The following is a 1,153,433-nucleotide window of genomic DNA, read 5'->3' as shown; positions in this document are numbered from 1 at the left end:
AATTGCCAAATTCCCCCAAGATGCGCATTACTTACCCCATTGCCTCCAACGGGTCCGAAATGTACAAGAGCAGGTCATCTGCACAAAGCAAGACCCGGTGCTCCAACCCCCCCCCCCCCCCCCCCCCCCACACCCCCCTCCCCGAACCAGCCCTTTCCAGTTCCTAGAGGCTCTTAACGCCATGGCCAATGGCTCTATGGCCAGAGCAAACAGTAACAGGGAGATGGGGCACCCTTGCCTCGTCCCACGGTGTAGTTCAAAATACCCCAACCTCAGCCAGTTCGTACGCACACTTGCTACTTGTGCCTGATAGAGTAACCGCACCCAGTCAATAAAGCCCTCACCAAACCCAAACCTTCCCAGGACCTCCCACAGGTAATTCCACTCCACCCAATCAACAACCTTCTCCGCATCCATCGCTACCAACACCTCCGCCTCCTCTCCTTCTAAGGGCATCATAATAACATTTAGAAGCCGTTGAACATTGGTCTTGCATTGCCTACCCTTAACAAATCCCGTCTGGTCTTCCTCTATCACCCCCGGGTCACAGTCCTCTATCCTTGTGGCCAGTATCTTAGCCAGCAGTTTGGCATCCCCATTTAGGAGAGAAATCAGCCTGTATGACCCACATTGCTCTGGATCCTTCTCCCGTTTCAAGATCAATGAAATTGAGGCCTGCGGCATTGTTGGGGGGAGGACCCCCTTCTCTCTTGCTTCGTTAAATATCCTCACCAGCAGTGGGCTCAATATCTCTGAAAACTTCTTATAGAATTCCACCGGGTAGCCATCAGGCCCCGGGGCCTTGTCCGACTGCATGCCTTCCAGCCGCTTGATTATTTCCTCAATCTCGATTGGGACACCCAGCCCCTCCACCAGGTCCTCCTCCACCCTCGGGAACCTCAACTAATCCAGAAATTGCCTTATCCTCTCCACCCCAGCCGGGGGTTCCGACTCATATAATTTACTATAAAAGTCCTTAAACACCTTGTTCACCCCGCTGGGTCCAGGACAGTATTATCGTCACTGCTTTTTACCTATCTCCCTGGCCGCCTCCCTTTTCCTGAGCTGGTGCGCCAACATTCTGCTTGCCTTTTCCCCGTACTCATAGATCACCTCCCTTGCCTTCCTCAACTGTTCCACTGCTTTCCCTGTGGTCAACAGCTCAAACTCCAACTGGAGTATCTCCTCCACTAATCTATCCCTCTCAGCCCGTACCACCTTTTCTCTGTGGGCCCGTATCTAGATTAATTCCCCTCTGACTATTGCCTTCAAAGCTTCCCAAACCGTCGCTGCAGAGACCTCCCCCGTATCATTTGTTTCCAGGTAGTTCTAGATGGACTTGTTAACCGACCCACAGACTGCCTCGTCCGCTAGCAGCCCCACATCCAGTCTCCACAGCGGGTGTTGCCCTCTCTCCACACTAACCCGTAGATCCACCCAGTGCGGGGCATGATCCGACACTGCAATTGTCGAGTACTCAGTATCCACCACCTTCAGTATTAGCGCCCTGCTCAGAACTAAAAAGTCGATGCGAGAGTATGCCTTGTGGACATGTGAAAAAAAGGAAAACTCCTTCGTCCTCGGCCGTGCAAACCTCCATGGGTCTACTCCCCCCATCTGTTCCATAAACCCCTTCAATTCCTTTGCCGCAGCCGGCCTCGTCCATGTCCTGGATTTTGACCGGTCCAATTCCGGGTCAATGACTGTGTTGAAGTCCCCTCCCATGGTCAGGTTATGTGACTCCAAGTCTGGGATCTTACTTAACACCCACCTCATTACTTCCACGTCGTCCCAATTCAGAGCATATGTGTTCACAAGTAACACTCGCATCCCCTCCAACTTCCCACTCACCATTATTACCTACCCCCCCTTGTCTGACATGATTCTCCCTGCCTCAAATGCCACTCGTTTGCTGATCACGATCGTTACCCTCCCTGGTCTTTGAGTCCAGTCCTGAGTGGAACACTTGGCTAACCCACCCCTTCCTCAATCTCGTCTGGTCTGTAACCTTTAGGTGTGTCTCTTGTAGCATTGCCATGTCCTGGTTTATTATCTCTTAACTGACAACATTTGGCATACTTGGCTAGAACAACTTGTCAGCACAATAGAATTAATCTAAAAGTTGTTTACTAGTACTTTATACTTTACCCATCATTCTAAGATATGGCTAAAAACAGTATTAAAATATAGTCAAACAATCCCAGCATGCTTTAGCAAGTGTTTTTTTAAAATAATAGCAATTAATATTGATATATTCTCTAAGCGGTGCAAAGCAATTAATAATTCCTCACATTACTTTCCTCCTACATACTTCCAATCCACAAATAGTACAATCTATTAACACAGAATCTGAATGGAACACACCATTACAAGTCCATGGTTCCGAGATCATCTTCAAGTTGGACACTGGAGCTTCCGCGAATTTGATAAACACTCATGATTTATCGCAACTTACTCATAGTCCTAAGATACAGAAAACTGATTGACAATTGCATGACTACAGTGGCAACACGATTACTTCATTAACATAGAACATACATTGCAGAAAGAGGCCATTCGGCCCATTGAGTCTGCACCAACCCACTCAAGCCCTCACTTCCACTCTATCCCCATAACCCAATAACCCCTCCTAACCTTTTTGGTCATTAAGGGTCATGCTATCTCTTTGTGACAAATCACAACACTGTGATATCCTTACAGTTTGAAATTGCTGAAGCCACTAGATCTTCACTACAGTAGTAGGTGCACAAGCCTGTCAGGATCTAGACCTTGTGAAAAGAATCTATAGCACCAGCAAACCTCTTCCTCCTGTACAGGAAGATATTCAGAGGATTCTCACTCAATTTCCTCAGGTATTTGAAGAATGGGTATTCTTCCTTTTCAATACAAGATCCAACTAAAAGCAAATGCTAAACCAGTGGTACCCCCTCCAAAATGCATTCCTGCTCCACTATGTGACCGTCTCAAGCAAGAACTGGAACACATGCAGCACCTTGGGATAATTTCCAAGATAACAGAACCGACAGATTGGGTCAGCTCGATGGTGTGTGTTAAGAAACCAAATGGAGAATTAAGGATTTTTATTGATCCAAAAGATTTGAACATGAACATCAAACGTGAACATTATCCAATACCAATACGAGTGAGATGGCAAATGCAAAGATTTTCTCTAAACTGGACGCTTCCAGAGGTTTTTGGCAAATGCAACTAGATGACACAAGCAAGAAATTGTGTACATTCAACAGTTTGGTCATTACTGTTTTAACAGAATGCCATTTTTTCATAATTTCAGCAACTGAGATCCTTCATTGTGCCATGGAACAGATAACAGAAGGCATAGAGTCCGGGTGTATGGTGATGACATTATAACATGGTCATCTATGCGTGAAGAACATAATGCAGGACTACTGCAAGTCTTTCAGAGAATACACAACTTTGGGTATAAACTAAAGCGATCTAAATGCAACTTTGGTATCTCTACATTAAAATTTCTGGGTGATCAAATCTCAGAGCATGGTGTGCCGATAGGATTGCTACCATACAGGAGATGACAGTCCCAGAGGACAAGGAAACGGTGTTGATATTCCTAGGCATTGTAAATTTCTTTGGCAAATTCATAACAAACCTCGCTTCAAGAACTACAGCTTTTCATAACCTTATCAAAAAAACCACAACGTTTGTGTGGACTGAAGAGCACAGCACAGAATGGTTAGTCCTCAAGTCAGCATTGACTACTGCACCTGTCCTTTCTTTCCTTGACCCTGGACAAGAAACAAGGATTTCCACAGATGCAAGTCAGAATGGAATTGGGGCAGTCCTACTTCAAAGAAATTATGATTCTTTGTCGACACCTGTTGCCCATGCATCGCGATCTATGACTACTAAAGGTATGCTCAGATAGAAAAAGAGTGTTTCGGCTTACTTACTGGAATTCTAAAATTTCATGACTACGTCTATGGACTACCAATGTTCACGGTCAAAACAGATCACCGACCAATAGTACACATCACTCACAAAGATTTGAATGACTTGACTCCAAGACCACAACGTAGCCTCATGAAGTTAAGACGGTACGATTTTCAACTTGTCTACACGCCAGGTAAAGATCTTATAACAGCTGATGCATTATCTCGTTCTGCCAACACAGAAGAACAACAACCAGAGATTGTTCAACAAATTGAAGCTCAAGTGCAGCTTCTAGCTGAAACACTTCCAGTTTTCTCTTCCAGATGAAAATCTCAAACTCATCAGAGATGAGACAAACAAAGATGAAATGTTGCAACGTGTCATCGACCATATAAAAAATGGTTGGCCGAAAGGACACTGTTCGAAATTCAGAAACATTCAATCTGACCTCACTGTTGTAGATGGTTTTCTACTTCTTCTCATTTGTATTGTTATTCCTATGACACTAAGACCCATGATACATGGAGGTCATCTAGGCATAGAGAAATTCAAACCCAGAGTGAGACAGGCAGTATATTGGCTAGGAATAAATAATGACACAACCAATCTAATTCTAGAATGTGTGACCTGCCAGGATAATCAATCGACTCAGAGTAAAGAAACACTTACATCGCATGATCTTGAGAAGACTTCATGGCCGAAGGTTGGCATAGATCTTTTACGCTTTCATGGTCGTGATTATATTCTAATCATCGATTATTTCTCAAACTATGCCGAGGTGACTAAATTGTTTGATTCCACTTCAAGATCCATGATTAAGACAATGGAAGAGATTTTTGCTCATCATGGGATTCCTTGCAGAATGATGACAGGTAATGGACCTTGTTCTGATAACTATGAGTGGACAGAATTTGCTCGTGCATACAATTTTACTCATATAACTTAGAATTCTCTCTATCCGCAATCCAATGGCAAAGTTGAAAAAGGCGCTCACATTGTTAAACAACTTTTCAAACAAGCTCTTGGCCAGGATTCTCCGAAATCCCGGCCAAGTGTTGACACCAGTGTCAAAACCGGCCCGAGCGATGCCGACGTCAACGGGCCTCCAGGCCCAGGGATTCACCCCTTCCTAAGGGGCTAGAATGGCACCGGAGTGCTGTGTGCTGCTCCAGCACCGAAAGCCGGGCCGCCACGGCCGGCGCGGGTCCGCGCATGCGCGCCATGGCCATCTCTGCGCTGGCCCCCGGGCAATATGGCGCAGCCCTACAGGGGCCCGGCGCAGAGGAACATAGGCCCCCCACGAATGAGCCTGCCCACCGATCGATTGCCCCAGATCGCGGACCTGGCCATCGTGGAGGCCCCCCCCCCCGGCCCGGAGTCGGCTCCCCCGTCCCACCCACCAGGACGGCCCCTGCAGCCAGAACGGCGGGGTCCCACCAGATAGGACCACACACAAATGATGCCGGCAGGACTCGGCAGGACTCGGCGGAACTCGGCGGGCATTCGGTCAGTCGATCGTGGAGAATCGGCGGAGGGGCTGCTTTCAATCGCTCCCGACCAGAGCCGCGGCGACCATGCCAGTGCGATTGGCGCCAATTCTCCGGTTGCAGGAGAATCGGCGACCCGGCGCCGGAGCGGCGTGCTGGGATTCGCGTCCCCCTCCCCGGGGAATTCTCCGACCCGGTGCGGGATCAGAGAATCCCGGCCCTGACTCTGATTCAGACATGTTCTTACCTTTATTGAATTACAGAGCTACTCCACTTTCAACTGGTTTATCTCCTGCTCAACTTTAATGAACACAACGTTGCATACAACTCTTCGATGTATATGACATCCTGATCCAGATCTTCAGCCAGTCACCAAGAGAATGCAACATCAGAAGAATCTTCAGTAGAAATACTACAATCAACTTCCAAAATCACTGGAACCACTTCATCCAGGTGATCAAGTGAGCATTCAGCTTCCCACTGGAGGATGGTCTGATCTAGCTAAGGTCATATGTCAAGCAGCACCTCATTCATACATCATTCAGGCGACTGATGGTTCAATCATGAGACAAAATTGTCGAGCTCTTCTGAAAGTTCAATCTTCTAGTACGTTATTTCCAAGTCTTCAATTTAATGAGAATTTATTTTTTACAACAACAACATCCACCAAGATACCAGATGACTTCCAGAAGATGTTCAAGACATCGACCACGCCACTGACTGGATTGAGGAGATCATCCAGAATAAGAAAAAGAACAGACAGACTTAACTTGTGAAGAAATTCAAATGAACAGTTTAAATAATTTTTTTTACTCACTTGTTAACTTAGTGTACATATCAATTTTTTATGTACTGATGTTATTCATATTTTCCTTTTTGCCATGTACAAAAATGTCTACAAAAAAGGGATGTAATGATATGTACAGTCCAAGTATAGTAAAGGGTTAACAAGCGAGATTACACGTAATTCAACAATAGATGGAGTTACTAAGTTATTATATGTAAGGCTGCACCTCTAGGCATGCTGGGAGAAGCTGATGGAAATTTCATTGTCGAAGGATAGTGTGAGGTTGAGTTATAGTGTAGTTGATAAATTAGAGAGATTATTAATTATTGTATCACCGATTCAGTACTATTATTGTGTTATCTGTTACTCAGAAAAGTGTGTGAACCTAATCAACTTCAGTAGTGTAAAATAAGCAGGTTTTGATTTAAACTTTTTAGTTTTCGATTCTTTGTCAACACTACATATCTGGCTATCTCGGAGAACAAGAAGGAATATAACAACGACAAAATCGGGGCATGCAATCGGATGGAGAATAGTTTATGACGCCAACTCGCGATGCTCCATCACCTCAAAAACAGCATCAATGCGATGCACGCCGCGCATACTTTAAATACCGTTTGCATATCATTCATGGGCCCACCCGCGACCCTCCGCCTCCGATGGGCCGAGTTCCCAACAGCACAGTCCACGTGTGCTCTCAAACATTGTGCACCTCAGTGGTGGCTGCTGAGAGAGAGAGGACATACGGACAGTGGCCAATAGCGCCACACTTTGCCGACAGTCATGCCGATGGCTGGGAGGCTTCTGCTCGGGCTGGGGGGAGTAATGGAGTGTGGCCAGGTGGTGGGCTGTGGGTCGGGGTGGATGGGTACGCAACATCATTAATGCAGCCGACAAGGCAACCATGCAGCTGCACATGCCGCTGACAGCTCGCTTTAAACCCGGTGCCCTGGGTTGTTTTGGTGACCCCCACTGGGGCACCTCTCTGGGTGCCCTCTGGCCCCAGCTGATCCGTTAGCTGTGTGGGCACTCCAGCACAAGCTGTCCTATCTTTTTGGCTTCGATAAGTGTGTGTGTGGGGAGTGTATGTTTATGCGCGGCTGCAGCTTGTCAGCCCTGCATGTGTCGATTACGGACCCAGCGAATCCCGCACAGTTTTCCATGAGATTCGATGATGTTCCACGTGGCAGGGGTGCTAGCCCCTCAGCGGTAGCGGATTCGGTGCAGCTGTGGCACCGATTTTCCTGTCGTAAAGGTGCACACATTAGTCGCGGAAATGGAGAATCCAGCCCTATGTACGTCTCCCTTGATTATATATTCCAGCATTAATAAAGTCAAACACCCCAGAAAGTTTTCTTTAAACACATTTTTCAACACATCAACCTTCAAAGGTTCTTGAGGGGTCCTGACTTCTAACATTATGAATCCCGCGGGAAATAGGCTACTCCCGTGCCCTATGGCTTCTGACACACCTTGGTCTGGTAGGTTGAAAGAATTGAGAAAAAGGGACAGAAGAGACTAGATCTCTTTCCAATGAGAACAGTTGTCTTTTATTCTGAACTGGAAAAATAAATCCAAATTAGTTAACCACACCAGCCTGCTCTTTCCCTGATTGCCCAGCTCATGATGCAAACTTTCCATATCAGGGGCCGGATTCTCCGCACCCCGACGCCGAAATTGCAGCTGGCGACAGAGCGGGGAATCAATTACCCCGCAGGGAATCAGGACCGCCGCCAGTTCGCGGGCCCTGAAAAGCGGCATACTATCCGAGTACCCCACGCCGCATTGCACCTACTTGCAGCCGTTACTGGAGGCCCGCTCTGCCATCCTCCGCCCCCGACCAGCCGAAGCCCCGATGGCATGGACCACTCATGGTCAGTATACTAGCGTGGTGGCTGCGGACTAAGTCCATGGCCACCCTGGTCGGGGGCGGGCCGACTGGAGGGCAGGGAGGGCCTTATACGTGGCCGGGCAATGTTTGGGCAGGCGGTCAGGGTCGGACGCGTGGCTGATTGAGGAGGTCTAGTTTTAATGTCCAACTCCGTGGTCTGAGTCCGCCATGGAGCACGGTGCGGCCACTGGAGGCCGCCACCATTCACAAGCGCAGCCTCCGATCCAGAAGTGCGGGGGCCCATATCTGCAGCAAAAGCTGCTAGTTTTCCGCCGGGTCCCTGCTAGCCCCCTGCAGAGGCGGGAATATGTGGCCTTTTCACGCCAGTTTTTCTGGCGTGAAAGTCCACAGTTTTTAATGATGGTGTGGGGACATAGTTCCAAAAACAGAGAATCCAGCCTGGGATCTTCAAGCACTTTTACCAATCTTCCTCATGGGTCTTTTCTTGGTCCCAACATCCTTTCCACATACCTTCTGTCCCTTGGTGGCATCTTTCACTGACATAAGTCAGTTTCCACCTGTACACTGACAGCACACAGTTTTATCTCTTCACTACCACCTCTGTCTGACCTCTGGTCTTGCATGAAATGAAAAAATTAAATGAAAATCGCTTATTGTCACAAGTAGGCTTTAATGAAGTTACTGAGAAAAGCCGCTAGTCACCACATTCCAGCACCTGTTCGGGGAGGCTGGTACGGAATTGAACCGTGCTGCTGGCCTGCCTTGGTCTGCTTTAAAAGCCAGCAATTTAGCCCAGTGTGCTAAACCAACCCCATTGCAAGTGGCCAAATTAATTTCAGGTAAATTGCTTACATGAAAGAGGAAACTGTTAATTGTATATTAATTGTGTTTGATTCTATGCAAATAGTAGGAGTTAACTGGTGATTTACTTGAGTCTCTGTGAATAAACGCACACTGAAACTACAGTTGACTTGGGAATATATCACCGCTCCTTCACTCTCACTGGGCCAACATCCTGGAACTCCCTCCCTAAGAGCACAGCAGGTGCACTTACACCTCAAGGACTGCAGCTGTTCAAGAAGGCAACTCACCACCACCTTCTGAAAGGTTACTCGGGATGGGCAATAAATGTTGGCCTAACCAGTGATGCCCACATTCCGCAAATGAATAATAAAAAGATTAGGAGATGTATTCTTCTGATGTGTTAAGTCTGTAAATAACTATAAAAGTGTGTAAAGATTTGCTCCAGTTCACCTTTCACCAGTTGTCTTTCGAGAGAGAAACAGAAACTTCCCATGAGACTGGGCTTCACTTGAACACAAGCCTTACAAATGAAAGGACTGTAATACCACCTCAGCCCGTCAGTTATTGAGAAAGAAATCACTTGCATTTTTATAGTACCTTTAATGACCTCACTGTTTTAGCGACCAATTAACTACTCTGGAAGCATTGTCATGGACAGACATGTTGGCTACACTCTGGTGGCTGAGTTAGAAGGCTGTGGGTTCAACTCCCATTCTAAAAACCTGAGCACAAAAATCCAGTTGGACATAATGGAGCACTCCCTCAGTCTGTTACTGAGGGAGTGCTCCATTGTCAGAGATGTCATCTTTTGAAAGTGAAATTGAAAGAAGATAAAACAGCAAGGACGCACGTCTGCTCGCTCTGCTGAATGCAAAAGATCCTATAGTGTAATTTTGGAAAAGAGCCGGGGTGTTCTCCCTGGTTAATTTGTTCAAAGGAAGCTCCTGCAAACACGAATCACCAGATCATTAGTAAATTATTAATCATCAGTTGATTAGTAAATTTATGATCACTCTTTCCAGCAGAAGAATTTATAAACTGATCGATTAACAGCCATTCACTGGTGCAGTCATATTTATATCAGCTGACCTGGAGGCGAGCCATTTACAATGTGAGGCTTAGGTGAGCTCACACAAACCATACAATAGGGTGCAGCCACCAGACACGAGTACTCTGCTGAATCCAGGAGCCCCAGTCTCATCAGGAGTGTCTGGTGTGGGGTTTGAACCCATCGCCGTCTGACTCAGAGATGGGAATGTTGCCATGAAGCTGAAGGTTTGTTCTGTTAAAGTAGGTTAAAGTATTCAAGTGACTCCTTACTGAGGTGAGCTGCAACAAATTGTTAAGATCTCAAATGCATAGCCTGAAAGGATGGTAGAAGCAGATTCAGTAATAGTATTTAAAAAGAACAGTGGATACATACACAAAGGAAAAAAAACATTTACAGGGCCATGAGGAAAGAGCAAAAGAATGAGATTGATTGGACGGAGGTACGAAAGAGCCAACAGAGCTGCAATAGCAAAATAGCCTCCTCTGTACTGCCTCATTCTATAATTCTACCAATTGATTGGTGTCATTGATATCCATCTTGGCACTTTCAGCAGGGTGAGGAGAATTAAAGATTGCTCTGAAATACTGCTCATGCCACATATTCAGGCAGCAAATCCAGTCAGCAGCTTTATTCTATAATCTCACTTCAAGCTGTCACTAATGCTGTGTTATAATTCCTTGTGTGTTTAGGATCACGCCAGGCAATTTAAAAGAGAGAGTAACTCTAGGGGATCGGGCTACTTGCCAAGAGTATTTACTAAAACATAGCAAATACTCGACAGAATCTGTAAGAAATGAGAGACAGCTCCGAAGCGGATTGCACAGAATGCAGCCACAACGATTATCAAACCAGATGCACTCCTTCGGGTCTCTCTTGCCTTCTGTTGTCCCAGGGGCCCTTCTCCAGTCTAGAGTGGAATGGAATAGATGAAAACAACTTCCCTCCTTGTAAAAACTAAAACGTGTTTTTTTTTTCAAAGTTAAACACAAAAGTGGTCTGCAGGCTCATAATTAATTAATCATAGAGGCAGGATCAGCTTCTCCTTTAAATTTTTAATTAATGTTGCCCTGACATTATTGTTTTCAATTGAACTGCCAGCAAGAAATACCTGCACGCATCTCCAACAAATCAGTCTCCATTAACTCTTCTTCATTTATATGCATAACGGATTTGATTAAACAATTACTCACGCCTCAGCCTTCTTATTCAATTCCTTGTTTCTATTTCACTCAGAATAATGTAGAATCTGCAGAACAGAAACGGGCAATTCAGCCTAGCTGGTCAATGCTGAGCTTTATGCGACACATGCACCATCTTTCATCCCTCTTCATCTAACTTGATCAGAATATCCTTCTATTCCTTTGCCATGATGATGGAGGAAAATCTCTGAATCACATACGGAAATATTGAACTTTAAAGAAGACCTGAGGTTTTAGAAATGGACATACAAACCAAAGATGGCTTGTATACTGAATTGCTGGTGGGTGATACTAAGAGAAAGACAATGGACCCTGTCTCATGACAAGGATGCATCAAAGGCATGAAAGCCGTACAGAAACTAACTGTCATCTCCTTTGGAGATGATGGGAGCTGATTATCATCTCAGCAGGAATGCCCCAGACCGGTTTGTGGATTTTCGCCTTCCATGAACATACAAAGACTGGGAAAAGCCAGCTGAATAATTTGGGGTGCGACTTTTCCAAAAGGGAACAAAGTCCCCTAACGAGCACATTTAGCTGCATGTTTCCAGGTGCTCGCAGTGCCGAGAAAGACATGGCTATTCAATGCGAGTCATGTTGAATAAGGGGCCAGATCAGGGAATGCGCAACCGAGGCTGAATGTAGTACCATTTTGTACAAATTTTGTACATTTTGACAAAGAGTCATCGGACTCGAAACGTTAGCTCTTTTCTCTCCCTACAGATGCTGCCAGACTTGCTGAGGTTTTCCAGCATTTTCTCTTTCGGTCCATTTTGTACGGTGGGGAGCTCCGCTCACTAGAACTGCCCAGTGTCGTGAGAGACCTCTCTGAGGCCCCCAAAGCGATCCCTGACCTCCCTCAGCCTGAATGCACCATTGGAGGATCCCCTTCCCCCGCAATATCCACGCCGCGCAACTCCAGCCCGATTGCGCGCACAAAAAATGCCCAGGTGGCACCAGCAGTACCTGGGCATCATCCTGCCGAAAGGGCACGCAGCTGTGGGCCTCTGATCCCCTGGGAGACCCCCACAAGTGCCATTCCATCTGGTCCCCATTTGTGAGGGCCAATGCTGAATGGCCCTCGCCCAAGGTCTCCCAGGCAAAGGTGTTGAATCCCAAAGCCTCAGATATCTTCAGAATCTGCACATTAGAGTGAAACTAACTGCCAAAAAGTGATTCCGTCCATTGTGGGTCGTATTTACATCACAATGTCTCGACTGATCAGGTTGGATCTCGCAAGGTGTGTTGAGCCGGGTAGATCCCGGGGTGGAGTTCCTGGCTTTTATCAGCACGCTGCACCGTGGGAGCTGGTTTTCGGGTCCAGCATGGCCGTTGGACCATGCCCTTGGTCAGTATGGACTAGTGCTGGATGTGTCAGCATGTGGCACAGGAGGAAAGATAGCAGCAGATCACTACAAAGGTTTTTTGTAGGTAACTCTCTGATTGCTGAGGCAAGGCAAGCCAGCAAAGCCAATGCTGAAAAAACAGGGCAGTCTCTCAGCTAAACCGCAGTACACTGCAAGTTCACAATTAACTATACACCCACTGATATCAGCGCTACTGCAATCACGAATCACAGCGGCCACAACATTCCACCATCTTCTCCTCATTGACAAATCAAAGACTGATTTGTTCTTTTTAATCTTATTTTTGGAATAAATTCTCATTTCTAATCTTTGTGAGTGTATATATATGTGCTTTATTATTTTCCTCACATTTAGTAGTTAATAAACTCACTTTTTCTTTAATTCAAGAAAGCCTGGTTAAATTGGCTCCTTTTAAAACATAAATATTGAGACTAGGGAAAGGTATGCACAAGGGAAGGGATTCCATTTTAAATTCATCTTGTTGCTACCAACGGAGAGGGTTGAATGAAGAAAGGGAGCCAGGTCATCCCTCTCCACCCAGGATATAACAATTTGAGGATATCCGATATCAAGGGGAAGCAATGGCATAGAGGTACTGTCACGGCATTAGTATTCTAGAAACACAGGGTAATGCTCTGGGGACCCAGGTTTGAATCCCACCATGGAAAATAGAAAATTTTGAATTGAATGAAAATCTGGAATTAAAAGTCCAACGATTACCATGAAGCCATTGTTGGTTGTCATAAAATCCCATCTGGCTCACTAAAGTCCTTTAGGGAAGGAAATCTACCGTCCATATCTGGTCTGACCTCTAGATTCACAACAATGTGGTCGATGCTTAAATGCTCCCTCAATGAGGGATGGATATTAAATGCTCGTGATCTGAGCCTCTTCGCTCCATGGTTGGCAATGACCTTTGAATAACTCCACCAACACTTTAAGTGTTTTGGTGTCAGGAGCAGCTGGAGATGTCAGAAACCTGATTAGGTTGTAAGTGGAATCCCGCACGCCATTAGTACACTTACCCACTTCTTTTCCTCCATCTTGATTTCATTTGCCTTGAAAAGGTAATGGATACGCTCGACGTATAGTACCAATTTCCCTGTATGGGGGTCGAATGGTTCTAGTTTAACAAAATGCGGCATTGCCACTCATGGACTGTGGAACGAATTTGCTTCAATGGAAAAGTTTTCACATGAGGTCTGCTCTCCAAATTTTCACAGCAGCAGGAAGCCACTCTAGTTGATCCTTGTCGCCAATGCAATATGCTGACAGATGGGTGACCACCAGGTGGGTTAACAAATGAACAACTTCATCAAGAAAGAAATTATTCACATAGAGTGAGATAAAAGCTATCATGTCCCAAGACTCCAAACTCCTAACACATTTGGAAACCGAGTTCCGCCCACAGGGTTCGTGCACTCTGGCCCAATGGCTGATGGGTACATGACCCTCCAGGGACTTGCCCCCTTAAAGGGGCATGCTATCACACTGTCCAAAAGCCCTTGCTAGAAATTCACGTTGGACAGGGTTAGGCTCAGCTGTAATGCCCAAGTAGTTGAAAAGTCCATTTGGTACCAACATCACTGGAAACCAGATTATCAAGTCATTATCACATTTGTGAGAGTTTGTCGTGCACAAATTGGCGGCCACATTTCCTGCATTAGAATAGTGTTGATACGTCAAAAATATCTCCTTGGTTGTGAGGCATTAAGGTCATGAAAGGTGCTATATAAATGCAAGATGTGCTTTTGTTTTATTATTTAGGTGATAGGCATGTGGACTAGGAGGTTGACCGGTCTATGTTTCCCAGCAGAATCAGGATAGGCGAGGATCAAGGAAGAGGAAAACACTGAAAAGAGGAAGAAGAACTCAGTGGTGCTGTTGCTCAAATGTTTTCCATTGAATTTTATCATGTCCAATAAATACTCAAGCTTATGTGTTACTCTTCTTTCTGATTTTGTTTCTTCACTCTCTGAACATTCACAATATATGAGGAGACACACAAAATAAAAGCAGGAGGATGCCATTTGGCCCCTCGAGCCTGCTCCACCATTCAATAAGAGACTGTTTACTCCCATGAGCAATGCCCTCTAGTGTTCAGTCAACAAGATGCAACTCATCAAAATCATGAGGATAATTCGCTTTAATGGAATGTAACACTGCAGCATCTTCATAGCTTATGACATTTGGAAGCTTAGCATTAATCTGTTCCTGACAAAGGATGCAGAACTTTTGTAATAATTGAAAAGATATGGAAAGCATTTATTAACAAGTCCTATTGGTGTCAACGAGGAGATGGTTAACACTGACAGAAAACAGGACAATTCTGACTGGAATCCTCACTGTATTCAAATTCTAATGGGTCTTCTTGTTGTGTTTCCACATTGGTAACTGTAATAATTCCAGGAAGCGCAGAGTGAAAGGCCAAACTGGTTTATTTTAAACTGAAAATAAAACTGCTACGGTGGCACAAAAACAAAAGTCCCAGCCCAGGACCATCAGGAACGGCCGGTTCAGGTCTGGGAGCTACGTTTAATGGTCTCGCTAACGAGCCCCAACTGGGTGGGCCTCTGCCCGCTCACCACGGGAACCTGTTTGCTACCATCCCACTTGGAGATCAATCAGCAATTCCCTGTGCTCCTCACGAGTGTTATCACCGTAACAGAATTTGTCCTCATATTAACCTGGCTGTACATAAAAGCACCCAGCTCATCTCATAGGATAGCAGCCGAAAATAAACAAGGATTGTATACACCAAGGAGAAAACAGACAGCACATGACAGATAAACATTTCTGTCATGCCCCGCTGTCTGTCTGCCTCTCTGCGATGTCACGTTTTTGCCTCTCAGTAACAGATCTGCTACCAGTAGAGGAGACGTAAATAAGTGCCTATTTGTAAAGCTGGCAACCCACATCATGGAGAGAGTGAGTGGAGAAAGCTTTCTCAGATGTCCCAAAGAACGTCACAACTAATGAATTCATACAGAGCAGAAAGAGGCCATTCAGCCCATCGAGTTTGCACCGACCCTCTGAGATAGCATCATACCTACGTCCACTCTCCCAGCCTGTCCCCATAACCCCACCTAACCTGCACATCTTTGAACACTAAGGGGCAATTTAGCATGGTCAATTGACCTCACCTACACACCTTTGAGCTGTGGGAGGAAAGCGGAGCGCCCGGAGGAAACCCACGCAGACACGGGGAGAAAGTGCAAACTCCACACAGTCACCCAAGGTCGGGTGAAACGGGTCTCTGGCACTGTGAGACAGCAGTACTAATCAAGGTATTGTTTGAAAGTGGAATGTTCTGGACACCAGGTTCACCATAACAATACCAAAGATAAAAGAGTTCAATGGTGAGGACAGGTTGCGTGAATCTGGTTTCTATCCCTCTGACTTTAGGAGACTGAAAGACGATCTAATCCAAGGCCAAGATTTTCCAGCTGTTCCCACCAGCGGAATCTTCTGGTCCTGCTGATGGCCACCCTCCTGCCGTGGGTCCTCCAGTGATTTGAGAGGGGCAGGAACCGATGGTCCCGCTGCAGGTCAATGGCAGGCTGCCTCCGCAATGATGACAGAAAATCCCGCTCCACATGTTTAACAAAAAGGGAATTTGAGATGGCAGATAAGGAAAAAGCCTTCTCTCCAGAGGGGAATCCTGAACTGGGCTGGGGGAGGCAAAATCTTAGATTCAGAGCCAGGCTACCCAATGGTAAAATCAGGAAGCGCTTTCTACAACAAAGCAGAGTGGAAGCCTGGAATTCACTCTCCCTAAAAGCCTATTGATGCTGGGATCCATCTAAATTCCCAAAACAAAGGTTGTGGATTTTTTGGTAAAAGTATCAAAGAAAAACCTGCATTCCTACAGCACCTGGCTCAACCAAAGCTCTTTACAATTATTTTTCAAGTGTGGTCACTGTTGTAGGAAATGCAACCGCCAATTTTCACACTGTAAACATCCGCAAGCAGCAATGTGATAAGTATTAGATAAACCATGTTTGCGATGTTGCCAGAGGGATAAATATTGGCCAGGTCACCAGGGATAACTCATCTGCTCTTCTTCAAATCAGTGTTGTTGCATCTTTTACATCTACCTGAGAGGACAGACAGGGCCTCGGTTTAATATCTCATCTGAAAAACTCCATCAGTGCTGATCCTCTGATGTACAGCACTCCCAACTGTGCAGCATTCATCAGTACAGGCCCTCCTTCAGCGCAGTGCTCCCTCAGTTTGCCTTCTGACAGTGCAGCAACCAGATGCAGGACTCCCTCAGCACTGATTCTTTGACATGTAGCAGTCTAACCGTTCTGACCCTCCGACAATGCAGCAGTCAAATAACGTAACACTCGATCAGTACTGACCGTCCAATTGTGCAGCACTCCAACAGTGCAGCACTCCCGCAGTCGTGCCCTGTTCACAGTGCAGCACTCCTTCCTACAGAACTATCAGACTGTGCAGAATTCCATCAGCATAGACACTCCAACAGTAATCATTCCCTCAGCACTGCATCTCTGACAGTGTAGCATTCCCTCAGTGCTGGCATTCCAACAGTAGAACACTCCCTCTGTACTCACTTTTTGACAGTTCAGCACTCTCTCAGTACTGTCCCACCAACATTACAGCATTCCCTTTTTACTAACCCTCTGATAGTCTTCCTTCAGGACAGATCTTCTAACAGTGCAGCACTTGTTCAGAACTGCCCTTCTTGGGGACTACCAGGATAAGGTGATGTCTAAAACAGGGGTTGGGGAGGGGAAGATCTTGGAAATATATAAGGAATTGATGGAGTGGGAAGGGGTCCCAATCGGGGAGGTGAAGAGGAAGTGGGTGGACGAGCTGGGGGCGGGGGAGGAAGTAGGAAGCCGGGCTATGGGAGCAGGCCCTAAAAAAAGTCAATGCATCCTCTCCATGTGCCAGGCTTAGCCTGACCCAGTTCAAGGTGGGCCACATGGCTCATTTGATTGTGGTCCGGATGAGCAGGTTTTTTGAGGAGGTGGAAGACAGGTGTGGGAAGTATGGGGGAAGTCCGGCGAATCACGTACATATGTTTTGGGCATGTCTGAAGCTGAGGGGGTTTTGGGAGGGATTCGCAGATGTCATGTCAGAGGTCCTGGAAGGGAGGGTGACTCCGAATCCAGAGGTGGCAATATTTGGAGTGTTGGAAGGTCTGGGAGCCCAGGGGGAAAGGCTGCCCTTTTGGCCTTTGCCTCTCTGGTGGCCCGGAGATGGATTTTGCTGGGATGGTGGGACATGGAGCCTCCAAAGTCGGGGGTGTGAGTCATTGACGTGGCAGGGTTTCTCAGGCTAGAGAAGATCAAGTTTGCCTTAAGGGGTTCAATACAGGGGTTCGCTCGGAGGTGGCAGCTGTTCATCGACTTCTTCAAGGAAAGCTGACCGTCATCAGAAAGAAGGGGGGGGAATGATGGGGGGAGGGGAAGGGGAAGGGGAGGTATGGAAGTGGGCAATAAGGGCAGGGAATCTAATATATGGGTAGTTAGGAGTTTCGGCAGGGGGAAGTTGGGTATGTTACTGTGGGGTTTTTGCCCCACGGTGTCGGACCGTTCTGTTATTTAGAATGTTACTGTGTTAAAATGTTAAAATTATAAATGCCTCAATAAAATGTTTTCGAAAAAGGAAAGAACTGCCTTTCTTATATTATAGCACTCCCTCGATACCACTCCTCCAATAATGCAGCGCTCACTCAGTAATAACCCTCCAATAGTACAGCATTCCTTAATTGGTATTGTCCCTCCACCAGTGCAGCATTCACTCAGTACTGACCCATTGATAATACAACATCCCCTTTGTACTGCCCCTCCAAGAATTTAGCACTCATTCTATAATGCCCCTACAATCTTACAGCACTCTCTTAATTGGTGCTGTCTCTTGGCCAGTGTAGCACTTGCTCAGTTCTGGCCCTTCAAGAGTACAGCACAATAAACTGAGTTCAGCTGACATAGTGCAGTGAGCAACAGGGAGAAATAGAATGGTGGTAACTACTTATATGTTGAGTAATTATAATGGCACAACTCCCTAGCTCTGCAAGTGATTTGATCCTTACTTACAATCAAGTCAGGTTTGGGACTGAAACGCTTGCTTGTCTTGTTGCATTGTTGAGCGCTTTATACTCAGTGGTGTGTTCCTTATCTGGTTGCTGCCAATTTCTCCAGTCATAAAGCATTCAACCTCGACTGATGGGAATGTTCTCAAGCAGAGTCTGGGCCTGCACTCTTCAAAGACACAGCTTCCTACTGGTGAGATCAGCATCTATCCACTTGGTGGAACTTTGGATAGAGTTTGCTCAGTACACACATACACAGGGCGGAATTCTCCGCAAAGGCCGACGCCGTCGTGAAACCCGGAATGTTTCACGACAGTGTCGGAGGCCGCTCCTCACCCCCTATTCTCCCCCCCCCCCCCCCCCCCCCCCCCCCCGAGGGCTAGGAGCGGCGTTCCGTAAATCTCGACCGCCGGGCCTTGACGCTGGCGTCAAGGCGGCGCGCCATGAATGACGGGGCCGGCGGCGCCTAATGACGTCAGCCACGCATGCGCAGGTTGGCCGGTTCCAACCCGCGCATGCGTGGTTGCCGTCTTCTCCTCCGCTGCCCCGCAAGACGTGGCGGCTTGATCTTGTGGGGCGGCGGAGGAGAAAGAGTGCGTCTCTTGAAGACGCCGGCCCGACGATCGGTGGGCACCGATCGCGGGCCAGTCCCCTCCCGAGTACGGCCGTGGTGCTCGCTCCCCTCTCTGCCCCCCACAGGCCCCATACTCACCTTTTGCGCTGTGTTCACGCCGGCAATGACCAGGTGTGGTTGGCGCTGCGTGAACAGGTCGGGAACGGCAGGCCGCTCGGCCCATCCGGGCCGGAGAATCGCAGGTTGCCATGAAAAACAGCGACCCGCGATTCGCCAAGCGGCGTGTCGCAAAACGCGACACACCATTTTGGGGGTGGTGGGAGAATTGCGGGGGTGCTAGAGCGGCCCTCCCACGATTCTCCCACCCAGTGTGAGAGCAGAGAATCGCGCCCGCAGTGTCAGAAATGTTCGACAGGCAGCTCAGTGTGTAAACTGAGTCCCAGAGCTCAGTTAGCTTTACCCAAGGCCAAGGTGACAAGTCTTAAACCTAATTTAAATCCGAAAGCTGCCATGGCAGGATTTGAATTCACATTTTCTACATCATTAGTTCAGAAATATAAGCACCACAGTATCCTACTTCCTACCAGATAAAGGAATAATTTTAGAAACAAGGGGTCAAAGGTTCAAAAACACTGAGCCCACTTTTTGTTTTCTGACCTGTTAGCTGGGAACATGTCTGTGACAAAACAATTGTAAGTTAAGAAATACAGAACTTGCATTTATATAGCATCTTTCATCACCTTGTCATTCCCAAGATAATTTGCAGCTAATGAAATCAAATCCTTTATGAAGTGAAGCAACTGTCGTAGTTTCTGAAATACAGCATCAATTTGCACAGAGTAAGATCCCACAAACAATAATGTAAAAAAAATGACCAGGTACATCTTTTTCTTCAAGTGATGTTAATTGAGTGATAGGACACCAGGGGGAGCTCCCCTACTCTTCTCGAGATCCATGAACCGTTTTACACCTGAAGGTCAGACAGGACCTTGGTTTAATATCTCACCCAAAAAGCACTTCATAGTTGTTAGGTGTTAATTGGGAAGTCACAATTTGTTATGGTCCCCATAGAGATTGACGATTAAAAAAGAAGAAATACAAAATCCCAGTGAATGGCTGAAAAGATCACACAAGATTTCAAGCTTTAAGACTTTTACTGTAACAAATTACCTAAGAGCAACATTAACTAAACACTATTAAAATGGACAATTTAATGCTCAGTTACAGAAATATCCCCAATTGAGTGTTTACAATGACTGAATATCCTTCTCAAAGGTTAGGCTTTATACTTCCCCGCATAAGCAGACACTATATTGTCCCAGAAACAGTCCTAAGTGATTCTTAGCTCCTTTTTTCCCTTTTCCAGCCATATAAATTCTAATCCCCAAACTGACTTTCAGTGTGGGTTACCCTCAGATCTCTCCCTCTAGCTAATACTAAGCAAATGTTTATTGAAACTCTCACTACCTTGGTCTCTTCAATCTGAGCTTGAACTCCCACCCACATTTGCATAGTGAACAATAGAAATTTTCAGCCTATGTACCTTTGCTCTCTCTGAACCTTGCAGATGAATCATGCCTGTGAGGATCAATGATATTTTTCGGAAAACCTGTAATCTGACCCTTTAAGACCTTTTTATGGCTCTTCCCCTCTCAAAGCCCATCCCTCATTGCAACATGAATCATATGGGTCTTGTATCCAGATAAAAATGCTAATTAGCTATCCTCTACACCACCAACTTAATTCTACCTTGGAATTGAATAGACAGATTAAAATATAACCATTTACAAAAGCGGTCATTCCTTCGTTTTTAAATTTAGAGTACCCAATTCATTTTTTCCAATTAAGGGGCAATTTAGTGTGACCATTCCACCTACCCTGCACATCTTTGGGTTGTGGGGGCAAAACCCACACAAACATGAGGAGAATGTGCAGACTCCACATGGGCAGTGTCCCAGAGCTGGGATCAAACCTGGACCTCGGTGCCGTGAGGCAGCAATGCTAACCACTGTGCCACCGTGCTGCCCACAGCTGTCATTCGCAAAACCTTCCTGGGACTTGGAGACTATCCACCTGTCAGCACCCAAGCTCTGCTCATTGTTTGCAGGAGCGAATGCCTCACATCTTCCTCACAGTAATGCTCTCTGGGCCCCCATCTTCCCCTGCTAACTTTTATCAACCAAGTCACTTTGCTGTCAGCTGAAATGAGAACAAGTCCCTTCATTTCTCCATTTTACCCCAAATTAAAAATATACTCCTAATTAATAACCATCTTACAAAACCTCACATGTGTAACAACATGGACAAGGAAATATCGGACTGGGCTAGTCAGGCCTGCTGGACTGATATTGGAGTTGGGACATGTTGTCGAGGTATTGAAATGTAAGCTCACTTTTGTCTCTAATCAGATGCTATTGATGCCATGACAGATCTGTAAAATTACATAAGTCTTATAGTTCACCTTAACAGGTACAGAATGAAACCTTTTTCAAACATGTTGCAGAAATATTTCCCCTTGCCCTGAACCAGAAAGAAGGAGGAATCTCATCAAGCGGGTTATATTGGGAGACAATAACAAGATGAGAAAATTATATTTTGCAAGAGCCCAGTCATTCTTTGTTCCCATGTCAGGGCAGGTCCATTTGAAGGTCCAAATCAATAATTCAGCAAGGAACAGCATGTAGCAATCGTTCCTGGAAAGTTTGAAGTGCAGATCGTTTTTGAATCTCTTTGGAGAGCAAAGATCACCATTCATCTTTCAATAGTTGTGATAGGTCATTGGCACAATCTATCAGTACCCAAATGTGCGAAGGCATGACTGGAAAACATGTCCTGCTAGATGGAGTTTTGTTTTGGCCAAAGTCCAACTGGCCTCTGCTGGCATGGCTCGAAACCAGCTGGCTTCCTTATCCCACCGTGTACAGGAGTTTCATTGTATTCGACTAGTTTTCACAGTGATGACATTCTGGTATCCCGTTCTAACTACATCTGTCAGCAACTCAATTAGGTCCTTCAGAGGAAAGCTTTGCCTTCTATTTACTTCTTAAGAGCTCTTGTTAAAAATTTCACTGCATTGCTTCCTCTGTGACTTCTCAAAAGGCGTTTCAGTACTAGAAACCCTCTTTCACCATCTCCAAAATGTTCATTAAAAATATCTGACAGCTCTCACACATCTCCCCAGTTCCTCTTTACGATGTAGAAATTTACAGAAAGTTCCTGTGGGCATGAATTATGGAAATGATCCAGTTTTGAAAGAATGCAAATTATACTCTGACAACTAAATGGTGAGACTTTACTTCACTTCCTAGGCAGGATACTATTGTTGGAAAAAAGAAATGACAAAATAAGGCCATATAATTAATGCCATTCAGACATGGGGAGTGCATACCCTGCCAACATCATTGAATTTATTTTTCAACATCCTTTCTCGCCACCTTTTTTTATTTCTAACGGGAGCCTATTTTATTAGATGTAAATATCGATGATGAGAATTCTGGTTTGAAGTTATTGGCAAAAGAACCAGCATGTTCTTGTTAATTTACCCCGGGGAGTTGTATAAGCTGGATTGCACGAAATGAAAGGAATCCGATTCAGTACGGACTTTCAAATGTGAATTTGGATATGTACCTGAAAACAAAACTAAATGCAGAACTTTATGTGGAATTAATTGAATAGCTCTTTCAAAGGTTCATGTAATCTCCTCTACAACCCTTTGAGAAGCCTCCGTTGCTCTTATTCCGGACTCAAGTTCTGAGATTCCTTCCTTAACCTCTCTCCTCGCCTTTACAAGACTTCTCAAAATCAACTTTTTTTTGGTCCAGCCCGTGGTCACCAGTTCTAACATTTCCTTTTTGGCTTGATTTCAAATTTAGTCTGTTAATTCTATAAGAAAAACCTTGGACCAATCTATATACCAAAAGAAGCTATACAAATGCAATTAATTGTGAATCAAAAATCCCATTTTGAAAACATCATCATGCTGTGCATGCAAGTATTTACCCATACAATTCTTAACAATGATCTCTCATGATGTGGCAACCAAGATTTAAGTTTAAATTCCTGTAACTAAATATGTGCATGCTGTACCTCCTGTAACAATAAATTGATGACATGTTATTTTAGTTATCAACATATAGTTGAGCTGCCCATCAAAATCTCTTAAAGGAAGCCTCCTTACAGCACACACCCAACATTCCTCTCAATGACCAAGCCTCAGAAACTACTGTAAAAACCAACATACACTTTGTAGCACCGAATGAGAAACAACAAGGTATCACTAAGATAAATGTGACACAAGCAGCTGGACAGAATGTGTTAAGATGGATTTGAATGATTCATTGTGCGTGAATTATCCTCTGCAGTACGGGTGTATTATTTGGCACTGGATGTGTTTCTTTAATTGTGTAATGTTATTAAGCGCTGTGTACTATTACTGTGGTACAATAGAGAAATAGTGAATGTACATATTAAACTGACAAAAAATTCTTCCACAATTCACAAATTAGAGTATGACTATACTTCTTGCAAAGAAAAACATGCCTGAACTAGGATTTGGTGGAATCGGTGGTACGATATTTAACTTGTGGGATCTGGGATTCATTCCAACCCAAGGCTTGAGGATTCCTGTATGATTGGGCAGTTTCAACTCAGTTCCAAGTCAATACAAGTCCCTGGGAAGAAATATTTTGGCACGAAACAGACAATGAGATGCCGTGAAGATGGCTGAGGTGGAAAATGGTGCAGCAGATATTTGCTCCGATGCAAAGATAAAAGGAGGTTGTGGGTGCAGATTAGAGGAAACTACTCTGCATCTGAATCTGGGATTGCTGATCTGGGACTGCGTTCCCCTCTCATACAAAGGGCACACTAAAGTTATTTTATTAGTTGCTCACCCTCCCACCCCAAAAGGGGAGTGGGGGCACATTTCAAAATGGTTATTGAGTTGTCCCCATTGGGGCAACCTCATTCTCATTCTCCCAATAAGCATTTACATGCACTGTCCAGCAGGGGCCTCTACAATCGGAGTCCTGCTGACTTCCCATGACACAGCGTGCTGACAACTGAGACCAATGCTTCCCCCAACAATTATGACCTGGCTCAATACCAAGTGGAAATCACGCCGTCAATTTTGTAATATGGTGGTTATGTTACTGGGCTAGTAAACCAGAGACTGAGTGTGCACTCCACCATGGAATTTGTATTTTTCATTCCAGATTTTCTTCTTGAAATAATGTAAAAGTGCACAATGGAAAGGCTTGCTCCGTTCCATCATAAGAACAGGAGTACGTCAAGAGTCTTTGACAGGGGTAGTGCGGGGTGAGGGGGGGGGGGGGGGGGGTGTTGGAATACAGGGTCTCGCTATATACAAATAATCTGCTTCTGTATATTTCAGACCCGCTGGGGAGGGGGATTAGTGGGATTATGGGGATCCTAGAGCAATTTGGTTGGTTTTCGGGGTATGAATTAATATGGGCAAGAGCACTTTGTGATCCAGGCGAGGAGGCGGGAGAAGAGATTGGGAGAAATGCCATTCAGGTTGGTGGTGGGGAGCTTTCGGTATTTGGGTATCCAGGTGGTGCAGGGGTGGGAGCAGCTGCACAAACTGAATCTGAGTCGGTTGGCAGAACAGATGAGTGGGGACTTCCGGAGATGAGATGCGCTCCCGCTTTCATTGGCGGGCAGGTACAGACAGTGAAGATAACAGTGCTCCCGAGGTTCCTGTTTGTCTTTCAGAGCCTTCCAATTTTTATCCTCAAGGCGTTCTTTAAAAAAGTGAATGCGGCGATCTCGGGCTTTGTGTGGGCGGGTAAAATCCTCCAGGGCCAGGGTCTCAGGTTCGATTCCCGGTTGGGTCACTGTCTGTGTGGAGTCTGCAGGTTCTCCCCGTGTCTGCGTGGGTTTCCTCAGGGTGCTCCCAAAATACGTGCTGTTAGGTAATTTGGGCATTCTAAATTCTCCCTCTGTGTACCCGAACAGGCGCTGGAGTGTGGCGACTGGGGGTTTTTCACAGTTACTTCATTGTAAGCCTACTTGTGACAATAAAAATTATTAAAAAAAAATGTAAGGAGTGCAGCAATCACTCAGTTTTGCAATGGGCTAGTAAGGGATTCAGTTCTTGTAACAAATCTGTCCACCATAAGTTTAAGATGAAGCTGACAGATAGGCAAAAATGAAATGATTGTCCAGGGTGGGAGGAACAGCTAGAAATACTGCTGGGCAGTGGTCACATGATATGGAAGGTACATGTCTTTATTGATAATGTTTGGTCCAGACAATCTCCTGAAATTGTTTGGATCGCCTGAGGGAGGCGTCAGAGAATGTTTCATACTTAATTGGCGTTGTTTTTTTTTTGGGCCAGCCCAGGGAGCTCACAGGTGGGGTGGATGTAGGTGAAACTTTGACAGCAGGATTCCAAATTGTCTTCAGGGTAATCTGGAAAGGGGTGATGCTGGTAATGGAGACCAATGAGAAATGGACAGAAGTAAAACAGAGACGGAATGCAGAGGGAAGAAAAGAAAATCAATACCTGAAAAGGAGGAATCTGCAGTTACAAAGAAGGTGGGTAAAGGGCACTAAGTGAATAGCTCATTCAGAAAGCTGACACAGACGCGATGGGTTGAATGGCCTCCTTTTCTACTGTAACAATTATGTGATTCCTCAGACAAGAATGTATACATTGATACAGAGATATAATTGTAATCAAGTACACTAGAACCTAACGAATGTTCGTTGCACATCTTTTAAAATTCCATTCATGGGATGTAGGTGTCTCTGGCTGGGCCAGCTTTTATTGGCCATCCCTAATCGCCCTTGAACTGAGTGGCTTGCTCAGGCCATTTCAGAGGGCATTTAAGAGATAGCCACAATGTTGCGAGTCTGGAGTCACGTGTAGGCCAGACCAGGTAAGGACGGCAGATTCCTTCCCTAAAGGACTGTAGTATGAATGGTATTGACATCGAGTGTTTGTTCAATAATTCACAGAGCAGTTGGGCAGACTGATAGTGAGTGTCTGACACATCTGATATCAGCAAAGTCATCTGGGGGGGGGGGGGGGGGGGGGAAGGCAGCACAGGAGCAATTATTCACTGGCACCAGGATGGAGCTATAAAATATCAGGTTCAGTGAACAACCAAATGCTTATTTTATTTAAACAAAAATCCTCAATGAATTCAGCTTACAAGTAAGAACCTGTGGTTTCTCTATTATCAGTCAGTCTGAAACTACTTGTCTGGCTGTGCCTTGCCTATGCAGCTGCGCTCTACTGGGATGGAAGTCCCTATATCCATAATCAAATGTTTTACAGATACCGTGATCTCTGAGGAACCTCCAGTTTTATCACAAAGCAGCTCCACAGTATTCAATTTCAACTCACAGCACACACCGTTCTTTTCTGACCCCAGTTGGGAACAGCTAGAAGCTTCCCTGTTGGACCCAGGAGGAAGTGAAAGGACCTTTGAAACGTAAACTGCACCTTTTGAAGTGGCTAAGTAAATAAGAATTTACAGTGACTCCCTTGTCTTGTTAATCGACAATGTGGGTGGTGTGTGGCTTTCTATGGCTACATGTGCAATTGAGCTTTCCTCAATTTCACGTGCATCCTGAAGGAATTCACTGCAGTTTGGAATACATCTAAAGCGTTCTATAAATGAGCATTAGAAAACGATGATTGTGGATTGGAAGGCTTCTCAAATAACAGGTCAGTGAGAAAGTACTGACACTTGATAACAGGTGACACCTCTGCAAAGCAAAGAGGGTGCGAAAGGACATGTCAATCAGTTTGTCGGAGAACAGTTGCCTCTATTTACAAGGCTGACCTTGATTACTTGACCTTTTGCCTGGTCTGAAAGCCAGTTGAAAACTCCATTCCTGTCACAGATCCTTCCAGAACTGTAACACATCAGCATGGCGACTGACCTGTAATAGGACCTTAACATGATCGATAGGTCAATGAATAAATGCATGTGTGTTTGCAATGAGTATTCTATTTGAAGCATTCTTAATTCGAATGTTATCCTATCTAGAAATAGTTTTACTTCGCAAACCATGAAAATAAATATCTACCAGATAAAGCAACTGATATGATGGGGGGGGGGGGGGGGGGGGGGGTGTAATTGCAACCCCATGGTTGCTATGGATTACAACACTTTGTCCTTGTAATAAATAGAACAGCATTTTGTTCTAGAAGGTTTTACTCTGCCCATCTTTTCCGAACATTTTAATATTGTGACTGAGATGAAAGAAGAAACTTCAATGATTTCTGTTCCGACTCCGTTGGGAGCCAAGGATTGTGCTCCATACAATTCCCCTCTTACATGGCTGAGTATGAATTCCCCTGGTAATTAGGGGCGGGGTTTAACTACTCAGTATAGAAAGCCTGACCTGGGTGCAGGTCAGAGAAGATGACCCTTCAAGGGAGAGGAGTTATACTTTTGTTATTTTGTGTATACTGTAATAAACCTGTTGTTCATTTCTACTCTACCGTACGTTCCTGTTGTCTCTCCTATTGGGGTTCTACAATGGCCATTGGTGTTGAATCAGTGGATTGCAGGTGAGCCTGCTTTACTGGTGGCGGTAAATATTTCTTGTGGTCAGCTTATATCCTCCTTTTAACTGATAACAAAAGGAGACTCAGTGGATCAGAATCACATTTAGACAAAAATCGTTTTTGTTTTTTTTAGAAACCATTCCTGCACGAGGATCAGAAAACGTCTCTATTTTATACTCAATCTGCCTGCCCTGACATACTCTTTATTTCCAATATATTAGTGAATAGCCACATGTGGCCAATTGGAAATTAAGACGTGGTTCGTTTGTTAATTTTCGATTGGTAAATAAATAATTGATAATAGACATTCATCTCAATACTCATATTCTCAGGGGCGACAAGGTGGCTCAGTGGCTAGCACTGCTGCCTCACGGCACCAATGAACCGGGCTCGATCCCAGCCCCGGGTCACTGTCCATTTGCACATTCTCCCTGTGTCTGCTTGAGTCTCCCCCCCACAACCGAAAGGTAATAATAATAATCTTTATTATTGTCACAAGTAGGCTTACATTAACTCTGCAATGAAGTTACTGTGGAAAGCCCTTAGTTGACACACTCTGGCGCCTGTTCGGGTACAGAGAGGGAGAATTCAGAATATCCAATTCACCTAACAGCACGTCTTTTGGGATTTGTGGGGGGAACCCATCCTGATATGGGGAGAACGTGCAAACTCTGCACAGGCAGTGACCCAAGCCGGGAATCGAACCCGGGTTCCAGGCGTTGTGAAGCAACAGTGCTAACCACTGTGTTACTGTGCCGCCTTCGTGTAAAGGGTAGATGGATTGGCTACGGTAAATTGCCCCTTAATTGGAATTTTGTTTTTAAAATACTCATATGCTCAGAGTGTATGCATGTGAACTTTAACCTTTTTAACGTATTTTTGGTAAAAATGGAAATCGGTGTTTGTGAGTGTAGTTTCATTAATGGGAGTGCTTTACTTGCTCAGTTACTGAATCTTGTTTTCTCCATTCTCTGGATGCCATTGTTATTTATTCCCATCCCTTTATTTGGCTACCCCTGTGGTGTAGTGCTTTGGTACAGTTGACTGTCTTTCTAGGTAGACGATGGCAGAAGATGATGAGAAGGCAATAACAGTATTGTGGACCTGGAGTCATGTGTAGAGCAGAGCAGATAAGAGTGGCGGGTCTACTCCCACAAAACACATTAATGAACCAGTGCATTTTCACATGATCCAAGTGGCATTGATTCTCTGACCTCTAATTATTTCAGTCCATCTAAAAAGCACTGTCCAACCTGACTGAGTGCAATCTCATCATGAGGATTTCCAGGATTTTGACCCAGTGACGATTGAAGGAACAGTCATACAAGACCAAGTTGGGATGGCTGCTGGCTTCGTGGCTAACTTGGAGGTGCTTGCATTCCCATATACCGACTTACATTGTCCTTTAAGGTAGTGAAGGCCAAGCATTGGAAGATGCTATCGAAGAAACCATAACAGGTTGCTGCAGTGCATCTTGTAGACGATGTATGTTGGCTGCATTGTGATGGTGAAAGGAATAGACCCATTTGTCTAGCCAATGCGGGGTCCATTAAACGTCTTACCCTTCCCTGAAAACTTCTTATGCTGACATACCAATGCACAGATCCCGATAACCCCCAACATGTTAGATTCCTTTTGTGTGGGGGAATGGAAACCCTTTTAATTTTACATCCATAGAAATGTGGGGATAACATGCAGAAAACGGATGGAAACAAAACAGAGTTGCCAGACAGGTTTTGATTTATTATCATCCAATGTGCAAAGGAAGAAAAATTTGATTCATGCAATGTTTATAACTTGAACCATCCAGGATCGCAAACAAGCTCCACTTGCTAATCTTTCATTTAAGCCCTTGGTTATTTGCCTTCATTTTCTATTTTTCTTCCTGTATTTGTACTCATGTTTCCTGTAAATGACAGGAAATCCTGTGGATAACGAGAACCCAGAATTGTAGTGAGTGAGGAACGTTCTCAAGTGAACCATTTTGTTTTGGAGAATGGTGGAAAACCGCTTTAAATCATCTCCAGTCGAACTGGAATGTACTGTAGATTGATGAAATCCTCAACAAGTTAGGCAGTCTTTCTAATTCCCACTATCTGGTGTCAGAAATATGCAGAAGATTAAAGGTGTTAGAGGATATAAGGGGAGCCAATTCTGGAAAGCCTAGAGGGAAGACGGAATACTCAAAGGATTAGTTTACTCCAGTCAAGGAGTTTCTGAAAGATGTGTAATGACCCTGGGGTTGGATTTTGTGGGTCAAAACTAAACAACTAACCTTGTGATTGAAAACAGTCACTGGCCTGCATTTTATTTTGCAGAGCCAAGTTCAGAAATTCATACCAGGAGGCTTCTAGTGCTTGTTAACTGAAGGCACTTTTTTAAAAAATTGGAAATTAGGTCCAAAGATTGCACTAGAACTGCCTGAGGAACTTGAAGAAATTTGTAAAGCTCGTGATTCCTTCAGCAACATGCTTCCTTCCCACAACCCTACTCCAGTCCTGAGCATTTTAGAAACACATTTCCTTTCGGTCAGAAATGGCAATTTTCTTCATTAGTTTTTCCGTAAATCACAGAAAATTGGATAGAATATTTCCTGGATTTTCCCTGTGGTGTCACATGATTAGTCCTGCCCCTACCTTCAGCTTTTCCTCCGCCTTTGACTCACCATTGAGAGCCATGATGGTTTCCATTATGTAGGCCCCAAACCTACTCACACCTAAGCCTTCTTCACCTCCCTCTCCTCCTTTAAGATTCCCTGTAAAATCCTCATCTTTGACTGAGCTTCATACCATCTCTTCTACAGTTCAACATTCATAATGTTGCCTTGCACCTTACGACATTCTCCTTCATCGGAGGCTATATATAAATGAAAGTTGTTGCTCTTCTTTAAAGGGAGCTGGTAGTGTGTGAGTGGGGTAGAGGGCTGACAGCCATAATCTTCATTTGGCAAACAGGTTTATAATTTCCTCTTACAACTTTCTGTAGCTAAGGATTTGCTTTGTAAGGCCACATATTACAAACTAAAATTAACTGACTTCAAATTGATATCATTCAACTACTCTGTCTGCAGAACCATTTGACTTCCCTCAATCCACACTATTTTACGTCTTCCATGATTGGGATATCCATCACCCTAGCTAGAGAACAAATCTAGGTATTAATCACACACCTAGCTTGTTAATAAGTGGGCGGTAGCACAGTGGTCAGCACTGTTGCTTCACATCACCAAGGTCCCGGGTTCAATTCCCAGTTTGGGTCACTGTCTGTTCGGAGTCTGCACGTTCTCCCCGCGTCTGCGTGGGTTTCCTTCCCGCAGGTCCCGAAAGACGTGCTGTTCGGTAATTTGGATATTCTGAATTCTCCCTCTGTGTACCCGAACAGGTGCCGGAGTGTGGCGACGAGGGGCTTTTCACAGTAACTTCATTGCAGTTAATGTAAGCCTACTTGTGACAATAAACATTATTATTATAAATTATTCCACTCCGTACATTATGCAGTTACGTAACGTCCCTTCTCCTACTCTCAAGTGGTACATATAGAATTTGTAGAAATAAACTGATCACTAAATGGCCTTGATAAGCAGTCCCCAACCACCTCTTCAAAAAAATACAACATTGTGTTATCAGGGATTTCAGTCAGTATTTATCAATATGGGAACACCATCACGTCCAGGTATCCCTGGCTACCCTGACTTGGACATACATCATTGCTCCATCATTGTCAGTAGGTCACAAATCCTGTAACCTCTCACCTTGTGCCATCTCAGGAGAATCTTCCCCCACAAGAACTGCAGATGTTCGAGAGGAAGGACAGCACCACCTTTTGAGAGGCAAATGTGCGCAGCATAAACTGACCCTGCCAGCAACCTTTACATTCAGAGAACAAATTTCAAAGGGCACATTTTGAAGCTTTGCAACTAGGAAACCAGAAGCTCTATTGTACTGCCGGTGAAACAAATCTGTTTTGCCAAAGTGGACAGATTTGCTTTGTTTGTCAATAATGCAGGTCAGGCAAACAAATCAAAAGAAAATAAAACTATGTCAACTGAGAGAGTGTGTCAGGCAGTAATGAAGGTGGAAGGTTGCCAAACTCTTCACAGCCCAGAATATTTCAGGTCAAGCATTTAAATATAATAAGGAGACTCCTATATCAACAGCCATGTTAAGCACTTGTTAATGATATACGGTCATGTTGATTTTATTCCACACCATGTTAGTTATCAATGGAACGTATCTTTAACTTAGAGGTTTTATGTTACAACTCTGGCCCAACCAAAGGTTTGTTTGAACTTAGAAAGTGCATTTCTCATCACGATGCAGCAATAGGTGAGTGGTATTGTTGCCGGACTCGAAATCCAGAGACCCAGGGTAATGTTTTGGGGGGCTGGGTTCAAATCCCACCATGGCAGACGTTGAAATTTGAATTCAATAAAAGTCTAACGATAAATCCATTGTCGACTGTCATAAAAAGCCATCTGGTTCACTAATATCTTTAGAGAAGGGGAACTGCCATCCTTATCTGGTCTAGCTGCACTCTTAGTCCACAGTGATTGACTCAGTTCAAGGGCAATTAGGGATGGGCAACAAACGCTGACCCAGCCAGTGATACCCACCTCTAATGAATAGAAAATAATTTATTTTTCATTTATGTAGTACCTTATACAACCTCAATGTACCAACACATTGTACAAATGTGGTAGTCACCACTGTTGTATTATATTGTATATACAGCGCCGGCCCTAGGGTTGCTGGCGCCCCGGGCAAGCTGAACTTCGGCGCCCTTACAAGTATAATTTTTAAAAATTTTCACAAGGAGAAAAACTGAAAATGTAGAATAAAAATTCAGCAGTTACAATACAACTTGGCGGCGTTCACAGCTCAGCCACTCTGTAAAGTGACGCGAACCACTTCCCGGACCCACTGCTGGACACACGAGTCACCCCAGAGCCATTTGGCAAATAGTCCTCATTTAGCCTCACAACTTTTAATGGGTAGAAATTTTTTCATTTCTATATTCTCTCCAGGACCGATCTTCAATTCAATGTGTACACAACTAACCTGTCTCTCATTTAAAAAACAAAAACTGTCTGCCCCTCAAAACATACCATGATGGTCAGGACAGGACCCAAACGCTGTCCAATTGATAACAAATGAAATGTTTCTGAATCACCCGAGCGACGGTCCGTGAAACTTTCTTCCTCAGATGCATGTGCTGCACATTCAGTAACTTTAACCAGATGTCAGACTTTTCCCTTTTCGCGGCTGCAAAAGGACGTCTGAAGCGAACTCGTGATTGTTGGCCTCTGCACCGTCAAGCGGTCACAGGCGTGTGGTCAAGGGGGTGAAAAAAAGTTGGAGCAAAGTTTCGGAAGAGTTTTGAGACTTCAAAGGACAGACAGCTGAAGCGTCGCTGGCGCTCCGGTGAAGCTCTGGTTTCTCCGGCGAGTTAGGGAGCTGATTGGCAAACAGCAAGACCGGGGTAAGGTCAGTTGCCACTTGGTGGGAGTCGTTGCCCTGGACCTTGAAATGCCCGAAGTGCAGCAACGCCGCTCGTGTGAAATGGACATGGCCGTGGCATTTCAGGCTGGGCGCGCGGGACTGTGAGCCAGGGGCAGGTTAATCAATACCAACCCTGCAGTGATTCCAGGAAAAGTGTGGGAACGATTCATTTCACCCCCTCCCAGCGGTGAGAACAAGAGAAGTGAGATAGAGACAGAGAGAGGAAGAGAGGGGTGGCTCGGAATGCGGAAGGAGCTTACCTGAAGAAGAGTTTGGAGAAGGCATTGGTTTTTCAATGGGTGATCTCTGCATTGTTGTCCAGTGGAGGGTTTGGAGTACCTGAGGACAGACTCTGCCCGCACACCCCACCTTATTAACACTGCCTGATGATGTCACTACTGGGCACTGAGAAAGAGGAGAGAGAGAGAGAGAGAGGAGAGAGAGAGAGAGAGGCTGAAAGTTGACAGCATTGTTACCTTCTCCTCCCAATGACAAAACGGAATTCTCTGCCAAAACTCAGATTGCTACAAATTGGTGTCCATTTCTCTGTAATCATTAACGACAGTAAGAAAATGTGATTTATTGATGGTTAACACACCAAATACACTGGCAAACGCACCTGTGATTAATTCTTATTTTATTCTACTCATCTACTCATTGGGTGAGACAGTGTATAATTGAGGGAATTACCCATTCCCCCCCCCCACCCCCCTCCCCCCCCCCCCCCCCCACCCCCAAGCCTGTCTGCCCCGTCCACAGAGGGAATCTCCGCTGACAGAATCACTTCACCTTGTTCTCTTGTCTGGTCAATATGTTTGTTGTTGTTGCAGATTTCTTACAACAGAATTAGTATTTCCCCGAGCCAAGGCTGTTGATTCAGGCGACTGGAACTCTTAACCTTTTTTTTTGGGTGGGGGGTCACACGAAGTGGAGAGAGAACCTCGGAGCTAAGGTTTGGAGTCCGGATCATTCTTCGTCCAGTGAACGGGAAGCAGAACTGCAAAGCTAATCCCATCTGCAGATCTCTGTCTCCACAGAGGCTGTCAGACCTGCTGAGGTTGTTCTGTCTGTTCTGGGTGGGGTGGGGGGATGGGAGGGTGGATTGTCTCCGTCTCCGGCATCCTCAGTGATTTGCTTTGATCTAAGAGGTGGTGGAGTGCTGCAGGTATTTGATTCTAACAAGACGTTATTGACATTTATAGGCGGCTGAGCAGCCCTGTGGCCCCAGCAGCAGGCCCGATGGTTGTGTTTACCAATCCCCCACCCCTCCCCCTCCATACGTGAACCCAAATGTAGAACCGGGCTTGCTTCACTATCTCGGCAGATATCAAACCAAATATGCGTCTTCCCTTCCCGTTGAGGACTTGTTCAAAAGTCACTAAAGAAATCTCACTGTACCAGCAATTCACAGCAATGACTGAACATTTGTAAAGGGTGCCTAGCGCCCCCTAGCACATGGCGCCCCGGGCGACTGCCCGAGTTGCCGGTACCTTGAGCCGGCCCTGTGTATATACTGCACTGCATACGAGGGTATTACAGTAAGGCCCCTGTACTACAGGTCCGGGGGTAGATCCCTCTCTACTGGCTCGGCCCAGAAGGCGGAGTATAAATCTGTGTGCTTTCCGAACTGCAGCCATTTCGGCAGCAGCTGCAGGAGGCCACAGCCTGCCCTCAAGGAAACAACTCCAAGTCAGCCTTTGCACATTGGCTAGCCTGCTTCGAGGCATAAATAGGATCTGCGACTGACCCACCCTCAGAGGCACAGAAGCTCCAGATCCTCTACAGGCACCTGAGCTCGGACATCTTCCCCCTCATCCGGGACACGCCGACATACGCTGAGGCCATGGCGCAACTGAAGGAGAACTACACGCAGCAAACCAACAAGATCTACGCCAGGCACCTCCTCGCCACACGGTATCAACTTCCTGGTGAGTCTGTGGAGGATTTCTGGCGTGCCCTCCAAATCCTAGTGAGAGACTGCGATTGTCAGGCTGTCTCGGCCTCTGAACATTCGGACTTGCTACTTAGAGACGCATTGGTTACAGGCATAAAGTCGGCCTACATCCGCCAGCGACTCTTAGAAGGGGCTACCCTTGACCTCACGGCGACCAAGTAACTAGGGCTCTGGCTCACAGTCGCCTCGCGCAATATTCAAGCGTATGCCCCTGGCCGCGCGGCCCACCCCTCCTGGACATCTTGGACCCCGCCAGCGAACGCCCTACCGTGCACCCTATCTGCGACTGCCCCCAGCCAACCCCAGGCCTGCGCTGCGCGGCAACCACACAACCCTGGGGGACCCAAGTGCTACTTCTGCGGACAGTCAAAGCACCTCCGACAATGCTGCCCGGTATGGAGTGGGCTCTGAAAGGCCTGCGGTAAGAAAGGACATTTTGCTACTGTGTGCCAGGCCCGCTCGGTCGCCGCCGTTGCCCCGGCACCCCACATGTGCGACCCCCGGTCTTCCTCCCCACAGACCACGTGCGGCCCGTGGGCTCCGCCATCTTCCTCGCCATCTTGCTCGCCTCACACGTGCAGCCCGTGGGCGCTGCCATCTTGCCCTCCCCAGGACACGTGCAGCTCGTGGGCACCGCCATCTTCCCCGCCTCAGGATCCCTTCTCATCGGACACCTCATCGGGCCGCTCACTGCCTGCAACCGCCACCGACCAACCATGCCTGGCCGCCGTTACGATCGACCAGACACGACCACACAACCTCACGACCGCGTAGACGACGGTGAAGATCGACGGGCACAAGGTTTCCTGCCTTCTGGACTCTGGGAGCACTGAGGGCTTCATCCACCCCGATACAGTAAGGCGCTGCTCCGTTACAGTCCACCCCACCAACCAGAGAATCTCCCTGGCCTCCGGATCCCAGTCTGTGGCGATCCAGGGGTACTGCACTGCCACCCTCACCATCCAGGGTGCAGAGTTCAGTGGCTTCTGCCTCTACGTCCTCCCCAACCTCTGCGCTGCCCTGCTACTTGGCCTGGACTTCCAGTGCAACCTCCAGAGCCTAACCTTGAAATTCGGCGGCCCCTACCACCCCTTACTGTACGCGGTCTCACGACCCTTAAGGTCGACCCACCTTCCCTGTTTGCGAACCTCATCCCGGATGGCAAACCCGTCGCCACCAGGAGCAGACGGTACAGCGCCCAGGACAGGACCTTCATCAGGCCTAAGGTCCAGTGGCTGCTACGGGAAGCTATTATCGAGGCCAGCAACAGCCCCTGGAGAGCCCAAGTGGTAGTGATAAAAACTGGGGAGAAAAACAGGATGATTGTTGACTACAGTCAGATCATCAATTGGTACACGCAGCTCAATGCGTACCCCCTCCCTCATATATCTGATATGGTTATTCAGATTACACAGTGCCGGGTCTTTTCGACAGTGGACATGAAATCTGCCTACCACCAGCTCCCCATTTGCAAGGCGGACCCCCTGTACACCGCATTTGAAGCGGACGGCCGCCTTTACCATTTCTTTAGGGTTCCCTTCGGCGTCACTAACGGGGTCTCGGTCTTCCAACGGGAGATGGACCGAATGGTTGACCAGTATGGGCTGCTGGCCACTTTCCTGTACCTGGACAATGTCACCATCTGTGGCCACGACCAGCAGGACCACGACGCTACCCTTTCCAAATTTCTCCACATCGTTAAACTCCTTAACCTAACCTATAACAAGGAGAAATGTGTGTTCAGCACGGATTGATTAGCCATTCTCGGCTATGTGGTCCAGAACGGAGTTCTAGGGCCCGCCCCGATTGCATGCGCCCCCTCATGGAACTCCCCCCTCCCCCACTGCCCCAAGGCCCTCAAACGATGCCTGGGGTTCTTTTCGTAGTACACCGAGTGGGTCCCAAACTATGCGGACAGGGCCCGCCCACTCATTCAACCCACAGTTTTCCCACTGACGGTCGAGGCTCACCAGGCCTTCAACCATATCAAGACCGACATCGCCACGGCCGCGATGCACGCGGTCGACGAGACGCTCCCCTTTCAAGTCGAGAGCGATGCATCAGACATTGCTCTGGCCGCCACCCTCAACCAGACAGGCAGGCCATGGTATTCTTTTCCCGCATCCTCCATGCCTCTAAAATTCGGCGCACCCCCCCTGTTGAAAAGGAGGCCCAGGCCATTGTGGAAGCTGTGCAGCATTGGAGACATTACTTGGCCGGCAGGAGATTCACTCTCCTCACTGACCAATGGTCGGTTGCCTTCATGTTTAACAACCCACAATGGGGTAAGATCAAAAATTATAAAATCTTGAGGTGGAGGATCAAGCTCTCCACCTACAATTACGAGATCTTGTATCGCCGCGGTAAGCTCAACAAACCCGAGGTACATGTGCCAGCGCACAAGTGGACCGACTCCGCACCCTGCACGATGATCTCTGTCACCCAGGGGTCTCCCGCTTTTATCACTTCATAAAGGCTCACAATCTGCCCTACTCCATCAGGAAGTCAGGGCTATCACCAGAGGCTGCCAGGTCTGCACGGAGTGTAAACCGCACTTCTACCGGCCAGACCGTGCGTGCCTGGTGAAGGCCTTCCGCCCCTTTGAACGCCTCAGCGTGGCTTTCAAAGGGCCCCTCCCCTCCTCCGACCGAAACACGTATTTTCTCAATGTGGTCGACGAATACTCAAGATTCCCCTTCACCATCCCATGCCACGACATGACGTCTGCCACCGTCATCAAAGCCCTTAACTCTACCTTCGCTCTGTTCGGTTTCCCCGCCAACGTCCACAGTAATCGGGGATCATCATTCATGAGCGATGAGCTGCGCCAGTTCCTGCTCAACAGGGGCATTGCCTCGAGCAGGACGACCAGCTACAACCCCCGGGGAAACGGGCAGGTGGAGCGGGAGAATGGTACGGTCTGGAAGGCCGACCAGCTGGCCCTACGGTCCAGAAATCTCCCGGCCTCCCGCTGGCAGGAGGTCCTCTCTGACGCCCTTCACTCCATTCGGTCGCTCCTGTGTACTGCGACTAACGAAACCCCCCATGAATGCCTCTTTGCCTTCCCCAGGAAGCACACCTCCGGGGTTTCGCTCCCAACATGGCTGGCAGCTCCAGGAACCATTCTCCTCCATAAGCACATGCGGCTACACAAAGCGGACCCGTTGGTTGAGAGGGTACAGCTACTCCACGCAAACCCGCAGTGCGCCTACATAGCGTACCCCGACGGCCGCCAAGACACAGTCTCCCTTCGGGACCTGGCACCAGCTGGGTCCCCGCACAAACCTCCTCTGCCCCGGTACCACCTGCCCTTCCCCTGGTGCACCTCACCACAGCCCCTGCTCCAGGACGATCCGTCCTCCCCTTGCTCCCACCCGGGGATGAAGAGGATGTCGACACGCTCCCGGAGTCACCGGCGACCGAGCCTGACGCCTGTGGCGCTCTCAACAATGGATCAAGGCGCCCGATCGTCTAAATTTGTAACCTCCTTTGAAATTTTAATGACAACCGGTATGTAAATAGTTTCCACCACCCCCGCTCGACTCATTTTTAACAGGGGGTGAATGTGGTAATCACCACTGTTGTATTGTATTGTATATACTGCACTGCATATGAGGATATTACGATAAAGACCCTGTGCTGCAGGTACGGGGGTAGATCCCTGCCTGCTGGCTCCGCCCAGTAGGCAGAGTATAAATGTGTGGGCTCTCCAAACTGCAGCCATTCCGGCAGCAACTGTAGGAGGCCACACATCTCTGTGTAATAAAGCCTCGATTACTATCTACTCTCGTCTCATTGTAATTGATAGTGCATCAACAAACTATTTGATGTACCTTCAATTCACTGCGAGGCAGAGAGAGCGAGTGAACAGTAGGCTTTATTAGTCACGAATCTGCCTAGCCAGAGTCAGTAGTACAGATGAATGCCGCCCACAGACGGCCGATCTATATATGACCCCGGTGAGGGCGGAGCAGGAGGCGGAGCTATACAGAGGTGACAGTACCGTACCCGGACGCAGTTCATTTAACCACTTCCAGGTCATAGGTCACAGGTTACAATATCATGCATACTTTATGTTGAATACATTCACCACATTCACCCCCGTTAGAAAAATCAAGTCCAGCAGGGGTGATGTGGGGTCATTACATATTCAGTCTTTCTGGAGGCCGGATCGTTTCTTCGACCTCCCCAGCTCCGGCGGTGCAGCGGGTACAGTTGTCGCAGGTGGTGACTCCAGGGGCATTGTGTCTGGAGCTTGAACCTCAGTCTGTGGTGTTGGAGATGGCTAGGGTGCGGGGGTAGGCAGGGGGGGCGACGGGTGGTGGCACTGTTGGCGCGGGACAATACAGGAGACCCAGTGGAGCATACGGGGTGCTGTGGGTGGTGGCGGGCAGCGGGGAGGGGGGATGTAGGCAGGAGGGCGCGTTGGCGGGGGAACCAGCTGGCGCCAGGTCCTGTAGGGAGACCGTATCTTGCAGCTGAACCCTCTCAACCAGGGGGTCTAACTTATGGCTCCTCATGTGCCTCTGGAGAAGGACAGGTCCCGGAGTTTTCAGCCAAGGTGGAAGTGAGACCCCGGAGATGGACATCCTGGGGAAGATAAACAAACGATCATGAGGGCGTCTCGTTCGTGGCCGTGCAGAGGAGCGATCTGATGGAGTGGAGGGTGACGGGGAGGACTTCCTGCCAGAGGGGGACGGGAGGCTTCTAGACCTAGGGGCCAGAAGAACGGCCTTCCAGACCGTCACGTTCTCCCTCTCCACCTGCCCATTTCCCTGCGGGTTATAGCTCGTAGTCCTGCTCAAGACGATGCCTTTGTTGAGCAGGTACTGACGTAGCTCATTGTTCATGAACGATATGCCCCAGTCGCTGTGGACGTACAGCATGAAGATGCTGTGCAGTGCGTTTATTACGGTGGCCGAGGTCATGTCCGGGCAGGGCACAACGAAGGGGAAGCAGGAGTACTCATCGATGATGGTGAGAAAGTATATATTCCGGTTGGTGGAGGGGAGGGGTCCTTTGAAGTCAATGCTTATGCGCTCAAAGGGCCGGGAGGCTTTTACCAGGCGGGCCTTGTCTGGCCGGTAGAAGTGCGCCCCCCCCTGCCTACCCCCGCACCCTAGTTCGATTCTCCACCTCAAAATGTTATCATTTTTTATTTTGCCCTGTTGTGCGTTGTCAAACATGAAGGCTACTGATCGTTGGTTGGTGACGAGGGTGAACCTCCTACCGGCTAGGTAGTGCCTCCAGTGCCGCACGGCTTCCACTATGACTTGTGCTTCCTTCTCGACTGAGGGGTGTCAAATTTCGGAAGCGTGGAGGGTCCTAGAGAAGAATGCTACTGGCCTGCCCCTCTGGTTGAGTGTGGCAGCCAGTGCGACGTCTGCCCCGTCGCTCTCTACCTGAAAAGGGATGGACTCATCCACCGCGTGCATTGCGGCTTTGGTGATGTCGGCCTTGATGCGGCTGAAGGCCGCGCGGGCCTCATCCAGCAGGGGAAAAGTGGTTGTTTGAATAAGTGGGTGGGCTTTGTCCGCATAGTTGGGGACCCACTGGGCGTAGTAGGAGAACAGCCCCAGGCATTGTTTTAGGGCCTTGAGGCTGTAGGAAGGGGGAGTTCCGTGAGGCGGCGCATGCGGTCAGGGTCGGGCCTCAGGACTCCGTTCTCTTCGACATAGCCGAGGATGGCTAGTCTGGTAGTACAGAAGATGCATTTTTCTTTGTTGTATGTGAGATTGAGGGATTGGGCGGCCTGGAGGAACCTCTGGAGGTTGGCGTCATGGTCCTGCTGGTCATGGCCGCAGATGGTCACATTGTCCAAGTATGGGTATGTAGCCCGCAAACCGTACTGGTCCACCATTCGGCCCATCGTTCTCTGAAAGACCGAGACTCCGTTTGTGATGCCGAAGGGGACTCTGAGGAAGTGGAAGAGCCGGCCGGCTGCCTCGAAAGCAGTTTAGTGGCGTTCTTCTGGGCAGATTGGGAGCTGGTGGTAGGCCGACTTCAGATCGACCTTGAGAACACACGGCACTGCGCAATCTGGTTGACCATCTCCGCTATGCGGGGGAGGGGGTATGGATCGAGTTGCGTGAATCGGTTAATTGTCTGGCTGTAATCCACAACCATCTGATTCTTTTCTGCGGTCCAGACGACATCACTTGCGCTCTCCACGGGCTGTTGCTGGACTCGATGATCCCTTCACTCAACAGTTGCTGATCCTCCGACTTGATAAACATCACGTCTAGCGAACTGTACTGCCTGCTCCTGGTGGCGATGGGCTTACAATCAGGGGTGAGATTCGCAAAGAGTGACGGGGGGAGACCTTGAGGGTCGCGAGGCTGCATACCGTGAGAGGGGGGCAAGGGTCCGCCGAACTGTAAGGTCAGGCTTTGGTGGTTATATTGAAAGTCCAATCCGAGCAGGTGGGGGGGGGGGGGGGGGGGGGGGGGGGGGGGTGCGTAGAGCTTAAAACGAGCATACTCTGTGCCCTGCATCGCGAGATTGGCGATACAGTACCCCCAGATCTGAACTGAACGGGACCCGGAGGCAAGGGCGAGCAGCGCCTTACCGTGTCGGGGTGGACAAAGCTCTCCGTACCCCAGGAGTCGAAAAGAAAGGGGGTCTCGTTCTCGTTGACCCTGACGACCATCATGGAGATCTTCAGCTGTTTTGGCTGAGACTGGTCGAGGGTGACTGCGCCGAACTGCGGGTAGTCTGTGTGGTCGGTGGAGTCACAAGATGGCGGCCCCTATGAGTCGCACGTGCCGGGCTGGGGCGAAGATGGCGACCAAGATGGCCGCCCCCATCGGTCGCACTCGTTGGTCGGTGCCGGTGCCATTGGCCAAGATGGTGGTCCCCATGAGTCGCGCGTGTTGACCGGTGTAGGGGCCGTCGACCAAGATGGCGGCCTCAACGAGTCACACGATGCCGATTGAGCATCTGACGGGGGTGTTCTGGGCAGGCACGCAGCCGTATTGAGGGGTCTGTGTGGCTGCGAGTCCACGGGTTGGGCCTGGTGCGTTTTCGATTTCTGGGCCTTAGGCTGGCCCAGACAGACTCGAGCGAAATGCCACTTTTTCCCACAATCGCTACACGTTGCTGTGCGGGCTGGGCAGTGCTGCCGGGAGTGTTGACCCTGGCCGCAGAAGTAGCACTGTGGTTCCCCAGACTGGACTGGCAGACACACGGCACAGGCCTGTGACATTGTCGGGTCTGACGGAGGCCTCAATGAGGGTGTCCATGAGGGGTTCGCCAGGCCCGCGGGGAACGCACTGAGGTTCTGGTAGTCCACCTCTAGAAGGTAGCTAGCTTTACCGTGTCCCGCAGGTCGGTGGTCCCGTTTTCCAGCAGGCGCTGCCTGATATAGTTCGAGCAGACACCCGCCACGGAGGTGTCCCGGATCTGTGAGTTCATGTGTTCCTCTGCCGTCACATCTCGATAGCTGCAGTTCCTCGCAAGTAGGGTCAGGGTTTCGAGATACTCGTACAGCGATTCTCCGTCGCGTTGACGGCAAGTAGCGAGGAGGTGTCTGGCAAACACCTAATTTACGGGCTTCACGAAGTGTGCCTTGAGAGTTGCGACCGCCGCCTCGTACGTGGCCGCTTTCTCGATCATTACTGAGATTCGATGGCTCACCCGAGCATGGAGGAGTCGCAGCTTGAGGATCTCCATGGGAGGCGTTGTGGAGGAGTTGAGATAGGCCTCGAAGCATCGGAGACAATGTTCGAATATTTCCTTGGCTTCGGATGCGCGGGCGTCGAGTTCGAGCCTGTCTGGCTTTAGGGCGGCTTCCATAGTGCTGTCGATGACTAATAAATTGATGTACCTTCAATTCATTGAGAGACAGAGAGAGTGAGTGAACAGTAGCCTTTATTAGTCATGAAATTGCCTAGCCAGAGTTAGTAGTACAGATGAATGCGCCCACAGGCGGCCGGTCTATATATGGCCCCGGTCAGGGCGGATCTAGAGGCGGAGCCATACCAGGGTTACAGTACAGTACCTGGACGCAGTTCATATCACCACTTCCAGGTCACAGGTCACAGGTTACAGTATCATGCATGCATTATGGTGAATACATTCACCACACTATTGTAATATGCCTTTGAGGGATATCACCATTACATCACTCGGAGGAAACTGTGTCATGGATTCCAGTTTAGTTTCACTTCTGCTTTTAAGCAGAGCACAGCACAAGCAGCACAGCTGATGATGTGTTGAAACTCTGTATCCATGCACAAATGTTCTCATGTGCCTAGTCTTAATAAATGAACCCACAATGTGTTTACCCAATCCATTATGAGAGGCTGGTGCCTTTATAAGATTATAGAAGCACAACGCAACCTCTGAAGTACTTTTGAAGCACAGTTCCTGTGGTAATGTAGGAAACACAACGGCCACTATTTCTCTTTGAATAGTACCATGAAATCTTTGACATCAACCTGACTGGGCAGACAGAACCTTTGTTTAAGTCCTCATCTGACAGATAATGCACTCCTCCCTCAGTATGGAGCTGGAATATCAAGCCTAAGTTATGGCCTGGAATTTTACGATCTTCAGTCAAGTGGCAGCACCCACTGCTGAACTCAGAACAAACTACAGGCTTTGTCCAACGCAATCCACAGGAGGACAATCTGGGTTTGAAGGAGGGAAAATTCCCTCACATGGTGTCTCAGCGGAGCCCAACAGCACGCTGCAGCAAAGACGAAGACAACAGATCACGTGGTTCTAGGCAGTAGCAGACTGGGTCTAAAAATATTGGTTGCCAGGAGACAAAGGGGGCCCACCCACAACTACAATGCTATCATTTAATTTTCAGAACGAATAAATAAAATTTTCAAAAAATACATATGGAAAAAAGGGTACAATTAAATTTTTTGTGGAAAAAATGTGTATTTCTTAGTAATTACAGTGTACATGTACTGTACATATTACTGGCAGTAGATACCAAATGTAAATACAGAATGTTATAATTTAATTTTTTATTTATTTTTTTAAATTTTAAGTAATTGGTTGATATTTTTAGATAGTTTACTGCACAATTTACACATTAACAGATAGTTCAAAAGCACAATAGAGCATTGCATGCAGTCCACTATATTAAGAGCAATCGTTTGTGTTCGCTAGATGATTCTGCAAATCTGCCAATAATTGCTTCTGCATCCAATTCATCTAACAATTCCTTTTCAATGGATAGCAACATGTATGATTCCAAATTCTCCTCAGACAGCGAATTTCTTAACCTTGTCTTTATGATCTTTAGCTTTGAAAATGTCCTCTCACATTGGACTTGAGTAACTGATAGTGTGCAGATGACTTTATAAAGTTCATAACGGTTATCATATGCCTTGTCATGAAGTCTGTTGGATGCCAGAATTTTTAGTACACACGATGGGCAAGCGCTGCAAATTTTATAATTGTTGCAACTGGAATCCATATTCTCACCATCATTAAGCAAAAGCTTTAATACATCAAAGTTTGCATCAAAGCAAAAGAAAACAATTCCAATATTACTTGATCTTTGCTGATTTGTGGAAACAGCTTAATAATACCTTCCAATGCTTCATCTTCAAGGCCCTTCTCTGCAATAGTTTTAAACTTTGCTGGATCCAAGCAGGACAAATATTTATACAACTGTTTGTGTTGTACAAAGCGTGATTCTAGTGACTGGACAATGCAATCCATTATTAGGTTAAACACATTTACTCGAAAATCAGCTAGAGAATCTGAGGAATTTCTTTCATCATCAATAAGCTCATCTGCCATTCTTTTCTTCTTCCTCTGCCTCTTAACTGGCAATGCTGTTTCCAACGCATCAATTTCCAATGTTTGATTTTCATCCATATTCATCTGTGAAATCCTGTCATTACATTTATTTACAAATTCCAAAGCCTTGCTGTGAACGTTATCAAATGTTCTTGTCTGTTCCTTCAACTTTGTTGTAGCTGAATCTACCAAACTCCATGCAGTATACATATCTAAACCACTTGTCTGTAGATAACTTGATAACGGGGTTGTAGTTTCAAATATATACAAGTAAATAAATGCTGTCAATATGGTTTCAAACTTTAGAAGACTTTGAAGTAAAACATTTGCTTCATGTTTTGTTTTTGCATCAAACTTTTCTGAATCTTGTATCATTGATAAGCATGTCAATAGAATTACGAAAGTACTGGCAGCGGCATCATCAAAACGTCCAAATATAGTTGTTGCTGCATTAGATTTTTCTGACCGTCTAGTCTCACCAATTAGCTTTAATCATTTCATTTTTTCTTGTCCTAGATGTTTTCCATACAAGAGCCATTCTCTTGTATGATGCTTTCACAAAAGTTGCTATATTCTGGAGCAAATTTTGAAAAAAGAAACTGCAGGCACACAACATTTTGTTGTTTCAGTTATCACCAAATTCAAGACATGGGCATAGCACCATATATGAACATATTGATCAGCCACATCAGCAATTTTACTTTGTAAACCATTATACTGGCCATGGTAGCTTGCAGCACCATCTGTGCTATCAGATAAACATTTTTGGGGGTCAATTTTAAGATGCTGTACTGTTTCAATCAATCGATCAAAAAGTCCCTGTCCTGTACCATCATTACTTGGCACAACTGAAAGTAGTCACTCACAGATAATACCTTTAAGCACATATCGAATAATAATGCTAAACTGATCGATGGATGAATTATCTTATGTTGAATCAACCTGAATAGAATAATATTTTGTTTGAGAAACTTCATGACTAATTCTTTCTTGTATCATATTCTTCATAATTTTGATAAACATGTTTATAGTTGTTTTACTCAGGTATGTAACAGGTCCACCACGGCCTTTACTTTGAGCCTTTCATTGTTGCTCTAATCATTTGATTCTTTGTTTAGATTTGTTTTGCACTGCAGAAACATGAGCTGCCATAATGGGGTCATATTTTGCCATCAACTGCACTGTAGCTAAAAAATTGCCATGAATCAGAACCTCATTATCGAGAGTGTAGGCCGATTCATTTCTGTGACCTCGAAAAGGAAGTGCTTGCTTGCCTAACATCTTTATGATGTCTATAATCCTCATGACAATACTTCTCTGCTTCAATACTTCTTCTTTCCTTTTAATTACTGATGCTGCAAAAAAATTATCTAAGGTGCCATCATTAACCACACTGATATATTGCTGAGCATTTCTGACATGTGTTGTTGTTGATTCATGTAAAGTCAAGCTCTGGCTAATATGCCTGTAGTCACTAAAGCCACGTACAAAGGGTGGTGGATTACAAGTGTTGGGAAACTCAAATGCTAAGCAGTATGAACAATATAAGCATCTATTTTCTTTGTTATATGTTAGCCATTTTCTTGGGACTGAGTCATTCATTATTTTCCTCTCATACAAACGAGCATCAAATGGCAGATCATCAAGTGGCTGAAGTGGATGTTCAGCAAAAAACTGTTTTAGCTTTGCTCGTGATGGATATTGGAAGATTCCAGTAATTGATCTTTCATTTTCTTGCGTAGGTTCATTTACAGGATGTGCTTCAGAAACCAAGTCATTTATGCTTGAAGGAATATCTGATTCCCTGTCACTAGTTGAAGCTATGTGTTCAGATGTTGCAACTACAGGCAGTACAGATACCGGAACAAGGAAGCCAGAAGAAATATTGGGCCTGGGTTGATTAGTAATGGATGCACTTGTATTTGTCTCTACATTCAAAGTAGCTCTTCTCTGTTCTTGTAACTCGCATGTCATTGCATCATCGCCATGAGCATTGTTTCTTGCTTCTTGATTATTTGTTGCAGAACTGGATATTGATGTGGATTGTGCTTGTGGTATTATAAACTCTGTAATAGGCCTGCATCACTTGGCTGATTCCTTCCTTTCTGCTTCTTTTTGTTCTTTGCGTTTTAGTGACCAAGATTTATGCTTTTTCTTCTCCATGCTGGTAGGGGTAATATTCCTGAAATAAAAACTTAATAAAAAATAGCCCACATTGGGAAAAATTAATATTGATGATTGCAAGAATAACTTGAAGGAACGCCAGATAAACCCCTACTTGATAAAAAATATAAAATAACTTACTTACACTTCAATAGGCTATAGGTTCATTAGTTAATACTACTGTGGCCTATGCAGCTTCAGAAGAGGAGACAATCCACTGTCCAGTGTTCACACCAGCCAGCAACTGAGACAACTGTTGAAACTTAGAAGTTTGGTCCGACGATAGTAAGACATTAAGAATGGTCCCACGACCAAAGTTAACATGTCCAGTTTGATACCAGTGTAGTGTTACAAGTCGCAACCCTTTGATTTTACCGATCATGGCTTGTCACTTCAATATCTTTGACCTCATGATTCACGGTCAAAGGTACCGCTTCTCCTTTTCGGTGACCTCATGACCCTATGTACTACTTGATATCCTTTCAAGTTGCCAACCATCTCAAATCACGAACAGGGCGCGATTCTCCGCCCCACACGACAGGTCAGAGAATAGCGGGAGGGCCTTCCCAACATTTTTCCCGACCTCCCGCTATTCTCCCCCCCCCCCCCCCCCACGGCCGACCCCGACACGAATCGCTGCTCGCCGTTTTTTACGGCGAGCAGCAATTCTCCCCTATCCGATGGGCCGATTTCCCAGGCCTTTACGGCCGTTTCCACGAACTCCAACACACCTGCTCTCACCGTTCGTGAAAACGGCCGCAAAGTGCCGTTCTGGAGAACCATGGCACCGATTGGCACGGCCGCACCACGGCCGTGCCAAGGGTGGCATGGGCCCGCGATCGGGTCCGAACCCCACGCACTCTTTGTTCCTCCGCCGCCCCGCTGGATCAGTCCGCGGGGCAGCTGAGGGGCATGACAGCCCGCGCATGCGCGGGTTTCACGCATATGCGTGATGACGTTATCCGCGCATGCGTGGATTGGAGCCGTCCAATCCGCGCATGCGCGGCTGACGTCATCGTGCGCGTCAGCCGCCGTTACCCTTGGCGCGCGGGCTTAGCGAAGCTCGCTAAGCCTGCGATGCCGTGGTTCACGGGGCCCCGCTGCTACCCCCGACCGGGGAGCAGAATCGGTTCCCGGGAGGGGGCGCGGAGGCTGCCGTGAAACACGGCCAGTTTCACGACAACCTTCACGACTCTCCGCATTTGCGGAGAATCGCATCCTGTAACTTTATCTTTAAATTCACACACTCTTGCTGAAAACGTGGATTTCCAACTATGTCCAACCCGGGTGAACCAGTCCCCCGCCCCCTCCACTCCTTTTCACATCCATTTAACACTGCTTCGTTCCTTCATACACTGAGTGATTATTTGTTTGTTTCTTTATTGCATTTTTATTTGGTATTGCTCTTTTTAAAAACAATTATATTTTATTAAGTTAGAATACAAATCTCAGGAAACAAGTTGGAGATTTATTTATCTAATTAATTATAATTTTTAAGGGCCCTTCAGAGATTCACGGGCCCCTTCTTGGCTCTCCGGGCCCCGGACCGATGTACCGGCTGAACCAAGACTACTGCTTGATATCCTTTGAAGTTGCTGACCATCTCAAATCACGAATTGTAACTTTATCTTTAAATTCACACACTCTTGCTGAAAACATGGAATTTCCTTAATTATGCCCGACCCGGGCTCCCCAATTCCACATCTTTCCACTACCTCCCCTGCTTCGTTCCTTTTCATGCACTACTTATTTGTGTCCTGTTCTCTTTTTTTTCTTCTTCCTTTTTATTACTAAAACAGTTGGCTGTGTTTGTTTCTTTATTGCATTTTTATTTGATATAGGGGGCCCACTTCATCAGGGGCCCACTTGCCATCGGGCAGGCTGACACCCTGGCCAGTCCGCCACTGATTCTAGGACTACAAGCCATGCCACAAAATCTGTCAAAACCACGTTGCTCCTGCAACAACCATCATGTTGAAGAAGCATTGGAGCAAAGGGTTAACTCAGATTTATTTGGTGTAAATCATTTTTCAATATTAAACATTTCAATATTTTAAGGTGTGATAGATTTGACCAGAATGATTTTATTAAGTTATAAATTTATTCATGTTTTGAAGAGGTCAGAAATGTGACATACATTGAACCATTTCAAAAGTCCAATCAATCATGCTCAAGAAGTTGTACAGCTGAAATAATTTCACTTGTGTGACTTTTTAAATAAGATTTATCAGCCTTTCATGTAAACTACGTATTAAGAAGATCTATCTGACATTTTTATTATTTTTAATGTCAATGATGCTTGTACAATAATAATATGATTTGTTGAAAATGTCAGCGATTTCTTATTTAAGAAGTTATTTACACTGAGAGAATAACACAATATTCAAAAACAGAGGGGGGCGGAAAGCGGGTAACTATAGGCCGATTCGCCTAACATCTACTGTTGGAAAAACTTTGGAATCAATTATTAAGGAAGCAATAGCAGCACATTTGGAAAATCATAATCTAATCAAACAGAGTGTGCAATTATTTTTTTCCAATTAAGGGCAATTTAGCGTGGCCAATCTACCTACCCTGCACATCTTTTGGGTTGTGGGGGTGAGACCTTCGCAAACAAGGGGAGAATGTGCAAACTCCTCACGGACAATGGCCTGGGGCCGGGATCATAAGACCCAAAGACCACAAGACATAGGAGCCGAATTAGGCCATTCGGCCCATCGAGTCTGCTCCGCCATTCAATCATGGCTGATATTTTTCTCATCCCCATTCTCCTGCCTTCTCCCCATATCCCCTAATCCCTTTATTAATCAAGAATCTATCTATCTCTGTCTTAAAGACACTCGGTGATTTGGCCTCCACAGCCTTCTGCGGCAAAGAGTTCCACAGATTCACCACCCACTGGCTGAAGAAATTTCTCCTCATCTCTGTTTAAAGGCTTGTCTCTTTAGTCTGAGATGGTGTCCTCTGGTTCTAGTTTTCTCTACAAGTGGAAACATCCTCTCCACGTCCACTCTATCCAGGCCTCACAGTATCCTGTAAGTTTCAATAAAATGCCCCCTCATCCTTCTAAACTTCAACGAGTACACACCCAGAGTCCTCAACCGGTCCTCATACGACAAGCTCTTTATTCCTGGGATCATTCTTGTGAACCTCCTCTGGACCCTTTCCAAGCCCAGCACATCCTTCCTTAGATACGGGGCCCAGAATGCTCACAGTACTCCAAATAGGGTCTGACCAAAGCCTTATACAGCCTCAGAAGTACATCCCTGGTCTTGTATTCTAGCCCTCTTGACATGAATGCTAACGTTGCACCTGCCTTCTTAACTGCCAACTGAACCTGCACATTAACCTTAAGAGAATCTTGAACAAGGACTCCCGAGTCCCTTTGACTTCTGATTTCCTAAGCATTTCCCCATTTAGAAAATAGTCTATGTCTAAATTCCTTCTTCCAAAGTACATCGAACCCGAGTCCTCAGCGCCGGTCAGCCTGTCTGACTAATTTATTAGAGTTTTCGATAGAGTCAACTAGAGTGGACAGAGGGGAACCTGTAGATGTGTTGCCGTTGGACTTCAGACGGCATTTGACAAGGTACCTCACAAGGTGCCTCTGTAAACAAGGTGCCGCTGTGTACAAAAACGGGTGGCAAGGTGGTTAGCACTGCTGCCTCAAAGCTCCAGTATATGAAGATAAAGCAGAAAGAGGTGATTACCACTGAATTACGGCTAGTAAGAGGTCTGTCTGCAACTGTACAAGGCACTGGTGAGAACACATCTGGAGTACTGTGAGCAGTTTGGGTCCTCTTATTTAAGAAATGATATTTGGTCCAGAGACGGTTCACTAGGGATTGACGAATGAACAAAGGTGAAATGTGTTACGCCATTGGTATTTAGAAGAATGAGCAGTGATCTCATTGAAATACACAGGATTCTTAAGGGGCTTGGCAGGGTAAATGCTGAGAGGGTGTTTCCCCTCATGGGAGAGTCGAGGACCAGAGGGTATAGTCTCAGATTAAAGGGGTATCAATTTAAGACTGAGATGAGGAGAAATTTCTTCTGAGGGGTTGTGAGTCTTTGAGACTCCTTGCCACAGAGAGTGGAGAGTTGTGTCCTTGTGTATACTTAAAGCTCAGATAGATAGATTCTTGATCAGTGAGTGAATCAACGGTTAAGGGGACAGGGCAGGAAAGTGGACATGAGGAATGTCGTTGGATCAGCCATGATCCTATTGAATCATGGAGCAGACTCGAGGGGGCGAATGGCTATTCCTATTCATCATGATCTCATGGTCTGAATGAAAATGTCCAATGAATCTCATAAAAACATTAATCTGACCTTTAAAATGTTTTGAAGGTCATTTAAACAAATTCATTTTAGCAATTAAAACATTGCCTCTGTGTGACTAGTACATTATTAGTGGACAATTAATCCAAACATTTGCTTTTCTCATGAATGTTTTTAAATCTACAGCTCAGTGATCAAAGGGGTGAGGTCTCAAGGGAATACTGTAGGTGAGGGCCTCAGGAATAGTGTAGGTGAGGGCCTCAGCAATAGTGTAGATTAGGGCCTTGGGGATACTGTAGGTGAGGCGCTCTGGAATAATGTAGGTGAGGGCCCCAGGAATATTGTAGGTGAGGGCCTCAGGAATAGTGTAGGTGAGGGCCTCAGGAATAGTGTAGGTGAGGGCCTCAGGAATAGTGTAGGTGAGGGCCTCAGGAATAGTGTAGGTGAGGGCCTCAGGAATAGTGTAGGTGAGGGCCCCAGGAATATTGTAGGTGAGGGCCTCAGGAATAGTGTAGGTGAGGGCCTCAGGAATAGTGTAGGATGAGGGCCTCAGGAATAGTGTAGATGAGGGCCTCAGGAATAGTGTAGGATGAGGGCCTCAGGAATAGTGTAGGTGAGGGCCTCAGGAATAGTGTAGGTGAGGACACCAGGAATAGTGTAGGTGAGGGCCTCAGGAATAGTGCAGGTCAGGATCTCAGGAATAGTGCAGGTCAGGATCTCAGGAATAGTGCAGATGAGAGCCTCAGGAATATTGTAGGCGAGGGCATCAGGAATAGTGTAGATTAGGGCCTTGGGTATACTGTAGGTGAGGTGCTCTGGAATAATGTAGGTGAGGGCCTCAGGAATATTGTAGGTGAGGGCCTCAGGAATAGTGTAGGTGAGGGCCTCAGGAATAGTGAAGGTCAGGATCTCAGGAATAGTGTAGGTGAGGGCCCCAGGAATATTGTAGGTGAGGGCCTCAGGAATAGTGTAGGTGAGGGCCTCAGGAAGAGTGCAGGTCAGGATCTCAGGAATAGTGTAGGTGAGGACACCAGGAATAGTGTAGGTGAGGGCCTCAGGAATAGTGTAGGTGAGGGCCTCAGGAATAGTGTAGGTGAGGGCCTCAGGAATAGTGTAGGTGAGGGCCTCAGGAATAGTGTAGGTCAGGGCCTCAGCAATAGTGTAGATTAGGGCCTTGGGGATACTGTAGGTGAGGGCCTCAGGAATAGTGTAGGTGAGGGCCTCAGGAACAGTGTAGGTGAGGACACCAGGAATATTGTAGGTGAGGGCCTCAGGAACAGTGTAGGTGAGGACACCAGGAATATTGTAGGTGAGGGCATCAGGAATAGTGTAGGTGAGGGCCTCAGGAATAGTGTAGGTGAGGACACCAGGAATAGTGTGGGTGAGGGCCTCAGGAATATTGTAGGTGAGGGCCTCAGGAATAATGTAGGTGAGGACACCAGGAATATTGTAGGTGAGGGCATCAGGAATAGTGTAGGTGAGGGCCTCAGGAATAGTGTAGGTGAGGGCACCAGGAATAGTGTGGGTGAGGGCCTCTGGAATAGTGTAGGTGAGGGCCTCAGGAATAGTGCAGGTCAGGATCTCAGGAATAGTGTAGGTGAGGGCATCAGGAATAGTGTAGGTGAGGGCCTCAGGAATAGTGTAGGTGAGGACACCAGGAATAGTGTGGGTGAGGGCCTCTGGAATAGTGTAGGTGAGGGCCTCAGGAATAGTGCAGGTCAGGATCTCAGGAATAGTGTAGGTGAGGGCCTCAGGAATAGTGTAGGCGAGGGCCTCAGGAATAATGTAGGTGAGGGCCTCAGGAATAGTGCAGGTCAGGATCTCAGGAATAGTGTAGGTGAGGGCCTCAGGAATAGTGTAGGCGAGGGCCTCAGGAATAATGTAGGTGAGGGCCTCAGGAATAGTGTAGGTGAGGGCCTCAGGAATATTGTAGGTGAGGGCCTCTGGAAAAGTGTAGGTGAGGGCCACGGGAATATTGTAGGTGAGAATCTCAGGAATAGTGTAGGTGAGGACACCAGGAATAGTGTAGGTGAGGGCCTCTGGAATAGTGTAGGTGAGGGCCTCGGGAATATTGTAGGTGAGAATCTCAGGAATAGTGTAGGTGAGGGTCTCAGGAATAGTGTAGGTGAGGGCCTCAGGAATAGTGTAGGTGAGGACACCAGGAATAGTGTAGGTGAGGGCCTCAGGAATAGTGTAGGTGAGGACACCAGGAATAGTGTAGGTGAGGGCCTCAGGAATAGTGTAGGTGAGGACACCAGGAATAGTGTAGATGGGGGCCTCAGGAATAGTGTAGGTGAGGACACAAGGAATAGTGTAGGTGAGGGCCTCAGGAATAGTGTAGGATGAGGGCCTCAGGAATATTGTAGGTGAGGGCCTCAGGAATAGTGTAGGTGAGGGCCTCAGGAATAGTGTAGGTGAGGACACCAGGAATAGTGTAGGTGAGGGCCTCAGGAATAGTGTAGGTGAGGACACCAGGAATAGTGTAGGTGAGGGCCTCAGGAATAGTGTAGGTGAGGGCCTCAGGAATAGTGTAGGATGAGGGCCTCAGGAATAGTGTAGGTGAGGGCCTCAGGAATAGTGTAGGTGAGGACACCAGGAATAGTGTAGGTGAGGGCCTCAGGAATAGTGCAGGTCAGGATCTCAGGAATAGTGCAGGTCAGGATCTCAGGAATAATGCAGATGAGAGCCTCAGGAATATTGTAGGCGAGGGCCTCAGGAATAGTGTAGATTAGGGCCTTGGGTATACTGTAGGTGAGTTGCTCTGGAATAATGTAGGTGAGGGCCTCAGGAATATTGTAGGTGAGGGCCTCAGGAATAGTGTAGGTGAGGGCCTCAGGAATAGTGCAGGTCAGGATCTCAGGAATAGTGTAGGTGAGGGCCCCAGGAATATTGTAGGTGAGGGCCTCAGGAATAGTGTAGGTGAGGGCCTCAGGTAGAGTGCAGGTCAGGATCTCAGGAATAGTGTAGGTGAGGACACCAGGAATAGTGTAGGTGAGGGCCTCAGGAATAGTGTAGGTGAGGGCCTCAGGAATAGTGTAGGTGAGGGCCTCAGGAATAGTGTAGGTGAGGGCCTCAGGAATAGTGTAGGTGAGGGCCTCAGGAATAGTGTAGGTCAGGGCCTCAGCAATTGTGTAGATTAGGGCCTTGGGGATACTGTAGGTGAGGGCCTCAGGAATAGTGTAGGTGAGGGCCTCAGGAACAGTGTAGGTGAGGACACCAGGAATATTGTAGGTGAGGGCCTCAGGAACAGTGTAGGTGAGGACACCAGGAATATTGTAGGTGAGGGCATCAGGAATAGTGTAGGTGAGGGTCTCAGGAATAGTGTAGGTGAGGGCCTCAGGAATAGTGTAGGTGAGGACACCAGGAATAGTGTAGGTGAGGGCCTCAGGAATAGTGCAGGTGAGGACACCAGGAATAGTGTAGGTGAGGGCCTCAGGAATAGTGTAGGTGAGGACACCATGAATAGTGTAGATGGGGGCCTCAGGAATAGTGTAGGTGAGGACACCAGGAATAGTGTAGGTGAGGGCCTCAGGAATAGTGTAGGATGAGGGCCTCAGGAAAATTGTAGGCGAGGGCCTCAGGAATAGTGTAGGTGAGGGCCTCAGGAATAGTGTAGGTGAGGGCCTCAGGAATAGTGTAGGTGAGGGCCTCAGGAATAGTGTAGGTGAGGGCCTCAGGAATATTGTAGGTGAGGACACCAGGAATAGTGTAGGTGAGGGCCTCAGGAATAGTGTAGGTGAGGACACCAGGAATAGTGTAGGTGAGGGCCTCAGGAATAGTGTAGGTGAGGGTCTCAGGAATAGTGTAGGTGAGGGCCTCAGGAATATTGTAGGTGAGGACACCAGGAATAGTGTAGGTGAGGACACCAGGAATAGTGTAGGTGAGGGCCTCAGGAATATTGTAAGTGAGGGCTCCAGGAATAGTGTAGGTGAGGGCCTCAAGAATAGTGTAGGTGAGGGCATCAGGAATATTGTAAGTGAGGGCCTCAGGAATAGTGTAGGTGAGGGCCTCAGGAATATTATAGGTGAGGGCCTCAGGAATAGTGTAGGTGAGGGCCTCAGGAACAGTGTAGGTGAGGGCCCCAGGAATAGTGTAGGTGAGGACACCAGGAATAGTATAGGTGAGGACACCAGGAATAGTGTAGGTGAGGGCCTCAGGAATAGTGCAGGTGAGGGCCTCAGGAATAGTGTAGGTGAGAATCTCAGGAATAGTGTAGGTGAGGACACCAGGAATAGTGTAGGTGAGGGCCTCAGGAATAATGTAGGTGAGGACACCAGGAATAGTGTAGGTGAGGGCCTCAGGAATAGTGTAGGTGAGGGCCTCAGGAATAGTGTAGGTGAGGACACCAGGAATATTGTAGATGAGGGCCTCAGGAATAGTGTAGGTGAGGACACCAGGAATAGTGTAGGGGAGGGCCTCAGGAATAGTGTAGGTGAGGACAATAGGAATAGTGTAGGTGAGGGCCTCAGGAATAGTGTAGGTGAGGGCCTCAGGAATAGTGTAGGTGAGAACACCAGGAATAGTGTGGGTGAGGGCCTCAGGAATAGTGTAGGTGAGGGCCCCAGGAATATTGTAGGTGAGGGCCTCAGGAATAGTGTAGGTGAGGGCCTCAGGAATAGTGTAGGATGAGGGCCTCAGGAATAGTGTAGATGAGGGCCTCAGGAATAGTGTAGGATGAGGGCCTCAGGAATAGTGTAGGTGAGGGCCTCAGGAATAGTGTAGGTGAGGACACCAGGAATAGTGTAGGTGAGGGCCTCAGGAATAGTGCAGGTCAGGATCTCAGGAATAGTGCAGGTCAGGATCTCAGGAATAGTGCAGATGAGAGCCTCAGGAATATTGTAGGCGAGGGCCTCAGGAATAGTGTAGATTAGGGCCTTGGGTATACTGTAGGTGAGGTGCTCTGGAATAATGTAGGTGAGGGCCTCAGGAATATTGTAGGTGAGGGCCTCAGGAATAGTGTAGGTGAGGGCCTCAGGAATAGTGAAGGTCAGGATCTCAGGAATAGTGTAGGTGAGGGCCCCAGGAATATTGTAGGTGAGGGCCTCAGGAATAGTGTAGGTGAGGGCCTCAGGAAGAGTGCAGGTCAGGATCTCAGGAATAGTGTAGGTGAGGACACCAGGAATAGTGTAGGTGAGGGCCTCAGGAATAGTGTAGGTGAGGGCCTCAGGAATAGTGTAGGTGAGGGCCTCAGGAATAGTGTAGGTGAGGGCCTCAGGAATAGTGTAGGTCAGGGCCTCAGCAATAGTGTAGATTAGGGCCTTGGGGATACTGTAGGTGAGGGCCTCAGGAATAGTGTAGGTGAGGGCCTCAGGAACAGTGTAGGTGAGGACACCAGGAATATTGTAGGTGAGGGCCTCAGGAACAGTGTAGGTGAGGACACCAGGAATATTGTAGGTGAGGGCATCAGGAATAGTGTAGGTGAGGGCCTCAGGAATAGTGTAGGTGAGGACACCAGGAATAGTGTGGGTGAGGGCCTCAGGAATATTGTAGGTGAGGGCCTCAGGAATAATGTAGGTGAGGACACCAGGAATATTGTAGGTGAGGGCATCAGGAATAGTGTAGGTGAGGGCCTCAGGAATAGTGTAGGTGAGGGCACCAGGAATAGTGTGGGTGAGGGCCTCTGGAATAGTGTAGGTGAGGGCCTCAGGAATAGTGCAGGTCAGGATCTCAGGAATAGTGTAGGTGAGGGCATCAGGAATAGTGTAGGTGAGGGTCTCAGGAATAGTGTAGGTGAGGACACCAGGAATAGTGTGGGTGAGGGCCTCTGGAATAGTGTAGGTGAGGGCCTCAGGAATAGTGCAGGTCAGGATCTCAGGAATAGTGTAGGTGAGGGCCTCAGGAATAGTGTAGGCGAGGGCCTCAGGAATAATGTAGGTGAGGGCCTCAGGAATAGTGCAGGTCAGGATCTCAGGAATAGTGTAGGTGAGGGCCTCAGGAATAGTGTAGGCGAGGGCCTCAGGAATAATGTAGGTGAGGGCCTCAGGAATAGTGTAGGTGAGGGCCTCAGGAATATTGTAGGTGAGGGCCTCTGGAAAAGTGTAGGTGAGGGCCTCGGGAATATTGTAGGTGAGAATCTCAGGAATAGTGTAGGTGAGGACACCAGGAATAGTGTAGGTGAGGGCCTCTGGAATAGTGTAGGTGAGGGCCTCGGGAATATTGTAGGTGAGAATCTCAGGAATAGTGTAGGTGAGGGTCTCAGGAATAGTGTAGGTGAGGGCCTCAGGAATAGTGTAGATGAGGACACCAGGAATAGTGTAGGTGAGGGCCTCAGGAATAGTGTAGGTGAGGACACCAGGAATAGTGTAGGTGAGGGCCTCAGGAATAGTGTAGGTGAGGACACCAGGAATAGTGTAGATGGGGGCCTCAGGAATAGTGTAGGTGAGGACACAAGGAATAGTGTAGGTGAGGGCCTCAGGAATAGTGTAGGATGAGGGCCTCAGGAATATTGTAGTTGAGGGCCTCAGGAATAGTGTAGGTGAGGGCCTCAGGAATAGTGTAGGTGAGGACACCAGGAATAGTGTAGGTGAGGGCCTCAGGAATAGTGTAGGTGAGGACACCAGGAATAGTGTAGGTGAGGGCCTCAGGAATAGTGTAGGTGAGGGCCTCAGGAATAGTGTAGGATGAGGGCCTCAGGAATAGTGTAGGTGAGGGCCTCAGGAATAGTGTAGGTGAGGACACCAGGAATAGTGTAGGTGAGGGCCTCAGGAATAGTGCAGGTCAGGATCTCAGGAATAGTGCAGGTCAGGATCTCAGGAATAGTGCAGATGAGAGCCTCAGGAATATTGTAGGCGAGGGCCTCAGGAATAGTGTAGATTAGGGCCTTGGGTATACTGTAGGTGAGTTGCTCTGGAATAATGTAGGTGAGGGCCTCAGGAATATTGTAGGTGAGGGCCTCAGGAATAGTGTAGGTGAGGGCCTCAGGAATAGTGCAGGTCAGGATCTCAGGAATAGTGTAGGTGAGGGCCCCAGGAATATTGTAGGTGAGGGCCTCAGGAATAGTGTAGGTGAGGGCCTCAGGTAGAGTGCAGGTCAGGATCTCAGGAATAGTGTAGGTGAGGACACCAGGAATAGTGTAGGTGAGGGCCTCAGGAATAGTGTAGGTGAGGGCCTCAGGAATAGTGTAGGTGATGGCCTCAGGAATAGTGTAGGTGAGGGCCTCAGGAATAGTGTAGGTGAGGGCCTCAGGAATAGTGTAGGTCAGGGCCTCAGCAATAGTGTAGATTAGGGCCTTGGGGATACTGTAGGTGAGGGCCTCAGGAATAGTGTAGGTGAGGGCCTCAGGAACAGTGTAGGTGAGGACACCAGGAATATTGTAGGTGAGGGCCTCAGGAACAGTGTAGGTGAGGACACCAGGAATATTGTAGGTGAGGGCATCAGGAATAGTGTAGGTGAGGGTCTCAGGAATAGTGTAGGTGAGGGCCTCAGGAATAGTGTAGGTGAGGACACCAGGAATAGTGTAGGTGAGGGCCTCAGGAATAGTGCAGGTGAGGACACCAGGAATAGTGTAGGTGAGGGCCTCAGGAATAGTGTAGGTGAGGACACCATGAATAGTGTAGATGGGGGCCTCAGGAATAGTGTAGGTGAGGACACCAGGAATAGTGTAGGTGAGGACCTCAGGAATAGTGTAGGATGAGGGCCTCAGGAAAATTGTAGGCGAGGGCCTCAGGAATAGTGTAGGTGAGGGCCTCAGGAATAGTGTAGGTGAGGGCCTCAGGAATAGTGTAGGTGAGGGCCTCAGGAATAGTGTAGGTGAGGGCCTCAGGAATATTGTAGGTGAGGACACCAGGAATAGTGTAGGTGAGGGCCTCAGGAATAGTGTAGGTGAGGACACCAGGAATAGTGTAGGTGAGGGCCTCAGGAATAGTGTAGGTGAGGGTCTCAGGAATAGTGTAGGTGAGGGCCTCAGGAATATTGTAGGTGAGGACACCAGGAATAGTGTAGGTGAGGACACCAGGAATAGTGTAGGTGAGGGCCTCAGGAATATTGTAAGTGAGGGCTCCAGGAATAGTGTAGGTGAGGGCCTCAGGAATAGTGTAGGTGAGGGCATCAGGAATATTGTAAGTGAGGGCCTCAGGAATAGTGTAGGTGAGGGCCTCAGGAATATTATAGGTGAGGGCCTCAGGAATAGTGTAGGTGAGGGCCTCAGGAACAGTTTGGTGAGGGCCCCAGGAATAGTGTAGGTGAGGACACCAGGAATAGTATAGGTGAGGACACCAGGAATAGTGTAGGTGAGGGCCTCAGGAATAGTGCAGGTGAGGGCCTCAGGAATAGTGTAGGTGAGAATCTCAGGAATAGTGTAGGTGAGGACACCAGGAATAGTGTAGGTGAGGGCCTCAGGAATAATGTAGGTGAGGACACCAGGAATAGTGTAGGTGAGGGCCTCAGGAATAGTGTAGATGAGGGCCTCAGGAACAGTGTAGGTGAGGACACCAGGAATATTGTAGGTGAGGGCCTCAGGAACAGTGTAGGTGAGGACACCAGGAATATTGTAGGTGAGAGCCTCAGCAATAGTGTAGGTGAGGACACCAGGAATATTGTAGGTGAGGGCCTCAGGAATAGTGTAGGTGAGAGCCTCAGCAATAGTGTAGGTGAGGACACCAGGAATAGTGTAGGTGAGGGCCTCAGGAATAGTGTAGGTGAGGGCCTCAGGAATAGTGTAGGTGAGGGCCTCAGGAATAGTGTAGGTGAGGGCCTCAGGAATAGTGTAGGTGAGGTCCTCGGGAATAGTGTAGGTGAGGGCCTCAGGAATAGTGTAGGTGAGGGCCTCAGGAATAGTGTAGGTGAGGGCCTCAGGAATATTGTAGGTGAGGACACCAGGAATAGTGTAGGTGAGGACACCAGGAATAGTGTAGGTGAGGGCCTCAGGAATATTGTAGGTGAGGGCCTCAGGAATAGTGTAGGTGAGGGCCTCAGGAACAGTGTAGGTGAGGACACCAGGAATATTGTAGGTGAGGGCCTCAGGAATAGTGTAGGTGAGGACACCAGGAATATCGTAGGTGAGGGCCTCAGGAATAGTATAGGTGAGGGCATCAGGAATAGTGTAGGTGAGGGCCTCAGGAATAGTGTAGGTGAGGGCCTCATGAATAGTGTAGGTGAGGGCCTCAGAAATAGTGTAGGTGAGGGCCTCAGGAATAGTGTAGGTGAGGGCCTCAGGAATAGTGTAGGTGAGGGCCTCAGGAATAGTGTAGGTGAGGGCCTCAGGAATAGTGTAGGTGAGGGCCTCAGGAATAGTGTAGGTGAGGGCCTCAGGAATAGTGTAGGTGAGGGCCTCGGGAATATTGTAGGTGAGAATCTCAGGAATAGTGTAGGTGAGGACACCAGGAATAGTGTAGGTGAGGGCCTCAGGAATAATGTAGGTGAGGACACCAGGAATATTGTAGGTGAGGGCCTCAGGAATAGTGTAGGCGAGGGCATCAGGAATAGTGTAGGTGAGGGCCTCAGGAACAGTGTAGGTGAGGACACCAGGAATAGTGTAGGTGAGGGCCTCAGGAATAGTGTAGGTGAGGACACCAGGAATAGTGTAGGTGAGGGCCTCAGGAATAGTGTAGGTGAGGACACCAGGAATATTGTAGATTAGGGCCTCAGGAACAGTGTAGGTGAGGACACCAGGAATATTGTAGGTGAGGGCCTCAGGAACAGTGTAGGTGAGGACACCAGGAATATTGTAGGTGAGAGCCTCAGCAATAGTGTAGGTGAGGACACCAGGAATATTGTAGGTGAGGGCATCAGGAATAGTGTAGGTGAGGGCCTCAGGAATAGTGTAGGTGTGCGCCTCAGGAATAGTGTAGGTGAGGGCCTCGGGAATAGTGTAGGTGAGGGCCTCAGGAATAGTGTAGGTGTGCGCCTCAGGAATAGTGTAGGATGAGGGCCTCAGGAATAGTGTAGGTGAGGGCCTCAGGAATAGTGTAGGTGAGGGCCTCGGGAATAGTGTAGGTGTGCGCCTCAGGAATAGTGTAGGATGAGGGCCTCAGGAATAGTGTAGGTGAGGGCCTCAGGAATAGTGTAGGTGAGGGCCTCAGGAATAGTGTAGGTGAGGGCCTCAGGAATAGTGTATCTGAGGGCCTCAGGAATAGTGTAGGTGAGGACACCAGGAATAGTGTTGGTGAGGGCCTCAGGAATAGTGCAGTTGAGGACACCAGGAATAGTTGGGATTGGAGGTGGGTTGACCTGGAATTTTACACAATGACTGGCATATCTGCAAGTGACAGATAGCCAACTGCGATAGATACCGGTCTATTAATGCCCATTGAAAGTAATTGACTGGCTTTGCCAATGGGCCTACAGGATTCCAGAGGCAGTGGAAGCCAGCTTAGCTGTCTGAAGATGGCTTTCCAATGGCGAACAGGGGAACCAGCACCGGCAGGCTTCAAGGCCCTTCCTGTCTGTCCAGGTGAAGCAATATCTCCAGGCACCCAGTAGAAAGGTCCTTCCTCTTCACAGTGGCGGCCTGGTTGCAAAGGCCAATTTTAAAATTTGAAGTTTGACAAGGTTGGAGAGAGAATGGCACCATTTTGGAATACTGTCCCCTCACTTACCTGCCATTGGACCCTGCTGCTTCTTTCAAGCTAGAAGACCTCTGGCCCTCCAGCTCTCAGAGCACTCCAGCATCTTTATTTGGACGCAAGCCTATCTTCCGACCATGAATTGTCTGCTCTGGGGAAAATCTGAATGAGTGACTGTTCCTCACACAGTGCAGGACTTCTGGCCCCAATTTCAGCCAGATGGCAGAGTTCAGAAGTTGGCAGGAAAACCCTGACCTTGGCGGTTGACCACTCTGAAGGTGTCAGGCTTGAACCTTTGTTCGGAGTGTGTCAGCTGATGTCAAACAATATAGCCACAAAATGTTTCAGTGCCCCAGATTAAAGAGAGGAAAGAATACGACATGATGATTTCTTCCAATTGCTACCCAGTGATGGATGTTGGAAGATTCCACGTGTTGCAGTTGAGGAAGTATTGCTTCAACCTTCGACAAGTTATCCAGCACAGGCTCATGCACAGAGTCTGGCAACCTGGGGTGTGAAATGTTAGTCTGAGGCTATGTCTCAGCAAGAGGCAATGTCTACAGACAGCAAGGAGGAAGAGATGGAGAGAAAACTGGTGCAAAAAGGAGAGGAAGACTAGAAGTTTGAGCAGTCTCAGTCCAAGTGTAGGAACAACAACAGTGTGCATGTATATGCCCCTTTTTCACAGCAAAATGTCCCAAATTGATTCCCAAGAGGCATTGTAAAACAAAATATGGCATTAAGCCTCATACGGTGATATTTGATCAGATGACCAAAAGCTTGGTCAAAGAAACCGGTTTCAAAGAATGTTTCAAAGGATGAAAGTGAGGTAGTGTTATGGGCCAGGGTTTAGAGAATCCCAAAGTGTATCATGGAGTTCACCTGACGCACAACTTTTAATAGATTGTGGTATGTGGAGCACACAGCTTACTCTACAGGCATGGTACAGCAGAAAATGGACCAGTGGTTTTTAAAGCAAAACAATGTTTATTCTATGAACTCAAGATAACCTTTTTAAAACAGACAGTGAATATCTTAGCAACCATTAATTCAAACTCACCCCCCAAAGCATAAAACACTAAGTAATCTGTATACTGTTCTTTTAACATCCAAAAACGTAACAAACCTCTAAACAGGAGCACATTAGGATTTACATTCAATACTGAAATCATTTATAATTCTGAATTCACCAAATGATTAAGATAGTCTTTGGATAGCAGACTTCAGATGCAGCTCCCTGAAAACACAGACACACCCAAGCTTTTCTCAAACTGAAACTAAAAAGCAGAAGTGGAGCTCAGCTCCACCCACACTCTGACATCACTCCAGTGACATGAGCAGCTCCATTTCTTAAAGGTATATTTCTTAAAGACCCATTTCTTAAAGGGTACTCTCACATGACACCTCCCCCCCAAGAAAAAAAACCCATCAACTTCAAGATGGTTTGATTTTTCACCTTTTCACCATCCTTTAAGAAATACACACAGTAAATATACTTTTCGTTTAAAAAAACGACACACGCACATAATATAGTCCATTTTTATTTCTTCTTCCTCCAACTGAAATTCATCTCAATTGACAGTTGCTTTGAACAAGAAGGTCTCTGCACGATCCATCAATTTCTATACGCCTCGGCATTTCTCTTTCAAGTCAGATAATTTAGTTCAATCTGATCATAGAGTGCTTTGCAATTCTCCCACACGTGCGCATTGGTTATCACAGTTTTCAGGCAGTCAAATGCCTGTTGAAAGTCCGCTGTCCATTGAAATTTTCAACGTTTCTTAAGCAAGGCCATCAGTGGAGCAATCATTCCACAAAACGTTTGCACAAATGATCGATCAAATCCACTCATGCCAAGATATCGCATGATTTCCCTTTGTCTCGGATATCGAAAACCCCTCAAGGAAAGTGATCCGGGCTTTTCCAAATTCATTTTTAGCTTGGTCTATCACCAAACCAGCCTCCTGAAGTCGATCGAATAACTCCATCAGATGTTTTGACTGTTCTTTCCATGTCTGGCTGAAAATTACCAGATCGTCGATGTATACTGCACAATTGGGTAATCCTGAAACAACTTTGTTAGTTAACCGTTGAAATGTGGCTGGGGCGTTTTTCATGCCAAATGGCATAACTTTGAATTGGTATATACCAGCGGTGGGCAAACTTTTCCGTGCAAGGGCCACATTCAGAAATTCACAATTTTAAAGGGCCGCATAGTATATTAAATAAAATAATTACTTCACCCGGTTATGATTCTGGGCGCCTCATATAGAACATAGAACAGTACAGCACAGAACAGGCCCTTCGGCCCTTGACGTTGTGCCGAGCAATGATCACCCTACTCAAGTCAACGTATCCACCCTATACCAGTAAGTAACCCAACAGCCCCCCCCCCCCATTAACCTTAAAAAAAATAATGAAAATTCTTTTTAAAAAATGTAAAAAAATTTTTAAAAAAAAATTTTTTTTTTTTTAATGACTTGGTGGGCCGCATAAAGACCTTTGGTGGGCCACATGCGGCCCGTGGGCCATAGTTTACCCACCCCTGGTATATACCATCTGGAGTCACAAAAACTGAAATCTCCTTAACCCTTTCGGATAAAGGTACCTGGCAGTAACCTTTATGTAAATCCAATTTGGAAATAAAAGCTGACTGTCCCACTTTCTCAATGCAATCCTCCAAACGAGCGATAGGATAAGTCCGTTCAGAGGCAGCACGGTGGCCTAGTGGTTAGCACAACCGCCTCACGGCGCTGAGGTCCCAGGTTCGATCCCGGCTCTGGGTCACTGTCCGTGTGGAGTTTGCACATTCTCCCCGTGTCTGCGTGGGTTTCGCCCCCACAACACAAAAATGTGCAGAGTAGGTGGATTGGCCACACTAAATTGCCCCTTAATTGGAAAAAATAATTGGGTAATCTAAATTTTTTAAAAAATATATTAAAAAAAAGGATAAGTCCGTTCTTGTAACTGCATTAATATTTCTATAGTCCACACACAACCATTGGGTACCGTCTGGTTTAGGCACCATCACTATGGGTGAGCTCCATTGGCTGCAACCCACTTCAATTATGCCATTTTTAAGCATACTCTCAATCTCTTTGTTAACCTGTGCCAATTTTAAAGGGTTAAGTCTATATAGATGTTGTTTGATTGGTACAGCTTTTCCCACATCTACATCATTATAGCCATTTTACTACTTCCCAATTTATCTCCACAGACTTGCCCATGTGATATCAAAATTCTTTCAGGTCAGTTTGTTTTTCCTCTGGATGGTAACTCAACAATTTATCCCAATTTTTAAGAACATCTTTACTTTCCAATTTAATTTGAGGTATGTCGAAATCACAGTCATCTGGATTTGGTTAGTCACTTTGAGTTAGAATCATTAAAACCTCCTCCATTTTCTCTCCTTTCCTTTCAAAGTACCTTTTAAGCATATTCACATGTCTCACTCGGTGATTCTTCCTTCTAGCTGGTGTTTTTACCACATAATTCACTTAATTTCCTTTCAATCTGATAAGGTCCACAAAACCTAGCTTTTAAAGGCTCACCTACCACTGGTAACAACACTAAAACTTTACCTCCACTGGCAAAACTACAAACTTTGGGTTTCTTGTCCGTTACCCGTTTCATCACATTTTATGCAACTTTTAAATGTTGTCTAGCCAATTCACCTGCTCTATTTAATCGTTCCCTAAAATTTGACACGTACTTCAATAATGTAATTTCCTATTTCTCACCCACCAATTTTTCCTTAATCAATTTAAGTCGTCCTCTTACCTCATGACCAAAAATTAGTTCAAAAGGGCTAAATTTTGTTGAATCATTAGGTGCATCCCTAATTGAAAACAGTACGAATGGAATTCCTTTATCCCAATCCTCTGGATAATCTTGACAATAAGCCCTCAATATTGTCTTTAATGTCTGATGCCACCTTTCTAACGATCCCTGCGATTCTGGATGGTACCCAGTTGATTTAAATTGTTTTATTTCTAAGCTATCCATGACTTGGTTGAATAACCTCGAGGTAAGATTTGATCCTTGATCCAATTGTATTTCTGTGGGTAGTCCATATCTAGTAAAGAATTTAAGTAACTCCTCCACAATCTTTTTAGCTGTAATATTACATACTGGAATGGCCTCTGGAAACCTAGTAGACACATCCATTATAGTCAAAAGATATTGATTCCAACTTTTTGTTTTAGGAAGCGGTCCTACACAATCAATTAGGACCCTTGTAAAAGGTTCCTCAAATGCTGGTTTGGGTATTAAGGGCGCTAATTTTATCACTGATTGAGGTTTCCCTATCACTTGACATGTGTGACATGATTGACAAAATTTAATTACATCTTTATGTAGTCCAGGCCAATAAAAATGTTTCTGGATTTTAGCTTGAGTTTTCCTTATTCCCAAATGACCTCCCACTGGTACCTCATGTGCAACCCGCAACACCTCCTTTCTGTACCCTACTGGCAATACTACTTGACAAACTTCTGCCCACTTTTCATCCGCCTGCATATGTAAAGGTCTCCATTTTCTTTTCAAGCCATCACTTTTACGGTAATAATACTCTGGTATACATGTAGATTCCTCTTCCGTGTATGCTTTCTGATACATCCGTTTTATTTCGATATACTTTTGTTGTAACTCCGCCAATTTTCCTGAACTAAAAATATCCGCCTCATCCTCCACCTGTTCTTGTTCTTTTCCAACCATCTGATCAAACATTGTTTCTGATAATTGCACTTCAACTTCATCTTCACTCTTTGATTTCACCTCTTGTCTTAACCTGTGAATTTGCGACCTTGTTACTACACAATCCGGAAAAATCCCAGGATATTCGTCCTTCAACACTTCAGTTGTCTGATTTTCCACTGGCTTATCAACCACAGTAGGCATCACACCCACCTGCGATCCAGCTATACCATTACCCAAGATAAATTGTATTCCTGGACAAGATAGTTTCTCTATTACTCCTATTACCACTTCACCACTCTTCACTGGACTTTCCAACCTTACCTTATATAATGGAACGCTACTCCTCTCACCCTGAATTCTATATTACCACCTTTTCTGGCAACATTCTTCCCAAACTACATAACTCCTTATCTCTTACCATAAAGGTTGACTAGCTCCCGTATCTCTTAAAATTGTGACTTCTTTACCTGCTCCTCCTGATACACATGAGTAAACTTTACCCACACAAGTAAATTATTTAAAGACATCTGGCACCTTCTTATCAATCACCTCTTGATCAGGCTGTACAATCTTTTGCACTTCCTTCACTTCACTTGGGCTTTCCTTTACCATTTTAACAAACCCCACTGTCATATCCTGTTTTACCACATCAGCCTTCCCAGTGCTTTTCTTCAACCACCAACACTGTGACTTTACATGGCCTAGTTTATTACAGTGAAAACATTTGAAACTTTTCCTGTCTCTTCCACCCTCCTGGATTTCTTTTTTAATCTGAGGTACACTCTCCCTATTATCCCCCATCAGATGACCTTTACCTTTACCACTTGAGTATTTCTCATATCACCAGTTTCTATCCCTCACAGGCTGAAACTGATGTTGGAAACCAAGCTTTGATTTATGAACTAATTTATAATCATCTGCCATTTCTGCCTCTAATCTCGCAGTTTTAACCCTCTGTTCGTCCACATGAATTTTCACTACATCCGGAATTGAATTTTTAAACTCCTCCAAAATTATAATTTCTCTGAGAGCTTCATACATTTGATCTATTTTCAAAGCCCCTATCCAGCGATCAAAATTACTCTGTTTGATCCTTTCAAACTCCATGTATGTTTGACCAAATTCTTTCCTTAAATTTCTAAACCTTTGTCTGAGGTTTCAGGCACTAGTTCATATGCACCTAAGCTGAATTTTTTTACCTCCTCATACGACTCAGATACCTCCTCCCGGTAGTGACGTAAACACTTCACTAGCTCTACCTACCAGCTTTGTTTGAATCAGTAATACCCACATGTCCTGTGGCCATTTCATTTGTTCAGCTACATTCCCAAATGAAAAGAAAAAGGCTTCTACCTCCTTCTCATCAAACCTTGGCAATGCTTGGACATATTTAAATAGATTTCCACCAAGCCTTCGACTTTGACGCTCTTTCTCACTATCCTCATCTCTATCATCGAACTGTACGTTTCCCTTTACGCCTGCCAATTTTAACTGACTGTCATGTTTCATGGCCATTTTTTGAAGTTCAAACTCTCTCTCTTTATCTTTTTCCCCTGATCTGTATCTCCCTTTCTCTTTCTTTTTGTTCTGCTAGGGCTATTCTTTCTTTTCGCCTTTCTTCTCTCTCCTTTTCTTTTGCCTCTCTCTCTCTTTTGTATTCAAGCTGCTTTAATTCCTTCTCATGTTCCATTTGTTTAATTTGCAACTGAATTTTTGCCATTTCTAATGAGTCAAACTGTATCTCAGGCAACTTTAAATGCTTAGCCACCGCCATAATTACCTCATCTTTTCGCATTTTGTCAGGTAATGTTAACTGCAATGTTTTTGCCAAATCTAACAGCCTGCTTTTAGTCTCTGTCCGTAAGGTGCTGCGTGTGACCGTCTCCAGCCCCAAAAACCTTGGAGCCTCTGAAAGAACCATTGTCCACAACATCCTCCCTACTTAAACTAAAATACCACACCTGAAAAGCAACCACAATATACTCACCTCTCACTGTCTTTAAGCTCACAAAGCCAATCCAATAGATAGACATTTATCCCCCTTGAGCCCCCAATTGTTATGGACCAGGGTTTAGAGAATTCCAAAGTGTATCATGGAGTTTACCTGACCCACGACGTTTAATGGATTGTGGTATGGAAAGCACACAGCTTATTCTACAGCTATAGCAGAAAATGGACCAGTGGTTTTTAAAGCAAAACAATGTTTATTCTATGAACTCAAGTTAACCTTTTTAAAACAAACAGTGAATATCTTAGCAACCATTAATTCAAATACACCTCCCAAAGAATAAAACACTAAGTAATCTGTATGCTATTCTTTTAACATCCAAAAACCTAACAAACCTCTAAACAGGAGCACATTAGGGTTTACATTCAATACTGAAATCATTTATAATTCTGAATTCACCAAATGATTAAGATAGTCTTTGGATGGCAGACTTCAGATGCAGCTCCCTGAAAACACAGACACACCCAAGCTCTTCTCAAACTGAAACTAAAAAGCAGAAGTGGAGCTAAGCTCCCCCCACACTCTGACATCACTCCAGTGACATGAGCAGCTCCATTTCTTAAAGGTACATTTCTTAAACACCCATTTCTTAAAGAGTACTCTCACATGACAGTAGACAGGTAGGAAGGTTTAGGGAAGGAATTCCAGAGCTTGGGGCCTAGGCAACTGAAGGCCTGGCCACCAATGGTGGAACAGATAAAATCAAGGATATTCAAGGGAGCAGAATTTGAAGAGCGGAGATATCTTGGGCGGCTGTAGAGCTGGAGGAGATTAAAGGGACAGGGAGGGATTTGAAAACAAAGATGCAAATGTTAAAACTGAGGCAATATTTAACTGAGAGCCTGTGTAGGTCAGTGAATGCAGGATTCATGAGCCAATATGACTTGCCGCAAGTTAGGACATAGGCAACAGAGCTCTGGACAAACCCAAATTTGTGGGAGGCCAACCAGATGTGCAGTAAAATACTCAAGTCTGGAGTTAACAAGGACATTCAAGTGTTTCAACTTCAGGAGAGTTCAGTAAGGGGCAGAATCAGTAATGATACAGAGGTGGAAATAGGTTGTCTTAGTGACTGTGTGGATGTGGTCGAAAACTCATCTCCCAGTCAAATATGACTTTGAGGTTCTAACCACCAGGCTCGGCTTCAGACAATGGCCAGGAAGAAAAATGGCGTGGTTGCTAGGGAATGGAGTTTGTGGTGGGGATTGAAGACAATGGTTTTGATCTTCCCGATATTTAACTGGAGGACATTTATGCTCATCCAAACACTGGATTTTGAACAAGCAGTCTGACAATTTAGAGACAGTGGAGAGGCCGCGATAGTTAAATTTGGGCGCAGTCTGTGAGCGTGTGGAAACTGATGTATCTTTTGATGATGTCACCTGGGGACAGCATTGTAGATCAGAAATGGGAGAGAGCCAAGGATAGATCCTTGGGAGGCGCCACAGGTAACTGCGAGGAATGGGAAGAGAAGTCATTGATGGTGAACAGCCCAAAAGTGCTGGCCCTTAATTGACAAGTTTATAAAATTATCTGTTTCTTGAGAAGAAAAAATGCAAATTGGAAGGCTACAGATAAAATCAGACTGTTCAGCTGTGGTTGGGACACCAAACCACCATTTATTTTTGTAATGATAATGATGGCATCTAAAACCCCCAATTAAATAAAACACTGATGGCAAGCAGCATATAATTTGGTTCACAACCTTTGACCTGTGCAGGATGTGAGATTTATGTAGTATGCTGTGAAAGCGAGTTCCAGACACTCACCACCCTCTATGTAAAAAAACCTTCTCTCGCATATCTCCTCTAAACTTTGCCACTCACACCTTAAACCTATGTCCCCCAGCCATTGACTTTTCCACCATGAGAAAATGCTCCTGACTCTGTCCATGCCACTCACAATTTTGGAAAATTCTCTCAGGTGGCCCCTCAACCTCCGTCGTGCCAGTAAAAACAATCTGATTTATCCAACCTCTCGTGATAGCTAATATTTCTGGCTTAAACGGGAGCTTGATAATGGAAATGTTTTCTTCTCCTTTCTAAAGGGCACAGCCTCAATTGTGACAATCCCTCCTGTTGTTTTCTGCTAATTGTTCCGCTTTAGACAACACCTTCACTCAGTCCACAGCATGACCCCAACCTTCCGGTCACTTACCATTTCAACTCAGCATCTTGTTCACATGCTCACATGTCTGTCCTTGCCCAGCTGCAATGTTGAAGTGATGGCCAACGCAAACTGGAAGATAAGCACCTCATCTTCTGATTAGGCACTAGGCTCCACTCTGCCCCTCCACACATTTTGTTTTCTATTATTCAGTGCCCCTCGCTTGTCCCAATACAACCCATCCTTCCCCAAATGGCCACTGTCCCTTGTTGTTCAGTTTTGTGCCCACTGAGCACAAACCTTTGTTCACCTAGTGACACATTCAGTTATCCAACATTTGCCACTATTGACACTCTTCAGTTCCTAATGGCACCATTAACAGCACCTTTGTCTGATATCCATGACATCTTTGTCAATCTCTCCTTAGCTCTGACCTATAGGGCAGCACGCTAGCACAGTGGTTAGCACCGTTGCTTCACAGCTCCAGGGTCCCAGGTTCAATTCCCGGCTTGGGTCACCGTCTTTGCGGAGACTGCACGTTCCCCCTGTGTCTGCGTGAGTTTCCTCCGGGTGCTCCGGTTTTATCCCACAGTCCAACAATGTGCAGGTTAGGTGATACTAAATTGCCCATAGTGTTTCAAAAGGTGAGGTGGGGGTTACTGGGTTGTGGGGTTAGGGTGGAGATGCGGGCTTAGGTGGGTTGGTCTTTCCGGCGCGGACCCGATGGGCCAAATGGCCTCCTTCTACACTGTAAGTTCTATGTCTATGTCTATCCCTGGCCATCCATTCTGCCCCACCCCCCTCTCCCAGTATAAAATTCATAACTTCTATCCCTCTTCAGTTCTGTAGAAGTGCGGTACAGACTTGAAAGGTTAACTCTGTTTCTTTCGATACAGATTCTGCCAGACATGTTGAGTCTATCCAGCATTTTCTGTTTTTATTTCAAGTGTCCTCTGCTACCTCATTAAGTATCTTTGAGATACAGGGACCATTGGGGATGAAATGGTCGAGAGAATCGGGCAAAGGTCTGCTTTACACTACAACGCAGAGGAATTTATACACTCATGGATTCTTGCTGTCAACATGGATGGAAGTCACAATGAGGAGACTAGCAATCAGACCCTTTCTCAATTCTGTTACCCGAGGCTGCTGAACCCAATTGTAGCAAGGTCATCTGTCTTTGAACTGAGAGCAACCAACTACTCCTGGATCAAAGCTGAGGCATTCCCAGTTCATTCGTGTTCTAACAATTATCCTTGCAACTTCTTACTCCAGGAAAATAAGAAGAGATTGACCCTACTCCTAATTCTCCAGAAAATGGCTCTCCTAGCCAGCTTCGCAACTAACACCCTCTGTAAATCTTAGCTCATCTAAAACATTTCTACCCATATCCTAACATACACCAATAAATCTTTTTTGCCCATGTGCTCTTTCACTTGCATTGCCCCCAAGTTTAACAATGCTCACATTTTAAATTCTCACCCGCATTAACATATCCCTCGTAGGCCCCCTCACCGTCCCCAGTTCCTACATTTCTGTGACATCCCCCAGGATTTCTGCATTTCTCCAGGGGCACAGTCCCAGCATAAAGGGGTGAATCATTTAGGACTGCAATGAGGAGAAATTACTTTACTCAGAGGGTTGTGAATCTTTGGAATTCTCTACCCCAAAGGGTCAGGTGTGCTCCATCAATGCATATGCTTCAGGCTGAGGCAGACAGATATTTGGTCTCTCAGGGAATCAAAGGATAGGCCGAGTGGAAAATGGAGTTAATGCTGATAATCAGCTATGAATGGCGGAGCAGGCTCGAGGGGTTGCATAGTCTACTCGCACTCCTGTGTTTTATGTTCTTATGTTCAACTCGGTCTCTTGTGAATCTCCAATTGCCAACACTCCAGCATTAGTGACCGTGGCTTCAGCTGACTAAGCTTGGAATTGCCTCCAGAAACTTCTCCATCTCTCCAATTCACACATTTTCTTTCCAGCGCTCCTTACAACTTCCTTGATCAGGTTTTGGGGAACCTGTCCTAATGCCTCCATATGTGACTCAGTGCCAGATTTTGTCCAATAACACTCCTATAAAGAGGACCTTAGAATGATTTACCACATTGAAGGCGCTATATTAATGGAAGTTGTTATTGTACTTAATATTCATTGACTAACTTGCTATCAATTAGCTTTTCCCCTCTTTTTGAATAAGAAGCGCTTTGGGACACCCTAATGTCATTAAATACATTACAGAAATAAATTATTTCCTCCTAACCAACACATATTAAGCAATCTGGTTGCACGGCACCCTCCCATCCTTTTTTAAAAATAAATTTAGAGTACCCAATTAATTTTTCCAATTAAGGGGCAATTTAGCGTGGCCAATCCACCACCCTGCACATCGTTAGGTTGCAGGGGCAAAACCCACGCAAACATGTGGTGAATGTGCAAACTCCACACGTACCATGACCCAGAGCTGGAATCGAATCTGGGACCTCGGCGCTGTGAGGCAGCAGTGCTAACCACTATTCCACTCTCCCACTCTTGACCTTAACTTGCCACCTCTATGTAAACAGCTCTGTTGTTGTACATTTGAAGGTGGGAGATCTCAGTGCGGAAGGGGTGGAGAGTGTGGAACGCAGCATCTGCTTGTCTGCCACCTGCATTGTTCCTTTGTTCCCGCGTTGCGCGACCAGCTATATTTCTGTCACTGCTTTCCACAACATTCTGGTGTTCAATTCAATGTGCCACCTGCCGGATCAATTTAGAATTAATCTTTCAGTCAGTGGCATTGTGTAGCTCAAAAACATAAAGGGGGCAAAAAGTCCTCAGCCCTGTGAAGGCATTTTGGCAAATGTTCCGACTATTTTTAATGACCGTTAACGTGCAATTGTACCATTCTCAGAAATGCTAATGTGGGGATGGGGAAAATATCTCCCCCCCTGCCTTGTGCCAGATGTCACCTGAATGGCAGAGACTGATTTGTTTATGGGGCTATGAAGCAGAGGTGGGGCTGGGGTGAGGAACCTTTGGTGCTGAAAATATCACTTCAAACGCATATACAGTTCAACAATCAATGATGTTTGACAGCAGGAAATCAATGTTTAAAATTAGCAACATTTGGTTCATTTTGAACATTGTCAGGCACATGTTTGGAGTTGGAGTGGTAGATGAAAATTGGTCTTAGCTAGTAACAAAAAAGGGGTGATTTTGAATTGACCGCCAGTTTTACACCACACATAATTACCTTTGCCCTTGAAGAATGGTTGGGTGATATGTAAAGCTGGTTGGTGATTCATTTCACCCATTTTGCATTAACTACCTGCCAAAACCAATTGCACCCTAGCACTCTTGGCAATGCAAGAGAAAAAGAAAGCATTTTCCATGCTTGCACACTTGATGCTGGACTGTGGCATGCATGAGAACTTTGAGCAGGAGGAGCCTAAAGTCTGTTCTAAGCATACTGTCCAAAATCGTTTGTCAATTGGCAGAGCTGGTGGCAGGCCGACTATGCTTTGTTGCCACTTTTACTGCTGATTAAATCATTGCTAACGGCCGACTGTGACTCCACAGCAGCACCCCTGATTTGGCCCCTGATCCATTGTCGCCTTGGGCCTTCCATCCAATCTTGGAACTTACCTTCAAGCCATAGCTGGCAAAGGCAGGCAATACAATTCATTTTATTCAAATGGGCAACTTGCCTGTGGAGCTAAGCCAGGCTCCAGCAGCTCATTCAACTATTAATAATGAGGCCTGAGGCCTAATATTGGACCAGCCTCAGACCTCATGCTTTGGATGGAAACTGCTTGGTTGCAGGTACTCTGGGCCTGAAAGTGGAGCCAGATGAATTTCTACCCCAGTATGTATAATAAAGACTAAAGGTCGAGAGGAATTCTATCGAAGTCAATGACCCACTCAAACACATTTCATAAATCGTTTGAGGTCTGTTTTTACACTTTACGACTGTTATCTAAAATCCCTGACAGACTTCTAAGGTTGCAACACACACTCAGCCAGACTGAATAAATCACTTTATCCATGTAACATATTGGAGCATTAAATTTACATCCAGAAGCTGTAAATTATAAATGGTACCACACATTTAGCAGGCAGTAATAAGAGCCCTTACATAACACACTAAAAAATTAAGGAAAGATCCGATTAATCTGAAATGTAGCTTAGTATAAGTGAAGTTTTTTGGTGCAGGAATCCTGTCATTTCATTCTCCCTCCTAAATATAGGAATGATGCTCAATTTCAAATTCTTCAGCTTTTGTTTGACAGCAATGCTCAATACTGACTGCATTTTTGGACTTTAGTATTTTCAAATCAATTTAATTCAGTTTGCCATGTTTTCAATTTATTTTTATTAACCTCTCCTTCACTCATTCTGCTGCCCTTCTACCTCCCAAGATGAAATAAAGAACATGTTGCTCGGCAGGAGAATGGACAGCAGTCACTAGCTCCCAATCCTCGGCCAACACTGTGAGGGAATGCTGGACAAAACGATATGTCTGTAGTATGTTGAAGTTCAGTAGGTCTCATAAAGAGGTTTTGAGTCTTGTATGATTGAATACAAGACACAAGATACATATACAAGATACATATCTATCGGTAACACATAACTATGTACATTATATATAGGGTATAGCACAAGCTATGAGCTAACTCCATGCTTGCTTCTACACAGCTCTCTGTCCAGTCCATATCTGACCCTAGTCTCAAGTCATGTATCTCTTTACACCACACTGTGGGTGTACACTATCAAAGCTCCACATTAACCCTTGCTATGCCAAATACCCTTACATTACCATTTTCTTTCATATTTTCCCTCTCCAGAGAAGATAGCTGCTTCCTTAGCTTGTCAGTTACATTCGTAGTGCATGGGAAATGAATAAAATTTATTCTCAGCAAGACAAGCATTTATTTCTCATCCCTAATTACCCCGGGAAGGTGATAGTGAGCTGCCTTTTTGATCCACTGATAATGAAGGCAAGAACACGGTGCTGAAGAACCGGGTTCGATTCCGGCCTCAGGTCACTGTCCGTGTGGAGTTTGGACATTCTCCCCGTGTTTGCGTAGGTCTCACCCTCACAACCCAAAGATGTGCAGGCTAGGTGGATTGGCCACGCTAAGTTACCCATTACTTGGAAAAAAAATAATTGGGTACTCTAAATTTATTTTCAAAAAAGAAGGTAAGAACATAGGAAAGAGAGGTTGGATAGGCCATTTTGCACTTCGACTTTGATCTGGCAATAATAAAACATAGCTGATCATCTACCACAACACTATTTTCCCAAGCTATCCCCATAGCTCTTAGTGCCCCCAAATCTGTCAATTCCAAAGATTCACAACCTTTTGCGTGAAGAAATTTCTACTTATTTTTGTCCGAAATTATAAACATTTATTCTGAGACTGTGCCATGGGCCGGTATTCTCCAAAATCCCGGCTAAGTGTTGACGCCGAAGTAAGCACCGGAGTGCTTCACGCCAGCATCAACAGGCCTCTTGGCCCAGCGATTCAATGGCCCACAGGGGACCAGCACAGTGCCGGAGTGCTGCAGGCAACTCCGGCGCTGATACGTGGCCCTGCACTGCTGGCGCGGGTCCGCACATGCACGCGGTGGCCGTTTTGCACCGGTGCATGTGCGTGGTGGCCGTTTCGCACCAGTGCATGCTCTTGGTTGCCGCGCTGGCGCATGTACGTGGTGGCAGTTTCCGCACCAACGGTGCGCAACATGGCGTAGCAACACCGTGGCCCGGCATGGAAGAAGGTAGGCCACCCCGGATCGCGCGTGCCCACCGATCGGTAGCCCCCGATCGCGGGCCTGGCCGTCGTGGAGCCCACCCCCTGGAGTCTGATCCACCCCCACCTCCCCACCAGGACGGCCAACACGGCCGCGGGTCCGGACTCTCGCTGGGTGGAACCAGGTTGGAACCATGACGGCGGAACTCAGTGGGAACTTGGCCGGTCGATCTCGGAGAATCAGCGCGGGACTGCGCACGCGCGATTGGGGCCGATTCTCCGCTCGCTGGAGAATCGTGTCCCGGCGTCAGAGCGGCGTGGCGGGAATTTCCAGCTTCACCGGTGATTCTCCGACCCGGCACGGGCTTGGAGAATCCCGGCTATGGTGTTCTAGATTCCCAGCCAAGGGAAATATTTTCTCTGCATCTATCCTGTCAAGCCTCTTAAAAATGTTATGGGTGGGAGTTTCCGACATCGAAATCGCGTTTGGCGATTGGTCGGAGAATCCACGTTGGCGCTGAAATCGGGGGCGGAGCCACTTTTGCGATGCTCCACTTCCTCCAAATCGGCGTACTCTAGGAATATACCTGGGACGCTACGTGAAGCCAGTCCACCCCCTGGAGTTTCCGACGGCGTGGGTCACTCATGCTGTTTTTTTGGGGACCTCGGCGTGGCGGCTGCGGACTGAGTCCAGCGCGCCACAGCTGCAGGAGAATCGATCCGGGGGCTTTGGCAGGGGCAGGGGTCACTGGTGGGGGATGGTCCGGGGGTGGCGAGCCTGGCCACAAGGGGGCACTATTTGGCAGGCGGGGTCCATGCACGGCTCCCGCCATTTTGCCCGGCGTGGCCGCTGCAGGCTGCCGTCATGCGCATGCACGGCCGTATTGGCAGCGAGGGCCGGGTGCTCTACGCTGCATGGCTGCTAGCCCCCCACCAGACTGGGGACTGGTGGCCGTTTGGCGCTATTTCTTCGGTCGTAAAAGGCCACCGTTCCCACGCCGGCATCAGCACTTAGAATCGGATAATCCACTATGTTCCAATCAAACCCCTTTTCATTCTTCTAAACTCCAAGGAATATATGCCTACTTTGCTCCTAGGAACCGGTCTAATAAAACTTTGTTGCTCTCCCTCAAGGGCAAATATGCCCTCCTTTAGTGAATGATGTCAAAACCACATATGCAACCCCAGGCATGGCCTCACCAGTGCCTTGTATTGTGGTGAGACCTTTTTGTCATTATACCCCAATCTATTCATAACAAAAGCGAACATTTACATTCCTAATTGCTTGTTGTACCTGCATTTTAACTTTACATTTCACCAAAGCTGATTAGCTGCACACTTTGCCAGATTGTATGCCATCTGCCACCTTCTTATCCAACCTGTCCAGTTCCCCCTTCCAGACTCTTTGCATCATCCTCTTTTCTACCTAACTTTTGGTCATCAGCAAACTTGGATATATTACACTTGATTGCTCATCAACGTCATTATTATAGATTATAATTATTATTGTGAGAAAGGAAAGTCGCCATAGTCCTAGATGACTATAGGCTGCTTTCCCCTTTGAGGGAGAGCGCTGACTGGTGGTGATTTACCCTGAGGGTCACCACGCCTCAGACAAGGGGAAAGGTTGAGAAGGCTTCATTAATAACCTCAGCCGGTACAGGGATTGAACCCACGCTGCTTGCCACACTCTGGCTCGACAAACCAGCTGTCTAGACAAGTGTGCTAAACCGGCTCCATAGTAAATATCTACAGCCCAAGTAGTAACCCTTGCCGTACCTCAATCATTACAGCTCAGACGTTATCCAACCTGTGTTGGAAGCCTTGATTAACATACCATTGAATGTTTTTTGAAACTTTAAATGAGCTACATATCCTGGTTCTCCCATGTCTGATGATAGTAAATTATTCACTGATGAAGATCAGGGGAAGGTTTGTCTCTTTGGCCATTTTCATGATCTTTGAGGATTGAAGGGACAAATCTTTGATCTGCAGATTCATGAACAGTTGGGGTGCAGAATCCTCTGGTTTGGAGGGGCTCTGGTATCAGTAGGCTTCTTCCATTATGTATGCCTTTCTTTAGCAGCCTTCCATCTATTTATTTAAAACGTGTAGGCTGCTTTCCTGAATGTTGTGTGCCCGCTGTCTCTGTTGGCAGCCTCCTGCTCCCATACCCATTGGTCAAGGTCGGCCAGAGAGAGCTGTCTTTTCAGCTGGTCTTTGAAACGTTTGCAAAGTGCACCACTATCTCACTTACCAGAGCCACAGTTCATCATAAAAAAATGCTTATAGCATTCTGCAATCATCCAAAAATGACACGCCCTCCCCAGCGCAATTGAGATTACATCCGACTAATTACATCCTCAAAAAACTCTTGATAGATTTAAACAGTTTCCCTTTCATAAATCCATGTTGACTCTGCTTAATCATATTAGGCTGTAACTTCTGAGCTCCAGAGCTGGTATTGCAGGGGGATACCCAAAAGATGTTCCCAGGCAAGGTTCGCACAGCAATTGCCAACTTTACAGCAGCTAGCGCTGTGAAATGGGGGCGTGGCTTCCTTCTGTCTGACAGAGCTGCACTTCAACGCTAGTTGCTGGGGACTTGCCGTACTGATCAGACGTTATCCGGCCTGTGTTGGAAGGTTGGTGGAGACAGGACTTTAGGAACGAAATTGGGAGCGGAGTGGCAATCTAATGTTGATTATCACTGCAATGAAGTTCAGGCTGAATATGATTTTCTGAGTACCCGCTACTATGTCTTCAATAACAGATTCCAAAGTTTTGCCGACTACTAATGTTGGCTAACTGGCCTCAACTGGTTCCCTGTTTTCTCTCTTCCTCCCTTCCTAAATGGTGAGGTTATAGAACATAGTACATAAAACAGTACAACACAGAACAGGCCCTTCAGCCCTCGATGTTGTGCCGAGCCTTGTCTGAAACCAAAATAAAGCTATCCCACTCCCTGTCATTCTGGTGTGCTCCATGTGCTTATCCAATAACTGCTTGAAATTTCCTAAGAGGTTATGTGTTATATATGTGTGTTATTGTAGTTGTGTGCAATGTCTCGTTAAGAAGATGGTAATGTGACATGTGTGACATCATTGACGACTTTGCGGGCTTTTTCCCTTAGTCTAGTATCAACCCTTGTACAGTGAAGACCTATCTAATAAACCTCTCTTGATCTTGCATTAAACCCACGTGCACGAGCAATCTATTTCTATTGTACTGTTTGTCCAAAGGTACAACAGTTTACAAAAAGAAAGCTGGCAACAGGGAATGGATCAGAATAACAACTGTCTTTTTCTGAAGAAAGAGAAAAAGCCAAAGTTTGACCATTGATGCAGAAGAGTGAAGCTGCTTCAACAGATCAGGCTACCAAGCAGATTAACAGAAGGTCAGAAATCGCACCTGGCATCAGAACCAGTAAGATTTTTGGGGAAAATATTCAAAGGAACGGCTTGTAGCGATTTTAAACCAGAACTTCATGGAGATCATGCTGTGAGCTCACCACGTGCAGTTCAATAGGCACAAAGGTAGATCGGGACAGCCAATAAAGATTCTCACAGCTTGTGACGTGAGTTAAAGCTGTTACAAATTGGTAATTCAACTGTATTTAACTAGACCGTTAATTTAAGGGAAGTTGGAAGAGTATTCCGATACCATTAAAAATGACAGGAGGTTTTGGCATAATGGGCTCTTTTGATGAAGATCGAGAGAACTAGAAATCATACTCGGGAAGATTCCATTATTATATCCTAGCTAATAAAATTTCAGAAGATATTAAGATTCCTGCATTCCTAAGTACAACTGAAAGCAAAACATTAAATTTATGAAGAAGCTTGGTTCAGCCCGGGAACCCAGGGATAAGACGTATCAAGAATTGATAAAAATATTATGAGACTATTATGCACCAAGCCGTTTTGTTTACGGAGTGGTTTTGATTTCTTCGATGGAATCAATTAGAAAGGGAAGATATTGGGCAGTTCATCACAACCTTCAAGTGGCTTGCAATGCTTTGTGAATTTGACGATTAATTCGACAACACAATTGGAGATTGTTTGGTTTGAAAAATGAGACCATTCTGAGAAGATTATTAACGGAATGATATCTAGGTCTACATTAGGGGCGCGATCCTCTCAGCCCAGGCTGGGCCGGAGAATCGCCGGGCCAGGTGAGAATCGCGCGATGCCGCCCCGATGCCGGTCCGCCGATTCTCCGGAGAGCGATTCACCACCCGGGATGGGCCGAGCGGCCGTAAAATAAATTTGAGTCCCGCCGCCGCCGTCCACGTGTGGTCTTACCCAGCGGAACCTTGGCGTGCATCCATCAGGGGACGTCCTGGTGGAAGTCAATGTGGTGACTGCCGTCTCCCTAATTCCTGACACCATCTATGAACGAAAACTTAATCAGCTGCCTTTGAAACCAGCAAATGTGATCCTGAGGAAAGATACTGAGGAAAAAGTGCCTCTGAGAGGTTACATCATAGTCAAGTTTCAGCTAAGTGGACAAACCGCAGAGCTAACATTTCATGTGGTCTGGGACCATTTTCCAGTGTCCTTTCCTCACTCTCGACTGGAAAAAATAATATTTAGCTGGAGCACTGTAAACAGCTTAGTTGATTCAAATTCATACTTACAGTCCATAATGGAAAAATACAGCAGTGTTTTTGAAGACACACTGGGGTCCATGAGAGGTATAAAAGTATTCCTGAAGATTAAGGAAAATAGCCAGCCAAAATGTCTCAAGGCTAGAGCAGTACACTCTGCTAAACTGCCAAAGGTAATCTCTGAACTACTACTACTTGTGGAAACAGGAGCCCTAGAACCCATCACTACTAGTGACAGGGCAACACCTATTGTGCCTGTCATGAAACAGGGTGGTACAATTTGTATCTGCCGAGATTCTAAGACAAGAGTCAATCCAGTTCTATGTGTGGATCAATACCTGCTACAATTGTTTGAAGATTTGTTTGCAGGTCCAGCAGGAGGGCAGAAGTTCAGCAAGATTGACCTATGGCAGGCCTACATTCAAATGAATGTGGCAGCTGAATCTCAATATCTGCTCACCATCATCACTCACAGAGGCCTATTTCCCATCAGCACCAGCTTTATTTTAATAGTCAATGGACCACATCCTTCATGCTTTAAAGGGGTACAGTGTTATCTAGATAGTATATTGATCACCGACAAAAATGAGTAAGATCACTTACGACACTTAGAAGTTATACTAAAATGGTTTCAGATGCATGGACATTGTGAGAGGAAAGATCAATATGATTCTTTCAGCCAGCCACACAATATCCAGGACATGTAATTGACAGTAAGGGTCTACACAAAGCACCTAATAAGATGGAAACTATTGTGGAGGCTCCACGACCAAAGAATGTTACTTAATTTAGGTAATTCCTAGGGTTAATCAACTAATATGGAAAATTTGTCCAGAATCTGACAACCCTATGGAAAATGTTTCATACAGGCATGGCAGTGACTCCAGAAGGTGAAAACACATTCCAATTTGCAAAAGGAGTACTGAAAAAGTCAGAAGTGTTGGTACATTTCAATCTGAAGTTACCATTAGCAGCTTGCCTGTGATGCTTCACTATACAGTGTTGGAGCAGTGGTGTCACATATATTACCATCAGGGGAAGAAAGACAAATAAGTTTTGCATCTCATCTGTTAACGAGTGCAGAATCTAACTATGCCCAGTTGGAGAAGGAGACACTGAGCATTATATTTGGTCATCAATTCACATTGCTAACAAACCACAGGCCCTTAACAGCTATTTTTGGACCACACAAGGGTAGACCATCATTGGCTGCAAGTAGACTCCAGCGATGATCATTAATACTATCTGCATATTGCTACTAGATCAAATACCATCAGTCTGAAAATCATGCTAATGCATTATCATGTCTGCCAGCTGGCCAGATACTACCTAGTCATGATGATATTTTTTACTGTGCTCAGATTGAGAATGTTCCAGCGACTACAGCTCAAGTTCAAAGACATAACCAGAAATGATCCTGTGATGGGGAAGGAATTGGTAATGGTAATAAAGGGGAAGGTATCAGGAAAACATCCTGAATTACAAAGTGTACAATTCCAGGAGAGTCAAATTAACAGCACAGGGCGGATGACTGTTGTGAGGGATGAGAGTAATTATTCCTCCAAAATTGTGACAAAATGCAAGCAACGGCATGAAGGACATGAAGTGTGAATGAAGGAATAGCACCAAGCAACGTTTGGTGGCCAGGAATTGATTCCCAAATAGAAGAAAAAGCAGAATTATTCCACTCAAGTGCACAGGCAAGGAACACACCACCATTGTCCCCATTGCATCCATGGGAGTGGCCTAAGATGCCATGGCAATATTTACACATTGACTTTACTGATCAATAAGAGGGGCACATGTTCATGGTCATTGTAGATGCTCACTCAAAGTAGCCTGATGTGGTCATAATGAAGTCAACCACTGTGGAACAAACCATTGAGAAACTCGACGAGACTTTTGCGAGATTTGGAAAGCCAGAGCAGATCGTGAGTGACAATGGGCTACTTAAAGATGTGTAGAGCTCGAAGTATAAGTCAGCACCTTATCACCCATTTGCGCACAGTTTAGCCAAAAGGTTTTTATGCATTGATAGCTTCCAAGGACCAAGGTTCACCACATCGCCATTTGAGCAAGTTTTTAGCAAAATACCGAAGTACAACACATGTGACTACACAAGGTTCACCAGCTTTTCTATTAGTTAAAAAGAAGCTGAGGACTATCTTTGATTTACTCTTACCAGAGACGACATCTGACATAGTAGAATGAAACCAGCAGTCACAGAGAAAGTAACTCAAGGAAGCCCTCGTTTCCACAAGGAGAACAAGTGTTAGGCACTACATCACTAGTGAGAAGTGGGCCCCTGTGGAGGTATTGGCTCAGACTGGTCAACATTCTACACAGTCCAAACGACAGAAAAACCCTCTTGGAGAGGCCATGCAGATCAATTATTGTCAACATGGCGTTAGTGTGCCATTGCCAGAACCAAGAAGTAATGATCTCTATCCCACCTGACTGTGTAACTTCTGGATCATCTACAGAAGAGATTCCACGAGAGGTCCCAGACACCACTATCACTATTCCTGGGTATGTCCTTTCCCACCGGCAGGACAGACCCAGCATGGGTGGCAGCACAGTGGTATACAGTTGGAAGCGAGTTACCCTGGGAGTTCTCAACATTGGCTCTGGACCCCATGTTGAACACCACTTGGAGGAAGCATTGAGGGTGGCAAGGGTGCAGAGTACACTCGGAGGCACTGAGGATGGCAAGGGGGCAGAGTATACTCTGGGTGGGGACTTCAATGTCTATCATCAAGAGTGCCTCGGTAGTACACTACTAACCAAGCTGGCCGAGTCCTAAAGGGCATAGCTGTTAGACTGGGTCTGACAGGTGGTACGGAAAATAACATGAGGGAAAAACATACTTGACCTCATCCTCACCAACCTGCCTGACAGCATGACAGTATCGGTAGGAGTGACCGCCACACATTCCTTGTGGAGATGGAGTCCCATTGAGGTTACCGTCCATTGTGTTGTGCGGCACTACCATGGTGCTGCATGGGATAGATTCAGAACAGATCTACCAACTCAAGAATGGGCACCCATGAGGCATTGTGGGCCATCAGCAGCAGCAGAATTGTACTCAACCACAATCACCAACCTCATGACCCGGCATATGCCCCACTCTACCATTCCAAACAATCCAGAGGATCAATCCTGGTTCAATGACAAGTGTAGGAGAGCAACACTAGAGAAAAATGAGGTATCAACCTGGTGAAGCTACAACACAGGATTACTTGCATGTCAAGTAACATAAGCAACAAGTGACAGACAGAGCTAAGCGATCCCACAACCAAAGGATCAGATCTAAGCTCTGCAATGCTGCCACATCCAGTCATGAATGGTGGTGGACAATTAAACAACTCAGTGGAGGAGCAGGCTCCACAAATATCTCCATCCTCAGTGATGGAAAAACCCAGCACATTTGTGCAAAAAAACAAAACTGAAACATTCGCAATAATCTTCAGCCAGAAGTGCCGACTGGATGATCCACCTCCATCGCCACCAAAGGGCCCCAACATCACAGATGCCAGTCTTCAGCCAATTTGATTCACCCCACATGATATCAAGGAACGGCTGAAGGCACTGGATACTGCAAAGGCTATGGGTCCTGGTAATATTGCAGCAATCATACTGAAGACTTATGCTCCAGAATTTGTTGTGCCCCTAGCTAAGCTGATCCAGTACAGCTACAACACTGACAAGTACACTCTGGTTTCTCTTCAGATTTTATAATATTTTCACGTTAGAACACTGTCATCTACCCGGCAATGCGTAAAATTGCCAGGGATGTCCTGTACACAAAAGGCAGGTCAAATCCAACCTGACCAATAACTGCCTTATCAGTCCACTCAATCATCGGTAAAGTGATGGAAGGGGTCATCAACAGTGCTATCAAGCCACACTTACTTAGCAATATCCTGCTCACTGACACTCAGTTTGGGTTCCGCCGGGGTCACTCAGCTCCTGACCTCATTGCAGTCTTGATTCAAACATAGACAAAAGAGTTGAACTCCAGAGGTGAGGTGAGAGTGACTGCCCTTGACAACTTTTGATCGAGTATGGCATCAAGGAACCCTAGCAAGACTGGAGTCAATGGGAATCAGGGGGAAAACCCTCCACTGTTTGGAGTTATACCTGGCACAAACGAAGACGGGTGTGGTGTTGGAGGTCAGTCATCTCAGTCCTGGGACATCACTGCAGGAATTTCTCAGGGTAGTGTCCTAGACCGAACTATCTTCAGCTGCTTCAATGACCTTCTCGAATATAAGGTCAGATTTGGGGATTTTCACTGGTGACTGCACAATGTTCAGCACCATTCGCAAATCCTTACACACTGAAGCAGTCCATGTGCAAATGCAGCAAGACCTGGACAATATCCAGGCTTGGGGTGACAAGTGGCAAGTAACGTTCATGCCACACAAGTGTCAGATAATGGCCATCTCCCGTAAGAGAGAATCAAAACATCGCCCCTTGACATTTAATGGCATTACCATTTCTGTAACCCCCACCATCAACACCCTAGGGGTTATTATTGACCAGAAACTAAACTGGACTAACCCTATAAATACTGTGCTTACAATACAGGTCAGAGGCTCGGAATTCTACTGCGAGTAACTCACCTCCTGATTCACCAAAGCCTGTCCACCATCTACAAGGCACAGGTCAGAAGTGTAATGGATTACTCCCCAATTGCCTGGATGAATGCAGCTCCAACAACACTCAGCTTGCCACCATCCAGGACAAAGCAGCCTGCTTAATTGACACCCCTTCCATTTACTCCCTCCACCACCGATGCATCGTAGCAGCCGTGTGTACCATCTACAAGATGCACTGCAGGAACTCACCAAGACTCCTTAGGCAGCACCTTTCAGACCCACAACCACTACCATCTAAAAGGACAAGGGCAACAGATACACGGGAACCCCTACACCTGGACGTTCCCCTCCAATTCACTCACCATCCTGAGTTGAAATTATATTACTGTCGCTGGGTCAAAATCCTGGAACTCTCTCCCTAATAGCACAGCGGGTGTACCTACACCAGATGGACTGCAGTGGCTCAAGAAGGCAGCTCACCACCTTCTCAAGGGCAATTAGGGATGGGCAACAAATGCTGGCCTAGCCAGCGAAGCTCACATCCCATAAAAATATCTTTTAAAGTACTGGTTTAATGGAGTTCCCTCGGAAAAAGAGACTGTAATGCCTTCCAGGGTAGACATCTACTGAAGAACCTGAAAATACACCTAAGTTTGAGAAGAACAAAGTCCCGGAAGTGCGCAGGCAACCAGCGAGAAATTGATACCCAGCTGACCATCTATCTTGACTGTGTTATTACGATGGAATAATTTGATGCCCGCACTTGTATATAGATAAAAATGATTAAAATACTAGTTATTGTCATGATATGCACTCATGCACATAATGAGATCCAGACAGGCAGTGACAGACACCCAGTACAGCCAATCAACACACAGGACAGAACACAACCAATCACCAGGCAGAACACTAGAAGGTGGTCTTCCACTATAAGGCACACGAGGCATCAACACTCTGCCTCTTTCCACTGGTGACAACTGTAGTGACAGTCAGGGTGTATATATCAGTTAGCACCTTCTACACGTGGTTCAGAGTTAGTCTGGTCTAGTTAGTTATAGTAAGCACGCTTAGAGTAGTAGAGTGTCAAACTCACAGCGAACTGTGTGCACTGCTTAACAAGTTCAATAAAGCGTATTGAACCAACGCCAAAGTCTACTTTCAAGTACAACTCATCCAGTTACAGTCCGTGTTACACCTGGGTGATGAACACGACAGTTATTAGTTGTATTGGACCTGTGAAGTAAAGGGGGAGGGATATTATAGATGTGGTTATTGTAGTTGTGTGAAATGTCTCTTTCGGAAGGAAGTCACGTGACATGCATGACATCATCAACTTTGTTGCAGGGCTTTGCCCTTAGTCTAAAACCGACCGTTGTATAGTGAAAATCTATTCAATAAACCTCTGTTGATCTTGCATTCAATTCACATGCATCAGCAAGCCATTTATTTTGTACTGTTAGTCCAATGATACAACATATGTTTGTTACTTTCAAAATGGTTTTTGATGTAATGCTTTTTGGCAGGAAGAATAGAAACAGTGGATTATTTAAATGAAGAGAGGCTGCAGAATGTTGCGGTGCAGAGGGACTTGGCTGTCCTTGTACATGAATCACAATGTTATCATGCAGGCACATCAATTAATTAGGAAGATAAATGGAATGTGGGGTTTTATTGCGAGGAGGATGGAGTATAAAAGGCAGTCTTACTACAACTGTACAGGAGCCCACCTGGAGTAATGTGTACCATTTTGGTCACCTTTCTTAACGAGGGATATTCTTGCATTGAAAGCAGTTCAGAGAACATTCACTAAGTTGATATCTGTGATGACGAGTTTGTCCTATCAAGGGCCAGTACTCATTGGAGTTTAGAATAATGAGAGGTGCTCTTATTGAAACATAAGGGGTGGGATTCTCCATCCCGCCAGCCCCGTTTTCCTGCTTGGCGCTCCCTCGCCAGCAGCAGGATTCTCCATTCCAGCAGCACACCAGCACACCAATGAGGTTTCCCATTGTGGGCCCCCTCGTGCCAGCTGGAAACACGCAAGCATGGGTACGCTGCTGGCGGGGCGGAGAATCCAACTGACGGAGAATCCCGCAGAAGATTCTGAGGGGCCCCTGACAGGATAGATGCTGAGAGGATGTCTCCTGGTTGGGGGGGGGGGGGGGGGGGGGGGTGGGAAGAGGCAGGATCTAGAACAGGGGGGGGGCGCAGTATTTAAAAAAAGGATTGTTTAAGATGGAGATGAGAAGGAATTTCTTCTTTCAGAGCAGGCTTGAGGGGCCAAATAGCCTACTCCTGCTTCTAATTTTGTTTATATTTTATCTTGTGATGCTGCAACTCCACTTGGCTTTGATCCACAGTTTGTCTCTTCTGGAGAAGTGCCTTCTCCACCCTACCTTCAACACTGGCATTTATGTTCGGTCTTTGCATGCAGAAACACACCCAGGGTGCTTTGCTGGAATGCAAGGTGGTTAAAATTTGACAACAAACCACACAGGGAGATATCAAGAAGGGTAAACTTGGTCACAGGGGTTGATTTTAAGGAGTACCATACAAGAGAAAGGCGGGGAAGTGTGGGACAGTAGAGTCTAGACATCAGACGGCACGACTGCCAAGGGCGGGTGAAAGTAATGGGAGATGCACAGGAAGCCAGAACCATAGGATCTCAATGATCTCTGAGGCTTGGGGGGGCTGACTGTGGTTACAAAGATGTGGAGGGACAAGGGCATGGAGGGATTAAACACAAGGATGAGAATTTAAAAATTGAGACTAGGAGTCCAATGTATATCAGCGAGCACAGAGGTGATAGGTCAAAAAGACTTGTACATAGATTATTGATTCCACAAAATATTGTCTATTAACCAGTGTGAGAGTTTACAGTACTTAGTCAACAATTTCATTCATGATTTATTTTCAGGAATGAACAGACATATGTCTGTATTTATGCTCAATGATATCATCCGCTAACAATAGCTGCAGGCAAAGCTAATGTTCCCACTATAATTTTCTATTAACTTGATATGACATAAGGGAAACTGCTGAGTCCATTTGAGCAGATGCTGCACAAGAAGATAGACAGCAAACTACCTTTCATTTCCGTAATACATTTCTGCCAAGGGAATTAAGCGTGGAAGACACAAAGGACCTTTAATAAATTCTGATACTGTTTAGGAGACAATGGGATAGATTTTGGTCTTCACAGTCTGGACTGTAAAACATTGAAACCAGTGGAATGAATCACACTCGGTTTCTACAAATGACAAGCAATCAACTTCACTCGGTTACTGCCCACTTGTGAGGAGGATAAACGTACTTTACCATTCAGAAAAATCCCTTACATCTGAGGTGCTACATCTCTGCTCTAATATACTGTATAGTTCAGTTGCAAAAATCCAACATACATTGTGTCCTCTTGTATCACAAACCCAATGAAACGACTGCTCAAATGATAGCACTCTTGCCTCTGTATCAGTAAATTGTGGGTTCAAGTCCCAGTCCAGAGACTTGAGCACAAAAGTCTTGGCTGACGCTCGGGCGCGATTCTCCGCTGCCCACGACGGGTCAGAGAATAGCGGGAGGGCCTTCCCGACAATTTTCACGGCCTCCCGCTATTCTCCCCCCCTCCGGCCGCCCCCCGACACGAATCGCTGCTCGCCGTTTTTTACGGAGGCCAATGGATTCTCCGCAGGCTGAAGGGCCGAATACCGCGGCGTTTACAGCCGTTTTCACGGCCGCGATCACACCTGCTTTCAGCGTTCGTGAAAACGGCCGCAAAGTGCCCGTCCAGGACAACCATGGCACCGATTGGCACGTCCGCACCACGGCCGTGCCAAGGGTGGCATGGGCCTGTGATCGGTGGGCACCGATCACGGGCAGAGGGTCTGATACCTGCGCACTATTTGTTCTTCCGCCGCCCCGCAGGATCAGTCCGCGGGGCGGCTGAGGGGCATGACGGCCCGCGCATGCGCGGGTTTCACACGTCTGCGTGATGACGTCATCCGTGCATGCGCAGGTTGGAGCCGTCCAACCCGCGCATGCGCGGCTGACGTCATCGTGCGCGTCAGCCGTCGTGACGCTTGGCGCGCGGACGTAGCAACGGTCGCTAAGGCCGCGATGCCGTGCTTCACTGGGCCCCGCTGCTAGCCCCGCCCGGGGGGGATAATCGGGTACCGGGAGGGGGAGCGGAGGCTGCCGTGAAACACGGCCAGTTTCACGGCAGCCTTTACGACTTGCCGCATTTGCGGAGAATCGCGCCCGCTCGTGCGTTACTGAGTGCAACACTGTTAGAGGGGCTACCTTTTGGATGAGACAGGCCTTGTCTGCTCTCTCATGGTACTATTTGGAAGGAAAGCATCTAAGCTATCCCCTATGTCCTAATCATTATTTATCCCGCAACAAACACCACTTAAGATTACTAACAGGTATTCTAATGAAATATTACTGTTTGTGGGATCTTGCTTTGTATACATCACTTGCCACATTCCCTGCATTACAAAAGTGACTACGATTCAAAATGAAAATCGCTTATTGCCAAGTAGGCTTCAATTAAGTTACTGTGAAAAGCCCCTAGTCATCACATTCCAGCACCTGTTCGAGGAGGCTGGGACGGAAAGTCATTCGTCGGCTATCAAACATGTTTGGGACATCCTGTGGTGGTGAATGGTTCTTTACAAATCCAAGTCTTTGGGCGAGATTTTCCAATCCTTGCCTCCGGCGAGATCTTCCCACCCCACCGAAGGTGGCGTGGCCACGAGCAATGCAAATGGCCATTGACTTCGGCGGGAGCGGAAGGTCCCACCAGCATCCAATGAAGAGCCATCACCTCCACAGGAAAACCTGCCCCAGGGTGCGGGGAGGGTGAAAAGTCCCAGCCTTTCTCCATCTTTCTATTCACAGTGATGTCCTAGATGACAACCTCAATCATACAGGAGAAACTCACTGTTCTGAGAATCACGTACCGAATGTCATATACTCATATACTTCACATTCCACATCAGCAGGCAATGACTGCACTTCAACAGTAATTCATTAGTCATGAAGCACTTGTGAGAACTCGGGTAACCTAAGATGCTTTATTGTAATAACCCTCATGAGACTCACAGGGACACCCCAATCGTGGAATGCGAGCTTTCCCCAGTTGTGGGCAGAGGCCCATCAGGTGGGCTTGGTGGAAATCACCCTATAAAAGCCGGCCCGGACTGGGACCGGCTAAAACAGTATTCCCATTAGGGACATTGGAATTGAATGTGCGTTGCGGTCTTTACTCTTGTTGTCGAATTAAACCTCTTTTTGTTATTATTGTTTAATACAGTTAACGTTCAGTGCTTTTCACATAGTGATCCCATTTGCCTTGCCTTTTGCCCTTACAGCCAGTGACATCCTTTGAACTCTTTGCCTTGTATTTCTGCCATTTGATGCACTCAACCACCCAGCATCTGGTATAACCTTGGTTCCCAAAAAAACAGATCTAATCCTGACAGGCAGACAGTTCCTCGAGACAAAATGTCTGAAGCGAGTAGAAGGTTTCATGTTCAATTTTTGGTCCAAGCTAAGTTATGTGATGTCAAACAACGGTCTTAATGTCTGCGTTCTATATGGGGCCAAATCTGCTGCGGTTCTGGCTCCAAACTGCATGTCATATGCTGTAAAGAATAATAAGGTAAAGAAAAAAGACGGAACGAGAGAGGCCGAAGAAGCTTATTCCATAATTTTAACAAATTCAAAGGTCGGGAATGGAAGTACATTTCTGGAGCACAGAGAATGAAGGTAGAGGAAATATAGAAAAATTAAATGCACCAACTAAAATATTCTGGATCCTAATTGTAGCAATGAGTCTCAATTTGTTGTCATTGAACATAATGAGGCGGAGATAGCTAGATTCTTGTTAGGCAAGGCAATCAAAGGTAATCGGGAGTAGGTAGGAATGTAGAATTTGAAACATAAACAGATAAGCCCTGATCTTATCAAATGGCGGAGTGTGCTTGATGGGTTGAATGATCCGGCTTCCGCTGTTATTGCATATGTTGTATAAAATTCCTACAGTGCAGAAGGAGCCATTCGGTCCATCAGATCTGTGCCGACCCACTGAAAGAGCACCCTACCTAGGCCCATTCCCCCCACCCTTTCCCCATAACCCCACCTAACCTGCACATCTTTGGACACTAAGAGGCAATTTAGCATGGCCAATCCACCCAACCTGCACATTTTTGGACTATAGGAGGAAACTGGAGCACCCAGAGGAAACCCACGCAGACACAGGGAGAATGTGCAGACTCCACACAGACAGTCACCCAAGGCCAGAATTGAACCTAGGTCCGTGGTGCTGTGAGGCAACAGTGCTAACCACCATGCCACTGTGCCGTGTATGTATGTTCCTATGAAGGATTATCTCTGGTACATAAAGAGATTGTATTTGTGTCAGCTGTGGCTCGGTTGGAGTTCAATCCTCAATGCAGAGAAAGGCTCGGGCGGGATTCTCCTGAATCCCCCGATAGCCCGCGCTGGCGTAAAGAAATAGCGTGATCCACTCCAGCGTGGGGCCACCCGGAAGTTGCGGAATCCTCCGCACTTCCAGGGGCTAGACTGGCACCGGAGGGGTTGGTGCTGAGTCAACCGGCGGCAAAGGGCCAGCGTAGTCCCGTGCATGCGCAGACCAGCCGGCGTGTTCTGGCGCATGCGCAGGGGGTGTCTTCTCTGTGCCAGCCATGGCGGAGCCCTACAGAGGCCGGCGCGGAAGGAAGAAGTGCCCCCATGGCACAGGCCTGCCCGCAGATCGGTGGTACCCGATCGTGGGTCAGGTCACCGTGGGGGCCTCACCTGTGGCCGGATCCCCCAGCAGCCCCCGAGGACCACACTAGCCGGCTTACCAGCCAGATCCCGCCGTGGGGGCGCTCGACCCATCGGGGCCCGGAGAATTGCCGGGGGGGCCGCTGCCAACCCCGACCCCGTCCCCATCCGAAAACCGGCACTGGAGAATATGGCAGCCGGTGTCGGAGCAGCGGGGCGGGATTCACACTGCCCCCAGGGGATATTTCGACCCGGCGGGGGGGGGTCGGAGAATCCCGCTCCGAGGTTGGGATTCTCCATCCATTCACGGCAGCGTCCCTCCGTGGTGAATGGTTGATTTGGTTGAGTGCCAAATTCTCCGTCCTCGCTAGCAGTGGTCTCACAATGGAGAATCCCAACCATAATCCCTGTTGACATTCCAACACTGTGGGAGCAGTGCATTGTCGGAGGTGTCTTTCGGATGAAACATTCAAACTTCAATCCCATCTACACTTTCGACTTGACATAAAAGATCTCGTAACACTATTTCAAAAATATGCAGGGCCATTCTCTTGATCAATATTTATCTATCAACAAACATTATTAAATGATGACAGTCATCTAACTGAAATTGAACATTTTAAACTGTGCTCTATAAATTATTGTTGGATAAAGATATAAAGGATTGCAGAAAAAAGGTAGCTAGATGGGCATTAAAAGGTCAGGGGCAGCACAATGGTGCAGTGGTTAGCACTGCAGCCTCGTGGTGCTGAGGAACCAGGCTCGATCCCGGCCCTGAATCATTGTCCATGTGCAGTTTGCACATTCTCCCCGTGTCTGCGTGGGTCTCACACCCACAACCAAAGATGTGCAGGGTAGAAGAATTGGCCACGCTAAATTGACCCTTAATTGGAAAAAAATAGAATTGGGTACTCTAAATTTATGAAAATAAAATCGACCATGTCCTGATTAAATGACAGAAACTATTGTGAAGCTAACTCTTGTCCTTTCATTCCTAGATTCTGAATGGTGTTTGTGGGAGGTTGCTATACTCAATTTGGCTGCTGTGTTTCCTAATTTGCCACAATGACTACATTCCAAAAGTGTTTAACTGGATGCAAGGCCCTTTAGGATAACATCTGGGGGGGAAATTCTCCGAGCCCCCACAGGGTCGGAGAATCGCCGGGGGCGGCGTGAATCCTGCCCCTGCCGGCTGCCGAATTCTCCGGCGCTGGAGATTTGGTGGGGGCGGGAATCGTGCCGCGCCGGTCGGCGTGCTGCCCCCGGCGATTTTCCAGCCCGTAATGGGCTGAAATCCTGCCTGTTCTATGCAGGTTCCGCCAGCGTAAATTGGAGTTGGTCCTGTACCGGTGGGACCTGGCGGCGTGGGCGGGCGCCGGGGTCCTTGGGGGGGGGGGTGCGGGGCAATCTGGCCCCGGGGGGTGCCCCCACAGTTGCCTGGCCCACGATCAGGGCCCACTAATCCACGGGCGGGCCTGTGCCGTGGGGGCACTCTATTCCAATGCGCCGGCCGTGTCAGCCTCCTCGATGGCTGGCGCGAAGGTGAACCCCCACTGCGCAAGCGTGGGGATGACGTCAGCAGCCGCTGATGCTCCCGCGCTTGCGTGGACCTGCACCGGCCGGCGGAGTCCCTTCGGCCCCGGCTGGCTTGGCGCCAAAGGCCTTCCATGCCGGCCGGCGGGGTGTAAACCACTTCGCCGCCGGCCTAGCCCCTGAAGGTGGGGAGAATTCCTCACCTTTGGGGCGGCCCGACGCCGGATTGGTTCCCGTCACTCCACTGCGCCCGCCCCGCCGATTCCCGGAGAATCCTGCCCTTGTCTTCTATTGAATTACCCATGGTGATTAGTGGGGAGAGGATTACTAGCAATCCATCTAACTTTTATTCTGATCTCTTAACCTTTAAGTGTTAAGGTGTGTAACAACCTCACTGATGTGGTCAGGTGATCTGCTTTGACAAGCACAGAGAAAGCCACTCCACAATTCTGTAGAGTGCAGGAATGCCAAAGGAACAATCAGATCCAGAGAGCAAGTATGATGTGTCTGATGACCTTGGGTCTTCATCCTGAATCTCCAGATATACTTTAGTATAAATGGCTAATAGATCCAGGCGACCCAGGCCCTGGGATGGGAGCAGCACTTTGATCTGACAGGTGATGCTTTGCAGATGCAACGTTTCAAATAATTGAATAACTGAAACCTACTTTTGGGAATCCTGCCTTCTTAAAACAAAACACACATTCATTCATTCATTCCAGAACTGCGAGACACTTAACTCCTTCAATGTTTATTGACATAGTGAAGGCTCTTGCAGGAAATCTGAAAATCCAGTTTATCTAGGAACAATGTTAAGCCAAATCTTTTTTCAGAAATGACAACTTTTATCTATTCATGCTTGAGTAGACTAACAAGAGCATTCGATTTTTAGGTCCATTTAAAACTAAAGATTTGCCAGTCGAGCTGTATTGTGCTGAACTGTAAAATTTCACACAAAGCTTACTGTCAACAAGCTGTGGAAACTGGGGCAATTAGAGCTTTCAATACTGAAATGGTTGGGGTTCCGATGTATCAAAGCCTGGATCGAAGATCGGAAAATGGATTTAGGATGCATATCGACCATGGTCCAATTGAATGGCAGACCTGCTGCGAAATAGTGATCAGACTACGATTGAATTCTATATAAATTTTAAAAGGGACATGCTCTAACCACAGACAAGAATCTTAAACTTTAGCAAAGCTGATTACATAGGGGAGAGAGCTGGCTAAGGTTGACTGGGTAAAGGTATGGCAGTAAATTAACAGTGAGCAGCATTTAAAGAAACTATTCGAAGTGTTCTGCAAAAATACATTCCATTGAAAAATAAAAATTCAACGTGAAAGATTTATCTAATAATTACTCACAAGGTTAATGAACATTGGGTTAAAAGAAGAGTTTTTATTCTGTTGCAACAAATACTAGTGGGCCTCAGGCTTGGGAGTATTTTAGTAAATTGCAAAAAGGCCACAAAATAGTTGATTAAAAGGGAATAAATAGAATGAGTAAACTGGTCAGAAATATATAAGCAGGTTAAGAGCTTTTACATGTATATAGAAGAGGGGAGTAGCAAAAATAAAGTTTGGTCACTTTAGAAATGGAAACAGGCGTTATGATGGGGACTCACAAGGGAAGGCAGTGGTATTGTCTCTGAATTAGTAATCCAGAGACCTAGAGTCAAAGTCATGCTTTGGGGACCTGGGTTCGAATCGTGCCATGGCAGATGGTGAAATTTGAATTCAATAAAAATCTGAAATTAAAAGCCGAACAGATGACCATGAAACCAAAATTGATTGTCGTTAAAAGATACCTGGTTCATTAATGTCCTTGAAGGAAGTCTGTCATCCTTACCTGGTCTGGCCTACATGTGATCCAGATCCACAACAATGTGGTTGACTCTTAACTGTCCTCAAGGATAGGCAATAAATGCTGGCCCAGCAAGCGACGCACACATCCCGTAGATGATTTTAAAAAATGAACAAATATTCATGTCAATCTTCACAGTAGAAGATGGAAGAAGTTAAATACCAGAAATAAAGGGTTACCCAAGGGGCTATTAGGAGTGAGAAAATTAAAGTAATTAATATCAGCAAAGAAATATACTGGAGAAACTTCAGGGAACAAAATCCAACAAATTCCCTGGACCTGATAGTCAATAACTTAAGATTCTAAATGAGAGAGCTGTAAAAATAACATATGTGCCAGCTATGATTTTCCTAAATGATCCCAGCAGTTTAGAAATCAACAAATGCCATGTTATTAAAGAAATTAGGTGAATAGATAAGAGTGCTGGAATCTATTATTAAGGAAGTCCCAATGATGCACTTTGAAAATCGGAGTATGATCAGGCAAAGTCAACATCGTTTTACAAAAGGGAAAATGTGTTTGACAAACATATTAGAGTGCCTTGAGGATGGCAGGGTAGCTAAAGAAGAACCAGTAGATGTAGTATATCTGGATTTCCAAAAGGCAGTCAGTACGTGAATAAGTTTTAATACACAGTGTCACGACCCCCTCATGGGCCAAACCCCATATTGTATATGGTTCCCCTTCTACACTTTGGAGTATGAACTCCGCAGGTGATTAGTGGGGGAACCTCCCCTTTAATTGGGAGGAACCTTACACGATATAAATCCCGACCTGGGAGCACAGTGGGAAGGGTGACCCTGCAGGGTGAGGGTTAGAGTAATTGTAGTATTGTGAGTAGAGTAAATAAACTTAGTTGTTATCCTACCTACCTGGTGCCATATGAAGTCCTTACCTTCGGCTATCACATACAGGATGAAGGTTCATAGTGCTGGGAGTAATACGTTATCATAGATAGAGATTGGGTAATGGACAGGAAGCAGTGGACCAGGATAAATTGAGCATTTTGGCAGGCTGTAATCAGTAGGATGATGCAAGAATCAGATATTGGACCACAGCTATTTACAATCTAGTTTACTGACATAGACGAAGAGACCGAATAATATATCCAAGTTTTCTGATACAAAACTAGGTGGGAATGGAAGCAGTCAGGAGGACGCAAAGAAGCTCCAAAGGGATATAGATACATTAAGGGAGTTGGCAACAACATGGCAGATGAAGCATAATGTGGGATATGTGCAGTTATTCAATTTGGTTATAAGAAACGTAAGAATAAAAAATCAGATTTTTGAAAAGAAATGAAACTTGTGAATATTTATGCTCAGACGGACTTTGTACTCAGACAAAGAACACAAAGTTAGCATGCCGGTACAACAAGCAATTAAGAAGACAAATGGCACGATGGCCTTTATTGAAAAGGGATTGGAAAACAGGAATAAGGAAGTCTTGCTACGATAGCACTGGCCTTTGTGTGTGGTTTTGGTCTCTGTATTTCAGAAAGGTTATAACTGCCTTGGAAAGGGTACAGTAAAGGTTCACTAGATGAGTCCTGTGATGAGAGGTTGAATTTATTTGGCCTCTATTAAATTAAGCTTAGAAGAATGAGAGGTGATCACAATGAAACAGACAAGATTTTAAAGGGGCTTGACAGGATAGACATTGTTTCCCCAGGGGCCCAGTCTCAGGATTAAGTGACCAATCGTTTAGGACTGCCAGATGAAGAGAAAATTCTTCACTCAAAGGGTGGTGAATCTTTGGAATTTACTACCCCAGAGGGTAGGTAAGTGAAATTGCAGCCCAAGAACATAGAACATAGAACATACAGTGCGGAAGGAGGCCATTCGGCCCATTAAGTCTGCACCGACCCACGTAAGCCCTCACTTCCACCCTATCCCCGTAACCCTATAACCCCTCCTAACATTTTTGGTCACTAAGGGCAATTTATCATGGCCAATCCACCTAACCTTCACATCTTTGGACTGTGGAAGGAAACCGGAGCACCCAGAGGAAACCCATGCAGACACGGGGAGAACGTGCAGACTCCGCACAGACAGTGACCCAGCGGGGAATCGAACCTGGGACCCTGGCACTGTGAAGCCACAGTGCTATCCACTTGTGCTACCGTGCTGTCCTGAGAAACCATGATCATTTTGAATGGCAGAGCAGGGTTGAAGGACCTCTTGGGTTCTTCTGTTCTTTACAGGGCTGAGGAGATAAATGGCCTCCTTCAGTTCCAATATCCGCACTAAACAAAACATGAAAGCTGGTATTTATCTTCCCATGATACACCAGCCGCGGAATTTAGACCCCAATTTTTGGGGGAAGGATGCAGTAGAGTGTGGAAACAGGGCAAGATCAGGGTGACGGTACGCCTGCGAAACTCAATGGCACCGTCCTATCAGCAGGGGAAGGGATATGGTTCTATCTGAAATAGAGGGGGTTGAAGTCTGGTTATAATCGTGGGGAGAGGAGAAGCAAAGTTTCTTCCCCACAGGTGTCCCATTCACCTGCTCAAAGGAACAGTTTAATTAAGGAACACAGCAAGCAAGGCAATGGGATTAATGGGGATAGCTGACACATGTAACTTTAACTGGCAGGCCAACATTTATTGTCCATCTCATCTGCTCTTGAGAAGATGGTGGTGAACTGTCTTCTACCACACTTCAGATTTGTATCTGGTGGATGATGGACAGGCTTTGGGGAGTCAAGAGTTACTCGCCACAGAATTCCCAGCCTCTGATCTGCTCTTGTAGTCACAGTATTTATAAGGCTGGTCCAGTTCAGTTTCTGGTCAATGGCAACTCCCAGGATGTTGATCGTGGGGAATTCAGTGATGGTAATGCCATTGAATGTCATGGGGTGGCGGTTGGATTCTCTCTTGTTCATATACGGGATGTGGGCATCCCTGGCTAGGCCAGCATTTATTTCCCTTTCCTAATTGAGAACGTGGTGGTGAGCTGCCTTCTTGAACTGCTGCAGTCCATGTGGTGAAATCACACCAACGGTGCTGTTAGGGAGGGAGTTTCAGGTTGGATCAATGTTCTGGGATTTCTTATCAAATAAATTCTTACCTTCACCACAAGGGATTGCAGCAGTTCAAGAAAGTGGCTCATGATGTGGGCGTCACTATCAAGGCTGGCATTTATCTCCCATCCTAATAGTCCTAAGAATGTGGTAAATATAGTACTGGGGACTCAGGAAAGTGGCTTTTTGGAATGACTTGTTCTCCTCCTTCCACCACTTAACACCACAACACAATGCAGCAGCTAACCTGTTCTTACTAAAGTAACCAATAACTGGGATTCTGAGTCAGCGGGTGGGAGGAGGTTTGATGAAAATTGACAGGAGAAGGTTCTGTCCATCCTCACCCATGTCATATGCCTGTCTTAATCCTCAGTCTGCTGAATAAATAGAAACTCAATGCAGGTTGAACAATAGCCAAAGTTATGATTGACACTTTTTAATAAGCAGCCAGGCCTGTGGTCATTTCACCCTACCTAAAGCAATCTTACTCACTCATCATCTGTCATCACTGCAACATTACCACAACACCGATTGTTTGACCATCAGTAAAACATTACCAGTATGACCAAACAACAGGTCTAACGGAAAGCTGTCAATTCCCGATGTCCATTGATCAGAGTAATCTTACCGTTAACTATTAACTTTTGTTTTGTGTGTATGGAACTACGAGCTTTATCGCCCATCACCGGTCATTTAAAACCCCCACATCTGTGCTGCATTTTGCAAATTAAATGTGCACAAAGCAGATCAAATTCAAAAAGAGCTGGAACAAATTTGTACACTAATTAATGTCAAAATGACGGACAAATATTGGAAGTCAACGTGCAAAGTCTAAAAGGGATTCTCTACACAGGGGGCCAGGGAGAGGGTTAGGTTGAATCAATGGAACATTTGAGCATTCTCCCTCCAGATTGCCCCTGGCTCACTGTTTCACATTTAATCTGTGTCTTTTGCGGTATTTGAAAGAAAGCAGAGCTACGTCGGTCTCCAGTATTCACCCACCTGCCTGTTCTGATCCCATAGTCCTGGCCACTTAACCTGGCCCTCCTTTCAACCTCTGTTTTTTTCTCACAGATTATCAACATGAAAATACTTTTCTCCCATTTCTGCTTTCCCCCCCACCCCACCCCACCCACATCCACCGACTCTGCCTTTGTTATTGAGGATCTATAATTAACAGACTCTCCCAAGCAACAGTGACATCTCTCAAAGAAAGGAAAATATGAAATGTTAAGCAAGCACTTACCTGAGAGCTAATTACACGGTAGTATTATTTCTTCCCAGAATAATCCTCCTGCAATTATCTCGGTTTGATTGTAAAACCAGTACGTGGTAGAGAAGTATTTGATCCTGGCATATTCCTGTTCTGTATTTATGAGATTTTATTTAAATTAGTTTGGAAGCATCTGATGCTCTGTGACTGCTCCAGCAGATAAACACCTTTTCTGGATCTCATGCAGCAAATAGCAAATTTTTATCCATAAAAGGAGTTAACTGAAGCTCTAAAGAAAATGGTATTGCGCTGCAAAAAAACTACATTCCTGCTTGTCTATAATTCCTTTACGAAGCAACAGCCTCAACCAAAAAGATATATTTGTGTTGGATGTGCTTAGTTCATTTCTTACATTGTTTTTGTAAGATAGAAGCATGAGATATTTTGTTTGAGGATAACATTTGGGTATCCACAATATATATTTTTAAAAGGTTGTTGCTTCGTATTAATGTTCTTGGGCTGGTTGGAAGGCAGCCAGGTAAATCAGCTCACCCACATTTCACTGTAGATGTGGAAGACCATCCATTTCTCTCTCATACTGAAATCATTAAAATATTCCAATTCTGACTTTGTGCAACAGTGTTAAACAGGTGTCGGCAGCCAATCTTGCCTCTCTCTGTCTTTTTTTTCCTCCTGTTCTCTAGCTTCAATTTGCTGCCCCCCATTTTACAATGTAGCACAGGATCGCAATCCACCATCTTCCGTCAGAGCAACACATCCCTCAGAGGCATCAGTTCTCACAGGCATTTCTTTAAACCACCTTCTCAGAAGCAGGCATCACAGGCAAGGCTGGCAACTTGCTGCTTACCCTTAGTCTCTAATAGAAGTTGGCCTTGGGTCTTCGTGAACCTTAATGTAACTGAGTGGCTTGCTGGGTCACACCAGGGAACAGAGTCAACTGTGTAACGCGTAATATCTCTTGAAGGTCTGTCTTCTCAACCTTGCCCCGTGCCTGAGGTGTGGTGATCCTCAGGTTAAATCATCACAAGTCAGCTATCCCTCTGAAAGGGGAAAGCAACCTATGGTCACCTGGGAATATTGCAACTTTGCCGTTCATATCTCTGTAAAGTTAAAAGCTATGTTTGGTTTATACAGCTCCTAACTGTTAAGTGGGCCATAATGAGTGGCTCAGATATCACACTGATCAGTTTGAGCCCTCACTAGGTGGCAGCTCAATTGCCTTTGAATCAAAAGGAATTGGATCTGTGTTCCATTGCAGAGGACAAAACCTGTGCAGTATTGAGGGAGAGTACTGCATTGTCACAGGTGCTGTTTTTCAGATGAGATGTTATACCAAAGGCCCGTCTGCCTTCTCATCAGATCTTCTACATAAGCCGAAGACTATTTTGACAAGCAGATGAGTTCTTCCTGTTGTCCCAGTCAGTATTTATCCCACTGTAAACATCACCTTGAAAAAAAAGATATTCTGGTCACTGTCACCTTGCTGTTTATGGGAGCTTGCTGTACACAAATTAGCTGCCACATTTCCTACATCACAACAGTGACTACACTTCAGAAGTACTTTATTGCCTGTAAAATACATTCAGATGTGTTGAGGTTATGAAAGATGCTGTTTAAATGTATTTTTTTTCCCTTTCATAAAGTAACTGCTTGGGCGGGATTCTCTGATCTGAGTTCGCCCCCCTCCCCCCCCCCCCCCCCCCCCCCCCCAGTGAGAACGGAAAATTTGGCGCTCAGCCAAAACTTCATTGAATGCAGCGGGGAAACCCCGCCAACGTGAACAGACTGGGAATCCTGCCCCTTGTGTGTTAGAACTATTTCCAAAACAATTCCTTGCAGTAGCTTGCTCATCCTCCCTTGTGTGTGACTGTTGCTCAGATCCCAAAGTTGTCAAAACTCTGATCAAATATTTGTGAACTGGCGCAGAGAGTTCTGGTTATACCTTGATGAGAGATAGAAAGATGAGATAGACAGACAGTGTTACAGAGAGAGCGATACAAAGGTACCTGTGGGTGGAATTTTAACTCACTCAAAACCTATTCACTCGCATAGAGTTAATCTGTACAGAGACAGAGATTTTGACTGTGCAATAGTGTGAAGTGGTGAGCAAGCAATCTCTTTTACATCTTGTGAATGATAAACCTCAGTAATTCACACTGTATTGTACCACTGTATTGAGCCTGTACTCTGTACCGGATTGTGTGTAATCGCGCGGCCCTGCCCATAGGGGGAGATGAGGAGTTTGTACTGGGCTCCACCCTTGGCTCCGCCCATGGCTCCGCCCATGGCTCCTCCCCCAACTGGAAGTATAAAGATCAGTGCTGTGAGCCTGCTGCCAGTTCATCTCGAGTTCATCTCATCACAGGCAGGCTCTGTTGTAAGACGATTAAAACCACTGTTCACTTCTAACCACGTGTCGCGTGAATTGATGGTCTCATCAATTTAATCGTTTTAAGAAACAGTAAGAAACGACTATGGAATCAGCCCTCAAACCTGATCGACTGGTACTCGACCCACAGGATGCAGAGGCGAAAGAAATCTTTTCACACTGGCACAGATGTTTCAAGGCCTACCTGGCTGAAGCAACCACTACAGAAACTACGGAGGAGCAGAAACTCAGCCTACTGCATGCAAGGGTGAGCCATTGTATCTCTACTCAACGTAATTGTACCAACTCATATACGGAGGCCCTGGCCCTGCTCGACAGAATGTACGTGAGGCCCGTCAATGAGGTCTACGCGCGCCACGTTTTTACGACTCGTCGCCAGCGCCCCACAGAATCGCTAGAAGAATTCTTGCGCGATTTAAAAGCCTTATCCCGGGACTGTAATCATCAAGCTGTAACTGCTGCCGAACACAGGGAACTCGCTGTCCGAGATGTATTCGTTGCAGGCCTCAGGTCCAACTACGTGCACCAGCGGTTGCTTGAGAAGGGAGCCCAAAACTTAGAAGGCACTGTAGAACTCGCCACTACTATAGAGGTCTCGTTCCGCAGCCTCACCTCGTTCCCTGCGGACCCCGCGACTCCGTCATGGGCCCCCGACCAGCGACTGCCCCAGGCCTGCGCCGCGTGGCCACCGAGCCACTATACTGCACCAACGTGCCACTTTTGTGGACAGCCCCAGCACCCGCGGCATCACTGCCCGGCCCGCACTGCAACCTGCAGCAGCTGCGGTCGCAAAGGACACTATGCCCGGGTATGCCTGGTGAAGAAAACTCCTGCCCGAAACTCTCTCGCAGCCCAGAGCACTCGCTCCCCTGACTCGCAGGCCCACAAGCCCCGTAACGCTGCGGCCTGTACTCCGACTCCGACCCCAACTGCCACATGCGACCCATGGAGGCTGCCATCTTGGCAATCCCCCACCACGTGGCCGGCCACTTGCGACTCATGGGGGCCGCCATCTTGGACGCCATCTTCCTCGCCGCCCGCCACGTGAGATTCACGGGGGTGGCCATCTTGGGCTCCATCCTCTCCAAACTCAGAAAATCAAATCTAAGACTGCGACCTCAGTGGGCATTCATCACGGGGCCACTCCAGCACAGCTGATCAAGTCGCCGACTACCCACAACTCAGCGCGGTCACGTTGGACCAGTCACGTCCGAAACACCTCCGAAACTCGATGATGACCGTTAAAATCAACGGGTACAGTACACCGTGCCTCTTCGACTCTTCGACTCCGGGAGCACCGAGAGCTTCATACACCCAGATCTGGTAAGATGCTGTTCGCTCCCTGCAAACTATCTCCCTCACTTCGGGCTCCCACTCTGTTCACCTCCAAGGGCACACCGTCGCGACCCTAACGATCCAAGGTGCTAGCTACTCGAATTTTCAGCTATACGTCCTGCCCGAACTCTGCGCCCCACTCTTACTGGGATTCGATTTCCAGTGTAATCTCAAAAGTCTCACACTCAGCTTCGGCGGACCCCTACCCCCACTCACTATCTGCAGTCTAGCGAGCTAAGAATCTCCCCCCCCCCTCCACTTTTTGCCAATCTCACTCCGGACTGTAAACCCGTAAACACTCGCAGCAAGCGATACAGCCTGCAGGACAGGGTATTTATCCGAACCGAGGTCCGGAGGCTCCAACGTGAGGGGATCATAGAGGCCAGTAACAGCCCCTGGAGAGCTCAGGTGGTGGTCGTCAAGACCAGGGGAAAATTCCGAATGGTAGTGGACTATAGCCAGACCATTAATCAGTTCACGCTCCTCGATGCGTACCCCCCTCCCCAGGATTGCAGACATGGTGAATCAGATCGGCCAGTATTGTATTTTCTCCACGGTGGATCTGAAGTCTGCATACCACCAGCTCCCAATCCACCCGGAGGACCGCCACTACATGGCATTCGAGGCTGATGGCCGCCTCTTCCATTTCCTCCGGGTTCCCTTTGGCGTCACGAATGGGGTCTCGGTGTTCCAACGAGTAATGGACCGAATGGTGGACCAGTACGGGCTGCGGGCCACGTTTCCGTACTTGGATAACGTCACCATCTGCAGCTATGACCAGCAGGACAACGATGCAAACCTCCATCGATTTCTCCAGACGGCCCAGAAACTCCACCTCACTTACAACACGGAGAAATGCGTTTTCCGCACGACCAGACTAGCCATCCTTGGCTATGTCGTGGAAAACGGAGTCCTGGGCCCCGACGCGGACCGTATGAACTCCCTCTCCCTCATAGTCCCAGGGCCCTCAAAAGGTGCCTGGGATTCTTCTCGTATTATGCCCAGTGGGTCCCTCAATATACGGACAAAGCCCACCCACTATTTAAGGCCACACTCTTCCCTCTATCGGATGAGGCTCGTCAGGCCTCCACTCGGATCAAGTAGGACATCGCCAAAGTGGCCATGCGGGTGGTGGATGAATCCGTCCCTTTCCAGGTGGGGAGGGATGCCTCAGAGGTCGCTCTCGCAGCCACACTGAATCAGGCAGGGAGACCAGTCGCCTTTTTCTCCCGAACCCTCTCCACTTCGGAACTTCGACACTCCTCGGTAGAAAAGGAAGCACAAGCCATTGTGGAGGCTATACGACACTGGAGGCACTACCTCGCAGGTAGAAGGTTCACCCTCATCACCGACCAAAGATCGGTTGCCTTCATGTTTGACAACTCTCAAAGGGGCAAAATTAAAAATGATAAAATCCTGAGGTGGTGGATCGAACTCTCCACCTACAAATACGATATTATGTATCGACCGGGGAAGCTCAACGAGCCCCCAGATGCCCTGTCCTGCGGTACGTGCGCCAGCGCGTAAAACGACCGCCTGAAAGCCATCACAATGACTTCTGCCACCCGGGGGTCACCCGGCTCGCCCACTACATCAAAGCCCAAAATCTGCCTTTCTCCACTGAGGAGGTAAAAGCGGTCACCAGGGATTGCCCGGTCTGTGCGGACTGCAAACCGCACTTCTATAGACCAGACAGGGCCCACCTGGTGAAGGCTTCTCGGTCCTTTGAACGCCTCGCTATCGATTTCAAAGGGCCACTCCCCTCGACAAATCGGAATGTGTACTTCCTGAATGTCATCGACAAGTTCTCCCACTTCCCCTTTGCTATCCCGTGCCCCGATATGACCTCCTACACAGTCATTAGGGCCCTGCACAGTATCTTCACCCTGTTCGGTTTCCCCAGCTACGTACACAGCGACAGGGGTTCGTCCTTCATGAGCGACGTGCTGCGTCAGTACCTGCTCGACAAGGGCATCGCCTCGAGCAGGACTACCAGCTATAACCCCAGGGAGAACGGGCAGGTGGAGAGGGAGAATGCGATGGTCTGGAAGACCGTCCTACTGACCCTCCGGTCCAGGAAGCTCCCGACCTCCCATTGGCAGGAGGTCCTCCCCGACGCGCTCCATGCTATTAGGTCCCTCCTATGTATGGCCACCAACCAGACCCCTCACGAGCGGCTCTTTGTTTTCCCAGGGGCACTACCACGGGGGCTTCGTTCCCAGCATGGTTGAAGATACCAGGCCCGGTTCTCCTCCGGAAGCACGTCAGGGCACACAAAACTGACCCACTCGTAGAAAGAGTGCTCCTACTCCATTCAAACCCCCAATACGCCTTCATAGAGTACCCTGACGGCCGTCAGGACACTGTATCCCTCTGGGACCTTGCGCCTGCAGGATCTAATCCCACCACTACCACCGGCGAGGTACCCCTCATACTACACCCCACCCAACTCGCCGCGCCCCACGCCCCCGCACCTACCGGTTTGCTACCCATGTTCCGCACACCCGCGCCCACAAGCTTCCAGCGCTTCCCGTCACCAGTCAAACCAGTCGGGTACGAAGCTTGGACAGAATCACCCCCGGAGTCCGCCATCGTACCCCAACCGACTGTTATCATCCAGCCACCAGAAGAGGCTGCAACTCCGGTGCTCCGCCAATCACAAAGGACAACTCGGCCACCGGACAGACTCAATTTGTAGACCCATCACCCCCGCCGGACTTGATTTTTTCACAGGGGGTGAATGTGGTGAATTATAAACCTCAGTAATTCACACTGTGTTGTACCACATGTATTGAGCCTGTACTCTGTACCGGATTGTGTGTAATCGCGCGGCCCTGCCCATAGGGGGAGATGAGGAGTTTGTACTGGGCTCCACCCTTGGCTCCGCCCATGGCTCCGCCCATGGCTCCTTCCCCAGCCGTAAGTATAAAGATCAGTGCTGTGAGCCTGCTGCCAGTTCATCTCGAGTTCATCTCATCACAGGCAGGCTCTGTTGTAAGACGATTAAAACCACTGTTCACTTCTAACCACGTGTCGCGTGAATTGATGGTCTCATCACATCTCTTTGGATCTTTGTTTTCCTTTCCTTAGGATGAAGGATGAGAAAGCAGTGTACATTTGTATCCAGTTCTTAAAGATATTTTCTCCTTTATTCTGGGTAGTTTAGAGGGCGGTGTTCTGAAAATGAGGGAATCTGGGTAGATCATACGCAGGTGTATTGGAATGATACCAGGGCTACAAGAGTTAAATTATAAGGACAGTTTGCATAAAACTGGCTTATGTTCCTTGGGTTTAAAATTTAGCGTGGCCAATCCACCTACCCTGCATATCTTGTGGGGGTTGATGTGACCATCAATTCACAAGACACGTGGTTAGAAGTGAACAGTGGTTTTAATAGTCTTACAACTGAGTCTGCCTGCAACGAGATGAACTGGCAGCAGGCTCAGAACCGCAGATCTTTATACTTCCAGTTAGTGGGAGGAGCCATGGGTGGAACCATGGGCGGAGCCAAGGGTGGAGCCCAGTACAAACTCCTGATCTCCCCCTATGGGCAGAGCCGCGCAACTGCTCGTATACCGAGCTTACAGAGACACAACGCATACAATATAACACAGTGTGAATTACTAGGATTGTGATTCACCACAGGGGTGAAACCCACGCAGACACAGGGAGAATGTGCAAACTTCACACAGACAGTGACCCAGAGCCGGTGTCGAACACAGGTCCTCAGCGACATAGGCAGCAGTGCTAACCATTGTGCCGCCGTGCCGGCCCCAGAAGTCCTTTACCTTTCCATCAGCTCATGGTAATTTGTTGGCAAGGACAGCAAGGGCATTACCTGGCTTTTAACCTAATGCTGTGCCAATAGATTCTACAGACATCACCTCCGGCTCCATCATCCCTATCCATTTCAAACAACCTCCCCAAATTGGGTTGCATCCAATCCTTTCATCTTGTTAAAAACCTCAAACATAAGGCTGCCCACAGGAAATACCCCTGACTCATCCAGCCTTTGACTTTTCAACTGTTCCCCACACAGGTGCTAATGCGAGTACTGTTCGCTTTAAATTACAAGTCTCGGGCAATGTAAATCCTGTCTCTACAGGACCGCACCGACTACAGATGGCAGTTAAGTCACATTAAGTCCCTCGTTGCCTGGAAACACAGAGCAAATTAAAAGCTAACTCTGCCAAGCCTTTATTTATACTGTGAGCACAATGGAGAGCAAGGAGAGCCAGTCGGCTGACATCTCCTGCTGTTATGTTACAATTTGAGACCATCATGTTTAATTTGGAGTGCAATTGAAATGTTTCCGACAGATGATTTGTTCAGCAGTCCTGCCAAACCCATCAACCCATTTTACCCTGGTTCTAGGACTAAAAGTCCTGCACCTCTTTGCTGACATGAGTTGAAGACCCCCCTCCCCGTGGGCTGAAAGGGGAAGCGACAATATTGATACAAAATTGATTACGGAAAAGAGAGACTGGAGAAGCTGCAATTGAGGGAAGATTTAACTCAGCAGTTCGATAGCCTATGTAAGGAGAAATTGCTTCCAATGGTGGGAGGATTTGTAACCAGAGGACACAGATTAAAAATCATTGGCAAAAGAGTCAGTGCGAGAGCAGAATAATTATATTTTCCACACAGCGAGATGTTGTGAATTGGAGAGTGTTGCCAGAAACGGTGTGAGAAGCAGATTCAGTAGTAATTTTCAAAATGGAATTGCATAGAGGCCCACACAGTAGCAAGCGTAAGGCGGCTAGTGGACGGAGGTGTGGTGGGGGAGGGGCTTCGGACATTGGAGCCTGGAGAGTAGGTTTTGAAGGGCCCATGAGGTGTTAAGGGGGTGGGGGGGTAATTGATATTGGTGAGGTATTTTTGAGAGGAAGTGGATGGAGGGATTCTGGGAGGCGTTCGATGGCAACAATGGGACGGGGCAGGGCAAGCACAGAGGGTGGGGCACGGAGTTATGACGATGGTGGAAAGGAGGAGTTGGTGGGGGGGGGGGGGGGGGGGGGACGCCCGGTTAGGTTAGTTGCGTGGAATTTGAGGGGGCTGGGAGGGTCTGTGTAGAGGTCGAGGGTGTTTGCGCACCCAGAAAGTTTAAAGGCCGATGTGATTGTTAGAGGAGGCTCGTTTGGGGATGAAGGACCAGATGCGGCTTAGGAAGGGTTAGGTAAGCCAATTGTTGCATTCAGGGTTCGACAATTATGCACAGGGGTTGTGGTTTTGGTCAGTAAAAGAGTGAGGTTCCAGATGGAGAAGGTGGTGCCGAACCAGGGAGTAGATATGTGACAGTATCAGGGGCTTTGGAGGGGAGGCTGATGGCACTGGTGAGTGTGTATGGCCATATTTGGGATGATGTTGTGTTTTGTGAAAAGATTGGGAGGGTAATTGAGGAGTATGTGGGTTTCAATTGCACGGGGGAAGGGAGGCCCTGAAGGTGGTGGTGAGGAGGTAGGTGATATTGTTTAAGGTGGATAAAGAGGAGAAGGTGGAGCGGCAAACGCTGATCGATGAGATGCTGGAGGTGGACAGGAGATACGCGGGGGCACCTTTAGATAGAAGGAGGGAACTACAAGCTGGTTTTAATTGGCTTACGACGGGGAAGGCGGTGCACCAATTGAGGTGGGTGTGGGAGCGGTTTATGAGTATGGAGAGAAGGCGGAGCATGTTAGCCAGCCAGCTTGGGAGGGAAGCGGTGGCGAGGGAAATTGTCCAGGTGCGGGATAGGACGGGAAAATTGTTGGTGGCCTCGGAACAGATTTACAGTGTGTTTGAGGAATTCTATGAAAATTTGTATAGCTCAGAGCCATCGGGGAGGATCAGGGATGCGGGAGTTCCTGGACGTGCTGGAGTATCTGTGGTTGGGGGAAGAAGACAGAGACACATTGGAGAGGTCTGTAGGGGAGCAGGAGATAAAGGAGGAGGCAATTAGGAGGATGCAGTCGGGGAAGGTAGCTGGGCGGATGGGTTCCTGGTGGAGTATTATAAAAAATCGAAGGACAGGTTGGTGCCGCTGATGGTGGGCATGTTTGAGGAGGCGTAGGAAAGGGGATTGTGGTGAACATATTATAGTAACCATTCACCACTGTACTACATTGTACCACGCTGTTGCCCATGTTGGCTCCATCTATGGACCATCATGTTGGTGCCCTTTTGGGCTCTGCCCCTGGCTCCGCCCCTTTGAGGGGAGGTATAAAGAACAGTTGTCCTGTAGGCGGCTCTCATTGCAGAGCAGTCGCAGGCAGGAACTGTTCTAGTTGATTAAAGCCACTACAGTATTCACTTCAACTCTCTGTCTCGTGTGAATTGATGGTCGCATCAATTTAATCAACTATAACATCACTATGGAAGCAGCCCTCAAACATGACCGAGTGGAACTCGATCCGCAGGCCGCGGAAGCCAAAGGGATTTTTTTACACTGGCTCCGATGTTTCGAGGCCTACCTCGCCGCCTCCTCCTTGCCTGCCGTCACCGACTGAGCCTCCTCCATGCCTGGGTGAGCCATCAAATATCCGTACAACTCAAGGAAGCGACCACATACGCAGACGCCCTAGCGATGCTGAAGCGCCTATACGTGAGTCTGGTGAACGAAGTGTACGCGCGGCATCTTCTCACCACTCACCGCCAACACCCTGGGAATCGCTGGAGGAGTACCTACGCGACCTCAATGTCCTCGCGCGGAGCTGCAAGTACAAGGCCGTCACGGCCTCCCAACACATGGAACTGGCGGTCCGGGATGCTTACTACGTCAGACAGCGCCTGCTCGAGAAGGGCGCCCTCGACCTAGAAGAGACGGTAAAACTAGCCACCTCCCTAGAAGTAGCGTTTCAAAGGCTCAACGCTTTCCCATCCGATCACACAATCCCCTCGTGGATTCCCAACCAGAGAGTACTCCAGGCCTGTGCCGCGCGGCTGGCTGCCCAACCCTGGGGGCTGCCCTGCTATTTCTACGGCCAGCACCAGCACCCCAGGCAGCGCTGCCTGGCTCAGAGCGCAAACTGCAGTGACTGCGGCAAGAAAGGACACTTTGCCAAAGTTTGCCTGGCCAGGTCCAAGTCCTCCAAATCGCAGGCCCGACTCACAGGCCTGCAACCTCGCAGCGTGGCTGCGTGCCTGCCGGCTCCGCCCCCTCCGGACACGTCATCCGCCTCATGTTGACCGTGGAGGCAGCCATCTTCAACTCCACACAACAGGTGCGACTCACGGGGGCCGCCATCTTGTCCACCGTCTACCACGCGGCCCGCCATGTGCGACTCATGGGGGCTGCCATCTTGGACGCCATCTTCCTCGACGCCCGACATGTATGACCAAAGGGGGCAGCCATCTTGGGACCACCTACTACCTCTGACCACGCCGGCTACCCGCAACTCGGCATGGTCACCGTCGACCAGTCATGCCCAAAGCACCTCTGGAACTCCATGATGTCCGTCCGGGTCAATGGACACGAAACACCTTGCCTGTTTGACTCCAGGAGCATGGAGAGCTTCATTAACCCAGACACGGTCAGGCGCTGTTCGCTCCAAATCTCCCCCATACTTCAAACAGTCTCCCTCGCTCCCGGATTGCACTCAGTGCAGATCCGGGGGTACAATGTCGCGAACCTCGTGATACAGGGCGTCGAATATGCAAACTTTAAGCTCTATGTACTCCCCGATCTCTGCGCTCCTCTTCTGTTGGGACTGGACTTCCAGTGTGCAACCTCAGGAGCCTGACCCTGAAGTTCGGTGGGCCCCTACTCCCTCTCACTGTATGTAGCCTTGCGACCCTGAAGGTCAACCCTCCCCCCGCTCTTCGCAAATCTCACCGCCAACTGTAAACCCGTCGCCACCAGAAGCAGGCGGTACAGTATCCAGGACAGGACTTTCATCAGGTCCGAGGTCCAGCGACTCTTGCAGGAAGGGGTCATCGAGGCCAGTAATAGCCCCTGGAGAGCTCAGGTGGTGGTCGTCAGGACCGAGGAAAAGAACCGGATAGTTGTAGACTACAGCCAAACCATAAACCGGTACACGCACCTCGATGCGTACCCCCTCCCCCAGATAGCGGACATGGTTAATCAGATCGCACACTACCGGGTGTTCTTCATGGTGGATCTGAAGTCCACGTACCACCAGCTCCCAATCCGCCTGTAGGACCGTCACTATACGGTCTTTGAGCCAGACGGCCACCTCTTCCACTTCCTCCAGGTGCCCTTCGGCGTCACCAACGGGGTCTCGGTCTGCCAAAGAACAATGGACCGGATGGTAGATGAGTACTGGCTGCGGGCCACATTTCCGTACCTAGACAATGTCACCATCTGCGGCCACGACCAGCAGGATCACAACACCAACCTCCAGAAGTTTCTGCAAACTGCCCAAGCCCTCAACCTCACTTATAACAAGGAGAGTTGCGTTTTCCACACAACCAGACTGATGAGACCATCAATTCACGCGACACGTGGTTAGAAGCGAACAGTGGTTTTAATCGTCTTACAACAGAGCCTGCCTGTGACGATATGAACTCTAGATGAACTGGCAGGCAGGCTCACAACAGCAAGCTTTATACTTCCGGTTAGGGGGAGGAGCCAAGGGTGGAGCCCAGTACAAGCTCCTCATCTCCCCCTATGGATAGAGCCGCGCAACTACACATGATCTAGTACAAGGTACAGGCTCAACACATATTGTACAATACAGTGTGGATTATTAGTGTTTATAATTCACCACACAGACTAGCCATCCTTGGCATGTCATGGAAAACGGAGTTCTGGGGCCCGACCCCGACCGTATGCGCCCCCTCCTGCAACTCCCCCTCCCCCACTGCCCCAAGGCCCTGAAAAGATGCCTCGGGTTATTTTCTTATTACACCCAATGGGTCCCCAACTATGCGGACGAAGCCCGCCCACTGATCAAAGCCACCATCTTCCCACTGGCGGCTGAGGCCCGCCAGGCCTTCAGCCACATCAAGGCAGATATTGCCAAGGCCGCAATGCGTGCGGTGGACGAGTCCATCCCTTCCAGGTGGAGAGCGACGTGTCAATAGGTCGCCCTCGCCGCCATCCTCAATCAGGCGGGCAGGCCAGTAGCATTTTTCTCCCGTCTCCTCAACGCCTCCGAGATACGACACTCCTCAGTCAAAAAAGAAGCTCAAGCCATTGTGGAAGCTGCATGGCACTGGAGGCACTACCTCGCTGGTAGTAGGTTTACCCTCGTCACCGACCAACGGTCGGTAGCCTTCATGTTCGACAATACATAGCGGGGCAAGATCAAGAACGATAAGATCTTGAGGTGGAGGATCAAACTCTCCACCTATAATTATGATATAGTGTATCATCCTGGGAAGCTCAACGAGCCCCCAGATGCCCTGTCCCACGGCACTCGCGCCACGCCCAAGATGACCGACTCCGGGGCATCCACGGTGACCCGTGGTCACCCGGCTTCTCCACTACATCAAGGCCCGCAACCTGCCCTACTCCACCGAGGAGGTCAACGCCATGACCAGGGACTGCCAAATCTGCGTGGAGTGTCAGCCACACTTCAATCGGCCGGATAATGCCCACCTGGTGAAGTCAACCCGGACCTTTGGGCGCCTCAGTATCGACTTCAAAGGGTCCCTCCCCTCTCCCAACTGCAACACGTATTTCCTCAATGTCATTGATGAGTTCTCCCGCTTCCCCTTTGCAATCCCTTGCCCCGACATGACTGCGGCCACCCTCATTAAGGCCCTGCATCGTATCTTCACCTTATGAAGATTTCCTCACTTATGTCCACAGTGACCGGGGCTCCTCGTTTATGAGCGACGAACTGCGTCAGTACCTGCTCGGTAAGGGCATCCCCTCAAGCAGGACGACCAGTTACAACCCGCGGGGAAACGGACAGGTGGAGAGAGAGAACGCGACGGTATGGAATGCCATACTCCTGGCCCTACGGTCCAGGAATCTCCCAGTTTCACGCTGGGAGGAGGGCCTCCCTGACACACTCTACTCCATTAGGTCACTCCTCTGCACAGCCACAAACGAGACCCCTCATGACCGCCTGTTTGTTTTCCCTCGGAAATCCACCTCTGGGATCTCGCTTCCATCCTGGCTGAAGACACCGGGGCCCATCCTGTTCCGCAAGCACGTGAGGAGCCATAAGTCCAACCCCCTGATCGAGAGGGTCCAACTCCTTCATACCAACCCCCAGTACGCATAGTAGAACACCCCAACGGCCGACAGGATACGGTCTCCCTCCGGGACCTGGCACCCACAAGATCCCCTACCATCACCCCAACCTATCCCCCCAACCTGTCCCTACATGGTCTCCACACTCCCTCCTATACTCCCTTCCCCCTTCGCTGACCTACAGGAATGAAGTTTCTGAAGACACACTCCCGAAGTCCATGCCTGTGCCCGCATCGACGAGTTCACCACCCATGCCCGCACCGATGAGTTCAACACCCATGCCGGCTGCGAAACCAGAGCTCCGGTGATCACAGTGCTCGATACGGGCGCCGGACAGACTGAACCTGTGAGCCCTTCACCCCCCACCGGTCTTCAATTTTTTTAACAGGGGGTGAATGTAGTGAACGTATTATGGTAACCACTCACCACTGTACTACATTGTACCACGCTGTTGCCCATGTGGGCTCCACCTATGGACCGTTGTATTGTATTACACTGATTGTGTCAAGTTGGTGCCCTTGTGGGTCCTGCCCCCTTGAGGGGAGATTTTGAGAGCAGCTGCCCTGTAGGTGGCTCTCAGTACAGGGCAGTCGCAGGCAGGCACTGTTCTAGTTGATTAAAGCCACTGTTCACTTCAACTCTCTGTCTCGTGTGAATTGATGGTCACATCAGGGGTGCTGCTGCAAACTTTGGGGTAGGCCTCAATCTCCCTGTTGCTGAAGAAAGACAAGGACCCGATGGAGTGTGGGTCATACAGGCCTACATTGCTACTGAATGTGGATGTGAAGATATTGGCAAAGGTACTGGCGGCTAGGTTGGAGGGTGCCTCCCCAAGGTGATAGGGAAGGACCAGACGGGGTTCGTGAAAGGGAGGCAGCTATTATCAAATATTAGGAGGGTGCTAAATGTAGTCTTGAGACTGGCTGAGGGAAAGGAGACAGAGGTGGTGGTTGCACTGGATGTGAAAAAGACAGTTGATCGAGTAGAGTGGGGGGGTATTTGATTGCGGTTCTTGAGCGATTTGGGATCGGGCCAACATTTAACAAGTGGGTAAGGCTATTGTATAAGGAAACAAGGTCGAGTGTCCACACAAACAATATGAATTTGGGGTACTTTTCCCTGCATCGGGGGATAAGCCGGGGTGCCCTATGTCCCCTCTGTTATTTGCGTTCGCGATTGAGTCTTTGACCATCACGCTGAAGTTCAGGATGTTGAAGGGAATAGTACCATGGGGAGGGAGGGTATGTGGAACATATGGTGCCTTTGTACACGGATGATCTATTACTGTATGTATCAGAGCCGAGTGCATTGATGGGGGTTTATTGGACCTTCTACGAACATTTGGGTCCCTTTCTGGGTATAAGGAAACCTGGAAATAAGTGAAAACTTTGTGGTGTCCCGACTGGGGGTGGGAGGACTGCCATTCCGCAGAGCGGATACTCTCTCTAGGTATTTGGGGGTGCAGGTGGCGAGGGACTGGGCGGTACTCTGCAGGTACAATATCATTAGCTTGGCGGGGAGGGTGAAAGAGGATTTGGCAAGGTGCCAATCTTTTTGCCAAAGGCATTTTTCAAGGAGGTGGATAAGTTGATCACGTCGCTCATTTGGGGGAGGGAGGTACCAAGGGTGAGGAAAGTAATGCTGCAGAGAGGGTTGGGCCTCCCGAATTTATTATACTGTTATTGGGGGGCGAATGCCAGAAAGGTGAAGAGTTGGGGGTGGGGGATAGAGGGGGGGGGGAGTCCCAGTGGGTTAGGATCAGATCATGGAGAATCTGTGCTGTGGGTCAGGGCTGAGGGTATTGGCAACAACGCCGCTCCCGAAGGCCCCGGGTAAATATCCTGGGAGTCCGGTGGTGAAGAAGTCCAACGTTGAAGATTTGGAGGCAGTTCAGGCAGCACTTTGAGTTGTGGACGGGGTTAAGAGAGCTGCCAATTAGGGGGAACCATAGGTTTGAGCCAGGGAAGTGGGATGGGAGTTTTCGGAGACGGGAGGAGAGGGCAGGTAGGTATTAAAGGACTTGTTTCTGGAAGGCCGTTTTGCGAGGCTGGAGGAGTTGGGGGGAAAATATGGACTGGGGCAGGGGGAGGAAGTTAGATATCTGCAATTCCAGGACTTTGCCAGGTAGGAGGTTCAGAGCTCCCCAATAGCACCCGCCTCCACATTATTGGAAGAGGTATTGCCGGCAGGGGGAATGGAGAAGGGGATGGTGTCAGCGATCTATTAGAGGATTTTGGGGAGGATAAGATATCCTTGGAGGGGATTAAAGCCAATTGAGAGGAAGAGTTGGGGGAGGTTATCTTTTGTTGGGTTTCTTTTGTTGCGTATTTGATGAAAATGTGGAAAATGAGAATAAAAAGACTTTTTTAAAAATGAGAATTGCATAAATACTGGAATGGGAAGAAAATTGCAGCAGTATAGAGAAAGAGCCGGGGGAATGGGATTAATGGAACAGCTCTTTCAAAGAATTAGCATGGGCAGAATGGGCCAAATGGCCTCCTTCTGTGCCGTAATGTTCACTGGTTCCATGAGTTCACTGTCCTGGGGGTAATTTATTTACCCTCTTCACAGAATCATACAATTATTACAGTGCAAAAGGAAGCCATTTGGCCCATCGTGTCTCTTCTTGAAAAAAGCCCTCCTGCCTAAATTTTGCTCTTTTATTTTGACTTAACTCTCACATGTGTTCTCGCATCAGCCAATTTTATGCCGGAAAGGAGAACATTTCTGGATCTAAATTCTTCCACGCCTTTAAAATTCTTCAAGCCTTAGTCAGCTACCCACTTCCCTCACCCCCTAAGTGGATTGGCCATGATAAAAATTGCTGTTTAGTGTCCAGGGATATTCAGATCAGGGAATAGGGCAAGGGAGTGGGTTTAGGTTGAGTGCTCTTTCAGAGGATTGGTGTACACTCGATGGGCCAAATGGCCTCCCTCTGCACTGTAGAGATGCTATGATTCAATGATCTTCTCCAAGGAGAAACATATTGGGCGGAATCATCTGTTAATTTGTCCCAGTGTCGGCTTCAGCGAGAAAACTGGCATGTAGCCCACCAGCTTCACAGCGGGTTTTCTCTCTGGGTACTCTGTTCACAGAGAATCTGGGGATGTGGGGCAGGATTCCCCCGTACCCGGTGGGGCGGGGGGTCCCGGCAGGATGAAGTAGCGTGAACCACTCCAGTGTCGGGCCGCCCCAAAGTAGTGCGGAGGATTCCGCACCTTCAGGGGCTAGGCCCACCCCGGAGTGGTTGGCGCCCCGCAGGCTGGCGGGATAGGGGCGTGGCGCCACGCCAACTGGCGCGGAAAGGCTTCCGCCAGCCGGCACGAGTTGGCGTATGCACGGGAGCACTAGAGCATGCTGACGTCATCCCCGCGCATGCTCAGGAGGGTTTGTCTCTGCATCGGCCATCGCGGAGGACGACAACGGCCGATGCGGAGTAATAGAGTGCCCCCACGGCACAGGCCCTACCCGCGGATCGGTGGGCGCCGACCGCGGGCCAGGCCACCATGGGGGCTCGTCCCGGGGAACCCAGGACACCCCAGGAACCCCGGAGCCCGCCCGCGCCGCCAGGTCCCGCCTACTCTGATTTACGCCAGCGGGACCGGCTACAGGCAGGCGGGACTTCGGCCCATCGCGGGCTGGAGTATTTAGGCGGTCTCAGCGCCCATTGAGTCGCTCCGGACCCCGCCATTCTCCGAGGTGGGCGGCGCGACTCACGCCTGGCCGGTCTTTGGGGGGCAGGAGATTGGGAGGATGGCAGGGGCGGGATTCACACCGACCACCGGCGATTCTCCCGCCCGTGGTTACTGCTGTCACTGTAGTGGAGCAGGGCCTGACAGAACCAACAATGCTGGCTCCACAGATATCGGGCCGTCCATTTTAAAGGACGCCCCGATCGGCGTTTGAGATCCACTCCCCTCCCCACGGACATGGGGACTCCTCAGAGGTATCGGAGCATTTTCCCTTCCTCACAAAGGCATCAAGGTAACCCCCCTCCCCCGCCCTCCCACACTGGCTATGAAGCAACACCCCTGCCCCACATAAAGGGAAAAACCCTCAAATCGGCTCTCAATGGGCCCACCCAGGCAGTGCCAGCCTGGGGGCTTCCTCCAGGGGCTGTACTTACCTTTACGCCCCCAGCGGGTTCCCCTCGATTGCTTCACATTTTTTAATGACTGTTGTAAATCTCGCCGACATGATATTATATATTCAGTGAGGGGGAACATATTGCCGGAAAGCCTTTAATTAGAAATATTTTTTGAAAGGATATTTTACTCCAAGCGTACACAATAACAACAAAACCTGATTCCAACCAAACGGAGTTAACAGTTTGCACAATTTTTCTCTCTTAAGCCCGTCGCTCAAACCAAGAGAGTTGGATACAAAATCCTACCAACTGCCCTGGCTTGAGACAATTCACACCTCTTTAACCTGTGATTATCCCTCTCTCCAGTCACTCTGTCTGGACCTGTAAAGATTTAATTACCTGCAAAGACTCGAAGTCAAAGTATCGTCTTGCATCATTGACTTTGTCTATACATGTGTTTCTGGAACTCACCTCTTCATTCACCTGAGGAAGGAGCTGCGCTCCGAAAGCTAGTGATTCGAAACAAACCTGTTGAACTTCAACCTGGTATTGTAATACTTCTTCCTGTGCCCAGTCCAACGCTGGCATCGCCACATCATTAGTAGCGCATCAGGTTCAGGAGCTCCAACCCCCTCTCTGCCTCTACCCTTGTAGCAGGGCCCTCTTCACCCTCAGTACCTTTCTTGCCCACGCACATTCTGAGACCAGCGCCTCAACCTTCTGAAAAAGTCTCAGGGAGGAAAATTGGGAGGGACTGAAAGACAAACACGAATCTTTGCAGCATATACATCTTCACCACCTGCACCCTCCCTGCCAACCTCAAGTGCAACGTGTCCCACTGTTTAAAGACCCCTTAATCTCTTCCACTAACCAAGCATTATGGCCCATCCATGCGTTACCTTAAGCCCCAGATACCTAAACCACTCCCTTGCCACCTTAAATGGTAGCACCCTCAAGTTTGCTGCCTGCCCAGCCGCGTTCACTGGGAACACCTCACTCTTCCCTACATTCAACTTATAGTCCAAAAAAACCCCAAATCTCCCGAACAGGTCCATAATTCTGCCCATACTTTCCAACAGGTCTGACACAAACAACAACAGGTCGCCCGCGTACAGTGATACCCGGTGCACCATACCCCACCTCACAATCCCTCGCCTCACAGCCGACGCCCAAAAGGCCATTGCAAGGGCTCTATCGCGAAGCAGATATCAATGGCCAGAGCGGGCACCTTGTGCAACCCAAAATACCCTGAACTCATCTCGATCACTCGCACACTAATCATGGGAGACGCATACAACAAACGCCACAAACTTCGGTCCAAACCCAAACCTTCCCCAAACTTCGAGCAAGCACCTCGACTGTAGCCAGTCGAATGCCTCTCCTCGCCCATGAACACAATCACCTTTGGTTCCTGTCCCCCCGATGGAGTCATAATTACATTCAGCAACCTCCTAATGTTACTAGAGAGCTGCCTCCCTTTCACAAAACGCGTTTGGTCCTCAGAAACACCTCCAGGACGCATCCCTCCAACCTACACGCCATCACATTCACCAGGACTTGCACGTCCGTTTTTAGCAACAAAATGGGCCTGTAGGACCCACACTCCAAAGAATTCTTCCCCTTTTTCGGGGTCGAAGAAATTGACGCCTGCAATAATGTAGCCAGCAGCTCCCCCTTTTCCATTGCCTCACTAAACATACCCACCAGGTGGGGTCCAACTCCGTCTCATACTGCTTGTAAAACTCCCCTGGAAAACCCTCCGGCCCCCGGGCCTTCCCTGACGGCATCCTACTAATGCACCATCACCTCCTTCCCATGAACTCTCCCGACTCTCCTGCAATTATCGACCTTCCCCTCGAGTTGGGGCTTGACCTATCCTACCTCGGCTCCATTACACAATTAAAATTCCACCCCCCCCCTCCCCCATGATCATCTGATGATAGTTCAGGTCCGGAATCGCTCCTAGTAACCGCTTTACATAACCAACATGGTCGCAATTAGATGCATACATGTTTATCAACACCAACACCATCCCCTCTAACATCCCACCCACTATTAAATACCTCCCACCCAGGTCCCACATCTCCATGGCCCCTGTAAACTACTTTTTCTTGCTCAACAAAATGGCCACACCCCTTGACTTCAAATCAAACCCCGAGTTAAACGTTTGTCCCACCCATCCTTCCTCAGCCTCATCTGATCTTTCACCCAGAGATGTGTATCCTGCACGAAAATCATCTCCACTCTCAAGCTCTTCAGTTGTGCGAACACCCGGGAACTCTTGACCGGTCCATTCAGCCTGCGGACATTCCATGTCACAATTCTCACCAGAGGCTGACGCTTCCACCACCCCCCCGCCCCCCCACTAGTGTCCTCCATCACCACCCTTAGGCTCTGCCTAGCTCATTCCCTCTCTTAATTGGGCCCATCCTACATGGCCCCCACCCTGCCCATTACCACACTCATCCTCCATACCTGCCACATTGCATTCCCCCCCAGCTTATAGATAGAACATAGAACACTACAGCGCAGTATGGGCCCTTCGGCCCTCGATGTTGCGCCGACCTGTGAAACCATCTGAAGCCTATCTGACCTACACTATTCCATTTTCATCCATATGTCTATCCAGTGACCACTTAAATGTCCTTAAAGTTGGCGAGTCTACTACTGTTGCAGGCAGGGCGTTCCACACCCCTACTACTCTCTGAGTAAAGAAACTGCCTCTGACATCTGTCCTATATCTATCACCCCTCAATTTAAAGCTATGTCCCCTCGTGTTGGTCATCGCCATCTGAGGAAAAAGACTCACTGTCCACCCTATCTAACCCTCTGACTATCTTATATGTCTCTATTAAGTCACCTCTCAGCCTTCTCCTCTCTAACGAAAACAACCTCAATTCCCTGAGCCTTTCCTCGTAAGATCTTCCCTCCATACCAGGCAACATCCTAGGAAATCTCCTCTGAACCCTTTCCAAAGCTTCCACATCCTTCCTATAATGTGGTGACCAGAACTGCACGCAGTACTCCAGGTGCGGCCGCACCAGAGTTATGTACAGCTGCAGCATGACCTTGTGGTTCCGAAACTCAATCCCCCTGCTTATAAAGGCTAGCACACTATATGCCTTCTTAACAGCCCTATTAACCTGGGTGGCAACTTTCAGGGATTTATGTACCTGGATGCCGAGATCTCTCTGTTCATCTACACTACCAAGAATCTTGCCATTAGCCCAGTGCTCTGCATTCCTGTTACTCCTTCCAAAGTGGACCACCTCACACTTTTCCGCATTAAACTCCATCAGCCACCTCTCAGCCCAGCTCTGCAGCTTATCTATGTCCCTCTGTATCCTATAACATCCTTCAGCACTATCCACAACTCCACCGACCTTCGTGTCATCTGCAAATTTACTAACCCATCCTTCTACACCCTCTTCCAGGTCATTTATAAAAATGACAAACAGCAGTGGCCCCAAAACAGATCCTTGCGGTACACCACTAGTAACTGAACTCCAGGATGAACATTTGCCATCAACCACCACCCTCTGTCTTCTTTCAGCTAGCCAATTACTGATCCAAACCGCTAAATCACCTTCAATTCCATACTTCCTTATTTTCTGCAATAGCCTACCGTGGGGAACCTTATCAAGCCTTACTGAAATCCATATACACCACATCAACAGCTTTACCCTGATCCACCTGTTTGGTCACCTTCTCAAAAAACTCAATAAGGTTTGTGAGGCATGACCTACCCTTCACAAAACCGTGTTGACTATCGCTAATCAACTTGTTCTTTTCAAGATGATTATAAACCCTATCTCTTATAACCTTTTCCAACATTTTACCCACAACCGAAGTAAGGCTCACAGGTCTATAATTACCAGGGTTGTCTCTACTCCCCTTCTTGAACAAGGGGACAACATTTGCTATCCTCCAGTCTTCCGGCACTATTCCTGTCGACAAAGACGACATAAAGATCAAGGACAAAGGCTCTGCAATCTCCTCCCTGGCTTCCCAGAGAATCCTAGGATAAATCCCATCTGGCCCAGGGGACTTATCTATTTTGACATTTTCCAAAATTGCTAACACCTCCTCCTTTTCAACCTCAATTCCATCTAGCCTGGTCGACTGAACCTGAGTGTTCTCCTCGACAACATTGTCTTTCTCCAGTGTAAACACTGACGAAAAATATCCATTTAACGCTTCCCCTATCTCCTCTGATTCCACACACAACTTTCCACTACTATCCTTTATTGCCCCTAATCTTACTCTAGTCATTCTTTTGTTCCTGATATACCTATAGAAAGCCTTAGGGTTTTCCTTGATCCTATCCGCCAATTACTTTTCGTGTCTTCTCCTCGCTCTTCTTAACTCTCCCTTTAGGTCCTTCCTGGCTAACTTGTAACTCTCAAGTGCCCTAACTGAGCCTTCATGTCTCATCCTAACATAAGCCTTCTTCTTCCTCTTGACAAGTGCTTCAACTTCCTTAGTAAACCACGGTTCTCTTGCTCGACAACTTCCTCCCTGCCTGACAGGTACATACTTATCAAGGACACGCAGTATCTGTTCCTTGAAAAAGCTCCACATTTCGATTGTACCCATCCCCTGCAGTTTCCTTCCCCATCCTATACATCCTAAATCTTGCCAAATAGCATCATAATTGCCTTTCCCCCAGCTATAATTCTTGCCTTGCGGTATATACCTATCCCTTCCCATTGCTAAAGTAAACATAACCGAGTTGTGATCACTATCACCAAAGTGCTCACCTACATCTAAATCTAACACCTGGCCGGGTTCATTACCCAGTACCAAATCCAATGTGGCCTCGCCCCTTGTTGGCCTGTCTACATACTGTGTCCGAAAACCCTCCTGCACACACTGCACAAAAACTGACCCATCTATAGTACTCGAACTATAGTATTTCCAGTCAATATTTGGAAAGTTAAAGTCCCCCATAACAACTACCCTGTTACTCTCGCTCCTGTCGAGAATCATCTTTGCAATCCTTTCCTCTACATCTCTGGAACTATTCGGAGGTCTATAGACAACTCCCAACAGGGTGACCTCTCCTCTACTGTTCCTAACCTCGGCCCAAACTACCTAAGTAGACGAGTCCTCAAGCGTCCTTTCTACCGCCGTAATACTTTCCTTGATTAACAATGCCACACCCCCCCCTCTTTTACCATCTTGTCTGTTCTTACAGAAACATCTAAATCCTGGAACCTGCAACAACCATTCCTTTCCCTGCTCTACCCATGTCTCCGAAATCGCCACAACATCAAGATCCCAGGTACCAACCCATGCTGCAAGCTCACCCACCTTATTCCGGATGCTCCTGGCGTTGAAGTAGACACACTTCAAACCAGCGTCCTGCTTGCCGGTGCCCTCTTTCGAACTTTTAACCCTATCCCTGACCTCACTACTCTCAACATCCTGTACACTGAGACTACAATTTAGGTTCCCATCCCCCTGCTGAATTAGTTTAAACCTCCCCGAAGAGCACTAGCAAATCTCCCCCCCAGGATATTGGTACCCCTCTGGTTCAGGTGAAGACCATCCTGTTTGTAGAGGTCCCACCTACCCCAGAATGAGCTCCATTTATCCAGGAAACCAAAACCCTCCCTCCTGCACCATCCCTGTAGCCACGTGTTCAACTCCTCTCTCTCCTTATTTCTCACTTCGCTAGCACGTGGCACGGGTAACAACCCAGAGATAACAACTCTGTTTGTTCTAGCTCTCAGCTTCCACCCTAGCTCCCTGAATTTCTGTCTCAAATCCCCAACTCTCTTCCTACCTATGTCGTTGGTACCTATGTGGACCACGACTTGGGGCTGCTCCCCCTCCCCCTTAAGGATCCCAAAAACACGATCAGAGACATCACGAACCCTGGCACCTGGGAGGCAACACACCAACCGTGAGTCTCTTTCGTTCCCACAGAACCTCCTGTCTGTTCCTCTAATTATGGAGTCCCCAATGACAAGTGCTCTGTTCCTCTTCTCCCTTCCCTTCTGAGCAACAGGGACAGACTCTGTGCCAGAGACCTGTGCCCTATTGCTTACCCCTGGTATGTCGTCCCCCGCAACAGTATCCAAAATGGTATACTTGTTATAGAGGGGAACAACCACAGGGGATCCCTGCACTGCCTGCCGGTTCCCTCTCCCTCCCCTGACGGTAACCCATCTACCTTCTTCTTTTACCTGAGGTGTGACTACCTCCCTATAACTCCTCTCAATAACCTCCTCCGCCTCCCGAATGATCCGAAGTTCATCCAGCTCCAGGTCCCTAACGCGGCTCTCGAGGAGCTGGAGTTGGGTGCACTTCCCGCAGATGTAGTCAGCAGGGACACTCGAGGTGACCCTTTCCTCCCAAATTCTGCAGGAGGAACATTCAACTGCCCCAACCTCCATTCCCACTGAACTAACTTCCCAACTACTGAAAAATAAAAATAAAAAACTTGTTAGTTTAGCAATCCAACGGACAGAACTTTTTTTTGGTTAGAGGAGGAGGATGGGTGGGAGACACTACATAAGTAGTGTTTCGGGTAAAGCTGTCACTCGAGAACAGCCCCTTCACAAACCACCTTCAACTTACGCTGACCACACTGCACGTATGCAAATCTCCCCGCAACAGCCAATCAGAAGCTCTGCTCTGCTGCCCTCTTATGATCCCAGGTAAAGTCAGTTGTCTCCTCCATAGTCCCAAAGTTATATTCCCGGCCATCATAGGTTACCCAAAGTCTGGCTGGGTACAACACCCTGAATTGACTCTGTTGTCGATACAGCACTGCCTTGGCCTTGTTGAGCCCCACTCACATCCTGGGCAACTCTGCTCCAATGTCTTGATAAACCCGGTTTGATTTCCCTCCCTTTTACACACCCGTTTCACTCTGGCCCACCTCAGGATCTTTTCTTTGTCCAGGAACTTGTGCATTCGCACAATCATTGCCCGTGGCAGCTCCACCGCTCTCAGTTTCTGCCTCAAGGACCTATGGGCCCAGTCCACCTCTGGGGCCTTGTCCAACACCTTCACCTCCACCAACTTGGCCAACATCCTCGCGTCGTAATTCATAGCTCGTTCCCTCCACTCCCACAATCCGCAGGTTTTGTCATCTGGACCTATTTTCCTGGTCCTCCACCTTTGGCTGCAATGACTGGTAAAGATCCCCAGGATCACCACCTCCACCTCCAAAGACACAATACGGTCACTCTGGTCGGACACCACGTTCTCCACGTCCTGGATCCTCACCCCCTGTGTTCTGAGGCACTTTTCCACCGATTCCAGGGTCCCTGGAAGTGGTGACACTGCCCCTCAATAGTTTTCGACCAGTAGTTCTGCATTTCCTTCCTTTGCTGCCGAAACTCCTCTTTAATGAAGCCCATCAATTGCTCCGTCTGCAGCTGTCCTTTCCCCCTCCACCATGTTAATAATAATCTTTATTCTCACAAGTAGGCTTACATTAACACTGCAATAAAGTTACTGTGAAAAGCCCCAAGTCGCCACATTCCGGCGCCTGTTCAGGTACAGATGGAGAATTCAGAATATCCAAATCACCTCACAGCACGTCTTTCGGGACCTGTGGGAGGAAAGCGGAGCACCCGGAGGAAGCCCACGCAGACATGGGGAGAACTTGCAGACTCCGAACAGGCAGTGACCCAAACTGGGAATCGAACCCGGGTCCCTGGCGCTGTGAAGCAACAGTGCTAATCACTGTATTACCGTGCTGCCAATTATTTTCATAATTAGTACTGCGCCACGCACCTCCTCCAACTCTTTCGCCAGATCTTTCACTGTTTCAGCCAGGTCTGGTAGCCTGTAAACATGCCCATCCAGGGGAGCACTCCTTCCTCTACACTCTCCCCTCCACTTTTCCTTTCCACCGAACCTGCCCAAAACCTGGATGAAAAAGGCCAAAACCAACACTTTCGAGCAGGAGCCGCCTGTGTGCGGCCACTCACTCACTCTATGGCCACCATCGGAAGTCACCTTTTCATTACATATACGTTTATTAAAATTGGAAAATGAGATTGCGCCAGCAAGAATCTCGACTCTGGTGAGATGTTGGCCCATATAGCTGTTTATGTTGACACTAACGCATACTGAAAATTATCCCCATTGTACCCAACACTGAGTCCTGTCAAGAAGCGGTCTCAAAGTTTGTTTCTGGGATTTTCCAACTTCTACATCTGTCATGAGAGAATATCCTTTAAGAAATGGGTGTTTAAGAAATGTACCTTTAAGAAATAGAGCTTCTCATGTTACTGGAGTGATGTCAGAGTGTGGATGGAGCTGAGCTCGACTTCTGCTTTTTAGTTTCAGTTTGAGAAAAGCTTGGGTGTGTCTGTGTTTTTCAGTGAGCTGCTCTGCTGTTGATCTCTGCCATCCAAAGACTATCTATGGATCATTTGGCGAACTCAGAATTATAAACGATCTCAGTATTAAATGTAAACCTAATGTGCTCCTGTTTGAAGGTTTGTTAAGTCTTTTGGGTGTAAAAGGACAGCATACAGGTTACTTAGTGTTGTATTCTTTGGGGGTGTATTTGATTTACTGGTTGCTAAGATATTCACTGTTTGTTTAAAAAAGGTTAACTTGAGTTCATAGAATAAACATTGTTTTGTTTTAAAAACCACTGGTCCATTTTCTGCTATACCATACCTGTAGGGTGAGCCATGTGCTCCCCATACCACAATCTATTAAAAGTTGTGGGTCAGGTGATCTCCATGATACACTTTGGGGTTCTCTAAACCCTGGCCCATAACACATCATCTTGGTAATTGGAGGCCAAACTTGAATACGTCACTCAGATGTGGTCTCACCAAGGCCAACTATCTTCAACAACACCTGTTTAGTTTTATATGTCTCAGTTTTCTTCACATGTGAACAATGGAGTGAAAATTACCCTTGTGCCAAATTGATCGCTTTCCATCTCTACGGGCTGAAGCATGTGACCACTCAATCTGCATTTTGGCTAATTGTCTGAGTTTATACTTGTCAGTATTGAAAAAAATGTGGCGGGGTTTTCCATCCAGCGATGCTGGAACCGTGAAACACAATTGGGCGGGGAATAGCATGCCAGTCGAAAATCGCGCCTGGCGCCGCACGGAACGTCATGCTTCGGTGCCACGACAGCAACACAAATACATTCTACATCGCACGCTGGTGTGGATATGCAAATCATCCAGTAAATGCAGTTGGCATAACATTAATGGGCCCATGTGGGCATTATCCAGGCTTCCAACGATGATCTGCCTCCGCCAGGAGGAATTACCAACGGCGAGGTTCACTTCCGGTATTTAAAATTGGGAAACAGGCAACGTGGCTGCTGAGTGAGAGAGAGGAGGTAGGACATGTTCCCAATGGTGCACTGTGGGCTGCCACCCCTGCTGCTGAACGTGGGGGCGCCCACCAAGGCTGGGGAGAGTGGCGGGGGTGACCAGGGGTTGGTCCGTGGGGTCCAGAACTGAATTTCCAGGCATGAACCGCCATATCCGCGGCCTGAAGGGCAGCCATCTTGTAGCACACCCTACTGACCGCCAATCATGGCCTATAGTTGAGCCAAGCATCACCGCCCATTTGGGTGCCTCCACCCCCCACCCCCAAAAAAGGCTGCCCCCTGAGGAGTCCACAGACCCAGCCCCCCCCCCCCCCCACAACCAGGCACCACCCTCCTGGCGGGGCATCTCGCAGCCCACCAAAGGGGGACTCCCACACTAGATCCCATGGGAAGGTACAGGCAGAGGGGCTGCAGTGCGTACCATTGGTATGGGTAGCACCAGCCACCAGTGCCACTGCTGGCAGGGACGGGTGTAGGGTCGGAGGAGCCCTGGTGTCAGGTAGGCACAGACGGGGCCAGGGGTGCGGTACTGACGGCAAATTGTCCAGTGGATTGACCGGGGTGAGGATGGGAAGGGAGGCAGGACGGGGACCAAGCAGGGGCAGGGGCTGCAGTACAGGACAGGTCCACCGTGTAGTCCGTTGAACCTGGGTGTGCATGAAAGCACTCACCATGCTTACATGTCTGCCTTACCCTGGTTTTGCAGTATCAGCGGGTCCGGTCCATGCAATGGAGGATGATGATAACTCGCTATGCGATGAGTCCTGGTGCTCCGCATCATTGGAAGCAGTCTGACCCCTGCCCTCGGTAGCACTCTCCAAGTCCGCCCAGGTGATCCCTGCATGCGTGCTGGCCATTTCATCTCACGGTCCCCTTGAACCCCTGGAGTGGCGGATGTTTGGACGGGACCCAGGTGGCAGGGGTGGGAATGGGGTACGGGATAGGATGTGTGGCGGAGGAATGGAAGGGGCAAGGTGGGGCTGGGTAACAGGGCGGTATGCGGTGGTCACCTTGGGGGCCTTGGCCCATGCCCATCTCCAATGCCCACAACAGCGGGCTCCCCACCTCCCCCACCCAACACACCCTCTGCTCCCAGCGCAGCCCAGCCCATCCTTCACTTCCTTCAGACAGCTCACCGAGCACTTTGGAACGTCGGTGAACAGGTGTTTATTGTGCGTTTATTGTGAGCGGCTGGTTTAGCACAGGGCTAAAGAGCGGGCTGTTAAAGCAGACCAAGGCAAGCCAGCAGCACGGTTCAATTCCCGTACCAGCCTCCCTGAACAGGCGCAGGAATGTGGCGACTAGGGGATTTTCACAGTAATTTCATTTGAAGCCTACTTGTGACAATAAGCGATTTTCATGTCACTTTTTCTTTTTTTTTGAAATAATTTTTATTGAAAAATTTTGAATTTATACAACAATAATGCACCATAGTAAAATACCAAAAATAACAATAATATCAGCAATCATAAACATTCGCCCCACCTCCATGAACAACACAGCATTTTAACAACAACGCAAATTAACACAATATAAAGTTACAGAATAGACACTACAATAAGGAACACACCCCCCCCCCCCCCCCCCCCCCCCGGGTTGCTGCTGCTATTGACCCAGTTACCTATCTTTGAGCCAGGAAGCCCAGAAAAGGCTGCCACCGTTTATAGAACCCTTGTATTGATCCTCTCAGGGCAAATTTGACCCTTTCCAATTTTATAAATCCCGCCATGTCACTGATCCAGGTCTCCACACTTGGGGGCCTCGCATCCTTCCACTGTAGCAGAATCCTATGTCGGGCTACTAGGGACGCAAAGGCCAGGACACCGGCCTCTTTCGCCTCCTGCACTCCCGGCTCTACCGCAACTCCAAAAATCGCGAGTCCCCAAAATGGTTTGACCCTGGATCCAACCACCCTCGACACCGTCCCCGCCACACCCTTCCAGAATTCTTCCAGTGCCGGGCATGCCCAGAACATATGGGCGTGGTTCGCTGGACTCCCCGAACATCTGGTGCACCTGTCCTCACCCCCAAAGAACTTACTCATCCTGGTCCCGGACATGTGGGCCCGGTGCAGCACCTTAAATTGGATGAGACTAAGCCTCGCACATGAGGAGGAAGAGTTGACTCTCTCCAAGGCATCCGCCCAAGTCCCGTCCTCTATCTGCTCCCCGAGTTCCACCTCCCATTTAACCTTCAGCTCCTCCACTGACGACTCCTCCACCACCTGCATTACCTTATAAATGTCAGACACCTTCCCCTCTCCGACCCACACCCCCAAAAGCACTCTGTCTATCGACCCCCGCGAGGGCAGCAGAGGGAATCCCTCTACCTGTCGCCTAGCAAACGCCTTTACCTGCAAGTATCTGAACATGTTCCCTTGGGGAAGGCCAAATTTATCTTCCAGTTCCCCCAGGCCCGCAAACCTCCCGCCAATAAACAGGTCCCTCAATTTACTGATGCCCGCCCTTTGCCACCCCCTAAATCCCCCATCCTTGTTCCCCGGGATGAACCGATAATTGCCACCGAGCCCCCTGTTTCCCCCCCGATGCCGTCTCCACTGTCCCCAGATTCTTAGGGTCGCCGCCACCACCGGGCTCGTGGTAAACCTCTTAGGGGAGAGCGGCAACGGTGCCGTTACCATGGCACCCAGGCTCATACCTCTACATGACGCCACCTCCATTCTTTTCCACGCCACCCCTCCCCCCTCCATCACCCATTTACGCACCATTGACACATTGGCCGCCCAATAGTACCCCAGAAGGTTGGGCAGCGCCAGCCCGCCTCTATCCCTCCCTCGTTCCAGGAACACCCTCTTCACTCTCGGATTCCCATGTGCCCACACAAAGCTCAAAATACTGCTAGTCACTCTCCTAAAGAAGGCCCTGGGGATAAAGATGGGCAGGCACTGAAAGAGGAACAAGAACCTCGGAAGCACCGTCATTTCACTTTTTCATTTTTATTTTACAGGTATTGTGCCATAGTCCCTATTGCTAATCTATGTGCTTCACCCATGGCAACTTAACTGGTGCCTAGCTTCTTGGTGTTACGGGCTCTATCACATCATCTAGGTGGTACATCAGGCGTGGAGGCAGCCTGATGCAATTTCCGCCCTGTGACCTGGGTCCCCTTTGGTGGCCATCCTCTAGTGCGACTGGGCCTGGATGGGGCAGGCTGTCTTCTGGCTGCCGTGGTGCCACCCTGTTCGGCCCGCTACCCATTGGATGTACGAGCGACAGGAGGGAACGGGGTGGATTCAGAGGAGCTGTGGTGTTCCGGTACCTCTCCGGCATGGGCCGCATTACCCCTTCCTCCCTCGGGGTGCCCAATGGCCCCGGGCTACTTAATAGGATGAGGATGTGGCCAGAGCGATCTCTGGGGGTTCCGACATCACCTGGCGCTGCCAGCCCTGGAGGCCCACTCTCCTATCATCAATGTTTCCTGGATTGAGGACCTTGTGCCGCAGTCTGTGAGTTATAATTTTTTTAGAGTAGAGGTAAGTGCTCAAAATGTGGATAAGGTCTGTGGGACTGTCAACTGCAAAGCCATTTAAATCTCCTGTGCTATAAGTTTGGAAAAGAAACAGCCTGCCCATGTCTGTGAGCTGAAGAAATAGATGTTTGCAGGTTCAATAGCTGGTTTGTTGACATTATTCTAAGAGTTATCATTAATAAGCGACTATTATTATTATTATTGTTGTTATTATTATTAGAGTGATCTGTGTTCTTGCTAACTCCAGCAACATGGCATCAGATAGCACATTGGTCTTGGAACAACAAACCCAATTTTGCACCTTTTATACACCCAAAACATGTTCATCTTGTTGGTTACCCGTACAATGGGCCTTGTCTATCACCTCTATCAATAATACAGGTTGGAACTGATTTAATGCTTCACCATAAAACAATTCAGACGGCTCCATTTTCAACACTGGGCAAACATTTGAGCCTTGTTGAGTAAATGAGAGTTTACTGTCACTATGGTTGTAAAATTGTGTCATTGCAAGTTCAAATTGCAAATACACAAATTTATAATCTTGCTTTGAATAACTATTAAATAAATGAATTAAAAAAAAATTAAATAGCCTGTTTTGGCACATTCATAACTCAATGCACTTCCAGATAATTAGATTTATTTAAAAATAAGTCTTGAGATGTACGCATTGCTGATTTCATGCCCAGTAAAGACATGTCACATTATGAACTTCACGTCAATACTTTTAAAAATTGGACACAAACAAGCTGTTAAGATTTTTTTTTTAGTTAAAAAAAAATAAATTTAGAGTACCCAATTAATTTTTTCCAATTAAGGGGCAATTTAGAGTGGTCAATCCACCTACTCTGCACATTTTTGGGTTTTGGGGGCGAAACCCACGCAAACACGGGGAGAACGTGCAAACTCCACACGGACAGTGACCCAGAGCCGGGATCGAACCTGGGACCTCAGCGCCATGAGGCCACAGTGCTAACCCACTGCGCCACCGTGCTGCCCCAACAAGCTGTTAAGATGGCTGCCACACATCTTATGACTTTTAGCATTTGGACTACAAATAGTATTAAGTCTGGTGGTGAATAGGTAATTAAATATGGGCAGAGGTGAGGGTACCTCACAGCCATTTAATGTAATGCTGATTGTTGCCATGGAGTTTTGATCTTCTCTTTTGGCCAATATGAAACAATATGAGACAGGCAGACTGGATATTCCACATTGTTTAGGTATTGGCTCATTTGAAACAGTGAGATGTGTGAATTCCATATATGCCTGTGAGATACCCTTATCTCTGTCCGTATTTAATTACATAATCACCAGACTCGATACTATTTGTAGTCCAAATGCGGCCTCACTGCACACCACCCGCACCTGGACACTGTCAGAAGAAACACCATGTAAGGATGTTTTGATATGAGAATACACTTCACATGTATGTGCTAAAAGCCTGGCTTCTAAAGCGAGTCATTTAAATAGGAGATCAAAAGGGAACTATGGTATTTCAGTATAAACGCAAAAGAGAAAATGCTGTAAAATCTCAGCAGGCCTGGCAGCATCTGTAAGGAGAGAAAAAAGCTAACGTTTTGAGTCCAGGAGCGAAATTCTCCCCTACCCGGCGGGGCGGGGGAATTCTCCGCGCCTTTAGGGGCTAGGCCCGCGGCGGAGGGACTCCCGCTACGCCGACTGGCGCCAACGGCCTTTGGCGCTACGCCGGCCGGCGTCGGGGCTGGCCGAAAGGCCTTCGCCGGTCAGCGTGAGTCCGCACATGCGCCAGAGCGTCAGCAGCCGCTGACGTCACCACCGGCGCATGCGCGATGGAGGGGGTCTCTTCCGCCTCCGCCATGGTGGAGGCGATGTCGGTGGCGGAAGAAAAAGAGTGGCCCCACGGCACTGGCCTGCCCGCCGATCGGTGGGACCCGATCGCGGGCCAGGCCACCGTGGGGGCACCCCCCGGGGTCCGATTGCCCCGCCCCCCCCCCCCCCCCCCCCCCAGGACCCCGGGGGCCCACTCGCGGTGCCAACCCCGCTGTCACAAAGGTGGTTTAAACCATGTCGGCGGGAGAGACCTGACAGCCGCGGGGGGCACGCCGATCCGCACGGGGGGCACACCGATCGGCGGGGTGCGATTCCCACTTCCGTCAATTCCGGCCACGGCGGGGGCGGGATTTACGCCGGCGGCGGGATTTACGCCGGCTCCGGGCGATTCCCTGGCCCTGCGGTGGGTCGGAGAATTCCGCCCCAGATGACCCATTGTCAAAGCTTTGATGTGCATCGACTGTACAACCAGGCTCCCCATATACGTCCCCGGAGCTAACAGTAGCAGAGCCATCACCCTGGCCCACAAACTGGATCCCCAACACAACTCCTCCTCCATCCTAACCCACCCCATGCCCTCCCCCCCAACATCACCTCACCTTCTCCACGTTCACTGCCCAATTGTAGTGCAGCAGGGTTGGGAACGCCAACCTTTCTGCCTCTGCCTCTGCTTCGGAGCAGGGCCCTCTTTACCCTCGGCACCGTCCCTGCCCATAAAATCACCGTCTCCAATTTCCGAAAGAAGACCTTCGGGAGAAAGATCGGGAGGGCCTGGAAAACGAACAGGAACCTTGGTAGCACATTCATTTCTACAACCTGCACCCTCCCTGCTAGTATCAGGTGTAATGTGTCTCATCTCTTAAAATCCCCCCTAATTTCCTCCACCAATATTGTTAAATTCCGCCTGTGCATCGGAGCCCATTCCCCCATCACCTGAATGCCCAAGTACCTGAACTTTTCCCAAGCTACCTTAAATGGAACGATTCCCAAGTTCGTCCCCAGCCCTGCTGCAATCACCGGAAACACCTCGCTCTTTCCGACATTTAACTTATACCCAGAGAACCTCTCCAATATTCCCATGATCCTACCCATACTCTCCAGTAGATCCGACACAAACAACAACAGATCATCCACGTACAGTGACACCTGGTGCTCCCTGCTCTTCCTCACAATCCCCTGCCACTCCACTGACCCCCTGAGGGCCATCGCCAAGGGCTCAATCACCAGCGCGAACAGCAACGGCGACAGCGGACATCTCAGTATCGTACCTCTGTGCAGCCCAAAGCTCCATGAGCTTGTCCCATTTGTAACTACACTTGCCACTGGAGCTGCATACCACAAGCGCACTATGCCAAGAACTTCAGGCCAAAGCCAAACTTACCCAAGATCTCAAATAGACACGTTCACTCCACCCGATCAAAAGCCTTCACTGCATCTAGAGGGACAATGACCTCTGGCACCCACTCCACCAATGGAATCACAACTACATTTAACAGCTTCCTGATGTTACTGGAGAGCTGCCTGCCCTTTACAAAACCCGTTGATCCTCCGCAACCACTCCTGGCACACATACCTCCATACTTCCCGCCACCAACTTAGCCAGCACCTTCACACCTGTGTTCAGGAACAAAATGAGCCTTTATGACCCACACTCCCAACGGTTCCTTCCCCTTCTTCAGCATAAGTATGATGGATGCCTGCATCATTGTCTCTGGCAGCTCCCCCGTCCCCAATGCCTCACTAAACATCCCCAACAAATGCAGTGCCAACTTTGTAGCAAACATCTTACAGAACTCCACCGGAAAGCCATCCGGCCCAGGAGAGTTCCCTGACTTCATCTTTCCAATGCTATCAATCGCCTCCCTCAGCCCCAGTTGTCCTCAATGCCTGCCTCCTCTCTTCCTCCACCCTTGGAAGCTCCAATCCGTCCATGAACCATCCCATATCCCCGTCCTCTCATCCGGCTCCACCCTGTATAACTTCTCATAGTACCCCTGGAACGCCTCATTTATCTCCCCCGGCTATGACATTACCTCCCCCTTCTCCGTTTGCACCTTTAAAATTTCCCTGGCTGCAGCCTGCCTCCCCAGCTTGTGGGCTACCATGCGGCTCGCCTTCTCCCCATATTCATATTGCAATCTCCTCTCCCTCCTTAACTGCACCACTGCCCTCCCCATCGTCAACCTATCGACCTGCCCCGCAACCTCTTTGCCTCCGCCAACAACTCTTTACTTGGGGCCCACATGTATTTTCATTCCAGCTCAACTATCTCATCCAACAGCCTCCATGCTCCTCCCTCCTCCTCTGGTCCCTGTGTTCCTTGAACAAGATAATCTCCCCTCGGACCACCACCTTCAATGCCCCCAGAATGTGACCGTCGACACCTCCCTGTTCAGATTGATTTCCACATACTCCCCGATTGCTGACCTTACCTTTTCACAGAACCCTTTATCCGCCAACAAACCCAAATTGAGTCTCCATCCTGACCTGTGCACCTGCCCCTCGCTGAGCCTCACCTCCAGCCAATGCGGCGCTAGGTCGGATATCAGAATTCCCTCATACTCCACCCTACCACCCCCAACAACACCGCCCGGCTCACCACAAATAAATCAATTTCTGAATGCACCATGTACATGTGCCCCCAGGTTCTTAAACATGCATGGGTCAACCATTCCCATCCATTCCATAAACCTTCCCAATTACCTCCACCTTCGAACTCCTCAGGTACGCAAAAACCCAGCACCTCTTAACCGGCCCTTTTAACCCTCAGACGTTCCAAGTTACAATTCTTATCCAAGGCTAAGCCTCCACTCCCATCTACCATCGACCATCATCCCCCTCCGGCTCTGCCTTCTCTAATACAACCCTAAATCGGGCCCATCCGACGTGGCCCCCATCTTCGTCCATGACCTCAATCTCCAGCTCTGCCACGTTGCAATCTCCCCTCCACCCTCCCCTCTCCACCTCCCCTTTCCCCCCACCTGGTCACCTCTCCCGACCTCCTCCACTCCCTCACCTCCATTCACCAGCATTACCTGCCAGTTTGGCAGTCCCTGCTCGAAGGCCGTCCCTGCACATGCCTCCGACCCCCACCTGTAGTTAAAAAACAACCAAAATCACAAACCACCTCCTCCAAAAAACAAATACCTCAGACAGTGGGAAGGGAGTCGGGGACGGCTACCCCCATAGGCAGTACGACGTATAACCCTTTTTGCATGTAAGTGAAAACTTCCAATGTGTAAATATAGGGAACTCACCCAATAATAATAATCTTTATTAGTGTCACAAGTAGGCTTACATTAACACTGCAATGAAGTTACTGCAAAAATCTCCTAATCGCCATACTCCGGAGCCTGTTCGGGTACACAGAGGGAGAATTCAAAATGTCCAATTCACGCATCAGCATGTCTTTCGGGATTTGTAGGAGGAAACCGGAGCACCTGGAGGAAACCCACGCAGACACGGGAGAAGTGCAGACACCGCACATACAGCGACCCAGGCAGGGAATCGAACCCGGAACCCTGACGCTGTGATGCAACAGTGCTAACCTTGTCTGGTCTTTTGCCATGCGTCAGACGAGAGGCCGAAGACGATCAATTAAAATTTGTTTCATTAATGTTTCAGGACAAAGCCACACTGCACAAATTGCCTCAGAAAAAGAATAGAAAAGAGTCCGCACGTAAGCCGGACTTACACCAAAGCAATCCAGGAAATTTCAGGCCACAGGTTCAATCACAAACAACACAAAAGTGTTTTCCCTACGAGACTAATATTTGAACTATTGACCTCCAGCATATTGTGAAAGGGTGAAAATTGATTGGCGTATCTGATTGCCTAGGACTACAGTTTATTCCATCCATTATGTGCCGTGCACCTGTTGTGAATGTACCTTTGTTCCACAGCTGATACTCAAACAATTGCCATTTGTTTGCTTTTGTGTTTGAGCACAGGCTGGCGGAAATCTTGTGCGTGGAAGATCGGAGTCCATTTCTCTTTGCACAAGACTATCAAGTTAGTTTATCGGAACATTACTGACAGCTGAAAGAGTCAATGCAAGCCAGGAGCAAACGGTTACCTGCAGTTAACCTGCACAATTGTGATATTAATCCTTCACTCACTTCAATAATGAAAGTAACATGAGAGCAGAGCCTTCAAAGAAATATCACCAGCTGATACCCCGCATTGCTGCTCATGGTGACTCAGAGATTTTCTTAAAACAGTGAAATGTCACAGTATTGGCAGGGATACTAAATTTTCAGTTGGGTTCTGGGAGTATTGCGGCGGGGGGTGCGGGGAGGTGGAGAGACTGGAATAAAATGCTGGGGGTCAGCCAGTGTAGGTTTTCAGGGGTCTTTGAGGAGGGGTTGAGTGTCAGGGTCTGAGAAGACAGGGAAAAACACTGTAGCATTTAGCAACATTAGAGAAAAGGACTGTGGGGGGAGGGGGGGGGGTGGTCCTGGAAGGGATTCAGGACCCGAGAAAACTAGGGACAGTCCCAGTACTGGGAGTATGGTCCAGGGGCTTTTGACCACTTGGCGGACATTCCAGGTTCTCGGAGCAAAGGAAAAGTTCTGTAGATGAGAGCTGAGGTGAAAAGGGATGGTCTCCAAGAGTATTTGAAGGGCTAGAGTCTGTATTCTTTGGGACTTATGCAGTCTGGGAACACTGGAGCAAGAAAGGGTTTGAATGTTTCCAGGAAGAGTGAGAGATTTCCTAACAGAACATCTTCCTCTTGCCTGGGAATTCTAAGAATGGCCTCATGGATTTAACAGTGGAACCAGCATCTGCAACAGTTGATACTTCTGGGCCATGTTATATGAATGATTTTTTTAATGTTTAAGATAGAATACATGGACTTTCTGTTCAAGGGTTTGATGTAGCTGTCCTGATTTTAACCGAATGTGCCAGTTGGAAGCGTGGGTTTTATGCATCATTGACTTCAAAAGAGGGCTGAAAATTAGGCACCACCCCATTCTCAATGGCCAGGTTAGGTTAAAATCACAACAGGTCATGAAATAACCTCACTCAAATGCTTCCGATTCAGAGAATATTCCTCAGAGAGGTTCCCAGGTATAATGAACCATGCAAGAAAGCCACTGTTTCCTGAAGAAAAGAAAGTACACTCACAACAAGGCCTTCTAAAAAATGTTTAAGTATAACTTATGCCACTTTATGAGTGATCATGATAAGTACTGAGGAGGAATATTCTTTTTAAAAATGTAACTAAGTGATAAGATTTCAATGCTCCATCCTCCACCCAAACACTCAGTCACACACTGAAATGTATTGAGTGTGGCTAAATGTGGTGACTTTTTGAACTGCAAATTTGGATTAACACTCCAGGAATTACAGTGTGATTGTAAATTCGACTATCTGAAGACTCACCCTGAATGATCCCCCCCCCCCCCCCCCCCCCACCGCTTCCCCCCTGTCGGGCTGGACGGATGATCCATCTCAGCCCCCTTCCCAGGCCCTCACCATCACAGGTGCCAGTCTTCAGCCAATACGATTCACTCCACACAATATGAAGAAATGGCTGGAGGCATTGGATACTGCAAAGGCTATGGACCCTGACAACATTCTGGCAGTAGTACTGAAGGTTTGTGCTCCAAAGCATGCCGCATCCCCAGCCAAGCTGTTCTAGTACAGCTACAACGCTGGCATCTACTCGACAATGTGGAAAATTGCCCAGCTGTGTCCTGTCCACAAAAAGCAGGACAAATCCAATCTGGCCATTATCATCCAATTAGATCGTTTTTATTCGTTCATGAGACGTGGGCATCGCCAGTAGGGTCAGCATTCATTACCCATCCCTAATTGCCCTTGAGGGGGCAGTTAAGAGTCAACCACATTGCTGTGCATCTGGAGTCACATGTAGGCCAGCAGATTTCTTTCCCTAAAGAACAGATGAGTTTTTACAACAATCGACAATAGTTTCATTCCAGATTTTTATTGCATTCAAATGCCACCATCTGTAGTGGTGGGATTCGAACCCATGTCCCCAGAGCATGACCCTGGGTCTCTGGTTTACTAGACCAGTGACAATACCACTACATCACCACTACCCACTCCAATCGGTGTTCTTACTCACCAATAACACACTCACTTTAGAGACCCTTAAAAACCACTCAGCTCCAGGCCACATTACAGTCTTGGTCCAAACATGTAAAACTAATTTAATTACAGAGATGAAATGGGAACGACTGCCCTTGACATTGAGGTAGTGTGGCAATGAAGAACCCGAGCAAAAGTGAAGTAAACAAGAATCAGGGCGAAATGTAGCAAAAAGGAAGATGGTTTTGGTTGTTGGAGGTCAATCATCTCAGCTCCAGGACATCATTGCAAGAATTCCTCAGGACATTGTCATAGGCCCAACCACCTTCAGCTGCTTCATCAATGATTTTTCATCCGAGGTAAGACGTGGTAAGACGTAAGATTGCAAAATGTTCAGTCCCATTCCTAACAGCTTAGATAGCGAAACAGTCCACGCCTCATGAAGCAAGACCTGGACAACCTTCAGTCTTAACTGGACCACCTTCAGTCCTAACTGGATCAACCATATAAATACTATGGCTACAAGAGCAGGTCTGAGGCTGGGAAGTCTGAAGTGAGCAATTGACCCCCTGACCCCAAAGTCGTCCACAAGGCATACGTCAGGAGTATGACAGAATACTCTCCACATGCCTGGGTGAATGTAATTCAAACAATATTCACAATGCTCAATACAATCCAGTACAAAGCAACCTGCTTGAAAGGCACCCCATCCACCATTGACACACAGTGACGGCAGTGTCTGTAAGGTGCACTGCAGCACCTTCCTCTTTAAATAGCACCTTTCAAACCTGTGACATTATACAAATGTACAGCATGTGAAGAGTTAATGTTATGTTAAGCCTATCCATTAGAGGGAGCTAAGGAACAGTACTATAAATTGCACTGGCTCTTAAGCTAGGCGGAGGAGATTAGACGAGCTGACAAAGATAAGATTCATAGTGTATTGCAGAGTTAATTAAGATATAATAGTTATAATTAGTAGATACAGATAGTGTCAGTGAGTGTAGTTTAATTCTTACATGTTTGTTTGCTATTCAGAATAAGTGTCAAACTCAGATTTAGTAGTGTTAATAAAATCAGGTTAGTTCTTCAAAAGAACATTGTGTATCTTTGTGATCACTACGCCTTCCATCTTGGAAACAACTCACAAAGATCATCACAAAACCCACAAATTATACCACTTAGAAGAGCAAGGGCATCAGATACATGGGAATCCACCGCCTGCAAGTTCCCCTCCAAGTTGTATACCACCCTGACTTGGGAATATATCGCTGTTCCTTCATGATCACTGGGTCAGCAACTTGAAACTCCCTCCCTAACAGCACTGTGGGTGCACCCTCACTGCCTGGAGGTTGAACATGCAGTTCTGAAGCCAGTTCACCTGCACATTCTCAAGGGCAATTAGGGATTGGAATAAACCATAAAAGAATGAAATAGAAATAAGATCAACTCGGATATCTTTTTTTAAGTCTTTTCTGACAAATCACCTGTGATTCTAGGGATCTCCAAATAGCACCTCACCGTTCCACTACTTGCAGCATCTAAATGTTTCCCTTATATCTCTGCCACCATAGCCGATCCCGCCAAAGTCGATGAACGTTTGAACGGCATGCCACATTTTACTGTCCATCCCCACCGCCACAGGGTTGTAAAATTCAATTTAGTACTTCTGATACATCAGATGTATGACTTCCTACTTCAATCCTGCAGGTTTTGCAAATCGGATTAATCTGCTAGTTAGCGACTTTGCTGATTGCTCATCCAGCGTTAGTTTGACACAGTGAATGTTGAATTAAATAGGACTCGTAGGTCTCTTTGAACACAAACCAACAAGTGTGCGTTGCTCATGTTTTCCTTCCTCCAGGCAGTATTTTACCCTTGTCTGCATTTAAATGTCACATTGGTTTAGGTCCTCCTCTCAATTTTGAGCACCTGCCTGTGAGTCCATTACAACAACTGGCATTAAAACAGCACCTTTCACCCAATTGAGGTACTCCACAGAAACTGAATCAAACAGAACTCAACAACGAGCTGCATCAAGAGTTATTCACACCAGCAAAAACAACGTTTTGAGGAGAATCTTAAAGAAGGAGATGGAGGTGGAGAATCAGAGTGGTTAAGGGAGGGAATTCCAGAACTTGAGTCTACATAGTGACTGGATAGAAATTTCTCCCCATAGCTATCACTGTGAAGCTGGTTTGATCAATTCTTTCCAATTTTTACATTTAAAAAAGACACACACATCCAGAGAGTAACGGCTCAGTGGTGGCACTCTAACCTGAGTCAGTAGACCTTGGGTTTAAGCCCCAATTTGGAGTCTTGGGTTCATAACCATGGCCAATACTTTAGTGCAGGCCTGAGGGAGTGGTACAGTGTTGGAGGTGTCATCTTTCAAATGAGGCATTAACTTGGGGCCCTGACTCCATGCTCATGGTAGATGTAAAATATTCTATTATAGTATTCCTGGTGTCTTGGCCTACTTGTACCCCTCAGCAGCAATAATATATTAATCTCATTCGCTGGCTTCGACATCGCTGTGCACAAATTGGTTTCCTCACATTATAATAGTGAATTAACTTCAGAAATAATTAATTGGCTGTGGAACATTTTTGAGATATCCAGAGAATGTGAAATTCTCTATATGAATACAAATCTTTCTTTCTATATATATGCACATTTCTTGATGTGTAGAACCTGGATCCTATCACCCCGTGGAAACACTTTCAGCTACTGTAACACTGTGCATGCTGATTATAATACACCCCATTCATTTCACAGGAATCTACTGGTGGAGATCTGTAGATAATTCTATATTGTAACCTGGCAGCTGAAAATATGTGACATTCTATTCTTCAGGTTCTTTCTACTTTATTACCCATACATTGCAATGTGTGTACAATGACCTGTTATGTACTGGTCAAAACATTGATTTCATTGCAAAAAACATAAACAATGTTTCATAAAGAATAATAAGGGCTGCAGGCTGGAACAGTGGTTAGCACTGCCACCTCACAACGCCAGGGACCCGAGTTTGATTCAGGCCTTGGGTGACTGTCTGTGTGGAGTTTGCACGTTATCCCTATGTCTGCGTGGGTTGCCTCCGGGTGTTCCGGTTTCCTCCCACAGTCCAAAGATGTGTAGGTGTCTCTTTTGGAGGGTCAGTGCAGACCCGATGGGCTGAATGGCCTCCTTCATTGTAGTGATTCTATGGAGGTCAGTTCTATAGAGTCTAAGGTGGGAATTCGACTTTAAGGTTTCCCAGTGGTTGGGAGCCACTTAAAACAACCTCCATTTTGATAGCACCCATAATATAGTAAAGCATCGCAAGGCACTTCACAGGAGCATTATGAGACAAAATTTGACACCAAATTATTTAAGGAGATATGAAGACAGGTGACCAAAAGCGTGGTCAAAGAATTAGATTTTAAGAGGCAACAGAAAGATGTAGAAACAGGTAGCAAAGGAAAGTCAAGAGTTTGGAGTATTCTTATATTTGCCAACATGTGATTAACACTACTTCTTTATGTAAAGCAAGTCAGCATTTAATTGTTAAGTGTTGAACTCCACACATATACATATTTTGAAATGATACTAGTATTCGCTCTGAAAGTTCAACTATACTGTCATCTTGATGTAAGACAATAATCCTCTTTTCTCTGCCACTGATTCATCCCAGTTTGACTGTTAAGAGTTCAGAACTGTTTATACAGACTGTGGTTTCCCCTCCGGCTACTGAGTCTACAGACAGCCGTGTGTCAGGAGACAATACCAGAAGTGAGCAAGGCACCCTTCACAAACCTACTGTAATTACGTGGCTTATTGTAGGAGTTGTTACTATGTGGTGTCGTGTGAGAGAGTCAGATGTAAGACATCAGCTGACAATAAAACACAAGCGAGTTTTGCCAAGCAACGGACTTTGGCACCGCTGCTCAGGAGTGTTTTGAAATACACAGCAAGGTGCTGAGATCTGATTGTGGTCTCCAAAACAAAGCAGGAAGGTTATACTACCTAGCAATCTGACATGATCTGAAAGGTGTTCCAATAGCCCAAACATCATACCAGACAACTATGCACTGTCTCACAGTATATTAATGAGTTACTGTCTACAGGATTTGCTTCGTAAATTATTTTTGCTCATTCTCTACTCCGTCCCCATTCCTATTCCATTTTCTATTCCCTTTGCCCTGAAGTTGCTGATCCTTCCTGGGGTCCAATTCCACAGTTATGATCATGGGATGTGGGCATCTTTGGCAAGGTTAGCATTTATTGACCATCCCTAATTTCCCATGGGAAGATGATGCGTAAATTGTTGGCATCCATGTGGTATCGGGACACCCATAGTACCTACACCACACGGATGGAGGTCCAGGATTTTGACCCAGTGACAGTGAAGGAACATTGATATGTTTCAAAGTCAGGGTAGAATTAGTTATGATCTTTATTGGTGTCATTAGTAGGATTACATTGTTAATGAAGTTACTGTGAAAATCTCCTTGTCACCACACTCCGGCGCCTGTTCGGGTACACAGAGGGAGAATTCAGAATGTCCAATTCACCTAACAAGCACCTCTTTCGGGACTTGTGTGAGGAAATCAGTGCATCCGGAGGAAACCCATGCAGACACGGGTAGAATGTGCAGACTCTGTATAGACAATGATCCAATCCCAGAATCGAACCCGGGTCCCTGGCCCTGTGATGCAACAGTGCTAACCGAATTCCTACAGTGCAGAAGGCAGCCATTCAGCCCATCAAGTCTGCACTGAGCCTCTGAAAGAGCACCCTATCTATGTCCACTCCCCTGCCCCATCCACATAACCCCACCAAACTGGCACATCTCTGGAGACTAAGGAGAAATTTTAGCATGGCCAATCCATCTAACCTGCACATCTTTAGACTGTGGACATGACGCAATCGAGCCACTTGTGGACCAGATCAGTGAAGGATGGCATTGGAGAACCAGATAGATTTTTACAACAAAGCTGGTGTCATGGTCACTACTGAGATTTACTCTGTGCACTGCAAACTGGTAGATGGCCAACTGTATGAGACTATGATGAAAATCTCAGGAGTAATCCAGTCAACAAAAACAAATTGGCTCCATGTGCTCTGCGGCATTGCACTACCATAAATACTTTGTATAGTTAGCTCAGCACAATTGCTGGAAAGGGTGCTGAAAAATCCAGACCTGCCATTGGTAGAAGACATCACACGTTCACCCAGCAAACACCTCATCTCAAGGCAGCCAATCTGAACCAACCTGCCCGAGCTAGGCAGACTGTGGACGTGTGGAAGGACAAGCGACAAAACACCAACAACACAGCCTTGAATTGGCACTTGGCTGATGATCTCATGGTGAAAATTTCAGGCTTCAACCTCCCGTGCAGCAAATGGGTCAAACTGAAGAGGCTTCACACTGGAGTCAGATCCTGCCACAGCAACCTCTTCCTTTGGGGACACCATGATTCACTCCTGGGCAACTATGGAGAAGCGCATACCATGGTGCATTTAATTGACAAGTGCCCCAACCTGTCTTTCAGTGATAGTCTCACTGCCCTACACCGGGCCGATCAGGAGGCTGCCAACTGGCTGTAGAATTTCAGATTTGGCACCTAGCTGTTCATTCATGAATATGAGTAGTAGCAGTACTGAGATATGCTTTTTAATTTCAGATTTATTCATCGAATTTATATTACTCAAGCTGCCATAGTTTGATTTGAACCCATGTCCCCAAAGTATTAGCTTTGGGTTTGCTAGTCCAGTGCCATTGTCTTTTCAATGACAATTGACCAGATCTCCAGTGTCGTACCCAAGTGGACCATTTCCTACCGACATGTCTAGACAGCGAGTGTTGATTTATCACCTCTGATTGGGGATGTTCCAGCAGGTTTACTCACATGACCTCCTTGGTGTGGACTCCAGAAACAGAGGGCGCGATTCCCCAGACAAATATTGAAGGCGCGATTCAACAAAGTCGCATAGCAAGCGTGTTTAGCCAAGTGTTTCCCGGCACTCGCAGCACTTGGAAACACATGGCTATACAGTGCAACACATGTTGTATAAGGCGCGTCTGCTCAGGCCGCTCGTAGCCCATTTTGTACACTGGTGACCTCTGCTCGCCAGAACTCCCCAGTGTAGTGAGACATTAGGACATCCGTACACACCTCTTCCAATATCCATGCAGGGGCCTCCAGGCCAAATCGCGTGCACGCAGAAAATGCAGCTTGGCACCATGGTAGTGCCCATGCCAGCTGGCAGTGCCACCTGGTCACATTGGTTCATGCCCTAAGTGTCATTTTGGGCGAATATTGGGAGTGATTTTCGCCAGGTGTATCGATGCAATCCAGATTGCAATTCACCTTAGTCATTTTTTTGGAGCTTGGGGATATTCTCACTGAAATTTTCCACACTTTGAATTTTTGCTGGAGTGGGGAGCTAAAGACGGTAGCAAGACCTGCTCCTTAGTGATCAGGGCACCCTTTTTGATGAGTGTGCAAATCTCAAAGCTGAGTTGAAGGTCACCCACACCTCCCCCATCCACGAACATCGCAACCCCCTGCAGACATGGGCAATGCCTCCAGCCCTCGACCCAGAGGAAGCAAGTTCTTCCCCATCACTAAATGTCCGTGTCACCCCCCCACACTACCCAGGCATGAGGGTGACCTGGCCCCTCCCCTATCCATCTTCATCAGCATCTGGACATTGGCCCTGCCACCCCCCCAAGTGAGCATTCTTCCCAATGGGTTTGCTGAGGACCCCCTTTCAGCATCTCCCCTTTCAGGCACCCACCTCAATTGGCCTGCTTCAGGCCCCAGCTTTCATACCCCTTTCATCCTCCAACACTTCATACACCCCCTCTTTCACACCCCTTTCACCCTCATCTTTCACACCCCCTTCACCTCCCATCCTTCATTCCATCCTCTTCATACCCCTCCATCATGCTCAAAATCTTCATACACTCCACCAGGCCTGCCTTCATGCACCCCCCTTCACCGCCCCCTATTCATGACCATGACCCACCTCAGGCCCAACCCCTTGGCAGTGCCTCTTGGCATCCTGGCACTGCCCCTCTCATCCAGCCACTGTCAGGTTAGCGCTGCCAGGGTGTCAAGGTGCCACTTTGGTACTACTCGGGTGCCGTCCCAACTACCCGGGGGCTCTAATGGCCTCTGAACTCCCGTGGCATGATCATCACATCTGATTTCCATTCCAGGAAACTGGGCCGGGATTCTCCCCTACCCGGCGGGGCGGGGGGTCCCGGCATGTTGGAGTGGCGTGAACCACTCCGGTGTCGTGCCGCCCCAAAGGTGCGGAATTCTCCGCACCTTTAGGGGCTAGGCCCGCGGCGGAGTGGAAACCACTCCGCCGGCTGGTGTGAACGGCCTTTGGCGCCACGCCGGGGCCGAAAGGACTTCACCGGCCACGTAGTGAAGGCCATGGTGGGGGCGTAAGAAAAAGAGTGCCTCCACGGCACAGGCCCGCCCACTGATCGGTGGGCCCCGATCGCGGGCCAGGCCACCGTGGGGGTCACCCCCCGGGGCCAGATCACCCCGCCCCCCCTCCCCCCCCCCCCCCCCCCAGGACCCTGGAGCCCGCCCGCGCCGCCAATCCTGCCGGTACCAGAGGTGGTTTAAAACCACGCCAGCGGGAAAGGCCTGTCAGCTGCGGGACTTCGGGCCATCGCGGGCCGGAGAATCGCCGCGGGGGGCCCGCCGACCAGCGCGGCGCAATTCCCGTCGAATCTCGGGGGCGGAGAATTCGGGACACAGCGGGGGCAGGATTGACGCCGGCCCCGGGCGATTCTCCGACCCCCTGGGGGTCGGTGAATTCCGCCCCTGGTACTGATTCATTCCGTCCTCACGGTGCTGGTGGGGCTGGTGTATCCGGAATCCTTGAACAGGTTGCGCATATTTAAATGAGTTTTAAGACTCATTTAAATACTCGAGTGTGTGTCATGTCCCATTGCGTAGGGTGGCCCGGCGCGAACCCCATTTAGGGGCTCTCCCACTGTTCAATGGAATAGCGGGAGGTGCGCTGGGTGCAATGCGAGGAGAGAATCACTCCCAGAATAATTTATCCCTGCAGTTTCCAAATTTAAACTGAGAGGTGACCTGATCGCTAAAATTATGAAGGGATTTGTTAAGGTAGACGCAGAGAGGATGTTTCCACTTGAGGGGGAGTTGAAGACCAGTGCCATAAACATAAGACAATCACTATCAAATCCAAGAAAGAATTCAGGAGAAACTTATATCCCCAGGGAGTGGTTAAAGTGTGGAAGATGCTATCAAGTTGTTGAGGCGAGTAGGGGCAGCACGGTAGCATAGTGGTTAGCACAGTTGCTTCACAGCTCCAGGGTTCCAGGCTTGGGTCACTGTCTGTGCAGAGTCTGTACGTTCGCTCCTTGTCTGCGTGGGTTTCCTCCGGGTGCTCCGGTTTCCTCCCACAGTCCAAAGATGTGCGGGTCTGGTGGATTAGCCATGATAAATTGGCCTTCGAGTCCAAAAATGGTGAGGTGGGGTTACTGAGTTACAGGGATAGGGTGGAGGCATGGGCTTAAGTAGAGTGCTCTTTCCAAGGGCCGCTGCTGACTCAATGGGCCGAATGGCCTCCTTCTACACTGTAAATTTTATGATTCGATGATTCTATGGTATCGGTTCATTTAAGAGGAATCTATCTGAGTATATGAGGAGCAAAGGAATAAGGGATATAATGAAAGGGTTATAAAAAGCGGGAAGCACGCCTGGAGCTTAGACATTGGCACAGAGGATTGGGGCAGAAATGCAAAAGGCTTGTTTCTGTGCTATAATTTGGTTCAACTGGCATGCATAAAAGCTGTGGTTTCCTCTTCCTCTTCCAGGAATGCTGAGGGCAAATTAGCCTTCCAGCCAGAGATCAAGTAAAGCAACTACTGCATCTTAAATCAATTAAAAATGTAAGTTGATTTAGATTCTCTCTCGTTTGAAAGTTTCAGTACCTCGTTGGACCGTCTTTTACTTCACTAACATGGGTAGAGGCCCATCAGTTAAATTAAATAACACACATTTAACACCAATTAAATCATGCGTCAAGGCGTGTGATACCATCTTGGCTAAATTAGTCGTTGGACTTATTACCCTCACAAAGTTACTTTGTTTGAAAATTATCTCTTCGATACCCATGGGAAATTCTGATTGCGTTTTCCCAAGTATTTGATGAAAGAATTGTGGTTTTATTTAAGTTGTTCATGGGATGTGGGCTAGGCCAGTATTTGTTGGCTGTTCCTAATTGCCCTTGTGAAGGTGGTGGTGAACCGCCTTCTTCAACCGCAACAATCCATGTGGTGTTGATAAAGCCACAGTGCTGTTAGGGAGGGAATTGCAGGATTTTGACCCAGTGAAGATGAAGGATCTGTGATATATTTCCAAGTCAGGACGGTGTGTAGTTTGGAGAGAAACTTTAAGGTGATGGAGTTCCAAGGTATCTTCTGCCTGTGTCCTTTGAGACTGCAGAGGTTACAGGTTGAAGAAGCCTTGGTCAGTTGCTGAGGTTCCCTTAAAACTAAGGAAAAACATTTCCATGGCAACAGTAGCTGGTTATGATGTGAGAATATTCTGTCACCACCATTGCCAATGCAATGAGTTCTCCAGCTCTTCCCACCAATGGGATCCTCCAGGGATGCCTTCATCATGTGGCACTCCCACGGCACGGATGAGGAATGTAAATCGACATTGATTTCGGAAGGACCGGAAAATCCACCTCCTCCATGGGAAAACCCGCCATGGGTAGGGGGGGGGGGGGGGGGGGGGGGGGGGGGGGGGGGGGGGGGACTGGAGAATGCTGCCCAGAGAGTAGAACCATGGGATCCAGTTTGCTTTGGGGATTAGCTTAAAATAAATGATAGTGAATGAATGAAAATGAAAATCGCTTATTGTCACAAGTAGGCTTCAAATGAAGTTACTGTGAAAGCCCCTAGTCGCCACATTCAGGCGCCTGTTCAGACTGCTGCACCCACCCAATATTGATGCCAATGGAAAAATAAAATTGTGCAGACTGGATAAACCAGTCAATTTGCTATCACCAACGATCAATTTGAACACCAAAGTGTTACACAACATAGGGTTCTTAAAAAAGTGATGTCCTGCTGTCTTTGGTGAGACACAAAGCCCAGATGAGGCTCATATTATTATCGTTTATGTAACATTTCTAAGGACTCTGCAATTTTTGTTTCTTTGTGTTTTAGGCTATGCCTACATGTCACGGGCACCATTATGCATTGCAAGTGTTCAGAAACAAATGCCTTACAACTTCTTAAGTACAAACCTGTACTGACAAAAATTTATGTGCTGACAATGGCTGGCATAAAATCACCCATAAAACAACCAACTGGTGTTAGCTGTGGCTATGTGGTAGCACTCTTGCCTCTGAGGCAGAAGGGTGTGGGTTCAAGTCCCATTCCAAAGCCACAGCCAGTCACATAAGCCAGGCTGACAACCCAGTTCAATACTAAAGGAGTTCTGCTGTCTTTTGAGATGTTAAGCCAGGTGGATGTTGACGATCCCATGCACCACTTCAAAAGAGATGACAGAGGGTCTAATTTCTTTTCATCAAATGGTTGACCAGGAATCTCTCCTGCTCTTATCACCTGCCATTGGCATACATTGGAAGAATTTAGATCTGTTTTGGTCATGCTGTGAATGGACTTTTGTGGCCAATCTGGATCTTCTGAATCAGAGGCAGGGACATTACCCACTGCATCACAAGACCTCCTTAGCACTAAGATACTAGATAATCTGTTTTAGTGATTCTAGCTGAGGGCAGGACAACAGAAATGTTCCCCGCTCCTTTTTGAAGTGGGGCATGGGATCCTCTACCACATGCATGTAAAAGTGTATGTTGCCATAGAAGCCCAGACTCCTTGGGGAGCTGGTTGGCACAGTTGGCTAGATGGCCAGTGTAAACTAGATGGTGCCAACAGGAAGGGGGTTTGATCCCTGTTCCGCCTGGGGTGAATTTGGGACATTCTGGCTGGAGTGAACTTTAAAAAAATATATTTTTCTTCAAGGCGTCAGAAGAACAACCAAACAACTCAATAAACAACCAACACTCACTCCTCTCCCCCACCACCCCCCCCGCTCGCCTGACGCCACCCCCAACCCAAATCCCGCCTTCCCCATTTTAGCCCTCTTAACCTCCATCCCCTTGCTCCTCCCGTGACCCTCCCTCCGCCCCTTGCTGACCTCTCAAACTTCCTGAAATAAATCAGTAAATGGCTTCCACCTCCGGGTGAACCCACCTACCGACCACCTCAAGACAAACCAAACCTTCTGCTGCCTCAGGAATTCCACAAAATCATGCACACACGCCCCCACTTTTGGTGGCTCCAAGTCCTGCCACCCAAGCAAGATCCACCTCTGGGGTATCAAGGAAGCATGCGGCAACACATAGGCCTCTCCCACCCCCTGGACTCTTGGGTCTTCGCGATCTCTGGACTCGAGACCACCTCCACCCCCAGCACCTCGGACATTCTGTCCTTCAAACCCCTGCCAGAACCCCCTTAGTCTTGAACATGCCCAAAGCATGTGAACATGATTCATGGGGCCCCCCGCACCCCACCCACACCTATCTTCTACCCCTTCAAAGAACCTACTCATCCTCACCACCGTCATATGCGCCCTATGTACCACTTGGAACTGGATGAGGCTTAGCCTCACACACATCGAGAATGCGTCGACTTGGGTGAATTTGCCCCACCACAGGTGCTGTAGGTTGGACCTACTTTTGGGCAGAGAACTTGAGAAGGATATATCATTGCTGGCTGTGGGAGCTTGCTGTGTGCAAATTGGTCCTGTGTTTCCTACATTAGAGCAATCACTACAATTCAAAAAATACTCGATTGGTTGTGAAGTACTTTGGGACGTGCCTAATGGTGTGAAAGATGTTGTGCAAGTACAAATCCTTTCCATTCCTTCACCATAAGTACGTTGGTTTAACAATCGTACGTTGGATGAGTTATTTGAATTAAAGGCCTGTTGTGCAGCACCGTCCCAACCCACAGCTCAAACTGGTTTAAATTAATTTTTCATAGTATTTCAAAGCATTATATTAATGATTCAAAGATGCTTTGTATTTTGTGTGACCATGTGTGGCCAGCACTATTCATTGTGGTCCAAATTCCTCTCTAATTTTGGCCCATTATCCTTTCTCAGCTATCAGTACATAATCGTACTCAGCTATCAGTACGATTGACAGCAAGTCCTAGCATCTCAACAAGCAGTGAGTGAGGTGTGCACGTTAAATGTAGCTTGACTACTTGGAAGCAAGATTTTTTTTTTTAAAAATTTATTTTCCTCGATTGAGAATAAACAGACAAAAGTTATCTGGGCATCATAGGGCACAACATATACAATTTCTGTTTTTACTCCGCAAGGGATCCGAACAGCTGTTTTCAGTCAGGAAAGCTTTAAGGAATATCTGTGCCAGAGGTCACACCCAGAAAGCTGCAGCCAAATTAATTATACCACAGGCTTTTGTGTCTTGACGAGGAAATTCATTGGGGTTTTTGAAAAGTGAAGTGGCTCCTTCGGCCCTCCTAAAATGCGACTGAGATCTTCCATATTCTGGACAGTGGGAGTGAGTGTGAGAGTGAGGTTGAGAACCCCAAAGGGCGTTATATCATTTCCACAGGAACATGAAAATGTTTATGCCTGACGCGTTTGGAAGCAAATGAAAACATTTCTTAAATTCTCTTTTGCATTGACAACAGCAGTCCCAATGTATTATTTAAAAAATATAAATTTAGAGTACCCAATTATTTTTTGTTTCCCAATTAACAGGCAATTTAACTTGGCCAATCCACCTAACCTGCACATCTTTGGGTTGGGGGGGGGGGGGGGGGGGGGGGGGGTGAAACCCACGCAGATACAGGGAGAACGTACAAACTCCACATTGACAATGACCCAGGTTGGGATTCGAACCCGGCTCCTCAGCACCGCAGTCTCAGTGCTATCCACTGCGCCACATGCCTCTCTGTCCCAATGTATTATAACAGAATAATGTGGATGCCCTCACAAGTCAACAACCTTAGCGAGGAGTTCAAACTGTTCCTTTTGTCATGTGAGAGTGCCTTTAAGAAATGGATGTTTAAGCAATGTACCTTTAAGAAATGCATGATACATTTTGGGGTTCTGAAAACACCTCTCCCATAACACTTTGAAACCCAGACTGATTCTTTACTGCCCTCGCAAGTCACTGAGTTGTATCAAACTGTGGCCAGGAGTTCAAAACAGAAGCTCACCACCACCTTAGGGGCAATGATAGCTGGCCTTACCTGTGGTGTGCACACCTCAAGACTGAATTAAAACAAAAAATATTTCCTCTTTCATTCCACAATATACGGTAAGGTAATCCAAGTGTCAAAATTCTGAAATAATTTTTTGATTTGATTTGATTTATTATTGTCACATGTATTAGTATACAGTGAAACGTATTGTTTCTTGCATGCTGTACAAACAATGCATACTGTACATAGGGAAGGAAGGAGAGACTGCAGAATATAATGATACAGTTATAGCAAGGTGTAGAGAAAAGATCAACTTAATACGAGGTAGGTCCATTCAAAAGTCTGATGGCAGTAAGGAAGAAGCTGTTCTTGTTTCCTTCGGCAAATTCTTTGAATTATTAAACAAATTGTAGCACAATTTTTGGAATCTGTTTCTTGAGGCTAATGTAATGCACTCTAATCCCAGGAATGAACGACTGCCATGGCAATGAACATTTATTGGACAACGTCGACAGGTTAGGAATCACTAGATCGCAGAATGTGGACACCTGATATAATATAAGTGCTTGCATTCTAAGGACAGTTAAATCATTGGCAGCAAGACAAGCAATGTTTTCTTTCATAATTAATTCTCAGAATATAGACAAAGTCAGCGTGCATTGCCCATACCGTGTCACTCTGAGAAGGCAGTGAAGGGCCACCTTCTTGAACCACTGCTGCCTGTGAGCCATACGGCATAACTAAGTGGCTTGCGGGGCACTTTGGGGGAGAGGTCAAATTTAACCATGATGTTGGCTGCAGTCATCCCTAAACCATAGTAGGTCGGGTTTCTTTCTCGAATGGACATTGGTGAAATATATCTTTAAGGTTTATTTGTTAAGTGAGATACAAATTTAGCACTAAGGTGCTTAGATATTCCGATTAGGCAACACAGCCAGGAGTAGTGACTGGGAGAATCATACCTGCCTGACTCTGAACATGCTCTGCCTACATATATTCCCAGAGTTAGTACCATTTAAATAATCTGGGCAGATACCAGACGACAGAGAAAACCCGTGACCAGGTGCTTGTTCATATGCTGCTGCATATAGCACTTGGGTATCGTGGCAGCTATCAAAGATGGGAGACATTGTAATTTGCTAAATTTATATGATGAGTTTCTGATGAAAAATAAAGTCTGGGTCAAGAGGTCCCTCCCGTTCCCCTCTAAACCTGTGAGGTGGCCTTAAACATTGTCAGTGCCACAGTCTATCAATGGGAGTAGCCCATGGGAAAATGAGAGGAACTAGGTGTGCCAGTGTCAACACTGTAAGCAACATTCTATATAATTGCTGGCAAATGCAGGGTGGTTTATAGGCATTTCTAGACAGCTAAGGGAGGAAAATAAAGTGGCATTAACCTTACATAATGCAACATGCACAACCCTCAAAATTACCTTCCCATCTCACAATACTTTAGGGTTTACCACATATGCATATTTAGTAATAAGACGCATTTTTAACTCTCACCTTTCACTTTGAAATGCTCCTTTGCATCTTGAAGCAATTTTCAATCAGGATTTTCAATATCTGACTGGGCTGCAGGCAGCAACTACAGGAAATCACTGACCCATCATAATAAAGGGAATACCTTAGGTGGGAATCTCAGTTTCAGAGCCTGATTGCGGATTCTCCGTCAGCGGGATCCTCCGCTTCGCTGGCACACCCTGGGAAATGCGGGTTTCCCATTGGCATGGGGGTGGCCGCAATGGGAAACCCCATTGACTGGCAGTGGGAATGAGGATCCCGTTGCTGGCGGCCGGGGTTGTGGATGCTGCTGGCTCAGACGGTGGCAATATGTCCATGTCGGCCTCAGAATCAATGACCAGTGGAACCTCGTCCGGCATTTTGGTGTCCTCTATGTGCGAGACTAGTTTCTCTACGGTAGGTCCGTCCGGGACCAATGGTGGTGACTTGGGCGGAGGTGCCGGTTCGAGCTGGGGGCATGTTTGGTCCGAAACCTCCAGAATCAGATCCGGCATCTCTTGGATGCGTCCTAGGGTGTGGTCCACATGCCAGTTTGATTCGCGTCCTTGTGCCAGTACTCGATATGATACTGTTCCCGTCTGAGTCAACACGATGCCTGGTGCCACGTGACTCCTTCTCCAAAATTCCAGACGTAAACTGAGTCTCCCACCGTGAAGGTGCGCAAGGACGAACGTCGTCCAGCATCAGCCTCGGCTCGATTCTGGCCCCGGTGGATTTTCCCGCCAATGTCCGGGAGGACTAAACTTAAACGTATTCACAGGCGATGGTCCATCAGCAATTCGGCTGGAGAGACCCCCGAGGTGGAGTGTGGTATCGTCCTGTAACAAAAAAGGAACGATGCAAGCCGCGCCTCCCAAGATCCTGAGTCTGCGTGTTCATCCCATCCTCGTCGCCAGTGTAGAATCTGTTAAATCAGCACACGTATTACACTCAATATTACACTCTCCTCTTCCTGAAGGGCCTCCTCCCTGACCTGCTCCCAGTCCAGGGTTTTTATGCCAGAGAGCTGATCTCTCGGTTAAGAGGGAAACCCTGCCCCCTCATTACTGGCGGAACTCATGTTCAGAGCACGTCACCTGGAATCTAATTGCCCTTATTGTTTGCCCTACTTGGGGTGTCTAACACCAACAGACATGGGCCCGAGGACAATGGACTGCCTGATGGGGGAATGAGCAAGAACAACTGGTGGAGGCAAAGAGAAAGAGGACTACTTTCTGGATACCATACACTGTAGCCATCCATGTATCTTGCCAAGCAAATAAGGGTGTTGATGGTAATTTAGTATCCCCATGTGTGCACCCTCTGCAACTGTGGGGCCAGCCGAGGCAGACGCTTGAAGGGCTGGCTGTCTTTCCTTCATTTGCAGATAAACGCACGCAACAGCCTAAGGAACATGCTGTTCTGGGGTAACATTGCTCAGATAAAGTGAAACAGGGTTTCATCTGAAGGTATTGATGACATTTTAGCAGCAATGTGCATTTATATAGCACCTTTCATGACTCAGAGTATGGCCTAACGTGCTCCATGGCCAACCAAGTCCTTTTTGAAGTGTAATTACTGCAGGGAAATTAGGCAGCCATTTTACATGCAGCAAGCGCCCAGTCATCAATGAGATAAATGACTAGATCTTCTGTTTTGGGATAATGTTGGTTGAGGGATAAATATTGAGGAGCAGTTTCCTGCTGTTCCTTGACGTTCATCAGTGGTTAGCAGTGTTGCTTCACAGCACCAGGGTCCCAGGTTCGATTCCCGGCTTGGGTCACTGTCTGTGCAGAGTCTGCATGTTCTCCTCGTGTCTGTGTGGGTTTCTTTCCGGGTGCTCTGGTTTCCTCCCACAAGCCCCGAAAGATGGGCTGTTAGGTAATTTGGACATTCTGAATTCTTCCTCTGTGTACCCAAAAAGGCGTTGGAGTGTGGCGACTAGGGGCTTTTCACAGTAACTTAATTGCAGTGTTAATATAAACCTACTTGTGACAATAATATAGATTATTATATAGAATCATAAAATCCCTACAGTGCAGAAGGAGACCATTTGGCCCATCGAATCTACACCGATCGCTCGAAAGAGCACCCCACACAGACCCAATCCCCCCCCCCCCCCCCATCCCTGTAACCCCACTTAACCTTTGACACTGAGGGTCAATATAACACGTCCAATCCACCTAACCTACACATCTATGGACTGTGGGAGGAAACCCACGCAGACATGGGGAGAAAGTGCAAACTCCAGAAAGACAGTGACCTGAGGCTGGAATTGAACCTGGATCCCTGGCACTGTGAGGCAGCAGTGCTAACCACTGTACCACCATGAATAGCATCATGATCTAGATTATGTACTCAAACTTTCGGAGTGGCGTTCAAACTCCGTACTGCCCACTGGTACCGTTGGTTTATTCAATTGATCTCACCCGGGTCTGACTTAGATTTAGATTTAAATGTCACATGTACCGAGGGACAGTGAAAAGTATTCTTCTGCATAAAGTCCAGGCAGATCACTCCACACATGAAAACATAAAACATTTGATAGTACATGAGGATACATAATGAAAATATATAAGCAGAGACAGTGGGTGAAGTATACGATATATAGTGCTACAACTGTAGAGAAGATGCATAGAAAGATCAGTTCAGTCCATAAGATCAGTTGTCCATAAGAGGGACATTCAAAAGTCTGGTAACAGCAGGGAACAAGCTGCTTTTGAATCTATTGATGTGTGTCTTCAAACTTTTGTGTCATCTGCCTGGTGGAAGAGATTGGAAGAGAGAATAACCCAGGTGGGAGGGGTCTTTGATAATGCTGCCCGCTTTCCCCAGGCAGCGGGAGATGTAGACAGAGTCAATGGATGGGAAGCGGGTTTGTGTGATGGACTGGGCTGTGTTCACGACTCTCTGTAGTTTCTTATGGTCTTGGACTGAGCAGTTGCCATACCAGCTGTGATACAGTCAGATAGGGTATTTTCTGTGGTATATCTATAGAAATTGGTAAGAGTTAATGTGGACATGCCGAATTTCCTCAATTGCCTGAGGGAATATAGGCGCAGTTGTGTTTTCTTGGTCGTAGCGCCAACGTGCGTGGACCACGATTGTTGGTGATGTTTACACCTCGGAATTTGAAGCTGTCAACCATCTCCACATCTGCACCATTAACACAGACAGGGACATGGACAACACTTCGCTTCCTGAAGTCGATGACCAGCTCCTTTGTTTTGTTGACATTGAAGGAACCATCCCTATTGTTTAGAAGTTCTGCCAGATTGTTTGTCTCCAAAATTCTAACTCAGATTGGACTGTAAATATCAAAGTGTAAATATTTATTTTTTATAAATTTAGAATACCCAATTCATTTTTTCCAATGAAGGGGCAATTTAGCGTGGCCAATCCACCTAGCCTGCACATCTTTGGGTTGTGGGAGCGAAACCCACACAAACACGGGGAGAATGTGCAAACTCCACACGGACAGTGACCCAGAGCCGGGATCGAACCTGGGACCCCAGCGCCGTGTGGCTGCAGGGCTAACCCACTGCGCCACCGTGCTGCCCCCCAAAGTGTAAATCTGATATGATCACAGCAAAAAAAAAATTTAAGATGACAGTGAACAGAATCCACCGCTGGCGACAGGGGTCTTGGCCGCTGACTGGAATGCTGGCGAGATCTCCACATTACCTGATTATAGGAAAGTCTGACAGTATTACCTTCCAATCAGACACATGAGAGGCGAGCAGACAACCTTTCCAAGGAATCAGGACCCTGGAGGCAGATCTGCCAATCAGAGGCCAGTAGGTCTATTGGTGGCTGCTGCCGGAACAGCAACCAATGGAGGCCCAGGCTACAGGTACATAATGGCGGAAGGGTGTTCGCAGTGGAGGGGATTTAAGAGGAGTCAGTAGCAAGGGCAGGGGACTCACAATCGCCACTCCCCCCCCCCCCCCCCCCCCCCCCCCCCCGCCCCCTGCCATTGCTGGATCCCTTGATCAAGCATTGAGTGCCTTGGAGCAAGAGATCACCTCTGGAATCTGGCCAGACGTCCTTGGCATGCGCACCATTTGTTAACCCCCTACCAGCGGTTGGTTTAACACCAGCAGCAGTGGAATGATGCACTTTGGGAATTAACTCTACTTAAATGCCTCAATTGGTGGGGAGGGAAGGCCATCCGTGACTTAATTGGCTGGAGACGGGAATGTGGCAGGGTCTTCACTAACTCCTCCTTGTCCCCAGCCTTAGTAAATGCTGTCCCTGCCACCAAACCCTCAACAGAGGAGGAGGTAAGGCACACAGTGGGCTGGATTCTCCATTTTTGGGTCTACGTCCCCATGAAAACTGTGGTCTTTTACGCCAGTGAAACTGGCACCAAAAGGCCTCAGATTCACCATCTTGCCGGGGGCTAGCAGGCAGCTCCTGCTACCGATACAGCCCTGCGCACCTCCAGGTCAGAGGCCGAACATGTACACGACGGCGGCCTCCAGCGGCCGCACCATGCTCCATGGCGGGCTCAGCCCGCGGGTCTGGCCAGCTGAAATAGTGCCCCGCATCGGCCGCTCGCCCGACCCAGATCGCCCACGCACATAGCCCCCAGTCCCGAATGAGGCCACCCTGCCCTCCGATTGGACCTCCCCCGACTGTAGCATCCACAGACTGAGTCCGCAGATGCCAGACGAGTTTCCCGAATGGCAGGACCAGATTAGAATCACGCTGTCAGGAATTCGACCATTCGGGGACAGAGAATCGCGGAACTGACGCTGGTCCCGATTTCGTGCGGAAGAACGTGATTTCGCCGTCTGGGTGCAGGGAATCCATCCCCGGGAGTCTGAAGGAGCTTATTTTGTTAAAGACACATGTTAAAAATTGGGTTTACAGGTAAACTATTTCATACTATTTGCAATGCCAAGAAGAATGCTAAACATTTGCATGCAAAATTTTAATTGCAAAAGAGAAGCCTTGACCTTAACCTCCTCCCTCTTCATCCACCACATACTCACAGGACAGGAGTAGATTTGGTGAAATTAAAAAGTTAAATGCGGAGAACATGACCCAAATCCCCTGTACCTGATCTGGGGGATGATCGTGGCATCCAAGTGTCCCATCATGGACATTCATGCCTGATCAGAGGGCATAATAGTGACGTCCCAGTGTCCCACCATGGACATTCATACCTGATCAGGTGATGATCTTGACATCCAAGCGTCCGACCATGGACGTTCATACCTGATCAATGGATGATAGTGACGTCCCAGTGTCCCACCATGGACATTCAGACCTGATCAGGTGATGATCTTGACATCCAAGCGTCCGACCATGGACGTTCATACCTGATTAGGGGATGATAGTGATGTCTGAGTGTCCCACCATGGACATTCATACCTGATTAGGGGATGATAGTGACGTCCCAGTGTCCCACCATGGACATTCATACCTGATTAGGGGATGATAGTGATGTCTGAGTGTCCCACCATGGACACTCATATCGTATTTAAGTCATGCTCCAAGAGTGTCATCTCCTCAATTTCCCAAGATCTCTTTGCTGTCCTCCATCCCTCTAATCCTCGTCCTCCTCCTGAAGATGGCTCCCTCCCTCCTGATTATGGGCCTCTCCCCATTAAGACCAGTTGTTCTCAGCCTCTCTCAGCACTTTTCCAGAAATATTGGGGCCAATTTTTTGAATATATGAAAGTAATGTCACCATAGTCCCATAGGCTGCTTCCCTGTTTAAGGGCGAGAGCTGACTGACGGCGATTTAACCTGAGGGTCACCACGCCTCAGGTGAGGGGAAAGGTTGAGAATAACCTCAGCAGGTACAGAAATTGGCTTCGCTCTACTTCACAAACTAGCTGTCCAGCCAACTGAGCTAAATCAGCCCTCTTTGAATACATATCTAACAATTAAAAGCACTTAAACTGCTGAAAGATTGTGAAGTGGTTAATATTATGTTGTCGGCTGGAGCCTGAGCCACAAAGGAAGACGCCAGCAAACTTCTGACCTCATGGTTTTTATTTCTTGGTCACAGCGCCTAGGAAATCAATGGCAGAAAATTGCATCACCAGTCGGTAAGGAGATTCCCAAAATGAATTCAAAGGTGCCCATATTCCCTTGTACTCCTGTATTATGAATGTTAAGTGGCCTATTGGAGGCTGATGTTTATTTAACTTGCTTACGTTTATGTTTCAAACCAAGCCTTCAAGAGAGGTTTCGGACCAAAACCGCAGAGTGTGGTCTCATTGCAATGAAAGATGAAAAACAATTGTGTCATTATTATAGAATCATAGAATTTACAGTGCAGAAGGAGGCCATTCAGCCCATTGAGTCTGCACCGGCTCTTTGAAAGAGCACCCTACCAAGCCCACATCTCCACCCTATCCCCAAAACCCAGTAACACCACCCAACACTAAGGGCAATTTTGGACATTAAGGGCAATTTATCATGGCCAATCCACCTAACCCGCATATCTTTGGACTGTGGGAGGAAACCGGAGCACCCGGAGGAAACCCACGCACACACGGGGAGAACATACAGACTCCGCACAGACAGTGAACCAAGCCGGGTGATCGAACCTGGGACTCTGGAGCTGTGAAGCAATTGTGCTAACCACTATGCTACCGTGCTGCCTTTATACATTATACTGGCAGCGATTGAGATGCTGTTTCTCTGATGTACAACTTCATGTGGTGTCTGCACTCGGAGAGTCAAATGAAGGAATCAATAAAAATGTCTGCAAGATTATTATGTTTGAATATTTAAGAACGGGAGGCTGAAGAAAATGATTATTTTTTGTAATTATTATAAACATTTTGATTCATTCCCCCACCCTATCGCTGTAATCCCACCCAACAGTTTGGACAATAAGGGCAATTTAATGTGGCCAATTCACCTTACCTGCACATCCCTGGACTGTGGGAGGAAACCGGAGCATCCGAAGGACACCAAGCAGACACTGGAGAAAGCGAAAAGTCCACAGACAGTCACTCAAGGTTGTAATTGAACCTGGGTCCCTGAGGCTGTGAGGCAGCAGTGCTAACCAGTTGCTAACCTGTTGCAGTATGTCTGCCCAGATTATGAGTTTAGGCCTCCAGAGCAGTTCTTAAATTAACTGCATTCTGGCACTAAGTGACAACAACCAACCACGACGGGACAGACCACTGTTTCCATCCATGTGCGTTACTAAATTGTAGAAATGTTTGGACTTTGGGTCAAACTGTTTGAAATTAGAGATTGTAACAGTGCCATGGATCTGGAGTAGCCATGCGATGGAATCAAAGTGGCTGGGTGCTGGTTTAACACAGGGCTAAAGAGCTGGCGTTTAAAGCAGACCAAGGCAGGCCAGCAGCACGGATCAATTCCCGTACCAGCCTCCCCGAACAGGTGCTGGAATTTGGTGCTAGGGGCTTTTCACAGTAACTTCATTTGAAACCTACTTGTGACAATAAGCGATTTTCGTTTCATTCATTTCATATCTTTGTAAGCAGTCTCCTTCAGTTTGTCAATTCTATGCCTTCATGAATTAACTTCCACCTTTTTGACTGGTAGCATTTGTTGTTATAGCAACAAGAATTAATTAGCTGGCATTATATTTTTGTATACTGTCATTGTTTTTTCTGGAAGTGTGACATTCTTTTGAAAGGTGATTAATTTAATTGTTTGTGCTTCCTGCAAATGAATTTATAGCAGAATATTTGTCTCCATTCCCGCATTACCCCTGCTCCTCAGCTTCAGCCCAAGCACAACCAAATTCCAGGCTTATTTGCTTAACCAGGAACCCCTGACTCACTTCCAACAAGGTTAGCGAGGAATAGTGGGAGCAGTTTGGAGGAAATTCTTGAGACATATTTTTTTCAATGCACCTCTCCATGAGCTATAATGTATTGTAACTAAGTGAGTCTGAAGTAGTTAACGTAAACTAGAGGCCTAGGTGTTTCCATACCGGTGTGCAAGAAGATCAAGGGCGTGACTCTCTGGTCTGCTAGCCACATTTTCCGGCAGGTTCTCTGTTCCCACAGTCGGCCAAGGGGTTTCCCATTGTGGCCACCTCACGCCATTGGGAAACCTGCTGGCATGGGTGCGCTGCGGGCAGGCCGGAGAACCCTGCCGATGGAGAATTCTGTTGCAAGTACAGCACAGAATGACGTACTTTATTGACAGGGGACTAGATTCTCCGTTTTGGAAACAAAGTCCCCACGCCGTTGTGAAGACGGTGGTCTTTTACACAAGGGAAAACTTGCATCAAAGGTCACCCATTTCCAGTTTTGCTGGGGGCTAGCAGGGAGCCGGCATATAGCTCACAGCTCTAGCTGCCGATCCGGCCCTCCAGCACTTCCGGCTCAGAGGCCGCGCATTTGTACGGCAGCGGCCTGCAGCGGCTGCGCTGTGCTCCATTGCGGCTCAGCCCGCGGACCTGGACCGCCAAAGTAGCACCCCCCTCTGACCGCTCGGACAATCCGGACCGCCACCCGCAGTGCTCCAATCGCCGAATCTAGCCCCCCCGCCTGCCGATCGGCCCTCTCCCGACTGTGGCGGCGCCGGACTGAGTCCATGGGGATCCCGGATGGTGTGAGCACAAATAACCCACGCCATCGGGAATTCGGCTGGTCGGCAACGGAGCATTGCGGGGCGGGCCTCAGGCAATGGCCTGAGGCAGTGGATACTCAGCATGGCGTACTCGATGAGTACGCCACTTTGCAGGGAATGGAGAATTAATAAACTGCCGCTGCTCCCGATTTCGGTGCCAAAACGGATTCTCAGCCCTGTCGCCGAACACGTTTTCAACGTCTGGGAGCAGAGAATCCAGCCCAGAGTCTTAATATTATTCAAAAAGAAAGCTTGCATTACTATAACATTGTACAAAATCTCAAAATGATCCACATCACTTTTCAATCAATTCAATACTTTTGAAGTCTAGTCACTGTTGTAGTTTAGTGAAACGCAGCGGCCAACTAGCATGCAGCAAGGTCACACAAATTCCAGTGATACACATTGGGCTGGATTCTTCATCCCGGACACCCGCAATGCAGTCCACAATGGAATGGAGAATCGGAAGTCGGGGGAGAGCCGTACTGCTGGCCGAGGGTCTTCAGCGAGGGTCTAGGGGACTGGTGGGGGGTGGCCCGGGGATGGCAAGGGGGTTTCCTATCTGGCAGGTTGGGTTCGCGTGCGGCCGACGCCATGTTGTACGGCGTGACCTCTGCAGGTCGTCGCCGTACGCATGCGCGGCCACGGACCCGGCCACTCTCCATGCGTTTATATCGGGAAGGCCATGCGTTTTAGGTCACACGGCTGCTAGCCCCTCACCGGTTGGAGCAGCAGGGCAGCGCTGCGTCAACCTTTTCATCGTAAAACCAGACACTTCCTCTGGGCATAGCCTCAAAATCGGAGAATCCAGCCCATGATGTTAGGTAATTTGAACATTCTGAATTCTCCTCCGTGTACCCAAACAGGTGCCGGAGTGTGGCAACTAGGGGCTTTTCACAGTAACTTCATTGTAGTGTTAATGTAAGCCTACTTGTGACAATAATAAATATTTTTCATCTTATTATTAAAATATGGTTGGGAAGCACCTTGTGAACTTACTTTATTGTGCCAACTGCTTTTTAAAAAAAACAGGTGGCTGAATGTTGATGGTGAGGTAACTAACGCTGGCGAATGATGTATGCCCTAGAACACTTTTGGATGTTCTACTCTTGTGAAATGCACACTGTAAATGCCTGTGCTTAGTTTTCTGGCACAGGGATCCGGATCAAGGGTCTAATGAAAATTAGAGCCAGCCCATTTAGGAGTGATATCCGGAAGCACATTTTCCACACAAGTGTAGTGGAAAACTGGGTCTCAGCTCCCTGAAAAGCTGTGAATGCTGGATCAATTAAAATCTCAAGTCTCATGCCCTTATTTATTTTAGTTTAGCCATTTGGACCTCACCAAGTACCAAGCAAGATCAAATGGCCACCTCATGTACTCTGTACAATGCCCTGCTACTCTGTTGCACAGTACATTACTAACTTATTCACCTGACACGTATGTTCATAGTTTATATATAATACATACATGTTAAGGGTGCTGGATGGAAACTATAATTACAAGTATTCAATGGGACTCTGGTGGATAGCTGTGTGGTGCAGTAATGTGCTGTGCTGCAGAATATACGTTACCCAGTGCATGTTTATCTTATTTGATTTGTTAGTCCAGTAGGAATGAAATATATTCCCAATACCAAGTCACAAACCATGACTGTACATACATTGTCTCTGTAGAGTATGGGTTTGCTAGTACTTGATTTTATCATTCATCTCAAGACTTTGACAACTTTGAACAGATTTGTTATCTTTGAAATGAATCAATCGTAAACTGTCATTGCCTCAATCAAGCTCTCCGCACCTCGTTTCCCCAACACAACTGCAATGGTCCCTTTGAGTCGCTTCAGTCGAATTGCTGGTGAAACCTGATCCAGTGCCAAATTATAAACCCATTTTATAATGAGTCAGTGAAAGAAATCCCAGAGTGTTTCCAATGACACGTTATGGAGGTTAGCACGTGCATATACTCATTCTGAAACACAGAGGAGACTAAGATTCCCACAGAATTAAACACTTTGTTGGTTCAATCAAGCCCTCAAGACTTCAGGAATCTAGACAGTGCAATTTTCAAGGTCTAAATTACTGGCCCAAGAGAGCCAGACACACAGCCAGCTGCCATTCAAATCAAACAGTACTGAAAAATCCCCCGTGATTATGTACATTGGACTGTTAATCACAAGCAAACTTCAATAATTTAGAGAAAGAGCAGGGAAGCAGGGGAAGGGGAACTAGGGTTAATTGAGGGAGGGGATTTCTGAATTGAGGGAAGGAGGAGAAGATGTAACTGAGTTGAGGAAGGGTGGAGAGGAGGGATACCTGAGTTGGGGAGATGGGAAGGAGACATCTGAATTGAGAAGAAGGGGTATTTGTTTTGGGAAGAGGTGAAGGGATATCTGAACTCGAGAGAGGAGGATTGAAGTGTATTGGAGGTGGTTTCTGAGTTGGCTATCTGAGCTGGAAGGAGGGCTATCTGAGTTGGAGTGTTGGTATCTGAGTTGGAGAAAGGGGGCACCTGACTTGGTGGAAGGGGCACCTGAATTGGAGGAAGGAGTAACTGAAAGTTGGGGAGTTGGCATCTGCATTGAGGAGTGGGGCATCAGATTTGAGCAGAGGGGCATCTGAGTTGGAGGATGGTTTTCCTACTTGGGCAGAGGGGTATATGAGTTAGCAGAGTGATATCTCTGGTGGGGGATGGGTTTTTGAATTAGGCAGAGGGTAATCTGGGGTGAGGAAAGAATATCTGGGGTGGGAGATGGGGTTTCTGAGTGAGGGAGGGGTTTCTGAGTGGAGGATGAGAATTTGAATTGGGCAGAGGGGTATCTGAGTTGGAGGAGCGTTTTCCTCATTGGAGAGATGGGTGTTTGAATTGGGAGAGAGGACTCTGTGTTGGCGGATGGGTATTTGAGTTAGGCGGAGGAGCATGAAAACGTATTTGGGATGAGATGGGTTTATGAATGGGGATAGGGTTTGAGGGAAGGGGTATTTGAGTTAGGCAGAGGGGCTTCTGAGTTGGAGGAGGATTTGCCTATTAGGGAAAGAGGTGTCTGTGTTGGGGAGGCAGTTCTGAGATGAGGGGTTGGGTATCTGAGTTGGGGGAGGTGTATCTGTTGAGTTGCGGGAGGATTTTCCTAGTTGGGGAAAGAGGGTATCTGAGAGAGGGAAGGGGGGCTCCTGTCTGCGGGGAGGGGTATCTGATTGGGGAGGGTTATCTGAATTGGGGAAGTGTATCTAAGTTGATGGAGGGGTATATCTGAGTTCAGGAGGGGTATGTGAGTTGCGGAGGGGTATGTGAGTTGAGGAAGGTGAAGAGTCTTTGGAGGTGAAGAAAAACTGTTGCAATGTTGATTGGTCAACATGTGAACATTATTTTTGCACACTTAGGGTAGAAAATGCTTGTTTAAGTAAGAAGAAAGGTTATTCACTGTCAAGACAAATCTGAAGGGAGAGCTTCTACTAAATATTTGACTCTTTAACTTCTGGGTTTTAACTACTGACTGCGGCAGTGAAGCAGGGCCAAAGAAAAAACCTAATGGCTGCAACGTAAGCAGAATACCATCAGACATTATGAATCAAAATCAGTTAAAAATTAAGTAAACAATTATGTGGAGAAGTATCTTTTCAAAGAGCTCTACATTCGTATTGATAATTGCTTCAGGCGCATGTAATTGGTGCATTATTACGATTAAATGCATCGCAAAGTAATAAAGGGTCTTCAAGGCGAACAAAACCATTCACAATTTGGTGTTCATTATAATCCTTTCTCGGCATTTCACCATTGAAGCACACTGCAATCAGGGTGTGCAGGACGCTCAACTGGAATCGGGTTTACCAGGGCTATTGACAGGCTCGGTCTGCAGACGGGCAAAGTTTTTAAAAATGTAACGCATGCAAGAAATAAAATAAATACCATCACATTCTGAGGGGTTAAACACGACCATGCTCTCCAATCCAGAAGCTGGCCCTGCCAGTAAACACGGAGTGCTTGTTCAGACATGGTACCTTCACCATGAATCAACACATTCCCATTAGTGATCACTATACAGCTTGCAGACAGCATTCTATTCGAGATTATCCCTTCAGTTCAAGAGCTCTGCCCCTTCCCAGCCCCCTCCCCCTCTCCCCCCACCACCTTCCATTCACCCTTGTTCAGACAAAAGCTGAGCATCTGGGATTTGTCAAAGACTGCAAAAGTGCTGCCCACCGAAGCTGGAATCACAATCGGTATGTCTGCTTTGGAAAAGCCACAGGCACAGGCTGCCCTCCTACAGTTCACCTACAGTAGCGCAAATAAAAAAAAGAGGAAATGGGTAATACAAAAGTTTGTGGTGTGATGCGCACTCGTTTCTTGACTGACAAACAAAACGTTACCTCTTTTTGAGCTTTCATTTAACTTCACAACTTCTTCCCCATCAAACTTCACTTACCTGACTCCCCATTTCGTCAGAGGCTGCAGCTCCCTGAAGTCTAAGACGGCAAAGCTTCCAGTTCCAAAATAGATCTGTCTCTCCCTCTCACACACACCCTCTCTCTAATGCAGCCTTGCCTGGTCCTCACTGTTTAGAAGGTACTTCAGGAACTCTTTTGCTGAGGAAGTTGTGCTCTTGTCAAACTGTAGATCACTCCCACTCTCTGCAGGGTACGTATGTGTGTGTGTGTATGTGTGTATATGTCTCTTAGTTAAGTGAACAAGGCTGGCCTCAGTCTGACAGGTTTCCTTATATAGGTAAACATGACTCACATTCCGTGGAGGGTGGCTGCTTTGAATCTACCACTTAACTCTAGATATGCCAGCATGCCAAAGAAGAGATCAGCTATGAAACGTGCAACATTTCACATAAACCGTAACAAGTGTGGACACCGGGGGGGGTAATTCTTTTCCTATCGACTTGGGAAGCAGCTTGAAATGCAAGATCAGCATGCTTCTTACTAGACACTGATGAGGGGTGATCACTTTATCATGGCTTGTTTCAACTGGATCGGCCATGTAGAAAGCACTTACAAATTAGAACATTTCAAAATCTTTATAATAAAGGAAGGAAAAAAGGGGAACATGAACTTGAATTTAAATAGCACCTTTCATTATGCCAGGATTGCCAATGAATTTTTGCGTGTGACATAGTCACTAAAATGTCTGGTTTTTTCCATTCGAAGTTCTCACTAAAATGCTGGGAAAAGTTTGAGAGAAGAAATGTAACACATTATTATGCCTGGAAATTTCTTTACAATGTGATGCACTACATTCATCTATATCTGAGGGTCGATTAGCTCAGTTGGCCGAATGGCTGGTTGGTGATGCAGAGTGACGGCAAAAGCCTGGGTTCAATCCCCGAACTGGCTGAGGTTATTCGTGAAGGCCCCGCCTTCTCAACCTTGCCCCTCGCCTGAGGTGTGGTGACCCTCAGGTTAAATCACCACTTGTCAACTCTCAAAGGGAAGAGCAGCCTCTGGGACTGTGGGCGACAAATGTAAATATATTGGGTGGGATTCTCCGTCGGCCGACGCAGGAATCGGGAAATACGATTGGGAGAAGAATCGCACGTTAGCTGAAAATCTAGGCCAGCACCAGGCACCCGACAGAATGCCATGCTTCGGTGCCTCGACAGCGATGTCAATGCATTCCAATCTGCACATACTGTAAAGGCCATTAGCATATCATTAGCAAGTCTGCCATGGTATTCTCCAGGGCTCCTGCAAAGCTCCACCTCCACCAGGAGGAATTACCGACGGCGAGGTTCACTTGTGATTTTAAATATTGGGAAACATTGGCTGCTGAGGGAGAGAGTGAAAGTAGATCATGTTCCGAGAGGTGCAACAGTGAGCTGCTGGTCCAGCTGCTGGCATGGCTGGAGGAGGGTCTGCTTGGGCCGGCGGGAGCAGAGCGAGGTGACCAGGGAACAGGTCGTCGGGTTGGGATTTCCCCCAGGAGTGTGAGTGTCCAGGCATGGACCGCCATTGCTGCGGCCTGCAAATCAGCCACCCTGTTGCACACCTGACTGACCGCCCACTGTTGCCCATTGTTGCGTAGAGCGACACAGGCCATATGAGTGCCCCAGCCTAACTCCAACTCACCCCATCGACTCCCCCACGCCCACAACTGGGCGCCACCTGCTGGCGGGGCATGATCCAGCCCACCCAAGGGCAATGCCCACAATAGCCCCAAAAAGATGGTGTTCACGGGGGCCTCAGGGCATACTGGGAATGGTAGCGCCAACCATTGGTACTCCTGGATGGGTGGTGGGACTAGTGGCCCCCATGGTGCTGGGTATCGGCAGCGGCAGGGGTGTGGTGCAGATGGCAGAGTGCCAGGCGAAATGGCTCGGGATGGGTGTGGGGATGTGGGAGGAGGAGGGAGGGGTACATCCAGGGACAGGGGCTGCAGTGCAGTGTGGGGCCACCGTGTAGCCATTTGAACCTGCTCGGGCACGGGGTTACGCATCATGTCTACCTTTCATCCCCTGCAGACCTGATTTCAAAATCCACCCAGGAATGGTTGTGTTCTGCCTTGTTGCCGCAGCCCTAGCGGAGCTTGTCCCAGAGGAACAATAGCCAGTGGTTGGGGATGGAGAGCCAAGAAGGAAATAGGAAGGAGGCGCCACATTAGGCGTTGTGTATACCGGCAAGCCTGTCATTCGATGACCTGCTGGACCTAGCATGCTGCCGAAGACTCCGGCTGAGCTGGGGGACGGTACGCATATCTGCTGGATCATGGTGCACCTGGAATCATGAGAATACCTGCTCCTGTTGGCTGTCAAGGTGATGGCCGCCGTGAGTTTTTTCACCATGAGATCCTTCCAGGTGCCGAATGGAGACCTATCAGGCCTCGGTCCACAGGTGCACCCACACCATTATGGAGACCCTATGTGCCCCGTTGGCATAGTACATCAGCTTCAATGTGGACCAATGTCTGGGCAACAGGGTTCGCCACCATCACCCAGATGCCCCAGGTTCCCAGGGGACGTATATGTCCCCCTATGAGCAGCGGTCCATGACAGGACGCTGTTCACAATTTGAAAGGGGTATCACTCCATAAATGTGCAGCTGGTGCGTGACCAGAAGATGCACATCATGCACGTGTGCGTCCAATAATCAGGCATATTCAATGCTTCCCGACACCTTCAAGGCCCACCCTTGGGTTAGGGGTTGGCTCCTCCTCTACAGGGGTTATCCACTGCAGTCATGGTTCATGACACCTATCCGGAGACCACAGACAGATGTGCCAAGTTAACTGGTGTCTAACGTTTTGGCCTTAGGTGGATCCCAGACAGTACATCAGGGATGGAGGCGGCCTTCAGCGATTCCCACCATGTGACCTGAGTCCCCTTTGGTGGCCGACCTCTGGAACGACCGGGCCTGGACGGGACTGGCAGACTCTTGGCTGTCCCAGGTGGGGTGGTGCTACCCTGCTGCCCAATGGATGTGCCAGGGACAGGAGGGAGGAGTCTGAGGCACTGTGGTGTTCCAGCACCTCTTCTGTGGATGTCACTGGCATGGGCCCCAGCACCTCCTCCCTCGGAGTGCCCAATGACCCCTAGGCTAATCTTTGGGACAAGGGTGCCAGTGGAGTGAGCTCTGAAGGCTCCCCCGCCACCTGCGCTGCTAGTCCTGGACATCCGCTCTCATCTCGACCAGAGGCCAGGGACTCAATGATCATCGCCATGGAGCACAGGAATGGGCCACCTCTCTGTAGGGCTGTTCCATGTCCCTCTGTGTTTGGCTCAGGTCAGCCAGCGTCCAGTCAATGACATTGATGCCTACAGCCATGACCCGTTGTGACAGGGCCAAGCTCTGGAGCCCTGGTACATAGCTACCTGTGACAGGGCAGCCCAGTGCTGTGCCTTAGCCACTACCCGCACAGAGTGCCCCAGGCCTTGGACATCCTGACCCGTCCTTACCTTCGTCCCCAAGGCTTCCACCTCGGACGCCACCCGTGCGGTGTTGGCCTGGGTGACACGCATGGTCAGCACTGCCTCTTGCCCCTGCAGGTGGTTGGACTCCTCCAACTGTACCTGCAGGCGCTGGTTGGTTCCTGACAATCCCTCCTGTAGTTCCTGGTTCGGTGTCTGCATTTCCAGCATCGATGGGACCGCCCTTTCCAGGAGCCCGAGGCCCGTCTGGATGGCAACAGGCAGCCCCCTGACCATCCGGCCCCTTGGGAGTTCCTACCTCCACCTGATGTACCGCTGGATGTGTGTGGTGCACACAAAATAGTGCGCACAGATTCCTGGGATGGTGGGAATCCCGAAAATCCCGCCCTCTCCATGGCAGAGATTCTCCGCACCCGGGAAGTGGCGGGGGCAGGAATCTCGCCACTCCGACCGGCGAGGCCCCTGCGGCGATTCTCCGACCCGGATGGGCCCAAATCCCGCCGCTGGGAGGCCTCTCCCGCCGCCGAGGTTTGAACCACCTCTGTAACGACGGGATCAGCGGCGTGAGCGGGCCCCGGGGTCCTGGGGGGGGGGGGCGGGGGGCGATCGTACCCCGGGGGGGTGCCCCCACGGTGGCCTGGCCCGTGATCGGGGCCCCCCGCTCAGACTCCGGGCCAGTGCCCTGGGTGCACTCTTTCTCCTTCCGCGGCCGCCACGGCCTCCGCCATGGCGGAAGTGGAAGAGAAACACACATCGCGCATGCGCCGGTGGTGACGTCAGCGGCAGCTGGCCGCTGACGTCACTGCCGGCGCATGCGCCGACCGGGGAAAGCCTTTCGGCCAGGTCCGCTGCCGGGGGCGCCGGTTTTTTGCGCCAGTCTTCTGGTGCCAACCGCTCTGGCGCGGGGCTGGCCCCCAAAGGTGGGGAGAATTCCCCACCTTTGGGGAGGCCCGACCCCTGAGTGGTTGGCGCCACTCCCCTACGCCGGGACCCTCCGTCACGCCGGGTAGGGGAGAATCCAGCCCCCGGTGTGAGAGAATGGAGAATACTGCCCTTAGTCTCTGAAATGGAGAATCCAGCCCACTATATTTGAGATGAGCTAATTACAACACAAAACAAGATTGAAAATCACATACCCATTGATCGTTTTAATTCATTACTGGGAAACAAGCCCAGGCCCAGTAACTTAATTGGCTCAATGTTGCACATGTGGAAGAGCTCCAGAGGTGCCTTTATCTGCTCTCTGGTTTATTCCATTCATAGTTCTCAGGTGCTTGTTATTTATTTTTTTATAAATTCAGAGTACCCAATACATTTTTTTTTACAATAAAGGGGCAATTTAGTGTGGCCAATCCACCTAACCTGCACATCTTTGGATTGTGGGGGTGAAACCCACGCAGGCACGGGGAGAATGTGCAAACTCCACACAAACTCCACAGCGACCCAGGATTCAAATCCGGGGTCCTCAGCGCCGTAGGCACCACATGCCGCCATGGTGCTTGTCCCTTGAACTTGTGTGAAGGAGTTGAAGTGCCGTTCTCCACCATCAGGGAGGTTCCAAACTGATTAAGCCGACTGCTTTTGTAATTTTATTTTAATCCAGACACTTGTGGAAAATAGGATCAAATTTTAATATTAGTTTGTGTATGCAAGGACGTCAGGCAGAGGAGGTTTACCAGAGTTGTGCTGATGAGGAACTTCAATTTTTAAAAATCTGTTCATGCCTGAGGGCATTTAAGAGTCAACCACATTGATGTGTGTCTGGACTCACATACAGGCCAGACCAGGTAAGGATGACAGATTTCCTTCCTTCCCCAGGTAAGTTTTTGCAATAATCGGCAATGGTTTCATGATCATTGTTCAAAAATGTAATTCAAATGTCACTATCTGTCAAGGTGGGATTCAAACCCGAGTCCCCAGAGCATGACCCTGGGTCTCTGGAGTACTCCAGCAACAATACCACTATGCCATTGCCTCCCCTTATAGAGAGAACTAATAACCTGTGATTGTTCATTGAGCAGCGAAGGTTAACAGGGAATTTAATAGTGATGCTCAATATAATGAGAGATTTTCACAGGGGAGCTAGGAAGAAATTTATTGGCAGGACATCAGGTAACTAAAGGATACAGATAAAAGATAATTGTCAATAGAAGCATGAGTAGACCACAGAGCCTGTCAATCTTGTTCCATCATTCAATATGATTATGGCTAACTTGGGCTTCAACTCCACTTTCCGGCCTACTCACCATATCCCTTTATGCTCTGAGACCAAATATCTACCTCAGTCTTAATTATATTCAATGGTAGTGCATGCACAACACCGATAGTAGAGAATCCCAAAGACTCATAACCCTTGGAGTGACATAATTTCTCCTTATCTGAGTCCTAAATGATGGGCCCCTTGTCCTGAAATAAGTGCCCCCTTTGTTTTAGCCAAGCCAGGGAAACAACCTTCCAGTATTTACCTTGTCAATCCCCTTCATAATCTTGAGTGTTCACCTCCCATTACTCTAATCTCAAGAAACTAGAGATCTAAATTACTCTGCTTCTCATTGTGAGGAACCGTTGTTATCCCAGGGACCAAATCAGTGAAATTTCACTCTACCGCCTACAGCAAAAGGATTCAGCGTTCCCCGACCCCGATTTCAGAATTGGTGATTAGGCGGAGAATCCCATTTGATGGCGAAATCGGGAGCAGCACCTGTTTGGCACAGGTTTTGTATGCTCCATCCCCTCCGAAATGGCGTCATTGCATTGTGCGCTGCACGCCGTTGGGACTGCTTTACCGGAAGGCCCTCCCCCGATACTCTGCCTTTGATGGGCCAAATTCCCGACCGCAGGGTTGACGCGTGCTCTCAGCGGTCGGGAACCTGGCAAAACGGCTGCGGACTGGTCCAGCGGCACGACAGGCGGGCATGTGCTGTGCTTCTGGTCGGTGGGGCTTCCTCGAGGGCTGGGTGGACTGGTGGGGACTTGCTAGGGGGGTGGCCAGGGGGTGGGCAGGAGGACATTATATGGCAGGTCTGGCCCACGTGCGGCCGGCACCAGGTTGTATGACACAACGGCTGCAGGTCAACGCTGTGCGCATGAGCGGCCACGGACCCGGCCATTCTCCAGCCGTTTTTATCGTGAGAGCCGGGAGTTTTACACGGCACGGCTGCTACCAGTGAAGGGGGCACCACCAATTTTTTTGACATAAAACACCACAGATGCTCTGCACTTAGCCCCAAAAATGGTGAATCCAGCCCACTGTTCCTTAAGTATGGAGGCCAAAACTACATGCAGTGCTCCACATGCTGTCTCAACAGAGCCCCGTATAATTGTAGCAAGACATCTTTATCCTTGTACTCCAAAGCCTCTGCAATAAATGCCAAAATGTCCTTTGCTCTCCTAATTGCTTGCTGTACCTACATGATAATTTTCTTATGGTCCTTGTACGAGCACACCCAAGTCCATCTGAACATCAACATTGATCAGTTTCATGGTTTTAAAGAATATCTGTTTTTTTTACTCTAACGACTAAAGTGAATAACTTCTCATTTTCCCTCATTGTACATCATCTGCCATATTGTCGCCCATGATGTGGAGATGCCAGCATTGGACTGGGGTGAGCACAGTAAGAAGTCTTACAACACCAGGTTAAAGTCCAACAGGTTTGTTTCAAACACTAGCTTTCAGAGCACTGCTCCTTCCTCAGGTGAATCTGGCGAATCAGGTGAATCCTCATTCACCTGAGGAAGGAGCAGTGCTCTGAAAGCTAGTGTTTGAAACAAACATGTTGGACTTTAATCTGGTGTTGTAAGACTTCTTACTATATTGTTGGCCACTCACTTAACCTGTTTCTGCCTCTTAGCAGCCTCTTTGTGTCCACCTCACACCTTGCATCCCCACCTAGCTTGGTATTGTCATCAAACTTAGGTACATTACTCTCATTATCTTTGTCCATGTTGTTATGATCTTTGGCCAGACCCTGTTGGTGGGGGTGGTAGTGGTGGTGGTGATGGAGGGGGGAGGGCAGCTAGGGACCAATAACATCTTGTTTAAAGTAGATTATATTTGGGATTCAATACCTGTACTAAGTGAATAAATTAAGCCACAAGATTCTACAGGTTTGAACATAGAACAGTACAGCACAGAACAGCCCCTTCAGCCCTCGATGTTGTGCCGAGTTTGGAAGAAACAAAATTAAACTTTACTGTACAAGTTCAGAAAGGTAAAGGAATCTACAATATCTATGTTATGTTCTAACATTCAGGATATGTTCTAACATTCAACATTTAGGGGCAGCGCAGTAGCATGGTGGTTAGCATAAATGCTTCACAGCTCCAGGGTCCCAGGTTCGATTCCCGGCTGGGTCACTGTCTGTGCGGAGTCTGCACGTCCTCCCCCTGTGTGCGTGGGTTTCCTCCGGGTGCTCCGGTTTCCTCCCACAGTCCAAAGATGTGCGGGTTAGGTGGATTGGCCATGCTAAATTGCCCGTAGTGTCCTAAAAAGTAAGGTTAAGGGGGGGTTATTGGGTTACGGGTATAGGGTGCAGCGCCGGCCCTAGGGTTGCTGGCGCCCCGGGCAAGCTGAACTTCGGCGCCCTTGGGGGGGGGGGGGGCCGAGGAGGGGCGGACCCGAGGGGGGGGCGGACCCGAGGGCCAGGCGGGGGGGCGGACCCGAGGGCGGGGCGGGGGGGCGGACCCGAGGGGGGGCAGGGGGGACCGAGGGGGGGGACGGGGGGAGCGGACCGGGCGAGGGGGCGGACCCGAGGGGGGGGGGGCGGTTGGGGCAGACCGAGCGGGGGGGGACGGACCGAGCCGGGGGGCCGCCCTGGGGGAGGGCGGCCACCGCGCATGCGCTGGTTGGCACCGGCCCAACTGCGCATGCGCGGGACCCGAGTCTCTGACTGCCCGAGTTGCCGGTGCCTTGAGCCGGCCCTGATAGGGTGGATACGTGGGTTTGAGTAGGGTGATCATGGCTCAGCACAACATCGAGGGCCGAAGGGCCTGTTCTGTGCTGTACAGTTCTGTAAGTTAACAGGTGAACTGTAGTCAAACATACCACACTGAACAATAAATGACATGCGACCAATTGCGATTCCTTGGATTTTGCAAAAACCCATCCAGTCATTTGTCACACTGTGAGCCAAAACATCTCACTGAATGTTTTCAGTCATCCTTCTTAGAAGGGTTTTCAATCTCCACAATTGAAGAAACTGCTTTGGAATTCTCTCTGAAAGTCGGTCCCACTGGGATGGATTCCGCAATGACCCACCTGGCCGGGTTTCAATCTTGCCCTCCGAGATAACCTTCCACCAGGTTTCTAAGTGTGCTGAAGCTTCATCTTACAAGCAATATTCCAGCTCTTTGGCTGTACCAAGCAGAAGTCCTCTGCTCCTGCCCCCACGGCCTGCAGCGCAGAGTTACCAACCTTCGATTGTCTTCTCTAATCTTCGGGGCTTCTGTACTCATTTTACTTAAAGTCAGCTCCCTGGAGCTCTTCTTTTAATTTGGTCCCTATTTTTCATTACCCTTCTTTTAACTCAACTCAGAGAGACATATTTAGGACAGCTGTCTTTATCCCTTACCTGGGACTTTTGTTTGGGGTCTATACCTGTCCCTTCCTGGTTTAAGACCTCTCTCTCTGTCCCCCTCCTGTGTCCTGCATTCAACAATGCCATTCCAGACCAGGTTATCTGACCTGCCATTTTACGCTATTCTTCTTTCTTCGCATGCACACAGGGCTAGTCCTCAGCCTGAAGAGCATAAAATGCCAGGACTGCGCATGTGTGGCCAATTCCCAGAAGCAACATGCACGAAAGGCCCAGGCTTCATCTGGAATCAGAACATCCGACCTGTGAACTCAGCAAGGTAAGTATAGGTTTCATCACAAAGTCATTAATCTTGGTTGTAAATAGCTGAGGTCCCAGCACTGTTCCTTACAGCGCTCCATTAGTCACAGCCTGCCAACTTAAAATGTCCCATTTAACCCTGCTATCTGCTTCCTGACCATTAACCAATTCTCGATCCATGCTTAATATATCACCCCCAACTCCATGACCCTTCTCATGTGTATTAGTATTTTGAGAGGCACCATATTGAATGTCTTTTGGAAATCCAAGTAAACTAAATCTACCCATTCCTCTTTATCTGCCCTACTAGTTACATCCTCGACAAGCTCTCATAAATTTGTCAAACAGGATTTCCCTTGCATAGAATCATGTTGACTTGTTCTAATCCTATGATGCATTTTCCAAGTGCATTGTTAAGACTTCCTTAATAATACATTGCAGCATTTTCCCCAGGGTAAGATGCAGTTTGCAAGGTGAAATATATATTACAATGTACAATATACAAGGCACAGTATAAAGTATGCAAGGTGCATTGTGCACTTTGCAAAGCCCATGTCATTTACCTTTTAAAATTCTGATATTTCTATACCCTAACGATAATAGAGTTGTCAGCTAAATATAACCAATAATCTATCGATGAATCCACAGCAGACCAGATGTGAAGTGAGGAAAACCTACCCTATGATAACGTCTGACTTTGCTGTCTGAAACCATCTTGACTGAGTTGGTGATGGCGGGCTTCTGCCTACTTCTCAGTAGCACAGTGGGTAGCACTGTTGCTTCATAGCTCCAGGGTCCCAGGTTCAATTCCCGGTTTGGGCTACTGTCTGTGCGGAGTCTGCACGTTCTCCCTGTGTCTGCATTGGTTCCCTCCGGATGCTTCGGTTTCCTCCCACAAGTCCCGAAAGATGCGCTGCAAGGTAATTTAGACATTCTAAATTTTCCATCTGTGTGCTCGAATGTAGCGACTAGGGGCTTTTCACAGTAACTTCATTGCAATGTTAATGTAAGCCTACTTGTGACAATAAAGATTCTTATTATTATATTCTGTACTGTTGGCAGGTAGGAAGCTCAAGAACTCCTATGTTCAATTCAGGGAATGACAATGGGTTGCACTTGTGCTGAGACCAGACTGTTACATATAAATATGATGCATCATCTCTCACCAATTACAATGATTTGGAAAGGATTTAGACCCTTGGAGGGCGAATCTCCGAGCCTTTGCACCGACGCGTTTGGCGTGGTGACGGCCACGGGCCGCTGGAATCGTCGGGGCCGCTGATTCTCCGGCCCGGATTGGTCGAGCGGCCGCGCCGATACGACAGAGTCCCGCCGGCACCGTTCACCCATGGTCACTGCCGGCGGTACCTCTGGGCGAACGGTCAGGGTGCGGCCTGTGGGGGGGAGGGGGGCTCCTTCACCGGGGGGGGGAATGGGGGGGGGGGGGGGGTTGGCCTCCGATGCTGTCTGGCCCGCAATCGGGGCCCACCAATCGGCGGGCCGGCCTCTCCTCCCCCCCGGGCTTACTTTCTGGTGCGGCCGGCCCCTGAACACCGACTCCATGTTGAGTCGGGGCTGGCGCGCGGAAGAAGTCCCCCTGTGCATGCGCAGTTCGGCGTGGCCCAACTGCGCATGCAGAGGTTTGCGCGGCCCAACTGTGCATGCGCGGGTTGGCACGGGCCCATTTGGCACCGTGTAAGGAGGCTGGAGCAGCGTGAACGGCTCCAGCGCATGCACGGGTTTGCGCGGCCCAACTGCGCATGCGTGGGTTGGCTCGGCGCCCATTTGGCGCCGCGTAAGGAGGCTGGAGCAGCGTGAACCACTCCAGCGCCGTGCTGCCCTTGTGGGGGCCAGAATCTGTCGTGCCCGGGACCGGTTTGCGCCATCGAGAAACATGATGGCATTCACGAAGGTGCAAGCACTTGGGTCCAATATTGGAGAATCACTCCTTTGATTTGTGCATATCTCCCCACCCTGAATATTCATCCCAGGCTACTATCAGAGGCATTTTATCTTTTATCAAACTCACACACAGTGGAGAAGAAGGGGGGTATGGTTATATATTATTTGTTCCTGAGAATATATTTCATAATGAGCATTAGATTTGGAGACAGAACTGAGAACCCCTGTTATTCGGTGAATTTCAGATTGCAGCATTCTTCCAATAGTTAAGTGATTGGGTAGATAATTTCAGACATTCTGCTGAATCATGGTGCTGTGCCTTATGGAATGTGTGAGAAATAAAGTGGCACAGACACGTTGAAATAATATCAAATTCTTTGGAAGTATACACGTTATCCAAACCCTGCCTTACACAGTGTCTCACACGATGGATGCTTAAGACTAAACCCCACATAACATGCTTTGGACAAGCAGGCAGAATCTCTCTTTGGTCAAAGCATATACCTGCGTAGTATAGGGAACTGATGAAGCCAGGTTTCATTGTAAACATTTTGAAAGGCATGGTAATTAGAGGCATTTCCCTTCAGGTTTCTGGCGGAGATAGGCGGATACCACGTAAATGAGCAAAATAAATGACACAATCCAAAAAAGTGTTCTAATCTGAACGGGATGGGCCAACTAATATGTTTGATGTGTGATCACTGGAGCTGTAGAATATGAAGTGCGTATTGAAAGGCTATTGAAAGCAAAAGCAGAGAATTGTCTGGTCTAGCCTTCCACCAGCCACCAATTACTGTTTGGATCTTAAGAAACTTTATCCACAAGTTTCGGGAAATTTGCTCTGTGCATGCCTTCTTTGTAATGTCTCTCCTCTTACTTTTCCCAAATGACACTTCCCTAACTTTCAAACTTAATAAAACCCCTGTTGAGTGGGGAGAGGCAGGGGGGGGGAGGGGGGGGGGGGATGGGGATTTGGAATTAAGTCACTGACAGACCGGTCTCTGAAGTAGCCGAGGAATCTCCTGTTGGCTATGGGTAAATGAAATTGAACTCAGCACTAAGGAAAATGAGTAATCAAATTGAAATGTGTGGAAGTTTCAGAAATAAAAGTGTCAAACAGTGAGGCTAAGGGACAAAACAACAATTGCGCCACTTCCAGTACTTTGCAAAGATGGTGAATCATAAAAAAAGAATGAGGTTGCAATATTCACACAAGTATTTAAAAAATCAGCTAAGGTGGGTTGCTGTCCTTCAGGATTTCTTTCTCTAATGAAATATGTTGCATTTGTATAGAAGCAAAATACTGCAGATGCTGGAGATCTCAAACAATAAAGAGAAAATGCTGGAAAAACGCAGCAAGTCTGGCATCATCTGTGGAGAGAGAACCAAAGTTAACGTTTCCATCTGTATGACTCTTCTTCAGAACTGCTCTAAAGAGTTCAGAAGAAGTGTCATATTGAACCCGAAACATTGACCGAAACTTGCGGGACTTTCCGGTCCAGCCAACAGCTCATCCCCACCAAGGGTTTCACAAAGATGAGGGGTGCATTCAATGGGAAAATCCCTTGACAACGGAGGGGCCAGAAGATCCCGCAGCCAGCCAATGGCAGCTATCGCAAATTGTGCAGCGGGATTGCGTGGAAAATCCCACCAGTTAACTCTGCTTCTCTCTCCACAGATACTGCCAGATCTGCTGAGTTATTCCAACACTTTGTTTTTTTATTACATTTATATAGCATCTCTCATGACCTTTGGACCTCCGAAAGTGCTCTACAGCCTAACCAATTAAGTGCTTTTTGCAGTACAGTCACTGTTGAAATGTAGGCAACGTGGCAGCCAATTTATGCACAGCAAGCTCCCAAAACAGGAATGCTATAATGACAAGATAATCTGTTTTAGCGATGCTGGTCGGTTCAATATTGGCGAGGAGCATCCACTTGATAAACTTCTAACCGAGCTGTGCATCTTTTTTGTTAACCTGAGAGGAAAGGTGGAACTTATCTGCATCTTATTGGGAAGACTTCACCTCTGGCATTACTGCACTCCCTCAGTACTGATCTGCAATGTCTCCCTGGATTTTGTGCTCAAGTCTCTGAGCCAACATCGCTAAAATGCTAAGTTATATCATTGCTGTTTGTGAGATGCCGCTGTGCACACATTGACTGGCCTCTCTTCCTACATTGCAGCTGTGACCATTATTCAAACCTGCACTCTCCCACAATTTTATCAGCAGCTTGTAAATCACGGTGAATAATGGCCATTCTCCTGTTTCGCTAAATTAAAAGAAAATCCAGCTCCATCTGTACAACAGGATATTGAATGGTTGGATTTAGTATTTATATAAAACACCCAGTTCTATTTCCAACAGTTCATCCATCTTGACTGCTTCAAAAAATTACAAATATATTCACTCTGGGCATCTGGATCACTTATTTTTCATGATGTTCTAACTTTTGCAAACTGTTCTATCAACTCCAATCAATATCTCATTAGAGTTAAAATATCCTGGCAATGAGGTATCTGATCATCAGGTATCATGTTCATAAGGTGGGGGAATTTGTAGGCAATACTGCATTTTACTAATTGTTAAGCATTTTAACATTTACAGCTGAACTGTCAGAATTATTTGAGGCTCACAAAATGTATCATTTAGGATTAAGGACATGTTTTTTTATTTGGCTGCCAACAGGGGCTGGTTTAGCACAGTGGGCTAAACAGCTGGTTTGTAATGCAGAACAATGTCAGCAGTATTGGACTTCAGCGGTTCAAGCGGTCCAATGCAGGTTCAATTCCTGTACTGGCCTCCCCGAACAGGCGCTGGAATGTGGCGACTAAGGGCTTTTCACAGTAACTTAATTGAAGCCTACTTGTGACAATAAGCTATTATTATTATTAACATTTATTTTTGGCTGCTTATGCAACCTACAGTGTTCTGCGGTATATTGTCTTTCGTAAATAGGACAGGATGTTTTGTTAGCAGCTCCACATTTGTTGGCCTTCCCGCCTCAACTAAGGGGCAATCCATCTAGCCTGTACATCTTTGGAATGTGGGAGGAAACCGGAGGAAACCCATGCAGACACAGGGAGAACATGCAAACGCCACAGAGACAGTCACCCGAAGTTGGAATTGAACCCGGGTCCCTGTTGCTGTGAGGCAGCAGTGTTAACTACTGTGCCACCATGCTGCCCTCTTGTACGATATTGGGCTCCAAAGTCATGGTAGATAGCTTGGTCATTATGTTACTGGGCTAATTATCCAGCAAGTTGAGTTTAAACTCCACTGTGGAAGTTTGAAACTGATGCCCACATCCCGAGGCCACAGTTAAAATTGAGAACTAGGACCTATGAATTAATTCCTCTCAGATCAGGAATGTACTTGATTCAGAATTGCATTCATAGATTTACTACTCTATTGAACATCCAGTATTAACTCTTCAGCCCAACAATAAAACCACAGGCCCCTTTTGTAGTCTCTGAAGAAAGCTTTGTTCTCGCTACCAACATTCTTTAAATTCATTAAATGCTACCTATACAGCATTTGAAAACTAAACCATGACCTTTGCGCTCCTTCTAACACAGTAATTTGCAAAGTTGGATATGCAATTAAAGAAAGAGGGAAAAAAACAAAGAAAGCACTGAACAAAAACCAAGAATAACATTGGAATTTTATTTTATTTTTTTAATTCACTCATGGGATATGGGCATTGCTGGCAAGGTCAGCATTTATTGCCCACCCCTAATTGCCCTTGGGAAGGTATTGGTGAGCCGCCTTCCTGAACCGCTGAAGTCCAATGTACATCCTTTGAATTTAATTTTAGACTGGGCTGGGGGGAAAGCAAAGCACTCACTTTAACTTTTTGGGTGGGATTCTCTGGTCCCCCAATCGTGTGTTTCTCGGTGGTGCGCCATTCACTGGTGGTGGGATTCTCTCTTCCCGCTGATTGCCAATGGGATTTCTCATTGAAGCCATCCCACTCCGCCAGGAATCCCATGGGCAGGGGTGCACGGCCAGCCGGAAAAGAGAATCTAAACGGCCAGAGATTGCTGGCTTTTAACTGAAATATTTCAGTATAGTGGCTACTCAGTGAGATTCGAGGAAAGGTTTAATGTGACCCGAATGGAGAGCTGTAAAACGTTACATTCTGAGTGCATGATGTGGAGTTTTAACCCATGGCAGGATGACATTCTAGTGTAATTGATAAAGAGCTAATTATACTAGATATCGATAGACATTAAGCTAATATCAAGGAGGGTTCTGAGATCAGAATTGACATTTGAACCTAGGATCTCAGCGCCGTGAGGCAACAGGGCTAACCCATTGTGCCAGAATTGACATTTTTCATTTTATATCACAGAAATGTATCTGCATTTATACTGGAATACTTAGAATTCCACAAAAACCTTCAATTTAATCAGTTCTGAGTAAAAAGAATTGAAGTGTGGTTTGAGGGGTTTTATTTACAGAGATATATTTCTGAGACTGGAAGGGTCACCACGGTGGCGCAGTGGTTAGCATTGCTGCCTATGTTGCTGAGGACCCAGGTTCGATCCTGGACCCGGTCACTGTCTGTGTGGAGTTTGCATATTCTCCCCGTGTCTGCGCGGGTTTCACCCCCACAACCCAAAGATGTGCAGGGTAGGTGGATTGGCCATGCTAAATTGCCCCTTAATTGGAAAAAAACAATTGGGTACTCTAAAAATTAAAACAAAAATAGAATGGGTATCTCTCCATAACGAAAAAAGAAGCACTTTCTTCCTCAGGCTCAGACAAAGCCATAAAGTCTGAGTGCAAAGCTGGAGATATGTTTAATTAGTGCCTCAATTCCATTTGGAGATTTATCAAATCATCTGTAAAGACATAGAAGAGCACATTCACACCCATTTATTTGAATCTAACCACACTTTTTGCTGGTGGAAGGGTTTTCAACACTATCCAGGAAGACAAACATACGAACATACGACTGAGGAGCAGGAGTAGGCCACTCGAGCCTGCTACACCATTCAATAAGATCATGGCTGATCTGATTGTAACCTCAACTCCACATTCCTACCTGTACCCAATAATCTTTCACCCCCTTGCTTATCAAAAATCTATCTAGCTCTGCCTTAAAAAGTTTCAAAGGGGCAGCATGGTGGCACAATGGGTTAGCCCTGTTGCCTCACGGCGCTGAGGTCCCAGGTTCAATCCCGGCTCTGGGTCACTGTCCGCACAACCCGAAGATGTGCAAGCTAGGTGGATTAGCCACGCTAAATTGCCCCTTAATTGGAAAAAATGAATTGGGTACTCTAAATTTTAAAAAAATCAAAGAAATTACTTCCACCGCCTTTTGAGAAAGCAAGTTCCAGCTTGCTTTCCATCTGAGAGAAAATCTGAGAGGAAACATTTTGCCTCCTCACTGTCTTCAATGGGTGACCCCTTATTTTTAAACAGTGGCACCTAGTTCTAGATTCTCCCACAAGAGGGAACATCCTCTCCACACTCGCCCTGTCAATACCCCTCAGGATCTTGGATGTTTCAATCAATTCACCTCTTACTCTTCTAAACTACAGCAGATACAAGTTGAGGCTGTTCAACCTTTCCTCAGATGATAAGCTGCTCAATCCAGTTATAAGTTTTATAAATCTTCTTTGAACCACTTCCAATGCATTTATCTCCTTCCATAAATAAGGAGACCAATGCTGTACACAGATCTCTAGGTGTGGTCACACCAATGCCCTGTACAACGGTAGCTACTTCCTATTATTTGGTACCTTTCCCTTGCCAGCTTTGGTTGGTGTAGTGATATTTTCATCTTCATAATCCTTTTTAGAAGGCTGCAGTGTGGATCGATGATTTTTCTTACTCCACTGGAATTCTGCACCTCATCGTCAGTTTCTTTGTGGTATTTTTAAAGTACAGGACTGCAGACCACAAATGTACAAAATAAACAAGAGCTTTATTGGAAAGGTGTTTTCTCACAGGCTGTTAGAATAGACTGACTGCTAGCCCACCCAAACTGCTAATGATGTCATCATACATCTCATGATTGACGCTCAAAGTGACCTTGTTCCAACTAGGAACAAACATGAATACACAGCAGCGTTTCACTTGCACATTCTTCAATTTGGATTCTTCGCTGCTCCCATAGACTAAATATAGGCTCGGTGACCTATTTTTCAGAACACCTTCTCGCAGTCCACAAGAATGACCCTGACCTTTTTGTTGTTTGCATTTCAACTCACCACCTTGTTCTCATGCCCACATGTCTTTGGACTGCTGCAATGCTCCAGTGAGGCCCATCACAAACCTGAGGAGCAGCATCTCATCTTCCAAGTAGGCAAGTTACCGCCCTCAAGACTCAACATTGAGTTCAACAACTTTAGTTTGTGACCTTTCTCCTCCATTTTAACCCTCTTTTTTAACCAAAACATTTTTGTCCCAATGCAAAACTCCCGATCCCCCACTGGGCCATCTGTGATGTGTTAGAACCAACAATTCTACGGACACGTGCTTGTAGGATTAGAATAGCGGTTTTAATATACTCACAACAGAGCCAGCCAGTTAGCCATTGAACTTTCGGTGAACTGGCCGGCTGACCATGTGGCACTGAGCTTTTATACAGCAGCTTCCAGGGGAGGAGTCCTGGGCAGAGCCAAGGGAGAAGCCCCATACAACTCGAGCATTCCCAGAGCTACTCCCCCTGGAGGACAGGTAGTGCAACTGCACTTACAATACAGACACTTGTATATACAGATTATAATCCGGTGTGAATCACATTCACCACATCATGTGCTCTTTAGTTTTGCTTCCACTGAGCACTGACCTCTTTTCTCCTATTAACACATTCTGCTATCCTACACATATGCCATCATCAGCACCTTCCCCTGCCATTAATGCCTCAACTGTCTTGTATCTTACAGAATTTTGTTCCAATGTCTCCTAGCTCCCACCAATCACTGACCTTCTACTCTGTTCCAGCTTCTCCATCCCCTCTTTCACCCTATACAATCGATCATATTTCTCCCTTTCTGTACCTCTGAAAAGCCATACAGACTCAAAACATTAACAATAACTCCTCCCCCTACAGATGCTGCCAAACCTACTTTTTGTTTTCATTGGGCAGCACGGTAGCATGGTGGTTAGCACAATTGCTTCACAGCTCCAGGGTCCCAGGTTTGATTCCCGGCTTGGGTCACTGTCTGTGTGGAGTCTGCACGTTCTCCCCGTGTGTGCTTGCGTTTCCTCCGGGTGCTCCGGTTTACTCCCACAGTCCAAAGATGTGCAGGTTAGGCAGATTGGCCAGGCTAAATTGCCCTTAGTGTCCAAAATTGCCCTTCATGTTTGGTTGGGTTACTGGGTTATGGGGATAGGGTGGAGGTGTGAGCTTGGGTCGGGTGCTCTTTCAAAAAAGAGCCGGTGCAGACTCGATGGGCCGAATGGCCTCCTTCTGCACTGTAAATTCTAGGATTCTATGATAGGGTTCTTTCTCCTCAGTGACCGTCCACTCCCTTCAAATCTGCTGTCATCACCCTTCTGCTCAAAATCTCTACTGTTGATTTCACGTTTTTGGAAATTACCGTCCCAACTCCAACCTTCTTTCCTCTACAAAGTCCTCCAATATGTTGTCGCCTCTCAAATCTATGCTCACCTTTCCAAGAACTTCATGTTTGAACCCCTTCAGTCAGGTTTCTGATCCTGCCACAGCACCAAAACAGCTCTTATCAAAGTCACCCCATGTGACTGCGTCAAGGGTAAACTAACACTCCTCGTACTCCTTGACCTGTCTGTAGCCTTTGACATGATTAATCACACCATGCTCCTCCAACACTTGTCTACTGTCATCCAACGGGGAGAGACGGCTTTCACCTGATTTGACATCCATATAATTGTAGCTAGTGAGCCACCGACAACGGCTTCTGTTCGCAAGCCAACACAGTTACCCCTGGACTCTAATCCCTGGAATTTCCTTCTTAAATCTACCGACCTCCCTACCTCACTTTCTCTCTTTGATTAAGCTTTTGGTCATCTGATTTAATATCTCCTGATGTGGCTCGATGCCAAGTTTTATAGAGCCCCTGTGAAGCATCCTGGGTCATTTTATTACAATAAAAGTGCTTTATAAATAGTTGATGAAATGCTCCAACTTTCTCCTGATGGTAGAATTGCTGCTGAAAGTGACTGCGGAGGGTCAAAGATTGTTACATTTAAAATGGCATAATGTAATAAAGAATTCATAAATTCATACCCAGCACTATAACATACAGTGCAATTCTAAGAAGGCTCTTGGTCTATTCTGACCTATGCACCTGTAATAAGATTACAGTCATATTTTTTCTTTAAAATCCAATATAAGCTACAGCAGCATATTAGCAACAAATTAATTATATAATATTTATGCAGTAGGTCCCATTCATCATGACACCAGCTGCTTTATTGGAAAGAAATGTTTCTGACTGGTCACCTTGCATTTTTCAAAGGTTTATTTACCAGTGCCTGGGGATCCCTGGCTGGTGAAAAAAAGGCAGCAACTTCTTCATTCGGGGCAGCGCGGTAGCACAAATGGATAGCACTGTGGCTTCACTGTGCCAGGATCCCAGGTTTGATTCCCGGCTTGGGTCACTGCCTGTGTGGAGTCTGCACGTTCTCCCCGTGTCTGCGTGGGTTTCCACCGGTTGCTCCGATTTCTTCTCACAGTCCAAAGACGTGTAGGTTAGGTGGATTGGCCATGCTAAATTGTCCTTAGTGACCAAAAAGGTTAGGGGAGGGGTTATTGGGTTACGGGGATAAGGTGGAAGTGAGTGCTTAAGTGGGTCGGTGCAGACTCGATGGGCCGAATGGCCTCCTTCTGCACTGTACGTTCCATGTTTGATGTTCTATCTCACAACTGTGTCAAGCTCTTCTGCATGGAATTACATGTCACAAAAGGTGGGGGGTGTTCGTGATCGTGTTTGAGGAGTTGTTCGTCGTGGGGGTGTGTGGAAAAGGGGACAAAGTTGTGCAAACTGTACAGCTGATTGTTGGGAAACATGTTTTCTCGGGTATTTATTTGCTGTAACCTATTTTGATCCATGTTTGTAATAAAATACATTTTTTTAAAAAAGGAATTGCACGTCACAGTCATTTTCCATGTACCTCATCGTTAGGCTTTCGTGCACCAGAGGGAATGCAGTAGCATAGAGCTGAGGTCTAGCTGCTTTATTGAAGTGATCAATCATTCAGACATATTCAATTTCATTGTTATTGAACAACCCTAGCTTTGCTGCTCAATTATTCTTCCATTTTTTAAAAAAGGGATCTTTACTGATCTCGTGAAGTGACTGGAGTTCGTCTTTTTTCTCTCTTCTGAGTCAATCAGTTTCACAGTCCAATTACTGTCAAGTCTCGTGCAACAGGGAAAAAAGTCAATGTAAGAGAAAAGAAGGATAACTGGCACTTTTAACAATAATGTGAAAGGTAATGGGGATAGTGGGTATAAAGGGAATTGAAGTGTTCGATCAACCATAATCGTACTAAATAGCGGAACAGGCTCGATGATCTGAATGGTCTACTCTTATTCCGAGTTCTAAAGAACGGAGGATTGCATAAATAAAACTTAAAGTATCATTTAAATGGCACTTGTAAAAATATAAAAGTGTCTTAGATTATATTTTAGTACTCAGCAGATATTTTAAGGGGGTTCTTAGTTTATTTCAAACTTGTATTCGAGATAAAAGATGATAAAGATGAAGAGTGTGAGAAATCACAGAGCAAGAAACATGGTAAGAACATACAAATATACGATATATGAGTAGAAGTAGGCCATTTGGCCCCTCAAGCCTGTTTTGAGATTCAATAAGATCATGGCTTTTTTGATTTTCTTTTTAAATTTGGGTTTCTCTGGTCTGCACAGTTCCCCTCCCCTAGCTTGTCCACATTTAGTAGTTTTTTCCAGCAGTGTATGTCCTGGGATCTGGGGGTATTTCATCCTTTCCTGGTGGGGGAAGTTTTTGAACTGTATGTTCCTTAGGTCATTCCCTCTTGGGAGCTGGAACTTCTCCTTGAGTTTCCCGAGGGTCGCTACTCTAATGTCCATGTACATGTCCCCAACTGTCAGTGTCCCCTCGTCTTGTTTCCACCGTTTGAAGGAGGCCTCCATTGTTGCAGGAGTGAACCTGTGATTATTGCAGATGGGGTTAGTCTGAAGTGCTTTCCCCTCCATCCTCACCCACTCCGCTCCCAGTTCCTTGACCCCTCCCCGTATCCTTTCTGCGTTGGCCACCCTGTGGTAAAACTGGAGGTTCGGGAGGGCTAGTCCTCCACATTCCACCTTCTTTGTAGGACCTTCTTCCTAATCCTCAGGCTCTTCTCCCCACAGCACCCCCCCCCCCCCTCCAAACAAACACCATTGTTAGCTTTCCACTGTGTTGAAAATGGCCTTGGGGATGTAGATTGGGATGGATCTGAACAGGAAGAGGAACCTGGGAAGCACGTTCATATTTTTTTCAATGTATTTTATTCCAAACATATTCAAAAGTACAAAAGCATAACTAAATATTTTTTAAAAATGAATTTAGAGTGCCCAATTCATTTTTTCCAATGAAGGGGTAATTTAACGTGGCCAATCCACCTCCTACCCTGCACATCTTTGGGTTGTGGGGGCGAAACCCACACAAACACGGAGAGAATGTGCAAACTCCACACGGACAGTGACCCAGAGCCGGGATCGAACCTGGGACCTCTGCGCTGTGAGGCAGCAGTGTTAACCATTGCACCACTGTGCTTCCGAAGCATAACTAAATAAAATAACATTCTCCACATCTCACAGTTTGTGCAAGTTTTTCCCTCTTTCCACTCCATCCCCCCTCCCCTCCCTCCTCCTCCCCCTCCTCCACGCCCCCCCCCCCCCCAACGATGCACAATTCCTCAAACATGGTAATGAACAGTCCCCGCCGTGCCTCAAAGTCCTCCGCTGATCCCCTCAATTCTCACTTAATCTTCTCCAGTCGGAGAAAGTCGTACAGGTCCTCCAGCCTGGCCACCAACCCTGGCGGCGTTGTTGACTGCCACTCTAGCAGAATCCTTCATTGGGCAACTAGAGAGGCGAAGGCCACCACATTGGCCTTCCTCCCCTCCATCAGCTCCGGCATTTCCAACACCCCCAAAATCACCACCATTGGGGTCTGGCCCAGCTTCTACCCCACAATCTTTTACAACGTCCTGATCACTCTCGCCCAGTATCTCTCCAACTCCACACAGCCCCAGAACATATGTATGTGGTTTGCTGGTCCGCGTCCACAATTCCCCCCCCTTAACCTTACTTTTATTAGGACACTACGGGCAATTTAGCATGGCCAATCCACCTAACCCGCACATCTTTGGACTGTGGGAGGAAACCGGAGCACCCGGAGGAAACCCACGCACTCTCCCTGCCAGGGAGAGTGGGAGTGAGCTCCACCTCTGCGGGTCCTTTTTTACTTCCTCCATCAGACCCATCAGGTTTCACTTCTGGATCCGTATCCAGTTGTGGGCAAGTTGGATTCCCAGGTAGTAGAATTTGATCTGGGCCAGTTTGAACAGCAGTCCCCACAGCTCTGCTCCTTTCCCCTACGGGTTCATAGGGAAGCTTTGCTCTTACTCAGGTCAAGTTTGGAACCAGAGATGGATCAAAACTCTTTCAGGAGTATTATTATTCCTTCCATGCTGAGCAGGAGCTTTGAGCTTATAGAGGAGCAGTCATCTGCATAGAGTAAGACTCTCTGCTCTCTGTCCCCCTTTGGGTATCTCTCCATCCCTTCACCGCCCTAAGGGCATTCGGCAGTAGCTTGATTGCCAGGGCAAACAGCAGTGGGGATATGCCTCAGGGTCTCTGTGCTGCCGGAAGCATTCTGAGCTTCAATAAGACCCTGCTCCCACTGCCTTCTGAAGCAGAGTTCCAAAGTCTGGGAGAAAAAACATTCTCCTCACCCTGCCTTAAAATGGCAACCCCGTCTTTTAAAACAGTGTCCCCTAGCTCTGCGACAAGAGGAAACATCCTTTCCACCTTGGCAAGACCATTCAGGATCTTATATAGATCAATCAAGTCACCCCTTACTTTTCCAAACTCCAGTGGAAACAAACCCAGTCTGTCCAACCTTTCTTCATAAGGCATTCCAGGAATCAATCTAGTAATCCCGCTCTGAAACGCCTCCAACCCATTTACATTCTTCCTTAAATAAGGAGACCAAAACTGCACACAATGGGCAAAATTCTCTGACCCCCAGCAGGGTCGGAGAATCGCCGGGAATTGGCGGGGGCGGGAATCGTGCCACGTCGAGCGGCGAGGCCCCTGCGGCAATTCTCCGGCCCGCGATGGGCCGAAGTCCCACCGCTGGGAGGCTTCTCCCGCTGCCGAGGTTTGAACCACCTCTGGTGGCGGCGCGATCAGCGGCGCGACCATGCACCCGGGGTCCTGGGGGAGGGGGTGGGGGCGCGGGGCGATCGGACCCCGGGAGGTCCCCCCATGGTGGCCAGGCCCGCGATCGGGGCCCCTCGATCAGGGATCGGGCCAGTGCCCTGGGGGCACTCTTTCTCCTCTGCCGCCGCCACGGCCTCCGCCATGGCAGAAGTGGAAGAGAAACCTACAGCGCGCATGCGCCGGTGGTGACGTCAGCGGCAACTGGTCGCTGACGTCACCGCCAGCGCATGTGCGAACCGGCGAAAGCCTTTCTGCCAGCCCAGGCGCCGGGCGGCGGGCCTGAAAGGCCGCTGGCGCCGGTTTTTGTGGCAGTCGGCGTGGTGCCAACCGCTCCAGCGCGGGGCTAGCCCCCAAAGGTGCGGAGAATTCCACACCTTTAGGGAGGCCCGACCCTGGAGTGGTTGCCGCCACTCCCCTACGCCGGGACCCCCCGTCCCGCTGGGTAGGGGAAAATCCCGCCCAATATTTGAGTTGCAGTCTCACCAATGCTCTGGATAACTGAAGCATAACATCCTTGCTTTTCTGTTGAATTAGGCAGTGTTCCATTAGCCTTCGGGGTTACATGCTGTACCTGCATACTAACTTTTTGTGACTCATGCATGAGAACACTTCGATCCCGCTGCACCCTGGAATTCTGCAACCGTTCTCCATTTAAGTAATACTCTGCTTTTTTATTCTTCCTGCCAAAGTGAACAACTTCACATCATGTTCCTCAGCCAGATTTTTGCTCACTCCCTCAACCTATCTCTATCCGTCTGAAAACTCCTTTCTTCACAACATACTTTCCTGCCCATCTTTGTGTCATCTGCAAATGTATCAATCATATCTTCGCTCTCCTCATCTAAGTACCTTTCATTGACCTGTACAAGTTATTCATCCACTGTATTGTGTGCCCAATCATTTCATTAGGGAAAATCCTGCTACGTTATCACATTCTCACTAACTCCAACCTGGCATTTTCGCTTTACAGCTACCAACACGGAGACAATCACTCACAAGCAATTAGTTGGACAGTGAGAAGGGTGGGTGCCGGTTGAGTTGCTGAGTGTCAAAATCCCACAGAAGGGAGAGAAATAGCCACTGAAGCTGAGGAGCCTGATTTTATGACAACTGGTGAATTTAAGTTCACATATTTGATAAATGCAATTAATGAGTAAAAATCTGGAATTGAACGCTAAGCTCAGTAATGGTGACCATGAAACTATCACGATTGTCATAAAACCCATCTGTAAAAAAAAGACAGCAGGGTAGCATGGTGGTTAGCATAAATGCTTCACAGCTCCAGGGTCCCAGGTTCGATTCCCGGCTGGGTCACTGTCTGTGTGGAGTCTGCACGTCCTCCCCCTGTGTGCGTGGGTTTCCTCCGGGTGCTCCGGTTTCCTTCCACAGTCCAAAGATGTGCGGGTTAGGTGGATTGGCCATGCTAAATTGCCCGTAGTGTCCTAATAAAAGTAAGGTTAAGGGGGGGTTGTTGGGTTGTGGGTATGGGGTGGATACGTGGGTTTGAGTGGGGTGATCATGGCTCGGCACAATATTGAGGGCCGAAGGGCCTGTTCTGTGCTGTACTGTTCTATGTTCTATGGTTCACTAATGTCTTTTAGGAAATCTGCCATCCTTACCTGGTCTGGCCTACATATCACGACAGACACCCAGTATTGTGGTTCACTCTTAACTGCCCTCTGAAATGGTCCAGCAAGTCATCCAGTTGTGCCAAGCCACTACAGAAAAGTTGAAAAGGAATAAACTTGGCATTGGCTTAGATTGTGGATGTGACAATGACCCACTCAGCCCTGTCAACTGTCTTCACTAACATCTGGGGATTTGTGAGAGAATTGGGAGAGCTGTTCAACAGATGTGACAAGCAACTGCCTGACATAATGGGCGCAATTCTCCCAACGGGAGTCTAAGTGCCGACGCCGGAGTGAAAACCGGAGTGTTCCACTCGGCGTTGGAGCCCGCTCCCAGCCCCCTATTTTCCCGTCCCCGGGGGGCTAGGAGCGGCATCGCATCATATACGCCGGCGCCAACCCGCTGCCGTCCTCCCCGAGCAAGAAGATGGCGGATGGATCTTGCGGGGCGGCGGAGGAAAGGAGGTCCTCCCTTAGAGAGGCCGGCCCGCCGATCAGTGGGCAGCGATCGCGGGCCAGACTCATTCGGAGGCCCCCCCCCCCCCCCCCGGTGCAGGAACCCCCCTTACCCCCATACAGGCTGCCCCCCCCCCCCCAGTGCTCCCTCCGGCAGCGACCAGGTGTGGAACCTGTCGTGTTGGGGCAGCCGGAGAATCGCCGCTCGCCTTTTGCAAACGGCGAGCGGCGATTCTCCAAGCGGCCAGCCATGATTCTCGCCACGCTGGTTTGGGGGGGGGGGGGTGAGAATCGCGTGGAGGACTACCTGGAGGAAGCACTGAGGATGGCAAGGGCACAGAATGTACTCTGGGTGGGGAAGTTCAATGTCCATCACCAAACATGGCTCAATAGCACCACCACAGACTGAGTTGATTGAATTCCCACTTGGGGAATTTTCACATTCTCCCCGTGCCTGTGCCGGAAGGTGGCAACTAGGGGCTAGGATGGTAATAGGGGAACCATCACGTGATAGAGCTAAACAATCTCACAACTCATGGGTCAGATCTAAGATCTGCAGTATTGCCACATCCAATCATGAATGGTGGTGGGAGGGCGGCACGGTGGTGCAGTGGTTAGCACTGCAGCCTCACGGCGCCGAGAACCTGGGTTCAATCCCAGCCTGGATCACGGTCCGTGTGGAGTTTGCACATTCTCCACATGTCTGCGTGGGTCTCTTCCCCACAACCCAAAGATGAGTAGAGTAGGTGGATTGTCACTTGAAATGTGCGAGGATTGAATGGGCCAGTCAAGAGGACCCGTGTGTTCGCACACTTAAAAGTGATTGAAGGCGGATGTGGCCTTGCTACAAGAGACGTATCGGAAGGTGGGGGACCAGATTAAGCTGAGAAAGGGATGGGTTGGGCAAGTATTTCGTTCGAGATTGGACTTTAAAATGTATGGGGTGGCGGGTGGAGATAGAAAGACTAATGGAGGAAATCCTGCAGATGTGCAGAGGCCCCAAAGGAAGGGCTGTTAGAGGAACGGCAGAGGCTGCAGATGGAATTTAGGTTGTTATCCACAGATAAGGCGGTCGGGCAGTTGAGAAGATTGAGAGGGGTGATATATGAGTATGGGGAGAAAGCGAGCAGGATGTTAGCGCACCAATTGAGGAGGCAGGAGGCGGCGAGAGATTGGGAAGTGAAGGACACGGGTGGGAATACGGTCTTGGACCCGGCGAATGGGGTGTTTAAGGAGTTTTATCGCAAATTGTACGAGTTGGAACCCCCAGTCAGGGAAGAGGGAATGAGGTGGTTTCTGAGAGGGTTGGAGTTCCCGAAGGTTGATGAGGAGCTGGTGGAGGGCCTGAGGGCCCCAATTGGGCTTGTAGAAGTAGCAGAGAGGTTGGAGTCAATGCAATGGGGCAAGGCTCCGTGACCGGACAGATACCCAGTGGAATTTTATAGGAAGTTCTTATAACTATAAGAAGTTATAAAAAGTTGGGACTGCTGTTGGTAAGGGCCTTCAATGAAGCAAACGAGTTGGGAGTGCTCCACCAGATGTTGTTGCAGGCGTTGATTTCCCTCACTTTAAAGCGGCTTAAGGACCCAGAAAACTGTGGGTCAAACAGGCCGATTTTCCTGTTAAATGTGGATGCCATACTATTGGCGAAGATCCTGGCCACAAGGATCAAAGACTGCGTCCCAGGGGTAATAGGGGAGGACCAGACGGTGTTCGTTAAGGGGCGGCATCCGAGGCAGCACGGTGGCACAGTGGCTTAGCATTGCTGCCTCACGGCGCCCAGGTCCCAGGTTCGATCCCGGTTCTGGGTCACTGTCCATGTGGAGTTTGCACATTCTCCCCGTGTCTGCGTGGGTTTCGTCCCCACAACCCAAAGATGTACAGGCTAGATGGATTGGCCACGCTAAATTGCCCCTTAATTGGGAGAAAATAATTGGGTACTCTAAATTTATATAAAACAAGGGGCGGCATCCGGCGACCAACATTAGGAGGTTGCTTAATGTAATTATGATGCCTCCAGAAGTTGAGGTGGTGGTGGCCATGGACGCAGACAAAGCCTTTGATCGGGTGGAGTCGGTATACTTATGGGAGGTCCTGGGGCGGTTTGGGTTTGGGCAGGGATTTGTGGATTGGGTCCAGTTGCTGTACCAGGCACTGGTGGCGAGTGTGCGGATGAATCGGATGAGATCAGATTACTTCAAGATGTACCGGTGGATGAAGCAGGGGTGCCCACTTTCCCCATTGTTGTTTGCCTTGGTGGGGAGGGGGCTACTGGCTCTTCCGAATTTCATTAATTACTACTGGGCGGCGAATATTGCGATGGTCAGGAAGTGGGTAGTGGGGGAGGAGTCGGCATGGGAGCGGGTGTAGGCGGCATCATGTAAGGGCACGGTTTGGGGGCACTGTTAACGGAACCTCTGCTGTTCTCACTGACCTCAGTACTCCACAAGCCCGGTAGTGGTGGCAGCCCTGAGGGTGTGGGGACAGTTGAGGCAGCACATGGGGTTAGTGGGGGCGTTGGTGTGGGCACCAATATGTGATAACCACTGGTTCACTCCAGGGGGACTGGATGGGGGGTTTCGGAGGTGGCAGCAGGTAGGGATCGAGAATTTGGGTCTCTTTATTGATGAGGGGCTGGAGGAGAAGTTTGAGTTGTTTGGTGGGAATGGGTTCCGGTATTTACAAGTCGGGATTTTGTGCGGAGGCAGGTTTCGACCTTCCCGCATCTGCCGCACTGGGGACTGCAGGATAAGGTGGTGTCGAGAACAGGAGTAGGAGAGGAGAAGGTCTCAGAGATCTTTAACAAGCTGATGGAGTGGGAGGGAGCCCCAATAGGGGAGGTGAAGAGAAAGTGGGAAGAAGAGCTGGGTGGGGAGTTGGAGGTCGGGTTATGGGAGGAGGCCCTGAGGAGAGTTACTGAATCCTCATTGTGCGCCAGGCACAGCCTAATACAGTTTAAGGTGGCCCACAGGGCACACATTACTGTGGCCCGGATGAGCAGGTTTTTTGAGGAGGTGGAGGATAGGTGTGGGGGCTGTGCGGGGTGTCCTGTGAACCATGTCCATATGTTTCGGGCATGTCCGAGGCTGATGGGTTTCTGGCAGAGATTTGCTGATGGCATGTCAGAAATCTTACAAATGAGGGTAGTGCCAAGTCCAGAGGTGGTGAACGTTGGTGTGTCAGAAGACCCGGGAGCCCAGGGGGTGAGAGAGGCCGTGGCCTGACCTTTGCCTCCCTGGTGGCCCTGAGACGGATCTTACTAAGATGGAGGGCCTTGGAACCCCTGAAGTCGGGGGTGTGGGTTAGCGACATGACGGGGTTTCTCATATTTGTGAAAATTATATTCGCCTTGAGGGGTTCGTTCAGGGATTTGCTCGGAGGTGGCAGCCGTTCATCGACTTCTTTGAGAAAAATTAAGCTGTCAGCAGGGGGGAGGAGGAGGCATGGGAGAGGGGAGTAAGAGCAGGAGAACCAACGGAGGGGTGGTTGGAGAAGGTGGCACTATTTGTGTAAGCCATGTTGGCTGGGGGTTGTGCGCGGTGGGGGGGGGGGGGGGGTTGGTTAAATAGTTGTGTTTTTGTTTTTGTTGAAATTGACATTGTAAATTGTTAAATTTATAAATGCCTCAATAAAATAGTTTCTTTAAAAAAAATGGCTGAAGGCACTGGATACTGCAAAGGCTATGGGCCCTAGCAACATTCTGGCAATTGTACTAAAGACTTGTATTCCAAAATTAGCTGTGCCCTTAGCCACATTGTTCCAGTGCAGCTACAACACTGACATCTACCCTACAATATAGATAATTTCCCAGGTATCTCCTGTACATAAGGAACAGGACAAAACCAATCCAGTAAATTACTCTCCCATCAGTCTACTCTCATCAGCAACATGATGGAAGGTGTCATCGACAGTGCTATCAAGTGGCACATAAACAGCAATAACCTGCTCACTGATTCTCAGGGTGAGTTTCACCAGGGCCATCCACTCCTCAGCTCATTACAGCTCTGGTCCAAACAAAGAGTTCAACACAAGAGGTCAGAGCAACTACTGTTAACATCAAAGCAACATTTGACAGAATGTCTCATCAAGGAGCAAAACTGGAGTCAATGTGAATCAAGGGGAGTTCCTCAGGGCAGTATCCTAGTCCAACCATCTTCAGCTGCTCCATTAATGATCTTCTCTTCATCAGAAGCTGAGAAGTGGGGATGTTCGCTAATACTTGCATAATGTTCAGCAACATTTGCGACTCCTCATATACTAAAGTTGACCTGGATAACATTCAGGCTTGGATTAATAAGTGGCAAATAACATTCACAAGGACCAGTCAATGACCATCTCCAAGAAGAGATAATCAAGTCTTCTCCTTGTGACATTCAATGGCATTACCATTGCAAAGACCCCCACTATCAACATCCTGGGAGTTAACATTGACCAGAAACTGAACTGGACCAGCCATATAAATACTATAGTCATACGATACAGATTACAGTCTGGGAATTTTGAGGCCAGTCCTTCACTTCCTGACACTCCAAAGGCTGTCCACCATCTACATGTCTCAAGTCAGGAATGTGACAGAATGTTCTCCACCTGCCTGGATAAGTGCAGATCCAATGACACTCAAGAAGCTCAATATCATCCAGGACAAAGCAGCCTACTTGATTGGCACCCTATCCGATAATATAAACATTCACTCCCTCCACCACCGACGTGCTGTGGCAGCAGCGTGTGCAATATACGCGACATACTGCACCAGGCTCCTTTCAAACCTGAGACCTCTATCACCAATGGACAAGAGCAGCTGATATATGAGAATTAAACTGCCCCTCCAAGCCACACACCACCTTAATTACAAATCAATAAACATTCCTTCACTGTCTCTGGGTCAAAATCCTGGAAATCCCTTCTGAACAGTACCGTGGGTGTATCTATGCGACATAGACTGCAGCAGTTGAAGAGGACGGCTCACCACCACCTTCTCAAGGGCAATTAGGGACGGGTAATAAATCCTGGTAGGCCTAGCCAGTCGAAGCCCACATCCCAGTGAAAAAAAGTGATGATTTGGGCAGATAGACGGTTTCCAAGTGTCTATTTGATGGGATAGTTGAGCTGTAAGGATCCACTGCCTGGATCTTCAAAATTTGGCAACCTGCAGAACATCCAGGGGACTATGACATCCTGAGAAATCTCTCAATCCTCAGGCTGCAGAGGTTCTCGTATGGACACTTCTGAGTGACAGTTACCAATGCATCAGTCGGTTCTTTGAACAGAACACTTACACGAGGCTTTCTTCCAAAACATCACTGAGACCATTAAAATGGTGATGGTGCCAAACAGCCTAATGTGTAGGTGCAGCTGACCCTGCAGAGAGTGACAGCGAACCCACTGCTTTCAGGTCTCCTCCAAAGACAATTTGGGGGGGACTTCAAATTGGACCCAACACCCCTTACCATTGTTACGCGCTAGGGTTCGAGAAGCCAGTTCTCTGGGTCCTCCTGAGCGGAGGACTGCCTGAATTCCTCAGGCGGCACCTCAGGGAAGTGAGGAACTATAGTGAATAAAGTAATCCTGTGATTGAGAGCTAATTGTAGAAAACGGGAATAGATTTTGTTGGCATGCCGGAGCAAATATTAAATTAAATTTTAAGAAAATCTGGAAATAAAAAGCTGGTCTCAGGAGTCAAAGGTGTTTTTTTATATTTTACAGCACCTATATATTTAAACTTGACTTCAAAGCTGCTAAAATATGTTACACACCTGTGTAGGCTAGTGAGTCACACCACGTACTTAGCGACCGAGATGGTTGGGCTAATGTATTTATGGGTTGGGATTTGCAGGCTGCTATTTGCTTAACCTCACAAGGTCATCAGGTGAATCTTTAAGCACTTAAAACACTGTAAAGAAAAAACGAAATATTAAGGCACTTTCAGGAGCTAGCAAGTTCCAACAGGATAACACCTACACAATAAAGAGTGCTCGCAGTAAAGGGCTTAAGATGAATGTACCGGATTAATGAAAATAAACAAGCCTAACTGTGTGACCGGCTCATCTGCACTTTCTCATTGTGCGGTGAGTTAACAGCTTTTTTGTGTCTTGATGAATAAACTCAAGATCGTCCATCAAATGTAAATCCCTTGATCAAATGACCATGTTCTTTATTGTTCCTCAATTCCCTATTTTCCTGACTTGAACTTGCACTGTGGATTCCACAATTGTTAGTGGAACTCTGGTATCACCCACACGGTTTTTTAAATACATTCTCAGGATGTGAATCACTGGCAAGGCTAGTATTTAACGTTCTCTCCTAGCTGCTCAGCTTTGGTACAATGGAGTGGAATGTTAAGCCACTTCACAGAATGGTTCAGAGTCAGGAACATTGGTGTGGGATTGGAGTGGCGCAGACTGGGACAGGGCAGGTTTCCTTCGCTAAAGAGCACTAGTCAATCAGTTGGATTTTAGCAACAACTCGAAAGTTTCACTGCCACTTTTTTCTTTTTTAAAAATAAATTTTGAGTACCCAATTATTTTTTTTTCCAATTTAGTGTGGCCAATTCATCTACCCTGCACATATAGAACATAGAACAGTACAGCACAGAACAGACCCTTCGGCCCTCGATGTTGTGCCAAGCATTGATCACCCTACTCAAACCCACGTATCCACCCTATACCCGTAACCCAACAACCCCTCCCCCCCCCTTAATCTTACTTTTTAGGACACTACGGGCAATTTAGCATGGCCAATCCACCTAACCCGCACATCTTTGGACTGTGGGAGGAAACCGGAGCACCCGTAGAAAACCCACGCACACACGGGGAGGACGTGCAGACTCCGCACAGACAGTGACCCAGCCGGGAATCGAACCTGGGACCCTGTAGCTGTGAAGCATTTATGCTAACCACCATGCTACCATGCTTTTTGGGTTGTGGGAGTGATACCCACGCAGACACGGAAAGAATGTGCAAACACCACCCGGACAGTGACCCGGGACCATGATCGAAACCGGGTCCTTGCTCCCCCCCCCCCCCCCCCCCCCCCTCCCCCAGGACCCCGGAGCCCGCCCGTGCCGCCTGCTCCCGCCGGTAAGGTAGGTGGTTTGATCCACGCCGGCGGGAGAAGCATGACAGCGGCGGGACTACGGCCCATCGCGGGCCGGAGAATTGGCAGGGGGGGGGCACGCCGACCGGCGTGGAGAGATTCCTGCCCCCGCCGAATCTCCAGTGCCAGAGAATTCGGGACACAGCGGGGGCGGGATTGACGCCGGCCCCCAGCGATCCTCCAACCCGGCAGGGGGTCAGAGAATCCCGCCCCAGGTCTTTTGCAGCTTTGATAGCCTTGATAGAAAACCACTTAAATCCCAAACTGCCATTCATTGTTTGCCGATTCCACTTCCACACGGCCACCCAAGCCCAAGATGAATTAGACATTGATTTTTTTTTGGCGCGTTTAAGGAAGCTGGCTGAGACTTGCGTGTTCGGGCCTACCTTGAGTGAATTCCTTTGCGGCCGTTTTGTTTGCAGAATCCGGGACACCATCACACAGAGAAAGTTGCTGACTGAATCCCAACAAAATACTATGCCCTGGAGCCTCGACATTGGCATTAATGTGTATTACACTGCACACTGGTGTGGGCATGCAAATTGTACAGTAAAGGCCTTTGGCATATCATTAACGGGCCATCGCTGCCTCCGCTAGGTGGAAGTACTTGCGGTGTGGTTCACTTCTGGGGCGGAGAATCGACCGAGGCCGGCATAAATCCCGCCACCCAGGAATCGGCGGGAGCGGGAATCACACCGCGCCGATCGGCGTGCCGCCCGTGGCGATTCTCCGGCACGCGATGGGCCGAAGTCCAACCGCTGACAGGCATTTCCCGACGACGTGGTTTCAACCACCTCTGGTGGCAGCGGGATTGGCGGCGCAAATGGGCCCCCGGGGTCCTGGGGGGGGTCGCGGGGCGATTGGACCCCGGGAGGTGCCCCCACGGTGGCCTGGCCCGCGATCGGGACCCACCAATCGGCGGGCAGACCTGTGCCCTGGGGGCACTCTTTTTCTTCCGCCGCCACCACGGCCTCCACCATGGCGGAGGCGGAAGAGACCCCCTACCACGCATGCGCCGGTGGTGACGTCAGCAGCCGCTGATGCACTGGCACATGCGCGGACCGGCAAAGGCCTTTCGGCCAGCCCCGACGCTAGTCGGCGTCTTTGGCGCCGGTTTTGGCGCCAGTCGGCGTGGCGAGAACCACTCCGGCGCGGGCCTAGCCCCTAAAGGTGTGGAGAATTCCACACCTTTGGGGAGGCTCAACGCCGGAGTGGTTGGCGCCACTCCGCTACGCCGGGACCCCCCGCCCCGCCGGGTAGGGGAGAATCCCGACCCTGGTATTCAAAATTGGGAAATAGGTACCTTGGCTGATGAGGGTAAGAGAGGAGATAAGACATGGGGCGGGATTCTCTGTCACGACACGCCACATTTCTGCCCCGACCGGACGGCGGGATTCTCCATTATGCCAGCTGGTCAATGGGGTTTCCCATTGTGGGGCAGCCCCACTCCGTCAGGAAACCATAGGTGCTGGCATAACGGAGAATCCCGCCGGCGGAGAATCCCGGCCATGGTCCCAAAGGCATAGCCATGGGCTGCCAGTCCTGTGTCTTTACATGCTTGGAGGCCCACTCTCGTCTCCACCAGGGCCTCCATGCTCATGGCATGGAGCACAGGGACTGGGTCACATCCCTCTGGGACTGTGCCACATCACTCAGCAACCATGCCATGTCACCTAGTGACTGTGCCAAGATCCCTCTGTGTCTGCTTCAGGTCAGCCAGCACCCGGCCAATGCTCCTGATGCCAGCACCCATGACCCGTTGTGACTGGGCCAAGCTCTGGAGCGCCGCGGCAAAGTCCATGTGGCCCTGGAACATGGCTTCCTGTGACATGGCCGCCCTGCCCTGGGCCTCAGCCACCACCTGCACAGAGTGGGGGAAGTGGAGTTGAAACTCAAGGGGCGGGATTCTCCGACCCCCCCACCGGGTTGGAGAATCGCCGTGCCGGTCGACGGGCTCCCCCCCCCGGCGATTCTCCAACTCGCGATGGCCGAAGTCCCGCTCGTTCCATGCAGGTCCCGCCGGCGTAAATTTGACCAGGTCCCTTACCGGCGGGACCTGGTGGCACGGGCAGGCTCCGGGGTCCTGGAGGGGAGTGAGAGGCGATCTGGCCCCACGGGGGTGCCCCCACGGTGGCCTGGCCCACAATCGGAGCCCACCAATCCGTGGGCGGGCCTGTGCCGTGGGACTCTATTCCTGCGCACCTGCCGTGTAAGCCTCCGCGATGGCCGGCGTGACGGTAAAACCCCCCTCGCGTGCGCGGGGATGACATCAGCAGCCGCTGACGCTCCCACGCATGCGCGGACCTGCGCCAGCCGGAGGAGTCCCTTCGGCCCCGGCACCAAAGGCCTTCCACGCCAGCCGGCGTGGTGCAAACCACTTTGTCTCTCCAGGACACCCGCCCCGCCGGGTACGAGAGAATCCCGCCCAAGATTAGCATGATCATATTGAATGGTGGAGCAGGCTTAAGGGGCCATGTGGTTTACGGCCTGTTCCTATTTTTTATGATGTGGAGATGCCGGCATTGGACTGGGGTGAGCACAGTAAGAAGTCTTACAACACCAGGTTAAAGTCCAACAGGTTTGATTCAAACACGAGCTTTCGGAGCACTGCTCCTTCATCTGAGAAAGGAGCAGTGCTCCGAAAGCTAGTGATTTGAAACAAACCTGTTGGACGTTAACCTATTTTCTATGTTATGCTCTTATTTAAATGAGCAGGCAGCATGAAGCTCACTGCAAATGGGTGCTGATTAATCACACATCCATTACCAATCTTCTACAATTTTTCTTGCCACCCCTTTGACCAACCGGTCACTTGTCTTAATACTTCCTTCCATAGCTCAGTATCATGTCTTGTTTGATCATTCTTCCTAAGAAGTACCTTGGGGGATTTCTCTTACATTAAAGGTGCTATGAAAATTCCAGTTGTTGCTGGTGAGAGAGAGAGGAGATCCCTGTCACTTCAGTGCAACTTTGATGCTAGAATTGTGTTTACTCCCTTCAACCATTTCAGTAAATTTATGGGCAAACAATCTCATGTGCACAAGGTAATGGAGCCCAGCTCTTTCTATTAAACCTGAAGCAAAATCAGATGAGTCTTTAGTAGTCTAAAGAGAGAAGCACCTTTTCTAAATTACTTGTCAAAATCTGCGAGTTCTGATCTTAAAGTATAATAAATATTGCTCTCTATTTAATTCCCTTCCCATAGAGTCTATAAGTAATCACATTGACTTTTGCAGAACAATGTTAAACATCTCTTTGTAATGTAGAGATCATATATTGCAGTTGAGCTGCATGCAAAATCCCATCATATTGTTACATATTGGAATAGGCTGCTGATTCGTTGCCTGTTCAGAGATGCCACACAGCAGCCTAAAATCCATCCTTCTCAAACATCATTCCAATTACTCGGGTGTTTTTTCCCCCAGTTTATCTAAATGAAGGAATGGAACATTCTTTCGTCAAAACTCAGCTTTCCAATCAATGCTATCTTAATACCATTAGCTGTTTGATACAATGGAGCATCTTGTTCGGCCACTCCAGGTGGCATTAGGAGGCAACCACGTTGGTGTGGGGCTGGAGTCACTAACAAACCAGACTGGGCTTCCTTCCCTAAAGGCTGCCATTGAATCAGTTGGCTTCACCCTCACTCTCCGTGTATCTGTGCTTCACCTTGTGGATCTATTTGAAAAACCTGGCATTTATATAGTGCCTCTCACAGTCTTGTATCAAAATGTTTTACTGCCAATGAAGCATGCTTGCAGTTGTACTGTAGAAAACGCAGTAGCCGTTCTGCACCCACCAAGAAACAGCAGTGAGATGAATGGCCAGATCATTTATTTTCTAGTGGCATTGAGGGAGGAACACTTACCTATTTCCAGTAGAGCTGTATATCTTTAATCTCAACCTCAACAAACAGGTGCCCTTTCTAATTGATTTATAGCACCCATCTACATCGTAAGAAAACTTTTCTGCTCTAACCATATCAGAGTAAGATGTCTTACAACACCAGATTAAAGTCCAACAGGTTTGTTTCGAATCACTAGCTTTCTTTCTTTTTAACCCTTAAATGAGGGCATTCACCTGAGGAAGGAGCTGTACTCCGAAAGCTAGTGATTCAAAACAAATCTGTTGGACTTTAACCTGGTGTCGTAAGACTTCTTACTGTGCCCACCCCAGTCTGACACTGGCATCTCCACATCATGGTGAATATATTAGACTAATTGAAGTAATTTTAAGCTAAATTACCATTGGGGAAACTGATGGGATTAGGCGGAACTCCTTTAATATTCTGTTCATTCTGACTCCTGTGACTTCAATGGTAGGTAAAATCGAGCAAGGATGAAAAACTGGTGTTTCACTTTTTAATAAATTTAGAGTACCCAATTCATTTTTTTCAATTATGGGGCAATTCATCGTGGCCAATTCACCGAGCCTGCACATCTTCAGTTTGTGAGGGTGAAACCCACGCAGACACGGGGAGAATGTGCAAACGCCACACGGACAGTGACTCAGTGCCGGGATTGAACCTGGGACCTCGGTGGCGTGAGGCTGCAGTGCTAACCACTGCGCCACCATGCTGCCTCACTAGTGTTTCACTTGATCCCGTCAGTTTCCCGATGGGTAGGTCAGCTTATAATTACCCCCAACTTGTCTGACTGTTTAAACATTCCATTCACAAACAGAAATAATCAAGAATGATTGCCACCTTGCTCCACATGTCCCAGTCTTCTGGAGCTAAGAATTCCAGATATTTAGAATAACTGTATAAACCATTCGCTTTGTTCAAATCACTCAGTAATCGTGCAGCAAGTTAAATCAAACAGCTGGGAGAGCGTTTCGACATGTTGCTTTCTTTTTTTAAAAAGAGACTAAATAGCTTCAGAGTAACCAGAAGGAAATAACTAAGGAAATCAGTGGTAATAGGTGCAGACATATCACATGGATTCTGCCCTCATCTGAGGGTTAAAAAGAAAGAACAAAAATAAGACTTGCATTTGCATAGCACCTTTCACAATCTCAAGCTGGCCCAAAGTGTTATTTTTGAAGCAGTCACTGTTTTAATTGACGGCAATCCAGCAGTCTTTTTGCAAACTGCAAGGTCCCACAAACAGCAATATGAATAAAAGACCTGAATTGATATTGCATCTTTCACAACTTTCCAGCTAATGAAGCACTTTCTACAATCTAGACACTGTAGTAATGTAGGAAGCACGGCAGCCAATTTCCACACAGCAAGATCCCACAACCAGGGAAACGGGAAAAGAGAGACAGGTGGAGAGAGGGAATCATTTGATCGATTTGCACATATTTTCTGCTGGCAAACCAACTGAAACCATGCCAATGATTCTAAATAACCCGGCTATTTCTTTTTTTCCGCCCGGTAAAATGAAACACAAATCTAAGCTTATTGCTAATGGCAAAACCCAGGCGCCCTCAGAACTAAATTGAAACTGCTGAAAGTATAAAAATGTGCATGTTGGAAAGTGTTGATGGACACTTTATTAAAACTCAATTCATCATCCATATGCTGTGGCCCTCTCTTCACTCGCAAAGTTACTTCCATAAGTGTTTTGAATAGAGGCTGGTATTTCACTCCATAAAAAAGAAATACCTCGAAGGTTGTCAGTTCTGTAATAGAAAGTCAAGGGCCGGATTCTCCGAAACGGCAGTAAGTGTTGACGCCGGCGTAAACACCGGAGCGTTTCACGCCAGCGTCAAGAGGACCCTTGGCCCAGCGATTCACTTACCTGATGGGGGCCAGCTGCCGATACGGGGCCCTGCACTTCCGGCCTGCGGCAGCGGCCCCGCGCAACATGGCGGACCCACATAGCGGACCGGCCCCCACAAAATAGCCCCCCCCCTGAGATCACGCTTATCCACCAATTGATGGCCCCCGATCGGAACCCTGGCCGTCCTGGAGGACTCCCCCAGTGACAGATACCCCCCCCCCCCCCCCAGGGCAGCCGTGGCAGCCGCCACTCCGAGTGCCCACCGGGTGAAACCATGTTAGGACCACGCCGGCGGGAACTCGGCCAGTTGCCGGCGGAGAATCGCCGCGAGGGCCTCTTTCAATGGCCCCTGACTGGCGCAGCGTCAACCACGTTCGAGCGACTGGCAACGATTCTCCAGTCCGCGGACGATTGCGGGAAGGTGTCGGACCCAATCAGGTGTCTGACGCCTCATTCTCCACCCCCGCGCCGAGCGCGATTTCAGCGCGGAGGCTTGGAGATCCCAGCCAAGGTTTTATCAATACACCAACGGCTGCCATTTTTTCATCATTACGGATCATAAGCTCTTGCTAGGTCTTTTCCGTGAGGGCAAGGCAATCCCACCCTTCGCCTCTGCATGGATCCAGTGCTGGGTCCTGTTGCTGGCAGCTTATTAGTATACATTTGAACATCGGCCCAGTACCCACTCTGTGCAAGCTGACATGCTGAGTCATCTACCTTGGCTGGCCAATACTGCGGCCCTCCACAAGGTGGAGGAAGTTGTCGCCACCTTGAATTTCATGGACTCACTACAGGTCACCGCATCGTGTGTCCGCGACTGGACTCAGGCGAACCCAATTCTCGCCAAGGTGCAGCATCTAGTGTGGCATGGTGGTGAGCATCGACATTTGCTGGGTGGATTGCCGGCCCTCTGCTCAAAGTTGTCTGAACTGAATGTGGAAGATGGTGTTCTGCTGTGGGTGATGCGGGTTATTATTCTGGCGATGGGTTGAGAACTCGTCTTGAAAGATCTTAATAACGGTCACCCAGGAGTGTCCAAAATAAAGATGTTGGTGTGGAGTTATGTCTGGTGGCTGGGTCTGGATAACGACATCGAGAAGATGGCTCAGCAGTGTTCCATCTGTCAAGAGCACCAAAAGCTCCCCTTGATCGCGTCTCTACGCCACTGGGAGTGGCCGTGCTTGAGTGCACACTGACTTTGATTGTCCTTTCCTGGGTTTGATGTTTCTTCTTTTGATGGATGCCCATTCCAAATGGTTGGAGGTTCACAAAATGATGGCAATCACCTCCCGTGCGACCATTGAGCAGTTGAGTATATCTTTCTTGACGCACTGAAGTCCTCGTCACAGGCAATTGTGTTTGTTTCACACTTGAAACATTCTCAGTGTACCTCAAGGCCAAGGGGATTCGACATGTGTGCACTGCCCATATCACCCGTCATTGAACGCATTAGCAGAGCAGACTTTGCGTTTGATGGATTCGACACTGGCTTGTTTCCTATTCTCCTATCGGACCACGCCATACACACGGTGACTGGAGTGGTCCCAGCTGAGATGGTCATGGGCCGGCGACTTTGTATCCGTATTAGCTTGTTGTTTCCCGATATCAGTGCTAAGGTGCGGGATAACCAGGCACTGCAAGGCCGTTACCCTATTCAACATCGACTGTCCTGGCATTTTGCACCTGGTGACACAGTAGTTGTCCGCAGCTTTGCAGATGCCACTCGCTGGCTCTCGGGAACTCTCTGTCACCAGACGGGGCCTGTCTCCGAACAGATTCAAATCCGTGGCCAGCTGATAAAAAGGCATCTGGATCATGTTCAGTCGCAGAGGCCGTTCCTTCGTAAGGCTCCTTACGTACGCCCTGTCCCGAATCGTCCAAGCCCGATGCCGGACCAGCCCATTGTGGCACCCCAAGGATGTCTCAATACCCACACGTGGGACGACATCTCTTTGGATTCTGACAAAAAAAGACAGGTTTCTGAAGTCTCTTATGCAGATTCCACTGTGCAGCTGCCTCTAGCCAACCGTCCGCCATGGATGTCCTGTCGGAAATGGCTTTTCCCTCCATGGTATGTCTGCCAGACCCGGTATGTCAAGTACATGATGCTCCAGCTGAACTGAAGAGGATCCAGCGTCCTCCTCCTCCTCATCCACGGCCGTCGAAGGTTCCTTCGGACTTTGGGGGAACGGATGTCATAATCTGCATGGGCTTTATGAAGTGGGAGATTGCCTTCCCCCTGTGGCGTGCGAGCACCCATGTTAAGGGGTGGGGAAACTCAGTCTGCACTGACCTGTTAAGACCCATTTGGGAGCTACTGGGAGCTGTGTACTATAGTCTTGTCGTGGGACTCGGAGTGGACTCTCCGTGGCTTCATAAAATTACATTTTGCAGCCGGGCCTGTGCAGATTTGAAATCAGGACGGGAATAGCACAGACTGGCAATGAGGTAAGTATTGGGGACATCGAGGGCTGAGGGAAAGAGGTCTATGGAAGGGGGCGAGGGAAAGGAGTCTGAGGGGTTGAGGGAAAGAGGTTTGGGGCAGGGGTGAGGGAAAGAACTCTGAGGGGGAAGGGGTGAGTGAAAGAGGTCTGAGGGGAGAGGTGAGTGAATGAGGTCTGGGGAGGAGGTGAAGGAAAGAGGTCCAAGGGGGAGGGGGGAGGGAAAGAGGTCCAGGAGAGGGGGAGAAATTAAAAGGTCAGAGGGAAGGCAAGTGGGGGGAAAGTTCAGGTGGGGAGGGATGAGGGAAAGAAGGCGGGAGAGAGAGAGGCCGGGAGACTTCAAGGCCTGGATACTGGAGGGGGAAGGGAGTAGGGGAGAACGTTTTGAGGGAGGGGAGAGAGTTTGGAAGTGGGAGAGGCTGGAGGGAGGGTAGAGAGCCTGGGTAGAGGGGTGGGTTTGGAGGCACGGGGAGAGCTTGCGGTGAATGTTTGGTGAGAGGGTGACTGTTTGGAGAGGAGAGTTTTGAGGGGGAAGGTTTGGAGGGAGGGAAGACTGGTGGGAGGGGGTGAGAGGCTGGAGGGAGGTGGATGAGATGCTGGAAGGAGGGGATGGGAGGCTAGAGGGAGTGGTAGAAGCTGGAAAGAGAGAATTTGGAGGAAGAGTTTGGAGATAGAGGGAAAGTTTGGAGGGAGGGGCAAAGTTTGGAGAGCGGGAGAAGAGTTTGGAGGGGAGGAACTTAGAGGGAGGGAGGAGAGTTTGGAGGGTGAGTCTGAAAGGCTGAAGGGGGGAGGGGAGGTGGGATGGATGGCAGAGACTGGAGGGAGGGGAAAAGGTTGGAGGAAGGAGGATAGGTTGGAGGGAGGGGAAAGCCTTGGAGTGGAGGAGCAGTTATAGGAAGGGAGGAAAGTTTGGAGTGGGAGGTGATTTTGGAGCGGGCTGTTTGGAGCAGAATTTAGAGGGAGGGCGATGGTTTGGAGATTGGAAGAGGAAAGTGGGGAAGGGTTTGGAGGTGGGGAGGAAAGGGGAATGTTTAGACCCTGAGATTGGAAGCAGGGGGTGTTGGGGGGAGAATTTAGACCCTGAAAGTTGGGGTGTGTGGGAGAAATGTATAAAGCCTGAGGCTAAATGAACAAAGAACTGATAGGAGTCAGGTGGTGCTCTCAGACATGGACTGTATAAGAAAACATTTTTTTGGACTAAATGAAGCACTGAATACATCCAGATATTATTTAAATAATTAATTTCCTTTTACATTTCAATGTAGGTTGCCAAGCATATTTCATAACTTTGAGCGTGCTGGATAACATTGAGCATGCAGGATAGCTTTGAGCACACTAGATAGCTTTGTGTGCACTAGATAGCTATGAGTGCACTGGATAATTTTGAGCATGCTGGCTAGCTTTGAGCACACTAGGTAACTCTGAGTGTGCTGGGCAGCTTTGAGTGTACTGGATAGCTATGAGTGCATTGGATAACTTTGAGCAGGCTGGGTATATTTGAGTGCACTGGATAGCTTTGCGTGCACTGCATAGCTTTGAGCATGACGGGTAGCTTTGAACACGCTGGGTGGCTTTGAGTGTTAGGGATAACTTTGAGCACACTGAGGGTAGCACGGTGGCGCAGTGGGTTAGCCCTGCTGCCTCACGGCGCCGAGGTCCCAGGTTCGATCCCGGCTCTGGGTCACTGTCCGTGTGGAGTTTGCACATTCTCCCCGTGTTTACGTGGGTTTCGCCCCCACAGCCCAAAGATATGCAGGCTAGGTGGATTGGCCAGGTTAAATTGCCCCTTAAATGGAAAAAATGAATTGGGTACTCTAAATTTATTTTAAAAAACTTTGAGCACACTGAATAGCTTTGAGCATGGTGGCTTTAGCACACTGGATAATTTTGAGCGTACTGCACAGCTTTGAGTGCGTTGGATAACCTTGAGTGTACTGGATAGCTTTGAGTCTGCTGGCTAACTTTAAGAGCATCGGATAGTTTTGAGCACATTGAATAGATCTGACCGTGCTGGGCAGATCTCGCTGGATAAGTTTGAGTGCACAGGGTAACTTTGAACGTGCTGGCTAAATTTAAATGCATTAGATAGCTTTGAGCACATTGAATAGTTTTGAGCAGGGTGAATAGCCTTGAGTGTGCTGAATAACTTTGAGCACACTGGATAATTTTGAGTGCACTGCACAGCTTTGAGTGTGTTGAATAGCCTTGAGTGCACTGGGTAATTTTGAGTGCGCTGGCTAACTTTAAGTGCACTAAGGGTGGCACTGTTGTGCAGTGGTTAGCACTGCTGCTTCATGGCGCTGAGGATCCAGGTTCAATCCCAGCCCCGGGTCACTGTCCATGTGGAGTTTGCACATTCTCCCCGTGTCTGCATTGATCTCGCCCCCACAACCCAAAAGATGTGCAGGGTAGTAAGTGGATTATCACGCTAAATTTAAAAGATATTTTAGAGTACCCATTTATTCATTTCCCATTAAGGGGCAATTTAGCTTGACCAATTCACCTAACCTGCCCATCTATGGGTTGTGGGGGTGAAACCATGCAATCATGGGGAGAATGTGCAAATTCCACACAGACAGTGACCCAGAGCTGGGATCGAACCCGGATCCTCAGCGCCGTGGGCAGCACTGTGCTAACCACTGCATCGCCTGCCGCCCCTGCTCATGCTAAATTGTCCTTAATTGGAATTTATTTTTTCAAAGATTTTTAGAAACTTTAAGTGCACTGGATAGCTTTGAGCATGCTGAATAGCTTTGAGCACACTGGGTAGCTTTGAGCACGCTGAATAGCTTTGAGTACACTGGATAGCTTTGAGAACGCTGAATAGCTTTGAGAACGCTGAATAGCTTTGAGCACACTGGATAGCTTTGAGCACGCTGAATAGCTTTGAGTACACTGGATAGCTTTGAGCACACTGGATAGCTTTGAGCATGCTGAATAGCTTTGAGCACACTGGGTAGCATTGAGCACACTGGGTAGCTTTGAGCACACTGGGTAGCTTTGAGCACGCTGAATAGCTGTGAGCACACTGGGTAGCTTTGAGCACACTGGGTAGCTTTGAGTACACTGGATAGCTTTGAGCATGCTGAATAGCTTTGAGCACACTGGATAGCTTTGAGCACACTGGGTAGCTTTGAGCACTCTGGGTAGCTTTGAGCACACTGGGTAGCTTTGAGCACGCTGAATAGCTTTGAGCACTCTGGGTAGCTTTGAGCACGCTGGATAGCTTTGAGCACTCTGGGTAGCTTTGAGCACACTGGGTAGCTTTGAGCACGCTGAATAGCTTTGAGCACTCTGGGTAGCTTTGAGCACGCTGGATAGCTTTGAGCACGCTGAATAGCTTTGAGTACACTGGATAGCTTTGAGCACGCTGAATAGCTGTGAGCACACTGGGTAGCTTTGAGCACACTGGGTAGCTTTGAGTACACTGGATAGCTTTGAGCATGCTGAATAGCTTTGAGCACACTGGATAGCTTTGAGCACACTGGGTAGCTTTGAGCACTCTGGGTAGCTTTGAGTACACTGGATAGCTTTGAGCATGCTGAATAGCTTTGAGCACACTGGATAGCTTTGAGCACACTGGGTAGCTTTGAGCACACTGGGTAGCTTTGAGCACTCTGGGTAGCTTTGAGCACACTGGGTAGCTTTGAGCACGCTGAATAGCTTTGAGCACTCTGGGTAGCTTTGAGCACGCTGGATAGCTTTGAGCACGCTGAATAGCTTTGAGTACACTGGATAGCTTTGAGCACGCTGAATAGCTTTGAGTACACTGGATAGCTTTGAGCACGCTGAATAGCTTTGAGCACTCTGGGTAGCTTTGAGCACACTGAATAGCTTTGAGCACACTGGGTAGCTTTGAGCACACTGGGTAGCTTTGAGCACACTGGGTAGCTTTGAGCACACTGGGTAGCTTTGAGCACACTGGATAGCTTTGAGCACGCTGGATAGCTTTGAGCACACTGGATAGCTTTGAGCACGCTGAATAGCTTTGAGTACACTGGATAGCTTTGAGCATGCTGAATAGCTTTGAGTACACTGGGTAGCTTTGAGCACGCTGGGTAGGTTTGAGCACGCTGAATAGCTTTGAGTACACTGGGTAGCTTTGAGCACACTGGGTAGCTTTGAGCACGCTGAATAGCTTTGAGCACACTGGATAGCTTTGAGCACACTGGGTAGCTTTGAGCACACTGGGTAGCTTTGAGCACGCTGAATAGCTTTGAGCACGCTGAATAGCTTTGAGCATGCTGAATAGCTTTGAGCACGCTGAATAGCTTTGAGCACACTGGGTAGCTTTGAGCACGCTGAATAGCTTTGAGTACACTGGGTAGCTTTGAGCACACTGGGTAGCTTTGAGCACGCTGAATAGCTTTGAGCACACTGGATAGCTTTGAGCATGCTGAATAGCTTTGAGCACACTGGGTAGCTTTGAGCACACTGGGTAGCTTTGAGCACGCTGAATAGCTTTGAGCACACTGGGTAGCTTTGAGCACACTGGGTAGGTTTGAGCACGCTGGGTAGCTTTGAGCACACTGGGTAGCTTTGAGCACGCTGAATAGCTTTGAGCACGCTGAATAGCTTTGAGTACACTGGGTAGCTTTGAGCACACTGGGTAGCTTTGAGCACGCTGAATAGCTTTGAGCACACTGGGTAGCTTTGAGCACTCTGGGTAGCTTTGAGCACGCTGAATAGCTTTGAGCACGCTGAATAGCTTTGAGCATGCTGAATAGCTTTGAGCGCACTGGGTAGCTTTGAGCACGCTGAATAGCTTTGAGCACACTGGGTAGCTTTGAGCACACTGGGTAGCTTTGAGCACTCTGGGTAGGTTTGAGCATGCTGAATAGCTTTGAGCACGCTGAATAGCTTTGAGCACACTGGGTAGCTTTGAGCACAATGGGTAGCTTTGAGCACACTGGGTAGCTTGAGCATGCTGAATAGCTTTGAGCACACTGAATAGCTTTGAGCACGCTGGGTAGGTTTGAGCACACTGAATAGCTTTGAGCACGCTGGGTAGGTTTGAGCACGCTGAATAGCTTTGAGTACACTGGATAGCTTTGAGCATGCTGAATAGCTTTGAGCACACTGGGTAGTTTTGAGCACGCTGAATAGCTTTGAGTACACTGGATAGCTTTGAGCACGCTGAATAGCTTTGAGCACGCTGAATAGCTTTGAATACACTGGATAGCTTTGAGCACGCTGAATAGCTTTGAGCACACTGGGTAGTTTTGAGCACACTGGGTAGGTTTGAGCACACTGGATAGCTTTGAGCACACTGGGTAGGTTTGAGTGCACTGGGTAACTTTGAGCACGCTGAATAGCTTTGAGCACACTGGATAGCTTTGAGCATGCTGAATAGCTTTGAGCACACTGGGTAGTTTTGAGCACGCTGAATAGCTTTGAGTACACTGGATAGCTTTGAGCACGCTGGATAGCTTTGAGAACGCTGAATAGCTTTGAGCACACTGGGTAGCTTTGAGCACGCTGAATAGCTTTGAGCACACTGGATAGCTTTGAGCACGCTGGATAGCTTTGAGCACGCTGAATAGCTTTGAGCACATTGGATAGCTTTGAGCACGCTGAATAGCTTTGAGCACACTGGATAGCTTTGAGCACGCTGAATAGCTTTGAGCACACTGGATAGCTTTGAGCACACTGGGTAGCTTTGAGCACACTGGATAGCTTTGAGCACACTGGATAGCTTTGAGCACACTGGATAGCTTTGAGCATGCTGAATAGCTTTGAGCACACTGGATAGCTTTGAGCACACTGGATAGCTTTGAGCACACTGGATAGCTTTGAGCACACTGGATAGCTTTGAGCACGCTGAATAGCTTTGAGTACACTGGATAGCTTTGAGCACGCTGAATAGCTTTGAGTACACTGGGTAGCTTTGAGCACACTGGGTAGCTTTGAGCACGCTGAATAGCTTTGAGCACACTGGGTAGCTTTGAGCACGCTGAATAGCTTTGAGTACCCTGGGTAGCTTTGAGCACACTGGGTAGCTTTGAGCACACTGGGTAGCTTTGAGCACGCTGAATAGCTTTGAGCACGCTTAATAGCTTTGAGCACACTGGGTAGCTTTGAGCACGCTGAATAGCTTTGAGCACGCTGAATAGCTTTGAGCACACTGGATAGCTTTGAGCACACTGGGTAGCTTTGAGCACGCTGAATAGCTTTGAGCACACTGAATAGCTTTGAGCACACTGGATAGCTTTGAGCACGCTGAATAGCTTTGAGTACACTGGGTAGCTTTGAGCACACTGGGTAGCTTTGAGCACGCTGAATAGCTTTGAGCACACTGGGTAGCTTTGAGCACGCTGAATAGCTTTGAGCACACTGGGTAGCTTTGAGCACTCTGGGTAGCTTTGAGCACACTGGGTAGCTTTGAGCATGCTGAATAGCTTTGAGCACACTGGGTAGCTTTGTGCACGCTGAATAGCTTTGAGCACGCTGAATAGCTTTGAGCACACTGGGTAGCTTTGAGCACGTTGAATAGCTTTGAGCACACTGGGTAGCTTTGAGCACGCTGAATAGCTTTGAGCACACTGGGTAGCTTTGAGCACGCTGAATAGCTTTGAGCACACTGGGTAGCTTTGAGCACACTGGGTAGCTTTGAGCACTCTGGGTAGGTTTGAGCATGCTGAATAGCTTTGAGCACGCTGAATAGCTTTGAGCACACTGGGTAGCTTTGAGCATGCTGAATAGCTTTGAGCACACTGAATAGCTTTGAGCACGCTGGGTAGGTTTGAGCATGCTGAATAGCTTTGAGCACGCTGAATAGCTTTGAGCACACTGGGTAGCTTTGAGCATGCTGAATAGCTTTGAGCACACTGAATAGCTTTGAGCATGCTGAATAGCTTTGAGTACACTGGATAGCTTTGAGCATGCTGAATAGCTTTGAGTGCACTGGGTAACTTTGAGCACGCTGAATAGCTTTGAGCACACTGGATAGCTTTGAGCATGCTGAATAGCTTTGAGCACGCTGGGTAGTTTTGAGCACGCTGAATAGCTTTGAGTACACTGGATAGCTTTGAGCACACTGGGTAGTTTTGAGCACGCTGAATAGCTTTGAGTACACTGGATAGCTTTGAGCACACTGGGTAGCTTTGAGCACGCTGGATAGCTTTGAGAACGCTGAATAGCTTTGAGCACACTGGGTAGCTTTGAGCACGCTGAATAGCTTTGAGCACACTGGATAGCTTTGAGCACGCTGAATAGCTTTGAGCACATTGGATAGCTTTGAGCACGCTGAATAGCTTTGAGCACACTGGATAGCTTTGAGCACGCTGAATAGCTTTGAGTACACTGGGTAGCTTTGAGCACGCTGAATAGCTTTGAGCACGCTGAATAGCTTTGAGCACACTGGGTAGCTTTGAGCACGCTGAATAGCTTTGAGTACACTGGGTAGCTTTGAGCACACTGGGTAGCTTTGAGCACGCTGAATAGCTTTGAGCACACTGGATAGCTTTGAGCATGCTGAATAGCTTTGAGCACACTGGATAGCTTTGAGCACACTGGATAGCTTTGAGCACGCTGAATAGCTTTGAGCATGCTGAATAGCTTTGAGCACGCTGAATAGCTTTGAGCACGCTGAATAGCTTTGAGCACACTGGGTAGGTTTGAGCACACTGGATAGCTTTGAGCACGCTGAATAGCTTTGAGCACATTGGGTAGGTTTGAGCACACTGGATAGCTTTGAGCATGCTGAATAGCTTTCAGCACACTGGATAGCTTTGAGCACGCTGAATAGCTTTGAGCACGCTGAATAGCTTTGAGCACACTGGATAGCTTTGAGCACGCTGAATAGCTTTGAGCACACTGGATAGCTTTGAGCACACTGGATAGCTTTGAGCACACTGGATAGCTTTGAGCACACTGAATAGCTTTGAGCACGCTGAATAGCTTTGAGTACACTGGGTAGCTTTGAGTACACTGCGTAGTTTTGAGCATGCTGAATAGCTTTGAGCATCCTGAATAGCTTTGAGCACACTGGGTAGCTTTGAGCACGCTGAATAGCTTTGAGTACACTGGATAGCTTTGAGCACACTGGGTAGCTTTGTGCACGCTGAATAGCTTTGAGCACACTGGGTAGCTTTAAGCACGCTGCATAGCTTTGAGCACACTGGATAGCTTTGAGCACGCTGAATAGCTTTGAGCATCCTGAATAGCTTTGAGCACACTGGGTAGCTTTGTGCACGCTGAATAGCTTTGAGCACACTGGGTAGCTTTAAGCACGCTGCATAGCTTTGAGCACACTGGATAGCTTTGAGCACGCTGAATAGCTTTGAGTACACTGGATAGCTTTGAGCACGCTGAATAGTTTTGAGCACATTGGGTAGCTTTGAGTGCACTGGGCAACTTTGAGTGCGCTGGGTATCTTTGAGCACACTTCAAAGCTTTGACTGTTGGATAGCCTTGAGTGCACTGGGTAACTTTGAGCGCCCTGGTTAACTTTGCGCTGGGTAACTTTGTGTCTGCTGGATAGCTTTGAGCACACTGGATAGCTTTGAGCACACTGGATAGCTTTGAGCACACTGGATAGCTTTGAGCACACTGGATAGCTTTGAGTACACTGGATAGCTTTGAGCACACTGAATAGCTTTGAGTGTGTTGGATAATTTTGAGCTCACTGGATAGCTTTGGGAATGCTGGATTGCTTTGAACCCACTCTGTAACTTTGAGCATACTGGAAAACTCTGACTATGTTGCAAAACTTTCAGTGCACTGAATAGCTTTGAGAACACTATAGCTTTGAGCACACTGGGTAGCTTTGAGCATGCTGAATAGCTTTGAGCACACTGGGTAGCTTTGAGCACGCTGAATAGCTTTGAGCACACTGGATAGCTTTGAGCACGCTGAATAGCTTTGAGCACACTGGGTAGTTTTGAGCATGCTGAATAGCTTTGAGCACACTGGGTAGTTTTGAGCACACTGGGTAGTTTTGAGCACACTGGGTAGTTTTGAGCACGCTGAATAGCTTTGAGTACACTGGATAGCTTTGAGCACGCTGAATAGCTTTGAGCACACTGGGTAGTTTTGAGCATGCTGAATAGCTTTGAATACACTGGATAGCTTTGAGCACGCTGAATAGCTTTGAGCACACTGGGTAGCTTTGAGCACACTGGGTAGTTTTGAGCACGTTGAATAGCTTTGAGCACACTGGGTAGTTTTGAGCACACTGAATAGCTTTGAGCACTCTGGATAGCTTTGAGCACGCTGAATAGCTTTGAGTACACTGGGTAGTTTTGAGCACACTGGATAGCTTTGAGCACGCTGAATAGCTTTGAGCACTCTGGGTAGCTTTGAGCATGCTGAATAGCTTTGAGCACACTGGGTAGCTTTGAGCACGCTGAATAGCTTTGAGTACACTGGGTAGCTTTGAGCACACTGGATAGCTTTGAGCATGCTGAATAGCTTTGAGCACACTGGGTAGCTTTGAGCACGCTGAATAGCTTTGAGCACACTGGGTAGTTTTGAGCACGCCGAATAGCTGTGAGCACACTGGGTAGCTTTGAGCACACTGGGTAGCTTTGAGCACACTGGGTAGCTTTGAGCACACTGAATAGCTTTGAGCACGCTGAATAGCTTTGAGCACACTGGATAGCTTTGAGCACATTGGGTAAGTTTGAGCACACTGGGTAGTTTTGAGCACGCTGAATAGCTTTGAGCACACTGGATAGCTTTGAGCACGCTGAATAGCTTTGAGCACACTGGGTAGCTTTGAGCATGCTGAATAGCTTTGAGCACGCTGAATAGCTTTGAGCACGCTGGATAGCTTTGAGCACATTGGGTAGGTTTGAGCACACTGGGTAGCTTTGAGCACACTGAATAGCTTTGAGCACACTGGGTAGCTTTGAGCACGCTGAATAGCTTTGAGCACACTGGATAGCTTTGAGCACGCTGAATAGCTTTGAGCACACTGGATAGCTTTGAGCACGTGGAATAGCTTTGAGCACACTGGGTAGTTTTCAGCACGCTGAATAGCTTTGAGCACACTGGGTAGTTTTGAGCACGCTGAATAGCTTTGAGCACTCTGGATAGCTTTGAGCATGCTGAATAGCTTTGAGCATGCTGAATAGCTTTGAGCACGCTGGATAGCTTTGAGAACGCTGAATAGCTTTGAGCACACTGGGTAGCTTTGAGCACGCTGAATAGCTTTGAGCACACTGGATAGCTTTGAGCACACTGGGTAGCTTTGAGCACGCTGAATAGCTTTGAGCACACTGGGTAGCTTTGAGCACGCTGAATAGCTTTGAGCACACTGGATAGCTTTGAGCACGCTGAATAGCTTTGAGCACACTGGGTAGTTTTGAGCATGCTGAATAGCTTTGAGCACACTGGGTAGTTTTGAGCACACTGGGTAGTTTTGAGCACACTGGGTAGTTTTGAGCACGCTGAATAGCTTTCAGTACACTGGATAGCTTTGAGCACGCTGAATAGCTTTGAGCACACTGGGTAGTTTTGAGCATGCTGAATAGCTTTGAATACACTGGATAGCTTTGAGCACGCTGAATAGCTTTGAGCACACTGGGTAGCTTTGAGCACACTGGGTAGTTTTGAGCACGTTGAATAGCTTTGAGCACACTGGGTAGTTTTGAGCACACTGAATAGCTTTGAGCACTCTGGATAGCTTTGAGCACGCTGAATAGCTTTGAGTACACTGGGTAGTTTTGAGCACACTGGATAGCTTTGAGCATGCTGAATAGCTTTGAGCACACTGGATAGCTTTGAGCATGCTGAATAGCTTTGAGCACACTGGGTAGCTTTGAGCACACTGGATAGCTTTGAGCATGCTGAATAGCTTTGAGCACACTGGGTAGCTTTGAGCACGCTGAATAGCTTTGAGCACGCTGGGTAGCTTTGAGCACACTGGGTAGCTTTGAGCATGCTGAATAGCTTTGAGCACGCTGGGTAGCTTTGAGCACACTGGGTAGCTTTGAGCACGCTGAATAGCTTTGAGCACACTGGGTAGCTTTGAGCACGCTGAATAGCTTTGAGCACGCTGGATAGCTTTGAGCACATTGGGTAGGTTTGAGCACACTGGGTAGTTTTGAGCACGCTGAATAGCTTTGAGCACACTGGATAGCTTTGAGCACGCTGAATAGCTTTGAGCACACTGGGTAGCTTTGAGCACACTGGGTAGCTTTGAGCATGCTGAATAGCTTTGAGCACACTGGGTAGCTTTGAGCATGCTGAATAGCTTTGAGCACGCTGGATAGCTTTGAGCACATTGGGTAGGTTTGAGCACACTGGGTAGTTTTGAGCACGCTGAATAGCTTTGAGCACACTGGATAGCTTTGAGCACGCTGAATAGCTTTGAGCACACTGGGTAGTTTTCAGCACGCTGAATAGCTTTGAGCACACTGGGTAGTTTTGAGCACGCTGAATAGCTTTGAGCACTCTGGATAGCTTTGAGCACGCTGAATAGCTTTGAGCACACTGGGTAGTTTTGAGCATGCTGAATAGCTTTGAGCACGCTGAATAGCTTTGAGCACACTGGGTAGCTTTGAGCACGCCGAATAGCTTTGAGCACACTGGATAGCTTTGAGCACACTGGATAGCTTTGAGCATGCTGAATAGCTTTGAGCATGCTGAATAGCTTTGAGTACACTGGATAGCTTTGAGCACACTGGATAGCTTTGAGCACACTGGGTAGTTTTGAGCATGCTGAATAGCTTTGAGCACGCCGAATAGCTTTGAGCACACTGGATAGCTTTGAGTAAACTGGATAGCTTTGAGCATGCTGAATAGCTTTGAGCACACTGGATAGCTTTGAGCACACTGGATAGCTTTGAGCACACTGGGTAGCTTTGAGCACGCTGAATAGCTTTGAGTACACTGGATAGCTTTGAGCATGCTGAATAGCTTTGAGCACACTGGGTAGCTTTGAGTGCACTGGGTAACTTTGAGCGCACTGGTTAACTTTGCGCTGGGTAACTTTGTGTCTGCTGGATAGCTTTGAGAATGTTGAATAGCTTTGAGTGTGTTGGATAATTTTGAGCTCACTGGATAGCTTTGGGAATGCTGGATTGCTTTGTACCCACTCTGTAACTTTGAGCACACTGGAAAACTCTGACTATGTTGCAAAATTTTCAGTGCACTGGATAGCTTTGAGCACACGGGATAGCTTTGAGCATGTTGGATAACCTTGAGTGTGCTGGATTGCTATGAGCGCACTGAATAATTTTGAGTGCACTGGAGTTTGAGCACACTGAATAGCTTTTAGAATACTGAAAAGCTTGGAGAGTACGGGGACGCTTTGTGTGGGTTGGATATCGTTTAGCACATAAGGTAGCTTTGAGTCCACTGGGTAGATTTGTGTGCACTGGATAGCTATGAGCGCACTGGATACATTTGTGTCCACTGTATAGCTTTGAGCATGCTGAATATCGTTGAATGTGCTGGATAGTTTTGAGCTCACTGGATAGCTTTGAGCATGCTGAATTGCTGTGAGAACACTGTATAGCTTTAAGCATGCTGGGTAGCTTTGACTATGCTTGTTAACTTTGAACATGCTGAATAACTGAGTGCACTGGGTAATGTTTCACGCATTGAATAGTTTTTTTTTAATAAACATTTTACTGAGGTATTTTTGGTATAGTGACAACAACAAAAGAAACAATATACATGAAACCATAAACATAGTGCAAAGCCATTCACCTCCCATACAGATCCCACACTTATTGACTCCTTACTCTAATCTAAACCACTCCACCCCCCCCTCCCCCCCGGGTGTGCTGATGATTAATTTCCCGCAAAGTCGTCGATGAACGGTTGCCACCTCCGGGCAAACCCTAACAGTGACCCTCTCAAGGCGAACTTGATTTTCTCCAAACAGAGAAAGCTAGCCATGTCCGAAAGCCAGGCCTCCAACTTCGGGGGCTTGGAGTCCCTCCAAGCTAATAGTATCCGTCTCCGGGCTAACAGGGAAGCAAACGCCAGCACGTCTGCCTCTTTCTCCTCCTGGATTCCCGGGTCTTCCGACACCCCGAAAATCGCCACCTCTGGACTCAGCGCCACCCTTGTTTTTAACACTGTGGGCATGACTTCCGCAAACCCCTGCCAAAATCCCCTAAGCTTTGGACATGTCCAAAACATGTAGACATGGTTCGCTGGTCCTCCCGCACATTCTGCGCACATGTCCTCCACTCCAAAGAATCTGCTCATCTGGGCCACTGTCATGTGAGCCCGGGGAACAATCTTAAATTGTATCAGGCTGAGCCTGGCACGTGTTGTGGATGTGTTGACTCTACTCAACGTGTCTGCCCAGAGACCATCCTCTATCTCACCTCCCAGCTCCTCCTCCCACCTGCGCTTGAGCATCTCGGTCTGCATCTTCTCCGACCCAATAAGCTCCTTATAAACGCCCGAGACGCTCCCTTCTCCTACCCACCCTCTGGAAACTACCCTGTCCTGAATTCCCCTGAGCGGTAGGAGAGGGAAGGTTTACACCTGTTTACAAAGGAAGTCCCGCACCTGCAGATACCTGAATTTGTTTCCCCTCGCCAACCCAAACTTCTCCTCCAGCACCCTCATACTCGGAAATCTCCCCTCTAGAAACATATCCCCCATCCTCTCCATCCCTCTCTCCGCCATAACTGGAAACCCCCGTCCATACTCCCCGGGGCAAACCAGTGATTATCGCAGATTGGGGCCCAGACCGATGCTCCCACTGCTCCCACATGCCGCCTCCACTGGTCCCAAACTCTCAGGGCCACCACCACCACTGGGCTGGTGTTGTACCGTGCTGGTAGGAACGGCAGAGGCGCAGTTACCAACGCCCCCAAACTGGTGCCCTTACATGAAGTCGCCTCCATATGCATTCATGCCAACCCCTCCCCCACCACCCACCTGATCATGGCTATATTCGCTGCCCAGTAATAGTTACTAAAATTTGGCAGCGCCAACCCGCCCTCTCCCCGACTCCACGCAAGCATTACCTTCCTTACTCGCGGGGACTTGCTGCTCAGATGAAGCCCATGATCACTCTGTTGACCCGCTTAAAAAAGGACCGCGGAATAAAGATGGGGAGACACTGAAATACAAATAGGAATCTCGGGAGGACCGTCATCTTCACCATTTGCACCCTCCCAGCCAGAGACAATGGAAGCGCGTCCCATCACACATTGAATAGTTAAGAGCGTATTGGAAAGCTTTGAGTGCACTGATTAGCTTGGAGCGTACTGGATAGCTATGAATGCTGTGGATACCTTTGTGTGTGCTGGATGGCTTTGAACGTGCAGCATAGCTAGGAATATAAGAACATAAGAACATAAGAACTAGGAGCAGGAGTAGGCCATCTGGCCCCTCGAGCCTGCTCCGCCATTCAATGAGATCATGGCTGATCTTTTGTGGACTCAGCTCCACTTTCCGGCCCGAACACCATAACCCTTAATCCCTTTATTCTTCAAAAAACTATCTATCTTTACCTTAAAAACATGTAATGAAGGAGCCTCAACTGCTTCACTGGGCAAGGAATTCCATAGATTCACAACCCTTTGGGTGAAGAAGTTCCTCCTAAACTCAGTTCTAAATCTACTTCCCCTTATTTTGAGGCTATGCCCCCTAGTTCTGCTGTCACCCGCCAGTGGAAACAACCTGCCCGCATCTATCCTATCTATTCCCTTCATAATTTTAAATGTTTCTATAAGATCCCCCCTCATCCTTCTAAATTCCAACGAGTACAGTCCCAGTCTACTCAACCTATCCTCATAATCCAACCCCTTCAGCTCTGGGATTAACCTAGTGAATCTCCTCTGCACACCCTCCAGCGCCAGTACGTCCTTTCTCAAGTAAGGTGACCAAAACTGAACACAATACTCCAGGTGTGGCCGCACTAACACCTTATACAATTGCAACATAACCTCCCTAGTCTTAAACTCCATCCCTCTAGCAATGAAGGACAAAATTCGATTTGCCTTCTTAATCACCTGTTGCACTTGTAAACCAACCTTCTGTGACTCATGCACTAGCACACCCAAGTCTCTCTGAACAGCGGCATGCTTTAATATTTTATCGTTTAAATAATAATCCCGTTTGCTGTTATTCCTACCAAAATGGATAACCTCACATTTGTCAACATTGTATTCCATCTGCCAGACCCGAGCCCATTCACTTAACCTATCCAAATCCCTCTGCAGACTTCCAGTATCCTCTGCACTTTTCGCTTTACCACTCATCTTAGTGTCATCTGCAAACTTGGACACATTGCCCTTGGTCCCCAACTCCAAATCATCAATGTAAATTGTGAACAATTGTGGGCCCAACACGGATCCCTGAGGGACACCACTAGCTACTGATTGCCAACCAGAGGAAACACCCATTTATCCCAACTCTTTGCTTTCTATTAATTAACCAATCCTCTATCCATGCTACTACTTTACCCTTAATGCCATGCATCTTTATCTTATGCAGCAACCTTTTGTGTGGCACCTTGTCAAAGGCTTTCTGGAAATCCAGATATACCACATCCATCGGCTCCCCGTTATCTACTGCACTGGTAATGTCCTCAAAAAATTCCACTAAATTAGTTAGGCACGACCTGCCTTTTACGAACCCATGCTGCGTCTGCCCAATGGGACAATTTCTATCCAGATGCCTCGCAATTTCTTCCTTGATGATAGATTCCAGCATCTTCCCTATTACTGAAGTTAAACTCACTGGCCTATAATTTCCTGCTTTCTGCCTACCTCCTTTTTTAAACAGTGGCGTCACGTTTGCTAATTTCCAATCCACCGGGACCACCCCAGAGTCTAGTGAATTTCGGTAAATTATCACTAGTGCATCTGCAATTTCCCTAGCCATCTCTTTTAGCACTCTGGGATGCATTCAATCAGGGCCAGGAGACTTGTCTACCTTTAGCCCCATTAGCTTGCCCATCACTCCCTCCTTAGTGATAACAATCCTCTCAAGGTCCTCACCTGTCATAGCCTCATTTCTATCAGTCACTGGCATGTTATTTGTGTCTTCCACTGTGAAGACCGACCCAAAAAACCTGTTCAGTTCCTCAGCCATTTCCTCATTTCCCATTATTAAAACTCCCTTCTCATCTTCTAAAGGACCAATATTTACCTTAGCCACTCTTTTTTGTCTTATATATTTGTAAAAACTTTTACTGTCTGTTTTTATATTCTGAGCAAGTTTACTCTCATACTCTATCTTACTCTTCTTTATAGCTTTTTTAGTAGCTTTCTGTTGCCCCCTAAAGATTTCCCAGTCCTCTAATCTCCCAGCAATCTTTGCCACTTTATATGCTTAATATAATATGGCATGGGATCAGTGCACTGGATAACTTTGAATGCATGATCAGGTTGATGTCAAATTCATTCCAAATGAGAACTTTTTTTAAAAATAAGTTTTATTGAAAAATTTTGCATTTGTACAACAACATCGAACCATAATAAAATACCAACAATAACAATAATGATAGCAATCATAAACATTCGCCCCTCCTCAATGTACAACACAACATATTAACAACAACTTAAATTAACACAATGTTAAGTTACATAACCGTAGAAAAAAAAATAGAAACTATAATAAGGAACACCCCCCCCCCCCCCCCCCCCCCCCCCCCCCCGGGTTGCTGCTGCTATTGACCAAGATACCTATCTTTGAGCCAGGAAGTCCAGAAAAGGCTGCCACCGTTTATAGAACCCTTGTATTGATCCTCTCAAGGGCAAATTTGACCCTCTCCAATTTTATTAATCCCGCCATGTCACTGATCTAGGTTTCCACACTTGGGGGCCTCGCATCCTTCCACTGTAGCAAGATCCTCCGCCGGGCTACTAGGGACGCAAAGGCCAGGACACCGGCCTCTTTCACCTCCTGCACTCCCGGCTCCACCGCAACTCCAAAAATCGCGAGTCCCCACCCTGGTTTGACCCTGGATCCAACCACCCTCGACACCGTTCCCGCCACCCTCTTCTAGAATTCTTCCAGTGCTGGGCATGCCCAGAACATATGGGCGTGGTTCGCTGGACTCCCCGAACATCTGGTGCACCTGTCCTCACCCCCAAAGAGCCTACTCATCCTAGTCCTGGACATGTGGGCCCGGTGCAGCACCTTAAATTGGATGAGACTAAGCCTCGCACATGAAGAGGAAGAGTTGACTCTCTCCAAGGCATCCGCCCAAGTCCCGTCCTCTATCTGCTCCCCACGTACCCCCTCCCATTTAGCCTTCAGCTCCTCCACTGATGACTCCTCCACCTCCTGCATTACGTTATAAATGTCAGACACCTTCCCCTCTCCGACCCACACCCCCGAAAGCACCCTGTCCATCGTCCCCCGCGAGGGCAGCAAAGGGAATCCCTCTACCTGTCGCCTAGCAAACGCCTTTACCTGCAAGATCTGAACATGTTCCCTTGGGGGAGCCCAAATTTATCTTCCAGTTTCCCCAGGCCCGCAAACCTCCCGCCAATAAACAGGTCCCTCAATTTACTGATGCCCACCCTTTGCCACCCCCTAAATCCCCCATCATTGTTCCCCGGGATGAACCGATGATTTCCACCCAATGGAGCCTCCATCGAGCCCCCTGTTTCCCCCCTATGCCGTCTCCATTGCCCCCAGATTCTTAGGGTCGCTGCCACCACCGGGCTCGTGGTATACCTCTTAGGAGAAAGCGGCAACAGCGCCGTTACCATGGCACCCAGGCTCAGACCTCTGCAAGACGCCTTCTCCATTCTTTTCCACGCCCCCCCCCCCCCCCATCACCCATTTAAGTACCATTGACACATTGGCCGCCCAATAGTACCCCAGAAGGTTGGGCGGCGCCAACCCGCCTCTATCCCTCCCTCGCTCCAGGAAAACCCTCTTCACTCTCGGAGTCCCATGTGCCCACACAAAGCTCAAAGTACTGCTAGTCACTCTCCAAAAGAAGGCCCTGGGGATGAAGATGGGCAGGCACAAAAAGAGGAACAAGAACCTCGGAAGCACCGTCATTTTGATGGACTGTACCCTCCCCGCCAACGACAATGGCAGCATGTCCCACCTCTTGAACTCCTCCTCCATCTGATCCACAAGCCTGGTGAAATTATGCTTGTGAAGAGTCCCCCAGTCCCTGGCCACCTGCACCCCCAGGTACCTAAAACTCTCCCCTGACCTCCTAAGCGGGAGCCTACCAATTCCTTCCTCCTGGTCTCCAGGGTGCACCACAAACACCTCACTCTTGCCTAAATTTAGTTTATAGCCTGAAAAGGTCCCAAACTCGGCTAGCAGCTCCATCACCCCCGGCATCCCTCCCACTGGGTCCGTCACATTCAGTAACAGATCATCGGCATACAACGACACCCTATGTTCCTCCCCACCTCGCACCAAACCTCTCCACCTCCCTGAATCCCTCAATGCCATCGCCAACGGCTCGATTGCCAATGCAAACAACAAGGGGGACAGGGGGCAACCCTGCCTGGTCCCTCGGTAAAGCCGGAAGTACTCCGACCTCCTCCCATTCGTGGCCACACACGCCATCGGGGCCTCACCCATCTAATAAACCCATCACCAAATCCAAACCTCCCCAACACCTCCCATAGGTACCCCCACTCCACTCTATCGAAGGCCTTCTCTGCATCCAGCGCCACCATTATCTCAGCCTCCCCCTCAATCGCCGGCATCATGATGACATTCAACAATCTCCGCACATTCGTGTTCAGCTGCCTTCCCTTCACAAACCCTGTCTGGTCCTCGTGTACAACCCCTGGCACACAGTCCTCTATCCTGGTGGCCAGGATTTTTGCCAGCACCTTGGCATCCACATTGAGGAGAGATATGGGCCTGTATGGACCACACTGCTGGGGGTTCTTGTCCCTCTTTAAGATTAACGAAATCAGCGCCCGCGACATCGTCGGGGGCAAAGTCCCCCCCTCCCATGCTTCATTAAGTGTCCACCCCAGCAAGGGGCCCACTAGGTCCACAAACATTTTATAAAATTCCACCGGGAACCCATCCGGCCCCGGCGCCTTCCCTGACTGCACCTGCCCGATCCCCTTAACTAGCTCCACCAGCTCAATCGGCGCCCCCAACCCCTCCACCTGCTCCTCCTGCACCTTCGGGAAAGAAAGCCTGTCAAGGAACCTCTCCATTCCCCTCCTCTCCACCGTTGGCTCCGACCGGTACAGTTCCCCGTAAAAGTCCTTGAAGACCTTATTCACCTCTACCCCCTTCTGCACCACATTCCCACTCTTGTCTCTCACTCCAGCAATTTCCTTAGCCGCATCCCGCTTGCGGAGCTGGTGCGCCTTTTCACCATGTTTGTACACGCCCCTTGTGCCTTCCTCCACTATGCCTCCGCCTTTCTAGTGGTCAGCAAATCGAATTTAGCCTGTAGGCTGCGCCTCTCCCCCAACAGTCCCTCCTCTGGTGCCTCTGCGTACCTCCTGTCTACTTCCAGCATCTTTCCCACCAGTCGATCCCTCTCACTCCTCTCGCTCCTCTCCCTGTGTGCCCGGATGGATATCAGCTCCCCACGAATCACTGCCTTCAGGGCTTCCCAGACCATCCCCACCTGGACCTTCCCCGTATCATTCACCTTGAGGTACCCCTCAATACTTGCCCGGACCCTCCTACACACCTCCTCCTCCGCCAACAACCCCACATCCAACCACCACAACGGGCGCTGTTCCCGCACCTCCCCCATCTCCAACTCTATCCAATGCGGAGCGTGGTCAGAGATTGCAATGGCCGAATATTCGGCCTCCTCCACTCTCGGAATCAGTCCCCTACTCACCACGAAGAAGTCTATCCAAGAATAGACCCTATGTACATGGGAGAAGAAAGAGTACTCCCGTGTCCTCGGCCTCACAAACCTCCATGGATCCACCCCTCCCATCTGGTCCATAAACCCTCTCAGTACCTTGGCCGCCGCTGGCCTCCTACCTGTCCTAGAGCTGGACCGATCCAGTGAAGGATCCAACACCGTATTGAAGTCCCCCCCCCCCCCATAATCAGACCTCCCGCCTCTAGATCCGGGACCCGTCCCAGCACACGCCTCATAAAGCCCGCATCGTCCCAATTTGGGGCATACACACTAGCCAGTACCACCTTCTCTCCTTGCAGCCTGCCCCTAACCATAACATACCTACCCCCCTTATCCACCACCACCTCAGATGCCTCAAACAACACATTTTTCCCCAATCAGAATCGGCACTCCCCGGTTCTTCACATCCAACCCAGAGTGGAAAACCTGCCCCACCCATCCCTTCCTCAGACGGATCTGGTCCGCCACCTTCAGGTGGGTCTCCTGAAGCATTGCCACATCTGCCTTTAGCCTCCTCAGATGAGCAAGTACCCTCGACCGCTTCACCGGCCCATTCAATCCTCTCGCATTCCAGGTGACCAACCGGATCAGAGGGCGTCCCGCCCCCCCTCCCCCGTCGACTAGCCATAGCCCGTCGACTGCCCGCCCCAGGCCAGCACACCCCGCCCTGACCCAGTCCCCACAGCGACAACACCTCACCTCTGTCCCCCCCGGACCCCACCAGCTCCTTCCTGACCCTGCCAGCAGCAACCCGGCATTCCCCGCCCCCCCCCCCCCCCCCCCCCCCCTCCCAGGCTAGGAACCCTCGCAGCCGCAAACCGTCCTCCATTGTACTTCCGTGGGTCAGCTAACTTCTGCTGACCCCGGAAACTCCCGCCAAAAACCCGACCCCTCCCATAGTGAGATCATCCCCCATCCTATCCCTCCTCCAGGCACCGCTCCAGCGCGGGGAAGAACCAGTTAAGGCCCCGCCCCACCCCGTCATCGTCTCCACCCCCAGCCCCGCAACGTGGGAAACCAGAGGAAAGCCCGCGCTTTCGCACTGCCCCACCACACCCTTCTGACGCAGCTCCCAAATACCAGCCCCACTCCATACCCCCAACCCAATATAGAATACATCAAACCCCCCCCAACCCTCCCCGCAAGATACAAAACTCAAACAATGCCCCACAACAAAAAACAGAACAACACCCCCAATAAATAACCAGTATCAAAATTACAAAAGTACAGAAAAAGAGAACACAGCAACAGCAGAAACCAGCAATAAAGTATTACAACCGACCCCGCAACCCCCAACCCCTAGTTCGAGTCCAGTTTCTCCGTCTGCACGAAGGCCCACGCCTCCTCCGGGGAATCAAAATAATAATTGCCGATCGGAATAAGTTACCCACAGGCGCAGCAGGCTGCAACATTCCGAACTTTATCTTCTTCTTGTAAGAGCACCTCTTTCATCCGATTAAACCCGGACTGCCGCTTAGCCACCTCCGCACTCCAATCCTGGTAGATCCGTACTACCCCATTCTCCCAGTTGCTGCTCTTCACCTTCTTGGCCCAGCGCAGCACACACTCCCGATCACTGAACCGGTGGAACCTCACCAGCACCGCACGCGGGTTTCATTCTCCTTCGGCCTCCTGGCCAGTACCCTGTGGGCTCCCTCCAGCTCAGGGGCAGATGGAAACATCCGGCCCCCACTAACGAGTTCAGCATCGTAGCCACGTAGGTTGTCAGATCCGACCCCTCCAGCCCCTCCGCAATGCCCAAGATCCGCAGATTTTTCCGCCTCATGCGGTGATCAAGTTCCTTGAAGCGGTCCTGCCACTTCTTGTGGAGTGCCTCGTGCCCCTCCACCTTACTCACGAGGATCCCGGCCTCCTCCTCTCGTTCAGTGGCCTGCGTCTGCAACGCCTTGATGGCAGCACCCTGGGTCGTCTGAATCTCCGAGAGCCTTTTGTTCGTTTCCTGCAGAGAGCTCAGTACCTCAGCCTTGAAATCTGCAAAACAGCGCAGGAGAGCAGCTTGCTGCTCCTGGGCCCACTGCTTCCACTCCTCTGGTGCTCCGCCGGCCGCCATCTTGGATTCCTTCCCCCGTTTTTTCTGGGGAGCTGCTGCCGTTTTTTCCCCCTTTCCACTCCGAGTTCGAGTCATGAAACGCGGAGAAAGTCGATCAGCACACCTTCTCCCACCGGGAGACGTCGAAAAAATTCCGTTTTGGGCTCTAAAAAGAGCCGAAACGTCCGTTTGAAACGGGAGCTCCCAAATGTGCGGCTTCCTACATCATCGCCACCACCGGAAGTCCAAAATGAGAACTTTTGATGGCAAATTATCATTGAGCACATTGAGCAGACTTGATAGCAAAAATTATGTTAACATGTTCTTGTACAGCTTGCCGAGGGAACACAGGGGCCCTGGTGACGGTTCTGCCATTCACTTAGATAATGATTGAGCTATAACTCAAATTAATTTACACTTCTTTGTTCCATACCTCTTGATGCACTTACCCAACAAATACCAATTGATCTCAGGCTTGAAGAAATCCTTTGACCCCCAGCATCAACACCCTTTTGGGGAAGAGTGTTCCAGATTTTCCCTACCCTTTGTGTGGACAAGTACATCCTAGTTTCACTCCTCAATGGCCTGCCTTTTATTTTGTATTATGCCCCTTGCTCTGGATTCTCCATCAGAAGAAATCTGTATCTACCTTACCGAATGACCATATACACTTTCAACACTTTTATTAGATCCCCCATTAATCTTCTGAGTTCAAGGGAACCCCAGCCAGATTTATGAAATCTGAATTCAAGTTAAGCCATGGATTAACCTGTCCAAAACTGGTCACATTACTGACGACGGAGCCTGACCAAAGCTCTTTCAATCTGCAGAATCATGGGCAGGTAGACCAGGTGAAGCTTAGCCAAACAGGTGTAGCTCAGGTTGTCAAAGGCCTCTCATTTGCATTTGTAAAGGGGACTAACGTCTGCTTTACACGGTCCCCTTGAGGTGCTGACAAAATCCACTAAACCACTTCGGATTGGACAGCTTTCAGACATCTTTGGAATGCTGGACATTGGCCACCATAATTGGCCCATATTGGATCTTTTTATTGCCCATAAAGTAGGCCCAATGAGGACAAATGTTTGCACCAGAAAAAAGAATAACTTGCAAATCAAGTGTTGTAGTTTCAGAGTGACAGAGCTACTTGATAGGTCCTTGGACATTAAAAAAGAAAATCTGTGGGGTACTGAGTATCGTCATAAAATAATTTCTAAGTCCTGGTTAGATTCAAAACTGAAAACAGACGCAAGAAGGAATAGATTTATAAAAACAAAAATGGAATTTGCAAAGGAAATAATGTGAAAGGCCGAAACCTTTGCAGAAAATATTTTGAAAATATTTGGCTTATTATGTTTTTATCGCTTAGAGCTCTAAATTCCTCTTTGAATGCTCTGTTACTGCCTTGACATGTTGTAATAATGGCTACATCAAAATAGCAATGTAGTACAAAGCTAAGTAATGCCCACACAAGTAAGTCCTGCCTGAGTCATTCACACTGAAAAGATGACTGCCATTTAATTTTGTCTGTCCCTAACCATTTCACCCTTTGTTTAACAATGTTTTAGCGTCTTACTGCCCCAACTGAAGTGTTGGCTAGTGTAGACTTGAGAGATGAACAGACACTTCCAACATTGATGAAGGTTCAACTCAATTTTATGAACTAACTTCTAACTAACTAACACACAATGACTGTGGGTCTAAATGATGCTAATTTAAACTAGAGACCTAAACCTTGTCTGAACCAGCTGATTCTCTCAGAACGTGGTGTGAGTCTGTGCTGGGCTGGATGAGTTCTTGTTACACTGGGAGGCAGCACCCAGAATGAGCGGGAACCGTGGTGCCTCTGCCTTTATAGTGTGTGTATTCTAACTGGTGATTGGCTGCGGTGTTTGTGCATGTTGATTGGTCCCTGTGTGTGTCCATCAGTGTGTGTCTGCACCATGATATACTGGTGTATATTATGACACCAACTACCACGTGAGACAAAGTAGGGTAGCTCCAGTGAGACAGCTCTGTCCAGCGCCGGCCCTAGGGTTGCTGGTGCCCCGGGCAAGCTGAACTTCGGCGCCCTTCGGGGGGGGGGGGGGGGGGGGGCCCTTCGGGGGGGGGGAGGCGGGGGGGGGGGGCCGAGGCGGGGGGGGGGGCCGAGGGGGGGGCGGGCCCGAGGCGGGGGGGGCGGGCCCGAGGCGCGGGGGTGGGGCCGAGGGGGGGCGGGGCCGAGGGGGGACAGAGGAGGGGGCGGCCGGGGGACAGAGGGGGGGGGGGCGCCCTGGGGGAGGGCGGCCACCGCGCATGTGCTGGTTGGCACCGGCCCAACTGCGCATGCGCGGGACCCGAGTCTCTGGCGCCCCCGAGCACATGGCGCCCCGGGCGACTGCCCGAGTTGCCGGTGCCTTGGGCCGGCCCTGGCTCTGTCCTCAGTCAGCTTTGTACCTCTTGCAGTGTTTGCTTGATACTGTCCTGATTGGCCAATATTGAAGCAGGCAACTGTGCAGCATTGATTTTCAGTGGGTAGGTTCCAAATACGAGTAAAACTCCTGGAATTCCAGCGAATATAAGTAATGTATTTAACCAGTAAAAATAAATCACAGATTCCCCCACAACCTGAAAGACCCAGGGTCCCGTTCCCAATTAGACCATATGATGTAGGAACAGAAGTAGGCCATTCGGCCCATTGAGTCTGCTCTGCCATTGAATGAGATCATGACTGATCTGACAGTGCTAACCACTGAGCCAACGTGCTGCCCTAACCTTTGAAATTTTTTTTTAGAGTACCCAATTAATTTTATCCAATTAAGGGGCAATTTAGCATGGCCAGTCCCCCTACCCTGCAAATCCTTTTAGGTTGTGGGGGTGAAACCCAGGCAGACACGGGGAGAATGTGGAACTCCACACGGATAGTGACCCAGAGCCAGGATCGAACTTGGGACCTTGGTGACGTGAGGCAGCAGTGCTAACCACTGCGCCAACGTGCTGCCCTTCCATGTCGCCCAAGCCTTAAACATACTTAACGCCTCTCGAGCCCTCTGTAGAAAAGAATGACATAGATTCACTCCCCCAAAAAAGAAATTCCTCCTCATCTCTGTCTTAAATGGATGACCCCTTACTCTGAGATTTTGCCACTCAGTCCTAGACTCTCCCACAAGGGGAAACAACCTGTCACCATCTACCCTGTCAAGCCCCCTGTCTCAATAAGGTCACCTCTCATTCTTCTAAACTCCAATGAGTACAGGCCCAACCTATTCAATCTCTGCTCATTGCAAAATCCCTCCATACCCAAGATCAATCGAGTGAACTTTGCTATCCTGAAAATTGGTCCTCCTGACAGGGCACTAACCCTCCCACACTCAGGCCTTCAATAGAATTGACAGATCAAGAGCTGATGGCATCCAATCTGCACATTTATAGTCGGACTCTGCTTCACACAAGAGCATAACATAAGAAACAGGAGAAGCTCGACCATTCAATGATCATTGAATTCAATCATGACTGAACTGGGAACTTCTGGTGGCAGCCATGGAGTGAGTGGTCACACATTCGGTGGCTCCCGCTCAAGGTGAATTATTTTGGTTCTTCTCCACCCGAGTGTTGCGTTGTTTGAGGGCAAAAGGTGGATGAGTGCTCTGCGAAGTTAATACTCCTCTGGTGATGTTGGGTTATGGATCAGCGAATGAGAAGTTCCACAAGAAAGAGAGAACAGTTGTAGCAGGAAAGTTTTCATGGTGGGCCACAGGTGAAGATGGTGGAGGGCAAGGGGACAGCGCTGCCTCTGCCTGCCCAGTGGTTGATGCAGCAGCTGGTGGAGATCTAGAATGGAAAATTCCAGCAGCAGAGGAAAGAGGCCTTAGAGGGTTTAGCCAAGGTGGTGGAGCTGCTTAGGGCAGCGGATGAGAGACTGGAGCAGAGACAGGAGGCCCAGGGCCTGGCAATCCAAAAGGTGGAGGGGTCAGTGGTGGAACACGAGGATTGGCTGCGCTTGCTGGAGGCAGAGATGGGGATGGCGATGAGCAGCCAGAAAAGGCTGAGAGGGAAATTGGAAGACATCGAGAACTGCACCAGGAGACAGAATTGGAGGATCGTGGGGATACCCGCAAGCATCACAGGAGCAGAGGACATCAGGTGTGTGGCGAACGTGCTGGAGAAGGTAATGGGGGATGGGGGCTCTGATCAGCCCCTCAAGGTGGATCGGTTGAGGAGGAGGCCGCAGGTGGGGGAACCGCCGAGTGCGGTGGTGGTGCGGAGTTGGCTAAGCGGAGGGCCGGGTACAATCGAATAAAGATTGCCCTCTACAAGAAGGGGGTGGTGTTCGGGGTTTTGTACCTTACCCGCTTGTGGGTGACGCATCAAAAACAGGAAATGTATTTTGACTCGCCGGAGGAGGCGATGGACTTTATGAGAGACCATGGACTAGGAGGAGTGAGGGGACAGTGAACTTTGGAGAGGGGTTTTGTGTAAATTATGAGGCACATTGGGTGGGTAAATTGGGGTAGGTTTCGATGGGGGAGCAGCGATGGCGAGTGTGCCTTTTGCTTCTCTTTGTTTCTTGGTGGTTGGGAGGGTTGAGCAGAGGGGTGAACTGGAAGGGTGAGGGGAGGGAAGAGCCTTGGATGGGGGCCGCCATGCCAGCTGGGTGGGCTAGTTAACAGGAATGAAGTGGCTTGTTGCCAGGAGGAAGGCGCGGGATTGGTTCTTTGATTGTAGGGTGAGGGAGGTGGCGGGGGGAGGGTTGCTGACATGGGTGTGGTTGCTGTGGTGCAGTTGGGAAGGGAAAGAGGGCGATAGAAATCTGTGAGCTGGCCTGAATAGGCACATGACACTGGTCAGGGCTGCCTTAAAAAGGGAAATGGCTGATCGGCAGGGGAGGGGGGGCGGGGAGCCGCCCAACCAGGCTGGTCACGTGGAACGTGCGACAGTTGAATGGCCGGATAAATGTTTGCGTGTTTTCGTGCATCTGAGGAGCCTGAAGGCAGATGTTGGGATGGATTCTCCGTTTTACTGCCTAGATCCCCACACCGTCGTGAAAACTGTGGACTTTTATGCCAGGAACCCTGGCGTCAAAAGGCCACAGATTCCCCGTTGTGTAGGGGGGGTAGCAGGCAGCTGTTGTAGAGCTCGCAGCTCTAGCTGCCGATACAGTCTCCACACTTCTGGGTCAGAGGCCTCCAGCAGCCGCACCGTGCTCCATAGCGGACTCAGCCCGCGGACCTGGATCGCTGAAATAGTGCCGCACCGGCCGCTCGCCCGACCCGGACAGCCCGCACACATTGCCCCCAGTCCTGAATGAGGCACCCCCCCCTGCCCTCCGATCGGCCCTCCCCCGTCTGTGGCAGCCCCGGACTGAGTCCACACAAGCTTCCCAAACACCAGGACCATGTTAGAACCACACCGCCGGGAATTCGGCCGGTTGGTGATGGAGAATAGTGGGGCAGGCCTTAGGCAATGGCCTGAGGCGGTAGACGCCCCGAATAGCTGAACGTTGATGTGGAATTTTTGCCGAAGGTGCTGGGTTCGCGGATAAAGGACTGTGTGGCGGGGATGATAAGGGAGGACCAGCCGGGATTTGTGAAGGGGTGGCAGATGTCGGCGAATATACATAGGCTATTTAATGTAATTATGATGCCCTCGGAGGGGCAGGAGGCGCATATATTGGAGGCAATGGACACAATGAAGGTCTTTGATGGGTGATGTGGGTGTATCTGTTGGAGTTTCTGGGGCAGTTCAGGTTTGGGGCGGGGGCTTGTGGATTGGTTTTGGCTGCTATACCGGGCGCCGGAGGCGAGGATTCAGAGGAACCGGATGAGTTCAGGGCACTTTGGGTTACATCGTGGGTCGAAACATGGTCCCTGCTCTCCCCATTGCATTTCGCCTTGGCGGTAGAGCCGTTGGCAATGATGCTGAGGGCATCAAGGAATTGGAAAGGGATTAGGTGGTGGTGGGGGTGGGGGGGGGGGGGGGGGTGCCAAGCATAGAGTCTCGCTATATGCGGATGATTTGTTATTATATTTCTTGGACCTGGTGGGTAGCTTTGGGAGGATTATGGGGATTTTGAGGGAATTTAGTCGGTTTTCGGGGTACAAATTGAAAATGGGGAAGAGCAAGATGTTCCCGATCAATGACAGAGGGCAAGAGAGTAGGATAGGGGAGTTGTTGTTCAGGGTAGTGGGCATGGGTTTTAGGTATCTAGGAGTCCAGGTGGTGTGGATCTGAGCCCAGCTACACAAATTGAACTTGGTGCGATTGGTAATGGGAATGAAGGCAGATTTCAAGAGGTGGGATGTGTTGCTATTGTCACTGGCTGGGTGCGTGCAGATGGTGGAAATGACGGTGTTGCTCGGGTTCTTGTTCGTGTTCCAGAACCTCCCAACCTTTGTTCCCAAGTCCTTTTTCAGGAAGGTTAATGGGCTAATTGTGGAGTTTGTTTGGGTGGGGAAGACCCCACGAGTGAGGCGGGTCTTCCTAGAGAGGGCCGGGGTGGGGGGGGGGGGGGGGGGGGGGGGGGGATGCTGGATTATCGGGAGGCGGACAATGCAATGGTGAAGAAATGGGTGGTGGAGGAGAGATCGGTTTGGGGATGAATGGAGGTGGCATCATGTAGGGGAACGGGTTTGAAGGCATTGTTGTTGGCACCTCTTCTGGCACCTCTCGCTGGTCAGGTACCCCGTGAGCCCAGTGATGGGTTCAGCATTACAGGTGTGGAGCCAGTGCAAGCAACATTTGGGTTGGAGGGCATATCGTTGTGGGTACCTATATGTAACAACCATAAGTTTGTGCCGGAGGGGCTGGATGCGAGTTTCCAGGGGTGGCGGCAGGTGGGGATAGAGTACTTTAGGAACTTGTTCATCGGGGGCATGTTTGCGGGCTGAAAGAGTTGGAGGAATTGTATGAATTGCCCAGGGGGAATGGCTTCAGGTATCTGCAGTTGAGAGAGTTCGTGAGTAGGGAGGTGCCGCCCTTCCCGGGGCTGCCGCCTCCAGGTTCCAGGACAAGTTGTTGCCGGAGGATGATATTGGGGAGGATCGTGTGTCACATATCTACAGTGAGTTGATGGAGAGGGAGGGTGCTCCGATGGAGGAGATTAACTGCAAAGGGGAGATGGAACTGAGAGAGGAGGTGTAAGTGGGAGTTGGGTAGATGCCTTACAGGGGGTGAATGCGTCCTCGCCATGTGAGAGGTTGAGCCTCATCCAGTTTAAGGTGATGCATTGGACCCACATGATGGTGGCGAGGATGAGCTGGTACTTTGCGGGAGTGGAAGACAGGTGTGAGCGGTGCGTGGCCTGTGAATCATGCTGACATGTTTTGGGCATGTACAAAACGGAGGGGGTTCTGGCAGGGGATCTCGAATATTATGTCCGAGGTTTTGGGTATGGGGCTGGCCTCCAAATCCGGAGGTGGTGATATTCGGTGTGTCAGAGAATGCAGGAGTCCAGGTGGGGAGAGAGGCCGATGTGCTGGCCTTTGCCTCCCTGATAGCGCAGAGACAGATTTTGTTGTGCTGGTGGGATTTGGAGCTGTCGAAGGTGGAGATGTGGGTGAGCGACCCGGCAGAATTCGGAATGCGGTTGGAGAAGGTCAAGTTCCCTTTGTGGGTTTCGGCAGAAGGATTCACCCGGAGTGGAAACCGTTCAGAGAATACTTCAAGGAGGTTTGAGGGGTCAGCGGGGGAGGGGAAAAGGGGGTAAAAGTTGGGAAGGCAGAATGTGGTGGGTTTCGGTATCAGGGCTGTTGGGAATGTTGTTTGTTCAAGTTGATGTTTTGGTCTTCTGATGTTTTTTGTGTATATATGTAAAAAGCCTTGAATATATATTTTTTTAATTCATGACTGAACTATTATAGCTTTAACTCCACTCTTCCAGCCTGTTCCCCAGAATCCATGACTCCCTTGTAGATCAAAATTCTGTATAAATCAGCCTTGAATATATTCAATAGCCTTTGCTCTCTGGGGGAAGAGAATTCCAAACATTCTCAATCTTCCGGGGGAAGAAATTCTTCCTCACCTCCATCTTAAGTGGGATCTTCCTTCGAGAAAGTATCCATCGTGAGAACAGGCTAAGACCGAGACATGCTGAAAAGACAGTGAGATCAAAAAGGGTTGGCATGATTTTAAGTGCCAAACACACACTGGGCTGGATTTAATGAACAATACGGCCAATTGAGAGAGGTGAGGTAGAATCTCCCCCCCCCCCCCCCCCCCCCCCCATCAGGAACAGGACGTCCCGCCTCAGAAAGCTGCAAGCCAATCTGAGGCTGGTAGCTCTCCAGCACCAGTCATGTTACAGGGAATGGTGGCCATTGGCAGTATTACAGTGGAGACTACATTTGGACATTGACATTGGACCGCTGAAGAGAAGTAATTGTGGTGGAGTGGGGGAGCGGGGAGGGGGCTGCAAGTGAAGGAGGGTCAGGGGAGTAGGCCAGGACCGAACAATGGAGGAGGGTGGAGCAACTGGGGGGGGGGGGGATACATGTTGAGGGGGTCCATGAGGGAACCCCTCCCTCCACCTGCCAATCATTAATCAAGAATGAATCACCCACAAAAGGTCCTCAATGTCCCTCTGGTAGGTGGGCTGCCACCTTCCCCACTCCCACTGGGATAATTGTGGTAGGGGGAGCGATGGTTGGGTAGGTGGTGTGCTGGCTGCCCACTAGATTACACAAGCTTCAAACCCCCTGGCAGGGGAGCATTAGATCCAGCCCACTGTTGCTGTCAGGCAGTTAAAATTGGAGCTTTTAATCCAGATTTATGAATGGCATGCAATTCAGCACACATGTTTCAATGTAGCTCATCATCATAAATGGTTTCAGGTTAAGGCTATTTGACACCAGTTGCTCCGAATGAAATGTCTGGAATTCAGGAATGTTGTCAGCAGCTTTATTTTTTAATGGTGTGGCACATTCATGTCCTCAAAGTCTCTCAGATCAACATTAACATTAGCTCTCAGCCTTCAGAAGGGAGAGAGCAAATCAACGTGAACACACGGTTCGAAAAACAGCTGACCATTGTTGGGTTTGTGACTCACAATTCATTCTAGAAACTGGCTGATATTTACTGTGCGATATCTTCTTTGTCTCTCCTCCCTCAAACCAATCGCACTTCCTGCTTCTCTGCTGTGCAAATCTTCTGCGGAAAATCCCAGTCCACTGCCGTTATCTAGCTCCTGATGTCTCATTTCCAAGGTCGATATACTGCTGCAGTCCTGGTTCTGCCCAGAGACACAGTATCAGTTCGCAATCATGTCCCAGTCCTTTAACATGGTTCTTTCCCACAGCACGTCTGATTGTTTACAATGGCGGGTGCAAGGGACACCTTCAAATGGCACTTAATGACGGTATATTGCTTGTCATGTGCCACCGTACTTGGCATCATTGTGGCACAGTGGTTAGCACTGTTGCCTCACAACAGCAGGGACCCGGGTTCAATTCCGGCCTTCGGTGACTGCCTGTGTGGAGTCTACATGTTCTCTCCGTGTCTGCGTGGGTTTCCTCCGAGTGCTCGGTTTCTTCCCACCGTCCTAAGATGTGCAGGTTAGGTGCATTGCCGGGGTTTTGTACATAGGGTGGGGGACTGGGGCTCGATAGAGTGTTCTGTCAGATGGTCAGTGCAGACTCAATGGGCCGAATGGTTTCTTTATGCATTGTCGGAATTTTATGGATGTGTATTTTTGTGGGAGCACGAGGAAAGCTATCACAAGAGAAGGTCTGGAGTACAGTGGATCTTGCTTGTTTATCGGGATTACTGTTGTCTGTAAGAGATTGTATCCTGAATTGCGATCACTAGGCAAACCTTTTCTGGAGTCAGCTTGACACCAAAAGGGTGACGACTTGGCTACACGAAGGACAGACATTAGATCCACTAAGGACAGGCGGCACGGTAGCACAGTCGTTAGTATTGCTGCTTCACAGCTCCAGGGTCCCAGATTTGAATCCCGACTTGTGTCACTGTCTGTGCGGAGTCTGCATGTTCTCCCCATGTCTGCGTGGGTTTCCACCCTGTGCTCCGCTTTCTTCCCACAGTCCAAAATGTGCAGGTTAGGTAGATTGGCCATGCTAAATTGCCCTTAGTGTCCAAAAAGGTTGGGTGGGGTTACTGGGTTACGGGGATAGGGTGGAGACGTGGGCTTAAGTAGGGTGCCCTTTCAAGGGGCTGGTGCAGACTCAATGGGCCGAATGGCCTCCTTCTGCACTGTAAATTCTACGATTATGAAAGTGGCTATCCTGGGTTTTTGGCCTAATGGTATAGACAAGAAGAGTTTGTCTCCTGAGTTGTTGTGTGAAGCACAAATCACTACAACACATGAGTGCATTACCCCACCCCCATCACACACACTATCACCATCGAACATTACTTCAACCAATTGGAGATGCCTGATCATGACACAAACTGAACTTCGAGTCTGTGATATAGTTGTTCACATTTATCCCTTGAGTTTCCACATCTGTTACATGATGGGCGTGTGCTTTCAGCATGATAGAAGGTTCTGTAAAGGATGCCTTATAGCAAAGGTGGCCCGGTTATCTAACTCCTGTGTTTACACATCACAAGCTGCTCAGTCCACGTCTGGGCGTGAGGGGCTTTAACTAAGATGCGCACCCTGTGAGACTAGCACACTTCCCAGGATCCTTGTGTCATGCTGATAGAAACCAGTCCTACTGTAGCCATCTGGGATGGCCACTTCCAGAACACAAAATGGACGCTCGCAAAGAATATAGGGAACTGTGGACAATGCTAGAAAACAAGCAGGCACAGAGACTGAATGTATATTAGGGAAACAGCTCCCAGACGGAATTGAAACTATGGGTCGATTAGCATATTGATGGCCCATCTCCGGGAACAAAGGAATGACACTCAGGTAACCGATACTATTGCAGATATCCCGGCGCCAGTTCCCCAACCGAAAAGCACAAACCAAGCCAGGCCAACGGCCACCTAGGACACGCCCAGCCATCAAGGCACCCGCCCCTTTATTAGTTTAGATCGATGACAATGATTGAGAAGCTGCCCAATTAATTGGGACCAAGTTTAAGGCTCGCCTAAAAGCGCGCGAAGCCCCTCCAAGTATAAGAAGGAACCCCCACGAGAGATTCGCTCTCTTGGATTCGGCTCTCAAGCGGAGAGACCCATCCACCAGCATCACCAGAAGCAAGTAAGTTCAAGGTCAACGCTCACCAGACGGACGACCTTCGTTGTTCTCCCGTTACCTCTTTGAACCCAACAGCCTCAGATCCAAACAACGGCCATTGCTCCTCTGACTAAGTGGGCACCCGAAGTTAAGTATAGGCGTTAGCGTTAGAGATAGTTTAGTTTGTAGTATTAGTAACATGAGTAGATCTTACTGTGTGTAAATAAATAGTATTGACTTTGAACTAACTAACTGGTGTATTGGCTCTTTGATCGGTATTCGGTTTGAACCTTGTGGTGATATTGAGAGATACCTGGCGACTCCAAAAGTATAGACATAATTAGGATTGAGGAAGGTGACCATATTGACTGCTATAATTATAACAAGTAAACAGAGCAACACTACCTCCGAGTAGCTCTTTCAAAGTTTTATCACAAGTTGGTTCTGACGTTCGCAGCATAGGTGGAAGAAGGCCTTTCATTGGGTTTTTAGGAGGTCTAACCCAGGAGGCAGAATTGTTTCAACACGTATCCTACAAATGTTGAATGTTTAACCTCTTTGGAAGTTTGGTCCTTCCTCAGGACAATGAAACATGGCCGCCCATGTCCTAACTCTCTCCAAATCCAGTTCACCCCTCACCATTGTGTGGGCTAACCTACATTGCACCTTGGTCTCCGAATGGCCTGATTTTAAAGTGTTCATTGTTGTGTTCAAATCCCACCATGATCTTTTCCCTCTCTGTCTCTGTATATTCTTCCCACAATCCTCTGAGATCTTTTTCGTACTCCAATTCTGGCTCTTGTGTATCCTCAACTTCCTTTGTCCTTTGATTGGCAGTTGTACCGCATGTGGAGAATTCCTGAGGTCTGAATATCCTTCCCTCAGGCTCTCTGCCTTGACACCCACCAGCCCTCTCCCACATTAAGATGAGGTGGGATTTAGCGGGCCCATTGTCCATGGGTGCACATCCCGTCATGACCATTAAATCTTGCAAGAGGCCAAAAATGGGATTTGCGCCGGCGAGATTTCCGATCACGATCTTCCCAGGCCCTCCCCAATAATTCGATCAGGTTCACGACCAGGAAGGATGTGAGCCTGATTTGAAGGCTGTGAGCCTGAGAGTCAAGGAGCCGTGCCCAATGGGATGGGTGGATGTAACCCCAAAGGAGAAGACAACACAACGCCCAGCTTGTGGAGTGGCTGTCTAGGAGGCTCAAGTATTGAGGCATGAGAACACTGAGTTCTCGGAATGATGCAGCCTGAGTAAGAAGGGTACTTATTGGCTCTGCCTCTCCCTAAAGCAGAAAGCAACTGTGCCCTCTATCATTCCTGAGTCTTATGCTCGTCAAACTAATTGGCCATCAGGCGTTAACCCGTAACAATGTCAGCTGCCCGTAGTCCCAAACATAGAACATAGAACATAGAACATTACAACGCAGTACAGGCCCTTCGGCCCTCAATGTTGCGCCGTCCTGTGAAACCCTTCAAAAGTCCCTTTACACTATTCCCTTATCGTTCATATGCCTATCCAATGACCATTTGTATGCGTTTAGTGATGGCGAGTCTACTACTGTTGCAGGCAGGGCATTCCACGCCCTTACTACTCTCTGAGTAAAGAATCTACCTCTGACATCTGTCCTATATCTATCTCCCCTCAATTTAAAGCTATGTCCCCTCATGCTGGACATCACTATCCGAGGAAAAAGGCTCTCGATGTCCACCCTATCTAATCCTCTGATCATCTTGTATGCCTCAATTAAGTCACCTCTTAACCTTCTTCTCTCTAACGAAAACAGCCTCAAGTCCTTCAGCCTTTCCTCATATGATCTTCCCTCCATACCAGGCAACATTTTTGTAAATCTCCTCTGTACCCTTTCCAATGCTTCCACATCCTTCCTATAATGTGGCGACCAGAACTGCACACAATACTCCAAATGCGGCTGCACCAGAGTTTTGTACAACTGCAACATGACCTCATGGCTCCGAAACTCAATTCCTCTACCAATAAAAGCTAACACACCGTACGCCTTCTTAACAACCCTCTCAACCTGGGTGGCAACTTTCAGGGATCTATGGACACCAAGATCTCTCTACTCGTCCACACTACCAAGAATCTTACCATTAGCCCAGTACTCTGCCTTCCTGTTATTCCTTCCAAAATGAATCACCTCACACTTTTCTGCATTAAACTCCATTTGCCACCTGTCAGCCCAGCTCTGCAGCTTATCTATGTCCGTCTGTAACTTGTAACATCATTCTGCACTGTCCACAACTCCACCGACTTTAGTGTCATCTGCAAATTTACTCACCCATCCTTCTACCCCCTCCTCCAGGTCATTTATAAAAATGACAAACAGCAGCGGCCCCAAAACAGATCCTTGTGGCACACCACTAGTAACTGGACACCAGTCAGAGCATTTCCAATCAACCACCACCCTTTGTCTTCTATCAGCTAGCCAATTTCTGATCCAAACTGCTAAACCACCCTGAATCCCATGCCTCTGTATTTTCTGCAATAGCCTACCGTGGGGAACCTTATCAAACGCTTTACTGAAATCCATATACACCACATCAACTGCTTTACCCTCATCCACCTGTTTGGTCACCTTCTCAAAGAACTCAATGAGGTTTGTGAGGCACAACCTACCCTTCACAAAACCATGTTGACTATCTCTAATCAAATTATTCCTTTCCAGATGATTATACATCCTATCTCTTATAAATCTTTCCAAGACTTTTCCCACAACAGAAGTAAGGCTCACTGGTCTATAGTTACCGGGGTTATCTCTACTCCCCTTCTTGTACAAGGGGAGAACATTTGCTATCCTCCAGTCCTCTGGCACTATTCCTGGAGACAAAGATGACTTAAAGATCAAAGCCAAAGGCTCAGCAATCTCCTCCCTAGCTCCCCAGATAATCCTAGGATAAATCCCATCCGGCCCAGGGGACTTATCTATTTTCACACTTTCCAGAATTGCTAACACCTCCTCCTTATGAACCTCAAGCCCTTCTAGTCTAGTAGCCTGTATCTCAGTATTCTCCTTGACAACTTTGTCTTTTTCCTGTGTGAATACAGACGAAAAATACTCATTTAGCACCTCTCCTATCTCCTCGGACTCCACGCACAACTTCCCACTACTGTCCTTGACTGGCCCTACTCTTACCTTAGTCATTCTTTCATTCCTGGCATACCTATAGAAAGCTTTAGGGTTATCCTTGATCCTACCTGCCAAAGACTTCTCATGTCCTCGCTTGGCTCTTCTTAGCTCTCTCTTTAGAGCCTTCCTTTTTAAAAAAAATAAATTTAGATTACCCAATTATTTTTTCCAATTAAGGGGCAATTTAGCATGGCCAATCCACCTACTCTACACATTTTTGGGTTGTGGGGGCGAAACCCACGCAGACACAGGGAGAATGTGCAAACTCCACACGGACAGTGACCCAGAGCCGGGATCGAACCTGGGACCTCAGCGCCGTGAGGCGGTTGTGCTAACCACTAGGCTACCGTGCTGCCCTTTTAGAGCCTTCCTAGCTAACTTGTAACTCTCAAGCGACCCAACTGAACCATCACATCTCATCTTCACATAAGCCTCCTTCTTCCTCTTGACAAGTATTTCAACTGCTTTAGTAACCCATGGTTCCCTCGCCCGACCACTTCCTCCCTGCCTAACAGGTACATACTTATCAAGGACACGCAGTAGCTGTTCCTTGAACATGCTCCACATTTCCATTGTGTCCATCCCCTGCAGTTTTCCTCTCCTGCCGATGCCACAGCAGCCCTCAACATTTACGCTGTGGGGTCCTTTCAGGGCTCCACAGGTGACCTGTTGACATATTGCAGGCATCTGCACATAAGTGCACCCAGGAGGCCACGGATGCACGGATGCACTTTATGCTGGAGCTTTGGACTTTAAACATTATGACCTTACCAGGCCTTGCAGGACAAGAGAACTAAGGGCTTTGGCATCATAGCTGGTCTGCCACAGATGCAGGGGCCGGTTTACTGCACCCATGACGCTCTACTTACCCTGTGGCATCAGGGTGTCCCCTTCATAAACAGGAAGGGATTTCACTCCATCAATGTGCAGCTAGTGACCACCAGATGCAATTCAGGCATGTTTGTACCCGTTTTCCAAGCGATGATAGTTACATCCTCGGGAAATCGCAAATCCCTGGCATTTGCCAGGGTCACCCCAGATTGCAGGGATGGCTCATAGGGTACAAGGGAAATCCCCTGAGGCCTTGACTGATGATGCCAGTGTGGAGGCCAGGTACAATGTTGCTCACAATGCCACCTGATCTGTAATCGAGCCGTGTATCAACTTCCAAAAAGTGTAATTCCGCTGTCACAGCAAGTCCAGTGTGTCCCTCCAGCACAGCCCCAAAGAGTCTCCTGCTTTGTTGTGGTCTGCTGTGCCCTGCACAACCTGGCTCTGCAACTGGGCGATGACCTTCCTTAGGATGACCTCGAGGAGCGACATGTGTCCTCGAATAAGCAGGACATTCAGGAGGGAAAGGCCACTGAGGATCCGGAGGATGGAGATCAGGCGGGGATAAGGGCTACCCCACCCCCTCCCCCTTCAAGACGTCAGGACCCCTGTGTGACCAGTGAATGAATGCTGTAGAGACCTTAATCATCAGGGTGCTGGGGCTGTGTGTCCTTGAGTGCCTGCTGCCCAGTCAGTGCAGGAGGGTGATGACAACTCGCTGTGAGGAATGGCCTGAGATGTTCCTCAGCTACTGCTGGTATCTGACTCCTGTCTGTCTGAAGCCATCAAGCTGAGTCGCCGGCTCACATCTGAGTGAGGTTCAGCCCTATATTCCTTTGACATTTAGCTCGAAAGGGGGATGAGGGGTGAGGGCCTGGGGTTCACTGAATGATGCGTGCACATGAAAAATTTGCATTGGGAGGGCCTAACCGTCTGGCAGGCATTGAGGGCCAGTGAGAAGAATTATGAGCGAATGGAGAGACCCGCTGTGCCACTGAGAGAGGGGTTAAAGAATGTGAGGCGTTAAGGTGGTGAAGAAAAATAATATTTAATTCAGTGTGACATTCAGATTTAACAAGTGAGAATTCCTGCCAATTACCTATGCTGAACTTCACCAATGCCCACGTCGTGCCCCTTTGACTTCCGTACTCTCCCTATGTGTGTTCCCAGACACCTATCAGAGGTGGAGGCGACCTACTGCCTCCAATGCCAAGTTACCTGAGATGCCCTCAGTGGCGTCCTCCGGAGGACCAAGTCCTGAAGGGCCCGGCCCTACTTTCGGGTGGTACTGGAGTTGCCGCTCACTCTGTTCGTCCCACTGTGCCAGAGTAGCGCCATTCTCAGGATTGGGGGATTCAGATTGGCTCATCACTCGCAGAGTTTCTTGGGTGGAGGCCCCCAGAATGTGCTACAATGGATCCACCCCCCTCCCAGTACTTGTGGGCTCCTGGGTTACCCCAGGGAATGGAGGGACAGCTTGATTGACCTCCAGAACCTCAATGTCATCTAGTGCTGCCAGTCTTGGAGATCCGCCATTTGCTGAACCATACAATTGAAGCCCTTAGATAAGGTCCTCAGGGACTGATCCAGTCATGGATCTGACCTCTTGCCCCAGGCTTTCCTCTGCGAACACCACCCTTGCAGTGTTGGCCTAGGTGTCACACATTGATGGCTTTTGCAGCCTCCATTCAGCTTGCAGTTTCAGGTGTGGCACTGTCACCCTCACCTGATATTCTCGGTTCTGCCTTTGCTTCTCCAACAGCTGAGGGATGAACATGTCGAGAGGTACAGAACCTAACTGGGGCACAACTGAGGCCTGGGAACCAGCAGATCTCTGACAGTCCAGTCCCTGGGATGCTCTTGCCTCCAACTGATGTGCATCAAAAGAAGTGTGGTGCTCACCAGATAGTGACACATCGCCCACCGAGGTGTGCACCTCTCCGATGGTTTATGGTGCAGGAGGTAACTGTGACACCTCATCCATGTCCTCCTCCAAGATCTCCTCCGATGTGGTGTTGAGGGTGAGCGGTGGGGCACTGCTGGTGAATGAGCCAACTCTTCCAGTGATGTTCTTGCATGGCAATGAAGAGAGTAGGAGCACGTCTCGGGCAATGGTTTGGACAACAATTTGTTCGCCAGTTTAGTCACCTGGATGAAGGTGTAGTGGCTCCTTACCTTTCTCTCACAGACCCTCCTCATTCTCAGTGCAGACCCAGTCCTGCTTCTCCCCTGCGAGCTCCATGATTCTCCCCTTGCAATGATTCAGGGTCCTCATCTCAGGATCTTCACTCTGCCACGGTGGTTGTGAGCGAGCTTCACCCGCAGGAATAAAACTGGGATGATTTGAGCTGACCGTCTGGCAGATCAGATGTCGATGAAATGTGTGGCATGTGTCAGCACTGTGCGGAAGCAGGGAGGAGGTCTGATGAGGAGTGCCAGGTGGTTTGAGGAATTTAGTCAGAGGTCGAGTGCACGGGCCCTGCGAGGTGGCAGCATGTGGGATGGAAGGAATATTCTGGGATTAGAAAATTGGTGCAGCCCGCTCCCCCCCCCCCCCCCACCCTCCCCTTTCCCTGGCGGGTGAATCAACTTTTTCATGTGGTGGGGGGGGGGGGGGGAATTCTTCTGGTGCCATCCTTTCCTGGGCTGCCACCCCTGGAGTGCAGGACAAGGTGCTGTCGGAGGATGGAATAGGAGAGGGGAAGGTGGTGAGTATCTATAATGAGTTGATGGAGTGGGGAGGAACCTAGTGGGGGAAATTAAGCACAAATGGGAGAAAGGGTTGTGGGCCGAGACGTAGGCGGAGGCCTTGTGGAGGGTGAAAACGTCCTCGTCATATGCGAGGTTAAGCCTCATCCAGCTGAAAGTGGTTCATAGGGCTCATATAATGGTGGCGAGGGTGAGCAGGTTCTTTGCGGGAGGGGGGGGGGGTAGAGGATAGGTGTGGGCGGTGCAAGGGTGCTCCGTGAATCTCGTCCACATGTTCGGGACGTGTCCAAGACTGAGGGTGTTCTGGCAGGGGTTCTCGGACTTGAAATCCGAGGTGCTCAGTATGGAGGTGGCTCAGAGTCTAGAGGTGGTGATATTTGGGGTAAAAATGGGGAAGGCAAGATGTGGTGGAGGGGTGGCGTCAGGGGGGCAGGCAGGGTGTGGTTATCCATTGAGTTGTTTTGTTGTTCTTCTGATTTTTGGTGTGTAGTGAAAATGCCCTGAATAAAATATTTTCCCAAAAAACTTTTTCCAAATGCCTGAAACCTGTAGTGCAGCTGACGATGCCAGTGCCAGCGGGCACCACACCAAGTTCACACCAAATTGACACTTGTCCTATTCTCCGAAGATTCCGCCTATCTTTGACCAAACTGTCCTTTTCGTTGGCTAGGTGTCAATTTGGCTGTGACGCACCTTAGATCACTTTAGTACTTTAAAAATATCCAGGCTAAGATTTGCATCCACCATCACCCAGGCACCAATATGAGGCCACAATTTTACCTTATATTTTCCAAAGTGTATCTTTGCGTTTCCCTTTTGATTTGTGGAAAGTCGTGTGATTTGTTAGTCTATTATTCAAAATGGTTACTAAAGTGCATTGAATCCTGGGTAAGTCCACAAAGTTATCTGAAAAAACGGCCAAAATAGACACAATGACATTATCCTTTACAATGCTATCCAGTCCTTCAATCCTCAGTCAAGAGGGATGGGTTCACTGACTCACTTACCCACTCTTACACAGATCATGGAGCTCGAGTTTACATTCTGGATAAAATCCTAGATTTGACTATGTACTCCCAAAGCTGCCAGCTGCTTTATGAGGACCAGATGGGGCACTTGAACAGAAACCGAACAAAATGTTTAATGACAACACAGCACTGGCAGGAGAAAACTGTCTTTGTGTTTTAAGATTAAAATATTAGTAACAATTTAGCTGATATGCTGTGGGATCAGCTGAGACCATCTGTTCCAGGTTCTATTGACACCAACTGAGGCTGAAGTCTAATTGCTCCCTCAAAACAGAGGTGGGGGAATATGTAATTAAATGTGAATGGGAGCATCTATGAATAATACAATTGAGAATGTGAAACACCGCTTTCTGCTCCAGGAAGGAGGAGGGAGAGGGGTTCTGTTTGTGTAAGGTAGTAAGGTTGGCCAAGCTTTGGGATAGATGATATTCTTCAATATTTCTTGATTACGTTGAGTGACCAAAAAATATACGCAAAAGGTTTTTCTTTTGGAGATATAGTGGGTGAAGTAGAGGTATAATGAGGGAGGTGGAGACGATGGAAGTATAATGAAGGAGGTAGATACAATGGAGATATAATGAGGGAGATAGAGACAATGTAGATATAACAAGTGAGATAGAGAGAATGTAGGAATAATGAGGGAGGTGGAGACAATGCAGGTATAGTAAGTGAGATAGACATGAGATGATTTATATATTACAGTGCAGGCATGCACCTCATACATTCACTTTGCTTCCCTCACTCTAACCTTACTGCAATGATACACGCTCACATACTTCTTTATAAGAAAACTGTACAGGTACCAGCAGCCCCCCAGCTGCCATGGAGCAGCCCCTCCCCCTCACCCCCTCCCCCTCACCCCCTCCCCCTCCTCCGGGAAGAGATTACCGACACTCGGTCCCAATTGGTCCCTCAAGACAGATGACCCGCTACTGTTGTGTTGCCCTTAACGGGACGATCACCACAAATCACCACATCCCTACCCCTTTAACTCTTTTATACAATCTTTGAGACCAGGAAGAGATCAGCCATAATCTGATTGAAGGGCTGAATTGTCTACTTCTGTTCCTAATTCCCATGTTCCTAGAACCTAGGCCTCAGCTTCCTTTGCAACACAAGTTCAGAGGGAAGACAATGAATCTGCCTATTCTGGCACAAAAGCCTCTTGCCACCTCTTGTGCAGCACTATGGTAAACTGTGTGATGCTCGATCAATGACTCCAGAAGCGAGATTGGATGACAACTGAAGGCTTTATTGTACTAGATGTTTCCCTCAGCAGTGCAGGTACAGAATGCAGCTGCTGGGGAGACACAGGCTCTTATACTCCGCCTTACTGGGTGGAACCAGCAGGCAGGCTTCACCAATGATATTGCTGTCTCAGGTACCTCCCACACCAGTGGTCTTACAGCATCAACCTGGGTACCGTAATACCCCTAATACCGACTACCACATTGTGAAATGTTAGATAGGGACCCTATACCTGCCTGAAAGGATCCCGACTCTAAAAGGTTCAGGGCTATGATTACATACACAGTCACTGTCAAACACTGTGTTTACCCTGTTTTGAGGCAACAGGTCTGTTTCTAACACATCCTTAATAATGTACATGTGACACACATATTGTCCTGACTTATGGTGGGGTCCAAGAAGGCCATGGATAGAAAAGGTTTCCTCTTTCGCCCTCTGTAGATCGAGAGGAAGCACAACTAAATAATCCACGACTAGGAGCAAGTGGTGAGACCAGAGCTCACGCAGTCACAATCAAGGCTGTCTCCATGTGCATCACCACTTCCTGAAGACTTCACCAACTGTATCTAACCGCCAAGCACTTCCCACAAACTTAAACTGAGTCAGTTGAAAGTAATCAGCAACCAACCCACAAATTGATGATAATCAGTTTAAATAGCACAGCTGCAGGGATGCTTCCTGTTGCTGAGCACATGTTCAGCTGTATGTGTTTAAGAGAAGGTGTTAACTAGAGCAGCAAGGTTCAAAATGGTAGCACTGGCATCAAATCAGCATGAGACATGCTTTTCAAAGACATTTCAAAGACACTTTTTAAACTGCAAAGCGCTTCACTGAGTTCAGTCTTCATGAAAGATGTTGTATAAATGTTGGTTCTCAGTCCTTATGATAGGGAAAATTGCAAACGGTTTGTGGAATGGTGTGCGATGGACCCTGCAGTTATGTGTTGATGCCATGCCGTATCAATTGGGAAGAATCATCAGTGCTAGTAAAATATCTGAATTGCCTTTAATTCTGCAAAATACAAGAAACAAATGCTGCTGAAAAATCACCATTGAAAATGGGATAGACAAATGGGGAAGGAACGTTTGCCTATAATTGATGCAAAATTGGTTCTATTTTGTATTCCTGTTACCTTTCTGACTATTGCAGCAGATTTGTTCATTTCACTGCTATCTTGTTAAAAATATTCACCCTTTGTACAAAGAGTTCATTCTTTAGGCCAGGAAACAACAGCTGGTACACGATTAGAAATGTCTTTGAAAAGATTTTTTCCTGGTTCAGTTTTCTAAGCAACCTGGTTGATGCCAGTGTAAGATTACAGTCCAGTGTGTTAATGTACAGTTGATACTGGCTTATAAGCTTCTGGTAAACCTGTTTAGTCTCTTTTACAAGGTAAACAGTCGGATTACTTTATTGCTTTTCAATTTGAGCCGCGCGCCCCCCCCCCCTCCCCCCCTCCTCTCCCCCCCTCCTCTCCCCCCCTCCTCTCCCCCCCTCCTCTCCCCCCCTCCTCTCCCCCCCTCCTCTCCCCCCTCCTCTCCCCCCACCGCCCGCCCATGATAGTTTCCCATACGGTGGTGATTTCATGTCATTTTGATACAGTACATTGCAAGCTGTGATAGCTCATGTTGTTCTCTTGTCTTCAGATTCTTCCCAGGCGAACAATGTGAGAATGATTAACAATCTGACAGAGGGCGGCACAATGGCAGAGTGGTTAGCACTGCTGCCTCATGGCGCCAAGGATCCAGGTAAGAACCTGGACCTGGGTCACTGTCCGTGTGGAGTTTGCACGTTCTCCCCATGTCTGCGTGGGACTCACCCCCACAACCCAAAGATGTGCAGAGTAGGTGGATTGGCCATGCTAAATTGCCCTTTAATTGAAAAATTAAAAAAAAACAATTGGCAGGCTGCAACGCGAACACTCCTTCCAAGTCCACAACTACCTTTAAAACAGCCAAGAAGATGATTAGTCCTGTACAACCTGAGTGTTTGAAGGACTCCCGCAACCAATGCAATGGGGTTGACCTGCATGATATCCGGATTGAGGTTCGAACTCTGCACCTTATGTCTCAGAGGTTGAAATGTTACCCTATTTTGAGAGAGGTCAAGAAACCAAATAAACTAAATCAAGTCAACTAAGGGACAAATTAAAGGGGAAGCCCCTTAAAGGGGTAAAAAGGCCTTAAACAAAAACAAATCACAAACAAAACTTAAATCATCAAACCAGTGATTAAGGGGGTCGATAATGCACCCCAATCCCTGTGGTGCCCACTGGGCATGGAAGGCCTCAACTGTGTCGGTGGACTATGCATGTTCCCTCTCCAGGGCCACCTGGCCACAAATGACACTACGATAGAGGGGCAAACAGGTCAGACCAAAACCTCTCGCCCACTGCCTGGACTTTATGATGGCAAGTTTGGCCTGAACCAGACGTAGATTCACGAGGAGGACTTCCTCCTTCCCCACCCCCCTCTGCACTGGCAGCCCGTAGGCCAGGCACATGGAGCTGAAGTTCAAATAAAACTAGAATGAAAGGTTTTTTAAATAACTGAAAGAACGTGCAGTCTAAAAGAACTTATATACACAGGGTCCATGGACTCCACAAGGCTGCAAAAAGAGCAGGAAACTTGGGAGTCCGTGAACTGATGCAATCTAAGAATGTATGGGACTGCTGCGTGCAATACCCCACCCCAGGACCCCATGTTCAGGGGAGGACTCCTCCAGAGAGGCACCTCTACTGGGGACCTCTGCCACCAGATGGCACAAGGCACTGCAGGACTTGTCTGGGCGATGGGCGAGGGCAAGGAATTGAAGGGCGTGCAGTAGCAGCCCATACAGGAAATAGGAAACTCACCCCGTGTAATGTGAAGAGACATGAAGGCATTTCCGCGAGGTGGTTCAGGCTGTGGGGCACCAGTTCCCAAGGGGGGGATTCAGGACTGAGCAGGGGTGCGCTTAAACCGTAGTCCACCGGAGACATTGGCATCCTCGGGTCCTTGTATGGTATGGCATGGGGGCCAAGCATGACAGTTTTGAGGCCACAGATGGCATTAGCAACAGGTTGGACACCCACCACCGTGTGGTGCAATGTGCTAATTCACTAGGTGTCATCCAGTCCACTCCTCTGACACCCAGCATGAACTCGATGCTGGTCACCCTGGCAGCCACAGCTCGTTACCTCCACCAGCCACCTCAAATGGTATTGGTGGAAGTTCAGGGGCACGATTCTCCGCTCCGACAGCAGAGTGTAGACGCCGGCGCCAAAACGGGAGTGTTTCACTTCGCAGTCGGCGCCCGTTCCAGGACCCCATTCTGCGCCGTACAAGGGGGCCAGCAGGGGCGCGGCGGGAAGCGCAGGGGCACGGCCTCGGAACAGCATCAGAGACACGGCGCCACGCAATCGACACAGCGGCGCGCCGCACATAAGGCGACGGGAGCGCACAGGCTGCCGATGGAGCAACATGGCGCCATGCCAAGCAGCGCACCGGTTCACCGACTACGACCTGGAGATGCTCCTGGACGCCCTCGAGGAGAGGGGAGGCCGTCAGTACCCTGGACCCGGCCAGAGGGTCCCACCGACCGTGGCCCGGTATCTATGGAGGGAGGTGGGCGCGGCCGTCAGTGCCATCGCGTTGATACCCAGGACTGGCGAGCAGTGCCGCAAAAAGCTCAACGACCTACTGAGGGCAGCCAGGGTGAGTACCCAGCAATGTGCCCATGGCACCAACCCCCCCTACCCTCCACATGTGTAACACCCACCTCCTCCCTAGGGGGACGGGACAACCACAGCCATGACCCGCATGGCTGCAGCCACCCATGCAAGCCGCGTTGGCCGTGTGCCCTGTGCACCCATGCCAACAGAGATCCAATTGCATGCATCGGACCGCCTAACAATGCTGTCATTCCCCCCCCCTCCCCCCCCGCAGGAAAAGAGCGCCCATCACCAGAGAGAGTGTGCCCAAACCGGAAGGGTGAACCTGACTTGCGGCCCCTCACCGTGCACGAGCAGAGGGCACTGGACATAGCTGGTGCACCTGAGGACCGGAAGATTACCCATGCCGAGATCGCGGGCGCGCCACCAAGTGAGATCCACCCTTTGCCTGGCCCCTCTGCCTTCAGCACTCTCCCCTCAGCACTCTCCCCTCAGCCCTCTTTCCTCAGCACTCTCCCCTCAGCCCTCTTCCCTTAGCACACTACCCCAAGCACTCTCCCCTCAGCCCTTCTCCCTCAGCACACTAGTCCCAGCCCTTTCCCCTCAGCACTCCCCCTCACCCCGTACCGCAACCCACACCCCCCTCCAGCTGCCTAACCATGATGGTGTATTGTGTGTCGCAGGGCCATGCGGTGACTGACCCGGAGCACCTGGCAGACACCGGCCCGGAACCACGTAGGACGGGTCAGGGTGAATCACATGATCCACATCACTGGTTAATTACATTTGATTATCACTCAATAGATTCTCATTAATTACTTCGCAATCATTAATCCTTCAGAGTGAACCACATCATGCATCCAATTACACTGAGCAAACTGACCAACATCTGTCAGGTTTACCATCCCCAACCAGCTCCATTCATTCCAAAACATACATTACACAAATAGCAAATGTATTAAAGGAATTGCAAGCCAGTAATCTGATCTCAGGGCTCAGATGATAGTTATGGATGACTTAAACCAAAAAAAAAATACTTTTGAAAGATGGTACTTATCGTGAAGCATCTATAGTTTGTGTTAATGTTTCTGATTACCGTTTTCTCAAGACTCACAATCCTGAATAAGGAAGGCCCCTAAACAGGAAGCTGTGTTCGGCTATGTTGAACATGGGTTTTGTGTCTGACAGTCTTCACAAAGCAAACTCCCAAGTCTGAACTTTACTCGCCCCCCGAATTGTTGGGAACAGAGCTGGGGGGGGGGGGGGGGGGGCTGGTAAAATAGGAGGCAGTCGGGTTGGGGTGTCTTCCGGATGCAGTGCCACCACTTGGAGGGATGGGTTGGAGGGGATCAGTTTCCCCAGTGGTGGGCAGAAGGCAGGTCAGGATTTGGATTGGCTGAATATCGCCATGGAGGCAGCCAGCCAATTTCCATAATTAAGGCCTCCCCCCGGCACATGGGGAGACCACAAGCTTCATGGAGGCCATGTGCCTGCAGCAACCCGAGGATCCATTGGAGCCAGAAGCCCTACGGCCCAAAGAGGGGGGCAGAAGCAGAAAGAACAGCCCTTACAGCTCCTGAGAGATCAACATTGGCCAGGCACCAAAGAGTACCTCCTGCTCTTCTTCAAAATGCTGCCTTTATATCCACCTCGATCGGTCGATGGGCTGAGTGACCGACCTCTGCTCCTTGGCCTTCTGGTCTTATATGAAAGGCAGCACCTGTGGGAATGCAGCACCTCCACAGTACCCCACTGGCTTGTGACCTGAATAATGTACTCAGATTTCTGGGGTGGGTCTTGCGCCTGAGACCACTCACACTGAGGAGAGACTACTCCCACTGAGCTACAGCTGACACCTAATAGCTGTGTGAAACAAGGACAAAGAGACAGATCCAATGCAGCATACAAGCTACTTATGTGGATCTCTTCGAAAGTTATGAACCAATTCTGCAAGTCTGAGAATAACTACCCCATTCTCCCAAAAATGAGGCCCCATTGGGGGCAGCATGGTAGCATGGTGGTTAGCATAAATGCTTCACAGTTCCAGGGTCCCAGGTTCGATTCCCAGCTGGGTCACTGTCTGTGCGGAGTCTGCACGTCCTCCCCGTGTGTGCGTAGGTTTCCTCCGGGTGCTCCGGTTTCCTCCCACAGTCCAAAGATGTGCGGGTTAGGTGGATTGGCCATGCTAAATTGCCCGTAGTGTCCTAAAAAGTAAGGTGGGGGGGGTTGTTGGGTTACGGGTATAGGGTGGATATGTGGGTTTGAGTAGGGTGATCATTGCTCGGCACAACATCGAGGGCCGAAGGGCCTGTTCTGTGCTGTACTGTTCTATGTTCTATAACGTGCCATTCTCCTCAGGGTCAACAGATGCAAATTATTATTACTAGCTCTCCCCCCATTACCATCACAGGTTCCATCCAGAAAAATTAGAGCCTGTGATCCTTGACATAACACGTGCTAAATAGATCTTAGTTTGCCATATTCTTCAGATAATCTGGGCAGCCTGCCTTCCAAGAGACAGCTGCCAAAACCAGAAAAGGTGCAGGAATTATTTCGCTCCTGAACTGGCAGAAGAATAGCAGCACATTGGCCCACTGACCTTATTTGTTACTGATGAGCTGTGGGAACCAATCACGACCAGAGAGACACGTTGTTGGGTGAGGGGTGGGGTGAAGGGGTGGGGGTGGGAAGGATGGTACCAAGATCAGCTGGGTCAGATACTGGCTGGAGATCCTCTGGAGGGGCGAGGAGTGAGGGGTAGAGTCAATCCAGGGAGGGGGCAGGACAGGGTGGTCAAACGCCAACTGCCAGCAAGTAGCCTGCGGTCATAATGTGGAGTCGGGAGAATTCCTGGTTCCCCGGCTCCACAATAAGGTCAATAAAAAAATTAGTCTTTCTTTCCCCTTGGTAGGTCCCTTCAAGGACCCACTGATTTGGCTGCCACGTGCCTGAAAATTCTGTCTCGACATAAACCAATTTCATGAAGTTGGGCTTGAAGCAGGAGTTTGGCATCTCCTCATTGTCATCAACTGGGCCTAATCGCAGTTTTAGCTGTTTGTCCCATAGGCCTACATGGAAGCCTGAACATGTATGGCGGGCATTGCCTTTCTGGCGTGGAATGAGCCCTCGCATGCCAACCATTTTATTGGGCCTTAGGTGTGTATTTTGCACCTGTAGAATGGGCACAGCATGATCCAATTTTCAGGCCAGTGCAGTGACAGGATGGGCATTGCCCGTCTGGCGTGGAATGAGTGCTCGCATGCCAACCATTTTATTGGGCCTTAGACGCGTATTTTGCACCTGTAGAATGGGCACAGCGCAGGGTGATCCAATTTTCAGGCCAGTGCAGTGACAGGAGTAATCAGTCCACGTTGCCCAGTAATCATTAGTTGCTTTTGATGGAACACATGCTTCTTTTCACTAATTGTAGCCTCCGAGAAATTCAATCGCACTTTGTGTAAACTCTAAAATTCTCTGGGGTATATTAGGGCTTTCAGTCATTCCCATTACATGTAAATTATGCATTAGCCAGTTTAGCACACTGACTCCAAATGTGATTGTGAAAGTAAAGCTGCCGACAAGGATTAGAACAGCCGTATAAAATAAACAAGCCATGGCATTAAGCGAACAAATCCCAAAAAGGCCGGCTAGGGAAAAAAGCCAGCTCCACTTCTAATCTTCTCCAATGGCTCTGGGTCACAGGAGCAACAGCCTGTAAAATCCAGCTCACATGAAACATGCATACCACACGTTTCCAGCATTCCTGAGACAGGGAGTGGAGGGACACCACATGAAAGGAAGAAAGAAAGAGGTCATTCAAACAGCTAGATGAGCTCCATGCGCTTTCACTAAATACCCTGCAAGCAGCCCACAATTAAGCTCAGACAATTTCACAGACTGATGCAGGATGTTTTTAAGTCAATGTGCATTGAATTCTAGCATCATATGTTGTGATGATAGGGAAAAAGTGTAGAACTAGCATGGTATTCCACTGTCAGTTTCCTGTACATCGTGAACCAATAATGCTGTGTTTAAAGAGTTTCTACAGATCGTAACCGGCAGCTCTGCTCCATGGGGTTGCTCATAGTGAGTTGGAGGTTGGGTTGTGTCATACCAATCACATTTTTATGCGATGCATAGGATAACATCAATCTGAAACATCCAGAAATATTTAAGTTCATAATAATCGACTCCATAATGCCAAGTGTTTCAGTGCTACAGGTACCATTTTGCCCCCAAACCGGAATCCTCGGTGTCCTCCCTGTGCCAATAATCCCTTTTTGCTGGAATTGGAATCACGGTGGCCTCACGGAGTGGGTTGCACAGGTGATGCTAACTGCTGCGCTATCGGTGTGGCTGCGCTGTCAACTTCCATTTCCTGGGAGGTGTAACAGATAGGCCCAAAATAATTTCCAGGGAGGCAAAGTCGAACACGTCGGCCTCTCTGACTACCTGTACTCCCAGATCCTCCAACTCTCCAAATATTGCCACCTCCTAACTCGGGGCTGCCTCTGGCCCCAAAATCTTTGTCATTACGTCCGAAAATCCTTTCCCAAACTGCCTGAACCTCAGGCTCGCCCAAAACATGTGCACATGATTCCCCCCCCCCCCTCCACCCCCGCACACTATCCACACCAATCCTCCACCACTGGAAAGAACTGACTCATTGTGGGCACTGTCTTGTGGGCCTGTGCACCACCTTTAATTAGATAAGGCCTAGTCTTGCACATGACAAGGACGCATTTCCCCCCCACAGCGCTTCACTCCATACTCGGCCCCCAATGCACCCCCCCCCCCTCCCCAACGTCTCCTCCCACTTACGCTGAACCTCCTTCATGGGAGCACTCTCCCTCTTCATCAAATCCCCATTCATCTTCCAGTGACGCGATGAGAGGTTGCATACCAGGTGGCTCTCCTCCTACAAATCCCAAATTAGCCGTTTCTGTCGAAAACAGTCCGCTAAAACAGCGAAAAAAATATCGTCTCACCCTAGCTAATAGTACAGCAAGAGAGGATATCAAATAACAGTAACTCCAGAGGCAGTAAGGATACGAGAAATGGGAGAAACCAAGAGAAACAAGTGGCCAAGATGGCAGACAAACAAGGTGACGAGGTACCGGCCACACCAGAGCGAGAAGGGCCGGCAAGCTGCACACGGAGTTCACATTCACCAGAGGCCAGATGGAAGATGTTCCTCTCCAGGGACTAAGAGAACACAGGGAAGAGACAAAGCTGTGGTCAGGGTGGCTGTCGCAGAGGCCATGCCAACCATGAAGGTGGCCCGAGACAAGGCAGAGAGGCGACTGGAGGCCAAGGGGAGCATCATCAAAGAATTTTAAAAAGCCTCAACAGACCAAAGTGACCGGATTGCTGCCCTGGAGACGGAAATAGCGAGATTGATCGCGACATCGGGGTGTCTGAAGGGGAAGGTGGAGCACCAGGAGAACTGGTCACGGCGCCAGAACTTAAGAATAGTGGGCTTGCTGGAAGGGATTGAAGGCAGTGACCCCACAGACTGTGTGGCCCAGATGTTGGGAAACCTGCTGGAAAGGGACAGCTTTCCCAACCCGCCAGAAATAGACAGAGCCCACCATTCACACCTACCTAACCCCAAGGCCAGTGAGCAGCTGAGGGTGATAATCGTCAAAATTTCCCCGTACCAAGATCAGGGAAGAATCTTGAATGGGCCAGGCAGACAAGGACCTGCAACTGGGAAAGACACCGGATCAGGGTTTACCAAGACATTGGGGTGGGCCTGACCAAGCGACGGGCAGAGTTCAACAGGGCGAAGGCGGCCCTGTACAAAAGCAAAGTCAAATTTGGGATGCTGTACCCAGATAAACTCTGGGTCACATTCCAGGGCAGGGAGGTTTGCTTCACAGCCCCTGCAGACGAGGACAAATCTGTCCTGGAGAATGAGCTGGAAAACTAGCAGTGACAGCAGTGAGGAGGATCACCTGAAAGGACTGTAATCAACCGAGAGACACTTTGCACAGGACTGCATTGCCTTGCTTTGAAGGAAGGAACTAAAGCGTAGGGTAGGGGTAAAGGGCGGAGTGGATCAGTGCAGACTCAATGGCCTCCTTCTGCACTGTGGGGATTTTATGATCCTATAAGGAAGGAGCAAGGGCAGCGGAGCACAAGAGAGAGTGAGGAGGATGACAGGAGGGGAAAACAGATGGCGGGTGAAATATAGACACATAGCCAACCCGAGGAGGGAGGCCACCACAGTAGCAGGAACGCTAGCACCAGGAGCATGAGGAGGGCATCTCCGCAGGGAAGAGAGTGCCTGGCGACAGTGGGGATCCACAACAGCAATGGGGGGCAGTCAGGGGAGCAAACGGGGGGAGGGCAGAAAGGGGGGACAGTAACAGAAGTGGGGGAGAGGGCAGGTGGGAGGGGAAGAACAATAGGGGTACATAGGGACAAGGGTAGTTGTGATGATCGGAATACCTTGCCCCTTTAAGAGGCTTGTGATGATCGGAATACATTGCCCCTTTAAGAGGCTTGGAACCCTGGGGGACTCCGCCTCTGGCTACGCCCCCTGGGAAACAGTACTTAAGATGAGACTCCATTTTGCGAGCACACTTCTCATGGAGGCTGCCATTGTTCACAGTTTATTAAAGCCTTTGATTACTGACCTAACTTTCGTGTCGTAATTGAGAGTGCCTCAATTTAATAAGCAGTTTACAATGGCAGCCTCCATGAGAAGTGTTGGACGAGTTCGTGGAAAGACTCACCGCGAGGAACTGCGACCACAAAGCAGTGACGGCTGAAGCACACAGGGACTTACACATCCGCGACGCCCTTGTATCTGGCATCAGGTCATCGTACATCCGGCAGCGGCTCCTAGAAGACGGGGCGAAGGATCTCCAAGGCACGGTAACGCTCGGCTTTTCTCTCGAAACGGCCCACCGTAACCTCCGTACGTACTCCGCGGACCTTACGAATCCCTCTCGATCCCCTCCAGACTCGGCCACGCTACAGGCCTGTGCCACGCGTCGATCCACTCACTCCGGGGGCTCCCCATGCTATTTCTGTGGGCAAGGCCAGCACCCACGTCAGCGTTGTCCGACCCGATCCGCGACATTCCAACGACTGCGGGAAGAAAGGGCACTTCGCGAAAGTCTGCCTGGCTGGGCCCAAAGGCCACAAACAAAAGTCCCACCGGGCCCAGAGATCAAGCTCCCGGCCTCACAGACCCCGCAACGCGGCTGCACTGCGGCCAGACACGCCCACTTCTGACGCGTCATCGACCTCGTGCGAGTCATGGGAGCGGCCATCTTGGCGGTGGCCATCTTCGAAACCCGACACGTGCGACCGGCGGCGGCGGCCATCTTGTGACTCCGGGCGGCCGTTTTGTGAGTCCGACTCTGACGGCACGCACCTAGGAGCGATCACGCTTGATCAATCACGGCCGAAACACCTGCGAAACTCGATGATGCGGGTGCGAATCAACGGCCAAGACACTCCCTGCCTGTTCGACTCCGGGAGCACGGAGAGCTTTATCCACCCAGACACGGTAAGGCGCTGCTCCCTGCGCACCCATCCCGCCTCCCAAACTATCGCCCTCGCCTCAGGGTCCCATTTGGTTCAAATCATGGGGTATTGTGTCGCTGACCTCACAATTCAAGGTGCGAAATACTCCCGTTTTAAACTGTACATTTTTCCTCAACTCTGCGCCCCCCTGCTGCTTGGCCTCGACTTTCAGTGCAGCCACCGGAGCCTGACACTGAAGTTCGGCGGACCCCTGCCCCCACTCACAGTCTGCAGCCTGGCGACACTCAAAGTTGCGCCACCCCGCCTCTTCGCGAACCTCACTCCCGACTGTAAGCCCATCGCCACCAAGAGTCGCCGGTACAGTACCCAAGGCTTGACTTTCATCAAGTCGGAGGTTCAGCGGCTACTAAAAGAGGGGGTCATAGAGGCCAGCAACAGCCCTTGGAGGGCCCAGGTATTAGTAGTCCGCTCCGGGGAAAAGCAACGCATGGTTGTGGATTATAGCCAGACAATAAACCGCTTCACACAACTCGATGCGTACCCACTTCCCCGAATAGCTGAAATGGTGACCCAAATTGCCCAGTATCGGGTATTCTCCACGGTTGACCTCAAATCGGCCTACCACCAACTCCCTATTCGCTCAGAGGACCGCCCCTACACGGCTTTTGAAGCAGCCGGTTGGCTGTTCAACTTCCTCAGGGTACCCTTTGGTGTTACAAACGGAGTCTCCGTTTTCCAGAGGGCGATGGATCAAATGGTGGACCAGTACGGCTTACGGGCGACCTTCCCGTACTTGGACAACGTCACCATCTGCGGCCATAACCAGCAGGACCACGACGCAAACCTGAGGAAGTTCCTCCAGACTGCCCGGGCCCTCAACCTCACCTACAACAAAGAGAAATGCGTGTTCCACACAACCCGGCTCGCCATCCTCGGCTACGTCGTGGATAACGGGGTCCTAGTCCCGGACCCCGACCGCATGCGTCCCCTTAAGGAACTCCCCCTCCCCCGTAGCCTCAAGGCACTCAAACGGTGCTTGGGGCTTTTCTCCTATTACGCCCAGTGGGTCCCCAGATATGGGGACAAAGCCCGGCCACTCATTAAGACCACGGTTTTTCCTCTGACGGATGAGGCCCAGTCGGCTTTCAACCGTATCAAGGCCGGCATCACCAAGGCCGCCATGCACGCGGTGGACGAAGCCATCCCCTTTCAAATAGAAAGCGATGCATCAGACGTCGCCCTGGCTGCTACCCTCAACCAAGCGGGCAGACCAGTAGCGTTCTTCTCCCGAACCCTCACCACCTCGGAAATTCGGCACTCTGCAGTCGAGAAGGAGGCACAAGCCATAGTGGAGGCCGTGCGACACTGGAGGCACTACCTAGCCGGTAGGAGGTTCACCCTCGTCACCGACCAATGGTCGGTCGCCTTTATGTTCGATAACGCACAACGGGGCAAAATAAAGAACGACAAGATTCTGAGGTGGAGAATAGAGCTCTCCACCTATACGTACGATATTAAATATCGCCCGGGGAAGCTCAACGAGTCCCCAGATGCCCTGTCTTGCGGCACGTGCGCCAACGCGCAATTGGACCGCCTGAGAGCCATCCACGATGACCTCTGCCACCCGGGGGTCACCCGGCTTGCCCACTTCATCAAGTCCCGCAACCTGCCCTACTCCACAGGGGAGGTCAAGACCATGACTAAGGCATGCCAGATCTGTGCAGAATGCAAACCGCAGTTCTATCGACCAGACAAGGCCCGCCTGATAAAAGCCTCTGGGCCCTTTGAGCGACTAAGCGTGGACTTCAAAGGGCCTCTCCTGTCCAACAACCGCAACATCTATTTCTTCACCGTCATCGATGAATTCTCCCGCTTCCCTTTTGCTGTCCCCTGCCCCAATACTACCTCGGCCTCCGTGATCAAGGCACTGCGCAGCACCTTCGCTCTGTTTGGTTTCCCCGCTTATATCCACAGCGACCGGGGTACATCGTTCATGAGCGATGAGCTGCGTCGGTACCTGCTCAGCAAGGGCATCGCCTCGAGCAGGACGACGAGCTATAACCCGCGGGGAAACGGGCAAGTGGAGAGGGAGAACGCGACAGTTTGGAAGGCTGTCCTCCTAGCCCTACGGTCAAGGAGTCTCCCTATCGCCCGCTGGCAGGAGGTCCTACCCGATGCCCTGCACTCCATTAGGTCGCTCCTCTGTACGGCCACGAACGAGACCCCTCACAATCGTTTGTTTGTCTTCTCCAGGAAGTCCACCTCTGGAGTCTCGCTTCCACCCTGGCTGACGACTCCGGGTCCAGTCCTACTCCGGAGGCATGTGAGGAGCCATAAAACGGATGCAATAGTCGAGAGGGTCCACCTGCTGCATGCAAACCCTCGTTATGCCTAAGTCGAGCACCCCGATGGCAGGCAGGATACTGTCTCCCTGCGAGACCTGGCACCCGCTGGCTCTCCCACCGACTCCACCGATCCTCCCACCGACCCCCCCCCCTTCTACCGACGCTCCCGGCCCTACACTGAACGCCGACTTCGACAGCGCCCCCTCCATAGCGCCCCCTGCCTCCCAGCCGACAACGACCCATATCACTCCTGATACCCCCCCCTCTCCAAGGCGGACAAAGCTTCAGTCAACCGTGCTCCCGGATAGACCACCATCGGAACCGACCGCATCCACGGCTCCACCACCGGAGCGGCGAAAGTCAGCACGGACTATCAGACCACCACAAAGACTGAACTTATAATTTAAAAACACTTCATCCCCGACGGACTATGTTTTTTTTTAAACAGGGGGTGAATGTGATGATCGGAATACCTTGCCCCTTTAAGAGGCTTGGAACCCTGGGGGACTCCGCCTCTGGCTACGCCCCCTGGGAAACAGTACTTAAGATGAGACTCCATTTTGCGAGCACATTTCTCATGGAGGCTGCCATTGTTCACTGCTTATTAAAGCCTTTGATTACTGACCTAACTTTCGTGTCGTAATTGAGAGTGCCTCAGTAGTAAAGGTATTAAGCTGGCTGCATCAGGCCACAAGTAGCGATTTGGAACACAAAGGCACCACAAGCACCCATTTTGGAGGGTCCCAGGGCAAAGAGAAACCCTGGGGTGCAGGGGCTCACCCACATGATGGTGGCCATGTTGGGTGGCCCCTGGGCAAAGGGAAACCCCAGAGTGCAGGGACCTAGCCTTCTGGTCAGAACGGCGACCGCAGCCATTTTGGATGGCCCCCTAATAAAGGAAAACCCCAGAGTGCAGGGGCGCATCTGCAAGGAAAGTATGGTTGATCCCACAGGAAGTGGGGTGGTCAAACCCCCCCATCAGAATAGTTACCCATCAGGGGACTTAATAGCCCAATACAAAGATCCAAAGTCTTTGCTCACCTAAAAGGTATGAAAGCTGACATTGTCTTCCTCCATGAGACACACTTGAGGGAGAGGGACCGACTGCCGGGAAGGAAGGGCTGGATGGGTCATACCTACCATTCCTGCTATGGGAGAAGAGCCAGGAGGTAGCCATACTGTTAAATAAGAGGATGATGTTCACTGCGACGAGGACGGTTAAGGACCCAGGGGAACGGTACATCATGGTCAGCGGTGTCCTAGTCAACATGTACGCGGCCAACATGTTGGCACGGAGGTTATGAAGAAGACCATGACGGAAATCCCCGACGCCGACACACAACGACTTATCATGGTGGGTGGGGGGGACTTTAACTGCATACAGAACCCACGGACAGACAGGTCGAACCCCAAAACAGAGAGGATCTCTAACATGGCAGAAGGACGCGGCATCTTGATGGAGCAGATGGGGCAGTGGGCCCATGGTGGTTCACCCACCCAGGGGAAAAGGAGTTCTCCTTCTCCCAGGTACATAACATAGACACCCGGATTGACTTCTTTGTAATGAGGAAATTGGTGCTTCCAGAGCTAGTAAGAATGGAATACTCATCTAGTGTTCAATTGCCTGTACTAGCATTACATATATTGATCATGTATATTGATATACAGAGATCACTACAGATCACTCCCAGTTCTAGTGGTGCTTCCAGCCTCCGCTTCCTATCCTCCTTCACAACTGGTATGTCCAGTCCATCGAAGAATTGCTTCATCCCCAAGTCCCCTGCTGGATGCGCAGAGCTGTACAGACCCTGGTAGAAAGCCTTGAATGTCTCGTTGACCATTTCTGGTTCCGCTACTAATTTGCCCCTGCTGTTTCTGACCTGAGCTATTTCCCTCGTGGCTGCCTGCTTTTTCAGCTGGTGAACCAGCAGGCAGCTGGCATTGCCTCTGTGTTCGTACTAGGTCCCCTTGTCTGGCGGAGTTGGTGCACTGCTTTAGGAGACCACATCGAAGTCCATTTATAGCTTTTTCCTTTTCACCAGGAGTTCTGCGCTCAGGGCCGTGTCCAGTATGGAGTCGACTAGCTGCTGCCTAGCCGCCCTCTCTTCTCTATCTCTTCGTGTTTTGTAACCAACAATTTCTCCCCTGATCACAGCCTTCAGCGCCTCCCAGAACATGGAAGGTGAGACCTCCTCATTCTGGGTATTAGTAATACACTTGTCTATGGCCTGTGGTATTTTCTCGCAGAAAGCTTTATCGGCCAGGAGGGCCATGCACAAACTCCATGGGGGCCTTTGGGCACCGCCCATCTCCAACCTCACATCCATGTAATGTGGAGCATGGTCGGAGATCACGATCGTGGAGTATTCCATTCTTACTAGCTCTGAAAGCTATAAATGGACTTCGATCTGGTCTCCACGAGGAAAGCAGTGCACCAACTCCGCCAGACAAGGGGACATAGTACAAACACAGAGGCAATGCCAGCTGCCTGCTGGTTCACCAGCTGAAAAAGCAGGCAGCCACGAGGGAAATAGCTCAGGTCAGAAACAGCAGGGGCAAATTAATAGCGGAACCAGAAATGGTCAACGAGACATTCAAGGCTTTCTACCAGGGTCTGTACAGCTCTGCGCATCCAGCAGGGGACTTGGGGATGAAGCAATTCTTCGATGGACTGGACATACCAGTTGTGAAGGAGGATAGGAAGCGGAGGCTGGAAGCACCACTAGAACTGGGAGTGATCTGTAGTGATCTCTGTATATCAATATACATGATACAGGGGAAGGTGCCAGGACCAGATGGATTCCCGGTGGACTTCTACAAAAGATTTGCTATAGCTGGCCCTGCACCTGCGGGAGATGTTCACAGACTCGCTAGCAAGGGGCACTTTGTCGCCTACACCAATCTTGCTGATACCAAAAAAGGACAAAGACCCAGCAGAATGTGGGTCCTACAGACCCATCTCACTGCTAAACATAGACGCGAAAATACTGGCCAAAATCCTAGCCAAGCGACTGGAGAACTGCGTGCCAGAGGTGGTAGCAGAAGACCAGACGGGCTTTGTCAAGGGTGGACAGCTAACATTGAACATCAGGTGCCTGCTGAACGTGATCATGACCCCATCCGGGGAGAGAACACCTGAGGTAATCGTCTCCCTGGAGGCAGAAAAATCCTTCGGCAGAGTCAAGTGGAAGTAACTCATTGAGGTACTGGAGCAGTTTGGACTTGGAACAGGGTTCACGCCTGAGTGAAACTCTGTACAGCGCTCCCGCAGCAAGGGTATAGACGAACACCATCAGCTCTAAGTACTTCTGGCTGCAGAGGCACAAAACAAGGATGCCTGCTGTCCCCACTGCCGTTCGCTCTCATGATCGAACCACCTGCAATCACACTAAGAGCAGCAAAGAACTGAAAAGGGATCCGGAGAGGAGACCGAGAGCACGGAGTCTCCTCTATGTCGCAGACTCAAAGCAGCATGGAAGGAATCATGGTGCTCCTAAAAGGGTTCGGAACTTTCTCGGGCTACAAACCCAACTTGAGCAAAAGTGAGATCTTTCCAGTGAATCCGCAAGGAGGAGGGAACACCATTTAAACAGGCCCGAAACAAATCCCAAATCGCCCATGACTGGACATGGATTCACAAGTGGAACCTGACCAACTGGTGGAGGAAATCAAAAAGGACCTGCAGAGGTGGGACACACTCCCACTCTCCCTGGCAGGGAGAGTGCAGATGATCAAGATGAACATACTGCCCAGGTTCCTCTTCCTATTCCGATCCGATCTGCATTCCCAAGGCTTTCTTCAGCTCAGTGGTCGGTCCCCATCTGTCCCTCTCCAAGAACACCTTCCTAACCCACAGAGCCTTTCCCGCCCACAGAAATTTCAAAACCATCCCATTAGCCTTCCTAAAAAAGAACTTGGGCACAAAAATTGGGAGGTTCTGGAACACAAACAAATACTTCGGCAACACCGTCGCCTTTACCGCCTGGACCCGACCTTTGCCAGTGGCAATGCCAACACATCCCACCTCTTAAAGTCCGACATCACCCCCTCCACCAACCGTGCCAAATTCAACTTATGCAACTGGGCCCAACTCCACGTCACCCATATTCCAAGGTGGCAAAAGCCCGCCCCACCAACTGAAGTGACATTCCCCTTACCTCCTCTCCTGTCCCCGTGTATTAATTGGGAATACTCCGCTTTTCCCCATATTGAGCTTGTACCCCAAAAAGCAGCCAAATCCCCCCCAAAATCCCCATGATCCCGAGTCCCGAAATATACAGCAGGCGCTCATCCGTGTACAAATAAACTCGGTGCAAGATCCCGACGCCTCCCTACCCCCTGCTAAATACCCCTCCTCCACTCCCTCAAACTCCTAAGCGCCAATTGCCAGGGCAGAGAACCAGAGAGGGTGAGGACCCTTGCCAGTTCCCTGGTGTAGCCCAAAATAACCCGATCTGACCTTGTGCATCCGATCACGTGCCTTAGGCACCTTATACAGCCACCAAACCCAATCCATGAACCCTGGCCAAATCCGAAGCGCCTCAACACCTTGAACAAATACGCCCATTTGATCCAATTGAACGCCTTCTCCACGTCCATTGCCACAACCACTTCCACATCTCAGCCCTCCAAGGGCATCATTATAACATTCAGCAACCTCTGTACATTCGCGGACAGCTGCTGCCCCTTCACAAACCCCATCTTGTCCTCACCTATCACCCCCGGCACACAATCCTCTATGTGCGCCGCCAGCACCTTCGCCAACAACTTTGCATCTACATTCAATAGTGAGATCGGATGGTATGATCCACACTGCTCCGGATCCTTGTCCTTCTTTAAAATGAGCAATATCAAAGCCTGAGACAGCGTGGGGGGAACTTCCTGCTGTCAGACAAGAACTGAAGCGCATAAGTTTGGAACATAGGCTGTCAGGGAAGGACACAATTGAAATGTGGAACTTGTTCAAGGAACAGATACTACGTGTCCCTGATATGTATGTCCCTGTCAGGCAGGGAAGAGATGGTCAAGTGAGGGAACCATGGTTGACAAGAGAGGTTGAATGTCTTGTTAAGAGGAAGAAGGAGACTTATGTAAGGCTGAGAAAATAGGGTTCAGACAGGGCGTTTGAGGGATACAAGACAGCCAGGAGGGAACTGAAGAAAGGGATTAGGAGAGCTAAGAGAGGGCATGAAAAATCTTTGGCGGGTAGAATCAAGGAAAACCCCAAGGCCTTTTACACATGTGTGAGAAATATGAGAATGACTAGAGCCAGGGTAGGTCCGATCAAGGACAGTAGCGGGAGATTGTGTATTGAGTCAGAACAGATAGGAGAGGTCTTGAACGAGTACTTTTCTTCAGCATTTACGAATGAGAGGGGCCATATTGTTGGAGAGGACAGTGTGAAACAGACTGGTAAGCTCGAGGAGATCCTTGTTAGGAAGGAAGATGTGTTGGGCATTTGAAAAACTTGAGGATAGACAAGTCCCCCGGGCCTGACGGGATATATCCAAGGATTCTATGGGAAGCAAGAGATGAAATTGCAGAGCCGTTGGCAATGATCTTTTCGTCCTCACTGTCAACAGGTGTGGTACCAGGGGATTGGAGAGTGGCAAATGTCGTGCCCCTGTTCAAAAAAGGGAATAGGGATAACTCTGGGAATTTGTGATTTTCATTAACGACTTGGATGAGGGAGTTGAAGGGTGGGTCAGTAAATTTGCAGACGATACGAAGATTGGTGGAGTTGTGGATAGTGAAGAGAGCTGTTGTCGGCTGCAAAGAAACATAGATAGGATGCAGGCTGAGAAGTGGCAGAACCCTGAAAAGTGTGAGGTTGTCCATTTTGGAAGGACAAATATGAATGCGGAATATAGGGTTAACTGAAGAAAGGGATTAGGAGAGCTAAGAGAGGGCATGAAAAATCTTTGGCGGGTAGAATCAAGGAAAACCCCAAGGTCTTTTGTACATATGTGAGAAATATGAGAATGACTAGAGCGAGGGTGGGTCCGATCAAGGACAGTAGCGGGAGATTGTGTATTAGGTCAGAAGAGATAGGAGAGGTCTTGAACGAGTACTTTTCCTCAGTATTTATGAACGAGAGGGGCCATATTGTTGGAGAGGATAGTGTGAAACAGACTGGTAAGCTCAAGGAAATGCTTGTTAGAAAGGAAGATGTGTTGGGCATTTTGAAAAACTTGAGGATAGACAAGCCCCCCGGGCCTGACGGGATATATCCAAGGATTCTATGGGAAGCAAGAGATGAAATTGCAGAGCCGTTGACAATGATCTTTTCGTCCTCACTGTCAACAGGGGTGGTACCAGGGGATTGGAGAGTGGCAAATGTCGTGCCCCTGTTCAAAAAAGGGACTAGGGATAACTCTGGGAATTTGTGATTTTCATTAATGACTTGGATGAGGGAGTTGAAGGGTGGGTCAGTAAATTTGCAGACGATACGAAGATTGGTGGAGTTGTGGATAGTGAAGAGAGCTGTTGTCGGCTGCAAAGAAACATAGATAGGATGCAGGCTGAGAAGTGGCAGAACCCTGAAAAGTGTGAGGTTGTCCATTTTGGAAGGACAAATATGAATGCGGAATATAGGGTTAACTGAAGAAAGAGATTAGGAGAGCTAAGAGAGGGCATGAAAAATCTTTGGCGGGTAGAATCAAGGAAAACCCCAAGGTCTTTTGTACATATGTGAGAAATATGAGAATGACTAGAGCAAGGGTGGGTCCGATCAAGGACAGTAGCGGGAGATTGTGTATTGAGTCAGAAGAGATAGGAGAGGTCTTGAACGAGTACTTTTCCTCAGTATTTACGAACGAGAGGGGCCATATTGTTGGAGAGGATAGTGTGAAACAGACTGGTAAGCTCAAGGAAATACTTGTTAGAAAGGAAGATGTGTTGGGCATTTTGAAAAACTTGAGGATAGACAAGTCCCCCGGGCCTGACGGGATATATCCAAGGATTCAATGGGAAGCAAAAGATGAAATTGCAGAGCTGTTGGCAATGATCTTTTCACCCTCACTGTCAACAGGGGTGGTACCAGGGGATTGGAGAGTGGCAAATGTTGTGCCCCTGTTCAAAAAATGGAATAGGGATAACCCTGGGAATTACAGGCCAGTTAGTCTTACTTCGGTGGTAGGCAAAGTAATGGAAAGGGTACTGAGGGATAGGATTTCTGAGCATCTGAAAAGACACTGCTTGATTAGGAATAGTCAGCACGGATTTGTGAGAGGTAGGTCTTGCCTCACAAGTCTTATTGAATTCTTTGAGGAGGTGACCAAGCACGTGGATGAAGGTAAAGCAGTGGATGTAGTGTATATGGATTTTAGTAATGCATTTGATAAGGTTCCCCATGGTAGGCTTATGCAGAAAGTAAGGAGGCATGGGATAGTGGGAAATTTGGCCAGTTGGATAACGAACTGGCTAACCGATAGAAGTCAGAGAGTGGTGGTGGATGGCAAATATTCAGCCTGGAGCCCAGTTACCAAGCGGCTATTGGATAGGTACATGGATTATGGTAGAATGATGGGGTGTAGATTAATTTGTTCTTAATCTAGGACAAAGGTTCGGCACTACATCGTGGGCCGAAGGGCCTGCTCTGTGCTGTATTTTTCTATGCTCCCCCTCACCATTAACTCATTGTACATCTCAACTATCAGGGGCCCCAGCTCCAACCTGAACTTCTTATGGAACTTGACCCCACCTGCATGACCCCATGCAGTCCATCACTTCTCTCAGACCGTCCTGGGTCCCAAGTCACTGCATCTTCACCTCTTCCACCCTTGGGAACTCCAACCCATCCAGAAACCGCCTTCTTCCTTCATCCCCCACCAGATACAATCTCTCGTAAAGAGCCTCGAAAACCCCATTCACCCCCCCCCCCCCGTCTCCGATACCACTGTGCCCCTATCTCACCCTCCCATTTTCCCTTGCTGCCGCCTGCTCCCTCAACTGGTACGCAAGCCTCCTGCTAGCTCTCTCCCCATACTCATACACCACCCCTCTAGCTCTGTGTAATTGCTCCACTGCCTTTCCCATGGACACCAGCCCAAACTCCATCTGGAGCCTCTGCCTCTCCTTTAGCAACGTCTCCTCAAGCGCCAACGTATATCTCCGATCGACCCTCAGAATGCCCTCCACCAACCTCAACCTCTCAGCCTGCTCCACCCTCTCCCTGTGTGCCTGAATCAATATAAATTCCCCCCTTACCACCACAGAGTCGGAAACACCCCCCCGTCTTATTCTGCTCCACATTATTCCGGATGGCCACGCTCATTCGCTCGCAGACCCCCTTATCCGTCAATAACCCCACATCCAACCTCCACTGTGGCTGCTGAGCCTCCCACTTAGCCACCCACAAGTCCACCCAATGTGGCGTGTGGTCAGAGACCACAAGCACTGAACCCTCTGATCCACCCACCACCACCAATAGCACCTTAACTAAAACAAAGAAATCAATCTGGGAGAATACCAGGTGCACGTGCGAGAAATACGAAACCTCCTTCACCCACGGCCTCCCAAACCGCCATGGGTTCAGCCCCGCAACATAAACCCCAACACATTCCTTTGCCTTGGCCGAAACATTCACTTAGGGCACAACAGGTCCAACCTCGGGTCCAGCACCGTATTAAAACCCACCCCTCCCCCACCCCATCATCAGCCGGTGCATGTCTGGGTCCAGAATATTTGCTAAAAACTGATGTGTTGGGCAGGCTGGGCCTATGTGGTCTGCGTTTGATGCAGTGTAGAGAGAGACAGGCTTCCAACACTTGATGAGATGCAACACAATTTTATTTAACATCTAAACTATTTTACATGTTCAACTGTGGGTTGACACTATGCTGACTTGACTGGAGACCTGAGGCTAGCCTGACTAGACTAACTGACTACCACATGGTGTTTGTACTAGTTGCTGCTCACGAGCTCTGACTGTCTCAGAGGCTGGATCCCAAGAGAGCGGGAAAACTGGTGCCCTCTGGCTTTATAGTGGTCGTGTCCTGTCTGGTGATTGGCTGCTGTGTTCTATGTGCTTACTGGTCATCGTGTGTGTCAATCACTGCCTGTCTGCTCTCCATTATATACATAGATATATATTATGACAAAAACCACCACAGAAAATCCACATTGTCCTATTTTGGGGCATGTACATTCACTTGCACCACAGGCTTCCCCTCCAGCTTTCCACTCACCGTCACAAACCTACACCCACCCCCCTCTGGGCCCTTTAGAATACTTCCAATCTCAAAAGCCGCCCTTCTATTGATAAACACCGCCACCCCCAACACCCCCCTTTCTTGTAGGGGTCACCTCGATCTTATTGAAACCGTCCGTCATTTGGCCAGGTCAGCACCCAAGTCTTGGTAAATCCTCAGCACGTTTCCTTTCCAGGTGCACTTTTTCATTTGCTTCACCCACTTCAGTATCTTCTCTTTGTCGAGGAGTCGATGCAGCCACACCACGATCGTGCTCGGCCACCGGAAGTCTTATATCAAATATCCTTAACGTTTCACTTAGTCAGTCTGGCCTAGATTTCAACCCAGTAGATATGGGTGATGTGGACTCGAGATGTACACTGGTGGCTTCCAGTAGTAAACAAATGGGTTTATTGATGAAAGACAAAAGCAGTTAAGTAACAGGCACAGAACATTATACAACAGGTCTGAACACTTCAGCTCCCTGGTCCATACTGCCTTGGATCCTGCTCCCAGGGTCCTGCACAAAGTCCCTTTTGGCCGGGGATTACGCGCTCCTGCACATATGGACCAGAGCCGGTTACATGGTCTGTGGAGCTTGCTCCCTTAAAGGGGCCGCGCTACCACATTTCTCCACCATTAGAGACAACAGAGAAAAGAGAGTCCCATCAAAAAGTAATTGGTCCGGAGAGCTCTGAGTCCCCCCAGACCTCCACAGCCCTGACACAGGCCCAGCACTCTTTTGGGAAACTGTCTTCCCGTTAACATTGACCACATAAGACACTGGCCCTGACTGGACCACAAACCATCCTAACCAAGGCGGACCTGAAACACAATTACGGACCAAAATTGGGTTTCTCATCTGGAACGACCTGTCATCTCTCTGCTCTGACCACTGACCCTTCTGGGAGGCCTGACATGCCTCCACCCTCCCTGCCAAATTTGGAAACACAAGATACAATCGGTTTCTCAACCAACGGCACATGAGCTGCTCACCTGGAGTGGTGCAATGAGGGATTGAGTTATACAACTGCAAAAGATTAGCCAACTGCTGGCGAAGGGGTGATCAGATTGACTTTTCATGGCATTCTTAAAAGCCCTCTCAGCCAGACCATTCGACGCTGGGTGGTAGGGGCTGTCCTCTTGTGTTGTATGCAATTTTATTGCATAAAATCTGGAAATCATCGCTGGTGAAGGGGACACCGTTGTCCGAAACAAATGTCTCAGGAAGTGCATGAATGGCAAACACGCAGCACGAGGCATCTATTGTGGCCGGCGGGTTGTGATCCCCATCTCTTGTACTGATAGCCACTTCATCTATAACACCTTGCCCAGAAACGGACCATAGTCAATGTGGACCCTGATCCACAGGCAACCTGGCCATTCCCAAGGGTGAAGGGAGGCAGAAAGCGGCAAAGATTGCTGCATTTGACAAAGGTGGCACTGTTATACTATTTCTTCAATGGCTTTAATGATATCTGGCCACCAGACGTAGATGTGCACAAAGATCTTCATCTTTATCTGCCCTGGGTGGGCATGATGTAGCTCTTGAAGGAGGGCCCCCCTCGTCTGAGGTGGGATGACCACCCGTGATCCCCTTATAATCACACCATCTTCACATGTCAACTTGCTCCGATGAGTAAATTAGGGTCTCAGCTGTTCAGACTTCTCATAACACCAGCCAGTGTGTATCATTTGTCTAACCTTTGAAAGAATAGGGGCCGGGATTCTCTGAAAATGGGGCTATGTCTCCATGCCCACCGGAAAATCGGAGCAAATAACTCCAGACTCTTTTCAAAAAGTCCGGAGTGATTCTCCGATTTCAAGAGGGATAGAGGGGCCCCGGGTGCGGCCCGCAGCTCCTGCTGCCGATACGGGGCCCTGCACTTCCGGCCGCGGCTTTGCGTATGAGCGCCGTGGCCGTTTTCGCACCAGTGCCCGTGCAACATGGTGGAGCCACACAGTGGGCTGGCGCGGAAGAAGATAGTCCCCCCTTGGATCGTGCGCGCCCGCCGATCGGTAGGCCCCAATCGCGGGCCCCGCCGTCGTGGAGATCTCCCCGCCCCTCCACCAGGACGGCCAGCGGGGCCGTGAGTCCAAGCTTCCGCCGGGTGGAACCAGGTTGGAACCATGCCAGCGGAACTCAGCGGGAACTCTGCTGTTCGACCGCGGAGAATCACCGCGGGGGCCTCTTTCAATGGGCCTCGACCGTGCACGCGTGGCTGCCGGCGATTCTCTGGTCCACGGAGAATCGTTTCCCGGCATCGGAGCCAATCGCGGGTCTGAGACCCCATTCTCTGGCCCCGCGCCAAGCGCGATTTTGGCGCGGAGACTGGGAGAATCCCGGCCCGGATCTTATTGGGTTCAACTGCGGATGTGCCCCACGGACTTGAGCAGAGTGTCTATGGAGTTTAAAGCGAGTATGATCTCCTGAGGTACAATTGGTGACAGAATACTCTTGGATAGGAGCAGGTGACTTAATGCATCCTCAGTAACAATTTGCGATCCAGGTCAGTGCTGGAAAGCATAGTTTTAGGCTGCCAACAGCAAGGCCCAATGCTGCACCCTTGCCATGGTAATGGGCAATATTGGCTTATCCTTTCTTAAAAGGCCCAGCAACAGCTTGTGGTCAGTTACTATGTTGAACCACCGATCAAACACATACTGGTGGAATTTTTTCACACCGTATATAACTGCTAAGCCCTCCTTCTCAATCAGGACGTAGTTTCATTCTGCTTCAGAAAGGGTCCTTGAGGCAAAGGTGATAGGGTGCTCCAAATCGTCTCCATTTTCTGGGATAAAACGACCCCTGCACCATAAGGGGACGCATCATATGTCCGTATGATTGGTTATCCCACGTCAAAATGCACCGTTTGAAGACTGGAAGCATTCCTTTTGGGGCTGTCTGTGTAATGGGGCCAATGTGGTAGTGAAATTTAAAATGAACCTTCTAAATAATTGACTCTCCCGAGGAAGGATTTACGCTCACTGACATTTTTGGGTGTAAGAATATCTCATATAGCCTTGACCTTTTCTTCCAGGGTACGCAACCCTGTCCCAACAATGCAAAATCCTAGGTATGTCACTTCTGAGGTCTAAAAGTAGATATTTAACATTTTAGGTGGACCCCTGCATTTCCATACCTCTTTAATACTTCCTTGAGGCTGGCCATGTGTTCATCAGGTGTAGTGCCAGTGACGAGCACGTCATCAAGGTAAACCATCACTTCCGGAATTCGCTAGAGGATAGTTTTCATCATGCCCTAGTTGCAGGTAGGCGTGGCTGAGATCCAATTTTGAATAGGTAAGGCCCCCCACCAGCTTAGCGTAGAAGTCCTCAATTCAGGGAATCGAATACAGATTGGCCTGGGCAGCCTGATTTATGGTCTGCTTATTGTCCCCACAAATCCTAATCGAATGATCAGGTTTCAGGACAGCACAACCCACACTGAAAACTGAACTGGCTTGATTATACCCAGCTCTTCCAATCTCTTTAGCTCTTTACCTTCTGATGCAGTGTATGTAGCACTGGTCTGGCTCTGAAGAACGTGGGCGCCAAATCCAGATTGACATTTATCTTGGCATTTACAGCTTTAACAGCCCAGTTCCTTGTGGAAGTCATCTACATACCTCCTTAAAACATCTTGGAGGATGCCATTGTACATTTTGAAGATTTTCAGCCTGTTGAGCCTAATCATCTGCCACCTGTCTCTTCCCAACAAACTGGGTCTATGTCTTTCCACGACAACCAAATGCAGATTGGCCTCCTGCCCTCTGTAGGCCACTGGGGTATTGGCTGTTCCAAGGATCTTCCCAGTGTATGTTGAACATTTTGCTGTCGTACTCTTCAAGCTTAAAAACTATGCTCCTTTGGATATTGGAAGATCCTCTGATCCATTGCAGTCACTGAAACCTCGGTGTCGACTTCCATTTTAGGGGGTTTACCATTTACCCTTTTAATCAGAGCCATCTTATTCAATTGGACTGCATTTGACCGAAGCATGGCATGCTTTTCGTCAGAGCTCTCCCCCATTATATTCGGTGGCACTGTGGACTGCTGCTACTGTTGGTTTTTATTTAATTGCCGCGCTTTGCCTCACGTGACAACATGCTTGAATGTGCCCCCTTCGGTGGCATTGGAAGCACACAATCTCACGGACATGACAGGTCTCCTGGGGTTGGTCACTGTCCGTGGGTCACTGTCCGTGTGGAGTTTGCACATTCTGCCCGTGTCTGCGTGGGTTTCGCCCCCACAACCCAAAAATGTGCAGAGTAGGTGGATTGGCCACGCTAAATTGCCCCTTAATTGGGAAAAATAATTGGGTAATCTAAATTTTTTAAAAAAAGGTTATGGACCCACAGAGCAGTTGATCGCGCAACATGTCACTTAGCACGGTCTCGAACTTACAGTGTTCAGCGAGCTGGTGAAGCTTGGCTGTGGAGGGTCAGACAAGCTCTTCATGGTCCCTCACTACAGAGTTAAACTTACGATGTTGGAGGATAATCGAGAGCTTTGGATTGAAGTGTTCTTTAACCAAATTGGCTATCTGGTTAAAGGTCTTCGAGTCGAGTACCTTCAGAGACGTGAGGTTTCAAATAAAATTATACATTTGGGCCTGCAAGCTGTTGAAGTATCACCTCACCTGTCATCCCATTTGCGGTAAAAAAGAAACAAAGTTGCTTGATATATCGATTCCAATTCTCAACTTTTTGCTCAAATGTGCCTAGTTTACCAATGATGGGCATTTCCACTCACAGTTTATATAACTCCGACGCTTGCTGGAGCTTCTCTACTTTCTCAACTGGTCCGTCCTTCCCCCCTCGATTCACAATGACTGCCAGCTGCGTTGCAAAACCTTTATCTCGTCACCAACATGGTGGTTTGACACATGCACTGGAGGTCTCCAGTAGTTAACAAAGAGGTTTATTGACGAAAGACAAAGGCAATTAAGTAACAGGCAGAGAACATTATACAACATGTCTTAACACTTTGGTTCCTTGGTCTGTACTGCCCGGGTCCTGCTCCCAGGGTCCCGCGCAATCTCCAAATGGGCCAGGGTTTGCACACTCCCACATGATTGGCCCCGAGTTGGTCAAATGGTCTGTGGAGTCTGCCCCCTTAAAGAGGCTGCGCTAGTGACTTAATATTTTCTTTTTTTTAAATTTAGAGTGTCCAATTTGTTTCTTTTTCCAATTAAGGGGAATTTAACGTGGCCAACCCACCTACCCTGCGCATCTTTGGGTTGTGTGGATGAGACCCACGCAGACACAAGGCGAATGTGCAAACTGCACACGGACATTGACACGGGGTCGGGATCGAACCCAGATCCTCAGCGCCATGAGGCAGCAGTTAATATTTTCAATCTTTGCTCAAAGGGAAATCTTACAAAATACTTTGTAGAATAATGCACTCAAACTTGTGGTATTATCATAACTATCGGCAGTGGGTTTGAGTAGGGTGATCATTGCTCGGCACAACATCGAGGGCCGAAGGGCCTGTTCTGTGCTGTACTGTTCTATGTTCTATATTGCTTGGGTTAATGTAGTGTTGAAAATAGCCACTAGAGGGAGCTACAGTTACAACTATATAAGGCAGTGGTTTACAACTATATAAGGCAGTGATGCTAGAACTTAGGGGAGGAGTGTTGCAGGAGATAGTTAGTGAAGGTCATAAGAACAGATAGTGTGAGTAAGGTTAGATTATACTTTATACTAGTAATGAGATTAGCAGTAGATGAGTGTAGTTCGGTGTTATTGATACTCTTAAGGACTACGTGTCAAAATCTAGTTTAGTAGTGTAAATAAAATCATAACTTTGTTTCAGTAAAAGCTGTTTTGTGGTCTTTGTGACCACTACGCCAACCATCCTGAAATAAGCAATACAAAGAACACCATAAAACTAAAGTTGGAAAGTTAAGCAGGACCAAAATAAAGAGTATCTGAATTTTTCTTCTAAAAATGCAGATATCCATTTTATGAGTAATCTAATACTTATATTCCTGACATCTCCTACAACCTCACCTGCCCCAGTCTTACAAACCAGCTGGATTGCTCATGTTTTTACTCAGTTCTTGGCTGGTTACTAGGTGGAATCCTTAGTAGCAATAAATTAGTGACTCCCCCAGGCATAGGGAAATAAAATTAATTGAATGTTTTCCTATGATGAATAACCAAATAATTAGAAGCGTTTTTGGGGAGAAATGCCGACAGCCAAAATCCACATGCACATGCTTATAGTCCTGTACAGTCCTGTGCATGCTATCCTTACAGACCCCTTGGGGGTCGGTTGGATCAGTTGGCTGGCTTGTGATGCGAAGCAGACTCAATTCTCGTGCCAGCTGAGGTTATTCATGAAGGCCCGCCTTCTCAACCTTGCCCCTTGCTTGAGGTTTGGTGACCTTCAGGTTAAATCACCACCAGTCAGCTTTCTCTCTCACAAGGCGAGAGCAGCCTCTGGTCCTCTGGGATTGTGGTAACTTTCATCCTTACAGAGCTGAATAGAACAAAGGATTTTTCCCCTTCCCTAGCTCAGGGCCACTGAGGATAGTTTTATAATCCTGTCTATCCATTATGTGAAAAACTGTTTCCCAATTTCATTCCTGAATGATCTAATTCGTATTTTAAGGTTATGCCCTTGTTCATGTTCTCTGAGTATAAAGAGAAATTCTGCTCAGGAATCGAACCAAGGTCTTAGATCATAGAATTTACAGTGCAGAAGGAGGCCATTCGGCCCATCGAGTCTGCACCGGCTCCTGGAAAGAGCACCCGACCCAAGGTTAACACCTCCACCCTATCCCCATAACCCAGTAACCCCACCCAACACTAAGTGCAATTTTGGACATTAAGGGCAATTTATCATGTCCAATCCACCTAACCCGCACATCTTTGGACTGTGGGTGGAAACCAGAGCACCCGGAGGAAAGCCACGCACACATGGGGAGGATGTGCAGACTCCGCACAGACAGTGACCCAAGCCGGAATCGAACCTGGGACCCTGGAGCTGTGAAGCGATTGTGCTATCCACAATGCTACCATGCTGCCCAAGAAAGGTTCCACCGAGATTTTGAACTCGGATCGCTGGATTCAGAGTCCAGAGTGCTCACCATTACACCACGGAACCCCAGCTAAGTAATCAACTTAAATATAGATTATTGATTGACTTTCAGATTGGATTGATCTGATGAAAGGTCATTGGTCCAACTTTTTGCTCATCTCCATGCTGACATGCTGACGGTGCAATCACAGACAAAGAGCAGGATGCAGATCACACACAAAAGTAAAGGATTGCCCAGCATGGGGGAATCATTGTATTAACTGCAAAAAGTAGAATTGTTTCCTACACAGGTGTTTGGTGAGAGAAAAGCAAAACAAACCTCTACAGGTGGCCACTGGAGAGCTATCAGCAGATGAGTCTGATGAAGAACTATGGCGGGATTCTCCATCGCCCGACGCCAAAATCGAGAACGGCGATCAGGCGGAGGATGGTTCCTGACGATGAAATCGGGGCAGGCACCGATTTGACACCGGTTGCCGACTCTCCGCCTCCTCCAAATTGGCATCATCGGGACACGCGCTGCGCACAGTCACAATGCCTTTTGCGCGTCATCACCCGGCCTACCCACAATGCTCCACCTCCAATGGACTCGGTTCCCGAAGGCGTGGGCCACGTGTGGTTCCAGGGGATAGAGTGCGCCGAAAAGACGCCACTGGTGCACCGTGTAACACAATGACCTTCATAGATCTGTGTAAAATAGCTCATCATGGAGATCCAAAAATTAAACCCTCAGAAGAAGGACCTAAACTATATAATGGCACGATGCCTATACCTGAAGAACAAATTAGTCTGACAGCTCACGGCAATGGCAAGAAGGAAGACCTAGATTCCCAGATCATAGACAGGATACAACAGCCCCTCATCACAGCTGCAGCAAGTCTAAAGCTAGGGCTGGTAACCCTGAAAGTGCCAACAGAGAAAGGACAACAAAAGACCCCAGAGGGAAGGGAACAGAAGACTCCAGATCGAGTGAGACAGGATACCTCAGAGCGAGGGAGACAGAATACCCCAGAGTGAGGGAGACAGGATACCTCACAGTGAGGGAGACAGGATACCTCACAGTGAGGGAGACAGGGGGTGCAATTCTCCCATCGGAAGACTAAGTCCCGACACCTGAGTGTTTCACTCCAGCATCGGAGGCCGCTCCCAGCCCCCTATTCTCCCGCCTCGGGGGGCTAGGAGCAGCGACGCGCCATTTACGTGCGCCGGGCCTTGGCGCCGCGTAAATGACGCGGCCGGCGCTGCATAAATGACATCACCAGCGCATGCGCGGTTGCCGTCCTCCCCGCGGCCGCCCTGCAAGAAGATGTCGGATGGATCTTGCGGGGCGGCGGAGGAAAGGAGATCCTCCTTCAGAGAGGCCGGCCCGGCGATCGGTGGGCACCGATCGCGGGCCAGACCCCTTTTGAGGCAAGAACACCCCCCTCCAGCGGCCAGCCGTGAATCTCGCCGCGCCGGTTTGGGGGTGTGGGAGAATTGCGTGCGGGTGCTGGGGCGGCGTGGCGAGACTCGCTCGGTGCCCCGGCAATTCTCCCACCCGGCGTGGGGGGGGGGAGGAGAATTCCGCCCAGGATACCTCACAGAGACGGAGACAGGATACCTCACAGCGAGGGAGACAGGATACCTCACAGCGAGGGAGACAGGATACCTCACAGCGAGGGAGACAGGATACCTCACAGTGAGGGAGACAGGATACCTCAGAGCGAGGGAGACAGAATACCACAGAGCGAGGGAGACAGGATACCTCAGAGCGAGGGAGACAGAATGCCTCACAGCGAGGGAGACAGAATACCGCAGAGCGAGGGAGACAGGATACCTCACAGTGAGGGAGACAGGATACCTCACAGTGAGGAAGACAGAATACCTCAGAGCGAGGGAGACAGAATACCGCAGAGTGAGGGAGACAGGATACCTCACAGTGAGGGAGACAGAATACCTCACAATAAGGGAGACAGGATACCTCACAATAAGGGAGACAGATACCTCACAGCGAGGGAGACAGACCCTACTCTCCACCACACCCACATTCCACCCCCCACCCACCACCACACCCACGCAGCATCCTCCGCTATATCATCCTCCCCCCTCAAACCGGCATCAAGCCAACAGTAGCCCCTACAGGGGGGTACCAGACAGGGGAGAGCCAGAATGTACTGCGGTAAGGGCAGCGCCAGCCAATCGTTCCCTGCCAGCATCCAGTACCCCCTGTTTACTGCGGTGAGGGGTCCCCCTCCAGTCTTCCCCCAGCTCTTGGCAATTATGCGCAACATTCTCCTGGCGGTGGGGGGGGGGGGGGGGGGGGGGGGGGGGAGGGGGTGATGGCAGGAAACTCACAGTGTCAGATGCTTCAACGCACGCATCCCAGGGCTGGACATCTGGTGGCTTCACTGGCCAGGACACCCGGCCATGGCAGCAAGTATGGATGCTGGCATATGGTGCAGGGTGAGGGTTCAGCCGCCCTCCAGGTGGGGAGGGATGGGGTTACCGGTGGGATGGAGGTCAGTGCCAGGGGCACAGTGCTGCCTACTCACCCTGGCCACCCTGAGGAGATTGTGCTGATTAATTCGACATTGCTGGCCGGTCCGGGCGGTGCAGCCCATGGCGCTGACCACCTCTGCGTGTAGGCCTGGCAAACGGTGGTGGCTGGCAACCTCCTTCCCGGGCTGGGTATAGGGTCACTGCCTCTTCCCTGCAGCATTCAGCAGCATCTCCAGTTCCGTGTCGGTAAATCTCGGTGCCACGTATCTTGCTGCCATCTTGTTGGCTGTGATGGTGTTTGTGGGGAGTGATGTGTGTGCATGCGGCTGCCTCTTGTCGGCCTCCTCAGTGTCAATCCCAAACCCTGTGAATGTGGCACCCGTTCCCATTGGAATTGATTTGTGTTCCGCGTGGCACCAGTGCTAGCCCCTTAACAGTTGTTGAATTGGTACAGGTGTGGCAGCAGTTTTGCTGTCGTAGAACTCCATTAATCCTGCCCCGGCGTCAACACTTAGTCTCAGGAATGGAGAATCCAGCTGACAATGTTTTGGCCTCAGCTTCTATCGTGAATTCCACAGGCTCACTATTCTCTGGGTAAAGAAACTCTTCCTTATCTCCGTCCGAAATGGGCTACACTAATTTTTAATAATTTTAATAATCTTTATTATCACAAATAGGCTTAAATTAGCACTGCAATTAAGTCACTGTGAAAAGCTCCTCCTCCTCACATTCCGGGCTCAGATTCTGTACACACCCACCATCGGGATCATCCTTCCTACATCGACCCGCTCTAATCCTGGTAAAATGTTATAGGTTTCTATTAGAGTCCCCTCATTCTTCTGAACTGCAGCAAATCCAATTCTAAACAATTCAATCTCCCCTCATGTGTCAGTCCTGCCATCCCATGAATCAGTCTGGTAAATCTTCTCTACACTCTCTCTATAGCTAGAATATGCTTCCTCAGATAAGGAGACCAAAACTGCACACAATATTCCGGGTATGGTCTCACTGAGGCAGCAAAACATCCCTGCTCCTGTGCTCAAATCCTCTCAGTATGAAGGCTAACATACCATTTGCCTTCTTTACTGTCTATAGCACCTACATGCTTAACTCAGTGACTGGTTTACAAGGACACCCAGGTCTCATTGCGCATTCCCCTCTCTTGATTTGCACCCATTCAGATAATAATCTGTCTTCCTGTTTTTGCTACCAAAGTGGATAACCTCACATTTATCCACATTATACTGCATCTGTCATGCATTTGCCCACTCACTCTAAATGTCTAAATGACACTGAAGCATCTCAGTATCCTCCTCACAGCTCACCCTCCCACCCAGCTTTGTGGCAACTGCAAATTTGGAGATATTAAATTTATTTCCTTCATATAAATCATTAATATATATTGTGAATAGCTGGGATCCCAGAACTGATCCCTCCAGTACCACACTAATCACTGCTTGCCATTGGGAATGAACTAATCAATGTACTGTTCAATGGTCTCATTTTCACCCTGAACCCAAGTGTTGAACACATATTGTTCATATTTAACATTCACATCGGGTTCAAGATGTGTGATCAAGCATTCAAAATCTCAGCTATCAGCTTTCTTTGCTTGTCAGTTAGACTTAAAGCAGAAACATTAGGTGCGATTTAATAGTCGTTTTGTGCTTAGGTGGGAGCACGACACAGCCAGTAAATCACAGAAGAGGCCAAAATCATGAATTGCACCGGGTGCCGAACATGTTTGCGATCTAACCGGTCTGCTCCCATTGGCGAAATCAAGATCCCATTGTAGCATGGCGAGAAACCAATAATCACCATTTTAGTCAAATCTCCATACAATTAACGGGAGTGACCCTCTATCCAACGGTCCCCAGTGATCTAATGGTCTTGGGCAATCGATTATTACGCATGATGTCATGAGCGTCATGATGTCAGAAGACACAGACCATGCTCACTTAAAGGGAAACAGCCCGAAAATTCAAAATAACAGTCTTAAAGGCACAAAACCCAAATATTTTATCTCAAAAGACACATTGCCTGAATTTCAACCAGCAGTTGAAAATAACTTCCACAGCACCCTGGAACAAGCAGTTTGCAGCATCCAAAGTGAAGAGCAGAATAACAAATCCGAAACAAAGAAGATGATTTTTTTTTTGAAGAATACTATTCAGACAAGGCTGAGTTATTCGGCTATGATGATCATAGCATCAGCAACACGGTTGAGAAGCTCAACACGACTCTACTCATGGTAGATGAATCCAATACCATGATGCAATGGCAGATCTTTGATACATTGGATGTTAGCAACCTGCCAAATAGCCAAGAAGAAAACAACGTCACACAGAGAGTACAGAACGACTCCGTTGAGAGAGCACTGATCATCTCCACCGAGAGAACACTGCACGACTCCACACAGAGAGTGATGAAAGACTCCACAGAGAGAACAATGCACACCTCCACAGATAGCTCGTTGACAGACTCCAGAATGGAAGCCATTAAAGACTCCAGAGCAACAACCAAGCATGAAGAAGAATATTAAAGTCTACCCCGCTCATTTGACCAACAAAAAGAAGACTATGAAGGTCTATCTACATTATTTGATGAACAGCAAGAAGACAATGAATGTCTAACCACTGTATGTAAGAATAGTGTCACAGTGATCATAATCAGCATACAAGATGTGCAAGATCACAGCGAGACTGACAGATCTCAGCTCATCTGTACAAAAGAACTTAGCAATCTAAGTAAAACTACACATGAGTCCTGTGAGACCTCATCTACTCTTGACAACCTACAAGAACCTGAAATCTTGAAGACGTTGACTCCAGAAGAGGAGCACCAAGAAATCAAAGAGGAATCAAATCAACCAGAAATGACTGATGTCACCAAGATCAGTGCAACATCAGATCATTCACACAAACTTCAAATTGAAAAGCTCAATGAAACATCAGATACCACAAAGGACACTGATACCAATAACTTTGAGAATGATTCAAAGTATCCACAAGGAACAGTCATTGAGCACAACAAAAACAACAATAACAAGCACAACAACAAAAACAACAACAGAAACAACAAATACAACAATAATGAAACAACAACATGTACACCATGGTACAACTCTGAACATGAAGGATAATGTAACAGCACAGTCCAAAACAATGGCAAGAGTACAAACATAACATGGCATGACAACGAATCTCACAAAGTCACATTTGCTGCAAAACAAACAAGCAAACCAGTTTTCACGGCAGGTGACATACAGAATCAATATTGCAAGCACAGAAAAAAGTCCATGTCAGACAACAAAAGAGATTCAACCATTCAAACACCTCATCGTGACTTGTTGGTTACTTAAACACAAGAACACTGACAACGTTCACAAAGACATTAAAATATCAACATCACCACTTCAACAGTTAAGAAGATCGAGCAGAAGAAAAAAGAAACGCAACCGACTGAGCTTATAAAGATTGGACACATAAATATTAATTGGCTTAGTATAATTATCAATATCGTCACAACTTGTACAGATATACGTATCATCATTTAGCTACCTATTTTGTACAATTTTCTTTGAAACAGTACAGAAATTATGCAAAAGAAAAAAGGGGGGATGTAGTGATCTGCATATCTGTATGTACACAAGGGGTTAATGTATAAATATAACAGCTAAGTAATCACTAGAGGACAGAACTAGAGACAGGTATAAATAGACAGACTCAAGCCAAGATCCGCCTCTTCGCAAGGGCAGGGACCAGTGACCACAGGTAGACAAAGACAGCTCAGCACAGGTGTAGCTAATCCTAAGTATGTCTTATTTAATCTTGTTCATGTAACATCTACTTTAAGCATTGGAGAGAGAACAAATTCACAGTTAATTTGTCAACGTTACTCAATAAAGTATTTGCTCTAATTGGAAGACTACGAGTGGTAATCAACATCAAGTTGAAGATCATCCTGGCAAGAAGCAAATGAGTAACATATATTGCAGCAAGCAATGTAATATTACTATTAAATGTAGTCATAATAGAGGATGCGCAGGACTAGGAGTTCGCACCCTCCCAGGGTCTGTGTACCCTGACTCCAAGGAGATGGGCCTGTGTCGACACTGTCAGTGGGTCACAGTCAAGGGCAAGAGAGCGATGATAACCCGTTGAGAGCTGAGCGCTGATGCTTCTCATTCAATGCCATATTCTGACCCCTGTCTGTCGGCTGAGTGCTCGCTCACACCCATCAGCTGCACATAGTGTGTCGAGGGTGTGGGGGGGAATGGGGACTATGGAGGAAGAGTGTGGGGGTATGGGGAGTATGGGGGGACAGCATGCGGGGTGGAGAGCATGTGGGGTGGGGATGAGGAGTATGGGGGATGGGGAGTATGGGGGATGGGGAGTATAGAGGGAGAGTATGGGGAGGGCTGGAGAATATGTGGGGGGGGGGGTCAGGGGGTCGTGGACCGGTGCAAATCCACCCAAGCTGCCCACTGGACGCCGTTGACCTTCTTGCAGCTCTGGTTGCCAGTCCTCTTGGTCACGCTCTGCAAGCTGATTGCCGCGGCCTTTTTATCCAAGGCTGCAGTGGCTGTCCTGTGGCTGACACTCCATGACCCTCGGGGGATCAGATCATCCTTTCTGGCCTCTACCACTTCCAGTACTCTGTCTTGGCAGTATGGCTACGAGGTGAGTGGGTTGGCTGTGCAGGAGGGTTTAAATGCTGCTCTCATTGATAGCAGGGGTCTGGCGAGGCAGTCCCAGTGAATCAGCTGGTGGGACCATGATTTGAAGTGACAAGCCTGTAGGGCCTCGTTAAGTGGACCAATTAACATTTTACAGCAGTAAAATGTTAGCCTCACTAGGCTGAGCGTTGGGAGGCTCAGGGAAGGGAAACTGTTACCACACTTAGAAACATTTTGGTTAAATCACACCCATTGTAACAATCCCTCCTCCCCAGCAGTGTTGGGAGTGTGGCTACTTTGGTTCAGGCTGGTTAATTGATTCTGTTGCAATCTCATAGTTTTGCCATTGTAAGTGGGAAACTGCCAGTTTTTCTCCATGTCACCGTTCATTTCGACTGCAGATGGAGGTGGAAAATTTACTTGAAACCAATGGGGCTGGTTTAGCTCACTCAGCTAAATCACTGGCTTTTAAAGCAGGCCAGCAGCACGGTTCGATTCCCGGACAGGCGCCGGAATGTGGCGACTAGAGGCTTTTCACAGTAACTTCATTGAAGCCTACTCGTGACAATAAGCGATTGTCATTTCATTTCATTTTTTTTCATTTCATTTTTGTACTCACTCATTAATTTACTTGCAGCCTTTGATTATGCTACGTTTGTCCTTTCGTGCCTGGTTTTCTGTTGTCCGTTTTAATAGTGTCTGCAGCTTTGAACTTTTCTGTCTGCCTTACTTCGCTATGTCTTCTCTGTAGCCAGTATTGTACCTGCAGCTTTTTTGTTGTCCTTTTGTTCCAGCAGCTTTTTTGCAGATTTGAGTGCCTGGGAGAGGGCAGTGGGGGAAATGGCTCATCATAGCCCAGTGTCAGCCTGTCTGGAAGACGGGTGCTTCATGTGGACGTCGCTGCCTTGTCGCTTGGCCCATGGGCAGGAAATGAGGTCAATAGCAAACTGCAGAGGATGGGTGACGTGAACTCCACCATATTTGAGATGAAGGATTGGGAGGAAGTTGTTTCTTCTTGGTCTTTAAAAAAAAATCATTAATGGGATGTGGACGTCGCTGGCTATGCCAGCATTTATTGCCCATCCGTAGTTGCCCTTCAGAAGGTGGTGGTGAGCTGCTTTCTTGAACCGCTGTGTTCCTTGAGGTGTAGGTACACCCACTGTGCTGTTAGGGAGTGTGTTCAAGGATGTTGCCCCAGCAACAGTAAAGGAATTGCAATATATTTCCAAGTCAGGGTGGTGAGTGACTTGGAGTGGAACCTTCAGGTGGTGGGGTTCCCAGGTATCTGCTGCTCTTGTCCTTCTAGATAGTAGTGGTCGTGGGTTTGGAAAGTGTTGTCTGAGAAACCCTGCTGAGTTACTGCTGTGCATCTTGTAGACGGTAGACCCGGTTGCCACTGTTCATGGGTTGTGGAGGGTTTGAATGTTTGTGGAAGGAGGAGCAATCAAGGGGAATGGCACTATTTGGCGCCGCCCTTTTGGCGCCGACCATTCGGCGCCGACCTTTTGGCACTCACCTGTTTTGGCGCTGGCCTTTTTTGGCGCTGGCCTTTTTGGCGCCGCCAACATTTCCGACGTACTTCATTATCTGTTTAAAGGGCTTTAAGTTGGCCCCGAGGCCCTGAAAGGCTACATAAATGCATATCTACCTTCCTGCTTTTTTCATCTTTTGAAACGTGAGCTAAAAAGTTGCCCCGCAATCCAAGTGTGGGTGTGGAGGTGAATGTGCCTTTAAGGCTGTGTGTCTATTTACTGACTCTCGCCATCGGCAGGAGGTTAGAAAGTCAAACGGCTTCCAGGAACAGAGTTAAACATTGCATCGCACAGTGAAGAAATGATTCGCAGCAGGCGCTATTATTTTTTTAAAGAAAGTTTTAATTAATGGAGGATCCCCTTTGGGGTCAGAGTTGCGAACGTTTAATGCGAAGGTAGCTCATGAAACTTTCAAAATGGAAAGCGGAACCGTTTAACCCTTCAGGGGTCACCATGCCCCGTGTAAAATCCCAGGTGTCTCTGCAGATCTATTCCTGCTCTCTTCAGCATCCCGATATAAATTGATTCACCATCGGCCGCGCCCCCAGCTGCCTTGGCACCAATCTTTGGGACCCCCCCCGCCCCGAACCTCTCTGCTTATCTCGCTTCCTTTAAGATTCTTCTGATCACCTTTCCAGCCGCCCGCCTTCAATATCACCTGGTGTCACTGGGCGTGACACTCATATGCCGCCGTGCTAATTGTAATTTCGGCGTTGATAATTTCGGCGTTGAAGTTAAATAACTAGATTCTATAGACTATTCAGGCTTCTAAGGACTATGGAGGGAGGGGGAGCCTGTGAGAGAGAGGGGGGTGCCTGTGCGAGAGAGGGGGGGGCTGCCTCTTGTGGGACACATACACGGGCTTTCCGAGGTTACTAACGGAGGTTTATTACATGTTTTCATTTTGATTTTGGCGCCAAACCGTGGTGGGCCAAGAAAATGAGCGCCATAACAACTGGCGCCAAAAACACGGCGCCAAAAGATCGGGGCCAAAAAGGCGGCGCCAAAAAGCACCCGACCCCAATCAAGTGGGGCTGCTTTGTCCTGTATGGTGTTGAGCGTCTTGAGTATTGTTGGAGCTGCACCCATCCAGGCAAGGGGAGAGTAGTCCCTTAAACTCCTGACTAGTACTCAATACTGGGGCCCCGCAAGGTTGCGTACTTAGCCCCCTACTATACTCCCTGTACACACACGACTGCGTGGCAAAATATTGTTCCAACTCCATCTACAAGTTTGCTGACGATACGACCATAGTGGGCCGGATCCCGAATAACGAGTCAGAATACAAGAGGGAGATAGAGAACCTAGTGGAGTGGTGCAGCGACAACAATCTCGCCCTCAATGCCAGCAAAACTAGAGAGCTGGTCACTGACTTCAGAAATTAAAGTACTGTACACACCCCTGTCAGCATCAACGGGGCTGAGGTGGAGATGGTGAGCAGTTTCAAATTCCTAGGTGTGCACATCTCCAAAAATCTGTCCTGGTCCACCCACGTCGACGCTACCACCAAGAAAGCACAACAGCGCCTATACTTCCTCAGGAAACTAAGGAAATTCTGCATGTCCACATTAACTCTTACCAACTTTTACAGATGCACTATAGAAAGGATCCTATCCGGCTGCATCACAGCCTGGTATGGCAACTGCTCGGCCCAAGACCGCAAGAAACTTCAGAGAGTCGTGAACACAGCCCAGTACATCACACAAACCTGCCTCCCATCCATTGACTCCATCTACACCTCCCGCTGCCTGGGAAAGCGGGCAGCATAATCACTCTCCCACCCGGCCTAACTCTTCCAACTTCTACCATCGGGCAGGAGGTACAAAAGTCTGAGAACATGCATGAACTGACTCAAAAACAGCTTCTTCCCAGCTGTTACCACACTCCTAAATGACCCTCCTATGGACTGACCTCATTAACACTACACCCCTATATGCTTCACCCGATGCTGGTGTTATCTAGTTACATTGTGTACTTTGTGTTGCCCTATTATGTATTTTCTTTTATTTCCTTTTCTTTTCATGTACTTAATGATCTGTTGAGCTGCTCGCAGATAAATACTTTTCACTGTACCTCAGTACAGTGACAATAAACAAATCCATCCATTTGTGCCTTGTAGATGGTCAACAGGCTTGGGGGGGAGGGGGGGTGGTCAGGAGGTGTGTTACTCGCCGCAGATTCCTAACCATTGACCTACCCCGGTAACCACAGTATTAATATTGCTAGTCCAGTTCAGTTTCTGATTAATGGCAACCCCCCAGGATGTTGATTGTGGGGGATTCAACGATGGTAATGCCATTGAATGTCAAGGGGCGGTTGATAGATCCTCTCTTGTTGGAGATGGTCATTGTCACGCACCTGCGTGGCGTGATTGTAACTTGCCAAAGTGAATCCAGGAAACTGGGCCAGGGTGGCTGAAGAATTCCTTGCAGGGCCCAGTGTAATGTTCTTGTTGGATAGCGTGTTTTACATTACAAGAACACTTGTAGTTAAAGTTTCAACGATTTATTAACTGTAATTGTGGATAAACTATATACAAGACAACAGGTGAACAACAGCAAAATCATGCACCAGCAAGCTCTCTCTTTTACTTCCACCAGCCAGTGTGAGAGGCCATCTGACTTTAACATTCACTTATATACTAGTGAGACTCCTAGTGGTCAGTCGGTTAATTACAACACAACCATGATATCACTACACCCAGAAGAACAGCGACGCTAGTCTCTCATTGCCCAGGAAAGAACCTGTGTAGACAAACCTATTTCTTCAACCTGCTTCACCGATGCTCCCCACCCCCAGCCCCCTGCCACTATAGCATCAGGTTTCCTTAGGAGCACACCAACCTCTAGTCACATGGAAACAATAATGCATTGGCCTGATTGAAGTCATTAGACACACCATAAGGGAGCTGGCCTCTCAGGTTGACTGGAAAGCTTCTGCCAAAATGCCACCGAGACAGTTAATGCTGGCGTACTGATATTTTAGCCACACACATGCCCTGTTCTCATCAGGTGCAGGCAGTCAAAATTGGAGTTGAAGTTACTGAAATCAGCCCACAAGCATTTGGATGGAGTGCAGAAAGACTGTTTCATGATCTGCCCGAGGCCCTATCAGGCTTTTAATTTCCTTTGTATCCTATTTTTAGCACACTAACTTCAAACAGATTGACAATTTTGTTAAAAAGCATATCCGGGAACTGAACACCAACATGTTAACCTGGATAACAGACAGAAGGAATTACAATCTACAGTCACTCATTTTCTTTAACCCATCCTGTGTGAAAGTTGAGGTTTTATGTTTGTGAAGCACATTTTCATCCAGTGGTAATGTTGCAGAGTCACACTGCATCATCACTCCCGCTGTGTGAGTGCTCCTGGAACTCCAGCACAATCAGCAAGCTGTCATTGCTGGCTCAGCTGTAATACTCTCACTACTGATCCCAGGCCAGAGACTTGGGTGCACGACCTAGACCACTACTCCCAATGGAGTACTGAGGGCTGCTGCTCTGCCACAGCTGCTGAGGTATTAAAACCAAAGTGCCTTCCCTGATGGGTGTTGCACTTGTTAAAGAAATGGTGAATCCTCCCAGGTCTTGTGGTCAATATTTATCCTTCAACAGCACTTCTAAAACATTCTAAAACAGATTATTTAGTTATTTTCCACCTGTCCCTGGCCCTTATTACCCTCCATTACCTTTCCCCATGCAAGCACAGGAGAGGAACAGCTTCTTTTCCCATTGGCCAGGGCCCCAAACACTTCTTCCACCTTCGAGATGAAACAGCGATTTACGTGTGCGTCTTTCAATTTAGTATTCTGTACCTGCCCTCTACATTGGCAAATCCAAATGCAGGTTCAGTGATAGATTTCCTGCAGAATCCTCTGCTCAGTCCGACTGCATGACTGAGCTTCTAGTAACCTGTTATTTTACATTTCTACCTCAAGCCAACCCTGACCTTTCTACCTTCAGCCCCCTACACTGTCCCAATGTAAACTCATGGAACGGCACCTCATCCTTCAGTCAGGCACTTTACAGCCTCCCGGTCTCAACATTGATTCAGATCAGCATCACTACCCCCAATTGTTTTGAATGGCAACGGTAGGTAATTATTGCTATTCCTAGTTACACCGCCTCCAGATCCATCTTGTACTCCTTTACTTGTACATTGCTATCTTCTTTTGCCTTGCGTCATCATCCCTCTCCTCCCTTCCACCCTTTCACAGAGGGTGAGTTTTGTTCTTCCCCCACTCCCGCCATTTCCCTGTCCCTCTACTTACATAAAAGCAGTTACATCTCTTACTTTTTCCAATTTTGACAAAAGTCATTGACCTGTTAACTCTGTTTCTCCACCGATGCTGACAGAGCTGCTGAGTATTTCCACTATTCAAAAAGAGAGATAGAGACTATAAACCAGTGAGCCTAATGTCAGTAGTAGGGAAGTTGCTGGAGTCCATTATCAAGGATTTCATAGCACAGCATTTGGAAAGGAGTGGTTTAATCAGAAAGTCAGCATGGATTTACGGAAGAAAAATCATGCTTGACAAATCTACTCGAATACTTTGAAGATGTAACTAGTAGAGTTGACCAGGGGAACTGGTGGATGTGGTTTGTTTAGACTTTCAGAAAGCTTTCGACAAAGTTTCACATTATAGATTAATATGTAAAGTTAAAGTGCATGGGATTACGGGTGGTGTCTTGAGATGGATAGAAAGTTGGTCAGCAGGCAGGAAGCAAAAAGTTGGAATAATTGGATCTTTTTCTGATTGGCAGACAGTGACTAGTGGGGTACAGCAGGGATCTGTGCTAGGACCCCAAATGTTCACATTATATGTTAATGATTTGGCCGAGGGAACTAAATGTATTATCTCCAAATTTGCAGATGATACAAAGTTGGGTGGGAGGGTGAGCTGTGAGGAGGATGCAGAGATGCTTCAGGATTTGGACAGGCTGAGTGAGTTGGCACATGCATGGCAGATTCAGTATAATGTGGATAAATGTGAAGTTATCTGCTTCGGTTGCAAAAATAAGGCAGATTATTATTTGAATAGGTGTAAATTGAGAGAAGCGGATCCTCATTGAAAGTAAGCACGCAGGTACAGCAGGCAGTAAAGAAGGCAAATGGTATGTTGGCCTTCATAGCGAGTGGTTTTGAGTATAGGAATAGAGATGGTTTTTCTGCAATTATATAGGGCATTGGTGAGGCCACACCTGGAGTATTGTGTACAGTTTTGGTGTCCTTATCTGAGGAAGGATGTTCTTGCTATGGAGGGAGTGCAGCAAAGGTTTACCAGGCTGTTTTTTGTGCTGGTGGGACTGTCATATGAGGAGAGACTAAATTGGTTAGGATTCTATTCATTGCAGTTTATAAGAGTGAGAGGCATTCTCATATAAATTACCAAAATTCTACAGGATTAAGACAGGGTAGATTCAGGAAGAATATTCCTGATGGTGGGGGAGTCCAGAACAAGGGTCATAGTTTGAGGATAAGGGATAAACCTTTTAGGACTGAGGTGAGGAGAACTGTCTTCACTCAGAAAGTGGTGAATCTGTGGAATCCACTACCACAAAATTGTTGAGACCAAAATGTGTAATTTCAAGAAGGAATGAGATAGATCTGTTGTAGCTAAAGGGATCAAGGGATATGGGGGGTAAGGCTGGACCAGGTATTGAACTTGATGATCAGCCATGATCATAATGAATGGCGGAGCAGGCTCAAAGGGCCAAATGGCCTCTTCTTACTTCTAGTTTCTGTGTTTCCAGCATTCTGTTTTTATTTCAGATTTACAGCACCTGCTATATTTTGCTTTGGTGTTAGCTGCTCATCTATCACGCTCTAGTTAGTGGGATCTTGCTGTGTGTAAATTGACGGCCATGTTTCCTACTTTAGTTTTTACAACTAAAGTTCTAAGTGCTAAGTTCATAAAAAGCACTTTCTAAATCCAAGCTATTATTTTCTTTTTGAGGCTCTCTACTCTTATATCCCAAACAGAGGAGGTATCAAACAGAGGGGGAAACCATCCCTGGCTCAGGCCTGTTAGTGTCACGGGCAGGGCAGCTTTGATTTTCTCTTTTCCATTGCAAAACTGACTGGGTCGAGCGACTGTGAAACAAACTAGCCAACAGCACTGAACTGTGGGTTACAACTCAGAGTGACACTCAATTCTTTTTTCAAGTGTTTTTATTCCAATTTTAAACATTTTACATTTTACAAGAATAAAAAACATACCCACCAAATTATCCCCCCTCACCCCCCCACACAAGAAAACCTCCCTTTCCCCAGCCCCAACCCCCTCACCGGTCATTGGTAACCAGCTGTCCAAAATGCAAAATGAACAAACCCGAACTCTTGTGGAACCCATCATTCATCCCCCTTAGAGCAAATTTCACCTTCTCCAGAGCTAAAAACTCCATTAGGTCCCCCAGTCACACTGAGTCACAGGATGGAGTAACTGACCTCCACCCTGACAGGACCCACCTGCGAGCAATCAGCGAGGTGAAGGATAAAGCATCTGCCCCCACACCCGTCCGTAGCTACGTCCAGTCTGATACCCAAATATGGTCCTCCGGGAACTGGGCTCGATGCCTACATGTGAGACCGTTGACATGCCGCTAAAAGATTTCCTCCAAAACCTTTCCAGCTTTGGGCAAGGCCAGAACACATGTACGTGGTTAGCAGGGCCCCTCCCACGCCACTCACAGATATCCTCTACTCCCTCAAACAACCAGCTCATCCATGGCTTTGTCAGATGCGCCCTGTGCACCACCTTCAGCTGTATCGGCCCCAGCCTCGCACACAACATCGAAGCATTCACCCTCCACAGCACCTCACACCATAATCCCTCCTCTAATGCTGTCCCCAACACTTCTTCCCACTTGGCCTTAATCCCCTCCATGGACACCTTATCCCCCTCCAGAATCCTCCCATAAATCGCCAAGACGACCCCCCCTTCCAGCCCAACATTAGGCCAGAATGTTGGCTTGAGTTAGCAGTTAGCGAAGTAGCTTGTGCATGCACACACACAGAAAGATCTGGACAATATCCAAACTTGTGACAAGTAACGTAGTGTCACATCAGTACTAGGCCATGACCATCTTCAAAAAGAGAGTTTAACCATCACCCCTGATACCCGATGACATTACTAATTCTGAATCCCCCACTATCAACATCCTGGGACTTTCCATTAATCAAGAACTTAACTAGACCAGCTAGTTAAATACTATAGCTATAAGAGATGGTCAGAGGCTAGGAGTTCCGTGGTGAGTAACTCACCTCCTGACTCTCGAAAGCCTGTCCTTCATCCACAAGGTACAAGTGTGGAGTGTGATAGAATACTTTCCACTTCTCTGGATGAGTACAGTTCCAATAGCATTCAAGAAGCCCAACCCTATTCAGGACAAAGTAGCCCACTTGATTGGTACCTTATCCACCACCTTCAACATTCTCTCCCTCTACAAAAAGTGCTCAGTGGTAACAGTTTGTACCATATATAAGCTGCTGCAGGAACTCACCAAGGCCCTTTGTCAATCCCTTCCAAATCCACCACTTCTACCACTTAGAAGGACAAGAGCAACAGATGTCTGGGAACACCATCACATAAAAGTTCCCTCCAAGCTACACACCATCCTGGCTTGGAAATATCTCACCATCCCTTCACTATCATTGGGTCAAAGTCAGCCCCAATAGCAATGTGGGTATACCTACACCACAAGAACTGGAATGGTTCTAGAAGGCAGCTCACCACCACCTGTTTAGGGCCAGTTAGAGATTGTAAGAAATGGGACCATTAATAACTGATATTTTTCAGAATAAGCATGTAATTTTATTTTCCACCCTTTATTCTTTCCTGGGATGTGGATCTCGCTGACTGGGCCAGCATTTGTTGCCCATCTCTAATTGCCCTTGAACTGAGTGGCTTGTTTGGCCATTTCAGAGGGCAGCTCAGTAAGGGTCAACCACATTGCTGTGGGCCTGCAGTCACATGTAAGACAGACAAAGGTAAGAATGACAGATTTCCTCTTGTAAAGGACATTAGTGATTCAGATGGGGTTTTCCAACAATTTATGACAGTTTCATGTTCATCATTACTGAGACTAGCTTTATATTCCAGATTTGTATCAATTGAATTCAAATTCTACCAGCTGCCACAGCATTAGCCTGTGCCTCTGGATTACTAGTCCAGTGCATTGCCACTATACCATGTTCTCCCTCATTCAAGTCCCAAAAAGACGTGTTTGTTAGGTGAATTGGACATTCTGAATTCCCCCTCGGTGTACCTGAACAGGCGCTGGAGTATGGCGACGAGGGGATTTTCACAGTAATTTCATTGTAGTGTTAATGTAAACCTACTTGTGACACTAATCAAGATTATTATGATTACTTATGGAATTGGTAGACATAGCATGAGATCATAGAATCACAGAATCATAAAATACCTACAGTGCAGAAAGAGTCCATTCGGTCCATCGAGTCGGCACCGACCTTCTGAAGGAGCACCCTCACAGTCCCACTCCCCTGCCCCTTTGGACACGAGGGGGCAATTTAGCATTGCCAATTAGCAAACCTGCACTTCTTTTGACTAAGGGAGGAAACAGGAGCACCCGGAGGAAACGCACGCTCTGGAAAAGCATATTGTGATAATTGAGGAGACAGGGGAAGGCTAATTTAGTTTATTTATAATATAAAAGTAAAGTTGCTACAATGGGTCACAGCAATGGCGTCCCAACCCGGGACTACCAGACCTGCCGGTCCAGTTTAGGGCTGGCATTTAAAGGGCTCAGTTAACGAGCCTCAGCTAAGATGGCCTCCACCCATTAGCAGGAAAACTCGTGCTCCACAAGTCCCAGAGAGAAATCCATTAATGGTCACCTGTGGTCGTCGTGTAGATTATCACACACAGTCTCTGGAAATGTTGAAGTCTCCTGATTCAGGCTTCCATATTGACATTCCTAATGGGTTGGGTGGCATCCTCTAACCTCTTATCTATACAAGTGTCTGGGAAGGGCTGAAAACAAAATCTCAGCATAAGGTAAACTAAAAGGTGACCTCAAGCTAAAGGGAAGGCGATGACCACCTTGGCAATTGTCCCATATTCTTTGGTCTTTATTGCGAAGGGCATTGGAGTACTGTCGAGGAATTTTTTTTAAAAGAAGTTTTCTTGAAGCAGAGAAGGTGGAGAGAGCTGAATAAAAAGAGCTGGACTGCAGCAGCTTTACAAGGGCCATCAACTGTGAAGGAGTAAGAAAGAACAGCAAGAAGCCTGGTGTTAGAGGAATGGGGCAGGGACTTGCTGGAATTTGAAAATCAAGCCAAATATTTAAGTTAACTCCTTAGTGCCCAAGCTGAAAGCGAGAGAGAGAAAGATGACACTAGCATATTCCTTCCTCACCATCTGCACCTTTCCCCTTTTTAAAAGTGATGAGTGTTGTTATGTAGGAAGCGGCCAAGAGCTGAATGTAATGTAAGAGAAAAACTAATGACAGCAGCAGGGCTGCTCTCTGTAACCGAATTGCTGATCAATAGACAGAGAGGCAGCAACCCAGCTCCCGAAGCAAACATTTAGCAACAGCAATGAGGTTGAATTTGACTGGGAAACCGCATCTCTTGCCATCAATCCACACAAGTCAGCTCTCTAAATTACCGCATAAAAAGATTTAAAGGAACAGCCTGCAATAACAAAATAGATGGAATGTTGTCATAAGCATGAACCTATTCAGGCTCTGCAGATAATTGACCTTTAATAATCGCTCCATCACTCATTATGAGCTCATTTAACTTTTAATTACTCTGACAACCATCATTAGCAGTGGTTATGTGAGCTGGTGCAAAATGAGATGTTAATGTGAGAAACGAGCTTCTATCACCAATAAAATTCCTCATTAAAATTAACATCAATTACAAAATTCAGCCCTGAAATGTAACCTGAAATGTCACTGATTTCGCTGCAAATTTAGAAGAATTCTGTTCAGCCTGAACAATTCAGCAATCCAGATCATTTCAATGCTCAACTCAGGGGAGAGGCATCGGATTTGTATTGAAGCCACTGGATAGTTTTAACAAGTTCCGGCACCAATTTCAGAATCAAAGCTATTCTTGGACCATTACTTTGATCTTCTATTTGATTGAGTGCAATGGTAAATTGGAATCCTAAACCCGGAATTGATGTTCACACTCCACTGTACAATTAAGAGCTTGGCCGGGATTCTCCGGGAATTGGCTGGGCGGGCAGAAATGGCGTGGTGGAGTGGCGGGAGCCACTCCGGCGCCGAGCCGCCCCAAAGGTGCGGAGGATTCCGCACCTTCAGGGGCAAGGACAGCGCCGGAGAGGTTAGCGCCCCGCCGGCCGGCGTGGAAGGCCTTTGGCGCCGCGCAGGCCGGGCCGAAGGGCCTCCGCCGGCCAGCGCGGGTCCGCGCATGCGCAGTGGGTTTCTGCTGACGTCATCCCCGCGCATGCGCAGTGAGGTTTCACCTTCGTGCCGGCCATTGCAGAGGCTTACACGGCCGGTGCATTGGAATAGAGTGCCCCCATGGCACAAGCCCGCCTGTGGACCGGTCGGCCCCGACCACGAGCCAGGCCACCGTGGCCCCGGGGCCACATCGCCCCGCGCCCCCCCGAGAACCCCGGAGCCCGCCCGCGCCGCCAGGTCCCGCCGGTAAGGGACCAACTCCAATTAACGCCGGCGGGACCGGCATAGAATGGACGGGACTTCTGTCCATCGCGGGTCGGAGAATCGCCGGGGTGGAGCCTGCCAACCGGCATGATTCCTGCCCCTCCCAAATCTCCGGCGCCGGAGAATTCGGCAGCCAGCGGGGCGGGATTCACGCTGCCCACCGGTGATTCTCCAACCCGGCGAGGGTTGGAGAATTCCGCCCCTTATATTTCACAGTTCAAGCATCTGGGACCTTCCTTGATCACCATTAAATGAAATATGTGAAGGGTTTAAGAAGTAAGTTCATACTGCGCTCTTTATTGATTGGGGGCAACATACAGGACTTGTTCTAACTGCATAAGGACTGAAAAGAGAATGAGAATTAGACAATGTTAAACTGTATTGACATCTGTGCTTCCTATGTACTAAAATTTACGTCATCAAAATTCCAAACCTGTTGCTGCAGGTCGATGCTTACCGATCCAACGTTTGTTGAAGGGACCACTGGAGATTGCCCTAATGTGGAGCCAGGCAAAGGAGAGGTTCACCTCCAGGATTATTGCAGGCTGCTTGCTGTCAGCTTGCATACACGCCCCAACCTTGGCCATTCTCTTCCACACTTTCCGCCAGGACATCCCAGACAGGGCCGGCCCAAGGTATCGGCAACTCGGGCAGTCGCCCGGGGCGCCATGTGTTAGGGGGCGCCAGAGACTCGGGACCCGCGCATGCGCAGTTGGGCCGGTGCCAACCAGCGCATGCGCAGTGGCCGCCCTCCCCAGGGCGGCCCCCTCCGGCCCCCCCCTCGGCTCCGCCCCCTCCGGCTCCGCCCCCTCCGGCTCCGCCCCCCCCCTCCGCCCCCTCCCCCTCCGCGCCCCCCCTCCGGCTCCACCCCCCCTCCCCCCCTCCGGCTCCGCCCCCCCCTCCCCCCACTCCGGCTCCCTCCCCCTCCCCCCCTCCCCCCCTCCGGCTCCCCCCTCCATCCGCCCATCCGTCCGCCCCCCCGCCTCGGCCCCCTCCCCGCGGCCCCCCCCGCCTCCACCCCCCGGCCCTGCCCCCGCCCCCGCCCCGGGCCCCGCCCCCCCCGCCCCGGGCCCCGGGCCCCCCCGCCCCGCCCCGCCCCTGCCCCCCCCGGCCCCCCCCGCCCCCCCCCCGGCCCGGCCCCCCCCCCCCCCCCGCCCGGACCCCGAAGGCGCTGAGGTTCAGCTTGCCCGGGGCGCCAGCAACCCTAGGGCCGGCGCTGATCCCAGAGTGCCAAGCCACCAACAGGCTGTTCAAAATGGTGATCTCTAAATAGCCCGATTGGCCTCCATAGCTTGCTGGATAACTGCTGTGATGCACCGTCAATTACAACAAGACAAGAGTAGAATGTAATCGATGCTTTATTACGCAGAGATGTATGGCCTCCTACAGCAGCTGACAAAATGGCTGCTGTACGGAGAGCACACATATTTATACTCCGCCTACTGGGCGGAGCCATCAGGCAGGGATCTACCTCCGTATCTGTAGTACAGGGGCCTTACCGGAAAACCCATATCTATACAGTATAATACATCAGTGGTGACTGCCACATTCACCCCCTGTTAAAAATGAGTCCAGCAGGGGTGGTGGAGAACTATATACAGACAAGTTGCTTTTAAAATCACAGAGAATATTACAAATTTAGGCGTTCCAGTGCCTTGATCTGTCGTTGTGAGCGCCGCAGTGCTGGTGGCGACTCAGGCGTCGGCTTGGTCTTCGGTGACTCCGGGAGCGTATCGAAATCCTCTTCATCCCCGGGTGGGAGCAAGGGGAGGACGGATTGTCCTGGAGCGGTGACTGCGGTGGGGTGCGCCAGGGGAAGGGAGGGTGGCACCGGGGCAGACGGGAGGTGTGTGTGGAACCAGCTGGTGCCCGGTCCCTGAGGGAGACCGTGTCTTGGCAGCCGTCAGGGTACACTACGTAAGCGTACTGCGTGTTGACGTGGAGTAGCTATACCCTCTCAACCAACGGGTCAGCCTTGTGGAGTCGCAGGTTTCTATGGAGGAGAACGGGTCCTGGAGCTGTTAGCCACGTTGGGAGCGAAACCCCAGAGGTGGACTTCCTGGGGAAGGCAAAGAGACGTTCATGGGGGGTTTCGTTAGTCGCAGTGCATAGGAGCGACTGAATGAAGTGGAGTGCGTCGGGGAGGACCCCCTGCCAGCGGGAGGCCGGGAGATTTCTGGACCATAGGGCCAGCTGGACGGCCCTCCAGACCGTCCCATTCTCCCTCTCCACGTGCCCATTTCCCCGGGGGTTGTAGCTGGTCATCCTGCTCGAGGCAATGGCCCTGTTGAGCAGGAACTGGCGCAGCTAATCGTTCATAAATGAGGACCGATGGTGGCAGACGTCATATCAGGGCATGGGACGGCAAAGGGGAATTGGGAATATTCGTCAACCACACTGAGGAAGTACGTGTTGTGGTCGGTGGAGGGGAGGGGCCCTTTGAAGTCCACGCTGAGGCGCTCAAAGGGGCGGGAGGCCTTCACCAGGCGCGCACGGTCTGGCCGGTAGAAGTGCGGTTTACAGTCCTCACAGACCTGGCAGTCTCTGGTGATAGCCCTGACTTCCTCAAGGGAAAAGGGCAGATTGAGGAAAAAATAGGTGACTCCTGGGTGACAGAGATTGTCGTGCAGGTTCCAGAGTTGGTCCACTTGTGCGCTGGCACATGTACCTCGGGATAGGGCATCGGGGGGCTCGTTGAGCTTACCGGGGCGATACAAAATCTTGTAATTGTAGGTGGAGTGCTCGATCCTCCACCTCAAGATTTTATTGTTTTTGATCTTGCCCCACTGTGTGTTATTGAACATGAAGGCAACTGACCGTTGGTCAGTGAGGAGAGTGAATCTCCTGCTGGCCAGCTAATGCCTCCAATGTCGCACAGCTTCAACAATGGCTTGGGCCTCCTTTTCGACGGAGGAGTGCCGAATTTCGGAGGCATGGAGGGTGCGGGAAAAGAATGCCACAAGCCTGCCTGCCTGGTTGAGGGTGGCGGCCAGAGCGCCATCCGATGCATCGCTCTCGACTTGGAAAGGGAGCGCCTTGTCGACCGCGTGCATCGCGGCCTTGGCGATGTCGGCCTTGATACGGTTGAAGGCCTGGTGAGCCTCGGCCGTCAGTGGGAAAATGGTGGATTGAATGTGTGGGCAGGCCTTGTCCGCATTGTTTGGGACCCACTGGGCGTAATACGAAAATAACCCCAGGCATTGTTTGAGGGCCTTGGGGCAGTGGGGGAGGGGGAGTTCCATGAGGGGGCGCATGCGATCGGGGTCGGGCCCCATAACTCCGTTCTAGACCACATAGCCGAGAATGGCTAATCAGTTCGTTCTGAACACGCACGTCTCCTTGTTATACGTGAGGTTGAGGAGAAATTTGGAAAAGTTAGCGTCGTGGTCATGCTGGTCGTGGCCCTGCTGGTTGTGGCCGCAGATGGTGACGTTGTCCAGGTACGGGAAAGTGGCCCGCAGTCTGTACGAGTCAACCATTCGGTCCATCTCCCGTTAGAAGACCGTTGGTGACGCCGAAGGGAACCCTAAGAAAGTGGTAAAGGAGGTCGTCTTCTTCGAACGGAGTGGATGGGCGGTCCAGTTTACGGATGGGGAGCTGGTGGTAGGCAGATTTCAGGTCCACTGTCGAGAAGACTCGGTATTGTGCAATCTGATCGACCATATCAGATATGCGTGGGAGGGGGTACGCATCAAGCTGCGTGTACCGATTGATGTTCTGACTGTAGTCAACGACCAGCCTGTTTTTCTCCCCGGTTTTCACCACTACTACTTGGGCTCTCCAGGGGCTGTTACTGGCCTCGATGATACTTTCCTGCAGCAGCCGCTGGACCTCGGACCTGATGAAGGTCCTGTCCTGGGCACTGTACTGTCTGCTCCTGGTAGCGACGGGTTTGCAATCCGGGGTTAGTTTTGCAAAAAGAGAAGGCGGGTCAACCTTCAGGGTGGCGAGGCCGCAAACGGTAAGGGGAGGTAAGGGCTCGCCAAATTTCAGGATTAGGCTCTGGAGGTTGGACTGGAAGTCCAGGCCGAGTAGCAAGGTAGCGCAGAGTTTGGGGAGGACGTAGAGGCGGAAGCCGCTGAACTCTACGCCCTGGGCGGTGAGGGTGGCGATGCAGTACCCCCAGATAGCCACGGAGTAGGATCCAGAGGCCAGGGAGGTTAGCGGGATGCACCGCGAGGGAGCAGCGCCTTCCTGTATCGGGGTGGATGAAGGCCTCAGTGCTCCCGGAGTCCAGAAGGCAGGAGGTCTCGTGCCCGTCTACCTTCACCTTTGTCGAAGTGGTCAAGAGCTTGTGCGGTCGAGACTGGTCAATCGTGACCGAGGCGAGACGCGGCTGGTCGTTGGCGGTTGCAGGCGATGAGCAGCCTGATGAGGTGCCCAATGGCGGGTAAGATAGCGGAGCCCACGGGCCACACATGTCCTGGGGGAGGCAAGATGGCGGTGTCCATTGGTTCTGAGGCAGGCAAGATGGCGGCACCCACGGGCTGCACGTGTTGTGAGTAGAGCAAGATGGCAGCTCCCATGGGCCGCACATGGTCCGAGGAGGGGAAGATGGGGGCGCCCACTGGCTGCACGTGGGGGGTGCTGGGACAATAGCGGCGATTGAGCGGGCCTGGCACACTGCAGCGAAATGTCCCTTCTTGCCACAAGCATTGCAGAGGGCCCTCCGCGCCGAGCAGCGCTGCCGGGGGTGTTTTGACTGTCCACAGAAGTAGCATTTGGGTCCCCAGGGGTTGGTTGGCTGCCGTATGGCGCAGGTGTGGGGTTGGCTGGGGGCTGTCGCTGACGGGGTCCATGATGGGCTGGCCGTCGGTGGGGTTCATGATGCACGGGGGGTTGGGCTGCGCGGTCGGGGGCATAGGCCTGAACATTGTGTGAGGTGACCGTTAGCGAGAGCGCTAGTTCTTTGGTCGCTTCGAGGTCAAGCGTGGCCCCTTCTAAGAGACACTGGCGGATGCAGTCAGACCCTATGCCCGTAATGAATGCGTCTCTCATCAGCAGGTTTGAATGTTCAGTGGCCGAAATGGCCTGGCAGTCACAGTCTCTCACCAGGGCGAGCAGGGCATGCTAGAAACCTTCCACAGACTCACCGGGAAGTTGGTGGCGCGTGGATAGGAGATGCCTGGCGTGGAGTTTGTTGGCCCGCTGAGCGTAATTCTCCTTCAGTAGCGCCATGGCTTCTGCGTAGGTCGGCGCGTCCTGAACGAGGGGAAAAACGTTGGAGCACAACCGCATGTACAGAATCTGGAGTTTCTGTGCTTCTGGGATTGGGTCTGGCGCAGACCCGATGTAGGCTTCAAAACAGACGAGCCAATGGTCAAAGTCTTTTTTGCCGTTGTCTGCTTGAGGATGCAGCTGCAGGCGATCCGGCTTGATGCGGAGGTTTATCTCTGAAAAATCTCTGTGTAACAAATTGATGCACTATCAATTACGACAAGACAAGAGTCGAATGTAACCGAGGCTTTATTGCACTGAAATGTGTGGCCTACAGCAGCTGATGAAATAGCAGCTGTCCAGAGAGCACACATATTTATACTCCGCCTACTGGGCGGAGCCAGCAGCAGGGATCCACCCCCGTACCTGTAGTACAGGGCCCTAACCGTAAAACCCATATATACAGTATCATACATCAGTGGTGACTACCACACGCTGGGATGCTGAATTTGGCACAGGACTCATGAGGAACGAAGGCCTTGTTATCTTGCTGCCTGTTTAGAACATAGAACATAGAACGATACAGCGCAGTACAGGCCCTTTGGCCCTCAATGTTGCACCGACATGGAAAAAATCTAAAGGCCATCTAACCTACACTATGCCCTTATCATCTATATGCTTATCCAATAAATTTTTAAATGCCCTCAATGTTGGCGAGTTCACTACTGTTGCAGGTAGGGCATTCCATGGCCTCACCACTCTTTGCGTAAAAAACCCACCTCTGACCTCTGTCCTATATCTATTACCCCTCAATTTAAGGCTATGTCCCCTCGTGCTAGCCACCTCCATCCGCGGGAGAAGGCTCTCGCTGTCCACCCTATCTAACCCTTTCTGGGCATCAGTCCAATTTCTCAGAGACCTATTGTGCACCGCAGCCCCCCCCCCCCCCCCCCCCCCCACCACCCCACAGCAGATTACTGGAAATATACTGTACGTGGTTTACCATTTCATGGCATGAGAGTCCGCTTGATATTCTAAGTATTCTCATCTTTAACAGGCAAACAAGTCAAAAAATCCAGATGATAAGAGAAATGTGGTGGGAAGAGAAAGCCCGAATAATCCAAGAATATTATGATCATTATGACACTTGAACTTTTTTGAAGCTACCAGGATCGAGGTCAAATAGACAAAATACCCTTACCTTACAGGATGTAGTTTCTCTTTTTAAAGATGGCAATGCCATCCATCAACACTGGAAAGAACATTTTGAACAATGTCTCAACAACTGTGAATCCACAGAGCAGCTGCTACTCTCCAGTCTATACCCTAGTACCTTGTGGTAGAATCAATGGGTGAACTCCCATCGGTGGGAGAGTTGCAACAAGAAATAAAACAGATGAAAAACAGGGAGCCTGATCAAGAAATCACAGATAAAATTGGGAACTATTCAGTCCTTGGGCGGGATTCTCTGACCCCCGCCGGGTTGGAGAATCGCCCATGGCCGGCGTCAATCCCGCCCCCGCCGTGTCCCAAATTCTCCGCCACCAGAGATTCGGCGGGGGTGGGAATCGCGCCTCGCCGGTCGGCAGGCCTCCCCGCGGCGATTCTCCGGCCCGCAATTTGCCGAAAGTCCCGCCGCTGTCAAGCCTCTCCCGCCGACGGGAATCAAAACACCTACCTTACCGGTGGGATTGGCGGCGCGGGTGGGCGCCGGGGTCCTGGGGGTGGCGCGGGGCGATCTGACCCCGGGGGGTGCCCCCACGGTGGCCTGGCCCGCAATCGGGGCCCACCGATCGGCGGGCGGGCCTGTGCCATGGGGGCACTCTTTTTCTTCCGCATTCGCCATGCGGAAGAGACTCCCTCCTCTGCGCATGTGCCGGGATGACGTCTGCAGCCGCTGACGCTCCGGCGCATGCGCGGACTTACGCGGCCGGCGAAGTTCTTTCGGCCCTGGCTGTCATAGTGCCAAATGCTGTTCACGCCAGCCGGCGGAGGGGGAACCACTCCGGCATGGGCCTAGCCCCTCAATGTGAGGGCTTGGCCCCTAAAGGTGGGGTGGCCCGACGCTGGATTGGTTCACACCACTCCAACACGCCGGGACCCCCCCACCCTGCCGAGTAGGGGAGAATCCCGGCCCTTGTTCCCAAACCTCTTGAAAGTTGCGTTGTGCAGACACACCTGAAGGCTCTAACATTTCTCAGTGACCTATGTTGTTCAGTGATTCCACTTTGTTGCTGAGGAACTATTTCACCTTTCTATCTTTGAGATTACTAATAAAATAGAATCCAATTACATTGAATAATATTGTGCAGCCAGGCAGAAGGAAGTCTTCTCGGGAGTGGCACAGTGGCACAGTTGTTAGCACTGTTGCCTCACAACGCCAGGGACCCAGATTCGATTCTGACCTCGTGAGTTTGCACATTCTTCCCGTGTGGGAGTGGGTTTCCTCCAGGTGCTCTGGTTTCCTCCCACAGTCCAAAGATGCACAGGTCAGGTGGATTGGCCATGCTAAACTGGCCCTATGTGGCGTTATGGGGATAGGGTGGGGGATTTGGTGTAGGTGGGGTGCTCTTTCGGAGGGTCGGTGCAGACTCGATGGGCCGAATGGCCTCTTTCTGCACTGTCGAGATTCTATGAACCTACAGAACAGAAAAGCACGTGGGCAGGTTTTCTGGGTTATAAGTATTGAATCTTTCCCACAGATATGAATATGCTGTCACCATGCCCAGAAGGTGCAATGGGCAGAACATGTTAATGAGGACTGAGGCAAGTGACCGAAACCAGTGTTATTGTCAGCATAGCGTTATAAATAACTAATGGACTCTCTACCTGTCAAATTAACAATATTGCACAATGCTGTTAAAATAAAATTTATGTTTTGTGGTTTGTTTAATAGTCTCACACAAACAAACACTGCATTGTATCGTTGCTGGTAATAATATTTTGACCCATGCTGCATGTATATAAATGATATTTGTACCCACATGCAAATAATTTTACACGGAGCTTTCTGTGATTGTTTGGTGAATTGATCGGTGAATTTTGAAAAGGGACAAAATATCATCCTGATTGAGGGGGAGGATTAAAATGTGGGGGGGAGGAGGTGGGCAGGAAGAATAAGGGGTCCAGAAGCAGGAGAAGCACTGGGGCCCTTCAATTCTCTCCTGGGCCCTATCCCTGACACCTTGGCCTGTAATACCTACAAAACTTCAATGCCTCTATGATAGACGTTTGGCTAACTGGCCTTAATGTCGTATTTCCTGACTTCCTCCTTTCATGAATAAAGGTGTTACATTTGCTATTGTTAAATTCACTGAGACCCTTCCAGAATCTAAGATATTTTGGAAGATTATAACAAATGCCTCTACTGTCTCTACACCACTGTTAAGACCCGAGGATGAAAGCCACCTAGTGCTGGGGAATTGTCAGCCTATAAGTCTAACAGTTTTCCCAATATCCTTTCCCTGGTGCTGATGATTGTTTCAAGTTCTTCCCTTCCTTTCACGTCTTAACATTCAAACATCTTTGGGAATTGTTCACAATATTGACCTTCGAACACTGGAACTGGGGAGGTTAAGGAACTTCCATTCAAATGTTGGCCACAATTTCACCTGAACAAATCTATGTCAGGTTTTGGGTGTGTTTGGCAGGGTGATTCTTAGCGGCTTCAGTGTTGAGAAACATCCCACTATTCAACGGCACATTAGTCATTTCGTTTTGGCCTTGGGGAGGTTCTCTCCGCTGGCGAGAAGGAAACATTGATCGCTGATCAGGCCACCATTTTGTCTGGCTGCCCCGATTTCCCCCCCACCCTTTTTTCGACCCCTCCCATCCCCACCAACCTTGGGCAGACCCCTGGAAACATCCCCTCACCTCCCCTGCACCTGGTCAGGCCCCCGAGGCCCGATCCCTGGCAGTGTTGACCTTGCACCTGGACACCCTGGCACTGTCACACTAGCATCCTGGCACCTTAGCACCCTGGCAGTGTCCCTGCCAGCCTGACAGTGCAACCCAGGCACCCTAGGCAGGGCACTGGGTAGCATTGCCAAGATGCCAAATGTCAGGGCCCCGCAAATGGTCAGAAGGAGAACTTTTTTGTCGCTCTTCCCCCAATATACTATTTGCTTGGAAGAAGTATTGCACGTGCTCTGCATACTCATTCCAATCATCCAGCTCCGCATTGAAGGCATCCAATTTACTGAACGATAGTATTTTAAATGATATGAGGTACCGCACTCAATATGAACATCCGCAGATAGGCGAATCAACAGGCAAGTCCGGGCTTCGGTTGATCCTCGTCGCCAATATAAAAACTCCTAAGGAAGCTGTCATGAACGAAGGTGAATTTATTTACATATTTACAATGACATGCTTAGTACAGCATCTCACTCCCAGTGCAAACCTTGCTGGCAAAGTGCCGTTGAATAGCGGGCTGGTTCTCAGCACTGTAAGCGCCAAAAAGCACCCAGCTAAACGTGCCCAAAACTGGACATAGATACTCTTCCAGTTAAATCATAACCTTTGCGTCCGTTTTCACGGTAGGAGATTTAGAAAAATTCCCAAAGACTTTTGAATGTAAAGACGTGAAAGGAAGGGTAGAACTTGAAATAATCATCAGTACCAAGGAAAGGATATTGGGAAAACTGTTGGACTTATAGGCTGACAATTCCCCAGCACCAGATGGCTTTCATCCTCGGGTCTTAGCAGTGGTGTAGAGACAGTAGAGGCATTTGTTATAATCTTCCAAAATATCTTGGATTCTGGAAGGGTCTCAGTGAATTTGACAATAGCAAATGTAACATCTTTATTCATGAAAGGAGGAAGTCAGGAAATAGGGAATTAAGGCCAGTCAGCCAAACATCTATCATAGGAAAATTGCTGGAACCTGTTATTAAGGAGGTTAAACAAGATACTTTGAACATCATAATGGGACCAGGGAGAATAAAGATGGCTTTGTGAAAAGAAAGTCATTTTTAACTGATTTATTCTATTTATTTGAAGAAGTAACAAGCAAATGGATAAAGGGAACCTGTGGATGTGATGTACTTAGATTTCCAAAAGGCATTTGATGAGGTGTCACGTCAAAGGTCACTACACAAAAGAAAAGTACATGGTCTGTGGTTAACATATGAGCATGGATAAAGAATTGATTAGGAAACAGGAAGCAGAGAGTAGGGATAAATGGGTCTTTTTCAGATTGGCAAGCTAATGGAGCCAGAAAGATTAGTGTTTGGGTATTATCTAATTATAAACTGATTTGGATGAAGGAAATTAATGTATGATAGCTAAATCTGCTGATGACACATAGATAGGTCAGAAAGCAAACTGTCAAGTGGAGGTAAAGAGTATATAACAGGATATAAATTTGGCAGCTGGAGTAAATAATGTATAATATGGCAAAATGTCCACTTTGACAGGAAGAATTGAAAAGCAGTTTACTATTTAAATGGAAAGAGATTGCAGAACTTGGTGATACAGAGGGATCTGGGTGTCCTGGTATATGAATCACAAAAAGTTAGTAAGTATATACTGCAAGTGATTAGGAAAGCAAATAGAACATTGGCATTGATTGCAAGGGGAATAGAATATTAAAGTTTTACTACAGCTATACTGTGTGCAATTTTGGTCTTATTTGAAAAAAGATATAATTACATTATAAGCAGTTCAGAGAAGGTTCACTCGACTCATTCCTGAGGGGATTATCTTATGAAGAAAGTTTGAACGGGTTGGGCCTATACCCATTGGAGTTTAGAAGAATGAGAGGTGATCTTATTGGAACATATAAGATCCTAAGGGGACTTTTAAAAATAAATTTCGAGTACCCAATTCATTTCTTTTCCAATTAAGGGGCAATTTAGTGTGGCTAATCCACATACCCTGCACATGTTTGGATTGTGGGGATGAGACCAGACACGGGGAGAATTGTCAGCCTATAAGTTTACAGTTTTCCCAGTATCCTTTCCCTGGTGCTGATGATTGTTTCAAGTTCTTTCCTTCCTTTCATGTCTTTACATTCAAATATCTTTGGGAATTGTTCTAAATCTCCTACCGTGTAAACAGACACAAAGGTTATGATTTAACTGGGAGAGTATCTATGTCCAGTTTTGGGCGTGTTTAGCTGGGTGTTTTTTGGCGCCTACAGTGCTGAGAACCAGCCCGCTATTCAACGGCACTTTGCCATTTCTTTTGGCCCCAGGGAGTTTCTCTCCGCCGAGACCGCACTATTAGTCATTTCCTGGTGAGCCCAGCAGGAATGGCTTCCAGCAGATCAGGGCGCCACTTTGTCTGGTTGTCCCATTTTCCCCCTGCCTTTCAGTCCCACCACACTGTTTTCGACCCCCCCCCAACCTCAGAGAGACCCCTCACTCCCCACCACCTGGTAAGCCCCCGGGCATGATCCCTAACAGTGCCAACCTGGCACCCAGGCACTGCCAGTACCCGACAGTACCACTATCGGCATTCTTCTTAGCCTTGATCACTTCCATTTACATCCTCTTTGTCTTTCTATCCAGGGCATCTTTGTCAATCTCCACCTATCTCTGACCCTCTATCCAGCCCCACTGCTCCACGCATCCCATAATCTCAACCTGACCCTATTTCCAGTTCTCTCCAGTTTTGACAAAGAGTCATCCAGATTCGAAACAGTGGCTCCCTTTTCTCTGATCAGATGCTGTCAGACCTGCTGAGATTGTCCAGTATTTCCTGTTTTCGTTACACAAATTAGACCGGCTTTTGCTAGAATTTGGAAGGTATTCACGATAATAACAGGGAAGGACATGGTGGATAAAGATAAATGATTTCCACTGGCAAGAGATTCTAAAACTAGAGGGCATAGTCTAAAAATTAGGGTCAGACTGTTCAGCAGAGATGTTAGGAATCACTTCTTCACAGAAAGGGTGGTGGAGCTTTGGAACTCTCTCCCACAAACAGCAGTTGAAGCTTGATCAGTTGTTAATTTTAAATCTGAGATAGATTTTTGTGAAGCAAAGATATTCAGGGATATGGGCCAAAGGCAGGTATAAGGGGTTAGACCACAGATCAGCCATGATCTCATTGAATGGTGGGACAGGTTCAATGAGCTGAACGGGATACCCCTGGTTCCTATGTTCGATGGCTGCTGACCACCTAGCTTACCTTGACTCATGGCTTTCGCCCAGCGCCTTACCCTCGCCTCTCGGTTGCTGGCCGGCTTGCCCTAAGCTCTGGGTCAAGAAACCAGCTGGCTGTGCCTTTTTTTGCAAAGGGAAAACACAGGATCTTCTGCCTCTGCCTCTCTTCCTCTTTGCCCAGTTGCCTCTCATTCCTCGCCCATGCCTCAGCATTCAGACCAGTCTGTTTTCCCACTCAAAAGCTACTCAACCAATCAGAGTCTGATGTTGCTCTGCATTGCCTGCACACTACCCTTCTACATCAACTTCTCCGACAGCTTCTCCCAGAATGCACAGAGACGCAGACTTTTAAAGGAGTACTCAGTGATGCCATCTAGTGTTAATCTAAATGAACATCACCTTGCTAACCCTGTACTCTCCTTAGATTATACACATCATTACAGATGTCCCAGTTCATGTTGTCCCAGTTCCTGCTGTCCCAGTCCTTGTTGTCCCAGGGAGAATGATAGATTGTTCTTGTATGCTTTTAGTTGAAAGTCAGGGTTCCCCCTGATGGGAGTAGCAGGAACGTTTCTCATATCGAATACCAGAGCCAGAGAGCAGTGCCAGAGAATGTGAAAGCAAGGTTGCTATTACATTGGCAAACCAATTTGAGTGTTTTATCGCATCTAACTGGTGGATGTACAGATATGTGGTCACTATCTGGAGCTTTCTGGTGGTGTATTTAGATAGTGGTGTTAAAGTCCTAAAGTGAAAAGAAGACAAATAATGATTTGCGTTCAATAGCATTCCACACATCCTCAAGATATCACAAAGTGTTCTTCAGCCAATGAGGTACTTTTGAAGTGTAATTACTTTTGTAATATAGGAAAGTTCTACTGAGGAGAGAAGGAAAGTGGAAAATACTTCCAAATTAAGAAATACTTTCTGACCTTATATTTTGGAGTTCTTCACATGGATTGACAGAATTTTGTGTCATTCTGAGTAGTTGCAGCATCTATGAAGGATTTACTGGATGTAGGGGGATGTGCACTGTTCTCTGAAGCTGAAAGTAAGAGTCTAGACGGCTGTGTTGCCGGCCTGGTGCAGGAGGTTGGAATATTCTCTTGGGGCTGGAGGGAAACTCGCAGTGGGAGGAGAGGGATCCAGTTGTTGTGGTTCATTAGGGTACTAATAGCATAGACAGGATTGGGAAAGTGGTGCTGCATAGTGAGTATGAGCAACTAGGCGATAAATTAAAAAGCAGAGCCTCAAAAGTCCTGAGCGATGAGCAGAGGCGGATTTGCAATGAAACACACTGTGCCTAGGCACAGGGTCCTGACCAATGTGGCGGGGACGTCGGGGGGGTGGCTGTTGGCAGTGGTGGACTGGGTCTAAAAATATTGGTTGCCAGGAGACAAAGGGGGCCCACCCACAACTACAATGCTATCATTTAATTTTCATAACGAATAAATCAAATTTTCAAAAAATACATATGGAAAAAAGGGTACAATTAAAATTTTTGTGGAAAAAATGTGTATATCTTAGTAATTACAGTGTACATGTACTGTACATATTACTGGCAGTAGATACCAAATGTAAATACAGAATGTTATAATTGAATTTTTTTTTCATTTTAAGTAATTGGTTGATATTTTTAAATAGTTTACTGCGCAATTTACACATTAACAGATAGTTCAAAAGCACAATAGAGCATTGCATGCAGTCCACTATATTAAGAGCAATCGTTTGTGTTCGCCAGGTGATTGTGCGAATCTGCCAATAATTGCTTCTGCATCCAATTCATCTAATAATTCCTTTTCAATGGATAGCAACATGTATGATTCCAAATTCTCCTCAGACAGCAAATTTCTTAACCTTGTCTTTAGGATCTTTAGCTTTGAAAATGTCCTCTCACATTGGACTTGAGTAACTGATAGTGTGCAGATGACTTTATAAAGTTCATAAAGGTTATCATATGCCTTGTCATGAAATCTGTTGGATGCCAGAATTTGTAGTACACACGATGGGCAAGTGCTTCAAATTTTACAATTGTTGCAACTGGAATCCATTTTCTCACCACCATTAAGCAATAGCTTTAATACATCAAAGTTTGAAGCAAAAGAAAACAATTTCAATATAACTTGATCTTTGCTGATTTGTGGAAACAGCTTAATAATACCTTCCAATGCTTCATCTTCAAGGCCCTTCTCTGCAATAGTTTTAAACTTTGCTGGGTCCAAGCAGGACAAATCTTTATACAACTGTTTGTGTTGTACAAAGCGTGATTCTAGTGACTGGACAATGCGATCCATTATTAGGTTAAACACATTTACTCGAAAATCAGCGAGAGAATCTGAGGAATTTCTTTCATCATCAATAAGCTCATCTGCCATTCTTTTCTTCTTCCTCTGCCTCTTAACTGGCAATGCTGTTTCCAACGCATCAATTTCCAATGTTTGATTTTCATCCATATTCATCTGTGAAATCCTGTCATTACATTTATTTACAAATTCCAAAGCCTTGCTGTGAACGTTATCAAATGTTCTTGTCTGTTCCTTCAACTTTGTTGTAGCTGAATCTACCAAACTCCTGCAGTATACATATCTAAACCACTTGTCTGTAGATAACTTGATAACGGGGTTGTAGTTTCAAATATATACAAGTAAGTAAATGCTGTCAATGTGGTTTCAAACTTTAGAAGACTTTGAAGTAAAACATTTGCTTCATGTTATGTTTTTGCATCAAACTTTTCTGAATCTTGTATCATTGATAAGCATGTCAATAGATTTACGAAAGTACTGGCAGCGGCATCATCAAAACGCCCAAATATAGTTGTTGCTGCATTGTATTTTCCTGACCATCTGGTTTCACCAATTAGCTTTAAACGTTTCATTTTTTTCTTGTCCTAGATGTTTTCCAACAACTTCTATCCATACAGCCATTCTCTTAGAACATAGAACATAGAACAGTACAGCACAGAACAGGCCCTTCGGCCCTCGATGTTGTGCCGAGCAATGATCACCCTACTCAAACCCACATATCCACCCTATACCCGTAACCCAACAACCCTCTCCCCCCCCCCCCCCCCCCCCCCCGGACCTTAATTTTTAGGACACTACGGGCAATTTAGCATGGCCAATCCACCTAACCCAGATGCTTTCACAAAAGTTGCTATATTCTGGAGCAAATTGAAAAAAGAAACTGCAGGCACACAACATTTTGTTGTTTCAGTTATCACCAAATTCAAGACATGGGCATAGCACCATATATGAACATGTTGATCAGCCACATTAGCAATTTTACTTTGTAACCAATATACTGGCCATGGTAGCTTGCAGCGCCATCTGTGCTATCAGATAAACATTTTTGGGGGTCAATTTTAAGATGCTGTAATGTTTCAATCAATAGATCAAAAAGTCCCTGTTCTGTACCATCATTACTTGGCACAACTGAAAGTAGTCGCTCAAGATAATACCTTTAAGCACATACCAAATAATAATGCTAAACTGATCGATGGATGAATTATCTTGTGTTGAATCAACCTGAATAGAATAATATTTTGCTTGAGAACCTTCATGACTAATTCTTTCTTGTATCATATTCTTTATAATTTTGATTAACATGTTTATAGTTGTTTTACTCAAGTATGTAACAAGTCCACCACAACCTTTACTTTGAGCCTTTCCTTGTTGCTCTAATCATTTGATTCTTTGTTTAGACTTGTTTTGCACTGCAGAAACGTGAGCTGCCATAATGGGGTCATATTTTGCCATCAACTGCACTGTAGCTAAAAAATTGCCATGATTCAGAACCTCACTATCTAGAGTGTAGGCCGATTCATTTCTGTGACCTCGAAAAGGAAGTGCTTGCTTGCCTAACATCTTTATGATGTCTATAATCCTCATGACACTACTTCACTGCTTCAATACTTCTTCTTTCCTTTTAATTAGTGATGCTGCAAAAAACATATCTAAGGTGCTATCATTAACCACACTGATATATTGCTGTGCATTTCTGACATGTGTTGTTGTCGATTCGTGTAAAGTCAAGCTCTGGCTAATACGGCTGTAGTCACTAAAGCCACGTACAAAGGGTGATGGATTACAAGTGTTGGGAAACTCAAAGGCTAAGCAGTATGAACAATATAAGCATCTATTTTCTTTGTTATATGTTAGCCATTTTCTTGGGACTGAGTCATTCATAACTTTCCTCTCATACAAACGAGCATCAAATGGCAGATCACCAAGTGGCTGAAGTGGATGTTCAGCAAAAAACTGTTTTAGCTTTGCTCGTGATGGCTATTGGAAGATTCCAGTAATTGATCTTTCATTTTCTTGCGTAGGTTCATTTACAGGATGTGCTTCAGAAACCAAGTCATTTATGCTTGAAGGAATATCTGATTCCATGTCACTAGTTGAAGCTATGTGTTCAGATGTTGCAACTACAGGCAGTACAGATACCGGAACAAGGAAGCCAGAAGAAATATTGGGCCTGAGTTGATTAGTAATGGATGCACTTGTATTTGTCTCTACATTCAAAGTAGCTCTTCTCTGTTCTTGTAACTCGCATGTCATTGCATCATCACCATGAGCATTGTTTCTTGCTTCTTGATTATTTGTTGCAGAACTGGATATTGATGTGGATTGTGCTTGTTGTATTATAAACTCTGTAATAGGCCTGCATCGCTTGGCTGATTCCTTCCTTTCTGCTTCTTTTTGTTCTTTGCGTTTTAGTGACCCAGATTTATGCTTTTTCTTTTCCATGGTGGTAGGGGTAATATTCCTGAAATACAAACTTAATTAAAAATAGCCCACGTTGGGAAAAATGAATATTGATGATTGCAAGAATAACTTGAAGGAACGCCAGATAAACCCCTACTTGATAAAAAATATAAAATAACTTACTTACACTTCAATAGGCTATGTTCATTACTCAATACTACTGTGGCCTATGCAGCTTCAGAAGAGGAGACAATCCACTGTCCAGTGTTCACACCAGCAAGCAACTGAGACAACTGTTGAAACTTAGAAGTTTGGTCTGACTATAGTAAGACATTAAGAATGGTCCCACGACCAAAGTTAACATGTCCAGTTTGATACCAGTGTAGTGTTAAAAGTCGCAACCCTTTGAGTTTACCGATCATGGCTTATCACTTCAATATCTTTGACCTCATGATTCACGGTCAAAGGTACCGCTTCTCCTTTTCGGTGACCTCACGACCCTATGCACTGCTTGATATCCTTTCAAGTTGCCGACCATCTGAAATCACAAACTGTAACTTTATCTTTAAATTCACACACTCTTGCTGAAAATGTGGATTTCCAACTATGTCCGACCCGGGTGAACCAGCCCCCCACCCCCTCCCCCCACTCCACTCCTTTTCACATCCGTTTAACACTGCTTTGTTCCTTCATACACTGAGTGATTATTTGTTTGTTTCTTTATTGCATTTTTATTTGGTATTGCTCTTTTTAAAACAATTATATTTTATTAAGTTAGAATACAAATCTCAGGAAAGAAGTTGGAGATTTATTTATCTAATTAATTATAATTTTTAAGGGCCCTTCAGAGATTCACGGGCCCCTTCTTGGCTCTCCAGGCCCCGGACCGATGTACCGGCTGAACCAAGACTACTGCTTGATATCCTTTGAAGTTGCCGACCATCTCAAATCACGAATTGTAACTTTATCTTTAAATTCACACACTCTTGCTGAAAACATGCAATTTCCTTAATTATGCCCGACCCGGGCCCCCCTATTCCACATCCTTCCACTACCTCCCCTGCTTCGTTCCTTTTCATGCACTGCTTATTTGTGTCCTCTTCTCTTTTTTTTCTTATTCCTTTTTATTACTAAAACAGTTGTCTGTGTTTGTTTCTTTATTGCATTTTTATTTGATATAGGGGGCCCACTTCATCAGGGCCCACTTGCCATCGGGCAAGCTGACACCCTAGCCAGTCCACCACTGGCTGTTGCAGTTTGCCAGCTAGTGTCTATGGCACTAATAACTCTGGGCGCGATTCTCCCAAACAGGGAGAAATCGTAAGGCTGGCGTCAAAAACGGGCGGGTTTGACGCCAGCCTCCCCCTCCCCGACCGGGAACCGATTCTGGTCCCCGGTCGGGGCTAGCATGCCGTGGCCGTGAACTCCGGCATCGCGGGCTTAACGAATTTCGTTAAGCCCGCTTGCCAGAGTTTGCGACGGCTGACGCGTCGCATGACGTCAGCCGCGCATGCGCGGATTGGAAGACTCCAACCCGAGCATGCGCGGATGACGTCATCGTGCATTTGCGCGAAACCCGCGCATGCGCGGGCCGGGATGCCCCTCAGCCGCCCCGCGAATTGATACAGCGGGGCGGCGGAAGGACAAAGAGTGCGCGGGAATCGGACCCGCTGCCCGCAATCGGTGCCCACCGATTTAGCTTGGCCAATCCACCTAATCTGCATATCCTTGGACTGTGGGAGAAACTCATGGAGCATCAGGAGGAAACCTACGCAGACACGAGGGAAAATGCAAACTCCACACAGACATTGGCCCAAGGCCAGAATTGAACCAAAGTCTCTGGCGCTGTGAGGCAGCAGTGCTAACCATGCTGATAGGCTCAACAAATATAAATTAGCCTATCAGCAGGCAATGCAGAGCAACATCAGACTCGGATTGATTGAGTAGCTTTTGAGTGGGAAAACAGACTGGTCTGAATGCTGAGGCATGGGCGAGGAACGAGAGGGAACTGGGCAAAGAGGAAGAGAGTCAGAGGCAGAATATCCTGTGTTTTACCTTTGCAAAAAAAGGCACAGCCAGCTGGTTTCTCAACAAGAACTAGGACAACAAGGACTGGGACAACAAGGACTGGGACAACATGGACTGGGACAACATGAACTGGGACAACAGGAACTGGGACAACAAGGACTGGGACAACAGGAACTGGGACAACAGGAACTGGGACAACAAGGACTGGGACAACAAGAACTGGGACAACAAGGACTGGGACAATGGGACAACAGGAACTGGGAAAACAGGAACTGGGACAACAGGAACTGGGACAACAAGGACTGGGACAACAGGAACTGGGACAACAGGAACTGGGACAACAAGGACTGGGACAACAAGAACTGGGACAACAAGGACTGGGACAACAGGAACTGGGACAACAGGAACTGGGACAACAAGGACTGGGACAACAAGGACTGGGACAGCAAGGACTGGGACAACAAGGACTGGGGCAACAAGGACTGGGACAACAAGAACTGGGACAACAAGGACTGGGACAACAAGGACTGGGACAACAAGAACAGGGACAACAAGGACTGGGACAACAAGGACTGGGGCAACAAGAACAGGGACAACAAGGACTGGGACAGCAAGGACTGGGACAACAGGAACTGGGACAACAAGGACTGGGATAACAAGGACTGGGACAACAAGGACTGAGACAACAAGGGCTGGGACAACAAGGACTGGGGCAACAAGAACAGGGACAACAAGGACTGGGACAGCAAGGACTGGGACAACAGGAACTGGGACAGCAAGGACTGGGATAACAAGGACTGGGACAACAAGGACTGGGATAACAAGGACTGGGACAACAAGGACTGAGACAACAAGGGCTGGGACAACATGGACTGGGACAACAGTAGAGTGTGTGAACCATTTCAAGTAGTGGAAATTCATAACATGCTACAAGTAGTGCTAGATAAGCTAGTTTTGATTTAAACATATGGTTTTATGTTCTTTGTCAACACTACGACTTTGGCTGCCATGGAGAACAATACAAGGAACATAACATGGTACCAGGCAGTAATTTAGTTAGTAAATAGTTGGAATCTAAGAAGGAAGAAAACCAGCATGTGCTCGGACTTCGCGGTAAGACTGCTTCTGGACCAATTGCTTCAACACACAGACAAGTCCAGACCTAATGGTGATACTGCAAACTCTGTGACAGTTCCAGACTTCGGTAAAATTGATGTAAATTGGAAAATATTTAAGCAGCAATTTCAGCTATACCTCTCTGCCTCAGATTTAGATAATGCTAGTGATAACAGAAAACCCGCGTCATTTTTAACAATAGCTGTACCACAAGCTCTTGAACTTTATAACTCTTTCTAATTTGCCATGGAAGATGATAAAAAAAATGATATCATTACTGAAACATTTGATCTTGTAAAGTTCAAATTAATGAAGCGTATGAATGGTTTATCTTTCAAACAAGAGAGCAAAAAGATGGAGAATCTGTAGATTGCTTCATTACAGATTTAAGACTAAAATCACAAACCTGTAACTTCTCAATATTGTCAGACTCAATGATCAGAGATCAAAATGCTTTTGGCATTAAAGATGTGGAAATGAAATGAAATGAAAATCGCTTATTATCACGAGTATGCTTCAATGAAGTTACTGTGAAATGCCCCTAGTCGCCACATTCTGGCGCCTGTTCGGGGAGGATGGTACAGGAATCGAACCGTGCTGCTGGCCTGCTTTAAAAGCCAGCGATTTTGCCCAGTCAGCTAAACCAGCCCCTCAGAGAACTCAGAGAACGTTTAGAAAGGCAGAAAAATTTAAAATTAGAAGATGTCATTGCAATGTGTCGAGCGAATGAAACATCAAAAACTCAATATTCTGAAATTCTGGTAAAGGAAAAGGGTGTGAAAATGCACCTCAGGACCGACTGCATTGGATCTGTGGCACAGTTGAGGAAAATGCAAGTTTTGGACGGCAGCCGTTATGCACATAGTCGATCTGTACTTGCGCACTTCAACAAACTACGCAATTTGGATGAAGACCGTTCTGCGTGCAACCAATTTGCGCATGCCAAAAGCAACGTCATGACGTGTGGATGTTGTGGACATGCCCACCCACATAAAAAATGCCCAGCACTTGGAAATATTTGCTCCAAATGTTGCAAACTAAATCATTTTGCTGTTCAATGCAGAACTGTGCTAAAAGGGACGCACTTTAAAACTTCAAACTTAATGAAGAAATACATGAATGTACAGAGTGTTAATACAAGTGCAGAGACCTCCAAAACGGATAATGCTAATGATGATATAGATGCTTATAGTCTTGAAGCTTCTTTCTTTGTGGAAATGGTTGAGAGGTTCCACACAACTGTGAAGAACACTTCCAATCCACAAATACTGCATCCCATACAATCGATTAACATGGAATGTGAATGGAACACTCCATTACAAGTCAATGGTTCTGAGATTGTGTTCAAGTTGGACACTGGAGCATCTGCGAATAAATACTCATGATTTATCGCAACTTTGCCATAGTCCTAAGATTCAGAAAACTGACTGCCAGTTAAATGACTGCAATGGTAACATGATTACTTCATTAGGGTTATGCTATCTCTTAGTGACAAACAACGATACTGTGATATCCTTGCAGTTCGCAATTGTTGAAGCCAATAGATCTTCACTACTAGATGCACAAGCCTGTCAAGATTTGCACCTTGTGAAACGAATCTACAGCACCAGGAATCCTCTTCCACCTGTGCAGGAAGATATTGAAAGAATCCTCACTAAATTTCCTCAAGTATTTGAAGGTATGGTACTCTTCCTTTTCAATAAGAGATCCAACTGAAAGCGAATACTAAACCAGTGCTACACCCTCCAAGAAGAGTTCCTGCTCCATTACATGACCGTTTCAAGCAAGAACTGGAACTTATGCAGCACCTTGGAATCATTTCCAAGATCACAGAACTGCCAGATTGAATCAGCTCGACGGTGTGCGTTAAGAAACCCAATGGTGACCTATGGATTTGTATTGATCCGAAGGATCTGAATATGAACTTCAGACATGAACACTATCCAATATCGAAAGATGAAGAGATTACGAGTGAGATGGCTAATGCCAAGATATTCTCTAAACTAGACATTTCCAGAAGTTTTTGGCAAATGCAACTGGATGACACAAGCAAAGAATTGTGTACATTCAACATACCATTTGGTCGTTACTGTTTTAACAGAATGCCATTTGGCATAATCTCAGCATTTGAGATGTTCAGCGTGCCATGGAACAGATGACAGAAAGCATAGATGGAGTTCGGGTGTACGTTCATGACAGTATAATATGGTCATCTACACATGAAGAACATAATGCAAGACACCTACAGGGAATACACAAATTCGGATTGAAGCTAAATCGATCTAAGTGCAACTTGGTATCTCAACATTAACATTTCTGGGTGATCAAATCTCAGAACATGGTGTGCAACCAGGCAATGTTAAGATTGCTGCCATTCAGAAGATGACAGTCCCAGAAGACAAAATAGGAGTTTTGAGATTCTTGGTGTCGTAAATTTCCGAGGAAAATTTATTCCCAACCTATCTTCATGAACAACAGCGTTGCACAACCTCATTAAGAAGAACAAATTATTCTCGTGGACTGCAGAACACAACAAAGAATGGCTAAACCTCAAGTCAGCATTGACTACTGCACCTGTCCTTTGCTTCTTTGACCCTGGACGGGAAATTAAGATTTCCACAGATGCAAGTCAAAATGGAATTGGGGCAGTCCTCCTTCAAAGGAATGGTGACACTTTTTGGATGGCAATTGCATATGTATCTAGATCTATGACTACCACAGAGCAATGGTACACTCAGATCGAGATAGAGTGTTTAGTCTTACTTACAGGAATACAAAAATTCCATGACTATGTCTATGGACTTCCAATATTCACAGTTGAAACAGATCAACGACCATTAGTTCACATCATTCAGAAAGATTTGAATGACGTGACTCCAAGACTGCAACAAATGCTCATGCAACTAAGAAGGTATGACTTTCAACTAGTCTACACTCCAGGTAAAGATCTTATAATTGCCTATGCATTGTCTCGTGCTACAGACTCAGATGAACAATAACCTGAGATAGTTCAACTAATTGAAGCTCAAGTGCAACTTCAAGCTGAAACTTTTCCTGTTTCTGATGAAAAACTCAAGCTCATCAGAGAGGAGACTCAAAAAGATGAAAGGTTACAACATGTCATCGACCATATAAAAAATGGTTGGCCGAAAGGACACTGTTTGAAATTCCAAAATATTCAATCTGATCACACTGTTGCAGATGGTTTTCTATTTTGTCTCAATCGCCTTGTCATTCCTACAACACTAAGGCACATGATCCTCCAGAAGGTTCATGAAGGTCATTTAGGAATTGAAAAGTGCAAACGCCAAGTGAGACAGGCAGTATATTGGCCAGGAATAAATAATGACATAGCCAATTTGGTATTAGAATGTGAGACATGCCAGTGAAATTAATCAACACAGAGTAAAGAAAAACTCACATCTCATGATCTCGAGAAAACTCCATGGTCGAAAGTTGGTATTGATCTTTTTCATTTTCATGGTCGTGATTATGTCTTGAACATCAACTATTTTTCAAATTACCCAGAAGTAATGAAATTGTCTGATGCTACCTCAAAATCGGTGATTAAATTGGATTTGTTTATTGTCATGTATACCGAGGTACAGTGAAAAGTATTTTTCTGCGAGCAGCTCAACAGATAATTAAGTACATGAAAATAAAAGAAAATAAAAGACTTCAAACCTGCAAGATAAGATAAAAGAGAGAGGTTAGCAATAATGCTCGTCTTAGAATTAAATTTTAAAAGATCAGTATGATTATTAGATATGTAGAAAGGGAATCTGTTCAGGAGAGCTCGCAGAGAGTCGTCATGCTCCAGCGCCATCTTATGTAAAGTGACTAAATAAATATTTGGTCATCATGGGATACCTTGCAAAATCATGACAGACAATGGACCTTGCTTTGATAGCAATGATTGGACAGAATTTGCTCGTAGCTACAATTTCACTCATATCACGTCTAGTCCTCTTTATCCGCAGTCTAATGGCAAGGTTGAAAAAAGTGTTCACATTGTGAAACAGCGTTTCAAGAAAGCATTTGACGCTGACTCAGATATGTTCTTAGCTTTAATGAATTACAGAGCTGCTCTTCTCTCAATTGGTTTATCTCTTGCTCAGTTGTTAATGAACAGATTGTTGCGTACAACTCTTCCATGTCTACGACTATCTGATCCTGATCTTCAGCCAGTCATAAAGAAAATGCAACATCAAAAGCATCTTCAGGAGAAATACTACAATGAACATGCAAAATCGATGGAACCACTTAATCCAGGTGATATAGTGTGAATTCAGATTCCCACTGGAGGATGGTCTGATCTAGCTAAGGTCATACGTCAAACAGCGCCTCATTCGTACATTGTTCAAGCAACTGACGGTTCTGTTCTTAGAAGAAATTGACATGCTCTTCTGAAAGTTCAATCTTCTTGTACGTTATTTCCAAGTCTTCAGTTTAATGACAATTTATTTCATACTACTACAGCTTCTGCTAAGCTGCAAGATGACTTCCAGAAGCCGTTAAAAACATCTACCACTCCACTGACTGGATTGAGGAGATCATCCAGAGTCAGAAAGAAACCCAACAGACTGAATTTACAAAGTGAAACAAATGAACTGTTTAACAAATTTTAACTCACTTGTTAACTTTTGGTATACATATCAATGTATCATGTAATAATGTTACTCATATTTTCCTTTTTGTACTGTACAAAATGTCTTTTAAAAAAAGGGGATGTAATGATATGTATAATCTAAGGAGAGTAAAGAGTTAACAAGATTATGTTCATGTATATCAACACTAGATAACATCACTGAGTAGTCTTATAAAAGGCTGCATCTCTAGGCATTCTGGGAGAAGTTATTGGAGAAGTTGATGTAGAAGGATAGTGTGAAGTTGAGTTAGAGTGTAGGTTATATATTAGACAGATAATTAATTACTGTATCATAGATTCAATACTATTATTTTGTTAACTGTTACTCAGTAGAGTGTGTGAACCATTTCAAGTAGTGTAAATTCACAACATGCTACCAATAGTGCAAAATAAACTAGTTTTGATTTAAACATATAGCTTTATAATAATAATAAGCTTTTATTGTCACAAGTATGAAGTTACTGTGAAAAGCCCCGAGTCGCCACATTCCGGCGCCTGTTCGGGTAAGCCGGTATGGGAATTGAACCCACGCTGCTGGCCTTGTTCTGCATCACAAACCACTGAGCTGAGCCAGCCCCTGTTCTTTATGTTCTTTGTCAACACTACGACTTTGGCTATCTTGGAGAACAATACAAGGAACATAACAGCAGCAAGAACTGGGACAACAAGGGCCGGGGCAACCAGTTGATTCATACTGTTACGGGTAACTGTGGATGGAGAATAAATGTTGACTTAGTCAACAGCCAGGATGAATAAGGGAAATCTGGAATGGGAATTTACAGATATTGGAAGTTGTGTCATATTCAGATTTGGATTAAGGATTCAGTTTGTACATCATCCATGTACACTAGTAAAACACACTCTATTCTTCACATTCTTCTATCAACTCAACAACACCTGTTTCACTGCAGCTGGAAAAATAGTCTGTAGATTCAAAGCCTGTTGGTGTAGTAATTCCACATGTTTGTACATGTTGCCTGATTTTACTGTACAAGTTGAAATTTTGCGATCAACTACAAGATGTGCATGTTTTACTATGGCACCACCTTCAGGAAATGGCTGACATGTCTCAAGCCATTAACAAAGTAAATTATTCTGCTGCTTCATCTCTTTCTCTGTGTTCCAGCTTATTCATAAATATAGCTCATCATTATGCTTCTGATGGCCTTCTGATAGTTATCATCCCACCTCTGGTAATCTGTCGGGAAGCAAGTGTCTGATCTTAATTTCTCCCATTTCTTGCCCGAGAGCAGGATCTGGTTCACCGTAGAGAATCATCGATCCCCAACCTCCCTAATTGATGCAACTTGTGGGATAAACGCTCTCAGGCGCTTGTCCATTGATGTTTAAATGGCAGCTCAGCTTGTTGGTAGCACTCTCGCCTCCTGGGTCCGAAAGCTGTAGATTCAAGTTGCATTCCAATGATTTTGGCATATAATCCAGGTTTATCCTCCCGATGCCATACTGAGGAGTGTCAGGAAAATGTTTATCAGATGGCACTGCTATTGAATTATCTCGATAGCAATTTCTCTACTGTGTCCATAACCTCTCAATTGTAACTGAGCTCACCAGCAATCTAACCATCCTTCTGATATGAGATCCTGTAACTAAGCTTTAACAAGGCTATGAGATGCCCAAGTAAGTATATAGTCCATCGCCCATCTCCTATCATTGGAGGTGGAACATTAAACTAAAGTGTGGTCTGCCCTCACTGGTGGGTGTAAAAGGTCTCCCTATTTGAAGAGGGACAGTGGAGTTCCCCTGACATACTGTCAAACGTTTATTCCCAACCAGCGATTTAAAAACATATTGTCTGCTGATTTATCATTTATTAGATAAAATATAGTTTGTCGGACATTGTCACCTGCAAATTGCTGCTGAGCTTTCTACATCGCAACAGTGACCACATTTCACAAATAAGAAGCACTTTGGGATGTGCTGAGGTTGCGCTAGGCACTAGTCAAAATGTAAAAGACTTCCTTTCTTTTTGGATACCTAATCATTTCTATTATTTTTTAGAAGGGTGGAGTACAACTAAGCAGCAATATAATCACCAGAGCTTGAGCTGGAGAGAATGCGACAATGTGAAAGTGACAGTACATGTTGTGTTGTTGAGTTAGTGGTTTCCGCTGTAATTGGTAAAGAGAGGCTGGACTTTGGACATCGCTATTAGCAGTCCTGTACCAGTATACGCAGAGATGAATGGTGTTTTGTTCTCCAGCGTAATCAATCCTTAACTTATGAAACAATGTGAATGCTGACATCTACCTGGCAGGCGCTGTTGTTATATTTGGGGTTGTGCCAAAATGCAGCCCGTATATTCTGATACCTCATTTATATTCAGAACTGCTATCAACAGCATTCCCATGCGTCCAGAATTTTTCACTGCTTTTGATCGAATTGTCCATTTAAATCACAAGTAGGCTTCACCAAGAGAGGCCGGTATTGTTCATCAAAATGCCATGCGTGGCTACGGCCTCCCCCCCTCAAATATAATTACTGTGGTTGAAACTACACCGTTGTCCTGACCTTCCTTGTTAAAATGATAGGATTTAGTTATACATTTCATTCTTTGTTACCAACTGCCTGCCCCAACTATTATACACATGCACCAGAACATTCTGGCTCATACTCAAAACATGTTTTTATTCAAATTATCTTTGTCTCGGGCGGCACGGTGGTTAGCACTGCTGCCTCACAGTGCCAGGGACCCGGGTTCAATTCCGGCCTTGGGTCACTGTCTGTGTGGAGTTTGCACGTTCTCCCTGTGTCTGGGGCGGTTTCCTCCAGGTGTTCCAGTTTCTTCCCACAGTCCAAAGATGTGCAGGTTAGGTGGATTGGATGTGCTAAATTGCCCTTAGAGTCCAAGGATGTGTGGGTTACGGGGATAGAACGGGTGAACAGGGGAGTGCACATGGGTAGAATGTTCATTCGAAGGGTTAGTGCAGACTCGATGGGCCAAATTGCCTGCCTCTGCAACTGTAGGGATTATATGATTCTTAAGTCATTTTCCTGATATATGTTCGCTGAACAGTAATGGCCTCTGCTCCATCTGGTAATCAACAGAATTTCTGTCGTAAGTGGCCGATGTTAAATAAAGTCAACCGTATAGCTGGCAACTTTTGTTGTGTTTATTTATAGAATACTTAACTTGCATACACTTCCACTGGACCCAACCAGTCGTCGTTGGTGTGCTGTTGCCTGTATTTAATATGTTTCGAGAAAACAACTGAACTTTACAACCAGTGAATTTATATTTCTAAATCCAGCCTAACTTCTAACACCAGGATAGTGCTGGAGCTCACACTGTGGTTTATTTTGCCCACCTCACAGCTATTTAATAGCTACTTTCCTGTAATATCACGTGCCTCAAATAAAGGCCAAAACCGCATTGTAAACTTTCTTTTGCCTGATCATCACAAATGGTTAAATAAAATCCTTACATTTGTGAAATGAGATTTACCCCTGGAACAGGGAGGGGGGAATCAAATTTTGGAAAGGTCTTAAATCCTGAGATTTCACTTTTAAAAATGAGAGCACAACGTTAATTCCTGGAGGAGAATGGAACGATTTAAGGAGACAATGTAAAAGCAAAAGTTGGACAGAATCTTTTTCAAGGAAAGTTCAAATGAATATAAATTGGCGAAATGAGATTACAGTAAAGAATTCCAATGGGATGTCAAATGCAAGTGAAATTTCTTGAAAATAAATCAAAATGCATAATTTGTAATGAGAACATGATTTATATTGTTCACACCTAAACTTGCAAAATGGCCAGGCAAATGGCAAATTAATTTCCAATCTGGATAAGTGTGAGATGATGCATTTTAGTAGCAGGACTAAGCAAGTAATGTACTCCTTGGAAAGTAAGAATCTTTGTAAAGTAGTGTGTTGTAAGGTTGGTTGATGCCTCACTAAGAGGTCTGGAGGCTTGTTTTATTAACAAACAATGATACACGTATCTCGAGGGTATAGACCCTACTTAGGTGCTATTTTCATGCTGACTTCTCTCAGACTCTCTTCACACACAATCTATCATGTGACCTTCTATTATAAAGTGAATGATATTGTTTCCCCGCCCCGAAATAACCTTTGCTAACCCGAACACCATTATACTACACCTCCTCCAATTCCTTACCCATGTACATTTACAATATAATATTTCTACACTACTCCTTCACCTCTCAAATCTGATAGCCCTGTCTAGGTGCTGTCTTCAATGCTGTCTTCTCTGACACTCTCTCCATGCTCAGACTACCATGGATCTCTCAGGGCAGAAGTTCAGTATATGGGCAATGGTCTGGTGAGGAGGGCTGCAGTCACAATTTTGTAATAATGAGGAGTTACACCATTGCAACTTTAATGTAAAAATTTTTTTTTTCGGCTGGTGAAATTTTAATATGAATCTTCCTCAAAGAAAATGTAACTTAAGGCTGTAGTATTCATTATATTTCCATTGTTGGTTACAAAAAGTATTTGTATCTCTGAAGTTGTAAATTCAACCTGAAATTTTTTTCTTATTTTAAGCAGTGTCTCTGCTGCCATACTATGGATGACCAAGGAAATAACAGCTTTAAAATAATGTTTAAGGAATACAACATGTATTTCTGAACAAGGTATTAGCACCCTCTGCTGGAAAGTAAGAGACTTGGGAATTGGTTGCAACCTAAACACCCACTAGATGTAAATCTTAGAAGGTAAATTTCCCCCGCCAAGTGCACAAAATAAGCTTTTGGGGCCCCCACCAGTTAGTCAGATGGTGAAAGGTTCTAGCCCAACTTCAGACAACCCCAGCAATTGGAGACTAGGGGCGCGGGACATTCCGTCAGCTGACACCGGAATCGGGAAATGCGATTGGGCGGAGAATCGGTTTTGATGCCTAAATCATGACAGGCACTGGTTTCACGCCAAATCATAACACTTCATTGCCTCGACAGCAGCGTTAATGCGTACTTCAGCGCAGGTACAGTAAACACTCTTGGCGTATCATTAGCGGGCCTGACCACCCGGTAATTCTCCGGGGCTTCCGCAATTCTCCACCTCCTCTGGAGCAAATTCCCGATGGTGTGGTTCACTTGTGCTTTTAGAAATAGTGAAACTGGCACCGTGGCTGATGAGGGAGAGAGAGGAGGTAAAACACGGAGAGGCACGACTGTGGGCTGCCGGGACGGACACTGGCCGGCTGCCTGGGGTAGGGATGGCGATGGTGGAATGGGCCAGGAGCCACGGTGACCCCCATGGCACTGGGGCGGTGTCCGGGCAAGGGCTGCCATTGCCGCGGCCTGCAAGGCAACCATCTTGCTGCACACCCCACTGACCACACACCTTGGACCCTGGTTCTCAGAGTGATTCCAGCCGTATGGGTGCCCCCACTCTGCACCCCAGCTCCTACCCTGCCACCCCCCCTGCTCCCCAACCTCCCCCATACCCCACCCTCCACCGGCCTCCACCCACCGACAGGTCATCAGGCGGCCCACCAAGGTCAATGCGCCAGACAAGGGCCAAGGAGTGTACCACTAGCAAAAGCAGCGCCAGCTGATGAGCCCCTGGCAGCAGGGACTGGTGCAAGGGCCTTAGGCCCCAAAGGTTCCAGCCACCGACAGGGCCCAGGGTGTGGAGAGGAAGGGGAGGAACTTGCGGGAGCAGAGCCACAGTGTCAACCAGGGGCACCATGTATCCCGTTGGACCTGGTTGGACATGGGGGTATACACCATGTTAAAATGTCGGCCTTTCACCCCCTGCTGACAATGGATATTGGAATTCAACCAGCAATGATTGCCTTCCTCCTAGTCGCCACAGCGCTGGGGGATGCCCTGCAGCTGTATGAGTTGGAGCTGCTCAGTCCAAAGACGTGCAGGTTAGGTGGATTGGCCATTCTAAATTGCCCTTAGTGTCCAAAAAGGTTAGGAGGGGTGTTGGGTTACGGGGGTGGGGTGGAAGTGAAGGCTTAAGTGGGTAGGTGCGGACTCGATGGGCCGAATGGCCTCCTTCTGCACTGTATGTTCTATGTTCTAAGGAGAAAAACGCTGCAGTAGCGGAGCGTGCAGCAGCGGAACAATAGGCAGCTGCTCAGGATGGAGATCTAAGGGCAGCACAGTGGCCTAGTGGTTAGCACAACCGCCTCACGGCGCTGAGGTCCCAGGTTCAATCCCGGCTCTGGGTCACTGTCCGTGTGGAGTTTGCACATTCTCCCCGTGTCTGCGTGGGTTTCGCCCCCACAACCCAAAAAATGTGCAGAGTAGGTGGATTGGCCACGCTAAATTGCCCCTTAATTGAAAAAAATAATTGGGTAATCTAAATTTAAAAAAAAAAGGATGGAGATCTGGTCATCGAACGGGCCGAGAAGGAGGTGCAAAAGAGATGCCGCATGAGGCCTAGCATGTACCGGCAGTGCCTGTCATTCTAGGAGCTGCCGGACTGGGCATGCCGGCGAAGTCTCCGGCCGAGGAGAGAGACTGTGCAGCATATCTGCCAGATCATGGCGCACATGGCATCCCGGGGGAATGAGGGAGGCAACCTGCTCCCATTGGCCATCAAGGTTACAATCACCATGATCTTCTACACCAGGGGGTCTTTCCAGGCGCCAAGTGGAGACCTATCCGCGCCATCGTGGAGGCCCTGTATGCCCAGTCGGCAGAATAGATCCATTTCAATGTGGACCAAGCCGCCAGGGTACTCGGGCTGTGGGGTTCGCCGACATGCGCCCGTTGCAGGGGGTGATCGACGGCACCTGCAGATGATAGGCCGCTCTACACAAACCGATAGGGATTCCATTCGATGAACGTACCATGTTAAACAGTTCAACCAATGGATGCAGTCCAGGGGGTGGGTAGCAGATGGCTTCAATGGCCAGGGCACCCAGCCATGGCAGCACCAGGAGGTGCTGGCATGTGGTGCAGGACGGTGGTTCACCCGCCCTCCGTGTGGTAGGGTGTTGGTTGTGGGGCGTGGGATGGGAGTTGGCGCCGGGGGCAGAGTGCTGCCTCCTCACCCTGGCCACCTTGAGGAAGTCGTGCCATTTCTCCTGGCACTACAGGCCGGTCCGGATGCTGTTGCTCACGGCGCTGACCGCCTCTGCCACTTGCACCCAGGCACAGTGAATAATGGCAGCTGGCAGCCTCCTTCTCGGGCTGGTGTACAAGATAGCCTGCCTCTCCTCCACAGTCCGGAAATTGTGGGGCCAGGCATCCTGCTGCCAGCTTGTTGGTTGGGATGGTGTGTGTAGGGAGTGAAGTGTGTATAAGCGGCTGCAGCTTGTCAGCCTCCTGAGTGTCAATTGTGAACCCAGCGAATCCGGCACCGTTACTCATTGGAATCTATTGTGTTCCACATGGGACTGGTGCTAGCCCCTTAACAGTCGCTGAATCGGTCCCAATGCTGCACCAGTTTTGCTGTTCTGGAAGTCCACAAATCTTGCCCCAACGTCAACACTTAGTCTCAGGAACGAAGAGTTCCGCCTAACTTTGAGGTGGAGAATGTGAAAACTCTACATGGACAGTAACCCGGGTTAACCATTGTGCTAACCGACTTTCGGTGGCGGCTATGAGGGAGTAGGTCGCACATTTGGTGGCTCCCGTCTCGGTCGGACTTTTGGACCTTTTCCCCCGACTTTTTTGCGCTTTTGAGGGCTGAACTGGAAAGCAATAGTATTCAGGCACAGGACCCATACAGATTTGTATGGACCCAAGAAGCCGGAGGGACCGTAAACAGCAGAAGAAGGGGTTGAGTGAGAGGGACCAACATGACTGGTGTTCAGAGCAAGGAGCCGACAGCCCAGCCTACAATGGAGCAGCTGCTGCAGGCTATACAGGAGGGCTTTTTGGCTTTGAAGCGTGACAACTTGGAGCCGCTTCAGAAGTCGATTGACCGGATGGAAAAAATGGCTGGATGATCGGGCTGAGAAGCTCCAGCAGTTGGAGAAGTCAGTGGAGGAAATGAAATGAAAATTGCTTATTGTCACGAGTAGGCTTCAATGAAGTTACTGTGAAAAGCCCCTAGTCGCCACATTCCGGCGCCTGTCCGGGGAGGCTGGTACGGGAATCGAACCGTGCTGCTGGCCTGCTTGGTCTGCTTTAAAAGCCAGTGATTTATCTCAGTGAGCTAAACCAGCCCCAGTAGCAGGCTGACTTTCAAACGGTGGCGGATGTGGAGATTCGGAGGCTGAGGGACCAGCAAAAAGTGCTTCTGGAAAGGCTGGAGGACCTGGACAACAGATCTCGTGGGCAGAACGTGAGAATCGTGGGCCTCCCGGAGGGGGCAGAGGGGCTCGACGCTGCCGCGTTTGTGGAGGGTATGTTTCAGAAGTTGCTGGGGAACGAGGTGTTCCCTCGCCCGCCGGTGTTGGACAGGGCACACAGAGTGCAGGTGAGGAAGCCGTGACAAGGGGATTCCCCACGAGCGATGGTGGTTCGCTTTCACAGGTACCTGGACAAGGAACGGGTGCTGCAATGGGCAAAGAGCACATGAAGCTGTACTTGGGACAATACCACCCTGTGTGTGTACCAAGATTTGAGCGCGGAGGTGGCCAGGAGGAGGGGAGGCTACAGGCAGGTGAAGGAGATACTGTATAAAAACAAGGTGAAATTCGGGCTGCTTTTTCTGGTGCAACTGTGGGTTACGTATGAGGGTCAGCACCACTATTTTGAGGAACCCGAAGAGGCGATGGACTTCGTTAAGAAGCAGGGCTGGACTCATGTTAGAACTTTTAAGTATATGTGGTGTCTCTCCCGTTTTGAAAATTGCCTATATGTTTGGGTCCGTTTTGGTCGTTTCTTTGCGTGCTTTTTGCGTGGTTTACCTGAATGTTTCCTTTTTGGGCTCTTTGATTAGTTGGAGCTTGGCTGGGGGAAAATAATAAAGAATACAGTTAAAAGGGTTGGGTTAAGAGGGATGCTTCAGGGGAACTTTGTGCAATCGTTTTCTGTGTCTGTATGGGAATGACTGAGAGTGCCTGTTATTTCTTATCTCTTTCTTTTTTTTTCTCTTGTTTAACTTGAATTGTGCTATTGTGGGGGTTGTTTATGACTTGTATAGAGTGTTTGCTTAAGTAGGGCTGATCTGGGGAAGTGGTATGGGTGGGTCGGGGCGGGGTGACTGGGAACAATGGGTGGGAGATGCGCTGGCGCTGAGGCTGGGAGCCCCAGGCTAGCTGAGTGGGGCTAGTCAATAGAAGCCGAGGTGGGGGTGTGTGCATATAGTTAGATTAGAGCAGGGGTTAGGTGATAGGATGGTGTTGCTGGGGGGGGGGGGGGGAGGGGGGAGTTGTTCTGCTGACGGGGATGGAAACTGGGCATGGCAACAGTGAGGAGGTCATGGGTGGAGCCAGTCAAGAGGCCAGATGAAGGGCCAGAGGAAGCGCGGCTCATGGCTGGGGGGGGGGGCTGTCCAAGGAAAGGGCATGGCTGATCGGCAAAGGGGAGCGAGGCGAAGTGCCCCCCAACCAGGCTGATCACCTGGAATGTTAGAGGGTTAAACGGGCCAGTGAAGACGGCTCATGTATTTGCTGATCTGCGGGTTCTGTAGGCGGACATAGTCTTGTTGCAGGAGACGCACCTGAAAGTGGCAGACCAGGTTAGGTTAAGGAAGGGCTGGGTCAGTCAGGGCTTTCATTCGGGGCTTGATTCTAAGACGAGGGGGGTTGCCATCCTGATTAATAAAAGGCTACAATTTGAGGCGGAGGGCATAGTCTTGGATGGGGGTGGCAGGTTTGTTATGGTGAGGGGCAAGCTCGAAGGGGTGAGAGTAGTCCTGGTCAGTGTGTGTGCCCCTAATTGGGACGATGTGGATTTTATTAGGAGGATGCTAGGGAAGATCCCTGACTTGGACTCGTGTAAGCTAATCATGGGCGGGGACTTTAACACGGTCCTGGACCGGAGCCTGGACCGGTCATGTTCAAGAACGAGCAGGTTGCCAGCGATGGCAAAGGAACTGAGAGGGTTCATGGAGCAAACGGGGGGAGCAGATCCGTGGAGATTTAGCCATCCGGCAGCGAGGGAGTTCTCGTACTACTCCCACGTCCACAAGGTGTATTCCCGAATTGACTACTTTGTTGTGAGTAGGGACCTGCTGGCCGGAATGGTGGGGGCAGAGTACTCGGCAATTGCCATATCGGACCATGCTCCACACAGAGTAGACCTGCAGGTTTGTAAGCGCCCACCATGGAGGCTGGAAGTTGGATTACTCGTGGACGAGGCGGTGTGTGAGAGGCTGAGGAAATGCATGCAGAATTACCTGCAGGTGAACGATACTGGAGAAGTCTCGGCAGCGGTGCTCTGGGAGGCACTGAAGGCAGTGGTGAGAGGGGAGCTGATTTCAATCCGGGCGTACAGGGACAGGACAGATAGGGCAGAGACAGACCGACTGATTAAGGAAATTCTACGGACGGACAGGAGTTACGCGGAATCCCCGAGGCCAGAGTTACTCAGGAAACGGCAGAGGCTGCAGGCCGAATTTGGGGTGCTGACTACAGGCAAGGCTGTAGAGCAGCTTAGAAAGGTGAAAGACGCGATTTATGAGCATGGGGAGAAGGCCAGTAGAATGCTTGCACAGCAATTAAGGAAGAGGGAAGTGGCTAGGGAAATAGGGAGGGTAGTGGATGGGGAGGGTAATCAGTGGGTGACCCGGCAGGGCTGAACAAGGTCTTTAGGGACTTTTATAGGAAGCTGTACATTTTGCAACCCCCCCGGGGGACCAGGGGGGATGAGGCAATTCCTGGACGGACTGACCTTCCCAATAGTGGGGAGGGGGTTGGTGGATGGACTGGGGGCCTTGGTCAGGATCAAAGAGGTATTCGGGGGCCTGAAGGTCATGGAGTCGGGTAAAGCCCCGGGACCGGACGGGTATCTGGTGGAGTTTTACAAAACAAATTGCTGGGATAGTGGGGCCGGTGCTGGTCAGGATCTTTAACGAGGCAAGAGACAGAGGGAGTTTACCCCCAACGATGTCGCAGGCCACCATCTCCCTTATTCTGAAACGGGATAAGGACCCGGAGGCTTGTGGGTCATACAGGCCGATCTCTTTGATCAATGTAGACGCCAAGTTACTGGCCAAGATCTTGGTGACCAGAATTGAGGACTGTGTACCGGATGTAATTGTGGAGGACCAAACCGGGTTAGTAAAGGGGAGGCAGCTAGTGGCCAACCTAAGAAGGCTGCTAAACATGTTTATGATGCCCCGGAGAGTAGGGAGGTAGAGATAGTAGCAGCCATGGATGCTGAACAGGCTTTTGACCGGGTTGAGTGGGATTATCTGTGGGAGGTACTAGGACGGTTCGGGTTGGGGGCGGGGTTCATCGACTGGGTTAGGCTATTGTATCAGGCCCCGGAGGTGAGTGAAAGGATGAACAGGACGACATCGAACTACTTTAGACTGCACCGTGAGCCAAGACAGGGCTGTCCTCTCTCCCCACTGCTGTTTGCACTGGCCATAGAGCCGCTGACAATTGCACTGAGAGCTTCTAGGGGCTGGAAAGGGCTGGTCCGGGAGGAAGTGGACTCGTGGAGTCTCGTTATACGTGGATGATCTGCTGTTATATGTATCGGACACAATGGTGGAGATGGACAGTATTATGGCAACCCTGAGGGAATTTGGCCGGTTCTCCGGATACAAACTGAACATGGCTCAGAGCGAGTTGTTTGTAATTCAGGTGAGGGGGCAGGAGAGTAGGCTGAAGGGGTTGCCGTTCAGGCTAGTGGGGGAGAGTTTCCGATATTTGGGGATTCAGATGGCGCGGGACTGGGGCAAGTTGCATAAGCTCAACCTGTCCCGACTGGTGGAACGAGTGCGGGAGGAGGTCCGGAGGTGGGATGCGCTCCCGCTGTCATTGGCAGAGAGGGTGCAGACTGTTAAGATGACGATTACCTCGCAGTTCTTGTTTGATTTTCAGTGTCTCCCCATCTTTATCTCGCGGTCCTTCTTTAAGAGGCTGAATAAAATTATTCCGAGATTTGTATGGGCAGGGAAGTCCCCGCGGGTGAAGAGGGTGATGCTTGAAAGGAACAGAGGAGAAGGGGAGCTGGCGTTGCCGAACTTCAGCAACTATTACTGGGCGGCCAACATGGCGATGATAAGCAAATGGATGATGGGTTTGGGGTCGGTGTGGGAGCGGATGGAGGCCGCTTCGTGCAGGGGTACTAGCTTAGCAGCCCTGGTCACGGCACCTCTGCCGCTTCCGCCGGCACGGTACTCCACCAGCCCGAATGTGGTGGCGGCTCTTCAGATCTGGGGCCAGTGGAGGAAGCATGTAGGGGAGGTAAGAGCATCCGTATGGGGCCCCAATCTGCGGCAACCACCGATTAGCCCCGGGGAAGATGGACGGGGAGTATCGACTGTGGAGGAGGACAGGGATTGTGAGGATGGGGGATCTGTTCCTGGAAGGGAGCTTTCCGAGCATGAGGGCGCTGGAGGAGAAGTTTGGGCTGGCGGGAGGGAACGACTTTGCAGGTGAGGGATTTTGTACGCAGACTGGTGTCATCCTTCCCACGTCTCCCGCCAAATAGGAGACAGGACAAGATAGTTTCTAGGGGGAGCTGGGAGAGGGTAGAGTCTCAGACGTCTACAAGGAACTAATGGGAGCTGAGGATATGCAGACCGAGGACATGAAGCTTAAGTGGGAAGAGGAGCTCGGGGGAGGGGGTGGGGGGGGGGGGGGGGGGGGGGGGGGGGGAGGACGGTATCTAGGCAGAAGCCCTGAGCAGACTAATCACGACCACAACACACGCCAGGCTCAGCCTGATCCAGTTTAAGGTCATGCACCAGGCCCACATGATGGGGGCCCGGATGAGCAGATTCTTTGGGCTGGAGGACAAGTGTGCTCGATGCGCCGGAGGGCCGGCTAACCATGTACACATGTTCTGGTCGTGCCCTGAACTCGGGGTATTGGCAGGGATTCGCAGATGTCATGTCCCGGGTATTGAAAACTGGAGTGGTAATGAGCCCGGAGGTGGCAATCTTTGGGGTTTCGGAGGACCCGGGAGTCCAGGAAGAGAGAGAGGCCGACGTTCTGGGTCTTTGCTTCCCTGGTAGCCCGGCGATGTTGCTGTCAGCATGGAAGGACTCAAAGCCCCTGAGGGCTGAGGTATGGCTATCGGACATGGCGAGCTTTCTTGGCCTGGAGAAAGTCAAGTTCGCCTTGAGAGGTTCGCTATTAGGGTTCGCCCAAAGGTGGCAGCTATTTATTGACTCCTTCGTAGAGGAGTAAGCGTCAGCGGGGGGGGGGGGGGGGGGGGGGCTAGGATAGAGTAAAGTAGAGTAGGGGGATATTGAGGCAGGTCCACGCGTGAACAGAGCCGTGGTTTGCATTATGTTTAATTTGTGTCTTTCTTGACTTCTTTTGTTTTGTACTGTACAATATCACTTTTTCTATATGCCTAAAATACCTCAATAAAATTGTTTGTTAAAAAAAACCATTGTGCTAACGATTATGCCACTGTGCTACCCAGGATTCGCATTGATCAGGAAACGCATATCATGATGGAGTGACCACCGACCCTGGTGTAATACTTCGATCTCAGAGCCAGAAAGATTCATTTGGCATTCACTCCAGACAATCCCAGCAAGTGGGCACTGGGTAACCAACCCTGTGTCTGAAGGCTGTGGGTGAGGTCCCCATATTGTCAAGAGGGGGTGGATCTTTGCAGTCTAACTTGGAGAAGATACTTCAAAGAAAAGGATTTGGCGAGATATGGATCAAATTGTCCATTGCTTTCTGTAATGATTGTTTTACAATATGTGCACCTTTTTCATTAATAGCTTTGTGATCCATGCCTATATGAGCATCACCATTTGTTTTGTTTCACCCATACCTTGGAATTTACCCCATTGGTACATTCTATCTTCTTGATAACTTGTGGTTTCATATCTGATATGGGTGGCAGGGTAGAAATTAGATTGACATGCAGATTTACATCTTCAGCAATTTCACTGCTAATAGTTTGTATCGGTGTTTTAGATAATGCATCCTCTTTAAATTGCATCTCATTGGCAAATGGAAGTGCCGTAAAATCAGTGAACACATCGCTGAATTTGCTGATAATGCTCTCAGAATCGTTGATCCAATTCCTCGTGGATGACATAGACCTAATTCTTCACAGGGCTGATCACCTAATAATGAACCCAAGCCTTCGGATACAGTACAGAATGGGACAAAGTAAACTGTGTTCTTCACTACCATACTCAGGTCACAAGCACCATACCAGTTAATGCTTGAACTATTATAATCTCTCAGAGATATTTGATGATTTATTCTAATCAGCTGAATTTTTAGATTTTTAAAATCAGTCATGCTGATTAAATTGGCTTTGGCACCAGTGTCTAACTTTAATTGGACCACTGTACTGTTCACTCCAAGTGGTAGCCATTTGTCCTCAGCAACTGCATTGATTTTAAATGGAGTATTAGTTTGCATTTTTTTAAAGTGCTGGAAAATTTTCTGATCTTTCCAAAAAATTCTTCTGTGTTATTACTCCAACAAACAATGATGTTTCATCACTGGAGACTGTGTCTTTCAAAGTGCTGACTGATTTATGGTTGAGCTTAGAGTAACAATTCTGAGCAAAGTGATTTTTTCCTTTGCATCCGGAACAAAATTGCCAAACGCTGGCCACTGCTTTAATAATGCATCTGAGCACATCTTTTGCCCAGAAATATTTTGTCCTGGTCTTTAACCTGTTTGTTGGTGTCCGAGGAGCTGCAGGTACATTCCCACCTTTAGTTGGAAGTTTCCCGCCTTTTTGGAAAAAAGTCAGCAGCCGGAATGCTTTCCTCCAAGAAGACACCTCTATTACTAATAAACATTTTGGAATGCTGTGCTGCTAGCCCGTGAGCCTGACAAATCTTAACTGCTTGTTCCAAAGGCAGCTCCGATTCCCACAGCAACCATTCCCTCAAACACAATCTGGTCCCAGATCATGGACGATTCCACCGCAGAAAAATTACAGGTTTTAGCTTTTAACTTTAAATCAGTGATGAAATGATCTATGGACTCTTCTGTCTTCTGTAAACATGATCTAAACACATAGCGTTCATGAATTTCATTCTTTCTGGGGATGCAATGTTCATCAAATCTTTGAATTACGTTGTTAAATTTTTTACTATCTTCATTGTTTGCAAATTGAAATGTATTAAACACAGCAATTGTTTCGGCCTTACTGCTGTTAGGAACCTTGCGCGAATCCGGCTGATCTAAATTTACTGCAGTAAGAATGAGATGAAATTGTTGTTTGCCAGTTGCTGTCCACATTACTGTGAAATCTGAGACTCATTGGTGGCTTCAAGGACTCCATTCTTGCAGTCTGCAAAACCTTCAATTCTCTGTGGACCTCATGGCAGGCTTCACAGATGATGTGATAGTTTTCTCTCAGTGTTTAATACCATCCATTACCATGTAATGTTCTTGTCGGATGGCCTGATTTATATTACAAGAACACTTGTAGCTAAATCTATAAATGATTTAGTAACATTAATTGTGGGTTAAATATGATCGGCTTCCAGTGGTGACATGTAGGAGGAGGTCGCACATTGGATGGCTCTTGCTCGAGGCTTGATTTTTTTCGAATTTAATGCCTGGTCCCAGGGGCAATTTTTGGTTAAATAAGTACAGGAAGACATAAGGAAGAAGGATGTCCAAAACCAAAAGGAAAGCTGCCGTGATGAGGGGGATGAATGAAGGTTCACTATGGAGTGAGTCAGCTCAGCAACTGGAAGGATGGGGAGGCTGGGTTGCTGGGTGGTGCTGCACTGTTTACGGCAGAAAAGATGACCAAGATGATAGTTGTGGAACTTGAAAAACAGTTTGCAAAGCACATGGAGTTGATGAGGAAGGAAATTATGGCAGCATTGAAGGTGCTGATGGAGAAGGCGATTGCACCAGTGAAGGCGGCGGTGTCGAGAGCATTGGCCGAGGTGCGGGGGCAGGGTGAGAGGCTAAAGGGAGTGGAAGAAGCCTTGTCGCAACACAGTAATCAACTCACCTCGATGGGTGAGGAGCTGAAGAGGGTGGTGGAGCCAACAAGGGTCTGCGAGCCAAAGAGGAGGACCTGGAAAACAGATGTAGGCGGCAAAATCGGAGGATCGTGGGCCTGCCTGAAGGGGTGGAGGGCCCAAGGCCGACAGAATATTTTGCCAAGATGTTGGCGGAGCTGTTGGGGGAGGGGTAAGATCCCTCGCGGTACAAACTGGAACGGGCTCATAGGGCGTGGTGGCCTAAACCAAAGGCGAAGAACCACCTAGAGCAGCGATTATTTGTTTCCGTAGGTACCGCGTGAAGGAGAAGGTCCTGTGTTTGGCAAAGCAGAAGCGGGAGGTGTAGTGGGCTGGAGGTGGTATACGTACATACCAGGACTTTACTGTGGAGTCGGCCTTCAGCCGAGTGAAGACAGCACTGTATAACAGCAGAGTGTGGTTCGGCATAGTGTGCCCAGCTAAGTTGAGGGTGACCTACAACTCCAAAGACTTGTTTTTTGAGACGGTGGCAGCGGCAGAGGCGTTTTTGAAGGCAGAAGGACTGGGGAGAAGTGAGAAATGGGACTGAGGATTTGTCTTGGACTGAGGGTAGGGGTGGAAGAGTGTATATAGCTCTATGTTTCACTGCATGTTGTTATATGTGGCAAAGGAGTTGAAGTTGCCTATTTGGGCAAGGTAAGAGTTGAGATTTTCTTTTGCAATGATGGTTCTTTGGGGTTTTTGTGTTTACACTGGGGTTGTGTGTTGAAGCGGATTTCTTTGTTTTCCTGGGACGGGCAGAGAGGAGGTGATTGGAGGGGAGTGAGGCCTGGGAAGGGCCTCCACACTGGCTAGCTTAAGCTGGTTTGAAACAAACCTGTTGGACTTTAACCTGGTGTTGTCAGACGTCTTACTATGCTCACCCCAGTCCAATGCTGGCATCTCCACATCATAGCTCAAGTTGGCCAGTGAACGGGAGTGTGTTGGGGGTGGGGCTGAGGCCATCTAGCCTGGTAAAACAGGTTTTGATGGGCCCAGGAGGTGTGAAAAGATGGGGGAGGCGGCCGGTGCTGGATGAGGTGTTTTCAAGAGGAAGTGGATGGGAGGATTCTGGGGGGAGGGGGTGGCTTGATGATAACAGTGGGACGGAGCAGGCCAAGCCCAGTGGGTAGGACCCGGAGTTATGAGGATGGTGGATAGGGGGGGAGGGGGGTGATGCGCGATCAATGAACACAGCACGGGCAGCACGGTAGCATGGTGGTTAGCATAAATGCTTCACAGCTCCAGGGTCCCAGGTTCGGTTCCCGGCTGGGTCACTGTCTGTGTGGAGTCTGCACATCCTCCCCGTGTGTGCGTGGGTTTCCTCCGGGTGCTCCGGTTTCCTCCCACAGTACAAAGATGTGCGGGTTAGGTGGATTGGCCATGCTAAATTGCCCGTAGTGTCCTAAAAAGTAAGGTTAAGGGGTGGGGGGTTGTTGGGTTACGGGTATAGGGTGGATACGTGGGTTTGAGTAGGGTGATCATGGCTCGGCACAACATCGAGGGCCGAAGGGCCTGTTCTGTGCTGTACTGTTCTATGTTCTATGTTCTATGAAGGAGTAGTCCGAATCGAAGAATCTCCAAGAAATGTGCCCAGCAGCAGGAGTACAGAAATCACCTGGCTGCTGGGAAAACACGGGTTCTTATACTCAGCCTCATAGGCGGAGCTACTTTCCTCCTGACCAATGAGAAGACAACACCTGGGCCAATGGGCAGCGAGCCTTCTACACCAATAGCAGCAAGCCTTCTACACCAATAGCAGCTCACACTATCAGGTACCATAATACCCCTAGTCATACTACCACAGGGGGTGGATGAGGTACTCCCGGTTAGGATAGTTACGTGGAATGTGAGGGGTTTGTTGGAGGGAGGTTTTTCAGGGTTATCTCAGGGGTACTGCTCATGAACTTGGAACCAAGGCCCCGAGAAGCCTTTATCGGGGGGTCGGCCCAGCTCGGGCGACAGGTGAGTGCAGGGGCAGATGTCAGCCTTTGCCTCGCTGATTGCCTGGAGGTGGGTCCTGTTGGGGTGGAGGTCAGCTTCTCCATTCTGTGACACGGCTTGATGGGGGATCTACTTGAATTTCTTTGAAAGCTGAAGGTGAAGCCTCAGCTGAAGGGGATGAAGGAAGGGTTTCACAATTCATGGGGGCTGTTTATGATGATCTTCCGAGAATTAGTTGCCATTGAACATTAGGGGGGGGTGGTGTTGGCACTTTGTTGTCTTTGGTTACACTGTTTCCGGATTGATTGTTAATTTGTTTTTTTTCCCTGGAATGTATGGGTGGACGTTTTAGTTTGTATAGAGTTGGGGCGGTTTGTGCGTGGGGGGGGGGGGGGGGGGGGGGAATTGTTATTGTATTTGTTTTTCTTTGATTGTTTATGTTGCAAATAAGGAGAATAAAAATATTTTTTTTAATTGTGGGTCAAATATATACAAAACAACAGATGAATAGCAGTATGAACATGCACAAGCAACCTCTCTTTTAGCTCCCTTGTCAGTCTGAGGTCACCTGACTCTAACATTCACTTATATACTAATGAGACTCCTATTGGTCAGTCGGTGAATTACAACACAACCATGCTATCACTACAACTATCACAAGGTGGTTGCAGCCACTTGCTGTCAGAAATAATCACAAGCCAAGAGTGGGCACTGGGTGCTGGATGAAAGTAGATGATGTAAAGTCCTACTAAGGACTTTATGTTGATAATGGGCATCCTATTTGGTCCTGAGTTGAGATTCTGAATCCATATCCTCTCTATCATCAACACTGCCGACAATGACCTTTGTAACATCACCCTCCCCCATCATGCCTCACCTCACCTCATCTGTTGCTAAAACCCTCAATCATGCCTTTCTTACCTATAAACCAGACAATTCCAATGCATTTTGGGTCAGATTACCACCTTGCACCCTCTGTAAACTTGAGATCATTCAAGTTTAAAGCTCTGCTGTATGTATGCTATCACATCAAGTACCATTCATCCATCATCCCTGTGCATTCTCACCTACATTGGCTCTAATCTAGGAATGCCTTGATCTTAAAATTTTCATTCTTATTCTGAAATTCCTCCATGCCCATGCCATACCAGCTCCGTGACCACCTCTAGCCCCACTAGAACTCTGCACTCTAACAATTCTGGCCTTTTGTGCATTCCTGATTTTACCTGCTCACGATTGGTGGCTGCATCGTTTGCTGCATAGATTGTAATCTCAGCAAATCCCTCACTAAACAACTAGGCCTGTCTACCCGTCTCTCAATCTTTAAGGCCCTTCCTAAAACCTCTCTCTATGAGCTGCTTGAACATTTCCTCAATTGGCTAGGGGTCAAAATTTGATAATGCTTCTGTAAAGCAGCTTGGGAAAGTTACTATATTAAAGCCACTGTGTACGTGCCAATTGTCATTGCTCACATTCCAATGACTAAAAATATCTAATCATTCTTTTCAATTCAAATCCAAGCTGTCCTGATGGACAGTTGAAGCAGTTCATGAAACTGTAGTTGTCATAATACACTGAATTTCCCAGCGAGGTATAATTGTGGCGTGGTATAATCATGAATCTTCTTCTGTTGGTTTTCTTTAATCTTTGTTTCTGACTCTTCCATTCATAGTTGTGTGTGCGATGTCACTATCCTGTTTTCTGCCCTTTGCTTTAAGGGATAGTTGCTTTAAACATTCTTCTATTGTTCAACCACACTGAATTAGTCAAATCCACCTCAAAGTTTGGTGGTGGAATTCTCCGTTCCTGAAACTAAGGGCGGGATTCTCCGACCAGACCGCCAGGTCGGAGTATCGCCGGGGAGCGGAGTCAAGCTCGCCCACCCACTCCGACACCGGCTGTCGAATTCTCCAGCGCCGGTTTTCGGGCAGGGGCAGGGATTGCACCGTGCCGGTTGGCGGCTGTTGGCAGCGGCGCGCTGCGCCTGTCGGGGGCCGTTGGCAGCGGTCACCCCCAGTAATTCTCCAGGCCATGATGGGCCGAGTGGCCACCCATTTTCGGCCAGCCCCGCCGGCGGGACCTGACTTGGAGGGCGGTTAGTGGGGTCCTCAGAGGGGCGCAGGGGCATCCGGCCCTGGGGGTGGGGGGGGACGGACGGACCACGGTGGTCTGGCCCATGATCAGGGCCCACCGATCTGGGGGTGGGCCTGTGCACTGGGGCAGTCTTTCCCTCCGCTCCAGCCTCTGTAAGGCTCCGCCATGGCCGGCGCAGAGAAGAATCCCCCTGCGCATGTACAGGAAAGACACAACCGGTTCTGTGCATGCGCCAGAACACACTGGCGGTCCTGTGCATGCGCCAACTCACGCCGGCTGGCGGAGACCCTTCGGCGCTGGTTGGCGCGGCGCCAACCCCTCCAGCGCCGGCCTAGGCCCCGGAAGTGCGGAGGATTCCATGACTTCTGGGCGGCCCAATGCTGGAGTGGTTCACGCCGCTCTTTGGCGCTGGTATGGGCCGCCCCGCCGATTCTGGGAGAATCCTGGCCTAAGTGTTGACGCCGGGGCAGGATTCTCAGAGTTCTGCAAGAGCAAAACTGGCGTTGCACCGGGACCGATTCAATGACCATTAAGTGGCTAACACCACCGCCATGTCAAAGACAATCGATTCCAATAAGAAACGGTGCTGGATTCATCAGGAAATGCAGGAAGCTGACAAGCTGCAGACGCATATACACACTTCACTCCCCACACACCATCCCAGACAACAAGATGGCAACGAGGAGAGTGGCACCAAGTTTTACAGATACCGGGCTTGAGATCCTGCTAGACGCAGTTTGGAGAGGTGGGCAAACCTGTTTCCCAGCCTGGGAAGGAGGCAGCCAACCGTAGCCGTATGCTATACCTGAGCACAGGCTGTAGGTGCCACAAGCAGCACCATTGAGACTTGCCAGCAGTTCCATAAGAAACTGCACAACCTCCACAGGGTAGCCATGGTGATTGGGCGGCACTATGCCCCTGGCACCAACCCCCATCCCACACACCCATAGCCCTACTCCGACCCCCCCCCCGAATCGCACCCGGAGGATGGCCGAACATCCATCCTGCACTGTATGCCAGCACCCAAAATGGCCACCATGGCCGGTGCCCTGGCCACTGAAGCCACCAGCTACCCACCCCCTGGGCTGCATGTGTCAGACTGTCTTACACTGTGCATTTTCTGTTTCCAACTGCAACCCCCCCCCCCCCTCCCCCCTTCCCCCCGTGGGCCCAGCCAGTGTCCAGCCCGGCAGCCCACCATCATGCCTCTCCGTGTCCTCCCTCCACTCTCTCCCTCATTAGCCACAGCACCGGATTCTCGATTTTAAATGTACAAGTGAACTTAGCCGTTAGGAAATCCACTCCCTGGCGGCTGAGAATCGCGGAGGCTCTAGAGGTCAGGCACGCTAATGATATGCAAACGGCATTTACTGTACTTGCGGAGTGGAAAGCATGGACACCGCAGAGAATTGTGATTTGCCGTGAGCCCAGCGTCCGCCACGAGTTTGGCATCAGAACCGATTCTCTGCCCAATCGTTTGTCCCGATGCCGGCGCCAGCCGACAGAGAATCTGGTTCTGGGTCTCTAATGCCTCAAGTGGTTGTATATTTTCCTATCTGAATAAAATGGCAGTCAGTCCTGGAATTCAAACACCCAGATGCCCTGCGGTTATCATTTTTCCTGCCTATTCTGCAAAACTTCCTTTTTTTGCACCACAGCCAGAATTGTAGGGGTTAGAGTTAGTTGCTGAGTCTAGCGCACAATGGGAAGTGGTGTTCCACTGGAATTGGACCACTGCCGTACAATATCAAAACTTGCAGACTGAGGAGTGATACAAAATTACATTAACAAATTTGCAGAATGGATGTGTCAAGGACAAACGATTTTCAAAATAGGTGAAATGGTGCATTTCAGTTGGAGATAATATACTCTATGGAAAATAGTCCAACTGTAGTCCCTGGGAGTGACTGTCCTTTATATCAAGGCAGCATTTGAAAGGATATGGCATATGAAGTCAATGGGAATCAGGGAGAAACCCCGCGATTGGCGGCTGGAGTCATACCTAGCATAAAGGAGGATGGCTGTGGTGGTTGTTGGTCAATCATCTCAATTTCAGAACATCACTGCACAAGTTCCTCAGGATAGCCATCTCCAACTGCTTCCTCAGTGACCTTCCTTACATCATATCGTCAGAAGTGGGATAGTCACTGATGACTCTACAATGTTCTTCATCATTTGCAACTTCTCAGTTAATGAAGCAGTCCATGTCCAAATGCAGCAAGACCTGCACAATATCCAGGCTTGGGCTGACAAGTGGCAAGTAACAGGTAATGATCATATCCAACAAGAGAAAATCTAACCATCACCCATGATAGTGAATGGCATTATCTTTGCTGAATCCCCTACTATCAACATCCTGGAGGTTACCATTGACCAGAAACTCAACTGGGTGAGACATATAAACCCTGTGGCTACCAGAGCACGTCAGAGGCTATGGGCGGTATTCTCCGCTAACGCCAACAATCGCGGAGGCCGGCGTGAACTCGGCCGTGGTTCACGATTGCCTCGGGGCCCGCTCCCCGCACCTAATTCACCCCCACCCGGGGGGCTAGGAGCAGGCCCCCGTCGTTCCCGGCTGCGACCTCGGCCGCCAGAAATGACGCGCGAACGGCGCTTTTCATGATGTCATCCGCGCATTGCCGGTTCCAACCCGCGCATGCGCGGAAGACATCACCGCGCAGACGGCACGAACCTGCGTATGCACGGTGCCGTATTTCTCCACCGCCACCGGTTGGCTTTGCGGCTTGACCTTGCTGGGCGGCAGAGGGGAAAGAGTGCGTCCGTTTTGGACGCTGGCCCGACGATCGGTGGGCACCGGTCGCGGGCCTTTCCCCTCCGGAGCACAGTCGCGGTGCTCCCATCCAAATTGGGCCCAGGTGTGGTTGCTGCCGTGGTGAAACGGGTGTGAAGGGCGGCCGCTCGGCCCAGCGGGCTCGGAGTATCGGCGTTCACCGTGAAAAACGGCGAGCGGCGGTTTTTCCAAGAGGGGGGGGGGGGGGGGGGGGGGGTGGAGGGGGGAGAATCGCGGGGGCGCCAGGGGGGACGTAAAAAATGTCGGGAGGCCCTACCGCGATTCTCCCAGGCCATGTGGAGAGCGGAGAATTCCGCCCTATGAATCCTGTGATGAGTAACTCGCCTCCTGATTCGCCAAAGCTTGTCCACCATCTATAAGGTACAAGTCAGAAGTGTGATGGAATACTCCCCACTTGCCTGGATGAGCGCAGCTCGAACAGCGCTGAAGAAGCTTGACACCATCCTGGACAAAGCAGCCCACTTGATTACTATCACTTTCACAAATATTCAATCCCTCCACCATCACAAACAGTGGCAGCAGTGTGTACCATTTAAAAGATGCACCGCAGGAACTTTCCAAGACTCTTTCGGTAGCAGCTTCCAAACTCATGACTTACCATCTGGAAGAACAAGGGCAGCGTCACCAAGATGTTCCCCTCCAAGCCCCTCACCATCCTAGCTTGGAAATATTTCACTGTTAGGGAGGGGAACTCGCTCCTTAACAGTACTGTGGATGTAGCTACACCTCAGGACTGCAATGGTTCAAGAAGGCAATTCACCACCTCCTTCCCAAGGACAACTAGGCATGGGCGATAAAAGTGGCCTAGCCAGTGATGTCCATATCCCGTAGATGCATGTCTTTAAATGGTAAGGGATCCAGGAGTACAGACACACCAATAATTAAATATGGGAATTGCAGCTTAATAAAGCTATAACAAAAATAAAACAAATGTCTAGAGATCATTTGTAGAATAGAATTTATAAACTGTTTTATATACATACACATAGACTACACAGTCAACATAGTTTTGAGAGTGAGAAATCATGTTTAACCAATTTATTGGCGCTCTTTGAAAGAGTCACATGTGCTGTGGATAAAGGGGATCAGTGGATGTACTGTATTTAGATTTCCAGAAGGCATCAATAAAGTGCCACAGCAAAGATTATTGCAGATAATAAAAGCTCATGGTGTATTGTGTAACGTTTTTGGCATGGGTAAAAGATTAGCTAGCTAGCAGGAAATAGGAGGTAGCCACACATGAGTCTTTTCCGAGTTGGCGAAATGTAACAAGTGGTGTGCCACAAGGATTAGTGCTGGGGCCTCAATTTTTCACAATTTAGATGAATGACTTGGCTGAAGGATCAGAAGGTATAGCCGCCAATTTTGATGATGATATTAAAAGTAGGTAGGAAGGTAAGCTGTGAAGAGGACATAGGGAGGTTATAAGAGGGCGTTATAAGAGGTTATAGGTTAAGCAAGTGGGCAAAGATTTGAAAAATCGAGTATAATGTGGGAAATTGTGGAATTGTACATTTTGGCAGGAAGAATAAAAAAGCACATTATCTAAGCGGTGAGACATTTCAGAGCTCCGAGATGCAGTGGGAAAGAAGGTGCCCTAGTGCATGAATCACAAAGGGCTAATATGCAGGTATAGCACATATTTATGGAAAATATTAACATTTTATCATTTATGGCAAGGGTAATTGAATATAAAAGTTATGAGGTTGTACTTCAGTTGTACAGGACACAGATGAGACAATATCAGCATATAATTTTGGTCTAATTTAAAGAGAGTTGTAAATGCATTAGAAGCACTTTAGAGGTTTACTAAACTAATACCAGGAATGGGCGGGTTGTCTTACAAGGAAAGATTAGGCAGGCCAAGCTTGTAACTACCGGAGTTTAGAAGAAGTTTGATTGAAACATACAACATCCTAAGGGGTCTTTACGAGTTGGATGTGGGGCAGAAGTTCCCTCTTCCGAGAGAATCTAGAGCTGTGGGTCACCGTTGAAAGACTTATCTTAGACAGAGATGAGAAGGATTTTTTTCTTTCAGAGGGCAGTGAGTCTTTGGAACTCTGTTCCTCAAAATGCAGCAGAAGCAGAGTCTTTGAATACTTTCAAGGGAGAGGTAGATAGATTATTGATTAAGAAGGGGGTGCTTTGGGTAGCATAGTGGTGCAGTGTTTAGCACTGCTGCCTCACTGCGCTGAGGACCCGGGTTCATTCCTTGCCCTGGGTCACTGTCATGTGGAGTTTGCACATTCTCCCCGTGTCTGCGTGGGTCTCACTCCCACAACCCAAAAAGATGTGCAGGTTAGATGAACTGGCCATTCTAAATTGCCCCTTAATTGGGGAAAAAAAAGAATTGGGTACTCTAAATTTACAAAAACAAAATGGGGGGGGGGGGGGGTGCAGGGTTATCAGTGATAGGCTGGGGATTAGTCAGATAGGCCATTATCATATTCATTTGTGAAGCAAGCTTGAAGGGTCGAGTGGCCTACTGCTGGTCCTAACTTGTATATTTGTATGCCCTTATAAAGACCCTTCGTTAGGCAGTGGAATAAATGCAAAGAAGATTGCCAAAAGGTGATACGAAAATAGAGTACAATAATCAGGAAAGAGTGAACAGGCTTGACTGTTTTTCTCGAAAGGGCAGCAGGGAAACCTGATAGAGGTCTAGAAAATTATGAAGTGGATTCTTAGGATAGAAGAATTAGAATTTCTACAGAGCAGAAGCAATCCATTCAGCCTGTTGGGAGTGCATGGACTCTCTGAAACAGCACCCTACTTAGGCCCACTCTTCTGTCCTTTCCCCAGAACCCCACAACCCCCCCTAACCTGCATATATCTAGACACTAAGGGACAATTTATTACGGCCAATCCACCTAACCTGCACATCTTTGGACTGTGGGAGGAAACCAGAGCACCCGGAGGAAACCCACACTGACATAGGGAGAATGTGCAAACTCCACACAGCCACCCGAGACCGGAATTGAACCAGGTCCCTGAGTCAACAGTGCTAATACTGTGCCACCATGCTGCCCACTAGGACCATAAATATGAGCTAACGGTCATAAATCCAATAAAGAATTTACGAGAAACCTCCCTTATCCAGAGAGTGGTTGGAAGGTGGAGTAGCTGAGGCAAATTGTATAAATGCATTTAAGGGAAATCTAGATCTTCACCTTGGTAAATGGGACGGAAGTGCAGCACAGAATACAGGTAATTGCAATTTTGGACAATCTGCTGTCTATAGAGATCAGCAAGGACCTGGAGCTAACAAAAAGGACTTCAGCAGCCGGGTGTTTGAGGCCAGGCAGAGACTCAATGTGTGGAATTTTCTCAAAACATGACAAGGTTCTGACTGAAAACCGGCACATTTCTGCCCACAGAAACAGCCAGTATTTCTCTCCCGATCTTCTGACACTTTGTCAAAAAAAAAATATGGGGTGTGCTTTACACCGTCACTCTGACAGGGCGGGGCCTCGTAGAGCTGGTGGGCCTGGCTCCACGGAGTTTAGGCACCATTTTTAGAGGGTACCCTGATCTTAAAGCGGAAGTAAAAGCCCCCCCACCCCACTACCATCGCTGGCATTGGAGCTGAGTGGGAACCCCCTCCACCCCAATGGAGTTTCTTGGAGTTCCCACCCTGTCCCCACCCCCTGCCACTGCCAACCTGGCACTGAGAGGGAACAGTGCCCCAGACGTATCCCACACTGGCCTCCGCACCCCTGGCGTGGCCACAATGACTACTGGAGAGCAGTAGTGATTCCTGCCAGCGGAACATCACGCCAGGGGGCTGGGGTGGGGCTCCATGACGTCCCTAGAAGATATGGCTATTTATGGAGTGGTTAGGTGTGGGATTAAGTCAGTGGGTAGTGAGCAACAATTTACCATGGGAACTGAAAATGATGACTTTTGTCTTCCCAATATTAAATTGTAAGAAATAGCCATGAACCACCTGTGACTCGCTGTCAGACTAGTAATGCAGAATCATTACTGCTAGATAGCCATTCAGCCCATCCTGTCTGCACTGACTCTTCGAATGAACAATTCAGCTGGTGCCATTCCCCCACCTTCTCTATGGTACCCCACACATATTTCCTCTGCAGATAATAACCCAATTCCCTCCTGAATGCCTTGATCAAACCTGCCTCCACTTTACTCCCTCAGGCAGTTAAGGTCCGGATCTGCATGAAAAACCCCCCACTTCACCATCAGCTTTGCCATTACCTTAAATCTATGCCCTCATGTTCTCGATTCTTCCAGCAGCGGAAACATATTCTCACTATCCATTCTGTCCAGCCCCCTCATGATTTTGAATACCTCCATAAAAGTTCCTCTCAAACTTCTTTTCTCCAAGGAAAGCAGTCCCAAGTTCTCATATCAATCAACGTAACTAAAGTTCCTCATCCTTAGAACCATTCTCATGAATAATCTCTGCTCTCTCTCCAATGCCGTCACATCCTTCCTGAAATGTAGCACCCAGAACTGGATACAGTCCTGAGGTCAAATCAGTGCGTTTGTTAGTAATACATCCTTACTCTTGTACTCGATGCCCCTATTATTAAAGCATATTAACTGCTTTATTAACTGCTCTTGAAAACAGTCCTGCCACCTTCAATGATTTATGCACATATACACTGAGGAACATTTGCTCCTGCAGCCACTTTAGAATGATAGCGTTTTTTTTTGTCTCTCTGTGTTCTCCCCAACAAAATTACTCACTTCCTACTTCTCCGCATTAAATTTTTTCTCTCATTGTCCACCCATTCCACCCACCTGTCTAGGTTCCTTTTGAAATTCTACACTACTCTCTTCACAGTTCATAATATTTCCAAACTTTGTATCATCTGCAAGTTTTGAAGTTGTGTCCTCTACACCAAGGTCTAGCGCTCATTGATATGCATCGGGACGAGCAAGGGTCTCAAAATCGACACATTCAAATCTCCATTAAAAACTTTCTCCAGTCCAAAGAACAACTGTTCACCACCTCTCTGTTTCCAATCATTCAACCAATTTCATACCAATGCTGCTACCATCCCTTTTATTCCATGAGCTCTAACTATGTTTGCAAGTCAGTGGTGTGGCACATTGCTAAATGTTTACTGGAAGTCACATCAACAGTATTAACCTCATCAACTCTTCTGTTACATCAAAAAACTCAAAGCACATTTATTTAGCACAATTTTCCCGTAACAAAATTCATCCTTGCTTTCCTTCATTAACTCATATTTGCCCAAGTGACTCTTAACTTTGACCCAAATTACATTCTCAAAGCTCCCCCACCCAGGTTAAACTGACAGGCCTGTAGTTGCTGAGCACATCTTTACACCCTTTCTTGAAACAAGGGTGTAGCATTTGCAATTCTCCGGTCCTCTGGCATCACCCAAGTCAAAGATAGACTAGAAATTATTACCAGTGCCACCACAATTTCCACTCTCACTTCCCTCAGTATCCTTGATCCTGGTGTCCAACCAACTTTAAGTGCAAATAGCCTTTTCATTATCTCCCTCATATGAATTTTGAACTCTTCAAGTGTAATTGTAAGAAGGAGTGAGGGTATGGAGTAGAGGGTTATTAGCATACCATACAAAAATATAGATCGAAAAGCAGAAGGGTGCCAAGCTCTTGGGGAAATTCTGATGGTGACATTTTGGGTCGGGACAAGAAGGCATCAGTTTACATGTGCAAACTGCATTTGTTTAGTTAAGCAGGAAATCGCACAAGGACCATTCCACAGAGATGGCCTATACCGGGGCGGGGGGGGGGGGGGGGGGGGGGGGGGGGGGGGCAAATGGAGGAAGATGGTGTGGCATCCCTCATCTTAAAAACTGGATATTGAGGACAAATAAGAATAAATGCAACACATTAACCCAGCCACTGAGCATGCTGTTGGTTAATTTTGCCAGAGTCATTCTGAATCTGTTAGAAGGACAGGAGTTTAATTGGAAGGATTCAAACAGGACCTTGTAATATGACCATAATGCTAAAACCATACAATAAGTTATTCACATGGCCTCAAAACATGCTAACATATATTGTAACATAATCCCTCCTCTGTACTTTCACACTGAATGTTATATGCTTATTATTATTATTTTGGGGGTCTTCAATGAAATGGAAAATCACAGGCTGTCAAATTCTTTGTTGTCCATTTTGTGCTACCAGTCAAGATTTTTTTCCAGTCCCATAATCTGCAGTGTTCCTTGTACTCTATAAAAACTCGGAAATCAGTCTTGCTTCTTCATATTCTTTTTAATTTGATCTTTATCGGCACATGTAAGATTTAAGATCACGTTATAGGAACAACTTATTTACCTGCTTAAGACAATGTACTGTGCTAGATCACAACTGTCTCTATGTAATATATTTGCCCTTGTTGGCAGAACATTTCAAACGTGAACACAATTATAGCCAGTCACTAGTCCAGCCTTCAAGCTAATTAAAACAATTTTATAAAATTAACATTTGTTTCTGAAAATAAAACAAATGGAATCGTATGAGCTAGTGACTTAGAACTTTGGCACAATTGTTTAAAATTAAAATATATCTTAGTCTTGTTTTGTTAAAAAGGTACACTGAACGCAAATCCTTAATTTGAATACATGAAAAACACAACTTGTCATTTTCCTATGCTTTAAATGATCTCGCAGTTGGTGCATGGCAAGTTGGCAAATGGCAAGATTATTGGAGTTCCACTTGGCATGAGATCAGTCTTGTAATGACCTTGTCTGGACTATCATTACCATATCGCAATTGTGATGTTGCATTCGCTTTCCTTGCTGATCCTATTTATCATGCTCTAAAATAAAAGGGTAGGGAGGGAAATTGGATTTACTTACAAAATCTGTGAATAGTGACACAGCAATGATAACTGGCAGTAGAGTAACGAGATTACTTATTTACGGGAGTGTTGCTTGGTACAATTATCGAAGAAAATGTAATGGTAGCTCACAAAGAAAGTTGACAGTAGTTAAGACCTTGATACTGCAGTGGTTATTTCATTTAGTCAGTGGCAAGAAAGGCTTATAATTTACACATTCAGATTTCTTAAAAGGCCACAACAGAAACACCAGTTGGTACACAACATTGAGCTGTTGACACTACAACTAATCATTAGAGCAACAAAGTAAGTGCAATGATGTATGAGCAGTCCAAATGTATCTTTTCTCACTGAATGTGGTTCGGAACATAATCTTTTACAGAACATAAAATGAACCAAACGTGTATAAATATAAAATGACTGGAAAATACACCACAAAATAGATATTTATATATTTCATGTATATTTTATGCATACAGCAACATTCAAATGTATTGTCCTATGCTAATGCTTTAGGTGCTGACAGACACACTAACTTTGTATAAAATGTTAAAGACCGTGTTGTTTTACACCCTGAAAAGTAAAAGAAAGTTGAAATATCGCGCAAATATAAAAATATGTTTTGTGTAAATGACAGGATGAATTTGGATTTGTTTCTTTTAAAAAAAAATTGAAATGATGTCTAAATAGATTCTACTTGTGAGCAATCCAAGATATCATACTAAAGTTTCTGGTAGCGAATCTGCATTGTCCGCAGATAGGAGCTCCCAGATTTGCCATCGTTCTCTTTGCCATTCCACCCATTCAGGCTCTGCTAAGTTGTTCTTATTGTTCTGATTGTCTGACTGGCTGGACCAACTTCTATTTGCATCGTTGCAGGAAACAGAGTCCTGCTGCTCAGGTTTGGGCATTGGCTGCTTGGGCAACATTGCCTTTTGTTCCACAGAACCTGGCTGAGTCTTTTGAAGTCTTGACAGAGCTTGTTCTTGCTGGGTACCAGCTTTATTAGAATTCAGAGAACTTTCTCTCAATGGACCAGGGTATGGAGGAGGGGGTCGAGTCTCATTTCTGTTGATGTCTCCGTGTCTAAAATGGGATAGCCATGGTTTCCTGTGCAAGAAAGAGGTTTCTGAGGTTTTCTGAGGAATTTCTTCTGCACTTCCTGTGGAACGCAGGTCACGTCTGAGGCACAAGGATTCCAGGCTCAGTTGCACATGTTTCTTACTTCCTGCCACTTGAGGGCTACTGCAAACACGGCTCACAGGAGCATGAGGTCTGCACTCAGGGGCACCTGCGGTTGTATAAGTTCTTCGCACAGGCTGTTTTGCATTGTCCAGAGAGACGGTCGAAGAGGCCTGAACTACAGGCCAGTCTGCTGTGAGGTTTCCCTGCGACAGAGAACATTGCCTTTGCTGTAACCCACTGCTTTGGTAAATATCCCCATATGAACCTGTATGGGAGAAAGAATAAGAAACAACTTGAATTAACACATCAATCTTCCAAAACAATGGCATCCACAGAAATTCAGAATTCTGAGGGAAAATGGCACTTGGTAACTGAACAATATTTGTTCCTTAAACTTATTTCAATGGAATTGCATCTTCCTTATTATTCATCAACAAGGAAACCATTGTAATGCACTTCAGTTATGTGGAGACATTGGAGACACCGGGATTTTCTTTTTAAAGGAGAAAGTTAAGAAAGGAAGTGTTCAAAATTCTGATTAAATGTGAAAATGTCACTGGCAGGAAGGTCGCTAGCCAGAGGAGACAAATCTAACTGGATAGCTCTTTCAAAGAGTTGGCACAGGCAGAATAGTCACAAGTCAAGTGGCCTCCTTCTGAGCCGTTATGTTTCTACGATGCCGGAGAAATCTGCTCATGTCAGTTTCCAGATGTTGAGGTAGCAACAAAAAACAAAACAATCTTCTGACTAGAATAAATCTTTTGGAGTCCCAAGACTCTGGTGAGATTCTCAGGCAAATCCATGTGAATGATTCTGAACTCTTAAATCCTGACAACTTGTATTATTAAATCCTGGTTTAAAAGAAATGCTTTAGCCGCATGTCATCTCTCAAGCAAGTCTTGTAAAAGTTAATCACTTCTACTGAATGCGCAAATTTAAGGTTGGTCACTAGTGGCATATATTTTTCACCCCCTCCTGAAAAATGATTGGCTGGATTCTCTGTTTCAGGGACTATGGCCCCACGCTGTCGAGAAAACTGTGGTATTTTACCCCAGAACAACTGGCGTCAAAAGGCCACATATTCTCAGTCTTGCAGGGGGCTAGCAGGCAGCTGTTGAGGAGCTCGCAGCTCCAGCTGCCGATACAGCCCCCGCATTTCCAGGTCAGAGGCCGCGCATGCACACGGCGGCGGCCTCCAGCGGCTGAGCCATGCTCCATGGCGGACTCAGACCGTGGACCTGGACCGCAGAAATAGTGCCCCCGATCGGCTGCTCACCCGACCCAGACCACCCGCACGAAAAAGTCCCAATATCGATTGAGGCCCCCCCCGCCCTCCGATCAGCCCTCCCTCAAATGTGGCGGCCCCGGACTGAGTCCGCAGCCGCCACGCGGGTATCACAGATGGTGGAACCATGAGTGGTACACACCATTGGGAATTCGGCCGGTTGGGAGCGGAGAATAGCGAATCAGGCCTTAAGTAATTGCCTCAGATGATGGATAACCAGCGCAGCGTACTCCTCGAGTATGCCGCTTTTCGGGGGGCGGAGAATCGCTGAACCGGCGCTGGTCCCAATTTCATGCGGGAAAGTGGATTCTCCGCCCCGTTGCCGAACGTGGTTTTTGGCGTCGAGGTACGGAGAATCCAGTCCGATATTTCCAGTTGTCCTTCTGTTCACAATAGAATAAATTTAGCATTAGTCTATAAATGCAGAACAAATTATTTGAATGGGCTACTGCCTGCCTAATCCATTCTCATTTCTTCTTATTTAAAGACAATTGAACCAAATATTAGGAGAGGTGTTTAACAGAAGCAGAGCATATATTGCTCCTTTGACACGGTTTCCTTAAGTTTTATTACAGTTTCAGATTGAAATAACGTATCATATATTTGGGAGGTAAAATTTGGACATTGTTAGTTACTTGGGTATTACTTTAAGGGAGGATCTGCTATCTCTACCCAGCCTGGCCCATATGTGGCTCCAGGGCTCATATCAGCGAGTGTTGGATTTTCCTTTTAAAGGAGGTAGTGGGAGTCAATAAGTTTTCCAGCTTGTTAGTCCACCTCTGGAGAATGTACCTCGAGTGGTGCAAGGAGCGCCATCTCTAAATGTAAATCAGGAGGTAGCCACAAGGACTGTCAAGCGCAAAGGTGGGCTCAGTTCTCTGGGATTTTGCCCCAGTTGTATTGTTAAATATTAGACCCTCTGGTCAGCACCCGTCCATTCCCCAGCCATGCTAGCTCATACCCCATCACCCACCCCCAATGGCACCTCATACCTTCCGTGGCAAACCATACCCTCCTCAACACAGCATGCTTGGCTGAGAGGCAATTTATATTAATTTGTTTTACCAGATGCATCCAAGGCAAAACATTGCTTAACTGAAAATCTAGAAAGAGAAAGCCGTCAATGGTCAATGTTTATTTACACAAGATAAAGAGGTGTTTTTGCTATTGATACTTAAATGTCTGGCTGATTGACATTTTTATAGGGTTGTAGTAACATCAGTTTTTTAAAAAAAATACAGTTATGAATAGCTATTTTTAAAACATTTCCCACACATGCCACTGTTACTGTAAGATTCATTAGTTCTGTACAAATTGTTTACTGGATGAATATGCATGAAAATGCCAAAGGCATGGACGGTTTGAAAGACTATCTGAGGTTGGTGGATGGTCATGGGTTGGTATGGAGGCCATGAGGGGCCACTGGAGGTTGGGTGGCATGGGGGCCATGGGCAAGTTATTTTTCAAAGTGTTCCTGCATCTAGGCTATGGTTCACAACTCCTCTGAAGTGCTGTGAACCATGAGCCCTTAAGAAGCTAGACAGGTGCCACAAAAATTGTGGTCTAAGAGATGACTATTCTTACAATGGAGCCAGTCCGTTCAGGAATGCATGGGCCTGCAACCTTTTCCCATGCTAGAAAAAATTGGGGTGCTGAATATGGAGTCAGGAATCCTGAAACCAGGTCCCACCCGCCATATTTAAGGAACCACTGAGTTTTCCCGACTCAGCAAAAATCCAGCCCTAATGGCCAGTAATTTACTCAGTTGTATCAGAGCCTTGCAGCCATTCAAGAAGCTGGTATTATAATGATGATTATAATGTGAAATCAACTCAAGCCAAATCCATTTTAGAATAAGCAATATGTAATAAAGCAGGACTAATCAGTAATCCCATTGTAAAAGATCCTCTGGAAAAAGTGATAATAATCCAATTGAATTCCATATCAAGTTTGAAAGCAACATATTTAGTCGCAAACACAAATCTTAAACTTTTTTTGAATATAAATTTAGAGTATCCGATTCTTATTTTTTCCAATTAAGGGGCAATTAAACGTGGCCAATCCACCTACACTGTAAATCTTTGGTTTGTACGGGTTTGATCCCAGCTCCAGGTCACTATCCATGTAGAGTTTGCACATTCTTCCCTGGTCTGCGTAGGTCTCACACCCACAATCCAAAAGGATGTGCAGGGTTGGTGAATTGGCCGTGCTAAATTGCCCCTTAATTGGAAAAAAAGAATTGGGTACTCCAAATTTATTTTTAAAAGTATCAGTTCTCTGCTTTGATCTCAGGCCTCGACACCGGCATCATCACCAGAACCTCAGCAGGTATCCCTTGTCCCCCAAGAGCCACCAGTCATCCTGGGATGGTCCTCAAAGGTGCCGGGGATATCAGAGTGTCCCAGGATGTAGATGTCATACATGCTCCCTGGATAGTGTGCACACGCATGCATGATACGGAGGTGGTGGTCGCACAATCTGAACATTGAGAGAGTGGAACGCCTTCCTGTAAATGAAGGCCACTCCCTGATGCCCTGATGCAAAGCCCCCTTGAACTGGGGAATCCCGACGATGGTAGAGAATCCTGCAGCCTGGGCATCTTGGTGGGTTTCGTGCCAGGTTGGAAGTGCTATACTTCGATGGCTGGGCATTCAGGCCACCCATGACCTCCCAGATGCTTCTGTGGGCTGTAGCCGGAGAAATGACGCATAGGTTCCCGCTCGAGCCCTGGAATTAGCCAGTTGCGTAAAAGTTCAGGGATGAAGTGACATTCGTGGCCACCGGGAACGGGTGTCCTGCTCTTCCACGGTATGCCATGTTTGTCAGGACGTAGCACAGGTGCCGCACTGTCTCTTTGTTGAGACAGTCTCCTGTGGCACATGCTGTCCGTCATCTCATCAAAGACCAACAAGGGCAGCACGGTGGCACAGTGGTTAGCATTGCTGAGGACCGGGTTCGTATCCCGGCCCAGGGTCACTGTCCGTGTGGAGTTTGCACATTCTCAACGTGTCTGCATGGGTTTCGCCCCCACAACTCAAAGGATGTGCAGGCTAGGTGGATTGGACACGCTAAATTGGGAAAAAAAACTATTGGGTACTCTAAACTTTAAAAACAATCAAAGACCAACAACGCCTATGTACACTTTGGACCATCGCTGGCCTCCCCTTTTCGGTGCCTCCGTGGCCTAATGAGCAGCTGGGCTTTCAGGGTGTACGGTGGTCTCCTGCACATGGAGTACCACCTCCAGGCTGAGCGTCGCTACTGCTGCTTTCTCCGGTGTCCGCATGCCTCAGCTGCCACCAGCAACCTGAGGGCAGCCTCTGTGGGATCTACACAAGCAAACATTTTCAAATCTGGAAGGAATTGGAGAAGTAGAGAGACTGACAATCCATTAGGGCTTCCATCTCGAGACCCTCAAATCCCCCAAGAACTGCCCCCCTCCCCCACCCTTACCATGGCTCTCCCGCCTTCTCACAAGTGTACCGTCCAGCGAGAGGGCTGTGCTGGCAAACATTGTTCTGCAAACTCACCCCCGGCCACATCAGGATCCCAGACCTCAGAACTCAGCCGGGAACATTAGGGAGGCCATGCTCCGCTGCCGTCTCCTGATCCACACACCCTTGGTCACCAGAGTAGCCCCAGTGCTGAATCACATCTCTTTAGTGTTTGAATGTTGGCAGCTGCCTCTACAGTGCTGAAGCTCCTAGAGTTCAGGCAGTGTTCAGGCTTCAAAATGTCCTTGAGATGCTATGCAGTAATCATCCTCTTACGCATAGAACATGTACCCTGGAGTAGGCACTTGAAAGTTGAGAATATTTTGTTTAATAACAAAACACCAGTAAAAAAAGATTTGAAAATCTATTACATAACATTCCACATACCACACTAACAATTAAAGAACAAGGAAACATCACCGTTCCATATTGACCAATGCAAATCTCTATCAGCTTATTTTTACTGAGAAAAACAACACAAAGGTTCCACAATAGAAATGGAGGATAAGCCTAGAAATGTGTTATCACTTCCAGAACTTTGTTACAGAAATGATCTGTCAATCAATGTGTTACTTGTTCCATGCATCAGTGCCACTCTTCGCCCAGGAGCTGCAGTTTTGCAGGCCCTCCCACATGTCCCAATGTCACCGGAACCAAATCCTGGCATCCACATATACCACCAGCGCTCAAGGTGCAGTTGAATATCCTTGTCTTCCACTGTATTTAACCCGCGGTGATGTGCTCGTTACATAGAGCAATCACCACATCAGCAACAAAAGCAAAGCAATCTGCGAATGCATTTCTTCAACTGCATCACCAGTTGGCCCATTTGGATCAATGTCACGGACCAGGTCCCCCAGTGTCCTCTTGTCTCAAACCGAATTGCCTTCTGGACCAATATGTTCTCCTGGACCCCTTCCAGGACCCAGGATCTTAGAAAAGGTTGTCCTTCTTTCCGGCTACAGAAAAGGAAGGAAACAGCAACAGCAGCCTCCAGGCATCTGCAGCCACCAGCAGGAACAGCGGCTGATACAAAAGTTAATACATAACATAATGGTGCATGGGATTAATGTATTAGCATGGTGGTGCAGTGGCCAGCACTGCTGCCTATGGCACTGAGGACTCGGGTTTGATCCCGGCCCCAGGTCATTGTCCGTGTGGAGTTTTCACATTCTCCCTGTGTCTGCATGGGTTTCACCCCACAACCCAAAGATGTGCAGGTCAGGTGGATTGGCTACACTAAATTTCCCTCTTAATTGGAAAAAAATAATTGGGTACTGTAAAATTTATTTTAAAAATATATATATTAGCATGGAGAATTGGTTAACAGGAAGCAAAGAATAAAGGAGGGGATTTTCAAGTTGGCAGCCTGTAACTAGTGGAATGCCCATGTGTCAGAGCTGTGGCCTCAGCTATTTACAATCTATATCAATGGCTTAGGCAAAGATACTGAGAGTAATGCATCTAAATTTGCTGATGGCACAAAACTAGATGGAATGTAAGCTGTAAGGAGGATACAAAGGGATTGCAAAGAGATAGACATATTAAGTGACAGGGCAAAAATGCATTACATAAGGAGGTGAGTTTATTCACTTTAGTATTGAGAATAGAAATGTTGATATTTTTTAAAAGGCTTGAAACTTGTAAATATTGGTGATCAGAGACACTTGGGTGTACTTGTACAAGAAACACAAAGTTAGCATTCAATTACAAAGCCAAATTGCATGTTGGTTTTTATAGCAACTGGACTGGAGAACAATAACAAGGGAGTTTTCCTGCAATTGCACAGGCAAGACCACATTTGGAGTACATGCACAGTTTTGGGCACGATTCAACCAAAACATTTCCATGGGGGCGATTTGTCGACCACCCCGCCGCGTGTTTTTCGGTGGCAGAGGCGGCCTGCCAACGGGAACTATCAACCCCACCACTGTCAACTGCACCCCTCATCGCTTGGAAGCCAGTGTGCCGGCGCGGGACATTGGTATAACTTTGGCAGGGCGTTTCCCAACGGCTTTTTAAGTGAGATCCAGACCTGGATTCACACACACTTAAGGCATTGGGGCGTTTCTCCCCAATCGAGCCCACACTTAGAAATTGTTTCCACAGTGGGGAGCTGAGACCAGTGAGACCATCTCCTCAAGAGATCAGGGTGTCATTTTGAAAAGGTGCCCTGATCTCCAACTGAGTGAAGATCCCCCACACCCTCCACTCATGGCAATGCCACAATCGCAGACATGCACATTATCCCCCCTCCCCCCAAGTGAGGACTCTCCGCTATGGGTCGCTGAGGGACCCCATCCTTTTCAGGCCAGCCAACCGCTTTACAGACCCCCTCCCCCTCAGCTCCCACAAACTTTTAGAGACCCGTTCATTCACCCCCTCATCCCCCTTTCATGGACATGGACCCTCTCAGGCTTTGACACTTGGCAGTGCAAACCGGCCACCCTGAAATTGCCAGCCTCGAACCTCGAAGTGCCCCTGGCACTGTAAGGGTTCCCACATCCTGGCGGAGTGCCAAGGTCCTTGCCCTGCCCTGCTCCTGACCACCTCGGCCTCGGGGGGCTCCAATGGCTTCCAGGACCCCAGAGTGGCCATCACGATTGGTCTCTGCTTATGGAGACCAGTACTATTTGGCGCCCAGTTGAGGCCTTGTCAGTGCAGCTGATGAGTCCCAGGTGAATGCAGTGCCACAATGGGCATGCATATTTAAATGAGCCATATCATTATGTGGATTACACGCTCTGATCCCAGTAGCATCCCACAGGTGCTGGTTTCCTTATTGTTTGTGATTTATATTAACAATATGGAAGAAATTGTGTGTGTGGGGGGGGGGGGGGGGGGGGGGAGATGATAAGTATTTTGCAAATGATATGACGATTGGCCAGATAGTGAAGGTTACAGGAGGATATAGACTAATTGATCAGATGGGCAGATCAGTGGCAGATGGAATTTAACCATGAAAAGTGAGGTGATGCACTTGTGGAAGGAGTAACACGTCAAGGAAGTACTAAATGAATGGCTGGGCACTAAGAAGCTCAGAGGAACAGGGGGATCTTGGGGTGCGTGCCCACAGGACCAGAAGGAGGCAGGTCAGGTAACTAGGGTAGTTAGGTAGGTATACGAGACATTTGTCTTTATCAGTCGTGGCATAGATTATAAGAGCAGGGATGTTATGTTGGAGTTGTACAAAATTTGGTTAGAGCACAGCTGGAGTGCTGTGTTCAGTTCTGGTCACCGCACTGTAGGAAGGATGAGTACGCAGAGGGGATTCACCATTATGTTGCCTGGGATGGAGCATTTTAGCTATGAAGAGAAGCTGGATAAACTCAAGTTGTTTTCTTTGAAGCAAAGAAGGCTGAGTGGGGACCTGACTGAGGTGTATAAGATTGTGAGATAGATGGATAGGGTGGATAGAAAGCAGCTATTCCCTTAGTTGAAGGGTCAATCACAAGGAGCATAACTAAGTAGAAATGCAGGAGGTTTAGAAGGAATTTGAGTAAAAATAAATACACCCAGAGGGTAGTGGGAATCTGGAATGCACTGGCTGGCAGGGTGATTGAGGCAGGAAACCTCACAATGTTTAAAAAGTACTTACAACACCAGGTTAAAGTCCAACAGGTTTGTTTCAAACACGAGCTTTCGGAGCACGGCTCCTTCTTCAGGTGAATGGAAAGGCTTGTTCCAGAAATGTTTATATAGACACAGTCAGAGATGCCCCGGAATGCGAGCACCTGCAGACAATCAAATCATCAAAGATGCAGAGAGAGAGGTAACTCCAGGTTAAAGAGGTGTGAATTGTCCCAAGCCAGTTCAGTCGGTAGGCCTCTGCAAGTCCAGGCTTGTTGGTGGGGGCCGAATGTAATGCGACATGAATCCCAGATCCCGGTTGAGTCCGCATTCATGCGTGCGGAACTTAGCTATAAGTTTTTGCTCAGCAATTTTGCGTTGTCGCGTCTCCTGAAGGCCTCCTTGTAGAATGCTGACCCGGAGATCAGAGGCTGAATGTCCTTGACTGCTGAAGTGTTCCCCAACTGGAAGGGAACAGTCCTGCCTGTTGATAGTCGCACGATGCCCGTTTATTCGTTGTCGCAGTGTCTGCATGACTGTTCCCTTCCAGTTGGGGAACACTTCAGCAGTCAAGGACATTCAGCCTCTGATCTCCGGGTCAGCATTCTACAAGGAGGCCTTCAGGAGACGCGACAACGCAAAATTGCTGAGCAAAAACTTATAGCTAAGTTCCGCACGCATGAATGCGGACTCAACCGGGATCTGGGATTCATGTCGCATTACATTCGGCCCCCACCAACAAGCCTGGACTTGCAGAGGCCTACCGACTGAACTGGCTTGGGACAATTCACACCTCTTTAACCTGGAGTTACCTCTCTCTCTGCATCTTTGATGATTTGATTGTCTGCAGGTGCTCGCATTCCGGGGCATCTCTGACTGTGTCTATATAAACATTTCTGGAACAAGCCTTTCCATTCACCTGAAGAAGGAGCCGTGCTCCGAAAGCTCGTGTTTGAAACAAACCTGTTGGACTTTAACCTGGTGTTGTAAGACTTCTTACTGTGCTCACCCCAGTCCAACGCCGGCATCTCCACATCATAAAAAGTACTTGTGTGTGCAAATGTCATAACATTTGAGGCCGTAGGCCAAGTGCTGGGAAATGGGATTGGTGTCGATTAGAGTTTTTTTTTTGTTGGTGCAGGCTTGATGGGCCGAAGGGCCTCATCTGTACTGTATGATTCTGATTTAAAGTATGCAGAATGAGCAGAGCCCTCCAGAGAGTTTAAAACAGGGAAGAATAAAAAAAAGAAGTACTGCACATGTTTGCTGTACCTGTTATCCCTTCCTCCCTAGATCCACATTTCAATGTGGAATGCCAAGTTCCCCAAATATTAGTGTTTTCTTCTGAAGTTGCATTTCTATCTAAAAGAGAAGAAAGGAAAGACATAGAACTGCTTAAATTAGCCTACTTACAACACAAAACGTAATAGGTAAATAAATGAATTTTAGCTCAGAAAATACCTTCTAGATCTAGTTAGACAAAATAATCAATATTCTGTCACATGCCAAAAGGGTAATTTTGTCTTTGTGCGATAGTATACAAACGGTGATAATGAACTCACAGCTAATTCTACAACTCTCTCAATTTTAAATTTTCTTTTCATTCAATTAAATTCCATTTTCGATCATTTTGCATATTGTGTGGACTGCACAATAATGATCTTATTAATAGAGAACAACTGACGTAGAATTTTACAACACAGGACAGACTCAAAGGGTGGGATTTTTCATCCCGCCGCACCCGTTTTCTGCTGCCGGCAGCGGAATTCTCCGTCCCACCAGCCGGCCAATGGGGTTTCCAATTGTGGGCCCCCCCACACCATCGGGAAATCTGCAGGCGTGAGTGCGCTGCTGTCGAAACGGAGGACCCCTTCAATGAGGGCAGGGTTGAGGGTGATACCAATAAGAATGAATCACGGATTTGACCTAGGGAGGATGGGTGCGAGGTTCCGTGGATGGGAGGAGAGAGCGTTGAAAGAGACAAAGGATCTGTTTTTGGAGAGGCGGTTTGCAAGGTTGGAGGAGTTGGGGGTGAAGTATGGGCTCCAGAATGGGAAGGGGATTCAGGTATATGCAGGTGTGTAATTTTACAAGAAATATTCTCCTGAGCTTTCCGGTGGCATCTTCCTCCGCGTTGTTGGAGCAGGTGCTGTCGAGGGGGGAGGGGGCTTGGAGAGTGGGGTCAGTTCAGCGATCTATGATACGACTATAGAGGAGGACAAGGAGTCTATAGAAAGGATTAAGTCCAAGTGGGAGGCATAGTTGGGGATGGTGTTGGAGGAGGGATTATGTGTGAAGTGCTCCGAGGGTTAACGCCTCGACCTCGTACATGAGGCTGTGGTAGATTCAATTAAAAGTGGTGTAAAGGGCGGACTTAATGAAGGCGAGACTGAGCCGGATAGCAGCGAACGATGTGGGAGCGGCCCAGCCAACTATGTCCATGTTCTGATCCTACCTGAAGTTGGAGAAATTTGGAGAAATATTGGAGTTGGTTTTCAGCAACATGTCGGAGGTCCTATATATGGATTTCAACATGGTGCCATATTCAGGGTGTAAGACCTGCCAAAGCTGCGGGGGCAGATGTTTTAGCCTTTGCTTCGTTGATTGCTCAAAGGCGGATTCTGTTGGAATGGAGGTCAGCTTCTCCCTCCTGTGCCTTGACGTGGCTGGGGGATCTAATGGGGTTCCTGTGTTTGGAGAAGGTGAAATTTGCTCTGAGATGAGTTCCACCAGAGATGGGGTTTGTTTGTCTTACACTTTGGGGGATCTGGTTGCTGTCATGGGTTGTGTATGTGGTGGGGGGGTGTTTTGGGATTGGGTTGTGTGTGTTGTAAGAATGTTAAAATGTTGAAAACTTGAATCAAAGAATAATATGGTTCTGCGTTCTGCAATACATCTCCAATAATTCTTGGGAGAGCAGAAATGTCTTCTCAACTCTCTCACTCGCAGTGAGAGTTTAAACTGCGCATCTGCTCAACATATACTCTCCCCATCAGAGGCAATAGACTTTCTTCCGTTCAGCAAAAATCCTACATAATTTAAAAAACTTGTCTTAAATCACCTCCGAGCCTTTTTGTTCCAGTTCCAGTGTCTCAAAGCTGGTTTTAAAACTATAGTTTCCCATTGCTGGCATCATCCTGGTTAAAGAACACTATATGATTTCAATCGTTTTACTGGCCTTTCTTTAACGAGGTAACAAACATTTCATTCCAACTGCGGAATAAGCAACATTTTGCCTGTCACCATTCACAAATCTCAAAATGCCTTTCTCATGGACTTATCAATTTCCTTAACATATCCAGGAAATTATGCACAAGAACTTTTTTGTTTATCCTCTCTGCACATTTGCTAACCTGTCAACATCCACGCATGTCAAACATACTCAAAACCACCAACATGGATGTGTGTGGACCAGAAACTAAATGGGTGTAGTCTGCTTAAAATGCTGAGGACATTAATGTAATCAGAAAGAAAAAGAATTGTGTTTTTATAATACCTTTCACAACCCCAGGATGTTTCCTAAAATACTGTATAACCATACTTTTGAAATACTTTTGAAACAGTTGGTACTATAATGTAGGGAAACACAACAGCCAATTCGGACACAGTTAGGATCCACAAAAGCTAATGAAATAATGTCCAGACTATATTTTAGCTTGTGTTGATTAAGGGATAAATATTGGCCCCAGGGCAATGGAGAAGAACTGGTCTATTCTTCTTTGCCATGGGATTTATTCTGAAACTCACCTGGGAGTAAAATATCTCATTTGAAAGGTCATACCCATTACAGTGCAGCATACGTTTGGTACTACGCTTCAATGTCAGGCGGTATGGGGACATTTCGGTGATGACCATGAGGTGAGCAGTCGCACAATTGGTGGCTCCCGCTCAAGGCAGTATTTTTTGGCCTTTTCTCCATCCAGAAGGCAAAGTTTATGATGGCAAGAGGTGCAGGAGTGCTGTAGAAGGTGTTACTCCTATGGTGTGGCTGGTGGATGGATCCATGAACTAGGAGTGGAGTGAGAAGGAAAGAGCTGCTGGAACAGGAGAGTCTTCGTGGTGCGCCACAGAATAAGATGGCAGAGGGCAAGGGGGCTGTTCTACCCGGTGAGTGGTTAATGGAGCAGCGAGTGGAGTTTTTGAACGCAAAGTTTAGCCAGCAGAGAAAGGAAGTCCTGGCCAAACTGGTGGAACCGATCAAAGCAGGGGTCAAGAGAGTGGAGTAGAGGTTGAGTCCCAGGGCCAGGCGATCCAGAAAGTGGAGGCAGTGGGGAGCATGAGGAGCAGTTGGCCGCATTGGTGGCTGAGATGGGGGTGATGCGTGAGACCCAGAAAAAGCTGAAGGACAAGGTGGAGGATCTGGAGAATCGCTCCAGAAGACAAATCTGAGGATTGTGGGATGCCTGAAGGCATCAAAGGTGTGGAGGCTGGTAAATATGTGGCCAAAATGTTTGAGCCGTTGATGGGGGAGGGGGCCTTTAACCGGGCCCTGGAGGTCGACCGAGCGCACAGGGCGCTGATGACAAGGCCGTAAGCAGGTAAGCCCCCAAGGGCGGTTGTGGTGCAATTGAACCACTTGCAGGTGTACCGAGACCTGAGAGAAGAACTGGCGAAGGGGAGGGCTGGGTTTAACCTGGTCAAGGCTGCCCTCTTTAAGAAGGGATTAAGGTTGGGATGCTGTACCCGGCCCCCCTCTGGCTGATTTTCCAGAAGCGTGAGTACTATTTTGACATGCCAGAAGAGGTGGTGATGTTCATGAGGGATAATGGACTGGGAGGAGAGTGAGGACATTGAACTTTGGAGAAATTTGTGCGAGTGTTTCTTTGTTTGTCCTCTGAAATTTTTTTCCCATGGAAGTGTTTGTTTTGTTTTGATGGTGGGGTTTCTGGAGGGCAGGTGTTTCATGGGGGAACATCAAGGATGAGAGCACCTTTTGCTGCATTTTAGGGGAGTGTAGACAGGGGCAGGGAAAGGCAAGTTGGAGGTCTTGGCACCATGCTAGCTTGGCAGGCTAGTTAAGAGGAGTGCAGTGGAGGGTTGTCAGGAGGTAGGCACAGGGGAGAGGCATGGGGTTGATGGTTTGGTTAAGGGTGGGGGGGTGAGGTGTTGTGACAAGGGTGTGGATGATTTGGCACAGTTGGAAAAGGATCGATAACGATGGACATGGAGGGTGGGTCTTGAGGGTCGCCTGACACGGGCCAGAGGCTGGCCCAAGAGGGATATGGTTGATCGGCAGGGGAGGGGGGGAAGCGGGGAACTCCCCCTACCAGCTGGTCAGGTGGATGGGCCTGATTGGGCCGGTCAAATGGTCAAGTGTGTTCACACACCTGAGGAGTCTGAAGGTGGACATGGCCTTATTTGCAGGAGACGAACTTAAAGAGACGGGACCAGACAAGGTTGAGGAAAGGATGGGTGGCAGATGTTCCATTCAGTACTGGATCTGAGGAGGCGGTGCTGGTGAATAAGTGGGTGGCGAACGAGGCGTGGAACATTGTGGCAGATTCTGTGGGGGTGGGGATATTCGAAATAGTGAGCAGGAAGTTGGAGGAGTTGCGGTGGACCTGTTAAACATTTGCGCACCAAATTGCAATGATGTAGATTTCACGAGGCGGGTGCAGGGGAAGATTCCTGACCTGAACTAGTACCAGTTGATCAAGGAAGGGGGGATTTTAGCACGACTATTGAGCAGAGTTTCGGCCAGTCAAGCCAGGGGTCAGTGAAGGTGTCAGCAGTGGCGAAGGAGCTGAAGGGATTTATGAAGCACATGGGGAGAGGGAGGAGAGAAGAGGACCGGGGGGGCGGATTGGGGGGGGGGGGCGGGGAGGGGGGGGGAGGGGGGGGGGGGGGTGTCCAGCGCCCGCAATAGAGGTTGGATGTGGGGTTGCAGACGGATGTATGTGGAGCTAAATGATACAGGGTAGTTCACGGCTGCCACGCTGTGGGAGGCACTAAATGTGGTGGTCAGGGGGGAGTTTATCTCAATCTGAGCGCATAGGGAGAAGGGAGAAGGCAGAATGGGTGGATATGGCAAGGCTAGTAGATGAGATCCTGAGGGTGGATAAAAGGTATTAGGAGACCCTGGAGGCATAGTTTTTGTTGGAGAGGCAATGGCACCAGATGGAAATCGGACTATTATCCACGGGGAAGGCAATGGGGCAGTTATGGAGGGCCAGAGGGGCAGTATATGAATACCGCGAGAAGGCATGTAGGATGGTGGCCCACCAGCTGAGGAAGCAAGAGGTGACGAGGGAGATTGGCAGAGTACAGGACGAGATGGGTAAGGTGCCGCTGGACCCAGAGAGGGTGAATGGCGTGTTTGCAGCATTTCATAGGAGATTATGTGAGTCGGGGCATGGGGGAGGGGGCGGGGGGGGTGCTGCGTGGAGGGAATGCAGCTGCTCCTGGATGGACAGGAATTTTCCAGAGTGGAAGAGGATTTGGTGCAGGGGTTGAGGGGCCCAATTGGGCTGAGAGAGGTGATGGGGAGATTGGGGCTATGCAGGCTTGGAAGCTCCTGGGTCCAGATGGGTTTCCGGTGCAGTTTTATAAAATGTTTGAGAGAGAGGGGGGGGGGGGAGAGCTTGGGGCCAATACTGATGAGGGCATACGAGGCGAGGGAGAGAGGGGAAACTCCCCCTTACACTCTCACAGGGTTCCATCTCCCTGGTATTGAAAAAGGACAAGGATCCAGTGTGGGTCATACCGCCCAATATCACTACTGAATGTAGACGCCAAGTTGTTGCCGAAGGTGATGACTTCGCAAAACGAGGACTGCGTGCCGGGCTGATGATCAAACTGGTTTTGTGAAAGGGAGGCAGCTGTCGGCGAATGTAAGGAGACTGCTCAATATAATTACGATGTCTTCAGAGGGCAGGAGGTAGAGGTGATGGTAGCAATGGACACGGAGAACTTATCTGACAGGGTGGAGGGGGAACATCTGTGGGAAGTGCTTGGGCGGTTTGTGTTAGGGCAGAGGTTTGTGGACTGGCTCCGGTTGCTGTACAAGGCACCGGTCGCAAGTGTGCGGACAAACCAAGTGAGTTTGGGGTATTTTGGGCTGCATCGGGTGACGAGGCAGAGTTGCCCATTCTTCCCATTGCTCTTTGAATTGGCAATAGAGCCACTGGCAATGGTGCTTAGAGCAATGAGGGTTTGGCGAGGGACTGTGTGGGGTGGCACCAAGCATAAGGTCTCGCTGTACACGGACGACCTGCTGTTTTACATTTTGGACCCATTGGGTGACATTGGGGGCATTATCGGGATTTTGGAGGATTTCGGCTGGTTCTCTGGTTACAAGTTGAACATGGGAAAGAGCGAGGTATTCCCCATTTGAGGATAGAGGGTAGGAGAGGAGATTAGGGGAGCTGCCATTTAAGGTAGTGGGGGCATGTTTTAGATACCTGGGCATCCAGGTGACGCGGGGTTGGGCGCAGTTGTCCAAGTTGAACTTGATGCGGTTGGTGGAACAGATGAAAAGGGACTTCAAGAGGTGGGCTGTGCTGCCATTGTCACTGGTGGGACGGGTACAGATAGTAAAAATGATGGTATTGCTAAGGTTTCTGTTCATATTTCAGAGCCTCCCAAACTTTGTCTCCAAGTCTTTTTTTAAAAAGGTCAATGCGCTGATTTCTGTGTTTGTGTGGGTAGGGAAGACCCCCGCGGGTCAGGAGGGCATTTCTGGAACAAGGGCGAGGAGATGGGTGGCTGGTGTTGCCGGATATACTGAACTACTACTGGGCGGGGAACATTGCTATGGTCAGGAAATGGGTAGTGGGGGAGGGGTCGGCGTGGAGGTGGATGGAGGTGGCTTCTTGTAGGGGAATGAGTTCAAGGGGGTCATGAACAGCGCATCTGCAGTTCTCGCCAGCCAGATACTCCGTGAGCCCAGTGGTGGTGTCGGCCTTGAGAGTGTGCGGGCAGTGGAGGCAGCATTTTGGACTGGAGGGTATCTCGGTGTGGGCACCAATATGTGACAGCCATAGGTTTGCACCGGGGGGTGCTGGATGCATAGTTTAAGGGGTGGCAGCAGGCAGGGATTGAGAAACTCAGCGATCTGTTTATAGGGGCAGATATGCGAAGTTGGAGGACCTGGAGGAAGAGTATGAGTTGCCCGGGGGAATGGTTTCAGGTACCTGCAGGTCTGGGATTTCGTGCGGAGAGAGGTGTCGTCTTTTCCTGGGCTACCGTCCCTGGGGTTGCAGGATAAGGTACAGTCGAAGGAGGAGATAGGAAAGGGGAAGGTGTCCAAGGTCCACAAAGAGCTGATGGATTGGGAGGTGGTCCTGCGGAAGTGGGAGGGGGAGCTGGGTGGGGAGGTGGAGTATGGGCATGGGCTGAGGCTCTGCGGAGGGTGAATGCGTCCTCGTCGTGTGCGAGGCCAAGCATCATTCAGTTTAAGAAAATTCACAGGGCACATACGATGATCGCACGGCAAGCAGGTTTTTTGAGGGGGTAGAGGATAGTTGTGGGTTGTGCACGGGGAGGCCCGCGAATCGCGTCGACATGTTTTGGGCAAGTCTGAAGCTAACGGGATTCTGGCAGGGATTTGCGGACGTGATGTCTGAGTTGCTGAGAGTGAAGGTGGCCCTGAATCCAGTGGTAGCAATATTCGAGGTGTCGGAAGGCCTAGGGGTCCGGGGCGAGAGAGGCCGATGTCTTGGACTTTGCCTCCCTGATAGCCTGGAGCCGGATGTTGCTTGGAGAGACTAGAAGCCACCAAAAGCGGGGGTGTGGGTGAATGACCTAGCGGAATTCCCGAGGCTGGAGAAGGTCAAGGCCGTCCTGAGGGGTCGATTGATGGGTTTGCCTGGAGGTGGAAGCCAAGCCGTTCATTGACTTCTTTAAATGGGCTGAGGGGTCAGGAATGTGGGAAGGAGGGAGGAGGGATGTACGGGGAGATGGTGGGGAACAGTGTGGGGGGCGGGGGGGGGGGGGGGGCGGAGGTGTTGATCATTTCTAATGTTGTATGATTTTTCTTCTGCTTTTGTTTGTTTTTATGAAAATGCCTAAATAATTTTTTATTTAAAAAAAAATAAGTGTCAGGTGGGATGTGTCTTAAACCCAAAGGACTGGATTCTCCACAGCCCGACGCCGTAATCGCGGCCGGCGCCGGGGCGATGAATCCAGATTGACGCCGTAATCGGGCCCGGCGCCTTTCACGGGCACCGAAAATTGGCATCACCGCAGAGTACGCGACAAAACCGGGGGCTCATTGCCAGAGGCCCGCTCAGCCAATCTCCACTCCCCACCGGCCGAGTTCCCGATGGCGTGGAACTAACCACTGTAGGTTGGGATGCTCGCCTGGCAGCTGCGGACTCAGTCCGCAGCAGCCTGGGTCGGGGGCGGGCGCATAGAAGACCGGGGTGGGGGCCTTATAGACGGCCGGGAATTAGATGTGCGGGGTTGAGACTCAGGCATGCGGCCGATCGAGGGGTATATATTTTTTGTCTGGCTCCGCGGTCCGAGTCCACCATGAAGCACTGCGCGCCGCTGGAGGTCGCCGCCGTGCACATGCGCGGCCTCTGACCTGGAAGTGCGGGGGCTCGTATCTGCAGCAAAATCTGCGAGATTCAGTCCGGGTCCCTGCTAGCCCCCTGCAGGGCTATGAATTCGTCTAACTTTTTTCAAGGAATTTTGGGAATTTTAAAACGCTGTTTTTACGCTGGCGTGGGGACATAGTCTCATTTTGGGAGAGTCCAGCCCAATATCTTTTGACTTGAGGCATGAGTGCGAGCACTGAATGGTGGCCGGCATAAGAAGAAAGTCAAGGTGCAAGGAACAACATTGGAATGCAGCAACAAAGGCAATATTTTCTTCAATCGTAGCAGAAGAAAGCCAGAGGGAAGGGAAAAATGGTAACATGAACACGTCGCTAAAATGCTGCATCACTGACCAGTTTGCAAGATTGTATCATTGACGGTTTCATATAGTGTAAATGATAACATTCAAAAATGTTTTCCAAGCTTCCTCAGTACACTCTAATCTATTACAACCTCTTTGAGGCATTTCATCTGTATGCCCAGAATTGTTTGGATTAGTTCCCTCTCCGAAGAGGTACACCATAAATGCTGCCAAGCAACTTATGCATGGTTTTATGATTAAATCACACTATCTGACAAACACTTCAGAACATAAGCTGACATAAACATTAAAAACAATGTGAGATGTTATGATTTCTCCAAAATATTTCACATAACCATTTCTTGAAAGTTCAATACTAATGAGTGATAATGCCATTCAACCATGGCTAAAATGGTTCAATTCCATCTTTCCAGCCAAGAGCAGAAGTCAAAGATTCACGTCTACATTGTTGTAGGCTGTAAATGTGGCGCTTCACCAGGAGCAGAAAATTAACCCTCTATCCCTAACATGGCTAGTTAACAGAGTCATAAAACACAGAGGAGGCCTTTGTGTTTGTGCCAATTCTTTGAAAGAGCTGTCCAATTAGTCTCAGACCACTGTTCTTTCTCCATAACCCTGCACTTCTTTCGTTTTCAATTATATATCTAATTTGCTTTTGCAAGCTACTATAGAATCTTGTTTCCACTGTACTTTCAGGCAGTGCATTCCTTGTCATAAAAATTTGCTTTATAAAAATATTTTCTCTTTATTGCCAATTATCTTCAACTTGGGTCTTCTGGTTAGTTAATTTTCATTTGATCACATTTAGAGCAAAACAGTTATGTGGAAATTAACCATAATTTTTTTTTGCCATTGTGTATCAAGTCTCTGCGATAATATAAAGTTAATGTTATTCTTAAGAATGAGGCAGATCGTTAGTGATGACGAGTGAGAGAAGTGGTAACAGTGGTAATTGTCTCGGAGAGCGTAATAGAGCTGGGAAATGCATATCTACCCATAATCGCTGCACATTCAGGTAAGAATTATTTTCAAGAAATCTTGGGCTGGATTCACCGCATCCCGATGCCGAAATCGCGTGCGGCGCCGGGGCGGAGAATCCACTTCCGCACATGGAATCGGGACTGGCGCCGGTTCCCCGATTCTCCGGGCCCCGAAAAGCGGCGTACTCAGCATGCTGCACCATGTATCCCCTACCTGCAGCCATTGCTGGAGGCCTGCCCCGCCCCGCCCAGCCGAAGTCCCGATGGTGTGGATCTTATGTGGTCCTGCCATTCGGGATACACGAGGTTGGGGGTGGGCCGATCGGAGGGCAGGGGGCGCATACAGGACTGGGCTATGTTTTGGTGGGCAGTCCGGGTCGGATGCACTGCCGATCAGGGGCACTATTTAGGAGGTCCAGCACCATGGTCTGAGTCCGCCCTGGAGCACGGCGCGGCCTCAGGAGGCAGCCACCGTGCGTATGCGCGGCCTCTGACCCGGAAGTGAGGGGGCCCATATCTGCAGCTAAAGCTGCTAGATTCACGACAGATCCCTGCTAGCCCCTTGCTATGAATATGTGGCCTTGTCATGCAAGTTTTTCTGTCGCCCCTTATCTTTTTAGTGGCAGCCTCCATTGCTTCTGGGGCATGCCCAGATTTGGCATTTTTCAGCTCCGAAAAATATACATGTTATACCATACATATAGCAAAATATACATGTTGCACCAATTGTTTTAGCTCCTCATGTAGTTAAAGAAAATCATAGATCATAGAATTTATAGTGCAGAGGGAGTCGGCCTATCGAGTCTGCACCGGCTCTTGGAAAGAGCACCCTACCCAAGGTCAACACCTCCACCCTATCCCCATAACCCAGTAACCCCACCCAACACTAAGAGCAATTTTGGACACTAAGGGCAATTTATCATGGCCAATCCACCTAACCTGCACATCTTTGGACTGTGGGAGGAAACTGGAGCTCCCGGAGGAAACCCACGCATACACGGGGAGGATGTGCAGACTCCACACAGACAGTGACCCAAGCCGGAATCGAACCTGGAACCCTGGAGCTGTGAAGCAATTGTGCTATCCACAATGCTACCGTGTTGCCCAAAATGCTTGCAATGGCCAAGCTAAATTAAAATGTGACACTATGTTTTGGAAGCGATTTTCCCCTTTTACCACCATCTATGGAAGCTATTTGCCCTGACTATGCAAGGATATCGGATTTGAAAAAAAGAGGCTGAAAAGTGTCCTGAGAACGACTGGGACAAAGTGAATTCAAAAGAATGTTTTTGTTCAACTAGGTAAGAACTGCCAATCAAACACCTATTTGGACAAATCTATTATATTTGGATGGCTTGGCCCCTCCCTCAGGCACTTGCCTTACAAAAAAAAGGCTCAACAGTTGCACTGAGTTTGCACTGGGCTTTGGTAAATGAAGGTGGTTTTTAAACTCTTGGGCACCACAATGGAATGAGAGACGTCAGTGCCAAGCTAAATTGACAAGTAAAAGTAATACGTAACTGAGTTACAATCTCGACTGTCATAATTATTGCAACCAATATTTGAACAAATGGACAAATACACACATAGTGAAAACCTTACCTTTTTCAGGACATAAAACTGGAGAGCTATCCCCAGATTTGGATTTTAAGTGTCCAACTAAAGCATATTGTTCAGGAACTTTATAGAGTTTCTCAGAACCAGGGCTGTGGTCATCTTGCCTCTGCATTAGTAGCCTGTCTGAGAGTACTGGAGAGTTATTATCATAGGGTGAGACTTCTCCACTTGAGATCCTGTTGGAGTCAGTTGATGAGTGTCGTCCTCCCAAAGAATAGGAAACTTCTGCTCTCATCAGATCTGGACTCCTGTTAAAAGACGATCACATCAAATTTCAGTTAATTCAATCTCACCAAACCATATGGCACATGCTCATTATGTGACCTCAAAGTGTATTACGATGTTACATATGTTAACCAAGGTGTCAGCTATGGTTCAGTGGGTAGCATTATAGCCTCTTATTCAGAAGGCCAGTCATGGGTTCAAGACCCACTTCAGAGACTAGTGCTTAATCCATTGTGCCACTTCCCTCCAGCATTAAGGGAATTTTCAATCTTGCCCTTTCAGGTAGGTATAAAAGGACTTGTGGCATTATTCACTGAAGAACCGGAGAGATATTCCTATGTTCTGGTCCATATTTATACCTCAATCAACATGACTGAAACAGATTTTCTGGTCACTCATTTTATTGGCAATGGGATCTTGCTTTGGGAAAGTTTCCTGCCAAGTTTATCCACATTACAACAATGAATGCAGTTTAAAACTAATTCATTTCTTGTGAACTGCTTTGGGACGTCCTGAGATCAGTAAAGGTGCCCAATAAATGCAAATTCTAACTTTCTTTCTCTAACAGAAAGATTTTTGTTTATTTTGAACTCATCAGTGTTAAGAATCTGAACCTTCTGCACTTTTCCTCTCAGTCTATTTATCAGCAGTTCTGCTCAGCAGCTGCACAATCAATAAATTCACAGAAAAGCTCCCTCGTTTTGAGTTAACTGCAAACACTCATCCATAATAATACACCGTACAGAATTGTGGCCTGCTTCCTCCTACACACAAGGAACAGCAGTGATTCAGCTTCACTTGGGACCTTTACAGTGATCAGAGAGGAAACTTTTACTCCTTCATTTTGGGCTGAATTTCAATCCAAGTCCCTGAGGTGAAAGACGAGAGGTGTTCGACTTTCACAAATTTCCCAATTACTTTATCAAATAATTAAAAAAAGTTTATTTTGGACTGTTAAGTAAAACATCTATATTAATTACTGAGCCAGTAATTTCTCTTTTCCTTAATAATTTAAGGTATCACTGTCTGCAAATCAAAGCTCATTCTTACAAGGAGAAAGGCCCAACCAAAGCCCATACATCCATTAAGACAAATTTATATCCGTCCTTCCATTCACATAAGATGAGAATATTCATCCCTCAGACGTGTTCATGGTTACTTTCAACTCCATTTACCCACTTTGGTTCCATGTACCTTGAAACCCTCACCAACCAAAAACCTTTTTGATAGCTCCAACTGTTTCTCATAATCCACAGCCTTTCAGAGGAAAATAACTAGATTTCTACTACTCCTCCCATGAAAAAGTATTGTGATTTCAATCCTAAATGGCCTAGTTCCAATTATTAAGATTACAGACCCTTGTTTTCAATATCTCCACCAGAAGAAATAGTTCTCAGTGTCTACCTTATTGAATCTATTTTGACGTGTAAACTTCTTCATTAGATCACCCATCAGTCTTATGAACTCAGGGGACAAGAAGCCTGATGTATGTAATCTCCCCTTATAATTGAACTCTGTAAGCCCTGGTATAGTTCGGATGAATTTGCACTGCATTTCCTCCAAGGCTAATTCCTGTGATGCTGTGACCAAAACTAAATGAAGTACCCCAGATAGAGTCTCACCAAGGCTCCGTACGACTGAAGCACAACTCCTTCCCATTTAAAAATAATAATAATAATAATCACTTATTGTCACACGTAGGCTTCAATGAAGTTACTGTGTAAAGCCCCTAGTCACCACATTCCGGTGCCTGTTCGGGGAGGACGGTACAGGAATTGAACCCCTGCTGCTGGCCTTGTTCTGCATTACAAGCCAGCTGTTTAGCCCACTGTGCTAAACCAGCCCCTCCTATCAACCCAACGTATGATAGAGTCCAACATTCTATTAGCCCTTTTGACCTGTCCTGAAGTGATTTGTGCACTTGAATCAACTGTGAATAAGTCAATGATTTTGACTTCCACTGAGAGTAAATTGATGGAATTAAATTATCCTCTCTCAGCTGGCTGTAAAGGGTTGCGTAAGTTTGGACAATGGATATGGTTGGTAGCAAATAAATGCTCCCAACTAATTAAATTGCCATCAAATTGTCAAACTTGCTCATTGCCAACAGAATAGGAAACAAAACAAAATACCACATTCATGCAAGTTTTGGTCCCCCCCTCCCCCCAAGGTTGGAAATGTTAATGAATATTAGCCATGATATCAAGTAATAATTAAATAACAAAGTAAACATGCCTTATGCAGAGTAACCCATTAATGAAATGCTGTCCTCACTCAAGTGGGCCAATATGTGACTCCTGTGCTGCATCTATGTGAAAGACTCTTAATTAACTTATGAAATGGCCTACCAAGCTATTTGGTTGTCTCAAAAATACCATCACTGCTGCTAGGGTTGAGCAATAAATTCTGGCCTGATCATAGATACCCACATCCCAAGAATGAATATCTGACCTAAAGCACCAGTACTTTACACACTGAGTGGTGATTGCTGCCTTGGTTGAGCCTTCTCTTACCTAGTTTGCTGATGCCAAATATACATAATGAGGATTAGCTGAGAGCCTATTCACCTGTTGAACCTCCTTAGCTCCAGGGAAAGCACTGCTTAAAAAAGCACAGCTCTGACACTCTGATCTCTGCTGTCAACTGCACAATGTTTACTCATACATGGTAAACAGGTTTCAAGTGCTTGTAGTTTCAGCTATTGAAACTTTAAAGGGTCTGGCCAAGTGAAACTTTTATTGGCCTGTAGTAAAAAGGAGTTTTTTTCCTAAAAGAATTCAAAGTTTTGAATGAATAACTTGCGCTTATTTTTTTAAAAAAAACATCGTACCATAAAGCTCCTTGGTTGTATAATGTATAGTTGGTGAATGGGTATGAAAGCCCCATTACTTGGCATTGGGAGAATGAAGGCCCTTATGGGTTGTTTTGGGCATACCTTGGGATGGGGGGGGGAGGGGCATGAGGGGCCATGTTTCAGCATGGAGAGAATGAGGGGCCATAGGGAGTGGGTTGAGGGCGTGAGATGGCATGGAGTGTGTGTGGGGAGTGAGAGCCTTTCTATTTTTGTTTTTACTGGGACAAAACCCCACATCACTGAGATGGGTCTTTCAAATAGCCTATGGCTGCCTCCAAGCTTTCCCCAGGTCAGCTCGCCTGACTGCAGCCTGCATCTTGCTCCCCCACGATGAAAATCCTATGCTTGTGGACAGTTTCTCCTGAGGGGGGGGGGGGGGGGCAGGCTGAGCCGAGTATTTTACCAACTCCCACTTTCTGCCTCAAGGATAAAATTCCTCCCTCTTATCTCATTGCAGATTTTGGGATCTTGCTGTATTTCATACATCGCAACAGTGTCTTTACATCAAAAAAAAATTGCTTTTTTATAAAGATTTACTCATTACTACTTTTCACCTGGCACTATCTTTATCCTACTAACTGAAATTAACATGATTTGAGGTTTTAAAAACCAGATCACATATTTTTGATGATATTCAGATTGCATAAATAAGTGCAAAGGCATGCAGATAGTTAAATTTTATCAAACAAGATTCCTCGTGAAATTTTCTGAACAATTTTTACTTTACACACTGATTGGTGATTGCTGCCTTGGTTGTGCCTTCTCTTACCGAGTGTACTGATATCCTGCATGAACAGCAGAGGTCAGCAGAAAGAAATGTATGAGGTTATGGTAAAAAGCAGCACGAGGACTTGGAAAAAATGCAGTGGCAACAATTACTCACGATGACTGTGATGCTTTCCTCCTCAGCAAGTAGTCAACAACATCTGGATCTGTCTCTCGCAAGCTCATCAGCACCTCATTCTGTAGCTCAGGAGGCACCTGAGTAAGAATGCAAATCACAAATTCAGAATACATCTAATAATAATAATCTATTATTGTCACAAGTAGGCTTACATTAACAGTGCAAGGAAGTTACTGTGAAAAGCCCCTAGTCGCCACATTCCGGCACCTGTTCGGTTACACAGAGGGAGAATTCAGAATGTACAATTCACCTAACAGCACGTATTTCGGGACTTGTGAGAGGAAACCGGAGTACCCGGAGGAAACCAATGCAGACACAGGGAGAATGTGCAGACTCTGCACAGGCAGGGACCCAAGCCGGGAATCAAACATGGGACCCAGGCACTGTGAAGCAACAGTGCTACCCAATGTGCTATCGCGCTGCCAAGATTTGTGACTGTAATGTAACATGAAATGTTGCATATTTGCAACATATAAGGAATCTTGTTAGAAACAATTGCCCTTTCACTCTTTTATATGTTTGGCATTATCAAGACTCAATGCTGTCCGAGGACAGACAAGCGGCTTGGTAACTGCTGACTTGCAAAATAGCAAGACGCATGTTTGAGCCCAGGATTGCCTATCCTCACTGAAAGAGTCACCGGGCAGATAGCAGATGGCTCCATACATGGAGAAGTTGAAATTATTGTGCTCAAAGATTCCAGTCCTGTCTCACCTGCCTCCTAGCAACTTGAGCATAGTGTTGCAAGAGCAGAGGATGGAGATCAGGTCGCCTACATGTTCTCTTGGCCAGGGAATGCAACCTGATTAGGTATGAAGATGGGGGAATGATATTTGGGTTTTCATGCCGAATGTCACAATGGGTAGTACCCCTTCCTCTAAGTAAGTAGCTCCGAGTTTAAGTCCCACTCCAGGACATATTGGCAATGGAAAGAGTGTTTGTGGCATGGTTCAACACATTGATAATCAGTCTGCTAATCCTTCCAATACTTCCCCACTATTTCCCAAAGGACAAGTAACAAAACAAACAGACAAAATTGATCAGTGAATTGGTGGGGAGCCAGGGTTGGGGGGTTTGTGAGGTGGATAAATTGAAGGGCATGCAGACAAGTTGGCTGGTAACTACCTTGGAGATTTTATTAAAAGTAAGGAGCTGTTAGGGAAAAATGCCAACCATGGAGTGGTGTGCTCAGCTGTTGCATACATGCTCCTGAGGTTGTAGGTTCAAGTTCTACTTCAGATACTTGACTGAATAATCTAGGTTTATATCTCAGTTTAATGCTAAGGGAGTGCTGCACAATCTCAGGGGCCATTTTTCAAATGAGGTTTTAAACAAATAACCTCTGTCTGCCCTCTCAGGTGGATATCAAAGATCCCAAGGCAGTATTTTGAAGAAGAACACAAGTTCCCCATCAGTCCTGGCCAATATTTAACTCTCAACAAACTGCGAAAGAAAACAAATCATTTATCAGGGCTGCACCAATTACTCTATTTGTCATAATTACATTTAATTGGCTGTGAAGACCTTTGGGGTGTTCTGAAGTCATGAGAGGCAAGACACAAAAGCAAATTCCTTCTAATGTCTCCCTTACTAACTAACCAAACATTCATTTGTCTTTAATACCCCTGAATACAGAAGCTGCAGCACACCCAGTTCCTGTATCCTAGCAACATGTTTATTTTGTTTGCTGATCCCTACAAGTTATGACACTCGCAAACAATTGTGTTTTACTTTGTTCTCAAACTTGAATCAGGGAAGCAAGCGAGTTATTTAAGTGAAAGGTTCAGATGCCTTTTCTTCTGAGGAAGCCTGTGTATAAATATTAAATTTTCACAGATCTTGCCAAGTTGTTGTGTTACATTTTTAAAAAAATGTTAGAATCATTTGAATGGGGTCGGTGGGGACAAATATTGCTCTATTTCTACAGCCTACAATTCTCCAAGTCAAAAAACACATAAATCCATTAAATAGTTTGGACGTTCCTTGGGAAAACTGAATGCACTGTGCTGCAACATCCCTAGACCTGAACTATACACCCACGGTAAAGAAACATGTACTCTCCAAAAAGACATCTGGCAAGCCTTTTGAGTGGATGAAAAATATTATTCTGTTATGACAATGTCATGTGATGTAATGATGCCAGTAATAGTGCATGTAATTTAAACATTATGGCTCTTGAAAACATGCCACAAAAACTTCACAAATCCACCTGCAATTTTAACAGCGGTATCAAATAGTTTAAAAGAAATGCATTAAAACCTCTGCTGCAATAACAGAATAAGGGGTGCGATTCTCCGCTCCCACGCCGGGAGGGCCGCTCTGGCACCCCCCCCCCCGATTCTCCCAGACCCCCAAAATGGCGTGTCGCGTTTTGCGACACGCCGATCGGAGAATCTCCTACGGCCGTTTCCGACCGGTTCACGCCGGCGGCAACCACACCTGGTCGCTGCCGGCGTGAACATGGCCGCCAGCAGCTGTTTTGCGGCTTGTGGGGGGCGGAGAGGGGAGTGAGCAGCACGACCGTGCTCGGGAGGGGACTGGCCCGCGATCGGTGCCCACCGATCGTCAGGCAGGCGTCTCAACGGGGCGCACTCTTTCCCCTCCGCCGCCCCGCAAGATCAAGCCACCACGTCTTGCGGGGCAGCGGAGGGGAAGACGGCAACCGCACATGCGCGGGTTTGAGCCGTCATCCGTCGTGACGTCAGCCGCGCATGCGCGGGTTGGAGCCGGCCAACCTGCGCATGCGCGGCTGCCGTCATTAGGCACGCCGGCCGCGTCATTCTCGGCGCGCCGGGCCTTGACGCCAGCGACAAGGCCCCGCGGCCGAGATTCACGGCATGGCCCTCCCAGCTCCCCGCAGGGGGGGGGGAGAATAGGGGGCCAGGAGCGGCCTTCGACGCCGCCGTGAACCTCTATGGGTTTCACGATGGCGTCGGGCCTTGCGGAGAATTCCGCCCGAGATTTTAAGATGAATCTTAAAGTGCAAGTATGCCCATTACATTGCCTACAAGGAACAGGGAAGCTTGAGCAGACATTTCACCATGAAATTGGTGTTTCTTTCAGCAATCACAATCCTTATCAAAATGAATCATTTGATTGGATGAAGAACAGAAATTTGCAGCATCCGACAGCTTGAAATGAACAGCTAGTTTATCTGTTCACAAAGGGTCATCTGGACTTGAAACGTTAGCTCTTTTCTCTCCCTACAGATGCTGCCAGACCTGCTGAGATTTTCCAGCATTTTCCCTTTTGGTTTCAGATTCCAGCATCCGCAGTAATTTGCTTTCATTTCACCTAGTTTATCTTCATAGAGAGCTCAGAAAAAATTGAAGAAGAGGACCAAAAAGAGAGGGTGCAAGAACGTAGAAAATTGCATTTCTGTAGCGCCTTTAATATAATAAAACATCTCAAACTGCCGAACAAGAATGTCATCAACAAAAGTGTTGGCACTAAGCCATAGGAAATTTCAGGATAATTGACCAAAAGCTTGATCAAAGAAATAGGTTTTAAGGAGCATCTTAAAGGAAGCGTGGTTTGGAGAGGGAATTCCAAAATCGTCAGCGCAGACAGCTAAAAGTCCTCAAAAGTGGAATGATTAAAATGGAGTGAAAAATGTCCAAACCATAATAATAATAATAATCTATTATTGTCACAAGTAGGCTTACATTAACACTACAATGAAGTTACTGTGAAAAGCCCCTAGTTACCACACTGTGGTGCCTGTTCGGGTACACTGAGGGAGAATTCAAAATTGTCCCATTTACTTAGGGACATGTGGGAGGAAACCCACACAGACTCGGGAAGAACATGCACACTCCGCTCAGACAGTGACCCAAGCCGGGAATCGAACCTGGGACCCTGGCACTGTGAAGCAACAGTGCTAACCACTGTGCTACCTGTTGTGTTATGTACTCTGGGATAACACAGGCTGCAACTCGATGCGGCTTTGACCAAAAGATACTCCAGCCGTTGAAGTAAGTTCAATATGATTTATTGAACCATTAGCACAGTTCTCTATGAGTTCGACTCTCCTGCTAATCTTGCTATATAACTCAGTCTAACTAACCAGTCTGCTCTAAGCCATGTGGTAGGTGTGATGCTTCTGATCTGCCCCTGTCCTACTCTCCAAGTGTCGCCTGCGGAAAGAAACAGAGCATGTGTGCCCTTGTCCTTATATATGGGTCGCGTAATGCCCCCTTGTGGTAGTGTCACCTCTGGATGTCTTGACTGCCCATTGGTCGTGTCCTATTCTATGTGTTCATTAGCTGTATGTCTACATGTCATGACGCCTCAAGTGCTCCCTCTAATGTTTACTTAGTCTTAGTGTATTTACATTAACCCCTTGTGTATTTGCAGTGATGCATATCACCACACTACCATACAGCCCAACTACAGAAGTGGAGTAGTCAAAAAGGCCTGCAGGGCTGTAGGAGGCTCCTGACATAGAGGCAAGGTCCTGCAAGGATTTGAAAACAAGTACTAGAATTTTATAACTGAAGCATTATCCGACCTGAAGCTTATGTAGTTCAGCAATCACAGGGTAGATGGATGAGGAGAACATAGTGCAATTCAAAAATGGGCAGCAGAGTTTTGAATGGACACAAGTGAATAGAGGGCTGAAGGTAGGAGGCCAGCCAGGACAGCATTGAAATAGTCATGTTTTAAGGGGCTTCAATAGTCTTTGAGCTGTGGCAAGGGTGGATTCAGGTGATAGTACAGAGGTGGAAGTAGGCAGTCTTGGTGATGAAGTAGGAATGTGATCACAAACCCGTCTCAAGGTCAAAAGCAATATCAAGGTTGTGAATAGTCTGGCTCAGTTGCCAGAAACGGTCAACAGAGAAGAGAGTTCGTTCGTGACAGTGTCCAAAGTCAATGGCCAAGGTCTTTTTGATGTTTTGTTGGTGCAATTTTCTGCTCATCCATTTCTAGATATTGGGCAAGTAGCCTGACAAATCAAAGGAGACAGATGGGCCAGAGAGCTGGTGGTCAGATAGAGTTGACTGTCATCAGCCAGCACCCTGACTTACCGGCAGATGCAGGAAAGGAGGAGAATCCACGCCCTCTCCTCAGCACACTCCTGATATACGTCCAAGCGATCGAAAATAAACTGGATGAACTTAATGCCAGACTTGCATCTCAGAGGGGAAGTAAGATACTACTGTGTGCTCTGTTTCACGGAGATATGGCTCACCCCTGCCTCACCAGACTGTGCTATACAATGTGACAGCTTCTCAATGCACTGGATGGACTGCATGCGTCGTCGGGCAAAGCGAAGGGTGGAGGGGTTTACCTCCTCATCAATGCCTCCTGGTGCTCGGACATGGCGAATTACTGCTCCCCGAATCTTGAATACCTGACTATAAAGTGCTGCCCGTACTACCTTCCATGGGAGTTCACTTCTGCCATTATCACAGTGGTCTACATCTTACCCCAGGCGGAAGTGAAGAAGGCGCTTGATGCACTGTACACCCCTATAAATAACAATGAAACAGAATACCCAGAGGCCTTGTTCATCGTGTCCGGGGACTTCAACCAGGTCAACCTCAAGAGTGTACTGCCAAAATTCCACCAACACATCTCCTGTCCCACCAGAGATGCCAACGCTCTCGACCACTGCTACATAAACATCAAGGGTGCTACTAATCCAAACCTCGACAGCACTTCGGTAAATCGGACCACTTCGGTAAATCGGACCTTTTCCTGGCATACCAGCAAAAACTTAAGCGGGAGAATACAGTTAAAAAGGTCATGCAATGCTGGTCCGAGGCAACAGGAGAGCTCCTACTTGACTGCTTGGAGTCAGTGGACTGGTCTGTGTTCAAGAACTCTCCAACCTAAACAAGTATGCCACCACCACCACAGACTTCACCAGCAAGTGTGTAGAAGATTGCGTGCCAAAGAATGTAGTATGTATGTTCCCCAACCGGAAACCATGGATTAATCGGGATATTCACTCCCTACTGAAGGCCAAGTCTGAGGTGTTCAAGACAGGCGACCCTGATCCTATACAACAAATCCAGGTATGACCTCTGCAAAACCATCAGGGATGCCATGAGACAAAACCGTACTGAGCTAATAATAATAATCTTTTATTGTCACAAGTAGGCTTACATTAACACTGCAATGAAGTTACTGTGCAAAGCCCCTAGTTGCCACATTCCGGCGCCTGTTTGGATACACGGAGGGGGAATTCAGAATTCTCAGCTGGTACGGGAATTGAATCCACATTGCTGGCCTTGTTCTGCATCACAAACCAGCTGTCTAGCCCACTGAGCCAAACCAGCTCCGAGTCACAGACTAATGGCACAGACACTCGGTGGTTATGGCAAGGCTAATTAAACAACCCAACAGGCTACAAAGAAAATCTGAGTAGAATCTTTGGCAGCAGCGCATCCTTCCCCAAATAGCTCAATACATCTGTGCTCGGTTCGAGCAGGAAACCAGCAAACCATTGCCAACTGCACTACCAGCCTCAGACATCCATACCTACTAGCACAGCTTATGAAGTCAGTTCAGCGTTATTGAAAGTGAACCCTCGGAAATCAATGGGTCCTGACAGAGTCCCTGGTCATACACTCATATCCTGCGCTGACCAATTGGCAGGTGTGTTCGCGGACATCTTCAACCTCTCCCTACTCTGTTTCGAGGTTCCTACCTGCTTCAAGAAGACCACCAGCATACCAATGCCAAAGAAAAACCAGGCAACATGCCTCAATGACTACCATCCGGTGGCTTGACATCTATCATTATGAAGTGCTTTGAGAGGTTGGTAATGAGACACATCAACTATTTACTCCCAGAATGCCTTGGTCCATTGAAATTTGCGTACAATCACAACCTGTCCACAGTAGACTCCATCTCTCTGGCCCTACACTCATCCCTGGAGCATCTTGACAAGGACTCCTATGTCAGACACCTATTCATTGACTACAGCCCTGCCTTCAACACCATAATCCCAGCCAAGTTCATATCAAAATTCCAAAACCTAGGACTTGTCTCCTCCCTCTGCAACTGGATCCTCAATTGCCTGGCCCATTGACCACAATCAGTAAGGATAAATAACAACAACTTCTCCATGATATTCCTCAATACTTAGCCCCTACGATACGCCCTATATGCACAACTGTGGGGCAAAATCTGGCTCCAACTCTACACATTTGCTGATGACATGACTGTAGTGGGTCAGATTTCAAACAACGTTGAGTCAGAGTACAGGAGGGAGATAGAGAACCTAGTGGTGTGGTGCAATGACACTATGTCTCCCTCAACATCAGCAAAATTAAGGAACTGGTCATTGACTTCTGGAAGCGAAGTATCGGACATACCCCTGTCTGCATCAATGGTGCCAAAGTGGAGATGGTTGATAGCTTCAAATTCCTAGGACTGCACATCACCAACAATCTGTCCTGGTCCACTCATGTCTACGCCACGACCAAGAAAGCACAAACGTGCCTATACTTCCTCAGGAAACTAAGGAAAATCTGCATGTCCACATTGAGTCTTACCAATTTTTACAGATGCACCATAGAAAGCATCCTATCTGGCTGCATCACAGTCTGGTATGCAACTGCTCGGCCCAAGACTGTAAGAAACTACAGAGAGTCGTGAATACAGCTCAGTCCAAAACGCATGCCTCCCACCCATTGAGTCTGTCTACACTCCTCGCTGCTTTGGGAAAGTGGGCAGCATAATCAAAGATCCCTCCACCCGAGTCATTCTCTCTTCCAACTTCTTCTATTGGGCAGGAGATACAAAAGTCTGAGAACGCACACCAACAGGTTCAAAAACAGCTTCTTCGCCGCTGTTACCAGACACTTGAATGACCTTCTCATGGACTGAACTGATCTCTTCACATATCTATATAAAAGCAAATTACTGTGGATGCTGGAATCCGAAACGAAAGTAAATGCTGGAAAATCTCAGCAGGTCTGGCAGCATCTGTAGGGAGAGAAAAAGCCAATGCCTCGAGTCCAATGACTCTTTGTCCAAGCTTTGACAAAGAGTCATTGGACTCGAGGGGTTGGTTCTTTTCTCTCTCTTCACATATCTTCTCTACTGTGTACTACTACACTCTGTATGCTTACCCGCTGCCTGTGCCTATGTATTTATATTGTGTATTTATGGTATGCCCTATGTTCTTTTCATGTATGGAACGATCTGTCCTCACCAGGCATTTTCAAAGTGGGGGTCACGACCTGCGTTTGGGTCGCAGCCGGGTGTCGGGAAGATCGCGGAGCTTTCAACAATGCGGGCTGCGGGTAGCTTTAAAAATGGTGGCTGCGACCAGCAAAGAAAAGGGACTGGTTTAGCATAATGGGCTAAATAGCTGGCCTGTAATGCAGACCAAGGCCAGCAGTGCGGGTTCAATTCCTGTACCAGCCTCCCCGAACAGGCGCTGGAATGTGGCGACTAGGTGCTTTTCAAAGTAACTTCATTTAAAGCCTACTTGTGACAATAAGGTATTTTCATTTAATTTTCATTTCACATGTGTGTCCGCTCATCAGCGCGCATGCGGCCTGGGAGTGCTGGGACCTGAACCCGGGTTCAAAGTGTGATCAGGCATGCCAGTGGCTGACTGCGTGGTGATCACAGATGATGAACAAGGCTATTACCTTAATCTGTTTTGCATACATTACTCAAATGATCTAGAGAGAATATATATTCCTCATGGTTTAAACAAGGACAGAACTGAACATTTGGCAAGGGATATAATGAAAGCCACGGGGAATCATCACATTGTCGCCTTCTGTGTCCTGAAGGGTGGCTATAAGTTTTTTGAAATCCACGCTTTCTTCCTCGATAAATTGTCCTCGCTGGCTGATTAATTTCCTGATGAAACTTGGCTCCTAACTATGAATTACCTTGCAGACATCTTTTCCATTCTAAATGAACTAACCTAAAATTGCAAGGGAAAGATGATGATTGCTTTCAGCACTGTGAAGAAATCGCATCTTTCCAAAACTCATTGAGAGTTTGGCAAGCCCGACTCCAAATAAAGCTGACTGAAGTTCTGTGCCTCAGCTTTGACAATACAATAAAAACACAGCACAAGTCAATGGCATTGTCAGCATTCTACAGTACCGTATCCAGGGAGTATCCAGAGCTGAGTAAAAAAAGCATTTTGTTGCTTTTGTCCTTCACAACGACCTACATGTGCGATGTTGCATTTTCCATCCTCGAAAAGAGGAAGACGGCACAAAGGAACCGGCTGAATCCTTCACCCGATTTGTGCATAGCCCTCTCCTCCTGTGAACCTGATTGGAGTGTGATCGTGAGGACCAAGCAGGCTCACCTCTCACATTACAGGTAAGAGAAAATGGTGGGTCGTAAATGTTGGCCGGCGTAGGTGGCCGATGTGGGTAGCGAAGGTCAGCCACTTAGTAAAAATGAGACCCAGGAAAAAAGTTTGAAAAACACTGGTCTGGACAGCATGCAGAACAAAACATTTCACTGTACCTCGGTACATATGACAATAAATCAAATGCAAATCCATTTATCAATCGGGAAAAGCAGAGTTAACTTTTCAGGTCTGACATTTCATCAGAATATAAATGATCATAGACTTGAAATATTAACCTAGTATCTCGCCACAGATGCTGCAAGGACCTGCTGAATACTTCATAATTTAAAAATTGTTTTATTTCAGATTTCAAGTATCCACAGGATTTTACTTTTTTATGGGGTACTTGATATAGTGTTTTTGATGTCGCTGAGGGACAGCATGTAGACGGGAAAAAGGGAGGCCAATGAAAGACCTTTGGAAGAATCCAGAGGTAACGGTGTCCTAGTGGAAAGAGAAGACGTTCAATGTGATTCACTGGCTATGATTTGAAAGATCAGGGGCGGAATTCTCTGACCCCCCGGGGGATCGGAGAATCGCCCGGGGCCGGCGTCAATCCCGCCTGCGCCGTGTCCGGAATTCTCCGCCCCCCCCGAGATTCGGCGGGGGGGGTATTGCGCCGCGCCGGTCGGCGGGCTCCCCACGGCGATTCTCCAGCCCGCGATGGGCCGAAGTCCCGCCGCTGACAGGCCTTTCCCGCCGGTGTGGTTTAAACTACCTCCCTTACTGGTGGGATTGGCGGTGCGGGCGGGCTCCGGGGTCCTGGGGGGGGGGGGGGGGGGGGGGGACGCACAGGGCGATCTGACCCCGGGGGGGGGTGCCCCCACGGTGGCCTGGCCTGCGATCAGGGCCCACCGATTCGCTGGCGGGCCTGTGCCATGGGGCACTCTTTTTCTTCTGCCCCCGGAGGTGGAAGAGACCCCCTCCCCTGCGCATGCGCCAGTATGACATCAGCAATCGCTGATGCACCGGCGCATGCGCGGCCTTACGTCGGCCGGCGATGTCCTTTCGACCCTGGCTGGCGTGGCGCCAAAGGCCATTCACGCCAGCCGGCGGAGTGGGAACCACTCTGGCGTGGGCCTAGCCCCTCAATGTGAGGGCTTGGCTCCCTAAAGCTGTGGAGAATTCCGCACCTTTTGGGGCGGCCCGATGCCGGAGTGGTTCACGCCACTCCGACAGGTTGGGACCCCCCGCCCCGCCGGGTAGGGGAGAATTCCGGCCCAGATTGGAACCAGGCAAGTGCAGTCTCACTGGGCTGGGTGATAATGGAGAGGCTTTTGAGGAGTATGGTACAATCAACTAAATGATTGGTTGAGAATGATGAAGCGAGTCAGTTAGCTCTTGTTACTGTCAAGAGGATGTAATTTTTAACTGACAAGAACCATTTCAGTACTGTGACCGGGGAGAAAATCTGAGTGGAGGGATTTAAACACAGAACAATGATAATGCTTTTTATGGTCCAAGCAGATTTAGTGATGAATAGTCAAACCAGATGTCCATCATTGACAGTCATATCGGGCAGCATGGTAGCTCAGTGAGACAGTAAGACTGGACAGTTGAAAGGGAGATGGTTCAGAGTGATACAAGGAAGTGCAAAGTTGGCCTTATCCATACTAACCATGATGGGAGTAGCGAGGCCACATAAGATGGGGAGGTCAAGGGGATGGCCATGAATAGGGTTGGGAGAGTTTATATGCAGGGTAAGATTTAGGAAGGAAATTAAAGTAATTAATTCAGAAAGAGTTGAAATGAAGTTGAAATCAAAGGATGAGAAGTCACTTGGTGCCAAAAAAATAAAGCAGAGAAGATATCCTGGAGAGAAAATTGGCATAAAACATGGATGAGTGACGCAAAGCAAGGATTTTAAACTAAGAGGTATGAAGGCCGAAACGAGGTGAACTGGTCAAAGAAGGAGAAGATGCTAGAGGAGAAGAGAAACAAAACAAAGTACAATTTAAAGATGGGACTGCACCACTACCACTGCCCTTTGAGTAGGGCAAATGATGGAAGATCTAGCTAGGCAGTGAGCTTCATTAAGAAAAACAGTGGCAAAGTCTCCTGAAAGCTAAGATACATGACATAAATAGTAAAAGATGGTCAAAGCTCATTAGAGTCCAAAAAGGAGATCTTCTTGTGGAAGCAGAGAGCATGGCTGACATACTATATGAACATTTTACATCTTCCTTACCAGAGAAAAAGATACTTCCAAGTTAACAATTAACGATGAGGCAATAGTGGTATTGGATAAGATAAAAACAGATAGAGAAGTTCGTTAAAAGGTTGGTAATCCTTAAAGTAGAAAAATCACCTGCTCCAAATGGGATGCATCCCAAGTTACTGAGGGTAGATGAATAGAAATCAAAACTTTGGCAATAATTTTCCAATTCTCCTTGAAGACATCAATCGGGACAAAATTAATTGTCATATATACACACACACATATATATATATATATATATATAAGATGACCCACACTTGGGTTCAGAGGGCCATCTTCAAAGCTTGCAGATGATATGGAATTTGGAAAAATACATGGACCTGTACTTCATAAGAGTGGCAATCCGAATCAAATTGCCACTCCACTCCTTATTAATTCCCTGGAAATCCAGCCTGACCTAACTCAGGCTGGGCATTGACTCTTTCGATCGAGTGTTGGAGAGTTTTTTTTTCATTTGTTCGTGGGATGAAGGCGCCCCTGGCAAGGCCAGCGTTTGTTGCCCATCCCTAATTGCCTTTGAACCGAGCAGCTTGCTCGATCATAAGCCGAGCAAGAGTATAAAAGTGAGGAAGTTACGCTAGGCTTTTATTAATCAATGGTTAGACCTCAGCTGGAGGTCTCAATTGTGGGAACCACACATTAGGAACAATGTCAAGGTCTTGGAGAAGGTGCAGAAGAAATGTATTTGTTGCAATGGCACCAGAGGTGTGGAACTTCAGTTATTGGGAGAGATGGAAGAGCTGGAGGCTCATCCTCCTTTGGGCAAAGAAAGTTAAGAGGAGATTTGATCGAGGTATTTAAAATTATGAATAAATTTGATATGAGTGAATAAGAAGAAATTGTTTCCACCGTCAGATGGAAGATGATTGGAAAAGAACCAGTGGTGACATGTGGAACTTGTCTTTCCACACAGCAAGTTGTGATCTGGAACGCACTGCCTGAAAAGTCGGTGAATCACAATAAAATTGGATAAAAAAATAGAAGGAAGAGGTTACAGGGTTATGGGAAAAGAGCAATGGACTGAGATTAATTGTGTAGCTCTATGAAAGTGGTAGGGTGGGCCAAATAATCTCATTTTGTGATGTTGCATTCTTTGATTACATTTTGCATTAAGTAGCATCTTTACTATCAGGGTACAAAGTTGGTGATTGTGTCACAGAATTAGTAAGCCAGAGGCTTGGACTAATAACCCAGAGAATGAGACTTGAAATCTGACCTGGAAAGTTTGAAAATTTTAATTCAGTTTTTAAATTCTGGGGATTGAAAGACTGATATCATTAAAGGTGTCAGATTGTTGTAAAACCCAACTGGTACACCAATATCCTTTAGAGATACCTGGTCTGGCTTATATGTGACCCCCACAACAGCACACAAATGGTGCTGGGCTATTGGCTACCTCCAGAAGTGCGTCAAATTGCTACTAGTTCAAGAAAAAGACCCATCGCCACCTTCTGTGAAATTAGACTGAGCAATAAATGTCACCCCTGCCAGTGATGCCTACACCTGAAGATCATGATTAATAAAAGCAATCCAAGTACTCAGAAGTAGGGGAATCAGGAGCAATGACCGAAAACACCACAGATTTTGAAAAGGCTATCGTTGGTGGGGAGAATTATACCAGGAGGAGAGAGATTAAAGGGGGTGGGTGTTTGCATAAAGTAGAGCTAAAAAAGATGGATGTTGTAATATCCATGAAGGAGTGGGGGTGGATAAGGAGGGAGAGGCAAAAAATATACAGAAAGCCACTGAAGAGTTGAAGGGGAGAAAAATATGTCTAGAGGAGCGATGGCAGGATCTGTAGAACCAAGAGAAGGATTTTCAGTTCTATGCCTTGCGGCATCAGAAGTCAGTGCATCGCAGTGAGGTAAAGGAAAATGATGGGCAAGCACACCTTGAACGCAGGACAGAATGCAAGCAGCAGAGATTTTGAGTGTTTGCAAGAGGGTCAAAGTGAGCAATCTTCTTGGGTTGTGCAAACTCAGGCAAAGATGCAAATCTATTACCCATCTCTAGGTTGCCCTCAAAAGATGGTGGTGGGTTTCCCCTTTGAATTACTGCAACCGCTGTGGCAACAGTGATGGCACAATATTGTTGGGAAATGATTTCCTGGATTTGGTTCCAGGTTTAAGGGGATAGGGTGGAGGTATGGGCTTAAGTGGGGTGCTCTTCCAAGGACCAGTGCAGACTCGATGGGCTAAATGGCCTCCTTCTGCTCTGTAAATTCTCTGAAATCTTTGTTAGACTGCAATGACAGTGCACTAATCATGGAGATAGTAAATATTGAATCCCGAACCGACATCTCAGTTAAGATTTTCCGATGCAAATATCATCAACCTCAAACATTAACTCTCTCTTCAGAAATGTTGCCTGACCTGCTGAGTATTTCTAGCACTTTGTTTTTATGCCAATTAAAACAAATTGGCATAAATTTGTCCTCCTGGACAGCACTGAAATCTCTTGACGTTGATGCGACTGCATCAAGCCAGAAACGTGATGAATACCTCAACACACTCATAACGTGAACTTTTTAAATAACAGACAGGTTTTTCCTGAAAGGTTAAAAACATCAATGGGCAGGATTCTCTGCCCCGCCGCACCAGTTTTCTGGTGTGGTGCGCCCCTGCAGCAGCAGGATTCTCCATCCTGCCAGCCAGCCAATGGGGTTTCAAATTGTGGGCAGCCCCATGCCATCGGGAAATCCCCAGGACAAACCCGCCAGCGGACAATCCAACCCAGTATCTTGAAGTCAAGTTGGCAATTTTACTGATCAGTTAACTTTCTAATGAACGGTGAAACTCAACCACCAACTCATTCCCAGATGTTAATAGTCGGGGTCTCAGCAATAGAGGCATCACTGAAGGTCACAGGAAGGCAGTTGAGCCATTTATTGCTGCTGGGGATCATTATAATACTTCTGTACGATGGACATTCCCTTCCACAGCCCAAGTCTGGATGTTATTCAGCTTGTGATACTTGCCAGGATGTGCTGCTTTATTAGTAGAGTTGTAATTAACAGGACTTCTGGCGGCGGCCATGAGTGAATGGTCGCATATTTGGTGGCTCGCGCTCAAAGTGGATTTTGTTGATCCTTCCCCACCCGTATAGGGGACTTTTTGAGTACAAAAGGTGTGCGAGTGCCCAGGGAAGGTAATACTCCTCTGGTGAGATCAGAGTATGGATCAGAGGATGAGGAGTGCCACAAGAAAGAGAGAGCAGGTGGAGGAGGACAGTTTTTGTGGTGCGCCACAGGTTAAGATGGCAGAGGGCAAGGGGGCAGTGCTGCCCGCCCAGTGGTTAATGGAGCAGCTGGTGGAGTTTTTAAATAACAAATTTCAGCAACAGAGGAAGGAGGCCTTGGACAACCTGGCTACGGTGGTGGAGCCACTCAGAGCAGCGATTGAGAAAATGTGGCCGAGGCTGAAGGCTCAGGAAGCGATGGGGGAGTGTGAGGAGTGGATGGCCTTGTTGGAGGTGGAGTTGGGGATGGTGGTGGACATCTAGAAGAGGCTGAGAGAGAAATTAGAGGACCTGGAAAATCGCTCCAGACGACATAATTTTCAGATCGCTGGGATGCCTGAGGGCATCGAGAGAGCGGAGGCCACCAAGCATGTGGTGAGGATGCTGGAGCAGTTGATGGGGGAGGGGGCCTTTGATCGGCCCCTCGGGGTGGATTAGATGCACAGGGCACTGAGGAAGAGGCCGCAGGTGGGGGATCCGCTGAGGACAATGCTGGCGTAGTTGCACCAGTTCGTGGGCAAGCAAAAGTACTTTGAAATAGGCGAGACAGACCAGGAGGTGCACCTGGGAAAGGAGTGAGCTGCGGGTCTACCAAAACATGAGTGCAGAGTTGGCGAAGAGGAGAGCCGGTTAACCAGGTAAAGGCTGCTCTATTCAAGAAGGGAGTGAAGTTTGGGGTTTTGTATCCTGCCCACTTGTGGGTGACCCACCAGTACCAGGAGTTTGATTTTGACTCGCCGGAGGGAGTGATGGACTTCATGAGGGACCATGGACGGGGAGGAGGCTGACGACTAACAGTGAGAGATTTTGGGGGAATATGGCCGATTTTCAGGATATAAATTAAACATGGGAAAGAGTGAGGTGTTCCTGCTCATTGTTAGCGGGCAGGAAAGAAGGTTTGGGGAGTTGCCGTTCAGGGTGGTGGGATGAACTTTAGATAACTCGGTATCCAGGTGGCGCGGAGCTGGGCCCAGTCGCATAGCTTGAACTTGGCCTGATTGGTGGAGCGGATGGAGGCAGATTTTAAGAGGTGGGACATTTTGCTATTGCCACTGGGATGCAGATGGCAAAAATGACCCTGTTGCCTAGGTTTTTGTTTGTGTTTCAGAATCTCCCTATCTTTGTCCCCAAGAAGTTTTTCAGGAAAGTCAAAGGGTTGATCTCGGGATTTGTGTGGGCGGGGAAGGGCCCACGGATGCGGCGTGCTTTTTTGGAACAGGGGCGAGGGGGGTGCTGGCATTGCCAAATTTGACAACTTATTTTTCGGCTGCAAACATTGCAATGGTGAGGAAATGGGCCATGGAGGAGAGGTAGGATTGGGGACGGATAGAGGCGGCATTGTTTAGGGGAATGAGCTCGAGAGCTTTGTTGTTGGTGCCTTTGTCATTCTCCCTGGCCAGGTATTCAATTAGCCCAGTGGTGGCGTCGACTTTAAGGGTGTGGAGGCAGTGTACGCAGCAGTTGGGGTTAGAGGATATGTTGTTGCGGTCGCCTATTTGCGATAACCATAGGCGCAATTGGATTCAAGGTTCCAGGATGGCGGCAGGTGAGAACTGAGTGCTTCGGGGACTTGTTTATAGGGGGAAAATTTGCACGGCTCGAGGAGAATGGTTTTAGGTACCTGCAGGTTCGGGATTTTGTAAGGAGAGAGGTGCCTTCTTTCCGGGGTTGCCGTCTCCAGAGCTGCAAGATAAGCTCCTGTCGGAGGACGAAATAGGGGAGGGGAAGGTGCCTGATATTTGCAATGAGTTGATGGAGTGGGAGGGCACATTTGCTTCACAGCTCCAGGGTCCCAGATTCGATTCCCAGCTTGAGTCACTGTCTGTGCGGAGTCTGTACATTCTCCCCGTGTGTGTGAGAGTTTCCTCTGGGTGCTCCGGTTTCCTCCCACAGTCCAATGATGTGTAGGTTAGGTGGATTGGCCATGCTAAATTGCCCTTAGTGTCCAAAATTTCCCTTAGTGCTGGGTGGGGTTACTGAGTTATGGGGATAGGGGGAGATGTGGGCCTGGGTAGGGTGGTCTTTCCACGAGCCTGTGCAGACTCGATGGGCCAAATGTCCTCCTTCTGTACTGTAAATTCTATGATTCTATGATGTCCAGGAGGAGGGAGGAAGAGTGGCCAACGTATTGGCCCTTGTCTCCCTGATAGGCCTGAGACAGATTTTGTTGTGTTGGTGGGGACTCTGAGCTGCCAAAGCAGGGGTGTGGCTGAGCGACCTGGCAGAATTCCTGAGGTTGGAGAAGATTAAGTTCGCTCTGCATCATTGACTTTGTCTACATATGTGTTTCTGAAACCCACCTCCTCATTCACCTGAGGAAGGAGCTGCCCTCCGACAGCTAGTGATTCGAAACAAATCTGTTGGACTTTAACCAGGTGTTGTAAGACTTCTTACTTTGCCCACCCCAGTCCAACGTCGGCATCTCCACATCGAAGCAACTTTTGAGGAAAGCCTGCAAGGATTTCCTGATGCAGCTGCGATTGATCCCCAATGACCACAACCATCTTCCTTTGCATCAGCATGAACCCAGGTACTCAAAAATTCCCTCCTCAACTCAGTGTCCTCAATTTTGCGAGGGTGATTTAGTACAGCACTTGGTTGAATATTGCCTTGATGTGGAATTCAGTTATTCATTGCAACAATACTCAATTTCTGTCGGTGTTTTGGTATTCAGCAGATAGTTAGCTCTGTGATATATTCTTACTAGATTGCTGCCTTGATCAACAGTACACTTGGCATGCTATTCTGCACTCTCTATTGAACTGGGGTTGGTATCCTAGCTTGATGGCGATGACAGACTTAGTGTTATGCTGGGGTATGAGGTTATAGATTGCAGTGCCATATAATTTTGCTGCTGCTGAATGCCCACAGTATCCCACATGAACAGAATTTTGGGCTACTATATCTTCCCTTAGTCTTTTCCACTTGCTACATATGTGTTCATGCTAATGCTCAGCACAGTTTAAGTGCTAGTATTCACATTGAAGAGAAGGCCTGGCCATTGGTGACATTGAAGTTCCCCACCCAGATTATAGTGTCTGCTTTTGTCTACTTCAGTGCTTTCTCCATATAGTGCTCAAAGTGGAGCAGTACAGTTAGTTTACTAAGGAAGGCTATATAAGCACGAGATTTCTTTGGTCCAATTTGACCTGCCCATAATCCATGAGACTTCATGTGTCCAACCGCTGTTTACTGCTTCTTTTTTTCTTCATTTAAAATTTGTTTCCAATTAAGAGGCAATTTAGCGTGACCAATTCATCTACCTTGAATACCTTTGGGTTGTGAGGGTAAGATCCACACAGACATGGGGAGAATGTGCAAACTCCACATGGACAATAACCCGGGGCCGGGATTGAACTCAGTTCCTCGGTGCCGTGAGGCAGCAATGCTAACTACGGCACCACCGTGCCACCCAACTGTTTACCTAGATGGGGTTATCCTGTCAATGGGAAAGGGCCATATCCAGGGATGGCAATGAGAATTTCATGATTTTTCGCTGATGGATGAGAATCTGGAATATTAATATGTCAGACCATTGCTTGAGTAATCTATGGGACAGCTCTGCCAAATTAAGACACCAATCCCCAATGCTATTCACAAGGAATTTTAGGGGTAACTGGGGCCAGCATTGCCAGAGCATTATCCTGATTTTAAACAACTAAACTGGTTATACATCTAGAACTGACAAAAGTCTGTTGCAAATGCAGTTGGCATTTACGGAAGTTGTTACATTTGGGTCATGATAGATTGTTCAAGGGAATGTTGCTGAGGTTGCTTAAATAGATTGAGTATTGTTTTCACTAGTTTCAGTGGCTAAGCCATGAACAGCACCATTGTTTAATAATCTAATTAGCCAAGTAACTCTGTGATTTAGTATAAAGGACTATACTTGCGCAAGAGGTTAAGTATTCATGTTTTCTACAGAGTTCATTATGAATAACTAAGCAAGCAAAGTATGCTTGTACCATCGAGACTAGTATGATACAGAACGTGTAGTGAGTATAGTGTATTGCCCATTGTATTAGCTAGGGGGAAAGAGTAAATTAGAAACTGCCCACTGGCCACTATCCAAAAATAACAGATTAATGGCTTGCCCTGTCCACTCAGTGCATTGTCTTTGTAACTTTAAGGATAGGTTTGGGGGGGGGGGGGGGGGGGGGGGGGGGGGGGGGGGAAGGAAAAGAATCAAAGTCAAGGAATGGGGTGAATAATCAGGGTTGAGGGCTCAACGCTTGTTTGCACGGAATCAAGAGGCACTGGGCTCACGTCTCTGCCCGGATCCAGTTGCCCCAAGGCAGATATCACCATACCGTTGACCCTGGCCATTCGGGATGAGCAAGCATATAACCCTCCTGTCTGAACCACCAGTGTATGAGAGCCTGAGGGAGGGGCGAATCAGATGGAAGGCAGGGAGGCTAAAAGGTGAGTCTAAGTGGGCGAGGACATAGGCTGGGGCCAGTCCTGTTCTGGAGATGGGAGGGAAACTGAGCTGTGAGTAAGCTGTCGCTGCTGGCTTAGGTTTGGATCTGGCTGCTTCCAGGACCAGAAGACCGATTGTCCAGGAGAGGTAACGATAGTCAGCAGCGTCGATGCCAACGTGACACTCGCTCCATTTCTCACAGGAATTGGATTAATATCGGAATGGAGCCAGTGAACTGGCCATCTTATTTATAACTGCGGTGGAGGAGTACAGTCTCCAGCAGCAGCATGCAGTGGCACCAGGCAAAGACCCTGTCGAATGAGGCCAGGGGGCCTCAGGGCAGGCTCAGGGCTAGAAGCCGCGCCAGCCGTGCAGGGGGTATGAAGGTGCCAAAAAGAGACAGAGGGTCTACAGAACTGGTGTGCCCTTCATGGAGCTGTTTGGCAACATGGGCTGCTGATAACTCTGCCTCACAAGGGTGACTGTGCAGCACCAGTGCCAGTGTCCTTGCAGATGTGGCGCCACATGGCAGCAGAGAAGACTTGCTCCCTGTGGCCGTGAAAGTCACGGCAGCCCTAAACTTCTAAGCAATGGGGTCCTTCCATGGGTGACCTGTGGGGAATATCATTGGCATCCACACATAGGTGCTTCCATGAGGTGATGGATGCACTTTATTCGAGGGCTCTAGACTACAGACATTTTGAACTTGACCAGGCACAGAAGGATAAGGGGGCTACGCACTTTGGGAACATAACTGGTCTGCCAAAGATGCAGGTGTGATTGACTGCACCCATGTTGCTATCCATGGCACCAGGGAATCCCCATCATAAATCAGGAGAGGTTCCATTCCCTAATTGTGCAGCTAGTGTGTGACCAACAGATGGGCTTCATGCATGTATGAGACTGTTTTCCAGGGTAAGTGCATGACCACTACATCTTCGACTAATTGCTGATCCCTGGAATCTTTGAGGGATCCCCAGGCTGCAGGGGTGGCTGCTTGGGAACAAGGGATATCCCCGCAGGTTGTGACTAATGACAGCAGAGCAGAGTCCACAGGCCACAACAAAAGCCAGGTACAATGAGACCTAGGGCGCGATTCTCCAACCCCCACGCCGGGGGGGCAATTCACGCCACTCTGCCCTGGCACACGCACACGATTCTCCCACCCCCCACCCCCCCCACCAAAATGGCGTGTCGCGTTTTGCGACAGGCTCCTCGGAGAATCGCTGCTCCAGTCGAGCGGTGATTCTCCGGCCCAAATGGGCCGAGCGGCCTGCCTGATACGACTGGTTCACGCTGGCGCCAACCACACCTGGTCGCTGCCGGCGTGAACAGCACGCAACCGCTGCGTGTGGGGCCTGTGGGGGGCGGAGGGGTCTGGCCCGCGATCGGTACCCACCGATCATCGGGCTGGCGTCTCTAAGAGACGCACTATTTTCCCTCCACCGCCCCGCAAGATCAATCCTCCATGTCTTGCGGGGCAGCAGAGGGGAGGACAGCAACCGCGCATGCGCGGGTGATGTCATTTAGGCGCTGGCGGCCGCGTCATTCAGGCGGCGCCGCTTTGACGCGGGTGTCAAGGCCCGGTGCGCGAGATTGACACGCCGCCGCTCCTAGCCCCCTGGGGGTGGGAGAATAGGGGGTGAGGAGTGGCCTCCGACACTGGAGTGAAACACTCCGGTTTTCACTCCGGCGTCGGCACTTTGTCTCCCTTTGGGAGAATCGCGCGCCTGCATTGCGACCCGATTGGCCATCAAGCTGTAATCAGCCGGTTGAAGATGTTTTTTGGCTGCCTCAACATGTCCAGTGGAGCTCTCCAATATAGTCCCCAGAGGATCTCCTGCATCGTCATGGTCTGCTGTGCCCGACACAACCTGGCTCTGTAACAAGTCAATGAGCTTCCTGAGGATGACATTGAGGAGCGGGACATGGCATTGGATGAGGAGGATGTGCAGGGGGCCATTGAGGAAGAGCCCACTGAGGATTGAGAGGATGGACAGCAGACGAGGGCGCACATGAGCAGGACGGAAGAGACACCCTTATCGTTTCCTGCTTCACGGAGGAGGACTAGCTCGCTTTCCGACAGCATGATCACCCCAGGACGTCATGAGGTCTCTGCAACCAGGGGATGAAGGTGGCCAAGATATCAATCATTAGGGTGTGCGTGCTGCCCGTCAATGTAGGAAGGTGATGATAATTTGCAGTGATAAATGGTCTGTGATGTTCCTTAGCTACTGCTTATGCCGAAGACACGTCACCTGGCTGGAGCACGGCTGAGACTTGGGAGCCAGCAGACCTCCGACTATCCGATCCCTGTGATGTTCCTGCCTCCATCAGTTGTGCATCAGAAGCAGTGTGGTGCTCAGATAGTGACCCAGAGGCCTGCCTGCTGAGGCCATCCACCGAGGTGTGTCTCCCTGTGCTGGTGGATGGTGCTGGTGATAGCAGTGATTCTTCTTCCGTGTCCTCCTCTGACATTTCCTCATAGATTATGTCGACTGTGGGTGATGTGCCACTGCTGGTGAATAGGCCAGGCTGTTCGGGAAATGCTCCGAAAAGGCAAGGAAGATGGTAAGAGCACACGGCCTGGTCAAGAGTTTGGACTCCACAGAACTCACTTGCGTTTGGTCATCTGGATGAAGGTGCAGTGGCTCTTCACTTTTCTCTCACAGAGCCACCTCGCTCTCAGCACAGGCCCTCTCCAGCTCATTCCCTGCAAGCTCCAGAGCTTTATCCTTGAAAGGTGTCAGGATCTTCACCACCCGTTTTCTCTCACTCGTGGCGGTGTGAGCAAGCTTATCCTGCAAGAACACATATGTGGGTGATGTGAGGTAGTCACCTGGCGGGTCAGATGTCATTGATAGCTGCCATGTTTGAGGACTGCGAGTGAGCAGGGAGAGTTGTTATGAAGAGTGCCAAGGGGGTGTAGGAAGCTTGTGGAGGTTGGGTGACTGGGACCCTGCAAGGTGGCAGCATTTGGATCGAGGTGACATAACCAGAGAGTATGGGAAGGTGGAGTGCTGAGACACGACTGGAAGCACTTATCCTGGTAGAACGGAGTAGGTCATTCACCTTCACGTGACACTATACCTCTGTCCTCTTGTGCAGGCTGCTGGTACTGAGCAGTGCCAGGACCATGTCCTAGGCAGGATTCATCACCTTGCTGGAGGGTCTCCTGTCGGCATAAGAGTATGTTGTTGCCCGTCCCTGCCCACGGCATCCAAAATTCATGCCCTCCATGAATCCTCACTGTCATCCTCCTGGCTTGAATGATGGAAAGTGCTGTGGGGCTGCTCAGCTGACCCCTGGGGCAGGTGAATCAGACTATTCGCACTTCCGGCCTGGAATTTTTCACGCAGGAAAAACAATGTTTTTCAATGCGCCTGAAAATTGGGATCAGGATCGTGCTACCAGGGCCAGTGGGAATCGCACCGAATTTCTGGAAATTCTGTGTAGTAAGCTTTTCCTCATATCGCCACTGGCTCTTTTGTCTGTCACCACTGATGCTTGGCCCTTCCACGAACAGCAACATTTTCTCTCTATCAAGTTTGACTAGGCATGTCATGATTTTGAACATCTCTAACAAATCTCCTCTTAACCTTCTCTTCTCTAAGCATAACAATCCCAGCTTCACCAGTCTATCCTCTGTCCCAGGAGCTTCTCCAAAGCCTTTACATCCTTTTGAAATACAGTTCCCAGAATTAGCATGATCTAACGAGAAAAATAAATAATCCACTCTGGGAGGTTTTAGAGGGGTCGGCTATCCAATGGCACTTTGTTTTTCTTTTGGACCTCAGCAGAAGCTCCGCTTGTCAGCGCAGGAAGAGATCTCTCGACCCTCCAACGTGACACCTGGACTCTCCCCCCTCCCCCCCCCCCCCCCCCCCCCCCCCCCCCCCCCCCCCCCCCCGCCCCCAACTCACCTGTTGGGAGGTCCTCGAGCTCCCAAGCACCTCACCTTATATGGCTAGGTCACTCCCGGACCCAATCCCTGGTACGGGCAAAATGCCATTTGGGAACCTGGCTCTGCCAGCCTGCCCAGGTTCCAACCTCCCAGAGGCCTCTGATCACCCTCCGCATGCTGTTCTGCCTGGTCCCCGTTTGTGGAGATCAGAGGTAAAAGGCACCCGACTGGGGTCTCCTCGGCCGGCTGGAAGATCCTGCGAGCCGGTTAGATCTGGCACTGGCAGGGTTAAGTGAGCTTTCACGAGGCGTAACGACCGTCAGAAATCCCAGAAGAGGCCTCTTGTGGAACTACCGGCCTGGTCCCTTACCAATTCTAGTGGGACATGGCCAGAAAATCGAGCCCAATATTCCAGTTGAGGCCGAAACAGAAGAGTAGCTTAGGGAGTCACAACTGCAGTTCCAATAACATGCAATTTGTGTTAAAATTAGAAATTGCACAGAGAAGAAACAATGTGTGACAAATGCAGGTAACACCAGTGCCATTTCGGAGGGCGGACACATGACATATTGTCTAGGCACAGCTGATGAAGCTTTTCATCTATTTTGCTCGACTGATGTCAGCTAAGGCTCTGTAATAACACTGGCACTGAATCAGAAGGTTGGCAGTTCAAGTCCAATTTTGGCAACTTATTGATGCAATCCAGGCTGTGCAGCATTAAGCGAATGCTGCACTGTAGGAGGTGCCACCTTTCAAATGAAATATAAAAGTAGTATGTAAAAGGAAAAAGATTAGTGAAGATAAATATAGGTCCTTTACAGTCCGAAACGGGAGAATTTATGATAAAGAACAAGGAAATGGCAAAGCAATTAATTTTTAAAATAAATTCCAAGTACCCAATTTTTTTTCCCAATTAAAGGGCAATTTAGCATGGCTAATCCACCTATCCTGCACATCTTTGAGTTGTTGGGTTTGTCCACAGAAACACAGTGAGAATGTGCAAACTCTTTACAGACAGTGACCCGGGGCCGGGATTGAATCCGGGTCCTCGGCGCCGTGAGGCAGCAGTGCTAATCACTGCGCCACCATGCTGCCCTAATGGCAAAGTAATTAAACGGCTACTTTAGTTCTGTCTTCACAGAGGAAGACATAAATAACTTCCCAGGAATGTTAGGGAACTAAGGGTCTAATGAAAAGGAGGAATTAAAGAAATTATTACTAAAACAAAAGTGCTGGAGAAATTAATGGGACTGAAAGCCGATAAATCCACGGGACCTGATAATATACATCTGAGGGTGCAAAGGAGCTGACCATAGAAATAATGGTCATCTTCCAAAATTCTGTAGATTCTGGAACAGTTCCGGCAGATTGCAGGGTGGCAAATGCAACCCTCTTTAAAAAGGAGGGAGGCAGTAAACAGAACAATACAGACAACTATCCCAACATCAGTAGTAGGGAAATAGACTATTATAAAGGATACGATAACAGGAGACTTGGAAAATATCAACGGGATTATACAAAGTCAACGTGGATCTGTGAAAGGGACATCATGTTTGGCAAACCTACTAGAGTTTTCATTTGAGAGCGTAACTAGCAGAATTGATAAGGGAGAACCAGTGGATGTGGTGTATTTGGATTTTCAGAAAGTCAAGTCCCACATAAGAGGTTAATATGCAAATTAAAGCACATGGGATTGCGGTCAATATATTGACTTGGGTTGAGAATTGATTAGCAGACAAGAAACAGAATAGGTATTAATTAGTACTTTTTGAAGTGGCAGGCGGGCATTCGTGGATTCTGTAGGGAACAGTGCTTGGGCCATAGCTATTCATAATACTTCAATGATTTGGAAGAGGGAACCAAATGAAATATTCCCAATTTTGCTGAGGGCACAGGACTTGGTGGGAATGTGACTGTGAAGAGAAAGTTAAGAGGCTTCAAGATGATTTAGACAGGTTGTGCGAGTGGGCAAATACATGGCAGAAGCAGAATAATGTGGATAAATATGAAGTTATCCACTTCAGAAGAAGAAACAGAATGGCAGAAGATTATTTAAATGATGATAGATTGGGAAACGTTGATGTACAAAAGGACTGGGTTTCTTGTCCACCAGTTACTGAAGGCAAGCAAGCAAGTACAGCAAGCATTTAGAAAGGCAAGTGATATGTTGGCCTTCATTGCAAGAAGACTTGAGTACAGGAGCAGGAATGTCTTACTGCAGCTGTACAGGGCCTTGGTGAAGCCACACAGAGTGTTGTGTGCAGTTTTGGTCTCTTTACCTTAGAAAGTGTGGTGGCTTAAGACATACACTGGAGGCTTCCAGTAGTGAACAAAGGGACTTAGTGATGAAAGGCAAAGGCAGTCAGGTAACAAGCACAAAACACTGTACAACAGGTGTTGACACTTTGACTCGTAAGTTCACACTGCCTGGGGTTCCGTGCCCTGGGCATAGTACAAACTCATTGGCTGGCCCTGAGCCAGTCACCTGGTCCATGGAGCCTGCCCCCTTAAAGGGGCCACACTACCATAGAAATGATATACCTGCCATCTAGGGAGTGAAGCAAAGGTTAACCAGACTAATTCCTGTATGGCAGAATTGTCGTATGAGGAGAGATTGGGGCGATTGAGCCTGTATTCACCAGAATATAAAAGAATGAGACGGGATCTATTTGAACAGTATAACATTTTGAGAAGGCTGGACACACTGGATGCATGGATGTTATTTCCTCTGGCTAGAGGGGTCTAGAACAAGGGACCACAGTCTTGGAATACAGGGTAGGCCATTTATAACTGAGATGAGGAGAGATGTTTTCATTCACAGGGTGGTGAACCTGTAGTATTCTCTACCACAAAAGGATGTGGAGGCCAAATCACTCAATATATTTAGTAAGGAAATAAATAAAATTTCTTGACTCCAAAGATGTCAAGAGGTAGAGGAATGAGGAAGAACTCCTCATTCCACAAGCTGGACAGCTCTGAACATAGGTTTTGAACCCTCCTGGAACAGTCAGAACTTGTGAAATAAGGCATGGGTCTCTGGGGTGACACCTGTAGCTGCCAATGGGATTTATTTTTTAAAAAATAGATTATTTAATGGTGACTATTGCAATAAATTTGGCACCTCAGTGCCAAAAACTAAAATCTTTTCCTTCTGGGATACTTTACCGTAGTCGTGTTAATGAGTGTTTCTAAACTCTGTCACACTTATCCCAGCGAGGTAGAATGGAGATTTTGGTGAGTGTTAGACTATATTGCCTCATTTAACTTTCTCAACAACCTACAATTCACTGGGCTAAGTGAGACAGAGTTTGGAAATACTCACAAACATGACTGCAGTAAAATACCACAGATCCTTCCCTAATGCTAACCCCCTGTAAACGAAATTTCCAAAACCCGTCAGTGCCATTCCAGGATTTTTTCCTCCTCCTGCCGGAGCCAGTGATGACGACGCATACGCCTTGCTGCACACTGCCCCATAAAAAGATAGTGGCTGTTAACCCAGGCCCATCATCAGCACACACATGTGCATCCACAGACAGCAAATGCAACCTCTCAGCTAACCTATCTGGGCTTCTTTCCCAGGCTGAATGTTATCTTCCATTTTCATTAGCTTGATGCTGCTCTCTCAACCTCTCTGGACTTTGATTACCAAGTCCCTGACTCACTGCGCTCTTCTGTTGGCTTCCATAAGAGCAACAAACTTTGTTTCTTTGTGACTTTCATTTTCTTTCTGATTTTCACTTGGGACTGTCAAGAAGAATTTGGACAGCAGGAGATTCTGGATTGGATTGGATTGGATTTGTTTATTGTCACGTGTACCGAGGTACAGTGAAAAGTATTTTTCTGCGAGCAGCTGAACAGATCATTAAGTACATGAAAAGAAAAGGAAATAAAAGAAAATACATAATAGGGCAACACAACAAAGAACAAAGAAAAGTACAGCACAGGAACAGGCCCTTCGGCCCTCCAAGTCTGGGGAGACCATGCTGCCCGTCTAAACTAAAATCTTCAACATTTCCAGGGGCCGTATCTCTCTATTCCCATCCTATTCATGTATTTGTCAAGATGCCCCTTAAACGTCACTATCGTCCCTGCTTCCACCACCTCCTCCGGCAGCGAGTTCCAGGAACCCACTACCCGCTGTGTAAAAAAACTTGCCTCATAAATCTCATCTAAACCTTGCCCCACGCACCTTAAACCTATGCCCCCTAGTAATTGACCCCTCTACCCTGGGAAAAAGTCTCTGACTATCTACCCTGTCTATGCCCCTCATAATTTTGTAGACCTCTATCAGGTCGCCCCTCAACCTCAGTCGTTCCAGTGAGAACAAACAGTTTATTCAACCTCACCTCATAGCTTGTGTACCACAAGGTACACAATGGAACTACGTAAGCACTGGCATCGGATGAAGCATACAGGGGTGTACTGTTAATGAGGTCAGTATATAAGAGTCGTTTAGGAGTTTAGTAACAGCAGGGAAGAAGCTGTTTTTGACTCTGTTCGTGCGTGTTCTCAGGCTTCTGTATCTCCTGCCCGATGGAAGAAGTTGGAAGAGTGAGTAAGCCGGGTGGGAGGGGTCTTTGATTATGCTGCCCGCTTTACCCAGGCAGCAGGAGGTGTAGATGGAGTCAATGGATGGGAGGCAAGTTTGTGTGATGTACTGGGCTGTGTTCACAACTCTCTGAAGTTTCTTGCGGTCCTGGGCCGAGCAGTTGCCATATCAGGCTGAGATGCAGCCAGATAGGATGCTTTCTATGGTGCACCTGTAAAAGTTGCTAAGAGTTAATGTGGACATGCAGAATTTCCTCAGTTTTCTGAAGAGGTATAGGTGCTGTTGTGCTTTCTTGGTGGTAGCGTCGACATGGGTGGACCAGGACAGATTTCTGGTGATGTGTACCCCTAGGAATCTGAAACTGCTAACCTTCTCCACCTCGGCCCCGTTGATGCTGACAGGGTTGTGTACAGTACTTTGCTTCCTGAAGTCAATGACCAGCTCTTTAGTTTTGCTGGCATTGAGGGAGAGATTGTTGTCGCTGCACCACTCCACTAGGTTCTCTATCTCCCTCCTGTATTCTGACTTGTCGTTATTCGAGATCCGGCCCACAATGGTCATATCGTCAGCAAACTTGTAGATAGAGTTGGAACCAAATTTTGCCACACAGTCGTGTGTGTACAGGGAGTAGAGTAGGGGGCTATGTATGCAGCCTTGCGGGGCCCCGGTATTGAGGACTGTTGTGCAGGAGGTGTTGTTGCTTATTCTCACTGATTATGGTCTGTGGGTCAGAAAGTCGAGGACCCAGTTGCAGAGTGTGGAGCTAAGTCCTAGGTTGTGGAGCTTTGATATGAGCTTGGCTGGGATTATGGTGTTGAAGGTGGAGCTGTTGTTAATAAATAGGAGTCTGATGTAGGAGTCCTTGTTGTTGAGATGCTCTAGGGATGAGTGTAGGGCCAGGGAAATGGTGTCTGCTGTGGACCAATTGCGACAGTATGCGAATTGCAGTGGATCAAGGCGTTCTGGGAGTATGGAGGTGATGCGCTTCATGACCAACCTCTTGAAGCACTTCATTACGACTGAAGTCAGGGCCCCCGGATGGTAGTCATTGAGGCACGTTGCCTGGTTCTTCTTTGGCACCGGTATGATAGCGGTCTTCTTGAAACAGGTGGGGACCTTGGAGTGGAGTAGGGACAGGTTAAATATGTCCTCGAACACCTCTGCCAGCTGGTACTCGCAGGCTCAGGGTGCATGACCAGGGATCCCGTCCTGACCCACCGCCTTCCAAGGGATCCCTTTGAGGAACGCCGATCTGACTTCGGAAGCTGTGATGGTGGGTATGGGTGAGTTATGGGCTGCTGGGGCACTCGACAGCGGATCGTTGGTTACCTGCTCAAACAAAGCATAGAATGCACTGAGTTCATCGGGGAGGGGTGCGCTGCTGCCAGAGATACTGTTCGGCTTCGCTTTGTACCCGTTTGTTGTTTAGGCCTTGCCACAACCGCCGAGAGTCTGTGACTCTAGCTTGGTTTGATATTCTCTCTCGGCATCTCGGATGGCTTTGCGGAGGTCGTACCTGGATTTCTTGTATAGGTTCAGGGTCGTCTGACTTGAACGCCTCAGAACTGTCCTCCAGTAGGGAGTCAATCTCACGATTGAGCCATGGTTTCTAGTTTGGGAATGTACATACTGCTTTCTTTGGCACGCAATCGTCCACACATTTGCTGATGAAGTCTGTGACGGTGGTGGCATACTCATTTAAGTTGGTCACTGAGTTCTTAAATATTGACCAGTCCACTGTCTCTAAGCAGTCACGTAGGAGCTCTTCTGTTTCCTCGGACCAGCTCTCATTGGTCCGGACCACATTCTCATGCTCATCCTTTGTTAGATTTCCTCTTTGAAGCTCTATCCCAGGGGCAGCATTGTGGTGCAGTGGTTCGCACTACTGCCTCACGGCGCCGAGGTCCCAGGTTTGGTCCTGGCCCTGGGTCACTGCCCATGTGGAGTTTGCACATTCTCCTGGGTTTCACCCCCACAACCCAAAGATGTGCACGGTAGGGGCTAAATTGCCCCTTAATTGGGAAGAAATGATTTGGGTACTGTAAGTCTTTAAAAAAACCTCTATCCCACAGGCATAGCACTGATTGGAAATGGGGACATTTAAATATAAGCATCTAACTTTTCTAACTCTGACTGAATTTAGCTGTCGTGATCTGGATCGTACTGAAAATCCAATGGACCTCCTTGTCTGCTCCCTTACCACCTACAACTACAGCTTTCTGCCATTTCCATGGCTGTGACCTCATCTAAAGATTCCTTCCACATCCAGTTATTCCCTTTGCTCAAAAGCTTGGCCCGGATTTATTGTTTTTAGTCTTCCTGCAAGTGCGCCTCTTACGGTTGATTTCTAGATTCATGACATGCCCACAGTAATGAGACAGTTTCTTTAATTTGATGGTGTTGTCTGCAATTGTCTCACCTGGCAACTGTTTCCTTTGATACAGCATCACTTTCAGTGCAGTTTAATTCTAGTTGTGCCATAATGAGTCCGGAACCTCATTCATTTCAGAATAGTCCCGTGTCCTGGGATCTCAGATGTAAGGCTGATTAGACACCACCTCAAAAGCATCTGGCCCTATGATAGTGAGGGAAACATTTGCTTCAACCTCATCTCCTATTTTATTTGCTATCAGCTAAATGTGAAACCATTGTTTTTAGACTACCCAATTATTTTTTTCCCCAATTAAGGGGCAATTTAGTGTGGCCAATCCACCTAACCTGCACATCTTTTGAGTGAAACCCACGGCGCAAACACGGGGAGAATGTGCAAACTCCACATGGACAGTGACCCAGGGCTGGGATTCGAACCCAGGTCCTCAGCACCGCAGTCCCAGTGCTAACCACTGGGCCACCGTGCTGCCTTATGTGAAACCATTGTTGTAATTATACCAATCATCTTTGTCAGGGTTGAATTCACCCATTGTCCTCAAATATGTCTTCAGTGTCATTTATTTCCAATTACATACTATGCTGACTCACTGTGTACCAGAACTCAATGTGCACTAGGAACAATCTTTCAAATTGTTCAAAATCGACTTTGGGAGTTCCAAAAATATGACACAATGTTCTTCAGTCCTTAATTTCTCAAATGATTTGTAAAAGAAAATTCGATCTCATTCTCGTCCACAACTTTCTCTTGTGTACTGCACTGAGGAAAAACTCACCATGTGAATTCACAGCAACCAGCCACTGTTGAATTAACTTTATTTACACCTCTCCAACAGACTGGACAACAGAAAGGACAATGTTACAAAATGCTGAGATGTCACAATGTAGTACAGGGAGCTTGGAGAGAAATGGAGACAGTGGACTGAGGAAAGAGAGAGAACTGGTAACTAAGGCTCAAAAGGGGGCAATGGCATCATCATTGTCAGCAGAGCCAGAAACAGCAACAGTAGAGAGTACGAGCAACTATAAACAGCAAGGGGGAAGGAAGAAGGCTCTGAAACTGAGAACTATTAGACCGTGAGATCATTCATCATATGTGGCTACTGAGGAAGAGACTAATATTTAATATGAAAAAGAAGGAATAGCTGTTTAAGAAGTGAAATATTAAAGGATATGGGGCTTAGAGCAGAAGATGCCAACACCCAGGGCTGAAGGCCTTCTCCTGTGCAGTAAAGTTTTACATTATTTCCCCTCTTCAAAGTTGCCCTCCTGGATCTTCAAACCTCTTGAGTGCAGAAGCTGGTGTGAAATCAAGAGCAAAGCTACTTAGACCTTAATATCCAAGGGGCCCAACTTGAACAAGGTAAATATAATAGCAATTGTAAATATAATAGATATTGTCTGATCATGAATCACGTGATTAAGGTGGTAGAATCATTTATTTCCATTCCAATCAAATATCAAGTATTTCTAATTTAAAGACAGTGGGCACTTGAGCATAAAATAGAAACTAGCAAAAGTCACTTGTGCTTAAAACTCTCTGCTCTTTTATTCAGTCTGTATGATATTGATTCCACCCAGAATAAATGGTTTGACTGAGGGTTGTGAGGTGGGATGTGATTTCAATTCTATTTTCTGTTTGTTGGGTTTCCCAGTTCATTGCCAGGTTCCATTTCCATTGAATGGAGAACATCCTGACCCTGGAATCTACTATCATGTCAGCCTGCACAGGGCACTGTGGCCTCAAGGAGGGCTGGAGTACCTGGACGTTCTCAGCCAAATTGGAAGGGCAGGGTCCGGTAATGGGGTGGGGGGGGGGGTGGGGGGGGGGTGGAGTTAGTATCCCTCAGAGTCTGTCAGAGACCACCCCACCCTCCGACCTCTGAATTGCAGCTATCAATGTTTAAGTGCTGGACGGTTGTTAGGGGATAGTTAACAGCTCCTCAATTGTGGCCAATTTCTGAGGCGCACAAGCACCTGTGGCCACATGAATCCAGAATTACTCACCTGACTACCAGGTCTGACCTATGAACCTAAACGTCCATAGAATCCTTACAGTACTTAAGGAGGCCAGTAGGCCCATTGAGTCTGCACCGATCCTTTGAAAGAGACCCTTTCTAAGCCCACTCCTCGACCCTATCCCTGTAACCCCACCTAACCTGCAGCACGGTAGCATTGTGGGGCAGCACGGTAGCATTGTGGGGCAGCACGATAGCATTGTGGATAGCACAATCGCTTCACAGCTCCAGGGTCCCAGGTTCGATTCCGGCTTGGGTCACTGTCTGTGCGGAGTCTGCACATCCTCCCTGTGTGTGTGTGGGTTTCCTCCGGGTGCTCCGGTTTCCTCCCACAGTCCAAAGATGTGCAGGTTAGGTGGATTGGCCATGATAAAAAAAATTCCCCTTAGTGTCCAAAATTGCCCTTAGTGTTGGGTGGGGTTGCTGGGTTATAGGGATAGGGTGGAGGTGTTAACCTTGGGTAGGGTGCTCTTTCCGGGAGCCGGTGCAGACTCGATGGGCCGAATGGCCTCCCACTGCACTGTAAATTCTATGTATCTATCTCTGAACAAAGGGACAATTTTAGCATGGCCAATCCACCCGACTTTGATATTTTTGAACTGTGGGAGGAAACCGGAGCACCCAGAGGAAACCATGCAGACATTGGGAGAAAGTGCAAACTCCACACAGTCATCCAAGGCCGGAATTGAAACCAGGTCCCTGACCCTGTGCGGCAACAATGCTAACCATTGTGCCATCCGTCAATTTGTTGAAACAGAGACAGCCAAGCATAGGCCCATTGATCCTGTGTCAGTCACGTATCGATTATGCTACTTTCCTGTACTGATTCTTGGAAGAATTTACATTTGGGCATATACTAATGAGTGTATGTGGAAACATGAACACATCATCTCAGCAAAACTAGTGCAGTGTTAGGTGCACTTTTCTGATTGTGCCCCTAACGGAAATACCAGACCACAAACATCACACAAAAATGTTGGGATACAAATGTGGGCTACATTCACTTTGAAAAGTGATTTCTTGTAAATTACCAGAAAATATGGAGGGGACCTCATTGTAAATTCAAATTGCAATTGCATAGCCTGGCTTAGAGAGTGCATAAGGGTAGCTGATGTGAAAAATTGAAAATTCATGCCTGTTCTAGAATGGAGTTGTGAAAATTGCAAAGGATTGAGAGGATTTTATTCTGCATTTAACTGGTGCTGTCACTAAACTCAAGAGTATTTTACTTTGATCCCTGGATGCAAAAATTGTAAAAAAAAAATGTCAGTACCATGGGGAAAAGGCCCATCCCCACCCACTGGAAAAAAACTCAATCATTTTCAGCTACCTTTTATCTCAACTCAGATTTGCTGGTGTTTCTAAAAATGACAGAAAGGAAAGTTGGGTCTACATTTTGGATATACTGAAAGAACTATAAATTTAGGTGGCACATAATAATCTAGGTGGACACTTAGGTGAGATGTTAAAACAAGAGCCATTCCGTCTTCACAGGTGTGTGAAAAACATCTCTAAAGACTTTCCAAGAGGAGAGGTGGAGTTCTCATCAGTGTCCCGGCCAATATTTATCCATCATTCAGCAACAGTTCAAAACAAAATCTGATCATTACCCGTTGTTGTCTGCGGGCTCTTACACTGTGCAAATTAGCTGTCCGGTTAACTGCCCAAAGTGCTTCATCGGCTACAAAGCGCTTTGGTATTCCTGTAATGGTAAAGATGCCATACAGATGCAAGGTCTTGTTTTTTCTGTTTTTCTTTGTAGTATGATTCCCGAATAGATTTTTTTTTTTTACATTTTACAAAAAAAATATGAGCTGGTCACAAGGAAAACTGAAATGCTGCAACACTGGTCTTAGACTGCAGCATTTGGTATTTGTTCAGCTTTCTATACACAGTGCCCTTCACACTTTCTTTGGGGTGACCATACTGCAGACCATTAAGACTAGGTCATGTATTTTAGTCAGCATATGTAGGTCATATGTTCTTAGCGGGTGAAAATGGTTGGCAATTGCTTTCCTTTGCACTGCACAATGTTAAATTTCCCCTAAAACAAGCCAGATGTTTCTTTGCTAGGGCTTAGTACAAATGTCAAAACAATATGAACTGTGCCCCCTCAGAGCTGAGGCGCTTGGAAACAAAACAGAATTGTGACTGGCTGCTCCAGAATCAGCAGAGATTCATTACAAAGGAATTCATGGGCTCTGTTCCCACTAAACTTTCACCACAGGAGAAAGAAATGGTGAAAATAGAGTGTGGATTAGATAAAACAAATATTAACACAAAAGAATCTCTTTAACTGTCTGGCCTTAACACAGAGGGATACCACCTGTTTTAAAACTGTACTGGTTATCAGCATTCGCTATATTTAGAAATTCACGGTATTTTAATATGACTTCATGACATGACCACCTCTGCATTGGGAGGGCCCTTTTCTTTCAAGCTTTACAAATAAGAGACGTTGGATTTGGGTTTGTGGTTTGCAGCAGGCAATATCAAGAGGAAACACCCTGAGCCAGGCCAGTGACTCATACAGCCCTGATATTAATGTACCCACACTGGAGAAATGGTATCTAGCATGTGGGGAAGTCATAGGGAACGGGTTCAGGAGGGGTAAAACCAAAGGCAGGCGAGGTCCAAGCTTTCCCTGTGCTTAATGTAGTCAAAAAAGTCAAACTGTTTACCTCTCAGGGCCTCTTTTGGCCCAGACCCGTCTTCCTGCTCGGGTGGTTGGAGGGAAATCTACAACTGCTCCTCTGTGCAGGCCCTGGTGATGACATGAAAGCCTAGTCTGTGTATTTACAAAAAGGAAGGACCCTGCTGGTGTCTGGTGGGTGTCTTCCAGATTGCTCAGAGGCGCAGTATAAAATAGGACCATTCTGGAAGAGAACAGGCAGGAACCCCCCCACCATCAGTAACTTTCTAGACTCGTTTTTCCCCTCTGATTCTGCTGTCTGATGGTTCTGCCTATAATCTAAGGATCAAGGGGCCAAGGAATATCGATAGAAAGCGGGAGTGGGATACTGAATTTGCATGATCAGCCATGATCATATTGAATGGTGGTGCAGTGTCGAAGGGCCGAATGGCCTCCTCCTGCACCTATTTTCTATGCTTCTATTATATGGATCTGCACCACTTCAAAAATTGGCACCCAATACACAAATTATGTTTGTGCGAAAAGCATTGCAATGCGCATACATTGTACATGATGTTGACAAACATAAGCAGAGTCACCTTTAATTCAATAAGTAAATGACGGTAAACATGTTACAACTTACTTGTTGCCTCTTTACGACCATAAAACTACAAAGACAGATTGGAGGCAAAGTCCAATGTTATAGAGCAAAAACGATCCCTTACTCCCTTTACATTTGACATTTGGTTCTGCCGGTTTTTCCAGCTCACATTCCTGGGGTGGGGAATTCTTGGTGATAATATGAATAAAGTCAACCATTTACTTTTCTCATCATCAATAAAACAATTAAATAAATCACTAAACATACTTCAGAGTACAAATTATAGCAAATTATAAAAAAAAACAGAAAATGACGGGAACATCCAGCAGATTGGTGGAGAGCAATGGTAAGTTAAACCTTTCATGTCTATAACCATATATTTTTCTCTTGACTGATGTTTCAGGTCCATGGCCCTCTGTGAAGAGTGATAGGGGAGATAGATGCTTAGATTGTAGTCCCTTTGCAGACTGAGCTTTGATAATTATCAACCTTAAACAGTAACCCCACTCTCCTCTCTTCGCAGATGCTGCCTGACCTGATGAGTATCTTCAGCATTGGCTGCTTTAAAATTCCTTACTTCAAACCACTGGATGCCAACAATTTGAAGCAACTGGAGCACTAACAGTGACCATGGTGGAAAATGTTACACTTTAGTTTTAGCTGTTGTAATTTTGCATTTAAAGAAGTAACAATTGTGCTCAAATGTCAGGGCAAATTGCAAAATTTGCAAACCATGGAAATACTAATACTTTGCAAGTCGATTGGGTTTGAAATGCAAATTGTGGCCAGACATTAAATTCGAGACAGCACTAATGTTTGACAGAGATATCCACTCACCATGAACAGTGTCTCATAGTTTTCAATAACCTTTTGAACAACGTTGATGATGGCTGTACTCTCCTCGGCCCGGGCTGAGCTTTGGACACTGAACTCCTTGTCTGAACATTTCTGTTTATGGAGGAGGTTGGGGCCAAAGATTGTGGCAAGGTTTAGCGAAGTCATTTTGTTCCCAGTCACCTAAAGAGTAACAAAGCAGCACTGAAGTCGGAAATCCTGTGGAGCCAACTGATTATAATACAGAATATGGCCACCTTGATTTCAACCCTGCCCGCCTGGTAAGAATAGGATTGGCAGTTAAAGTGGTGACATTGCACCTGCCCCCCAGCCACTGCCATATTAACCCCTCTAAACCCAGTTGCGGGAAACGCATCAATATTTAAATGTTGGGAGCCGGTGACTGCAAATTCGGACCCAAATACGATTTCAGCTGACAATTGTTCCTGTCGTTCCAGACCCAGAGGGTCAGTGAGAGAGAGGAGGGGGGTGGGAGGGCAGGATCCTGGCCAGAAGAAGCCGATATAAATGAACAAATTTTAGGTTTGTTTTTAAGGTTTGCTTCTGGGGCAGGAGCACTCCTGGGCATGCCACAATAAATTCTTGGTTATCCTCTGCCCCTACCTTCCCTTCCCTCCAACCACAACCACCTGTTTCTATCTGGCGAAAATCATCGACTGTTATCACAACTCCTGGATGCCAATTATGATTGGGCGAAGTAATAGGACTAAATGTTATTACACTGCGCTACTAAACTGAAGTGAGGCATTCAGACTCTACAGAAAATGTGTACATCCTGTTGTCATATCACTTGTGGCCTAAATGAGGGTGAATATAGTGGTCAGTCGCTAACACACGTACAGCATTGAATTCAAAATTTGAGCATGTATCACGCTGAAGTCAAGTGAACACCCACTTGGGAGTTTAGGAGGTAATTTTAACCAAACATGCCTTTGAGAACAGGGCTGATTGGGATCAGCCACCTGTTTTACATCTTTTTTATTCTCGAAATGAAATGAAATTAAAATCGCTTATTGTCGCAAGTAGGCTTCAAATTAAGTTACTGTAAAAAGCCCCTAGTCGCCACATTCCGGCACCTGTTCGGGGAGGCTGGTACGGGAATTGAACTGTGCTGCTGGCCTGCCTTGGTCTGCTTTAAAAGCCAGCGATTTAGCCCAGTGTGCTAAGCCAGCCAGTGCTATGGATTAAAACTCACCCCCCACTCACTCTACAAAAGTGTGTAAATACACCTTTGATATAACCTTCCTTCTTGTGATGACTTAATTAATAGATATAATGAAGTTCAAACCAGCTAGACTGAGCTCTTTGATTTTACTGAGGGAGGGGAGAGAGAAACAGAAAGATGGATATCATCTGTTATATTTCCATCATTACAACAGTGACGAAACTTCAAAAACAACTTCATTGACTGTACAGCAATTTGGGAAGTCCAGTTGTTCGGAAAACATATCTTTCCTTTCCTTTTAAAAATACACATTTTCCAGGTAAAATAAACCCTCAGGTAAATTACTGAACTGCACCGCCGACATTTCAGATTGGATCAATACCACAGATGGTTGGTCAACATGAACCAGGATAGAAACTGTGGCAGATTGATTAAGAGGGTAGACTGACATTATCTGCATTCCTGGGTGCTAGTCTAAGGCTACCACACATCTGCTGATGCAAATCACAAAGTTCAACAACTCTGGGACTCTTCTGCTGATGCAAACCACAAAGTTCAACAACGCTGGAACGTTTCCTGGGCTCTGATACCAGATATCAGGAATGTAGGTAGCATACTTCAGAGCTACTGGAAGATTTAAAAAAAAATTAAAACTGATATCAATGGAAATAAAACTTGGGAGAGATGTAGAACATGCTGCAGATTCCCCATCAGTTTCCCCATTACGCAAGGTCAAAATTTTGTTTTTAAATTTAGAGTACCCAATTCATTTTTTCCAATTAAGAGGCAACTTTAGCATGGCCAATCCACCTACTCTGCACATCTTTGGGTTGTCTGGGACATTGTCTGAAAGTGAGTATGATATGTCAGGCTGTTGATTAAATATACTGCGAGACAGCTCTCCCAAATTTGACACAAGCCCCCAGATATTAGTAAGGAGGCCTTTGCAGGGTCGACAGGGCTGGATTTGCCATTGTCGTTTCTGATACCTGGGCCGATGTCGGGAGGTCCGTCCGGTTTCATTTCGTTTTTGCGTTTTCGTAGCGGTTGAGTACAACGGAGTGGCTTGCTAGGCCATTTCCGTGGGCATTTAAGAGTCAACCACATTGCTGTGGGTCTGGAGTCAGGCCAAGTAAGGGCACCAGATTTCCTTCCCGAAAGAACATTAGTGAACCAGATGGGTTTTTACAACAATTGACAATGGTTTCATGTTGATGATTAGACTTTTAGTTCCAGATATTTTTTATTGAGTTTAAATTCCATCACTTGCCATGGTGGAATTCGAACACGGGTCCCCAGATCATTATCCTGGTCTCTGATTTAATCGTCTGCCAACAATATCACTATGCCACTGCCTCCCAACCAGGGAGCAGGCTACTCTGGATTTGGTATTATTAATGAGGGGGGATTAATTGTTGACCTCATTGTTAGGGATCCTCTCGGGAATAGTGACGATAATATGATAGAGTTCAAAATTTAGTTTGGGGGCAAGAAAGTGGAGTCCCACAACAGCATCCTGGAATTAAAAAAGATTATTTGGATCGGTTAGCTGAGTTGGCTGGACGGCTGGTTTGTGATGCGGAGCAATGGCAACAGCATGGGTTCAATTCCAGTACCAACTGAGATTATTCGTGCAGGCTCCACTTGCCCCTCGCCCGAGGTGTGGTGACTCCAAGGTTAAATAAACACCAGTCAGCTCAAGGGGAGAGCAGCCTATGGTCCTCTGGGACTGTGGTGACATTTACATATAATTACACAAGGGCAGCACGGTGGCACAGTGGTTAGCACTGATGTCTCATAGCGCCTGGGATGGGTTCAATTCTGGCCTCGGGTGACTGTGGAGTTTGCAGTTTCTCCCCGTGTTTGCACTTTCTCCTCCGGGTGCTCTGGTTTCCTCCACAGTCCAAAGATGTAGAAGTTAGGTGGATTGACCCTTGATCAATTGCTCCTCAGTGTCCAAAATGTTAGGTGAGCTTACCCGGATGGGGTGGGGGCCGGAACCTAGGTGGGGTGCCCTTTCAGAGGGTTTGTGCAGACTCGACTGGTCAAATGGCCTCTTTCAGTACTGTAGGAATTCTATGAAATGCAATTACATTGGCACGAGGACAGATTTGGCCCATATAGACTGGGCAGGAAGGATCTGGGTGTCCTTGTGTATGAGTCGCAGAAAGCTAGCAAGCAGGAACATCAGGTAATAAAGAAAGTGAATGGAATATTGGCATTTGAAGCTAAAGGAGTATAAAGGTAAGGAAGTGTTGTTGCAAGTATACAAGGCATTGGTGAGACTGCACCTGAATTATAGTGTACAATTGTGGTTTCCTTATTTGAGAGGAGATGTAGTGGCATTGGAGGCAGTTCAGAGGAGGTTCACTAGATTGATTCCAGAGATGAGGGGTTTGTCATATGAAGAGAGATTGAGCAATTTAGAAAAATGAAGGGAGATCAAATTGAGGTATATAAGATGATAAAAAGTTTGGATAAAGTAAACATGGAGAGGATGCTTTCTCTTGTGGGGCATTCTAGAACGAGATGTCATAGTCTCAGGATAATTTTGGTTAATTAATAGAAAGCAAAGAGTGGGGATTAATGGGTGTTTCTCTGGTTGGCAATCAGTAGCTAGTGGTGTCCCTCAGGGATCCGTGTTGGGCCCACAATTGTTCACAATTTACATAGATGATTTGGAGTTGGGGACCAAGGGCAATGTGTCCAAGTTTGCAGATGACACTAAGATGAGTGGTAAAGCGAAAAGTGCAGAGGATACTGGAAGTCTGCAGAGGGATTTGGATAGTTTAAGTGAATGGGCTAGGGCCTGGCAGATGGAATACAATGTTGACAAATGTGAGGTTTCCATTTTGGTAGGAATAACAGCAAACGGGATTATTATTTAAACGATAAAATATTAAAGCATGCCGCTGTGCAGAGAGACTTGGGTGTGCTAGTGCATGAGTCACAGAAAGTTGGTTTACAGGTGCAACAGGTGATTAAGAAGGCAAATGGAATTTTGTCCTTCATTGCTAGAGGGATGGAGTTTAAGACTAGGGAGGTTATGTTGCAATTGTATAAGGTGTTAGTGAGGCCACACCTGGAGTATTGTGTTCAGTTTTGGTCTCCTTACTTGAGAAAGGACGTACTGGCACTGGAGGGTGTGCAGAGGAGATTCACTAGGTTAATCCCAGAGCTGAAGGGGTTGGATTATGAGGAGAGGTTGAGTAGACTGGGACTGTACTCGTTGGAATTTAGAAGGATGGAGGGGGGATCTTATAGAAACATTTAAAATTATGAAGGGAATAGATAGGATAGATGCGGGCAGGTTGTTTCCACTGGCGGGTGAAAGCAGAACTAGGGGACATAGCCTCAAAATAAGGGGAAGTAGATTTAGGACTGAGTTTAGGAGGAACTTCTTCACCCAAAGGGTTGTGAATCTATGGAATTCCTTGCCCAGTGAAGCAGTTGAGGCTCCTTCATTACATGTTTTTACGGTAAAGATAGATAGTTTTTTGAAGAATAAAGGGATTAAGGGTGATGGTGTTCGGGCCGGAAAGTGGAGCTGAGTCCACAAAAGATCAGCCATGATCTCATTGAATGGCGGAGCAGGCTCGAAGGGCCAGATGGCCGACTCCTGCTCCTAGTTCTTATGTTCTTATAAGGGGTAGCAAATTTAGTGAGATGAAGAAAAACTACTTCTCTCAAAGGGTTGTGAATCTGTGAAATTCACTACCTAAGAGTGCAGTTAATGTTAGGACAGTGAGTAAATTTAAGGAGTTTGACAGATTTTTAATTAGTAATGGTTTGAAGGGTTATGGCAAAGGGCAGGACATTGGCTTGAGGCCAGGATGAGATCAGCTATGATTGTATTGAAAGGTGGAGCAGGCTCGAGAGGTTAAATTGCCTGCTCTTGCTCCTATTTCTGAGATTCTAAGAAATAACTATTGTGTTTGATTTCCCCATCCAGCTCTTGGCCTGTAGCCTTGTAGGTAACAGCACTTCAAGCATAAATCTGGTGTTCTTGATTAATAAGGGAATTTTTTGATCAATAAGGGTATCAGGGGTTATGGGGAGAAGGCAAGAGAACGGGGATGAGGAACATATCAGGCACGATGGCAAGGTGGAGCATGCTCAATGGGCCAAATAGTCTAACTTTGCTCCTATATCTTCTGGTCTTATCTCATAATTACCTATTTTAGGACCCGAGGATGAAGTCCATCAGGACATGGAGACTCCATCAGTTTGATCAGTACTGTTTGATCAGTTTCCCTAATAATTGTAATTTCACCAAGTTCCTCTCTACCCCTTCCACCTCTCGATTTACAGCTATTACTAGAATATTTCTTGTATCTTCTATCGTGAAGTAGAAGCGAAATATCTGTTCATTTCATCTGCCATCTCATTATCTACCAAGAACTCCCCATTCTGACTCTCAAGGCTAACAATCATTTTACTTACCCGTTCCTGTTTAAATACCTATAGAAACTCTTGTCGTTTTTGTTTTAGCATTCCTAGCTAGCTTCCTCTCGTACTCTAATTTATTTTTCCTGGTTGACATTTTAGTCATTTGCTGCTGTGCTTTATATTCTAACTAATCATCTGACCTCTGTCATTCACCTTTGTGCCCCTATATGCTTTTTCTTTACGTTTGATTGGTTCTTTTAAGTCTTTGTTAACCATGGATGATGATTCCTCCCTTTAGAATTTTTCTTTCTAGCAGGAATATACTTATTTTGAGTGTTCTGAAATATCTCATTTAATGGTGACTACTGCTTCTCTACTGATCTATCCCTTAGCAGAGTATCCCAGTTCTCGTCACCTAGCTCAGCTTTTATGCCCACATAGTTGCCTGTATTTAAGTTTAAGAAACTAGACTTTGAGTCACTCTTCTCATTTTTGAACTGGATATAAAATTTAAACATAGGGGTTCCTTTACTCTGAGGTCATTTATTAATCTTGTCACATAACATCATAGAATTTACAGTGCAGAAGGAGGCCATTCGGCCTATCGAGTCTGTACCGGCTCTTGGAAAGAGCACCCTATTTAAATTCACGCCTCCACCCTATCCCCGTAACCCCACCTATCCTTTTTTTGGACACTAAGGGCAATTTAGCGTGGCCAATCCACCTAACCTGCACATCTTTGGGCTGTGGGAGGAAACCGGAGCACCCGGAGGAAACCCACGCAGAAATGGGGGGAATGTGCAGACTCTGCACAGACAGTGACCCAAGCTGGGAATCGAACCTGCGACCCTGGAGCTGTGAAGCAGCTAGCCACTGTGCTACTGTGAAACCCTGATCACACAATACCGCTCTTTGTCTAGTTCCAGAATATGCTGTTCTCAGAACCTATCTCAAAAGCATTCCAAGATTTCCTCATCCAGGCGACTACTGGCAATCTGATTTTTCCAGTTTATATGTAGAATGATTATTGCCACTCATTTATAGCAAGCACCCAATATTTCTTCTTGTACTTTGTCCTACATTGTGGTTACTGTCAGGGGGCCTATAGACCATTCTCACTAGTGGCTTCTTTTTCCCTACTATTCCTCATCTCCACCCAAACCGATACCACATCTTGACCTCCTGAGCCAATATTATCTCAAACTATTGCATTAACTACCGAGATACAGTAAAATAGTTTTTAAGTTGTGATCTTCCAGGGAACAAAAAGAAAAGATGTTTGAGTTTCTGCATGCATAATCTTTTCTTCTTCTGTTTGATTTCCCTTCTATTGTTTTTGGCTCTGTTTGAAGGTGATGGGACTGATAAGATGTTGTAAAGGGAGGAGGGTTGGGCCCGGACCTTGGAGGATGGTTTGTTTGCTTTATATGTTTGGTGTTATTGTTTTGAGAACTTATGTTAAGAGTATGGGCAAGGGAATCCAGCAGGTGGTAGGATACTAGGCGCTGGGGGCGGGAGTTGTTGGCTCGCTGGAAGAACTGGTTCACAGGAGCAAAGTGGGGGGAGAGCTGAAGAGAGAGTGGGGGGGGGAGGAGATGGGGGGGATGGGAGGGGTCTGCTGACGACTAGGTGACTTTTAGGAGGTTGGGGATGGAGGCCAGATGCTGGTGGCTGCCGAGGGGCGGGCCAGGAGAGGTGCGGGACATGGACTAAGGGCTGGCCTTGGAAAAATCATGGCTGATCGACATGGGGGGCAAGAGCCCCCCTTGACCAGACTGGTTACGTATGTTTGTAGACTGAATAGGCCGGTCAAAAGGGCCCGTGTGTTCACACACTTGAGACAGCTAAAAGCGATGTGGCCATGTTACAGGAGACACATTTGAAGCTGGGAGACCAGGTTAGACTGAAGAAGGGATGGGTCGGACAGGTATTCCATTCGGAACTGGACTTTAAAACAAGGCGGTGGCCATCCTGATGAACAAAAGGATGGCATTTGTGGTGGGGAAGATAGAGGCAGACCCGGGAGGCAGATTTAGTATGGTTAGCGGGAAACAGGAAGGAATGGCAGTGGTGTTGGTAAATATATATGCCCCCAACTGGGATGATGTCATGTTTGTTAGGAAGGTGCTGGGAAAGATCCCGGACCTTGACTCGCACCGTATGGAGCGCATGGGAGGGGTTGATCTGTGGAGACCCAGGAGGCCAAGGAGCAAGGAATATTCATTTTACTCGCATGTGCACAATGTATACTCCAGGATAGATATCTTTGTACTGGCTAAAACACTGTTAGCGGGGGTGGAAGATACTGAGTACTCAGCAATTATGGTTTCTGACCATGTGGCACATTGGATAGACCTCCAGGTAAGCCCGGAAAGTCCCAGCGCCCGCAGTGGAGATTAGATGTAGGGCCTTTAGCGGATGACGAGGTCTGTGAGCGAATGAGGGAGGCCTTTCAGGGGTACATAAAGAACAACGACACAGGAGAGACCGCAGCTGGGTGGTGTGGGATGCGGTTATTAGAGGGGATTGTATTTTGATTCGAGCCCATAGGGAGAAGACTGAACGGGCGGAGCTGGACAGGTTGGTTGGAGAAATCTTACAGGTGGACAGGAGATATGCTGAATCTCCGGATGAGGAGGTCCTGAAGGAGCGTCAGAGACTCCAAATGGAATTTGGGCACCTTTCCACAGGCAAGGCGGAGGGACAGCTGAGGAGGGTAAAAGGGGCTCTATATGAATATGGGGAGAAAGCTAGCAGGATGCTGACACAGCAGCTGAGGAAGCAGGAGGCGGCGAGAGAAATAGGGAAAATAAAGGACATGAGGGGGAAGGTAGTGATGGACCCTGGGGCGGTTAATGACGTGTTCCGTGAATTCTATAGTCGACTCGGAGTTGGAACCCCTGGTCGGGGAGGAGGGTATGAATCAGTTCCTGAAGAGGCTAGAGTTCCCAAAGGTAGATGAGGAGCTGGTGGACATATTGGGGACCCAATTGGGCACGGGGAGGTGATAGACGGATTCGGGGTGATGCAATCGGGTAAGGCCCCGGGACCTGATGGATTCACAGTGGAATTTTGTAAAACATTTTCTGGGTTACTGGTTAAGTAGCCGCTTTTGGTTAAGGCTTTCAATGCATCCAAGAAGTTAGGAATGCTTCCCCCAACACTATCACAGGCATCAATTTCTCTCATCCTGAAGCGAGACAAGGACCCGGAAAGCTGTGGATCATATAGGCCAATTTCCCTTTTGAATGTAGATGCTAAATTGGTGGCAAAGATCTTGGCCACTCGAATGGAGGATTGTGTTCCAGAGGTAATCGGGAGGGTCAAACGGGATTTGTGAAGGGCAGGCACCCGACGTCCAATATTAGACGGCTTCTTAACGTTATAATGATGCCAGTGGAGGGGCGCATGGCTGAGGTGGTAGTAACCATGGACGTGGAGAAGTCTTTCGACCGGGTGGGTGGAAGTATCTATGGGATATTTTAGGTAGGTCTGGGTTCGGGCAGGGATTTGTGGATTGGGTCCGGCTGTTATATCAGGCTCCGGTGGCAAATGTAAGAACCACCCGAGTCCGGTCAGAATACTTTTGTCTCTGGAGGGGGACAAGGCAGGGATACCCACTCTCCCCATTACTGTTTGCCCTGGTCATAGAGCCCTTAGCAATGGCCCTTAGATCATCGAATGCCTGGCGGGGGTTAGTGTAAGGGGGGGGGGGGGGGGAAGCACAGGGTCTCTTTCTAGGTGGACAATTTGCTGGTTCGCCGTGTCTCCTATGTCGCAGACCCGGTGGGGGGGATAGCCAAAATCATGGAGGTACTAGGAGAATTTTCGGAGATTTTCAGGCTACAAGTCAAATATGGGAAAGAGGAAAGAGCGAGATATCCATGATCCAAGCACGGGGGCAGGAAAGGAGACTGCAGGAGTTACCTTTTAAATTGGTTTAGAGGAGTTTTAGATATCTGGAGATTCAAGTGGCTAAGGATTGGTGGCAGCTTCACAAGTTAAATCTGGGCAAAGTGGTTGATCAAATGAAAAGGGACATCCGCAGATTGGACATGCTCCCGCTGACGCAAGCGGGAGGGTCCAGACGGTAAAGATGACAGTCCTTCCAAGACTGCTCCTCTTTATTCAATGTCTCCCGATTTTTGTCCCAAAGGCTTTTTTCAGGAAAATGAACGCGGCGATATCGGGTTTTGTGTGGGTGGGCAAAATCCCGAGAGTAAAGAAGGCGCTCCTGGAACGGGGTGGTGGGGGGGGGGGGGGGGGGGGGGGGGGGGCTTGGCCTTCCCGAGCTTTATTAACTCTTACTGGGCGGCCAATATATCGGTGGTCAGGAAGTGCGTAGTCGTGGAGGGGTCGGTTTGGGAGCGAGTATAAGCAGCATCCCGCAAGGGTACGAGTTTGGAGGCTTTACTAATGGCGCCTCTGCCGTTCTCACCAGCTTGTTACTCTACAAGCCCTGTGGTGGTGGCAGCCCTAATGGTGTGGGGGCAATGGAGGCAGCACATGGGACTGGAGGGGGTGTCAGTGTGGTCACCAATCTGTGACAACCACCGGTATGCCCCGGGGGGGGCTGGATGGGGGCTTTAAGAGATGGCAGCGGGCAGGGATTGAGAGATTTGGGGACCTATTCATCCAGGAGGACTTTCCGACCTTGGAGGCATTAGAGGAGGAGTTCGAGCTGCCGGGTGGAAACAGGTTTCGGTATCTTCAGGTGCAGGACTTTGTACAGAGGCTGGTTCCAAGCTTTCCTCACCTCCCCGAGGGACTACAGGAAAGATGATATCAAAAACAGGGGTTGGAGTGGGGAGGGTTTCGGAGATATACAAGGAGTTGATGGAGTAGGAAGGGACCCCTATCAGGGAGGCGAAGAGGAAGTGGGAAGAAGAGCTGGGAGGAAAGCTGGAAATGGAACTATGGGAAAACGCCTTGAAGAGTGTCAATTCATCCTCGTCGTGTGCCAGACTTATTGATCCAGTTCAAGGTGGTCCACAGGGCACACATGACGCAGGTTCTTTGAGGAGACGGAGGACAAATGTGGGCGTTGTGGGGGTAGCCCGGCGAACCATGTACATATGTTTTGGACATGTCCGAAATGGAGGGGATTCTGGCAGGGTTTTGCGGACGTTATGTCAGAAGTCCTGGAAGGGAGGGTAACTCCGAGTCCAGAACTGGCAATATTTGGGGTATCGGAAGATCTGGGGGGGCCGATGTCCTGGCCTTCTCCACCCTGGTGGCCCGAAGACAGATTTTGCTGGGATGGAGGGACTTGAAGCCCCCGAAGTCAGGAGTGTGGGTCAGCGATATGGCAGGGTTTCTCAGTCGGGAGAAAATCAAGTTCGCTTGAGAGGATCAACTCAGGGGTTCGCCCGGAGATGGCAGTCGTTCATCAAGTTCTTCAAGGAAAATTGAACGTCAGCAGTAAGGGACGTTGTTTACTGTTTTTAGGTGTTTTGCGTGTGTTGGCCCGCGCAGTTGTTTAAGAAATGTTAATGTGTTAAACTGTGAAAATTACAAATGCTTCAATAAAATATTTTCTAGAAACAAACTATTGCACTAATGCTATCTAGCTTCGTATTGTTCTTGAATATCATTATCCCTTGATATTCAGGACCCAATCTTTGTCTTTCTGCAGCCATGTCTCCGTAATGGCCATCAGATCATGTTTATTTACTTCAATGTGTGCGATCAATTTATTTACTTTGTTATGAATGCTACATGCATTTGGATACAAAGCCTTTAGTTTTGCCTTTTGCTATGTTTGTAACACCTAATATTGTTTTTTTTGTGTGTTTTTAGGTTTCTTCTCTCTGTCCCTTCCTATCATTCTCCGACCTCATTTTCCATATTAATATACTCCACTCTTCCCTCGTCTCTACTCTTCAACATGCCACATCTTTTTACATTTGATAAAACAAAATATTAATAAATAAATGTGCATTTATACAGCACACTCACAATCTCCCAAAATGCTTTTACAACCAATGAACGACTTTTGAAGTGTAGTCACCGTGGTAATGTGGGGAAAATGGCAGCTAATTTGCACCATACTGCACCATCACAAAAACAGCAATGTGATAATGACCAGGTCATCTTTTCTTGCGTGTTGCTTGAGGGATAAATATTGGTCAGTCAAACAAAGGAGGTTCACCCTGCTCTTCTATGAAATAGTGCCCTGGGATCTTTTGTGCCCACCTGAAGGAGACAAAAGTGGCTCCAGTCTAACATCTCATTTAACAAATGTGGCTACAACCATGCAGCACTCCCTCTGTAATGCATTGAATTGTCAGATTTTGAGCTAAAGTGTCCAGACAGGGATTTGATCCGGCGATCTTCTGATTTAGAAGTCAAGCACTACCAAATCGGTGAAGACAATAATTCTCAACCAGACTGGGCCTGGGTTCCCTATGCTCAATCACAAAAACATTTTCTTTTTTCCTTGAAATAAACCTTCTATATAATATATATATTTTATATTTCTATGTAATATTGAACACATCTTCAGGGTTAGCAAGTTTAAACATCAAATTATTTTAAAGCAAGTTGGGACTGCTGCCAAACTCCACTAAGGCATGTTACTAGGATAATAATGGCAATAAATTTGAACCATTCCTTGCTGCCAACCTAATGGAATTAAAGAGTCTACTGTCATTGTTAACTACAAAAATTGCATTGTTAACTATGAAATCAATTAAACATTTATAAGTTTTACTTTGACATTTCCAGAAATCTGGATGATGTAATTTATACGAAAAAAAAAACTCTCATCCAGCAATTCCACTAAATGAGAGCCAGGAGGAAATATATACAAGGCTCAGTTCCAGGCACTATTATTGGGTGGAGGCGGCGCTGGAGAAAGGGAGGGGGAGGAGGCAGAAAGTGGAAGACAATAGGAGGGAAAGATGAGGGGAGTACTTTCAGAATATATTTATATGGCAAATTAACTGTTGGGAAAATGGGTACCATAAAAATGAATCAATGCACTCAATGGAGTTCTAAAGCCTCTAAAATTCGATGTACTCCTACCTCCTGCCCATCTTTATCCAGGGTGTCTTCTGCATGATTTTTTACCATGGCAAGGAACGCCATGAGGCGGTGAAGCGTGTCACAATTACACGGAGGCAGGAGATAAATGAGAAGCTGCAAGGCACTGAGCTGTTCGTCCTGCTCCAGTACTAAGATGAAGAAAGACAGTTTCTGAGTTAAAGTGAATGTCACTGAGGTATAGTACAAAATGAGAACTGAAAGGACAGTGATCTTAATATTACTACATTATAACTCAATCACAAGTGAATTAAAAATTGCATGCAACATAAACTATGCACAACACTGGCTTTCCGATTGCAAATTGATGTAATCTATAGGTTTTGGACTCGCCTTTAATGGTTTGATGGGGAGCCATTTGGCTTGGAACAATAATCCTGTTCAGAGTACATCTCAGACTCCTTGCAAGTGGTCTTGTTATTTTGTGGCATCACAAGTGGATAGGTATTATAAGAAACATTAAAGCGGTCCAGAGCCAAATTTATGTGCAAGGATATTATCTAATCAATGTTGGTAGCCCTTGTAGTAGAATGAGGGTAGAGGGCCAGGCTGGTGATACCGAAAATCAGAGTCAAAATTAGAGTATTTACTTCAACCATTTCTACTCTGTTTTGCTTTAGGCGAATGTGATGTGCTCTCTGGCCTGTTGCACCACAGGAGAAAATCTTAAAGTTCTTGGAAATAAATCATTTTTCTATTATCAACAAATACACTAACATTGTAATTCAATAGCTACAAATTTTCCTTTTATTATCATAATTAGCTAGTGAAATCTACCAAAAACCTGGCAGCTGATTTTGATCCACTAAGGATATTGAGGGAATAAAATTGGGTCTGGACTGAAAAATTGGGTCAGGACTGAAAAATGAGCACCATGATCATGATGCATAGCTGACATGTGCTCGAAGGTAATGCAGACAGCACACAAACCAATGTTCGGCTGCAGGCCCCAGCAAGGAGCCCTGCCTTGTGCAAGACTAGCAACACTTAAAGCCAATCTGTACCTCTGCGGCAGGCCAGAGTGTACGCCCCAAGGTTCCCCAATGCAACACTGAAGGCCTTGGCGCTGGAGGCAAGCAGAAGCAGGGAGGTCCTTTTGCCTCAACGGGGTAGGAAGACCTCCAGAAAATTGCAGTCACTGCCAACAGTCTAGCTTGGTGAAGCTGGATACAATGCAGGAAGAAGCTCAACGACAGCCAGAGGAGAGGCGATAACAAAAGCATTTGCGGCTGGGGGAGAATTTGATCTGACTGGAACCATGGAGATCAGAACGAAGGCCAGAACTAAGATGAGCACCACTGCCTCTCAAATTTATTAATTTTATACAACTGCAAACTACCAAACATTTACAAAAGCTCAGACAGAGCAAGAAATCAAACAGCAATTAACCTGACTGAGGTTGATGATTGCTTCAAATAACATTGAAGACGGATGGGGGGGGGGGGGGGGGGGGGGTGGTGGTGGAAATCATTGCTGAACATGTGCTCAGCTATGTGTGCTTAACAGAGGGTGTTAACTTGAGTAGCATGGTCAAAAATGGCTGCACTCCCATCAAATTCACATTACACATTGACGGAAGTGAAACTCTGCCTACTCTGCATTCTTCCAGCATATGTTCTTAAATTGTCACACTAACACCTTCACCAACCATGTAAGGCGTCCATAGCAGAATGGAGCCCAACTTTGCATTCATTAATTCTGGAAATAAAATTCTCTTATTCCCAATTTACTTTATCCCATCACAGTACTTTCTTTCCTATCTCAACTTCCCTTCTGTTTCTCTCTTTCCCATTCTTTCCTTTTCCCTGTTTTCATCCTCATCAGTTTTCCTCCAGCCCTTCTATCTCCTGCCTCTCCAGTTTGGTTTTTTTCCTTCCCTTGTGTCTTCTTCTCTCCGTTTCTGTGCTTTGCATTTTCTCTAAATCAGGTTCTTCCCTGGTTCTCTTGCATGCTCTTTCCTTGCCCTTTTAATCTATTTCCCCCCTCCCCCTTTTCTTCCCATCCCACCACGACCCTTCCAACCCCCATCTCTTCTTGTGCAACTCTGACCAATCAGGAACTAGGAACAAAGCAAGTTGTTGAGGTCATCCAGCAAGAGGTACCACCAGGACAGTGAAGGACAAGGCTGCCTAAGCAGCTCAAAAGGATTTGAAAGAAAAAACAAATCTTTTAAAACTATGTACGAAATAGAAGAGATCCAACAGGAGATCATGGCAGCAGCAACAGCAGAAATGGGAGGAAAAGACTGGTGTCTTCAAAAGAATAGGCAAAAGGTTAGTGAGTAATACTTCTACCAGGAGATGTTCATAACTTCAAGTGCAACTTAAGTCCACCATTAGTATTAATGACCCAAGATTCATAGGTCCAACGGCATTATAAGATCCATGACAATGAGTCTATTAATCCACCATCTGGCTGTCAGTGTCACAAGACTAAACAAATAGAGCTAGCATTGCACATATTCACAGATCAGACAACATACATGTTCACAGATCAGACAATATAGGAGTCCTGACTTCAACCCAACCCATCTGGATTTGGTTGGACTCTAGATTTACAGTACACTGGAATGGAACTCCACAGAGGATGGGGTGAGAAACAGGCTTATGATCAGTTCCCATCGGGCAGCCTTGGTAAAAGCCAGTTAGGGTTAGGCATTCTGCTGCAATGTGGAACTTTTATGTAGTTTCAAGATTTAAAATGCAAACTTGTCAGTCCATTTTGCTTCATTAAACTGTTTGGGCATGGAGCTGCCTGGGTTCAATGCAATTTATTATAGTCTAAAGAATGCAAGTTCAAATCCCACAAAGCAGAATGAAACTTGAAATTCAGTTTAATCAAAATCAAGTAAGGAAAACATGGAATCAGTAAGAGCAAGTTATGAAAACCACTTGAATCGTAGACATGAACGTCCCTCCAATAGGCATAACCGTTTTACATCAAATGAAAGTGTAGTTAGTCGTTTTAAGTGCTCCCATTACCCATATGATGGCATAGGGCTTGTGTGAATGCATGAACTGGATGTGAAGCCTGAATTCAAAGCTGGAGCTTTCTCTCCTCTTGTTAGAAGCATCATGACAGTAGGATGTGGGGAAATAAAGGTATCCTGTCCGAAATATCGCCTGACCATCACTGGCTATGTAATCCTTCCCTGTCAACATCAGGGCCATTGAGTAGGCTGGTCTATATTCATAGAATCGTAGAATTTACAGTGCAGAAGGAGGCTATTCAGCCCATTGAGTCTGCACCGGCCCTTGGAAAAAGCCCTGGAAGAAAGAGACATAATCTCTTTAAATCTTATATGGCTTGACAGGGTAGATGCCAACAGGCTGGTTGGAGAGTCGAGAACTAGAGTCAGCCATTTAGGTCTGAGTTGGGCCAAAATTCTTCACAGAAAGCATTGAAACTTTGGAATTCCCTACTCCACAATTCTGGGGCACTCGATCAATGGGCAGGATTTTCCACATGCCCCCACGATACGTTTCACGGCAGCAGAGCGGCCTCTGCCATTGGGATCTTCTGGCCCTCGTCAATGTCAATGGGGTGACCCGGAAACCCACTGTAGGGGCTCACCATAGGAGACACCGGAAGATCCCACTGGTAGGAAAATTCTGGCCAGAGACTGAGATTGATAAATTTTTGGGCACAACGGGAATCAAAGAACAAAGGGAATATAGGCAGCAAAGTGGAGTTGATGTAGAAGATCAATCATGATCTTACTGAATGGTGGAGAAGGCTTGAGGAACCATTCAGCCACCACCTCCTCCTCCTATTTCTTATATTCACATATCTGGAGTGGAGCTTGAACCTTGCACCCTCTGACTTAGAGACAGGAATGGAACTACCAAGCCTACATGGTGATGTGATATCGATATCAATATTCTCCGCACAGCAGAAGAAAGATAAAAATACACCACAATATAGAGACATATAGGATAAGTAAAGATAAATATTGAATAATAATATCATCTTACAAAGTGTACTGATGAATGGAGTGTAGAGCTCTCTGGTGAGCAAAGGATCTGGTATATCTCTCAAAAATTCCTTCAGCAAAGCCCCAACATCATGTACACTGTGCTCCTCATCAAGGACAACATCTGCACCACGATCAAATTCCTCTCGCAACTGTAAGATGAAAAAAAGAGCACCAAAATTTAGACTCAAATGTAAAATCTGAATTTGGAAACAAAAATGTCAAAAGTAAGCATTATCCCAGTTTGAAAGGCTCAATATGCTATAGCAGAGTGATTGCTTTCAATAACTCAAATTAATTTAGCACCTTCAGCAAAATGACAATCATGGGGCACTTCAATGAAGCGTAAACAAACAAAAAGTGGTATCAATCCAAATGGGAACAGTTGGGACTGTACAGTGAAGGGTTAGCATCAGAAGATTTTTTTTTTAAAATAATTTTTATTCAACCTCATCCCCTCCCCTCTTCCCTAGTAGTTGATGGTAACCAGCTCCTTGGAATGTAAGGAGTGATTCAACTAAATGGGAACAAATTCCCATAGTGAGTGCATTTAGCCACATGTTTCCCTGCACTCGCAGTGCTATGCAACGCCACTCACATTAAATAAGGGGCGTCAGGGAAGGGGCAGCCGAGGCTGCATATAATCCCATTTTGTGCACTGAGAAGTTCCGCTCACTGGAGCGCCTCAGTATAGCGAGAGATCAGGGGCACTCGACGCGACCACTGACCGACCCCCACCCCCCGTCCCTCCAAGCCCCAATGCAGAATGAGAGCGTCCCCCTACCTCCACCCCGCAGCCTCACCAACATTGCGCAGGGCACTTGAATCCGATTGCCAGCACACAAAAAATGCCAGCTGGCAGTGTCACACTGGCAGTGCCAGACTAGCACTCAGTAACTTCATTGCAGTGTTAATGTAAGCCTACTTGCGGCAATAAAGATTATTATTATTATTATTATTAAGATACACTGTCAAAGGGTAGCACGTGGTGCAGTGGTCAGCACTGGGACTAAGGCGCTGAGGATCCAGATTCGAATCCCAGTCCCGGGTCACTGTCCGTGTGGTGTTTGCATATTCTCCCCCTGTCTGTGTGTGTTTCACCCCCACAACCCAAAGATGTGCAGGGTGGGTGGATTGGCGACGCTAAATTGCCCCTTAATTGGAAAAAAATAATTGGGTACTCTAAATTTATTTGAAAAAAAACATACACTGCCAAGTCGCCAAGCATTGCCAAAGTGCCAGACCGGCTGGGCCAGGGTGCCATCCTGCCCAAAGGATAGGCACCTGGGGACCATCAATCCCCTGGAAGACTCCCACGAGTGCTGTTCCGCCTGATCCCCGTTTGTGGAGACCAGTACTGAACGGCGCTCATCCAAAGTCTCCTAGGCAAAAGGAAGAGATCCCAACACCTTGGGTACCCAGAGAAACTGTATATTGGTTCTAATAAGACTTTCCAAAAGGTGAGCCATCCCACAATGGGAGGGATTTACATCCCACGTCTTGTGAGATTGAGTCCGATCTCAAGGCGTTGTGAGCTGGGTAGATCCCGGGAGTGGGGTCTCCCCGTTTCTATCATCCACACTGCGCCGCAGCAAGCTGCTTTTTGGGCACAGCATGACCATTGAATTGTGCCCGTAGCATAAACAAACCCCATCTCTTATGGAACCCCTCACTCGCCACCCTCAAGAGCAAATTTCACCTTTTCCAAGTACAAGAAACAACAATGAAAAGTTTGAAAGTTAATGCGAAAATAGAGTTATGGCATAGGGCCACTGGAAGTGGGATCAGGTAGTGGCTTGATAACTGATGCTACACAGGCTGCAGAAGTACATAATACAAGCAATTGCCTTGGTTCTTATCAAGAGAGAGCTATTTAATTTGGAAAGAGAGAGAGGCTGTTGCAAGGATAGATCGCATTACTACTAGCCTGGCTGCTGAACAGCATGTAAACTTGTGATGAGGAAGGAAAATTGCAGCAATTCTGGCACAATTCTTCCAGATTCACTGAACATTGGAGTGATGCCAGCGGGCAGCAGAACAGCAGACGATACTCCCAATTTTTAAAAGAATGTCAGCAAAATTGACTGAGGAAATTATAGACCAGCAAGTTTGATGTATATTGTAGTTAAAGTCACGGTGACATTAAGGATATAAAAATGGAGCACCTGGATGACAACAACAAAAAAAAACAAAGATAGTCCACACATCTTGTCAATCTAACAAACTTTTTTGAGGCAAAGAAGTCTGATGGAAATGGTGTGTTTGGATTCCAATAAGAAATTTGATGCAATTCTGAGAAGACTGCAACTGAAATTAAAGAAATAAGTAATCTGGAACTCAATAAAAGTAAATTATGATTGATATAAAACCGGTTGATCAAAAGAACACAAAGGGTGGTGACACGGGCATTGTCAGCAGCCTGGGGGAATGTTACCTGTGCTGTACCACAGACGTCTGTTACGATCAGACAATGTTACCTTCTTTTCTATCCATTTGCGGCTAGGCTAGCATTTATTGTTCGTACCTATTTGCCCTCGAGAAGGTGGGGGTGAACTGCCTTTTTGAACCATTGCAGTCCCCGAGGCGCGGGTACACCTCAGTGCCGTTCGGGAAGGAGTTTCAAATATCTTCATAAATAAAATGGAACTAAGATTTAGAAACACAGTATCCAAATTTGCAGATAATACAAAACTAATGAAAGTGGTAGACTCCAAAGCTGAAAAGAAATAAGCTACTGGAGGATATTTGATAATTGGAGAGGCAAGTGGCAGATGAAATTGGACGTGGAGAAATGCGAAGTACTTTACGTGTGGGGAACAAAAATCCAGGAAACAATTATTTTCTTTCCGATTTCGTAGCGTGCATAGAAAAGTGAGAGATCGAAAGTTTTGATTGATAATAAACTGAAGCCATCACAGCACTGTTTGTTTGTAGTGCGTAAAGCAAATAAAACATTGGGATAGAATAAAAAGGTTAATTATTAAAGTGAAATCATTGATGAGACTGCACTCAATACTGCATAAAGTTCTGGTCACCATAGGACAAAATGGATGTTGCAGGTCTGAAAGGACATTGAAGAGATCAAGCAGAATGATTGGGGGTATGGAGGGATTTGTTAATGAGGAGTTTGTATGCAAATTGGACATATTCTCACTCGATAAGAGGTGACATAATTGCTCTTTTTAGGATTCTGCAGGGACTAGTTACGTAGATCACGGTTACTCGAGGAAGATATTAGGAAATTGGGTCCAGAACTGGAATCGAAAATGTGAGTTATAAGGAGAGGCTGAATAGTCTGGGACTTTTCACCCTGGAGTGTAGGAGGCTGAGGGGCGATCAAATAAATGTCTATAAAATAATGAGGAGCATAGATAAGGTAGATGGTCTACATGTTTTCCCAAAAGTAGAGGAGTCTAGAACTAGAGGGCATAGGTTTAAGGTGAGAGAGTCTATCAGCTCCTCAGAAATATTGGACACCCTACCCTCAACCACTCCTTAACTCGCTAGCACCTTATCCTGGAATCCCAAGGGCAGAAGATCGGGAAAGGATGACACCTGCTTCTTCCCAAAGTCTCATACCTGTAAGTATCTGAACCCATTCTGACTGGGCAGCTCATATTTCTCCTCCAGGTCCTCTTAAGCTCGCAAAGCTGCCCCTCCAGAAAACAGGTCCCAAACCACTCGATCTGTGCCTATTGCTACCCCCAAAACCTCGTGTCCAACCCGGTGTGAAGGGCAGCCACCACCACTGGGCTCGTGGAGTACTTGGCCAGCGAGAACAGCAGAGGCGCAGTCAACAATGCCATTAAACACTTACCCCTCCAAGAAGCCATCTCCATCCTCCCCCACGTCGATCCCTTCCCCACTACCCGCTTCATCACCATAGCGATGTTTGCTACCCAGTAATAATTCATTATGTTTGGCAAGGCCATCCTGCCCCTCCACCCTCGCCCCCGTTTCGACATCGCCATTCCTCTCATCTTCATGCTCAGCCCCAAATGAAAGACTCATCCTATCCACCCTTTCTTAGCCTTGTCTGATCCCCGATCTTCACGTGTGTTTCTTGCAAAAAGGCCACGTGTGCCTTCAAGCTCCTCAAGTGCGCGAGCACACACGACTGTTTGACTGGCCCATTCAGCCCACTCCCATTCCATATGACCAACCTGGTCGAGAGGCACCATCCCCCTCTCCTATACAAACCAGCTGGCCACCCCTCACTGCTCTTCCATTAACTAGTCCACACAGACAGCCCCTGTCCGAGGCTCTTGAGCCTCCTACCCCCCCCCCCCCCCCCCCCGATTCCCCTTTCCCGCTCGAAACCTCCATTACACAAACAACAATGAAACAAAAAAAAAAGGTGCACTCACCCTTGACGCTCCCCAAACATCCCACCACCAAACCCAACAAAACATCTGAAAGGAGAGAAGATCTCCAACAACCAACAAATGAAAAAGACAGAAAAAGCAAACATCTCCTCACACCTCCTCCACAGTTCAATGTCCTCTTTCTCCTTCCAGTCCATTGTCTCTTAAAAATTCCATTGCCTCCTCTGGTGTCCCAAATTAATGTTATCGGCTGTTAAAAGTCACCCAGAAGCGGGCCGGGTACAACATCCCAACTTCATCCCCTTTTTAAAGAGGACAACCTTCATCCGATTGAACCCGGCTCTCCTCTGCGCCAGGTCCGTTCCCAGGTTCTGGTACACTCGAAGCCCGTTCCCTTCCCAGGTGCACCTCTTTGGCTGCCTCGCCCATTGCAATATCATCTCCTTATTCAGGATTCGGTGGAGACACACCACCATTGCCTTCGGCTCATTCACCGGCAGCTTCCTGGTCGAACTCCGGGGGCTGGTCAAAGGTCTTCTCCAGCATCTTGGCTACATATGAGCCAGCGTCTGCTTCCTCGATGCCTTCAGGCATCCCCACGATTCTTAGATTTTGTCTCTGGGAGCCATTCTCCATGTCCTTCACCTTCTCCTTTAACCGCTTCTGGGTCTCACGCATCAATCCTATTTCGGCTGCCAACGCCGCAAGCTGCTCCTCGTGCTCCCCCACCGTTTACTGCACTTTCCAAATAGCCTGACCCTGGGACTCAAGCCTCTGTTCCACCCAATCAATTCCCACTTTTAATGGTTCCACCACCTTGGCTAGGTCTTCATGGGCTTCCCTCCTCTGCCGGCTGACCTTCTCATTCAAGAAGTACACCAGCTGCTTCGTTAACCACTGGTCGATAGGGCTGGCCCTTTACTCTCCACCATCTTGACCTGTGGTGCATAAAATACTCTTGCTCCAACCTCTCTCTTCTTTTTGACCCATGTCCGTTCCATGGATCCATCCACCAGCTCCATCACAAGTGGGGAAGAGGCCCAGAAAAGCCACCTCGAGCGGGTGCTGCCAAATGGGTGACTCCATGGCTGCCACCAGAAGTCATGTCTGCATCTGTTGTAGACTAATGACTGACTTTGATTGCCAGCATTAACCAGCAACCCCTTTGTCATTGGATCATGCAATTATCAAAATAGTAGAAGATGAACTAGATAGGCGTGATCTTCTTTTGTCTAATCGTTCCTACATTAGCATGTTAGGGCATGCTTATAATAATAATCTTTATTATCACAAGTAGGCTTACATTAACACTGCAATGAAGTTACTGTGAAAAGCCCCTAGTCGCCATATTCCGGCGCCTGTTTGGGTACACAGAGGGAGAATTAAGAATGTCCAATTCACCGAACAGTACGTCTTTCGAGACTTGAGGGAGGAAACCAGAGCACGCGGAGGAAACCTGCATTGACACGGGGAGAACGTACAGACTCCATACAGTGACCCAAGCCGGGAATTGAACCTGGGACCCTGGAGCTGAGAAGCAACAGTGCTACCCAATGTGCTTTAAACGTGGAACAAAGATTAAGATTTGATTATGGTAATGAAATAAAATAGTGACTATTCTGTGAAAACATATTATTGATACAACAGTCACTACAACTACACTGAAAGAATTTCTATGATACACTTCACATCTCGATGCAGAAAACCATTTCCAGGCACAAATTCCATTTGGCATTTCTAAGTATCAACAAAAGGGAGAGGCAGTTTTGTACAGGCAATAAAAAAAAATTACCAATGTTAAATTAGAGCAAAATAATAGGTAACTTCAAATCTCACATATTGGATGTGTGTTTGATTATGCTCATTTGGAGAGCTTTGGAATGTGTTGTTACATGTAAGGTGCTATATACAAGGGCCGTTTGTTTTTGGTAGTGGTAAGAAACAGAGAAGAGCAAAGAAAGCAAGCGGAGAAGAACTTTTATTGTAGCACTATGAATGTTTCTAAAAATGCATTTAAAAAAAAAATTTAAAGTACCCGATTCTTATTTTTTTCCAATTAAGGGGCAATTTAGCGTGGCCAATTAACCTACCCTCGACATCTTTGGGTTGTGAAGGTGAGTTCCACGCAAACACGGGGAGAATGTGCAAACTCCACATGGCCAGTAACCCAGGGCCGGGACCGAACCCGGGTCCTCAGCACTGTGATGCAGCAGTAACACTGCATTTCTAATTCTGCACACCTATCACCAAATGAATCAAGTTAGATTCTCATCTGCTCAATGGAACATTTTGCTTCCTGATGGAATTGCAGACCATACTCACCAAACTGAACCAGTTGATTTGAGTAGTAATACACCAACAAACATCTAGTTAAAGTACAGCTCTGCGGCACGTATGTTTACCTTTTGGGTTGTCTGTTGCAAAGCATTTTGAAACTACAAAATTACTTAAATGAAGAGATAAATCACAGCAATATTCAATCACAGATTACTATGAGGAGGAATTTCAATATTATAAATGTTGTTTCTGCAGGCAGAGGAGATCATGTATATGAATCGATGGAACTATCCGGAAGTACTTCTAGAATGTTCCTTTATGACCAATGAAAAACAAATTGGTGTTCCTTACCTGTCTTACCCTTTTCTTTGAACTTCCAACTCTGAATATTCCTACTGTTTGAAGAGCTGCAGAAAGATAGATAAATAATTATACATCACTGCCTTGCACAACTTTATGGCAGAAAAATATTTAACAGATTGTACACACAGACAAAAAAATGGTGCACATCAGACCCATAACTGATCAGAAAAAAAAAATAAGGAATTTGAGATAAATCATTAGATTTTCAAGAGAGTATATTGGAAGGATTTTTAGGCATTAATTGGTTGGACTTTGAAAGACCCCAAAATTATTTGTGAAAATTATTTTCTTTAACTTGGTCTGGTGATGTGAGTGATGCAGGCAAGACTGGATATATTATCAGAAAAGGTGACAATGGGCGTATTTGTACAACTCTCCAGTTATTGGGGTAGCGATTCTCCTATAATGCTGTTATGCAAGGAATTTCAGGATGCTGACCTAAAAACAAAGGGATGGCAATGTATGCCCAAGTCACGTTGGCATATGACTTGATGGGGAACTTGCAAATTCTGGTGCAATTTGTCATCTCAAGAATGAATGTTATCCAAAACCCCTCTGTAGGCCATCATAGACTCTTGAAAAAACAATTCCTGACCTTATGGTGGAAAGAACATTGATGAAGTTCAAACCACTTTTCCAAGGAGATACTGCAATCATCTCTTGGAGCACGGTTGAGTGGATCAGCTTGTTATTCGATAAATAAGACTCCTATTATTGGTTTGCATTAACCTCTATTTTGCCGTGGCTATATGTGTTCAAATGCTGCATTGAAGTCAAGAGCAGCCTCTGTCACCCTCTCCTCTGGAATTCAGCCATGCATCAAAGGCATCCATGTATGCAGTAAAGTCTGGAATTTGGTGGTAGTGGCAGAATCTGAACATCAGTGATGAGATTAATGATGGCATTATTTGATAACACTATTAATGACTCTTTCCATCAATTATTGGCAGAGGCTGCTAGGCAGATTAAATATATCCTGTGTTTTGTGGATAAGAAATACTTTTTCACATGGTTATATACATACCAATTGTAATAGCTGTATTGAAATGGTTGAATAGGGAGAAGTTAGTTCTGGTATGCAGCTCTATTGCCCTACAGCCAGAATACAGTTACAGTTCATAAACTTAATCCAGATGCACTCATTTCTTAACATCACACAAAGCTGACATTTAGGATATTGGGGATGGACTGAGTGGAACCATTCACTTAGCACTTGTAGCGGAAGATGCTTCCTTGTACTCTTGGGCTACGAATGTAGGATCAGCAGTAGTCCTTGCTGTCCCTTCAGCCTATTCAGCCATTTAAATAGGTTACGGTTGATCTCTGTCTTAATTCTACTCACCTACCTTTGGTCTACATCTCTTGATTCTCTTGTTCAACAAAGATCTGTCAATCTCAGATTTAAACATTTTAATTGACCCCAAGAAATCACAAAGCATTTTGCAGAGAGTTCCGGACTTTCAATACCCTTTGTCTGAAAAAGTGCTTGCTGATTTAACTGATGTGTGATGGCTTACAGGATCAATACATTGAAGGAAGCTGGGCTCCTCCAACCAGAATAATGTACCTTCATTTCTCTCACTCCATCATCATTACAAGAGTCTTTTTTACATCCACCAGCATACCCAAATGTGACAAATGTCACAAACAGTTCAGACCTGTGCCACTTTGATCTGGTATCTGGCACATATAAAAGAAATGGTCTTGAACAAACTACCTACGTCACTTAATTATTGATTAATTCTTGTGGTTTGCCCCGTAAGACACATTTTAAGTTCACTTCCAATTACACAAAAATATTCCATGTATCTTTTACCCACACCAAAAGTGACCTAGAACATTAGGAATGATTATTAGAGCAATATTTACCATACTTTTCTAGATGCTGGCAACAGCTGTCCACTAATCTAGGCACCTGGCGATAAATAGGATTTAGGCTTAGCTTTTTGTCTCTTTGTTTTTCTTTCTTATTTGGGACTTCTGTTGGGAGCGAAAGCTGCAACGCTTCTAATAATCGAGAGTGATCATCATCCAGGTCGGTGATGGAATCCACAGACATTCCACCCTGCAGAAAAAATATAAACATGGTAGAGGTGAAAGAGTGAAGTGACCTAGAAGGACAGAGAGTAATATGTCAAACCTGAGTGACGTTTGACCCCAGTTATGATATTTTGTAAATGTAGTAAAGTCTGAAGACTATTGAAATCTGCTTAAAAGAAACATACCGAGGGTATGCAAGTGGTTATTAGTTTACAGGCTTGTGGAACACTGGTCAGGTTCAGGCCCAGCCTGCAAGAAATACATTAGAGATCAAATTCCTGCATGGTATCATGAAAGAGGAATTTTAACAGGGAAAGTTCTAACTATATGCACCTATATGTGTGCAAGGATTCAGATGGAGGCTTGTTCAACTGTAGATTGGAGTTTTTGGCTCAGACTTCTTTTCCACTTCCCCAGGGTTACTATTGGGCACTAGCTGAAATGTGCCTATTTTTAACGGATTTTGGAACCGCAATTGTGATGGGTAGGCAGAGCAGGTTCACTATGAAGGCACCACCTGCCATATGGGTAAAAGGCCACCCCCCACGACTGCACACCCACAGATGAACTAGTCCAAATTTCTAGGTCTATATTATAGTTTCTTTCTGCACGGCACATCCAGGATGTTAAAGAAATTCTACCTGCATTTTGTAGGAATCTCACTTGGCTGTTGCATACAGCAGCACAGGTATCCAAAAATGCAAATTTCTCCAGACCAGCTGAGAAAAAGCAGATTTTGGTATCCATGTACAAAATTTAGTACAGTTTCTCAATTTCAGTTGTGTTTATCTAACTGATTCAATCTGCACAAATCCAAACATTGTGCATATTATTCTGAACGACTCAATGCCCTAACCTTTTCTACTATTTAAATGATTGTGCTTGATCTAACATGATTTGCCTGCTTTAAATGTTGGACGCAAATCCAATATTAGCCTCAGGCATACTCGAGGTTTGGGAGTTAAAACTAAAGTAAATTGAATTAAAAGATACAAGTGTCCCTCCCATCAGTCAGAATCTATTTTAATGAACCAATTTATATCAAATACTGGTGTTTATCTGATCCTCATCCTATTTCTGGTTGGAGGACCTTCCTGCACATAAATTAGCTTCCATCTTCCTTACAACAGTGATTACATTTCAAACTATTACATTGGTTGTAAAGTGCTTTGGGACCTGCTCAGAACGTGAAAGGTGCTATATAAATGCAAAGTGTAATGAGAGGGGAGGAAGGGGGGGGGGGGGGGGGGGGGGGAGAAGAGAGGCAGTCGCATAGTGGTGGTGTTATTGGATTAGTAATTCAGAGGCCCAAGGACAATATTCTGGCAGCATGGATCCAAATCCTGCCACAGCAACTGGTGGAATTTGAAAGCAATTCAGCAATCTGGAATTAAAAAGCTAGTCTCAGTAAGAATGATCGTGAAACCAATGTTGATCATAAAAATCCATATGGTTCACTAATGTGGCCTACAGCAATGTGATTGACTCTTAAATACCCCCTGAAATGGCTGAACACCCTGCTCAGTCTCACCAATGAAACCAGACAGCCACCCAGCATCGACCGAGGCACCATAAACCACAACGGCAAACCCAGCTCTGTCCACCTGCAATGTCCTCCTGCCAAATGGGAGATGCTAGTCAAGCAGCAGCCTGACATAGTTATACTCACGCATTCATCCCTTATCGACAATGTCCCAGACATCACCACCACAGGGTGTGCCTGTGGATTAAGGCGGATTAACAGGGTTCCTGGGGAGTTTTTAAATAAGAAACATTGGGCTTGACCTACCCAAATGGGAATAGAGTCACATTGCGGCACGATTTGCCGGGTTTTTCCCAGCGCTCAGAGTGCCGAGAGACACTACGCCATTGAACAGCATTCGGGTACATCGGGGCCTCAGCAGCGAATGCTCGGCTGAGGCCGCACGCAGTCCCATTTTCTACACTGAGGAGCGCCACTCGCCAGAACTCCTCAGTGCAGGGAGAGAACGGGACCCATTTCTAAATGGCGTCCTGATCTCTATACCCCCAAACGTCACTCAAGCCCCAAATCTTCTGTACGGGGGGCCCAGACCCCCCCCCCCCCCCCCCCCAACACACATGCAGTGCACCCCTGGGCCTGATGTCGTGCAAAAAATGCTATCTTGGCACTTTGGCAGTGTCAACCTGGCACTGTGGCAGTGCCCTCTGGCCACTTGGGAAGTGGCAAAGTGGCAGGCTGGTACCCAGGTGGCACTGCCAGGGTGCCCAGGTAGTACTCTTGCTCACCCTAGGTCTCCAAAGTGAGGGGATTAGATCCCACACCTTGGTTAGATCTCGGGAATGCATATTAGAGTCAGACTAGCTGACTCACTCTAATATGCACATTTGCCAGAAAATGATGCTGCCCCCAGTGGGCAGGATTCAAATCACAATGTCTCGCAAGATTGCATCAGATCTCACGAGGTGTGGCACACCGGGTAGATCCTGGAAGAGAGATCTCCCGGCATCTAACAGCCGCATTGCTTTTCTGGTGCAACGCGGTTGGTAGATCCCGCATATTGTCTTCAGCTTAGTAAGGTGATCTAACTAAGAGTACCAGGCATTGCAGTAGAGAAGCCGAGATTGTTATGTTAGTTCCTGGAAGTCAAACCATGAAGCGAGTTGCTGAAGACTTTAGCTAGAAATCCTGCATTGTTCTGACAGGATTCAGGTCTATCTCTTAAAACAGTCGTAAAGAACATCACTTAAGCAATTATGCCTGGGTCTGCTAACTCAATTTAAAAATTGATGTTGACCTGAGGTGAGTTTGTTTGAGTGGAAGTTAAGACAACAATTAAGGGTTATTGTGTCACTGTTTTGATTAGCATTGTTTAAGAGGTAACTGTTGTCTTGTGTGATGTTAAAAATTGCTGACTGTGTCAGCAGTAAAGTTTGTTCTGATACACCATATCCCTATTTTGCATGAAATTGCTCCTTGAGTGAGGTATCCTTTCCTCAGTTTTACAAAACTAAATTGGGGTTTGTGTCCAGTATCCTAGCCACTGTTAGAGTCTGGTCCGGGATCGTAATACTGGGGTTACCATTGACCAGAAACTGAACTGGACCAACCATATAAATGTTGCAACTACAAGAGCAGGTCAGAGGCTGGGAATTCTGCAGTGAGTAACTCGCCTCCCGATTCTCCAAAGCCTGTCCACCACCTGCAAGGCACAAGTCAGGAAAATGATGGAATACTCTCCACTTATCTGGATGTGTGCAACGCAACAAGACTCAAAGAAGCTCAACACCATCCAAGACAAAGCAGCCTGCTTGATTGGCACCCCAACCACTATATTAAACATTTACTCCTTCCACCACCGATGCACTTTTTAAAAAAGAAGGGAGAGGTAAAACTGGGAATTGTAGACCGGTTAGCCTGACATCAGTGATGGGGAAACTGGAGTCAAATATTAAGGATGAAATAACTGAGCAATTGGAAAGTGGGGACAGGATTGGTCAAAGTCAGCATACATTCACTAAAGGGAAATCATGCTTGACAAATATGCTGGAATTTTTTGAGGATGTGACCAGGAGAGTGGAGAAGGATGAACCAGTGGATGTTGTGTATCAGGACTTTCAAAAGGCTTTTGACAAGATCCCACACCAGAGATTGGTGAGCAAATTTAAAGTTCATGAATTGACATGGATAGAGAACTGGTTGGCAGTTGGGAAGCAGAGAGTGGGAATAAACGGATCCTTTTCAGAGAGGCAGGCAGTGACTATTGGGGTACCACAGGCTTCAGTGCTGGATCCCAGCTGTTCACAATATACATTAATGATTTGGATGAAGGAATTGCACGCAATATCTCTCCAAATTTGCAGACGACACTAAGAGGCTGCAGGGTGCCTTGGACAGGCTGGCTGAGGAAACTGAAGAGAAAGGTTGCTTGTGCATGATTTTACTGTTATTCATCTGTTGTCTTGTACATATTTACTGTTAATAAATTGTTTATAGCTTTAGCTATAAGTGTTCTTGTAATAAATCAGGTCATCCGACAAGAACATTATATGGTACCAGGACTGGAAGGCATTAAACAATGAGAAAGCCTGCCACAGAGATTTGAAGATCTTGCAGAATGCAGAATTATCAGCATGGAGTCATTGAAGCCACCAAAGAGTCTCAGCGTTCATGATAATGTTGACAGCAACCGGCAAGTGTTTAAACAACAATTAATCTGTTTCTTACTGCAGTAAATTTAGGAGATCAATCAGATTTGCGCAAGGTAGCGATGCTCAAAATAGCAGCAGGGCTCAAAGTAATTGATGTGTTCAATACGCTTAAATTTGCAAAAGATGAAGATAGTAAAAATTTTAATAACAATAATCTTTATTGTCACAAGTAGGCTTACATTGCAATGAAGTTACTGTGAAAAGCCCCTAGTCACCAAATCCAGCGTCTGTTCGGGTACACAGAGAGAGAATTCAGGATGTCCAAATTACTTAACAGCACGTCTTTCGGGACTAGTGGGAGGAAACCCAAGCAGACACGGGGAGAAGGAGCAGACTCCGTCCAGACAGTGACCCATCCGGGAATCGAACCTGGGACCCTGGCTCTGTGAAGCCACAGTGCTAACCACTGTGCTACCGTGCTGCCTATGAAGTAATTTGAAGATTTGATGCCCATTGTAGACCCGGAAAGATTTACAAACACTATGTGATTAGATCATGTTTACAGAAGACAGGGGAGTCCATAGATCAGTTCATCACTGATTTAAAGTTAAAAGCTAAGATTATACTTGGTGTAAATGAAAATAAGCTGAGGGAACGGTTGCTGTGGGAATCGGAGCTGCCTTTGGAACAAACAGTTAAGATTTGTCAGGCTCAGGAGCTAGCAGCTCAGCATTCTGAAATTTGTCTCCGTCATGGCGGCGTATTCTCAGAGGAGGAAAATCTGGTTGCCGCCCTTTTTCCAAAAAGGAAGGAAACTTGCAAAAAAAGGCAGGCAAGTTTCTGCAGCTCCTTGCATACCAACAAACAGGTTAAAGACCAGGACAAAGTATTTCTGCATAAAATATGTCATCAAAGGCAAAACCTAAGGCAGTGCCCAGGGTTTGGTAAGTTTTGCAAAGTAAAAAATCACTTTGCTCAGAATTGTTACTCAAAGCTCAACCCCAGTCCAGTCAACACAATGGAAGACATAGTATTCACTGATAAAAACATCATTGTTTTTTGGAGCAATAACACAGAAGAAATTTTTTTTGGAGGCATCAAAAAAATTTACCAGCACTTAGAAAAATGCAAACTGATACTCCATTTAAAACAAATGAGGTTGATGAGGACAAATGGCTGATACCAGTGGTCCAATTAAAGTTAGACACTGGTGCCAAAGGCAATTTAATCAGCATGACATATTTAAAAAATCTAAACATTCAGCCGATTAGAAGAAATCACCAAATATCTCAGAGATTATAATGGCTCAAGTAGTAAATGATATGGTGCTTTGTGACCTGCTTGTGTGGTGGTGAAGGACACAGTTTATTCCATCCCATTCTATATTGTCTCCGAGGACATGGATTCATTATTAGGTGATCAGTCTTGTGAAGAATTAGGGCTAGTGCAGTTGGTATATAGGATCCACAATGTATTGGAGCAACACGCCAACGATTGGGAGAACATTATCAGCAACAGCAATGTGTTCACAGGTTTTGGTACACGACCATTCACCTCCAAGATACAACTCAAATAGGATGCAAAACCTGTGATACAGGCACCAAGAAGAGTACCTGCATCTCTTCGGGATTGTCTTAAAAAGGGAGCTAGACAGAATGACAAAATTAGAGGTTATCAGAAAAATGGTTCATGTAAAGAAAATGAATGGCGATACGCGTAAATGCATGAATTCTAACGATCTTAATGAGAATATCAAAAGAGAACAATTCAAATATCAAAGCATGAGGAAATCATATCGGAGATGGCTGGTGCACAATTTTTTTACGAAACTTGACACATCTCAGGGTTTCTGGCAACTAAAGCTAGAGGAACAAAGTACAAAATACCGCATTTTTAATACGTCATTTGGACAGTACTGCTTCCTGAGGATGCCGTTTGGCATAATTTCGGCAGCAGAAATTTTTTACCGTGCGATGGAGCACAGAGTCGAAGGCACGAAGGTGAAAGTTTGTTCATGGATGATATTGTTTGGGTTCAACCATAGAAGAGCACAATACAAGGGTGCTTAAAGTTTGATCGAGCGTCAGGAGAAAAAGGCTGAACTCAAAAAGTAAAAGTGCCAATTTGGAGCAACTGAGGTCACATTTTATTCCTAGGGGATAATCTCTCATTGCATGGCATTGACCCTGACAAGGACAAAATCCAAGCAATTCTCAATATGCCAAGGCCACACGACAATAGAGCCATCTTAAGAATGAAGGGTATGATCAATTTTATAGGGAAATTCATTCCAGACATGTCAGTAAAAACAATACATCTATGTGATCTCCTGCACAAGACAAAGGATTTCCTTTGGCCTGAGCAAGATGAGCAAGAAGTTCACGACTTCACTAACCACCACGTCAGTGTTCACATTTTTTGACTCGGCTAAGCAGATTAAAGTGTCAACAGACGCGTCCATAGATGGTCTCGGAGCAGTTCTTCTGTAACTCAAGCATGACAATTGGAAACCAGTCATATATGCATCATGATCCATGACAACAACAGAGCAGAGGTACCCTCAAATCGAAAAATAATGCCTGGGTTTAGTTGTAGGCTTGGTGAAATTCCACAACTACGTCTATGGGCTCCAACTTTCACAGTTGAGACAGATTATCGTCCTTCGGTTAACATCATCAAAATAAATCTCAACCAGACGTCTCCGCCCATTCAGAGGTTGATGATGAAGTTACAATGCTATGACTTCAATCTCATCTACACGCCAGGCAAATATTTGTTCTTCGCAGATGCATTATCGAGAGCGCCGATGCAAAGTATTGGTGGTGAGATTGCGGAGGATGTAGACCTGCATGTCAATCTAATTTCCACACTACTACTGTACCAGTATCATATGCAAAACTACGCGAAATCCAAGAAGAGACCAGGAAGGACCAAACGCCTCAAGATGTTAGAACATAAGAGAACATAAGAACTAGGAGCAGGAGTAGGCCATCTGGCCCCTCGAGCTCCACCATTCAATGAGATCATGGCTGATCTTTTGTGGACTCAGCTCCACTTTCCGGCCCGAACACCATAACCCTAAATCCCTTTATTCTTCAAAAAACTATGTATCTTTTATCTTAAAAACATTCAATGAAGGAGCCTCTACTGCTTCACTGGGCAAAGAATCCCGTAGATTCACAACCATTTGGGTGAAGAAGTTCCTCCTAAACTCAGTCCTAAATTTACTTCCCCTTATTTTGAAGCTATACCCCTAGTTCTGCTTTCACTCGCCAGTGGAAACAACCTGCCCGCATCTATCCTATCTATTCCCTTCATAATTTTATATGTTTCTATAAGATCCCCCCTCATCCTTCTAAATTCCAATGAGTACAGTCCCAGTCTACTCAACCTCTGCTCGTAATCCAACCCCTTCAGCTCTGGGATTAACCTAGTGAATCTCCTCTGCACACCCTTCAGCACCAGAATGTCCTTTCTCAAGTAAGGAGACCAAAACTGAACACAATACTCCAGGTGTGGCCTCACCAGTATCTTATACAATTGCAGCATAACCTCCCTAGTCTTAAACTCCATCCCTCTAGCAATAAAGGACAAAATTCCATTTGCCTTCTTAATCACCTGTTGCACCTGTAAACCAACTTTTTGCGACTCCTGCACTAGCACACCCAGGTCTCTCTGCACAGCAGCATGCTTTAATATTTTATAATTTAAATAATAATCCCGTTTGCTGTTATTCCTACCAAAATGGATAACCTCACATTTGTTAACATTGTATTCCATCTGCCAGACCCTAGCCCATTCCCTTAACCCATCCAAATCCCTCTGCAGCTTTCCAGTATACTCTGTACTTTTCACTTTAACACTCATCTTAGTGTCATCTGCAAACCTGGACACATTGCACTTGGTCCCCAACTCCAAATCATCTATGTAAATTGTGAACAATTGTGGGCCCAACACTGATCCCTGAGGGACACCACTAGCTACTGATTGCCAACCAGAGAAACACCCATTAATCCCCACTCTTTGCTTTCTATTAATTAACCAATCCTCTATCTATGCTATTACTTTACCCTTAATGCCATGCATCTTTATCTTTATCTTAGGAGGAACATCTACTCTCACTCGCCCAGAGGTCAATGTATAGAGTTCTACAATACAAGATCTGAATTCAATATCGTTAATGGAGTGGTATTTCGTTTCAACACTGGAGTCAGGCTGCAATCTCTTCACAAGGATGTACTAAAGAGTATACACAAAGGATATGTTGGGATTGAAAAATGTAAATGGAGAGCTCATGGCTCTGTTTACTGGCCAGGTATAAACCAGGATATTGAAAGGATGGCCAGTTGTTGTGATACATTCCAGACGCATTGTTGAAAGCAAACAAGAAAACCTATGCAAATACCCGATTTACCGACAGCAGAAAGTAGCTATTGATCTCTTTCACCCACGAGGGAAAGATTATTTAATGATCATGGACTATTTTTCAAACTATCACAAAATGGCTCTACTGTCAAGTATAATGGCAAGCAGTATTATACAGCATACCAAGTCAATTTTTGCTAGACACGGAATGCTGCAAGTCGTCATGAGTGACAATGGTCCTAGTTTTAGCTGTAAGTGGCAACATGTCGCAGTCATGTATGATTTCAATCACGTCGCGTTGAGTCCATTGTACCCTCAAGCCAATGGAAAAGCCAAAAAAGGTGCACATATTGTTAAGCAATTGCTGAAAAAAGCAATGGACAGCCAATCTAATCCATATCTTGCACTATTGAGTTACAGAGCGTCACCATTGTCACATGGTAGATCACCAGCAGAGTTACTCATAAATAGAAGGTTGCATGCACATTTCCATACTTGGCAAAGGCGGAGGAGAATGCAGTGATACTGCAGGAAATGCAAAACATTAAAGAGAAACAAAAGTAGTTCAATGATAGAGTGTCTAGAACTTTATCACCTCTGAGTATTGTGAGAATAGAAGATTCATGAAGTTGGTTGAGAAAAGCCATGGTACTTGAAAAAGTGGCACCTCGTTCTTAAAATGTACAGACAGAGGATGGGTTGGTCTTAAGAAGAAATCATCGCGCACTCTTGAAAAACAGAGAAGACTTTCAAACAATAGAATCAACGCAAGCTGCAGTGTCAGATAGTTCAGCAGTTCCTGATCATCAGAATGTCATGGAGAACATCGAATCTACAAGTTCTGAGCAGCAAGGTCAAACTTTGAGAAGATCAACCACTGTCAGAAGAAATATATATATTTATATACAGACACACACACACATACATATGAATATTTGTTAAACCAGTTTTTAAAATTAAAAAAATTAATACTGTTGCCCATGAGATCACATGTAATGTTTTAATTTATTATTTCAAAGGAAAGGGGATGCGTGATATCATGGTTGTGTTGTAATTCACCGACTGGTCACCTGTAGTCTCACTAGTATATAAGTGAATGCTAAAGTCAGCTGACCTCAGACGGCTGCACGAAGCTGAAGAGAAAGGTTGCTTGTGCATGATTTTACTGTTATTCATTTGTTGTCTTGTATAAAGTTTGCCCACAGTTATTGTTAATACATCGTTTGAAGCTTTAGCTACAAGTGTTCTTGTAATAATTCAGGCCATCTGACAAGAACATTACATCTACCCCCTTGAAGGACGAGAGCAGCAGATGAATGGGAACACCACCAACAAGATCCTCTCCATTTGACACACCATTCTGACTTGGAAATATATTGGCATTCATTCACTGCCGCTCAGTAAAAATCCTGTAACTCCCTAACAGCACTGCGAGTATACCTACACCAGAAGGATTGCAGCAGTTCAAGCCGGCAGCTCACCATCATATTCTCAAGGACAATTAGGAATTGCCAATAAATGCTGGCCAAGCCATGCCCCACTTAAGAATAACATTATTTTATTTATTTTCCATCTGCTGTCAAAGAAGTGGATCAGGGAGGGTTTTAGAGCAATTCAAATCTGCCCGTCTGTTCCCATCAGTGTGATATTACTTTGTCCATTAGCATGAAGAGTTTTTCAAACATATTTTTAACTCTGTATTTTGTTCTAACCTGATGGTTAAATTCCCAAAGTAGTTTCTCTTCTCCAGTTCAGATATGATGAAAGTCATCAGCTGGCATTGAAGAGCTGCTGAATTGACTGGCGGGCATCATACTTGGCAAACCTTACGTTTATAATGAATTTGCATTGTGATGTCAACATCTGTCTGCAATAAGCATGAGTTTTATAAGTGGTCGGGACTGTCTGTATTTGTATTCCCACTAGCTGTGTTCTTGATTACCAATGAGAATTTGCACAGACAAATACAGAGCAAAAGCTATCAGGGTCCTATTTTCCTCCATTGTACCATCCTCTGCAAGGTCAGTTTGTGCTGAGACAGTTGATTCACCTGTTCCAATTCATTTTCTTTTTCAGTTGTTTGCTCTGCAGTCCAAACATATCTCACCCTATCATGGTCCAGAATAAAAACCTGGAGTGATCATGGATCACTGTCACCGATTCAAAGCATGATTTGTTCTTCGAGAGAAATTAGAAACCTCATCATGGTTTCGCTGAGATTGGGAACGCAACGATTGAAGGCTGAAGGCTGATGCCGTGCACGATTTAAGTGTCACTGGACATGTTTAACAAACTACATTTTTATTGAAAATTCGGCAACAATAATAAAATTGCAATGGAAGACTGTCCTCTGCCTATTATTCTAGTAAAATATTTCACTTTGCCACAGCCACCCTGTTCATTAAAGAGTACGGTAGCACAGTGGTTAGCACTGTTGCGTCACAGCTCCAGGATCCCAGGTTCGATTCTCGGCTTGAGTTACTGTCTGTGCGGAGTCTGCACGTTCTCCCTGTGTCTGCGTGAGTTTCCTCCGGGTGCTCCAGTTTCCTTCCACAGTGCAAAGATGTGCAGGTTAGGTGGATTGGCCATGCTAAATTACCCCTTAGTGCCCAAGAAGATTGGGTGGGGTTGTGGGGATGGGGTGGAGATGTGGTCTTGGGTAGGGTGCTCTTTCCGTGGGCTGGTGCAGACACAATGGGCCAAATGGTCCCCTTCTGCACTGTAAAGAAAATATTTTGGGTTTTTTTTGGTTTATCACAGATCCAAGAGATTCAGGTAAATAAAATGTTCCTGAAATGAGCATAAACAGCTGCCTTGTTGACCCACATCAATTTTGGTGGCAATGGAATCAGCATAAGGTAAGGTTATGTACTAGCTATACTACCGGACCAGTGATCAAGAAAACTGGATAAACAATCCAGAGAATGCAAGATCAAACCCATCGTGGCACATTTTGTCAACAGTAACGTGACCATCACAGATTGTCATAAAAAGGCAAAGCAAATGGTTAACTAATGTCCTTTAGGGCGGGATATTGAGCTGTGCAGAAATGTGATTAACTGCCCTCTGTAGTTGCCTAACGAGCCAGGTGGTTGGATCAATTGCTGCAAATTCAAGCAGGCATCTAACTCCACCTTTTCAGGACAATAAAGGGCAATAAATGTTAGCTTTGCAGTGACCCAAAACACTGCATTTGAACTTTCCCAGGTCTGCTACAATGGTCACAACTAGTGGAATTACTGGTTTTTTAAAAATATTTTTTTATTCTCCTTTTTCACATTTTCATCAAATTTACACCCACCAACAAATAAATCAAACAATAACAAATATAATGGCAATACCTGGCCAACAATCCCTTTATTCCACCTATCCCCAAACAGCCCCCAACATTTTAAATGCAAAACACAAAAGAAACAGAATGAGGAATCCACCACCAAACCATACATAATCACCAATAACCGATACATTCCAACCCCCCCTCCCCGCTTAATGTTCGATATCATCCAATTCTTAAAAATGCTATGATAAACAAAGCCCATGAGTTGTAAAACCCTTCCATCCTTCCCAGATTTCACTTTCTCGAGCGTTAGGAACTCCAGCAGGTCCCCCCCGCCATGCCAGGGCACAGGACGTAGAAGCTGACCTCGACCCCAACTGGACCTGCCTTTGGGTGATCAGCGAGGCGAAGGCCAAGACATCTACCTCCGCACCCGCTTCCAATGCCAGCTGATCCGCCACTCCCAATATGGATTCTAGGGGACCTGGTTCAAGTCTCACGTGCACCACCTTCGAGATTACCGTCCCTCCGTTACCACTCCAGTTTTGGCTAGGACCAAAACATATGAACATGATTTATGCCCCCCCCCCCCCACACACAACGTTCACAAACATTCTCCATCCCCTCAAAGAGTTGGCTCAACCTCATCCTTGTGAGGTGCTCCCGATACACCATCTTCAACTGTATCAGCCCCAACCTCGCACACGAGGTTGAGGCATTCACCCCCCCCGGATCACCTCACACCACAACCCCTCCTCCATCCCCTCCCCCAACTCTTCCTCTCACTTTGCCTTAATCCCCTCCAGCGATACCTTATCTTATCCCACAATCACCCCAGAAATCGTCGACACCACCCCCTTCTCCATTCCCCCTGTCATCAGTACCTCTTCCAACAGTGTGGAGGCCGGCGCCACTGGAAAGCTCTGCACCTCCTTCCTAGTGAAATCTCGGACCTGCATATATCTAAACATCTCCCCCTGCCCCAACCCATATTTCTCCCCAGCTCCTCCAACCTCGCAAACCGGCCCCCCCAGAAACAAATCCTTTAATACCCTAACTCCCCTCTCCTCCCATCTCCAAAAACTTGCATCCCACTTCCCTGGCTCAAATCTATAATCCATCCGAATCGTTATTTCCCTTGACCCCCACCCCCAACCTAAAGTGCTGGCGCAACCACCACCGACTCCACGAATATTTCTCCGGGGCCATCGGGAGTGGCGCTGTTGCCAACGCCCTCAATCCTGACCCCCTACACAGACTCTCCTCCATTTTAACCCACTGGGAGTCCCCCCCTCCAACCAGGCTCCTTACCTTCTCAGCATTCGCTGCCCAGTAATAATACAGTAAATTTGGGAGACCCAATCCCCCTGACTGCCATCTTCTCTGCAGCAGCACATTGCTAATCCTAGCCACCTTCCACCCACCCCTCAAATAAACAAGGGAATCATCTTTTCCACTTCCTTAAAAAAAAAACCATTGGCAAAAAGATCAGCAGGCACTGAAAAATGAACAAAAGCCTTGGCAACTCATTCATCTTAATTGCCTGTACCTGACCTGCCAGCGACAGAGGAAGACCATCCCACCTTGCCAAGTCCGCTTTCACCCTCCCCACCAAACTAGTAATATTATACCTACAGAGCCCCCCACAATCCCGTGCCACCTGCACCCCTAGTTTTTTAAAGTGGAACGGCAGACGCCCCCCCCCCCCCCCCCCCCCCCACCCCCTTCCTGCCCCCACCCCCAGTCGGGACACCACAACATATTTGCTTTTGTCCAAATTTAGCTTAGACCCCGAAAAAGACCCAAACAGCCGAAGCAGCTCCAATACACCACCCATCGACGCACTCGGTTCCAACAGAAAAAATAGCAAGTTATCTGCAAAGATACCCTATGTTCCACCGCCGCAACACGCCCCCCCCCCCCCACCGCAACACCCTCCCCCCCCACCGCAACACCCCCCCCCCCCCCACCGCACTATCCCCCTCCACACTGCCAAACTCCTCAAGCGATGGCCAATGGCTCAATCGTAAGTGCAAACAACAGGGCGGGGCATAGGACATCCCTGCCTGGTCCCTCGGTGCAGAGCAAAATATCCCAAATTCACGATATTGACGCGGATGCTCGTCCTCGACTCCCTGTATAGTAACCATCCCACTCCACAAATTGCAGACTAATCCCAAACCGCTCCAAAACCACCATCAAATACCCCCACTCACCTTCGGAAGGCACGCCTCCAACCTACCGCCAACGCCTTTGCATCCACATTCAAGAGTGATTATGGGCCTATACTACCCACACTCTGTTGAATCCTTATCCTTCTTGAGCAGCAAGGAGATCGATTCCTGCCACAAAGTCTGTGGCAACAGCCCCTTCCCGGTCACCTCCTCAACCACCCCCACATCAACGGCACCAACATATCCCTAAATTTCTTATAGTACTCCACCACAAACCTATCTGGCCCTGCTACCTTCCCCGGCAGCATACTCCCAATCGCACCTTTTACCTCCTGCTCCCCTATCGTCTCCAATGTGGCCCTATCGTCCTCCCCCAATCTCAGGTATTCCAAACCACCCAGGAATTCCTGCATCTCCGGATCCTCCCCGGTGGTTCTGAACTATACAACCTCTCATAATACTACACAAACACCCTATTAATCTGATCTGGAGGCACCACCAACTTCCCTGTCCTATCTGAACAATTTCCCTCGCCGCCGCCTACCTCCAAAGTTGGCCTGCCAACATGTGCCCTGCCTTCTCCCAATACTCGTAGACTGCTCCCCTCACCCGCCTCAAATGGCGCACTGCCTTCCTTGTGGACAGCCGATCAAAGCTCGCCTGCAATTCCTTCCTCTTTTCCAAATGTGGATCCACATCCTCTGCATACCTCCTGTTTACCTCCAACATCTCATCGATTAACCTTTGCCGCTCCACCCTCTTCTCCTTGTCCACCTTTGCCTTAAACGATATCACCTCCCCCCTCACCACCGGCTTCAAAGCTTCCCATACCGCCGCCTGCAAAACCTTCCCCATACAATTAAACCCCACGTTTAAGATTTTTCCCAATCTTATCACAAAACCCTCGGTCCCCAACAGCCCCACATCCAATCTCCACCCCTACCTCTGCAGTATTCCCTTCTCCAATACCATATCAACCCAATGTGGCACATGGTCCGATATTGCAATTGTCGAATATTCCGACCCCTTGACCCCGGCCAACAGTGCCTTCCCCACCACAAAAAAAAATCTATCTGCAAACAGGCCTTATTAACCGAAGAGAAAAACAAATACTCCCACTCCCCCAGGTGCAAAAACCTCCAAGGGTCCACTCCTCCCATTTCCACCATTATCCCAGTCAACGTCTTCGCACCCCCTGACTGGTCAAGCAACTGCGGCCGAAACCTGTCCAATTTTGGCTCCTGTACCAAGTTCCAGTGTCCACCCCTGTTAATTCATGTGAATCCAAGTCAGGGATGGCCCTACACACCATATTTATAAACCCTACATCATCCCAGTTGCGACCATACATGCTTACCAATGCTATGAACCTCCCCTCCAATGCCTCTGTCATTCTCACATACCTACCTCCCTGATACACCACCACTTTCCCCATTTGGAACCACACTCTTTTACTAACCAGGACCGCAACCCACCACGCCCTGCCATCCCGAGGGAAACACCTGACTAATCCATCCCTTCCTCAACCTCACCTAATCCTTCACCCTCAAGTGAGTCTCCTGCTGCATCGCCACATCCGCCTTCAAACTTTTCGGCTGTGTAAGCAACCTCGATCTTTCACTGGTCATCCCAACCCTCACACGTTTCACCTAACTATCCTAACAGGGGTTCTTTTTCCCCCCCATTTCCTATTCACCATCGTGACTCCGGGCCCTGTCCACTGGGCCTGACCCGCCCCTATTCATTGTTACCATCAAACCCCTCCCCCCTTCCCAGAATCCCCCCTACACTTCCTCTCAAACAAATCTCACCCAGTATCGATCCCACCCCCCACTTTTCTCACTTCCGAGACCCATTGAAACCTGCTCGCCAGGCTCCAATGCCCACAGCCCCTCCCCCCACCACATCTCTGTTCACTAACTGACTTATGTTTGCTAGTGTGGGGACCCTTGCCCAGGCCTTCCCTCCTCTCCCCTCCCGCCCACTCCCAGGAAAACAATCCAACATACACAACTTAGAAAAACGCAATAAAAACTTAACCTCTATAACAGCATTAAGTAAAAGCATAAGTCAAAACTGTAGATATATACTCTCCCAATTCCCCTTCCACAGTCCACAACACCTCTTCAGTCCCATTTTTAATTTCTTCCCAAAGCCTTCTGCCCTCACAAACACCTCCGCTGCCTCCAACTCCTTTGCCCAGTTCAAGATCATCTCCTTCGTGTGGCCCAGTGAAAACAGATGAGCACTGCCCTTGGCGACTCATTCAACTTCGGCTGAGGCCTCAGCGACCGATGAGCTTGGTCCAGTTCACACGAGAGGGTTCCTCTCTCTCCCCTATCAATCAGTTCCACCAGCATCTTGGAAAAGCACTCTGTCGGCCTCACCTCGCCACCCCCTTGTGCAGGCCCACAATCCTCAAATTATGCTGCCCCGAGTGGTTCTACAAGTCGTCCAACTTTGCTCACAGCACCTTATTGGCCTCGCCGACCCTCCGCAGCTCATTCCCTATTGAGGTGAGCTGATCACTGTGCTGCGACATGGCCTCCTCCATGCCCTTCACCTTCTCCCACTGCTCCCTCATCTCGGCCGATGTCCTCTCCACGGCCACCCACACCGGGACAATTGCCTCCTTCACCAATGCCTTCAACGCCACCGCCATCTCCTTTCTCAGCACCTCCATATGTTTTTGATCTACTTCTCCAACTCCAAGGACATCACCTCAGTCACCTTCTCTGCCATAAGTAGTGTGGCCCTACCCAGCCTCCGCCATCTTGCCAGCTCCCAGGCTGGTCTTCCCACTTGACGGTGAACCCTCACTCCCTTTCTTCTTCACAGCTGCTTTCCTTTGACTCTTTGCCTTCTTTTTTTTTAATAAATGTTTTTTTATTGAGTTTTCATATTTTATATATGACAAATTACAAGTTATTAGAGAGAGAGAGAAAAAAAAAGGAAAACACAAAAATTTAACATGAATATTTACAGGTAAGCATCTTCATAACAATAATTGTGGCCGCCCCCTTTAGCCAGCATACATATTTTACATTCCCCAATATGGCCGAGACTCTTTGCCTTCTTTATACCTTCCTACACCCAAACACTCACAAATTACCCCCAGGACTGAACATTAAAACTCCTAAAAATACGGCTCAAGCAGAAGGCACCAAAAGTGCGACTTCCCCTCTACATGCATGCCACCACCGGAAGTCAATTGCTGGGACAAGTTGTACTTAATACTCATTCTTTCAGTTGAGGCTGTGAAGAGGCTCAATTTCATTTCTGTTGCAAGTAACGATTTGCTTTTTAAAATAATTACAAGGCACTCTGAAGTCAAGCTCAGGGCATAAATAATGCCAGCTCCTTGGTAGTTTGGCGGTCTGTCTCTGAATCCATCGACTATGCTGAATTTTTAAAATTGCTTCATAAATGATTGCAGGTTCAAATCACTTGCACGAAACAGCCAAGGAGGCATTATAACTCGGCCAGCTGTTTTAAAGAACTATCCAATTAGTCCTTGGTCTTTCACTATAGCTGTCAAATCTTTCCTTTTCAAACACTTTCCCCACTTGCCTGGATGAGGGCAGCTCCAACAACACCAAGGAGCTCATTCACTTTCAGGGCAAAGCAGCCCCTTGACTGGCGCACCTCCTACCCCTACCACCACCACCTTAAACATACCACTCTCACCTCCACCACACAATGCCAGCAATGTGTAACATTCATAAGGTACAGTGCAGCAACTCAACAAAGCTCCTTGGACAGCATCTTCACCCCCTACCACTGCCCCCCCCCCCCCCTTCCACTTCAGTAGTTTGCGCATAGTTTGATAGTAAACTATGCTCAGCACCACACACTCTCTAATGTATTGGAATATTTTCATTGAGCTGTGTCAACTAATCAAACTAAACTATGCTTCTTTGTTTATGAACTAAGAAACCAAACCTTAGAATCCAAATCCAACCTTCCCAGCCCTGCCAATTTGTCCGGCATGGAAAGACAAGGGCACCTAAGAACAGGTTTCTCAATCTCAAGCTCCAAAATTACTCAGCTGATTTGGTCAGCACGAGGAATAACATGAAAAATAAACTGAACGCGACCTTGGATGTCCTAATGCAAAGTAAATGCTCAAGGGATGCCAGCATTGCTGTTATTTTCTACAAGTACAAATTAATCCTCTTCAATAAAATGAAGAACTTGGAATCGTAAAGCATCTTCCACAATTTCAGTGCTCCATTTGTCAGAATTGTATTTGAACAAATCAAAACCATTTGGTTCCATCGTCTCCAAATGAGCCCGTTCCATAGATTGACCTTTTAATCACTGAATTAATGTTTCTGCAGATCAGTTGGAAATTAGACAGAAATAATTCATGGGAGCTACTGTCAGTCAGCTCCTGTCTACAAGTATATGCCGATAGTCAAACATTATACATCATCTCAAAATTTAAGCACTGTAAAGATTTATATCCAGAATTTACGTTAGTGACAAGTTGAACCTTAGGAACAAATGAACACACTCTCTCTCCTCTCTGGTTGCACCATGCTAACTAGATTATCGGCCATCGACTTCAGAGTAAAATGAAACTTAAACCTACAAATTCCCAGATTTCATTATCGGTCTTTCCCAAGAGATAATTATCATCCAACGAAACCATTCTTTCTGAATGAGAAAGCACTCATGCAAATTTACAGATAATGGACATTCTGTCACTCCCTTTTGCTGCACTCTACTATGTCTTTTTTTATTCATTCATCGGATATGTGGCTTCGCTGACCAGACCGCATTCATTCCCCATCCGCAATTGCTCTCGGCAAGGTGGTGGTGAGCTGCCTTCATGAACCGTTGCAAGCAGTTTAGCCAAAGCATATGTTGAAATTATAATCTAAAGTGTGCAAGAGGTTTTAATCTTTGCTGCTTCCAGGTAAGAGAAATATTAACATACAAAAATATGCAAGAATTTAAATGTTTTGTGAGAATACACAGGGCCAATTTTGACAAGGCGGTCACAAAGCCTAACATATTACCCGTCTTCTCACACGTGGGGCAGCTTCAGGAGTGTTTGGCGATGTTGGTTCGTTTGGAGTTTCTGAGGTTGAGCTGAGAGATGAATTGCTGCTTGAGAGTTCTTTGTTCTGTCTTTTCGTACCAAATGGCAAGATTGATGCCACAAGATCGGAACCGTCTTTCTGCTCTTCCTTCAGAGCATCCTGCTTTTGCTTATGGGCTCGATCATTGACAATCACTTGAGACAATGGCATAGCAAAGGCATGTGATGCAAATTCTGTTGACATAAAAAAAACAAGTTCACATTAATTACTTCTAAATTACTTTTAAAGAAAACAATGTGAACAGAAGTTGGACTGATTGTACAGGGTGACTCACATCAATCTCATTGTTCTGTATATTTTAATTACTATGGAACAAGTAGCTAATAATTCAAATCACATTTCACCTCTTGCAGTGTTACCTCAGTCCAAGCTTGGAGATATTGAAGCAGTACCTGTATGCAAGCAGACAAAATCCCACTGACATTACAAGAAAGTTTATGTTGCAACACTGCTGGATACCTGTCCGGAACAAATAGGTATAGGTCAGTAAGAATCAACTTCTATAAAATGGCATTTGTTTGGTTTAGTGGTAGTATTCCCAATTTGGAGTCAGAAGTTGCAGAATTTAGATCAAACTCCAGACAATCCCACTGAGTGGAAACTGGATTCCCATTCGGAATGCTGGGTCAGCCTCCAGTGGGATTCTAGCTTCTGTTGCATGTTCACAAGAGCGTGAGTAGCTCCTCCCCAGTCAACTGGTCCAAATCATAAAACAATCTTGCAATATCGGACTATATCAGCCAAAGGTGGATTAAAAATGCAATGTTGATTATTGATGGTTTACAAAACACAGATTTCACCAGATCTCTTAATCAAAAGGGTTGCCCATCTAGACAGCCATAGCTATTGTTTAGGCAGCACAACTGTCTGTCTGTAGTGACCCAACAGTCATGGATGGAAAATGAGCTTTAACAACGTGAGAATGTGTGCAGTACAGTGAGAAACAAAAATGAACATAACATCCTTCACAACTTCAGCAAATCCCAAAGTACTTCACAGCCAATGATGTATTTTTGAAGTGTAGTCATTCTTGAATGTTGGAAGGGAAACACGGCAATTTTATTGGAGCGGCTGTCTTTCAAAGGAGACATTTAATCAAAGGCCCATATCTCCTCTCTTGGTGTTATCCGATTTGCAAATCGCAATTCTGACAAACCGTAATAATGACCAGATAATCGATATTTGTGATGTTGGTTGAAGGATACGTATTGACCAGAGCACTGGGAAGAACCTGTCTGTTTTTCTTCAAAATGTAGCCATGGGATTTTTTACATCCATGAGATGGCTGACAAGACCTTGATCAACGCTCATCCAGAAGGTGTCACCTTCCTAAATTGCAGCATTTCCTCAGTGCTCGACCAGACCTCAAGTCTTTGAATACGTAATGTTGTCACAGAGGTCTAGAGCACAGAAAAGGCTCTCCATTGCATCTCCGCTGGTCAAAAGCAACCACTGTTCTAATTCCATTTTTCAGCACTTGCCGCATAGGCTTGTATGCATTGGCATCACAAATCACGAGCTTTCAGAGCACTGCTCCTTCCTCAGGTGAATCGCAGCTGAGCACTGCTCCGAAAACAATGTGAACATTGGAGCAGTGCTCCGAAAGCTAGTGTTTGAAACAAACCTTTTGGACTTTAACCTGGTGTTGTAAGACTTCTTACTGTGCTCACCCCGGTATCTCCACATCATAGCTAGCTTATGCATATCCTGATATTTCCATGGAGTTGCACTCTGAATGCTCGATTTTGCTGATCCAAAATTCAACCTTGCCATGCGGCTCAAAAATAGAAATGGACCAGAAGCCAATTATACATGTCCGATAAATTTCCTATTCACCGTCTTCAATTTGAATTTTACACCCAAAAAGGTGAGACAAATAATTTTAAGAATAATCTTTAGTGTCACAAGTAGGCTGACATTAACACTGCAATGAAGTTACTGTGAAAAGGCCCTAGTCGCCACATTCCGACGCCTGTTCGGGTACACGGAGGGAGAATTCAGAATGTCCAAATTACACTTTGGGGATTTGTAGGAAGAAACCGGAGCACCCGGAGGAAACCCACGCAGACACAGGGACAACGTGCAGTCTTTGCACAAACAGTGACCCAAGCTGGGAATCGAACCTGGGACCCAGGCACTGTTAAGCAACAGTGCTAAACATTGTGCAACCATTTTTTTAAACTGCAACAAAAATCTGCATGTTATAGAACATCTAAGAGAGCGATTTACACTTAAAAAGCAAGGCATAAATTTCCATTGCCAAATATCCCTGTAGCAGTTCATTAACAACACAATTAGAATGCACTGAAGTTCACTATTGGCATGGTGTTTAACAGTTTGCACAATCCCATTGCACATACAGCCTCAGCTACAGGTATTCTTTTTACTGCTCGTGTGAATTCACTGAGCTGACCAAAGAACATTTTTGCTCAGGTTTCCTTGATCTTTGGCCACCTTTTTCAAAAACAAATTGGAGCTAACATGAATTTTCAATGAATTATCCAGCTATCATGGTATACATCCCCTGCTGTGAAACAATAGTCTTGAAATACAATACTGGCAATTCATTTGTCATTTGACAAAGGCACATAAATTGTGGTCAAAAAGGTGCCAGCTAAATAAAACATCCATTAACCAGGAGCTTAAAACACACAGATTTAATCTTCAAAGTTGGCCAGACCGACGATATTATTACAAAATCTCTGACGGAATTTTGAAAGTAATTTTAAATATAAAAATCTATTTTTGTCCCAAGACTGTATCTCAATCAGGTAAGTTAGGCATTCAATTTATATAGTGTCTTTCACAATCTCAGGATGGACTAAAGCTATTTACAGCTAATGAAGTACTCTGTAGTGCAGTCACTGTTATAATCTTGGAACCGTGGAAGCCATTCTGCACACAGAAAGGAATTATAAACAGTAAATAATGTCCAGATAACCTCTTTTAGCAATACTGTTGGTTGAGGGACCATTTGGCTGGGACAGTTACTTTTGTAAATAATTAATTCATGGCATGTGAGCGTCACTGGCAAGGCCTTTTTATTGCCCATCTTTAATTGCCCTTGAGAAGTTGGTGGTGAGCTGACGCCTTGCAGTCATCTGATGTAGGTACAAGTACAGTACTATAGGAAAGGGAATTCTAGTATTTTAGCTGAGTAACGATGAAGAACAGCAATACATTTCCACGTCAAGTGGCTTGGAATGGAACTTGAAGGATGGTGAAGAATGTTCCTGCTGCCTTCATTTTTGTGCGCGATAGAGAATTGGGGAGAACATCCCTGCTCATCCTTGAAACATGGTGCCTTGGAATCTTTTACACACACCTGGAAGGGCAAATGGAGCCTCGGCTCAATGGTTCATCTGAAAGGCAACGGGCAAGATTCTCCAATGATGGGGCTATGTTCCCACGCGGCTTGAAAAGCGGCACCAACCACTCCAGCGACAACGAATCCCGATAATGGTGAATGCTCTCCTTCCTGGGGGTTAGGTTGGCGCCGGAGTGGTCCACACAACTTCAGCCGGTGCGGAACGGCCCGTGCATGCGCGGAACGGTCAGCGTGATTCCGCGCATGTGAGCTATGCCCAGCGTATTTCTGCGCATGTGCGGGGGTTCCCTTCTCCGCGCCGGCCCCCGGGCAATATGGCAGAGCCCTACAGCGGCCTGGTGCGGAGTAAAATAGGCCCTCACGGAACCTGCCCCCCCGCCGATCGGTAGGGCGGGTGGGCGGGTGGGCGGGCGCCCCCCCCCCCCCCTCCCCGGAGTCAGATCCCCCCTGCCCCCTCCTTTCCAGGACGGCCCCCGCAGACGCACCTTCCAGGTCCCGCCATGTGGGACCCGAGGAACCCACGCCGGCAGGACTCGGCCAAACTTGTCAGCCACTCGGCCCATCGGGGCTCGGAGATCCGCCAGGGGGGCCGCTGTCAACAGCCCCCTACCTGCGCGGCGAGAATTCCGCGGGCGCCCGAGAATCGGCGCCGGAGAATGGGGAAGCCATCGTCGGGGCGGCAGGGCGCGATTCTCGCGTCCCCCTGGGGATTCTCTGACCCGGCGCCCGGCCAACATCTCGGTACTGAAGTGTCAGGCTAGATTAGGTGCGCAAGCCTCTGGAGTGGGATTTAAACTCTCAGTCTCTGATGACCAATAACAGCTTTCCTTTGTTTAGGGAAAAGAATGGCAGTTTATCATGCGAAATCATATTCAATGGAACTGAGTGTAACACCAGGGAGTAGTTACCTTAAACACATGGTGCCTAAGACATGCACATATGTCATGTAACAGAAAATAGAATGAGAACACAATATTGGCAATAAAACAGAATGTTCATATATTGGAGATAAAATAAATAAAATCATCGGGTAACATATACTAGAGAAAGAATCATATCATAGAGGAGTCTGCTACAGATGTGTCCTTGAATTCAATTATGTTCGGTGCTCCCTTTAGTGACCAGAGGGCCCAGATTTTAGAGAAAGCAAGATGTCAGCCAAATAGATTTTCAAAACATATGCACAACTATTTAATTAAACTCTTTCCCTTTACTGAATTGATTTGATATTCCATACTTCCTTAGTAGATCCTGATTTTTTAAACCAGTTTCTGAGTCAATTCATACATCTCTTGTTAAGATTTGAAGCTCCAAATGCACAAACACAACCAGTTGGGTCCTTGTGTGACAGAAATTCACCTTATTACCAGAATGATACTGAAATGTGACGCATGATGCAGATGAACAAAAGAACTGTTTGATCAAGGAATGGTACAAATATAATGAAAGAGTTCCCCTGACGGCCGCTTAGACCGACTTATCTCATCAACATTCCTTCAGCGACCATGTAAAAGGATATTTTGAATGAAGTAGAATAATTGAAAAGTGTTCCACTTTATTCAAAACTCCCTTGAGTGCAACATACATCCGGATTTCTTGCGATTTGATCAAGAGCAGCTTCCGCAAATAATTAAACAGCAGCATGTAATAAAGTGGCCCTTACAATTTTTACATTCTATGTTCCAGTCTCGACCCTTAGAACTGAAAAGGCAGGCTTCCTAAAAAAAAGAAAATCTCGAAAGCTCCACTGTTGGTAGGAAGATATATTCCAACCCTTCTACAATGCTGTTTATTAAATCACACACTGAAAGGGTCACACTGTGCTTCTCAATTCATTAGGTCAGAGCTATGTTTTAAACAGGCTGCACATGCCTCGTCATCACTTGCTGATGTTGAAGCTTGTTTCCATTTTTATGATGGATCTTGGTGATTAGCTCTAGCAGACTGAGGTCCGATTCTTCCAGGATGTTTGTAAGGGTGGAAGTGGCACAAAACGTCAGATGCAAGTAACCCCAATTTGTATTTAAATACAACTCTGCAAGTTCTTTCTGTATCACACGGAGGAAAAAACCTTTTCTAAAAATGTATTAGTTCTGAGGATGTAACCATCGCTGGCAAAGGTGGCATATGCTGCCGATCCCTAGCAGCCTCCTGAATTTGGCTTTTTGAAGCTTTGCGCTCTGTGGTGATTTGGTGTAACTGATCTGCTTGCAAGGTTACTTTGGTTAAGATTCACCCACATTGGCGTACGACTTCAGTTAAGCGGAGGCCAGACTGGACAAGGGCTGTCTATTTCTTTCCTTAAAAGAACATGCTCTCAATCTGGCAGCAAAGTCACTTTTACGTCAAACGTAAAAAAGGATGAATTTCAAATCGTTTGATGGTGGGACTAGTAGGGGATGGCCATGGGGTGGGCTGTGGGGTCGCGGTTGGCGGGTTAGGTTTCGCACATGGTTGGCACTACGTTGTATGGAGCGACCAGTGCAGGTCCGGTACCTGTCCATTCTCCGGCCGCTTTAGCACGATCCATGGGCATTTCACACTGTGCCAGTGCTAGCCCCTCACCAGAATCGGTGAGGGGTCGTTTCGATTAGCCCGTCGTGAATCCCCACAGGTCCCGCGCCAGCGTCGGCATTTAGCAAAAAACAGAGAATCCCGCCGTACATTTTTACACTCTACATAAAAATAGATGAAGCGGCAAGTTTACATTTTATACTTTTCAATACCATGGCCCCACCACTTCCCCTCTTCTAACGTAGGCACTTTCTTTCACCAATTTGTTTGTTGCTCGTCTTTTACTTGTGGCTTTGTGCTGGGCCCTCTGGTTCCCGTATCAGTCTCTCTCTGGTTCCCCCTTGGTGTTTCCTCCGTGTTCCCCACAACCCCCCCCTTGCCCCCCTTTTTGTTCCTGTCTGCTTTCTGTGGTCCTGGGGGCTCCCATGTGTCCCCTGCCCCACCTCCTCCCTGCTCTCTCAGTTGTTGGATTCAAATAGGTCTTGGAACAGGTTGGTGAATGGCCCCCACGCTCTTTGGAAGCCATCTTCAGACCCTCGGATGAAGCATTTGATCTTTTCCAGGTGAAGAAATTCCAACAGATCTGCCAGCCAGTCTGCAGCTGTGGGTGGTGCTGCTGATCACCAGCCGAGCTGGATTCTCCCGTGTGCGAAAGGGAGGCAAAGGCATCAGTCCTCTTTCCCATTTGACATTTTGGCTGGTCCAATACTACCATGACGGCCTCTCTCGGGCATGGCTCCACCCTCACCCCCACAACCTTGCACATTAAAGAGGGTGTCCTGAACACATCTGGCGCAGGGGGCAGCACGGTAGCATTGTGGATAGCACAATTGCTTCACAGCTCCAGGGTCCCAGGTTCGATTCCGGCTTGGGTCACTGTCTGTGCGGAGTCTGCACATCCTCCCAGTGTGTGCGTGGGTTTCCTCCGGGTGCTCCGGTTTCCTCCCACAGTCCAAAGATGTGCAGGTTAGGTGGATTGGCCATGATAAATTGCCCTTAGTGTCCAAAATTTCCCTTAGTGTTGGGTGGGGTTACTGGGTTATGGGGATAGGTTGAAGGTGTTGACCTTGGGTAGGGTGCTCTTTCCAAGAGCCGGTGCAGGCTCGATGGGCCGAATGGCCTCCTTCTGCACTGTAAATTATATGCCCAGAACATGTGGCATGGCTGGCCGGGCCTCCCTGGCACCGCTCCCTTTTGTCCTCCACCTCCAGGAAGAATATGCTCATTGAGATTCTTGTCAGTTGCGCTCTGTGCACCACTTTTAGCTGCATGCGGTTTAGCCTTGCACAAGGGAGTTAGGCCTGTTTAGTGCTTCGTTCCAGAGTCCCCACCCTACTTCCGTCCCAAGTTCTTTCTCCCATTTTCCCTTTTTCTTCCAGTGGGGAGCCTGTCCTTTCTAAAAGCCCTCCGTATGTCCCCGCAGGTCCCTTTTCCCAGACTGTCCATGTTCAGTAACTCCTCCAACACTGTGTCTCTTGGGGCCCTTGGGTACCTTGTCGTCTCCTTGTGAAGAAAGTTTTTGATTTGAAAATGTCAGAGTTCTTGTATTTTCGGTAGTTCCAGTCACTCCGTCACCTCTTCTAGGGTCGCCAGTCTGTCCCCTGTGTAAAGGACGCTAACCGTCGGTGTTCCCCGTCCTGTCTCCACCTCTTAAAAGTGGCAGCTAGCATGGCTGGTGGAAACCTGTGGTTCAGAAGGGCCATGTTTCCCATGCTTCTTCTCTTTTGCAGTGTTGTTTTAGGGGTTCTTTCCACCCCACCCCCCAGTATGGATCTGAACAGAAAGTGCAACTTGGGCAGTACATTCATCTTGATCGCCTGCACACTTCCTGCCAGGGAAAGGGGAAGTGCATCCCATCTCTGTAGGTCTTTGGCCAGACTGATCAGATTCCATTTGTGGATCCGTGTCCAGTCATGGGCTATCTGGATACCTAGGTAATGGAATCTGTTTTAAATGGTAGACCCTTCAGCACTGTCCCTCCCCCTCCCCCGCTTTGATTCACCAAGAAAACTTCACTCTTGCCCAGGTTGAGTTTGTAGCCTGGGGGCGCAGTGGGTTAGCACTGCTGTCTCACGGCACCAAGGTCCCAGGTTCGATCCCGGCTCTGGGTCACTGTCTGTGTGGAGTTTGCTCATTCTCCCAGTGTTGCGTGGGTTTCACATCCACAACCCAAAGATGTGCAGTTAGGTGGATTGGCCATGCTAAAAATTTCCCCTTAATTGGAAAAAATGAATTGGGTACTCTAAATTTATATTAAAAGAAAAGTTTGTAGCCTGAGAAGGGTCTGAGCTCTGCCAGAAGCTTCTTTATTTCATTCATGCCGTTTTGCGGGTTCAAGATGTGGAGGAGCAGATCACCGGCAAAGAGTGAGACTCTGTGCTCTCTGCCTCCTCTTCGGATTCCCCTCCAGCCCCTCACGTCTTGCAATGAGATTTCCAGGGATTCAACTGCCAGGGCGGACAGGTGCGGGGACAGCCAGCATTCCTGCCTGGCGCCTCTGTGCAACTGGAAATATTCAGAGCTAGTGGTGTTGGTCCGAACGCTCACCTTGGGGCCATCTTACAGGGAGTTTCACCCATGAGGTAAACCCCAGCTCAAACCACTCCAGTACCTCAAATTAATAATGACTCCCAGATGGGGTCATTATCACATTGAACAGTCGTCTGACGTTCGCTGTTAGCTGCCTACTCTTAACAAAGACCATCTGGTCCTCTGCAACGATCTCTGGTACGCAGTTCTCCAGCCTCTTGGCCTCTTGGCCAGGACTTTCACGAGTATTTTTGCGTCCACATTGAGCAGGGATCTGTATGATCCGCATTCTGTTGGGTCCTCGTCTTCGTTGAGTCCTTGTCTTTTTTGGGTATCAGCAAAATGGCGGCCAGTGTTCACTTTGGTGGCAGGGTGCCCCTTGCTAGTGAGTCTGCGAACATTTCCCGCAGGTCAGGATGACAGCAGGTGCAAATGGTTTGTAGTACCGGGACCGATCAGGTCTCGTAACCTTCCCTGCCTGGAGTTGATGCTCTCCCATGACCTCTCCCAGATGTAATGGTACTTCCAGCTCCCCCAGTCTGTCATCCCCCACAACTGGCATGTCCAGTCCATCGAGGAACTGTTTATCCCCGAGTCCCAAGTTCTACAGCCCCCGGTAGATGCCTCGAATGCTTTGTTGACCTTTTTTGGTTTGGCTATCAGTCTGCGGCTGCTATCCTTCACCTGCGCTACTTTCCTTGTGGCTGCCTGCTTTCTCAGCTGGTGAGCCAGCACGCAGCTAGCCTTTTCCCAGTGTTCGTAGAAGGCCCCCGGTGTCTGATGGAACTGGTGCATTGCCTTCCTGGTGAATAGGAGGTTAAAATCCATTTGTAGCTTTTTCCTCTCTGCCAGAAACTCTAAGGTCAGGGCCTCAAGAGTATTTTCTGTTGACCTCCAGGATAGAGTCGATCAGTTATTGCCTAGCCGCCCCCTCTTTCCTATCTCTACGTGCCTTGTAGGATATAATTTCTCCCCTAATCACAGCAATCATTGCCTCCCAAAATGTGGAAGGTGAGACCTCCCCATTCCAGTTGTTAGTAACATAGTGGCCTGTGATGTTTCCTGGCAGAAGAATTTGTTCTTTCTCACCCGGGTGCAGAACCGCTAGAACTGCCTCCATCTGCTCCATAAACATTCCCAGTTCCCTAGCCATGCTTGCCGTTTTCACCATTCTGGGATTTGATCTGTCCGTCAATGGGTCCTGCACACAGTTAAAGACCTCTCCCATAATCAGTCGGTACTTAAGTTGGGGATTTCCGCCAAGGTCTTTTTAACAAATTCTGTGTCGTCCCAATTGGGCGCGTGCACATTTACCAAGACTACTGGTGTCCCAGCTAGGACACCGCTGACCATGATGTACCATCCCCCTTCATCCATAACCGTCTTTGTCACTGTGAACACTGTCCTCTTGCTTATCAGTCTGGCTAGCCCTCGTCCCATCGCAGGAATGGTACGCCTGTCCCACCCAGCCTTCCTGACCCACAATCGGTCCTTCTCCCTCAGGTGTGTCTCTTGGAGTAAGATCAGTCAGCTTTCAAACCTCCCAGATGGCCACAGACACTGGATCTTTTCACTTAGCTGTTAAGTCCTTTAATGTTCTAGGTAATAATCTTTGTGGGGGTTTCCGTCCCCCCCCCCCCCCCCCCCCCTTCCTGCGGGATCAACCATACTTACCTGGAGAATGCAACCCTGCACTCCGGGCTTTCCCTTTGTTCGGGGGCCATCCAAAATGGTCGTGGTTACCGTTCCCATCTCAAGGCCGGGCCCCTGCGCTCCGGTGTTTCCCTTTGTCCAGGGATCACCCAACATAGCCGCTAACTGTGTGTACGCCATGTGAGTGAGCCCCTGTATTCCCGAGCTTCCCTTTGTTTAGGGACCTTTCCCAAAGTGGCTGTTTACAGTGCCATCTTGTTCCATCATCCCAAACTTGACCTGCTCAAGCCAGTCTAGACCCCTTCCTTTCCTTATGTTCCCCGTGGTCACGATTTTCCCCCTCTATTTCCCTTTCTACCCTCCCCGTGCCCCCCATTCCCCCCTTCCTATTTTCCCGCCTACCGCCCCTGCACCCATCCCTATGTTCCCCTCCCCCCATGCTAGGCGCTCTCTCCCTGCTGGAAGATGGGCCGCGGCCCCTCTCTCTCTCTCTCAAGCTACCAAGTGCTAGATTCCCCCGCTAGTGTAATCCCCCCCCCCCCCCCCGCATTCCCGGGATTGCTCCGACTCCCTCCTATGCCTGTTCCATTGCTGTCCTCTCCGTTTTCTCCTCATCCTCTCCTCCTCGCCCTCTCCTGCACTTTGCTGCCCTCGCCCCTCTTCCTCACCCTCTCCTGCTGCCCTCGCCCGTTCCTTCCTCTGAGCTAGGGCTTCTATGCATAGTGAGTCAGTGCCGTCCCACGCAAAATCACTTTTTCTCCTGAGTCTTCCTCACCACTGCTTTGTTTGCCTTTTGTCCAGGCCGTTTGCACACACAAACTCATCCTCCTCTGCCGAGATGGTGAAATAATGGTCTTTATTCGGGTATGTCACCCAGAGCCTGGCTGGGAATAACATCATGAATTTTCTTGTACTGACCGACTTCGCATGGTTGAACTGTGCTTTGCCAGGTCTGCCCCAATTTCTTGATACATCCTTATTCTGTGTCCCTTCCAACTGCTCGCTTTGGTCTGCCGAGCCCATCGCATGATCCTCTCCCAGTCTTGGTGTCTACGCAGCTTGACTATTATCGCCCTCTGCTGCTTCCCAACCTTGGTCTTCTGTCGGAGTGACCTGTGGACTCGGTCAACCTCCGGTGACTTGGGGAAGCTGTCCCTTCCAACCAAGTTGTCCAGCATCTGGGCCACATAGTCAGTCGGGTCTCTGCCCTTGATCCCCTCTGGACCGGTTCTCCTGGTCCTCGACCTACCCCTTCAGGCCCCCTTGGGTCACCACCAACCTTTTCATCTCTGTCTCCAGGGCGGCAATCCTGTCGGTCAATGCCTTTGAGCTCTTGGATTGTTCTTCCCCGAGCCTCCAGATTTCTTTCCCATCCTGTCGAGCGCAATCTGCATGGCGGCCAGCGCCTCCACCACCCTGATCTCATCTTTCATTGCGATCAGCTCCTTAGTTAGGAATGTCTTCCATCCCTCGGGGATTTGGGGGTGGGGGAAGAGCCCACCATCTGGGTCGTTGGTCTTCAAGGACCCCTCACCTAGTGGGCCCGCCGACTCGATCGGTGCTCTTGCCCTTTTTAACCATTTCTGGCTTCCCTGCGGCCTCTCGAGCTACTGTTTGCTGGCATACTACTCTTCTTCTTTTGCCTTTTTAGTTGAGCAGCAGAACTGAATGAGTCCAAATGTTCAGACTAAATTCGGCCGAAATTGCCTATTTTGCTGTGATCTGGAGGAGAGCCACCTGATGTGTTACTACTCAGCACATCCCTGTCTCCGGCAGTCTCCCAAATGAGTGTGTTAATTCTTGCAAGGGATGTGAGTGTCGCTAGCTAGGCCAATATTTGTTGCCCATCTCTAATCTCTTTGAGAAGGTTGTGGTGAGCCTCCTTCTTGAACTGTAGCAGCCCATATGTTGTAGGTACACCAACAGTGATGTTAGGAAAGAAGTTCCAGGACTTTGACCCAGTGACAGTGAAAGAACGGCAATATAGTTCCAAGTCAGAATGGTGAGGGTCTTGGGAGGGGTATTTGCAGGTGTTTCACTGATATGTCAGCTCCCCCATCCTAGTTGGTAGCGGTCACAGGTTTGGAAGGAGCTATCAAAGGAGCCATGGCAGGTTGCTGCAGTGCATTTTACTCATTCAGCAACACAACAGGTTCCTAGACTGTATTTAAACCACTCTCATATACTTGAATCACCAGTTACAGCTTTGCACACAGGAAGAATGGATACATTAACTAATTTTAGATTGCATTTCCATCCTTGGAGGGACAGAAGTCTTACACCTATTCATTGTCTTTACCCTGAAGCAAGACCTATTTCAAGTTTCACAAAGAGAATCTTCTTACTATGAAGACTATCTGATGTGATTTCTGTTGTCTCCTCATGGTTTGGCTACCTCAAAAAGACGGGCAGCCTTTTGAATTTTTCTATGTCCCAGCAATTCAGCTACCGAGTGGAGCAGGCAAAGAGTCTACTCTACTCGAGATGAAGAAGTCTACATGTGGCCTAACCAGCAGTCCTTGAAGTGAATGCGAGAGGGTGGCATTTAATAAAATTCACAGGGGACCTTTGAACGACCCTTGGGAGGTGGACCGGGTGCACAGGGCACTGATGAGGAAGCCGCAGGGGAACGAGCCGCCGAGGGAGATGGTGGTGTGGCTGCACCGGTTTTTGGATAAGGAATGGATCCCGAGGTGGGCCAGGCAGACGAGGTGATGTACCTGGGAGGGCAGCGAACTTGGAGTGTATCAGGACCTGGGTGCGGAGCTGGCAAACAAGAGAGCGGGGTTCAATAAGGTGAACTCTACCCTCTTTAAGAAGGGAGTGAAATTCGGAACGCTGTACCCGTCTCGCATCTGGGTGACCTGCAATAGCCGTGAACTTTAGTTTGGGATGCTGGAGGGAGGAAGCGATAGAGTTTGTGAGGGGCAATGGACTGGCAGGAGAAGGAGGACATTTGAACTTGGAGGTGTTCATTTTTGTTCCCTTTGGTTTGTTTCTTTGGGGGCCATTGTCCTGTGTCCTTCTGAGGGGGAAGGGGGATTGCTCTTTTCTTTGTTTTTGGGTTTTGAATGTTGGTATTGTTGCTTGCACCAGGAGAGTGTATGACCCGGCCCGGGGGGGAAGGGGGGCGGGTAGGATGCTAGGTGGGGGCTGCCAGGCTAGCTGGGCGGGCTAGTTCACAGAACCGCAGTGGGGGTTGAGCAGGTGGTTAGAATGTCGATGGGGGTAGGGATAATTACGTTGTGGATGGGGGAAACTGCAGACAAGGGAGAGGCTTTTGAAATGTATGGGGAGGGTCGATGATGGTGGCAATCCAAGGGGAAGCCTGAGGGGTGTGGGACGTGGGCTGGAGGTGGCCCAGGATGGGATATGGTTGATCAGCCGGGGGGGGGGGGGGGGGGGGGCAGGTATTTCATTTTGGATTGGACTTGAAGACAAGGGGGGTAGCGGGATTGATAAATAAACGAGTAGCTTTTGAAGTTGGGAGCATAGTGGCAGACTTTTGAGGGAGGTATGTTATGGTGAGTGGGAAATTGGAGCGGGTATCATGATATTGGTGAATGTTTACGCCCCGAACTGGGATCATGTAGAGTTCATGAGGTGGGTGTTGAAGACCCCAGACCTGGACTCGCATGGGTTGATAATGGGGGGGGGAATTTTAATACAGTTATACAGTTCTGGATCTAAAGTTGGATCAGTCAAGTCCGAAGTCGGGAAGCATGTAGGGGGTGGCGAAAGAACGGAGGGGGTTTATGGAACACATGCAGGGGGGGAACCATGGAGGTTTGACAGGCCAGGGGTGAAGGAGGTTTTGTTTTTATCCCACGTGCATAGGGATAGGACATTGTTGGCGGGGGTGGTCAGTTTGCAGCATTCGACAATTGTAGTATCAGACCATGCGCCCCATTGGGAGGACTTGCAGGTAAATCAGTGGGGGGAAGCAGCGCCCGCAATGAAGGTTGGATGTGGGTCTGTTGGCAGATGAGGAGGTTTGTGAGCGGGTGAGGGCTGCCATTCGTGGATATATGTGGAGCTGAACGACATGGGTGAGGTATAGGCTGCCATGCTGTGGGAGGCATTGAAGGCAGTGGCAAGGGGGGAGTTTATTTTGATACAGGCACACTGGGATGAGACGGAGCGGGCAGAGTTGCCAAGGTTAGTAGAGGAGATCCTGCAGGTCGATAGGAGGTACTCGGAGGCCCGGAAGGCGGGGTTGTTGAGAGAGCAGCAAAAACTGCAGATGGAGTTTGGGTTATTATCTACGGGAAGGTGGGCAATTGAGGATGGCGAAGGGGGCGGTCTATGAATAAGGGGAAAGGCAAGTGGGATATTGGCAAGTGGGAGCCTTCTGAGGGCTGGTGGAGGTGATGGAGGGTAATGGGGCGATGTAGGTGGAGAAGGCACCAGGCCGGATGGGTTTGCAGTGGAAAAGTTCTTGGGGAACTTGGGGGCCCTGCTGGTGAGGACATTTAATGAGGTGAGGGAGCAGGGGATGCTCCCCCCCCCCCCCCCCAGAAGTTATCGCAGGCCTCAATCTCCTTAATTTTAAAGGGGGATAAGGATCTGGAGCAGTGTGGGTCCTGCAGGCCAATTTCGCTATTAAATGTGGATGCTAAATTACTGGACAAGATCTTGGCCTCAAGGATTATGCGCTGGGGGTGATAGGGAAGGACCAGATGGGGTTCATTAAGGGGAGGCATCTGTCGGCTAACATCAGGAGGTTACTGAATGTTATAATGGTGCCTCCGGGGGGGATGAAGTGTGGAGGTGGTGGTCGCCATGGATGCGGAAAAGGCCTTTGATTGGGTGGAGTAGGATTATTTGTGGGAGGTGCTGGGGCGGTTTGGGTTCGCTCAGGGGTTTGTGGACTAGGTTCGGTTATTGTACCAGACACCGGTGACGAGTGTGCTGACAAACCAGGTTGTTGTGTTATGTACTCTGGGATGACACAGGCTGCAACTCTTTGCAGCTTTGACCAAAAGATAGTCCAGACTTTGAAGTAAGTTCAATGTGATTTATTGAACCATTAGTACAGTTCTCTATGAGTTTGATTCTCCTGCTAACCTTGCTATAGTAACTCAGGCTAACTAACCAGTCTGCTCTCAGCCACGTGGTGGGTGTGATGCTTCTGATCTGCCCCTGTCCTAATCTCCATGTGTCGCCTGTGGAAAGAGACAGAGCATGTGTGCCCTGTCCTTATATATGGGTCGGGTAATGCCCCGTTGTGCTAGTGTCACCTCTGGGTGTCTTGATGCCCATTGGTCATGTCCTATTCCATGTGTTCATTAGCTGTATGTCTGCATGCCATGACGTCTCTGGTGCTCCTTCTAGTGTTTACTTAGTCGTAGTGTATTTACATTAACCCCTTGTGTATTTACAGTGATGCACATCACCACACGGGTGAGCCCGGAATACTTCAGGCAGCACTGGGGGACGAGGCAGGGATGTCCACTCTCCGCAGTGCACTTTGCCTAGGCTATAGAGCCACTGGCGATGGCGCTGAGAGTATCAAGGGATTGGCAGGAGATAGTAATGGGGGGTTGGGGGTGAGAAGCATAGGGTCTCGCGGTATGCCGATGACTTGCTGCTTTATATTTTGGACCCGTTGGAAGGTATTGGGGGAATTATGAGGAGTTTGAGGAATTTGGACAGTCCTCAGGGTATAAACTGAACATGTGTAAGAGCGAGGTCTTTCCGATTCAGGCAAGGGGATAGAAGAAGAGGCTGGGGAGCTTTCAGTACTTCAGCATTCAGGTGGCGTGGTCGTGAGAGCAGCTGCACCAGCTGAATTTGGCTCGGTTGGTGGAGCAGATGAAGGGAGATTTTCTCCTGATGTCAGTGGCGGGATGGTGCAATCGGTGAAAACGATGGTCCTTCCGAGGTTCTTGTTTGTGTTCCAGAACCTCCCGATCTTTATCCCCAAGGCTCTTTTTAGGAGTGTGAACGCGGTGATTTCAGGGTTTGTTTGGGCGGTTAAAGCCCCGCGGATGAAGAAGGTGCTGCTGGAGTGGGGTCAAGGGCGGGGGTTGGTGCTCCCTAACTTCATAAATTATTACTGGGCAGCGAACATTGCTATGGTTCGGAAGTAGGTAGTGAGAGGGGTGTTTGTATGGGAATGGATGGAGGCAGCGTCTTGTAAAGACACGTGTTTGGGGAACTGTGAATGGCGCCTCTGACGTTCTCGCCGGCTAAGTACTCCACAAGCCTGATGGTGGCGACCCTTCGGGTGTGGGACAGTGGCAGCAGCATCTGGAGCTGGAGGGGGCCTTGGTTTGAGCACCAATTTGTGGGCATCACCAGTTTGTTCAAGGGGGGCTGGATGGGTGGCGGTTTCAGGGGTGACATCGGGCAGGGATTGAGCAGTTTGGGAATCTATTCATTGATGACGGCTTTTTGAGCCTGGAGGAGTTGGAGGAGGAATTGGAGCTGCCCGTCGGGAATGGGTTCCGGTATTTGCAGGTGAGAGACTTTGTTCGGAGGCAGGTAGCGTCCTTTCCTCACCTCCCGCCCCAGGGGCTACAGGACAAGGTGGTGTCCAAACAGGGGTGGTGGGTGGAAAGAATGTGTCGGAAATTTACAAGGAGCTGATGGACTGGGAGGGAACCCCATAGAGGTAGAAGCGCAAGTGGGAGGAAGAGTTGGGTAGAGAGTTAGATGCTGGCTTGTGGGAATACTGGAAAGTTGGAGGCTGGGTTGTTGGCCCTGAGGAGAGTGAATGCACTGTCGTCTTGTGCTAGGCTTGCCTTATTCAGTTTAAGGTAGTCCACAGGAAACACATGACTGTGACTAGGATGAGCAGGTTATTTGAAGGGGTGGAGGCTAGGAGTGGGTGATGTGCGGGTGGGCCCGCGAATCATGTCAGATATTTTGGGCATGTCCGAAGCTTGGGGGATTCTGGCAGGGGTCTGCCAACGTCATGTCGGAGGTCCTGAAGGTGAAGGTGGTCCCGAGTCCAGAGGTAGCGATCTTTGGTGTGTCAGAAGACCCGGGCATTCAGGGGGCAGAAAAGCAGATGTCCTAGCCTTTGCTTCCCTGGTAGCCCGGAGACGGATATTGTTGGAATGGAGGGGCTCAGGGCCACCAAAACTGGGGGTGTGGGTGACTGACCTGGTGGAGCTTCTCAGATTAGAAAAGATAAAGTTCACCGTGAGGAATTCTGTGGAGGGGTTTGCCTGGAGGTGGCAGCCATTTATTGACTTCTTTGAGAAAAGTTCAGATGTCAGCAGTGGGGGAGGGGGGTATTTTGTTGAGTTGGTAATTTGCAGCCCTGTTGGCTTCATTTGCGATTATGCTGGTTGTGTTAATATATAAATGCCTCAATTAAATATTTTTCACCTTGATTTGGAGCCCAAGGAGCAGGTGAGAAGATCAGTTTCACAGTGCTCCCATAAAATACCAGAATCCTATGATCTCCCTGGATAGCAGTGGCCTGTTATTCATCTCCTCTATGATCACGAACTGCCTGGGGACAGGCATTAGGCAACAGAAGATTTCTGGTCTCATTGAAAACAAGTGTGCCAATTTCTACCTCATGTTGGCTGTGCCCTGTTCTGGAACAGAAACCTTTTACCAGTGATGTGTAGCGTACTTGCACAAAGTGGAATTCCACACCAGGACGACCCCCACCCTCTTAAGTTGAATGTAATATCCAGAGAGAAACTTTGAAAGATATAGGTCAGAAGAGACCATTTGGCCTATCATGGCTATACCAGCTCTTTGAAAGAACTATCCAATTTTCCCCAATCCACTGCTCCCTTATAGCTTAGCCATGTTCTCCTCTTGAAGTATATTAGCAATTCACTTTAAAAGTTAGGAATGAATCTGCTTTTACAAGCCTTCCAGACTGATCACACCAACTAGCTCATCTTTTATTATTTATAGAATGCAGTCGCCAGCATTTGTTAACTATCCCTAATTGCCCACGAGTAGTGACCATCAACTTGAACTATAGCATATCTGTTGCAGATATGCCCACAGGTGATGTTAGGAAGTGAGTTCCAAGAGTTTGATCTGGCAACAGTAATGAATGGCAATATAGTTTGAAGTTAAGATGGTGAGTGGAGGCAAACTAGCAGGCAGTGGTTTCCCCTGTGTCTGCTGCTCTTGTCCTTCTTGGTCGTAGAGGTCACGGGTTTGGATGGTGCTGCTGAAGGAGGAGGCTTGGCAAGATGCTACAGGGCATAATGTATATGGTACACACACACTGTGCATCAGTACTGTAGGGCAGGAATATTTCAGGTAATAGATGGGATGCGATCAAGCAAGTTGTTTTGTCCCGGATGGTGTCAAGCTTCTCAAGTCTTGTTGGAGCTATCCTCATCCAAGCAAGTGGAGAATATTCCTTCACATTCCTGATTTGTGCCTTGTAGATGATGGAAAGGTACATCTTGTAGCCACAGTATTTATATGGTTGGTCCAGTTGAGTGTTTGGTCAATGGCAAACTCCCAAGATGTTGATGGTGGTAGACTCAGCAATGGAACTCCATTGAATGTCAAGATTGGTTAGATTCTCTCTTGTTGGAGGTGACCATTGCGTGACACTCATGTGGCACGAATGTTACTCGCCATTTATCAGACCTAGCCTGAATGTTGTCCAGGTCTTGCTGCACGTGGAAATAGACTGCACGGTATCAGTCACTGCAAATGGTGCAGAGCACTGTACAATCAGCAAGCATCCCATTTCTGACTTTATTATGGAGGCAGGTCATTGATGAAGATGGTTGGACCTAGGGAATCCTGTAGTGAAGTCCTAGAACGGAGATGATTAACTTCCAACAACCACGACTATTTTCCTTTGTGTCAGGCATGACCCCAACAGTTGGAATTCCCCCCAGATTCCTACTCACCCCACTTTTGTTAGGGGCTCTTTGATGGCACACTCGGTCCAATGCTGCCTTGATGTCAAGGATAGTCACTTTCACCTCTTGCGTTGATGTGACTTTAAATCCAGGCTCCATCAACATCTCTTTTTCATGACAGTCTGCAGACCCCACCGCTTGTAGTGGCTGTGCTGGGGCAAAAGAGTTGCTGGCCCTCTGATTGGCTTGCAGTCCTCAAGTGTAATGTTCTTGGTGGCACGGTGGCACAGTGATTAGCACAACTGCCTCACAGCGCCAAGGACCCAGGTTCGATCCTGGCCCGGAGTCACTGTCCATGTGGAGTTTGCACATTCTCCCGGTGTTTGCGTGGGTCACACCCCCTCAACTCAAAGATGTGCATGGTAGGTGGATTGGCCACACTAAATTGCCCCTTAATTGAAAGAAAAATAGGGTACTTTAAAATGTTTTACAAGTTTGATGTTCTGTTGTAAATAAAGGTCCAAGGGCTACTAAAGGCTGCAAAGGGGGTGAGCCAGCCAAGCAGAGGTGTGACCACCACTTTTATGTTGAGGGGAACAAGTATCTCATCCTCAGTTGTAAATTTCAGCCAGCTACGTTTTATCACCATACATCACCATTCTCCACTATTTGCAGCAGGGATCAGACAAGCAGGGAATTAAGTACAAAGGACACACAGATCAAATTGCTTTACTGGGTAGATAAAAAGGTTTGGTCACTGATGAAGCTCAGATGTGACTGAGGATGCAGCAAGATCTTCAGAGATGATCAACCATCCAAATCACACTAAACAGTGACGTGGAGATGCCGGTGTTGGACTGGGGTGGCGAGAAGAAGTCTTACAACACCAGGTTAAAAGTCCAATAGGTTTGTTTCGAATTACTAGCTTTCGAAGCACAGCTCCTTCATCGGGTGAGTGAAGAGGTGGGTTCCACAAATACAGTCAGGGAACACTTCAGCAGTCAAGGGCATTCATCCTCTGATCTTTGGTTAAGCGTTCTCCAAGGTGGCCTTCAGAACGTGCGACAATGCAGAATCGCCGAGCAGAAACTGATAGCCAAGTTCTGCACACATGAGTCCCGCCTAACCGGAAACTTGGATTCACGTCTCATTACATTCACCCCCTACCACCTGGCCTGGGCTTGCAAAATCCTACCAACTGTCCTGGCTTGAGACAATTCACACCTCTTTAACCTGTGATTATCCCTCTCTCTAGTTGCACCGTCTGAACCTGTAGAGTCTTAATTGCCTGCAAAGATTTGCATTCAAAGTATCATCTTGCATCATTGACTTTGCCTATATATGTGCTTGGGAGCCCATCTCTTCACTCACCCGATGAAGGAGCTGCGTTCCGAAATCTAGTGATTCGAAACAAACCTGTTGGACTTTTACCTGGTGTTGTAAGACTTCTTACTGTGCACACTAAACAGTGGCAGTGAAGTCACTTTTGCCTTCAACTTCTGTGCCACTTTAAAGAAGCCTGTGTTCATCGCTTCCTGAATAAATTTATCCATGGCAATGGGAACAGGGACAGCGACTTTTTATATATTCATCGTTCCTTTAATGAAAAGCCAACACCCCTCTGGAACTTATTCAGCACAGCTTACCTCATTTCAGAATATTGTAAGCGCCAATGATATTTAACAGAATCTGCTTCTGTCTCATCCTTGTGCTAGAGCAGGGGTGGGCAAATTTTCCGTGCAAGGGCCACATTCAGAAATTCACAATTTTAAAGGGCCGCATAGTATATTAAGTAAAATAATTACTTCACCCGGTTATGATTCTGGGCGCCTCATATAGAACATAGAACATAGAAGAACAGTACAGCACAGAACAGGCCCTTCAGCCCTCGATGTTGTGCCGAGCAATGATCACCCTACTCAAGTCAACGTATCCACCCTATACCAGTAAGTAACCCAACAGCCCCCCCAATTAACCTTAAAAAAAAAATTATTTAAAAAAAGTTTAAAAAATTTTTTTTTTTAAATTGACTTGGTGGGCCGCATAAAGACCTTTGGCGGGCCGCATGCGGCCCGCGGGCCGTAGTTTGCCCACCTCTGTGCTAGAGTGAAAATGTGGTGCACCAATTTTCCTAAAAAACACCCTTCAAGCCAAAACAATTTTTTAAAATAGTTTTTTTTAACGGAGACATTGATTTGAATGTTGTAAAGGACACCAAATTCAAAGATATGCAAAAAAAAGCTTTTGAAATCATGTCAATAAAGTCATTCGTGATGGGGAAGAAAAGGCCTTGCACAATTTAACACTAATTGAATGATAACTTCCTCCCTTTGGATGATATTTTAAAATGATTTAACCACAACAAGAATTACAATAAGACACAAGCCGTCAGATGACATATAATGGAAGATATGACATTTTTTTGGAAGCACTGCCCATCTCAATACCAGACAGTAACTGCGCAAAATGCTAAGACATTCAAAAGGCAATGGGCGTGGCCTATCCAAATGGGAACAGAGCCCCATTGCGAGCACGTTTAGCCGGGTTTTTCCCCGGTGCGCGAGCACCGAGAAACCTCACATTATCGAACCAGAATCTGTTCCCATTCAGATAGATTCAGGTCCTCACTGACAAACTCTCCAATGAGGCAGCACTTTGCCCCATTCTCTACACTGAGGAGTCCCTCTCGCCGGAACTCAGTGCAGGAGATCAGGAGACCATCTTTAAATGGCGTCATGATCGCTCGACCCACTGTCCTGACCCTTGAACCTGCTCAAAGCCCCAACCTATCTATAATGTGGTCCTCAAGCACCCCCAAACCTCCCTGCACCCACACAGGGCACTCCTTGACCCGATCCTTGTTGAGGGAAAAATTACAGCTTGGTACATTGGCAGTGCCAGCTGGACACCTTGGCAGTGCTAGACTAGCATCCAGTTGGCACTGAGTGCCAGGCTGGCAGTGCCAAGGTGTTTGGGTGGTACAAGTACCAGGGTGCCACCTGCCCCAAGGGCACACACCTGGGGCCTCCAATCCCCAGGATTGCCGTTCCATCTGGTTCCATTTGTAGAGACCAGCTCTGAACGGCACTCGCCTGAGGTTAGATCATGGGAACATATAATAGAGCGAGATTAGCCGTCTTGTTCTAACATGCAGATTTCTTAAAAAGTGATCTGCCCACAATGGGGCGGGGGGGGGAATTCACATTGCGTTGTCTCGTGAGATCACGTTAGATCTTGTGAGGCATGGCGAGCCAGGTAGATCCAAGAAGAGGGTTCTCCCGGCATCTTACTGGCCTTGCCACACTGCCTTTTGGGCACAACACAGCTGGTAGACCACGCCGAATATGTTTGCATAATGCTATGTTACTGGACTATTAATCCAGTGGCCTGCGCTAACAAACAAAAGGGTTCAAGTCCCACCACAACAGCTGGGGAACTTAAATTTGATTAATTAAATAGGAAGGTGATGACTTAGTAGTATTATCACTTTTTTAAAGATTTGAGGACCTGGGTTCGAATCCCATCATGGCAGATGGTGAAATTTGAATTCAATAAAAATCAAGAATTAAAAGTCTAATTGTTGATTGTTGTAAAACGAAAACCCATCTGGTTCTCCAATGTCCTTCAGGGAGGGAAATTTGCCATCCTCTGAAATGGAGGACATTTCAGGGTTGGGCATGAAAAGTGATGCCTACATCCCGTGAATGAATAAAAGAAAATCTGAAAATAAAGCTGCCATTAGTAATTAGTAATGTTGACCTTTTAGGGGAAAAACCAACTGGCTAATATGTGACTCCAGGCACACAACATTGTGTATGACTCTTAACTGTCCTCTAATTTTATTGCCTTCAAGAGGGAGGCTCAGCACCCTGTCAAGGGCAATTAGGGATGTGTAAGAAATGCTTGTCCAACCAACGACCCCTGTGAACGAATACAAAAACAAAATGATTTACCTCACAACTAAATAGGACACAAATGCACAGTTAACATAATTCAAATTGACTTCCGGTGACATCAGGAAACACGGTCAGTGGCTCCTGGCAGGGTCTTTGTTTTTGCTCCTTTTTAACCATATTTTCAGGTATTCTGGTGTTCAAACCTAGTTAGTTGATCTGGTGGACTTTTGCCCGACGGAAGAAGGTTAAAACGCCGACGAAGCCGCCGAATGAGAAGCAAGCTGAGGAGGGTAGCCCATCGAAAAGGACTTGGAGGGAAGACGGCTGCTGCGCCCATTACATTAGACATGCTGGCTGTGATGATGGCGCAAGAGCTGGAAAAATTCAGCAAACAGTTTGAGCGGCAGGGCAAGGAGATAAAGGACCCGATTCGCGAACAGCTCGTAAAGACCTTGAAAGTGGTGAAAGCACACGGTGTGGAGGAGGCCTTATCACAGCACGAGGATCAGTTTGCCTCGCTGGAGTTGCTGCTCGTTACAAAGAGCAATAAAGGCCCGAGGTTAAAAGTGGGGGATCTTAAAAACGGGTTTAAGCGATGGACCTCAGGTTGGTGGGGCCGCCGGAGGGAGTGGACTGCTCAAAGCCAACCGAGTACTTCTTGGAGAGGTTCTCTTGGCTGGTGGGAGGGGATAAGTTGTTCACCCCTCCGGAGTTGGACAGAGCTCATCGGACACTCTGGCAGAAGCCAAGGCCGAATGAGTCAGCAAGGGCGGTGATTATCCACTTTCACAGCTATCAAAGGAAAGAGAGGGTCTTAGAGTGGGCGAAAAAGATCCAAAATATTGACTGGGACAGGCACATGGTGCGGATATATCAGGACATTGGGACTGAGCCAGCGAAGAGACATGCTGTCTTCAACAAGACAAAGGTGCTGCTTTATAACAAGGTGCGAGATTCGGTACGATGTACCAGGCAGGACTGCGGCTATCAAAGGACTCAAAAAACTATTTATTCCGTAACTGGCAGAGAAAAGAAGCTCGGACCGGTCTGAGAAGTACTGTTTGGCACATGAAGGGGCTCATGCCTCGTTTTCTTATGTCTTTGTTCGGACTGGAAGAAGGGGGATTGATAGACTTTGGAGGGGAGAGAAGATTGTTAATGTTGTTGGGGTTTGGGTGGTTGGTGTTTTGGGTTTTTTTTGAGGTGGAACCTGGAATTGGGCCATTTTATTAGCAGGAAGGAGAGGAGAGGAGGTGACTAACAAATGGGAGTAGAGTGGTGGGAACGGCTGCGACTCATGTGCCAGGTTGGGTGGGTCACGACTTGTCTAGTTGTTTGTTTCCTGGGGGGGGGGGGGGATATGGGAGAGACTGTGGCGCCAGACAGTCGACTAGCCTGGACCGGGGTATTCTCTTTGTCTCACCCTAGGCATGGGGCTGGAATCCATCTGGAACCCAGGAATCTGTGTAAGGTGGAAGCTGGATGTGGGACTGTTATCAGATATTGCGGGAATAATTCTAGGGCCATAAAGGAGTAGGTTGAATTGAATGAGAATGGGATAGCCTCACCCTCTAATTTGTGGGTGGCGATTAGGGGGGAGCCTCAGGTTAAATCACCACCACTCAGCTCTCCCTCTCAAAAGGGAAAGCAGCCTATGGTCATTTGGGACTATGGAGGCTTTGCCCGGGGAAGATAATCCTGTACAAGGCATACATAGATAGGGAGACCAGAAATGAGCACCTGGTGGACGAGATTCTGGGTGTAGATCGAGAGTACGCAAGTAACCCAACGGCGGAGTTATGGGCACAAAGGAAGGAGCTGCAAATGCAGTTCAACCTTTTGTCCACGGGCCGAGCACCAGCTGCGGCGCTTTAGGTGGGTGGTGTAGTAATATGGGGAGAAGGCTAGTCGCCTGTTTTTTATCAATTATGGTGACAGGAGGCTGCTCGGGAGATTATGCAGGAGTGGGAGCTATAAGTTGTGGCCACCAGGTGACGAGCAGGGGATGGCAGAGTTCTTAGAGGCTCTGGAGTTCCCACACGTGGGGGAGGAATTGCGGGAGCAGTTAGAGGCACCACTGGGGTTGGAGGAGGCTCAAACAGATTTAGGCAAGATGCAGACGAGGAAGGTGCCAGGGGCAGATGGGTTCCCGGTAGAATTTGATAAGATGTTTACGGATAAAATGGTCCTGTTGGTGTTGGGGATGTTTAACGATTCACGGGCCTCTCTCCCGGAGATGTTGGGGCAAGCATCCATCTCCCTTCGCCTGAAGGATAACGACCACACAGAATGTGAGTCGTACTGCCCGATGGCATGTGTCATTTTTCACAGTGCTCAGCAAAGGTTTATACCAACAAAAAGGAAGGACGGAAGAAAGAAGGAAAATCGACCGTGGATATCTAAGGAAATAAGGGAGAGTATCAAATTGAAGGAAAAAGCATATAAAGTGGCAAAGATTGCTGGGAGATTAGAGGACTGGGAAATCTTTAGGGGGCAACAGAAAGCTACTAAAAAAGCTATAAAGAAGAGTAAGATAGAGTATGAGAGTAAACTTGCTCAGAATATAAAAACAGACAGTAAAAGTTTTTACAAATATATAAGACAAAAAAGAGTGGCTAAGGTAAATATTGGTCCTTTAGAGGATGAGAAGGGAGTTTTAATAATGGGAAATGAGGAAATGGCTGAGGAACTGAACAGGTTTTTTGGGTCGATCTTCACAGTGGAAGACACAAATAACATGCCAGCGACTGATAGAAATGAGGCTATGACAGGTGAGGACCTTGAGAGGATTGTTATCACTAAGGAGGGAGTGATGGGCAAGCTAATGGGGCTAAAGGTAGACAAGTCTCCTGCCTTGATGGAATGCATCCCAGAGTGCTAAAAGAGATGGCTAGGGAAATTGCAGATGCACTAGTGATAATTTACCGAAATTCACTAGACTCTGGGGTGGTCCCGGTGGATTGGAAATTAGCAAACGTGACACCACTGTTTAAAAAAGGAGATAGGCAGAAAGCGGGAAATTATAGGCCAGTGAGTTTAACTTCGGTAATAGGGAAGATGCTGGAATCTATCATCAAGGAAGAAATTGCGAGGCATCTGGATAGAAATTGTCCCATTGGGCAGACGCAGCATGGGTTCGTAAAAGGCAGGTCATGCCTAACTAATTTAGTGGAATTTTTTGAGGACATTACCAGTGCAGTAGATAACGGGGAGCCGATGGATGTGGTATATCTGGATTTCCAGAAAGCCTTTGACAAGGTGCCACACAAAAGGTTGCTGCATAAGATAAAGATGCATGGCATTAAGGGTAAAGTAGTAGCATGGATAGAGGATTGGTTAATTAATAGAAAGCAAAGAGTTGGGATAAATGGGTGTTTCTCTGGTTGGCAATCAGTAGCTAGTGGTGTCCCTCAGGGATCCGTGTTGGGCCCACAATTGTTCACAATTTACATTGATGATTTGGAGTTGGGGACCAAGGGCAATGTGTCCAAGTTTGCAGATGACACTAAGATGAGTGGTAAAGCGAAAAGTGCAGAGGATACTGGAAGTATGCAGAGGGATTTGGATAGGTTAAGTGAATGGGCTTGGGTCTGGCAGATGGAATACAATGTTGACAAATGTGAGGTTATCCATTTTGGTAGGAATAACAGCAAACGGGATTATTATTTAAACGATAAAATATAAAAGCATGCCGCTGTTCAGAGAGACTTGGGTGTGCTAGTGCATGAGTCACAGAAGGTTGGTTTACAAGTGCTTAAGAAGGCAAATGGAATTTTGTCCTTCATTGCTAGAGGGATGGAGTTTAAGACTAGGGAGGTTATGTTGCAATTGTATAAGGTGTTAGTGCGGCCACACCTGGAGTATTGTGTTCAGTTTTGGTCTCCTTACTTGAGAAAGGACGTACTGGCGCTGGAGGGTGTGCAGAGGAGATTCACTAGGTTAATCCCAGAGCTGAAGGGGTTGGATTATGAGGAGATGTTGAGTAGACTGGGACTGTACTCGTTGGAATTTAGAAGGATGAGGGGGGATCTTATAGAAACATTTAAAATTATGAAGGGAATAGATAGGATAGATGCGGGCAGGTTGTTTCCACTGGCGGGTGACAGCAGAACTAGGGGGCATAGCCTCAAAATAAGGGGAAGTAGATTTAGGACTGAGTTTAGGAGGAACTTCTTCACCCAAAGGGTTGTGAATCTATGGAATTCCTTGCCCAGTGAAGCAGTTGAGGCTCCTTCATTACACGTTTTTAAGGTAAAGATAGATAGTTTTTTGAAGAATAAAGGGATTAAGGGTTATGGTGTTCGGGCCGGAAAGTGGAGCTGAGTCCACAAAAGATCAGCCATGATCTAATTGAATGGCGGAGCAGGCTCGAGGGGCCAGATGGCCTACTCCTGCTCCTAGTTCTTATGTTCTTATGTTCTTATAACAACTGACCATCCAGTCAATATCCTGGTTTATACCTGGCCAGTAAACAGTGTAACGAGCTCTCCGTTTATATTTTTCAATCCCAACATATTCTGTGTGTCTCCTTTTTACTACATCCTTGCAAAGAGATTGAGGTCTGACTGTAACGTTCAAATGAAGTACCACCCCATTAATGATATTGAGTTCAGATCTTATATTGTAGAACTACATACATTGACCTCTGGGCAAGTGTGAATTGATGTTCTTCATAACCTCTTGAAAAGTTTGAACCTTCCTGATCTCTTCTTGGATCTCATGTGGTTTCACATCTGATACTGGTAGTAGTGTGGAAATGAGATTGACATGCAGCATGATAGCACAAGTGGATAGCACTGTGGCTTCACAGCGCCAGGGTCCCAAGTTCGATTCCCCGCTGGGTCACTGTCTGTGCGGAGTCTGCACGTTCTCCCAGTGTCTGTGTGGATTTCCTCCGGGTGCTCCGGTTTCCTCCCACAGTCCAAAGATGTGCAGGTTAGGTGGATTGGCCACGATAAATTGCCCTTAGTGACCAAAAAGGTTAGGAGGGCTTATTGGGTTACGGGGATAGGGTGGAAGTGAGGGCTTAAGTGGGTCGGTGCAGACTCGATGGGCCAGATGGCCTCCTGCACTGTCTGTTCTATTTACAGCCTCCGTAATCTCACCACCAATACTTTGCATCGGTGCTCTTGATAATGCATCCGTCAAGAAAAAATATTTGCCTGGCGTGCAGATGAGATTAAAGTCATAGCATTGTAACTTCATCATCAACCTCCGAATCTACAGAGACATCTGGTTGAAATTTTATTTAATGCTAACCAAAGTACGATGATCTGTCTCAATTGAGAAATCTGGAGGCCCATAGACATAGTCGTGAAATTTCTCCAAGCCCACAACTAAACCTAGGCATTCTTTTTCAATTTGAGGGTACCTCTGCTCTGTTGTCGTCATTGATCGTGATGTATACACGATTGGTTTCCAATTGTCATGCTTGAGTTGCAGAAGAATTGCTCCCAGACCATCTTTGGACATGTATGTTGACACTTTTATCTGCTTAGAAGGGTCAAAATATGTGAGTACTGGCGTAGTGGTTAGTGAAGTCTAGATACTTCCTCCACTCTTGCTCATGTTGCTCAGTTCAAACGAAATCCAGTTTTGTGCAGGACATCACGTAGATGTGTTGTTTTTTCTGATAGGTTTGGAATGAATTTCCCTACAAAATTGATCATACCCATCACTCTTAAGATGGCTTCCTTGTCGTGTGGTTTTGCCATGTTGAGAATTGCTTGGATTTTGTCTTTGTCAGGTTCAATACCATGAGATGAGAGCTTGTCACCTAGGAATGTGACCTCAGTTACTCCAAATTGGTACTTCTCATGTTGAGCTTCAGCCCATTTCTCCTAATGCTCATGTGTCTTCGATGCCTTCAACTTAGCGCTCCATGGCACAGATAAAATTTCTGATGCCGAAATTATGCCAAATAGCACTCTCAGAAAGCAGTACCGTCCAAATAGGCAATAGACAATAGAATAGAACATTACAGTGCAGTACAGGTTCTTCGGCCCTCGATGTTGCACCGACCTGTGAAACCAATCTAAAGTCCATCTACACTATTCCATTATCATCCATATGTTTATCCAATGATCATTTAAATGCCCTTAATGTTGGCAAATCCACTACTGTTGCAGGCAGGGCATTTCACGCCCCTACTACTCTGAGTAAAGAACCTACCTCTCACATCTGTCCTATATCTATCTCCCCTCAATTTAAAGCTATGTCCCCTCGTGCTAGCCATCACTATCTCAGGAAAAAGGCTCTCACTGTCCACCCTATCTAATCCTCTGATCATCCTGTATGCCTCTATTAAGTCACCTCTTAACCTTCTTCTCTGTAATGAAAGTAGCCGCAAGTCCCTCAGCCTTTCCTCATAAGATCTTCCCTCCATACCAGGCAACATCCTGGTAAATCTCCTCTGCACCCTTTCCAATGCTTCCACATCCTTCCTATAATGCGGCGACCACAACTACACGCAATACTCCAATTGCGGCCACACCAGAGTTTTGTACAGCTGCAACATGACCTCATGGCTCCGAAACTCAATCTCTCCACCAATAAAAGCACACCGTATGCCTTCTTAACAACCCTATCAACTTGGGTGGCAACTTTCAGGGATCTATGTACATGGATACCGAGATCTCTCTGCTCATCCACACTACCAAGAATCTTACCATTAGCCCAGTACTCTGTATTCCTGTTACTCCTTCCAAAATGAATCATCTCACACTTTTCTGCATTAAACTCCATTTGCCACTTCTCAGCCCAGCTCTGCAGCTTATCTATGTCTCTCTGTAACTTGTAACATCCTTCTGCACTGTCCACAACTCCACCAACTTTAGTGTCATCCGCAAATTTACTCACCCACCTTTCAACGTCTCCTCCAGGACATTTATAAACATAACAAACAGCAGTGGCCCGAAAACAGATCCTTGTGGTACACCACTAGTAACTGAACTCCAGGCTGAACATTTCCCATCAACCACCACCACCCTCTGTCTTCTTACAGCGAGCCAATTTCTGATCCAAACTGCTAAATCACCCTGAATCCCATGCCTCCGTATTTTCTGCAATAGCCTACCGTGGGGAACCGTATCAAACGTTTTACTGAAATCCATATACACAACATCAACTGCTTTACCCTTGTCCACCTGTTTGGTCACCTTCTCAAAGAACTCAATAAGGTTTGTGAGGCACGACCTACCCTTCACAAAACCGTGTTCACTATCCCTACTCAAATTATTCCGTTATAGATGATTATAAATCCTATCTCTTATAATCCTTTCCAAGACTTTGCCCACAACAGAAGTAAGGCTCACTGGTCTATAGTTACCGGGGCTCTCTCTACTCCCTTCTTGAGCAAGGGGACAACATTTGCTATTCTCCAGTCTTCTGGCACTATTCAGGTTGCATATTAAAATGGCATATTAAAAGTGCAGTATTTTGTCCTTTGTTCCTCTAGTTTTAGTTGCCAGAAACCCTGAGATGCGTCAAGTTTCATAAAGGCTTATGCACCAGCCATCTCAGATGTGATTTCCTCACGCTTTGGTATTTGCTAATGTTCTCTTTTGATATTCTTATTAAGATCTTTAGGATCCAAGCATGTGCGAATATCACCATTCTTTTTCTTCACACAAACCATGGACTTTACCCAGTCGGTAGGTTCTTCTATTTTTCTGATTACTTTTAATTTTGTCATTCTATCCAGCTCCTTTTTGAGGTGATCCCGAAGAGATGCAGGTACTCTTCTTGGTGCCTGTATCACAGGTTTTGCAACCTCTTTGAGTTGTATCTTGGAGGTGAATGGTCGTGTACCAAAACCTGTGAACACATCGCTGAATTTACTGATAATGTTCTCAGAATCGTTGGGAGTGTTGATCCAATCCGTTGTGGATGCTATATACCAACTGCACTAGACCCAATTCTTCACAGGACTGATCAATAAATAATGAATCCAAGCCCCCAGATACAATACAGAATGGGACAGAATAAACTGTGTTCTTCACCACCACACACGCAGGTCACAAGCACCATAACATTTAATGCTTAAATCATTATAATCTCAGAGATATTTTGTGATTTCTTCTAATTGGCTGAATTTTGAGATTTTAAAAATCAGTCATGCTGATTAAATTGCCTTTGGCATCATTGTACCATTCACTTCAAGTGGTAGCAGCCATTTGTCCTCATCAACCTCATTTATTTTAAATGGAGTATCAGTTTGCATTTTTTAAAGAGCTGGCGAATTTTTATTATGTATCCAAAAAATTATTCTTCTGTGTTATTACTTCAACAAACAACGATGTTTCATCACTGGAGACTGTCCCTTCCACTGTGCTGATTGATCTGGGGTTGAGCTTAGAGTAACAATTCAGAGCAAAGTGATATTTTTCCTTTTCATCTGGAACAAAGCTTGTCAAACGCTGGTTACTGTCTTAATTTGTGCCCAGTAAGAAGTCTTACAACATCAGGTTAATTTGTGACTTTAGCCACATCTTTTACATACGGCAACCAAAGTTTTCTCTTCCAGGAGCACACAGTGCAGGAGGCCATTCGGCGGCCCATCAAGTCTGCAGCGACTTACTTAAGCCCTCACTTCCACCCTATCCCCTTAACCCAATAACCCCTCCTAACCTTTTTAGTCACCAAGGGCAATTTATCATGGCCAATCCACCTACCCTGCACGTCTTTGGACTGTGGGAAGAAACCGGAGCACCCGGAGGAAACCTACGCAGACACGGGGAGAACGTTCAGACTCCGCATAGACAGTGAACCAGCGAGGAATCAAACCTGGGACCTTGGCGTTGTGAAACCACAGTGCTAGCCACTCTTTGTGCTATCCTGCTGCCCCTAGGAACTCTTTAAAGTACTGAGAAACATTTCAGAATGCTGCCAGCTCATGAGCAAGGCAAATCTTAACTGTTTGTTCCAAATACAGCGCCAATTCCCTCAGCAACCGTTCCTTCAGCTTATTTTCATTCACACCAAACCCAATGTGGTCCCATGTCATGGAGGATTCCACCACAGAAAAATTACAGGTTTTAGTTTTTAACTTTAAATCAGTGATGAACTGTTCTGCGGACTCACCGGCCTTCTGTAAACATGATCTGAACACATAGCATTCACAAATTTCATTCTTTCTGGGGTTGCAATGGGCATCAAGTCTTTGAATAATTTCATTAAAATTTTTATTATCTTCATCGTTTCCAAATTTAAACGTATTAAACACAGCAATTGCTTCTGGCCCTGCCGCTGTTAGGAGCATCGCTACCTGACGTGAATCTGATTGATCTTCTAAATTTACTGCAATAAGAAACAGTTTAAATTGTTGTTCAAACACTTGCCAATTGCTGTTCAATTTACCATGAAAGCGGAGTCTCTGATGGCTTCAATGACTCCATGTTGTTAAATTCTTGCAGACTGCAAAATCTTCAAATCTCTGGGGCATGCTGATAGTTTTTTTTCCTCAGTGTTTAATACCTTCAAGCCCACTCAGTGTTTAATACCTTCAAGGCCGCCCTGGTACCATGTAATGTTCTTGTCGGATGGCCTTATTTATTACAAGAACACTTGTAGTTAAAGCTATAAACAATTTAACTATAAACTTTTAATGCGGGCCAACCAAATGTAAGAGAACAGATGAAAAAAATAGTATAATCATGCACAAGCAGCCTCTCTCTTTGACTTCTCGCCAGTCTGAGGGGTCAGCTCACTTTAACATTCACTTATATACTAGTCGGACTCCTCGTGATCAGTCGGTGAACAACACATCCATCACATCACTACAGTTAGTACATGTGTCAGATTTGTTTTGTTACGTGAATGTTTGATATAAAGAGTTTGTTGATCAAAATAATTAGCAATTCTTTGTATTCCTGAACTAAGTACAATGGAAAGAGATAGGAACATATGGCAGGGCAAGGTTTATAACTGGGGGAAGAGTAATTACGATGCGATTAGGCAAGAATTGAGGAGCATAAGATGGAAACAGGAATTGTCAGGGATAGGTACAATTGAGATGTGGAGCTTGTTCAAGGAGCAAATACTGCGTGTCCTTGATATGTATGTCCCTGTCAGGCAGGGAGGAAATGGTCGAGTGAGGGAACCATGGTTTACAAAAAAGGTGGAATGTCTTGTCAAGAGGAAGAAGGGGGCTTATGTAAGGATGAGAAAACAAGGTTCAGTTAGGGCTCTTGAGGGATACAAGATAGCTAGGAAGGAGCTCAAGAAAGGGGCTTAGGAGAGCTAAGAGGGGGCATGAGAAGTCCTTGGCGGGTAGGATCAAGGAAAACCCCAAGGCTTTTTACACTTATGTGAGGAATAAAAGAATAACCAAGGTAAAGTTAGGGCCAGTCAAGGACAGCAGTGGGAACGTGTGCATGGAGTCTGAAGCTATAAGAGAGGCCCTAAATGAATACTTTTCTTCAATGTTCACAAAGGAGAGGGACCATGTTGTTGAGGAGGATAGTGCAATAGCTGGAGGAGGTAGATATTTGGAAGGAAGAGGTTTAAAAATTTGGGAGAAGCCTGAGGATAGATAAGTCTCCTGAGCCTGATGGGATATATCCAAGGATTCTTTGGGAGGCGAGGGATGAGATTGCAGAGCCTTTGGCTTTGATCGCTGTCTACAGGAATAGTGCCAGAAGACTGGAGAGAGGCGAATGTTGTCCCCTTGTTCAAGAAAGGGAATAGGCATAATCCTGGGAATTATAAGCCGGTTAGTCTCACTTCGGTCATAGGTAAATTATTAGAAAGGGTCCTGAAGGATTGGATTTATGATCATTTGGAAAGATACATCTTCATCCAGGATAGTCATCACGGATTTGTGAGGGGTAAGTCTTGCCTCACAAGTTTGATTGTATTCTTTGAGGAGGTAACTAAGTACATAGATGAAGGTAGAGCAGTTGATGTCGTATACATAGATTTTAGTAAGGCATTTGATAAGGTGCTCCATGGTCGCTCATGCAGAAAGTAAGGAGGCATGGCATAGAGGGAAATTTTGCCGATTGGATCAGTAACTGGCTTTCACATAGAAGATACAGGGTGGTAGGTAGATGGTAAATTTTCATCCTGGAGCCCAATCACCCGTGGTGTACCACAGGGATCAGTGCTGGGTCCTCTGCTATTTGTGATTTTTATCAATGACTTGGATGATGGAGTTGAAGGTTGGGTTAGTAGGTTTGCTGATAACACCAAGATTGATGGAGTAGTGGATAATGTGGACGGCTGTTGTAGGCTGCAAAGAGACAATGATAGGATGCAGAGCTGGGCTGAAAAGTGTCTGATGGAATTTAACCCTGATAAGTGTGAGGTGATTAATTTTGGTATGCCAAATTTGAATGTGGATTATAGGGTTAACGGCAGGGTTCTGAAGATTGTGGAGGAGCAGAGAGATCTTGGAGTTCATGTCCATAGATCTCTGAAAGTTGCCACCCAAGTGGATAGAGCAGTGAAGAAAGCCTATAGTGCGTTAGCATTTATTAACAGGGGGATTGCGTTTAAGAGCCGTGAGATTATGCTGCAACTGTACAAGACCTTGGTTAGACCACATTTGGAGTATTGTGTGCAGTTCTGGTCACCTCATCATAGGAAGGATGTGGAAGCAATGGAAAGGGTGCAAAGGAGATTTACCAGGATGCTGTCTGGATTGAAGGGTAGGTCTTATGATGAAAGGTTGAGGGAGCTAGGACTTTTCTCATCAGAGCAACGGAGGATGAGAGGTGACTTAATTAGGTGTATAAGATGATGAGAGGGATAGATAGAGTGGACGTTCAGCAACCTTTTTCCTCGGGTGGGTGTAGCTGTTACAAGGGGGCATAACTATAAGGTTCATGGTGGAAGATATAGGAGGGATGTCCGAGGTAGGTTCTTTACTCAGAGTAGTTGGGGCGTGGAATGTACTCCCAGCAATGGTAGTGGAGTCGGACACTAAGAACTTTCAAGCAGTTTTGGATAGGTATATGGAGTACACTAGAATGATTGGGAGTAGGTTAATTTGATCTTAGTTTCAGACTAGTTCGGCACAACATCGTGGGGCGAAGGGCCTGTACTGTGCTGTACAGTTCTATGTTCTATGCGATAGAAACGGTTGTTTTCTTACGTCCCTATTTTGTGAATATGCCGGAATATCAATTTGCTGTATTCATTGCATATCATTTTTCAATACAAATACAATCCATTCTCAACTTCCATGCACTCTATCTAAATATTTGCAAGAAGGCTGTAACCCTTTAACAGCTGTTAAACCATAACAAGAAACTTGAAAAACTTGCATGGATTTAATAACTTTGAAAGGCTCACATTGGGATTTTCATATTAAATACTGACTGACATAGCATTCTGTCTTCATAAGCAAAAAAGGGAAGCAATGTACAAGAGGAAAGGGGAAAGCAAAAATAGGCATGCAAGCTCACAGCTGGAAATTACTGCAGTTTCACAAGCATTACATAACCCAGAAACTATGACAGAATTCCCCATTTTCTATTCAATGAACCATCAAGCCCAGGAATTTCTGTTAAAAGGCCAGGAGTGAAGTACATTGTAAGTTTAAACATGTTGGTAACAAGTGCATGACTCTTTTTAAAACAGTGAGCAATAAAACAATTCCTGACCATCTGTCGACCACAAAGACAAATGCGATATGTCATCACTCATCGTGCCAGCAAATGGCTGTGAATGCCAATGCAAATCAAGTTTGTAACATTTCTCCACATCCTCCTATAAAATAGCAAAGGTGACTCACAACTTTTATAGGACACAACCAACTGAACAGGCTAGGCCACAGACTATTTACTCAAAAAGTTTTCTGTGCAGATTCCACTCTCAAGTTGTTCAAAGTGGCGCTTACATATGTTTTTAGAAAAATCACAGTTCACTGAATTGGTCCAATTGGTGTAAGGACCAACTGTGCAATCTTGTTTGTTTCCAGGTTCCTCTCCGTGAATATCTTTGAATGGCTGTCCAACAGCAGACACCCCAAAATAAGTTTTGTAAGACGACTTCTTTCTCCCACACCCTCCCAAAAAATTAAAACATAATCTAGCATGTTCAACATTCACTGTGTGGAATTACGTAAATGTCTACAGACAGCATTCAGCTCCAAAACTGCAGAAAGCTTATATAACAGTCATGTTAAAAATGTAGTTCTACCCACTGAGCATATTTGGTTTTCAGCAAAGGATTAATTATTGTTTGATGATAATGATCACTATTCCCGAGAGGTGGGTTTGATGTGCCAATGTTAAAGTGCAGTGTTTCACACTAGTCTATTAATAGGTCATCTGTAAGATCTTTGCTTAGTTATTGGTGGGAAAAAATTATTGGTTCTTTAACTGAGGACACATGCAACAGATGGGCTAAAATATTCATTTCAGTGCCTCCAGTGTAGAGAAACATCTGGGGTTCTGCAGGTTTTATTCAATGTGAGCTCAACCAGTTGAAGAAGACAGCACTTATGCAGAAAAATGCCAGTGGGCACATATTCAGATTTCCACTTGTACATCAGCCACAATGGCAATAACTCATTTCAAAACATCTCCAACACAGTTCTTGGACTACAGCAATGATTATAGGGCCACTGTCTTGAGGGAAGAGGATTGCCAAGGTCCAATCTGAGCAGAAAAGACAGATGCCCATACCAGTTATGGTAACTTCACAACTCCATTACTTGCAAGAGACAGGATAACATGTTTTGTTAATTGATTAATGTCACTGCTGTTATGGGAGAGGTGTTTTCGGAACCCCAAAATGTATCATGGAGTTCAACCAACCCCCACCTTTAATGGATTATTGTTTTTGAAGCACATGACTTGTTCCCCAGGTGTAGTATTACAATTATGGACACGTAGATTTTAAAACAAAACAATGTTTATTCCATGAACTCAAATTAACCTTTCAAATAAACATTGGATCTCTTAACACCCCTTACTTCAAAGATAACCCCGAAAATAATACACTACCCAATCCTGCAAACTGTTCCTTTACACTTAACTTATCCTTCAAACAAAAGTACATTAGATTTATATTCAATACCGAGATCGTTTTTCAATTCCGATTTCACCAAAGGATTAAGAGATAGTCCTTCATGGCAGAGATCACCAGCAATGCAGCTCACAGCCACACTCAAGTTTTCTTCAAATTGAAATTAAAACTCCCAAAAAGCAGAAGTGAGCTCAGCTCCCCCCATGTGACATCACTTCAGTAATATGATCAGCTTTACTTCTTAGAGTACATTTCTTAAACATCCAATTCTTAAAGGCACTCTCACATGACACTGCATATGTGTGCAAGTAAACAATCGAGAAAAGAGTTTCCAAACCCATTCGTGTACACAATGCCTTTTTATCTTTACCCATTGATAAAGAAACCATGCTGCTCATGATAATTGAAATGGATATGGGTGCCATTGGCAATCCCTTGCCAATCTATCCATATTTGCGCTGTATGGCAGTGAGCATTCTCCTTGAACCACCACTGCCCATATTGAAAAAGGTACTTCTCAATGTCACTGACTAACAAATTTCAGGATATTCATCTAGCATCCATTAAGGAATCGTGACATTTGATCCAAGTCAGGATAGTGTGTAAGCTGGAGGGTAATGGGCAGAAATGGTATTCCCATGCACCACTGCCACTAGGTAGTGGAGGTCTCGTTGAAGAAACATTGGAGAGCTGCTGCAGTGCATTCATTATGTACTGGTGCTGAAGAGAATGGACATCTATGCAAATGGACGAGAAGCCGATCAGCATTTTACTTCTGAAATCTGCATTACTGAAGAGCTTCAATTGTAAGAACCTTTATCGCATCATGAATACCCTTAATACACCAACTGGCGCAGCATATGGAAGCATGATGGCAATTGATAATAGGAATTATGGAACAAGGACAGCTCATTCCTTTCTCAGACCACCTACCTTCCTCTCCTTGCATGAACTCTATCTAACCCATTACATCTCTCATAGAAAAGTTCTATAATTCACAACCTTATATTTCAACTTTGCACTTCAACAGCATTACTGTTTTGCCAGTTGGTCATCTGCATTTAGACTCCCGTATGTAGAGGATACTGCATTGGCAGCAGTGAAGTGCAACAAAAATGCTGCTTAACCTGAAAGGAGTATTTGGGGCCTAGAATGGCGAGGAGGCAGGAGGTAAAGGGGCAGGTGTTACACCTTCTGCAATTGAAAGGGAAAGTGTTGTTGGAGGTTGGGCATGGAGGTGTGAACCACTGTGTCACAGATGGAGTGATCCCTGTGGAGTTCTGGTTGGGATGGGGATGGGAAACTAGGAGAATGGGATGGAGTCCTTGCATGGAGCGGGATGTAAGGAGCTGCAATCGAGGTTGCTTTGGGAATTGGTAGGTTTTTAAGTGAGGCCTTGCTAGAGGATGGGAAATGTTTGGCTGCAAGAAAGAGAATCACATATGGCCAGAACCTGGAGAACATCACAACAAATACGGCCAGTTAGGCTGGGCAAAAAACAAGACGGAGAAAGAATTTACAAGGAAACAGTGCACAATGTAATTGGGTCACAAACACACAGTTCTCTACATGCGTCCCACCAAACAGTTGGGTCTTTTATGTTTTCAGCCTTTTTTTGTGTAGATGGAATCATAAGAGCTAATGTGGATACAGAATGCAATCCTTGTAATACCTCTGCCAAGAACTCTAACCACAGCAATGTATAAAGGTTGCCTGCCATCTCTGTTGACTTTCTCATGGATTTTTCTTTACACCAGCATGGGGGCCATGTCAATGGTCATCAGAAGAGTTCTTTACACCTCTGAACATATAGAAGAGGGTATGTGATGCATCAGAGGCCACAATATTTGTACAAGAAAGAGGTTAGAGCAAGGTTGAGTGGGTGGAGGGCTGCATGAGACTGGCCATAAAATATTAAGATCTTAAAATTTAATATGGTATTGTTATTTACCACAATTCAATTACACAACACTAAAACTGAACATTATTGAAGTTCAATGCCAAAAGGAGTGTGAGAAGTTGTGGTATGGAGCTGCTTCACTGGTGGGACATATGCAATGGCATTGAGTTTCAAAGTATTATTAAAGATTTGTGCTGTTTAAAGTCAATATTCAGATTAATATTGAGAATTCAATTATAGAGAGAGTCACCTGCTAGAATTAAAGAGAAGTGGCACAGGAAAACAATAACCACAACATGATAGCCTGTGCAAGACTGTGCAGATAGATTACACAACCCACACAGGTATCAGCTTTGGCTCAGTGGCTGCACTCCAGTCTACGTCAGACAGTTCTGGTTTTGTGCAGCGCACCTTTGTAAAGTTTGGTTCATTGTTTCTCATTCCTTCATGGAATGTGGAGATCACTGGCAAAGCCAGTGTGTGCAACCCATATCCAACTGCCCTTCAGAATATGGTGGAATACTGCCTTCTGCCTCTGTGTGCTGAAGGTACTCCCACAGTGAGGTCAAGTATGGAGTTCCATAGGGGTGGCACGGCAGCGCAATGGTTAACACTGCTGCCTCACGGCATCGAGGTAATGGGTTCGGTCCCGGCCACAGGTGATTGTGTGTGTGGAGTTTGCACATTCTCCCAGTATCTGCTTGGGTCTCACCCCCATAACCCAAAGATGTACAGGGTAGGTGGTGTAGCCATCTGGGATGGTCACGCCCCGATTACAAAATGGACACTTTGCAAAGAATGCAGGGAAAATGGACAATACTGAGAAAGCAAGCAGGTGCAAGGTTTGTTGGAGCTGTAGCTCCCAGACAAGACCGATACTGCAAAGCCATTACCATACTAGCCATCGCCGGGGACAAAAGAGTAAAATTAAAGTAAACGATACTAAAGCAGACACCCCGGCGCCAGAGAAGACTAGAACAAAGCAGGCCAACGGCCACCTAGGGCCCGCCCAGCAATCAGGGCACCAACCCCTTTATTGGAGGAAATCGATAGGAATGATCAAGATGCGGTCCAATTAATTGGGGCCATGTTCAAGGCCCGCCCAAAAGCGCGCGAAGCCCCCTTTGGGTATAAGAAGAAGCCCCCAAGAGAGAATCGCTCTCTTGGCCTTGGCTCTCAGCGAGGAGAGACCTGCTTAGCAGCTGCACCAGAACAAGTAAGTCCAAAGTCAACGCACGCTACGAGACAGATGCTCCTAGCTACTATTCCGTACCAGCTCATCTCTGCAGCCTCAGAACCGGACAACGGCCATTGTTCCTCTGACTGAGTGGGCGCCCGAAGCTAAGGATAGGCTTTAGTAGTAGTGATAGTTTAGTTGGTAGAGTTTTGTGCATGAGTGTATTTGACTGTGTGTGTAAATAAATGAGCATTGATTTCCAACTTACTGACTGATGTATCGAGTCTTTGATCAGTATTCGGTTTTGAACCTTGTGGCGGTATCGAAAGATACCTGGCGACTCTTGAGCAAACGCAATTAGATCTAAAGAAGGCGACCATATTAAATGCCATAAAGAGAGCCAATTAAAGAGAGAACACAATGAGCAACACTGGATTGGCCACTCTAAATTGCCCCTCAATTGATTTTTAAAAAAATGTGTGGAGTTCCAAGATGTTAACCCAGCAATGAGGGACATTTGCAATGCAGGGTGGTATGCCACTTATGAGGAACTTGTTCACACATGCCTATTGTACACATTATTAGGACAACACAGAGCATTACTTTCATCTGATGCATACTATGCCTAACCTGGGAGTAGCTGTTGGTGACTCTGAGTTACGTAAATTTCCAATCTGGAGCACAGAATTTGGAATCAACTTTAGGAATGTTATAAGATTGATCGTAAACCTATCAGAGAGTATGGAACAATCTACTGATGCAAGTTAAATGGAATAAAACAGACCAAACCTCGGGTCTGTGATTTCTATTTTCTCCCCATTTTTGGCAATAATTTAGCTTTTTAACATTTAGTAAGATTTATTTTATGCAAGTTTCAAAGATGGAGCAGATGTAGTCATGCAAAATAACCCATAGACCACAATCAGCGCACAATTGAAATTCTCTTTGGGGGGAGGGAGAAATCACCAGACATGTATAGCTTTCACATTCAAACATTCACCTTGATATTTACACCTCTGCATTCATACAGGAGCTCACTAAAGAACATTCTACATAGTCTACTGAATTGTAAGTTGTGGAGGATGCAAGGCGGCTTCAGAGAGTGATTCAGATAAGTTGGGTGAGTGGGCAAACACGTGGCAGATGCACTACAACATGGCGAAATGTGAAGTTATACACACTTTTGGCTTAAAAAGCAGAAAGGAAGAGTATTACAGTAGTTCCCCGTTATACCACGCCCCGCAATACCACGGTTCGCGATATACGGCGGGGGGCTTATGGACCCCAACTTACTTGCACTGGGACGGAGCTGGGGCAACTTCAGGTTTCCAGTCGGGGAGCGGATTATTTTTAGCAAACAAGCCTGCTGACAGCAGCGAGAGTGATGGGCTGCATTCAGGAAGGGGAACCCTTACTCGCTGGCATTGGGGAGTGGGCTCAGTTTTAAAGCTTGGATGTTGACATCTGCAGTCACTTGCCCTGTGGTCTCTGCTCCGCTTCGAACAGTCTGTACGCCTCTGGGCGCAGTGTTGCGAGGCTTTTTCTCTGTACTCCTTCAAAATGTGAGATGTCCAAATCCTGTTTCTCAAATTACAGAATTCCTGCCTCCACACTTCTACCCTGCGTTGTTGCTGATGATACGTTTATATGCGTTTAGTTTAAGTTTATATAGTTTAAAATTCCAAATGACTGTTCGTATGAGTTTTGAATGATAAAATGATCCGCGGCTCGGATGTAACGCGGGTGGCTGTCTTGGACCCCAACACCCGCCTTATAACGGGGGACTACTGTATTTAAATGGTGATATATTGGGAAGTGTGGATGTACAATGTGATATGGATGAAAGGGAAAATCTCAGCAAGTCTGGCAGCACCTGTAGGGAGAGAAAAGAGCTAACGTTTCGAGTCCGATGACTCTTTGTCAAAGCTAGCTCTCTGAGGGTGGAGCTGAGAACCAGGGATATCAAAACTGAAAATCGCTTATTGTCACAGGTAGGCTTCAAATGAAGTTACTGTGAAAAGCCCCTAGTCGCCACATTCCGGCGCCTGTTTGGGGAGGCTGGTACGGGAACAGTACGGTACAGGGAACATGGGGTACAGTTTCAGGATACGGGATAGGCCATTTAGGACTCAGATGAGGAAAAATATTTTCACTCAAAGGGTGTGAACCTGTCAAATTCAAACCACAAAAGGCTGAGTTTCTCGAGGCCAAGAAACTGGGGAGAAAGCAGGAATATGGCATTGAGATAGAAGATCAGGGACTTCCGGTTGCGGCTATGACCAGCTAAGTCGCACGTTTGGCAGCTCCTGCTACAAAGGTGTTTTCGGGCCGATTGGAGGGCCCCAACGGCGCTGTAAGGACAAATCCCGGTGGGGGAAGGCTCCCTGAGGAGAACCAAACCAACTTTATGGTCGGTACCCGGAGTGGGGTGGTAAAAAAAGCAACAGCAGCTCCCCAAAAAAAGCGGGGGAAGAAAACCAAAATGGCGGCCGGTGGCGCACCCGAGGAATGGAGGAAATGGGCGGAGGAGCAGCAGGCCGCGCTCCTGCGCTTCTTTACGGAGCTGAAAATGGAGCTTTTGGAGTCAATGAATGCGACGACCACCAGGCTGATGGGAGCCCAGGCGACCCAAGAGGCGTCGATTCGGGAGCTGCAGCAGGAGATGACTGTGAGGGAGGAGGAGGCCACGGTCCTCGTGGGAAAGGTAGAGGTGCACGAGGCACTCCACCTGAAATGGCAGAGCCGTTTTGAGGAGCTGGATACCCGAATGAGGCGGAAGAACCTGAGGATCTTGGGCCTGGCAGAAGGCCTGGAGGGGTCAGACCTCCCGGGATACGTAGCAGAAATGCTGAGCTCCCTGATGGGGGCAGGGGCCGTCCCTTCGCCCCTGGAGCTGGAAGAGGCCGACAGGGTCATGGCTAGGAAGCCAAGAGCAAATAAGCCCCCGAGGGCGGTGCTGGTGCGGTTCCAGCGACTCAGCGATCGTGAGAGAGTGCTGGAGTGGGCCAAGAGGGAAAGGAGCAGTAAGTGGGAGAATTCGACGGTGAGGGTCTACCAGGACTGGAGTGCGGAGGTGGCTAAGCGGCGGGCCCGGTACAACCGGACGAAGGCGGTGCTACATGCAAAAAGGATCAGGTTCGGAATGCTGCAGCCAGCGCGCTTGTGGGTCACCTACAGGAACCAACACCACTATTTTGAGTCCCCAGAGGAGGCGTGGGCCTTTGTACAGGAAGAGAAACTGGACTCGAATTAGACCCAGGGGGTACTTGGCGGCCGTAGCCGCTCGGGTACTTTCAGCTGAACAAGCGGTTCTTTTTTTTTTTCGGCTGGGTCGGAACTGGGCAACTCTTTATTGGAACGGTTTCCTTTTTTTCTTTTCTTCTTCTTTCCTTGTTTGGATCTTGAACTCTGGCTTTGGGTTTTTTTTTCTTCTGATGTTTTTTCCCCCCCTTTGCCAACTTCCCGTAGTTATTGTTATTGTGGTTATTCATGGTTATTTATGGTTATTTATACTGTTTGGTAGAGGGCGACTGTTAAGTACATTGTTATTTGTTATCTATCTGTTATTTATAATGTTAAGTTGGGGAGGCGGGACGGGGGGGGGAGAGCAGATCGGGGATATGGGCTCCTAGGGGGGGTTCTTTACAGGCATGGACGGGGACGGGGTGGAACTGAAGATGGCGGGGTGGGGTGTGGCAGGGCGAAAGCGCGGGCTTTCCTCTGTTTTCCCGCACGCGGGGCAGAGGAGGGGGGAGGGGAGGAGTGCGGGGCGTGGCTAGCAATGGCAACCTTTCCCACGTTGGAGCGGGGCCAGGGAGGAGTGGCAAGGGGGGGGAGGCCCCCCCCCCCCCGAGCCGGGGGGGAGTCGGAGTGTGGCAGGAGCAGCCGGGTCAGCGCAAACCAGCTGACTTACGGGAGTACGATGGAGGGTACATCGCGGCTAGGAGGGGTCCTAGCCTGGGGGGGGGGGGGGGGGGGGGGGGGGGGGGGGGGAGGGGGGTTAGGGAGGGACACCGGGTTGCTGCTGGAAAGACCAGAAACGGGAAGTGGAGGACTGGAGAGGTGGGGGGAGGGGGCCATCGCCATGGGGAGCGGGTCAGAAGGGGAGGGTCGACCCGGGGCGAGCAGGGAACGGGACATGGCTAATCGGCAGGGGAAGGGGGCGGGTCGTTCCGCGACCCGGCTGATCACTTGGAACGTGAGGGGGCTGAATGGGCCGGTCAAGAGATCAAGGGTATTCTCACACCTGAAGGGACTGAAGGCTAATGTAGCAATGTTACAGGAGACCCATTTGAAGGTAGTGGACCAGGTTCGCCTGAGAAGGGGGTGGGTGGGACAGGTGTTCCACTCTGGATTGGACGCAAAGAACCGGGGGGTGGCGATTCTGGTGGGAAAGAGGGTGTCGTTCGTGGCGGAGGAGGTGGTGGCGGATAAGGAGGGTAGGTATGTGATGGTGAAGGGTAAGCTGCAGGGGGAGAAAGTGGTGATGGTCAACGTATATGCCCCGAACTGGGATGACGCGGGTTTTATGAGGCGCCTATTGGGCCTCATTCCGGGACTGGAGGCAGGGGGCTTGATCATGGGGGGGGACTTCAACACAGTGCTGGACCCCGGGCTAGACAGATCGAGCTCAAGGACCAATAGGAGGCCGGCAGCGGCAGAAGTGCTGAGGGGGTACATGGAGCAGATGGGAGGAGTAGACCCATGGAGGTTTGGTAGGCCGAGGGCGAGGGAGTATTCCTTTTTCTCCCACGTCCATAGAGTGTACTCCAGAATCGATTTCTTCGTGTTGAGCAGGGGGCTGATCCCGAGGGTACGGGAAGCTGAGTACTCGGCCATTGCGATCTCTGATCATGCACCACATTGGGTGGATGTGGAAATGGGGGAGGCGCGGGACCAGCGCCCGCTGTGGCGGCTGGATGTGGGGCTGTTAGCGGACGACGAGGTGTGTAAAAGGGTCCGGAAGAGCATTGAGAGCTATCTGGACTTGAATGACACGGGGGAGGTGCAGGTGGGGATGGTCTGGGAGGCCCTGAAGGCAGTGATCAGGGGAGAGCTGATCTCCATAAGGGCACACAGAGAAAGAAAGGAGAGGCAGGAGAGGGAGAGGCTGGTGGGGGAGATATTGGAAGTGGATAGGAGATATGCGGAGGCACCAGAGGAGGGGCTGCTGGGAGAACGGCGCAGCCTGCAGGTCAAGTTCGACCTGCTGACCACCAGGAAGGCAGAGACGCAGTGGAGAAGGGCACAGGGCGCGGTCTATGAGTATGGGGAAAAGGCGAGCAGGATGCTGGCACACCAGCTTCGCAAACGAGATGCGGCTAGGGAGATTGGGGGAGTGAAGGAGAGGGGCGGGAAGGTAGTACAGAAGGGGCAAGAAGTGAACGGGGTCTTCAGGGATTTTTACAAGGAGTTGTATCGGTCTGAGCCGCCGACGAGGATAGGGGGAATGGAGGACTTCCTAAACAAATTGAGGTTCCCAAGGGTCCAGGAGGGGCTGGTAGAAGGGCTGGGGGCGCCAATAGGGCTAGAGGAGCTAGTCAAGGGAATAGGTCAGATGCAAGCGGGGAAGGCGCCGGGGCCAGATGGGTTCCCGGTGGAATTCTACAAGAAAAATGTGGACTTGGTGGGACCGGTACTGGTACGAGCCTTTAATGAGGCGCGAGAGGGGGGGGTTCTGCCCCCGACAATTTCGCAGGCTCTGATCTCCCTGATATTGAAGCGGGATAAAGACCCCGTGCAGTGCGGGTCCTACAGGCCTATCTCGCTTCTGAACGTGGATGCCAAGTTGCTGGCAAAGATCCTGGCAGCTAGAATAGAGGATTGTGTGCCAGGGGTAATCCATGAGGACCAGACGGGGTTCGTGAAGGGGCGGCAGCTCAACACGAACGTGCGGAGATTGCTGAATGTAATTATGATGCCGGCAGTGGAGGGGGAGGCTGAGATAGTGGTAGCGCTGGACGCGGAGAAGGCATTCGATAGGGTGGAGTGGGAGTACCTGTGGGAGACGTTGGAACGGTTTGGGTTTGGGGAAGGGTTTATTAAGTGGGTGAAGTTGCTCTACTCGGCCCCGACGGCGAGTGTAGTGACAAACGGGAGGAGGTCGGAGTATTTCGGGCTCCACCGAGGGACCAGGCAGGGATGTCCCCTATCCCCCCTACTTTTCGCACTGGCGATCGAACCGTTGGCGATGGCACTGAGGGGTTCAGGGGGGTGGAGAGGACTGACTAGGGGAGGGGAGGAACATCGAGTATCGCTGTATGCGGATGATCTACTGCTGTACGTGGCAGACCCAGAAGGGGGAATGCCGGAGATAATGGAACTATTAGCAGAGTTTGGGGACTTTTCGGGGTACAAACTAAATTTGGGCAAAAGCGAGGTTTTTGTGATACACCCGGGGGACCAGGGAGAGGGTATTGGGAGACTCCCCTTCAAGCGAGCAGGAAAGAGCTTTAGGTACTTAGGGGTGCAGGTGGCAAGGAACTGGGGGACCCTCCACAAGTTGAACTTTTCCAGGCTGGTGGAACAGATGGAGGAGGAATTTAAGAGGTGGGACATGGTACCGCTGTCGCTGGCGGGGAGGGTGCAGTCAATCAAAATGACGGTCCTCCCAAGGTTCCTGTTTTTATTTCAGTGCTTGCCCATCTTCCTCCCTAGGGCCTTCTTCAAAAAGGTGACGAGTAGCATCATGAGCTACGTGTGGGCGCACGGCACCCCAAAGGTGAGGAGGGTCTTTTTGGAGCGGAGTAGGGACAGTGGAGGGCTGGCACTACCCAATCTCTCGGGGTATTACTGGGCGGCAAATGTGTCAATGGTGCGCAAGTGGATGATGGAAGGGGAGGGGGCAGCTTGGAAACGAATGGAGAGGGCGTCCTGTGGCAACACAAGCCTGGGGGCCCTAGTAACGGCACCAGGGCCGCTCCCCCCCACGAGGTACACCACGAGCCCGGTGGTGGCGGCCACCCTCAAGATATGGGGGCAGTGGAGGCGTCACAGGGGGGAAATGGGAGGTCTGTTGGCGGCGCCAATAAGAGGGAACCATAGATTCATCCCGGGGAACATCGACGGGGGATTTCAGAGCTGGTACAGGGTGGGCATACGGCAGCTGAAGGACCTGTTTATAGAGGGGAGGTTTGCGAGCCTGGGAGGGCTGGAGGAGAAGTTTGAGCTCCCTCCGGGTAATATGTTCAGATATTTACAAGTGAAGGCATTTGCTAGACGGCAGGTGGAGGGGTTCCCCCTGCTCCCCAGTAAGGGGGCGAGTGATAGGGTGCTCTCGGGGGTCTGGGTCGGAGGGGGGAAGATATCAGACATCTACAAGATAATGCAGGAGGCGGAAGAAGCATCAGGGGAGGAGCTGAAAGCCAAGTGAGAAGGGGAGCTGGGAGAGCAGAGAGAAGACGGGACGTGGGCGGATGCACTGGAGAAGGTCAATTCTTCGTCCTCGTGTGCGAGGCTGAGCCTCATTCAATTTAAGGTGCTGCATAGAGCTCACATGACGGGGACAAGGATGAGCCGGTTCTTTGGGGGTGAGGACAGGTGTGTCAGATGTCTGGGAAGCCCAGCGAACCATGTGCATATGTTCTGGGCATGTCCGGTGCTGGAAGGGTTCTGGAAGGGGGTGGCAAGGACGGTGTCGAAGGTGGTGGGGTCCAGGGTCAAACCAGGATGGGGGCTTGCGATCTTTGGGGTCGGGGTAGAACCGGGGGTACAGGAGGCTAGGGAGGCCGGAATACTGGCCTTTGCGTCCCTAGTGGCTCGACGAAGGATATTAATTCAATGGAAGGACGCGAGGCCTCCAAGCGTTGAAACTTGGATTAACGATATGGCTAGCTATATTCAGCTAGAAAGGATCAAATTTGCCCTGAGAGGGTCGGTACAGGGATTCTCCAGGCGGTGGCAACCTTTCCTTGACTTTTTAGATCAGAGATAGACGTTCGGGGTCGTGGCAGCAGCAACCCGGGGGGGGGAGGGGAGGGACGGGGGGGGGGGGGGGGGAAGGGGAGGGGAGGGGAGGGGGGGGGGGGAGGGGAGGGGGGGCAGCAATGGTCGTGGGGGGACATGCATGACTGTAACGCGGGCAAGTCTGCTCGCTGCTCATGTCTGAAACTGTAGGCTGCCTTGTTTGTTAAGTTGTTGCTTGGGGAGGGGGGGGGGGGGGGGGAGGACTGGTGCGCGCGAGAGGGCGGGCGAGGGAGGGATATTTGCCTAGAGGGATTGTGTTGTATATAATTTAAAAAATAGTAGGGGTAAATGTTTGTATGGAAAAACTCTTTCAATAAAAATTATTTAAAAAAAAAAGAGATAGAAGATCAGCAATGATCATATTGAATGGCGGAGCAGGTTTGAAGGGCTGAATGGCCTACTCCTAATTTCTATCTCTATGTCACCCAATATAGAGAATTGAAAATCTGTCAAAGGAACCATGATGTTTTATGCAGTAAAGTAGCACTTTTAATAGTTTCCAATGATTATTTCATATTAAAAAAGTAGAGAATTTGCACTGCTGACTTGCGCTGGTAGTTATATTTAGTTTGAAACAAAGAGGAATATTTTCTGTTGCACGCCCTAATGAGAAACATTTGATTCCAGTGGTTTCTTCAGTACCAATGTTAACTGCTTTGATGAACACACAAAGGATCAAAAAATCAAAATTTGAAAGGAAAAATGCATATGCAAGGAATTGTTCTCATCAGAAATTCACTTTCTACTGTTACCGTTGAACTGATAAATAGCCATTGCAAAGTATAGTTTTAAAGGCTTAGTTTCAAATGTCAACTATTCTCAGCTAATAAAACTCCACTCCATAGCATAAACATACTCCTGCTAACAAAGCTATAACACATGGAAATTTTCCAACATCCTCAACTACACTGTAAATTAGTTTCTGCTACAGACTATACAACTTGCCCATTTTTCCATGTTTTAAAGTGGCATCCTCATTTCCCAGTGACGGGTATAGCTGGTTGTTAGGCAAAGTATTGAGTGTTGTTAGCAACATATAACACAATGACACCAGCTGCTATGTGATGCCATCATTCACTTTCATTCTCATTGCCTCATGGCAGTTGTACGAGATGAAGGGTGAGTGAGTAACAAATGAAGTTGGTTGACACCAATAACATAAGATTCTACTTCAATCCAGTATCTCATCCACAATTATGAACAAACTGATTTGCAAGTGTAAAAAAATGCAGTACTCAGTTCTATCTGCAATTACCAATCGCATATTCCTTTTAGTTAGCACTAGCACTGGTACATTTTTTAAAAGAATTTTAATAGATGCATGCATCACTGGCAAGGCCAGCATTTGTTTCCCATCCTAGATTGTCTTTGAAGGCCAGCCTCTTTCTTGAGCTACTGCAATCCATCTGGCGTAGATACACGCCACAGTGGATGCTCGGGGGTTTGAGGATTTGGACTCAACAACAGTGAAGGAACAATGTATTGGTAAGTCAGGATGGCACGTGGCTTGAAGGATAACTTGGAGGTGGTGTTCCCATGCAACTGCTGTCTCCATCCTTGGTGGTTGAGATCATAGGTTTGGAAGGTGCTATGAAAGGAGTCTCAACCTTTTGGGACAGAAATTTTGCAGATTTCTACAGTTGTGTGTGAGAAAGAGAACAGAGTGAATTTTCCCTAAATTACATAGCTCTAATCTCAAAACTATGTTCAAAAGCAATAATACAACAGCATTACAAATAACAAGAACTTGAACTCTTTTCATTCTGTTCAAAGATTTTTAATACTTCACCTTAATAACTTGTCATTACACCATAGTTTACAGCTTGGTCTTTTTATTTCAGTCGTCATTCAAAAAATAAGATACCGAAGTAGTGAACAAACCGAACAAGGTGTTGTAAGAGTGCAATAAGAGGCATATATCATGATTACTTCATGCTGAAACCCAGCCGATCAGCATTGTCAAGAGGATGGCCCATTAGCACCTTCTCAAGGACAAGGTTGGATTGGCAATAGTGCTGGCTTTACCACTTCTGTTGCCAATATTCCAAGATTAATTTTAAAATTCAGATTTAAGCCCAGGATGAAAGAGTGAGACAGATCATGATCCATTTCCATTGGAACCAAAGCAATTCTTCATACCATAATAATATTCTATGGCTGTCCACAAAGCACTCAAGACTCTCATTCATCTAATGCCAGAAGATTAATTAACAGGATTAAATCAACAAAACGATTATATTGTATTCCATGAGACTGATTATTGTGCATCCCACAGTTAATGTCAGAATATTTCTCCTTTCACCATTAACTTAATGGGTTGGTACTTTTTAGCAATTTTATTAAATATATTTGAAATTAATAAATGACTCAATCTTAACAGGTTAGGAAGGTAAAAATCCTAAACTCTCAAGTACAAATCCTAAGCTCTGCATGTTCTCCCCGTGTCTGCGTGGGTTTTCTCCAGGTGCTCCGGTTTCCTCCCATAGTCCAAAGACGTGCAGGTTAGGTGGATTGGGCATGCTAAATTGCCCTTAGTGACCAAAACGGGTTAAGAGGGGTTATTGGGTTACCGGGATAGGGTGGAAGTGAGGGCTTATGTTGGTCAGTGTAGACTTGATGGGCCGAATGGCTTCCTTCTGCACTGTATGTTCTATGTTCAGATTAAGCTCTCCAGTCAGTTCAATTCTCCACTTAAAAAAAAACAGAGCAGCACAGTAGCACACGTGGATAGCACTGTGGCTTCACAGCGCCAGGGTCCCAGGTTCAATTCCCCACTGGGTCACTGTCTGTGCAGAGTCTACATGTTCTCCCCATGTCTGTGTGGGTTTCCTCCAGGTGCTCCGGTTTCCTCCCACAGTCCAAAGACATGCAGGTTAGGTGGATTGGCCAGGATAAATTGCCCTTAGTGATCAAAAAGGTTGGGAGAGGTCATTGGGTTGTGGGGAGAGGGTGGAAGTGAGGGCTTAAGTTGAGGTCAGTGCAGACTCGATGGGCCGGATGATCTCCCTCTACACTGTATGTTCTAGAAGTAGAAAGACTCTAGTCAACACACCAGTTCTCCTTAATACAAACCGGCAAAGTGCTCAATGAGTGCTCTAATATCTTCATGTATGTACTGATATGTGCTTCTATGGAACCTTCCATGTTGACAGTCATCAACAGAGCAGTCCCTGGTGAAGCTTGACACAATTTATTGGCAGACTGCTTCACTCCTTTGTCCTCTCAGGGAGCCACTGTCACAGACATGTCACTACTTAACAGCTAAAGCACAGAATCACTTCTTCAATAATTTGCCTCATTTAAGATGTCAAGGTCTGCACCCAAGAGTCACAGTTTTTACTTTTGAGGCATGCAAAACATTTTGGTCACACTAGTGCGATCACTTAATCTAGAATACGGCAATTTGCACTAAGTCACCCTTCATCCCAATCTTGACTGATGCATTTCCAAGTCCCAAGGCATTGTTTTTCATTCATTCAAGGCTGGCTTGGCAAGTATTTATTGCCCATTCTTATTGCCCTGGAGAAGGTGGTGGGGAGCAGTCAATGTGGTGTAGGTACACCCACAGTGCTGGTAGGGAGAGAGTTCCAGGGTTTTGACCCAGTGACAGTGAAGAAACGATGATATATTTCCAAGTCAGAATGGTGTGGCTTGGAGAGGAATTTTCAGGTGGTGGTGTTTCCATGTATCGACTATCTTTTCTTTCTAGATGGCAGCAATTATGGGTTTGGAAGTTGCTAAGGAGTCTTGGTGAGTTCCTGCAATGCATCTTGTAGATGGCACACGCTGCATTGGTGGTGGACAGAGAGAATATTTATGGATAGGGTGTCAATCAAGGGGGCTGCTATGTCCTAGATCAGTGTTTTACAAACTATTTTTCCCAGGACCCACTTTTGCCAACTAGCCAACCTTCGCAACACACTCCATGTTTGCTTACCTTTAATGCAAAAAAGGAGTCTGCTTGGTCCTCACGCTCTCATCTGAGGAGAGGGCAATGTACATATCATGTGCAGACGTTGGCCAGTTCCTTTGTGCCGTCTTCATTTTTATGAAAACGAAAAATCCAACCTCACACATAAAGGCCATTGGAAAGGGTGATAGCAACAAAATGTGTGTTTTACTCAGCATTAGATACTCCTGGGAGATGCTGCACTAGAATGCTGACAGCCTCACGGGTTTTTGGCATAATTTTAATGTGGTATCACAGGTCAGCTACAGCAGCGTAGTCTTTTAATTTTGAGTCAGCTCTAAGTTAATAACTGAATGAAGTCTCGAGCTCAAAAAGGTTTTCTTCCTCCCACCACTTCTCTTTCAAAATCTGAGACTTCTCCTTTCATTTGCCAATACTTCCCTGCATATAACACACATGGGGCGGAATTCTCTGCAAGGCCCAATGCCGTCGGAGGCCTCTCCTTGCCCCCTATTCTCCCCCCCCCCCCCCCCCCCCCCCAGGGGGGGGCTAGGATGGTCGTGCCGTAAATCTCAGCCGCGGGGCCTTGTCGCTAGCGTCAAGGATCGGCGCGCCGAGAATGACGCGGCCGGTGCGCCTAATGACATCAGCCGCGTATGCGCAGGTTGGCTGGCTCCAACCCGCGCATGCGCGGCTGACATCACGACGGATGACGGCTCAAACCCACGCATGCGCGGTTGCCGTCTTCCCCTCCGCTGCCCCGCAAGACGTGGCGGCTTGATCTTGCGTGGCGGCGGAGGGGAAAGAGTGCGTCCCTTTGAGTCGCCGGCCCGACGATCGGTGGGCACCGATCACGGGCCAGTCCCCTCCCGAGCACGGCCGTGGTGCTCACTCCCCTCTCCGCCCCCCACAAGCCACAAACTAGGTATTGGCGCCATGTTCACGCCGGCAGCGACCAGGTGTGGCTGCCGCCGGCGTGAACTGGTCGGGAACGGCAGGCCGCTCGGCCCATCCGGGTCGGAGAATCGCGTTTCTCCCTGCTCTCCAGCCACTTGTATATATCCCCAATCCTACCCTCCCCTTCCACGCCTGGCAGCAGCAACCATTCAAATAGGGCATATTTCAGCAGCCTGGGAAACCTTTTCCACACCTTCCTTGCAAAGTCCCTCATTTGTAAATACCTAAAACTCACTTCCCTCCCTCTACCCTCTCCCGCAGCTCTTCCAGGTCTGTGAACCTCTCCTCCAAATGTAAATCCCTTGCACTCACCCAACACCTCTCTCCACCTTCCATACATGCCATCCATCTCCCCCAGCTCGAACCCATGATTTTCACATAATGGTGTTAACACCGACATCACCTCCATCCTAAAGAGTCTCCTCAGCTGGTTCCACATCCTAATAGTGGACTGTCCCACCGGGCTCCCAGTACATCTCCTCGGTGCCAGTGGTAGCGCCACCGTCAACATGGCCCTCAGGCTAGACTCCCTACAGGACTCTTCCTCCATCCTAACCCCTCTCCTTCCCACCATTACCTCACTTTCTCCACATTCGCTGCCCAGTAATAGTGCAATAGATTCAGTAATGCCAATCCCCCTTTCTGCCTCTGTAGCAGGGCCCTCTTTACCCTTGGCACCTTCCCCGCCCATATAAACTCCGAAATCAGTGTCCAGCTTCCAGAAAAAACCTTCGGAATAAAGATCGGCAGAGTCTGGAAAAAGAATATATGAACCTTGGCAGGACATTCATTTTCACCACTTGGACCCGCCCCACCAGTGTCAGATGTAGCGAATCCCATCTCCTAAAGCCCTCCTTTATCTCCTCCACCAACTTTCTTCAGTTCCATTAGTGCAATGGCGCCCACTCCCCCGTCATCTGGGTCCCCAGATACCCAAATCTATCCCGGCTACCCTAAATGGCAACACCCCTAAATTAGCCCTCCGATCCTCCACATTCACCGGAAACCCCTCGCTTTTTCCGACCTTCAACTAATAACCCAAAAAGGCTCCGAACCTCTGTCATAAGCCCATAACTCTCCCCATACTCTACAGCAGGTCAGGCACATACAACAGCAGGTCATCTGCCTGCAGCGACCCAGTGCTCCGCACTCCCTCTCATAATCTCCTGCCACTCTGCCAACCCGCTAAGGGCTATCACCTAGGGTTCTATCGCTAGTGCAAACAACAGTGGCGACAGCGGGCACCTCGTTCCCTTATGCAACCCAAAGCTCTGAGCTTGACCGTATACTCGCCAGCGTAGCCACATACAACAGACAAACCCGTGCCACAAAGTTCGGCCCAAACCCACACCTTCCCAGGACTTCGAACAGATACCACTGCTGTTCGCCCTAGTGATCAAGCCACTGGCTATTGCACTCAGGGTGGCTAAGAACTGAAAGGAGATCCGGAGTGTAGACAGAGAGCACAGAGTCTCGCTCTATAGAGATGGCCTCTACATCTGATCCACAAGGCAGCATGGAATGAATTATGGCGCTCGAGAGAGTTTGGAGGCTTCTCAGGCTACAAACTCAACAGTGACAAAAGTGACGTCTTCCCAATGAACCCGCAAAGGGGAGGGGCAGAACTGGAGGGAATGCAATTTAAACAGGCCTGACATAAATTCCACTATCTGGGGATCCAAATCGCTCATGACTGGACAGGGATCCACAAATGGAACCTGACCACTCTGATGGAGAAAGTTAAAAAGGGCTTGCAGAGATGGGACACACTCCCACTCTCCCTAGCAGGGAGAGTGCAGACGATAAAGATCAACATACTGACTAGGTTCCTCTTCCTGTTCAGATCCATTACGAGCCACATCCCCAAGGCTTTCTTCGATTCATTAGAAAAACTGATCATGGCGTTTGTGTGGCTTGGGGAGTGGGGGTGGGGGGGGGGGGGGGGGGGGGGGAAATGAAGAGAGAAACGCAAGGATCCCAAAAATAATACTGCAGAGTGCGAGTATGGAGGGCCATGTTAACCATGGAGGGCCTAGCCCTCCCAAACCTGAAATATTGCCACTGGCGGCAACCGCAGAGAGGGTAAAAGGGTGAATAAAAGAGCCAGAAGCCGAGTGGATGCTTATGGAGAGCAGCTCCTGCAGGGGGACCTACCTCCGGGCCATGGCGGCACTCCCATCCCCACCGAATAAATATTCAACAAGTCCAGTGGTGGTAACAACACTCCAGTCGTGGAATTAATGGTGATAGCACTTCAGGCCAACTGAAGTGTCCGTTAAGGACCCCTATCTGCAATAACCATAGGTTCACGGCAATGACAATGGACGCCACCTTCAAAAGTTGGAGACAGGACGGAGGGACTCTGACAGTTAGGGGCTTCTACTCTGATAACAGACTGAAAACACGCGAGGAACTAACAGAGAGGTTCCAGCTGACAGGGGGGGAATGAATAAGGTTAAAAACTTCTTACGTAGGGAAACGAGGACGTACCCATGACCACGGCAATAGTCATTGTTAGAGGACCCACTGAACATGGACATCTTAGGGAAGGGGAACTGCAGTGACATGTATGGGTGATTACTGGGGAGAGCAAACACACAACTGGATGGGACAAGAGAAAAATGGGAAGAGGACTTCGGGCTTGAAATAGGGTGGGAACTCTATAGAAAGCACTGTATAGGGTCAACACCACCTCCACTTGTGCAATGCTAAGCCTCATGCAGCTGAAAGTGATGCACAGAGCCAACTTAACTAGAACCCGAATGAGCAGGTTCTTCCCGGAGGTGGAGGATAAATGCGAATGGTGCCAAATGGTGCGAAGGAGGCTTGGCCAACCACGCCCACATGCTCTGGTCTTGTCCTAGACTAGTCAGGTTCTGGGCAGCCTTCTTGTGGGGATGAGGATTTGAGAAATGCCCAAGAGTGGCAGTCTTTAGGGTCGCAGAACAACCAGATCTATTCATGGGGAGAAGGGCTGACACCCTTGCCTTTGCCTCCCTAAGCGCCCGCCAGAGAATCCTGCTCGGCTGGCGATCAGTAGCACCATCCAAAGCTGCAGACTGGCTGTCCAACCTGTCGGAATGTCTCCAGGTGGAGAAAATCAAATTTGCCATCCGGGGGTCGGAAGAGGGCTTCTACAAAATGTGGGAGCCATTCACCCAGTTGTTCCAAGACCAGTTTGCAGCCAACTTCCAGTAAACCCGAGGGAACTGAAAGCCACAACATAATAACATATGCCAATGAAAGGGGTGGGGGGAGGGAACAATTAAACATAGAACCCAACCAAGATCAGCAAGCAAAAATACACAGCATCACACTAATCACACACGAGAATTCAGGAGCTGAAGAGAAAAGGGGGCACGCCAGACGGCTAAAAGGGAAGGGGAAGAGGGTCGAGAAGAATGGGGTGCGGGTGGGGAGGAGAGTGGGGGACCCGGTTGGGAATAAACAGTTACTGGAGAACGCAAAACAAGAAACTGCGACGGATGTGAACAGGTAAAAACAACCAATATACAATTTTTCCTTTACTTTTTATTGGGTTTTCTTTATTATTATTGTATTTTTTCATTATTTCACTCCTGTTACTTCTCAATGCATGTTCGCAATTACCTTTATCTTGTATAGCTTAAAAATCCTTAAGAAAAAAATTTAAAAAAGAGAAAATGGAAACAAAGTGCTCCGTGATTTGGCACCAAAAGCAAATATCTGGAAGGGGCGGGGGGGGGGGATCATGCAGAGCGCGTGACCTGCTTTCTGTTGCCGCTTATGGCCCGAAGACTGCACACAGCCTTATTTATTTTCATTTGGAAAGTATTACATTTTTGATCCATGTATCTTTAAGGCAGCCTGTACCTTTAATTCAGGTAGAAGAAAGCAGTGGTCTGTGCCTTTAATTCAAGCAGAAGCCTGTGCTGGTTCATACCGAAAATGGAGACTGTTCAGCACCAATGACAAAGATTAGCTGGAACTTAGTTTGATTGATTTTACTGGTGGCCAATGAATTGGTTCAAAAGGCTGTGTTCTGCCTGGTAACAGGTGATGTTTGGATCTGATCCCACTGGAATGAACAGTCAATGTGTTTGAACTTACAAACCGATTGACTAATTATCGGCAGCCAAGGGCCAAAGACTTTGGGTATTGTTTATAAGAACTGTTGGTTAATTGACTTGAGTTGTGACTCTGGGTTGAGTCACAACTTGAGTTGTGGGGCTGAAACTGACTGCACACTTGCCCAGGGTGTCATTACAAATGCAGAAGCAGCCACCATTCTCAAATTTGGCCATTTCCCCCATGATCGGGAACACTGCGACCAGTCATTCCACAACCCTCCCAACCTCACACATGGGCGTGACCCACTTTAAAACGCTGTCCTTGATGGTATTGAACATGTATTGATGGATCTGCTCTTATCTGGACAATTGTAGAGTATTCCATCATAATCGCAGATGGTAGAAAAACTTTGGGGAGCCAGGCAGTGAGTTATTCACCACTGTATTCCTCTGACTGGCTCTTGTAGCGACAGTAGCTAGTCCAGTTAGGCTTCTGATCACTGGTAATCCTCAAATTGTTGATAGCGGGAGATTAGGTGATCATAATATTATGGAAAGTCATCTCTTGTTGAAGATAGTCATTGCCTGGCACTTGTGTGGCACGAATGTTATGTGTCACTTGCCAGCCCAAGCCTGGATATTGTCCAGGACTGCTTCAGTATCTGAATTACAAATGGTGCTGAAAATTCGCAGTCGTCAGCAGACATCCCCACTTCTGACCCCAAGATGCAGGAAAGGCATTGATGATGAAAGGCATTGATGACGCAGCCCAAGCCTGGATATTTTCCAGGTCATGCTACATTTGGACATGGACAACTTCAGTATTGGAGTTGCAAATGGTGCTGACCATTGTGCAGTCATCAGCGAACATCCCCACTTCTGACCTCATGATGGAGGGAAAGTCACTGATGAAGTAGCGGAAGATGGTTGGGCCTAGAACACTACCCTGAGAAACCCCTAAGCTGATGCCCTGGAGATGTGATAACTGACCTCCAACAACCACAACCATCTTCCTTTGTTATTGAACCCATATAGTGGAAATATACTTCAGGTTACAGGGATGATAATCTCCACATCGTTCCTCAGGTAAGTTTTGCTTTTTGTTCTGAAGTGATGATGTTTATAAAGTCTTTGGTTTTCAAGCACTGAACCCTCCCGCTTTCTGGGAGACTTTTTCAGTTCCAACTCATTGCCAATACATTGATTACTCACCTTTGTCCTTGTTCTTTTCTTTGCCCAATGAGTCCAATTTCCGTCTTAATGACTTTTTCCGCTTTTGTCCATCTGTAAATAAAATAACAAAATTTAAATTATTGAAACAATGATTGAAGTTACGTGTTCAGGAATTTAAGGACAAACTCCAGAAAATATTTAAGTCATTACGTGATACAAAATACATAACAAAACATTTTAAGTTCAAACAAAATTAGGATCTGTGCAATGTTTTGAGTCTTTTCTTCCTTCCTTACTCTAGATTTTTTGGCTTTCATATTTTATAATTATTTTCACTGCCATCGCCCTTATGTGAACTAGCCTCGATATCCATGCAGATTACAATATGGCCAGGATAGCGTGACAGGATAACCTTCTGCTAATTTAGGCTTAAACAGTCACTCCCTCCACCACCAACTGCAAAATACAGTAACAGAATATCATTTATGACTTTGACATAAGCCATTTCGGTACTGTGGCAGGGATGGAAACCAAACCAGAGAAAGTCAAATATATTCTCAGAAAGATCGGCAGTTTTGGGAGGTATCTACACACTTATGGACATTGGAAAGAAAAGGGAGGTTTGGAGGTTAGAGGGATCAAGATTTTTTTTTTCCCCCAGGAGGGGTGAAGGTGGCACCTAACGGAGAGAGAATCATCGAACCCTACAGTGCAGAAGGAGGTCATTTAGCCCATCAAGTCTGCACCGACCCTCTGAAGCAGCACCCTACCTAGGTCCACTTCCCCACTCTATCTCCGCAACCCCACCCGGCATATCCTTGGGCAACTTCTGCTAACGTAGCACACCCCAACCTTCTAAAGGACTACTAGGGAAAATTGTTTGCTTGCTAGCAATGCCCACACCTCAGGAACAAATAAAAAGAATGATTTGAACGACTGGAATCATCCTGCACTATTAAAAGGACATTATCTGCAGTCTAGAAGGAGTATTACAATATCACACATCAAGATTCCATTTCGGGCTCTGATAATCATATTTAATCATAGCTACAACAGTAATATACCACAGTTCCAGGGAAGCAAAATGCTCACCACATCTATTTCTATTAGGTTGAATGAACATTTATGCACTCAGTAGTTCTTCTCTGCTTCTAACTACTGTGGGAACAACATGGGTCCCACCTAGTCGATTCAAACACATTCTTTCAGATTTGAGCATCTCAACTTATTTTAAATACCTTTTGAGATGAGTAGCCAAGATTTCCTAGGCTACTACCAGCTGACCTGTCAGTTAAACACAAAAGTCAACTGCTCACATTATTATATTAGGTATGAATTACATGGCTCAGTTCCTGCCTCAAACCTGTAACTATGGATAAACCAAACATACTTCAATACTTGTACTGATTTATGGGACATCCAGTGACGGGGATGTGCTCAGCCGTCGCAGATCAGATGGCACTCCTCCGAAAGACAAGAAAATAGGCACGTTTAGCAGAAATTAGCCCACAAAAACTGAACTAAAACATCCCCTCAACCTCAACAATACAAAGAACAGCAAAGATGCCAGGAAGCAGCAGTTCCTGAGGCCACAGAAACACCAGAAAGGGCAGGAGCAGCGAGCAAGTGGGTCAGCGGACTCACAAGCCACGGGGTCCCCGGCCACTCCCAAGAGAGAGAGACCCAAAAAACATGCTTCCCCATCCTCCAAGAAGATGGATGGAAGACATTCCTCACTAGAGAACTGAAAGAGATGAAGGAAGACAAAGACAGAAATCAAGGCAGCAGCAGAGGCACTGAGGAATATGATAAATGAACTGGAGAAAGTCTCGACGGACCAAAGCAACCAAATCACCACCCTGGAGGCTGATGGAGACTCAGGGCAACCTGAAAGGGAAGGCGGAGGACCAGGAAAACTGGTCGAGACGCCTGAACATTAGGATAGTGAGCCTACCAAAAGGGATTGAGAGCAGAGACCCAACCAACTATGTGGCCCAGCTGCTGGAGTACCTAGTGGGGAGAATCAGCTTCCTGAAGCCTCTGGAGATCAACAGGGCCCGTGGGTTGCTCCGGCCGAAACCCGAGGCGGGGAGCAGCCATGAGCAGTCATTGCCAAGTTACACCATTACTAGGACCGGGAAAGGATCCTTCGCTGGGCCAGTCAAACGAAGGCTTGCAGCTAGGAGGGACACAAGATCAGAGTCTTTCAGGACATTGGGGCAGACCTGGCAGAGCGCCGGGCAGAATTTAACAGGGCAAAGTCAACCCTGTATGGGAACAACATCAAATTCGGGATGTGGTGCCGAGCCAGGCTCTGGGTAAAGTACCAGAACAGAGAACATTATTTTACTGCCCCATGAGTGAGAAGAGGGGTCCGCGACGTATCTCCCACTGGAGAGAGAAGGCCTGTGGAGGGAAGGGGTGGGAGGGGGACACACTACTGAAGGGGGTGGGGGGGGGGGGAAAGAGAGAGGAGAGAAAGGGAGTAGCAGAGGGAGAGGGAAACTAGACAGCAGGGAGAACAGAATGGCAGGTGGAGGGCGTGGTGTTTTGACTGGCTTCCATAGGCCACTTGTGAAACATGGAACAATATGGCACCACAAGCAGACACTTTGGAGGGTCCTTGAATGTAGAAAGACCCCAGAGTGCAGGAGCTCACCTACATGATGTACACACAGTTGGTAGCCATGTTGGATGACCCCTGGACAAAGAAACCCCAGAGCGCAGGGGCCTGGCCTCATGGTGAGTACGGGGAGGGGAGGGACGCCAAAAATCCCCATCAAAATAGTCATCTGAAAAGTTTGAGGACTTAACGGCCCAGTGAAAAGTTCCAGAGTCTTCGTCCACCTGAAAAGTCTGAAAGCTGACATAGTTTTCTTCCGTGAGACGTACCTCAGGGAGAAGGACTGGCTGCGGGAAAGAAAGGGATGCCTGGGATGGACTTACCATTCATGTTACAGGACAGAAGCTAGGGTGGTAGCCATACTACAGAGAAAGAGGACTGCATTTAACATGACATGGATGGTTACGGACCCAGGGGGACGGCATGTCATGGCCAGTAGTGTCCTGGATGGGGCACCAGTGGACCCAGAGCCGGGATCGAACCTGGCACCTCAGCACTGTGAGGCAGCAGTGCTATCCACTGCACCACCGTGCTGTCCTAGCCAGCGATCTTCTAATGGCAGTCTTCAACTAGATCCTGCAGGCTGTAGAATGCTCTCTGCTAAGTCATTTTCACCTTAACAATCAGGATCTTCACATTGAGAATTCCCCTTCTGAGGTCGGCTCAGTGTTGACAAGCCTCCCCCAGACTCTAAATTTATAAGGAAAATAAAAGATTCCGCTTGTGTCCACCCGTGGGCAATCTGGATCCCCAGATAGTGAATTTGCATTGAGCTTGCTCTGCCCCTCTCCCTTTCGGGTTCACCGTGAAGAATTCACTCTTGCTCAGATTGAGCTTAAAGCCCGAGAAGGCTCGAAACTCCCTTCAGAGCTTCATGATTCCTTCCATGCTGCTGGGCAAGTCCGACATGTAGAAGAGCCGGTCATTCACACAGAGTGAGACTCTGTGCTCTCTGTCTCATCTATGGATTCCCTTCCAGATTTCCGCCACTTTGAGGGTAATCGCCAACAACTTGATTACCAGGGAGAGTAGGAGTGGGTCAGTGGGCATACCTGCCCCTGTGCAGTTGGAAGTATTCAGAGCTATTGATGTTGTCCGTATGCACATCATGGGGAATTTCACACGTGAGGTGAACCCTGTCCACAGCCCAAACCACTCTAATGAGGTACTTCCACTTGACTGTCAAAGGCCTTTTCTGCATCCAGAGAGATGACCGCCTCTAGTGTTCTCTCCCCGGATGGCATCATTAGCACATCAGCTAACATCACCTGATGCTTGCTGTTAGCTGTCTACCCTTAACCAAGCCCCTCTGGCCTACTGCAATCACCTCTGGTACGCATTTCTCCAGCCGCTTAGCCAGGAGTTTTGTGAGGATTTTTGCATCCACATTAAGCTGCGAAAAGGGTCTGGAGGAGCCACATTTGGTTGAGCCTTTGGCTTGGGTATCAGCGAGATTGAGGCTTGAGTTAGCATTGGAGGCAAGATGCCCCTCAGTAGCAAGTCTGAACATCTCTCTCAAGTGCAGGGCCAGTGCCGTTGCAAATTGTTTGTAGAAGGCCACTGGGAACCTGCTGGGTGCCGGCGCCTTCCTGACCTGCATGGAGCTGATGCTCTCCAAGACCTGTGGCAGTTCTAGTGGGGCTTTCAGCCCCCTCTTCCTTTCAGGATTGGTATGTCCTGTCCTTCAACGAACTGTTTCATTCCTGAGTCCCGATTGGGGGCTGGGAGGTGTATAGCCCCCCCGTATAAGGCCTTGAATGCTTTGTTCTATGTTGGGGATTTCTGCCATGGTCGTCTTTACAAATTCCGTGTCACCCCAGTAGGGCATGTGACTGTTTGATCCTGGCACTGGGTCACTTTCCGTGCGGAGTTTGCACATTCTCCCCATGTTTGCGTGGGTTTTGCCCCCACAACCCAAAGGTGTGCAGGGTAGGTGGATTGGCCACATTAAATTGCCCCTTAATTGGAAAAAATGAATTGGGCACTCTAAATTTAAAAAAGATAGCTGGCTACAAAGACCACTACCACAGCAGTGAAGATCCCCAAATATCTCACACCCAGTTTAATCCCCATTATTTTGATCCTTCCCCTTTCCCGGTGTGTCTGTCTGGTGTGTATGTGGGTGGAGGGTGGGACGCTGTTTTGGGGAATAGTTAGACTAGTAGATCAGTGTTCCCTTATTTCCATTGAATGTTCTTCAATCACTCTCGTTATAAACAAACAGTTTTTTAAAAATGTTTTATTCACAAATCTGGTGCCTGTAACTCATTGGAGCAGTCAAGGATCAAAGATCACAGAAAAGTACTTAAACTATTGGTTAATTCACTTATGTTGGGACTCCGGGGTCTGTGGGCTGGAATTGACTGCGCACTCGTCAAGGTGTCTTAATACCAGGTCAATGGTGACACTACTAATTGGACCCATCACTGGTTTGTTCTGTATCTATCCACAGTGATGAGTGAGGCTTAACCATTGCCGATATAAATCGGATGGAAAATAGAGTATAGATTTGGGATGGCAGTCACATCTCGTAATAGCTATCCATGTGCAGCAGATTTTGGAGATTATGCATTAGCATCTTGGCAGGAAGGGTCTAACACGCAGAGAGACATGATTGTCTGCCCATATGAGAAAAGGGACCATCCTAAAGCAACATATGCGTTTAATTAGACATGATCAAATTGCACAAGGGAGGTTGTTAGAGCTGACCTAAAGCCAACACAAACTGCATATATAGAAGGGGAATACTGCATTGTCACCATGGAAAATGAATATAATTATGGATATGAAAACCATACCCTGGTCCCAAAGGAACCTTTTTTTTAAACCCCAGAGACATCGGTCAGAATAGATGACAAGGCGTTGATAAATATTTACAATCGTAAAAACACAGAAATTGATGTAAAAGATAGAATGATGGAACAATTAGAGGACTATGTGCAAAGATTAGGCTATAATGTCCCACAGCTGCCCGACCAACTGAAAGAATTAACAGAGAGCACTGCTAAATCCCAGGAAGTGTGTATCCGTTTGCAGCAACATAACAAGTACATTCATGAAAATATTGATGATATCAAGATTACTACATGGTGAGAGGATTTATGCAACTGAGGCATGAATGTGAATATTCACCCACTGATTAGGATTATATCACATGTTAAGTTTTCATTCAATTACTGCTCTGCTACTTAATTACTACATCAACAATTGCTCTTATGAGTAACTGCAACCTTTATGAGCTTTGAAACGGTTATGATCCCAGTGTGTGTTATTGCTGGTTAAGCCAGATCACAGAGTGAAACCCGGCTTGATAGATCCTCGGCGGAATTCTCCGTTTCAGAAACTAAGGGCGCGATTCTCCCAGAGAGGGAGAAATCGTAAGGCTGGCGTCAAATCCGGGCGAGTTTGACGCCAGTCTCCCCCTCCCCGACCGGGAACCGATTCTGGTCCCCGGTCGGGGCTAGCATGCCGCCGCCGTAAACTCCGGCATCGCGGGCTTAACGAAATTCGTTGAGCCCGCTTGCCAGGGTTTGCGCCGGCTGACGCGTCACATGACGTCAGCCGCGCATGTGCGGATTGGAAGACTCCAACCCGCGCATGCGCGGATGACGTCATCGCGCATTTGCACGAAACCCGCGCATGCGCGGGCCGGGACGGCCCTCAGCCGACCCGCGAAGTGATACAGCGGGGCGGCGGAAGGACAAAGAGTGCGCGGGTATCGGACCCGCTGCCCGCGATCGGTGCCCACCGATCGCGGGCCCATGGCACCCTTGGCACGGCCGTGGTACAGCCGTGCCAATCGGTGCCATGGTTTTAAAAATCGCCACTTTACGACCGTTTTTACGAACGGCTAGACCAGGTGTGTTTGCCGTTCATAAAAATGGACGTAAAGGGCTTGGAACTCGGCCCATCGGCCAGCTGAGAATCGCTGCTGGCCGTAAAACAACGGCGGCAGCGATTCGTATCGGGAGTCGGGCGTGGGGGGAGAATAGCGGGAGGGTGTCAGACTGGCGTGGCCGTAAAATTTTACGAACCCCGCTATTCTCCGCACCGTCTTGAGTGCGGAGAATTGCGCCCTAAGTGTTGACGCCTGGACTGAATCTGTGGACTTCTATGACAGCAAAATTGGTGCTATTCACAAAGCAATTCATTAACCGTTAATGGGCTAGCACCAGCGCTACATGGAATACGATCAATTCCATTGGAAAACTGTGTCCAATTCGCCGGAGTTGGGATTGACACTAGAGAGGCTGGCAAGCTGCAGCCGCATTCAAGAACTCCACTTCCCACACACACTCATCATAGCCAACAAGGTGGCAGCAAGAATAGCGACACCCCGATTCACTGATGCTGAATGGTAAACCCTGCTGGAAGCGGAGGAGTGGTGGGCTACCCTGTACTCTGAAGTGGGAAGGAGGTTGCCACCCATGACCATGCACTGGGCCTGGGTGCAGGTGAGAGAGGCCACAAGTGCGGCAACACCAGCAGGACCAGCCAGCAGTGCCATAAGAAATTGCACAACCTCATCAGCAGCCAGGGTGAGTAGGCAGCAGTGCCCTTGGCACTAACCCCTGATCTACACACCCATGACCCCACCCCTCCTCCCCCACCAGGATGGTGACTGGATCATCCTGTACCACCTGCCAGCACCCATACTGGTTGCCATGGCCGGGTGCCCTGGCTAAACAGGCCACCAGCTACCCACCCCTGTGCTGCTCGTGTCCAACCATCTAACACTATTCGTTTTCTGCCAACCATGCATGCCATCCAGGCCAACACCGTATAGGGACGTCCGCGACGAAAGCCTGGGGGTCGAAGGTTTTGGCCATGGGTCAAGGTGTCAAAGGCCTGGGGCAATCTGTATGAGTATTGGCCGAGGCCCATAACAGGGTTGCCGTATCAAAGGCAGCCATGTACCAAGGCAACCTGGATATTGGAGCGGCATTGCAGACTATGGCCCAGTCACAGCGGCCCATGGTAGAGGGCCTTGGTGACATTGCCCGGGCACTGGTCAATGTGGCTTATTCCCAGAGGGAGGTGGTGCAGTCAATATCACAGAGACTCAGAAGGTTGTGGCACAGTCACAGTATGATGTGGCACAGTTCCAGAAGGAGGTAGTTCACTCCGTGAGCTCCATGGCTGTGAGCATTGAGACCCTGGTCAGAACAGGAGCAGGCCTCCAGGACTGGCAACGCCAAGTGGCAGCGGGAGCCTTAGGGTTAGCTACTCTCACACCCCAGTCCCATGGAGGAACCAAAGGCCATTGCCTCAGACTCCCCCACACCCCCCCAGTTGTCCCTGGTGCATCCAGGGAGTGGGGCGAACAGGATGGCACGACGCCACTTGGGACACCTGAGCAGCAATTGGCCCCATTCTGGCCTGGTCGCCCCAAAAGACCGCCGCCAAAAGAAACCCAGGTCTCAGTGTGGGAATTGCAGCAAGTCACCTCCACTCCTGATGTACTGCCTGGGGATCCAACTAGAGATAGCACTCGGGCCCGCAAGGACAGAAAAGTAGATACCAGTTAAGTTGGTATGGGTGCTAGGGCAAAAACCTGGATATGTTCACTAGTTCACAATAAATACATATTCACGTTACAACAATACTCATTGCTCTGCCAGAAGGGCGTGAGGAATGGGCTAGTCTGGGTTGACTGCAGAGGGGGTGCTGGGAGAGGGGGGAGTGGGCATGGACCAGGGACCACATCCAACACCCCAACCAGCCTCAACTCGGCCCCCACCCCATCCACCTCAAGGATTCAGTGAGAAATTGGCCAGCTCGCATGCAGGGATCACCCAGGTGGACAGTGGAAAGTGCAACCATGGGCAGGATTCAGGCATAGTCAAACGATCGTCCCAGAGTGGGCCGTCATCATCCTCCATCCCATGGACCAAACCCACAGTTACTGCCAACACAGAGCCCACACCCCATAGTGTGACAAGAAGGAATCATCGGGGGTTGCAAGAAAGGGGGGGGGGGGGGGGTTGAAGAGGGTGTCCATGCCGCTGGCCAGATGCCCTAATCGGTGAACCTGCAGGTGATTAGATTGTCCTATGCACGTCAGCCTAGGCGCACAAGTTGGCCCAGGTCAAAATCTCCGCTTCCTCTCCACCCAAGTGGTGAAAGCAGATTCAAAAGTACCTTCCTCAAGCAATTGGATATATATTTCAAAATGAAACATTTCCAGATTTGTGGGGTAAGAAAACACAGGGCAGCCGGGCCAATTGGACAGCTCATTTGAAGAGTTGGCACAGACAAGACAGGCTGAATGGCCGCCATCTGCACTGAAAGCTTGTATGATTCTTTGATCTGGACTTCAGAAAGGCCGGAACTGCTCATACTGTTATAATTTCTTTGAAGACTCAGGAAGGCAAAGAGGTCATCCCTTACCTCGCAAAAATACTCCCGACCTCCAGAGGTTCCTGACTGACTGTTCTTTTCAAATATCTGCTGAACTAACAAACAAAGGCGGTCCGACTCATTTAATTCAATAACTAAAAATCACTTTCAGTTTTTGCCTTTAACGTCCTTTAAATTTCACAATATTTGCTCATGTTGCCCCAAACTGAGTGGCCAAGAGAGTTAGCAGTTGGCTGTATTTATGCAAGGCTGCAGTTGCAGATAGGCTGAACAGAACTGCAAGTTTCCTTCCTTCAATTAGATGGCTTCACGGTCACTTTTTACTTAAAGTGACAACAGAAACTAACTGTGATGTACATCCTCAAAGTACAACATGCTTGGTGATTCCCCACATGGCTGCAGAGTTGAGGAAAAGGACAAATGGGGTAGCGCAAGAAAAAATTACACTGACCATTACGGTCCTTAAAACTGCACAGCAGGGAATGACTTGGATCACATTTCGCCCAATTATCCCCACTGACCAGGAAAATTAAGGAAAAATTAAGTAAACAAAAGCAAAAGTTTGAACTTTTAATGGTATATTTGTTTTAAACTGGAAAAGGGGTGGGTGCAAGATTTACATTGCCATCGGCTGCAGAAAGAAGCAACATGAGGGTTGAATGTTTTCCCTGATTTAAGCTTTATTGGTTAATTGTCTATACAAATACATTTCAAAATCATCCTAGTTTTCAAATCCCTCCATGAACTCGCCCCTCCCTATTTCTATAAATCGCCTCCAGTCCCACAACACCCAATTCTCCCCTTGCCCATTTTTTATCCCAATTTTAATCCTTCCACCATTAGTGGCAGCTGTGCCTGCAGTTGCTTAGTCCCCAAACTCCAATTCTCTTCCGAAACCAGGTCATCTCTCTTCCTCCTTTTAAGTCACCTCTTAAAATCCCTGCCCAAGCTTTTGGTCATCTACCCAATATCTTATATGGTTCGATGTCAATATGGTTCAATGTCAATTTTTGCTTTATAACACTGTAAAGAAGTGGGTAGCATGGTTGCACAGTGGTTAGCACAGTTGCTTCATAGCTCCATGGTCCCAGGTTCGATTCCCAGTTTGGGTCACGGTCTGTGAGGAGCCTGCAGGTTCTCCTCCTGTCTGTGCGGGTTTCCTCCGGGTGCTCTAACTTCCTCCCACAGTCCAAAGATGTGCTGGTTAGGTGGAATGGCCATGCTAAATTGCCCTTAGTGTCCAAAAAGGTGAGGTCGGGCTACAGGGATAGGGTGGAGGTGCAGGCTTAGGTAGTGTGCTCTTTCCAAAAGCCGGTGCAGACTCAATGGCCTCCTATAACTCGGCCTCGAGTATATGCACGTATAGATATAAAAGCAAGGCTATCCTGCATGTTATAAAGATGAATGGTACCTCCCAATCTTTATTCCACGGGCCTTTTTTAAACGGGTAAACAAGGTGACCTCTGGCTTTGTATGGGAAGGCAAGACCCCGCGAGTAAAAACGGGGATGCTGGAGCGTAGCGGGAGGAGGGCGGGTTGGCGTTGCCGAACTTTAGCAATTATTATTGGGTGGCAAATATAGCTATGAAGCCATGATTAGGAAGTGGGTGGTGGGGGGGTGTCAGCGTGGGAGCAAGTAGAGGCGGCATCGGGGGGGGGGGGGGGGGGGGGGTCAGCGTGGGAGCAAGTAGAGGTGGCATCATGTAAGGGTATAGGTTTGGGGGCATTGGCAACGGCACTTCCACCATTCCCGCCAGCAAGGTACTCCACCAGCCCTGTGGTGGTGGCGGCTCTGATAGTCTGGAGGCAATGGAGGAGACATGTGGGAGCAGAGGGAGCATCTGTTTGGTCTCCAATCTGCAATAATCATCAGTTTGCCCCGAGGAGGCTGGATGGAGGGTTTCGGAGATAGCAAACAGCAGCAATTGAGAGGATGGGAGATCCAGTGGCGGACTGGCCAGGGTGTCAGCTTGCCCGATGGCAAGTGGGCCCCTGATGAAGTAGGCTCCCTCTATCAAATAAAAATGCAATAAAGAAACAAACACAGACAACTGTTTCAGTAATAAAAAGGAAGAAGAAAATAAAAAGAGAACAGGACACAAATAAGCAGTGCATGAAAAGGAACGAAGCAGGGGAGGTAGTGGAAGGATGTGGAATAGGGGGGCCCGGATCGGGCATAATTAAGGAAATTCCATGTTTTCAGCAAGAGTGTGTGAATTTAAAGATAAAGTTACAATTCGTGATTTGAGATGGTCGGCAACTTCAAAGGATATCAAGCAGTCGTCTTGGTTCAGCCGGTACATCGGTCCGGGGCCCGGAGAGCCAAGAAGGTGCCCGTGAATCTCTGAAGGGCCCTTAAAAATTATAATTAATTAGATAAATAAATCTCCAACTTCTTTCCTGAGATTTGTATTCTAACTTAATAAAATATAATTGTTTTTAAAAAGAGCAATACCAGATAAAAATGTAATAAAGAAACAAACAAATAATCACTCAGTATATGATGGAACGAAGCAGTGTTAAACGGATGTGAAAAGGAGTGGAGGGGGGGCTGGTTCACCCGGGTCGGACATAGTTGGAAATCCACATTTTCAGCAAGTGTGTGTGAATTTAAAGATAAAGTTACAGTTCGTGATTTGAGATGGTCGGCAACTTGAAAGGATATCAAGCAGTGCATAGGGTCGTGAGGTCACCGAAAAGGAGAAGCGGTACCTTTGACCGTGAATCATGAGGTCAAAGATATTGAAGTGATAAGCCATGATCGGTAAACTCAAAGGGTTGCGATTTGTAACACTACACTGGTATCAAACTGGACATGTTAACTTTGGTCGTGGGACCATTCTTAATGTCTTACTATAGTCGGACCAAACTTCTAAGTTTCAACAGTTGTCTCAGTTGCTTGCTGGTGTGAACACTGGACAGTGGATTGTCTCCTCTTCTGAAGCTGCATAGGCCACAGTAGTATTGACTAATAAACATAGCCTATTGAAGTGTAAGTAAGTTATTTTATATTTTTTATCAAGTAGGGGTTTATCTGGCGTTCCTTCAAGTTATTCTTGCAATCATCAATATTCATTTTGCCCAAAGTGGGCTATTTTTAATTAAGTTTTTATTTCAGGAATATTACCCCTACCAGCATGGAAAAGAAAAAGCATAAATCTGGGACACTAAAGCGCAAAGAACAAAAAGCAGAAAGGAAGGAATCAGCCAAGCGATGCAGGCCTATTACAGAGTTTATAATACAACAAGCACAATCCACATCAATATCCAGTTCTGCAACAAATAATCAAGAAGCAAGAAACAATGCTCATGGTGATGATGCAATGACATGCGAGTTACAAGAACAGAGAAGAGCTACTTTGAATGTAGAGACAAATACAAGTGCATCCATTACTAATCAACCCAGCCCCAATATTTATTCTGGCTTCCTTGTTCCGGTATCTGTACTGCCTGTAATTGCAACATCTGAACACATAGCTTCAACTAGTGACAGGGAATCAGATATTCCTTCAAGCATAAATGACTTGGTTTCTGAAGCATATCCTGTAAATGAACCTACGCAAGAAAATGAAAGATCAATTACTGTAATCTTCCAATATCCATCACGAGCAAAGCTAAAACAGTTTTTTGCTGAACATCCACTTCAGCCACTTGATGATCTGCCATTTGATGCTCGTTTGTATGAGAGGAAAATTATGAATGACTCAGTCCCAAGAAAATGGCTAACATATAACAAAGAAAATAGATGCTTATATTGTTCATACTGCTTAGCCTTTGAGTTTCCCAACACTTGTAATCCATCACCCTTTGTACGTGGCTTTAGTGAATACAGGCGTATTAGCCAGAGCTTGACTTTACATGAATCGACAACAACACGTCAGAAATGCTCAGCAATATATCAGTGTGGTTAATGATGGCACCTTAGATAAATTTTTTGCAGCATCACTAATTAAAAGGAATGAAGAATGGAAGCAGAGAAGTATTGTCATGAGGATTACAGTCATCATAATGATGTTAGGCAAGCAAGTACTTCCTTTTCAAGGTCACAGAAATGAATCGGCCTACACTCTAGATAATGAGGTTCTGAATCATGGCAATTTTTTAGCTACAGTGCAGTTGATGGCAAAATATGACCCCATTATGGCAGCTCACATTTCTGCAGTGCAGAACAAGTCTAAACAAAGAATCAAACGATTAGAGCAAAAAGGAAAGGCTCAAAGTAAAGGCTGTGGTGGACTTGTTACATACCTGAGTAAAACAACTATAAACATGTTAATCAAAATTATGAAGAATATGATAGAAGAATTAGTCATGAAGTTTCTCAAGCAAAATATTATTCTATTCAGGTTGATTCAACACAAGATCATTCATCCATCGATCAGTTTAGCATTATTATTCGATATGTGCTTAAAGGTATTATCTGTGAGCGACTACTTTCAGTTGTGCCAAGTAATGATGGTACAGGACAGGGACTTTTTGATCTATTGAATGACACATTACAGCATCTTAAAATTGACCCCCAAAAATGTTTATCTGAAAGCACAGATGGCGCTGCAAGCTACCATGGCCAGTATAATGGTTTATAAAGTAAAATTGCTGATGTGGCTGATCAACAGGTTCATATATGGTGCTATGCCCATGTCTTGAATTTGGTGATAACGGAAACAACAAAATGTTGTGTGCCTGCAGTTTCTTTTTCAATTTGCTCCAGAATATAGCAACTTTTGTGAAAGCATCATACAAGAGAATGGCTGTGTGGATAGAAGTTGTTGGAAAACATCTAGGACAAGAAAAAAATTAAACGATTAAAGCTAATTGGTGAGACCAGATGGTCAGGAAAATCCAATGCAGCAACAACTATATTTGGACGTTTTGATGATGCCGCTGCCAGTACTTTCGTAAATCTATTGACATGCTTATCAATGATACAAAATTCAGAAAAGTTTGATGCAAAAACAAAACATGAAGCAAATGTTTTACTTCAAAGTCTTCTAAAGTTTGAAACCATATTGACAGCATTTACTTACTTGTAGATGGAGCAGCACGGTAGCCTTGTGGATAGCACAATTGCTTCACAGCTCCAGGGCCCCAGGTTCGATTCCGGCTTGGGTCACTGTCTGTGTGGAGTCTGCACATCCTCCCCGTGTGTGCGTGGGTTTCCTCCGGGTGCTCCAGTTTCCTCCCACAGTCCAAAGATGTGCAGGTTAGGTGGATTGGCCATGATAAATTGCCCTTAGTGTCCAAAATTGCCCTTAGTGTTGGGTGGGGTTACTGGGTTATGGGGATAAGGTGGAGGTGTTGACCTTGGGTAGGGTGCTCTTTCCAAGAGCCGGTGCAGACTCGATGGGCCGAATGGCCTCCTTCTGCACTGTAAATTCTATGATCTATTCTATGAAACTACAACCCCGTTATCAAGTTATCTACAGACAAGTGGTTCAGATATGTATACTGCATGGAGTTTGGTAGATTCAGCTGCAACAAAGTTTAAGGAACAGACAAGAACATTTGATAACGTTCACAGCAAGGCTTTGGAATTTGTAAATAAATGTAATGACAGGATTTCACAGATGAATATGGATGAAAATCAAATATTGGAAATTGATGCATTGGAAACAGCATTGCCAGTTAAGAGGCAGAGGAAGAAGAAAAGAATGACAGATGAGCTTATTGATGATGAAAGAAATTCCTCAGATTCTCTCGCTGATTTTCGAGTAAATGTGTTTAACCTAATAATGGATCGCATTGTCCAGTCGATTTGTACAACACAAACAGTTGTATAAAGATTTGTCCTGCTTGGACCCAGCAAAGTTTAAAACTATTGCAGAGAAGGGCCTTGAAGATGAAGCATTGGAAGGTATTATTAAGCTGTTTCCACAAATCAGCAAAGATCAAGTAATATTGGAATTGTTTTCTTTTGCTTCAAACTTTGATGTATTAAAGCTATTGCTTAATGGTGGTGAGAATATGGATTCCAGTTGCAACAATTGTAAAATTTGCAGCACTTGCCCATCATGTGTATTACAAATTCTGGCATCCAACAGACTTCATGACAAGGCATATGATAACCTTTATGAACATTATAAAGTCATCTGCACACGATCAGTTACTCAAGACCAATGTGAGAGGACATTTTCAAAGCTAAAGATCATAAAGACAAGGTTAAGAAATTCGCTGTCTGAGGAAAATTTGGAATCATACATGTTGCTCTCCATTTAAAAGGAATTGTTAGATGAATTGGATGCAGAAGCAATTATTGGCAGATTCGCACAATCATCTAGCGAACACAAACGATTGCTCTTAATATAGTGGACTGCATGCAATGCTCTATTGTGCTTTTGAACTATCTGTTATGTGTAAATTGTGCAGTAAACTATCTAAAAATATCAACCAATTACTTAAAATTTAAAAAAATAAAAAATTAAATTATAACATTCTGTATTTACATTTGGTATCTACTGCCAGTAATATGTACAGTACATGTACACTGTAATTACTAAGAAATACACCTTTTTTCCATGTATTTTTTGAAAATTTTATTTATTCGTTATGAAAATTAAATGATAGCATTGTAGTTGTGGGTGGGCCCTCTTTGTCTCCTGGCAACCAATATTTTTAGACCCAGTCCGCCACTGGGGAGATCTGTTCATAGAGGGAGTTGGAGGAGAAATTTCAATTGACGGGACGGAATTAGTTTAGGTACCTGCAGGCGCGGGACTTCCTACGCAGGCAGGTCTCAACCTTCCCGCTCCTACCACCAAGAGGGAGACAGGATAGGGTATTTTCCAGAGTATGAGTGGGAGAGGGGACGGTTTCGGACATTTATAAAGAACACATGGGATCAGAGGAAACGCAGACCGAGGAGCTGAAACACAAATGGGAAGAGGAGTTAGGAGGAGAGATAGAGGATGGTCTCCGGGCGGATGCGTTGAGTAGAGTCAACTCATCCACATCATGTGCCAGGCTCAGCCTGATACAATTTAAGGTCATTCACCGGGCACACATGACAGCGGCCTGGATGAGCAGGTTCTTTGGGATAGAAGGCAAGTATGCAAGGTGTGCGGGAGGACCAGAAAACCATGTTCATATGATCTGGGCATGCCCCAAGCTTAGGGGATTCTTGCAGGGATTTGCGGATGTCATATCCAAGGTGTTAAAAACAAGCGTGGCACCGAGTCCAGAAGTGGCGATTTTCGGAGTGTTGGAAGATCCGGGAATCCAGGAGGAGAAAGAGGCAGACGTTCTGGCCTTTGCCTCCCTGGTAGCCCAGAGACGGATACTATTAGCTTGGAGGGACACAAAGCCCCTGAAGTCAGAGACCTGGCTCACTGACATAGCTAGCTTTCTCGGTCTAGAGAAAATCAAGTTCGCCGTGAGAGGGTCAATGTCAGGATTCATCCGAGGTGGCAGCCGTTCGTCGACTTCTTTAGAGAAAATTAACTGTCAACAGAGGGGTGGGGGGGGGGGGGGGGTGTTTAGTTTAGATTAGAGTGTAAGAAAGGTGGGACTTGTGAGGGAGGAAGATGGCCTTTGCACTATGTTTATATTTGTATGTACACGGTTTCTTCTGTTATTGTTACAAAATCACAAATACCTCAATAAAATATGTTTTATAAAAAAAAAGACGAATGGTTGGACTTTTAATTAATCATAACTAATTAAATTACTCCCATCTTTTGGAATGCAAAAACACATTCTGGGTTACGGTTTTGGTCAAAGGATCATAATGAATTACTATATCACACTCTGTTAATAGGCATAAGGTAATGACTCAGATGAAAGCTATATTTCCTCCAAGATTGAACTAAAAATTGTGGTCATATCTGTCCATATTTAACGCTACCAGTGTTGTATTAGTAAAAATAACTTCAGCGAATTCTTCAAGCTGGATATTTTAAAGCAGAATTAGTGACTTAATTATAAGGCAGATACTTGATATAAGACAACATCATTGTTTCCATAATCAGGACAGAAGCGAGGACCTTATCTTTTCAAAGCCAAAAATTATGTTTAGTCCTTCACTCAATAACGATGCCACAAAATGTTACATTCACATCAGGAATTGGCCAAAATTTTACAGTTTAGAAACATATTTTTAAGGTCATTGTTAGGATTGCAGTCAACGTTACTACGGGGCAGGAAGATCCCAGAATGGAACCCTAGCTCAGAAGACCATAACGTTGACTTTATTTTTTAAGACAACGTGGATGTTACAGGACTGCACTTTAGCTTTCAACATAAAAAACGTTTGACTATAATGCAATACTCCAATCGCCCTCATCTTCACAAATGTACACAGATTTTAACACCGGCTACAAAATATATTTTGCGCCATAAATATTCTTGGTAAACACACAATCTCTTTAAACCCACTGGCTGACTGTCGTCAGACGCACTCCACTCTGAAACCAAGGGGCAGATGCCATACAAGTGAACTTCCGTGGACTTTTCCTCCAATCCCCCCAATCATGAGCCAACTCAACTTGCTGTAATCAGACTTCCAAATGATTCCAAACTCCACTCTCAGAAAGACACACCTTAGAACCTTATTTCAAACAATGCTTTCCCTCAGCTGTTCCCAACAAGTATCTGCTTCGAGGTCTTACAACTCCCATTTCAGTATTTCTCGGTCTTGAATACTTTCAAGCTTTTACACAAAATCTGAAATCCAACCACCAATTGCTTCAACTATCGCTCCACAAGCTGTAGTAGTATCTCACAAACCATAGGATCACTTCAAATATCTTTGACATTTCACAAACTAGCTCCACCTCAGCTCTGTCTTTAACTTCAGTGAATAGTACCCTGTTCCAGTTTCCCCTGTTTCATCAACTTCAGACTTCCTGGGAAAGTCTCTTCCTTCTCTAGTTTTCTTAATGAGCTGTTCTTTAGATTTCTGGCACTTTTTTCCTTGCACCTTATGTCGTTGTATGGCTTTTCTTCTGGAAAAGCTGCGAGGGATGTTCCATCTCTCCCTTCTATTCTGGCTTTCAGTTCAAACTAAACTCAAAAAACCCTTTCCGCTAAAAGTGGCCCCTGGTTGTTAAGTAACAGCTCATTCTTTCTCCAATCTCTTAGTTACTTTGTACATCGTAAACTCTCAACACAATGCAGACGCAGTTTCAAATGAAAACAAAAACTCCCATACATGCAAACACCTTTGTTTGACATGAATCAAACTAGTTTCACCCTTCCTTACACAGAAACACTCAGCTTGGAGGGCCGAAGGGCCTGTTTCTGTGCTGTATTGTTCTTTGTATGAACTCACTTAAATCAACTCCTTATTTCTAACATCCAACAATACAAACATATATCACTTAAATCTACCTCTGATTCTTGACATTAAACTTGCCTTATTAGTCAGTGCATAAGAACAAATAGGTATTGCAAAGAAGATGCATGGGAATATAAGGCGTGCCCATACAAAGCAGACCATGCATAAGGGATGGTAAACAGAAATGGGGCCTCTGCCAAAAAGAATGAAGTATGAAGTTGGTTTCAGATCAGAAGTTGCGACACCTCCTAACTCATCAAATAACAGCAATGAGGGAATTCAGTTTAGGTGAAAAATAGGTGCAAGAGTGAAGAGGAGGAGGAATTTGCCCCAAAGAAAAAGTGCCCAAATCCAAATGTGCCATGAGAACCGGGAGCAGGCGTAATCCTGAAAAGCACAGATCAAAAGGGATCCTTGAAAAAAGACAGAAAGGGTAAATCTGGACTGACACATGAAGGGACAAGGAACCAGACAACAACTATTGCCCATGGAATCACACATTGTTACAAGATAAAGCATTTATGAGAGGAGCGAGAAGCTCTGTTCACTAACACGAACCTTCTGGAATGGAAAACTATTTGCTGATGAGTCATCTTTTGGTCAAGTTTAAGAATGCAAATCATTGCACTCGTGAAAAATTTATAATTCCCTGCTGAATTACTCTGGAAAGGAATACAGCTTGTTGACAGTAACATCAGGATTGCATTTAGCTAGTATTGAATTACCAACATTTTAACAGAGGGCTGTGTTCTCTCTTTTAAATCACAGCAGGATGTAGAACTTGATATGAACCTTCTGTCCTGATATGCATACTAAAAATTTTAATGGTACAACTCCATAAACAGAAGTGAACCAGCCCCCAATTAGCAAGCTCTCAATCTGTGGTAATGACAGAATAAGTACGGCTCAGTCAACTTTAGTTGGAAAGGAGAGACAGTGAACTACTTTGGACCATTCTTGTGTACCGCCTAATGTGATGTAAAAGGAGAAGAGATGCATGGGCAGATGCATGAGCGGGGGCTGTCTGCATGCTATCTTGGATTTGCATTGTGTGGATAGGTAGAAAAAAAACAAGTGAAGCATTCACAAATTCTACCCTATTTAAATATGGACAGTTTGAAAAGAAATCTTGGAGTAAGAGGATATTGCACCAGACAGAAATTAATTGAAAGCGGTCTTTATTCTCAAACATCCCTTTCACAGTCAGAAAAACTTTCACCTTTTGCAAAACAAAAGCAGAATGGACTGAAGTACTCTGGGCAGCCAGTGTCTGTTGTAATTATAGATAATGTGATAAGTAGAACCTCAAGACATCTGGATTTGCAGCATTTATAATTGTTTTGCTTTTTGTTTCAATTTGGACTGATGTGTTTTTACCAATTGAAATTCAGAATTGATAAAAAAATATCTGGATCCAATCATTCACATAAGAACATGGAACGGCCAATTGGTTCATTAAATCTGCTCTACAGTTTTAAAAAATCTTTGAGAACCCTACTTTCAATGTCAAGCCCTTGCCCATTCTTCAGGTTCCTAAAAGAAAATGTCTACTTGCCAGGTATGTTTCACTGTGGGGATGCAGTGGCTGAGTGGTATTATCGATGGACTAATAATCCAGAGAACCAGAGTCATACTCTGGGGACCCAGATTCAAATCCCACAGCTGGTGAAATTTGAATTCAATAAAAATAAATCTGGAATTTAAAGTCTAAAAATGACAATGAAATCATTGTCGATTGTTGTAAAAACCCATCTGGTTCATTAATGTCCTTCAGAGAAGGAAATCTGTCATCCTTACTTGGTCTGGCCTACATGTGACTCCAGATCCACAGCAATGTGATTGACTCTTAAATGCCTGCCGAGATGAATAATAAATGCTGGCCCAGCCAACGACACCCACATCCCATGAATGAATAAAGAAAAAGAAAAAACACCTTCAATTTAGAGTTCAAGTCCACTCCTAATTCAGGCTGACAATTCTGGTGTAGTTGTGAACGAGGAAGAAACATTAAACTGAGGGCTCATCTGCCCCGTCAGTCAAATGGGCATCTGGGGAGAAGCATAGGAGTGAAATCTCTGCTTATACGCGAGCACCCTAAATAAGACCAGATGTTCAATGAATCTCTTTTGCAATTTTACCATTATCTAAAAATCAACAAAAAAAAAAGCAAAATTGGGACATGGCAGCCAACCAATAAAATGGAAGAGACCAGCTAAATCCAGTACAGGACAGCCTATTTTTTCGCAACCTAAAAATCAGAGGAAATAGCTGAATATTTGTGGAGTTAAATCCGGACTTTATTTTTGTCTTAACCGCTGAAAATGAGATGAGCCAACACATCTTGTATTAATACGAAAGCAACATGCTCCAGGAAGAGTAATATCATTCTGGAATGATCTCAGAACTCCATAACCTTGGTCCTCCATTCTTTTTAAAAAGATGCTCAAAGTTAAAGTAGTAAATTTGGTAAATGATCATGGCAGATAGTGAAAATGAGTGTGATTGATTTTGCTGAAGGCTGGCTGCATGAAGATATTGGCTCTTAAGCTTCCACAGAGTGGCAATGTCTGTGGGATTGCCACTCTCACCAGATTTACCTGCGCTGCAATTCCTAAGCCCCTGTCTCCCCCAACCTTCCTAACTCAGGCTGGGTGAGAGAGGAAGAAAGGAGCAGCGAAGCATGCCCCCCCCCCCCCCCCCCCCCAACCCACGACAGCATTGGCATGGAGGAACTGGAGCACAGACAGGCAAGTCACTCTCCCTTTTTATGGCATAGCTGCCGTAATGAGGTGGTCTAATGGGGCAGTTTGGGTGTGGGGATGGTGTGGTGGGGCCACTGGGAGGGGGTTTAGTGTCTGTGCAGGGTGTCTTGTGCTTGGCTGGGTCCGGGTGTTTCAATAGTTACTCTGGAGTTAAAAGCAATTTTTTCCTTCTTACTCTTTCACTATTAGGGTGCAACCAGCCTAGCTTAATTATCCAGAGGAAGTTAGCACTTCCGGACAATTACAAGGTAAACCTTACGTGAGAACTTCTTAGAAGGATTCCCAGCACATCCCTTAAATACGACGTTATGGACGTCTATGCTTTAGCATTTGCTTTTGGGAATATGGCTTGGGCCCATATCACAAGACTTCAAAACAGGAAGAAACATATATGATTTAGCTTGGAGTAACTGAGCCAACTGTCAGAGAAGAGTCTGACTCAAGGAAATATATTTAACCAGCTTGCTGCGACTTTTACTTTATTCCTTTGGTTATATTTAACATTTTCTTAATACAAATTTAGAGTACCCAATTCTTTTTTATCCAATTAAGGGGCAATTTAGCGTGGTCAATTCACCTACCCTGCACATCTTTTTGGGTTGTGGGGGTGAAACTGTGCAACCACTGAGCCACTGTGCCACCCTTTTATATTTGTTACTGCATCTGCAAGCTTCCACTTTTACAATTTGCCTCCCTGTTACTCTGCCTTGTGAAAAAAACATTACTATTTTAAGATATTATGAACTCATAAAAGCAGTAAATAGTCATGTTTGAATTTCATATTCAGAGCAAAATTCCAAATAATTTGATTGTTAAGGTGTTGTGGTAGACTGGAGGAAAATGGTGATGTAGTGGCATTGTCACTAAACTAGTAATCCAGACACCCAGGCTAATGTTCAGGGGACATGTGTTCAAATCCCAGCTGCTGGAACTTAAATTCAAATAATAAATCTGGAATATAAAGTTCAGTAATGGTGACCATGAAAACCATCATTGATTGTCAAGATCCATCTGGTTCACGGATGTCCCTTGGGGAAGGAAATTTGCTGTCCTCGAGTGGTCTGACTACAGACCCAGAGCAATGTGGTCGACTCTTAACTGCTGTTATATTCCCAATGTGCCGCAAAGAGGTATGGATGTGCCACACATTTGGGTTTCTTCCAAACATGATGTAAAGTTCATTCAGGAGATGGAGAACTAAAACATGCACAAAACGCTCCGTTGACGTCACTACAGATTACGTGATGTTCCACAAGCAGGGATATATTACTAAAAATCCTTAAATACATAACAGACCTTTAGTACAAACAACAACTTTTAATGTTTAAGCAACAGATTATACATTAGATACATTACTTTGCAGCATTATCTTTTTACATATACACAATTTAATAAGACAGTCTCTCAGGTGGATATCTATTTCTTTTGGGTTGTACTTGACATACTGGAAACCTGGCTACACGAGACCTTTGAAGTATGATCTTTTTCTTCTGTTGGCAGTATTTCTTGTGAAGTTACTTCAACATCCGTTTGCATTGGCGTTGAAGATTTCCCAGAAACAGAATCTGAATTGGTCTCCATGGTTTTGTCTCTGCTCGGAAGCATCACAGATTTTCTGATGGAAATACTTTGAGAAGTTTCAGAGATTTCACTTTGTGATGCTTGTAGTTGGTCAGTATGATGTCACCAAACTCTCATCATCCAGCTGTCTGGTGTCTGATATTAGACCTGCTTTTGCTAGGAGAACTGCAGGTATCCATTTCTCAATTGTGGTGTAGCTTCTTGCTCATACTCACTCTTCTTGAGTGACTACTAGTTGTTAGAGTTTTGTTCCCTCCTAACAATCAGTGCTTTTGGATGTCATTTGACAATCTCTGACGTATCAGGTGGTATAAAAGGTCAAACTATTTTCTTTCTTTTGAAAAGCAGCATTGCATGCCATTGCATGTATGGTGTTTTGGAATGACATCAAGAAGTTATGCACTTGGCTTGACAACTTACCTTTGTCTTTTGATGCCGCGATTGAGTATTTAAGTGACTGTATGAATTGCTCGGACAATCCAATTACTGAAAGATGGTACGGAAATGTTCTGTATACCATTTCCTTTTAAGTAGTCTTCAAACTCCTTGGAAGTGAACGGAATTCCATTGTCATTGTCACTTAGGATCTCGTCTGGGCTCATGTATCTCTACAGTTGCGATGAAGTCACAGGTACATTATTCGTGTGTGAGAAATATAGGATGTTGACAAAAGTTTCTTCAGGTTCTTGTTAGATTTGTAATGGAAATCTTGACAAAGCATGTTGCTCCAATTTGCAATATGAATATTGTAAGTGTGTGCTGATAATATCAATGACCATCTCTGTAACCTATTAGACGTTAAAGGAGGAATACCTTTATACAGCCCAAGAGAGTGGTGAAACCTTCTTACCCCAAATATGATGTTCAAAGTTTCTTTTTCTAGCCGAGCATAATTCATTGAATTCGAGAAGAAAATGCTATCTGTTGTTCCTATCCTGAAGGGATTATGTGCGAGACAACTGCACCACCCCATAGGGTGACACATCACAAGCAGGTTGCAACTTCAGCTTAGGATTGTAGTGAACCAATAGCTCAGTCTTCTGCTTCTTTTACCTCTTTATACGCATTTTTGCATTCTTCTGTCCTATGCCATACCAGTTTGGCACATAATGTGTGTAAAGGCTTCAATCGCACTGTTAAATTCAGGACAAATTTACCGTAATAATTAATTCATCCCAGAAATGACCTCAGTTATGTCACATTCTGAGGGTGTGGTGCTCATAAGGGTTTTATAATTTTTTCAGCTCTTTGTTACCCAGGTAGTTTATCAATGTCTTGCAAAGTCATACTTTTCCTTTTTAACTCAGATTATGGTTTCATAGATGTTCATGTGTCCCCTGCAAGTTCTTCAAGTGCTCTTGTTTACTTGAGCTGTTAATGACAATGTCACGTGGACAACATTCCACCCCATTTAGCCCATTCAAAAGTTGATCCATGGATCTCTGAAAAAGAGCAGGTGAAGATGCAGATGTTATCCCAGTGGAAGTCTCCTGGAATGAAACCGATCTTTCTGCGTCACGATAGCGAGTAGCAGCTGTGATTGTGCAGCCACATTAATTTGCAAATATGCCGGTAATAGATCTATCTACTGAATTCTGACCTGCAGAAGGTCCAGCAAGTCTTCAATCAGTGGCAGTGAATATTGATCTGCACACAATACCAAGTTTATTATGGTCTTAAAATCTCCACATATCCTTGCTGAGCCATTTTGTTTTAGTTTGGACAAATCTTTCCCATTCTTCTTTGACTTTTGACCTGATGGCGTATGATATGGTTCTGATTTTTAGACATTTGGGTATACTGTCCGGCTCAATTTTGAGATGGACTTTAACTCACATCATTGAGTCCAGTGAGTCTTCAAACACCATATTGTACTTTTCCAGAAGTTGTCATCGGTCTCTCTTTGAATCAACCAATTGGTTCACTCTCCCCAGTTTAGTTTTTCCTTTTCCCAACCATGCTCCAACAAATAAAGCAGGAACATTTTGCCAGGCAACGTGGAGAGGAAACTACTCTGTTAGTCCATTTACTTCCACTTTTACCATAATGTATCCTTTTAGTTGCATAACCTCTTCGTGTACATCCGTAAGTTAACATTTGATGGTTTTAATGGCAGATGCAATATGGCCCTTTTTGCTACAGTTCTCAAGACTTATTTTAGCTATTCCGGCATTCCCCCGCTGAGTAGTCAATTTGTACACATGGATGACATGATTATATTCTTGCTGACTTGGTTTTGGCGGTGTCCATCTTTGGCTCTTCGCTCCAGCTCCCATTTGTGAAGACTCTTTTGCTGCTAGCTCCATTAAAAAAAAAAAATTCATTTACGGGATGTGGGCGTCACTGGTCAAACCAGCATTTATTGCCCACCCATAGTTGCCCTTCAGAAGGTGGTGATGATTAGCTTTCATGAACCGCTGCAGCCCTTCAGGTGTAGGTACACCCACTATGCTGTTAGGAAGGGAGTTCCACGATTTTGCCCCAGTGACAGCGAAGGAACGGTCATATATTTCCAAGTTGGGGTGGTGAGTGACTTGGAGGGGAAACTCAAGATGGCAGGGTTCCCAGGTATCTGCTGCTCTTGTCCTTCTAGATTATAGGGGTCATGGGTTTGAGGTGCTGTCGAAGGAACCTTGGTGAGTTACTGCAGTGCATCTTGTAGATGGTACACAAGGATGCCACTGTTCATTGGGGTGGAGGGTTTCAACGTTTGTGGAAGGAGGAGCAATCAAGCAGGCTGCTTTGTCCTGGATAGTGTCAAGCTTCTTGAGTGTTGTTGGAGATGCACTCATTCAGGCAAGTGGGCAGTATTCCATTACACTCCTGACTTGTGCCTTGTCAATGGTGGACAAGCTTTGGGTGGGGAGGGGGGGGGGGGGGTCAGGAGAGGAGTTACTCACTGTAGGATTCCTAGCCTTTGACCTGCCCTGGTAGGCACAGTATTACTGTGACTAGTGCAGTTCAGTTTCTGATCAATGGTAACCCCCAGGATGTTGGTAGTGGGGATGCAGCGATGGTAATGCCATTGAATGTCAAGGGGCATTAGATCCTCTCTTGGAGGAGATGGTCATTGCCTGGCACTTGTGTGGTGTGAATGTAATTTGCCACTTGTCAGCCCAAGCCTGGATATTGTCCAGGTCTTGCTGCATTCGGTCATGGACTGCTTCATTATCTGAGGAGTCGCGAATGCTGCTGAATATTGTGCAGTCATCCACAAATATCCCCACTACCGACCTTATGAAGGAAGGCAAGTAACTGTTGAAGTAGCTGAAGATAGTTGGGCTGAAGTGGCAATTACTACAGCTGAGTCAAGTTGCTTACAGTAAGAAGTTTCCTCTGAATAGCATTGCTGCGGAGTTCACATACCAGCCTATCATGAAGGATGTCTTCTAGTGTTGTACCAAATATTTTGCTAACCTTCTTAAGGTCACCACAAATTGTAAGATGCTTTGACTTCTTCCTTACTATGGTGATGGAACCAAAACCTTTCTATAGCTATAAATAGTCTTTTTTTATATCTAAATTTAGAATACCCCATTATTTTTTTCCAATTCAGGGGCAATTTAGCGTGACCAATTCACCTACCCTGCACAGCTTTGGGTTGTGGGGGGTGAAACCCACGCAAACATGGGAAGAATGTGCAAACTCCACACGGACAATGACCAGAGCCGGGATCGAACCTGGGACCTCGGCGCCGTGAGGTAGCAGGGGTAACCCACTGCGCCACCGTGCTGCCCAGCTATAAATAGTCTTGGTGAGAAATCCCCTTCTACAATCTTCATCAATTCATTATCGGTTTATCTCTCGGTTTTGCTGGATGGACTAAGTTTTGCAGTAGCATAAAGGTTTTACGCCCTACCGAACTGAGAAGTGTTGCAACCTTTTAAGTCCTCTGGTGTTTGATTCACTATAAGATAAAGTTGAAATCTCTCTTCTTCTGAGTTCTAAGTATTACTGTCTTCATCAAATGCATCAATGGCACGACCTTTGCCCACCGTCTCGCATACAGGCTCCGTCCGGGGTCTATACTTCTTTCAACCTTACCTTTCCTTTTTTCTGAATGCATGAAATAAGAGATCTCCTAATCCACAATACAAAATAATTTTTTCTTTCTTTTGCCTGGACTATGTTTTGTCTTATTTGAGTACAAGCTTGCACAGAATCGGAAAGACTTTTGAATCCCAGTTCCCACAGCCAGTTTCACTTTGCCATGTGCACGGTCCCTGCAGCCTATAGTCTACCCACTTCCAATGAGAAGCAAGTTTTTGAAACATTTGTTCTGCTTATTCATGAGAATGTGCTTCATTTGTTTTCCAAATCTTTTTTTACATTGGCAGCTTTTCCTTCAATTGACATTGGAGTCTGGTGGCAAGAACCTTTGCCTCCACTCTCGTTGCTGTTTTAACTTTTCTCGTCGACAGTTTGTGCGTTTCACCAATTTTCTCTTGCCTCAATCCTTGTTGCCAGTTTTCTTTTTTGTTATTTTCCAAATGTGCCACAAAGATGGGGCAGCACGGTAGCATGGTGGTTAGCATAAATGCTTCACAGCTCCAGGGTCCCAGGTTCGATTCCCGGCTGGGTCACTGTCTGTGCAGAGTCTGCACGTCCTCCCCGTGTGCGCTTGGGTTTCCTCCGGGTGCTCCGGTTTCCTCCCACAGTCCAAATATGTGTGGGTTAGGTGGATTGGCCATGCTAAATTGCCCGTAGTGTCCTAAAAAAGTAAGGTTAAGGGGGGGGGGGGGGGGGGGGGGGGGGGGGGGGGGAAGAGTTGTTGGGTTACGGGTATAGGGTGGATACGTGGGTTTGAGTAGGGTGATCATTGCTCGGCACAACATCGAGGGCCGAAGGGCCTGTTCTGTGTTCTATGTTCTATGTATGGAGGTTCCACACACTTGGGCTTCTTCCAAACACGATGCAAGGTTTGTTCAGGAGATGTCGCTATTCAATATGAAGATGGATCAGTTAGCTCAGTTGGCTGGACAGTTGGTTTGTGATGAAGTGCGAGGCCAACAGCGCACGTTTGATTCCCGTACTGGCTGATGTTATTCATGAAGACCCCGCGTTCCCAAACTTGCCCCTCCCCCGAGTGTGGGGATCCTCAGGTTAAATCACCACCAGTCAGCTCTCCCCCTCAAAGAGGAAAACAGCCTATGGTCATCTGGGACTATGGTGACTTTACTAAGATGTAGAACTAAAGCATGCTCAAACACCCTGCTGACATCACTACAGATCATGTGACATTCCACCAAGACGGTGTATAACTTAATAGATAAAAACCGCCGTATGAAATGGCCTAGCAAGCCACTTAGTTCTTGGGCAATTAGGAATAGGCAGCAAGCCACTCGGTTAAAGGGCAATTAGGGATGGGCAATGTGTGCATCCCATGAAAGAATAAAAACAAAACTAAGTTGTGCATGAAAACATGATGAATCAAATGTTTAAATATAAAAAGAAACTGCTTTTATAAAGCTTCTTTCGTGATCCGAGGGCATTATTAAAGCAGTTAAATGACCAATGAAATTATTTTGTCGTGATTCGTATTGGATTGGATTTGTTTATTGTCACGTGTACCGAGGTACAGTGAAAAGTATTTTTCTGCAAGCAGCTCAACAGATCATTCAGTACATGGAAGAAAAGGGAATTAAACAATTCAAGAAAATACATGAGAATACATAATAGGGCAACACAAGATATACAATGTAACTACATAAGCATTGATGTGGAGATGCCGGCGTTGGACTGGGGTGAGCACAGTAAGAAGTCTTACAACACCAGGTTAAAGTCCAACAGGTTTGTTTCAAACACGAGCTTTCGGAGCACGGCTCCTTCTTCAGGTGAAGAAGGAGCCGTGCTCCGAAAGCTCGTGTTTGAAACAAACCTGTTGGACTTTAACCTGGTGTTGTAAGACTTCTTACTGTACATAAGCATTGGCATCGGTTGAAGCATACAGGATGTAGTGTTAATGAGGTCAGTCAATAAGAGGGTCATTTAGGAGTCTGGTGACAGTGGGGAAGAAGCTGTTTTTCAGTCTGTTCGTGCGTGTTCTCAGACTTCTGAATCTCCTGCCCGATGGAAGAAGTTGGAAAAGTGAGTAAGCCGGGTGGGAGGGATCCTTGATTATGCTGCCCGCTTTCCCCCGGCAGCGGGAGGTGTAGATGGAATCAATATATGGGAGGCAGGTTCGTGTGATGGCCTGGGCGGTATTCACGACTCTCTGAAGTTCCTTGCGGTCCTGGGCCGAGCAGTTGCCATACCAGGCTGTGATACAGCCCGATAGGATGCTTTCTATAGTGCATCGGTAAAAGTTGGTAAGGGTTAATGTGGACTTGCCGAATTTCCTTAGTTTCCTGAGGAAGTATAGGCGCTGTTGTGCTTTCTTGGTGATGGCGTCGACGTGAGTGGACCAGGATAGATTTTTGGTGATGTGCACCCCTAGGAATTTGAAACTGCTCACCATCTCGACCTCAGCTCTGTTGATGCTGACAGGGGTGTGTACAGTACTTTGCTTCCTGAAGTCGATGACCAGCTCTTTAGTTTTGCTGGCATTGAGGGAGAGATTGTTGTCGTTACACCACTCCACAAGGTTCTCTATCTCCCTCCTGTATTCGGACTCGTCGTTATTCGAGATCCGGCCCACTATGGTCGTATCGTCAGCAAACTTGTAGATGGAGTTGGAACCTAGTTTTGCCACGCAGTCGTGTATGTACAGGGAGTAGAGTAGGGGGCTAAGTACGCAGCCTTTCGGGCCACCGGTATTGAGGACTATTGTGGAGGAGGTGTTGGTGTTCATTCTTACTGACTGTGGTCTGTTGGTCAGAAAGTCAAGGATCCAGTTGCAGAGTGGAGAGCCAAGTCCTAGGTTTTGGAGCTTTGATATGAGCTTGGCTGGGATTATGGTGTTGAAGGCGGAGCTGTAGTCAATAAATAGGAGTCTGATGTAGGAGTCCTTGTTTTCGAGATGCTCTAGGGATGAGTGTAGGGCCAGGGAAATGGCGTCTGATGTGGACCGGTTGCGACGGTATGCGAATTGAAGTGGGTCAAGGCGTTCCGGGAGTATGGAGGTGATGCGCTTCATGATCAGCCTCTCGAAGCACTTCATTACAACTGACGTCTGGGCCACCGGGCGGTAGTCATTTTGGCATGTTGCCTGGTTCTTCTTTGGTACCGGTATGATGGTGGTCTTCTTGAAGCAGGTGGGGACCTCGGAGTGGAGTAGGGATAGGTTAAAGATGTCTGTGAATACCTCTGCCAGCTGGTATGCGCAGGCTCTGAGTGCACGATCAGGGATCCCGTCCGGGCCCATCGCCTTCCGTGGGTTCACTTTCAGGAAGGCCAATCTGACTTCGGAAACTGTGATGGTGGGTATGGGTGAATTATGGGCTGCTGGGGCACTCGACAGCGGATTGTTGGTTACCTGCTCAAACCGAGCATAGAATGCATTAAGTTCATCGGGGGAGGGGTGCGCTGCTGCCAGAGATACTGCTCGGCAGCTTTGGTTGCAGCCAATTTGTGCACAGCAAGCTCATCTTTACGCATTCGGAGCTTTGTCTGTGTGACAAAAATGGCAGTGTGTGTAAAGAAAAGTTTTTCAAACTCAGGGTCGTGACCCTCTGATGAGTTGCGGGCAGGTGCTGGGAGGGTCACGGAGCAATCAGTCTCGGAGTTCCCGATCACGGGAGAAGTGCCCAATGGCTGCGGCCGCTTTTCAATACCTTCCGTGATCAGCCTTTAAATACAAAATGATGGAGTCTTCTCATCAGAACTGACGCAGAAAGCAGGTCACGGGTCCAGCACATACACCAACATCACTCGCCCTGTACGTCCGTGCTTTGCACATGACATCACAAAAGAGAGATTCCTCCTTTTGTAGCTACCATAAAGCAAGGAACAGGACTGTAGGAAGAACTAAAGATGGGTCATTTTGTAATAAGGAAGAGAGGGCCAGAGACATAAACAGGTCAGGATCTCACAACTGAATGTGCTGAAGAGTGCTTCTCCGAAGAGGCCATGGCAGGACAAAACAGGCTGGTGTGTGCTTAATGCAGAGCTCAGGGACCTCCGGTGGGCAGCCACAGAAAAAACTGAAATCGGGAACAAAGTAATATAAAAATGATTTCTTGAGGTATGGCTTTGTTAATTGTGCAAATGCAAATTAGAATGCAAAGCCCATGTGTGTTATATGTGGGGAAGTACTGGCAAATGAAAGTTGAAAACCCTCAAAGCTTCAAAGGTACTTGAAGACTATGCATGGTGAGTTAGAAGACACACCACTTGATTTTTTTCTTTTTCCAAAGGATGCAGCGATAACCTAAATCATCAGGTGAAGTCCTTAGCAGAAATGTAACATTGAATGACGTTGTGAGATTGTGAGGGCCAAGCAGGTTTGCATGTCGCATTAAAAGGTAAGAAATAATGGTTGGCTGTGAAGTTCAGCCTGCGTGGATGGTGAAGGTTGGCCAGTAGGTAAAAGTGAGTCCCAGGAAAACAAAGTTTCAAAAACACTGGTGTAGAGGGTCCCCAATAGTTGGGAAACAGTTCTCTACCATCCTGGCACGCAACTCTGCATAAATGTTACTCAAAAGCAAAAGGTAAGCACGCAAAGAGGCTTTTCATTCTTCCAAACGTGTACACTAGTCAACCCCATCCTCCCTCCTCCATCTCTTCTTGGGTGACCACCTTGTCTGAAGGGAAATACCTGAGGTGGAGGAAGATAAGAGGACTCACGGTAGCATGGTGGTTAGCATCAATGCTTCACAGCTCCAGGGTCCCAGGTTCGATTCCCGGCTGGGTCACTGTCTGTGTGGAGTCTGCACGTCCTCCCCGTGTGTGCGTGGGTTTCCTCCGGGTGCTCCGGTTTCCTCCCACAGTCCAAAGATGTGCGGGTTAGGTGGATTGGCCATGCTAAATTGCCCGTAGTGTAAGGTTAATGGGGGGATTGTTGGGTTACGGGTATACGGGTTACGTGGGTTTAAGTAGGGTGATCATTGCTCGGCACAACATCGAGGGCCGAAGGGCCTGTTCTGTGCTGTACTGTTCTATGTTCTATGACTATGAGGAGCAGGCAGGGCAGTGAGATTAATTTGGAATTGATACAAGGCTAGGGGAAAGAATTGAACAGTAGGATTAGTATGGCATTATGAGTGTGAAAAAGGCAATGGGATTAGTTTTAGAATAATACAGGGTAATGGGGAGAGAACGGGATAATGTGATTATAGAACATAGAACAGTACAGCACAGAACAGGCCCTTCGGCCCTCGATGTTGTGCCGAGCAATTATCACCCTACTCAAACCCACGTATCCACCCTATACCCGTAACCCACAAACCCCCCCCCCCCCCCCCCCTAACCTTACTTTTTAGGACACTACGGGCAATTTAGCATGGCCAATCCACCTAACCCGCACATGTTTGGACTGTGGGAGGAAACCGGAGCACCCGGAGGAAACCCACGCACACACGGGGAGGACGTGCAGACTCCGCACAGACAGTGACCCAGCCGGGAATCGAACCTGGGACCCTGGAGCTGTGAAGCATTTATTCTAACCACCATGCTACCGTGCTGCCCCTGATTACTTTTAGATTGCTCCAGGTCTTTTAGATTGGAGTAGCTTTTTTTTTTAAAAAACATAAATTTAGAGTAGCCAATATTATTTATTTTCCAATTAAGGGGTAGTTTAGCATGGCCAATCCACCTAACCTGCACATTTTTGGGTTGTGGGGGTGAAACCCACGCAGACACGGGGAGAATGTATAAACTCCACACGGACAGTGACCCAGGGCTGGGATTCGAACCTGGGTCCTCAGTGCCGTAGTCCCAGTGCTATCCACTGCACCACGTGCTGTCCTTCGAGTAGCTTTTTAACAAGATGTAAATATTCCTGGTTTAGTGAGAGCAGCTTCAACCTAGTTAACTTTTGCTCTGTTTTTGAGGTACTCTCCTAATGCTAATGACAAGTGCACAGCCCACAAAATTTCAACCTCAAATAATGTGAAAAATGACCACGCTGGTTATTCATACCACAGCTGTGAGGTAACAGGTTATGACTAAGTTTACATTACTGGGACACTTGAAAGTAATGTGCCACAGATGATAAAACGAGGTCAAACATAGAGAAATATTTATTACCACAACACTTATGGAAATTATACCACAAATGGTGATATGCTTTCAGTCAAGTATAAACAGATAAATCCCAAATCCTCAAGACACAAAAAGCAGCTCAACTGCCTTCACTGTTTTATACACCACAGTTTTTATGCTGAATAAGAGACTATGACCGGAATTTTCTCGCCGTTCACGCCGGTGGGACACGGCGGTCCCGGCAACGACACACTCCCACAGTTTCTCAGCGGCAAGGGGTGTACTCAACGTGAAACCCCGTTGACAATGACGGAACCGGAAATCCCGCTGACAGCCAATGGGGGGCCGCCTCCACAAAACACATGGCCGAATGTGTGGAAAATCCTGCCCACTTCTTACATTTATTTAAAGTATGAAATATGGAATCTTAAAAATAAAATGCTGCAAATACTCATAAGTTAGGTGGTCGGTAGCACAGTGGTTAGTGCAGTTGCTTCACAGCTCCAGGGTCCCAGGTTCAATTCCTGGCTTGGGTCACTGTCTGTGCAGAGTCTGCACGTTCTCCCCGTGTCTGCGCGGGTTTCCTCCGGGTGCTTCGGTTTCTTCCCACAGTCCAAAGATGTGTGGGTTAGGTGGATTGGCCATGCCAAATTTCCCTTAGTGTCTTAAAAAAAAATATTAAGTGGGTTACTGAATTAGAGGGATAGGATGGAGGCGTGAGAAAGGTGTTCTTAGAAGGGAACAGGAACTGGTGGAGGAGTGGAACAGGGTGCCGCAGATTGAACAGGTCCTTCAGAATGCTGAAAGGGGAGGGTGAAGATGGGTTTGGTGGTGGTGTAAACACAGGAGGTGGTGGAAGTGATGGTCCATGATGCACTGGTGAGGTGAAAGGCAAAGATAAGAGAAATCCTGTTGCAATTCTGCGAGGGGGGTGGTGGTGGTGAAAGCCCAAGTCTGGAAAAATTGAACTGACACAGTCAAGGACCCTGTTAAGCAGTTGAGCAAAAAAGAAAGACATACCAGTATGGAGCGGCATGGAAAGTGGATTAGTTCTTCAAGTGCAGTCAGATCGAGGGTCTGGGAAAATGAAGGACAGATATTATGCAAAGCAGGGCATGAGGAAGAATGAGGGCTTATTGTGGATATTGGTCAGCATCCTATCCCTGAAATGGAAATGGAGAGGTCGAGGAAGAGAAGAGTGAGAGACGAGTTGTGACAAATGAGGGAAGGGTGGAAAGTGGAAACAAATTTGATGACATGTTCCAGTGCAGGAAAAATGAAATCAATGTTATTAGCAATAGGCATCTACAAAACTAAATTCCATACCAAATTTCTGAAGCTAAGTAAGAAAACCTGAAATACTGGAATTCTGAAAGTTGCACGTCCCAGCACCTAACGACAGAGTTAGGGTTCCACCAGACAATTTTAGGAATTTCAAACTGACAGCACAGAAGGAAGCCATTCAGTCTATTTAGCCGATCTTTGCTGTTTGAAAGAGTGCCGATCTTCTGCAAATATTCGTCCAATTCCTTTTGAAAAATTATTGCTGAATCCGTTTCCACCATAGAGTCTGCACCGGCCCTTCTAAAGAGCACCCTACTCAAGCCCACGCCTCCACCCCATCCCTGTAACTCAGTAACCCCACTTAACCTTTTTTGTTTGGCCAATCCACCTAACCCGCACATCGTTGGACCTGGGAGGAAACCGGAGGAAACCCACACAGACACGGGGAGAACGTGCAGACTCCGCACCACCAAGGCATTCTCAATAATGACCCCCCCAAAAAAATCATCTCCCATCCAGGTCTTTTGCCAACTGTAAATTTTAAAAATAGAACATTTGAAAATAAACAGGTTAGTCAGCATCTATAAAGAGAACAGAAAAAGATATTCAGCACGACCTCACAAATGGAACCTGCTTTTATTTTAATTCTTTATGATACTGAATTTAAAAACAGCCAAGACCTTTGAAGAAGTTGTTCAGGAGCTCTTGTTGGCTAATGCCTGTGCCCTTATTCCCCACAGTGAAGAGGATCAAGTCATCATGGGCCACTAATAATAATAATAATAATAATAACTTGTTGTCACAAGTAGGCTTCAATGAAGTTACTGTGAAAAGCCCCTAGTCACCACATTCCGCCGCCTGTTCGGGGAGGCCGGTACAGGAATTGAACCCGCGCTGCTGGCACTGTTCTGAATTACAAGCCAGCTGTTTAGCCCACTGTGCTAAACCAGCCTCTTTGGAGGAAATGTAACCTTCTTTCGTCCGATGATCAAAACTATACCAGCCTGATCCTTCAAAAAGATATATGCCACCCAGTATGACCAATGAAGGAGAACACATGCCATTTAAAATGAACAAATTCAATTACCTTGGAAGCACTGCATCATGTGATGTGCTTGGAGATAATTAAATAATTCATGTCTTGTCTAAAACTAGGAGTGCTTTTGGAGGCTTCATGTCAGCATAATGGGGCAGTAAACAATCAACAAAATTCAAGATGTGGAGATGCCGGCGTTGGACTGGGGTGAGCACAGTAAGAAGTCTTACAACACCAGGTTAAAGTCCAACAGGTTTGTTTCAAACACGAGCTTTCAGAGCACTGCTCCTTCCTCAGGTGTTCCTTCATTCACCTGAGGAAGGAGCAGTGCTCTGAAAGCTCGTGTTTGAAACAAACCTGTTGAACTTTAACCTGGTGTTGTAAGACTTCTTACTGAACAAAATTCAAGGTTTACAAGGCAATAGTTTAGAATTGTGTGTTCAACGAATGAATCACTTACAGATCCCTGTATCAGAAAACAATCATTTTCACCTTGGTTGCCCCAGGGAAAGTATAAAAATTTGTTGGTGTTGCAATATTCTGGATCCGAGGTCATCTAAAGAGCAAATATGGCAGATTCAGATGAACTTACAACAAAGGTCAGCTGGTCACTTTTACCGACTGTCTGTTACATGACTGGCCAGTAAGATATTTTATGGTGAGTTGAAGCTTGGCGAACGCTCTCATGTAGTCAATTCTGAAGATGAGGGTTGTCGAAAAACTAATCTTAGGTGGAATCTCAACTGACATTTTGGGTCAGGATACTTGTGGCAGGAATAAGTAGAAAAAACAACAAATAGAGTAAAGGGCATTCTTTCAGTCAATCTGATGTCCAATGATGTCATGTGTGATGTGATGATAGGTAGACTATTATCTGTATATAATACAAGTAGTTCATCATTCCTGTCAATTCTATGATCTGTATGTGTATTATAAGTTATATGTTTTATTGTTGTAGTTCTATCATCCGACCAGCAGGTTGGGCGAGTACGGAGTCCCAGGACCCGGGATGCACCATGTGCTCCACCAGAAGGCGTTTTTCAGGGGTTGATAGCAGTCGCAGTTTAAAGTAGCTCTGTTATATTTTAGTGCAAGTAAATGATAGATGTTTATTTCCAGCTTAGACATTTTAGTTATTTGTTAATGCAGCGTTAGTAATCAATAGCTTTGTTTATAAAACAAAGTCTAATGTTCTTTGTTCACATCAGCCCAATCAAATAACATTATATGTGAGAAAACATTCCTTCCAAAAATCAGACTTTGAAGTCATAAAAAAAACCTACAACCTGTATTATTATTATTATATCTGGACATAAAACATATACTGCCTCCATCGACAATGGTGGACAAGCCACCATCATAGTCACAAATACTGAGTGACACAGAGAGTAGTGGGTGCCTGGAACTCACTGCCGGAGGAGGTTTAAGGGGCATCTTGACAAATACATGAATAGGATGGGAATAGAGGGATACGGACCCCGGAAGTGTAGAAGATTTTAGTTTAGACGGGCAACATGGTCGGCGCAGGCTTGAAGGGCAGAAAGGCCTGTTCCTGCTTTTCTTTGTTCTTTGTTGTCTTTGTGACATACAGTATATGTAAAACATTCTATGTTTTTATTTTAAATGTTTACAAAGTTACATTTATCGAGACTTCCGGTGGCGGCTATGAGGGAGTAAGTCGCACATTTGGTGGCTCGCGCTCCGGTCTGACTTTAAGACCTTTCCCCCCGGCTTTTTTGAACTTTTGAGCGCTGGAGTGAAAAGCAATATCACTAGATCTGAATCCATACAGAGTTGTATGGACTTAAGGAGCAGAAGGAAGCGAAAACAGGCAAAGAAGGGGCTGAACAAAGGTGGTGTGGAAGCTCAAGTGGGAGGAAAGATGGGCGATGAACGGACCACGGAAAGGACGGTCCAGGCAGCACTGGACAACATGCTGCAGGTCATGAAAGAGAGCTTCGCAGCACTGAAGCGGGATACTTTTGAACCGCTCCAGAAAGCGCTGGAGCGACTTGACCAGTGACTGGATGCTCAGGATAAGAAGGTCCAGGCACTGGAGAAGACAGTGGAAGAGCAGGTGGATTTCCAAATGTTAGCGGACGTGGAAATTAGTAAGTTGAAGGAGCAGCAAGCAAGGCTGATGGACAAGCTGGAGGACCTGGAAAATAGGTCTCGCCGGCAGAATCTGAGAATCATTGGGCTCCCGGAGGGGGCCGAGGGAGTGGATGCCACGGCATATGTGGCAGACATGCTGCAGAAGCTGGTGGGGGATAATTTCCTCCCGCGTCCGTTGGAGCTGGACAGGGCACACAGAGTGCAGGTGGGGCAGCCACAAGGGGGGATGTGCCTGTGCGATGGTGGTCAGGTTCCATAGGTTCATGGACAAGGAGCGGGTTCGACAGTGGGCCAAGAGCACGAGGAGCTGCTCATGGAACAACAGTGTCCTGCGCATCTACCAGGATCTGAGCCAGGAGGGGGCCAGAAGGAGGGCAGCCTACAGACAAATTAAAGAGATTCTGTTTAAAAAGGTCAAGTTCGGGCTACTTCTCCCGGCGCGGCTTTGGGTCACATACCCGGAACAGCAACATTATTTTGACGACCCGGAGGAAGCGATGGACTTCGCTAAGGGGCATGGACTGGTGCCGAACTGAGGACCCATGTTAGTGTACACTAAGGGATGTCTGCAGTTGTTCACAGATTGCCCTTCGTGTTAGCGATGTCGTTCGGCATGCTGTTTTATTTAAAATTGGGGGTGTTCTTGTGTTTGTGTTTGCCTGTTTGAAAGTTTGAAAGTTAAAGCCAAAGTGATAGTTAAAGTTTAAGTTGTTGGGTGATGGGGGGCTGTTTGGGTTCTCTTTGCTTTTTTTTCCTTCTGGGAATGTTGCTTTGTTCTTTGTTTGTTTTCTCTCTGTCTCGGTCCCAGAGCGATTGCTCGAACAGGGCTGTTCTGGGGAGGTGGTGTTGAGGGGCAGGAGGGGGAGTGGAGCGGGGGGACAATAGGTGTGAGACATGGTGGCGCCGGAGTTGAGAGCCACCAGGCTAGCTGCTTTGAGCTAGTCAACGGGAGCGAGGTGGGGGGTGTCTATACAGCCAGTATATGGCAGGAGTTAGGTTACAAGGGGTTGTTGCTGGGGGGGGGGGGGGGGGGGGGGGGGGGGATGATCTGCTGACGAGGGAGGGAACTGAACCAGGTTACAGGGAAGGGGTCGGGGGGGGGGGGCTGCCAAGAGGCGGACCAGGGGAGGCGCGGCACATGGGCAGGGGGTGGGCCCAAGAAGAGGGATGGCTGACCGGCATGGGGGGCAGGGTGCCCTCCAACCAGGCTGATCACCTGGAATGTTAGAGGATTAAACGGGCCGGTCAAGAGGACACGTGTGTTCGCGCACTTACGGGCTCTGAAGGCGGAAGTAATGTTACTGCAGGAGACACATTTGAAAGTGACGGACCAGATTAGATTACGGAAGGGCAGGGTTAGCCAGGTCTTCCATTCAGGGCTTGACGCTAAGACCAGAGGGGTCGCGATCATGATCAACAAACGGGTTAAATTTGAGATGCACAGCACAGTTGCAGATGGGGGTGGTAGATTTCTTATGGTCCGAGGCAAGCTTGAGGGGGTGAAGGTGGTCCTAGTGAATGTTTACGCTCCAAACTGGGATGATGTAGATTTTATCAAAAGGCTGCTGGGGAAAATCCCCGACTTGGATTCGCACAAGTTGATTATGGGTGGGGACTTTAATACAGTTCTCAATCCCGAACTGGACCGGTCGTGCTCCAGAACGGGCTGGGTCCCGGCAATGGCAAGAGAACTGAGAGGGCTCATGGAACAAATGGGGGGGGGGGGGGTAGACCCCTGGAGAGTCAGCCGGCCGACGGCAAATGAGTTCTCGTTCTATTCACATGTTCACAAGGTTTATTCTCGTATTGACTTCTTTATTATGAGTAGGGACTTTTTGGAGGGGGTGAGGGATACTGAATACTCGGCGATCACTATTTCGGACCATGCTCCACATTGGGTCAACCTGCAGGTCTGCAAAGAAAGTTATCAGCGCCCACAATGGAGGTTAGAGGTGGGATTGTTGGCAGAGGAGAGGGTGTGTGAGAGAGTGGGGAAATGCATGCAGGACTACCTGCAGGTCAACGATACAGGGGAAGTCTCAGCAGCGGTGCTCTGGGAGGTGCTGAAGGCGGTGGTGAGAGGGGAACTGATCTCAATCCGAGCCCATAGGGACAGAACAGATAGGGCAGAGATGGACAGACTGGTGCAGGAGATGACACGGACGGATAGGGAATATGCGGACTCCCCGAGGGCAGAGCTACTTGGGGAACGACGGAGACTGCAGGCGGAGCTGGGAGCGCTATCCACTGGGAAGGCCGTAGAGCAACTCAGAAAGGCCAGAGGCGCGGTGTATGAGTATGGGGAGAAAGCCAGCAGAATGCTTGCACAGCAACTTAGGAAGAGGGAGGCGGCCAGGGAGATAGGGACGGTAGTGGACGGGGCAGGGAACCGGGTGGGAGACCCGGCAGGACTGAACAGGGTATTCAGGGACTTTTACAGTAAGCTGTATTCCTCGGAACCCCCCATGGGGCCGGAGGGGATGAAGCGCTTCTTAGATGGGCTGACCTTCCCAAAGGCGGGCAGGGGGATGGTAGAGGGGCTGAGGGCCCCGATTAGAGCTGAGGAAGTAATGGGGGACATGAAGGCCATGCAGTCGGGTAAAGCCCGGGGCCGGATGGGTATCGAATGGAGTTCTACAAAACGTTTGTGGGTATACTGGGGCCGGTGCTGGTCAGGGTGTTTAACGAAGCGAGGGACAATGGGGTGTTACCCCTGACGATGTCACAAGCCACCATCTCACTGATATTAAAACGGGATAAGGATCCGGAGGTCTGTGGGTCCTATAGGCCAATCTCCCTGATTAATGTAGACGCTAAACCGCTGGCCAAGATCCTGGCGTCCAGAATCGAAGACTGCGTACCGGACGTGATTGTGGAGGACCAAACGGGGTTTGTTAAGGGCAGGCAGCTTGTAGCCAATCTAAGAAGGCTACTCAATGTGATTATGATGCCCCCGGAGGACAGAGAGGTGGAGGTAGTGCTGGAAATGGATGCCGAAAAGGCTTTTGACCGGGTGGAGTGGGACTATTTATGGGAGGTGTTGGGACGGTTTGGGTTTGGAGAGGGCCTTGTGGACTGGGTTAAACTGCTATATCAGGCCCCGGAGGCTAGTGTAAGGACGAACAGGACGACATCTGAGTATTTTAGACTATACCGGGGGACAAGACAGGGATGTCCCCTCTCTCCATTGCTGTTTACGTTGGCCATAGAACTGCTGGCAATTGCTCTGAGAGTGGCAAGGGGATGGAAGGGAATGGTCAGGGGAGGGGGATAGAACACAAGGTCTCGCTCTACGCGGATGACCTGCTTTTGTATGTGTCAGATCCAGCGGCAGGGCTGGACGGGATTATGGAAATCCTAGGGGAGTTTGGCCGGTTTTCGGGCTACAAGTTGAACATGGCAAAAAGCGAGATGTTTGTGGTGCAGGCAAGGGGTCAGGAGAATAGGCTGAGGGAGCTACCATTTAGGCTGGTTGGGGAAACTTTTAGGTATCTAGGGATACAAGTGGCGCGCAACTGGGGTAAGATGCATAGGTTGAACTTGCCCAGGCTGGTGGAGCAAATGAGGAGCGGGTTTCGGAGGTGGGATGCTCTCCCGCTGTCACTAGCGGGGAGAGTACAGACGGTGAAGATGACGATCCTCCCGAGATTCCGGTTTATTTTTCAGTGTCTCCCTATTTTCATTCCGGGGTCCTTCTTTAAAAGAATCAATAAAATCATCCTGGGATTTCTTTGGGCGGGGAAGTCCCCGTGGGTAAAGAGGGGGATGCTGGAACGGAACCGCAGCGAGGGGGGGCTGGCGTTGCCGAACCTCAGCAACTACTACTGGGTGGCTAACATAGCCATGATAAGGGAATGGATGGTGGGTACGGGGTCGGTTTGGGAGCGGGTGGAGGCTGCTTCGTGCAGGGGCACCAGCTTGGCAGCCCTGGTCACGGCTCCCCTGCCGTTCCCGCCGGCCAGGTACTCCACTAGCCCTGTAGTGGTGGCGGCTTTGCGGATTTGGGGCCAATGGAGGAAGCATGCAGGGGAAGTGGGAGCGTCGGTCTGGTCCCCGATATGTGACAACCACCGATTTTTCCCGGGGAAGATGGATGGCGGCTTTAGAGTGTGGCGGAGGGCGGGGGTGGGAAGGATGGGCGACTTGTTCTTGGAAGGGAGCTTCACGAACATGACGGCGCTGGAGGAGAAGTTCGGGCTGGCGAGGGGGAATGATTTTCGGTACTTGCAGGTGCGGGATTTCGTACGTAGACAGGTCCCGTCCTTTCCACGCCTTCCACCAAGGGGGATCCAGGACAGGGTAATTTCCAGAGGTGAGGTAGGAGAGGGGAGAGTCTCAGATATTTATAAGGAGCTTATGGGAGCGGAGGACACAGGGACCGAGGAACTGAAACTTAAGTGGGAGGAGGAGCTTGGTGGGGAGTTGGAGGGAGACGTATGGGCAGACGCTCTGAGGAGGGTAAATGGAACCGCAACATGTGCCAGGCTCGGTCTGATTCAGTTCAAGGTGGTTCACCGGGCCCACATGACGGTGGCCCGGATGAGCAAATTCTTTGGGCTGGAGGACAAGTGTGCTAGATGTGGGGGAGGACCAGCGAACCATGTCCACATGTTCTGGGCGTGTCCAAAACTCAGGGAATACTGGCAGGGATTTGCAGACGTCATATCCCGGGTACTGAAAATAAGGGTGGCGATGAGTCCAGAGGTGGCGATTTAGGTAAGAAATAATGGTTGGCTGTGAAGTTCAGCCTGCGTGGATGGTGAAGGTTGGCCAGTAGGTAAAAGTGAGTCCCAGGAAAACAAAGTTTCAAAAACACTGGTGTAGAGGGTCCCCAATAGTTGGGAAACAGTTCTCTACCATCCTGGCACGCAACTCTGCATAAATGTTACTCAAAAGCAAAAGGTAAGCACGCAAAGAGGCTTTTCATTCTTCCAAACGTGTACACTAGTCAACCCCATCCTCCCTCCTCCATCTCTACTTGGGTGACCACCTTGTCTGAAGGGAAATACCTGAGGTGGAGGAAGATAAGAGGACTATGAGGAGCAGGCAGGGCAGTGAGATTAATTTGGAATTGATACAAGGCTAGGGGAAAGAATTGAACAGTAGGATTAGTATGGCATTACGAGAGTGAAAAAGGCAATGGGATTAGTTTTAGAATAATACAGGGTAATGGGGAGAGAACGGGATAATGTGATTATAGAACATAGAACAGTACAGCACAGAACAGGCCCTTCGGCCCTCGATGTTGTGCCGAGCAATTATCACCCTACTCAAACCCACGTATCCACCCTATACCCGTAACCCACAAACCCCCCCCCCCCCTAACCTTACTTTTTAGGACACTACGGGCAATTTAGCATGGCCAATCCACCTAACCCGCACATGTTTGGACTGTGGGAGGAAACCGGAGCACCCGGAGGAAACCCACGCACACACGGGGAGGACGTGCAGACTCCGCACAGACAGTGACCCAGCCGGGAATCGAACCTGGGACCCTGGAGCTGTGAAGCATTTATGCTAACCACCATGCTACCGTGCTGCCCCTGATTACTTTTAGATTGCTCCAGGTCTTTTAGATTTGAGGGGGTGGTACCGTTATTTGCATTATGTCGTTTGTAATTGGTATCTGCACACTAATGTATATTGTTACTGTTTACAATGCCGAAAAATACCTCAATAAAATTGTCTGTTAAAATAAAAAGTTACATTTATCCTTCCTTTTCCGTATTGGACATCAGTCATGAAGCATTTTATCAATAATGAACTCATAAGATGCAACTTCAATTCTTTACCACAGTATTGCACATCCTAAATTGCAAGACATATAGCAAGAGCTTTATTTATTTAGCGGAATTTTAGAGCACAGGGGACTGATGAAAAAGCTAAGGATGCCAGTGTTAGGGTAAGGTGAGGGGGATGCATAAAGATGATCCAAATTTGGAAGATCTGCGGCGGGATTCTCCCATCCCGTGGCTGAGTGTCCACGCTATCGTAAACGCCGTCGCGTTTTACTATGGCGTGAACGGGCCACTCCCATGACTAATTCCGGCCCCTGCAGAGGGCCAGCACGGCGCTGGAGCGGTTCGCGCCGCTCCAGCTGCAGATCCCGGCGCGAACTGTGCGCCGCAGGATCCGCGCATGCGTAGTTGCGCCGGCGCCAACAAGGACATGTGCAGTGGCACCTGTGCCAAATCGCACATGCACAGTGGCCTCCTTCAATGTGCTGGCCCCGACGCAACATGTCGCAGGACTACGGGGCCGGCGCGTAGGAAAGGAGGCCCCCAGCCACAGAAACCGGCCCGCCGATCAGTGGGCCCCGATCGCGGGCAAGGCCACATCAGAGGCCCCCTCCGGGGTCGGACCCCCCTCCCCTTCCCTCCCCCAAAGGCCGCCACCCGACCGTTACACGCCGAGGTCCCGCCGACCCAGAGCAGGTTAGAGCGGCGCCGGCGGGACTCGATTCTTTTCTTACAGCCGCTCAGCCCATCCGGGCCGGGAATCGACCAGCCGGCAACGTAGAGCAGCCCGCGACCGGCGCCATGCCAAATACGCTGACGCTATGGCTCCAATTATGAGCAGAATCACGCGCCGCCCCTGTTTTCAAAAGGTTGTAGTGTATAGAAAGAGAGAGAGAGAGAGAGAAAGAGAGAGAGGGGAGAGAGAGAGAGAGAGAGACAGAGAGAAGAAAGAGAAAGTTTGAGGCCAGAAGCTCAGCTCATGATCAAATAAGATAACAGTTCTGCACCTTTCTGCTTCAGAGGCGCGTTGCCATTTTATTAAATTTCTTTGGGGCCCCTAAAACACAAATATTTTTTCCAGGATAAATTTAGTTATACCATTGAACATATATTTATTACTTTTTTTTCCTACTTATTTTTAAAATAAATTTAGAGTATCCAATTCATTTTTCCAATTAAGGGGCAATTTAGCGTGTCCAATGCACATCTTTGGGTTGTGGGGGCGAAACCCACTCAAACACGAGGAAGATATGCAAACTTCACATGGACAGTGACCCAGAGCCGGGATCGAACCTGGGACCTCGGCGCCGTGAGGCCGCAGTGCTAACCCACTGTGCCACCGTGCTGCCCTGTAGTAATGCTTCATGTCACCACGAGGCAAAAGTGGTCTAGGAAACCATGTCAGATAATTGGCACCATCATTGCCAATATCTTCACCCCTTTCCACTATGGTCATTTGGTTGCATGGCTGCCTCTGCCTTATTGAGAAATGGTGTTAGGACATGAGTATCTTTAACATTATTAAAAACTTGTCCATGTAGTCTAGACATTTCAAAACACATCACAGATTGAATTATCTTCGGAATTCAGCGGCATTCTTGGTAGCAACACAAATTCAGACAAATGTAGTATTTCTTCTGGATTAGAAATTTAATTTATAGATGCAAGTTTTATTTTTTTCAAATGCACATTCTCTGGTTATTTTTGGCAGACCCCTCAAGACCATCATCACATGGACCCTGAGGGGGGCCACAGGTTGAGAATCCTAAAAATAGGGTTCTGTAAATAAAATGTGATAATCAAAGTTAAATATTATGCAGTACAGCTCAGACGAATACACATTTGAGTTGAGCAAGAATGCAGATTCACACTTTCTTTTCCATCCTTATTCAATTTCCAATCTCAGGTTGGCCATCAGGACAAGAAATAAATCAAGAATAAGTCAATCTGACTTGCTGTCAAAGTTCTGGACAACAAATCATCCAAGGAGAATTATATCATAGTCCGAGTGTTGCCTGAGCATACTCTCCCAGCCAAAACTTGGTGTATTGCACGGAGTAGAATGGGAAGGACTAAACAGCCTCAGCGTAAAATCAAAATCAAAATAATAGTCACAGTGGCAAATCAGCGAAGTGGAATTTGAGTTCAATCCACCAGTTTAAAAATAAATGTGAATCATTTTTTCTTCAATCCCATGCAAAATAGTTTAAAACAACAAGAGGGGCAATTTGTTGAGCTTTTTTAGATTCAAATATCTTCCTTAGATTTACACAGGCCTATTCAATCTCCTCTGTGAAAGAGCCATAAAAGAGATGATAAAAGAGGTTTTCTTTCATCATCTCTCAAAATATACACTAATCACCCAACTACGCTGAATAATTCTAACAATACGTACCACCTTTATTTATACATCAAACCGCAATGTTTTCAGTAAACTTACCAGCTTGTTAAATTATGATGTTGGAAGGGGCCAGTCTGCTGCCAAGAGTTGGACTCAGGGAATGACCCCTCTAGAATGGGTCAGGCTGAGGCACACACCAAAATTGGGGCTTAGGCCTCTTATATTAGATTAGTAAACTGCAGACCCCTTCCAAGCAACTTGCCAGTGAAACAGAGTTAGCTTTTGGGCCTCAACATCACTGGCCACAACCCTCTGCTGGTGGGATGGCGAGAAGCAATCAGCATGGGCATGCATCTGATAAACTGTTTTAGCTAGATCTGGTTGAGCGCTTACTCCAAACAGAACCTGCAAGAGGATTGAAGTTTCGGAGAATGGTGACATCATGCCACTCTTATTATAATGCTAAATCAATTAAGCTAGTTTTACATATCTTAACATTTTTGAGAATAACCCTCTGAGAACACTAATTTTTAGGTTTATAAATTATATCCAAATAAATTCAGAATATCAAGGAGTTTCTCGGCAGATTGTGAGCATTTAAAAACTTTCCCAGTCCTGACCTTCCTCAGAGAAGATTGTTATGAGACTGAACAAACCTGGGCAGAGGTAAGTGAACAACAGGTGAGAAATAGAGCATATATTCAGCAGGCAACCCAATGCAGTGCAGAGGGAGTGCTTGGCTATCAGTGATGTAGTCTTTCACACAGGATGTTGAACCATGAACCATTTCCCCTCTCGGCGGAATGGTGAAAAGGTCCCATGGTACTATATCAAGGAACAACAATGGAGTCCTCCCAGTGTCCTGACCAAAGTTTATTGCTTAACCGATGTCCTTAAAACAGATTAGCGATTGTCATTTATTCTCACTACTAATGGAGGGATCTTGCTGTGTTCAGTCTAACACTTGCCTGTACTTCATTTGGTGTCCCAAAGGCTTTACAGCCAGAGGACATGAAAGGTGCGAGATAAATTCAAATCTTACCCTCGTTTTTTCCACCACAAAGACAATGATTGAGTTTAATAATATGTTTTGCTTATGTGACCTTTTAAAGACAAATTGTATTTAAACAAAAGTAATTAGCAGATGATGCACAGCCGCAATTGAATCCCTGGAGTATAATGTGTGATGTGGAGAGCAACTCTGAGAGCAAAATAGCATCATTCCATCACCCAGATTTAATATCAGACAACAGCCATATACTGTTAAACAAAAACACCCAAAAAAGGACAAGCAGCTCTGGCTTCATATATTTGTTATATGTGAGAAAGTGGGAGTATGAGAGTCAGAAAGAAAAGAAAAAGAACAGAAGAGAATGTGAGTTCCAAACGTCTACTTCCTAGTGTGTGAGGGTGCACTTGTGCTTTCAATTCTGAATGGTCTTGCTTTAATTTTAAGATTATGCCCTGTTGTTTTGGATTACCCCATCGGAGGAAATTGTTTCACAGTAGCCATTCTCCTGCATATGGACAATGAACGTTGGCAGGCAGCAACGAGTATCACAGCCTAGTGCATTTGCAGCAAGGCTCATTGTCTCTCTCTCTCTCTCTCTCTCTCTTTCCCCTGCATCCCCCCCCCCAAAACAGTACTCACCTCATCATTCAAGTATACTGGTCTAAGTGTTTGTTTAATTGTTTTCTAACACTCCTGTGAAATATTTTGGAACATATTACATTAAAAGTTCTATGTAGGGGGGTGGCACGGTGCTGTGGTTAGCACTGCTATCTCACGGCACCAAGGACCCGGGTTCAATCCCCGCCCCAGGTCACTGTCCATGTGGAGATTGCACATTATCCTGTGTCTGTGTGGGTCTCACCCCCGACAACCCAAAAAGATGTACAGGGTAGGTGGATTGACCATGCTAAATTGCTCCTTAATTGGGAAAAAAAAAGGATTGGGTACTCTAAAAAAAAAAAATTTTTTTTTTTTTTTTTTTGTAAGTGCTATGTTAATATAAGTTATTGTGGTAGGCCGCTGCTGACCACTTCATTATCCCTTTCCTCATAGCTGTTTGCATTGTAAAGGTACACAATGAAGCAACACTTCAGCAGTTTCCAATCATAACTTTTTAATTAATTCACGAGATGCAGGCGTAGCTGGCTAGGCCAGCATTTAGTGCCCATCCCTGTTTGACCTTGAGAAGATAGTGGTGAGCTGCCTTACTGAACCGTTACAGATTCTGTGATTTTGGTACACCCACAGTGCTATGGGGAATGTGTTCCAGGATTTTGGCCCACAGCAGTGAAGGGACTGGATACATTTCCAAGTCAGCATGGTGATTAGGTTGGAGGGGAACTTCCAGGTAGTGGTGTTCCAACAAGGGACTGATTGACCTAATCTTGTTTCCATGTCAACAAAGGGGGAGAGTTTAAAGCAGTATTGCTGCTTTTACTAAAAGTTCACCAAGAACTAGAATTTCTCATTTATTTATGGAGACAATTTTATTTCACAAGGTTGTGAAAAAAAATTATTTAAAAAATGAAAATATTCTCATTAATCTAGTGATACAAGAATGATACTATGTCATATGGCACAGAGTTTCACAGAGCAGAAGGCTACGGGTGGGATTCTCCCAACGGGAGACTAAATGCCGACGCTGGAGTGAAAACCGGAGCGTTTCACTCCGGCGTCGGAGGCCGCTCCTCGCCCCTATTCTCCCACCCCCGGGGGGCTAGGAGCGGTGCCGTGTCATTTACAGGCGGCGGGTCTTGGCGCCGCTTAAAAGCGGCACCGCGTAAATTCCACCTCCCGCAGATGCGCGGTTGCCGTCCTCCCCGCGGGCACCCCGCAAGAAATGTCAGAGTGATCTTGCGGGGCGGCAGAGGAAAGGAGTGCGTCCTTCAGAGAGGCCGGCCTGCCGATCGGTGAGCACCGATCGGGGGCCAGACCCCTTTTCAGCGCTCCCCCGGTGCTCGATTTCCCCCCCGCCCCCCCCCCCCCCCCTATAGGCCACCCCCGCAGCGTCCCTGCGCTGTTCACGCCGGCAGCGACCAGGTGTGGTCGGCGCTGGCGTGAACACGTCGTATTGGGCAGGCTGCTCAGCCCAGCCAGGCGGGAGAATCGGCGCTCGCACGTTACAAGCAGCAAGCGGCGATTCTCCGAGCGGCCAGCCGTAAATCTTGGCGCACCGGTTTTTTTGGGGGGGAATTGCGCCCTATATTTGCAATCCTTGGTCAATGCCAAGCCAGACAAAATACAAATGCCAACTCAAATGCACAAACAAAATGCAAAATTCAGATTAATCACAGCCCTCTTGACAAAGTGAAAACAGGGAATCGGAATAAAAGGACAGTGGGACTTGGGCGTTGCTGAGGTTTAGTGTATAGCATGCCCAACATTCAATTACTTTTATTGAAGAGATGAAAGTAAAGCTGAAGTACACAAAATGGATTTTGCATTGGTGGTTGTCTTAGAACAGTGATATTCAAACTGCGGGTCGCGACCCGAGGATGCGTCGCCGGATGGTTCAGCATGGGGCGCCAAAAGATCACCAAAATGATCCTAAACTATCACCTGATCATCTTTGCCATTTTCTCTCTAGGTTAATTCTCATTGTGTTACAGTGTGTGACCGCGCGAGGTTGATGAAGAAATCGTGCTGTGGATTTTCTTGCCTCTCTGGGCCTGAGTGTAGTTGGGCAGTTTGCGGTCAGAGACCTGTAAAATTCTGTGTTCAGCGTCAGGATCTGTATTATTTCTTGAGTTCAGGGTGTCACTAACAATCCCCGTACCCCTTTTATCATCTCAGTTAAGCTGGACATGCAGCCTCCTCCAACCCTATATGCGCCTATGTCCACTCCTTCCACTTCCGAATGGTCTCTCCCCACCGGGGCTCTTGTCCTTCAAGTACACTTCTTTTTTTCCCAATCACCTCCCCCGCTGCTCTCCACCCCCTCTTTCCAGGTACTCGTCCCCAAGCACCGTCTCCGCCATGTGGCTTCATGGACTTCATCAGCTAATCGGTTTCTGGTACAGCAAGGACTTTTGCTACCTTTATTGGGGCTTGAATTGTTCGCCAAAGATGGCATTAGCTGGTGACTAATTGCACTCATGTATATAGGAGCCAGTAAAATGTTGCAGGTGTATAGAATGGAATGTGTCTGCTCGTTTTGCATATTAGTCAGCTGAGCTTTGCCTAGCATTTTTTTTTAAGCATGCTTTTAGTCTGTTATATAATTATCTGGGAAACGGCACTGACAGGCATACATAGACATTCTGACTGACCATGTTTTTCGTTCAACAGTTGGGGCTCCTGTTTCTGAAGTTTGAAGTTTTGAGTTTAATTTCCTGTCTGAGATTCTCCCGCCTGGCTGGGCTGAGCGGCCTGCCCAATACGACGTGTTCACGCCGGCGCCGACCACACCTGGTCGCTGCCGGCGTGAACAGCCCGGGGACGCTGCGGGGGCGGCCTATGGGGGGGGGGGGGGGGAAATCGAGCACCGGGGGAGCGCTGAAAAGGGGTCTGGCCCCCGATTGGTGCCCACAATAAAAAAAATTATTGGGTACATTAAATTTAAAAAAAAGAAATGCTGCCACTGTCGCATTTTAAAATGCCTCCCTTTGCAGTTTACTGTTGTAACGTCCATTGAGAAGATGGATCTCGTGCCTTTCGGGCTCTTCTATCAATGCAGTATCTTCTAAAACCAGTGTTTTTCAAACTTTTTTTCGAGCGACCCATGTTTACAGAATGGCCGACTAGTGCGACCCACGCCACGTCCACAATAGATTCTCCATAATTAATTTAAAAGGTCACACTCATTGTTGACACATTGTATTATTATTTTTTTTTTTTATTTAGATTAGCCAATTATTTTTTCCAATTAAGGGGCAATTAGTGTGGCCAATCCACCTACTCTGCACATCTTTGGGTTGTGGGGGCGAAACCCACGCAGACACGGGGAGAACGTGCAAACTTCACACGGACAGTGACCCAGAGCCGGGATCGAACCTGGGACCTCAGCGCCGTGAGGCGGTTGTGCTAACCACTAGGCCACCGTGCTGCCCGACACATTGTATTATTGAATGTAAATTTGTAAATTGAGCTGCTGTTTCACCTTAAAAGATAGCTCCATCCTGACACATTGATAAAGGTTGTAACTCAGGATTATTTGATTATTTTATTTCTTCACTCCCATTGTTAGCATTTGGAGAATTGCCCCCAAGTGCTGGAAAGATTACCAAGCTTAATATTGCACAGTTTTAACAACGTCATGTTCAAAACATAGAACATAGAACAGTACAGCACAGAACAGGCCCTTTGGCCCTCGATGTTGTGACGAGCAATGATCACCCTACTCAAACCCACGTATCCACCCTATACCCGTAACCCAACAACCCCACCCATTAACCTTACTTTTTAGGACACTACGGGCAATTTAGCATGGCCAATCCACCTAACCCGCACATCTTTGGACTGTGGGAGGAAACCGGAGCACCCGGAGGAAACCCACGCACACACGGGGAGGACGTGCAGACTCCGCACAGACAGTGACACAGCCGGGAACCGAACCTGGGACCCTGGAGCTGTGAAGCATTTATGCTAACCACCATGCTACCGTGCTGCCCTTAATCACACCCACCACGTGGATTGTAGCAGACTGGTTTGTCCGTCTGAGTAGCTATAGCAGGACGTTGCAACAGCAAACTGCAAAGGGACGCATTTTAACATGCGACAGTGGCAGCATTTCTTTTTTTTTAAATTTAGTGTACCCAATAAATTTTTTCCAATTAAGGGGCAATTTAGCGTGGCCAATCCACCTATCCTGCACATCTGGTTGGTTTAGCTCACCAGGCTAAATCGCTGGCTTTTAAAGCAGACCAAGCAGGCCAGCATCACGGTTCGATTCCCGTACCAGCCTCCCCGGACAGGCGCCTGAATGTGGCGACTAGGGGCTTTTCACAGTAACTTCATTGAAGCCTACTCGTGACAATAAGCGATTTTCATTTCATTTCTTTGGGTTGTTGGGGTGAAACCCATGCAAACACAGGGAGGATGTGGAAACTCTACACGGACAATGACCCAGAGCCGGAATCAAACCAGGGGCCTTTGCGCCGTCAGGCAACAGTGCTAACTACTGTGCCTCCATGCTGCCCCCAGTGACAGCATTTCTGTTGGCAGTCCAAAGGGGCTGGGTTTGAACCCCACTCCTGGTCACCCCAACAATCTCCAGCTCAGAATTCTAGGTTGGCATTCCATGGGATTATTCACATGTGGACATGGGTGGTCGCTCCATCATCAGATGTTTGTAGGTGCCCCTTAAACTCTACTGCAGTACAGGTCTAACCACCCTATTGGTTAGTGAGGTGGTTACAGAACATTCACTTCATGGTTCGTCAGACAGTGAATCGGCCTGTAATTCCTTCAATAACTTCCAGTGTTCTCCAGAGAAAGAGCACGAGAATAAAAAATGATGGCATCACACACCTACATCAATTCTAGTCACTGTGCAATCACAAGTCAAAGCTTGCGCATCATCACATCTCATCGCACATCTTGACACATATCAGTCCACGGACAGGCAGATAGTTACTTAGATTGGAAGCACCAAATTCAACTACCTTAACTAATTTATATGTAGCCTCAGAGAATGACGGGTTAGTTAATATCAAAATAAAACTCTGATCACCAAACATAAATCACAGCTAAACATTAATCCATACATTCTCTAACATCTGATCACATGCATTTATAATATTTTCAATTTATCAGATTATTAGAAACCTCTTACACCCTATCTCAATTACAAATGTGACATCTCTCCCATTCATTTCCTACACAAAAGTGATAAAATAGTTCACTAAAACACTCTAATGATGAGGGCTTAAGATATATAAAATAGGAGAAATTGTTTACACTGGCAGGAGAGTTAGTAACCAAAGGACACAGATGTAAGACAGTCTGCAAAAGAACCAGAGGGAAGGCCAGGAGAATTTTGTTTTACACAGCAATTTACGATGATGGAGAATGCACTATCTTAAAAGAAATAGTGGTGCAAATAAATTTGATGCCTTTCAAAAGGGAATAGGATACATATTTGAAAAAGAAATATTTTCAGGGCTATGTGGAAAAGAGTAGGGCACAGGGCTAATGGATAATCTGTTCAAGAGCCAACATAGCAACAATGGGCTGAACGATCTGTGTAATTCTGCAAATGATTGAAACGCCAACAAAGCTGAAACAGTGAGTGGTAGAGTTGAACTCTGATAGTTGTCTGGTACAAGCTAAACCTAACATAGTGCCACAATGGTGCTGGGATTGAAAATTGGCTGCTTCATTCCCATTGGCTTCTGCTGAATTGCACGAGTGTGGACATTGAGCAAGATAGGGTTCATTTTGGCTGTGACATCCGTTGCTGTCTGCCAACGTTCATTGTCCACGTGCAGGAGAAGGGCTACTCAGAGAAGGCATTGAAATACTTCCAGTTGAAACCCTTCCACCAGATAAATCATCACCTATCGAGGGAGAGAAATAATAATGGGAGAACAACTGCTTGAAGTGGGGTGGAACTTTGTACATGCCAATTTATGCAATGGACTATCATGTAGTGAAGAAAATATCCATCAATTTAAAGTAGGCTGAAAGAATTGAGATTTATTGCTGCTTCAGTGCAAGCTAGGAGGATACAAGTTTGGGGTAAGAAAAAAAGTTAATCAATGCTCAGATTGGCCATGAAATTGCAAGATATGGAGACTCAACACTGCTGAAAAAGTGAACCAGTTAGGTTGCAATGAGTTTTGCCCAATTTTGTATTGCGACATCTCTTGTGGGTCTTTGCAAATACTGTCTCAGGAGGCTTGGTGAGTTCCCGCAGTGCATCATGTAGATGGTACACATTGCCACTGCTGTGCATTGGTGGTGGAGGGAATGGTGGTGGAGGGAATGAACACTTGTGAATGGAATGCCAATCAAGTGGGTTGCTTTGCCCTGGATGGTGTCAAGCTACTTTTTTTTAATATCCTTTTTAAAATTTTTCCAACTAAAGGGCAATTTAGTCTGGCCAATCCACCAACACTGCACATCTTTGGATTGTGGGGGTGAGACAAAGGGAGAATATGCAAACTCCATCGGGACAGTGTTCCAGGGCCGGGATCAAACCCAGGTCCTCAGCGCCATGTGGCAGCAGTGCTAACCACTTGCACCACTGCGCCGCCCTGTGTCATGCTTCTTAAGTGTTGTTGGAGCTGCACTCATTCAGGCAAATGGGGAGTATTCTATGACACTCCTGACTTGAGCTTTGTAGATGGTAGCGTTCTTGATGGTGGGTGTATTCAGAACCAGGGGTCACAGTTTGAGGCTACAGGGTAGACCATTTAGGACAGAGATGAGGAGAAATTTCTACACCCAGAGAATGGTCGGCCTGTGGAATTTGTTACTGCAGGAAGTAGTTGAATGTAAAGCATTGCATGTTTTCAAGAAACAGTTAGATATAGCACTTAGGGTGAAGGGATGGGGAAAAACAGTGTTAGGCTATTCAATTGGATGGTCAACCATGATCATAATAAATGGCGGAGCAGACTCAGAGGGATGAATGGGCTCATTCAGCTCCTATTTTCTACGTTTCTATGACAGGCTTTGGGAGTCAGGAAGAGAGTTATTTACTGCAGCATTCCTAGCCTCTGACCTGCTCTGGTAACCACAGTATTTATATGGCTAGTCCAGTTCAGTTTCTGGTCTATGCTAACCCCCAGGAGGCAGCAATTGTAATGCCACTGAATGTCAAGGGGTGATGGTTAGATTTTTTCTTGTTAGAGATGATAATTGCATGACATTTGTGTGGCAAGAATGTTATTTGCCATGTGTCAGTTTAAGCCTTGATATTGTTCAGGTCTTGCTGTATTTGGATATACGGTACTCAGCAGGAGGCTTCCTTACTCATGTTTGACCCGATGCCATGAAATGTGGAACTTTATGGGATCCAGAGTCCCAGCGCAACACCTTCCCAACTGTCTAGCACTCTGCTGAGACTGTCCTGCTGGTGGAAGAGAACATATGGTGATGGTGGTGTCTGGGGCATTATCTGTTAAAGGTATGAATCCATGAGTATGATTGTGTCAGGCTGTTGCTTGATTCATAGCACTCTTCCCTTGGAGAATAGCGTGAAGTATTGGAAGGATTTTCAGGCTGATTAATAAACCGAGCGTCCTTCCCTTGAATTCCTGCTCCAATTGGAAAGCAAACAAACAGATCCTTCCTTATCCATTAGTCACAAAGCCATATTTTCTCCCCATCTCCAATCTTTTTATAAGCAAAACAAATGTATTCAATTTTTTTTTTTTTTTTAAATTTAATGCCCCAATAATTTTCCTCCCTAAACTGTTTTCAGAAGATTATCTTTAATTCCTGGAGACTCCAGGACAATCCTGGAAGATTAATACCCAAGGTACAAACCTTACTACTATCTTCTGTCATTATCACCACACATAAATACACTTCTAATAGTTTAACCAACAATTATTATAAAATACAAGAACATTTTTAATGCGGCAGCTTGACTTCGTCAAGAATCTAAGTATATAAGGGGAAGCAGAAAGTGACATTGAGGCCACAGTCAGATCAGCCATGATATTATTGAATGGCAGAGCAGGCTCGAGGGGCCGAATGGCCTACTCTTTCTCCTAATTTGTATGTTTATTTATTACCGTGACAGCCTATGAAACAAAAATAGTAGCAATCTGCAACTCGGTCTTACCTTTTGGAACAGTAACCTGGCATCCCAAGTCATAGTCCTGCTGCAACCGGTAAAAAGCCACTTCCTGAAGCCGTACTCTCTCCAGTTCTGAGAGACTTTGAATAGGGACGGGCTTCAGTCGAACACTACGGCCAGACATGCTGTTCCACGTAAAATCACCCTGTTGTTAGAAAAGGATAGTTAATAAAAGGGATCACTAAAAAGAACAGTGCACAGCAGGAGTACATAATCAACTTTCCTATCACTAGTTGACCAGGGGTTTTCAGTAAATTTTGAGAGTTGGGTTTCCTCTACTCCGTGACATTATTTTTGTGCAGCATGTTCATGACCTGAACTGACCCGACCCAAAAATCAGAGCCAGCAACATGCCAAACTTTTTAAAAATAAATTTAAAGTTCCCAATTCATTTTTTCCAATTAAGAGGCAATTTAACATGGTCAATCCACCTGGCCTGCACACCTTTGGGTTGTGGGGGCAAAACCCACGCTAACACGGAAGAATGTGCAAACTCCACATGGACAAGTGACCCAGAGCCGGGATCGAACCTGGGACCTCGGCGCTGTGAGGCAGCAGTGCTAACCACTGCGCCACCATGCTGCCCAGCAACATACCAAACTTAATAAACCCTTCCCGAAATCTTTTGGAATTTTCTATAATTTCAGGAAAATTACTGTCCATCTGCATACAGACAAATCAACACGCGGACATATTTTTTCAGATTTTTGGAATTTGCAGCTTTCTTTTCTCTCCCCCCACCCCCACCTCCCATCGTTTTAAGCGTTGAATGGATTCTTTGTGTTCAGTTTTAGAATGACAACACATGGTCAAATGAAATAGTTCCATATTTTGTTGGAAAAGCTACATATGAGGCAATCAAGAAGAGCAAATACAAAATACAATGACTGCTGGAAATCTGACATAATACAGAAAATGCTGAAAAACGTCAGCAGGTCTGACTATCTGTGGAGGGAGAAAGTTAACATTTTGATTCTGTATTACTCTCTTCAGGTCTAAAAGAAGATTCAGGGCTCTGAAGAGAGTCTTAGGACTCAAAACCTGGCTTCTCTCTCCACAGATACTGCCAGACCTGCTGATCTTTTCCAGTATTTTCCGTTTAAAATCAAATAGCTTTGTTCAATAAGCAAATGTTCTATCGATAATGTATAACTTTGAATTAAATCTCGAACAGGAAAAAACAAAATTAAGGCAGTAACTGTGATGTACTTTTGATTAGAGGCGAGAAGCAGATTTAATCCCACCAATCTGGAATTCAATCAGAACCAGAGTGTATGATCTTCCTGTCCTGACGATTCCCACCCACTGAGACTCCTTTAATTCAGCATCTAGGAATTCACTCTCCAGCTTGTGCGAGTTAGTTGGTGCAGTTTTAACGATCAACTCGCTGGCGAATATTTGGGCCCAGCATCATGTTCTTTCATTATCACGGAGACTAAAAATAGGCCAGACTTTGCTGAAACAGGGCATCTAAAAGTATCTATGCTGGTTAGACTTGCCCTGCAGCCTTCATTTCAAAGCATTTTTACCCACTAAAGTGGTAAAAGATTGAGCTGGCAACTGCAGGGAATAAGATGGAAAGAGTGAGAAATAAAGAGCAGACGGACAGAGAAAGAAACGTAAATTAGAGTGGACGAATTCAATGTCAAACCAGGTACAGAGAAAGGTGGAGGGGGGGGAACCTTCTTCAAATATCCAACAACGAATAGATAATGAAACAAGACTCCACTGGGCGGCACGGTAACACAGTATTTAGCACTGTTGCCTCACAGCTCCAGGGTCCCAGGTTCGATTTCGACTTGGGTCACTGTGCGGAGAATGCACGTTCTCCCCGTGGGTTTGCTCCCAGAGTCCAAGGTTGTGCAGGTTAGGTGGATTGGCCATGCTAAATCACCCTTGGGTCCAAAAATGTTAGGTGGGGTCACTATGTTGCGGGGATAGGGTGGAGTTGTGGGGTTGGGTCGGGTGCTCTTTCCAGGGACCAGTGTGGACTCGATGGGCCGAATAGCCTCTTATGATTTGAAATTGACTGGCAGAAACAAACTACTACTACAACAACATCAGGAAGAGCATGTATGTTTGGAATGACATGGTTTAACTTTCTATGGCTTGTTTAGTTCATACCCATCACACAAGTACAGTCATTTCACAATATTTGAAACATGCCAATTGTAAGGCTGCTAGTAAAGCATAATTTTGGCAAAACTAACAGCAACATTATCAGAAACGACTGGCTATTGGTATGCAAACACCTATCTGCTCCTCATCTTAAATTGCTGTAACATTTATGCATAAACAACAGTGAGTGCCATTAGCCTCACTATTATCAGGACGCTGAAATCTGGCCAAATCTGCTACCAGACCAAACATGTCCAGGTTAAAAAGTAGCTTGGTGAAACACAAGAAGCAAAATGATTAGAAGTCAATTGATGAATGTACACTATAAAAAGGAACTAAAAGGCAGCCTCCAGAATCCTTGTATTTCTTTCAGGAGCCCTAGATATCTTAAAAAATAAATTTAGAGAATCCAATTATTTTTTTTCCCAATTAAGGGGTAATTTAGTGTGGCCAATCCACCTACCCTGCACATCTTTGAGTTGTGGGGGTGAGCCCCACGCAGACACGGGAAGAATGTGCAAAATCCACACAGACAGTGACCTGGGGCTGGGATCAAACCCAGGTCCTTAGCGCCGTGAGGATGCAATAGGAGTCCCTGAAATTAATCTTCGACAATTATAATTGAAGGACTCTTTGAAGATGAAATCACCACTCACTGCTGCACCACTTCAACAGTGGTTATTCCAGAGTTCTGCTCATAGTACAGCTATTTTATAAGGTCAGGAACACTTAAAAAATATATATTCATCTCTCAGAAGGTACATGGGGCAAGCCCCTAATCCATCACCTTGCTTGCTCCAAAAAAAAACTCAAATTGAATCGAATTGATGGTCCCCACAAAAGAGACATAATAGATCTAACCTGTCAAGAACAGACATGACACCTGACCTCAGGTTTGATCTTGGCCAAAAGTTCAGGAACACTTGTATCACAAAGTGCAGGGATTATCTCTACAACCAAATAATGCGTGCCTCAGGTAAACATCAATTAGACACTGCTGTTTAAGACTGGGTGATGAAATGCACATGTCTGCAGTCCCTTCAGTGACATTCTAGCTCCAGAACTATGGGCTACTGGGAAACATCTTTGCTCCTGGATAAGTTTCTTTAATTTTTGACGTGGAAAGTAGAGTGCAAAGCTTGAACCGTGAAAATAAAAACATGACGGGCAGAATAAGCAGAATAAAAAGAAAAATGAGGCTTGCATTAATGAATCACCTTACACAACCTCAGGACATTGCAAAGAAATTTGCAGCCAATAGAATACTTCTGAAATGATGTGATTCCTCAATTGCAAAAGCAACAACAGCCACCTTCACACAATTAATAAATTGCCAGATTTTTAATCGATATGGTTTTTGGGACAAATAATGGGTAGAGCACCAAAAAGAACTCCTAAAAATAGTACCATAGAAGGCGCTCATTCAAAAGACAGTGGCTGGAATTCTCTGTCCGTTCACACTGGCAGAATTCTCCGGTCCCGCTGCAATGAATGGGAGTTTTGGACAAGCGCCAAATTCTCCACTTTCGCTGGCAGCAGTGGCAGGACGGTCTTGGATCAGAGAATCCTCATCAGTCCCCCCAATGGTACAGCACAGCACTGAAGTGTTGGCCTAGAAGAATGTATTCTCATGTCTCTGGAGTGGAATTGAATCCACAGCCATCTGACTCAGAACTTAGGTATGTTGTTTGTACTCCCATTGTTAATCGCCCATGTATTGTTCATAGTGAGTTAAGTTTTGAACGGTCAAAAGGTTTTACACCACAAATTAACAATTCTGTCAAGGAGGGCAGTTCCTTCAAGGTCACAAAGGACAATTGTTTGGAGAAACAAGCACTCATCATTCGGTATCAAACGGGATTAGGTGGTCAGGGAAGGTTTCAAACGGCAGTGCCTCATTACTTTCAGGCTGAAAGCTATCGTTGCAGGTTTGAATGATTTTAATATTGCAGCACTGTGTGTCTCTCAGTACGTTGATGCCTGGGATGCGCTGGTGCATAAGCCTGAATATTCCATGTTTGCTTTCTGGGCTTCCCATATGGTGACTGCCCCACCAGCTGCTGGTTGAATAGCAGTGGTGACAGAAGGAGCTTTCAATTGGTGGCAGGGCAGGAAGGCGATCCACAAGCCTTGGACGTAATCAGGGCAGAGCCGGGAAAGCATCATGTTTCCCACCTGGCCGATTAAATTCTGTCATAGAGTTTTCCTCTTTAGAGGATTTACTTCTGTCAGCAAAATATTAGATAATAGCATGCACTTCACGTAAATTTTCTTGAATTCTTCCTTTTCATCCACAGTGATGGTCAAATTAAGTTGCAATTCTTCCATTCTACCTCATCTCTTCCTGTCTCCTCCTTTAAGACTCTCTTGGACCAAGCTTCAAGTTATCCTTAACATCTCCTTCATTTAGATTAGTGTCAATTTCTGCTGTTACACATCAGAACAAGTTTCTTGATGTATTTTCTTCTTTGTAAAGGTATTTCATATCAGTTATTTCAATTTAACCCACTAATTTTTCAAGAAGTAATAATGAAAAAAAAGAGAACATTTGGACTATTATCTACCATTGGTTCAGTGGGAGCCGTCCTTTCTCAAGGTAAGAAGAGGGGGATACAAATGTTATTCTAGACACTCCCAGTGAGTGAAGACAGAGCTCTGGCTCTGAATACCATGTTAATATTCAGCAGATACTTGTGCCTGTTAGTTGGGGGAATGGATACAAGGTATGTGCTGAGGGAGCCCAGGAACTCTGTACAAGACTAATCACCTTATCCACTGCTATAGGGATGGTTACAGCCATTGTGTAGCCTTTCAGACTGTGAATTCTTCCGCTATTTCACACAGTTCTCCAAGGGAATAGTGCGAAGGTACAAAAACAAATAAAATATTAAGCGTATTAGGTAGCAGGAGCCTACATTGCACTCCTAACAATTGCTCGGTCTCACAGGCTACAGAACAGTTGGCTGCCAACACACTAAAGTACGAGTTTTGTCTCAAACATATATAAAACTCAAGTGCTCTCAAAGCCAGTCAACGCAGTGTAAAACAAATTGGTCTATTTTCCAGTAAATTATTGAATCCCACTGTGAGAAGTCAATATATTCCTCCTTCTTTTGGAGTACATAGGAAACATTCAACACAGACCGCAAGTATGGAACAAATGTGACTAAAGATTCCAGAATATATAATTCAAGTTAAAATAGAAATAAATGATTAATGATGTGAGTAGTTTCAGCACATCACTTCGTAATAATCTTGAAACCTCAGGGAAATGTCAATGAATATACTGATTGTGCACTGACACATACTTTTCAAATGATCCGCGAATCCGGAAAATGAAATGAAGCAAATCAAATCTTTCACATCCCTGAAAAGAAACTTTATGCCTTGATTTTGTCCCAGAGGGCATTTGAACCAAAAATTTAATTTAAATAGTCATCTGCACATCCGAACACAATGAGATCCCTGTTTGTGCTTCAATAAAAACATTGATTATAGTTTATAGTTGCTGTCTTCGTATCTTCTCACATTTCCCTTAGAGAACAGTTATGTGGTTATGAATGTCACTGGACGTCAACCCAGAATTCAGGGTCAGAGGCCTGATCACCATTCACCAGCAGGAGTGTCTGGAATGGTGTTCAATCTAGAGTGAGCCCAAGGCTTGCTTTCTTTAATTGTGGTAATGTTACACTTAATGCATGAGGGGGATAAACTGGCTATTGGAAAACCAAAAAAGGGCAGTTCTTTGAATATTAGATAGAACTACTCGAACAAAAACCTTTTCTTTTTAAATGAAAATGTGAGCAACTATTTAACCAACACCAGTACATTAATAAACAGACAAAGGATCGGATCAGCAGAAAGTGCCAAAATATAAATCTCCTTCAGAAAGTCATTTATTGTTTCCCATCATAGCTCATTAAAGATGTGTTATGACCTTCCTTTTGTCTTGTTGGCTCCCTAATACTTTTCCCAATTATTTTTTCCATTAGATGGCCCACATGGGGAGATGGTGGCAGAGTGGCAATGTCACTGAACGAGTAATCGAGAGGCCCAGGCTAATGCTCTGGAGACCAGGGGCAGGATTCTCCGCCGGCAGGATTCTACATTTTGCCGGCGCCCAGCAGTTTCCCTATGGCATGGGGCTAACCCACAACGGGAAACCCCATTGACCAGTCTGCATAACGGAGAATCCTGCTGGCGGTTCGGGGCAGAAATGTGGCGCAGCGGGGCGGAGAATCCAGCCCATGGTTTCCAATCCCACCACAGCTGCTGGTGGAATTTAATTTCAATTAATGAATCTGGAATATAGAGTTCATCTCCCATGACAACTTCCTTTTTAGGAAATAAAATCTGCCATCCTTACCTTATCTGGCCTCCAGCAATGTGATTGACTCTCATTTGCTCTCTGAAATGGCCTAGCAAGTCATTTGGTTCAAGAGCAAATCAGGGATCGGCAAGCGACACCTGCATCCATTAAAGAAGAATAAAAGTTTGCAGCAACAATCTGTTGGCTGAAGGCAAAATATAAATTTGCTTCTTAAGAAAAAAAAAGCAAATGGCGTTTCTGCCAGAATGGCATCATATTCCACTGTTACCAATTAATGCAAGAAAAGAATCAAAGACGTTGCAAATGGAGATGAATATTACCATACATAGCTCGATAAAATTGGCATTAACTTTGTGCAATATGTGAAACTAGCAAGTGCATTTTTGATGTGGGTAGACAGTCATAGGGACTATGCACAAATATGTTTTCCATGGGCAAAACTGAAAACAACCATTTTGCTTGAGGCTATTAACATCCAGTTTGAATTACCAATGTTATCCTTGATGTTCAAAATCGGAAACAACAATAAAATGCACACACAATTCCTATTTTAACTAACTGAGGTGGGGGTGGGTCACCTCTTTCCTTCTCCCTTCTGTATTAAGCCTCCCAATAAATAAAACACTTCTAGTGTTTCAACAGATTGGGAGCGAGCTAGAGATCATCATACTACTTCTTCTTGGGCAGTTCCTCAGGGTGTAGGATGACTGGCTTCCACTCCGGGAAGGTGGGTTCTGCGGTGGCTCAATAGTCGAATCGTGGATCCACAGACTCTGCTGCAGGTTTGGCAGGTGGTGTTTGATGAGGTGGGTGGGTGGGGCACTCGATTCTCCACTCTCCTTCCGCTGTTTACACTTAAACTCAGTGTTCTCTACCCTGTGGCGCCTTCACGGATACTTCTGCTCCAGTTTGTGCGTTCTAAGGCAAGCGATTCCCATGTGTCGGTGGGGTGTAGCATTTATTGAGGGATACTTTCAGGGAGTCCTTGTCACATTTTCTCTGCCATCCTAGTGATTGCTTGCCATTTCGGAGCTCAGAAAAGAGCACTTGTTTCGGGAATCATGTAACGGGCATGTGGACAATGTAGCCCACCCATCACAGCTGGTCAAGTGTGACCAGTGCCTCAATACTGGGTGTATTGGCCTGGGAGAGGACGTTCACATTAATAATCCTATCCTGCCAGCGGATTGGCAGGATTTTGTGGAAGCAAAAGTGTTGGAAACATCTCTCCAGGGATTTGAGATGCCTGCTGTACATTATCCGTGTTTCTGATGTGTACAGGAGGACAGGAACCACAGCTGCTCGGCAGGCCATGAGCTTGGTGCTGGGAGGCCCAATATTTGTGACGCTAATGAAATGTGTTCTTTTCCAGGATGTCTTTCTTATTTTGTTTGTTGTATGACAAAAGCCTCTGGATGCAATAATCCTTCGCAGACGTCCATAATGCGCGATTATGTGTGAACAATGTGAATGAAACACTTGCTCATCTCAGGATGACCAAGTTCGATCCTGACCCGGGTCACTGTTCGTGTGGAGTTTACATATTCGCCCAGTGTCTGCGTGGGTCTCACCCACATAGTCCAAAGATGTGCAGGGTAGGTGGATTGGCCATTCCAAATTGCCCCTTAATTGGAAAAAAGAAAATTGGGTACTCCAAATGTTAAAAAAAGGATGACTAGGAGTGGATTAGCTCAGACTGATGAAATGCCTCAAGTTTCAAATAGTTATCCTCATCTACAAAACCACTATGGCTTCACCCCCCTCCCATCTCTGTATCCTCTTCCAACCCGATTGAGAAATCTGCATTCTTCCAACTCTGGCCTCTTGAAGACATCCATCTACTCCCTTCACCCCACCTTTGGCCACTTGCCAATGCCTTTGGTTGTCTTTGGCCACAAGCTCGTATTCCCTCCCCTTCTCTAATAAATTGCCTTTGGTCAAGCTTTTAATTGTAATCCCCATGTCTTTGGCGCAGCACCCATTTTTGCCAGATTGCTTCTTTTGTGAGGTGCCTTGACTTATTACATTAAATGTGCTAGAAAATGCAATTGAGTTTTGTTCTTTGCAAATCCAACATTCAGAGGAATAACTTTAGGATTTTAAACAATATTGTACAGCATTGTAATCAATGTGCAGTTCTTGCTTTCAAAATCCAATCTGCTGGCCTGTCTCTAACAGGCATATTGTTTTATATTAAGGGAATATCTCTGCTTAAAATAATGAAATGATACATACTAATAATATTCACCAAGTTACAAATTGGAACATTAGATTAATGATCTGACATAATGCAATATCAGCTCCTGAACCCACCTGATAAAAACTATTCTAGGATCCGCCTGGATTGCAAAGATGATCCCCGTTTCTGGTTTGCTCTACTATATTTTTAAATCTTTCTCACCTTCACATTCACCTCCAACAAACCAGTCTGTGGAGCTGGTGAACTTCTGTTGTCACCAAGATCAGTGCAATCTGATCCATTGCCTCTCACGCTTCCCTCCCTTTCACTCACCCATTGGATCACACTTTTCTCTAAAACTATCCCCTGGGCCTAGCTTTGAACTTGCATATTTTTCTAGCTTCTCTCCAATATCTCCCCATGCCGTCTCCAAGCTCAGGAGACCCATCTATTGGCTCCTGCCACCTTATTCCTACTAAACGCAAGACCCAACTCCCCTTCTGTTGCCCTATTATGTATTTTCTTTTATTTCCTTTTCATTTCATGTACTTAATGATCTGTTGAGCTGCTCGCAGAAAAATACTTTTCACTGTATCTCGGTACATGTGACAATAAACAAATCAAATCCAATCCCTTCCTCGTCCCATGTTAGCTGATGTTGTTAAGGTTTTGCTCTCTTTAGGTGCTGTTGCATTCGCTTTTAAATCTACCATCATCATCCCTCGCCTGAAAAAAAGCCTCAATCCAGCCATCCTTGCAAACTAGTACCCAATCGCCAAACTCCCATTGTCTACTCATCTTTGCATGAACCACATGTTTGAAACCCTCCAATTTCAAACAGGGTTCTGCACATGCCGCAGAACCAAATTGGCCCTTGCCAAAATCACAAATAAAATACCTTATTTTGTAGTTGAATCGGAAACTACTCCTCATCTGAGATGCCTGCAGCCTTTGACACAGTCTCCTCCAAAGTCTCTCTACCATTGTCCAGCAGGGTTGGAGTGCATTTGCCTGGCTCCATTCTTATTTTTGCCAGAATAACACTTACAATTTCTTCTCGTCCTGTTCCCAAATTGTTACCTCTGCTGTGTCCATTCTATTTCTCATCTACATGCTGTCCCTTAGTGACATCATGTGAAAGCACAGATTTAGCTTTCACATGCACACAGCAAGCTGATAGCACCCAGCTCTACCTCGCCACTAGCTCTCTCAACTCTTCCACTAAACTATCAATGTACTAAACATCCAGCATTGGATGAGCAAAAATTATATAATACAAAGATTGATACCATTCTTTTCAGTCCCCTAGCTACCGACTCCATCCTGCTCCCTGGCAACTGGGAAACTTAACCAGACTGTTCACAACCTTGGGTGTGATAATTGACCCTGAGACAGTATTGCAAACATATACCCAAGCCATCGTTAAGACTGCCCATTTCCACCTCCAACTCAGACTCGGTCCCACCTCGGCAAATCAGTTGCTGACACCCTCAGTCATGCCTTCTTTTACTCTAAAAACTTGATTATTGCAATGCACTCCCAGATAGTTTCCTCCCACATTCTACCATCCACAAAAGTGAGGTTATCCAAAACTCCATGTCACCCATATTCTTCCTTGTGCCAAGTCCCATTCCTCTCTCAATCCTGCGCTCGTAGACTTACATTGGTTCCCGGTCAAGCAAAGTCTTGATTTTAAAATCCTCATTCTGGTTTTAAAATCCCCCCAGCCCCATGACCTTGCCAGCACTGCGCTGCCACCCCCCCCCCCCCCCCCCCCCCCCCACCCCACCATTCGTCCTCCTCCCCCCAGTATTTAATCTCCAGCTCCACAGCCCTCCTAAATATCTGTGCTCATCCAATTCTGGCCTCGAGCATCCCAGAATTTCATTGCTCCATTATAACTGACGATGCCTTCCAGTGCCATGGCCCCCACACATTGGAACATGCTCCCTAAAGCTCTGACTATTAACCTTTCTTTGTAAACTCTAGATTAAGCTTTTGGCCAGCCACCCGAGCGTTGCCTGAGCAGACCCGGCATCTAACTTTGCTTTACTATGCTCCAATGAAGCAACTAGAGCATCTTGGCATCTTATGTTAAAGGCACTATATATAGGGCAGCACAGCTGCTTAACAGCACCAGAGTGCAGACTCTACACAGGCAGTCACCTTCTCCCAATGTCTGTGTAGGTTTCCTACAGGTGCTCACAGTGGTTTCCCCCTACAGTTCAAAGATGTGCAGATTAGGTGTGTTGGCCATGCTAACTTTGCCCCAGAGAGTGGAAAGATGTGCAGGTTAAATGGGGTTACAGAGATAGTGTGCTCTTTCAGAGGGTTGGTGCAGACTCAATGGACAAAGGGCCTCCTTCTGCAGGGTGTGCATTCTATGATCTATATTTAAGATGTTGTTGGACGCACATACATACACATATATACCTCTGAATAAACATCCATCAGTCACCAAAGCAGTAAAGCGCTTGCAACAATCCAATAAACTCTCACATCATACTTTTTGTTTTATACAGAAACACATGAAAAGATTAGAGTTCAAACATTGAGATCACATGCCCCCAAAATAATGTCCATTACTCATTGTTTACTTTCCAGTCAGAATTGCAGTTAGCCACTTCTGAAATCCAAAGGCCAACACTATATTTATTTATAGAACATTTGTTAAGAATGCCCCTCTTGTTGCAGAAACCAGTCAGAATTATCGAGTTATTTTATCAACATTGAATTAAGTGACATTTAATTCCTCTGTTGTAGACCCCTAGTTGGCTGCCCATGCAGTGGATACTGATCATATCTTCCCCAGAGGATTTCCAGGCTGTGCTCACATTGTCTGTTGCTAATATTATGGTAGGACGATCACGGCTTTCTAGAACTCGCATTTTTTTTTGAGATACAAGCAGGAATTTCAAGTGATAGTAATCTGCTGACAAGCGAGGTGTGAAATGAGTTAAAGGGACAGTGGCTTGCAGTTCTGCTCTGTGTCACACTGGCCACTGATGTTTAAGAAGAGAAATGGGTAATGTAATCAACGTTCCTCCCCTGCAAGTTCATCAGATATTAGGAAGGGTTTAGTAAAGCAACTCTGGCTCTTTCAGTGATCCCATGATGTCATTGCACCCATCGATTGTCCTAAATTAAAGAGCACTGTGTGGGTGTGTATGAATGAATGAATAGTCGATCTATGTCAGAGCAAAATTCTATATATCAAGTGCAGTGAAAAACTTGTCAAATTACAAAACAATCATATCTCGTTAAAAAGGAGTCGCAGGCCTTCTTTACACTCCCCAGAGGAAACAAGTTAACTTGTCCCATTATGCATGTTAACCTCCAATTCCCCCTTCTCCGGCTCTCTCTCCCCCCCCCCCCCCCCCCCCCCACCACCCCGCCAGCACTGCTTTGGAAATGGAATATGTCATATTAAATCCTCATTCACCGTAAAGGTGGGAGGCATCAATTTAATTCTGTGAAATTCATGACACCTTGGCATTATGACCCCAAACGCACAATTTTCATTTGGAAATTTATATAATTTAATTAGATTTAAGAAAGACGAGGACAAATCGATTCCCCAAAGTAAAACTGTTAAAGAGCAGGCAACAACTAAAGACTGAGCCATCTTTTCTCCCTTTAATTATTGATTAACTCGCTATGAATTTCAAATATTTTCTGTTTTTAAAATCAAAAATGTAATTCCAGCTCATTTTTAAGCATACTGTCTTTGGTGGCAAATGCTAAATAAATACGTCTGGAACAATGATCTTCAGAAACCACCGATCATTTTAGAATGTTTCCCCTCTAGGTTTGCCTGAACCACCGTTGCGATACAGTGGTTCACAGCGCCAGGGACCCAAGTTCAATTCCGACCTCGGGTGACTTTGTGGAGTTTGCACGTTCTCCCATGTCTGTGTGAGTTTCCTCTGGGTGCTCTGGTTTCATCCCACAGTCCAAAGATGTGCAGGTTAGGTTATGGGGATAGGGTGGGGTGGACACTCAATGTTCATTTGAAGGGTCGGTGCAGACTTGATGGGCCAAATGGCCTTCTTCTGCACTGTCGGGATTCTTCTATGATTGGTGTGACTAATTAGTGCAGTAACTCCCAATCCCAGTGAAAAATATTGAAATATCTTGTAACAAAAATTGCAGGACAGTTGCGCTAAAGTGAGGGTGCAGGTCTAACCCAATGGCGCTCTCAAAGAGCCAGCACAGGCATGATGGGCTGAATAGCATCCTTCCATGCTGCAAAATTCTATGTTTAATACTGCAAAGCAGGCTTAATACAGGAACGTATGCATTTTGCATGCAGGTTGAGGGACTGTGAGGAGCATGCGGGAAGTAGTCTGCAGGGATTAGAGCAAGAAAGGAAAACTTTGGCAGGGAAGCCAAAGGTTTTCCTCAGTTCAGCTCTGCCAGCACACAAGGAAACAAAAGTTAAAATTACCTACCTTTTCTTAGTCTCTGCTGGTGCAGTGCGCATTTGTTGCCAGGTTACACTGGTGAGACTGTCAGCGCAGGCTACCTGCACCATCAACAGTAACTGTTGGCTGATGTCCGAATTACATTGTTGGACTCGGATTTTTATGGATACACGAGACCTCTGCTTATGCATCACGGTCAGAAAGGAAGTGGTGGCCACCATTTTAACCACCCAACTACAGCATTGGGCCAGCAGGGCTTAAATCAGCCCTTTGGAGATCTCGCTCAAAACTGGAAATGTAAAAGTAGCCAAATATGAAAGTGAAGCTTATTTATAGATATCCCTAGATAGGAAGGATGTGCATTTATATAGCACCTTTCACCACTGCAAAGGAGAACAGGAGTTGAAACCATATTACTGCAGTTTAAGAATTTGAATTTGGCTTCTAACAAATTCTAGAAACATAAAACTTGGATTGCCATAGAAGTTTGACTGGTTCACTAGTTCCCTTCAGGAAAAGAAACCTCCTCCCTTTAAAAAACAAAATCGAACTAACCTATATGTGTCACCAATCACACAACACAGTGGACTCTGAAGAGAGGTGGTTTACTGTTTTACTGCAGCCGCGTGATTTGCTATCAACAAACTGGCTTTCATCATCACTTTGTCAGGGCAGCTTGAAATTCCAGCTTTGCCAGTGATGCCCATGTCCCGAATCAGTAGATAGATGCACCTTCCAATTACAAATCAGAATGTTCTAACTAGTGAGTGTGGTCAAAACCACAACATAAAACTACTTAGCGTAATACAGTGCCTTTCCACAGTTCCTAAAGCAATTGAGAATGGTGGAGCAGACCAATTCCTAGCTCTTTCAGGAAAAATGTCTTCTCCAGAATAATGTTTACATTGCCAGGATACCGTGCAACAGTTCAGCATATACAAACTTACCCAGCGGCCATTACAAATTGTGTACTTAAACTGCAAAGTACAAGCCTCAAGTACTTATACGTTCCAAAGAACATTCAGCCAATAATTAGTGCATTCTAGTGATATCCAACTCCTGGAATAATGCCACTTATAATAATTTCATCTGAATAAGGTAAACAAAGTTTCCAGATGACTTTGTTATATAGTGAAACCAATTATAGACTGCTGTGGAGATTGTTACCAGCCCTCTTTCCACAATGGGTAATGCCATTTTTTTTTTTTAAAAACTGAAATTACACTGAATTCTAGGAATCTGATGCTTTTTTCCCCCCAAAAACAGGACACAGATTTTTTTTCTGAAACTCTGACAAGATTTGTTACCTAGTTTAGAATTTAATTTTTTTTTTTTAAATAAAATAAATTTAGAGTACCCAATTATTTTTTTCCAATTAAGGGGCAATTTAGCATGGCCAATCCACCTACCCTGCACACCATTGGGTTGTGGGGGCGAGACGCACACAGACACGGGCATAATGTGCAAACTCCACACAGACAGTGACCGGGGCCGCGATCGAACCCAGCTCCTTGGCGCCATGACGCAGCAATGCTAACCACTGTGCCACCATGCTGCCGGCTTGCTGTGTTTCCAAAGTACCACCCCAACATAGCTTAGCTTGATCAAACTTCTGGAAATCCCTGCCTAAGAGTACCTTCACTGCAAGGACTTTCGTGTTCAAGAATGCACGCATTATCACCTTCATGCCTTGCCAATGTCACTCATATCTGAGCGTGAACATTCGAAAGCAAAATGGCAACATTTTGCAGCTGTCACCAAAATATTTTGAAATGGTAGCCTCAAGTGTAGATGAAATAAAGTGAAGGCATGTGCTAGGTTGCTGTACAAGGTACGAATGTCACTACAAGTCCCCATGCTGGCTGGGTAAGTAAAAATAACAAGTGGGTTATAATTATCTAATTTATATTTCTCATTGTAAACCTGAATACATTTTAAAAGTTTTATAGTTTTCAATACCGTTGCCATCCTGATATTATTTTTTTTTAATTATAATTTTCTCTTCAAATTGTCATCCCTCTTGTTTCGTGGCCAAACATCCCAGTCAATCTCACGTACCTAACCGTAGTATCTATCCATTTGCACAAATCTTCCTCTTCTTTGTGATTTTTGACTGAACCTTGGCAGAGTTTTGTCACTTTCTTTTACTATGGGTAGTGTGAGGAGGCAGACGCCAAACCTACCTCAGCTGGAACAGGGATTGAACTCGTGCTATTGGACATTAATCTGATCCACATGCTGGCTATCAAGCCAGATGATCTAACTGGAGCCCCAGGTACAAGCTTACAGAATGAATATCATCACACGAAAGAGGAGGAGGCGGAAAGAAGAAAGGGAAAGCACACATCTCTGAAACCTATTTCATATCTTCATTTTCATATCATTTAAAGATATTGTAGTACAGAGAGGCAATACTAAAGCAGGTATTTTCGCATTAGGGGTTAGATTCAACTTTGTTCGACATGCTTAAAGGCTCTCAATACTTTGTTCATAAAGCTTGAAGACAGTAAAGCAAGATTCTGACTGACCATATTATGTGACTGGACACCCTCACAGAAGTAGTGTAATTCAGCCAACCAACTTGCATGTGGTTCTGCATGAACTATGGCTCAATTGGATTAATGTCAGGAAAAATATCTGCTTCAGTGCACATACCCAAATGTAAATTTAATATGAGTAGCTTAAATCTGTAATTGCTGTATCATAAGACTACGACGATGGTAGGTGGCAAACTAGATGGTCCTTGGTCTTCCGAGTCTCGTAATTCCTACATTCCCGGTCATCACTGTGAGCCTCTAACTAATAGGATTAACAAACTGTCAAAAGTTGCCTATTATTGGGTTCGTCCACCCACGATGCTGCATTCTTGGGGTTTTAAACCGCTAATGCTCCATCTGTCAGTTCCTCACAGCGCAGCGCATGAAGACTGGGCAGCAGTTACTATTTCTACTAGTCTCGTAGACGGCATTACAACTAAAGCTATTTAAATGGGTCGTTCTGTCTGATTTTTTTTTTTTTGGAGGTTTTGCCAAGTCAAAGAAACTTCTATTTATAAACTTTCAAACATCCCAGTACTCTTGTTTTTGTGACATCATTACGCCTCAGTACCAAGTGAACCGTGCCGGGGGGGGACCATTGCCTCTCGGTTCTTAAATGGCACCTGCTCAGAATCAAATTTAAAATGAAACTTCACTAATGGGAAACTCAACATGGTCTTTTATCGTGATGACAGCTTGCTTTTAATTTGGAGACCTGCTGCCAGCCATCAGTTGCCTGCCTGTCTGCTTTGTGTAAATATCACAGCATGCAGCCAAAACCTAGGGGTTATTTTAGGGAAAGGATGAAAAAAGGCATTAATTTTGGTGTTGTGTTAATAAGATACGCATGTTTGAAAGTTGGGTTTAGCACACTATTTTGGACCCAATTGCTGAATACCACGGGTTAAACTTGGCTAGATGTGTTAAAGCAGAAAACTATAGTTTCAGGACTCAAGGACTCATTATGCACTATTTTCATGGGGCAGTATATATGGGTTGACGCACCCACTTACATTGAAGTTGTGGAGTGTGCTGGGTGACAGAAAACTGAACATCTTGGTCTGGCTCGGGAACCAAGGAAGATGACAACACCAGGTTTTCGGAGGTGGCTCTGGAGCTCCTGATGGAAAAGATCAAAAGGAGCAGCAATGTTCTATATGTGCGGCAACATATAGAGCAGAAGTTCAAAGTTTTCAGATTCAATAAAAGATGGAAATTAAGTTATCAATGAAGGATGGAAATAACAAGACAGTGGAGTGGCACCTGCCCACCCCCGGCCATGGACATGTCCCTGGAACAGTGTCCAATCCTCTGGATGTTTGCTGCTGTTGTGTGGTGTTCCCTCCCGCAGTGTTCAGGCACAGCTTCCAGGCATCAAGGTGTGATTGGGATGCTCCGACATGCTACATGGCCTGCCCACCCACTGGGATCCACTTGGGTTGTGTGAAGTGTTCACTTAACCACAATTGCCAATTCCCTATTAGCAATAGCCTTCAGCCACAAGGCCAGGGGGCTCGGTAGTAAATGGGTGTTATGGGTGGTCGATAGGCCGGGACAAGAATTGCCCACTGAATGGGTGCACACGATCCAAGGGTTGGCATGGTGATGCCGCACGCAGTTTCCTCCCGGTTACCTTCCCCTGCACCTCCTTTTCCCCCCCCCCAACCTTCCCATGGCGGCCCACCCTTGCAGTGGCCCCCACCCCAGGTACTCCTCACCCCCAGGCGTGCACTGTGGTGGCAGGTCCAGTGCCCCCAGACTCTTTGTCTGTGGGCAAAGATGGCAACTCACCTCCTTGGCTCCCCACAGAAGTTCTTCCGCCAGGTTCAGTTGTCAATATTTAGTTCTTTACCCATCAGTCTGGCCTCAATAAAACTCGAGAGGGATTTGTAGGTATAGTATTATATATTTTTTAACAACTTGCAAGGCTGACCAGCTCCACAGAGATTCAGAACACAGGCAGTCTTCTGAAGCCCCAGAACAGGTGGTCAGGCAGGTAGTGCTGAGGAAGTGGGGAGGCTGCAGAAGGATCTAGACAGTTTGGGAGAGTGGTGCAGGAAATGGCTGATGCAATTCAACGTGAGAAAATGTGAGGTCTTGCACTTTGGAAAAAAGAATCCAAGCATAGACTACTTTCTAAACGGTGAGAAAATTCATAATGCCAAAGTACAAAGGGATCTGGGAGTGCTAGTCGAGGATTCCCTAAAGGTAAACATGCAGGTTGAATCTGTGATTAAGAAAGCGAATGCAATGTTGTCATTTATCTCAAGAGGGTTGGAATATAAAAGCAGCGATGTGCTACTGAGCCTTTATAAGGCTCTGGTTAGGCCCCATTTGGAGTACTGTGTCCAGTTTTGGGCCCCACATCTCAGGAAGGACATACTGGCATTGGAGTGTGTCCAGAGGAGATTCACACGGATGATCCCTGGAATGGCGGGTCTAACATATGATGAACGGCTGAGGATCCTAGGATTGTATTCATTGGAGTTTAGAAGGTTAAGGGGAGATCTAATAGAAACTTACAAGATAATACATGGCTTAGAAAGGGTGGACGCAAAGAAACTGTTTCCGTTAGGCGAGGAGACGAGGACCCGTGGGCACAGCCTTAGAATTAGAGGGGGTAAATTCAGAACAGAAATGCGGAGACATTTCTTCAGCCAGAGAGTGGTGGGCCTGTGGAATTCATTGCCGCGGAGTGCAGTGGAGGCCGGGACGCTAAATGGCTTCAAGGCAGAGATAGATAAATTCTTGATGTCGCGAGGAATTAAGGGCTACGGGGAGAATGCTGGTAGGTGGAGTTGAAATGCCCATCAGCCATGATTGAATGGCGGAGTGGACTCGATGGGCCGAATGGCCTTACTTCCACTCCTATGTCTTATGGTCTAACCGAGTGAAATCGGAGACAAAGAAATCTCTGCAAATATCATTCAAATGGCATCAAGTTTCACATACAAAATTCCCATAGGTCATCCTATACACCTCCTGACCTGGCCATATATCCTGATTGGCTCACTTCGCATTCCTCAACCCTGGTCCTCTTGTTACCCAGCATCCTTTTCCCCCCATCCTCCACAAGGCTCCCCTCCCCACTTCCTGGCCATGCTTTCTGAATCCCTTTGTCCTTTGTTTGTGAACTCACTACTATCAGACTGGCTTACATCTACATTATTCTAACTAATAATCCTATTTTATATCACATTCGTTTGTTCAATTCCTCACAGTGACCACTTGCTGGGGAGGCCGCTGAATGAAGGGAGGGTGTTGGATATGGGGTCTCTTCTCATTAATTGTATGGAAATTGGGATTAAGTGGTGATAATTGGTTTTTCACCACGCTATGGCGAGATCCCAATTTCGCTTACTGGAGCAGGCCGATTGCATCGCAAACTGGCCCATGGCGCGGTTCTCGTTTTCTGTCTCTCCCACTATTCACCAGCCTCATTTTGCTTGAGCGAATGTGCAACAAGGCCGGAGAATCGCGACCATTGTGCCCAATTCTTGGCACCTCATTTTAGGAATGATGTTGTGGTCTTAAGAAGGGGTACAAGAGTAGACTTATTAGAAATGGCACAAAGAATGAATAACTTCAATTATGTGGCGACACCAGAGAAGTCGGAGTTCTGTTCCTTACAGCAGAGATGGTCAAGGGAAGATTTAATCAGAGCTGAAAATCATGAATGATTTTGATAAAGTAAACAAGGAGAAATTGTTTCTTGTGGCAGTATGGTTGTTAACCAGGGGATACAGTATTAAGGTGGTTAGCAAAAGAACCAGGTGCAACCCAAGGATCATTTTTTAAACAGTAGGGTACTGACTTTGGTGAAACAGTAGGGTATGGAGACTAGTTGGATAGCTCTACCAAGGCACCAGCACAAACAGGATGAGCCAAGTGGTCTCCTTCTCTGCTATTCTATGTCTCAAATGGATATGACACATATTCAGGAGAAGAGCAGTCACAATCTCCCTGAGGTCCTGACCAATATTTATTACTCAACTAACACCTATAGAACAGATCACCTGGATATCATGACCTTGCTGTTTGCAAACGGAGTCCCAATTCCTATATTATTACAACAGTGACTATGCTTAAAAAAAGCATTCCTTTGGCTGTACAATGCTTTGGGGGGGTCGCAAAGGGCAACATTTAATGCATGTGCCTCATTCTTTAATCAGCATGAAGAGAACCCAGACCTACAACACATTATATGGTAACGAGGTGCAGACACTTTGGGGACAAGCTTGACAAGAATTTTGTTATTGAGTAAAGAAACCTGATGTAGTGTGGGAGTGCAGACTAAGTGCAATGAGGCCCAGTAGGGTATTTGTGAAGGGGGGGGGGGGGGGGGGGGGGGGGAAGAGAGTGGGGAGACAATGGGGTATTGTAATTGGAAGGTGAAATGGACAGAAAGTATTGCAATTTAATACACATTATGCAATCAATTTGTTTTTATATAGGTTAAATGGACAGGAGAATGGGGAGCCACCATTACCATAGCTAATTATTTTAGGAGATAGTGATCGCCTAATAATGATTGATTAGCATGATTGCCTGTTAAGGGCTCAAAAGGTGAAGTGAAGAGAAAGTTTAAAAAAACTAAAGACAATGGAGGCATGTGGGCAGAAAGCATTTCAATAGACCGTAGTAAATGCACAGTTGCACTACCAGTCAGAATATACAAGGGGTGAACATCAACGGAACCTCGCCTGGCAGAAAACCAACCCAAATCAGTTTGAATGGAAAAAAAAATGAAATCATCCAATCTGATTCACCCTCAAATTTTCCCTCTGGGTGGAATGAGGTTTAAATTATCCCCAAAATGTGTTAGAAACTGCATCAGGCATACAATGCAAGATAATGGGCGGGATTCTCTGGTGGGCAGGGCGGAAGAATCCAGCCCAATCAATCTCAACAAAACAAAACGGACGCAGAAGAAATCAGATAACAAAAATGTTGGGGAATGTAGGGTTTAGTGAGAGGGAGGAACTGAAGGAGATCAATATTAGTAGAGAAATGGTGCTGAGGAAACTGATGGGATTGAAAGCTGATAAATCCGCAGTGCCTGATAATCTACATCCCAGACTACTATCGAAATAATAGATGCATTGGTGGTCATCTTCCAGGATTCTATATACTCTGGAAACAATCCCTTCACGTTGGAAGGTAGCTAAGGTAACTCAACTACTTAAAATGGGAGGGGGAGATAAAACAAGGAAATGTAGACCAGTCAGCCTGATGTCAGTCGCGGGAAACATTCCAGAATCCATTAAAAAAGATTTTATAGCAGAGCACTCAGAAAACACTGGCAGATCGGACAGAGTCAGTATGGATTTATGAAGGGGAAAACATGCTTGACAAATCTACTGGAATTCTTTCAGGATGTAACTGGTCGAGTTGACGAGGGGGAGCCAGTGGATATGGTGTACTTGGACTTTCAGAAGGCTTTCGACAAAGTCCCACTTAAGAAATTAGCAGAGAAAATTAAAGCACATGGTATTAGGGGTAGTGTATGGAGAGGGATAGAAAACTGGTTGGCAAACAGGAAACAGAGTAGGAAATAACAGGTCTTTTTCAAATTGGCAGGCAGTGACTAGTGGGGTATCACAGGGATCGGTGCTGGGACACCAGTTATAATAATTTAGACGAGGGAACAAAAAGTTTTTTTTCCAAATATGCAGATGACACAAAGTTGGGTGGGATGGTGAGCTGTGAGGACAATGCAAAGATCCTTCAGTATTATTTGGACAAGTTGAGTGAGTGAGCAAATGAATGGTAGATGCAGTATAATTTGGATAAATATGGGGGTATCCACTTTGGTAGCAAAAATGCGAAGACAGACTATTATCTGAATGGTCATAAATTAGGAGAGGGGAATGTACAACGAGACCTGGGTGGCCTCATACACCAGTCACTGAAGGTAAGCATGCAGGTGCAGCAGGTGGTAAAGAAGACAAATAGTATGCTGGCCTTCATTGCGAGAGGATTCGAGCACAGGAGCAGGGATGCCTTGTTGCAATTATACAGGGCCTTGGGCGAGGCCACAGCTGGAATATTTTTTTTAAATATTTTTATTCTCCTCCTTTTTCACATTTTCATACAAATTTACACCCACCAACAAACAATCAACGGTAACAAATACAATGTCAATCCCTCGGCCAACAATTCCCCCTCCCACCACCCCCAACATTTTAGTTACAAACATCAAAGAAAAGGATTTAGGAATCCACCATCGACCCACACTTAGTCACTAACATCATACAGTACACAGTCCAATTAACTCCCCCCCCCCCCCCCCCCCCCCGCCCCCCGCCCCCCCCCCCCCCTCCGCCGTCCCAGCCCCCCCAGGGAGTGGTGAGTCTTCACCCAGGGAGTGGTGAGTCTGTGGAATTCGTTATGACAGGAAGTAGTTGAGGCCAAAACATTGTATGTTTCCATGAAGCACTTAGGGTGAAGGGGATCAAAGGATATTGGGGGGGCGGGGGGCGGAGAAGCGAGATTAGGCTATTGAGTTGGATGATCAGCGATGATCATAATGAATGGCGGAGCAGGCTCAAAGGGCCTAGTTTCTAAATGTGGAAATGCTTATAAAATCAGAAGCACAAAGGGTCTTGGGAGAGCTTGTTCACGATGCTCTTAAGGTTAACGTGCTGGTTCAGTCAGCAGTTAGGAAGACAAATGCAATGTTAGCATTCATGTCAAGAGGGCTAGGATACAAGACTACGGATGTACTTTGGAGGCCGTATAAGGCTCTAGTCAGGCCCCATTTGGAGTATTGTGAGCAGTTTTGGGCCCCGTATCTAAGGAAAAATATGCTGGCCTTGGACAAGATCCAGAGGAGGTTCACAAGAATGATCCCTGCAATGAAGAGCTTGTCGTATGAGGAATGGTCGAGGACTCTGGGTCTGTATTTGTTGTAATTTAGAAGGATTAGGAGGGATCTTATTGAAACTTACAAGATACTACAAGGCCTGGATAGAGTGGACGTGGAGAGGATGTTTCCACTTGTAGGAAAAACTAGAAGCAGAGGACACAATCTCAGACTAAAGGGACAATCCTTTGAAACAGAGATGAGGAGGAATTTCTTCAACCAGAGGGTGGTGAATCTGTGGAACTCTTTGCCACAGAAGGCCAAATTACTGGGTGTCTTTGAGATAGAGATAGATAGGTTCTTGATTAATAAGGGGATCAGGGGTTGTGGGGTTGAGAAAAATATCAGCCATGACTGAATGATGGAGCTGACACGATGGGCCGAGTGGCCTACCTCTGCTTCTATGTCTTATGGCCTCCTCCTGTTCCTATTTTCTCTGTTTCTGTGTTATATAAATAAATAATTACCAGCACTCTGATTTCATTTCTGTGGTTGTATGGTATATAGTATTTACCAACAATCAACAAACTAACTTTTATAAAAGTTAAAAGTGCTTTTCAAACTTAAGGGATTTCAATTATGAAATATTTGCAAAGCTGGCCAACAAGAGAGTTTCTCACTGGTCATTAGGTTTTTGCTAACAGGATGTTGAGAGAAGTTGTCTTTCAGCCATATTAGTCATGTGTCTCAGGGAGCCCACCCCACAGGAGGCAAAACAAAATGTTTGCAAATGTTGGAATTATTAGGAATATAGGAATTTTACCGTTCACAAATTGCTGGCAGCACATACATCGGATTCTGGCACAGCAAAGATCATCACTCTCTTCCCCTTGTATTCCAAATAAAACCGCAAAATCTCCATACGCTAAGTTTGGCTCAGTAGGTCATTATATGCTCATTAAAAAGGATGTTATTGTCCGATTTGTAAACAAGTAGCATGCAAACAAGAATGTATACTTTTGATGCATTGAATGATGTACTGCCATTGTTGCATCCCTCTCAATTGTTTTTGTTCTGCTCAGTTAGTAACAGGGACTACACAAGTTAATTTTGCAGTTTATTTGCTATCGTTGAAGTTTATAAATCACATGCTGGAGAAGGTGTTTAGCCAAACCATCCACAAGCCAGAATTTGTTGCTGACATAGAACACAACACTTGTAGAAAGAATTATTACATAGCAGATCTATGCCGGTACTTATGCAACATATGAGGTTTCTCTAATCCTACGACAACTCATTCCACCAGCATCTCGTTCCATTCCTTCATCCTTCCTATACTATATCGCTATTTAGGATTCCATTCCCTACATATGCAAATATACTAAATCTCAACTATTCCACGTGACAGAAAGTTCCATTCTCCGGCTTCGGCCCTCCCAGCCTGCGCCGATCTAGATCCTTTATCTAAACCTGTCGCCTATTTTCCAAGGATCTACTTCCCTCTGTTCCCCGCCCGTTCATATATCTGTCTAGAAGATGCATCTTAAGTGATGCTATCGTGCCCGCCTCTACCACCTCCGCTGGCAAAGTGTTCCAGGCACCCACCACCCTCTGCGTAAAAAACTTTCCACGCACATCTCCCTTACACTTTCCCCCTCTCACCTTGAAATCGTGACCCCTTGTAATTGACAACCCCACTCTCGGAAAAAGCTTGTTGCTATCCACCCTGTCCATACATCTCAATTTTGTAGACCTCAATCAGGTGCCCCCCTCAACCTCCGTCTTTCCAACGAAGACAATCCTAATCTACTCAACTTTTCTTCATAGCTAGCACCCTCCATACCAGGCAACATCCTGGTGAACCTCCTCTGCACCTTCTCTAAAGCATCCAAATCCTTCTGGTAATGTGGCAACCAGAACTGCACGCAGTATTCCAAATGTGACCTAACCAATGTCCTATACAACTGTAACATGACCAGCCGACTCTTGTACTCATACCCCGTCCAACAAAGGCAAGCATGCTGTATGCCTTCTTGACCACTCTATCGACCTGCATTGCCATCTTCAGAGTACAATGGACCTGAACTCCCAGATCTCTCTGAACATCAATTTTCCCCAGGACTCTTCCATTGACCGTATAGTCCGCTCTTGAATTAGATCTTCCAAAATGCATCACCTTGCATTTGCCTGGATTGAACTCCATCTGCCATTTCTCTACCCAACTCTCCAATATATCTACATTTTGCTGTATTCTCTGCCCCCCGCTATCTGCAACTCCACCAATCTTAGTACCATCTGCAAATTTGCGAATCAGACCACCTATACCTTCGTCCAGATCATTTATGTATATCACAAACAACAGTGGTCCGAGCACGGATCCCTGTGGAACACCATTAGTCACACTTCTCCATTTTGAGACACTTCCTTCCACCAACTGTTGCCCAGCCAGTTCTTTATCCATCTAGCTAGTACACCCTGAACCCCATGCAACTTCACTTTCTCCATCAGCCTACCATGGCGAACCTTATCAAACGCCTTACTGAAGTCCATGTATATGACATCTACAGCCCTTCCCTCATCAATTAACTTTGTCACTTCCTCAAAAAATTCTATTAGGTTTGTAAGACATGACCTTCCCTGCACAAAACCATGCTACCTATCACTTAGAAGTCTATTTTCATCCAAATGTGAATAGATCCTATCCCTCATTATCTTTTCCAACAGTTTGCCTACCATTGACGTCAAGCTCACAGGTCTATAATTCCCTGGATTATCCCTGCTACCCTTCTTAAACAAAGGGACAACATTATCAATCTTCCAGTCCTCTGGGACCTCACCCATGCTCAAGGAAGCTGCAAAGATATCTGTTAAAGCCCAAGCTATTTCGTCCCTCGCTTCCCTCAGTAACCTGGGATAGATTCCATCTGGACCTGGTGACTTGTCCACCTTAATGCCTTTTAGAATACCCAAAACTTCCACCTTCCTTATGCCGACTTGACCGAGAGTATTTAAACATCCATCCCTAACCTCAATATCCATCATGTCCCTCTCCTTGGTGAATACCGATGCAAAGTACTCATTAAGAATCTCACCCATTTCCTCTGACTCCACGCATAAATTCCCTCTTTTGTCTTTGAGTGGACAAGTCCTTTCTCTAGTTACCCCCTTGCTCCTTATATACGAATAAAAGGCTTTGGGATTTTCCTTAACCGTTAGCCAAAGATATTTCATGTCCCCTTTTAGCCCTCTTTATTGCGCGTTTGAGATTTGTCCTACTTTCCCGATATTCCTCCAAAGCTTCATCAGTTTTAAATCGCCTAGATCTCATGTATGCTTCCTTTTTCATTTTAGCTAGTCTCACAATTCCACCCGTCATCCATGGTTCCCTAATCTTGCCATTTCTATCCCTCATTTTCACAGGAACATTTCTGTTCTGCACTCTAATCAACGTATTTAAAAGACCCCCACATTTCTAATGTGGATTTATCCTTGAACAGCTGCTCCCAATCCACATTCCCTAGCTCCTGCCGAATTTTGTTATACTTGACCGTTCTCCAATTTAGCACTCTTCCTTTAGGACCACTCTCGTTTTTGTCCATGAGTATTCTAAAACTTACGGAATTGTGATCGCTATTCCCAAAGTAATCACCAACTGAAACTTTAACCACCTGGCCGGAATCATTCCCCAATACCAGGTCCAGTTTGGCCCCTTCCCGAGTTGGACTATTTGAAAAATGAAAATCGCTTATTGTCACGAGTAGGCTTCAATGAAGTTACTGTGAAAAGCCCCTAGTCGCCACATTCCGCCGCCTGTCCAGGGAGGCTGTTACGGGAATCGAACTGTGCTGCTGGCCTGCTTGGTCTGCTTTAAAAGCCAGCGATTTAGCTGAGCGAGCTAAACCAGCCCCTATTTACATACTGCTCTAGAAAACTCTCCTGGATGACCCTTACAAATTCTGCTCCATCTACGCCTCCAACACTACATGAGTCCCATTCAATGTTGGGGAAGTTTAAATCTCCCATCACGACCACCCTATTGCTCCTGCATTTTTCTATAATCTGTCTACATATTTGTACCTCAACTTCATGCTCGCTTTTGGGAGGCCTGTAGTAAAGTCCCAACAATGTTACTGCATCCTTCCTATTTCTCAGCTCTACCCATATTGCCTCAGTGCTTGAATCCTCCAGAGTGCCCTCCTTAATCACAGCTGTGATATCATCTCTGACCAGTAATGCAACTCCTCCACCCCTTTTACCTCCCTCTCTATCCCGCCTGAAGCATCCTGGGATATTTAGTTGCCAATCTTGCCCTTCCCTCAACCAAGTCTCAGTAATACCAATAACATCATATTCCTAGGTACTAATCCAAGCCCTAAATTCATCTGCCTTACCTGCTACACTTCTTGCATTAAAACAAATGCACCTCAGACCACCTGTCCCTTTGCGTTCATCATCTCTTCCCTGTCTACTCTTCCTCTTAGTCACAATAAGTTTATTATCTAGTACATTACTGGCTTTAGTTGCTGCCTCTTTACTGACCTCTAATTTCCTAATCTGGTTCCCATCCCCTTGCCATATTAGTTTAAAACCTCACCAGTGTTAGCAAAATCACCCCCTAGGACATTGGTTCCAGTCCTGCCCAGGTGTAGACCATCCGATTTGTAATGGTCCCACCGCCTCCAGAACCAGTTCCAATGTCCCAAATATCTGAACCCCCTCCCTCCTGCACCATCTCTCAAGCCACGTATTCATTCTGACTGTTCTTGAATTTCTACTCTGACTGTCTCATCGCACTGGTAACAATTCTGAGATTACTACCTTTGAGGTCCTACTTTTTAATTTATCTCCTAACTCCCTAAATTCTGATTGTAAGACCTCATCCCATTTTTTACCTATATCGTTGGTGCCTACATGCACCACGACAACTGGCTGTTCATCCTCCCCCTTCACTATGGCCTGCAGCCGATCTGAGACATCCCTGACCCGTGCACCCAGGAAGCAACATACCTTTCGGGGGTCTCGTTTTCGACCACAAAAACGCCTGTCTACTCCCCTTACGATTGAATCCCCTATGACTATATCCCTGCCAGTCTTCTTCCCGCCCTTCTGTGCAGCAGAGCCAGCCATGGTGCCATGAGCCTGGCTACTACTGCCTTCCCCTGATGAGTCATCTTCCCCAACAGTATCCAAAACAGTATACCTGTTTTGGAGGGAGATGACCGCAGGGGGCACCTGCACTTCCTTCCTGCTCTTTCTCTGCCTTTTGGTCACCCATTCCCTGTCTCCAACACCAATCCTAATCTGCTTTGTGACCAACGTGCTATCCACGACCTCCTCAGCATTGCGGATGCTCCAAAGTGAGTCCATCCGCAGCTCCAGAGCAGTCATGCGGTCTAACATGAGCTGCAGCTGGACACACTTCCCGCATAGGGGAGGCAGTGGCATAGTGGTATTGTCGTTGGACTAGTAATCCAGAGACCCAGGATAATGATCTGGGGACCCAGGTTGAATCCCACCAAAGCAGGTGATGGAATTTCAACTGCTACGAAAACAAAAAAGGTAATGTAACCGGATGGACCACCCGGCATCGGAAACGACAATGGCAAACACACCCTTCTAATCTGAAAATTCCTTCCTTACTAACATCAGGGGCTTGTGTCAAAGTTGGGAGAGCTGTCTCACAGACTAGTTAAGCAACAGCCTGACAGTCTTACTCACAACTCACAGAATCATACCTGATAGACAATGTCCCAGACACCACTATCAACATTCCTGGGTACGTCCTGTCTCACCGGCAGGACAGATCCAGCAGAGGTGGTGACACAGTGGTATACAGTCGGGAGGGAGTTGCCCTGGGAGTCATCAACATCAACTCTGGACCCTATCAAGCCTCATGGCTTCAAGTTAAACATGGGCAAGGAAGCCTTCTGCTGATTACCATGCACCGGCCACCATCAGCTGATGAATCAGTACTCCTCCATGTTGAACACCACTTGGTGTTGAGGGTGGCAAGGCACAGAATATGCTGTGTGTCGGGGACTTCAATGTCCATCACCAAGAGTGGCTTGGCTGTAGCACCACAGATCGAGCTGGCCAGGTCCCAAAGGACATAGCTGCTTGGCTGGGACTGCAGCAGGTGGTGAGGGAAAAACATACTAAACCACATCCTCACCAATCTGTCTTCTGCAGATGCATAGTATCGGTAGATCCTTGTGGAGACAAGTCCCATCTTCACATTGAGGATACCCTCCATCACGTTGTGTGGCACTACCTCCGTGCTAAATGGATCGATTTCAAACAATTCAAGACTGAGCATCCATGAGGCGCTGTGGGCAGCAGAGCTGTATTCATCCACTATCTGCAACCTCATGGCTTGGCATATCCCCCACTCTACCATTACCACCAAGCCAGGGGATCAACCCTGGTTCAATGAAGAGTGCAGGACAGCAGGCCAGAAGCAACATCAGACATACCAAAAAATGTGATGTTGACCTGGTGAAGCGAGAACACAGGACTTGTGTGCCAAACAGCATAAGCAGCAAGTAATAGGCAGAACTAAGAGATTCCACAACAAATGCATCAGATCTAAGCTCTGTAGTCTCGCCACATTCAGCCATGAACGGTGGTGGACAATTAGACAACTCAGTGGACGAGGAGTGTCCACAAATATCTCTATCGTCTCTGAGGGAAGAGCCCAGCATGTATGTGCAAAAAAACAAGGCTGAGGCATTCGCAACAATCTTCAGCCAGAAATGCCAAGTGAATGATCCCTCTCAGTCTCCTCTGGAGGTCCCCAGCATCACAGATGTCAGTCTTCTGCCAATTCGATTCACTCCAGGAGGAAATGGCTGAAGGCACTGGATACTGCAAAGGGCCCTGATAATATCCCGGCAAGAGTACTGAAGACTTGTGCTCCAGAACTTGCTGCACCCCTAGCCAAGCTGTTCCAGGACTGCTACAACGCGGTCATCCATCCGGCAATGTGGAAAATTGCTCAAGTGTCTCCGGTACAAAAGAAACTGGACAAATCCAACCCAGCCAATTACCGCCCTATCAGTCTACTCTCCATCACCAGCAAAGTGATGGAAGTAGTCTTCAACAGTGCTATCAAGCGGCATTTACTCTGAAATAACCTGCTCATGGACACTCAATTTGGGTTCCGACAGGGTCACTCAGCTCCTGACCTCATTATAGCCTTGGTTCAAACATGGACAAAGATCTGAATTCCAGAGGTGAGGCGAGAGTGACTGCTCTTGACATCAAGGCAGCATTTGACCGGGTATGGCATCAAGGAGCCCTAGCTAAACTGAAGTTAACGGTGGTAAACTCTCCACTGGTTGGAGTTATACCTGGCACAAAAGGAAGATGGTTGTGGTGGTTGGGAGGTTAATCACAACTCCAGGACATCACTGCAGGAGTTCCTCAGGGTAGTTTCCTATGCCCAGCCATCTTCAGCTGCTTCATCAATGACCTCCTTTCCATCATAAGGTCGGAAGTGGGGATATTTCAGATAACTGCACAATGTTCAGCAGCATTCGCAACTCCTCAGATACTAGAGCAGTCCATGTCCAAATTCAGCAAGACCTGGACAATATCCAGGCTTGGGCTGGCATGTAACATACATGCCACACAAGTGCCAGACAACGCCCATCTCCTACAAGAGAGATCTAACCACTGCCCCTTGACATTCAATGGCATTACCATCACTGAATCTCCCACAATCAACATCCTGGGGGTTACCATTGATCAGAAACTGAACTGGACTTGCCACGTTAATGCTGTGGCTACCAGAGCAGGTCAAAGGCTAGGAATCCTATGGTGAGTAATCTACCTCCTGACCCCACAAAGCCTGTCCACCATCTAAAAGGCACAAATCAGGAATGTAATGTAATACTCTGCACTTGCCTGAATGAGTGCACCTCCAACAACAAAAGAAGCTTGACACCATCCAGGACAAAGCAGCCCGCTTGATTGCTCCTCCTTCCACATCCATTCAAACCCTCCATCACCAACAAACAGTCGCACCACAATATGCACTGCAGTAACTCACCAAGGTTCCTTAGATAACACCTTCCAAACCCACGACCACTACCATCGAGAAGGACAAGATCAGCAGGTACCTTGGAACGCCACCACCGGGTGGTTCCCCTCCAAGTTACTCACCATATATCGCCACTCCTTCACTGTTGCTGGGGCAATATCCTGGAACTCCCTCCCTAACAGCACAGTGGGTGTACCTACACCTCAATGGCTCCAGTGGTTCAAGAGGCAATTCACCTTCTGAAGGGCAACTAGGGATGGGGAATAAATGCTGAACTAACCAACGATTCCTTATTCACCCACTGTAAATCGTGGAAACAGACATTTGAAAAAAAATTATCACAACTTGCTGATTGGTCTCCAGCACAGAAGGGTGGGAGGTTGGAAAATAAGGGAAGCTGCACCCAGAGTAAAAGTCCTAGGACTCCTGACACAGCAGCACCTTCATCGCAAGAAGAGTAACAGTTCATGAAAGCAAGACACAGAGTGACTCCAAGGGTAATTAGGGTTGGACAATGAACTAACCCAGCTTTTCCTGTGATGCTTTCAAACCAAAGTGCAGATTGGAATATAAAATCAAAGCAGCAGTAGATCAACTGACCTGTCTCACCTGCTCCGCCAATCAAGATGATTACAGCTGATCTTCTAAATTAACTCCCCAGACTCCTGGATTTCTCAAGGGAAGTAAAATCGGCCTAACTAAACCTTAAATATATTTAATCATGAAGCATCCACAACCCTCTGGGGTAGTGAATTCCAAAGATTCACAACCCTTTGAGTGAACAAATTTCTCCTCACTCCGGCCTATGTGATGAACGTAGGGATATTGTTATACATTATGGGCTGGATTCTCCTGTCCCTCAGCCACATGTTTCTCAGCGGCATGTTGTTCCTTGGTGGCGAGATTCTCTCTTCCTGCCATTTGTCAATGGATTGCTCATTGAAGCCACCCCGCATTGCCAGCAAGAAAAGAGAATCCCAACGGCAGAGAATTCTGGCCTATATTTTATTGCAGTCATGTTATTAAAAATCCTTTGTCTGTGAAAGCTGTAATTAAGGAGTCATAATGGTGTGGTAATCATTGATCTTGACCATTTATTTGTTTACAGAGAAGGCTAATGGAACATTTGTTTGATTTTTTTTTCCATTTAAGAGGCAATTTAGCATGGCTAATCCACCTACCCTGCATATCTTTGGGTTGTGGGGGCAAGACCCATGCAGACAAGGGGAGAATATGCAAACTCCACACAGATAGTGACCCGGAGCCAAAATGGGGCCCTCAACACCATGAGACAGCAGTGCTAACCATTACTCCAGCATGCCACTGAACGTTGTTTTAGTTTAGGAGGTTCCTTGGGGTGCAGAAAATTTGAGGGATTGTGTTTAGTCCTAGCCAAGCAGGTCATGGGACAAGACTGGAGAAAGCATTATGCTTGGCATACGGATGATATAACTAATGGGAAGAGACAGGTCTGGCTGTAGTTTTGCAGTCTGCTGTAAGATTTTAAGCTAAACAGAAGTTTGCTACAGTCCGACAGGACAGAAGGATTTTCAGGTTGTCCCTGGGAGGACCTCTCTCCAAAGTTTGCACAGAGAAGCGCAAGTAACCCTGATTGTTAACTTTATTTATAAGTGGCATTTGAACTTTATTGAGTTGTTTAATTGGAATAGATAGTGGCTGGTATAGATAGATAGTTAAAGTTTTTTTTTTTCCTTTTTATTTAAGAACTGTTTTAACAATTAATTGGAAAGCTATTACTGTGTTGCTAATGTGATTGATTCGGTGTTTAAATTAAAGTTTGTTTTCACATAAAAGATACCTTTTGGTGGTTCAGTAGTCTTCTCTCACCATCTTAGAAATTGCAACTTGTTGGGATTTTCATACAGGGGTCCGAACACCTAAATGATCAACACTTTATCCTGTGGTTGTGCCCCACTAGATTTCCCTGCCAGGGAAAATAACCTCAGTGTCAACCCTGTCAAGCCCCTTTAGAACCTTTGTATGTTTCAATGGGATCACCGTTCATTTTCTAAACACCAGAGAAGATAGGGCCAATTACTCAGCCTCTCATCATAAGACAACAATCACCATTACATGTATATCCTTCCTTAAATTAGACTAAAACTGCATACAGTATTCGAGCTGTAGTGTCACCAATGTCCTGTACAATTATTGCAAGGCTTCCTTATTCTTGAACTCTAATTGCCTTGCAACAAGGCCAAACATTCCATTTGCCTTACCTGCATGTTAACTTTGTGTCCTTTGTTCAAAGGCACCCATATGTCTCAAAGACCTATAAGCTTCACACCTCTTAAAAATATTCTGCATTTCTATTTTCGTGGCTGAAGTGAACAACCTCACACTTCCCCACTTTATACTGCAACGGTCACCTTTCTGCCCACTTTTTCAGCAAACTTATATTCCGCCTAACTTGATATCATCAGCAAGATTGGATACATTGTCTTCTGTCTATTTGTCTAAGTTATTAATATACCGTCCAACAGTTTTTTTTGGTCACTCGCGTGATGATGGCGCTGCGCTCCAAAATCTAGTGATTCCAAATAAACCTGTTGGACTTTCACCTGGTGTTCTAATACTTCTTACTGTGCCCACCCCAGTCCAACACCGGCATCTCTACATAATGAACAAAAGTTCTACACTCTCTTATGGAGTGACCTGATTAATACTACACTCCTGTATGCTTCACCTGGTGTCTATGTATTTACATTGTGGACCTTGTGTTGCCCTATTATGTATTTTCTTTTTATCATATTTTCATGTACTAAATGATCTGTTTGAGCTGCTCGCAGAAAAATACTTTTCACTGTACCTCGGTACACGTGACAATAAACAAATCAAATCCAAGTGCGTATGGATGACTGGCATTATGAAGTACCTCGCACAACCTCAGGATTCTCAAAGATCTTCACAGAACAAGCTTGATTAGCTGTAAAGTGCAATCAGTATTGGTATGTAGGAGATAATTTTCATGTAGCAGGAGCTCACAAAGAGCAATGTGATAATGGCCAGACAACCTGTTTTAGTGATATTGGTCGAGCGATAAATATTTTTCTGGACACCAGCGAATCGACTGAGGCACCAAAGATGACCAGCACCTGTGGAACTTGCAAGGAATCAATGCTTCAGTAGAGTAGGGGTTCATCTGCTGGGGAGGAGAAAAACTAGTTAAAGACAAGTTTTGGAAAAAAAGACAGAATTTATGGATTGCACAGATTTTGGAATGTTAGAGCAAGCGATGCTTGGAAATGCTTTTAAGCCAAAGTCATCAAGGTTCAAATTACTTTATGAACACAAACTCAAACAGAATCTTTTGAATAATTCTAAAAGTTGAAACTTAATTAGTGACTCCTCAGGCTCATTCTTCTTTTCAAGGATTGGAAGTAAATGCTGCACCAGTTGCTTCAAATGTAAGCAACAGAATTTTTGCAAATGGGTTTTATTGCTAACCAAGCGATGATACACCTAATGGTCCCAATCTTTTCCACTTTGTCGTTTCACACATCTTGCTGGCAAGCAATTTTACAGCCATTGCCCCTTTTGCAAAGGTTATCGGCTTCTTCCAGTTTCAGGCACCACAGAAAGAGCAGCACGGTGGCATAGTGGTTAGCACTACTGTTTCACAGCGCCAGAGACCTGGGTTCAATTCCCACCATGGGTGACTGTCTGTGTGGAGATTGCACATTCTACCCTTGTCTGCATGGGTTGCCTTGGGTGCTCCCGTTTCCTCCCACAGTCCAAAGATGTACAGGTTTGGTGGATTGGCCACGCTAAATTGCCCCTTCGTGTCCAAAAGGTTAGGTGGGGTTACGGGGATAGGGTGGGGCATGGGCCTAGGTAGGGCACTCTTCCCAAGGGTTGGTGGAGAGCTGATGGGCCAAATGGCCTCCTTCTACATTGTAGGGATTCTATAGGACTTAGGGGTGATGTCCTCCATCTACATCAAACCAAGTGGATGATCTCCTCACCTAGTTTAGCTAAACAGCCGAGGAGAGGTACCAGGGTGTACCTGCTTGTGTGCAATACCAGCTCCTTGGAGGCATAAACGAGAGCCGAGGACACTCTGGGACACCTACTAACCTTATTCACTTTCAAAACTTGGGTGTGCGGTTGGTAATGAAAATACTAGTCATGTCTCAGAAATGTTTCCATATGTTCATCATCTAGAGTACGGAATCTCAAGCTGTCCCAATAAATAGCAATGTTTTTCCCAAAAGGGAAAATGAGCTATTTGTATACAAATCTCAGGACTGCAATTAAACATTTTAGTGCTCTCAATGTATTTAATCTTCAACACTGTGATGCATTCCTGTCATAAAGCACAAATGTATGTTATGTGGACCCCAATAAATGTAATGAATGGTGCATAATCAGAATAAATGTTCCAGACAGTGCTCAGACTTTGAAGACATAACTTTTAAGAAGACTACCCATTGGGGAAATAATTACCCATTAAGGCAAAGTTAATTATCCAAATTGTACTCGGGGGCAACCAGGCTTCATAATTGTATAACTATGGCTTGTTCAATGAAAACAACATCTAGGATCTATATTAACTCCTTTAACATATAGCCTGGTACCCAAAAGCATTATAGGTGAGAAAATACATGGGAAATGGGCACTGCGAAATTATGGGAGAGATCAAGCTTGGACAAAGACAATGATTTTGAAGCTTTCAATGATGGGAAAGAGGCAAGGTTTCCACCACGTGTCGCAGGTACAGTGTTTCTGGTTATCTTTTTGGTCTTGCAGGGACCAGAAAGGCCAGATTCTGGCCGTGCACAATTTAGCTTCATTAAGTTAGCACACATGCATGGCCATCAAATTGCACAGACAGTAAGCACTTGCGCACTCCAAAAAGGGTACATTGAGCATTCATGTTAACAGGATTTAGAACATGGAGCATTGAACATACAGTGCAGAAGGAGGCCATTCAGCCCATCGAGTCTGCACCAACCCACTTAGGCCCTCACTTCCACCCTATCCCCCGAACCCAATAAGCCTCCAAACCTTTTTGACACAAAGGACAATTTATCATGGCCAATCCACCCAACATGCACATCTGTGGACTGTGGGAGGAAACCTGAGCACCCGACAGATACAGGGGAGAACATGCAGACTCCGCGCAGAGAGTGACCCAGCAGGGAATCGAACCTGTGACCCTGGCGCTGTGAAGCCACAGTGCTAACCACTATGCTACTCTGCTGTCCTTTGTCTGCAGTACACATTAGACAGCAAAACCAATTGCTTTTCATAGAATTTACAGTGCAGAAGCAGTCTCCAACAACTTTAACAATTACATGAGGCAGTGGGAAAATAGAGACTTTGGGCATTAACTTGCCTGGCATTAATTCTCAGACAGGCTGGATGATGGGGTAAATACACCACCGTAAATATCTTTGCATTACAGCTGCATTTTGAACGGCGTTTAATAAATAACCTCTTTGTAATTGATTTCAGGGAAATGGCAAATGGCTAGCACCATTTGGCTGATATAAATAGTTGCCATGATAAGCACAGATGATACATGTGGAGGAAACTATACAGATATTAAAGGGTTTAATCAAGGAGTTCCAAAGCGTGGAGACAAGACAGAGGATGGGAGGGGATGAAAGGTGGAAGAGGTTTCCAAATCAAAGTGGGGGTCCAGAGGATTTATGGATCGGAATTGAATGTTGATACACAGGAGAAAGGAATGCTAGTGAGAGAACGAGGTTAAGAGGTGATTCAGAATCATAGAATTTCACAGTGCAGAAGGAAGCCATTCGGCCCATCAAGTCTGCACTGAACCTCTGAAAGAGAAACCTACCGCGACCCACTTCCCTCGGTCCTATCCCTGTAACATAGGATTCAAAAAAGTAGACAGTTTTGCCCTTTGAACCTGTTCCGCCTTCAATCAGACGGAACAGAAGTACGCAATTTAGCCTTTCAAACCTGTTCCGCCTTCAATCAGACCATGGCTGATCTCTTCCTGGTCTCAAATCCACCTCCCCATTTCTCTTTAACCCATTTTAACCCTTTTTTTAGAAATTCAAAACATATCTATCACCTTCTTGAAACCATTTAAAGATTCAGAGATTCGGAGACGTCCGATGACGGGGATGTGCTGCAAAGTCGCACATCAGGTGGCTCTCCTCCCACAAATCTGATAAACAGGTTTTTTTTGCCTCAAAAACACCCACTAACTCCAAAATAAATCACTATCAAAACACCACGAGAAAGGAAAAACGCTAAATAGCAGCCACTCCAGAGGACGTGTGGAAACCAGGCGCGGAAAAAGCCTGGGTAAGCAAACAACCGAGCCGGCCGACACACGAGGTGATGAAACCCAGGCTTCACCAGAGCGAGAGGGACCGATCCCCAACACAAGAACCCCCCCCCCCCCCCCCCCAGGGGTGGTTGGAGGATGTTTCGCTCAAGAGAATTGAGAGAGCATTGGGAAGAGATGAAGTCGGACATTCAAGCTGCGGTGAAGGGTGCAGTTGACAAAGCTCTGGTGACCATGCAGGTGGCCCTGGATAAGGCGGAGAGGCGGCTAGAAGCACAGGAGGAAACGATCAAGGAGCTGGAAATAGATGCGTCTGACCAGGGCGACCGGATCATTGCCCTGGAGGAGTTGGCAAGACGCAGGACAAAGAGGAAAAAAACGAGGACCAGGTGAACCGATTGAGTAATCAAAACCTATGAACGGTGGGCCTACTGGAGGTGATCGAAGGTACGAGCCCCGCAGACTATGTGGCCCAAATGCTGGGCAACCTGGTGGGAAGGGATAGCTTCCCCAGCCCACCAGAAATTGACAAGAGCGCATCGGTCACTTCGCCCAAAGCCGGGGAACGGTCGAGGGTGATAATCGCCAAAATACACCGGTACCAGTACCGGGAATGAATCCAACGCTGGGCGAGGCAAACAAAAAACTGTAACTAGGAAGGCCACTTGATTCGGATTCAGGACAATGGAGCAGACCTGCCCAAGCACCAGGCCGAATTTAATAGGGGAAGGCCACACTCTACAAAAACGCGCAAGGTTTAGGATGCTGTAACCAACCAACCTCTGGGTCACATTCCAAGGCAGGGAGCACTTCACAGCCCGTGTATGTGGACAAGTTTGTCTTGGAGAAGGGACTAGAGAAGCGGCAGCAGGGGCAGCGATGAAGAACTCACAGGAGGAGACTCAATGTTTAATTTTTACATTCTGTACTGCCAACTGTAAACCACCACCATAGCGACCACTTTGCGCGGGATTGTACTGCCTCTGCCTCGTTCTGACGATGAGAGAGGAAGATAGGAACGATTGCAGCAAAGTGTAGGAGAAGGTGAGGGGAATGGCGGACAAGAAGCTAGGGATAGGGAGACGGAAGGATGCACAACTAGCCCCGTGTGGGGGAGGCAGCCACCACACCATCGAAGTCGGTAGCACGGAGAAGCGTGCAGGAGGCCGCGCAAGGGGAAAGCACCTGCCAATTGGGGGGGCAGACAGCGGGAATAGTGGGACAACTATGGGGAGGGAGAAAGGGAGGGGGGGAAATCAGCTACATGGAGAAAGCACCACAAAGAGAAACTGGTAAAGAACGACGAAGCGCATTAGGCTGGCTACAACCGGCCACACATGTCGACTTGGAACAAAATGGCACTGCAAGCAACCACTTTGGAAAGTCCCTGAACAAAAAGAAATTCTGGAGTGCAGGGGCTCACCCACATGGCGTACTCACATTTGGCCGCCATTTTGGGTGCCCCCTGGACAAAGGGAAACCCTGAAGCACAGTGACCCGGCCTCATGGGGATAACAGTGCCCGCGGTTATCTTGGACGGCCCCCTAACAAAGGGAAATGCAGAGTGCAGGGGCGGCCCACCAGGTAAGTATGGTTTGTCCCGCAGGAGCACAAAAGCACCCCATCACCATAGTCACCTGCAACGTCAGGGCACTTGATGGCCCAGTGAAGAGATCCAGTGTCTTCACCCACCTGGAAATTTTGAAAGCTGGCAAGGTATTCCTCCAAGAGACGCACCCGAGAGAGGACCGACTGCGGGTAAGGAAGGGCTGGGTGGGAGAGACCTACCATTCCTGCCACAGGACGAGAGCAAGGGTGGGAGTCATACTGTTAAATAAAAGGACGGTGTTTACTGTAACAAGGATGGTTACGGACCCAGGGAATGGTACGCCATGGTCAGTGGTGTCCTGGACAAGGTACCATCCTTGTCAACGTGTATGCTCTCAACTGGGACGACAGGGAGTTTGTAAAGAAGACCATGGCAGAAATCTTCGATATAGACACACACCAACTGTTCATGGGGAGAGCCTTTAATTATGTACAGGACCCACAAACAGACAGGTCAAACCCCAAAACTGGAAAGATCTCCAACATGGTGAAATATTTCAGCTTATTCATGGAGCAGATGGGGGCAGTGAACCCATGGTGGTTGATCCAGGGAGAAGGAGTACTCCTTCTTCTCCCAAGTACATAATGTTGATTCATCGATTGACTTTTTTTGTAATGTAAAAACTATAGATGCCATCTTCAAAAGATGGAGACAGGAGGGGGGGGGGGGGGGGGGGGGGCACTGACAGTTAGTTACATAGAACATAAAACAGTACAGCACAGTACAGGCTCTTCAGCCCACGATGTTGTGCCGACCATTTATCCTAATCTAAGATCAACCTAACCTACACCCCTTCAATTTACTGCTGTCCATGTGCCTGTCCAAGAGAGCTTAAATGTCCCTACTGACTCCGACTCCACCACCTCTGCTGGCAGTGCATTCCATGCATTCCACGCAACCACCACTCTCTGTGTAAAGAACCTACCTCTGACATCTCCCCTATACCTTCCTCCAATCACCTTAAAATTATGTCCCCTCATGACAGCCATTTCTGCCCTGGAGAAAGTCTCAGAATATCCACTCTATCCATGCCTCTCATCACCTTGTACATCTCTACAAAGTCACCTCTCTGCCTTCTTCGCTGCACTGAGAAAAGCCCGAGCTCCCTCAACCTTTCTTCATAAGACATGCCCTCCAATCCAGGCAGCATCCTGGTAAATCTCCTCTGTACCCTCTCCAAAGCATCCACATCCTTCCTTTAATGAGGTGACCAGAACTGGACACAATATTCCAAGTGTGGTCTCACCAACAACAGACTGACAATGCTGAGGAACTGCCAGCAAGGTTCCAGCCGATGGAGGGGGAACAAACTAAGGTACCGACAGATCAAAAACTTCTTAAGAAAGGAAACGACAATCACTGCTAGAGGACCTGCTGGATGCAGACATCCAAGGAAAAAAGAACTGTGGTGACATGTATGGGTCACTGCTAAGGGAGGGCCAACACCCAACTGGATGAGACGAGGGAGAAGTGGGAGGAGGGCATGAGATTTGAAATAGGGTGGGTATTTTGGAGCAAAGCATTACGCAGAGTCAACTTCACTTCCACATGCACAAGGCTAAGCCTAATGCAGCTAAAAGTGGTACACAGAGTCCACTTAATCAGAACCCGAATGAGCAGGTTCTTCCCGCAGGTGGAGAACACATGCGAATGGTGCCAAGGAGCCGGCCAACCACTCCTTGTTCTGGTCTTGCCCCAGACTGGTTGGGTTTTGGACAGCCTTCTTCAAGGCAATGTCCAAGATGGTAGAGATGAGGGTGGGGCCTTGCCCAAAAGTGCCAGTCTTCGGGGTATCAGAATAGCTAGATCTCTTCATGGGGGGGGGGGGGGGGGGGGGGGGGGGGGGGCACACCCTTGCCTTTGCCCCCCTAATCTCCCACCGGAGAATCCTGCTTGCCTGGCAGTCAGCAGCGCCAACGAAAGCTACAGACTGGCTGTTCGACCTATCGGAATTTCTTGAAATTAAGAAAATTAAACTATCCATCCGAGGGTGGAAGGAGGGCGTCTACAAAACATGGGAGCCATTCACTTGGTTGTTCCAAGAGTTTGTAACCAACACAAGAAGTCAAAGAATAGGAGAGGATAGCCATGACACAGCAAGGTGGTGTTGGCAGGGAGACTTGGAACCCAACCATGCCCAACAAAAGAAGCATGAGAAGCAGTATCACACCAACATAACAGGAGCGGGGTACAAGTACAGATGAGGGAATAAGGGAAGATAAACGATCAAAGGGGGTGGAGCAGGGGAAAACAGCCAGAGCCAAAAAACTAATGGGGAACAAAAAACACAAAATCGTAACCACCACTTGCAAGAAAAAGAACAGCGATGTATGCATGTAAATAATTGAAATCGATTGACGTACGTGCAAATATTTTTCTTTATCCACACTCTCGTACTATTTGTCCATGCTTATCCTTGTTTTGTAGACCACAAAAAACTCAATAAAAATATATATATTTTTTTAAATGATGCATAGACTCCACTGCACTATGGGGCAGCGAGTTCCACAAATTCACCACCCTCTTGTGAGAAATTGTTCTTCCTCATCTCAGTTTTAAATATACACCTTTCAAACTGTATATGTGACCTCTCGTTCTAGATTGGTCGACGTTTACTTTATCAATCCCTTTTAATATCTGATCTCCTCTAATTTCATCTAAACTTCAGCAGGTTGAAGTCCAAACTGTTTAATCTCTCCTCATAAGTCAACACCTTCATCCTCGGAATCAATTTGGTGAACCTCCTCTGAACTGCCTTGAATAACACCACATCCTTCCTCAAATAAGGAGACCAAAACTGGACACAATACTCCAGATGCGGCCTCACCAACACCCTACACAATTGCAATTTCACTTATACTGAAGTCCTTTTGCAATAAATGCTATAATTCCATTTGCCTTTTTTATCACATGCTGTACCTATGATCCATATCCACACTCAACCTGCATATCTTTGGACTGTGGGAGGAAACCCACGCAGACATGGGGAGAATGTGCAAACTCCACACAGACAGTTACTCAAGGACGGAATTGAACCCAGGTCCCTGGCATTGTGAGGCAGCAGTGCTAACCACTGTGCCATCTCTTGAGGATGAAGGGGATACAGATAGAAGGGTATTGGATGAGTTGCAGATGGTGAAAGGAAGAATGGAGCTGGATGATGATGAAGGCTTAATGCTGGTGAAGTGGAGTAAAAGTGATTTTTTAAGAAAAACTGCAATGCTTCAGATTCAACTGGTTCAGTCATAGCTTAATAATCCGGTCGCAAGTGAAAAAAGTGTAGGAATGGAAAATTAAAAGCCATTAGCCAATCCAGCTGTCCCCAAACATTCAAAAGCAGCTCAGGTAATTGTGTTGTTGTTTCAAAAGCAGGATATGCAAATAATATGCAGGAATCCTGAATGCATGACATGTTGTCTTTTCACAGCCAAAGTTATTATTTTCTTTAACACTCACATCGCGCACCTGCAGCAAAATAAAAAAATATTATTTGAGAAAAGTCTTCTAACATGCTTCTAACGTTAAAAAGCTTTTCGATTTTATGCATTGCTATAGCCATGAACAAACATCCCTGACAAAGTTAATTGATGAGGGAAGGGCTATAGATGTCATATACATGGACTTCAGTAAAGCATTTGATAAAGTTTCCCATGGCAGGTTGATGGGAAAAGTGAAGTCGTATGGGGTTCAGGGTGTACTAGCTAGATGGATAAAGAACTGGCTGGGCAACAGTTGGTGGAAGGGAGTGTCTCAAAATGGAGAAAGGTGACTAGTGGTGTTCCACACGGGTCCGTGCTCGGACCACTGTTGTTTCTGATATAAATAAATGATCTGGACAAAGGTATAAGTGGTCCGATGAGCAAGTTTGCAGATGATATTAAGATTGGTGGAGTTGCAGATAGCGATGCGGACTGTCAGAGAATACAGCAAAATATAGATAGATTGGAGAGTTGGGCAGATAAATGGCAGATGGAGTTCAATCCAGGCAAATGCGAGGTGATGCATTTTGGAAGATCTAACTCAAGAGCAGACTATATGGTCAATGGAAGAGTCCTGGGGAAAATTGATGTACAGAGAGGTCTGGGAGTTCAGGTCCATTGTACCCTGAAGGTGGCAACGCAGGTTGATAGAGTGGTCAAGAAGGCATACAGCATGCTTGCCTTCATCGGACGGGGTATTAAGTACAAGAGTCAGCAGGTCATGTTACAGTTGTATCGGACTTTGGTTAGGCCACATTTGGAATACTGCGTGCAGTTCTGGTCGCCACATTACCAGAAAAATGTGGATGCTTTAGAGAGGGTACAGAGGAGGTTCACCAGGATGTTGCTTGGTATGGAGGGTGCTAGCTATGAAGAAAGGTTGAGTAGATTAGGATTGTTTTCATTGGAAAGACGGAGGTTGAGGGGAGACCTGATTGAGGTCTACAAAATAATGAGAGGTATGGACAGGGTGGATAGCAACAAGCTTTTTCCAAGAGTGGGGGTGTCAATTACAAGGGGTCACGATTTCAAGGTGAGAGGGGGAAAGTTTAAGGGAGATGTGCGTGGAAAGTCTTTTACGCAGAGGGTGGTGGGTGCCTGGAACGCTTTGCCAGCGGAGGTGGTAGAGGCGGGCACAATAGCATCATTTAAGATGCATCTGGACAGATATATGAACGGGTGGGGAACAGAGAGAAGTAGACCTTGGAAAATAGGCAACAGGTTTAGATAAAGGATCTGGATCGGCGCAGGCTGGGAGGGCCGAAGGGCCTGTTCCTGCGCTGTAATTTTCTTTGTTCTTTGTTCTCCTAGTGGGACTGCCTGTCATTCTAATGTCAAACTGTTCATTTACTTTACTTATATACTCAGACCAATGAGTAACCCATTTGACATGGGTACAGATTGCCTTTTTGTTCGACCTTTATAGCCTTCAACAGGCCTATAATCGCAAAGATCTGAGCTGCATTCAAGCTGGGCACTGAAGGTCAAAGGAGAGTACAGTGTCTTCATACAACCCAGGGTATCAAAACACTGCTTTATTCGTGAAAACTGTTTACTTTGAACAAAATACTTTTTGGATGGAATATACATCTTAACAATCTAGATTGCTTCAATTTGACTTTTATTTATTCAAGTCAGTAAAATTTAATAACAGGGGTTAAATGAATATGAAACAGGTGCAAATCAAGGCAATTTTTGTTTCTAAGTGTACAAAACACATCCTTAAAATCTTGCTTTTGTCCATTAAAGGTAATTTATTAGCAACAAGCCCACACTGCGATATTCAATTTGGACATTCTGAATTCTCCCTCCGTGTACCCAAACAGATGCCGGAATGTCGTGACTAGGGGCTTTTCACAGTAACTTCATTGCAGTGTATATGTAAGCCGACTTGTGACAATAAAGATTATTAATTAGAGGTGGGTTGGTTAGCTCAATTGGCTGGTTTGTGATGTAGAGGTACGCCAACAGTATTGTTTCAATTCCCCTACCGCCTGAGGTTATTCATGACCTTGCCCTTCACCTGAGGTGTGCTGTCCCTAAGGTTCTATCACCACTTGTCAGCTCTCAAAAGGGAGAGCAGCCTATGGTCCTCTGGGTCTGTGGTGACATTTACATTTATTCTGTAACTTTTTCCTTCACAGCGTTACTGTGGGGATTTAAAAAAATAATTTTACATCCCATCAAATAATTCAATTATACCAGAGCTCAAACAGAATATTGTAATGTTATCTATTGAGTAACTATATTATTAGCCGTGATCATATTAGTTTAGATGAAGGGTTAGAAGGCAAGAACAAAATGACACTAATCATGGCCCAAGCACTCACTTGTGTGCTGAACACTGGGGAGCTAAACATTTCATGCACATTCCCATATAATGAACACAACAGACTCCCACAGGGAGAAATGCTGGGTGTTAAACAAAATGCATCATCTCAATGGTACCCCTGAACCATACAATGCATCAGAGTTAACAACGATAACTCTGATTTTTAAAAATGATTGTGACACAATTGTCAATTTATACATCAAATATTGTAGCAAGTCAGTATATTATCTTTTCACTTCTTTCCAAGTTCTATATGAGACTGCAAGATGAAACCCTAAGGGTCTCAACTGTATATGGGCTTACAAAACAAATCAATCTACAAATGTAGAAATAAGGACAATGAATTTGAGAAAGCAAAAGCAAAAGACACTAGCATTATTCAAAGATTGAGTCAACCTGTACTGCTGCAGAGTTAATGATTTGTATCATACCACACCCAAGTGTTCAATATGATCACTTTGCCAGAATTGGAAGATTTAAATACCACCATTTGGATGAACTAGTTTTCTTAGTGACATCACTGTCATGCAAAATTGCTGGCTAACCTTCCATCATACAAACATAAATGTAAATCATGTGGAAATCTGTTACTGCACCCCTATTAGCTGATATCACTGGCACACCATTCAGCCCATCCTGTTCACTAATGCCATAGCCCTGCAATTCTTCCCTTTCAAGTATATATCCAATTCCCTTTTTAAAATGATTTCCATTCATTCTTTTATTGTAAAAAATAAAGTATCAGTTGTGTTCGAAGGAGTGTTCGGCAGCAATGGGTTTCAGGTCACTTATCATGCCATTACAGACCACACTGGTGGGCGGCATGGTGGCCCAGTGGTTAGCTCTGTTGTCTCACCGCTCCAGGGTCCCAGGTTCAATTCTGGCCTCGGGTGTCTGACTCTGTGGAGTTTTCACTTACGCCTCATGTCTGCGTGGGTTTCCTCTGGGTGCTCCAGTTTCCACCCAGGTCCAAAGAAGTGCAGGTTAGGTGGATTGCTCACATAAAATTGTACCTTAGTATCCAAATGGTTAGATCAGGTTACTGGGTTACAGGGTTGGTGTGAAAGCTTGGGCTTAAGTAGGACGCTCTTTCCAAGGGCTGGTGCAGACTCTATGGGCCAAATGGCCTCCTTTTGCACTGTAAATTCTATGATTTATGATTCTATGAAATGCAATACATATCCATGAAGACATATTGGCATGGAAACTCTGGGACATATTATTGAATCCAAGCCACTAAGTAGTTTCAATAAGTTGAGAACTCTTATTGTCAAGGCCCTCCCCCTCACCCACAAGCCCAACCCTCTTGAATGTCATGATGTGGAGATGCCAGCAGTGGACTGGGATGGGCACAGTAAGAAGCCTTACAACATGAGGTTAAAGTCCAACAGGTTTGTTGGGAATCACTAGCTTTCTGAGCACAGCTCCTTCATCAGGTGATGCCCTGAAATGTAAAAGTTACCACTAGCGAACAATGCAGTTAAGTCAAGAAAATATGCAATTCTATCGGTATACAAAGCGAATGAGGAAGGTGGATATATGGGAATGAAGGAAGAACAAGGTGAATATAAGGAGCCAGAGAAAGGTGCATTTATAAGACTAATAAGCCATGACCAAACAATAGTGCATTTCCTGGTAGGGCGAATAAGCTTCAGTATCAACCCGAGTGATCCAGGTCAACCCAATTACCTTTAAAAGTTAAAAAAAAACACCAAACCCAATTCCAGCAATTCAAGCTTCTCAGATCAGCCTTTTTTTTAAAAAAAGAAACAAAGTGGTTGACAGTGTTTATATCCATTTTCAACACAATGGTACGGATTTCCAACAACGTCATGCATACATCCATTTGTAAAGAGTTAAGACGTTGCCAGCACCCCGCATAGCCCAAGAAAGGCAAAACTCAATGAAGAACACACTGCGAAAAGTATCTATCCTTTAAATAGATTAGGAGCCGCTTAGCTGGAGAGAGGTTTATCCACTTAAAAGTGGCTCTCTTGGCGAATAGCGCACTGCACTGCGGGTTGCTTACAGTAAACATTCATGCTTACCCGCCCAATGTAAAACAGTCCTTGGAATGGATAGCAGATGAATACTTCCTGCCTCCGAGAAGTCAAATACACAAACTTGTCTCAACACTGCGCAGCCTTGCACATACTGACCGAAAACATCACACACGCATGGTTAACATCGGGCAATGGACAGGCTGCGCGCTCTATCTCTCTCTCACCCATCAAACTCGCCGTTCAATGTGTGTTGGGCGGACTCTTTGACAGACCAGGGTGCGAAACGAGGCGACAGGCGCTTCAACTCACGTCTCCCATTAAAGAGAAAGGCGGCTCGCAGCTCGCACACAGCTGGTGTCAATCAAACTTCGTCGGCGCCTCTCCAGCAAGAGGGAAAACTGGGTTGCCCGCCTTCAACTCACTCGGTCGCTTCAGCCACACAAAAGAAAACTGCTCAATCCACCTTCTCTCTCATTATAGTTAACCGCTCCATCCACACCGCAGGCAAGATGTACAAGTCAACTCAACCTCACACCCCCTCCCTATATTGTTGTTTTAATGACAACTTGTCTGTCTCTCCAAGTTCTGTGGAGTTAGCAAACTTAAAAAATAATCCAGTGAACACTGTTGTCCCCCCAAAAAAGCTTTTTTTCAGTTCGACTGTTATTTCCAGCAAGTTTCCTTATTAGGAATAGTACTCCGGAGGACGGCTGAGGAGGCATCGAGTAACATCTCTCCAAGCAACAGGGCAGGACATTCACTGAGGTGATGTTATTCTCTTCCCTTTAAAGGTAGGCGCAAGTAGTCAAATAAAAGACCTCGCTCTCTCTTTCCATATTCAACACTTTTAAGAGTGATCTGCAGTGCAGCGTCAGTCCAGGGACGCGAGGAAGGTTTGCTTGGTGTCAGTTGAGTTGTCCATCGAAATGTCTTGAGTGGGAATGTTGACAACAGGAAGAGCACTTATTTCGCGCTTAGCAGGGGGAGGAGGGAGGGGACGATGCAAATTGAGAGACGCTGCCAACTTTCATCCCTGCCAAAATAAAAGCCTCCAAAGTTGGAACGGAATTATCCAAAAGTTGCCTGTAGTGTTATTGATATTCAGCTTAATGTTCCCACCCTCCTTGCGTGTTCTCTCCTCATTTATCCAGCACCACTCTCCCCAACCAGCCCGCCAACTCCCTAATAGTGCCCATTCTTACTATGCAAGTTGGGTAGTGCTCCAGTGGTATAGATTATTTATTTTGGGAAAACAGAAAATAATTCCATATCGAGTAAAACAAGCAACATCTGCTCGTTCACTTACGTAACACTATCACAATCATTTCGGTTCCCATCGGGTTCATTGTGAAGCAAGAGTCTCTTCCATCCATCCCAAACAAAACAAAACATTCTCGCCATGGAGCAAGTATCTGTGAAATTTATTTACAAAATAAAGCAACCTCTCATTTCAATACAGTCAATTTTAATCAACTGAATGTGCAGTAACTCACGCCAAAAGTACAACGTACTTGTGTTACCGTGGGCAGCACGGCAGCACAGGTGGATAGCACTGTGGCTTCACAGCGCCAGGGTCACAGGTTCGATTCCCCACTGGGTCACTGTCTGTCCGGAGTCTGCACGTTCTCACCGTGTGTGCGTGGCATGGGTTTCCTCGGGGTGCTCCGGTTTCCTCCCACAGTCTAAATATTGGCCATGATAAATTGCCCTTAGTGACCAAAAAGGTTAGGAGGGGTCATTGGGTTAGTGTGATAGGATGGAAGTGAGGGCTTAAGTGGGCTGTTGCAGACTTGATGGGCCGAATGGCCTCCTTCTGCACTGTTATGTTCTATGTTCAATCAAGCTCGCTCTTAATATGCATTATTCATTGTAACTATGGACATTACTGTTCTTGCTTTCAAAAGATTTTCGCCTCCAGACAGTGATCCCAGATCTGACATTGACAAAACAACCAAATAAAAACTCAATTCTGATCACCTACCATAAACTGATGAATTTGAAAACATTTACTTCTTAAAACTCTAGTAGACCTTAAACAATAAACATGAGCGACTTGGCCGCTCGAGTCTGCTCCGCCATTCAATAAGACCATGACTGATCTTTTTGTGATTTCAGCTCCACTTACACGCCCGCTCACCCTTAATTCCTTTGCTGTTCAAAAATCTATCTATCTTTGCCTTAAAAACATTCAACAAGGTTGCCTCAACTGCTTCACTGGGCAAGGAATTCTACAGATTCACAACCCTTTGGGTGAAGAAGTTCCTCCTCAACTCAGTTCTAAATCTGCTCCCCCTTATTTTGAGGCTATGCCCACTAGTTCTAGTTTCATCCGTCAGTGGAAACGACCCCCCTGCTTCTATCCTATCTATTCCCTTCATAATTTTATATGTTTCTATAAGAACCGACTCATTCTTCTAAATTTCAATGAGTATAGTCTGAGTCTCTCCTCATAAACCAATCCTCTCAATTCTAGAATCAACCCTATCCAGCTGCAACATAACCTCCCTGTTTTTAAACTCCAATGAAGGACAAAATGCCATTTGCCTTCTTAATTACTTGCTGCACCTGCAAACCAACTTTTTGTTATTCATGCACAAGGATACCAGGCCCCTCTGCATAGCAGCATGCTGCAATTTTTACCATCAATAATAGTCTATTTTGCTGTTATTCATAAACAAACTGGATGATCTTGCATTTACCAACATTGTACTCCATTTGTCAGACCACTTAAACTAGCTATATCCCTCTGCAGACTTTCAATGTCCTCTGCACACTTTGCTCTACCACTCATATTAGTGTCATCTGTGAACTTTGGCAAATTATACTTGGTCCCCAACTCCAAATCATCAATGTAAATTGTAAACAATTGCGGTCTAAATCCTGATCCCTGAGACACACCGCTAGCCTTGATCGCCAACCAGAAAAACACCCATTTATCCCCACTCTGCTTTCTGTTAGTTAACCAATCCTATATCCATGCGAATACATTACCCATAACACTGTGCACTTTTATCTCATGCAGCAGCCTTTTGTGCGGCATCTTGTCGAATGCCTTCTGGAAATCCAGATACACCACATCCACCAGTTCCCGGTTGTTCACCGCGCTCGTGATATCCTCAATTCCAGTAAATTAGTTAAACATGACCTGCCTTTCATGAACCCATATTGCGTCTCCCCAATGGGACAATTTCTGTCCAGATGTCTCGCTATTTCTTTCTGATGATAGATTCAAGTATTTTCCCCACTACAGAAGTTAAGCTAACCCGCCTTTAATTACCTGCTTTTTGTCTACCTCCTTTTTAAAATAGTGGTGTTAGATTTGCTGTTTTCCAATCTGCCTGAACCGGTCAAGAGTCAAGCGAATTTTGGTAAATTACCACAAGCTCATTTGCTATCTCATTTGCCCATCTCTTTTAGTACCCTGGGATGCATTCTATCAGGGCCAGGAGGTTTGTCTATCTTTAGCCCCATTAGCTTTCCCAACACCAGCTCTTTAGTGATAATAATTGTTTCTAGGTCTTCACCCGTCATAGCCTCCATGCCATCAATTATTGGCATGTTATTTGTGTCTTCCATTGTGAAGATCAACACAAAATACCTGTTCAGTGCCTCGGCCATTTCCTCATTTCCCATTATTAAATCCCCCTTCTCATCCTCTAAAGGACCAATGTTGACCTTAGCCGCTCTTCTTCATTTTATGTATTGTGGAAACCTTTGCTCTCTGTTTTTATATTCTGTGCTAGTTTACTCTCATGTCTATCTTTCTTTTCTTTATAGCTTTTTTTGTGGCTTTTTGTTGACTTTTAAAGATTTTCCAATCCTCTAGTTTCCTACTAATCTTTGCCATTTTGTATGCATTTTCTTTAATTTGATACCCTCCTTTATGTAATCCATGGCTGATTATCCCTTTTCCTACATTCCTTCCTTTTTACTGGTATATACTTTTGCTGACCACTGTGAAAAACCACTTTGAAAGTCCTCCACTGTTCCTCAATTGTCCCACCACAAAATCTTTGCTCCCAGTCTACCTTAGCCAACTCCTCCCTCAACCCATTGTAGTCTCTTTTCTTTAAGCACGAACACTGGTATTGGATTTTACCTTCTCACCCTTCATCTGTATTTTAAATCAACCATACTGTGAGTGCTCCTTCTGAGAGGATCCCTAACTATGAGATCATTCATTATTCCTGTCTCATTACACAGGACCAGATCAAGGATAGCTTGCTCCCTTGTAGTTCCATAACATACTGTTTGAGGAAACTATCGTGGATACATTCTATGAACTCCTCCTCAAGGCTGCCTTGACTGACTTAATTTGACCAAACGACATGTAGATTAAAAACATCCATGATAATTGCTGTACCATTTTTACATGCATCAGTTATTTCTTTGTTTATTGCCCGCCCCACCATGATGTTATTATTTGGTGGCCTATAGACTACGCCTTATCAAGGAGTAAGGTTTCTCCTTACTATTTCTAATTTCCATCCAAATGGATTCAACCTTTTTCTCCACAGAACGTAGATCATCTCTCACTACCGCCCTGATGTCATCCTTAAATATCAGAGTTACACCACCTACCTTACCTTCCAGTCATTTCTTCTGAATAGTCTGATACCCAACATATACTTGGTCTACAGAGGAGGGAAGTCCAACTGGGTTACTATTCTCTAGTCACTCCAGCTGGAAAATGCAGGTAGATGAAGATATGATCAAACCTTTTTGCTATGCCCTTGAACCAAAGTCAATTACAATTAAAGATCTTTTTTTTCTAAATGTTGAAATTATAATACCCTTTGTCTCCGAAGGACTGAAGTGTGTACTTTTTAAAAATGTAAAAATTGCATCAATGCATTGATTCCCAGCATTGTGTTTAAAACACTTTATTAAGGCATTTATGGTTTTATAACAATAAAAGATACAAATACAAATGGAAACATAGTTCAGTGAGTAACATATCCCTCCATTTCCCACTGTTTTCGCGTAATCTAAACAAAAAATAGTCCAACTATTTAGACTAGGGCAGCACGGTAGCACAAGTGGCTAGCACTGTGGCTTCACAGCGCCAGGGTCCCAGATTCAATTCCCCGCTGGGACACTGACTGTGCAGAGTCTGCACATTCTCCCCGTGTCTCCGTGGGTTTCCTCCGGGTGCTCCGGTTTCCTCCCACAGTCCAAAGATGTTCAGGTTAGGTGCACTGGCCATGCTAAATTGCCCTTAGTGTCCAAAAAAGGTTAGTAGGGGTTATTGGGTTACAGGGATAGGGTGGAAATGAGGGCTTAAGTGGGGTGGTGCAGACTCGATGGGCCGAATGGCCTCCTTCTATACTGTATGTTTTATGTTCTAACTCCCTTCTAACCCCTCCCCCTTATCGAATTGAATCTGCTCACAGTTTAGTTTTCTCCAAAGAATGGCTGCCACCTCCGAATGAACCCTAACATTGATCCTCTCAGGGCGAACTTAATTTTCACGTCTATGAAACCCAGCCATATTGCTAACCCAAACCCCTGATTTTGGGGACTTCAAGTCCCTCCACGCTAGCAATATCCGTCTCCGGGCTACCAAGGAGGCAAAGGCCAAGACGTCAGCCTCTCTCGCCCCCTGGACTCCCGGATCTTCCGACACTCCAAATATCGCCACCTCTGGACTCAGCGCCACCCTCGTTTTTAGTACCGTGGACATGACATCCGCAAATCGCTGCCAGAATCCCCTGAGCTTCGGGCATGCCCAAAACATGTGGACATGGTTTGCAGGCCCACGGGTACATCTCACACACCTGCCCTCAACCCCCAAAATCCTGCTCATTCGGGCCACCGTCATGTATGCCCAGTGAACCATCTTGAATTTTATCAGGCTGAGCCTGGCACATGATGAGGACGTGTTGACTCTGCTCAGGGCATCCTCCACAGACCCGCCTCTACCCAACCCATCTTCCCATTTACGCTTTAGCTCACCTATCTGGGTTTTCTCCCACTCCATAAGTTCTTTATAGATTTCTGATACCCTCCCCTCCCCCACCCCCGTTCTACAAACTACCTTGTCCTGTATTACCTGCGGCAGTAGAAATGGAAAGGTCGAATCCTCCCTTCGCACAAAATCCCTTACCTGCAGATTTTGAAACCCATTCCCTCCCGGCAATACAAATTCAAACTCCTCCTCCAAATCCTCTAAACGTGGAAAGCTCCCATCAATAAATAGATCCCCCAGCCTCTCAAAGCCTGCTCTCTGCCACCTCCGAAACCCCCATCCAATCTCCGCAGGACAAACCGGTGATTATCACAAATTGGAGCCCACATCGATGCACCCTCCACTACCATATGCTTCTGCCACTTTCCCCAAACTCTCAGAGTCGCCACTACCACTGGGCATGTTGAGTACCAGGCCGGTGAGAACGGGAGAGGAGCCATTACCAATGCTCCCAAACTTGTGCCCTTACATGAAGCCGCCAACACCTGCTCCCATATCGACCCCCCACGATCCCCCCCCCATGACACCCCCAACCCCCCCCCCCCCCCCCCCCCCCCCCCCCATCTTCACCCAGGACCGCCCACAAATAATTCCATTCCACCCAGTCGAGGGCCTTTTCCGCACCCATAGCGACCAGTACCTCCGCCTCCCACCTCTCAGAGGGCATCATGATCACATTTAGGAGCCTTATAATGTTGGCCGTTAGTTGCCTGCCTTTAACAAACCTCGTCTGGTCTTCCCCTATCACTCCCGGAACACAGTCCTCTATCCTGGAGGCCAAAATTTTGGCCAGCAATTTGGCATTGATTTTGAGAAGGAAGATTGGTCTGTATGATCCACATTGTTCAGGATCCTTCTCCCACTTTAGGATCAATGAGATCGAAGCCTGTGACATTGTTGGGGGAAGGACACACCGCTTCCTTGCCTCATTCAATGCCCTCACCAGCAGCAGGCCCAGCATCCCAGAAATCTTCTCGTAAAATTCCACTGGGTAGCCGTCCAGTCCCAGGGCCTTGCCTGACTGCATTGCCTCCAATCCCTCTATTACTTCTACAATCCTGATTGGGGCTCCCAGCCCCTCCAGCAACCCATCCTCCACATTCGGAAACTCCAACTCTTCAAAAAACTGCCTCATCCCCTCCACCCAGCTGGGGGTTCCGACTCATACAGCCGACTATAAAACTCCTTGAACACCTCATCTAATCTCCATTGCGGGCGCTGACCCACCCTCCTTGCTCACCCGTAAATCCACCCAGTGTGGGACATTGTCCGACACAACAATTGCCGAGTACTCGGCAACCACCATCCCCGCCAGCAAAGCCCTGTTCAAAATGAAAAAATCAATCCGGGAGTACACTTTGTGTACATGGGAGAATAAAGAAAACTCCTTCGCTCTTGGCGGTCGAAACCTCCACGGGTCTACTCCCCTCATCTGTTTCATAAACCCCTTTAGTTCCTTTGCTACGCTGGCACCCTCCCTGTCCTTGACCCTCGACCGATCCAACCTCAGTTCAATGACCGTATTAAAGTATTCTCCCCCCCCCCCCCCCCCCCCCCAATGATCAACCTATGCGTGTCCAGGTCCGGAATCTTCCCTAAGACCTGCCTCATAAACTCCACGTCGTCCCAGTTTGGTGCGTAAATATTCGCTAATTCCACCGGCATCCCCTCCAGCTTCCCATTCACCATGATAAACCTACCCCCCACCGCCGAGTCCGCCACTATATTCCCTACCTCAAATGACACCCGTTTATTGATCAAGATCACAACCCCCCTAATTTAGAGACTAGCCCCGAATCAAATACCTGTCCAACCCACCCCTTCCTCAGCCTAGTCTGATCCACTACTCTTTGTGTGACTCTTGCCATGTCCGCCTTCAACCTCTTCAAATGCGCGAGTACGCAAACCCTCTTGCCCAGCCAATTCAGCCCTCTCACATCCCATGTGATCAGCCTGGTTGGGGGGCACCCCGCCCACCCCCGACGATCAACCATCACCCTTTTTAGGCCAGCCAGCTCACATCCCGCTCCACCTCAGGCCCACCCTCGGGTGTTCACCATCATCGACCTCCAATTTGTCTTCCAACACCAGACTCTCCCCTGTCAGCAGAACAATTCCCCCCCTCCCCTTCCCCCCTTTTGTGAGGGCCACGAAGAATCCAGCACGAGTTTTAAGGATACGAAGAAATAACATTTATTTACAATAACATATATATACAACTGTAGCAGCAACTTCCCTTGCTGCTCACTCCTCTCTCTCGCTGGTTCCAAATTAGCCAGTTCTATTTATGCAGGGAGTCTGCAAATGATTTCTCCGGCCCCCTCATTGGGGAAGCTCATACTCCCATAGGATTGTGGGATTGTCATTAGACCCCAACCAGTGGTAAGGAGGCAGGTTATAACAACCCCCTCCCAAACTAACAAAACAACAATCCCAACCTCCCATATCAAACTAGTCACCTGCTCACCCCCCACTGCGCTTCCGTGAGCTAGCCCGCCCAGCTAGTCTGGTAGCCCCGCCCATGGCACCAAGCATCCTACTCCTCATTGTTCTCCCTTCCACCCACTCAAACATATATATGCAAAACATAACAATCCCCAACAAACACAAAGAAGAAAATTCCACCCACCATCCCCTCAGAAGAACAAAGTTAATCCGCGTACAAAACTGAGCAACGGCCCAAAGATTGGTACAAAAACACTACATACACAGCGCACAGGCACAGAATCACTCGCCCTCAAGTTCAATGTCCTCCATCATTTGCCAGTCCCTTGTTCTTAACAAGGCTCATCGCCTCATCTGGCGATCCAAAATAAAGTTCTTGAGCTGGGTACAACATGCTGAACTTCACCCCGTTCTTGAAGAGGGCAGATTTAACTTTGTTGAAGCTCGCCCTACTTTTGGCCAGTTCCGCACCCAAGTCTTGGTAAATGCGCAGCTCGTTATTTTCCCATTTAGAGCTCCTCGTCTGTCTGGCTCACCTCAAGATCTATTCCTTATCCAGGAACTGGTGCATTCGTACCACCATCGCCCCCAGCAGCTCATTCCTCGCAAGCGCTCTGTGCACTATGTCCACATCCAAGGGTCGGGGAAACACACCTTTGCCCAGCTGCTTTTCAAACATGTGCGTCATGTATGCCCCTGAGTCCGATCCCTCTGCCCTCTGGGAGGCCAATGATCCTCAAATTCTGCCTGCGTGATCTGTTCTCCAAATCCTCCACCTTCTCCTACAGCCTTTTCTGGTGGTCCCTCATCAGATCCATCTCCGCCGCCATCGCAGTTAGCTGTTCCTCGTGCTCAGCCACCATCTCTTCCACCTTCTGGATCGCCTGTCCCTGGGCTTCCAATCTTTGCTCCACCCGGTCAATCCCCGTCTTAAATCGGGTCCTGGTACTCCTGTCTTTGCTTGGCGAAACTTTCCTGAAGGAATTTCACCAGCTGCTCCGTTGACCACGGCCAGCAATCCCAGTCCCTGAGCCTCCGCCATGTTTTCCTGTGCTGCAGACTCCACTCCCTTCTTTGCCCACTAATCTCTCCTTTGCAGACCACTTCTGGTCCACGACTCCATAAACTGGTAGGGGAGTCTTCCCCTCTACTTCACCAGTCTCCAATTTTACGGATCAAATCCCCCATATGTCAGGGAAAAAGGTCCCAAAGGTCCACCACGAGCGGGAGCTACCAAATAAGTGACCTCTCACTCCATGGCCACCACCAGAAGTCTCTTATGTTTCTGGCTGACCGCAGCAAGGGCCTCAAGAATGAGCTACGCTGCCTGGGTCTTCCCCAGAATTGTGTTTCATTGGGAGGTCTTGTGGTACAATGGATAGCATCCCTGCTTCTGAGCCAGAATCTGCGGGTTTGAGTCCCACCCCAGGACATGATGGCCAAGGTGCATTCATAATGCGGCCAACAGGTTGAGTATCTGTGAAATCCTTCCAACACACTCCAGTGGCAGGTGGCAGTTGATAAGAGTGGGAGAGATACCTTGTCAGTCATACATGATGCAGAGTGGCGCCCCTCAAGTTATAATCCTCTTCTGACAAGGGAGCGACCTGTTCCGGAAAAAAATAGCTATAGAAACAGATCCAAGACTGCCTTGTGAGCCACTATGTACAGGAAGAGAAACATCAACTGTGCTTCATCATTAATTTTTCAAAATGAGATTTACTTTACAGTACTGTAAAACCAGACTTATGAATGTTAGGGTATTTTCCGATTTCAAAATCAATTCTCTATTTTTTAATGACCCTGCTCCAATACAAATATTGGCTGCAAGGGAAGAAAAAAAACAGTGGTGACTTCCCCAACAGAGGGACTGAGAATAATGGTGAATGTCTTTACAAACTTCTCTTTTCTATTTTGCATTGCAACATTTTTCAAAATATGAAGGTTAGGTGGATTGCCCATGCTAAACTGCCCTTTAGTGTCCAAAGATGTACAGGTTAAATGGAGTTATGAGGTTACAAAGATAGCGAAGGGGAGTAAGCTTAGATGTGGCGCTTTTTCAGAGGGTTGATGCAGACTAGATGGACTGAATGCCCTCCTTCTGCGCAACAGGAATTCTATTTTATGGATTTTCAGTGTGAAGCAAAACCATTTTGCCCTGCCTTTAAAGTTGTGGGACTGGATTCTCTATTTTTGGGACTATGTAAAAACTGGACTTTCACGCCTGAAAAACTGGCATGAAAAGGCCACATATTCCCAGCACTGCAGGGGGCTAGCAGTGAACCAGCGTAAATCTAGCAGTTTTTGCTGCAGCTACGGGCCCCCACACGTCCGGGTCAGAGGCCGCACATGCGCACGGCGGACTCGCACCACAGAGCTGGATCCCGAACATAGTGCCCCTGACCGCCCGCCCAAAAATTGCCCGGTCGCGTATAAGGCCCCTCCTGCCCTTCGATCGCCCCCCCCCCCCCCCCCCCCCCCACCCCCCCACCCCCGGCCAGGATGGCCGCAGACCAAGTCCGCAGCCGCCACACTAGTATACCGACTGGCAGGACCACGAATGGTCCACGGCGACGGTACTTCAGCCGGTCGGGGACGGAGAATGGTGGGGCTGGCCTCCAGCAATCGCCGCAGGGAGGTGAATTGTGGCATGGCGTACCCTCTGAGTACGGCGATTTTCGGGGCCCGGAGAATCGGGGAACCGGTGTCGGTCCCGATTCCGTGAGGGGAAATGGATTCTCCACCACGGTGCCGGCCGCGATTTTTTTTTAAATAAATTTAGATTAGCCAATTATTTTTTCCAATTAAGGGGCAATTTAGCGTGGCCAATCCACCTACTCTGCACATTTTTGGGTTGTGGGGGCGAAACCCACGCAGACACGGGGAGAATGTGTAAACTCCACACGGACAGTGACCCAGAGCCGGGATCGAACCTGGGACCTCAGCGCCGTGAGGCGGTTGTGCTAACCAATAGGCCACCGTGCTGCCTCCAGCCGCGATTTTGGCGTCGGGGTGCGGAGAATCCAGCCCGTGGTAAAAAATGGAATTGAGGCCAACCTGCATCCCGCGATTTCCTGGAGAAGGGAGCTCCACTTCAATTTACTCCAGGTCCAGATTATGGATTTACACTACAACCTTAGTGCTGCCATTGACATTATTGTTCCAGGATAAATAAATCTTTAGCCACTTTCTAATTGTTCAGCTACAAGCAGCAAGATCTGGGAGCAGGACCAATAGTTGCTGCTTTGGCTAAAACATTGTGAAATGAGATATAAATCAAGTAAAACGTTTCTTTGAAGGTGGGGAGGGTGAGGGACCACCCATAAAAATATGGTTGATTAGTCAGTGGCATTTCAATACCATCAACTATTATTGGATGGGAATTCCTGTCAACAGTCTTTCTGTTTTTCTATGATGTGGTATGCTTAAACTAATGTTTTTTTAAAATATTAATACACCATAATTTCTTTGGATTTAATGTCCAGAATCTGTTGAAACAGCCTATTCATATCAACTTAAAAGTAGCAATATGCCTTTATATAATAAAATACCTGAATGTCAACAGTTATTCCAGATTTATGTGCCATCTCATTGGGGTGTTAATTGCCATGGTTCATTCATTGGATACAGCCAGGCATACTTTTTATAACTTCCCCCCTCCGCCACCCCAGGTGGCTACTCACAAGAACACACAAGGTAGGGACAAGAGTAGATCTTGATTTATGGCCTCAGGTCAGCTGTGGCACCACTGAGTCAGAAGGTTGCATTGAAGCCCCACTTTAGAGACCTGGGGCTGGATTTTCCGGTGCCCCAGCCACGTGTTTCTCAGCATTGCGCCGTTGGCTGGCGGCAGGATTCTCTACTCCCGCTGCTTTTCAATGGGATTTCCCATTGAAGTCACCCTACGCCGCCAGGAAACCTACAGGCGGGTGTGCGCTGCTGGCAGGAACAGAGAATCCCAATGGCCGGAAAACCCTGGCCCTGATCACAAAATCTAGACTGTCACTCTCTTGCAGTACTGGGGGAGCGCAGCAGTGTTAAGTTGCTTTCTTTCAGATGAGATAATAAACCGTGGCCCAGTCTGCCCTCTTAAGACAATGTAAAAGATCCTATGGTATTAGTTCAAAGAGCAAGAGGGTTCTGGTCAACATTTGTAGCTCATCCAATGCCACTAAAATAGACAATGTGGTTGTTGCCACATTGCTATTTGTCGGAACTTGTGTGCTAATTGGCTGCTGTATTTCCTGCATTACAACAACTTCAAAAGTACCTAATTGACTTTAAAGTATATGGAACATCCTAAGATCATGAATGGCATTTTTAGATGAATGGTCTTTCTTTTGTGGTAACTGAATCTGAAGCATCCCAATTCTATCCACACATTCAGCAGTTGCCGCTAAATAACAAGTATGAATGAGAATTGAGACGTAACTTGTAATATCATTTTCTTTTTTTTTTAAAAAGTGTTTTTGTTGCGTTTTCACATCTTATATTTCAGGACTCATAAGTTACATATTGCCCTTCGTGTTGGGTGGGGTTCATAGGTTATGGGGATAGGGTGGAGGTGTTGACCTTGGGTAGGGTGCTCTTTCGAAGAGCCGGTGCAGACTCGATGGGCCGAATGGCCTCCTTCTGCACTGTAAATTCTATGATACTATGATTACAAAACCGTGCAAAAAAGGAAAATAAAAAACACAAACAGAAATCAGCACATATATTTACTGGCAATTGGCTTCCTTCCTGTTGTGGCCATAGCCCCCCCCTTTAGTCGGGATACATCTGTTGCATTCCTCAGTTTGGTTAGGGCACATATTTACAGATGTCTATTTAGAATTTAGTTTGGGGTTCGGTTTGCGCCCGGACCAGTCCCGTGTGGCTTTGTCCCTTGTCCCTCTCATTTTCTTTGCACGCATTCGCCCTCTTTCCCCCCCTGTTCCTCCCCTTTTTTCCTCCCCCCCTCTCTCCTTTTTTTCTTTTTTGTCCCGTGGCTCGTTTGTGTCTCCCCCCACCACCACGCCCCCTGCCTTAATCCACTGGTTGCTGGCTACAAACAAATCTTGGAACAAGTTGGTGAAGGGCTTCCGGTCCTGTGGAAACCCTCTTCTGACCCCCAGAAGATATATTTTATTTTCTTCAGCCTGAGAAATTCTGCCAGATCGACAGCCAGTCTGCAGCTTTGGGTGGTGCTGCCGATCACCAGCCGAGCGGAATTTGTGAACAATGTTGAAAAAAGCCTTGTGGATGTAGAGGAGGAGGGATCTAAACAGGAAGAGGGCAGTACGTTAATTTTGATCATCTGTATTCTCCCTTTGAGGCAGGTCCCTTATGACTTCCTCCACCAGACTCATCAGGTTCCATTTCTGGATCCGTGTTCAATCAGGGGCTATTTAGCTCCCCAGGTAGCGGAATTTGGTCTGAGCTTACTTGAACGGCCGTCCCCACAGCTCTGTCCCTCCCCCTGCATGTTCACAGGGAAGATCTCGCTCTTGCTAAGGTTAAGCTTGTAACCCATGAAGGCTCCAAACACCTTTCGGAGTTTCATTATCCCTTCCATGCTGGTCTGTGGATTCGAGACGTGGAGGAGCAGGTCATCCGCGTAGAACAAAATTCTATGCTTTTTGTCCCCCCCCCCCCCCCCCCCCCCTTTGGATACCTCTCCACCCCTTCACCGTTCAAAGGGCGACCGCCAGTGGCTTAATTGCCAGAGCAAATAGAAGCGGGGATCCCTGTCTCATGCCTCTGTGCAGACAGAGGTATTAAAGCTGGTGGTGTTTGGCTGCACGCTCACCATGGGAGCGCTGTACAGTAGTTTCACCAAGAAGGTGAACCCTGGTCTGTGTCCAGACCGTTCCAGCACCTCGAGGAGGTACTTCCACTCGACTCTTGTTGTCCTTTTCTGCATCCAGGGGGGATGACCACTTCTGGTGTTTTCTCCCTGGATGGGTCATCATCATGTTCAGCAAGCACCTGATGTGTGATGTTAGCTGTGTGCCCTTGACAAAGCCCGTCTGGTCCTCCGCAACAACCTCTGATACACAGCTCTCCAGCCACCCCATCAGGGCCTTTGCCAGGATCTTTGCATCTACGTTGACTAGTGAGATGGGCCTGTAGAACCGGTATTCAGTCGGGTCCTTGTCTTTTTTAGATATCAGTGATATTGAGGCTTGTGTTGGCGGCATTAGGGAGTCTGTGAACTTCTCCCGCAGCTACAAAGCCAATGCTGCCGAGAATGTTTCGTAGAAGTCTGCCGAGGATCTGTCTGGCCCTGGTGCCTTCCCTGCTTGTCTCCATGACTTCTCCCAGTTCTAATGACTTTTCCCAGTTCCAAGTCTGCACCGGCCCTTGGAAAGAGCACCTTACTTAAGCCCACACCTCCACCCCATCCCCAGTAACTCCAGCTAACATTTTGGACACAGGGCAATTTAGCATGGCCAACCCATCTAACCTGAACAACTTTGGTCTAGTGGGAGGAAACCAGAGCACCAACGGGGAGAACATGCAGACTCCACGCAGACAGTGACCCAAGCCAGGAATTGAAGCTGGGACCCTGGTGAAGGAACAATGTTAACCATTGACGTTCCAAGTAGCTATTCTGATGATGGGTTTCTGTCGTTGTCGTCCCCCACCCTCATGCCCTGAGGGGTGAACCTTGTGGTTTCCATTGGTTTAGAGGCCATCCAATATGGCCATGGTCATCGCATTCGCCATGTGGCTGTTCCCCTGCACTCTGGGATTTTCCTTTGTCCAGGGTCCAACCAAGATGACCGCCATCATTGTGTACGCCATGTGGATGCGTCCCTGCACTCTTGGGTTTCCGTTTGCACGAGGGCACTCCAAAACGTGCCTTTGTTTCCGTTGTCGCCATGTGCGATCTATCGTAGCGAGCCTTGTACCTCTCCTCCACCTGCACCTTGACTATCACTCTGGGCCATTCCGCCACCCCCCCCCCCCCCCCCCCCCCCAAGCTGTGCCCCCTCTGTTCCCCCCTTATTTTCCCCCATCTAGAGTTTTCTCCCTCCTGCTGCCAGGCACACTCTACCCTCACTCATACTTCCCTGTGCTAGCTCACCTGCCAGTGTGGTGATGTCCCCCCCCAACCCCTCGGATTGATCCACACCTTTCCCCAACCTTTGCGTTTCTCTTCTCCCACCCAGCTCCTTACCCCCTTCTGTGTCCCACTGCTCTCAGCCCACACTCTCTATACTCATCATCTGATCGAAGACTAGGCATATCAGTCCCTTGCTGATAGTTTCTTCCTTTTTTTTAAACTGATGAGACTTGAGGCCTGGTTCACTGCTATTGCTGTTGCCCTCCCAGGATGCATGTGCACAAATTTATCTGTTTCTGTCAGTGCCATGAAGTAGTACTCCCTGCTCCGGAAAGTCACCCAGAGCTTGGCAGGGACCAGCATCCTGAATCGCACATTGCTCTTCGCCGTGTTAAATTCTGCCGGTGCTTGATCAGGTCTGCCCCAATGTCCTGCTACACCCGGATTGAGAGTCCCTCTCATTTACAGGACCGTGTGTGTCTTGCCTGGTTCGGGAGTCTTTTCCCGGTCTTGGTACTGGTGCAGTTTCTCGATGATGTTGCTTGGTATGTTTTGTTCATTTTGGTGATGTTGTAGAAGGGTGGGGTTCTCCCCCCCCCCCCGCCGCGCCGGGGTTTAGCAGCCTATTTTTGGACTAAAAGTGTCTAATTTCAAGTTTCCAGGGGGAAGGCCACCTTCCGTGCTTCCGTTCAGCACATCCACGTCACCGGAAGTCCCACTTGTAATATAATTCTGCCTGATAATTATTTAGGTTAAAAGTTTTTAAAATATGAACACGTTTAATGAAATGCTCCACAATTATGTAAATACAAGACACTGCCACTAGATGGCGATACGGTGAAATAAAGTAGATAATCTTGTTGAGCTGGTGATCAATAAAGGGCCTGATTTTCAGATATGACTAACAGTGAGGTTATCGGTAACCTGTGCTATTAAAGAGAAGATTGGTAAGAAACGTTAGGCACACATGCAGTTAAATGTGGAAATCAGAAGGTTGTTGTCCAAGTTTATGTGCTCCTTCAGAAGCTGCACGAGGACAGCATCTCGCCAAGAGAATCAGCATTGAAACACAGGAAAGTGAAGTTATGATATTTATCCACTGAATTTGGCAAAAATGGTTAGGGCTTGTTCATTCAAGCGTAAGTAATTTTTTAACAGTGTGATACCTCTTAATTATTGCCATTAAGCGCCTCTGGCATGGAAAATTAACATTTACAAATGTGGACTCTTTCATTCCTTCAGATTTTAAGATTTGAAAACTGTTATTCTTTTTCCTTCAGTCTCTTCCCTCTGAATCCCATTTATTTCACTTGCTTTATTTAGCATTGAATCAAATATTTTAACTTGCACTTCCTGGTTGAGACTTTATGGGGGCGATTCACCCAAATGAACCCTCAAGTGCTTGCGCACGCGTGAACACCCTCGCGTTTCACGATGGCGTGAACCGAGCCTGGGTACGACCTATTCTGTCCCCCACAGTGGGCTAGGATGGCGCTGGAGCGGTTCACGCCGCTCCAGCCTCCCTTCCCAGCGCAAAATGGGCACCGTGCCAACCCGCGCATGCGCAGTTGGGCCGCGCGAACCTGCTTATGCGCGGGGGACATCTGCGCGCCGGCCCTGACGCAACATGGCGTCGGTGTTCAGGTGCCAGCTGTGCAGGAATGTAGGCTGGGGGGGGGGGGGGGGGGAAGAGGCCAGCTCGCTGATCGGTGGGCCCCGATCGCGGGCTAGACCCCATCGGCGGCTCCCCCTGGGGACAGAGCCCCCCCCCCCACAGGCCGCCGCCACCTGCAACTCACCACAAACTGCTGGGCGGGGTCACCATTGCCCAGGACGGGGCCCTGCCCAACATCCAGACTGTGCTACTGCCCTAGAAAACCGGTCACCCCAGCAAGGTTTATCCTTGAAGAGGGGCAAAGAGAAAAGAAAATTGGGAAGCCCTGATGCTATCCGTTTCAAGCTAATGCCTTGTTTGCATTTGCTATTCACTAACTTGTTGGAACTTTGGGATTAAAAAAGAATTATGTGGTGTGTTAGGACTTGCACATGAGAATCTCAACAATTTGCAATTTGTAAGACTGTGAGGGAACACTACTAAAATACAGGAGTGATAATACTGACCAATAGGTATCTTTTATGTCAAAACAAACTTTAATTTAAACACAGTAATAGCTTTCCAATTAATAGTTAAAACAATTCTTAAATTTAAAAAAAACTCCAACTCACTATCTACACTTGTCACTATATACTCCAATTAAGCATCCCGATATAGTTCAAATGCCACTTATAAATACAGTTAACAATCAGGGATACTTGCTTCTCTGTGCAGACCTTTGAAGAGAGACTCTTTCAGGACCAACCTGAATATCCTTCTCTCTTGCCAGACTAAAATCCTACGGCAAACTGCAAAACTACAGACATACCTGGCTCCTGCCATTAATGACATCATCTGTATCCCAAGCATAAGACATTCTCCAGTGACCTCCCACTAAGATGTCCCATGACCTGCTTAGCTGGGACTAAACACAATCCCTCATAAATTATCTACAGCCCAGGGACCCTCCTAAACCAAAACAATGTTCCATTATTGATTGATATTTATTGATTGATTGATTGCCCATCACTGTGTAAACACGTAAACGGTTGTAATCAATGAATACCTCATTTTTACAATCCCTGAATTATAGCTTGAGCAGACAGACTGCCTGTATGCATTTGAACCCAGGGTTTTAAATATCATTACAAAAACAAAACATAAAAAATAATAATTTCCTACATTCATCACAGGTGTCACAAGCGTTTATTCCTGAGTTTTAAAAGTTATTTCACATCCTTTGAACCAACACCACCACTGCGGTAACGGAATACCTGGCCAGCGGGAACGGCAGAGGCGCCAACAACAAAGCCCTCAAGCTCATTCCCCGACATGATGCCGCCTCCACCCGTCCCCAAATCAACCTCTCCTCCATGAGCCATTTCCTCACCATCGCAATGTTTGCAGCCCAATAATAATTTACCAAATTTGGCAACGCCAGCACCTCCCCACTCTCCCCCATTCCATAAAGCCCGCTGCAATCGCAAGGCCTTACCAGCCCACACAAACCCCAAGATCAACCATTGACTTTCCTGAAAAACAACTTGGGGACAAAGATAGGGAGGCTATGAAATGCAAACGGAAAGCTCGGCAGCATCGTCATTTTTACTGTCTACACCTGCCCCGCCAACGGCAAAACGTTAAAACCCACATTCATCCCCTCTACCAATCGGGCAAAGTTCAACCTGTGCAGCTGGGTCCGGCTCTGCGCCACCTGGATACCGAGGTATTTAAAGCTCGTCCTCACTACCCTGAATGGCAACTTCCCAACCCTAATTTCCTGACCCCTAGCATTGATCGGGAACACCTCACTCTTTCCCATGTTCAATTTGTATCCTGAAAACCGGCTAAATTCCCCTACAATCCCCATAATCCCACCCAATGCATCCCAACGGGATGGAAATATATAATAACAGATCATCCGCATACAGCAAATCCTTATGCTCGACACCGCGCCCCCCCCCCCCCTCCACTCAATCCCTCTCCAATCCCTCTCCAATCCCTTGACGCCTTAAGTGCCATTGCCATTGGCTCTATCAGCAAGGCAAAAAGCAATGGGGAGAGCGGATACCCCTGTCTCGTCCCATGGTATAGCCCACAGTTCGTTCACACACTCGCCACTGGCACCTGAAACAGCAATCAGACCCAATCCACAAACCTATGTCCAAACCCAAACCACCCCAGCACCGCGAACAAATACACCCACCCTACCTGATGATAAGCCTTTTCCGCATCCATCGACACCGCTAAATCAACCTCCTGCCCCCCCCCCCCACCCCTTCCCGAGGGCATCATAATTACACTAAGTAACCTCCACATATTCGCCGACAGTTGCCTTCCTTTCACCAAACCTGTCTGATCCTCCCCGGCACATGGTCCTCAATCTGCGATGCAAGCACCTTCAGCAAAAGCTTGGCACCGGCATTCAATAACGATAACATATGATATGACCCACGTTGCTCTGGGTCCTTATTCTTTTTAAGAATCAGGGAGATGGAAGCCTGCGATAAAGTAGGGGGGGGGGGGGGTTCCTCCCTCTCCCTCGTCTCGTTAGATGACCTTACCGCCGGTGGCACAAGCTCCGCCCCCAAATTTTTATAAAACACAACTGGGAACCTGTCCAGGCCCGGGCCTTCCCGCCTGCATTGCCCCCATGCCATCCATCACCTGTGGCTCAGTCAGAGCCTCCAGGCCATAAACCCATCCCTCTGCCACCTTGGGAAACTCCAACCCATTCAGGAACCGCTTCATCCACTCTTTCCCCCTCCTCCCCGCCCTTCCTTGGGGCTCCGACTCATAGTCTCCGATAAAAGGCCTCAAATACCCCATTCACCCCCAACAAGTCCATCACCACCTTACCCCCCTCATCTCTCACTCTACTGATCTCCCTTGCCACTGCCTGCTTCCTCAACTGATGGTCCAGCATCTTATTCACCTTCTCCCCATACTCATAAACTGCCCTCCTGGTCCTCCGCAACTGCCTCACCGCCTTCCCCCTAGACGCTAACCCAACTCCATCTGGAGCCTCTGTCTCTCCTTCAACAGTGACTCCTCCAGTGCCAAGTACCTCCTATCCACCCTCAAGATCTCATCGACCAGCCGTGCCGTCTCCTCCCACTCCACCTTCTCCCTAAGTGGTAGAATTGAAATAAACTCCCGACCTCCCCAACTACAGCTTTAAATGCTTCCGACAACTTGGCGGCTGTGACCTCCCCATATCATTCACTTCCATGTAGCCTCTAAAGCAGCCCTCACCGCTCTCACACCCCCTCATTTGCCAACAACCCCACATCTAAACTCCACTGCCGCCGTTGGGCCTTTCACAAAATCCCTCTGAACCACCCGCAAATCCTCCCAATGCGGCGCGTGGTCTGAATCGGCCACCCCCGCCAGCAGCGCCTTGTCCATTACAAAAAAGTCGGACCGGGAATACACTGGGTACACATGGGAGAAGTTTGAAAACTCCTTTACCCTCGGCCTCCCAACCTCCACGGGTCTGTCCCCCCATACGCTCCATAATCCCCCTCAGCTCCCTTGCCACTGCCGACCCCCTCGATGACTTCAGGCATAAACATTAACCAGAACCACTGGCGGCACTGACTATTTCTGACAGCAAGCAGTTGTATTCTATACAATTTCTATAGAAATACTAAAACTACACTTCTAAATATTTAATATAGTTTGCCTCCGATCCCGGAGAATTTAACAGCACAACCTGAACAGCACAACCTGATTAAAATTGTTTGTTTCCATTTCCCAAGGAGTATAAAGAAGGGAGGGATCTGAGGCCTCAGAATATTGGAATAATTGTGGATTGTCCATGCAAATAGTCTGGAACTAGGAAGCAGGTGAAAAGGCATTTATCTCCTGGATTCAACAGTTCTCATCTCCCTATAGCTGCTGGTTTCCTGAGACCCAGAAAGCTTGACTGGACAGGGTTAAGTTTAAAGTAGTGTCTCACTATAATATTTAAATAACTAACCCACCTTAAATGAAAGCAGTGGTGAAGACGTTTAAGAAGCGTATGCCAGAGCTTAAGGTCAAGGCAGCTGCAGGCACAGCTGCAAATAAAGGGTGAAAAAACAAGGGGATACACAACAGACCAGAATTGGAGGAATGCAAAGATCCAGGAGGGTTGTAAGGTTGGCATAAGTTAGAGATAGGGAGGATTGAGGCCATGGAAGGCGTTTTAATGTAAGGATAAGAATTTTAAATCTGAGGCATTGCTGAGCCAGGAGCCAAATAAAACCACTAAATGCAGATAACACAAACTGTTTCCTGGGAATCTAGTCTTTGCATCTGCTGTTCTATGGGAAAATAAATATCACCAATCTCCATTCTTCCCTATTAATGTTAAACTTATGTCCTCCAGTTCTGTGTTCACAGTCCAAGTTAAATAGTTCATTTACATCGACATTATTTGTTCTTAGCAGTTTTAATCATGCAGCCTACTTATTCACATTCATCAATTTGGTCTCCTCATGTTTTCTTCAGAATTCAGAATGCCACAGGTGGCACGATGGCACAGTGGTTAGCACTACTGCCTCATGGTGCTGAGGGCCCGGGTTCGATCCCAGCTCCAGGTCACTGTCCATGTGGAGTTTGCACATTCTCCCGGGCGGCACGGTAGCACAGTGATTAGCACAGTTGCTTCACAGCTTCTGCATCACAGGTTCAATTCCCAGCTTGAGTCACTGTCAGTTTTCCTCGTGTCTGCGTGGGTTTCATCCGGGTGCTCCGGTTTCCTCCCATAGTTCAAACTGTGCAGGTTAGGTGGATTGGCCATAATAAATTGCCCTTAGTGTCCAAAAGGGTTAGGTGGGGTTGCTAGGTTACTGGGATAGAGTGGAGGCGTGGGCATTTCTTTTCTTTGCTGAGCAAAGCTCTCCTGGAGAAAGTCCACCACCTGCACCTTTGACCAGTGGGCCGGCAATTCCGGTCACTGACACTCCACCATATTTTTCTGTGCTACAGACTACACTCCCTTCAACTACAACGATCTCTCCTTTTCAGACCACTTCTGGTCCATGAATCCATACACTGGCGGGGAATCCTACTCCTCTACTTCACCAATCTCCTGTTTTGTCAATCAAATCCCCCATAAATCGGGAAAAAAGGTCCCAAAGATCCACCATGAGCAGGAGCTACCAAATAAGTGACCACTCACTCCATGCCGCCACCGGAAGTCTCTTTCCAGTGATTTCTATGAATATCTTGTTTTAATTATGATCGACTATTGTCATGTACCTTTAATAAATGGGAGTTTATAAAATAGCTGTAGTGGATGTACCTTTAAGAAATGGATGTTTATTAGTGATGTCAGAGTGTGGGTGGAGCTGGGCTGTCTGTCTGCTTTTACTTTCGCTTTGGGCTCTCTGCTATAGGGTGTGTTTTAGTTTCGTTTTGAGAGCTGGATAGCTGCAGTCATAGCAAGAAGGTGTATTAGTCTCTCTCTCTCTCTCTCTCTGCAATCTAAAGACTGCCTCCAGATCCTTTGGTGATTTAAAAAATTATACCTGTTTCTGTAGAGAAGTTAAACCTGATGTCTTTCTGTAAAAAGGATTTTTTTTGTCTTATGGATGTTGCAAGGAAAGATTAAGAGGTACTTAGAGAGTACCGTATTCTTTTGTGGGATTTATTTGTGTTGATGGTTGTTAAGATGTTTACTGTGGGTTTATAAAGTGTTAACTGGTTTCATAAATAAACATTGTTTTAATTTAAAAGTACTGTAGATCTCTGTTGCATCACACCTGCAGAGTAGGCCCGTGTGCTCCCCATAACCACAATCTATTAAAAGTTGTGGGTCAGGTGAACTCCATGATACACTTTGGGGTTCTCTAAACCCTGGCCCATAACACTATCTAACAATGTATCCCAGTTTCACGCTGATTTGATACTTTTACTGAAGAACAAATTGCATATCCAAATCATTTTTCTCCTTTTGGTGATAGGTGCCAATTCAATGTCATAGAATCATAGATGTTTACAGCATGGAAACAGGCCCTTCGGCCCAGCTAGTCCATGCCGCCCAGTTTCTATCACTAAGCTATTCCAAATTTGGCCCATATCCCTCTGTACCCACCCTGCCCATGTAACTGTCTGTTTTTTTAAAGTAACAAATTGTACCCGCCTCTTGCAGCTCGCTCCAGATGCTCATCACCATCTGTGTGAAACAATTTCCCCTCTGGTCTCTTTTGTATCTCTCCCCTTTCATCTTAAACCTATGCCCTCTAGTTCTAGACTCCTCTACCTTTGGGAAAAGATGTTGACTATCTAGGGATGGGAGAACCAGATGGGAGGCCAAAGGTGAGTCTAGGCATAGGCTGAGATCAGTCCTGTTCTGGAGATGGGAGAGCACCTGAGCTGTGGGTGAGTAGTCAATGCTGGTTAAGGTCTGGGACTGGCTGCTTCCAGGTCCACGTGAACACCAGTGGGCCAGGGGAGGCAATGATGCTGCCCTACACGGTAGATCGTCTGCTGATACTCACCATCCAAGCATACTTTTAAAAAAATATATTTTTATTAAGAAAAATCTTTCAATATAAAACCTAAATACCTTATTGCATAACAAGTACAATTACAATTCTAGACTCAACCAACCTCCTCACCCCCACAAGGAAAAACAACCAAGTCAAAAACCCAGAACAAATCCTCAACCCCCCCCCCCCCCCCCCCAACTTCCCTAACATCTGACAGTGACCAGCTCCCTAAAAAAGGAAATGAATGGCTGCCACCTCGATTAGAAGCTTTCTGCCAAATCCCTCATGATATACTTGACCTTTTCTCAGTGTAATAACAGCATAAGGTCACTTACCCACGACAAAGCACTGGGCGGAACCACAGTCCTCCACCCAAGTAGAACTTGCCTCAGGCTATCAGTGAGACAAAGGCCAGAGGCATCCCCCCACCCCTGACTGCAGCTGCAACAAGTCTGAAACTCCAAAGATAGCCACCAAAGGGCAAGGCTCCAACTCAATCCCAAGAATTCCTGTCAAGGTGCTGAAGAAGGAGACCCAAAAGCAAAGATGTTTAGGGCAAGACAGAACATCTGTGTATGATTCGACGGACCCTGTGAACAATGCTCACACCTGTCCTCCAGAAAAAAACAATCATCTGTGCCCTGGTCAGATGTGCCCTATGCACTGCCTTGAACTGAATCAAACTGAGCTGAGCACATGAGAAGGTGGAGTTGACTCTGTGTAGAACTTTACTCACCATCCCTCCCCGTCCATAAAAAGCCTGACCCAGCTCCCTCCCCAATTCCCTGCAATCTCATCCAATGGCTTGCTCCATTGATAGCAGGTGACTATAAATTTCCTTCCTAAAGCTCCGCCATCGATAGAACCCTATCCATCAATGACAGAGAGGATACCAAAGGGAAGGAAGGAATCTCCTTACACAAAATGTTATGCACTGATAATACCTAAACAGATTAGTTCTTGGGAGCTGCAATTTGCCCAACCACTTCTCAAAACCAGCGAACGTCCCTTCTATAAATAAGTCCCCAAAATCGCTCCAACTCATCTGACCCCCCATGCCCAAAACGATGAGCCCAAGGCCGCTGGAACAAAACAATGGTTACTGCAGAATGAGGCTAACATTGACATGGGACCCAGCTTGAAATGTTGCCGAAACTGCCTCCACATTCTCAGAGTGGCCACCATCACCAGACTTGAAGTCTACTTTGCAGGGAAAAACAGAAGCGAACCCATCACCAAGGCCCGCAGACTAGTGCCTCTGCAGGTACCCCTCTCCATCTGTCTGCACATGGACTCCGTACCCTGAAATTATTGGCACCCAATAATAAAATAACACATTGGGCAACACTGGACCCCCCAATTGCCTTTCCCTCTACAAAAACAGCCTACAAATCCGCAGGGTCTTGTCTGCCCAAATAAAAGACAAAATCATTTTATTGATTTTCACAAAGAAAGATGTGGGAAGGAAAATTGGGAGACACTGAAACAAAAATAAAAATCTTGGGCGTAGTTCTTAAGTTACTGAACTTGTGATCAAGAATTCTGAACTACTGATCCAGAGAATGAGATATCAAATTCCACCAGGGCATTTTTAGAATTCATTTTTGTTTAGAAATATACTAGGACTATGACGTTGCAAGATTGTGAATAGCTTTTGGTGGAGGAAAACTCTTATCCCAGGCTGACCAAGAGTCTTAACTGCCCTCTGAAGTAGCTTAGCAAGTTAATAATTGTATTAAAAAACCTCTTACTAGCAGATTAAGAAGGTACCACCACCTTCTTGGACCAACTGTGGCAATAATGGGCTTTGTTCAGTGAATCCCATATTCTAATCATTTTTAAAAATATAATGCATAGCTTGCATTTCTTGTTCCAATGTAAATAGATCAACCCAATTTCTTTGGTTGTCACTGAATTTACGCAAACAGCTTTGAACGTTATTCATCTTGTTAGCATTATTTGTGGACCACTTGACATAATCTTGACATTTTAAATTATTCTTTCAAAAGTACCCCATATTATTTTAATGGGGTCTTGTAAATTCAAGCTGTTTGATTTATTAATGTTATGATTCTTGTTGCACAGTTTATTCAACTTGTTAAGTTTCCATTAATTCTGTTACTCACTAATCATTTTTAAAAAGACTTGTATGATTTTATTAATATTCTTCTGGAAATCTGACCCTGGATTATAAGTACTGCTTCGGAAGAAAATCCCTGAAACCTGTGAGAAATAATATGTAGTTTCTGAATCCATACTCAAAAATTCCTAATGACCCCCAAGCTGTTCAAGAGAACATGATAACTTTGAATTAAATACTTCACTTCGTGTTGGACTAACTGGTCAATCATTTCCCAATTATGAGCTGCCCCTCAATGAATATCTGGGTGATATTTGCTTCTTTGCCTTTGGTCTTATCCCTAAAATAATCATACTTAGAAAGTGTTAATTGTATTGCAGTAAATCTGGCCATGTCCTCACAGAAAGATAGTCATCCAAAGAAGAAACAGATCAGGTAAGAAACTTGATTGGACAATTATACTGGTTTCACACTCAGACAAGACCCAGTGTCAATTCTGACATATTGGAACTTAATACCATGATAAGCATGCTACAGTTGAAGAGGCTCTGAGGGCAAATAAAACATTAAGAAATTAAATTTGGAGAAAGGAACAATCAAAATTTTGCCTTAGGTTTCCCAAAAGATATGAAGATGGCCCTTTTTTAGTGATGCTTCCCACGCCAATCTTCTGGTTGGAGATTTAAGTACAGCTGGGTTTATTATATTCTTTTTGAGTGAAAATGGAAAATGTTGTCCCTTGGTCTGGGAAACCATGAAAGTAAAAAGGGTGTCTAAAAGTATCCTAGCTGCAGAAACACTGGGACGCGCAGGAGCGATAAATATTAGTGATTGAATTTGCCTTACATTCTGAACGAAATCCTATACAAGCGTTATTCGGAAAAAGGTTTGCCCATTGAAGATTACGTGGCTAACCATTCTCTTTGGGACAATGTTCATTCGACAAAGAGTGTTACTGAGAAAAGGTTGAAGATTGACTTTACTCATATAAAGGATATGTTAAGAGAAAAGAGATCTCTAAAATAAAACTGGTTGATGCAAGTCACTTATCAGACTGTTTTACAAAAGCCTTGATTTAAGAATTTGTTGGAGGTCCCAGAAGAAGGAAATTGTGTTATGATGAATTGTAAAAAATACAGAAAACCATTTGCTTTGTAATTGTTTAAGTATTTTAGAAATGTTTTATTTAAATAAAGCAAAATCTGTTAATGGTTGGTTGATTATGTTGTTAGATATACATGTGTGATGGGCATTGTCTGATGAAGGACTGAGAACACATATAGCTGGAACACTGACTTGGTCGTTAGGAGGCAGATGCTGCATCCTATGAATAAATCTGTTAACAAGGAAAGGATCTGTGCCATGTTTCATACTTCAGCATCTGGCTTGGATGCTTAACAACTAGCATCCAAGAGTTTATTCAACCCAGGTTACTGATTGATTCTAGTGAACTTCTAAATGTTAGGCTGGATTCTCCACTGCCTGCATCGGCAGAGGACCGCCACAATGCTTGCTATATACCTGGCCACTGCTAACCTTGCCAATTCACGGAGGCTAGAGTGCCAGGACTAGTGGAGAGAGGAGAATCCCCCAGAATAGCAGGAGCCAGGTGATGAGGCTCAAGTGTCGGCCGTTCAACAGGCCAAGGATGAGGTGCAAAGGAAGCACCGCATCAGGCCATGTTTATACTGTCGCAACTGTCCTTTGACGATGCCAACTCCAGTTCACCAGGGAGAAAGGCGCCACCTGTGCCAGATGGTGGTGCACCTGGCACCATGGGGGTATGGACGAGGACACCCACTCCTGGTGGCAATTCAGGTGACAGTTGCCCAGAACTTTTATGCCTCTTGCCCATTCCAGGGCCCGAGCAGCAGGACATGTGCGGGATCTCACAAACAACTGCACACAGCTGTAACAGGTGCCCTATGCGCCCGGGCATTGGACTACATCACCTTCGTCTGAACCAGGCCCACCAGGATGGCCAACCTAAAGAGGCCATTCATTTTCTTCCAGCATTGCGTGTTGGTCCTACTGGTGATGCTGGCACCACCGACTGCCTCTGCCACCTCCTCCCAGGCGTTGTCCAGGAGGGTGGGCTTGAGTCTCCGCTTCACCCTGGGGAAGAGGATGTTCCACCTCTCCTCAATGGCATTGAACAGTCAGTCCACTTCAGAACCCCAAAATTGGGGGCTGGTCTTCACTGACCATCTTCTTAGCCAGAATGAAAGTGTGTTGCGAGTGGAGCACTTATTATTGTCAGGCTCTTTAACGTGAATTTCGGCCCCAGAAAATCCAATGCCAGCGGTTCTGAGTACTACTTGTAAATCCTTTCGGCTAAATACTGGCCCATTTGCTTCTCCTGGATTTTGTTCAAACACCACCACAGCAGGAACATGAATTACATGCGGTTCAGTCTCAGCGCGAATATGGAGCCTCCCAAACCGAGAATCCAGCCCAATATCTTTGACCCCACTAAACTTCACGCATGACACTGTGCTAATAATCGTTTCTTCAATCCTTTGTGATATTGTCTGCATGTCTGTCATTTAACTCAGGCTGCCTTTGACCTATCTACTTTAGGCAGGATTTACACTGTGGTCTTCTAAACCTCACAGTTAGGCTGCAATGGGTCAGAAGCCCGCACTAGGTGGCAAATGTCACTCTTGGATTTTTACAAGGGCAGCCTGATGATGGCCTGAGAGCTGCTTCACTGTCTATTTAATGATGCTGGATCGGCTCACGAGCTGGAGGGGCCAATCAGAGGCCTTCAGGCTTGAAAGAAGCAGCGTAAGCAAGGGAGAGGGGGCTTCAAAATGGAAATACCCTCTCTCCTTTTTTAAAATGTAGCTTTTCTAAAAATAGCTTTTGTAGTCACAGCATCTGTGTGGGGAAAGGCTCTCTAAAGGGTAGCCAATGGTGGCTGCAGTACCCAGCCAGGCAGAGAGAATTGAAGTGCTGGCCTCCAAGGTCTACCCTCAGAAAATCCCAATCACCCTCCTTTAATTGCCTTTAAGTAGCCCTTAATGCGATGTGTCCCTTCCCCGCTAAAAATGGATCGGTAGACCTTACAACCTCTATCCTGCCTCCATTAAAATGGCCCCAAGGTTGGATGGAGCTGGAGAGCTGCTCCTAGCCCTTAGGGGCCAAAAATCAAGCTCTTTATTTCTGCAACTCCAAACTTCTCTCGTGGTATTTCAGAATGCTCTCCCTTAATGGTGCACTCAACTTCTTCACCTGCAGCTGCCAATTATTTTACTGTCTTTAACAATTTACATCTATATTACTTCCATCAATTTTAATTTATTGTTACATCCTCTGTTTCAACAGATGCTGTATCGTCACAATCCAATAATCCACTCCTTTATTTATTTTATTAGATCCATCTTTATGAAGCTTTACATATTTCTTAAATCCAGAGCATGCCATTGAAAGATCTTGAGAGGTTCTAATTAACAATTAAAACACTGTAGAACACTGCAGTAATAAGCATTTATCTTTGATTTCCAAATATTGGAGTTTAACGTGAAAAGGCGAACTTGATGTAGAGTAAAATATTCCATTGTATACAAGTTTCAGAAAAAAAGACTTGTACAGGGCAGCATAGTGGGACAGTGGTTAGCACTGCTGCCTCATGATGCCAAGGATCCGCGATTCCGGCCCCGGGTCACTGTCCGTGTGGAGTTTGCACATTCTCCCCGTGTCTGCGTGGATTGGAGTTGCAAAATTGCCCCTTAATTGGAAAAAACATTGGGCACTTTAAATTTATAAAAAAGAGAAAAACTTATACTGACATAGCATTTTTCACAAATTTAGGACATCCCAAAACTTTGATGTGTGTTGAAGAACTTATCAAGCCACCTTTGTAACGCAGGAAGCTAATTTTCCCACTCCAAATTCCCAAAAACAGGAATGAGATAATGACCGGGTAAGCAGCTTTTAGTTGATAGATGAGGGATAAGTATTGGCCAGGACATTGGAATGAATCCTTTACTCCTTTTCAAAGTGACTAAGGGATTTTTTTTTCATCCATTCATAGGATGTAGGCGTTGCTGGCTGGGCCAGAATTTATTGCCCACCCCTTATAAGAGTCAACCACATTGCTGTGGATCTGGAGTCACATGTAAGCCAGAGCGGGTAAGGATGATACATTTTCTTTCCTAAAGGATATCAGTGAACAAGATGGATTTTTATGATAATCATTTCATGGTCATCATTAGACTTTTAATTCTAGATTTTTATTGAATTCAAATTTCACCATCCCACATTCATGGTGGGATTCGAATCCAAGTCATCAGAGCATTACCTTGGGTCACTGGGTTACTAGTCCTCAAATGCCCTCAAATTTACAATTCACAGGGCTGGATTCTCCCGCCTGCCTGCCGCAAGAATGCCATGGGTGAATTGCATACAATGGAGAACTATATTGATCTCGGTCAGGATTCTCCAGGCGCCGGGTGGACGTGGCTGGAGAATCCCGCCCACATTCTTGTGTTCAAATCGTTTAGTGGCCTCAACCCTCCCTTTAACCTCCTCTAAGCTCTACAACCTTCCCACAGACCCTGTATTCCTCAAAGTCTTGTCTCATCTGCATCTCCAATTGCCATCTCCACCATTAGCTCCTGTGCCATCGGTTATCTAAACTCCCATGATCTGGAATTCCTTTACTAATTGTCTTCGCCTTTCTATTTTTTCTTTCAAGACACTTCTTAAAATTTACCTCCTTTGAGTGTGTTTTGGTTCGCTTGTCCTAATACTTCCTCTTTTAGGTTGGTGGCACAGGGCTAAAGAGCTGGCTTTTAAAGCAGACCAAGGCAGGCCAGCAGCACGGTTCAATTCCGATACAAGCCTCTCCGAACAGGTGCCGGAATGTGGCAACTAGGGGCTTTTCACAGTAACTTCATTTGAAGCCTACTTGTGACAATAAGCGATTTTCATTTCATTTCAAAGTCTTTTGGGAATCTTTGGACGGTAATGGTATTATAATAATGTAAATTGCTACTATCAAATAGCAGTTCAATCAATACTTGTGAATAATTGTTTCCTACTTCTATATGGTGGTGCCAGAATAGCTTACCTGAGGAATTGCTTCATAACCCAGCATAACAACTCATTTTAAGAGATTGGTTTATTTTCTGTAACGATCAAGATGAGACCCACATGTTTCACATAGAAGTTGAGGTGGCTTCTAACCTTTCAACTACAGCTCCAAACTATGTAACCAGGAAATAAGTTGTAGATCACAGCACCACAACTTTGCAAAACCTGTATTTCAAGTTCTTGAACCCTCATTAAATATGGATAGTTTCCAAACTAATCTCACAAGGAACATCAAGGTTCTTTCACGTAATCTGCCATTGAATAGTTACATTCTAAATCCAAGCTATTTAGGAATCAAACCGGAAACTTATGTGGCCAATTATGAAATGAAAATCGCTTATTGTCACGAGTAGGCTTCAATGAAGTTACTGTGAAAAGCCCCTAGTCGCCACATTCCGGCGCCTGTCCGGGGAGGCTGGTTCGGGAATCGAACCGTGTTGCTGGCCTGCTTGGTCTACTTTAAAAGCCAGCGATTTAGCCGAATCTTACCTCTCCCCATGACCACACACCACTACCCCGCCCCAGCTTCTTCATCAGATTCTCCTCGCCTCACCCCCGTGCCTACTTGCCTGATCCACGACTGGGAATATGGGAACTGCTTGTAGTCCCAATCCTGGCGACTGCTGCCACTGTCATCGCTTGGACTACAAAGTTGCTGGCCAATCAGATTGGTCAGCAACTCTTGGTGGTGAGACTTGTGCCAGAGTGGGGGTGAGAGTCCTGTCTCGAAGTCCTGTCAATTAATGATCCTTGGACCATTAAATGACTGTGGAGCTGCTTGTATTGACAGGAGACTTCTAAATAAATATATTTATGGGCAAAATGTAATCATAGAAATGCACAGAAGACAAGGAAACAATTTCACCAATCATTACTGTGTCAGTGCTTTTGAAAGGAGTATCCAATTCTTTCAATTCTAATATGCTTTCCCCAAAAACCTGCAAATTTTTCTTTTCAAAGAATCTTCAACATATAGTTTTATTAAAAGCTCCGAATCAAACTCTTTACCAATCACAGTGACATTGATAATAATCTGCAGAGAGCAACTATTCACTGGCCTTAGTGGAAGATAATTCAAAATTTACAATTTATTGATTTAACAATTACATACATAATTTTTGTCGGGTATTAGGGAAGTATACCAAGGGCGAGATTCTCCGCAAATGCGGAGAGTCGTAAAGGCTGCCGTGAAACTGGCCGTGTTTCACGGCAGCCTTCACGCCCATTCCCGGGACCCGATTCTCCCCCCTCATCGGGGCTAGGAGCAGGACCCCGGGAATCACGGCGTCGCGGCCTTAACGACCGTCCTTAAGGCCGCGCACCAAGATGACGCGCGGCCGGCTCTAACCATCACGCCATCGACGGAACCCGCGCATGCGCGGTTCCGCATTTCTCCACCGCCGCCCGACAAGATGTGGCGGCTTGATCTTGTCGGGCGGCGGAGGGGAAATAGTGCATCCACCCGACGATCGGTGGGCACCGATCGCGGGCCTGACCCCTCCCGAGCACAATGGTGGTGCTCCCGCCCCAAACGGGCCTCTGGATTCCCCAAACGGGCATCCAGCACCCATTTTTACAACGGCAGCAAGCAGGTGTGTTTGCTGCCGTGAATAAACGGGCGTAAAGGCCCGGCTGATCGGCCCATCGGCCGCGGAGAATCGCCGGTCGCTGTAAATAACGGCGAGTGGCGATTCGTGACGTGGGTCGGGAAAATAGCGGGAGGGCGTGAAAAATGTCGGGAGGCCCTCCTGCTATTCTCCTAACCGGCGTGGGCAGCGGAGAACCGTGCCCCATATATTAAAGTTAAATTGACTGTAACTTAAGAATGATTCTTAATTTCAAACAATTGAAATCTTGTTATCAGGAATGGACTGGTGCCCACCTCAAAGCAATTTGCAATTAATGAAGTACTTTTGAACTAAAGTCGCTGTTTTAATGTCGAAAATGTGGCATCCAAATTGTGCACAGCAAGGTTCCACCAACAGCTATGACCAGATAACTTCTTTCAGTGATGATGGCTGGAGTTGAATTATTGTCCATTACACTGGGGTAATTACCCTGCTCTTTCCCAAATAGTTTCACTGGATCTTATATGCGCACCTTAAGGACAGACATCGGTTTAAAGCCTTATCTGAAAGACAGTGGGCGGGATTCTCCCAACGGAAGACGACGGGCGGAATTCTCCGCTCCCGGGAAAAATCGGGAAGGCTGTCGTGAACTCGGCCGAGTTTCAGGACGGCCTCGGAGGCCGCTCCTCTCACCGTATTCACCCCCACCCGGGGGGGGCTAGGAACGGCGCTCCATTATTCTCGGCCGCCGGGCCCTGACGCTTGCGTCAAGGTGGCACGTCGAGAATGACGCGACGGCGGTGCCTAAGTGACATCAGCCGCGCATGCGCAGGTTGGCCGGCTCCAACCTCCAACATGCGCGGCTGACGTCACGACGGCTGGCGGCTCAAACCCGCGCATGCGTGGTGGCCAGTACCCTCCCGAGCACGGCTGTGGTGCTCACTCGCCTCTCCACCCCCCACAAGCTTAAAAAGGGCCTTTGGCGCCCATGTTCATGACGGCAGCGACCGGGTGTGGTTGCCACCATCGTGAAACAGTCGCAAACGGCAGGCCGCTCGGCCCATCCGGGTTGGAGAATCGCCGGTCGCCATGAAAAACGTCGAGCGGTGATTCGGCGAGCGGGGGGGGTGGGAGAATCGCGGGGGGCGCCAGGGGGGCGTGAAATGAGTCGCCCGGCCCTCCCGCGATTCTCCCACCCGGCATGGGGAGTGGAGAATCGCGCCCTAAGTGCCGACGGCGGAATGAAAACCGGAGTGTTTCACTCCGGCGTCGGAGGCCGCTCCTCGCCCCCTATTCTCCCACCCCCGGGGGGGCGAGGAGCGGCGCCGCGTAATTTACGCACGCCAGGCCTTGGCGCCGCATGAAAGCAGCGCCGGGTAAATTACGCGGCATGTCACCCGTGCATGCGCATGTTGGCCGGCGCCAACCCGCGCATGCGCGGTTGCCGTCCTCCCCACGGGCGCCCCGCAAGACATGGAGCAGTGATCTTGCGGGGCGGCAGAGTAAAAGAGTGCGTCCTTCAGAGACGCCAGCGTGAACCCGTCGTATTGGGCAGGCCACTCGGCCCATCCAGGCCGGAGAATCGCCGCTCGCCCATTACAAACGGCGAGCGCCGATTCTACGAGCGGCCTGTCGTAAGTCTCGGCGCGCCGTTTTGGGGGGAGGGGGGGGAGGGGGGGTGGAGAGAATCGCGTGCAGGTGCCGGGGCAGCGTGGCGGGACTCACCAGGCCCCCCCCGCGATTCTCCCACCCGGCGTGGGAGGGGGAATATTGCGTCCAGTACCTCTGACAATGCACCACTCCCCCTCAGTAGCAGAGGTCAAAGGTGTTATCACAGAGCCACTGCTGACAGTCTGAAACAAAAAATCTGACCATGGCAACAGTTCGTAATCTTCAACCACAACTAAAATCTTTTCAAATGCTTGGTAAATTTAAGGGGAAGGCTGATCTCCACCAGCAAGACCAGTTCTTATCACTTAAATTTAAACAAAAATGATTAGGGACATTTTCCATTTTACAATATACACAACACTCATTCAACTTCATACAATTTTCATAACAAACAAACATCTTGCCAACACATCTTGTGTGATCACTTAAGCTTAAACTAAGTAAATGCTCCAAAAGCAAAAAGGATAAAACAGAGTTTTAACTAATGCTACTCCCAACCAAACCATTATTGCAATGATGCTTTGTCTTCATTGATTTCATAAATAACATTTGTATGCTCCCATTAAGTTGAGCACTTGTGATCATCTAAATCACATTAGAACACATGCTCTCTTTCTCTCTTCGAGCTATAATGAATAGAGGTGGGTGTCAGCTGATATTGCTAACATCCATAATCAGCTCACTCCACATTCCAGTCTTTCCCCCTCGATCAAAACACTCTTGACAGTTTCTCAAAGCTTTCAGTACAATCAGTAACACACACTGCTGCCACTATGGAAAATGATAACCATATTACTAGCCCTCTGGTCACATTGGCATTGTATCTAGTATTTTTAATATTTCTTAAGTATTGAGAACTCTGTAGCCCTTGTGAAAGGATATGGCTCTGTTTAAAAAAACTTTCCGGAACAAACATTTCTGGTTAAAAGGAAATAACGCAATAGTGAGGAAGGATATTAGCTCTGATGATGCGGAATCTGTATGGGTAGAGCTGAGAAACACCAAGGGGAAAAAAACATTAGTGGGGATTGTATATAAACCCCCAAATTGTAGTGGTGATGTTGGGAATGGCATTAAACAGGAAATAAGACGCACATGCGATAAAGGAACATTTGTAATTATGGACAACTTTAATCAGCATATAGATTGGGCAAATCAAATTAGTAACAATGCCATAGAGGAGGAATTCCTGCAGTGTATATGGAATTGTTTTCTGGACCACTACGTTCAGGAACCAACTAGAAAAAAGATCATCCTGGACTAGATATTGTGTAATGAGAAAGGAATAATTAGCTAACTGTTTGTGTGAGACCCCTTGGGGATAATATGATAGAATTCTTCAAAATGGAGAGTGACATCGTTGATTCTGAGACTAGGGTCCTGATCTAAATAAAGGGAACTACGATAGTATGAGGTGTGAGTTGGCTATGATGAATTTGGGTTTTTTGTTTTGAAAATCTTTTTATTGCGTTTTTAACATTTTATTGTTATAAGTAACAATCAAACAATAAAGCATGTATCAACAACCTCAACAAACGATACAACCCAAAAACAAAAACACCGTCCCTCCAAGCAATTATAACCTCCCTCGCCCCAATAGAACCCCCCCCCTCCCCAACAGCTAACACTGACCAGATCCTTGAAATGCAAAATAAACTATTGCCAACTGTGACAGAACCCATCAATCGCTCCCCTTATTGTTAACTTTACCTTCTCGAGATGCAAAAACTCCATCAATTGTTTATTTAAAAATTCATTTACAGGATGTGGGCATCGCTGGTTAGGCCAGCATTTATTGCCCATCCCTAGTTGCTCTTCGGAAGGTGGTGGTGAGTTGTCTTCTTGAACTGCTGCAATCCTTGAGGTGTCAGTACACCCACAGTGCTGTTAGGGAGGGAGCTCCAGGATGTTGCCCAGCGACAGCGAAGGGGCGGCAATATATTTCCAAGTGAGGATGGTGAGTGCCTTGGAGCCAAACCTCCAGGTGGTGGGGTTCCCATGTCTGCTGCTCTTGTCCTTCAGATGGTAGTGGTCATGGGTTTGGAAGGTGTTGTCCTTGGTGAGTTACTGCAGTGTATCTTGTAGATGGTACACATGGCTGCCACTGTTCATCGGTGGTGGAGGGTTTGAATGTTGTGGAAGGGGGAGCAATCAAGCTGACTGCTATGTCCTGGATAGTGTCAACCTTCTTGAGTGTTGTGGGAGTTGTCTCATCCAGGCAAGTGGAGAGTATTCCATTACACTCCTGACTTGTGCCTTCTAGATGGTGAACAAGTTTTGGGAGGTCAGGAGGTGAGCTACTCACCGTAGGATTTCTGGCCCTTGACCTGCCCTGGTAACCACAGTATTCACATGGCTAGTCCAGTTCAGATTCTGATCAATAGTAATCCCCAGGATGCTGATTGTGGGAGATTCAGCGATGGTAATGCCATTGAATGTCAAGGGGCGGTGGTTAGATCCTCTCTTGTAGGAAATGGTCATTGCCTGGCACTTGTGTGGCGTGAATGTAACCTGCCACTTGTCAGCCCAAGACTGGATATTGCCCAGGTCTTACTGCATTTGGACTGCTTCATTATCTAAGGAGTCACAAATGGTGCTGAACATTGTTCAGTCATCTACAAACATCCCCACCTCTGACCTTACGATGGAAAGGAGGTGATTGATGAAGCAGCTGAAAATGTTTGGGCCTAGGACACTATCCTGAGGAACTCCTGCAGTGATGTCCTGGGGTAAGATGATTAACCTCCAACCACCGTAATCCTCTTCCTTTGTGCGAGGTATGACTCCAACCAGCAGAGAGTTTTTCTCCTGATTCCCACTGACTCCAGTTTAACTGGGGTCCTTGGTGCCATAATCGGTCAAATGCTGCCTTGATGTCAAGGGCAGTCACTCTCACTTCATCTGTGGTGTTCAGCTCTTTTGTCCATGTTTGAACCAAGGCTGTAATAAGATCAGGAGCTGAGCGACCCTGGCGGAACCTAAACTGAGCACCCATGAGCAGGTTATTGCTGAGTAAGTGCTGCTTGATAGCACTGTTAATGACACCTTCTTGATAACAGAGAGTAGACTGGATAGGGCGGTAATTGGCTGGGTTGGTACAGAAAAAAAAAAGAGTAGGTATAACAGGTCTTTTTCCAAAATGGCAGGCAGGGACTAGTGGGATACCGCAGGATTGGTGATGAGACCTCAGCTATTCACAATATATATTAATGATTTAGATGAGGGAAATCCAAATTTGCAGATGACACAAAGCTCGTGGGAGAGTGAGCTGTGAGGAGGATGCAGAAGTACTTCAGTGTGTTTTGGAAAAGTTGTGTGAGTGGGTAAATGCATTGCAGATGTAGTATAATATGAATAAATGTGAGGTTATCCACTTTTGTAGAAAAAACAGCAAGGCAGATTATTATCTGAATGGCTATAGATTGAGAAAGGGGAATGTGTAATGAGACCAGGGTGTCTTACACACCTGTTGCGGAAGGTAAGCATGCAGGTGAAGCAGGTAGTAAAGAAGACAAATGGTATAGAACATAGAACAGTACAGCACAGAACAGGCCCTTCGGCCCTCGATGTTGTGCCGAGCAATGGTCACCCTACTCAAACCCACGTATCCACCCTATACCCGTAACCCAACAACCCCCCCCCCCCCCCCCCCCCTTAACCTTACTTTTATTAGGACACTACGGGCAATTTAGCATGGCCAATCCACCTTAGTCGCACATCTTTGGACTGTGGGAGGAAACCGGAGCACCCGGAGGAAACCCACGCACACACGGGGAGGACGTGCAGACTCCGCACAGACAGTGACCCAGCCGGGAACCGAACCTGGGACCCTGGAGCTGTGAAGCATTTATGCTAACCACCATGCTACCGTGCTGCCCTAAATATATTGGCCATCATAGCGAGAGGATTCAAGTACAGGAGCAGAGATGTCTTGCTGCAATTATACAGGGTCTTGGTGAGACCACATCTGGAATACTGTGCACAATTTTGGTCTCTTTATCTGACGAAGGATACATAGAAGATGGGAGCAGGAGGAGGCCTTTTGGCCCTTCGAGCCTGCTCCGCCATTCATCACGATCATGGCTGATCATCCAACTCAATAGCCTAATACAGATACATAGCCTAATATAGATACATAGAAGATGTTCTTGCTACAGAGGGAGTGCAGCAAAGGTTTACCAGACTGATTCTTGGGATGGTGGGACTGGCATACGAGGACAGATTGACTCGATTAGGATTATATTTGCTGGAGTTTAGAAGAATGAGGTGGGACCACATATGAACCTATAGAATTCAAACAAGACTGGACAGAGTCGATGCAGGAAGGATGTCTCTGATGGTGGAATGGTGGGAGAGTCCAGAAGCAGGGGTCCCAGTCAAAGGATATGGGGTAAACCATTGGGACTGAGATGAGGAGAAATTTCTTCAGAGAGTAGTGAACCTATGGAATTCGCTGCCACAGAAAGCAGTTGAGGTCAAAACATTGTGAGCACGATTCTCTGGATAGAATTCTAAGTGTTGTAGCGAGCAGGAATTGCCACGAGCTTCCTGCACTAGGCCCAGCGAGGCCGGCAATGCTATAATTGGTCCACTGAACAAGGCCTCATGGGCTTCTTGCCGCAAATGAAGGCTTGCCAGCTAATTTGCTGGCACTGCAATGGCAGCACCCCGCTAACAAAGTCGAACAGCATTAAGCTGCACTTGCTCAACTAACCCAAGCCAATTTACAACAATGGCACCGATTAGACAAGCCCCAAGATTCGGGACATTGGCCTGGGTGCTGCTAGACAGAGTGGGGGCCAGGAAGGACGTCATAGGGTTAGCCATAGCGCAGCCAATGCTCCCTGGTACGAGGTGCGGTGGCAGTGAGCTCAGGGACAGTGATCAAGAGGACTGGCCTCCAGTGCAGGAAGAAGGTCAATGACCTACACTGGGCAGCACAAGTGAGTAGACACCAATGCGCCCCTCCTCCCAACCCAAAGACCTCGCTTCCCCCACCAAGGAAGCATCTAACCCCTGCAACACCCCCAACACCTCCTTCACACTGCTCCCCCTTCCCCCCCACCACTGTGAACCAGGTGTGTAGCTAACGATGCCCTCTGTGTTTCCTCAGGAAAAGCTCTCCCACAATCGCTGGGAGAGGGCACAGACTGGCGGTGGTGTGCCAGACATCAGGATCCTCACCACCTTCGAGAAGCGTGCTCTGGAGATGACCGATGTGGCTGAGGATAGAGCGGTCACCAACGTGAAGAGGTGAGGAATCACTGGGCTCCATCCGGGGTACCTGTCAAATATGAGTTGTTATTGCCTTACTGGCTGACCCATCGCTCCCACTGACCACATATCCATTCTCCCACACGTCCTCCAGCCGAGAGCACCGGCCTATCCTGAGTGACACCCTCTCCAGCCTCCTAGCTGACCACCTCGGAGTAGAGCTTCGAGGATCCCACCATAATAGGCGCGGCACATCTGTCATTCCCACCCTCCACCAGTGCAGATACACTGTGGTCAGGCTTCTGGGGCACAATCTGGTGAGGACCACACTGCTGCTGATGTACATCAGGTGGAGGCAAGAATCCCCAGGCGAGACTGCAATTGGAGGTCTGCTGGATCCAAGGACCCATCTGGGTCCCAGCTTGATGCTGTGCCTGTGGAACAGGGTTACCCAGACCTGATGGAGATGATAGGGAGTGGCCGGGACATTCAGAGGGAGATGTCAGCATCACTCCAGCAGATGCATAGCCGATTAGTCCCAGAGTCTACAGGCGCAGGAGATGTCACCGGCAATGTGTGACACCGAGGCCAACACTGCTAGTGTGGCGACCGCAGTGGAGAGCCTGGTGCATGATGTCAGCATCTTTTAGTGAAAGGGTCCCAGACATTGCATGGTCGGTGACGGCCATGGTTGAGGGTCTTGGCAGAAGGTCTGGAGGATGTGACCGAGTACCAGGCTGATCTTGATGAGGTTCTGCAGGACATATCCCGCTCTCAGATTGACATGGCCAAGATGCTGCGGAGCATGTCCCAGTCACTAAGGAGCATCTCTGAGGGCGTCGACACAATGGTGCAGACTATCGGGAATTGCCAGAGCTGGCAGAGCCAGATGATGCAGGGGCAGCCAGGGCTCAAACCAACTGCCCCACCATCCCAAGATGAACCCCAAGGCCCTATGGGCATCTACCGGGAGGAGGGGTGCTGAATGCCAACCTGGACCCATTCCATGGAGTAGGGATGGTGGCCATTAGCTCCCCTGTGTTCCACCCCTCCGATGAGACTGCATCTCAGAGCCAATACACGGGACAAGGTGGAACACCTGTGCATGCGCCGCCGACAAGTGGGCCAGGGCCCTCTGGTCCCAGAGGACGTTCAACAGGGGTATCAAAGGCCACGGGATGGCTGCCTTCACCTCAGATGCGCATCCTGGCGACACACCTAGACATAGTGGTAGAGATAGGAGGGCCAAGCACATCGAGGATCACTGAGGGAAGGTGGGGGGGGGAAGGGGGTCTGGGGTTACTGAGTTGGATGATCAGCCACAATCATAATGAATGACAGAACAGGTTCAAAGGGCCGAATGGCCTACTCCTGCTCCTATTTTGTGATTATTCTATGTTTTCTGAACCTGCAGTTGAATATCATCTATTTCACAGTTTACACTTAAAAGATTTATCCACCTAACAGAAATACGAATTGCCTAGTCCAACTTCAAAGAGAATTTAATAATATCCATGATAAAGGCCGTTGCTACAGAAAAAGCTTCACGATTGCAGTACTTGCCCTGCATGCAGTGACAGTGACACCACATTCCCTTTTCCAGTCATTTGTTCAATTTTCAGTCAACGTTTCAGTCAGAGGCCAGTCAGAATTGGACCAAACACCCACATAAAATGTATCATTTTATTTCTTGCTGAGGACTAAATGGTGTAAGGAGGGATGCTCTGCCGTTGCCAAAAAATCTTACGATAAATAAAGAGGGCCAAGAGCAGATTGTTTTGTGTCTGGCTCTCAGATGAAAGCAAGCTGGTCTCGACCTCGTATATCCACTCTGTTCATTTGTAACCAATAGCTGCACCGTTTTAGAATTACTAATGAGATATGAATTGCCTTTTAAGACTCAATTATTTAAATCTATATGTTTTCAGGCAAAATTCAGCCTTTGAAGCCCTCGAGCCTCTCCACCTCTCTGCTTCAGCTCTTTTGTTAAAATTGTAATTAAATATTAATATATGCGCTCAGTTGGAAACCCCGGTAGGCTTGGAAGTGAAAACCTCCACTTGTGTTTAGGCACCCAGATGTAGGGCATGATCTATTCGAATGGGAACAGAGTCATATAGCACGGGCCATTAGCTGGGTGTTTGCCAGCTGAGAAACACCACGCCATCAAACAGCCAGTTAGATAGATTGGAAGCTTTAGGGGGAACGCGCGGCCGAAGGCACACTTTGTCCTGTTTTCTGCACTGAGGAGATCCCCCTGATGTTACCCCTGAACCACCCACTGGCTCCAACTCCCTATAATAAGGTTCTGGCGGGGGGGGTCACCCATGCAGGGCACCCCCAGGCATGATCCCTGTCATGTGTAAAATGCAAGTCTGGCACCCTGGCAGTGGCCCCGCCAGCTGGCAGTGCCACCTGGGCACCATAGCAGTGCCAGGCTGGCATGCAGATGGCATTGCCAGGATGCCAAGCTCGCAATGCCAGGGTGCCATCCTGCCCAGAGGGCAAACGTCTGGAGGCCTCCAATCCTCTGGAAGACCCCCATGAGTGCCGTTCCGTGGTTTCCAAGGCGGGGGTGGGTGTGGGGGGGGGGGGGGGGGGGTAGATCCCACACCTTGGTTAAATCTCTGGAATGTAAATTAGAGTGAGACCAGCTGTCTCGCTCTAATTTGCAGATTTTCCAGAAAATGAATCCGCCCACAATGGGTGGGATTCACATCATAACATCTCGCAAGATCGTGTAAGATCTCGCGAAGCGTTGTAAACCGGGTAGATCCCGGACGTTGGATCAACCGACATCTACTGGCGGCAGTGTGCTGCTTTATGGGTGCAACGCAGCCGGTAGATCTCACCCATAATGACTTAAATATAGACAGGGAGTGGTGAAGGCAGTGCGTACCTAGATTATTTGTTCATTTCAGTGAATTTCTTGTGTGGAGGAGGCAAGGTTTTCCAAGCTGTGGGTTGTGGGAGGGTGTCAGGAGGGTTGCGGAGGATTTTGTTGCGGCATTCACGATAACGAGAGAAGCATCCAATGGCCGCGACCGGCTTGTACATTAAGAATGTCAGCCAAGACCGGCTGTTAAATTGAACAATGCAATCCTCCAGCCAGAAATGGTAGCAGAGAGCAGGTCACGAACCCAGCACGCACATCACGTGCCCTTTACATCCTCGCCTAATGTGTGATCACCCTCAGGTTAAATCACCACTGGTCTGTTCTCCCTGAAAGGGGAGAGCAGCCTCTGGCTCTCTGTGACAGTGGCGACATTTACATTTACACCATCGTAGGAAGTGATGTAAAATCACATGGTTTGCTGCCTCTCATGCAGCCTCGTGGAAGTTGCAGCTAGCACAGTGAAATGTTTTTCAATAAAGCTCCTGTTTTCTACACCTGCCCAGGCTCGTAGATATTGTGTAATGAACCAACAATGCCACCATATGATATTCTTGGGATGGAAAAATCTCTGCCGTTACCAGAAAGCTTCAAAAAAGTCACAGGCAGAAGCATGACTGAATGTGTGCTTGAGATTTGCTAGCTATCAAACCGCATCAGGCTCGGGCGGTTGTGCAGATGATATCCTCATCGGGCAGGGTATTGATGAGGAAAAAGCCACGTACGATGAAGTAATAAAAGCACTTGATGCATACTTCAACCTGAGAGAAAATACCATTCTGGAGTGGCCTGAATTAAGGGAGGGAAGAAGAGGGACTAAGAAAAGAAAATTAAGGATTGCAACACATCAGAGTTAAAGTTGTGAGTTGTTTGATTTTCACAATTTAGAAATGCAAGTCAGAGACATTGATGGCAAGGGAAGGTGTGGGGGGAGGGGTGTAATATGCTAATCTAATACTGATGCAACAATGCATGGTCAGGATGTTTCTGAATAAGGCTCCAGTTTTCAGTATCTCTGCAGGCATCTTCCATTTTAACAATAGCACAAATATTATAAAAATGGCGTGGTGGGCATACACATACGGCGGGATTAAGTGTTGACATCAGAGCAGGATTCATGGGCTTTTACGACAGCAAACCGGCGCCGCACCTGGACCATTTCAGCGACTGTTAAGGGGCTAGCACTGGTCTCACATGAATCACGATCAATTCCAATGCAAGCAGTGCCAGATCCGCCAGATGCACGATTAACACTCAGGAGACCAACAAGCTGCAGCCACATATATACATTTCACTCCCCACACACACCATCCCAGCCAACAAGATGGCACAGGTTGTGCTGGAGCATGTTCATATGGCTGATGGGTCGGCTGGGGCCAGAGGGCACCGAGGGGGGTAGTGTGCAGGGGCCCTTAATTCACAGTGGATAGTCAGCGGCGTGCGTAGCTGCATGGCTGCCGTGCAGACTGCGGCAATGGTGTTCCATGCCCGTCCACCCCGACCCCACAGCCCACCTCCTGGCCACCCCCCACTACTCCCCCTGCACTGGCAGAAGCCCCTGGCCAGCGGCACAACTGGCAGAAAACTATGGCGATGTTGGACACTTTCTGTACCTGCTCTCTCTCCCTCATCAGCCACAGCACCTGTTTCACGATTTTTAAAAGGATAAGTGAACCTCTCCGTCGGGAATTCGGCCCATTGGAGGTGGAGAATCGCGGAGCCTGGAGAATACCGGGTCAGGCCCGCTCTTTCCAAGATCCGGTGCTGACTCGATGGGCCGAGTGGCCTCCTTCTGCACTGTAAATTATATGATATCTATGATATGCCAAGGGTGTTTACTGTAAGTGTGGAGTGAAATGAATTGACTACACTGTTGAGGCAACAGAGAGTTGCAATTTGGTGTGAAACTGGCACCCGGCGCGATTTTGGTGTCGGAACCCATTCTCCGCACGATTCCGGATTCCGGCATCGGCTGATGAAGCATCCTGCCCATAATATTTGATTGCAAAGTTGCTAACTTCGGTTCTAGTATATTTCCCAAGATTTTATGCAGCAAATAGAAAATAAATTAGACGGTGCAGTTAGTTTAACATCCTCTGTCCTAAAGCAAGTAACTTGTATAACTTTCAACGACGTGTTCTATTTATAAAACGGTTAGCATTTCTGTTGAAAACATAAAACACTGAACAAGGATCCGCAAAACATTTGCAGTGAAATTACTGTCTTTCATTGCAATAATTCTTCTTCAAAAGCCCATCGATTTCCTTTCATCGCTCTCATATCATCCCCAACCCATTCCCATTCTCAACTCTTCCTATGCCATCCTCATTCCCCCCAATTAGTGAAATGAAAACTAAAATGCTGGAAAGACACAACAAGCCTGGCAGCATCTGTGGAGAGGGAAATAAAGTTGATATTTCAAGTCAACATTTTGTCAGGTTATTTTTCAATAAGCAACCATTGAGTGGAGGCATTATCTATGATTCTCTCCCCACATATTCTGGCTGACCTGCTGAGTATTTCCAGCATTTTATTTCAGATTTGCAGCATCCCTGTGTTGTGTTTCTTCTAATAACATTAATGGGCACTTTAATAGAGCTAAAGGCCAGTTGAATCTGCATCACAATGTTAGTCATTGTAATGTTATACCTGCAAAGTATTTATTCCCATTTTTATTTCTCTCTTGTAGAAAATTGTGAGATAAACACACAAGGGAGAAAGGAATGGAAGTTTATGTTGATGGATGTGGATGAAAAAAGGTGGGAGGAGGCTCATGTGGAGTATAAATCCCAACATATAACTTTGTGACTAGTCTGCTTCTGGATTATACATTCGATTTAGAGTAATATTGTAATGAACTCATTTATTCAAAATACATTTGCTTCCGTTTATTCAACTGATTTCTTAATTTGCATGAATTTGAATTATATACTGAGAAATACTAACTTTTATGATATAAAATCCTAAATTTACACTCTGATATAACAAACATGAATAGAACCTGAAACTAGTATGTTTCAATTTTAACTTCCTTCTGAAGTGTCCTAAAGATACTTAGTTGTATCAAAAGCAGTTGCACAGATTCAGGAAAGATCACGGCTGGGATTCTGCGAGCCTCTGCGCCAAAATCGTGCTCCGTGCGTGGGCAGAGAATGGGGCATCAGACCCGTGATTCTCCGCAGACTGGAGAATCGCCGGCAGTCGCGCAAGCGCAGTCAACACTGAGTAGGTCGGGGGCCATTGAAAGAGGCCCCCGTGGCAATTCTCCACCAGCAGCTGGCCGAGTTCCCGCCGGCATGGTTCTAACATGGTTCCACCCAGCAGGCACTCGGGAGTGTCAGCTGCCGCGGCTGCCATGGTGGGGGGGGGGGGGGGGATCTGTCCTCCAGGACGGCCAGGGTTTTGATCAGGAGCCACCGACCGGCGGGTACGTTCGATCTGGTGGGGTGGGGGGGGGGGGGGGGGGCTATTTTGTGGGGGCCGGTCAGCTGTGTGGGTCTACCATGTTGCACGGGGCCGCCGCTGCATGTGCGGACCTGCAGCCGGAAGTTCAGGGCCCTGTATCGGCAGCCGGAGCTGCGCGGAGCACTCCGGCGCCCTGCTGGCCCTCTTCAGGTAAGTGAATCGCTGGTCCAAGGGGCTCATTGACGCTGACGTGAAATGCTCCGTTGTTTACGCCGGCATCAACACTTAGCCGCCGTTTCAGAGAATCCTGCCCCACAACCACTTTCTCAGGCAACTAGGAATGGACGATACATCCTGAAAATTATTTTTTTTTTAAAAGAAAGCATTCGCCAATCCTCACCAATTTTCACTAACTACCAGTTAAGATGCTCCATGTCAGAATCGGGCATGGTTGAGACGTCTCTTGTGGTCTAAGAGCATACAAAGTACCTGTCAAAATTATGCATGAAGAATGCTCACTTTTGGAAAGTATAAAGAGGCCAGTGTCCCTGGAACTGTATCCCAGCAAGAATCAGAAGTGTCAAAGATAAAACCAGTCTGGCTCTTCCAGTTGCATCATTGTGTGCACTGTAACTACAAGTGGCCAGTGTTATCTTGCTTAAAAAAGCTCATCTAATTCGGAACAGCTGTAAATTCCCAGCAAATCCAGCTTCACAGCTGGAAAGAAAGTATTGGTCATTGTGATACTCAGTTCCACAAATTCCCAGAAATTTCTCCTGAGCTTGATGGATTTCAGAGTGTTATCACCAGCTAAGAGCTCTCAAGTTCAAATAGGTCAACTCATGCTTGTAGAGTGCTGACTTAATTTGTCCTGAACTTTGGCTCCCTGGAGTCTACGTGACACTGCTTATGTGTGTTGGTGGCCTTTTCATGAATCTTGGGAAGGATTACATCTCAGCACGAGCTGGGTCTGAAGTTTCAAGCACTGACGCAAAGCCTATTTTGTGTTTCTTTCTGTCGCATTTTGCAGTTTTGTTTTTAACCACTGCTCTGACATTCTTACATTCAGACCGACGAGAGGGAGATGGAGGTGAGAGCGAGCACAATTATTTTGTAGAAATCAAGTGCAGTTTATTGAAATATAACATAATTAAGGATTGAACAACAGTTACGGAGAAAGCAAGGAAGCAAAATTAGCTGATCCTCTGGGAGGCATGCAGACCTTATTCTTTCACTCCACGCCACGTTTGGCATTTTTGTTTCTACTTTTATAATTGTTTACACCCAATGCCTTCCATGTAATAATAACAATCTTTATTGTCACAAGTAGGATTAAATTAACACTGCAATGAAGTTACTGTTAAAATCCCCTAATCGCCACATTCTGGCACCTGTTCGGATACACTGAGGGAAAATTCAGAATGTCCAAATTGCCTAACAGAATGTCTTTCGGGACTTGTGGGAGGAAACCGGAGCACCCGGAGACAACCCACCTAGACACAGGGAGAATGTGCAGTCTCCGCACAGTGACCCAAGCCGGGAATCGAACCTGGGACCCTGGCACAACCGAGATGAGAAGCAACTGTGCTACCCACTGTGCTACCGTGCCCCCCCCCCCCCCCCATGAGCATGAGTAATTTCAATTAATTCATATAAAGAAAGAACTTGCATTCATACAGATTTCACAATCTCATAATGTCCCAAAGCAGTTTACAGACAATTATGTACTTTTGAGACTCAGTCACTGTTATGCTGTAGCAGCTCTGTCAGTTCAGTTGGCTGGATGGCTAGTTTGTGATGCGGAGCGATGCCAGCAGCGCGGGTTCAATTCCCATACTAGCTGAGGTTATTCATGAAAGGCCTGCCTTCTCAACCTTACCCTTTTACTAAGGTTTGGTGATCCTCGGGTTAAATCATCAGCAGTCAGCTGTCTCTCAAGCAGCCAATGGTCCTCTGGGACAATGGTGACTTTAATTTCATTCTGTGGGAAACATGACATCAAATTGCATGAAGCAAGATCCCTCAATCAACATTATTATAATTATCAGATAATCTGTTTTAAGTCTTGGTTAAGGGAGGAATGTTGTCCAGAAGGTGGGAGGATCTCAGCAGTCTTCTAATAGCACCTTGGCTTCGTTTACATCCACCTGAGAGAGCAGACGGGATCTCAGTTTAATGTTTTGTTTGAAAGCTAATGCCTCCGTCAGTACTGTAGGGAGTGTCAGCCTGAATTATGTATTTGCATCTCCACAGTGAGGCTTAGACGCATGGACCTCGTGACTCAGGGGAAAATACTACCTCTGAGCCAAGCCTAATACTTTGTAATTGTAATTACCCTTCCAACAATAACTGATTAAAGAGAATTAGATTTTTAAATAATTTGTGTATTTAATAATCAGTTATAATACTCATATCAAAGTCAGTCAACACCAGAGATACTATTCATTTCCTCCCTTACTATTATCTAAGGCAAGATGACAAGTGCGAATTCTATTAAAGTAAGGCAAACTAATGGGGTTATTCTTCCTGCATCTTGTCATGGATATTGGGGAATGGCATGTGAGACAGAGGGGAACCAAAAGCAAAGATTATTGAGTAAAAGGTGCAAACAAGAATTGCTGCAGAGTAAAGGAGCGGTGCAGGGAAGGCATCAGTAGTGCAAGCAAAGCGAGACTGTCATGAGCAGCTGCATGGCTGATGGGGCGGGCGGGGCGGGGGGGGAGTAAAAAGGAAGATGTTTAAGATTTCTAAAGAAGTGTTATAGGCATGGGCGCAACGTGGAATTAAGGATCTGTTTTCCTAGATATTTTTCACAAGGAAAATGGTGTTTGTGAATGCAACATTTTCTGAAAAAACACAATTTGGGATGTTATTCCCTAGTTCGTAACAAAACTTTATTCTCATTGCATTTCTTATTCCAGTATTGAAATTGCACTCTGGTCATTCGGCGATTAATCTGGCCATTTCTCTTTGGATCAATGAAACAGATGGGAAGGGTAGTTGGCATTTTACTGAAAAGGAATATTTTGAAAATGTTTCCTGAAAGATCACAAAGCAGTGGGCAAAGATAACAGATTCTGCCATCATTGATACTGGTCTGATGTAAAAAGTGCTATCGATAATGTTGGTATTTGGAAATACTCTTGGAATATTTTATACAAACAACCCTGGCAAAGTAGACAGGAGTCAGAGATGGACATGCCACAAAATAATAATAAGAAGAATAAGAATAATAATTGCTTATTGTCACAAGTAGGCTTCAATGAAGTTGCTGTGAAAAGCCCCTAGTCGCATCATTCCAGCGCCTATTCGGGGAGGCCGGTACAGGAATGAATAGGATGTTTACATTTTATGGTGTATTATTTTAAATACATAAATTAAAATTAATCTATGGACAACAAGCCAGGAAGAAATAAACAGAATAAACAGAAATAAAAACAAAATTCTGGACATACTCAGCACATCAGGCTATCTCCACGGAGATTGAACCAGAGTTACTTAAATCAGGTCAGAAGAACTGGAAGAAGTTGGAGATGCAACAGCTTTTAAGCAGCTGGGAGGGGGAAAAAGAGCCAAAAAAGAAAAGGCCCATGATCAGGTGGAAGGCAGAGGAAGTTGAGGAGGAAAAATGTCTACTTGCCTGAACTGCAGAGATCAGGTGGGTCAGAAATTGAAATGAAAAAAATGAAATGAAAATTGCTTATTGTCACAAGTAGGCTTCAATGAAGTTACTGTGAAAAGCCCCTAGTCGCCACATTCCGGCGCCTGTTTGGGGAGGCTGTTACGGGAAATTCAGGGAGAACCCACAAATCAGTACCCATACGCTGTATGACGTGTCAGCAATATAACCTGATTGGAGGACGGTGTTGACTGAGTACAGGAAGAATTGCGGAGTTGATCAGGTTTGGTGGTGGGGGGGGGGGGGGGGGGGGGATGGGGAGGAAGCGAGGCGACTCTGGATGGGGGGGGAAGAGAGGGGTTAAACCTGAGCCCTTCTGTTGGGGGACTTGATCAGACTTGATGAGATGGGTATGGTGGAGTGCTGTTATCTGTGCTCAGTGGTCAGTGGATTGGGGGCGGGGGGGGGGGGGGTTGGGGATTGGAGGCACCATGATTGGGGTGGCAAAATTGGAAGTCTTGGTTGTGGGAGGAGATTAGGTCAGAGGCCTTGCAGTGGGTTTGGATGGCTTGCCTGTTTAGCGGGGCAGGGGATAGGTTGCCTGATTGGGAAGTTGTCTCAGGCAGGCATCTCAATATATTAGGTGGTTCTAAAGGCACTTACCTCCTGAATCATGTTCCCAACCTGAAGCTGCCAGCTCCTGACATTCAGAAGAACCAATTAGCAGAAGCTAAATTCAAAAATCTGCATCACAATAAACTTGCAGGCTCATTCCCATATTTCAAACTGTAAAGCTGTAATCCAACCCCTTGGAGCACGCAATTTGTCCACTCGTCTTTTGACCTAAGTTGAGTAAGAAGTCTTACAACACCAGGTTAAAGTCCAACATGTTTGTTTCAAACACTAGCTTTCGGAGCACTGCTCCTTCCTCTGGTGTTGTAAGACTTCTTACTGTGCTCACCCCAGTCCAACGCCGGCATCTCCACATCATGACCCAAGTTGAAGCCAGAAATGGAAGGGATTGAAGTGGGAAACAGACTTGTTCAAATTTAACCTGCCGCCCAACCCAAACTGATTAATTTTCTTGTCGGATTTCCCCCCTATATGATAAAAGGGCTGATGGTGCAAAGCAAAATGGAATGGTAATGGGACAAGTAATAAAGGATGGATCTGCAGGAGTTGTAAATAGCGACAGCACAAAATAAATGGAGGCACTGGCTATGATCTCAAATTGGTGAACTCAACATTAAGTCTGGGAGGCTGCAAAGTACAGAATCTAAAGGTGAGGTGCTGTTTCTCTAGCTTCTGTTGACCATCATTGGAATAGTTGGACTGGAGTCGAGAATTAACTGCAACAGAAGTTTAGTTTAAGCAGTAGAAACCAAACATAATCTTCTGTAATTGAAGATTACAAATCCCACACAAGGGCTATTCGCTTTGATGTGTCCTTCTTCAGGGCATTTAATTTACTCTTTTTTTTATAACACATAGTCTGCTTAATTATTTGAAAGGTCAATGGTGTCATTTCAGCCAAGTTCTTTAATTAAAGGAACATTGCTTTCCCACTGAGTGGGTGAATAAGTGAACAATTACTATCTAAACCAAAATCACCATGGAGTTATTACTGGAGGTGGTTGCTGCATCTAACATGGGAGTGAAATACAACTTTGTCATCAATATTTTCCATAATGACATTTTAAAGAGTTTTACAAGTTTGATGCGAGGATAACACTGTTTAGATTTTCAAAAGTAGCAAGACTGTGCCAAACTCTTAAGTTCCTGATAGTACTGAGTGGGTGGTTTGCTTCGTTGTAAAAGTTTTGGTTTGCATATTAGAAATCTCAAATGGAGAAGTACAAGTCCATAAACTTATGGGTCTTTTTTTTACACGCACGCAGGCACACATACTTTAAACTCATCTATCTAAATTAATATCAATTTATTGTGACATAGGATTCAAACCACTCGACTGTTAGTAAGCGTTATCCTAAGCTTGATTTGATCCAATTTCTGCTACTGGACTCAAGCCATTACCCTAGATTAGTGGTGCTGGTTGATCTCAACTCTATTATTTGAAACACAGATTAACCCCAAGACCCGTGGTAAGGATCAAAATTACTAAACAGTGGAACACCTGAGAATCATAGGATGGCACAGATTACAACTAACATATTTTTTTATGAAGAAGTCACTGTTGTACCGCAGACGATTTGCACACGCAGTCCAAACTGCAATGTGATAATGACCTGATTTTATTTTTAGGAGTTTGTTGTTGACTGTCAACATCATGGGAGCACTAGTTGAGATTTATAATCAAAGAATTATAGATTACAACCCCATTTAAATTGACAAAGGGTATTTCACTTCCAAGGAAACCAAAACTGCTTCTCAGCCCCAATCTTTTCAATAACACTGCCAGCTACTACCCACTGCATCTTGGAGGCAGGAATTCTCTCTCAAGATCTGTGTGCATCAATACTTAATGCTTTGTAACAGCAGCAGGTGTGGTCTGTGAGTAGCACTGTAGACTGTAGTGTGGTGAGAGGGTGGGGGACAGCTGGACCAAGCCATAGTGCTGTAGTTGAGAAAAACATCTTAATAAACTTGGGAGGAGGGAAAAGTTTCAGCACGAGGCGATAAGATCACTAGTTTCAACTGAGGGGAGGAGAGAAATGTGATGCCACGCTAAATTGGATGGAGTAAGAGGACTGTGCCATTATTCCCAGATAACAAAGAGATCATGAGTTAAAGTTTGAACTGAAGGCATCAGGAGAATAATACATTTGAATTGTGTTGGATGGATGGAAAAGCACGAACTGGAAATAAGACGGAAGAGGGAGAAGGCTGAGGAGCGGTGGGAAGTTGGAGAAAGAGGAGTGCCAAATATGTGAGGCAGTGAAAAGTCCATGCGAAAATAAGGATTAAGGATGGATAAGAAAAAAAGAGATCTGAGCGCACAATAATAATGAGAAGCTGGGGGACTTTCACTGAAAACTGTATAAACAATAGCACTTAACAACTGAGAATCCCATTAAAATGTCATGATAATTATGAGCAAATCATAGAGCATTTAAAATCATAGAATGGTTAGGAGGAGGCAGTGGCATAGTGGGATTGTCGCAGGATGGGCTGACTGGACTCCTGTACTTTTTTATTTATTTATTCATTTATGGGATGTGGGCGCCAGCATTTGTTGCCCATCCCTGAGGGCATTTAAGAGTCAACCATATTGCTGTAAGTCTGGAGTCACATGTAGGCCAGACTCTTAAATGCGCTCAGGGAAGGGCAACAAATTCTGGTGCCCATATTCCATTAATGAATAAAGGAAAAAAAATTAAAAGAAGTCAGTCAGCCCATCCATCTATGGCAGCTGTCAGCAAGAACAGTCCAGCTGGTACCACTCCCCTGCCCTTTACCTGTTACCCTGTAATTTGTCCCTTTAAGTAATTATATAATTCTCTTTGGAATTGAATCTGTTCCATCAGACTTCTAGGCCGTGCATTCCCGATCCCATCCACTCGCTGCAAGAAGAGGGTTTTCTTCATGTTGTCTTTGGTTCTTTTGCTATTCACCTTAAATCAGTGTCTTCTGATTCTAGATCCTTCCATCAATGGTAACAGTTTCTGTTCACCTACTCTGACTAGGCTCCTCACGATTTTGAACACCTCTATCAAATCTCTTCTCAAACGTCTCTGCTCTAAGGGGGACAACCCCAGCTCCTCTATCCACAAAACTCATCTCTGGGATCATGCTGGTATTTTTTTCGTCCATCCTCTCTAAAACTTACACATCTTTTCTACGTTTGGTTCCCAGAATTGGAAAAAACACATCTGTTGAGGGAGGACCAGTATTTTATTGTCAGGTGACTTAGAACTCCCACTGATGACCCTGTGGGTTGTAGAGACGAAATTCAAAGAGAAATACTGTATACACAGGCCATCTGCATTTAATAAGCTAGGGTTGGTCAACTAAATCCCATTTGTCTGCTAGGACAAAGGACCCCACAAGTTTCCTTCCAAGTGTTAATGATTGGAGCATTTAGCAATTTCGGGGACGTTGTTAAAGGGACACGCACCCTTTATCAGAGACACTGTGAAGAGATGGGAGTGACATGAATCCTCTAGTTTGTGTAACCAATAATATTGCCTTGCTGTCTGGAAGAACCTCAGTCTTTCATTTTAATGTCTACAAGCAGCCACACAGTAAAGGGCTCTGGCCAGATTGAATACCTGACCCCATTTACATTGTTTCGGTTTCCTCCCACAGTCCAAAGACATGCAGGTTAGGTGGATTGGCCATGCTAAATTGCCCTTAGTGTCCATAAAAAGTTGGGAGGGGTTGTTGGGTTACAGGTGTTGGATGGAAGTGAGGGCTTAAGTGGGTCGGTGCAGACTCGATGGGCCGAATGGCCTCCTTCTGCACTGTATGTTCTATGATATGTTTTTATGCTTTTTAAATTGCTTTCTCTGCTTAACTTGCCATTATGCACCCATACCACCAAATTCTTAGGCTCCTGTATCACCTCTAGAATTGTATCCATTATTTTATTACTGCTTTTCCTTGCTCTTCCCACCAAAATGTATCACTTCACACTTTTCGACATTAAATTCCACCTGCCATATGTCTACCCATTCCTCCAGTCCGTGCATGTTTTTGAAGTTTATCACTGTTCACTATAATTCCATGTTTTGTATCATCTGTATATTTTGAAATTGTGTCCTATGCATCATTAATATATATCATAAAAAGCAGTAATACTCCCTGAGAATTCCACTGGATACCTTCCTCCAGTCCATTTTTAAAAAAATATTTGCCTCCGCTCTCTATTTCCTGTTCGTTGGCCAGTTTTGTGTCTATGCTGCTACTGCCCCTTTTATTCCAAGAGCTTAAACTTTGTTGACAAGCTGATTCTGGAATGCTTTATCAAGCAGATTTTGGAAGTCTATATACAATACATCAACAACGTTTCCCTCATCGACCTTCTCTGTTACCTTTTTGCCACTAACAAATCTCTGATGGCTTTCCTGAATTAATCCACACTTGTCCAAGTGACTGTTAATTTTACAATTGATTATCATTTCTAAATGCTTCCCCACCACTGAGATGAAGCTGACATGCCTTAATTTATATAGCACCTTTCACAAGCTCAGGTCATCCCATAGCACTTTACAGTCAATTAATTACTATTGAAACTGTTGTAACTTGTGGCAACAAATATGCAGACAAGATCCCCAAAACAGCTGTGAAATAAGTGATCCAATCACGTGTTTTAGGTTGAGTGGTTAATTTTGTCAAAAACATGAGGGGAACCTCCCCCCTCTTTTTTGAATAGTGCCATGACATCTTTTACATCCGCCCGAGCGGACAGATGGGGCCTGAGTTTAACTTTACATATGAGAGACAACAACTCTACAGTGCAGCACCCTCTCATACCAGCAGGAGTGTCACCTATATGCTGAAAACTGTGGAGTGAAACTTGACCTTGATTCAGAAGCAGGAGTGTTGTCACCAAGCCAAGGCTGACACTGCATTCTTTGTAATGCTCTCCTTTCTATGTTTCTACTTTGCAGAGAGAACTATAGTTAATCTCAGAAACCAGAAAGACAGCTTAGGTGCAATAAAAATGTTGGTGAAGAGAGAACAATATGTCAGAACTACAAGTGAAATGTGTACTGAGCCCTTTTCCACTTTTTAAACAAAGACCTTCGGCTGGATTCTCCGCCGGGGGGATTCTCCCTTTTGCCAGCGCTCGGGGGTTTCCCGGCAGAGTGGGGCTACCCCACAATCGGAAACCCCAGTGATCGGCCAGCATAACAGACAATCTCGCCACGGGTCAGGGCAGAAATGTGGCGCAGCGGGGCAGAGAATCCAGCCGCATAATCGGGTGAAGCTTCTCAATCCATTTCTCATTGAATAGCAGGGCTGCAAGTGTTAAAAGATATTGCACTTTCCTGATATTAATTTAAAATGTGTATTTTTTAAAAATTTGTTGTCTTCCAGGCAGTGCCAAAACAGATAAAACAAAATTCGACACCATGTTCCAATTATATCATTCTTGATTCCTTGCATCTGAAGGTTTTCTGGATTCTTCTCAATCAGTTAGTATCTTTTGTTCATCAGATCTTGCATATCATCGTTAATAATTTGTCACCACGGACTTGCAGGATTATAACATGCTGCATGTTTCCACCTCTTGCCAGCATGAGACTTTTTACCTGAAGTTCAGACTAAAAGACAGCTGCTGTTAGATGTCTACACACCTGCCTGTAACGTTAGGTTAATAAAACCATAATACATAGAAGCAGAATTAGGCCATTCGGCCCATCGAGTCTGCTCCACCATTCATTCATGGCTGATATGTTTCTCATCCTCATTCTCCTGCATTCACCCCATAACCCCTGATCCCCCTATTAATCAATTAATGTATGTAAATTAGGAGCTGCTGTGAGTAAACAAACTATTTTGCACAAGGCAAAGTGTGTTTCAAAAGATGCTAAATATTTTGATTCAGAGAAGCAGAAGCAAACTCGGTGGGTTTATCCGGTCAGAAGATGAGCTATATAGACCAGGAAGGGGTCAGGACAGTCCCCATTCCACGGTGAATTGTATGATCACTGAGGTACAGATTAGCCAAAATGTAACTGCATGGCAGAAACCATTCAGCCTTTTGGCTAAGATCAAGCCTAGGATCAAGCTTTTTTTTTTACCCAATTCAGTGTACCCAATTCATTTTTTCCAATTAAGGGGCAATTTAGCGTGTTCAATCCACCTACCCTGCACATCTTTGGGTTATGGGGGCAAAACCCACGCAAACACGGGAAGAATGTGCAAACTCCACACAGACAGTGACCCAGAGCCGGGATCGAACCTGGGACCTCAGCGCCATGAGGCAGCAGTGCTAACCCACTGCACCACTGTGCTGCCCCAGCGTGGGATCAAGCTTGAGATCGGGTGTAATGCCTGCTTGCTCTGCTCTTGTCAGCTTGGATCAGATGTGTCTCTTTTGTGGGCACTATGAATTGGTTTGAATTTGAATTGTTTTTTTGGAGCTGTCAAGGAGATGGATTCAGGGCTTGCTCCATCCACTCTGTGCGTTGGCTTTGTAACTGAGAAAGGAAGAAAATTATAAAAACAAAAGAACCGACTCAGGAATCTGAATGGCTTATTCCTATACACAAAGCAACAAGTTATTTTCATCATGCTGGTGTCTGGCATGTCGTATCACTTTTTACATAGTATAATGTTGCGTTGTGTCTTTACAGACAAGTGTAATACTTTTGTGTGATGGAAATGCCCTTTTTAATATATGAAGGAAGAAATTGATAATGCACGACAGTTCTTGTGCAGAATTCCTGAATTATAAGCATTTAAAAGGATGATTTATAATTTGCCCTCTCATGATGCATGTGAGAGACTTGGAAATCTGCTTACATGGATCTTCACTGAAATTGGTCAGGTCGTCATGTCATTTTCTTTCAAGTCTTCTGTTATGGTACACCGAGGATGCCACAAATCCAACCAATACTGGTGATTATTTCCTCTGTGCACTTTGTATCATAAATCGTAACATTCTTTGCCAACAGATATTCAATGTTGCGACACCTCAAACACAGGAAATCTTTTAAATCAAATTTGAAGCCCTTGGGGTGAGTCTGACCTTTGGGTCACTGTACAGGGAAACATATTAGCTAGTTGCTATTCAAGTGGCAGAGAGTGTTCTGAAATTTTTTAGCGCCTGGTCTCATTGAAATTTGACAACGCACAGGTGTTCAAGGCCTCAAGTTCAGGCACGTGGGTGAGATGGGGTGGCGTGGTCATGATCTTGAATATTAAGAGTCCTGTTTTAATTTTGTGTATTTTTCCAAGACCCACAAAAATTGATTTGTCACTTACTTTGGAGTCTCTGGCTCCTTTGACCATGGAACTGGTGGGCACGGTGCAAGTTCTGAAAAAGCTGCACCTAAATGATTATCAAGTCCTATTTCCATCGAAGGATCTCAATTTCTTTATGAATCAGGCTGGCACTTTGGACACCTGACAGTAGGCCTTTCCAAAATGCAGCTGGCCATATCACTAATGGTAAGGGAGCAAACACCAATATGAGTCCATTAATGGCAGGTCAAGGCTATGTTTTAACACTCCAAACTTCTCTCTTCCTGACTTGGCATTCATTCCCATTTCTCATTCCCACCTATTGCGCACCTTTGGAATATGCCTTTTGTTAAATGTGTCTTGCAAATTAAAGTTGCTGGTTAATAATGATTTAGTAATCGTTGCAGTTCTGTAAAAGATTCATCAATGGACAGATAGAAGGGAACAGTCATTACATTCCTTCTATTCCCTTTAGAGGGCAGGCTGACGCAGAAGTAGTGAAAAGATTAACAACAAAACTATGTTTATTTCATACATTATCACTTTAAACTGGTCTTGAAAAGAAACTTTACTCGTGGGCACGTCAGAAATTCACAAAAAAACTTCAGTATTTAATAAATAAAATCACATTCTCCATTAAACGTGAAGAGAGAGCAAATGTAACTAACCAGAAGATATGCAATGAGAAGTGTGTCAAGAGTATTTTTCTATTTGAACCTGAACAATGTTGAACACACTATGTTATGGAGTTAACTGTGAGAAGCTTGTTGAATGTTGACCAGATGGCTGAGCATGTCATTGCTTTACTTGATTTGGAAACAGGTGATATGGTTAGTTTTCCATTATTGAAATCAAAACAAAATTATTTTCTATGATCCACTATTCTGAAAGGCCCTCACCACATACCAAAAAAAATAAAGGCATGTTTATAATTTCTTCAATCCCCATTTTTGTTTCTAAAATATGTCTTAATATTTAAAGTTCATAGTTTTACTTATAGAGGCCAAGATGACTGTTAAAGACATGCAGTGAAAGTGCCTCTTGAAATACTTGTGTTCCACATCTGGACGAAGAATGTGACTGGAGAAGGGTCCTTTGTTTACAGAGCTGGAATGGTATGCTTTTGTCCTGTAGGGACTGGCAAGATGGATCTCAAGAGTTGGATCGTGTCCATCTAGGTTTCAGCAGTGGGATATCTGTGGCCCTTTTGCATTATCCAGTAGCTCAAGAGATTTTGAACACCATGGCTTCCATTCCTGACCAAGTCATATGATAAGCTTCATGATGGTGTATCATTCAAACTGGCCTGCCTTAAAGGGAGTGCTCTCAAACTAACCCAGAAACACATCATTAAAGATTATCTGCCATCTTCAGTGTTAAAAACTGAAATAACGCATCCTTTTTCTATTCTCGTGAGCAACCCCAGATGCCATACTGTGAGTAAATAGTAGGCAAATGTAGATTAGAAACCACTGTAGTCAAGGAACGAGTAGTTGGAATTGCCTGTGAACGTCAGACAAGCTCACAACTGGTTTTTTCTTTAATATTGTTTTGTATCCATAACTGACAGAATACTTTGAAGTATGACACTTTGTCTTCAAAAATCATTTTGTATTTATAACATATTGGCTTTTTTTAATTAAAGCTGCTGTTGACTGTCTAATTTCAATTCATAGTTTTGGTAGTTTCAGAATTGATGGTTTGTATTCTTGCTCATCACTTGCGGATCGGTATGTAACTGTTCAAGGGTGATTTGTTTCTGTTTGGTTAAAAGTTGTTACAATCCCCATCGTCAAGCCGTAAACCAAAATACCAAACGTACCAAATTAAGAAATTACCAGCAAGATCTCACTTTTTACGAATTTCACTTTGATACAAATCTATATCAATTAAACACGAATTAACAGGTAAATAACACTTAAAATATAAAGGTAAATTTCACTTTAAACAGCCAATACAATATGTCTTATGCAACCACAAGCATTTGTATTACTGCTTGCACAAATGTGGCATGATATAGCTGAACAGATCCACAGTATGTTGTTCTTTATTCATGCAAGGTAGGTCAGGAGTCCTATCCAATAACAGCTTTCACCTCTGTGTATCACAGGAACGATTAACATCAGCAAGGCATGCTTCTACTAACCATCTCTCCCTTGGGTCATGGGCAGTCCGAATGGACTAGTTTTCCAGAATTCCATATAAACAGTTCACAGTTTGGCCACTTCTGGGAAAACACACAGTTCTTTAGTGTCTCTGTGTCATTCACACAGCTTTCCAGGTTTTAGATCTTTTTACCCAGCTCACACAGTTGGTGATATTTTCCATTCCTCCAGTGGCACGTTTCACAGTGGTGAAGGTGGCCCACCATTAGCCAGCGGCGGGATCATCCAGTTCTATGAACCCCCTGCCGGTGGCACAGCAGGAAGATCCAGCCAGCACAAATGGGTGGAAAATTCCAGCCAGTACCTACAAGAACCCCTATTCCTTTTCTGCCAAACAGAAAAACTCTCAATTATTGTGTTTCTTTTTCTGTCTCTGTCTGTTTCCCCTTTGTGTTTGCATCTGTCTTCTGGTTGCCTTCACCATCCAACACCTCTACGTATAGCTCTCCTTTATGTCTGCAGCTCACATTTGTGTCTGCTTCTTTACCTTGCCTTCCTTCCTGTTGAGACTGCTTCCAGGTCAAGGATCAACAGATCACATGGACTAGTACTTCTTGTTATTTAAGAAAATTCCAATTAATCCCTTTACAATTGATGCAAACTCTTGAACATTATTTTCAAAAATTCTTAAAAAGGCAATTAGAGATTCCTGGGATGTTGTAAAAGAAATTCAAAATTTTCCTTATTGTACTGGTTCTGGGTGAAAGATAATCACAAAGTGCAAAATTGATGCACAAAGTTTGGACAAGTTACAGACTAACTGTAACTATACTATACCTAAATCCAATCCCCAAACAGCACTGAATATCATTTACTTCCAAAAGTATGAACCTTTAAATTTTCTAACTTGTTTTTAAGATTTTGTAGAGGGGAAAAAAGATTATCAAATGCCCAGCCTTTCTAATCAGTGGAATTTAAAAAGATCGAGCTTAAAACAGGAAGTACTTTCCCATGGTATAAATGTTCATCAGACTTGATTAGATCTTGGGTGAAGAAATAGTAATTTGGCAACCTGTAATGCACTGCTCCCGATTGTATTTTCTTTTCAAAAGAAATTGGAAGCGATCCTGACTCAGTAGTGTCTATTTTACATTGTCGCATAGAGATCTAGCACAAAAGGAAAAGATCCCAAATTGCATTTGGAGCTGACGTGAAAAGTGTTAAGGATCTACTTTGATTGACTTGAACAGCAGCCATAATCAGGAGGAATCAAGAACGGGAAAAAAATCCATTAGCAATGCCAAACCAACAAAGCAAGGTCCAACCCTGTATGCTATAATGGACCATAGGCTTGTGGCAGAGAAACCACCTCCAGAATTCTTTCGCAGACAGGTATCTCCATGAATACCTGTCGGAATATTTATTAAGGATATTTTATTGCTATGTTATGACCTTTTTTTAAACTTTTAACTTTCAGAAGCGAGAAATTAACAGTTGGCTGAAAACAATTTTCAAATTTTTTGAAGTGGTTTGATTCCCTTGTTTATTGGTTGTGTTATGATCCCAGCTGATACTACTGGACAGTCAGGTCACAGAATGGAACGCGGCTCGATAGATCGTAACTTGTATTTTTTGTTCAGACATGGATGAACAGAGTCATAGGGCTGCTGATTAACTTTGAATAAAAGAATACATTTATTAAACATGAAAACATTCACTAAGCACACTACCCCTTTGCCTCACTTGTATACATAGATTTATAAAGATAACACAAATTACAATTCATAGGGGCAGCACGGTGGTGCAGTGGATGGAACTGCTGCCTCACGGCGCGAGGTCCCAGGTTTGATCCCGACTCTAAGTCACTGCCCGTGTGGAGTTTGCACATTCTACCCGTGTTTGCGTGTGTTTCGCCCCCACAAACCAAAGATGTGCAGGTTAGGTGGATTGGCCACGTTAAACTGCCCCTTAATTTGAAAAAATGAGGGTGGCATGGTGGTGCAGTGGTTAGCACTGTTGCCTACGGTGCTGAGGACTCGGGTTGGATCCCGGCCCTGGGTCACTGTCCGTGTGGAGTTAGCACATTCTCCCTGTGTCTGCATGAATTATACCCCCATAACCCAAAGATGTGCAGGTTAGGTGGATTGGCCACGCTAAATTGCCCCTTAATTGGAAAAAAATAATTGGGCACTCTCAATTTATAAAACAGAAATTGGAAAAAACGAATTAGATACTCTAAATTTATTTTTTTTAAATTACAATTCATCTTATATTCTACTTTTGCAGTAAGTACACAGTCCAATATGGCTATCGTGGTTGGACACACCACACTCTTACATCAAGTGAACGATGCCACCCAATACAACTTGTATGGATTTCTCTTCAAATCCCCCCCCCCCTGATATTTGTCACACTGTGAGTTAACCTCGGTCTCAATGGAACTCTGACTTCTACACGAATATTTTCACACTTCATTCTTGATAAAAAAAACATACCTTGCAACCTTCTCTCAAACAACGCTTTCTCTTGCTTGCCTTCACCAAAGATCCACTTCCAGGATTTCAATAATCTTACAGTATTTTTCTACATTGGATTGCCACATGCATTCAACCTTCCTCAGGTACTCAGCCATACCAACACAACACTACTGCTTCACAGATAGTATTAAGATGTCACCAAAATTTTGATCTACCTCGAATGTCTGGCTTCTCATCCAGCTGATTATAAACCTATGGCGAAATTCTCCCATCGGGAGTCAAACAGCCGACGCCGGAGTGAAACCCGGAGTGTTTCACTCCGGCGTCGGAGGTCGCTCCTCGCCCCCTATTCTCCCCCCCCCCCCCACCCGCCGCGGGCTAGGAGCGGCGCCGCGTGAATTCTGCGTGGCGGGCCTTGACGCTTGTGTCAAAGCGGCGCGCCGGGAATGACGTGGCTGGTAGCGCCAAAGTGACATCAGCCGTGCATGCGCAGGTTGGCCGGCGCCAACCCACGCATGCGCAGTTGCTGTCTTCCCCTCCGCTGCCCCGCAAGACATGGTGGCTTGATCTTGCGGTGCGGCGGAGGGAAAAGAGTGCGTCTTTTAGAGACGCCGGCTCGACGATCGGTGGGCACCAATCGCGGGCCAGACATCTGCTGAGCATGCCCGTGGTGCTCGATCCTCCTCCCCACAACAGGCCGCACACGCAGCGTTCGCGCGCTGTTCACGCCGGCAGCGACCAGGTGTGGTTGGCGCCGGCGTGAACCCGTCGGATTGGGCAGGCCGCTCAGCCCATCCGTGCTGGAGAATCGCCGCTCGCCTACTACAAACGGCAAGCGCCGATTCTCCGAGCGGCCTGTCATGAAACGCGGCACGCCGTTTGGGGAGGGGGTGGGAGAATCGCATGCGGGTGCCAGGGCGGCGTGGCGGGAATCGCCCGGCACCCCCGCGATTCTCCCACCCGGCGCGGGGGGCGGAGAATTGCGCCCCTGGTTCTTGCGGCTGTCTCTGACTCCGAGCACTTTTTCTGCTTTTTATTTGAATTCTCCTGATCAGGACCTTGTTCAACTTCTTGAGCTTTGTTCCTTTGACTTAACTGTCTTCCTGAGATATACTGTTATCCCAACTTCCTAGTTACTGGATTTTGTTTTGAGAAGTCTACTCCCTGCAACTCCTTTTGTCACGTTCTGCTCCTCCTGGGTCCAGCTTGAAACTAACTCACAAAGTTATTTCTATCCTAAGGTGGCCTCTGGTTGCTGAGCAATAACCTAGTTTTCCATTAAGCCCTGTTTGCTTTCCTGTTGTAAACCCTCATTACTATACATGCATCCAAACTGAAGCCATTAACCTTTTCAATACAGAAACACAAAATTAAACTTACTTAAAAGCTAGGCCCTATTTCTAATACTCACAAATACAAATAATCTAAATATACAGCTCTTTCCTCACAGTAGATTTTGTTCACTGTTCATAATTGGCTTATAGTTTTTATATGCTTCGGCACTCCACTTCCAGAATTTACCTACTCACTTTCTTCATGTTTAAATCATTGACCTGTATTTGTTCAACACTGATTTACTGTTTTATGAATGTAAAATTTGAGACTGCCAGTAACGAAGAGTGAGATACCGTTCGTGTTATGCCCAAAAGGCAGCGCGGCTTAGCACAACGCAACCAATAGATGCAGGAGATCCTTCTTCCGGAATCTGCACAGCTCACCATGTCTCGCAAGATAATGCTGCAATTGTGGATGGGATCACTTTTTAGAAAATCTACATATTAGAGTTAGACGACTAGTTTCACTCTAATGCATTTCCACGATCTACACAAGACGTGGGATCTAACTCCCTTGCCTTGCTGGTCTCCACAAATGGGGATCCAACAAAATGGCACTCATGGGGGTCTCGCAGGGGATTAGAGGGTCCCAGATGCTTGTCCTCTGGGCTGGGTGGCACCCTGGCATTGCTGGTGCCAGTCTGGCACCTTTGCATTGTCATTATGGCAGCCTGGCACTCGCAAGGTATCAGGCTGGTATTTTTCATGCACTGTGGATTGGGCCCAGGGGTGCCCTGTGTGTATGCAAGAGGGAGGGGGGACTTCGGGATCTGAGGACCCCCTTATCAGTGAATTGGGGCTTGGAAGGGGTTCAGATGTCGGGTTGGGTGCCCAATCATATCCTGCTCTTCTCGTCAGGGCAGAAATGGGGACTAAATGCTGCTTCGGCCGCACTGAGGCTCCCAATCTATCCAAATGGCCATTCGATAGCATGGTGTATCTCAGCGCTCCAAGCACCGGGAAACAGCCAGCTCATTACCCTCGCAACAGAACTCTGTTCCTATTTGGCTAGATCCTAATCAAAATATATAAATTCAAATGTGATGGACAAGTGCTGACATTTGTCAATGTAGACTATAGGTTGCTGTACATAATAACACTGTGTTATATAATGCATTTGAATAGTATTGATTGGTGCTCCATTCACAAATATTCCCTCCCTAAACCACTGATTAACAGTGGCAGCAGTGTGTACCATTTACAAAATGCACTGCATCAACTCACCAAGGCTCCTTTGACAGCACTTTCCAAACCCACAACCTCTACCCTCCAGAAGGGCAAGGGCAGCAGATATATGGGAACACTGCCAGCTGGAAGGTCCCTTCCAAATCACTCCTGACTTGGAAATATGTCACCATGTCTTCACTGTCACTAGGTCAAGGTCCTGGAATGCGCTCCCTAACAGCACTGTGAGTGTACCTACATCGCATGGACTGTAGAGGTTCATGAAGACAGCTCACCACCATCTTCTCAAAGACTAAAAGGAATGAGCAATAAATGTTGGCCTTGCCAGTGATGCCCACATCCCATGAACGAAAAACAAAAAAAAGTGTGTATCATCCAGTGAGCTGTATTTTTTTTTAATACATAAACTTAAAGTACCCAATTCTTTTTTTTTTCCAATTAAGGGGCAATATTTAGCGTGGTCAATCGACCAACCCTGCACATTTTTTGAGGTTGTGGGGGTGAGACCCACGCAGACATGGGGAGAATGAGCAAACTTCACACGGACAGGAACACAGGGCCGGGATAAACCCAGGTCCTTGGCCCCGGATGTTGACCACTGCACCACAGTGCTGCCCCTGTTAAGCAGAATTTAATCCAGGTGATCGGGGTCTCACCCACTGGTTGGAGAGACGGCGAGAGCCTAATATTTCCTTTCGGAAGGCCTTCCATGTTTAATGCCTCTCAGGAAGAGATCATGGATTCTGAGGTAGAAATCTCATCCCTGAAATCTGCTCATCAACCTGAGGCTGACAACGCTCCATTGCAGGAAACGGCGGTGCGCATGGTAGTGGCGGCCAGCAATGCATCCACCAAAGGCCCAGGATTAGTGAGGGACCTAGGCCATAAGTGAGTACAGGAGGTTATGGGGAGGTAGTCACTGGCTGGGTGTGGCAGAGGAATCAAATAAATGGGTGGCAGGTTCTGATTCTCAAACAGATACTGAGTGCCCAACAATGAAGGGACTCCCTGGTATCCTCCAAGCAAATTCAACTGTGTTTGTTTCGACTCCATGTGGCGACTGCCCCATCTACCACTGGATGAATATGAGCAGAGGTGGGATAAGGCCCTTAAGTGGGCAGCAATTGCCAAACTAAGGGTCTCAATTGGCATTGGGTGGGAAGCCGTCCGCAAGCCTTGTCACTGTAGTCTTAATCCAGGCAAGGTGGGAGGGCAATGGAGTCTCCACGTTGCATTGTTCAACCTGTTTAAAAGCTCCAAACCCAGATGCTCCTACCTCCAAACATGCCGAGGGGAGCGCCTTAAATTCCACCCAGTGCGTCACTGAGTTGTACATTCAGGAATGTTACACCAAGTGCATTAATGGCAAGAGCAATGAACAATAATACTAGTGGAACTTGTGAAACCAAGAGTGCTTTCAAAATATCTTATTTTTTGTTTTTAAATTTAGAGTACCGAATTATTTTTTTTCCAATTAAGGGGCAATTTAGAGTGGCCAATCTACCTAACCTGCACATCTACATGGGAACACCACCATCTGCAAATTCCCCTCCCTGTCACGCAGTATCCCAACTTAGGCAAATATTATCGTTCCTTCATCCTCGTTGGATCAAAAACCTGGAACTCCCAAACTAACACCAATACAGGAGTAGTTTCACCTTTTCAAGAAAAAGATCCACCACCATCATCTCAAGGGCAACTTTAACAAGGTTATATCTCAGATCTGCTGCCTGTCTGCCTATCCCACCTATCTGCTGCCACCTGAAGATGCCTCTCAAATGATGGTCTTTACCTAATTCATTACTGGAGGGATGAAAGGGGTATTTTCAATATCAGAGAGGATTCCCTTCCCCAAATGCTAGTTATCTGGTGCTAACTTTACAAAACCCTTAATTGCAAATACTGACAACAATCTGCCAACACAGTGGCTCTGAGGACAAAGCTGAGTGAACAATATCCACACAACTCCATTGGTACAATAAAAGTTACATATTTCTTCCAATGAGCAGTTGTGGTTAGTTTCTTACAAATAATGATATAACATTTTACTCGACCATCCTGACTACCATTGACTGCACAAGAATTGTTTTGTTGTCACACCCCGGTCCTAATCAAAACCTGGTGTTTCTGAAGCATATTTATTTCCACATTATTGGCCGAATAATTCAGGAGATGCAAGTGTTTTTGATATGTTTGTTGCAGTTAGACATTCCCACAACGGATGAACGCACTATTTGGATTTGAAGGAGTCAGTTCTTTGATGTGGTTACTTTGGGCATTATGTCAACTTGCTTTCAAAATGAAATAGCATGACTACTGGATTATGGGAAAAAAAACTGGATGAAAAGATGAGCCAGATCAAAGAGCCATTTCTCTATTCCCTCTTCACACCCGCCCACCCCATATCATCTCCCACTCAAATTTCCCAAAACAACTCTCACGAATTACAAGAACATTATAATTATTGAAAATACTTCCCAAGCAAAACTGTACCATTGTACTCACACATTAAAAAAATAAGTCAGCATTCATAATGATGGCGTGATTTACAATCAGATCACAGTTTGAATTCATAGAATCATAGAATCCCTATAGTGCAGAAGACGACCATTTGGCCCATCGAGTTTGCACCAGGCCCCTGAAAGAGCACCCTCCCTATCCTCATAACCCAGTCACCCCACGTAACCTTTTGGACACTAAGTGCCAATTCAGCATGGCCAATCCCCCGACCCGGCACATCTTTGGATTGTGGGAAGAAACCGGAGCACCCGGAGGAAACTCACACAGTCGTGGGGAGAATGTGCAAACTCCACACAGATGGTCATCCAAAGGCAGCAGTACTAACCATTGTGCCACCATGCCATTAATGAGAATTCTCAGTTTTAAAATGCATGTTAAGTCCGGCAAAAATGTTACCAGTTGTTAGAAGTAACAATTGGGACGGCACGGTGGCACAGCGGTCAGTACTACTGCCTCACAGCACCAGGGACCTGAGTCCAATGCCAGCCTTGGGTGATTTGACTGTGTGGACTTTGCATGTTCTCCCCTTGTCTATGTGTGTTTCCTCCAGGTGCTCTGGTTTCCTCCCACTGTCCAAAGATGTGCAGGTTAGGTGGGATTACTGGATTACAAGGATGGAGCCAGTGGAGTGGGTCTAAGCAGTGTTGGTGCAGGCTCGATGGGTCGAATGGTCTCCTCCTGCACTGTAGGGATTCTATGAAGTAAACATATTGGGCGGGATTCTCGTTGCCTGCACCGATATTGTAATCAGCGATCAGGCAGAGAATCCCTTTTGACACTGAAATTGGGGGCGGAGTATGTTTATGGATCCTCCACCCCCTCAAATGGCATCATCAGGGAGTACGCCGCATGCCATTGGGCCAGCCTCAGGACGTCACCTGAAGGTCCTCCCCCGATGGGCCGAGTTCATGACAACGCGGATCACTTATGCTGAGTTTTCGTCAACCTCACATTTCGGCTGCGGACTGCGTCCAGTGCCGCCACAGACGCGGGGGGGGGGGGGGGGGGGGGGACCGTGCCGCTAGCCGGGTGGGACTTCGACAGGGGCTGGGGGGACTGGTGGGGGGCACCATCTGGCAGGTCGCCACCATGCGCTTGCGCGGCCACGGACCCGGCTATTCTCCGACCGTTTTTGAAGCGGGAGCTAGGGGTTTTACCCTGCGCCACTGCTAGCTCCTCACCCATACCAGAATCGGTGAGAGTTCGCCGCCGATTTTGGCGTTGTAAAACACTACCCCATGTCAGCGTTGGCACTTAGCCACAAAATCAGAGAACCCAGCCCATTTCATTTCAGAATCACCAACCCACCATTCTTTGCTGAAGATGTACATGCATCCTTTTGAGAATATTTCCATTCCGATTCATGTCAGGAAGATAGTTTTCCAAATGAGCTCCACAGGTCTGAAGAAAAGCTCCATTTGGAATATGTCTCTTTGTCACCAATGTGACAAGAAATTCCATTTACCCTGCATCTTGATGTCGTATGGCACTGCACAGGAGAATATTCAGCCAAAAAACTGGCAGAGTCAAAGATGGAGACAAATGGATAGGTGGTTTTAAAGGATGATGGGAAAGAGTAGGGAAGTGGAAAAGTTTCGAATTCCAGAGCTCAGGACCTCAACAGCCAAGTGCCCCGAGTAACAATGGTGGGGTCAATAAATCAAATAGTCTAATCAGATTATGATAGCACATCAGTAAATTCACTTTTTTTTTTTTGCAGATCCTTATTCATGTAATAAAATGCAGTCATGAAGAAAACTGGATCACGTGCATTATTTGCAGCAGATGTTATCTTAATGAAAATAGAGCAAAGCTCCAATCCCTCCCCCAAAAAAGTTGGTCCACCAAACACATTTCTGTGAAGAAAATGTCCTTAATAAAGGTTAATTGCTTTGAGTCTTTCACTGAATTGCCATAATTTGAGCAGCACATAATGTGAACTAGAACTCACTAGTGCATGTTTCAGCATAATCATATAAAATGATGCTGTACATCAGTAATCTGCATATAATCTAAGAGGCTCTTGATAATGCTTTTTTTTGGTTAGAATCTTTACAAAAAATGCATCCTTCATATGGTTTGTCCACATTTTGGTCTTTTATCAGTCACCATTAATATCACTTGCACCTTCATTTTGGATTTGCTGGTATTCAATACTGCACTAGCAGCTTGTAAGAAAAAGGGAGTCACCATGCTGATCCTCAAATTGATCTGTTTAATGCATGAGAAATGAGCAACAGTTAAATAAACAAGATATGCATTCAGACTGAACATACTGGTGGTGTTACTGTTATATCTATGGTGATCACTTTTGTCATACCGCGTCCACATGTCATGAGGTTATGTGTGAGAACTGTCATGTGCCTTCTACAAGATTACATATATTACTCAGCAGCAATAAACTCACAATACAACTTGAACCCTACCTTCTTGAGAACAACAATGTATCAAAAGAGGAAGTGTTGAGTATCCTAAATTGCATTAAGGTAGACAAGTCCCCGGGGCCGGATGGGATCTATCCCAGGTTCCCGCGGGAGGCAAGGGCAGAAATAGCTGGGACCTTAACAGATATCTTCACATCCTCTTTGACCACAGAAGAGGTTGCAGAGGACTGGGGAATAGCCAATGTTATTCTCTTGTTTAAGATAGGAAGCAGGAACAATCCAGCAAATTATACACAGGTGAGTCTGACATCAGTGATTGGGAAGCTTTTGGTAAGATATTGAGACAGGGGGCGGGATTCTCCTGAGCCTCTGCGCCGAAATCGTGCTTGGGGGAGGGGAATCGGGCGTCAGACCCGTGATCAGGTCTGATGCCTTTCCGTGAGTCTTCGGGGACTGGAGAGTTGCTGCTAGTTGCGCATACGTGGTCAACGCATCGCCGGTCGGGGGCCATTGAAAGAGGCCCCCATGGCGATTATTGGCCGACAACTGGCCGAGTTCCCGGTGGTGTGGTTTACTCATGGTTCCACCCGGCGGGAGCTCGGAGTGACGGGTGCGCGGCTGCCCGGGTGGGGGCGGGGGATCCGTCACCGGGGCAGCCTCCAGGACGGCCAGGCTCGCAAACAGGGGCCACCGATCGGCGGGCACGCGCAATATGGGGGTCTATATTTACAGGGTCAGCCCACTGTGGTGGGTCTACCATGTTGCACGGGGCCGTGGCTGCCGCGCGCATGCGTAGACCCACGGCCCGAAGTGCAAGGCCCTGTATCGGCAACCGGATCTGCGAGAACTACTCCGGGGCCCTGCTAGCCCCCTTTAAAATGCAGAATCACTCTGGACGTTCTCCAAGGAAGTCCAGAGTGATTCATGTCTGTTGTCTCATGGGCATGGGTACAGAGCCCCATTATCAGAGAATTCCGCCAAGGATGTATGCACATTTGGAGGAAAATAGACTAGTTAGTGACAGGCAGCATAGTTTTATATGTGGAGGTCATGTCTCACCAACTTGATTGAGTTTTTGAAGAGGTGACAAAAAAATATTGATGAGGGAAGTGCTGTGGATGTAATTCATATGGACTTTAGTAATGTGTTTGACCAGATCCCACATGGCAGACTGGTACAAAAACTAAAATCGCATGGGATTCGGAGTGCGCTGGCTAGATGGATACAGAACTGGTTTGGTTATAGAAGACAGAGAGTAGCAGTGGAGGGGGATTTTTCTGAATGGAGATTTGTAGCTAGTGGTGTTCTGCAGGGTTCAGTGCTGGGACGTCTGTTTGTAGTATATATAAATGATCTGGAGGAAAACGTGGATGGCAAGATAAGTAAGTTTGCGGCTGACACAAAGATTGGCGGAGTTGCTGATAGTGCTGAGGATTGTCAGAGGATACAACAGGCTATAGATAGATTGGAGACTTAGGCACAAATGGCAGATGGAGTTTAATACGGACAAATGTGAGGTGATGCATTTCGGAGGATCAAATCTATCAATGAATTATATTGTAAATGGCAGAATCCTTATGAACATTAACATACATAGGGGTCTGTGTGTGCAGGTCCACAGTTCCTTAACAAGTGGCCAAGGTAATTAAGAAGGCATATGACATGCTTGCATTCATCAGCCAGGGCATTGAATACTAGAGTTGGGAAATCTTGTTGCAGCTATGTAAATCGTTGGTTTGGCCGCATTAGGAGTATTGCATACAGTTCTGGTCAGCACATTATCAGAAGGATTTGGGAGGTTTGGAGAGAATGCAAAGAAGGTGCACCAGGATGATGCCTGGTCTCGAGGGTGTTGGCTATGTGGAGAAATTGAATAAACTAAGATTGTTTTCACTGGAAAGACGGAGGCTGAGGGGAGAACTGATAGAGATCTCCAAAATTATGAAAGTCATAGACATGGTAGACAGAGGTTTTTTTCAAGGATGGACGTGTCAATTACAAGGGGGCACAGGTTCAAGGTGAGAGGGGGAAAGTTTAAGGGAGATATGCAGGGTAAGTTTTTCATGCAGAGAGTGGTGGTGCCTGGAACGCGCTGCCAGAGAATGGAGTGGAAGCAGGCACCTTAGCAACATTTAAGAGGCACCTGGATAGATACATGAATAGGGAGGAAATAGAGGGACGCGGACCGAGTAAAGGCAGAAGTTTTTTTTTTAAAGTTAGGGCATCAGGATTGGCACAGGCTTGGAGGGCCGATGGGCCTGTTCCTGTGCTGTACTTTTCTTTGTTCTTTGTTCTCTTTGAATAGCCAATGGGGACATAATTCCAAATGTATGAAATAAAATGGACATGGGTGCATTTTCCTTTTAATACAGCATGACTTGGGGGTGGGGAGAGGGGGGAGGGGGGGGGGCAGTGGCAACAACGAGCAGGGCAAGCTGGTGGAAGAGGAAGAAATTCATATCTACCAAGGGTGCTCAGAGACTAATTCTCCTACGTGAACCTCAGAGCAGAACAATGAGAGACTCAGCAATAAATAAGTCCACACTGAAATCTGCCACTTTCTGCAACCACAACTACATCCTCTGAGCATTGCAAGGTTTACGTTTCCAGTTGCTGTGTAGGTGGCAATGACAATTCATGCACCAGATTAGAGTTGGAGATATTTGCAACATGCCCCAGTTTGTTGTTGGGTGAGGGAGGTCACGGAGGTTCTCTTCAAACAGGACTGACTACATTTCATTCCCTCTTGCCAGAGGGGAGCTGGCATATGAAAAGGCACTTTGAAGGGCGGCACTGACTGCAGGCACATTGCCATTCAGGTTAGGGAATGTAGGAACCAGGAGTTCCCATTTTACTATTAACCATTTATGAAAGGTTTATCCAACATCTTCTGGAAGTCCATATGAATGACATCTGAAGACATCCTCCTGCCCACTATTTAAAAAAATTTTCAAAAAATTTGATCAAATTTGTCACCTACACTCTATAATTTCACATTGGTCGCCTCTGATCAGCTGAAAGCTATCAAGGTGTTTAGTCACTCCATCCTTAATTATGGACTCTAGTAATTCCCTGACAACAGATGCCAAAGTAAACTGAACTATAATTCCTTGGTTTCTCTCTTTTATTTTTTCTTAAACAGTAGAATTACACGTGCTCTGGAAGATTACAGTTTGAACATGTGCAATGTTCTCACCTACTTCCTTTAAAACCTTGGAATGGAAACCATCTGGTCATTCTTGAATAATGATAATCGCTTATTGTTACAAGTAGGCTTCAATGAAGTTACTGTGAAAAGCCCATAGTCGCCACATTCCAGTGCCTGTTTGGGAAGGCCTGTACGGGAATTGAACCCGCGCTGCTGGTCTTGTTTTGCATACAAGCCAGCTGTTTAGCCCACTGTGCTAAACCAGCCCCTGGTTGATAATAATTAGTGCCATTATTTTTTAATTACTGTTGTTTTACTTACATTAATTATTTGATGAGTCTCTGTCTGTGATTTACTATTAGCTTCCATAGGAAATCTAGATTGCTGACCTCTTGTTCAACTCTAAATACCGATGCCAATTATTTATGCAACAGGTCTATTATTTCTTTATTTTCATTATTAATTTTTAAGGGGCCACATTGCTCTTGACTGCCTTCTTTTCCCTAATGTAATTGTAATAATATTGTGTTAATTTGAAGTTCACATAAATCTTTTCACATTCCCTTTCTGGTAGTTCTTACTACCTGTTTTGTCACCCTTTACTGTTGTTTGTATCTTTTCCATTCGTCGAGATCTGTGCTATTTTTTGCATATATTTTTCTTTTAGTTTTATGTTGTTTCTTATCTCTTTTAATAGTCCATGGGATGTCTTCTTGGCAAGTACTGATCTTATCCCTTGGGGTATAAACTGGATCTGTGACATGTGAAATTATTTTTTGAACACCTTCCACTAATATACCTTTTTACCCATTAAAGGATTTGTCCAGTTTCCAGTGGGCAGTTTCTGTAGCCTCGCTGACTCAGTTTCACCAAAATCTGGAATTTCAGTAGCTGTTTCATGTTCCTCCCTTTGAAGCATTGCATTAAACTCTATCATGTTACGATCACCATTGGATATATATCCACATATATTTTCGCAAATCGATTCAGATTGCCTGTTTTCTTTTCTCGTTTTTCTGATGCAACAAGTCGCCAAACCCAACTAAAGTAAATACCACGACAATCTACTGGTCCCACGACAGAGTTTGTTGTGATGAAATTCAGCTGTGGTCACATACGTACAAAAGCTGGTATCATGCACAGCATAGAATGCTTTTTTGGTGGCCAATACCAGTATGCCTTTCCAAGCTGAGGTCTTCACAGCTTCGCCAAGAATTTAACTAATGAAATTCCAGTGGGGTTGAAGGGAAAACACCCCTTTGCTACCTTAATCATCTCAAGCACCAGACACATTAGACTTTTTTTAACAGCCTCAGGGGAAATTAAATAAATTAAAGACATCTTACCCGCTGATTTAAGATATTGGTAATTGTGGAGCAGAAAGCACTTTGTTCAGTCTGGAAGAGTTGCTGTACCCATTAAGCCTCAACCAAATTTTACAAAAAAACAAATGAAAAGTTATTGAATCCCAGTTGAGAATTACGGCAAGCGCTTCACCGCATCTGCATTCTATTACCACGATACACTAGCAGCCAATTAAGTTGAGAAAAACATCAACACCACTGGTTATGTCATCATATATGGTGTGCTGCCACTAATTGCTCTGTAACGTTTGCATTTATTTGGCAGAAAGCAACTGTGGAACTAAGCCTATGTTTTTAAAGGGGTATGCCGTCATTTGACCGAAATATGCCTGAGCTATTTAAGCAGCGCATTGATTTGCAAATAATGCAGCATTCTTTCAAATGCATCGTAGTGATTTCCCTCCTTCCATGTCCCTCACCCAAGAAAAGATCTGTCCCGCATTTCAAAGGGACACCACTTTCACAAGAGAAAAAAATAAGTTTTGTTGAACTTATTTGGTCAAAAAAGATATACAAATGTGACCATGCAAACCTCATCAAAAACTACTATCACATCATTTACAACCATTTTTATCATGATAAAGGCAATGATGGGTTTCTCTGCCTCTCCTGCTTGCAGAAATATTTACACTTGGAGCCTTTAATAGTAGTAACATAATAGTTACTAACATCAATTAAACTAATTGACTTCCGGTGACGGGGAAGTGCTGAGAAGTCGCAATCAGGTGACTCTCCTCCCGAGAACCTGAAAAATAGGCACTTCTTGCTTGAAAAACACCTGCAAACGATACAATTCATCCCTACACCACTAACAGAATGAAGAAAGAAGGAAAGATGCCGAACAACAGCCAGTCCAGAGGATGAGTGGAGGCCAGGAGTAGAAAAAGCCTGGACAAACAACAATTGCCTGAACTGACCAGTGGATGAGGTGGCAAAACATGGAATTCGCCAGAGCGAAAGGAACCCTTACGACCCGGGATGCGGGAGGGGGGAGGGGGGAGGGGGTGCTGTTGAGGATGGATGGGCCTAGGAAATAATTATCATTAATTAGTTCAATTAATTTTTTTAAAATGCTTTTATTGAATTTTTGGCATACAAAACTAATAAAAATATGAACAAACAGTGGGAGTTAAACAAGAAAATACAAAGTAAAATTAAAACTATTTACACAGATACATCACAGTTTCCCTTTTTTCTACCCTCCTTACAGTGTTTACAGTGGCGATTGTGGTCCCCTGTGTTTCTCTTCCCACCGGTTTTCCTTTTCTTCCTTTTGGTTCAGGTTGTTGCTGCACTTGACGCCTTCCCCCTGGTGATGTTCACGGCGACAAAGACAAAGACATTATGGTCAGCAGTGTCCTAGACGGTTATATGGTGCCGTTTTCACTCGGCCGAAGGCCTCCCGCCAACTCCACGGTAAAATCCTGGTATATATGTATACCAGCCCAGCCCACTGCACCTCCCGCTTCTACTTTGCCCAACTTAGGACTTTCTCCTTCATGCGATACCTACGGAAACAAATAATTACTGCTCTTGGTGGCTCATTCGCCTTTAGTTTAGGCCTCAACGCTCTATAAGCCCAAATCAGTTCGTACCAAGAGGGATCTTCCCCCTCCGCCAACAGCTCCGCCAACATCTTGGCAAAATTCTCTGTCGGCCTCGGACCCTCCACCCCTTCGGGCAGGCCCACGATCCTCAGATTTTACTGCCTAAATCTGTTTTCCACGTCCTCCACTTTGGCTCGCAGACCCTTGTTGGCCTCCACCATCCTCTGCAGCTCCTCACCCATCGAGATGAGCTGATCACTGTGTTGCGACAAGGCCTCTTTCACTCCCTTCAGTTTCTCACCCTGCTCCCGCACCTTGGCCGATGTCCTCGACACCACCTCCTTCACTGGGGCAATTGATTCCTCCAGCAGCACCTTCAATGCTGCCATCATCTCCTTCCTCATCATCTCCATGTGCTTTGCAAACTGTTTTCCAAGTTCCACGACCATCACCTCGGTCATCTTTTCTGCCTTGAACAGTGCGGCCCCATCCAGCGACCTAGCCTCTCCATCCTTCCAGTTGCCGAGCCGACCCTTCCACTCGACGGCGAACCTTCATACACCTCCTTCTTCACGACAGATTTCCTTTGGGTTTTGGGCATCCTTCTTCCTTGTGTCTTCCTGCACTTATTTAACAAAAAATTTCCCCTGGAACCGGGCATTAAATTCTGAAAGAATCAAGCCTCAAGCAGGAGTCATCCAATGTGTGACCTACTCCTACATGTCACCACCGGAATTTCATAGACCAGTATATTACTAATAACCCTCTACGTTCTGGGAGGCGCTGAAAGGTTTGATCAGGATGAAATTATTGCTTATAAAGTACAAAGAGATAGGGAAGAGAGGGCGGATAGGCAACAGCTAGTCGACTCCGTACTGGAAATAGACCGGCGATACTTCAAGGCACTGATTGTAGATCTCCTGGCGGCGAGGAAAAAGGTACAAATGGACCAAGACCGGCTCTCCACGGGAAAAGCAGTGCACCTACTCCGCCAGGTTCGGGGGATCCTGCACGAGCGCAGAGACAAGGCTAACCGACTGCTGGCTCACCAGCTGAGAAAGCAGGCGGCTTTGAAGGAAATAACACAGATCAGGGAGAGCAGTGACAAATTAGTAGCGGAACCAGACAAGGTCAACAAAGCATTTGAGACCTTCTACCAGGGGCTGTACACCTCTGAGCCCTCAGCAGGAGACTCTGGGATGAAGCAGTTCCTTGATGGACTGGACATGCCAGTCATGTGGGAGGACAGGAAACGGGGCCTGGAAGCACCGCAATAACTGGGAGAGGCCATGGAGAGTATTAGCTCCATGCAGGTGGGAAAGGCGACAGGTCTAAACGGGTTCCCGGCAGACTTCTACAAAAGATTCGCGACAGCACCTGCGGGAGGTGGTCACAGAGTCGCTGGCGAGGGACACACTGCCACCTACGCTAGCACAAGCCTCAATCTCACTGATACCTAAAAAAGACAAAGACTTTTGTAAGGACCATGAAGAATCCAGCACAAGTTGAAGGATAGAAAGAAATAACATTTATTTGCAATACATATATATACAGCAGCAACTTCCCTTGCTGCTCGCTCTCCTCTAGCCGGATCCAAACTGGCCAGCTTTATTTACGCAGGGAATCTGCTAATGATTTCTCCGCCCCCGCTCATTGGGGAAGCTCATACTCTCAAAGGATTGTGGGATTTCCATTAGTCCCGAGCCAGTGGTAAGCAGGTAGGTTATAACAAAGACCCAACAGAATGTGGCTCCTACAGACCCATCTCACTGCTAAACGTAAATGCCAGAATACTGGCTAGGATCCTAGCCAAAAGGCTGGAGGACTGCGTACCAGAAGTGGTTGCAGAAGATCAGACGGGCATTGTCAAGGTTAGACAGCTAATATCAAACATCAGGCGCCTGCCGAACGTGATCATGACCACATCCGGGGAGTGATCACCTGAGGTGAACGGCTCCTTGGACGCTGAAAAGGCCTTCGACAGAGTCGAATGGAAGTACCTCATAGAGGTACTGGAGCGGTTTGGGTTAGGAACAGGGTTAACCGCATGGGTGAAACTCCTGTACAGCAAGCGTACGGAGAAATACCACCAGCACTAAGTACTTCCAGCTACATAGAGGCACAAGGCAGGTTTGCCTGTTATACCCACTGCTGTTAGCCCTAGCGATTGAACAATTAGCGATTGCGCTCAGGGCGGCAAAGAATTGGAAAGGGATCCGGAGAGGAGACAGAGAGCACAGAGTCTCGCTCTATGAAGATGACCTGCCCCTCAACATCTTGGACCTGCTAAGCAGCATGAAGGGAACCATGGCACTCTTGAAAGAATTTGGCGCCTTCTCGGGCTACAAACTCAACCTGAGCAAATGTGAGATCTTCCTGGTGAACCCGAAAGAGTGGGGGGAAGAGAGAAGAGCTGGAGAGGCTGCCATTTAAACAGGCCGGGCACAAATTCTGCTATCTGGTGATCTAAATTGCTCATGATTGGACAGGGATCCACAAGTGGAACCTGACCAGCCTGACAGAGGAAGTTAAAAAGGACCTTCAAAGATAGGACACACTCCCACTCTACGTGACCCACTCTACGTGGCAGGGAGGGTGCCAGACAATCAAATTGAACGTACTGCCCAGGTTCCTATTCCTGTTTAGATCCATCCCGATTTTCATCCCTAAGGCCTTTTTCAGTTTACTGGACAAACCGATTATGGCATTTGTATGGGGGAGGGAAGAATGCAAGGATCCCAAAGAGAGTACTGCAGAGAACGAGATACATGGATGGTGTAGCTCTCCCAAACCTTCAATATTCACTGGGCAGCCACCACAGAGGGAGAAAAAGGGGTGGATAAAGGAGCCAGAAGCTGACTGGGTGCTTATAGAGGACGACTCCTACAGAGGGAACCTCCCACCAGGCCCTAGCCACGGCAGCACTCCCGTCCCCACCTCATGAGCTAAGTGGCGGTAACACCAATCTGGTCGTGGAACCAACTGCACCACCATTTCAGGTGAACCGAAATGTCTGATAAAGCCCCCATCTGCAACAACCACTGGTTCACTCCGGCGACTATGAACGCCTCCTTCAAATGGTGGAGACAGCACGGGGGGACTTTTTACACCAACAAAAGGTTAACAATGCTCGAAGAGCTGACAGAAAGATTCCAGCTGACGGGGGGGGGGTAACGAACTTAGGTACCTACAAATCAAATCTTCCTACACAGGGAAACAGGGACGTACCCATGGCCACCATGACAATCACTGCTAGAGGACCTGCTGGTTGCGGACATCTTATTGAAAGGGAACGGTAGTGACATGTATGGGCGACTGCTGAGGGGGGCCAACACCAAACTGGACAAGACAAGGGAGAAGTGGGAGTAGACTTGGGATTTGAAATAGTGCGTGGACTCTGGAGCGAAGCACTGCACAGGGTCAACTCCACCTCCACTTGCGCACGGCTAAGCCTAATGTAGCTAAAAGTGGTACTCAGAGCTCACTTAACTGGAACTCGAATGAGCAGGTTCTTCTCAGAGGTGGGGGATAAATGTGAACGGTGCCAAGGAGGCCCGGCCAACCACGCCCACATGTTCTGGTCCTACCCCAGACTTGCTGGGTTTGGACAGCCTTTTTACGAGGCAATATCCAAGGTGGTGGGGATGAGGGTGTAGCCATGCCCAGAGTGGCAGTCTTCAGAATATCAGAACAGGCAGATCTCATGGGTAGGATGGCCGACGCCCTTGCATTTGCCTCCCTGATCACCTGCTGGAGAATCCGGCTCGGCTGGCGGTGAGCAGCACAACCCAAAGCAGACTGGCTGTCTGACCTGTCAGAATTTCTCCAAATGGAGAAAATTAAATTCGCCATCTGAGGGTCGGAAGAAGGATTCCACAAAACGTGGGGGCCATTCACTCGGCTGTTCCAAGACCTGTTTGTAGCCAACAATCAGGAAGCCAAAGATTAGGAGAGGGTAGTCACGACACAGTAAGGAAGGCGTGGGGGGGGGGGGGGGGGGGGGGGGGGGGGGGGGGGTGGTTGGAAGGTGGGTCAGGGAAACATTAAACTCAACCAAGCCCAACAAGAGAAACAGGGGACACCAGGGGGAAGGCGTCAAGTGCAGCAACAACCTGAACCAAAAGGAAGAAAAGGAAAACCGGTGGGAAGAGAAACACAGGGGACCACAATCGCCACTGTAAACACTGTAAGGAGGGTAGCAAAAAGGGAAACTGTGATGTATCTGTGTAAATAGTTTTAATTTTACTTTGTATTTTCTTGTTTAACTCCCACTGTTTGTTCATATTTATATTAGTTTTGTATGCCAAAAATTCAATAAAAGCATTTAAAAAAAATTAATTGAACTAATTAATGATAATTATTTCCTCGGCCCATCCATCCTCAACAGCACCCCCTCCCCCCTCCCGCATCCCGGGTCGTAAGGTCAGAAGTGGGGATGTTGTTGATGACTGCACAATGCTCAACACCCATTCGGGTCTCCTCAGATAATGAAGCAGTCCATGCCCAAATGCAGCAAGACCTGAACAATATCCAGATTTGGGCTGACAAGTGGCAGGTAACATTCGTGCCTCACAAGTGCCAGGCAATGACCATCTCCAACAAGAGAGAATCCAACCTGAAAAGGCTACTTCTCCAACTGGGCACAAAAATCTGATGTGATCACTATTTGTGTCATGTTGACAGAAAAAATAAAATCCAGTGTAGCTGCAAAAAAAAATGAGAATCCAACCATAATGCCTTGATATTCAATGCATTACCATTGCTGAATCCCCCACTATCGACATGCTGGGGGTTAGCATTGACCAGAAACTGTACTAGACTAGTCATATAAATACTGAACTGGACTAGCCATATAAATACTGTGGCTACAAGAGCAGATCAGAAAACAGAAATCTGGCCATGAGTAAACCCCTCCTGACTCCTCAAAGCCTGTCCACCATCTACAAGTCACAAATCTCTACTTTTTGCCTTGAGTGTTGCTCCATCAACGCTCAAGAAGCTCAACACCATCCAATACAAATCAGTTTGCTTGACAGACACCCCATTCACCACCTCTAACATTCATTCCCACCACCGACTCACAGCGGCCTCAGTGTGTACCATCCACAGCAAGAGCATTTAAATAGCACTATCTCCAATTCCCCACCAAGGCACACACCATCATGACTTGGAACTATTTTGACTTTCCTTCACTGTCACTGGGTCAAAATCCTGGAAGTCCCTCCCAAACAACACTGTGGGTATACCTACACCAAATGGATTTCAGTGCAAGAAGGCTGCTTACCACAACCTTCTCAAGGAAAATGTTGGATGGGCAAAAGATATTCCGGCCTATCCAATGACGCCCACATCCCCTGAAAGAATACAAAAAATACAGTTTGTGTAAAGCACAATCTCTGTTAGTAGACAACTGAAAAAAACTTTTGACCTTAAGGACTTCCAAAGCACCTGGGTGGTACAGTATTACTAGAGTACCTGGGTGGTACAGTATTACTAGAGTACCTGGGTGGTACAGTATTACTAGAGTACCTGGGTGGTACAGTATTACTAGAGTACCTGGGTGGTACAGTATTACTAGAGTACCTGGGTGGTACAGTATTACTAGAGTACCTGGGTGGTACAGTATTACTAGAGTACCTGGGTGGTACAGTATTACTAGAGTACCTGGGTGGTACAGTATTACTAGAGTACCTGGGTGCTAGGGCAGCAGTGCCTGGGAGACACTGCCAAGGGCTGGGGGGGGGGGGGCAGTGCCCATGAAAGGGGGAATAAGGGGAGCATGAAGAGTTGGGGGTGAAGGATGGGTACAGAGAGGCCTCCTAAATGTTGGGAGGGTGGGAGGGGTGGGGGTGAAATGGCCTGAAAAGGGGGGAGGGTGAACCCATGCGGGGTGTCGAGTGCGGTAATGCCCATGTGTGTGGAGTGTGACATTGCCCATGGGTGGGAGGGGGGTGTAGGGAACCCACAAGTTCACTTAGAGATTGGGGCACCCTTTCAAAATGGCTCCCAGATCTCTGAGAAGCCGGTTCAGCTCCCCGCTGCTGAAAAAATATCTAAGTGTGGACTAGAGCGAGGCGAAACTCTCCAAGGCCCAGAAATCTGACTTAAGTGTGGGTCTCACCGAAAAAACCGGTGTGAAACACCCGTCCAAACCTGGCCAAAATGACATTTAGACATTGGTGAGATTCTCTGGCCTCTCCACAGTGTGTTTCGCAGCGGCGTGAGACAGTTTGTCATTTTCTGGTGGCAAGATCTTCTGGTCCTGCCGCTACCGATGGGTTCCCCGCTGATTCCACCGCACGCTGCCAGGAAACACGCAGGTGGGGGTGTGCCAATGACTGGATCTTGTGAAGAGCTGGAAGGTCTCGCCCATACCATACTAATTAAAACAAATACTAATATTCCAGGAATGAAGAGGTCAGGAGTAATTTCATGAGATGAAATGAAATGAAAATCGCTTATTGTCACAAGTAGGCTTCAAATGAAGTTACTGTGAAAAGCCCCTAGTCGCCACATTCCAGTGCCTGTTCGGGGAGGCTGGTACGGGAATTGAACCGTGCTGCTGGCCTGCCTTGGTCTGCTTTCAAAGCCAGTAATTTAGCCCTGTGCTAAACCAGCCCCTATGAAGGTAGTAAATACAGGTGTGTACAAAAAATATTAAGTTTTTGCAAAAGATTAAAATGTATTTGCCTTCCTGACCTTCCCTCCATTCTCTAGTCTTTCTTTTGTGTATGTTACAACTGAAGGGAAACTAAACCCTGCAATGAATTAGCAAACGTTTCTTTCACCTCTGAAAGTTGGCTTCAAATCCAAAATTAATTGCATTAATCTTTCACAGCTGTAAGGAATCTACATGAAATAAAATTAAATTAGATTAGATTACAGAGTCTCCACAGTTCCTAATGGGCACAAATCCACACCACAAATCTGCTTGTAGTCCAGGATTAATTAGGCATTCTTACTCATAGGGGCCACAAGGACGGGTGCTTTCTGAAAAATAAAGATCCCATTGGTATTGGCTTTAATAGTCAACATCAAAATGGTAAAAAAAATAAAAACACATAGAAAAATATTTCACCGTCAGGATGGGAAAACTGGGGTGGGATTCTCCGGCCCCCCCAGCCGCGTGTTTCTTGGTGGCACACCATTTGCTGGCAGCGGGATTCTATCCTTCCTCTGCTTATCAATGGGATTTTATTGATTAAAACCACCCCACGCCGCTGCAAAACCTGCTGGCCGGAGTGCGCGACCAGAGGGAAAAGTGAAATCCAATGAGAATTCCAGCCCTGATCACCATGTTTAGTAGTTTAGGATTGTTTTGAGTCAAAAATCGACAGGAATGGAGCAAGAGGCAATTGGAGAACTACAGCTCGAACTACTTATTCGTTGAGCCTTGAACAGTCAAGTTTCTGCCATAGAAAGGCATATTTACAATACAAGAATGTACTTGGCTACAACGGATGTCTGTCATCTTTTTCATTTCATCATAAGTTATGATAGATGATGTGTGTTGAAGTAGAAAAAAAAACTGCTTTGTGAAGAAAAATAAGATTCAAAACTTAACTGAATAAACACCAGATTAGAATCCCAGAAATTATGGGGGAGAAATTGAAGGAGTGAATTGACTTATTGATTTCTCTGTACTCTCAAAAATATCGGCCTGTTGCTTGATCAAGATTAGTCCAGACCGTGGGCTGGATTCTCCGTTCCTACAGCTTAGTGCTGTTGCCAACGGAGAATCCATGGAGTTCCACGATGGAAAAAAATCAGTGCCACACCCGCACCGATTCAGCTACAGGTGAGGGACTAGTGCCGGCGCCACTTGAAACACCCGCGGTACACGTGGAAAACGGTGGGAGAATCGCTGGCTCCGTGCTGGACATGTGCAAGGTTGACAAGACGAACTGCAGCCACGCGTACACTTATAACCCCCACACATGCACCAATCGCACCTGTAAAGATGGCACCGGTTGTGCTGGACCGCGTACCCATCCACCCCAACCCCACAGCCCACCTCCCGGCTATCCACCACTGCTCCCTTCAGCCTTGGCAGAAACCCCCCAGCCAGCAGCATGACTGTCGGCGAAATATGGCGGTGCTGGACACTGTCCATATATCCTCTCTCTCTGTACACAGCCACCACGCTAGGTTCACGATTGTTGAGACCACACATAGCCTGTGCCGTCGGGAACTCGGCCCATTGGAAGCAGAGCATCACGGGTGGGCCCGCTAATGAGATGTAAATGTGGTGGCAACTACGTGCAGCACGTGTTGCAATTACACCAATTTGGAGGGGCAGAGCATCGCGATTCAGCGCCAAACGGCACCTGCCACGACTTTGGCATCGAGAACTATTCTCCGCCTGATCGCGGTTCCCGATCTTGGCGTCAGGCAATGGCAATCCCGCCCCATAAATCTGTAAAACAGGGAAGCTCTAAATTCTAATCTGGGTGTCGTATCACACCCATTGCTGATTTAGGGAATTAGGTGGTAAAGGGAGGGAGGAATCGACAAGCAGACAGCAGGCTGCAGAATTTGTTTGGAAGTTGCATTTTGGTTCTGTGGACCAATATTGGCAGGTTGTTTAGAGCAGCACGTCACTCCTGCACTCAATTCTCATGCAGAACCGTAGCAGTGTTGAGGGGCAATCCTAGGACAGTGGCCTTGACTGTATGAGTGAGGCACTTGCTGTCTACTCAGGATGATAGTATGCTTGTGCCCTCACCACCCACTCTTTCGAATACCATCTCAGGCCCACACAGACAGTTGGGCACATCAGCCCACACCAAGGTGCTACAGTGTGTAGCTGGGTCTTCAAGTTTGCGAGCTGCCCAAGTTGCCCATCACTGCCGTCTGAAGAGTCCTCAATGAGAGCTTAGCAGCCTTCCGTCACCCAAACTTTAGCCTTTGGAGAAGCACCTCATAGGAGCACTAGGAGTGAATGCACAAGGCAGCCACTGTCTTAGGGAGATTCTTAATATTGCATTTAATTCTTGCAAAGTTGCAGGCATGTGTGGAAATGATGGCAAAGGACTACAACTTAAACGATTTACTACAAGATCTTCAGCAGCTCTTGCACACTATGCCTGTAGCCACACTGGTGTCAACTTCCACGCTATCCTCACATCACTTCCTGTGTACAGGTCATGGCAATATATGCACAAATATATATTCTACAACTATTATATGTTTATAGTCATTTGGTAGTACAGAACTTAATATTGCTGAATGTTACTGAAGCTTTTTATCTTCATCTCATCAGGATAAATATAAAACTGGCAAATTTCAAATGATCACAAAAATCTATGCTGCAGGAGAAAAGAGGGATGATTGGTTGGCATGTGGACTCATTTGCTGAAATGTTGCCCAAGAGTTGTTGGAATATAATTTTGTTCTGGACTTGGGTGTTAATATTTGAGGTGAAATGAAAGGAAAACCTATTGGGCAGGACTGAAGGAAGGCGATTGGAGGGTGTTGATAATGATTATGGTGATTATGATTACAGGACTGTTGGGTATCTTTGTGGACAATATGTGGGTGAGTCTCTGCACTCCGGGGTTTCCCTTTGGGCAGGGACCCTCATTTCCCATATGGTTCTTTCTCTCCCTCCCCATCCCCCGTTGTTGTTCTCCCTCCGTTCCCTTCTCACTATTTCTTTACTCGTTGTTCCCTTGTTGCTGACGCGTAACCCCCCCCCCCAATCCTTGCCAGGCGCTCTCTCTCTCAACTTGTGAGAGATGTGCCACGGCCCCTCTCTGGCTCATCCTTCCGGGTGCTAGCTTTCCCGTTAAGTGTGGTGGCCCCCCCTCCTGGGGTCAGTTAAGTGTCCACCTAGTGCCCGTTGTCTATTCTTCTTACTTGCCATTCTCCTCACCTTTTCCTGCATTCTGCTGCCCTCGCTCCTTTCTTCCTTCATTGCACCTCCCTGTCCTCAAAACGAGGCAATCCCACACAAAGTGTCATTCTAGAAGGTTAATTAAATAAATAAATAAATAAATAAATAAAGTCTTCAATGTTCTTTTCATCGCTTTCCCTCCTGTCATTGATTCAGCCCGTTCTCCACGACGAATTTGCCGTGAAGAAGTGATCAAACCCTTGGAATCTGACCCAGCGATTGGCCAGGTACAGCATCCCAAATTTTACACCACTCTTGCAGAGGGTTGCTTTCTTCCTGTTGAACTCTGCCCAGTCCTTGGCCAGCCCCGCCCCAATATCTTGATAGATCCTGATCCGGTGACCTTCCAAGTTACAGTTTTTTGTTCGTATTGCCCAGCTCAGGATTCTTTCTTGGTCTTGGTACCGGTGTATTTTAGCGATTATCCCCTGCAGTTGTTCTCTGGCCATGGGTTTTGGATGGAGTGACTGGTGGGCTCTGTCTATTTCTGATCGGTTGGTTCTCACCAGATTGAACAGAATTTAGACCACGTAGTCTGTGGGGTCCCTGCCTTTGGTCCCCTCCGGCAAACCTACTAACCGTAGGTTTTGGCGAATTGATCGGTTCTCCTGAACCTCTATCTTTCCCCTCAGACTCCCCGTGTCACGACCAACCAGGGTGGCAATCTGGTTGTTCTGGTCTGTTGAAGCCTTTTCTAGCTCCTTTATGATGCTTTCCTGTGCTTCCAGTCACCTCTCCGCCTTGTCCAGGGCCACCAGCATGGATGGCAGAGCTTCGGTGACCATCACCCTGACTGCAACCTGAATGTCGGTTTTTGACTCCTCGCTATCTTCTCTCAGTTCACTTGAGACATCCTCCAACCACCCTCTGGTGAGGTGGTGGGGGGCTCCTTATGCAGCCGATTGGTCCTTCTCGCTCTGGTGTGGCCTTAGTTTTGTTGCCTCATGCGTCTGCCTGCTCAGCCACTTGCTCCTCTTGGCTTTCCCCATTAATTTTTTTAAATTTAGAGTACCCAATAAATTTTTTCCCAATTGAGAGGCAATTTAGAGTGGCCAATGCACCTAACCTGCACATCTTTGGGTTGTGGGGGTGAGATCCATGCAGACACGGAGAGTGTGCAAACTCCACACGGACAGTGACCCGGGGCTGGGATCGAACCCGGAGTCCCAGCGCCCTGAGGGAGCAGTGCTAACCACTGCTCCACCATGGTACCCTGGCTTTTCCCATTTCTTTTTGTTAATAAATTTAGAGTACCAAATTCATTTTTTCCAATTGAGGGACAATTTAGCATAGCCAATCCACCTACCTTGCACATCTTTGGGTTGTGGGGGCGAAACACGGGGAGAATGTGCAAACTCCACACGGACAGTGACCCAGACCCAGGATCGAACCTGTGATCTCGGCGCCATGAGGCAGCAATGCTAACCACTGCGCCACCGTGCTGCCCTGGCTTTTCCCATTTCTTGCCTCTTTTCAGCCTCTCGAGTAGCTTTTGCTAGGTCTCCCCATTTGCGTTGGTGTTGATTGAGGTGCGGGGATACTTATTTCCCTGTATTAGCAGGCTATTTTGGGTTAAAGTACCTATTTTCGGGTTCATGGGAGAAGAGCCAACTGATGTGCGACTACTCAGCACTTCCTCAATCACCAGAAGTCTCCATAAAATTCCTACCGTGTAGAAAGAGGCCAATCAGCCCATCGAGTCTGCACCGACCCTCTGAAAGAATACCCCACCTAGGCCCACTCCCCCCACCCTATCCCTGTAGCTGAATCGAATCCGAAATAGAATCCGGTTCCCGGGCGCTGTGAGGCAGCAGTGCTGACCACTGTGCCACTATGCCACCCATCACCTAGTGAAGTAAATGAACTCTTTAAAGTGGTCCTCTCTTTGTCTGCGAGCACCGTGAGTTCCTGGGAAAATTATTTGTGTCGCATCAGGCTCTGGAGCACACCAGTTTCACAAGAGACCTCCAATAAACATCGGACCCTTATTTAAATATTATAATGAGCAATTTGCATGCTTCCGGCATCTAGAATCATAGAATCCCTACAGTGCAGAGGAAGCCATTTGGCCCATCGAGTCTGCACCGGGAAACTCGTGCAGATACGGGAAGAAACCCACAGACAGTCACCCTAGGTCGGAATCGAACCTGGGCCGCTGGCGCCGTGAGGCAGCAGTGCTAACCACTGTGCCAACTGTTTGTGATGCCTACAGAAGGGCACATTTTCAGCACTGAGCACAGATATATCGCCATCTACATAAATCCTTTGACTTGCTATTTTATGCCTGTAAAATGGGTTTGGTACAATCACATTTAAAGACCAGGCTAAGGCGCTTGTGTAACTGCACGTTCTTCCTCTAATACTACGGGCTGATCATCTTTTTCTTTTGGCTGGTGAGAGGAAGTCTCTTGACCCGAGTAAGTAATCTAGAGTATTATAAAGCTTTTAAAAAGCAATTTAGAAAACAATGCTGTGTGCACCAACAGGGCAGCTCTTAAACTATTGTCCGTATTTCCTATATTCTGCAACAGACTATATTAAAAGATCAGGAACACAGTTACACAAGTTGAAAATTAGACAAGAAAAATAATTATAAAAATGCTTGGAAATAATTAGGATTCAATCTTTTATAAAATATTTAATTCTCATTCCAATTCACCCTCTAATCTTGCCATGTTCATACAAATGCATTACACCCGAGGTAGAGAAATGTGCATTAATTCCCATCTGGCTTATCTGTCCAGTTTGAATAGCAAGGATTCCAGTGTAAACTATTTTGCATCTCAATTAAATATCCCTTTCCATAATAGTTGCCGAGTGGATATATGTCTCAGTCTTCACTCTAATTAGATGATAAATCAGGCCCAGGTGTAATTTACATTTGAACTACATTTCAATTTTGTTCAACATTTATACTGGTTTAGAATTCATCAGACCCTTTGTAATAGAATGAATAATTATGAACTAATTTGTTCCTTCCCCCTCTTTCTTGTTAGACCCTTTATTGTCACTTTCTGTTCTGTAGGTAAGATGTCAGTTCTTTAAGAATGTCACTCTTTAGCTCGCAACTGAGAACTATAGAACAACAAATCAGGTTAGCAACATCTGAAAATTATGGGCAGGTAAAGACCAGCAGATTCAAATTAACTGGGTTGTTCCACTTCACCTCTGCTAATTACTTTCTCTGCACTCGGAAATTACGGGTGGGGTTTACCAAACACCCCGCCGCATGTTTTCCAGCAGTGGAGGCTGCCCGCCGTTATCAATGGGATTTCTCATTGACAGCACCCCTTGTCGCTGGGATACCTGTGCATGGGACCGGAATTTCCCACCAGTGTGAACAGCCGGTAAATCGTGATCATCAACTATCAGAGGACTATTATTCAGATGTGAGGGGAAATTGCTACTGGAAAGATAGGTTCTCACTCAGGGCCAGTGAAATAAATAACTCACTCTTCATGTTGCGAGGTAAAATGTTATGAAGGTTTAGGCAGGGATCTCGATGACAATCTTGTTTTTTTTTTAATTTAGCGTACCCAAATATTTTTTCCAATTAAGTGGCAATTTAGTGTGGCCAATCCACCTATCCTGCACATTTTTGGGTTGTGGGGGTGAAACCCACGCAGACACAGGGAGAATGTGCAAACTCCACACGGACAGTGACCCAGGGCCGGGATTCGAACCCGGGTCCTCAGCGCCATAGGCAACAATGTTAACCACTGTGCCACCGTGCTGCCCACGATGACAATATTTTTTTTTAAATATCAAACATTAGAACCTGTTCAAAGATCCAAGACCATTGGAAGAAATGATGGAAATTCATCAGAGCACATCCAGACATATCTATTACTCTGACACTGTACAATGTCACAGACTCCAAAATCATTCTGCACGTTACCATAGGGGTTAACACTGTTGCTTCACATTGCCAGGGACCCAGATTCAATTCCCGGCTTGAGTCACTGTCTGTGCAGAGTCTGCACGTTCCCCCCATGTCTGCCTGCGTTTCCTCTGGGTGCTCCGGTTTCCTTCTACAGTCCAAAGATGTGCAGGTTACGTGGATTGGATATGCCAAATTACCCCTTAGTGTCCACAAAAGGTTAGTTGGGGATAGGGTGGAGATATGGGCTTGGGAGGGGTGCTCTTTTCAGTGGCTGGTGCGGACTCGATGGGCCGGGTGGCCTCCTTCTGCACTGTAAATTCTATGATCTATGATCAGAATAAAGATTATTATTATGCTGTCCCAGTACAACTAAATGAAAATCATTGGGCGGGATTCTCCAGTCCCCCAGCTGTGTGTTTCACGGTGGCAAACCTTTTGCTGATGCAGGATTCTATCTTCCCATTGAAACAATCCCACGTCACTGGAAAATCCGCTGGTGGGAGTGCGTTGCCAGCAGGAAAGTGAATCCGATGGCTGGAGAATTCCAGCCTTTATCTTTGACATAAACATATGAATTAGGAGCAGGAGTAGGCCACTCAGTCCTTCAAGCCTGCTCCGCCATGACTGAATTTCGACTACATCTCCACATTCCTGCCTACCCCTAATAACCTTTCACCCCCTTGTTTATCAAGAATCTCTCTGCCTTCCAAATATTCACGGACTCTGCATCCATCTCCTTTTGAGGAAGAGATTTACAAAGACTTACATTGCTCTGGGAGAAAACATTTCTCTTCATCTTAACCCCTTATTTTGAAACATTGGTCTAGTACACGACTCTCCCACAAGAGGAAACATCAACCCTGTCAAAACCCCTCAGGAGGTGAGAAACATATGACAGCCAATGACACACAAAGTAATGAATCAATTTTTGACAAATAAAACGTCAATTGCTAAATTCCTCAATCATTGGCTTATTTACATTTCTGAAATTTTGACCATTTCTCTACCAGTTTATTTAAGTTCTATGTATTGAGTAGGATTTTCCCTCATCCAGTCATTATCTCGAAATATACAATGAAATCCTGTGAGGTTTGACAAGGTAAATAAGCCACACATAAATCACACTTGCTTATAATCGGGGGTATTATTCTCTATGGATTTCTTATCCAATCTTTATTCAATATTGGCCTAGCATCCTCAATCTCAGATTTGATATTATATACTCCTCTCCATTTTCCTATCAATGACTGTTATATTAGATCTATTTTGTTGAACAGAAATTGTTGAGTGGCCAGAGTTTTGACACCATTTTTTGCCAAATGCACTGATGTTAGTAGAAAACACCTCACACACGCTTGCATCATGCAGTTAATGTACTCCACATGTCCGAGCCACCATTCAGTAACCATGGAAGTAAAACACTCACAACAATAAAAAAGAAAACTTTACTTCACTGCTCTTCATCTTATGATTTTCCAACAAATGCACAAGAAGAATAAACATGCATTGCCATGGAAATAAGAGAATTGAAATCATATGCCCAATGTCAGTGTCTATTACTTATTTTCTATTCACTAACCAAAAATGCCGTTAGCAGTATCTAATTTTCACTCAGCCACACTTGGCTAGTGGCGATTGTATTGAACAGCACTGTGTTAGTGCAAATGCTGCATTATGAATGCTTGTGGTGCATACTGTTCAAAATAATAGTTCAGGCAGCACGGTGGTGCAGTGGGTAGCACTGTTGCATCACGGCGCCAAGGTCCCAGGTTCGATCCCGGCTCTGGATCACTGTCCATGTGGAGTTTGCACATTCTCCCCATGTTTGCGTGGGTTTCGCCCCCACAACCCAAAGATGTGCAGGCTTGGTGGATTGGCCACGCTAAATTGCCCCTTAATTGGTAAAAATGAATTGGGTATTCTAAATTTATAAAAACAAATAATAGTTCAACTTAGTATTCTTGTTTCAGTGTATTTTCACAGTTTCGGTGAATTTTCACAATGCTAATGCATTACACGACAGTAATAATAAATGAAAGTACTTTTAAAAAGCTGTCAGTAAATTCTGTCCTTATGAAATGACTTGAATCACGTAAATGTATGCAACAAACAATAAAAAGTGATTGAAATGGAGGTACAATGCCACGATGATGTCAGCCATGGCTCAGTGGTAACATTCTCACCTCTGAACCATAAGGTCATGGATTCAAACCCACTTGATTGACTTTATCAATAAACTAGGCTGTCAGAGGCCATCTTTCACTCGAGACGTTAAACTGAGTCTCTGTCTGCCCTCTTGGGTAGAGCTAAAATATGCCACGGCCCTTTTGTGAAGAGCAGGGAAGTTTTTCCCTGGTGTTCTGGACAATATTTGTCCTTCCACCAACATCACAAAACCAGATTTCCTTATCATATTATTGCTGTTTTTAGAAGCACGCTGTGCATAATGTGGCTGCTGCATTTTTCTTACATTACAGCTGTAAAGTAAGAACATTACAGAAGCATTTCACTACCTGTAAAGCACTTTGCGCATCTTGAGATCATGAAAGGTGCCAATCAAATGCAAGGCTTTCTTTCTATAACCAACTCCAGTGGATTGAGTGCGAAACTATTATAGCAGAGTCTCAGTATTTTCTGATCAAACTTCTGGCTCATCAACTGATTTCCTTGAGCCATAACTACCTGTCAGTGAGTGCAACTGGCCTGCTCTTGGGCTTTCAACAATTTAACTCTTCAGTGATCTGCTCACATAGGAATGAGAGTGGCACAGCGATGATTTTCCCACAGTTGAAGTCCTCTTTTGGGCAGGGGTATAATCTCTGCTTACACGTAGAAGAACAGAAAGTTGAGATAATGGAAATAAGAGAGAACAACAAAATGTATGTGAATCAGGATGCAAATTAGTGAATGCCCATAGTCCTTTATCCTGAGGAGAGCTGATATTTTGATTCTTCTCCTTGGTTTCGGAAAACATTTAGTGGGACTGTAGCAATTTTAGAGGACTTATAACTAACAGGTTGGGAAGATTGAAGATTTCCATTAACTCAAGGCATAACCTTTTCTCCATCACAGAAAGGTTAGAAAGCACCCATAGATGTTGATAGCAATCACTGTTCTTTGCTCTTGCAGTTTTCACTGGGTGTATTTTGCCTCTGCAGCTGAGCTTTATATAAGAGAACAACTCGGTCCCTGCTGAGTTTAAGCCAAGGCTATTTGATTGCTGCAGCTCATGCACCATGTGCTGTTAGTTGGTACACATGTTGCTCTCATGGATTGTTATTCTAATGGCGTAACTACTAGAACTCTGAATTGTTTATTTGAAATTTGTCTTTGTTGACTTTTCTCTGTTAAAGAATTGATAGATGTGGTGTCAATGTTTATGTACAGATGTCTCACCAAGCTTTGCTATGCTGAGCTGCTTCTCTCTAATGTGCAAGGAGTTTCTCAGCTCATAGAGCATAAGTTGCATATGTTTGCACACATTTTGGCCCAGGTCTTGCTGAAGCAGGGCATCATATTATTTAAACTTTTCCCTTTGCCCTTCAGCTGCAATGCTTTTCCTGCGAGTTGCTAGTAATGAAATTGAAATGCAGTGGGGTATCCGAGACCCTGTGAATGTTGAGACTGACTCTCTCAATCTCAAATAGATTTAAAGACTGAGGAAGAAACGATTAATTTCAAGTCAAATCAGGTACTGAAAGTGAATAGTCAGATTAGACTACGAGAGTGAGAGGGAAAAAAGTCATCCTGGAAAAGAAAAAATTGAAAAGAAAATCTCTAACAATTTGCTACCTGCAATAATGAGACTTCAGAGTTTCACATGTTTGTTTTCTGGGCCAGAGAGGCTGAATGGCATTGCAGAAAAATAAATCCTCCCATTAAAAAAGTATTTGTGCAGTAAATTTACCCAATGTGGGTATTCCTGCCTGATTCTCCCCACCTCCCAGCCATCATGCCTATTTCAGTGGGCTCCGCCAAATTATTTATTTCCAGATCACTCCTATTACACTGGGAAAATCAAGTTAATGTCCGATTGAAGTGTCCATCATCTTCTACAATGAATGCTAAAGGATGTGTAGTATTGCTGGAGCAAGACCGTGTTTGCTGCAATTCAGAAACTGGTCAGGTTTTCTTCAACCTTCCTGCCCATTTCCTACATTGAACAGGAGAAGAATTCTCAATACCTGCTCAGGTGATTAGCATCCACTTCAATCACCATCTGCCCATCCAGTCATTGGCCAGTGATGTTGGGAAATCACCATCTCAACCATTGTTTCGTTTGTATGATAAATTTGAGCAAGTGGGAGCATGACCATATCGACGAAAGCAACAGGGAGCAAGCATCACACAGCAGGCATGACGTCCAGAAGATAGACATGAGGATTTATGGAATTTCATTACTTTTGTAGTTTGGCAACACAAAGTAAAACTGGCACGAGCATTTTCTCTAATCCACACTGATGTTGGGCGTGGTCTACCCGAATGGGGACAGAATCCCGTAGCATGGGAGATTAGCTGGGTGTTTCCTGGTGCTCGAAATGCCGAGAAATACCCTATTATCTAATGTCCATCCAGCTAGAGCATAGACCTCAGCAGGGAACATTTAGCCCCGACGAGGCTGCTCTTAGCCCCGTTTACTGCACTGAGGAGCTCCGCTCGCTGGAACTCCCCAATGCAGTGAGAGATCAAGATGCCGTTTTTAAATGGCGTCCTGATCTCTCGAGCCCCCAAACCCCCCCCCCCCCTCCCAAGCCCCAACTCACACCCGTGCAGGCACACCCTGACCCGATCAATGGCGTGCAAAGAAAATGCCACCTGGGCACCTTGTTAGTGCCAGGCTGGTAGTCAGGTGGCATTGCCAGGGCATCCAGTTGGCACCAGCAGTGCCAGAGTGCCACCCTGCCCAGATTAAACATAGCAAACAACCTCTTTCAAGTGGTCCATAATGAATTCAGAGAATATACCAGGATAACCACCAGTGTTGGTTGGAAAGCTTCAGGAATTATAGGTTCAAAGTCACCGGTTATTCCTAAGCATAGTATGTTTACAACATGACCACCTTGTGGTCCATTTCTCTTCCTCGGCCTGAGATACATTTGAAATTAGGGCTGAATGTTTGCTCTTGAGTTGGGAGCTCAGATTAGAAAAATTCAAAACTCTGCAAACCCAACTCGAGAGCAAGTGCCCCAGATGATCTAATTTTCATTTCGGGGAGCGGAGGAGGTGGGGAGTAGTTGTTAACGAGAGTCAGGCCTGCTGCAGCCTGGAACAGTGTAAAGCAGCCACGGAGACTGCTAGATAAGGAAGCAGACTGTGTGAAAGGTCCACCTCGGTGCTCTGGGACTTGTAAAAAACATGGCAAATAAAAAAGCAGCTCTCTATCCCTCAACCCCTCACACTCAATCCGTCCCTCTATGCCATTCATGCCCCTCCTACACACCCCCGTGGCCCTTAACCCTCTATGCCAACTTGCCCAGTATCCCCCATGGGCAGACCTCAGGAGCCATAATGAGATGAAATGAAATAAAGTGCTAGGTATCTATTGCAGGCTTTATTTTTAACGTTCTTATTTATAAATACATTCAAATTCATTCAACTACTTAATCCCTTATGAAGGTAAACATTTCATTCAAGTACTTAATTGCTCATGAAAGCACACGTGACCCCACATCAAAGACTTTACAACCACTTAGAGCCAAACTGTAACCTGACAGGCTCCCACTGTGATAATCATAGATTGGTTTATCGGTTGTGCAGCACTGATCCTATAAGGATAACCCTCAGGCTTACATCAATACATAGAGTGAAGTTGCAAGACTAACTGCAGAGTCTTCTTAAAATATATAAATAGGATATTTAAATGTGTGGAAAGCTTGATAGTTCCACAGACCTCATCTTTTTACTCGCATTCATGCCTATTCTTACCACTCTTAATGGCACATTACCTTTCCCAAAGGGCACTTTACCTCCCCAAAGGGGCATCTGGACCTATTCAAAATGGTCACCTATCTCTTCCAAATAACTCCAGGAACATTAGATCTTTTTTGCTCAAAGCCCACTAGTCATGTTTTGGGCATCCCATGAAAGAAAATTGGATCTGTTAAAAAACTTATACATAGGGCAGCACGGTGGCGCAGTGGGTTAACCCTGCTGCCTCACGGCACCGAGGTCCCAGGTTCGATCCTGGCTCTGGGTCACTGTCCGCATGGAGTTTGCACATTCTCCCCATGTTTGCATGGGTTTCGCCCCCACAACCCAAAAATGTGCAGGCTAGGTGGATCGGCCACGCTAAATTGACCCTTAATTGGAAAAAATGAATTTGGTACTCTAAATTTTTTTTAACTTTTACATATGCAGCTGCCTCCGTGAACCATGGCAGTGTAAATTACAACCTGCAGTGAGGCCAACAGGGCATTTGGGGACTTTGCCAAGAGATGGGACCACTAGCCTACCTGCTTAACCAATGACATTTGAGGATTAAGAAAGAAACTAGGGAACAACGAAGAAGGAAATAGGCTAAATTAGAGTGACATTAGATAAAGAAAGAGAAAAAGATTAGATAGAGAGAAAAGAGACAAACGACACATAAGAAATACATTACAATATGCAGATCTCCAAGATCAGTTTGCTACCTGAGACACCGTGGTCTCAAGTGTTCACGTTCTGGACTGGATTGATTAACTGGCATTGCAGGAACATAAATTTCATAATTAAAACAGTCTTTAGACAGTTAAGTACTGGCCCTAACTGTCTGCGACAAGCTTAATTCATTTTGACAGAGAAAATGCTGCAATCTGGTGAAACCTGTGGGGAGGTCAATGGTGAGCTCCATTCTTTGTGATGTCAATGGCAGAGCAGTGTAAATCGTACATCAATTTGTAACAATTCGTAACACGGGGTATATATTAATTTCCACAAGTGCTGGATGGTTTACATATTTATGCATATCAAATTTGCCATTACTTTATCAGCAAATTCTAGCGCAACAATTTCCTGCAAAATGTTGCTGTGAGACGACAGTAAGACTTGGACTGAAATTGTGCTGACATTTCTTTTGGTATTTTAATGAAGACACCCAGCTATTTAATTTATATGTAGGTTAATGGCATGTTGTAAATAATGGTGGAAGGAATTTCAGATGAACATTTAGTACGTTATTAATATCTTACAGTATGATTTCAATAATAAGTCATGAGAAACCTAACATTTTGAAGAGCCTTTCCTTCTTCCAAGTACTCTTGTACTGTTCTAAAAAGACCTTTTGACCTATCAAACCTCCTCCCTATAAGGACCATGTGTAATCTTTCTTACCATGGACTCAACTCAAATTGTTTTTAATTTCCTGGTGTAAAGTTCTATAAGATTTCTCCCCGACCCCAAAACATATGTGGAACGGAGTTCGAGATTATCTGTCTAACTTCCAACCATTATCATTAATCTGGGCAGTTGCTCTAAATGGGTGACATTCTTTTGGTCACAGCGGCACCCCACAGGAACCATTTTAAAATAAACATTAAGCTATGTATAATATAAAGAAGAACAAATGCCTGGCAGTGAGTTCAAAGCCAGAACTGGCTAACGATCGAGCTACTTGGGCTTGGCAGAGGGGTTTATTATATCATTGGAAACAAATTAAATCATTACTCTGTACTGTTCCAGTGATTGTTGTTCTATATGTTGTATAATACATACATACATATATATTATATATATATATATATTCTGTGCTGTCACTGGAACTTCCATGAACATAATGGTGGATATGTGAAAGTCTATTATTATTTCCATTTGAACTGAAGATATAATTCTTGATTGCGTTTTCCCAGATTTGGTTTGTGCCAGGAGGAGAGAATTTTGAGCTGCATGAGGTGAGATTGAAAGAAACATCCCAACTTAAAGGGCTGACCAACAACTTCAAAAATGAGTATTGCTGAAAAAAGACACATTGTCATATATTTTTGTCTTGAAATCATCAGGATAATTCACAAGAATACAAATTGTAACACAAAGAACAATTTAAACTGCACAAAAAGAGAACGCTGATTGGCTAGCAAGTGAATAAATGGTTAGCAAGTGAACAAAAAGTTTCAACAACATCGGCGGGATTCTCCGACCCCTCGCTGGGTAGTAGAATCGCCGACGGCCGTGTCAATCCCGTCCCCGCCGTGTCCCGAATTCTCCGCCACCAGAGATTCGGCGGGGGCGGGAATCACGCCGCGCCAGTCGGCAGGCCCCCCACGGCGATTCTCCGGCCCACTTGGGCCGAAGTCCCACCGCTGTCAACCCTCTCCCACCGGCGTGCATCAAACCACCTACCTTACTGGCGGGCGCGGGAGGGCTCCGGGGTCCTGGGCGGGGGGCGCGGGCGATCTGGCCCTGGGGGTGTCCCCCACGGTGGCCTGGCCCGCAATCGGGCCCACCGATCGGCGGGGGGGGGCCTGTGCCGTGGGGGCACTCTTTTCCTTCCGCCTTCGCCATGGTCTTCACCATGGCGGAGGTGGAAGTGACCCCATCCCCTGCGCATGCGCGGGGATGATGTCAGCAGCCGATGACACTCCGGCGCATGCGCGGACTTACGCCGGCCGGCGAAGTCCCTTCGGCCCCGACTGGCGTGGCGCCAAAAGCCGTCCATGCCAGCCGGCGGAGCGCCAACCACTCTGGCGTGGGCCTAACCCCTCAAGGTGCGGCCCGACGCCGGAGTGGTTCACGCCACTCCATCACGCTGGGAACCCCCGCCCCGCCAGGTAGGGGAGAATCCTGGCCCATGTCTTTTTTCAGCAATACTCAAGTTCTGTACTACCAAATGACAACTTACATGGCTTCAAAAATGCTAATGCAGTCCTAAAAAATGAATCAGATGACTCAAAAACAGCCCCAATTGTGAGCTATTGCATGGCAAAATGAGTAAAGGTTAATTGGGTCATGGGCTTCTTGTATTCTGTTAGTGTACCAAGCACTGCTTTGCATTTGTATTAGTTGAAAAAAATGTATCCAGGTAGAAGTGCTAGAAATTGACTAACTTCCAAACCCAGCAGCATTCTATCTTGGATTAAAGGGGTGCAGGAGTTGAGGGACCTGGGAGTATCTCTGCATCATTGAAGGTGGCAGGACAGGTGGAGAGAGCAGTTAATAAACCATGTCTTATTCTGGGCTTTATTAATAGTGGCATAAAGTACAAGAGGGAGGAGGTTATGCTGAACTTAGACTGGTACAGGTCAGGCACGCATTGCCTGGAAGTGTGGTGAGGGATTTAGGAGGGCATTTAACGATTATTTGAATAGAAACAATGTGCAGGGGTACGGAGAAAAGGGAGGGAAATGGGACTAAACTATGATGTTCATTTGAGAGCCCGTCAATGACCTACCACCTTCTCGCCTATGCTACAATCTTCCCATCTCCAGGTGGGCCTCCTGACATGCAGCTTGCACAACTGGTTAAACTGTGCAGGCTGTATGTCAGCTGGAGGAGCAGGAGTGGGGGTGCTCCCTTTTTCTGCACTAATCTGTGCATGATCGAGGGCATGGACATGGGGAACCAACTCCCTGCCCTTGCTGCTGATCTCCCTTCCACCCCCCCCCCCCCCCCCCCCACCCAACCAACCAGACCACTTACAATTTTTGTCTGCGATATTGGGGCTCTGGGGTGTGTTGTTCTGGAAGCAGCATGGCCTTCTCCAATTGGCTGGAAGCCTCCTCAGATTGGCCGGCAGCTCAGGCTCCTTTATTGAAAGGGATGGACTGATAGAATATACAGTGGGCACACTCCTTCCTCTTCTCACTACCCTTTAGACGGCTCAGTGTCCAGTAAGCAGTTGTACATTGGGGAGAGAGGAGGCATTTTACCTCCAACTCCAAGCAGAATTCCCTCTTCCTCTCTCTCCGCTGCTTTGTCTATGCACCTAGCCCAGGGAGTTGGTATCTCTTTGCAATACGTAGCCAATCCCAGTTTATGCTGTCTGTTGGTGCCTGAGAAATACCTTCTGCCCTCCCTGGTAGTCCAGAAGTAGGTCAAAGAAGCCTTACAAACCGTACATTCCCCTGCATCTGGACATCTCAAACACAAGTTCAAATCATACTGTGACAGTTTGAAATATGTCTTTTTTAAAGATTTCTGAAATAAATTGTTGCTATCATGAAATGTGCCCAGAAAACTGTCAGACAGTAGTAAAAATCAAACTGGTTCCTTAATATCCTTCAGAGGAGGAAAGCTACTTTCTTTACCTGGTACACACTGTATGTGACTCCAGTACTGAAAGCAGAGCCAGGTGCTCATTACAGCCATGGCAAGCTGTCAAGTATAATTTACAATGCTGGCTCTGCAACAAATTCTGGTTCAAGGGTGATCAAATCTGTTCATGTCCGAGTGAAAGTTAAATCTTGTTATTCAAGAATGATCAATGGAACAGTTGGCTCCATTGGACCAACCGGCATTTATCCAAGAGTGCTTAAGGGAAATGGTGGATAAGATCCTCCAGATAAGATTATTTACTTTGGAGAGGTGTAGACTTATGGTTGAGAAGATATGATTTGAAGCTTTTAAGATGATTGGAAAAAGTCCCATCAGATGGGTTCTTTGAAATGGAAAGGGATGATTGGACTAGAGGTTCTCTAAACAGTTGGTACAATGTCAGAAAATATTCCTTTTCTAGGAATTATTTTCCCGAAAATAACAAACTACAAAGACACGTGGTGTGTACAAAGTCGCTGCAGTTCATTAAAAGGGAACGTAGCAATGTCCTGGGAAGAAGGACATTTTCAATTTTAAAAAGAAAGTGGCTAGTCACTGTAGATGTGATGCATTCTGGGCAACCACAACCAATGGAACTTATTTATTTACCTTAAAGAGTTGGAAAGGATTTTTCTAGAGACTTTCATATATTGGTCAGCCAAATTCTTTTTTTTTTTGCCTCAACCAAGGAACAGCACAGCTGGGTAATGAACAGTGAGTATGTAAAATTGCACTGTCACAGTTAGTGGATTTTTCTCATCGTTCTCTACTGATGTTCTCAGGAGTCAGTGAAAAGCTGAAGTAGTACAAGAAAATATCCCAAGCATTATTACTCGGATATATTCAATTTTGCACCCATGAAAACTTTCATGCCAACACAAAGCCAAAGTCATTTTGAAAATCCAAGATGTGTTGCCTGATCAATTGATAATAAGGTATAGAGGCTCAAAGGAAATGGACATGTCATTCTAGAAAATAAACTGAAAGAATAAACTTGTTATAAACAAAATAATCTTGCATACAGCTGTAGCAGCTCTCAACATCCCTCAAGGGTACAGAATGTATCCCCCCCACCCCCCCCCCCTCCGCTTTTTCATTCACTAAACATGCATGTGACCTAATGAAGTCAGCATACATTTTTATATAAATTTAGAGTACCCCCAATTCTTTTGTTCCAATTAGATGGTAATTTTGCGTCACCAATACACCTACCCTGCACATCTTTTTGGGTGTAGGGGGTGAGACCCACTCAGACACGGGGAGAATGAGCAAACTCCACACGGACTGCGACCCGGGGCCGGGATCAAACCCCGGTCCTCAGCACCGTGATGTAGTAGTGCTGACCACTGCACCACCATGCTAAAGACAGCATTTCTGAATAGAATGCCACCCTTGGATTATCTTAAAGCCTAAATTCTCCTGTACATCAATGTACATATCTTCAATTCAGTGTGAGCTCTGATAAACCCTAATGGAGGTGATTTAAAGGTGTGTGCAATCAATGGGCCTGTAACATATTACAAAAAGGGATACTTATTACGATTATTCTGTGATTTCAGTGCCTGCTGGGAGCTTGCTGATTTATCTAATGTTGACTATTCCATTCCTCCAAGTCAGGATTTGAAAAACAACATTCCCAGAAAAGTGATCCAGCTACTCGGGATGATAAATCAACCTTTCAGCTGGTCTTTTGGTATTCAGTGTTTACTTGCTCCTTCAGCTGACATGAAGCTGTGGAAAGCCCTGACTACTATAGGAGGAAAAATTGCAAGTGATCACTGAAGTCTAATTTGCATTGTGTAAAAAAAAACACATATTTAAAGGGGCATCTGGAATTTTAATAACATGGATAAGCAAAACAAAATTTTTACATGTTTTTATTTAACTCTAAATAATCTGATTTTTCTTGTTTGAACAGATTTATCATAGTAATGGAACATTTGCTTTCGATATCGCACTGCATAAATTGAAAGGTATGGAGCAACTTGTCAAAGGAAATTTTACTGAGTACAGGTTACAATTTATTCAGTCATAATCAGTGACAAGTATATTACAGAAAGCAAACTGGAGTCCATAATGATAAAGTCCTGCCTTTACTTAAGGATCAGGAAGGTGCGTTGACACATTTTAGTCATGGATAAAGTATACACTGTTGGAATGGTCTCGGTTACTGCAACTACATTGAATACAGCATAACAGATAAGTGAATCACCAAATGCAAATCCAATCGACAGCTACAGATAACATCGTAATCCACACATTCACCATATAAATGCAAGTGCTTTTTTTGTTGAGAATGATGAGGAACTAGAAAATAACATGAACAACATGTACTATATATATTATGTCGTGTGATATGCAATTCTGATCCACCGCCTCAGTTTGTCTCTGGGGTGAAACTTGAACTCAGAATCTTCTGACTCACAGGTGTGAATATGGCAACCCCACTGAATAGAATAATGAACCCACATAGACTATTCATTATTGTAAAGTTTGTGGAAGCCATTTTAAGATTGAAGGCATCTGTTCATGTTTGAATTTGTTTGGCTGTCCCCGTCAATTCCTTGAAAACAATTCCTGATGGTTTAAGTACTGATCATTAAAAGGATATTAAGTGCCATCAGAGATTGCAAAATATTTTTTTGCCTAGCCAAACACATTAAAATAGGTTTTAAGCCAGTGTTCACTTTGCGACTTTCTGGTTGAAAATCAATTACTCAATCATCTGAACTAATGGGTTTCTTTGTACCTTGTTAAACGTATATCCCTGGCAGTATGTGAAATTGCAGTGTCTACCATGGGCTAGTGGTTAATATGGTCGTGTGGAATTAAGCTATACAAACTCAAACTTGTCATAGTTCCTCAACAGCAATTAGTTTCAATGCCCTTGAGCTGAAATATCTTCCCATGGTTCTTCCCTTTTCATTGGCACTTGACACCTTGCTCTAACAGTAACATTATATTCTGCAGTCTCTTCCTTCCTTATGTATGGTATGCACTGTTTGTACAGCATGCAAGAAACAATATTTTTCACAGTATACTAATACATGTGACAATAATAAATCAAATCAAATACATCAAAATATGATAATAGACTGTTCTTCGTTGTGATGCCCCATGGTCAAATAGCTCACCATCTGGCTTACATCAAAGGAGTAATTATTTGGATCAGGTATTGGAAGGAAGGGTTATGCTAATACTTTATGAATGTTTTGAAATGCTTGAGAGCACAATGTGGAGAAACCACAAAAACTGGGATTATTTTCCTTCGAGCAGGAAAGGTTAAGAGGAGATTTAAAAGATGTGTTCAAAATTTCAAGGGTATTCTGAGAGTTTACAAGGAGAAACTTTTTCCATTGTCAGGTGGGTCAGTAACCAGAGGACATACATTTAAAGTAATTGGCAGAAGAACCAATGGGGACTAATATTTGAGAACATAAGGAGGATATTTTAACGCAACAAGTTATGATCTTGAATGCACTGCCTGAAGAAGTGGCGGAAGCAGATTCAATAATAACTTTCAAAAGGGGATTGCGAATATACAGGAAAATGAAATAATTTGGAGGATTTCTGGGCAACAGAAGGCAGGTGGGACTAACTGGATAGCTCTTTCAAAGAGTCAGCAGTGGAACAATGGACTGAATGGCCTCCTTCTGTGCTGTATGACTGTGTAAATTACTGCAGAATGTAACAAGTTAGCATTAGACAAGCACACAGTTGGATGTGGTATAAAGTGAAACATCTTTTGTCTTAATTAATACTCACTTCTGCATTATTGCATGTTTTGAAAGAACCTACAAACTGTAGACAGCATTCATGAGACCAAGATTAGTCAGCAAGGAGAAACCAGTTTGCAAACAAAGCAAAACTGTCCATGGCAACTGAAACAGAAATTCCCCAACACAGAAAAATGCAAAGACATCTATTTTTGAAATGCTTATATGTTGTTGTATTGACAGCAGGCAACAGCTCAGTCTGCTATTCTCTGTAGTGTCCCTCTGTCATGCAGTGCATTAAGGGCTGAGATTAATGCAACTTTCATTTACAGCATTTTCTCGGTCATTAGAACTACAGCAATAATGAAGTGTTAACCTTAGCCAAGGCTGACCCACCCACCTCTCACGGCTGGAAATGCCACACAAGGTACGACCCCTCGTTGAAATTATTCCAACCTGCTGAGTCAATCATTGTAGCCATCCATCAAATACCCAATTATAATCACACTTGATGGCTCAGTGGATTTATCTAATAAATAGCTGAGTCATACAGGAAAAGAAGATTCCAACTTTTATGTGTGTTCAGTAGGGACAATGCTAGAGGCGAATAATTGGCCTCGGCATCCTTTAGAACGGGGAGAGGTAATTAATCAGTGTTCCCACTCTTGATTACTATTCAGTGACATCTGCTGGATATGTGCAACATTACAATGTGATGTTCCCTGCAGTCAAATAGCCTGTCGATGCTCCTTATTAAGGCTTATATAATCATTTGGGTTGCCGATGTGAAATCAAACCTTAGGAAGGAGCAAATGCCTTTGGCAAATGAGGACTAAAAACTCACAAGGAATAAAAGTAACATGATAATATATCACTGGTTTTCTTTTCATTCCATGTATATACAATATCTTATTTTTAAGTAATGAAGTAATGTGGCAAGTCACTGTTGGTCAGGTTTATGGTATTATTAATTTTGAAAATTTCTTAAGTTAAAATGGAAAGTAAAATCCCAATAAAAAAAACTTGGTTGAGACAAGGGTTTTATTTCTGGATAATGGCCAAAAGAAAACAGGTGGGAGAGGGGAGTCACGTTCCATGTGTGGAGCTGATACCCTGTCAACAAGCAGTCACTATCTGGTTCATCATGGTGGTTGGAATATGGCAGGAATGGGTGTGGTGAATGTAACTCCGTAATTCACACTGTATTGTATATACATGAGACCATGCATTTGTAAGCGCAGTTGTGTTGCCCGACCACTAGGGGGAGTAGCGCTGGGAATGCTTAGGAGTTTGTACAGGGCTCCACCCTTGGCTCCCCCTGGACTGCTGTATAAATACCAATGCTCAGAGCCAGTCGTTCAGTTCATCGAGAGTTCAACGCGGAACAGGCTGGCTCTGTTGTAAGTAGATTAAAACCACTGTTCATATCTCACAGCACGTGTCTAGCGAATTGATGGTTCCATCAATGGGTAACTGGTACAAATTGAAAGCATTGTGGTTGTTACCAGGTTAATGGACATTCACTAACAAGATAGTCTGCACATGATCGCATACACATGATTGCATACCAGCTACATGTTATGGGAGTGGTGTCCCTTTCAGTTTCAGTAATTGAATTATGGTCTTCGCAGAACCACATGCAGTCAATGGTTTTCTGCACCATCGGGGGAGGGGAGGGGGGAACACATCCCAACACCCTGACAAAGCTATGTGCTTGCTCCTTTTGCCTTCCTCTGGTTAGATAGACTCAGAATTTCCTTCCACTTGTGTTTAGGGTCTCTGTCACCTCTCAGATGCAGCAATGGACAGCAAACTGGGAAATATTAATGTCACCTGCTTAAACCTGAAAAGATCAGCAAGCATCAAAACTGAGGACCACAGTGATCTTCATGATCACTGGTAGTGACATACCCGCACCATTGTAACTGCAGGTGCAAATTGAATAATCTGGCACAGTTCAGTGACCACCTTCTTGGTGAATCGTAGCTGCTTCAGACACTGCTCCTAGCAGAGGTGGAGGTAAAGGAAGTGGTCCCTGGCTATCCTAGGGAGGTAGGGCCTCCGATTGAGATGTCTCCCCCTCCTCACTCTACATAGATCTTGCCTTGCTGTTACCTGAATTGTTTCTCCCCGTCATCCAGCAGCTCAAGAAGGACCACAATGATGGCCCCATTGATTAAGAGGTGGTTGTCTGCTAAGAGGGCTTCAAAAGCCATAGAGTACCGTAGAAATGTCCAGTGCCAATTCCTTCTGATTCCCAACAACTTTCACAAATCCTCCAGCAATACCAAATTAATTGCTGCCATAAATCAAACGGCCGCAAAATAAAGTTAACACCACTTCAGCTGAAAGTTCCATGCTGACTCCTTTAAATAGCACTTATTGAGGGGATGAATGCGGGGATGAAACATGTTCAGCGGAGAGTGTTCGAGGAGGGCATTAGGACATAAGGTCCAAACTAACAGGTTAGGTTCCAAATCAGTATTAGGTGCTGAGTGACATTACAATCTGCCCATGTTGCATGCTTCTGGCACACCAATGTTCACAATCTGCCAAGCAGCGCTGGAAACAGATTGGCCACCACTTTCCAGACTCAAGGCTCCCATAGGTCGACAGCAGGAGCACTACAGAGCCAAATATTTCAACCGATATTACTTAAGAAAAACTTATTTAGCTACACTGAATAATAATTTTTAAAAATAATTCCATTTGAAGTGTGAGGTAAGTTACCACATTAATTATGCAATTTTTGTCACATTTTTCTGAGAGATACATGTCGGCGATGTCATACAGACAAGCAGTAATTACCATTCCATATTTTTCTTTCAAACTGGGAGCTTGGATGATGGGCCAAGGGCACTACGGTCTCAAAGTCAGAGATGAGGGGCGAAATTCTCCCAAAGGGAGACAAAGTGCATACGCCGGAGTGAAACCCGAAGTGTTCACTCCAGCGTCGGAGGCCGTTCCTCGCCCCCTATTCTCCCCCCCCCGGATCATGTGATTCGCCCGCCACTCCTGCGATTCTCCCACCCGGCGTGGGGTCGGAGAATCGCGCCCATGGGGTTCAAGATATACTCGCGAGACATGAGCATAGAGTCCAGACTTGTATTCCAGTCCAGCACTGTGAGGGCACGGCACTGTCAGAAATACTGTCTTCTGGATGAGGCGTTAAACTGAGGCCTCTCAGGTGGATGTAAAAGACTCCTATGTCAAAGACCGTAGGAGAGTACACACTAATGTCCTGGCTAATTTTTATGCCACATTAAAAAGCCTTGGTCATTATCTCTTTTCTGTTTATGGGGCCTTGGTGTGTGCTAATCTTCTGCCATGTTTCCTGCATTACAATGGTAACTACACTTAAAAAGTACTTCACTGGTTATGAAGTGCTTTGAGAGATCCCGAGGTTGAGAAAGGTACTATACAAATACATTCTTTCTCTCTTATCTTAAAACTAATATTTAACGTGACTGGATGCCATACCCAGAAGTTTGCACAAAAAGCCTTTAAACCTCAATTTCAACATAGGTCAATATTTAAGTGGGTCCTCTTACAACAGAAATAACTCAATGGCAATGCATAAGCAGTAGGTCAGGGAAGTTAATATTAGAGGTGATTTCCTGAAAGAGCCAAATTACCAGTCATTCTGAGAAAGTTATATTCTGTGAATATGAACTATCGGCTTCATTGCAATATCTTTGCAAAGTAATTACGTCAATCTTATGAACATGATCTCATTGTGTACAATGACGTTACACCTTTAATGGCAAACTCAAAAATGTGACTTATCAAAGATGCTTCTTCCATTTTAGGTTGTACAAATTAAAAGGTAAGTTCTAATGATGAATCAGGGTTAAATCAATAATTAGGGATTACCAAATGCAGAATTGTGCGCTCCTCACTGGCAGGGTTGTAGGTTATGGGCGAGGGTAAAATTACTCAGAGAGGCTTTCCCCTGGGTTCCCGCCCACCATGGCATCAGCAATTGGGGCAGGCAAGGCTTTCACCCACCCACTTGCCCTTCCTCCATTGACACCCTTGGGGTTGCCAATTATTGACCATTTAAGGGCCATTTCCCAATAGGCTCAATTTTTACACTGCCGATAGTTCTAGGATTTAGGGGAAGCCAGAAAATAAATAAATAAGGGGCAGCAGGGTAGCATGGTGGTTAGCATAAATGCTTCACAGCTCCAGGTCCCAGGTTCGATTCCCAGCTGGGTCACTGTCTGTGTGGAGTCTGCACGTCCTCCCCCTGTGTGCGTGGGTTTCCTCCGGGTGCTCCGGTTTCCTCCCACAGTCCAAAGATGTGCGGGTTAGGTGGATTGGCCATGCTAAATTGCCCGTAGTGTCCTAATAAAAGTAAGGTTAAGGGGGGGTTGTTGGGTTACGGGTATAGGATGGATACGTGGGTTTGAGTAGGGTGATCATGGCTCGGCACAACATTGAGGGCCGAAGGGCCTGTTCTGTGCTGTACTGTTCTATGAAGTTCGGGGCTTCGGTGTGGGAAGTGAGGGGGACTTCCACCAGCAGCCCCCTTTCTAACTTGGGAGTACGGTAATCGCAGGACCTCTCTGACCCACCTACCCCCCCCCCCCCCCCAAACTCCACAGACACCCCTACCCCCTCCATCCACTTACCCAGGCCTCCCCTACCCTCCCCACCCTGAGACCCCAAACTTACCTGTTCCTGGAATCTGCAATTTAGGCGGAAGTCTCCAGTCAATGGACCGTTGTTGGAGACTGAAATCGCTGCGGGGCAAAGGCGGGAAGGGAAATCCCCCCATCCTAAAAATTCTGGCTTAGGAGACAAACTTCTAAATATTACACATGAAAAAAGATAACTAGTGAATGTCATACTTATGTCTAAAATACAATTGTTTTGGATAACTTTGATAATGTGCTCAGTATTAATTGGGCGCGATCCAATGGCAACGCTGTGCCCGAATAGCAGCTGGCCGTGGTGCAGCATGGCCAAGAAAAGCCTGGGGAGATCCAACCCAATCTCACAAGACATTGCGATGCAAATCCCGCCCATTTTGGCAAAACTGTCTATTAGAGCGAGACACCTAGTTTCACTCATGTGCAGATTTCGGTGGTACCTGAGGCTTTGGGATTCATCCCCTTCATCTTGGAGACCTCGGGAGCGTGCCATTTGGTACTGGTCTCCACAAACATGGACCAGATGGAAAAATACTGGTGGGGGTTTCCCAGGGGATCAGACATCCCCAGCAACATGCCCTTTGGGTAGGGTGATTCCCTGGCACTGCTGGTGCCACTTGGGCATACTGGCAGTGCCAGCCTGGCACCCCTTCAGTACCACGACGGTCCATTGACTGTGAGCCTGCTTGGAACTACCAAGATGCCTAGGTGCCACTGCCAGGTCGCAGCACTGAAGTGCCAAGCTGGTATTTTGTGCACACGTGCGATTGGGACAGGGGTGCCCTGCAGGAGTGGTGGGGAGGTAGTCGGAGGTTCGCTTCAAGGGCCTCAGAGATCGGGAGCTCTCCAATGTACAAAAGGGGGCTATGTGCGGCCTCGGCCATGCGTTCCCCGCTGAGGCCCTTTATACAATAGAGCCTTGTGTTTCTCGGCATTGAGAGTGCGGGAAACACGCAGCTAAAAGCACTCACTATGGGACTGGACTTTGTTCCTGAATTGTGCCTATCGTGTATGGTGCTATGCGTTATGTGACTTTCCTGCTGTTTTTAAATGATGAATTACAACAAGCATTTAAAAGATCATCGCCATGGCTTCCGGTGGCGGTCACAAGCTGATCAGTCACAAGGTGGCTTCCACCTGGAGGCTCTGGTTTTGGTCCATTCTACCCAGTTAATGGGGGTTTTGGTAGGGAAAAGTGCAAAGTAACTGGAGTGTGTAGATTTCTCCTCCAATGTGGAATGTTGGCAGGTTACAACATCCGACTTAAACGAATAAAGCCCCGACTCAAGAGGTGGATGACCCTCACAACACAGCAACAGAAAGTATGGTGGAGCTTGCCATGCCATTGTCGTCTGTCCCGCCTCCTGTGGATCAATTGATGTAATTCATCAAAGGGGAATTTAAGAAGCATCAGCAGGAGATGCAGGAGGACCTACACAAGGTGATCAAGAGAGCAGTAGCCCCTTTTCGCAGGACTTTGGAATGGGTGGAGCAGCGTACGGAGTCACAGGGTACAACGATTTGAGAGATGTGGAGGGTGGTGTCTGATCACAGTGACCCACTGTGTCTTTGGAGGCAGAGATGGCAATGCTGGGAGAGGCCCATGAGATGATTATTATGTTGTATATAAGAGAGCGGATGACCAGGAGAATCGATCCAGGTGGAAATATTTATGAGTCAGATTGCCGGAGGAAACCGAGTGTATGAGGGCCACCTCATGTTCGGGAAGCTGGTCGGGAGGGGGTCATCGAAATATCCCCAGAGGTGGATCTGGCCCACCAGTCGCTGTGTCAGAGGCCGAGAGATAGAACAAATTGTGAGGTGGGCGAAGCACATGGGACTGTAGCTGGGAGGGTTATTGAATACGATCTATTAGGACATTGGGTCCGAATTGGCCAAGTGGCAAGTGGGCTTTAATAAGGTCAAGGAGGTGCTCTTTTGAAACAAGGTCCAATTCGGGATGTTGTACTTGGCTAAACTGTGGGTATCTTACAAGGGTAAAGTACATTATCTGAACACGCCTGAGGAGGTGAATGACTTTGTCAAGAAGCATGGTTTGGGGGGGGACTAATGTGAATTTTGGGAAGTGTTTCTGCTGCCGGGTTCTTTCTCCTGCTGGAGATGGGGAGGGAGAAGTCTTCAGCGGGGGGCCTGGACTGGTTCTTTCCGAAGAGCTGTGGTTGGGGAGGAGGGGTGGGGGGGGGGGGTGGAAGAAGGGTAATTTGAACGTTGTGGGTGGGATTCTTTGTGTGGATCTCCAGGTGCAGGCTGCCATGCTAGCAGAGATGCTAATAAATGGAAGCAGTGTGGGGGAGGTGGCTGCTGCAGGTAGCCGGGGAGGAGGGGTGCTGCAGTTAGACTTGGGGGTCAGGGAGATAAGCGGAAGTGTGGGGGAAGTATGCTGGTAACTCAGGGGTTTGGGGCCAGGTGTAGACGGGAACAGAGGGGGCCCAAGCTTGGGAGTGGCCTGGAGTTCAAGAGATTTTTGTGCCCAATTGGAGTGGCGGACCTTATTGGCAGGCGAGAATGGTGACATGGAACGTGTGGGGGCTGAATGGCCCGGTTAAAATATGCCAGGTGTTTTCCCATTTGCAGAGCTTGAAGATGGATGTGGTCTTCCTGCAGGAGGCACACTTGAGGGTAAAGGATCAGACAAGTTTAAGGAAGGGGTGGGTTGGACAAACTTCGGATTTGATTCAAAGTCGAGAGGGGTTGCAATTGTGTTTAACGAGAAGGTGGCTTTTGCGGTGTCCAACAAAGTGTTGGATCTGGGGGGGCAGTATATGATGGTAAGCAGGGTTTTGGCAGGGGCCGCCTGTTGTGTTGGTTAATACTTATGCACCCAATCGGGATTGTATGGAATTTATTAAGAAGGTGCTGGTGGCAACCCCGGACCTGGACTCTCAGCAATTGAACATGCCGAGGGCAGGGGGGCAACCATGGAAAAAATTAATGGGGTATTTGAGGCATTTTATTGGGGTTTGTACAAGTTCATGCCCCGGGCAGAGGATGCAGAGATGGAACACTTTCTAGACAGAGGAGAGGAAGTGACAAGGGCTGGAGGTGCCATTGGAACTGCAGGAGGGAATGGAGTGCATTGAGCTGATGCAATTGGGAAGGGCTGATGCAATTGGGGAAGGCACCGGTGGCGGATGGCTTTCCGGTGGAATTTTATAAACAATTCTCTGCAGTGCTGGCGCTGCATCTCCTGGGGATATATAATGATTCGTAGGCAAGGTTGGGGGGGGGGGGGGGTTGCGAAACTTCCGGCCACATTGGTACAGGCGTCCATCTCCTTGATCCCAAAGAAGGATAAGAATCCAGAGTATGGATTATGGTTCTTATGGGCCCATTTCCTTGTTGAATGCGGATGTGAAGGTGCTTACAAATCTTTGGCGAGGCAACTGGAGGGGTGTGTGCCAGAGGTGGTCTCTGAGGATCAGACATGCTTTGTCAAGGAGCAACAATTGGCAAGTAACATGAAGCAACTTCTGAACACTTCGAAGGAAAAGAAGCCAGAAGTTATTATTTCTATGGATGCGGAGAAGGCGTTTGACTAGGTGGACTGGCTGGAGTAGAGATACCTTTTGAGGTCCTGGGACTGTTCTGGTTTGTTCCTACGTTCATCTCCTGGGTAAGATTGCTCCAAGTCGTCCCCACAGCGAGTTTGAGGACCAATGCGGTGAGAGGTGCGCAAGGGGACCAGAGAATCATGTGCATAGGCTTTGGTCCTGCTCTAAATTGGAAGAGTTTTCAACGCCAGTATCTGAGACATTGTTGAAGAATGTGGGGAGTGAGGGTGAAGCCATGCCAATCTTTGGTATGTCGGAGCTGCTGGAAGGGAAGGGGCCTTGGCCTCTGATTGCCTGGCGGCGAATCCTACTGGGTTAGAGGTCGGCGGTGCCACCAACGGCTCGGCGTTGTTGCGGGATGTGGCAGAATTTCTGCAAATTGAAAAAATTAAATTTGCCCTGAGGGGGTCTGAGGAGGGGTTCTACACAAGATGGAAGCTGTTTCACGGTTTGACGTCAGAGAGTAGATGGAGGGTGGGGGTTGGAGGGTAGAGTTAGAAAAGTTTGTAAAAAGGTATGAAAAAGGTATGAAAAATGACAAACTGTAATTTGATTTTGTTTTATGAATGTGGAATTTGTTGTGTGGTTTGGAATAAAACATATATTTAAAAAATCACCACCATAAAGAAAGCTAACACTTACTGCTGAGCTTTTACATTCTGCACTTGGGCTCAACTTCCTGTATCTGTTTGCCACAATTTCTTCCGTTCTTGTATTTTGACTGAACCACAAAGCAAGCACACATAAAATCAGAACAGGCTCTGGTACAATCTTATTTCTGTTCTTAAACTAAAGTCATGTAATAACGTGGTTATAAAGGATCCCAATTCACAATTTGAAGGAGAGCAGGAGAATTCTGGTCAATGCTTCATTGAGGGGATAACCCTCAACAACAATCATTTAAAAATAAATATTTGGCCTTTTACCTCATTACTGCCCATCAGACCTTGTTGTGCCAGACCAATTACTGCTGTCAGACCAATTTTGCTGCCAAATGCCCCATATTACAAATGTCCACATTTTGAAAATACGTCATTGGTTAAAGTGCTTTGGGATGTCCTAAAGCCATGAAATATATTAAATTTGAGTTTTATTTTGCTAATTGCAAATATTTCTACACATAACTAATGTCTGTACTGTGGCAGAAAACAAATGGTAGCACTTTAGAGTTACAGCTCTGGTGTTAAAGGTACACTGCCCCACAACATTCTGCATCAACTTTTAAGTCACTTCACTCAATTAGAACCACATTCTGAACTGCACTGGTAGCTTTCCTGCTAAATACATTGCATCATGCCATATAGATAGAAGGTTCCAAGTTCAATTCTCCATCTGTGTTGAGAAAATTGCAATTGATCTCAGCCCTTCTGAGCTGGCAAAGGGGGAAAAAAATCTTTCCAAGTTTCAGCTTTTAATTTGCTTTTTAGTGACTCCTACATAAAAAGGAGTGTGTGTGTGTTGGGGTGTGCATAGACACTGAATAAGGAAATGTGAGGTGTGAATGTGATGCCGTCTCTGGATGAATGTCAACACTTATGGGTTTACTTGCCTCTGTGTGCTATTTTTAGTTGGTCCGTTAATGCATTCACACAAATTACTGTTGCAATATTTTACTGAAGCTGTTAACTAATAGTTCCACTAAAAATAGCACATAACCAAAATGAAATGAACTCTGAGGCAGACTTACACCCAAAAAATGGTCACAATAGTGAAGTTGTACAGTGTAGCTGGTGTAACCACATTGCATGGGGCACATCATATGGACTGCACCAGCTCAAGAAGGCGCCTCACTACCAATTTCTCGAGAGCAATTAGGAATGCCCATATTCCTGCGGAAAACATAAAATAAAGGTAAATTATATTCTATGGTAGTAGCTTCTTTCAGTTCCTAAACAAAGGTCCTGGGTGTGATTCCATGACTTTGTTGTGGTGGGCGCAGATCCGGGCTCAGCCCTCTTTGTATATGCCCCCTACTGTCAATACGTCTTAGTCCTGTTTCCACGCGTCCATAGTTGCAGGGGGAACTTGATGGTTCTTGCAGATGGCAGCCATGGTGGACATTGTAGTCAAACTGAAGTGGTGTCTCAGTTGGTTCCACTTAGTGTGGCCACTACCACTGGGCTTCTTGAATATCTGGCTGGGGGTATGTGAGTGGGACTGTGGCCAGTGCTTGGATGGCCATCTCTGTGCAGGAATTCTCCCTATTTTTACCAATTCCACTCCCGGCTTCTTTACCCATCCCCATACTCTTTCAGCGGTGGCTGCTCTGCGCTGGCTGCCCTGTGATAGAATAGGAGGTTCTGAAGAGCCTAGCCTCCCATGCTCCTCCCTCTTTGTAGTACATTCTTTCTGATCCCTGGGTTCTCCCTACCCCCCTCGCCGCCGCCGCCCCCCCCCCCCCCACCCCCACCCCTCCACCCCCTCAACACCCACGCACACAAACGCCATGACTAGTTTGTCCATCTTAGCGAAGAAGATCTTGGGGATGACGATCAGGTGGGATCTGAACAGGAGGAGGTACCTAGGCAGTACGTTCATTTTGATTATCTGCACTCTCCCCACCAGGGAGAGTGGGGACGAGTCCCACCTCTACGGGTCTCTTTTTACCTCCTCCACTAGACTTGACAGCACCAATATCTTGGTAAATTCAGATTGTATGTCCTTCCCACTTGCAAGATCGCATGTTCCTTGCCAGTTCAAGATCCACTCCTTGTCCTGGAATCAATGGAGCTTGCCGATAATCGCCCTGGTGGTTCCCTTGCCTTGGACCTCTGCCAGAGTGACCTGTGGGCCCTGTCCCCCTCCGGGGTCTTGGGGAAGCTTTCTTTCCCGACCAGCTTTCCTAGCTTCTGTACCAAATAATCCATTGGGTTTCTTTTTTAAAAAATATACTTTATTCCAAACATCCACGTAGCACCAACAAAACATAGCCATACAGTTTCTTCAATTTTCTCTCTTTTAACGTCCATTGGGTCTCTACCCTCCGTGTCCTCTGGCAGTCCGACAATCCTAAGGTTCTGGTGGCGAGACCTGTTTTCTTGGTCTTCCACCTTCCCTTTGAGGGCTCCCTGGGCCACCACCAACCTCGTCACCTCTGCTTCGAGTGAGGTGATTAGATTACGTTCTTGGTTCATAGAATCCCTGTAGTGCAGAAGGAGGCCATTTTGCCCATCGAGTCTGCACCGACTCTGAAAGAGAACATCCAAGTTTAGTCCCCGGCCCCATCCCAATAACCCCATAACATCTTTTTTTGGACACTCAGGGGCAATTTAGCATGGCCAATCCACCTAACCTGCACATCTTTAGACTGTGGGAGGAAACCGGAGCACCCGGAGGAAATCCACGCAGACACAAGGAGAATTTGCAGACACCGCACAGGCAGTCACCCAAGGCCAGAATTGAACCCAGGTACCTGGTGCTGTGAGGCAGCAGTGCTAAACACTGTGCCATCGTGCCGCCAAGTTAAGTTAGCTTCTTGGATTTACTTGCCCTTTCAACATGGCATGAAATTTATTTTTAAAAATCAAACTGAAATATTTTGTCAATGATTGATGTGCTATATTGTATTGAGCATTAACATGATGTTCAGTCCCCACAAAAGTAAATATCTTACAGCAAGATTGTATTCAATCCCCACATAGAATTAGACAATGGTTGCAACAATTCTTTGTTAATCGAGTGAAAACTGCCGAGACTTACTGCCTGTAACTTGGTCGGTATCACCTTCGGTGGCGACCATGAGCTGAGCGGTCGCATGAAAGATGTCTCTGGTCTAAGAACTTCATCTATGGATTTTTAACCCCGACAATCGGGCATCAAAAATACTCAGAAACCCCTGGACTAACCCTCCCATTGACCGCAATGCCAAGCAGGATGGGAAAGAATCAGCCAAAAACAAGGAAGGGAGACACAGAACAGGTGAGGATCGACCCCGCAGAGAGTCCAGTATGGACCCAGGAACTGATGGACATGTTGATGCACTTCGTCACCTCCGAGCTCCAGAGACATAGGGAGGAGATGAGAAAAGACCTCCTGGCAGCTGTCGAGAGGGCAGTGTGATGGCCCCATAAGGGAGGCAATGGACACTATGGAGCGGAGTCTCGAGACTGGAAAATATGTCACCGGACCGCAAAAAAGCTGCCATGGAACAAGGCGATGGCTCACTGTGGTCGCTGTCCGCCTTATCTAATTCCCACACCGTTATCACAATTTTTCAATGCAGTTTCTGTAATCAGTGTCACTTAAGCCATCTATTATCCTATAGGTATACAATGCCAGGTCGATGTATATTAGAAGGGGAACATCAGTACTTGAAAGGTTAAATATCTTTTTTGAATGCTTTTGCACTAACCAAGTACAGATGAATGAACATGTCATGCTTGATGCCAGAACTATGAAGAAATGTATTGGTCAAGATATAATGGGAAGGAAATGCAGAAATAATTAGCAGAAAGCTTCAGGGTATGTCCTGTTTGCAATTACAAAATTCATGCACAAATATTCAAATACTTTAAAATTAGGTATTTGCCCAGTGAGCAAAACCCTTAATAATATTAGTATAGTAATTTGAAATTATGTGTAATCCAGTATTCCACTTTTCAAAAAGACTAATTGAAAATTCAAAATAAATGAATTTAAAATGTCAGAATGGCAATAATTAAAACTTCATGGTCTGAAGAGAAGTACACAGGAAATTGCCAATGCAGGTTCTCATCTGTATATCATTTGTCAGAATTGGAGTTCCAGACTTGCATTCCACAGATTGGGCTGAACACAGTTAATATGTTTTGCAGTGAATCATTTTATAGCGGTTTTCAACTAATAATACCAAATTGCTTCTCACTGGTACCTTAGACGCATAAAATGCGGGCCACATTCAAAGGAGTGCTACTGAACCAGAAAATCCAATCAATTAATTGAGCACCTCTGCTATATCACCTTCATTGTCAACTCAAAAGCTAGACAAGAAAGGGATTTTAAGAATGTTAACAGATTACATCAAATTACACAGAATGCACAACACAGAAATAACACTTTCAGTCCAACAAGACTTTGCTGATGTGCACACACCCTGAGTGCACTCTCCCATTTTACTTCATTTAACTCCCTTAGTCTAACCCTTTTTTCTTCAGGTGTTTATCTCAATTCCATCTAAAGTGTATCTATGCTATTAACATCAACAACTCTTTATGGTGATGATTTCTATCTTCTAACCATGGCATTTCTCCTGAATTATTCATTGATTATTGGTGACTCTCTTATATTTATGGCATCCAAATTTGGGCCATCCCCACAAGTGGAAATATTTCTACCTCTACCTTACCAAAAATAAATGACTTGAGCCATATAATCCCTACATTGCAGAAGGAGGCCATTCAGCCCATCATGTCTACACTGACCCTCCGAAAGAGCACCCTACCTAGGCCCATTCCACCGCCCTATCCCCATAAGCCCAGTTAACCACAATATGTTTGGACACTAAAGGGGCAACTTAGCCGTGGCCAATCCACCTAACCTGCACATCTTTGGACTTTGGTAGAAAACCGGAGCACCCGGAGGAAACCTACACAGGGGAGAACGTGCAAACCTCACACGGTGAATAATCCAAGGCTGGAATTGAACTTGGCCCCTGGCACTGTGAGGCCAGCCACCATACATTTACGATATTTTATCGTCACTGGACATCTCAAAGTACTTTACAGCCAATTAAGTCTTTTTGAAGTGTAGTCACTGTTATAATGTAGGAAATGGGTCAGCCCATTTGTGCATAGCAAGCTCCCACAACAGAAATGTGATAATAACCAGGTAATCTTTTTTGCTATTTTATTGCCAGGACACCAGGGATAATTCCCTTCCTCTTCTTCAAAATCTTTTACATTGGCCTGAAAGAGCAAATGGGGCCTCGATTTGACGTCTCACCCAAAAAGATTGGTGGGCTGGATTCTCCGGACCCCGACACCGAAATCGCGTTCGGCAAGGGGGCAGGCAGAATCCGTTTTCGCGCACGAAATCGGGACTGGCTTCTCTAATCTTCACCCCCCGAAAATCGCCGTACGAGTATCCACCGCCTCAGGCCATTGCTTGAGGCCCGCCCTGCTATTCTCCATCCCCGACCGGCCGAATGCCCGACAGTGTGGTTCTAACATGGTCCTGCTTTTCGGGAATCTCACATGGCAGCTGTGGACTCAGTCCGGGGCGGCCACAGTCGGGGGAGGGCCGATCGGAGGGCGGGGGGGGGCTTCATTTGGGACTGGGGACCATGTGGGCGGGCGGTCCTGGGCAGGCGGGCGAGCAGCCGATGCAGGGCACTATTTCAGCAGTCCAGGTCCACGGGCTGAGTCCGCCATGAAGCACGGCGCGGCCGCTGGAGGCCGCCACCATGCGCATGCACAGCCTCTGACCTGGAAGTGAGAAGGGGGTTTTAATAATGGGAGATGAGGAAATGGCTGAGGAACTGAACAAGTTTTTTGGGTCGGTCTTCACAGTGGAAGACAAAAATAACATGCCAGCGACTGATAGAAATGAGGCTATGACAGGTGAGGACCTTGAGAGGATTGTTATCACTAAGGAGGTAGTGATGGGCGAGCTAATGGGGCTAAAGGTAGACAAGTCTCCTGGCCCTGATGGAATGCACCCCAGAGTGCTAAAAGAGATGGCTAGGGAAATTGCAGATGCACTAGTGATCTATGTTGACAAATGTGAGGTTATCCATTTTGGTAGGAATAACAGCAAACGGGATTATTATTTAAACGATAAAATATCAAAGCATGCTGCTGTGCAGAGAGACCTGGGTGTGCTAGTGCATGAGTCACAGAAAGTTGGTTTACAGGTGCAACAGGTGATTAAGAAGGCAAATGGAATTTTGTCCTTCATTGCTAGAGGGATGGAGTTTAAGACTAGGGAGGTTATGCTGCAATTGTATAAGGTGTTAGTGAGGCCACACCTGGAGTATTGTGTTCAGTTTTGGTCTCCTTACTTGAGAAAGGACCTACTGGCACTGGAGGGTGTGCAGAGGAGATTCACTAGGTTAATCCCAGAGCTGAAGGGGTTGGATTACGAGGAGAGGTTGAGTAGACTGGGACTGTACTCGTTGGAATTTAGAAGGATGAGTGGGGATCTTATAGAAACATATAAAATTATGAAGGGAATAGATAGGATAGATGCGGGTGAAAGCAGAACTAGGGGGCATAGCCTCAAAATAAGGGGAAGTAGATTTAGGACTGAGTTTAGGAGGAACTTCTTCACCCAAAGGGTTGTGAATCTACGGAATTCCTTGCCCAGTGAAGCAGTAGAGGCTCCTTCATTGAATGTTTTTAAGATAAAGATAGATAGTTTTTTGAAGAATAAAGGGATTAAGGGTTATGGTGTTCGGGCCGGAAAGTGGAGCTGCCATGATCTCATTGAATGGTGGAGCAGGCTCAAGGGGCCAGATGGCCTACTCCTGCTCCTAGATCTTATGTTCTTATGTCACAATCCTTGATGCCAATGATAAGGCTACCACTCCACGCTGAGCACCATACCTTCCTTAGGAATGTTGGAGTGTAAGATCATCTTCCTTGGCGACTTCAATGTCAAGGTGGGAAAGAACTCCCAACTCTGGAAAGGAGCCATCAGAAAGGAAGGAGTTGGGAATTGCAACTCCAATGGGGTTGCCCTGCCCATCAAATGCGCGGAACACCAGCTTGCCATCACTAACATACTATTCTGCTAAAAAGACAAGTTCAAGACTTCCTGGAGGTATCCACATTCAAAGCACTGGCACATGACTGACTTCATCACTGTCCGATCTCAAGACCAAAAGGATGGCCTCATCACCAAAGCAATGACCAGTGCAAATGGCGCTGGGCAGACCACTGGCTCATCTGGTTCTCTAAGTTCTTCAAACTCTACCGAAGCAGCAGAAGATGAAGAAACTGTTCAGAAAAAAGATCAACGTTGAGCAGCTTCAAGAGCCGAGAATACTGGAGCAGCACAGTGGCGCAGTGGTTAGCATTGCTGCCTCACGGCGTCGAGGTTGCAGGTGCGATTCCGGCCCTGGGTCACCATCCGTGTGGAGTTTGCACATTCTCCCCATGTTGCGTGGGTTTCGCCCTCACAACTCAAAGATGTGCAGGCTAAGTGGATTGGCCACACAAAATGTCCCCTTAATTGGAAAAAATGAATTGAATACTCTAAATTTATTTTTTTTTAAAGCCAAGTATGCTAGTGAACCTCCAACAATGTCTTCTCCAAAATCTCCAAAGTGTCCATTCTAATGGAGTAGAGGAAAACTGGATAGAGCTGAAGATAGCCATCATCTCATGCTGTGAAGAAACTATCGGCTACAAGAAACACCAGACCGATTAAACGAAAATGACCACACCATCCAAAACCTCATCAACAAGAGGAGGAAAGCTCACTGTGCCTGTCAAAACGACATAACCAGCAAGGCAAAGAGGTGAGCTAATCAATCAGCCAAGGTGGACGTACAAAGAAGAACTAGGGAAATCAAGAACAAATGGTGTACGGAGAAATCTAAGGATCTGCAACTCACTGACAAACGCGACACCCGGGCTTTCTTCAGTGTCACCAAAGCAATATATGGACCCACCACCCTAGGCCTCAAACCAGTGCAGAGTAAGGATGGAACCCCTTTGAGAGACAGAGAAAACATTGGCCTTCATTGGAGAGAACACTTCTAAGAACTCCTAAACCGTGATACAATCATAGCTGAGGACATATTTGAAGAAATCCCCCAACTCTCCATCAAAGATGACCTTGGATTCCCATCAAGCATGGACGAAGTCTAAACCACCTATTAAACATGAGAAGAATGAAAAAGCCACAGGAGTGGATGGGATCCCAGCAGAGATTTTCAAACATAGATGGGAAGAGATCGCCCATTACCTCCATCAGCTGTTCCTGAAAACCTGGGACAGAGAAGAAATTCCTACCGACTTCACGAATGCCATCATCACGACCATATTCAATAATGATAATAATCTTTATTGCCACAAGTAGGCTTACATTAATACTGCAATGAAATTACTGCGAAAAGCCCCTCGTCGCCACATTCCGGCACATGTTTGGGTACACAGAGGGAGAATTCAGAATGTCCAAATTACCTAACAAGCACGTCTTTGGAGGAGGAAACCGTAGCACCCGGAGGAAACCCACGCAGATACAGGGAGAAGGTGCAGATTCCACACAGACAAGTGTCCCAAGCCGGGAATCAAACCCGGGACCCTGGCGCTGTGAAGCAACAGTGGTACCCACTGTGCTACCGTACCGTACCATGAGAGAGAAAGCAGACTGCAGGAACTACCAAGGAATCACACTACTTTCCATTGCCGGGAAGATCAACGCACAAATAATTTCTAGCCGTCTTCTCCCAGTCTTCCCAGGGTTAGGTGGATTGGCCATGCTAAATTGCCCGTAGTGTCCTAAAAAGTAAGGTTAAGGGGGGGGTTGTTGGGTTACAGGTACAGGGTGGATACGTGGGTTTGAGTAGGGTGATCATTGCTCAGCACAACATCGAGGGCAGAAGGGCCTGTTCTGTGCTGTACTGTTCTATGTTCTAAGTCCTCCGGAAAGCCAATGTGGCTGCCAACCAAACCGTGGAACAGCGGACATGATTTTCACTCCTCGGTGACCTCAAGAGAAATGGCAGGAGCAACATCAACCATTCTTCATGGTCTTCATCAATCGGAGTAAGACTTTTGACTCAGTCAATTAGGAAGCGCTATGCAAGTCCCTTTCAAAGGCCAGCTGTCCACAGAAATTCATCACCATCCTCCGACTCCTCAACGACAAGGTGACGGCAAAAGTACTTACTAATGGAAATAGGACAGAAACCTTTACGGAAAGACTGGAGTCAAGCAGGGATGTGTCATTGCCCCCACCCTTTTCTCCATCTTCATCGCCACCACAGTAAGTTCTTTTCACAGCTTTTTACAGTAACTTAATTGAAGCCTACTCGTGACAATAAGCAATTTTCATTTCATTTTTCACCATCCTTTAGCTTTTTAAGAACAAGCTTGCCATGGGAGTGGAATCTTCTACAGGATGGATAGAAAACTTTTCAGCCTCAACCAATTGAAATCCAAAAAGAAAAAAACACTGACATCGCTCATGGAACTTCAGTATGTAGATGATATCGCCATCTCCACTCTCTCAGAAGAGAATCTCCAAGCCAAGCGTGACACCTTCTTGGAAGCATAGCGAAGAATCAAGAAGACTTGAGTTTTTTACCAACCTGCCTCAGGGCAAGAACTGGTCTCCGCCTCCATCAAGATCAATGGAGAAACCCTAACAAACGTGGAACATTTCCTCTAACTAGGGAGCCACCTTTCCTCTAAGGCTAACATCGCTGCGATGATCCAACATAATTTCCAATCCGCGATCACCTCCTTCAGATGCCTAAAGACGAGAGTCTTTGATGACCACAGCATCCGTGCTGACACCAAGATCTTTGTGTACAAAGCGGTTGTCCTCCGAACTCTTCTACATGGCTCAGAAACTTGGACTACGTACAGATGCCACTTCAAGACCCTGGTGAAGTACCAGCATTGCTTGTTGATTCTCTGTATCAACTGGGAGGACAAGCATACTAATACCAGCGTCCTTGAAGGTGTCAAGAACACCATCATCAAGGGCATGATCATCCAAGACCAGCTCTGCTGGGCCAACCCTGTGCTTAGGATGTCAGAGTCCGGACTGCCAAAACAAATCTTCTTTGCCCAGCTCAAGAAAGAATCCAAAACAGGAGGACAATGGAATAGCTTCAAAGACACCCTGAAGACTTACCTCAAGAAATGCAACTTAGATGTGAATGCCTGGAAGACCCTTGTTCAGAAGAGATCTATTTGGATGAACCTCAGAAGAGATCTACTTGGAGGAACCTCCTGATTGAAAGGACACAATTCTTCAAGAACACTGAACGGCAAGAGAAGGCCCAAAAAAGGAGCCTCTGAAAGGATTACCGGCAATCTAGAGTCCAAGGATCAATCTCACCTCCCTAAAACACATGGCAAGTGTCCAGTCAAAGTTGAGGCTGTAGGATCGGGCTCATCAGCCATGCAAGGACCCACAGAACCCATGACCAGTGACATCGCGTTTCTTAGGTGGACAATCATACTGGTTACAGAGTGATTGCCGAAGAAGAAAAATTTATTCAAATGAATTTAAATGAGGTTTCTGCCTTCCCTTCCAGCGAGGGGTGGGGGAAAATCTGAAAACGAGATCTCAAAACTGAGCTTCCCATTCTTGCTGTCTTGCAAGATTTTCACCAGTGACGTCATTTTTGCCCACAGCGAATGCCAGAAGAAAATCCCCCCCATTTTCGTGAGCACCTCTTCACGGTGTCCTTGATTTTTCTTTTAGTATTCTTGGGTCTTTAAATGACTATTCATTCATATATTATAATTTAATTTCATAGTTCTGTTTTGCCTTCCTGAAAGTTTTTTTAAAACTTCTTTCCTAATATCCTTGGAATCCTTTCTTCGTTGCTTTGTTGGTTTTCTGGTGTATGACTTTCCCTTGATTTCAATTTTCGGCTTTATTTCTTGGTTCATCCATAGGTCCTTCCTATCCACTCGATCCAGGTGCGTCATTATAAGATTGTTTTTGTTTCTTAGTGAAATATATTTCTTCTGAACTCGGGTAACCCACCATCATGAAGGTTAGCTTGAGCGCTATTACATATTGGAGTTGTTGAAGACTTTGTGAGGCAGCCATTAAAATGTGCTTATCAGAATACAGAGTACAAAAGAAAAATGGTGGGTGGATTTTTCAGCCAATTGGCTGAATTTTTCAGGGGACTTTAAAATCACGTCACTAGGGCCGTAAATTGGGAGGTGACCCTGGTCAGTCAGTGTTGGGACTCTGGGGCAGCATTTTGCCAGCAGCAACTAATTAAGAAACACCGTTGAGGGTGCTGTTCACCCTCTAGTGGTGGCCATTGCTGAGGCTGCATCACCATGGAGGGGATGACAGTAGTGAGTCTGTTTGGAAGAAGCCAGAGCCAGGCATATGCTATGGTGGCAGGAGGATGCCAGGCTCTCTCTCATCCCCATGAGAGGTTGTTTTGCACAAATTGGCTGCTGTGTTCTCTACATTACAACAGTGACTGCACTTGAAAAGTATTTTACCAGCTGAAAAATTGTTTTCTTTACAGCCAGCTTCTCTCATAAATTAAAGGTTGCAAACTACAGTAACTTGTGCTGAAACAATTGATGGAAAGTAAAATCACCAACATGCATCACAGTATGTATGCAGCTACTTCCTTTGGTTGACCTGAATTTTTGGGTTTCCTGTTTCTTTCACTAATTGCAGATACTGGAGGGTAGAGCATAGGATAACAACCTGGAAGCAGTACAGTAAAGAACATTTGGAATTTCTTTAAAATGGTGCTTGCAGACTCAAAGGAGAGCCACAGACACAAAAGGACAACTGGAGGCAAAAGGCAATCAGCACAAAGATGCAGGCACCAAAGAAGTCTTGCAGCAAGACACAATTAGAAAATTCACTGTTTCTCGGAGAAAACTGAGCTCTCTGGGAAAATGGAAGTTTTCTCTTTGGCAGTAAGAAGAAATAAAATTCCAGCGCTCTTGGGGAAACTGAACTAAAAGGGACTGAACCCTAAATATGCTGTTAATAGTTCAGGAATGCAAACGAGCTAAGAGTTCATATCAAAGGACCAATAAGTGAACCCGGTATTGTTTGTTGATTGGTCTGTTGAACAGCAGCTCTGGAAAACTGCACACCTGGGCTGAGATGACCCGAGTGAGAGAAGGTTCTTAAGAACGTGCCTTAACGGTGTTAACTGTATGTGGGGACCTCAGATGGAATACAGCTGCTGATAAAAGCAATTCGAGGGCTGAATTGATAGACTGGGAATGTGAGAGATCCTACATACTGGGGGGCCAAGTTGGAGAAACTGAGATTGCGCATTTGCCGCATTTGTGCAGGGAGCGATGCAGGTGCTTGTTATTGCGCAAGTCCTGTCTTCGTTGTATGGACTATTTAAAATGAAATTGGCTTTTTTATATTGTGATAATTTGACCACAAAAAGGCAGTCAAAACACATTAATCTGACTTCCGGTGGTGGCTCTGAGGTGAGCAGTTGCACGAGGTGGTTCCTACCTGGGGATTTGATTTTTTAACGGGTGATTTTGGGGAAGAAATTGGTACAGTTTGACAGAATTAGATCCCACCTGGCGAGTGATGTTGCGGGGTACAATACAAGGCATAAGTCGGGCAAGGGGTCTTTGTCCGATTCAGAAGGCTCCCAAGCCTCAGAAGGAGTGAAAATGGCGCAGGTCTGTGTGGCACCGTTGCCCCTCAATGGACGACCGAAAAGTCAGTGGACTTTTTGTCGAGTGAATTTGGGAAACAGGGATAAGCTGTTGCGGAGGATTTGATGAAGGTGATTGAGAGCACTGCGGCAACTATGAGTTTGACTTTGGACAGGTTGGATCAGTGGCTGGAGGTACAGGAGATGACGATTACGAAGGTGGGGGAGGTACTCCATGGTCACAGTGTTTCTTTGGCGGCAGAGATGGCAATGCTGGCGGAGAAGCAGTAAGTGACAAAGGCTAAGGTCAATGATCTGAAAATCACTCTGGATGACAAGAAAGTCTAAGAATTGTTGGGCTGAATTGAGGCCCAGAAGGTACAAGTGCCATTGATTACATTTCTAAGATGTTTGGGAGGTTGCTGGGACATAGGGTCTTTTTGTTGGAACGGGCCCATCGATTGCTGAATCAGAAGCCCAGATCAGGGGAGCCACCACGGGCGACTATTTTGTGGTTCTGTAGATACCTGGATAAGAAGCGAGTCCTGAGATGGGGGAAGGAAAATGGAGAGTGTAGATGGGAGATCTATTCCATCCAAATATATCAAGGTATCGGGGCTGAATTGGCAAGAAGGCGTGTGGTGTTGACTAAGTCCAATCACATGCTTCGAGTGATTGGAATGCACTTACCTCTCTTTGATATGGTTGATGTTTGCAAACATTGGGGTGTCAGCACTAGGAGTCACTCACACATGAAGGGAGATGAATGAATAAAGCTGCTGCTGTTTTGTGGAATCTGTCATTCATAGTCCACTCTTAGAAATGAATGACTGGGTTACAGCTACAAGATCTCAGAGGTTAAACATTGGTGACAGCTGTTCTGTTTCCAGGAATTAACACATGGGGCTTCCAGGTGAGTGGTACAACTGTAATTTTCGTCACTGAAACGGTCTGGGCTGCTCTTTACCTTCCAGACAAGGGTCTTTTTTTCTGGGGAGGGTTGCTTTATTTATGGGGTCCCTCTAATTAGGGAGTTCCTGTGGGGGGATCCCTCTAGTTAGATGGTCTCTGTACAGGGTTCCTTTATTTCGGGGGTTTCCCTGCAGGGTACCTTTCATTATGATGTCCGGGGATCTCCCTATTAAGGGATTCCCTGGAGTTCCCCCTATTTTGGGGGTCCTGGGGGGGGGGGGGGTCCCTCTAGTTAGGTCTCCTGTTTTAGGGGGTCACTTGGGGACCGTTGAAGTTGTCTCATTAGAGGAGGGTAGGGTAGGTCATGCACTGTGGAGAGGGAGGGTGGCCCTCTGACAGATTTCCTAAGGAGTTACTCCCTTGGCCCACCATAAGGTCCACCACATCAGGCTTGCATTAGATGAGATCTGTTGTGATTCCCACCCACGTGATTCCCGGCCCTGAGGACTGAAGAATCATGGAGGGCCAGAGAATAGGGTGCCCGAACCGTTAAGTAGATGCAAATGGATCATTAAGATCCTTTGCAATCATTTACATCTTCCCGCTGATGCAAGGGCATGAACCCCGGTCCTGCTGCCAGCAAGGGGTTGGAGCATCAAAAATGTATCGGCACCTGGCACCAATCCTAATTTCTGCCAGATGCCTGATTTTCCATCCCATCGGGAAACACTCTTTGGGCGTCCAAAATGGGGAATTCACCCCCCCCCCGGGTGAAACATTTGTATAGAGTACCCACCGCAAGTGTCCATACCAATGCCCTGAGCTCAGAGTCAACTCGTTCAACTGATCAGGGGTATGAGGCATGGGTATCCAATATCCCTCTTGTTGTTGTTTGCCTTGGCAATTAAGCCACTGGCCATTGCACTGAGATCGCTTTCTCAGTGAAGGGGGATAGAGTGGGGACGGAGGGAGCATAGGGTGTCCCTATATGAGGACAATTTGTTGTTATACATTACGGACCCTCTCTCCAATGTGGGGGAAAAATGGAGGTGCTCAGGTATTTTGGTTCCCTTTCAGGGTATAAGCTAAACCTGGGCAGGAACAAAGGATATCTGGTGAACCCTCTGGAGAGGGGAGCTGATCTGGGCACACTGCTATTTTATTCGGCCAGGGCTAGTTTCTGGTATCTGGGAATTCAGGTGGCTCATGACAGGGCCTTGCTCCATAAATGTAACTTGACCATTTTGGTTGATGGTGTGAAGGCTGATCTGAAGAGGTGGGATGACCTTCTTTTGACTTTGGCGGGTAGAGTCCAATGGTGAAGATGAATATTTTCTCCCAAGGTTCTTGTTTCTGTTCCACTGCCTCCCAGTCTTTCTTTACTTTTCTTTGGGTGGGTAAGACCCCTCTGGTTTGTAGGGCATTTTTGCAAAGGGATAGACAGTTGGGGGGTTAGCACTATCTTATCTGTTGTGCTATTACTGGGCAGCAAACATTGATAAGGTGCAGGAGTGATTTAGGGATCCGGACTCTGTATGGAGGCAGATGGAGGAGGCTTCTTGTATAGCATCAGGTTTGAGGGCTCTTGTTGCTGCTCCTCTCCTGTTTTCTCCAGTAAGATTTTTGTCCAGCCCGGTAGTAATAACCTCCTTGACAATTTGGAAACAATTTAGGCAGCATTTTAAATTAGGTTGTGTGTTGCTGTGGGCACCGATTTGCAGGGACCATGGGCAGAATTCTCTGACCCCCCGCCGCTGGGGTTGGCCGCTCCAGCGCCGTCCTAGCCCCCTGTGGGCCGCAGAGTGGGGTCCCGGAACGGGCACTGACGCCGGAGTAAAACACACCCGTTTTTACTCCAGCGTGGGCACTTAGCCGCCCGTTGGGAGAATCCCATCCCATAGGTTTGTGCCATCTGGTCCAGATTCAACATTCAGGGCACAGGTGAAGGCGGGTTTGGAGAGGTTTCGGGATATGTTTTTGGTGGGTAGGCCTGCTGGGTGAGAAGAATTTGTAGAGAAGCTCCAGCTCCTGAGAGGAATGTATTTAGTCATTTGCAGATGCGAGATTTTGTGTGTAAGGAGCTTCCTTTGTTTCTCCTGATACTAGCGCCTTCGCTTATGGATACGTTTCTATCCTTGGATGAACGAGGGGAGGAAAGGAGCTCAGATATTTATGGGCAGATCTTAGTGACGGATCAGGCTTTGTTGGAAGAGGTTCAGAGGAAGTAGTAGGGAGAGTTGTGTTTGGTCTGGGTGGGGGGGGGGGGCATGGAGTGAGGCTCTTCATAGGGTCAACTACAACTCTTGTTCATAGTTAAGTTTGATATAGTTCAAGGTGGTGCATAGGGCACACTGACCACAGCACGTAAAGAACAAAGAAAAAAGAAAATTACAGCACAGGAACAGGCCCTTCGGCCCTCCCAGCCTGCGCCGATCCAGATCCTTTATCTAAACCTGTCTCCTATTTTCCAAGGTCTACTTCCCTCTGTTCCTGCCCATTCATATACCTGTCTAGATGCTTCTTAAATGATGCTATCGTGCCCACCTCTACCACCTCCGCTGGTAAAGCGTTCCAGGCACCCACAACCCTCTGCGTAAAAACCTTTCCACGCACATCTCCCTTAAACTTTCCCCCTCTCACCTTGAAATCGTGACCCCTTGTAACTGACACCCCCACTCTTGGGAAAAGCTTGTTGCTATCCACCCTGTCCATACCTCTCATAATTTTGTAGACCTCAATCAGGTCCCCCCTCAACCTCCGTCTTTCCAACGAAAACAATCCTAATCTACTCAACCTTTCTTCATAGCTAGCACCCTCCATACCAGGCGACATCCTGGTGAACCTCCTCTGCACCCTCTCCAAGGCATCCACATCCTTCTGGTAATGTGGCGACCAGAACTGCACGCAGTATTCCAAATGTGGCTAAACCAAAGTCCTATACAACTGTAACATGACCTGCCAACTCTTGTACTCAATACCCCATCCGATGAAGGCAAGCATGCTGTATGCCTTCTTGACCACTCTATCAACCTGCGTTGCCACCTTCAGGGTACAATAGACCTGAACTCCCAGTTCTCTTTGCACATCAATTTTCCCCAAGACCCTTCCATTGACCATATAGTCCGCTCTTGAATTTGATCTTCCAAAATGCATCACCTCGCATTTGCCTGGATTGAACTCCATCTGCCATTTCTCTGCCCAACTCTCCAATCTATCTATATTTTGTTGTATTCTCTGACAGTCCTCCTCGCTACCTGCAACTCCACCAATCTTAGTATCATCTGCAAACTTGCTAATCAGACCACCTATACCTTCCTCCAGGTCATTTATGTATTTCACAAACAACAGTGGTCCGAGCACGGATCCCTGTGGAACACCACTAGTCACCCTTCGCCATTTTGAGACACTCCCTTCCACCACTACTCTCTGTCTCCTGTTGCCCAGCCAGTTCTTTATCATCTAGCTAGTATACCCTGAACCCCATACAACTTCACTTTTTCCATCAACCTACCATGGGAAACCTTATCAAACGCCTTACTAAAGTCCATGTATACGACATCTACCCTTCCCTCATCAATTAACTTTGTCACTTCCTCAAATAATTCTGTTAGTTTTGTAAGACATGACCTTTCCTGCACAAAACCATGCTGCCTATCACTGATAAGTCTATTTTCTTCCAGATGTGAATAGATCCTATCCCTCAGTATCTTCTCCAACAGTTTGCCTACCACTGACGTCAAGCTCACAGGTCTATAATTCCCTGGATTATCCCTGCTACCCTTCTTAAACAAAGGGACAACATTAGCAATTCTCCAGTCCTCCGGGACCTCAACCGTGCTCAAGGATGCTGCAAAGATATAGATATAGATAGAACAGTACATAGAACAGTACAGCACAGAACAGGCCCTTCAGCCCTCGATGTTGTGCCGAGCAATGATCACCCTACTTAAACCCACATAACCCGTATACCCGTAACCCAACAATCCCCCCATTAACCTTACACTACGGGCAATTTAGCATGGCCAATCCACCTAACCCGCACATCTTTGGACTGTGGGAGGAAACCGGAGCACCCGGAGGAAACCCACGCACACACAGGGAGGACGTGCAGACTCCACACAGACAGTGACCCAGCCGGGAATCGAACCTGGGACCCTGGAGCTGTGAAGCATTGATGCTAACCACCATGCTACCGTGAGGCCCGGAATATCTGTTAAGGCCCCAGCTATTTCGACCCTCGCTTCCCTCAGTAATCTGGGATAGATCCCATCCGGTCCTGGGGACTTGTCCACCTTAATGTCTTTTAGAATACCCAAAATTTCCCCCTTCCGTATGACAACTTGACCGAGAGTATTTAAACATCCATCCCTAGCCTCAACATCCGTCTTGTCCCTCTCCTTTGTGAATACCGATGCAAAGTACTCATTAAGGATCTCACCCATTTCCTCTGAGTCCACGCATAAATTCCCTCTTTTGTCTTTAAGTGGGCCAATCCTTTCTCTAGTTACCCTCTTGCTCCTTACATACGAATAAAATGCTTTGGGATTTTCCTTAACCCTGTTAGCCAAAGATATTTCATGACCCCTTTTAGCCCTCTTTATTGCGCGTTTGAGATTCGTCCTACTTTCCCGATATTCCTCCAAAGCTTCATCAGTTTTGAGTTGCCTCGATCCTATGTATGCTTCCTTTTTCATCTTAGCTAGTCTCACAATTTCACCCGTCATCCATGGTTCCCTAATCTTGCCATTTCTATCTTTCATTTTCACAGGAACATGTCTGTCCTGCACTCTAATCAACCTTTCCTTAAAAGACTTCCACATTTCAAATGTGGATTTACCCTTAAACAGCTGCTCCCAATCCACATTCCCTAGCTCCTGCCGAATTTTGTTATACTCTGCCTTTCCCCAATTTAGTACTCTTCCTTTCGGACCCCTCTTGTCCTTGTCCATGAGTATTCTAAAACTTGCGGAATTGTGATCGCTATTCCCAAAGTAATCACCGACTGAAACATCAACCACCTGGCCGGGATCATTCCCCAATACCAGGTCCAGTATGGCCCCTTCCCGAGTTGGACTATTTACATTCTGCTCTAAAAAAACTCTCCTGGATGCTCCTTACAAACTCTGCTCCATCTACGCCTCCAACACTACACGGATCCCATTCAATGTTGGGGAAGTTAAAATCTCCCATCACAACCACCCTATTGCTCCGACATTTTTCTATAATCTGTCTGCATATTTGTACCTCTACTTCATGCTCGCTTTTGGGAGGCCTGTAGTAAAGTCCCAACAATGTTACTGCACCCTTCCTATTTCTCTGCTCCACCCATATTGCCTCAGTGCTCGAATCCTCCATCGTGCCCTCCTTAATCACAGCTGTGATATCATCTCTGACGAGTAATGCAACTCCTCCACCCCTTCTACCTCCGTCTCTATCCCTCCTGAAGCATCTATACCCTGGGATATTCAGTTGCCAGTCCTGCCCTTCCCTCAACCAAGTCTCAGTAATACCAATAGCATCATATTCCCAGGTACTGATCCAAGCCCTAAGTTCATCTGCCTTACCTGCTACACTTCTCGCATTAAAACAAATGCACCTCAGACCACCTTTGCATTCATCATCTCTTCCCTGACTACTCTTCCCCTTAGTCACATTGAGTTTATTGTCTCGTACCTTACTGGCTTTAGTTGCTGCTTCTTTACTGACCTCTACCATCCTAATCTGGTCCCCATCCCCCTGCCACATTAGCTTAAAACCTCCCCAACAGTGTTAGCAAAAGCACCCCCTAGGACATTGGTTCCAGTCCTGCCCAGGTGTAGACCATCCGGTTTGTAATGGTCCCACCGCCCCCAGAACCGGTTCCAATGTCCCAAAATCTGAACCCCACCCTCCTGCACCATCTCTCAAGCCACGTATTCATTCTGACTATTCTTGAATTTCTACTCTGACTGTCTCATCGCACTGGTAGCAATTCTGAGATTACTACCTTTGAGGTCCAACTTTTTAACTTATCTCCTAACTTCCTAAATTCTGATTGTAGGACCTCATCCCTTTTTTTTACCTATATCGTTGGTGCCTATATGCACCACGACAACTGGCTGTTCACCCTCCCCCTTCAGTATGTCCTGCAGCCGATCGGAGACATTCCTGACCCGCGCACCCGGGAGGCAACATACCATTGGGGAGTCTCGTTTTCGACCACAGAAACGCCTATCTACTCCCCTTACAATTGAATCCCCTATGACTATAGCCCTGCCAGTCTCTTTCCCACCCTTCTGTGCAGCAGAGCTAGCCACGGTGCCATGAGCCTGGCTACTACTGCCTTCCCCTGGTGAGTCATCTCCCCCAACAGTATCCAAAACGTAGGAGTGGGTTCTTCTCGGCGGTGGAGCATAGGTGTGAGCGGTGTTCTAGGAGGCCGGCAAAGCACACACACATATGCTTTGATCTTGCCTCAAGCTTGTTGATTTTTGGGTTTCCTTTTCTGAAACAATATCAGGGATTCTGGGTGTTATGGTGTAGTCCTGCCCGATCATGGCCATTTTTGGAGCGTGGGACCTGCCAGTGCTACAGAAGGGGAAGGCAGATGCTTTGACCTTTGCCTCTCTAATAGCCTGGAGGCGAGTCTTGCTCCAGTGGAGGTCTCCAGCGCCGCTAAAGTGGTTAGGGGACCTGGAGGAATTTATGCACCTGCAGAAGATCAAATATGCCATGAGAGGGTTGGTGGATGTGCAGGTAGCAGCTGTTTGATACCCATTTTTAAGGACCTGGCTACCATCAGCTGTTAGGGGGTGGGGGGGTTGGTCAGTCTAGTAGGGTTTTCTTTGTGGGAGGTGTTAGTCAGGGTACAAAATCGCTTGAGGATGGGTGGGGTTGTGTCAGGGATTTTTTTTGTAATAATGAAAAGTTTGAATAGTTTGAACATTTTGTCTGTTATAAACGAAAATTGTTGAATAAAAATATATTTTTAAAAACCCATTAATCTTAACGTTTTAGTTAATCTTCTTTAATATATGAAAGTAACGAAGTTTAAAATACAGTATCGGCTCAACAGTGGGAGAAAGTTAAACATAGAAAAAATAATTCCTGAAAATATTTAGAACTCACAAGAATTAAGTACGAATATACACCAGTAACAATTGCTGGCATCACTGCACTCCCTGATGACATCAGCAATGGATTTAAATAAGAAGATGCATAATAATAAAACTCTACAAAATTTATGACCATCATTTGCCTGCTAATTGATGTGTCATTTTTGTCAGTTCTCATTCACGTTGAAAGTGAAAGCTACAAAAAGTAGAATATTGTTGGTAGTTTCTTCATTTGAGGGCGATTCAATAAATTTGGTTAATTTTGGTCTATGGTTCTGCCATGGCGTCGCAAAAATAGAGATAGCTAGGTATGTTTTATTGATGTTCTATAGCACTAAACTATGTTTGTGTAAGTTTTGTGGCAACGTCTTACATTTCATGGCCCATTCTTCAAAGCGTTTATACTCTGGCTAGGGGAATGGCGGGAGGAAAGATGCATTTAGTCATGATACTACATCTCATCATAGTGTGGAGCAGGTTTGATGGACTAGACTTTACTTTTCTTCTCATGAATTTTGTACGTTCATATGTGTTGTCCTAATCCCATGTGATTAGTACCCTTGTGAAAAGAAATCTGTAGCTTCCAGTCACCTGGTTAGAACTAAAATTTAACTCGTCGACTGCCTCGCTTTAACCTACGAACAATGTCATTCATTGTCAGCTGAAGCTGTTACAAGGTACAGATCTCACATTTTCTGTTTATTACGATCTGCCGGGAATAAGAAAGCAGGTGGGAAAGGACTTCTAAACTGCAGTCTTTTGTTGAGGTATCTGGGAAACATCTGATGTTTTACGTCAAAACATGCCACTGCTGTGCAAAAACATCATTGCGCCAGTTAGGTATAACGTTATCACAGTGAAAATAGCACAAAACTGATCTGCTTTATATTCTGTTCCCACGATAAAGTCAAATCCAAAAAAAAACTTCTCTTAATTTAGTACAATTTCTGTACAGCTCGCAAAGGGAACTTTGTATGGAATAGCTCCTGTACAGTCATCGTTATTTCTCGTCGTGAGGACATGTTGGTTTACAGAGGTAAAGTTGTACAGTTGTGCAAAAGATCGCATTGCCTGACAATTAAATCAACACACAATTGCCCTTTGCCTTTCAAAGCCTTTGTAATTTGGCTTTCATTTTCCTGACACAAACAATTTTTGCATGGTCCACAGGGAATGCAGGCCTCTGGCAATCAGATAAATATTTATAAGTACCAATGTAATCTTTAGTTTCCAAATGTCAAAAACCTGCCAGCAATATCTTGGAAGGCTAAGGACTTACCCTGAGAAGGTTTTGCATTTTCATCTCTGGTGGTTATTGGCTCAATGAGCCAACAAGGAATAGATGCATCCAAGAAAGGGCTAAGAAACCTCAACAAACTAAGGGGAAGGAGAGTGAGAGATAAATATTACACAATTAAAGCTGCAATAAAACAGAGCAGCTAAATTTTAAAACTCTGCAACTGAAAACGATTCATGGTATAATACATGTTCTCATTTTCTCATCTAAGTATATGTTTTATCAGTCCAGATGTCGGAAGCAGAAGCAACACACACTTGTTGAAGGTTCTTCATGTACAAGAGATTTAAAAGGATTAGTAAGAGAGAACAATAGGAGGTGGAGTACTTTAATCTAAAGTTTTTCTCTTTCCCAAGTAAATATGCTACAGAAAAATATGTTAAAAACAAAAAAAAACTTAAGCTTAAAGTGCTGCATTTTAAAACAATTCTTACTCATTGATCATACATTCTGGAGAGCAATTTATCAGAAAATACATTGGCTTGAATTTTTTGATGGTGCGGTCTCGATTCCCACCATTTTAAGATTCCCCTCTGACATTTCACACTTGAATGAATGTTAAGTGGCTGCAGGCGGCACTTCTGACCGTCACGCAGAAGGAAGTCCTGCCTTGGACAGCTGCTGGTCAATCTGATTGGTTGGCAGCTCTCCAGTCTCTGTAGCGACATCACTGAAGAAGTGGACAAACGAAGAAATGCAGGAGGAGTCGGGCGCTGGAGGCCCAGTTAAATTCAAGGGGTCCAGGACATGGAGAATAGGGAATGCCTTTGGGGGGTGTAAAGGGAGCAATCGATGTTTGGGGGTGGAGGGAGAGAGAGAGGGAGGTGCAGAGGCCAGCAGACCTCAAAGGAAAGGGCATTCTACTGCAGAATGGTGCAGGCACCACCCCACCCTTCCCAGGCGAGATGTTTTTTTCTTTTCATTTTCTACCTTCCCCCATGCGTCTCACTCGCCTAAAAATTGAGGCTGGACAGGAAACGGTCCTTAAGTGACTAATTAAAAGCCTCAATTGGGGCAAGGGCAGGCTTCCCGTACAAGGCCTCTTCCGCCCTAGCATAAAGTTGTTGCATGGTCAACATGGACGAGAACCTTCAAGGAACCATGTCCCTCATGTCCCTCAATTTAATTCTCTCCTCACCACCCCCACCACCGCCCACCTCCACCCCTGCAACTGCCAGTAGGGGAGCATGAAATTGTAGCCATTATTTGTCACATTATTGCTATGGAGAACAACTATAACAATACATGTACTGATCGGACTTGTTATGGAAATATTATTCTATCATTGGTCTGTGCATACAAAGGAGTGAATTAGACTGTGAGGTGAACTTGGAATGTGCAATACCATTTGGTGCCCCCACTTTGGCTGGCAACCTCACTGGGGTTGCAGGAGCTGGTGACAGTCCTTGATATTATAATGAAACAGACAGAAATTACTGCTTTAAATATTAACAAAACAAAAACGAATTCTGCAATTTTTTTCTGTCACACCGCCAGAGAAACCTGGCAGAGAGCCCTTATTGGAAATCTCTGCTGTGTCCAAAGCACTGCTCCAAACTAATGTTCCTGCAGCGGAATTAAATTAATCCAGTCTAGCTTCTGATATGCTTCATCAACAAGGAAGAGATAGACAAGTACATAGGCTTGTATCTTTAGTCATTATACGCAATCTGTGAGAAATATACTTCATCAGTCCTTATTAAATCATGTAAATGCATGAGCATCTTTTGTCTCCTTTTAGTTACCTGTCTAAGACCATTTCAGCATATTTTGCTATTTTAATTTAATTATACCACTCCTGCCCTCACCTCATCTTGCCAGTATCATAATTATAAAGGAGGCCATTTGGCCCTGTGCTGGCCCTGAACGAACTATCCAATTAGCCTCACTCTTCTGCGCTGAAACGGTTTCCTTTTCAAGTTTATATCCAATTCCCATTTGAATTTTACTATTGAATCTGTTTCCACTCTGATCATAACAACTCTTTGTGTAAAGAATGTCATGGCTCTTGTTTAATCTCTCCTTTGGTTCTATTTTACCAATGATCTTACATCTAATTTCCTTTCTTATTAGCATGGTGTTCTTACACCCCCAAGTATCTCTGCCTTACACCCCTTTGAAATGTTACCCTTTTTTGAACGCCTCTCCTGATTACTGTCCCCAAAATACATCACCTCACTGCAATAAATGTCATGTGTCAGCCCTTCTTACCGGTTTGTGTATGTCTTTCTAAAGTCTGCTACTATCTTCCACATTGTCAATTACATTTCCAAGTTTAGTGTCATCTGCAAATTTTAAAATTGTACCCAAGCCCAGGTCATTGTTATGTATCAAAACTAAATGGTGTTAATATTAGCTCCTGGGGGACACTATGCACCTTCCCTCCAACCTGAAGAACAATTTCTGATTTCTCTCTCTGTCAATTTAGTGTCCACTTTTCTCTATCTCTTCAATTTCACAACCCTGTGGGCACTTTATTGAATGTATTCTGAAAGTTAACAAGCACAAGATTAGCCACACTACCTTCATCAACCCTCTTTGTTACTTAATCAAAGAACTCAATCAAGTTTGTAAGCCACAGCTTGCCTTTGGCAAATCCATGGTGACTCATTAATAAACCCATATTGTAATATTGACTGTGGTCCAGTTGGTAACCCCTGAGTCAGTAGGTTCTGGGTTTGGGAAGGGGGCACAGGGGTTGGGTTTAAGGCTGTAGGAAGAATGGGTGTGGGCAGGGGGGTCCATCTTAGGAGGGGTGGAGGGTGCGCCCCAAATGGCAAAGTAAAGCCCACCCCCCCCAAAGATCAAATACCCCCCCCCAAAGATCAAATACCCCACTCTTTGACAAAGTTTGTAAAAAATGTCAGGCTGTCTGCTCCCTCCTGACTGCTCACACTAAATGTTTTTATGGTGTGGGTAGCATATCATCAGGGTCAATTGACTTGATAACAAGTCTAACTAATCTGAGATTACTTATTTAAATATAGTGTGGGGTGCGGGGGGGGGGGGTGTGTGTGTGTGCTGATTTTGGCGTCTCCCCCCCCAGTATTATGGTGTTGAGCAGGAAGGAGGGTGGCGGGGTGGACACCCAGACCCGTCCTATTTTATGTGCACCACCCCCCACCCCCCCAAACCTCTGGCAGAGGTACATAAAATACAGCCCCAGGGTGGCACAATGGTTAGCACTGCTGCCACACAGCACCAGTGACCAAGGTTCGATTCCAACCTTGGCTGACTATGTGGAGTTTGTACTTTCTCCCCATGTCTGCGTGGGTTTCCTTCTGGTGCTCCTGTTTCCTCCCACATCCAAAGATGTACAGATTAGGTGGGGTTACGGGGATTGGGCGGGGCAGTGGGCTGAGGTAGGATGCTCTTTCAGAGGATTGGTGCAGATTCGATGGGCCAAATTACCCCCTTTTACATGTAGGGATTCTATGATTCTTCTACGATTCTATGACTTGGACACAAAAATCAATGCTCACACTCCAGTGTAGTCTTGAGCGAGCACTGAATTGGTGAAGGTGTCACCTTTAAGATGAAACGATAAATCGATGTCCCCACCTCACCTTTCAGCCAGATAAAAAGATCCCATGGTCCTACTTCACAGAAGAGCAGGGATAGTTATCCTGGAGGTCTTAGCCAATATATATCTCCCCAATTAACAGCACCAAAATAGATTTTCTGGTTCTTATCACATTGCTGTTTGCACAAATTGCCTGCTTTGTTTAAAGTGACTACGCATCAAAACAACTTCATTGGTTCTTTGGAGATTTCTAGTGACCATGAAAGATGCTATATAAATGCAAGTAAGTCTGTCTTTCTTTCTACGTCTTCCAAGTGACAGTTCATTCAGACTCAGATGAAATTCGCTATGACTTAATTAGGCTGAGTGGCCTTTGGTTGCCAAGTTTATCCCTATCCTGTGTTTTGAACAGAGGCATAACATTTACAATCCTTTTTCTACTTTGAGCACCGCCAACCTTTGTACATCCTCATCATGTCCAATTATCCTATCCAGTTCCTCTAAACCGCTCCTCCTTTATTGTGGCATTGGCCATCTTCCTCACCCTTTGTGGAAGGATCACTGGCAGAGGCACATAGAATACAGCCCCAGGGTGGCACAGTGGGTAGCACTGCTGCCACACAGCGCCAGTGACCAAGGTTTGATTCCAACCTTGGCTGACTATGTGGAGTTTGTACTTTCTCCCCATGGCTGCATGGGTTTCCTTCTGGTGCTCCTGTTTCCTCCCACATCCAAAGATGTACAGATTAGGTGGGGTTACGGGGATAGGGCAACACTGATCATGTTGAAACATTTTGAGTAGTTATATTACAGGCTTGTGGACTGCATCACAATTAAAACATAACCAAATATCATTTCCAAGTCATAGATTTTGAAACAAGTGCTTTCATTTCTGTCTTGCTAACAGCAGATTAGTTTTTATTGCGTATTGGCCAATGTAAATCTGAATTTAATGGAAGAAAAATTGGCGTTAACTTCAATCAAGCTACATCAGCCAGAAGTAAAAGGATCCCTAATTAGTCAACAACCTGCAGCCAGAGGCCACTATTAATCTCTTCAGGACCAGGAATAAGACCTCACATATTATCCTGAAGGCTTACAGCTGCTCTCCTTAACTAGACATTCTCTTGATGGAAAATGTATAATTGAGGTTACCTTCAGTTCAATACATACAACTATTGGAAAATTTAGCCATTTTCCAATTACACCTAGACCAACAGCAGTGAGTCAGGCAAATACCGCATCCTAAAAAAAATACTGCATCAATGGATCTACTCTCCGATGACGACCTGTCAGTATTACAGGAGAGGGGTTAGAAGAACTAATTTCATGAAAAGAAATCGCAGCAATTCTAAAGCAAATTGAAGTGCAAACAAGCAGTTGCCGTATTATTTTCTGAAAGCGCTTTCTGCAGCTTTGAAACCATTTTAAGTATCTTTAAAACCTGTTTTTTAAAAAACTGGTATCGGGCGGGGGGGGGGGGGGGGGGGGGGGGGGGGGGGGTGCAGGACTAAAAATAAAGAAAGACTTGCATTTATGTCGCATTTCTCACAATCACCAAAGGTCTACACTTTACAACCGTGGCTACACAGTACTTCCTTGGTTGTGATGTAGGAAATGCGACAGCCAGTTTGTGCACAACAAGGTCCCACAAACAGCAATGTGATCACAACCAGATAATTTTTTTTTTTTGCGATGTCAATTGAGGGAAACATGTTGGCCCGGGAACCAGGGAGAACTTCCCTACCCATGAAATAATGCCATGGGATTTTTGCATCCACCCGAGGAGCCAGCTGGGGCCTTGGTTTGATGTTTCATCTGAAAGGCAGTACCTCGGTCAATGCAGCACTCCCTCATTACTGGGTCAGCCTTGAATTTTGTGCTCAAGCCACAGCTGGCACTCCAAAAACAAAACCGCTTCCTCCAAAATGGAAGGAAAACTGGCCAAAATTTACCATGGCTTTCTGACCAGAATCAAGTCTGAGAATCTGACTACATTACAACCATAACGTTAGCAAGCATGTCACATTCATTACATGCCATCCTGATACCATTGATATGGTGCACAAACATCTTTTGTCCTTTGTCTTCTGCCATAGACCTAATTCAAGTCTTATGTGGGAACAGGAGTTGGACAATTCAGCCTCTCATGGCTGACATGAACATCAATCTACCATTGCTACATTTCCATGCTATACTTACTAACAGAATTATCTCTCTCTGTCTAGTGATTCACAGCTGACGTAAAGAAAGAGTAGCTGTGGTGCTTTCCGAATTGTTTTTATTTTTGGAGTATCTTCCAGTTGGGCTCCAACCACGACTGAAGAGGTCTACCTACACGTTATACCAGTGGAGACCATCCCCACCCATCCAATGCACATATGTCCAATGGAGATCATTGGGTATCCAGAGCCAGTGTTCTAGATTGTCTGGGATGGAGCCCAAATTCTGCCCTATGATTCAGAGACAGGAATACTAGCACTGAAACAGTTCACTCTGTCCAGATGGGAATATCCGGTGAGATGTGTACCCAGCATTTAGAGACCATTATCAATGTCTTCACTGGACAAAGTCTGAGGGTTGGGAAACTTTCTGACAGAGGTGCAGGCTTTCTTGCACTAAACCAAAGGCTTGCTCCAGAGAAGCACCTTTGGAGCCAATTTCAACAGGAGACGAATGACGGCTGTATGCAGTTTGGCCATTTTGGGGGCACCTGAATTCATTATTAGGCACTGCTGAAAGATATTTTTTGTCATACTGCACTTGAGTAAAAACAGCGCAGCACAGTTACCACATCAGAGATCACCAATCAAAGACTGATCCAGGTACGTTACGTGATCACAACTGTTCTGTGCATAATTTCCCACTATTTGTACAAATGGTTTGAACTACAACAGTAAACTGAATAACCCCAACAATCTTGAGCGGCTGGTTCCATCCTCAGTAATGAGTTGCTCATTGCTGACCTTTCCGAAATGTCTAATTAAACTAGAAAGTGCCTGTAATGCTCTGGGTTCATCTTGGATGCCTATTGGGCAGGAGAGTTGGGGCAATTAGTTGATGAGTTGGCAGCAGAAACAGCCAAAGCTGTAATTTTGAAGAGGGGCCTTGGAAAGGGGACTTTTGGAGACTTTGAGAATCCTGACAGAGGTACAGGTATAAACACTGAAATGGGCTCCAAACCTACTGCTGCGCAAGCAACATAGTCTGGGGCTAATAGGCTCAGCGTGGTAAAGACATAACGCAATTGCCCACTTGTGAACGAACATACAGTGCCGCTTATTTTCTTTAATATATACTTTTGATATTACTTCATTTACTGGTACAGGGGACAGGATTCTCCAATAATGGGGCTATGTCCTCATGCTCTCAAGAAAGTCCGGAGTGATTCACTTGCCTAAAGGGGGCTAGCAGGGCCCCGGATTGCTCCTCACAGCTCCAGCTGGCAATACGGGGCCCTGCACTTCCGGTCGGGGGTCCGCGCATGGGCACTGTGTCAGCCGCCCCACGCGACATGGCAGACCCACACCGTGGACCGGTGCCAAGAAGATAGCCCCGCCCTCCCGAGATCACGTACGCCTACGGATTGGTGGCCCTGATCGTTAGCCTGACTTCCTGGAGGCCCCCCCTGGTGAAGGATCCCCCCACACCCCCCACCAGGGTGGTTGTGGACTGAGCACGCAGCCGCCACGCCAGGTTCCCAACGGGTGGGACCATAAGAGAGCCACGTCGTCGGGAACTCGGCCAACTGGTGAATTGCTGCGGGGGCCTCTTTAAATGGCTCCCCAACGGCGCCGTGTCGACTGCGCGCAATTGGCGGTGATTAATTTAGCCTCATTTATAGTGTTTCAAATAATGTAAACTATCTGATGACGAGGAGGGGGATTCCCGCAACTAACAACGCTAAAGTGTATGAACTGGTTATCACATTTCTGTTCCTCGATTACAACAGCAACTACACTCGCAAAGTATTGCATTGGCTCTAAAGTGCTTTGAGACATCCTGTGGTCAAGAAAGGTGCTATAGAAATGCATGTTTTTTCATTTTGTTTGAGAGATCCTGGACGGGATTCTCCGAGCCAAAATTGCGATCAGCGCGGGGGCGGAGAATGGGCGTCAAACCCGAGATCAGGTCCGTCGCAGCTCCCGTGATGAGGCAACCTGGGGAACTCTTTCCAAACCTTCCGCGCGAAGTCCCTTACCTGCAGGTACCTAAACTCACTTCAACTCAGGAGCTCTGATCCCTCCTTCAATTCATTTATACTGGCAAACCTTTCTTCCAGATACAAATCCGTCACCTTAACGAGCCCCACTTCTCTCCACTTCCTATACATGCCATCTATTCCACCCCCCCCCCCCCCCCCCCCCCCCCATCTCCCTGGTACAAAACTGTGGTTTTCAGACAATGACATTAACATCGACATCCGTTATATACTAAAGTGCCTCCTCAGCTGGTTTCAGATCTTCAACGTGGACTGCACCACTGGGCTCCCGGAGTATCTGCTTGGCACCATTGGCAATGCTGTCATCACCATAGCCCTTGAGCTGGACCGCCTACAGGATACCCCCAATAACTTACCACTCCCTTGCGAGAATTTTTCCAAGACCCAGATTTTAAATGAGTTGATTGGCTACTTGCCAAGTCAATCAACATGACATCAAGCGCTATGCCACGGAGCATACTGAATCAGAGGGGGTCTGACAGATCTGTCCATATAGAAGGTTGCAGGAGGGTTATAGTTCAAATCCAAAAATCTAAAACCAGCCAGCAGGACAGGCTTTAAACGAGAAAAACAAATTAGACCAGATTTAGCAAGTTTCTTACACACATCACACTCCATTTGTCAGATCTTTGCGTACTTATACTTACATACTTTACCCACAGCTTAACGTATTGATATATTTTTGTAGCCTACTTATATCTCAGCTTAGGTTACTGTCTGTGCGGAGTCTGCACGTTTTCCCGTATTTGCGTGGGTTTCCTCCGGGTGCTTTGGTTTTCTCCCACAATCCAAAGATGTGCAGGTTAGGTGGATTAACCATGCTAAATTGCCCTTAATGCCACCACCCACACAAAAAAAGGTTAGGTGTGGTTACTGGGTTACAGGGATAGGGTGAAGATGTGGGGCTTAAGTGAAGTGCTCTTTCCAGGAGCTGGTGCAGTCTTGATGGGCCGAATGGCCTCCTTCTGCACTGTAAATTCTATTTTTAAAAAACACTTACTTTTCTACCAATCTTTGTGTCATCAACAAATTTGGCAATCATTCCTTCAATGCTGTCCTCCAAGTCATTTATATAAATTGTAAACATTTGAAGTCCCAAAACTGATCCCTGTGGCATACCACTCAATTTTTACATCTTGCCAACAGAAAAAGACCCATTTATGCCTACTCTCTGCTTCCTCTTGGCCAGCCAACATTCCATCCATTCCAATATGTTACTTCCTATACCATGAGTTTTTATTTTCTGCAAGAACCTCTAATGTGGCATTTCACCAAATGCCTTCTGGAAATCTGAATATAGTACATCCACCTGTTCCCCTTTATCCACAGTACTTGTTATTTCCTCAAGAGACTCCAAAGGTTGGTGAAACATGATTTCCCTTTTACAAAAGCATTTTGACAGTCTACCTTGAGCTTATCCAAGTGCCCTGCTATAAAACATATTTAATAACAGCTTCTAACATTTTCCCAATGACAAATGTTACGCTAACTGGCCTGTAGCTTCCCACTTTTTGTCTTTCTCCCTTTTTGAATAATACATTTGCTATTTTCCAACCTAATGGGACTTTCCTTGAATCTAGGGCGTTTTGGAAAATCAAAATCAACGCATCAGCTATCTCACTAGCCATTATTTACGACCCTAGGATGAGGTCCATCAGGACGGGCTCTTTTCTGCCTGCAGCTCCAACGATTTATTCAGCACCATGTTTTTGGTGACTGTAATTTTATCGAGCTTCTCCCTCCCTTCCATGGTTTATAGCTGCTTCAGGATTGTTACTGGTGTCCTCTATAATGAGGACTGATGTGAAATATATGTTCAGTTCATCTGCCATCTCCTTGCTTTCCATGATCAATTCTCCAGACTTAATAGGATCAACGCTCATTTTGTTAAACTTTATTAACACTTTGCATTTTAAAATATTTACAAAAACTCTTATTATCTGTTTTTTATATATTATTACTGTAATTTTTCTCTCCTTATTAATCTTTTTGCTGTTCCTTCTATTTTGTCCAATCTTCTGACCTGCCACCAGTCTTTGCACAATTATATGCTTTTCTTTAAGTTTGATGCTATCTTTAACCTATCTAGTTAACCATGGACAGTGTGTCAATCACTTGGATGTTTTCTTGCTCATTTGAATGTATTTATTCTTTGCATTCTGAAATATCCCCCTAAAATGTTTGCTCTGCACCTCTATTGACTAGTCCTTAACCTAATTGCGATCGGCGCGGAGGCCGATCGCAATTAGAGAGATGAATGCGTGGCTCAAAGACTGGTCCCTTAACCTAATTTGCTAATGCACATTAGCCAGCTCTGCTTTCATGCCCTCACAAGTACCCTTATTTAAGTTTAAAACATTGTCTCAGTCCCACTCCTCTCTCCCTCTAATTGAGTGTAAAATCCAATCATATTATGGTCACTGCTACCCAAGGGTGCCTTCACTGTGAGATCATTAATTACTTCCATCTCATTGCACAACTAAGGTCTGGTACAACCTGCTCTCTGGTTAGCTCCACAAAATGCTGTTCTCAGAAACTGTCCCAGAAACATTCTATGAACTCTTTATCTAGGCTTTCTTTGCCCATCTGATTTTTACATTCTATATGTAAATTAAAATCTCCCAAGATTATCGCTCAAATAATTTCTTCTTTTATGCTCCACCCTACCATGTAGTTAATGTTGGGGAGCCTGTACACAATTTCCACAAGTGACTCCTTGCCTTTACCATTCCTCATCTCCGCCCAAACGGTTTCCTCATCCTGGTTTCTGAAACTTGGCTCATCCCTCTCTGTTGTGCTATACCATCATTAACTAACAGAGCCACCCAGCCACCATTTCCTTCTCTGCTGTCCTTCCTAAATATCCTGTGCATTTCAATATTCAGGTCCCAATTCATGTCCTCCTGCAGACATATCTCTGTAATCACTATCGCAAGTGCTTTAAGTTAATCTGCTTTGTTTGAAATGCTACGTGCATTCAGATACAGAGCTTTTGGTTTTATACTTTTATTCTTTTTATAACCTCTAGTCACATCTATTGATTGACGGTTATATTTGTACTCTTGATCTCTTCCTGTCACACTGTTTTTCATTTCCCATAATAAAATCTCTCTCTTTAACCTGGACTCTACTCTTTGATTTACCTCATCTTCCCAGTTATGATAGTTTAAAACCCTCTCTCCTTCGAGTTATGCGGTTTTCAAGAATACTGGTCCCAGCATGATTTGGGTGTAGATATCATCCAAATGGTACAGATCCTACTTCCCCCAGTGCAGGTGTCAGTGCACAATCAACTGGAACCCACTTCTCCCACACCAGTCTTTGAGCCACGCATTCATCTCTCTAAATTGATTTGTCATATGCCAATTTGCACGTGGTTCAGGTAATAATCCAGAACGTTATTTTCTTCCAGGTAATCCTGATGTCCAACCCCCCAGACATCTCAACTTACCTGAACTTCAATTCAAGAGTATGTGGTGTGTGACTGACGTCATGTTTAGTTCTTTCAGCATGAGTGTGTGAATAAATAATCTTCTTTGTTTAAACCCATGAAAGCCTGCTGCTGGAAAACAACACACTAATGGGGGTTTAGAAAATAAACCACACTGATTAAAAACAAGAGGCAAGGGAATTAAAGGGTTGGACTTTATCTCTCCTCCCTTGGCTGTAACAATTGAAACATTAATAGGGTTGAAACTTGGGCGACAGCACAAAAAGTGTGGTAATGAATCGGTACCCCGTTTTACACTCTCAATTTTCGTTTCTATTAAAGCTGCCTCGTTAGGGAACCACGCTCTCTCCCAGTTCAGGAATAAAAATTCTCCATAGCTTGGCCTGCTTAGCCTAAATATTGCCCGGTTTTAATGAAATTTGGAAACCTGTGCTACAGTTGCAATTCTGATTCTGAAGAATTACTGTTCCAAATGCATTGAAATTCACATATAATCCAAGGATCCTACTGATTCTCAGAAACACGCAAATGTCACAGTGACAAGAGAGGCCATTCAGCCCACTGTGTCTGCACACGCTCTCCGAATTAACAATTCAATTAGTGCCATTCTCCCACCCCCCCCCCCCCCCCCCCCCCCCCCCCAATGACCTGTGCATTCTCTTCACTTCCCACACCCACAACTTTACCTCCAATATCCCCGAAGGATCTATCCTTGGCCTCGTTCTATTTCTCATCTACATGCTGCCCCTCGGTGAAATCATCGTAAAACAGTGTCAGTTTCCACGTGGTGACACTTAACTCTATCTTGTCACCATCTCTCTCATCTTCTCTAAATTATCAGCCTGCCTGCCTGACACCCTGTACTGCATGAGCAGAAATATCCTCTTTTGGAATATTGGGAAGACCAAAGCCATTGTCTTCAGTCCCCACCGCAAACATCATCCCCTTGCATCCACCTCATCCCTCTCCCTGGCAATTATCTAAGGCTGAATCAAGCTGTTAACAATCTTGCTGTCATATTTGACCCCAAGATGAGCTTCCAAACACATGTCCATATCATCACTACCATTATTTCCACCTTCGTCAATTCACAACAGTATTCACACCGAGTAGCTTTATGGATAATACATTATAGACACTGAATGCTTATTATGAAGTGAATGCCCAACTTTCTACAGTTGAAGAAATTGGAAACGGACAGGGAGACTAAGCAAGTGGAATTGCACTGGCCTATCGTTATATAATACATTCCATGTTCAGTTCCATTGAAATCAATGGAATTAAATATCAGGTGGAGTGCACAACAGGAATTCCTACCAATTTGCAATTGCACATTCTGTGCTTCAGGGACCCTACATGGTCAATTACTGACCCTATAATTGATATTCAACATGTTCCATTCGGACCCATACACAAATGTTTCTTTGTGTGTGATCTTCCCCGATCAACGCCAAAACTTTTTATATCCAAGTCCTTGTGTTTCTATGAGATACAAACTTTTGAACCATTTTTGATCTTCATTGGGGACGAATTTGGTAACAATCCTGGAAGTTCTGTGCAGCCTGGAGTTCTGGTTGTGAGACAAACAGTGCGCAAGATGCAAGGTACACCCCACTCACCTCAGCTGGTATTTTGTAGATGTAGCCTAATGTCACGGATAACAAACAAAACCAACTAGAGCATTGTTGATACTTCTGACCTATCATCATCTGAAAACTGTGCACGCCTCAGTGAGGGAGTTTAGATTAAATTAACTTTCTACTTACCCTTTTCAAAGTTACTCACAAAAGCACCATGTAATGTATGGATATCAAGGCAATAACAAATTTATCTTGTGAGTTAGTTAACAGAGATGAACAGTGTATTTGTTACTTTGTTACAGGAACCTAGTAGTTCAGCTGATTTCCAGACTATTCATCACTGTTCAACTCCTTGGTGGTAAAATCATCTGCTGTATAAATCAAAACATTCTTTACAGCTGACTCAGTGGAATTTAAAAAAAAACATTCCCAGTATCAAATGACACTGTAGGCATGTATCCCAGCTTGCCTAGCAGAGTACTAGGCTTTGTAGTTGATTATCCTTCTCTTGCAGAAGCTGCAGTGTTGAGTTTGGTCTGCAGGCATAGTGGACACAGATGTTTACAGGCTCTTGGAGCTCTCAGTGAAAGGACACAGATCTGTTTGTAATTTGCAATATATCAAATTTTTATATGCAGTAAAAGCTAAAATGAGGAGTAAGGTTTCTCCAAATACTACTGAATGTTTCTGTCTGATTTTATTGCCAATTGTTATTTGGAAAAAAAAGCATAATTGCATAGCTACTCCCAACACCCAACAAAACATAACAGAAATAAATCTGCATTAACTGTAACTCTTATACGTGGCATTTAAATATGCATAGGCCCCATCCCACAGACACATAATTGGATTACCAGATATCAGTGTTGTTTTGTCGATGGAAAATGTAATAGTTTGCTAGCAAATGTGCTGCCTAGCCTGTGCAGGCCACAAAACTTGCAGTACAATACAATTCCATTCAGGGAGACGTTGCAGGTAGGTCCCTGTCATGACATGCGGACACACACAATGATTTACAGACAAGCAGCTAATGGACACAGAGAACAGGACATGACCAATAAGCAGGCCGGACACTCAGGGGTGGGATCTGACTATAAAAGACACAAGGCACTCACACTCCGCCTCTTTCCACTGATGAACATCTAGAGAGTCAGTCAAGGGTGTTGTTACAATCTCACACCTCCACCACGTGGCTAAGAGCTAGTCTGGTTCAGTCAACCAGTTAAGTTAGCAGAGTTGAACACAGAGAACTGTGCTATTAGTTCAATAAACCTGATTGAACTAACTTCAAGGTCTGGAGTATCTTTCTGATCTAAGCTGCATCCAGCTGCAGCCAGTGTTAGACCAGTGTACCTAACACGACAGTCCCCAGTCCATCTCAACATCGTAGATTTGAGAGAAGAGGCAGCAGGGTTCACACACATGCGTCCTGGAATGTGTGTGTACATGTGTGTCTATGTATACATATGTGTCTGTGTCCACATCCCAAGAATGATTTTCCCCTTGATTTGTATCAATTTGATGCAACTCGGTGACATGTAAGGCTACTTTAAAGAGTCATCAACTATATGTTGTAGCACAGGAGTGACATATCACATCACACAAGGATGTTAAAAACATTAGTTATCAAATTGAGTGAGTATTTAAGAAACTGCTGTTCGCTTTTGAGTTACTTTTATCTTCTGGATTACAGTACCATAATGGTTATGTTACTGGACTAATAATCCAGGGCGATGGGTTGAAATCTCACCACAGCAGTTGGAGGAACTTAAATTCAGTTAATTTAGTGAATCTGGAACAAAAAGCTAGTCTCAGTAATGGTCGTCATGAAACTACTGAATTGTTGTAAACCCTCATCTGGTGCACTGATGCTTTTAAGGGAAGGAAAACCACACTCCATGTCCAGTCTGCCCTAAATGTGACTCCAGACCCGCAACAACATGGTTGATTCTTAACTGTCCTCTGAAATAGCCTCAGGGGCAGCATGGTAGCATTATGGTTAGCACAGTTGCTTCACAGCTCCAAGGTCCCAGGTTCGGTTCCTGGCTTGGGTCACTGTCTGTGCAGAGTCTGCACGTTTTCCCCGTGTCTGCGTGGGTTTCCTCCGGATGCTCCAGTTTCCTCCCACAGTCCAAAGACGTGCAGGTTAGGTGGATTGGCCATGCTAAATTGCCCTTAGTGTCCAAAAAGGTTAAGTGGGGGTTACTGGGTTACAGTTACGGGTTATGGGGATAGGGTAGAGACGTGGACTTGAGTAGGCTGTTCTTTGTAAGAGGCAGTGCAGACTCGATGGGCCGAATGGCCTCCTTCTGCACTGTAAATTCTATGATTCTATGAGAAGCGGCTCATTGGATTAAAACCAGTACGAAAATCTATAATTTATGGACTGAAGCAGTTCAGAAGGCAGTTCCCAACCACCTTCTCGAGGGCACTGAGGGTTAGGCTATAAATATTGGCCTTGCCAGTGACAGTCACATGCTGAAAATTAAGAAAAAAAATATATCCATGTAAGTGGACTTTGAGACACAGAGCAAGAGTTAAGCGATTACTGGTTGAGTCTGCTAGTGGTGTGAGGTTCTACAAATCTAGACCTGCCATGGGTCTCTACTCAGGTTCAGGGAAGCGAGTCAGTCACTAAGCAGTCTGGTTGCTTGCCTTTTTGCATAAGTTTATTCCCACTGTTCTGTATCAGCAAACATGTGAGCAGACCCAGGAGGATATCAGTGAAACTCCCTTATGGTCTGGATCAGACACCCATGCTTTCAGCATGAAAACTTCTTCAATCTCTTCGCAGTTGGACTGAGTGAAAATTGACGAGGCTTTGTTTGACTTGATTTGCAAACCGTTTATTTTCCACAGTAGACAAAGCATACAGAACATGGAATGTAATGAAATTCACATTTTGCAAATGTGTAAAACCTCTGTTTCGAACCACTTCTGAGGCAAGAGAATGCCGCCACGGAGCCAACACTGGCACCCTAGCAGAGGCAAAGATTAGCAAAGATCCAAGAAATTTGTCAACACCGAGTTGCTAGATGTCTCTTGAATGAACTAACATTGCTGACAGAGTCTTTAGAACAGCAGCCACCCTGCAATTTTAATACCTCTCAAATGTCATTGGGTTGACAACTCAGCAGGAGATTGTAATGGGACAGCTAAGCAATTTTAGACCACCTTCTTACTCAACAACACATTTTAAACCAGCTCATGTTTCATTGCAATCTGATGACACTAAGGTTATTTTAACCCAATAAGGATATTCATGTATAATAAATACTGAAGAGTTCTTCAGGTAAATACGAACAGGGAGTCAAGGAGTGGAATTTTACTACAAACTTAGCAGTTGTGCAAAGGGGCATCAGCTTTGTACCAGCATTAAATTTACAAAGAGGACCTTGGGTGTCAAGATTTGGGCTTATTCTAAAACAATGCACATTGAGATGACAATCTCCAGGAATGCCTTTGCTGCATTGTTCCATGTTGTATTCAGGCTGCATTTAAACAATATCCGCATGAAGCATAACAGCTCTACACCAACACTACAGATGCAAAAATGTGTCCAAGGACCCTTTCAACTTTGCAAGTATTTAGTCATCTGTCCGAATATCTTCTTCTTTGGCTAGTTGTCACTCTTTCTCTGATTGTTCTCCTGTGAAGGAACTTGAGATTTAGCACAGGGCTAAATCGCTGGTTTTTAACGCAGACTAAGGCAGGCCAGCAGCACGGTTCAATTCCCGTACCAGCCGCCCTGAACAGGCGCTGTAATGTGGTGACTAGGGGCTTTTCACAGTAACTTCATTTGAAGCCTACTTGTGACAATAAGCGATTTTCATTTCATTTTCCTACATTGAAGACCCTTATATAAATGCAAGTTGTTATTTCCACCGAGATCTTTTTTGCTACAAATATATCAAGTTACTTTATCACCGGAGCCCTCTGCAGCAGCTGCACATAATGTATCATAAAATATATATAGTGGGTGGGATTCTCCGGTGCCCCAGTTGCGAGTTTTTCAGCAACGAGAGGTGGCACGCTGTTCGCTGGCGGTGGGACTCTCTGTTCCCGCCGCTGTCATTGAATTTGCATTGAAACCACCCCACGTTGCTGGGAAACCCGCAGATGGTAATGCGCTGCCAACGGGACCAGAGAATCCCACCGCCAGCAAACGGCCAGAGAATTACAGCCAATGTAAACATTGTGCTGCATTATCAAAGATTCTGGACTGAATTCTCCGATTTTGAGGCTATGTCCGGAGGAAGTCTTACGATGAAGTAGTCAGCATGCACCCCCACACCGCCCGGTGGGGGGCTAGCAGCCGTGCCACGCAAAGCCCCCGCCGTTCCAGACAGAAACGAGCGGAGAATTGCCTGGTTTGTGGCCACGCATGCGCACGGCGACGAACTGCAGCGGTCAAAAAGAATCTCCGCCCGATCGCCGAATGCGATTTTGGTGTCGGCAAGCGGAGAATCCTGCCCTCCGTCCTTTAGATGAGAAGTAAAACCGGTCTTTGTTCTGGTGGTTATGGTGCATGGCACAGGTTCACTATTTAAAGACAGCAACAAGTCTCCAAGTGAGCTGGCTGACATGCAACATTCTAACAATACCACCAAAAATATTGAGTCAGAGCAACTCCCGAGTTCTTGCTGTACAGAAAATGGCTATACCACACATAACAACAGTTACTGTGTTCACATATAAACTTATGGTATGAAGTGCGCTGAGACTTTCTGAGAAATTAACACAAGTCTTTTTTGTCTCTCCCTATTTTCAAAGAAATTTGCTTTGAAATTTCGAAGAAGAGACAACAACTGGCACCTTTGTGCCAGGGAATGTGCACTTTTAGACCTCAGGAAAACTCGCATTCCTCGTGCTTGTGTGTCTTTGAGGTTTGATACTGCAGAACTTGCAAAGGCCTGTGCAGTCGGGTCAACTATCAACCATCGCTGTTCTCAGCCTTCCGGGATGGATTAAATCAAAAGCAGATTTTACCACAAATGCAGTAAACAAACAGCAACATATGAGCCGGAACCTGTTCTGATACTAAGTAAATTATATACTGTCATTACATTTTTCAGCGCTAACAAAAAATCATGCTAAGTGTAAAAATAGATGGTCACAGTGTATTGCCACTACCCTACAAAAATTATGGTACACAGCAGAAAGAATCAAAGCTGTAACTCCCCAGGGGACAGTTATTATGAAACATGGTCCCATAAGTTGCTGGAGCAGAGAGCTTTTCACCACATGCCCCACTTATTAGATATTTTCCTCTCACTCTTCAGCTCTTAAAATTTTGTCCCACAAATTGCTGGAATCGCAAGTTGGTAATGATATAGTAAGGTCAACGGGTCATCTGGGACCTTGGGTGAATAATGAGAGCAGCAGGGAAAGAAACAAAGGAATGACAGTGAATGAAAAAGGGTGAAATAAGGTCAAATTAGATAGAGGACCAGAGAATTAATTTTAACTTATAGAAACATATTAATTCCCTGCAGAAATAAGAACTCCCCTCGTCCTCTTTGAATATTGCTTGGATATATTTTACAATCACCTGAGAGGTCAGCCATAATCTTTGTTTAACATCTCCTCTCACAGTCAAATCGTTTGAGTTGGTTCTAAATTTCCAAGCTGCTATCTCAGAGCCAAGAGTTCTACCATTGAGCAGGCTGACACCATGGATGTGAACAAGTTATGTTCAAGTCAGGCGACCCTGACCTAGACAAGAAATCCAGGTACGACCTCCGAAAAGCCATCCGGGATGCCAAGAGAGAATATCAGACCAAGCTAGAGTCACAGACTAGCGTTACAGGCTCAGCGGTTGTGGCAAGGCCTAAATAACGTAACAGGCTATGAAACAAAGCTGAGCAGTATCTCTAGCAGCAGCGCAACCCTTCCCGATGGTCTCAATGCATTCTATGCTCGGTTCGAGCAGGAAACCAATGATCCGCTGTTGAGAGCCTCAGCAGCCCATAATATACCCATGCCCACCATCACAGCTTCTGAAGTCAGATCGGCCTTCCAGAAAGTGAACCCTTGGAAGGTCCACAGGTCCAGATGGGATCCCTGGCCGTGCACTTAGAGCCTGCGCTGACCAGCTGCCAGATGTATTCGCGGACATCTTTAACCTATCTCTACTCCGCTGCGAGGTGCCCACCTGCTTCAAGAAGGCCACCATCATACCGGTGCCAAAGAAGAACCAGGCAACATGCCTCAATGACTACCGTCCGGTGGCCCTGACACAGTCGTAATGAAGTGCTTCAAGAGGTTGGTCATGAAGCGCATCAACTCCATACTCCCAGAATGCCTTGATCCACTGTAATTCGCATACTACTGCAGACTCCATTTCTCTGGCCCTACAATCATCCCCAGAGCATCTCGACAATAAGGACTCCTACATCAGACTCCTATTTACTGACTACAGCTCCTCCTTCAACAGCATAATCCCAGCCAAGCTCATATCAAAGCTCCAAAACCTAGGACTTGATTCCTCACTCTGTAACTGGATCCTCGACTTTCTGACCAACAGACCACAATCAGTAAGAATAAACAACACCTCCTCCACAATAGTCGTCAATACCGGGGCCCTGCAAGGCTGCGGGTTTAACCCCCTACTATACTCCCTGTAGACACGACTGCGTGACAAAATTGGTTCCAACTCCATCTACAAGTTTGCTGATGACACAATCATAGTGGGCCGGATCTCAAAAACGATGAGTCAGAATACAGGAGGGAGATAGAAAAACTAATGGAGTGGTGCAACGACAACAATCTATCCCTCAATGCCGGAAAAACTAAAGAGCTGGTCACTGACTTCCGGAAGCAAAGTACTGTACATACCCCTGTCAGCATCAACGGGGCCGAGGTGGAGATGGTTAACAGCTTCAAATTCCTAGGGGTGCATTATGCCCGACCCGGACCCCCCTATTCCACATCCTTCCACTACCTCCCCTGCTTCTTTCCTTTTCATGCACTGCATATTTATGTCCTGTTCTCTTTTTTTTCTTATTCCTTTTTATTACTAAAACAGTTGTCTGTGTTTGTTTCTTTATTGCATTTTTATTTGATATAGGGGGCCCACTTGCCATCGGGCAAGCTGACACCCTGGCCAGTCCGCCACTGGGTGCATATCATCAAAAATCCGTCCTGGTCCACCCACGTCAACGCTACCACCAAGAAAGCAGAACAACGCCTATACTTCCTCGGGAAACTAAGGAAATTTGGCATTTCTGCATTAACTCCTACCAACTTTTATAGATACACCACAGAAAGCATCCTACCTGGCTGCATAACAGCCTGGTATGGCACCTGCTCAGCCCAAGACCGCAAGAAACTTCATAGAGTCGTGACACAGTCCAGTCCATCACATGAACCTGCCTCCCGTCCATTGACTCCATCTACACCTCCCGTTGTCTGGGGAAAGTGGGCAGCATAATCAAAGACCTCCCCACCCGGCTACTCACTCTTCCAAATTCTTCCATCGGGCAGGACATATAAAAGTCTGCGAACACGCACGAAGAGACTCAAAAACAGCTTCTTCCCCGCTATTACATGACTCCTAAACGACCCTCTTATGGACTGACCTGATAATACTACACCCTGTATGCTTCATCCAATGCCAGTGGCTACTTATTTTACATTGTGTACCTTGTGCTGCCCTATTATGTATTTTCTGTTTATTTTATTTTCATGTACTTACATGATCTGTTTGAGCTGCTCGCAGAAAAATACATTACGCTGCACCTTGGTGCGGAGGGTTGCTCACCCTCGCCCGGTGCTGCCTACTGTTCTGTCTGGTGGAGGCTGCATGGGGGGTGGTGGTTGGTGCCAGGGGCACGGTGGTTCTGACTCACTCTGGCCGCCAAGAAGAGGTCTAAGACCTTCTTGCTCACTGCTGGCCAGTCCTGGCAGTGGGGCACACGGCACTCACAGCCTCTGCCACCTGTACCCAGACCCAGTTGACATCTGCGGGTGGCATCCTCCTTGTCACCCTGGGGAACAGGGTGGCCTGTCTCCCATCCACGGCATCCAGTACCGTCTTCAGCTGGGCATCAGCGAACCTCAGTGCAGCTCTTTGGAGTTGCATCTTCTAGGCTGGAATCAGCGTGTGTGGGGAGTGGAGTGCTTTTATGCGGTTGCAGCATGTCAGGCCCGAGTGCCAATCCTGATCCTGGTGAATAACACGGCAAAGTTTGTCGCAATTGCACTAGTTCTATGTGCCGCCTGTGCTAGCCCATTGGAATGTCCTGAATCGCTACAAGACTGGTGCCACTTTCGGAGCTTTGGAACTTATCTTAAAAGGAGAATTCCACCCAATGGCTTTGATCTCCCCAATATTTCATTGCATTTTGAAACAGGCATATTTTAGTTTAAAATTAAGATCTTAATTGATTTGAACCACAATTTATTTTTTAATTGAAATGCAGTAGTTCATAATTTGACTGATCCAATGATAAGAATATCGGGCGGGATTCTTCCAGCCCCGCGCAGGGTCAGAGAATCCCCGCAACCACCCCACACCGCCCCGACGCCGGTATGCAATTCTCCACGCCGCCGCGCATTTGCTGTGGTGCCAGTCACGGGCCACTCTACACTGCCGGGCTGCCGATTCTCCGGCCCGAATGGGTTTAGCGGCTGCTCTAAAAAGGCGGAGTCCCACCGGCGCCATCCACACCGGTCGCAACCGGCGGGAACTCTGCGTGCAGGGTCGGGGGCGGCCTGTGGGGGCGTGGGGGGAGAGATGGGGGGGCCTCCGATGGGGCCCGGCCCATGATCGGGGCCCACCGATCGGCGGGCCGGCCTCTCGCTCCCCGGGTCTATTTTCTTATGCGCCGGCCCCTGAACACCCGCGCCATGTTGCATCGGGGCCGGCACGTTGAGGGAGGCCACCGCGCAAGCGCGGGTTGGCACTGACGTCACTGCGCATGTCCTCATTGACGCCGGTGCTACTGTGCACGCGCGGATCCCGCGGCGCACAGTTCGCGCCTGGATGGGAGGCTGGAGCAGCGTGAGCCGCTCCAGTGCCGTGCTGGCCCCTCGGTACTCCCAGCGCCCCATTCACGTCGTCGTGAAACGCGACGCCGTTTCTGATGGCGTGGGTGGACTCTCTGCCGCTGAATGAGAGAATCCCGCCCATAATATCTTTGTATTTCTGCTGAGCTGGACAACAACCATGAACTCAATTTATATCAGCCCCATATTACAGCTACTTAACTGCTTTTGACATAAATGGATTAAATACAGACCAACTCTCAGCAACTTCCCTCTAAACCTCATTTAAAATTCTCCGCTGCTCTTATTTTTTGTGTGTGCAAATTGGCTGCTAGGTTTCTCTACAGCATTGAATATTGACCCGATGTTAACCTCATGCAAGTAAGATAAAAATCTTGTCTGATATTTTTTAAAGTACTTAATTGGCTGTGAAGCACTTTGGAACATCCTGAAGTTGATTCAGGTTCTATATAAATCAATTCCTTTTCCTTTATTCTGCGCGATTCCAAGAACACTTTGGATATAGTTGTTGTAAATGCAGCCAGAATTCAATACCTGAATGTGTATATTAAGTACCATTTTCTTTTCCCTGTCCTTCCTGCTCACAGCAAACTCTCCAGCCACATGCAATCGCAATCCCTGTATATGTGATGATGTCGATTTTGGCAGGTCTAGCTAAGCATTTCAATGATACTCCGATTTCTTGCTGCTCCAGTGGTGGATTTGGAAATTATTCCCATTAGGTCCATATTTGACTTGATTTCAGTGGTGCTGGCTGCAGGTTTTAAAATGTAAGTATTCTGAAGTGCACGACTTGACATAATGGGAAAGGTGTACACACAAGCATGATTTTGCTGCACCAGTACCGCACCTCTCTATGGCATAAAACGCAAAACTCTGTAAAGTGTTTTCAGTCAAAATGACACTGCAAATATTTTCAACATATGCAAACGACGTCATTGCACCATCGAATGGATGAATATCAGGTTAACTGCTTCGGTAGCAAAAATAGAAAGGCAGATTATTATTTGAATGAGTGTAAATTGAGAGAGGTGGATACTCAGCGAGATCTTGGTGTCCTCTTGCATCAGTCTCTGAAAGTAAGTACGCAAGTGCAGCAGGCAGTAAAGAAGACAAATGGTATTTTGGCCTTCATAGCGAGAGGATCAGAGTATAGGAATAGAGATGTTTCAATGCAATTGTATAGGGCATTGGTGAGGCCACACCTTGAATACTGTATGTAGTTTTGGTGTCTTTATCTGAGGAAGGATGTTCTTGCTATGGAGGGAGTACAGCGAAGGTTTACCCAGCTGATTCCTGGGATGGTGGGACTGTCATATGAGGAGAGACCAAGTCAGTTAGGATTATATTTATTGGAGCTTAGCCGAGTGAGAGGGGATCTCATTTAAACTTACAAAATTCTAACAGGATTAGACAGGATAGAGTCAGAAAGAATGTTTCCAATGGTGGGAAAGTCCAGAACTAAGGGTCATAGTTTGAGGATAAGGGGTAAACCTTTTAGGACTGAGGTGAGGAGAAATTTCTTGACCCAAAGAGTGACGAATCTGTGGAATTTGCTATCACAGAAGATAGTTGAGGCCAAAATGTTGTGTAATTTCAAGAAGGAATTAGATATAGCTCTTGGGGCTAAAGAGAGCAAGGGATATGGGGGGGAAGGTGGGATGCCGGTAATGAACTTGATGATCAGTCATGATGATAATGAATGGCGGAGCAGACTCAAAAGGCTTCTGTTTTCTATGAATGTGGTTTACGATACAAAACTTCAGATATTTGCTAAGATAAATACCTTTCAATGAAATCATGAAGAGAACATTGCTTTCAATAAATTGTACTCGAGACAATGTGTTGCCAAATAGAAAGAACCCCAATACAGACTGCCACGCCATATACTTTCAACAGCATTGTCATTTACATTGATCCTGCCAGAAACTCCATTCCCAATCCTGTCAGAAACTCCATTCCCAATCCTGCCAGAAACTCCATTCCCGATCCTGCCAGAAACTCCATTCCCGATCCTGCCAGAAACTCCATTCCCGATCCTGCCAGAAACTCCATTCCCGATCCTGCCAGAAACTCCATTCCCGATCCTGCCAGCAACTCCATTCCCGCTCCTTGGCAACTGGTCTAAGGCTGAACCAGACTGTTCACATCCTTGGTGTTAGAATTAGCTTCTGACCACATATCTGAACCATCACCACGGCTGTCTACTTCCATTTATGTAACATTGCCCCACTCTGCCACTGCCTTAGCTCATCTACTACTGAAACCCTCATAAACGCCTGAGTTACCTCTTGTCTTGACTATTACAATGACCTCCCATCTCCCACCATTGACCTCATACAAACTCCCTTGCCTGTAACACTCAAGAAGTTTGACACCATCCGGGTCAAAGCAGCCCGCTTAATTGCTGCCCCTTCCACAAACAAACATTCAATCCCTCCACCACCGACAAACAGTGGCAGCCATGCATACCATCTACAACACCTTCCAAACCCACGACCCCTACCATCTAGAAAGAGAAGAGCAGCAGATACCTGATAACTCCACCACCTGGAGGTTCCACGCCAAGTCACTCACCGCCCCAACTTGGAAATATATCGCTGCTCCTTCACTGTCACTGTGTGAAAATCCTGGAACTCCCTTCATAACAGCACTGTGGGTGTACCTACACTTCAGGGACCACCTTCTGAAGGGCAACTAGGGATGGGCAATAAATGCAATGCAACAATATGAAAGCAGATTTTCCAATCATTATCACATTGTTGTTTGTGGGAGCTTGCTGTACATAAACTGACTATCCTGTTTTCTACACTACAACAGTTACTGCACTTACTTCAATTCCTTCAATAATTTACCACATCTCAATTATGTCACACCTATGCAACCTGGCCTGATCACTTAAACCAAAAATCTCTTGCATCATTCTGGTGAATCTGGACTGCATCCACTCCAAGGCTAATACTGTGATATCTTTGCATGAAAAACATGCTGGCACATACACATTGAGTTCAAGTACCCAAACAAACTAATTTAATCCAGTTTTGAGCCTCCTTAATGCAAAAGTTACACAATGTTCAAAATTCCATGCCTGTCTTGACCTGGGTCTGAACTAGGTTCAATATATATTGGAATAACAATTGGACTATTGACACTCTAATTATATCCCAATTGTACAATTCATCATATTCATTTGATTCTTCTCGACTTCCTTCTCCTTCATAATTCTCTGAAGTTAAAACTTGATCTATATATGCAAACCTAATTTTTCCACTAATCCTGATGAAATATTTTCATGACTCTTCCTGATAGCCACTTCAAAAACTTGTGATGATAATCTTTCACCTTAATCTTTTGGTTTAACTTCAGACTTATTTCTCTCACTCTACCCTTATCAAGATCTCTTTCTGCCTGGATCGCTTCTCTTCCACTAAGTATGCTAAATGTGGTTTCAGCAACTGTTAAAAAGCAGTTCAGCTGGCGTTCCACCAGTAGTGGTGTGAGATGTTACGATAAATAAACAAATTATTCACCAGTTTGTGATTCAATGACAGCTCACATTTCTTCCAATTTGTATCTAGCATTTGCTTAACAAGAGCATGCTAAACCATTTGTACTATGCATTTTGCTGCTCCGGATGAAGCAGGACGCTACAGTTGAACTCTGCTAAATTTTACAAACTTTTCTGAACAAAATGAAAGTCAGGCACCATTTCCTCTGCGGACCCATAAGCAGAAAGCAAACTACACAAAATACCTAAAGTTTTGCTAGTTTCTGATCAATCAAAATGAATAGCCGATACCCTTAAAATTATACAAAATCTATGTGCAGCCTCTGCCACACTCCAGTTGGTCATTTCCATCGTTGCAAAGATACTGATGGCTTATTTTCTACAGCTTCTCATGCCCCACACTGTTTCTTCTATGTCCTTGTCAAACCCTGGCCACCAAAGACAGTTCCCTGGCCCCACCAACGACAGTTTCTCGCTAAGCTCTTTGTCAAGCTCATCGCTAAGTGTTAATCCTGAAGATCACAGAGCAACTGTTAAAATTACCACTGTTATTCTCCCCATAACACAAACTTTATCACTGACTACTCATTTGTACGCATAAAAAAATGGCCTGATTTCTCAATCTTGTATCTGTGTCGGTAATCCATTTGCGCTATAGATGCATACACTTACCAATACAGGGTCCCAATAAGTTCTTCTAGCAATGTCACCTGCTGTGACTGGAAGCTCATCTACATTGAAAAGAAAAACACATCTTCCCTGTTGGGCTCTATCTCTGCTGGGGATGGCAATGCAATAGTCGTCTGACCATCGTACTGATAAGCAGACAAAATCAAAGCCAATCTCTGGAGTCGGGCATGCTGCTAAGTGGGTACCGGACACTTAGCCACCAGTGACGTACGAACAGTTTTGATTGTGAAACTACAACCATAAAAGTATTTATGAAATCTTCTTACTCCAAAAATCAAAGACAATCAATGGCATTCTCCATAAAAGCAAATTACTGCGGATGCTGGAATCTGAAACCAAAGAGAAAATGCTGGAAAATCCCAGTAGGTCTGACAGCATCTGTAGGGAGACAAAAGAGCGAACGTTTCGAGTCCAATGACTCGTTGTCAAAGCCAATGGCATTCTCCATTTGGGAGACTAAAAGCAAGATGTACCGGTCGCGTTGTGCCCGAAAAGCAGCAATGCGTGGCCAGTTGTAGATGTCGGCAAATCCTTCTTCCGGGATCTACCCAGCTTGCCCCACCTCGGGAGACCTAACGCGATCTCGCGAGATGTCTCGATGTGAATACGGCATTGTGGGTGGGATCATTTTCTGGCAAATCTGCATATTAGAATGCATCTCATTCTAATAGGTGTTCCCGAAATCTTACCAAGCGTGGGATCGAACTCCCATGGGAGGGCTCGGGCAAGTGCCGTGAGTGCTGGTTTCCACAAACGGACCAGACAGAGCCAGAGGGTCTCCCAGGGGATTGGAAGCCCCAGGTGCATGCACTTTGGACAGGGTGGCACCCTGGAAATGTTAGTGTCATCTGGGCACCCTGGCATTGCCACCTGGGTGCCAGCCTGGCATTGCTAAAGTGCCGAGGTAACACTGGCAGGGCAGTGGTGCTCTGCGCAGATGTGGAGGGGGAAGGAGTCCCTTATAGGTGTTTTGGGGCTGGGGGAGTTCAGTGGTTGTGTTTCGGTGTCGAGAGATCGGAATGTCATATAAAAAAGGTGTCTCGATCTCTCCCTGCACCGAGAGGTTCCGGTGGGTGAGCGGAATGCCTCAGTGCAGAAAACGGGGCTAAGTGAGGCCTCGGCCGTATGCTCCTCACTTGAGACCCCCCGATCTACCCAAGTGACTGTTAGATAGCATGTGTTTATCAGCGTGCTGAGCGCCGGGAAACACTCGGCTAATCGCACACTATGGGACTCTGTTCCCACAGGGGTAGATCGCGTCCTAAGTGTTGACGCCGAGCCTCCCCATCCTTATCCCGAAGGCCTTTTTCAGGCGGGTTAACAGGAGCATTATGGGGTTTGTGTGGGCACACGGGACCCCGAGAGTGAGAAGGGTGTTCTTGGAGCGGGGCAGGGATAGGGGGGGCTGGCGCTGCCCAGCCTCTGTGGGTACTATTAGGCTGCCAACGCAGCAATGGTGCGTAAGTGGGTGATGGAGGGGGAGGGGGAAGCATGGAAGAGGATGGAGTTGGCGTCCTGTGTGGGCACGAGCCTGGAGGCGCTGGTAACGGCGCCGCTGCCGCTCCCTCCAACGGGGTATACCACGAGTCCGGTGGTGGCGGCTACCCTCAAAATTTGGGGGCAGTGGAGGCGGCACGGGGGGAGGTGGGGGCTTTGATGGGGTCCCCGATACGGGGGAACCACCGTTTTTTTCCGGGGAGAACTGATGGCGGGTTCCTGAGTTGGCACAGGGCAGGTGTCAGGAGGTTGGGGGACCTGTTTATAGACGGGAAGTTCGCGAGCCTGGGTGAGCTGGAAGGGAAGTTCGGGCTCCACCCGGGGAACACCTTTAGGTACATGCAAGTAAGGGCGTTTGTCAGGCGGCAGGTGGCGGAGTTCCCTCTGCTGCTGCCACGTGGGATCTAGGACAGGGTGCTCTCGGAGGTGTGGGTTGGAGAGGGGAGGATCTCGGCAGCGTACCAAATGATGCAGGAGATGGACGCGGCCTCAGTCGAGGAGCTGAAAGGTAAATGGGAGGAGGAGCTGGGTGAGGAGATAGAAGAGGGGACGTGGGCGGACGCCCTGGGGAGGGTGAACTCCTCCTCTTCTTGTGCGAGGCTTGGCCTCATACAGTTTAAGGTGCTGCATAGGGCTCACATGACCGGGGCAAGGATGAGCCGGTTCTTTGGGAGTGAGGACAGGTGTATTAGGTGCTCAGGGAGCCCAGCAAATCATGCCCATATGTTCTGAGCATGCCCAGCGGTAGGGGAATTTTGGAAGGGCGTAGCAAGGACGCTGTCGAGGGTGGTAGGATCCAGGGTCGATCCGAGCTAGAGGCTCGCAATATTTGGGGTTGCGGTGGAGCCGGGAGTGCAGGAGGCGAAAGAGGCCGGCATTCTGGCCTTTGCGTCCCTAGTAGCCCGGCAGAGGATTCTTCTTCAGTGGAAGGATGCGAGGCCCCCAAGCTTGGAGGCCTGGGTCACCGATATGGCAGGGTTTATTAAATTAGAGATTTAATTTGAATAAAAATTATTATTTTTGTTTTAATGTTGACGCCGAGACGGAATTGTATGCAACTTGCATTCCCCTTTGGGCGCTATTTCTGGAGGAATTCAGGACATGCTAATATGCCAACACTTTGTCCACATAAATCCAGTGAAATTCTCATTCCCACCAGCAATCAGATTCGCGGAGGCTGAAATTGGCGCTGGAGAGCTTGACATGCTGGAGCTGCTTACAGGCACCCCACTTCCCACACACTCTCATTCCAGCCAAGAAGATGGCTCCACGAAGACCTGCACCCTTATTTGCGAACATGGAGCTTGACCGAATGTTGGGGGTGGGGTGGGGTGGGTGAAGAGGATGGACATCCTCTTCCCCAGGGTGGGCAGGAGGCTACCGCCAGCGGCCATCAACTGGGCCTATCGGCATGCGACAACCAGTGAGCACCCAACGCAAAATCATGTCCTTCGGGAGAGGGGTGAATCACTGCTTCCCAAGATTTCACCATGTGCCTAGTCTTTTGTCTTGCAGGACCACCATCAGTCCTTGCCAGCCCATCTGGGGTACCTCGCCCCCAGCCATAACCCCAGCATATCCTGGAGGACCAGTCTGGGGACAACACCGACTTCTCAGCACTAGATTCATCAGCACCCTCCACCATTGCAGAGTCTACCACCTCAGGTGGGGCCTTTTAGTAAAGAGGCTCCTGGGTCACATTTTGGTGCGCACATCACACATCAGGCGGTGGGAGGAACTCCCAAGTACGCAGAGAGTTGGAGGGCTGCTCGATCCCAGGAACCAGACAGGTATCACGCTCCTGGAAAGAATGCTCCCATGTAAAGATGCAGATGCAGAGCCAGGATCTAAAGGCGAGAGTGTCAGTAATTTCAAGCGACTGCAGGTACAGATGGAGCAGTCCAACCACCTTCAGGTGCAGGAGATCATGCCTACAATGCATGGTAACCTGTGCAACACTGAAAGGGTTGCATCCGCAGTGGAAGCCTTGGGTCAAAAAAGTCACATCCATGGGTCAAGACGTCCAAGGTTTGGGGCATCCTGTGCAGTCGATGGCTGACGCTCAGGACAGGGGAACGCAGTCACAGGCAGTCATGTCCTGGGCCCACATAGACATTGCTGCAGTGCTCCAGAGCTTGGCCTAGTCACAAAGGGTCATGGCGGAGGGCATCGAGAGCATTGGCCGGGTGATGACTGACATGGGCCAGTGGCAGAGGGACATGACCGACACAGAGACATGATCGAGGTGCAGAGGGACACGATTCACTCATTGAGGGACGTGGCCAGTCTCTGTGCTCCATGGTTTAGGGAATTGAGACCCTGGTTGAGACGAGAGTGGGCCTCCAGGACGGTGGAACCTCCGGAGCTTACTTCGGCCTCATCTCAACCCGTGGAGTAGCTCGGGGGCCATCGAGCACCCCAAGGGACGAAGGCCAATGCCTCCCACAGGGGAGGTATTGGAACATCTTAGCGCTTATGAATCCACCCCCCCCCCCCCCTCCCCAAACCTACACTGGCACATCTGATGGACAAGCGGGCAGAACAGGGTGTACCTTGTCACTTGCGGCACCTGAAAGTCAGCGGAGCCCATCCAGGTCCAGGCCCTCCAGAGGACGGCTGCCAAAGGCATCTCAGGTCAGAGGATGTGATACGCAGCAGGACACAAAGATGTGCGGGTTAGGTGGATTGGCCATGCTAAATTGCCCGTAGTGTCCTAATAAAAGTAAGGTTAAGGGGGGGGGTTGTTGGGTTACGGGTATAGGGTGGATACGTGGGTTTGAGTAGGGTGATCATGGCTCGGCACAACATTGAGGGCCGAAGGGCCTGTTCTGTGCTGTACTGTTCTATGTTCTATGTCTGTGGTGCTGTCTGGGGCCACACCAAGAAGGAGCAGTCGGCCACGTAAAATAAAGAAGTTAGACACTAGTTAAGTTGGCATGGATGCAGCACATATGTTACAGGTAGGATCACAGCACAATAATATATATCGTCACTAATGAACATCTTTTGACCAACATTTTGACCTGCCTCAATCCTCTGTCTGAACGATGTGAAGGATGGGCTGGGATGGATGTAGAAGATGGGGGGGGGGGGGGGGGGGGGGGGGGGAGGAGGAGAAGAGTTATGGGAGGTTGGTGGTGTGGGTGTTGGAGGATGGAACGGGGCCAAGCCCCCAGGGCAATTAAATGTTCCACACTGGGGTCACCATCAGAGGCAGCAGGGAAAGGGGTCAGAAGTATGAGGCTGTCTCGTAGGGCAGCTTACTCAGTGAGTATCACATAACTGCTCATCACCTCCATTACTCCCCCCCCCCCCCCCCCCCCCCCCCCCAGTCAACCCAAATTATATTTGGGCCCATGAGATGGAATGGCCAACACATAAGAAGGGATCACCCCGGCAGATAGTGGAAGGTGATCCTGAAGGCAGGAATCAGACTTTGTCAAACAGTGAGAAGCACCGGAGCTCATCTCACTGTGAGTCGTCATCATCCTCCATCCCATGGACAAGAACCACTGATGCTGCCTTCCCAGGGCCAACACCTTGTGATGCAGGGAGGACGCTCAGAGGGGAAGCTAGGGTGGTAGGATGGGGAGGATGTAAATTGCTATGGGTAAGGGGGTACCACTGGAAGGGGGTGGTGGGGAGGGGAGGAAGGGTATGGAGAGGTGAGACAGGGTGACAAAGCTGCTGGTGGCCAGGCCTCTAAGTTGGCAAATCTGGAGGTGATGAGGTTGTCCCATGTGTGGCGCTCCCGGAACATATTTTGGGCAGCATGCCATGCCAGCCCGGGTGCCATGCCCGGTACTTCCTGGGCATCCTCCTCATCCTTCACGTCAGGCGAGACCTGTCATTCTTCCCCCTCCTCCTCTGCTGCACCATGTTGTGCAGGGAACAGCAAGCCAGCCCGATGTTAGAAATCCTCCTGGGGCTTTATTGGAGAGCTCCACCGGAGCAGTCCAGGAATCGGAAGTGCATCTTGAGGACACCGATGCACCGCTTAGTGACGTTCCTGGTTGCTGCCTGGGAATCTTTGTAGTGGTTCTCTATATCAGTCTGGGGTCTCCGGACAGGCATCATTAGCCAAGGCCTCCGTAGGTAACTCTTTCTCACCCAAGAGCCAACCCCTCACCCGAGGGAGCGCCTCGAATGTGCCGGAATTCATGAGTGCACCAGGATGTATGCATCGTGCACACTGCCAGGGTATCGGGCGCAGACGTGCATGATGTGCAGCTGATGATCACACATCAACTGCACTTTCAGGGAGTGGAATCTCGTCCGATTGCTGAAGAGCACCCAGTGATGAGCCAGTGCTTGTAGGGGGACATGTGTGCTATCAATCACCATCTGGACCTACGGCATACCAAGAATAGCGGCATATCCTGCTGCCCATATCCTGGTGGGCGTGGTCCAAATTGAAGTTTATATGATCCACTGCATGGGCGCATGGGACATCCGTCACAGCGCAGGGGCACCAGTGATATCCCAGACTAGTCCCTGCTCGGACCCAGGACAGATCCAAAGGAGTAAACGTTCAGGGCGACCATTACCTTGACTGCCACCGGAGCGGGTATCCTCCTCCACACCCCCGCAGTGCAAGGTGTGCCATCATCAGTTACAGGTGGCACATGATCTCCTTGATTAGCCAAAGTCTTTCGCAACACAAGGAGTCGAAGGACAGGCGCTGACGGAATACACGTGCCCTGATGCGACGTCTCCTTCGTACCTCCTCCTCCTGAGCCTCACTGGTTGACCCGTTCTCTCCCGGGGTAGGCTCCTCTTGTGCAGGGTCGTCCCTGAGCAGACCCTATGCCTCCAGGCTTCCTGCGTCCACAGCAGTATCTGCGGCCAGGTAGATAGCAAGCATTGCTGGCTGTACTCTGCAGGGGGGAAAAAAAGAGAAGAAATGCTAGCAAGAGAAGTATTCCCTTGCCCATCCAGAACCAACAGGCTAAATGGCGACTCAGAGTTGCCCTTCAGCTCCACATGTTCCCAGCGATATGTTGTCTTCCACATTGCATACCTGTCCCCATCAGTGAGTGGCCCATTGATTATCCCACCAGCAGGATGGCATCTGGCTGTGCGATGGAGGGGGTCACGGTGTGTCACCAATCGCCTCCATGCTTTGAGGCTTGTGTGTGGGCAGGTCTTTCAGATGGAGGTGAGGCAGGGAAGTGTGTATCTGCCACGAGCGTAGCTGCAATGTGAGTCCTGGGTGTGACACACAGGTTGTGACAACCTGTTCAGGCGCAGGATGGATGCAAGCAGCAGCAAAGTGAACAGGCAAGGCCTGGAGACAGCTGGTAGTCCTGCGGAGTGGGCTAGTTGATAGTGTCACTGGTGAGGCCTCTGTCCTGAGATGCAGTGTACCAGGGAGTGTGCCAAAGGCCATGGTGCGTGTGTCCTATGTTTGGGGTGAGTTCTGCTATTCCTCTGCTTCCCCTGCAGTGGGTCTGCACTTCTGATGAGTGAACTGAGAAGTGGTAGCACCTGGTGGGCTAGTGATTGAGCTTGGCCACACACATCCCATTGATGGGTCAGCTGGGATCTGAGGGTTTCCAGAGGGGCAGCCTGGGTGGGCTCCCAAATGACCAGTGTCATGATATGCAGGAACGCACACATATGATGATGTACAGACAAGCAGCTAATGGACACAGAGAACAGGACATGACCAATAAGCAGGCAGGACACACAGGGGTGGGATCTGACTATAAAAGACACGAGGCACTCAGATTCTGCCTCTTTCCACTGATGAACGTTTAGAGAGTCAGTCAAGGGTGTTACAATCTCACACCTCCACCACGTGGCTAAGAGCTTGTCTGGTTCAGACAGACAGAGTAACCATGCATCAAGGGCAATGACGCCCACTGAACAAAGGTGTGCACAAATTGAGAAGGAATGCCTGGGCATTCTCACTGGCATTCTCAAGTTTCATGACTATGGCTACAGCCTGCCGATATCACAGTCGAGATGGATCACAGGTCCCTGGTCCACATTATCCACATGGACCTGAATGACATGATGCCTCGGTTGCAGCACATCCTCCTCAAGCTCAGAAGGTACGACTTTGACCTGGTCTACACGCCTGGCAAGGAGCTCATCATTGCCGATACACTGTCCTGCTACATCACCGTGCCTGGTGAACCACCGAATGTCATCCGGCAAATTGAGTCACAGGTTAAGTCACAGGTGCAGCTGTGTGGTAGCACCCTCCCGGCATTTGATGAGAAGGTGATTCGTATCCGTGAGGAGACAGCCAAAGACCCCCTCTTGCAGCGTGTTATGCAACACCTAGCCAATGGCTGGCAAAAAGGGCAGTGCCCTCAGTTTTTCAGTAAAGGACAACCTGACAGTGGTTGATGGTATCCTCCTCAAACTGGACAGGATTGTAATTCCACACAGTCTCCAGAGCTTGGTGCTCCGTCAAATCCATGAGGGCCACATGGGTGTGGAAAAGTGCAGACGCAGAGCCAGGCAGGCTGTCTACTGGCCCGGGATCAGCCAGGACATTGCAAACATGGTCCTTAACTGTGCGACCTGTCAACGCTTCCAGCCAGCACAGAGTAAGGAGACAATTTAGCAGCATGAAATTGAAACCTCTCCGTGGTCCAAGGCTGGCATCGACCTCTTTCATGCAAATGGTTGTGATTACGTGTTAATCGTTGATTACTTTTCCAATTACCCTTAAGTCATGAAGCTCTCAGACCTCACAGCTCGGACCGTCATCAAGGCCTGTAAGGAGACATTCTCTCTTCACATATGCTGTCAGATCTGCTGAAATTGTCCAGTATTTTCTGGTTTTGGTGCATATCTTATTATTTGAGCCTTACTCTTGGTGGAATGTAACCCATCTATGTCTACCCTGTGCCCCAAATATTCTACAGAATTTTGGAACATTTCATAATTGTATGCCTTTGTCCAAACTCCATGCTTTTCCAAACATTGGAGCACTTTGTCCAGCTTACATTACGAGACTACCTATTTGGAACTGAAATAAGCACACTATTCCCTGAATTCCTTGTAACATTTAGTTTGTTATCCCTTTGAAATTCCAGGGGCTGAAGAAACACCAATGTCAGCCTATGAAACTGATATAGACCCATTTGTGTAACAATATTCAAATATAATTAAAGTTGCAGGTAAACATTTATCAGATCTAATTTTTAATATCCTGGCCCTCCTGGCAACATTGTGAACATATCCGCCACATTTGGCAAAGCATTGGGTGGATTACATTCTAGTACCTGATTTACCATTTAATCCCTGCATGTTTTCACATAGGAGCCTGATGCACCATGCAACTAGATTGTGCTAATCTTCTACCACAAATACCATTTTGCTGTGCTAACCCCATATCCCATGATGTCATTAATATCTAGAAATCTATTGATCTCTATCTTGAACAGACTCAATGACTGAGCCTCCACAGCCCTCTGGCAGAGAATTCCAAAGATTCACCACACTCTGAGTGAAGAAATTCTTGCCCCTTATTCTGAGACAGTGTCCCCTGATTCTAGGCTCCCCCAGCCAAGGGAAACATCCTTTCTGCACATACCTGTAAAACCAGTTAAGAAATTTTTAGTTTCAATTAGATCACCTCATTCTTCTAAACTCTGGAGAATACAGGCCCAATCTCCTCAATCTATCCTCATAGGACAATTTAGCCATCCCAGGAATTATTCTGGTGAAATTCCGTTGCGTTCTCATTCTACACTACCATCTGACTTTGGTGCTACCACTTTGGGACTAGTTAAATCAATCTGTTCAACTTCAATGATAATTTTCTCAGTCTCAAGCCTTTTCAGTTCTTGATCTACTTTCTCTCTTGAGCATAGGGCACGAGATAAGGCCTGCAATAGACTTGTCTTGCACTCCTCTGAACCTATACATTGGTGTTATATTTTTGACTCAGTTTGCCAATTTCGTAAAACAGTTGAAGGTACTTGGTGATTACGCATTGCAAATTTCTGGCCCACGCAAGAAAGCATATTCCAGGTTAATTTAAGTGATGCAAATCAGTTTCTTCATTACAATGATGGGAAATTTTGCATATTTCTCCTTTATGTGGCTGGAACCAACACATTTTCTATTCTGGGGATTTTCTCTCTTCATTAACTTTGTAATTCTATGCCATATTTCTCCAGCTGATGCTGACTCAATCTTTGATGGTATAGTGATTCAGGAATCACGCTAATGAATGCACTGGTATTGACCTCCATGTTACAGCCAATGCTACTTGGGATACAAGCCATGCAAATTTCCACTGGGCATCCTTGTGCTTTAGTTCATCTGGGTCTCAACTGACTCCTTATCAACCTGTTCAACAACCGTATGCAGTCACTCCTTTTTGCTCCAGCCAATGTTTTCTCCATTTACCTTCTTCAGACATGCCTTGATAAGATAACTGTTCTCTTGCAGCTGTAGCACTCTGCACTCATAAATGGACAATTCTGTCCCCAATGTTGGCCAAATCTCCAAGATCGGATTTTTAAGCCTATTCCTCTGTAAAAAAAAAATTACAATTCCTCTGCTGGTTTATTGAAAGCTTCTCCAACCCAAATTTGTTCAACTAGGGAAAATCCACAATCCCACCTCATTGCCACATTGTGACATATGTATTCAAGACAAAAGAGACTGGTACTTGCACATTGAGTTCAAGTACCTAACTGAACCAGTTTAATCTGGTTTTGGTTTGTATACATGCATACACAAGTGGCCACAATAGGATGCTATTACTCCTTCCTGAGGTGCAGTGCCCAGGAGTGAATGTAGGTCTCCAGATACAGGTACCAGAGCTTTAATGTAACTTCCACCCCTTTGTATTTTTATCCTTAGAGACAAAGACCAACATTACATTAGCCTTTTAAATTACCTGTTTTGAATGCAATGGAAACAGAAATTATTAATTGAAATATAAACACCGATAAATTGAAACACAACTGATTGAAACACTCACTACCGGCTTTGATCCCAGCCGTTGCACATTCTTCCCATGTCTGCCCAATCTTAGGGGATTGGAGAATGGCGAATGTCGTGCCCCTGTTCAAAAAAGGGAATAGGGATAACCCTGGGAATTACAGGCCAGTTAGTCTTACTTCAGTGGTAGGCAAAGTAATGGAAAGGGTACTGAGGGATAGGATTTCTGAGCATCTGGAAAGACACTGCTTGATTAGGGATAGTCAGCACGGATATGTGAGGGATAGGTCTTGCCTTACAAGTCTCATTGAATTCTTTCAGGAGGTGACCAAGCATGTGGATGAAGTTAAAGCAGTGGATGTAGTGTACATGGATTTTAGTAAGGCATTTGATAAGGTTCCCCACGGTAGGCTTATGCAGAAAGTAAGGAGGCATGGGATAGTGTAAATTTGGCCAGTTGGATAACAAACTGGCTAACCGATAGAAGTCAGAGAGTGGTGGTGGATGGCAAATATTCAGCCTGGAGCCCAGTTACCAGTGGCGTACCGCAGGGATCAGTTCTGGGTCCTCTGCTGTTTGTGATTTTCATTAATGACTTGGATGAGGGAGTTGAAGGGTGGGCCAGTAAATTTGCAGACAATGCAAAGATTGGTGGGGTTGTGGTTAGTGAGGAGGGCTGTTGTCGGCTGCAAAGAGACACAGGTAGGATGCAGAGCTGGGCTGAGAAGTGGCAGATGGAGTTTAACCCTGAAAAGTGTGGGGTTGTCTATTTTGGAAGGACAAATATGAATGTGGAATACAGGGTTAACGGTAGGGTTCTTGGCAATGTGGAGGAGCAGAGAGATCTTGGGTTCTATGTTCATAGATCTTTGAAAGTTGCCACTCAAGTGGATAGAGCTGTGAAGAAGGCCTATGGTGTGCTAGTGTTCATTAGCAGAGCGATTGAATTTAAGCGCCGTGAGGTGATGATGCAGCTGTACAAAACCTTGGTAAGGCCACATTTGGAGTACTGTGTGCAGTTCTGGTCGCCTCATGTTAGGAAGGATGTGGAAGCTTTGGAAAAGGTGCAAAGGAGATTTACCAGGATGTTGCCTGGAATGGAGAGTAGGTCTTACGAGGAAAGTTGAGGGTGCTAGGCCTTTTCTCATTAGAACGGAGAAGGATGAGGGGCGACTTGATAGAGGTTTATAAGATGATCAGGGGAATAGATAGAGTAGACAGTCAGAGACTTTTTCCCCGGGTGGAACAAACCATTACAAGGGGACATAAATTTAAGGTGAATGGTGGAAGATATAGGGGGGATGTCAGAGGTAGGTTCTTTACCCAGAGGGTAGTTGGGGCATGGAATGCACTGCACACGGTGAAAGTAGTTGAGTCGGAAAAATTAGGGACCTTCAAGCGGCTATTGGATAGTTACATGGATTACGGTAGAATAATGGAGTGTAGATTAATTTGTTCTTAAGGGCAGCACGGTAGCATTGTGGATAGCACAATTGCTTCACAACTTCAGGGTCCCAGGTTTGATTCCTGCTTGGGTCACTGTCTGTGCGGAGTCTGCACATCCTCCCAGTGTGTGCGTGGGTTTCCTCCGGGTGCTTCGGTTTCCTCCCACAGTCCAAAGATGTGCAGGTTAGGTGGATTGGCCATTTATAAATTGCCCTTAGTGTCCAAAATTGCCCTTAGTGTTGGATGGGGTTACTGGGTTATGGGGATAGGGTGGAGGTGTTGACTTTGGGTATGGTGCTCTTTCCAAGAGCCGGTGCAGACTCGATGGGCCGAATGGCCTCCTTCTGCACTGTAAATTCTATGATAATCTATGACTAATCTAGGACAAAGGTTCGGCACAACATCATGGACCAAAGGGCCTGTTCTGTGCTGTATTTGTCTATATTCTATGTTCTGCATTGATTTCACCCCCACAACCCAAAGATGTGCAGGTTAGGTAGATTGACCACGCTAAATTGCCCCTTAATTGTACAAAATAATTGGGTACTCTAAATTTATGTTAAAAAAAGAAACACTTATTACATCAATCGATTCCCCTCCCCTCCGCCACAGCCCAGTATCGCATAACTCTCCCTGTCATACTCCACAAACAACTTGTGTCTTGTCTAGGATTGATGTTGACCAGGAACTTTCCTCTTTTATCTGTAGTACCAGGCTCCCCAAACAGGCGCCGGATTGTGGCGACTAGGTGCTTTTCGCAGTAACTTCATTTGAAGCCTGCTTGTGACAATAAGCGATTTTCATTCATTTAGTACTGGGAAGGTCAGGATTATGTACAAACATTGGTGAACAGGAAAAGACCTCACTGGGCCATCCAGCCACACAGCTGCAATGCATCATGATATATACACTTCCCACCCCACCCAATGCCGAGGGGCTGAGATTAAAAAAAAGATAAAACCCAGGCCACTTAAGGAGCAAAAAAATTGTATTTTGATTCCATTACTCATACACTAAAGATAATAGCCCAAGGCAAAGCAGTAGCTCCAAGCCACTCAAAAACATCTTTCAAATGATCTGTAATCTCGTCACTCTGGCCTGCCCAGCCTTTCATCTTTTCTGTTGAAGTTGGCACAGGAAAAGATAAGTATCCAAAATGTCCTAACCTCATGCGAGTATTTCAAAGAAAAAATACAAATCAGTGCAAATACAAAGATGCTGTGAAACCAAGTTCTCCAACTCTAACAAAGGACATTCCTTACTGCTTTAACAATGGAAAGGTATTCCATTCACTTGAACCAATTCTCCTATCTCAATTGTTTACACTGGCATCCATTGCATGAGTGCATAGAATGTTTACACATATTGTATTTGCATAAAGGGGATAGTCAATGAATTTGAATCCAATCTAGCAAACTTACACTCATTTGTTTTTGAAGTGGTGCATACAGTAAGCTGTTAACGATGGTTCACACTACAAGGAGGTCGATTCCTCCGCCACATAAGAAAAATAGCTGTTTTTAAGGTGACATGGATATAACTTTTCTGAGAGAGAGAGGTGATGGAAAGAAAAGCGTAATGGGGATGAATCGTGCTGGAACAGCATAGAAAGTTAGCAATGCAAGCCGTTACTAATGCGCAAACTGTTGCAAATCTTCAGAACTGGCTTGTGCAACTCCAATATTTGCTTTGTACAAACAGCATCTCGTCCTTAAGCCTCCACCAAGTAACATCTTAGTTTTAAAATTCTCAATCTTGTCTTTAAATCCCTTCATGGCTTTATAGAATTTACAGTACAGAAGGAGGCCATTCGGCCCATCGAGTCTGCACCGGCTCCTGGAAAGAGCACCCTACCCAAGGTTAACACCTCCACCCTATCCACATAACCCAGTAACCCCACCCCACACTAAGGGCAATTTTGGACACTAAGGGCAATTTATCATGGCCAATCCACCCGGCCCCGGGGACTTCCCCGACTGCATGGCCTTTAGGCCCCCCAATACCTCCTCTACTCTAATCGGGACCCCCAGCTCTTCCACTTGCCCCCCCCCCACCAACTGTTGGGAATGTTAACCCGTCCAGAAACCTTTTCATCCCCTCCGGTTCTTCCGGCGGCTCCGAAGTATACAGCTTACGATAGAAGTCCCGGAATACCCTATTCAATTCTGCCGGATCCTCCACTTTGCGCCCCCCCTCGTCCCTCACTCTACCTATTTCCCTGGCCGCCTCCCTCCTCCTGAGTTGCTGTGCTAACAGTCTGCTAGCCTTTTCCCCATGCTCGTACACCACTCCCCTCGCCTTCCTAAGCTGTTCCACGGCCCTGCTCGTGGATAGTGCCCCCAGTTCCGCCTGTAGTCTCTGCCTCTCCCTGAGTAAAACATCCCCCGGGGACTCCGCGTGCTCTTCATCTATCCGACCCATTTCCCTGACCAATCTATCCATCTCTGCCCGGTCAGCCTTGGCTCTGTGGGCCCCAATTGAAATCAGCTCCCCCCGCACTACTGCCTTTAGCGCCTCCCACACGGTCGCCGCTGAGACCTCCCCAGTGTCATTCACCACAGGTAATTTTTTATACATTTCCGAAGCCTCTCGCAGATCCCCTCCTCCGACAGCAGTCCCACATCTAGCCTCCATTGCGGGCGTTGATAGCTCGCTCCCCCGAACTGCAGGTCCACCCAATGCGGGGCATGGTCTGAAATGGTAATTGCTGAGTATTCCGTGTTCTTTACCTCCCCCATACAGTCCCTGCTTAGTACAAAGAAATCTATCCTGGAATATACTTTATGGACGTGCGAGTAAAACGAGTAGCCCCTCCCTGTTGGCTGTCTATCTCTCCAGGGGTCCACTGCCCCCATTTGCTCCATAAACCCTTTCAGCTCCCTTGCCATTGCTGAGTGTCTACCCGTTCTGGGACATGACCGATCCAAAGTCGGGTCAAGGACCATGTTAAAGTCCCTTCCCATTATTAGCCTGCGAGAATCCAAGTCCGGGATCTTCCCCAGCACTCTTTTAATGAAGTCCACGTCATCCCAGTTCGGGGCATATATATTCACCAGCACCACTCTTCTCCCCTCCAGTCTGCCCCGTACCATCAGGTATCTGCCCCCCCTGTCTGAGGATATGCCCTCTGCCTCACATTGCACGCGCTTGTTGATCATGATTGCCACCCCTCTGGACTTCGAGTCCAAGTCCGAGTGGAAGACCTGGCTAATCCAGCCCTTCCTTAGCCTGGTCTGGTCTGATACTTTCAGATGTGTCTCCTGCAACATAATTACGTCCGCCCTCAGGGCCCGCAAGTGCGCGAACACCCGCGCCCTCTTAACCGGCCCATTCAGTCCCTTGACGTTCCAGGTGATCAGCCTGGTCGGGGGGCACATCCCACCCCCCCCACCCCGCCGGCCAGCCATAGCCTTTCTCGGGCCGGCCCCTGACCCGTGCGCCGCGCCATTCCTGGCCCGCACTTTGGCTGCCTCCACCCTCGACCTCCTTTCCAGTGCCTATTTCAAGTCCCTCTCCCATCAGCAGAACAACCCCCCCCCTCCCCTAACCCCATCCCCCGATACCCCCACCCCTGCCATCTACTGGCTGTAACTCCCCCCCCCATCTGACTCCCTTGACTAGCCAATCTGCTAGCCCGGTGACTCAACACTCCGGCGCCTTCCTGTCCCATTCCCCTTGTTTCCCCGCCCTCCTCCCCACCCACTGGGGCAAGCCGGCTCCAGTGTCTTCCACGAGCTGCACAAAAAGCACAAACCAGCCCAAACAGGAAAAAAAAAACAAACCACAGAAAAAAGAGAAAAAGCACATAAACGTCCATGAACAAAGGAAAGAGTCTCAAATGTTCCGCTTGGCCCCTTTGGCCCAGCAAACCGTTGAGCAGCAGTCCAGGCACATTCGGCGTTCCTTCCCACAGAAATCCTCGGGCCCTAACTCGTGTCCTTGGGGCCTCCTTTCAGGACCAGCCCCAGGTCCCTCACAAAATCCATCGCTTCTTCGGGTTCGGAGAAGTAGTGGTGTTGACCCTGGTGCGTGACCCATAGCCGAGCTGGGAACAGCAGACCAAACTTCACGTGCTTCTTGAACAGCACCTCCTTGACATTCTTAAAGGCTGCTCGCCGCCGAGCCACCTCCTGGCTTAGGTCCTGATAAATGCGGAGAACACTGTTGTTCCACGTGCTGCTCCTGGCGTTCTTTTCCCACTGCAGCACCCGCTCCTTGTCCACGAACCTGTGGAACCTAATCACCATCGGGCGGGGGGGGGGGGGGGGGTCCGCCCGGCCGCCCCTGCCTTGCCTGCACTCTGTGTGCCCCCTCCAGCTCCAGCGGTTGCGGAAAGGCTTCGGCCCCCATCAGCTGCTTCAGCAGGTCTGCTACAAACGCTGCAGCATCAGCTCCCTCAGCCCCCTCCGGGAGGCCGACCATCCTCAGATTGTTCCTGCGGACTCCATTCTCCAGCTCCTCCACTCTATCCAGCAGTCTTCTCTGCCGCTCTTTCAGGCCGTCAACCTCTAGCGCTGCAACCGTTTGCGCATCCGCCTGCTCCTCCACCGCCTCTCCCAGCTCCTTAACTTTAACATCCTGGGCGTCCAGCCTCTGGTTCAGCTGATCCACCGCTTTCTGGATTGGGTCCAAGCTGTCCCGCTTCAGCGCTTCAAAACTGGACTTCATTACCTGGAGCATGTTATCCAGCGCCAGCTGGATTGCTGAGTCCGGGGTCCGTGTGTCCGCCATCTTAGGTCCCAGGTAATTTTCTTCAGGTCCTTGTCTCTGTCCCTTTTTCTCCTTCTTCTTCTGCCTTCTGGAATCCCGCTGTTCCATGTGCCGCAGCCCGCTCCTCAGCACCTTCGCTGCCGCCTTCCTTCACCCAGCTCCTTAAATTTTACCTCCTGGGCATCTGAAGTGGGTCCAAGCTGTCCCTCCTCAGCAACTCCAAACTTTTTTTCCTTGTCCTGGAGGAAGGAAGGTCCGTGGGTCCGCCATCTTACCCTTCAGGTCAGTTTCCTCCTTGCCTCTGTCTCTCTCTCTCTCTTTCTTCCTCTACCTGCTGGCCTCCCACGATTCCATCCGCTGCAGCCCGCTCTCCTCCTCTTTCACGGCAGCCTTTTTGCCGCCCCCGTGGTCCCGCTATCGCGGGGAATCAGCTGTTAAACCCCGCCGGAGTGAGAGCCCGCCGAATGTGCGCCTCACTCGAACATCGCCGCCACCGGAAGTCTGAAACTTCCTTTTAACATAGTCCAACAACATTTGGAGAGAATAGCAAAGCTAGGATTATTCCCCATGGAGCTGGGAAGGTTTAGGGGAGATTTAAAAAAAAATTAGGGTACCCAATTCATTTTTTCCAATTAAGGGGCATTTTAGTGTGGCCAATCCACTTACCCTGCACATCTTTGGGTTGTGGGGCCGCAACCCACACAAACATGGGGAGAATATGCAAACTCCACAAAGACACTGTCCCAGAGCCAGGATCGAAGATGGGACCTCGGTGCCATGAGGCAGCAGTGCTAACCCACCGTGCTGCCCTGGTTTAGGGGAGATTTAATAGAGACATTCAAAATGATGCTGGACTTTGATGCAGTAAATAAGGAGAAACTGTTTACACTGGCAGTTGGTTCGGTAACCAGACGACACCGATTTAAGATAACTGGCAAAGTTACCGGGAGGAGAGGAGGAGGATTTGTTTTATGCAGCGCATTGCTATGATTCAGAACATACTGCCTGAAATGGTCGTGGGAGCAGATTCAATAAAGAAGGGAGTAGTATATATAATTGAAACTTAGACATTTTTGCAGGAGTATAGCAAAAGAGGTGAGTGGGAATTACATTGCTCTTTGACAAAGCAAACACAGGTACTACGTGCTGAAGGGCCCTCCTTCTGTGCTGTAAGAGTTGTCACCATGAAGGACAGGTGGCCCACCTCTATTAGAGCGTGAATAGACAGCCTTTCACAGAAATGGAGAGAGGATGTCGAAGCAGGAAAGAGGAATGTTTGTGGTGGCCAGACAACCCCAAGGCACTGTGGGCCATCAGCAACAGCAGATTTATACTTAACTACAATCTGTGACCTCATAGCCCACCACACTCCACAAAAGATGGGGCATCCCAGTACATCAGTGCAAAAGATAAGGCACTTGAAACAATCTTCAGCCAGAAGTGCCAAGTGGATGATCCAACTTGACCTGCTCCAGAGTCCCCAGCATCACAGATGTCAGTTTTCAGCCAATTCAATTCACTCCACATCATATCAAGAAACGGCTGAAGGCACTGAATCTTGCAAAGGCCCTGACACTATTGCAACTATAGCACTGAAGTATTGTGCTCCAGAACTTGCTGTGCTACAAGCCAAGCTGTTTCAGTACAGCTACAACACTGGCATCTACCAGGCAATGTGAACGATTGTCCAGATGTCAATATCTCAGTCCTAGGTCAATGGTGCAGGGGTTTCTCAGGTTAGTTTCCTAGCCCCAACCATCTTCAGCTGCTTCATCATAGACATTCCTTCCATCAAAACATCAGAAATGGGGATGTTCACTGATGATTTCACAATGTTTAGCGCCATTTGCGACTCCTCGGACACTGAAGCAGTCCACGTCCAAATGCTGCAAGACCTGGACAATATCCAGCCTTGGGCTGACTATTGGCAAGTAATATTTGTACCACACAAGTGCCAGGCAATGACCATCTCCAACTAAAGAGGATCTAACCATTGTTATGTGAGGGAAATATCAGGAACTTGTGTCCAGAAATTAAGCAGGCAATTTAGGGGTCAAACAGACTGAGGGGGAAAAAACCTGCCAGCAGAGTTGGAGAGACATTCCTACACCTGGATGAGTTACAGTGTCCAAGTCAGACTTAAACTCATTAGTGGTAATACACAGGATGTCCCAGATCCATTGTCCTTTGGGACATTCCTATCTGAGCAGTCATTAGCCTATTACAGAATCTGATGGCTTATTTGCCTGTCAATGGGAGGTTAGTTGCATATCACCGGCATGGCTCTGTTCTTTTGTATAAATGGGATCGAGCCATCAAAAAGCCAAGATAACTATGATAGGTTCAAGTTGGGGAAACCCCAGAGAACCTTTGTTTGAGGGATTGTGTGGAGCTGAGAGAGAGAGAGAGAGAGAGCGAGAGAGAGCGAGAGAGCGAGAGAGAGCGAGAGAGCGAGAGAGAGCGAGAGAGCGAGAGAGCGAGAGAGCGAGAGAGCGAGAGAGCGAGAGAGCGAGAGAGCGAGAGAGCGAGAGAGAGAGAGAGAGAGAGAGAGAGAGAGAGAGAGAGAGAGAGAGAGAGAGAGAGAGAGAGAGAGAGAGAGAGAGAGAGAGAGAGAGAGAAAAAAATAATGCTGTTTTAAACAGGTAGAAGAAAAACATTTGGAAATTGACCGAGAGGGGACATGAAACTTGCCACCAAAGCAGGCTTTGAAAAAGGGTTCTGAACAAATGTTGTATTGGAAGAAAAATTGTTTTGTAAATGCAAGCATCGCCTTTGGCCCACTGTGTAAGTGGCATGAGAGCTGCATGTTCCATTAAAGTGCTATTTAGTGGGAACTAGTGCGTTAAGGCTAAGAAACTACATCTAATTTGTTATTGTTAAGAGTTGAAGTTGAAGTCAGATGTTGTCTTCCTTTCTATTGTTATTAATAAAGTTTGTTTATAAAATAACCAAGCCCTATTTCGTATTTTATCACATCTGCAACAAATCGATCTTTCCGCATCATCTTAAAACTTAAAAAAGTTATGGCTCTGGTCCAGTCTCCTAGCCACTGTTGATAACTGACCAGGCGTGCGTAACGCCACTGCCCCATTACATTTAATGGCATTACTGTTGCTGAATCCCCCACTATCAATATCCTGGTGTTGCTACTGATCAGAAACAGAACCAAATTAGCTATATAAATACGGGGCTACAAGAGCAGATCAGAGGCTAGGAATCCTGCAGCGACTAACTTGCCTCCTGACTCCCCAAAGCATGTTCACCATCTACAAAGCACAAGTTAGGAGTGTGATGGAATACTCTCCACTTGCCTAGATGAGTTCAACTCCTACAACACTCAAGAAGCTTGACAACATCCAGGACAAAGTAGCCCACTTGATTGGCACCTCTAAGGAAACATTCACTCTCTCCAACACCGATAAACAGTGGCAGCAGTTTAGCATCTACAAGATGCACTGCAGGAACTCACGGACACCTTAGACAGCAACATCTAACTCACAACCGTTACCATCTAGAAGGACAAGGGCAACAGGTCTATGGGAACACCATCACCCCAAATTTCCCCTCCACATCACTCAACGTCCTGACTTGGAAATATATCACTGCATGGCCGCTGGGTCAAAACTGTGGAAATTCTGCTTTCATAACACTGGGCATACCTACACTACATGGAGTGCAGTGGTTCAAGAAGGCAGCTCACCACCACTTTCTCAAGGGCAATTTGAGATGGCAATAAATGCAGGCCTAGCCAGCGAAGCCCACATCCCATGAATGAATTAAAAAATGTAATGGTGAACAAAGGATGCAGATTTGAAGCAAAGCTGATTAGGTTTCCCCCTTCCGGTCAAGAGCAGAAAACGTCATCTATATAGTAATCAATGTAAATACTATTCAGTTTTTACAATGGCTTTCTTTCAAGCCTGCTCCACCAGAGTGAGACTAATTGGATCTAGGTCTTTCAAGATTCACAGTGGTGTTGTGTGATTCTGTGATTCCATAACGGCATACCGTTTGCTTCAACTTGAAAACAAGCTCCCTTATTTAATTTGTATGATTATTTTTCCATATTTGCTCACTAGGTGTCCATAAGGCATCTCTTAGGTGAGTCTTCTAATCTACAGAAAGCTTTCGTACTCTAGGCCAATCATCAAGTATGAAAAATATTTGGATAATACTATTTGGGCATATTTTTGATGGATGTTATTTTATTTATTTATTTTTTTTATTAAGGGGCAATTTAGCGTGGCCAATCCACCTACTCTGCACATTTTTGGGTTGTGGGGGCGAAACCCACGCAGACACGGGGAGAATATGCAAACTCCACACGGACAATGACCCAGAGCCGGGATCGAACCTGGGACCTCAGCGCCGTGAGGCGGTTGTGCTAACCACTAGGCCCCATGCTGCCCTAATGGATGTTATTTTAACTCTGACATTAAAAAATGTCAAAAAATATACCTTCGTATCTACTTCATCTGTGTGAACCAAAGCCCACAAAAAGAAAAAGGACCATGACAAAAACTTGCATTTACATAGCACCTTTAATATAAAGACATTTCACCGGAGCATTATTAAATAAAACGTGATAGTAAGTCACATAAAGAGGTGTTAGGATAGGTGATCAAAAGCTTTGTAAAAGCGCTAGGTTTCAGGGAGACTCTTGAAGGAGGTGAGAGAGGTAGAGAGACAGAGTGGTTTAGAGAGGCAGGTCCAGTGCTTATAGACTTGGCAGGTGACTGACTGCCAAATCATATTTGATGCAGGACCCACTTGCCTTACAGCTTTCAATATATTTCAGTATCCTTGGTTTAAGTCACTTATTTGCCCCAAAATGTCAAAACATTTGTAAAGGCAGCCAAAAACCCTGTAACAGTACAGCAAAAGCAAGATGCTGTGAAATAAAACAAAGTGCTAGAAATACCCAACAGGTCCGTCAGCATCTGAGAAGAGAGAAATAGTTCTGAAACAGAGTCATATTCAACTTGCAACGTTAACTCTGGTTCTCTCTCAGACTCTTCACAGACGCTGCCATTTCTAGCACTTTTTGTTTTCATTAGCCCTTTCACAGCTGTTGACATTCGATAACCAATTACCCCCTTTTGCTGCGTGAGTTCGCGGCAGTAGTCCAAAATTTAAACATGCGAGGGACAAGCAGGTTATGCACAAGAAGTGCTCCATTTAAGACATGTGCATGTGCAGCCATGCGGCAATCTTAAAGGGGCCACGCAGTGTGACAAATGCCCTCTGCCAGGGAAATTCGAGAGAATATTGCAGATAACCCAACCCTTTGAGTTTTGTGCTCTCCCAGCACTTCATATGTTATGTACCAACTACCACCTAAATATTTAGTTACTTGGCAACACATTATGAAGAGAGATAAGTTTGGATCCTTGTAGGCGTTGTATTACCAGCCCCGAATAAAATTGGTGCATTCTTTAGAAAGGCAAATATTAACATAGAATTTGATATTGAGTGATTAGCTGTTTCAGTCCATTGCAAAAATATCTGTCATTGAAACTAATAGCGGCGAGGATTCATGTGGGATTCGTGTACAATTCCACCTTAAATTTGCCCAATGTTAACCAAAGCTTTAAAATATTTAAAAGTAAATATGTTGCTGCCTCCACTGAAATTGTGCAGAAAAAAGTTTGAGATGAATGATTAAGTAGCCCATTGCATAATTTCAACTCCTAATGGTTTCCTAAGAATAAACTGGATGACATTTGTGTTCTTAAAATTCTTACTTTACCGTGAGCAAATTAGGGACGTCAATCAGTGATTTGGTGAAAATTCTATAATTAAAATCACTGTGGCAATGAAGTGGAAACAAAACTATAGCTCTCCTTGTCCTCTGCCACCCCCCCCCCCCCCCCCCAACACCAGATGACACACACACACACACACAGACAGGGGAACCAGACAAATCGTCATAGATTTAAAATTATTTGCTTACAAGTAACATAGAGGATGTCACCTGCAACACAATTTACATTGGTAAATGCATCTTAAAAACTTATATCTAATTAACGAACTGCATCACCAAATCTTGCACTGAAATGTAAATCTCTCCAAAAGTCAATAAGGCAGCCCACCCCTCCCCAATTGGCGCAAACCAACCCAGGCCAACCTCACAGGTCAGGTTATTACAGGCTGTGCAAGGAATTGAACTTGTTCCAAAAATTCCTGGCAAAGGTGATATGCTTCTTTAAGCCCTGTAGACTCTGGCCCTAATTTTCAGACCTGCTGAATACAACCACATCAGAAAGCAGAGAACAATGCTTGATCAACTACAACAGTTCCCATTCCTCACATTGGATCAGTATCCTAGTGTCACAAAACCCTGGGCTAGTGTGCAGTTTATTCCAGCCCCACTTGACCTAGAGCCACAACACAAGTGTAATCAGATGTTATTTTTAAATGCCTGATGTCCTTGGTTGAGCCCAATAAACTGCAGTCACCAGGTTTGTAACTTTCACACAAGTAGCCTTTTATTATGTACAGTATTATAATTAAACTCACAGGAAAATGTAACTATCTAATACTGCTTTCCCAATCCCCAACCCCTTTCTAACGACCTCAACTGTCTACACACAGAGAAACAACACAGAGAGGAAAGGGTGATTGAGGGCTGAAGAACATATTAATAAAAATAAAAGGATTAAGGTTCTTTGATACACTAGGGTGGCTTCCAATTAATTTCTTTCTGGGGTTCAAGCTTTCATTTTGGTACTTCTTCCTTCTTGGCTCGAGATGGTTTTCTCTGGCAAAGTTATCTACTTTCTCATAGATTAAAGGTTATTTCAAGCTTCCAGCAAAGATGTGTCAGGCATTCACTTGTTTTGGTACAATAAGGCAGTTCTTTACCTCAGCAGCGAAAAGGAGAGAGACACTGTTCCTTCTCCTTCCAAGGTCACTTCTGCCAAGCTCTCTCCGAAAGCATCATGCAGGAACCAATCACTGACTGCTGTCATGTAGAACACTGTCCCTGGCCAACCCACCAGTTTCCAGTTAGCTAATCAAACCCTGATAAACAGGCTGATTCAATTTGAGCCCTATGCTTCAAGGCACATTCCAATTATGGGTCCACGAACCAAAACTAACAAAAGATAATGGAAAAAAAGGAAATAAACAGGAAGGACTCTTAACACTAGGATTATTCTACAGTTGATAGCAAGGATCTTCAGTGTATTTGTTTCAGCACATGCAGACATTCAAGTTTATAAACACTTGTCACTCAGTCTGTCGAGGAAACAGATCAAGCAATTTTTTAATATTGATTTTCAGATTAACTAATTCAAAATAAACCTATTATAAAGTCAGTGCATTTTGGGTAATTGAGCTACAAATGCCTTCGCACAGTTTGATTTGATGGTATCCATTTTTTCCAGGGTGAATGAGCATTACATCAAGCAAGGAACTAGATGGATAGATTGTTTCCTGGGGTAGACTGCCTCAATCCATGTGTCCTACCCCCATCACCCTTCTCTTTATTTGAAGCATTAGCTTCTACTGAAACTGGGAGAAAGAAAGAAATACAAACTGCAATCGTTGTCATAATTTGTAAAATTGCTGTATTCGAAGGTATTTAGTATTGAAGGTAATGCTTCTTAGAAATAAATCAGGTCCTTTATGTCACTTGGCAAAAGCATTTCAAATCCTGAAGGACTAATGGATCCATTGCCAAGATCCTGATATAAAACTAGTGAATTATGTCTATGTTTTATCGGCAAACATCAGAGAAGATCTTCTTTAGCGGATGAATGAGCTTCAGATCTTCTCGTATTAAATCACTTCAGTGTGTTAACTATGAGAAAATTGGCACAAGGCCTCACAGCAGAAGGATTAGATTCATTTTTTTTGCAACATCCCAATTTGGGGCACAATTCTATTTCAGCATCTACTTTTTTTGTGGATTAAGTAGTTCATTTAAGTCCATTTCAGAGAAAGGGAGTAAAAAATATACAGATGTCTTAGATCATAGATACCTGAAACATCCGTGAAGTTTTGCTTTTTGACTGCATTTCCCACTTCCACCTTGTTTATATATTCCTGATCCATGTTACATGTGAATCCAAAGGAAATTACCACTGATTACTTTGGATTTATTTGCTGATGTACACATTTAGAAACACTCAGTGCACTTTAGCTTCATATACACCTGCTCTTTATAAAAGCACACTGGTCTCGATAGTATAAGAAGAACTTCATCCTTGCTATGAGCATCTGCATTTAGATTTTTTGGTCCTGTTATGTGTTGCTTCTCAAAAAATAGTACACAAATATTGAGACAGAAAAACAAAATAAAGTTGGAGATTTTACGTGCACTTGCATGCATGAACAAGAGTAGGCCATTCAACTCCTCAAACCAGTTCTGCTATTCAATTATATCAAGGCTGATCTGTATCTTAATTCCAATTACCTGCTTTGGTTCGATATCCTGCAATAACTTTGCCAAATAATATGCAGCAATTTCAGTTTTTACATTTTCAGTTGACTTAGTTTCAATAGCTTATGGAGGAACGTGTGCTGGTGGAAAATTCAAGAAACATAGAAAATGGGAGGAGTAGGCCATTTGGCCCTTCGATCCTACTACGCCATTTGTTATGATCATGACTGATCATCCAACTCAGTAATTCGTTCCTGTTTTTCCGCATATCCTTTTATCCCTTTTACCCCAAGAGCTACTTTTAACTCCTTTTTGAAAACATACATGTTTGGCCTCTACTGCTTTCTGTGGTAGCAAATTCCACAGGCTCACCACTCTCTGGGTGAAGAGATTTCTCCTCATCTCTGTTCTAAATGGTTTACCCCATATACTCGGACTGTAACCACCAGTTGTGGACTCCTGTGCCATCGAGAACACCCTTCCTCTATCTACCCTGTCTGATCCTGTTAGAATTTCATAATTTTCTATGAGATTTCCCTCATTCTTCAAACTCCAGCAAACATAATCCTAACTGACTCAATCTCTCTTCATATGTCAGTCCCGCCATCCAAGGAATCAATCTGACTTCTGGTGGCGCCCATGGAATGAGTGGTCGCACACAGGGCAGAACCGGACAGAAGGCAATTGGTTTTGGAATTTTTTACCTGTTAGTGGGGTAGTTTCAGCAGAAACATGGAACGGAAGGTGTAGGAGAAGAGATTCTCCCCAAGATTGGCATGTCTACTGGCTATCAGACCCGGCAGAAGACAGTTAAAGACCGGGCTAAGGAGTTGCAGGAGACCTGTTGCTCAGCACCAATTTTGAAAATAGCAGAGGGGGAAGGGTCACCGTCAGGGTGAAAGCCTGAAATGGAGCAGTTGATGAGCTTCATCAAGGAGGAATTTCATCAGCAAAGGAAGGAGATGCACAACGACTGGTCAAAGGTGATTGAGGGAACAGTGGCACCTCTGCGAGGGTCATTAGATCAGGTGGAGAAGTGCCTCGAGGCACAAGAGGCGTCGATACGTGAGGTGGACAAGGTGATGTCCGACCAGAGCGATTGGATTGTGTCTTTGGAAATGGTGATGGAGATCCTGGGGGATCTATGCAAATCGCTGTGGGTGAAGGTGGAGGAGCAGGAGAACAGGTCCAGGTGGCAGAACTTGCAGGTTGTGGGTCTGACAGAGGGTGTGGAAGGAACAAGTACCACAAAGCTTTTTTTGAGGATGGTGGCCAGGTTGGAGAAAGAGAAGGTGCTAGTCAAGGCCCCAGAGGTGGATATGGCCCACAGGCCCATGAGGCAGAAGCCGAGTTCAGGGGAGCCACCGCTGGTGGTGACTGTAAGGTTGCACAATTTCGTAGACAAGAAGAGGTTCCTGAAGTGGGCCAGGGCAAAGCAAATCTGTGAATGGGAGAACAATCGAGTCTGGATATACAAGGACATTGGCGTGGAGCTGACAAAAGAGGCGACTGGGATTCGACAAGGCCAAGGCTGTGTTGGACAGACAGAAGATTTGTTTTGGGGTGCTGTACACGGCAGGATTTTGGGTAACATTCGACAGCCGGGAGTACTATTTATTTTATTTTTTAAAAATAAATTTAGTGTACCCAATTCATTTTTTTTTGAATTATGGGGCAATTTAGTGTGTTCAATCAACCTACCCTGCACATCTTTGGGTTGTGGGGTGAAACCCACGCAAACACGGGGAGAATGTGCAAACTCCACACGGACAGTGACCCAGAGCCGGGATCGAACCTGGGACCTCGGCGCCGTGAGGCTACAGGGCTAACCCACTGAGCCACCGTGCTGCCCGAGAGTACTATTTTGAGACACCAGAGGAGGTGAACGACTTTATAAGGGACCATAAGCTGGGGAATAACTGAGGGATGGTGTGTGATGGAGGGGTTAAGTCCGCAAAGTTGGGTGTTATGGCTGTTTTATGTTGCTGAAGGGGGGTAATCTTTAGGGAGTTGTAGGTTTGCAAGGGGAAACGATCACTGCACCCCCTCCTCCCTCCTTCCTGCCTTTTGCCTTGTTTTGGGGAGGAGGTTATTTGTGAATTTGGGCGTTTTCCTTTTCATGTAAGGGATATGTATGATGGGGTCCTTTGGGTGGGGTCGATGGTCTTCAAGGGAGTGAGAGGCCAGTTGCATAGGCTAATGAGGGACTAGCGGCGGGAGGGTGTGCAAGGGGGGCCTTCAGGGTGGGAGTTGCCATTCTAGCAAGCAATGTTATTGAACCAAGATGAGGTGGGGGGAGGAGGTCATGAGGGCTGGCCAGATTGGGGGGAGGGAGGTGGATGCAACATGGCAGGATTGGAGGTTGAGCGTGCACATGGGCGGAGGGGGGCCATCTTGGATTGGCCCGTTTCAGAGCGGGATTAAGTGAGACAGAACTGGTGGGGGACGATGGCAATGGTAGAGGGGAATGGAGGAGTAAGAGTCATGACTTGGAAGGTCCGGAGGCTGAATGGACCGATGAAGAGGTCTCAGGTTTTTGCGCACCCAAGGGGTTTTAGAGCAGGAGACGTATCTCCAAGTGAATGGTCAAGTTAGGCTGAGGAAGAGATGGGTGGGACAAGTATTTCACTCAGAGTTTGATTCAAAGTTGAGTGAGGTGGTCATTTTGTTGAATAAGAGAACAGGGTTTGTGGGGGCCAGGAAAGTGCAGGACCCAGGGGAAAGGTATGTGATAGTGAGTGTGGTGCTGGAGAGGATGCTAGTAGTGTTAGTTAACATCTATGCCTAATTGGGATGATGTGGGGTTTGTAAAAGGGTTTCTGGGAGCTATCCCAGACCTAGAAATGCACCAACTGATTACGGGAGGAGATTTTAACTCTGCAATGGAGCAAATGGTGGACAGGTCAAGCCCCAAGTCGATGGGAAGTTTGAGAATGGAGAAGGAACTGGCAGGGTTTATGGAACACATGGATGGAAGATCTGTAGAAGTTCAGTAATCGGGAGGGAGGGAATATTCCTTCTTCTTGCACATGTATAAGGTGTATTTCAGAATAGATTTCTTTGTGGTGAGTTGGGCGGTGCTAATGGGGGTGGTGGGGAGTTTGCGGGATTTGTGATTTTGGACCATGTACCACATTGGTTGGAAGTTAGGCTTAGTTCGGGGCAGATGTAGAGACCAGGATGGAGGTTGGATTTGGGTCTTTTGGCGGATAAGACGTTTTGAGAAAAGGTGAGACTGGCAATTGGGAATTATGTGGAGCTTAACCAGAACAGAAAGGTGTTGGCGTCTACATTCTGGGAAGTGGTAGTTCTGGCGAAGATTATTTTGTTCAAGGCTCACAGGAGAGAGGAGCACAGGCAGCTGCTGGATGAAATAGTTGAAGTGGATAAGAGATACTCGGGGGCCCCAACCAATGAATTCTTGGCAGACAGGAAGAGGATGTAGGGGCAGTTTGACAGGTTGACGACCGGAAAAGCGGTGGGACAGCTGCGGAGGTTGAGAGTATGAAGATAAGGTGAGACGGATGTTGGCCCGCCAGTTGTGGCAGCAAGTGGCGTCTAGAGATCTATTAAGGTTAAGGGCGGAGAATGGATAAGTGGTGTCGGAGTTGGAAAAGATAAGTGAGGTGCTCAGGGAGTATTACGAGAAGTTGTACAAGGCTGAGTCGGGTGGAGAAGAGGGGAATATGGGATGATTCCTAGATGAGTTGGAGTATTGGAGGAAGAGAAGAGGCAGGCATTAGAGGAGCCACTGGGGCTGAGGTAGGTGATAGTATCCGGGGAATGTAGTCGGGGAAGGCCCCGGGGCCGGCTGGCTTTCCAGAAGAATTTCACAAGATGTTTGCGACAGAGTTGGTCCCCCACCTATTGGAGATGTTTAGTGAGGCGGTGGAGACGGGGGGGAGTTGCCAGTGATGCTGTCACAGGCATCTATTACACTGATCCTGAAGAAGGGGAAGGACCCACTGGAGTGTGGGTCATACAGGCCCATCTCGCTGCTAAATACGGATGTGAAAGTATTAACGAAGGTGATAGTAGGTACGATGGAGCGGTGGGTGCCAGGAGTGGTCTCGGAGGATCAAATGGGTTTTGTGAAGGATAGTCAGCTCTCCAGTAACATCAAGATGCTATTAAATGTAGTTACATCTCTATCAGGGGGGCGGGCGCTGGAGGTTATTGGATCTATAGATGCGGAGCAGTCCTTTGATTGGGTAGAGTGGAGGTACTCGCTTGAAATTCTGGGTAGGTTTGGGTTTAGGCCGAAGTTTGTGACGTGGGTGCGTCTTTTGTATTTATCCCTGGTGGCAAGCGTGCATATGAACAAGATGAGTTAAGCGGGCTTTGGATTGCACAGGGAATGTGGCAGGGGTGCCCGCTGTTGCCACTGTTATTTGGGTTGGCAATTGAACCCTTGCCATTAGCCCTTCTGACGTCTGCTGAGTAGTGAGGGAATGTGAGGGCAAGGGGAGGGGGGGGGGGGGGGGCGACACCAGGTGTCATTATACACAGACAGCCAGTTGTTGTTCATGGAAAGCAGAATCATGGGACTCTTACAGAGGTTTGGGGCCTTCTCTGGGCACAAGTTGAACCTTGGGAAGAGCGAGGTGTTTCTGGTGAATACGGCGTGGCGGGAGGTCAATTTAGGGGCACTAACGTTTAAGGTGGCTAGAGAGAGGTTTAGGTATTTGGGAGTTCAGGTGACGTGTGAGTGGGCCGCGATGCACAGGTGGAATTTGAGAGCCTTAGTAGAGAAGGTTATGGGGGAATTTAAGAGGTGGGACTCTCTGCATTTGACATTGACAAGGGGGGGGGGGGGGGGGGTTGCAGGTGGTAAAGGTGAATATGCTGCCAAGGTTCCGATTTATTTTTCAGACCCTCCCGATCTCTCTCCCTAAGGCCTGCTTCCAGAGTGTAGAGGAACTGATTTTGGAGTTTATATGGATGAGGAAGGTGACAAGGGTGAAGAGAGCTCTATTGCAGAGGTAGAGACAGAAAAGGGGGTTGGCGTTCCGAACCTGCTGCATTATTACTGGGCAGCAAATGGGGAGATGGTGGGGGGGACTGGAGTGGATCAGGTTAGAAGAAGAGTCCTGCGGCGGATCCAGTCTGAGGACCATGGTAGCGGCCTCATTGTCATTAACTCCAGGAAAATATATGGGAAGCCCGGTGCAATCGACAATCAGGGTATGGAACCAGTCGAGGAAGCATTTTAAATTGGAAAGGATGTTGGTGCTGATGCCACTGTGTAGGAACCAGAGGTTCAAGCCAGGGGAGATGGATGGGATGTATGGGAACTGGAGGGAGGTGGGGCTGGAGCAGGTTAGGGACTTGTTCTCGGAGGGGAGGTTGGCAGGACTGGATGAACTGAAGGAGAGGTTTGAGCTGCCGAATAGGCCGTGAGTTTAGGTACATGCAGGTGTGGGACTTTGCACGAAAAGAATGGAGGGTGCTCCCCAAGCTACCGGAGTACACGAAGTCGGAGCAAATACTGCTCCCGGATGACTTGGGGACAGGCAGGATTGGAGATATAGATGGGTAGTAGGGGGAGAAGGGCGGGGCAGAGGTAGTGATGATCAAGAGTAAATGGGAGGAGGAGTTGGGGAGGGAAATAGGTTGGGGGCTATAGTGTGAGGCGATGTGGCGGGTGAACTCTACTTCCACCTGCACAAAGATGAGCTTGATTCAGTTCAAGGTGGTGCATAGGATGCACATGACTCGGGAGAGGATGAGTGGCTTATTTTGGGGCGAATCATGCACACATGTTCTGGGCTGTGGGAAGCTAGAGATCTATTGGGAGGTGATATTTGGAACACTATCCAAGATAGTGGAGTTGGAGATCGAACCGTACCCTATGGTGGCCGTTTTTGTGGTTTCGTAAGTGCAGGAGCTTCTGGAGGGGAGGGGGGCTAATGTTGTGACCTTCGATTCTCTGATTGCTCGGAGAAGGATCCTGTTAAATTGGAGGTCAGACATGCCGCCGGGGGTGGCGGCTTGGCTGGGGGATTTGTGCAACTTTCTTCGGTTGGAGAAGATTAAGTTTGAGTTGAGCGGGTCACAGGAGGGCTTCAAGGAGCGGTAGAGGTTGTTCATGACGTTATTTGTCGCTCGTCCCGGGGTGGAGGGGAGGACATCACCCAGAACAGTCTAGCTCTAATTTTAGTCTCTTCCTCCCTTGATCTGGATTCCCCATCAGATAAATTAATTCATCTGCATCACAAAATCATTTTAAACATCTATATTAGATTGTCTCATAACTTTTTTAACTCAAGGGTACACAATCCAAGTTGATATGATGTAATTAATCTGTAGATGTTTGCCTGTGTCCCTTGCAGTATCATTCCAAAGATCCTCTAAGTTTTTGACTCCCTGATGTTTCAACATCTCAATTTGATTTCCTTTTGTAGGTTAAGTAGCTTCCCTCCAACCCCATAAAACTGACACTTACATGTACATTTTCCCCAAGGAGATAAATAAAAGCTTTGTATACAGTGACTTTCAATACAACAAAATGCACTTTACACCCAATTAAATACTTGTGAAATATGATCATCAAAGGCAATGTGGTAATGACTAGATTTGGGTGTTGATTCAGGGCTAAATATTGGCCAGGACACGAGGAAGGACTCCTTTGCTATTCTTCAAAATGGGATATTTTACATTTATCCAGAGGACTTCAATTTAACATCTCATGCAAAAGGTGGTACCTCCGAAGTGTAGCATTCCTCAGAGCTGTACTGGAGTGTAAATCTGGATTACATATTTAAATCTCTGGTGTGGGCTTGAACACACAACCTTGTAACTCAAAAGAAAAGTTTGCTACTACTGAGTGAGAACTGACACCCAAGTGGACAGGTGACCTGGGACTGTGGTGTAAACAGTGTGTGTACATTTAGGTGAAGGGCATGCACCATCCAATGTACTCACTCACCTGCTCTTTCCAATGAGCTCTTATAATTAATTTTCTAGTAAGATATCAAAAGCAAAGATGTTGATAAGTTACAAGTTTCCCAGTTTTGCTCAACTCAAAGTTTGATTTTTATCAGTTGCTGGAGCAGCGAATACTCCATCTTAATGACAACATGAAATACCATAGCTCAACCACATCATTACTGTAGCTTGTAAACCATGTCATTATGACCCAAAACTAACAGATAAATAATACGGCATATACCTAATTACTCCGCCTTCTTAATCACAAGAACAAAACCTTGCTCTAAAACAGAATAGTTCTTCGCAAGAATTCTTCACTATTGTAACAAGGTTAAGGATTCAGATCCTGCTCCAGAACCTTCTTTTCACAGTAACTTCATTTGAAGCCTACTTGTGACAAGAAGCGATTTTCATTCATTTCATTTCAACCGACTGGATGCTAAGCTCTGGAATGCCCTCCCTAAACCTCTGAACCTCTCCCTTTGCCTTTTAAGATGCTCCTTAAAATCTGTATCTTTGACCAAGCTAGGTTACCTGTCTCAATATCTGCTTATATAGCTTGGTGTCAAATTCTGTCTGAAAATAATCCTGTGAATTAACTTGGAAATTTTACTACATTAAGGGTGCCATATAAATATAAGGTGTTGCTACTGTTGGACGCCATACTGCTGGAGGTGCCATTTTTGAGTTAAGATGTGAAACCCGGCCCTGACTGAGTTCTCAGCTGGACACAACGGGGGATTTACCGGCAGTGGGTAATCCCGGTCCCATGCAGTATCATTGTGCACGATGTGAAAGTCCTGCCCTATAGGTTCCATGGTTGCATTCAAATAGGATATGTTCTCCCGTGAGTGTTGGCCAAAATTTAGCCCTCAAATAACATTACTAAATAGATTGTCTGGCCATTATCATATTGCTGATGTTTGCTGTTTCTGCACAAATTAGATGTCACATTTCCTACTTCAGGTAAGTGACCATACTTGGCTGGTTTAGCACACTGGGCTAAATCGCTGGCTTTTAAAGCAGGCCAGCAGCATGGTTCAATTCCCGTACCAGCCTCCCTGAACAGGCGCTGGAATGTGGCGATTGGGGGCTTTTCACAGTAACTTAATTGAAGCCGACTCGTGACAATAAGCGATTTTCATTTTCATTTTTCATTTCAATGGCATTACCATCACTGAATCCCCCACCATCAATATCCAAGGGATTAACATTGGCTAGCCATAGAAATACTGTGGCTACAAGAGCAGGTCAGAGGCTAGGAATCCTGCAGCAAGTAACTCAGCTCCCGACTCCCCAAAGCCTGTCCACCACCTAAACGGCACAAGCCAGAAGTGTAATGGAATACTCCCACTTGCTGGATGAGTGCAGCTCCGACAACAATCAAGAGGCTCAACACCATCGAAGGCCTGTTTCTGCACTATAGAGGTCCCTGTGTAAAAGTGTCAAATGTCAGAACAATCTCTAAAAAGAGAGATTCTTACCAAAAGTGTCAGTTCATTTAAACAGTTAGAAGTAACTATCAATTTTAAGGGCGGGATTTTCCAATCCTTCCCGCTCGTGGGATCTACTGGTCCCGCCGAAGCTTCCCGTCACACAGCAGGTTCCCCGGTGGCAGGACGGGCAGACCGCACAATACACCATAGACATCAGCAGGATCAGAAGACCCTGCCAGCGGTCAATAGCGAGCCGCCTCTGCCGGCAGAAAACACACTGCGGGGAAGTTCCCAAGTCATTTTGATTTGTCCAATTACATTTTCATCAATATTTTAGTCACAGTGAAAATTGTCATCAATATTCTGACATTCTGAATTCTCCCTCCGTGTGCCGGAACAGGCGCCGGAGTGTTGTGGCTAGGGGGTTTTCACAGTAACTTCACTGCAGTGTTAATGCTGGCCTACTTGTGACACTAATAAATATTATTGTAATAAATTAGTTGGATGACTTTGATATTACTAAATAGTGCAGACTTACCACAAAAACTCTGAGCGTTCTGTTAAATTATGAAGTCAATTTCTGTGACAAGTGAACAGATATTGTGGTGGATTCTTTAGTTTCAGCAGTTGGTTAATAAGCAGCTGACACACGCATATTTGTCTCTAGCCACTAGCTACATGTGACTAATTGCGAATCCAGATGTGGTCAATTACATTTTGATCAGTAAATAAACAATGAATAATAGACACTGTCATTGAGCATGTGATCTCAACACTCATGTGTACAAATATATGGGAACTTCCATATTTTTGTGCATTTCTTGGTAAAATGGTAAAATAAAAAGCAGTGTGCGAGTGTATTATGATTGTTGTGAGTGCTTTACTTCCTTGGTTATTGGAAGGTGGTAATGTTTGTTCAGTAAATATACACATGGAGCACGCTTAACTGTATTGTGTAAGTGTGCGTAAGGGGTCTTGTACTAAAATTAGTGAATGTAGTCAAAACACTGTTGCTATTACCACACCTGTGTCAAATTGGTGATTTCTACTAGACAACACTTTTAGACCGTTTTTTTAAATGTTGCACAGGTTTAGAGAGAGGCACTTGGCTGGAAAACCTGACCAATTAAAGAGCAGCAAAGCCGGATTTAAAGTGAAAATCTGAAGCAGCCAGTAGCACAGCCTCCAAGACTTGGAGTCAGTCAAGTAGTCAGCAGCCAATCAACAGCACCAGGCGGAGGCCAGGGTTAGCTTGGTTACAGGAAAGGCTTCAGTGGGAGGCAGCAAGTCAGTAATGAGAGAGTTGGCAGGAATGCGAGAGGAACGTGAATCAGGAGTGGGAGAAATTCAGCATGTTTTACATCAAGCTTTTTGGCTGACACAAATTGAGAAGGAGCTGATTGTTATTTTAGCATTACTAGAGTTTCTGTGACTGTAACCAAGCTATGTTTGATATATGAGTAGATTTGTTGCTGTAATATTTGTATTAGCATCGCTATCTGTTAGAAGGTTAATCCAAGAAAATAGACTTTTATTGGACCTGCCAGCATAATTTTGCCAGCTCCTTTGGTTCAATGGTCACAGTCTAAGCTAAGTAACCTGTTTGATCCCACCTTCTACGATTTTAGCTTTCATGCCTATACTTTTTGCTCCACATAGCCCTTGCCATAACATACTGCTCACCATGGCCTCTTTTCCAATACTTAATCCCTTATCAAGACTGCTTCTCTGACTTGCATGGTACTGAGTCAAATTGGTACACTATGCTTGTTAATGGTTACCACTGGATCTGCCATACATTTTATGTGCTTGAATTCTAAGAATTTAAGAACTGAGCTTTCTTTTAAAGAGAAAAATAGAGCAATGATCCTATAAAACTATTTTTTTTTTTAAAAAGGAGGCAAAATCTCCCCGAAGCCCTGGTGAATATTTATCCCTCAACCACGATCATTAAGATAGCTTATCTGGTCTTATATCTTATAGCTGTTTGTATGGCTTTGCTGCGCAAATGGGCTGCTGCATTTTCTACAACAGTGGCGACACTTCAAAGGAAATTTTAATTGACTGTAGGATATTTGGAGATGTCCGAAAGCCATGAAAAGTTGGCGATAAATGCAAGTCTTTCTTTCATTTTATGCAGGAATTACTTTTATTCTGTAACTAAAGTAAGGTAATGTAAAGCCGCCATAGTCCCAGATGACCAAAGGCTGATTTCTGCTTTGAAGGGGAGAGCTGACTGGTGGTGATTTTACCTGAGGCGAGGGGCAAGGTTGAGAAAGTGGGCCTTCATGAATAACCTCAGCCAGTATGGGGATTGGACCCATACTGCTGGCCTTGTTCTGCATCACAAACCAGCTAGCTGTCCAGTCAATTGAGCTAAATTAAAGTAGACCTGTAGTAGATTACTCGGGTAGCTCAACTGGATAGTCAGAAGGGAAAGGACGAGCATAGGTCAGCACTCATAAATCTCACTGTGATCGATAAGTAACTTATAACTAGTGTAGTTAGGTTTTTAGCTGTGCTCTTATTGGCAGAAATTAATTACCCAAGCTCAGTCTGCTCTGGAAAAGGAAAGAACGTGCATTTATATAGCACCTTTAACAACCTCAAGATATTCCAAAGCACTTTACTCTAAATTAAGAACTTTTATGTCCACCTGAAAAGGCAAACAACAATCTCCAAATAAAGTTGGCACTTCCTACACTGCACTCAAGGATCAGCCTGGACCATGGACTGGAACCCATAACTTTCCAACTCAGCTGAGAGTGCCGCCAATTGAGCTACGGCTGAAGGAGTCAAGGTATCCATGGAGTGAGAAGCTGCCTGTGTAACGTTAGAGGAAGGGGGATTGGGGGAGGGGGGAGGGGGGGGGGGGGGCTGGGAAATTCCAGCCAGTGTGTCTGCCTTTGAACTAGAAGCTGTAACAGAAAGGAAAGCCTTTAATTATGTTGAAATGAACTAGACTTGTTTTTAAAAATGTTGGAAAAAGACTTTGAGGAGTTTTTTAATCAATTGTAAAGGGAACCATTACAATTTTTGAATAATAAGAAATATTGGTTCAAGTGACTTGGTGACCCCTTGACCTGTAAATCGTACCAACAGCAGGGATTTTAAGATATGGAGCCCCGTGGCAGCCAGAGGTCTAAGAGGAATTGGGAGAAGTTGAAAGCAGGAGGCGATCATCAAGCTGAGTTGGAGAGCTTGATTTCTGACCAGGAGTAGGCATGTTTTGGGCTGAATACAGTAATACCCTCCCAGATCAGGAGCAGCCCTCGCTTCATGAAGCGTATTGTGCGGCATGATGATGTCTGGTGCCGTTGACACATCATCACGTCGAGTTTGTGATAATATGTCACGCGGGCGGCTCAAAGAGTCAGAAACCCTCCCGTGTTATTTAGGTTGCAATTCAGAAGCCAATTAACATCATTCATGGCCCAACTCATGTGTTCCTTCATACAAAACCATGATAGGCAGGGAATCTGTTTTTCCAATAGGCAAGCATGTTTGTGTGGGTTTTAAAATTGCAGCGGAGACTGGAGTCTCAGCTTTGCAATCAATAATAATCTTTATTTTCACAATTGGCTTACAACTGTGAAAAGCCCCTAGTCGCCACACTCCGTGCCTGTTCGGGTACACAGAGGGAGAATTCAGAATGTCCAAATTACCTAAAAGCATGTATTTCGGGACTTGTGTGAGGAAACCGGAGCACCCGCAGGAGACCCGCACAGACACGGGGAGAACATGCAGACACCGCACAGTCAGTGACCCAAGCTGGGGCTTGAACATGGGAGGGACCCTGGAGCTGTGAAGCAACAGTACTAATCACTGTGATATCGTGCCGCCCACTTCATTAACTGCAGGGACTGCTCATGTGAATGAGCAGAGGAACCTTTTGGATAATGTTTCATCAGGAGGACACTCTTCATTGATTATTTTCCTGACCGTGACCTTGGGGTAACAAGTGTCTGAGACAGGTGTGGGTTGTGGTCTCAGTTGGAGACACATCTTCCAGTGAGGAGGAGAGAAAGATGAGGAAGAGGAGGAGAAGGGTGAGAGGAAGAAGGGAACACATGGAGGCCCAGGATGTTGTGATTTTTCAGGAAAGGGACAGAGCAGCACAAGACCCTGAGGGTCTGGAGGAATCCAGAAACCCCAGCAGAGGCACAGACGATTTATGCTGCTGCAAGAGTATACAGGCAGAGATTTAGCTACCAGCAACTGAGGGAGATTCAATACAGAAGATGGCCCAGGCTTTCAAGAGCCACTGTGACATTATTTGTGAGATCATCGCAGGGAAAATTTCATCCAGCTGTGCTGGGGGCCACTTGATGTCTGTCCCTTTGAAAGTTACAGTGATGCTTTACCCCTTCACAACAGGCTCATTCCAGGCAGACTGTAGAGACCTCCGCTGGATAACAGCTGCTGCACACCATTGTATCGAGGTGTTCGCATATGCAATGTTCCAAAGGATTGAGAATGAAATCCTATTTATGCAGGATGTCCAAGTCAAATGGATGGAGCCTGAGGATTTACAGCAATTGCTGGTGTCCCCAGGGTGCAGGGAGCCATTAACTGCATGCACATAGCCCTAAAGCCTGGCCAACCATGTGTCATGTGAGATTAGCTTTAACAAAAGGGTGTTCATAAATGGGTGTGTATATAAATATCTGTAGTGAGTGTACCTTTCAGAAATGGGTGTTTACTCTTGCAGTGATGTCAGAGAGTGGGTGGAGCTGTGCTGTCTGTCAGCTTTTTACTTTTGTTTTAGGCTGTTTGCTGCAGGGTGTGTTTTATATTTGTTTTCAGTGTTGGAGCTGAAGCCAGACAGAGCAAGTGTACTGTTGATCTCTCTGCCATGAAAAGACTATCTCTTGATCATTTGGTGAATTCAGAATTATAAATGTTCTCAGTAGTGAATGTAAACCTAATGTGCTTCTGTTAGAAGGTGTTTCTTTTGTCTGATGTTGTTTGAGAAGTTATTAAGGATTACTTAGTGTTGTATTCTTTGGGGTTGTATTTGAATTGATGGTTGCTAAGATGTTCACTGTATGTTTCAAAAAGGTTAACTTGAGTTCATCGAATAAACATTGTTTTTCTTTAAAAATTACTTTTCCATTTCTGCTGTACCACACCTGTAGAGTGGGTCGTGTGCTCCCCATACCACAATCTATTAAAAGTTGTGGGTCAGGTGAACTCCATGATACACTTTGGGGTTCTCTAAACCCTGGCCCAAAACACATGCATCTCCATAAACAGAAAGTGCTTCCACTCGATCAAGGTGCAACTGGTATGACCATAATTGGGCCATACAGATGTATGCCAGGTAACCGGGCAACAGTCACAGCGCAGATATACTTAGGAACTCACAGATTCAAAACCTTTTCACCACCAACAATTCTTTGGAGGGATGGCTGCAAGGTGATAAAGGCTATCAACTGAAAAGAAGGATAATGACACCTGTGAGAGTGCCCAGATCTGCTGCTGAGAGGAAGTACAATGAAAGCCACACCAGCACCAGGGCCTGGTGGAGCAGACCATCGGTCTCCTGAAGATGCAATTATGATGCCCAGACAGAAATGGAAATGCATCACAGTAATCCCCCTCACATGTGTCCCTGATGATCATGGTTTTCTGTGCACCGCATAACATCACCATTGAAAAAAGAGCTGTTAACACTGTGGGAGGAGCCCCACAAATCACGTTCATATGTTTTGGTCCTGTCCAACTGGTGGGGTATTGGAGGGAGGTCTTTAGCATAATCTCAAGGGTGAGACTCGAACCAGGGCCTCCAGAAGCCATATTCGGGGTGTCGGACCAGCCGGGGTTTGAGGCGGGTGCAGAGGCAGATGTCTTATCCTTCGCCTCGCAGATCGCCCATAAGTGGGTCCTGTTAGGGTGGAGTTCAGCTTCTCCGCCCTGTGCCTCGGTGTGGCAGGGGACCTTCTTAATGCTTGAGAAGGTGAAGTTTGAGTTGAGGGGAAGGATGGAAGGGTTCTACAACTTATGGGTTTTGTTTATCATGCACTTTCAAGAATTGGATGACATCAAACATTAGGGGGAGGTTTGGAATGTATAGGTTATTGGTGATTATATACGGATGATAATGAATTCTTGATTCTTTTTTCTTTCTTGTTCTGGATTTAAGATGTTGGGGGTTGTTTGGGGGTGGGTAGGATAAAGGGGTTGTTGGCCAGGGGATTGCCATTGTATTTGTTATTGTTGGTTATTTGATGAAAATGTGAAAAAGGAGAATAAAATTGTTTTTTATAGAAAGAAAAAGGAGCTGTTCGGGCAGCACAATGGCACAGTGGTTAGCACGGCTGCCTCACGGCGCCGAGGACCCGGGTTCGATCCTGGCCCTGTATCACTGTCCGTGTGGAGTTTGCACATTCTCCATGTCTGCGTGGGTTTCATCCCCACAATCCAAAGATGTGCAGGGTCGGTGGATTGGCCACGCTAAAATTGCCCTCAATTGGAAAAAATTAAAAACATTTAAAAAACAAATAAAAAGGAGTTCCTCTTGGAAATGATGACACACTAAATGGAGGCCAATTCTCTGAGGATGAGGCCAATGATGAGTTCAGGGACTAAGCCTGCTGATAGCCCTGGCTGTGATAAAATGGATGGCCATAACACTAGGGATGAGGAAAAGGTTTCCAGAGTACGTCTTGCCACTGTTACAGGAGTTTGTGAAATTGTACCCTTCCTTTTCCCATGTTTTGATTGAGTTGGCACCAAGGGTAGCCAGATTGAATCTGGGGCAGCTTTGCCCCTTCTAGAATGCCTCTCCCCTCGCTCCAACAGCGCAGCCATCTATGCATGGAAATATGTAAGAAATGTACAACTCCTCGATGACAAAAGGTGGGAGACTTGGTGATTTTTAAAATTTCTGCCACCTGTGAAGACTGACATGGTTGGCAAAGTTTAGCTGAAGTTTAAATTGACTTACCTGGCCAGACTGGAAAATGCATAAACCTTCATTATGTGGAGTAGATGCACTCTCGATTGGTTATGAGACTGTCCCATGCCACGGAATCCTTTAAACTGCTGACCATTGCCTTGCTCCAGGTCAGTGATCGGACCTCCTGGTCCTTCACCGCTCTTGGGTGGGATATCAGTAGGTCTATAACACCCCCTTGCTGCTAATTGGCGGCAAATATAGAAATACCAGGTGCACACCGATGGCGGGCCCAGAAGTCAGAAGGCCGCTGACCTCTGGACGTGGAACATGCCATCGGTCTGCAACCTCATTATTCAGACCACTGTTTACATGGAAGCTCCACATGTAGACAATCAGCTAAGTTATTGAAGGGAATTTTGCTTACTAATAATCCTAAATCTCTTCAGCCGACTGACCCTTCCACCAGTAGAAACAATTACCGCCATCTTCTCTACCAAAACGGAAGACGACCAGTAAATGACCGGAGAGAGTAGAAGCACTATTCCGCTAGTCCAGTAAATAGAGTTCCTCATCTACTCCTGCCCTCTTCCCACATAATGCTTCTTTTGCAGTCTCTTTTGCAAACTGTCTTTAGCAAACATCTGCATGTTTAAGACATAGGAAGCACCTGATTTAGTTTAAAACATCTCACAAACAAGTATTCTTAACTGAAGTAAAGCTGATGTCTGTCAAGTTAGTCATTCTTCTGCCTTGTCATCACGAACCTTTAGAGGATGATGAAGAGCTGGAAGGGACGCTGCCATTTTTTTGTAATGATTTGGTGTAGTTTATTGCACAAAGTAAGGACCTCACACAGTTGAAGAAAATCCCCGATTGGATCAATGGTCATTAGTGAATTAGCTGATCTCAGTTGCCACTGCAGTATCAACACCACAAATGAAAGTCTAAAAATCGGAGGGTTTCCAACAGTGTGTTGCTGTTGAACACCTCTTGCTAACTTGAGAGTGTACAAATGTCCACATAGGGTGGGGCTTGCTGGTGATGTTTCGCACACTTGAAAGTCTGCCAGCATTCAGTGTCTATGGTCACCCTTAGATATGGAACAAGGTGCCTGTGGAACCATATTCTGAAAATTGACTCCGTTTCTCCAGGAGAGGATTGTATATATGGGAAGAAGAGAAAAAAAATCATTCAACGACACACAAAAAGAGCACAATGACTTTGGTTCAATGTCACTACATTAGTATTTGCCAACATTTTTCATTTGTTTGCCAATACTTTTTCACGATAATGATGCCGTGCCCTACATTTTTCACCAAGATATACTTTTACTTTTTCTTCCCGAGCTTCTGCGCTGAGCGACTCCGCACCTTTGGGATTTCACTCTTCAACTCAGCTCCTCTTTCCCCCTCTCCTCTGAAGTCAATCTGTCATGCATAAAACTCTACAAATTCCCCCATCCATATTCATAGTATGACTTTGCCATTCCCGTGGTTTCTCTAATTCTGTGTATTCTCTTGCAGACAGGGCCATCTCCAACAATTTCCTTGTATGCCTTTCCATACTTCCAACCTACTTATTTCTGTGTCCATCCCAAGAAATGCACTGCTCCAACTACATTTTCTAAATCCTGATTGCCTAACCTTTGCAACTCCATTTACCCCAACACTAATGCAGCTGCCAATCTGCTTAGCCTTTCCCTTGTGTCCATCTCATCCCTCTCAAGGTATAAGATCCTGGCGACAGACAAGCGACCTGTTCTGGGAATTACAAGCTATGGAAACATACAAAAGTTTGCCTTAGTGCACCACTAGGAGTAAATGTTGACCCAAACAGCAATGCCCAGATCCAATGAATAAATAATAGACTATACTTCCCCTGGCCAGGTGAAACAACCTCTCAGTGTCCACTGTGTCAATCCACTCAATAATCTTGAATGTTTCGACTTCCGGTGGCGGCAATGCGGAGCTAAGCTGCACGTTCGGCAACTCCTGCTTTGTTTGGATTTTCGGGCTCTTTTAAGAGCCCGCAACGGCGCTGTTTCAACTTTTCCCCCAGGGGGAAACACAGCCAGTGTGCCCAGCAGCCAGTGGATGGACTGGACTCGCAGTGGAGTGATCCAGAAGTCGGTATTACCACAGAGAAAGGCGAGAGGCAGAAAAAGCAAAATGGCGGCAGGCAGGGAAGCAGCAGCAGCGTGGCAGCAGTGGCCGCGGGAGCAGCTCCTGCTGCTCCCGTGCCACTTCAAGGAGCGCAAAGCCGAGATTTTTGAGCCGTTTAATGCCTCGCTGGACAAGCTGGTGGTGACTCAGACGGCTCAGGCCGGGGAGATTCGGGAGCTGCGGCACAAGGCTTCGGAGAATGAGGATGAGCTTTTGGGCCTGGCAGTGAAAGTGGAGTCGCACGAGGCACTGCACAAGAAATGGCAGGCGAGGATGGAGGAGATGGAGAACCGCTCCCGCCGGAAGAATCTACGGATTTTGGGCCTTGGGGCTGGAAGGTTCGGATTTGGCGGCCTATGTGGTCCTAATGTTCAACTCGCTGATGGGTGCGGGGTTGTTTTGTGGTCCCCTGGAGCTGGAAGGCACCCATCGAGTGCTGCAGCGGAAGCCCAGGACGAACGAACCGCCCAGGGTGGTGCTGGTCCGTTTTCACCGCTTGGTTGACCGGGAGTGCGTGTTGAGGTGGGCGAAGAAGGAGAGGAGCAGCAGGTGGGAGAACACGGACGTTCGGATTTTTCAGGACTGGAGCGCGGAGGTGGCGAGGAGAAGAGATGGCTTCAATCGAGCGAAGGGAGTGCTCCACAGGAAGGGGGTGAAGTTTGGCCTTCTACAGCCGGCTCGCCTCTGGGTCACATACAAGGACCGCCAGCTCAGTTTTGACTCTCCGGAGGAGGTCTGGGCTTTTGTCCAGGCTGAGAACTTGGATTCGGACTGAGGACTGGGGGGCTGGGGGGAAATGTACTTTGCTGGAGGCTTTGCCCTCTTAGGTATCCTTTCGCCCATAGTGGCTGTGTTTGCTGATGGTTGTTTCCAGTTTGTTTTCGCCATTTTTGTTATGGTTATTTGGGTTCTTTCGGGGTTTCTTTGGGGCTGTTGGTTATTTATTGTGGTGCTTTTTTTTTGTTTTTTCCACTGGTGGGTTGGGGAGTAGTTTGGGGTCCCGATGGGTCATGTGTCCGTCTTTTTCCCGCGTGTTGGTCGAGGGGCGGGGCTCAGGTTGGAAGCGCGGGCTTTCTTCCCACGCTGGAGGATTTGGGGGCGGGGCCGGTGCTGGGAGGGAGGGATTGGCGGTTGTGTTGCATCCGGGGGGGGTCGTGGTTATGGCGGGAGTAGCCGGGGTCAGCAGAAGTCAGCTCACTCACGGAGGCATAATGTTGGGGGTAACGCAGCTAGGGGGGGCCCTAGCTTTGGGGGGGGGTGGGGGAGTTTGGGGGGGGGAGGAGCAGAGGGGGGGTGCCGGGTTGTTGCTGCAGGGACTGTGAGGGAATGGATGGTAAAAGGGGGGGTTGGGAGGGGGGTTTGCCACCGTGGGGAGCGGGCTTGGGGGGTTCCCTGGGCACGTGGTGGGTTGAGGAAGGGCAATGGCTGATCGGCGTAGAGGGAAGGGGATGGCCCCTTGGGTTCGGTTGGTCACATGGAACGTGAGGGGGCTGAATGGTCCGGTGAAGCGATCCCGGGTCTTGGCTCACTTGAGGGAGCTGGGAGCGGATGTGGCTATGCTCCAGGAGACGCACCTCAGGGTTACGGATCAGGTCAGGCTAAGAAAGATTTGGGTGGGACAGATGTTTCACTCGGGGCTTGATGCAAAGAATCGTGGGGTGGCAATTTTGGTGGGTAAGAGCCTGTCGTTCGTCGCGTCCAAAGTGGTGGCGGATAGTGCAGGTCGATATGTGATGGTGAGTGGGAGACTTCAGGGGGAGCAGGTGGTCTTGGTTAATGTTTATGCCCCCAACTGGGATGATGCGGGCTTCATGCGGCGTATGCTGGGCCTGATCCCGGAACTGAAGACAGGGGGATTGATTCTGGGTGGGGACTTTAACACGTTGCTGGATCCTGCTCTGGATCGCTCGAAGTCTAGGACGGGCAGGAGGCCGGCAGCGGCCTCGGTGCTGAGGGGGTTCATGGATCAGATGGGAGGGGTGGACCCGTGGAGGTTTTTGAAGCCTTTTTCTCCCATGTTCATAAGGCGTACTCCCGGATTGACTTTTTCGTGCTTAGCAGGGCGCTGATCCCGAGAGTGGTGGGGGCGGAGTATTCGGCGATAGCCATTTCTGATCATGCTCCACATCTGGTGGACCATGAGCTGGGGGGAGGGGGGAAGGATCAACGCCCGCTGTGGAGGTTGGATGTGGGGCTTTTGGCAGAAGAGGAAGTGTGCGGGCGGATCCGTAGGGGTATAGAGGCGTATCTGGAAACCAATGACAACGGAGAGGTGCAGGTTGGGATGGTTTGGGAAGTGCTAAAGGCAGTAGTTAGAGGGGAGCTGATATCTATTCAGGTGCACAGGGAGAGGGGGGAGAGGGTCGAGAGGGAGAGGCTGGTGGAGGAGATGGTCAGGGTGGATAGAAGATATGCAGACACCCCGGAGGAGGGGCTTCTGAGGGAGCGGCGCCGTCTCCAAGCGGAGTTTGATATTTTAACCACCCGGAAGGCGGAGGCGCAGCGGAGGAGGGCACAGGGGGCGGTGTATGAGTATGGGGAGAAGGCAAGTCGGATGTTGGCTCACCAGCTCTGGAAGCGGGAGGCAGCTAGAGAAATTGGGGGAGCCACGGATGCAGGAGGGAACTTGGTGCGGGTTGGAAAGGACATCAATGGGGTGTTCAGATCCTTTTATGAGGGGCTGTACCGGTCGGTACCCCCCGGGGAAGCAGGCAGGATGGACCTCTTTTTGGATAAGCTGGAGTTCCCAAGAGTAGGGGACGAGCGAATGGAGGGTTTGGGGGCCCCAATTGAGTTGGAGGAGCTGGTGGAGGCGTTGGGAAGTATGCAGACAGTGAAAGCGGTGGGGCCTGACGGGTTCCTGGTGGATGTTTATAAGAAATTTTCAGATTTGCTGTGTCACTGCTGGTGAGGACTCTTAATGAGGCCAGTGAGGCGGGGGCTCTGCCCCCGACGATGTCCAGGGCGATTATCTCTTTGCTCCTGAAGCGGGACAAGGACCCCCTTCAGTGTGGGTCTTATAGGCCGATCTCGCTCCTTAACGTAGATGTCAAGTTGTTGGCAAAGGTGCTGTCCAGGAGGGTGGAGGATGTGGTCCCGACGGTAATTCATGAGGACCAAACGGGGTTTGTAAAGGGGAGACAATTGAATGCCAACGTGCGGAGGCTCCTGAATGTTATGATGATGGTGCCAGTGACTGGGGAGTCAGAAATAGTGGCGTCCATGGATGTGTAGAAAGCTTTTGATAGGGTGGAATGGAGTTACCTGTGGGAGGTGTTGCGGAGGTTGGGTTTGGTGAGGGGTTCATTAGCTGGGTGAGGTTGCTGTACAGCTCCCCGGTGGCGAGTGTGGTGAGGAATAGGAGGAGGTCAGAGGACTTTCGGCTTTCCAGAGGGACGAGGCAGGGGTGCCCCTTGTCTCCCCTGCTCTTCGCGTTAGCAATTGAGCCCCTGGCCATGGCGCTGAGGGACTCAAAGGGTTGGAGGGGGATTGTGCGGGGGGAGGGAAGAGCACCGGTTGTCGCTGTGTGCAGATGATCTGCTGCTGTATGTCGCGGACCCGGCTGAGGGGGTGTCAGAGGTGCTGAGGATATTTGAGGACTTTTCGGGATATAAGCGCAATGTGGGGAAAAGCGAGCTGTTTGTCCTGCACCCGGGGGGTCAGGAGAGGGAGATAGGGGAACTCCTGTTGAGGAGGGCTGAGGGGAGCTTTAGGTATCTTGGGGTCCACGTGGCTAGGACCTGGGGGGCTATGCATAGGCTTAACTTTTCGCGGCTGGTGGGGCAGATGGAGGAGGAGTTCAGGAGGTGGGGTGCGCTGCCGCTCTCGTTGGCGGGCAGGGTCCAGTCGGTTAAAATGACAGTGCTCCCGAGGTTTTTGTTTCTTTTCCAGTGCCTCCCCATGTTGATCCCGAAGGCTTTTTTCAGAAGGGTGAATAAGTCGATTCTGGGGTTTGTGTGGGCGCGGAAGGCCCCGAGAGTAAGGAGGGTATTTTTGGAGCGAAGAAGGGAGGTAGGGGGCCTGGCGCTGCCCAACCTGTGTGGATATTATTGGGCGGCGAATGAGGCGATGATTCGCAGGTGGGTGACGGAAGGGGAGGGTGACGCATGGAAGAAACTGGAGGTAGCGTCCTGTGCAGTTACGAGTCTGGGGGCCTTGGTGACAGCCCCACTTCCACTCCCCCCGGCAAAGTACTCCACGAGTCTGGTGGTGGTTGCGTCTCTCAAAATCTGGGGACAGTGGAGGTGGCATAGGGAGGGAAGTGAAGGCCTCAGTTTGGGCCCTGATACGGGGCAATCACCGTTTTGCGCCAGGGAGAACGGGTGGGGGATTTGGGAGTTGGCACAGGGCAGGCATCAGACAGTTTGGGGACCTCTTCTTGGATGGGAAGTTCGCGACTCTGGAGGAGCTGGTGGGGAAGTGGAACCTCCCCCCGGGAACGCTTTTAGGTATATGCAGGTCAGGGACTTTGTTAAGTGGCAGGTGGAGGAGTTTCCATGGCTGCCGCCAAGGGGGGTGCAGGACAGGTTGCTTTTGGGGACGTGGGTCGGGGAAGATCTCGGCTATTTACCAACTGATGCAGGAGGAGGAGGCCTCAGTAGATGAGCTCAAAGCGAAATGGGAGGAAGAGCTAGGGGAAGAGATTGAGGATGGGACGTGGTCAGACGCCCTGGAGAGGGTGAATTCTTCCTCCTCTTGCGCACGGCTCAGCCTAATTCAGCTGAAGCTGCTGCACAGGGCTCACATGACGGGAGCAAGGATGAGCCGGTTTTTCGGAGGGGAAGACAGGTTGTGGGAGGTGTTCGGGTGGCCTGGCAAACCACACCCATATGTTTTGGGCCTGTCTGGCTCTGGAGGGGCTTTGGAAGGGGGTGGCGGGGATTTTGTCGGAAGTGGTTGGGTCTAGGGTCAGGCCAGGCTGGGGGCTCACGATCTTTGGGGTAGCTTCGGAGCCGGGAGTGCAGGAGGCGAGAGAGGCCGGCATTCTGGCCTTTGCGTCTCTAGTAGCCCGGCGCAGGATTCTGTTACAGTGGAGGGATAGGCGGCCCCCGAGTTCGGAGACCTGGGTCAACGACATGGCCGGGTTCATCAAGTTGGAGAGGATGAAATTTGCCCTGAGGGGGTCGGTACAGGGGTTCTTTCGGCGGTGGCAGCCCTTTCTCGATTCCTGGTGAAGGGGTGGAGAGTGGTCGGTCTCTGCAGCAACCGGGGGTGGGGGAGGGGGGGGGGTTTGTGGCGGTGGGTTTGTTATGTTATTTTCTTCTTTCTTGTATTGCTATGTTATTATTTTTTTTAAGGGGGGGGAAAGAGTTCTTTTATTGTTTTGGTGTGGAAACACGCCTCGTTTGTTTTAAATTGCGGGGAGAAAATTTGTTATTGTTATTAAAAAACTTGAATAAAAATTATTTATTTTTTTAAATCTTGAATGTTTCGGTGAGATCATCTGTCATTCCGTTAAACTTCAGTGAGTATCAGCCGAATTAACTCAGCCTCTCTTCGTAGGACAACCCGCTCATTCCAATCTAATGAACCTTTGCCGTACTGCCTTCTAGGTTAGTATATCCTTTCTTAGAAATGGAGACTAAAACTACACACAGTGCCCCAGATAATAGTAGTAATAATCTTTATTATTGTCACAAGTAGGATTACATTAACACTGCTGTGAATTTACTGTGAAAAGCCCCTCGTCGCCACTCTCCGGCGCCAATTCGGGTACACGGAGGGAGAATTCAGAATGTCCAATTCACCTAACAAGCACGTCTTTGGGGACTTGTGGGAGGAAACCGGAGCACCCGGGAGGTAATCCACGCAGACATGGGGAGAACATGCAGACTCCGCACAGACGGTGACCCAAGCAGGAATCGAACCTGTGACCCTGGTGCTATGAAACAACAGTGCAAACCACTGTGCTACCGTTTCATAGAACCTTCGAAGGCTTCGTTATTTTCACAAGAAAGACCAAATGCCATTTGCCCTCCTAATTGCTAGCTGTATATGCATAATAGCGTTCTGTGTTGCTTGTACAAATACACCCAAGTTTTTCTGAACACGTTTCACGCCATATTCTGCTTTCTAAATTTTACTACAACGTTTGTCATTCAGTCTGGGAAGAGCGGTACTGCAACAAGATATTTTGCCTATCTATATGATTTATATTTATTATCTGTGGAGGCTATTGTAGGTGGATTGTACTCCGATGCAGAAATCTCCAATGGAATTTTCAGTGCAGAATGGCACACAGAACCAATGCATTTGGTAGTACCATACAGGGAGCAGCACATCTGACTGCAACATGCATAGAAAAATATCAATGTGATACGTTACAAGTCTACTGGTTGCCCCATTTAAAAAGCCAATGACACTGGATCAAGGTAAACAAACATTAGATTTTTCTGTGGCAAAATGTTACATAAAGGAGCACCTTAGTCCAACTTCAATCGATAATCCCAACTAAAAATACAATGCAAAAGCTCTACCACAAATACCACTGAGTGACAAAGCCAAACTGCCAAGATGAAATGGGTTGGCACACACCCATCTTACAATGTCTGTATAAAATACTAGACAGATGATTGTAACTGGAGAATAGGTGAGGTGAGCCAATTTAGTACAGGTTTCAATTCAAGTGAATGTTGTTAGGTGCAAATTCATAGAGATATGCTGGGATTAGTTCACAAACAAAAACCTGCAGCTGAGCACTTCTGAATAGATTCAATTCATTTTAAACACTTTCAGGCATCTCCCTGGCAACAGAGTTCTTTTTTAAATTTGCCACATTTTAAAAAATCGTATGTCAGTACGCAATTTTAAAAACAGTAAAATTAACCAAAGAGGCGGAGGGCAGATTTTCCCCATTCATCTCAGCTCCTGAAATTATGGATCAGTAGAGAAATAAAATCATATTGCATTTAGAGGAAAAAAAATCATATTGCATTTATAAAATATAAAATCATCTCAGGAAAAAGCACAGTATCTAACCAGTTAGCCTGAGTGTGATGCCGTGTTCCACAGCAGTGATTGTCCATGATGTCGGATTTTTAAAAAAAAAACATTCTCAGCATGTAGGCCATCACTAGTATGTCACTAGCATTTATTGCCCAGCCCTGGTTGCTACAAAGTGGCAGTAAGCCTTCTTCCTGTACCTGTGGTAGAGGTACACCAACATTGTCATTTGAGAGAGAGTGCCAGGATTTTGATCCAGTGACCAGTGGAAGAGTGGAGATTTATGCCCAGCTGGGAATGGTGTGTGACTGCCACTGGAACTTGGAGGTGATGGGTCCTTGTGTCCACTGCTCTCCTGTTCTAGGTGATGGAGGTCATGGGTCTGAGTATGAAGCTTTGGTGACTTGCTATAGCCCACCCTGCAGCTTGTACACACTGCCCTGTAGGTAGAGGGGGGGATATTTAAGGATAACAGGGGTTTCTGAAAGCAGTTTCTTTTACTCTGACCTGTTGCTGTTAATATTGGTAAACTTTAGGCCTACGACTGAACAGACAGGATTTGTTAAACTGAACCCAGGGTCAGCACGAGCAAGACGGGGAGGGGAGCAGCTCTGATTACAAAAAGCTGGACATGACTTGTCAGCGTTTTGTAGTGTTCTTTTTTAGCACCCAGGAAATGCAAACGGTTTCAGAACTTTTGATGTCTGCTTTCGTCATTGCTACAGAGGAAACGGCATGCGTGTAAGACTATATTAATCGTACCGTTTCCATTGCTGCAGTTTCCTTTCACGACGAAGCAAGATCTATGTAATTTGTGCATTCGTTTCCTATACGACCACTCATGCACCCAGCAATGAGCAACGAGCTTTTCAACAACCCCTACTCATATTCTGAAACGGAGACAGTGTTCATGTAAGCAGTTTGCAGACTGTCTTACGATATTTTTTTAAACAATGAAATATAAAAGAACACAACGCCAAATAATGCATGTAAGTAACTGGCCAGTTATCCCGAAAGAGGTTATCCCGAAGGACGTGGGAAGGAAATCAGTGTTTTTAAAAGAAAGGATTTTAAAAAAACTTACCCCACAGACGACCTGCTTTTCCAAAAATACACAGTCTGCCATAGCTGGTGCATTGACAATCCACATACACCAACCAGTTCGTGAAGTCAGTTGTAAAGCAAAGTGATAAAACTCGAATGAATTTTCATTGAACAAATTCAGAGTGTTGCCGAATCTCACACTCCAGCGATATAGAATCCAGATTCACGAAGCATTAGCAAATGCCTCTGCGCTTTATTTGTTCTACGGGAATGAACATCTTTCACTGCTGTGTCGCCCACTTTACAATCAGGCCAAACTGGGAGCAGAAGAAGCTCAGCGCTGCCTTCTAGCCTGACCAGACTGCAGGAAGATAGTTCATGATTTTAAAACCCTTTGCGCTGCAGGTGGCTCTTCGTGGGGGGGTTTTCAACTGACGACCAAGTTCACTGGCACATCCGTGCTCTGGGTCTGATAAAGGGATCGCCCTGGCCCATTCTTCAGGAATAAGATGACATCATCAGAAGACACAAGTTGGGAAATGGCAGCTGTTCCAAGTCAGAAGAGCGGGCTAACCTCACATTCAGATGTCTGCAAGCCCTTGTCGACACGCTCTCTCTCTCTCTCTGACCAAAGCATTTACTGGCTCGCTAATTTAAACAAAAGAAAGTAGACGCACATACAAAGTAAGGAAATCAACTAAGCGGTGTGGAAATTGTTGATTTGTTCTCCACTTAATGCTTCTCGTCTCATCCAAGCCAGTTGAGCAATTCAGGTTTAGCACAACTAATCTCAAAATATTCACGGACAATGTTTCATCAACTTGTAACAAATGCTGTAGAACTTTTTTTAAGTATTCAAGGTGGACGCTGATTTACAATCTCTCAGTTGACATTATAATTCTGCCTTACTTTTTAATCCAATATTTATTTCAGCCCAAATTGCCAACCCTTGGATTTCGCTCGATGATATTTGCCAGCAATTCAACCAAGAGTGTCAGCTTTAGCTCTTGCCTCTCCAGTCAAAATGTTGTAGTCGTTTCAAGCAGGGCTGGTGCAGGCGCCTCTGGAGCAACCTTCAGCTTGGAGCAACCTCCCCCACAGTTTTGGAGTTGCCTTGTAAATGTACAAATTTGTAAAACTGTGGATGTATATCGATAGACCTTCCATTCCCACTGCTGAAGCCTGTTGATTTACTTTTGTAGTTCCATGAATCGTTTATTCAGTTTTTTTGCCACTATCTGCCCCCAGTTTTGTTTCACTAGGTGGCCACCTAGTTTGTCTGTCAGCACCAGTGGGCCATCACGTGCTGCAGTGTCAGGAATATATTTTAGGGGGCATGTTAGAAGTCTGCCTTCTCAGATGGACATAGAAGTTTTGAAGAAGGACAAGAAAGTTTGCCCCACTCCCCAACAGATGAAAGGGGTTATTGCTGTTTGCGGGAGCTTTGTGCTGCGTGCAAATTATTTGCAGCATTTACAAAGGTACCCATGGGCAGAATCTTAGCCAAACTGGCCCGCAGTCAGCAGGGTTGCTGACGCTGGGATAGAAACTATTGGTAATTGAAATGGGCTTTGCCACAGCTGTTTAACTCACAACAACACAACACAGCCATGACTTTGGCATCGCACTTCCGGGTCTACGGACCAATCGCAAAAGAGCAGGGGTTTGATGACGACCCACGCTTTGTGAATTAAGGGGGTCTCGAAGTAAAGCGGCGCCGGCAGAGGCCAGATTGGCTACAGGAAAGCATACTGCTAAAGCAAGAGAATGGGGGATGGCTGCACTGAAGTCCACTAACATTGAAAGGCTACCTGCACGGAAAATCAAATCGTGACGATCACTGCTGGCCCTAACCAACAGTCCGCACAAATACCCAAACCAGTGGCTCAACGCTTCACTGAAATGTAGCTAAATGCTTTCCAAATGTAGGCTAACAGGGAATGATATGTGAGCTCTGGGATGCAAAGTACACAGCAGTTGACGACTCTCAAGTCATTCTCGATCTTGCTGCAAGAGATTGAGACAAGTTCTCAATCCGGTCTCCCCTCTGCCCTCCCTGCTCTAAGGAGGACAAACCCAGTCTAACTAGCTATGAAGAAAGATTGGTTAGACTAGACTGTTCTCCTTGGAGCAGAGAAGGCTAAGAGGGGACCTGATAGAGGTGTATAAAATTATGAAGTAATAGATAGGGTGGATAGGAAGAAACCTTTCCCCTTAGTTGAGGGGGCCAATAACCAGGGAGCATAGATTTAAGGTAATTGGCAGGAGATGTAGAAGGGATTTGAAGAAAAAACGTTTTCACCCAGAGGGTGGTGGGAATCTGGAACTCACTGCCTCAAAGGGTGATAGAGGCAGGAAACCCCACAACATTTAAGAAGCATTTAGATCAGCACTTGAAATGCTGTATACAAGACTGGACCAAGTGCTGGAAAATGGGATTCGAATAAATAGGTGCTTACTGGCCGGCACAGACACAATGGGCTGCCAAACTCTGACTCTTGCAACAAGCCCAGACCATGTGCTTTGATGAATGAGTCTTCCCCTACACAGGTGAAGGTGAGACGTTATTTAGTAGGGCCCTCGCAGGGTCAAAACGCAAAACAAATCTGCCAAGGGCATCTCATCTGTCAGAACTGTGAAATAAGAAGCCTGCCTCCAGCTCAGCTGAAGCCACAGGGTTTATGTCATCTAGAAGTAAGAGGAAATCAATGAGAAAAACATAATAATTACACAACTTGGATCTTTACAGCTGTATTAGTGATATGACGCTGATGGTTGTTTCAATTACATACTTGATTTGAGCTCTGCATTCTGGTCTGCACTTTATTACATGCTCTATTCATTCTGGTCAAGTAGCCTTCAGGTGAAAGGTATGAGGAAGAAAGGGTGTGAATGTCAATGTTGGCTGGTTGAATGAAGTGTATCTTTTTTGTTTGGGGTGGGTGGGGGGGGGGGGGGGGGGGAAGAAGCAAATAAGTGATGTGCAGCCTTGGATGGCTTCATGAACACATTAGGTGAAATATGCCTGGATGAGTACATAGTAATAATCTTTATTAGTGTCACAAGTAGGTTTACATTAACACTGCAATTAAGTTACTGTGAAAATGCCCTTGTCGCCACATTCCGGCCCCTGTTCAGGTACACCAAGGGAGAATTCAGAATGTCCAATTCACCTAATTCTGGGCTTCTCTGACATCCAGGTGTATCGCTGCTGAAACCACAGCCACAACGTGCTCTTCCTCCTCCTCTTTGGTGGATCACGAGTGTTCTGTACCTTCCTCTTGCTACAGCTCCACTCTTCTCTGCAGTACAATGTTCTGAAGGGCGCAACAGATCACAATATTGCTAAAGATTCTAGATGGTTCATACCGAAGTATACACCTTCAGACTTCAGAAGTCCGGCTCACAAAACTAGTCCTGTAAATATAAGCTTTCATTTGTAAACCATAAGCTTTGCGATTGCACGTTGTGAAGGTTTCCCAGCACCTCAATGTTGTACAATTTTAAAAAATTTAATTCCTTCATGACATGTGGGTGTCGCTGGGTGGGACAGCATTTTTTGCCCATCCATAATTGCCCTTGAACGGAGTGGCTTTCTAGGTCATTTCAGATGGTACTTAAGAGTCAACCACATTGCTGTGGGTCTGGAGTCACATATAGGCCAAGGATGGGAGATTTCCTTACATAAAGGCAATTAGTCTGCCAATTTTTTTAAGACAATGGTTTCATGATCATCATTAGATTTTTTAATTCCAGGTTTTTATGGAATTCCAATTTCGCCATCTGATTGGTAGGATTTGAACCTGTGCCCCCAGAGCATTACCCTGGATCACTAGTCCAGTGACAATACCATTATGCCAATGCCTCCCAAAATAAATAATCATTCCTTGCGGGAGTCTCACCTCATTGACCCTGTGAGCTACAAAGATGTTATCAAACCCTTGCATTGGCTGCCAAGGCCAGAAAACAGGGTTAAATTCAAAGTTAATTACCTGTTTGCATGTTATAATGATTTCTCCAGCAGCTGCATTGGGGTGTCCTACTCTCCTGCAAAATCCAGACATGGGTGGGGCCAGGTCAGGTTCCTGACTTGACAAAGCTCTTCATAAGTTAAACCCCTGCTTGCATACGATCCCATTTCCGCACAGCAGTTAAAGGTTTGCCCTATATTTCAAGATCAAAGCAATTGTGGCATCCTGAGGTTGTGAAAGATGTCAAACAAATGCAAGGACCACGATTTAGCGGCCACGCACATTTTGGGTGCACATCCTGGCGTGGCCGCTAAATCACACAAGAGGCCAAACATGGGATTTGCTCCGGCAAGATCTATGAGCACGATCATCCCAGCCCCCACCTGATAATGCGATCAGGTTCACACCGAGGAAGGGCCTCAGCCTGATTAGCATATTTCATAATTAATTTGAATATCATTATGGGGCTTAACACGCTACTTCTGCCCTCATTGTATATCCCAGCCAGCCAGCAAGACATCATGCAAGAACGAATCACTACTGGTTTTCGAAAATTAAAATCAGTCATGATAGCCACACTTCCAGTGTGGGGGACTTCCGGTTTTGATAATGGAGTGAGTGATCACATACAGGGCTGTTCCTGCTTAAAGTCACAGAAAAGGGCTCTTTTCACACAGATCCGGGTGGAATTTTGATGAAAAGACGTAGGTGAATGTTAGAGGAGTAGTTTACCCCTGGAATGGTATGTCTCCTGACCGCCGGACCTGGCAGAAAACAGTGAGAAATTTGGCTGGGAAGTTGAAACAGTCTGGTGCTGCAGCAACAGCCTCTTCCAGCATGCAGGCAGGGGAGGGGCAAGCTGGAAAGCCCCAGATACAGGAACTGCTGACTTTTATCAAGAAGGAATTCCATAAGCAGAGGAAAGAAATGCGTGAGGATAATGCAAAGACCATTGCAGAAGCTGTGGCGCCCCTGAAGAGTACTTTGGAGCGGACGGAGAGGTGTTTGGATTTGCAGGGGTCACAGATTCGGGAGATTGAAGGAGTTATCTCGGACCACAGCGATCGTGTGGCGGCTCTGGAGGTGGAGGTGGGGTGACCTTTGTAAAACGCTGAGGGCAAAGGTTGAGGAGCAGGAAAATACCTCGCGAAGACAGAACCTGCAAATAGTGGGCCTGCCTGAAGGAGTGGAAGGTGTGAGTACCACGAGGTACGTCTCGAGGATGCTGGCGGGGCTGGTGGCAGAAGAGGTGCTGGATAAAGCACCTGAACTGGACCGAGCGCATAGGTCCCTGAGGCAGAAGCCTAGAGCTGGAGAGCCGCCACAGGCGGTGATCGTGATGCTCCATAAATTTGTGGAGAAAGAGAAACTTCTACGGTGGACCAGGGAGAAGCATAGCTGCGACTGGGCGGGAAATAACTTCTGGATTTATCAGGACATCGGAGCCGAGTTGGCAAAACGGCGGATAGGTTTCAACAAGGCCAAGGCGGTGATGTACCGGCGGCAGATCAGGTTTGGGGTGCTCTACCCGGCGAAATTATCGGTGACGTTTGCAGGCCGGGAGTATTATTTCGATATCCCAGAAGCAGCCAAAGACTTCATTAAGGAGCATAAACTGGGGGAGAACAGAGCGGACAATGCTTGTGAACCGGGGTGCTGGCTCTTTGTAATGGTTGGGAGCATGTTTGAAGTGGGTGTAGGGATTGGGGGATTTTCGCATTTTTTTGTGGAGGGTGGGGGGGAGGGGGTTCTGTTCACACAATCTCCTTGAGATTGTAAGGAGTTGTAGGAGTGAAAAGTTTAGGTGGGAATGGATGTTCCCACCCCCCTTCCTGTTTTATGGGACTGTTTGTGTTTAACATCTGTTGTTTTCTTTTGGAGAAGGCTACCTGGAGTTCAGGAGAAGTCCTTGTTTGGGTGGAGGAGGGTAAGGCCAGCAGGAGGCCTTCTTCTTTGAGCTGAGGAGTGGAGGGGGAGGGTGGGGGGGGGGGGGGGGGGGGGGGTTGTGGAGAGGGGGGGGTTGGGGAGAGTGGGGAGGGGTTGGGGCGAGGGAGGAGGGGGTCATTAGGATGTGCCTTTGGGCAGGGGCAGCCGCGCTAGCAGATTATGCTGATGAACGGAAGTGAGGTGGTCGGGAGAAGGCCAAGAGGGGTGGTCGGGGGGAGGGGGGAAGTGGGGGGGGGGGGGGGGGGGGGGGGGGAAGAAGGGGAAAAGCGGGGGGGGGGGGGGGGAAGAAGGGGAAAAGCGGGGGGGGGGTTTGAAACATGGTAGGGGGTGAGAGATGACATGGTCAAGGGCGAAGAAAGGAGTCAGCTGGGATGGGCTAGGTACAGAGTGGAATTAAAGGGGCAGGTGTTAAGTGGAGAAGATGACGGACAGTAGAGGGGATTGGAGGCACAAGCCTACGGTAAGGCTGATAACGTGGAAAGTCCGGGACTGAATGGGCTGGTTAAAAGGTTGCAAGTGTTCGCACACCTTAGGAGCTTGAAAGCGGGGTGGTCTTTTTGCAGGAGACACACCTCCGTGCGAAGGATCAGGTTAGGTTAAAGAAGGGGTGGGTTGGGCAGGTTTTTCACTCAGGGTTTGATTTGAAATTGAGGGGAGTGGCGATTTTAATGAGCAAAAAAATGGGATTTGTGAGTGCGAAGGAGGTGAGGGCTTCCTGGTGGGAGATATGTGATTGTGAGTGGGGTATTGGAAGGGGCACCGGTAGTGTTGGTAAATGAGCGTGCCGCAAATTGGGATGATGTGGGGTTTATGAGGGGGTTGCTGACAGCAATCCCAGATATGGCCACGTACCAGTTGATCAAAGGAGGAGATTTTTACCGTGTCCTGGAGCCAATTGAGCCCTAGGTCGATGGGTAGGGTACGAATGGAAAGGGAACTGGGGGGGGGGGGGGGGGGTTATGGAAAGGATGGGTATGGTGGATCCATGGCGCTTTCAGAACCCAGGGGGAAGGGAGTATTCCTTCTTTTCACACATCTATAAGGTGTATTCGAGGATTGATTACTTTGTAGTGAGTTGGGAGATTTTGGTTGGGGTGGAGGGGGCAGAGTATGTGGGGATAGTTATCTCGGACCATGCACCCCACTGACTGGATATTCGGTTCAGTACGGGACGAGAGCAGAGGCCGGGGTGGAGGTTTGACTCAGGGTTGTTGACGGATGGAGGTTTTTGTGATAAGCTGCGGTTGGCAATTAGGGATTATGTGGAGTTCAATCAGAATGGGGAAGTGACGGCGGGCATTTTTTGGGAAGCACTGAAGGCAGTGGTCCGGGGAGAAATTATCTCATTTAAGGTTTGTGCGAATAAGGAAAGGAGGGCGGAACATGACCGTCTAGTGAGCGAGATAATGGAGGTGGACAGGCAATATTCGAGGGTGCCCACTGTGGAGGAATTAGCGAGGAGGGAAAAGTTGCAGGGGCAATTTGTCAGGCTGACAATGGGGAGGGCGGTAGGGCAACTGCGTAGGGCAAGAGGGGTGCAATACGAGTATGGGGAGAACCGCATGCTGGCGCACCAGCTGTGGAGGCAGGTTGCGTCCAAGGAAATATTGACGATCCGGACTAGGGCTGGGGATGTGGTGTCAGAGCCAGGGAAGATAAATGAGGCATTTAGAGAATATTACCAGGGACTTTATGAGGTGGATCTGGGGGGAGAGGAGGGGGACATGGGGTGATTTCTGGACGAGCTGGAATTTCCCCAGGTGGAGGAAGCAAAGAGGCAGGCGTTGGAGGAGCCCCTGGGGCTGAGAAAGGTGCTGGAAAGTATCAGGGGTACGAAGTCGGGGAAGGCCCCTGGGCCGGATGCGTACCTAGCAGAATTTTATAAGGAATTTGCAGCGGACCTGGCACCACATCTGTTGGGGGCGTTTAATGAAGCGCTGGACAATGGGGAGTTGCCGGAGACGATGAAGCAGGCAGTAATCACACGAATCCCAAAAAAAGGAAGGATCCGGTGGATGTGAAAGTATTGGCTAAGTTTTTGGCGGGGAGGATGGAGGATTGTGTCCCGGGGGTGGTTGCAGATCAAACAGGCTTTGTGAAGGGCAGGCAGCTCGCGAGTAATATAAGACGGCTGTTGAATGTGGTGATGAATCCATTGAGAGGTCTGGTACCGGAGGTAGTGGTGTCCATGGACGCGGAGAAAGCATTTGATCGGGTGGAGTGGCGGTACTTGTTCGAAGTTTTGGGGAGGTTTGGGTTTGGGCTGAGATTTGTGGCATGGGTGCGGTTGCTGTATGCGACACCAAGGGCGAGGGCGAGGACGAATGATATGAGCTCACAAAGTATTGACTTAAACAGGGGCACGAGGCAGGGGTGCCCGCTGTCATCGCTGCTGTTTGCGCTGGCCATAGAGTCGTTGGTGATGGCTCTCAGGGGGTCGGCAGAGTGACAGGGGATAATGAGGAGACAGAGGGAGCATCAGGTGTCGCTCTATGCCGATGACCTGCTGTATGTTTCGGATCCGTTAGAGAGTATGGGAAGAATTATGGGCCTGTTGGGGAGGTTTGGATGGTTTTCGGAATACAAGCTGAATGTAGGGAAAAGCGAGGTATTCCCGGTGAATGAGCTGGCACAGTGGGCTAATTTAGGGGGGGGATGCCATTTATGGTAGTGAGGGATAGGTTTAGGTACTTGGGGATTCAGGTAGCGAGGGAATAGATGGGCCACCATAAGTGGAAGTTAACAAAGCTAGTAGAGGAGGCCAGGGAGGATCTTAAGAGGTGGGATACACTGCACTTAACATTGGGGGGAGGGTCCAAGTGGTGGAAATGAATATTCTGCTGAGTTTCTTGTTTATCTTTCAGGCTCTCCCGATCTTTATACCAAAGGCCTTTTTTCAGAAAGTGCAATCATCTCTGACTTTGTTTGGGCGGGGAAGGTGCCGAGGGGGAGGGGAGGACCCTGCTACAGAGGCAGAGGCAGCAGGGGGGAGTTGGCATTGCTGAACTTGCTTCATTATTATTGAGCGGCGAATGTGGACAAGGTGCGGCGGTGGTGGGAAGGAGAAGGGGTAGAGTGGGTTAGGATGGAGGAGGAATCTTGTAAGGGGTCTAGTTTGAGGGCTATGGCGATGGCAGCATTGCCAATGGCTCCGAGTAGGTATTCAGGGAACCCAACGGTGCAGTCCACGGTGAAGGTATGGAATCAGCTGAGGAGGCATTTTAGGGTGGAAGGGATGTCAGTGCTAATGCCGCTGTGCGAGAATCATGGGTTTGAGCCGGGCGGGATGGATAGTGTATACAGGAGGTGGAGGGAAGTGGGGCTGGTCAAGGTGAGGGATTTATATTTGGAAGAAGGGTTTGCCAGTCTGGAGGAGTTTAGGGAGAGGGCAGAGTTGCGGAGGGGTAGTGAGTTCAGGTGTCTACAGGTTAGGGACTTTGCATGAAAGGTCTGGAAGGGGTTCCCTAGATTGCCAGGATACACACTGCTGGAGCAACTGCTGCTTCCGGATGTGGAAGGGAAGGGAAGAATTGGGGATATATATAAGTGGTCTGGGGAGCAGGGAGGCGAGCGGGTGGTGAAGACCAAGGGGAAATGGGAAGTGGAGTTGGGAATGGAGAACAATTAAAGAGTATGGAGTGATGCATTGCGAAGGTAAACGGGACCTCCTCTTGTGCAAGGATGAGCCTGATGCAGTTCAAGGTGGTGCACAGGGTGCATATGACTCGGGCGAGAATGAATGGGTTCTTTCAGGGGGTAGCAGATGAGTGTGAGAGGTACGGACAGGAGCCAGCGCATCATGCGCACATGTTTTGGGGTTGTGAAAATTTGGGAAGATTCTGGGCGGGAGTGTTCGCGGTCTTAGCCAGGATAGTGGAGGAGGGAGTGGACCCGGACCCTTTGGTGGCGGTATTTGGGGTTTCAGAGAAGCCGGAGTTCATGGAGAGGAGGAAGGCCGATGTCATGGCCTTCGCCTCTCTGATTGCACGGTGGCAAATTTTGCTGGAGTGGTGGACAGCATCGCCACCATGCGTAGCAGCATGGTTGGGCGACCTGTACGACTTCCTGCGGTTAGAGAAGATAAAGTATGAGTTAAGGGGCTCAGCGGGAGAGTTCGAGAAAAGGTGGGGGATGTTTGTGATCATGTTTGAGGAGCTGTTCGCCACGGTGGGGGGGGGGGGGGGGGGTGAAGGACATAGCCGGGCAGTGCCCAGCACTGCTTCTGACAGTGCCAACTGCACTGCCAGTGTGGCACAGCCACACTGGCAGGAGCGGGTCCTCTGGGGAGCCCCATTGGGACTGTCCTCCTTATGTGTGGGGGTGCCCCTCTCTTGTGGGGGCCTACTGTGTCCATGGGAGGGCAGGGGAGAGGGAAGTTTAATTGCAGCACAGAATAGGATACTGTTTAAAGATGGTGGGCTGGATTCTCTGGTTGCCGACGCCGGAATCGTGTTCGGCGATCAGCCAGATAATCAGCATTCGCGCCAAAATCAGGACCGCCGCAGCTTTCGTGATGCTCCGCCCCCTCCAAAGCGGCGTACTCTAGGAGTACGCCGCACACTGTATCGACGGCCTCAGGATGTTGCCTGAGGCCCTCCCCCCAATGCTCCCCAACCCCACCCCGCCGACTGGCCGAGTTCCCAACAGCATGGGTCTCTCATGCTATTATTTGTCAGGAACTCGGTGTGGCCGCTGCAGATTGAGCCCAGTGACACCACAGTCAGGGGAGAGCTGATCTGCTGGCAGGGGCTGGGGGCACTATTGGGGAGTAGTCCGGGGGGTCGTGAGCCAGCCAAAGGCCGGGTCCGCACGTGGCCGGCGCCATGTTACACGGCATAGCCGCTGCAGGCCGCCGCCGTGTGCACGTGCGGCCACGGACCCGGCATTTCTCCGGCCGTATCGGCAGCTAGAGCCAGGTTTTCTATGCTGCCTGTCTGCTTGCCCCCCCCCCCCCCCCCCCCCCCCCCCCCCACCACCAAATGGAGGATCGGTGGCGGTTTTGTGCAGAATGTTCGGTCGTAAAACGCCACTGTTCCCACGCCGGCATCAGGACATAGCCCGGTGTCTCTCTCATCCCTGTCTGAAAAAGTATTATTTTAGCATAGTTATTCTCATGAACACTAAAAAATTGCACAGGGGAAAAAAAATCTCCTGTTGGTGGTCTTATTTCATTGATGATTTCTTTCACTGATGGCCTTAATATAATGGGTGCTTTGAACCTGTGAAATACAATGTGATGTGGAAGAAGAACATTGGGCTGGATTCTCTGATTTTGGGGCTGTGTCTGGAGGATCTGTGGCATTTTACGTGGGAAAAATCGGCGCAGCCCGAGCTTCGATCCTCCGACCAGTGAGGGGCTAGCAGCCACGCCACATAAAACCCCACAGCCTTCCTGATATAAATGCCTGGGGAATTGTCAGGTCCATGGCCACGCATGTACACGGCGATGACCTGCAGCGGTCGCACCGTACAACATGGGACTGCCTGTGTGAGGACCCGACCTGCCAGATAGTGTCCCCCCTTGACACCCCCTCACCATCCCCGGATCACTCCCTCACCAGTTCCCCCAGCCCTGCCGAATCCCTCCGCCCGGCCAGATCAAGGCTCCCGCCCGACTGTTGGCAGCGCTGGACACAGTCCGCAGCTGCCATGCCGGGTTCCATACCACTGAGACCATTGGCTGGATTCTACGATTCTGAGGCTATGTCCCCATGCCGGCGTGAGAACGGTGGTGTTTTAGGCCCGAATAAATGGTGTAAAATTGCCACCAATCTTCCATTTGGTGGGGGACTAGCAGGAAGGCAGAGTAAGGGGCAGCACAGTGGCGCAGTGATTAGCATTTGCTGCCTCACGGCGCCGAGGTCCCAGGTTCGATCCCAGCTCTCTGGATCACTGTCCTTGTGGAGTTTGCACATTCTCCCCTTGTATGCGTGGGTTTCACAGCCACAACCCAAAGATGTTCAGCGTAGATGGATTGGCCACGCTACATTGCCCCTTAATTGGAAAAAACGAATTAGGTACTCTAAATTTTTTTTTTAAAAAGGCAAAGTAGAGCTCTAGCTGCCGATGTGGCCCGGAGAATTGCTGGGTCCGCTGCCGCTCTGTGCTACATGGCGGCGGCCACTCACGGACCCAACCCGCAAAATAGTACCCGTCTTTGACCCACAGGCGCACCCTGGACCTCCCCCCCAGTGCCCCAGCCCCTGATAAAGTCCCTCCAGCTCGCGGATCGGCCCTCCCCCGACTGTGGCGGCACTGGTCTGAGTCTGCAGCTGCAGCGCCGAGTTCCCAACAGGTGAGACCATGAGAGAACCACGGCGTCGGGAACTCTGCCATTCGGGGGTGGATCATTGGGGGGCGGGCCTCAGGCAACGTCCTGAGGCCGTTGATATTGTGCTTAGGAGCGGGCGGAGCATCGCGAAAGCGGCACCACCCCCCATTTGGTCGGGAACAGTAATTCTCCGTCTGATCACCAAACGCAATTTCAGCGTTGGCGACTTGAGATTCCAGGCCCGTGAGTCACTGCGCGGTCGGGAACCCGGCCCATCGGGGGCGGAGCATCGGGTGAGGGCTTTCAGGTAATGTCCTGAGGCCGTACCAACAACGTGCGGTGTGCTCTTCAATGATGCCGTTTTGGAGGGGGGGATCATCCGGAGACAGGGGGCACAATTCTCCCCTACCCGGCGGGTAGGTCCCGGCGTAGCGGAGTGGCGCCAACCACTCCGGCGTCGGGCCTCCCCAAAGATGCAGAATTCTCCGCACCTTTGGGGGCTAGGCCCGCGCCGGAGTGGCTCCCGCTATGCCGACTGGGGCCAACGGCCGTTGCGCTACGCCGGCCGGCGTCGGGGCTGGCCAAAAGGCTTTTGCCGGCCAGTGTAAGTCCACGCATGCGCCGGAGCGTCAGCAGCTGCTGACATCACTGCTGTCCGATCGCCCCGCGCCCCCCCCAGGACCCCGGGGGCCCGCTCGCACTGACAATCCCGCTGACAATAAAATTCTTTTATCCATCATAAAAAGGGATTCTCCGCCCGATCACCGATTACAAAATCGGCGTCAGGGAACGGAGAATCCCACCCATAATATCTCAGTATTTTATATTTGTCTAAGATTATTTGAGAAAATATTTCTGATATCCACAAAAATACTATGTTACAATTTTGCTCCGTCATTAATTAATCTTTTCTTTACACACAATGTAATCTTCTGTCCATTTTGAAGTGATTGATGACGTCTCAAGGAGCGACCTAAATTTTTGTGAGGTGAACAATTGCACATAAAATATAAGCTTAGAATTCAAGGTTATGTTTTCTGATGGTTTCACACCAGCAAGCGAAGGTTGGCTTGTGAACGAGAGTGTGGTGGGAGGGTCTGCGGTCAATGGTGCCTGGTCGAACAGGTTTCGATAGGCCGGGAGGTGTGAAAGGTGGGGAGAAGGGATCGATCCTGTGAGAGTTGTTTTCAAAAGGATGTGGATGGGGGATTCTGGGAGGTAGGGGGAGGGGTTCGACAGGCAAGGGCAGGGCCTGGGGCTACGATGGTGGTGGCGAGGAGGGGCTGGAGGTGTGCGGGGTGAGAGACCCCTAGTCAGAATAGTGCTGTGGAACATGAGGGGGTTGGTGGGGGGGGGGAGGGGGCGTGGTGAAGAGATCAAGGGTTTTTACACACTTAAAGAGCTTAAAGGCCGATGTGGGGATGTTGCAGGAGACCCATCTGAGGGTGAAGGACCAGGTGAGGCTTAGGAAGGGTTAGGTGAGTCAGGTTTTCCACTTGGGGTTCAATAGCAGAGCTCGGGGGGGGGGGGGGGGGGGGGGGGGGGGGGTAGTGGTATTGGTGGGCAAGAGGGTGAGGTTTCAGATGGAAGAGGTGGAGCAGAGGGGTGTGATAGTGACGGGGGCATTAGAGGGGAGGTCGGTGATACTGGCGAGTATAAGGCGCTGGCTGGGCCCATGAGAGAGTTGGGAGGAGTGAACCCATGGAGGTTCTTACACCCGAGGGAAAAGGAATATTCATTTTTCTCCCTGGTGCACAAGGTGTGCTCAAGGATAGACTTTTTCATGGTGCGGAAGGTGCTATTGGTTGGGGTTAGGAGGTCAGAGTACTCCGCAAGACTCAGCAATAGTGATTTCAGGGTACTTTTCACTGCATCGTGGTATGAGTCAGGGGCGTCCTATGTCCCCCCCTGTTGTTTGCATTAGATTGCAAGGATCTATTGGCAATAGATCCTTGGCCATCATGCTAAGGAGCTCGGGCTATGGAAGGGGATAGTGAGGGGGGGTGGAGCGAAAGAGAAAATGCTAAAAAATCTCAGCAAGTCTGGCAGCATCCGTAGGGAGAGAAAAGAGCTAACATTTCGAGTCCAATGACTCTTTATCAAAGCTAACAGACAGAGAAAGTGGGAAATATTTATACTGTGGAGGGAGAATGAAAGATGAGTCATAGTCACAGAAACCCAGGGAAACGGGGTGTTAATGGCCACAGAAACCATGCGGAAAGAGTGTTAATGGCAGTCCCCAGAGAGGACAAAAGATATGAAAGGTCAAACAGCAGGGAAACTAAGGGGGGAGTGGAGCATAGGGTGCCCTTACAGGCTGATGATCTGCTATTGTATATCTCGGAACCGAGCACATCAGTGGGGAGTATAACGGAGCTGCCACAGAGATTCAGAACATTCTCAGGGGATAAACTGAATTTAGGCAAGTGCAAGTATTTCATGGTCTCCCAGCCGGGAGTAGGGATGGGGCGGGGGGCTGCCATTAAATTTGGCAGCAATCCACTTTAGGTACTTAGAGGTGCAGATGGCCCAGGATTGGGGAGGGCTCCGGAAATATAATTTTACTAGTTTGGTGCGGAGGGTGAAGGCCGGTCTGTCAAGGTGGGACAACTTTCCTTTGTCATTGGCGGACCGGGTGCAGTCAGTTAAAATCAATGTTTTGCCGCGATTCCTATTTTTATTCCAGTGCCTGCCAGTCTTCTTATCGAAGTCCTTCTTCAGCGGGGTGGACAAATTGATCTCCTCATTTATCTGCGGGAGATGAGGAGGGGGGGGGGAATCAAGCAAATGAAGGATTTGTTCCTTGGGGGGGGGCGATTCGCGAGCCAGGAGGAGTTGAGAGAAAAGTATGGGTTGCTGCAAGGGGAAGGGTTTAGGTACAGGCAGATTCGGGATTTCACAAGAAAGGTTTTCCCAACCTTCCTGAAAGTGCCGTCCTCTTCGTTGCTGGAGGCATTGCTGTCAGTGGGAGGACTGGAGAAGGGGCTGTTTCGGCGATCGATGGGTGGATTCTGGAGGAGGATAGGCTGTCTATGGAGGGGATTAAGGCAAAGTGGGAGGAGGAGCTGGAAACGATGGAAGAGGGATTGTGGTGTGAGGTGCTGCAGAGGGTGAAGGCCTCGCCCTCGTGTGTGAGGCTGAGGCTTATACAGCTGAAAGTCATATAAAGGGCGCACCTCACAAAATCAAGGATGAGGTGGCTGTTTGAGGGGGTGTAGGATGTACCACCTGCAGACTGCAGTGCAGAAACTCACCAAAGTGACTTCAACAACACTTCCCATTCTCAGGATCCCTGCCACTGAATTCATGACTCCTCAGATATTGAAGCAGTCCCTGTCCAAATTCAGCAAGACCGGGCAATGTCCAGCCTTGGACTGACAAGTGGCAAATAATATGAGTCACACAAACACCAGGCAATGGCCATCTCCAACGAGAAAGAATCTCATCATCGCCCCTGGAAATTCTCGTTCACAAAAAAAGCCTAAATTCCCCTTTCAAAAGAGTCAGAGGTAGATGGGGTAGCCTGTCAAAAGGGTAGCACAGTGGTTAGCACAATGGCTTCACAGTGCCAGGATCTGAGGTTTGATTCCCAGCTTGAGTCGCTGTCTGTGCGGAGTCAGCACATTCTCCCCGTGTCTGCCTGGGTTTCCTCCGGGTGCTCCGGTTTCCTCCCACAGTTCAAAGATGTTCAGGTTAGGTGGATTGGCCATGGTAAATTGCCCTTCATGTCAAAAAGGTTAGGTGGGATTACTGGATTACGGGGATAGGTTGGAGGTGTGGGTTTAAATGGGGTGCTCTTTCCAAGGGCCGGTGCAGACTCGATGTGCCGAATGGCCTCCTTCTGCACTGTAAATTCTATGAAAAGTACATTTCCCATTCCTTGAGTAGGGCCGATGTTTGATCAGCCAGATGCTCATTACATCTCGCAACTATACTTTCCCTATCCTGTTTACTCAACAAATAGAGTGTATTAGACGATGGCTAATCTACTGCACCAGTAAACATGTTTCCTGTCTCAATATCCCATTTATAAAGCTCTAATTTTGTCTCCTTAATGGTCAGAAATGCTTATATGTCCACTTGCCCTAAACCAAAAATGCATTTTTAAAATATTCAGGAGTGGGCAGATTCTATTGAATTAAAGGGTTCAGTTACATCTGTTTTGAGTCTTGTGGACGTGTACATTATGAACTGCACAAGAATTGGCAGAGCTAACCTGACACTTGACCCTTTCTATAAGAGGAAACAAACCTCTTTTTCCTGGACTAAATTCATTGGGTGCCATGTATAGAAACATAGCAAAGTGTAATCTTTCAACAAATTGAACTTCAGTCGAACAAATCCTTTATTTCTTTACATTTTGAAATAACGCTCACGGCAATTGAAGAAGGCCCTTCTCGGGGAAGATGAATAATAAATATCCTTTTCAGCAATACCCACATCCAAGTGATATTCGTCAAGTATGAACATGGTCAGTGAATGCAGACTACTCAGTAAAATAAGGTGGGTGTTTCTTACTTCCCACTGTTCAATCCAAACTGTGCTAGCTGATGTCAAAAGGGACAACAGTGAGGGCAGTATAATTGGTGGTTCCATGCCCGAGAGGCAAACATTTCACTGTTGATCATGTTCTTGAACGTTATCAGTTGGTACCTGCTTAGAACGCAAGTATTTGGATAAGGGATGTCAAAGAATTTCCTCTTGCTTTGAAGTTCACCCAGTATCTCTTTTTTAAAATCAATTTAGAATACCCAATTATTTTTTTCCAATTAAGGGGCAATTTAGCGTTGCCAATCCACATAACCTGCACATCTTTGGGTTGTGGGGTGAAACCCACGCAGACACGGGGAGAATGTGCTAACTCCACATGGACAGTGACCCAGGGCCGGGATTCGAACCCGGGCCCTCACCTACTACCATTTGAACTGCACCAATCCCACTCCACCAACCTGCGACTTCCCCCAACTCCAGTATCCCCAACCCAGCAAGGGCCGAGGCAAAAAGATACTCATTTTTATATATTTTATACAGAGCAGAACTACTGCCCAAACTAACTGTGCAACAGTTCAGGATCCGGTGTTTTGAAACTCTCGTGTTTATATTGTAGGCCAGATTCCACCATACCAGAACAATGTAACAGCGATCACCCACATTCAAATACATTGGGCTGGATTCTCCATTTCAGCGGCTAAGTGCCGGCTGAAATGGAGAATTTGCGGGTGTTTTACAACGCCAAATTGAGCGCCGATTCCGGGACCGGTGAAGGGCTAGCAACAGGTGAAACTCCGGCTCACGCGCAAAAAAACGTCCGGAGAATGGCCGGGTCCGTGGCCGCGCATGCGCATGCCGATGACCTGCAGCGGTCAGGCCATACAACATGGCACCAGCAGTGTGCGGACCCAACCCTCCAAATATGACCCCACAGGCCACCTCCTGGCCACCCCCCCCACCAGTCTCCCGAGCTCTCACGGAAGCTCCCCAGACCAGCGGCACGGATACCGGCCAACTGTGGCGGTGCTGGACACAGTCCACAGCCGCCATGCTGGGTTCCCAACCACTCGGACCTCACTTCAACCGCACGGTCAGCAATTCGGCCCATCAGGGGTGGAATGTCACGGGAGAGCCTTCCAATGATGCACAAATGCCATTTCAGCGGCGTGCGAAGTGATGACGCCATTTTGGAGGGGGCGGAGACTCGAAAACCAACGTCAAACCGACACCACTCCCAATTTGGCCGTCGTAAGCGGTTCTCCTCCCGATCGCCGATTATGATATCGGCGTCGGGCAATGGAGAATCCCGCCCATTGTTTTTAAGTTGCATTTCATAATTATACTTTTTAGCCTTCACAATTTCCCTAGTGACTGGGAACGATATTTAAAGGCCAATAAGTAAAGAAGTAATACATTTCTGCCCTGTCTGGGACAGCTGAATCTGTATATAGGTGGCGACCTTTGCATCTGGTGACAACATTTATGTTGTCAGTAGAGATGGCCTTGCCTTTGGAAGCACCAAGGCAACCGACCATATTTTATGTTTCCTTTTATACCTTGGCTATTTTATTCAGCTGCGTTTTTGTTTAATTTAATTCTTTTCAACTAAAAATCCATCTCTGCAGACTTCTCTTGCCCTATTCCCTGCTCTCCCAGCTCCTATGCCTCCAGCAAATTCCCTTCTGTCGCCTGCTCATCCATCTCCTCTGCCCCTGCCATTTTTTACTTTGTTTCTGGTCTTCATTTTCACAGTTAATCTCCCTTTATGTCCGCACTCTCCCAGTTCCTCTTGCTCTCCCCCTGCATGTTAGAGGGGTTAGTTGTTTATCTTGAAATCACAGATTCCTGTACCTGGATTTTCTGATTAGAATGGATGGAGTCACGTTGGGGGGGGGGGGGGGGGGGGGGGGGGGGGGGGGGGGATTGACTTCTACTGTAGAGTGGGATGGAAGGGTACACCAAATCATCCACTGCTTCCACTAGAGGAAGTATCTTCCCCATATTTAGCCTATCAAATCCTTTTATTATTTTAAAGACCTCAATTAGATCATTCATCGGTTATCTAATCTCAAAAAATAAATAAAGGTTTAAGCAATCTGCCCATGTAAATTAACCTTTTATATCTTAGTATCATTCTTGCGAATCTGCAATGCATCCCTCCAAGGTAAAGAAATCTTTCCTGTGATGTGATGTGTAGAACTAAATGCATTTATCCAGATGGATTTGACTGAGGCTCTGTGCAACTGATGCATCACTAAACCATCATGAAAATGACAGTTGCTTTTACCTTCCTCATAACTTAAAGACAATGATCCAATAATTTTGGTCTGCTTTCATAAGTACTTCACACCCTTTCAAATTTCCTTCCATGATTAATTGTTCCAGTCTGAACCAATAATCAGACTCTGGCTTCCTGAATTACAGCTACTGACTGCCAGGGATAATACTGCTCTGATAAATTTAGCTCTCAGTTAATATTGTTAAGTTAGTTAAGAGTAGCAATCTAAATTTGTACAGTGCTTGTGAAAAGAGGCTGCAGAATCAATGACAAGCAAGGGTGCAGCATTCATATCTACAAGCCCAAAACCACATAGTAAGATCTCTGTGGCCATTCAGAAAGCTTTTACTTACATGGGACAACCTCCACTAATCTCAGTCTAACAGTATCCACAAAAGCTGCAAACATATGTGGCTAGCTGCAAGTAACTTTCTCCCTTTCGTGGAACAAATTGTTCAAGCAGGTCTAAAGGGCATTGTGTGAAAGGGGTTTCACATTGTGTAAAAATGTTTATACTGTGTTGAACAGCTAGAGGATATTGGAAGCAGCAATGTGGGTGTTGGGTGAACAATAATGCTCCAAGTTTAAGGCTTTGCCTGGATATGTGTTGTCCAATACATTACCACATGTGGCTAACTGGGATTGCAGATATGGTTAATTACATTTCTCATTTGAAAATAAACAATTAGTAATATTTACTGTTATTGAGCATGTAACTTTGATATATTGTGTGGTGCTACCACCATGCTAAATGGGATAGATTCAGAACAGAGGCAGCTGCTCCAAACTGGGTATCCATGAAGTGCTGTGTGCCATCAGCAACAGCAGAATTGTATTCAACCACAAAATATAACCTCATGGGCATGGATATTCTTAATTTTACCATGATTATCAAGCCAGGGAATTAATCCTACTTCAATCAGGAGTGTAGAAAAGCATGCCAGCACCAGTACCAGGCATTCTTAAAAATAGGATGCCAACCTGGTGAAGCTAAAACACAGAGCTACACACATGATAAACAGCTGAAACAGCATGTGAGGGAGCGAACAAAGTGATCTCACTCCCAATAGAACAGATCAGAACTCTGCAGTCCTGCCACATACAGTTGAGAATGGCAGCAGTCAATTAAACAACTAACTGGAGGAGGAATCTCTACAAACATCGCTATCCTCAATGATGGAGGAACCCTGCATATCAGTGCAAAAGACAAATGGTGGAATTCTCCGTGCCAGAAACTTAGTGCTGACGCTGGGACTGAAGCGGTGGTGTTCTACAACACCAAAATTGGCACCTTTCCCATGTCAATCCACCAACTGTTAATGGGATAGCACCGGCGTCAAGTGGAACACGACCGATTCCAATGAGCAACAGATTCGCTGACGTTGGGATTGACACTCAAGAGGCTGTCGAGCTGCATCCTCATATAAGCACTCCACTCCCCACACACTCACCACGACCAATAAGATGGCACAGTAAGAAGTCTTACAACACCAGGTTAAAGTCCAACAGGTTTGTTTCAAATCACTAGCTTTCGGAGCACTGCTCCTTCCTCAGGTGAATGGAGAGGTAGGTTCCAGAAACATTTATATAGACAAAGTCAAAGATGCAAGACAATAACTTTGAATGCGAGCATTTACAGGTAATTAAGTCTTTACAGAGCAAGAGAGAGGAGTAACACCGGGCTAAAGAGGTGTGAATTGTCTCAAGCCAGGACAGTTGGTAGAATTTCGCAAGACCAGGCCAGATGGTGGGGGGTGAATGTAATGCAACATGAATCCAAGGTCCCGGTTGAGGCCGTACACATGCGTGCGGAACTTGGCTATAAGTTTCTGCTCTGCGATTCTGCGTTGTCGCGTGTCCTGAAGGCCGCCTTGGAGAACGTTTACCCGAAGATCAGAGGCTGAATGCTCTCGACTTCTGAAGTGTTCCCCAACTGGAAGGGAACATTCCTGCCTGGCGATTGTAGCGTGGTGTTCGTTCATCCGTTGTCGCAGTGTCTGCATGGTCCCGCCAATGTACCAAGCTTTGGGACATCTTTCCTGCAGCGTATGAGGTAGACAACATTGGCCAAGTCGCACGAGTATGTACTGCGTATCTGGTGGGTGGTGTTCGCACGTGTAATGGTGGCCGAGTCACATGAGTATGTACTGCGTACCTGATGTCCCAATCTTGATGGGCAAGTGGTGGAAGACATATAGCCAGATGGGTAAACTTTATTCAGAGGGAAGGTGCAAACAGACACCAGCCAGGTTTCCATTAAGACCGTGATATTGATGCAATCACCCATAATAGGTTCATGGGTGGGAATGACCCTGTTCACAAGTGAACAGACAATGTGGAGGGAGATTCATAGAGGGTCAACAAGAGCCGATTTGTTGATAAGGCCCACAATGTCAGCAATGGGAGCGGTGAGTTGGAAATGAAGCAGATTGGCAAGATTAACCTCCAGCGGGTGCATTGAAGGTCGACAAGAGAGTGGAATGGAGCACTTGTTACTACTTCTAGTGTGCCAAGTTTCTCCGAGTGAATGGGACGATGCTTAGAGAGGAACAGAAGGAAGACCTAGGATGGTGTAAGAGGGAGTTGAGTCTGCAAAAGCGGCAGGAGAGCAGGAAACATAAGGAGTACTAAAGGGTTGGGATAAAGAAGTGGAAGAGTAGAGTACCCGAGAATGGAGAAGTGAAAGGTAGTTGGACAATAGAGGGGTAAAGAGAAAATTTTTTTTTTTAAAGATGGAAAAGGAGATGGACTCAAGTCTGGTGCCAAAAAACATGAATGGGCTCAGGGAAAGCTCAAGTTACTTAGGGATGGCTGCACTAAGACTTTCTACTTTCCATGATTTCCACTTCCCTAACATCACCCGTCATTGTCCCTGTCTCAGCTCTCTGCTATTGAAACCCTCATAGCTCTGTTACCTCCAGACTTGACTATTCCAATGCAGTCCAGGTTTGTCTCCCACATTCTACCTCTGTAAACTTGACATCATCCATAACTCTGCTGCCCATGTCCTGATATGCGGCAAATGCTGTTCACTGTCTACCCTGTGGTTTGCTTATCTACACTGTCTCCCAGTCAAGCAGCATCTTGATTTTAAAATTCAAATCCCTCCATGACCTTGCCCCTTTCATATTGGTAATTTTGCCAAGCTCCACAACCCACCAAGATATCTGCACTCATCTAATTCTGGCTATTTTGCATCCAGATTTTAATTGTCCCACCACTGGTGGCCATGCCTTCAGTATCCTGGTCCCAAGATCTGGAATATCCTTCCCACCCCTCTCCAACTCTCTACCTTGCATTCCTCAGGTAAGACACTCTAAAACCTCTTCGGCCAAGCTTTTGGTTAGCTATCCCAAACCTCCCTATGTGGCTCAGTGTCATAGTTTGCTTTATAATTTTCCTGTGAAGTGCCTTGCCATGTTTTATTATGTTAAAGGCACCATATAAATCTAAGTTTCTGTTGTTGTTGTTGTACATAAAAACCTGACAGTGTGCAGGAAAAAATGCAAAGGCTCTGAAAAATCATGTGATTTTGACGGTTAAGTTTGAGGCTGCAGCACCTCATGCCCTCCGACCCTAGCTCTGCCAGAGTTCACAGGTGACAAGGAGGGTGCCTGGTTTGTAAGGAGTGAGACTGGTAATAGATACACCCCCCTTGGTGACTTCTTGCCCTGTGCAGCTGTACAATCGGATACCCGACCCCACTGGGAGTTGGTTACCCAGGCCTCTCCTCTCCCCTGCCCCCAGAGTGGGACTCCAGCCACAACTAGCTGACTCCGAGGTGAGTGAAATATTGCCATATCCTGGCTGGGAATAACAGTTTGTAGCTACACATGGGTATTGGCAACAACCTAATCTGGAACTGATTTTAAAAATTCATATACTTAAAACAAAAGCCTGTGAATTAATTGTCATTTAGAGTACTACCCCAAGAGAGTTAACTAAGCCATTAATAAAATGAAATACTATACATATACCAAAAGATATCAGCTTTCATCATGGAGGAATTAATCCTGCAGTGCCACCCACGGGCCAAGAGTAATTATAGGATTTCATAACTATGACAGAAACACAGTGACAGTAACTGAGAACAGCACTGTCAAGGAGCAACGGTGTTGTAAATTCGCAAGGTATTTGGCTAGAGGACATACCTGTTTTTATTACAACTGAGTTCCGGAGAATCAGTCTTCTTACCAGCTGCCTCAGCACTTTCCCGACCTCTTTGGTCTTCTACGATGTGCTTCCAGGTTTTGTGGGTCCCACTCCATCCTTTACCTATCCCTTCCGCAGCAAAGACGGCACGGTAGCACAGTGGTTAGCAGTATTGCTCCACAGCGTCAGGGTCCCAGGTTCGATTCCCGGCTTGGGTCACTGTCTGTGCGGAGTCTGCACATTCTCCCTGTGTCTGTGTGGGTTTCCTCCGGGTGCTCCGGTTTCCTCCCACAAGTCCCGAAAGACGTGCTGTTAGGTAATTTGGACATTCTGAATTCTCCCTCCGTGTTCTCGAACAGGTGCTGGAATGTGGCGACTAGGGGATTTTCATAGTGTAATGAACTCCAATTGGCTTTATTGGTTGGCCAATTGGAGTATGAGCTCCCTCAATGATAGCTCATTGAGGGGGCCCATATAATCACCTGTGTAGGCTTTGTGAGCCGGTCTTAAGTTGACTGGACTGCTAGCAGCACTGTTTGTAGCTGCTCCTGTAATATCGTTATTGTAAATAAATATTGGTGTGGTGACGGAACTCCTGCCTCCCGTGGATTACTACACATAGTAACTTCATTGCAGTGTTAATGTAAACATACTTGTGACAATAAAGATTATTATTATTATAGGATGTGTGTGACTGGACACTTTAAACCAAGGTGGGTATGCCCAGCCGGTTCCTGACTCAAACTACCCGCAGCAGAAGTGAAAATCTGGCTCAGTGTTTCAAATGATTTGTAATGCACTTGCTGTGGGCCTGTTGATTTAATATGAAAACAAATGACATCAGCCATTCACGCAGTCACACAACGTGGCTGAACCTTGAAGAACCAAGTGACAGAATGCTCTATAATAACGGCACAATTGTACCTTCGTGATTCAATTTTCCTTCAAAGCCGCTTTTGTTTTGTTATTTGGCTCCTGCCTTCCATACCATCGAACTGCTCCAGACAATAGTCACATCAGTAAAAATCCACTCGATATTTTAGGCTTTGTATGAAAAATACTTATTTTTGCACCTAGCTTTCCTGGCTGCTATCAAATCCAGTAAACAAATGACACAGCACTATGTTTTAATGGTGGCGTTATGGTTTTCTTTTCCAGAGGAGTGCTGACCTTTGGTATAAGCTGCTGGATTGTAGAGGATGCAGATTCTTTGCAAATATTCAAAGGCATCGTCATAATAATTTCTTATGGGTTCCACGTCTCTTCTGTTTTCTTTTCTCTTTTTTCTTTATTGATTTTTTCTAATTTTCCTCATTTAAAGTACCCAGTTCATTTTCCCCCCAATTAAGGGGCAATTCAGCAGGACCAATCCACCGACCCCACACAAATTTTGGGTTGTGGGGGTGAGACCCAGGCAGACACGGGGAGAATGTGCAAACTCCACATGTTCAATGACCCGGGGCCGGGATCGAACCTGCGTCCTTAGCACCATGAGGCAGCAGTGCTAACCACTGTGCCACCATGCCGCCTATCTCTTCTGTACCTGCAGACAAATGAGGCAGACAGAGCACACACTTATGTTCTCATATCTGTTCCCATAGCTAGGATTTCCTGGGACACGTTGCTAGTTTGGCAGCACCGTAACCACCAGATTCTGGGGTGGGGCTTGAACCCGGAGGTGCCAACTCAGAGGCAGGGAAACTACCCACTTTTATTTTGTGGGAAGCTTTTTAATGTCTGGCGAACAGCAATTGTTACTCGGCCACAAGGTTCTCTCTTTAATAGCAACACAAGTGAATTATTGGACTTCTCTTCACACTTAAACAATTCCTGATAATGATGTTTCACAATGTTTGTTACCTTCAAAATTGTTTGTTACTTTCATGACTGTCAGCTGTGGCTCATTGAAAGCGCTCGCATCTCAGAATCCCATGAGTTTAGGTACCACTTTAAAATTACTCTGCTCATCATATAATTTCTCCAAAGTCACTGAGGACCATAGGCTGCTTGAGGGGTACAGCTGACTGGTGGTGATTTAACCTGAGGGTCACCACACTTCAGGCGAGGGGCAAGGTTAAGAAGATGGAGCCTTCATGAATAACCTCAGCCGGTACAGGGACTGAATTTGCGCTGTTAGCATCACCCCACACCATGAACCAGCCATTTAGCCAACTGAGCTAATCGACCTCCATAAAAAGACATAAAAAGAACAGGAACATCATTCAGCCCATCATGCTTGTGCCAAGTCTTTGAGAGGGTTATCCAATTAGTCTCACTTCCCTGCTCTTTCCCCATGACTCCCTCAATGTCTCCAATTTGTATATCCAATTTCCATTTTAAAGTTATTATTGAACCTATTTCCATTACTCTTACAGACCGTGCGTCAAGCAAACTCACCTCAACTCCCCTCTGGTTCTTTTGGCAACCACATTAAATCTGTGTCCTCTCAGTCACAAACTTTCTTCCACTTAAGACAGTCTCTCCTTGTAATTGAAGGCCTTTCAGATGACACTGCAATATCTGAGTAAGAGTGGCAGTGTTCTCTCAGTTCCAGCTTAATATTTATCCTTCAACCAACATCATTGAAAAACAGAAACATAAGGGAATGTGGCATCAATGGCTGCTGCTTCTGCCAGTATCTAAATCCCTGGTATTTATATAATGAAACTCGAGTGCAAGTCAGCATGAGTTCCCTCCATAAACCAGTCTCTAAATAACCAAATAACACCCAATGGCAGGTAGTTGGCTACCTTTTATAAGGATCCTCCAAATTGAAGGTGTGGCCTAGTGCAGTGTTTTTCCCAGGACCCACTTTTACCAACCGGTCGCCCTTTAGGACCCATGCCAGCCGACCTTTGCGACCCATGCCGGCGACCTTCGCGACACACCATTATTGCTTACATTTAATGCAACAGGTGAGCCTGTTTAGTCCTCACAATCTCACATGCTTTGTCATACAAAGTTACATTTCTTCTAAGGACTTCAGCTGACGATTTAAGTTTTCACTGCATCCTTTGAAAATATCAAGAGGTATGTCCTCGAACACGCCATGCCTTTGTCACGCCATGTCTTCTCATGCCTTTGAAGTATTTAGTTTTAAACTTTTGTTTGCTAGTACTTCCTTGCATATAACACAGGTGGGCTTCGCATCCTGATTTGCATTAGCACAATTAACAAAGCCAGACTTTAGGAAATCATCTTTATACTGCTTTGTTCCCGATTTCAGTTTCTTCTTTTTTCTTAATTTAAAGTACCCAATTCACGGGGCCTCACGGTAGCATGGTGGTTAGCATCAATGCTTCACAGCTCCAGGGTCCCAGGTTCGATTCCCGGCTGGGTCACTGTCTGTGTGGAGTCTGCACGTCCTCCCCGTGTGTGCGTGGGTTTCCTCCGGGTGCTCCGGTTTCCTCCCACAGTCCAAAGATGTGCGGGTTAGGTGGATTGGCTATGCTAAATTGCCCGTAGTGTAAGGTTAATGGGGGGATTGTTGGGTTACGGGTATACGGGTTACGTGGGTTTAAGTAGGGTGATCATTGCTCGGCACAACATCGAGGGCCGAAGGGCCTGTACTGTTCTATGTTCTATGTTCATTTTTTTCCCAATTAACGGGCAATTTAGCATGGCCAATCCACATACCCTGCACATCTTTGGATTGTGGGAGTGAGACTCACGCAGACCTGAGGAGTATGTGCAAACTCCACACAGACAGTGACCTGGGCCACTGCGCCATCCTGATTTCAGTTTCTTCTTATTGAGTTGTTCACCAGAGGCATTGGAGCGCTGCATACAGCTGGCACCAGCACTGCTTTGTCCTGCCGTGGACTCTCCTGTGAAGCTCTCTCCAGAAGATTCAGTTGTGAGATCCTGACCTGTTTGTGCCTCTGGCCCTCTCTGAACTGAATGACCCATCTTCAGTTCTTCGCACAGTCCTGTTGCTTGTTTTTTGGCAGCTACAAAATGGAGGACTCTCTCCTCCATGATTTCTAGCCACAAGCCCTGACATACATGGCACGTGATGTCAGTCTACATGGCGAGCACGTGACCTGTTCTCTGCCTCCGCTTATGGCGGGAAGACTTCATAGTTTGTATTTAAAGGCTGGTTACAGCCGGCATTCTCAACTTAAAAGCTGGTCGTAGCTGTTGGGCGCTTCCCCCGTGATCGGGAACGCCGCGACCGATCACTCTGCAACCGTCCTGGCACCTGCACGTGACCCACCCCTGGATCGCGACCCTGAGTTTGAAAAACCATGGCCTAGTGTCTCCCTATAACCAGTTTTATGGATCTTCTGTAGAAGATCCTGTGGTGCTATGTTTGTATTATTTAAATACCATTCTAATACCCCCATCTGTTTCAGATGGAAGTTTCATTCCTTTACACACTATGCTCCAAAACATGCACATCAATCACATAAAAGAAACCCAATGTTGCTTTTGAAAGCCCTGGAAACAACAAATTACAAATTGGAAAAAACGGGCCCACTGTTTCCAGTAAAATGGGTATTGTTAACTTAGTTGTTAGCATGACTCTCACTGTGATATTAACCAGCACTCGCATCATACATTTTGACTCTGGACAAAGTCTTCGGTCTGCAAACTGAGTTTAAAGTGAGCAGCAGAAGCAGGGAGCTCACAGTTCAGTGAATGCATCATCATATGCACTAGCATCACACACTGCTCAATTCACCACATCCCCGTCACTCACCTACAAAAAATCTCTCTCAATCATGGCTCACATTTCACCTTGATAGCCTCACCTCACTTTCACAAACTTAGCACTACTGCCAGTGTACACTGAGATTTCACAGCTTGCATGCAGTGCCTGCTATTCGACCATAGCAGGCACATCAGCCAAACACATTGCACACTCTCACTGATAAATTTCCTGCAAACTTGCAGGACAAGGTGATCCATTGTAGCTTGCAGCATCAGTTATCTGTCAGGTGAGCAGGCACGGTTGTGTGTATTCGTCCTCATGGAGGAGACAGTGCTAGAAGTAAGTTTTAAAAATTAATTCAAGAGACCTGGGCTTCTCTGGCCAGGCCAGCATTCATTGCTCATCTCTAATTGCCCTTGAGAAGGTGGTGGTGAGATACCTTTGTGAACTGCTGTAGTCCATGCATTTTGGTACACCCACAGTGCTGTTAGGGAGGGAGTTCCAGAATTGTGACCCAACAACAGTGAGAGAATGACAATATATTTCCAAGTCAGGGTGTTGAGTGACTTGGAGGGGAACATCCAGCTGGTAGTGATCCCATGCATCTGGTGCCCTGTCTTTCTAGATGGTAGTAGTCGGGGGTTTGAAACGTGCCTTGGCGAGTTCCTGAAGTGCATCTTGTAGATGGTACACACGGCTGCCACTGTGGTTCGATAGTGGAGGGAGTGAATGTTTGTGGTGCCAGTCAAATGAGCTTTGTCCTGGATGGTGTCAAGCTTCTTGCGTGTTGTTCGAGCTGTATTCATCCAGGTAAGTGGAGAGTATTCCATCACACTCCTGGGGCGGAATTCTCCGACCCCCCGCAGGGTCAGAGAATCACCCGGGGCCGGCGTAAATCCTGCCCCTGCCGTTGCCGGAATTCTCCGCCACCCGGGAATCGGCCACTGACGCACCAGGGCATGCGCGAACCGGAGAAGGCCTTTCGGCCAGCCCCGACGCCGGCCGACGGGCGTCAAAGGCCGTTGGCGCCGGTTTTGGCGCCAATCGGCGTGGGGCCAACCACTCCGGCGCGGGCCTAGCCCCTAAAGGTGCGGAGAATTCAGTACCTTTGGGGAGGCCCGACGCCGGAGTGGTTTGCACCACTCCGCTATGCCAGGACCCCCCGCCCCGCCGGGTAGGGGAGAATCCCGGCCCTGATGTTTGCCTTGCAGATATTGGAGACTTTGGGGAATCAGGAGGTGAGTTACTCATTGTGGGATTCCTGGCATCAGACCAGCTCTTGTAGCCACAATATTTATGTTGCTAGTCCAGTTGAGTTTCTGGTCAATTATAACCCCCCAGGATGTTGATAGTGCCAAGGAGTGATGGTTTATCCCTCTCTTGTCGGAGATGGCCTTGTTGGAGCAGTCATTACTGAAGCCATAGTCAATGTAGCATTGAAATAATTGAGGATGAGGTTATGTTTCTGCATAATTCATCTTCTCACATCTAATTTTTTTAAAATAAATTTAGAGTACCTAATTATTTTTTTCCAATTAAGGGGCAATTTAGCGTGGCCAATGCATCTAACCTGCACATCTTTGGGTTGTGGGGACAAAACCCGCGCAGACGTGGGGAGAATGTGCAAACTCCACACGGACAGTGACCCAGGGCCGGGATTCGAACCCGGGTCCTCAGCGCTGTAGACAGCAATGCTAACCATTGTGCCACGTGCCACCCTTCTCACATCTAATTTAGTATTTCTCCCACAATCTCTTATAATGTACAATCTCAGATTGTATAAATTCTTCTTTCACCCCAACCCTGTCCTTGAGCCTTTATGCTTTCAGATACCCTATTGGAGTGGAGGTAGCTCTCCTACCTCTGATCCAGAGGCTCCAGGTTTAGATACCAAGACTTGTTGGCCAGAACGATCATTCATGATGACAGGTCATTGATAGCGTGCTGGTACTTCCAACACTTCACAATAATCCCCAACGGTAAAAAGTGTGAAGATATGAAACAAACAATCCTTACTAGCCAGACAATGGTGCAGGAAACTGATGTTAATGAGGAAGAAACACAGTCTAATACTTCGAGCCACTGGCTCAAAAACTAGCACGGTAAGTAATTTGGAGGATTGTGTAGTAGTGAAGGAATGGCAATAATGTTCCAAGTCAGGATGGTGTGTTGCTTGGAGGAGAAATTGTAGGTAGTAGTGTTCCCATGTAATGTTCCGTTGTCCTTCTAGGTGGAAGAGAGTGTAGATTTGGAACGTATGTTGAACGAGCCTTGGAAAGTTTATTCAGTGCATCTTATAGATGTGCCTACTGTTGCCATTGTGCATTGCTGGTGGAGAAAGTGAACCTTTAAGGTGGTGCCTGAGGGCACAATCAAGCGGGTTGCTTTGTCCTTAATGACGTTGAGCTTCTTGAGTGTTGTTAAAGCCACACTCACCTAGGCAAGTGGAGAGTATTCAATCATACTTCTGAACTATGGCTTGTAGATGGTGGACAGATGCGGGAATCAGGAGTTGAGTTGTCCGCTGCAGAATTCCCTGCTTCGAGCCTGCTCTTGAAGCTACAGTGGGTGGGATTTTCCCATCACCCCGTGTGTTTCTCGGCGATGCTCTGTTTGCTGATGGTTGGATTCTATCTTCCCGCTGCTTGCCAATGGGATTTCCCATTGAAACCACCCCACATCGCCGAGAAACCTGCTGGCGGGGGTGCCTTGCCAGTGGGAAAAGTGAATCGCAATGACCGAAGAATTCTGGTCAATATTTCTATAGTTATCCATTTAAATTTCTGGTAATGGTGACCTACAAGATGTTGATAGTGGGGGATTCAGTGGTGGTAATATCATTGAAGATCAAGAGGAGATAGTTAGTTTCTCTCTTGTTGGAGGTGGTCATTGTCTGGCACCTTTGTGACAGGAATGCTACTTGTCACTTATCAGTCCAATGTTCAATGTTGTCCAGATCTTTCTGGACGCAGACATGTACTGCTTCGTTATCTGAGGAGTTATGACTGGTACTGAACACTATGAAATCATCAACAAACATCTGACCTTTTGATGAAGGGAAGATCGTCGGTGAAACATGGTTGGATATTGACTATCACCTGAGGAACTAATGTAGTGAAGTCCAGGGGGCTGAAATGATTGGCCTCCAACAACCGCAACCTTCTTTTTATGTGGTAGGTATGACTAGCTAGTTGAGAGTGCTCCCCTCAGTTCCCATTGACTTTAATTTTTCACAGGCAAAATTGCCATACTCATTCAAACATTGCCTTGACATCAAGGGTAGTCAATCTCAACTCATCTTTGGAATTCAGCTTTTATCCATATTTCAGCTAAAAATATTGAGGTCTACAGCTGGATCCTGCTGGAGCCAAAACTGAGCAGCGCTTAGCAGGTTATTGGTAATTACGTGATGATGATTCAAAGTAAACAGAAGGGGTACTAAATGGCCGGACAATATTTCTCCTGCTTTCAGTGGACAGGACATAACTGTGGCTATGACTCATCTTTCATTCTCTCACCCCACAGTATAAATATTTCCCACTTTCTAAGTCTTTTAGCTTTGACAAAGGGTCACCTGGGCTCGAAATGTTAGCTCTTTTCTCTCCCTACAGATGCTGCTAGACCTGCTGAGATTTTCCAACATTTTCTCTTTGGTTTCAGCATTCATAGATTTCATAGAAATTACAGTGCCGAAGGAGGCCATTTTCCCCATCGAGACTGCACAGCTCTCGGAAAGAGCACCCTACTTAAGTCCACACCTCCGCCCGACTCAAGTAACCCAGTAACCCCACCCAACCTTTTTTTGGACACTAAGGGCAATTTAGCATGGCCTGCACATCTTTGGACTGTGGGAGGAATCTGGAGCATCCGGAGGAAACCCACGCAGACATGGGGAGAACGTGCAGACTCCGTACAGACAGTGACCCAAGCCGGGAATCGAACCTGGGACCCTGGAGCTGTGAAGTGACAGTGCTAATCACTGTGCTACAGTCCCTGTGCGGGATTCTCTGACCCCCGGGCGGATCAGAGAATCGCCCGGGGGGGGGGCGCGATTCACGCAACGCCGCCCCTACGCTGGGCCGCCAATTTTCCGGTGACCGGAGAATGGGCGCCATTGGCGCCAGTTGGGGGCCGCTCTACGTGCACCCCCCTCCCCACCGGCGATACTCCGTGCAGGATGGGCCGAGTGGCCGCCGAGATGGGCCGAGTCCCGCCGGTGCCGTTCACATTTGGTCCTACCCGGTGGGACCTCGGCGTCCACCCTGCGGGGCGGCGGCCTGGTTGGGGGGGAGGGGGGGTCCAACCACAGCGGGGAGGGGCTTCCACCGTTGCCTGGCCCGCGATCGGGGTCTATCAATCGGCGGGCTGGCTTCTCCTGGTGGGGGCCTCTTTTACTCCATGCTGGGCCCCTGCAGTTCTACGCTATGTTGTGTCGGGGCCGGCGCGGAGAAGGAAACTAGCATGCTTGCGCGGGTTCACGCTGGTTGCAGCACGCATGTGCGAATTCGCGCCGGCCACATCGTGCACGCGGCGCCCGTTTGACGCCGGTATCGGCAGCTGTAGCTGCGTGAGTCGCTCCAGTGCCATGCTAACGCCCTGTAGGGCACAGGATCGCTGATCCTAGGGGCCTGTTGACGCCATTTACAACGGCGTCAACACTTAGCCTCAGGATCAGAGAATTCCACCTCCTGTATTCTTCACCATCTTTTGACTTCTTCATTCTCCAGTACTTCAACAAGCGCAAAGAGTGGTAATAGAAAGGAATAAGAAACTAACCTGAAAGGTGTTGATGATACCTTTCTATGTTTGCAGGGGGGTGGGGCAAACACTTGTTCAGAAGTGTTTGTTTAAGAGAGGGCTTTGGGGGGTTTGGAGAAGGTGTTGGGGACGGCGATTTATGGGAAGATTCTGGAGGAGGATGGGGTGTCCATGGAAAGGATTAAGACCAAATGGGAAGAAGAGTTGGGGGAGGTAACAGTAGAAGGTTTGTGGTGTGAAGGGCTATGAAGAGTGAACGCCTTAACCTCATGCGCGAGGTTGGGGCTGATACAGCTGAAGGTTGTATATAAGGCGCACATCACATGGGCGAGGAAGAGCCGACTCTTCGAGGAAGTGGAGGATGTCTGTGAGTGGTGTGGGAGTGGCTCGCAAACCATGTACATATGTTCTGGTCCTGTACGAAGCTTGAGAGGTATTGGAGGGAGGTATTTCGCATCATCTTGGGGTACAACATGTGGACTTGGAACCGGATTCCTTAGAGGCCATTTTTGGGGTGTTGGAGCGGCCTGAGCTGCAGGCGGGTGCAAGGGCAGATATTTTAGCCTTCGCCTCGCTGATTTCCCGGAAGTGGCTCCTGTTGGGGTGGAGGACAGCTTCTCCACCCTGTGCCTCGGCTTTTTGCCCCTTGAGAAGGTGAAATTTGAGCTGAGGGGGATGAAGGAGGTGTTGTACAATTCATGGGACTATTTATTCTGCACTTTCAGGAACTGGTTGCCATGGAACAGTGACGGGGTGGGGGGTAGGTAAGGCGGGGTTGGGTTTACCGTTTTACTGTTTTGTTGTTAACTTTTACCTGGAATGTACGAATGGATGTACTGGATTGTATAGTGAGGGGGTTGTTGTTTCCGCGGGATTGTTATTGTGCTTGTTTTTCGTTTGTTGTTTATTTGATGAAAATATTGAAAATGTGGAGAATAAAAAGATTTACAGAAAAGCGAGGGCTTTAAGTCAAGCAACAAAGTCCAAAATGTCAAAAGTTGCATTGAATTGCCTTAGATGCAGACATCATGATCGGTCCACTCACCATACTTTCAGCACATGATCATAATGCCTGCGCCAAAGTCGTAACCAAAATGAGACACAGCACTAACCAGGCCAGAACTGGATGGAAGCAATGCAGATCCAATTTTGTTTCTAAACTGGCACCTGTAGTACAGAAATTACCAGCACTACTTATCTATCATTTTTTTACATTTAATATTATTAAAATTTTCTTAAATCTGACAAGGTCCACAAAATAGCTCTGAATTATCCATTTTCTTAAAAAAAAATTTTTTAAAATAATTTTTATTGGAATCTTTTGCAGAAAATATAACAACAAACAATGAAATGCAACAAAATAACCCCATAATAACTGTAACACCCCCCAGACCATATCAACGCATGTATCACATCCCCCCCCACCCCCCCCAACCCCAATGAACAACAAAAAAAAACTTAAAAATAAATTAAAATTAAATAAACAAACATAGTCATCGTCCCCCCTCCCCCCTTTCCCTCCCCCCTTTCCCTCCCCTCCCCTCTTTCCCTCCCCTCCCCCCTTTCCCTCCCCCTTTCCCTCCCCCCCTTCCCTCCCCCCCTCCCTTTCACTCCCCCTCCCTTTCCCTCCCCCCCTTTCCCTCCCCCTCCCTTTCCTTCTCCCTCCCTTTCCCTCCCCCCCCTTTCCCTCCCCCCCCTTTCCCTCCCCCTCACTTTCCCTCCCCCCCTTTCCCTCCCCTCCCCCCCCGGGTTGCTGCTGCTGCTGTCCCCGTACCCTATCGTTGAGCCAGAAAGTCGAGGAAAGGTTGCCACCGCCTAAAGAACCCTTGTACCGATCCTCTCAGGGTGAATTTGACCCTCTCTAGCTTGATAAAACCAGCCATGTCATTGATCCAGGTCTCCACGCTTGGGAGCCTCGCATCCTTCCATTGTAGCAAGATCCTTCGCCGGGCTACTAGGGACGCAAAGGCCAGCACACCGGCCTCTTTCGCCTCCTGCACTCCCGACTCCACCCCAACCCCAAAAATCGCGAGTCCCCATCCTGGCTTGACCCTGGATCCCACCACCCTCGACACTGTCCTCGCCACCCCCTTCCAAAACGCTTCCAGTGCCGGGCATGCCCAGAACATATGGGCATGGTTCGCTGGACTCCCCGAACACCTGACACACCTGTCTTCTCCCCCAAAGAACCTACTCATCCTAGACCCGGACATGTGGGCCCGGAGCAGCACCTTGAATTGGATGAGTCTAAGCCGCGCACATGAGGAGGAAGAATTAACCCTCTCCAGGGCATCAGCCCATGTCCCGTCTTCGATCTGTTCCCCCAGTTCCCCCTCCCACTTAGCTTTCAGCTCCTCTACTGACGCCTCTTCCACCTCCTGCATAACCTTGCAGATATCAGATATCTTCCCCTCTCCGACCCAGACCCCCGAAAGCACCCTGTCACTCACCCCCCTCGCGGGAAACAAAGGGAATCCCTCCACCTGCCGTCTAGCAAACGCCTTTACCTGCAGATACCTGAACATTTTCCCCGGGGGGAGCCCAAATTTCTCCTCCAACTCCCCCAGGCTCGCAAACCTCCCATCAATAAACAGGTTCCTCAGCTGTCTGATGCCCGCTCTGTGCCATCCCTGGAATCCCCCATCAATGTTCCCCAGGACGGACCTATGGCTCCCCCTTAACGGAGCCTCCATCGAGCCCCCCACTTCTCCCCTATGTCGCCTCCACTGCCCCCAAATCTTGAGGGTGCTGCCCTTCCATGCTGCCCCCTCCCCCTCCATCACCCACTTTCGCACCATCGACACATTGGCCACCCAATAATACCCCGAGAGATTGGGTAACGCCAGCCCCCCACCATCTCTACCCCGCTCCAAGAAGACCCTCTTCACCCTCGGAGTCCCATGCGCCCAAACAAAGCCCATGATGCTGCTAGTCACCCTTCTAAAAAAGGCCCTAGGGATAAAGATGGGCAGACACTGGAAGAGGAACAAGAACCTCGGGAGAACCGTCATTTTGACGGACTGCACTCTACCCGCCAACGATAGCGGCACCATGTCCCACCTTTTAAATTCCTCCTCCATCTGCTCCACCAGCTTGGTAAAATTGAGCTTATGGAGAGTCCCCCAACTCCTGGCCACCTGCACCCCCAGGTATCTGAAACTCTTCACTGCCCTCTTAAACGGGAGCCTCCCAATTCCCTCCTCTTGATCACCCGGGTGTACTACAAATACCTCGCTCTTGCCTAAATTTAACTTATGCCCCCAAATTCCGCCAACAGTTCCATCACCACCGGCATTCCCCCTTCTGGGTCCGCCACATACAACAGCAGGTCGTCCTCATACAGCGATACCCGATGTTCCTCCCCACCCCGCACCAGACCCCTCCATCTCCCTGACTCCCTCAACGCCATAGCCAGAGGTTAAATCGCCAATGCAAAGAGCAAGGGGGACAGGGGGCACCCCTGCCTGGTCCCACGTTAGAGCCTAAAGTACTCCGATCTCCTTCCATTGGTAACTACACTCACCATCGGAGCCGCGTAGAGCAGCCTCACCCATTTGATGAATCCCTCCCCGAACCCGAACCGCTCCAGCACCTCCCACAGGTACCCCCACTCAACTCTATCAAACGCTTTCTCTGCATCCAGCGCCACCACTATCTCCACCTCCCCCTCCACTGCCGGCATCATGATAACATTTAGCAAGCTCCGCACATTCGTGTTGAGCTGCCGTCCCTTGACAAATCCTGACTGATCCTCGTGTATCACCCCTGGCACACAGTACTCTATCCTGGTGGCCAAAATCTTCGCCAGCAACTTAGCATCAACATTGAGGAGCGAGATAGGCCTGTATGATCCGCACTGCAAGGGGTCCTTATCCCGCTTCAGGATCAGAGAGATCAGTGCCCGCGACATCGTCTGGGGCAAAGCACCCCCCCTCCCATGCCTCATTGAAGGCTCGCACCAACAGGGGGCCCACCAGATCCGCATACTTTTTATAAAATTCCATCGGGAACCCATCCGGCCCCGGCACCTTACCTGCCTGCATTTGTCCAATCCCCCTGACTAGCTCCTCCAACTCTATTGGCGCCCCCAGCCCCTCTACCAGCTCCTCTTGAACCTTTGGGAAACATAGCCTGTTCATGAAGCTCTCCATCCCCCCTCTCCCCATCGGAGGTTCTGACCGGTACAGTTCCTCGTAGAAGTCCCTAAAGACCCCATTTACTTCTGTCCCCTTCTGCACTACATTCCCACCCTTATCCGTCACTCCACCAATTTCCCTAGCCGCATCCCGCCTACGGAGCTGATGCGGCAACATCCTGCTCGCCTTCTCCCCCATACTCATATACCGCGCCCTGCGCCCTCCTCCACTGTGTCTCCGCCTTTCTGGTGGTCAACAAGTCAAATTTGGCCTGCAAACTACGCCGTTCTCCCAGCAACCCCTCCTCCGGTGCCTCCACGTATCTCCTGTCCACATCCAGGAGCTCCCCCACCAGTCTCTCCCTCTCCTTCCTCTCCCTCCTTTCCCTATGTGCCCGGATGGAGATCAGCTCCCCCCGGATCACTGCTTTCAGAGCCTCCCAGACCATCCCCACCCGGACCTCCCCCGTGTCGTTGGTATCTAGATACCCCTCAATACTTCCCCGGACCCTCCTACACACCTCCTCATCAGCCAGCATCCCCACATCCAGTCGCCAGAGCGGGTGCTGGTCCCGCGCCTCCCCCATCTCCAGATCAACCCAGTGCGGAGCATGGTCTGAAATTGCTATGGCCGAATACTCTGCATCCTGCACCTTCGGGATCAATCCCCTGCTCAGGACGAAAAAATCCATTCGGGAATAAACCCTATGGACATGATAGAAAAAGGGATACTCCCGCGCTCTCGGCCTCCCAAACCTCCAGGGATCCACCCCTTCCATCTGGTCCATAAACCCCCTCAGCACTCTGGCCGCCGCCGGTCTCCTACCCGTCCTTGAACTGGACCAGTCCAGTGGGGGATCCAACACTGTGTTAAAGTCTCCCCCCATGATCAGGCCCCCTGCCTCCAGGTCCGGAATGCGGCCCAACAAGCGCCTCATGAAGCCAGCATCATCCCAATTCGGGGCATATACATTAACCAGCACCACCTTCTCTCCTTGCAGCCTACCCTTCACCATAATATATCTGCCCTCCTTGTCCGACACCACCTCAGCCGCCTCGAACGCCACCCTCTTCCCCACCAGAATCGCCACCCCCCGGTTCTTCGCGTCTAATCCTGAGTGAAAAACCTGCCCCACCCACCCCTTCCTCAAATGAACCTGGTCCTACACCTTCAAGTGGGTCTCCTGGAGCATAGCCAGGTCCGCCTTCAGCCCCTTCAGATGAGAAAATACCCTAGTTCTCTTAACCGGCCCATTTAGCCCCCTCACATTCCAGGTAATCAGCCGGATCAGAGGGCAACCCGCCCCCCTCCCCCGCCGGCTAGCCATAGCTTGTCGACTGCTCGCCCCAGGCCAGCTCGCCCCGCCCGACCCGTTCCCCATGGCGATAACGCTTCTCCTCTACCCCCCGGCCCACACCAGCTCCTTCCTGGCCATTCCAGCAGCAACCCGGTATCCCCCCCCCCAGGCTAGGACCCCTCCTAGCCGCGACGCACCCTCCATGGTACTTCCGTGAGTCAGTTAACTTCTGCTGACCCCGGCAGCTCCCGCCAAAACCCATCCCCTCCCGGCATGGGGTCATCCCCCTCTTGCCACACCTCCTTAGCACCGCTTCAGCGCAGGAAAGAAAACCAGTAGAGGCCACGCCCCCACCTCCAGCTCCGCCCCCTGCCCCGCAGCGCGGGAAACTAGAGGAATGCCCGCGCTTTCACACTGCCACACCCCACCCTTCTGACACAGCTCCTCAAAATCCAGTTTCACCCCAACCCCGTACAGAAGAGAACATATAAAACACAAACCCCCAACATTCCCCACATACCCCACACCCATACCCAACAGACAGACCCGCCCGGAAACATAGCAGAAAAAAACCCAGCATAAAGAACACGTGTCAAAATTGCAGAACATCAACAGCGAAAAAAAACAGCAACGGCCATAGTGTGTCCCCAGACCCTAGTTCGAGTCCAGCTTCTCCACCTGTACAAAGGCCCACGCCTCCTCCGGGGACTCGAAGTAGTGGTGCCGGTCCTTATATGTCACCCACAGGCGCGCAGACTGCAGCATTCCAAATCTGACCTGCTTGGCATGCAGCATCGCCTTCGTCCGGTTGAACCCGGCCCGCCGCTTAGCCACCTCCGCATTCCAGTCCTGGTAGATTCGCACTACCGAATTCTCCCACTTGCTGCTCCTCTCTTTCTTGGCCCAGCGCAGCACACACTCCCGGTCGCTGAATCGATGGAACCGTACCAGCACCGCCCGCGGGGGTTCATTTGTCTTGGGCCTCCTGGCCAGCACTCTGTGAGGTCCCTCAAGCTCCAGGGGCAAATGGAAGGACCCCGCTCCCATCAACGAGCTCAACATCGTGGTCACATATGACGGGAAATCCGACTCCTCCAGCCCCTCCGCCAGGCCCAGGATCCTCAAATTCTTTCGACTCGTGTGAACGTCCAGCTCCTCCAAGCGGTCTTGCCACTTTTTGTAGAGTGCCTCGTGCAACTCCACTTTCCCTACGAGGACCACGGCCTCCTCCTCCCGCTCAGCGGCCTGCTGCTGCAACTCCCGAATGGACACCTCCTGGGCCGCCTGGGTCTCAAGCAGCCTGTTGGTAGTCGCATTCAGGGAGTCCAGCAACTCAGCCTTCAGCTCCGCAAAACAGCGCAGGAGAGAAGCCTGCTGCTCCTGCGCCCACTTCCACCAGTCCTCGGGTGTTCCGCCGGCCGCCATTTTGTCCTTCTTCCCCCGCTTTTCTTGGGGAGCTGCTGCAGCTTTTTCCTTTGCCCCACTCCGGGTGAGCACCATAAATTATGGGGAATGCTCCTCTAGACACCTTCCCCCACCGGGATTCATCGAGACAGCGCCGTTTGGGGCCCTCAAATCGGCCCAAAAGTCCTTAAGTAGCGGGAGCTGCCGAACGTGAAAAATAACCAGAAGTCTCCCATTTTCTTAAATTTAGACATTTGACAATATTCTGCTAAACAATTGTAAATAATTGTACATTTTACTAGTTGAATCACTCCATATGAAATGTTTTCATTTTTGACTGAAATCTGAAGTAATTATGCTGGTCCTCGCATGAAGATTAGAAAATGAGATATTTATAGCTCGCCTACAGGAATCTTGATCCAAGAGCAACATTTTCTGGCAAAGCATTTGATCTCCATCAGTATTCAACATTATTTGTTAATTTATCATCCTTATTTTTCCCTCCTAATTTGATTAGAGAAATGGTGTGAGTGGGAACTGTGCAGAATGCTACATCATCTTATTTACATTGCATTGTTTAAATTGGCTGGAAGAGGATGGAGTCTATCTATTAACTGATTAGATATCATTATATTTATAAAGAAAAAGAAATAGTGTATTTTGAAAGTCAGAATTATTTGTAAAGATATTATAACAGAAATGCTGTTTTATTAGATCTCTTTCTCAGTCAATATTTGGTCTACATGTTGTATGTATCCCATATGGGAAAATTCATTGTGGGTAGTCCTGTTTATCCATCACTCTTGGGCTCGCTGACTTACATTAGCTCAGTGTTTGGCAACAGTTAATGTTAACATTTTCATCCTTGTTTTCAATCCCTTCCTGTCTCTTTAACCTCTTCCAGGTTCATAGAATCATAGAATTTACAGTGCAGAAGGAGGCCATTCATCCCATTGAGTCTGCACTGGCCCTTAGAAAGAGCACCCCACTCAAGCGCACGCCTCCACCCTATCCCCGTAACCCAGTAACCCCACCCAACCTTTCTGGACACAAAGGGCAATTTAGCGTGGCTATTCCACCTAACCGGACATCTCTGGACTGTGGGAGGAAACCGGAGCACCCGGAGGAAACCCACGCAGACATGGGGAAAACATGCAGACTCCACACAGACAGTGACCCAAGCTGAGAATCAAAGCTGGGACCCTGGAGCTGTGAAGTAACTGTGCTAACCACTGTGCTACTGTGCTGCCGTTAACAGGTTAACAGCTGAGATCTCTGCACTCCTCCAGTATTGGCCTGTTGTGCATCCCTGATTGCTCGACCATTGGTGGTCGTAACTTCAGCTGCCTTGGCCCTAAGCACGAAGATTGCCTTCCTAGGTATCTCCAATGTGCAATCTCTCTCTCCTTTAAAGATATTCCTTGAAATCTCGCTCTTTGACCAAGCTTTTAGTCACCTGTCCTAGTATCTCATGTGGCTCACCATCAAATATTATTTGAAGATGTTTTATTACATTAAAGGTACAGTATCACATAAGTAAGTATTGATGCTCGTCCATGTCGTAAGTGTACTTTGTAAAGGATTTTCAAGCCATTAACCTGGCAGATCTGGGTCACTTCACTACCATTATTGTGTAAACAATAGTACCGCATAACATTTGGGCCAGCATTTTATGGCTCTGCCGTGGCGTGTCTCCATGGCAGATGCAGCAAACCATTGCAATCTCCATGCAGCTTGGTGTGGCCATAATATCCCAGTGGGTGGGAGGGGCCATAAAACCCTGGGCTTGTAATCAAAAAACATCCAAAGATGAACCAAGTCAAAAGGGGAGGCAGTGGCGTTGTGGTATTGTTGCTTGACGAGTAATCCATACACCCAGGGTAATGCTCTAGGGACCCAAAGAGAAATGCTCTGGGGACCTGCATTTGAAACCCACCACAGCAGATAGTGAAGTGTGAATTAAAAAGAAATTCTGGAATTAAAAGCCTAATGATAAACATGAAACCATTGTTGATTGTTGTAAAATCCCAAATGGCCTACCAATGCACTCAGTTCAAGGGCAATTAGAGATGGCCAATAAATGCTGGCCCACCCACATCCCTTGAATTAAAAAAAAGCAATTAAACTTAAAGAATGTTAAATAAAAATTACAAACAGGCTTACAAACTAAAGGAAAATCTGAGCTTTGAGACTTGGGAGTTACTCCGAAATAAAATATCCTGCTAAGAGCTGGGGTAAAGAAGGAAGGCTGGGAGGAGCAACTCTTTGTAGCAAAGATTTTCTTTCCGTTCATAGAATTTAGAATGACGGTGTGTTGGATGAAAGGGACCGTTTTCGGGAAATTAGGAGCAAGAAAAAATCCCGCTGCCCCCTGAATTCCCAATGTTCTGCACCAAGAGTTCAAGCTCCTGAAATCTGTGTGCGAGAGTCGTGCTACAAATAGTAAATGGAGGATTTCTCTCCTGCAATCATCCACCCTGGCTGGCAGTTAGCAAATATTTTGTTATCGAGGGAGCAAAAGTCCTGCTGTTAATAAAAACCCTGGAAAAGTCATTGTATGAGAGAAATCCCATTTTGCATTTGTGTTGGCTTTAATCAAATTATTGACAGGGAGGGGTTAATTTCACTCCCCCACCCCAAGGCTTCAATTCAAAATGTTGAATGTGCAGGCAGCAGCTGCTCCATTCCTGTGGGAATGTAGGCAACGAGAAACAGGCATTTCCTGATTAAGGAGGCTTCTTGACTCCTCCACTTTTAGCGTAGTATCCAAAATGTGCATCTCAAGCTTGTGTTTCATTTCTCCGCATAGCGGCGCGCCTAAAGTATATCTGGAGGTTATTTTGGGGATTATTTGGTAATTTTGTTTTCTTAAATGCTACCAGTTTCAGAATAGCATAAACATGATGATAAATACTATGATGTGGAGATGCCGGCGTTGGACTGGGGTGAGCACAGTAAGAAATCTTACAACACCAGCTTAAAGTCCAACAGGTTTATTTCAAACACGAGCTTTCGGAGCACTGCTCCATTCACCTGAGGAAGGAGAATTGCTCCGAAAGCTCGTGTTTGAAACAAACCGGTTGGACTTTAACCTGGTGTTCTAAGACTTCTTACGATAAATACTATGGGATGGAGTTGATGTAACATGGTTTATATATTCGATTCCCTCCAATCAGGTTTCCAATCCTATCATAATACGGTAGCACAAGTGGATAGCACTGTGGCTTCACAGCGCCAGGGTCCCAGGTTCGATTCCCAGCTTGGGTCACTGCCTGTGTGAAATCTGCACGTTCTCCCCGTGTCTGCATGGGTTTCCTCCGGGTGCTCCAGTTTCCACCCACAGTCCAAAGACGTGCAGGTTAGGTGGATTGGCCATGCTAAATTGCCCTTTGTGACCAAAAAGGTTAGGAGGGGTTATTGGGTTACGAGGATAGGGTGGAAGTGAGGGTTTAGGTGGGTTGGTGCAGATTCGATGGGCTGAATGACCTCCTTCTGCACTGTATGTTCTAAGTACTGGTACTGTCCTTATCAAAGTGGTTCGATATTCCTTGTGACAGTGACTATGTTAAGCAATCACTCCTCATTCTTCTTGGCCTATTTACAGTGTTCGACACAGATGATCACACCATCCTCCTGCAATGTCTCTCTCCTGTTTTTCAGCGATGTGTAAATGGCTCAATTCTCATCTATCAAATGGTAGCCAGAGAAGTAGCTGCAATGAAAGCATTTCCCACTCCCAAGCCATTAACTCAGGAATACCCAAAGACCTATTCTTGCCATACCACCCATCCCTTTCTCTAAGCATATGTACATGTAGCTCTCTTGGAAACAACATCTGAAAACACACTACGTTCCACAGGTACATAGACGACACTCAGTTCCAACTCCAGGATCCCTCTACTGTCTATGATTTATTACACTGCTTATCCAACATCAAGTATTGATGAGATAATATTTTCTCCAACTAAATCTTGGGAAGACTAACATAATTGGGTAGAATCTTGTTGAGGCATCGGGGGTGTTGCCTGCCAGCTGGAGAGCCAGTGACAGATCTGTGCTGCCTCCTTATGGATAGGCCTGCCAAGTCACAAGGCAATCAGGCAGTGGTAAGGTCTGGAATCAAGACCCCAAGGAGCAGAAGTCTCATCCGCTGAGAGCTGCTGGCCAATCAGAAGCTGACATCTCTTGTGCTCAGCAACATCACAGGGAGGCAACTCTGCTGCAGGAGAAAAACCTACTGGAGCTCTAACATTGCCGGGTCATCCAGGGCACAAGGAAATAATATTGGGAGAGGGTTTTATGAGGTTGGGGGATCTGGGAGTGGGGTCGGGAGTCAGCAGCAAGGACAGGGGATGACTTTCAGCAGGCCTCTTCCCACCTTCCCAATGTTAAGTCCCTGAGTGCCTTTGATCAATGGAACCCTACCCCAGAGGTGACAAGCTGGCCACACGGCACATTGAGGCAAGCTCACCTGAAACTGGGTTTATACCAGTGGCAGCGGGATGGGATCATTAAGTGGTCACTGACTGCTACTCAAGGGCTTCAATAGATGGCAGGGTGGAAAGGTCAACCATGGACTTTCCCGCCTGAACTTCATTCTGGCAAAGGCATGAAGGCCATGGGGTTCCAGAACGCTACCATCCTGCCCAATCACATGCCAGTCCTGCCTCCAAGCTTACCACCAGTGAGAAAACAAGATCCCCTCCAATGTGTTTGGTCTCCATCGCAAGTCTATGAACACTATTCACATTCTTGGCAACCTTGACAACTGCCTGAAGCTGCTATGGGCCATTTACAACCTTACTATGTTTTTCTGCAAGATCAGCTTCTAGCCACTTACCCACTTCCAAATTCTTAATCACCAACTTCAATTTTGCCTCGTCACCTCTGCTGAAACCCTCAAAATTAGCTTTGTGAACTTAGAATCCCTACAGTGCAGATGGAGGCCATTCAGACCATCGAGTCTGCACCGATTCTCTGAAAAAGCACCCTAGCTAGCCCCATCCCTGCACTATCCCCTGTGGACACTAAGGGGCAATTTAGCATGGCCAATTCATCTAAACTGCACATCTTTGGACTATGGGAGGAAACCAGACCATCTGGAAGAAATCCACACAGACAGGGGGAGAGCTTACAAACTCCAACAGACAGTGACCCAAGGTTGGAATCGAACCTGGGTCCCTGGTACTGTGAGGCAGCAGTGCTAACGACTGTGCCACCCCACTTTCTTCTCGACTTGACTATTCTACTGCTCTCCTGGCTGACCTATCTTTCACCTGACATAAACAACAGCACATCAAAAATTCTGCTGCTCGTACCTTAACTCCCACTATGTCCCATTCACCCATCACCCCTGTGCTTGATGACCCAGTCAGATAATGCCTCAGTTTGAAAATCTCTACATGGCCCCACCCTTTCCTGTAACCTCCTTCTTTTCCATAAGCTTTCAGGATCTCTGCACTCCTCCAATTCTGGGATCATTTTCACTTCTAATATTAACTGCACTAGCATTGATGACTGGGTTGTAAGCTGCCTAAGTAATAAACCCTAGATTTCACTCCTTCTGCCTCTCTAACTCAACTTTGAGCTGCTCCTTAAAACCCAAACCGATGTCTTTATCAAGCTTTTAGTCATCTAGCCTGACACCGCCTTCTGAGGCTTAGTGCCAATTTCCTTCAATTGGTAACCTTCTTGTCACGTGCTTTGGAACAATTCGCTACATTAAAGTTGCTCCAGTAATGCAAATTGCTGTTGTATTCTTCCCATTCCTTCTGGTTTATGACTTCCATGCCATGCACTAATAAGACTTGTTTAAGATGATTAAATAAGTTAAAAGGGTAGAGAAAAACTCTTAGGAGCGATTCTCCAAGCCCCGCGCGGGCCGAGGAATCGGCGCAACCGCGCCATGACGCCCTTACGCCGGTGCACAATTCTCCGAGTTGCGGAGAATCGACGCCATTTGCACCAGGGCGTTTGACGCGGCGCCGGCCACGGGCCGCTGGAATCGGCGAGGCCTCGGCCGATTCCTCGGCCCAAATTGGCCGAGCGACCGCGCGGATGCGACAGAGTCCCGCCGGCGCCGTTCACCCCTGGTCGCTGTCGATGGGAACATCTGCGCGAAGGGTCGGGGACGGCCTGTGGGGCGGAGAAAAGCGCTCCTTCACGGGGGGGGGGGCCTCCGATGGGGTCTGGCCCGCGATCGGGGCCCACCAATTGGCGGGCCAGCCTCTCACCCCCCGAGCCTACTTTGTTGCGTGGCCGGTCCCTGAACCCTGACACCATGTTGAGTCGGGGCCGGCGCGCTGAAGAATTCCCACGCGCATGCACAGGTTGGCGCGGCGCCCATTTGGCACCGGGAAGGGAGGCTGGAGCGGCATGAACCGCTCCAGTGCCGTGCTGGCCCACTGTGGGCGACAGAATCGGTCGGCCTCATGCCCGTTTCGTGCCGTCATGAAATGCGACGGCGTTCACAATGGCGCAAACACTTGGTCTCCCTTTTGGACAATTGCCCCCATTGTCTCTGATGGGGAAGTGTGGCAAAAAGAGGCATAATCTTAAAATTAGAGCTAAATCATTCAGGGTGATATCACTACTTCACACAAAGGTAGTGGAAACCTACAACCTACCCAGGACAAGCTGAGAATAATAGAATTTTGTTGAGGGTTGTGGCTTGAGTGGTTGGAAGGCCTTCTCCTATATTTTCAAGTATGTTTTGAATGGTGGGGTTTTGAAATGATGCCCAGAATCTTCCTGACTTTTGGAGCTGGATTTTCATTCAGGTACGCAGTCTTCAGGGCCTTTGAAATTGCAAGACCCGCCCCCATTTCTGAGAGGCCCTAGGCGGGATTCTCCGAATCCGCGTGATGGCCTGACGCCGGCGTTAAAAAACGGCGCGAATCTGGATCCCCCACTGGACCGGTCCAGTTCAAGGACGGGTAGGAGACCGGCAGCGGCCAAAGTGCTGAGGGGGTTTATGGACCAGATGGGAGGGGTGGATCCCTGGAGGTTTGGGAGACCGAGGGCGCGGGAGTATTCCTTTTTCTCTCATGTGCACAGGGTTTACTCCCGAATAGATTTTTTCGTCCTGAGCAGGGGATTGATCCCGAAGGTGCAGAATGCCGAGTATTCGGCTATAGCGATTTCAGACCATGCTCCGCACTGAGTTGATCTAGAGATGGGGGAGGCGCGGGACCAGCGCCCGTCCTGGTGCCTGGATGTGGGGATGCTGGCTGATGAGGAGGTGTGTAGGAGGGTCCGGGGAAGTATTGAGGGGTATCTTGATACCAACGACACGGGGGAGGTCCGGGTGGGGATGGTCTGGGAGGCTCTGAAAGCAGTGATCCGGAGGGAGCTGATCTCCATCCGGGCACATAGGGAAAGGAGGGAGAGGAAGGAGAGGGAGAGACTGGTGGGGGAGCTCCTGGATGTGGACAGGAGATACGCGGAGGCACCGGAGGAGGGGTTGCTGGGGGAATGGCGTAGTTTGCAGGCCAAATTTGACTTGTTGACCACCAGAAAGGCGGAGACACAGTGGAGGAGGGCGCAGGGTGCGGTATATGAGTTTGGGGAGAAGGCGAGCAGGATGTTGGCGCATCAGCTCCGTAGGCGAGATGCGGCTAGGGAAATTGGTGGAGTGACGGATAAGGGTGGGAATGTAGTGCAGAAGGGGACGGAAGTAAATGGGGTCTTTAGGGACTTCTATGAGGAACTGTACCGGTCGGAACCTCCGATGGGGCGAGGGGATGGAGAGCTTCATGAACAGGCTATGTTTCCCAAGGGTTCAAGAGGAGCTGGTAGAGGGGCTGGGGGCGCCGATAGAGTTGGAGGAGCTAGTCAGGGGGATTAGACAAATGCAGTCAGGTAAGGCCCCGGGGCCGGACGGGTTCCCGGTGGAATTTTATAAAAAGTTTGCGGATCTGGTGGGCCCCCTGTTGGTGCGAGCCTTCAATGAGGCATGGGAGGGGGGGGGGCTTTGCCCCCGACGATGTTGCGGGCACTGATCTCTCTGATCCTGAAGCGGGATAAGGACGCTTGCAGTGTGGATCATACAGGCCTATCTCGCTCCTCAATGTTGACGCTAAGTTGCTGGCGAAGATCCTGGCCACCAGGATAGAGGACTGTGTGCCAGGGGTGATACACGAAGATCAGACAGGATTTGTCAAGGGACAGCAGCTCAACACGAATGTGCGGAGACTGCTAAATGTTATCATGATGCCGGCAGTGGAGGGGGAGGCGGAGATAGTGGTGGCGCTGGATGCAGAGAAAGCGTTTGATAGAGTTGAGTAGGGGTACCTGTGGGAGGTGCTGGAGCGGTTCGGATTCGGGGGGGGATTCATCAAATGGGTGAGGCTGCTCTACGCGGCTCCGATGGCGAGTGTAGTTACCAATGGAAGGAGATCAGAGTACTTTAGGCTCTACCGTGGGACCAGGCAGGGGTGCCCCCTGTCCCCCTTGCTCTTTGCACTGGCGATTGAAACTTTGGCTATGGCGTTGAGGAAGTCAGGGAGATGGAGGGGTCTGGTGCGGGGTGGGGAGGAACTTCGGGTATCGCTGTATGCGGACGACCTGCTGTTATATGTGGCGGACCCAGAGGGGGGAATGCCGGGGGTGATGGAGCTGTTAGCGGAATTTGGGGGCTTCTCGGGCTATAAGTTAAATTTAGGCAAGAGCGAGGTATTTGTAGGGCATCTGGGTGATCAGGAGGAGGGAATAGGGAGGCTCCCGTTTAAGAGGGCAGTGAAGAGTTTCAGATACCTGGGGGTGCAGGTGGCCAGGAGTTGGGGGACTCTCCATAAGCTTAATTTTACCAGGCTGGTGGAGCAGATGGAGGAGGAATTTAAAAGGTGGGACATGGTTCCGCTATCGTTGGTGGGTAGAGTGCAGTCCGTCAAAATGACGGTTCTCCCGAGGTTCTTGTTCCTCTTCCAGTGTTTGCCCATCTTTATCCCTAGGGCCTTTTTTAGAAGGGTGACTCACAGCATTATGAGCTTTGTTTGGGCGCATGGGACCCCAAGGGTAAAGAGGGTCTTCTTGGAGCAGGGTAGAGATGGTGGGGGGCTGGCGTTACCCAATCTCTCGGGGTACTATTGGGCGGCCAATGTGTCGATGGTGCGAAAGTGGGTGATGGAGGGGGAGGGGGCAACATGGAAACGGATGGAGAGGGCGTCCTGTGGAGATACAAGCCTGGGGGCCTTGGTAACAGTGCCGTGGCCGCTCCCTCCCACGAGGTATACCACGAGTCCGGTGGTGGCGGCTACGCTCAAGATTTGGGGGCAGTGGAGGCGACATAGGGGAGAAGTGGGGGGCTCGATGGAGGCTCCGTTAAGGGGGAACCATAGGTTCGTCCCGGGGAAATTGATGGGGGATTTCAGGGTTGGCACAGAGCGGGCATCAGACAGCTGAGGGGCCTGTTTATTGATGGGAGGTTTGCGAGCCTGGGGGAGTTGGAGGAGAAATTTGGGCTCCCCCCGGGGAACATGTTCAGGTATCTGCAGGTAAAGGCGGCAGGTGGAGGGATTCCCTTCGCTTCCCGCTAGGGGGGTGAGCGACAGGGTGCTTTCGGGGGTCTGGGTCGGAGAGGGGAAGATATCTGATATCTACAAGGTTATGCAGGAGGTGGAGGAGGCGTCAGTAGAGGAGCTGAAAGCTAAGTGGGAGGGGGAACTGGGGGAACAGATCGAAGACGGGACATGGGCTGATGCCCTGGAGAGGGTTAATTCTTCCTCCTCGTGTGCGCGGCTTAGCCTCATCCAATTCAAGGTGCTGCACCGGGCCCACATGTCCGGGTCTAGGATGAGTAGGTTCTTTGGGGGTGAAGACAGGTGTGTCAGGTGTTCGGGGAGTCCAGCGAACCATGCCCATATGTTCTGGGCATGCCCGGCACTGGAGGAGTTCTGGAAGGGGGTGGCGAGGACGGTGTCGAGAGTAGTGGGATCCAGGGTCAAGCCAGGATGGGGACTCGTGATTTTTGGGGTTGGGGTGGAGCCGGGAGTGCAGGACGCGAAAGAGGCCGGTGTGCTGGCCTTTGCGTCCCTAGTAGCCCGGCGAAGAATCTTGCTACAATGGAAGGATGCGAGGCCCCCAAGCGTGGAGACCTGGATCAATGACATGGCGGGTTTTATTAAGCTAGAGATGGTCAAATTCGCCCCGAGAGGATCGGTACAAGGGTTCTTTAGGCGGTGGCAACCTTTCCTCGACTTTCTGGCTCAACAATAGGGTACGGGGACAGCAGCAGCAACCCGGCGGGGAGGGAAAAGGGAGGGGGAGGGAAAAGGGAGGGGGAGGGAAAAGGGAGGGGGAGGGAAAAGGGGGGGGGGAACGATGACTATGTTTATTTAATTTTAATTTATTTTTAAGTTCTCTTGTTGTTTATTGGGGTTGGGGGGCGGGGGGGGGATGTGATACATGCGTTGATACGGTCTGGGGGGTGTTACAGTTATCATGGGTTATTTTGTTGTTTGTTATATTTTATATTTTCTGCAAAAAATTCCAATAAAAAATTATTTAAAAAAAAACAAAACTGCGCGAACCACTCCGTAGTCTGGCCTACCGGAAATTGCGGAATTCTCCGCACTTCCGGGGGCTAGGCTGGCACCGGAGGGGTTGGCACTGCACCAGCTGGCGCCGAAGTGACTGCGCGAGTTAGCGCATGCGCAGAGCCGCCGGTATGGTTCAGTGCATGTGCAGGCCGGGCAGCATATTCTAGAGCATGCGCAGGGGGGTTTCTTCTCTGCACCGGTCATGGCGGAGCCCTACAGGTGCCGGCGTGGAAGGAAGGAGTGCCCCCACGGCACAGGACCGCCTGCAGATCAGTGGGCCCCGATCGCGGCTCAGGCCACTGTGGGGGCAACCGTGGGGCCCCCCCTGGGTCGGATCCCCCTGCACCCCCCCCCCCCCCCCCCTCCCAGGGACCGCACCAGCCAAAGTACCTGCCAGGTCCAGCCATGTGGGACCATGTCCAATCCACGCCGGCGGGACTGGCCAGAAACCGACAGCCGCTCAGCCCATCGGGGCCCGGAGAATTGCCGGGGAGGCCGCTGCCAATGCCCCCGACTGGTGCAGTGTGATCCGCATCGCCGCCCCCGCCCGAAAACCGGCGCCGGAGAATACGGCAGCTGGCGTCGGAGTGGCGGGGTGGGATTCACGCCGCCCCTCCAGGGATTCACCGGGTCAGAGAATACCACCCCCTATTTTTGCTGGGAATTGTGGTCATGGGGCCAGGACGTGACTGCTACATGTGGGTAAACTGAAATTTGGGAGCCATTTAAACTTAGTGCTGAGTGTTTTTTAAAGGATCAATTTGGTGTGGCAAGTTCACCAACCCTGCACACCTTGGGTTGTGGGGTTGAGACCCACCTGAGTTTAATCAGACCCCGTTTCCAACAGAATAAGGACGTTATCCCACAGTGTGGGAGTACGAATTTTTGAGAAGTCAGAAATGCTCCTGAAGGGTGGACAAGGCCGGTAGAACTGTCAATTTATTTAAATGTCCAGTCTTTTAAAAAAATAAAAAAAATTGCCTGACTGTCAGTGAGAGCTGAATAAAATCTGTTCTAGCAATTTCAGTAGCTGTTCATTGACATAATCCTAAGATTTGATTTGATTTATTGTTTTCACATGTATTAGTATACAGTGAAAAGTATTGTTTCTTGCTTGCAATGCAGACAACGCATACCGTACAGAGGGAAGGATGGAGAGAATGCAGAATATAATGTTACAGTCATAGCTAGGGTGTAGAGAAAAGATCAACTTAATACGAGGTAGGTACATTCAAAAGTCTGATGGCAGTAGGGAAGAAGCTGTTCTTGAGTCAGTTGGTACGTGACTTCAAACATTTGTATCTTTTTCCTGACGGAAGAAGGTGGAAGAGAGTATATCCGGGGTGAGTGGGGTCCTTAATTATGCTGGCTGCCTTTCCGAGGCAGCGGGAATTGTAGACAGACTCAATAGATGGGAGGCTGGTTTGCGTGATGGACTGGGCTACATTCACGACCTTTTGTAGTTTCTTGCGGCCTTGGGCAAAGCAGGCTCCATACCAAGCTGTGATACAACCAGAAAGAATGCTTTCAATGGTGCAGCTGTAAAAGTTGGTGAGAGTCATAGCTGACATGCCCAATTTCCTTGGCCTTCTGAGAAAGTAGAGTCGTTGGTGGGCTTTCTTAACTATAGTGTCGGCATGGGGGGACCAGGGCAGGTTTTTGGTGATCTTGACACCTAAAAACCTGATGCTCTCGACCCTTTCTACTTCATTCCCATTGATGTAGACAGGGGCATGTTGTCCTCATTGCTTCCTGAAGTCGATGACAATCTCCTTCGTTATCCTTATAGCATTATTAATGCATGGCTGCTTTCTATGACCTATCATTATCACAGTGGATGATTGTAAATTCACAGTCTGATTTACAGCTTAAAGAGGTTATCACAGAATTAACTGTCTATGATGTGATTTTATGAATAGTAATGTTTGCTTTTATGTGGGATGAAGTAGTTGCAGGAATTTAAACATATTGGATGGGTTTTCATGAATGGGAATCTTTTTTATATAGTGAAATCTGTAGTAGGTATTTAGAACTTTATTTTATTTCACCTCAACATGGTTCTTGAGGTTTGCCTATGGTGGACACAGGGAACATTGGCACAGAGGATGTAAGGGAAAAGGGTGGCGGGAGGGGGATCATGGTTTAGCATGAGTTGGCACTAAGTTGGTATAGGGAGCTAATAGGGGCCATAGGGGTGGTTGGGTGTCATGGGTTAACATGGAACATGTGAACTCGGCCATTGGGGATGGGTGGGGGTATGGATCGGGGTTAGCATGTAGGGCATGGGGAGTGGCTGGGGGTTAGCATGTACGGCATGGGGAGTGGCTGGGGGGTTGGCATGTACGGCATGGGGAGTGGCTAGGGGGTTAGCATGTACGGCATGGGGAGTGGCTGGGGATTGGCATGTAGGGCATGGGGAGTGGCTGGAGGTTGGCATGTACGGCATGGGGAGTGGCTGGAGGTTGGCATGTACGGCATGGGGAGTGGCTGGGGGTTAGCATGTACGGCATGGGGAGTGGCTGGGGGGTTGGCATGTACGGCATGGGGAGTGGCTAGGGGGTTAGCATGTACGGCATGGGGAGTGGCTGGAGGTTGGCATGTACGGCATGGGGAGTGGCTGGGGATTGGCATGTACGGCATGGGGAGTGGCTGGAGGTTGGCATGTACGGCATGGGGAGTGGCTGGGGATTGGCATGTAGGGCATGGGGAGTGGCTGGAGGTTGGCATGTACGGCATGGGGAGTGGCTGGGGATTGGCATGTAGGGCATGGGGAGTGGCTGGAGGTTGGCATGTACGGCATGGGGAGTGGCTGGGGATTGGCATATAGGGCATGGGTAGTGGCTGGAGGTTGGCATGTAGGGCATGGGAAGTAGCTGGCAGCTTTGAGGACAAGTGAGGGAGTGGAGGCTAAAACACCTAATGTTTAACAAAGCAACTGGGGCGAAGTCCCAGTGAACTGAGGTAGACCTCGTAAACAGCTCGCCTCAGCACTCGACAGCCCGTGGCTACCTCCATTCTGCATGTGTGGGCAGTGGACCTGACTCCATTCCACACCCGCAGCCTATCCCTGCTACAGAATGAAATTTGTGCAACTCAGGAACTTTTCCCTCGAGCTGGGTGCTCCAAACCAGGAAATTCCACGATTTGTGCATTTTGTGAGGGCCACGAAGAATCCAACACGTGTTGAAGGATAGAAAGAAATAACATTTATTTACAATAACATATATATTCCCAACAGCACCAGCAACTTCCCTTGCTGCTCACTCTCCTCTAGCCAGTTCCAAACTGGCCAGCTTTATTTATGCAGGGAATCTGCTAATGATTTCTCCGCCCCGCCCCTCATTGGGGAAGCTCATACTCCTAAAGGATTGTGGGATTGTCATTAGTCCCCAGCCAATGGTAAGCAGGCAGGTTATAACATCCTTCCCCCCCCCAAAGTCCAAGGAATCCATCGAAGACCCTGGCGAAGGAGGGCCTTGGACTCGTTTCGCCACAGGCCGGATCGGGCGGCGTGTAATGAGACGGAGAACTGCGCTTCCGTGATGAACAGCGTAATGGTTGTACATCCACGGACCGTGGGCCCGAGGTTCCCCTCTGAGGCGTCCTGTGTCTCCATCTCGGAGTCAGAGTCCACTGCCTCCGTCATCTCGGTGTCGCTATCTCCACCGCGGTTCTGCAACGACCTGCGCTGGCTTTGAGTGAGGCACCAGAGGAAGATTGTGAGGAATACTTTCCACTGTGTCTGGTCTCTGTGGCTGTAGAAATGAACTCCAGGGGCGGGGAATCTTTGGAAGGGATGGTTTTCTGGACCGAACGTGGTCTACATGCTTGCACTGGAGACGACCCTGGGCTTGCACCTGGTAAGAGATAGGGCCCGTTTGGCGAAAGATTATGCCAGGGACCCACTGGGCACCACCAGCAAAATTCCGAACGAACACTGGGTCTCCGGGCGCAAACTGCCGAATCGGCTGATGCCAAGAAAAACCATGTCCCTGCCGTTCTTGTGTGCGGCATACTTTTGCGCCAATGTCCGGGAAAACCATGCCAAGGCAGGTGCGACGTCTCTGGCCCATTAGGAGTTGGAAGCTACCCCGTCACCGCATGTGGGGTGGTCCTATATGAAAACAAAAAATGAGCCAGTCTCGTGTCCATCGGCCCGGAAGACTGCTTCTTTAGGCCTCGTTTGAATGTCTGCACTGCGCGTTCGCCAACCTATTTGAAGCCGGGTGGTATGGGGCGGTGCGGATATGGCGTATGCCGTTCATCTTTATGAACCTCGCAAACTCCTCACTTGTGAATGGAGTGCCGTTGTCTGTGACCAGCACCTCGGGGAGGCCATGCGTACTGAAAGCCATACGCATCTTCTCGATTGTTGCGCAGGACGTTGTGCCTACCATCTTATGCACCTCTAGCCATTTAGACTGGGCATCGATTAATAGAAGGAACATGGATCCTTGAAAAGGGCCAGTGAAATCCGCATGCAGGCGCGCCGAAGGCCGCCCTTGCCATTCCCAGTGATGTAAGGGTACGGTCGGCGGAAGCTTCTGATGCTCCTGGCAAATGGAGCAGTTTTGGGCCACCTTCTCAATGTTGGTGTCGAGGCCTGGCCACCAGACATAACTCCGGGCCAACATTTTCATTTTGGTCACACCCAGATGCCCATTGTGCAAATCTCTTAGTATCAGCTCCTGTCCTTTTTCCAGAACAATCACACGCATCCCCCACAAGCTGATAGCTTGGAGGAAAATGCCCGCAACTCGCCTGGGAGCTGTCTATGCTGCCCACCATACAGGACTATGTGCCAAACCTTTGACAGGACTGGCTCCGTCTGGGTCCACTCAGGATCTGTGATGCCGTGACAGGCAAGGTGTCCATAAAATTTAGGGTTGCAACCACCTCACCGGCCGTGGGGGTCGACATGGGGCCGGTCGATAAAGGCAATCGGCTCAGTGCGTCGGCATTTGCTATCTGGGTTCCTGGTTTGTGCTCCAGAGAATACTTGTAGCGAGCAACAAAGCCCAGCGCTGGATTCGTGCGGAATCAATGGGCGGTATTGGCTTATCCTCTCGGAAAAGTACCAGCCGAGGCTTATGATCAGTCACGATAGTGAAGTGGCGGCCATACACGTACTGGTGGAAGCGTTTCACGGCAAAGACCATCGCCAGGCCCTCCTTCTCGATCTGCGCGTACTTCTTTTTCGCTGCAGTCAATGTGCGGGAAGCGCCCGATGCGAAAGGCACCGGGCGCGCCCAGAGATAACGTGGCGTGGCTCCTGGTTCGACTTGGATACGGGCTACGGCCCCTTTTGTTTTCCCCAAATCGGGCTGGAATACATCTGGGTATCATCCTAGCACCTCAGTCAACGCTCCAGGAACTGTTTGGAGGATGTGCTGCCACTGCAGCCGCAAATGGCGCAACCAGTCCTGACCCAACAGGCTGGTCCCGTGGCCGCGCACCACGATAAGTGGGAAACGTCCCTCCTGGTGTCCATAAACAACAGGGGTCATCATAGTTCCTGCAATGTCCAATGGTTCCCCCATTTAGGTGGCCAATTTGGTCTGTGTGTCGGTTAATGTAAGGGTGTGTATACCCTGCTTGATGCGGTCGAATGTCCTCTGGGCAATCACGGAGACCAACTCCAACTCAAGCGGGTGACCATTGACCCGTACTGTCACCTTAATGGAGGCCACACGGGGAGCTGCCACACAACGCAGCTGCAGGCAGTCGTCCTCCGTCTCCACATCCTCAGGAGTAGTCACCGCAGGTTCATCCAAATGGAAGGTACGGCCCCTGGGCTGGCCCCAGTTTCTGTCGGAACGACGCCGCCTCTGTCGCCCCCAGGACTGGTGTCAGCGGCGGGGTCGGCACCCACAAATCTGACACGGACATGGCTCCTCACCCATTGGTTCTGGAGAAGGCTCCCTTCGGGGAGGAATGTCCGACGGCCACAGGAGTCGATCCGGAAGTCGCCTCATCCAAGGTACCGCAGGGGTGTGGGCGGACGCTTTTGGATGGAAGGGGTTGCGCCCCAAGGCATGCACCACCATTCCCTGTAGCTCCTGCACTCCCCGTTCTGCGCTCTCTCGGGACAATACTATTTGAATGGCCTGTTTCAAAGTCAATGTTGGCTCAGCTGACAACTTTCTCTGGGTGGCCGCATTGTTAATACCGCAAACCAAATCATTGCGTAGCATTTCTGACAAGGTCTCACCATAGTTACAGTACTCCACAATCCTGCGTAGCCTGGATAGAAACTCGGCAAGTGATTCTCCTGGGGTCCTCTTGGTGGTGTTAAACTGGTAACGTTGGACTATCGTGGACGGGGTTGGGTTAAAATGTTGCCCCACTGAGTTCACAAGTTCATCAAACGTTTTGGTGTCTGGCGCAGCTGGATCCGTAAGGCTCCTAATCACCCCAAACGTATGCAGGCCGCAGGCGGTGAGCAATATGACCACCTGGTGCTCGTTTTCAGTGATGTTGTTTGCCCAGAAGTAGTAACGCATCCATTGTGCGTACTGGTTCAAGCTTTCCAGCACAGCGTCAAAAACATCCAAACGTCCATACAGAGGCATGGTGTAATAGAAAACAACTTCCAACCTGTATCCAACAAAAATCCAGGGAGGTGTCTTCAGCAGTGTAGACAGCTATTTACTTTAACCCTCGTCACCAGTTTTGTGAGGGCCACGAAGAATCCAACATGAGTTGAAGAATGGAAAGAAATAACATTTATTTACTGAGATACCCTCAATTACGACACAGGAGAGAAGATTGGTAATTCAAAGGCTTTAATCATCATAGAACTGAACAGCAGCCGAGAAGTGTGCTCACCACATGCTGCCGAGTGAGCCTCAACTTATATACTGTTTCCTGGGGGCGGAGCCAGAGGCGGAGTCTCCCAGGGTTCCAAGCCCGGTCTTAAAGGGCCAATGTATTAAAGGTAAGGTACAGTTACAGCAGTTACTGATACCATTCATCACATTCACCCCTGTTTAAAAAAAACACATAGTCTGTCGGGGGGTGAAGTGGAGTTATAAGTTCAGTCTTGTGGGTGGTCTGACCGTCCGTGCTGACCTTCTCCGCTCCGGTGGTGGTGCCGTGGATACGGTCGATTTTGATGGTGGTATATCTGGGAGCACGGTTGACTAGCCTTTGCCCGCCTTGGAGTGGGGGGGGGGGGGGGGGGGGGGGGAGTTCTCCCGCTTCCCTTTTGCTGTCCCCTGCCCCGATATGACCTCGGCCTCTGTGATTGTTTGGTTTCCCCGCTTATATCCACAGCGACCGGGGTACATCGTTCAAGAGCGATAAGCTGCGTCGGTATCTGCTCAGCAAGGGCATCGCCTCGAGCAGAACGACGAGCTATAACCCGCGGGGAAACGGGCAAGTGGAGAGGGAGAACGTGACAGTTTGGAAGGTTGTCCTTCTAGCCCTACGGTCAAGGAATCTCCCAATCGCCCGCTGGCAGGAGGTCCTACCCGATGCCCTACATTCCATTAGGTCGCTCCTCCGTACAGCCACGAAGGAGACCCCTCACAATCGTTTGTTTGTCTTCCCCAGGAAGTCCACCTCTGGGGTCTTGCTTCCACGTTGGCTGATGACTCCGGGACCAGTCCTACTCCGGCGACACGTGAGGAGCCATAAAACAGATCCAATAGTCGAGAGGGTCCAACTGCTACACGTGAACCCTCAATACGCCTACGTCGAGCACCCCGGCGGCAGGCAGGATATCGTCTCCCTGCGAGATCTGGCACCCGCTGGCTCGCCCATCGACCCCGCCGGTTTCCCCACCGACCCCCCCCCCTCCTACCGACTCTCCCCTCCCCGCACCGACTGCCGACCCCGACAGCGCCCCCCCCATAGCGCCCCCAGCCGGCACCGATCACCCTAGTCACCCCGGATACACCACCCCCCCCACCCCGCTCCAAGGCGGGCAAAGGCTCAGTCAACCGTGCTCCTGGATATACCACCATCAAAACAGACAGTATCCACGGCACCACCACCGGAGCGGAGAAGGTCAGCACGGACGGTCAGACCACCCTCAAGACTGAACTTATAACTCCACTTCACCCCCGACGGACTATGTGTTTTTTTTAAACAGGGGGTGAATGTGATGAATGATATCAGTAGCTGCTGTAACTGTACCTTACCTTTAATACATTGGCCCTTTAAGACCGGGCTTGGAACCCTGGGGGACTCCGCCTCTGGCTCCGCCCCCAGGAAACGGTATATAAGATGAGGCTCACTCGGTAGCATGTGGTGAGCACACTTCTTGGCTGCTGTTCAGTATCTCGACTGCAGTTTCGTAGGTCGTAGCGTTCTCGATCATGGAGGAGAGTCGGTGGCCCACCCGGGCATGTAGTAATCTCAGCTTGCGAGCGCCGTCGACATCAGTCGCTGAGGAGTCAATACAGTCCTCAAAGCACCGGAGCCAATATTTAAAAATTTCCGGGGCTTCCGGCGACCGAGCGTCCAGGTTGAGTTTCTCCGGCTTTAGAGCGCTGTCCATCTTGATGCGTCTGATGATTAAATTGAGATACCCTCAATTACGACACAGGAGAGAAGATTGGTAATTCAAAGGCTTTAATCATCAGAGAACTGAACAGCAGCTGAGAAGTGTGCTCACCGCATTTACAATAACATATATATATATATATATATATATATATATATATATGCTGCTCACTCCCTCTCGCCGGATCCAAACTGGCCAGCTTTATTTATGCAGGGAATCTGCTAATGATTTCTCCGCCCCCCCCTCAATGGAGAAGCTCATACTCCCAAAGGATTGTGGGATTGCCATTAGTCCCCAGCCAGTGGTAAGCAGGCAGGTTATAACAGTGCGAAATTTCTATCTGGAGATTCTCTCTCAGAAATTTTTTCACTGGCTTACTCTTTTTCTTAAAATTCTCAAATTGCGAACTGTCGGATTTGAACTCAAGTTCCCTTGATTATTAGTGTAGGGATTTGGATTATTGAGAAATATTTCTAAAACCAACAGCGGTTACGAAACATGCAACTTCTCTCATCATCCGAACCCACTAAAACCAAGGAGGTTTCTGGGTTGCTATAGTACAGGGCCCACTCCCCACAAGAAGTTAACAACCAAGCTGGCGAACATTTCATTTTGAGGTGACATCAAGCTCTAGGAATGTGCCTGGCCAAAGTTCCATTTGCCTGGGAGGTGCAGCTGCCTGTTAGTATAGAATTTTGCCAAGCGTTATCTCTCTATGTTAGCTTCTATTGGTGTTATAATTTAGGATACAAAATGCTTCACAGAGCCGAACTTAATTTCTTCTCTCAGGCCTGCATACGCCATGTGTTTAAAATTCTCTTCTTCCCACTCCTCCCTTTAATGTTCAGTTTCTTTTGTTCATAAGAAATATTTTTAGGAGAATTTTCTCAAGATGAAGCATGTTTGCAATGGAAAATGGGAAGTCTTTCCATTGTGTGAATCACTCTGTCCCTCAACCACTCCCAGATCATGCACAGCAAAGGGAACTGCACAGCAGAGTGCTGTGGACTGTGCCTCATAATATGTCATAAAGTCAATCTTAGAAAAAGAGTGTTCGACATATCTCTGTAACTTCCTCTAGCTCTACAACCCTTCGAAGAAATTCTAGCCCCTTCTGCATCACCAATTCCTTTCAGCCCACCTTTGGCAGCCATGTATTCAGATGCCTAGAGCCTAAGCCCTGGAATTCCCTCCCCACACCTCTCCATATTTTGGCCTCCCTCCTCATATAGAATGCTCTTTAACACTTAATTCATTGATCAAACTTTGGTTCCCTGTCCTAACATCTCATTATGTGACTCTGTGTCACATTAACATGTCTGTGGTGTGACTTGGGGTTACTACATCAAATGCACTATATAAATACATGTTGCTGTTGTTGCATCACTTTGATCGGTCTAGTTCTTACACCATCCATTATTCAAGTCTCTTTATGTCAGGTTTCCTGCAAATTTCTCAGAAATTTCGATTGGAAGTCTGTCTGGGCCCAGCGCCTTACCCGACTGCATCAGGTTCTGCATTTTATGAACTTCTCCGGGGTCAGCGGGGACTCCAATCCCTCCCTTCTCTCTCGTTCGACCACCAGGATAGACAAACAATCCATCCTCAAGGGGCTCCAATTCATAAAGACGATGATAGAAAACCTTGAAAGCCTCATTGACATTACCTGGGAAGGAGACCAACCTGCCACTCGAGTCCTTTATCCTATTTCCCAAGAGGCCATCTGCTGCCTCAGCTGATGCGCTAGCAGACAACTGACCTTCTCCCAACCCCCCCCCCCCCCCCCCCCCCCCCCCCCCCCCCACCCCCCCGCCCCAGCCCCCGAGCATCACATCTGGTGCAAATGCCACCGAAAGCAGCCCAAATTCCAATTGCAATTTCCTCCAGCTTGTTAACAATTCAGGCATTGGGTCAAGCAAATATTGAAATCCACCTCCAGGATGGCATCCACCAACCTCTGTCTCTCCCCACTTTTACTCTTCTCTTTATGTGCCTAAATGAGATTATCTCCCCCCCCTCCCCCCTCTCCTAGTGACCGCCTACAGAGCTCCTACGACATGTAAGGCGAAATCTCCTCACTCCTATTAAAATCAATGTACTCCCCAATGATGGGAGAAACCCTCTCCAGAATCCCTTATTCACCAACAACGTCGTCTCCAACCTCCACGGGGGAGTGCGTTGAGCAGGACTCGACCCCGACCACCAAATCCACAATATGTGGAGCATGATCCAAAATCACTATTGCTGAATACCCTGCCGCTCAGTACTCTTTGGCCTCAAAATATCTAGCTGAGGGGATCCTTGGAAGGTTTGGTTTTGGACCTTGGTTTATATCTTGGATTCAGCTTTTATATAGAGCCTCCAATGCGATAACTGCACAGTTAAAATCCCCTCCCAGGATTAGCTGGTGTGAGTCCAGATTGGGAACAAGAACCAGCAACTTATTGAGAAAAGCTGTATCATCCTAGTTTGGAGCATACACATTGACTAAGACCACTGGCCAACAACCCACTAACCATTAAGTACTTTGTTACGACACCTTTGACGAGAACGGAATCAATTCCAGCGCCACATGCCCTGGAGTCCCAACACAAGTGAATTAACCAATAATTTGTCTAAAGTTTCTGAGACCTTTGGCGCTTGGCTCCTTCTCCAGGACCACATCCACCAAATGCGGAGCATGGTGCAAAATAACAATTGCCGAATATTCCACTTTCCTCACCCCCAATAACAACTTCTCCATAATAAAGAAGTCATCCCTTGAATACACATTATGCACGGCAAAAAGAAGGAATACTCCCTACCCCATGGATGCAGAAACCTCCACGAGTCCATCTCCCCCATATCCTTCATACAACTTTAATCTTTTCAGGTAAAAAGAAAGATACATGAACAACCTCACCCATCCCACAAAACCCACAGTAAAATCCAAGTACAAAGCTCCAAAATGCTCCACCAAAACCCAAAAAATTACACTCCAACCTCCAAACATGCATCTCCCAACCAATAAAAACTCAGTTGTCATGATCCCAGTCCGTGTTTCTGCACAAATGCCTCAGTCTCCTTAAGAGTTTCATAGTAATCTTTCAGTTCATAAGTCACATGGAGGTACACAGGATACACCACACCAAATCTAACATTGCTCCGATAGAACACAGCCTTGGTCTTTTTGAATCCTGCATGCCTCTTTTCCAGCTCTGCTCTAACATCCTGATAGATCCTCACAACGTGACCTTCCATTGGAATCCCAATGAACTTTTGCCCAACGCAGAACTCCTATATCTTGAAAACTGTCAAAGCGTACAATGATCCCATGCGGTGGCTCAGCAGCATGGTGTTTCTGCCACAACGACCTGTGGACTCAATCCAACTCTGCAGGGGACGCCATTTCCCCTTCCCGCACCATCGTCCAAAACGTACCATCTCCACTGCCAGACTGGTGATCTGGTCACTTTATCTTGAAAGAGCCACCTCCACCTCTTTTACCTCCGCGCCCTGCACCGTTACCACTTCATCCACTTTTGCAGCTCGAATTTAGGACATTGCCCACTTAATTGCTCTTTCATGATCCTCAGAGACCTCCTGCTATAGTTTCTGAGGTTCCCCCATTAGGATGCCTGTCAACATCTTGACATTTGGTGGAGTGGCCACCGATGCTGCAAGAACCTCTGCTATTTTCCTCACAGACAGAGCTCTCGAGGTTTCCGAGTTTGACGAGGTTTCCTTCTATTTCTGCTGCTGAGCATTGTATTATGTAGGCATCCCTTTGTCGTAGGAGTCTTAACCCATCGATGTAACCAAACTCTTCCAAACATTGGACGAAAAGGGCTTAAATAAAAGTTCTCTCACGGGAGCCACCTCGTGTGCGACTGCTCTTCTACATGTCACCACCGGAAGACCAACCATCCAAGCGTATTAGAGATGACAGCAACTTTGGAGGAGGCACAAGAAGTCAGTGAACCAAGTCTGGCAAACAGTCTTCAATTTAAGTTAGGAATTTTCAGCAGAGGGGAAAAGAAGTTAGCAACGTTTTGCCATTAATACCACGCAGCACCATTATATAAATAAAGTCCAAATATTTCACCTCGTTATTTGTTCATACCATCATTTTAAAAACTTCCATTTGCATAGCGCTTTGAAACAAAAATGATGAATGACCCTTTTGCCTGTTCTCCCTCTTCAAACAAAATTAAAAGGTTTCCAAAAAGCATCTACAATGGTTAAGGCTATTCAAACTTTAGGACCACCTAAATCATTCACATGAGAAGAAATGTCTGCATTCGGTTGGAGCATAAACTGTGCAAACACTTTTAAGATACCAGATTGCACAGAGTTCTGGTATGTGAGGAAATGTAAATTTACTATTTTTGCTGACAGAAAGAAACAGTTCAGTTTGTTGCAATATAGCCATGTGTTTCACATCAAATGCTGAGCGTTCTTGATTTATGTTTATTTTTATTGACATTCAGGCAGTCGGAACCATAGGGGACAGCATGGTCGCCAGCACCGATTTACTGCTCCTTGCTGCACTTGGCTTCCTGTGCATTGCCAGTATTAAAAGCCTAGATGGCTATTTCAACCAGTTGTTACGAGTTGTGGCATTGAGCTGATTCACGTGTTAGCCCCATTGATTGAAGTACAACAACCTTGCCTTGAACCTCAGTAGAGCAATGTTTTTTTTTCATTCTCAGGATGTGGGCATCACTGGCAGAAGATGGACATTTATTGCCTTTTCCTAGTTGCCCCAAAAAGGTGGTGTGCGACTGTTTGATCAGCCATATCTTTTATTTTCATTCTGCATCTCCCCCAAGTAGTATAGGTTAGGTTCGGAACTCTTACGGCCTACAGAAACACAAACACTGGTTACACAGTTACTGTCCTTTGCTATTATAATGTGAATACCGGGATGTGGGACGCGATTCTCCGCTCCCCAGGCCGGGTGGGAGAATCGCGGGAGGGCCGCTCTGGCACCCCCTGCGATTCTCTCACGCCCCCCAAAATGGCGTGTCGCAACTCGGAGAATCGGGAGTCGCCGTTTTTCACGGCAACCCGCGATTCTCCGGCCCGCATGCGCCGAGCGGCCTGCCGTTCCCGACCTGTTCACGCCGGCAGCAACCACACCTGGTCGCTGCCGGCGTCAACATGGCGCCAAAGGTTCGTTTGTGGCTTGTGGGGGGCGGAGAGGGGAGTGAGCACCACGGCCGTGCTCGGGAGGGGACTGGCCCGCGATCGGTGCCCACCGAACGTCGGGCCGGCATCTCCAAGGGACGCACTCTTTTCCCTCTGCCGCCCCGCAAGATCAAGCCACCACGACTTGCTGGCGGCGGAGGGGAAGACGGCAACCGTGCATGCGCGGCTGACGTCATTAGGTGCGCCAGCCGCGTCATTCCCGGCGGCCAAGATCTACGGAACGCTGCTCCTAGCCCCCCGGGGGTGGGGGGAGAATAAGGGGCGAGGAGTGGCCTCCGACGCCGTCGTGAAACACTCCAGCTTTCACGACAGCGTCGGCCGTTGCGGAGAATTCCGCCCATGGGCTTTCAATCTCAATGTTACTCTGCCAGATATTTTCAAAGTGGTCCAAAATACCCTTTAGTTGTAATAACTTTGCTTTTATGGTGGTAGAGGTTATAGCGGTACCCTTTGGTGCCTTTACATGCAATACACATATTTACAGACAATTATTTACAAGTTCATTTTACAATGAGACTATCAGCCGGCCGAGGGCCCTGGTCGTCCTTTGCGATCGTCGCAGTCCCGGTGGTGATGCTGGCATCGGCTCGGGTATCCATGGCTCTGGGAGTGTGTCGTCTTCAGCTTCATCGCATCCGGATGGGGCCAGTGGGAGGACAGGGCCAGTATAAGGTACATCCGACTAGGTACCGTGATACCCCTAATATAGCCTACCACACTGGGTTCAATTCCTACCTCGGCTAACTCTCTGTGTGAAGTTTGCACTTTCTCCCTGTATCTGCATGGTTTCCTCCAGGTGTTCCGGTTTCCTCCCACAGTCCAAAGATGTGCAGGTTATGTGGATTGACCATGCTAAATTGCCCTGTAGTGTCCAAAAAAAGGTTAGATGGGGTTACTGAGTTATGGGGATAGGGTGGAGGCATGGGCTTAAGTGGGGCGCTCTTTCCAAGGACCGAGCAGACTTGATGGGCTGAATGGCTTCCTTCTACACTGTAAATTCTATGATTCTACGATCCAGAGTATGTTCTGTTCCCTTCCCACCCTGAGTGCTTCCTCCAAGTGGCGTTCAACATGGAGGAGTCGTGATTCATCAACTGATGGTGGATAGTACGTGGTAATCAGCAGGAGGTTTCCTTACCCATGTTTAACTTGAAGTCATGAGAGTCGATGTTGAAGACTCGCAGGCCAACTCCCTCCCTACTGTACATCATTGTGCCGCCACCTCTGCTGGGTCTGTCTTGCCGGTGAGACAGGACATACCCAGGAATGGGATAGTGGTGCTTAGGACATTGTCTGTAAGGTATGATTCTCTGAGTATGACTATGTCAGGCTGTTGCTTGACTAGTCTGTGAGACAGTTCTCCCAACCTTCGCACACATCCCCATTTGTTAGTAAGGAGGATTTTGCAGGGTTGACAGGGCTGGGTTTTGCCATTGTCGTTTCTGGTTTCTGGGTCGGCGTTGGGTGGTCCATCCAGTTTCATTCCTTTTTCATGTTGAATACAACTGAGTGACTTGCTAGGCCATTTCAGTGGGTATTTAAGAGTCAACCACATTGCTGTGGGTCTGGAATCACATGTAGGCCAGGCCAGGGAAGTGAGGGTGGCAGATTTCCTTCCCAAAAGGACATTAGTGAACCAGATAGATTTTTCCGACAATCACAATGGTTTCATGGTCATCATTAGACTTTTAATTTCAGATATTTTTTATTGAGTTTAAATTCCATCACCTGTCGTAGTGAGATTCAAACCCAGGTCCCCAGTTCATTACCCTGGGTCTCTGGATTACTAGACCAGTGACAATAGTCCAGTCACAGTACTACTATGCCACTGCTTCCCCAATCATAACTGTCATTACAAATTTATAACTTTAGAACTTCATTTTTCTTTCTATTCCCTGGTCAAGGTTTCACATATAGCACCTCTTTGATACAGTTATACAGGAATACATAGTCTGGTGACTATGATAGTGAAGGAGAAATTGCAGATAATTTAACTCTGCCTTGAGTTATAGATAGTTTGCATAATGGTTTCACATGTGCAGCAACATGAAATTTGGATGGGAGGTTCACAGGAACATAGGTGGTATAGATATTGGGCGGGATTTTCCACCCCCCCCCCCCATTGACGTGTTTAAAGGTAGCAGAGGTGGCTCACCATTGAGTCCGGCCAATGTTGCAAGTCACGCCCGTCCCACCACTGGGGAACTTTCTGCTGGGTGGTCACCTTTGGTAGGACAGGAAGATCCTGCCAGCGGGAAGGACTGGGGAATTCCACCCATTTCACTTGCACATTATTCACAAAACTCAAGATAGGAGCAGGCATATTGTGGGAGTGGCAATGACACAACAGGGTCTCCTCTTCCTTGGCGGATTATCTAAACAGACTATTCCAGAGAATAATTAATTCTTGGCTGATATATACCACAAAGCACTCGCCTTCACTCCATATCACTTGATACCCTTATCTAACAAAACTCTATCAAACTCAGTTTTGAAAAATTCAATTTACCCCAAACTTTGTAGGGTGTAGCTGCTTCCGATTACCACTGTCCTTTTGCATTTTGATTTATTTCCAGATTATGTCCCCTTGTTCTGGATCAATCCACGGCAGAAACAGTTTCTCTTTATCCATCCTAATGAATCCTTCAATCACATCACCCCTCAACCTTCTTGGAATATTTTAAGTCCAACTGAGAAGGCAGACAGGGCCTCAGTTTCATGTTTCATCTGAAAACACCCCCTCAGTATTGCACTGACAGTGGAATTTGAACACAGATCTCTGAAGTGGAGTTTGAACCCACAATCTTCTGAGTCAGCCATGAACCATGCCTTGCACTTACAATGAATTGATATACCTTAGAATTGACAGTATATGATATTTGCATACTGTGATTTTATGATGATCAGCAACAGGGATCAATGAGATTTTAACTCATTCAAAATTTACCACTTGAACGGAGTTCAAATTGGATTCTTAAAAATTGCTTAAAAGGTATTCTGAAACAACATTAAACTGACATCCAGAAGTTGTAATAACTTGCTGGAAATGGCAAAAAACAAAACCCTCCTACTGTGAGACCCATACTTCCAGTCTAGTGTGTCTAAGAGCCACTGGACATTCTGTGGAAGCTCAATTCCAAGCACAAATAGGACTCATCATCTCCAATGAATTCAATGACAAAATGTGCTGATATTCTGTGTACATGATATTCATATTCAAAATGAAAGAATGAACAGTGATGAATATGATATTGTGATCTCTGCTATTTTCACACATTTAAAATATTTCTGCACATATCTCAAACTGCAATTTGCAGATACATTGAGGGATATAACCTTTCTCTTGTTATGAAAATACTTTCCCTTTAAGGCTTTCTTTTACTGTTAAAGCAGACAGCTAAGACAATTTGGAACTTTAACGCAGTCATCTAAAGATTCAAACACTGAATCACTAGAACCATCCGCCACCCGTACCATAAGTAAATGGTGCATGTGTTGTATATATAAAACGTTGTTTGTGTTTTCTACCAGAGTCTGATGTCATAAAACGATTTCCATACTTTATACTGTGAAACATAACTCAGTTCTTAGAATGATGATGGTTACTGATGGCCGTCAGCTCACTAAGTGGGACTGTATTATCTAGGCAGTCAAAGTCACCTGCAATGGCTTCTCAACTCAGTCCTACACTGTTGCCTCACGTACCCCAAAAGATCTGCTTGACCCGCTCCAATTTCTCATTAACATATTGTTTTTCAGCAAACATCATCACACAACGTATTGTCCATTTCCATGTATATGCTGAGGATACCTATCTCTACCTCACCACCACCTCCATTTGGCACCTCCACTGACTCTAAACTGTTGGACTGCTTGTTCGGCATCTGGCACTGGAGAAGCAGAAATTTCCTCTAATTAAATTGTGAGAAGACTGAAACCAATGTCATCAGTTTCTATCATAAACTCAGGTTCTCTAACCACTGACTCCGTCTCCATTGCAACTATTAAAGACTTAACCAGACTGTTCCCATATATGAAATATGATACCATATTTCACCCCAAGATGAGCTTCTGATCCACACCAGCATGATACAATCTACTTCCACCTTTATTTTTATTCATTGGCACATATGACATAGAGTACATAGAACATACAGTGCAGAAGGAGGCCATTTGGTCCATCGAGTCTGCACTGACCCATTTAAGTCCTCACTTGCACCCTATCCCCATCACCCAATAACCCCATCTAACCTATTTGGACACTAACGGCAATTTAGCATTGCCAATACACCTAACCTGCACATCTTTGGACTGTGGGAGGAAACTGGAGCACCCGGAGTAAACCGAAGCAGACACGGGGAGAACGTACTGACTCCGCACAGACAGTGACCCAACGGGGAATCGAACCTGGGACCCTGTAGCTGTCAAGCAACGGTGCTAGCCACTGTGCTACCGTGCCACCCCTACTGTGCTACCGTGGCGCCCCTGAGATGCATAATTTCTAAATATGGAAAGGCTTTGGGGAATCTAGAGGTGGGTCACCTGTTGCAGACTACCCAGCCTCTGATCTCCTCTTGTAGCCCCAGTATTTGTGTGGCTGATCTACTTGCTTTTGTAGTCAATGGGGATCACCAGGATGATAATGATGAGGGGAATTCAGCAATGGTTGCTACGAAATGTCAGGAAGAGCTGGTTAAATCTTTCCATGTTGGAGATGATCACTGCCTTGCAATTTTGTGGTAAGTATGTTACTGGCCACTTATCATCCCATGCCTGAATGTTGTCCAGATCCCGCTGCATGCGGACATGGACTGCTTCAGTATCTGAGGAGTTATGAATGGAACAATACTGTGCAATCATCAACAATAATCCACACCTTTGATCATATGATAGTGGGTTAGTAATTGATAAAGCAACTGATAATGGTTGGGCCTGGGACACCAACAGAGGAGATTCTTCAGCGATGTCCAGGGCATGAGATTGGATTCCAACAATCCCAAACATCCTCTATTATGCTGGGTAGAACTCCAATGAGCAAGTGCCAATTCCCATTGATTTTAATTTAACTGGGGTTCTTTGAACTAGAAATTCAGCTCTTTTATTCATGATTGGATTAAGTACGTAATGAGACCTGGAACTAAGTTTCTGATGGAATGCAAGCCAAGCATTGGGTGATATTACCTCTGTAATATCATGCAACTCTTATTCTGCCTCACTTTATTTGCCAATGAAACAATCATCGAGCAGATGCATGGGAACACCAGCACCTGCAGGTTCTCCAACAAGCCACACACCATCCTGAACTTGGAACTATATCACCGTTCTTTCATTGTCACTGGGTCAAAATCCTGGAACTCCCTTTTAACAACACTGGGATGTACCTACCCCACATGGATCTCATCGGTTCAAAAAGGCAGCTCACCACCACCTTCTTGAGGGTAATTATGGATGGGCAATAAAAATTCTGGCCTAGCCAGTAACACACCCTGTAAGAGAACTAAAACAAGGTGCCATATAGATGCTTTCCTTCTTTAAAACTTGGTACAAAACACCTTGGGCGGAATTCTCCGCAAGGCCCGATGCCGTTGTGAAACCCGGAGAGGTTCACGACGGCGTCGGAGGCCACTCCTCGCCCCCTATTCTCTCTCCCCCCCCCCCCCCGGGGCTAGGAGGGCCATGCCGTAAATCTTGGCCGCCGGGAATGACGCGGCCGGCGCGCCTAATGACGTCAGCCGCGCATGCGCAGGTTGGCCGGCTCCAACCCGCGCATGCGCGGTTGCCGTCTTTCCCTCCGCTGCCCCGCAAGACGTGGTGGCTTGATCTTGCGGGGCGGCGGTGGGGAAAGAGTGCCTCCCTTTGAGACGCTGGCCCGACGATCGGTGGGCACCGATCGCGGGCCAGTCTCCTCCCGAGCACGGCCGTGGTGCTCACTCCCCTCTCCACCCCCAACAAGCCACAAACCAGCTTTTGGTGCCATGTTCACGACGGCAGCGACCAGGTGTGGTTGCCGCCGGCTTGAACTGGTCGGGAACGGCAGGTCGCTCGGCCCATCCGGGTCAGAGAATCGCGGGTCACCGTGAAAAACGGCGACCCGCGATTCTCTGAGCGGCGTGTCGCTAAATGCGACACGCCATTTGGGGGGGGGAGGGGGAATTGCGGGGGGTGCCAGAGCGGCCCTCCCGCAATTCTCCCACCCGGCGTGGGAACGGAGAATCGCGGCCCTTGGGTGGGATTCTCCGCCGGTGTATTCTCCGTTTTGCCGGCGCCTGGGGGTTTCCCGATGGCGTGGGGCTGCCCCACAATGGGAAATCCCATTGACCGGCCGGTGTAACGGAGAATCCTGTTGGCGGGTCGGGGCAGAAATGTGGCGTGGCGGGGCAGAGAATCCCGTCCCTTACTTCACTGTCATCTATGACTCACTCATGCTGAGTCAGGAAGTTGTGGGTTCAAACCCCACTCCAGAATCCTGAACACAAAATCTAGGCTGACACTCAGGTGGTGCAACACTGAGAGAGTAAGTAAAGTCGTCATAGTCCCAGATGACCATGGGCTACTTTCCCCTTTGAGGGGGAGAGCTGACTGGTGGTGATTTAACTTGAGGATCACCACACCTCAGGTGAGGTTGACCTGCAGGTGGACATAAAAGATTCACTGCACTAATTTGAAAGGGAACTGACAAGTTTTTCTGATTGTGAGAGCTTGCTTTCTGCAAATTGTCTACTTTATTTCCTACATTATGACAGTGATTACACTCAGAAGGACTTCATTGGCTATAAAGACTTTGGGATGTCTTGAGGGAATAAAAAATGTTATTGTCCTGCCTTTCCTTTTTTGTGTTGTAAAAGGTATCTGCATCCTTGCGCCAGATTGACACTGACCAGAGTATGTCTGGATGAAATTTGCATGTGTCACTAGTGCTACGTGCTGCACAAAAGGCTTAATTATTTCACAGATTATCTCACTTGGCAGTACAACGTGTGTGTTTGCTGCTGCTGCTGGCCAATTCAGCAGCAACATGTCAGCAGGAGAATTAATGATGTTACAAGTTAACAAACATGAACTGTGAGTTTATCTTGTTCATGATTTTTTTTACAAGCTAAGGATTACATTACCAAGAGCTAGTATCTGGATGGCTTCCAATATTGCATAAACAGGTGCAGGCACTGCCTGTAAACAGAGGCAGGAATCCATACATAGTGATATTCTCTGGAACATTTTAACCGGGGTCTTCCAAGGTCCCTAAGCGGGTGTTCCCAACAGGCCCAGAAAACTAGTGAAAGAACTGATCCCAACTAGTTAAGACTGTTTCCTTTTGTTTCACCATTGTCATCTGCTCATCAACTCACAAGTGTGGCTGTAGTTCAGGCTTCTTAACCAATATCCTGCCTTCACCACCAAAAGACAAGAGTTTCCTGTTACCACAAACCTGCACGCTCAAGATTAATAATTTATTTTTAAATATGGGAGTGTCCAATGGAGATGGTGTGGGATGTTCACTAAGCTCTCTGGTTTTCTTTGAAAACTGGAAAATATCACACCATCAGATCAAATGCATGCAAGCTAAAATTCTTTGTCAAATACACTTAATGGTAAAAAGAAAGAGAAGGACATTTACTGAACAAATGAGCTGATACTGAGCAAGGGCCTGAGAACACAATATATACAAAGGATAAATAATAACACCAACATTCACTGCAGAGCCTTAAACATTGGAGAATAGTCCAACGCATTTTACAGAAGTGTTATCCGACAAAATATTAACATCAAACCATCAGTTTTATTTTATGACTCTATTTCTCTATCCATCGATGCTGCCAGACATGCTGAGTTTTGCCAGCATTTTATGCTTTTATTACAGTTGATTTCTAATTCCCTGAGCTGATTATAAGGTCAGCCAGTTACAACAAACATTCAGTGAAACTATTGTGTGTAAATGCTGTCCTTGCTACATCCCAAAATGAAAGTTAAATATGCTAATTTGTATACTTTCAAAAATTAAAGCTTCAAAACTTTTGGGTTTTATTTTATTTTTATTAATTTCTACCAGTAACCTCAACAATACACCATCCTCAGTGTAAAGCAGTGTCCATAGTAGCTCATTTGTCCCTGATTAAAAAGATTTGAGTTCATAGGCCCACTTCGGAGATTCAGAGATTCAAACACATAATCGAGGCTGATAGTGCATGACCGTGCATGACAGGGAGTGCTGCATTGTCATAGGTGTTGTCTTTTGGATCAGAAATTAAACTGTGGCCCCATTAGACCCTCAGGGTTAAAAAAACACCAAGGCACTTTTTTTAAAGAGGAACAGAGATTTTTTTCCCAGTGTCCTGGGCATTATCCCTCAACTGACATCACTAGAACAGATTATCTGGGTTTTAACACACCGCTGCTTGTGGGATCATTGTGTGTAGAAACTGGATTCTTCAAAAATTGACTGGCTCTAAAGAAATGAATTGGTTATAAAGTGTTTTCTAAATGCAAGTCTTCTTTGTGTACTGTGGTTTTGGAAAGAAGAGATCGGCATTGGTTAATAAGAAGGTTCTGTGATCATGCTTTGCCTCGAACCTCAAGTGTGTAGAAATGATTGCAAGCTTCAGGAATGTGGTCCCTAACCGGACTCAATTAGATTTTAAACACAATGATTTATTACTGACTTGTGCAAACTGATGTACTTTGAAAAAGATTCTAAATGGGGGGAGGGGTGAAGGAAGTGGTGAAGTCACTGCAGAATAAAATATCCTGCCGCTGTTTTAATTCTTCATGGCAATCAACAAAGCTGTCAAGTTCATGTCTGAAACAAGCATGTCAACCCAAATGTTAAAATGAAGAGAAGACCATGAACATTTCAGATTAATAAGTGACTTGCAAACACATCAGGAGCCTCTATTATTCACTTTAAAAACCCTGGCACTAATACTTCATCTGTAACTTCCTTCAGTAAAAGTTGATCCTTTTGTCAACTGTCCTTGCTGCTTTGCTATTGGTGTTATAAATGGGACAATGAGCTCAAGGCAAATACAAGTCAATCTCTTCTGAATCAATTCTGGAGGTAGTTTGTGGTTGACCTGTTTACTCATGTAGGAGGTGGCTTAGTTTAAAGTTATAAATGTGACTGCAGCTTGATTTAGTCTTTACACGGAAACTGAGCACAACCTAAACAGGAAACTAGACTGATGAACATTGGGGCCTGGGGTGGGAGGAGGTCAAGCAAGTTACACAAAGGCTGCACCTAATAAAAGTACAGCTTATTTGTTCTGAAATATCAATTCTGGCTCCCAATCACATTACATACATAAAGGAGAAGGGAAACAAGGATACAGCGACAGGATGGGAAGAGGTATTTATAGTTTGAGAAGACTCATATGGAGTATAAATCTGCCAACATAGACTGGTTGGCAGAAAACCCTGTTTCTCTACTGCGGATTCAGGTCAACTCTTATTTGTGTGTGTGTATATGTGTGTGTGCGTGTATATTAAAATATATTATATATCTATATATGTGTGTGTGTATATATATATGATATAAAAGTATATATTATATATAGTTGATATTATAATATGTTCGTATATTGCGAGTGGAACACTGAATTTCCATACTAGACCACTTGTACGGTATGTGCTGCATAAAGGTTAGAGTGTAAATAAAAGTAATACAGGAGCAGGTACACAAACTGGGTACATATTGGAACAATCAAACCCAATTTCACTTATTTGAGTTGAGATATTTCTGAAAAAGTGAAGCAGTTTCTGCTTAGAAATCAGCTTAGTATTCACAAAATGAAATTCAAATGAAGTACACAAGGTTGCAGACTTTTGGATGAGTTGAAATTTACAAAACCTGGAGAATGGGAATGGGAGTATTCAAATAGTTGAGTTTGGAGATGACAGAAGAAAGATATAGAACGTAGAACATAGAACATTACAGCGCAGTACAGGCCCTTCGGCCCTCGATGTTGTGCCGTCCTGTGAAACCCCTCTAAAGTCCCTCTACACTATTCCCTTATCGTCCATATGCCTATCCAATGACCATTTGAATGCGTTTAGTGTTGGCGAGTCCACTACTGTTGCAGGCAGGGCATTCCACGCCCTTACTACTCTCTGAGTAAAGAAACTGCCTCTGACATCTATCTCCCCTCAATTTAAAGCTATGTCCCCTTGTACTGGACATCACCATCCGAGGAAAAAGGCTCTCGCTGTCCACCCTATCTAATCCTCTGATCATCTTGTTTGCCTCAATTAAGGGGTTAGGTACGTTTTGGCGCAGCCATTTTGGCGCGGCCGTTTTGGCGCCAACCGTTTTGGCGCCGGCTGTTTTGACGGGGGGCGGGGGGAGAGGTCAGACCCCGTAGACTCACAATGGGAAGCGCTAGCATAGATTTTTAAATAAATTTAAAACCCCCATCGTGGATCCAATTAAAACAGTGTCAATTTCAGCGGCCGGCTCACTTTGATCCGGAGAGGGAAGCTGCTCTCTCACTGAAACAATCAGCCGGCCGCTGAAATTGACACTGCCGGCTGCTCTCTCCCTCCAATCAGAAACATTAAAACTTAAAAGTTGGATTGGAGGGAGAGAGCAGCGGGCAGTGTCAATTTCAGCGGCCGGCTGATTGTTTCAGTGAGAGCAGCTTCCCTCTCCGGATCAAAGTGAGCCGGCCGCTGAAATTGACACAACTGACAGTTCAAAATAGTAAATTGAATGTTTCAACAACAAATACAATAGTTTTCTGAATACAAGAATTTCTGTCGTCTGCGCCCAAAAGGCCGTGCCAAATTGGCTGCGCCCAATTGTCCCATGGCGCCCAAACGGCTGCGTCCAAACGGCCGCGCCAAAACGGCCGCGCCCAATTGTCCCATCCCCCAATTAAGTCACCTCTTAACCTTCTTCTCTCTAACGAAAACAGCCTCAAGTCCTTCAGCCTTTCCTCATAAGATCTTCCCTCCATACCAGGCAAAATCATTGTAAATCTCCTCTGTACCCTTTCCAACGCTTCCACATCCTTCCTATAATGTGACGACCAGAACTGCACGCAATACTCCAAATGCGGCCGCACCAGAGTTTTGTACAACTGCAACATGACCTCATGGCTCCGAAACTCAATTCCTCTACCAATAAAAGCTAACGCACTGTACGCCTTCTTAACAACCCTCTCAACCTGGGTGGCAACTTTCGGGGATCTATGGACATGGACACCGAGATCTCTCTGCTCTTCTACACTACCAAGAATCTTACCACTAGCCCACTACTCTGCATTCCTGTTATTCCTTCCAAAATGAATCACCTCACACTTTTCTGCATTAAACTCCATTTGCCACCTGTCAGCCCAGCTCTGCAGCTTATCTATGTCCCTCTGTAACTTGTAACATCCTTCTGCACTGTCCACAACTCCACCGACTTTAGTGTCATCTGCAAATTTACTCACCCATTCTTCTACGCCCTCCTCCAAGTCATTTATAAAAATGACAAACAGCAGCGGCCCCAAAACAGATCCTTGTGGTACACCACTAGTAACTGGACACCAGTCAGAACATTTCCCATCAACCACCACCCTTTGTCTTCTATCAGCTAGCCAATTTCTGATCCAAACTGCTAAATCACCCTGAATCCCATGCCTCTGTGTTTTCTGTACTAGCCTACCGCGGGGAACCTTATCAAACGCTTTACTGAAATCCATATACACCACATCAACTGCTTTACCCTCAGCCACCTGTTTGGTCACCTTCTCGAAGAACTCAATGAGGTTTGTGAGGCACCTCAAATTATTCCTTTCCAGATGATTATACATCCTATCTCTTATAAACCTTTCCAAGTCTTTTCCTACAACAGAAGTAAGGCTCACTGGTCTATAGTTACCGGGGTTATCTCTACTCCCCTTCTTGAACAAGGGGACAACATTTGCTATCCTCCAGTCTTCTGGCACTATTCCTGTAGACAAAGATGACTTAAAGATCAAAGCCAAAGGCTCAGCAATCTCCTCCCTAGCTTCCCAGAGAATCCTAGGATAAATCCCATCCGGCCCAGGGGACTTATCTATTTTCACACTTTCCAGAATCACTACCACCTCCTCCTTATGCACCTCAAGCCCTTCTACTCTAGTAGCCTGTATCCCAGTATTCTCCTCGACAACTTTGTCTTTTTCCTGTGTGAATACAGATGAAAAATACTCATTTAGCACCTCTCCTATCTCCTCGGACTCCACGCACAAGTTCCCACTACTATCCTTGACTGGCCCTACTCTTACCTTAGTCATTCTTTTATTCCTGATGTATCTATAGAAAGCTTTAGAGTTATCCGTGATCCTACCTGCCAAAGACTTCTCATGTCCTCTCCTGGCTCTTCTTAGCTCTCTCTTTAGAGCCTTCCTAGCTAACTTGTAACTCTCAAGTGCCCTAACTGAACCATCACGTCTCATCTTTACATAAGCCTCCTTCTTCCTCTTGACAAGTGTTTCAACTGCTTTAGTAAATCATGGTTCCCTCGCTCGACCACTTCCTCCCTGCCTAACAGGTACATACTTATCAAGGACACGCAGTAGTTGTTCCTTGAACATGCTCCACATTTCCATTGTGCCCATCCCCTGCAGTTTTTCTCTCCAGCCGATGCATCCTAAGTCTTGCCTCATTGCATCATAATTGCCTTTCCCCCAGCAATAACCCTTGCCCTGCGGTGTATACCTGTCCCTTTCCATCGCTAAAGTAAACGTAATCGAATTGTGGTCACTATCACCAAAGTGCTCACATACCTCCAAATGTGACACCTGTCCTGGTTCATTACCCAATACAAAATCCAATACGGCCTCGCCTCTCATTGGCCTATCTACATACTGCATCAGGACACCCTCCTGCACACATTGGACAAAAACAAACCCATCTAAAGTACTCGATCTATAGTGTTTCCAGTCAAGATTTGGAAAGTTAAAGTCCCCCATAACAACTACCCTGTTTCTTTTGCTCCTTTCCAGAATCATCTTTGCAATCCTTTCCTCTACATCTCTGGAACTTTTCGGAGGCCTATAGAAAACCCCTAACAGGGTGACCTCTCCTTTCCTGTTTCTTAACTCAGCCCATACTACCTCAGTATTCGAGTCCTCATCAAATGTCCTCTCAGCCACCGTAATACTGTCCTTGACTAACAATGCCACCCCTCCCCCTCTCTTACCATATACACATGTAATAACCCTCACGGGACACACGAAGATGACCAAATTGATTGTCTTGTGGGGTTCATGGAATACAAGCTTCCGCGCAAATGGGTGGAGGCCCATCAACTGGGGCTCATAGACTTAACCTTTAAATGCAGGTTCGGATTGGGACCTGCATGACCGCCTTTCCCAGGTGGAATATAGGTGCTGGATGCCGCCTTGCGGCCTTTTCCTTTGGCTGAAGATAAACTGCCATTTTGAGTCACCTTCTAACAGAACTCTGTGGTATTTGTACATGGAATTGTAGAAGAGACAGTCACAGATTTGGGAGGTTAAAACACACTCAAGGACTTTGGAGAAGAAAGTGATATCAGGAATTGAGTGGTAACTTGCAAAGAGACTGTCTGGGGGAGTGGTTTTGAAGATGTTGATAATGGTAGACTTTCAAGGGAAGGGGACAATACTTGCAAACTGTTTGCAGCCTATGATTCCTTACACTACTTCACAAAATTTCTCATGAGAATAGTGTGAGTACACCAAAATAACCTCCCATAATACAAGCAAAAAATACAAATATCTTGGGGAGCTCAGCTGCAATCTGTAGACCTTCACAGTATCCAGTAGCTTGCCATTTAAAATATAATTATTTTTGTGTCTCTGGAGAAGTTGAAGAAAAAGCAAGAGTTGGATTTATATAACATCTTTCATGACCTCAGGATGCATCAATGTGCTTTTCAGTCAATGAAGGGCTTTTGAAGTCTAGTCACTGATGTAAGGTAGGAAACACGGGGCGGGATTCTCCGACACCCCCGACCGGGTCGGAGAATCACCGGGGATCAGCGTGAATCCCGCCCCCGCCGTCCTCCTAATTCTCCGGCCCGGTGTGAGTCCCACCACCTGCCGCAGAGAATGGCGGGGTCCGGCGCGACTCAATGGGCGCCAGGGCTGCCCAAATTCTCCGACCCGCGATAGGCCGAAGTCCCGCCTGTCTTTTGCCAGTCCCACCGGTGTAAATTAGAATAGGTCCCTCAACGGCGGGACCTGGCGGCGCGGGTGGGATCCGGGGTTCTTGGGGGGGGTGGGGGGGATCTGGCCTTGGGAGATGCCCCCATGGTGGCCTAGCCCACGGTCGGGGCCCACCGATCCGCAGGCGGGTCTGTGCCGTAGGGGCACTCTATCCTTCCGCACCGGAGGCTGTACCGGTCCGCCATTCCAGGTGCGGAAACAAAGCCCTTTGCGCATGCCCCGGGGATGACGGCATCATGCGCTGGCGCTCCTGCGCATGTGCCAACTCGCGCCAGCCAGCGGAGGCCCTTCGGCACCAGTTGGTGTGATGCCAAGCTCCTTTCCCACCGGCGCGGGCCTAGCCCCTGAAGGTGCGGAGGATTCCGCACTTTTGAGGCGGCCCAATGCCAGAGTGGTTTACGCCACTCCATCCCACCGGGACCCCCCGCCCCACCGGTTAGGGGAGAATCCCGCCCACTGTAGCTAATTTGCACACAGCAAAATTCCACAAATCACCATGTAGTAATGACCAGATAATCTATTTTTAGTCGTGGTTGTTTGAGGATAAATATTGGCTGGGAAGCTGGAGAGAATGCCAAGAAATATTTTACATCCACCGGAGATGCAGAACAGGGGGCGGAATTCTGTGATTCTGAAGCTAAGTGTTGACGCCGTTGGAACCGGCATCGCGTTTCTCGACAGCGTCAACGTGGCCTCAGGATCAGCAATTCTGGCCCCTACAGGAGGCCAGCACGGCACTGGAGTGGACCACGCCACTCCAGCTGCTGGTCCTGGCATGAACTGTGCGCCGCAGGGTCCGCGCATGCACAGTGGCATGCGCCGGCCCCGATGCAACATGGCAGAGGGCCACAGGGGCCGGCGCGGAAGAAAGGAGGCCGCCAGCCAGAGAGGCCGGCCTGCCGATTGGTCGGCCCTGATCCCGGGCCAGGCCACATCGGAGCCCCCCCCCAGGGTCAGACCCCCCCCCCCCCCCCCCCCCCCCCGTACCCTCCACAGGGGGTCAACTGTGTTTCTAATAATAATCTTTATTAGTGTCACAAGTAGGCTTACAGTAACACTGCAATGAAGCTGCTGTGAAAATCCCCGTGTCGCCACATTCCAGCGCCTGTTCGGGTACACTGAGGGAGAATTCAGAATGTCCAATTCACCTAACAAGCATGTCATTCAGGACTTGTGGGAGGAAACTGGAGCACCTGGGGAAAACCCACTCAGACACAGGAGAACGCGCAGACTCCGTACAGACAGTGACCCAAGCAGGAACCGAACCCGGGACTGACCTTACTATTGATATTAGCTGTGCAATAGCCAACCAACTTGTAAATGGGGAAAAGCGTCAGTCCGGGGTTGAAATTCCCATTTTATTCAAGAGGTTCAAAACCTCACAGGTCTGTCCAATTTTGTGCTTTAATTATACCCAGGTTCATACAGCAGCAAAGGCTTATTTATTTTTTATGCTTTATGGAGGTTGCATTCAGTTTAGGGTCAATGTAACCCTGTTGGAATGCAGAACCGCATTGTTTACACCATTTGGGTCAATTCACACTGTGGGTAACAGAATGTAAATAATGCATCTGACGCATGTGTTGAATTTTGATTGCAAAGCAATGGAAACAGATGAGTTGAATAAGTAACCTTATACCAAGTTGAAATGGGTCTCCCATTTCAGAGCCCCAGCCAACAGGCGGAAGTTTCTTTTTGGATCGACAATGGGAGTGATTAGCATTGCATTCTTTGCACTGGGACAATTGCTGTTGTACTCTTCCCAATTCACAGAGTAAGTGCACATTTACAGATTTTAAGGGGTCATTGGCATTGCAGGCTTGGGCATCAGAAGGAAAGTGAGGGAGAAAGTGCAGAAGTTATATTAAAAACTAGAAAAGAAAACATTTCTTAAAAATTTAGAATATTCAATTCTTTTTCCCCAATTAAGGGGCAATTTAACCTGGTCAATCCACCTACCCTGCCCATCTTTTTGGGTTCTGGGGCTGAGACACATATAGACACAGGGAGATTGTGCAAACTCCACATAGTCAGTGACCCGGGGCCGGGATCGAACCCAGGTCCTCAGCACTGTGAGGCAGCAATGCTACACACTGTGCTACTGTGCCGCCCTATGGAAAAGAAAACTTATGTCCAAAGGAATAAGGTTACATAGAGAGAAAACACTTGTATTTATATCATGGCCGGAATTCTCCGCCACCCGGGAATCAGCGGTAGCGGGAACCGCGCCCCGCCGGTTGGCGGGCCCCTCGCGCTGATCGGCGTGCCCCCTGCGGTGATTATCCGGCCCGCGATGGGCTGAAGTCCCGCCGCTGTCAGGCCTCTCCCGCCGACGTGGCCACCTCTGTGCCGGCGGGATTGGCGGTGCGAGCGGGCCCCTGGGATCCGGGGGGCGGGACGATCGGACCCCGGGGGATGCCCCCATGGTGGCATGGCCCGCGATCGTGGCCCACCGATCAGCGGGCAGGTCCAGTGCCGTCGGGGCACTCTTTTTCTTCCGCCGCCGCCACGGCCTCCACCATGGCGGAGGTGGAAGAGACCCCCTCCACCGCGCATGCGCCAGTGGTGATGTAAGCGGCTGCTGACGCTACGGCGCATGCGTGGACTCACGCTGACCGGCGAAGGCCTTTCGGCCAGCCTCGACGCCGGGCGGCTTGGCGCCAAAGGCCGTTGGTGCCAGTTTTGGCGCCAGTTGGCGGAGCAGGAGCCACTCCGCCGCAGGCCTAGACCCTAAAGGACCCCCCGCCCCGCCGGGTAAGGGAGAATTTCGCCCCATATCTTTCACAACCTCAGGGCATCCCAAAGCACATCACAGCCAATAGAGCATTGTTAAAAGCAATGCCGCCGCAAAGTTCCACCTAATGCAGCTGGAGAAAGAAGCGTAAAGTTTAAAACATGAAATGATACAGGTGTTAGGTTTACGCATTTGTAATGAGATTTTATAGTGGAGTTGAGGTACAACTAAATAGGTTGGGTGTAACATTTGCACTTTTAGATAAGTTGAGAGTTTGTTTGAATATCGAAGGGAAGTCAAAGGTGACAATACATATTTTACAACTTTCAGGGGTTCCATGGGTAAGCAGAAAAGGGTTTGTTACATTTTATTGATGCGAAAGCAGAGACAAAATAGAAACATGAAAGATTTTGGGCTGGATTCTCTGTCCAGCGACCCTGGAATCAGGAAATACGATCAGGTGGAGAATCACACATCAGCTGAAAACTGAGGCTGTTGCTGGGTATCCGACGGCATGCGATGATCCAATGCCTCAACAGCAACGTGAATGCGTTCAATGCCGAACGTTGGCCTGGGCATGTAAATTGTACAGCAAAGCCGTTGGCATATCATTAACGGGCCCGATCTGGTAATTCCCGGGTCTCCTGCAATGCTCCACCTCCGCCAGGAGGAATTACCGATGGTGAGGTTCACCTCTGGTATTTAATATCAGGAAACAGGTGCCATGGCTGCTGAGGGAGAGACAGGAGGTCCGAAAAGTGTCCAACAGTGTCCTATGGGTGCCTCCCCAGGCCACCCTTGAGATAACCTCTGGCCTAGCCAACCCAACAATGGTTTGGGCATGTTCCAGGGCAACCAGTGCCATCTTCTTGGCTGGGATAGTGGGTGTGGGGAGTGGAGTGCTTATATGTGGCTGCAGCTTGTCAGGCTCTCGAGCGCCAATCCGACCCCAGCGAATCACACACCAGCGTTCGTTGGAATTGCACTAGTTCCAAGTAGCCTCTGTTAGCCCATTAGCATATCCTGAGTCACTCCGGGACTGGCGCCACTTTCGGGGCAGTAGAACCCACACAATTCAATCCTGGTGCTAGCACTTAGGCCGTGTTTCTCCAATCCCACGCCCAAGTTCTGACGCCGGCGTGAAAAGCAGCGTGAACCACTCCAGCATCAACGGTCCTCAATTGTCCAGTATACTACCCTTCCTAGGGGGCTAGGTCGGCGCCGGAGTGGTCCCCCCAGCTCCAGCCGGTGCGGGTTCGCACATGCGCGCTACGGCCGGCGCGAGTTTGCGCTTGCACGCCACACCTGGCATGATTCTGCACACGCGCGTGGGTTCCCCAACGCGGAGGAGTATAGGCCCCCACGGAACCAGCCCGCCCGCCAATCGATAGGTCCCGATTGCGGGCCAGGCCACTGTGGAGGCCGCCCTGGGGTCGGATCCCCCCCCCCCCCCTCCAGGATGGCCCCCGCAGACACACCTTCCAGGTCCCGCCGTGTGGGACGTGAGTAACCCACGCCGACAGGATTCGGCCGAACTCGGCAGGCACTTGGGCCATCGAGGCCCAAAGAATTGGCGGGGGACCTGCTTTCAGCGGCCCAAGACCACGTGGCAGAGAACCCGCAAGCACCAGAAAATTGGCGCCGGAGAATCAGTGAGCTGGCGTCGGGGCGGCATGGCGCGATTCTCACTCCCCCCCACCCACCCCGGGGATTCTCCGACCCGGTGCGGAGTCAGAGAACCCCAGCCTTAGTCTCTGAAACTGAGAATCCAGTCCTTTATATTTAGAAAGATTTGAGTTTCAAAGAGGTGTGAGAACAATCGAACTTGAGATGAAAGGGGGAAGAAAGGTATTTTAGAGGTTTTGTAGGGAGCTTAGGTGTTGGCTGCGTGAGGAAGCCTCTTGGAAAAAGTTCTGTGCTCGGAGAAGTAGGAGAAGATGTAAGGTTTGAATTAGCCATCCAGTCAAGTCAGAAAAGTTGTGGGCTGTAAAAGGTAGTCTTTTTTCTGAAGGTTTATTGGATTTCCACAGCAGAGTGGAAATGAGTTTGAGAGGCAAATAAATTTACCTTATTAAAATGACAGCAGCTTTGCGGTGGGTAACATTACTAGATTTTTATAGTTAAATATCTGTAAAGAGAGTATTGCCTGGAAGGGGTTTACTTGTGTGTCTGCCCAATTAGAGAATCTTTTGGGGAATATTTCGTAAAACTGTGTGCTTGAGTTTTCTTTTGTCTTTGAATAAACCTATTAATTTTAATTTTGAAAATCACAAAAATGTTACAAGACTTCTTGCTGGTGAGATTAGTATGTTGTCTTCTCATCTTCAGAGTATAAAAAAAAGGTATGGCTCATAAGCCAAGTTTCCTTCTGGAATTTGATTTGCTCAGCAATTGACATCTGCTGTGTTCATAACATTTGACATTGCCATCTTCATTCTGACTAAAAGAACAATTATTTCAAAATCATTTCAACACACTTAGTTTAAAAGCTACAACATTGTGCATCTGAAAAGGTTGCGTGCAAATGTTTGATGTTACTTTGGAGGCAAACCTTTTCATGTCTCAGCAAAAAGCATCTCATAGGAGACATCCTATGATAACTCATTCATAGTTGCAATGGAAGCTGAACGAGAGTTCAGATTATTGTGCTTTTGTTTGCCAACATAAACCCAGTGAAGCCAAGAAAAATCAATCCATCATCAAGTTTTCTTTCCTGCCACAATAAATTGTGATGGCAGAGAATCTGCTCCAAAAGCACCTTCACCACCAATCTCACACAGCATGTGCTCAGTGCAAAGACCTGTTATATGACCTACTTCACACATCACAGGAAACATTCTTCATAAAACTACAACCATCAGCATCATCTGTGTGCATACATCAGCAGTTACCACCAATCAAAATTGTCCTATTTTAATTTGTGATGTCAATTAAAACATACAGTAAGCACTGATGAATTGCCAATGTCAGATTAGAACTGAGTAACCTTTCGCTCTGCCACAGTACGATATGAAGTCTTACAACACCAGGTTAAAATCCAACAGGTTTGTTTCAAATCACTAGCTTTCGGAGCACTACTCCTTCTTCAGGTGAAGAAGGTTCTTCAACCTGGTGTTGTAAGACTTCTTACTGTGCCACCCCAGTCCAATGCCGGCATCTCCACATCACAGTACAATATGGTGGCTTAGTGGTTGCATCATGGAACAGTGAACCAGAAACCTGAATTAATAATTGTGAGTTCAAATCCTAAATTTAAAAGTTTAATTCTCAAAAGAAAATCAGGAAATTAAAAAGTTGGCATCAGCAAATTGTCCTCTGAAATGTCTGAGCAAACCATGTTATTTTATGAAACAACTGTAACACGCTGTAACGGTTCAAGATGAAAGCTCACCACTACTCTCAGAGCAATAAATATCTAGTATGAGAGATGATACCATGCCAATACAATTAAAGATAGGCTAATTGTTCCATACCTTCTTTTGGTATTTTACACTTAAGCCGTGGTGTGGGAAACATAATTCAAAACTAATTCTTCTCTTGATATTGGAGCATCGCACAGATAGAAGGAACTTGCATTTTTGCAGCATTTTAAAATAATTCGCAACCAATAGTTTTTAAAAAACTTTTTAAGTACAATCACTGCTGTTATGTAAATAACTAAAGTAACCAAGCGTAATTAAGTGCTTCAAGAGGTTGGTCATGAAGCGCATCAACTCCATACTCCCAGAACATCTTGATCCACAGCAATTTGCATACCGCCGCAACCGATCCACAGCAGACACCATCTCCCTGGCCTTGCACTCATCCCTGGAGCATCTCGACAACAAGGACTCCTACACCAGACTCCTATTTATTGACTACAGCTCTGCCTTCAACACCATAATCCCAGCCAAGCTCATATCAAAGCTCCAAAACCTAGGACTTGGCTCTCCACTCTGCAACTGGATCTTCAACTTTCTGACCCACAGACCACAATCAGTAGGAATAAACAACAACACCACCTCCACAATAGTCCTCAATACCAGGGCTCTGCAAGGCTGCATACTTAGCCCCCTACTCTACTCCCTGTACACACAACTGCGTGGCAAAATTTGGTTCCAACTCCATTTACAAGTTTGCTGACGATACGACCATAGTGGCCGAATCTCGAATAACGACGAGTCAGAATACAGGAGGGAGATAGAGAAGCTAGTGGAGTGGTGCAAAGACAACAATCTATCCCTCAATGCCAGCAAAACTAAAGAGCTGGTTAGGGACTTCAGGAAGCAAAGTACTATACACACCCCTGTCAGCATCAAAGGGGCCGAGGTGGAGATGGTTAGCAGCTTCAAATTCCTAGGGGTACACATCACCAAAAATCTGTCCTGGTCCACTCACGTCGACGCTATCACCAAGAAAACACAACAGCACCTATACTTCTTCAGGAAACGAAGGAATTTAGCATGTTTTCATGAACTCTTACCAACTTTTACAGATGCACCATAGAAAGCATCCCATCTGACTGCATGACAGCCTGGCATGAAAACTGCTCGGCCCAGGACCTCAAGAAACTTCTGAGAGTTATGAACACAGCCCAGTCCATCACACAAACCTTCCCCACATCCATTGATTCCATCTACACCTCTCGCTGCCTGGGGAAAGCGGGCAGCATAATCAAAGACCCCTCCCACCCGGCTTACTCACTCTTCCAACTTCTTACATCGGGCAGGAGATACACAAGTTTGAGAACACGCACGAACAGACTCAAAATCAGCTTCTTCCCCACTGTTACCAGACTCCTAAACGACCCTCTTATGGACTTAACTGATTAAATTACACCCCTGAATGCTTACCCGATGCCGGTGTCTATGTATTTACATTGTGTACCTTGTGTTGCCCTATTATCTATTTTCTTTTTCCTTCATTTTATTTTCATAGAACATAGAACATAGAACAGTACAGCACAGAACAGGCCCTTCGGCCCTCGATGTTGTGCCGAGCCATGATCACCCTACTCAAACCCACGTATCCACCCTATACCCGTAACCCAACAACCCCCCCCCCCCCCATTAACCTTACTTTTTTTAGGACACTACGGGCAATTTAACATGGCCAATCCACCTAACCCGCACATCTTTGGACTGTGGGAGGAAACCGGAGCACCCGGAGGAAACCCACGCACACAGGGGGAGGACGTGCAGACTCCACACAGACAGTGACCCAGCCAGGAATCGAACCTGGGACCCTGGAGCTGTGAAGCATTTATGCTAACCACCATGCTACCCTGCTGCCCTCATGTAGTTAATGATCTGTTTGAGCAGCTCTTAGAAAAATACTTTTCACTGTACTTCGGCACACGTGACAATAAACAAATCCAAACCAATCTGCACATAACAGCAAGTGAATGATTGACCAGGTAATCTGCTGTGGAATGGTGTTGATTGAGGAAGCAGTTTTGTTCCCGATACGCAACGATTATAGAACATTGCAACAAAAGGAGTGTGTTTTTTTAACAAATGCTTATCATTGGGGCGCAGAAGGATGGGTTAGTAAATTTGCAGACGACACTAAAGTCGGTGGAGTTGTAGACAGTGCGGAAGGATGTTGCAGGTTACAGAGGGACATAGATAAGCTGCAGAGCTGGGCTGAGAGGTGGCAAATGGAGTTTAATGTGGAGAAGTGTGAGGTGATTCACTTTGGAAAGAATAACAGGAATGTGGAATATTTGGCTAATGGTAAAATTCTTGGTAGTGTGGATGAGCAGAGGGATCTCGGTGTCCATGTACATAGATCCCTGAAAGTTGCCACCCAGGTTGATAGGGTTGTGAAGAAGGCCTATGGGGTGTTGGCCTTTATTGGTAGAGGGATTGAGTTCCGGAGCCATGAGGTCATGTTGCAGTTGTACAAAACTCTAGTACAGCCGCATTTGGAGTATTGCGTACAGTTCTGGTCGCCTCATTACAGGAAGGACGTGGAAGCTTTGGAACGGGTGCAGAGGAGATTTACCAGGATGTTGCCTGGTATGGAGGGAAAACCTTATGAGGAAAGGCTGATGGACTTGAGGTTGTTTTCGTTAGAGAGAAGAAGGTTAAGAGGTGACTTAATAGAGGCATACAAAATGATCAGAGGGTTAGATAGGGTGGACAGCGAGAGCCTTCTCCCGCGGATGGAGGTGGCTAGCACGAGGGGACATGGCCTTAAATTGAGGGGTAATAGATATAGGACAGAGGTTAGAGGTGGGTTTTTTACGCAAAGAGTGGTGAGGCCGTGGAATGCCCTACCTGCAACAGTAGTGAACGCGCCAACATTGAGGGCATTTAAAAGTTTATTGGATAAGCATATGGATGATAAGGGCATAGTGTAGGTTAGATGGCCTTTAGTTTTTTTTCCATGTCGGTGCAACATCGAGGGCCGAAGGGCCTGTACTGCGCTGTATCGTTCTATGTTCTATGTTCTATTGTCAGCACGGTAGCCTTGTGGATAGCACAATTGCTTCACAGCTCCAGGGTCCCAGGTTCGATTCCAGCTTGGGTCACTGTCCGTGTGGAGTCTGCACATCCTACCCGTCTGTGCGTGGGTTTCCTCCGGGTGCTCCGGTTTCCTCCCACAGTCCAAAGATGTGCAGGTTAGGTGGATTGTCCATGCTAAATTGCCCTTAGTGTCCAAAATTGCCCTTAGTGTTGGGTGGGGTTACTGGGTTATGGGGATAAGGTGGAGGTGTTGACCTTGGGTAGGGTGCTCTTTCCAAGAGCCGGTGCAGACTCGATGGGCCAAATGGCCTCCTTCTGCACTGCAAATTCTATGATTGTGGTTTGACAGTGATGTGGCTAAGTCTGAAACAAGAGTTTTAAATTTAAACTCTGGGATAAATCAGCCGGATTAATTGACACCCTATCGCCAGGCAGTTACTCCCTTTGCCACCACACACAGTGGAAGTTGTGTGTACTATCTGTAAGATATACTGCAGGCTCCTTTAGACAACACCTTCCAACCCCACAAGTGCTACCATCTAGAAGGACAAGGTCAGCAGATACATGGGAACACCACGTGGAAGCTCCTTTTCAAATCACACACCATCCTGACTTGGAAATATATCACCATTTTTATCACTGGTTCAAAATCCTGGAACTCCCTTCTTAACAGCACTGTGGGTGTGCCCACACCACATGGACTACAGCAGTTCAGGAAGGCAGCTCACCACCACCTTCTCAAGGGCAGTTAAGGATGGGCAATAAATGCTGGCTTAGCCAGTGATGCCCACATTCCATGAATGAATAAAGAAAACAAAGGAGTTACGAAGGGCAAGTTAGCAGGGGTCAATTATGAATGCTTGGCTGGGTTTCAAAAGATTCAGAACAACTTGGCTGAGCAGCTGGCCATGTTCACATTATGATTGGCAAATTGAAGAATTTATTAAAGTCTTATCTGTTTTTGATGCAGTTAGTGCAATAGATGTTTGTTTTTACAACAGATTGACAACTTGAGGAGATTTAAAGCTCTTTGAATGGGTTTATTGCAATTGGCTTTCAGAATCAAGTGTGTTTGAATGGGAGCTTTATTAGACTGTTAGAAGTTTTTTTATCTTCATTTCTAAGACATGGGACAAAATTCTCCGACCACCCGCAGTGTCGGAGAATCTCCCAGGGCCGGCGGAAATCCCGCCCCCGCCGTGGCCGGAATTCTCCGCCACCCGGGAATTGGCGGGGGCGGGAATCGGCTGCGCCGATCGCCGTGCCCTCCGCGCCAATCATCGAGCCCCATGCAGCGATTCTCTGGCCCGCGATGGGCCGAAGTCCCGCCGCTGAGAGGCCAATCCCACCGACGTGGTTTAAACCACCTCTGGCGGCAGCGGAATTGGCGGCGCAAGCAGGCCCCTGGGGTCCTGGGGGGGAAATCAGACCCCTGGGGGGTGCCCCCACGGTGGCCAGGCCCACGATCGGGGCCCACCGATTGGTGGGCGGGCCAGTGCACTCTTTTTCTTCCGCCGGCGCCACGGCCTCCACCATGGCGGAGGAGAACCCCCCTACCGCGCATATGCCGGTGGTGACGTTGGCGGCAACCACTCCGGCGCAGGCCTAGCCCCCAAAGGTGCGAAGAATTCCGCACCTTTGGGGAGGCCCAACGCCAGAGTAGTTGGTGCCACTCCGCTAAGCCGGGACACCCGCCCCACCGGGTAGGGGAGAATCCCGGCCATAGAGTGTGATTCTCCAATTTTGAGACTAAACCCTGTGGCTAGTACAAGAAAGTGGAATGTTTACCGTTGTGGCAGCCAGCAGGAAACACGACAAATCTTCATTAATTATGTATCTGGTGTTTCACACCGTATTCAGTGGCAGAACAGACCTGGAAGGCACATAGTCTGCCACTGTGTCTGGGTACCATATTGAAAGGTGAACAATATCACTGACTCAATATTGAAGAAAGATGGCAGCAACTGAAAATGGCAATTGACTCTCTGGGAGCACTCTAAGGCCAGAAGATGGACTTCTTGAGAATGAAGATGGAGAGGGATGCATGGTGGCGAAGTGGTTAGCCCGTGTCCTAATCTGCACTGTATCTGTGCACCAATGTCCTAATCTGCACTGTATCTGTGTACCCATGTCCTAATCTGCACTCTATCTGTCTACCGATGTCCTAATCTGCACTGTATCTGTGCACCAATGTCCTAATCTGCACTGTATCTGTGTACCCATGTCCTAATCTGCACTCTATCTGTCTACCCATGTCCTAATCTGCACTCTATCTGTCTACCGATGTCCTAATCTGCACTCTATCTGTCTACCCATGTCCTAATCTGCACTCTATCTGTCTACCGATGTCCTAATCTGCACTCTATCTGTCTACCGATGTCCTAATCTGCACTCTATCTGTGCATCAATGTCCTAATATGCACTCTATCTGTCTACTGATGTCCTAATCTGCACTGTATCTGTGTACCCATGTCCTAATCTATAGATAGAACAGTACAGCACAGAACAGGCCCTTCGGCCCTCAATGTTGTGCCGAGCCATGATCACCCTACTCAAACCCACGTATCCACCCTATACCCGTAACCCAACAGCCCCCCCTTAACCTTACTTTTATTAGGACACTACGGGCAATTTAGCATGGCCAATCCACCTAACCCGCACATCTTTGGACTGTGGGAGGAAACCGGAGCACCCGGAGGAAACCCACGCACACAGGGGGAGGACGTGCAGACTCCACACAGACAGTGACCCAGCCAGGAATCGGACCTGGGACCCTGGAGCTGTGAAGCATTTATGCTAACCACCATGCTACTCTGCTGCCCTGTATCTGCACTGTATCCGTGCATCAATGTCCTAATATGCACTCTATCTGTCTACTGATGTCCTAATCTGCACTGTATCTGAGTACCCATGTCCTAATCTGCACTGTATCTGTGCACCAATGTCCTAATCTGCACTCTATATGTCTACCCATGTCCTAATCTGCACTCTATCTGTCTACCGATGTCCTAATCTGCACTCTATCTGTGCGCCAATGTTCTAATCTGCACTCTTTCTGTGCACCAATGTTCTAATCTGCACTCTATCTGTCTACCCGTATCCTAATCTGCACTCTATCTGTATACCGATGTCCTAATCTGCACTCTGTCTACCTGTATCCTAATCTGCACTCTATCTGTCTACTGATGTCCTAATCTGCACTCTATCTGTCTACTGATGTCCTAATCTGCACTCTATCTGTCTACCCGTGTCCTAATCTGCACTCTGTCTGTCTACTCATGTCCCAATCTGCACTCTGTCTGACGACCCATGTTCTAATGTGTACACAAATTTGAGTCCGGCAAAAGGTGCAAAACATTCTCTTCAGCTGTCATTTTATGATTTCGGTGTTACATGTTGAAAATAATAGAATCAACAAATCTCACTTTGTCCTCACTTTGGTTCCTCATTGCTCAATATCTTTCTTCCCTGCAGTGGATTCCGGTCTACTCCTTCCCCACCACCCACACTCACCCCCATACACAACCCCTCAGAACAGTCTCATTGATATTGCCAGTTTAGATTTTAAAATATTAGTTGCAGAAAAAAATGATACAAAATAAACAGGAAGTTTTTAAGTATGGCAATATCAAATTCTGCAATGGAATGTAGTCAGGTAACACGAAATAGGAAGTAGGTGAAGCCATGGTGATTCAGGCATTCTGGCTGCTAGGATCTCACAATTTAATTAGGCATCAATGAACATCACATCACTGAAAAAGTCTGCTCTTATTGCCCATCCTTTGTTGTTGTTGTCCTGAGAAGTGATTTAGTCGCGAGCAGATAAAAGTCAACCATATTGATATGGAACTGGAATCACAGAGGCTTGACTGCAAGTTTAAGCAGCTGGAGGACATTAGTGAACAAGTTGGGTCTATGCCACCTTTTTATTTCCAGATTATTTCAAATTTAATTATAATTCTCAAACTATCTTGTTCGGCATAAAATGATATTTAAACTGGATTATTAATTCAGTTTGCTGGATCACCAGTTGACAATACTGTATAACTACTACTTTTTGATTATACATGCACATATAAACACACACGCACACACACACGCACACACACACATATATGTGACAAAGCAGAAAATGAATCTGTAATGACAAGGGACCACTGAGCCTCCATAGAATAATGCACTGATAAAGTTAGTCACTCCTGACATTGAATAACGATCCTCAATTAGAGCACTCATTGAAGAAAATTCAACATGAACCAACGCAAACAGAGAAAGGAAAATTACCGTAATTGCAGTAACACAATATATTGCCAAGAGATCAAATTCATAACCAGAAAACAGTCAGACATTCCTGTGTGTTTTATCCTTGGATGCCTTGTTGTTGCCAACACTACACTTGGTTGAGATGCAAAGCCATTTCAAAAGAAAAGAGAAATAATCACTTAAATGTTAGAGAATGTGAAATTTCTATTAACTTTCTGATTTTCAAAGTTACCTCATTAAACACAAATTAACCCCTCGTTGGCCTGCTGGTTTTGTTTTGACTTGGAGACCTGGGTGGGTGGGAGAGTGAATTTTATGTTCCCTGCCAACATATTTGAAGGCAGGATGCTTGTAAAATAAAGTGGGTTGAGAGCCTGCCACCTTCCCGCCATCTTTGACCTGACCCCCAAATTATGGGGGGAGCGAGTAAGGCATCAGGCAGCCCACACGCCTTTTGCTCCATTGACATCCTTAAGTAGACAATTACCTGCCATTCCGCCTCTGCCACGATTGTCCAGTTTGTGGGGGAAGGCAGGGGAAAGACAAACACCTGGGCAGCTTCCATTGCATGGGCTGCTGGTGGGCAGGAAGGGGCTCCCTGAGCCCATGGGGCACCCTAACCCAAGATGGTACTCTCCGTTGTCCCTCCTTGCCGCAGCCTTTCTAAACTGAGACCCTAAACTCCTCCCCGCTCCCCTCGTTCAGCTCTTCCAAAATATTACCGAAGACTTATCTGTCTTCAGTTCTTCATCAAGACTGTTGTAGTCCCACTACTCTCTTCTGGCAATGCTTGTGACTACAGAGCTGCTGGGCAAACAGCATGGTTGGCATTTCTCGGGCAGGACTGAGAGGGAATGCGGGAGTCCCATTTTGATCCAATCAAAGTCAACCCCAGCATACTATCGCTGCGGGAAAGCCAGATTTCAGGTTAGCAAGTTGCCAACCAACTTTCAGTTTGGGAGCAGGGGTAATCCAACCCACTGTAAAATCCACCCTTTGGACTGCCCGCAGCAAGGACCTCAGAGCACTGGAGAAGTAATATCAGTCATGCCTCTGTCTGCCTATTCATACCTCAAAATCCAGTGGCAAGAGGGCAGTCAAACAGCAGCATCCTCTTCAAAGCCAACTTGCCCAGCATCAAGGCACTAACACTCAAAACCTGCTTTGCTGTGAGTTCATGTTGCTCGTATGCCTGACCGGGCTCCCGAAGCAACTGTTCTACTTGGGGCTCAGTCGTAGCAGGAGACTCCCAGGAGAACATCAGAAACACTTCTCGGGTGTCTTTCAAAGCAGCCCCGAAGAGGTCAAACATGCTCCTGACCCATGGGAGACCCGACTTATGACCAACCAAAATGGAGGATACTCATTCAGGAAGGCACAGAACACATCGAGAGACTTCATCAGGAATGTGCAGAGGTGAAGTCGAGGCGTCAAAGGGAGTGCAGAAACCTCCAACAACCCATCCATCAAATCCATTGAACACCACCGGCTTTCCATGTGGCAGTCTGCTGATCGCACATTGGACTTTTCAGCCATTTCAGAAAGGAAGCAAGTTATCCTTGGTTCTGCCTAAGGAAAAGATTTTACTTAATTATATTTAAACTTTGCAGCCTTAAAAGGCATGGCAGCATAATAATACATTGTGCATTATATGGTGTAACACTCCGAACCCTATATACAACATATTGGCCAACCCTACTACAGGAGCAACACCACAGTTTATCTGCCAATTTTATTTTTTTAAATCTAAATCTCAATCAAAATGTGGAACTATTACAAATCAAGTTATCGTTGCAAATTTTCACCTTTCATCACTCCAGCAGGAAAGTGTAGACTAACCCAATGAACTCCATCTGAACTTCCTCAATCTTCTGACACACCTTTTGAATGTTGTGTGTGCAAATCTTTAGAGTTTTCAGTTTCCCTGGTACACTTAGCAATTGTGTGAATAATGGCATTAGTACTTACGCGTTTCTGGCATTCCCTCCCAAGGCCAGTTCATGGAAATCATATCCCAAGAGTGTAGTTATACAGAAACATTGCCATCAGATCACTATCACTGAGCACATCTACCAAAATTGCTGCACTAAATATAGGAAAAAGAGAGGGATGTTGGCTGTTTGGGGTCAATGAGCATGATCTTTTCTTTATTAAAATTGCTCACTCTGCCAGTTTCCACAATTAAAAGCCGGGCAACTGCACAGCATTTTTCAATGCTATAATTCTCTTACAAGCTGAAGATATAATATTTTGCGCTGTAATGGTGGAACCTTGCATCACTGCTCCTTACCAAAAGAGCGGTCCCCACAGAGGTGATTTATGAAGTGAAGAATCATACATGCAGAAAGCTAGAGAGAAGTTGAGGGTTTTTGAAATCCCATCTCACTGACATTCAACTACAGTGTGAACTAAATACTGATTTACTTTTGTTTCGTTAATTTTACCAGTAATATTTATTTTTACCCGAATAGGCGCTCAGTGTGGCGACTAGCGGATTTTCCCAGTAACTTCATTGCAGTGTTAATGAAAACCTAGTTGTGTCAATAATAAAGATTATTATTATTAAAATACTTACACTATTCAATTTCTCCTCAAGGTGAACAATATTAACCGTGGAGAAAGGAACAGCTTTGGCAATAGTTATTGGCAAAAAAAAAGCCGAGGTTTTAACTAGGTTTTACATCTGTTTCAACGTAAGACCATTGGTGATCAATGAGGTTTGAGAGTGGAAGTATAATTTTCCCTTCTCTATATTTTCCTAATCTGACCTACCTTTCCTGGACTGAGGGAACAGGATCTATCCAATTCCCAGACTCCATATTGGGCGATACAGCTACTTCAATTAATTTTAACTTTTATTCACAGAGCACTGGTTCTGTAAACTACACCAGTAGTAAGATGCCAAGTTTAATACTGTGCCAAAAGCCATCTGGTCAAGATTATGACTGTGCCAACCTCTATATCTCTATGGCCTATTATTGTGCCAGGTAGTATAGAGCCAAGAGTAATACTGTGTTATTTAATATAGCTCCAAAATTATTACTGTGCGAGGTTATGTAGCTCTGATACATTATACAAACTGACACATACGTGCAAAACTAAGAGAGTGCAACACTGTCACAGGTGCTGGCTTTCAGATGAGACATTAACCAATGCCCAGTCTGGTCTCTCGGGTCAATATAAAAAAATCCTCGGGAATTATTCAACGAAAATTTGGCAAGATATCGCCCTGTTCTTTGGGTCTATAATTGCCCAAAGCTCTCCACCATTGGGGTGGGTGTTTCCTTGCCTTGTGTCCACATCTGTTGTAGATTAATTGATAGAGATTAATTGATATATATAAAATCTTCAGGAGATTCAAGAAGGTGATCCAAATATAGGTTTATTTTCGAGTCAAAAGAGAAGGCTGCAAAGCATGTAGGTGCCAATCGGGATTACCGATCATGACGGTCCCAATTGGGGCGGACTTTTAAGTGTTGGTTTCAGGAGCCCCAGCTGATAGGCCTTCACCCATCAGTAAGGGAGTTTGTATTCCAAGAGCCCCATGGGGAGATCAATTGGGTCATCCCCGTGGGTCTCGTGAGTGTTATTATATTCCACCCCCCTGAAGCCCTCCTCTGTTGTTTGATGCAGAGGAGTTTCCTTCACCACTTTGCCCATGCCTGTGCTTCCAACAGTTATGAGGCTTGGTCAGGGGGTGTATAACGTGTCAGGGAGCATCGCTCTGCACCGACCATTGAGGGGTCCCATCAGAGGTCCCTCCCTTACCACACTGTTATCCGAGAGTATGGAGGATTCCATCTCCATGCCTGATGCAGAGTTGTCCATCTCATGCAGACCTGTGCCCTGGTCCTTGCAGAGCAGTGCTCCCTGGCTCATGGATGGAGGGCAAAGGGGACAAGGAACTGATTTGCCTGGTGGGGCTGCCTCTGGTGCGGGCCCCCTGTCTTTGAGATAGTTCACATGTTTGTGTACAGTCTATTATCTGGTTTTGAATGCATAAGAGACTGGACCTTTCTTCTGCACTATGGTCCCCGGTATTCACCAGGTGCCGTCCCCAAAGTTCCAGATGTATACAGTGTCCCCTGAATTGAATCCTCTGTCCTACTCTAGTGATCATGATACCTTTTCTGGAGGTCTTGTTTCTTCTCCACCTTCCCACCAAAGTTGGGAAATATTAGGCTTAGACTTAGGGTTCAAAGTCGTCGGCCCATCAGCAGCTCTGCTGGCATTACCCTGGTCATCATATGTGGCGTAGTCCAACAGTTGAACAAAAAACGTGCCGGTTTTGTTTCAACCGACCCTATGGTTTGTTTTCTCATGCTCCTCTTAAACGTTTCCACTGGCACTGCCCACTCCGCCAGACCATTTGAAGAAGGGTGATATGGAATAGTCCGAAAAAATGTTTTAGCCCATTTGACTGATTGAACCCCAAAAATTCCTGACTAGTGAAGGGGTGCCGATATTGGTGACAAGCACCTCTGGACTACCATGCTGAACGATTGGCGTAGCTTCTCTATTGTGGATCGCAAAATAGGGGACGGCATCCAGTATACATTCATCCACTTGGACTGGGCATCGATTAATAGCAGAAACATTGATCCTCAGAAAGGTCCGGCGAAGTCTGTGTGTACCACACCCAAGACCACACTGACCAGTCCCAGGGGAGGAGTGAGGCTGATGATGGGAGCTCTTGATACTCTTGTCACGCCACACGTTGCTGCATCAACCTCTCAATATTGCCATCGAGTCCTGCCACCACATGTAGCACGTGGTTAGCATCTTCATTTTGCACATCACTGGATGGCCATTGTGCAGGTCTGGTAAAATGGCTTTTTGCCTATGCCTCGGGGCTATCTCATGGGCTACTCACAAGAGAATTCTGTCTAAGCTCCTGTTGCTTGGTTATGAATGTTCGCAGTTCTTCGGGAAGTTATCCTTGAGTCTCCCATGTAGAATGTGGTGCAAATTTGCCAATGTATGGTCCTTTTGAGTCCACACATGAATTTTTGAGGCCATGACAGACAACGTGTCCATAAAACTTAGCATCTGCTACCGGCGGGCACATAGGTCGTGGGAGCTGGCTAAGGGCATCTGCATTCACAATCTGCACGCAATGCCCAAAGGTATATTCAATAGCAATGCTCATCGCTGGATCCTGCCCAATGCTATCAGTGGTACCACTTTGTCTTCTTTGAAAAGGCCAAGTTAGGGCTTGTGGTCTGTGAAGTGTGAAGTGACGTCCATAAACGTATGGATGAAACTTTTTAACTGCAAAGATCACAGCCAGTCGTTCCTTTTCAATCTGAGCATAACTGCACTTTGCATCAGCCAAGGCTCTTGAAGCATAGGCTATTGACCACTCTATCCCATCGTCCCACTGATGGGACAGCATTGCCCTGAAGCCATAAGGGGAGGCATCACAGCGTGGTTATGAATAGTTTAGATTAGTCGTAGTGCATCAGTAGCCTCGAGCATAATAGCTGGTGCTTTACTTTAGCAAATGCCTCCTCTTGTGGTACCTTCCATGCTCATTTCTGGTGATTCGCTCAGCCATGTTGAACCGGTACCTTCGCACGACCACCGAAGGTTTAGGTTCATAATGGTCTGCAACAAGCGCTTCAAGCTCTGCAAAGGTCTTTGAATCTGGTCCGTCAGGTGGGTAAGGCTTTTAATCATACTGAGAGTTTAGGCCCTGCAGCTCAGGAGTATTACCTTTTGCCAGGCGACTCCTACAATAGCATGGGCCCGGAAGAAATACTGCAACTGTTTGGTATACAGGGCCCAATCTTACATACCTGCTTCAAATGACACACGCCTTCCAAAAAGTAGCATTTTTCAATTCCCCCCAACCTTGCTCTCGTGCTGAAAAATTCAGGTGCAGTCCGGACATCCAGAACCGCAGCCTTAGTTTTTCCTCGTAGCCTGTATAAAATCTTCAGGAGACCCGAGAAGGTGATCCAAACATAGGTTTATCTTCTAACCAAAAAAAAAGGCTGCAATGTGGTTTACAGCATATAGATCTCAAGTGGGACTACCGCCCATCCCATTCCGGGCCGGCTTTTAAGTGGTAGTTTCACAAGTCAAAGCTGACAGACCTCCGTCCATCAGTGAGGGAGCTCGTATTCCATGAGTTCCATGGGGAGATCAATTGGGTCATCCCTGTGGGTCTTGTGAGGGTTATTACAATATGCTTAGTCAATAACTTCATTATCATTGTATCATGCAGCCACACGGATGGTACAAAGTGAACTAGACGGGTCTTTGCCTTTCTTCATCTGGCAATTCTTATTTTCCTATGACGTTGCTAATGTGTGTACCTACGCCTGATGGACTGCAGGGTTTTAAGACAATCACTCATCAGCACCTTTTCAAGGGCAATTAGGAATGAGCAAAAATACTGGCCTTGCTAGCAATGCTCACATTCCCTGAAAGAATTTGAAAAACCTGGTCAAATACAGATTGTGTTAACCATTCAACCCTTTGCTATTTGTGGGATTTTACTATGTGTAAATTGGCTGTTTTGTTTCCCTGTATCACAAATGTGTCTTCATTGCAAAACCAATAATTGGCTATAAACCACTTTGGGATGCGCTCAGATCATGAAAGGTGGTACATAAATGCAAGTTCGCCTCGTTATGTTAATAATAACCTCAGCTGGTACAGGAATTGAACCCACACTGCTGGCCTCGCTCTGAATCACAAACCAGCCGCCTAGCCAACTGTGATCTAAACCAAACATCATGGACGCGGTTCATCGCAATCGGCGAATTGGGCCGACGCCGGCGCCAAGAACGGCGCGAACCACTCCGGTGTCAGGCCAACCGGAAGGCTAGGCCGGTGGCAGAGGGGTCGGTGCCGTGCCAGCCGGCACGGAAGGGACTGCACGAGACAGCGCATGAGCAGAACCGCCAGCGTGGTTTGGCGCATACGCAGACCAGTCGATGTGGTTTGGCGCATGTGCAGACCGGCTGGCGTATTCTGGCACATGCGCTGGGACGGGTCTTCTCTATGCCGGCCATGGCAGAGCCTTACAGCGGCCGGCACGGAAGGAACGAGTGCCCCCACGGCATAGGCCCAGGCCACCGTGCCCCCCCCCCCCCCTCGGGGCCGGATCCCCCGCGCCCCCCGAGGACCACACCAGCCGGCCTACCAACCAGGTACCAACATGTGGGACCATGTCCAATCCACGCCGGTGGGACTGGCCAGAAACCGACAGCCGCTCGGCTCATCAGGGCCCGGAGAATTGCCGAGGGGGCCGCTGCCAACAGCCCCCGACCGGCGTGGCGTAATCCCCGCCCCCACCCGAAAACCGACACTGGAGAATATGGCAGCCGGCGAGTTTCGCGCCGCCGCCCAGGGATTCTCCGACTCCCCCCCACCGGATCGAAGAATCCCGCCACATAAATATTAAGTACTACAGTTTTGACTGCCTCATAATATGAGCGTTCATAGGATCATAGAATTATAGAATTTACAGTGCAGAAAGAGGCCATTCGGTGCATCGAGTCTGTACGGCCCTTGGAAAGAACACCCTACCTAAGGCCATATTTCCACCCTATCCCAGTAACCCAATAACCCCACCTAATCTTTTTTGGACACCAAGGGAAATTTAGCATGGCCAATCCACCTAACCTGCACATCTTTGGACTGTGGGAGGAAACCGGAGAAACCAGAGGAAACCCATGCAGACACTGGGAGAACGTGAAAACTCCGCACAGATAGTGACACAAGCCAGGAATCGAATCGGGAAGCCTGGAGCTGTGAAGCAACTGTGCTAACCACTGTGCTACCGTGCCCCTCCGCCTTCTTCGTTCTGAATAAAAGGCTAGAATACACATCCATAGCCTTCCTGACCAAACTAAGAGTCCACGTGTTCTTTGGCTACTTTATCTTTGTAGCCACCTTTCAAATAAGATAAATTAACTCTCAACTCTGTTTTCAGTGAAGTTAGGCACTAGGCAAGGGTTCTGTTATATTAAAGTTCAAGTGGGACCCAACTCAACCTCCAAAATCATTCCGACTTGGACTGCCTCAACAACAGCTCACCTGCCAGAGTATCAGTCTCATTTCCCAATGCTACGTTCACCTGGATTTCTGAGTGTGCACTCCAGTATCAGCTCACAGGCACAGCTTCTGTTCTTCGGCCACTCCAAGCAGAAAACCACTGCTCCAAAGGGTTACATTTTCTTCAATGGCCCACACTAGGGAGTCACCAACTTTCTGCTGCCTTTTCAGTTCTCACTATTTGCAGCCTGCCAAGGGCAGCATTTTTACTGCTTGGCGTCTCTTTCTTTGTTTCTCTCCCCAGTGGTTTCTCTCCCTGGTGGTCTCCTCCTGCCATGAATCTTCTCCAGTGGTGTTCTCTCTCTCTCTCTCTCTCCCTGTCCCTTCTCTCTGTTCCCTTCCTGGGTCTCATTATGGCACCCGACCCTTGGAACCTGCAATCAGAATGTCACATTGTTTTTTTTCTCACACAAACATACTGGACATTTGATCCCGGTGTGAAGATCTTACTATGCTGAACTGCACATCTGCAGCTCACTGCTGATTTTCCATGTGCTGAAACTCCCAGGGCAATGGAGGGACTTAAAGTTCCCATATCCGCTTGGAAAGTTCCTATTTCCCGACAAAGTTAAAATGTTTAGTAAGAATGTCATCTTAATGATTTCAACTCCATGGTACATTGATCATTTGTGGTGTGTGGGACCATATGGGGCAGTTAGTTATCACATTGTTCTTTTATCTCTGAGATTTGGGTTTGAGTTCAGTCTATTCCTACATTACAACAGTAACTACAAGTTGAAATACGATTGACTTTAAAGCGCTTTGGCATATTCTGACATTGTGAAAGACACAATATAAATACGAGTCTTCCTCTCCTTTTTCTTTTTGTTTCTCTCTCCTCTCTGATGTACATTTTCTCCACGTGCCTGCTGTCTTTTTAAAAAAATTAAAAAAATAAATTTAGAGTACCCAATTATTTTTATTTATTTATTTTTATTTCTTTATTTTCCACTTAAGGGGCAATTTAGCATGGCCAATCCACCTAACCTGCACATCTTTGGGTTGTGGGGGCGAAACATTTTCCACCGTGTCTTTGAATTATGTTAAGAATGTAGACAATTACCACAAGCTGATACAGTCCGCTCAGCCTGTCAGCATTTCTTACTGGAGGCCCAGATGGGAGGATGAGGGGGATAACAACTCTGTTTGAAATCGACCAGTTTATGACTAAACATAAAACATTCGTTTTATTGAAAGTGTACATTTTTTGATTGAGAGAATCAATTCAAGAATAGTGTTAATTTTCAATATTTGTGCTAAATTTTTACTCAATGTTAATCTGACATAATTAAATTTAGCAAATACAGTAGATCATAGCGAATGCATTATAATTATTGTAAATCAAGTTCCACAGGAGAGAAACATTGCACTCTAGGCAATACTTTGTCAGGAAGCAACATGCTTGAAAAGCCTCCTCTGTGTTTTGGGGAGAGGCATGTATTTTGTCACAGCATTGCATGCAAGAAACCAGACTGTACGTTTCCGCATGATTTATATGGTTTGTAAAATAAAATAAGAAAAAATGTGGCAAATCCAGATGCTGCCTCTTTAAACCAAATTCAAACTGAGAAGGTTTGCAGCATAAGTAATGGATGACTAAAAGCAAATCTCCTTCCACGTCAGGGACTCTTGCTGCTTGTGAATGCACAAAAAAATTACGCACTTAGTTTCACAGTCTCATTTCCAGGAATGGGTGCCATTCTCAAAATTTTTAACCAAGTTTGAGCACTCCCGGTGCTGCACACTTGGGGGCCCAGTATCACAGCATAATAATAATAATCGCTTATTGTCACAAGTAGGCATCAAAGAAGTTACTGTGAAAAGCCCCTAGTCACCACATTCCAGAGCCTGTTCGGGGAGGCTGGAGTGGGAATTGAACCCACGCTGCTGGTCTTGTTCTGCAATACAAGTCTCACTAGCCCACTGTGCTAAATCAGCCCCTAAAGCATCTTATAAAACATCAAGTCAGCAATACAAGCTCAGTGAGCATCAGGGTGCCAGACTAGCAGTGCCAAGTTGCCCCGATGGAATTTTTCCCCACCAGGGATTGGGCCCGGGATGCCCTGCCTTTCTCAGTTGGGCTGGGGAGGGGGTGCTCGATGACTCCCTTCTCGGTGAGATGGGGCATTGAGAGGGGGGAGGGGGGGATCTGGAGGCCACAGTGGGGGCTCTAGAGCTCGGGTGCAATTTAAGAATGGTGCCCCAATCACTTCCTGCACTGGCAAACAGCAGGAAATGGAACTGAGTGTAGCCTCAGTGGGGTATTCTTTGCTGAGGCTCCGAAATGAATTAGAGTCCCGTTTGATAGATGGGTCATTCTTGACACTGTCAGCGCTGGGAAACAACCGGCTAAACACGCTCAACATAGGATCCTGTTTCATTAAATCGCGCCCCTTGTCTTTTGGACCTGTGAGTTTGATACAAGGGCCTCAATTTTGCTCTTCTGCCATGGTACAGCAATAATGACTGAGGCTTTCTAAAGGAAGTGACAAATACCTTATGCATGGGATGCTACTGCATGCATGCATCTTTGTGCACGGAAATCTAATCATTGTGCCAGTGGTACTTACAACTACCGTTCAAAGCTTCTGAGAGCAAAGGTTAGCAACAGGAATACTTCAAACAGGCTGATTTCTTCAGGCAGTCATCTATAAAAAAGATCTGGCATCTACCTTAACCCTTGGGAAGAGAACTTCCAATTTCACAGCTCATAATAACCAATACATCTGCTGCACCAGCTATGATCAATAACCCCACGTCATCATCTGCTGAACTGTTGTGGCTTCATCCCTTCAGAAACATGTTGACCCAATCTTCCAAGGACTGGCAATCACCATTATATTGCCACTCTGCTCCTACTTTTCTGTGCCATGCTGGAGCCCAGCATTTCTGGCCAGGACTTCTATTCTCGACTTCTCCAGAAATGCAAAGCGTTCCTGAAAGCGTTCTTTATCAGCCGTGGCAAGGCAAGCCATACTTTCTTTTTACAGCATCAGCAACCACATTCTGGTAAGAAAATCATTAAAAGTCCCAAAAATACTTTGAAAGGCCAAGGCAAGAAGGTAAATGTGTAAGTGGGGGGGTGAGGGGATGCGGTATGTAGGGCAAATGGGTAAGAGGATAGGATGATAGGTGGGTTGGGTGGATAGAGTGATATGTAGCAGGTGGGTTAGGTAGCAGGTGGGTTAGGTAGCAGGTGGGTTACGTAGCAGGTGGGTTAAGTAGCAGGTGGGTTAGGTAGCAGGTGGGTTGGGTTGCAGGTGGGTTAGGTAGCAGGTCGGTTGGGTAGCAGGTGGGTTGGGTAGCAGGTGGGTTGGGGAGCAGGTGGGTTGGGGAGCAGGTGGGTTGGGGAGCAGGTGGGTTAGGTAGCAGGTGGGTTGGGGAGCAGGTGGGTTGGGGAGCAGGTGGGTTGGGGAGCAGGTGGGTTAGGAAGCAGGTGGGTTGGGCAGCAGGTGGGATGGGTAGCAGGTGGGTTGGGGAGCAGGTGGGTTGGGTAGCAGGTGGTTTAGGTAGCAGGTGGGTTAGGTCACAAGCGGGTAAGGTGGCAGGTGGATTGGGTAGCAGGTGGGTTAGGTAGCAGGTGGGTTGGGTAGCAGGTGGGTTGGGTAGCAGGTGGGTTGGGTAGCAGGTGGGTTGGGTAGCAGGTGGTTTGGGTAGCAATTGCGTTAGGTAGCAGGTGGGTTGGGCAGCAGGTGGTTTGGGTAGCAATTGCGTTAGGTAGCAGGTGGGTTGGGTAGCAGGTGGGTTAGGTAGCAGGTGGGTTGGGTAGCAGGTGGGTTAGGTAGCAGGTGGGTTAGGTAGCAGGTGGGTTAGGTAACAGGTGGGTTGGGTAGCAGGTGGGTTGGGTGGTAGGTGGGTTGGGTAGCAGGTGGGTTGGGTAGCAGGTGGGTTGGGTAGCAGGTGGGTTGGGTAGCAGGTGGGTTGGGTAGCAGGTGAGTTGGGTAGCAGGTTGGTTGGGTAGCAGGTGAGTTATGTAGCAGGTGGCTTGGGTAGCAGGTGGGTTGGGTAGCAGGTGGGCTATGTAGCAGGTGGGTTGGGTAGCAGGTGGGTTGGGTAGTAGGTGGGTTGGGTAGCAGGTGGGATGGGTAGCAGGTGGGTAGGGTAGCAGGTGGGTTGGGTAGCAGGTGGGTTAGGTAGCAGGTGGGTTGGGTAGCAGGTAGGTTAGGTAGCAGGTGGGTTGGGTAGCAGGTGGGTTGGGTAGTAGGTGGGTTGGGTAGCAGGTGGGTTGGGTAGCAGGTGGGTTGGGTAGCAGGTGGGTTGGGTAGCAGGTGGGTTGGGTAGCAGGTGGGTTGGGTAGCAGGTGGGTTAGGTAGCAGGTGGGTTGGGTAGCAGGTGGGCTATATAGCAGGTGGGCTATGTAGCAGGTGGGTTGGGTAGCAGGTGGGTTGGGTAGCAGGTGGGTTGGGTAGCAGGTGGGTTGGGTAGCAGGTGGGTTAGGTAGCAGGTGGGTTGGGTAGCAGGTGGGCTATATAGCAGGCAGGCTAGGTAGCAGGTGGGTTAGGTAGCAGGTGGGTTAGGTAGCAGGTGGGTTGGGTAGCAGGTGGGTTGGGTAGCAGGTTGGTTGGGTACTAGGTGGGCTATGTAGCAGGTGGGTTAGGCAGCAGGTGGGTTGGGTAGCAGGTGGGTTGGGTGGTAGGTGGGTTGGGTAGCAGGTGGGTTGGGCAGCAATTGGGTTAGGTAGCAGGTGGGTTGGGTTGTAGGTGGGTTGGGTACTAGGTGGGCTATGTAGCAGGTGGGTTAGGCAGCAGGTGGGTTGGGTATCAGGTGGGTTGGTGGTAGGTGGGTTGGGTAGCAGGTGGGTTGGGCAGCAATTGGGTTGGGTAGCAGGTGGGTTAGGTAACAGGGGGGTTGGGTAGCAGGTGGGTGGTAGCAGGTGGTTTAGGTAGCAGGTGGGTTGGGTAGCAGGTGGGTTGGGTAGCAGGTGGGTTAGGTAGCAGGTGGTTTAGGTAGCAGGTGGGTTGGGTAGCAGGTGGGTTAGGTAGCAGGTGGATTAGGCAGCAGGTTGGTTGGGAAGCAGGTGGGTTGGGTAGCAGGTGGGTTTGGTAGAGGGTGGGTTGGGTAGCAGGTGGGTTGGGTAGAGGGTGGGTTGGGTAGCAGGTGGGTTAGGTGGCAGGTGGGTTAGGCAGCAGGTGGGTTGGGGAGCAGGTGGGTTGGGGAGCAGGTGGGTTGGGGAGCAGATGGGTTGGGTAGCAGGTTGGTTGGGGAGCAGGTGGGTTGGGGAGCAGGTGGGTTGGGTAGCAGGTGGGTTGGGTAGCAGGTGGGTTAGGTCGCAGGTGGGTTGGGTAGCAGGTGGGTTGGGTAGCAGGTGGGTTAGGTAGCAGGTGGGTTAGGTCGCAAGCGGGTAAGGTGGCAGGTGGATTGGGCAGCAGGTGGGTTAGGTAGCAGGTGGGTTGGGTAGCAGGTGGGTTGGGTAGCAGGTGGGTTGGGTAGCAGGTGGGTGAGGTAGCAGGTGGGTTGGGTCGCATGTGGTTTGGGTAGCAATTGCGTTAGGTAGCAGGTGGGTTGGGTAGCAGGTGGTTTGGGTAGCAATTGCGTTAGGTAGCAGGTGGGTTGGGTAGCAGGTGGGTTAGGTAGCAGGTGGGTTAGGTAGCAGGTGGATTGGGTAGCAGGTGGGTTGGGTAGCAGGTGGGCTAGGTAGCAGGTGGGTTAGGTAGCAGGTGGGTTAGGTAGCAGGTGGGTTGGGTAGCAGGTGGGTTGGGTGGTAGGTGGGTTGGGTAGAAGGTGGGTTGGGTAGCAGGTGGGTTGGGTAGCAGGTGGGTTGGGTAGCAGGTGGGTTGGGTAGCAGGTTGGTTGGGTAGCAGGTGAGTTATGTAGCAGGTGGCTTGGGTAGAAGGTGGGTTGGGTAGCAGGTGGGTTGGGTAGTAGGTGGGTTGGGTAGCAGGTGGGTTGGGTAACAGGTGGGTTGGGTAGCAGGTGGGTTGGGTAGCAGGTGGGTTGGGTAGCAGGTGGGTTGGGTAGCAGGTGGGTTAGGTAGCAGGTGGGTTGGGTAGCAGGTGGGTTGGGTAGTAGGTGGGTTGGGTAGCAAGTGGGTTGGGTAGCAGGTGGGTTAGGTAGCAGGTGGGTTGGGTAGCAGTTGGGTTAGGTAGCAGGTGGGTTGGGTAGCAGGTGGGCTATATAGCAGGTGGGCTATGTAGCAGGTGGGTTGGGTAGCAGGTGGGTTGGGTAGCAGGTGGGTTGGGTGGCAGGTGGGTTGGGTAGCAGGTGGGTTAGGTAGCAGGTGGGTTGGGTAGCAGGTGGGCTATATAGCAGGCGGGCTAGGTAGCAGGTGGGTTAGGTAGCAGGTGGGTTAGGTAGCAGGTGGGTTGGGTAGCAGGTGGGTTGGGTAGCAGGTGGGTTGGGTAGCAGGCGGGTTAGGTAGCAGGTGGGTTAGGTAGCAGGTGGGTTGGGTGGTAGGTGGGTTGGGTAGCAGGTGGGTTGGGTACTAGGTGGGCTATGTAGCAGGTGGGTTAGGCAGCAGGTGGGTTGGGTGTTAGGTGGGTTGGGTAGCAGGTGGGTTGGGCAGCAATTGGGTTAGGTAGCAGGTGGGTTGGGTTGTAGGTGGGTTGGGTACTAGGTGGGCTATGTAGCAGGTGGGTTAGGCAGCAGGTGGGTTGGGTAGCAGGTGGGTTGGGTGTTAAGTGGGTTGGGTAGCAGGTGGGTTGGGCAGCAATTGGGTTCGATAGCAGGTGGGTTAGGTAGCAGGTGGGTTTGTAGCAGGTGGTTTAGGTAGCAGGTGGGTTGGGTAGCAGGTGGTTGGGTAGCAGGTGGGTTGGGTAGCAGGTGGGTTGGGTAGCAGGTGGGTTAGGTAGCAGGTGGTTTAGGTAGCAGGTGGGTTGGGTAGCAGGTGGGTTAGCTAGCAGGTGGGTTGGGAAGCAGGTGGGTTGGGTAGCAGGTGGGTTGGGTAGCAGGTGGGTTGGGTAGCAGGTGGGTTGGGTAGAGGGTGGGTTGGGAGCAGGTGGGTTAGGTGGCAGGTGGGCTAGGTATCAGGTTGGTTGGGGAGCAGGTGGGTTGGGGAGGAGGTGGGTTGGGTAGCAGGGGGGTTGGGTAGCAGGTGGGTTAGGCAGCAGGTGGGTTGGGTTGTAGGTGGGTTGGGTACTAGGTGGGCTATGTAGCAGGTGGGTCGTGTAGCAGGTGGGTTAGGTAGCAGGTGGGTTAGGTAGCAGGTGGGTTGGGTAGCAGGTGGGTTGGGTAGCAGGTGGGTTAGGTAGCAGATGGGTTCGGTAGCAGGTGGATGGGTGGTAGGTGGGTTGGGTAGCAGGTGGGTTAGGTAGCAGGTGGGTTGGGTACTAGGTGGGCTATGTAGCAGGTGGTTAGGTAGCAGGTGGGTTGGGTAGCAGGTGGGTTAGGCAGCAGGTGGGTTGGGTAGCAGGTGGGTTGGGGAGCAGGTGGGTTGGGTAGCAGGTGGGTTGGGTAGCAGGTGGGTTGGGGAGCAGTGGGTTGGGGAGCAGGTGGGTTGGGTAGCAGGTGGGTTGGGTAGCAGGTGGGTTGGGTAGCAGATGGGTTGGGTAGCAGGTGGGCTAGGTAGCAGGTGGGTTGGTAGCAGGTGGGCTGGGTGGTATGTGGGTTGGGTAGCAGGTTGGTTGGGGAGCAGGTGGGTTGGGGAGCAGGAGGGTTGGGGAGCAGGTGGGTTGGGGAGCAGGTGGTTTGGGTAGCAGGTGGGTTGGGTAGCAGGTGGGTTGGGTAGCAATTGGGTTGGGTAGCAGGTGGGTTAGGTAGCAGGTGGTTTAGGTAGCAGGTGGGTTGGGGAGCAGGTGGGTTGGGTAGCAGGTGGGTTAGGTAGCAGGTGGGTTGGGTAGCAGGTGCGTTAGGTATCAGGTGGGTTAGGTAGCAGGTGGGTTGGGTAGCAGGTGGGTTGGGTAGCAATTGGGTTGGGTAGCAGGTGGGTTAGGTAGCAGGTGGGGTTGGGTAGCAGGTGGGTTGGGTAGCAGGTGGGTTAGGTAGCAGGTGGTTTAGGTAGCAGGTGGGTTGGGGAGCAGGTGGGTTAGGTAGCAGGTGGGTTGGGTAGCCGGTGGGTTAGGCAGCAGATGGGTTAGGCAGCAGGTGGGTTAGGTAGCAGGTGGGTTGGGTTGTAGGTGATTGGGTACTAGGTGGGCTGTATCGCAGGTGGGCTAAGTAGCAGGTGGGCTAGGTAGCAGGTAGGTTGGGGAGCAGGTGGGTTAGGGAGCAGGTGGGTTGGGTAGCAGGTGGGTTAGGTAGCAGGTGGGTTAGGTAGCAGGTGGGTTGGATAGCAGGTGGGTTAGGTAGCAGGTGGGTTGGGTAGCAGGTGGGTTGGGTAGCAGGTGGGTTAGGTAGCAGGTGGGTTAGGTAGCAGGTGGGTTGGGTAGCAGGTGGGTTGGGTAGCAGGTGGGCTGGGGAGCAGGTGGGTTGTGTAGCAGGTGGGTTGGGTAGCAGGTGGGTTGGGTAGCAGGTGGGTTAGGTAGCAGGTGGGTTGGGTACTAGGTGGGCTATGCAGCAGGTGGGTTTGGCAGCAGGTGGGTTGGGTAGCAGGTGGGTTGGGTGGTAGGTGGGTTGGGTAGCAGGTGGGTTGGGTACTAGGTGGGCTATGTAGCAGGTGGGTTCGGCAGCAGGTGGGTTGGGTAGCAGGTGGGTTGGGTGGTAGGTGGGTTTGGTGGCTGGTTGGTTGGGCAGCAATTGGGTTAGGTAGCAGGTGGGTTGGGTTGTAGGTGGGTTGGGTACTAGGTAGGCTATGTAGCAGGTGGGTTGGGTAGCAGGTGGGTTGGGTAGCAGGTGGGTTAGGTAGCAGGTGGGTTAGGTAGCAGGTGGGTTAGGTAGCAGGTGGGGTTGGGTAGAAGGTGGGTTGGGTAGCAGGTGGGCTAGGTAGTAGGTGGGTTAGGTAGCAGGTGGGTTTGGTAGCAGGTGGGTTAGGTAGCAGGGGCGTTAGGTAGCAGGTGCGTTAGGTAGTAGGTGGGTTAGGTAGCAGGTGGATTGGGTAGCAGGTGGGTTGGGTAGCAGGTAGGTTGGGTAGCAGGTGGGTTGGGTAGCAGTTGGGTTGGGTCGCAGGTGGGTTGGGTAGCAGGTGGGTTAGCTAGCAGGTGGGCTAGGTAGCAGGTTGGTTGGGAAGCAGGTGGGTTGGGGAGCAGGTGGGTTGGGTAGCAGGTGGGTTGGGTAGCAGGTGGGTTAGGCAGCAGGTGGGTTGGGTTGTAGGTGTGTTGGGTACTAGGTGGGCTATGTAGCAGGTGGGTTGGGTAGCAGGTGGGTTAGGTAGCAGGTGTTTAGTTAGCAGGTGGGTTAGGTAGCAGGTGGGTTAGGTAGCAGGTGGGCTAGGTAGTAGGTGGGTTAGGTAGCAGGTGGGTTAGGTAGCAGGTGGATTGGGTAGCAGGTGGGTCGGGTAGCAGGTGGGTTAGGTAGCAGGTGGGTTAGGTAGCAGGTGGGTTGGGTAGCAGGTGGGTTAGGTAGCAGGTGGGTTGGGTAGCAGGTGGGTTGGGTAGCATGTGGGTTGGGTAGCAGGTGGGTTAGGTAGCAGGTGGGTTGGTAGCAGGTGGACTGGGTGGTAGGTGGGTTGGGTAGCAGGTGGGTTAGGTAGCAGGTGGGTTGGTAGCAGGTGGACTGGGTGGTAGGTGGGTTGGGTAGCAGGTTGGTTGGGGAGCAGGTGGGTTGGGGAGCAGGTGGGTTGGGGAGCAGGTGAGTTGGGTAGCAGGTGGGTTGGGTAGCAGGTGGGTTGGGTAGCAGGTGGGTTGGGTAGCAGGTGGGTTGGGTACTAGTTTGGCTATGTAGCAGGTGGGTTAGGTAGCAGGCGGGTTGGGTAGCAGGTGGGTTGGGTATCAGGTGGGTTAGGCACCACGTGGGTTGGGTAGCAGGTGGGTTGGGGAGCAGGTGGGTTGGGTAGCAGGTGGGTTGGGTAGCAGGTGGGTTTGTTTATTTGTTTACTAGGTGGGCTATATAGCAGCTTATTTGTTTACATTATAGATCTGCCCATTCACAGCTGTCCGAAAGGGTTTCACATCAAGTAAACAAGCTGCTTTAAGGCGCCCCTCTGTGATTTTCTTTTGTGAACTTCCTTCTCGTAAATTCGGCATTGAGGTGAGAAATATAACCTGCTGCCAGTTGGATGCTGCACCTAATTACACTCTTTAGCTTCCCAAGGGTATTTTTAGCAGTCGGTAGTTTAGATGGTAATTTCCCTGCGATCAAATTCCATAAAATGTCAATTGAAGTGAATAATTCTGTGTCAAAACACACGATGGCCCCAGTGAGCTGCAGCCAGTATTCCACCCAGAGGTTGGAAAGTGATATCACATCGCTTCAATTCCTATTTCTGGAACTTCTCGTTAGGTTTTCATTTCAATCTGCGTATCATACAGAATTGCAATGACTACTGTACAGATTACCTATTTCTTCTCACCAATGAAGAAATGGTGCACCTAAATCACACTGCAGGCACATAGGCACACAATCCAGGCTGACATTCCAGTGCAAGTTCTTAGGTTGTGCTGCTCTGTCATAGGTGCCTTCTCTCATATAAAAAGTTAAACTGAGATCCCCAAATGTCCTCTTGGGTCAACATAAAAGAGTCTATGGCACTGGTTGAAAGAAAGGCATGGGGAATCTCCCTGGTGTTCTGAACCAAAAGAAGTGAAACAGTTTATCTGGTCATCACCACATCGTTGTTTGTGGGCCTTTGCTATTTGTAAATTACAAAGGAACAGGGGACTTGGGAGAGGGATAACCCCACTCGGCTTTTTGAATCTGCTTCATTGTTCGATAAGATGACGGCTGACTTGATTGTGGTCTCAACTCCACTTTCCTGTCCGACTCTCATAACCCTCATCTCACTTGTCTGTCAAAAATCTAACTCAGCCTTGGATACGCTCCATGATCCTGCTTACTGAGAAATAGAATTCCGCAGAGCAAAAGCTCCCAGAGGGGAAAATAAGCTTCCTCATCTCCATCTTAAAGGGGGCCATCTCTTAATCATAAATTGGATCCCTTAGTTCTAGTCTCACCCACAGGACAAAGCATCCTCCCAGTTTCTGCCCTCTCCAGACCCCTCAGGATCTTTGATGTTTCAATAAGATCACCCCTTATTCTTCTAAGCTCCAAAGGGTACAGGCCCAACCTATTCAACCTTTCTTCACAAAATCATCCCTTCAACCCAGGAATAAGTCAAGTGAACCTTCTTTGAACTGCTTCTAATGCAACACTATCCTTTTTCAAATAAGGAAACTAAAAACTGTACATGCCATTCCAGATACAGCCTCACCAGAGCCCTGTGCAGCTGCAGCAAAATTTCCCTACTTTTACATCCCATTCCCCTTGCAATACATGCCAACATTCCATTGGCTTTCCTACCCGCATACAGGATTTTTGTGGTTCATGTACAAGGATACCCAGATCCCTCTGTACCATCAAGTTCTGCAATCTCTCTCCATTTAAAAAGTATACTGTTTTATTGTTCTTCCTGAGAGAGCGGACAAGCTCACATTTTCCCACATTCGACACCATCTACCTATTTTTACCCATTCACTTAACTTATCCTTATCTCTTTGTAGACACTTTATCTCCTCTTGACGATCCTACCTTAATGCCATCAACAAAGCTAACCACCATTCATTTGATTCCTTCAGCCATGTCATGACACAGATTATAAATAGTTGAGGCTTCAGCACTGATTCCTGTAGAACTCTACAAGTTACAGCTTGCCAACCCGAAAAATAAACATTTATCCCTATTCTCTGCTTCCTGTCAACTAACCAAACCTACAGTCAAGGTTACATTCAGAAAGTACAGTATTTTATTTGTTCTGAAGTGCTTTGGAATGTCCTGAGATTATGAAAAACGCTATGTAAGCATCAAATTTCTCCATTTATGATCAAAAAACATTCTTAAAATAATTTAAAATGTTTGTTTTTTACGTTATTTCAACTTGTACCTTAATCCCATATGTACAATCCCAATTGTTTATTTTGCGTTCTGTAAAATTTGATTAAAAGTGAAGGATAGCCAATGCATTTTACTCCCTGGTTTGTGGTCTGTCACTTCAGTGTGATTGGACCCCTGCAGTTCCCTTTTTTGATTTATTGGCACCAGGTCCACACTAATGTTTGCCAAGAGAAAATCCACGGCACAAAGATCGTGAGATCTTTCTTCGAGGTCAGCAGCGAGTGCCATCACTTTGCCACTGACTGTAAGATTCAGGCCAAAGTCTTCTGCGTACTGCCATGCCGAATGTGGTCACTAGATGGCAGACGATCCTATTCCCTCATTTTTTGTTTGTTGAAGTGACACCTTTGAGGGCCGCACCAGGAACTAAATAGATGAAATCATGAGCGTGATTCAACAAAATGATTTTGAAGTCCGGTTTTGGGCACGTTTGGCGGGGAGTTTTGTGATGGCAGCATTGGCGAGATCGTGGCCTGTATTCAATGGCACTTAGTGCCAGAAATGAGCCCCCATGGGGTTCTTGACATTACAGGCTCCCTCGCCGTCTGATTCACCCGACTCACACCACAGCAGCTCACTGCTAACAAGAGGAAGCTGCCTTCAAACACTTCCTCACCACTCAGTTCCAGTCAACACGCAAGAATGGCAGCGCGCAGATCTGCTCCTCCCTTTGGGGATGCCAATCACACAATGCTCTCAACGTTGTGGATAAGTGATGGGCCAGACTGTTCCTCCAAGGGGTCACAGAACCAGCAGCAAGGTCAGCAATGCCGCCTGGGAGGCAGTGGCTGCAGCTGTCAGTGTGGATTGCATGACAAGGAGGACCATTGCCGAATGTAGGGAGAAGACGAATGACCTCCAATGAGCTGTATAGGTAAGCTACCACCTATCTCCTGGCATTGGTTTCACCTACCACCGCTCAAATTCCAAAACCCCCCCTCCTCTCCCCCATTCGAATGGCAGACAACTTGCTCCCTCCTCACATTCGAACTTCAAGCTTGTTCCTCAGGACTCCCTGGCACCCACCAGCTCAACCCCTTTATGTCCAGGTGTGGTGCTCACACATGATATCCACTATAGACCCCCTGACCCATGCAGCTCACAATGCCCGCTCTTTGTCCCCGCGGGAAAAGATGGCTCATAATAAATGGGAATGTTCCAAGATTGGGGGCGGAATACCAGAGATTCGAGTCCTTGCCCGCCATTAGGAACGGGCCCTGGAAATTGCAGGATTGAACAAAGAACAAAGAAAAGTACAGCACAGGAACAGGCCCTTCGGCCCTCTAAGCCTGTCCCAACCATGCTGCCCGTCAGAACTAAAATCTTCTGCACTTCCGGGGTCCGTATCCCTCTATTCCCATCCTATTCATGTATTGTCAATATGCCTCTTAAACGTCACGATTGTCCCTGCTTCCACCACCTCCTCTGGCAGCGAGTTCCAGGCACCTACTACCCTCTGTGTAAAAACAACTTGCTTCGTACATCTCCTCTAAACCTTGCCCCTCGCACATTAAACCTATGCCCCCTAGTAATTGACCCCTCTACCCTGGGAAAAAGCCTCTGACTATCCACTCTGTCTATGCCCCTCATGATTTTGTAGACCTCCATTGGGTCGCCCCTCAATCTCCGTCGTTCCAGTGAGAACAAACCAAGTTTATTCAACCTCTCCTCATAGCTAATGCCCTCCATAACAGGCAACATCCTGGTAAATCTCTTCTGCACCCTCTCTAAAGCCTCCACATCCTTCTGGTAGTGTGGCGACCAGAATTGAGCACTATACTCCAAGTGTGGCCTAACTAAGGTTCTATACAGCTACAACATGACTTGCCAATTTTTATACTCAATGCCCCAGCCAATGAAGGCAAGCATGCTGTATGCCTTCTTGACTACCTTCTCCACCTGTGTTGCCCCTTTCAGTGACCTGTGGACCTGTACACCTAGATCTCTCTGACTGTCAATACTCTTGAGGGTTCTCCCATTCACCGTATATTCCCTACCTGTATTAGATCTTCCAAAATGCATGACCTCACATTTGTCCGGACTCCATCTGTCATCTCTCCGCCCAAGTCTCCAAACAATCTAAATCCTGCTCTATCCTCTGACAGTCCTCATCGCTAACCGCAATTCCATCAAACTTTGCGTCGTCTGCAAACTTACAAATCAGACCAGTTACATTTTCCTCCAAATCATTTATATATACTACAAACAGCAAAGGTCCCAGCACTGATCCCTGCGGAACACCACTAGTCACAGCCCTCCAGTCAGAGAAGCACCCTTCCATTGCTGCCTTCTATGACCTAGCCAGTTCTGTATCCATCTTGCCAGCTCACCCCGATCCTGTGTGACTTCACCTTTTGTACCAGTCTGCCATGAAGGACCTTGCCAAAGGCCTTACTGAAGTCCACATCAACAACATCCATTACCCTACCTGCATCAATCATCTTTGTGACCTCCTCGAAAAACTCTATCAAGTTAGTGAGACACGATCTCCACTTCACAAAACCGTGCTGCCTCTCGCTAATAAATCCACTTGCTTCCAAATGGGAGTAGATCCTGTCTCAAAGAATTCTCTCCAGTAATTTTCTTACCACTGACGGAAGGCTCACCGGCCTGTAGTTCCCTGGATTATTCTTGCTACCTTTCTGAAACAAAGGAGCAACATTGGCTATTCTCCAGTCCTCCGGGACATCACCTGAAGACAGTGAGGATCTAAAGATTTCTGTCAAGTTCTCAGCAATTTCCTCTCTAGCCTGCTTCAGTATTCTGGGGTATATCCCATCAGGCCCTGGGGGCTTATCAACCTTAATATTTTTCAAGACGCTCAACACTTTGTCTTTTTGGATCTCAATGTGACCCAGGCTATCTACATACCCTTCTCCAGACTCAACATCCACCAATTTATTCTCTTTGGTGAATGCTGATGCAAAGTATTAATTTAGTACATCGCCCATTTCCTCTGGCTCCACACATAGATTCCCTCGCCTGTCCTTCAGTGGGCCAACCCTTTCCCTGGCTACCCTCTTGCTTTTTATGTACCTGTAAAAAGCCTTGGGATTTTCCTTAACCCTCTTTGCCAATGACTTTTCATGACCCCTTTTAGCCCTCCTGACTCCTTGCTTAAGTTCCTTCCTACTTTCCTTATATTCCACACAGGCTTCGTCTGTTCCCAGCCTTCTAGCCCTGACAAATGCCTCCTTTTTCTATTTGACAAGGCCTACAATATCTCTCATTATCCAAGGTTCCCGGAATTTGCCGTATTTATCCTTCTTCCGCACAGGAACATGCCGGTCCTGAATTCCTTTCAACTGACATTTGAAAGCCTCTCACATGTCAGATGTTGATTTACCCTCAAACATCCGCCCCCAATCTAGGTTCTTCAGTTTCTGCCTAATATTGTTATAATTAGCCTTCCCCCAATTTAGCACATTCACCCCAGGACCACTCTTATCCTTGTCCACCAGCACTTTAAACTTACTGAATTGTGGTCACTGTTCCCGAAATGCTCCCCTACTGAAACTTCTACCACCTGGCCGGGCTCATTCCCCAATACCAGGTCCAGTACAGCCCCTTCCCTAGTTAGACTATCTACATATTGTTTTAAGAAGCCCTCCTGGATGCTCCTTACGAACTCTGCCCCAACCAAGCCCCTAGCACTAAGTGAGTCCCAATCAATATTGGGGAAGTTAAAGTCTCCCATCACAACAACCCTGTTGCTTTTACTCCTTTCCAAAATCTGTCTACCTATCTGCTCCTCTATCTCCTGCTGGCTGTTGGGTGGCCTGTGTAAACCCCCAACATTATGACTGCACCCTTCTTATTCCTGATCTTTACCCATATAGCCTGGCTGCCCTCTGAGGTGTCCTCCTGCAGGTACAGCTATGCTATTCTCCCTAACCAGTAGCGCAACTCCTCCACCCCTTTTCCATCCCCTCTATCCCGCCTGAAACATCTAAATCCTGGAACATTTAGCTGCCAATCCTGTCCTTCTCTCAACCATGTCTCTGTAATGGTAACAACATCATAGTTCCAAGTACTAATCCAAGCTCTAAGTTCATCTGCCTTACCTGTTATACTTCTTGCATTAAAACATATGCACTTCAGGCCACCAGTCCCGCTGTTTTCAGCAACATCTCCCTGTCTTATCTTCCTCAGAGCCATATTGGCCCTATTCCCTAGTTCTCCCGAGGTACCCACCTCCCTGCCATACTCGTTCAAACCCTCCCGTGTGACACTAGCAAACCTCACGGCCAGGATATTTATGCCTCTCCAGTTTAGATTCAACCCATCTTTCTTATACAGGTCACACCTGCCCCGGAAGAGCTCCCAGTGGTCCAGATAACGGAAACCCTCCCTCCTACATCAGATGTTTAGCTACGTGTTTAGCTGTTCTATCTTCCTATTTCTAGCCTCACTGGCATATGGCACAGGGAGTAATCCTGAGATTGCAACCCTAAAGGTCCTGTCTTTTAACTTTCTGCCTAGCTCCCTGAACTCCTGCTGCAGGACTTCATGCCCCTTACTGCCTATGTCGTTAGTACCAATATGTACAACAACCTCTGCCTGTTTGCCCCCCCCCCCCCCTTCAGGATGCCCGCTACCCGTTCAGAGACATCCTGGACCCTGGCACCAGGGAGGCAACTTACCATCCTGGAGTCTCTTTCACGTCCACAGAAGCGCCTATCTGTGCCCCTGACTACAGAGTCCCCTATGACTATTGCTATCCTGCGCTTTGACCCTCCCTGCTGAACATCAGAGCCAGCCGTGGTGCCACTGCTCTGGCTGCTGCTGTTTTCCCCTGATAGGCTATTCCCCCCAACAGTATCCAAAGCGGTACCTGTTCGAGAGGGGGACAACCACAGGGGATTCCTGCACTGACTGCCTGCCCCTTCTGGTGGTCACCCATCTCTCTGCCTGCACCTTGGGTGTAACCATATCTCTAAATAACTCCTATCTATGACGCTTTCCGCCACCTGCATGCTCCTAAGTGCCCGAGGAGAGAGCAGTCACCGACACCAAGGTTGGCCTGTGCCCGAGAGGTGAGGATCCACTGCCCCTTCATCCAGATGACCTCTCTCAAGAGAATTGTTCATGTTAAACAAAATGATCGTTCCCTCTCACTGATCACATGTCCATTGTCTCCCAGGATCTCTATCTGATGAGGCCGGGCCAAATCTCAATTTTGCCCTCTCCTGCTATTCAACCGGGGCACCCCGATCTGTACCGGGCGCAGCACTGTCGCTGAATCACGCCTCATATCTTGTTTAATATAAATGCAATTTGGAAAAATGGGACATTCGTCAGGGAATGTTTGTTCCTATTTCGAGTGATGTCCAAAACCTATTGAGCAATAGTTACATGAAGCCTTCCAGATGGTGCAACAGGAAACAGATCATACTGCTTGAAATTCAAATACAGGTTTCCAAGCCAGGATTAATTCTTCAACCAATGTCCCCATTAAAAACAGATTATCTGGTTTCTGTTAGTAATATGCTCCAAAACTACAATGATAAATTATAATCTATCACATGTTGGGCGACACGGTGGCATAGTGGTTAGCACAGTTGCTTCACAGGTTCAATTCCGACCTAAGGTGACTGTCTGTGTAGAGTTTGCGCATTCTCCCCGTGTCTGCGTCGGTTTCCTCCAAGTGCTTCGGTTTCCTCCCACAGTCCAAAAATGTGCAGGTTTCATTTTCTCAAGTCTGAGAAACCCTGCCATGTCGCTAACCCACACCCCCAACTTTGGAGGTTTCGAGTCCCTTCATTTTATGAGGATCCGTCTCTGGCTACCAGGGAGGCATCTCACCCCCTGGGCTCCGGGTCATTCGACACACCGAAGATCGCCACCTCTGGACTCAGCACAACCCTCACTTGTAAGACCTCTGACATGACATCAGCAAACCCCTGCCAGAAACCCCTCAGCCTCCGACATGCCCAAAACATTCAACATGGTTCGCAGGACCCCTGCACAGCTCCCACACCTATCCTGCAACTTCTCAAAGAACGTGCTCATCCAGACCGGTCATATGTGCCCTGCAGACCATCTTAAATTGTATCAGGCCGAGCCTGGCGCACGATGAAGATGTATTAACTCTCCTCAGGTCCTCCTCCCATAACCCGGCCTCCAACTCCCCACCCAGCTCTTCTTCCCACTTTCTCTTCACCTCCCCTATTGGGGCTCCCTCCCACTCTATCAGCTCCTCATAGATCTCTGAGACCTTCCCCTCTCCTACTCCTGTTCTCGACACCACCTTATCCTGCAGTCCCCGGTGCGGGAAGGTCGAAACCTGCCTCCGCACAAAATCCCTCACCCGCAGATACCGGAACCCATTCCCACCTGGCAACTCAAACCCCTCCTCCAGCTCCTCCAAGCTCAAGAAACCCCCATCAATAAAGAGATCCCCAAATCTCTTCATCCCTGCAAGCTCTGTAACCCCTCGTCCAGCCCTCCAGCATGAACCAGTGGTTATCACATATCGGTGCCCACACCGACGTCCGCTCTAACCCCATGTGCTGCCTCCACTGTCCCCACACCCTCAGGGCTGCCAGTACTACCGGGCTTGTGGAGTACCGAGCCGGCGAGAACAGCAGAGGTGGCGTTAATAATGCCCCCACGTGCGTGTCCTTACATGATGTCGCCTCCACCCGCTCCTATACCAACCCCTCCCCCACTACCCACTTCTTAACCATCGCAATATTCGCCGCCCAGTAATAATTAATTAAATTCAGAGGAGCCAGCCCCCCCCCCCCCCCCCCCCCCCCCCCGCCGCATGGCTCCAGCAGCACTTTTTTCACTCGTGGGGTTTGACCCACCCAAACAAATCCCGAGATCTCTGCAATCACTTTTTTCAAGAATGCCTTGGGGATGAAAATTGGGAGGCTCTGAAAAACATACAAAAACCTTGGGAGGACCGTCATTTTAACCATCTAAACCTGCCCTGACAATGACAACAGGACCACTTCTCACCTCCGAAAGTCCCCCCTCACCTGATCTACCAGCCTTCATGCAGCGTGTCTCGATTACTCTGATTTGGAGGAGGGTGGGGGTTAGCATCGCGATCCGCCGCCAAACCGCCGGCTGCCGCCATTTCGGCATCAGGAACCATTCTCCACACGATCGCCGTTCTCAATTTCGGCAAGGCAACGGAGAATCCCACCCCATGTATTCCAGGAGAAGGCATCAGTAAGGAATTTGTAGCAGTCGCATATTAGAGTAGCTCTGAAGTATCTTAGTGTAAGTTAGTGTTAGACCATTATTTCCAACTGTATTAATCTTAGGCATTTTGGTAATTCATTAGAGTAGTGATAGTAATAAATAACTTTGTTTATGAAACAAAGTCTAATGTTCTTTGTTTACACTACAATATCAAGATCCAACATCATGAGGGTGTCAAAGGCTGAAAATGTGTTGAGAGCCTTTCCACCTCGTTTGTAGGTGGAGAAAAACCAGGACCACCGACCTCCAAGAAGATAGCAGCAACTGGGATTTGTCATGCAGCATCTATGGACCGCATGATAAGCCTTTTCATATGCAGCATGCATTCAGCTCTCTGTTCGGCAGGAGTCAGACATATCGATGAGGATGAGAGGAGCATTACTCTGTCCTCACTGCAAGTCATCATCATTCTCCTACAGCACCCAGCTAATTGCATTTGTGTCCTGCCCATGGATGTAGCCACCATCACGATGATCTCCTGCAGGCACCTCAGTAGCGAGTGAATGTCAGACTCCATTGTGGGAGAGATCTTCACAGCCTAGTCCTGAATGTCGCCAAATCGAGAGTCAATGAGAGTGTCCAGAGCCCTGTGCCCCATATGGGCCCTGGCCATCGCCCAATGTCCTTCTTCCTCCTCTGCGCGTTGCCCCTCGCCACATCATCTGAGGTGGTGTGGTTCTCCTCCATCTCCTCCTGGTCCAGCTGCTCTCTCTGCTGCAGTGCCAGGTTGTGCAGAGCACAGTAGACCACCATGATGTGGGACACCCTCTGGGGGCTTTATTGGAAAGAATCTGCCGGACACCAGAACAACATCTTGAGCAGTCCAATCATTTGTTCTAAGAGCGCATGCATTAGCGCAATGCCCACATTGTAACCAGTCTCAGCAGGTGTTTATGGCCTCTGCACTGGCATCATCAGCCACCTCCTGAGTGTATACCCTTTGTGCCCGAAGAGTTATCCCCCCCCCCCCCCCCCCCCCCCAGCTCTCCCCCAAAAACGGCTGGGATCGGCAAGCAACCCAAGATGTAACAACTATCATGGACGCTCCCCAGGAAATGGGCGCACACCTCCATGATGTGCATTGTGTGGTCACAGACAATCTGGACATTGAGGAAGTGAAATCCCATCAGAAATGGCACCCCAAAGGGAGCGCAGAGCCATATGGGTGCAGTCAATGACACCCTGCACCTGGGAACAGGCCTGCTATGTGACTGAAGCCCATGGCCCTCGTACCTTGGCTCTCCTGGTCCTAGTCCAAGTTGATGTACATGTGGGCCCTCGCAAGCAGCACATCTCTGACCTCCCTAATGCACTTAATAATAATCTTTATTATTGTCACAAGTAGACTTACATTAACGGTGCAACAAAGTTACTATGAAAATCCCCTGGTCGCCACACTCCGGCGCCTATTCGGGTACACAGAGGGAGAATTCAGAATGTCTAATTCACCAGCAAGCATGTCTTTCAGAACTTGTGGGAGGAAACCAGAGCACCCGGAAGAAACCTGCACAGACACGGGGAGAACGTGCAGACTCCGCACAGACAGTGACCCAAACCAGGAATCGAACCCAGGTGTCTGACGCTGTGAAGCAACAGTGCTAACTACCGTGCTACCATGCCACTGTAGCAGACTGGGAAATGCCAAACAAATCACCTGTGCTGTCCTGAAACGAGCTGCTGGCATAGCGGTTTAGAGCAGCACAAACTTTCAAGACCATAGAATATAGAATATGGGTGACCTCCCAGTCCATATAGTGCTAACTCTTGCATTGCCTGGCACAGGTGATTTGCCATCCCCCGAGACAGATGCAGTCTTCTCTGGCATTGGACCTCTAACATCTAGAGGTAAGAAGTTCTATGCTGAAATGCCAGAAGTGTCTCCGCTGAGGCTCCGCCATCTGTAACCCTGCTCCCAGAAGATCAACAGGCCCTGCCTCCTCCTCTTTGCAAGACGCTATTCCTTGCTGTGTGCAGTGGCACGTTATTATCGCTGCTGCTGGTCGTTCGCAGTCAAAAAAATTGCCAGGTCAACTGGGTCCATGATTCACCAGATTCAAAAACTGAAAGAAAGTGAAATCAAAGTGAGCAATGAGGAGTCATGACAACGCTCTGACCCACAGCCCATTCAGAACTGGGACATCCACCCATGTGCATCCCCTTATGTGAGCGCCTTTCCACTGAGCCTCACTCCCTTCCTTGCCAGACGATAGCCACGTCACCACAGTTGTCCCTCTCAACTCCACCTTAATGAAGCCCTTTGACGCTTGAGAGCCTCACTGGACCATGTAACAACGCCACCAACCCTGCCCTGTCCCCCAAGGATGAGGGATTAGAGCAATTGAATGCATTCAATGGACCTGCATTCTAACCTCACTGGGGAACAAGATACTGCCCCCATCATTCCTTGAATGGGGTAACTGTTGAGTGACTTCCCCATGACACCTTGTATTGGGAGCCATATCTGTGGCACCTCTCTTTATGTAGACATGAGTATGAACCTTGGAGTTCAATGTTTGGGGCTTGGCTTCCGTAACGCCTCTGTTTTGACCTCAAGCCATGCATTGATCAAACAGATAAAGCTTTAAAAGTTGGGCGCAAATCAGTGGCACACTCATGTGTTACAATGTTGACCAAATTGGCACAGTTGACTTGTCAAGGAAAGGTCAGGTAGCTGATTAGGCATCTGGCATCATTTTGTGGTAGGCAAGGCACACCTGATACGTGTGAAATCTAAATTTACCGTGTCAACTTCATCCTTAGAGGGCACCCTCATTCCCCCAAGTATAATGAGCTGTGGATTCAAGACACCCAGCCACCCTGACAGCCTGACCTCCATAACCAGTGGCCTTAAACCTCCATACAGCTCGTGCCCACTGGCTTCACAGTGCTGTCTGAATATAGGCGTTCATTCTCATTGCAATCATCCTTTATGAGGGTCTTCAGGCCTCAGGAGGCTGGAGGCCCCACTCTGCCTATGCAGCCTGACCTCTCATGGGAACTCACAGTTGGTCCCAGTACTAACCTTATGGATTCACCTGCTCCCACCCACTTTCTAGGCCCCCTGCGTCCTCTCCATTGCCCCCTCTGTGACTGGAATCCTGGATGGTAATGGCGACCTGAGGGCTCACCTTCAATATCCCTTTCGGAGGTGAGGTAGCCGGTTCACGTTTTTATCGTGTTGTAATTCGCGGTGATGTGACGTCCTGCCGGCAACTGTCCCAGCAGGAGGATTCACTAATTATATTATAATGTATTAAAATAAGGGGCGGGATTCTCCGACCCCCCCCGATGGGTCGGTGAATTCCCGGGGGGCGGTGTGAACCCCGCCCTGCAGCTGGCTGCCATATTCTCTGGCACTGGTTTTCGGGCGGGGGCGGGGATCACAACACGCCACGTTGGCAGTGGCCCGTCTGGCAATTCTCTGGGCCCCGATGCGCTGAGTAGCCGCCCGTTTTTGGCCAGTCCCGCCGGCGTGGATTGGACATGGTCCCACATGGCGGGACCTGGCAGGTAAGTTGGCTGGTGCGGTCCTCGGGGGGTTGTGGGGGGATCCAACCCTGGGGGTGGGTGGGGGGGCGGGGTCCCCCACTGTGGCCTGGCCCGCAATCGGGGCCCACCGATCTGCGGGTGGGTGTGTGTGTGGGGGCACTTCTTCCTTCCGCGCCGGCCCCTGTAGGGCTCCGCCATGGCCGGCGGGGAGAAGACACATGCGCCAGAATACGCCGTCCAGTCTGTGCATGCGCTGAACCACGCCAGCGGTTCAGCACATGTGCTAACTCGCGCAGTCCCTTCGGCGCTGGCTGGCGCGGCGCCAACCCCTCCAGCGCTGGAGAATTCCGCAACTTCCGGTCGGCCCAACGCCGGAGTGGTTCACGCCGTTTTTTACGGTGTCGTCGGCCCATCGCGCTGATTCAGGAAAATCCCGCCTCAGGTTTCCAACCTTCCATGGCATTTTTGTTGTTATGCCACCAGCGAAGGGCGTGGAAAATCCGAAAACATTTCGGCAGCTAGAATCACATTTGCCACTCACATCACCGTTCTCGCTGACGCAGATTACAAATCGCTCCCCATACGCTGCTAAAGGCTAGTGCAGAGAGATAAAAATACACAAGAAGCATTGGTATCTATGTCCATCTCCATTACTCTGCTATTGTTCACCTGGTGCATCCATCTATACAAGATGCTACGTTATTCCTCTTTGTTCACTTTGGCAGGAAGAATAAAAAAGCAGAGTGTTACTTAAATGGAGAACAGCTGCAGAATTCTGAGGGGCAGAGGGATCTAAGCGTTCCCGTGCATGAGTCCAAAATATTAATATACAGGTAGAGCAGGTAATTAAGGAGGCTAATGGAATGCTGACCTTTATTATGAGAAGTATCAGACATAAATGTAAGGATGTTATGCCTCAGTTATACAGGGAATTGCTGAGACCACGGCCAGGATTTTCCGTTCCATACTACTAAGAATGGGAATCCTGATTGGGCGGAGAATCCCACGGCAGGACAAAATCAGGATTTACATCGGGTGGCAGACCGGTCCCGGGTCTCTGTGCCCGCACCGTTGACCATATCGGATTTCCCGATTGCCCAGCCGGGTCTCCCACCCTAACCCGGCAGGACCATGCTCATTAGAGCTATTTGCATGCCATTGGTGGATAGGATGCACCATTCACAAGCCAGGCTGGATGTTCCAGCCCTCACAGCTGAGCGTCCTGCTGGCATGAATTGGTGTAAGTCCTGAGGAGCGTGGACCTCGTGGCTTGCAGTCTGAGGGGTGGCAAGATGGTAAGTATCGTCCCAACAATTGCCACTAGGGTGTCGAGGGGGGTCGTTCATGGGAGGTCGGGTCAGGGGGCTTGCGCTAGGCTGGACGGGCTTTGATCAGGGGTCTTCCATGGAGCTCCTTTGGATGTTCTCCCCATCTGCAGTCTTTAAAAACCCATGAAACAGTCACTCAGTATGTAAAAGTTAATGTTTTCCCATAATAAAGTGAAAATGGTCTCATCAGTACCCTGTACCATTTAGACAGTTACTCATGATCTCACAAATACACATCCCGAATAATAAAGTGAAAGTGATCCTACCTGTACCCCGAAACCCTTTAAACAGTAAGTCAGTGTGTGAGAAAAAAGCTTTATCATAATAAAGTGAAAGTGATCTGTACCCCTGACCCTTTTAAAAACTCTGTTAGTATGCCAAGTTTAAAGGTATGCGAGATGAAGGTTAAAGTTATGCCTTTAAAGTGGTGCAAACCTTTGAAGTGGTTTTCACACAATTAATTCAATTGCCTTTTGAAGTACTGAAGGCACTGTGAATGGCTAGGAGGTTCAATGCTTTGAACTGGATTGTTTACATTGAAATTCACACTCCATTGCCTGCTGAAAGCATTGTATTATTTTGTTTGTTTGATACAGCACAGAAGGAGGCCATTTAGCCCACTATATCTGCACCGGCTCCCAAAAGAGCTAATCCCATTCCCCAGCCTTTCTCTATCAGCACCCTAAATTCATCACTTTAAAATATATCCAGTGCTGTTTTGAAAGCACCTATCGAACCCACCTCCACCACTCTCCCAGGCAGTACATTCCAAGCCCCAACAACTCTCTTAGTAAAGAAGTTTCTCCTCATCTAACTCCTAGCTTTCTTGTTGATCATCTTGAAATTGTGACCCCTCGTCACTGACATACCAACTAGTGGAAACAGAATATCCTTCTTTACCCTGTGAAAATTGTTCAGAATTTTGAACAGCTCAATAAGGTTGCCTTTTAATCTTCTCTGCTCCAAGGAGAACAAGCCCAATTTCTCCAATCTTTCCTTGTATCTAAAATTCCTAATTCCTGGTATCATTCTAATAAATCTCTGCATTCTCTCCTGGGCTTTAACATCCTTCCTTAAATAAGGTGCCTAGAATTGAACACAATACTCCAAATATGGTCTGACCAATGATTTGTAGAGGTGTAGCATCACTTCCTTGCTTTTATACTCTATGCCTCTATAAACGTAAGGATGCTATAAGCCTGAACAACTGTTTCAACTTGCCTGGCCACCTTCAGAGTATTAGGCCTTGACCCCAAGGTTCCTCTGTTCCTGTACTCCCCTCAAAGTTGTACTATTGACCCTAAATTGTCTCCCCATGTTTCTTCTACCAAAATGCATTACCTCACATTTCACTGCATTGAAGTTCATCTGCCAGGTCTCTGCCCATTTGGCCAACTTGTCAATGCCCCTCTGAAGTCATTTAGCATCACCCTCACCGCTGAAATAGGCCCCCGCGGGCGACTGGCCAAACTCCCGCCGGCGTGGTTTACATCTTCTACCACCCGGCGGCAGCTCGGATCCGTGGCCGCGGTGGCGGTCTGGTGGGGGCAGGGGGAATCTGACTTGGGGGGGGGGGCCTCAGCAGCCTGCGATTGGGGGCCACCAATCGACGGACCATCGCGATCTGGTTGGGACTTACATTCCTCCGCGCAGGCCCACTGTGTGGCTCCGCCATGTTGCTGGCACCCGCGCCGAAGTGGGCCGTCGCGCGCATGCGCGGACCCTCTTGCGACCGCCGTGCACATGCACGGCCGTGCGGTCTGGACAGCAGGGCCCAGCTGGCAGGCAGAGCTGCAGGACGCACGTTGGGGCTCTGTTAGCCCCCTGGAATACGGAGAATCACCCCGGACTTTTGAGGAAAAAGTCTGGAGTGATTCTTGCCCATTTTCCGGCCTCCCCGAACAGGCGCCGGAATGTGGCGACTGGGGGCTTTTTACAGTAACTTCATTTGAAACCTACTTGTGACAATAAGCGATTTTCATCTTTTCATTTCATTTCCGGCAGGCATGGGGACATTAGTCCCCAAAAGGGAGAATCCTGGCCAGGGTCTTGGTTACTTCAATTGTTTAGCCACTTTCTCAAATGAGGTTTTAACAAGGGCTTTCATATCTTTCTCGTCAAACCATGGCAGTGCTTGAATGTATGTAAACATATCCTCGCGAGGCCTTTGACTAGGAGGGTTAATACATATTCTGAATTTACCTTGCTTTCTGCCTTTAATTCCAACATCTTATATTGATGTTCTCTCTTTCCTTTTCCCTTTCTTCCCTGTTAATCATTCCATTTCCACCTTAGATTTCCTCATTTAAATTTTCTTCTGAAAAGCCCTTTTTTTTTCTTTCTTAACCTCTCTTTTTTCCTTTTCTGCCCTCTCACTTTCCTTTCCTTCTGTCATTGCCAATCTGTCTTTATCTATTGCCACTCTCTTCTTTTTCCTCTACCATTGCCACTCCTTTTCTTTTCCCTGCATTTCTAATTGTATCATTTGTAATTGAATTTTAGCTAATTGTAATGATTCAGACTGTGTCTCCAACAAATGTAGATTGATTGATTGATTGATATTTATAGTCACATGTAACAACGTTCTGTGAAAAGTATTTTTCTGCGGTCAAGGGAACGTACACAGTACATATATAGTAGACAAAAGAATAATCAACAGTGTACATTGACAATGGTACTTCAACAAATAATGATTGATTACAGTGCGAAACAAGGGCGAAACAAGAGCAGCATAGGACATCATGAATAGTGTTTTTACAGGGAACAGATCAGTCCAAGGGAGAATCGTTGAGGAGTCTTGTAGCTGTGGGGAAGAAGCTGTTCCTTTGTCTGGATGTGCGGTACTTCAGGCTTCTGTATCTTCTGCCTGATGGAAGGGTCTGGAAGAGGGCAAAGCCTGGATATGAAGGGTCTCTAACAATGCTGTTTGCCGTTCTGTGGCAGCGGGAGGTATAGACTGAATAAATGGGAGGATGGCAAGCTTGTGTGATGCGTTGAGCTGAGTTCACCACACTCTGCAGTTTCTTGCGATCTTGAGCTATTGCTTGAATTATCTTCATCTCCCTCAACCCTTCAAGTAAGGTCAACTGCAGCTTGTTCACCAAACCCAAAAACTTTGTTTTAACCACCCTTTGTAAACCAGCCAGAATGACTTCTTCCACACCCAGGAAATTCTTCGCCATGAGAAGAGCCATTGTACCAGTCACTCCCTATTCAAACTGCAACTCTGAAATGAAGCACCTGGTCCTCACACTCACTGACTTTAAATTAAATAATCCCAAGCCAAAAAGGAATTATACTTTTAAATCCCAGTAAGGAGTTCCCAATTTTGTTAATTCTCTGGACTAGACCACAACATTTGTTAGTATACTGGTCAAGAATCCCAAACACATTTTTTTACATTTGTAAGACTGTGAAGAAAGGATGCATCAGTCTAAGAGTGATTTGACTGACAAAAAGGGACATGGTATATTGAAACAAACTTTATTTCTAACACATGATTGAACTACATTAATATACAATTAACAGTTAAACGATTCTTAACAATAAAAGGAAATACTTTAGCTTCTCATTGATACCTTCTCTATCTCCAATCAAGCAAAACCCATCATAAGTCAAAAGTCACTTATAAATACAGTTAGCAAACAACGGGATACTTATTGTACACTTGAATAGAGATTTCTCATAAATACTGCTTAAGGAGAGAGGGATCCGGTCAGGAAATAGACTGCAGATTATTTTCTGTGTCAGACTACTGCTTAACCTGACAGCCTATTGCAAAAGCTGCTGCCCAGCTCAAAGGCCCCATCAAAAGTAAAAACTAAACTGCCAGCTACAGATATGGTCCCCCCCATTTATCCCACTGAGATCTCCCGACCTGCTTACCAAAGTCCAAATACAATGGCTGGATTCTCCATTTCTGAGGTATTATTATTAAGTGCCCGCACTAACAGAGAATCCGTGGTGTTCCACGACGGGAAAATCTACACATATCCCTCAGCAATTCTGGCACTGGTGAGGGGCTAGCACCAGGGTTGTGTAGAACACCCGCGGATCGCGCGAAGAACGGCCGGAGAATCGTCGGGTCCCAGGCCGCACAAGCGCAGGGCTGTCAAGCTGCAGCCGCGCACGCTGATATCCCCCCCACATGCACCGGTCATGCCGAGAAACATGTCACCGGCCATGCTAGACCGCTTACCCGCCCACCCCGACCCCACAGCCCACCCCCTGGCTACCCCTGACCACTTCCCCTAGCCCTAGCAGAAGCCTCCCGGGCAGCGGCACGGATCTCAGCTGAGTACGGTGGTGTTAGACACTGTCCACTGGGACCACAAGTGGCCTGCACCGTCAGAAACATTTCCCATCGGAGGCGGAGCATCGTGGGTGGGCTGGCTGATGATGCACCAGTGGCTTTGTGCCTCCGCGCAGAGCGCATCCCGATGATGACGATTTGGACGGAGCATCGCGAACCGGCATCAAACCGACACCTTCCCCGATTCCGGCATCGGAAGCCATTCTCTGCACGATCACCATTCCCCATTTCAGCGTTGGGCTACGGAGAATCCCACCCAATATCTCAAATGATCTACTCACCAGGGAATTTCCCACAATCATAACAAAATTCCACTAAACCTCTCTTGGCAAACACATACATGATTGGAATGAATAATTTTTTTGTTCAAAGTTTTTTTTAAATTTAAAGTACCAATTCCCCCCCCACTTACGGGGAAATTTAGCACGACAAATCCACCTACCGTGCACATTTTTGGGGTTTTGGGGTAAGACTCACACAGTCACAGGGAGAATGTGCAAACTCCACAGAGTGACCAGGGGCCGGGATTGAACCTGGGTCCTCGGCGTCCTGAGGAAGGAGTGCTAACTACTGCGCCTCCGTGCTGCCCAGATTGGAATGAATGATGATTTTATTTTTAATGATATTTTAATTATACCTTCGGCAGCCACAGTGTCTGGAAACTTTAACCTAGATTCTTCAATAATATTACTGCAACAGACACATATACCTGAACTCAGGCTTTTAACATCACTGCAACAGATAGAGTATACAAAATATATACTAATTCATCAAACGCTAAACCTCCTGATTTCCTCCCCATCCCACTCCCCCAACCGCAACCTTCCCTTTCTGATTTCCTGCTTTCAGACAACAAAGACTGCAACTTTCCCAGCTACAGCACAGCCAGAAGGATGGAGAGAAAGCAACAATACAGTACCAATGGAAAGGTCCTGTCACATTATGACACTCACAGCCATCAGTTCAGATGTTGACACTGTACATACCTTACAGCCTAGTATAAAATTGGGATCAGTATGTGGTAAGTCACAAGGCTTGAATAGGCCAGGTAAAGGATGGTTCTTTTGCCAGCTCACCGGAGGGTGAGGTCACAGGTAAATGCTGCTGCAGGAGATTCCGATGAGGACCCCAACGGGATGGCATACAGGAGAAGACTGAGAACTGCACACCAAAATGCTGGGTGCATTGGCTGGCCTACCAGAGAGCGTGCTGTCATGGGGGAGTTTAGCTCCAATTTGACAGAGGGCATTGTGCACAGCTTACCTCTTTCCAGACTCTGCGCCATCTCCCTGTCATGCTGCTGACCCAAAGGCATTGCCGCTGCTGTTCCTAAAGCCTGTTGTAGCCTTTGTGTGGACAGTCCACCAAAAGCTCTGCCCTCCTTTAAGAAAGAAGCAAACTTCCCTACCAGTACCAAAAATTCACTGAAACACCTCCAAAAACATTCCTCTGTACTTCCAAAGACTTTTTTCGTGGCAGACGCTATTCTAAATTACCTTGCCTACAAGTTAATTGTCCAGCCCTTTAAATAAAGCCAGTGCCGGTTCCCTGTTGCAGCTGAACATATGTTCTTTGTTAAATGACATCTGAATACATTTAATGGATCTGCTTCATCTGCGGTTGAATTTTAAAAAATGTATTTTTTCATGGGTTGTGGGTGTCACCAACAATGCCAGCATTTTTGCCGATCCCTAATTGCCCTTGAACTGAGTGGTTTGCTTGGCCATTTCAGAGGGAAGTTAAGAGTCAACCACATGGCTGTGGGTCTGGAGTCACATGGAGGCCAGGCTGGGTAAGAATTATAGATTTCCTTTCCTGAGAAGGTAATAGATGAGATGCTGCAGGTAGATAGGAGGTATGCAGAAGATGGGGGCCCAGCAAAGTTGGAAAAGAGGAAGGAACTCCAGGCAAGCTTTGACCGACTGTCTACCAGGAAGGCGGTACGCCAATTGAGGTCAGCAAGGGGGGCAGTTTATGAGCATGGAGTGAAGGTGGGGAGTATGTTGGCAGGTCAGCTCCAGAGGGAGGCTGCGGCAAAGGAAATTGTCCAGGTGCGGGACAGGGCAGGGAAGTTGGTGGTAGCTCCAGATCAGATTAACAAAGTCTTTAAGGAATTCTATGAGAGGTTGTACAGGTCAGAGCCACCTGGGGGAGGCTGAGAGATGCAGAATTTGAAAAATGAAAAATGAAAATGGCTTTATTGTCACAAGTAGGCTTCAATGAAGTTACTGTGAAAAGCCCCTAGTCGCCACATTCCGCGCCTGTCCAGGGAGGCTGGTACGGGAATCGAACCGTGCTGCTGGCCTGCTTGGTCTGCTTTAAAAGCCAGCGATTTAGCCCAGTGAGCTAAACCAGCCCCTAATTTCTAGATGGGCTGGAATACCCAAGGTTAGGGGAGAAGGACAGGGCTACGTTAGAAGGAGCGATAGTGGAGCAGGAGGTAAAAGATGCGATTAGGAGGATTCAGTCGCGGAAGGTGGCAGGGCCGGATGGATTTCCGGTGGAATATTATAAAAAATTCAGGTAGCCTAGAGGGGTGCCTCCCGAAGGTGATAGGTGAAGTTCAGACGGGGTTTATGAGTGGGAGGCAGCTCTTTTAGAACATTAGGCGGGTATTGAACGTGGTTATGACACTGGCGGAGGGGTAGGAAACAGAGGTGGTTGTGACATTGGACACTGAGAAAGTGTTTGACCGGTTAGTATGGGGGTACTTGATGGCAGTTCTGGAGCGGTTTGGGATTGGACCAAGATTTGTGGACTGGGTAAAGCTACTGTATAAGGAGCCGAGGGCAAGTATCCACACAAATAACATCCGCTCGGAATACTTTCCTCTCCACCGTGGAACTAGGTAGGGATGTCCTATGTCCCCCCTGCTGTTTGCACTCGGGATTGAGACATTGGCCATCGGGTTAAGAAGTTTGGGAGTCTGGAAAGGGATAGTGCGGGGGAAGGGGGGATAGACCATAGGGTGCCCTATATGCCGATGACTTGTTGTTATACGTGACGGAACCGAGTGTGTCAATAGGGGGAATATTGGAGCTACTGCGAGTATTTGGGTCTTTCTCGGGGTACAAATTAAATCCAGACAAGAGTGAATATTTTATGGTGTCTTGACCGGGGGTGGGGGCAGTGGTGGGGGTCTGCCATTCCGTAGGACAGGGGCTCACTTTATATACCTGGGGGTACAGGTTGCTCGGGATTGGGGGGCGCTCCCTAGGTCAACATTTCTAGTTTGGCATGGAGGGTGAAAGCTGATCTGGCAAGGAGAGATGGTCTCCCTCTGTCACTGGTGGGTCAGGTACATAGAACATAGAACAGTACAGCACAGAACAGGCCCTTCGGCCCTCAATGTTGTGCCGAGCCATGATCACCCTACTCAAACCCACGTATCCACCCTATACCCGTAACCCAACAACCCCCCCCTTAACCTTACTTTTATTAGGACACTACGGGCACTTTAGCATGGCCAATCCACCTAACCCGCACATCTTTGGACTGTGGGAGGAAACCGGAGCACCCGGAGGAAACCCACGCACACAGGGGGAGGACGTGCAGACTCCACACAGACAGTGACCCAGCCGGGAATCGAACCTGGGACCCTGGAGCTGTGAAGCATTTATGCTAACCACCATGCTACCCTGCTGCCCCTGCTACCCTGCTGCCCCTTTATTGTAAGGTGGTTAAAATCAACGTGTTGCCGCGATTCCTGTTTATTTTCCAATGCCTGCTGATTTTCCTGCGAAAAGCATTTTTTAGAGTGATTGAGGGGATGATTACCTCGTTCATATGGGGAGGGAAGTTGGCCAGAATTATAAAGGTACTACTACAGACAGGAAGGCAGGCAGGGGGTTTGGGTCTTCTGAACCTGATGTACTACTACTGGACGGTGAATGTGGAGAAGGTACGGAGCTGGATCAGAGGGGTTGACTCCCAATGGGTCAGAATGGAGGAGAGTTTGTGTAGGGGTTCGGGATTTAAGGCACTAGCAACAGCGCCACTCCCAACGGCCCCGGGGAAATACTCAGTGAGTCCGGTAGTAATAGCTTCGTTGAGGATTTTGGAGGCACTTTCGCCAGCATTTCAGGTTGGGGGCTGGGCCAAGGGAAATGCTGATTCGGGGGAACCATTGATTTGAGCCAGGAAAGTGGGATGGACATTTTCGTAGATGGGAGGAGAAAGGAATTAGTACACTAAAAGTTTTATTTCTTGGGGGTCGGTTTGCAGAATTGAAGGAGCTGGGAGTGAGGTATGGGCTGGAGCAGGGGCTGGAGCAGGGGGAAATATTTAGATACTGTCATAATATACACACAAGTATATGATGGTGCACAGACAGACACTGACTGACACACTGAATGGCCAATCAACACACAGAACACAGCAGCCAATCACCAGACAGGACACGGCCATTATAAAGCCAGAGGGCACTAATTTTCCCACTCTCTTGGGATACAGCCTCTGAGACAGTCAGAGCCCGTGATCAGCAACACGAACATCCACCATGTGCTAGCAGGGTAGTCTGGTCAGGTTAGCCTCAGGTCTCCAGTCAACTTAACATAGTGTCAACCCACAGTGCAAGTATGTTTAACAGCTCATAGTTAAATAAAATAGAGTTGTACTTCTACAAGTGTTAGTAGCCTGTCTCTCTCACTGCTATGGTAAACGCAGTCCTCGCACACCCAGCATACCCAACACATCATGGTACCAGTGCCTGATGTTAGAGTTTGACGGACCTACCTTGAGATAATCTGCCTTTGACCATCGATCAGCCATCCGGTAGTATGGACAGCGTCCGCCTTCTACCGCCACTCCGAATCGCCGGCAACCTCGGTGCCAACTGGAAGATTTGTAAGCAGAAGTTCCAGCTGTACCTCGAAGCCACCGAACTTGAAGCCACCTCAGATGCCAGAAAGATTGCTCTCTTTCTCTCCATGGCCGGGGACCACGCCATCCACATTTTTAACTCCCTCACATTTGCTGAAGGTGAGGACAAGTCTAAGTTCAAAACAGTCCTGCTCAAATTCGACATCCACTGTGACATCGAAGTCAACGAGAGTTTTGAACGCTATGTGTTTCAACAGCGTCTGCAGACAAGGATGAACCTTTTCAATCTTTCCTAACCCATCTTCGCATCCTCGTGCAATCCTCTAATTAATGCTCCAGCTCTGACTCCATGATCGTTTTCGGAGTGCACTCGGACCCCCTACGCCAGCAGCTCCTTAAAGTGAAACAGCTCACCCTCACTTAGCCATCGAAACCTGCGTTCTGCATGAGCATACTACTAACCGGTACTCGCACATTCAAGCGGCAGAGACGGCGCGGAAAGGCCCCCACAATGCGGAGCGGGTGCAGGCCGTAAAACCGCTCCAGGGCCTGAGTCTGGATGAGAGCAGCCATTTTGCGTGCTTTTCCCGGGCTCCTGCGCATGCGCGCAGTGACCGAGGGGACGGCGAGGCCGAAGACCGAACTGTGCAGGTGCGCACAACGTACGACCGCACCGCGCATGCACGGTGGTGCACGGAGTGTTCTGACATCACGACGTGCAACTATGGCTCCTCCCACTTAAAGCGGCAATGTCCCGCGAAATCTCGACACTGTCTCCAGTGTGGCAAGCTTGGGCACAATGCAGCCCTGTGCAGGTCTGCTCAAACACCTGCCTCCCGTCGCTCCCAGCAGCAGCGCAGGAATGTCCGGTCCGTTCAACAACCAGTTGCAGATTCTGACTCCGACATGGTTCCAGACCCTGACACCGAGGATCTCAAATCTTTATTCCGGGTGGGCATCTTCACCAAGCATACGATGCTTCAAAAAATAGGCCAAGCCCTTCCCAATGATCAGCATTGATCCGGACGACGAGTGGTGTGCCACCCTTACGGTCAACCAGAATTCGTCGCCCACCACAGAGACTGAATTTATGAACTGATTGTTTTGTTACCTTGGTTCTTCGTTTTCTCGTTTGTACATAATGTTATTTATACTCCATGCTTTGCTACATGCACTCTATCTGCACTAGACACCTTCCCGTGTAAATACGTTAGGATTTTTGTATATGGTATAGGATAGCATGGTGGTTAGCATAAATGCTTCACAGCTCCAGGGTCCCAGGTTCGATTCCCGGCTGGGTCACTGTCTGTGTGGAGTCTGCACGTCCTCCCCCTGTTTGCGTGGGTTTCCTCCGGGTGCTCCGGTTTCCTCCCATAGTCCAAAGATGTGCAGGTTGGGTGGATTGGCCATGCTAAATTGCCCGTAGTGTCCTAATAAAAGTAAGGTTAAGGGGGGGTTGTTGGGTTACGGGTATAGGGTGGATACGTGGGTTTGAGTAAGGTGATCATGGCTCGGCACAACATTGAGGGCCGAAGGGCCTGTTCTGTGCTGTACTGTTCTATGTTCAGGATCATGGTCATGTCAATATGCTCACATACTCTGTACATAGTCAGGCCATTCACATCCCACACTATTTATTGCCATATATACATTTTTTTTTCAAAAGGGGGAGATGTCATAATATACACACAAGTATATGATGGTGCATAGACAGATACTGACTGACACACTGACTGACCAATCAACACACAGACACAGCAGCCAATCACCAGACAGGACATGGCCACTATAAAGGCAGAGGGAACTAGTTTTCCCGCTCTCTTGGGTTGCAGCCTCTGAGACAGCCAGAGCCCGTGATGAGCAACATGAACATCTACCATGTGCTAGCAGGATAGTCTGGTCAGGTTAGCCTCAGGTCTCCAGTCAACTCAACATAGTGCCAACCCACAGTGCAAGTATGTTTAACAGCTCATAGTTCAATAAAATAAAGTTGTACTTCTACAAGTGTTGGTAGCCTGTCTCTCTCACTGCTCTGGTAAACGCAGTCCTCACAGACTCAGCATACCCAACACATCAGATACATGCAGGTTCGAGACTTTGCCAGAAAGGAGATGCAGCGCTTCCTCGTAGAGCCGGCTTCCACATTGCTGGAGGAGGTGCTGACGACAGGGGACTGGAGAAAGGGGTGGTATCGGCGGTTGAAAGAGATATTTTGGAAGAGGAGAAGGCACCGCTGGAAGGGATCAAGGCAAAGTGGGAGAAAGTGTTCGGAGAGGGTGTGGAGGAAGTGTTCTGGTGTGAGGTGCTCTGGAGGGTGAACCCCTCCACCTCGTGTGCGAGGTTGGGGCTGATTCAACTGAAGGTGGTAAATGAAGCACACCTTACAAGGGCGAGGACGAGCCGGCTCTTTGAGGGGGTAGAAGATGTGTATGAACATTGGAGGGGGGCACCGCAAATCACGTTCATATGTTTTGGTCCTGTCCAAAGCCGGAGTATCACTGGAAGGAGGTTTTTAGGGTAATCTCTAAAGTGGTGCACGTGAAACTGGACCCGGGCCCTCGGGAGGCCATATTCGGGGTGTCGGACCAGTCGGAGTTGGAAACGGGTGTGGAGGCCGATGTTGTAGCCTTCGCCTTGTTGATAGCCCGAAGGCGGATCCTGTTCGGGTGGAGATCCACCCTGTGCCCTGGCATGGCGGGGGGGGGGGGGGGGGGGGGGGGGGACCTGCTGGCATTCCTAACTTTTGAGAAGGTCAAATTTGAACTGATTGGAAGTCTGGAGCGGTTCTAAAATTCATGGGCGTTATTCATTATGCACTTTTGAGAATTCAATTACATTGAACATTAGTGGGGGGGCTGGGAGGGTTGGGGGAAGGGGATTGTATGTGTTAATGGTGACTATGGGTGATTCCTGATCATCATAGAATTTATAGAATTTACAGTGCAGAAGGAGGCCATTCGGCCCATCGAGTCTGCACCGGCTCTTGGAAAGAGCACCCTACCCAAAGTCAACACCGCCACCCTATCTCCATAACCCAGTAACCCCACCCAACACTAAGGGCAATTTTGAACACTAAGGGCAATTTATCCAGGGCCAATCCACCTAACCTGCACATCTTTGGACTGTGGGAGGAAACCGGAGCACCCGGAGGAAACCCACGCACACACGGGGAGGATGTGCAGACTCCGCACAGACAGTGACCCAAGCCGGAATCGAACCTGGGACCCTGGAGCTGTGAAGCGGTTGTGCTATCCACAATGCTACCGTGCTGCCCCTTTCCTTTCTGTCATTTGCTTATGTTAAGATGTGGGCTAATGTTTGGGGGTTTGGTGGGAGGATGGTATGGTTGTTATTGATATGGGGATTGACATTGTATTCGTTACTGGTTGTTGTTTATTGTTTGGTGTAAATTTGCGAGAAAATGTGAAAAAGGAGGAGAATAAAAATATATTTTTAAAAAGATTTCCTTCCCTGAAGTACATTTGTGAACCAGATGAGTTTTTAAACAGCAATTAATGGTAGTTGCTATGGTCACCATTCCTGAGATTAGCTTCGCATTCCAGATTTGTTAGTTAATTTAAACCCGTTTCCAGAGCCTTGGCATCTGGATTACTAGTACAGTGACAATATCACTACACCACTATCTCCCCCTAAATCGAGTAATTAGCCAATGAGGTGAATTATGTCATTACAGTACCTGTTTAAAGGCTTCTATCACATTCAGGAGACACCCATGCAAGCACCCTCGCCCAACTTGGGGTACTGCATATGCTAGAAGTGGCTGGAGCACAACATGCCTTCCAGGAGGGTTCTAGCTTTATATAACACCATCTCCAGCAGCACTACAGATCAGAACTTTGCAGCCACATTATAGTCAATTAAGTACGTATGATGCATAACCACTGTTAAATTGTTAGCTATGGATTAGCAATCACACTCTCGCCTCTGAGTTAGAGGTTTGTGGGTTTAAATCCCACTGTGCAGACTTGTGGACAGCATTGTAGCTCAAAGGGAATGTAAATGGGCGTGAATTGGGCGCCGACCCTTCGGTTCCGGCTAGCGTGGCGCCAACCCCTACGGCCCTGGCCAAGTCCCTGGAAGTGCAGAGGATTCCGCAACCTCCGGTCGGCCCGACGCCAGAGTGGTTCGCGCCGTTTTTTACGCCAGCGTTGGGCCATCACGGGTATTAGGGAGAATCCCGCCCACTGTGTATAGCCATTAATGTAGTTGACTTTCTTTTTAATAATTATTTATTTTGTTTTAAATCATCACAAAAAATCTGGGACATCATTTACTGGTCTTCACATCTTTCCTCACTTTATACCAAATTGCAAAATACATTTGTGAGCAGACATTGCAAGTTTCCCTTATAATTTGGAATACCCTAGCAATTTCCATCAGCTATGCTCTTAACACATTATCTCACTGGTATCTGTGGAACCTAGTTGTGCACAAATCGTTAGCTATGTTTCCTACCTTGTTGACACATTAAAAGTAATTTATTAGCTATAAAGTATCTTGGAATATTTCCATTATGTTATAGGTAGTATATAAATTCAAATTGTTGCTGTACGTCAAGGAAAAGGCCATTTAGATCACAATCATCAAATCCCCACCATTTACTCAAAATAACTCTTTCACATTTTGGATTTTATTACTTTTGCTCCTTATTTTGGAGACAGGCAATAATTCTGCTTTAATCTATCATCCCCACTCAGCAATCAGCTCTCCCTTTGGGGAGTTTTGTTCAATGGGAGTACCTATGTGAATCAGCACTAGGTAATCATTGTGTTCACACTAAAATATATTCCCATTCAGCGAGGTTCCAGGATGGGAGTTTAGGGTTACTGAACTAATTCATATCTCACAACATTAGACTGTTGGTAGGTCCTGAGAAATTCTAATCTCCATGAGACAGCCATTCTTTTCCTCAAGACTCTTCAATTCAAGTTTACAATTTCTGACTCAGAAGTAAAGATCATCAGTGATAAAGCTTTACAGTTCTTTATACACTACGCACATTAAAGCAATTTTCCTCACTGCTTTCTTTCTCAATTTCTCTTTCCATTACTCTCTCTCCACACATTCCTCTTCAATTCCTTTTCTTTTAGCTATATATTCTTGTTAATATTCTAGATTCTCCATATCTTTGTTTTCAAAAAATGTGAATATTTTATCTACCTTATTGGCTCAGTCTCCTTGATTGCTCTTGTACTGTGTTGGTGGGAGGAACTTGGAAGAACTTGGTCTTGGATTTTCGCTCCCGAGTCAGGACATTTCCTGGCTCTGCAAACCCAACCTGTGGGAGAGTGGTCTGAAGTTTGGATTTTCGTTCCAGGTGGCAGAGTTCCCTGGGATTGGGCCTGATACCTCCCGAATGAGTGTGGAGGCTGCCAGGTGCGAAGGCAGGCTGGCAATTTTCATCAGGATCTCTTCAGTGATGCTGACCTGCCTTGGTGTTTCAGCCATGTTGAAGTTTCGTTGAGATAAACAGAAAAAAAAGCGGCCCTCACTCCTCACATACCCCTCACCCCCTCACACACCCCTCGTGCCCCATCTATATCAACCCATGCCACCTCATCCCCCACCCACACCCATGACCCGTCACACACTCCATGTCAACTTATGTCCCTCTGCCCATCCCCATGACCATTTATAGCCCCTATGCCAGCTAGGTGGCAGTGTGTGCTGTGAGAAGGATGCAAAGGGACTGCAGGGTGACTTGGACAGGCTGGCTGAGTGGGCAAATACTTGGCAAATGCAATAAAATGTGGGTAAATGTGAGGTTATCCACTTTGGTAGCAAAAACAGGAAGGCAGATTATTATGTGAATGGTGGCAATTTTCGGAGAAGGGAAAGTGCAATGAGACCTTGGTGTCATGGTGGAACAGTCGCTGAATCTTGGCATGAAGATACAGCAGGTTGTGAGGAAAGCTAGTGGCATGTTGGCCTTCATAGCGAGAGGATTTGAGTATAGGAGTAAGGATGTCTTACTGCAGCTATGCTGGGCCTTGGTGAGGCCACACCTTGAGTATTGTGTGCAGTTTTGGTCTCCTAGTTTGAGGAAGGACATTCTTGCTAAGGAGGATGTTCAGCAAAGGTTCGCCAGACTAATTCCCGGGATGGCAGGATTGACATATGAAGAAAGACTGGACCGACTGGGTTTGTAGTCACTGGAGTTTAGAAGAATGAGAGGGGATCTCATAGAAACATATAAAATGTTGATGGGACTGGACAAGCTAGATGTGGAAAGAATGTTCCTGATGTTGGAGATGTCCAGAACTAGGGGTCACAGCAAAGAATAAGGGGTAAGCCATTCAGGACTGAGATGAGGAAGAACTTCTTCTCTCAGAGATTTGTGAAGTTGTGCAGTTCTCCACCACAGATTTTGGTGGGTGAGGCTGGGGTCAGTTTGTTGGATATATTCAAGCGGGAGCTGGACATGACCCTTGTGGCTAAAGGGATCAAGGGGTAGAGAGATTATATTGAATGGTGGTGCAGACTCAAAGGGCCGAATGGCCGACACTTGCACCTATTTTCTATGTTTCTATGTTAGTACCAACTCATGCCAATCCACTCCCCTCAACCACCACTCTTTTTCTTTACACCTATCATGCGACCTCACTTAGTATCCACCATGGGTAGACCTCAGGACACATGTTGAGATTAAGGAAAATAAAGTTTAACTGTACAGTGCAGACTTTTTAAAAAAATACTCATTCATAAAACCCATTAAATACATTTACATTTCTTCAACTACGTTATCACTAATAACAACAAACAGTTCATTCATTTGCATTACTCCTATTAAAGTAACATTAATATTCATAGTCTCTCTTCAAAGAGCCCATTACCACTTGGAGCTGTCAGTTAAATGAGAATGGCAGGCACCCTGCTCTGATAATAAACAGTTGTGAAATCAGTCATAGAAACATAGAATTTACAGTGCAGAAGGAGGCCATTTGGCCCATCGAGTCTGCACTGGCCCTTGGAAAGAGCACCCTATTTAAGCCCACCCCATCTCCGTAACCGGGTAACCCCACCTAACCTTTTTGGACACTAGGGGCAATTTACCATGGCCAATCCACCTAACCTGCACATCTTTGGACTGTGGGAGGAAACCAGAGCACCCGGAGGGAACCCACGCAGACACAGGGAGAACATGCGGACGCCGTACAGACTGTGAACCAAGCTAGGAATCGAACCTGGGACCCTGGAGCTGTGAAGCAACTGTGTTAACCACTGTGCTACCATGCTACCTTCAGCATCAAGCAGCATTAATCTAGTAATGGTGGCCCTGAGGTTTATGTCAACACAGTTTGAAATAGCAATCACTTCAGAACACTCCAGACAGATTTTTCAAAAGATTTAAAGGGCAGGAGTTTTAAAATCTTTACAGTTCTCTTTGACAGTTCATTTTGACCCTTTTGAAATTTGGGTTTGAGAGTTCCAATGGTCTCAATTCCAATGAGTTTGCATTTTTTACATTCATGCCTACATCTAGCAATCCTAAAGGGTACCTTACCTCTTCCAAAGGGCACATGATCTCTCTAAAGGTGTCCTAGGATCATATCAATAAAGGTACCATACTTCTCCAAATGTATACCCTAACTATCCAAGCAAGTCCACAAAGTTGAGACCTACTCCTACCAGGTGTAGTCTGCGCATGTCAGTTTAAGACATGTCTCCCACCAAAATCACGAGAGGAGGCAACTGCTGATTTATATGGGCAGCTGCCTCGGCAAAATCCTGACCCAAACCTATTCCCGATCCCACAAAGATGGTAGGTGCCATGTTCAGGGTCAGGATTTCCCAATTTGGGCCTTTTCTACCATTTTCACCACAACAGAGAACCTCTCCATCATGAGGAAAATCCATGCCTGCATCTATGTATGGTTGACATCCAACTCCAAATGTTTTTTGTTCTGACCTATTTAAGTAAACATTTAATTGGTCACATCATAGACATGATTGAGTAAGTTTGTGTACTTAAATATATCAACAAATTAATGTACAATAGTGGAATGTAATTTCTTCTGTGCCTTTAGTTGTTCCATGATGGAGGATCTATCGCACTGGAAGATTACATTTTCAATCAGAACAGTAGAGTGGAATTATTCTGCGGCAAGATTAACAATAAATGCTGTTTTGTAGGGAATAAACAGCAAGATATAAGAGGGTACATCAAAGATTCAACATTAAAGTAAATTTAAAACATCTAATTCATCATTGTACTTTATTCGAAGTTTGGTGTACAGCCCTTAAGCCAGACGGTGTTATGAAAGATTCAGTGTCACTAACATTGTTCTCCAATAAATCACATTATTGCAAAATGCAATGGCTATATTCTGAAACATTTAGCATCTTGCACACCACACAGAGAACCATTCACTCCTGAACAAGTAGAATTACACTGATTTTATGGCACAGAAACAAGCCAGATGGTTCAACTGGTCCATACTAGTGTTTATGAATCTCCCTGTGAATATCTGGCAACCCAGATTAATCTAATAAAAGCAAATTACTGCAGATTCTGGAATCTGGAGCAAAAACAGAAAATACTGGACAGTCGCAGCAGGTCTGACAGCATCTGTGAGAAAGAAAGGAGCTAACGTTTAGAGTCTGGAAGACTCTGTAAAAGCTGGAGAGAACTGGAAATAGGATGAGATTTATACTGTTGTGAGAGGCGGATCGTGGAGCAGTTGGGCTGGATGAAGGGTCAGTGATAGGTGGAGATTGACAAAGATGTTGTGGACAGAAAGACAAAGGGAATGTAAATGGGGTGATTAAGGCTAAGAAGGGTGCTGAAGGGCACATAAAGAGATTAGAAAGTGTTTGTGGCAGAACAAAGGTAAACAATGTGTCAAAGCAACAGATACCCAAGTGGGATGGGGTGGGGGAAGGGGGAAACATATCAATGGAAGAAATGAAAATAAATTGATAGAAATAAAAATGAGGTGAAGGTGAAGGAGAGTGTTCACAGTCTCAAGTTGTTGAACACAGTGTTAAGTCAGAAGGCTGTAACGTGCCTAATCGGAAGATGAGGTGCTGTTCTTCCAGTTTGTGCTGGGCTTCACTGGAACATTGCAACAGGCCAAGGACAGACATGTGGACATGAAAGCAGGACGGTCAGTTGAAATGGCAAGCGACTGGAAGGCTTGGGTCACCCAGTCTGCATTTAGCTGTTCATTAAATATGTAAATTTGGATCTCGCGAGATCTCATTAGAGCTCGCAAGGCATTCCGAGCATCGCAATGAGGCTTCTCGTGAGATTTAACAGCCTCATCGTGTCACAGAGTCGGGAGCGATAAGACCATTCGATCGTACCCAACATCTCAATTGGGATTGTAGATGCCGTCACATCTGTTGGTATTCTTAACTAGATACTCAGAAAGAGCTGAGAGGGCAAAAGCCTGGATTTACCCTATATGTGTACAAAGACTATATAACTCCATGACTAAACAGTATCATTTCAGATTTTGCTGCAATCTGGCTGCATCATTCACCCACTGGGAGTCTTAATGGCTGAACCATTTGATGAAAGCAAAACATCTCCCAGGCCGATTTTAATTTACAACATGCCCTAAATTTAGTTTACTAAAGTTGTATTAATTTCAGGAGTTCACTGATAGGAAATGGTTCAAATGGGACACTTAATGAAATAGACTCTTGTTGCCTGACCTACAGTGCCTCCTGGTGTGACCTCAATTCTTAAAAATTCTCCGGCGGGATTCTCTGTCCAGCGACGCCAGATTCATGAAATGCGATTGGGCGGAGAATCGCATGTGAGCCAAAATTCGTTGCCAGCGCTGGGCACCCGACGGAATGCCTTGACAGCAGCATCAATGCATTCTACTCTGCACGTACAGTAAACGCCGTTGGCATATCATTAACGGGCCCAACCCAGAATTCTCCGGGGCTTCCGCAATGCCCCGCCTCTGCCAGGAGGAATACCAACGGCGGGTTTCACTTGTTTTAAAAATCAGGAAATAGGCACCGTGGCCGCTGAGGGAGAGAGAAGGTTGGACATGTAGGCTAATGTAACACCTTTATTGAAAAAGGGAGGGAGGCAGAATGTGGGAAATTACAGACCAGTTAGTTTATCATCTGTTGTTCAAAAATTGTGAGAATCAATTATCAAGGGCTTACTATTATCAGGACATTTGAAAATGAAAATGAAATGAAAGCCGCTTATTGTCACAAGTAGGCTTCAAATGAAGTTACTGTGAAAAGCCCCTAGTCGCCACATTCAGGCGTCTGTTCGGGGAGGCCGGTATGGGAATTGAACCCACGCTGCTGGCCTTGGTCTGCTTTAAAGCCAGCTATTTAGCCCAACTCCTTGGAAAACCAAAGTGCTATCCATCAGAGTCAGCATGGTTTTATGAAGGGCAGATCATGTTTAACCAAGTTGCTGGAGTTCTTCAAAGATGTCACAAACAAAGTGGATAATGGGGATCCTGTAGATGTAGTATTTCTGGACTTCCTGAAAGCATTTGATGAAGTGCCACACAGAAGGTTAATTCACAAGGTGAGATCACATGGGAGTAGGGGTAATTTATTAGCTTGGACAGAAGACTGGGTGATGGACAGGAGATAGAGAGTTGGAATAAATGGGTCTTTTTCTGGATGGCAAGACGTAACTAATGGGGTGCCACAGGGTTCGATCCTTGGACACCAGCTATTTACAATCTATATTAACGACTTGGATACAGGGATAGAAGGTTCTATAGTCAAATTCGCAGATGACACAAAAGTAGGTATGACAGTAAGTTGCAATGAGGAACTAACAACCTTACAAATGGATATTGATAGGTTAGGTATGGCAGATGTAGTTTAACGTGGATAAGTGTAAGGTCATGCGTTTTAGTCGAAAAAATGTGAAAGCAACTTGTTATCTAAATGGGGAGAGACTTCGGGGTGCTCCGATGCAGAGGGATCTGGGTGTCTTTGTTAATGAATTACAGAAGACGAGCATGCAGGTGCAGCTGATAATAAGGAAAGCAACTGGAATGTTGACATTTATAGCAAAAGGAATTGAGAATAAAGGTAAGGAAATGTTGCTGCAATTATACAAGTCATTAGGGAGGCTGCACCTGGAGTATTGTGCACAGTTTGGTCCTCTTATTTGAGGAAAGATGTAGTAGCATTGGAGGCAGTTCAGAGGAGGTTCACTAGATTGATTCCAGAGATGAGGGGTTTGTCATATGAAGAGATTGAACAGTTTAGGCTGATACTCTCTTGAGTTCAGAAGATTGAGGGGAGGTAAAATTGAGGCATACAAGATGCTAAAAGGAATGGATAAAGTGGACGTAAAGCAGATGCCTCCTTTTGTGTGGCATTCTAAAATGAGAGGCCATAATCTTAGAATAGGAGGTAGCAAATTTAAAACAGATTTGAGGAGAAACTACTTCTCCCAAAGGGTTGTGAATTTGTGGAATTTGCTACCCCAGAGTGCGGTGGATGCAGGGACAGTGAGTAAACTTGAGGAGTTAGACAGATTTTTAATTGGTAATAGGTTGAAGGGTTATGGAGAACGGGTGGGTCAGTGCAGTTGAGGCCATGGTGGGATCAGCCATGTGACATTGAAGGTGTTTAGGCTTGGGAGGTTACATTGCCTACTCCTGCTCCTAGGGAGGAGCTACTTTGGCTAATTTCGCCATCCAGCTCTTGATCTGTAACATTGTAGGTAACAGATGAACATATCAGCCATGATCAGTTGGCAGAGCACACTTTATGGGCCGAATGGCCTAAATCTGCGCCTAAATGACATCTTATGTTCTCAGAGGTGCGCCCGTGGACTGCTTGCCCTGCCGCTGGCAAGGCTGGCTGGTGGTGGGGTGGGGGGGGGGGGGGGGGGGGGGGGGGGGGGTCTGCCAGGGAGTGTAGCAGGGATGACTAGGAAATGCACCTTGCCGAGGCCGGGGTAGTGTCCAGGAGCTGACCGCCATTGCCGTGGCCTGCAAGGCAGCCATCTTGCTACACACCCCACTGACCATCCACCTACCGTGGCCCATGGTTGCACAGAGTGACATCGGCCGTATGAATGCACCCACCCTACCCCCTACCCTCAACCTCTCCCTCCGCCCCACCAACCCCTCCCCCCCACCCAAAATTGATGCCATCCACCGGCGGGGCATCACGCGGCCCACCCAAGGGGCATGCCCATGGTAGCCTTACAGAAGTGCACTGGACGGGGGCCACAGAGCGTACCGCTAGTACGGATAGCACCAGCCACTGGTACCCCTGCTGGCAGGGATGTGTGCTGGGGCCAGTGGCCCCCATGGTGCCAAGCACCAACGGGACAAAGGGTGCAATGCGGAGGGCAGAGTGCCGGGGGAATGGCCTGGGTTGGATGTGGGAATGGGAGAGGAGGGAAGTCGGGGAGAGGAAAATGTAGAGGCAGAGGCTGCAAGCTGGCTGGAGCCCCATGTAGCCCTTTGGACCTGGGGGTATGCACCATGCTAACATGTCTGTCTTTCACCTCTTGCAGACAATGGACTTCAGAATTCAACCAGGAATAGTTGCCACCATCCTAGCTGCCGCAGTCCAGGGGGATGCACTGAGGCTGTATGAGCAGGAGAGGCTCAGGGAGGGCCATGCAGCAGTGGAACCTGCCCAAGAGAGGGGCCCACTGGTGCAGATGGTAAGCTGCCTGCCCAACAGGCCGAGGAGGAGGTAGGAGGAGGTGCTTCATCAGGCCTCTTGTGTACCGGCAAAGGGATATGGCATCAGGTAGGGAGGTGGATTTGAGACCAGGAAGAGATCAGCCATGATCTGATTGAATGGCGGAAGAGGCTCGAAGGCCTGAATTGTCTACTTCTGCTCCTAATTCCTGTGTTCCAGTGACAGAGACTGTCATTCAAGGGCCTGCCGGACCAGCATGCTGTCGAAGATTTCGGCTGAGCAGGGAGACCATACAGCATATCTGCCGATCATGGCGCACCTGGAACCGTGAGGGGTATAGGGAAGAACACCCACTCCCAGTGGCCATTAAAGTGAGGGTCGCCCTGAACGTTTTTGCCACGGGGTCCTTCCTGGCGCCCAATGTGGATCTGTCTCTGATCTCACAGAGCTCGTGTGCACAAGTGCATCAGTGCCGTCATGGAGGCCCTGTATTCCTGCTCGGCACAATATATCAACTTCAATGTGGACCGAACCCACCAGGGTGCCCAAGCTCACTTACACATCGGGGCACCCTTTCAAAATGGCGCCCGATGTCCAGTGCGAAAGAAAATTCGAAGTGTGGGCTAAACCGCTGAGAAACTCCACAGGGCCCTGAAACACCCCCCCCCCCCTCCCCCCCCCCCCCCCCCCCCCCCCCTCCCCCCGCAAATTAACTTAGAAATGTTTTGGGAGAATCGCACCCTTCGGGTTGGATTCTCTGATTTTGAGGCTATGTCCGGTGCATGTGTCTTGTCTTACGATGAAAAGGTCAGCACCACCCCCGCACCGATGCTCCACCCGCTGGGTGGCTAGCAGCCGCGTCTCGTAAAAACCCCAGTGTTCCCACGGAAACAGCCGGAGAATTGCCAGGTCCATGGCTGCACATGCATGGCAACGACCTGCAGTGGCCGCACCGCTGGGTGGCTAGCAGCCGCCACAACATGGCGCCGACCGAGCGCAGACCCGGCCCACCAGATAGTGTCCCCCGCTGTAATCCCCCTCGTCACCCCCGGACCAACCCCAACCAATCGCCTCAGGGCCCCGGCGAAGCTCCACCGGCCAGCAGCACAGCATTTGCCCCCCCCCCCCCCCCACAACTGTGGCGGCGCTGGACACAGTCCGCAGCCGCCACGCGAGGTTGACAAAATCTCAGAGCACAAGTGATCCATGCCGTCGGCCCATCGGGGGCGGAGCATCGGGGGAAGGCCTTCAGGTAACGTCCTGAGGGCGTCCCAAAGGAGAGCGGCGTACTCACTGATGACACCATTTTGGAGGGGGTGGAGTATCCGTAACAGGTCCATTCCCAATTTGGTGTCAAAAGGGATTCCGCCCAATTGGTGAATGCGATTTCGGCATCGGCAAGTGGAGAATCCCGCCCTTAATCTCTGAAATGAAGAATCTAGCCCCTCATCTTTATTTTCAGATCCCTCCATGGTCTCATCTCCTCCCCATCTCAATAACCGCTACCAACTCTACAACCCTCAAAATCTATCCACTCCACCATTTCTGATCTCTTGAACATCCCCAATTTCAATTGTTCCACCATGGGCTGCCTGGGCCCTAAGATCTGGCATTCTCTGCCTCAACCTCAACCTCACTAGCTCACTCCTTTTTTAAATACCTCTCTAAAACCTAACTGTGTTGACAAAGATTATGGTCACCATTGCTAATGCGCTTAATGCGGATTGGTTACAAGATTTGTCTAATAACATTCTTCTTTAGTGCCTTGAAACCTTTTACCACACTTATATAGATGCAGGAGGGCCATCACTGCCATCGAACCAGCCAGGATGCTCACATTCATGAAATGTGAGTGCCAATGACAAGGCCAGTATTTATTGCCCATTCCTTATTGCCCTCAAAAAGGGCTGATTTAGCACAGTGGGCTAAACAGCTGGCTTGTAATGCAGAATAAGGCAGCAGCACGGTTTCAATTCCATACCGAACATGCACTGGAATGTGGCGACTAGGGGCTTTACACAGTAACTTAATTGAAGCCTACTTGTGACAATAAGAGATCATTGATTATTATATTACTGAAGGTGGCTGTGAACCACCTTCGTGAACCACTGCAGTCTGCATGGTGTAGGTACGCCAACAGCATTATTTAGAAGTGAGTTCAGTGACATTGAAGGAACAACAATGTATTTCCAAACTGGGATGGTAAGTGACTTGGAGGGGGACTTGGAGGTGGTAGTATCCCCATGTGTCTGCTGTCCTTGTTCTTCTAGGCGGTAGAGGCCTCAGGTATGCAATGCACTGTTGATTATGGTACAAACTACTGCCACTGTGCACCAGTAGCAGATGGAGTGAATGTTTAATGTGGTGTAAGGAGTGCTAATCAAGCAGGCTGCTTTGTTTGCATTGAATGTTGCCAGGCTTCTTGAGTGTTGTTAAAGCTGCACCCATCCAGGTATTCCATGCTTTGTAATCACTGGACAGGCTTTTGGAAGTCAGGAGGCGGGTTACTCACTGCAACATTCCCCGCCTCTGGCAGCACGGTAGCATTGTGGTTAGCATAATTGCTTCACAGCTCCAGGGTCCCAGGTTCGATTCCGGCTTGGGTCACTGTCTGTGCGGAGTCTGCACATCCTCCCCGTGTGTGCGTGGGTTTCCTCCGGGTGCTCCGGTTTCCTCCTGCGGTCCAAAGATGTGCAGGTTAGGTGGATTGGCCATGATAAATTGCCCTTAGTGTCCAAAATTGCCCTTAGTGTTGGGTGGGGTTGCTGGGTTATGAGGATAGGGTGGATGTGTTGACCTTGGGTAGGGTGCCCTTTCCAGGATCTGATGCAGACTCGATGGGCCGAATGGCCTCCTTCTGCACTGTAAATTCTATGATAATCTATGATTAATCTAGGACAAAGGTTCAGCACAACATCGTGGGCCGAAGGGTCTGTTCTGTGCTGTATTTTTCTATTTATGTCCTAGGCTCTTGTCGTCACAGAATTTATGTGGTCTAGTTGGGTTTCTGGTTCACAACAACCCAGAAAGTTGATGATCGAGAATTCACTGATAATAATCCCATTGAATGTCAGGGGAAGATGGTTAGATTCTCTCATGTTGTAAATTATCATTGCCTGGCACTTGTGCGGCATGAATGTTACTTGCCATTTATCGGTGACAAGCCTGAATGTTCCCCAGGTCTTTCTGTATGGGGGAACAGACTGCTTCAGTATATTTGAGAGGCAGCAAACTGTACTGAACACTTCCGTCATCAATAAATATCTATGATATCTATGATTTGTGACTTTTTGGAGGGAAGGTCATTGATAAAGTGACTGAAGATGTCCAGAGCTTCGATGATTAGTCTCCAACAACCATCCGCACCTTCCTTTGTGCTAGGTACAACTCCAATCAGTGGAGAGTTTCCCCCTGATTCTCATTAACTTGACTTTTGCCAAAGTTCCTTGATTCCACATTCGGTCAAAAACTGCCTTGATGTCAAGGGCAGTCACTCTCACCTCACAGCTTTGAATTCAGCTCTTTCGTCCAAGTTTGTACCAAGGCTGTAATGGGTTCTGGAGCAAAGTGGCCATGGCAAAGTGGCTAACCAGGTCATGTTGACTTAATCCCTAATTCCTATAACTTCTACAACTGAGAAGGACAGGAACAGTAATGGTGTGGGAACACCATCAACTCCAATTCAACCACTATGCTTATTTGGAGATGTGTCGTTGTTCACTGCTGATGAGTCAGAATCTTTGAATTTCCTATTTAATACCATTATGTGAGCAACACTATCATCACAATGACAATAGTTATCTCAGGGTGACTTTGAAGCCATTGGATGATGATAAAGCTCAACCAATTTGCTAATGTTTTTGAAAAAAATAAACCTACCATTCTTATCCTTCTGGCCTGCATGTGATTTCACCCTCATACCTATGTGGTTGACTCTTAACTCCCCACTGAAGTGGCCTAATAACGCGTTCTTCTTCCAGGTACCATGGGGACATTGACCATGGATTTCCATTGAGTTAGTCCACAATTATGTTTGATAAAGTACTGCAGATTATGAACACACCTTCTGTGACCGTCAAGTCTGAAGTGAGACTTGGAGATGGAGCTTCTAGGGCAGCACGGTAGCATTGTGGATAGCACAATCGCTTCACAGCTCCAGGGTCCCACGTTCGATTCCGGCTTGGGTCACTGTCTGTGCTGAGTCTGCACATCCTCCCCGTGTGTGCGTGGGTTTCCTCCGGGTGTTCCGGTTTCCTCCCACAGTCCAAATATGTGCAGGTTAGGTGGATTGGCCATGATAAATTGCCCATAGAGTCCAAAATTGCCCTTAGTGTTGGGTGGGGTTACAGGGTTATGGGGTTATGGGGATAGGGTGGAGTTGTTGACCTTGGGTAGGGTGCTCTTTCCAAGAGCCGGTGCAGACTCGATGGGCTGAATGGCCTCCTTCTGCACTGTAAATTCTATGATTCTAGTCCAGGAAGTGATGCTATCTCAGCACTACAAGACCTTCCGTAAGCTACTCAGTTGTATCAGCATACAAGGAGGCAGTGGTGTAGTGGTATTGTCACTGGACTAGTAATCCACAGACCCAGGATAATACTCTGGGGGCCTGGATTCGAATTGCACCATGGCAGATGTTGAAATTTGAATTCAATAAAAATCTAGAATTAAATGTTTAACTGTTGAATGATGTAAAATCTAATTTCCTTTAGGGAAAGAAATCTGTTGTCCTTACCTGGTCAGGCCTATATGTGATTCCAGTTCCACAGCAATGTGATTGACTCTTAAATGCCCTCGGTGATGGGCATAAATGCCCAAATCCAATTAATTAAAAAAGGTGACACATCACCATCTTCTCAGGGTTACTAGTGATTGGCAGTCGATGTCGGCCTTGCTCATAACCCCAAAACAATTGTTTGAAGTATTATTAGAGGGTTACATTTCATTTGACAATTACCAATGTCACAATCATTTTTTTAAATATAAATTTAGAGTACTCACTTATTTTTATTTTCAATAAAGGGGCAGTTTAGCATGGCCAATCCACCTAACCTGCACATCGTTGGGTTATGGGGAATGAAATCCACGCAGACATGGGGAGAATGTGCAAACTCCACATGAACAGTGGCCCAGGGCCGGGATTCGAACCCGGGTCCTCAGCGCCGCAATCCCAATGCTATCCACTGCACCACATGCTGTCCTTCCAATGTCACAGTCATGAGTATTTCATTTCTCACACTACTGAATTAATACTCAGAAAGACACTCGCAATTATTTCCAATGTTTTAGTTCCAGTAATGTAAGAATCATATTCATTGATATTAATCTAAAATAGTTATTCCTTCCATATTCTTAGAATCAGGCACAAAATCAGAGAAATCAAGCTGAAAGAAGTAAACCTATGATAAAACATTTTTTATTCAGTATAATTATAGTTCCTAAGGTTAAAAAGTACAAGCTGATGGGGCATCATCGTGGAACAAACACTAAAATCTAGCTATCAGCAATGCATTCGTAGCATGAGTCAAGAAGGTTAGGAGGTCTGTTGTGTAAAGCACACTGAGATAACACGGGCTGCAACTGGATGTAGCTATAACTGAAATATACTCCAGACCTTGCAGTAATGCAGTGGTGAAGTGGTATTGTTCTGGACTAGTAATACTCTGGGGCCATGCATTCGAATCCCACCACAGCAGATGGTGGAATTTACAATGAAGCATCTGGAATTAGAAGTACAATGATGACAATGAAACCATTATCGATTGTCATAAAAGCCCATCTGGTTCACTAATATTCTTTATGGCAGCACGGTAGCATTGTGGATAGCACAATTGCTTCACAGCTCCAGGGTCCCAGGTTCGATTCCCAGCTTGGGTCACTGTCTGTGCAGAGTCTGCACGTTCTCCCGCTGTGTGTGTGGGTTTCCTCCGGGTGCTCCGTTTCCTCCCACAGTCCAAAGATGCGTGGGTTAGGTGGATTGGCCATGCTAAATTTCCCATAGTGTCCAAAATTGCCCTTAGTGTTGGATTGGGTTACTGGGTTATGGGGATAGGGTGGAGGTCTGGACCTTGGGTAGGGTGCTCTTTCCAAGGGCCGGTGCGGACTTGATGGGCTGAATGGCCTCCTTCTGCACTGTAAATTCTATGACCTTGAAGTTAGGAGAGGAGAAGTGCAATCTTTCTTGTATCAGGTGCATCCTCGAGGTCTGAGGCTTCAATATACAGCAGAAACCTTTGCTTGAAAGTCCGCCAGTTGGCACTGAGATTGCCGGAAGTCCGCAGCTGTTGAGGAGCCTGGTTCTTCTCCATGGTGCCGGGATACATTTGCTGGTCGTCACGGAATAGATTGAGGTAATCCACCTTGGGATAGCAGCCTTCTGGTACCATGCCGTGTTAAGCACACTGAGATAACACGGGCTGCAACTGGATGCAGCTATAACTGAAATATACTCCAGACCTTGAAGTTAGTTCAATTATATTTATTGAACATGTCACACAGTTAGCTCAGTTCTCTGTGAGTTCAACTCTCTGCTAACCTAAGTGTGATTACTCTGTCTGACTGAACCAGACTAGCTCTTAGCCACATGCTGGAGGTGTTATGTGATATATACACCTCACTCACTCTGTAGATGTCCCCAGTGGAAAGAGGCGGAGTGTGAGTGCCTCGTGCCTTTTATAGTGGGAAACCACCCCCAAGTGTTCTGCCTGCTGATTGGTTATGTCCTGTTTTCTGTGTTCATTAGCTGCCTATCGGTATCTCATTATGTGCATGTCTGCATATCATGGCAAGGTCAATGCCCAATTCAGATACTTGAAGCAAAATGATCCCTGATGGCTTCTTGTGAACCCCACCATCAGGCCCAGTTGGGAGTCAGAAGCTCGCACTGTGTTAGAAACTGTCACTCACTGAGATTTTCCTCAGAGCATCCAACTAGCTGGAGGGCAGACTCAATGTTCAACTAAGGACACCGGAAAGGCTCTCAGAGCTGGAGGACCAATCAGTGGTCTACCAGCGTGAAAACAGCAGCAAGGCTCCATAGCAGGTCAGTGAGAGAGAGGGTACTTCAAAATGTATGTGCCCTCTCAACAACTCAAAATCTGAAATAAAAATGGCCTTTGCAACCAGGCCACCAATGTCGTTGGGACTGTGAGCCCCTCTGCAGGATGGCCTGTGGTTGCTGATGTGCCCAAGCAGTGTGGGGCGGCTGCCCACCTAAAGGCTAAACTGTCCCCCGAAGATCTGGAACTGAAAGGGTAGTGGAGGCAGAAACCCTCCAAACATTTGAACAGTAATTGAAATACCGTGACCTGCAATGGGCAATGGGCCAAGTGCAAGAAGATGCGATTCAGCTGGGTACATTTTCATCAATTGGCACGAGCATAATGTGCTGAATGATATCCTTTTGTGCGGTTTTCCAGTTTCTATGATTTCTACCAAAATGGCCTTGGGCTGATGGAGTCAAGGAACTGGCACGAAAGCTGGCAGCCCGAAATATCATGCTCATCCATTCCCAGTCCCGGGAGGGGGGTGGGGGGGAGGGTGCCAGAAATCTATCCCCATTCCACACTGACACACCTTTACACGGCAGAAGCATTTCACTGCGACAGAAGAGCAGGAGAGTTTCCCTGGTGCCCTGGACAATATTTATCCCTCAAATAATATCAGGAAAAACAGATTACCTGCTCATTAGCATGTTGATGTCTGTGAGATCCAGCTGTGGCGTAATTGGCTATTGTGTTCCCAACATTACAAAAGTGGCTGCATTTCAAAATTACTTCATTGGCTGCAAAGTATGTAGGAGCATTTTGTGGTCAGGAAAGACGTTATATGAATTCAAGTCTTTCCTTCATCCTTTACTTCTTTTCTATGCAACAAAGAACTGTTTGGAGTTCCTGTGGGTGTCCTGGCTAATATTTATTTAACAACCAAAATTTAAAACAACGATAAAAAAAAATGTGTTTTTTTTAAATAAAGAGTACCCAATTATTTTTCTTTTCCACTTAAGGGCCAATTTAGCATGGCCAATAAACCTATCCTGCACATATTTGGGTTGGGGGGGGGGCGGTTTGAGGCCCATACAGACACGGAGAAAAAGTGCAAACTTCACATGGATAGTAACCCAGAGCTGGGATCGAACCCGGGTCCTCAGCATCGTGAGGCAGCAGTGCTAACCACTGCACTACCGTGCCCCCCCTCCCCCAATCTAAAACACGATTGTCTTTGCTGTCTGTGAGACCTTGCTGAATTATCACAATAATCTTCAGACTCAAACCTGGAAGCGCCACAACTAAATGAAGTCTAACATCAACTCACCTTCGACTAAAGTACAATGCCTCTTTAAAACTTAGAAGGGATTATTTTAGATGCAGCCATGAGTCTTGTGATAGGTAAAAGTAAGGACTCCACATGACCAGGTGGGCGGGATAACAACTAGGTTTATTTACTCTCCTCGCAATACTACAATTACACTACTCCTCACCCCGCAGGGTCACCCTCCTCGACTGCTCCCAGGTCGGGATTTATAACCTGTGAGATTCCTCCCAGTTAGGCGGGAGGCGTCCCCCGTCACTTGGGGAACTCGGACTTCAAGGTATAAGAGGGGAACTGTATACAATATAGGTTTGGCCCATGAGGGGATCAAAACAAGCTTTAATTAAAATTAATTCTCAACAGTGTTGTTTCACTCATGCAGACTAACTATTTATCAATGACTCCATCTTAACATTGGATATGAAGCACAGGCCTATCGCAAACTTTAACTGCAAGAAGCTCCACCATCCTCACAGTGAAGGCTGAGTCTGCTGCTGCTGTGTTTGCACTGAACCGAGAATTCACTGCTGTACATAGTGAAAGTTCCTTTCATCTCGATCAAATAACGATGGTTGATTGTCTCTCGTGGGCTCAGTCCACGCATTCCTTTTCTTTTAAGACAAGAGGCGGCTTGGGTCACAGGCAAATACCATTGATTTTCCTGAAGATTTGAACAGTTTGTTCCGTTTTCTTTTCCTACAGTGCTCCTGTGGAAGTGGAAAAAACAAGGGGGCAACAGAAACACAGTCTGCTAAAAGCAAAAGACATGGATGGCCGGGATTCTCCGCTATCCGGTGGGCCGGGCTGTACTGGCGCTGAGGAGTGGCGTGAACCACTCCGGTGTCGGGCTGCCCAGAAGGTGCGGAATCCTCTGCATTAAAGCAGCTGGCACGGAGGGAAAGAGTGTCCCCACGGCACAGGCCCGCCCGCAGATCGGTGGGTCCCGATCGCGGGCCAGGCCACCATCGGGCTCACCCCCCCTCCCCCCCGGGGCCAGATCCCCCACGCCCCCCCCCGAGGACTCCGCAGGCCGCCCACAGAGCCAGGTCCCGCCGGTAAGGATCTTGTTTGATTTATGCCGGCGGGACTGGCTGAAAACTGGCCGGGGGGCCACTGCCAACGGCCCCGACCGGCGCAACGCGATTCCCGCCCTCGCCAAAACACCGGCGGCGGAGAATCCGGCAGCCGGCGTCGGGGAGGGATTCACGCCGCGCGTCCCTCCGCCCCCCCCCCCCCCCCCCCCCACCCCCCCCCCCCCCCCCCGGCGATTCTCCAGCCCGGCGAGGGGGGTCGGAGAATCCAGCCCATGTATGCTCTTCTCAAAGTGAATGCTTATATGCAGTGCCAATAAACAAAATGGTCATACCTTCCCTAATAATTCAGAGAAACCACCATGGCTGCTTCAGAATTTTAACAGAGCAGAAAAGAACAACTTTAATTTATTTATTTGTTTTAAAAGATTTTACAGTGCCCAGTATTTTTTTCCAATTGAACATGGCTAATTCACTTACTCTGCACATGTTTTGTGTTGTGGTGGTGAGACCCATACAAACACGGGGCGAATGTGAAAACTCCACATGGACAGTGACCCGGGGCCGGGATCAAATCAGGGTCCTCAGCTCCATGCTAACCACTGCGCCACCATGCTTCCCACGACTTGCATTTATATAGCGCTTTTCACGACTACCAACACCTCAAAGTGCTTTACAGTCAATTGACTACTTATTGAAACTAAAACATAAAATACTGGGCAACCTCAGCAGGTCTGACTGCATCTGTGGAGAGAGAAGGGAGCTAACGGGGCGATTCTCCCAAATGTAGCCCAAGGGTGGGATTCTCCGCCCCCCCTGCCGGGTTGGAGAATCGCCAGGGAGGGGGGCGGCGTGAATCCCGCCCCGCCGGAGATTCGGCGGGGGCAGGAATTGCGCCGCGCCGGTCGATGGCCGCTCGCAGCAGCCTCCCCCCCCCCCCCCCCCCCCCCCCCTCCAGCGATTCTCCGATCCGTGATGGGCCGAGGTCCCGCTCATTCTATGCCAGTCCCTCCGATGTAAATTGGACTAGGTCCTTAACTGGTGGGACCTGGCAGCGCGGGATGGCTCTGCGATACTGGGGGGGGGGGGTTGATCTGGCCCTGGGGGGTGCCCCCACGGTGGCCTGGCCCGCAATGGAGGCCCACCGATCCACGGGCGGGCCTGTGCCGTGGGGGAACTCTCTTCCTACGCACCGGCCGTGTAGGCCTCAGCGATGGCTGGCATGTAGGTGAACCCCCCCCCCCATGCATACGCGGGGATGACGGCAGAAGCTGCTGACGCTGCCGCGCATGCACGGACCTGCGCCAGACGGCAGAGTCCCATCGACCCCGGCTGGCGCGGCGCCGATGGCCTTCCACGCCAGCCGGGGGGCGCAAACCACTCCCCGCCGGCCTTGCCCCCGAAGGTGCGGAGGATCATGCACCCTTGGGGCGGCCCGACGCCGGAGTGGTTCATGCCACTCCATCCCGCTGGGAACCCCCCCCCCCCCCCCCCGGGCCGGGCCGGGCCGGGTATGGGAGAATCCCGCCCCGTGTTCGAGCCGTCGTGAACGCCGTTGCATTTCACAACGGTGCGAACGGGGCCCAGATACTACATATTCTGTCCCCCACAAGGGGCCAGCACGGCGCTGGAGCGGTTCAGGCTCCAGCCTCCCTTCTCTGCGGCAAATGGGCGCCGTGCCAACCCGCATATGTGCAGTTGGGCCACGGCAACCTGCGCATGTGCGGGGGACTTCTTCTGCGCGCCAGCCTTGACGAATCATGGCATCGGTGTTCAGCTGCCGGCCGCGTAGGAAAGTAGGCGCGGGGGTGGGAGGGAAGAGAGGCCGGCCGCCGATCGGTGAGCCCCGATCGCGGCCAGATCCCATCAGAGGCCTCCCTGGGGATGGAGCCCCCCTCTACCCCCCTCCACAGGCCGCCTCCCGACCCTTTGCACAGTGTTCCCGCCGGCAGCGACCGGGGTGAATGGCGTCGGCGGGACTCTGTCGCATCCACGCGGCTGCACGGTCCATCCAGGCCAGAGAATCGGCGGCCCCTCCGATTCCAGCGGCCTGCGGCTAGCGCCGCATCAAACGCGCCGGCACAAATGGCACCAATTCTCCACACCTCGGAGAATCACGCGCCAGAGTCGCGGCACCGTGGCGCGGATGCAGAGATTCTCCGGCCCGGCGCGGGTCCCGGTGAATCGCCCCCAATGTTTCCAGTCTGAATGACTCGTTGTCAAAGCTTTGACAAAGAGTCATCCAGACTCGAAATGTTAGCTCCCTTCTCTCTCCACAGATGCTGTCAGACCAGCTGAGATTGTCCAGTAGTTTATGTTTTTGCCTTGGATTTCAGCATCCATTTTGTTTATCGGCAATGCTTATAAGCATTCTTTTGCTTTTATCTGAGCACTTGTTGAAGTTTAGTCACGTGTAATGTAGGAAATGTGGTAGCCAACAAGCACACAACGAACTCTCACAAACAACAATGTGATAATGACCTCGTCATGTTTTGTGATGTCGATGGGGAAAAATATTGGCCAGGATATTGGAACTCTTCTTCAATATGGTGTCATGGGATCTTTTATATCCACCCAAATAGAAGAGGCTTCGGGTTAGATTCTTGTAACAGTACAGCACTCCTTCAGAACTGAACTAGACGACTGCCTCAATTTTTGTGCTCAAGCCCTGGAGTGGGACTTGTACCTGAAACGAATGGCACTATTAGCTTGTACCTGGAATTTTGTGACTCAGAGTTGAGAATATTCCTATTCAACCACAGCTAACAACCCTCTGAAATAGCATACTAACTCACAAAAATATATCGAACTAATACCACGCAGAGTACATATCAAGAAGACTGCGTACCACAATCTTTTCAGGGTAAGAGAGGGTTGAGCAGTAAATGCAGTCCTTGTTAGTAGTATCCAAATCCCAAAGATGACATTTTAAGGAACGAACTGGCTATTAACCCTCATCATTTTACATTATCTCTGCAGTACTCTGCTGAGTTACTGGACAATACTCGACTAGCTGGCTGTTTACTAGTTTTCATTCTGTCTCTTGTGTAAACCTTAACAGCGACAGACCCAAGAGAATTATAGATCTGATATTATCCTACTTGTTTTGTGTTGGCATTTATCGCTGTAGAGTGGGCGTGCACCGTGAGAAGGGACCATTTTCTTTATTTTAGTGCCAATTGTTTCTGGTCCTCTGCAGCTCAGTGAGTTCAAGTGTAGTGCACACATGCTTGTACTGTATCTTTCATACTATACGCTTTGAGTGAATAAGGGATTAGTTGAATGAACTATATAAGGAAATCAGTTACTAACTGTGGATAAAAGTATAAAATGAGCAATAAGGGATGGTGATTACTGGAAATTGTGCTCAGCTATGGAATGCAGCCAAAAAGAATCTTACTGAAAATTAAAATAAAATATCCTTGATGATGTAGGTAAGCAGCCTCACATTTTAATAAGAATTGCCATACACATTTTTGCCTCTGGATAAATACAACCTTAAATATACCTTTATTATAATTATTGACAGCATTCTATTTGAGATAGCCAGATTCTTGAAGATAAAACTGGAACCTCATCTTTACATACTTATATCCTTTTATTCAGAGTGTAATAGCACAATCGCTTCACAGCTCCAGGGTCCCACGTTCGATTCTGGCTTGGGTCACTGTCTGTGCGGAGTCTGAACATCCTCCCCGTGAGTGCGTGGGTTTCCTCCGGGTGCTCCGGTTTCCTCCCACAGTCCAAAGATGTGCAGGTTAGGTGGATTGGCCATGATAAATTGCCCTTAATGTCCAAAATTGCCCTTAGTGTTGGGTGGGGTTACTGGGTTATGGGGATGGGGTGGAGGTGTTGACCTTGGGTAGGGTGCTCTTTCCAAGAGCCGGTGCAGACTCGATGGGCCGAATGGCCTCCTTCTGCACTGTAAATTCTATGATAATGGAATTCAAGGTTTTCTGAAGTTGTTACATTTTAAAACTATTTTATTAAAGGAAAGGAGAATGGTGAAGAGGTCATGTTACCTGCTTCAAATTCTGCCTGACAACAAACCAGGGTGACTTGGATGTTATAGGGACAAGAGGGACGCAAGTCAAGAGACTTGCTGAGCAAGGTGCAAAGTTTTCCACACTTGTGCTGACAGTGAATAGATGTTCAGTCTCCAAGCTTTTGTGCTTAAGAGGCAAAGAGAAAGGACCACAGTTGGTATGATCAGGAGAGAGAAGCAACTTCATGTTCTCTATGAGCTACTGAAGCAGGGTATGGGAGGGAAGACAGTTTCCAGTTGAAGAGACACGCCCTGTAACCATCAAAGGAATCTGGTAGATTCGTACTGGTGTGGCTGCTGGTGGAGTAGAGGAGTGTTGCCTGATCTGGGAGATTCGTCCTGGTGTGGCTGGTGGTGGAGTAGAGGAGTACTGCCTGATCTGAGAGATTCATCCTGGTGTGGCTGGTGGTGGAGTAGAGGAGTACTGCCTGATTTGGAAACTCCCCAAAAATTGAGGTATGCACCTTTTTATGGTCACTCAAAGTTGCTGCTCAGCAAAATGGGAAAATGGGAACTTTGGAAGCTGGGAGTGTTTCCTATCAGAACTGCAATTCCATAGAAAGTGCGGTCTAATATATAACTTAGCCATGGGGTTATGAAATAGTCTTTATTGTTTGTTACCCAGTATATGTCTTAAAACCTTAAAAGCCATGCAAGTCCCTTAGGTTGGTCACTGGGAATTCAATTATCTTTTTTAAAAGGTAATCAGTCCATACTGCGGTCATAACAAGAGGGACACACATTACAAACAATTATGAAGAGATAATATACACGTGATGTTCAAGAATTTGGCAATCCTCCAATTCTGGGCTCTTATTTATCCCTGATTTCCTTTGCCTCATCGTTGGTGCATGTGCTTTAGTTGACTTGACCCTTACCTCTAGAATTCCGACCCTTTTTTCCACAGGCTAGGCAATCAAAAAACAGGGGCACAGTTTCAGGACAAGGGGCCGGCCATTTGGGACTGAGATAGAAAGACATTTCTTTACTCACAGGGTTTAAAATTTTTCGAATTCTCTAACCTAGAGGGCCATGGATGCTCCATGGTTGAATATACTTAAGCCTGGGATGAACGGGGGTGGGCCACTCAGCAAATCAAGAGATAAGGGGAGTGGGCGGAAAACAGAGTCAAGGCAGAAGATCAGCCTTGTCATACTGAATGGCAAAGCAGGCTTGACGGGCTATATCATCTACTCCTGCTTTTGTTTCTTATATTCTTAAGTTATAAACTTCTGTGAATCTTTACCTCGGTCTTCCTTTAAGGCGCTTCTTAAAACTTATTTCTTTGACCAAGCTTTATTTATCTGTGTGGTGAATGTAACATGATAATTCACACTATATCTTTGTAAGCGCAGTAGCGTTATCTGACCACTAGGGGGAGTAGCTCTGGGAATGCTCAGGAGCTTGTACAGGGCTCCACCCTTGGCTCTGCCCACAACTCCTCCCCCTAGTGCTGCTGTATAAATACCCTTGTCCAGAGTCAGTCTGCAGTTCACTGAGAGTTCATCAACGGGTAACCGGCTGGCTCTGTAGTAAGTTGATTACAGCCTATATTCATATCGGAAACACGTGTCTGGTGAATTGATGGTTCCATCAATCTGCCCTAATATCATTTTTTGTGGCTTGGTGTCAAATTCCGATTTATTTTTAGGCAGAGCAAGATAAATTTTTGATAAGTAAGGGGCTGAAAGGTTCTTGGGGGGGTGGGGAGGGTAGGTGGAAATGTGGAGTTGAGGTTACAGTAATTGCATCAGCCATGATCACATTGAACGTTGGAGCAGGTTCGAGGGGGTGAGTTGCCTACTCCTGCTCCTAATTTATATGTTTGTATATTCGCCTGTAAATTTGACTTGATGATGCTCCTGTGAAACACCTTGGATCGTTTGCCTACATAAAGATGCTATTAGGATTGCCAACCCTTCAGGACTATCCTGCAAGTTGCAAGAATTAAAGATTTATCTTATGGACACTGCCGCAAACCACCTTGGATAAAAATCATTGGCATATAAGAAAGAATGGTGCAAGTTTTACTTTGCTTTGAATACTATGATTTATTAGTTATAAAATATTGGCGATTGAGGGGCAAAGGCTGATTGACTGGGTGGGATGGTGAAAACAGGAAGCTGTGTGCTGGAATCTCCAGGAATTAGTCAACCGCAGATGGTGACTCTGGACACTGTACTAATTGCATGATGTTTAGATTATGGTAGATACCAGAGGGATGTTTCCACAGGGAACATAGTTTAAGAATAAGAGATTTATCATTTAAGACAGAGGTGAGGAGATTTGTTTTCTCTCAAAGGGTCGTTAGTATGTAGAATACTCTTGCCCAGAAAGCAGCGGAGTCGGGGTCATTGAATTTATGCAAGTCAGAGAGGGATAGATATTTTGATAGACAAGGGAATCAAGGGTTATGCGGGGGAGACAACAAAGTGGAGTTGAGATGCCAGAGCAGGCAAGAAGGGCTGAATGGTCCACTCCTGCACATAAGTCATATATACCCATGTTGTTGTTTTAGATGATTAATTGAATCCCAATCCAAGAAATGCACAGTAAAATAATCTAACCATTCTGTTTATTGGTTTTGCTATTTTAAGCAGTCACTCTAAGATGCCTCAAGCCTTTTCCAGTACAATGTGTTTCTCTTGCACACTCATGCTTTCCAAGTTTGTGCTTACTACACCCAGGGTAGAAAAAGGGAACAAACTGTTCAAGATGTTGGAGAATTCAAAAGCTTTTGCCTTGAGACCAAAAATTCCATTTGCCAAAACAATCTGCACATGATGGAATGTGCAAATGCACATTTGAATCTCAAAAGGGATTGAGGGAATATTATATCGCAACATATTCTGCACAGTTTTAAAAGTTAAATCAGAAAGCATCTATTAAGCACTTAAATAAAATAACTATTTTGACGAATTTGCTATAACTGATCTTTCTGTTGCCTCGGTCAAGAATCTATCAACTGACATGGTTGGCTGAAAAGGTTTACACACAAACTGGCAGTGCTCTGAGCATTGGCTCACCATCCACCAACACAAATCAGTACAACTCTTCACTCCCAAGCTATTCCTGCTCTTTGTGCCACCCTTCTGTATTATTGACCAGTAACTCAAGGGAGGGAGCAGAATGCATGGTGACAGGATTGGTTAAAACACATGACGAATGGAGCGGAGTGGGAGAATGAAGGGGGTGATGTGGGGGCAGTTTGCAGGTCAATTAGATGGAAACAGACAGGGAAGAATTGCTTGCTATGACAAAAGAGGAATTGCAATAAGTAATGAGAGGAGACGGCAGATTGTAAGGGGAGGGGATCTATGGTATCAGCATCTAGTTAGTACATTATTTTAGTGATCGCCAGGGGGATCCCAGGGACTTAACCAAGAGATTTATCTAAACAATGTTTGTAGAGCTTAGAAAAAGATTTCATAGTCAGTGTACGAAATTGTTGTGCACTGTTTTAATCAAAAGAATCAGATGGGTTCATGATGGAAAAAAGCCAGAAAACAACAAAGCAGAAATTGAAAAATTATGTCAAGAATCAACAACATCGGGCTGGATTCTCCACCGCCCACTACCTGTAGCGGAGTTCCTGATGCAGTGGAGGATACACCAGTGGGGAAAAATCACAGTTATTGTCCTTTCCGATGATCCAGCCCTCCCCAACTGGCAGCAGCATTGAGGTTTCTGCATCCTATTAACAGGCTGGGCACTGGATTTTCCATGCCTCCATCATTATCCAGACCTCTGGGCCAGGATTCATGTGGGCATGGATTGCTACTAGTATTTCCCGGTGAGGCCCTCATGTCTGGATCTCGTAGTGTGGTAAGAGAGTAACTACTTAAAAGCTAGGTACTCCCCAAATCCATCAGAGAGCCCACTCATCCCACAATGTAAATACTTCCCACCCCAGCCCACCACCATATGCCCCACCAAAGACCTACACCAAAGACCCCTGTCAGTCATCCCATCAGACCCAGACCCCCCATCACAGACATCCACCAGAGACCCCCCCCCAGAGACCCCCATCGGAGACCCGCATCAGAGACCATCACCAGAGACCGTTTAAAATAGGGATCCCCCATTTCAGAGAACCCCCAATAACAGGGAATCCTCTTGAGAACAGAATCTCACATAGTAGAGAACCCCCCCAGAGCAGAGAACCCTGCATAACAGCCCCCCCCCCCCCCCCCCAGCAGTCAACCCTGTCTGGAAGCTAACGAGCAGTTCAGGCAGAAACAGTGAAAAAAAGATGACTGCTTTTTCACTCACCTGTGCTTTCCACCTGCTGCCTCAGACAGAAATCAGCAACTGTATTTCGTAGAAATCCAAAACCACATCACAAGGCTATAAACCCCCTCAGATCCTTTGATCTGTCAGGTTTCTATCCATTTCAAAGAGAAATAGTTTTTGGTAGCATGTAATTAACAGCTTTCAGACATCTAGATATCTGGATTGATTATTTTCATTTTCCTTCATATTTGAATGGATCTAAAGTAGACGGCTGTGAAACTAACTGTAATGCTTATAAACATTTAGGACTTAAGTGTTTCCAATTCCTCTTTTTCTCAGCAGAAAGCACTGAACTGCTTTTGATGTGGCCATAAGCTATTAATCATAGCAAGATGTTTATAAACATTGCAGTTAGTTTTACAACAGGGTGCTTGAGATCCATATAAATTTATTTAAATATGGGAAATTAGAAAATGGCAAAGACAGTGAACAAATATTTTTGTATGTCTTCATATTAGAAATCATATGTTGCACACCAGAAGTAAAGGATAGTCTTAGGGCTAATAAGAGTGAGGAGATTAAAGTAATTAATTTCAGCAGAGAAATGTACGAGAGAAACCTGAGGGACCATAATCCAACAAATCCCCAGGACTTGTTGGCCCGCACCCCAGGGTTCTGAAAGAGATACCCACAGGTATAATGACCAGGATTGTCAGGTCTCCCATGGGTTTCCTATAGTGCAGTAAGAGGCCATTCGGCCCAGCAAGTTTGCACCAACCCTCTGAAAGAGCACCATGCCTAGGTCCACTCTCCTGCCCTATTCCCGTAACCCATAATCCAATGACCATACCCCCAACTACCCTGCACTAAGGGGCAATTTAGCATGGCCAATCCACCTAACCTGCACATCTATTTTTTTCTTTTTTATAAATTTAGAGTATCCAATTCATTTTTTCCAATTAAGGGGCAATTTAGTGTGGCCAATCCACCTACCCTGCACATCTTTGTGTTGTGGGGGCGAAACCCACGCAAATACGGGGAGACTGTGCAACTTCACATGAACAGTGACCCAGAGCCAGGATTGAACCTGGGACATCAGCGCCGTGAGACAACCGTGCTAACCACTTGCTAACCATCACGTCTTTGGACTGTTGGAGGAAACCCACGCAGACATGGGGAGAACGTACAAACTCCACACAGACAGTCGCCCAAGGCTGGAATTGAACCTGGGTCCCTGGCACTGTGAGACAGCAGTACTAACCACTGTGCCACCTCTAGATTCTGAAACGGCCCAGCAGATTTGAAACTGGCAAATTCATTAGCCTAACATCAGTTATCAGGAAAATGCTGGAATTAATTATTAAAGGAGTCTTAACAATGCACTGAGAAAAGCATAGTAAGATTAGAAAACATCAGGCAGCACAGTGATGCAGTGGGTTAGCCCTTCTGCCTCACGCCGCCGAGGTCCCAGGTTCAATCCCGGCTCTGGGTCACTGTCCGTGTGGAGTTTGCACCTTCTCCCCGTGTTTGCATGGGTTTTGCCCCCACAACCCAAAGATGTGCAGGCTAAGTGGATTGGCCATGCTAAATTGCCCCTTAATTGGAAAAATTAATTGGGTACTCTAAATTTTAAAAAAATAACAAAAAAGAAAACCTAAAAATATTAGAATACATCAACATGTTTAATGAAAAGGAAATCCAGTTCGACAAATTGTTTTTTTGAGGATGCAACTCGTATGGTAGATAAAGGGTAAGTAGTAGAGATAGGGGGCGGAATTCTTCGCAACGGCCGACGCCGTCGTGAAACCCGGAGTGTTTCACGACGGCGTTGGAGGCCGCTCCTTGCCCCCTATTCTCTCCCCCCCCCCTGGGGGGGCTAAGAGTGGCGTTGCGGGGAACTCGGCCGCCAGGCCGTTAAGGCCCGGCGCGCCAAGAATGACGTGGCCGGCGGTGCCTAATGACGCCAAAAGCGCATGCGCGGTTGCCGTCTTCCCCTCCGCTGCCCCGCAAGACGTGGCGGCTTGATCTTTGCGGGGCGGTGGAGGGGAAGGAGTGCGACTCTTGGAGACGCCAGCCCGACGATCGGTGGGCACCGATCGCGGGCTAGTCCCCTCCGAGCACGGCCGTGGTGCTCAATCCCCTCCCCGCCCCCCCACAGGCCCCAAACTCACCTTTGGCGCACTGTTCATGCCGGCAGCGACTAGGTGTGGTTGCCGCCGGCGTGAACAGGTTGGGAATGGCAGGCCGCTCGGCCCATCCGGGCCAGAGAATCGCGGGTCGCCGTGAAAAACGGCGACCCGCGATTCTCCGAGCGGCGTGTCACAAAACGCAACACGCCATTTGGGGGGGGGGGGGGGGGGGCGGTGGGAGAATCGCGGGGGGGGTGCCAGAGCGGCCCTCCCGCGTTTCTCCCACCCGGCCTGGGGAGCGGAGAATCGCGCCCAGGATACTTGGGTTCCCAATCGGCATTTGATACGGTGCAACAAAATAGGTTCATAGGCAAGAAGGAGTTTAAGGTGATATATTAGCATGGACAGAGGATTGGTTAACAGACAGGAAGCAGAGAATAGGAATAAATGGGTCATTTTTATGTTGCCAGGCTGTGACTAGTGGGGTGCTGCATGGATCAGTGCTGGGCCCTCAGCTACTTATAGTCTATATTAATGACTTAAGACAAAGAGACAGAGAGTAATGTTTTCTGATGATACAAGCTGTGAGGGGCTGCAAAGAGAAATAGACAAGTTAAGTGAATGGGCAACGAGGTGGCAGATGAAGTATAATGCAAAAAGCGTGAGGTTATTCACTTTGGTCCTAAGAATAGAAAAGCAGCAGATTTTTTAAATGGGGTGAAACTTGTAAATGTTGATATTCAGAAAGATTGGAGGCTTGGAACGCAAAAGGTTAACATGTAGGTACAACAAACAATCAGAAACGTATATGGTGTGTTGGCATTTATTCCAAGGAGATTGGAATACAGGAATTATGGTGTTTTGCCAGAATTGTACAGGGCTTTGCTAAAATCACACTTGGAATACTGTGTGCAGTTTGGATCTCCATAGTTAAGGAAGGATATACTTTCACTGGAGACGGTTCAGTGAAGGTTAATTGGGTTAGTCCCTGGGATGAGAGGGTCCTCCTGTAATAAGAAACTGAATGTATGGATCTGTATTATCTGCAGTTTAGAGGTGATTATGAAGGAGTGTGACAGGATGAATACTGCGATATTGTTTCCCTTGGCTGGGGAATCTAGAACAAAGTGGCACAGTTTCAGGATAAGGGGCCGATCATTTAGGACTGAGATAATGAGAAATATTTTCAATCAAAGGATTGTGAATCTTTGGAATTCTCGACCTCAGAGCATTATGAATGCACCGCAGTTGAATATATTGGTCTCCGAGAACAAAAGGGGAAAAGGGGAGCAAGTGGAAATGTGGAGTTAACGGTCAAGATCAGCCATGATCATACTGAATGGTGGAGCAGGCGTGATAGGCTGCACAGTCTGCTGCTTCTACTTCTTATGTTCTTAAATTATTAAGTTCTTATGATTAGATGAAGAAAAGTGGGAAGAGGTTTGTATGGAGTATACACTCTGGCATGGACTAGTTGGGTTAAATGGCCTGTTATTCTGTATAATGTACTTGCCTCCGTTCCGTAAGCTCGACTCAACCTTTTTTTAGGGAAAGTGTTCTAGATTTCTGTGACCCTTCGTGTGAAGAAATATCTTGGGCGGGGTTCTCTGATCCTGAGGCTAAGTGTTGACGCCGTCGGAAACATGTTATGTTTCCCGATGGCGTCAACACAGCCCCAGGCTCAGCAATTCTGGCCCCTACAGGGGGCCAGCAGGGCACTGCTGCTGATCCGGCCATGGAATGGGCGCCGGGGGATGCGCGCATGCACAGTGGGTCAGGCGTAATGCGCAGTTCCACCGGCACGATTTCCATGCATGCGCGTTGTCTCCCTTGTCCGGACTGGCCCCGGGCTGAGAGAATCCCGCCCCTTCTGTCATCGTACTTGAATGGCCTAGCTCTAGACTGGAATTCTCCCATCTCGGACAAAGTCCCATGGCGGAGAAGGGTCAGGAAGTGCTTCCCATGTGGAGGCCAAGAGGAAACCATGTTAAAACGTTTGGCCCTGGCCTCATTCATCATACATCCGGGGGTTTAGCGCTGTATCCGGGGGTTTAGCGCTGTACCCGGGGGTTTAGCGCTGTATCCGGGGGTTTAGCGCTGTATCCGGGGGTTTAGTGCTGTACCCGGGGGTTTAGCGCTGTATCCGGGGGGTTTAGCGCTGTATCCGGGGTTTAGCGCTGTACCCGTGGGTTTAGCGCTGTATCCGGGGGTTTAGCGCTGTATCCGGGGGTTTAGCGCTGTATCCGGGGGTTTAGCGCTGTATCCGGGGGTTTAGCGCTGTATCCGGGGGTTTAGCGCTGTATCCGGGGGTTTAGCGCTGTATCCGGGGGTTTAGCGCTGTATCCGGGGGTTTAGCGCTGTATCCGGGGGTTTAGCGCTGTATCCGGGGGTTTAGCGCTGTACCCGGGGGTTTAGCGCTGTATCCGGGGGTTTAGCGCTGTACCCGGGGGTTTAGCGCTGTATCCGGGGGTTTAGCGCTGTATCCGGGGGTTTAGCGCTGTATCCGGGGGTTTAGCGCTGTATTCCATGGTGGCTGCGGCAGGCTTCATTCTGTGTCTTGCTGTCAAATCTGGGTGCCATATTTAAAAAGGAGTCCAAAGTCACTGACCCGCTGTTGAAGAAGGAAGTTGAACATCCAATAACATGCTGAGGCTGGAAGATGGACCTCCTCGATGACACAGAAGCTGAAAGATCCACCTTGTAGATGTTTCCCCAGCCCACTGCTCTGGTGTTTCGGGTCCAGAGTTGCTGGCAGCCTACATCTCGAATTCCGGTGGCAGCCTCGGGCATTTTTCAGGTAAGTCTCGACTTCTGACGTCTCGTTGTTCCAGATGTGTTCGGGACCAGCATGTTTTCCTGTTGGTATTGTGGAGACACGGGCGTGGGGAGTAGATTCCGGTCAGGCCTTCATCTGCATTCCATTAGCGGGCTGCAAATCAGTTTCATGCCGGCCACCAGTGTGTTTCCAGATCTGACATGACAGACACAAGCAGAAGATCCTGCAGGAAATTCACAACGGAGTAAAATCGACTTTTGAGCCTTCAGCAGAATTCTGCCCCCAGCCGCCTTTGAATCTGCTGGCAGGGGCGTGGGAGAATTCTGCCCCTAATTTAAAATTTATACCATCTTGTTCTGGAATCATCCACCAGAGAAAATCTCCCCTACCAACCCAAAGCATCTTAAATACCTCTATTTGATGACCCCTTAATTTTCTACATTCAAGCAGATTCAAGCTGTGTATTGGTGTGGAACCTGAGCCTCGGGCTCCTGAGAGAAGAATGGATCCTACTGGAGAAATGTCCAACACAATTTGTTTGTTTCTTATAAACGTTATTATTAATTGCAAGGGAAGCTAAATTTCAAAGACTGGGATGTTTTAGGAATATAGATCACATAACCTCTGGCTTCCAAGTGTACCCCTCCCTCCCAGCTACTTGACAGTTCATAGAATCATTGAATCCCTACCGATCAGAAGGAGGCCATTCGGCCCATCAAGTCTGCACCGACCCTCCAAAAGAGCACCCCATCCAGGCCTACTCGCCTGTCCAATTGCCATAACCTCACCTAACTTATTTTGACACTAGGGGACAATTCAGCATGGCCAGTCCACCTAACCTCCACATCATTGGACTGTGGGAGGAAACCGGAACACCCGGAGGAAACCCACACAGACACGGGGAGAACGTGCAGACTCTGCACAGACAGCGACCCAAGTGGAAATTGAACCTGTGACCCTGGAGCTGTGAAGCAACAGTGCTACCCACTGTGCTGCCGTGTTGCCCATTCTGCAGATCTGCAGGAATGCTGTCGAAGAGTTATGGCATTCCCTCTGGATTAGAGTGCCATGTTAACCTCAGTAGAAACAACCCAATTGGCAGTCGGTACACTCTGCTTACTGGGATACACTTTCACTGAGCACTGCAGAGCAAGGTTTCAGGAAAATGTCAGTGTGGTAATAACTGCGGCCAGAAGAGGTTCCAGAGAGGGCGGGTGAGAATCCAGGATGGTGGAGGGAGTGGACGGTAAAGAAATCAGGCCAGCGTGGGGGAGCCAGATGGCGAGGTCTCAGACTGGCAAGGGCTTGTGCTAGCAGAAGATGTGTGCCAGTGAATAACAGGGCACAGTGGCTGAGTGAAGAACAAACCAGAACTTGCACTGCCAACAGGAGCGCACCAGTGACATCAACGAGGGGAGGAACCGCTTATGTACCAGCGGGCGTAGTGTAATCCAAGTACTATGTGCAACTGTTCCTGACGCCTGGCCAATCAGTGTCAGGAGTTACAATGAAAATAATACGACAACTAAACAAACTGTGTGTGCATGCCTGGTTTCTGAAAGCTGAAAAATGTTTGTTTAGTAATAATGCCCATGAAATATATGTACATCGATGAAAGAAGAGGCTTTCCAGCCCCTGACTTCTATTGCACCATTCAATTATGTAATTGTTGGTCTGTATCTTAACCCCATTTAATTGGTTTCATAACATTATCAATTCAAATTTTTTAATTTTGAACTCGCCGAACCTCATCAGCTTTTTAAAGAGTTCTGGAGCTCCACTACTCTTTGTGATATTGGTACATTTACCTGTATTGTGTACGAGTGTAATGTGTTTTCTTCTCAGAACACAAAATGTGGATAAAACAGTGTAGCTGTATCCACGACTGTGGCTAGGAAGTAGTTTCTGTTGGACACTACTGAGTTGAAGGGAAAACATAGTGCATTTTAAAGGTGAGTCATCTATATGAGAGGAAGTGGTCAGCATTTTATTTGGGAGAGGGAGAAGGGCTGGAGGGAAACTCATTGTAATAACATGACAATACGATTTCAGTACATATTGCAGCATTGTGTGCACTCAAGCAAACTAATAACAATGTATTCCAAACTAACTTTTAGGATGATTTTGTCTTTTAACCAAAACAGCTGAGGACTTACTGCAGCAACAAAATTGCAATAAAATGAGACTGCAGGAACGGTCGTAATCCATTACATTTCCTCCCGCCTTTGTCTTGCTATGTTTTAACAATATTAAAAGTAAACCAAATGTGATCCATTGATATTTGAGGCTGTGAGATTGTGCTGAAGCTTTGACACTCGGGATAATATTTTTAGCTACCCACCACTAACCCCCTTTAAATAATGGGCGAGATACTCCGTTCAGGAAACTACATTCTCCCACCAGAGCTGAACCACTTCTATTTCGCACTAGTGCTGGGAGCAGTGTCCAGAAGAAATCCATTATCCCTTGCCATGAGAAATTATTTAAAGATGCTTCTACTTTAGCTCAGCTTTTCCTTTTTATATACTTGTAAAAGCTCTTACAGGGGTGGCACGGTCGCACAGTGGTTAGCACTGTTGCTTCACAGCTCCAGGGTCTCAGGTTCAATTCCCAGTTTGGGTCACTGCCTGTGCGAAGTCTGCAAGTTCTCCCCGTCTCTGCGTGGGTTTCCTCCGGGTGCTCCAGTTTCCTCCCATAAGTCCCGAAAGACTTGGACATTCTGAATTCTCCCTCAGTGTACCCGAACAGCGCCGTAATGTGGCGACTAGGGGATTTTCACAGTAAATTCATTGCAGAGTTAATGTAAGCCTACTTGTGAAACTAATAAATATTATTATTATTAGTTTGTTTGCACATTCCTGCACTAATGCCTTGTCTTTTCTCTTTAACTTTCCAAATCTCCCCTCACTTGTACCCACCTCTTCCCAACCCCACAGAGTCAAACCCTTGCCGTTCCTGCCAATCTCCCTACTCCCACCATCACCACCACCACCAACCCCCCTGCCCCCCCCCCCCCCCCCCACCCCACCCTATCCACACCCACCATCACTCAATTGCGGCCAGAGACCTATTGACGATACTAGGTCTTGGATGAGTGTCATACTGGCAGCATTCACCACCAGCTCATTAGCATTGCTTTTCGATAGAACTGGCAGCCTCTGATTGACCAGCATGGTGCCATGGGCTCACAGAGAAGGCTCAACAACGTGCAGCGTGGCACCTAATATGCCAGGCCTTCCCAAAAGAGGCGATGTAGGGCTCGCGTCAGTTCCTCAGCCAATGGGCAAGACCCCCATCAGCTTCATTGAATACCACTCTTCCTGTGAAGCTACAATACCCAGAGTGCATTCCAAGAACCCATGTCACATGACATCTATAATAGATAACACATCAAAAATAAAAAATAACATCTTGCTAATTAAATTTTTGCAATGAGTGGGCTCGTGATTGCATGAATGGGGATGGTCAGGAAGGACTTTAAGGGAGTAGGTGCCGTCAAAGTCAATGAGTGATTCCAACCTGGACTTTAGTGAATGATCATCGATAATCGGGGTGATTACTGTGGGAAAGTTTACGCATACAGTTTTTTCAACAAGATCCATAAATCCTCCATGGGAAATGAGAGAGACTAGAATGTTTCATGGTGATGTAAACAAATTATTTTTTTAAATTTGAAGGGGGGGAGGAAAAAACAAACAAATAAATAAATGTACTTGAATCTTAAGCAAATATTCAAACACGCTGTGGAATGTTGAGGAAAAAGTATTCATTTTAATTCATCGAAATCACTGGGGAATAACAGAAGTACTATATGCACCTTAAGAATGTTTCGAACCGTGTTAAGTAACAACAATTGGATTTATATAGCGCCTTTAACATAAAGAAACATCCCAAGATTAAGTGTAAGGAAAACTTATACTGGAGCAGGATGTGAGAGATGAAGAAAGATATTCGGGTGGCACTGTGGGGCAGTGGTTAGCACTGCCTTTCTCACGTCGTTCAGACTTGGGTTCGATCTCGGACCCGGGTCACTGTGTGGAGTTTGCACATTCTCCCTGTATTCGCGTGGGTCCCACCCCCACAGCCCAAAGACGTGCAGGGTATGTGGATTGGCCACGCCAAATTGCCCCTTAATTGGGGAAAAAAGAATTGGTTACTCTAAATTTATTTAAAAAAAAGATAACCAAAATCTTGGCAGAATAGTGGGTTTTGAGCAGGGTTTTTAAAAATGCGCGAGTGAAAATTTCCAGATATTAGGACCAAGAGACCTAGGGCACAATTTTCCCACTGCATTGCACCCGGTGCTGATCCCGTTGAACTGTGAGCATTGCGGGAGTGGCCCATAACGCGCTTCGGCCGGGCGCAAAACTGCACCCGAGTCACCTGACCCACGGTGCCCAGGGAGGGCATGATCCAGGTAATTATATTTAAATGAGCACTTAGGTTTATCTAAATATGTGCGGCCGGACTGAGGTCACATTCTTTGGCCGCAATGGTGAGGCCTCACCCAGGTGCCGATTGGTACTGGTCTCCAAAAGCAGAAACCAGGCATAATGGCTGGGGGGGTGTCAAAAGGCCAGTAGTAGGGGGCAGGGCTGGGTGCCAGGTTGGCACCAGCAAGGGGGGGGATCTGAGGGAGACCATGCCCATGAAACGGGAGGTGAAGGGGGGTATGAAATTTGGGGGAGGTGAAGCGGGGAGGGGTCCTGAAAGGGAGGTCCCGAAAGTAGGGGGGGGGAAGTAAAAGGGCCTCAGCGACTGCATAGAAGGGTATGCTCAGTTGGGGTGTGGGGCCGATGCCCTGATGCCCACAAGGATGGATGGGTATTGGGGCAAGGTCACCCTGATGCCTGGGTGGTGGGGGGCTAACTTTATTGATGGGGGGGGGAGGAGGTTGACCCTCAGATGTCAAGGGTTGGGGTGTGGCCAATGTCTGCGGGAGGGGTCACATTGTCCATGGTGAGGGACAGAGCGCAATTTGAGATCAGGGCACCATTTCAAAATCTCTGAGGAGCCTGCCTGGCTGGCAAACATCATTCCGCCCTGCAGAAAACATTTATAAGTGTGAGATTGATCAATGAGAAAAGCCTTGGGTGGGATTCTCCGCTATCCAGCGGCGCAGGCAACTCCCGCGCGAAGGAGTGGCGTGAACCACTCCGGAGCGGGCCTCCCTGAAGGTGCGGAATCCTCCACACCTTCAGGGGCTAGGCCGGCGCCGGAGTGGTTTGCGCTGCGCCGGCTGGTGCTGAAGGGGCTTTGGTGCCACGCCAAACGGCGCCGGAGGGCCTTGGCTTGCCGGCGCAAGTTGGCGCATGCGTGGGAGTGCCAGTGTGTGCTGGCGTCATCCCAGCGCATGCACAGGGGGTGTTCATCTCTGCGCTGGCCATCGCGGACTGTTACAGAGGCTGGCACGGCGGATAGAGTGCCCCCCACAGCACAGGCCCTCCCGCGGATCGTTGGACCCCGATCGAGGGCTAGGCCACCATGAGGGCACCCCCCAGGGCCAGATCCCCTCCCGCGCCCCCCCCCCCCGAGGACCCTGGAGGCCGCCCTCAGAGCCAGGTCCCGCCGGTAAGTACCTGTTGTAACATAATCCGGTGGGACCGGCCGAAAACGGGCAGCCATTCGGCACATCGCGGGCGGAGAATCGTCGGGGGGGGGGGCCGCTGAAAATGGCCCCCGACCGGCACGGCACGATTCCCGCCCCCGCCAAATCCCCGGTGGCGGAGAATTCAGCAGCCGGCGGAGGCAGGATTCATGCCGCCCCCCCCCAGCGATTCTCCGACCCGGTGAGGGGTTGGAGAATCCCACCCCATAAGCACCAAAAAACTGACTAAGGGCACGATTGAATGGAAAGGTAGCTAATTGTGACAGCGAGCGGGAACTGCCACAAGCTTCCCACGCTCCACTCAGCGAGGCCGCCACCGGTATCAAACATTAATTGGCCCACTTCACAAGGCTCCACAGGCTTCACACGCAAATGATGGAGCCTCCAGCTGATTCGCTGGGACTGTGCCCACCAGCTCCCCACCAACAAGAGGGAGTAGTACTTAAACCGATCGTGTAGGGCAAACCTCACACAACTCTCAGCCATGCCAATGAGGACACCAGCCCCAAAATCCAGCAATGCTGACCTGGCCAGATTATTGAACACGGTTGACTGCAGATGGGATGCCCTGTTCCCTCGAGGAACTTGGAGGGTCAGCCTCAGGGCAGCCACTGTCGCCAGAGAGCTGCCAGCAGCTTGGGAAGCAACACTAAGAGGCCGGAAGAAGATCGACGAGCTCCACCGGGCCGCATGGGTGGGTTGGCACTAGCCCTCTGGCACCGGCCCCACCCACCAACTCTGACCCTCCCTCTGACGACCATGCGTCTGGCACCTCCCCTGCCTCTGTCCAGCCGAATGGCTTCCTTTCTCCGGCCTCTGACCTCCTGGCCTGCCAGCAGCACCAGGAGGACAGTCTCCGCGAGGTCCAAGATATCATCCACCTTGTGTAATAGCTGTCAGGAATTGGAGAGGGTGAGAGACTGGCAGCCAGCGATGGCACTCAGCCCCTCGGCACACCATGCCCGCATTACTATCCTGTAACCACCCCCCATCTCCTGCCATCCGACACACCCTGCTCAGGCAGCACCAGTCATAGCGGGGGCCCTGGGTCAACGGACCCCAGATCAGGTATCCCAGACACCCACACATAATGTTACCATGCGCTGGCCCCCTCCCCGGTGCACACACTAACCATCTGGCCATGGAAATGTCCCTGGTGATGGGGCTCAACGCCCGGGTGTTCAGATATTGGTTGCTACATCCGTGGTATTGCTTCCTGTAATGTTCAGTCACAGTGCCCAGGCATCACGCTGTGATTGCGATGCCCGGCAGTAACTCCTACATGCCTACACACGGGAATCCACTTTGGAGCTATGAAGTGCCGCACAGCCAGAGGCCTTCACGGTCAGCAGGAGTTATGGGTGGTCAGAGGGACGGAGAGGCAGAGGCTGGGGTTGCCCCCGTTATGGGTACACATGATCCAGTTGTGGCATCACAGACTCATGGGCGCTGAGACACCCACCTCGCCCCCAGCCCAGGGGTGAGTCCCTCTACTGACGGCAATCCACCCACCCCGGACTGACACTGCCCATACTGGGTCTCTCCTTCCGCCCAGCCCAGAGTACTGGGGCAGCAACCCCAGTGCCCCTATGCTCATTGCCCGGGAGCGAAGATGGTTGCTCACCACCTCAGATCCCCACAACCGCCATTCTGCCAACTTCAAGTTTTTAAAAAGGAGTACTAATCAGCACCCGCATGATCACTTACTGGGAGGCGGTTAGATCACGGGAGACCATTAGATAGGAGGTCTTTCCCGTTAATTGTATGGAGATTGATTTTAATTGGTGATTATTGGTTTCATGCTAGGTGGGATCCTGATTTTGCCAATGCGAGCAGGCCAGTTAAATTGCAAACTCATTGGCACTCGGCGCAGTTTCCAATTTTGGCATCTTCTGCATTTTAACAGCCGGGTCGCACTCTCGCTCAAGCACAACGCGGCCATAAAATCACGGCAAGTGTGTGTGAATACAGGTCTGAGAAACACGCCGCCAAACTGCCCAAATGACACTTAGGGCACAATTCAGTAGCCTCATCGCGCCCAACTTGGTGTTGGGCCGAGGCCATTGAATCTCGCGAGAGGCCTGGATTGAGATTCATGACGTTCAAAACGTCTTGCAATAGCAACGGAATCTCATGGACCAGCACCATCTGGATTACGCTATCGCTGGGTGAGATCGCTCATTTAATTATGCGCTCACCCAATTCACCTGGGACGCGGCATTCACCAGCCTCACCAGCGAGGCCTCAACCGGCCATCATTTGATACTGGTTCACAAAGTTGTGATGACACCTCGGAGGGTCTCACTGGGGTGTGGGGTCCATGGTGGTTGAAAACAGGGCAGGATGGCACCCTGGCACTGCCAGTGTCCAAGTGGCACTGCCCATGTGCCAGGCTGGCAGTGCTAAGTTACCCAGGTGCCAGGCTGCCCATGCCAGGAATCAAACCCGGGGCGGCCTTCCCCATAAAAGGTGTGGTGAGGAGGGCTCAAGGACCTCCGAGGAGGTAAGTCGAGTGAAATGGGGGGCTCTTGAAGTTAAATCAAATGATTTAAAGGATGCACTCAATGGGGAGTTCCTCACTGAGGCCAAAATAAAGGCAAAGTGCCATTGAAATACAGGGCGGGATTCTCCCGCAACCAGCGGGGTGGGCCGTACCGGCGCCAAAGAGTGGCGTGAACCACTCCGGCGTCGGGCGGCCCGCAGGTGCGGAACACTCCACACTTCTGGGGACTAGGCCGGCGCTGGAGTGGTTGGCGCAGCGCTGAAGGGCCAGCCGGCATGAGGTGGCGCATTTAGGGCAGCACAGTAGCATTGTGGATAGCACAATCGCTTCACAGCTCCAGGGTCCTAGGTTCGATTCTGGCTTGGGTCACTGTCTGTGCGGAGTCTGCACATCCTCCCCGTGTGTGCGTGGGTTTCCTCCGGGTGCTGCGGTTTCCTCCCACAGTCCAAAGATGTGCAGGTTAGGTGGATTGGCCATGATAAATTGCCCTTAGTGTTCAAAATTGCCCTTAGTGTTGGGTGGGGTTGCTGGGTTATGGGGATGGGGTGGAGGTGTTGACCTTGGGTAGGGTGCTCTTTCCAAGAGCCAGTGCAGACTCGATGGGCCGAATGGCCTCCTTCTGCACTGTAAATTCTATGAAATGTGCAGGAGCGCCAGCGTGTTCTGGCGCATGCGGTTTCTTCTCCGTGCCAGCCATCGCGGAGCCTTACACAGGCCGGCATGGAGGGAAAGAGTCCTCCCACGGCACAGGCCCGCCCACAGATTGGTGGGTCCCAATCGCGGGCCAGGCCACTGTGACCCCCCGCCCCTCCAGGGTCGGGTGCCGATCTCTCCCCCCCCCCCCCCCCCCCCCCCGTGCCAAATCACAGCCAAGTTTAACCAGAGTTGGCAGCGAGGGAGAATCAAGTTACTGCATTGAGTTTGTGGAAAAGCCTAAGATGATGGTTTTGGTCTTTCTAACATTGAACAAGGGTAATTCTGCAATGCAGAACCAATGGTTGCAGAACCTCAATCATTTTGGGGCGCTGTCTAATACTCTTATATATTTTCCAATGTACTAATGGGAAAAAGGATTTTAACAATAACTTGCATTCTTATAGAAATTTGAGTTGTGAAATGTTCCATGCGCTTCACCGGGAAGCCCACAGAAAGAAAATCGACACTGAATCACTTAAGAAAATATTAGGACAAGTGACCTAAAACTTGGTCAAAAAGGTAGATTTTCAGAAAAATCTTAAGGAGAGGAGAAATACAGAGAGGTTTCAGAGAAAAGTTTAGTGATTCTAGCCCAGAGACACAATGAGCAACAGTGAGGCAAACGCCAGTAGGGATGCTCAAAAAGCCAGAGTTGGTGGAATACAGATTTCTCAGATGTTTGTTGTGCTGGGAGAGGTTATGGGAATACGGAAAAGTGAGATCATAGAGGGAATTGAATACAAGGTGAAAATGTTAAAATGGAGGCATTGCTCAACTGGCACCCAAATGTGAGTTAGTAAGCACAAGGATGATGGGTAAATGGAACTTGGTGAGAGTTAAGATATGGAAAGAAGAGTTTTGGATGAGCTCAGCTTTATGGAGTATTTGCAACATGATCATTATAGTCCCAATAGTTTCCACCAGTGCCCCCATATATAGTAGACGTGCTGTATGAACTTGTTCTGATTTACTTGGGAATCCATTAAAAATGTGTAGTGCGTAAAAGATAAGCAAGATATTAGAGGTCATTTAATTCACTTTCTTTCTTGCATCAGCTGTTTAAAACACAGAGCATACTGTTCAAATTATATGTTTCATAGTAAGCTGGGTGAGTTTACAACACAAAGCTTTCATTAGAAAGATAAGATCAGAACTTTCACAAAACTACTATGCTTCATGGATTCCGTCATCAGAATTAGCTACTCCAGAAAGCACTTTGGCGGAGGCCCAGATATAGGCAGGGCCCATTTATACCTGAGCCTACTAATATTGCAATCTCAGTGTGTTATCAAATTTGGGGCTGGATTATACAGTTTGCATGCACCCATCCACCCCGTCAGAACCAACCAACATAAAAAAAGGCTGCCCCGCAATGATAATACACTGGGGACAGCTTTAATGAGGTGAATGTGGGAAGCCCCACTCACTCAGTACTCCCAGCAGCAGTCACTACTTGCTTATGCTGGGAGTACAAGGAAGTCCCCAGGAAGAAGTGTCATTGCTGCCAGACTACATTATGTTGGACTTTTTGCGGTGGCGGGGGAAGGTATCGAAGACCCTAGGGAAGGAGAAGGCACAAAGGGCAGAGCCCAAAGCATAGAATTTACAGTGCAGAAGGAGGCCATTTGGCCCACCGAGTCTGCTCCGGCTCTTTGAAAGAGCACCCTACCCAAGGTCAACACCTCCACCCTATCCCCATAACCCAGTAACCACACCCAACACTAAGGGCAATTTTGAACACTGAGGGCAATTTAGCATGGGCAATCCACCTAACCTGCACATCTTTGGACTGTGGGAGGAAACCGGAGCCCCGGAGGAAACCCACGCACACACGGGGATAACGTGCAGACTCCGCACAGACAGTGACCCAAGCCGGGAATTGAACCTGGGACCCTAGAGCTGTGAAGCAATTGTGCTAACCACCATGCTACCCTATCCACTTTGCCTTTTTGTCAGAGTTGGTGAAAAAGCAGGCTGGTCTGTGTCCTCCGCCTGCCACCATCCACCGTGTTACGGCAGCCAATAAGCCTGAGGGTGGTCTGGCCGGCTGATGCCATACTCTCCCACCATATTGTGGGAAACAGCTAAGGGTGCGCGGGAAGGCGGTGGGCTAGTGACCCATCTGATGTTACGGTAAGATGGCACAGTGGCACAGTGGTTAGCACTGTTGCTTCACAGCGCCAGGGACCTAGGTTAGATTCCCGGCTTGGGTCACTGTCTGTGCGGAGTCTACATGTTCTCCTCGTGTTTGTGTGGCTTTCCTCCGGGTGCTCCGGTTTCCTCCGACAGTCCCAAAAGACATGCTGTTAGGTGAATTGGACATTCTGAATTCTCCCTCAGTGTACCCGAATAGGCGCCTGAGTGTGCTGCCTAGGGGCTTTTCACAGTAACTTTATTGTAGTGTTAATAATAAAGATTATTATTATAATTATTATTACATGTCTCCCAGCCTCAAACATGCCCGTTGAGTGGTTTTAGAATCCCCCCCCCCGGTCTCAGTCTTGAAGCTAACACTTGCCCCAGTATCCATGGCCTTTTGGAGGAAGAGTTCTCAAGATTTTCATGACTATATTCATAGTGTCAGGAATGCAGGAATTCAGTGACATTGGGTTTCTGATTCAATCGGCTGTTGTTTGCTCACTGCAAATGAAAATAAGATGACTGCCTTGCAGAAAAGACCGTGGAACAGATCAGCATCAGAAACATTCATTATCATCATGGCTGATCAGTGGTCAAATTTCAGCGACCCAGCTCTAGTCTTTTTCGTTATTTTAAAGTTCGGGATTTCTTTCATACTGCTTTCCCTTCCTTTCCGCTGGCTCCACCTTCCTCCTTTCTGAAGAGGATTTTATCATCGACTCAGCCTGGAAGGGGTCTATCTGAGGTCTGTATGGACACATTCACTCATCTGATCCCTCCCCTTTAAATGGGGGGAGGGCAAAAATGGGCCCTATACTCAATAACGAGGCATGGAATTAGGCCCTTTACAGGGTCAACTCCACGTCCTCATGTGCCCGATTGAGCCTAATTCAGTTCAAGGTCTACATAGGACACACTTGACCAAGGCAAGGATGAGTGGGTTTTTTCCAAACTTGGGAGCAGATGTGATCGACGTTCACTTGTCCCAGCTAACCATACGATATGTTTTGGTCCTGCCCCAGACTCGCCAGCTTCTGGGCTTCCTTTTTTAGCACCATATCGGAGATGCTCCGAATGGATTTAAACCCAGGACCACTGGTGGACACATTTGGAGTTTTGGATCACTGGCAGTTCACTCTGAGGAAGAGGCAGACGTTGCCTCCTTTGCCTCACAGATGACCCAGAGGTGGATACTGCTTGGATAGAGATCTCCCATTCCGCCCAGTGCCTCTGGCTGGTTAGGGAACTTAATGTCCTTCTTGCACTTAGAGAAAATTAAATTCACCATCAGGGGTTCAGTGGAGAGATTCTACCTTTTCTGAAATTCAATTATGAGGTGTAAGCATCACTCATTAGGTCAGCATTTATTGCCCATCCCTAGTTGCCTTTCAGAAGGTAGTAGTGAGCTGCCTTATTGAACCACTGAAGTGCCTGAGGTGTGTGTACATCCACAGTGCTGTTAGGGAGGGAGTTCCAGGATTTTGCCCCAGCGATATATTTCCAAGTCAGGGTGGTGAGTGATTTGGAGGGGAACTTCCAGGTGGTGGGGTTCCCATGTGTCTGCTGCTCTTGTCCTTCTAGATGGTAGTGGTCATGGGTTTGGAAGGTGCTGCCGAAGGCAAGTTACTGGAGTGCATTTTGTAGATGGTACATACTGCTGCTACTGTGCGACAGTGGTGGAGGGATTGAATATTTGTGGAAGGGATGCCAATCAAGCAGGCTGCTTTGACCTGGATGGTGTCCGTCTTCTTGAGTGTTGTTGGAGCTGCACTTATCTAGGCAAGTGGAGAGTATTCTATTACACTCCTGACTTGTGCCTTGTAGATGGTGGATTGGCTTTGCGGGGGGGGGGTCAGGACGTGAGTTACTTGATGTAGGATTCCTAACCTTTGACCTCTCCTGGTAGCTATAGTATTAATATTGCTAGTCCAATCCAGTTTCTGATCAATGGCAACCCCCAGGATGTTGATTGTGGGGGATTCAATGATAGAAATGCCATTGAATGTCAAGAAGCGATGGTTAGATCCTCTCTTGGAGGAGATGGTATTTGCCTGGCACTTGTGTGCCGGAAAGGTAACTTTCCACCTGTCAAGGTAAGTCTGGATATTGTCCATGTGTTGCTGCAATTGGACATGGACTGCTTCATTATCTGAGGAGTCGTGAATGGTGCTGAACATTGTGCAGTCATCTACAAACATTCCCACTTCTGATCTTATGATGGAAGGGAGGTCATTGATGAAGCAGCTGAAGATGGTTGGGCCTACGATACTACCCTGGAGAAATTCCTGCAGTGATGTCCTGGAGCTGAGATAAGTGATCCAACCAACACAACCATCTTCCTTTGTGCTAAGTATGATTTTCCCCCTGATATCCATTGACTCCAGTTTTGCCAGGGCTCTTTGATGCCATGTTCATCAAATGCTGCCTTGATGTCAAGGGCAGTTGCTCTCATCTCACCTCTGGCATTCATCTCTTTCATCCATGTTTGAACCAAGGCGAAATGAGATCAGAGTCTGAGTGACCCAAACTGAGTGTCCGTGAACAGGCTGTTGCTGAGTAAGTGCCGCTTGATAGCACTGTCAATGACTCCTTCATCACTTTGCTGATGATGGACAGTAGATGGTCACAATAATTGGCTGGGTTGGATTTGTCCTGTTTCTTGTATACAGGACACACCTGGGCAATTTTCCAATTTGGTTGATGCCAATCTTGTAGCTGTACTGGAACAGCTTGGCTAGGGGTGCGGCAAGTTCAGGAGCACAAGTCTTCAGTACTATTGCCGGAATATTATCAGGACCCATAGCCTTTGCAGTATCCAGTGCCTTCAGCCGTTTCTAGATACCACATGAAGTGAATCGTATTGGATGAAGACTGACATTTGTGATGCTGGGGCCTCCGGAGGAGACCGAGATGGATCATCCACTCAGCACTTTTGGCTGAAGATTGTTGCAAATGCTTCAGCTTTGTCTTTTGAACAGATGTGCTGGGCTCCTCCATCATTAAGGATGGAGATATTTGTGGAGCCTCCTCGCCCAATGTGTTGTTTAATTGTCCAGCACCATTCACGGCTGGATGCGGCAGGATGACAGAGTTGTTGTGGTGTTCTTAGTGCTGCTTATTTAGGATGGCTGCCATAGTGTTCCACAAAGACCACAGTATAGCTTTTACTTAAGCAAAGCTATGATTTTCTTTACACTACTAAACTGGGTTTCGACACTTAGTCCTTTTAGAATACAGAATTGATCAATAACATCTAACTACAATCACCTCCTGCTAATCTCACCAATTGGTATAAACTATAATCTAACCCTCTCACACTAACTGCTCTGATGACCTTCACAGCTGTCTCCTGCTTACACTCCTCCCCCAAGATCTAGCATCACTGCTTTATATAATAGTATCTGCAGCTCCCTCAAGTGCTATTCATGGTACGACCTTAACCCTTGTAATGTTGATAATTATGATATCATAGTTGTGGAATTGCTGAGCTCTGTCTATTACTTGCTGTTTACACAGTTTGGCACACAAGTCGACCTGTGTTGTAGCTTCACCAGGTTGACACCTCATTTTCTTTTATGTATGCCTAGTGCTGCTCCTGGCATGCTCTCTTGCACTCTTCATTAAACCAAGGTTGATCCCCTGGCTTGATGATAATGGTAGAGTGGCGGATATGCCAGGCCATAAGGTTACAGATTGTGGCGGAATACAATTCTGCTGCTGCTGCTGGCCCACAGCGCCTCATGGATGCCCAGTCTTGAGTTGCTATATCTGTTCAAAATCTATCCCATTTAGCATTGTGGTGGTGCCACACAACACAATGGAGGGTATGTATCCTCAATGTGAAGATGAGACTTTGTCTCCACAAGGATTGTGTGGTGGTCACTTCCACCGATACTGCGATGGACAGATGCATCTGCAGCAGGTAGATTGGTGAGGATGAGGTCAAGTATAGCAAACTCAGCCCTGTCTCGCAGTCCCAGTCTGGCAGTCCTTTAGAACCCGGCCAGCTGGGTCTGTGGTGGTACGACTGAGCCACTGTTGGTGATGGACATTGAAGTCCCCACCGAGAGTATATTGTGTCCTTGCCACCCTCAGTGCTTCCTCCAAGTGGTGTTCAACATGGAGGAGTTCATCAACTGATGGTGGACGATACGTGGTAATTGGCAGGAGGTTTCATGCCCATGTTTAACCTGAAGACATGAGGCTTCATGGGCTGTGGAGTCGATGTTGAGGACTCTCAGGGCAACTCCGCCCAACTATATAACACTGTGTCACCATATCGACTGGGTCTGTCTTGCCGATGAGACAGTACAGAATATGGTGACTGAGACATTGTCTATATGACTTGACTAGTTTTGCACAAGCAAAAGTTAGGAAAGAGGACATTTCAGTGTGACAGGGCTGAGTTTGCCATTGTTGTTTCCAGCACTACCAGGTGGTCCGTCCATTTTTGTGGTTCCATAATGGCTGAATACAACTGAGTGGCTTGCTAGGCCATTTCAGAATTAACCACATTGCCATGGGTCTGTAGTCACAGGTAAGAATGGCATTATTTACTACAATGGTTTCAACATTAGACTTTAAATTCAAGATATTTTATTGAGATTTAAATTCCACCATCGTGGTGGGATTTGAACCCAGGTCCCCAGATCATTACCCTGAGTCTCTGAATTACTAATCCAGTGACAATACCACTACACCACCGCCTCCCTGAGATGGAAGCTGTTCATTTATTTTTCAAAGATCTAGACACCATCTGTTGTTAGGGGTTTTAGGTATCGTTTTTAAGTTAGTTACTTTTTCTTTGTTTGTAATATTTGCATTCTTGTGTTTTTTTGGATTGTTTGTTAATATTTAAAACTTTAATACATACTTTAATCATAGATAGGCTGATCATCCAATTGTGATTAATATATCCTGGGACCGTAATACAACCCATTAGCCTAATCCCACCTTCGCCCCATATCCCTTTGATCCCCTTTGCCACAAATGCTACATCTTTTTAAAAATATTTTATTCATATTTGCTTTTATACGATACAAAATAACAAGAAAAAAACACATTCACACATGTACATACATAGAAAGCCCCAACATACCACAACTCCTCGCACAACCTAACTCCTCCCCTATCCCATCTCCCCCTCCCCACTTAATAACTAATGGTGACCAATTCCTTGAAATAGACTATAAAGGGCTGCCATCTCTGATAGAATATCTCAATAGGGGCCTCATGGTAGCATGGTGGTTAGCATCAGTGCTTCACAGCTCCAGGGTCCCAGGTTCGATTCCTGGCTGTGTCACTGTCTGTGTGGAGTCTGCACGTCCTCCCCGTGTGTGCGTGGGTTTCCTCCGGGTGCTCCGGTTTCCTCCCACAGTCCAAAGATGTGCGGGTTAGGTGGATTGGCCATGCTAAATTGCCGGTAGTGTAAGGTTAATGGGGGGATTGTTGGGTTATGGGTTACGTGGGTTTAAGTAGGGTGATCATTGCTCGGCACAACATCGAGGGCCGAAGGGCCTGTGCTGTAATGTTCTATGTTCAATTGCTCCCCTCACGGTGTACTTGATTTTCTCGAGGTATCGGAACTCCATCAGGCTCCCAGCCACACCGAGGCACTGAGTTGGGACGCCGACTTCCACCCCAACAGTACTTGACTCCGGTCAATCAACAAGGCCAACACCAGCACATTTGCCCCTGCATCTGTCTGCAGCTCCAGCAAGTCTGACACCCCAATATGGCCACTAACGGTCAGTGTTCCAGCTCAATTTCAGAATCGGCGACATGGTGCTAAAGACGGAAACCCAGCCCCTACCCGGTGGGGCGGGGGGTCCCGGCGTACCGGAGTGGCGAGAACCACTCCAGCGTCGGGCCTCCCCAAAGGTGCAGATTCGGCTCCCGCTCCGCCGATTGGCGCCAACGGCCTTTGGTGCCACGCCGCCCGGCGTCGGGGCTGGCCGAAAGGCCTTTGCTGGTTGGCATGAGTCCGCACATGCGCCGGAACGTCAGTGGCCGCTGACGTCACCACCAGCGCATGCCTCCGCCATGGTGGAGGCCATGGCGGCAGCAGAAGAAAAAGAGTGCCCCCACGGCACAGACCCCCCCCCCCCCCCGCTGATCGGTGGGCCCCGATCGCGGGCCAGGCCACCACGGGGGCAACCCCCGGGGTCCGATCGCCCCGCGCCCCCCTCCCCCAGGACCCCGGGGCCCACTCGCGCCGCGTGCTCTCGCCGGCACCAGAGGTGGTTTAAACCACGCCGGCCGGAGAGGCCTAACAGCGGCGGGACTTCGGCCCATCGCGGGCCGGAGAATCGCCGTGGGGGGCCCGCCGACCGGCGGGGCGTGATTCCCGCTCCCGCTGATTCCCGGGTGGCGGAGAATTCCACTGGGGGCAGGATTTACGAAGGCCCTGGGCGATTCCCCGACCCTGTGTGGTTCGGAGAATTCTGCCCCCAGAAACCCACAAGTTTGGAACAGGACCAGAACATGTGCATGGGGTTAGCTGGACCTGCTGAACAGTGTTTCCACCTGTCCTCCACCCCTATAAATAAGCGACTCATCCTGGACTTGGTCAGGTGCACCCTAAAAATTACTTTAAGTTGGATTAAGCCAAGTTTCGCGCACAAGCAAGTGCTATATCTAACTGCTTCTTAAAAACATTAAATGTTTCGGCCTCAACTACTTTCTGTGGTAGCAAATTCCAGCCTCACCACTCTCTGGGTAAATAAATTTCTCCTCATCTCTGTCCTAAGACTGTGACTGCTGGTTCTGGACACCCGCACCATCGGGAACATCCTCCCTGTCCAGTCCTGTTAGAATTTTATAGGTTTCTATGAGATACCTCCTCAAATAACGGTGATAACAATGTCATCAGGGGCAGTGCCACAGCTGAACTTAAGGCCCTTCCAGGATCTTTGTCAGTTTTTAGAAAAGGCTGTTTCTCAGACTGTTCTGACTGGACTGTAAATTTACACCCTAAAACCTGTGACACAACAGGACCGGAAAATCAAATTGCAGGTGTTTCACAACACATGTTGAAGTCATTTTTATTATAATTATTACTGAGACCTGCACTGTATATTTTGTTTTACTGAAAGTACAATTGCACATTAAAAATGGAAATGCTTCCACATTTGGATTTTTTTAGACATGATGTGCCTAATATGCATAAGTAATGATTTTTTGGCTTCAACCTTTAATTTTCATGAAGAAAATTGGACTTAAAAAAACATGTTCCACAAATTCAGTCGTCAATTGTTAACTGCAGCTCTTTATGACCTGGCTTCTATTGATGAGATTGACAAGAAAGATCAGTGGAAAAATATACACAAACGTCAATGTAACTTGCAACGCCATTGTGGGAAATTCAGGAGTAGGTAGTATAATTAGGCTGGTGACTTGTGTTTCACTCCATGAGAAGTTTCAACACATTCAGAGTCTTACAATACCAACAACCTTTAATGAAATAAAGAAAAATAAATGTAGATGATATCAACAAGGATATACAATTACATTTGTAAAAAGGATTTGATTGTGAAAATAACAAACAAATTACTGCAGATGCTGGGCATCTGAAACACCAAATAGGAAACACTGGGAAAGTTGGAAGATATGACAAATGAACATAAGCAAGAGCTCAGATCAAGGGGATGGAGAAAAAAAAGAAAAGGTGGAGGATGGAAAATGATTTAGTGACCAAAGTGAGACTGGTGTAAGGGCAATGGGGGCCGGATTTTCCCATTTGAGGCAGAAATTAGGTGGCGTGACTAATCCCGGCTCATGATCCTGCCTCTGCCAGGAAGTGTGATTTTCATGGGGTCAGAGTCTTAATGACCCTAGAGAAGGGGTCTGCCCAATTAGTGATGTTGGTGTGGGAGAGATGGGAGAGGCTGGACACCAGAGAAGTGGATTACATCCTGGCCTGAGTCAGCCATTGCAGGAATGGGAAACTGAAGCATGGAAAGTATGGCAAAGCAGAGATGGCTTCCAATGGCTTAGAAGTTTGGTGGACACTAGGATGTCACTCCATTCTTTGATTGTGACATTTTCACTGGCTTGCTGAATTAGAATTTACTGCATTGCCACAACTGTAATGGGTGAGAACCTGATTTGGAGCCACTGTTGAAATAACCACTGTGATCCTGAAAACATGTTATTTCCATTGTTGAACAAGGAGGAGGGTATTTAAAAATAAATGATAGTCCAGGAGGCAAGAGAGGCCGATGTCGTGGCCTTTGCCTCCTTGGTAGCCCAAAGACGGATCTTGCTAGAATGGAGGGACTCGGACCCCCCGAAATCGGGGGTGTGGGTGTGACCTGGCAGGGTTTTTCAGGCTTGAGAAATTTAAGTTCGCCCTGAGGGGCTCGGTGGAAGGGTTTGCTCAGAGGTGGTGGCCGTTTATTGTCTTCTTTGGGAAAAATTAAGGTGTCAGCAGGGAGGGTGGGTTAAAAAGGGGAGGCAAAGGGAATTGGACAAGGTGGGGGTGGGTTGGTAGGGAATATTTGTTGGGGTGTTGGTTATGTAAAGCCATGTTGGCTGGTTTGGAGGGGTGTTGTTGTCCATTGTGTTCAAATTTATGATATAAATGCCTCAATAAAATATTTTTCAAGAAGAAAGTAAATAAATGAGAAATTCACTGTAAGGCTAACTAGTCAATAACCCTGGTTTCCATTGAACCTTGAAAGGACCCATTGCTGCTCAGGATCTTTAAATTTAGACTTAGATTTTCATTAAGTTGGCAACATTTGAATGAAAAAGAGGCATTTGTAATTGAATGTTTACTATAACAGGGTTCACTAAGAGGTTCTCCAGTTCAGAAACTATGAATACAGCCTGAGATAAAACACTTGTTAACGTATTCTGTAATGTTTTGCATGGCGTAGACTTAATGTTCGTCATTAGTTTATAGGAGTTGGTTCCAACAGCATTAGTGGAGCATTCCAAACTCAGCAGGCAGCAGGCCTAGGATTGGCTTAGTGTGAAGGCAAGGTTAAGCAGTGGGAACTGATCTGAATAAGTATTGAACATGGATCTAATTGTCAGACATGACTCAGTGGGATGAATGACCTGGCCTTGGTCCAAATTTAAGTTGTTAAATGGCACCATAGTGCGGAGTAAGTACATGTGGGAATCTCCCTTAATGGACTCCTGTTCCCATGCACTTTTTGAAGCCCTCCCCAAGGCTATATTCCCTAACAGGCCAGCAGCGACATACTCCCAAGGGCACAGCAAATTAACAACCAAAAAACACAAAGTGCAGTTTCTTTCTGCTCAGTGGGGGATTAGCAATTTATTGAAACCAATATTCTCCAAAAATATCAGGAATTGGAACTCAGCCATTAGAGTGATTTAAAATGAGAACTGAAATAATCTAGGATGAGGAGATACGACCAGTACAAATTTTCCACTCTGATTGGGAGTATGAGGCGCCATGATAATGGGATTCACATACAAACGCACGAGCGCACAGGTAAGAAAAACAATCAAAAAGGCTAATGGGCAGTTTGCGCCTTATCTCAAAAAGGCTGGAATTTAAAGAGGTGGAATAGAACCTCATTCGGATCCACCTGGGTTCAAGTTTTGGGCAGTGCACCTCAGGATGAATAAAAAAAGAAAGACTTGCATTTATAGAATGGTTTTCAAAACAGCCAACAGAGTAATTGCTTGGAAACGCAACAGTAGCACAGAAACGGAGGCCTGGATTTTCCACCCTGGGCCTATGTTCCATGGCGGGGTGGAAACTGGGAGTATTTCCCACTGCAGAGCCCAGTGGGAAGTCATGACGGATTTAGCAATACCAGTCTCATTGATTATGCAGTTACGGGTTTCTCGACGTACAGAGAGGTAGAGTTGGCTGGATGACGCACGGCCAGCTATCATATCCGGGTACCATATTTAATAGGTGCCCGGACATCAGCCTCTTTATTGTGAATCACCACGGAAGGAGGAGGTGCCCTGTTGACCCCAGGAAGCTCCGGCCCCCAGGTTCAGTGACCCTTCCCTTGGTGTGCTGCTCAATGCAGTAGGGGCCAGGTGGGCCGTTCTGTAGTTCATATGGACAGAGAAGGCTGAGCCACCTGACCAGTCCTGCAGAGGAGGATGTTAGAACCCAGAGTGGTCAGAACCCACGGTTTCCACCTGAGGACTGCCCCGCAGATTCAGAAATGGATGAATAACCTCATCCTTGCCAATAGGGTAAATGGACCCTCAACTGCTCACATTCACCTCACTGAATGGTAGAGGCGCCATTGGCCTCAGTGGCAAGGGTATCATGATAAGGTAATGTCTTATAGCCCCACTGCAGTCCATCCAGCCTGCAGGTGGAGAGGCCACTGCGGATCCCTGACTCTCCTACACAGAAGGCTCAGATGCTGTCTACAGGTGGAGTTTAAAGGTACCAGCAAGAACTGCTAATGACAGGCCTCTATGAGCTTCATCCTTCTTATGAAGAAAGGTTGAGAGAGCTAGGGCTTTTCTCACTGGAGCGAAGAAGGAAGGGAGGTGACTTGATAGAGGTGTACAAGGTGTTGAAAGGCATGGATAGAGTGGATAGCGAGAGATTTTTCCCAAGGGTGGAAATGGCTGTCACGAGGGGACATCATTTTAAGGTAATTGGTGGAAGGTTATAGGGGAGATGTCAGAGGTAGGTTCTTTACACAGAGAGTGGTGGGTGTGCGGAATGCACTGCCAGCAGAGGTGGTGGAGTCAGAGTCATTAGGGACATTTAAGCGACTCTTGGACATGCACATGGACAGCAGTAAATTGAAGGGGTGTTGGGGGGGAGGGCAGGATTGTTGTATGGTTGGTGTGCGTGTGAAGATTGAGATGGAGGGAAATGTTTATTATACCATGTTGATGTAATTGTCTATGTTATTTTTATTAAAATGTTCAAATACCTTAATAAAAATATTTAAACAAAAAGTAGGTTAGGTTGATCTTAGATTAGGATAAATGGTCAGCACAACATTGGGGGCAGAAGGGCCTGTACGGTACTGAGCTGTTCTATGTGCTATTTTCTATGTTTCTCAGTGGCGCATTGTTTGCTGGCGATGAGATTCTCTACTCCCGCTGCTTGTCAGTGGGATTTCCAATTGAAGCCACCCCACACTGTCTGGAAACTCGTGAGTGGGGGTACGCTGCCAGTGGGAACAGAGAATCACAATGGCCAGAGAATTCCAGCATGATTTCAGATGTGGTTGCACAGGTACACTATGATTGTTAATGGTCTTGTACTTTTAAATAGACTATTTGTGCACTTTCATGAGGTCTGGTGTGGTTTTATTGCAAATTATAGTCACAACACCCCCCATCTTCAGGGAGACACCCCAGGTTGGATACATGATTCTCATGTATGTGCAGAAAGGTAAGAATCTTTGCTAGGGCCCTTGGGAGCCATTTGCAAGAAGCCTCCATTGTACATTGTGCCTTTGCCCTTCATATACTCATCTGTTAAAACACCTCAGCATTGTCAATACTACGTGTCCCCTCCAACATCCCTCGCATCCCTTCAGCCATCATCACAGAACCCTCACCCTCTCAACCTACTGAATCCCATCACCCCCTTTAAAGCTCATCATCCTTTCCAATCAACAATTTCCTCAGTATACCTCCCAGGATTCATCAGTTGTCACCACACACAAAAGGGCTGTCGATCTCTGCTGGGTCAACAGAAAGTTTCCAAGACCAAGAATATTGGATTTATGAATATCAAGGAATATGTGAAAAATGCTAAAGCAAAATACTGAACCACTTGCCAATCAGGCAGTGGTGTGGCCAGCAGCGGGTCTTCCTCTACAATGAAGACACCAGGAGCAATCAGAGGCCAGCAGCTCTTTTGTTCAGCAGAGTCACAGGGGAGGCCCTGGCTGCTGCTGGCACGAACTGGATTCCCAGGATCACATAATAACCAGGCCTCGGATAGGTAATGTTGAGGCGGACTTTTCATGAGAAGAGGGGTGCAGGTGGGCGCCGTCAGGAAGGATGGGGACGGGGAGAACACTGAGGCCCTATGGTCTTTGCTCGGGTAGAAGACAGGAGTAATTAAATGACAAACGGGATAATGGTGCAAGGAGATGGTAATGGGACAAGAAAAGGAACAAAAGATCTATTGGGAGGAGCTGTAAATAGAAATAGTCAAATAATTAGTCTCATTGGAACAGAGAAGGAGGCCAAGAGCAGAGTGGTTAGAATGAGAGTGGGGTGCAGAATCAGGAGGTAAAAAGGCAGGTGTTGCTTCTCCTGCAATTCAAGTGAGGGATTGTTTGGGGGGGCGGGGGGGATTTGAGTTGATATGGAGCAAAGGCGGGCGAATAGAGTTGAAGTACGAATTAGTCATCATCTAATTGAATGGCAGAACATACATAGACTAAGAAAGCTTCCCGTGTCTCAAGCAAGACACATGAGGCAGACAAAGCATATGCTTATGCCTATATTCAGTAGCTTTGTGCAGAACAGGCTCCTGTTTCTATTTTATGATCTTACGTTCTCACTTGATGCCTGTGTGTTTTGAAGGTTAAATATGGAGATACTAATGTGCCTTGAGAGCTGTTCGCCTTTATTCCTTTCAATACCTGACTTAAGCACATGTTCTGGAAAACAATTCTCCTGCTGTGTACTTTGGCCGTGATGTACTTTTTGTTCATTAATGGGAGGTTGCTAATTACCAGATCCAATGCTTTGAGCCTCTCAATCCTTTTGGCTAATTAGGACGTAAATTGTATTTGTTGTATCCAGTCATTTAACGAATGCTCCAATTACTGTGATGCAGAATGCTGTACAACTTTATGCAGCTTCAGCTCAATGGTGGTCTTTTCTGCATTTCATGGTACAAAGAACAAACAAAGAGAACAAAGAAAATTACAGCACAGGAACAGGCCCTTCGGCCCTCCCAGCCTGCGTCGATCCAGATCCTTTATCTAAACCTGTCTCCTATTTTCCAAGATCTACTTCCCTCTGTTCCCGCCCGTTCATATACCTGTCTAGATGCATCTTAAATGATGCTATCGTGCCCGCCTCTACCACCTCCGCTGGTAAAGCGTTCCAGGCACCCACCACCCTCTGCATAAAAAACTTTCCACGCACATTTCCCTTAAACTTTCCCCCTCTCACCTTGAAATCGTGACCCCTTGTAATTGACACCCCCACTCTTGGGAAAAGCTTGTTGCTATCCACCCTATCCATACCTCTCATAATTTTGTAGACCTCAATCAGGTCCCCCCTCAACCTCCATCTTTCCAATGAAAACAATCCTAATCTACTCAACCTTTCTTCATAGCTAGCACCCTCCATACCAGGCAACATCCTGGTGAACCTCCTCTGCACCCTCTCCAAAGCATCCACATCCTTCTGGTAATGTGGCGACCAGAACTGCACGCAGTATTCCAAATGTGGCCTAACCAAAGTCCTATACAACTGTAACAGTACAGTTCTGCATTTCTCCCCGTCCACTAATCATATCAAAATTACATTCTGCTTCATGCTGTTTGCGAGTGGCACAAACTGTTGCCTTGTTTGAATATCTCTTCAAACACAAGTTACCAGTGTTTTTGAAGTCAGCTGATTCTTTCCATGGCATCAATCTCATTCCTCTGACTTTTTCAAGCTTTGATACAGCAAGGAATATCTTCCTTTATGAGTACCGCACATACTATTTTAATGCCCACCAGCTTAAAACTGTTGTGTACATTTTATTCTGTCAGGAGACATTTAATCTGGATGTAAAAAAAGAACACATTGTATTGTGCTTGGCACAATGTTCATTCTATTCTTGTTGGTCACCAATTCCTTCAGCATCTGCTGCACACTGGAGGACAGAATGTTATTTTAATGGGGGAGGTGGAAGGAGGGAATTTATTAGGATGAGACATTCTGGACTGGAATATAAAGCTTTTGTAATGGAGACCGACAAAGCTGGTCTTGTTTTCGTTAATGACCGGAGACAACATCCAGCCCTTTGTAAGGGTCAGAATAACAATCAGTGTATATATTAACCAAGGGTGCAGCTATGCTCCCACCTCCACCTCTCGGTGTGTTTTTATTTGATTTTATAAACATCAATACAGAAGTAGCAAAATAACTCAGGTCAGGCCCACTTAATTCTCTGGTGCACTAAAATCAGGGGCAGTGAGGTCAACATCTCATACTGGTTTGCACTGGATGTGGCACAGCACCTCTGGCGAGTAACAAGGTTGCATCTAAAAAAGTACCAATATAGTAAACTTGAAACCAGAGCCATTGTCCGGTTAGACCATAGAACATTTATGTAGAAGAGACAAGGAGACTGCTCGCTCCTTTGTGCTTATGTCCAACAAGGAAAATTGCCAGAGGCATGTGTTTTGTTATACTCTTGACGTAGCATAAGCTGCTTCCTTGATGAGCTCTCTGACAAAGGAAGGTTCAGGCTTGGAGATAGCCTTAACACATTTATTAAACTGTTAACAATTCTCCTACTTGGATTCGACTTTCCTGTTAATCCTGCTATAGCTACTCAGATGGACAAACCAGTCTGCTACAATCCATGTGGTGGGTGTGATTAAGGGCAGCACGATAGCATGGTGGTTATCATAAATGCTTCACAGCTCCAGGGTCCCAGGTTCGATTCCCGGCTGGGTCACTGTCTGTGCGGAGTCTGCACGTCCTCCCCGTGTGTATGTGGGTTTCCTCCGGGTGCTCCGGTTTCCTCCCACAGTCCAAAGATGTGCGGGTTAGGTGGATTGGCCATGCTAAATTGCCCGTAGTGTCCTAAAAAGTAAGGTTCCCGGGGGGGGGGGGGGTTGTTGGGTTACGGGTATAGGGTGGATACGTGGGTTTGAGTAGGGTGATCATTGCTCGGCACAACATCGAGGGCCGAAGGGCCTGTTCTGTGCTGTACTGTTCTATGTTCTATGTGTTTCAAATCAACCCTGTGTACTCACTGAGAGTCTCCACTGGAAAGAGGCTGAGCATGTGTGCTGTGTCCTTTTATATGGGTTGGTGTAATGCCCCCCTGTGGTAGTGTCACCTCTGTGTGTATCGTGAATGCCCATTGGTCATGTCCATCTTACTGATCTATTGGTTGAGTGTCTGTGTGTCATGTTTCTGGTGCTCCCTCTAGTGTCTATCTAGTCTCCGTGTATTTACATTAACCCCTTGTGTATTTACAGTGATGCATATCACTACAGCATGGAGCTTTTTTTAATTATAAATTTAAAGTGCCCAATTCATTTTTGTTTTCCAATTAAGGGGCAATTTAGCGTGTCCAATCCACCTACCCCACACCTCTTTCGGTTGCGGAGTTGAGCATACGCAGACACGGGGAGAATGTGCAAACTCCACATGGACACTGACCCGGGGCTGAGATCGAACCCAGGACCTTGGCTCCACCTTGCCACCCTGTAGTTTCTGTGGCGGTGTATGAAATGCAGCAGACAATTTGCACAGAACAAAGCTTCACAAACAATACTGAGACAAACGTTTCCGTGATATTCATTGAAGAGTAAATGTCAGCCAAACCATGAAGAACTCATTTGTTTAAATGTCTCATCTGAAGGCATCTCCAAAATCCAACTCCAGAGACTGGAGTACAGAATCTAGGCTGAAGCTCCAGTGCAATATTGAGAGAGTGCTGCACTGTCTTTCAAATGAGACCTTAAGCTGAGGTCTCTGCAGTTCTATCACGTGGATGTAAACGGTCCCTTGGCATATTGCAATAATTATCTGTGAACGAACATCACAAAAACAGATTATCTGTTCATTTTTATTTCATTATTGTTTGTTGGGGTGTAACTTGGATATTGCATTTCTTACTACGGTGGCAAATGGTGATTGAGGAAAAGAGTATTTCAGCACCAGGTTCTCAAATCTAAGATGAGGCGCGAATCAACGGCCTCAACTTGGTGTTGGGACAAAGCCGTAGAATCTCGTGAGAGGCCTGGATTAAGATTCACGACGCTCGAAGCATCTCACGAGATTCAACGGGATATTGCGAGGCGCTGCAATCTGGATCACACTCTCGCTGGGCGAGATCCAGGCATGCATATGTAAATGATACATTAGGCTCATTTAAATATATGTTTGCCGGATTCACCCGGGCTTATGATTCACCAACCTTGGCGGCAAGGCCTCAACCGGGCGCCATTTGGTACTGGTTCGCAAAGTCATAAACCAGTCATAATGGCACCTGGGGGTGGGGATCTCTCTGGGGAGTTGAGGCCCCGGGTGCTCGGGCACTGGAAAGGGTTGTATCCTGGTATGCCCTCTGGCACCTGAGTACCTTGGCGCTACCAGCCTGGCACTGTGGCAGTGCCAGGCTGGTACTACCAGCATGCCTGGTTGGCGCTGGCAGTGCCAAGGTGACTATGTGCCAGGTTGCCCGTGCGAGGGGTCAAGCCTGGGGGATGGGGGGCTTGCCCATTAAAGGTAGGGTGAGGGGGAGGGCTCAACAACCCTGGAAGTGGTAAGTTGGATGAAGTTAAGGGAGGCCTGAGGCCACGGTGGGGATTGAAAGATCAGGGCTGCCTTTTAAAATGGTGCCCCGATCAGCGAGTAGTCTTCCTGCACTGGCGATCTGAGCCAAAAAATCGGCGAAATGATGTTGAATAGAGGGGCCTTTAGCAGTCAGAAACACCCCACGAACAGCGTCATTCAGCGGACTTTAACTCAATTCTGCTGAATTGCGCCCATGGTTTACCATTTAGCAGTAATCCTCATGCCCAATATTCTTCAGGGACTTGGACAGCCTACAGAAGGAGTCTCAAAGCACTAGAGAAATGCCTTCATCAGTGCCCTCACAAGATCCTTAAAATCCAGTTACAGAAAGGTAATACAACTTCAGCATCCTCTTCCAATCCAATTTGCCCAACATTGAGGTGTTGGTTACTCAAAACCAACTCCTCTGGGAAGGACATCTCATTCATACGCCTGACATCAGACTGCTCTATTTAGAACTTGGTCATTGCAAACAAGTCTCAAGAGGACGGCAGAAGCATTTTGGGGATAGCTGTAAAACATTTCCGCCGACTCATGTGGGCCCCCGGCTTGTGACCAACCAAAATGGTAAAGATTCATTCAGGGAAGACACTCAAAACATTGAGAGGCTTCGTCAGGAACACAGAGGTAAAGTCAAGGTCAGAGAGTGCACAAACCTCCCATCAACTCGACCCTCCAATCTCCACCTGCCCCGAATCGATCTCAAGGGAATACCTAAGAAGAAGACTACAACGATGACAACATTTACTTAATTGCCTGTGAAACACTTTGGGACATCTGGAATAGTGGAAGATGCTGTATAAATGCAAATTCCTTCTGTAGTCATGTAAAGAGAAAACAGCTAAATAAATTAGTCGTGTATTTGAGTAAAATGTATAATAGGCATCAATTTAGTTATTAGCTAAAATTATTTGGTTAAGACTAAAAAAGCAATGGGGGAAGAAGGTGAAATATGAGTGCAAGTTAGCTAGTAATATAAAGGAAGATAGGAAGAGATTTTTTTCAATATATTAAAGGTAAGAGAGAGGCAAAAATAGACATTGGAGCACTGGAAGATGTGGCTGGAGAAGTAATAATAGGAAACAAAAGGGCGGCATGTGGCGCAGTGGTTAGCACTGGGACTGCGACGCTAAGGACCCGGGTTTGAATCCCTGCCCTGCGTCACTGCCCGTATGGAGTTTGCACATTTTCCCTGTGTCTGCGTGGGTTTCACCCCCACAACCCAAAGATGTGCTGGTTAGGTGGACTGGCCACACTAAATTGCTCCTTAATTGGAAAAGAAAAATAATTGGCTACTCTAAAAAAAAATTTTTAATAATGTGAAATAGAGAAATGGCAGAGAAACTGAAGTGTTACTTTACATCAGTCTTCACAGTGAAAGACACCAGTGGGATGCCAGAACTCCAGGAGAATCAGGGGGCAGAGGTGAGTGCAGTGACTATCACTAAGGAGAAGGTTCTGGGGAAACTGAAAGGTCTGAAGGTGGATAAATCACCCGGACGAGATGGATTACACCCCAGGGTTCTAAATGAGATAGCTGAGGAGATTGTGAGGCATTGGTGGTGATCTTTCACGAATCACTGGATGCAGGAAGGGTCCCAGAGGACTGGAAAGTGGCTAATGTAGCACCGCTATTTAAGCAGGAAGGGAGGCAGAAAACGGGAAATTATAGGCCAGTTAGCCTGACTTCTGTCATTGGTAAGATTTTAGATCCATTATTAATAATGAGATCACAGAGTACTTGGAAGTGCATGATAAAATAGGACTGAGTCAACACGGCTTCATCAAGGGGAGGTCATGTCAGACAAATCAGTTGGAGCTCTTTGAGGAAGTAACAAGGAAGTTAGACAAAGGAGAACCAGTGGATGTGATTTATTTAGATTTTCAGAGGCCTGGACAAGGTGCTGCATAGGAAACTGTTAAATAAGTTAAGAGCCCATGGTGTTAAGGGTGAGACCCTGGCATGGATAGAGGATTGGCTGACAGGCAGAAGAGAGAGTGGGGATAAAGGGGTCTTTTTCAGGATGGCAGCTGGTAACTAGTGATGTGCCTCAGGGGTCGGTGCTGGGATCACAACTTTTCACAATATACATTAATGATCTGGAACAAGGAACTGAAAGCACTGTTTCTAAGTTTGCAGGTGATTCAGAGATCTGTAGAGGGACAGGTAGTATTGAGGAACGAGGCGGGCTGCAGAAGGATTTGGACAGGCTAGGAGAGTGGGCAAAGAAGTGGCAGATGGAATACAATGTGGAAGCGTGTGAGGTTATGCACTTTAGAAGGAGAAACAGAGGCTTAGACTATTTTCTAAATGGGGAGATGCTTAGGAAATCAGAAGCACAAAGGGACTTGAGAGTTCTTGTTCACGATTCTCTTAAGGTTAACGTGCAGGTTCAGTCGGCTGTTAGGAAGGCAAATGCAATGTTAGCATCAATGTCGAGAGGGCTAGAATACAAGACCAGGGATGTACTTCTGAGGCTATACAAGGCTTTGGTCAGACCCCCTTTGAAGTATTGTGAGCAGTTTTGGGCCGCGTATCTAAGGAAGGATGTGCTGGCCTTGGAAAGGGTCCAGAGGAGGTTCACAAGAATGATCCCTGGAATGAAGAACTTGTCGTATGAGGAACAGTTGAGGACTCTGGGTCTGTACTCGTTGGAGTTTAGAAGGATGAGGGAGCATCTTATTGAAACTTACAGGATACTAGAAGGCCTGGATACAGTGGACATGGAGAGGATGTTTCCACTTATAGGAAAAGCTAGAAGCAGAGGACACAATCTCAGACTAAAGGTACAACCCTTTCAACAGAGATGAGGAGGGATTTTTTCAGCCAGAGGGTGGTGAATCTGTGGAACTCTTTGCGCAGAAGGCTGTGGAGGCCAAATCACTGAGTGACTTTAAGACAGAGATAGATAGGTTCTTGATTAATAAGGGGAACAGGGGTCATGGGGAGAAGGCAGGAGAATGGGGATGAAAAGAATACAGCCACGATTGAATGGGGGAGCAGACTCGATGGACCGAGTGGCCTAATTCTGCTCCGGTGTCTTATGGTCTTATGATCTAAAGACACAAACATGGGTATGGAAAGGAAATGCTTTTGATATATCAATTTGCATTCCTTTCTCTGCTGTTATTATTTTTGCAGGCAAATACTAACATCTATATAATACACAGGAGTAACCAATGTTTCTTGTGATACAATGCTTTTTCTGATGGAATGCACCCAGAGTTCTGAAATTTCCGTTACCAACCAATTTGTGAGATTAAACAAACTAAATGCCATAATTAACATCAGTAATTGTTTGTTATTTTATGTCATATCTGTGCTTGAATAATTTGGAGCAAGAAGTGTCCTTGCTTTTTTAAAAGTCTATTATAATCTCTTCCGCAAATCATCCATGCAGACATTTTGGGTTCTTCAAACTGTTTGGGTATCATTCTATCCCAGCATGCATTTACCATCACAGGATGATCTAGATGTTTATAACATATGTAACAATTATGATTTATGAAACAGTTATCCACTTAAAAATAAATTTGGGTGTGAGGGATGCTAAGGCCATTCTTTAGCTTCAAAAAGCTTTCAGGCAAAAATAAAAGAATTACAGCTTGTTTTAATTGATTTGTTGATACTAAGCAAAGTGACTTGAAAGGAACTAACAGTACTTCACGGAGTTGAGCGTGCCAAAACTCCAGAACAATATTGTTCTCTCAACCCTGCAATCGCTGGAATTAGATTTCCTTGTTGACCTTTCTGAGCTGTCATTGAGAAGTAAGCTGTCAGATATTTGCAGGAAGCCTACAGTGAGCTGAGGGGAAATTAAATTTTGCTTCTTCAGTTGTAAATTCTGGCCCTGGATTGGCCTGGAACTGAAACTGTGAGATCAGGGGCAGAATTCTCTGATAATGGGGCTATGTCCCCACACCCGTGAGAAAACGGGGGCGAATCACTGCACTTTCATGGAGAAAGTCCAGAGTAATTCTCCGTTTTGAAGGGGGCTGGCAGTGCCCTGTGAGTGCTCCTCGTAGCTCCGGCTGCCAATATGGGGCCCTGCATTTCCGGCTGTGGGTCCGCGCATGTGCGCAGCAGCCGCCTGTGTCGGCGGCCCGCGCAACATGGCTGGCCCTGACAATATAGGCCTCCCCCAGATCGCGTACGCCCACCGATTAGTGGCACCTGATCGTGAATCTGGCCGTCCTGGAGTCCCGTCCCCCCCCCCCCCCCACATGCCGGATCCCCCCCGCCCCCCCATCAGGGCGGCCACGGACTGGGTCCGCAACCGCCACTCCGAGCTCCCACCAATGGAACCATGAGTGAACCACGCCGGCGGGAACCTGGCTTGTTGTCGGCGGAGAATCGCCGCAGGGGCCTCTTTCAATGGCCCCCGACCGGCGCCACGTCGACCGCGCCATGACTGCAAGTGATTCTCCGGTCCCCGGAGAATCGCGGAAAAGCGTCGGACCCAATCGCGGGTCTGACGCCCCATTCTCCACACCTGCGCCGAGCGCAATTTCGGCGCGGAAGCTCAGAGAATCCTGCCCCAGATTTTGATCATTCTTGCCCACCTATGATTATAATTTTTCCTTCCTCTTCCTTTTTAGCATCACCTGACATTTGTTGCTCTTGGGCGGATGACCAGAGTTCATGGATTTAAAATAACTGGCAAAAAAAATAAGAGGAAATGAGTAGAAATACTTTCACACGGAATGTTCTTAAGATGTCTGGAACAGAGGGCTGGATTCTCCAATTTGAAGACTAAGTGCTGACGCCGGCGTGGGAACAGTTATATTTTACGCCTGAAAAAACGGCGAGAAAGCTGTACCAATCCTCTGTCTGGTGGGGGCCCAGCAGGCACGCAGCATAAAGCCTCTGTCTGGTGGGGGCCCAGCAGGCACGCAGCATAAAGCCTCTGTCTGGTGGGGGGCCAGCAGGCACGCAGCATAAAGCCTCTGTCTGGTGGGGGCCAGCAGGCACGCAGCATAAAGCCTCTGTCTGGTGGGGGCCCAGCAGGCACGCAGCATAAAGCCTCTGTCTGGTGGGGGCCCAGCAGGCACGCAGCATAAAGCCTCTGTCTGGTGGGGGGCCAGCAGGCACGCAGCATAAAGCCTCTGTCTGGTGGGGGCCCAGCAGGCACGCAGCATAAAGCCTCTGTCTGGTAGGGGCCCAGCAGGCACGCAGCATAAAGCCTCTGTCTGGTGGGGGCCCAGCAGGCACGCAGCATAAAGCCTCTGGCCTTGTTGTGTGGATACAGCCGGAGAATTGCCGGGTTCGTGGCCGCACATGCGCGCAGCAGCGGCTGCTCCATGCAACATGGCGCCAGCCGCACACGGACCTGGCTTGCCAAATACTGCCCCCCCCTATGGCCAGGCTTGCCACCCGCGCACCAACCCCGCCAGTGCCCCCAGCCCCCACCAAAGGCCCCCTGGGACCGGCTCCCAACCGACTAGTGGCGCTGGACTCAGTCTGTAACCGCAATGCCGGGTTCATTAAAATAAAGAACATGAGTGGCCGACGCCGTCGGGAACTCAGCCCATCGGGTGCGGAGCATTGGGTGATGTCAACATAGTGCTGGACGTACTCTGGCGTGCGGCGTACTCTGCGAGGATACCGTTTCGGCCTCGGAGACCGGAGAATCCCGCCCCATCTATCTGAAGGGGGAGTAGAAGTAGATTCCATTGGAACTTTCAAAAGGGGTTTGGAAATGTACCCGAAGAAGTCTAATTTACAGAGTTATGGAGAAAGTGGTGGGGTGTGGGACTAAATTGGGCAGGTTTTCAAAGAGCTGGCACAGGGGCAAGGGGCTAAATACCTTCCTTGTGTCCTTTAAGACCTACAACTCTCTGTGGTTCTTGTCCTAAGAAGGTGATGGAGAGTCACATTCTTGAACCACTGAGTATTATTTGTCGCACTTTTTGATAGAACTAAGTAGCTTGATCAACCACACCAAAGTTAATCACTTTGATGTGGAATTGGAGCCACACGTCAGCCAGACCATGTATAAAGGACAAGAATGAATTGGAGTTCTGTTGCTTTATACATACTGGAATAATTTGGGGCAAGTGAAAAATTAGTTTAAATAGTAAATAAGAGTTCAAATAAACAACAGGCAGGATTCTCTGTTTGCTAATGCCGAAATCACAAATCGCAATTGGGCGGAGAATAGGTTCCAATGCCAAAATCGCGACAGGTGCTGAATTGACGCCAAATCACGATTCTCCCACACCTCGACAGTAGCATCAATGCATAGGGGAATGCACATACAGTAAACACTGTTTGCATATTATTAACGGGTCTGAGCCGGTAATCTCCGGGGCCTCCGCGATTCTCCTCCTCCGATGGGTCAAGTTCCCGACAGCACGGTTCACTTGTGCTTTCAAAAATCGTGAAACCAGCGTCGTTACTGATGAAGAAAAGAGATTTAGGACGCAGAGAGACGCGACTATGGGCTGCCGGGCCGGACACTGGCCAGGCTGGCTGGGGTGGTGAGTCCCTCGCTGGGACAGGGGAGGGAAGGGTTAATGGGGGGAACAGGCCGAGCAGCCGGGGTGACTGGGACTGGGGCGGTGCCCAGGCACAGACCGCAATTACTGCAGCCATCTTGCCATACACCCCCTGGTTCTGCCTAACTAACCCCATGCTAAATACGTTGCCCAGCCAGACAAATGGCACAACATCATTAACACCTCTTGCCAAGGTAAGATATTTGTAGGAATAGAATTTAACATTACTTTTCCACTTCCTAATTACCTTTTGATCTTTTCTGAGGAAAAGCTATCGCAACTAGTGTAGTGATTGGATTTCGTACAACCAAATTCGTAGCCCATTGCTCACTGGAAGTTGGGCCTTGGGCCTCATTTCCGTAAAGTCCTGAAAGCTAAATATTTTAGCGGGAACTTAACATTCTGGTAAAACATTGACCTATTTTTCACCCTGAAATTCTGGCACCATTCCAGTGTTTTCTGTTTCTGTCTAAATTTTCATACAGTGGTTGTGAACGCACTAAGGGAGTTTTGTAGTCGACCCAAACATCATAGTGGCAATTGAAAATCAATTATATACATGTTTGAAGAAAAAGGAGATAAACGGCCAAAGGGAACATGACTAGCGCATGAAGAACTTGGAACGGGGATTGATGGTGATTTAGGTGGGTAGGAACCTTTCTCTCATTCAGTGCAGCTTAGCATTAGCTTTCCCAGAGGCAGGCATGAGTTAAGGATGCCTTTTGATAGGCCATCGCCAAAATAACATCTAGCATGGCCTACACAGAGTTGTGTTTGCGCAGTGCAAACAGAATCCATTGTGCCAAAAACTCAGGGGGCGGGATTCTCCGAATCTCCGCGGCAAAATCATAATTGAAATGGGGGCGGAGAGTGGGCGTTGATGCTGAAATACGGCGCGACACCGCTCCCGCGATTCTCCGGTCCCCGGAGAATAGGCGCGAATCACGCATGCCCAGGTAGGGAGCCATTGACAGAGGCCCCCGTGGTGATTATCTGCGGACAAATTGCTGAGTTCCCGATGGCGTGGTTGTAACCATGTTCTGCCTGTCGGGAACGGCCGGCGGCGGCTGCAGACTCAGTCCGTAGCCGCCCTAGTGGGGGGTGGGGGATCCTTCACCTGGGGGAAGCCTCACAGACGGCCATGCAAGCGATCGTGCGGCACCAATCCACGGGCGCGCACGATCTCGGGGGGACCTAAATTCCTGTGACTCCGCAGGCTGAGTCCGCCATGTCGCACGGCGCGGTCGCCACAGGCCGCATGTGCAGACTCCTGACCGGAAGTGCAGGGCAGTCTGAGCTGCGAGAAGCACTCTGGGCTAGCCCCCTGCAAATTGGAAAATCACTCCGGGCTTTCTTAAGGAAAGTCCAGAGTGAAACGTCTGCGTTTTGACGCTGGCGTGGGGACATAGCCCCATTATTGGAAAATCCTGCCCAGGCACTATGGAGCTGAATTTCCAAACTCTGGTGTTTGTTTTATTTATTATCTACATTTTGTGGTTCAGTTGATCAGGCTGGATGTACCCTTGCCTCATAAAATTCCATCACAGCTTCCAAACTCGACACATGATCAGAATCTGGATGGTTATTTTCATACAAGTGTGGGACTTGCTGAAATCGATAGAAGCAATTTAGATGCATATATAGAGTTGGGACCTTAACAACACAGTGTAAGATTCTAAATCATATCCAACCATAAATTTTTATGGTGGTTAGGGGATTGGTTAGTCTCTTGGTAGATATTTTGGTCATTATTAAATATTGTGAGGTTAATAAAGTACCAAGAGTTTTGTTACTACCATTGATATTTTTTATCACAGGGATCTCTGACTTCCTTTTATTGCTTGATCTTATAGTTCTCCTTATTAAGTTCCTTTCCTGTACATTTTATGCATTTTGTACAAAGGGACTGCCTAAGGAGAAGATAATGATGACTCTGTTTTACCCTTCACATCTTTCCTAAAGTGTGGTGCTCGGAATTACTCAGAAAGACGGCTTGAAGGTCTCACATTCGCAAAGCCCCCCACCTCCCACCCCCCCACCTCCAATGCAGAATTTAACAGGATGGAAGCCATAACTGATTGTCGGGCTCACTTCTTCTCCAATTCTTTCCAGATGTAACTAGATTTGCTGGTGTTGACATTGTGGAGGCTTCCCCCGCGTTGCTTATGGCAGCCGAGGCGGGCATACGTGGTAAAAGGCAGCAGCAACAACTCCACGTGGAGGCGGCACCCCATGTGCAGGGGGCCACTGCACACCTTGAAGACCCAACTGCCCATCAGGCTGAGGAGGGACCCAGAAGAGGAGGCCAGCGACAGCCCAGGGTGTACAGGCATTGTTAGACAGTCAATGATCTGAAGTACTCCATGTGACACAGAAGACTGCGTCTCAGAAGGGAGACAGTGAAGCACCTCAAGGTCAAGGCACACCTTGGAGGAGGAGGACACCTGCTCCCGCTGGTTGTGAAGGTCACCGCAACCACTGCACCACTGGGTCTATTCCAGTGAGTCATTCCAGGGCACGAGCGGGGACTTGTGTGGCATATCACAATCTTCAGTCCACAGATACATCTTGGAGGTGATGGATGTTCTCTATGCCCGGGTATCAGAAGATATCACCTTCAAGCTGGATCAGGCCCATCAAGATGCCTGGGCTACAGGATTTGCTGCGATCGCCGGGATGCCCCAGGTCGCCCTGAGAGCACCAGGATATCAGGGAGTGCCCTCTATTAACAGGAAGGGGTTCCACTCCCTGAATGTTCAGATCGAGTGTATCCACAACCTCCGAATCAAGCGTATGTGTGCCTGCTATCCTGAGAGCATGCATGACAGTTACATCCAGGGAAGTGTCTTTGAGGACCACCCCGGGATAATGAGTTCATGGGGGACAAGGGATGCCTGCTGAGGTCACGGTTGATGCTGGTGCAGAGGCCTGAGACCAAGGCAGAGACCCCTGATAATGAAGCCCACGTTGTCACCCATGCTGTCATTGAGTGGTACATCGGGCTGCAGAAAATGCGGTTCCAATACCTTGAGGGTCTCCTGCTTTGTGGTGGTCTGCTGTGCCTTGCACAATCGGGCACAGCAGCGAGGCAACATTGTGGAGGAGGAAGAAGAACAGGAGCTGTAGAGGGACATGCAGCCTTGTCTGAGGAAGAGGATGAGCTTGAGGAGGAGCAGGATAATGGAGGACAGGTGATAGCAAGGGTCCAACATGCGAGTAGAACCAGTAAGGCCTCACCGTCTCCAGATCCTCCTAGGATGAGGCTTGTCCGTCACACTAATTTCTCTTCCTCTTCCCTCTCCCCCACTCCCATAACACCGCCACCTACTAGACCGCCCTGTTCCCACCCTCCCCCTGTGTAATATCACTCCAGGATGATGGAGTGTTGGAAGTGTTGGCACTGTCAACGGGTCACCATACAAGGTGGGCGAGTGATGATAATTTGCTGTGAGGAAAGCTCTGGTGCTCCTCAGTTTCTGCTGAAGTCTGTCTTTCTACTGACATCGCGGTCACACCTATCCTCTGAATAGGGTCTGCATCAGGGACTTTTTTGATCTTGGATCACTGTGCTCAGAGGATGGGAATGAAGGGCAACAAGGGGCAGGGTGCATGCAGGCCCACTGTGAAGATTACTGTGACAGAGGCTTCACATGTATCAGGCGAGATATGTTTTAATAGTGAACATTTCATGGTGACAGATTTCCATTCTCCCAAGCTCCAGATAGTAATCACCCCCCCCCCCCCCCCCACCCTAACCCCCACCCCCAGTGCCCACTGAGTGCACCTCACTCTTCTTGATCTTCCATGGTGTACATACAGGTGGAGGCAGTCTGCTGCTTTCCATGCCTTGATGCCTTTGATGCCCTTGACAGATATCCTCTGGAGGGCAGGGAGCCAGGGGGCCCGACCGACTTACCTGTGTCACTGGCATCACCATGCCATGCTGTTCTGCTGCTGTCCTCGAGTCGTGCCAGTGTCAGTAGGGGGCGATTCAGAAGAAATGGAGACGCGGCAGTCCCCTTGGTGGCAGGCCCTGGGTTTTCCTCCAGCACTTCCTCCTTCCTGCCAATGCCCTGAGGGACTCCATGAGATGGAGAAGCAGCTAGAGTGAGCTCTAGAGGCCTCTGAGTCATCTGGTGCTGTCGGTCCTGGAGGCTCCCCATTGCCTGCACCATGGTGTCGACACCCTCTGGGATGCTTTTCAGTGACTGGGCCAAGCTCTGCAGTGCCTTGGCAATATACACCTGTGTCTCAGACATGTCCCTCAGTGACTGGGACATGATGTTGAGGCCCTCAGCCATGGTCATCACAGGCTGAGCCATGCACCACTCAAAACATGCTCCTGGATTTCCACTGCGGGCACCACCCTCGCAGTGTTGGCCTTGGTGCCACACCTCGGCAGCACCATCTCCTGCACCTGTAACCTTTGGGATTCCTCCAATTGGCTTTTCAGTCATTGGAATGTCACCGACATCCCCTCCTGAATCTCACAGTTGTGTCCTATCACCTGCAGCAGCTCTGAGAGAACCTTGTCCAGAGGCTCGATATCTGACTGGAACCCAGCTATGTCCTGGGATCCAGAAGACCTCCAACTTCTATCTTCCTTGGATTAACCTGCCTCCAGCTGATGTGCACCAGCAATTGTGTGGTGCTCACCAGATTGTGCCCCAGAAACCTGTCCGCTAATGTTGCCCACCGAGGTGTGCATCTCTGCGCTGGTGGAAGGCGCAGCTGATAGCTGTGGCATCTCGCTGGTGTTCTCCACAGTGCCCTCCTCTGAAGTGTTCTCTTGATTGGTGGGCCGGGGGTGGGGGAGGGGGGCGGCATTGGTAGGGAAAGACTCTGGATTGCCTAGCTTCATCAGATGTGATCCTGCAAGACAATGGGCATGTGGTCAGTGACAGGAAAGGATAATTTTGTTTGACATGAACAACTCACTTCAGACAGGTTATCTGGGTGAAGGGGCAGTGGATCCCCACCTCTTTGGCAAAGGCCAATCTGTCTGTCAGTGACTGCTCTCTCCTCAGGAACCCTGTGATTTCCAGGGCCCACTTCTCATAGGGGGTGAGGACTCGAATCTCTGAGATTCCTACCCCCATCTTGGCCCTTTCCTGTTTATTATGGGAGAACTTCTCCTGAGGGGACAAAGGGATGGCATTGTGAGCCACAAGCTTAATGAGTGAGGTGGATTTATACCAGGTGGCATGTGTGGACACCACTCCTGGACATTAAGGGTCTGTGCTGGTGGGTGTCAGGGGGTTCTGAGGAACTAGCACAAAGATTGGATGTGGGGATGGTGCGAGGTGTCAGCAGCTGATAGGGTAGGGGAGGAGGGTTTTGGGAATTTGAGGGGTGGTAGGTGGAGTTGATGCCAGGAAAGATGTGGTAACTTACCCTTGGAGCACATAGGAGATTGTTGGTCTTCTTCCAACATTGGACGGCGGTCCTCCTTGTCATGCTGCCTGCACTGACAGCTGCTGCCTCCCAGGTGACATTGCTGACCCTGCTGCTGGTCCTCCGATCCCCTCAGGGGTTCATGGATCCCCGCCTCTCATCCACAGTGTTGAGAAGCCTTGTTAGGTCGGCATCCCCAAAACGTGAAGCAGGTCTGCGCGCTGTCAGGCTTTTGTGTTGACTGGGAGTGAGTGATGAGGTGAGGGAACATTTAAAAGCAGTTCCCTCTTGTTAGCAGCGAGAAGTTGGCGTATGAGTCATGCGAATCAGATGGTGAGGGAGCGAGTAATGTCAAGAATCTCGTGGGGGCTCAATTTTGGCACTAAATGCTGCTGCATACGGGCCTCAATCTCGCCAATTTGGCCATCGCGAAAGTCCCCACCAAATGAGGCTAAAATCAGACTTTAACTTTGATCTGCTGAATTGCAACCATAGTAGAAATTCTGTTATCGAAGTTTTAGATATTATTCATTTTAGCTTGGTATATTGCTAATATTTGACGCAATATTTTTTTTCCTTTTCTTATTTCAGAGCAAAATATTTTTCATTGGACATCTGAACTAATTGATTGTGTCAGCCATAGGCCTGTTGGTACTGCTCTCATCTTGGAGTCAGGAGGATGTAGGTTCAAGCGCACAAATCAAAGCTGCCGCTCCAATGCAGATCTGAGAGGGTGCGGTATTGTTGGTGGTGCCGTCTCCCAGAGTAGATATTGATCCGAGGCCCTGTCTCCTCTCTAAGACGGATGCAAAAGATCCCATGGCATTTACTTGAAGAATAGCAGAGGAGTTATTCTTCTGACCAATATTTATCCATCAATAAACATATCTAATTTACTTGGCCATTATCATGTCATTGTTTGCTGTAGCTTGCTGGGTGCAAATTGGCTGCTGTATTTCCTACATTACAACAGTGACTACACTTAAAAGATACATCAAAGGTTGAAAAATGCTTTGAGATGCCCTTGGCTGTTGAAATTTAATGCAGGAAATGTGATGTGGTACATTTTGGTAGAAATAATGAAGTGAAGCAAAAGGAAATAAAGGACACAATTCAAAAGTTGGTACAGGAAATGAGGGACATGGGACGTATATGGCCACAAGTCATTGATGGGGGCAGAACAGATTCAGAAAGAGGTTGAGAAAAGGGCATATGGGAAACTGGGCTTTATACATGTGGGCACAGGGTACAGAAGTAAGGAAGTTATGATGACATTTTATAAAAGCTTGGTTCAACCTCAACTGGAATACTGGCCGTGATTTTACGACCATGCTGCACCTGAAAAGCAGCTCGCCACACCGCAGCATAGCCAACAGAAGCCGGGAGATCCCCCTCACGGGATCTACCCAACTCGCAACACCTCCCGAGATCTAATGCGATCTCATTTTTTTTGCAAATCTGCATATTAAAGCAAGACAGCTCATCTCACTTAATATACAGATTCAGGTACCCGAGGCATGGGATCTAACCCCTTCAACCTCGGAGACCTTGGACGAGCACCGTTTATTGCTGGTCTCCAGAAACGGGGCCAGATGGAACGGCACTCGTGGGGGTCTTCCAGTAGATCGGAGATCCCCAGGTGCATGCCCTTTGGGCATGGTGGTACCATGGCACTGGTGCTGCCCAAGCACCGCCAGCTGGCAGGGACCCTGCCACGGTGCCACGCTGGCATTTATGTGTGGTGGCGATCCGGCCAGGGGTGCCCTGCGCAGGTGTTGGGGGTGTTGGGGGCCGGAGGGCCCTCCCATTGTGCACTGGGGCTTCAGAGGGCATCAGGGTAACTTTGGGGACATTTAAAAATGGTGTCCCAATCTCTCGCTGCACTGAGGAGTTCCGATAAGCGGAGCTCCTTAGTGCACAAGATGGGGCTTTGTGCGGCCGAGGCCGAGAATGATTTTTTCCTGAAATTGCAATTTTGCCATAAGCTGGACATTGCCTTGGTTGGTTCCTGTTTCCACATCTTTTGTATGTAATGGCTGCTTCTGCCGAGCATTTAAAATGGCCGCCGCTGCTGAGACCACGTTTTAGTTTTGAGTGCATCACATTTATGGCGCCGGCATCGCTCCCAATTTTTGTACCAAAACTTTGTGCATTGAGTGTGTTGCTATGTTGCGCTCACGTGGAAAATCTTAATTGCGTCTTCTAACTGAAGCTCACTCTCCCGTAAGAGACGTTCACGCACCTTATCATAATTTACTCCAAAGGTAATTTGATCCCGAATCATTGTCGATTTTGAAGTTGCAAAGTTACACGTTTGTGCTTTTAACTTGAGGCTGGTAAGAAAGCTATCAAAGGACTCGCCTGCCTTCTCCGTGCATGTTCTAAACATATATCACTCAAAGTTTCATTCTTTTTCGGAGTGCAATGCTCATCAAATTTTATTCTGATGGCATCATAGCTTTTACTATCGTTCTCTTGTTCATATACAAAGGTGTTTTAAATCTCAATCACTTGTGGGCCTACTGCCATTAGCAGCAACGCTATCTTTCTTTCATCTGGCTGCACCTGCAATCCTAGAGCTGTTACATACAGTGTAAACTGTTGTTTAAATGCGCGACAATGGCCATCAACATTACCGGTTACTAGTTTTTAAACTAGTTTTTAAACTGTCCATCTTCTTCTTGCACTGGTGTTGCGTTTTCAGAATTTGTTTTTCCCGACGAGATTGCCATATCCTTCAATGTTCCACATTTTCCTTGCAGCCCCGTTTCACCAAATTTAAAGACTGTGCCCTTCAAATCTTCACACTTCTGATCATTTAGTTTTTGACCCCAGAACTGGTACCATGTTGTGTTCTTGTACAGAGACAATTTCTGCATCGACGTACTAAAGAACATGTAGTTCAAGACTAGTTAATTTTATTATAGTATAATAAACTGTGGGTAGGAAAATAATGCTATAAAATTGTAACTAATACAAACACGACTGACCGTGATGGTTTCTCCTAAAGGATCCCCCCAGGTTACAGTATCATGTTCTACTACTTGCCTGACACCTACTGGTCGGAGGCTATACATATTTACACATACACTTGTTAATGCATATCACTACACTCCCTATCTAAACTCCCGGATCTTCTGACATTTTGAATATCGCTACCTCTGGACTCGGGGCCAACCATCATGTGGGCCCTGTTCACCATCTGAAATTGGATGAGACTTGACCTCCCACACGACGAGAACGCTTTCACCCTCTGCAGGGTTTCCTTTCACAGCCCGGCCTTCACATCCACACCCAACTCCTCCTGCCAATTACACCTGATCCCCTCCACCAGCGTACCTTCCCTCTCCATTAGCTCTCCATAGATGTGTACCACTCTCCCCTTCCAAATGTCATCTTCAGACAGCAACTTAACTTGTAACTCCGGGGGTGACAGCCCCAGGAAGCACGGCACCTCTCTCCTCACAAAGTCCCTGACCTGCAGGTACCTGAACCTATTCCCCTTAGGCAACTGATACGTTTCCTCAAGCTCTTCCAGGCCTGCAAATGTATCCCCACCAAGCAAGTCCCTGAAGTGCTCTATCCCCACTTGCTGCCACCCCTGAACTTCACACCCAGCCCCGCCGGCACAAACCTATGATTGTCACATATCGGTGCCCACAGAGACATGCCCTCAAACCCAAAATGTTGCCTGCACAGGTTGCAGACTCGCAATGCTGAGACCACCACCGGGCTCATAAAATACCTGGCCGGCGAGAACAGGAGAGGCGCCAACAACAGTAGCCTCAGACTTGTCCCCCTCCACGACACTACCTCCATCCGCCCCTAAACCGATCCCTCCTCCACTGCCTATTTCCTGACCATTGCGATGTTCGAGGCCCAGCAGTAATTTAGCAGACTCGGCTGTGACAGCACCCCACCCCCACCTCGTCCCCTCTCCAAGAACACCCCCCACACACACGTGGTCTTCCCCACCCACACAAACCCAGAAATTACCCAATTCACCTTCCTAAAAAAGGACTTGGGGACAAAGATGGGGAGATCTGGAACATGAACGTGAATTTAGCCATCACTGTCACTTTAACCGTCTGCATGCGTCCAGCCAGTGACAGAGGCACAATATCCACCTCTTGAAATCCACCTTAATTCCCTCCAACAGTCGCCTCAAATTCAGTTTATGCTGCTGGGCCCAGCTCCGTGCCACCTGTATCTCGAGATACCGAAAACTCGCACCCACCACCCGGAATGGTAACTGCCCGAGCCTCCTCTCCTACCCCCTGGCATTAATCGGGAACACCTCACTTTTCCCCAGGTTCAATTTATACCATGAAAATGGCCAAATTCCCTCATAATCCTTTCAAAACTCCCCACTGAGTCCAAGATATACAGCAGAAGATCTCCTACATACAATTAAACCTGTGCTCGACCCCTCCCCGCTCAATGAAACTCTCCAACCTCTGAATGCCCTGAGCTTTATTACCAACGGCTCTAACGCCAGAACAAATAGCAACGGGGAGAGCGGGCACCCTGCCTTGTCCCCCGATTCAGCCCGAAGTATGCCAAACACGTCCTGTTCGTCCAGACACTAGCCATTGGAGCCCTGTGGAAAAGCCAAACCGATTCCACAAAACCCTGGCAAAACCCGAACTGACCCAGCGCGACAATTACACCCACTCAACCCGATCGAAAGCCTTCTCCACATCCACTGCCACCACCACTTCTGCCTCCTGCCCCTCCGAGGGAATCATAATGACATTGAACAACCTACACACATTTGTCGACAGCTGCCGCCCCTTCACAAACTCTGTCTGGTCCTCTCGTACCACCCCAGCGCACAGTCCACTATCCGCGATGCTAACACATTTGCCAGCAACTTTGCATCCATATTTAACAGCGAAATTACGTGGTACGACCCACACTGTTCCGGGTCCTTATCCTTCTTTACAATCAACAAAATGGACACTTGTGACAATGTGGGGGGGGAAGAGAAGCCCCCAACCCCCCCCCCCCCCCCCCACCCCCCCCCCCCCACCCCCCCCCCCCCCCCCCCCCCCCCACTCAATTCATTGTACATCCTCACAAGCATGGGCCCAGCTCCGCACCGAACGTACAATAGAACTCGGCTGGAACCCCTTCCAGCCCTGGGGCTTTCCCGCTGCATCAAGCCTACGCAGTCCATCACCTCCCTCGGCCTAATCGGGGTCCCCCCAGTCCCTGCACCTTCTCGTCCAGCACCCTTGGAAACACCAGCCCCTCCAAGAATCGCCTCATATCTTCCTCACCAGGCGGAGGCACTGACTCATACAGCCTTCTGTAAAAGGCCTCAAACACCCCATTTAGCCCGGTGGCTCTGACAACACCTTGCCGCTCTCATCCCTCACCATTCCGATCTCCCTCGTTACTGCCTACTTCCTCAGTTGGTTCCCCAACATCCTGCCCGCTTTTCCCCATACTCATATATCGCCTCTCTGGCCCTCCACAATTGCCGTATCACCATTCCCGTGGAGACTCTGCTTTCTTTAATAGCCCCTCCTCTGATGCAACCCAGTACCTCTGATCCACCTTCAAAATCTCATCCACAAGCCTCGCTCTCTCCTCTTGTTTCACCCTCTCTCTGTGCACACGATTCAAGATAAATTCATGCCTTACTACCACCTTAAATGCCTCCCACAGCTTGGAGGCCTTGACCTCCCCCATGTCATTCAACTCTACATAACCTCGGATGGCTGCCCTTATTCATTAGCAGACTCCCTCATCCGCCAACAAACCCACATCCAACCTCAGCTGTGGATACTGGGCCATCCCCTATGCCACCCGCAAATCCACCCAATGCAGAGACCACAATCGGCGAATACTCTGAATCGGCAACCCCCACCAACAGCGCCTTATCCATTACAATATATTCAATCTGGGAGTAAACCCGGTGCACATGCAAAATGTACAAGAACTCCTTTGCCCTTGGCCTTCCAAAGCTCCACAGGTCCGACCTCAACCCCCCCATCCCCTCCCACATACAGTCCATGAAACCCCTCAGGGAGCATCCTTTTAAGCAGTGAGTAGTTACAATCTGGAATGCATTACCTAAGAGTGTGGGGGAGAGCAGATTCAGTTGGGGCCTGCAGAATGGGAATTGGATAACTTGAAGAGGGAAAAATTGCAGGGCTACAGGGAAAGGACAGAGGACTGGGTCTAGATAGGTATGGCTATGATGGGCCAAATAGCCTCCTTCCGCAGTGTATGCATTCTATAGGCTGCGGTTTACATTCTCCTGCCGGTGGTTTTGAAAGGATGGGTATAGGGCAGGGGGAGGGGATGGCATATAATCGAGTGGGTCACTGCCTATGCCTATCTATCCGTTCCATACCTGCCTGAAATTGTACAGGGGGCAGGGGAGGCACCAGGCAGCCTTTCACTCTTGGGCTTCTTAGGGTCCTTAAATGGCCACTTATTGGTGACCTAAGGAGCTCCATTTATATTTTCCCTGCGATGTGGAATAGGTCCATGCCATTTTGGAAGTTCGGCAGCTTTAGCTGCACGGGTTGATATCCAACAAGGGCGGGGGATGTAATCTCCCTTTGAGGGTCACCTGGGTCCATTAGAAGCACCCCACACTCGAGGTAAGACCCCCCTCCCCCATCCCTACCTCCTGACTTCTTGAACCTGGCCTTCCTCAACCCCCCTCACAGAGACCTGCGGCACCAGACTTACCTAGGCTCTTCAGCATGGTGGGACTGCCTGTCCCAGCAATGACCACCACTCTTGGCTGGCGCTGCTGGGACTGGGAGCTGCCAGCGGTTCTCCAAGGCAGGACATCCTCCCAAGACAGGGGCAGAACAAAGAACAAAGAAGTCTCGCCTTTAAGCAGTGCACGCTGCTCCCAGAGTTAAAATGCTGCAGGGCAACTGTCGGGATCATGGACAGCTCCCCCATGACCTAGGAAAATTCAGCCCTATGATTCTTTGAAGGCACATAAATGCAAGTCTTTTGTCTTTCCCCTGTTGTACTACTGGCATACTGGGTATGATTCTAATTATAATAGCCTAACAAAGGTGATGGTCATTGATTTGGCAACAGTGTTTCCAAATGGATAAGCAGGAAGTGGCATGTTAGAAATTTTTTTCGCTCTTTGTCCATATTTTCCTTCTGTTTTAAAAATGAAAAATGAAATGAAAATCGCTTATTGTCACGAGTAGGCTTCAGTGAAGTTACTGTGAAAAGCCCCTAGTCGCCACATTCCGGCGCCTGTCCGGGGAGGCTGGTATGGGAATCGAACCGTGCTGCTGGCCTGCTTGGTCTGCTTTAAAAACCAGCCATTTAGCCCAGTGAGCTAAACCAGCCCCTTTTAAGGGGATAATTTTAACTTTGAACATTTGTGCAAAGCAGGCAGGATCAGTTCAACTAAATATGGAACACCTCTCCTGATTGGCATCAACAGAATCAGAAATTGGGAGAGGTGCTCAGCAAGCAGCCGTGGTAGACAGAGCAATTCTCCTTTAGCCTTTTTGATCCATTTTATTGTTCTATCATTACTACTTCCTCTTAATTTTTGCTCCAATTCCTATATCTCAGGTTATTGAAAGATTTTCTCATGATGATCTTCAGATCTGGCTTAAATCTAGCTGAAATTGGAAGACTGATCAGTATTTAAAATACTTTATCTTGGCTTTGAGATGTCCCAAAGCCCATGAATTATTTTTGAAGTGACTTTCTCTCTGTACTGTAGAGATTGGGAGCAGACAATTTACATGCACCAAGGTTCCACAAAGAACAAAGGTGATAGATGACCAGTTAATCTGTTTCTGATAGTACTGGTAGAGGGATAAAGGTTGGCCAGGACATGGAAAGAATTTGCATCTCCTTCTTTGAATAGCTCCATGCGATGTGTTACGCCCACCGGAATAGGCAGATCAGGCCTTGATTTAACATCTAAACATTACAAACTTATCCGCCATAGTTGGATTCAACCCAGCAGGGGTTTGGAGAGCCCCATTGATGGGAGATGTTTTGGAGATGGGAGATGGGGCAGCAGGGTAGCATGGTGGTTAGCATAAATGCTTCACAGCTCCAGGGTCCCAGGTTCGATTCCCGGCTGGGTCACTGTCTGTGTGGAGTCTGCACGTCCTCCCCCTGTGTGCGTGGGTTTCCTCCGGGTGCTCCGGTTTCCTCCCACAGTCCAAAGATGTGCGGGTTAGGTGGATTGGCCATGCTAAATTGCCCATAGTGTCCTAATAAAAGTAAGGTTAAGGGGGGGGTTGTTGGGTTATGGGTATAGGGTGGATACGTGGGTTTGAGTAGGGTGATCATGGCTCAGCACAACATTGAGGGCCGAAGGGCCTGTTCTGTGCTGTACTGTTCTATGTTTTGAAAAATGAAAAATAAAACCTCTGTAAATACAAATGTTGGCCCTCTAGACCAGTGCATCTCAAACTATCTGATGTGGCGGACCGGCAGTTTTTTTTTTCAATGTGCCAGGGACCGGTGAGCGAAACAAGCCAATCCAGGATTACTGTCTCTTTCTTTTCTGGAAACACTCCAAGTACCGGCAGACGATGGCTCGCGTACCGGCACCGGTACGCGTACCACACTTTGAGAAGCACTGCTCTAGACCATCCCTACCCAAAACCACAGACATACTTGAGCTAGCATCAAAAAACACTTTTGCAACTGTTAGAAAATGTCGAGTTGCACTTGGAATCTTCCTGCCTGGCTTCTGATGTTGATTTACAAATCACTACTGGCAGTATAATCCTTGCCTTTGATTTAAAAGAACATTTTGGGCCATCAGTGCAAAAAGTATAAAATTGAGTTTATTAACAATAACAAAATGCACTGATTCATAGCCACAATTTATGACAGCAAAGATTTCTTATTCAGCAGTGAACAGCTGAAAAACTAAACTTAATGGACTCAAATAGTTTTAAACCACTCTCTCAGACAATCAAATTACAAACTTGTAATGAACACAAGCAACGATTATTCTCCATATAATATCCAAGTATAAGAGAAGGCAATAGTCAGATGTTCTGCAGGTGAGTAAACAACTTATTTAATTTTGCGTGTGATCACTCACTTCCTGTTGGCAGATATTATTCAGCACCCTGACTTGGAAATATATCACCGTTCCTTCACTGTCGCTGGGACAACATCCTGGAACTCCCTCCCTAACAGCACAGTGGATGTACCTACACCTCAAGGATTCATATCGCTGAATTTAATGATAATGTTCTCAGGATCATTGGAGTGTTGTTCCAATCCTTTGTGGATGACATATACCAACTGCACCAGACCTAATTCTTCACAGGACTGACCACCTGATAATGAATCCAAGCCCTCAGATACAGTACAGAATGGAACGGAATAAACTGTGTTCTCCACCATCACACATAGGTCCCAAGCACCATAACATTTAATGCTTGAACCATTATAATCTCTGAGATATTTTGTGATTTCTTCTAATCGACTGAACTTTTAGTTTTCAAAATCAATCATGCTGATTTAATTGGCTTTTGCACCAGTGTCTAACTTCAATTGACCACTGTACCGTTCACTTCAAGTGGTAGCAGCCATTTATCCTCATCAACAGCATTTATTTTAAATGGAGCATCAGTTGCACTTTTTTAAGTGCCGGAGAATTTTTTGATGTCTCAAAAAAATTATTCTTTTCTGTTATTACTCCAACAAACAATGATGTTTCATTAGTGGAGACTGTGTCTTTCACTGTGCTGACTGGTCAGGGTTAAGCTTAGAATGAAAATTCTGAGCAAAGTGATTTTTTTCTTTGCATCTGGAACAAAACTTGCCAAACGCTGGACGCTGCATAATTTGTGCCTTTCACTACATCTTTCACACAGAAATACTTTGTCCTGATCATTAACCTGTTTGTTGGTGTGCGAGGAGCTGCAGGAACTTTCCGGTCTTTTTTTGCAAGTTTCCTGTCTTTTTGGTAAAGGGCGGCATCCTCCAAAAAGACGCCACCATTACTGAGAAACATTTTGCTTCTAGCTCATGAGCCTGACAAATCTTAACTGTTTGTTCCAAAGATAGCTCTGATTCCCTCAGCAACCATTCCCTCAGCTTATTTTCATTCACACCAAACACAATCTGGTCCCAGATCATGGAAGATTCCACCACAGAAAAATTACAAGTTTTAGCTTTTAACTTTAAATCTGTGATGAAATGATCTATGGACTCTTCTGTCTTCAGTAAACATCACCTAAGCACATATCGTTCATAAATTTCATTCTTTCTGGGAATGCAATGTGCATCAAATCTCCGAATTACTTTGTTAAAATTTTTACTATCTTCATTGTTTGCAAATTTAAATGTATTAAACACAGCAATTGCTTTGTGCCCTGCCGCTGTTTGGAGCATCGCTACCGTACGCAAATCTGATTGTTCTCCTAAACCTACTGCATGAAGAAACAGATTAAATTGTTGTTTAAACACAAGCCAGTTGCTGTCCACATTACCATGAAATCTGAGACACATTGGTGGCTTCAACGACTGCATGTTGTTAATTCTGGTAGTCTGCAAAATCTTCAAACCTCTGTGGATCTCGTGGCAGGCTGATAGTTTTTTCTCAGTGTTCAATACCAGCCAACCTGGTACCATGTGATGTTCTTGTCGGATGGCATGATTTATATTACAAGAACCCTTGTAGCTGAAGCTAAAAACAATTTATTAACATTAACTGATTATGCACAAGCAACCTCTCTTTCCAGTCAGTCTAGGTCACCTGATTCTAACATTCACTTATATACTAACGAGATGCCTAGTGGCCAGTCGGTGAATTACACCACAACAATGATATCACCACAGGGACCAGCACAGCTTCATAGCATCCATAGAATCCCTACAGTGCAGATGGGGCTGCACCAAATCTGCACCAACCCTCCAAAAGAGCACTCTACCTAGGCCCCCTCCTCTGCTTTATCCCAGTAACCCCAGGCATTTATCATGGTCAATAAAGCTCACCTGCACATCTTTGGACTGTGGGAGGAACTGGAGCACCTGGAGTAAACCCATGCAGACGCAGGGAGAGCATGCAAACTCCATACAGGCTGCAATCAGGCAGCAATGCTAGCCACTGTGCCACCCTATTCAATAAGGAGTGTAGGAAAACATTTCAGTTATAGTACCAGGCACACCTAAAAATTAGATGTTAACCTGGTGAAGCTACAACACATGATTACATACATGGCACAGTAAAAGTAGCATTCCAGAGTTAAGCAATTCCACAATAATGGATCAGATCAAAGCTCTGCAGTTCTGCTGCATCTAGTTGTGAAATGTAGTGGTTAATTAGGCAACTGGCCAGAGGGGGAGGAGGAGGCTCTATAAACATCCTCATCCTCAGTGACGAAGGAGCCCAGCACATCAGTGAAAAGGACATGTTCACCCATCTTCACACAGAAGTGTCAAGTAGATTATCCATCTCCTCAGGTCCCCAGCATACCAGATGCCAGTTTTGAGACAATTCAGCTTTGCTCCACATGATATCAAGAAATATCTAAATAAACTGGATACAGCAAGACTGTGGGCCCTGACAGTATTGGAAAACCTGTACCCCTGAATAGTCACATCCCAGCCAAGCTGTTCCTGTACAACTGTAAGATTGGTATCTGCCCGGCAATGTGGAAAATTGCCTAGGTCTGTCCTGTCCCAAAGAGCTGGACAAATTCAACCCGCCAATTACTGCCCCATCTGTCTACTCTCAATCATCAACAAAGTGATGGACTGTCATCAACAGTGCTATTAAGTGACATTTACTCAATAACAACCTGCTCATCAATGCACAGTTTGTGTTCTGCCAGGACCATTTAGCTCTGGACCTCATTATAGTGTTTGTCCAAACATGGTTAAAACAGCTGAATTTCAGACTTAAACTAAGAATGATTGCCATTGACAGCAAGGCAGTATGAAATGAAATGGAATGAAAATCGCTTATTGTCACAAGTAGACTTCAAATGAAGTTACTGTGGAAAGCCCCTAGTCGCCACATTCCGGTGCCTGTTCGGGGAGGCTGGTACGGGAATTGCATTGCACTAAATGTAGCATCAAGGAACCTGAGTAAAATTAAAGTCAATTGGAGTGAGGGGAAAACTTGTCATTGGCTTGAATCGTACCTAGTATAAAAGAAGATGGTTGTGCTTTTTGGATAGATTTTGCATTAAATCTGCTAAGTAACCCGGTTTTTAATCATTCTGTATCATGTATATATTTCTATTTTATAAAATGCTGAGGCACAGCTTGAGATTGTCTGAAGGTACTTTTAGGCTGGTACCAGGCCTACAGCCGAAGTAAGCATATCAAATAAACATATACCTGAATGGTTTCCCTCAGTACCACAGCTTAATTTTGTTACTGTTCCAACCCTCAATGGCTGTGAATGACTTAGCATTTGCCACTATCAAGGCTGCAAAATCTGGGCTATTGTTTCCACATAAATCTTAAATTTACCCTCTGGCTCACCACAGCCTTGTCATTTTAACTCAGAATGGGGAATTAATGCCAGCCTTGCCAGTAACTCCTACATCCCATGATATAATTCATTAGTCAGAAAGAACTTGATAAGTCCTGAGAATGCCAAATGACAAATTCTTTCCTTCCCTATATTTCCAATTGCCTGTATATTTGACACAGTCACCATGGTTATTGCTTATCTACTGATAAAGTTAGAAACAAGATATGTATATCACTGACTCAATCTCATGCAATGATGAGAAGTGGAAGAAACTGAAGCAAATAAAATGGTTAAAACAGGTGGCAACACAGTGATGCAGTGGTCAGCACTACTGCCTCATGGCAGCGAGGACCAGGATTTGATCCCAGCCCCGGGTCACTGTCCGTGTGGAATTTCACATTCTTCCTGTGCCTGCGTGGGTTTCATCCCCACAACCCAAAAGATGTGCAGGGTAGGTGGATTGGCCACACTAAATTGCCCCTTAATTAAGAAAAATAAGAATTGGATACTCTCAATTTATTTTTTAAAAATGGTTAAAACAGACTGACGAAAGAAAAGGAAAATATACCAACTTAAAACATTAAAGACCACATTCAGCAGCCAAGAAAGTTAAGCATTCATAAAGATCAAAAAAGACTGACACGCTGATTTTTATATTATCCTTTATCAATAAAACAATTTTAAGTTTATTGTATAAATATAAGTACTGAAATCATGTGCTTGATGACAATATTTATTATTAATTTCTTATTAGAAGTCACACATGGCTGGTGGCTACTCTATTGGATAACATTTCTTTCAGGGATAGCCTTTGAGCTATTTTTTTTGGATATGTCAAATATTTCTGTATTCTTTGACAGGCATAGCTTGTAAGGAATTTTTGCACAAATTCTCATGTGATTTAAAATATCAACATTGAAGTTGCTTATTTTTTCTACGTGTCCTTGAAAGGATCCTGCAACGAAGAGCGTACACGTCTAAAGCACAATTAGCAGTCTGATGTTCAGCAACAACTTATTGCATTTATTTTGTACCTTTTGACGGGAAAGAGCAGAGATGAAATGAGACATGATAACAGGGGAGATGGGCCGAAGACTAAAGAGAGAAAATGGGAAATAGAAGTGGTCGGCTTTGGTCTGGAGTGACAGCCAGCATGCATGTTCAGTAAGCCACTGGGAGATTCAGATTACAACGGAATAGCAAAGATAAGCAAATGACGTGCCAGTACAGATGCTACTTTGCTACAGGAAGTGAAAAAGATGCTATGTGGGTGCAATGAGAGTGCTCTCCAATGGTAAGTGGTTGGAGCCAGAGCAGATAGAGCTTTACTCTGTGCCATACTGTGCCATACCTGACCTGGGAATGACAGTAGAAGAAGAGAGGAATTCTTCCCGATGTCCCTGTCAATATTTATTCCTTAAACAACACCTATATCAAAAGATCAGGCCATCATTTTGTGGGAACTTGCTGTGTACAAATTGGCTGTGTTTCCTACATTCCAACAATGAGTACACTTCAAATATATGTAACGAATTTTGAGGCCTCCCGACAACATGAAAGGCGCCTAAGATGTTCAAGAGGCGAGATTCTCTAGCTTCCCTGCATTGTGTTCGGCAGCCCATCCCGTAACAGCCTCCCCGAACAGGCGCCGGAATTGGTGACTAGGGGCTTTTCACAGTAACTTCATTTGAAGCCTACTCGTGACAATAAGCGATTTTCATTTTCATTTCATTTGCCGGAGGCAGGATCTTCTAGTCCAAATAATGTCAATGGGATTTCCCATTAAATCCACCCATTGCATGGAGTGCTGTCAGTGGGACCAGAAGATTCCACCAGTATGAACAGCCGGAAGATCTTGCCCAAGGTCTTTTGTTTATTTGTCCCTTTACCTCTGTCTTTCTCTCTTTTTTGTTTCTCTTTATCTATCTTTCTTTTTTTCCTCTCTCTTTCTGTCTTCTTCCTAAACTGTTACTGCAACGCACCTAAAAATGCCAACAATATCCTTGCAGTTTGTCCAGCTGAGCCGTATGTTAGAGAAAAACATGAAAAAATCATCAGAGCTGCAAAGAGGCAGGAAGGGTTCATATCGGTGCCTCCAGTATAACTTTGGATATTAAACAAACATGTTCTCAGTACAGATTATTTAAAAATCTAGCAGATTTGCAGTTTGCGACCAAATGAGCAGTTAGCTCTGTTTGGATGAATACTTATCCCTGAATGAATAAGCATTTATTGTCAAAGCACTTTTACTTCACTCCATGAGGAAGATGCTGCTTTCTAGTTCATATTATTCTCATCCAAGGAAAACAGATGATAGCAAGACTTTAAAAAAAAAATGCTGGGCAAAGTAATCAGTGACTCATAAAAACAGAGGCTTTTGCATGTCTATTACAATAAAGCAAAAGAAAATACGTATAACAAATTGCAGATGTTTTATTAATTAATGGGCCAAAGGCCACGGGGATTTCGTATCACAACTCTGATTGTCTTCCCTATTTGCAAGGCTACATCAAGAGAGTAATTTTATAAAATTAAACCTATTGCTGAAGTTCAAAGTAATTGTCCAAATGGATATTTTGTCACATCTAAAACTTCATTATCGATTTGATCATAACCGTTATAACTACCACCATCATTATCATGACTAAATTCAACCTCATTAACATCAACTTCGGCACCATCTTCACAGTCATTAATATCACCGTCACCATCAATATCATCAACATTAGCATCGGCATCAACATCTTCATTCTCAATACCATTCTCATCACCATCATCCTCTTCATTGCCCTCCTCACCTACACCATACCCCTAACCGACAACATTCTCATCACCATCATCATCCTCATCACCATCCTCCTCACCAACTCCATCCTCCACACAAACTCCATTCTCCTCACCAACATGCTCCTTACCATCACTGTCCCCCTCACCCGCACAATTCTCCTCACCCGCACCATACTCCTTAGTCACACCATCCTCCTCATCCACACTATCTTCATCATCAATGCCACCCTCATCACCACTACCATCCTCCTCAACAACATCCTCAAAACCATCATCCCCATCACTGACACCATCCCCTTCGCCAACACAATCCCCCCTCGCTAACATCATCCTCATTCACACCATCCCCCTCAGCAACACCATCCTCCTCATCAATATCATCCCCTTCAGGAAGACCAACCCTCTCACCAACACCACCCACCTCACCAACATTACCCATCTCACCAACACCACCCACCTCACCGACACCACCACCCTCACCAACACCACCCACCTCACCAACACCACCCACCTCACCAACACCACCCACCTCGCCGACACCACCCACCTCACCGACACCACCCACCTCACCGACACCACCCACCTCACCGACACCACCCACCTCACCGACACCACCCACCTCACCGACACCACCCACCTCACCGACACCACCCACCTCACCGACACCACCCACCTCACCAACAGCATCTACCTCACCAGCACCACCCAGCTCACCGACAACACCCACCTCACCAACACCACCTACCTCACCGACAACACCCACCTCACCAACACCACCTACCTCACCGACACCACCCACCTCACCAACACCACCCACCTCACCACAGCACCCACCTCACCAACACCACCCACCTCACCAACACCACCCACCTCACCAACACCACCCACCACACCAACAGCACTACCTCACCAACAGCGCCTACCTCACCAACACCACCCCCTCACCAACACCACCCACCTCACCAACACCACCCACCTCACCAACACCACCCCCTCACAAACACCACCCCCTCACCAACACCACCCCCTCACCGACACCACCCACCTCACCGACACCACCCACCTCACCGACACCACCCACCTCACCTACACCACCCACCTCACCGACACTACCCAGCTCACCGACACCACCCACCTCACCAACACCACCCAGCTCACCGACACCACCCACCTCACCGACACCACCCAACTCACCGACACCACCCAACTCACCGACACCACCCACCTCACCGACACCACCCACCTCACCGACACCACCCACCTCACCGACACCACCCACCTCACCGACACCACCCACCTCACCTCACCAACACCACCCAGCTCACCAACACCACCCACCTCACCGACACCACCCACCTCACCGACACCACCCACCTCACCGACACCACCCACCTCACCGACACCACCCACCTCACCGACACCACCCACCTCACCGACACCACCCACTTCACCAACACCACCCAGCTCACCAACACCAGCCAGCTCACCAACACCACCCACCTCACCAACACCACCCCCTCACCAACACCACCCCCTCACCAACACCACCCCCTCACCAACACCACCCCCTCACCAACACCACCCCCTCACCAACACCACCCACCTCACCAACAGCATCTACCTCACCAACACCATCCAGCTCACCAACACCACCCAGCTCACCAACACCACCCCCTCACTAACACCACCCCCTCACCAACACCACCCACCTCACCAACACCACCCACCTCACCAACAGCACCTACCTCACCAACACCACCCACCTCACCAACACCACCCACCTCACCAACACCACCCACCTCACCAACACCACCCACCTCACCAACAGCACCTACCTCACCAACACCACCCACCTCACTAACACCACCCACCTCACCAACACCATCCACAACACCAACACTAACATCCTCAGCTACATTATCTTCCTCACCACCAAATCCATCATTATTGTCACCAACATCCACATCATCATCTGCACTGCACGAAAAAAGATTTCTTCATTCACTTATGGGATTCGGCAGTTGATAATAAAGCTATCCTTAATTTCCCATAAAAGGAAGTGTTGAGTTTACTCCTTGAACACAACTGAGTGGCTATGTCATTTCAGAGGGTGTTTAAGAGTCAACCACTTAATAATAATCTTTATTAGTGTCACAAGTAGGCTTGCATTAACACTGCAATGAAGTTACTGTGAAAATCCCGTGGCGCCACACTCCAGTGCCTGTTCGCTTCCACAGAGGGAGAATTGAGAATGTCCAATTCACCTAACAAGAAATTATTTTTCGGTACTTGTGGGAGGAAACCGAAATACCTGTCGGAAACCCACGCAGACATGGTGAGAACATGCAGACTCCGCACAGACAGTGACCCAAGCTGGGAATCAAACCTGGGTTCCTGATGCTGTGAAGTAACAGTGCTAACCACTGTGATCTGTAGTGACATAAAGATCAAAAGCTCATAAGAAAGAGGAGCAGGAATAATGTCATGTGAGTGTCCCTTTAAGAAAGGTTTTTGTCTTATCAGTGATGTCATTGTGTGGGTGGAGCTGGGCTGTAGTTGTGAGGTGTTTGGGTTTCAGTTTGGACTCAGAAAAAGAAAAAACATGTTTTGCCTGTTTCTCTCTATTTTCATTTTAAACATCTCTTCCAGTAAAAAGCCCATTGGCTGTGGTACCTGCCTTGGTAACTTAAAATATATAATTTGCTTTCCGGCAGGTGTTTGAATCTGCTGGTTGAGATTGGCTCAGAATCATGGGGAAAGTACCAGCCCCATTCAAATGTGAATGCAGTGTGCTGGGCCAGATCCTTGAAAAGGGCTTTTTGGTTTATTGGATTTTGTTATTGAATTGGAACAGTTAAGGGGGAATTCATTAAGTGTTATACATAAATTATTGTACCTGTGTGGTGTCTATATGTTTATAATTGATAGAAATTCTTGCTCTGTGTGTATTTATATATATATATGTTAGCTATATTCTTAGAATAAACCTTGTTTTGATTAAAGTGTCGGGGGAGTCTAATGAATCACACCTGAGGTGAAGGCTCTTGTGCTCATCCTATCCAAATTCAACATAAAAGTCAGAGGTCAGGTGAACTTCACAATACACTTTGGAGTTTCTGAGCCCTGGCCTATAACAGTAAACCATTTGGTCCATCAAGACTGTTCCACCATTTGACAAGATCATTACTGTACTGATTGCGCAATGCATTTATGCCATTTTCAAGAAGTTATTTTCCGCCCAATCCTGTTTCGTGATTTTGACGTCAGCAAACAGAGAATCCCGCCCATTGCCTTTATTTCAGTTTAAGGCACTAGTTTCTGACCCAAATTTCTTACCACCAAACTAAATGTGAAATTCGATCACCCATACCTAGAAGAGCGTTTACTGTGAGATCATTTATTAATCCTGTCTCATTACACACAACCAGGCCTAAAAGAACCTGTTTCCGCCGGCGCGGTTCTAACATGGTTCCACCAGTCGGGAGCTCGCAGTCGGTGGCCGTCCCAGTGGAGGGTGGGGGTCCGTCACTGGGGGTGACCTCCATGACAGCCAGGCCAGTGATTGGGGGCCAACAATCGGCGGGCGCGCGTGATCTGGGGGCCTACTTCTTTGGCCACGGCTCGCTGTGTGGGTCCGCATGCGCGGACCCGAAGCCGGAAGTGCAAGGCCCCATATCGGCAGCAGGAGCTGCATCAAGCAGTCTGGGGCCCTGCAAGCCCCCTTAAAAACTGAGAATCACCCTAAACCTTGTAGAAAAAAGTCCAGAGTGAATTGCTCCCATTTTCTTGCGGGCGTGGGGGACATAGCCCCATTATTGGAGAATCCCGCACATGTTGGCGCTCCCGCACATGCGCCAACTCCCACCGGCCAGCAGAGGCCTTTCAGCACTGGTTGGCGTGCGTCAAGCCCTTCCGCGCCGGCTGGCACGGCACCAAACACTCAGGCGCCAGCCTAGCCCCTGAAGGTGCGGAGGATTCTGCACCTTCGGGGCGGCCCGACGCCAGAGTGGTTCACGCCACTCCTCGGCGCCGGAGTGGCCCGCCCCGCCGGTTCGCGGAGAAGCCTGTCCAAAGGAGTGGGAGTTTATTTTTTAAAATAGGGACACCTTTGAAAACTTCATCTATTGGCACAGTGGGCTCAATCAGAACCTGCTCCGCCAGCTTGATGTGTGGTTCCCACCCCTTTTTTCCATGTTTTCCCTTTGCTGCACCAGACTGTCAACTAATGAGAAAACCTTGCCCCATGTCTCTTCAATGGCTATATTATACACATTAATTTCTATTTGCACTATACATTTATCCATCTTATTACAAATGCTGTGTACATTCAGATAAAGAGCCTTTAATTCGTCTCTTTACCATTTCCTTCCACTACTCTGAACTTATTTGCTGGAGCACTCATATGGTTGTTCGCATTGTCCCTACCTGTCACAGTCTGCGTATTATAACCTGCATTCCCCCTGCTGCATTTTTGCCTTGTCCTAACTTTCTGAATTACCCTTTACGTCAACTTTCCCCACCGCCAACCGTTCCCCATCTCTCCGCCACCCCACCTCATTATTTAGTTGAAAGCTCTCTCTATAGCAGGGGTGGGCAAACTTTTCCGTGCAAGGGCCACATTCAGAAATTCACAATTCACAAAGGGCCGCATAGTATATTAAGTAAAATAATTACTTCACCCGGTTATGATTCTGGGCGCCTCATATAGAACATAGAACAGTACAGCACAGAACAGGCCCTTCGGCCCTCGACGTTGTGCCGAGCAATGATCACCCTACTCAAGTCAACGTATCCACCCTATACCAGTAAGTAACCCAACAGCCCCCCCCCCCATTAACCTTAAAAAAAAATTTTTTTTTAAAAAAAGAAAAAAAGTTTTAAAAAAAAAAAATTTTTTTTTTTTTTAATGACTTGGTGGGCCGCAGAAATACCTTTGGCGGGCCGCATGCGGCCCGCGGGCCGTAGTTTGCCCACCCCTGCTCTATAGCCTTCGTTAGACAATTGACCAGTACACTGGTCCCAGCACAATTCAGATAAGGGCCGCTCAACGTTTCAACTCCCAATTTCCCCAACACTGGTGCCAGTGCCCCAGGAATCTCAACCCATTTCTCACACACCAATCTTTGGGCACACAATTATCAACTTAATCTTATGTTTCATATGCTAATAAGAAAAAAAAGACTTGCATTTATCTTGCCTTTAATGAGCTGAGGATGCCTAAAAGTGCCAGTGAAATATCTGAAATATAGTTGCTGCTGCAATGTAATTGCAAGTTTGTCAATGGTTCCTAAAATTCGCAGTTAACATACAGGAAAGCAAATCTTATGTTCTGCTTTAATGCCCTTGTAATGAAGGCTAAGAGTGAAAACTTCTTACTGCAATTGTATAGGTTAGGTGACAAATGGAGTACTGCACATTGTTTTGGTCTCCTTACCTGAGGAAGGGTAGACTAGCCTTTGTGGGAGTGCAATGCAGATTCACTGGACTCATTCCTGGAATGAGGGGAGTTTTATGAGGAGAGATTGATTAGACTGGGATTATATTCTCTGGAATTTTGAAGGAGATGTGATCTCATTAAAACATACAACATCCTTAAATGGGACTTTATTAAGTAGCTGCTGGAAGGATGTTTTCCTGGACAAGTGGAGTTTAGAGCTGGGTGTCTGTGGTGGTATGATTAACATAGCTGCCTGCCATTGGTGCAGAACACCGCTTACCATTGGCCCTGGTCGGTCATGTGCCTCTCGACCGATTGGTTGAGACCAGTCATGTGACGGCTCCCTGATTGGTCGAGAGGCTGAGTTAACCCCGCCTCCAGGGCGAGGTATAAATACCCAGCACGGCCTGCGGTCGGCCATTTACTGTAGTCGACCGCAGGGCTAACATCTAGCGTATTAAAGCCTACTTTTGTACAGCAACTCGTCTCGCATTCAATTGATGGTTCATCAATTTAATAAGCTAGAATTTTGAAGATGGAGCTCCGGATCAAGCCAGAATGCCTCCGCATCAGCCCGCAAACTCAGAACACTTCAGAAATCTTTAAACATTGGCTGGCATGTTTCGATGGTTACCTGCCGTCCGCAAACAGCCACCCCAGCACACTGTCACCCCAGCATGGCACAGAAGCTTCATATCCTCCACTCTAGCGTGGGCATGGCGGCCTACGCGATGATTGCGGAGGAAAAAGATTTTGACGCGGCCATGGATAAGCTGAAAGGACAGTTTCTTAAACCGGTAAACAGAGTATTCGCCCGACATCTGCTGGCTACCAGACAACAGCTCCCCGGTGAATCATTAGACGATTTTTACCAGGCCCTCGCTGTCCTGGAGAGGAATTGCCCATGCCTCCAAGTTTCAGCCACGGAGCACATGGAACTGCTGATTAGAGATGCTTACGTGGCTGGGATGCAGTCTGCCGCTATCCGCCAGCAGATGCTGGAGAAAGACGACCTCAGCCTAACTGAGGCACGGACTCTCTCCACCTCCCTGGAGGTCGCCGATTTAAACGCCCGCGCCTATGTCCTCAGCCGCGCTACAGCACCCTGGGCCTCCTGGCACGCTTCCCCACCGCCTTCCGCCGCTCCCAACCCCCTCAGGCCTGCGCTGTGGGACGCCCCGACAAGTCCGCGGGGCCCCACTGCTATTTCTGTGGGTTCGCTAAACACCCTCGCCCGCGCTGCCCGGCCCGCTCTGCCCTCTCTAAGAGCTGCGGGAAGAAAGGCCACTTTTCGACGGTCTGCCAGGCCAACTGCCAGGGGCTGTTTAGCTCACTGGGCTAAATCGCTGGCTTTGAAAGCAGACCAAGGCAAGCCAACAGCACGGTTCAATTCCCGTAACAGCCTCCCCGAACAGGCGCTGGAATGTGGCGACTAGGGGCTTTTCACAGGAACTTTATTTGAAGCCTACTCGTGACAATAAGTGATTTTCATTTCATTTTTCATTTCAAATCGGTCGCTGCTGTACCACGCAGCGACTGGGGATCCCCCCCTCTGGGCCCTTCCAGCACACCGCGCAAATCTCTCCCTCCCGCCCCTGGGCCCCTGCGCGCCTCTCTGCCCCTGCTCTCAGCCGCTCCGTTCGGCCCGCCGGCTCCGCTAACCCCGCCCCCAGCAACCACGAGGGCCCTACGGGCGCCGCCATCTTGGGCCCCGGACGCCACGTGCGGGTCCTGGGCGCCGCCATCTTGGGGCCCCGACTCCACGTGCGGGTCCTGGGCGCCGCCATCTTGGAGCCCTGACTCCACGTGCGGATCCTGGGCACCACCATCCTGGACTGGCACGTAAGGTTCTGCCAGCACCTACTCGGCCGACGACGACTACGACGATGGTTCTTCTCCACGGCTCGCGGCCATTCAACTCGACCAGTCACGGCCACGCACGCTCGCCAAAACAACGACGCTGATCCATCTCAACGGCCACGAGACAGGCTGCCTGCTGGACTCCGGGAGCACGGAAAGCTTCGTTCACCCTGCCACGGTAAGACGCTGTGCGCTCCCTGTCCATCCTGTAAAACACAAAATCGGGTTAGCTTCAGGTTCGCACTCCGTCCGCATCACCGGCTGCTGCATCGCGGACCTCACGGTCCAAGGGAAGGTTTTAAAAAATTACAAACTCCTTGTCCTCCCTGACCTTTGCGCACCGACACTCCTAGGACTGGACTTCCAGTGCAACCTGCAGAGCTTGACCTTCCAATTCGGCGGCCCTGTACCCCCCTCACTGTCTGCAGCCTCGCGTCCCTCAAAGTGGACACCCCCTCCTTGTTTGCTAATCTCACACCCGATTGCAAACCCGTCGCGACCCGGAGCAGACGGTACAGCGCCCAGGACCGATCCTTCATCAGGTCCGAGGTCCAGAGGTTGCTGAAGGAAGTGGTCATCAAGGCCAGCAACAGTCCCTGGCGAGCCCAAGTGCTGGTGGTCCGGACTGGGGAGAAAAACCGGATGGTCATCGACTACAGCCAGACCATCAACCGGTTTACGCAACTGGACGCGTATCCTCTCCCCCGTATTTCCGCCATGGTAAACGATATCGCGAAATACAAAGTCTTCTCCACTGTGGACCTCACGTCCGCCTATCACCAGCTCCCCATCCGCGCGAGTGACCGCAAGTACACCGCATTCGAGGCAGATGGGCGCCTCTACCACTTCCTCAGGGTTCCATTCGGTGTCACAAATGGGGTCTCGGTCTTCCAACGGGAGATGGACCGAATGGTCGACAAGTACGGATTACAGGCTACCTTCCCGTACCTCGATAATGTCACCATCTGCGGCCATGATCAGCAGGACCATGACACCAACCTCCGGAAATTTCTCCAAACCGCAAAACTCCTAAACCTCACTTACAATAAGGATAAGTGCGTGTTTAGCACCGACCGCCTAGCCATCCTCGGCTACGTAGTGCGTAACGGAGTGATAGGCCCCGACCCTGAACGCATGCGCCCCCTGATGGAACTCCCTCTCCTCAATACCCTCAAATCCCTCAAACGCTGCCTGGGTTTCTTTGCTTACTACGCCCAATGGGTTCCCAATTACGCCGACAAGGCCCGTCCCCTCATTCAAACCACGACCTTCCCGCCATCGACACAGGCCTGCCAGGCCTTTAGCCGCATCAAAGCGGACATCGCAAAGGCCACGATGCGCGCCATCGACGAGTCCCTCCCCTTCCAGGTCGAGAGCGACGCATCAGAACTTGCTCTGGCGGCCACCCTGAACCAAGCGGGCAGACCCGTGGCCTTCTTCTCCAGAACCCTCCAGGCTTCCGAACTCCGCCACACCTCAGTGGAAAAGGAAGCCCAGGCCATAGTCGAAGCGGTGCGACATTGGAGGCACTATTTGGCCGGCAGGAAGTATACCCTCCTCACAGACCAACGGTCAGTGGCCTTCATGTTTGATAATGCACAAAGGGGCAAGATTAAGAATGACAAGATCTTACGGTGGCGGATCAAGTTATCCACGTACAACTATGAGATCTTGTATCGTCCTGGGAAGCTCAATGAGCCTCCTGATGCCAACGCGCAAATAGACCGCCTCCGCTCCCTCCACACGGACCTCTGCCATCCAGGGGTGACCCGTTTCTACCATTTCATAAAGGCCCGCAACCTGCCTTTCTCCATCGAGGAAGTCAGGACAGTAACCCGTGGCTGCCACATCTGCGCGGAGTGCAAACCGCACTTCTACCGCACCGAGCGGCACATCTGATCAAAGCATCCCGCCCCTTCGAACGTCTCAGCATTGACTTAAAGGGGCCCCTTCCCTCTAACAACCGCAACATTTACTTCCTGGCGGTAATCGTCGAATACTCCCGCTTCCCCTTCGCCATTCCCTGCCCGACATGACCACATCGACCATCATTAAGGCCCTCCTCTCCATCTTCTCCCTGTTCGGCTACCCCGCATACATACATAGCGATCGGGGGTCCTCATTTATGAGCGACGAGCTGCGTCAATTCCTGCTCAACAGGGGCATTGCCTCTAGCAGGATGACCAGCTATAACCCTCGGGGTAACGGACAGGTCGAGCGGGAGAATGGTACCATCTGGAAGACCATACTACTGGCCCTCCGGTCCAGAGATCTTCCTATTTCCCGATGGCAAGAGGTTATCCCCGATGCCCTACATTCTATCCGCTCACTCCTCTGTACCGCAACAAATCAGACACCGCATGAGCGTCTTCTTGTTTTCCCCAGGAAGTCGTCCTCCGGATCCCCTCTCCCGACGTGGCTGGCCGCCCCCGGACCCATCGTGCTCCGGAAACATGTGCGGTGCACAAGTCCGACCCGTTGGTGGAACAAGTCCAGTTACTCCACGCTAACCCGCAGTATGCGTACGTGGAGTACCCCGACGGTCGGCAGGACACGGTCTCCCTCCGGGACCTGGCACCTGCCAGCGTGTGGCCTTCCCCCCCTTCAACACAGACCCCCCCCCTGTTTTTTTTCCCCCAGCGCCCCACCCAGGCCACCCCTTCCCCATCCATGGTGTCTCCACCACCAGCCCGGATGACAGAGACAGTTCAAGGACCATCGCTCCCGGACTCCAGGACATCAGCGGAACCACTACCATCGGCTGAACCAGCATCACCAACTCCACTGCGGCTGTCTGCCAGGACGTCACGGGCAACGAAAAGGCTGATCGAGTCTATTTAATTTTCAACAACACCATGGACCTTGTATGGACAATATGTACTATTGTTAAATGTCTGGGCCAGTGGGAAGCCAAACCTTTTTTCCCCCTTCTCTGGCTACTACTCATACCACCAGTTCTCACCCCCCCCCCACCCCCGCTCTCGATTCCCCCACCCCCCGCAAGGGGTGAATAGAACATAGAACATAGAACAGTACAGCACAGAACAGGCTCTTCGGCCCTCGATGTTGTGCCGAACAATGATCACCCTACCCAAACCCACGTATCCACCCTATACCCGTAACCCAACAACCCCCCCCCCTAACCTTACTTTTTAGGACACTACGGGCAATTTAGCATGGCCAATCCACCTAACCCGCACATATTTGGAATGTGGTGGTGTGATTAACATAGCTGCCTGACATTGGTGCAGAGCACCGGCTTACCATTGGCCCTGGTCGGTCATGTGCCTCTCGACCGATTGGTTGAGACCAGTCATGTGACTGCTCCCCGATTGGTCGAGAGGCTGAGTTAACCCCGCCTCCAGGGCGAGGTATAAATACCCAGCACGGCCTGCGGTCGGCCATTTACTGTAGTCGACCGCAGGGCTAACATCTAGCTTATTAAAGCCTACTTTTGTACAGCAACTCGTCTCGCGTTCAATTGATGGCTCATCAGTGTCACAGTGTCAGAATAAGGAGTCAGCCACTCAGGACAGAGGTGAAGAGAAATGTTTTCACCCAAAGGGTTACGAATCTTTGAAGTTCTCTACCCTGGAGGACTGTAGACACATAGTTGTTGAACATATTCAAGACAGTGAATTTTTGGAATACTAAGTAAGGGAAACAAACAATATGGGAGAAGAGTGGGGAGGTGAAATTGAAGTAGATTATCCATGATTGTATTGAATGGAGCAGCAAGCTTCAATAACCAAATAGCCTACTCCAGCTTCCATTTTGTTTGTTCTTATAATCCTGCATATCTTTCCTTTCAAGTATTAATCCAATTCCCTGTTGAACCTTGATGTCACATTTGACTCCAAGATGAACTTCCAGCATACTTATCCACCTCCATAACATTACCTATCTTCGTCTCTGTCTCAGTGTATCTGTTGCTGAAACTTTCATTGATGTCTTCATTACATCTATACTTAATTATTCAATGCACTCCTGGTTAATGACCCACACTCTAATATTCATAAACAAGAGGTGATCCAAAACTTTAGGCCTGTGCCTTAACTTGCACCAAACACAATTTCCCTAGTAACCCTGCGCTCACTGACCTATATTGGCTCCTGGTCAAGCAACATCTTTATTTGAAAACTCTCATCCTTCTTTTCAAATCCCTCCTAGGCCTAGACCTCTTCCTATCTTTGTAATCTCCTCTCGCCCACAACACTCCAAGATATCTGCTCTCCTCTGATCATGATCTCAATTCCCAGCTGGTCACTGTCTGTGCGGAGTCTGCACGTCCTCCCCATGTCTACATGGGTTTCAGTTCTCCCTGTGTCTGCATGGGTTTCCTCCAGGTGCTCTGGTTTCCTCCCACAGTCCAAAGGTGTGCGGGTTAGGTGGATTGGCCATGCTAAATTGCCCTCAGTGTCCAAAAAGGTTAAGTTGTGGTTACTGGGATAGGGTAGATACATGGGCTTGAGTCGGGTGCTCTTTGTAAGGGCCTGTGCAGCCGCGATGGGCCAAGTGGCCTCCTTCTGCACTGTAAATTCTATGATCCTTTGTGCACCCCCGTGTTAATTGCTCCACCATTAGTGACTGTGTCTTTGGTTGCCTAGGCTCAAATATCCACCCTACTCCTCACCACTTCTCCAACTTGCATTCTTCCTTTGAGACACTCCTTGACACTCAGTGCCTTTTTGACCAAGCTTTTAGCTTGGTGTCATACTTTGTTTTATAATGCTCCTGTGTGGCGCCAACAATTGCACTCAAAGACGAGAGACAAGTTCAATCGAGGCTTTATTGCTGTGTGATGCTATTCCTCCAGCTGCAACTGAAGACTAGGGTCTGAGTGACTCACACGCATATTTATACACAAGCTCCCTGTGGGCGGAGCTAGCCGGCAGGGGCTTACCGGAGGAACCTGTATTACAGGTACAGCCATAGATCCCACATTATCACCACATCCTGTGAAGCCCCTTTGAAACGTTTTGTGACGTTAAAGGAACTATGTAAATGTAAGCTGTTGTTGTATTTGAATGTTACAATTGAAACTGCTTCCAGAACCCTGTCAAGCAGTGCATTCCAGGTCACAGCAACTTTCTGCAAAAAAAAAGTTTGTCATGTCAACTCTGGTACTTTTGCTTATCATCTTGCATCCATACCACTGAAACCGGTTTACCCTTATTTAGTCTATCAAAACCATTCCTAAATTTGAACATGTCTATCAAATCTCCACATAGCCTCTTCTACTGTAAGGTGAACAACCAAAAATACTCTCGTCTCTTCACATATCCAGAGTCTCTCATTCCTGGCACCATCCTACCAAGTCTCTTCTACACCCTCTCCATGTTCTTGACATACTTCCTGAAGTATTTTGGCCAATATTGAATGCAGTATACCTTACCAATGATTTGTACAGGTTTGGTATAGCTTCTTTGCTTTTGTACTCTTAACTCTCCATGAATAAAACGAAAGACCACATATGCTTTTTAAACAGATTTCTCTGCTTGTCCTGTGTGGTAGTGTGGCCCCTTAAAGGAGCAAGCCTTTGCGGGCCATGTGACCCGTTCAGAGCCATTGGGGATGGAGCATGTGAACATGAGCCTATCGGTAGCCAGGGTGCGGGCCTGGCAGCAGGGTATCAGCAAAGTAAACTTGATAGTCGAAGGAACTAGACCCGCATTGGAGTTGTACTGTTCTGTATATAAAGTCCTTATTTTGTTAAATAAATTACCGTTGTGATTTTACACTGCCTCGTCACTTTGCCTCGCAGTACAACATCTTGCCACCTCCATGGAGTGTACGTACAACTCCAGGTCTCTCTGTTCCTGTATCCTCTTTAAAATTCTAACATTTATTACATATTAACTTTCGCAAAGTGGCAATCTCCATCAAATTGCCACTCTCGCCAGACTTGCCCACACTGAGGTTCTGAAGCACCCGTTTCGCTCAACCTTCCTCACTCAGGTTGAGTGAGGCAAGAGCGAAGTGTGCCACTGGCTGTATCACTGTGGAGTAACTGGGGTGCACAGAGGTATGTCACTCTCCCTTTTTAAGGTATTTGCTGCAGTAAAGGAGAGGTTTAAGCGACAATTTACAGGGAGCAGGTAAATTATAAAGTTTAGGGAATGGGAGGGGGAGTTTGATCGGTCTGGGGGGGGGGGGGGTAGAAGAGTCGATCCAGAATGGGGGTCTCACTTTATTCTTCCTATCAAATGTATCACTTTGTATTTCTGCTGCATAATTTGAAAACTTTATAATGGTGATCTGTATGCTCAAGTCCAGATCATTAAGCATACGTCAAAAAAAGCTGTGGTCCTAATAATGACTGCTGGGAAACAAAACTGTACACTTCCCTCCAGTCTGAAAATCAAAGGCCCGGATCCTCTGTGAGGCAGAAATCATTGTCAGATCGCCACTGTGCGGTTAGCACATGGGAGAGGTGGCATGTGACTGAGGTGGGTAGGGAGGCAGTGGGTAGCGTGGTAGGTGGGCAGGTGAGTGAGGTGATAGGTGGGTTGGCTGGCAGGTGAGCTGGCTGGCAGATGGGTGAGGTGGTAGGTGGGTAGGATGATAGATGGGTGAGGGGGCAGGTGGGTTGGGTGATAGGTGGGTAGAGTGAAAGATGGTTAAGATGAATCGGGGAGTAGTTGGGTCAAGGGGTCAGGGTGAATTTGGTAAGTGAATATGAATGATTTTGGGGGATCCGTTCTGTCGTTGTCCAGGAGTTCAACTAGGTTTTTTCTGTCTAACATTTCCTGGGTAACTCTCCAGGTAAGTATGGCAGAACTGTCCGAAGTCTCTGATTCAAACTCAGGACAGAGGATCCCAGGCAGCAAGGGAATTGTCTCTCAGAAGTTTAAGCTTCTTGGACAATTCCCATGGAGGCCAGTGTGTCAAAACATCCACGAAAACGGTCTTTGGTCTCCAATGATCTGGAGACATGAAAATCTGGACCATACATTCACACCATTCTCTGTGTTCTGTCTGTTAGGCCCTTGTAATCCTATAGGCTTTAGTTTCGCTAACAAGCCTATTATGTGGTACATTGTAAAATGCTTATTGAAAGCCTGAGCACACAAGTTCAACCATACTACCCTCATCAACGCTCCCCATTACTTACGGGCCTAAATTTTCAGGATGGCTGATTTCAACAGCCTCAATGCCATATATGCTCTATCGAGTGTTAATTGGCATAATTAAGGGTCTTACTCACTCACTCCGGAGGCTTGGTTCCCGAGGTTCACAATTGTTGGCGATAATTCTGCAATTCTTTCACACCAACATTTCCCCATCCTGCCACCAATTCAATCCACACATATTCTCAAAGTGATTAAAAGCTTCCAACTAACAAATCAAGTAACTTGCTTACTGTATAAACTATTCTGTTGCTGTTCAAATGATCAGATTGTGCGATGGTGAGTGAGGGGAAAAAAGAATGAAGTGATTCTTGAATGATAAAATATGTTGAAAGCGACACACAAGAGAACTGTAGAATTCACACAAAGGAAACCGTGATGGAAGTTATAAATTCCTAATGAAATTTCACCTTGTGCTTGGAGCATGCCCTTTGTTAAATAGAGGACATGCTAAGTTCCTTTTCCACTTGTGCTAATTGTTGCTTAGTGAGGTCATGTTATAGCACAGAGCCCATGAATAAATATGTATGCAGTCATTTGCAGGGCTAAAGAAATTTAGAAGTCATTTATCCAATGAATTGCAGCATTTAGCGAAAAAATAAAGCTATTAATTTACTTAAGTTAAGTAGAGGTTATTTTCATGTTTACTTGGTCATGTGTGAAACTGTACTTCTATTTTTAGCCAGTTAACCACTTACTAGTCTTATAACCGCGTGAGTATAAATAAAAATGATTCCCCTATCCGACTCCAATGGTGACCCTAACGGGATATTTTTGTGGATTAAGTGAGGGTGAAGGAATTTACTGACTATCTGTGCTTAACCGTTTACTTGCAAGTTGTAAACAAACCAATCCAGCAGGTTTTTTGAGTTTAAATTTAAAAGGAATTTGTTTTTATTAAGTCACAAATCCACCCAAGCAAAGATGCAAAAATATTTAAAAGGTAAACCAGTGTCTGACCTTTGTAATGCACACACACACCCACAGACAAGCATGCAGAAAGACCATATATAGAGTATATATGGTAAGAAATTGCTTTCTTAGACAAATTAAAGTCTAAAACAAATTAAAACTGGCACAAAATGGCCACTGATAACCCGTTTTGCTGGCGACGAGCAGGATGGCAGCGTAAAGCATCCGGCTCTAGCTGCCGATACACTCTGGAGAATTGCCAGATCTGTGGGCGCACATGCGCACAGCGGCGGCCTGCAGCAGCCTCACCGTGCTACATGGCGGATGCAGCCGTGGACCCGGCCCACTAAATAGTGCCCCCCTTTGGCCAGCTCGTGCGTCCCGGACCACCCCCCCACAGTGCCCCCAGCCCCTAATAATGTCCCCCCTGCCCCCCTCGTCCCTCCCCCGACTGAGGCGGCGCTGGACTGAGTCCACAGCCGCCACGCGAGGTCCCGATGGATGAGACCATGAGAGACCCATGCCATCGGGAACTCGGCTGGTCAGGGGCGGAGCATCAGGGGGTGGGCCTCAGGCAATATCCTGAGGCCATCGAAACGTGGCATGGCGTACTCACTGAGTACACGGCTTCAGAGAGGGCGGAGCATCGGGACCACCCCCGATTTGGTCAGAAACTCGGATTCTCCGGCCGTTCCTCAAACACGATTTCGCCGTCGGCAGCCGGAGAATCTAGCCCAGGGCCTTGGCTTGGGAGAGAAGAGAAGGGAGCCTGTTACTGTCTTTTCTTGCTTTAAAAAAGTTCTAGTTAAATAGTTCAATATATGTTTGATCAGCCAATGAAATTACAGATTGATATCATTCATTCACAAGCCACATCATCATGACGCTATTGTAAAACAGTTCTGAAGAACATCCATCCAGATTTACTTTTATTTAAATGTATTTTTATTCTAAACATTGGCAGTTTCTCACATACAAAGGTGTTTCAATATAATACAAACAAATTGTCATTTTAATTTTAACAAAATAGTAGCAACCCCAAACCCCGCCCCCAACCGCAGTAGAAAGCCTCAAAAGCTCCATTAATCTTATTCGGAGCAGTAACCAGCCCTCCTCCTTCATCCTTAACCTGGGCTATCTCCCGTATGGCTGCCAGCAGCCAATAGATAACTGGCTTTATGCCCAATCTGATAAAATGCCACTCGCTAGTGGGCAAGTTGGCTCACCATCTTCCTCGTTGATTAAAGCGGCACAGCAGCACATTGGTTAGCACTGTTGCTTCACAGTGCCAGTGACCCAGGTTTGATTCCCGGCTTGGGTCACTGTCTGCACAGAGTCTGCACATTCTCCCTGTGTCTGTATGAGTTCCTCCGGGTGCTCCGGTTTTCTCCCACAAGTCCCGAAAGACGTGCTTGTTAGGTGAATTGGACATTCTGATTTCTCCCTCAGTGTACACGAACAGGCGCCATAGTGTGATGACTTGGAGATTTTCACAGTAACTTCATTGCACTTTAACCTGGTGTTGTCAGACTTCTTACTGTGCTCACCCCAGTCCAACACCAGCATCACCACATCATGCAGTGTTAATGTAAGCCTACTTGTGACAATGATAAAGATTATTATTATTAAAGCTCAAACTTCATTTGTAGTCTCTTCCTCTCCGCTGCATTCCGCTGTAGGGGCCGCGGAGTACTGCTGATCCACCTTCAAAATTGAATAAACCAACCTATACTTTTGTGCCCTGCCAACCTCATCCCCGTGGGCTTGTATGAGATTATCTCTCCTCTGACTATTGCCTTCGATGCTTCCCAGAATGTGGAAGGCGAAACCTCCCAATTTTGATTAAAACATAAGTTGTTCCTCATGGCCAAAATTACCCTTTCATGAAACCCCTGATCTGCAAGAAGCGATGTGTCCAACCTCCATGGGGGGGGGGGGGGGGGGGGGGGCGCTGAGCTTGGCCCATCTCCAAATGCACATACACATATCCCTCATCCTCCCTCCATGTACCCGAACAGGCGCCGGAATGTGGCGACTAGGGGATTTTCACAGTAACTTCATTGCAGTGTTAATGTCAGCCTACTTATGACACTAATAAAGATGATTATTATATCGCCGAGTACCCAGTCCCCACCGCCCCGGGAGTAACACTTTCCCCACCACAAAGAAGTCTATTCGCGAGTAGACATGGTGCATGTGTGAGAGGAAGGAAAACTCCCTCTCCCCTGGATAATTAAACCCCCGCCCACCCCCCCACCCCCAATCTGTTGCCTGAACACTGCCAATTCCCTCGCCATCCCAGAGACCTGCCTGGGACTCTCGGCCTGTTCATCCTCGGATCGAATACGCAATTGAAATCTCGCTCCCCATAATCAACTGACGTGAGTTGAGTTCAGGGATGGTTGCTGACACCTTCTCGATAAAATCCGATCATCCCGATTTGTGTATATATGTTTGCTAACACTACCCACCAACACCCTACTCACCATAACATACCATGCCCCTAAAGGATCCGGCAAAATACTTGCTGCTATCCTCCTGTTAATCAGGATCGCCCCCCCCCTCTCGACCTCTCATCAAAATTTGAGTTGAACACCTGCCCTACCCAGCACGGTAGCATAGTAGTTAGCACAGTTGCTTCACAGCTCAGGGTCCCAGGTTCGATTCCCTGATTGGATCACTGTCTGCACGTTCTCCCCGTGTTTGCATGGGTTTCCTTCCACAGTCCAAAGATGTGCAGATTAGGTGGATTGGCTATGCTAAATTCACCTTAGTGTCCAAAAAATGTTAGATGGGGTTACGGGGATAAGGTGGAGGTATGGGCTTAGGAAGGGTGTCCTTTCCAAGGGCCGTTGCAGACTCGATGGGCCGAATAGCCTCCTTCTGCACTGCAGATTCTATGATTCTCTTCTATCCCTTCCTTAGCCTTGTCTGATATCAAACCCTCAAATGCATCTCCTGCAAGAATACTACCTCTGCGCTCAAACTCTTCAAATGGTCGTGGGGAGGGGTGGCTGGGGCCTGGACTTTCCCTCTACTAGAATCAGCCATATGGCCACCATTCCCACCCTCACACAGATCCATAAACAAAGAAACCTTCGTCCCCAACATTATATCCCATCCCCTCCCTGCCCCTCCCCTCAGCTTCCTACCCAACATCCCTCCCACCCTCCTCCCCCACCCCAAACAAAGAAAACCCAGCCAACCTCGGCTCATTACCTTACCCCACAAACAAAACAGAAACAAACCCCCGCTGCCCCCCCCCCCCCCACCCACCAGACAACCAATCGAGGCCCTCTCCCTACTTTGCTCCCGTTAACTAGAATAACCGCTAGTCAGGTAGACCACGCTTGGGACCAGAAAGAAAATTCCATCCGCAACAGCCCCTTATCCTAATCCCTCATCCAAAATAGTACAAACTGTGAAAAATGAGCCCGCACTCCTCTTAAAAAAGTCAAACTACCCCATACTACCATGCACAAGAAATAATGGAACACAAAACAGCAAAAACACAGAAAGAGGCAGGAACCATAAATATAAACATACAAAATTCAAAACATCCCATAACAACATCCGATAACCACAATCAGATCTGTCCCAGTCCAGTCTTCCCCACAAAGTCATTTGCCTCTTCTGGCGAATTGAAATAATGGCCTGTCTTTAAACATGACCCACAATGGGTCAAGTGTACCATTACCACTTTCACATATTCTTTGAGTGATGCTACAGTAACTATGAGTGATTCAGCAGGTCAAACAGGTAGAATACTACATTATTAAATCAAAGTGTAGAAGATAAGTTTGAAGAAGTCATGCTTAAATTGTACAGTGTTCTGGTTGGACCATTGTGCCATACTGTGTCCCATTTCAAGGCACAGGGAGACTTTTAAACTCTTGAAGATCCTCAGTTATATCAAACTTCTACCAGCAGTTTGTTGCTCGTTTTGGTGAGTGTGCTTTACACTCAATTGGCTCTGTTTTATTCCCTTGCTCTAGAGTCGCCAGGTATCTTTATGATTCCACCACGAGGTTCAAGTTCAAGTTCAAGTGCTGATCAATGACTCAGTACACCAGTTAGTAAGGTTAAAATAAAAACACATTTATATACACAGTCAATCGCTACTCATGCATAAATACTACAAAACTAAGCTACTTTTACCACTACAGGCCAATACTTATCTTCTGAAAAAGGAACCCACTGGGTCAGGGAACATGGCCTCTTGTTTAGTCCTGAGACTGCAGGCTTCCAGCTGGCACGGACTAAGGGTCAGGAGCGCCTATCTCGTAGCGTGCGTTGACTGGACACTTCTTGGTGGTGCAGCTGCAAGGCAGTTCAGGGTCAAGCGTTGTTTCGGTCTGCTGCGTGACCCTGCCGAGAAGTCTATCGAGAGAAACTGCCAAGAGACAGAATTGAACTTGGGACCTGTCTTTTATAGGCCCCAGGGGCTTCGCGCCCTTTTGGGCAGACCCCGTACCCGACTCCAATCGATTGGTCACGTACCAATCGATCGGTTTGAATTCCCCAATACTGGGGCTGTTTCCTGATTGCTGGGCGGTCCTTGGGTGCTCGTTAGCCTCTTTTGTCTTGGACTCCTGCTGGCGCCGAGAAGTCTGGTTTTACCTCGATTATCCTAACTGTTGCTATTGTGCCTGGGAATCGCTCATTAATATTCGGATTGCTGGTTTCAATGCTGTCTGCTTTCTGCAACTCGGATATACAGAAGAACTCTGCAAACTGCTTGTTTTCTCATACTGTCCAATTTTCCCTGTATTCTTTGCGAATCTCCATTTTAAGTCGGGAAGTGGCCAACCCAAGTGGCTAAAAGTTCAAGAAGAAGGTTTACGACCATTTTCTCATGGCAACTGATGTTGGGCAATTGCCAGCTATATCGACATCCCGAGACTACATTTAAAAGTGTATATGTTTAAGAATAATACATTGAATATGATCAGAGCCAGTGATAAATGAATACACCTGTTTAACAGGAGGTACAGCATCAGGAATACTTCTAAGGGCAGCAGTATTTGCATCATAAATGTGTGGAAAGCTTCACTGCACTGGGGAGTTATTGAACTCCACCATGTTATGGTTAGAGAAAAGATGACAGGATACAACCAATACTTTATGCAAAGGACGCTCCCACAGAACATATCTGGCCTAGTAAATGAGAATATTCATTTGCACATAGTCCCAATGCATTTTCTCTTTCATTCCATAGTATTTTCTTAGTAGGAATGTTTATGTAACGAGTTTGCTTTATTTGCCACAGGCTGTACCCATTATGAAACTTTTATTGTACAGCATCAAGATTTTGATACCAGGCCTGGAGCATAAGGTTCACTGTAATGTAATTAAGACTTTGATCTGGAAGCTCTGTTTTACGTTTTTACCACATGGGTGGCCCTGCGACTTAACAATACAATAATTGGGCTGTTAACCGGATAATCACCTGTTCTTTTGAGAAATGCCTGAATAACTCAAGTGGGCAAATTAACCCTGGTAAAAAAAAGAGTTTGCTACTTGGGATGTTAAGGGAATACATTTAGTTGTGTACAAATGTTGAATTTTATCACCTGTTGGTCAATATTTATGACTGTGATAATGACTGATCCAATGAACACATTGATTCAAAGAGCACGTTCTCCCCAAAAGGGAACAAAGTCCCCGAACGAGCGCGTTTAGCTGCCTGTTTCCCAACACTCGCAGTGCCGAGAAACACATGGTTATTCAACGCAACTCACTTTGAATGAGGGGCCTAAACAGGGACGCACGGCCAAGGACACAAATAGCCCCGTTTTTTACAATGGGGAGCTCTGCCCGCCAGAACTCCCTGTTATAGCGTGAGATCCAATCTCCTAGGGCCTGAAAAAAATCCCCGACCTCCCACCCCCCCAGCCCAAACACAACATGGGAGAGTTCTCTGCCAGCCCCCCCCCCCCCCCCCCCCCCCCCAAATCAGTGCCAGGCTGGCATCCAGGTGGCACTGCCAGGATGGCAGACCAACAGTACCAGGGTACCCAGGTGGCATCAGCAGTGCCAGATCACCACCTTGCCCAAAGGGCATGCAGCTGGGGACCTCCGATCCCCTGGGAACCCCTCATAAGTGCCGTTCTGTCTGGTCCCCATTTGTGGGGACCAGCAGCAAACAGCGCTTGCCCAAGGTCACCGAAGCAAAGGGATTGAATCCCAAAGCCTCAGGTACCTTGGGAATCTGCACCTTAGAGTAAGGCTTACTGCCTCACTCTAATATGCAGATTTGCCAAAAAGTTATCCCGCCTTTTGTGGGCATGATTTCCCTTGCGACATCTAGAGAGATTGCGTTGAATCTCGCGAGGCCTTGCGAGTCGGGTGGATCCCAGGAGTGGGATCTCCCAGCTTGCACCGGCCATGCTATGCTGAGCTGCTTTTCCGGCGCCCCGTGGCCGGAAGAACGTGCCCAAAATGGTTGTAAAAGATTGCAGCTGTGGTCCAGTTGATAACACTCTTGCTTCTGAGTTAAAAGGACATTGGTTCAAGCCCCACTCTAGCAAATTGAATATATAATACAGATAGTCACTCCAGTATCAACATTGAGAGCACTGCACTGTCAAAGGTAATAATAAACTGAGAATCTGTCTGTTTCTTAGGTGAGTGTAAAAGATTCCATGAAGCCCTGGCCAGTATCTATGCCTCAACTAACCTTACTAAAACAGATAATCTTCTAACTTGTCTCATTGTTGTTTGTGGGATTTTGCTGTGTGTAAATTGGGTGCCATATTTTCTGTAATTCAACAGTACTCTTCAAAAGTACCTCATTGGCTGTACAGCACTTTAGGAAATCCTGAGGTCATGAAAGTTGCAAGTCCTTTATTTCTTTGTGGTATCTTGGTAGGACAAAAAAAACATGGAGTTGTAGCAGCAAACTGAATTAGTTTTGGCTTCTATACATACATACACAAACAGCCATAAAGGATGCAATTACACAATGTTCAAATTCCATAAAACTTATATACAAGTTCCTTGTTTTCCATTTATTTAGAAATCCAACTTAACTACTGATTTCTTATCACAAAGTGGAGGGAGGGGAACTGCCACGAGCTTCATGGCTCTTGGCCTGCTGGGTCCGGGAACGCTATTCAATATTAATTGATCCACTTATCGATGCCCTAGAGCTTCTCGCCGCAAATTAAGGCTGGCCAACTCCTCCACCACCACCCCCCCCCCCCCCACCCCACCCCCCAGCTAACAAGGTCAAACAGTACTTAAGCAGCACTTGCACAGCCAGCCCCACTCAGCTCCATTAGTCGAGGTGTCCAAGGCAAGGTGGAGTAGGTGACGGCCATGGTTGAGGACCTCGGCAGAATGTCCGACTCGCTGGGGGATTTGACCCAGTACCAGACTGATCTTGATGAGTTTCTGAGGGACATGACCCACTCTCAGATGGGCATGGCCAAGGCACTGCGGAGCTTGTCCCAATCACAGGTGGTCATTACCAGGGAACTGCAAAGCATGGCCCAATCACTGAGCAGCCCAGCCGAGGGTGTCGACACGATGGTGCAGATGGAGCCGCCGGGGCTGGCATAGCCAGATGATGCAGGGAAACCTCGAACCAACTGTCCATCCATCCTGAGGTGAACCCCAAGCCCTGATGGGCACCGAGCGGGAGGAGAGGACACTGGGTGCTAATCTGGACCTGTCCCATGGAATAGGGATGGTGGCCACCAGCTCCCGCGAGTTCCACCCCTCTGATGAGGCTGCATCTCGAAGTCGGCACACGGAACAAGGTGGCACGGTTGTGCGTGTACCATCAACAAGTGCGGCAGGGCCTCCCAGCCTCAGAGGACACCTGCCAGGGGCAGCAAAGGCCACGGACGAGGTAAGCAGGTGGCTGCCTCCACCTCAGATGTGCATCCTGGGGATACACCTAGATGTAAAGGTAGAGCAAGGAAGGTTAAGCATGTTGAGGATCGCTGAGGGCACTGGGGAGGGGTTGAGGTGAGAGTGAGGTGGCACCATTGGGAGAGTGGAGAATTGTTGGACACCTGTGACATGTTAGAAACCCTTGACCACAAGCAGTATGATGTCACTTTCTTCTGCAATTCGCCCCGACCTCCAAACCCTTGGCCCATCTGTCCAGTTATCTCCCCATCCCCGGGCACATCCTTTTCTTCCTCCTCATCCTCCTCCTCGGAGGTGGGCACATGTTCTTCATCTCCAACTTTCAGCACATCGCCTCACTGGTGTACCAGGTTGTGGAGGACACAGCAGACCATCACAAAGCAGGCAACCCTCTGGACGGTGTACGGCAGGGTACCACCAGAGCAGTCAAAGCATTAGAAGCGCATTTTGAGCAGTCCGATGCACCACTCAATGACAGCCCAGGTGACCACATGTATCGGGTCTCCACCTCCGGCCTCCATACTGGCGTCATTAGGCAGGTCCTCAATGGGTATCCCTTACCCCCAATAGCCAGCCGTACATTCTGTGGTGGTCCGCAAAGAAGCGAAGAAGTCAGGGATGTCTGACTGCCTCAGGATGTAGCTGTCGTGCACACTCCCTGAGAAGCGTGTACACATGTGCATCTTCATGTGGTGGTCACAGATGAGTTGAATGTTCAGGGAGTGGAACCCCTATTAACTTAGGGCATTCCCAGACGACCCCGTGAGTGCAAGGCAACATGCGTGTAGTCTATCAGCCCCCTGGACATGGGACATCCCGGCGATGGTGCAGAATCCTGCAAACCGGGCATCTGTTGGGTTTAGTCCATGTCAAAGTTGATACAGTTTTCTGCCTAGGACCTGTCAGATGCACCTGTGGGCTGTGGCCTGCAAGATGCCACACAGATCCCCACTCAATCCTCTGGAATGATTCTGAGGCACAAAGGTTCAGGGATGTGGTGACCTTGATGGCTACCGGGTGCAGACGTCCTCCTTCTCCTCCATATTGTGCCAGGTCTGCGAGGACATGGCACAGGTGCCGTACTGTCTCCTTGTTGAGGCAGAGCCTCCTGCGGTACGTCCGTTATTTGTTCATATGACCAGCGATGTCTGTTCATCCTGGGCCATCGTGTGCCTCCCCATCTGAGTCCTTCTGTGGCCTGATGGACAGCCGGGGCCTCAGGGTGCGGGGCAGGGTCTGGCACGTGGACCACCGCCTCGAGCATCTGCAGATGCTGCGACTGACACCGTCTCCAGCATCTGGCCGCCCGGCTGACCAGCAGCACCACTAGAACCTGTTGTGTGGGGTCCAAAATTCCATCCATACCGTTTAATATCTGTAAGGCATTGGGAGAGGGTGTTAGACTGACAAACAGCGGTGGCTTCCCCCCTGGGAAGCACTATTCCCCCATTGATCCCCCCCCTCCCCCACACCTGGAATACCCTGCCCACACTCTCCTGGCCACAGTGAGCCCCTCTCAACAGACCTCAGACCCTGTACCTCTGACACCTACACATAACTTCACCTGGACCGGGTAATGGTCCCCTCCCTCTTGCACTCGCTCCTCCGGTTGTGGACATGTCCCCGGAGCTGTGTCCCATCCCCTAGGTGTTCAGATGTTGGCTGCTGCGAGCGTGGTGTTGCCTCCCGCATTGTTCAAGCACAGTGTCCAGGCATCGTGGACTGATTGGGATGCTAGGTAATGATTTCCACATGCTACATGGCCTGCCCATCCACGAGAATCCACTTGGGTTGTGTGAAGTGCTCACTTAACCACGATTGCTAATTCCCTATTAGCAATAGCCTTCAACCTCACGGCTAGAGGCCTCGGCAGTCGGAGGGGGGTTAAGGGTGGTCAGTGGGGCAGATGGGCAGGGACAAGGGTTGGCTCTGGAATGAGTACATGCGATCCAGGGGTTGGCATGATCATGCCACTTGCAGTTGCCAACCCTCCCCCCAGTGTCTCCCCCCCCCCCCCCCCACCTCCTGCCCTTCCCACAGCGGCCCACCCCTCTGGAGGATGTCCCCTCCCAGCTGAGGGTCTCCCACCCCCTGTCAAACACTGGGGCAGCAAGCCCAGTGCCCCCAGGTTCTTTGCCTGTGAGCAAAGATGGCTACTCACCTCCTCGTGTCCCCACAGAAGGCCTTTCGCCAGGTTCACATTTGTAAAAGGGGGTGATAATTGGCTCCAGCGTGACCATTTTCTGGGGAGGTCACTGACCATGGGACATTATTGGATATGGGGTCGCTCCCGTTAATTGTATGAAAATAGGGCTTAATTGGTGAGAATTGGTTTCTTGCTATGGTGGGATCCTGATTTCGCCTATGGGAGCAGGCTGGTTGCATTGCAAACTGTTTGGCGACTGCCGCAGTTCTCATTTTTGTTCTCTCCCGCTATACATCAGCCTCATTTTGTTCTAGCGACAGTGCAACGAGGTCGGAGTATTGCGCCCATTATCTGTGTTGCAAACCTAACCATTTCACTGCCAAACATCTTGACCCAATATGGGCAAGGACCACATTCATGATTCTCCCTGGTAGTCACTTCAGCTGATGATGATATGGCACAGATGCCTCACAGCATCAGGGACCTGGGTTCAATTCTGGCCTTGGGTGACTGTGTGGTGTTTGAACTTTCTCCCAGTGTCTGCGTTGGTTACCTCCGAATGCTCCGGTTCCTCCCACAGTCCAAAGATGTGCAGGTTAGACAAATTGGCTCGGCTAAATTGCCCTTTAGTGTCCAAGGATGTGTCGATTAGGTGGTGCTATGGGGATAGGGCAGGAGAGTGGGCCAAGGTAGGATGGTCTTTCAGAGGGTCGGTGCAGACATGATGGGCCAAACGGCTTCCTGATGCACTGTAGGAATTCTGTTGTTCTGTACAATGACTGTTTATTGAGATTCATGTGGTAAAACCCATTTTTGACATTAGGGACGCAATTGGGCACAACAAGTGAATCCCGTGAGAGCCTCAAATCAGGGTTCACATTGGCACCAGGGAAATCATGAGTCACACATTGGGCTCATTTAAACACCGGGGCACTGTATGCACCCGGTGCCTGGGAGTCAACAATGGGGCCTGCGGCACCTTAACCCAGTGCCGTTTAGCACTGGTAACCACTAACGTGGACCAGGTGTGATTGCATCTGGTTGGGGGTGGGGTCTTGCAGGCCATTGGGTAATCAGGGACAAAGGTCGTATGCTGGCACTCCCCTTGGCACCTGGGCATCCTGGCACTGTCACCCAGGTACCTTGGTGGTGCCAACCTGTCATGGTGGCACTACCAGGGTGCCTGGGGCACTGACTGGGTGCCAGGCTGGCAGTGCAAATGTGCCTGAGTGCCAGGTTGGCACTGCCATGGATAGGGACCTGAGGGGCCTTGCCCATGAAATGGGGGGGGGGGGGTGAGAGGGGATGTTTGAGGGCACAGAAAATGGTTGGGGGTGAGGTGGGGGTGCAGAAATCAGGGGGGGATGTGTAAGGGGCAACCATTCATAGAGGCAGCACGGCAGCATAGTGGTTAGCTTCACAGTACCAGGGTTCCTGGTTCGATTCCCAGCTTGGGTCACTGCTGTGCGGAGTCTGCACGTTCTCCCATATCTGTGTGGGTTTCCTCCGGGTGCTCCAGTTTCCTCCCACCAGTCCCGAAAGATGTGCTGGGTAATTTGGACATTCTGAATTCTCCCTCCGTGTACCCGAATAGGCGCTGGAGTGTGGCGACTAAGGACTTTTCACAGTAACTTCATTGCAGAGTTAATGTAAGCCGACTTGTGACAATAAAGATTATTAATGGTGCCCGGTCTGCAAAGAGCTGGTTCTATTAGCGAGCTCAGTTCCCCAGAGCAGGAAAAATACCTAAGCATGGCCTTGACAGGGAGAAAGTCACTGACGCCTAACAAAACGGCAAGTGCCATTGAATAGCGGAGTCAATCACAGTGTTGCAGCCACCGAGAAACTGGCCGCCAAACGCACCTGAAATCAGACATTGAGGGCGGAATTCTCTGCTCCCGCGCGGTATCGGGAAGGCCGTCGTGAACTCGGCCGAGTTTCACGACCGCCTCGGAGGCCGCTCCTATTCACACACACACACCCCCCCCCCCCCCCCCCCCAAGGGGGATAGGAGTGGCGCTCCGTAAATTTCGGCCACTTGCGTCAAGGCGGCACGCCGAGAATGGCGCGACGGCGGCGCCTAAGTGACGTCAGCCGCACATGCGCAGGTTGGCTGGTTCCAACCCGTACATGCGCGGTTGCCGTCTTCCCCTCCGCTGCCCCACAAGACATGGCGGCATGATCTTGCGGGTAGGCGGGGGGGAAAGAGTGTGTCTCTTGGAGACGCCGGCCCGACGATCGGTGGGCACTGATCGCGGGCCAGTCCCCTCCCGAGCATGGCCGTGCTGCTCACTCCCCTCTCTGCCCCCCACAAGCCACAAATGAGCCTTTGGCGCCATGTTCACGACGGCAGCGACCAGGTGTGGTTGCCGCCGGCGTGAACAGGTCGGGAACAGCAGGCAGCTCGGCCCATCCGGGCCGGAGAATCGCCGGTCGCCGTGAAAAACGGTGAGCGGCGATTCTCTGAGCGGGGGGTTGGAGAATCGCGGGGGGTGCCAGAGCGGCGTGTCGTGATTCGCCCGGCCCTCCCACGATTCTCCCAGCTGGCGTGGGGAGTGGAGAATCGCGCCCAGAAACTTTTCAGCTGAATCGTGCCCCAAAAGTCAGCAAGATTTACGTGCCTACATTTTCAAGAGGATAATATTCTCACTCGATCACCTGGCTTACGACTTTTGGATCAAAACAGTTGAGTAATGTGCCATCCTTCTTAGGTATAACTACTGTGGAACAAAGACATGAGGTTGGTTTTGTGACAGAAACAGTGATAGCCTATCTGACCAGACCATTCAGGGTTTCCTTCAAGTTATCTTTTTAAAGCAGATGTGCACAATGTACAATCATCATATCTGACAGCAATTGATGTCAGTAGCTCAATCAATAAGTATCCATGGAGTCCATGAACAGGGGGCTGGATACTCCGCAGCCCGCGCTGAAATCACGGGGGCAGAGAATCCACTTTCATGCCGTAAACAGGCCCAGCGCAGGTTCGGCGATTCTCCGGACCTCGAAAATCGGCAGGACCGCGGAGTACACAGCGTAGCCGGAGGCCCAGTACCAGAGGCCTGCCAGCAAACTTCCACTCCCCACCGGCCGGCGACGTGGAACTAACCACCAATTCCCGGTCAGGGTGCCCACCTGGCAGCTGCAGCCTCAGTCCGTGACCGCCCTGGTCGGGGGTGGGCAAATTGGAGACCAGGGGGGCCTTATAGGTAGCCGGGGATTAAAGGCGCGGGGTTCGAGGCTCGGGCGCGCAGCCGATCGAGGAGTTTATTTTTTTTGTCTCGCTCCGCAGTCCGAGTCCACCATGGCGCGATGCTGGAGGTCGCCATACTGCACATGTGCGGACTCTGAACCAGTGGCGCAGGGGCCCATATCCGCAGCTAAAGCTGCGGGATTCACTCCGGCTCCCTGCTAGCCCCCTGCAGGGCATTGAATTCGTTCAAATTTTTGGAAGGAATTTCTGGAGTAGAACTCCACCGTTTATACACCAGCGTGAGGACATACGACGGGATGCTCCGGCCCCCTGTGCCACTTTTCTACTTCACCCCGCAGGCAGGATGCTCCGTTACGCCGGCTGGTCAATGGGGTTTCCCATTGTGGGGCAGCCTCTTGCCGTCGGGAAACCCCCCAGGCTGCCGGCAAAACGGACCATCCCGCCGGCAGAGAATCCCACCCAAAGTCTCATTTTGGGTGAATCCAGCCCAGAATCTATTTGCCCAGAATATCAATGGAGCATAAACAAAACATAGTAAAGTATGATACCTGCTTTGCTCATCAGAGTTCACCAGGTAAGCAGCCACAGTGCAAGATTGTGGCTAGGCTTTGTTCTAAATTTAGGGGATCTTTTTGATCTGCATGGCCTGCTCGCATTGTCTATTACAGCAATTTTACAGATATCGTCAATCTCAGTTCTGGTTACAAGTTTTGGTTGTCAGACATCCTCATCATGAATAATACACAATTTTCATCTGCAGAAATTGCAGAATTTGACAAGAGATGGGCTGGATTCTCCGTTCTGGAGACTAAGCCCCCACGGAAAGATGGTAATGAAACAGCCACCGATTGTCCATTTCAAAGTGGGGGGGGGGGGGGGGGGGCGGCGAGCAGCCAGGCAGCGTAGAGCACCCAGCTCTAGCTGCCGATACAGCCTGGAGAATTTTTGGGTCCGTGGCCTCGCGTGTGGACGGTGGCGAGCTGCAGCGGCACATGCTTCATTGTGGATGCCGCTCACAGATGCCGTTCCACTAAATAGTCTCCCCCTTCGGCTAGCTCGCACACCCCGGACTACCCACACAATTCCTCCAGCACCGAATATGTCCACCACTGCCCGCGGATCAGCCCTCCCCTGACTGTGGCGGTTGGACTGAGTCCGCAGCCACCACACCGTCGGGAACTCGGCCGGTCCGGCGCAGACATCGGGGCCGAGCCTCAGGCAGTGGCCTGAGTCAGTGGATACATGGCGCTTTGGAGGGGGCGGAGCATTGTGGAGGGGATGGAGCATCGCGGAAGCGGCCGATTCTGTCGGGAATTTGGATTCTCCGGCCCTTCGCCGGACGCGATTCCGGAGTCGGCGACCGGAGAATTCAGCCCAACATTTTCCGCCCAGCCGACAACCGGAAATCCTGCCCGAGGCCAATGGACCTTTACAGTGTCTGAGTCCCACCTGTGGTTATCTCGCAGCGGGCAGGACGGAAGGATCCAGTCTGTGGCATCACCATCTCATTACCCACTGCCCATGGCAAATGTGAGAATGCCGCTGAGATGCTGAAACAACTCTTCATGGATTTCAATGAATCCGGTCAATCAGAGTTTTATAGCTCTGCCAGATTGGCATGACACACTGAGTGAAGGAACAGGGACAAGCCCTAAACAAGTATGCACGCACATAGACACAAGTGTACACACAAAAAGCCACAGGCTGGCACCCATGTGCACACTCACGTTTATGTGGGCTCACACCTATGCTGCTCATAAGCTACATACACACACACAAATAGTGCTGGAGAAATCCAAGTAGCACCTGATGGATTTACAACATATAAACAGATAAAGAATACAGCACAGGAACAGGCCCTTCGGCCCTCCACATCTGTACTGGTTATGATACCACTCTTGGCCAAAACCCTCAGCACTTCCTGGTGCCGTGTCCCTCTATACCCATCCTATCCATGTATTTGTCGAGATGCCCTTCGAACACTGTTAATTTATCTACTTCCACAACCTCCCTTGACAACACGTTCCAGGCACTCACTACCTTCTGTGTAAAGAATCTGCCTCGCACATCTCCTCTAAACTTTTCCCCACAGACCTTAAACCTATGCCCCCTGGTGACTGACCGCCTCCACCCTGGGAAAGTGTGCCTGCCTATCCACTCTATCCATGCCCTTCATAATCTTGTAGTCCTCTATCAGGTCACCACTCAACCTGCATCATTCTAATGAAAACAGTCCAAGTCTATTCAGCCTCTCCGCATAGCTAACACCCTCCAGACCGGTAGCACAGTGGTTAACACTGTTGTTTCATAGCTCCAGGATCCCAGGTTCGATTCCCAGCTAGGGTCACTGTCTGTGTAGAGTCTGCACGTTCTCCCCGTGTCTATGTGGGTTTCCTCCGGGTGCTCCGGTTTCCTCCCGCAGTCCAAAGATGTGCAGGTTAGGTGGATTAGCCATTCTAAATTGCCCTTACTGAAAAAATTGGGTGGGGTTACGGGGATACGGGTTTAAAAAGTAAGAGAGAAGCAAAAATAGGCATTGGACCACTGGAAAATGAGTGCAGTGGCCATCACTAAGGACAAGGTTCTGGGGAAACTGAAAGGTCTGAAGGTGGATAAGTCACCTGGACCGGATGGACTACACCCCAGGGTTCTAAAAGAGATAGCTGAGGATATTGTGGAGGCATTGTGGTGTTCAGACTTGTATGTGACTCCAGTTCCACACCAACTCTAACTGTTCTATGAAGTAGTCCAGCAAGTCATTCACTTGTATGAAAGCCACTACTAAGAAGAACAAGAGCAAAACTGGATCTAATAGTGTGTTCATCATGTTGACTGTGTGCAAATCAAGAAGACAGTCCCAGCGCCACCTCCTCAGTGCTACTAGAGATGGGCAACAATTCCAAACTTTCCATGGGTATCCACACCACAAGATTTTTTTTCCCAAAAGACAAGAATGGTAGCAAAATAAGACAAATGGGTTTATAATGAAGGAGAAGTGAGGATCTGCATCTTTAAACTCTGATTTCTGTACTAAATCACCACATTGGAAGATAAGTTTGTTCATTAGTATAGATTGAGGATTACTTCATAGAACATAGAACAGTACAGCACAGAACAGGCCCTTCGGCCCTCGATGTTGTGCCGAGCAATGATCACCCTACTCAAACCCACGTATCCACCCTATACCCGTAACCCAACAACCTCCCCTTAACCTTACTTTTTTAGGACACTACGGGCAATTTAGCTTCATGTCCTTGCGTTCTGCTTCTGATTTACCCAGTATACGTTCTTCATCCACAAGACACCCATTTTGATACATGTTAAATGTTTTCAAACCATGAGTATTTTGAACACTGGAAATAGTGTAAACTCTTGAGTATTAGAGAAAACAACAACATTAATTTTCCAGCAATTTGTTTGTGACATTTTATTCCTTTTCTTCGTAGAAGTAGCTAAAAAGAATTGATTAACTCAAATTAAACAGATTGAGCCACCTTTCCCCACACAAATAACAAATTAATTAGCCTCGATAGGATTGCTACTTCTTAAAAAACGTTTCCACAGATATATAATTGTAAGACAAAACTCAACCCAGAACTGGGCTCAAATCCATAGAGTCTGAATTCCAGCCAAAGTATTCATTTGAAAACAACATCAAGACAGTCCAAATATTACGCACGTGTATATATGTTTTAAAAGGAGCTATTTATCCCTGTTCTTGTCACCTGAACCTTTTCCAGATTTTATTATGATTTCCCCTTTCAAAATCAATTTTTCAAATAATTTATCAGCTGCAAACTATTGCTTTTATTTTTTTCTACACACGGGTGGTGGGGGATGTGTGCATTTTCCTTCTGTTGTATCTGGAAACTGTTGCTGTCTCTTGGAATTGAGTCAGCTTGAACTCGATTTCCTTCCATCTGTAGAAGATTGTCTGGACCGTCAATCACAGCAATGGGCTGAACTATGCTGGAACTAAAACAACTTGCTTTAATGATACACCTCAAATTCTCACCAACAACGCTCTTGGATAGATTTAACACTTTGTGCAATTCAGAAAGGTCTGTAATTCTGTTTGACTCTGACTAACAGATAGCAGCTAATCCTTTGGTTCTATTTCTTCTAGAATTTGCAACTGTTTCAAGTTTTCGTTTTCATCAGAGAGAGAAAATTCCTTAAAGGACGTAAGTAAATGGGTTTCTACGACATTCGATGATAGTTTCACGGTTTATGACCAAAAGGATCGGCACCAACCACTCACCGATTCCGGGACCAATGAGGGGCTAACAGCGGTGCGCGGTGAACCTCCCGGTTCCTGGAGCAAAAACAGCTGGAAAATGTCTAGGTCCCTGTCCGAGCATGTGCACTGCTGAGGAACTGCAGCGGTCGCACCATACAACATGGCGGCAGCCGTGCGCGGACCCGACCTGCTAGCCCTCGCAGATGTCCCACCGGCCAGCGGCACGGATCCCGGCCAAGTGTGGCCGCGCTGGACACAGTCCACATTCACCACGCCGGGTTCCTGACCGCTCAGACCACACGTGTCCTGCGCCATCGGAAACTCACCCATCCGGAGAGCAGCATCGCGGGAGGGCCTGCCGATGATGTGCTAATGCCATTGCAATGGCGCGCGGCTCATAACACGATTACCCCATGTCCAAGGGGGAGAAGCATGGATGACCGGCGTCAACCCGGATTTGGGCGATGGAGTCGATTTTCCGCCCGATCGCCGATTACAATATCGGCGTTGGGCAACAGAGAATCCAGCCCAATGTCTCTGTTATCTCCTCTACGCTGTTCTCCTCTATTGTACAGTTCGTAAGCCACTATATAGAGAGTTTGGATTCCAGATCCACCTTAAGTAAATTTTTCTCAATTATGGGAGTTTTCATATTTTGCACATGGGTCACGACGAAGCCTAATGTCCCATTTCAGGGTATTCAGGACTTACAGATGCAGACAGAATAATACATACTTACACAAAACAGCAGCACTGTTGTCAAGGTGGCGACTTTCAGATGTTACATTAAAACCAAGATCTCCTTATTCGAGGTTCAACATCTCATCCGGAAAATGTCACCTCTCTCACACAGAACTCCCTCGGCCTCAAGGGTGTTACTTCAGCTCGCAATCTTTTGATCCCAAGGCAAGAGTGCTGTACAGAGCCGCAGATAAAGTGGTAGTCTTGCAACAATTCTTCAGATATCCCTTTACAATCTCAGTAATAAGACATCTGGATTAAATATATAACAGTGGGTTCGTTCCAGTGTTACGGTGTCTGGTTAACATCAGCATTCTATTTATATAATTGTTGAAAGCCAGAATTAAATTTAAGTTCCTTATGTATTTAACATGCTGAAATGCTGAAGACATAGATCAGGTAATTTATTATGAGAAGCAAAGAGATGAAAAAATAAGACTACTGTTACCAAAAATTAGTTCCTACTTAATTATTGTGGTTCTACATAGGGCCTGACCTTTCCCGCAAATTATATAATTGCTTTCAATTCTCCAGGTGGATTTAGCTACCTGAGACCATTTTTCTAATGCCTCCCGTGCAGACAGTGTAATGGTTACATTACCAGACTAGTAATTCAGCAACATTGAAGGATACCAGAAAATATGCATACAAACCCCCTCACCCACCACCCCCACCCTCCATGATAGTTTGATAATAAGAATTTAGTTTGAAGGGTAGCACGATGGTACAGTGGGTTAGCCCTGCTGCCTCACGATGCCGAGGTCCCAGGTTCGATCCCGGCTCTAGGTCACTGTCCGTGTGGAGTTTGCACATTCTCCCCGTGTTTGCGTGGATTTCGCCCCCACAACCCAAAGATGTGCAAGGTAGGTGGATTGAGCACACTAAATTGCCCCTTAATTGGAAAAAATGAATTGGGCACTCTAAATTTATATTAAAAAAAAGAAAACTTTATTCTGGAAACTGAAATGGATGACATGATGAGTCATAACAAATTGCTGAGAGAACGTTTGGTGGCTCTGAAGCCGGCAAATCCGTTTTTAAACCCGCATCTATTTCTCAATTCTCCAACCCAGATAATTCTCCAACCCAGACAATTTAATTGGGTACACTAAATTTATTTTTTTTTAAATTAGTTTTGAAAAATTTGAAAAGAAGAAAACTGGAATCAGTAAAATTCACCGTGAAGCTGTTGGATTGTCATTAAAACCGACTAGTTCACTAACAGCCTTTAGTGAAAGAAACCTGCCATCCTTACCTGGTCTGGGCTATAGAACAAAAAAAAATACAGCACAGGAACAGGCCCTTTGGCCCTCCAAGCTTGTACAGGTCATGATACCAACCTTGGCCAAAACCCTCAGCACTTCCTTGTGCCGTATCCCTCTATACCCATCCAATCCATGTGTTTGTCAAGGTGCCTTTTGAACGCTGTTAATGTATCTGCAACAGGTTCCAGGCACTCATCATCCTCTGTATCAAAAACCTGCCTCGCACATCTCCTCTAAACTTTGCCCATGGATCTTAGACTTATGCCCCCTGGTAACTGACTCCTCCACCCTGGGAAAGAGTACCTGCCCATCCACTCTATCCATGCCCCTCATAATCTTGTAGATCTCTATTGGGTCACTCCTCATACTCCGTCGTTCTAATGAAAACAGTCCAAGTCTATTCAGCCTCTCCACATATCTAACACCGCCCAGACCAGGCAAAATCCTAGGTAACTGCAATCTACACTAATATGCTTGACTCTTAATTCCCCTTTGAAGTGGCCGAGCAAAACTCACATCAACTGTCTGCCCCTCAATAACAGACTTTCTGCCCTTCAATACGGGACTGTTCCTCAATACCGCACTGTCTACACCTTGATACAGGACACTGTGCCTCGATGTGAGACTCTCCACCCTTCATTGCTGGACAGTCTGTCCCCCGATAACAGATAGTCACTACACCATCCGTCTGCCTCTCAATGCAAGTCTCCTTGGCCTTGGATCAGGACTGCCTGTGCCTTGCTACAAAAGTCTCCATCACTTGAAAGTGTCTGCCTCTCACTTTTCTTTTTACTGCTATTTTTGAAAAAAACATTGTGACACCTTGGTGTTGGCAGTAAAATACTTAAATGTTTAACACAGGTGTCAGTGCAATATTTCTGCAACAGCAAATAATTTAGCACTGCCGGAAAAACCCTGAGTGACTTCCCACAAGAACTCATACCTACAACTGGATTTCCCTAAAAAAAAGTTTACATTTGTAAATGACTACTGGTAAAGGCTGATGATATTTACCACTATATAGGAAACGCTTTCATTTTAGATTCAAACCACAATGTCAAGTGATTACTGACAAGCACTTCTATTAAAGAAAGAAGGAACTTGCATTTACGTAGAAACTTTAACAACTTCAGGATTTCTCAAATGTCTTTGCAACAAGTGAAAACGTTTGAAATGTCGGGTGGGAACTTTTGCCCGACCCCGTGGCATGTTTCTCGGCAGTGGAGGTGGCCCACCTTTTGCTGGCGGTGGGATGTTCTGGTCCCGCCACTACCAACAGTGTTTCCAGTTGTATTCACCCCCTCCCCGCCAGTGGGAAACCCACAGCGTGAGTTCGTCCCTGGCGGGACTGGGAGATCTCGCTGGCGGGAATGGCCAGAAAATTCCAGCAGTCGTCACTGTTGGAATGTTGGAAACAAAGAGCCAATTTGTCACAGTTAGCACCCTAAACAGCAACCAGATTAAAAACCTAACTCGTTCGCTAATGTTCAATCATGGAAGGAAACCTGCCATCCTTACTGAATCAGGCTTGTATATGATTCCACTCACATACCAATATGGTTGATGTTTAACAGCCCTCTGAAGTGAGCCAGCATCACCATTATCACACAGACTGCAGCAGGTTCATGAAGGTTCTAGGAATGAGATGGCAAATACCTGGCTCTTGCACTTCTCAAATATTGAAAGTAGTCCCAAGAAAAAGTGATGTATCAGTGTCAACACAAGAGAGCACCATCAATTTAGTGGCAACAGCAGAGGACACAGCTGTGTTGTTTGAGCAACAATCCGGTTGGTTAAGAGCTCAATGCAAACCAGAATATACGAATGGAAGGGTGAAATACTCCAAACCTGAAAGATTTAGAGCCACTAAGTGCAATGATCAACCATGGTTTATATTAATATGAGTTATATAAGTGATTAATTGCAGGTAGCTGTTTAAAGACTGCATGCCAAGGCTGTCTTAGGTTTGCTGGCAAAATGTGGTGACCTTTTGGGATGTTTGTATGTAATGGAATATACATTTAGTACAGAAATGGACTAAATCAATCAAAATGGTGTTAAAATGGGCTGTCAAAGGTGAAATATTTCCTGGAATATCTAAACAGCAGCAAGCTAATAGACTATAATTTCAAATCTGAGGGATTCAAGCCCTCTGATAGGAGCACGGAGTTCTTTGTTGGTGAGACCACACAGGTCGTTGCTCAGTAGCAGCACTCCTGCCTCTGAGTCAGAAGATTATTGGGTCAATTTATACTTAAAAAACCTAAGCACATGGTCCAGGCTGACTTCAGTTTTCTACTGAAAGGTTGCTGAACTGTTGGAGATGCTGTTTTTCTGATGAGATATTAAACTGAGGCTCTTTCTGTCTCAGTAGATGGATGTAAAAGATCCATAACATTGTTTTGAGGAAGGACTGGAAGTTCTCTCGGATGGCCTGGCCAATACTTATTCTTAACAATATCACTAACGGGCAGATCATTATCTTAATGTTGTTTGTGGCACCATGCTGAGTATACATTTGTTACAACCCCTTTGGGGGCCAAGGACTCTGCTCTATACGATTCTGCCCTTACACAGTTGAGTAATTGTGTATTACTCCCTGATAATTGGGAGCAGGGTTTCCTCTTTACAAGGGGGAAGAACTACTTGGTATAAAAACCCAGACCTGGGTGCAGGTCAGGAAGGGTGGCCTTTCAGGGAGAGGAAGTATACTGTAATACACAAATATCATTATTTGTGTATACTGTAATAAACCAATTGTTCCATTTTTACCCTACAGTACATCCATGTTGTCTCTGCCGTCAGGTTCCACACTGGCAATGAGGGTGAAGTGGACCTGCCGCAGGCGCCATGCTTTATACCACCGACCCACTTCGTCCAGGCCGGCAGAGGCCTCCACTCCAAATGGTGAGATGCTGTACAACAGGAAACTTGAACAATTCGCTGCTGGTGCCGATGACTGGACCCAGTAACTAGAGTGGGTGTAGTATCTTTTTCAGTCCAACTCAATTGTTGGGGATGAATGGCAGACTGGTATCCTGCTGACTGTAGTCGGGGGAACTGCGATGCATGCACCAAGAGCCTCACACACCCGGACAGGCCGGACTCCAAGTCTTTTGTTGCATCAGTAGCCCTGGTCAAGGCGCATCTTACCCTGAAGCCCCCGATAATGGTCCGCCGGTCCTGCTTTCACGCAGCCTCACAGGCCCAAGGAGAATCAAATGGCGAATTTTTGGCCTGGTTAAGACGCTCACCTCCTCATGTGAGTTCAGGGCCGTACTGTCCGAATTCTTACAGGACCATTTCATCTGTGGGTTCCGAGACACTGATACCCAAAGGAAACTCGCTTAACACTCCAGCGGGTGGTAGACATCATTATTCCCCAGGTGAACGTGGAGAGTGGGACCCAAGAGTTGCAGGGCTTGTCGGTCCTGAACCTCGGTCACCAAAGCAACCGCCAACTGACCTCTTCCAGGCCTGAAAGGTGCAAGCTTCTGCGAAGCGGGACGAACCGCAGGACCCAAGGCTACCGCTATGGCGCACCCAGGCACAACCAGGGTGATTCCTCTGATCCGGAAGATGGCGGCCGCAGGTTGGGTGCGCGAACAGTGCCAGGACACTGTAGAGGGCCGTAAAGGTGCCTCTCCCTGCCGAACGCCCCTTAGATGCCAAGCATACGATGTTGAAGACCAAGAGGAAGATTAACAGCAGCTGTACTGCGCACAAACCATGGAGCCACACCCATCCGGATTGTTTGAAGATGAATGGATTTGGATTTGTTTATTGTCACGTGTACCGAGGTACAGTGAAAAGTATTTTTCTGCCCATTGAAATGGAGCTCGATACGAGAGCAACAATCTCGGTGATTAGCCGCCAGACATTCGCCATTATCAAGTCCGGTCTTCAGACCTTGGACCATTGGGACACGGATGCCCGATTGGCTGCATATACTGGAGGGCCTTTGGCTATTGAGGGAACCACCAACTTGTCCGAGGAATATGGGAGCCTTGGTGGTAGTCTGCGGAGGAGGACCCAGCTTACTGGGCTGCACTTGGCTGCGCCACTTTAAGTTGGACTGACAACGCGTTTGCTGCATGTGCCCGCATAGCCTGGAAGGAGTACTGGCAAAGTTTCCAATAAAGGTCTCTGAAAGATAAAGTGCACAGTAGCCAAAATCAGTGCGGATGATGACGCGCAACTCCATTACTTCCACGCACGCCCAGTGCCATACGCGCTGCAGCCCAAGATAGATGCAGCGCTGGATCGGTTAGAACGCTCAGGCATCATCCGCCCCATCCACTTCACCAATTGGGCTACGCCAGTGGTGCCGGTCCTAAAACCCGTTGGGTCCATACACCTGCGCAGGGCTACAAGACGACAGTGAACAGGGTTCATCGCCTTGACCATTTCCCCAGTCCCGTGCATCGAGGATCTGGAGGCAAAACTCAGCGGAGGAACAACTTTCACGAAGCTCGACATGAGTTACGTGTACCTACAGCTGGTCCTAGATCATTACTCTAGGAGGTAGGTTACAGTCAACACCCACGGAGGGCTGTACGAATACACCCAACTGCCTTTCAGGGTTTCATCGGCCTGTGCAATTTTTCAATGCGTGATGGAAAACATCCTTGGGGCCCACCCAGGATGGCCCTATACCAGGATGACGTACTCATCATTGGGGCATCGTACAAAGAACATTTGGAGAACCTGTCCAAAGTCCTCCTGTGTTTTGAAAAAGGCTGTGTTTGCCTCTGTAGGGAAAGTGTGTTTTTAACACCCCTTAAGTCACCTATTTAGCATACCGGGTTGAAAGGAGGGGGCCCAATGGAAGACAATATGCGGGCCATCTGGCAGGCTCCCATCCCTCAGGGCCCGACCAACTCCGTTCCTTTTTCGGACTAATCACCTACTACGGGAATTCATCCCCAACTTGGCCCCGCTGCTTAGCCGCTCCTCCAATTGTCAAAGAAAGGACACCAATGGGAATGCCCACCCCTCCCCGCACCAGAAGGCGTTCCAAGAGGTCAAAGGGCAGTTGTCATCCGAGAAGCTGCTGATACTGAGTCAGAAAAACCACTTCTCCTGATGTGCGACACTTCCCATTCTGGCATAGGAGCCGTTCTCACGCACTGGATGCCCGATGGGTCAGAGCGGCCGATAGCTTTCGCATCACGCACACTGGCCGGTGCCAAGCAGAAATGTGCCCTATTCAAGAAGGAGGGCCTGGTTGTTGTATTTGGTGTGTAGAAGTTCCACCAATATGTCTACGGCCACGCATTTACGGTCTATACCAAACTCAAACCTTTACTTGGGCTATTCAAAGAGGATCGAGTGATTCCCCTCGATCATGTCTGCCATGGTCCAGCGAACGGCGTTATTCTTAGCAGCGTATGAGTACGCACTGAAACACCGCCTGGGCACACGGATCCCAAACACCGACGCATTGAACCATCTGCCCCTCTCCACAAAACATCCGGCACCCGCCTCGGCCCTCCACTTCATGGATTTGTTATCATTCGCAGCAGCTCGCTTAAAAGAGTGGATGCAGACGAATCCACAGCTAACTTGGGTGCGACACATGGACCAGTACAGGGGCCAACACAGGGCTTTGCCCGATGATCCGCAGGCCTACATGAAGCACCTGGAGCTGAGCGTGGAGGACAGCGTCTTATTGTGTGGGACACGGGTGGTCATCCCGGAACGCGGTCATGCACTCTTGTTACAAGACCTCCACAGTGAACACCCAGGAGTATCTCAGGTGAAGATGCTGGCCTGCAGCTCTGTTTGTTGGCTCAGGATAGATTCGGACATTCAGAAGATGGTCCAGCGCTGCGGCCCCTGCCAGGAGAACAAGTTGGCTACACCAGCTGCGCCAAAGCACCCTTGGGAATGGCCGGAAAAACCTTGGTCCCACGTCCACATAGATTTGCTGGCACATTTCAGGTGGCAATATTCCTTGTTATGGTAGACGTCGACTCAAAGTGGCTCAAGGTCCACAAGGTGCAAATTGTGACTACAAAGGCAACCGTGGATAGGCTGAGGCACATATTCAGAACCCATGGAATACCAAAAGTGTTAGTGTCTGAATACAGTGCCGCGTTCACCCGCAAAGAGTTTGAGGCTTTCATGGCCGTGAACGAAATTCGGATTGCCCCGTATCACCTAGCCTCGAACAGTTTGGCTGAGCAGGCAGTGCAAACCTTTAACGGGCAATTGAGAAACTGCCCACAGGGTCTTGAGAGACGCGACTGGCCCGATTTCTCTTCAGTTACCGAATGACCCCTCATGCTACCACAGGCATGGCACCAGCAGAGTTGCTGATGGGACACTAAAAAAATGAAATTAAAATTGCTTATTGTCACACGTAGGCTTCAAATGAAGTTACTGTGAAAAGCCCCTAGTCGCCACATTCCGGTACCTGCTTGGGGAGGCTGGTACGGGAATTGAACCGTGCTGCTGGCCTGTCTTAGTCTGCTTTAAAAGCCAGCTCTTTAGCCCAGTGTGCTAAACCAGCCCCTGTAGCTCTGGCCCCCTCAAACTCATCGTTCCGGACACACGCGCTCGGATCCGGCAGCATCGGGACACTCCGAGACGGGCACTGGTCGACACCCGCAGCTGCACAATTTTGGCACCAGCGCCATATGGGTCCCAGGCATGGTGCTCCGGGCAACTGGTCCGGTTTCCTATCCGGTCCGGCCACAGGGGCATGAGGCCAGTGCCACCTGGACCACATCCGCCGCCAGACACGGGGGCCTCCAGTACAGGCAATGGAGGAGCCTGTCTGGGTCAGTCTGCCGTCCCCGTTGCCACCTTGCTCACCATGCTGATCACCGTTGCCTCCACCCGTCGAAGTCCAGGAAGCAGAGATGCTAGACACCTCATCAGAAGGCTCTAACACACATTCAGGCAAGGATACAGGCCCACCGACCGCAGTCATCCAGCCACCCTCAAAACCAGCACCATTGCCAGCCGCACCGCTCCCGCCCCACCTCAATGTTCCACCTGAAAATGTCGGTCACCGGTGCGTTAAGCATCTCCTGGACTCGCCCCGTCAATGCCTGACCGTTGTCTGTTCCCCAACCGAACAAGAGGGCCTCAGCCTGATGGCATGGACGTTTCTCCGGACTTTGAGGGGAGAGGGGGAGGAAAAAAAGAGGTGTTACGACACATTTGTAGGTCAGGGAAGGTGCTCTATACATTTCCCCTTACACCGCTGAGTAAGAACTCCCCCGGTAATTGGGGGCAGGGGGATCTTCTCTGTATAAACCGGGTGCTCTGGTTTCCTCCCTGTTGGAACCAACAATTCTACGGACACGTGCTTGTAGGATTAGAATAGCGGTTTTAATATACTCACAACAGAGCCAGCCTATTAGCCATTGAACTTTCGGTGAACTGGCCGGCTGACCATGTGGCACTGATCTTTATACAGCAGCTTCCGGGGAAGGAGTCCTGGGCAGAGCCAAGGGAAAAGCCCCATACAACACAAGCATTCCCAGAGCTACTCCCCCTGTAGGACAGGTAGTGCAACTGCACTTACAATACAGACACATGTATATACAGATTATAATCCGGTGTGAATCACATTCACCACATTCACCACCTGTGAAAGAAATCGAGTCCAGCGGGGGTGGTGGCTCACAGAGTTACTCTGTCCGGTGGATGAATTGTTCGTTTCGATCTGCGGAGCACCGGGGTTGCAGCCTCTTGCGGTGGCTGTGTGGGTGTTGAGAGCTGGGGTACGATGGCAGACACAGGGGCGGGTCTCGTCCGAACTTTATACACCTCTGGCTCGACCGGAGACTGGGGACGCTGGGGGCGGACTGGTTCTGGCGCATGGCGGTGGGGTGAGCTTGCGGAATCGGGGCCGCGAGGGGGCGGCAGCATAGGGAACGGGGTAAGGGGTTCCTCAGCGGGGGTGGGGGGGGGCTGGGTCCAGCGGGTGCCAGGTCCCGAAGGGATACTGTGTCCTGGCGACCGTCCGGGAACTCCACGAATGCGTACTGGGGGTTGGAATGGAGGAGGTGCACCTTTTCAACAAGGGGGTCAGTTTTGTGCCCCCTGACGTGCTTCCTCAGGAGGACCGGGACTGGTGTCCTCAGCCACGCCGGAAGTGAGACTCCCGTGGTAGTGCCCCTAGAAAAAATGAAGAGTCGCTCGTGAGGGGTTTGATTTGTAGCTGTACAGAGGAGGGATCTGATTGCGTGGAGCGCGTCTGGGAGGACTTCTTGCCATTGGGAGACTTGGAGTTTTCTAGACCGGAGGGTCAGTAGGACGGTCTTCCAGACCGTTGCGTTCTCCCTCTCCACCTGCCCGTTCCCCCGGGGTTGTAACTGGTAGTCCTGCTCGAGGCGATGCCCTTGTCGAGCAGGTACTGACGCAGCTCGTCGCTCATAAACGACGAACCCCGGTCACTGCGCACGTAGCTGGGGAAACCGAACAGGGTGAAGGCACTATGCAGGGCCCTAATGACTGTGTGGGAGGTCATATCAGGGCATGGAATGGCAAAAGGGAATCGGGAGAACTCGTCGATGATGTTGAGGAAATAAATGTTCTTGTTAGTGGAGGGGAGTGGCCCTTTGAAATCGCTCGCAAGGCATTCAAAGGGCCTAGAAGCCTTGACCAGGTGGGCCCTGTCTTGTCTATAGAAGTGAGGTTTGCACTCTGCACAGATCAGGCAGTCCCTGGTGACCGCTTTTACCTCCTCGTTGGAGAAAGGCAGGTTTTGGGCTCTGATGTAGTGGGCGAGCCGGGTGACCCCTGGATGGCAGAGGTCAACGTGGATGGCTTTCAGACGGCTGATCTGCACGCTGGCGCATGTCCCGTGGGATAGGGCATCCGAGGGCTCGTTGAGCTTCCCCGGTCGATATTTAATATCGTAACTATAGGTGGAGAGTTCGATCCTCCACCGAAGGATTTTATCATTTTTTATTTTGCCCCTTTGCGAGTTGTCAAACATAAAGGCAACCGATCGTTGGTCGGTGATGAGGGTGAACCTCCTATCTGCGAGGTAGTGCCTCCAGTGACGAACAGCCTCCACGATGGCTTGTGCTTCCTTCTCGACTGAGGAGTGTCGGAGTTCTGAAGCGGAGAGGGTTCGGGAGAAAAATGCAACGGGTCTCACTGCCTGATTTAAAATGGCTGCTAGAGCTACCTCTGAGGCGTCGCTCTCAACCTGAAAGGGAGTGGATTCATCCACCGCCCGCATGGCTGCTTTGGCGATGTCCTCCTTGATGCAGCTGAAGGCCTGGCGCGCCTCAGCTGACAGGGGAAATCGTGTGGCCTTAAAGAGTGGGCGGGCTTTGTCCGCATATTGAGGGACCCACTGGGCGTAGTATGAGAAGAACCCCAAGCACCGTTTGAGGGCCTTGGGGCAATGAGGGAGGGGGAGTTCTATGCGGTCCGGGTCTGGGCCCAGGACTCCGTTTTCCACGACGTAGCCGAGGATGGCCAGTCTGTTTGTGCGGAAAACGCATTTCTCCTTGTTATAAGTGAGATTTAATTTCTGTGCCGTTTGGAGAAAATGGTGGAGGTTGGCGTCGTGGTCCTGCTGGTCATAGCCGCAATGGTGACATTGTCCAAGTACGGAAACGTGGCCCGCAGCCCGTACTGGTCCACCATTCGGTCCATTGCTCGTTGGAACACCGAGACCCCATTAGTGACGCCGAAAGGGACCCAGAGGAAATGGAAGAGGCGGCCATCGGCCTCAAATGCCGTGTAGTGGCGGTCCTCCGGGCGGATTGGGAGCTGGTGGTATGCAGACTTCAGATCCACCGTGGAAAAGAGCCGGTACTGGGCGATCTGATTTACCATGTCTGCAATTCTGGGGAGGGGATACGTGTCTAGGAGCGTAAAGCGATTTATGGTCTGGCTATAGTCGACGACCATGCAAAATATTTCCCCGGTCTTGACGACCACCACCTGAGCTATCCAGGGACTATTACTGGCCTCTATGATCCCCTGACTGAGCAGCCGTTGGACCTCCGATCGGATAAAGACCCTATCCTGTAGGCTGTATCGCCTGCTGCGAGTAGCTACTGGCGTGCAATCTGGAGTGAGATTGGCGAAGAGCGGAAGGGGGGAGATGCGCAGCGTGGCTAGGCTGCAGTGAGTGGGGGCAGGGGCCCGCCGAAGCTGAGGGTGAGGCTCTTGAGGTTGCACTGGAAATCCAGGCCTAATAAGAGTGGCGCGCAGAGGTCGGGCAGGACATAACGTTTACATTTAGAATAACTAGCACCTCAAATTGTGAGCGTAGTAACGGTGCGTCCTTGGATTTGGACTGAGTGGGAGCCCGAAGCGAGGGCGATACTTTGGCTAACCGGAAAAATAGAAAGCGAACTGCGTCTTACCAGCTCTGGATGTATAAAGCTCTCGGTGCTCCCGGAGTCAAAGAGGCATGGCGTGCTGTACCCGTTGATCTGGACCTCCGCCATCGAACTTCGTAGGTGCTTGGGGCGGGATTGATCCAGGGTGACTGCGCTGAGTTGCGGGTAGTCGGCGGCTCGATCAGCTGTGCTGGAGTGGCCCCGTGATGACTGCCCTCTGAGTTCATAGTCGTCGAGGTGAGTTTCAGTGTTTGAAGGGGATGGATCCCAAGATGGCCGCCCCCATGAGTCGCACATGGCCGGCCGCATGGAGGAGGATTGCCAAGATGGTTGCCCCCATGAGTCGCACATGGCCGGCCGCATGGAGAATTTTGCCAAGATGGCCGCCCCCATGAGTCGCACATGTCGGGTGGGGGCGGAGTCGGCATACAGGCTGCAGCATTTCGGGGCCTGCAGGCCTGTGAATTCAGGGAATGAGTGCTTTGAGCCATGGGAGGGTTAGAGGCTGGGGCTTTCTTCGCCAGACACAATCTGGCATAGTGTCCTTTTCGCCCGCAGCTGCTGCAGGTCGCGTTACGGGCCGGGCAGTGCTGCCGCGGTTGCTGGCTTTGGCCACAGAAATGGCAGGCTGGAGCAGCCGAGTAGCTGGCTGCGGCAGAAGAGTAACTGGCTGGGGCAGCAGAGTAACTGGCTTTGGCAGCGCGGTAGCTGGGGAGCCGTGCGGCACAGGCTTGGGGGGGACTGTTGGTCGGGGATCCACGATGAGGTCGCGGGGTCCGCGGGAAACGAGGTGAGGCTGCGGAAGGAAACTTCCATAGTGGTAGCAGCCTCCACAGTAGTGTCTAAGTCCTGGGGCCCCTTTTCTAGCAGTCTTTGGCGCACATAGTTAGACCTAAGGCCCGCCACGAAAACGTCCCGCACAGCAAGCTCCCTATGTTCAGCCGCGGTAACGCCTTGATAATTACAGTTATTGGAAAGATTGTTCAATTCCCTTACAAACTCGGCTAGCGTTTCTGTAGGCCGCTGACGTGGCATGCATAAACCTCGTAAATGGGCCTAACGTACATTTTGTCCAATATTGCCAGCGCTGCGGTGTAAGAACCGGCCGGATTCAGCTGTGTGGATATTCTGTGGCTTACCCTCACGTGCAGTAGGCTGAGTTTTTGTTCCTCCGTTGTTCCGGCGGTGCTGGCTTCTGCCAGGTAGGCTTTAAAACATCTCAGCCAGTGGGAAAAAATTTCCTTAGACTCTGCATCCTCTGGGTCGAGTTCTAGGCGTCCGGGCTTGAGGGCTGCTTCCATGATTTCTTCGACTGTTTCCTGAGTATATTAAATTGTTGGAACCTACAATTCTACGGACATGTGCTTGTAGGATTAGAATAGCGGTTTTAATATACTCACAACAGAGCCAGCCTATTAGCCATTGAACTTTCGGTGAACTGGCCAGCTGACCATGTGGCACTGACCTTTATACAGCAGCTTCCGGGGGAGGAGTCCTGGGCAGAGCCAAGGGAAAAGCCCCGTACAACTCAAGCATTCCCAAAGCTACTCCCCCTGGAGGACAGGTAGTGCAACTGCACTTACAATACAGACACATGTATATACAGATTATAATCCGGTGTGAATCACATTCACCACACTCCTACAGTCCAAAGATGTGCAGGTTAGGTGGATTGGCCATGATAAATTGCTCTTAGTGTCCAAAAAGTTAGGTGGGGTTACTGAGTACCGGGGATAGGGTGGAGGTGTAGGCTTAAGTAGGGTGTTCTTTCCAAGGGTCGGTGCAGATGCGATGGGCCAAATCGCCTCCTTCTGCTCTGTAAATTCTATGATTCTATAAAAACCCTGACGTGCAGGTCTGGGAGGGCGGCCTTTCGGGGAGAGGAGTTATGGTTTTGTTATTTGTGTGTACTGTAATGAACCAGTTGTTCACTTCCACCCGACCATATGTTCCTGTTGTCTCTCCCGTCAGGTTCCACAATATTCACTGTTGTGTTCCCCACATTGCGATGGTGACGGCACTTGAAAAGCACTTGATTGGCGCCAAGACACCCGGGAAGTTTGAAATGAATTTCTTGGGGCCAGAAGGAGCAGGAAAGCTCTTCCAGGTCCCATGGAAAGAACCAGAGTTGCTGTCATTCCCGACTGCACTTTTAACGGTAACAACTGTCCCTCCGATAACTTCCGACTGTTCTGAAGACATTGACCTTTGACTTTGAGCATGGACACCAAGCAACTTGTGTATCATCAGCATGATATTCAGTTATAGCACAGAGCCTACAATATGATGGCTCATTCTAACGTAGTCTCCCTTTAATTGTGGATGATACAGAATTACTTCTACAATAAGGAAAAGCCTTCAGAAAAAGATAAACAAAATAACTGCTCCATAAATAAACACAATAAAATCTGATTTGATAAATAGGTTTGAAAACTAAGTCTGTGCCAGTGTCATGTTTTAATAAACCATCAGTTACAAACAACACTACCGCAGGGACCAAACTTCAACAAAGCTTGGAGCCTGTCAAAATGGCTTTCAGATTGAAGTTTAATAGCATCACTAATATCAGAAAACGTATTATTCATTATGAGCAATTCTATTTCATAAGTGAGGCTCAGTGTGCATCATTAAATCCTGTGATATCACCATGGTGACTTCAAACTGTACAGGGATCCATTATTTTTGGCAGCCTATTTATTATTTGGTATGTGTCAATTTTGTGTTGGTCTAATGAGGCGACGCGTGCATTTTATTTGACAGCTTGGTAACAGATGTGCCTGTCTTTTTGTTGGAGTACTGGTGGGTGGATTAGTTACTAGTGTATTAAGTGGGACGGAGGCCTTGGAATCTTGGTTGCCAGTTATCTCCCATCATGGGATGGCATTTGTGTTCAGCCAGCAATTCTGAAAACAGAAATTCCAATCTATTGTAATGCAAAAAATAATGGTCTGGATTCTCGGCCCCGCCACATTTCTAATTCACCCCGCTGGCAGGATGCTCCGTTACGCCGGCCGGTCTATGATGTTTCCCTTTGTGGGGCAGCCCCACGCCATCAGGAAAACCTTGGGCTGCCGGCAAAATGGAGCATCCCGCCGGCGGAGAATCCAGCCCCATGTATTTATTGAAATACACGTTCTCATCTTCGCCTTGTTTTATAGAACTTCTCTATAATGGAAAGGATCACCCTCATATAACCCCACACCATAGGAGGAGGCTATTTGGACCGTTGTGCTGCGCTGTCTCATTGAAAGAGCTATCCAATTAGTCTCACACTCCTGGGGCGGGATTCTCCCAGCTCTGGGCCGGGCCGCAGAATCCCCGCGAATGGGCCACACCGGCCCGGTGCCGGCACACGATTCTCCACAGAGCGGAGAATCGGCACCATTGGCGCCGGCATGACTGGTGCGCCGCCGGTCGCGGGCTGCTCTACGCGGCCGGCCCACCGAATGTCCGGCCCACATGGGCCGAACAGCCGTGAGAAAATAGCCGAGTCCTGCCAGCGCCATTCTAACCTGCTCTGGGCTGCAGGGACCTTAGCGTGTATGGGTCGGGTGGCGGCCTTTGGGGGGCGAGGGGGGGTTCGACCCCAGGCCTCCGCAGAATGTGACCTGGCCCATGACCGGGACCCACCAATCGGCGGGCCAGCCTCTGTGGCTGGGGGCCTCCTTTCATGCGCGTCGGCCTCTGTAGTCCTGCGCGTGTGGCGTCGGGGCCGGCGCGTTGAAGGAGGCCACTGTGCATGTGCGCGTTGGCACTGGCGCCACTACTCATGTCCTCGTTAGCGCTGCGCATGTCCTTGAACCGCTCCAGCTGCAGATCCCGCCGCGAACAGTGCGCCACGGGATCCGTGCATGCGCAGTTGGTGTACTAAAGATGTACCTCCAAGAAATAATAGACAACTGGTGCTTCACCTTAAATTAATTACTTAAGCACAGTACAAGAACACATCCACACCATCACCAAGATTGTCTATTTCAATTCTTGCTCTGTCGTGTTCCTTACAGAATCACATAATTAATTTCCCCACTTAATCCTTGGAGTAACTTCACACAAGTGTTTCTTTTGGAGAATTTTATAACCAAACACAGTCCCTGGAATTACATATGCAGGAGAATTCTGCAAAAATCCTGGATTCACATTTGCTGCTATCCTCAATGCACAACAATAACTTACATTTGAAACACAATTCTCAGGCACATAACATGTGATACAACCAGGGATTGAAATCGGACTAAAGCGGGTAAAACTGGCAAATCGCAATGGTCGATCGCTGTGCAACTCATGGGAAGTTCAGTCCTATTTGAATCAGTGGAACTGAATGTCAGGTGGAGTGTATGCCAGGCAACTACTGTAACACTGCCAGTTCTGAAACTTCACCCAAACCCATTTAACCCCACATATTACTGCGCAATTGATGACAGTACTGCACACAGAAGGTTCTGAAACAATTAAGAAATTTGAATAGATAATTTAGAAAGGATAGCACCGCCCCTTCAATTCCCAAGAATAGCTTCAATAAACTAAATATTAGTTTGGTGGCATCGAGCTAAAAAAAATACTGGTGCAATCATCAAAGGATTAAGGGCTGTAATTAGTCTGTGACTAGGTTGGGATCTTCTCATTTCCAGGTCACTGACAGTGACTGGCTTCTGGCCAAGAAACAAAGCCCCTCCCTGGCACGCATCTGTAACTGAACAGTTTATCCCATCCTTCTAACTCCCTTGGGACGTCCAGAACATGATAAATTAAATCACTCGTGCAAAATGACCTGGAGATAATTCCTCTGGAACTTGTAAGACCTCAGAGTTGGTTCCTTCATTAAAAATTTGTGCAGTAAGAAAAGGGTCACTCCAGTCTGTTTAGATTAAGATTAGAAGGGTTGTTTACACAGAAATCAAGGGTCGGCGAAGCAATTTACCTCCGACGCCATGACTCCTGAAGTACTGTGTGCATGTCCTTATAAAATTCTCAGATTAACATAACTCTACAAATGTTTATTTTGCCTGATCTCTAAAGACCACCTTTATACATGTGATCAACTACATACATTGTTCTAAAAAAAAATCTTTCCAGTTTGCTTCTGAAGTTGATACACCCAACCTAGTGAAATCCCGCATACTGGAATATAGCACAATCACAAATCCTATTCAATTGTCAGTTGTGATTTTATATATTTCTCCAATTTCACGAGAGTGTCTTTAGTCACTATGGAAACAGACCAGATTTGTTCACCGTAACAACTGAAAATGTCTTCCAGTAAAGCTATTTTGGTATTCCAAAGTTTAACTGCGACATTTAAAGTGGAACAGTATGTTAGAATTCCTATTAAATAAGTTTTGTTGTTTTGATATATCTTTCAGTCCAATAACTTAGAACATAGAATGAGCATGTTAGATCTATTATGAGTTTCAAGAATGCCAGGGGCTTCATGCACTTAGAGTCCAGTATGGACTGATGTGCTGAGATAGTGTTGCTGCTTCTCCTGCAGTATATTTCAGTAACAACTTTCAAACGCGGATTAGATATATACAAGAAAAATGTTTAAAATGCTGAATTATATTGCATTTAAAAAACCAGGAAGTGAAGGGTATAACTGGAGACTAGTTTTTACATATTTACATGCCTTTATTTCCATGGGGTGCGATCGAACAGCCTCATCGTGCCTGACTCGGGAACACGACGAGGCTGTTAAATATTTACGATGCTTGGAACGTCTCATGAGATCTAATGAGATCTCACGATACATTGCAATCTGGATCTCACCCTCACTGGACGAGATGTAGATTAACATATGCTCATTTAAATATCTCTGCACCTTATTATCCCGAGGCTCGAGAATGAATGCCCACACTTGGGTGACCTCACCATGGCACCGTTTAGCACTGGCCAACACAAACGTGGACCAAGCATAGCAGTACCTAGGGGGTCTCCCAGGCCATCAGAGGCCCCTGGGGAACTTTGGCACTTCCGCTGCCACCCGGGCACTTTGGCACAACAGCCTGGCACCTTGGCATTGCCACCTGGACACCTTGTCAGTGCCACCCCAGGCGTCAGGTTGCCCATGCCAGGGATTGGGCCCAGGCGTGCCCTGACCTCAAGAGGTGGGGCGAGGGGGGGCTCGAGAACCCCCTCAAGAGGTAAGTTGGAGGAGTCCAGAGGCTGCAGTGGGTGGGTGGGGCATTCCTCGCCGAAGCCAAAAAAAAACAAAGTCCCGTTTGATAGTGGGGTCGTTTTCGGTACTATGGGTGCCGAGAAACACCCTGGTACTCACGCCCAAAACAGGACTCTTTTCTTTGTTAAATCGTGCCCATAGATACAGATATCATGCACCTCCCCTCCAACAACTATAGTTTCAATCTGCTCCAATAGACTCCTTTAGAGCACATCAGTGAAATAAACTAATTAACAAATTAACTGCTCCTTACATGGGGCAATGTAACAAAAATCTAACCTTTAACGGAAGCTTACCAAATTAAAATAATGTTCCTGAGGTTGATCATGCAACTCTAGCCTCTCAGAATTAAGGTTTGGCATGATTTCCTGTGAGACAGGCAAGCAAGCGGATTAACCCCATGACCTTGACAGCAGGACACCCTAACCATATTAGCTAACTGGCCAGCATAAGTGAGAAATCACACACAAATTTGAGCTGACACTGGTTTGCCCAAAGATATTTGCTGAAGTGCCCAAAAGGAGAATCAAGAGTAACTTTGGAAGCAATGGGATTCAAACCAACACCTCCACAGGGGCTGGAAATGTAATGCAGCACTCTAAGTCCACTCAGCCACACTACTGTACCATGCTTCTCGTGAATATGGGGAGCATAGGTGAAGTCCCAGTTAATACCCAACCCCCTGAGAGCACAATTAAACATCCAATCAATATACAATTAATAAGTTATGGAGAAACAGAAAGGGAGTGGGACTAATTGAATAAATCTTTCAAAGTGCTAAAGTAAGCATGATGAGCACGACGGCCTCTTTATTTCCTTTTGGATTTTTATGAAAGTCAGACAGCATTCTGATCACTTTCACTAGCCAGTGTATTTTAAAACTGAATTCAAATTCTTAATAGAGCCACAGTGGGATGCAAACTCAACTTTACTGGGTTATTAGTTCAGCAACATAACCATTCCAAAATAAGTTAAGGCTCAAAAGCTTTACTCTTGGTGGGTGGCAGATTACTGATGCCGATGGGTAGAGGAATTAATTAGGACACAGCTGGAAAAGTATCCTGCCTGACATCTGATTTAAGGATGTATGTCAGCCACAGGGAAAAAAGGATATTCAGCCCCTATCCAAGGTCGAAGATGGAGCAATTTGCCTCATTCCCTTCCTAAAAGGCCATTCAACATCCAAATTCCGACTCCCGAGTGCTCCTCACACATGTGATCCCACATGTATGATAATCCACCACCACAGTCTAAAACATGCGGGAGTAGCCTTCAGCATCCCCTATCATCACGTACCAAAAGGGGGGCCTTAATTCCAAAGTAATACAGTTGTATCATAACGTACCACCATTACAATAGATTCATTGTATTACTATGTCCTCTTGTAAATGTCAGAGAAGAAAATTGTACAATAACTGCACAAGCATGTAAATTTTAAAAGCAAAAAGAACATTTAGATAGCATGAGGATATCCCATTATCTTTCTATACTTTGAATGACTATGAGATTTTAAGTTAAGATCCATTTGCCCTTTTAGTGGTTGTTGAATATACCATAATATAGTTTAAAGTGCAAGGGATTCTCTCCTTGACTAAAGGAACAATTCTCCTGACTTTATCAAATAGAATGTCAGTCATCTCATTGCTGTTTGCACCATATTGCTCATATAGAATCATAGCCCATTTGATTTGAGACCAATCACTACAAAAAAATTAATTTTGTTGAGGCGTTGAGATTTTGGCAAAATGGTGTTACATGAAAGGGACTTTATTTTAATTGTGCAAATGTGCAAAAAGCCACAAGGAGGACAAAAAAGTTTTGGTATTTCATGCATGGAGGCAGAATATTATGTTGAATTTATACAAGAGACTAGTGAGGGCTATGTGTAGTAATGCATGACATCCTGGGTGTGCAATCTTATTGAAGGTACAGTGAAGATGAACTAAAATACTTAGCAAAATAAGAGATTGAAATTGTCAAGAGAGGCTTCAAAAATTCAAATTTTGTTTCTCTAAAAGAGTCAACGGTCAGGGAGATTTAATGAAGATTTTTCAGAGAATCTCTGTAAACTGCTTGGGAAATCAAAACCAAAAAACTATCACTAGAAAAAAGATAGGAATCGATAAAATTCCTTTTGTACAGAGCCTCATTAAAATCCATAATGCTTTTTAAAAAAAATAATTACTCATTCTTGGGACATGCATGTTTTTGTTCTTCTACAGGATGTGGGCATCCCTGGCATTTATTGCCCATCCCTAATTACTCAGGAATGTGGTGGTGAGCAGCTGCAGTCTGTGTATTGTAAGTACACCCACAATGCTGTTAGGGAGCAAATTCCAGGATTTTGATGCAGCAACAGTGAAGGAATGACAATATAGTTCCAAGTCAGGATGATGTGTGGCTTGGAGGGTGTTGTCGTGGACACTAAAAATACGGGGGATCATCAATAGATCTCCCCTTGGGTTTTGTGGAGGACAAATGTTCCCACTGAGCAGGCGATAGCTCGTCCCATAGGTAAAGAGCAGTGGGAGTTTAAATCCCCCTGCTTCAACCCAGGCCAGTATTCTGTAGGTTCCTGGGTTGGACCTGTGTACACAAGCCGCAGCTGCAGCCTTTTCCGTTATGTAAATAAAAGGGTATGGTGTTGGAAGACTGGTCTTGGCGAGAGGGGAACTTGCACGTGAAGTGTTCCCATGCATCTTCTGTTCTTGTCCTTCAAGGTGCCAGAGGTAGCGATGTTGGAAGCTGCTGTTAAAGCCTTGGTGAGTTCCTGTAATGCATTTTATATATGGTACGCACAGCTGCAACTATGCGTCAGTGGGGGAGGGATTGAATTTTTACGATGGTGGGGTGCCAGTCAAGTGGGCTGCTTTGCTCTGGTACGTGTCAAGCTTCTTGAGTGTTGTTTGCGGCATGTGGAGAGCATTCCATCATGCTCCTGATTGTGCCTTATAGATGTTGGCTACATGTTCAAATATGAATGATTTGTATGGCTTGGAAGGAAACTTTAAGATGATGGTGCTCTCGTACAATTACTGTCTTTCTAAATGATGGATGTTGCGAGTTTGAGAGGTGCAGTTGAAGAAGGCTCAATGAGTTTCTGCAATGCATCTTGTATCTAGAGCCACAATTGACTATCGAGGCAAAGACATGAAATGGGAGAAATAGGAGTATTTTCAGGAGGGATCACCACCTGCGTTCCAAATTTATTTCCATGGGAGACTCTTGAAATTAATTGAGAAACAGTTTAGCTGTTTGCACTGTACTTATGAATCAGAGCTGACTGTATAGTAATATCCATCCTTTCTTGAGGCCACTTCAATTGCAAAGACTGAAGAAAGATCTACTTGCAATCATCCTCACTATTACTGCTCCCTCCCTTTGAAAAGACTGGAAGAGCCAACAATTTAAATGTTAGGAATTAATATAAATAGACTCACATTCTAAAGAATTGTATTTTATTACCAAATTGTCAATAAATAAGTATCACTGTTTATAGATTGTGAAGTAGAATATTGCTCAGGACATTCACACAAACATTTCCAATTTTGAGTATGTCATCGGAAGCTCAGGAAAAGCATCAGTGTTATTTATATTCTATCAAAGGTTGAGTTTTCATAAACAATTGTAATATGATTTACAACAGTTAGGTCAAGATAAAAACACTGGAAATGATTTCTTATAAATTTCATTTCTTCCGTGAAGAATGGACTCTTGGGAATATGAAGGGGAACATTGGTAACCTTCAGAGAAGGATCGAGGGGAAAAACTTGCATTTTGATTTGAGCAAAAGAAATAGAAGCTGGAATAGTCTATTTCATCCTCTTCCTGCTCTGCCATTCAACAAGATTATGGCTAATCTTCTATTCCAACTCCCCCTTCCTACGCTATCCCCATATCCCTTAATTCACCCTGGTATCCAAACATGTTGCAACCTGTCTTTTTTTTTTAAAGTTGTTTTTATTAAAGCTTTTTCAAACAGAATTTTTACATAACTAATAACAGAAAAATAAATGAAAAATATTTAACAAAACTAGATGGCTGTTATCATTATACAAAATGAAAACATACATTAAATACACAGTTCCCCCACCTGAGCCCCCCTCTCTCACATTCAAAAAAATATAACCCCTTTAACAATATTAAGACAGCCCAAAGAGCTTCACAGCTAATGGTAAATTTCCTTCCCAAAAGGGAATCAGTGTACTACTGTATTGCCTTTTATGACAATCCAACAACTTCATGGTCATTTTTACTGTTACCAGTTTTTTTATATCTATAGTTTTTAAAAAACTAAATTCTTTCCGGTTCATAAAGGTCCCCTGAAGTATCCCTTCAATGTGCATTTAATCAATTGCTGCAACTTTGACACACTCTATCAGGTCTTTGTTACAAAAAAGTATTTGTTGCAAAGCAATTTCAGAAAGAAAATTCCAACATGCTACTTGGCTTCGCCACCAAACCTCTGCCCCCTCCACAACCCCTTTATATAAGCAAACTATTCAGATGAAAACTTTGATAACGATTGCTGGGTTTTAAAAAAAATTTGTATAGCATGACTTGCAATCATATCAATAACTCGCCCTACAAGTTATTTGTTTGAGTATGAAAACAACAGCAATTTTGAGCCCTGGATCCTGACAGATACTGGAGATGAGCAAAACATCATGGAGACCATCAGCATTTCTATTCAATCCACACCAACCCAAGTCTCAGTCTGATCTGATGTACCAAAATAGCTGCAGCAGACAGTAAAACACTGGCTGGCATCCATACACATTTTATTCGTTCCCTTGAAAGAAATATATAGGGGTTCTGCTGTTGAATAAACAACTGAGACCTTTCAAATCAAAAGCCAAGCAATTCCTAGCATTGACGCCAGCCTTGTTAACAAAGCAACACAAATAATAAAAAAACACAACAGGGCAGATGTGTGGGCAGTTTGCTTGTACTAAGGAACACAGGGAATGGGTCATTCAATGCATCAGGCTATCAGACTGTTCTGTCATTCAGACAATTCATGGCCGAGTTGTCCCTCAGCCCCAATTATCCACCTTTGTTCCATAAACCTGGATATGCGTGTCCAACAAAATTCCATCAGTCTTAATCTTGGAAACTCCAATTGACGCTTGGCCTTCAATTATTTGGGGTAGAGTGTTCCAGATTTTCAGTAACTTTTCTGTGAAAAAGTAAAAGTTACCCAGATTGTGCATATTGTTCCCTCTTTTGAGTACTTGATGCGTTGGGGGGGGTGTCAGGATAGCAATCTGACCTACAGCAGGTGCTGCAATTATGCTCTTCGCAAGAAAGCTGAATGTCTTGAAATTGCTTGTTTTTGGGCTCTCTTTATCAGAACCCACAGATAGTATCAATTTTGGGAGGGAAGAAGACTTTTGATTTGCCTTAGTTTTGTAACAGCTGTGAGACTGAACATAAACGGTTAGCAGCAGAAGTATTTGGATACCTCAGCTAGGATTTTACATTCAGCGGTGAAGCAAAGGTGCTCACCACTGATCTGGAGGATAGCTTCCCACAAAGATCTAACGATCTCCGCGGCATTGCTTTCACGTTTTCCGATGTTAATTTGCTCTCGGCACCAGGTTGAGGGGACCTCCAGGTGCTCAGCAACAATGGGGGTCATCAAGCAGGGTAAGCAGCCAATCACATTGACGTCAAGAGTCGAGTGGCCCTGGAAGAATAAAACTGAGTGTCAATCAGTAGGATATTCCGTGTAAGTGTTGCTGAATGACACATTACATCACTCAAGATCAAGTTGATCAAGAATAGTCTGATGGGCAGTAACAGCTTGGAATGTATTTTTTCTGGTTTACGTAAACAGATCGTACTTGGGAAATTTTCCTCTTGTTGGCTAGATTCCAGTTTTGTGGATGTTCTGAAATTCCCACAGACAGCAAACCAGGAACTAAAATGCATTGTTACTCCTTCACTCTTAATTCAATTTTAGACAGAGAAATAAAGGTTGGGACTTATGGGGTGGGATTCTCCAAACTTTTGCGGCAAAATCACCATCGGCGGGCGGGGGGGGGGGGTGGAGAATGGGCGTGACGCCGAAAACCGTCCGACGCCGCTCCCGCGGTTCTCCGGAATCGCGCACGGGCAGTCTACGTAACGCGGGTAGGGGGCCATTGACAGAGGCCACCCCCGCCTGCGATTCACCGACGACAACTGGCCGAGTTTCCAACGGTGTGGTTCTAACCACGTTTTCCCTGTTGGGCAGTTGGCGGCGACTCAGTCTGCGGCCGCCCCGGCGGGGGCAGGTGGATCCTTCACCGGGGGGAGCCTCAGTGACGGCCAGGCTAGTGATCGGGGGCCACCGATCTGCGGGCGCACGCGATCTTGGGGAGGCCTATATTGTCGGGACTGCTCCGCGTTGTGAGTCCGCCATGGCGTGCGGGGCAGCCCCCAAAGGGCGTCGCCGTGTGCATGTGTAGACCCCCGACTGGAAGTGCAGGGCCCCGTATTGGCAGGCAGAGCAGCATGGAGTACTCCGGAGCCTTGCTAGTCCCCTTCAGGTAGGAGAATCACCCTGGACTTCCTTGAAGAAAGTCCAGAGTGGAACACCCGCATTTGGTGCTGGCGTGGGGATATAGCCCCATTATTGGAGAATCCAGCCGATGATTTAGAAGCTGAAATATTTGAAATATGTAACCTATGTTAAAAAGCATTTACAGCATAGACCTAGAAGCTTCAATCTGGGCATCAATGAGTCACTGTGGGCCATCAGCCGCACAAAATTGTATTCAACCACAATCTGTAATCTCATGGTCTGGCATATTTCTCACTCTACCATAACCATTAAGCCAGGAGATCAATCCTACTTCAATGAGGATAATAGGAGAACATGCCAGGACCATACAAAAAATGAAGTGCCAACTGAGTGAGACTATAACATAGCTATAACAGGCATGCAAAACAGCAGAAGCAGCTTGCAATAGATAGATCTAAGTGATCACGCAACCAACGGATCAAAACAGAGTTCTGCAATCCTGCCACATCCAGTCACAAAGTTGGTGGACAATTAAAGAATTAATTGTAGGAGGCTCCACAATGATGGAAGCTCAGCATGTCAGTGAAAAATACAATGCTCAGACATTTGAAACCGCCCTCAGCTAATACCAAGCATATGATCTATCTCAGGCTCTTCCTCGGATCTGTAATGTCACAGATGCCAGTTTCAGCCAATTGATTTAATTTTTGCTTGCCCTACTATGCTTGCAATCCATGTGATGTTATGTTACAGCTGAGCATACTGCAAAGCTGTAAGCCCTGACAACATCTGACCAGTAGTACTCAGGACTTGTACAGACCCCTAGCCAAGCTATTTCAAAACAGCTACAAAACTGGAACCTAGCCAGCAAGAGGAAAATTGCCAAGTGCAATCTGTCTACATAAAGCAGAAAAAAAATCTAATCCAAATTATTACTACCCCATCAGTCTACTCTTGATCATTGGCAGATGATCAGCAGTGGAACACTCTCCACTAGCCTGGATGAATGCAGCTCCAGAAACACTGGCACCATCTAGGACAAAATAGCCAGCTTGGTCCGTACCTCATCCATTACCCAGCTCGCCCCGCCAGCAGCAATTAATTTTTAAAAACTGTTGAAAGCATAACTGAATTGGAGAGTGAAAAAATGTCTATTTTTACTTTTTAATTGCAGAGGATTCTGGGATTGCTTGGAAAGAACAGGTGACTTGGACCCAACCTGGCAGTGCTACCGAGGTGGCCTGGCAGTGCTGGGTGGCACTGCTAGGGTGCCCAGGGGGAACAGTCAGGGTGCAAGACTGCCGGTGCCAGGTGCAAGCCTGGGTTCCACCCTGCCATGTCCCCAACCAGCAAGGGGTCTCCAATCACCTGGAAGACCCCCCCCCCCCCCCCCCCCCGCCCCACCAGTGCCGTTACGTCTGATCCACATTTTTGAAGACCAGTACTAAACGGTGCCTTGGAAAGGGCTCCCAGGGCAGCCATTGAGACCCGGGCGCCAGGCGAATCTGGCGAACGGATATTGAAATGAGCCACACTGCTGATCTGGATCATGCCCAGTGAGGACAAGGGGCGGTATTCTCCGACCCCCGCCAGGTCGGAGAATCGACGGCGAGGCGCCGTGAATCCTGCCCCAGTCGGCTGCCGAATTCTCTGGCCCGGAGATTTGGCGGGGGCGGAAATCGTGCCGGTCGGTGGGCTCTCTCCGGCGATTATCCGGCCCGCGGTGGGCCGAAGTCCTGCCCTTTCTATGCAGGTCCCGCCGGCGTAAATTGGAGTTGGTCACTTACCGGTGCGGCCGGGCTCTGGGATTCTTGGGCAGGCGTGGGGCAATTTGGCACCGGGGGGGGGGGGGGGGGGGGTGCCCTCACGGTGGCCTGCCCTGTGCTGTGGGGCACTCTATTCCTACGCGCCGGCCGTGTAAGCATCCGTGATGGCCGGCGTGAAGGTGAAACCCCCCGCGCATGCGCAGGGATGACGTCAGCAGCCGCTGACGCTCCCTCGCATGCGCGGACCCACCCCGGCCGGCGGAGTCCCTTCAGCCCCGGCTGGTGCAGCGCCAAAGGCCTTCCACGCGGCCGGCGGGACATAAACCACTCTGGCGCCGGCCTAGCCCCTGAAGGTGTGGAAGATTCCGCCCAAGATCCAGATTGTGGCGTCTCATGAGACATTTCCAGCTTCATGAATATCGCAAAAGGACTCTCGCGAGATTCAACGGCCTCGTCGCGACATCAAGTCGGCACAAAATGGCCGCTGAATCGTGCCCAGAGATCCCAAAGCTTTCTACCAGCAGGATAATTTTCACATCATCTCTGGATTTGTTGTGTCTAGTTTATAAGATTTAATTGCTGTGATTAGTTAGCAAATCCAATAAGGTTTTGTATGCGACTTCCAATATGATAGAAGATAAATTAGATGGATATTGGTCAATTTTCATCTAAAAATGACTATGCTCCTACAAAAGATATTCTGATGTACAGTATTATTTTGACAAGAGAGAATAAATTTGTCTTGGCCAGAAGCAAAACATGGGTGATAACATCAATGGAAAAGAAAATAGGGATGGATGTAAAATGAGCAGCTGATTCAATACATTTTCAGGATGTGGGTATTGCTGGAAAGGATTAGGTTGGATTGGATTTTGTTTATTGTCATGTATACCAAGGTACGGTGAAAAGTATTGTTCTGCGAGCAGCTCAACAGATCATTAAGTACATGAAAAGAAATACATAATAAGGCAACACGATGTAACTACATAAATACCGGCATCAGATGAAGCAGACAGGGGTGTAGTGTTAATCAGGTCAGTCCATAAGAGGGTCGTTTAGGAGTCTAGTAACAGCGGGGAAGAAGCTGTTTGAGTCTGTCCGTGCGTGTTCTCAGACTTTTGTATCTCCTGCCCAATGGAAGAAGTTGGAAGAGTGAGTAAGCCGGGTGGGAGGGGTCTTTGATTATGCTGCCCGCTTTCCCCAGGCAGCGGGAGGTATAGATGGAGTCAATGGTGTTTTGTTACCTGTGTGGTAGGTAACATGTGCTACTCAATCCTTGGTTCATGGTGAGGTCTTCTGAATCTCGATGAAGAAGACTCGAACTCGTCCAGTAGTAACAAAAGGTTTATTGAGTAACTATAACAATAATTGCATGAGTTATTTACTTTAACTTTGATTCTAGTGATAAGGTTAACAAGATCTAACTACAGTAACTATACGTAACTCCACTAGCCATCTGAACTAATCTGATACTGCCCTGGTCACAGTGCACCAAAGCGAGAGGGAGAGACACAATGTGGTTGTTTTTTATACTCCTATCGTTCCGGCCCTCTAGTGATCATGTAGTGCTACTGATTACACATTAACCCCTTATGTACATGTACATGCAGAGATCACTACAAATGTATGGAAGGCAGGTTTGTGTGATGGACTGGGCTGTGTTCACAACTCTCTGAAGTTTCTTGCAGTCTTGGGCTGACATTTCTCACCAATTCCTAGTTTCCCTGAGTAGATAATTGCAGGTCTTTTCTTGAACCACTGTCATCCACGTGCTCAAGTTGTCCCCACAATACTGTTAGGTAGGAAATTCCAGGATTTTGATGCAGAAGCAATGAAGAATATAAAAAGAGAGGTTGAATGATGCATCTTCAAATTTAATTTTACCTCATTGAGCAGAGTTTTTCAATAAACTAAGCCATACTTCTCCCATGGTCCAAAGATGTGAGCAGTAAATGGGTAGAATAATGCACCAGCTGAATAATAATTTAGCTTGGGATTTAAGTTTATAAAGTACTATAATCTTGTCTTGTTGTAGGATAAGGACATTAATGGATTGCTGAAGAATTCCTAGCTCAGGTAAAAAGCTGAGATGCACTGACACAAACATTGGTCTAGTACATCACACGGCAGACGACTGTACAAAGCAGAATTTTGGGATAGAGGAATAATTGCAGCCCTGAACCCGTCTGTTCCAAATTGGATTTGGATTTACTGTCACGTGTACTGAGGTACAGCGAAAGGTCCTTCAGAAAAAATAACATTTCAAAACAACTCTACAGATTCTACACCCAATGTTGTAGTTTTGATAAACACAACGGTGGATAGGTTCCTCTTTCTCGTCAGCAGTTAGAAACAACCTTCTGAAGTACAAATGTAGAACTTTATAACCACAAAACATGGAGAAAATCTTTGTTTAGTGATGCGCTAACAATTGCACACAAAGACTCGAATCAGTACAAGAGAGGCTTTATTACCGTGAGATGTTATTCCTTTGACTGCAGCTGTAGACTGGCAGCTCAGGAGAACTCATGAATATTTATACTGCTCCCTGTGGGCGGAGCTAGTCGGCAGGGGCTTACCGGCAAACTTGTAATAGCAGGTACTGCTGTACATCCCCTAATACAGGCACACACACATATGTACAGTGGTGGAGCACCACACTTAGTGTATATGTTCAGTGAAGCAGCCAATAAAGAGCTGAATGGTAAAAATTACTTCTCATGTTGAAAGCTCAAGAATTCCTTTAAGCCCCATTGTCCTCCTGTTATTAGTCAGTGGGCAAGGGGTCAATCTCAATTATTCTCTGGAGTCTCTCCACCCTGTTACTCATCAGTGAAAATGCAAATACAGATGTTTTTGTTTGTTTTCTGGCTGAAGGCATCTCGTCCAGCAGCTGAAGTGAACTGAAATATATCATAACTGGCAAAGGCTGGGACTTCTAACGAGAAACTTAACCATGTGGTCAGCTTTGAATATTATATATTTTTTTCATATCAGTTCATGAGATATAAATGTTGCTGACAAGTTCAGTAGTTATTGCCCATCTCCTTTGATGTAGCTGAGTGCCTTTTTAGACCATATCAGAGGGTAGTCATGAGTCACCACATTGGTGTGGGACTGATGTCACATGGAGCCAGACTCAGTAAAGGTAGCTGACTTCCTTTCTTGAAGGATGCAAAAGAACCAGTTGTGAATTTTTTTAAAGCTTGCATTTATAACACCTTTCAGAACACCTTAGGACCTCCCAAAAGCTTTACAGCCCACAAAGTACTTTTGAAGTGCAGTTACTGTTGCACAATTCAGCAGCTTCATGGTCACTTTTACTGATGCCAGCTTTTTATTTCCAGATTTTCTTTTCAAACTAAGGTCAAATTCTCAATCTGGAAATTTTCAATCAGTGGTTAGCACTGCTCCCTCACAGCGCCAGGGACTCGGGTTCGATTCCTGTCTGTGTGACGTTCTCCCCGTGTCTGCGTGGGTTTCCTCTGGGTGTTCCGTTTTCCCCCATGGTCCAAAGATGTGCAGGTTAGATGGTGTGACCATGATCAATGTGCGGTGTTACTGGGTTAGGGCGGGGACAGTGGGTCTAGTTAGAGTGCTCCTTTGGGGGCTCAATGTAGACGCGATGGGCCAAAAGACCTCCTTCTACACTGTGGGGGTTCTATGGATTCTACTTTGATGAGAGTTCCAGCCACAGCCCCTAGATTTGATTAGGCAAATTTCATAACAATTACACTACGACATTTGCAGAAGTGCAAGCATTGAATTCCGATGTACGTCAATTGCGTAGTACAGCACATTATATTATTGTATCATTTGAAATACTGTACTGGGAATCCACAGAACCCCTACAGTGTTAAAGGAGGCCATTCAGCCCATCGAATCAGCACCGATCCTCTGAAAGAGCACTCTACGTAGGCCTACCCCTTCCCTATCCCCGTAACCCCACCTAAACTGCACATTGCTGGACATTAAGGGGCAATTATATCATGGCCAATCCACCTAACCTGCACATCATTAGACCGTGGGAGGAAACCGGAGCACCCGGAGGAAACCCATGCAGACATGGTGAGAATGTACAAACCCCTCACAGACAGTCACCCAAGACAGGAATGAACCTGGGTCCTTGGTGCTGTGAGACAGCTGTGTTAACCACTATGCTTCTGTGCCGCCCACAGGAATTATGTGAAAAACCGATAAATTGTAATTGTATCAATAAACCCTGTTGCGTAATCGCAATAATTACTTCAGAATTTTTAATGTGATTGTTTTTCATAACTTCAGTTTCCTTATATTAAATATTTTTGCTTTCAACATGTCAACGATGGCAAATGGAATCCAATGGCATGGACAGACAGGAGGCTCAGCAACCAGAGGACACAAATTTAATATAGCTTGTGAAACAGCCAAAGAGAAAGTATTTTTTTAAAAGCAGTGTGTTGTTGTGACCTGGAATGTACTGCCTGTAAGAGTGGTGGAAACAGATTCACTGGTAACTTTTAATTGGAAATTGAATACGTACTTAGGGGAAAAAAAGAATGCCAGTCTATGGTGGAAAGGCAGGAGAGTGGGGCTAATTTGATAGCTCTTTCAAAAATGGCCTCGTCTTTTTCTGGGCTATATGATTTTATGACCACATAGAATATGGGTCAGCTGCAGTGAGATTCCACACCGCACCATTGCATAGACCCCCCCCCCCCCCCCCCCGCCATTGCATAGACAACATCTTTCCATGTTACCATCCAAATTACAACCCTCATGCATCAATATTGAAATTTAACAGCTGAATTAATCTTTGCTAGCAATCTGCGGTGATCGTGATAAATACAAAGAATTACATTTTCTGCCACAATTGCTTTCAGTGATTCCCTCTGTGCTGTCCAAATTTGCCATTAGCTGTTGAAGTATTGAGATCTGCAACATAGTATAAGGTTGAAACAGTAGTCACAGTTCTCTACAGATACTCATTTGCTCTCCTATTGACTTAGGATTTTCACCATTGCTTGGAAATATTTCTGGAGGTGTTATCATATGACCTCCTGCTTCCCCCAGAACCACAGAATTCCTACAGTACAAAAGGAGGTCATACAGCCCATCAAGTCTGCACCGACTCTCTGAAAGAGCACTCTACCTGATGTACCATCAATTGGACTCGAGACACGATGAAGATCCAAACTGTGGCTTTAATCAGCTAGTTGTTAGCCCGGTGGTTGACTACAGAGAAAGGCCGACCGCCGGGAAACCTGGGTACTTATACCTCGCCTCCTACTTGCCTCTCGACCAATTGGTGAGCAGTCACATGACTAGTCCCAGCCAATCAGACGAGAGGCACATGACCAGCCAGAGCCAATGGGAAACCAATGCTCTGCACCAATGGCAGTGCTCCCACTCATATCACCACATTCACCCCTTGTGGAGAAAGAAGGCGGGGGGGTGTGTGTGTGTGAGGGGAAGAGAGGGTGTGAGGGGAAGAGGGGGGGGAGTCCGAGGACTGGTGGTATGAGTAGAGATAATCGAGAAGATATGGGCTGCCCAGTGGCTCGTGGCAAAATAAACAATACTACATAATACATTATGATACAAAAAAAATTACAATAGAGTCGAATAAAGTCCCACGGTTGCTCCAGATGGACACGATCAGCCTGTCGGGTGCCCGTGGTGTTCTGGTGGACCGTCGCAGTGGAGCCGGTGACGTCAGACCGATGGTCGTCCTTGCCTCCGGGAGCGTCGGTCGTAGATGTGTCTCCGTACCCCGGGCCGGTGGTGGAGACGCTGTAATCGGGGAAGAGGGGGCATGTGCGCTGGGTCGTGGGGGGCACTGGGGTGAATTGGGGTTGGGGAGGGAGGTGTTGATGGAAGATGAGAAGGCCGCAGGCCGGCGGGTGCCAGGTCCCAGAGCGAGGCCATATCCTGACGACCGTCGGGATACTCCACGTACGCATACTGCGGGTTGGCGTGGAGTAACTGGACTCGCTCAACCAACGGGTCGGACTTGTGCACCCGCACATGTTTCCGGAGCAAGATGGGCCCGGGGGTGGCCAGCCAGGTTGGGAGAGGGGATCCTGAGGACGACTTCCTAGGGAAAACAAGAAGCCGTTCATGAGGTGTTTGATTCGTGGTAGTACAGAGGAGAGACCGGATTGAGTGAAGGGTGTTGGGGATGACCTCTTGCCAACGGGGGATAGGGAGATCTCGCGACTGTAGGGCCAGCAGGATCATCTTCCAAATGGTGCCATTCTCCCGCTCGACCTGACCGTTACCCCGGGGGTTATAACTGGTCGTCCTGCTAGAGGCTATGCCCCTGCTGAGCAGGAATTAACGCAGTTCGTCACTCATAAAGGAGGACCCCCGGTCGCTGTGGATGTACGCGGGGTAACCGAACAGGGAGAAGATAGATAGGAGGGCCTTTATGATGGTTTTGTGGTCATGTCGGGACAGGGAATGGCGAAAGGGAAGCGGGAGTATTCGTGAATAACACGGTTACGGTTGTTGGAGGGGAGGGGAGCCTTGAAGTCTATACTGAGAGGGGTAGCCCTCTAAGATGGACACCAGTCTACAAAATGGAGAACCGCAAAGAATACAGGGAAAAACAGCCATAGTAAGGACACACAGCTTGCAGAAGCATTTAGCATTTTGCACGTACAAAACCGGTTTCAAGGCAGTTGCAGAAACCCAGCCAAAGGTGCAAATAGGAAAGCGATCTGCATACTAAAGAGATGATACCGGCCCAGTCCCAGATACAATAGAAACATTTTAAGTACAGTAGTCCCCCTTTATAACGCGGGTGTTGGGGTCCAAGACAGCTACCCGCGTTGCAACCGAGCCGCGGTATATCCACGATGGGGGTTTTAAATTTATTTTAAAATCTATGCTCGCGCTTCCCATTGAGAGTCTACGGGGGGCGGGGGAGAGGTCAGACCCCCGTAGACTCACAATGGGAAGCGCTAGCATAGATTTTAAAATAAATTTAAAACCCCCATCGTGGATCTAATTAAAACAGTGTCAATTTCAGCGGCCGGCTCACTTTGATCCGGAGAGGGAAGCTGCTCTCTCACTGAAACAATCAGCCGGCCACTGAAATTGACACTGCCGGCTGCTCTCTCCCTCCAATCCAACTTTTAAGTTTTAATGTTTCTGATTGGAGGGAGAGAGCAGCCGGCAGTGTCAATTTCAGCAGCCGGCTGATTGTTTCAGTGAGAGAGCAGCTTCCCTCTCCGGATCAAAGTGAGCCGGCCGCTGAAATTGACACAATTGACAGTTGGGGTCCATAAGCCCCCCCGCGGTATATCGCGAACCGCGGTATTGCGGAGCGCGGTATAACGGGGGACTACTGTATCAATCGATACTTTTCTATAGCTACCCAGCCAGGATGGTGCCAGAGAAACCAGAACAATGACCCCTAGGAACCGCCCCAGCCATCGAGAAACGACCCCAGGATAGGGGAATTCAAAACGTATCGATCGGGAAAGACCCAATCGATGAGGGAACCGCCCCAAGGGGGCCTGGACCTCCTGGGACCTATAAAAAGAAGGTCCCACACATGATTCAGTCTGTTGCTTCCTGACTCCGGCCTAGGCTGCTGCATCCTGACTCCGACCCCAGCCTCCAGATCCTGTCTTTCATCACCGGCCGTTGAGCATCAGCCATCTATCAGTAAGTGCCAAAACAACAATCGCTACGTGACCCAGGCATTGCTTATACTCTTGCCGACTATTAGTGAACAGAAGGTGCAGACCAGAAAGGAACAAAGGCCTTGTCCCCTGACCTTGCTGGTTCTTACTTAGATAAGTATTTAGTCGTTTAATAGTAGGAATAAGTATTAGTCTTTTAGCGTGTGCATGAGTATTTATTATATCTGTTATAATAAACACTAATTGTTTGGACTTACTGATCGATGTTTAGATTTATTGCTTTGAACTTGACTTTGATAACTTGTGACGGTGTCTCTTACGGCACCTGGCGACTCCAGAGCATAGATACAGATACAGAGCCAAACCAGTGTTAAGCACATGTCCTTTATTGGAGGCGTGTTAATCACACTAACAGTAGAACGAGCAATAGACGTTCAAAGGGGCGGGGTGCCTTGATCAGATGCGCTCGTTCGGGGCGGTAGAAGTGCGGTTTGCACTCGGCGCAGACGTGGCAGTCCCTGGTGACGGTCCTGACTTCCTCAACGGAGTAGGGCAGGTTGCGGGTCTTAATAAAATGGTAAAAGCGGGTGACCCCTGGATGGCAGAGGTCCGTGTGGAGGGAGCGGAGGCGGTCAATCTGCACGCTGGCGCAGGTACCGCGGGATAGGGCATCGGGAGGCTCGTTGAGCTTACCAGGATGATACAAGATATCGTAGTTGTACGTGGACAACTCAATCCGCCACCCCAAGATCTTGTCGTTCTTGATCTTGCCCCTCTGTGCATTATCGAACATGAAAGCCACTGACCGTTGGTCTGTGAGGAGGGTAAACCTCCTGCCGGCCAGATAGTGCCTCCAATATCGCACAGTTTTGACTATGGCCTGTGCCTCCTTTTCCACCGAGGAGTGGCGGTTTTCGGAAGCGTGGGGGGTTCGTGAGAGGAAGGCTTTGTATTTCGCGATCCTGTTAACCAGGTCGGAAATACGGGGGGCGAGGATACACGTCCAGCTGCGTAAACCTGTTGATGGTCTGACTGTAAATAATGACCATCCGGTTTTTCTCCCCAGTCCGAACTACCAGCACTTGGGCTCGCCAGGGACTGTTGCTGGCCTCGATAACTCCTTCCTTAAGGAGCCTCTGGACCTCAGACCTGATGAAGGTCCGGTCCTGGGCACTGTATCGTCTGCTCCAAGTGGCAACAGGTTTACAATCTGGGGTGAGATTAGCAAACAAGGAAAAGGGGATCCACTTTGAGGGACGCGAGGCTGCAAACAGTAAGAGGAGGAATAGGGCTGCCAAATTGAATGGTCAAGCTCTGCAGGTTGCACTGGAAATCCAGGCCCAAGAATGCCAGAGGGCATAGACGGGAGAGAATGAGGAGTTTGATAGATATATAGAACAGTACAGCACAGAACAGGCCCTTCGGCCCTCGATGTTGTGCCGAGCAATGATCACCCTACTCAAACCCACGTATCCACCCTATACCCGTAACCCAACAACCCGCCCCTTAACCTTACTTTTTAGGACACCACGGGCAATTTAGCATGGCCAATCCACCTAACCCGCACATCTTTGGACTGTGGGAGGAAACCGGAGCACCCGGAGGAAACCCACGCACACACGGGGAGGACGTGCAGACTCCGCACAGACAGTGACCCAGCCGGGAATCGAACCTGGGACCCTGGAGCTGTGAAGCATTTATGCTAACCACCATGCTACCGAGTTTTTGAAAACCCTCCCCTGGACCGTGAGGTCCGCAATGCAGCACCCGGTGATTTGGACTTAGTGCGAACCCGAGGCCAATTCGATTTTATGCTTAACTGGGTGTATGGGGAGCGCACAGCGTCTTACCATGTCGGGGTGGAAGAAACTTTCCATGCTCCCGGAGTCCAGTAGGCATTTCGTCTTGTGTCCGTTGAGCTGGATCATTGTCGTAGTCTTAGCGAGCGAGCGTGGTCGCGACTAGTCGAGTGTGATGGAAGCAAGTCGTGGCAAGAGTTCCAGGTCATCCTCGGTGGCAGAGTAATCGCTGGCAGGGCTTTCCGTGTTGGCCCAAGATGGCGGCGCCCAGAGCCCGCACGTGGAATCGGGGTCCCAAGATGGCGGCGCCCAGGACCCCCACGTGGAGCCCCCGGGGCCCCAAGATGGCAGCGCCCATGGCGTCCGGGACCCAAGATTGCGGCGCCCGTGGGAACATCGTGGCAGCTGGGGGCAGTGTCAGTGGCGTCTGCGGGTTGGTCGGGGCAGCCGGGAGCGGGAGTCGGGAGGCCCGTGGACCTGTTGCGGGGGCCGGGAGGCGGGCCGGAGAGGTCGGTGCGCAGCGCGCGGCCCTGGGGGGACCCGGGGGTGGACGATCCGCGGTCGCTGCGCGGAACAGCAGCAACCGACATGGTCTGGCAGACCACCGCGTAGTGGCCCTTCTTCCCGCAGCTCTTACACAGAGCAGAGCGGGCCGGTCAGCGCGGGCGGGGGTGTTTAGAGAGGCCACAAAAATAGCAGCGGTGCCCCGATAGCTTGTCGGAGCGTCCCGCAGCGCAGGCCTGGGGGGTGTCGGGGTCAGCGGAGGACGGGGTGGCGCGTGCCACGAGTTCCAGGGGGTTGCTGCGCGGCCGGGGGCGTATGCGCGGGCGTTCAGGTCGGCGACCTCCAGGGAGGTTGCGAGGGTCCATGCCTTAGCTAGGCTGAGGGCGTTCTTCTCCAGCAATCGTTGGCGGATAGAGGAGGATTGCATGCCGGCAACAGAAGCGTCTCTAATTAAAAGTTCCATGTGCTCAGTCGCACATGGGGACAGGGACAGGCGCACATTCTCCCTAGAGCCGTGAGGGCCTGGTAGAATTCGTCGAGTGACTCACCAGGGAACTGCTGTCTAGTCGTCAGGAGGTGCCATGCGTATACTTCGTTGATCGGCCGGAGGAAGTGTCCTTTCAGGATATCCATGGCCGCATCATAATTACTTTCGTCCTCAATCATTGAATATACCACCGTGCCCACGCACAAGTGGAGGATGTGGAGTTTCTGCTCCTTGGTGGGCTTGCTGGCTGCAGTTGTCAGGTAACTGTTGAAATACGCCTGCCAGTGTTTAAAGATTGCAGGCACATTTGAGGCATGCGGGCTGGTGCGGAGGCAGTCAGGCTTGATGCGTAGCTCCATTCCAAAATTCTAGCTGATTAAATTGATGTACCATCAATTGGACTCGAGACACGATGAAGATCCATACTGTGGCTTTAATCAGCTAGTTTTTAGCCCGGTGGTCGACTACAGAGAAAGGCCGACCGCCGGGAAACCTGGGTACTTATACCCCGCCTCGGAGGCAGTGTCTACTTGCCTCTCGACCAATTGGTGAGCAGTCACATGACTAGTCCCAGCCAATCAGACAAGAGGCACATGACCAGCCAGAGCCAATGGGAAACCAATGCTCTGCACCAATGGCAGTGCTCCCACTCATATCACCACACTACCTAGCCCTACTCCCCTGCCCTATTCCTGTAACCCCACCTAACCTGCACACCGTTGGACACTAAGGAGCAATTTAGCATGGTCAATCCACCTAACCTGCACTTCTTTGGACTGTGGGAGGAAACCGGAGCACCCCGGAGAAAACCCACGCAGACACGGGGAGAACGTACAAACTCCACACAGTCACCAAACCCAAGTTCAATGACACAACCCCCATAATTCTGTCACTGGCTGTCCATATGCCTATAACTCCAGTGCATCAGCTCCTTATACCACTCAGAAAACAGTCTTCATTCAAAGTTAAATGTCATTTTTTACCTCAGGTCCGATACTTTTATACCTAATCATAAGACCATAGAATATTACAGCACTGTTGGAGGCCATTTGGCTCATCAAATATGGACTGACTCTTTCAAAGAGCAACATTGTTAGTTCCAGTCCCCATTCTTTCCCTATACGTCTGCATTTCTATCTTCTTCAAGTATTTATTCAATTCCTTTATAAAGGCCACTATTGAAGATGTAACCACCACTATATCAGGCAATACATTCCGAAACTAAACTGCTTGTTGCATAAAAACATTTTTGCTTATGTCATCACTGATACATTTGCCAATCATCTTAAATCTGTGCTTTCAAGTTCTCAACCCTTCAGTCATTGGAAAGATACATTCCTTATTTACTCTTGCTAAATCCATCAACATTTAAACACCCCTTTCATATTGCTTAACCTTCTTTATGATAAGATAAATAACACAAATGACACAAGCTTCTCCAGTCCATCAATCATGCTGTAATCCTTCATTCCATGAACCATTCAAGTAAATGTCTTCTGTACCCTCTCCAAAGTCTTCAAATCCTTCCTAAAGTATGATGGCCAGAATTGGGCCAATACTCCAATGGAGACCACACCAATATTTTATATAAGTTTAGCATAGATTTGCTTTTAACTATGCGCCTCTCTTTACAAAGCCCATTGGCTGGTTTAGCACAATGGGCTAAACAGCTGGCTTGTAATGCAGAACAAGGCCAGCAGCGTGGGTTCAATTCCCGTACCAGCCTCCCCGAACAGGCGCTAGAATGTGGCGACGAGGGACTTTTCACAGTAACTTCATTGAAGCCTACAAGCTACATTGAAGCCACAATAAGGGATTTTTATTATATTATTATCCCGTACGCTTTATTAAATGCTTTGTTAATCTATCTCGTCACTTCTCAAAGATTTGTGCACAAAGACTTCTTTTCTTGCACCTCTTTCAAAATTGCACCATTTAGCATGTATTGTCCTGCCTAATTCTTTCCACAAAAATATACATCTCACTCTTTTCTGTGTTGAACTTCAAATACCAAATTTCTGCCCATCCCATAACTCTTATGTTCTCTTGAATTATTTTACAATTTTTCTCATTTCTTACCATATTTCCAAATGTTGTATCATCTGCAAAATTTAAAACATGCCCATATACGGCACAGTGGTTAGCACAGTTGTTTCACAGCTCCAGAGTCCCAAGTTCGATTCCCACCTTGGCTCACTGTCTGCGCGGAGTCTGCATGTTCTCCCTGTGTCTGCGTGGGTTTCCTCCGGGTGCTCCGGTTTCCTCCCACATTCAAAAGATGTGCAGGTTAGGTGGGGTTATGGGGATAGGTTGGAAGAGTGGGCTTAGGTTGAGTGCTTTTTCCAAGGACCGGTGCAGACTCGATGGGCCGAATGGCTTCCTTCTGCACTCTAAATCCTATGATACTATAGTACAAGTCATCAAGAATAATAGGAGTCCTAGTACTGACACTCAGAAAATTCCACCTAACATGTCCTTGCAGTACAAAAAATGTCATTTACCACAATTCTTAGTTGAGAGCATGATTAATAAAGTATACAGCATTCTTGGCTTTAAAAATAGGGGCATAGAGTACAAAAGTAAGGAGGTTATGTTAAACTTATACAGAATACTAGTTTGGCCTTAACTGGGAGTATTATGTCTAGTGCTGGGCAGCACACTTTAGGAAAAATGCGAAGGCATTAGAGAGCATGCAGAAAAGATTCACCAAAATGGTTCCAGGAATGAGGAACTTCAGTTAAGTAGACCACAGTTGTTGGGACTTTCTGCCTTGGGCAAGATAAGGTTGAGGGGAAATTTGATAGAGGTATACAAAATCACGAGGAATGTGGACAGAGCAGATACAGGAAAATGTGTTCCCATTGGTGGAAGGATCAAAAATAAGAAGGCAGAGGTTTGAGATAATTGGGAAAAGAAGCAATGGAGACATGAGGAAATACTTTTCGCACAGCAAGTGTTTGGGATCTGGAAGGTACTGCCTGACAGTGTGGTGGAGACAGGTCAATCGAGGCATTTTAAAAGGTATTGGATTATCATCTGGAAAGGAAGAATGTACAGGGCTATGGGGAGAAGGCAGGGGAATGGCACTGGTGAATTGCTCCTTTGAAGAGCTGGCGCAGACACGGTGTGCCAAATGGCTCCCTTCTGTGCTGTGGCCATTCTGTGATCCTGTTAACAACTGCAGTGCCCTCAGCCACTCTCTTTGTTACCTCATCAAAAAACCCACTCAAGTGAGTCAAACACGATTTGCTCTCAGTACAAGTAAAATACTGAAAATGTTGGAAATCTGAAATAGAAACAGGAAATGCTGAGTAGGTCTCACAGCACCTATGGTCAGAGTTCACAGGTGAGATCTTCCGGCTGTTCCCACCGGTAGGATCTTCCAGTCCCACCGATGGCACACCCCCGCCACAGTTTCCCGACGGCATGGGGTGGATTCAATGGGAAATCCCATTGACGGTGGCGGGGCCAGAAGATTCCATCATCGGCCAATGGCGGGCCACCTCCCGCTGCTGAGAAACACACCACGGGGGGGAAGGCCAGAGAATCTCACCCAACATTTCAAGTCAATGACCTTTCATCAGTTCCAGCATTTTCTACTTTTATTTGCTCTGAATAAAACTTTGCTGGTTCTCCTATATTAGCCCACCCCAGTCAAAGTATCTATTAATTTTCTTCCAAATTATTGTTTCTAAAATCTTCCCCACCACCAACATGAAACTGACTGGCCTATAATTACCACATTAATCCTTCTTCTCTTTCTTGAACAAGGGTACAATATTTGCTATCCTTCAACCCTTTGACATTAATCCCCCATCTCAGGAGAAGTGGAAGATTCTGACCAGCACTTCCATAATTTATACTCTTACTACCCTCAGCAACATGGGATGCATCCCATCTGCATCTGGTGACTTATCCACTCAAGTATTGGCAACCTTACTCATGCATCTACTTTATCCATTTCCATTTATTAAAATAACAAAGAATATCAAGCTAATGCATTAAGTATTTATGTAATGGTATCCAACCAATAAAGAAAACTGTAAGAAGAAATAGTTTTAATTTTTTGCGCCACAACTCCTGAGATTTTTCTCCTGGGTTGGTGGTAACATTATACTTCAGAGTAATCTTAAATTCCTTTTTTTTTTAAATGTATTTTGTTTCAAACTTATTCAAATGGTAACAAAACATGAATAGTCTGGGGAACATACTCCTAAAACACACAGTCATACAGTTTGTACAGTTATTCCCCCATTTCCACCATCCCCCCCCCCCCCCCAGTGACAAACAACTCCTCAAACATGGCAACGAACATCCCCCACCTTGCCTCAAAACCCTTCACTGAACCCCTCATTACGTCGCTCACCTCCCTGCTCTCCTAACCGCTCATCTATGTCTCCCATCCTGCCCTTTCTTTCCACGTCTGGAAGCAGCAGTCGCTCCAGCAGGGCATACTTCGGTAGCTTGGGGAACTCTTTCCAAACCTTCCATGCGAAGTCCCGTACCTCCAAGTATTGAAACTCACTTCCTCTCGGGAGCTGTACCTTCTCCTTCAGTTCATCTATGCTGGCAAACTTCTCTTCCAGGTACAGATCCCTCACTTTAACCAGCCCCTCTTTTCTCCACTTCCCATACATACAGTTTGTGTACCCACCCCCCCACCCCCGACTCAAATCCGTGGCGTCGCACGGCAGCGTTAACAGTGATATCCCCTCTATCCTAAAGTGCTCCCTCAACTGGTTCTAGACCTTCACTATGGACTGCACCACTGGACTCTCCATGTATTTCCTTGGCGCCAGTGGCAACACCGCCGTCACTTTGGCCCTCAGACTGGACCCCCTACAGGATTCTTCCTCCATGCAAACCCATTCTGCCCCCTCTCCTTCACCCCACCGCCTCACATTCTCCACGTTTGCTGCCCAGTAATAGTGCAGAAGACTTGGCAACGCCCCCCCCCCCCCCCCCCTTTCCGCCTCTGCCGCTGTAACAAGGTCATCTTTACCCTTAGCACCCTCCCTGCCCACACAAACTCTGAGATAATCGTATCCCGCTTCCGGAATAAGGGGTGCGATTCTCCGCTCCCGGGAAAAATCGTGAAGGCCGTCCTGAACTCGGCCGGGTTTCACGACGGCCTCGGAGGCCGCTCCTCTCACCGAATTCACCCCCACCCGGGGGGGCTAGGAGCGGCACTCCGTTATTCTCGGCCGCCGGGCCTTGACTCTTGCGTCAAGGCGGCACGCCGAGAATGGCGCGACGGCGGCGCCTATGTGACGTCAGCCGCGCATGCGCAGGTTAGTCGGCTCCAACCCGCGCATGCGCAGCTGACGTCACGATAGCTGACAGCTCGAACCCGCGCATGCATGATGGCCGTCTTCCCCTCAGCCACCCCGCAAGACGTGGCGGCTTGATCTTGCAGGGCTGCGGAGGGGAAATAGTGTGTCCGATTGAGACGCCGGCCCGACGATCGGTGGGCACCGATCGCGGGCCTGTCCCCTCCCGAGCACAGTTGTGGTGCTCATTCCCCACCAAGCCACCTACAAGCCCCAAAACGGGCATCTCATGGCAATTTCACGACAGCAGTGACCAGGTGTGGTTGCCGCCGTCGTGAAACGATCGCGAATGGCAGGCCGCTCGGCCCATCCGGGTCGGAGAATCGCCAGTCGCCATGAAAAACGGCGACCGGCGATTCTTCCGAGCAGGGGGTGGGAGAATCGCGGGGGGTGCCAGGGGGTGGTGAAATTAGTTGGGGGGCCAGATCTGCCATTGCTACAGCACCGCCTTGGCCCTATTGCATCCAGCATGCTGTTTTGCCAATTCTGCACCAATGTCCTGGTATATTTGGACCATGTTCCCCTCCCATTCGCAATTCTGCATCTCTGTGGCCCACTGCAGGATCTTCTCTTTTTCCACAAACTTGTGGAATCTTACAATCACCGCCCGCGGCGGCTCCTCCACTCTTGGCTTCTGCTTCAGAGACACGTGTCTCTATCCACCTCGGGGGCCTTGTCCAACATGCCCTCCGCCAACAGCCATGCCAGCATCCTCGAGATGGATCTTGTGGCACTCGTGCCTTCCACACCTTCAGGCCGGCTGACGGTACGCAGGTTCGGCCTTCTCGACCTGTTCTTCTGCTCTGCTATATTTGCTCTCAGCATCTTGCAAACGAGTCCAAAGAGTCCCACCTCCATCTCCAATGCCACCACCGATCCCTGTGGCCCGACCTCACCCGCTTCATCTCTCGGATCTGCGACTCCTGTGCCACCAAACACTTTTCAACCCTTTCCATCGAGCCCTTCAGGGATGCCACTGCCCCTTCAATGGCCTTCGAATTGTCCTCCTGCATCTCTTTCCTTTGCTGACGGAACTCTCCCCTGATGAAAGCCATCAACTGTTCCATCTGAGGTTTTCCAACTTGCACTGACCCTTCCGAATCTACCATCTTTCCAACAGCTGCTGCGTCACAGGTCTCGTCCCAACTCCTTAGCTAGGTCTTTCACCTTCTTCTGCCGGGTTTTATAACCAGCAGATGTGCCATGTCCGGGGGGGGAGGAACTTCTCCTCCGACCTTCAGCTACACTTTTCCGAAGTTACCCCCATTTTCGTGTAAAAAGAGTTCTTTTCTATGCCTTCAAGAAGGAGATGCCCTCTGTGCGATCACTCACACCATGGCCTCCATCGGAAGCCATCTAATCATTAGCTCCTGAACATTCCAGGGCAATCCTGGAGAGCTGGCAACCCTGTATTGACTTCATAGTTTACTTTTAAGATATTTGTAATAGAATTAAATCTGATTTTCAATCATGTTTCGATGTTAAAATGAGAGATCATAAAGGCCCCCTGTGTTCACCATGGGTTACTATATGCTCACACAGTTCATCCATCTGCATTTCCTCCTGTCTTAACAAAGGAGATAACCTATTAATTTAAACAGTTAAATAAAATAACAGAGAAAAGAATTTCAGAAATATACAAGAGTAGTATCCCACGATCCGTAGCAGAGATGTTAACTCATTAACTGAGACGGATTCACTCATCTACTAAAAGAACAAAGAGGAATTTCAGACTGTTACTTCAAGTATTTGTGTGATGGCATCCCAAGATGTAATTTCAAGTCAAACATTTTTAGAGTCAGGAGGAGGTCATTAAGTGCAAAAGAGTCATAATTTTTTGTTTGACAGACCATTTTCTCGCACCCACCATGTCCCCATATCCCCCAAAACCAGATTGCCAATTGACTCTCCAGCCCATTTATCCCCGAGTAGCTTAAATTGTAAATCAGACGTCCTTTGTGTGAAAATTATCCCTTTCACCTTTCTTTTGGTACAGTTGGATCTTAAATTTATTCAACATTTATTGGTAGACAACCTATAGCTTTAAGCAAATAACAAAACCATGGTTACAGCATGCCGTCAGGATCCCATAGCTGTGCTGAAAAGTGTTTCAGACAGTGCTATTTGTTCACAAGACTCAGTAACATTTGTTGTATTCATTGGCAATACTCGGCTCCTATTTATATTTGGAATGATGAATAGTAAAGTTGAATCCAGGCTTATTAAATCAATGTATATAATAGGAAATATTGTACTTCAGCCAATAAACTTCAATGTTGTGTGATTACTATATCATGATCATTCAGAGTTGTTTCCATCTGTAGTTTGTCAGATGTGACTCAGTGATAGCACTCTTACTTCAGCGTCAGAAGGGTTGTTGGTTCAAGTCCTATTCCAGAGTCTTGAGCACATAGTCTAAGCTAACACTCCAGTAAAGTATCAAGGGATTGCTTGCAGTGTTGGAGGTGCTGTCTTTCAAATGAAACAATAAACCAAGGCACTGCCTGCTCCCTCAGGTCTAAGTAAAAAAATCCCATTGCACTAGTATATCCCAGTACCCTGCCAAACATTTATCCTCCAACCAAGACCTACAATCCGATAACCTGGGGCTGAATTCTCTAGCCTCCTAGCCATGTGTTTCCCGGCAGCAGAAGGCGAAATGACATTGCTTGGTGGCGAGATTCTCTGCTCCCGCCGCTGTCAATGGAAATTCCCATTGAAGCCATCCCACGTTGCCAGGAAACTCTGGTGGGACCAGACAATCTCACTGCCAGTGAACGGCGGGAGAATTCCGGCCCTGATCATTGCTGTGGGACCAGGACCACATTTCAAAAGTAATTCCTTGGCTGGAATATTCTTTGAAACAGCTTAAGGTTGTGAAAGACACAACCTTTGGCGTTGTAGATCTCAAAATGTTCCTTCTACCCAATGCTTTGATGGTCAGGTTCTATAAATGGATTGTTTTTTTTAATTCATTTTACGGGATGTGGGCGTCGCTGGTTATGCCAGCATTTATTGCCCATCCCTAGTTGCCCTTCAGAAGGTGGTGGTGAGTTGCCTTCTTGAACCGCTGCAGTCCCTGAGGTGTAGGTACACTCACTGTGCCGTTAGGAAGGGAGTTCCAGGATTTTGCCTCAGCAACAATGAAGGAACGGTGATATATTTCCAAGTCAGGGTGCTGACTGACTTGGAGAGGAACCTCCAGGTGGTGGGGTTTCCAAGTATCTACTGCTCTTGTCCTTCTAGATGGTAGAGTAGTGGGTTTGGAAGGTGCTGTCTGAGGAACCATGGTGAGCTAGTGCACTACATCTTGTAGATGGTAGACATGGCTGCCAATGTTCATCAGCGGTGGAAGGTTTTTAGAATATTTGTGGAAGGGGGAGCAATCAAGCAGGCTGCATTGTCCTGGATGGTGTCAAGCTTCTTGAATGTTGTTGGAGCTGCTCTCATCCAGGCAAGTGGAGAGTGTTCCATTATACTCCTGACTTATGCCTTGTAGATGGTGGACAGTCTTTCTATTAGGGGGGGGGGTTGGGTGTTTCTCACAGTTGACATAACATTGCTGAAACTTTTCTCATGACCACCTTTACACTATGTTAAAACCCTGTGACATATTGTAGTAGATGCTCCGTGGTTGCAAATCTGATACAAACAGGAGAATCAGGACAATACAAGGACAGCACAGCACTAAAACAGGCTAGAGTGGAAATTCCAATGTTTTGTACTAAAGCTGATGTTTTTAACATCTTCAAATTATCAGAACTTATCTGATCAAATACATTTCACATCAGATACATAAATAATGTGATTTTACTTTTACTAATTGTATACATCACTTTAGATTGGATTCTTTTTCTCAGTGACAAATGAGTTTCCATTGGACATGGCATTATGATTAATTCATGGCCCTTTCACCCAAATGTTGGCCTCTCACTGTTTAATCGAAGCCCAAGATCACTGGATTGGATCCTTCATATCTCTCCGGCATAAAAAACTGTAAATTGCATCCAAGGGACACATAAAATCATTTTGCACTAGTAGAATATATTTATTAAGATATGGCATGTAAAAGGGCATAGATTTAAGTTGTTGCCTACAAAAGATTTTAGCAGCCGCTAGGACTTTCAAACACTTTGATACAAAAAACGGTCACACACATAAATGCATGATCAACACTCATGAAACAATTCTGGCATGAGCACCTGCATTAGGAATATATTGGTCTCTTGTTGGTAAGTGAACGATCTCCAGACATGTCACATGCCACCGATAGTCAAGGCATTCAATAGAAAAAATGTATTTATCTCTCAGAGTAACCTCAGATTGTTTTTCAATCATCACTTTATATCGCCCTGTTGAGTTTTAGACTGGGCCTTGCAGCCCCCCTCCTCCCAAATAGGCATAATTTCAACATATTAAGGGGAGGCGGTGGCACATTGGTAAAATCACTGGATTAGTAATCCAGAGACCCACAACAGCTGGTGGAATTTAAATTTAATTAATAAATCTAGAATATAAACCTAGTCTCAGTAACTCTTAACATTCCTCTCATTTCAAGGGAAACTAGGGATGGACAACAAATGCTGGCCTTGCCAGCAATGCCTGCATCCCATATTAGAATAAATTAAATATATAATCAGGAAAAACCTTTAACATGAACTATTAAAAAGAGTTATGATTAACTGGGGCATCCTGTTAATTGCACTCACTATAGCAGTGAGATTCCATGGCATCATCTGGGGAAATCAGCTTGAAGAAGTAGGCAAGCCTCAAAATATAAACTGTTGAAATGACAGGCTGCTGAAACACCCTGGGTTAATGTCCACTTCCGTTAACCCAGTCATGGGTTAATATCCACTCTCATTGACCCAGCCCTGGGTTAATGTCCACTTCCGTTAACCCAGCCATGGGTTAATATCCACTCCCATTGACCCAACCCTGGGTTAATGTCCACTTCCGTTAACCCAGCCATGGGTTAATTACCACACCTGTTGACCCAACCCTGGGTTAATATCCACTCCCATTGACCCAGCCCTGGGTTAATGTCCACTTCCGTTAACCCAGCCATGGGTTAATATCCACTCCCGCTGAACCAGCCCTGGGTTAATGTCAACTCCCGTTGACCCAGCCCTGGGTTAATATCCACTCCCGTTGACCCAGCCCTAGTTAATGTCAGCTCCCGTTGACCCAGCCCTGGGTTAATGTCCACCCCGTTGACCCAGCCCTGGGTTAATGTCCACCCTGTTGACCCAGCCCTGGTTAATGTCAACTCCCGTTGACCCAGCCATGGGTTAATATCCACTCCCATCGACCCAGCCCTGGTTAATGTCAACTCCCGTTGACCCAGCCATGGGTTAATATCCACTCCCATAGACCCAGCCCTGGGTTAATGTCCACCCTGTCGACCCAGCCCTGGGTTAATGTCCACCCTGTTGACCTAGCCCTGGTTAATGACCACACCTGTTGACCCAACCCTGGATTAATGTCTACTTCCGTTAACCCAGCCATCGGTTAATGACCACACCCGCTGAACCAGCCCTGGGTTAATGTCCACTCCCGTTGACCCAACCCTGGGTTAATGTCCACACCTGTTGACCCAGCCCTGGGTCAATGTCCACACTAGTTGACCGAGCCCTGGGTTAATATCCACTCCCATTGACCCATCCCTGCATTAATGTCCACTCCCGTTGACCCAGCCCTGGGTAAATGTCCACTCCCGCTGAACCAGCCCTGGGTTAATGTCCACCCCGTTGACCCAGCCCTGGGTTAATGTCCACACTAGTTGACCCAGCCCTGGGTTAATGTACACTCCCATTGACCCAGCCCTGCATTAATGTCCACTCCCGCTGAACCAGCCCTGCATTAATGTCCACTCCCGTTGACCCAGCCCTGGGTAAATGTCCACTCCCATTGACCCAGCCCTGGGTAAATGTCCACTCCCGTTGACCCAGCTCTGGGTAAATGTCCACCCCGTTGACCCAGCCCTGGGTTAATGTCCACCCCGTTGACCCAGCCCTGGTTAATGACCACACCTGTTGACCCAGCCCTGGGTCAATGTCCACACTAGTTGACCCAGCCCTGGGTTAATAGCCACTCCAATTGACCCATCCCTGCATTAATGTCCACTCCCGTTGACCCAGCCCTGGGTAAATGTCCACTCCCGTTGACCCAACTCTGGGTTAATGTCCACCCCGTTGACCCAGCTCTGGGTTAATGTACACTCCCACTGACCCAGCCCTGGGTTAATGTACACTCCCGCTGAACCAGCCCTGGGTTAATGTCCACCCCGTTGACCCAGCCCTGGGTTAATGTCCACACTAGTTGACCCAGCCCTGGGTAAATGTCCACTCCCATTGACCCAGCCCTGCATTAATGTCCACTCCCGTTGACCCAGCCCTGGGTAAATGTCCACTCCCGCTGACCCAGCCCTGGGTTAATGTCCACCCTGTTGACCCAGCCCTGGTTAATGACCACACCTGTTGACCCAACCCTGGGTTAATGTCTACTTCCGTTAACCCAGCCATCGGTTAATGACCACACCCGCTGAACCAGCCCTGGGTTAATGTCCACTCCCGTTGACCCAACCCTGGGTTAATGTCCACACCTGTTGACCCAGCCCTGGGTCAATGTCCACACTAGTTGACCGAGCCCTGGGTTAATATCCACTCCCATTGACCCAGCCCTGCATTAATGTCCACTCCCGTTGACCCAGCCCTGGGTAAATGTCCACTCCCGTTGACCCAACTCTGGGTTAATGTCCACCCCGTTGACCCAGCTCTGGGTTAATGTACACACCCGCTGAACCAGCCCTGGGTTAATGTCCACCCTATTGACCCAGCCCTGGGTTAATGTACACTCCCGCTGAACCAGCCCTGGGTTAATGTCCACTCCCGTTGAACCAGCCCTGGGTTAATGTACACTCCCGCTGAACCAGCCCTGGGTTAATGTACACTCCCGCTGAACCAGCCCTGGGTTAATGTCCACCCCGTTGACCCAGCCCTGGGTTAATGTCCACTCCTATTGACCCAGCCCTGGGTTAATGTACACTCCCGTTGACCCAGCCCTGGGTTAATGTCCACGCTAGTTGACCCAGCCCTGGGTTAATGTACACTCCCGTTGACCCAGCCCTGGGTAAATGTCCACTCCCGTTGACCCAGCTCTGGGTAAATGTCCACCCCGTTGACCCAGTTCTGGGTTAATGTACACTCCCGTTGAACCAGCCCTGGGTTAATGTCCACCCCGTTGACCCAGCCCTGGGTTAATGTACACTCCCGCTGAACCAGCCCTGGGTTAATGTCCACCCCGTTGACCCAGCCCTGGGTTAATGTACACTCCCGTTGAACCAGCCCTGGGTTAATGTCCACCCCGTTGACCCAGCCCTGGGTTAATATCCACTCCCATTGACCCAGCCCTGGGTTAATGTCCACCCCGTTGACCCAGCCCTGGGTAAATGTCCACTGCCCTAGACCCAGCCCTGGGTAAATGTCCACTCCCGCTGAACCAGCCCTGGGTTAATGTACACTCCCGCTGAACCAGCCCTGGGTTAATGTACACTCCCGCTGAATCAGCCCTGGGTTAATGTACACTCCCGCTGAACCAGCCCTGGGTTAATGTCCACCCCGTTGACCCAGCCCTGGGTTAATGTCCACTCCCATAGACCCAGCCCTGGGTTAATGTACACTCCCGCTGAACCAGCCCTGGGTTAATGTACACTCCCGCTGAATCAGCCCTGGGTTAATGTACACTCCCGCTGAACCAGCCCTGGGTTAATGTCCACTCCCGTTGACCCAGCCCTGGGTTAATGTACACTCCCGCTGAACCAGCCCTGGGTTAATGTACACTCCCGCTGAACCAGCCCTGGGTTAATGTACACTCCCGCTGAACCAGCCCTGGGTTAATGTACACTCCCGCTGAACCAGCCTTGGGTTAATGTACACTCCCGCTGAACCAGCCTTGGGTTAATGTCCACTCCCGTTGAGCCAGCCTTGGGTTAATATCCACACCCGTTGACCCAGTCCTGCCGTATTGTTAACCGGGAAGCCTTCTATTTCAGGGCACCTGATAATGTCATCACCATTTACAAAGCAATTGGTGAAAGAGTAATAACTGTTTGGTCGAATAACTGTCAGCTGTTGTTTGGAGTTGTACCCAGAATTACATTTGCTCTTCAAAAGACAAAAGTACCAGCAGTGTCTTCACAGGGCCAATTGTATTTGGTGTATTGCAGACAGCACCAGTTACCTGTGTAGTTTGGAGGTATTTGGTGAGAATTGTACTATATGCATTGGGTTCACTCATTCCCAGTTCTACCTGCACAAGCCTCCGCTCAACTCGTCATTCGCGACCAGAACGAAGCCAAAAGTTCAACTCACCGCCGAGCAAAGCAATGCCACCCCTCAAAAAGTGACCTAGTTTGCCCATTAAACAAATATCAAACCCCTCACACAGAAGCGGGTATCTGGGATGTGCATATTTACAAAAGTTCAATTCTCAGTGCCTACCTCTGATCTCCAAACGATGTAGGACTCGCTGTTGGCTTGGTGTGGCTTCCTCTGCAGCCACTTTCTGGGTGAGAAGATGGTATTGCTGGCCCCGGGGATCTGGGCTTGATTCTTGGGGAGCAAGGAGAGGTCCCAGGTGGCGGTCCTTTTCACACCTGCCGATCTGAAGTCGGAGTCGAAGCTGAAGTGGGTGGAGAGGGATTTTTCCAGCGGGGCGCGGGGGCACTGCCTGTATCGCGGCGAGCGACAGGCGGCCAGACTCTCGGCCGAGCTGCGCGGGGACAGCGGGCTGCTGACACTCGGGTACTTGGACCTCAGGCAGGACGTCCCCGGGACATCGAAATCATCCGCTGCCAGCTCGGTGTCGGTGCCGTAGCCTCTGATAATGGCCGAGTCCAAGCTTCTGGTCTGGCGCAGCTTTCTCTTCGACATGGTCTTTGCTGACGGTGAGGAGCAAAAGAACACAGTGTTTAACCATCCACCTCCACCTCCTCCAGCAGCACCAGCCCCACCTTGGTACAGTCCTTGCGTAGACATCACTGGGGGGAGAGTTTCTTTCTGCGCCCAGCCGCTGGTGTAAGTTTGACGTTCCTCTGCGTTTTGACAGGGAATCAGCGTGGCCCCATGAGAGAGAGCCCGCCCCCCAGCCCCCTAGCCCAGCCCCCCCCCCGCCCCCAGCCTAGCCCCCTAGCCCAGCCCCCCAGAGCCCGCCCCCCAGCCCAGCCCCCCAGAGCCCAGCCCCCAGCCCCAAGCCCAGCCCCCAGAGCCTGCCCCCTAGCCCAGCCCCCCAGAGCCCGCCCCCTAGCCCAGCCCCCCAGAGCCCGCCCCCAGTCTAGCCCCCCAGAGCCCGCCCCCCAGCCCAGCCCCCCAGAGCCCGCCCCCCAGCCCCAAGCCCAGCCCCCAGAGCCCGGGCCCCAGCCCCCAGAGCCCGGCCCCCAGAGCCCAGCCCCGAGACCCCAGCCCCCAGAGCCCAGCCCCCCAGCCCAGCCCCCAAAGCCCAGCCCCAAGAGTCCAGTCCCCAGAGCTCGGCCCCCAGAGCCCGGCCCCCAGAACCCGGCCCCCAGAGCCCGGCCCCCAGAACCCGGCCCCCAGAGCCCAGCCCCGAGAGCCCGGCCCCCAGACCCCAGCCCCCAGAGCCCAGCCCAGCCCCAGAGCCCAGCCTTCAGCCCCCAGAGCCCTGCCCCCAGAGCCCGGCACCCAGAGCCCAGCCCCCAGAGCCCGGCCTCCAGAGCCCAGCCTTCATCCCCCAGAGCCCATCCCAGCCGCACAGAGCCTAGCCCAGCCCCACAGAGCCCAGCCCAGCCCCCAGAGCACAGCCCCCAGGGCCCAGCCTTCAGCCCCCAGAGCCCAGCCCAGCCCCCAGAGCCCAGTCCCCACAACCCAGCCCCCAAGACCCGGAACCCGGGTTGGCAGAGGGAAGCGCTCACCATCAAATCAACAATTGCCAAGGTCCAGAAGGGAATGACCTCTCTCCCTCCCTCCCAGACCCGGTACATGTATTGGGGTACAGTGTGAAATATCCCGAGGCGGAGCTGAGAGCGGGACTGTCACAGGAAGGAGTGAGAGAGAGAGAGAGACAGGGTTCCGGGCAGGGGAAGCAGGGTCCCGGGCAGGGTCCCGGGCAGGGCAGGCAGGGTCCCGGGCAGGACAGGCAGGGTCCCGGGCAGGGAAGGCAGGGTCCCGGGCAGGGCAGGCAGGGTCCCGGGCAGGGAAGGCAGGGTCCCGGGCAGGGCAGGAAGGGTCCCGGTCGGGGGAGGCAGGGTCCCGGTCAGGGCAGGCAGGGTCCCGAGCAGGGGAGGCAGGGTCCCGGGCAGGGCAGGCAGGGTCCCGGGCAGGGCAGGCAGGGTTCCGGGCAGGGCAGGCAGGGTCCCGGGCAGGGAAGGCAGGGTCCTGGGCAGGGGAGGCAGGGTCCCATGCAGGGCAGGCAGGGTCCCGGGCAGGGTCCCTGGCAGGGCAGGCAGGGTCCCTGGCAGGGCAGGCAGGGCTCCGGGAAGAGGAGGCAGGGTCCCGGGCAGGGCAGGCAGGGTCCCGGGCAGGGCAGGCAGGCCCCCGGGCAGGGGAGGCAGGGTTCCGGGCAGGGGAGGCAGGGTCCGGGGCAGGGCAGGCAGGGTCCCGGGCAGGGCAGGCAGGGTCCCGGGCAGGGCAGGCAGGGTCCCGGGCAGGGGAGGCAGGGTCCCGGGCAGCGGAGGCAGGTCCCCGGGCAGGGGAGGCAGGGTCCCGGGCAGGGCAGGCAGGGCCCCGGGCAGGGGAGGCAGGGTCCCGGGCAGGGCAGGCAGGATCCCGGGCATGGCAGGCAGGGTCCCGGGCAGGGTAGGCAGTGTCCCAGGCAGGGCAGGCAGTGCAGCACTATCTCACATCCGCATCCTGCAATTAAAAACACTCGAACTTGGCAAACCTTTTAGCCTGTTAACCCTGGCGGAGCTGCACCGGTGCCCTGTCTGTAAACACAACTCCACACAGCACTGGCAGCGGTATGGAAATGTGACAAGCTGGGAACACTGGACAGATCAGACCAGCATTTCGGGAGCGGGGAGCGAGTCAGTGCTCCAGATCAATGAGGGAAAGCAAATAAAAATATCTTTATACACACCGCAGAGACGTCCCAAAGTGCTTTACAGCCAAAACAATACTTCTCAGTGTCAACACTGTTGTAGTGTAGGAAAGCCAGCAAGCTCTCACACACATCACTATGATAATGGCCATTTATTCCGGGTGTGGGTTAAGGGTGCAAAGTTGGACAGGACAAACCCACAAATCGAGTCAGTCGTTTAATAAATAGCCACAGCTGGAAGACTCCCACCACCTTTCTGAGCACAACACTCCCCCAGGCTCCATTCCTGAGAGCCTGGTGAGAGACATTTACCCCTGACATCCAAACCAGAGACACTACCACCAAATCCACGGTTGATATTGGGATAACCTTCCGTCAGAACTGGAAGCAGGAGGGAAAAGGTGCAAGAAAAGGTGCAGAAAAGGGAAAGGTCTATTGTGACAGGGTGGAAGACAGGAGTGGCTAAATGAGGGAAGGGATGAAGGTGCATTATAAATAGGGGTCGCCTGGATGTTTTCACTCAGTGTCCCTATCCTCGAGATCAGTAAGTAGGCAAGAAATGCACATCAGTGATATTGGAAAATGTTCTTTTGTGCAGCTGATTCAACCCAAGAAGGTGCCTATTTTTCAAAATATATTTGAACGTTTCTTCATCGCCTGTTACAATGGGTCGAAATTATTTTGCAGTCATGTTTGTTTCTGGGGAGGGTCTTCTGAGGTATTCTGCCTCATAAATACTTTTGATTTTTAAACACTTTTTGTTGCCAAGGGGTTTTATATAATTGTAAATATTTTCGTATTGGGAGTCCAGCTCGGAGCTGGCACACTTCAATAACAATCAATCATCAACAGCTGTGCTAATCTATTATTAACAAAATATTAGACCTGTTTCTTGCTGCGCCTCTAAGTTTTTTGACCCCAAACATTACTTACTGCTGGTGATATTTCCACAATATGCTGTCTCTCACCAGGTATGAACTCGTTTGTCTTAAACCTTCATTAAAATATATGAGATAAAGTAATGTCAAACAAACAGATTAAATCATCCCCTCCCAACAATATCAAAAGCAATTTCAAAATATATACCACTCCTAATCCGCTGGTATGATATATTCCAAGGCTACTCATTACAGTAACAGCCTCAGGGGTTTAATCAGAGGTTGGCTGGCATGACTGTGTTGTGCATTAGGGACTGAATCTGGTCTACTTCGATGGATCCCACAAAGGAAATGGAGGCTTATTCAAGGTCATTGTTTAAGGTTTGACATGTTTGAGATGAGGAATTACACAGAATTACACAGCAGTTGCCAACACGGAAACAGGCCACTTGGGCCAACCATTCTGCGTTTTCCACATGAACCTAATCTCAGTAACTGTCCTGCTCCCGTATCCCTTTATGCCCTTTCCTTCAGTCAGCTATCTAACTGATTCTTAAATATTGATCTGGTTTTTGCATCAATCACTAATCAAAGTAATGCATTCGGCAGCTTCACAACCCTCCGTATTAAACATTTCTCTTCCTATTCCCCCCTACTTCTAGAACGCAACCACTGTGAACGAGATATGATCTTCTTTGTGCTACATCTTCAGACCCCTAGCAAATGTGAAAGAAAACAGTCACAAATTTAAATCGTCATGTGGTGAATGTGATTCACACTATATATAGTTGCCAAAATCACTCCATGAATATATGTTCGTTATCTACCCATTGTATGTGCAGTTGCACCATCCGACCACCAGGGGGAGTCGCTCTGGGAGTACGCGAGAGTTTGTACTGGGCTCCTCCCTTGGCTCCGCCCAGGACTCCTCCACCTGGGACCAATGTATAAAGATCAGTGCCTTAGAGCCAGCCTGCCTTTTCACCTGAAGTTCAACGACGAATAGGCTGGCTCTGTTGTAAGGGTATTAAAGCCTCTGTTCAGATCCAACTACACGTGTTCGCTGAATTGATGGTTCCATCAATTTCATACACTTAAGAAGCTGCCGAAGTAAAGCATGGAATCCGCTCTAAAACCAGGACGTCTAGAACTCGATCCGCAGGATGCAGAGGCGAAAGAAACCTTCTGCCACTGGCTGAAATGTTTTAAGGCCTACCTGGCCGAAATCAGCACCGCTGAAACTACGGAGGAACAAAAGCTCAGCCTACTGCACGCGGGGGTAAGCCACAGAATTTCTACACAACTAAATCCAGCCGGTTCCTACACCGCTGCGCTGGCGATTTTGGACAAAATGTATATTAGGCCCATGAACGAGGTCTTTGCCCGCCATGTGTTCACGACTCGTCGACAACGGCCTACTGAAACTTTAGCTGAATTTGCACGCGAGTTGAACAATCTCTCAAATGACTGCAATTACCAGGCCGTAACCGCGGCCGAACATAGGGAGCTTGCTGTGCGGGATGTTTTTGTAGCGGGCCTTCGATCTAGCTATGTACGCCAGAGACTATTAGAAAATGGGGCCCAGGGCTTCGAGACTACCATAGAGGCTGCTATCACGATGGAAGTTTCCTTCTGCAGCCTCAACTCGTTTCCCGCGGACCCCGCTAACCCCGCATGGGCCCCCGACCTGAGGATCCCCCAAGCCTGTGCCGCAAGGCCCTCCAGCTATCGCGCTGCCACAGCCGGTTGAACGACTGTCCCAATCAAATACTCAAGCTATTCAGCTGCTCCAGCTAATTACTCAGCTCCCCCAGCCAGCTACTCAGCTCGCCAAACCAGTTATTCAACTGCTCCATCCTGCCACTATTCAGCTCGCCAAACCAGTTATTCAACTGCTCCAGCCTGCCACTATTCAGCTCCCCAAACCAGTTATTCAACTGCTCCAGCCTGCCACTTCTGTGGACAAAGCCAGCACCCGCGGCAGCACTGCTCAGCCCGATCCGCGACCTGCAGCAGCTGCAGGAAGAAAGGGCACTATGCTAGAGTGTGCCTTGGCAGAAGGGCCCCAGCCCTCAACACCCCAACAGTCCAAAAACATTGCCCCCAGCACCAGCAGGCCCGCGAGGCCCGAAACGCAGCGGCCTACGCTCAGGCTCCGCCTCCTCCCGCCACGTGCAATCCATGGGGGCCGCCATCTTGGCAAACCTCTACCCTGCGGCCGGCCACGTGCGATTCATGGGGGCCGCCATCTTGGACGCCATCTTCATCACCACCCTCCACGTGCGATCCACGGGCCCTAGCTTCAACCCTAGACTCAAACAGCTCATCGGAGGAGTACGACCTCCCCGGGCAGTCACCACATAGCCCGCAACTCAGCGCAATGTTCCTGCATCAAGCTCGCCAGAACGCAGCGGCATCTACTCGACAGGACGCCCTATCGGAAGAATTCGACTCCCCCAGGCACCCACCACGCAGTCCACAACTCATCGTGGTCACCCTCGACCAATTTCGCCCCAAGCATCTGAGAAATTCGATCAATGGGTACAACACGTCGTGCCTCTTCGACTCCGGGAGCACAGAGAGCTTCATACACCCAGAGCTGGTAAGACGCTGTTCCCTCCCTATTTATCCCGTCATCCAAACTATCGCCCTCGCTTCGGGCTCCCATTCCATCCAAATCCAAGGCCGCACTACAGCAACGCTAACGATTCGAGGCGCTAGCTATTCCAAATTTAAACTGTATGTCTTGCCCGACCTCTGCGCGCCACTCCTCTTAGGCTTGGATTTCCAATGTAACATCAAGAGTCTCACCCGGAGGAAACCCATGCACACACGGGGAGGACGTGCAGACTCCACACAGACAGTGACCTAGCCGGGAACCGAACCTGGGACCCTGGAGCTGTGAAGCATTTATGCTAACCACCATTCTACCATGCTGCCCTATATATGGGGCAGGATTCTCCAACAATGGGGCTATGCCCCATGCCCGAGAGAAACGGGCGTGAATCACTCTGGACTGTTTTCTAGAAGGTCCGGGGTGATTCTCCATTTTTAAGGGGGCTTGCAGGGCCCCAGAGTACTCCACGCAGATCCAGCTGCCGATCCGGGGCCCCTGCACATCGGGCATGCGGGTCAGCGCATGCACACGGCAGCTGCCTGCGGCGTCTGCTCCGCGCAACATGGCGAACCCACACAGCAGGCCGGCACTGAGGAAGTAGGCCCACCCCCCAGATCACCCACGCCCGCCGATAGGTTGGCCCCCGATCGCAGGCCTGGCCATCATGGAGCCCCCCCCCCCCCCCCCCCCCCCCGTCACAGATTCCCCCCCCCCCCCGCACCCCCCCACCCACCAGGACCGCCCCGTAGCCGCGACTCCAAGCTCCTGCCGGGTGGAACCATACGTGAACCACACCGGCGGGAACCTGGCCGGTCGTCAGTGGAGAATCGTCGCGGGGATTCAACCGGCGCTGTGTCGACCGCGTGAGCGCGACTGGCGGCGATTCTGCGGGAAGGTGTGACAGGTCTGATTCTCCGCCCCCGCACCAGGGCATGATTGCGGCCCCAACCTATCCAATCTCTCCCCGTAGCTACACTTTTCCTGCCCTGGCAACATTCTTGTCAACCTCCTCTGCTCTCTCCCCAGAGCAATAACATCCTTCCTGTAATGTGGTGACCAGAACTGTACACAATACTCCAGTTGTAGCCTCACCAGTGTTTTATACAATTCCAACATTATATCCTTACCTTTATATTCTATACCTCTGCCAATGAAGGAGACCATTCCATTGCTTTCTTTACCACCTCGTCTACTTGAATTGTGCCTATAGGGACCTGTGTACCTCTTGCCAAGATCTCTCACTTCATGTACCCCTCTGAGTATATTCCCATTTATTGTTTAGTCCCTACAACTGTTTGACCTCCCTAAATGCTGACCTCACACTTCTCTGTGTTAAAATCCCTCTGCTGATTTCAGCTATTCAGACGAAAAGCACAAAATTATATGTGGCAGGTGCGAATATACATTGAGCAACTTTAACCAGAGACGGATGGAAAAAGATTTCTGTCACACTGCAAGGTTTGGCTAAATACTCACGGTGCTTTGTAGAAAAAAGCTTGTCCTACTTATGTCCATTACACAACATAATTATTTTGAGGCTGTTCACAGATTTTCTTCTTTAAATGTGAATAAAGGGGCTCTTAATGGCCATGTGCTGAAATGAAATGCACAGCTAGGATGAGTAGGAATGGCCTACTGCTGTCTGTGATGTTCAGGTTGGGTGGATTGGCCATGCTAAACAATAAAAACAAGTGCTGGAAAGACTCAGCAGGTCTGGCAGCATCTGTGGAGACATTAATGTTTCGAGTCAAATAGGATATTCTTTCCGAAAAAAGAGTCATATTCAACTCACCATTGACTCTACAGGTGCTGCCAGACCTGCCAAGTTGTTCCAGCACTTTGTTTTTATTTCAGATTTCCAGCATCCCTAGTATGTTGCTTTAAATAAAACAGATTATCTGGCTATTCTCACATTGCTTTTCATAGGGCCTTGTTCTGTGAAAATTGGCTGACACATTTTCGACATAACACCAATGACAACACTTCAAAAATACTGAATTGGGTGTAAAGTGTTCTTGGACATTCTAAGGTGTTAAGAAATTCCTAAGGTTGTCTCAGATGAGGATGTAATAATGTTTCTAACCACGAGGAGTAATTAGAGGCATTAGGTAATTCTACAATGAGCTAACATGTAGCCCATTTGCCAGAACCTGCAACAAATGCTATGAATAATAAAGATTTGTTGTCTATGATTAGTAGAATTGAGCAACTAATTGAGCATCTGAATGATGTGGAGGGGGACGGCGGCCTGCATACTTAATTGGAAGAACTACAATAATTTAAGAATTAAGGGGAAAAGAAAGTAAAGGAAATGTTGATATATATTTTACTATAGCTCTTAACAACAGCTGTAAATTAAGAATTGAAAGGGAGGACGGAACTCAGGAAAATGACAATCGCCAGGGAAATGGTACTTAGCAAATTGTTGGGACTGAGGTTGAAAAGACCTTAGGTCCTCATGAAAGTCATCCTAGGGTCTTAAAATAAGAAGCTAGTGGGATAATTGATACATTGGTTTTAATTTTCCAAAATTCACTAGATTTGGGGTAAGTTTACATTAGATTGGAAAATAGCTATTCAAAAATGGAGGGAGACAGAAATCAGCAAATTATAGACCAGTTAGCTTAACATCTGTCATAGGGAAAATGTTAGCAACTATTAATAAAGACGTTATAAAAGGGCACTTAGATAAATTCAGTCTAATCAGGCAGAATCAACAGGGTTTTGTTCAAACAATTTATTTGAGCTCTTTGAAGAAGAGAGAGATCCTGTGGAAGTATTTTAGGGCCCAATCAATTTAATAGAATAACAGAACCAAACTCAGGGACAAAAGGGGCCACTCCTGCCCAGACAAAACAAAGAGTAACAAAACCTTGCCGTGCGTCAAATCAAAATGTGATTAAATGGGTCAATAAAGCAGTCCACCCCTGCGGTTGAAGGTGCCCATAGAGACCACATGCTCCCTCTCCAGGGACATCAGACCGTGAACGTAGCCACAAAAGAGGGGAAGGCAGTCTGGCTAGATGGCCCCCTTGGTTGCCTGCTGCCTGGACTTGTTGATGCTGAGTTTCGCCAGGCCCAGGAGCAGCTTCATGAGGACATCCTCCGCCTTCCCTGCCCCTCTACACTCCAGGTGCCCATAGATCAGGCGGGTCAGCTGAAGTGCAAACAAAATTTCAATAAGTTGTCAAGAAACTAAAAAGGCTGTACAGCCTAGAATATTGAACATAGACATCGAACACTGACTCCACAGGACAGCAAAAATGGCAGGGTTCTTGGGAGTCCATGAACTAGTGCAAATGGTGGTTGCATGGTATTGCTGCGTGCTTAGATTTTCAGAAGGCATTTGATAACGTCAAAGATTATTGCAGAGAATAAAACCTCAAGGGGTTAAATTTTGGCGTGGATAGAAGATTGGCTAGCTAACAGGAGACAGAGTAGGCATAAATGGGTCTTTTTCTGGTTGGCAGGAACTAACGATTGGTGTGTCACAGGGATCAGTGCTGGGGCCTCAACTCTTCATAATTGATATGACCAATGGTATAGTAGCTAACTTTGCTGATGACACAAAGATAGGTTGGGAAGTAAGCTGTGAAGAGGGCATAAGGAGGCTACAAAAGGATATGGATAGGTTAGATTAGTCAGCAAAGATCTGGCAGATTGAATATAATGTGGAAAATGTAAAGTTGTCAATTTTGGCAGGATGAATAAAAAGGAAGCTTATTATTTAAATGGTGAGAAATTGCAGGGTTCTTAGATGCAGACGGATCTGGTGTTCCAGTGTATGAATTGTAAAAGGTTAGCATGTTGGTACAGCAAGAAATTAGGACAGCTAATGGAATATTATTGTTTATTACAAGGGGTATTGAATATAAGAATAGGGTGATTATGCTTCAGCTATACAGGGCATTGGTGAGACCACATCTGGAGTTCCATGTACATTTCTGGTCTCCTTATTTAAGGAAAAATGTAAATGCATTCGAAGCAGTTCACAGAAGGTTTTCTAAATTGATATCTGGAATGGAAAAGTTGTCTTCTGGGGCAAGGCTTGACAGGCTAGGCATGTATCCGCTGGTGTTTAGAAGAGTAAGAAGCAACTTGATTGAAAAATACAAGATCCTGAGGGGACTTGAAAGGGTGGATGTGGAGAGGATGTTCCCTCTTGTGGGAGAACCTAGAACTGGTTAAAAATTAAGGGTTGCCCGTTTAAGACAATGATGAGGAAGAAACAAATCTCTCCAGAGGGCTGTGAGATGATTGAGGCAAAGTCTTTGAATATCTTTAAGGCAGAATCAAGGGGGTGAAAGGTTATCGGGGGCAGGCAGGAATGTGAAGTTGGGGTTAAATTCAGATCAGCCATGATCTTATTGAAAGTGGAGCAGGCTCGAGGACCCAGTGGCTTATTCCTGGTCCTAGGTTATATGGTCAGATGTAAGTTTGTAAGGTTTTAAAAATCTTTTAACAACAATAGGTGCCTGTAGAAGTTTTGTGCAAAAAAAACATTTTTAAAAAGTTCAATTATTTTCAAAGGAGAAGAGGAGTTTGACAAGGGACATAATGGATGATTCAGATCAAATTGACTGTTAGATATCTGAGTTGGAATAGTATTTTAAAAGTAAATTAAAAAATTTTAGTTACAAGGAAGCGATATGTTCTTTTGCTCATTGTAATAAAGTCAATTGTGGTGGTTTGATGGAGGTAGTAAGTAAACAGGAAATTAATGAGACAGTTGAAGATTGTAAAAATAATACTGCCTTTTATCCTGATAACATGTTGGTTAAGGGCCCTTTTGATTTGATAAGTATCAATTCTTTAATGCCAAGGATGATTTGACCCGATGGCTGAATGCTCAAATGGTTTTGGTTGTTGAAGATATGTAGAACAGTTTTAATTCCTACATCTGAAGCTCCCAGGTTTTGAAGAATGTACATCATTTCTGATCTATCACAATTGGTTCAATTTTATCTTTTATTGGATTGGATTGGATTGGATTGGATTTGTTTATTGTCACGTGTACCAAGGTACAGTGAAAAGTATTTTTCTGCAAGCAGCTCAACAGATCATTCAGTACATGGAAGAAAAGGGAATTAAACAATTCAAGAAAATACATGAGAATACATAATAGGGCAACACAAGATATCAAAGCGAAAGGATTGACAAATTAAATTATCTCAATCCCAGACAAAAGGGTTTTATTTCCGGAACCACCTTTCGCAATGAAAGTATTACCGTCATGAAAGGTTGTTCCGGGGATGGGGGCAGAGGGTTGTTGGGGAAAACTTTGCATTTATATAGCACCTTTCACAACCAGTAGAGATCTCAAGGTACTTTACAGTCAATCAACTACTTTTTTGACGTTTACTCACTGAGTCATGTCGGCATCCAACTGGTCAACAGCAAACTTCCACAGACAATGACAATAATGTGATAATGACGAGATATTTTGAGATGTTGATTGACGGATAATTATTGATCAGATGACTTTACATCTGCTAATGCAGCAAACCCTCCAGTACTCTAGCATCAGCCTGGAATATTGTGCACAAGATCTGGGCTGGGGTTGTCTGGTCCTTTCCGCCGATGGGATTTTCCAGTCCCACCGAAGGGGACCCCCTCCATGGTGGGTTCCCCGGTGGTATGGCCAGCGAGCAACACAAATGGCCATTGACTTTGGCGGAACTGGAAGTTCCCACAAGCGGCCAATCGTGAGCCACCTCAGCTGCCGGGAAACCCGCCATGAGGGAGCCAGAAAATCCCAGCCCTGGAGTGGGATTGAACCCAGAAATTTCTGGCCGAGAGGTAACAATACTACCCTAGGACTGGTTTAGCTCAGTGGGCTAGGCAGCTGGATTGTGATGCAGAACAAGGCCAGCAGCGCGGGTTCAATTCCTGTACCAGTTTACCCGAACAGGCGCCGGAATGTGGCGACTAGGGGCTTTTCACAGTAACTTCATACTTGTGATTATTATTATTATCTGAACCACAACTGATATTGCCGAAAACAGGATGGTGAAAAATAAGAAGCAACTGATCGTTATTTTTATTGGTCTTGCAAAATCCTTCAATTTTGTTGGGCAGAAATTCATTCTGAAGAGCCTTCATCATATGGCATTGTGTATAAAAATTCACAAAATTAATTGAAAATATGTGTCATGGTGCAGTGACTGGAATTGAGGCCGGGATGGGTAAGACAAACGCAATGTCTATTTCTTTTTTTTTATATAAATGTTTTTTTATTGAGTTTTCATATTTTATATATGACAAATTACAAGTTATTAGAGAGAGAGAAAAAAAAAAAAGGAAAAAAAGGAAAACACAAAAATTTAACATGAATATTTACAGGTAAGCATCTTCATAACAATAATTGTGGCCGCCCCCTTTAGCCAGCATACATATTTTACATTCCCCAATATGGCCGAGGCACATGTTTATAGGCATTTATTTATAGTTTGGTTTTGGGCCTTGGCTTGCCATCAAACCCCCATACCGAGCCCGTATCCCCCCCCCACCTCCCCCCGGCTACCTTCCCCCGATTCCCGTCCATTTTCCCCTGGTTCTTTGCCACCCGACGATTCTTCCTCATGTACGTTGGCCACAAACAGGTCCCGGAACAGTTGCATGAATGGCTCCCACGTTCTGTGGAAGCCGTCGTCCGACCCTCGGATGGCGAATTTGATTTTCTCCATTTGGAGAGATTCCGAGAGGTCGAACAGCCAGTCTGCAGCTCTGGGCGGTGCTGCTGACCGCCAGCCAAACAGGATTCTACGGCGGGCGATCAGGGAGGCAAAGGCAAGGGCGTCCGCCCTCCTCCCCAGGAATAGATCTGGCTGGTCTGAAACCCCGAAGACCGCCACTATCGGGCATGGCTCCACCCTCACCCCCACCACTTTGGACATAGCCTCGAAGAAGGCTGTCCAGTACTCCACAAGTCTGGGGCAAGACCAGAACATGTGGGCGTGGTTGGCCGGGCCTCTCTGGCACCGCTCACATTTGTCCTCCACCTCCGGGAAGAACCTACTCATACGGTTTCTCGTTAAGTGGGCTCTATGTACCACTTTTAGTTGCGTCAGGCTGAGCCTTGCGCACGTGGAGGTGGAGTTGACCCTATGCAGTGCTTCGCTCCAGAGTCCCCACCCTATCTCCATCCCCAGGTCGTCCTCCCATTTCCTTCTTGTTGCGTCCAGTACGGTGTCGTCCCTATCTACCAGTCGGTCATACATGTCACTACAGTTCCCTTTCTCTAGGATACTTGCGTCCAGTAGGTCTTCCAATAGTGTCTGTCGTGGCGGTTGTGGGTACATCCTTGTCTCCTTTCGTAGGAAGTTTTTGAGCTGCAGGTACCGTAGCTCGTTCCCCCCAGCTAGCTGAAATTTCTCTGTCAGTTCGTCCAGTGTTGCGATCCTGTCGTCCGTGTATAGGTCCCTGACTGTCAGTGTCCCCCCGTCCTGCCTCCACCTTTTGAAGGTGGCGTCGGTCAGTGCTGGTTTGAACCTATGGTTGTTGCAGATGGGAGCCTTGTCCGACATTTTGTACAGGCCAAATTGCTGCCGCAGTTGGTTCCAGGATTGGAGGGTGGCTGTCACCACTGGGCTGGTGGAGTGTTTTTTGGGTGGGGATGGGAGTGCTGCCGTGGCGAGGGCCCGGAGGGAGGTTCCCATGCAGGAGCCCTCCTCCGCACGCACCCACTCGGCTTCTGGCTCCTGGATCCATCCCCTTACTCGCTCGGCAGTTGCCGCCCAGTGGTAGAATTGTAGATTCGGGAGGGCTAGCCCCCCCCTGGATTTTGTTTTTTGTATGACCTTCTTTGGGATCCTAGCATTTTTACCCCCCCATACGAACGCCATGATATGTTTGTCCAGCGCTTTGAAAAAGGCCTTGGGGATGTAGATCGGAATGGATCTAAACAGGAAAAGGAACCTGGGCAGTACGTTCATTTTGATCGTCTGGACTCTCCCCGCGAGGGAGAGCGGGAGTGTGTTCCATCTTTGCAGGTCCTTATTAACTTCCTCCGTCAGGCTGGTGAGGTTCCATTTGTGGATCCCTTTCCAGTCATGGGCTATTTGGATCCCCAGGTAGCGGAATTTATTTCGGGCTTGTTTGAACGGCAGCCCCTTTAGTGCTGCCCCCCCCCTTGCGGGTGTACTGGGAAGATCTCACTTTTGCTCATGTTGAGTTTGTAGCCCGAGAAGGCTCCAAACTCTTTCAGGAGCGCTATGATTCCGTCCATGCTGCTTTGTGGGTCCGAGATATAGAGGAGCAGATCATCCGCATAGAGTGAGACTCTGTGCTCTCTACCTCCCCTTCGGATCCCCCTCCAATTTTTTGCTGCCCTGAGCGCGATTGCTAGCGGTTCGATTGCTAGTGCGAACAGCAGCAGGGACAGTGGGCATCCTTGTCTGGTGCCCCTGTGCAGCTGGAAGTATTGGGAGTTGGTATTGTTGGTCCGTACACTCGCCATGGGAGCGTTGTATAGGAGCTTTACCCAAGCGGTGAACCCTGTTCCAAGCCCGAACCGCTCCAGTACCTCTATGAGGTATTTCCATTCGACTCTGTCGAAGGCCTTTTCTGCGTCCAGGGAGACGATCACCTCTTGTGTTCTCTCCCCGGAGGGGGTCATTATCACGTTCAGCAGGCGCCTGATGTTCGCGGTAAGCTGTCTACCTTTGACGAAGCCCGTCTGGTCCTCTGTGACCACCTCAGGTACACAGTCTTCTAGCCTTTTGGCTAGGATTTTGGCCAGTATTTTGGCGTCTGCGTTCAGCAGAGATATGGGTCTGTATGACCCACATTCCGTTGGGTCTTTGTCTTTCTTAGGTATCAGCGAGATTGAGGCCTGTGCTAACGTGGGTGGCAGTATGCCCCTAGCTAGCGAGTCTGTGAACATCTCCCGCAGGTGCAGGGCCAGCGCTGTCGCGAATTTTTTGTAGAAGTCCGCCGGGAATCCGTCCGGTCCCGGCGCCTTCCCCGTCTGCATGGAGCTAATGCTCTCCATGATCTCTCCCAGTGCTAGTGGTGCTTCCAGATCCCGTTTTCTGCCCTCTCCCACGACTGGTATGTCCAGTCCATCAAGAAACCGGTTCATCCCAGCCTTCCCCGTTGGGGGCTCCGAGGTGTATAGCTCTTGGTAGAAGGCCTTGAAGGTTTCGTTAATCCTCTCTGGTTCTGTTTCCCACGTGCCTCTGGTACCTCTGATTTGCGCAATTTCCCTGCTGGCTGCCTGCTTTCTCAGCTGGTGTGCCAACAGGCGGCTGGCTTTGTCTCCGTGTTCGTACAGGGCCCCGCGTGCCTGGCGGAGTTGGTGTACTGCTTTCCTGGTGGAGAGCAGGTCAAAGTTCCTTTGTAATTCTTTTCTCTCCGCCAGGAGCTCTACGGTCGGGGCCTCGGAGTATTTACGGTCTACCTCCAGTATGGAGTCGACCAGCTTCTGCCTAGCCACCCTTTCCTCCCTATCTCTTTGCGCTTTGTAGGCAATGATTTCCCCTCTTAGTACGGCCTTAAGCGCTTCCCAGAACGTGGAGGATGAGACCTCCCCGTTTTGGTTGTTCTCCGTGTATTCCGCTATGGCCCGCGCTATCCTTTCGCTGAAGGCCTTGTCAGCTAGTAAGGCACCGTCCAGCCTCCATGTGGGGCGCTGGGCCCTTCCCGTCTCCAGCCGCACGTCCATGTAGTGTGGGGCGTGGGCAATGTCTATTTCTAAGGGTGCAGACAAGATGGACCATTACCACCTTTGGTTTTTAGCATGAATGGAAACATCCTTCGTGCTCGGGACAAGAATGAGTCCAGTGTCAGACTGGAGAACATAGTTATACCTCTAAAGTGCGTGTGTCCTGTTTTTTATGATGACATTGCAAGAATAAATGATTCCCATAGCAGTATACTTAAGAATTTGGCTATTCTGGAAATCCTCTGCAGGATGATTGACCTTGAAATCAATGTCAGAAAAACTGTGGGTGTCCACAGGGTATCCAAAAACTAAACCCTCTTCTACAACATTGAAAACAATGGGTTTATGAACAGTGAGGATTCATCTTGCATTACACCTTGCAACTTGGAGAAGTACCTTTGTATCTGGATTGATCCTTGAACCAAAACGTTTGAGGATCGTTGGGAAGTTTAGCTACAGATCTGGATAGACAGCCTGATTATGACGCCCCGATAATCTATCCAGAGAGTTGAGCTTTCAAAATCTTATATTGGACCTTGTACTTAGTGCCATTTGATTTTCAACAAGGTATCTCAAACTACATTGTTTAAGTTAGGCAAGAAAGCCATGAAAAGTATTTTACACTAGCCAAGCCACAATTTGGATGGTATTTTATATATTTTGTTATAAATTTAGAGTGCCCAATTCATTTTTTCCTATTAGGCGGCAATTTGGCGTGGCCAATCCACCTACCCTGCACATCTTTGGGTTGTGGGGGTGAAACCCACACAAACACGAGGAGAATGTGCAAACTCCACATGGATAGTGACCCAGGGCTGGGATCAAACCTGGGACCTCAGCGCCGTGAGGCAGCAGCACTAACCACTGAGCCACAGTGCTGCTGGTATTTTATATATTAAGAGTATATAGGAACTATATCAATGGAAGACTTCCCTTTTCTTAATTTTCTATCATCCATGTGTTGAAGATTTTCACCCATAAAGAAGTGTGTTTGAAAGGGAACTTGGGAATGAAGATGTTTCCCTGTAGCTGTTGCCCTTGTCACAAATGTTGGAGGTTGGGAGTTTGAGAAGTACTCTGAATAAGTCTTAATGACTTACTGTGGTGCATCCTATAAAGAGTGCACTCTTCAGCCAAAGTACACTGGTAGTGGAGGGGATTCATATTTAAGCCAGTCTGCTTTGTCCTGTATAGTATTGAGTTTAATCAGTGTTATTAGACCTGCAAGTACCCAGGCAAATGGGAAACAATCCACCCATCATGCTCCTGGCCTGTAACTTGTAGTTGTAGGGATTTGGGGCGGTGCTAAATACCCAGCTTCTTTCTGACTTGTGCCAGTAGCCACAGCATTTAGGCAACTAATCCAACTCAGTTCCAGGGTTGGTCAATGGTGACACTCAGGATGTTGATGGTGGGGGAATCAAGATGGTAATGCCAATCAATATCAAATGAAGATGGTTATGGTCTTTTGAGCCCAATATTACAACAATGTTGGTTCCTACATTATAACAGTGACTACACTTCCATGATCAAAGCCCTATGAGACCTTCCGAGCTCATGTAAAATGCTATATCAATACAAATCTTTCTTTTTTTTGTCTTGTTAGAGATAGTTATTGCCAGGCACTTACTTATACGACACAAGTGCTACTTGCCACTTATCAGCATAAGTCTATATGTTGCGCAGGATTTGCTGCATGCTGGCATGAATTGTTTCATTAACTGAGAAATTACCAATGGACTTGACTAGGCATGTAGTGCTCTTAGAAACATACTATGATTGATTATGCTTATATTTATGACAGTAGAAATTTTGTATAAAAATTTGAAAGATTTATGAATGAGGATTAAACAATGCGCATTATAGTAATGAGAATGTACATAAACGTGGATGTACATAAAAAGAAAGGCTTGTCTTCATATGGAACCTAATGATCTCAAGATGCCGTTTACAGCCAAGGAAATTCTTTTGAAGTGTAGTCATTGTTGTAAGGTCGGGAATCATTGCAACTAATTTGAAGACAATAATCTCGTACAAATAGCAATTAAATCAATGACCAGATCCACCTGTTTCAGGTGTTGGTTGAGGGATAAACACTGATTAGGACAGCATAATCTCTTGCTTTTCTTTATGTAGTGCCATTAGGTTGTTAACATCTACCTGAGAGAACAGATAGGTCTTATCAAAAGTACACACCCATGAGAGTGGTGTCAGCCTGAACACAATTGTTTCCTTGCTCTGCCATCAATTTCTCTACAACCAAACCTACGATTCATTGGATTCAGCCCTATTTACCAAGATGTTTACTTGTAGTTTGAAGAAGATTTAATTGCTGATGGTTTATTTGTTATAAACAATATAATATAAATATCTATCTCCCAGTTGTGGGATATGCTTATTATACAATATTCAGCTTGAGAATTGGTGCCATGAGTCATTAAAGCATTTCTCAAACTGCACAACTGCACTCATGGTCCTCGGCTATCTCCATTCCTGCCTCATGGTTACTTTACATTTCTAACTCTTATAGAGCATCTGGATTTTAAAAATTCCAAAATATTTTCTGACTTTCTGACTCAGAGGTGGGAGAGCTACCACTGAAACAAGGCTGACATTCTAATGTAAATATTCACTTGGAATCAAAGCAAGCTTTAAAAATAACAGGAATGGGAGTGAAACAAAAACAGAAAATGCTGGAAAATCTCATCCGGCCTGACAGCAACTGTGGAGAGTGAGAAGGGAACTTACGTTTTCACTCAAATTATGTGGCGGGATTAACCGTTCATGAGAACGGTTGACGCCGGCGCAGGATCCGTGGAGTTCCGCGACAGCAAAACTGGCGCCGCACCTAGACCGATTCAGCGACTGTTGATGGGCTGGCACTGGGACCATGTGGAACACAATCGATTCCAATGAGAAACAGTGTGGATTCACCAGCAGTGAGATTGACACTCAGGACGTTGACAAGCTGCAGCCACATATATACACTTCACTCTCCACACACACACCATCCCAGCCAACAAGATGGCAGCAAGGAGAGCACCGCAAAGATTCACTGGTGCCGAGCTAGAGACCCTCCTGAATGCAGTGGAGCAGAGACAGTTGAGCATGAACCCCGACCCGGGAAGGAGGCTGCCAGCAGCAGCCTGTCGCCGTGCCTGGTCACACGTGGCAGAGGCAGTCAGCGCCGTCAGCAACACCGTCCAGACCGCCCAGAAGTCCTGGAAGAAACTGCATGAACTCTCAGGGCAGCCAGGGTGAGCAGGCAGCCCTATGCTTCTGGCACTAACCCGCGTCCCACACACCAGTAACCCAAACCCACCTCCACCCGGAGGGCGACTGAACCCGCACCCTTCACCACAAGCCACCAACCCCCTCCACCATTCAACAGACACTCACCTCGGTTGGGCACATTAGTGAAGAGGCCCCTGGGACACTATCTGATGCACACCACACAGCTGATCCGATACATCAGGCGGAGGTAGGAACTCCCGAGGTGGAGAACAGTGAGAGGGCGGGCAGACTCCAGAAACTAGCTGCCGTCCAGAGGGGTTTCAGGCTTCTGGAATGGACAGTCCCATTTATAGT

General features: G+C 47.4%; 1 protein-coding gene, 1 long non-coding RNA gene and 1 other non-coding gene across 9 annotated transcripts; 1 reads left to right on the top strand and 2 right to left on the bottom strand.

Annotated features, from left to right (window-relative positions):
- Nucleotides 1–278,950: 278,950 nt before the first annotated feature.
- trnaq-cug lies at nt 278,951–279,023 on the bottom strand. The gene has a single exon. It is a non-coding gene; the product is annotated as a tRNA-Gln (tRNA).
- Nucleotides 279,024–352,124: 73,101 nt separating this feature from the next.
- On the bottom strand, nt 352,125–1,134,697 carry LOC119969228 (rho GTPase-activating protein 6-like). Of its 7 annotated transcripts, none has more exons than XM_038802556.1 (13): nt 1,134,136–1,134,697; nt 572,246–572,405; nt 517,348–517,419; nt 459,399–459,655; nt 440,257–440,452; nt 438,376–438,431; nt 431,424–431,574; nt 427,432–427,580; nt 414,834–415,013; nt 378,666–378,763; nt 374,689–374,951; nt 363,518–363,607; nt 352,125–354,161 (listed from the first exon to the last, which is right to left on the bottom strand). In XM_038802556.1, exons 1-13 carry the CDS (start codon nt 1,134,670–1,134,672, stop codon nt 353,428–353,430), a joined length of 2,943 nt encoding a protein of 980 aa, XP_038658484.1. In that variant the 5' UTR covers nt 1,134,673–1,134,697; the 3' UTR covers nt 352,125–353,427. The 7 variants fall into 7 exon arrangements, with proteins under 7 accessions (XP_038658484.1, XP_038658486.1, XP_038658489.1 ...); XM_038802558.1 differs by lacking the exon at nt 1,134,136–1,134,697 and adding an exon at nt 828,335–829,305; XM_038802561.1 differs by lacking the exon at nt 1,134,136–1,134,697 and adding an exon at nt 618,449–619,350.
- On the top strand, nt 619,053–663,326 carry LOC119969230. The gene is made up of 3 exons (XR_005461316.1): nt 619,053–619,194; nt 644,398–644,452; nt 663,150–663,326. It is a non-coding gene; the product is annotated as an uncharacterized LOC119969230 (long non-coding RNA).
- Nucleotides 1,134,698–1,153,433: the final 18,736 nt, after the last annotated feature.

This window comes from Scyliorhinus canicula, chromosome 7, assembly GCF_902713615.1.
Source record: "Scyliorhinus canicula chromosome 7, sScyCan1.1, whole genome shotgun sequence".
Classification (NCBI taxonomy): Eukaryota; Metazoa; Chordata; class Chondrichthyes; order Carcharhiniformes; family Scyliorhinidae; genus Scyliorhinus; species Scyliorhinus canicula.
This window is presented reverse-complemented; position numbering and strand designations above follow the sequence as displayed.

Bases quoted from the DNA above. Each gene is read 5' to 3' on its own strand.
- LOC119969228 (XM_038802556.1), bottom strand. From the start codon at position 1,134,672: ATGTCTACGCAAGGACTGTACCAAGGTGGGGCTGGTGCTGCTGGAGGA. The intron at 431,575-438,375 runs GTAAGGAACACC...TTCATCTTACAG, and splicing joins CAAAGAAAAGGGTAAGACAG to TTGCGAGAGGAATTTGATCG. The intron at 415,014-427,431 runs GTAGGAGTACAT...GTTACTCTTTAG, and splicing joins TGGATAAAGATGGGCAGGAG to GTGACTGGGAACAAAATGAC.